The sequence below is a fragment of the Muntiacus reevesi genome, chromosome 7, assembly GCF_963930625.1.
Source record: "Muntiacus reevesi chromosome 7, mMunRee1.1, whole genome shotgun sequence".
Taxonomy (NCBI): Eukaryota; Metazoa; Chordata; class Mammalia; order Artiodactyla; family Cervidae; genus Muntiacus; species Muntiacus reevesi.
The window spans coordinates 45,617,890-46,771,322 of record NC_089255.1 but is presented as its reverse complement, the minus strand read 5'-3'; the positions used below and the strand labels follow the sequence as shown (position 1 = coordinate 46,771,322).

General features: G+C 42.1%; 5 protein-coding genes and 4 non-coding genes across 11 annotated transcripts; 4 read left to right on the top strand and 5 right to left on the bottom strand.

The window, feature by feature from the left end:
• Positions 1 to 78,840: 78,840 nt before the first annotated feature.
• VPS13C (vacuolar protein sorting 13 homolog C) lies at positions 78,841 to 247,786 on the bottom strand. Its single transcript, XM_065941879.1, has 83 exons — positions 247,595 to 247,786; positions 236,125 to 236,168; positions 235,438 to 235,480; positions 231,733 to 231,828; positions 229,469 to 229,570; positions 219,169 to 219,278; positions 216,288 to 216,347; positions 214,110 to 214,169; positions 212,987 to 213,067; positions 212,040 to 212,097; positions 209,023 to 209,150; positions 207,393 to 207,499; positions 206,674 to 206,845; positions 205,474 to 205,536; positions 200,169 to 200,298; positions 199,512 to 199,606; positions 193,749 to 193,891; positions 192,402 to 192,594; positions 190,903 to 191,017; positions 189,790 to 189,926; positions 188,715 to 188,838; positions 186,976 to 187,093; positions 185,276 to 185,405; positions 182,498 to 182,576; positions 180,836 to 180,975; positions 176,531 to 176,684; positions 175,546 to 175,625; positions 173,948 to 174,007; positions 172,500 to 172,662; positions 171,686 to 171,802; positions 170,585 to 170,688; positions 170,230 to 170,397; positions 169,434 to 169,738; positions 167,013 to 167,160; positions 166,145 to 166,253; positions 162,068 to 162,204; positions 159,673 to 159,829; positions 158,212 to 158,291; positions 157,673 to 157,732; positions 156,836 to 156,992; positions 155,067 to 155,183; positions 151,873 to 151,976; positions 151,297 to 151,464; positions 149,384 to 149,688; positions 148,103 to 148,250; positions 145,472 to 145,622; positions 141,826 to 141,938; positions 137,519 to 137,688; positions 135,937 to 136,184; positions 134,685 to 134,914; positions 133,051 to 133,143; positions 130,398 to 130,763; positions 129,918 to 130,004; positions 128,118 to 128,273; positions 127,680 to 127,944; positions 126,890 to 127,050; positions 125,767 to 125,888; positions 124,964 to 125,258; positions 122,984 to 123,373; positions 121,489 to 121,593; positions 120,605 to 120,769; positions 117,504 to 117,632; positions 117,086 to 117,219; positions 114,933 to 115,059; positions 110,999 to 111,234; positions 108,842 to 108,983; positions 107,558 to 107,698; positions 103,050 to 103,131; positions 102,865 to 102,934; positions 102,129 to 102,240; positions 101,910 to 102,023; positions 99,635 to 99,774; positions 97,947 to 98,028; positions 96,618 to 96,731; positions 95,750 to 95,825; positions 95,175 to 95,338; positions 93,809 to 93,854; positions 92,193 to 92,316; positions 91,365 to 91,479; positions 86,060 to 86,148; positions 82,442 to 82,565; positions 81,000 to 81,083; positions 78,841 to 80,707 (listed from the first exon to the last, which is right to left on the bottom strand). The coding sequence occupies exons 1-83, from the start codon at positions 247,692 to 247,694 to the stop codon at positions 80,618 to 80,620; spliced, it is 11,121 nt and encodes a 3,706-aa protein (XP_065797951.1). The 5' UTR covers positions 247,695 to 247,786; the 3' UTR covers positions 78,841 to 80,617.
• A 3,679-nt stretch (positions 247,787 to 251,465) lies between these two features.
• On the top strand, positions 251,466 to 260,874 carry LOC136171935 (C2 calcium-dependent domain-containing protein 4A-like). Its single transcript, XM_065941021.1, has 2 exons — positions 251,466 to 251,695; positions 259,722 to 260,874. Exons 1-2 carry the CDS (start codon positions 251,685 to 251,687, stop codon positions 260,872 to 260,874), a joined length of 1,164 nt encoding a protein of 387 aa, XP_065797093.1. The 5' UTR covers positions 251,466 to 251,684.
• A 39,545-nt stretch (positions 260,875 to 300,419) lies between these two features.
• Positions 300,420 to 300,522, bottom strand: LOC136172750 (U6 spliceosomal RNA). Its single transcript, XR_010664096.1, has one exon. It is a non-coding gene; the product is annotated as a U6 spliceosomal RNA (small nuclear RNA).
• An 18,531-nt stretch (positions 300,523 to 319,053) lies between these two features.
• Positions 319,054 to 319,189, bottom strand: LOC136172783 (small nucleolar RNA SNORA2/SNORA34 family). The gene has a single exon (XR_010664121.1). It is a non-coding gene; the product is annotated as a small nucleolar RNA SNORA2/SNORA34 family (small nucleolar RNA).
• A 44,385-nt stretch (positions 319,190 to 363,574) lies between these two features.
• Positions 363,575 to 364,993, bottom strand: LOC136171939 (C2 calcium-dependent domain-containing protein 4A). The gene is made up of 2 exons (XM_065941026.1): positions 364,920 to 364,993; positions 363,575 to 364,735 (listed from the first exon to the last, which is right to left on the bottom strand). The coding sequence occupies exon 2, from the start codon at positions 364,693 to 364,695 to the stop codon at positions 363,610 to 363,612; it is 1,086 nt and encodes a 361-aa protein (XP_065797098.1). The 5' UTR covers positions 364,696 to 364,735; positions 364,920 to 364,993; the 3' UTR covers positions 363,575 to 363,609.
• A 57,283-nt stretch (positions 364,994 to 422,276) lies between these two features.
• LOC136171963 (large ribosomal subunit protein uL15-like) lies at positions 422,277 to 422,734 on the top strand. Its single transcript, XM_065941063.1, has one exon. It carries the CDS (start codon positions 422,283 to 422,285, stop codon positions 422,724 to 422,726), a length of 444 nt encoding a protein of 147 aa, XP_065797135.1. The 5' UTR covers positions 422,277 to 422,282; the 3' UTR covers positions 422,727 to 422,734.
• Positions 422,735 to 520,581: 97,847 nt separating this feature from the next.
• Positions 520,582 to 1,004,559, top strand: TLN2 (talin 2). 3 transcript variants are annotated; one of them, XM_065940303.1, is made up of 59 exons: positions 520,582 to 520,703; positions 607,935 to 608,020; positions 724,555 to 724,619; positions 795,676 to 795,847; positions 797,571 to 797,668; positions 799,067 to 799,196; positions 800,074 to 800,226; positions 801,984 to 802,126; positions 803,737 to 803,864; positions 820,523 to 820,586; positions 821,591 to 821,695; positions 838,795 to 838,950; positions 841,958 to 842,059; positions 843,041 to 843,117; positions 845,555 to 845,735; positions 846,643 to 846,756; positions 849,714 to 849,822; positions 850,579 to 850,787; positions 851,928 to 852,026; positions 855,842 to 856,009; positions 857,464 to 857,758; positions 860,218 to 860,384; positions 863,760 to 863,888; positions 865,097 to 865,210; positions 867,237 to 867,350; positions 870,041 to 870,175; positions 872,631 to 872,759; positions 874,885 to 874,987; positions 886,182 to 886,390; positions 887,283 to 887,402; positions 888,465 to 888,662; positions 889,691 to 889,830; positions 897,095 to 897,188; positions 898,136 to 898,225; positions 900,400 to 900,522; positions 901,833 to 901,976; positions 903,703 to 903,864; positions 909,880 to 910,020; positions 910,447 to 910,628; positions 912,130 to 912,262; positions 914,712 to 914,813; positions 921,241 to 921,411; positions 930,846 to 930,992; positions 935,834 to 935,935; positions 938,400 to 938,519; positions 946,344 to 946,490; positions 951,971 to 952,137; positions 953,704 to 953,887; positions 957,307 to 957,432; positions 957,636 to 957,752; positions 960,857 to 961,042; positions 964,809 to 964,916; positions 978,470 to 978,575; positions 979,442 to 979,566; positions 992,801 to 992,926; positions 995,253 to 995,315; positions 995,402 to 995,584; positions 998,601 to 998,726; positions 1,000,534 to 1,004,559. In XM_065940303.1, exons 4-59 carry the CDS (start codon positions 795,712 to 795,714, stop codon positions 1,000,660 to 1,000,662), a joined length of 7,629 nt encoding a protein of 2,542 aa, XP_065796375.1. In that variant the 5' UTR covers positions 520,582 to 520,703; positions 607,935 to 608,020; positions 724,555 to 724,619; positions 795,676 to 795,711; the 3' UTR covers positions 1,000,663 to 1,004,559. The 3 variants fall into 3 exon arrangements, with proteins under 3 accessions (XP_065796375.1, XP_065796373.1, XP_065796374.1); XM_065940301.1 differs by having other exon boundaries at positions 874,885 to 875,020; XM_065940302.1 differs by lacking the exon at positions 520,582 to 520,703 and adding an exon at positions 522,139 to 522,157 and having other exon boundaries at positions 874,885 to 875,020.
• LOC136172819 (U12 minor spliceosomal RNA) lies at positions 656,610 to 656,759 on the bottom strand. Its single transcript, XR_010664143.1, has one exon. It is a non-coding gene; the product is annotated as a U12 minor spliceosomal RNA (small nuclear RNA).
• A 96,647-nt stretch (positions 1,004,560 to 1,101,206) lies between the features above and the next one.
• On the top strand, positions 1,101,207 to 1,101,286 carry TRNAR-CCU (transfer RNA arginine (anticodon CCU)). Its single transcript has one exon. It is a non-coding gene; the product is annotated as a tRNA-Arg (tRNA).
• The last annotated feature ends 52,147 nt before the right edge of the window (positions 1,101,287 to 1,153,433 follow it).

Genomic DNA, 1,153,433 nt, shown 5'->3' with positions numbered 1-1,153,433 from the left:
GGGAACATTAAGAGATAAGAGCTCATCCAAAAGCCTCCATACCTACACTGAAACCAAGGTCCACCCAAGAGCCAACAAGTTCCAGAGCAAGACATACCATGCTAATTTTCCAGCAAAGTAGGAACACAGCCCTGAGCATTAAAATTTAGGCTGCTAAAAGCCATACCAAACCCATAGACACCCCAAAACTCACTACTGGACACTTCATTGCACTCCAGAGAGAAGAGATCCAGCTCCACTGACCAGAACACAAACTCAAGCTCCCCTAACCAGGAAACCTTGAGAAGCCACTAGTCCAGCCCCACCCACAGCAAGCAGGCTCCACAATAAAGAGGAACCATAAACTTCCAGCCTACAGAAAAGGCACCACAACACAGGGATCTAAACAAAATGAAAAGGCAGAGAAATATTCAGCAGGTAAAGGAACATGATAAATGTCCACAAAACCAAACAAAAGGAGGTAGGGAGTCTACCTGAAAAAGAATTCAGAATGATAGTAGAGATGATCCAAAATCTTGAAAACAAAATGGAGTTACAGATACATAGATTAGACACAATAACTGAGAAGATGCAAGAAATGTTTAACAATGACCCAGAAGAAATAAAGAAGAATCAATCAATAATGAATAATGCAATAACTGAGATCAAAAGTACTCTGGAGGGAACCAACAGTAGAATAACTGAGGCAGAAGATAGGATAAGAGAAGTGGAAGATAGAATGGTGGCAGTAAATGAAGCAGAGAGGAAAAAAGAATTAAAATAAATGAGGACAACCTCAGACACCTCTGGGACAATGTTAAATGCCCCAACATTCGAATCATAGGAGTCCCAGAAGAAGAAGACAAAAAGAAAGGGCATGAGAAAATACTTGAGAAGATAGTAGTTGAAAAACTTACCTAAAATGGGGAAGGAAATAGCCACCCAAGTACAAAAAACCCAGAGAGTCCCAAAGAGGATAAACCCAAAGCAAAAAACCCCAAGACACATACTAATTAAACTAATGAAGAACAAACACAGACAGCAAATATTAAAAGCAACAAGGGAAAAGCAGCAAATAACATACAAGGGGATCCCCATAAGGATAACAGTTGATCTTTTAATAGAAACTCTTCAGGCCAGAAGGGAATGGCAGGACATACTTAAAGTCATGAAAGAGAAAAACCTACAACCCGGATTACTATACCCAGCAAGGATCTCATTCAGATATGAAGGAGAAATCAAAAGTTTTACAAACAAGCAAATGCTGAGAGAATTCAGCATCACCAAACCAACTCTTCAACAAATGCTAAAGGATCTTCTGTAGACAGGAAACATTGAAAAGGTTTCAAACCTAAAACAACAAAGTAAATGGCAATGGGATAGTACTTATCAATAATTACCTTAAATGTAAATGGGATGAATGCCCCAACCAAAAGACAAAGACTAGCTGAATGGATAAAAAAACAAGACCCCTATCTATTCTGTCTACAAGAGACCCACCTCAAACCAAGGGACACACACAGACTGAAAGTGAAAGGCTGGAAAAAGATATTTCATGCAATTGGAGACCAAAAGAAAGCAGAAGCAGTAATACTCATATCAGATAGAATAGACTTTGAAATAAAGGCCATGAAAGGAAACAAAGAAGGACACTAGATAATGATCAAAGGGATCAATCCAAGAAGAAGATATAATAATTATAAATATACATGCACCCAACATAGGAGCATACATAAGGCAAATGCTAACAAGTATGAAAGGGAAAATTAACAGTAATTTAATTACTGTTAAATAATAGTGGGAGACTTTAATACCCCACTCACACCTATGGATAGATCAACCAAACAGAACAGTAGCAAGGAAACACAAACTTTACATTATACAATGGACCACTTAGACCTAATTGATATCTATAGGACATTTCACACCAAAATAATGAATTTCACCTTTTTCCTCAAGTGCACAGGGGACATCCTCCAGGATAGATCACATCCTGGGTAATAAATTTAGCCTTAGTAAATCCAAAAAAATTGAAATCATGTCAAGCATCTTTTCTGATCACAATGTGGTAACATTAGATGTCAACTACAGGAAAAAAACTATTCAAATTACAAACATATGGAGGCTAAATAACACACTTCTGAATAACCAACAAATCATGGAAGAAATCAAAAAGGAAATCAAAATATGCATAGAAACAAGTGAAAATGAAAACACGACAACCCAAAACCTATGGGATTCAGCAAAAGAAGTGCTAAGGGGAAGGTTCATAACATTAAAGCTTACCTCAAGAAACAAGAGAAAAATCAAATAAATAACCTAACTTTATACCTAAAGCAACTAGAAAAAGAAGAAATTAAGGACCCCAGGGTTAGTAGAAGGAAAGAAATCATAAAAATTAGGGCAGAAATAAATGAAAAAGAAACAAAGGAGACTATAGCAAAAATCAGCAGAACTAAAAGCTGGTTCTTTGAGAAGATAAATAAAAAAGACAAACCATTAGCCAGACTCATCAACAAAAAAATGGAGAAGAATCAAATCAACAAAATTAGAAATAAAAATGGAGAAATCACAACAGACAACACAGAAATACAAAGGATCATAAGAGGCTACTATCAGCAACTATATGACAATAAAATGGACAACTTGGAAGAAATGGATGAATTCTTAGAAAAGTATGACCTTCCAAAACTGAACCAGGAAGAAATAGAAAATCTTAACAGATCCATCACAAACTTGGAAATTGAAACTGTAACCAAAAATCTTCCAACAAACAAAAGCCCAGGACCAGATGGCTTCACAGGTGAATTCTACCAAAATTTAGAGAAGAATTAACACCTATCCTACTCAAACTCTTCCAGAAAATTGCAGAGGAGGGTAAACTGCCACACTCAGTCTATGAGGCCACCATGACCCTAACACCAAAATCAGACAAAGATGCAACAGAAAAAGAAAACTACAAGCCAATATCACTGATGAACATAGATGCAAAAATTCTCAACAAAATTCCAGCAAACAGAATCTGACAACATATTAAAAAAATCATACATCATGACCAAACGGATTTTATCCCAGGGATGTAAGGATTCTTCAATAGTCACAAATCAATCAATGTGATACACCACATTAACAAATTTAAGGATAAAAACCAGTTGATTATCTCAGTAGATGCAGAGAAAGTCTTTGATAAAATTCAACACCCATTCATGATTAAAAAAAACTCTCCAGAAAGCAGGCATAAAAGGAACATAACTCAACATAACAAAAGTCATATGATAACCCCACAGCAAACATTATCCTCAATGGCAAAAAATTGAAAACATTTCCCCTAAAGTCAGGAACAAAACCAGGGTGCCCACTCTCACCACTACTATTCAACATAGTTTTGGAAGTTTTAGCAACAGCAGCCAGAGAAGAAAAAGAAATAAAAGGAATCCAGGTTGAAAAAGAAGAAATAAAACTCTCACCACAGATGACATGATCTTCTACATAGAAAACCCTAAACACATCACCAGAAAATCATTAGAGTTAATCAATGAATATAGTAAAGTTGCAGGATATTAAATTAACACACAGAAATCCCTTGCATTCCTATACACTAGCAACGAGAAAACAGAAAGAGAAATTAAGGAAACAATTCAATTCACCATTGTGACAAAAAAAAAAATTACTTAGGAATAAATCTACCTAAAGAAACAAAAGAGCTATATATAGAAAACTATAAAACACTGATGAAAGAAATCAAAGATCTCACAAATAGATGGAGAAATATACCATATTCATGGATTGTAAGAATCAATATAATGAAGATGAGTATACTACCAAAGCAATCTATAGATTCAATGCAATCCCTATCAAGCTACCAACGGTATTTTTCACAGAACTAGAACAAATAATTTCACAATTTGTATGGAAATACAAAAAAAAACCTCATATATCCAAAGCAATCTTGAGAAAGAAGTATGGAACTGGAGGAATCAACCTGCCTCACTTCAGACTATACTACAAAGCTACAGTCATCAAGACAGTATGGTACTGGCACAGACAGAAATATAGATCAATGGAACAAAATAGAAAGCCCAGAGATAAATCCATGCACCTATGGACACCTTATCTTCGACAAAGGAGGCAAGAATATGCAATGGAGAAAAGACAATTTCTTTAACAAGTGGTGCTGGGAAAATTGGTCAACCACCTGTAAAAGAATGAAACTAGAATACTTTCTAACACTGTACACAAAAATAAACTCAAAATGGATCAAAGATCTAAATGTAAGACCAGAAACTATAAAACTCCTAGAGGAGAACATAGGTAAAACACTCTCTGACATAAAACACAGCAGGATCCTCTATGACCCACCTCCCAGAGTAATGGAAATAAAAGAAAAATAATCAAATGGTACCTAATTAAACTTAAAAGCTTTTGCACAATGAAAGAAACTATAAGCAAGGTGAAAAGACAGCATTCAGAGTGGGAGAAAATAGTAGCAGATGAAGCAACTGAAAAAGAATTAATATAAAAAATATACAAACAGCTCATGCTGCTCAATACCAGAAAAATAAATGACCCAATCAAAAAATGGGCCAAAGAACAAAACAGACATTTCTCCAAAGAAGACATACAGATGGCTGACAAACACATGAAAAAATGCTCAACATCACTCATTATCAGAGAAATGCAAATCAAAACCACAATGAGGTACCATCTCACGCTGGTCAGAATGGCTCTATCAAAAAGTCTACAAACAATAAATACTGGAGAGGGTGTGGAAAAAAGGGAACCCCCTTACACTCTTGGTGGGAATGCAAACTAGTACAGCCACTATGGAGAACAGTGTGGAGATTCCTTAAAAAACTGATAAGAGAACTGCCATATGACCCAGCAATCCCACTGCTGGGCATACCCACTGAGGAAACCTGAATTGAAAGAGACATGTGTACTCCAATGTTCATCGCAGCACTGTTTACAATAGCTAGGACATGGAAGCAACCTAGATGTCCATCGGCAAATGAATGGATAAGAAAGCCGTGGTACATATACACAATGGAATATTACTCAGCTATTAAAAAGAACACATTTGAATCAGTTCTAATGAGGTAGATGAAACTGGAGCCAATTATACAGAGTGAAGTAAGTCAGAAAGTAAAACACCAATACAGTATATTAACACATATATATGGAATTTAGAAAGATGGTAATGATGACCCTATATGCAAGACAGCAAAAGAGACAGATATAAAGAACCAACTTTTGGACTCTGTGGGAGAAGACAAGGGTGGGATAATTTGAGAGAATAGCATTGAAACATGTATTTTACCATATGTGAAAAAGATCACAAGTCCAAATTTGATGCATGAAACAGGGTACTCAAAGCCAGTGCGCTGGGACAACCCAGAAGGATGGGATGGGGAGGGAGTTCAGGATGGGGGACACATGTACACCCGTGGCTGATTCATGTCAATGTATGGCAAAAACCACCACAATATTGTAAAGTAATTAGCCACCAATTAAAATAAATAATTTTTTTAAAAAGCTAATCAAGGAAGTCAAATGTAATACTGAAATGTAGTCAAATAATAAACACAAATAGCAAAGTGGTAGACTTAGCCAATCATGTCAAGAACTCATTAACTGAAAGTGGATTAAGACTCTAATTTAGAGTTAGAGAATGTCAGACTAGATAAAAATAAAGATTAAGCTATGTGTTGCTTATATATTTAAATATAAAGATACATAAAAGTTCAGAGTAAAAGATGGAAAATACTACACATGCAAACCTACTCATGTGGCTTTGTAGGCAACAAAGTGGTCCTCAAAACAAGGACCAGAGATTAAAAGGGACATTTTATAATGATAAAGGTTTCAGTTCAGGGAGAAGAGATAATAGTCTTAAATGTGTGTATACCCAATAACAGAGATTCAAGGTATAGAAGCAAAAATTGATGGTATATGAAGACATAACTGAACATACCACCTAAAATTTATATGATATCTTTACACACCTCTCTCAGTAAATCAACAGAAATAGACAAAAATCAGTAAGAAAAGAAATATGAGCAACATTATCAATTAATTTAGCCTAACTGATGTTTATAGAATGCAGCACCTGTATAACAGCAGAATGCACATTCTTTACAAGTCAATGTGTAACTGAAGTAGGCCATATGTTGAGTTATAAAACATAGCTTTATAAATTCAAAAAAGTAAAATCATAAAGAATATGCCCTGTGAGCACAATGAACTTAAACTAGAAAATAGTATATGATATACAGAAAGTCCTCAAATATTTGGAAAATAAGCCAAACACTCCTAAATAACATAGGTCAAAGAAATTATTTTAGTAGATATATTTATTTCTATATCCAGATTTACCCTAGATATTATAATATATGCATCTTCCTATCTTACTATAAACCCTTGATAAATATTCATTTACCAGTGCAAATATATCATTTTTTGAGTTTGTAATTCAACAAATCATGTCCTTCTTTTTGGATATATTGACTGTTCAGGGTTTTCTAAAATGTCTGTAACTCTGCATGAATGGATTTATGCATAATGCTTTTTCTTTCATATTACTTACAAAGGATGGTAGTAAGATAATTAGTTGAAAGGACTTAAATATTTTTAAGGCTCTAGAAATAGACATGGAGGAATTACATTCCATTAGGATTGTTGCAATTTACACACCTATGTAATCGTTCCTAAAGCTAGAAAAGTTGGGTTGAGGATATTGTCTAATTTCTGCACTGAGTGGAAATATAATCTTTGTGTTAAATGCTGACTTAAAATCTTAAATTCAAGGGAAATTTTAAAATATTTAAAACTGAATGATAATGAAAACACATCACTTGAAAATTTGTGAGATATAAATAAAGCAGTGCTTTGAGGTAAATTTAATGCTGTAAGTGCTTCTATCAGAAAGGGGAGAAAGTATAAAACCACATATCTGAACTTTCTTCTTAGGAAACTAAGAAAAGAAAAGCAATTTTAAACCAATATAAGTAAAATGATGAAAGGGAAAAAAAAAAAAGCAGAATAGAAGTCAATGATGGAGAAGGCAATTGCAACCCACTCTAGTACTCTTGCCTGGAAAATCCCATGGACGGAGGAGGCTGGTAGGCTACAGTCTACGGGGTCACTAAGATTCAGACACGACAGAGCGACTTTACTTTCACTTTTCACTTTCATGCATTGGAGAAGGAAATGGCAACCCACTCCAGTGTTCTTGCCTGAAGAGTCCCAGGGATGGGGGAGCCTGGTGGGCTGCCGTCTATGGGGCCGCACAGAGTCGGACACGACTGAAGTGGCTTAGTAGCAGCAACAAAAGTCAATGAAACAGGAAATAAACAAATGCTACAATAAATAAATATAAGCAAATATTAGTTTCCTGAAAATATAAGAAATATTATAACCCTTTTAACTAGATTGACCAAAAATAAAAAACAAAACAAAGTAAGTTACCAGTATTTAAAATAAAAGATGACATCATCTTAAATGTCATAAAACATTAAAGAAACAAAATAGTAAAGGAATATTAGGAAAAACTTCACACCAATAAAGTTGATAAATGAAGTAGACAAATTCCTTGAAAGACAGAAATCAGTATCTGACATGAGAAGATGCAGATAATCTAAATAGCCCTTAATTTAAGAAATCAAATTATTAGAAATCTTCCCACAATAAAAAGACCATTTCCAGATACCCTCTAAGTTTAATTTTATCAAACGTTTAAAGAACAAATAAAATAGCACCAACCACACATGATTTCTTTTGGAAACCACAGAAGAATTAAATTTTTCCCATAAAACTATTTTATGAGATTAGTGTAACCCAGATATCAAAAAATTAGTTTCATAACTGCAGCACAAACCATGAACATAAAACAAAAATCTTTAATAAAATTTGATGAAATCTATCCAAAAACACATAAAGGGTTAATACATCATGACTATGAAGGTTTCCTACAAGGAATGCAAGGTTGGTTCAACATCTGAAAGTCAAAATGAACATGGTATAATTCTATTTTTCAATTTGATTTAACCATTCTCAGCAATATTTTGTAGCTCCTACTGTGCAGGTCTTTCACATCTTTCCTCAAGGTTCTTCCTAGATACCTCTTGTTTTGAGGCTCTTATAAAATATAATTCTTTTAAATTATCCTTCGCCAGTTGGTCACTGCTAACATTTAGAAATACAATTTATTTTTGTATATTGACTTTGAAGTCACCAGTCTTGTTAAATTCACTTATTGGTTTTAGTGTTTTTTTAGATTCTTTTAAGTTTTCTATGAAGATAATCATGTCATCTGCTAATAGCAACAGTTTTGCTTGTTCTTTTCTAATTTCACCCCTTCTATTTTTTTCCTGGCTTTTTGCACTGGAAATAAATAACAAAAAACTGTCTAGAAGGTATCAAACTAACAATTATATTTGGGCCCGAAATTTAACTTATATTTTCCGACAACCAAAATGAAAAGGGAAATATGCAGTGATATGTTACATTTCTCTCACTGTCTTTAAGCAGTAACATACCAATTCTTCAAGGAAGGGAAAACTTTTCCCCTGCATATAACTAGTAGTTTGACTTAATGTTTATAAATATCTTTGACCCACAAATATGTTATACAAATCTTATTTTTTATTGTTCTATAGGATCCTAATGTTCTATGTATATATATTTTTTTATCTTTTTTTCTCCCCATTATTCAAATTGGATAGTTTCTATTGATCTATCAAGCTCACTGGCTTTTTTCTCTGACAAGGCCATTCTGCTATTCCATAGGGAAGGGCTATTGTATTTTTTAGTTCAAGAGACAGGGCATGCAAAAAAGGGGGGATATCCCAAAGATTTCTCCCACTTTCTGTAATCTGAAGATACTCTTTTCCTGCTCTTCAGACCAGAAGAGAAGAGTTCTCTTCCGTTTTTGTTTCCACACCCAGTATGCATTTCTAGGTTTGTGGCTGCCTTTGAATCCAAATATGTAGATATCAGAGGAAAATAAAGAGAAATTCCCTCACCACCAGTTTGGTTGAACTTCAAGTTCTGGTCCCTTTCACAATCTGTCTGCTACCGTTTACTTTTCAGAGTCTTAAAACAGCTGCTTTATGCATTCTGCCCAGGATTTCTTATTGCTTTTAGTGGCAGAGACAGGGTAGAGTGTGTTAACTCCATATGCCATAGGACCAACATTCACAAATCTTACTTTTAAAATGTTTTTATTTATCAAACTCTTGTAAAGCATGTTGACATGCAAATATGCTACATCTCAAATTTTAACTTAAAGGAAAATACCAGCATGTTCACTGGAGCTTCCAGGTAACTTCATTTTTATTGAGCCCTCAGAATAAAGCTTCCCTGACCTTTCCTTTTAGAGTATTTTGAGATTGTAAAGTAAGCTGTTAGAAAACTTAACAATTTGCAATTACTGACCTAAGTAAATCTGGCTTTTCTTGATACAGTATAACCTAAATATGGAAAAATAGAAATAAAGTGGATGCTGGAACTGATAAAAGACTGCAACTGTCATCAGTCACTAGCAGTTTCAAATTTCTGTGTTTCCCAAACATATTCCTGCTCTCACTGATTAACTGTATATCAAGTAATGACCTTAAAAACTACATTTTGCTATTAAAATACTTTCCAATTTATGTTAAATGTTAGTTTCTTATGAGATTTTGACAACAGGTTTCTGCTACTTAAAGAAAAAACAAACCAAAAAAAATACCTTGGAAACCCATGACACTAGAAAAGGACAATTTTGTTCAGGTTGAGAGCGCCCATCCCCCACCTCTCAAAGGCACACGGTCTTTCACACAAATACAGAGACACACAGAGGGTCAAAATTCTCATAAACAAAATACATTTTTATCAGCCGCTAACTCTATCACTAAAAATCACCCCCTCTGAGTTGAAATCAAGTAGCTCTAAATGTTTTCTAAAACTAAACTGAACACATTATTCCTTTCAGCCAGGACCTTGGCTCAACAAACACATACCCCAGGGGAACTCAGAGTTCATGGACTGACAATGTCATAAACAAACTCCCTTCAAACCTAGGTGAATAGGTCTGTAAAAGATTAATCGTGCACTTCCTACAGGAACTCCTAAGGTAGGAAGTATGGTGGGAAGAAAAATGACAGTGAAGTCACAAAAACGACATGAGATGCGGGTGTTGTACTTGACACAGATGAAGGTCATGGAATCGGATTTCCTTAATGCATCTCAGTTCAGGTTGTTTCCACATCTCTGTTTAAATGCTGTGGCCATGTGCTCTGGAAACACTCTCCTGTGGATTCAGACTTGAAATATGCCCAGTAGCTCTCAGAAGGACAGGGTCAAATATCTGGGAGGCAAATGCAGGCTCTTTCTTCATGTGTCACATGGCCACTTCCCTTTTGCTGGGAAATAAACAGGTTGACTATCACTCTATTCACCAGTGTGAAGTATGGACACAGAGGGAGCATTTATCTTCCCAATCGACCTTTATCCAGGACAAAGCCCTGTTCTTGCCTTGCTTCAAAGTCACCTACTTACACACACATTTCCTCAGAAGTCAGAATCTTTTGCTTAATAGGGGAGAGGTGAGTTGGCTCTGGAAGAAAAAACCAGAAAGCTGACTTGCAACGCACTCTGTAAGCCCCTCCCAAAGCCATACACACACACTGGGCTTCACTTCTCTCCTTCACAAGGTCACAGGATCACTAATAGCATTAATGGAAGTTTCTCACAAGCAATAAGTGCTTAAAAGTAGATCCCTTTATATGCTACACTTCAAGTTGAAATTTGGTGCTGGTCAGGCTAGCAGATAGTAAAAACTCCTCTAGAGTTGGAGTAGAATCAAATTCCTACTCTTTTCCATTAAAACATCCTGTTCATTGGATTATTTCTCTAATAGTCCTCTTCAAGGAACTTTGCACAAATGCAAGTTTCACACCATGATTTATGAACTCTTGGACATGAAATAACCTGGGTCAGAGAAAAAAATCCATGTAGGCCTGGATATGAAGAATGGTTTAGAAGCTTCTTGGTAGAATAGCACCCCCTGGTGGCATAGGTAGCGAGTGAGTGAGGCCCTACGAGCCTGTGGTGGCAAAGAGTACCAACACCAGGAAATCTACAACTTCAGGTATTCCCACTCTGACATCCTTAACTACCCCCATTTCAGTAGAATTCTTTCATGCTGTGTGTCCAGAAATTTTGTCTGGTAGACATTTCTATCAAACACTTGCCCAACGAGAATTTAGTTCAACTGTGAAACAAGAATTATGCTAAGTTTCTAGTGACTGAAAAAAGCGTGGAACCTGCATTCATAAGCTAAGACTTACAATTTAATATTCAGCAAGTTCTGTGTTCAAGGCATACATGGGGTACCATAAGGACACACAGAAGGAAGTGCTGCCCAGATAGAAACTTCAGGAAAGCCTTGCCCAATGGTATGCTTGTACAGTGTCTCTAAGGGTGGCTACACTAGCTAAGTGAAAAGTAGAGCAGGAGAATATATGATACAGTGGAGAGTTCTGCATAACTCATGCTGAGAGCCACACATTTTTCACACAAGCTGAAGAAATACTGTGAGGTTACAGTGCACAGGGTGTCTATGGGAGGGTGATGATAAATGAGAATAAAAAAGTAAAGGCCAGAGCAGGAGGAGAGGGTGGTGTTACTCCTATAGGCAATGAATGGGGAATACTGAACATTTCTGAGCATGACAGTGCCATGAGGATGTGTGCGTTTACGATAGGTCCACTCAGCAACAGTGGAAGCATCAGGACCCATCAGAGAGATCCATTCTAGCATCAGAGAGAAATATCACGGTTGTCTCTATAATACAGGCAAGTGATGGTGTGGACCAAAGAGAAACAGTGGGCATGCAGAGGTAAAGAGGGAGGTGGGAGGGGGGATCGGGATGGGGAATACATGTAAATCCATGGTTGATTCATGTCAATGTATGACAAAAACCACTACAATATTGTAAAGTAATTAGCCTCCAACTAATAAAAATAAATGAAAAAAAGAAAAAAAAAGAGAGATGTAGGAGTTTTTAAAAAGGAACAATTTGTTTGACTTTGCTGCTGCTTGCTGGTGGTGTTGTAGGCAATGAATCAATTACAATACAGCTATCAGGGTTAGGACCAAGGTTGGAAGGTGGAACCAGTTCCTGAAAAAGAGAACACAGGAGGAGAAGCCATTTGGAGGTGCCGGAGAGACACTTTAAAAAATCTTTTTTTAAATTTTAATGTGAGATTTATTGAGGTATAAATTACATGTAGCAAATGCACCCATTTTAGGTGTTCAGTTCTGAGGTGTGACAAACATAGTCATGTAACTTCCGCTACCGTCAGGTTATAGAATATTCCCATTGCCTTTCTTTGAAGTCACTCTCTTTCCCTTACCCCAGATCTTGCAACCACTGATTTGATTTCTATCCTTACAGTTATTTGCATTTCCAAAATTTCACAGAAGTGGAATCATACAGTATGCAGTCTTTTGTTTGCCTTTGCACTTAAAATAATGCTTTTGAGATTCATCCATATTGTTGCTTGTATCCAGTTTGTCCATTTATACTGCTGTGTAGTTTGCCATTGTATATATCTTAAGTTGTTTATCCATTCACCAGTTGATGAACATTTGGGCTATTTCCAGTTTGGGGCTAATATAAACAAATTTGCTGTGAATACTCAAGTACAAGTCTATATGAATCTATTTTTCCATTTCTCATGAGTAAAGGCTCAGAAGTGGGACTTCTTGGTTCTATGGGAGGTGTATATCTAACACTGTAAGTTATTGTCAAACCTTTCCATGGTACCTGCGACACTGCACCCTCACCAGCAGTGAATGAGTTCCAGTTGCACCGCATCTTTCCCAAAGCTTACTATTGTCAGTGTTTTGTGTCAGCCTTCTAATAGGTGTGCAGTAGTGTCTCACCGTAATTTTTGCTTTTAATTCTTGTTTGTTTTTTTTTTTTTGGCCACAGCATGTGACATGCAGGATCTTAGTTCCTCAACCAGGGATCAGACCCGCACCCTCTGCTATAGAAGCACAGAGTCATAACCACCCAACCACCAGGGAAGTCCCTCATTGTGGCTTTAATTTACATTTCTCTAATGAATAAGGGTGTTGAACAATTTTTCACATGCTTATAAGATCACATCTCTGGTAAGGGTTATTCAACTTATTGGCCCATTCTTTACTGGGCTGTTTGTTTTAGTAGTGAATTTTAAGAGTTGTTTATATATTCTAAATACAAGTCCTTTATGACAAGTTATTTGCAAATATTTTCTTCTATTCTGTGGCTTGTCTTTTTCATATTTCTAATGATGATTTCAAAGAGTGGAAGGACTTAGTTTTGACATCATCAATATACTTTTATATCAGAAAGAGGATTGTGAATCCCTAATTCAACTATAGTGTCATCAAGACAGAGATACATTTTGCAAAGCTTTTGAAGAGTTTGCAGGTGTTTTCCAATTTTTCAAAGAAAAATGACAGAGAATTTTGTATCTCAATTTTACCTTGAAAAAGCAACTCCTCCAGCTATTGAAAGTTTGCAAGGACATTGGCCTTCATTTTTTTTTTTTTTCTGTATGAGTAGCTAAAGGCAGGAAAGTTTTTTCCAATTTTTCAGTAGCATCTACAATGATAACTTCAAGACGCTGAATTCAAAGATTTCTCTTATTTATATAGTAAAACATATCTTCAGGGTTAAGTTAATTCATGGATGAAATTCTTTCAGAAAGGTTCAAGGATGTTTTGGTTTTTTGTTTTTTGGTTTTTTTTTCTTTTTCCTTGAGAAAACTATTTAAAATTTTGGCTTTACTTTGTTAGCCGTGGCCAGCAGTCCCTCTCTCAGCCAGAGCACCTCTCTGTGGGAGAAAAGTTCTTCATATCTTGCTCCTATTTCTGGATAAAATATCTTTTAAATACTGTGATCTAGAGACCTGCTCCTGATAAAGCTGATGCCTTTATGGCTATTTATCAAACTTCTGTCAGGATTTCTGGAAGAATCCAGACATGACATAAACACATGTCTGTGTGAAAAGAAGTAAGTGACACGAATGAAAGGAGCTTCTAGCTTCACTATATACCAAAAGCAGATGCATCATCAGGTATACATAAGCACCATCTGTGCAAAGTCTGAAGCTTTGATTCCCAGGCAAAGTTATGTTTGGGGAGAAACAAAACTTTTTACCATTTCCAACAAAAAGGAATTTAAAGGGGTTATTCTAATGGCCAGTATACATGTGCATGATCCCAAAATCTGGGAGTAAAATATTCTGCTGATACCCAAAAGAAATAAAGAGGAGTAGGCCTGAAATCCAAAATACTTGCTGGAGTGCCACTCAGTACTCCCTTGTGCAGTGGTCTTGATCAATGAACACAATAAAACCAAGATTGCCAAGGCTTCTGATCTTACAGGAAGAAGGTTCTGGTATCTTTAGCAATAAAGTAAGTTAAAGAATCTCATGTAACCTATGGGTCTGGAAAAGGGTAAAGGGAATGTGGAATTATGGTGAGAGAAAATAAATATGATTATCATTGTGAACCTGAAGACTAGCTCAGAAGCAAAGACTGGGACATCTGTGGTTTAAGTTACTTAATATTTCATGTCTCCCCCTCCCCTGCCCAAAACTACCTAATACAAAGAATATCAGCAGTGGCTAGTAGGTTAAGATTCCCGTGTAAGTAAAACTGAACTGATGAATTTTTGCATTTTCTCCTTTAAGAATATTAACTTTTCACACACAGAACAAGAATAGATTCTTCAGAACAAAAGAGGTGGACTGCACTTAGTATTTTCCATTCCTCCTCCAGATCTACCCTCCCTCCTCTTCTATCTGCCCTGTTCTCTGCCCCAAGCTGATCCACTTGAATCTCAACAACGAGATTCCCTGTCTTCTGACATGTGGTTGAGTGTTGACTAATGGGGAGCTTTAGCAGGAGATCACAGGAAGGGAAGAGAGGGCATCCAGAATGTCTATGTGATTAGCTAGGCCTGATTCTCTCTAGATGGCCTTTTACACAAAACTTTATGCTTTTAGGTTTGAATTCTGGGGGCTTCTCCCTTTCTTCATCCTTTTGGACTTAAGAGATGCTTATATGCTGTCCATTTTTCTTTGAATGAGCCTACTCATTGGAAAAGACCATGATGCTGGGAAAGATTGAGGGCTGGAGGAGAAGAGGGAGACAGAGGATGAAATGGTTGGATGGAATCACTGACACAATGGACATGAATTTGAGCAAACTCCAGAAGACAGTGAAGGACAGGGAAGCCTGGCATGCTGCAGTTCATGGGGTTGCAAAGAGTTTGACATGACTGAGCGACTAAGCAACAATTCCTCTCTGAATAGTACCTCTATTTCTATTGGGAACTTTATTAAACCCTTCTGAAATTACTGTAATGTGAGTACACCCTTTGTTTCCTTTTGGAGTCTTGTCTGATATAGCTTCCCTGAGGAGGTGAACGTCGGACTGGATCTTTCAGGGTGCGTGGAAGATCACCAGGACAAAGTGCATATGACAGAGAAAAGCATCTATTTCATCAACATTTTAGGACCTACAGGACTGACAGTGCCAAATATGTTCTAGAAACCACAAAGTTAGCTAGGGCATGATCTTGGCAGGAACATGATGGAAGATGAAACTGGAAAAAGCATAGACCATGAAGAGACTCAGTGCCAACACATGGGATGCCATCCTAGGAGGGGCAGGAACAGAATCCAAAATTGTTTACTTATTTTTGTGGCTAGAAATTTTATTATCTTCTTCTGAAAACCATTGCCTTACTGGAAATAAATCCTCATAATGAGTAAAAAAGAAAGTCACTTTTAAAAAGGCAATGACATCCCCTGTACATTTGGCTCAGAAACGACTCTTCCCCGTCAGATGCCAACATGGTACATGGAATCACCACAGTCTGCTCCAGTCTACACCAAAAGATCAATTTCCCCTCTTTCATCTTCCCTTCTCCATGGAGCAGCTGAGCAGGCCCCTGGGAGAATCCTGACTCTCTTGACTTGGCAGGATCTACAGACATGTACAGAATAGCATTCTTCGCTTTGTTTAGAAACATCTGTGGGAAATCATGGGCATCAGTGTGGAACTGATGGAAAGAGCTCAGGCTTCTGATACAAAGCCCTTTCTCTGGGCTGAGTGGCAGCCCCTGCAATTCTCGGGATTCCTCTGGTAGACCCTTGACTATCTCTAATACCAGCTGGCTTCAAAGCTCTCAGCTGGCTTTTACAGAGTTCCTGGGCCAACGGGTCTTAAGTTCCCATTGTGCTTTCCATGCCAAGCATTTCTGGACTTATGAATGTCACCAATATCCTTCAAAGTACATGGTCTACTGAGGGAAGCAATTGTCCACAATATTCTATTTACTAAATAATCCCCTCTCTTGGTAAAAAGAGTGTTTTTCCAAATTCCTAAATGACCATCTGCATCCCATTACCTTGGGCAAATCTGCAGATTCAGGGTCCTCCATATCATTCACATTACTTGGGAGCACAATTATTCTCTTTGAGATGCTGGACCACAGGATCATTGTGGCATCCAGATTCTGGAAGCCAAGGCTCTGATCTCTAAAGCATCCTCGGCCACCTCTGCTGCAGAGTGGGCTTCATTGCATTAACGGCCCTGTTTTTCAGCTGTCCAAGGACTTGATTTAATTACATTGCAAGTCTCTGTCTTCATTGGAAGTCCCCACACACGCCGTTTGCTCCATTATTATGGATTGCGTTTCCTCTCCGCCGCAATGTCTCATTCTTGTCCTTCCTTGGGCTTTAGTGGCTCATAGACATTTGCATTAATTTTCATTTCTCCTGGTGCTTAATAAACATCCTCTTAGGCATTCATCCTAGAAGAAGGAAATCATCTAGTTCAACCAGAAAGCTGAACTTCATACTCGGACTAGAATCGAAACTTGTCTCTCAATTGGTATGGTCCCCCTACCTCTCACATCGTTCAAGGAAAGAGTTCAGGGACTTCGCAGAGACAATGTCCTAGCCTAATATGCTTACACCCTGCTGAGGTATTCTGGTTGCCTTTCCTTAGGGCTTCCCAGGTGGCTCAGGTGGTAAAGAATCTGCCTTTAATGCAGGAGACCCAGGTTTGATCCCTGGGTCAGGAAGATCCCCTAGAGAAGTGCATGGCAACCCACTCCAGTATTCTTGCCTGGAGAATTCCTTGGACAGAGGAGCCTGGCGGGCTACAGTCCATGGGGTCACAAAGAGTCAGACATTACCGAGCGACTAACCCTTTGCTTAGTGTACCTTGTAAAAGTCACACACATGCATGCAATCATACATACTCTGTGTATTAAGTCCATTGCTGCATCCAGTGACCCAGGAATGGTTAAGTAGACTATGATACTCATTCTACAGAAGACTGTGCAGTTACTAATATGACATATATAAAGATTACATAAAATACTGTGAGAAAATATTCATGTTGTACTGTTAGTAGGAAATGAAATGATACACAGAGCATTATCACCATTATGTTTTGAAACATACATATCCCCATGCCTAAGAAAAGGACAGGAACAAGATATACTAAAATATTTACATTGGTTGGGCTAGGATTAGAATCTCTTGGAAAGAATTCTTTCTTTTTCCTTCCATTCAAAGAGAGAATATTTATTTATTTTTAGGACAGAAAATAACAACCTAAAAAAAAGACAATAAGCAAATATATTTTCTCATCATTGGAGATCCCAAATAATTAAGCTCAGTGGATATAGAGGATGAAACACAGAAAGAGATGCAAATTGGGACCACTGGACAGACAACTAGGAAATTTAGGAAAATGAGGAGCAGAGTCTTCAAATCAAGAAGATTCCAAGACCTTTATTTAACCCCAAGATCTGTCTTTTTTGCAGACACACCATGACCATGTTAAACTATCAGTGGAAGGAGCTAGAGTTTGCTGCCCTCACCATTATGTAGAGGAGAATGGGGGGTGAGGTTACAGAGAAAACAGTTCCTTAGGAAAGAATGGGACAGGAAACCAACATCTATAACAGACAGCCCTTCTGTGCCTTTGACTACAAGATTAAGAATACAAATTGAAGTACAAAAATGAATATTAAAATAAGAGAAATCACTGTAAGTTATAAGAAGTTGACAAATACAAAGCACCAGAAAATTCATTAAAAAAAAAAACAATGTTTTTCTTACTTAGCTATTTGTTTTCTTGCTTAACTTGGGTGTATATTTTTCTACACACTCTATAATATTATTTTTCCTGCAATGTTGACTGCATATTTTGTCATTACCACTTCATGGGACAATTATATTTCCTAACTAAAGATTACAAAGGTAACTCAATATTTCCTCTGGTACAATTAACTGAAACCTTAAAATACTTATTTTGAAATAATTTTAGACTTACAGAAGAGTGGCAAAAACAGCACGAAGTGTTCACCCAACTTACCTTAATGTAAACATTCCATATAGCTATAGGACAATCATGAAACAAGAAATTAACACTGGTATAACACTATGAATGAAACTACGGACTTTCCTCGGATATCACTAGTTTTTCCACTTGCTTCCTTTCTCTGTTCCAGCAGTCGATCCACACTGCATTTAGTAGCTGTTCCTTTAGTCTTTTCCCATGTATGGCAGTTTTCCTCATCTTTCATGACCTTGAGCTTTTTGAATGGTGCTAGGCAGTTACCTTGCAGAAGGGCCCTCAATGTGAATTTGTGGAGTTTTCTCATGATTAAACTGAGCATCTTCTTTACTGAAAAGAATTCCACAGAGGTGATATCCCTGGTGCATCACATCAGGGGGACTTGAGTTGTTCCGCCTTACAGGTGATATTAACCTTGATTCTCGGTTAAGGTGGCACATACCAGACTTCTCCACTAAAAAGTAACTATTTCTCCATTTGTATTTAATAAACATTGGGAAGAAGATACTTTGAGACTATGCAGAAATCCTGGTTCTCTTTAAACTTTCCCCCTCTAATTTTATTATCCATTGGTGGAATTTACTTATAGAAATTATTATCATGGCAATATAGTGATTTTAAACATGATTTTCTATTTCTCTCATTCTTCATTTATTTATTAAGCAGAATTCTTTATTTATTAAGTGGAATTCTTCCCTATTGAAAGAGTTATTTCCCCATATTTGTCAGTTGCTTTCCATGTGATTATGGACTCATGCTTATTTATTTCATTCTTTAGGATATAATCCAGTGCTATCCTAGTCTACTTTTTGTCAAAATTTTCCAGCTTTGACCACTGGGAGTTCTTTGAGATTGACTTCTGTGCTCTTCAACATAATCCCCCTTTTGTGGGGGGGCGGGGTGTACTTCCATACTTTTTGTTATAGGCTCATCTTGTCTGTTCCCCAAGCCTGCTCTGGAATCTGCCACTTCTCCAAGGAACTCTGACTTCTTTCTATGGAGCATTGTTTAAAAATCAAGATGTGGATAGCAGGTTTGCTCGTTGCTCCTGGGATGTCACTGCTCTGCTTCCAGGCCCTTTTCATGGACCACAGAAGAAAGTTAAATACGTATACATTAACCCTTGTGTGCACACACATCTATATTTGTGTATCTGTGTATTTACATGTATATGTGTATGTTATATACACACTAAGAGTTACTAATAATTTTCTGAATTCAATCCAGACATGACAGTATTCAATCTATACTTTCCTCACTTTTAACTCCTTCCTCTTACAGTTAGAAAGCTCTTGTTCTTGACAATACTTTTAGTTTTTTGTACCCTAGTGTACACACAAAGCACTTTCGGAATTGCTAACCCAAATCTCCGTGGGAAAATCCCATGTGTATGAGCAACACTTTCTGTCTTTAGCTTTACAGTATCAAGTCAAAAACACAGATTTCCGAAAGTACTTAAGTCAGCTCCTTTCTTCTCAAACCCCCTTCAGTGTAGTTATGTCTGTGGTTCTCAAAAGGAGCTATTTTGCCCCCAGGAAATGTGGCAATGTTTAGAGATATTTTAGGTTATCACAACCAGGGAAGTGACACTAATATCTAGTGAGTAGAGACCAAGGATGGGCTTCTTTGATGGCTCAGCAGGTAAAGAATTTGTTTGCAACGTAGGAGACACAGGTTCAATCCCTTGGTCAGGAAGATCCCCTACAGGAGGGTATGGCAGCCCACTCCAGTATTCTTGCCTGGACAATTCCATGGACAGAGGAGGCTGGCGGGCTGCAGTCCATAGGGTCACAGAGAGTTGGACACGACTGTAGCGAGTGAGCACACATAAACACACAGAGGCCAAGAACACTTAAACAGTCTACAATGCCCAGGAGAGCTACAAATAAGAATTATATGGACTTAAGTGTCATTAAACTCAAAAATATATCTATTTCTCTTACAGATATCCTTTTAATAGAATCTGGATTTTTTTTCTTGCATATTCTAACATCAGGAAGTAGAGAATTTTTATTGATATAATTATATATCTTATTGCATTCATTTCAGTCTATTAATCTTCATCTGAATTTTCTCATAGTTCTTTAATAAATGAAGACAACAAAAGAAGATATGTTTCTTATGGGCCCAAATCTGGAATCTGTACATTCTTACTTGTTTATTGCCATATTCCAAATGATCCTTACAAATTGCAGTCAGACTGGCATAGTTCCAGACAACTTTCCTTTAGCAGAATCCCCAACATGTTCATGGCCACCCCAGGCTCTCTGGACACAAAGGGAAGTGTGATAAAGGAGAAGCTGAATGGAAAGAGACTAGTTTTAACCAATGGCTGTTAAAATGTCTTAGTTTTACAAATTTTACAAAAACATGTGAATGTGTTGTTAGGGCTTCTCCTAGGGCCTTGGATGAGATCTGAGACAAAGTATCCTCAAAGCTTACACTTCATTACTTTCAAAGAATTCTTTTCCACCCAAAAGACAGAGATGGTTACATGAAATCCAGGCTCTCAAGGAGCTTGTGGTCTAGGGAAGAAGGCAGAGATCCTGTTCAGAGGTGTCTCATGAGGCCCCTGTATGAGGGTACAGCCCTTCTCTTGCCTGGATCTCCTACATTCCAGGCAGATTCTTTACCATCTGAGTCACCAGGGAAGCCTCCATGAAACTCAACCCCTGTGAAATCTCTGTTTCTGAGTGCCCACTCCTCCCCATCATCCACCAACAGACAGCCTCCTCACGCTGACACCTAGGTGGCTCTGGAGGCCAAGGCAAGGCCGGCTCCTGAATTTTCTTTTGTCCTTTCATTTTTACACAGGAGTGCAGAGTAGAGTAAGAGCTTGAAAGAGGATAGAGTACATCAAAAATATCATCATCCTAAATACTGTGATTTGAAGTCATTTTTCACTGCCAAGAAAGGGGGGAAAAAAACATAGTAGTCATGCCTCTGAAGGCAGTGTTTACTCTTCCAGGGAGAGGACATATGGGAGAGCTTCTGACAAGACTGTCAAAAGTGTGTTCAGCAATTTAACTAGTAATAATAGTGAAAAACAACAAATAAAGCTTTGAATTAATCCAGCATCTTTCATCTCCGTATATCAAAGGGTGTTGCCAATGTTCCTGATAACGACACGTCTGTGAAACACAGAAGTGGCGGGTACCGTCATTCCCCGGTGATAGATGAAAGAACAGAGAAGCTGAGAAACTCTCCCCTAGTGAACCAGCCAGGGACCCCAGGGGGTAGATCAGCCCCTCTCCAAGGAATCAGCAACACCTCCCTGGGCTGTCAGAGCTCTTCCTCTAAGGGATTTGGGTTTGAGAAGGGCCTGAATGTGAGCTCCACAGCGCATCTGTGGAGGACATCGAACCTCTGTTCTCCAGAATGTGTCAATAAAATGCATCCATGAAGATAGTTCTGTACCTCTGCAGGTGGGTCAGCAAGACTCTTTTAAAGATCAGCTGTTCATGGATCTGGGAAGACACTGGCCCCACAGAGCCTACTGTTAGGGAGTTTGTGATACATGGAGCCAATAAAGGGAAGATACACACATACCTCTCAAAGCCCACACTCCAGCCACAGGAAGCTGCTTGCAGTTCCCTCAAGTGCAAAAGCATGAGTTTCTGTGCCTTTGTTTATGCTGTTCCCTCTCTTTTGCTCGTCCCCTCTCTGACACTCTGGAAGTATCACTTACTCTATCAAACCATACACACAAACATACTTTTCCTTCCTTTCTGCATCTCTCAGATTCTATACAGGTCTCTGTCAAAGACCCTGTTAACTCTGTTGCAAATACTTGCTTACATGTCTGTATTCCCTACCAAATTCTCAGCTCTTTGTTAGGGGGGATGTATTGTATCTTCATATGTCCAGTGTCTAGCACAGTGTCAAGGTCATACCAGATGGTCAGGAATTGTTTCTGGAAAGAAACAAGGAAGGACAAGAGGGAGGAGTGACAGGGAAAGAAAGGGAACTAATATCTACTGCGCAGCTACCATTTGTGTGCAAAGTCCTGTGCCAGGCATACATTTGTTCATTGTTTAGTATGTGCTTCTCATCTGAGGATTTGTATCTTTTTTCAATTGCAGAATTTTCTGAGCTATTATTATTATTATTATTTTTGAAAACTGCTTTTCTCCTATTCCTTCAATTCCCTCTTTCTGAAAGCCCATCTGTTGGAAACTCTGTCTGTCCTCCATGTCTCTTTCCAGTTTCCACCTCTTTGTTTATGTGCCACATTTAGGTGACCACACCAGTGTTACTTCCCAAATCACTGATGCTCTCTTGGGCACATCCAGTCCAGGGTTGATCTTGTCCCCTGGATATATCTTTACTCCAATTGCTTGATTTTTCACTTCCAGTCCCTAATTTGTTCGTTTTCACATACACCTGTTCTTGATTTCTACCTGCCTGTTTTTGTTTCATGATTTCCTGCTGTTTAGGTGTTCTTCCTTCCTTTATATCCTCAAGGATCTCAAATGTACTCATTTTAAAGTAATTTTCATATTGCTCTATTCAGTTTCAATGGGAGTGAATTCTGCTGATTTTTGAGATTGTTGGCTGTCTTCTCGGTATCAGTTTATTCCATGGGCTTTGGGACTTCTGTTGGTAGGTTCATCTGGAATGTTTCCCTCCCATCATCCCTCAGTCTCCTCTCATCCCTCCCTGTCTGGAAGTTGATCAGTTCCCCTCCTAGGACTCCTAGCCCAGAGTCAGCTCTGGCAATGGTAGCTCAGGTTTCCATTTCCAAGGTGATTCTAGGGGTAGCACAGATCTAGTCACTGGGCCAGCAGTAGCTCCTGAGGTCCTGGTGATGTGGCTTCCTCAGCTTCTTCTGTCTACCCAGGCATTCAGCTCTGCAACATCCTGCATCTCTAAGCAGTAACTAGTTTCTTCTAGTCCTTTCTGAAGAGTTGGCAGTGAGCCCTTCACTTTCACCCAGTGAACTCAGGTCAAGTTGCCAGTCATGAGTCTAAAACTTCTGGTCCCTGTCATCTCACAGCAGGTGTACTACAAGCCTCCTCTACCTATTCCCAAGCCCAAGAGCCCAGTAATTCTAAAGTGTTGTTTCTGGCCCACAGAGGTGTTCACCTTATTGAATGTGGCTGTTTGAGTTCTTCTTAAATATCTCATCTCACTTTGCAATGTGTTTGACACATTGCAAGGGAATGTGACACATTCAAGGGAACTCTCAAGCATGAACTCCCAACACCGTCTTGACTTCAAGTTCCAGTCTAGACATTTTCACAGGGTCAGTGAGTCCATGAGAAATGATCCCCAGATGACCAAGATGTACCCAGTCACCTATAGGCTCAGTTCTCCAGGCCTTGGTCCTGGGCCAATGAGAGCCAGACCTGGGAACAAACAGAGCCCTACCCATGAATGAGCATCATCTGCAAATAGACCTCAGCTCTCCTGCCTGTGCACCTCAAGGTGGAGCCAGCTCAAGTCCCCACAGAGAACTCAGCTACAGCACCCACAAACCAGGAACACAGAATTTGTGCCCACATTGCCGAAGTCTGCCCCAAAGGCTCACTCCCCTTACCCTCTTGCCCAACCTTGTCTGGATTTTGTCAGACTCTCAAAAAAAAAAAAAAAAAATACTGATTCCCACTTAGTATTATCACCTTTAGGACCTCTCAGAACAGACCCCCAGAGCACTGAACTTGAATCTACTACTCCCAGCCTTGGTACAGACACCAGGCCTTCTCTCAGATCCACCCTATACTCCTCCTGGCCTGGTCCTAGTTGATGCCTTCCCCTGGCAGCTCTCATCCCCATGAAGATGTCTATGCCCAATTACGTCGTGTGTGTGTGTGTGTGTGTGTGTGTAGGGGTGGAAGTTCCCACACATCCAAATAATGCTCCCCACCAGCTGCGTGCATCCATGCCCAGTTGCTTCACTCATGTCTGACTCTATGCAACCTCATGGACGGTAGCCCGCTAGGCTCCTCTGTCCATGGGATTCTCCAGGTAAAAATACTAGAGTGGGTTGCCACGCCTGCCTCCAGGGGATCTTTCCCATTTTGGGATCAAACATTCATCTCCTGCAGCTCCTGCACTACAGGTGGGTTTTTTACTGCTGAGTCACTGGTGAAGCCTCCCCACCTCCTGGTGGTCCTACAGTTCAACTCAGTTCTGACCCTGTCTCCCTCCCTGGAGATGGGATTCGATCCCACAGGTGAAGGGCTCAGTTCTAACCAGATTGCCCCCACCCTACTTCAGACACCAATCTCAAGTCCAGGTTGTCACCCATATTTCTGGACAACTCAGTCTGGTCAAGGGTTCCAGTGACCCCCTCCTTGAGTTTGATTAATTTACAAAAGCAGCTCACAGAACTCAGAGAGATACTTTACTTACTAGATTACTGGTTTATTCTAAAAGGATATAACTCAGGAACAACTAGATGGAAGAGATGCATGGGACAGGGTATTGGGAAGCATCACAGAGCTTCCATGCCCCCTCCAGGCACACCACTCTAAACTCCGTCTTTGGGGGGTTTTATGGAGAATTCATTACATAGCAACAATTGATTAAATCACTGGCCCTGGCAATTGAACTCAATCTCCAGTCCATTTTCCCTCCCCAGAGGTTGGGGTGGGGTCGCAGGGGGACTGAAAGTTGAAGCCCCTTAATCACAAGGTTGGTTCCCCCAGCAAGCAGCCCCCATCCTTAGATGCTTTCCAAAAGTCACCTCATTAACATAACAAAAGACACCTTTATGGGTCTCATCACAGACAATTCCAGGGGCTTGGGGAGATTTGTGCCTATAAAGGACACAGAGAGCAAATATATATACATTTCTTATTACAAATCACAGTATCACATCCATATATCTGGGACTGGACAAGAGACAGCGACCATACATGCATGCTAAGTCACTTCAGTCATGTTCAACTCTTTGTTGACCCCATGGACTGTAGCCCACCAGGCTCCTCTGTCCAGGGGAATTCTCCATGCAAGAATACTGGAGTGGGTTGCCCTGCCCTCCTCCAGGGGATCTTCCCAACCCAGGGATTGAACTTGTGTCTCTGACATCTACCTACATTTCCGGCGGGGGGTTCTTTACCACGAGCGCCACCTGGGAAGTCTGCGTTCATGCATGCTCTCATGTAATTCTTACCACAGTTTTGTGAGTAGATATTGTTACCACTTTTACCTATCATAACTACAATGTGTGATATTTGTTGTCTGCTCAGTGTTCCAGGATCTGTACCTACTACCTCACCTGCAGTTCACTTAATCCTTGCAGCAATTCTATATTGGCTACTACTATCGTCTCCCCATTCTACAGATGCAGAAGCTGAGACTTAGGTTTAGTATTACATCTCTAAGACCCTAGAAATACTAGGTGCTGGGACAAAATTTTGAACCCCAGTTCATCTCAACCCAAAGCCCATGCCCTTAGCCAAATGCATCTCTGTCCAATCCATCTAAACATTGATCTAAACTCTTTTAGCAATTGACACTATCACTGGTGCCTGCCTTCTAGAAGTGCCTTCTCCTTTATGGGCCTCCAGAAAACTGACCTGGACAGAGTTTCCTCTCAACCTGATCTCTTTCACAGAAGCTCCTTGTTCTGCCCACAAACCATGATGTTCCCCAAACTCCCACCTCAATTTCCACATTTTAACATGTTCCATTCTCAAAAAACCTGTATGCAGGTCAGGAAGCAACAGTTAGAGCTGGATATGGAACAACAGACTGGTCCCAAATAGGAGAAGGAGTACATCAAGGCTGTATATTGTCACCCTGCTTATTTAACTTATATGCAGAGTACATCATGAGAAATGCTGGGCTGGAAGAAGCACAAGCTGGAATCAGGATTGCCGGGAGAAATATCAATAGCCTCAGATATGCAGATGCACCACCCTTATGGCAGAAAGTGAAGAACTAAAGAGCCTCTTGTTGAAAGTGAAAGAGGAGAATGAAAAACTTGACTTATATTTCAACATTCAGAAAACTAAGATCAAGGCATCTGGTCCCATCTCTTCATTGCAAATAGATGGGGAAACAGTGGGAAATGTGTCTGACTTTATTTTTGGGGGCTCCAAAATCACTGCAGATGGTGATTGCAGCCATGAAATTAAAAGACACTTATTCCTTGGAAGGAAAGTTGTGACCAACCTAGATAGCATATTAAAAAGCAGAGACATTACTTTGCCAACAAAGATCCATCTAGTCAAGGCTATGGTTTTTCCAGTGGTCATGTATGGATGTGAGAGTTGGACTGTGAAGAAAGCTGAGTGTCGAAAAATTGATGCTTTTGAACCATGGTGTTGGAGAAGACTCTTGAGAGTCCCTTGGGCTGCAAGGAGATCCAACCAGTTCATCCTAAAGGAGATCAGTCCTGGGTGTTCATTGGAAGGACTGATGTTGAAGCTGAAATTCCAATACTTTGGCCACATGATGCTAAGAGCTGACTCATTGGAAAAGACCCTGATGCTGAGAAAGATTGAGGGCAGAAGGAGAAGGGGACAACAGAGGATGAGATGGTTGGATGGCATCACCGACTCAATGGACGTGAGTTTGGGTGGACTCCGGGAGTTGGTGATAGGGAAGCCTGGTACGCTACGGTTCTTGGGGTTACAAAGAGTCAGACACAACTGAGTGACTGAACTGAACTGATTCTGAACTCATTACTTATACCCCCACCTCTGTTCCTGGCAACACCATCCACCAGAAGTCAGAGTTGGCCCTACAAGGCCTTGTCTCTTCATCTCACAGCCCCTCAGTGGATATGGCAGCAGATTCTGCCTCCTGAGCACCCTGAGGCTGTCCTTCCTGATATCCCCACAACCTACAGAAGAGAGCCCCAAGCCTCCTCCAGGTGCTCAGGGTCCACTTTTCCATCCCCACCATTCACTCCCACCATCCACACCTAGAGCCCTGGAGGCCTACCCGGTCTCCATCACCTGCTACGTCCCACACGGGAAGTGGGGCTATCATGGTCCCAGGTCTTTTCCCTGCTGGTCCCTCCACACAAAGCATCATCATCCCCTGTCCCCCTACGTTTAACCCAAACATCCTCTGCTCCATGAAACCATCCACAAAACCTTTCTCTTAGGTTCTGAGCAAGGACAGGGCACTGATGTCTCTGCCCTCAGCTTCCCAGCGCCTCACCAGGACAGCCTGGTTGGACCTCCCTGTGATCCTCCTGCTCCAACAGCCCAGTCCAGGCATGAGGACCCTTCCATGTGGCCAGGAAGCACAGAAACTCCCCCTCCCTTTCTGTCTCCAGCCCTGCCCCACTTCTAGTCTTCATCCAACATTAGGTAATTAAACTGACAATTGGCAACAGATACAAAAAAGCAATTTCTTACCCCAATGGGGGCCTGTAATGTTCCATTCTATTTTTCTAAGGGCAGTGATCAGAAGCCTGTGTGCACAGAAGAGATGCTTTGACAGAGTCACCAACAAATGAAGTCAGCAAGGAGGCTTAAATAAAAGAATTAAGAGAAACAGATCTCAGTTGGAGCTCTACACAGAGGGCTATGATGCTAAAATTTGCATTTAATAGGGACCACATGGCAGAATCATTCTATCATAACTAAGAGTGCCACAGAATGATATCAGAGGTGAGTCCTCAGTTCCCTAAGGCTGTGTCCCCACCCCACAAACACAAAACCCCCCAGACATACCCTATACCTCACACACAACCCCACACACAAACCAGAATGAGTCAGTTTCAAACTTCTGACTGACTGGCCCCCAACAGGTTGTTAAACTGCTTCTCCTACTAATCCCAGTTTACTCCTTAGCAATACAAATCCAAAAGTTGGAAATACTTCAGGTGGAAAAGGTAACCAAAAAAGAAATACAAATGGCTAATAAACATATTTAAAAATTCAACTGTAGGAGTAATGAAAGAAATACAAATTAGGATATGATACTATTTTTCATCTATCAAATTGGCAAAGCTAAAAGTAATGATCAATGAGGAAAGGATGTCAGTCACCTCCCAGTTGTGCCAAGTGTGGGTGATGAAGGAAGCACCCACACCCCAGGGCAGAAGAAATTTCAGTACCCCTTCAAAGGTCTTCAAGTCAACTCATCTGTCCTTAAACACTTCGCTGTCAGCAGAGCCTTGACGAGCATGAGGTAGGTTACGTGTATGCTTGGGAAGGGTGAAGAGCGGAGTGGAGAGAATGATACCCCCCAACACACATATACACACACATACACACACATAGACACCCACACTGTCTGGCCATGAGCAGGGCCATGCTTCATCCCACCCTGCCACACTGATCTGTTACAGAGAGCATGACCAATTCTGCCTTTATAGGCTTACAATTTAAAAGTGGAGCCAAGACTCATACCCAAATCCATAGAAAATAGGCAAACAGAATTAGATGCTGTCAGAGAAGAAAAACTGCTGGGTACTTTCAAAAAAGAGAAGATTACTTCCAACTAGGCCATCAGAGGGAACAGAATTTTGTCAGCGGTATAGGGAGTAAAGTAGGGGCAAAGGAAAGATTAAGGTCACAGACAAAGACATTTCAATATGCGTTAATATAATCACTGAGGTCCTTGCCAGCCTTTACATTTTCACAATCTGATACTTTCCCCTCCTGTTAGTTGGGTGAGTTCCAAAGACCCCCAAAAATGGATAGACAGTGCTAGACACTGTCCTTATACATTGTTCAGATAAACTTGGTTAATTCTCAAAACAGCTTTAGAATAAGTATCCTTAGAACTGCTTTACAAATAAGGAATGTGAGGCTCAAAGAAGATGACTTGAATTGCCCAAGATCAAGAGCTTGCCAGTGCTGGGAGGTCAGACATGAACTAATGTCCACCTGACTTGACATCCACCTGACATCCATTCTTCCTTTTATACCATACAGCCTCACTTCAAGACCACTTTCTTTTTTTAAAAGTCAAGCCCCCAAATCAATCTATAAATTCAATGCCATCTTGATCATATCTCAGTAGGCTTTTTCGGTCAAAGTAACAAATTGATCCTAAAATTCATATAATAATTCAAGGGACCCAGAAGAGCCAAAATAATCCTTAAAAAAAACAAAGTTGAAGAACTCACACTTTACAACTTCAAAATTTCCTACAAAGCCACAGTAATCAAAACTGTGTGACATAAAGTACTGACATAAGAATACACATATAGATCAATAAAGCAGAACTAAGAATCCAGAAATAATCCCACTCCTAGGCATATACCCTGAGGAAACCAGGATTGAAAAAGACACATATATCCCATTGTTCATTACAGCACTATTTACAATAGCTATAGAACATGGAAGCAACCTAGATGTCCATCAACAAATGAATGGATAAAGAAGTTATATACACAATGAACTCAGCCATAAAAAGGAATGCATTTGAGCCAGTTCTGATGAGGTGGATGAACCTAGAACCTCTTATACAGAGTGAAGTGAGTCAGAAAAAGAAAGATAAATATCGTATTCTAATGCACATATTGGAGAAGGAAATGGCAATCCACTCCAGTGTTCTTGCCTAGAGAATCCCAGGGACGGGGGAGCCTCGTAGGCTGCCATCTATGGACACGACTGAAGCGACTTAGCAGCAAGAGTAGCAGTAGCAATGCACATATACGGAATCTAGAAAAATGGCACTGAAGAACTTATTTACAGGGCAGCAGTGGAGAAACAGACATAGAGAACAGACTTATGGACATAGGGAGAGGGGAGCAGAGGGTTAGATGTATGGAAAGAGTACCATGGAAACTTACATTGCCATATGTAAAATAGATAGCCAACGGGAATTTGCTGTACGGCTCAGGGAACTCAAACAGGCGCTCTGTATCAACCTAGAAGGGTGAGATGGGAAGGGAGATGGGAGGGAGGTTCTAAAGGGAGGGGATATATGTATACCCATGGCTGACACATGTTGAGGTTTGACAGAAAACAACCAAATTCTGTAAAGCAATTATCCTTCAATAAAAAATTTTTTAAAAATCAACATCTTTAAAAGGAAATTGATTCTTGACAAGGTGCCAAGACAATTCAAAGGGAGAAAAAAGACAGACTTTTGAACAAATGGTGATGGACCAACTAGATGCTGTGTTGTGCTTGGTCGCTCAGTCATGTCCGACTCTTTGCGACCCCATGGGCTGTAGTCTGCCAGGCTCCTCTGTCCAGGGGAGTTCTCCATGCAAGAATACTAGAGTGGGTTGCCATGCCCTCCTCCAGGGGATCTTTCCAACCTAGGGATTGAACCCAGGTCTCCCTCATTGGAGGTGGATTTTTTGCCTTCTGAGCCACCGGGGAAGCCCATACTCACATGCAAAAGAATGAAGTTGGAACCTTACCTTACATCATATAAAAAGATGACTCAAAATAAATCAATATAAAAGTAAGAGTTGAAACTATAAAACTCTTAGAAGAAAACATAGGGGTAAATTTCTGTGACCCTGGATTAGGCCAAAGTTTCTTAGTATCTAAAGAACAAGAAACCTAAATAAATAAGTAAATTTGAATTTTGATAAAAATTAAAAACTTTTGTCTTGCAAAAGATATTTTCCAGCAGGTGAAAAAGACAACCTAAAGAATCTGAGAAAATATTTGCAAATTGTATATCTGATATGGGTATAGTCTCCAGAATATATAAAGAGCTCTTATAATGTAACAAGAGAAAGACAAATAATCCAATTTTTAAATGGGCAAAGGATCTGAATAGAAATTTCTCCAAAGAAGATATACAAATGGCTAATAATTACATGAAGAAGTATTCAATATTGTTAATCATTAGGGAAATGCAAATTGGAATTACAGATACAAAAATCACAGATACACTCAATACCCATTAGGATGGCTAGAATAAAAAAGATATATAACAACAAGTGTTGAGAAGATGATGAGAAATTGGGACCCTCATACATAGCTGGTGGAAGTGTAAAGTGGTAGGGCTGCTGTGGAAAACAGTCTGTCAGTTCCTCAAAAATTTAAATAGAGAGTTATCATGAAAAGTGAAAGTTAGTCACATGGTCCTGTCCAACTCTTTATGATCCCATGGACTGTAGCCTGCCTGGATCCTCTGTCCATGGAATTCTCCAGGATATGATCCAGCAATTCCACATACATGTAAATATACCCAAGACAACTGAAAACAGATATTCACACAGAAACTTACACATTAATGTTCATAGAAGCATTATTCATAACAGCCAGAATTTAGAAACAACCCAAATGTCCATCAACCAATTATGGACAGAAGAATGTGGTATATCCACACAGTGGAATATTATTCAGTCATAAAAAGGAATGGTGTATCAATACATGCTACATGCTGAATCTTGAAAACATGATTTCAAGAAAGGTCAGTCACACAAAAGCACCTACCTATCATATGATTCCATTTTTATGAAATGTCCAGAATAGACAATCTTAGAGATGCAAAGTAGGAGTCGGGGGTGGATGCAGAAAACAGGGAATGTTTCTCATTGGGTACAGGGCATCTTTCAGGGATCATGCAATATTCTAAAATGGATTGTGATGACTGTACAACTCTGTGAATATACTAAAAAACATTGATTTATATGCTTTAAGTGGGTGAATTATATGGTATGTGAGTTATATCTCAATAAAGCTGTTTAAAAATAGGCCAAAAAATCCTATAGTAAAATAGCTCATGCTCACTGACAGTTGGAATATAGGGAAAGATGTAACAAAGGACAGAGAAGTCACTCATGATCACCAGAGCTCAGTGTTGCTCACGTTTTGGTTTCTTTCCTTCCAAAATCTATTTTCAATGGTTATGTTAATAGTTGAAATTACAGGTGGACACTGTTTCACCTGAATTCACTTCTTGCCTCAGAGTAACCCCTAGGTGCTCTTGTCCCTAAACACATAGTCTAACCTTTGTCCCCATTTCTGCCCCGCCAGGTCCTGAGGACGGTGTTCTAATTTAGATGATGTCCTCTGACTGGAAGGCCCTTCCCCTGATCACCTGGCTAGAAACCCCCTTTTCCCTCACTGCCTGCCCTAAAGTCTCCTCGGCAAAAGCTTCCTCGAAGTCTTCAGCATTTGCTTCTATTGGTACTTCTCTCACTGATCACTCTTTGTTCCTACCACTGGCTTCTGATCCTAACCTGGTCTCCTCAAGCACAAATTCAGGATTTATTCCCATTAGGAGAGCTGAAGGGAAGGAGAGCATCTGTGGGACAGCATGGTATAGGATGGAATTCCAGTTGAGCTATTTCAAATCCTGAAAGATGATGCTCTGAAAGTGCTGCACTCAATATGCCAGCAAATTTGGAAAACTCAGCAGTGGCCACAGGACTGGAAAAGGTCAGTTTTCATTCCAATCCCTAAGAAAGGCAATCCCAAATAATGCTCAAACTACCGCACAATTGCACTCACCTCACATGCTAGTAAAGTAATACTCAAAATTCTCCAAGCCAGGCTTCAGCAATATGTGAACCGAGAACTTCCAGATGTTCAAGTTGGTTTTAGACATGGCCGAGGAACCAGAGATCAAATTGCCAATATCCACTGGATCATCGAAAAAGCAAGAGAGTTCCAGAAAAACATCTATTTCTGCTTTATTGACTACGCCACAGCCTTTGACTGTGTGGATCACAATAAACTGGAAAATTCTGAAAGAGATGGGAATACCAGACCACCTGACCTGCCTCTTGAGAAACTTGTATGCAGGTCAGGAAGCAACAGTTAGAATTGGACATGGAACAACAGACTGGTTCCAAATAGGAAAAGGAATACGTAAAGGATGTATATTGTCACCCTGCTTATTTAACTTATATCATCATGAGAAACGCTGGACTGGAAGAAGCACAAGCTGGAATCAGGATTGCTGGGAGAAATATCAATAACCTCAGATATGCAGATGACACCACCCTTATGGCAGAGAGTGAAGAGGAACTGAGAAGCCTCTTGGTGAAAGTGAAAGAGGAGAGTGAAAAAGTTGACTTAAAGCTTAATATACAGAAAACTAAGATCATGGCATCTCGTCCCATCACCTCATGGGAAATAGATGGGGAGACAGTGGAAACAGTGTCAGACTTCACTTTTGGGGGCTCCAAAATCACTGCAGATGGTGACTGTAGCCATGAAATTGAAAGACGCTTACTCCTTGGAAGGAAAGTTATGACCAACCTAGATAGCATATTAAAAACCAGAGGCATTACTTTGCCAACAAAGGTCCATCTGGTCTAGGCTATGGTTTTTCCAGTGGTCATGTATGGATGTGAGAGTTGGACTGTGAAGAAAGCTGAGTGCCGAAAACTTGATGCTTTTGAACTGTGGTGTTGGAGAAGACTCTTGAGAGTCCCTTGGACTGCAAGGAGATCCAACCAGTCCATCCTAAAGGAGTTCAGTCCTGGGTGTTCATTGGAAGGACTGATGCTGAAGCTGAAACTCCAATACTTTGGCCACTTCATGCGAAGAGTTGACTCACTGAAAAAGACCCTGATGCTGGGAGGGATTGGGGGCAGGAGGAGAAGGGGACAGCAGAGGATGAGATGGCTGGATGGCATCACTGACTTGATGGGCGTGGGTTTGAGTAAACTCCGGGAGTTGGTGATGGACAGGGAGGCCTGGCATGCTGCGATTCACAGGGTCGCAAAGAGTCGGACACAACTGAGCGACTGAACTGAACTGATGGTATGGGAAGGCTGAATCTCCTCTCCTCAAGATCCCCTCCTTCTTCCTGGCTGACATCCCTCTAGGCACACGAGGGGAGGGCCCAGCAGCCTGAGCCCAAGAGACCCCTCCCCACCCTCTAGCTCTTCCTGGATTTTCTGCCCCCGCCCCACCTAGACACTGAACCAGTAGCTGACAGGCTGGCCTCCCCTTTCCCTCTCTCTAGGGCTGATGCCCGGTCAGCACTGGTTTGAGGGGCCTGGGAAGAACCCAGACCACAGGCTTAGTGGCCCCACCAACCCCTCAAGTTCCAGGAAAAGGGCCAGGTCAGACTGAGTCACCTAGGCACCTCCTTGACCACAGAACTCTGGATCCAGCATATTACAACTAGCAACAAGAAGCCTCCCCTTCTCTCTCAACAGAGATGGAACATCCTCTCAGATCTCAGAACTCAGGAAATAGAGCCTATCTCCTTGTTATCAGTGTAAAAACTCAGCTGAGCTATTTGTGATCTAAATCAAAATAGAACTGTGCCTGGCAAACTCATTTTTCTCAGGCCCCGGCAGCTCCCCAAGATACATTGTCTACTGATGGGAGGGTGAGGGGGGGACAGACAATGGCAACTGCCAGGAGCCATTGATCACTTGTTTTATGTGCAGAATGAATCCTTAATCACTGTCGCTTCAGAAAGAAAGGGGAAATTGAGATGGATTCCCAAGTGCCAAAGGCAGGGAGCTTGGTAATTGTAGCTCTTTCATTAAAACTTTGGAGCGTAATAAGTTAGCCAGTGGCTGTGCATCTCTGTCCAAAGACCTCAACTTGGCTCATTGCTAAGGAACAACTAGGAGGTGTCCTGAGAGACACAGGTAACTCTCCTCCTGTGAGCTAAGGGGTTCAGAATCTCATAGGTCACTGAGACTGAACATTTCAGGCTGTCAATTGAAGACCTACCTAATCACTGGACCCAACTGACCCATCCAATCCTATCCCTTACTGCTCTCTGAGCCTGGTTCCCTAATTTGTGTGTGCTAAGTAACTTTAGTCATTGTCTGACTCTGTGTGACCCTAAGGACTGCCAGCCTCCTCTGTCCATGGAAATCTCCAGGCAAGAATACTGGAGTGGGTTGCCATGACCTCCTCCAGCAGATCTTCCTGACCCAGGAATTGAACCTGTGACTCTTATGTCTCCTGCATTGTTGGGCAGGTTCTTTACCACTAGTGCCACCTGGAAAGCCCAAATTTGTAAATGAGAGCAAAGCCTTGCAGTGCCTCATTCACCTATGCTATATTCTATTCTTCTGCCCCATTTCTTGCAGTAGCTTTTTCTACTGGTGGGGACACTTATTTATATATTCATTCATTCTGCAAATAATGATCAACAGCTTATTATCAGCTTAAGAGTTAGCAGGAAGAGTCTCAATAAAAGGCAGCGTTGCCCTTTGGTTCTGGGGAGCAGAAAAATATCACCACTCTTTTTATGTATGAAGCCCAAGCTTACATACAGTACATACAGAGACATGCAGCCTCTTTTTACTTTCCGTGAAGGAAGGTCAGAATGATTAAGAAAAAAATGTCTGAAAAGGTTCCTTAGAGGAGAAAAAATGAAAAGAAAGTCACTCGCCCACACTGGCTTACAGTGACTTTCTCCCCTTCTCATCTACCTCATGCGTCAGAACTCAATAAACGTGTCTGCCTCCAAGAAATTTTCCCCAGTTGATCCCCAATTCCTCTTTGGCCCTCCTCATTGCTCCCCTCATGATCTTCACAGTTAGTTCACAACATTAACCTCTGTGCACCCAACTATGACTCTGACCCATGGCTCTAACTCCCACACTGGTCTAGAGGATGCACTCAGACAAGACTCTTATCTTAGTCAATTTTAAACCTTTAGGGCCTAGAAGCATAGCCTACATAGTAGCTGATCAATAAATATTGAACAAATGAATCAATAAGTAAGTGACAATTCATATCTCACTTTGCTGTTCTGAAGGTACAGAAAAGAAGGGTTAAGGGAACCAACATTTATTAAGACCCTCCATGATAATCCACTGGAGAAGGCAATGGCACCCCACTCCAGTATTCTTGCCTGGAAAGTCCCATGGGCAGAGGAGCCTGGTAGGCTACAGTCCATGGGGTCGCTAAGAGTTGGACACAACTGAGCGACTTCACTTTCACTTTTCACTTTCATGCATTGGCGAAGGCAAGGGCAACCCACCCCAGTGTTCTTGCCTGGAGAATCCCAGGGACGGGAGAGCCTGGTGGGCTGCCGTCTATGGGGTCACACAGAGTCGGACACGACTGAAGTGACTTAGGAGCAGCAGCAGTAGTATGATAATCCACAGCACAGCCTACCTCATGCCCATATTTACCATAATCTTGGAGATTCCAAGGCAGAAATTATTACCTCTGTGGAAATGAAGATTAAACAGTATTCCATGCAGCAGTGAACAGAAGCCAGTCCCTGTGACTCACCAGAAGCTACTAAATTTTCAAAAAATTTTCAAGCCAGCTTTTAAACCATTGACAGCTTGAAATCAGCCATGATGAAGTATTTACCCCATGGAAATTGGCAAACATTACAAATCAAGGCTATTTCTTTCCCCTTTGAGACCTAGTTTACTAGGTTCCTTGCCTGGCCAGAGGTCCCCAGGAGAGAGGAGTTTTTCCATTGTACCATGTGACCTGCCTCTCAGTTGAGGGTGGGTGGTCAAAGGGAAATATCCATCTTTACATCGAAGGACTTCATCCAGGATCTCACCTGATACCTCACTGAAATGCCTTTCCTTGCCTTTTAGTTAATTATTGTGAGGGAATGAACAAGGACCCTTGAAAATTGCCCTTTTGAAAATATAGGATCACCACCACTTTCTAGGAGGCAGAGAAGAGATCAGATGGGAGAGTTCTGGAACCCTTCTCCATAATTGATGCCCCGAAGCCAAAGTCCAACAGGCCTGGCAGTTCCCTCACCGGGAGCACTGCAGAAGCCTCGCCTAGGGACTGCAATCATATGTATACATATTTTTTGCCCACCTCTCTTGAGAGTATAGGTTCTTGAGGGCAGGGACCAAGGGTTCTTGATCTCTGTACCCACCCCTAGAATACAGCTGTCACAGAGTTGGCACGCAGTGCCTGGGTGTGTTGGACAACACCCACCTGATCCAGACACAGCTCATCAGGGGACTGTCCCAAGCTTCATTCAGGTAGTCCAAGCAACGCTCCAGTGGTATTTAACCTACTGAGTCAACCTCAAAGCTCAAACAACTGCCTTAATTCCTTGACTGTTTTGCATCTCCCATAAGACTCAAATGAAATTTTAAATGCCTTGAGAATGCTCTAGCTGTATGTTCTAAATGCTAAATGTCTTATTAGACAAAGGAGTTTGGGTCTGAATACAGATCTGCTCAGAGCAGCATCAGCAATACCTGGTGTTTCACCACATCACAGTATCATTAGCAACCAGACAGAGTTATTCAGCACATACCTTTTAATGTCGAGTCTCCGTTTTCTGATTGCTTGACAAGCCAGGGAGGATAAATAAAGCAGGCTCCTAGGGCATCTGGTTTTCTCTCACATTAGGTTCCGTGATGGGATCCCTGATTTAAGACCAGGATCCAATTGAGAAGCTGTGCTGATAGCGCAATAAATAATGGGGAAACGTCAGACTTGAACTGGCATTCTGTGTTAGTCCAGGACCATGCACTGTGTCATTATTTATATCAAGCAAACTCTTACTTTGATTTCTAGAAAAGGGCATCATAGGGAGAATTAATACTGAAAATGGAAAGAAAAAGGCATTCATGGGAGGAAGAGTGTTTGTCCTTGTTGGGGAATAAGAGTCAACAGGTAAAAATATTTTCTATGGACGTGTTCAAAATATTCATAAGGGACAGAGAAGGTTCTGCTTTTCCCAGGTGCTTTTGTCACGATCTCTACCTACAGCCTCTTGCAACTGACATCAGTAAAAAAAGAATTAAAAGGATTCCTTATCAACAGTGATCAAACAGTCTAGAATTTTGTTGTTGTTGTTGGTATTTTTGTACAATATTCCAAAATGCTTTGAGTCTTTGAAACAAAGATTATTCATTAAATTATACCAAAATATAGTTTCTGTCCTTTTGTAAGACATTTCACAGAAGTATATTCACAAATCAGAAAAAAAAAAATTCATGATAAGCTGGTTTTTAAAGAACTATATGGCCTCCATATTTTTATTCGCCCTTTGGCTGGCCTCCTCTCCTTTTAAAAGTTGCATGACAACCTGTGGGGTACACTGAGAGCCACAGATGCAGGTACTGGGGTACCCCTCTGCAGGGGTCGAGTTAATTACAGGAAGTCTCACAGCCAGCAGGTGCTGAAGGGGGCTTCCATTCCTCAGTGACTGTCTCCAAGCAAGGGGCCCCTTCATCCTCACTTCCTCCTGCATCCCAGTTCCTGAGACCTCCCAGTCCCACTTGAAGGAATGTTCGAGGGGCCCTAGAGATGCCCCTTGCCTCTTTCTCCCACGGGGCTCCTGCCACTTCCCAGAAAGCCTGGGTCCCACGTCTATTACCCCAGTTCTTCCTCCCAACCACTTTCTACAGTAAGTGGAATTGGAGGCCCCTGATTTGTATAAGGCAAACGAAGCTCACAGGAGCGTGGAGTCACTTCCCACAGTGAAAGTCACTCAGTCATGTCTGATTCCTTGTAACCACATGGACTATACAGTCCATGGAATTCTCTAGGCCAGAATACTGGAGTGGGTAGCCTTTCCCTTCTCCAGGGGATCTTCCCAACAGGGATCGAACCCAAGTCTCCTGCTTTGTGGGTGGATTCCTTACCAACTGAGCCACAAGAGGCCACATGCAAATGGCAGAGTCAGGACTCAAACCTACCTTGGGGATTCCAAGTTTCCTCCATTTCTGCGCAATAGTGAAAAGTCCCTGTGCGGGCAGCTTGTGGGGTGGTGGCTGCTTCTCCACACCTGTATGGTTAGACAGACTACTGGCTCTGGAGTTAAAGGGCAAATACTGAGTCGAGACCAGGGCAAGTTGCTCAGCCTTTCTGGGTCTGAGCCCCTCATTCTTCAAGAAAGGCAGAAACACCACCGGCCCAGGCTGTTGAGAAGGCCTTGGGTGACACCCCTGATACCCCAGCAAGGCCATACACAGGGGGTGGGGTGCTCACACGTCCTGGCCAGATCCCCACCTCCTGCTGGGAGCTGGGGTGTGTTTAAAGCAGCAACCAGACGTGAAGCCTCAGCCTGTTAGAGGGAAGAGTGGGCACACTCCGGCCCCTCTCACCTGCATGGAGTTTCTTCTGAGGGACCTTGCCCAGCTCTGACAACAGGCCTCTCCTCGCAGGAATAGCCCAGCCGGGAGCCGTCTCTCTAACCAAGGAGGGAAAACGAGGGAGCCAGAGCCAAGCTGACACGGGACACGGGGGCTGGAGATGTAGCACAGCCGTCGCTTGGGGCCTAATTATCCAGCAGTCAAAGCCCTGGCGACATCTGAGATCCCTATCAACCCTGAAATACCCTCTGCTGCCTTCCAAGTCTGAGTTCTCTCTCCAGGCTTCCAAATTAAGCAAGGCACGAACGAGGTGGCTATGGTGGACTCCAGGGGCTATTTTCTAGCAAGCACCCTGTAACTCCCAGGCTCCTAGAGAAGCTGTGGGTTTGGGTCTGCAACAGAGAGGTGCCATCAAGCAGGAAAGACCCAGAGACATAGAACAGGAGCCCAGAGCACACCCAATTAAATTTCCTAAATTAACAGGTGATGAAACTAGGGCTGGGAAAGGGAGGTAAAAAGCACAGCTTAAGCAGTGGTGTAGCTAAACCAGAGCCCCCAGGCCAGCTTTTCCAGCAGGGCTCTTCCCTCCTCCACGTTGCCTCTTTGGCATTTAGATTCTGCCCTCAGCAGAAGCCTATTCCTCCACCTGGAAGCCATTGCTGGATTTGGCATCACAAAGTGGCACTTATGACTCACTTACACCCTACCATCCACTGCCCAACTTGTCCAATGGCTCTCCCATGAGCTGCTCAGTAAAGAACAAAATGCCTAGGCCAGCATTCAGGGGTCTCCTTTGGTGCAGCTTGATACAGTATTTCTAGCCTTATTCATTCTTCCTCTTCATTCATCCATTCCACAAATATTTACTGAGCAGTAAATTGAAGCAGGCACCAAAGGATAAAGCATTCAAGAATAAAACTCTTTCTGCCCTTGTAAAGCTCCTGTGTGAGTGCTAAGTCACTTTAATCGTGTCTGACTCTATGCAACCCTATTGACTGTAGCCTGTCAGGCTCTTCTGTCCATGGGATTTCCCAGGCAAGAATCCTGAAGTTGGTTGCCATGCCCTCATCCAGGGGATCATCCTGACTCAGGGACTGAACCCACATCTCTTATGTTTCCTGCATTGGCAGGTGGGTTCTTTACCATCTGGAAAGAACAAATGCCATTACTAGTGCCAGCTGGGAAGCCCCTTCAAAGTTTGTAATTTAGTATAAGAAACAGCCACATAAACAAAAAAGTGCCATTATAATGTATTAAGACTCAAAGACAGATACTTGCAGACCCATGAACTCAAAGAAGGAATTCAATCTGAAGAAGGAGGTTGTACCTATGAGAACCTTCCAGGAATAAAAATGCCTGAGTTGAATTTCAAAGTGGGCAATGACCAGTTATCAAGGAAGGACCCGAGAGGCACCACGAGAGGGCATAGCCGAAGCAAAAGAAAGTCATGGAGACTGTAAAGCCCACGTCACATTCTTTTTCACCTCTGTGCTTTTGTGACCCAGAATCTAAGAAATTTGCTTCTTCATAAATGGTCACCAGGTAAATGGATGAGGCATGTGAGGAGTTTCAGGAAGGTCGAAGCTGTTGTGACACCAAGGAGTGGGACAGGCGGACATGATTACAGGTGAGGCAAGCAGCAGGGCCACAGGTGAGGCTATGGAGGGCTAGGTGTATATTCAGAAAGGCTTACACTCGATCATTCAGGTCAGGAATTTTTTTTAAAATTTTTTGAAATACAGTTGATCTACAATGTTGTATTAATTTCTGCTGTATAGCAAAGTGATATGTACACATTCTTTTTCACATTCTTTTCCATTATCACAGAATATTCAATATGATTTCCTGTGATATACAGTGGGACCTTGCTATTTATCCATCCTGTGTATAATAGTTTGCATCTGCTCATCCCAAAGGTCAAGGATTCTTGAAGTCTGGCCTTCAGGGTCCGGGTCCTTTCCCCTGAAGCTGTTACAAAGTTTTATGCATGAATTCAGCTTTTATCAGATTTCAAAAGGGATTCATGACTAAAGCATGCAAAGGATAATTGGGACAAGGGTTGAAACATGTTGGAAGGTTGTAAACCAGAAAGAGCCAGGGTGAGATTTATTATTTACATGGATCTTGCTGATTTATGAAAATGGGGTCTATGTCTTTTCCACTGCTGTATTCCTAGTACCTATCACCACGCTTGGCACACGATAAGTGTTCAATAGGGAAAGGATGACAACATTATGGAGGATGGGCTTGAGGACAAGGACCAGAGGCATGAAATCTGTTAGGAGGCTGCTGGCTGCTGAGTGGGGGAAGGGAGAGAGGATGGTTGTTGGTATAGAGTAAAAATGACATATTTGAAAATAAGTTTTGGAAGTAAAATTAATAGGACCCAATAATTTGATGAATATGTTCAGGGGAGGGGGGACAGGTGGTGGAAACAGAGAAGTCAAGGATGACTCCCACTTGTCCAGCTTGAAAGCCTAACTAAATGGTGGGGCCCGTTAACAAAAATCAAGGAAACAGGAAGCGGCGTGTTAGGAATGGCTGGTATTTGGCTCTGCTGGGATGTGGCCAGCAGGGGGTGCCTGGGTGTCATCCAAAGGGAGATACAAAGTAGGCAGTGTCCAGGAGGCTGAAGTTTGGTAGTGAGATTTGAGCTGGGGACAGAGAGGTGAAGATTAGGAATATAAAACCATTGAAGCCCTGAGATTGAGTGAGTTCACACAGGGACAATGTAAAAGGAATAGGGAACAGTTCAAGGACAGAACCTTCTGAAAGAACCAGCATTTAGGAAGTGTAGAGAGGATCAGGTACCTGTAAAAGAAAGAATTTTCACAGGAGATACAACAGAGGCAAGGGAAAGAAGCACTTGACAAAGGAGGAAGCATCCAATTCAGGCTGATGAGACTGAGGGTTCAGTAGGCTAAGGATAAGAGCTAGTCACCGATTTGCCAGTAAAGAGGTTATCAATGGCTTTAAGGAGAAGGATTTCAGTGGAGCAGGAGAAGTGAAAGTCAAATAGTGTGTGATTTGATGGACAATGAAGAAATGGCTATCATTCAAAGAGCACCTCTTTTCACAGAGTTTACATGGCCAGAGGTAGAAGGAATTAGATTACATCAAGAGTGGACCTCAGGATAAAGGATAAATCTTTTTCAGATGAAAAGAATTTGACTTCTTGCTGTATTTCTCTCACTATATTATAAATTCTTTGAAAGCGAGGACAGCAGTGCTTTTTTTAATCCCCCTTCCTGTGATATCTAGTAACATCTGCAGAGAAAATATGAGCGCCTATTCATTCCTTCTTTATTTATTGAGCATCTACTATATGCCAGGCACTGTTCTAGGCACTCAGGCTAAGTCAAAAACCAGCAAGATAAATTGCCTTCAGGATGCTTAATTCTAGGGAAATGGTAGAATTTCCATATTACCATGAGAGTAGGAAGCAGTGGGCCTCATTGAGAAAGCAAGATTTAAGCAAAGACCTGATGGGAACAAAGGAATTTGTTTGCCTGGTTGGAATGTTGGAGAAGAACATTCCAGAGAAATGTGGGACGATCAATGGCCTCAGTTTGCCCAGGACTGTGGGGTTTCCCAGGATATAAGACTGTCAGAACCAAAAGCCTAAGAAAGAGACCAGTTAAAGGGCCAAGGCAGGAGTATGGGTAATGTGTCCAAGGCAGGAGTATGGGTAATGTGTCCAAGGAGGCCAGTATGGGTAATGTGGCTGGAGGAGAGGGATGGGGTCAGCGGTGGGGAGAAGAGGCAGGACAGATGCTCCCCAGGCCCTGGAGCCATTCATGGCCCCAGAGCAATGAAGCCCCTATGTGTGTCAGGTATGTATACAGAGCCCAGAGAATACATTCATTAATAAAAAATGGGGGGATACAAGCTGCACACAAGGATGAAGGGCTGTGATGAACCTCAGGCAAACATACTCACCTTTCTCAGCAACTTCCAGACACGTTTTCCCCTCCCTGGGCAGCAACCCCATCCCATCCCTGTGGGTTCCATGTTCCACCCTCTTAGTGATTCTGCTGTCCACCTTCTCATCAGCTCCTTGGGGGAGACGTGCTGAGCAGCAGGGCCAGCCTGACCCAAAGACAGAGTGGGACATCACCCGTCACACATGGTACCCTCCATACCCCACTCTGACAGCCTCCCCTCTGCCCAGGTGCATGGCCCTTGGGGACAGACAATGGTTCTTTTTCTTAAGATTTTTTGATGTGGACCATTTTTAAAGTCTTGATTGAATTTGTTACAGTATTGCTTCTGTTTCGTGTTTTGGTTTTCTGGACACAAGGCATGTGAGAACTTAGCTTCCCACCAGGGATAGAACACGGACCTCCTGTGTTAGAAGGTGAAGTCTTAACCACTGGACCACCAGGGAAGTCCCAAGACAATGATTCTTACAAGGGTGACCAGTTCAGATGGCAGTGAGGAGGGTTTCTTCTGAACTTTAAGATTTCAAATAAGACACAGAAATAAGGCCCACAAATGCTCTTTTGTCTTATGAAGTATAAACATGCTCGCATGTGTGAAACCAATTCCTACAAAGTTTGCTTCTTTCAGAAACATCTCATAGAACACGGGGCTGATAAGGAGAAGGAGAGGGGGATCCCTAGGGTCAGCAGATTAGGAAATCATGAGTTAAAACTTTAGCTAAAATGGAAGTGTGTAATCTGAGAAAGGCAAACGCATTAGGCTATCATCATTTATTAACATGGGAGTGTAGATTAGTCGGTGAGATTAGCTGTTCACACATCAAAGATTCAAGAAGTACCAGAAAGGGAGAGAAAGGAGGACTGGAGAGCGGGAAGAACCCAGACAATTCCAGATAGGAAACCAGGAGGAGATGTGGACCCAGGGTTCAGAGAAATTTTCTAAAAATAGGGACTTCCTTGGTGGTCCAGTGGCTAAGACTCCACACTCCCAGTGCAGGGGCCCCAGATTCAATCCCTGGTCAGGGAGCTAGTTCCCACACGCTGTAACTAAAAGATCCCGTGTGCCATGACTAAGACTCAGATCAGCCAAAGAAGTAAGTTTTATTTTTGAGTCCTAAAAAAAATAACCACGAAGTAGTTTGACATTCTCTACTTCATTTGCCCCTCTCAATCCAGGATGGCAAGAATTATATTATACTCCAAGGAGTAGCGCAACATGGCAGACCCAGAAAGTGCTAGTCACTCAGTTGTGTCCAACTCTTTGCGACCCCATGCACTGAAACCCACCAGGCTTCTCTGTTCATAGGGATTCTCCAGGAAAGAATACTGGAGTGGGTAGCCATTCCCTTCTCTGGGGGATCATCCCAACCCAGGCTTCGAACCTGGTGTCCTACATTGCAGGGAGATTCTTTACTGTCTGAGCCACCAGAGACGCCCCAGACTGGATCTGACAGCCCAGCTCTGCCACTCAACTGAGCTGTGTTATTGGGTAACTTACTTAACTACTCTGGGTCTTCTACTCCTCATCCTAAAAATAGAGATAATTATAGTACCACTCTTATAAGACTGCTGTGAAACTCAGATGAGCTAAGTCATGAGACATTCTACAAACATGCTTGACACATGGTAAACACTCAGTGAATGTTATTTACTTTTAGTTGTTATTTATAAATGAGGATACAAGGCATCAGAAGGTAGAGATATTTCGCCAAGGCCACCAGCAACAAAGTAGCAAGACCTAGATTAGGAGGCTTCACCTTTCCAGGAAAACATCTGGGAACCTAGTTATGAGATGCAGATTCCCAGGCCCCACCCTGGACCTTCTATGTGGGTAGAGCCGATGAGCAGGTGGAGCAGGTAGGCTGTGCCACAGGAGGGCAAGAATCTGCATTCACTGAGGACAGGTCGAGCCCAGGTGATTCTGCTAGAGAGGATTGACAGAATAGTCCAGGGAACCCTGGCTGGGATTCAAGAACTCCTCCCATGTCACCTGTCCCTGGACCGTGGGGCCAAGGCAACCTCCCCCGCCCCCTTGACCCTGCTGCTCCTGACTCCCTGTGCATTTTTGTTTCTCTAGTTTCTAAAGGGAAAAGTGCTATATGATCATTTTCAGAGTTTTCTCCAAGAGCTTTCAAACCAAGTCCCACTTTAGAATGGATTTTACCACTGGGTTCTGTAATGGAAATGCTGACCTAATCTTAATTATGAGAGAGAATTTCTCTCAGATGGAAATGTGGTGACCTAGAAGACACCATTTGCAAGTCCTCCTGACCTGTAAAAGAAGATGCCTGGTGGAATATTTTGGGTAATATATTATGCATCTACTTATCCTATGATCCCCATCTGTGGGCTTTAGCAAGCCAGTATTTTGAAGAAAGGGAGGAAAAAAAAAATATGAACACCAGGCTTGAGAACACTCGCCTGGATCACAGACCAGGGTGAGCTTTCTACTCTGCAGTGTTTTGCATTTCATATGAAGCGAAATCTATTTCAGGTGCTGCTGAAAATGCAGGAAAAGTACCAGGGACTAGAGCCCTAGGAATTAAACTGGCCTCAGTTCAGAGACATGGAGTGGTCTCATACCATCTTTTCTGCATATTCATAATTCACCAATGTGAAGAGGTCTTTGTTACCAAAAAAAAAAAAAAGAAGAAGAAAGAATGAAACAAAGTTCCTTGGGAAGTATCATCTCATACGATCCCCTTCACCCCAGCCCGGGAGGTTCCCGTGTGTTATCAGCGTTTGACTTTGTGCTATACCCCTGGCAGTCACTTCTTTGTCAAGACAGGGATGGTGTGGGCTGCAAGTGGCATATATTTCTCAGAAACCAAGGCTGCTTCCCCAGAGAGTGGGGCAGTAGTTGCGCATTTAGCTCATGGTTAGGATAACAGGGCAGAGCCCCAGGCAAGGATGGATAGCCACTGTGATTCTATTTCATTACAGAAAGCACAACCCCCTGAGGCCATGCCCTCCTGAGAGCAAGGAGTCATCAGTACCCATATGGGATGGGCCACAACTGTTCTGAAAGCCCCCAACTACATCACCTAAGTGGCATTAAGTCAACCCAAGATTTTTTTTAAGTACACAGTTCAGTGAATTTGGGCAAGTCTATATGTTCACATAATAACATGAGAATGTTCCCATCAGCTCCGCATGTTCCCGTGTGCCGTTTTTCGGTCAATCTCCCCTTCTCCACGGGCACCACCATTCTGATATCTATCCCCACAGATGTATTATGCCCGTTCTAGAACAGTGACGTCAATAGAATCAAGCCGCCTGTGCTCTTGGTGTTTCTGCTTCTCTCACTGAACATGACGTCTGCGGATCCACCGCGCCGTGGTGTCTGTCAGCCACTGGCCCTGGACCACCTTGTAAATGTTGGGAGCTCACTAGACAACCCCACTGCCCACAGAGGCACTTGCGTTCCTGAGCAAACAAACCCTTGGCATACCAGGAGCTCCGAGCACCAAAGCAGCAATTCTTCTAGTTGTGGAGTTCATGGGGATGCAAGGGACCTTGGCTTTCAGTGAGTCATTAACTTCCTGCCTCTTCTCTATCCTTCGCCACGGCGGCCCCCCAGTTCTGATGCAGAGCAGGGGTTTCCCAAGCAGCCTCTTGCAATCCCCAAGTAGTTCAGGACCTTGGCTCAGGCTCCGCGAGCAAGGAGGGTAAGAATGTGGAGGCGCTGACGGTGAAAGGTTTTATTAGCGGTGATAAGACGCCAGTGGTGGGGACCAGGGAGGGCACTGCTTTCCAAGGCCTGCAGAGTCTGTGCTAATTTATCCTTCCTCTCAAATTGCCTCCAAACTTCGGTAATAAGCACGCTGGTAGTTCGCTGATGAAATATATTCTTCCAAAGCAATTTTAAAATAATCGTAGTGTGTGCTAAACCCTTAAAAAAAAAAAAAAAAAAAGGAAGAAAGAAAGAGAAAACCCTGCAGCCAAGTCACCCTAGACTGAGCGGCAACGACAGAATTTCATAATTAGGAAATGCAGTGTCATTTCTGAACGTTATTGCACCTTTGAAAAGCGGTATCAAACTGAGGCCTGCATATTTGATACCCGATTGATTTCAGATTGCAAGTCAACTGCAGCAAAATAATGAGCTGCCTCTGCCCTGATCGGCTGAGCTCCAGCTCAGAGGGCCTGGGAGGGAAGGTAGGAAGGGGGACCAAGCCCCAGGGCTCCAAGGCCTCTGAAACAAAGCTGGGGGCCACTGGGCTGGCAGGCAGGCAGGACCACACACTGTCTCCTGTGCTAATTTTTTTGCCCAAGGGGCTGATTTTGAACTCTTCAATTGTGCTTCAATTTTGCTCACCAGGGCTGAGGTTGGGAATCAGAGGATTAAAGCCCTAGATGAGAATGGCCTGCAGTTCTCCCGCCTCTTACTCAGGACTGGCCCCAGCCCAGGGAGCCTGGGGGATGGTGTGCACAGACCTCCAACCCTTCTCCACCACCACCAGGCTTGTCACCTAGTACTGGGTGCTCCAACATCCATTAGAGTTTCATTCATAAAATGAGAGCATCTTGCACATGGAAAGGAATAGCGTGTCATTCTTTCCAACACCCTGATCAAAGCTAGAATGTCTCCACAGCGTTTCCCAGATCGAGTCCCTCAGGTCCTTATGCTGGGGGCAACACAGATTTGTGATGTCACCAATTCATGGAGCTCCAGCTGCCAGCAAAGGCCTTGTTCCTTTCACCTCAAATTTGCTTCCTGTTGTTCTCACCCACATCACAGCCCTTCAAACATCCAAGGATGATTGGATATCTGTACAGCACGTGTTGGCACCACATCTGTAGAGCCTTCCCACTATCGGTGTCCCAATTGTGGGTCTGGGGCTGTCTCTGAAGCCTTGGCTTGACCCTGAGCACAGCCCCCAATCAATGACAGATGCCCCAGAGAGTTCACCCCTTAGATGGGATCACTGAGATGTACGTTCTACGCCATTTCCCAGTTTCTCTGCAGAATTAAGCCCCAGGTACCCACAGCGGGAGCTGGCTGGCTGACATCCATCACTGGCTGCCTCACCTTCACTGTCTTCCTTGCCCACTCCCCTCTGGGGTTTCTGTACTTCTCAAATAAAGCACACGCACCCAGTACTCGTCTCATGGTCCATTCCCAGGGAACCCGACTAAAATGATGTTCTATTTAAGTGCTCTTCCTCAGGCTGAATAGCCCTCATACCTTCTTCTGTTCCACAAGTGATGCTGTTCACAGACCTGTAACTACCCTGGCCAAGCCTCTTGCTGACCATTTCACTTGCCAAGTTCTCTCTTACAATGTGGAGCTGGGATGGAACACGATGCTCCCAGGACATCTCTCCAATACAGTGCAAGTCCTGGGGTGTCTCATGCTCTGAGTATACTCTTCTCTTCCTAGTTTTTCATAATATCACACTCAGGGGTTATAATCATCTCCTTCTTGGTGTGACACTCCCAGCCTTCTGCCTTGAACTGATAATATGCCCAGCCTTATTTTACACTGGACTGGATGGCCATGCTCTCTCTTTATACAAAGATTTGATGTAAATGCTAGCTAAGACAGTCTCCAAGACTTGACCCCACAGCACAGTACTAGAGATCTTAGGATGGCAGCAATTCATTAACCACATCCTGTGGGAACAGTTCATCAGCCTATGACACTGGTAACTAATTTTTATCATCAAATCCACATTTGCACTATTGGATACACGGGATATCACAAGAGACTTTGCAAAGGCCCTACTGAAAGCCTGGACCATAAGTCTCTAAAAGACTAGACAGAGAAAGAGAAATATCATATGATAACCCTTATATGTGCAGTCTGAAAAGAAATGATACAAATAAATTTATTTACAAAACAGAAACTCACAGACTTAGAGAAAAAACTAATGACTGCCAGAGTAGGGAGTTTGGGATGGACATGTACACACTGCTATATTTAAAATACATAACCAAGAAGGACCTACTGTAGAGCACTGGGAATTCTGCTCAATGTTATGTGGCAGCCTGGATGAGAGGAGAGCTTGGGGGAGAATGGATACATGTAAATGTGCGACTGAGTCACTCTGCCATGCACCTGAAACTATCACATTATTAATCAGCTGTGCCTCAATACAAAATAAAAAGCTTGCAAAAATAATATAAAAGCTTGATTTTTACTCATGTCCTCCATGAGTAAAAAATCTAATAATAAACAAATAAAAGCTAGAATAAATCCCAGAAAGTTCCACCATGCCATGTGTGCTGTCTCCCCTTGTCTCCCCATGCTGCATGGTGTCACCTGCCACCAGCTATGCCAATATCAAAAGTGCTTTTTATATTTTGTTTCCCAGGTTCTGACACGGTTCCATAAATGTTCTCTGGTAGGACAGTAATCATTAACATAGGAGCCCTAAAAGAACTGACCACGAGGCTAGAGAACAGGGGTCAGCATATTTTTTCTGTGAAGGGCCAGAGAGTAAATATTTCAATTCTGCAGGTTAGACAGTCTCTATCAGAACTACTCAACTCCATTTTTCTTGCCCCAAAGCAGACATGGACGGTATATAAACAAAGGGCATGGCTGTGTTCCAACCAAACTTTATTTATGGGCACCAAAATTTGAATTTCATATCACTTTCACATGTCGCAAAATATTTTTTTCGCAACCATTATAAAATCCATTCTTAGCTCACAGAACATACAGAAATAGCCAGGGGCCTGGATTCAGCCCATGGCCATAGTTTGCCAGCCCTGCTGGAGAGTAAGAAAAAGGAACATAAGCTCTACTGATGTCCTGGGTCCTAAATGTCCAGCTGTGGGATCTCAGGCTGACTGTGTCCATGCCCTCTGACTGTGCTTGGCTCCCAGAAGGGATACCGAGGGGAATAAAGAAAGGCAGCCCTGTGCCAGGGCTGGGAGGGTGGGGTGAGGAGTCGCTATGCACAGGTGGGTGATCCATGTCAAACCTGTTACCCCAGGCTACCTCCTCCCTCCGCAACTTTTATTTCTAAATGCTCAGAATTTAGTTTCTGAGCAATTTGGTTTGTAATTTATTTTAGAAATTGGCTAACGATTTATATCCAGTTATGTTCCCTGCATGACAAGCTGAATGCTACCCTGCATCCCTCTCATCCCCTCTCGGCTCTCTGTGATCTCTCTAAATTCTCGACAGGAGTTCACCGAGCACATCCCCAGAAAGTTGCAGCAGCCTGAGTCATAATGGGTCTCAGCTGAGGGGCTGGTAGACTTCAAGGTGTACAGGTCTCTCTTCTTATCTTCAGCCTCAGATCTCATTTTTGATAACCTGCTTTGTTTATTTCACCAAATGTTGTAGACAACATCCATTCATTCAGAAATCTTCCTATCATTTTTAATGGTTGCACAGTATCATATTGCACTATGACGATATCCCATAATTATTCCCTTAATATCCTTTTATTAAGATGTTTAGGTTCTCTGCTTGTCTTACTACTATGCACAAGGTTTTGCAACAAAATCTTTGAACATATCCATGATGACTCCCTCAGGAGAAATTCAGGACTGTGTAATACTAGTAAAATGTAATTTAAACAAACAAAAAACACTCTGTTTCCCAGATCTTCAGTCATTCTTACATACAAGCTGAAGCTGATGGTTTTCAACTCTGCACTGTGACAGTGCATTGGAAATAGATCAGTAACTTTCACCATCTTATGTGGTATCAGATTTCTCTCATACTCTCAGGCTTTCCCTATCCAGGTTACAGAGATTCCTCCTCAACCGAGAAGAAAGTGATCTTCGTTCTGTTATACTCAGTTCCCTCTCTATCCACTGCACACTAATTCTCAGTGTCCCCACTGTGGTGTCTAGATATCCTTTCAGCCACTTCCCACCTTAGCCTTCCTGGGGTTCATCCTGGGGCCAGGCAGTGTTCTTGAATTGGTCCTTGGTTACATGTTTCTGGTGATGGTTACTTACTTGTCAATAGGGCTAAGGTATGGTGCCCCATTTTTGAGTCAAACTCCAGTCCTGATGTTGCCTGGTTTTTAGATGAGAGTAAGATTTAAATCAATACACTTTGAGGAAAGGAGATTCCCCTCCATATTGTACATGGGCCTCATCCGATAGGTTGAAGGCTTTAAGGGCATAGACTGAGGTTCCCTAAAGTAGAAGGAATTCTCCCCCAGGCTGTAATGTAGGAAACTTGCCTGAGTTTCTAGCCTGCTGCCCTGAAGAATTTGGACTCCGGCCTGCAAAATCAACTTTCATCTGAACTTCCAATCCGGCTTGTTCTATGGATTTTGGACTTTCCAATCCCACAGTCACAAGAGTCAGTTCCTTAAAAGAATTATGTGGATGTGTGTATATAGGTGTGTGAGCAGGTTTGCGTGCACACGTGTCTGTCCTATTTGGAGAACTCTGACTAAGACACTCCTGTTCCCTTTTCCTTGTGGCTGTATTGGCTTATTTGTGAGCCTTCTCCTCCTCTTTCTTTCTAGGTCACTTATGACTACATAAGCAGAATGGCCATCAAGAGGCTCCTGCCCTTGCAACCAGGATCACCCTTTAATAGTTTAGGGAGAAGAATCACCCCTCTTCTGACACCTTTGCACCAGGTCCTGCTCATGTATGACTAACATGCCCCCCCATTCTCAGCCTCTTTTCCCTCCTAGATGGACCCCAAGGCTGGAGCCGCAGTCCTCAAGGTGCTTGTCTTCTCCTACCCCAAATAGACTCCTTCTTGTCCCAATTACCAGTTTTCCTCTTTGCTTTCTCTCCCTTTGGAGATGAAATTGTCAGCAAGGCAAGACAAGACGTTATCTGTTTTTAGCTGCCTGAGACTCCGACTGATGCCCAGATGGCTGAAGTCTTCCTTTACTCCTGGATCCTGCCTCCATGCCAGCTTTGTGTTAGGCCTTTAAAAAGTATGATCCATAGACTCTGAAAATAGGACTCCTGTTGCTCTCCACCAGCACCCTTCCTCCAGGTTGGGATGTGCACTCCAGTGAAAATTTGCTAGATTCCCACTCCCCTTCTTTGAGTTCTGATTCTATTAAACACATTATATGATATTCTTTCCTAGTATTCCATTGCGGAGTCCCAGAATCAGAGGACCCCAAGGTTAGAAGGTGTTTTACAGTCATCAGAACCGGGATTCCATCTTCTCTGTTAAAATCCCATCAAGAGGGACTTCCCTGGTGGGTCAGTGGTTAAGAATTCCCCTTCCAAAGCAGGGAAGAAGGGTTCAATCCCTGGTCTGGGAAGATTTCACCTGCGATGGGGCAACAAAGCCCACACACCACAACGGCTGAGCCCACATGCTACAACTGCTGAAGCCTGCGCCCCTAGAGCCTTGCTCCAAAACAAGGGAAGCCACTGCAACGAGAAGCCCAAGCACAGCAATGGAGCCCGTTCACCACAACTAGAGAAAGCCCAAGCGCAGCCATGAAGACTCAACGCAGCCAAAATAAATGAATGGGAATTTTTTAAAAATAACAACCTTAAAAAAAGAGAGAGAGAGAGAGAGAGACTTCCCTGACAGTCCAGTGGTTAAGATTCCGTGCTTCCAATGCTACTTCCAAAGCTACTACCACGCTTCCAATGCTTCCAGCCCAAGTTGGGGAACTAGTATCACACATGTCATGTGGTGTGACCAAAAATAAATATATAAAAATAAAGAGCTGTCTTCCACTGGAAATCAGGTTCTACCACCAGCCAAGACATGTCGATCAAAGCCAATAAAAACTCAACTTTGAAAAACAACACATTAAGAGGTTTGAGCAGTTCAGTGACTAGGAATTCACTTTCTGCCATCCTGTTGTGGCTCCTTCCTTTTTTTTTTCAAAATGACTTGTTCTCACCAGGGCTTGACAACAGTGGCACAGCCTAAAGGAGGACAGACAGGGTGCTCACAGTTGGAACAGTCCAGCCAAGGTTTCCAAAATTAATCTTTTCAAACCTAAAGATGAATAGAGAAGGTAAGAAAAGACTGGAGGGCTTTTTGCATTAACTTCCCCCATAACAAAATCTGGCCAGACTTCCACTTGGCAACACCTATGAAATGTATGTTTCTACTTTGTTACATTTTTTTTTTCCACTTTGTCACTCAATCTCTATTTACTGGTATCTCTGAGGTCCTACAGATTTTTCCTAGCTTTCTGCAGCATTAATTTAAATACAAGAATATGGGCAAAGAATTCAGCAAGGATGGTACATTATATAAAAACTCAGGAATAGAGAAAACTGAAATGACTTAACAGATTTTGCCAGATCAAAATGAAAACCTTATTTGAAAAGTAAAAAATATAGTAAAATAGATTATAATGCTCAAAGTGTTTATATATCTTGCATGAAAAGATCTGTAACACATGTATAATAAAAGTACTTTATAGAAAAACTAGGTAGAGGATATGAACAGAAGAGGAAATTTAAATGGCCAGTAGACACATAAGAAGATGCTCTAATTCATGTCAAAAAGTAACCAAAAACAATATAGTGAAAGTGAAGTCGCTCAGTTGTATCTGACTCTTTATGACCCCATGGACTGTAGCCTTCCAGTCTCCTCCATCCATGGGATTTTCCAGGCGAGAATACTGGAGTGTGTTGCCATTTCCTTCTCCAGGGGATCTTCCCAACCCAGGAATTGAACCCGGATCTCCCACACTGCAGGCAGACTCTTTACCGACTTAGCCACCAGGGAAAAACAATATGAAGGTTCCTTAAAAAACTAAAAATAGAGCTACCATATGGTCCAGCAATCCCACTCCTGGGTATATATTTGGAAAAGGTGAAAACTCTTACTTCCAAAAGATATGTGCCCCGCAGCAGTCACAGGAGCACTGCTTACAACAGCCAGAACATTGAAGCAACCCAAGTGCCATCAATGGATGACTGGCTTAAGAGGATGTGATATTAAAAAAAAAAGAAGATGTGATATATACACATATATATATTATATTATTATCATATCATATTACTTAACCATAAAAAATAAAATATTGCCATTTGTAGCAACATAGATAGACCTAGAGATGATCATACTAAGTAAATCAAAGACAGATAATTATTATATAACTTACATATGAAATCTAAAGAATAATACAAATGGATCTATACACAAAACAGAAACACATTTACAGACACCAACAGCAAACTGATGGCTATCAGAGAGGGAAGGAGAGAGGTGATAAGTTAGCAATATGGGATTAACAGATACAAGCTACTATACATAAACATAGATAAGCAACAAAAACTTACTATGTAGCACAGGGAACTATACTGAATATATTATAATAAACGATAGTGGGAAAAAATGTGAAATACACACATATACCTGAATCACTTTGCTGTACATCTGAAACTAACACAATATTGCTAGTCAACCACACTTCCATTTTTCAAAAGATCATTGAAATGCATATTCAACAAAATACGAGTTTTCACTTGCAAGTTCAGCCAGATCCTCTTAAAAATGATAATGTCCAACAATGTCATGGTCTTGGAGAAATAGAATTGCAAATAAAAATTGGTAGTATCTTTTTGCATATTAACTTTTCAGTATTTATGAAGATCAAACTGTAGCTAAATTCTGGTCCAAATACCCCCATGGAAAAGAATTTAGTCAGCAGAAAGATATGTAAAGATTTCTTTACATATGTAAAAAAGATTTAATAAGGCATTGTAATAGCAAAATGATAATAATAATAATACCTGAAACAAGTAAATTACCAATAAGCGAGAGGTAGAAAATTTGTTGCATTCGCACACTGGAAAGCTAAGCAGAAGTTCAAAGAATCAAGATCAATATTCAACGATCTGGAAAGTAGGATGCCTATATATGCTAAAAACAAAACGAGACAAAAATAGCTGCAGACCAAACATGTGTTTGAAAGACATGTCTGTTATTGACATAAATATATCTGTGTTATGTGGGGGAAAGTCAGGAAGTTCAAATCCCAAACTGCTGCCTGAGATCATTTTGGAACATGACACTGGATGGCCTGGTGAAGGTAAGGGGCTCTCCAGTCTAATTTCACAAAATCACACCCACCACCCCCAGAAGAGCTAGGGTTTACAGGGCCTTTTGATTTAGGGTGTTTTTCTCTATTTTTCAAATTATTAAAAAATCTTATCACAGTACCTGGCATAACACAGGTGTTCAGAAGAGAGTAGCCATTCTTTTGACCATTATTGTGTCTCATACCAGCACAATTTCATTCTTCTACACCATTCACCTGGTCAGTTGCTATGTTCCAAACACTACTGCCTTCTTAGTAAGCAGCGTCAGTTTCTCCCTGAAGACGCTCAGTCTCTGATTAAGACTTGGCTTCCCCTTCTCCATCCCCCACCACCCACAGAGTTGGTGCATTTCTTTCCCACGTATCAGAAAGAAAGAGAGAGGGGACAATTGGTTGGATCAATGACTTTGGTAAAGACTTCATGCGCATTGGCAACGTCATTTAGTAAGACAGCCAAGCTCCAGGTGACACCAATACTTCCCATTAACACAAGCTCTAACACGAGGAGTCTTGGAGCAGCCACCTTTGGGCTCTTGCTTCTGAGGCTTCCTGGCGCACTGGAGTGACCAGCACATTCCAGATTGCCCAAGGCTTTCCCCATTTTAGCACTGAAAGTTCTACAACACAGTATCCCTTAAGTCCCACGCAGTCCTGGCCAGTGAGTCGTCTTTTTGAACACCCATTATGTCTGGCTCTGTGCTCAGCATGGGAGATGGCTACAAAGATATGAACAATCTCAAATCGTCCAGTGCCCTGAACAACCAGCTCCTTCCAGACGGGATTCCCCTAGTGGAGGCACACGTGACATGCCCTGGAGAGGAACCACAGGGAGGAGGTGAACTCTGCCTTCTGAGATCTGATCTTCCCTATGTTCTTGTCCTCCTTCCACTGCCACCTCTTTCTCCTGCTGGCTCAGCTCCTGAGTCCTTCTCCCTCGGCACCTCAGGCCCTTGGAGAACGGCTCCTCCAGTCAAGCCCGCCACTGCATGTGGGAGAGAAATGGAGTCAGGCCCCGGGGGTCACTGCAATGGTCCCAGACTTCTAGGTCTCTCTCTAGCTAGATCCCTTTGAGGGCCACCCTAGGGGCTATGCCTTGGTGAACTGGTCTCTGGGTCCCAGAATTTCAGCAGGCCCAGCCCCAGCTCCTTATCCTCTCCCTGGAAGCACATTCATTCATTTGCATGATCCACCAGGGCTCAAGACTGACTTTCCTTAATAGACACCGTCTCCTCTCTTGGAGACAATCTTCCCAAAGGCAGCCCTCACCTCCCCCCTGTCTGTGTCCCTTCCCCTTCCCAGTCCATCCTGAAGATCAGTCCTGGGTGTACACTGGAAGGACTGATGCTGAAGCTGAAACTCCAGTACTTTGGCCACCTCATGGGAAGAGTTGACTCATTGGAGAAGACCCTGATGCTGGGAGGGATTGGGGGCAGGAGGAGAATGGGACGACAGAGGATGAGATGGTTGGATGGCATCACCGACTCGATGGACATGAGTTTGAGTAAACTCCGGGAGTCGGTGATGGACAGGGAGGCCTGGCGTGCTGCAATTCATGGGGTCACAAAGAGTCGGACACGACTGAGTGACTGAACTGAACCCCTTCCCAGGGCTTCCCTGGTGGTTCAGAAATAAAGAATCCACCTACAATGCAGGAGGAGCAGGAGACTTTGGTGGGATCCCTGGGTCGGGAAGATCCCCTGGAGAAAGAAATGGCAACCCACTGCAGTATTCTTGCCTGGAAAATTCCGTGGATAGAGGAGTCTGGTGAGCCACAGTCCGTGGGGTCGTGAAGAGTTGGACACGACTGAGCTACTGAGCATGCCTGCCCCTTCCCCCACTCATTGGCAGGCATTTTCAGCTCTAGGCATCCTCCCTGCCCCCACCAATTAAATCTGAGTCACAGGAAAGGGACTCAGGCATAGGTATGATTGAAAGCCCCAGGTGATTTTAATGTTCAGCTGGGGCTGAACTCACAGGTCTAATGCTCTTCTGCTTCGTTGAAGGGTAAACTGCCCAGGTGTGGTACCTAGAGGGCAGTGGTGATGCACCTTGGCTCCTCCTACCTGTTGACAAGATGACTTTGAATGCTATGTCTTCTCACCTGTAAAATGTGGCAAATGCCAGCATTTTCCATGAAAGGTGATTGGGAGTAGTAAACAAAATAATGGAGGTAAAAATACCTAGCATAGTGCCTCAGTTCTTTACTCTTTAGTATGAACGCGTGTGTAGCCCTTTTCTGACAGATGGTCTTGAAGAGGAGGGAGAATGAGGAGCCTGTGTGTCTTCAGGAGGGAGCATCCCAATCAGGAAGAAGGTGAGGGCAGGACTGCAGGCCAGCTTTGCTGATGTCACAGGTTTGGCTCAAGGATGTCATTTGCACTGATTTGCTTTGTCGCTTTTTCAGGTCACCTTCCCTCTCTGGTTCCCTCATTCTTTATTTATGATTTTTTTTTTTGACCCTGTGGCACCACGTGCAGGATCTTAATTCCCCAACAAGGGACTGAAACTGGACCCTCTGCAGTGGGAGTGGGGTGTCTTAACCACTGGACCACCAGGTTCTCTCATTCTTGAGGGTAAAAGTATTCCTGAGGTAGAGAAAATAATGAGAAACAATGTCTTTTCTAAGGAGAATTTTCAGCAGGGCTGTGTTGATGGGGGCTTCTCATTTCTGGCTTGTGAGGTCATTCTTGTGGACAAAGAGAAGAAACCAGAACTTGGCCGGCCAGAGACCCAGAGGCACCAGGCCAGTTCTGAGCTCAGTTTAATTTGAAGAGCTACGGATCTTTTTCAATGTCGTCCAACATATTACAGGCACTTGATGAATATTAAACAATAACAATAACAAATCACCGTCTTCCACCTGCAGAGCCCCCTTTCAGCTCCAAAACCAGAGCTCAGTCAAGCATTTTTGGAAGGAAATTCTGCTTAGCTCCTTGTCCTCCCAACACTCTACCCAGGGCCAGAGAGCTGCTAGGCTACAGTGATTATGGACCATGGCCTTGGCCCACAGTGAACAGGGTCCAGCCCCTGCAGAAGTGGGCAGACGCCCAGAGAGGAATGAGAAAGAAGCACAGCAGTGGCCCCAAAAACTGCCACCCATGACCAGAGGCAGTCCCACAATCAGTTCATGAACCCCACCATCAGCCAGAAGGCCTCCATCTGCCCAGCCACCATTTTGCCTTGGCTTCCCCTCCACCCAGGATGGCCAGTTCATTTCATATCACCTGTCAATTCTGATCCATCACTCATACTTGTCTGGAGAACGGAACCAAGAAGGAAGTTGTGGTGGGTGGGATTTCCTGGGAGAGGGGAGCGAGGTGGCTTGGGAAGCCAAGATGATACAGAGAAGGACCCCATGGGGCTCCTGGCCAGAATAACCTTCCTGTGCACCCCGTCTCTTTGATCATAGGAAACAGCCTTCATTCAGCCTCCATGACCTTTCCTGAGTTCCGACAGGTGGGTTCAAACAATTGCTAATTATGTAAGGGAGGGGGTTCGAGACAAGGGAGAAATAGTCAAGAAAAACAATAGTGTAGCTATGGAGCAAAGTCCTGGTTCCCCATCAAGGGATACACACAACAATATCTCTGAGCTGTTTTGCTGAGACTGAGACCTCCTCCAGGTGTGAGAAGTTAGCGGTTAAAGATGGGTATGCAGCCCACAAGCATGTAGACCCCAGAGTGTTAGAACCAGAAGGTTGATGAGGCTGATTCCCAATTACCTCAACACCAACCAATCAGAAGAATGTCCACGAACTGATCACGCCCTCTTCGGACCATTACTATGGAACTCCTCACTACCCACTCCAGCTGGGACGCATGGTTTTGGGGGTATTAACCCACTGTGGTCCCCTTTGCTTGGCAGAATCATAAAGCTATTCTTTTCTATTAATACTTCACCCAAAATTAAATCTCTGTTTCTGAGATATAATTCAGTGTAGGGTACAGAGGCCAGACTCAGCTTCTAGGAAGGCACCTTGCTTGAAGATGAGCGTCTTGCTTCTGGTCTGCCTGCACTTTTGCATCTTGCTGAGGTTTGGGTTATGGGCAATATTATCTTTTTTCTTTTTAAGCTAAAAGTCAAATGCTTTAAAGGCAGGATGGAGAAGTTGCCTTTAAGAGAAATGGGACAGATAACTGTGTTCTGTGGAGGGAGGGGCACAAGACAGAGATTTGCTGAATTTTAGGTTCTTCTTCATGGTTAACCAGAAAAAAACAAAAAATCCTGGTTGAGTTACAGATGGCAGTGTGTGTTTGTCTTAGATCCCACCCCCTCCCTGTGCAGACTTTCAAATCAGGCAGAATCATCACCCATCACTAATGAAAGGACCCCACCTCTGCCCTGTGGTTCTGCTTCTCCCTCTTGTGCTCAGGGGAATAAAGGATAGAAGAAATAATCCAAGCAGGAAGATTAAAAAATAAAAGGTTCAGAAGAGGCAGGAAGCAAGGGAAACCAACGTTCAGAGTTTAGAAAATGGAAGAATGTGTCACAAAGGAGCAAAGAAGAAGAAAAAAAGAAAAAGCTTAGTGCCCTAAGGCATCAGCTGCACATAGTGAATTCACTGCTCTCCTGTGCACCCAGAACAGTCCTCGTTAGGAGCCATCCCGGGCAGAGTTGAGAAAATTGTCACTCAGATTACTGTCTGTGTTCTGTGGTTCCCAGGGGGGACCCAGTGGAGAGGGGCTACATGAGACCATCCAAATAAGCAAGAGGGGCTCATCCACACAACACAGACCCCGACTTCCCAAGAAGCAGCGGGGCCACGGGACAGAAGCAAGGATAACAATGATGGAGCTGCCCCCACTCTGATGAATATTTATGTTGTTTTGGGTTTCTTCTAGACCAGAAGCTCCGTGGGGAAATGGCCTTGCTCACTGCAGATTCCCCCAGCACCAGCCCAGCAGGGGGAACACAGGAAGTGCTAAGACTCATCAATGGAGATGAGCAGTGGTCCAGCATCAGCAGACCTGAGGAACACTAGGATGGCTAGGGTTACTCAGCTGAGGGACCCAGAGGAAAACCCATTTTATAGATGTGAGAATGAGGCCAGAGGTAAAGCAGTCTCTCCCCTTCTCCACCAGCCAGCCAATGGGCACCTGGTAGATGGCCACACATCTTGATCACGGCTGCATCCTTTAGACCCAGCCAGGACCTGGCATCTGCCTGTGTCAGACGGCCTGTAGGACATGAGGTTCAGGAGAGAAATCCAGGGAGAGGGACGCAGCCAGGGTTGTCACTGTGATCTTGGAAGGGGGTGACTGATGCAAACACAGGCAGCATGACCAATGCCAGGGAAGAGCCTTCTGAGGAGTGGAGGGCCCCCTCAGCCCTGCCATGAGCCCCACCATACCTGTGTGCTTACTCTTTGCACACCCATAGACTGTATGTAGCCCACCAGGCTCCTCTGTCCATGGGATTTCCCAGGCAAGAATATTGGTGTGGGTAGTCTTTCCCTTCTCCAGGGGATCTTCTCGACCCAGGGATCAAACCCAGGTTTCCTGCATTGCAGTCAGATTCTTTACCAACTGAGCTACAAGGAAGCCCACAGATCTCCCTTTATGCAGACTTCAAGCTCCAGGTGCTGGAGGAAAATGTGCTTTGGGCTGGGCATGGATGGGAGAGGCCCCAGACTTAAGGGCTTCTACCCAGGATGTCAGCACGCCCAGTCAACTAGACGACCAGCACAGGAAACTGAGGAGTTTCCTGGCTGAAGGAAAGGGTGTCACAGAACATGGGACCCCAGAAAGCCCTCTGTAAGGCAGCAGGACATGGTCGGGGAGCGGGCTGAGGAGTTTGCTGAGATCAGAGCCAGCCAAGTTCAAACCCCACCTGAACTTGGCTCCTGGAAGTTGTGCCTTAGCTATGTAACGAGAATGGACAACCTGGGGACACTCCGGGTGCTCTCACCCGGGGAGACAGCGAGTTGGAGGCAGGCAGGGGACATAGTGGGAAGGCCTGGCTGGACACTGCTGCAAGCCAGCCCCACAGGGCAGATCCTGTCTTCAGGGATCACACTGCCCAGACACACCAGCTGGACATGCTGACACTGGCCAGGCCCAGTAAGGGAGGCAGCATGGTAGTTTTGTTCCCTATTTTACAGATTTGAAAACTGAGGCCCCGAAGGGTGAGAGAAGCTGTTCGAGGCCTCCTGGCCAGCAAAAAGTAACCAGACTCTTAGGCCTAGTCCCGCCCTCCTGGGGGGGTTCTTCCCATCCCTCTGGGCCTTGTCCCCTTCATCCTGTCTCCACCTCTGTCCAACAGATACTTTTGGGGTGTACCCCTGGTGCCTGGCACTCCCTGCCCACAGGGTCACTCCCTGCCCATCAGCTGCTGTGGTCCTGGGCTTAGGCCAGAGGAAAGTCCCGTGGGTCTCAGCTCATAGTCCTTGGGAGCCATCCTGAGGGGAACTGGCCCACCCTCTGCCCAGAGCTTGGGTCGCCCACTCCTGAGGCAGGGAACTCAAGACACAGCTCCCCCACACACACCTTCAGCCCTTGGGGCAGGTGTGGCCCCGGGAAGCCCCAGCTCACACATGCACACAGCACCCTATCAGGCATGCCTTCACCCCACGGGTGCCAGCATGGACCTGTGTGCCCATTACCAGGCCCTGGAAGGCCACACGGGGCTCCCTGACCTGGGGCTCTCCCAGAAACGTGAGCTCATCCCAGCTCTCAAGGACAGCCCCAGACGCCCTATCATCCTGGTGATGGGAGAAGGGGCCCTCTGTGTTTCTGAAGGTCACACTCTTCTTAGGGGACTTCAGTTTCTGACACAGAAGCAATGCCTCAGGAGGATGTAGGCTCACAGCCAAGCCACCCAATCACACCCAGGGTGACAGCCCCCTCCGTCACCCCTCACCTAGTTGTCCAGAGCGATGGGGTCATCTCTGAGCTCACTCTGTCACCACCTACCCTTCCCTGATGGCCATCAAGATGTGTCACCTCAGCTCTCACAGCTCCCAGGAGACCCTGTGTCCAGTTCATCTGCAGTCCCCCTTAGCTGAACTGTAAGCACATGGAAGATGTCTGTTAAAGAGGATCCCAGGGGACTTCCCTGGTGGTCCAGAGGCTAAGACTCCACATTCCCAATGCAGGGAGCCCAACTTTCATCCTTGGTCAGGGAACTAGATCCCACATGCTGCACCTAAGACCCAGCACTACCAAATAAATAAAAAGTGAAAGTGCTAGTCATTCAGTCATGTTCAATTCTTTGCAACCCCATGGACTGTAGCCCACCAGGCTCCTCTGTCCATGGAATTCTCCAAGCATCAATACTGGAGTGGGTAGCTATTCTCTTTTCCAGGGGAAATAAATACATACATAATTTTTTTTTAAAGAATCCTGAAAAATTTCAGGTGACAAAGAGAGGGAAGACTAGTCAGGCTACGTATTCATTGAGTTCTTTGTACGCACGTGATGAAAAGCCCTCTATGCTCATTGATTTGTCCTGACAACAACTCACTGATGTGGGGACTGCTCTCATCCACGTACTGGGAGGAGAGAACTAAAGGAAAGACACAGACAAGAAGAGTCTAGGCCGGATTCACAGCCAGGCAGCCTCGCCCCAGCCTCACATGCTCAGCCACACCGCATAGCCCTGGTTTTCCTACCAAATAAAGGACCAATTCCCACGGGTCTTTTTCTAAAAACAAGCATGGCTCTGATTCATTTTAATTTGCATGGCACACAGTAGGTGTTCTCTGAATATCTGTAAAAGATTAATAAACAAATGACATAAACATGGACACAAAAGCAAATACTGGAGGAGGGAAGAAGCTAAATATACACAGTCTCTGTTCTGAGACTTCAGCAGCAACACCTCCCCCGTTCTGTGTGTGTGTTACAGACGTGTGTGTCTCATACACAAACGCAGGCACACACACAAGTCTATGATCTCAAAATTGAGAAGATGAATATTAATCACTTCCACAAAAAATGTCTGAGACTCCTCCATCCTTCAAGTTGTGCTTGAAAAATGTTCCCACAGTGAATTTCAACATTGCTTCTGCTAATCTTGCTAAGAGGACTAGCGCTAATGGCACTAAACCTCGCTATCTTTATATAGTGGCATCCGGGCTTGGTGAAACTGCAGGAGGTGAAAGCTCAGGGCTTCTCTGCAGGCCTCCGTGGGATCCGTCCAGCTCCTGTCCTCTCCATCTACCTGTGGGAGCCCAGAAGAGCCTGAAGCATCCAGGGACAATGGCTCACACCTGCCCTATGTAGCTCACAGCGGGCATGCAGGTGGAAGGGGCTTCTATGCTCCCACTGTGTGTATGCGTGCATGCATGCACAGTGCCTGCATGTCCCAGGGAGTCCAAAGCAGTCCCATATTTAAAGGACCTCTCATTATTCCCTTAAATACAGCCATGCATGTTAGAAGCATACATCCAAATTTGGGATTCAGAAATGGATAGCTGCTCTCTCTGGACTGGACTGTGCAGTATCCTCCCTCCTTACTTTATACACACTTAAGCCTTTAATAAATAATGAGTTTTAAAATGGGGGCAGGGCTTCCCTGGTGGCTCAGTGGTAAAAGAATACACCTGTCAATGCAGGAGACACGGATTCGACTCCTAGTCCGGGAAGATCTCACATGCCACGGAGCCACTAAGTCCATGGGCCACAATTGTTGGGCCCGTGCTATAGAGCCCGGGAGCTGCAACTGCTGAAGCCCGTGCTCCCTAGAGCCTGTGCTCTGCCACAGGAGAAGCCACTGCAATGAGAAGCCTGAGAACCACAACTAGAGAAAAGCCCCAAGCAGCAATGAAGACCTAGCACAGCCAAAAATAAAAGAAGTAAAAATTTTAAAAATAGGAAAGTGTTAGTTGCTCAGTTGTGTCCGACTCTTTGCCATCCCATGGTCTGTAGCCCACCAGGATCCTCTCTCCATGGGATTCTCCAGGCAAGCATACTGGAATGAGTTGCTATTTCCTTCTCAGGGGATCTTCCCAGCCCAGGGATCGAACCTGGGTCTCCTGCATTGCAGGTGGATTCTTTTCCATCTGAGCCAACAATCTAAAAAAAGCAAAACCCCATGAAAGAAAGCCTAGATGGAAGTGGAAGTGGAATTCTCCAGGACAGAGCTTGCTCAGCATCCTCCAGGTCAAGGGTCATCAGGTGTGTCTGACTTGGCTTCCTTGGAGCTCCTTCCAAGGTCCTCTGCTACGGCTTCAGAATTAAGCAGTAGATTGATCTCACTCCTTCCTGACACTGATGTTCTGGAAACAGAGATCTTTCTGCTCCTTTTAAAAGAGGTTTATAAATGTGAAGTCCAGGTTACTCTAAACAAACTCCTAGTTGCTCCATTTTGCTCCCTGTGACGAGAGTGTCCTGACACGGAAAGGCAAGCAAGAAGCTTAAGTCACTCCGCTACCCTGTGGCCACTGAGAGAACTGCACTTTCCACACGGGTCAGAAGCTGGTTCCAAAACAATGAAGTCTCAGAGCCGAAAACAATTTTAATCTATCATAGGGATGAGCACCTCATAAAAGGATCCACGGTAGTTATTAACTGGACCTGGAAATTGCCTGTATTCATACAATTATCCATAAATATTCTTGCTTTAAAAGGGACTGATTCATAACAGTATGGTTAGAAACTACCTTCAGGGTTTGTCCAGCTAATCCTCCTGCCTCAAGGAAGGATATCCTTCAAGCTTTCCAGGAAAAATATATTGCTGCCATTTTCTGAAGAGGATCTGGAGGGATGTCACAATCTCCTGCTAACGCACATGTGAAGGTCAGAGAGGCGGAGGTTTTCTCTGAAGTCAACCCCAAACATGAGCAATCCCTTTCAAATCAGATTATGTGAGTTCAGGTTGGAGTGTCAGCACTTACTTGCTCTAAGCCTTGTTTTTCTCATCTGTGAAGTGGGAGGGCTCCAGAGTCATGCCTAATGGTAGTATCAAACAACACGTATGCAAAATTAAGTTGTAAAGCACAAAGTCAGTGGAAACTAGGCTCCCAGTTTTTCTCATCAAATGTTGCAAAGTGGCAGAAGTATTTCACACAGGGGCAGGTGGTTCAAAATTAGGTCCTCAAACACAGAGCCAGGAGAAAGAAAGAAGTGGAGAGACATTTATCACATATCCTCCTGTTTATAAAGCATGCAGAGTGGGAACCCACTTATGAAACACTGACCTGTTAATTAGAATTCTAAGTCAAGAGTAATCACCCTCACCCACAGCAACACTGGCAGGGGGCAGGGAGACCCAGGGGCTCCGTGACAGAGGGCTTGCCCTGATCAGGGAAAACATCTGTTCTTGATTTTCTGGAGTTCTGGTTTCAAATATTCCAGTCTATTGCTCCCATAAGGACATATGTGTTTGGAGGGGTCTGGCAATTGGGGTGCAGGAAATACAGTCCTCGAAGCCCTGGAATCTGTCATAATTCACTCCTACAGTGCCCTTCTGAAACAAAGAGACAGACAATTGAAAATGAAAAATCCTCACTGGGGTTTCTGAAATCCCAGTCCTGAAGTGTAGGGCTCTCACAGTCTCCAGCCTCACTAGGGAGTCTGAGGGTGACCTCTTGAGGAAGCAGTGGACCCCAGGCTGGACCCAGAATCCTCTCAAGTCTGTAGCTGACCCCAACTCTCTTTGGACCAGGACGGGTAAAGACCCCTCCTTGTAGCACAGGCACAGCTGATAGCTGGGCGCCCTCTAGTGATCGATGAGGGGAAGACCGTCTGGAGAGATGCAAAATGAAACCTAAGCACCCACAAGCCAAGTTGAGCTTTTCTCCCAGATTTTTCTTTCCTCCGCTACAAAATTGCCAGTACACATCTGCTTCCACGTTGACTGGCAAGCAGATTCCGGTCCCTCCTACGATCCAGTCCCGAGAACGACCTTCAATTCATAACAAAGCACAGAAACCTTGGAAATTTTTCTGAACGGCAGCTCTCTCCACCTCCAAGAAAAACAATGAAGTTGGGTTTGGGGAAGGCTGGCTCCCTTGATGTGTTTCTCACATGGTTCTCTTGGTTCAGGGAACTTTCAAGTCTGGGCATTTAATTCCAGCACAACCTTTTCAAATAGGAGGTCTGAAAACCGAGACAAATAGTGGCTGTTCTTTTTAAAACACATCACTTCATTTGCAAACCGTTTTGGCTTTTTATTAGTCCTTTTAAAGCATAAAATCCACTCTGCCACGCACACCCATTCCTGTGAAATAAATTCCAATAATGCTTCAAGCAGATGCACTCTTCCTATTTTGTGGACATGCACGGAGGTGAGCCTACATTTTCATGGAAGTTTACAATTGTCATCAAAATGGAATTATTTAAATAGGTGTTATTAATCTTTATTTATATTTTTACAATACTTTTTTCATGGTTTTTCAATACTGATACAACCAATTAAATGTAATAACAGTACTTGAATACGGGTAGTTAACAGGAATATTGGATCAGATAAGAAGATCAAAGACCACTGGGATGTCATTATTAGTCATTTTATACTTGGTTCTTCTGAGTGTTGAGCACCTTGTCAGACTCCTTACGTACATAATCTTGTTTAAACTTCCCATCACCTCCATGAAGCAGGATTATTTCCATTTTATTGTTAAGGACACTAAACAGAGCCACCAAATGATCATGCAGGGATTCACACCACACCCATCTGGTGAAAAAGCCTGGGGTCTTTCCACCCGGCTTTACTGCCTCCTTTGTAAGTGTGATCACTGCTGGTAAGGACAGCCTACTTCCAAAGTACCCTAAACCAGAGGAAGCTGACTGAATAAAAAATATTTCTAAAGACAAATAGAATTTCAACTCAGAAAAATCAGATTAAAGTAATGCTTAATCTGACCACAACAGCGTGAAACTAGAAATCAACCACTGAAAACGAAATGAGAAAAAAAATGACTACATGGAGACTAAACTACAAGCTACTAAGAAACCAATGGGTCAACAATGAAATCAAAGAAGAAATTTAAAACTATTTACCTTGAGAAACATGACAATAAAAATACAAATATACAGAATCTACAGGATGCAGCAAAAGCAATTCTTAGAGGGGAGTTCATAGAAACCTAGGCCTTCCTCATAAAACGAGATAAATCTCAAATAAACAACTCAACCTGAAAGAATTAGAAAAAGAAGAAAAAGCAAAACCTAAAGTCAACAGAAGGAAGAAAATGTTAAATAATAGATAAGAAATAAATAAAATAGAGATTAAAGAAACTAGAAGAAAATTTAAAAACCAAGAGCTGGTGCTTTGAAAGGATAAACAAAGTTGACAAACCTCTGGCCAGGCTCACCAAGAAGAAAAGAGAGAGGACCCAAATAAACAAAATAAGAAATGAAGGAGAAAGAATAAACAATACTGCAGAAACATAAAGTAAATGCTTAGAAGGAAAAGACTGCAGTAATTACATTCAGCAAAATGTTCTCATACAAAGGTGTCTTTAGAAATGTCCTAAATAGTATGTCCAACCCAAATTACACAAATACACTCAGAAACTTGAAAACCAAAATCAAACAGTACACAAAGCAGTGGTACGTATTCCCAAGAGGACACAACATCCAAATTCACCAAAAGCACAACTTTTAAATAACAGATTTGAAAACATCAACAAATGCTCTTTGCAAAAATAAGACTTTGGCTTTTTTCTGGAGCACTTACTAAAACATTATAAATAATGTAAAAATAACTTAAAATGATTAATTAATCTTAAACTTCACCTTTCCTAAAGTTAAATGCCTCCAATCGAAGGGCCTGGCTGCTTGATTTGGTAGGAATTTCATTAGCATTTATAAACTGTCAGTGTAAACTATCTCTTCAAGAGACACATATGATTATTTTAATTCAAGAAGCCAATTCAGCATTTATAAAAGTTAACTCTGTCGGCATGCCCATCCATTTTCTTTTTGTATTAGTAAGACTGTGCTTCCTAATTTAATTCTGAAGTGTACAATTCTTTAGATTAATGATAATTATGCATATATTAATATATATTTATTTTATGGCAACAAATTGAAATAGGGAAACTATTCTCAAAATTTCAAGAGCAATGAAAATGATGTCTCGTTAGATCTGATTGTTTCTTCCTTACCTTGGTGCTTCTCCTGGCCAAATGGCCCCGATAAGCAGAGACTGGTTACCCCTGCATCCCCACCCAGCACAGGATTTGACCCATGGTTGGGGCTCACTGTTTCTTTAATGCACCTGTAACAACAACTTCTGGGGTGCAGTTTTGATTCCTAGCAAGGCCTCTAAATATCACCAAGGACAGACATACCTCCAAGATTATTGAGATCTGGCAATAAATAAGGGCTTTCAGAAGCAAACTGTTTGGTCCATGTCACGTGGACAGGCTCAGAGAGGTGAGGGCAGCCCCGAGTCTCCTACCCAGGCCTTCCCACTGCATACCGGTGCTTCTCTCTTAGGCCTGTGCAGCTGGGGCCTCGGCGCATGCCCACCTCCCAGAAAGCAGCATCTTCGAGGTAAATCCCAGTAGCACTTCTCTTCTACAATGGCTAACCAGCTGCCACGTTCTCTGACTCGGGTAGCCCAGGCAAACACAACAAGCAGTGTGATGGGCCTTGCTTCATGTCCAGGTAGGTGAGTGCAGAGTGTCTTCTCTTTGGTGGTTGGCAACTGGGAAAGGAGGCAGATTTTTAAAAGGGGAATTTCAGGGGACAGAAGTGAAAATCAAAATGTGCAGTGACTTCCCCGGTGGTCCAGTGGTTAAGACTCCAGGCTTCCACTGTGGGGGGCACGGGTTTGATCCCTGATTGGGGAGCTAAGATCCTGCATGCTGTGTGGTATGACCAAAACAATAATAATGTCTTTTTTAAAAAAGGTCAATTGAATGCAGGTCATGGAGATTTGTCAGTGTCGCCCCTAATCATACCCTCCACAAAGGCCTTGTGTTGGACTGGACTCTGGACTGGGACTCCCATTTGGATGATCAGCCCATGAAGACAAGGACCAGTGTGGAAGCAGATGTGCAGCATTTCTTTGCACCCTATGTCTTTTGTCCCAGGAAGAATAAAAGACACGGCAAGCTTCCTTATAGAGCAAATGAGGGGAAGATTATCTTTCTACGGGAGGCCACATTATCCGTGTTTATCTCTGTTTTGACAAAGAAGTTGAATCAAAAGCAAATGTTTCTAGAAGCAACAAGCTAACTACCCAAAGCCTTGGTTTCTTAATTAATTAATCAGCTCAGCCCAAAGACATGTCTGTTTCCAATATGTGGGTTCTTCTTGAAAGAGGTAGATATTTTCAGTGGAAATGTTTAATCAGTGGCTAAACTGAGATAAGCTTGGAGCTGGGCTGCCAATGGAAATACTAATGAGGGTCCGCAGAAGGCCAGAAATTTTCCGGATTTGAATCCAATTCCAGTCAGACCATACCAGATCCAGAAATATTTTCTTACCCAGAAAACCTTCTTAGCATGTATCACTGAAGTGATTCAAGCCACGCCTGGGCTCTATCAATGAAATTTAAAAGTTAGGTAGAGCTAATTAAGAGGGTAAAGTATCACTTAAATTACCTTTCAAGCATTCTCAATTACCTTGGAAGCAGCAATTGACAACCAATCGCTGTATGAGATATGAATCAACTTTTATCTAATTCATTAAAGTGGGTCCCCCAGAGCCTTGGCTAGACCATACCTTGATAGCCTAGTTTAAATGACTGAACCATTTGTACCTGAAAGTAAAAGAATTGACTTTCCTCAGATGCTGCCTTTGGCGTGGTCTGACTGCGTATTTTTATTTTACAGCCTTTCTATCTTCAAGAGAACAAGCACCTGCATTATGTGTAGTAGCAGATGTCTGACTTCTTTGCCGTGTTCTCCTGGGCAGGCCTGCCTTCCCTGGGACTGAATTCCTTGTTCTGGAAAACGAGGGGCCTCATCTCCCAAGTTCATGGGTCCCCTTTGTTGCAGCTGCCGTCCTGTGTCCAAGTCAGACCCAGCCACTTTTGCTGGAAGACCCTCCAATGTCAGAAATTTCTAAGGCTGACACCTCCAAATATTAGAAACCTCTTGGGAAAATCAGTTTCTCTAGAGGAAAAGAATGTCCATTCAGTGTCTGGGGAGCCTGAGAAAGAAGGGGAAGCAGACAGGGGTCTACTGCATTAAAATGTTAATTCCCTCCTCACAGCTTCCCTTTTTCATTGTAGCACAAGCTGAGGTCAAGAGCTGCTCTATCTGGTTTGCTAAACCAGTTACAGTCAAATATGTCACGTCTCCATCACTGTCCTCCCCTGGTAGGTTTGTTCCTTTTTCTTTCCATTGCCAGTTAGTTACCTGGGTGGGGCAGTGAGGAGAGAACCTCCATGCAGGTTTCATCTTGCTTTAACAGACAGCCGAGGCGTGGGATCCATGGTGTATTTGATCCTACCTCCTCTCCCCTGCTTTCCCTCCTGGACATTTGCCAAGACCCAGAGTCACTCATCTGCTCACAGCCTCCAGTCTCACCAGGAGCACCCCCACCCTTGCAGGTCTATCTTTTCTTTAGAGTACATGGGGCTCCCGAAAGAGAGAAAGCTCTTCTGTGTTCTGGGCTCCCGTCATCCAGGGGTGAGGGTATCCAACTTCTCCAGCTGTGCTAACAGTCCTCCAGTCCAAATATTATCACGGCCACCAAACCATGTTTTTCTTCTCGCCCTCTCTTTCCTTCCTCCCTCACTTCCTTTTTTTAAAACGTGAAATGTTTTGTGTACATGAAATGTGAAAAATAATCTTATAAACATTCATGTTCTTATCACCTAAATTGAAGAGATATCAACATTTTGCCATTTTTTGCTAACAATCTTTTATGTGTGATAGAACAAATCATTGCAGATACACCTGTCTGGGTTCAACTCCCTTTATCCTGAAGGTCATGCCTTAGTGATTTTTAAAGAAAGGATTCCAAAAAAATAAAAAAATAAAGAAAGGATTTCATTTTTCCCCCTGAAAAATGGGATTATCTAACCCTCATTCTTAAATGATAATTTAGCTGATTAAAGACAACTAGGCACTGGGACTTCCCTGATGGTCCAGTGGTTAAGATTGTCCTGCCAAGGCAGGTGGCACGGGTTTGATCTCTGGTTAGAGAACTAAGGACCCACATGCTGTACAGTGTGGTCACAAAAAAAAAAAAAAAAAAAGGACAAACAGGCACACAATTGGTTTTCTGTCAACAATTTGTAGATATATTATTGCCTCCAGGGAACCATCATTGAGAATTCTGCTAATTGCTGATCCTGTGTCAGTCATCTATTTTTTTCAATTTTTTCCCTTTGTATTTGCACAGCTACAGTCTCAACCCAATGTGTGTTAGATTTGGATTTATTTTTATTTATCCAGCCCTGGACTCACCTTATTTCCTACAATTATCAAATCTTTCTTAAATTCTTCTGGAATGTATCAATCATTTCTTTATACTTTCCTGCTAGGATTTAGATTAAAATTATGATAGATATTTTCAGTCCCCTATGTTGCTTAACTTGTTTGGTATTTTCCATCTCTTTTTCTCTCCTGCACTCCAGGGAATACAATGAGTCAGTCCTATCTACCAATTCACTAATTTTTCCTCTAGCTGTATTGTGGCTGCCCACTGATTATTTTTATTTCTGGAAGATGTGGTTCTAATTTGCCTCTTCCTTTTTCAAAATAATGTCTTGTTTTTAATACTTTATAAGTATATCTATGTAGCATTTTTTACTGGATATTTCTAATTTCTCAGTAATTCAATCCTACCGTTTTGCTGATTTGGTAAATTAACTTGTGCTAATTCATCCGCAGGTAATACTTGCAACCCTTTATCCAAAGGAAGGACTCCAACAAAATTTCAGACGACAGGGATGGGCAGCAAGGGGATGTTCTGAGTGGATGATTGTCTTTGTCCATTTGAATTGCTGTAACAGAAGTACCATAAACACTGTGCCTTATAAGCAATAAATTATTTCTCATAGTTCTATATTCTGGAAAGTCCAAAACAATGGTGCCAGCAGATCTGTCCAGTGAAAGCCCACTTCTTCATAGGCAAATGGTGCCTTCTTGTGGAGTCCTCACATGCAGGAAGTGGGCAAGGGATCTCTTAGGGTCTCTTTCATAAGGGCAACTAACCTCATTTGTGAGAGTCACCTCCTCATGACCTAGTTACCTTCCAAAGGCCCCAGCTTCTAATACTATCACCTTGTGGGTTACAGTCTCAACAACTGAATTTTGGATATGAACATAACACATTCAGTCCATTACAGTATTACCTCCTGGAGGGCCTAGGCTGGCCTGGTGTTATATAATGCCTCCATTACACAGCCTGGATGGTCCGACACCGAAAGGGCACTATTAAGGGTAACGCGCTGAGAAATACAGTCAAGATTCCGTTTGCAGAGCAACAGGCAGGCTCTGGACTAAGCCATTCCTCTTCACAGACCTTCCAAGGGGCCCTCTTTCAGCTCTCAGTTACCAGACCATTCTCACACACAGTTAGCAACACTAACACACACTTCCTCTTCCTTTCCTATTAAAGGCTTTGTGGTTTAAAGAACTCACTGATTATTAAAAACACATATATTTAAGTTCTATGGGGATCCTGTGGGAAAGAGGAAATAAGAATACCTTCAAGTCACACATCTCACACTTTGAATTAACAGTGACAAAACCCATCACTTTTTCCATATCTATAAAATCCACACAGAGCACAGAAAGGCAGATCTGGCCCAAAGGAGGGGATCTTTTGACTTTAAATTTATAGTACCACACAAATTCACTGTTTAGTAAAAGATAAAAGGGAAAACAACAATATTCTCCAGCAAAAGTTATGAGATTCATAAATTATGATCATGAGGAAAAGTAGTACAATAATGGGGACATTTTACTTTATGTAAGTTATTGCTCTAATAGGTTGGGATACTTATTATTATTAGAAAGGTAGAAGAAAATATGGGATTGCCCAAGTACCACTCTGCCTAAGTTGTTTCTGGCAACACTTATTCAGATCAGATACAATATGTTAGAGAGACATGGATTAACTGTTGTGTTTAGGGGAGGGCCATCAAGATGATGGGATGACCTGAATTTATGTTTCATCAGAGATGGTTTAGGTAGAAAGAGATGAGAACTTGAAGACTTACATGACTTACTGAAAGAATGGACCTGAGATCAGCCTTCAATTCTATTACTCGGTGCCCCCATATACAGGCTTCCATTTATAAACAGTCATTAAACAATCACTTATTGGGACTTCCTGGTGGTCCCAATAAATGGGTGGCTAAGATTCCATGCTCCCAACGCAGGGGGCCTGGGTTTGAACCCTGGTCAGGCAACTAACAGGATTTACAGGTGGCTCAGTGATAAAGGGAGAAGGCAATAGCACCCCACTCTGGTACTCTTGCCTGGAAAATCCCATGGACAGAGGAGCCTGGTAGGCTGCAGTCCATGGGGTTGCTAAGAGTCAGGCACGACTGAGCAACTTCACTTTCACTTTTCACTTTCATGCATTGGAGAAGGAAATGGCAACCCAATCCAGTATTCTTGCCTGGAGAATCCCAGGGATGGGGGAGCCTGGTGGGCTGCTGTCTATGGGGTCGGACATGAATCGGACATGACTGAAGTGACTTAGCAGTAGCAGCAGCAGTGATAAAGAATCCATCTGCCAATGCAGGAGACATAAGAGAAGTGGGTTCAGTCCCTGGGCTGGAAGGTTCCCCTGGAGGAAGGCATGGAAACTCACTCCAGTATTCTTGCCTGGAGAATCCCATGGACAGAGGATCCTAGCAGGCTACAGTCCATAAGGTCACAAATAGTCGGACATGACTGAAGTGACTTAGCACACAGCAGACAGGCAGTAAATGGTTTCCAAGTCTTCTATTGTAAAAATGAAACTTTTCAGTTTAAGGAACATTATTTCACAGAAAACAAACCTGTTACTTCTTCTCTCTGAAATATTAATACGTAAGTACTGCTGGGGGGAATGCATCCCATGAGAAGGACACCAGCCAGGAGAGGAAAGATTAGTTATAACTGGGCTTTGTCTATATAAAAAGTCATTCTTACTCTCATGGCCCCAAGGATTGGGACTGAGTTCAACAGACGGAAGCCACAGGAAAGCACAGTTATGCTTAATGTAAGGACCTTCCAGCCACGGACTATTATAATTGTGTGAATTTAAGTACAACTAAAACAAAGACTGCCAAGGGAATTACTTTTTCCAAAAAGTGAATGATAATACTAATTAAAAATTAATCCATTTGACATAAAAGTAAGCATTATTGGTGCTTCTAAAAGAGCTGCATTATAATTCAACATTAATTGATTGAGTCATTAATTTTAAATAGAAGGGGCGATATATTCTTATTCACCAGTCTGAATCATGGGTAATCAGTCTTCATGACCTCTACAAAACAGTGTTTTTAATAGTAACCATTCACCATCTGGATTGTAATAATCATCATGCAAAATTTCCGCTCTGTTCATCTGGGGTCAGTTCCAAAGGAGCATTTTCTAGGTCTCTAAGCTTTAAACAAAGGAATCTTTACACAGGCAAGCAGTTATTTCCTGCACAGTCAATAATTCCAGATATATTAAAATGTCATACAGACCTTACAACTAAGTATGACTCCCTTATCTTGGCTTAAAGAAAAAAACCTACTACTTACATTCCAGATGCTGATACTTGAATGACTGGAGAGTCCAGGAAATCTTTAATGAAAAACTTAACTCTGCTAATACTCTTAATTCATGCCCCCTCCCTTTTCTTCCCCACTACTTTTGAAAGTGTGAATCACCCTGAATTGAATAAAGTAAGATGTGATCAGAAGTGTCAAAGTGGGTTAAGAATCTCTAAAAGAGCTCCATAGAGAAGGGAGATGTGTCCTGTTCAAGTGTGGCTTCTTAATTTAAACCCTCAGTAAGTGCATGCTATCACCCTTGTTATTCAGTTGCTCAGTCGTGTCTTACTCTTGGCGACACTATGGACCACAGCACACCAGGCTTCCCTGTCCTTCACTATCTCCCAGAGGTTGCTCAAACTCATGTCCACTGAGTCAGTGATGCCATCCAACCATTTCATCTTCTTTTGCCCCCTTCTCCTCTTGCCCTATTCTCCTTTATCACCCTAAAGGATCATGTTGGCTTGTTTCATTGCCATTCTAATTATTTTTGCACTAGGGGTCAATCCTGAAAACATTTTGTTCACCAGATATTTACTTAATTAACAGAGAAAGGGACAGAAACCATAGTAATGTTTCTATCTCCTATATGATGACACTAATTACTTTGAATTCTTCACCAAAACAATTTGCCAGCAAAACTGAAATGAAACATTGACATGGTTTAAAGAGGGAAGAAAATTCTGTGTTTCTTCGTGGCCTCTCCTATTGTTTTATGATGTTTCCAAAACTCAGGATGGAGCTTTAATAAACATAATTTTGAGGCTATACAGACCTATAATTTATCTGAAACCCTTGGGGCCAGATGTATCTCACAATACAGAAATTTTCAAATTTTGGAAAGGCAGTATGTTTCATATATCACAAGAGCTGGTACACCTCCAAGGGAGTCTGGAATGGCACTCCATAATCAAATACGTTAATTTTACTCCAGGCAAACTCACTGACATAAACAGAATTAAGACCACAATAGTGTCCTATCAGTTCAGTTCAGATTTTGCTGTCAAATGTCTCTGCTGTAAACTTATAAAAAAAAACTTTTTGGCTTTCAGAGCTTTGTGAATCTAGGTAAGGGACTGAAGGTCTGCAATATGTAAGAAACAAACAAACTGTGTTTCCAAAGGCTTTCTTAGTTCAAAAAGAAACTCAATATGGAGTATTAAATTCAAAAACAGTAAGCATAAGTTCTACTACATGCACAATTACTAAGAGAAATAGGCTCCCTCTGGCCCAGGGAGTCTCAAATTTCTTTTCAGAGCCAACATACACACACAACACAGACCCCACTTTCATCAGTATTAACTGTCATCCTTGCAGTGATTCTCAACCAAAAGGGCTTGCCCCTCAAGGATGTATCATTTCAATATGAATAATCTCTTCAGCTCAGTCACTCAGTCGTGTCTGACTCTTTGTGGTCCTATGGACTGCATGCAGCATGCCAGGCTTCCCTGTCCATGACCAACTCCCAGAGCTTGCTCAAACTCATGTCCCTTGAGTCGGTGATACTACTCAACCATCTCATCCTCTGTCGTCTCCCTCTCCTCCCTCCTTCAATCTTTCCTAGCATCAAGGTCTTTTACAGTGAGTCAGTTCTTCGCATCTGGTGGCTAAAGTGTTGGAGTTTCAGCTTCAGTATCAGTCCTTTCAATGAAAATTTAGGGCTGATTTCCTTTAGTATCGACTGGTTGGATCTTCCTGCAGTCCAAGGGACTCTCAAGTGTCTTCTCCAACACCATAGTCCAAAAACATCAATTCTTCAGTGCTTAGCTTTCCAAAATAATCTCCAAATCCTTAAAAATTTCTAGAATAATCTCCTACCCCTTAAAAGCCTTTGGTTTTGGGCTTCCTTGGTGGCCCACTAGTAAAGAATTCACCTGCCAGTGCAGGAGACATGGGTACGACCCCTGATCCGGGTATATTCCACACACCACCAAGCAACTAAGCCTGTGGGCCTCAACTACTGAGCCTGTGCTCTGGAGCCTGGGAATCGCAGCTATTGAGCCCATGTGTCACAACTACGGAAGCCCATGCTCCCTGAAGCCTGTGCTCTGCAAGAAGAGAAGCCACTGCAATGAGAAGCCTGCATGCTGCAACTAAAGAAAAGCCCAAGCAGCAACAAAGACCCAGCACAACCAAAAATAAAAATAAATAAAATTTTATATGTTAAAACCAACTTTGGTTTTCTCCCCAGTAAAGAGATGATTCTTCCTGCCCTGGCAGTACCTGCAATTCTGTAATTTAACTGGCATTGATACCTGCAGAGTTCTTCAACAGCTTGACTACTTTAAATCCACAGTATTAATTTTTTTAGTCCCAGCCATATCTTAGAAATACACATGGAGCCCTGTTAAAAATACAGATGTCCAGGCAACACCACATCAATGCACTTAAGAGACCCATAGCACCAAAAGGGTGACAGTCCCCTTCCTTATACATAATTCAAAATAAAAACAATACTAAATCATGAGAAACACTGGGCTGGAGGAAGCACAAGCTGGAATCAAGACTGCCGGGAGAAATATCAATAACCTTAGATATGCAGATGACACCACCCTTATGGCAGAAAGTGAAGAAGAACTAAAGAGCCTCTTGATGAAAGTGAAAGAGAGTGAAAGAGTTGGCTTAAAGCTCAACATTCAGAAAGCTAAGATCATGGCATCCGGTCCCATCACTTCATGGCAGATAGATGGGTAAACAGTGAAAATAGTGGCTGACTTTATTTTTCTGGGCTCCAAAATCACTGCAGATGGTGATTGCAGCCATGAAATTAAAAGACGCTTACTCCTTGGAAGGAAAGTTATGACCAACCTAGACAACATGTTAAAAAGCAGAGACATTACTTTGCCAACAAAGGTCCATCTAGTCAAGGCTATGGTTTTTCCAGTGGTCATATATGGATGTGAGAGTTGGACTATAAAGAAAGCTGAGCGCCAAAGAATTAATGCTTTTGAACTGTGGTGTTGAAGACTGCAAGGAGATCCAACCAGTCCATCCTAAAGGAGATCAGTCCTGGGTGTTCATTAAAAGGACTGATATTGAAGCTGAGACTCCAATACTTTGGCCACCTGATGCAAAGAGCTGACTCATTGGAAAAAACCCTGATACTGGGAAAGATTGAGGGCAGGAGGAGATGGGGACGACAGAGGATGAGATGGTTGGATGGCATCATCAACTTGATGGACAGGGGTTTGGGTGGACGCTGGGAGTTGGTGATGGACAGGGAGGTGTGCTGCGGTTCATGGGGTTGCAGAGAGTTGGACACGACTGAGCGGCTGAATTGAATTGAACTGAACTAAATCATGAAACACATGTAAAGAAGTCCACCCTAGGATCGTCAGTACCATGTTTCTAGATTTCTTATATATGCGTTAATATCCTAGATTACATTTTTCTTATGAATCTTTGAATCTTTTGTCCTTTTTTTCATTTTGATGGCCCTAGTTTTGCTACATTCCTCAGCCGGTACCTGTTCTTCATAACCCAGTACTATAGAAGCCTTCAGACCTGTAGTCTGAGCTCCAAGTGGGATGGGTGGAGGGTGGGAGATAAAAAAGAAAAAAACAGAGAGACAGGGACAGACTGTGTGGAAGCCTCCTAGACTGCCGAACAGTCTAAAAAAGGTTCTGTAAAGCCACTGAGGAGTCTTCAAGCCAAAATCAGCTATCAGAGGAGCTCCCTGTCTCCCAGGAGTGGGTGAGCCACAATATCCTTGCCATCCCCAGTTGGTGACTGATAGAAAGCATAGACAGAGCAAATGCAGCTATAAATTCAAAATGTGGCAGCCAGGTCCATGGTCACATCAGTTCTCCCTATTCTCTCAGCACTGAAGATCTATACCCCCAGGAAAAACCTTCTCCTGCTTAGCATTTTTGAAAGCTCTTGAGAACTATATTCAGTATCCTATGACAAACCATAATGGAAAAGAAGATGAAAAAGAAGCTGAGTCACTTTGCCATACAGCAGAAATTAACATGACATTATAATTCAACTATATTTCAATAAAAATTTTTAAAAACCTTTCCATAACTATTACTCTAACGTGTCACAAAAAGTAAAAACAAATATTATTGAATATGAACACAAACCCACAAGGTTTTCACACCTGCAAACAATGTACCAAATGTTTAATTTCTCTCAATAGTTCATATCCAAGCATTGACTCCCAAAGCATTTAAAAAAACACAAAAGACATTATTACACTTTACTAATGAATTACTTCTCACCCAGGGGATTAAATCAAATAAAAATGGTACAAATATTTGGAAGTTTACTTCTAAGCCAACTAAGATGATGAATTTCTAGGTTTCTGTAAATTAATTTTTCTTACTTCAATGTTTTGTACATGCCATCAATACAATATAATTATTTTAATATTCAGGATACTGTCAATAGCTGTGATTTATGAAAAATATAACTAGATATCTCAAATTCCTGATTGTCAGTTTTAAAGTCACAAAATATAAGTACACTTGAATAAACTGCAATTAATCAATGATACAAAAATTCTGCTTAAAGTTAAAAGTTTCTTGACAGAAAAAAAAGTGATGTTGAAAAGGCAAAGACCACAATACTGAATCAAATATTTAGGGCATTAGTTATTATACCCTTTGTTTTGGAACCTACAGTAAGTTTATAACTAGGAAAATTTTTGAAAGTTTTAAGGCCAGTCTTAAAAAACATGAATAAGGATAGTAGAAATATTACCATACATATCAACAAAACAGAGCAAACCAAGTTTGTGCACAACTTCATTTCATTTCAGTGACTTTAAGTAAACATCATGCTCAAAAACATGAGTAAATGTTAGGATTCATCCATGGAAATGAAGAACTTTTGAGCAATTTTTAAAAAGCTTTAATAGGCAGTGCATCTCTAACCAGCATAAACAAGATTCAGAAAGAACAAAAATGAACTGACTGCTCACTCAAAGGACACATCAACTGATGATTTTCCCACAGTGTTGCTAGATGCCTTATTTTATTCATATATAAAGCAACTAGAGATTTTTCATTCTTCCTACAAAGTATTTAAAATACATTTCTAGGTATGCGTTAAAATTAAGTGTTAAGTTATGATGCCCTTAAAAATCTTTCAACTTATAAAAAAAAAGTTCTAGATATATAAAAATATTAAATTTTTCATGCCTGACATGAAAAACTTAAAGTGCAATATTTTCATGCATCAGCACATTACAATTGTGCCACATAAGTTCATGTAAATAATACCCAAAACTTCCAGAGAACAGAGTACAGACATTTTAAGGTTTGATTTTCATTTGTCTTTATATTATAGTGCAAGAAAAAAATAAGCACCACAGTAAGACATGTTTTTATTAGGAGAAAATAATGTTTTCTGGAAAAAAGAAAAAGAAATACGTCATTTCTCCCTTCAATGGTTTTTCTTAAGTCAACCACTCAGTTTACCAAAAATGTTAACATCAGTTCAATTACTGAACAAAATATACAACATTTTGTCCAAAGACACAATTGTCTAAAAAGCTCTCAGAGAACACTAGTCATTCTAGCCTTCTTTCTTATTTTTCAGTTGGGATTTTAATTAAAAACAAGTTTATTACCCTTGTTCCACAATTTTAACATTCATGGAAAGTTCACTCTGAATTTAAAGTGGTATTTCTTTAACGGGACCATCAGGCGGCAGTGTAGACATGGACTGCTATCAAACACACAGCCTAACTGGAGCCAAAACTAGGGGGGAAACAGAAAACGAATTACTCTAGAAAAATATTCCAAAATTAAAGGATTCCTTGAAAAATTCTCTTTAGCAAGATAATGAAGAGTAGTTGACAGACAAGACGGTGACTGGTTTTTCTCCCAGCAGCAGCCCCTAGGATCTGTGATTAAAGACAGTACTTAGGGCCTGAGAATTCTCAGTGATGATTGCTTCATCAATTTTTGCTGGTGTCTCATTGATTGTCCTTCCTCAATGGCACGACATGCTCTCTGGAAAACAAAATATTTATCACAAATGGTAAAGACAAGTACCAGCTCACATGGTGGAGAGCTCAAGGGTACGAGCTGCCCACACAGGTCCAAAGGGAAGAATACACAGTCAGTACATGTCACGCTAAGACCAGTCTGCTCGCAACATGTTATTCCAAGCTTATATATCCATCCAAAGCTTTAACTTGAAGATCTTTTGGGGAAAGTAATGACTGTTGCTAACTGTAACAGATTTTTTTTTTTTTTGGTCTTTCAGCTAAAAAAAGGAGGGGGCATTCTTTAAATCATTTACCTCTGCTGTGGTGGTATCCTGCAGGTAAATTTTCTGAATGTAGCCTTGATTGGCACTATCTGTTTTTTGGAACAGACCTTGTTTCTGTTTCAAAACAAATAATGACAGAAAAGGAATTATTATGTGGAAGGAAAAAAACCTATAACCTTTAATTGAGTGCTTAAATGTCAACTCTATTTTATAATCAGCAGACTAACCAAATACACATATTCAGGTCTGATAAGAAATAAATCGTTTTTGGTACAAGGATAGTGACTCCATATGTGAGTTGTTAGAATTTATGAAATTGGATGAGTATACATCTATCTGCATAAAATGATGGCTTTCTGCAGGCGATGATAAACAGCATACAGAAATACCACTTGATAACTCATCACATCTGACAAATCAAAAACCCTCCCTTTATTTCCTTGGCTGATAGATAAAATTTGTACATAATGTAAAATACACTGAGTCAATTCTCACCACTGATGTGAAAGGAAAGTGATAACTGAGAGAACTGTAATATACATGCACACCGACAGGAAAGAGACAGTCTCTCAGTGCTCTGAAAACTATGTTTCATACACCAAGGCACTCTTTCAGTTCTGAAACTCTACAATGAGGTAAGGCTGAAATACAAAACGGCATGGTTCCATAAAGGGTTTCTTTTACTTGTAAACTTCCATGAAAAGAAAGGAAACATAAATTAAAGGATAATAGTACTTACATCTCTAACTCTTGACTTTTATAACTCAGTAAGCATTTTTCAGATAGTTTCCGTAATAGAGATAACATAATTATTGCTTAGGAAAAAATATAGAAATTACCATCTTTGGAATAACAATTTCTACTTTTTTTTTTAAGGGTGAAAATAGAATTATATCACATATAAGAAAAACTATACATTACAAAGTGAGTTTGAGAATTAAGCAAAAGATAGAGTATCATTTTTGCTAATTACTTGCTATACAATTAGAAAGTTTTTCCACAGAAAATGGAGAGGAAAAGACATGAAAGCATTATTACATACTTAAAATGCATTAGTCTTTTATAAATGCCAACATTACTAAATGTGAGTGTCCTAGACATAATGTTTATAATAATCTCCTTAAATCCTAAAATGGGGAATCTTTCCAGGAGTATATTATAGCAAAATCATATCCATATGAAGTAAAACAAACAAACAAACACTTCTATTCACTTCCATTCTTCTACCAAAAAGGAATCTAACTCTTTCAGTGAACAGATTTAATATTTCACTCAGTGCAATCAAGGACCGCCAGAAAACGAAGTACAGAGCACAAATTACATTTTCCTTTACTTTTTAGCATATGACAATAATAATAATCCTTCAAATACTTTATGCAGTTAACTGTAAAACAAGAGTCAGAAAGCACTCCCGGTTTCTATTCATTTAACAAATTTTTGACTCTAAAGGTGTGTGATTCATGTTTTCTTACCTCAACTGATATTTTGAGGAGATTTCCATCGACAGTGGGAGACTGTAGAAAATCTTCAAATAGATATTGCCAGTCTATGGACATATGGCCTAGGATTTCAACTTCTTTTACACACAAAACTCGCCTATTTTGCAAAAGGAAACAGAAATATATAGGTATTGATAAAGACAGTTAATTATTCTAATATTTCACTCCATTAGATGCCATAGATTTTACTTGCTCAGTAAGCAACATAACCTGGCACACTAAAAAAATGTATGATTCAAAAAAAAATGTATGATTCACATTAAAAAAAAAAAGATAACAGTCAAATAAAGAGCAAACATAGTACAACTAACAAAGCAGAACTTCAAAAATTCCCCTTCTGCCAATCTTGCAAAATTCAGGAAAGTGTCATTTTTAAAAAACTGAAATCATTCTCTTTAAGACACATAAGGAACAGGCTGTACTTTCATCCGGGAAGTAATAAAGGCAGAAGCCCCTGAAAATGTTTTACTTGGAAAATTATTAATTGCTTTTTACTGTCAATCATGTATGCCTTCTAATCAGGAAAGAAATGTCACAAACTTCAAACGTCAGCAAAGATTCACGTTAGGCCTACTAATAAATATCAGGTTTGAACATTTTAATACTGATGTACTATATCACAGAGGGAGCAGCTCATTTTACTCAACAGCAGTTAAAAAAAAAAAATCACAGAATCCTCAAAGGGCATCCACATTGATTTCCCAGTGTGAGATTCAGATTAGGTACTGATATAACTATACTTGATTCCAAAGTTTCTGTAACGGAAAGCAAAACTAGGAAAGGAGAGCTGTTGAATCTATGAATGTGCATGGTGCTGGAGAAACAGAGACCTGGCTTTCTACTTGACAGGTATTTATAGGCTAAAAGGGGAAGTGAAATTCACAGTCGTGTCCGACTCTTTGTGACCCCATGGACCACACAGTCCATGGGATTCTCCAGGCCAGAATACCAGAGTGGGTAGCCCTTCCCTTCTCCAGGGGATCTTCCCAACCCAGGGATCGAACCAGGTCTCCTGCATTGCAGACGGATTCTTTACCAGCTGAGCCACAAGAGAAGCCCAAGAATACTAATGGAGTGTGTGGAAAACTCTCTTCGCACACAGAAGGGAGGACTATTGATAAACTAGGGAGGTAAGAGCTGATTCTTCAAAGGAGGAAGTTTTCTAGGTAGGAAAGGGAAATTATACCCCAGACAAAGAGAAGAGTGTCGTAACATATATGGCAGTATAGAAAAGGAAAGATTTATCCGAGGAATGTGGAGGTCTGAGGCTGGCGTACTGGACATATACAGAGGCGAGAAAATTAGCTTGGCGCCAGCTCTTGAAGATTTTTTTCTTTTTTGGAGGGTGGGGTTGAGGGGGTAGAAGAGGTTGTTAAGAAATTTCTACTTTAATCTACAGATGACAGAAATGTTAGGATAAATTTTCTTATTGAAGAGTCACGGCCAGTGGAGGAGAGATGGGGTAGACAATGAAGGTGGGAAGTGATTGTAACAGTCCAACCAGGAAACAGTGAGAGCCTCATTTAAGGTGGTGGCTGTGAGAAGAAGAAGGGGGTAGATTCCAGATGTTTAGAAGGAAGGGGTGAGTGAACTCGGGACTGAGTGGGTAAGGACTGACACAGACCCCGGGCACTGTATCTTTCCGCACAGGTGCTCCTGAAATGCTGGGCGTATCTGGGACTGTGTCGAGCACTGTAGGAAGTACAGCGTTCAGGGCCCCAGCCCACCAAGAGCCTGCAGTGCCTTCAATCACTGCTACAACCTCCAACACTCCTACCCATTCCAAACAGTCTTTAGGAAGTGGACTCCAGCTCCCCTACCCCCAGCCTCCTGCCTAGGAGAGAATCAGAAGGTAGAGAGAAGAGTTAAAGATAACTAATGCAAATCGCTGCATCAAACGCAATTCACCATTTTGATCGTCTTAAGACTCTACTCCTGACCGTTTTGATGACACTGTTGTCCTCCTGCTGCCCTCAACCTCCTTCACTGATTCCCTCCTGCAACAGGTTTCCCGGAGTGCACATCTTGGTCTTCCGAATAACACATTCTCTCAGGATGGTCTCTTGGGTCTCCACTCCAGATCTTTATACAAACTCCGAGTATCTACACCTATACCTATTTCTACACATCTCCTTGACCTTTACTTTGGTATCTCAAAGCTATGTCAAACTCGTTAAGTTCAAAATGGAAACAAGTCATCATCTTTTCCTCCAAACTACTGTAAATGGTACTCAAGCCAAAAACCAGCAAAGTCATCTGGTATTCCCTTTTCTTTCATATTCAGTCATCCAACCCAGGTCTCTAAAGGCTGCCCCTTCACACCTAAGGGAGAGTAACTCACTGCACTAGTCAGGAATATTATTTTATAACTTGTCTCCTGAAAATCTCTACAAGTGATCCAATTTGAAATTATTTTTCTACTTATGATTTGAAATTACTATGATTTTTCAACTTACTTGAAGAAAAATAAATGTATAATGTACATGCTAATATTCCTACCAAATGCCTAAATCAAACAACTACTAAAATATTACATTCAATCCCCAAAAGACAGGTTTCCATTGCTTAGTATGGAATTACATAAAAAACATAAAAACTACTCTTTAGATTGTTTAGTGAATATTTTGACTTAATTAATGGGCAAATCAGAGGACTAGCTAACTCTCTCTTAGAAACAGTTTGTATATTTAAGCCTGAATTCTAAAGTTTTCCTTTCTCTCCTTCCCACCTAAATACATTTAAATGCAGCAGTAAGAAATTTAATATATAAATGTTACTTACTCTAAGTGCTTTGCTTTAGTCCTAAAAAATACATAACTTAGAATGTTTTGAAAATTATTTATCTGTAATTAGAATAAGTGATATAGGGTAGATCTCAGGAAAATAAACTTAGTAGTTTAGTCCAAGTTCTTTTATTGGGAAAAATTATCTACCACTCCCAAAATATTTAGAAAGAAAATGGAACACAAAGATATAATAACATACTTTTAAAAAGGTATGCTCAACATCCAAAATAAAACCTAGTGAGAAAACGTAAATTCATCCTCCATAACTGGATGTCCAGTTCACATATGAAAGTATCACTACTGCACTTATAAACCCTAATCGATCCTCTCTCTCAGAAGGTGTGTAACTCGGTTAAGCCTCTAAACCATCCTTAGTCTCAGTTTCAGCATCTCCAAAACGAGAAAGTCAGAACAGATGATCTCAAAGGAACCATCCAGACCTGAATTTCTGTGATTATATGATAATGAACAGGGCTTCCCAGGCAGCTCAGGGATAAAGAATCCACCCACCAATGCAGAAGATGTGGATTCGATCCCTGAATCAAGAAGATCTCCTGGAGAAGGAAATGGTAACCCACTCCACTATTCTTGCCTAGGCAATCGCATGGACAGAGGAGCCTTGCAGGATACATACAGTCCATGGGGTCACAAAGAATCAGACACGACTTAGTGACTAAACAACAACAATGACAATGAACATTTTGCAGCTGAAGCATAGTTATCTAAATCCACTGTCATTTTTGTCTCCAAAATTCTTATAATATATACAGTTAGCATTTGAAAAGATGTCACTTGAAGTCAATACCTATTTGTAACCATAAGGCTTGCCTTCTTGTTCCCAGGAATAGCACAGTGGTATCGGTAAGTCTCTCCTTCTAACTTTTTGACATGATTCTGAAAAGAAAAGAAGACTCAAGATTTGTGTTGTAACATGCATCTGAACAGTATTTCCAATACTCTATATTAGTGCGAGTTAGGAAAAAATTTTTTAAACCAAAAGCACAATTCTACAGATTGGCACATGAAGCTAGAAAAATCTTCACAGCATTTTTATAAATAAACTTTAACTGAGCCTCAAAAGTCAAGTAACTATTAAATGCTTACTAAGCGATCTAATAAAATATACTTTGTTGCATGATAATTCTGAAACTCTTAAATAGTTTTACCAGAAATAATCACAAACTTCATTTATATGAACCAATACTAGTATAAAACTGGTCATTAACATTCCAGAGGTCCTTAACCTGGGGTCCTTGGAAGAACTTTGGAAGGCCTATGAAATACCATAAAAAAAATACAAAATTTTGAAAATGTGTTTCTGAACTTGTTTCCAGAGGACAGTTCATATTTTTCATCAGATTTTTAAAGGGGTCTGTTATCCTTCTCAAAGGTTAAGAACCACTGACCTACAATAATAAAAATAATAAAATTTCAAGATAACTAATATTGCTGAATATTTGGTCTTAAATATTAAACACGCATGAGGAGTACAAGTATGTACTAGAATTATATTCCTGGTAGAAAAGAAAACTTAATGGCAATTTAATACAAACATGAAGAATTTCTAAGATTTCAAACAGCTGGCACAATTTATTACCGAATACAATTACAAGCATAAAATAATTCAAGTATAAATAGCACATTAAAATACATTTAACTATCTCAAAACTATTGTGACCTCAATCAACAAACATTAAATATCAATAAAGTTACATTTACAATTAATGCTAATGAATATTGACATTATATAAATGCATAATTAAAAATTAGAAGAGAAAATATATGAAAATATAAAACATAAACATACCTAACAAATAAGATAATAACAATTTAGAACCAAGAATACAACATCAATATTATCAAAAGGATAATATAATCAATAATAATCACAAGCAGAGAACGCACACTTGTTTATTATTTCAATAGTAAAATACACAATTTTTTTTTAAAGATCCTTGGTTCCCAGTCATTCTTTGACCAGTTACGAAAAGTCATGAACAACAAAGATGAATCCCTAAAGAATGGGGGTCTCAACCTCAGAATGGACGTCTAAACTTCAGAATGAATCTCAGAGAGAAGTGAAGTTTAACAGTTACTTGTTTCACATCTTCCTCGTGTGAATTAACTAATATCTTTTAATATTTATACCTTAATTCCTTTAAAATGAATATAAATGAATATAACAATTTAGTATATTTATTTTCAGCCTTGAAATTTAAATATGTTAAAATATTTAGATTTGAGATGAAATGTACAATACTACTCACTTTCTATCTTCTACCATCTTGTATGCATTTTCATTAGTTATAAGCTTTGCACTTTAAAAAACTAAAGCTTTCAAAGCATATTTTACCACCATAACACATTATAGAAACCTAGTTTTCAGCACTTCTGAAACCCACTACACTCTGAGATTCAGTCTCTGTGGCAGATGAGTTTATAAAATATTCACTCTTCCTTCCCAAAAATGCAACTGGAAGAATTTATAATATTTAACAAAAGCATTCAATTTTTTCAAGTAAATTAGAAGGAAATAATACAAGATATGAAAAAGCAATGTGTATAATGCTGTTTATTACATCATTATAGTATTAATGTAAACTATCTTATACATATACATAGTATCATAGTGTCATTAATGTAAAATAATGGCAACAGCTCTAATGCCAAGAATTGGGAATAGTCAAAGACACGAGGTAAAGTTAGCTCAATAGATGATAATGCAAGAATTAAAAATGAAGCATTTCTAAGAACCAGGAAAAATATGATTAAGACAAAAAAGCAAGGAATGCCATTTTAAATATTATATAATCATTAACTATGGGAAACAAGATGAATAGTAAACAAAAACTGGCTATAGATATACATATATAAATTTCATATATGTCTCTGTGTAAGTATATATATATGTGTGTGTGTAGATGGTAATTATCCTGGGAGAAGAGAGGATAAGTAGAAGAGTATAGCCTATGAAAACACAGTATATAATTCAGTAACCTTCAAAGCTCACTCTTAAAAGAGCAATAGTCAGGAGAAAAGGGGGTAAATCCAAAGATTCCAAAATTATTCCAAATTATTTAGAATGTACCCATATTATAGTAAGCACTAAGGAGGATATAATTTTACCTTCTAATGCTCTTTAATAGTTACATGTTTTGTTATATTTGGTCCCTTAAGGACAGAAGTCTCATTTCATTTGGATATCCAGCACAGTCTAGATAATCAAATACTTTGTTCCTAACTAACTGATCACAGCAAGATAGCAAGGGATGAAACACCCTAAATGTCTTAACTATCCATGCCTACCCTTGCTACCCATGGAAAAAAGTTACCAAGCTCTTTTGTTAATGTACAATCATTCTATTTCTTCCAGTTCTCGCATCTTAACGAAACCTACTGAATCACACACAATGACTATATTTAGCTAAAATAATAAAGTTTCTTGAAGTTTTGTGCTTACTGACATGTGGCTGGAAAAAAGGGAAATCATGAGAAAAAGAATAAGGTACAGAGCTACACAATCAAAAAGTCAACAATGAAGAAAAATTTTCCCAGAAGTCTCATTAAAATTGTATTAATAATATTTCCAGGAAAATTGAAAAATATTACTTTTACCTAAGAAGAAAGAATAATTATTAATGATTATTTAAGACAGAATCTTGAATTAGTTACTGTGCTTGATTCTCAAAGAAACTGTATATGAGGCACCATTTCTGTCAACCCTCAATTATCTAGGCACGAGAAGTTTGTCAGCTACAATTTTAGGCTAGTCTTTGGATGTCATTCTTCTATTTTAAAGTGCTTGTTTCAAATAGGAAGCTTCCCTGGTGGTTCAGACGGTAAAGAATCCACCTGCAATGCAGAAGACCTAGGTTCAATCCCTGGGTCAGGAAGATCCCCTGGAGAAGGAAATGGCAACCCACTCCAGTACTCTTGCCTGGGAAATCCCATGGACACAGGAGCCTGGTGGGCTACAGTTCATGGAGCTGCAAATTTTTCTTTAAAGTGCTTGCTTCAAATATGAAGCATTCAAAATATTTATTATTTTGACAACTATAGTTTTAAAATATATAATGCAACTGAACTGTTGTATGTTAACAGCTTCATTCTCTTTAAATGTAAAACATAATAAATCTAAGTTCATAATTTGTTTTCAATTTTGGGAGGAAACATGAAAGTTGCTAGATAAGATACTGCTAAATCTAACATTTTTATCAATTATAGAAAAAAGAGAAATCAAAATATAACATGTTGAAAATTTACGCTGGGGTCACTAATTTCAAAATCATAGTTTATACTTTTTAAATTTCCATTAGGATTATGCATCCTCTTGAAAGATTATAAGCAAAAGAAATTGCTTTTTAAATATAAAGACATCGATCAATTCAAAAGCCACATAAGTAATCTGCTTAATTACATGTTCAACTTCTATTTTTACAACTAATAATTGTGAAATAAGCATAACCAATAAGGACACTTAATTTTTAAAAAGTACAAATACGAAGGGCTAAGACTGTACATAACATAATTAGAAAATGATTGTGATTTATCTAGCAAGAGCATAGAGAAGTTAAAACAGAAAAAGAGGCAAGGGAATAAATTCTCAAAATTGATGTGCCAACACTTATTTGAGGTTGAGGGACCGATCCAGAGCAATTGTTGTTTAGTCGTTCAGTTGTGTCTGACTCTTTGTGACCCCACAAACTGTGGCCTGCCAAGCTCCTCTGTCCACAGGATTTCCAAGACAAGAATACTGGAGTGGGCTGCCATTTCCTTCTCCAGGGGATCTTCCCAACCCAGGGACTGAACCTGAGCCTCCTGCATTGCAGGCAAGTTCTTTACCACAGAGCCACCAAGGAAGCCCAGAGAAAGTGATACTTCATTTCTTAAAATATATGCCCCAATCAATAGTTTCATAACGAGTAAATTTATGGTGATTTATGAAACACAGTTATGCAATTCTAACAGCAGGACTCATATACATAAAGAACACACAGATTGGACATAAGAATTATTCTTTTCTTTTGCAACTTTACCAGAAATGCATATGAATACCATAAGAAAAGGTGAACTTCTCAGGATGATAGTAAAAGTTCGATAAAGTATTCCTCCATTAAGTGTAAAACAAAGTTGATTTCCTGTATCTTTTCATCTTTTATATTGACCACTTATTCCTGTACAATATTACCAGGAATATCACAGTTTTTATCTGTAGCCAAGCCACTACAATAAAAAGTTCAGAGAGAGGTAAGAAATGTAAAGATAATTTCATCAAAATGGACTCTCACTCTAAATAAATCAGGACAGTCAATTAATACCACAGTTTGTTTTGATTTTTAAGGATGAAATAGTAGTATACAAAACATTTACTCCTGTATTTCCAGTTCTTGCTGTGTAGGCAGAAAAAGAAAGAAAATAAAGTTAGAAGCATGCAGAAAGGTAAAATGTAATCACATTCTATAAAAACCAAAGGCTAAGAACAATGAAGAGTCATTTTATTTTAAAGTCAAAGTAGAAAAATATTAAAAATTTTGGAGGAAAGCTAGTCATGAGAGAATAGCACTTAACATATGCATATATTGTTTATGTTACAAAATTAAAACTAAAATGTAAGCCAAAAAAAATTCCAAAACAGTTCCAAGGTTTTAAAAAAAGATTATAATTGTACATAATCTTTTTTTTCTCTCCTCCAGTTTCTGTTTACCTGAATAAATCTAGATTTACAATACAGGCCAAATAAATTAATTCGGTTGAGAGAAAAGGAAGCAGTGAAATTCCAATAATTAGCTATAAGCAGAGGACTGAAGTTTAACAACATAAATGAAAGGTGCTCAATACAAACAGTAGTAAAGCCTATCACTACTTTCAACATTATCCTGTCTGCACTTTGATCCTGTGCAGAAAAAAAAAAATGATGAGTTACTCCTATTTAATACACTATGCTAATAAAACAAATAAATAATCAAATTCTACCCTTCATACCATTGTTTCCTGTGTAATCTTTAAAGAAGTTCATGAATCAGGAACTTTAGGAACCAGCCATGAAGCTCTGACCACAGAAATCTTTAAAATTCAATTTCACTTATGATTGTAAAGAACAGAATTTATACCTCAAATATGTCATAGCCCTCAGACTCCTGTCGGTCATAAGGGCGAATGATGCCATCTTCATGGATCAGGCGAGGGGAACGGAGCCTGGACACGTCCTCTGTTGATTCTGCCACCCTGTGTAAGTACATGTAAGAAAACACATGAGAATCTCTCAAAATAACATAAATGTATTAGTTCATTAATTCAACTACCATACTATGTAACACATGAACCATGAATACTGTGCTGAGTCTTGTCAGACTCTTGTGACCCAGGGACTATAGCCGGCCAGGCTTCTCTGTCCGTGGGATTTCCCAGGCAAGAATACTGGAGTTGGGTTGCCATTTCCTTATCCAGGGGATCTTCCAAACCCAGGGATTGAACCTGGGTCTCCTGCATTGCAGGCAGATTCTTTACCAACTGAGCTACCAGGGAAGCCCCACTATGTAACATTATGTATCAATATTTGATAAACAGTAATTTTAAATAACTTGCCAAAATAATGTGACAAGTATTAAAACCAGGTCAGTTTGGCTTCATGTTCCCCCACTTATTCTTAATAATAAAGCCAGGGAGTAGGCCATCTACTCTTTGTATTCATGGTGTCTAGCACAGTGCTTGGCATGTAGTAAGGACCAATAACCATTTGTCAAATAAAAGAGAAACTGAGCCATAAAAAAAGTCTCTCCTTACACCTCTCTGGGGGAGCTCCACCTTGTGGACCAGTAAGAGCTCTCAATCAGACTTTAAGGTCCTTAAGGGCAGGCAGGGTATTTAGCATACTTATGTACTCCTAGCAACAATCAGCAGATAGACACGTGGCCTGTACACAGTGTACGTTTAATTACCTCTGAATCCCCTGGAAAGTGCTGCTGGCCATATCTATGATTCCACCAGTTGGACGAGCCACAGCACCCACAAGCCCTTTCCCAATCCCTTTGAAGAATCCAGCAGCTCCTTCCTTTTTGGCACCTTCATAAAACCAGACAATGAAAGTATAAAGATTTTAAAATCAGCAACTTTGAACTCAACAAAAGTCTAAGTCAAACACTGAATGGTTTTACCCAGGAAGCTCCTAGAATCTGACATTCCAAAGAGGTTAAACTTAATCCTAACCTGTGATAAAACAGTGGTTTTCAAAGTATATTAAAAATGCAAAATTATTGGGCCCCACTCCCAGCCAGTAATCTGCAACTTTACAAACCCCCAAGGTAATCCTAAGGCATACTCAAGTTTTACAACTAGTTATCCAGGAGTTTAGTTAGTAACAACGACTGGAGGATCTAAGAATTGAGCAGAAAATTTTATTATTATTGCTGCCAACCATCAGATTTTTCAAGAAGTGCACTTTTTAAAAAATATAAGAACTTTATAAAAATGTAATTCACATTCCATATAATTCACCCATTTAAGTATACAAATAAAATGTTTTTATAGTATATTCAGAGCTGTGCAACTATCATCATAATCAATTTTAGAATATTTGCATTATTTCAAAAAGAAAGCCCATTAGCAATCATTTCCTATTTTTCCCCAAACCCTCTTCCCAATTCTATGCAATTTACCTCCTTCCTCCCTATCCTGCAGATCTAGGCAATCACTAACCTACTTTCTCTCTGTATGGATTTGCCTACTCTAGTCAAATAGAATCATACAATATGTGGCCTTTTGTAACTGGCTTTTTGTCACTTAGAATCATGCTTTCAAGGTTCATTCATCTTGTACTTGTATCAATACCTGACTTCTTTTTATAAATGGATGTTAACCCATTTGTATGGCTTATACCACATTTTGTTTGTCCATGCATTAGCTGATGGACACTTGGATTGCTATTACATTCTGGTTATTATGAGTAATATTTTTATAAACATTTCTGTACAAGTTTTTGAGCCAACAGAGGCTTTCAATTCCCTTGGGTATATACCTAAGAGCGGAATTGCTGGGTCACATACATAAGCTCTATCTTTATATCCAGTTATCCCAGTACAGTTTGTTGAAAAGACTATTCTTTTTCTATGGAATTATCATGGCACCCCTGTCAAAACTCAATCGACCATAACAATAAAGATATTTCTGAAATCTGAATTCTACTCCTTTGATCTATATGTGTATCTGTATGCCAGCAACGCCTGTCATAGCTACTTTAACTTTACAGTAAGTTTTAAAATTGGATAGTATAAGTCCTCCAACTTCATTCTTTTTTTCCCCAGATGTTTTTGGCTATTCAGGATTCCCCTGAATCCCCATACAGATTTTAGAATCAGTTCATCAATCTCTGAAAAAAGAAGCTACTGGGATTTTGATAGGGATTGTACTGAATAAAGAATATGCTTTTTTAACTAGGATTAAAAAAAAGTCATTTGCTATTGAGAGTCCAAGAGGATCTAGTCTAACAATAACATCGATTACTTTTACCATGTATCAACTCCAGACTTTGTACAGAAAGGAAACATTCTCAACCTACCTTCCACAGGCTTTGTTATTATTCCAGTCACTCCACCAAAGACTCCCTAAGAGAGAAATCATAGATCAAGTCAAGCCTGAATGGAAGGTGCTTAATTTTAAACCAACCACTAGAGGTCTCTACAAACATATTATCACAGGAATAACTTTTTTTTTTTTTTTCTTTTTAAACAAGGACTTGACAGAGAATATGTGCATATAAGTGAGTTCTCTGATTCTTAAAATATTACCTCATAGAACATATTAAATGAAGCACTTAATAGAAGCAGAACTTTATAACAGACAGAAGAGTAAAGCAGGTGAAAATTTTTTACATCTGACTCTGACACCAACCACCAGTTGATACGTGTGTGTCGTGCTAAGCCGCTTCAGTCATGTCCGGCTCATTGAGACCCAGTGGACATTAGCCCACTAGGCTCCTCTGTCCATGAGGTTCTCTAGTTGATGCAATCTCTTTAAGTCTCAGTTTCCGTATCAGTAAAATGAATGAGGTGAGAAAATTAGAGATCGAATTATAAGTTCCAATGAAGTTACTCCATAATTTAGTACAAGCGTGGAAAACTGAAAATGAAGGGACCTGTTAAGGACAGCAAATAACCTGACAAATAATGCGCTTCAAAGAAGACAACACACATTACAAATCACAGGAACAAACACAGCAGTTAACAGTCTACTGAATTAACTTCAAAATTTAAAAAGTAATGTTTGTGCATTCTTTAAATAACTTTCAAGTAGTGTTAGTAACTAAAAATAGCTGCATATTACACAGAAAAAGAACTGAAGGATGTATACTATAGTGAAAAGATTAGATACCTCTCAGAAGAGGAGAGGGATAATCAAAGAGTACTTTATAGCCTTACCTAGGTTCCCATGACTCACTTAAAAAAAAAAAAACTTAGAAGTTCTTATAATTACTCATAAGGAGGACAGTCACATATCACCTGTATAATTGAATGGTACAGTCCTGACAAGTAATAAAAGGTAGCTCCTGGTTTATAACACATAACCTGTGCACCTGTCTTCTATAGAAACAGCTGACTGGTGATGACCTGAAGACAGTGACTCTCTCCCTCCAGTTCCACATTCCTCTGCTCCACTTCCCCACCTTCCGCACTAGTGCTAACCTGCCATCATTACGGTTTTCATTTCCTAGACTCAAAGTCTAGGAATGGAGGGGGGCGGAGGTAGACTGATGGTGATAAAGGGAAAGAAGAACAAAGAAGGAAACAGAAAGTGTGTGCAATTTATCACTACTGCTGCTCTGATACTTTTACTCACAGGCAGTGTTCCAAGTGTCACACAACCAGTACATATGCTAAAGTGTATCTGGAAGTTAGTATCTCTTGAAGATTCAGCAGGAGACTTACAAGCAGCAAGCCCTTTCCCCCTCTGGCCAGGCTGTCACCAAAATCTTTAGGCTGCCGACCCATCTCTTCTCTTCTTTTTTGCTGATATTCTTTGTCCATTGTAATTGCTGCCAAACCTTTTCCAACAGAGCCGGTGATTCGAGATACAACTCCAGCTGCACCACCTACCAAAGGGCCCAGAGAAGTAAATCACACTGGTTCTTTGAAGAGCATTATCCCAATACAGAGCACACGGCTGCTTGAAACCAACAGGTGCTTAAAATTCTGTCTCCTATACAAAAAGGTAGACATTGACTGTATTCGGTTCCCACTTAGCAAGAAGAGGAATAAAACTATTGCAAGTACACTGATTAACAAATCTATGACATATTAAAAAAAAAAAACCTCAGCAGGTCAGTGTCAAATTATTTTCCATTTAAGAACAAGTGAACATGTCTTTTAGAAGGATTATTATACAATGAAACCTTTTCTTAAACATAGTCATTTATTTTTTATAAACAATAAATTTAATAACTCATAATAACATAAATAATTATATTTCTACACATACACACATACAAATATGTGATACATACCTACTGTGTGTCCAAAGAGACTTTTTACCCCAATTACTAACCCCTCAGCAAATTCTTCAGGGCCTTGAACAGCACCCTGGTCAAAAATAACAAAAAAGTTTGCTACTTAAAATTTAAATACGTTTAAGACTTTGAATCTAGTATTTCAGTGTTTCCGTGAAGGTACAGAATCTGCAAAGATACATAAACACTGTGGTGACAGTTTTCACCTTCTAATCCAAAAACTGACAGAATGCCTACTGCGTCTTGAAGATACTTTTAAACCACATGATCTTAGCGAACCCTTTAAGAGGACAAAACCTGGAGAGGAGTAAATCACTGGCTTCAATCAAAACTGGAAGTTGGCCTTCCAGGACCACGTGCCGTCAGACTGTTAAAGCAAGCCACATTGACAGCAAGACTAAGGGCCCACACAGTTTGGGCTCTCTTGTTTTTCCACTTATTCTTTTCGCTTTGTCCTTCTGAAACCCTCACCACACTGGGATCCTGGATCCTTTAAATGGAGGAGAACAGCTTAGACGAAAGCTTGACTATGAAATAAAGTCAGCTTTCAATGCCAGTTAGTTCTTTACACAGTGGTGAGACAGTTTTGAAATGTTCTCAGTCTACTTAGCACTCTTCCTAACAACTACATTAAATCCTAGAAAACGTAGGCATGCTTTATTACCCAGATACTAGAAGGACTCAGTTAGTTCTAATACAATCTTTTACTGTTATCTCTAGTAATTTTAAAAATATATAAAATTGATATACTTGGTATTTGAACATTATTTAGTTCCAAGATACAATTAAAATACTAATTATCTGTCATTAAAAGTAGAACACCCATTTTTCTATACTACGCTTAAAATAAATAAAAGACCAATACCTGGAAGGGTTCATAGAAAAGAGCTTCAAAGCCTTCAGATAGACCTCTAATTAATCCAAATGGGTTTCCAAGTACATCTAAGCCCAATACAAGGACGTACATCTGTTTCAAGAACTACAGGAAAATAAATAAATAAATGAAGTTATTTGCAACCGTTGTAAGAAAATATATCATGAACCAATGTAGAAAAAATGGGATACTGACTAAATTAGGTTGTTAAAGGAAAACTCTGCAGTGACGTTTTACTATGTTCCAGGCATTATGCTCGTACTTTACATGGGACTTTCAAATGGGATAGAATTCAGGTTTGAGGCAAAGTCAGCCGTTTGTCAGTTACATAACCTTGGAGAACCTTGGATAACCAGTTACATAACCTTACATAACAAGTCATGTAGTCTCTATAGGCCCTGCTCTTTTCATCTGTAAACTGGTAGGTCTATTATACTGACCTTGCATGGCTGAGTATGCATATTAAATGAATATAATTTCAATAATTGGTACTCATTTTTGTTACATTATTATCAGTATTACTATGAACTAAATGGGTTGATAACCAAAACAAAAAGACAAATGAAAAAATATCCTTATTTGAACATGTAAAAATCAAGTTTAAACAGTGTAAGAGAAAAGACCTTTCCGCAGAGGAAGGCAAGAGGAATGTCACCCAGAACAACAGTACTCGTGTGTGCGTGCTCAGTCACTTAACTCACGTCTGCCTCTCTGCAACCCCATGGACAGTGGCCTGCCAGGTTCCTCTGCCCATGGAATTTTCCAGGCAAGAATACTGGAGTGAGCTGCCATGCCCTCCTCCAGGGAATCCTCCCGACCCAGGGATAGAACCTGTGTCTCTTACATCTACGGCATTGGCAGGTGGGTTCTTTCCTACTCGCGCCACCTGGGAAGCCCAAGGGTACTCTAGTGCCCCCAAACAGTTACTGTGTCTCTGTGCAGACTTCAAACCATGGAGTAACAGGCGTCAGTAAGAGGAACTTGCTTTCCTGGAAATTCTACTACACTATGCTTAGAAACTATAGTCACTGAAGGAATAAAATGTAACGACCCTTATTCACTATTCTTTCCCAAAGTGGTAAATGTATAATTGTAAAAGGAAAACACACTAAAGGAAACTTTTTAAAAGGTTTATATAGTTGGGGGGGGAGGAATTAGAGAAATAGAAGTTAATCATTCCAGAAAAATACTAAGTAATGAGATTGTGAATTGTAGTAAGTTAGGTAAATGTCACACACTACAATCACACATAAATGCTTTGCTTTGATATTTTATGAAGTATCTTCCATATGAGCTACGGTTAACATGACAGGAAGTTACCTGTTCACTGTAGTGTCTAACAACACTCCACATGAGCTGATCTCTGTTGTAAAACTGATACCGAATTTCGTAATAAGCAAGTCTGGGAGGAGAAAGAGTCAAAAGTACTAAGATTATTTTTTGGAAAAAAAAAAAAGACATAAAATTTCAGTGATAAATGAATCATTTCTAAGTCACAATTAGGTTTGTACATATAATTTGAGACCTTAAATATTAGGATGCCAAAACTATGATAAAACAGTACATTGTCATGCAAATCTTTCATAAACACATAGAGTAAAAAGTTGACCATAATCCCACTACACAGTGAATTTTTTCTTTTAAACTTTTTCTTTTCCTCATTTTCCACTTCAAATTCTTTCTTTTCTTTTCTATGCAACTGAAAAATATTAAAATACTCTGTATGCATTTTTATACTCAACATTTTAGATAAATAGTCTTTTAGGTTTTCAAATTTTGATGTAACCATTTTTAATAACATAGCATTCCATCATTTCGATGGGTCAAACAATTCTTTCATGATCAGACAATTCTAAATTTTGACGTAATAATCAGAGTTGCCATGTGTATTCTGTATATAACTTTGGTTGCATTTCAAGATTATTTTCTGACCAAATTCCTACCCAAAATAATTACTGAGTGAAAGACTACAAAAGTATTTAAGACTCTTGATATATATCCCTTTCCACTCGTACATATGATTAAAAAAAATGTCCATTTCTTAGATGCACCTCTCTCTAGTACTAGGATTTCTCATATTTTGAAATCTTTGATAATTTGTTTTAATTTGCATATATTCTTTGATAAGTAATAAAGCTAAACATTTCTAATATCTATTAGCCACCCTATCTTCCCTTTTATGAATTAGTTCACATTGTTCTCTGGTACCTATGGCATTTGAATTTTTAGGTTAAAAATTAAATTATTAATCTTTTGCTATACTTGTCATATCACCCCAGTTCTTTGTTTTTTAATTATTTTCATTGATTTTGTTTTAAGAGTCTAATTTTTATGTAGTCAAATTAATTTTTATTTTTCCATCAGGATTTTTTCCATTGCTTTTAAACATAGGAAGGTTTCCTTTTATTTAGAGATCTGATAGCAATTAACTTCTATTTTTCCTTAATTTTTCTCTTTCCATTTGAATTTAATGTTTAAGCCTTTAATTCCTATAAAATTTGATAGTGTACAGGGTAAAAGTAGTATTAATGAATTTTTTTCTCTAATACCACTGTTGAATATTCAATTCAATAAATATTCACTGAATTTATATGTATCTGGCACACACAAATATTCTTTAATATGTTAAAGGTAGCAAGGAGCTATTTATACTTTGCCATAAAATTATACTGAAATTTAATCCTACTGCTATATATTTCTAAATATAATTTCACTTAAAACTTGGCCCATTTATAACATACTACTAAAATAATTCAATGTTTATACTATATTCATGTATTATCTAGATGCTGATAACTGAAGAAAAGATTAGACTCTTTACCTTGTCTTTATGAGTAAAATAAGTATACCTAAAGAGCATAATTAGAATGGGTCCAAACTATTAAAAGTGTAAGTAGTAAGAATTACCATTTTTCTAAGGTAACTTCTACCACAAATGAAGAGAGTAACTATCCAGAAACAGCATCCTGGTATAAAAATCTCCTAACACACTTCAAGAGAACTCTTACTTGAATATAAGGTCATCCACATCAGTCAGAGTAGCACCGATGCTTTTCAACAGCAGGTTGACAGAATGAATTGGAATCATTTCCTGTTTCTCTTGGTTTGATTCCTCACCACCAGAACCCAAAGACAAACTCAAGTGCAACTAAAAGGAAAATAATGTTCAATAAATGAAAACTAAAAACAAAAATACGTACATACATGGACGCCAAATTGTCCAGACACAAACAAATCCATCTCTCAATTAGAATCCTTAAGAAAACTATTATTTGTTACTCTATATTACACAGAACAGCTCTGATCCTCACATTTACTTTCTAATAAAATACAAATCAATCTGTCCCAAAAACTGAACTATAATTTTATTCAAACTTTATAAATAACATTGTGTTTATATAGAGGAAACCAAAAAAACCCAAAAAAACACTTTGCAAAAACAGTATAATCATTTTAAGAGGAAAAACATGTCAACTGGCCTACCAGCAGTCTAACTCAAAATAATGGATAATCATTTCCACAAGATAAATAACTTTTAGTAACAATTAACAAGAACAACTGCAGTATAATTACATGATAACAAGTAACAACAGCATTACAATTATGGCAACACTTTAGCAAGTTCCAAATAAATGGTTAAAAGAATAATAAGGTTTTCAGCTTCCACAAGCCCTTCAACTCAGGGCTTAACCACGAGACTTTCACATTCCCATTTAGCTTCTTCTACTTTGTGCTGCATCAACATTAGTGCGACAGTGCCAGAAGATACAGGCAGAAGGTAATTCAACGTGTATTAAGTAAAGCAGATAACTCTGCCTTCTCATTCTGCCACTTCTCTAGGCATTCACCCTCATCAACAGAGAGCTCAACAGAAGGGACTTGGGGAAAAGCCAGGAAAGCCTGGTGGTTGAACTTTTTCTCCCATGGACAACTTTTGTCCATCTGCAGACTTAGAGAGGGCTGGGATCCAAGAAAGGCAATCTTCAGTGAAAAGAGACCCAGCCTTTTCCTAGGGCAAAGTCACCACAGAGTAAGAAAGTGACCATGATATTCATGATCTTAATTATTCAACTTTATGGGACAATTCCCAGTGTGCCTAAAAACACTGTTATTTAGTGGCTCAGTCAAGTCCGACTCCTTGTGACTGAAAGGACTGTATCCTGCCTCAGTCCATGGGATTCCCGAGGCAAGAACACTGGAGTGCGTTGCCATTTGCTTCTCCAGGGGGCCTTCCCGACACATGGATTGAACCCGTGTCTCCTGCTTGGCAGGATTTTTACCACTGAGTCGCAGTATGTACAGGTAAATTATAAATCTTTAATACCCCATAGAGATTATAAACCCCATGAAGTCATTTTATATCTTCAACAGCAACGTCAAGAGCAGGTTTTCAGTTAATAATTTGTTGAAGGTACTGTCCAATCTCATAAAGAACTGATTTTCATTTAATAATGAAAAAGAAATTGTGTATAACTCACCACATAAAACAATATCAATTTTGAACCTAACACTATGGATGTTTGATATCACCAAACTAATGTATCAATTTAAAATAATAATTTCATTTTATAAATCTATTCACTTAGCTGAAAGGATTGGTGAATGTAACTGACAATAACGTGCTGCTAACAGTTTTTGAGAATGTAAAGGATCATCAATATTTGTAAAGAGTTACTTAATTGTAAATCTGGCCCATTACACAAGTTTAGAGCTCTATGGATGATAGCATTTGTGGATTCTCTAAGCAGTCACCTTTCCCTAGAAAAGCTAAAAAGAATAACAAAAGGAGACAAGGAAATGGGTTCATAAAGGACAAAATCAGGCAAGTGAAAGGTATCCAATTTTCCACTCCCCTAGTTACAATCAAATTTTGGAAGGGTGAAAAACACCACATCAACAGTGTAACAGCAACTTCAGCGTTTTCACATTCTGGTTACAACACCCATTATAGCTTTCTATTCAGACAGTGAGGAGTTACAAAGTGCAACCACAACATTAAATGTTGGTGAGCACTTCTCTGCTTAATTAAGAAATGCTTTTGTCAGCTTCTTCCTTGAAGAAAGGGGTTATTAATTCAAGACTAGAGATCATGCTCTGGTGGTTTCTCTGTGGGAATTGTGGCTGTACATATGTTACAGAGAACTGTCTTAATTATTTCAATTAATCAAACAAAATTCCCCCCAAATATCTGATACAACAAATTAAAACCCACATTTGTATACAGATCCTTTAAAAGTTCTACAATACTTCTGTCAAATTTTCAAAGTAATAATTACAACAAACCTTTATAGGAGAAATATGGAAATGTTCAAAGAAACTAAGAATGGATGTATCAGTCACTGAGGTCCCCACTAATTCTGTGTTTATAGCATCAGAGTCTTCCCGGATTAACTCTGTCTGAAAAAAATCAATCAAGATTTTCTATTTTAATTTTTTTCTCCAATAATTATTGAAAAGAATGGCTGATCTTTCATAATATTCCCAATAAGTAAAAATTATTACCCATTTTCTTTCAGCTTCAGGGTCTGTTGTTGGGGTAAACAGCGCAGTAATAGCTCCTAGAAATCCCTGATCAACTTTTAAAGCCATTTCCTGAATGAGAACCATAAAATACCTAAGGAAAAAACAATTTTTTAAATAGAAAAGGCTTTTTTAAAGATGAAAAAGGCATTTTATCAAACATTGCAATTTTCCATGTTAAAACTTTGATTTTGGCCAAAAACCACAGCAAGATTTTGTTCTATGATCTCTAAAACAAGGGTTATGTTAACAAGATCAAAGTTTATTTAGACTGAGATTTTTTTTTTTTAAATTAAAGTGAAAGTTTCACTAGAGGTAATACTGCTATATTAACACTTAGCATTTAAAGTTCCAAATTCTCTATTTACCATGTTATGGAAGATATAAGAACAATGATGATGCAGCATGTATTATCTAATTTTTAAAGTCCACAGGAATTAAAGAACACACCTCACAAATATATCATTTATATTTCACTATTTTATATTCTAATGGAAGTTACAAAGGGGAGAAGGGGTTGAAGGAATTTTACACTTTAAAATATATAGAGGCTATTATTAAAATAAGTTTCAACATATAAAATCACTTAACCATAAGTAGATAGATATGCTCAGGTGGAAATAATTTTTATACAAAAGTCACTTCCAAAACATGATGTATTTTCAAAGTAGCTTCTCATTTTAAATTCCTTTAGATGAACAAGGGTTTCTTTACTTACTTGAACTGTAAGACTTTACTGTACTCATTAAATCTTGTGATGACACTCACATCAATGAAAGGTTTGGGCTCTAAAAGGAAGAAAGAAAAGGGTTTTGAAAAAGGCAATCAAGCTTTCTAGTAGGTCAAAATGATATCTATTCAACTTTTATATACAGGGTATATCTCAATTTAATTTTTTCTTACCTGAATCCAAAGCAATAGATTTTGGAGGAGCCACAGGATGAAATACAACAGGGAACACCGTACCTGGTAACTGACTATCAACCTAAAGAAAAGAAAACTGATTCAGCAGTACTTTAATTTAAACTTTTGATTTAGAGATGTATTATAGAAGATGCCATTAATTACATCATAAATAATATCTGTATTTCTATGTGCTGCTATTAAAAGTTTCACTTTAAATCTAAATTTCTTATATATCTTCACCAAGGGCAATTTTCCACATACAGGAATATATAAACATCCTCATAATTGCACTAGAATTGTGGAGCATGAACACCACTAATGGAAATATTTGTATCAATGGATCATGAGAGATTTCAACTATCTATAATTTAAATAAAAATGTAAGTGAAGACTGAATATGAAATTACAGGTTAGGTATTAAGAAAAAGAGAACAAAAATGTCCTAAAAAGTAATAATCCATAGTTAAAAACAAGGGATGGAGGGAGGCAGGAAGGGAGAAAGCAAACAAACAGTTTGATAAAAACAGCCTCCAATAAAGCCCTAATCATTCCCATATAGAAGAATAAAAGAAAATCTTAATTTGGGATTCCATGACAAATTCAAAGAAATATTAAAAAAAACAATTTCTGTAAGAAAACATATGGCCAAATTAAAGTCTCAGTGGTCATTTAGCCGTGGATAAATAGTATGGTGAATCTACAGGATACGTGGAAGAAGGAAAATAAGCTTATAAACAAAAAGAAAGATATCAATTCTGATGTATGACTTTTGTTGTTGTTCAGTTGCTAAGTTGTGTCTAACTCTTTTCAATGCCATGGACTACAGCACACCAGACTTCCCTGTCCTTCACCATCTCCCAGAGCTTGCTCAAACTCATGTCCATCAACGCGGTGATGCCATCCAGCCATCTCGTCCTCTGTCATCCCCTTCTCCTCCTGTCTTCAACCCTTCCCAGGATCAGGGTCTTTTCCAATGAGTCAGCTCTTCACATCAGGTGGCCAAAGTACTGGAGCTTCAGCTTCATCACCAGTCCTTCCAGTGAATATTCAGGGTTGATTTCCTTTAGGATTGACTGGTTTGATCTTGCAGTCTCTCAAGAGTCTTCTCCAATACCACAGTTCAGTACCAATAGTCCTTCAGCGCTCAGCTTCCTTTATAGTACAACTGCCACATCCATACACGACTACTGGAAAAACCATAGCTTTGACTATATATATAACAAGCTGTTATACTCTCTTCTTTCACCTTTGTCAAGAGGCTCCTTAGTTTCTCTTTGCTTTCTGCCATAAGGCTTGTGCCATCTGCATATCTGAGGTTACTGGTATTTCTGCCAGAAATCTTGATTTCGGCTTGTGCTTCATCCAGTCCAGCATTTCTCATGATATACTCTGCATATAAGTTAAATAAGCAGGGTGACAATATACAGCCTTGACATACTCCTTTTCCTATTTGGAACCAGTCTGTTGTTCCATGTCCAGTTCTAACTGTTGCTTCTTGACCTGCATACAGGTTTCTCAGGAAGCAGGTAAGGTGGTCTGGTATTCCCATCTCTTTAAGATAATTTTCCACATTTTGTTGTTATCCACACAAGGGCTTTGGCATAGTCAATAAAGCAGAGAAGATGTTTTTCTAGAATTCTCTTGCTTTTTCCATGATCCAACGGATGCTGGCAATTTAATCTCTGGTTCCTCTGTCTTTTCTAAATCCAGCTTGAACATCTGGGAGTTTTGGGTTCACATACTATTGAAGCCTGGCTTGGAGAATTTTGAGCATTACTCTGCTAGCATGTGAAATGAGTGCAATTGTGTGGTAGTTTGAGCATTCTTTGGCATTTCCCTTCTTTGGGATTGGAATGAAAACTGACCTTTTCCAGTCCTGTGGCCACTGCTGAGTTTTCCAAATTTGCTGGCATACTGAGTGCAGCACTTTCACAGCATCATCTTTTAGTACTTGAAATAGCTCAACTGGAATTTCATCACTTCCCCTAACTTTATTCATAGTGATGCTCCCTAAGACCCACTTGACTTCGGATTCCAGGATGTCTGGTTCTAGGTGAGTGATCACACCATCATGGTTATCTGGGTCATGGAGATCTTGTTTGTATAGTTCTGTGTACTCATGCCACCTCTTGTTAATATCTCCTACTTCTAACAGTCCCTACCATTTCTGTCCTTTAATGTGCCCAACTCTGCATGAAATGTTCCCTTCAGTTCAGTTCAGTTCAGTTCAGTCGCTCAGTCGTGTCCAACTCTTTGTGACCCCATGCATTGCAGCAAGCCAAGCCTCTCTGTCCATCACCACCTCCCAGAGCTTACTCAAACTCATGTCCATTGAGTTAGTGAAGCCATCCAACCATCTCATCCTCTGCTGCTCCTTTCTCCTTCTGCCTTCAATCTTTCCCAGCATCAGGGTCTTTTCAAATGAGTCAGTTCTTCGCATCAGGTGGCCAAAGTATTGGAGTTTCAGCTTCAGCATCAGACCTTCCAATGAATATTCAGGATTGATTTCCTTTAGGATGGACGGGTTTGATCTCCTTGCAGTCCAAGGGGCTCTCAAGAGTCTTCCCCAACACCATGGCTCAAAAGCATCAATTCTTTGGCGCTCAGCATTCTTTACAGTCCAACTCTCACATCCATACATGACCAGTAGAAAAACCATAGCCTTTACTAGATAGACCTTTGTTGGCAAAGTAATGTCTCTACTTTTTAATATGCTGTCTAGGTTGGTCATAACTTTCCTTCCAAGGAGGAAGCGGCTTTTAATTTCATGGTTGCAATCACCATCTGCAGTGATTTTGAGCCCCAAAAAATAAAGTCAGCCACTATTTCCACTGTTTCCCCATCTATTTGCCATGAGGTGATGGCACTGGATGCCATGATCTTAGTTTTCTGAATGTTGAGCTTTAAGCCAACGTTTTCACTCTCCTCTTTCACCTTCATCAAGAGACTCTTTAGTTCTTCTTCACTTTCTGCCATAAGGGTGGTGTCATCTGCATATCTGGGGTTATTGATATTTCTCCCGGGAATCTTGATTCCAGCTTGTGCTTCCTCCAGCCCAGCGTTTCTCACAATGTACTCTGCATGTAAGTTAAATAAGCAGGGTGACAATATACAGCCTTGATATACTCCTTTTCCTGGAACCAGTCTGTTGTTCCATGTCCAGTGCTAACTGTTGCTTCCTGACCTCCATACAGGTTTCTTAAGAGGCAGGTCAGGTGGTATGGTATTCCCATCTCTTTCAGAATTTTCCAGTTTATTGTGATCCACACAAAGGCTTTGGCACAGTCAATAAAGCAGAAATAGATGTTTTTCTGGAACTCTCTTGCTTTTTCGATGATCCAGCTGATGTTGGCAATTTGATCTCTGGTTCCTCTGCCTTTTTAAAAACCAGCTTGAACATCTGGAAGTTCACTGTTCACGTATTGCTGAAGTCTGGCTTGGAGAATTTTAAGCATTACTTTACTAGCGTGTGAGATGAGTGCAACTGTGCAGTAGTTTGAGCATTCTTTGGGATTGCCTTTCTTTGGGACTGGAATGAAAACTGACCTTTTCCAGTCCTGTGGCCACTGCTGAGTTTTCCAAATTTGCTGGCATATTGAGTGCAGCACTTTCACAGCGTCATCTTTCAATATTTGAAATAGCTCAACTGGAATTCTATCACCTCCACTAGCTTTGTTCGTAGTGATGCTTCCTAAGGCCTACTTGCTTTCACATTCCAGGATGTCTGGCTCTAGGTGAGTGATCACACCATTGTGATTATCTGGATCGTGAAGATCTTTTTTGTACAGTTCTTCTGTGTATTCTTGCCACCTCTTCTTAATATCTTCCGCTTCTATTAGGTCCCTACCATTTCTGTCCTTTATTGAGCCCATCTTTGCATGAAATGTTCCCTTGGTATCTCTAATTTTCTTGAAGAGATCTCTAGTCTTTCCCATTCTACTGTTTTCCTCTATTTCTTGCATTGAGTGCTGAGGAAGGCTTTCTTATATCTCCTTGCTATTCTTTGGAACTCTGCATTCAAATGGGTATATCTTCCCTTTTTTCCTTTGCCTTTCGCTTCTCTTCTCAGCTGTTTGTAACGGCTGCTCAGAGAACCATTTTGCCTTTTTGCATTTCTTTTTCTCGGGTACGGTTTTCCTGTAGCTCAGTCGATAAAGAATCTGCCTGCAGTGCAGGAGACCCAGGTTCAAATCCTGGGTTGGGAAGATCCCCTGGAGAAGGAACTGGCAACCCACTCCAGTATCCTTGCCTGGAAAATCTCTGGACAGAGGAGCCTGATGCGCTGCAGTCCATTGGATCGGAATGAGCTGGACACAACTGAGTGACTAACACTTATTAACACTTACTTAACACTTACCTGTACAATGTTATGAATCTCCATCCATCATTCTTCAGGCACTCTGTCTATCAGATCTAATCCCTTGACAGAACCTTGTGAAAAAAAATTCAGACCCAAGATTCCCAAACTGATTAGATATACCCATTGAATAGGATGACAATGTTACCTGAAGCCAATACAATCTCGCCCTTAAACTTCTTTGGTGAGGGGATTGCTTATATTCAACCTGAATTCCTGATAAAAAATGTCGCCTTATACAGCACCGAGAAGGGAGACGCATTTCCATTGGGTCCTTGCCAAAATTCACCTGGGAAAAAAGCAGATGTGCTTGTGATGAACTGGTATTAGCAGTGTAGACCATTTTAAATATCCACTTAGACACAAATTGAAAAAGAAAAATACTCATTTCTACGTCTAATCAAAAGATCTACCTTAAGATGATCTACAGCTGAGATGTTTTAAGTAGAATCATCACATAACTAAAGTTATGCGAAAAATTTTCAGTGATATAAACTGTACTTAGAGAAAATAAGTCATGCTTTTCATTTTTTTAAAAACCTCAGTGAGTGAGTTTGTGATAGTCACTCAGTTGTGTCCAACTCTTTGCAACCCCATGGACTGTAGCCTGCCAGGCTCCTGTCCATGGAATTCTCTAGGCAGGAATACTGGAGTGAGTTATCATTTCCTTCTTCAAAAAACCTCAACAGTAATGAATAATTCCAGATAACCCTTATGCTTTGTTTTAACAAAGTTAAACAGTGAATAGTCAATAGCTTACTTATGTCTGACACTAACTGAACAGTGTTCTTTCACTTCAGCATGACCAACATTTATAGGGATGAGGGTGAGGGTGGGGAGCAGGTATGGTGATAATGCAAATGCAACCATTGGAGACAAAGAGTACCCACACTGCATGACTGAAACTTCAGTCAAGCTTCTGGGCTCTTCTTGAAGCAAAAGGGACTTTCAGTTTTAATAATGTAGGGCCCTGTGTAGAGCACATGTTTATTTGTGGACATCTACTTACGTCCTACAATCATTTACATTTAATGAATTTAATTGGGCAAATGTTTCTATAGGGTTTTCATCACGGAGATATACAATTCTGCACAGCCTTTAGCAATATACTAATATCATTCAGAATAGAAGTTTCAATAAGTAATGTTGATTTCTCCATCATCTTCCTAAAAATAAGTTACATGAAACTATCGGCTTTTCAAATAGAGGAAATTATAAAAATGCAGATAAGAAACATTTAAATAATGTCTTACAGTATATGATCAACAGTATATTTTAATTTAAAATGTGCTAATAAATTTTCTTAGTCATACTAATGCTACTAACAAATTAGTTTCTGCATACATATATTTACTTGGATAGTGAAATTTTATTTACTACCACCAATGGCAACATAATACATAAATAAGAAAAAAAAACAAATTTGGTATACCTCAAAATTATCATCTAGTTTAATCCAGCCAAGGTCTCTTGATTCTAGATATTTCTTATAGGACTTTTCCAATAAAATTATTTGCTTTTGACTAAACGGCTTCCACTTCTGTTTTGGTTTCATCTCCCAAACAACACCAGAACTAAAATAATTCACAAAGAAAATAAATTAAATGCATAATTTAGGTTGTGGAATTTTTTTTCAATTTCAAATTTTCCCAACTGTCAACTCCTATGAAAATCACATTTATGCAAGAGATTTTAAACACCAAAATATATCTATGTTTTATATAAAAGTGCATAAGGAAAAGAGGCAGGGGATATGTTTTTGTATCACACACTGATATCAATGAACTAAGGAATTGGCAAAATTTTTTCATATGGGGATATTTTAGGCAAAAACCCATCAAGATGGAAGATCTAAATATCAAACATAAAACTACAACATTCCTAGATATAACATAGGAGAAAATCTAAGTGACCTTGGGTTTGGCAGTGATTTTTACAATACATCACTAAAAAGCACAATCCATGAAAAAAAAAAAACAGATGTGGGACTTTCCTGAAATTGAAAATTTCTGCTCTGTGAAAGACACCGTTAAAAGAACCAAAAGGCTGGGAGAAAATATTTGTAAAACATATATCTGATAAAAGACTGATGTGGTAAGTCCCCTACATACAAACCTTTAAGTGTCAAACTTGCAAAGATATGAACAGGTGTTCACATGTCCAATCACATAAATTAGTTTACGTGTCTGGTGTACACTGTCACATGTGTGCATCTTCTACAAGCCGCTGTGCTTTTGAGTACTTCACTGAGCAGTACTATATAGAGTACAGTATCTCTACTTCAAGGCCAGGATGTCCAGGAGCAAACATAAAAGCAGTGGTGATGCAGCTGGTACACAAGAAATGCCAGACGTTATACTGTACTACTGTACTTTTCAAGGTACTATACTGTAAGATTAAAAAGACTTTTTTTTTTTTTTTATGTATTATTTGTGTGAAAAGTATTATAAACCTATTACAGGACAGTACTATATAGCTAACTGTGTTAATTGGGTACCTAAGCTAACTTTGTTGGACTTAAGAACAAATTGGATTTATGGACATGCTCTTGGAACAGAACTTGTTTGTATGCAGGGGACTTATTGTACCCAAAGTATACAAAGAACTCTTAAAACTCAACAATAGCAAAAAATACTAAATTGGGCAAAAGATCTGAACCTCATCAAATGAGGTTCAAATGACAAAAAAGCATATGAAAAGATGTTCAACATCATATGTAATTAGGTAGCTGCAAATTAAAACAGAGACCACTACAAATCTATTAGAACGGCCAAAACCTGCAACACTGACAATACTAAATGCTGGCAAGGATGTGGACCAACAGGAATCTCTCATTCATTCATGGCAGGGTTACCAAATGGTGAACCGCTTCTCACAAAATTAAACTGGCAGGAGCTTAACAAAGAGCACTACATACACGACCTCTGTGTTTTGCTTAATTTTGTACTTCACCAAACACATTATTATCGATAGACCCTATACTGGTTATACCTGATAATTATTTCCCTCAACAGCCTCCAAAGAAGAATGAGTCTTTTACCACAGTGTGATTGAAAAACCAAAATAAATAAATTCAAATATTTTTCTTATGTAAGTATAGGCAGAATCAGAGAAAAGAACTGGTTCCACCATTATTAAAATGTTATAAACAACCACCCAGTAAGATCATGTACCCAGGTTAAAATACTGCCTCCCTGAAACTGCTTTCCAATTTACGTGATTCACTGTTGTTGGCTTCCCCAACCCACACCAGTTTCTCCAGCACCCACAGAACGTGTTCATACTTCTTTGTAGCTGGGTTTTTTTTTTAGTGTTTTTGTAATTCATTTAAAAACTACATATAAACAACAAGGAAAGAAACAAACCTCTTCTCCCACCAACTAATGAGTGCTGTCATGAGGGCAAAGACATTATTTCATCCTAGGGGCTTTCCAACTAGCAGTGAAAGCAGCTGTTCGGTAAGCTTTGCTGAAAGGTATGTACAGTACATCCAATTCAAAACAGGTATTTGTCTACCCTCATCAAGCTTGATACTATGAACTTAATGCCTTTTAAAGATTTCTGATACCTTATCTCTCTTCTCCCATACCTGGTTATCCCAATATATGAAACTTCTTGCTTGGTTTCATTGTTGACCAGTGAAAGCCCAAGACTATGGAGAGAAAAAGTTATTTCGTGATTAGCCTGCTCCATTTCTTCTGCCTGCAGAGCTTTGGAAACCAAGGCAACATCATCAGTGAAAAGCAAGACTCTCTGGCGCCCATCGAGAAATGATACCCAGTGTATCTGGATGTTTGCATCATAGGGAAACTGTCCACATTCATCCTGTGGGAAAGAGAGACTTCATATTAAACGCACAAACAGTAAGCTTTTATTACATAAGGTTGAACTGCAGTAGCTAAGAAAGCATGACTATAAATCAGAAAACCACCAAAATAACAAATTAATTAAAGTTATAATGTGTTTTGAAACATGCTCACCAATTCTTCCAAACAGTAACAGATCAGTAGTGCTTATTTTTTTTAAAACCTTAGTTTAAGTTACCTAGTCAGGCTCAAAGGGTACTCAGCAGGAATAAGAATCTCCTTCAAAGGCAACAACGGCATAAGATGCTTACTTGTCTCTCGGAGAACAGAATGGTTTAAAACTTTACTGGAAATTAATCTCAGGTAAAATTATATTTTAATACTTTATAATGCTGCAAGTATTTATATAAATCACCTTGTTAAATAGTCAACCTATGGTGATCAGTTTGTATTAACTTTCACTAAGAAGAGCCTTCTTGAATGACAGTCTTTTAAAGCATTTAAAAATATTAGACTTGATTTGGTGCGCATCTTCAGAGATTTAAATAACAATTTTTTTTTTCATTCTGGACTTAACATAAATAAAACAACAGTTCATTTCAACAGGCAGTTAATTACCTAATATGTGCTTTTCATTTCATGCTTTCTTGGAAAACAAAAACGAAAAACAAAGGATGTCACCAAAAGCACAGAAATGGTTGGTATTTGCTGTTCTCTAAAACTTATCTACAGCTTTTAACATATATCAAAGTAGACTGCCCAATTTTTTTACTCAAACATGATTAAATATTATAAATGTTTCAGAGCTACCTACTAAGGAAGGTGAATTTTCTCCTTGTAAACTACAAAATTTGATATGCATCTTGGTTCAATCTTAGTTATTATTCAAATGCTCTCTAGTCCTATTTGTTTTCAATCTATTGGATCTGTTAAAAATTAAATAAGGTATATTAAAATATCCTTAGGCAACAATGTTTCAGCTGACTTCCAACATTTTCCGTTACACATTTTGATGCAGTATTATTCACTGCAGGGAGGTTTATGGCTATCCTGCCTTCTCTGTCACATTATCATATCCTATCTAATGATTTTTGCTTTGAATCATAGCTAAATTGTTTTACTTTTGTTAAATCTTTATCATCTCTTTATGCTTTTAACTTTCTGTGGTAGTTCAGTTAAAGCAGATCTCATGTACATGCATCTGGTTAGAAACTCCTTTTTAACTTAATCTGAATGCGATCTTTTAATCGGAGAATTTAAACCATTTTCATTTACTGATATGCTTGATGGGAAGCATGGTTTAGTGGAAAAAGTCCAGGGACTATGAAGTCAAGAAGATCTGGTTTTGAATTCTAACCAGCAGTTCTAAGTTATAAACATAAGAATTTATGACACTATATAATAAGCATTAAGATATGATATATTCAACAAAATGTACTGACATTTGTCACTTACTATATACTTCCTTAGGCTTCCTTCTTTTACTATAAGAGCAAATTTTGCTTTATTTTCATTTTCTCAATTGTTTTAGAATTTTTATTACTCACTTTGCTTCTATTAAATTGGTATCCTTTAAAAAAATCATCTTTGATCTATATTTCTGTAATTAAAATTTAGGATTAAATGGTGTTAATATATTATGTTCAGAACATACTATTTCCCTGCTCCCCCTTTCATTTTATTTTGTTGTTTTTGTCTTTTACTTCACCAACTTTCTCTTATCATAGCTGTCGTATGGTTATAACTTTGGGAATCTCAGGCATATATTCCGAAAATTTTCTCTGGTCCTTCTTTGGTAAAAAAATGTTCAGAAGTGTGATCAGCTTCTGAATCTTTAGGATCATGCTACAGTTTTCTCCTCAACTATTTTTTCGTAAACTCCATGTTTGTTTGTTTTTTTCCAGTTTATTCACACTTAATGAAGAAAGTGCTTTACAGTACTGTGTGGATTTTCTTTGAATTCCCTTTTCATGTACACCTGAGCCTCAGCAGAATTCCCTTCTCAGATCAGCCAGGAGACAAGGAAATGGCTAACTGTCTTGTTTCTAGCTTAATTTTCATAACCTGGCAGATTACCAGCTGACTAAGGCACAATAATCTATTTCTTACTGTCTGGTTCTCTAACACCAAATAGAATAGAAACATTTTAAAACCATAAGCCTGCGGATACACTACTGCCAGGATTCTTTATGATTTTGCCTTAATTTACAGACCGTGACATAGTCCTTCAGGATGGCGAAACCATTCTCTCTCCAGTATCTGTCTACTACCTTATGGGAGTTGTGGTTGCTGAGGAGCATGAAATGTGAGGAGAAAGAAAATAACACCAGCGTAGTACAGGGACCTCTGGTCAAGTTAGCACGTCTCTGAGCCAGAGACCTGACTGTAACAGGGAACTTAAGCTCCTCTCTACCACTTGCAACTCTTGAGGGTTTCTCTGTTGTAAAAAGTAAAGCACAAGCAGGCAACGGAGCTCCATCAAATTGTCATGGCGAAAATCACTCCAAGAATCTCATAACCATCAGTCTTGATTTTTCAAAAGTCTATCTCTTTTATGGGTATTTCAGAGAGGATATGGGAGAGGATAATTCAGTCACTCTTGGCCAATTACTATTTTAAATAACCAAGAAAGCTTTTATGACAACTGGCATTATCAGACAGCGGAATATGACACTGTATGAACTTTTCAGCATAGAATATAATCCTACAGAAACTAGGTACCACTCGTGGAGGAGCAGTGTCTATATTGGAGGGAGGCTGGCAGATGAATTCTTTTACTTTTTTAAGTATTTATTTATTTGGTTGCACTGATTCTTAGTTGTGGCATGTGAGATCTCAATCTTTGTTGTGGCACGCAAGATCTTTAGTTAAGGCATGTGAACTCTTACTGTTAAATGCGGGATCTAGTTCTCTGATCAGGGATCGAACCCGAGCACCCTGCGTTGAGAGCATGGAGTCTTAGCCACTGGACCACCAGGGAAGTTCCTGGCAGATGAATTCTTAAGCCCTTCCCAAAATCTAAGCGTCTAGGAAATAACATTTTTAATTAATTTAGCTACCTAAATAGTATTTCAATAAGTAATTAATTGTATTTCTTACATGGATGATTTGCTACTGTCATACTCCTTTAATTAAAAAACCATATGGCTTTGATAGGGAAAACATGCTTTAAAAAATCTTACAGCTAACAATGGTATGCAAAATAAAGCTGTTATTCACTTAGCCTCAACATTCCTTCTTTATAAAAAAAAGTAAATAAAAAAGTACTGGTCTTAGGCAAGCTGAAACAGGCCTATTTTTTAAAATGCAAGTAAAGTATTTTGACTGATTTAGGACAAAATATTGGTGTGAACTATTTACCAACTAAAGCCCCAAAGCAACTTATTTTGAAAATACTTGCAATTCATTTTTAGTTCAAAAAAGAAAAAGATGACAATGTGAAGCTAACTTGTCTACTTCCTGTGTTATTTAGGCACTTCCCTGGTGGCTCAAACGGTAAAGAATCTGCTGCACTGCAGGAGGCCTGGGTTCGATCCCTGGGTTGGGAAGATCCCCTGGAGGAGAGCATGGCAACCCACTCCAGTTTTCTTCCCTGGAGAATTCCCGTGGACAAAGGAGCCTGGCAGGTTACAGTCAACAGGGTCGCAAAGAGTCGGACACGACTGAGCGACCAAGCACAGCACACTTCACATGATACCCATTCACATCAGATGATACCTTCAACAGATCATGTTCCCCAACATTTGCTGCATAACTCCATTTAAGCTTTCTGGTACCAGTGGGATCTTCCCAGGCAAAGAGTCGAACTTGTCTTGGCAGCAATACCATTTCTTCCTTTGACCCGCTGAAACACAAGCAACAGAGGGAAGATTAAAATACCCTGGTCTTGAGAAACGCAGACCTGTGGTTTATTGAGGAGGGGACTGGCACAAACATGTTATAAAAATGCCTTTGTTAATAAAACACAACTCTGCCTAAAAATAAGTACCCTAAAATGTCCAAATAACTAATGATTTTGAAGTCTGAGGGAAAAGAATATTGCTCTTTCTGAAGCTGCAGCATACTCTGAACTGATCCAGGTAAGATGGCACTAACAAAATCCACAAAGGTAAACAGACTGGTACCTCAGAATTCATCTACAGCAAAGGCTGTGAACAGTAAACTTTTTAGTAGCAGAGAACTTTACTTGGTACTCAAATTTGAGATTTTAATCAAAAGCAATGCATAAGAAGTAAGAGTCTCAGAAGAAAAACACAACAGGTCTGTACCACTGCTACTCTAAGTACAGTCTCTGGACCAGAAGCATTAAGCATCACCTTGAGGTTTGCTGGAAAGTGCAATATTCTGGGACCCAACTAAAACCAACTAAATCAGAACCTGCATTTTTACAGGATTTCTAGGAGATCTTAATATTGATATATAAGTTTAAGGAGTACTGGTCTAGATAATACAAGAGACTTTACAGAGAACTAAAATAAAACAAAGAGTAACCCATTTGGGGTTTAATCTATATTTTCAAATCTCTCAGCAGATTCAAGCCATGAGAGTTAAGAATACATTAAATCTGAAAAGCATTAATTTTTAAAAATTTATTTATCTATCTTTGTGCAGAGTCTTCATTGCTGTCTGAGGGTTTTCTCCAGCTGCAGTGAGTAGTGGACACTGACTGTAGTGTGCGGACTTCTCATTGTGGTGGCTTCTCCTGTGGTGGAGTTCAGGCTCCAGAGCGCCTGGGCTTCAATAGTGGTGGCCCTTGGTCTCACCAGTTATGGAACATGGGCTCTGTTGCTCTGAGGCATGAGGGATCTTTCCAGGCCAGGGATCGAACCCATGTCTCCTGCATTGGCAGGTGGACTCAACCTCTGGATGACCAAGGAAGTCCCAGAAATGCATTATTTTTTATATATTTATTTGCATGTGTGTGTATACATATATATAATGGGTATTATTATTTTATATTATATATACATACATAAAAATAATGCCCTGAAGATTTATAATAATAATTCCTTGTAAATATATTATTACATATTTTAAGAATCTAAAGCTGCCTTGTCTAATGGCATCACCTAAGCTAAACAACAGCACAGACAAGGACAACAAAATTCCTGTCAGTCTGCACTACAATACATTAAATATCACTGTTTAATCTTCCACTTAAATCTGTCTCCAGCCCTCTGCCCTCCTGTTTAATATTCCACTATACTACAAAAAAAATACGATTTATAGAGAGAGGTTCACTGAGCATCACGAGACCACAAAAGAACGGTACTGCTTAAACAAGTTCACAGTTCCTTGTATGCAATTCTGAAATGTAAAAAGCTTCAAAATTCCAAGTATTTTTCTCTTAAGTTTGGTGTCCAAACTCATGTGGCAGCAAAACTTGATCTGAACTGATGGAAAACTATTAATACTTTCATTTATCTCACCTATTACGAATGTTTAAACGTTTTGCTGCAGGAATACTGATTTGTTGCTTACAGAGTACTGCCTCAGAACTTGCCAGGGCTATTAGCAATACGCATCCCTATTACCTTTCTAAAATCTGAAAACACATGGAAGGTGAAACACATCTAGATCCAAGTATTTCCTAGAAGGAACTGTGGACCAGTGGGCTTCCCTCGTGGCTCCGTTGTAAAGAATCTGCCTGCCAATGCAGGAGACACACAAGACCCAGGTTCGATCGCTGGGTCAGGAAGATTCCCTACAGAAAGAAATGGCTATCCACTCCAGTATTCTTGCCTCCGAAATCCCAAGGTCAGAGGAGCTGGCAGGCTACACTCCATGGGGTCGCAAGAGTTGAACACAACTTTAGCAACTAAATCGCTGAAAACAAATCAGATTTTCTAAGAACCCTTTTTATTTCATACCTCTGTTTATATGTGAGGACGTCCCACGGTGTGTGGTTTATTATTAGGGCGGGTGCACATCCCTCGTGGTAGTCAGAAAAGCTGATGACAGTTGAATGCGGAGCAGTATCTACATCCACCAAGATACCCCCATTCTATTGCAGGAAAAAGGAGTATGTTTGAAGTATGGTTTAAACTGACATGTTACATTTAGAATTTCAATCACTTATGCAGATATTAAAAAATCTGTTTTCTTAAATTCCCACAGAAAATCACATTGGCTCTGATCTCTTACAGACATATGTACAGCATTATATATTGTTAGAGTTAGTATACCTTCAATTAATTATCAGGATATTTTATAGCATGTCTTAATAAAATATTTTAAAGCAAACTTTAAAAATCAAAGATATTTTATTTTAAAAACAGGAAAACTTACCAGATCTTCCAAGCTCAATAAAGTGCCATTATCCTGTTGGTTATAAAAGAATGGCCTGGAGGAGCCCTCACAGTTCACTACTCTCACACAAAGCTTGCCTGAAAATTTTTCAGGCCAAAATGGAAGGTTCTGAAAATATAAAAGTCAAATATCAGTCTTAAAACAATACTATGGTAAATAAAACAGTGGCTAATAAAGTTTTAAATTCTAATTCAAATCATAACTCAATTATCACTGTTTCTTAAAATAGCTCCATTACATTTCATATTAAGATTATTGACAATATGATTATTTATGAAGCCAAAGAAACTCCATCAGAAGAATAGATGTATTAGTCTTTTCATACTTACAGAATAATTACAATATGAGGAATTGAAGTCCTATTAAGAACATCTCAAATATCTTAAATGTTTAAAAATTATAATCTTAATATTTGCTTTTATGAATTGTACTATGAACTCTTTCAGAGTGTCTTGTCCTAGATAAACCACAAGGCAATTGAAGGCAGAGGACCTTGCTGGAACTATCTCCCCAATAGCTGTTTGATCTTAATCTTGACCTTTTTGAGCCTCAGTTTCCTTATCTGTAAAACTGAGATTTTAGTTCATAAAACAAAAGTTCCTCACCCGTGACAGAATACTGGGTAAATTCTATTTCTGAAAAGAATACTACTACTATCAAACTCACATCAAAGATAAAAAGATAAGGAACACTTATTTGCTGCCAAGTCTATGAAGATCATTCTAAGTGCCTTGGAAAGCCCATGCCTCTTAGAGGTCTAACGTTGTATTTTAAGTAGAGTCCCTCCGTTTAAACTTTTTGGTATGCAATTTTAAAGATAATTTTAGAATTTTTTAGATGTACAGAAAAACAGTCCTATCCTTAAGTCAGCTGGTTCGGTTGAAAACTCAGGCAAATTCAAGCACTAATCCCTGTCTTTGCACCTGCCCCCTCCCCCACTTTCCTTAATTCTCTTCACTTCACCTCTTGTTGAGTCCGCAAAGTTTTGTTCAAATACCAGCTCTTCTATGAAACTTCTTCTTTTGATCTAGACCACAATGATCTCAACCTCCAAATAACCTTACTGACCTAAAAAATACTGAGATTCAATTTCCTTCTCTGTAAAGTAAGGTGGTTGAATTTGGGGGATTTTTTTCAAGGAAACTTCCAGTTCATCTATTTAGAGATCCTATAACCACCTATCAGTCAGTTCAGTTCAGTCGCTCAGTCATGTCAGACTCTTTGTGACCCGATGGATTGCAGCACGCCAGGCTTCCCTGTCCATCACCAACTCCCGGAGCTTGCTCAACTCATGTCCATCGAGTTGGTGATGCTATCCAACCATCTCATCCTCTGTTGTCCCCTTCACCTCCTGCCTTCAGTATTTCCCAGCATCAGGGTCTTTTGAAATGAGTCAGTTCATTGCATCAGGTAGCCAAAGTATTGAAGTTTCAGCTTCAGCATCAGACCTTCCAATCAATATACAGGACTGATTTCCTTTAGGATGGACTGGTTGGATCTCCCTGAAGTCCAAGGGACTCTCAAGAGTCTTCTCCAACACCACAGTTCAAAAGCATCAGTTCTTCAGTGCTCAGGTTCCTTTACAGTCCAACTCACATCCATACATGACTAGTGGAAAAACCATAGCGTTGACTAGACGGGCTGTTGTTGACAAAGTAATGTTTCTGCTTTTTAATATACTGTCTAGGCTGGTCATAGCTTTTCTTCCAAGGAGCAAGCGTCTTTGAATTTCATGGCTGCAGTCATCATCTGCAGTGACTTTGTATCCCCCAAAAATAAAGTTTGTCACTGTTTGCATTGTTTCCCCATCTATTTGCCATGAAGTGATGGGACCGGATACCATGATCTTAGTTTTTGGAATGTTGAGTTTTAAGCCAACTTTTTCACTCCTCTTTCACTTTCATCAAGAGGCTCTTTAGTTCTTCTTTGCTTTCTGACATAAGGGTGGTGACATCTGCGTATCTGAGGATATTGATATTGCTCCTGGAAATCTTGATTCCAGCTTGTGCTTCACCCAGCTTGGAATTTCACATGATGTACTTTGCATAAAAGTTAAATAGGCAGCGTGACAATATACAGCCTTGATGTACTCCTTTCCCAATCTGAAAACAGTTTGTTGTTCCATGTCCAGTTCCAACTGTTGCTTCGTCAAGTGGGCCTTAGGAAGCATCACTAGGAACAAAGCTAGTGGAGGTGATGGAATTCTAGTTGAACTATTTCAAATCTTAAAAGAAGATACTGTGAAAGTGCTGCACTCAATATGCCAGCAAATTTGGAAAACTCAGCAGTGGCTGCAGGACTGGAATAGGTCAGTTTTCATTCCAACCCTAAAGAAAGGCCATGCCAAAGAATGTTCAAACTACCGTACAATTGCACTCATCTCACACGTTAGCAAAATAATGCTAAAAATTCTCCAAGTCAAGCTTCAATAGCACATGAACCATGAACTTTCAGACGTTCAAGGTGAATTTAGAAAAGGCATAGGAACAAGAGATCAAATTGCCAACATCTGTTGGGTCATTGAAAAAGCAAGAGAGTTCCAGAAAAACATCTATTTCTGCTTTATTGACTATGCCAGAGCCTTTGACTGTGTGTATCACAACAAACTGTGGAAAATTCTTCAAGAGGTGGGAGTACCACATAACCTGCCTCCAGTAGTTTGCCACCAGTAGCTTGCAACATATTATCTTCTTCTCTATGTATTAATTGAAGAGAGTCTTAAGCCTTCCAAGATTGGATGCTTCCTGACTATAAAGACATTATCTTGACTACTGACAGAACAGTACATTATTTTTATGTACATTTTATAGTACATATCCACATTTATACACATAGGAAGAACCATAAAATGAGTGTTAACAGTTTAGACTAGGCTAGTGATAAACATTATCAACAATTTTTTCTTCTTTTTAACATATCCTTATAGTACGAGAGGAAAGTCTTTCAAAGCTGGCTGTCATAGTTTAACACACAAATACGGTAGCAAAGTGATTATGACAGAGAGATATATAATTCTTATTTATATATCAATATTTACTTGTACATTTTAGGAGCCAGGTATATTAAATGAAAATTATTACCTCTGAAGAAGCAATATAGTTCCATTTATTAGTTGGCAGTGCACCATCAGATGCAATTTCACCAACTTCTAGCTCTAATGATGACTTGTTCTCAATGGTATAAAAGGGAGTCAAAGTAACTATTCGTGTAAGATTAAAACTGCTCATCTTGATGCTGACACCAACCTGTGGAAAGGAAACAAACAAGTCTATCATTTCCCAGTACTTTACACAGCTTGAAACACACACAGACATTTACTCACAGTCTTCTTAAAGTATTTTAAAATAGGATTTCTTAAATAAAGTAACTAAAAAGAAGCATATTCTATGACTGATTATCTTCTCACTAAGAAGAAAAATTTCAGTTCCTTAGTCTGGGTCCAGCAGAAACCAATTCAAGAAATATCAATCAGTAATTTAACTAATGATGACTTGTAATAACAAACTCAATTTTTAAAAATCCTTTACTTTTTAACTTTTCAAAATAGACTGTTTTAAAATCTAAGTGTACAGATTCTTTTGCTGCTATCAATAAAATGAAATAAAAATTTCAAAGAGGTAATAAAACAAGTTAACTATTATCAGATTATTCAAATTGTTGCAGTGAAATTTAAAATTTAAGGCGTGTTGGCAGGGAGTGGTATGGAATATGGATTCTAGTATATTCTGAATATTTACCAAATTCCTTCATTAAATGGATTCAACTCACTGTCTTAAACTTTGACAAATTTAGGCTTTGCTTTGATACTAACTGTACTAGAAATTAGTAGACAGACATAACCTAATAGTAGACATCCTCCACGTAATATTCTGAATTCACATTTCTATACCCCTGAGGATTTGCAGCTTATTTAGTGAAGAAAATGTGAATGAAATCAGAGGTAAATAAGCAAGAAAAACCTTACCAGGTATTCCATGTTGTTGGCAGGACACTTCACACATCCATAACTTCCCACTGTATCCAATGAAAAACCACTGGACCATGAACTAGTTGAAATTTTTAATTGTACCTACACCAGAGAACACAGACAATCATATAAGAAATCTAAGACACTGTATTCATTTTATTTGATGGACAGGTGCTAGACCACCAGACATTTATTTAGTAACATGAGACAAAGAAAAGTATTATCAAAGGCATGCTGCAAATGGGTAAGAGAACCACAGGAACTCTAGGGAACAACAATAAAAGCAGAGCTCTAAACTTCCCTTTGCATTCACCTCTGCGATGAGTATAATGAATTTAAAGATGTATACCAATGAGACCTTCTGTTACTTAGGAAGGAATTAAAATGTAAAGTGATATTTTCCAGAGTTAGGTTTTTTCTATAGAACTAATGAATTCTTAAAACTTTTAGCACACACAGGGAATTTATGATTTTATTATTCAGCAAACAATGAAAAGTGTTCTGATAAGCAGAATGGAAGACACAACACCTGTCCTCAATAAGCTTCCAACTAAACAGAGACAGGAAATACACACTAATAATTATAATGCAAGACTTAATGTGATAAGAGGGAGAAAATCCTATCAAATTGACAGGATAAAAAGCTTACTTATGGCTATGGGAAAAGGTAAAGTTTTACAGAAGAGATCTAATTCTGCTCCTGTATTAACCTCCATCTACCCAGCAGATGATAAAAACCTGAGAACAACCAAAGGTTAGACACATAAACAGGTACAGCATTAAGCATTAATCAACACTTTATGACAAAGGTTCTCAAAGTATGGTCTCAGGCCCTACTCAGACCTGAACTGCACCGTGGGGGCCTGGCCCAGCAGTCTGTTTTCAAAGCCCTCTAGGTGATTCTGCTGCACAGAGATTGCGATTGAGAAGCACTGCTCTAAGAAAACATGCATGGGATATCTAGCTCTGCTTTAGATGATCAGAAAATCTTTCACACATATCAGGCTGGAGCAGAATGTCAACGCATGATCAGTGACAACCAGAAAACAAGAGGCAGGCAGGGAAAGTGTAGGGCAAAAGACATTCTAAGCAGGTGCAGCTACACAAAAGCCCAGAGGTGAGCAATACCAAGATGTGAGTTTGCAAAGGAAAGAAGCAACCAGAGCAAAAAGGATCAGATCAGGCCTTAGGCTTTGTTTTTCTCTCGAAGGTCTGCCTTAATCCTTCATACATATGAGACTCAAAACCAAATTCAACTGCTCTCTCTTTTGAAATGCCATTGCATCACTGGTAACCTATATAAAGTCAAGCTTTCCAATTGACACTATATCAAGAACAGAAGTAATTCTAGGGGCACTGGAGAAAAAGATACCTCAGCCTTGGGGCACTATTGTTTAGTTCCTAATACCCCACTTAACCATGTATTCCTTAAAAGCAGTCTTGGATCTAATGCATACCAGAGACACTGAACAATTTATCGACAAAAACACACCTTATTTTTACTAAAAATGTTCTTCTTCTTGAAAGAGAATAAAACAATATCCCTAAAATCAGCTGGATGTTTCACATGCGTATCTTCTGCACGATACTGTAGCACCCGAGAAGTCTTGTTGATTAGCCAGTAGGGACTGAAAATGGAGAGCTCCATCTGGCTGCCAATCCGCCTGACATGTATTGACAGGTCAACTGTCTGCGTTTCTGCGGAGTCAGGAGAGAAACACACAAGGAAGAATTCGGGAAGTGTGTTGCATATACGGAAATGCCCATTCCAGTTTTTGCCCTGATATTTCACCAGAACTAATTCCATTATTTCTCCACTGATTCGCGAATGTAGAACATCGGCTGTACTGCCTTCGGTCAGCTCATGAGTTTCTGCTGTTCCCTAAAAACAAACAAAAACTAAATTTGTTTACCAATTTTAAAAAAGTCTCTGCAATAACTTCCCTATCTTATACAAATACTAAATTACCTACCAGATTCACATTAACTGAGAAGTCTTCAAGCTACCATCTTTACATATTATGAATATCCAACAATTACTAAGGACTAAAAAGAAAACATTGTATCATAGCCAAAGGCAGAAATTGTCATTCAGCCATCAGAAGGCCAATGGCTGTTAGTTCTAAGAAAAACTCAGACCCATGTCAAGAATCTAAGACTGGATTCAACAACACTGGCTATTTCCATTAACAGATATGTCATTACACGAGCCACATAACAGCTTGGGCTTCAGCTTCATCCTTTATTCACATTCTACACTTAATGGTTCTCATACAAAAAAAACAAGGAAAGTGATGTCAAACTATTCTGACAAGCTGTGTAAGGTGGAACTACTTTAAAAATAAGTAATGGCAATATAATAAACTAGGCTTCCTTACCAACAGCTTCTCTTGTAAAAATACTACTTGAAAATGAAAGTGAAGTAGCTCAGTTGTGTCCAACTCTTTGCAACCCCACGGACTGTAGCCTGCCAGACTCCTCCGCCCATGGGATTTTTTCAGCCAAGAATACTGGAGTGGGTTGCCATTTCCTTCTCCAAGGTATCTTTCTGACCCAGGGATCAAACCTGGGTCTCCTGTGCTGCAGGCAGACTTTTACTGTCTGAGCAAGAGCTTATTAAATAAATACTACTTAGTTCATTTAATTAATTTTAGTCTCCACAAGTCAAGGGTGACTTCTTGTCACATAAAGAAAATTATTTTAGGTTCCAAACACTTTTCAGATTTTTGTATTTTGAAATGTTGTGGCATGAACAAATTTAAAAGCATTTACTATACTTCATTACTAGAATATGTTCCCTAATACTTCTTAGGACAGACAGTAATTATTTTTGGTTCATCATCACTTTAAAAAACTTTAAAATTAACTTCATAATAAATTAAGATGAAGTATTTTCTCACTGGTGCTTTCCTGTACTTTAGCTAAGAGAACTGTACCTAGATAATAAAGAGATTATTATAATTATTAATTTATAGCAGATGCAGCAGAATTCAGCGGTGAAGAACAAGGAATCACATTGCTTTGGTTCAAATCTCAGTTCTACCATTTATTAGATGTGGGATTATGAGTCTGTCACTTAACCCCCCTGTGCCTCAGTTTCCCCATCTGTAAAATGGGTCAAATAATAGCAACTTCTTCAGGAAGTTATTGTATGGACTAAATAATGCACGTAAAATACATGAACTAGTGGCTGGCATAAAGTAGATGCTATGCTAATTTTTGCTATTATTATTACTATTAAAGCATTACAAGTATGGGATGTAAAACACTGACCTCAACAAAAATACCATTTAAAAAAAAAAGAATTCACTCCATGCAATAATAAAAGTCAAACAAAATGCAAAACAGGGGGCATATATGTATATTTATGGCTGATACATGTTGATGTATGGCAGAAACCAATACAATATTGTAAGGCAACTATGCTTCAATTAAAAATAAATAAATTAAAAAAAAAATACAAAACACATACCTCAAGTAAATATCTTAGAGAATATGGGAGAAAATTTCGCAAGGTGACAGTAGGGTAAAGGTGAATGATGTAAGCTGGATCCCAGTCTTCCCCCTGTGCACTTATATAGCTCAGTTCATCAGGCACAGCAACTGTGTTGACGATGAGGGGTAAGAAGTTCATTTCCTTTGACGGACACTGCAGCATGCATCTGACTTCTTTGCTCCGATGAAGCTCTTCCTTCCAGGAAATATAAGTGGTGGATTCTTTGTACTGATTCTCTAAGATACCAGCTGGTTGAATGAACAACTGACATCTAAAGAAGAAAACAGAGTGGGAAAAATTTTTTTATTAAGAACTTAAGAAAAAGAATTCAATTGACTCTTCTTGATGACTCTACAAGACAAGTACTCTTATTCCTATTTCTATAGATAAGAAAAACAAAGCTAAGACAAGTTAAGAAACTTGCCCAAAGTCACACAGCTGACTCATGGAGGAACTTTCTGAGAAAAACTACTCTATAAAAAAATGACAACTAAAAAAAAGTTAATTTCAAATACAAAGACAATCTAATAAGTCTCATAAAATGCTGAAACATCAAATAGACAATGAAAAAGTTTCATTTGGCAAATTCAATAATAATACAAATATATTTCTCCATATGTCTTAAAATTGGATTTTACAGATCTTTAGATAGTAAGAATTATTGTTATTGTAGAATACAGATGTTTTACTTTTTTTCTAGAATATAGATGCTAATTCACAGAATTAAAAATATATATAATGAATCTTTCATAGTTTAATATATTCAAGGAAGTATCTACCTATATGAATCTAAAGGAACATGGAATTCCTCTTCAGGTCTGGCTATTCCAATGCGCTCCAACAGCTTCACATTCTTAACATATTTATAGATGATGAAAGCAATAGAAAAATGGTTTTTAATCTGTTGGACAAAAACATACAAGTTGTTTAAAAAGATGTAGACATTCAAAAAGAAAACTGTGAGCTGCACACAATTACATTTAGATCTAAAAAATTTCAAGCCCAAAATTGGAAGATATTTTTATGGTAATTGAAAACTTTTATTTATTTAAGTGCTATATATCTGAAACTTGTTGTTAAATAGAAGCTAAGAATTATTAGGATATTCACATGTTCACATATTACATGCTGAATTTTAGTATATATTATAATCTTTCAAATATGCATTAATCTTTGAAGAATTCAGCCATAATATTTTCTTCATTTTAACCTTTTCTCAAAGTAGTATGTGACTAAACACAAAAGGATAGCAAAGGAAAAATGAGGTAAATAAATATGGTATAGTTCTTCCTTAACTTCAACATAATACAGGTAGGACCTAATAGCAAACTTAGAGACAACAATGACCAGAAGTTGAAATCCTTTCATTTTCATATAATTTTATAGGTAAGAAGAAATGTTCTTTTGCTGACCATATGCTGAAATCTATTTATAATGCACAGAAAAAGAAAAATCAATAGTCTTAAAAGTGAAAAAAATATTTATATAGATTAACACGATAAGTTATTTTTTCTGGGGAGATCATTCCAATAATCCTTCACACATACTTGAAAAATGCAATACAAAGAGAATGCAATGTAATCCTATTTGACCACCAGCTATTATATTACTACAATACTCCTCAGTTTTGAACCTTCCAAGGAATAGACAAAAAGTTTCATTAATTTTAAACCCAGGAGACAACAATAATCGACTTTAAACTAACAAGAGCATTTTATGAGATATTTAAAATGAAGAATGTTACAAAGTAAGCTGGACAGGAAACAGCAGCCAATATAAACTATTATTTATTTCTGAAAATCAGTAATGACCTAATGAAGTTTTATTATATTCCCATGGTCAGCCAAGTGATTTAATATTTCTTGATATACTAAAAGGAACACAATTCACTTAATGCATTACCTGGAGAGGAGAACGAAGGGTGATTACTTTATTCCCTTCAGTTGCATCAATCTGTACCACGAGTGAGTCAAAATGACTGGTATTAGGATTCCATACATTATACAGCCGCCGTCCAGGTCTGGCAATTGGGACTTTGGTCACTTCTGTATATCCATGAGGTGCTAAGGCAGAGCATTCCAAATACTAATTTACATAAACTTTTATAAGACAGAATCAACAGCAGCACCTCAAAACAACAACAAGCGTATTCTTCCTCATGACTAGAAATGATGACATCACAAAATTCTTGTCTAAGACACAGGAGCTAACAAAGAAAGGAAACTATTTATTGTTATAACATTTTCTGACCCAAAACAATTTCTCCTGAGATGGAGGTTTGTATGTATTAAAATAAATAAGACCCAGTTCATTCCTTATTTTCCCAATTCTATATAACAATACAAATCGTCTTGTTTTCTGAAATGATGACATTTACTGTCAACATTCTGAGACATCTGAATATAGTTACTTTCACTCCTCACTGAACTCCCATCCTTTCTGAAGCATACAACATACTGCACTATTTAAGTGTATAGAGATAATTTAGTTCTTTAAGGTAATTTTTAAATTAATCAAGTTTAATTTTCTCAAGTTTAGAGAAAGAAAACACAAGTTTGTCAACTATTTATTTCAAGCCTTTAGAAATCTGCAGCAAAATATTTTTCCATATTTTACAAAAAATAAGCTTCTATTAGTACTATTGATATTAGTACTTCTACAGATGCCCTTAAATTAAAATAATACAGCATACCAAAGGTCAAGGAGAAGAGGGAGCTCTCTTGACGGCTGAGTATAGACAGTTTCCCTTGATGTGAAGGTTCCATAGTGGCATATTCCAATTCCAGAATCTGACCAGCATCAACATCATACACATCACTTTTCTCAGGGCAGCCCATCACTCTGAGATTATGATTGGGCTGCACCTTAATGGGAACACCTACAGAATTTGTTACTGTGAAAGGAGCCCTGTCTTTTAAAGAGTAGTCAAAAGTAGAAGCAGTGCCCTCTGAAAAACCCTGAAAAGGAACACAACATCACAATTAAATGTTTGCAAAAACTACAAGTTTTTTTCAAAAACTAAATTATTACTATGTGTTTTTTAGAAACGAATGCTGATGACACACAAAAATAACACACACGTTTCAATTTAAATTCCATTTGACATATTGCAACCAAGAACTAAACATACTTTTGCTAAATTGTTGAAAACATTAAGACAGCTTTTGGATATTGTTATATTCATTGTATCTCCTGAAGAAATATCAACTTCTGTTTGTGGCTCAGGAAGTGCACTAAAATCATCTCCTGGCATCAAAGTTTTATCTTGGACTGGGTTCTTCTTTATCTACGAGGGTAAAAACATAACAAATTTATCAGCCAATGAATAATAAAATTAAAATACTCTTGATGGAGTTAAATTCTTCTAACTTTGTCACTTAATATCAAGGCCCCTCAAAATTCTCAAACATATTCAGTGCTCCACCTTGACTCAGCACAGATCAACATTCTTTCTTTTTCTGTAATCCACAGGTAGGGAAATGTTAGAAATGTGCCAAGGAAGCACTCCAAGTAAGTTATGATAGTAGTCTCTTTTCTATCCTCTAAAGAAAGCTATTAACCTAGTGTTACCTCACTAACTGGTCATTTTATGCTGATGAACACTCTAAGAGGACAGTGAAATCTAAACTGATCTGCTCTGGAAGTAACACCTGGAATTTTTTCTACTTTTTACCAGTAATACCTATAAATAAGTAATACAACAAGCTTCCAGTCAGTCATCAGACTCCATCATAGCTTTTATTCTAAAGGCATTTCAAAAATATTATAAAACTTTCTTTGTTAGCCCACCTACACCAACGGAGGCTAGGTCAGAAATGTCATTTCTACTTTACTGAGAGGAAATTGGGACATAGGTTAAGTGACTGCCCATCTTTAACATAAGAAATTGCTGAACCAATTTCAATGCCTCACACTTGAGTCAGGCTGCCCCAGAGAGATGGGATGGGACCATGAAGGGTATAAAAGTATGTTCCTGTTAATTTAGAAAGACGGGCTTCAGAATCTAGGACTCTGAAGGGTTTTCAAGAAGTACCATAAAGAGGTAATATAAAGAATTCATGAACCAGAAGAGCAGTTCTTGAGTCTTTCGGTGTCTTAAAATGATTGAGGATCCTAAAGAGACTCATTTATGTGGGTTATTATCTAGCAACATGCACTCTATGAGAAACCTAAACTGTTGTTGCTACTCAGTCACTCAGTGGTGTCCGACTCTTTGGGACCCCACGAACCGCAGTACACCAGTCTTCCCTGCCCTTCACTATCTCCTGAAGTTTGCTCACACTCATGTCAACTGATTCTAAAGAAAACTAATAACTGAGAAATTTTTAAATATTCATTTAAAACTAACAATTACATGTTAACAAATAATATTTGAATGAAAAATAACTGTTAAAGATACACAGTGAGAAGAGCATTTACAAATCTCTTTAGTGGAAACCTTAGGAGAAAACAGGTGGATATTCAAAATGGATAATCAACAAGGACCTACTATATAGCACATGGAACTCTACTCAATGTTATGTGGCAGCCTGGATGGGAGGGGAGTTTGAGGGAGAATGGATACATGTATGCATATGGCTGAGTCCCTTTGCTGCTCACCTGAGATTATCACAACACTGTTAACTGGCTATACCCCAATACAAAATAAAAAGTTAAAAAAAAAAATAGAAGACAGGTGGTCTCTCATTTCTAATTCTGTATACAATCTGCTGCAAAATTACATGTTCTTTGGAAAATTCCACTGTCTGTTTATGAGAAAATGAGAACGAAAATGAAATACAATGACTGGATGTTATTATGAAAAGAATTTTGATCCCAGTATCCTCTAAAAGGGTCTCAAGGATCCTGGACTACATCTTAAGAATCTCTGAACCTTGTAAAAGAATATATATAAATTAATGTACACAATGATATATTATGATCTCCTTACAGCAAGGCTTAAATTCCACGGTCTTTTCTCCTCCACTCTCTCAATCAGTGGCTCCCAAACAGCATGGGTCTCGTTGTAATAATGAACCTGGAAAGGCACAGAATTAACAGAATTATAATGAGAGTCTTCAAACTTTAACTACATATTTCCATAACCAATATAAAAATACTAAGTAGTGTCATATGTCAATAACCATTTTAAATACATACCTAAAGACACAAAGAATATACATAAAGAGGGTGCTTTTTATTCTACTGTCTTACTTTGCTTCATAAACAAATTATTTAGCAAAAGAACCCTTTAAAAATGATGGCCAAATAAAGAGTATTATACATCAACAAACTAAATATTAGACTGTATTATCTATTCATAGGTATACTTGCTATGATCATGCACACAAAAAAAGCTCACTTTTTAATTCGTCAGTTGTACTTTTAAGAAGTTGCCTCTGCAGGAAGGTAATAATTAATCTGGTCATACCTCTAATGTCATGTCAGCGGAAGCAGCCATTAGGGAAGTCCAATTTTTAATACTTCCTGAAAACTTAGACTCTGCCAATAATAAAGGTACAGTCCGATGCCCAAGGCCACATTCTAAGGTAACTTGAACTGACTGGACATCAACAGCACAATTTTCCTCTATCGACTGATTTTCAATGTCTCTGAAACTTTCTGTTAATTCTGTGCCCATGTCAACACCAAGAAACCAAGAGTTGCAGTCGCTAATGGATCTGAGGTCCCAAAGATTTTCCATTTCCTTAGATGTATCTTTGGATTCATCTTCTTTTGTCTTTGGGGACATAGCAGCCATTATTGTCATCACAGTATTAAGAATTATGGGTGAAATCTTTAAAAAAAAGAAAGCAGAAAACAATTCAGAGTCAATTCTTTCCCAGAAGAGAAGAAAGAAGACATAATACAAAAATTTTAAGTAACTAATTAAAAACTTAAATATATCAACTTTATAACTAAGGAAAAACAAAAGAGAGCACACAAAATCACACGTCCAGTCAACTGACCTCAAACCAGTGATTTCTGCTCAAGTTATTCTAGAATTAAGTAACTAACATGCATGTCAACTGTTGAAATCTAAAGTTAAATCAATTAATTCAGAGGCAAAAAGTGTTATGTGAAGAGAAAAATGCAGAAGAGTAACTGAATTTTTCAACCAGCTGCCTTAACTAAACCAAACTGTGTGATCCTCACCAAGATATATGCACATGGTTTTCATTGGTCTCACTGAAACAGGAAACCTGAGAATCACCATGGAACCCCTTTCACACCAAGACATGAGAATTCCACCTCCTACTATCTTTGGATAGATTCTTTGCTCACCTCTTCATTCGTCACTGTGCCTTAGTTCTGACGTCTTCCATGTCTGGTGAACACCATCTCAGCCCACCCTCCACATGATTTTTCTAAAACCCAAATCTGAACATGTCATTCCTATGCTTAATAAAATCTTCAACAACTCCCCCTCGCTTTCAGGATAAGATTCAAACTCTCTTTAAGTTAAGGACATAAACCTCTTTGTGACCTGATGCCTCATTAATTAGTTACCCATGACTTTCCAAAGTTTGAGCAATAAGTTAAGTGGATTGTTTCAATGTTCACTTCTTACAATCCTTACTTATTTAATATGTTAAAGAAATATGACTACATCACCAAAAGAAGGATCCAGTATGTAGTGCTTCCCAAACTTATCTGTCAACCGAATCCTTTTTTTCCTTGCCCTGTTAATGTAACCTCTAACTATTGCTCTCAGTTTCAACTCCACTATACCATTCTCCCCAGACATAATGGGATCACCCCTTCAAGACCTTAAAGGATTTTTCAAACCTGCACCTTTATATATATATATGCAAAGGGATATACAAAGACACGGAAAAACAATCCCTCAGCATCTTAACCCAGTGTCTCAGACAAAGTGCATACAAACCCAAGTTTTCTCCCCATTTAGCAGTATAAGTCTCAACATAACACCACCTAAGACAAACTACACTAAGAGAAAACTAAATTGTTATTTACATGGTAATTCAAATGACAATTTGAACCTTGGTTTATTCACTATTCACTATTTACCTAAATAATAAAGCTACTATCAGAATTGCTATTAACCACCTCAATTTTGTGTCCCTTGGACAGAGAGAGAAACAGATTTTAGAAAGTGTCTGTACTGTTCATTTGTAATTGACCAAGAGGTCATACTAAGAGAATGTGAAAGGCATTGGAGAACAGATTGCTTTTTCAATACTTCAAATGTAAGAGATAAAAAAACTCTAATACTTTACTTCTAGCATCCATGTCATTAAAATATTTTATAAGACATATAAAACATTTAATCACATAAATATTAAATTCAACCAAATAGCACCCCAAATAAAAGCCTAAAAATAACACTGCAAATAAAATAACAGCAACTTCATTTTTCCATCCTTCCCTTCTCTTTCTACTTCATCTCTGTTCTGCCCATCTAAACCCAACCTCCAACACACAAGCAAATATACTAGATAAAAATTATCCTGACCATCTGTACACATTTAAAAGTATAGTTCATACTGAACAACATGGATATGAACCATGAGGGAACACTTAAATATACCGATTTTCAATAGTAAATACTATGGGACTACACTATCTGCATCGGGTTGCATCTGCAACCTCACACATGGAAAATCTGAGGAACTGCATATACTGAGGCCTGACAATAAGTTCAGTTCAGTTCAGTTCAGTCGCTCAGTCGTATCCGACTCTTTGCGACCCCGTGGACTGAAGCATGCCAGCCCCTCCTGTCCATCACCAACTCCCAGAGTTTGCTCAAACTCATGTCCATTGAGTCAGTGATGCCATCCAACCAACTCATCCTCTGTCGTCCCCTTCTCCTCCCATCTTCAATCCTTCCCAAAATCAGGATCTTTGTGACTATAAAGTTAAGCACTCCTAATCCCCCCCATTGCTCAAGGGTCAACTGCAGTCTTTCAAAGAAAATAGAAACAAACATTTGCATTAAAGAAAAATGGATTGGGGTATTTATTGATTACTAAATATGTGACTAGCATAGTGCTCTAAACATTAGACAAACCAAAAGAAAAATAAAAATTGATTTTCACCCAAACAATATGATAGGCACTAACCTTAATTATAAATTCTTCAACTTTAATATCTATATTTTCTTTTCCTGATGTCTGTGTACATCTTTTCATAAACAGAGAACAGGGCTGTAAGACCTACAAACAGATAAATGAAATTTACTTAAGGACATGTCTCACTTAATTTGAGATCTTTAACTATAGCCTATTACTAAAAGCAAAAAGGCAAATTAAATTATCTGAAAACCTCTCATGAGGGCTCCTCCAAACTATGGCAAATCTATGATCACAGTAAAGGACTTTCAGCAGTTGTGATGAATTCCTTTATGCCAAATTCTTAAGTAGTAATGCACATTTACTAGCAGAAGTCTAAAATATCTTTTAAATGAAAGTCGTTCAGTCGTGTCCGACTCTTTGCAACCCCATGGACTGTAACCACCAGACTCCTCTATCTGTGGCATTCTCCAGGCTAGAATACTGGAGTGGGCAGCTGTTCCCTTCTCCAGGGCATCTTCCCAAACCAGGAATCAAATCCAGGTATCCTGCATTGCAGGCAGATTCTTTACCATATGAGCCACCAGGGAAGCCCAAAACATCTTTAAAATGATGCCCTGCATAAAATATACTTTAAAGATATCTATAAAAATGAGCTACGCAAGCTCTTACATTTGCAAAGAGGTAAATGAAAAAATGAAAAAGGTATTTCATTATAACTTTTATGACCACAAAATCACTTGAAATTGTTATTCTAAACAAATAGTTCTGTTAACATTTTTATTTAAAAAAGACTATATGGTAAGGTAGGTAAATGAACAGCTTCCCAATGATTAACAACAGGTCAGTCTTGAATTTCCTGTAATGTCCTTATTAGAATAGATTGCAAATATTCAAATTCAATGATTTATTAAAACTATGAAGCCTATATTAATAAACATCACTAAAGAAACAAATAAAATGCATCTGAACTGAATGAGGGAATTACTACTAAACAGCTTTCATTATTAAAAAGTTAGGATGAGTTTTAAATAGAAATGATTAATATAAACTTTCTGTGACATGTCAAGACGATCCCGCTTAAGAATGTTTCATGATAAAGTACAGATTAAGCTCAGCACTGTATTTCTTTACCCAAGTCACTTTATCCATCAATTTTTTTTAATTTGAAATAACGCTGCAAATAAGTCACATTATATAATGATGCTCTTTAACATAAAATAATCAATTTAATATTAAAAACCAAATGGTATGGTAGTTAATTCACTTAACCAAAATCACATTTTTCAACAATAATGTGAAAGAATCATTGAAGTTAATCTGTAATAAAGAAAAACAATCTCTTTTGGGCATGTGACTCCAATGAATGTGTGGTTCATTCATCCATTCAGTCATTCACTGGATATATAGTGGCGAAGAAAAGCAAAGTTGAAAAGGAATATTGATTTGTACTAAAATTCAAATACTGTCCAGCAAAAGATGGTATAATGAAAATTAGTCTGGAGGTAGTCTATAGTTTTGTCACTACAAACACGAGGAAATCATTTAACATCTTTGGAATTCAACATCTTTATCTGTATAATCTCAAGCTGGAGTAAACATAGAGCTCTCATATTCTAGGATTCTATGAATCAACCATTTCTGCCATCCTTCAATTCAAGCTTAGGATATACAGTCATTCTTACTGTGGTAATGTTTTTTCCTCTCTTTTCTCTGAGAAAAGGGCAAGCAAGCACTTTAAGATCTCCCACAGAAGCTGTCATTATCTGTTCAAGTTTGGATGTTGACAGAAAGAAGTCACACTGGAACGAGGCTGTCAGAGCAGGAGCGTCAGCCTTTGTCAGGCTGGCAACAAAAACCACTTCTGGATCCGTGATCTTGGCATTTAAAGTCATATTCGGTCTTAGAGAGTCATCTGAAGAAACATAAATAGGAACCATGAAAGTTCTAGTAAAGTAAATCTTGTCACTTGTGTATATGTACCTGTAACTTTCTATATTGCTTCTCATATCCTGCTGTTAGGAATATGGTAAAAGTAACAATATAGATAACTGATTGGTTGGGACTAACAATAAATAATTATTAACTAATGCTGATTATGTGGGATAGAGCAATCTTGATCCCTGTTATAAGACTTTGACCTAACAGAAATAATCTTGTTTTGAAGTTCTTTTTGCCAGAATTAATGTGTATATGCACTGCATATATATACATCTGAGTGTGTATTATGTTGCAAGAACAGGGAAGGGAAAACAGGTGAGGGGAACACAGGAAGAGGACAGGAGATCTGCTAAAAGCACACAGACCATTTTACTTGTTTCCTTTGATTTTACCCTAACTATATAGTCAGTGTCATACAATGTATAGTAAAAATACATTACATGTATATATGAATAGAGACTTCATGTGACTACTGTTTAAGAAAGGTAAATGGAAAAATTAAATTCTGACCTTGCCAGTTAACAGCAGTTTTCCAATACTGCTCAACTGCACATTAGAGAGGAAAATGCATGACCTTAGACAATTACATTTTTTTTTTTAGACAATTACAATTTAACAGAGAAAAGAAATGTTAATGGCAGAGCTGGAACAAGAGCAGAGGCTTCTTGGCCCCTGATCCAATACATATTTCTATTCCTGTTGTTGTTTAGTCGCTAAGTTGTGTCTGATTCTCTTTGACACCACAGACTGTAGCCCACCAGGCTTCTCTCTCCGTACAATTTCCCAGGCATAATACTGGAGTGAGTTACCATTTCCTTCTCTAGGAGTCTATCTCTCTCTTAAAAATTGATGCTTACTAAGGTTTTTCTTCTGAACATATTTAAATTTGAAAGAATAATTTTACATTCTTAAACTCTCCATTTCTCTTTTTTCCTGTTTGCAATTCTGGTAAAATATAAGACAAGTTATCATCTGTGACAAATAAATTCTGCTAACCTTTCTCCATCTTGATTTTTGCTAAGGCAGTCTGTCTCAGTGGAATCTGTGATTCTTTAGTCATATTTTCTGGACTCTGAGGTATAGCCTTGATAAAGAAATCTGCCACAGTCATCAGAAATTCCACACTGGCACAGACATACAGCTTGTCAAGAATAGCATCAATATGACTTTCATTTCCGCCTTGTTGGTAACTTATGTCAATCATAGAACTGTTGTTCTCTTGACCATTCTTCTTATCAATCATTCTGAAAAAAATTTATGTACATTCATTATTTTATTCCTGCTAAAACACTTAAAAAGATGAAAGATTTTCTAAGTATCTTGTAATAGTTTCTCTTTCACCTTTCAGTTTCCAACTTGTATAGAAAACAGATCATTGTTAACTGGAGTCTAATTAGCTAATCAGCAGCCAAGACAGGGTCTCCTAGTCTCCACAGCCAAGGTTCATGGTAATAAGTAATCATAAGAGCATTTTATGATTATAATGCAATACTAGAAAAAAAAAAATCAGTGACCACTGAAAGGAAGTTTGGCAATTAACAAAACGTACTATTGTAGTCCCACAAAATTTGAAAGACAACCTCTTTATTTTATAAAATAAAACCTCCTTGAAGGAATTTATCTCCAAAGATCATCCTATACAACTGCCTCCCAAGTTAGTCCATGTAATTCAAATCTGGCAGGGTTCATCAAGGGTCTGCAATGAATTTCCACACAGCCTCAAGCACGCTGCAAAAAGCAGGCTATGAAACAGAAGCATGGTTTTTATCACCCTTGCCTAGACTGCTACGCCAAGACACAAAGTTTGCAAACTAGAAAAGTTGGATGCATGAAAGCACTCTTCCCTCATTTATTCATCTCTTAGAAAGACAAAGGGCTCACAAAGGGCTCAAGCAGCAGAACAGCTTTTCTCCAAAAATAATCAAGAACAAAAATATTATGTATCTCATTATTTGTGAAAGGAATAAAAATATAATTAGGCTATTAAAGTTGCATATCTCTCACTTTGCAGTAAGGTGACATGTATTACTCTTTCAAAAATGAGCTGATAAATGTGAAAATTAGGGATTCCATTTCTGCTAAAACTTTCTTTAATCCTGTAGGGGCTTTTCTTTCAACTTAAGTATAGTTGATCGACTAAAACTTTTAAATAAATTTTACAGAACTGTTTTAAAACATATATACAAAAGAAAAATCCATAAATTGAAGGCTTTTTTGAAAAAAGATTCTGCCTACTGACAACAATTTACAAAAATATACCACTAATGAACCACACCATGTGGAATTCACTATTAAAATTCTTACAGTTTCTTAGTTCGCACTTTTAAGACAGTATTATTAAACTTCCCTTTAATTCAAACATAAAAGCAACTGAATCTGAAATTAGCACAGTTTCTTGATGCACTTCAAAATGAAATATGACCAAAGACCTACGTTGATAATCTCAAGGAACAGAATCCCAAAAACGATGATCAAAAGACCCCTTCTGACCATCTGAAGCCAAGCAATCAATGTCTGTTAACAATGCCAAGCACAATGTCAACCTTTTATATGTGCAGCAAATTGAGAAATGACAAACCTTGATGTTGCTCTCTCAATTCCTTCTCTGAGATCATCAAGAGTGCAGGTCTTAAGTTTAATACTGACATTCAATGAGCCATCCTTAAACATCTTCCCTGAAGAGGCCATAAGATGTAGCCTGAGTTCACCGAGCCGGAAACTGTCATTATGAAATGCAAGGTTGGATTCCTGTGGTATATTTTTCAAGCAAAAGAATCAATTATCTTCAGGTGTTATGTAATTACTTTTAAACACATTTCTTAACTCAGAGATTAAAAGCAAATTTTTAAAGTATGAGTATTAAAACTGGAACAAAGAATAATATGCATGTTTGTGCTTGTATATGCACATGCAAGTGTCTGCTGATATTCAACAAGGGTTAATACATAAAATTTTCTGATTTATGGTTCAATGCAAAAAGAAAATCAGGAAACTGTCAATTAATGTGTCTAACTTATAAATATTTAATGAGCTCTTCTGTAAAACACTCTGTGATAGGAACTAAAGGTTTTATGAGAAAGGATAAAGCATGGTACGTGATCTTAGTAAGCTTATACTCTAATTGAAAAAAAAAACAGAAATTTATTACAAGGAACATCACAAGGAGATGCTATAGTTTGTAAGCAATTAAAAAATGATATATTGTCACTTACTTATTCATACTTACATCTTCCCATATTCCACAAAGAATATTAAGACATTAGGTAAAGAATAAAAACAGCAAAAGCTCATTGGGTCAAAGAGATAACAGTGGGCTGAGAAAAATTCATGAAGAACATGAGAACTAACTGAACTTCAGAGATTGATTGGAATCAGGCGAAGAGGGGTAGAAGGTATTCTAGACGGACAAAGAACATGAGTAAACCGTTCAAGATGTTCTGGGGGCAAAAGGTATGGGCAGGCATCTCAGGCTTAAATATTTCAATAAAAGAAAAGTAGGGAAAGAAGTTTGGGAAGGAATGTAGAGGCCTACCCGTGGTCTCAAACTCTGAAGATTTAAACTTTAAGGAAAAACGAACTCAATATGTATTCCACCATAACACACAGAAGACTCTTCAGAGTCCCTTGGACTGCAAGGCGATCCAACCAGTCCATCCTAAAGGAGATCAGTCCTGGGTGTTCACTGGAAGGACTGATGCTGAAGCTGAAACTCCAATACTTTGGCCACCTGATGCGAAGAACTGACTCATTAGAAAAGATCCTGATGCTGGGAAATACTGGAGGGCAGGAGGAGAAGGGGATGACAGAGGATGAGATGGTTGGATGGCGTCACCGACTCAATGGACATGGGTTTGGGTAGACTCTGGGAGTTGGTGATGGACAGGGAGGCCTGGCATGCTGCAGTTCATGGGGTTGCAAAGAGTCCGACGTGACTGAACTGAACTGAACTGACAACACATAGCTCAAACTTCTGTAAGTGTGCTGAGACACTAAAAGAACAAAACCCAACCAACCAAGCAAGAAAACAACAACACAAAAAAACACACACAGAGAGAAAATCTTTGGGGAAGTAGGATTTTCAGTTTAGCGGTAATTGCTCACTACAGACCAGTGTATTGATATAAGGGTGCTGCTGATGGGCAATTCTTGGCACCATGGTTCTAACTGCCTATCTTCTCTTACTCAAAACAGTACAAGGCATGTAAATGGGTCAGAATGAAATTATTATTGGAAACTTGCAATGCCTTCAATTTATAAAAATACAGATAATTCACAAACTTGTGATTTGTAACTATTAATAGAAATGACCAATGACACATCTACTAATCACAATATAACAGAGTTTCTGGTGTGGTTACTGATGTAGACAATTTGGAGGCACTGCATGTTCTTTTTTAATAAGTTAAAATTCACATAATGTAAAAAAAAAAAAATTCACATAGTGTAAAACTGAATGTTTTCCAAGTAGAATGGGAATCTGTAAATGGCTACATGACATTCACGTACTGAGGAACGTGAACTTGTGCCAATGTCTAAGCTGAATGAAAGGACAAAGAGCAACAAACAAGGAAGCCACTGCAATACTGTGTGAGCTGCTGCTGCTGCTGCTGCTACTGCTAAGTCACTTCAGTCGTGTCCGACTCTGTGCGACCCCATAGACGGCAGCCCACCAGGCTTTGCTGTCCCTGGGATTCTCCAGGCAAGAACACTGGAGTGGGTTGCCATTTCCTTCTCCAGTGCATGAAAGTGAAAACAAAGTGAAGTCGCTCAGTCCTGTCCGACTCTTAGTGATCCCATAGACTGCAGCCTATCAGGCTCCTCTGTCCATGGGATTTTCCAGGCAAGAGTACTGGAGCGGGTTGCCATTGCCTTCTCCGACTGTGTGAGCTAAGAAGCCTCAAATAATGCAGCAGTGAAAACTTCCAGGAAAGAACAGAAGTTCACTCAAAGAAAAAACTGACAGTACTTGGTGTCCAAATGAATAAAGAACATCAACAAAGAAGGAAGTAAAAGAAAACAACAAGAGTCTAAGGCTGGGCAGCCAGTAGAATAATAGTACCTTAACTGAAATGAAGAATATATTTAACTGTTCATTTTGCAGTATGTCATTTTCTGATCTTTTATTAACATTAATGTTAAACATTAGAAATGAAGGCAGTCACCTCACACCAGTCAGAATGGCCATCATTAAAAAGTCTACAAATAACAAACTGCTGGAGAGGGTATGGAGAAAAGGAAACCCTTCTGCACTGTTGGTGGGAATATAAACTGGTACACCCACTATGGAAAATAGTATGGAAGTTCCTTAGAAATTTAAAAATAGAGTTGCCATATGATCTAGCAATCACACGCCTAGGCATATATCCAGACAGAAATACATTTGAAAAGATACAAGCACCCCTATGTTCATACAGCACTATTCACAATAGCCAAGATAAGGAAACAACCATTGAATGGATAAAGAAGATATGGTACATATATACAATGGAATGTGATTCAGCCATAAAAAGGATGAAATAATGTCATTTGCAGCAACATGGATGGAACTAGAGATTATCATACTAAGTGAAGTAAGTCAGAAAGACAAATACCATATAATATCATTTATATGTGGAATCTTAAAATGTTGACACAAATGAACATATCTACAAAACAAAAACAGACTCACAGATGTACAGAACAGACTTGTGGCTGCCAAGGATTGGAAGTTTGGGATGAGTAGATGCAAACTATTATACATAGGATGGATAAACAACAAGGTCCTACTGTACATCACAGGGAACTATATTCAATATCTTATGATATACCATAATGGAAAAGAATATAAAAAATGAATATATATAACTGAATCACTTCGCTATATAGCAGAAATTAATGCAACACTGTGAATCAACTATACTTCAAAACAATTTGAAAAAAATAATAATGCTGTCTATTGCACAAATGACAGATACTTGCCCAAGGTCCAACAGTAATAATATATGAATACCGTATAACTCTTAGAAAACAATATGAAACATAACAAAATATATACATGGACATAAACAATAGATATAATACTTACAATAAGTGCTTATTATGGGTATTATTATATTATATGCATGAGTATTATGATTATATTAATTATCTGATATAATAAAAAACACTTATTAGAAGACACTATATAAAAAAGCTTTCTAAAAAAATATCAATGACACATTATGTGGTTCAAATCATAATGGCACTTGACCTTAGTTCCTCAATTCACTAATCAGTATCCTTAACATATTATCTACTAAATAAAAAGTTTATTCAGGAGAAACATAATTAGGGAGGGGGGATCGGGATGGGGAACACATGTAAATCCATGGCTGATTCATGTCAATGTACGGCAAAAACCACTACAATACTGTAAAGTAATTAGCCTCCAACTAATAAAAACAAATGGGAAAAAAAAAAGAGAAACATAATTAACGCTTATATATCATGGATAATCATAAATTTTAAAATAACCCTCTAAGGTTCCAAAGTCACTAAATTATTTTCCTTAAATAGTTAAATATGCATGTATATATAACTATGTAATAAAACTGTACATATAGCTAATTATTCACATATAAAGTATTTCTCCTAAAGCTAGGTCTAAATATTTTAGTGCTGATAATGCTTGGAAAAAAGTAAAAAGCTTTCCTTAGCCTAGAAAGATTAAAAACACTAACAAAGTGCAAACAGAGAGCAAGACCAGTGCATACTCCATAGGCCAAATAGAATTTAACAGACATCAATCTTGAGAAGAAAAATCACAATCTTGAGAAGAAAAAGAGACCATCAAAAAAATGACAACATTCTAAAATTGAATATCAAGAGCTAAGGACCTTCTCCTAGATATTGACATTAACTACATACCTGGCTGGTATCATTGTTATAAAGTACAATAGAAAGAGATTCAAAGTGAAAGTCAAACTGGAGAGTGACACTCTGGTCCAAAGCAAGCTTTGAGTCTGTCACATTTTCTTGATCTGATGGTTCAAACATAAATATGAAAATTAGTAAGATTTTAAGTATGTATATGACTTTATACATATTTTGAAAGCTAGGATAATAATTTATTATTCCAAATTTATATCATACTTCCAAGAATTATTTAAATCATGATAAAACAATGAACAAAAATGGCAGTATATCCATAAATATTTAGTACAGGGCAAACTGACAGACACAGACTATCTACATTAAAAATAAAAAGACAGCCTGGCAAAGACTATTAAGACAATTTTTTTTAAAAAGTCCTACAAACGCAAGACTACTTCATTGTAGTTTATAATTATCAAAACATTTCACTTAACTGGTTACAGGCCATTCTCAAGAGATTATGAAATTGGAGGCAGAGAAGAGTAAAATACTTTGTCCAAGAACAGACAGCTAGTCAGTAAAAGATCCTCTGCCAGTGTAGTTCACGTCTCACGATCTTTAATTACCTATGTCATCCATTCCATTACCTTTGATAGAATAGAATATAACTTAAAAGCAGAGTTGAAGAGACCTCAAATATAATGTGGGACAGGGAGTCTCTGGAATTTTGAGGTGAAAGAGACTTCAAGAAGTAATGCAGTCTTATCCCTCATCTTTAGACAGAAACTTTTTAGACAAAGAAGAATGCATAATGCTTTCAATCCCGCTTACAAAGTGATTCTGGGATCTCTTTTGGAGATGGATTCTATTCCTTTGGTCATTTATAGGAAACCTATTCTTACAAGTTATTGCAAGAGCAAAGACAGTATAACTTTAACTACATAAAGGCTTCTCCAAGTTTTCCAAGTTGGAAAACTCTAGGGTTTTTCCCTTTACCTTTCCTGAAAATAAGTTACATTCCCATCTTCATTATCTCTGTAGTTTTTTCATCATAACTTTTTTTGTTTTCCCAAGTGCCACATTAACTATACAGCTTGAACCAGGGACACAAACTGACCACAGCTGAACATAGTGAGATTGTTAACTACATAAAGCTTGCCTGCTACAGTTTCTTCATCCGTACAGTACACAGGTCCTGTCTAATGACGGCAACAGCCTACTTATCTAGGATTTGTCTGCACTGCGGCATGAACTCAGCCTGGGGAGAGATGCAGGGAGGCCTCACGAAACTCATAGAGTGCTCATAACTATCCTGAACCAAAAACCTTATTTTGCACACTGCTCTAGGCATTTGTTTTATGACTTCAAAATACACCAGACCTAACTATAGGAGAAGCACTGCTGGCTTAGTAGTATTTACTGGCAGCTTAATTGCTGCCATAACTAACAGTCGATGACTTAAGCATGATAAAAGCACAGCACTCTGGGGTTATTTATTAAATGGACAAGCAACACTCCATCTCACTTTAGCCATGAAAATACTAACTTATTCACAGTCTAAAAAAACATGATATTCACGTAACCATTTTAAATGATGAAGAACAGTGAAATTATAAAATTATTCAATAAACTTGGCCAAGAAAGCAAAAAGGAACCTTACATGTTAGAAAAACTGACTTTTAAAAATGGCTGAATTATAAGGTTCAGTGCCTTTCAAAGATAACAATTTTAAAAATCTGGGAAGTTCCATTATGTATCTGACTATATCACTCCCCAGTGAAGACAGATAAGCAAAGCTGTTACTGAACAAGAATACCTTCCTATTTCACGGACCAGTCATCTGAGTATGACATCAGTTCCTTTTTTCTCTTATTTATTTTGGGATCTTATGCTGCATCCCTACTTTGCTTTTACTCTCAAAGTGTACTACCTCAGTTCAGTGCAGTTCACTGCAGTTGCTGAGTTGTGTCCGACTCTTTGCGACCTCATGAACCATAGCACACAAGACCTCCCTGTCCATCACCAACTCCCGGAGTTTACCCAAACTCATCTCCATTGAGTTGGTGATGCCACCCAGCCATTTCATCCTCTGTCGTCCCCTTCTCCTCCTGCCCTCAAACTTTCCCAGCATCAGGGTCTTTTCCAATGAGTCAGCTCTTCGCATCAGGTGGCTAAAAGATTGGAGTTTCAGGTTCAACATCAGTCCTGCCAATGAACACCCAGGACTGATCTCCTTTAGGATGGACTGGTTGGATCTTCTTGCAGTCCAAGGGACTCTCAAGAGTCTTCTCCAACACCACAGTTCAAAAGTATCAATTCTTCGGCACTCAGCTTTCTTTACAATCCAACTCTCATGTCTATATATGACCACCGGAAAAACCACAGCCTTGACTAGACGGATCTTTGTTGACAAAGTAATGTCTCTGCTTTTTAATATGCTGTCTAGGTTGGTCATAACTTTCCTTCCAAGGAGGAAGTGGCTTTTAATTTCATGGCTGCAATCACCATCTGTAGTGATTTGGGAGCCCAAAAAAATAAAGTCAGCCACTATTTCCACTGTTCCCCCATCAATTTGCTATGAAGTGATGGGACCAGATGCCATGATCTTAGTTTTCTGAATGTTGAGCTTTAAGCCAACTCTTTCATTCTCATCAAGAGGCTCTTTAGTGCCTCCTCACTTTCTGCCATAAGGGTGGTGTCATGTGCATATCTGAGGTTATTGATATTTCTCCCAGGATTCTTGATTCCAGCTTGAGCTTCTTCCAGTTCAGCGTTTCCCATGATATACTCTGCATATAAGTTAAATAAGCAAGGTGACAATATACAGCCTTCACATACTCCTTTTCCTATTGGGAACCAGTCTGATGTTCCGTGTCCAGTTCTAACTGTTGCTTCCTGACCTGCATGCAGGTTTCTCAAGAGGCAGGTCAGGTGGTCTGGTATTCCCATCTCTTTCAGAATTTTCCACAGTTTATTGTGAGCCACACAGTCAAAGGCTTTGGCATAGTCAATAAGGCAGAAGTAGACGTTTTTCTGGAACTTTCTTGCTTTTTCAATGATCCAGCTAATGTTGGCAATTTGATCTCTGGTTCCTTTGCCTTTTCTAAAACCAGCTTGAATATCTGGGAGTTCACAGTTCACGTATTGCTGAAGCCTGGCTTGGAGAATTTTGAGCATTACTTTACTAGCGTGTGAGATGAGTGCAATTGTGCGGTCGTTTGTGCATTCTTTGGCATTGCCTTTTTCAGGACTGGAATGAAAACTGACCTTTTCCAGTCCTGTGGCCACTGCTGAGTTTTCCAAATTTGCTGGCATATTGAGTGCAGCACTTTCACAGTGCTGCACTTTTAGGATTTGAAATAGCTCAACTATTCAATCGCCTCCAGTAGCTTTGTTCATAGTGATACTACCTCAATGTCTCTTGCACTGGGCAAATTCAACTTTCACAAATAAAGGGCAAGCATGCATCATGCAGGTAACAAGAGGTGGGCCCTCCCTTTAGAGCAATGAGCCCACTTCCTTCCCCTGGGAGCTTCAAGGCAGTCTCAGCCCCTTCAGACCTTCCACAGTAAATAATACAGCATTGGGTCCGTTCACACCACGTCACACTGGACAATTAAAAAAAACCAGTAAATATAAATGTGGCATTAACATCTAATTCTTCTGAACAATCAAAGCAAAAATCTCCTTCAATTTATACCTATGAAGTGGGCAGGTCTGCTGGAAACGTCTTGTCTGACTCTCACAGCCTCCTGGGTAGACTGCGTAGGGCTTGGCTGTGAAGAAGCTTCTCCAAGATTCTCTAGCAAAATTTTCATTAAAACTGTTAAGTCGTCTCTACTGAGAGCAACCTAGAAACCAACAATAGGTTACTGTTAATACGAAGTAATAAATGATGCAAAATATCTATGTCTTAACTTATGGTCTGTCAAATTAACTGTTCATCTAACAACAACAAAAAAAAACAAGTGAGTTGGGACCATAAATAGCAGGATGAAAGTATTTTATCTTGTACAGTATTAGACATTACTCCTGTGTGTAAACGTGCTTTTGCCTCCACTCATATCCAAGTCCCTGCATCCAGTACTCCCCTCCTCCTGCCTTAACTGTTACTGTTACTGTAACTCATTCTGTTCTGGACTGTGTTCCTCTCCCCTCTCCCTAGCTCCTCATCTCCATTCTGCTTCTCTCTTCTCGTCCAGTACCAGCATCCTCCTCTACATTGTTTAGTCTCCCCCAAACTCAAACTGAATAGAATGCTGTTCAGTTTCCAGTCTCCATCAAGAAGGAAAAAGACGCACTCCTGCAAAGTAGTCTTATTCTCCGTACATGCAAGTCTGCATATACTTAAAGCATTTAACCTATCAAGATAATGCCTCCTAGAACAGTAACAAATGCATTTACATAGAACTGTTAAAAGCCAAAACACAGGCCAAGATGAGCATCTTGCTAATCTTCAACCTTTATAAAAAGGGGATATGTGACAAAAAAGAAAAAAAAAAGCAAGAGATTTTGAGTCAGGTAGATATGTGTCAACTATACCACTCTCAAGGTGTGCTGTTGGCTAAGTTTCTTAGCCTCGTTAACTCATTTCTTAATCTTTAAAATAGGAATAATATCATCTTCCTCATTGGTGGCTGCAGAACAACATGAAGCTGCTAGAATAAACTAAGATGTTACTGGCTGCTAAGAACCATTAAACCTTTCCATCCTTCCATCTTTTGTGCATTTCCCCTGCACATATTGGGGCTTCCCTAGTGGCTCAGAGGTAAAGAATTTGCCTGCCAATGCAGGCGATTCAGGTTCAATCCCTGGGTCAGGAAGAACCCAGGAGAAGGAAACGGCAACCCACTCCAGTATTCTTGCTGGAAAATCCCATGGACAGAGGAGCCAGGGGGGCTACAGTCCACGGGGTTGCAAGAGTCAGACACGACTTAGCAACTAAATAACAGTAATAACCTACACATATAGAGGTCCCAAAGGCCTTTGTGAAGGACCTAAACCCAAAACCGAACAGGTGCATGCACACCATCTTTTCTTCTGAACACTGCAGTACCCTGTGCCCCTCAAACTGTGCCCTATCACCAAGGGCAACACCTGATTCCCAGCCTAAATCAAAGTGCGGCAATATTTTAGAATGAGATGATGACCAGGGATTTCTTATTTGCTCCAAGTTCCAGTCCTTAAAAAACAGACATCACTTTAACTCCCCAGAACTTCTTTTTATATTCATTCCCACTTGTGCTACCAACTGAGATATCACAGCCTCCCGAAAAACAGCTAACTTCACCACCTCCTAGTATTTGAAAAGGATCCAATATTAGTTCTGGGATCTAATATTAGCAAGGGAGAATTTAAGAGAACAGTACTATATCCGAGAATAGAAAAGTCAATACTCTCAATAAACACATGCTCTTCCTTATAAATTTACTCATACTACGGATAGGGATCTCTCATTCTTACAACAAGCCTCAATTTTAACATCTTCACTAGTAGAACTCAGCTCCTTTGACCCTTCTTGCTTTATCTTAGAACTAACTCTGAAATAGTCACAGATATCAAAACCCACTACACTACTGAATTTTCACTCCTCTTTCACACATTCTGTTTAGTCACTCCCTCTTTCCCTATCCCTTACTGCTTGGCTTCAGCAATTTCAAACACAGGCACACAAGAATCCTAAGGTTCCTACACTTTGGTGACCTTCTTTGACCAGTATCATCTCTCCCTGTGAGCCTACCTACGACCTGCTAACTACAATATTAAAAAATACTGCTGTTTCTATGCATATCAACTAAACATATTCACCTACTGAAAATGTCTGCTTTTCTAATTAAAAGTGTTTCTATACATTAAAAATACTATTTAAGGTGCTTTTGGTGTGCTATCTAAAAATCACTTTACATAGACTTGCCTGGAGATTCTATACTTAAGATTCTATACTTCCAATGCAGGGGGCACAGATTCAGTCCTTGGTTGAGGAACTAGGATCTCGCATGCCATGTAGCACAGTCAAAAAAAATTTTAAAATAAAACTTAAATATCACTTTTCTTTTATCATTTGTCTTAAAACTTGAACAGAATCTTCTAAAATTACTAATAATAATCTCAGTAGACTCCCTAGCTTTCAATCTCAGATTTCTTGCTGGCGTCACCAAATTTCCAACTAATAAGAAATAAAGAAAAGTATGAAAAACTACAACACCTTCATTTTCAGTTAACAAAGCATTCCCTTTTAAACATTTTATCACTTTCTGATGTACATTAGAACTACGCTGTGATCAATGATAAAAGTCTAGCTAGTGAGCAATTATTTTATACATATACTTACTTGCATAGGTTTTAGTCTTCCTTTTACCTCCATTCCTGGAATTTCCACATACCATGATGCTGCTAAATTCCGCTGTATGTATAAAAGCATGTTGACTGGTTTTAAAATTTCAATGTCATGCTGTGGTAAGTCAGCCTGCAAAATTGTCCTGAAAGATAATTAAGAATTTATTTTATATTTCTAAAATCTACATTTTAAAATGAAGACTATCATATGTATACCAGTTTCCACACAGCATTTTTCCAAACACTAAAGGCTGCTATCAGAATTCTTTTAGAACATGCTTCTTTTCACAAATCAATCAGAATAAGTTTATAAAGCAAAGCCCATGAAATGCTGATTTCAAAGAAACAAATTGCATAAGTATGACTACTGCTCTATTCACTATCTTTCCCAAAGACTAATAATAGCTACTAACCAATGTCATAATAAACAAATGTTACATCCTCCTAACACTTCTCTGAAGGACAAAGAAAGTGATGCTGTACTAAGCCCTTAGGTTTATGCTATTAGTACGTCTCCAAACTCAAAGGGAAAAGCTCACCAAACCTAGAAGTTAAACAAGTATATTGTAATAGTCATTTCTAGCCTGCCAGCCAACAAATATTTGAACCACCAAATAATTCACTCTTGTCATCCAAAAGAGCCAATACTTTCCCATTTTGATTTGATAATCCATTAGATATCTTACTGAGAATTCCTAAATGTGACATGCTTTGGAAATGAGAAATACATCCTAAATTTTATTATATTTTGAGAAGACTTTGTCTATGTACAGCTATGTGCAAAGCAAATAAATAAATATCCAAATTAAGTATTAACCATAATCTTATAATAGGAAATTTTTATAGAGTAAAAAAACACATCATAAATTTAGTAAGACAAAGTATAAATTTTATGAGGTCCATCACTATCAACCACTAACCAAAAACCAATGGTCAAAGTTTCATGATTAGAAGAAATAAGGAATATGAACCATGAACCACTAGAGTGTTTTACCCTGACAATGATTCTATGGAAATTCTATTTCTAGTAAGCAATATGCAGTTGGGGCTTCCCTGGTGGCTCAGTGGTAAAGAATCCACCTAAAATGCAGGAGATGCAGGTATCTCCAGGGTAGGGAAGATTCCCTGGAGAAAGAAATGGCAACCCACTCCAGTATCTTGCCTGGGAAATCCCATGGAGACAGGAGCCTGGTGGGCTATAGCCATGAGATGGAAAAAGAGTCAGACAAAACTTAGTGACTAAACAACAATATGCAAATGGATTATATATTTATACCTGGACAGCTTTAGCTGAGTGAGTTGGATGTCCATTTTATCAATGATGGGGGGTAGAGAATGATGTCCCCTAGAAACTACATTAAATCGGTTTTCAACTGTGATTAAACCCAGATCTGCTATAATAGCATTAGGTGATACTGAAGACTGAGGAATGATAATAACTGGTGCTTTTAAGTTGATATCCATCAAAAGGCGGAAACTCTTTTTGGCCAAGTCTTTCATGCTGGAAGCAGCTCTTTCTGCAGCCTGAGCTGTAGCTGAACTCAAAGCTTCTTTGGCAGTTTGAAAATTGTTGAGGAAGTTCTGTGGGAAAATAGTGGTATTTAGAGTTACCCCCAAAACAGGGATTTATTTTTTAAAGGAAAAACTTTAAAAAAGAGAAGCTAAATAAAAGAAGTGATGTAAAAGAGATGTTATTTATGATCGTGTACAAGAAATAAAGTTTAGAAAGATACACTCTGAGACAATTAACTTGAACAAGAGTCCCTTCCTTTATGTATTTCAGAATTATTTGTTTATTGACAAATTTTGGTAGCAATTCTTTTGTGTGTGTGTGAAAATAACAATGTTTATTAAGGACTTGCTAAATGCTTTACATGTTTTTGTTTGTTTCATATTTTTAAAATTTATTTATTTAAATAGGAGGCTAATTACTTTACAATATTGTGGTGGTTTTTGCCATATATAGACATGAAACCTCCCTTTCACTCATTTAAAACCTCCCTTTTACTCATGAATGTTGGCAATTTTAACCTAAATTTACATAAAAAGATGGGAGGAGAAAGCTTTACAGCTCCCAAAGTAGCTTTGAATCTGTACCTCTAGGTCATATGAATAAAGTCTAGTTTTAGAAACTAAGGTTTTGCCTGCTTATTTCTGAAGAGTTTTTTCTTAAGTGTACTTCAACATGAGCAAAGGTGCTTAAGTGTTTATAACCTTGTTACCACTAATAAGAGTCAAAAATTATTTAGAGTAAGATACCATTCATCTCAATTTCAACTAAAAACAGAAAGACTTTTCCCAATAGAGAAAAGAACTAGAAGCGATATGCACATCCATTAATAACACAGATGGCTTATTTAGTTGTTTATTTAACTAACCCCCCTCCAAATAAATTACTTTTCTGAAAAATAAAATATGATGGTTTACATAGAAATGTGTGATTTGAAAGCTTTGATTAACAGTCCTACTAAAAGAAAGGCATACGCAAATTAAACTCTTCACTCCATGAAACTTACATGGAAATAAATAATTTAAAGAATTTTATGGTCTTGTTACCAGCCCAGGTGGGATACATGAGTCAGGTGCTCAGGCCTGGTGCACTGGGAGGACCCTGAGGAGTCGGGTGGGGAGGGAGGTGGGAGGGGGGATCGGGATGGGGAATACGTGTAACTATATGGCTGATTCATGTCAATGTATGACAAAACCCACTGAAATGTTGTAAAGTGATTGGCCTCCAACTAATAAAATAATTTAAAAAAAAAAAAAAAAAAGAATTTTATGGTCTTGTTGATGGTAATTATAATCAAAGCTGTAAGTTCCAGTATTAGCCCTTCCGATGCCTGATCATCTCCTGAAATGATTCTTATAGCTAAACATCTTTTAAGGGTATCTCTCAAAACAACTAACACTGAAAAGCCGTAACTGAAACATCAGAAAGTATTTTCAAACTATGTAACTATGTTAAAGTTAAAGAATGATCCTTCATAGTTGGTTCAAACCAATGATAACAAAAACTCATTTAGTTATCCATCATGTAAAGGATTTCCTTAACTGTAATAATCTGTTCAGCATTTGGGAGTTTATCACACAACCTTATTTAGTAAAGATTTTGACTATCTAGATTCAGATACACAGGCAAAGATATTTAGGCTTCAGTGAGAAATAAATATATTTTTAAAATAAACTTACCAAAAGAGACATGAAGAATTTATGAACATATACAATCTGAATACAACCCACTTTGAGACTGAGTCTGCCATCTACTTTAGACATATCAGCATAGGCCTTTCCTTCTGTGGCATGTGGATAAAGAGTCATTTCGAACCTAAAGACTTCATCTCCCAAAATAGAGACAGCCTAAAAGTATTAAATTAACTCGTTATTACATCGAAAGAGTTGTATCACTGTATTACAAGGTTTCTTATTACGGAGTCCTTGACTTATAAAGAAGCATCATTTATATCCAAGCTTCAACAAAATACTAGTTAAAAGCATTTAACTTGACAATAACATTTTCCTAAATCTATTAAAAAAAGGTTTATCAATGGAGATATCAATCACTTAATCGGTCAAAAATAACTTTAACACATCTTCTAGTCTACATACAATGTGAAAGCAGACAATGACCATATTCATGGTCAATTCCCAACAAACTGCCTGACACATGACAGATACTACATATGCACTGAACAAATGATTAAAGACATCTCCAGACACAAAAAAACAAAAATGAATTTCAATATTGAAACATATTTTTTTAATTACCTTTTTGTGAATGGATGTTAAATCAACATTCGTAACTATGATATCCTTAAGTCTGGCAAACATGTCGGTCTGCTTTGGCCTCACAGAGACAGAGGCATCCATTCCTGTGGGAAACACAACACTTTTAATCTAATCCAAAGGAACTAATTCAGAGTTATTTAAATTCAATAATATACTACCAAGATAGAGAACAGATAAAATTACTATTAGACATATGTAAAGTAACAACTTAGTTTTTAATAGTTTTTAAAAAATTTTTGGCTGCGGCCATGTGGCATGTCAGATCTCAGTTCTCCAGCCAGGCATCAAACCAGCTCCCCCTGCACTGGAAGCACAGAATCTTAACCACTGGATCACCAGGGAAGTTCCAAAGGTGACAACTACTTTGCATGAGATACCTAATAAATATTATAATATCTTTAAGTGCTAGAAGCATCTCACCCATAAAATTTGTGAAAATTTTAAAACAAAAGTAATCATATTTCAAAGACAATTAATCACAGGTCTCCAAACACAAGTATCCTGGGCATTAGCATGATCAGAATCGGTCATTTAGGACAACAGCTAACATATGTTAAACAGTCATTTTATAAACATTGTATAATGAAAACTATTAATCTGAAAACTAAGAATAGATATCATTCGATGAATAAATACTATTCTTTCTACAATAAACTGTATCCAAAACACAATTTCTCTCCAAAGAATGTTTGTCATTTTTATGATTTCTAAAGGCATGATTTTTAAACACTTCTCAAAGTGAATCGGAGAACGGCTACAGCTCAGCCCCAATAATGAACCTAGATCTTTACCACGCTACCCATAAACAGATCCTTAGTAGTATTTGCTGAATGGAACTGATTTTCTAACCCCTGTTAACTGCTTATTACGTACATGACAGGCATTTTTCTTAATATATGCAAATATGCAAACTTAATCCTCACAACAATCCCATGAATAATTATTATAACAGTGTCCATTTTATAGAAGAGGAAACTCAAGCATGGAAACATAAATTAACTTGCTCAAGGTCAACAGTAAGTTTGAGGGCCAAAATTTGAACCTTGACAGCCTGTTCCAGAATCCATGGTAAAATCTGAACTCATCTTTCTATCAGACTGATGATGAGTAAAGCTTATAAAATTTCTTTTAGAAACCTCTTTTAATGATGTTATATATGCACAAAAGGCAAGGGCAACAGGACAATGACATTTTCTTTACTCGGTGAGATGTTACGCTATTCATTTCTCAGTTTAAAATCATATTATTCTGCAAATGCAAACAGAATACGAAACTAAATCTTAGACTTATTCTGAAAAAATTTTTGAAATATAAGAAATGTCTTGTATCAGTCATGAGTCATAACAAACTTACTTCTAACATTTCAAAGCATATCTCTGAAAAGTTTGCAGGCGTCTTCAATATAAATAAACCCAAAGATGATTCATGATGACCTAGAGGGTGGGAAGGTAGGGGGGAGGTTCAAGAGGGAGGGGATATATGTATACATATGGCTCAGATGGTAAAGAATCTGCCTGCCAATGCAAGAGACCCAGATTCAATCCCTGAGCTGGGAAGATCCTCTGGAGAAGGAAATGTCAACCCACTCCAGTATTTTTGCCTGGGAAATCCCATGGACACAGGAGCCTGGCAGGCTACAGTCCAGGGGGTCGCAAAGAGTCCGATGTAACTAAGCAACTAACACACTCACTTTTTATAGCTCATTCACTTTTTTTTTTTTAAATGACTGTGCTGGGTCTTCACTGCTGCACCCAGGCTTTTTTCTAGTTGCGTTGACTAGGGGCTACTCTTCTTTGTGATGCTAGGGCTTCTCATTGTAGTGGCTTCTCTTGTTGCGAAGCATGGGCTCGAGAGTGCACGGGTTTCAGTAGTTCTGGTGCAAGGGCTCAGTAGCTGTGGTTTCCGGGCTCCAGAGTACAGGCTCAACAACTGTGGTGCATGTGCTATCTTCCTGGAACAGGGGTAGAACCCATGTCTCTTGCACTGGCAGACTAATTCTTTACCACTGAGTCACCAGGGAAGCCTACTGATTCACTTTTTTGTACAGCAGAAATTAACACAATATTGTAAAGCAACTATACTCCAATAAAATATTTTAAAAATAAATAAATAGGGCTTCGCTGGTGGTTCAGCAGTAAAGAATCTGCCTGCAATGCAGGAGATGCGCATGGGAAACACAGGGTTGATCCCTGGTTCAGGAAGATCCCCTAGAGAAAGAAAAGGCAACCCACTCTAGTATTCTTGCCTGGGTAATCCCATGGACAGAGGAGCCTGGCAGTCTACAGTCCATGAGGTCCCAAAAGGGTCAGACGCAACTGAGAAACTAAACAACAAATACATAATAAAGTTTATCATTTAAAAAATAAATAAATGGAAAGTCATACCATGTTAATGAATGAGAAAACTCAATACAGTTAAGATATCAATTCTCCCTAAATTGGTCTACAGATGCAATGCAATCCCAATTAAAATACTACAAGGCTAAGAAGAAGAAAAAAAATACTGCAAAGCTTTTTGTTGAAATTGGCTGCTGTCCTTGAAGTTGCTAGGTCATGTTCAATTCTTTGTGACCCCATCAACTGCTGCACACCCAGACTCCTCTGTTCTACACTATCTCCTGGAGTTTGCTCAAATTCATGTCCATTGAGTCGATGATGCTATCTAACCATCTCATCCTCTGCCATCTCCTATTCTTTTTGCCTTCAATCTTTCCCAGCATCAGGGTTTTTTCCAGTGAGTCAGCTCTTCACATCAGGTGGTCAAAATATTGGAGCTTCAGCTTCAGCATCAGTCCTTCCAATGAATATTCAGGGTTGATTTCCTTTAGAATGGACTGGTTTGATCTCCTTGCAATCCAAGGAACTCTCAAGGGTCTTCTCTAACACCACAGTTCGAAAGTATCAATTCTTCAGCACTCAGCTTTCTTCATGGTCCAGCTCTCACAACTGTGAAGTCGGAAAGCTAATGGTAAAATTTACATGGAAATGCAAAGAATGTGGAATAGTGAATCAGATGAGGGGAAAAATATAATTTTACTGTTACTGAAATCTTGGTGGTGGGGGGTGGGGGGTGGAAAAGACAAGCCATGAGAAATCTACCATGCAACAAGTTCATTCTTCCTGAAGGTCTCTGTGAAGAAATAAAAATACCTACACCAAGGAATAACTACTTACCATGTATTCTAATATCAGCAATGTTACACTTCTGATCACAGACAAAAACATTAAATGCATTTAATTTAGCGGTGACCTTTAAATCAAACACATCGCCTTGAGAAGAGGTGCTGGATACTGAAAAGTAAAAAAAGCCTTGTGATCAGGATCAAAATATAAAGATGACATAGCACATAAACAAATCTCAAATTTACTAAATGTACAATATGAACTGTGAAGAACCAAAAAGGTCTCCATTAAGATTATACATAAATAATATTATTCTTAAATCAATTTTCAAATGCCAATCAGACAAAAACTAGCATTTTTCCATCCAAATTAAAAATAAAGGCAACCTTTATTAGCACCTGGTAAGTTCAATTTTGTTAGATGGAAAACTTTACTATAACTTTTATCCTAGGAAAAAAAGAAAAATCCCTGTAATAGAATTCTAGGATTCCATTAGAAATAAATTTTGATTTGGAACTTCTTTTCACATCATATATTAGATCAAAGAAAAATACTTCACGAAAAACTGAAATGGTGAATTAGTAAAAATATGTATTATTAACTATGACACATACAATACATGTTATTAACTATACAGGCAATTTCTCTAGATTGTATTCTGTTTCTCCATGAAGAATCCTAAGATAAAGTGTGTAAGAAATGAACATAAAGAGCTAAAGTTAAGGAACAAAAAGCTACTTTATAACATGTATTGGTGTCTGTGTACATGTGTCTAAGAATCACAATCAAATGGATTCCCTTAATCTATTTTAGTTCAAGTCCTGATTGATAAATATAAGATATAATTTCCTAGAGATGTGTCCTGACTGAAGGAAACAATGTTTCTTATAAAACTGTAAAAGTATGGGGACATCAGTCCTTAATCACCAAGATGATAAAAGAGCTTGGTTTTTTTTCCCCTTAAAATTTAAAGTAGCATAATCAAAGCATAAAAAACAGCTATACAGCATAACTAGAATACTGTTTCTAGTTAGATTTTTTTATAGGTTATTGTGAGTTTAAAGAGTCCCTGTGTCAGATCTAATATTACTAACAGCTTTATACTTTAAAGATGCCAGTAATATAGATACAATGCAAACAGTTTGAAAATTTGGTTTGAAAATTAAATGACCAGATGTTAGATACTCACATCATATGATATCAAAGAAAAATAATTAAAATAATATTTGACTTAAAAATAGGCACATGTTCACTCAGGCTACACTACATCTAATATTTTCAGGGCACAAGTCACGGCATGTGCCCATACCTCTATGTGACTTAAATATTCAGTTTTGGTTAGAAAACAAAGTGACTATGTCTCTTCCATGAGATTATTCCTTTTGTGTCTTGCGAAGCTTAAACCTGTTGAGTACCAGGTAGTTTTAGCTGACTGAAATGGGCCTTTGTTACTAAGCAAGACAGTGATCATACTTTAACTTCTCCCTTTCTCACTTTCACTAGAGTGAAGGCTATGGGTACATCAATGCAAAGTATATACGACTTTATTTAATGAAAAAGCAAGGCAGTGAAATCAAATATAAATACATGATTAATATTAAACACTTATTTAAAATCTCTCACTAAATTTATATCAATACCGTAAGAGTAAAATCCGCTTTCTTTTGAAACCAACATAATCTGTTAAAGCACCGGAAACATTAAGGTGCTAAATGGTCATCTTATCTTAAAAATACAAGTTATCCAGTTCAGTTCAGTTATTACATATGATTATTAAAGTTCAGGTAGAAAGTATGAGACCATGACTCAAAAGTTAATACCAGTTTTGGCAATGATACTTCTGGACTCCCCCATAAGTGGTTTCAGCTCCGAGTCCTTCTTAGAAGGTTCAGAGGATGGAACAGCAGAGGACAAAAAATCCATCAAGGACAGTAAAGCTTCCAAATGAAGAACTAAGTCTAAAGATGAAAATGAAACCTAAGATAATGAACAATTAGAGAGGCAAATTTCAGATATAGAAACATTTTTATGTCAAACTTCAACATATACAAGTAGCCCAAGAATAGTTCAACCAAGGACCTTTTTTATTTGAGAAAAAATTCACTATTACTTTGTTAATCCTTTACTAGACAATAAACTAACACTGCTAACTTCCATACATGACCATACTTCTAACCTCAACAGAACTTGATAGGTTTTAAGTAAAGATTTAGGAAGTGTTATCAGCCTTAGCTCAGTCCCCTTACAGATGGTTCCAAGAGCAATGTCTGTACTGAGCCATACTTTCTGCCTGACCCTTAATTTTTTTTTCTAATCCTAAAGTCATTAACAATTTAAGTGCTTAATGCTTCCATTAATAGGACGTCAAATAAGAGTTGTGAATAAAATTCCCTTAAAAATGTATTATTTTGTCCTCAACAAGGAATCATTAATTTTTACCTGGGAAACAAACAGTCTTTTAGGAAATCAAATAAACTTTTGTAATAATTTTATCTCAGCTCTATATTCATTTCTCCCATCTACAAGATTAGATCTATTATTATTACCACTCTTACTCTAATTTTAGAACTCACAATCTTATAGCTAAAGATGGCTTTGAAGCTATATTCAATCATTAACATATACCCTAGCCTTATAGCAAGTTAGAAAAGACATACCTCAAGTGTTTGTTTCGTATTGTCATGAGTAGTTTTAAATTCTGGTCCATCAATGTCTGCCTACAAATAATGGAGGATGAAATCACCAGGTTGGAAACAATAAAAATTCACACATTGCAATATATATATACACATAGTCTTTACTTTTCAAAGCATGCTATGAAAACACTATAAAAATATTTTTAAAAGCAAAGAATATGCCAAAAACACAACCACATAAGTAATTCTCACATTCTGTAAAAGCAAAAACCCAAACTAGGAGGAAATGCTAAAGGTAAGGAAAATGCTAGTGCATCTGGATTATATTTTGCTTCAAATTACGATGGAACTTTGTGTACTTCCACTTATTCAAAAACATACAATTAACTCTGAAGATTATTGAAATGATCCAAGACTGTCAGATGCTTGCATAATGCACTATAATCAACCAGTTTTAGAATAAAAAATTTTAGGGGAAAAAACTGAGATATTAAATATGGGGGAACTACATAACTTCATACATTCAAATAGTAACGAATTTTAGAAATGAAACTAGGTACCTTTGTCAATAACATTTTCAGAAGGGGTTCATCTGTTACATTGGAAGAGTTAATAATGTGAAGAGGTCCTCCTCTAGAGTCTAAAAGAGAAAGAGAGATCATTAAGTCTTTCAGATGCTTCAAATATATTAAAAACAGATCAGCCAGATACACAACATATACATTTCTCAAACCTCAAGAGTTGGGTGGTGTGGTGGATAAGAATCCACCTGCCAGTGTAGAGGACACAGGTTCCATCCCTGGTCCGGGAAGATTTCACAACGCTGTGGAGCAACTAAAGCCTGTGCGCCCTAGGGCACTTGAGTTACAACTACTGAGCCTATGTGCCGCAACTACTGAAGCTTGTGTGCGCAAGAGCCCACACACCACAACTACTGAGCCTGCGGGCTGCGATTACTGAAGCCCTTGAACCTAGAGGCTGTGCTCTGCAACAAGAGAAGCCACCACAAGAAGTCCCATGCACCAGAAAAAAGAGGAGGCCCAGCCCACCCCAACTAGAGAAAGCACATGCAAAGCAATGCAGACCCAGCACAGACAAAAATAAATACTGAAAATTAATTTTTAAAGAATTCAAGAGTTGTATGCTAAAAATGGTGACTTTTACTATATGTAATCATATCTCAGTAAAACTGACTTTGAAATAAAATCCAAGATACTCTACAAAGACAAAAAACCCAGCACTGGCCAATTACAAATGATATATTTCGTACTTCTGTTATTACTTATTTCAACAAATAAGAATATACAAAGGAACAAAGCTATAAAATACTTAAACTAGGGATTATTCTCAATACAAGACTGCTTTACTTAAAGTGACCCCATAGAATTCCAATGAACTTTAAACACCCATATTCACTTTAAAAGTTACTTTGGTGCAATTTAGAAAGTGAATTTGAAAGGCTGAAGAGACTACAAAAGAATGCTAAATTTTTTCCTCTATATATTTCTGTATTGCTTGTTATTTTTTACAAGTATATATTAATATTATTAAACACAAAATATACTGCTGTAATTTAAAAATACATTTAAAAAAAATCAAACAAAAAATTTACTTTCTAGTAAACTAACTCACCTTTCAAAAAGGGTCCCTGGGCTCTATACCTGAGTATTGTACTTGGGTTGTGATTTCCTAATATGTCAGTTCACAGAGAACAGTTATAATGTTGCCTTTTACAAGTTCTGAAGTGTTTTGTATAGACACTGGAGACATAGGCCTCATTCTCTTTTAGATATACTCTACTTCGTGCTAAATATTTAGATATAGATTTACTTTATAATCAATTACTACACAGATAATGAATTTTTAATTTTTAAATATCAAATTACTTTCTATTAAATGTAATAAATTTAAACTAATTAAATAATTACAGTGACACTAATAGATATGCTTGAAGTTTATAAAAAGGTAGGGACCTCTGCCTATTACATGTACAATTTACAGAGACTATACTTCATACTTACCAGTGAACTCAAAGCATCGCATACTAATCTTTTTTAGATAAGCTTCAGCAGTCAGGTCATAGGCTTTAATTCTAGCTTCCAGTCCAAGCTGCAGGACATTTAGTTCATGTAAAGGTCTTCCTTTCTTTTCTGCTTTTTCCATCAAAGTAATCACAACCTAGAAAAAGATATCAGTATTACCACAAACTATTTCACTAATATACAATGAAGATAAGTTAACAATTTAATAACCATCCAGAGTGACATAATAAAAAATTCACACAACGTGCACTTCTATTTGTGTCTGGAAATTGCCTAGGATTACTTACTTTGGAAGGCACACTTACCTGCTCAGACTTTTAAAGCACAGCCAATATATTCTAGTGGATTTCAAGACAGCTATGAAAAAAATAAAGTGGCTCTGCCTAATTCCCAGTAGTCCTAGTCTGATGGATGGTGTCAGACTAAACCTCAGAGTCTGAGACATAGTCAATTTTCAAACTACTCCTAAGGCAAGGTTTCTCAACCTTGGCACCAATGACATCTGGGGCTGGATCATCCTTTCCCGGGAGGAGCAGTCCCAAGCACTAGAGACTGTTCAGTGGCCTCACCAGCCTCTGCCCACTGGCTGCCAGTAGGCTCCTCTCTCTGGATGGCAACAACCCAAAATCTCTCCAGATGATGCCTATTATCGGCAAACTGCTTCCTCCCACCCTAATCACTGTCTTCTCAAAGACAACTGTAATTACATGTATCACAAATGATATTAAAAAGGATTTATGGGTTTTTCTATGTACATATGTTAACGAAGCCCATTTGCAAACAGAATGATTCATCTACCAATGTTTCAACTATCAAAGCTTAAAAATCTTGAATAACTCTTAACATAACCAGAAAAACAGCAGAGGTTTAACATTAAGGAAGTTTGTTTCAAAGCATATATTTCAGATTTTAAAAGCAGCATTCATTTGTTTAAAATTTTATTATGCTTAACTCAGAGACAGATTATAACCTCTACACAAGTATTTAACGATGAAGGGATTTTCAGAGGAAATGTTTTTCTTCCAAGTCCCTCTATGTGTGACGCTTTCCCACATATAAACATGTTTACATCTGGTTACTCTCTCTACCCTGTCCCAGTCCCCTTCCTGAATCCTGTTTCTCAGACTCCATTTTATTATTCTTTAAAAACGCAACCCAAATCTCACTTCCTCCAGGATATCTTCCCTGATCTTCTCAGACTGCTTAGATGCCCTCTTCCCACTATGGGGGCACCAAGGATGGAAACCACCTGCCTTGGCTGGGCATGACGGTAACCGCGTGCCTGGACTGTCTCACAAGAGAAGGTCTAATACGGAAAACAGAGCTTCCCCCGGAAACGAATGGAGAGAATTCGGGATAAAAGGAGGGAGGAGATGCCAGTGAACGAACCCGCAAGAATTCAGGCAGGGCCAAAAGGCAGAGGGGGGAGACAAAACATCCAGCCAACTTCCCAGAGCCCTCACACTGCTATCGACATCGGCCGAGTCACGTGTGCACCATCTGGAGGGACCCTGAGTCACCAAACATCTTTGGTGAGCAAGATGACTGGCCAGAGATAACCCGGAAACTAGCCCCATTACCATAAACTGGGAACCACGTGACGAACAGTTCTCCTAGGTTCCCTTACCCTACTGCTCTTGGCCCAGGCATCCCTTCCCAACAGTCTCTTGTGTTGTCAGGATATGTGTCTCCTCAGACAATAGATTACTGAGTGTTAGACAAGAGCCCACTCTGGAACCCTGGAAAGGGTCCCCCATCCTGCAACACTACCATCACTGCCACAAGCTCCCTAGGTACATCTTTAGTGGGAATTAAAAAAATGTAATTAGTGGGAATGTAATCTAATGGGAATATTAAGAAAATACTAACGGTTTTCTTGTTTGAGTTGAGTCTATGCCTTTTACCTTTGTTTCCTTAGCACTCAGTACGTGCAATGAGCTTTTGTTACATGTGTGAATACAGAAGAGGAAAATCCATCTACTCTTTCCTTAAAAATCTGCAGATGGACAGCAGATTAAAAATAAGATAACATATTTTAAATTTATACACATTTTATTATATGTATTAATGGTTTCTAAAATTTGCAAAGAATTTTCTCAGTCCTCTTCCTGTCTTTCCTATACAAAAGCCAAAGCAAGCCGCATTCCATCTGTCCTAAAATCATTTGAAAAGTGTGTTAGAGGGCATACTACCATGTTCTCTATGAAATATTATATCCTCCAAATATAACTCATCTTTAACAAACTCTCAAATTTATAAACATTACATCTATATACAAATTACAAATAGCCTATGTAACATTTTTTTCTAGAGTAATTCCAAATATCCATTAGTTATTCACCTCATTTTATAAAAACAGATGAAAATTACACACCTCTTTAACTTCAAAATTCAACAGCATATTAATGATGTCTACAGATTTTATTTCTTCCACTCCAGCTGTTGAAGTATCTTGAGAAACATGCACATCTTGTTTTAATGTAGAGATTTTAAGTGGCTCTTTACTTTCACCTAAAGGATGTTTAAAAGAAATTCATTTACCTCTATTCACACATTTCCTACATGAATACTCAGTGAGGACTTAGACAAGTACTCCAGACTTGGTGCAAGCATTGAAAATCTACAAATCAGAATTATACAGCCCCAGCCCTTAGGGAGCTCAGTTTAGTAGAAGATACATATAAACACACACATATATAGTACAAACAAAATAAGCAGGCTTCAACTGCTTATTAAACAGACACATTAAATAGACAAATGTTGACAGGCTCTATGTAAGTGGATAGAAACCACATAACTAGGCAAGACACCGCCATGAGGAGGTCAGGAAAGTCTTAACTGGAGTGCTATCATTCAAGCGGAGCTGGAGGATCTCCTCAAACAGAGGAGACATTCTAAGAATAAAATAAGAGGTAGCAGAAAATCACACAGAAAGAACACATCGGGACAGGTTTTGCAAACAGAATGGAGTTTGACATGGTTAAATCATGAGGTGAATAACAAGAAGGAAGCTTTGATAAGAAAAAAAGAAGGGGAAAGTTGAAGCTTCTTATGCCATACCAAGAACCAAAAGTAAAACCAAATGACTATGGGCTTGTTGTCCTGAAATTCATACCCTGAAACACAACAAAATTTGCTTTCCAAATTATAACACACAACACTAATAACAGCTATCACTTGCTAAGTACTTACCTCTGTGTAGGATGCTGTGCTAACAGATGTACATGGACTAGCACAGTCAACTCTCATAACAATACTTTGAAGTAAAAACTTTATTGTTCTCACTTCCCAGATGAGCAAACTGAGGTCCCAACAGACTCAGTACCTTGCTTAGTGTTTTCCATGTGGAAAACCAGTGCTGTTAATTATTACCTTTGAGAAAGTAATACACAGGCCAAGGTTTCTTAACTATCACCTTATTTTAGCACTGTTTCAGGCATAATGAGATCCAGGGGAAATAATTCTAGCAAATCTTTTGCTTTTAGAAAACAATTCCTAGAATAGGCAAAGATTTCTTAAATAGAAAACAAAAAGCCCTGATCATTTAAAAAATATGTATTAAAGTTCATTCTATCAAACAGAAGGCCCATTAAGGGTGAAAAGGTAAACCACAGATAAAGAGAAATTTCTACACATATACTAACATGTATACATATAGCAGACGTAACCAGCAAAGGGCTGCTATCCAGAATGAATAAATAATTCCCATACACCAATTAGAAAAAAAGACCACACCTTAATAAAAACGGTCAACAGACTTGAATGTGTGCTTAGTCACTCAGTCGTATTTGACTCTTTGCAACCTTATGGATTGTAGCCTGCCAGGCTCCCCTGTCCATAGAAATTTCCAGGCAACAATTCTGGAGTGGGGTTTGCCATTCCCTTCTCCAGGGCATCTTCCTGACCCAGGGATTCAACCTGCATCCCTTTCGTCTCCTGCATTAGGAGGGGGATTCTTTACCACTGAGCCACCTGGGAAGCCCCCACACTACACTCCATCTTAGTCAAAAGGCTGAGAAGACTTGAATGATCATGTCAAAAAAGAGAATATCCAAATAACCAATAAGCATATGAAAAGATCCTCAATTTCATTAGTTACCAAGGAATAAATAAAAACCACAGAGATACCACTATATAACCAAGAGAACAGCTAAACTTTACAAGACTGACAATGGCCTTCCTGGTGAGAATGTGAAAAAACTGGAACTCTCACACATAGCTGGTAGCAAAGTAAATTGATTCAACCACTTGGAAAACTGGTCAGTATAACCTGGCATAAGTTACTGAAGCTAAATGTAAGCTAGCATATAACCCAGTAATTCTACTCTTAGTTGTATATTCAAAACAAAAAAAGTAATGTAACTGTACCAAAAGATTGTGCAATAACTTTCATAGCAGCTTTACTTATGATAGTCAAAAACTGGAAACAGGAATAAAAGGAACAAACTAGTGCTAGATATTCCAACAGATGAATCCCACAAACAAAACGTTGAACGAAAGAAGCCAAAAAAGAATGAGTAATGTTTGTATGATTCCATTTATATGAAATTCAAAAAGAGAGAAAACTGCTCTATCTATGGTATTACAAACTAAATGGCAGTAAATTCTAGGTAGATCTTAGGGCAGGGTGGGAGTTTGACCAGGAAAGTGTGGAGGGCTCTAGGATGCAGTACTGGAAATGTTTTATATCTTAATCATGGTGATTACACCAGTGTAGCCATATATAAATAAGTTCACTGAATTGTACACTTTACTGTATGTATTAACACACTGTTAAAAAAAAAAAAAAAAGACACCCCCTAGTTTTTTCGTTGTGTGTCTGTGTTTGTTGTTATTGTTACTGTTGTTTTTGAGATACAACTGACTTAAATTATTGAACCCAAACCCAAAGCTGGTGCTCTGGGACAACCTGGAGGGACACGGTGGGAGGGAAGGTGGGAGGGGGCGCAGGGGGGACGGGACACATGTATGCCTACGGCCAATTCATGTTGATGTATGGCAATAAGCATCACAATATTGTAAAGTAACTATCCTCCAATTAAAATTTTAAAATATTGTATTAGTTTTAGGTAAAAAAAAAAAAAACTTTAAAAAAAAAAAAAAAATACAGTGGTATACCATTTTTCACTCAGCAGATTGGCAAAAATTTTAAAATCCGATAATATGCTGTGTTAGAAAAGGCACAGAAAAACAACCTGATGGGAGTACAAAACACTCATACTCATTTTGCATGTAAGTTCTATGAGGTTCAGCTGTCAAAACAATAAGTGAAATTAAATTTTATTACATGTACTAATTAAATTATTATTTTAACAAAAACTAAATACTCTCTCATCCAGTAGTCCTGGTATTTTACCAACAGATAAACATGTACTTGTAAAAGTGTATGCACTAGAATAATTAATGCAACATAATAAATGTGAAAGACTGAAATAAATCTGACATGTCCATTAATAGGGACTTCATAAATTATGATACTTCAACAGAATTTAATACCAAGCCTCCGTTAAAAAGAATGAGTTAGGTCTATACATAGAATATATACAGATATGAACACCAAGATACACTATGTATGTGTATATGCTGCTAAGTCATGTCACTTGTGTCCTACTCTTTGCACCCCCATGAACTGCCCGCCAGGCTCCTCCGTCCATGGGATTCTCCAGGCATGAATGCTGGAGTGGGTTACCATGCCCTCCTTTAGGCTATGTGTATACACATACATAAAAAACAGCTTAGAAAATAAGTCTGGTCATTACTTTGCCTCAAGTGAAAGGACCACTATATCTAATAATTTAAATTCTCTTGCATTTATATTGCAGTACAATATTTTCAGTATCTTTGTCTAGTGGTAATTTATCAACCACCTCAGTTTTTACACCTTTATTACTAGTTTGTGCATGCTGTTATGTCCAACTCTTTGAGACCCCATGGACTACAGCCGACAAGGTTCCTCTGTCCAAGGGATTTTCCAAGCAAGAATACTAGATTGGGTTGCTATTTCCTTCTCCAGGAAATCTCCCCAATCCAGGGATCGAACCTACATCTCCTGCATAGTCACGTGGATTCTTTACCACTGAGCCTCCAGGGAAGCCCCAGGTATATTACTACTAAATCTTACTTAAAAGTCAGATCAAGTATGCTACACAGCATACTGTCAACTTAAATTTTTTTCTTTCCTATATGTGCAAATTCAAAACTTATTCCAGCAATTCACCACTGATCTGAAACCTCCTTTCTGGCCTCCTCCTAACTCATGCAACTTAGAAATAACTGACAGTTTGTTTAACTTAAAAGCAAATTGCTGTTTTATTCAAGAGTATCTTATTTATTTTCTTGGTAATACAAATCACAGTTGTAAATATGTATTCATTTACTTCATTTTTATTGTCTATCTCCCCTACTAAATTGTAAATAACATATATTATGCCACCTATCATTAGCTTCTTACCTGCCTCCTGTATTCTTGGTTTTACTTTATTCAAATCTTCAGGAGCCTCACCAAGATTTTCTGCTAGTATTCCAAATAAAAGATTAAGATCTTCTTGATTTAGATTAACCTGTGAAATACAATGTTCCAAGAAAAGATAATTTCATTTTTAATGAAACAATTCTAATACAGAAAATAAATCCTTAGTAACAAAACACTAAGAACCAAATAATCTTAATGCTGACTAAAAAATTATATACTCACTATACACTCAAGTATTTCACTACTTATTTCATGTTAAAAATCTCATTTTCAAAGATAAGACAGTGTCTGAGAAAAACAGTAGGATTTATGAATCAGTATTAGTTTCATCTACTTAATATGATTCTCAGTGAAAGTTAATAATGATTAAAGAAATCAAATCACCTTTTTTTAAGAAGTTAATTTTGGAACGTAAGTGCTACTATGCACACATAAGTGCAATTTTTTAAACAGTAACAATTTCAATGTAATAGAAAGGCCATCTTCAATATAAAAATAGAGTCATTCAATGCTATAATTATCTTATGGGTACTTAGATATTTCTAAAATAAAAGGTTGTGTATATAATATATAGAAGAAATAGAATTATAATATACTGATACTAATAATTTACAAGCAGATCTTTGCTAATGTGTACATATAACAAATTTAAAAGCTAAAGAACACTTAACTAAAGATCAAATTCTACTAAAAACAATGAAGAAACTGTTGGACAATATCACACTGAAATTTTTCTTACAACCATCAGTAAAAAAAAAAAAAGTTCACATTTCATTTGGATTTATAATGAGAAAATCTTCAGAGTCTCAACTTTCAATAACAAGGTTTTTTCCACTCATATACTCACATTCATTGACTCAAGATGTCCTTTAATTTCCACAACAGGCACCTTGTGGTACCAAGATGCAGCTAGATTCCGATTTACAAAAAACTCCAAGTTAATTGGGTGCAACAACTGAATATCAGGATGGGAGATTCCTGGCTGGATCACTGTCCTAATGGGAAATATAATTGATATATATGCACAAACATAGGGGCAAATGCAACATATCATTTAAAAAAACATAAAGTCCAAAGTTCTTGCTCTAAATGCAGATTTGAAACACAATGCTGTTTTAGTGTTTTCTAAACTTGATTTATAGTTAATTTAATCTACAATGCACCAGCACGAACAGATTAAAGTACAGCTGACCTTTGGACAACACAGTCCATAGGGTCGTAAAGAGTCGGACATGACTGAGCGACTTCACTGTCATTTTCACTTTTGAACAACACAGGGAGGCGGCGGGGGGGGGGGGGGGGGCTAGTAGTGACAACCCTCCATGCAATCATGTAACTTATACTTTGCCCTCCATATTTTGGTTCCTCTGTATATGCATTTCCTCCACAACTGTGGCTCCAAACAACCATGCTAATACTGCATTATTTACCACTGGGGAAAAAAAATCTGCCTGTAAGCAGAACCATGCAGTTCAAACCCAAGTTGTTCAAGGGTCAACTGTGTATGATATACAATTAGCCTTTAAGAAAACTTTTTTCTTTAAACAGAAGATAGACGACAGTAATTTTTAAAAAGAAACTGATATCACTGACAATATGGGGAAATTATCAATATAGTTGTTTATACTCTGGTACAGAGACTAGAGAAAAAAATGGCAAGATGAAAAGCAAGCTATTTCTAAGTTTATAAAGCTCTTCACCAGGATTCTTTTCTTGCCTTATAATCATTGCTTTTTTACTCAAGATAATTAAATATCCTTGGATGGGGTAGAAAGTGATTTTAAAATGAATGGACACACACAAACAAAAAAATGAACGGACATACTTTCAAATGTCCTCTGGTGTGAGCCCAAGAGATACATCATAACTTACACAGCATTCCTGCCAAAAATGTATAAACTCAATTAAATCATGAGAAATCACTCAGACAAAACTGAGACTCATTCCATGAAACAACTAGACTATACTCTTCAAAACTGTCATCATCACGAAAAACAAAGAAAAGCTAAAGAACTATTACAGAATAAATAGCTACCAGTACAGAAATCCCCCTCACTAGTACAAAATACAATTTGATGCCACATGTTACCAGGGACTGAAGGGAAAATTCTTGGCCCAGCTGGTAAAATCTGAATATTGAATGCATGTGCTATGTGCTCTGCCCATGGGATTTCCCAGGCAAGAACACTGGAGTGGGCTGTCATGCCCTCCCTCCAGGGCATCTTCCTGACCCAACCTGCAACTCCTGCCTGCACTGCAGGTGGATTCCTTACCGCTGAGACAGTGGGGAAGCCCTATTGTACCCATATTGGATAATATATTATACCAATGTTAAACTTCCAGAATTTGCTAACTGTGTGATTTATGTAAGAAGATTAAAGTCCTTGCTCTTAGGAGACACATGCTAAAGCATATAGGGGCAAAGGATAAGATATCTATTCTCAAATAGTTTAGCAAAAAATGTTTTAACTTCCAGTTATGAAACAAACCTTGGGGATGTAATGTATAGGATGGTGACTATAGTTAATATTACTATATTATATATTTGAAAGTTGCTAAGAGAGCAGATCTTGAAAGTTCTCATAACAACAAAAAATTTCTGGAATATGTGTGTTGACAAATGTTAACTAGACTTACTGTGGTGACCATTTTGCATTACATAACAAATATCAAATTGCTATGCTGCATATCTGAAACTAATATAATATTATCTGCCAATTGTATCTCAATGAAAATAAAATTTTTAACTTTAAAATATTTTAAATAATAGTAAGTATATACACAGAATTAAAGCAAAGGTAAACAATTGGTGAATCCAGGCGAAGGATTATATGTGAACTCACAGTACTACTTTTGCAATCTGTCTGCAGGTTTGAGATTTTTCAAAATAAAAAGTTGATTTAAAAGACTTCCCCTGTGGTCCGGTGGTTAAGAATGCAGATTCATTGCATGAACCCATGCAATGGGACATGGGTTCAATCCCTGGTCAGGGATCGAGGATCCCACATGCCTTGGAGCAGCTAAGCCTGTGCACCACAATCAGAGAGCCTACGCACTTCAAAGAAAATCCCGTGTGACACAGCACAAGAACCCGCGTGACACAACTAAGACACAAAACAGCCAAAAGATAAATAAATATTTTAAAATAACTGATTTAAGATACTGCTCTGTGCAACACAAGTATGTTGAGTGTGAATTTCAACAGTCATAAAACTTCACAGACAATATTAAATAACACTTGAATACATAATTATTGAAAGAGCATTACCTAGAAAGCTTCAGTTCTGTTAGTTGCACATCCATTCTATCAATCACTGGAGGGTCTGCGTAGTTTTCACCAGATACCAGACTGAACTGATTCTGAACTCTGATTAACCCAAGATCAACCACTACTGCATTGGTGGAAATGGAAGACTGTGGGATGACTATAACTGGTGCTTTCAAATCAATATTAATGGAAACACGAAAGCTCCTCTGGGCAAAATCTTTCACACTTGTGGCAGCCTTTTCTGCAGCCTGAGCAGTAGCTGCGCTCAGAGCCTCTTTCGCGGTCTGGAAATTGTTCAGGAAGTTCTGGAAACACAAAGTAAAAGGAGAAATTCAAACAGGAGGACAAGCACATCATTTCCAACACCATCTTCTTTTTGTTTATGTGCTAATGTTTTCCCAATAAGTAACTTTCAGTTGAGTTCTATTTTCTAACATTAGGAAAGAATTACTGACTATCCATCCATATGCATGAGTTACCTGACAACGGCTAATTATAAATAGAGTTATATGGCTGAGAAACAGAAAAAAAATTATAATAGCTTTTACACTAGAGAATTTAGATTCACTATGTTCCAGCAAAAACAACTTCAGTTGTAGACAATGCTACACAAAAATCATTAAATGATTTCAACTGTTAAAAGAGAGGTTTTGACCTCTACATTAATCCATAAATAACATCAATAATCAAATCAATGCACATCCTAAAATTCAAAGTTTTAAGATTGAAATCATAATTATCAGATTTGTTTAAGTACTTCTAAGTCAAAAAATCTATACATAAATGGTGATTTTACCAGAAGTGACATGAGGAATTTATGGAGATAGACAATCTGAATACAGCCAACATTTAGTGATACCACACCATCCACCTTGGACATGTCAGTATAGGAATCCCCCTCAGTAGCATCTGGATACAAATCCAGGTTAAAATGAAAGACTTCATTTCCCATTATTGACACAGCCTGAAAAGCAGAAATGTGGATGAATAATGACAATGACAAAATAAAATCCCTACTGAAAAGGGTTTATAATCATTATAGAAACATTTTTCTATCAAAATATATTTCATTAGCATTTAAAATATATATATATATTTTACAATAAAATCTCTCATTCACCAAAAAACATTAACAATTTACTGTCACCTACTTTTTTATGAACTGTCTTAGGATCAACATCTGTGACAATAATATTTTCCAATCTGGCAAATAGTGACTGCTTTCTTGACTGAAGAGAAAGGGAAGAATCGAGTCCTGAAAAGAAGCGTATTATTTTAATTTCTATAGACACCATAATAAGATCTTAAGATTTTTCTTCTATTGCATAACTTTATTTTATAGGTGCTATTTTTATAAATTTAGCAATGTCTGAACTCCCAACTGATAAGGGCAATATAGGATATTTTTGGTTTTATAAACAATGAAGCATATAAATTCATTAAAAAATAATTATTTGAACTTTAAACCTTGTGAAGAAACTACATCTAGTGCAAATAGATTATCTTAGGATTTTAGTAAATTCTTTATACCTTATATCCAGTCATTTACATGGAGACTATAAAAGTTTCATGAATCAACTTCAGATTAGTAGATGCACTGTCAGTTCAGAAAGAACAAAGAAAAAGCCTAGTTTTCTGGGTTTTAAGATCTTCAAGAATTGTATTACACATATTTTTTACCTTTACCAGATTCCAAAGAGCTTGTAAAGACAGAGTCAGACAAAAAAGCTAGACTCATTTAGCAGCTTTTGCCTAAAAGAACATAATGGGCCTTTAGGATCTGTTCTTCATAAGGCTGCTTTGTATTTGCACCAAGATAAAGCATATTCACAGACCTTAAACTGAATTCTGGGTTGACACTTAACTCAGCTCATCAAGAGCATCCCTACGTTGACATTAGTATTCCTTTCACCTCTGAGACAACTCTCGTGTGTGCGTGCTCAGTGACTCAGTTGTGTCTGACTCTTTGTGACCCCATGGACTGCAGTGCACCGGGCTCCTCTGCCCATGGGATTCTCCAGGCAAGAATACTGGAAAGGGTTGCCATTTTCCTCTCCGGAGACAACATAAGGTCCAAATCACCAGTATATGTGGTTCAGCTCTTGAAGAGTTAAAAAGAAAGTATGCAGTCCAATTATGTCATAAAACAAGCCAGTTTTCAAAGCTCAGAGGCTTCCATTTGTGTATATGCTTTAGCACTGCAAAAGAAAGCTTATCTTTTCAACAATTTTTAAGATCATGAGAACTTTTACCTTGAATCTTGATTTCAGCAATATTGTTCTTCTCATCGCAAACAACAACACAGAAAGCATTCAACTTGGCAAACAGCCTGAAGTGAATAATGTCACTGTCTTTAGAGGATACAATCACTGCAAACAAACAAAGCAACTCATCACAGTGGGAATCTAGGAGTACATATTCTGTGCAGAATCACAGAATTCTCAAGTTCTTAAAGATTTCAAACACTTTTTCACTTTATATATTCTGTAGTTTGCATTTGCGATAGTGAGGTGTTACTTTTATAATGAAAAAGCAAGAAAACATTTAAATAAATATAAAGACACTGAAACTCAAGGAAGCTAAATAATGTGCCTATGGTCCCATAGTTTAAGTAGCAGAGTCGGGATTTGAACTGAGTTCTTTCTGATTCAAAAGCTGGGCTCTTTTCCAATTCAATGATATCCTTGTACCCTGGCCCTCATGTCTCTAGGTCTTGATTTCCTTATCTGCAAATGTTAGATATGATTAATCCTCTATGGAGCCCATTCAAGAGCCACTAAGAGAGGAGGAAGAGCTCAAAGTCAACACAGGTCTTCTTCCCTTAGTACTTTCATAAAGGCATTGCCCATCAACAACAAAATAAGTACAAAAACAGACATTAAAAAAAACAGTATTAATCACATTTATCTAACATATCAGGCACCCACGTATGACTTAGTTTGAAGAAAAGAACAAAAGGAGGGGAAATGGCATATAAATGACTAACTAGATGGTCTCTAAGATTTCCCATTTGGCTCTACAATTCTACAACCCTTTCTAGCAAGAAACAAACCGTGTTTTTCATACCCTTCTGCAGAGCTGAATTTTTTTGCTGCTTTTCAGTAGAAACCTGTATGTCCTTGGTATCACTCATGTTTTGGCCATCTGATGGAATAATGGTTGTCAGGTAGTTAATAGAAGAGAGAAGAGCTTGTGTATGCAGCAACAGATTTAAAGATGAAAAAGCCACCTAGAAATATTTTAGAAAGAAAATTATTTTCCCAGGCCAGCTGTACCAGCAGTCTCTATATGATGAATGCAAAAGGCTCCTAACTAGGTTTGCATCACTGCCTTATACTGTTTGGAAGGAAGAAAGAAGAAAGGAAGACTTACAACCCACAGTCCTTAAATAGGGACTATATGCAGAATAAATTACACTTAATACATTCTGGGGATCAAGGTAACCTAATTACTCCACTCCCCAAGCCTAATTATCATAGAGCGTATAAACTGCCAGTAATGGTCATTCTAATATTCCACATATACATGGCTTTTTGAATCTTCAATGATTGTTTATTATGATTATATAAAATATGTTAGCACATGAAACTCCAGAATCACCATGTGTTACCCCTATGTCAAGAAATTATTTCACATGTGATATGCATGAGATTTAAATATAAAAAATGCAATTAAGAGTGACTCAGTCACTGATCTTCTACCACAATTATGATCTTATCATTAAAAAAATACATAACTCATAGGAAAAAATATATTTTTAAAACAAGAACTCAAGAAAGCTAAAATAGAACACAAACTGCTTCAAAGAATATATGATTTTCTAAAAGCAAATTGATTATTTTTTAATTTATTTGGCTCTACCAGGTCTTAGTTGCGGCATGCAGGATATCTAGCTCCCTGACCAGGGATCAAACCCAACACCCTGCATTGGGAGTAGGGAGTCTTAACCACTGGACCATCAGGGAAATCCCAAAATGAAATTTTTTTTTAAAACTCACTTTTTATTCAAAAGAATTTGTTTTCATCGCTTCAAAACACTAAGTGGACATAACAATTATTAAAAGGAAGAATCAATATTTAATAGATTCTCCCATGTCTCCAAGATATAATCTGAAGCTCATTTCTCTCATTTTCTTTTTAATGTTTCCTAAAACTACATTTTGCCTCTTCTTCCTCTGTTTGAGTACCTTAGTGTCGCTCCAGAGTACTCAACCTCTCTCCTTGTATTTCACATTCTTTCTGAGCCCTGCATTAAATGATAGCATCTGGTTTGTTCAGAATCCTGTTGGTTGTCAGTTAAAGTTCCCTCAGCTACAGCATTCCCTCCTTTAGAAATAATATGGATGTGATACAGTGAGTTAAAATAAGAGCATTATTATCCTGAATCATAAACAGAATAAGAAAGACATTTATGAGGTTAATTTATAACTTTTAATGGTTCCTCAAAGGATACTTAAGACTTCCAGAGTAGGTTATTTCCAAATAGGATGTATTCTTTTAATAGAATTTCTTACCTTAAATGTTTGTTCAGTTTTTTCAAAGGTAGTTTGAAAACTGGGTCCATTCTTATCAGCCTAAAAAAAAAAAAAGTTCTAAGGAAGGAATTTAAGACCAAAGTAAACAAATCACCTTACTTAATCATCAATTTATTTATATTCAGTTGCAACTGTATTTTTAATACATTATAATTTAATTATCATTATTTTAAAGTTACATCCAAATCTACTTATTTTAAAAGTACAAATTTGTCCTCCTCCTTCAAACAGAGGAAAGCATGGTATCACTCACTTTTGGGAAACGGCTAGGGATCAGAATGATAAACTATGAAGGCTAGAAGGTTTCAAGGTAGTCTAGCCAATCTATTAGAAAGTGAAACAAAGTGAAAGTCGCTCAGTCATGTCCCACTCTTTGCAACTCCATGGACTATATAGTCCATGGAATTCTCCAGGCCAGAATACTGGAGTCGGTAGCCTTTCCTTTCTCCAAGGGATCTTCCCAACCCAGGGACGGAACCCAGGTCTCCCTCACTGCAGGTGGATTCTTTACCAGCTGAGCCACAAGGGAAGCCCAAGAATACTGGAGTGGCTAGCCTATCCCTTCTCCAGGGGATCTTCCCAACCCAGGGATTAAACCCGGGTCTTCTGCATCGCAGGAGGATTCTTTACCAACTGAGCCACAAGGGAAGCCCAACCCATCTATTACCTAATGTTTAAATCCCATTAGAAAGTCTTCAACAAAAGTCCTAAAGTTCTAAAGTCTATTTTAGGATATCTCCAGGAAAAGAAATTTCATTTTCTTAGAAATCGAAACTTTAGAGAACTTTGATTTAATGAGGTCTTCACACTGAATCAAAAACCCATCTCCCATCATAATTACCAACTGGTTCAAGTTCTGTCCCTCGGGAATATATAAATTCAAAGTTTTACCTCCTGTGAGAAGCCTTCTGGCTAGATCAGTATCTCTGCCTCCCCACTCCCACAGCGCTTTGTGCTCTTCCTTATTAAAGAATCAAACACATTATATTTTAATTGTTGTTTACCTATCTCCCTACTGGTCTACATATTCCTTAAGAATAGAGAATGTTTTTCAACTCTGTATCCCAAATACATAACAAAATCTGATACAAAAGACATTCAATAAATAGTTATTGAATGATCAAACAAATCAACTCATCTTGAATGAAACTAAATGCCATCAGTTCCTGCAGCATTCTTCATATAACATACTTTTGAGTCCCTTCCAAACCCTGGTAGTTCTCTACTCAATCAAATCCAATTTGACTGCAGCCATTCTGAGGTAGGATACCCAGCCAAATGTCACCTACACAGGCAATGAATGCAGGTAGATGACTGTGCCCCAGAAGACAGGAGAACTTATTTCATCCCAGGCTTCCATCTTTGTAGACAAGAAGTCTGGCTTTGTAAAATCCTAGTCCTGTACTTGAGTGAAAGAGAAAGAAGGTGTACAAAAGGGAAGAGAAACAGTGGATATCCCTGTGATTCAAAGCTATGACACAAAAACAACAGCCTTTAATAATCTACTCTCATCTTTTCCCTCCCGGAGGACAATTTAGAATATTAAAATAAATATATAAACATTCTATGACCCTTACCTTAATGTACTCCACTTTTAAAAGATCTAACCCAGGTTTGTCAGAAGAGCTAATCAAGTGAAGTGGCTTCTTTTTAGATCCTGGATTAAAGAAAAAGAAAGGAAAAAAGTATTTCAAATAAACTGCTAACAGGTACTCTCAGATGTCCTCTATACCCTCATGGAGATATACCAGTCACTGCCTCCAGAAGCCAGGGAAGGAGACGTGATTTATCCACTGTTTTATCCATCTTTTATTATTTGCAGTCTTATAACTCCTGTTTATGAGATAGCTCAGAATTTTCCACTGGAATAATCTTCTCTAAGGGAAATAATAGCCTAGGAAATTACTGGGGATTCATTCCTTCATTCCTCAAACATCCAATGAGTACACAAGATGTACCCTGGAGCGAATAAACCATAAAAGCTACTGAGAGAATTAATGTTATGTTGCATCATTTTAATTTTTATAACTTAATGCTGTTTCTGATATACAAACACTACTGAATTGAAAGAACAAGGATTTCAATACTATAAGACCAGACAAAAATTCTAAGTTTTGTCATTCATAAAATGCATAATCTTGAGTAAGCCACTTAATCTCTATTTAACCTTCCTTTGTTTGTAAAATGGGAGTAATATGCCCTATATAATGGGGATTTATATGGACTCTCTGAGACAGAAGATCATAGGAGTTAAGAATCCAGACCCCAGACCAGATTTCTAGGGTTTTAATCATGGTTCAGCCACTAACTGTCAGTGTAATCTTGGGTAAATTATGTAAGCAATTTACAACTTCATTTTCTCTTGTGTAAACTAGAGATAATACCATTGCCTATCTCATAGCATTGTTATAAGGGTTAAATGTGTTAATATTTATAAGATGCTTAGAACAGTTCTAACTATTATTTATTATAATTATTACTAAGTAAATATAAGTGTTTCATATACTCAAAAGTGATACTAAAGCTGTTATTGTCTATTATTTCTATTTTTATGGCTATTACCTTGAATTTCATGGTAATCCAAGCTGATTTTCTTTAAATAAGATACCGCAGTTAAATCAAATGTTCTCATTGTAGCCTCTGTTCCTAACTGAGTAACATTAAACACTAGAATTGTATCTTCTTCCTTCTGTTGTTTGGTAAATTCCAGAATTACCTAAAACAATCAGGACAGCCAAAGAAAGTACTTTGAATCATACTTAAAAAAAAAACACAAATTCTTTCTTCATATATATCATCAAGACAATAGTAGAAACTTTGCTTACACTCTTCTATTACCATCAAACTACTTACCATAATTGGATGCTATCATCTTAAGCTATATAATTGAGAATATAACTACATCTATCTAGAAATTGTGATGAAATTTTACAACCTTATTGATTTACTCTTTTAATTTAGTAAAAATAGAACTACATGAATTCTTCCTTAATATGATTTTCTAAAACCTATACCTCAAAACTAAAAGTCATATTTGGTGATAAAAGAATCATCTCCATTAATGTAAAAAGGATGTTTACTATTACACTGCTATTCAGATTTACTGTAGAAATGACAGTATATTTAGCCAACAAAAATAAAACATATATGTCTCCAAAAACATGCAAGCTCTTTGATCTCCATCAAGAGTCTTTGTGCCCTCCCTTAGAATTTGGGCAGGGTTATAACCACTTCAATCAATAGAGTACAGAGTACTCTAAGGATTTCCAAAGTCAAAAAGGCCATGAAACATCAACCTAGGCTTTCTCATTCTGGGGGAAGCTAGTTGCCAGATAAAAAGTTCAACTACCCTGAAGCTGCCATGCTCAGGAGGCAAAGAGTTGGCACTGTGGTCAACAATCCCAGCTGAGCCCCTAATCAAGATCCAGGATCGACTGCCAGCCTCATGAATGAGCCATCTCTGAGGCCCTCTGAGTGTTCATTCAGGTCACTGCTACTCCAGTCAAATCACTAAAGCACATGAAAGACCACATGCAAAAATTACTAAATGGGCTCTTCCAGAATTCCCAACCCACAAAATTGTTAGCAAGATAAAATATAAACGTATATCTAAGAAAAATCAAGAGTGTCAACTAAAAAACAGAAACATTAAAACAGTCCTGTAAGATAATTCAATACACAATTGAGATACAAAAATAAATTTCAAATAAATCAGTAATTTAAATGAAAGCATTCAAATCATATAACAATAAATAAAGTCATGGGTAAATACTTTTGTTATTGTTCAGCTGCTCAGTCATGTCCAATTCTTTGTGACCCCATGGACTGCAACACACCAGGCTTCCCCTTCCTACACTATCTCCCAGAGTCTGCTCAAACTCATGTTTATTGAGGCAATGATGCCATCCAACCATCTCATCCTCTGTCTCCCCCTTCTCCTCCTGCACTAAATCTTTACAGCATCAGGGTCTTCTCCAATGAGTCAGCTCTTTACATCAAGTGGCCAAAGTACTGGAGATCCAGTTTCAGCATCAGTCCTTCAAATGAATATTCCAATGAATATTCAGGAAATGAGTTATTTCTTTTAAGATTGACTGGTTTGCTCTCCTTGCTGTCCAAAGGACTCTCAAGAGTCTTCTCCAGCACAACAATTCAAAAGCATCAATTCTGTGGCACTTAGCCTTCCTTATGGTCCAACTCTCACATCCATACATGGCTACTGGAAAAACCACAGCTTTGACTAGATGGACCTTCGTCAACAAAGTGTTATTTCTGAATGTTTAATACACTGTCAAGGTTTGTCATAGCTTCTCTTCCAAGGAGCAAGTGTCTTTTAATTTCATGGTTACATTCACTGTCCACACTGATTTTGGAACCTAGGAACATGGGCTGATTCCATTGTTCCACCATCCATTTGTCATGAAGTGACGGGACCAGATGCCATGATCTTAGTTTTCTGAATGCTGAGGTTTAAGCCAGGTTTTTTACTTTCCTCTTTCACTTTCATCAGGAAGGTCTTTAGTTCCTCTTTACTTCCTGTCATTAGGGTAATGTCATCTGCATATCTGAGGTTATTAATATTTCTCCCAGCAATCTTGATCCCAGCTTCTGCTTCATCCAGCCCAGCATTTCCCATGATGTACTCTGCATATAAGTTAAATAAGGAGGGTGACAACATACAGCCTTGACGTACTCCTTTCCCAATTTGGAACCAACCCTTTGTTCCATGTTCATGTTGCTTCTTGACCTGAATACAGGTTGCTCAGGAGCCAGGTAAGGTGATCTGGTATTCCCATCTCTTGAAGAATTTTCCAGTTTGTTGTGATCCACACAGTCAAAGGCTTTAGCATAGTCAATGAAGCAAAAATGGATGTTTTTCTGGAGTTCCCTTGTTTTTTCTATGATCCAACAAATGTTGGCAATTTGATCTCTGGTTCCTCTGCATTTTCTAAATCTAGCTTGTACATCTGGAAGTTCTTGGTTCACATATTATTGAAGCCTAGCTTGAAGGACTTTGAGCATGACCCTGCTAGCATGTGAAATGAGCACAGCTATGCAGCAGTTTGGACATTCTTTGGCGTTGCCCTTCTTTGGGACTAAAATGCTAAACACACCCTAAAGCTAGAATATAAAGAAAAAAATTAGATAAATTTCACTATATAAATATTTAAAAATTTGGAATGGCAAAAAAAAAAAGTCAAGTTGGGAAAAATATTTCAAATAGCACTACTATTTTTTCTTAGATGTTTTTGAATGCTTATCACTTTAGTTCATTAATTCAATACTTTAAAAAATATTTATTGAGCTTCATCTTCCATGTATAAGAGAGTGCCAGCCAATTAGAACATCAAGATAACCGGACAGACAATGTCCTTGTCTTCATGACGCTTACATTCTAGGGACGTTAGGGGAAAGCAGAGGTTACTCTCCTGTGTTGGGTGGTCAGGCCTTTCTAGTAAGTTAGCATTTCTGAAGGAAGTAAAGAATCAAGTTATATAGGAAAAGAGTTTTCCAGGCAAAGGAAGCAGCAAGCACAGAGAATATGTGCTGGTGCATATACGAAAGAAAAAAGCAAGCATAAGCTCCACATGGCAAGAAAATTTGCTCACTGCTGTAGCTCTATTATTTAAAATGCTGCCTGGTACTTGATGATATTGATAAATATTTATGGAGGGAATGAATGAAATGTGGCTGGAGCAGAATGAGCAAGGCATTAGAGAACTGCAGATGAGCAGTTCTCTCAAGCAGATGAGTGAGCCAAAGAAGTCACACGGTGTGACTTGTATCATGTAAAACACTGTAGCCATGGGAAGAATTTAGCCCTTTACTGTGAGTGAGATGGAAAGCCTGTATCGGATATGAGCAAAGCAATGGCATGATCTGACTTTCCCTATCAAAGGATCATACCAGGTACTGTGCAGAGAACAGAGTACATGGTAGAAGCAGAGAGACAGTTAAGAGCCTTCTGCAATAGTCCAAGCAAGACATGATGATGACTTGGGCTTTGCAAAAGCAATGGAACAGAAGAGAAGTCATTTGACAATCTTTTGAAGTAAAGTCAAGGGGTTGTCTAATATGTTAGATGGAAATATGAGAGACAGGTTAAGTCAAAAGAAGGTTAAACATGGAGAACACATCTTTCTTTAAACAAATCCCCATAGTACTCAGGTATAAAGCAGTCACTAAGAAACATCTCCTTTTTATACCTTTTCTGTTTTATTCCAAAGCACTAAGTTTTCATCTAAAATTTCTTAGTACATATAAAAGCAGAGGCAAAAACGAAAAACTATAATCTCACTGTGCAGAGAGGAACACTGTCATTTACTTTAAAAAGGTGTGTTTGCATGTGTTTAATTTCTAAATGGAATTATATTCTTGGAACTGTAACCTCTTTTTCTTCCCCCAAATAAAAATATGCTGTGAACATCGCTCCATGTCAATATTTCCTTTTACTATTACATGACTTAATGACTGTAAAGACAATGCTGCAAATTTAGGGTGCTTGCATTTTTCTAAATTATAAGAATGAAAATAAACTATATTATTAGATTAAAAGTTGAAAAAACTGAAGTAAATATGTCACAGAAATTTTCTACAGAAAAGAAAATCCTAATTGAGTCTCAAGCTTTTACAGAATCAATCAGATATACTGCAGATCACACATATCAAACATTTTATTTTCTTAGAACTGTGTGTGTGTGTGTGTGTGTATGTGTGTGTGTGTGTACACACACATGCATGCGTGTGTGGCAGTAGGGAAGATAGAACACCACATTTTAAATATATTTAATGTTTGGGTCGAGCATGAGACAGTTTATAAGGACAGCAATAACAAGAATATACTTGTGGATGAACAGATATACATACCTCTTTAACTTCAAACTTTAGTAGAAGATTAATGAGCTCCTCATTTGGGGCCTCAGGAACTTGTTTTACATCTGACGCTTTCGTACTTTTACTAGGCTGTATGTCTCCATCCTCAGCATCAAAATACTCATCATCAGATTCTAAAGGAAGAAAACTGACTTGAGAGAATGTCCATCGAAAACTGCGTAAAACACTCAAACTGAAACAGCTCAAAAGTAAACTTCATTTATTAGATACAACCTTCATATTCAAAATCATAATACAACTTCTTTCTAAGTCCCACAGAATAACTCAACCTGGCATGGGATAATCATATATAAAATCAAACCGCCCTTCTATTTCCTTACTCAACATTTCTGATTGCTTTTCACTTCACCTTATTCATTCCCTTTTCAATAAAATATTTATTGGGTATCCTCTATCACATATCAGTCTATACCAGCCACTAGGGATAACAGAGTGACCGGGACATTCTCCTTGCCTTCATAAAGTTTACATTCCAGTTCTAAGTCAAAAAAGATCAGTTAGACCAGAGATAAAGAAAAGACTCAAGTACAGATCAGGGCCAAAATAAAAGGAGCTTATTTAGAATCTTCAGTTCAGTTCAGTTCAGTTGCTCAGTCGTGTCCAACTCTTTGCGACCCCATGAATCGCAGCACACCAGGCTTCCCTGTCCATCACAAACTCCCGGAGTTTACTCAAACTCATGCCCATCAAGTCGGTGATGCCATCCAGTCATCTCATCCTCTGTCGTCCCCTTCTCCGCCTGCCCCCAATCCCTCCAAGCATCAGGGTCTTTTCCAATGAGTCAACTCTCCGCATGAGGTGGCCAAAGTACTGGAGTTTCAGCTTCAGCATCAGTCCTTCCAATGAACACCCAGGACTTATCTCCTTCAGGATAGACTGGTTGGATCTCCTTTGAGTCCAAGGGACTCTCAAGAGTCATCTCCAACACCACAGTTCAAAAGCATCAATTTTTCGGTGCTCAGCTTTCTTCACAGTCCAACTCTCACATCCATACATGACCAGTAGAAAAACCATAGCCTTGACCAGACGGACCTTTGTTGGCAAAGTAATGTCTCTGCTTTTTAATATGCTGTCTAGGTTGGTCATCACTTTCCTTCCAAGGAGTAAGCATCTTTTAACTTCATGGCTGCAGTCACCATCTGCAGTGATTCTGGAGCCCAAAAAAATAAAGTCTGACACTGTTTCCACTGTCTCCCCATCTATTTCCCATGAGGGGATGGAACCAGATGCCATGATCTTAATTTTTTGAATGTTGAGCTTTAAGCCAACTTTTTCACTCTCCTCTTTCACTTTCATCGAGAGGCTTTTTGGTTCCTCTTCACTTTCTGCCATAAGGGTAGTGTCATCTGCATATCTGAGGTTATTGATATTTCTCCAGGCAATCTTAATTCCAGCTTGTGATTCTTCCAGAATCTCACATACTATCAATCACAAAAACACTTTCATACAAACAAAGAAGCTCAGCCATAAATAAAAATAAATGATTTAAAGTCTCACTGTTGGTTCGTAGCACAACTAGAAATAAAACCAGTCAATTACTACAAGACTTTCACAATTCTTTTATTTTGTCAAAATTGTATTTCAGTATACTAACTTATAGATTTTATTTAATAAAGAATATTTTACTCTCCTTACCGGATTCAATGCCATCCAGCAACAAGGGCGTACCAAGTAGGCCTTTTGTTCTAGTTGATATAATAGGAATTGAGGATACCTAGCAAATAACACAAAAAGTTTTTTAAACATAGCAATTTGCAAATATACATAAATGAGATAAATACTTAAAAAGTAACACAAGTGAGTGACAGCTGGAAAGACACATATACAGCACACAAACCTTCCAACAAAGCACACTTTACAGTCAACTAATGGTTGGCTGGAGTTTACTTATTATTAAGACTACCACTTGCATTTAAAAGGGCAGAATCATGTATAACTAGTAGGTAAGTTTGCCTATTATTGCATCATTCAGTTGCTGTCTGTTACAATATTAACCCTACATCTTTTTCAAGGTTTCTGGGAAATAGCATCAATATTAGTTGGCTATCTCAAATTTCATTTCAAAATATATGGAAGCCCAACATATATTTTATGTTATAAAGATCAATTCCAAGTAAAGTGATCTAGGACTTTTAAGTCTAACACATACAAAAATTTTATAATGATCATTATGTTTTACAACGTTTTAAAGAAGATTTCTATGTCTCTAGTTCAGTTCAGTCTCTCAGTCGTGTCTGACTCTTTGCGACTCCATGGACTGCAGTACACCAGGCTTCCCTGTCCATCACCAACTCCTGGAGCTTACTCAAACTCACATCCATCGAGTCAGTCATGCCATCCAAACATCTCATCCTCTGTCGTCCCCTTCTCCTGCCCTTAATCTTTCCCAGAATCAGGGTCTATTCCAATGAGTCAGTTCTTCTCATCAGGTGGCCAAAGTATTGGAGTTTCGAGTTCAGCATCAGTCCTTCTAATGAATATTCATGACTGATTTCCTTTAGGATGGACTGGTTGGATCTCATTGCAGTCCAAGGGACTCTCAAGAGTCTTCTCCAATAACACAGTTCAAAAGCATCAATTCTCCAGTGCTCAGCTTTCCTCATAGTCCAACTCTCACATCCATACATGACCACTGTAAAAACCATAGCTTTGACTAGAAGGACCTTTGTTGGCAAAGTAATGTCTCTGCTTTTTAATATGTGTCTAGGTTGGTCATAAATTTTCTTCCAAGGAGCAAGCTCCTTTTAATTTTAGGGCTGCAATCAATCATCTGCAGTGATTTTGAAGCCCCAAAAAATAAAGTCTGTCACTCTTTCCATTGTTTCCCATCTATTTGCCATGAACTCATAGGACCAGATGCCATGATCTTAGTTTTCTGAATGCTGAGTTTTAAGCCAACATTTTCCACTCTCCTCTTTCACTTTTATCAAGAGGCTCTTTAGTTCTTCTTCACTTTCTGCCATAAGATGGTGTCATCTGCATATCTGAGGTTATTGATATTTCTCCCAGCAATCTTGATTCCAGCTTCTGCTTCATCTGGTCTAGCATTTCTCATGATGTACTCTGCATATAAGTTAAACAAGCAGAGTGACAATATACAGCCTTGACATACTCCTTTCCCAATTTGGAAACAGTCTGTTGTTCCATGTCCAGTTCTAACTGTTGCTTCTTCACCTGTATACAGATTTCTCAGGAGGCAGGTCAGGTGGTCTGATATTCCCATCTCTTTAAGAATTTTCCATAGTTTGTTGTGATCCACATGGTCAAAGGCTGGCATAGTTAATAAAGCAGAAGTAGATGTTTTTCTGGAACTCTCATGCTTTTTCGATGACGCAACAGATGCTGGCAATTTGATCTCTGGCTCCTCTGCCTTTTCTAAATCTAGCTTGAACATCTGGAAGTTCACGGATCATGTACTGTTGAATCCTGGCTTGGAGAACTTTGAGTTTTACTTTGCTAGCATGTGAGATGAGTCCAATTGTGCAATAGTTTGAGCATTCTTTGGCATTACCTTTCTTTCGGATTGGAATGAAAACAGACCTTTACCAGTCCTGTGGCCACTGCTGAGTTTTCCAAATTTATTGGCATATTGAGTGCAGCACTTTTACAGCATCATCTTTTATAATTTAAAATAGCTCAACTGGAAGTCCATCACCTCCACTAGCTTTGTTCTGGTGATGCTTCCTAAGGCCCACTTGACTTCACATTCCAAGATGTGAAGCTCTAGGTGAGTGATCACACCATCGTGGTTATCTGGGTCATGAAGATCTTTTTTATATAGTTCTTCCATGTATTCTTCCCACCTCTTCTTAATATCTTCTGTTTCTCTTAGGTTCATACCATTTCTGTCCTTTATTGCGCCCATCTTTGCATGAAATTTTCCCTTGGTATCTCTTAATTTTCCTGAAGCAATCTCTAGTCTTTCCCATTCTATTGTTTTCCTCTATTTCTTTGCACTGATCACTGAGAAAGGCTCTCTTATCTCTCCCTGCTATTCTTTGGAATGCTGCATTCAAATGGGTACATCTTTCCTTTTTTCCTTTGCCTTCCACGTCTTTTCTTCTCTCAGCAATCTGTAAGGACTCCTCAGACAACCATGTCTGGTTTCTATGTCTACTTTTACTTAAAACACATTTCCTAAAAGTGAAAAGCATTTTTCCTTCATGTATTTTTGTTTCTGTTATTCCCTACAAGAGACTTTATACCAGCACTCCAAAACAGTAGCAACCATAGGCTAGTCTTTATTTATTTACTCAGTGTACAGAATCAACTACAATAAACCTCAAAAATGTATCACATAAATGAAACTGGCCATAAATAATATTGAAAAACAAAACAGGTCACAAAAAGATGAAAAAAGTCTCCATCTATAAAGATGTAAAGATATTTATAATTTTTATTATCTCCATTTACCTGTTTCTCTGGAGACGGTGCAGATGATTTCTGTGGCAAGGGTATACTGTTAATCAAACATAGCACATCTTTCATCATCTGGTCAGAAATTCTCACATGCATCAAAGGAAGCCCTCCGGATACTTTAAATCTAAAAACATAATTAATTAAACTCTAAGGTTTCAAGGTCCAGCTTTTCTATACTATGGAAGAGGGAAGAGATTACCTTGTGGGGTCAAAGTTACCTTGGATATGTTTTAATCTAATTACATTAATGTCTCAACACTGTCAGGGAATAGGAAGTTCTATGTAAGCCAAGTTTTGTATCCTTCTTAACCAGCCAAACTATCTTAAGGAAAATTTACTTTTTAGGAAGATATTGTGAACACAAATTGTCTATGTTTTAAAATCTAAAACACTGTATATAACTTATTCGCTGGTGTTACAGATTTGTCATTCTAAACATCAAAGAGTACCCACCCCATCATTCTCTTCCTCCTCACCTCCCTTTAATTAATTTTACAGCATCTGTCAGCACCTGACAGTGTTAAACTTTCCCACAGAAAGAAAACTCCAGGCCCAAGAGGTTTCACTGGCAAATTTTACCGAACGTTTAAGGAGGAAAAAAACACCAGTTCTACACAATTTTCCTCCCTGAGGCCTGATACACCAATGTCGAAACAAGAAACTAAAAGCACAGGTCAACAGCCCTCATAAACAGAGATGTAAGGTTTTAACACTTCATGACAAAATTTTAGCAAGCAATTTCAACATTTTAAAAGAAAAATACATTACTACTAAAACAGGTTTATCTAGTAATGCATGGCTGGTTTAACATTCAACTGATAAAGAGTACCAATGAACTGATACACTCAACACAAATAAATCTCAAATCAATTGTAATGAAAGAAGTCAAAGAAAAAAAGAACTGAAATTGTATGATTTTATTTATATAAACTCTAGAAAACTCCAACAAACTGGGAGTGTCCGAAAGCAGATCAGTGTTTCCTGGAGACTGAGGGGAGAGAAGTTGACAGGAAGGGATGTGAGAGAGAAACTGTAAAACAGCACGAAGACTTCTGAGGATGAGGGATATGTTCATGAGCTTGACTGTGAATATGGTTTCACAGAAAAACACTTACATCAAAACTTATCAAAATGTACGTTTCAAACAGATGCAGCTTACTGAATGTCGATAATACTTCAATAAGACTGTTCTTAAAAAGGCAACAAAAATATCTCATAATTATTTACTTAAATTCAAAATTCAGTTTCTACTTTCCATTCCCTTAGATTATTCTCAAGATGTCTATCGCTTCATAAGCAAAAGAGCTTGCAATTTTTACAGATTTTCTTTTTTAATATAGAACCTTGAATTTGATCCATCCAAAAACACACAGTATACATACTGTTGATTCACTTAGCCGCAGAGTAGAAATTAACACAACACTGTAAAGCATTTATATTCCAATAAAAATTAATAAAAAAAAAAAATAGGGATAACCAACTTTTACAGGATGTGAAAGCCCAAATGCTTCTGAAATAAGAGAGGTGATATATAATTCAAATAAACATTTTCTTAAAAATGTATTTCTGCTATAAGACAATCATTATTTTTTGTGCCCTTTAGAAACCGAGCTGTGGTTTCTTAAAAATCAGCCACTGATGCAGAACTATTTCACCTTGTTGATTTTATAATATAAAGGAAACTCATACATTACCTTGCCATTCTAATGTCTTTTTCCACCATTGCTTTGGCCAACTCAACATGAATATCCATGGGTTGCAATATATGCATAGTAGATGGATGCTGAAATCGACACTCCTTCCAGTTTTCATCTTAAAAAAAATGTTTACTTAATGACTATTTTTATTTATTAAATAATTATTTTTAGATTATCAGATGTTCTATGGAAAACTGATCAGAAATAATTTACAAATATATTCAATGATACTGACTTTTACTTCTTTCAACATACAAGCTAAATGGCCTATATTTTTTAACTGACAAAAGTCAAAGACTATGATATAAAAATAATTCTAAATATTTATTTGAAGAATTTTTTTTATAACATCTTACATTTTAAAGCTAACAGAGAAAAAAAAAATCTAGGAATTTACTGCCTTTGATTCCAGAATTAGAGATCAAGACTGGGGAGCTGCAGGAAGAAAAAAAGGAGAAAACGGGCGGGGGGGGGGGGGGAAGAGGTTTCTGGCAATTATTCTACAGGAAAAATGAGTTTTATCAAGCAAGATTTTATGACAAGAAAAGTATAATAGTCACTTCTCTTCCAAATAAGAAGGTTCTAAAGACAAACTTCCAATGATTAACAGAACCCTACACATATCTTAATTGATGGCAATAAACTTCTTTTATTGCTTATAATTCAAACAATTATTATTAAGTACATACAAAATAAAAGGCAACTTTAATGGTCTGTAAAGGTGCTTCTCTTCAAGAAATTAATATTCAGGCTCAATCTATAAGACTAAGTACAGCATTATGTATTTATATTTTAATAAATCTCAGCACTCCCACTGTAGTATATACTCTGCACATAGAAGCCACGTCTTTCCTCCAATGACCTTCCACAGAGTGATATATACTCAAGGATATTTTGCAAATATTTATTGCTTCTAGATACTAAAGAAGTATAGGGAACCAGCAATCTTCATTTAAGCAGTAGAAAACACCGAAGCTTTTGGAAAATAAGTTCACTACCTTTAAAGATTATATCCATACTTCTCAAGTATCAAATGTAATACTACTCAGATAAAGACCAGGCTGATAGTAAAATATTTTGGAAATGAAGGCAGCGACAGAAAACAACCCTGAGACATCCCAAACACACTGGGATAGAGGAACGTGAGCTAAGTGCAACTTCTATTTTGTGTTTACGGGAGTTTTATATCACACTAAAAAAAAAAAAAAAAAAAAAAAAAGGCAGTGACTGGACTTAGAGACAAACAGTACTAAGGACCCAAAGATGAACAGCCATGTCTCTATTTGGAATTGTGACAAAGATTTTCACTGAGGGGCTCCTATTTGGTTGAGTGACCAATAGCATACATGTTCAAAATGTCATCAGGGGATGACATACATGCGAACATACATATCTATTTACTAAAGCTATTCAACATACGGAGAAGGCAATGGCACCCCACTCCAGTACTCTTGCCTGGAAAATCCCATGGACGGAGGAGCCTGGTGGGCTGCAGTCCATGGGGTCGCTAAGAGTTGGACACGACTGAGCGACTTCACTTTGATTTTTCACTTTCATGCATTGGAGAAGGAAATGGCAACCCACCCCAGTGTTCTTGCCTGGAGAATCCCAGGGACGGGGGAGCCTGATGGGCTGCCGTCTACGGGGTCACACAGAGTCGGACACGACTGAAGCGACTTAGCTTAGCATAGCATTCAACATAATTTCAAGATCCTGAAAACTGAGCAACAGTTTACCTGCTCTTGCAAAGAGTAGCTGCACACTTTTTATTTCAACATCAAACTTGTCATATGCCTTATCCATTATTTCTTCCAGAGATGAATTACTAGTCTTCTGCAAACCTTGATTTTTACTGTTAAGCTAAAAGGAGAGAAAACTTAATTTTTTAACAGAAAAATCTATATATCAACATAAGTTGTTTTCTTAAAGCCTAAATAAAATTAAAATATTGCTCTTAATGAATTCACATTTTGCTTCAGTTTCTGATAGTTATTAGCAAATATTTTATTCGGAATATACCATATCAGCATACATCTCTATTATGTTTGAATAACAGGTACTCAGCATGCTGCCATTAATTAGAAAATGAGTTACAACAACTCTGTATCTCAATCTGTCTAAATATGCAACAATTTCTGGCTCTCAGGAGTTGTCACCACTTGTGGTTCAAGTTCCCCTACAATTCATCTTAAACTCTTCACCATAAAACAGAAGGTTTTATTCCTTCCTCTCCCCACTATGTAAATGAATAATTAGGCCATTAGAATTCAGCTCCAATCTCAACTTCTTTTTCCCTCTTCCCAAAGAAATCAAGCATCAATTCAACACAACAGTTTTTGAAATCTTCACTTTTTCTCAGAAGATTGGAATGCTGGGAGGTTCAGCATTCAAGCCCTTGGAGTTCTCTTATTCTAAGAATTGTTGTCAGTGATTTAACAAGTATATAATCATATTTGCATAATTTTCTATTCTCAAGATATATAAATGAACAAAGAAAACTATGTAATTAGATTTTAGAAACCTACAAAACTCTTGAAAACTATAAGTCCATCTTTCTAATTAGGAAAAGACAGCAGTAACCCAGCCTTCAATATCAAATCATCCACCATTTCAGAAAATGTAAGGTTTTTTTTTTGAATAGCCATAAAATACATATAAACTACACAATCTATGTTAAGCATGACAAAATGCTTAACAAGAGGTAAGTCTAGGTTTAGTTTAAGTGAACTCTGAGAGAAAAACAGCAAACTCTCAGACAGCTAGCTACTAAGCTGAGCAAATATGGGCAGGCAGAAATGTATACACACCTACCCGAAAAGTACCAAAATCTAAGATGAGAAGATCTGACTTTTCATGGTGGAAACCGGTCTGTGGAACTATTAGATAAGAAGGCTTCAGATTTATCCTTAAATCAAGAACTTTTCGGGTTTCAATAATATGTGTAAGTCCTACAAGAAGAAAAAGAAATGACTAAAAACAGCCAAATTTAAATACATTAATATAATCATACTATTAATGAGAAAAAGAATATCACTTTAAAATTATGTTGGTGAAGTTCTTTTCACAGATAAAGTCCTCCACTTGGTATGTTAGTTTAAATTACATGTCATCAATGGGAAACAATCACACTGCATAATACAATAAACCCAACACACCTAGTATTTTAGTCAGAGATTGAAAAATTTGTTATTTCTTTAGTTAAGTGGGCTTCCCTGATAAGCTCAGTTGGTAAAGAATCCAACTGCAATGCAGGAGACCCAGGTTCAATTCCTGGATCGGGAAGATCCGCTGGAGAAGGGATAGGCTACCCACTCCTGGAGAAGGGATAGGTTACCCACTCCAGTATTCTTGGGTTTCCCTTGTGGCTCAGCTGGTAAAGAATCTGCCTGTAACGCAAGAGACCTGGGTTCAATCCCTAGGTTGGGAGGATCCCTTGGAGAAGGGAAAGGCTACCCACTGCAGTATCCTGGACCAGAGAATTCCATGGACTGTGTAATTCACAGGGTCACAAAGAGTGAGATACGACTAAGCGACTTTCACTTTTCACTTTAGTTAAGTAACCAGATATAGTAGGTAACTTGAATATAGAGGCCATGATGCACAAAAGTATGTATCTTTAAAACTCGATTCACATACAGCATGGTGAACAGTCGCTTAAGAACTGAGACAGGGAACTTTTACATTTCAAGTTTACTCTGCAGCACAGGTTCCTAAATTGAACAGCTGACAGAATCATCTATGCCCCATATCATTCTCCTTCTCACCCAGTCTGGCAGGTATATTCAAGAAAAAGCTACCTACACTATTTGAAATGTAGTGTTTACATTAGAAGAGAAAAAAATTTTTTTCTTCTTTTTTTTTTTACATTAGAAGAGAAAAAAATTTTTGAGAGTTGAGATGTTGCTTCTGCATCAAATTCTTTACCTGTAGCAGTTCTCTCTTTAATTTCCTCCAGCTTCATCAATGTAGCTGATGTTATTTGCTCAAGATCCAATCCCCTATTTGACTGAAAGAACTCAACCACTGCATTGATGGTTTTCTGTAAAATCATTGAAAATATAAGCAAGTTATACACAGTATTTTCCATATTATAAATCTTAAAGTTACAGTTTAATTCTAATCAAATCTGGCTCTGAACTGAGACGGCACTTCCAAAGATAAGCTACCCTCCTACATCTCGTTCTGGAGGGAAAGAGAATCTGAGAAAAGGCATAGGCCATTTAAGCTTATTGAGAAGGCAACAAAGGTGTGCGTATCATTAAGGTGACCTTGAGCATGTCTGGTGGTATCATGTTGATGTAGCAATGGGGTATTACTTCTAGTCTTAGCCACCAGAATGTATACTACAACTGGATTCCCCTGTGCTCTGGAGTTTAGAAAGGAAATAAGAAAACCGTTCTGCCCTTACCTACGTCTAAAACTTCAACTTAAAAATCAGGCATTTTGCAAGAAAGAATGAGTACTGGGGACTGAATGTACAACAGTGCAAATGTACTTAACACTTCTGAACTATACACTTAAAAAATGACTAAGATGGTAAATTATATGTATTTTACCACAATTTAAGTTTTTTTAAAAATCAGAGAAAACACTAAGTTCTGCCTCTTACCCACACTGTGAATTTATTTCCATAACTGTACAGTTAAAATGAGTCAGAGATCTTAAAAAACAAAGTGGGCCAACCAATAAGTGATGGAATAATGAACCACAACCTTCCACATCTTGGCTAGCTCAAGATGAATTAAGAGAGTCTGAATAAAGATGGAACTACAGATACTGGAGTCAGCCTTTTCAATAACAGAGAAATGACAACGCTTTTTTCTCATGTGATCAGTATCTAAAATTTTTTTATTTGCTCCTAAAGTTCCTTAAATTGGTTACAAACACTGAGAAGAAAGGGAGAATAAGCAAAAAGAAACTGGAATAGAAAGTATATAATTATTTGTGAGTAGTTAGTTGGTATAAAAGGCATAGATTTCTTTAAGAATATATCACCATTTTAAAAAAATTTAACACAAGCATAGGTAGTATACCTTACAGTAGGAAAAAAAAAATCTGTAGTATATTAAAAATCAAAATTAACTGCTGGAACTTCCCTGGTGGTCCAGTGGTTAAGACTCCACCTTCCAATGCAGGGACTCTGGTTTGATCCCTGGTCAGGGAACTAAGGTCCTACATGCCATGGAGCAGATAGGCTCGCATGTCACAACGAAGATTCTACATGCCGCAACTAAGATCCAACGCAGCCAAATAAATAAATATAAAAAACTAAACACATACTGCCCTTTAAACAAGAAAAAAGTATCACTAAACGAAGTTGCTAGGTAAATAAAGGTTAAATATTTGAAAAAGAAAACACAAGAAACCATTTGTCAGAAGCTTAAGATGTGTTTGATTAAGATTCACTTTCTCCTTGTACTCACAGCATCATAGATGACCTCTACAGGCTGAGACTGAACCATCAGAGTCTGGTCAGCAGTACTACTTTCTGGATTGGTTTCAAATTCAATTTTAAGCAAGGATGATGCAGTATCGCCAATTGAAGCCACAAGTGACGGTATAATATCTTGTTGTCTCAGACCTGTTATATACCAGTGTTCTAATTTTGCTTCCACTCTACAATCCAATGAGGAAAAAAGAAGTATTACAAATAAGATCCTTTGTAATATTAACAGTTTGAAGTACAAATTTCCATTTAAAAAACACTCCTTTGAGAATCAGCACCATGTCTATCACCCAGAGTTGAAGTCCAAACTCCTTAGCCTGGCATTTAACTACCCACGGAATCTGGGATTCTTTTTTTTCCTGATTTGGTTTATTTTTTTGTTCTCCTAATCCTCATGAAAAACCCACTTTGGCTAGCTTCACAACACTGCAGAACTGTCACATGAATACATGCTATACTCTACTCATGGAATTCATCTCCCTATTTCACATAACCCTAAAGCTGTTCTCCCTCATCCCTGCTTCTGCTGGTCCTTCCAATCAGTTAAGCTAAGCCCCAGTTCTTTGGGACCAGTTATTCCCTTCCACAACTGAGTTTGTATAGCATTAATCCTAAGGTATTTAACATTATAGCTCCTTATTATTTCTGAGCTCTGAAATACCGAGTTGGCCAAAAACTTAGTTTGAGTTTTCCGTAATGCATGCATGCTAAGTCACTTCAGTCATGTCTGACTCTATGCAACCCCATGGACAGTAGCCTGCCAGGCTCCTCTGTCCATGCGATTCTCCAGGCAAGAATATTGGAGTGGGTTGCCTTGCCCTCTTCCAGGGGATCTTCCCCATCCAGGGATCAAACCCACATCTCTTATGTCTCCTGCATTGGCAGGCAGGCTCTTTACCACTTTCCCAGCACCACCTGGGAAGCCCAAAATATCTTAAGGAAAAACCCAAACAAACTTTTTGGCCAATCCAATTACTGTAAGATCTTAAGTTAAATTTCTGTGTTTCTTCTCTTATCCAACTATACCATAAACACCTTGAAAACAAAAAGTTACTGTTCTTATGCATAGGCTTCATAGTAACAAATCTATGAACTAAACACTATACAAGAAATATCTGTGAAGGAAAAGAAGCAAGAGGAGAACAAATAATGAGCTTCTCACATAACAAAACAAACTCAAATAAAATGACCATACTCACATGCTAAAGGAAAAAAACAGAGAGGAATTACTATTAATCAATTTTTTATGCTAACTACACTATATTTTTTTGGCCTGAAGTCAACCTAGAAAAAAAAATTGAAATAGTATATTTTAAAAACTTACTTAAGTGCTTGTGCTCCTGGTCGCTGAGACACTTGGGTGCCAAGACCAATTATCTGAATTTTCAGTATTTCTGGAATATTTCTATTTTCTCTTATTGTAATTGAGGTGCTTACTAACTTCAGTGCCACTATATAAGCAACATACTAAATGAAAAAAATGAATGAAAATGGTTAAATTTTAAGAAATTACTTTAATAATTTCTTCATGTTTAAAATTGTTAAATTATAAAATGATCTAAAAAACAACATGGTTGGTCTTTGCATATCTATGTTCACCAAAAAAAAAAAGAACATTAAAAAACCCAATATTACAAAATTTCCTGCTTAAACAGGGCATTTACAAAAAGATTCAAAATTAATTTCTCTTAGTTTTTAAGGTAATAAAAAATGAAACGATAAAATATTTTGTGACCTAAATATTCAATTCAGCAGCTTTCACTAAAGTAAATTAATTCAGACCAATCATCTAGCTCAAAAACTGAACAAAATTCAAAGAATATCTGCTTGATGACTTTGGAGAGTTAATAAGACATGGAGAAAAAAAAATCCTGCTCACAAAATTGATAGGTCAAGACTAAAGGTAGGACAGATAACCAGAAAGATGATTCTCATCAAACCACACAAGAAGAGAAGAAGGAACACAGAATCTATAAAAGAGCCAGAAAACAACTGACAAAATGTAAAGAGTAAATCTTTATCTATCAGTAGTTACTTTAAAAGTAAATGAATTAAATTTTCCAATCAAAAGACAGAAACTGGCAAAATGGATTTAAAAAAAAAAAGATACAATGGTATGCTGCCTACAAGAGACTCACTTTAGCTTTAAGGCCACACACAGACTGAGAGTGAAGAGATAGAGAAAGATATTTCAAGCAAACATTAACCAAAAAAACAGGATAGCTATACCCATACCATAAAAAAAATAGACTTTAAGTTAAAACTGGTCAGAAAAGACAAAGAAGGTCATTACATAATGATAAAGGGGTCAAACTATCAAGAAGAGGTAACAGTTATAAATATATCATGTACCCACTGGAGCACCTTAATATATAAATCATATACCAACAGAACCAAAAGAGATAGACAGCAATTAACTGGGGACTTCAATACTCCATTCTCAACAAGGGAGAGATCATCTAGACAGAAACAATGAGGAAACAATGGATATGAATAACACTACAAGCCAAATGGACTTCTCAGACATACATAGAATGTTCCACCAAATAGCAACAGAATATTCTTCTGGAATACACTGAATATCTTCTAGGATAGATCATACATTCAACCACAAAAAAAAAAAAACCCTCAAAATATTCAAGAAAGTACACATTATATCAAGTTATCTTTTTCAACCACAGTGAAATGAAACTAAAAATCAATAATAAGAACACTACAAAATTCACAAATACATGGAAATTAAACAACACACTCCTGGATATATTCCTGGATCAAGAAAGAAATCAAAACGGAAAACAAAACCTATTATGAGACAACAAAAATGGGAATACAACATACCAAACTTACTGGATGCAGCAAAAGCAGTTTTAAGAGGAAAGTTTATAGTGATGAATGCCTACATCAAGAAAAAAGAAAGATCTCAAGTAAACAACCTAGCTTCATACCTTAAAGAATTATGAAAGAACAAACTAGGCCCAAAGTTAGAAGAATAAAGGAAATCATAAACATTACAGCAGAAATAAATGAAACAGAGGATACAGAGGGAAAAATAAAAACACAATGGAGATGAACAAAACTCAGAATTGGTTCTTTGAAAAGAAAAGCAGGACTGACAAACTTTAGATAGACTAACAACAACAAAAAAGACAACACATAAATAAAATGATAAATTAAAGACATAACAACTGATATCACAAAAATACCAAAGATCATAAGTGATTACTATGAATAGCTATCCTCCAGCAAATTGGAAAATCTAGAAGAAACTGATAAATACTGAGAAACAAATAATCTACCAAGAATGAATCATGAAGAAACAGAAAATCTGAATAAACCAATAATGAAGGAGACTAAATGAATAATCAAAGAAAGAAAGGAAGTGAAGTCGCTCAGTCGTGTCTGACTCTTTGCGACCCCCTGGATAGTAGCCTACCAGGCTCCTCTGTTCATGGAATTTTCCAGGCAAGAGTACTGCAGTAGACAAAAAGACCATACACCATAATCATTTAGGATTCCTCTCAAGGATGTGAGGTTGGTTCAACAAATGAAAACAACTTATGTAACACATCACAATGAATAAAAGGATAAAAATCACATGACTATTTCAATAGATTTTTTTTAAAAAAGCATTTGACACAATTCTACACCCATTCAAAATAAGAACTCTCAAGAAATTTGGTATGGAAAGAATGAACCTCAGCATAACAAGCCCACAGCTAATATCATGCTCAATGTTGAAAGGTAAAAAGTTCTTCCTCTAAGATTATGAACATGGCAAGGGTACCCACACTCACCACTCCTATTAAACATAGTATCTGATATGATAGCAAGAGCAATCAGGCAAGAAAAAGAAACAAAATGTATCCAAGTTAGAAAGGAAGAAGGAAAAGTTCCTGTCTTTGCACATAGTATCATCTTACATAGAGAAAATCCTTGATTCCATCAAAAAAAGAACTAATGAAAAAATTCAGTAAAGTTGCAGGATACAAAATTAACAAATGAAAATCAGGTGTATTTCTACACACTAATGAGTTATTTGAGAAAAAATTTTTAAGTGATCCCATTTAGAAAAGCAAAAAAAACAATAAAATACTTAGGAATAAACTTAACCAAAGAGGTGAAAGATCTCTACACTGAAAACTAAAAGATAGTCATGAACGAAACTAAAGAAAACATAAACAGAGAAGCTATGTCTTATTTATGGACTCTTAAAATGTACATACTACCCAAAGTAATCTATAGATTCACACACAATCCCTACAAGACTGCAATGGCATTTTGCATGGAACTACAAAAGACCCTGAATAGCAAAAGCAATCTTGAGGGGAAAAAAAAAATCCAAAGCTAGAAGCATGACATGTCCTAATTTCAAACTATATTACAAAGCTACAGGACTCAAAAACAGGTTGGTGCTAGCATCAGAACAGGCACACAGACCAATAGAACTTAATCAAGAGCACAGACATAAATTCATACACATATGGTCTATTAATATTTTACAAAATAATCAAGAATATTCAATAGGGCAAAGATTTTATTAAATGGTGCTTAAAAAAGCTGGATATTCATGTGCAAAAGAATGAAATTGGTCCCCTATCTTACACCACTCACAAAAAATAACTAGAAATGGATCAATGACTTAAATGTAAGACCTGCAACTATAACTCCTAGAAGAAAACATAGAGAAAAAGCACCTTGGTGACAATCTTGACAATGATTCAATGGATATGACACTGAGCAGAGGGAAGAAAAGCAAAAATAAACAAGCAGGACAACATCAAACTAAAAAGCTTCTGCACAGGGGAAAAAAAAATCACAAAATGAAAATGCAATCAACAGAATGGGAGAAAATATTTGCATACCACATACCTGATAAGGGGTTAATAAGAAAAATACAAAAGGAACTCATATAACAACATCAAAAGAACAAATAATCCAATTAAAGGTACAAGCTATTATATATAAAATAATAAGCAACAGGGATACATTACATGTCACAGGGAAATGGAGTCATTATTTTCTAAGAACTTTAAATGGAGGCTAACCTATGAAAATATTAAATCACTATGATGTCACCTGAAACTAATGTAATAGTATAAATCAACCATACTTCAATTTAAAAAGATTAAGCAATAGTTTTATATGGAGGAAAATACAGTCAATGTACTTTAGAAAAAAAAAAAAACACAATGAGGTATCCCTTCATACCTCTTAGAATGGCTATCATTCTATGCCAATTTGCATTTCCACCCTTGTACACTGTGGGTGGGAATGTAAACTGGTATTGTTGTTGTTTAGTCACTAAGTCGTGTCCAACTCTTTTGTGACCTCACAAAAGGGAGCCCACCAGGTTCCTCTGTCCATGGGATTTCCCAGGCAAGAACACTTGAGTGGATTGCCATTTCCTTCTCCAGGGGATCTTCCCAACCCAAGGATCAAATCTGAGTCTCCTGCACTGGTAGGAGGATTCCTTACCAATAAGCCACCTGGGAAGCCCATAAATTGGAATCATCAGTGAGGAGGTTTCTCAAAAATTAAATAGAGAAGTACTATATGATCCAGCAATTCCACATCTGGATATCTACCTGAAGGAAATAAAATCAATATCCCAAAGAGAAATGTGCACGCCCACATTCACTGCAGCATTATTCACAACAGCCAAGACACTGCAACAGCCTAAGTTTCCAAGGACAGATGAAAAAATAAAGAAAATGTGGTGTGGATATACATGATGGAATATTATTTAGCCATAAAAAGGAAGGAAATCCTGCAACAACATGTATGTAGCTTGAGGACATTATGCTAAGTGAAGTAAATCACTTATATGTGGAACCTAAAAAGGTAAGATTCACAGGAACAGAGAATAGACTGGTGGACCAGGAACAGGGAGCAGGGTTTTGGGGAAATACATGGAGGCAGTCAAAGCTACAAACTTCCAGTTATAAGATGAATAATTTCTAAGGATGTCATGTAATTTAATGTAACAAATACATAAAAGGTTTCTACAAATCAATAAGAAAAAGCCAACCCAGTAAGAAACAAGAGACTCAAAACTCACTTCACAAAAAAGGATATACAAAAAAGTGAAAAACCTCTTCAGTTATCCAGGAAATACAAATTAAAATCACAATGAAATACTACATATTCACCATTTAGAATGCATAAATTTAAAGGACTGATAATGATAAGAGTTGGTAAAGAAGTGAAATAATGAGAATCCTCATATACTACTGATAGAAATGTTTTTCACATTGGAAAAGTATTTAGCAGAATCTATTGAAGTTAAATATACTCATACCCTATGATACAGCAATTCCATTCCAAAGGATATAATGAGCAGAAAACCTCATATGCCCACTAAAAGACATTTACAAGCAGTTAACAGTGTAACAACCAAAAACAGGAACAACCCAAATGCCAATCAACAAAAGTATAAATAAAGTGGTATTTCCAAATGCAAATACCCACACAGCAATGAAAATGAGCAAAATACAACTAGTTAAAGAACAGAGATAGATCTCATAATAATGCCCTATCTATTGCAAGGTCCATAAATTAACCTTGATGGTAATCACATAGTTGTGCTTTATGACAAACTCAATGAGCAACACATTTTGATTTTGCTCACTCTTTCATACAGGAGTTATATTTCACACACACAAGAAAGATAAAATTTTAAAAGACTTAATTACCTCTGCAATAAGTGCTTTTTATCAGGTTATTCTCACACTCATTAAAGTAAGTAAATCAAAAGTTGGAGACAGTTTTAAATGTAAGGTCTGACTGAAACATTTAACAAACAGTAAAGCAAAACTTTCACACTGTGGTGCTGGAATAGCATCACCAACTCAATGGACATGTATTTGAGCAAATTCCGGGAAGTAGAGGACAGAGGAACCTGGTGTGCTGCAGACCATGAGGAGGCAAAGAGTTGGACATGACTTAGCAACTGAACAGCAACAACAAAGCAGAAACAAACTGCAACATACTTTTACTAGCTACTTTAAAAATCAATAACTTGTTTAATCCAGTTCAAGATAATACAGAAAAATGAAACCACCTGAATAATTACCACCTAAATAATTACCTGCTTGGGTAAAGTTAGGTTGTGAGTGCTCTCACTATAACCAATAGCCGTGAAAAGCTTATCTTTTTCCTCTGGTGTCATGAGGTCATCAATAGCTATAAAAAGACAATATTTTAAGAAATCAACTGCTTCAGTCTTACAGAGACTGTGAATAAAATCAAACCAAATTAACAGGTGGCCTAAATTTATACACACAAATGCTGAAGCAAAAGCAGCAATGTAATTTCTTCTAGTATACTATGTTGACTTGTTAAACATCATGTATTTTGCTTATTTAGTTCAAGAAAATGCAGACATAACATCAAGGCCAACTCATGTGTCACACAGCAATTTTACAATCTCCTAAGTATTTTAAAAATTAAGTGAAACATCTAATTAAATATCCATGTAAAAAATAACAATAAAGAATGCTACATGTGAGATTTCTGAATTTCAACTTTCAAATTTTTACACAAATGACTTTTCTCAAAAATTCAAAGTCTCCTTTTAAATAAACATGGAAATGTTCCATCCTGATATATCTGCTTATATGTTTACTATACTGAACTACTTTTACTTCAAAATTATTACAAAGTAAAATTCAACTAACTAGCTAAAGCATAATTTATATATTTTTTCCTTACCAGCATGCAATAAGTCATATGACTTGGAACTTACTTTCAGGAATCAAAGATTCTTCATCTTTTTTCTTAGATTCCTTCTTACCCCAAAACCCACTAAACCAGCCTCCACGTTTCTCGGCTGTGTCAGTAGACTTTTTCTTCAATTTTTGCCCTGATCGAATCACCTAAAAATTAAAATTCAAAAAATTTAATTAAAGAATAAATGCCCTCTTCACTTTCAGGTCCAAGCAGGTAAGAACAGTGGTTACATTTTTTTTTTTAACACTACATTAAGTTAAAAGTAGTCAATACAGCTAGTTCCTTCTGATCTGATTCTCAGCATTATCTGGTTAATACAATCTCACTATTAATTACTTTCCACATGTACTGACAGCTTTCTTCTGATGAAGCTGCATTTTGTGAGTGATTCAGAAAAGGTTTCAAGTAAAATCCTTCTGAACAATGTGCCTTCTAAATTTATAAGGTAAGAAGTCAAGAGGACAGCAAGTTTTTAAAATGAAAAGTTCCCAGAAAGGAAGATACTCCCATTCTCGAAAATAAACTTTGTAACAATCTTATTTCATAATTCATACACACTGTTGACTTGCTAACTATGAACACAGTTTGGGAACAGAATATAAATAAAATTAGGAAGTGCTCAAATCTCATTTCATCCTCTTTCTCAACAAACCTTGGCTTATCTGCTGCTCCTTGTCTTCAACCCTTTTTAGTAAAATACAGGTGAATAACTCAAGAGTAGAAAACGAAAGGATAAAAAGAATAAAGGGTTTAAGTAACTTAGACTCTATCTTCTCATTCCCTGAATAAGTAAATAATTTTCCCACTTTAAATTTAAAATATTTTAAATTGGTAGTGAATTGGTTAACATACTGTAAGCTTCAGTGTATACCAAAAAGTGAAATAATTCAAAAGAGAAGTTAAAGAAAAGAGCTGAATTATACAGTAAAGAGAACAGTTTGATTAACAACTCAATTTAAACTAAGCTATCTCTGACAAGTAGATATTATACAGGGAAACAGGTCTATATCTGTCCACAAAATCACTGATGGTCTCCGTTATACCTCAGCTGTAACTATCTTTTGTCAAGCTTAATCCATCTTCAAGAGTCAGAAATGTAATGGGTAAAAAAAATACATAGCTGGCTGGTCTGTATTCTATATGAAATAATATTTAACTTCTTTGTTCTCCTAGCATAGATTAGTATGCATTTTTATTTTTCACAGTAAAATATATCTATATGAGACCAAAAAGAACTATAACAATGTGTATAAAATACGAACAGGGATGCAGATCCCTTTCACTTTTTCCTAAATACCACCTCTATTGCCTTCACTTCCCTTCCTCATCTAGCTAAGGGGCCAAGGTAAATAACTTTAGCCAATCCTCAACCTACATTCTAAACTCTCTGGTCCTGCAGATTTTTTATTATAACAAAAAAGCACCAATTTTGGATGAATCTAATCGTCATCTCTTCATCTACATCCCGCCCTTCTTTAGCTAAAACAACTAATAATTTATCTTCTTCCTTCAATTTTCAAGCAACTAGTAAGTGTTATTAAGAATACCTAATTAAATTGAAGCCACTTAATTTAAGGAGGATTAGAATTAACTTTCTTCTGGAAAACTACTCCTCTAATTCATAGGAACAATCCACAGCAGTAGCAAATACCTTTTAAAATACTCACTCTCTGACCCACTTTGAGGAATTTGTCTTAAAAAAATAAGAAATGCTTCAGAAAATGTAATGACAAGGCTACTCACTATAGTGTCATTTATAATTAAATATAACCGGGAGGAAATTGCGAAGCCAATTCTAGTACATAAACAGAATGGAATATTAGTTATTCAAAATTATGTTGGATAAACAATTCTATGGAATACTATATAAAACAGAACACAGTATTTTTTTTAAAAGAAACAAAAGTGTTAGTCACTCAGTCATGTCCGACTCTCTGCAATTCCATAGACTATAGCTCATCAGGCTCCTCTGTCCATGGAATTCTCTAGGCAAGAATACTGGAGTGGGTTGCCCATTCCCTTCTCCAAGGGATCTTCCCTACACAGGGATTGAACCCGGGTCTCCTGCATTGCAGTTTCTCTACCATCTGAGCCACAGAAGTAACTTAGAAAACCTTTCCTTGACTCCACAATGCCCACCAGTTGCCACCCTTTATCTTGTTTTCCACTTACAATGAAGTATCAGGACTGCCTGCGCTTACTCTCTCCAATTCCTCATCTTCCACTTTCTCTCATTCCTATCAAATTTCTACCTATAATATCCTATAAAATTTGCTCCTTAAATGATTTCTTTATGGCTAAATCCAATGACAAACTTTCAGTTCAGTGTGAAACTGATCTAAATGAAAGCAGCAAAAGTTTAGAGACCTGAAGCAGGATATAAATCATCTGCATGAGTCTCTAACTCCTGTATTACTCATGTGCAAAACAGACTCAAACCATCACACCAAAGGCTGAAAGATCTGAACTGAGATTTAAACCACTATCCACAGAAGGCAAAACACAACTTAAAATCAAAACTGAACCAGACTGTGTGTTAAAACAAAATATCAAACATTTTCCAAAGGACATATATAGTATAATAATCATATCATCCAAAATACAATCCAAAATTATTTGACATAGAAAAACAAGAGAGACAAAGAAAAATGTGACCATTTCTCAAGGGAAAAAGTCTACAGATGCCAAGTCATAATCAAGACGTTTAAACTATCAGAGTCACTGTATCCATGTTACATGAGATAAACAGAAATACATTAGAAATTACTAAAAAGACTGAAATTTTCAGTAGAGAAATGGAAACTATAAAAAGGAATTCAATAATAATTCTAGACCTGGAAGATACAATATCTGAAATTAAAAAATGAAGATAGGTTCAATAGTAAAATGGAGATGACAGAGGGAAAAGTAAGCGTGAAAACAGATTAAGAGAAACTATCCAATCAGAACAGAGAGGAAAAAAGATTAAAGGAAAAGATGAATAAGACCTCAAGAACCTGTGGTCACATACATGTTTGTGTTTTGTGTGTGTGTGTGTGTATTTTTTATATATATATATATGTATATATATATATATATACATAGACACATTTGAAATTTGGAGACCAAGAAGGAAAGAAGGAAGAAATAAGAACTAAAAAATTTTTTGAAGAAATAATGGCTGAAACATTCCAAATTTGATAAATCCTCATTCCTCATTTCAGTTGGCCAATGAGATGCATCTGTCACAGCTGATCACTCCCTGTTCCCTGACATCCTTTCTTCACTTGACGTTGAGGTTTTTACAGTCACAGAGCTTTGAGCCTACCTCTCTGGCAACTCCTCCATGGTAACCACGGCTCTCACTTCTCTGACCTATAAACAATACAAATACTTTGGGTCTTTGGACTCCAGGTACTCTAACTTCTTAGGTGATCTCATCCAATGCCATGGCTTTTTAAATAACATCTATGTGCTGACCCCTTCTAGATGTGTATATATATCCAGCACAGACCTCTCTTCCAAACTCCACATTCACACATCCAACTGCATACTCCCTATCTCCAAGTTAATATATGATAGCTTAAACTATCAGTCCCAGAAAGAACTTCTGATCTTCTCCCATCTCACCCAAGCATGTTCCATCCAGTCGTCCCCATCCCATTTCACAGCAACTCCATCCTTTCCAACTGCTCCAAGCCAAAATCCCTATAGTCACTTCCAACTTCTCTTTCATAAAACCCATATCTAATCAGATGGGAAATACTGGCTCTATCTTCAAAATATTTCCAGAATCTGACCCTTTCTCATCACCTCCACTGCCACTATTCTCAGCCAAGCTTCTACTATCTCTCACCTCAAATATTTCAATAGCATCCTCATTGTCCTCCCCGTTTTCATCCTTGTTGTCCCTCTATGGGCTTCTGTTTTCAAAGGAGCAGCCAGAGTAACTTTTAAAAACCTACATTGGACAGTATCATTCTGTTCTTAAAACAGCTCCTCAACTCAGAATATAAGCCCAAATCCACAGGACTGCTTGTAACACTTTACACAATCTGACACCCTCCCCAATGCTGACAAGCACCTCTCCCACTCCTCCACCACCTGCCTTCTCTGACCTCATTACCCACAGCCGCTGGTGTCTCCTCTCTTTCACCACTCCACTTAGTTCCCTGAATGGGTCAGGTGTGCTCCTAGCCCGAAACCTTTCAGCTTGCTCTGCTACTTCTGCCTGGTGTACTTCTTCCTCAGGTACCTTTCTGGTTGACTCCCTCATGTTCCTCAGCGCTTTACTGAAATGCACCTTACAAGAGCCAACTCATTGGAAAAGGCCCTGACGCTGGGAAAAATTGAAGGCGGGAGGAGAAGCGGGTGACAGAGGGTGAGATGGTTGGATCGCGTCACCAATGAAAATCAGACAAACTCTGGGAGGTGGTGAGGGAACGGGAGCCCTAGCATGCTGCAGTACACGCGGTCGCAAAGAGTCAGACGCCACTGGGAGACTGGACAACGACAAAGTCGATGAACAGTGTTGTGACAGATTCAGGTGAGGAGCAAGGGACTCAGCCATACACACACATGCACACATTGTCCCCCAAGCTTCCCTCGCATCCAGGCTGCTACACAACATTGAGCAGAATTCCATCTGCAATACAGTAGGTCCTTATTGGTGATCCATTTTAAATACAGCAGTGTGTATATGTTCATCACAATCCCCCTAACTATCTCTTAATTTCCAAAAAAGTTACGTTACAGAATAATAGAAATGACAAGGAACAATGAGGAGAAGTTACCAAGTAATGTAAGTCAGTAATTATTACTACAAAGAGATTGTAAGTACTGAAAATGTTACAAAGAGACTGAATCCAATTTTATAAAAATAGAAAAGGAAGGAAGGAAGAGAAGAAGAGAGAAGGAGGGGGAAAAGAAGATGGGTGAAGGAAGGGAAGGAAGAGGAAACAAAGGGAAAGAAATAGGGGCTAAAAAGCATAAGTAACTAGATACATGTGCATGAGAGAAAAACTGGAAGCCTACATATCAAAATGTTAACACCAGCATTCTGTGTTGCTAGGACTATGTTTGACTTTTACTTACTTTCTTTTGGGGGATTAGCAAAAATTTTGTTATAAAATTATAAATTTTTCCCCTTCATACTTCTGAGGTTTTTTCTCCCCAATATTCCAATTTTATTTTTTCCTGAGACTGAGCTATGAAAATTCAACCTTTATTTTCATTTGAGTAAATCTAAACTACTCTCTATGCAACTTAACTTCTTGATTCCAGGTTTAAAGGAGTAGTTACAACCCACTTAAAACATAAAGTCAGCTAATAAAAATGATTACCTCAACTTGTGCTTGTTGCCTTGCTAAAATGATGTTAAAAACATCTAGTGTCTTCTCCAAGTCCTATAAAACAAAGGGACACTTGTAAACAAAGAGTATGGTCATTAAACAAAATTTTTTCATCTCTATTTCTAAGCTTATTCCTGTCCATGAACAAACAGTATCTGTGATCTAATGAAAGTGTAAGTATAAATCTGAACAGATATTTGGCTTTTACATTCTTACATTTTGCAATGTGAGAACAGTTTTTCAAAAAAGTTAACTCATTAACTATGAAACAAAGAATTTAATGAAACCACAACAATACAGAGACAGCCATACATGCAAATGGAAACATTAAGAGGGGGACCTGCTTTAGGTATTAGCCTTATGGTTGTTATTTGAACTCCCTCTTCTCTGTGCTACTTTAAAATCATTATACTAAAGGCACCTTAATAAAATACAAAATTTAAGCATGTAAAATTCTTCAAATCAAGTATGCTAAAGCAGAAACTGACTTGGGGAATTTATATAAGGGGAATCTAATATGAACTAGGTGACCTGTTTGTCAGATGTTCTACCTGTTATTTCATGCAATTCCCACAAACTGTGTAAGATACATACTATCTCCATTTTATACATGAGAATAACAGATCTAAGATGTTGAGAAAATTGACACTTTTTCTAATATATAATACTAGTGATTGTCATATATTTCAGAATAACAATTAATTCTTTACATTATGAATTTGTGGCAAAAATAGTGATATAATCAAGACCAGATGATACTCAGCAAATTATATATTTTGTACAGTGTTTTTCTGTATTTCAAAAGAGGGTAAATAAGACTCCTATCCTAAGGAATAAGAACTATTTTTTACAAATACTTTGACCTCTTTTAAAAAAAGCCCCTAACAAAACAAACAATACATATTTAGCTAATAATAATTACATATTTAAACAGCTCTGACACTGATTTTCTAAATATTATTATTATAAAAACTAAATACATTTCTCCAAATAGTTTATAGTAGGCTGATATTAGGAAGGTATTTTTAAAAGAAAAAAAACAGATAAAAACACTTTGCATTTTCCATACAGTTCTCTCAAAAATAACTCCGTATTATTCCTCCTAAAATTGTCTTTTAATTTAAATCTAGAAAAATTAACACTTAAGGATGATTTAACAAATGACAGCTTCCCAATACATGCAAGATATACCTGAATTTGTTTCTGTGTTTCTTCTGGGACTTTAGTCTGGGTTAGCTTATTTTTATAGGCACTTTTATAACTCTTGAGCAATTGTCTGTGTTTTTTTATATTACTCCATGACCACATTCGTGTATACCTTCTTATATGAACTTCAAGAACAGAATCGATTGCGTATTTCCACCTGCAAATCAAATTTTGTTAATGCACGTTGGAATACGAAGGTTTAAAAAAACAGGAAAATAGCATTGACATTTTACAGCTACACTGTTACTGTTTCTGTTCTTATTAACTCTATTCTTACAAAGGTTCAGCCATAACATTTCAGTTCCCCAATACTTCAATTCTCTAACTTAAATACATTATAAAATAAGCAAATCATTCCAGGAAGAGGGTATGCCAAAGCAAAATAATAAAGACAAAATGACATGCTGTATGAAATTAATAATATCCCAATATATTTGTGACAATGAGTTCACATGCATGACTGAAGGGCAATATGATCAAAAAAATGTTGAAAGTCTTGAATGCTAAGTTAAGAATTTAATCTAGGAGCATGAGTACGAGAAAATGTCTTTATAAAAAAAAGGAACAAGGACATAATATAAAAGATAGCCCTCTAATGTCTGTTGAAAAAAAGTGGCTTCGTTACATGTCTTTAAAGGTCTGTTAGCTCTGAGAGTTCCTAATCATATGATTACATAAAATATTTTTTAAAAATTCTAACTCACCATTGTCGACCATTGGTATGAAGTGGTAAATAAGGCTTATATTTTCGGTAAGGAGCATTTCTAACCATGTAATCCACTGACTCCAAAAGGTCGATCATACTTAAGTACTATTAAAACAAAAACCAAGTTACATCTGTTACATCACAACATGGATAAACACCAAATTTTATTATATTTTCTGCCTAGTGAGACTTGAACAATGAATACCATAGTTGCTTGGTGACTCAATAATATATTTCATCAAATTTAAGAAACCACCAATTGTAATATAATATTAAGCACTGCCGATTAAACATCATACCACCAATAATAATATGCATCCTATTTTCACGTATATTAAAGTGTGAAATAAATGTAAACCTTAGAACCAATGAATATGGTGTCTGTTACTACTGACATGAAACTCACTTAGTGCTAAAACTAAACATACTTTCCTCTGGACCGTCATTTCAAGTAGTGGCAACCTATAAGCTAAGTTTCCAAATTGCTCCAGGGAATTATTGCATAATTAAAGTTAAGATAAAATTATTTAACCACCAATACAAAACAGCTCAAATGGAGAAAAACACACACACACAGCAAGAAGATAGATGAAGAAAAAAGAGGTTTAACCTAAGAGTTACTAGTACTTAACATGTGGACAGCAGGAACTTAAATGTATTTCTATGTGTAAAACATACCCCAAATTTTGAAGACTTAAAAAAAAACAAAAGAATATAAAATATTGTAACAATTTTTAATTTTGATTACATGTTGAAATGTAATCACTTCCCTGGGGGCTCAGATGGTAAAGCCTACAATGCAGGAGACACGGGTTCGATCCCTGAGTCGGGAAGATCCTATGGAGAAGGAAGGGGCACCCCACTCCAGTGCTCTTGCCTGGAAAATCCCATGGACAGAGGAGCCTGGTAGGCTACAGTCCGTGGGGTTGCAAAGGGTTGGACACGACTGAGCGACTTCACTTTCACTTTTCACATGTTGAAATGATTATATTTGGGGTACATTAAGTTAAATAAAATGTCATTAATTTTAGTAATTAATTCCCTCTTTTCTTACTTTGCTAATGTAGTTACTAAAAATTTAAAATAACACATATGACTTGCATTATATGTGTACTGGACTGCACTGGGCTAAAAGTTCAATTAACTATAAACCCCTCATTTTCCTTTCACTTCCAGTTCTCCAGATTAGTTACTAAAACTCCTTAGGCACATAACCAAACTTGAGAAACAAGTAAAGGAAAAAAAAATGCCAACACAGCTGTTCTAAAAATTAACTAAACAATATTTAATGTAAGAGTGTTTGCTATTAAAATCTGAGGAAGGAAAATAAAACTATTAAAACCTTGCATCAAGAACTGGGAATTAAATGGAACCATGTCATGCACTATAATTTGGTAGGATTCTCCACCAATAAGGTGAAAATCAGAAAAAAATGAAAGAAAACTATTTCTTATATTTGGTATTTATTTAATTTTAAAAATATACATATAATCTATTTTTAGGAGTTAAAACTCAACAATAACAAACCAAAAGAACCCCCAGAGCAGTGAAGTAGGAACAGTCACAGAGGACAAAAGCTGTTGAGATTCAAGGCTAGTCAAAGCTGTAAGTACTTAAATGAATCTTACCTGAGGTTTGGTCAGTTCAATAGCAATATTTTGTACTTCTATGTTCCAATCAAGTTTAGGTGTTTTGAGCTCTGTTTCTGCATAAGGATTCATGTAAAGTTTTGCAGAGGCTGATATTGGCTGAAAAACTTACACAACATGGGAAGACATAAGATATATTTATATGCCCTTACCTATGAACAACTGTAAATAGTTATGAGAACACTGTTACCCTGAAAGTAAAGAAAAATGATCAAAAATACATTTTAAAAAAATGTAAAAAAAAACACCACCAAAAACTATTTAAGCATCTATTTATCTACATAATAAGAATTCCCAAACTCAATGGTAAAAGTGGAATCTCCAAGGAGGAAGATGGTGTTCTATGCTTCTAAGTAAGAAATGCACAAAATATACACAATCTAATCTTGATTATTTACATCTGTGTAAAACTATGTTTCTCTTCCTTGCTGCAAGATATTTAATGATTTTATTATTTATTAAAAATACTAATACAGCAGTATGGATAAATTGGAAGATTGGGGCTGACATATACACATTACTATAATATATAAAACAGATAACTAATATATAAAACAGATAACTACTGTATAGCACAGGGAACTCTGCTCAATACTCTGTAATGGCTTAAATGGGAAAAGAATCTAAAAAAAGTGGAAATATATATATATATATATATATGTATATATATATAACTGATTCACTTTGCTGCACCCATGAAACTAACCAAACATTGTAAATCAACTCTACTCCAATAAAAATTTTTTTAAAATAATCATTGTTACCTGAGATGCCCCCACAAAAAATACCAATACAAGATAGGAAATAAAACTTGATTAATTTTAATCTTATTGAATCATAGTTAGAATTTAGAAACAGAATCATGAATGAAATTCATATTACCCAGAAAAAGTTGCCTACTACTTTATAATTTTCAAAATGATTATTACATATATAGTTTTAGACTCAAAAGAAGACAATATTCTTGAAGTTAAGTAGAATAAAAAAGAGTATCAGGGAGTATGACAGAGCAAAGTAATGTAATAAATTATAATTGTGAAAAAAAATAAATAAATTATAATTGTGAACAGTATTAAAATTATATAAATTGTGATATCTTATAGTATGTATAATATGCATAAGATTGTATAAAATTTTTTAACTTATTTAGAAGTTATGTATAATTGAAACATGCCCAAGAATAAAGTTGCAGATTTTTCTGAACAAGTTCTTTCATGAATGAAACTAAATGCTCTCACAAACTAACAGCATCTGAAAGCTTTACCATCATTAAATAGACACGCTTGTGGACATAAAGAGAAAGTGCCAACTCTCATAAAAAGGCAGTTAGCTATAAAAGAATTAAAACGAAACAATAGTGAACCATAGTAGTATGGAATATAGAAGAACATGGGCATAAAAACTGAGAAGAAACATAAAGAGGTACACTAAATATATACAAAAGAATACCAGAGAAAATGTATGGGATAAATAACACACAGGCAGCTTTGTTAGAGATCTACTTAAAAATAAATAAAGGTAAGGCTGTCAAAAAACAGAAAAGATCTCTGGAGAAATTAAAATCAAAGCAACAGTGAGTTTACCCCCCACATCTGTCAGAATGGCTACCATCATAAAGTTTATAAATAACAAATGCTGGGAGAGAATGTGAAGAAAAGGGAACCCCTGTGCATTGTCAGTGGGAAATGTAAACTGGTGCAGTCACTACTGAAAACAGTATGGAGGGTTCCTCAAAAAACTAAAAATAGAACTACCGTATGACCCAGCAATTCCACTTCTGGGTATATATCCTGACAAAATAAAAACACTAATTTGAAGAGACACATGCACCCCAGTATTCCCAGCAGCACTATTTACAACAGCCAAGACATCCCAGTCACCCAAACGCCATCAAGAGGCAGGATTAAAATACGGTGCATATATACAGTGGAATATTACTCAGCCACAAAGAAGAATGAAACACTGCCATACGTAGCAATATGAATGAACTCAGAGAATATTATGCTAAGTGAAATAAGACAAAGACCAATATTACATGATATCATTTATATATGGAATCTAAAAAAAACACAAATGGCTGAATATGCAAAACAGACACAGACTCACAGATGTAGAAAATAAATTTGTGGCTACCAAAGAGGAGAGGGAAGGGGAAGGGACAAATTAGGGTATGTGATTAACATGTACAACCTACAACACATAAAACAGATAAGCAATAAGGGTATAGCACAGGGAATTAGACCCAATATCTTATAATAATCCACAATGAAGTATAATCTGTAAAAACACATTATCTGTACTTTGTATACCTGAAATTAACATAATACTATAAATCAACTATGTGCATGCATGCATGCATGCTCAGTCAAGCCAACTCTTTGCAACCCCATGGACTGTAGTCCACCAAACTCCTCTGTCCATGGAATTGTCCAGGCAACAGCACTGGAGGGAGTTGCCATTTCCTGCTCCAAGGGATCTTCCTGATCCAGGGATTGAACCTGCAACTCCTCCATCTCTTGCCCTGGCAGGCAGATTTTTTTACCACTGGACCACTTGGGAAGCTATACTATCATCATCTATACTTCATTTTTTAAAAACTTCTGGAGTAGTTTGTCTTAACACTACAATACTGACATGTTCAAGGTAACCTGAATATCAAGACCTCAGAGATTTCATTATTAAACAAAGAAAAGAAAAGAAAATCTAATTCCTAAAACAAAGCAGACGATAACAAGATAGGGAAAAACATGGAGGTCAAGGGGGTTAGCTGTTGGGAGGGAACTGTAGCCACACTGCCCTTCTCTCTCCAGTGGTGTAAGTGTTACAATCTATTTCTAAATACCAAAATATATACCGAATATGTGGTATCATGACACTAACATATAAAATTAATACTTTCTCTTTGTCAAAATAACTTTATCAGAAAACATATATTAAAATAAAGTACTTAATTCCATGTTTCCTATAACATAAAATAAACTTTTATCATTACTTACTGTATTGATGGTTTGGGGGTATGTTGTTACTTGTAAGAATTTCACTTTTCAGCTGATCCTAAATAAAAATTTTGAATGATATAAGAATGAAAAAGAAAATGCATATATTCTCAGCACCCCTGACACATACACGCACATAAAATTTGGTTCTAAATCAGTATATTTATTCCCAACTTTGTAATTATTAGTCCATAAGAAAAACACACTGAGCACTATTTACAGATATATTTCTTTAGAATATTACTTCAGTAGATAATTTTTATAAATTCTAAATATCTAGAAACAACATAAGACTGTTCCACTCTGACTTAAAATGTATATGATGTGTACACACACACGTTCATAAATTAGGATCTCAATCACCTTCTAGACAAAGGCAAATTAACCATTACAGTATCTTTCTGAGAAATAAAAGACAGAATCTTGGAATTAATTCAGTTCAGAAAATTCAACTGTTCTTCTTTTCTCTTCTAAGTAAATAAAATGACTAAGACTGCTTAGCTTTAAGACATGACTTAGCATGCTTAGTTTTGAATCAATCATTCACTATGATGCATCACTGTAAATGCTTAAAGTATATGCTACAGATACATTTTTTAAAATCTAACAGGTATCTTTCTTTACAATCCTCTTCAAGTAATCATTCTCATATGAAACTCCACAATGCAACCAGAATGCTATCAAAATGAGTGTGTGAAAAACCATAAATTCAGTTTTAATTTGATAGTATACATTCTCATCTCACTGTCAAGTGAAAGATGTCACAAAGATCTTCAAAAACAAAAGTGCTATTCTTAAGATAGAGTCAATTCCAAAAACTGTGTTGCACACTTCTGACTTAGTTACAACTTAAGCAAAAGATCAGTATCTTGTCCTCATTAGAGACCTCGTAAGTAAAATAAATCTCAGGAGTACAGTCAGCTATTCAGGGGACAAAGTGAAATTACCAAGATCTCTTCCCTTGATGCCTGGTAAGACATGCTGCAGTTAACATTCCAGTAGGCGCTGAGACTATCAAGTCGTATAAGCTATAAAAGAAAAATTGGAAAAATCAGGCAACTAACAAATTGAAGTTATGTATCAATATTAAAAGAATATTCTCATGCTCACTATACCAAAATCATCCAACTGTCATTTTGAACTTTTAAAGGGAAGAAGATGATGCAAAAGTGGAGGAAAATGAATATATGTTATTCAGAGACTTTACTATTAATCTGGGCTTCCTTAGTGGCTCAGATGGTAAAAAAAAAAACAACAATCTGCCTGCAACCCAGGAGACTTAGGTTCGATCTGAGGGTCAGGAAGATCCCCTGAAGAAGGAAATGGCTATCTACCCCAGTATTCTTGCCTGGACAATTCCATGGACAGAGGAGCCTGGCGGGCTACAGTCCATAGGGTCCAGAGAGTCGGACATGACTGAGCAACTAATACTTAATCTAGCATTCGCTGAATTGTGCTCACAGGAACACGGTTCAAAAGGGGATTTACTCATTCAATAATCAAATATTTATTGAGAATTTAGTATTTAACAGACTCTGTAAGTATTTCAGTGAATAAGAAAGACATGATTCCTCCAATGAATACAAATGGCTGTTTCAAAGGAAGGGTGAAGGGAAGAGGATTCTGTGATCAACAAAGGTGAAGAAAGGTACATACAAAATATCCCTTTGGAAGATTCAAAGTGTTTATTATGTGAAATCCCGGAGTTTAAAACAAAATAAAATATACTTGTCTAACTATGAACAGCTTTCTGTTTTAGTCAGTAATCTTACTTGACCAGAGATCATTTTTTCAACAAATCTAATATTATCTCAATTATCTAATGCCCCATCAAATACAATTTGGGAAATATTAATTTTATCCAGTTTCTTTATATTCTAGGTGAAGAATCTAAACCTCAGAAGAGGTAATTTTAGAAGGTAACATAGTAAGTAGCTGAGCCAAAACTAAACCCTAAACTTTCAACTCCCATTCCAATGGTATATTCTGCTCTATCAAGGTTTCTTGAAGAAAATACATTAAATGTTTGTACTTAGGAAAATAACTAGATTAAAAAGTCTAGTCTAGTACCTTGTATATAATTTTTTCTGCTTCATTTAGTATGCACGGTGTCCAGTGTTTGTTTGCAGTCTAAAACAAACAAAAAAAAAGAATAACTGTGAAATGAAGTATATGTATCACAAAACAGTGCTCTAATAACCGTAACAAAATAACTTAGAAATAACAAGACATCTAGTTAACACTGGCTAATGGGAGTTACCTGTTTTTCACATACATATATTACAAAATCAAAGGAACAGTGAAAAAGAGAATTGAGGAGGTTCTAATTTAATTGAGTTCATTCATCCAGAAAATAATTACTGAGCTATTCTGTGTCTGAGAGTGGGCATGAATTAAAAAAAAAAAAAAAAAAAAGGAGCTAGCTAGGCAGTAGTTAGATGTCACTGAGTGGAGTAAGAAGAGGTTAAGGAGAGGCTTTTTAATTTTAATATAAAGGAGAGACTTAAATGCACTTAATTGGTTAGAAGACAGTGGTGGGCAGGGAAGAAGAGTTGAAGATTTAGGAAAGAAAAGGAAATTGACAGAAATAAGGAAGAAAGGACAAAAGGTAGAAGAGAATGAGAGAGAGTCGGGGAAAGGCTCCTAAGGACATGGCAGAGGATGGGATCCAGTCAGAGGTGGGGAGGTTATCTAAGATTTAAGAGTTAGTTTGCATTTGAAAAGATGAAAAAAAGGAACGGTACAGATACAGAAAGAGGTGAGTCTGCTATTATTGTTGTTATAATAGTCAATGTAGTAGCTGAAGCAGAAATTGAGCCAATGTGCCAAATACTTTATTCAAACTCTTTATTTAAATCATCACAAAAACACTAAATACAGGTACTCTTGTATTAATGAATGGCGGCTGGATAGAAGGAAACCAACATGGTAACCAGAACAGTAAGGTGTCACGGGTGCTTTGATAAAATACAAAGGGGAGTATTAAAAAAAAATAAAAAGGGGGGGGAGGAGTAAATTCTAAAAGTAAAAAAAAAAGAGAAAAACAGTACTATCTCAAGGAAATATAAAAACCTGAATAGAATCACCAGGCAGTTTAAGGGAAAAGAGTAACACAGGCAAAGAAAACCGTATGAAAACTCTGAGGATACAGAGGATCAGAGGACAGCACACAGTGAGGAAACTCCACCTCATCCTCTGCCCTCGTACTCCTGTGACTGGTCAACGCAAAGCAAGCCACACGACTATTCTGTGTTTTTCATTTGGTCTGCTAGAAGCTCAATATTAAATACTGACCTTTCTTATGACTAATACTGTTAGTCTCATTTCTCTGGAACAATTACTCCTCTACCTTTCAGAACACAGATTCTGGTTCTTCCAAAGTACTATAGTATTATTTTTTTTTATTGAAAGCTACTTCAAATTTATTTTGGAGACAACCAGAAGATAAACAGTGTATTAAACACTAGCTTCCTTGACTCCCTTTCCTTTATGTCTCCAATACCTGTTATATTTTTTTGCTTTGATCTTCAACTGATGTATATCTCTACTTCTCTGTATGCATGTATCATTCTTAAGGAGTGGAACAGAGACCTTTTCCTGTTTAATAGACTACTTCTCTTTCCTTTTTCCTTCGTCTTCTTTCCCTCCTAAGGCCCTCTTCACATAACTAATCAAAAAGCAAAAATATACCCAATGTGATTTACTGCTCACTGTCCTTAACGTTAAAACATGTTTCCTACCACTCAGTTGTCCAGAATAGAAAAAAAAATGTCCAACCAGGATATACCCACTCTATATACTAAGGACCATAAAAGAAAAAATAAACTGCACTGTAAAACACTTAATCGAAATAAATTATCTTATGTAAATTTCAATATAATAAACACACAGATACATACATATAAACAGATACACATGTACAAGTTATTTGGAAATTATACCGTGGATAAGAACTTGACTCTATGGAAATCTATCTTCCCCTAATTTACTACGCATTTAAGATACCGCTTTTAAGACTTTCAAAACACTTGTTCTTAATATTTTTATATTTGTTAAATACAAAGATAAATCAAAATAATTAGAGAATATAATAAAAGTATCACTAAAATTGTAAATTTCTAGAAAAGCTGTAGAAAAGTTACATATAAAAATAAAACAGCTATTTGCAGCAATAGCTGATTTAGGAAATTCACCCTGAGAATAATATTTTACAGATTCCACAGAAATTTTAAATAAAGTCAACTTTACCAATAGACTAAGTTCTCCCAGTGTGACACCAAATGAAAGAGGCCGCTCTGGATCTGATATCTGTCAAAGAAAAAAAGTGACATTAAAATACACTCATAGTGAGGGTAAATCCATTTCACACTCTACAACAGGCAACAAAGGACAATGAATTTCCAGGTAAGTTACACAACACGAATGGATTTGTGGAGAAGAAAGGGAAGGAAGACACTAACATGGCTGAGATTCTCCATATTTTGTAGGCATGACAAAAACATGACACTTTCCCACTGGAACTATTTTTCTACTAGAAGTGAGAACATGCACTAACTAGGACTAAACAGATTCTTGTCCAGATAGTTTAAAAGAGACAACCTCTTTATGTACAGCACTAAAGATGTTCTCCATAGATAAATAAAACAAGGAGTTGTAGATAAAACAGTGCCACTAAATTATTTTTAAAAGACTTTCACATTTAGAAATATGAACTGTCTCTCTACACCTTTAATTTCCGATGACACTTTAAAAAACTGTTAGAAGATGCTCAAGATCCTTAATATTTAATTCCCTCAATCCCTTAACCCAAAATCTGCTATTATTAAACTGATCTATTTCTCATTTCAATATCTAAGTAATATTTATACACAGTGCTTAAACTGTGCCATTTTGTGTATGATGACTTTGTTTTTGACATCTCACAGAATGTACAAAAATTAGTGCTTTTTGGTCATGAAAGAAAATAGGGAAACTAGAGACAAGAGAAAAATCACATAATGTTCTAAATCATCCATCAGGGACTTGAGTCACATACATACACCCTTCTCAAACAGGAAAACCATTATCTGGTATAGCTGTAAAGCATGAACTTTGTAAGCTTTGTTTTTAATATCAGATATATTACAGTTTGTGGCAAAATATATTTCCTTCATTCCCATATTCATCTTTTTAGGCCTATGGATATCAAGCTCAAAATAATTTGCAGCTATTTCAGAAGGAACTTTAATAAAACACAACTCCTCAGCTGCTAATGTACTCCCCATAAATTACTGCTCTCATACAATGAGCATCTTTATGATAAATTAAACTCTCCCTACCCCCATTTCTATATTTTTAATCTTTCCACACGCACAAATTAAGGTAATCACACTGAAAGAGGCAAGATACAAGGAAGATCCCTTTGTGCTTTTAATTTTTTCTGTAGATTATTTTAATATATTTTGTCACTGACACCAACTTAAATTTAATTGATATTACTTGTCCCACTCCTGTGCATCTCTGTATTTTTTCATCAAAGAGAAAGAAATAACGTACCTTTCAAATTGTACTTGCTCAGTAGAAAAGCTTAGTTTAAGTTTAAACTGAAAGTGGGAGGGAGGGTTAAGAGGGAGGGGACATAGGTATACCTATAGCTGATTCATGTTGATGTTTGGCAGAAACCCACACAATACTGTAAAGCAATTATCCTTCAATTAAAAATAAAAAAATTTTTAAAAGCTGAGATTATTATTCATCAACATACCACTGGCTTTAAGAATAATTCTTTTACTTCCATGACAAGTTGAGTTCTAAGCTTGTTTTAAACAAGGCAATTAATGCGTTAGGCTTTTTAGACACTGGTTTGTAAAATTCTGTCTACTGGACTTTCCAGGTGCCTCAGCAGTAAAGAATCCACCTGCCAATGCAGGAGACATCTGAGTTCGATCCCTGATCCAGGAAGATCCCACGTGCTACGGAGCAACTAGGCCTGCGTGCCACAGCTACTGAGCCTGTGCTCTAGAGCCAGGGGCCCCAGCTACTGAGCCCATGTGCTGCAACTACTGAAGCCTGCATACCCCAGAGCCCCTGCTCCACAACGAGAGATGCCACCGCAATGGGAAGCCCAAGCATGCAACTAGAGAGTAGCCTCTGCTCACCACACCTAGAGAAAAGCCCACACAGCAATGAAGACAATACAGCCAAAAAAAAAATTTCAGTCTAATGATGAGCTAGGTTTTTCAGACATTTGTTTGTTAGCAAAAGTCAGTCTAATGACTATAGAAAACCAAAACACAAAGTCCGTATAAGACAGAGATGGTGTATCTTGAAAAACTACAAGTGTATCTTACTGAATATGAACTGAAAAAAGGGACTTCTCAGGAAAGTAAAATAAATTCTCTATATGGCAGTATGACTTTAAATGTAATCTAAACTTAAAGCAAACTAAAAACAAAAAAGAAAGCAAACTCATTTTTTGAAAAGATGAAAAAGCTTTTCCAATTCATTACGTAAATGAAAAAATTCAAGGCTTTTCATTTACGCTTCAAACTTTAAGACAAAGCAATGCCTATTAAGTTCAAAATATTGATTATGTTTAATTAAAATTAATCAATCAAATAGTTCTTAATCAACTAACATTAAGCTCTCAGTTATCAGTAAAGTGGTTTCTAAACATTGCTTCACATGTATACGAGTAGCTGTGTGTGCTAAAATCCTGTGTGGCAGAATGTAAAGTACATGAGACTAGCAGCCCAGTGACCTGGGTTTTAGTCCCCTTTCTAACAACCACCATTATAAATGATTACTTCATTACCTCTGGGAACCAATTTTTTTGTCTTTGTGAAAAAAAAAAAAAATTAGTTCCTTAAAGCTTTATTAGTCTAAGTCTTTAAACATAATTCAAAATAAATAATAAAGGAAAATCCAAAAATCTCTTAAATTAGCTTTAGACAGAAACATATGGTGGTTTATGATATATTTACACAGTTAATGAAAAAAGCTTAATGCTAGTAAGGAGATATGGTAGTGTACTAAACAGGAAAAACTTAATCTTGGATTTAAAACTGCCATGTACGGGCAAATCAATAATTAATAATAATTAATGTCATAAGGCACACAATTACTAACTTAGACCAAGTAAACTACTTACATCATCTTCATATTTAATGTGAATGTCTGTGATTTTTACTTGTACATTTTTAATTACTTGAGTTGCCAATTTTTCCAAAAATGTATCCTTTTTGCCTTCTTTTGGTTTATCTATAAAAAACAGAAAAATACAAGTTCAAGAGTTGAAAGTATCACATAATTCATAATCAATGATTGAAGGATAACTAAAGTACTACTCAACAGGAATTACAACCTATTCCTTGCTTTATTTTAGATTTTAATAAGCATTTCCAACTTAAAACTTATTTTTCAGCCACTATATCAACAGGGAAATCCCTAAAACTTATTTTGAAGTTACATCATAATCTAACATTTATTTTACCTTTGAAGACAGAAATCAAGTGGCAATGTGTATAAATAACACATGGCATAAAAACCACTTTTACCTACCTTTTGAGCGATCAAGACCTTTAAAAGGTTTCTTAAAATGTTTTTTGTGCTTTTTACGTTTACGTCCTTCTCAGTGGAAGCATTTTAGTGAGAAAAGGATAAAATTCAAGTTAGCAGACTAGAGGACAGAAAAGAAAACAAGAGACTTCTTCCTGACAGCAAATTCTGGTACAATTCACCTTATTTTATTCTAAACGGACCTGTTACTTCAATACAGGCAGAAATTCACAGATTTTTTTTAGTCTAGAATAACCTTCTGTAATAAAGAAAATAACTTGGCAGGTGCAATTACACAAAAATTGAGTAAAATATCTGTACACAGTGCCCTTTAGAATATTTATGACTGCTTATAATATAAACTTTAATTTTTAATTTCAACATTGCCAAAATATTGGAAATGTAATAATGACAGAATATGTATGGTAGGAGCACAAATGAAATGAATGGGTAGGTTGCTGACAGATGACTTCCTCTGAATGATACTCCTCACAAAAACAGGATTCTTTACAGTCTTGAGGCTATAAAGAATACAAAAAGGGCAAAAAAAAAAAAAAATGTACACAGAATTTTACATTTGGCTTAATAATTCCTTTAGCATCTCTTTTATTTGGCACTGACTTGTTCCAAGGCATTAACCCAAACCTACCTAACCCAACTTACAAATCTTTACATTCAACTGCCTGCTACACACCAAGTCCAGTCTTCACTCTTGGGGCAGCCTCTGTATGGTCTCCCCCTCCTCCGATCTCCACTCTTTTCTCTGATCTAACCTCCTCTGACCTAATACTACCAGATTCACATCTTCTAAAATACTATTCACAGCCTGTTAATCCCTGCTCAAAATTCTTTTAAAGGCTCTTTGTAGCCTGCCAAATAAAATGAGAAAGTGTCTGTATGACACAGAGGTCCTTTCATGATCCAATCCCTATCTCCTTGTCCTGTTCTATCTTCTGCCACTCATCCTTGCACTGGACACTTCAAGAAGACTACTGATACTTTCCAAAACAAGCTATAACTTAAAAGAAAAAAAAAAAATTTTTTTATTTGTCCTGCGGTATAGCTGATTAACGATGTTGTAATTGTTGTATGACCATACATACACACGTGTCCATTCTCCCCTAAATTCCCCTCCCATCCTGGACGCCACATAACACTGAGCAGACTTCCATGTGTACGAGCTGTAACTTTCTAACGCCTTAATGCCTCTACACGTAGCAGATTCCCTGAACTTAGTCTGCTCTCCCTGAAGGTCTTCAGGTAAATTCCTAGGAGGCTTTCAAATCTCAGGTCCAGCACTACCGCTTGTGCAATGCCTTCTTCAACTCTTCCAAGAATCTCCAAGGCCATCCATCCTGGTACCTTATACAGACTTCTACTAAGCAATGAATACGCTGTATTTGAAGTATCTGCACAACTGTTTTGTTTCTAGTCAGGAGGAGTCCTTCATCAGGACAAGAAATTATCATAAAATCTAGGCACAAAGCATATGATATGTTATCTGTTCAACTGAATCAAAATTATCTACATCTGGACATTAAAATAAACTATACGAGCTCAATTAATGTCATAGAGAAGATGCTGAGATTTAGCATGAAATTTTAAATTTGTTCTTCCTTGGTATTTTAAAGCAAATTATCCTGCCACTACAAGAACTAAGAATCAAATTATCAAGTCCTAGATTTTAAGCATAAGACCCTAAATTTCAAGAAGAAAATATTTACTAAACCTGTAACAAAATCTGGACTTTGCTATTACCAGGAGTTCTTGTCACCGTCATGGTTCCCTAAATCTTTTTCATTTACAAATTAAACATTCAGCAAAGTTCTCAGAGAAATACTATTTGAAAAGAAATAGCTAAGAAAGCCAGAGAAGCCCTGAAAACCATCCCACTTAGGCAGAAAACTTTCGGAGACAGGGTTTAGCTGCCTGGGTTTGAAGTCTAGAATAACACTCTTCTCATCTGACCTTCTATTATCCTTCTGGTTTCACATTTGTCCTAGCACCTTGTTCTGTCTTTGATCTCAATGTTAGATGTACCATGTTTCAAATGGTTTCAAAATCTAATCTGAGTACTACAGAGTCTTCATTTAATCTGATCGATAATAAATGTATGATCCCCAGTCACTTTCTAAAGCAGTTCTCAAATGTTTTGGTCTTAGGGTCCCTTTAACACACTTGAAACAAGAACCTTGACCAGCTTTTCATTAGGGTGGGTTGTAACTACAGATACTGATATTTACCACATTGGAAATCAACACTGAAAACCTTTTTAATAGTTATTAACTTACAAAATAACCCACTATGCAATAGCACAGGTAACATGTATTTATGAAAAATAACTATGTTTTCTGAACAAAAACTTGTAACGAGAAGATTGATATGGTTTTACAATCTTATAAATCTCCTTAATGTCTGGTTTAGTAGGAGACTGCTGGATACAAATACGGCTCTTGCCTTCGCTCTTTTAGGATCTATTGTTTAGATTGAAGTAAGTGAGGAAAGTCTGACTAATTACAGAAATGTAATAGGAAACAGGAGGAACATCTTCATCTTTTGCATATGAACATCTTTTCATGTAATTATGGATATTACATCAAACTCAACTAGTGATACTTTCTTAAAGCTGCACCTTGGAATCTGAAATTATCAGTGAATTTTTCATCTAAATTAAAGCTGGTCTACCGTGCACTTTAATACATTCATAGTATTTTACCACACTTAGATAATACAGAAATACTGCTTCACTGAATTATACAGATCTTACAAATGTGGAGTCACTTTAAAATCACATTGTTAATAGCACCAAAAATCTCATCAGAAAAGTCTCTGAGTATGGGAAGCTGTGAAGCTCAAAGTGGCAAATACAAATTCCCCAAAATTCTAATTTTTGTTCAAAAGCTCAAATTTTATTGCTGGTAACAAACACTGTCAGTTCTTTTTTCTTAAAGCTGTGTTGTTGAAATGTCTACCAAACACCCAAATCTGAGTAATAACAGCCTGTCAGTCATTCTTTGAAGTAAAATGGCTTTCCATGAAAAAAGTACTGGTTCCACTGAAAACCCAAACAACTGCACAAGTATTTTCCCTTGAGACAATTATCCTGTCAGAAGTGCAATATGTATGCTTCTTCTTTTGTCACAAAACTACAATGACAAATATACTCGAGAGCTGTAATCTATTAAAATTAAATGGTTTCTATTTCATCAATGATTTTCTTAAGTAAAACTCGTGCTTCTTCCATTCTGTTTTGCTTTTTACTGTGAGTGACTGGCAGGGAACGATACAATGGCTACTGGCAGTAGAGTTTGGTGCCACTGCCTTAAATCATGCTAAGGCAGCCAGCAATCTAACACAACACTGCTTTTGCACCATCAGTACCAATGTCAAAACAGCGGGGGAAAAAAATAATGTCTCAGAATTATTATGAAAATAGTTTCGACTTTTTGAAAATCATTGCTCCAGAAAAAAAAATTTTAATGTGTAAATATACACTTTCAAAGAATCAGACACAACTGAGCAACTCAACAACAATAAATATACACTCAGAAACTGAAAAAATGAAAGCATTATAAAGAACACATTAAGTCCTGGGCAGTAAACAAAAGACATCTGCCACAAAATTAACTATTCTCATTTCAGAATCAAATTTTAGGCCAAGTTTAGGGGTTTTTTTATTTTTTTTTTTAATCCAGGCTAATACACATTTTTGGAATAAAAAGAAACTCTGAATCATGAAGTTTTACTTTAGAGTGACCTCTGTCTGTTTTGTTTTGTTTTTTAAGCACTGCTGCCCAATGATTTTTTTACATATTTAAATAGGCCACTAGAACTCATTTGTATCCTGGAGGCAGGTTGCACCTAGTAAGATCAGAAAACACTGCCCCTGGCAGACTATAGAAAGTTGGTTCAATTAAAACCTACAAAATTGGACAGTGAAGCATGTTATCTTTTATATTAAACAAAGTGACTCTAAGGCAAAGAGTCAGTCACTCTTACTCGAGGGGCAGATTTGTTCAGAGAAACTCCTTTCAGGGTAACTTCATTCATGCTATGAAATTTGCCATGCAACTCATTCTTCCACTTGTCATAATGAACCTAAAAATTAAAGAAGTTTCTAGCAGCAAAAGTAATTCTAGCATAATGCTTATTGTTGTTTGTATCTTGAGACAGAGATGCCACTTGCTTGTCATTTAATCAAAACAAATTTTAAGTGTGACTAATACAACAAGTTCCTAAAAAATTATAGAAAATAAAGTTAAATAAAATTACTGCTTAAAATACTAGAAATTATTATTATTTTAATGTGTTTGGTAAACTTCCTAAGATACCAAAAAATCCTGCTGTGAATCCTAAAGCGGTCAGCCTTCAGATCTGCCTTTTTTGTGAGGCTGCCCAGGAGAGTAGCCTGCACTTGCTGTCACAGCTACTATACAGGTGAAGCAAATCAGGCAGGACAGGAGAAGCAAGGCAGGGAAACATCTTTTATCAAGGTCCTAAATAAAGTCTCACTCAAAAAAAAAAAGGTTCCATTTTATCGCTTTTTACAAGTTTAAAAACCACTGCTACAGAAGAGAAATCGTTTAATTGAAACACTACTATACTATAGAACAAAGTCAAAAAGGTAGCCCTGATTTGGAAGTTATCCACAGATCAAACTGTAAACTGCATAAGGGCAGTGGACTGGGTCTGTTTCACCCCATGAACACTGAGCATCCAGCATAGTCTTCCTACTAGAAGACATTAAGCGTTTGGTGAGTGAATAAATGGATGCAGAAGGTGGAAGAGAGAAAATGACAGTGAAGAGGAAAAACATGAATTACATTTCCATATTTTATAAAAGGATGACACACCATATAAACTCCATTAAAAGCACAAGCATGGATAAGAATATAATTTTGTATGTAGCTCAGTATAATTAACCATGCATACCCACCAGGCTTGATGTCCTTGTAAACAAAGTTTTCCAAGCCATATATGAACTCCCCTGAATGTGCGCCTGCATCCGCACGGCAGCAATAACCAAAATGCAAAGCATTTTAAGACATCCTTAATTTCACATGTAAAATATGTCTGAACTTAGTTCAAAGAATTAGACATCATGTAACAGAATAAGTAAAATGCAGTGACACTAAAACAACTTACTTCTACAGAAATATTCTCAAGTGACACCATTTCCATTCTTTCAACACACAAGCTTTGTTTTCATACATTAAAACAAAAACTCTTAATAATTAAAATTATAACAATTAATACTTTCAAGTTAAGCAAAACAGACAAACACCAATTATGGCTAATGTCTCACTGATTTACCCAATTTTCAAAGAGAGCAAAAATCTGCTATTTTGGTTCCCCTTCTGCCCACCATTTGTTCATTTTCAGAATGAAACATCGCTGCAATATTTATGCTAATTTTAGGGTTAGCTGAAATGAATTCATCTTATTTTAGTATCATGTTCCCTTCAAGACACACTGCCTGAATCCTTTCTATTCATTCTTGTTAGTTATGGTTAGGAAGCACACCATCTTCCATTTTGCTCCCCAAATCCAGCTTAGGTACCACTACCTAAAACACAGCCATGATCAATCACATTCCTCTCCAGATTTTTTTTTTTCATTTATTTTTATTAGTTGGAGGCTAATTACTTCACAACACTGCAGTGGGTTTTGTCATACATTGACATTTAAAGAAAAAGTAACTTACTAACTTTCTCACTGACTATCAAAGTCCACCATAACTATCAAAGTCCACCATAACGCAGAGTCAAAAACCAGACTGAGTTCAAATTCTAGCTCTATCATTTTCTAACAGCATAACCTAGAACAAGCTTTTAACTTCCAGCTTTCTCAACTATAAAATGGGAACAATAAAAGCCTTTATATCATAGAATTATGACTATTAGATGAGTCAGTTGATATTAACCACTTTGAAGAGTGACCCATAAATAGTAAATTCTCAATAAATGTTAGCTGCTATCATTATCACCATCACCATCATGGTATTCAAATTTCTCAAAACTGATATAAACTTAGCTTTCCAACTCCTCTCCAGCTACACTATCAAAGTCCCAAATTCTTAGCAGCTCCCCATACATACTCTACACTTTTTCATTTCACTATTGCCTTAACCTAGAATGCCCTCTCTCCCTTCTGCACACTCAGCTGAAATACAGACCTTCAGAGTGTCCGCCCTGATCTCTTGACTGAACATGATAAGCCGTTTATGAACTTCTGCAATACTCTAACTATATCTCACTAATGAGACTCAACATCCTCTCCTGCCTATTACTAAACATGAGGTCTCTGACAGGAGGCTACAGGAATTTTCTAATTTTTGTGCTTCCAACAATGTGTTGAACGGACTGGCAGCAGACTTCTCAAAAGTACCTGGAAGTTAAAAGATTTTTACCCTTAAAATTCTCACTTTAAACGCAATATTCTATCCCCAGCCAATTCAAACAAGTGTGGAAGTAAATTACAAAACTTTCAGACTTGCAAGGATCTTAAAAATTATATCCAGTATATCCTTTCTTAAAAGCTATCAGAAATGCTTCAGCTAAACAAAGGAACAAACTAACAACAAAAGGCAAGGGACTCAATGAATAAAAAACAGAAGAGCAGTGAAGATCAGTTCTAGGATGACAATTATACAGCAGAACTAAAACAAAACAAAACAAAACAAAAAACACACAACCAAAAAAACTGCTCTTCAAGAGGGAAAGGGGGAGAGGGAAAGGACAAGAGATGCGTTTGGGCAATTGGAAAATAACATTGATAGCCGTATGATTGATAGGTTTCATGTAACACACAAAAGCATTTAAGGTAAATTTAAATGGAAGGAAAGAAGCATTTACAAATTTAAGAAAGAAAAACAAAAGGCTGGTTCAGAGGAAATGAAATCACAGTATATTATCTGACCCATCCAGTAAACAGTAATTATTTTGTCACAGTAATGTAAATTTTGACTCATAATTGGCCAAAAATTATGATATAGCCGTATTATGAGAAGATAGAAAGAGGAATTAAGGATGAAGGAAGATGGTAAGAGAGGTAAATTCCTTGACTACTGTCACAGGAAATACAAGATAGTGCCTTACACTAATAAATTAGACAACCACAGAATGCTTATATTTCTAAAATGATGGCTCCCTCTCAGGAATGAGTCGAAAGGGTAGAGAAGGGTGAAACAAGAAACTGACATTTTTCATGAGTCTTTTTGGAAAAAATGTTTGATTTCAGAGTCAACGTTAACTCTAAAATTTTAAGAGTGTTTGATAAATTAATATTTAATATTTTAAAATATAGAATCTATAAAGCATTTGAAAATCTTTTGACTTTACTATTACCCTTTACTTTACAATTGCCTTTCCAAGAAAATAAATTTACTACAATGAAATAAAAGAAGAAAAATATCAAGAAGCTTATTTTTACAGTTAACCAAACTCTCTAGAAATGAACTTACATTTCAATTTTCTTTTTTTCCCACATAATAGTGGGCAGGCACTCTATTTTAGCAAATGAAACAAACTGAGTAAAAAAGTACATCTTTAAAGCAGAGCAGACTAAAGACTCTATTTTCATTTTTATCAACTGCTGTTTATAGTTAAATCATTTCCTCTCCTTACCTGAGTCTCCATACATAAGCGATAGGGCTTTTGTGCTTTCAAAATCAAGAAATAAGTGGGAAAATAATAAGTATAAAAAATAAAGTCTAGTAATCAAGTCAAAACTGTTAATTAAAAATGGTGAAATGGAAAGCACATCAAGGCCAGGGTTGTCTTTAACCATTCACATGAACAACATTATATGAAGACAGGGTCTATATTCATATAAACTAGAGAAAGTACTTACATGCAGTCAAAATGACTAAATGTATTTCTTAATAATTGAGAAAAAAAATCTCTGTCAACATATTTCCCAACTTCTGAATTTATCTCTTTTATACTTAGAGCACTTTGTTGACAAACCTAATATAATAATGTTAATGAAACTGAGTTTCAATTTCTAAATCTTAGTTCTATCCTAACAAAAACTAAACTTATTATCCAAGGAGCTACAATATAATGATTATTTATAAGCCTAACAGCCCCATTAATACAAGCTTAGTACTACAGATGTTGATCCTCTATAGATTTATCAAATCATCCTTAACAGTCTCTCTGTGAGACCCAAAAATAAGTTTCCTAAGTATTAACAATCCAGTAGTCAAAATTCACAAGCACTTAATACAAAATGTATAGCAAATTATCATTTTGCTGATTAAGCTGTCAACTACTAAAACGGAGAGAGTATACACTATGCTTTCTCTTATAGTTCACTGGAAACACTAAAATATTGTGAAAGCAATCACAGTTATTGCTACACCAAAAAAAAGAAAAAAATGAGTTTGGGGTTTGTTTCTCAAGAGGGAAAATATAACTTAATTATATATGTTATAAATTAAAAGTATATAATTACATGAAACAGCAATATATCCTAGCATATATAAATATACTGATTGATGAATGTATGTAACTATATGATGTAATGATGTAACTATATGTATGTGTATTAACAGATTTAATCTGAACTGATTTAAGAAAGAACTTAAATTCTAGTGCTCTCTAAGCCTTTTTCCTCATTTTGATAAAACTATTTCTAATTAACCAATATTGAATAAAAGGAAATATTCACACTGAATTGGCATAAAACAAAACCACGACCACTTTGCTTTGTTTGGCACATAAAAGTGACAGAAATTAAGAAAACTGTTTTCACGGAAATACAGATCCTTGAGTTTCAGCAGAAACATAAGATATGGTTAAATATGAAGAGAGAAAGGAAAAAATGTTTAGACTTTTAAAATTTTCTACCATTAAAACAGCCTCTGTATCTGAAATATTTTAGTACTTTTCTGTAAAAGAATCAGTAATTTTGAATAAGGAAAAAACACGCAAGGAAAAAAGAATTAGAATCATTGACAAAGAATTTTAATATACAAGCTATTTTTAAGAGAGATTTCTCTCTTGATTTAATTAAATATCAGCTTAAACATCTTATTATAATATCTAAATATAATTTCTATCATTTCTAATATTGGCCATATCTTTTAAGAGAGATCAACAAGAAATGCCTTAGGCATTTCTAGTACTATCTTCTTCCATCATAGAAATACATAAACATGCTACCAAATGATGCAAAAATGATGTAAAATGCTATTAATTCTCATACCCCAATTGGCAATCAGAGTATGATTTGACTTGAAAGAGAAAAACAAACTTGGAAAGGCTTGGAAATGCCTTCAACTCACCATCCTACAGACCATTCTGTTTTATCCTATCCTTATTCTTGCTCCATAAACCAAATTAAAATAGTAACCAGATTTATTTTTAGATAAAAACAAAATATAAAAACTTAAGATGTTAAAATGTTGAAATCTGAAAAACCAATTTTTAAAAAATATCCTGTACAATATGAAAAGATACAGCAAGGAAAAGAATTACAGCACCATTTCTTCTAAACATTACTTCACTATATTAATATGCTGAACTTTATCTTTCAACAACACAGGTGAAAATGCAGACAAAGAAACCATTAACCTTTGGCAAAAACAAAGAGGATTACAAGAACTCAAAGAATTTGGGAAGTCACCATAAAGTAGCATAGTAGAAATGACTGCTTAAGAAAAGTTAAAAAATTTAACTGGCAGTGAGATAAAATAATCACAAAGGCAATGATTCCTAAACGTGAGTCATTAAAATCTTTACAATCGATATTATGAGATATGACATTAAAGGAAGATTCTTTAGAACAATAGCTTATGAAGGCTTATGAAAGAATCCTCTTTACAGAGTATTAAATGTATCTAAAACATAGGTATATGTATATTTACCTAAAACATAAACATATTGTACCTTTCTCTGCTGCTTTTTGAAGGGCTTCTTCAATTCGGGATAACTCTCTCTGTTTAATATCTTGCAAGGATTTTTCTTCCTTTTCAGCATCATATTTAATACCTAAAAATATATGTAGTTAATTCACACATCAAGAAAGGCAATAATAAATAAATAAGAGAAGTTCAGCCTCATTATAATATTGTGTGTATGTGTAACAGGTAATTTTTTAAGCAAAAAACATTTATATTTTTTGGATTGATTTTATAAAAAGTTTACATAAATGATTCTTATCTACTTACAAAGTTCACATCAAAAGGAAAAGAAAGGAAGGAAAGGAACTAAAGGGAGAAAGAATACAGGAAAAAGGATGATTGGGGAAAAGGGTGAGTAGGAAGGGAAAAGGGAAAAACAAAGAGAAGGCAGAAAATATATCAAAAAATTTCCAGTTATTATATCTGAGTGGTAAAATTTTGAGTACAAAAAACATGTAATATCCAATATCAGCTGGTATCAATGTAAGATTGATTTAAAAAAAGACCCTGAGAAAGAAATTCAAGAATATGTATCAACAATCATAAAATACATAAAATCATATCCTTTTAATTTAGTAATCTCATTTCATATCATGTACCTAAGGAAAAAACACAAAATGAGAAAGATATCTATAAGAAGGATGAGTTTATAATGCTCACTGTAACAGCAAAAACCAGTTGGCAGTCCATAATAAAATATCATATAGCCTTTCAAAATTGTCACTATCACCATGGAAACTGTGGTTTCCATATTTTATCAAAAATAACCCTTTTGCACTGTTGGTGGGAATGTAAACTGATACAGCCACTATGCAAGACACTAGGAGATGCCTCAAAAGAACTGGGAGTAGAACTACAATATAACCCAGCAAACCCACTGCTTGGCATATACCCTGAGGAAACAAAATTGAAAAAGGAACATGCACCCCAATGTTCACTACAGCACTATTTAGCTAGGACAGGGAAGCAACCTAGATGTCCATCCTCAGATGAACGGATAAAGAAGCTATGGTACATAAATACAGTGAATATTACTCAGCCATAAAAAGGAACACATTTGAGTTGGTTCTAATGAGATGGATGAACCTAGGGCCTATTATACAGAGGGAAGTAAGTCAGAAAGAGAAAAACAAATACCTTATATTAATACATATATATGAAATCTAGAAAGATGGTACTGATGAACCTATTTTCAGAGCAACAGTGGATATGCAGGCATAGAGAACAGACCTATAGATGAGGGTAGGGGAAAGCAGAGGGTGGGATGAACAGAGAGAGTAACATGGAAGCAGACACACCACCATGTGTAAAATAGATAACCAATGGGAATTTGCTGTGTGGCTCAGGGAACTCATACCAGCACTCTGTAACAACCTAGAGGGGTGGGAGGTGGGAAAGAGGTTAAAAGGGGAGGGGACAGAGGTATACCTATGGCTGACTCATGCTCATGTATGGCAGGGGCCAACACAATACTGTGAAGCAATTTTCCTTCAATTAAAAATGAGTAAAGTTTGGAAAAAATATATATACACACACTAAGTAAAGAAGCCGGATCCATGTTACATATATAACGTGATAAATGCTATGTTAAATCAAGTATGATTTTATACAGTAAAGACTGGAAAACAAAATATAAAAATAAAAATTGTCTTTTATGATTGATACAAGTAACTTTTCCCTAATATATCTAAACTTTTCTTAACATTATATTGATCTCAAACTGAAAAAAACATTAATAATGAATGATATTACTTTTAAAAACATCACTACTTTAAAAGTCATTAAAAATTAAAATACTATAATGTACAATGAGAAAATTACCTACTTTATACATGCTTTTGAAAGAACATTCACTCAAAATCAGAAGCAACAAAATGGGAAAAAAAATTTTCCAATCTGTAGATTAACATGACAGTACATTTTTAAAAATTTATTTACTTTCATTCTCAAAAGTAAATCTGTCTAATGCATCTCAACAGAAGACTTAGTTGTAAAATAATTATTCACAGAGAATAGAATAAATTTCACAAATGGCTGAACTTATTCTTTTCAACAACAGTATAAAATATTTCATATAAAATGTGGCTATATATGTACATGCAAAATGCATGTATGTGTGTACATATATGAGTATCATTAGTTTATTTAAATTATGTTCTGTTTTACTAAACATATTAAAATATTTAACCAAAGTAACAATCTAAATTTTACTATGACTTTACTGAATGGTTATAATCTAAAATAACTTACTTGCTCCTGGGACAACAAGCAGGTATAATCCCTCTAGAGTTGCAACAACAGCTTCACCATAAAGGTTCTTCCAAGGAATCTTCAAAGTTAATTTATCTAAACAAACATGATTTCAACTTTCTTATTTGGATGCTCAAGAAGATATACATTTCTCACTTTCCATTAAGAGAAAAAGTATACAAAACCCTTCAGATATAGAATATGAACATCACTCAGAAAAAAAGAAAAAAAACTAACACAGCTTAAAACATCTTCTCTATATTATATTACTATTAGAAATAACTATTTACATTGTGCTTTATACTTTTCAAACTTTTTGATAACTTTATTTCATTTAATATTCCCAAATTGAAAGAAAAATGAGGTAACTATTACTTTGGTTTTGAAAAAAGGAAAACTCAGTCCCAGGCAGGTTTAATTATTTGCTTAAGTCCACTCAAGTCATCAATGGAACCAGAACTGATGGTCTAAATACAGTACATGCTGTTCCTAGTCACACCTGCAACCTCATCTCTAAAGCATCAGTGTAAAAGAGTATCTGTTCAAGATCCCAGGAATTGAACCAGCAACACATGTCAGAGCACCCAAGGAAAAGACCTTTGACAGTATGCTAAACTGCTACAGCTAGAAGAGGCCAACCCTAAAGGCAAAGTATACTGTTTTATGATTACCAGTATTATAAAGTGACAGGCAGTTCAGACTAGCTATATTCCAAATATCTACTTATAAATCACAAGAAAGGCAGAACACATCTTCTCCGTTAGAAACAATGGTATTAATATCAAGTCCTTCAGAGGCTGGCCTACAGAAACTTTCTCACCCATAACGTAGATGAACTCCCCTAAGTGTCACTAAGCCAAGTTTGGAGTCTTACGGGAAAAAGCTACGCAAAGCAGGAGACAGAAGACAAAAAGGGCATATTTTCAGCTAAAGTTTGAAATGGGCAAAAACCTGCCTTTGGTATCTTTCCACGCTGTTTCTTTACTCTCTTCCCAATCACTAGTATGCCCTCTTTTCAGGTCTCCAGGCAGCAAATGTCCCAGTCTACCCTCAAATGTATCAGAGCAATTCTACCCAAACCTTTTTACCCCTACAGTTTTCCATGTTCCAAAATTAAATATCTTCTCTCATCACAATTTAAAAAATAATGACCCTATAAAAGCTATAATTCTCTCAGTACTGCTGATCAGATTCTTAAGACAAAAGAATCTGATTCAACTAAGTCATGCTAATATATGAGTGACTAAACTACTTACACCATCAGAAATCACTGGCATTTTAAATCAAGATGCTGAAAGCTCAAAGAATTGCTAAACAGGATAAAAAGCTGAAGAGGAAATAAAATAAAGTAATGTAAGGGAAGATATTTTGCTTCACCTGGATGACTATGGAGGCAAGTCAGTTTTGGCTGGGAATCTCTTACCGAGGTTAAAATCCAGAATTATTTCTCCATCTAGATTTTTACTTTTCTCCAGTTTGTAACCCTGCTGAGGTCCTTAAACAGTTCCTACTTCAGAGGAGCCTACAGCTAAGGGCAGTACATTTCTGGATCATTTCTAAGTCTGTTGATTTTATAGTGAGCACCACTTATATTTATAATAGACAGTGTTTTATTTATAAATGTCTCATCAACTCCTAAAATTGATTTGATTGCCTTCTTGGTGAGAATGAGATTGAAAAACTGGGAAATGCTTCTTTAATATACCAAAAATAAATTATCTGTTCTCTAAGCCTTTTTTCTCTCCTTTTACCATAACTCATTATCCTCCCATCCTTGACTATTCTATATTCCACTGAAATTTCCAACGCCTTCCTTTTATAAATCAGGAAATTTTTTAAATTTTTAAGTAAAAGCAGTATCCACAAACATATCTAGCTCTTAGAAAATCAAAACATCCTTGGTGTACTTAGCCACACTAACTCTACAGGTTAGGTGTAATATTTTAAGCTAACAGTAATTTAATAACTGTTCATTTTAAGCTAACAGTAATATAAGGGCCCGATAAACCTCGAAACAGAGATAAGTGTAACGAAAATATGCTTTGCATCCTTACATGCAAAGTATCTCTCCTAACAGTGAGTAACCTGGAAGAAAGCCATTAAATTCTTATAATACTTTAAGAGCAAAGAAAATAAATTCAGGACCACTGAAAACCTCTTCCAAAATATAAATTTTGTTGTATTAATACAATGAATAACATGTAAGCTATTTAGGCAAATATAACTCACCCATTAACCTGGATATGAGGTTGTAATATTTTGTGCTAATTTTAGATCTCTCTAGTATCTTTGAGGACAAAGACACTATATTTACCCTTGCTTCTCCCACAGCTACGTATCTCAAAGATAGAAGATTGAATGAATAGCTATAACTTCACTGGAGGATTTCAATTAAGCATACAGAGCTACAACAATACATCCACAACACTGTTAAACAAGGCCCTGTGTAACAGATAAACAAAAAATATAATGTATGCCCTAGTGATATTTTCAATCCAAGGGAGCATCTCCTGTTTCAAGAGGAAAAAAAGAAAATTTACATTGAAATGCTTTAATTTATATAAAAGGAACACATATTTATGAAGCAATGCAGATTCACAGAAGTATTCAAGTAATTACTAAAGATGCTAGGACAGTAAAAGACAAAGCCTGCCCTGGATACAAAATAATGAATGAAGAAGGAAAGTGATGTGGTGAAATAGCAGGGTGACAGGAATGAAAGGAAGGATGGTGGCATAAGTAAAAATTCTAAAGTAAGAACAACTCATCTAGGGTTGCAGTTTACAGTTTTTAAAAAGTAAAAACCAGGCAGCATGGACAAGTTGAAAGGACTTGCTATATTAAACTTCCTGTTGAAAAATTCCTCCAAGAAAGATGTATGCTTAGTTATGGATGATCTTAGTGTAAGAGTTTAGCTACACAGACTTTCAACTTAACAGAACATATCCTTTATACCACATTGCTGCACAATTTATCAAGTGAAATGGCTGAATAAAACATAAGGGAAATTAGCTATACTTAAATTCTCTTTAGTCAATCCTAAAGAAAATCAACTCTGACTACTCACTGGAAGGACTGATGCTGAAGCTGAAGCTCCAGTACTTTGGCCACCTGAGGCAAAGAGCCGACTTGTTAGAAAAGATCCTGATGCTGGGAAAAATTGAAGGTAAAAGGAGAAGAGGGCGGCAGAGGATGAGATGGTTAGACAGCATCACCGGCTCAATAGCCATGATTCTCTGAGCACACTCTGACAGATAGTGAAGCAAGGGAAGCTGGGAGTCCTGCAGTCCACAGGGTTGCAAAGAATTGGACACAACTCAGCAGCTGAACAACAACAAATTCTCTTTACTAGAGTCTGCAAATAATACTACTTTGAAATTAAAAAAAAAAAAAAATTTGCATATCAACTTTGAAAATGAAGATATTTTTCTTCATTTTGTGGTGGAACCAAAGCCTGAAAAATATCATTGCAGTTCAAATGTCTTTCTAGTTTAGACAGTAGTTTTCTACACTTTGCTCAAAAACTTTCATACATGTACTAGGTATAGTATACTTTAGGCTCAGAACTCGGAAAGCTCTAATCAACCTAAGCCAAAAACCTATTACATTTTGTTCAAGCTCAGCAAGATGTCTGATATTAAATAACAGGAAAAATAAAAAACTAAAAGGATGAAAAATAACTCAAATGAAGAGTGAAGTACTTACCAATTTGGCCAGCCTTGACTTTAAAAGGAACATCCAATTCACTCTTCAGAAGGAAGGAAAAAAAAATTAAACAACATCTTAAACTATTAAGTGCCCCCAAATCATCTTTGTAATAATTATTTAAATACACAATTATCTCTAAGGAAAAATAAAGTTTTTACATCTGAGAAATTCATAAAGGATATGTTTCACAGGTGAAAAAATGTTTTTAGTACTTGACTTTAAAGACAGAATTCACAAGAGAAGCAAAATATAAATAAGAACAATAGAAAAAGAGTTTATAGTTAAAGAACATTCCATTTTGCAAGAGATAATATTTCAATCATATGGAAAAAAATTTTTTTCTAAATCTTCTATCTCAGATTTTCCTAGAATAAATCATTAAACGAACAATCACTTCATCAGGTACCCAGTAACCAGGGTTTCAAAGAGCTTATTGAATTAACTGGGTAGTCAACATAGTAAAGAATCTGCCTGGAATACAGGAGACTCCGGGTTCAGTCCCTGGTTTGGGAAGATCCCCTGGAGAAGGGAATGGCTATCCATTCCAGTACTCTTGACTGGAGAATTCCATGGAAAGAGCCTGGTGGGTTACAGTTTATGGTGTTGCAAAGAGTCAGCCAAGACTGAGCAACTAACATTTTTACTTTCAACATAGTTTATATTAAAAAAAAAAAAAAAACTTACCAGAGCATTTTCTTTTATCTGTAGATTGTCCAAGGCCACATTACCTTTAAAAAAAAAAAGACAAAAAATATAAAGTTAATACACCAATTAGTATCAGAATACCCTGTCTTAATGCAATACCAACACTCTGCTAAATGCTAAGAAGCAAGCAAAGCAAACCTCAAGAATTTAAGAAGCTAAGGCACAAAAGAGTTGTTCTATACAGACAAGAAGTATTCATTATGGCATACTTTAGGTGAGCCCAATGCAAAAGAAATTATAAAATATTTAAACTGGCTAACATTTAAATAGACAATGAGAAAGAAACTGATGCCTTTCAGACTAAAGAACTTAGAACTGAAAATATCTATATATCCATCATTTTGAATGATTAAGCCAAAATCTTAAAAGAACCAAATAAAGAGGTTACTATTAGAACAGATCAATTATCCTGTAACCCAGTATCTTTTCCTTAATCATAGTATCAGTGAATAATTTCTATAAGAATACAGTGCTGCTCTTTTAAACTTTTAAAACTTCAAACACCCTACTGTCCCAGTAATTGTTTATGGTTCTACTATTCTCTCATTAGTCCAACTTTTTAAAAGCTTATTCAGATATTAAGTTATAAAAATGAAAGCCATAATGACACTATTGCATGACTCAAATTTTAAACACTGCATCTATATGTTCATACAGAATAAGTAAATATTCTTGTTTACATAAAAATATAAGCCAAAAAAGTTTTCATTTCATGTAAATTCTCTAAAGGTTACTAAAATGCAAGTTCCAACATGAAATACAAGTATAAATTATTCAATCATGCATTTTCTTAATCATTCATGACACTTTTTTTTTCCCCAAAAAAAATACTATGCTTCCTACGCTCTCTCGAAACATTTTTCAATCAAGTAGTTTCTTCCTGGTGGTATTCTAAAAAGAACTAAAAAGTATATTCAACTCTATTATGCCACTGTTAAGAGAGTAGGTTTCCCCCAGATCTCAGATTTAGTCAAGCAAACATTTATTAAGCACCTACTCTGAGTCAGGTGCTGGAAAGAAAGAGAACAACAATCCTGCTGGTGAGAAGTTCACAGCCTAGCAGAGGAGAGCAAATTTCTAAAATTTGGGAAATATTCTATTGACATCCCAACAGAACAGTGCATAAGATGCAAGGGAGGAACCACCTAATTCTGCCAAGGGAGATTAAGAACTTCACACAAAAGTTCAGGCTAGAAGACTGAAGAAATATTGACTGGGTGGATAAGAAGAGAGAACAAAGGGCTTCCCTGGTGGTTCCGCGGTAGAGAATCTGCCTGCCAATGGAGGAGACACGGGTTTGATTCCTGGGTCAGGAAGATCCCCCAGAGTAGGAAAGGGCAATCCACTCCAGTGTTCTTGCCTGGGAAATACCATGGACAGAGAAGTCTGGTGGGCTACAGTCCACGGGGCCGCATGAGTCGGGCAGACAAGACTTAACAACTAAACCACCAAGAAAAGAAGGCAACAGACATCTCTGAGTAAGATATATTTTAGAATGCACACGTGGTTTTTTGCAGCTGGTTGTGAGGATAGGAGATAAAGCCAGAAAGGTTGGCAGGAACTAGGCTAACCAAGAGTCTTTGGAATGAAAAGTTCAGACTGGCTACAAGAGAGAGATGAAATATGTACAACAGGGATGACAAAATCTGAGCTAGAACCATTATTCTTTTGCCGTAAGAAGTGAATCTGTCCAAATTATTTAACCAAAGATACTGCAATATTAGTTATAAAAGCAGAAAGGACTGATGGGAGGGAGGGAAGTTAGAAGGGAGGACCTAAAGAACTAGAAGTCCAGGAAGACAGCATACATCATCATAACCTACAAGAGAGCAACAAAACATAGACAGACATGGGAACACGCTCATAAAACGGGCTTAAAATAAGGGTAAAGAATGCCCAGATTGATCTATATATTTAAAATTATATATATGCACATATACATAGATAACAACTGTAACACTAGATACCGGAATAATCACAGCTGTTATTGCCATATAATAAAGTTCATTTTCTTCATAAATGCGTATTGTAAATTTTCTATAATAAACTTAAAAGCTGTAAGAAAAGGAAAGTAGGAGGTAAAAGCCTCACAAATGAGAAGAAAATACTACAGCATAATAACAGGAGGGAAATTTCTACAATATACTGAAGAGAAATTAAAACCTGAAGTAGGCAATAACTTCAGGGTCAAAGAGACAGATGAAAAAGTTGTTTTGGGGCTAGAACTGACAAGATGTCATCACTGACCAAACACATGAATAATATAGTAGTCATGGAAAACTGACATGTGTTTGAGAATTATGAAAAAAAAAACTTTAAAAAGTATTATATGCATAAAAATTAAATAAAGTGGGAGAATATTCCTGGACTTAATTCTGTCTGATGACGAATTACAAAAAATTACAATTGGGAATTCTATTTGAGTCAAAAGAAGTGACGTGCACAGAAGCCAGTGCACATGTGAGGCTGTACATACCAGTTTAACAAGACCTAAGACCTCAAGGGAGGCCTGTAAACTTGCTCGTGAATTCTGCTTGTTCCTCCCCTTGATTTTCAACTAGAGAGTCAAGGGTCACCAGGAATGCTCTCAAGTAACCTGCAGTAGATATAAAGCATTTTCTAACGATTGTTAAGGCACTAACATAATATATGTAAAAATATAAGTGCTCTCATAAAAAGCGCAGTGCCACTGTGGTTCTTTAATAAGTGATAGATGCTATTTACGATGTGAAATAGTAAAGCTGCCAATATGGCTAACAGAGCTGAACAAGTCCATTTAGAAAGACAGATTAGAGAAAGGTAATAGTGTTTATTGCTAGGAGGTAGAATTAAGGATTTTTTAATTCATGTTCTTCAGTATTTTCTAGTTTTTACAATAAGCAGATATTACTTTTAAGTTAACACTATTAAATTACAATATGAAATGGGGAAACAAGGTAAACTCTAACGTCAATATGACCTTAATATGTTTTATATAAATTCCTCCTATATTTACCATTTACTATCTACAGAAACATTAAAAAAAAAAGATCTATTTCTACTACTTAAGAGTCTAGCAATCAAATGCATACTTCCTCTCTGGAAAAAATGTAAATGTTATCTAACAAATAGTAACCGTAACAGTGATAATAAGAATGATACACTCTATAAATTATTTGCACTGAAGGAGGAGTCACTACTCCTAACACAAAGAAAAGGGGAGGAACAGCAGCATGTTTCTGATTATCACCAGGATGAAAGTGCACTCATTCATTCAGCCGGTAGAAGAGTGCCTTATCTAACTAAGGCACTGTGCTCAGAGTGTACTCTTCCACTAAAACGCATGTTTTCTGCAGATACAGAAAGCACACTCCCGCCTAAATATCAGCCACTTTATATTTAACTGACTGCTGAAGAAAAAGTTAAGATTTAGTTTTCCATTTCTATTCAAGATAATATAATTCTATACACATGCAAGTAACTTTAATAGCCATAATCAGATCACCCCGGGCTAAGAACACAGAGGTCATAGGAAGTTCCTGAAAACCTAGAGGAAGGGTAAATATTTGTGTCTAATCTTTAACAACCCCCCCTAGAAAAGGGAGGAAAGAAAGACTAATAATTGGAGATGGATAAACATAACTCTGCCAGCGAGGAAGGCACTAAATCCAATCCCACAATCAAGTGTCTTGAATCCCACAAATTTCTAAGGAGACCAAGGTAGAAAGAAGAAAAGAGGTTCTGTGAAATGATCTCCTTCTATGATGGATTGCCAAGTCTGAAGGATGAGAGCAAAAGTTAGTCTGGCTTCAGAAGACAAGGTTTCTGATTTTGACCCTACATGATGAAAGTAAATGATGGCCCACCAGCTACCCAGGCCTCTCAATGCACTCACTATATGATGAAAGAAATGTATGCACTATATGATGAAAGAAATGAAAGTAAATCATGAATAAACAGAAACATTCTGGCTGAGCACACGTGACTAGAGTGTCACATATAAACTTTCAAAGCTAATCTTGGAGGATATTTCAAAGAAGCATCTTAAAAGAGTAAATCCTCAATCAAAATTTAACTTAATAATCTTTTAGAATGAACCAGAGGAGGGAAATGAAAGTAAACCCATTAAATTAGCAAATGAAATCAAGCAGGCAGAGTTGGAGCCAGCTCAGAAAAATTTCAAAAGACACGACTGCTAAATTATAGAAAATAACAAAGTTGGTACATTTGTGAATAAAAATCCAATGCCACTGATATAATGTGGAGCAAGTTCGCCTCAGTCCAAGAATAGCTTTTAAAACACATAATGGCCTACAAAATAAATGTAAGAAATACAGTGCTGATGGTTAAATACCTCCAGTAAGAAATAATCTGAACTTTCACAGAAGTTTCACTACACTATTCTTCTGGCACTTAACACTCAGGTATATAAATCCCCAACCTGACTTCAAACTCATTGATCCTCCTCATGGCACTCGGCAAACACACTCCGTTAATTAGAATGCCTGTGTGTGTGTCAGTCACTCAGGTGTGTCCGACTCTGCAACGCCATGGACTGCAGCCCACCAGGTTCCTCTCTCCATGGGATTTCCCAGGCAAGAACACGAGTGGTTGCCATTTGTACTGAAACAGAAATGACTACATTAAGAACATAAATCTTTCTATGTTATTGACAGAAAACACTCTCAGATCTACCACATTACTTGATCCTCACAGCCTCCTGGGTGTAAAAGGAGGCAGGATGTAAAGACAAACCGGGGCTTAGAGGTTAAATGATTGGCCTGAGAACACTATGTGAACATAGTAAGTGGTGGAGCCAGGGCTCAAATCTCCTGATGCCCCATGCTGTGCTAAAAACATTACACTATCTCCCAAACAGCACAGATACGTTAGAGAATCTGATGATAATTCTATCTTCCTTGAAGGAAAAAAAAAAAAATGCCATATAAGAACTGGACCCCACATTGAGAGGCGTGGATAGCTGGCGGGCCATTTTTGGTTTTTGCTTTTTAAAAGAATTTCTTTAGAAACCCAAAACCAAAAAGTGTAACTAAAATCAGTATTACTAGCAAAGACATAACCAGAAAGTAAAGGAAAGTCAAGCTTTATGTTAAGAAAAAGAACTGTGTCTCTATTGTAAACACAGAAGCAGGAGATAGCATTGCAAAGGGTCATTCCAGTACTTTTTAAAAATCTACATTTTCCCAAAAACAAAAGAAATTCATAAGTTATGATTTAGAGTTTTTTAGGACCATGAAGACCTTAAAACCTAATCTGCTTTCACTTTATACATGAAGAAATCTTTTAAAGAGACTGGGTGGTTTACGCAAGGTTATACAATTAATGCATAGTAGCTTCCCAGGTGGCTCAGTGGTAAAGAACCTGCCCACCAATGCAGGAGATGCCTGCCAAGCAGGAACTGCAGGTTCGATCCCTGGGTCGAGATGATCTCCTGAAAAGGAAATGGCAACCCACTCCAATATTCCTGCCTGGGAAATACCATGGACAGAGGAGCCTGGCGGGCTACAGTCCAAGGGGTGGCAAAGAGTCGGACATGACTTAGCAACTAAACAGCAGCAGTGCTCAGAATAGAATCTATGTCTCCCGACTCCCTGGTCAATGTTCTTAATATAAAACACACAGACAAATACAAAACTGGGATTAAAAACAAAAAATCAACCAATAAATAAAAATACCCTCAGCCATGAAACTAGCTTTGCATGTTATAAAATAGTGAAAAAAGAATATGTGGTGCTATCCACTTTTTATTTAAGATTCCCTTTGCTTATCTGTAACATAAACTCCCATTATTTATTTGAAAGTATATATAAATATTCAAACACATTCATTTTCCAAGGAGTGAAAGTGAAAGTCACTTATTCGTGTCCAACTCTTTACAATCACATGGCTGCTCTATCCACAGAATTCAGGCAAGAATACTGGAATGGATAGCCATTCCCGTCTCCAGGAGATCTTCCCAACTCAGGGATCAAACCTGGGTCTTCTGCATTGCAGGTAGATTGTTTACCATCTGAGCCACCAGGGAAGCCCTAAGCTAAAGTAAATGAATGAATATTTCTAAAATAAATCAAATTATTTTGATAACTATTGCTTTAGTAAAAATACTTTAAAATATTATATCAACTCATTTCAGTTGAATCTAGCTATTTAACCAAATTACTTCATCTAGAGTCCTTTTAATAGGAGTTCACAGTAACTTTGTCTTGAGAGGGTAAGCTGGGGGAAGGAGAAGAAACAACTGACTCTCACTCTCCCATTTCCCTATTGAAACAGGAAGTCTCAGCAAAGAAAGCTGGAAAGCTGCCATGTCACCACTGAACTTTCTCCTTTTCAAATACATTTCAGGGCTCTCATAAAAGTAAGTAGTGTGGCAGAGTCCCTTTGCAGAATGGTTACCCAAGTACCAACTTCCAGCTCTATTTGTAGAAAGGGGTGAAGTTTTAATTTGCCATACTATTCAAATTTGTGGAAAATTGTTTCAATAAAATTTTAAAGCATTGTTTTAAATAATGATATTTAAATGCTTAAGTATGTTACAATATTGAACTTTTTTCACATGTAAACACATGTGACAGGGCAAGCTAATGAGAAGTGTGGCTTTCACTAGGCTAAGTGTTGGCTGGGAGGAGAGAAATAAAAAAAATTCCTCAATAGGTTTAGAAATACTGAGATATTGCTGTTTTATGGATTAAGGTTAGAAAGAAGCAAAGAGGCCTGTTTTTTCAGGCTGCCCTTCAGTTACCTGTTAAGACAATGTAATATATAGATTTGGATTTGTAAATATCAGCATGAAGCTGGAACTTCATTCTTCCTGTCTTCATGACTGTGACTCTGCTCACCAGTAGTGAGTGACGAACAAAAAGGTAAACATGATTTGACTATCATTTCTCACCATGAATGCAGAGCAAGTGGAAGTACTTAACAAAGGAGCACACATGGATCTGGCCTTGCTCAAGTCACGAAAGTTCAAAGCCAGAAGAAACGACCTTGCCTCGCCTTCTCATTTACAGATAAGAAACTGGTAGTCACTGGGCAGTGACTTGCTAAAAATCAATGAACCAGGCAGTACTGGACTTGTAATTAGATCCCACGTTTCCTCCTCCCTTATGCAGCTCAGCTCCAAGAACATCTGGCAGCTGATGGGAAAGGGTCAAGGGTGGAATGAAGGACAAAAGAGTAATCAGCACAGGCTTGGCCTTGTTTGCAGAATTAAAACTCTGAGGGCACTCCACCTGGCTCCTGCTCCTGCTGGTGGCCAGAAGATCACCACAGCCACCTCCTGCATCCAACTCTTCACAGCCTCTATGTATAGTCTACCTATCAAATGGAAGCGAGAGCAGAATTCTGAATGGAGATTTTCTGATGACTTTTCATGGCAAATCACCTTGAAAAATCAAACTGTTAAAGGTTCTACATTGCCACAATCCTGCCTAAACCAAATTGCAAAAGATCCAGTGTTTCAACATACCTTCTCAAACATGTTACTCTTAAAACAATTAAACCCTGGACCTGCCTCAAATAGCTAAAGGCTGTGCAACTTATCTGCTGGTACCAGTGTATGGGGAACAAAAACCTAGATAAGCCTTTCCGCCTGCATAGGCAGCAACATGCCCACCAGGCGCTTTTCTGAACCTTTGAAAATCTGACTTACAAAACACACGGCAAGTAGTATAAGGACTATAAGTGTAAGCTCAAATGCAAATAGTTTTTTTTTCTTTTAAGAAAAATCTTTGGAAATGCGGTATTAGCTCTACACAAAATTATTACACTGAAGAATGTGAAAACCTTAGAGGTCATACTTATGAAAATATAGGCATAGCTCATTTTACTGCACTTCACTTTGCTGAGCTTCATAGATATTGTTTTTCACAAATTTTTTACAAATTGAAGGTTTGTGGCAACCCTGTCAAGCAAGTCTACCGGTGCCATTTTTCCAACAGTATTTACTCACTTCATGTCTCTGTGTCACATTTTGGTAATTTTGGCAATATATCAAATTTTTCATTATTATTATATTTGCTATAGTGATCAGTGATTTTTGATGTACCTACTGCAAAAAGATCATGACTCACTGAAAGCTCAGATAATGGGTAGCATTTTTTAACAATAAAGTATTTTAAATTAAGTATGTACATTTTTTGACATAATGCTATTGTACATTTGAAATACTAATCTTTGTTCCAAACATTAACTTTAATAAGCACTAGAAAACGAGAAAGTTCATGTGACTTGCTTTGATATTCACTTTATTGCAATGGTCTGGAACCAAACTCAATATTTCTCAAGGTATTCGTATAAAATAAAACAAACAGGCTGGTTTCCATCACTCAGCTAGGTTTGTGTATCATCACCATTACTATCAGTATTAACAATTTAACAATTATAATTACAAAAACTTTTCACATGATTTACCTTACACAGTGTTATTTCCCCATTTTAAAAGGGAGATAAGAAAACTAAGGCTTAAAGAATTAAAATGTTTCTCCTATATCCCACAGCTAGTAAATAAGTTTTCATTTTTCTACCACAACAAGAATTTTTTAAAAATCATTATGTGTAAATCACTTTTAAAAATATCGAGGAACTGCTTGGCATTAAAAAAAAAATCTTTATAAGAATAAAAACGGAGATGACAAAGCTTTCGTGTGTGTGTACGTGTGTGTGTGTGTGTGTGTGTGTATGTTGCAATTTAAGGCAATATTCACAATAAACTTTCAGATTCTGGGCCTTCCAATAATTCTCCCCATCCTTCTCACTCTAACTTTTTGTTTATTGTGGATTTCATTGGGAATGCCTATGTATGTATGAATATATGCACAGCAAATTTTTCAAATTATATCAACACATCACTTTTATTCCTAAAACTCCTTCCTGATACCATCCAAGCAAAGATTATGCATTTTTACCTACATGATACCAAGTCACTTCTTAAAACTTCTGTTTCTTTCTTAAGTTAAAAATTTCATGAAGCATATAATTCCTCTAAGTACCTTTTAACTTCCTACTAAAACCTATTCAGCACCAGAAGGTCTACTATAAATGCAAAATACAACCACAATATTCCCCTTAGACTAGGGTTTCTCAACCAACATTTTGGGCTGAGTACTACTGTCCATGGGATCACAAAGGGTCAGACATGCCTTGGCAACTCAACAACAACTTTTTGCTGTGGGGAGCTGTCCTAAGCATTGTAGAACATAACAGTCTTTAGGGGTTCACCCAGGAAATACCAAAAGCACACATCTCCCCACAGCATGACAATCAAAAGTGTCTCAGATATGCAAATATTCTCTTGGAAGCAAAGTCATTCCTGGTTGAAAACCACTGCCATAGAGTAGCCAAAGAAGTATCAATTTATTCCTTGTTTGGAAAGAATAGTAGATCAGCTGTGCGAAATGTTTGCAGATGGAATTCTTCCCTTTCTCAATATATGAAAATTTAAGAAAAAAACTGAAAAGGTCAAACTCTATGACTCATAAACCTTATCTGCTAAACCAGTTTTCAAGTAATTATTATATAAAATTTTAAATTCTTTATAAAGCTTGTCAATGTCAAAGATGTAATAAATATCAGCTGTTTTCTTAATAATAACTTAATAATCTCATTTGTTTTACTATAAAAAGTGTAAGATAAATTTATTCAAAGAACAGAAATCACCAACTCACATTTTTGCCTATTTTAATGACAGAATTAGCATTATAAACAAAATATTTGAGCAATCGCTGTAAAAGCTCATAACTTACTTCTTTCTTTATGCTTATCACAAAAATAAAAGACAGCAAAACTTTACACAAGTTTAGCTGTGGTCTGATAAATGTGAATGGACTTCCATCAGGGGCATTTCCTAAAAGAAATGGGTTTATTTCTCAGGGTCTATTATAAAGTTGATGCTGGCCATGGGCATAACGCCCTGAGTACCAAGTCACTTCAGTTGTGTCTGACTTTGTGTGACTCTATGGACTGTAGCCTGCAAGGCTCCTCTGTCCATGGGGTTCTCCAGGCAAGAATACTGGCGTGGGTAGCCATTCCTTCCTCCAAAGGATCTTTCCCACCCAGGGATGGAACCTGGGTCTCCCACATCGTAGGCCAACTCTTTACCATCTGAGCCACCATGGAAGCTCAAAAAGAAATGGAATAAATTCTAACGGTATATTTTATTTAACCCAATATATTCAAATATTATTTCACCACGTGATCAATATAAAAAACTGCTGCGATATTACACTTTCTCCTACTGAGTATTTTCAAAACTTGCTGTGTACTTTATACATTTGGCACACCTTATTTTGCACTAACTACATTGCAAGTGTTCTCATAATGGCTACACTATAGGACAGCTATAACGACTTGCTGACTTAATTAAAAGCAGACACATCCATTCGGCATCACCGACTCAATGTACATGAGTTTGAGTAAACTCCGGGAGTTGGTGATGGACGGGGAGGCCTGACATGCTGCAGTCCACGGGGTCGCAAAGAGTCAGACATGACTGAGCGTCTGAACTGAACATCCAATTGAGTACTACTTTAGATATCCCTTCAAAGCTGACAAAATTCCCAAAACTCTTCTGTAGAGTAAGGAAGTATCCCCAGTGTCCCCAGAGCTTTTCAGGTAATTGGCGCAAATAAGCTTTCTGAAGATGGAGAAGCACACTCATCTACTTCTATACACAACCTCTAGGCTAGAAGCGTTGGTGTCAAATCAGTGTGCAACCAGGCAGCACCTAATTAACGATGATGTAGGTCGTGGCTTGAATTTCTCTGTTGCTCCAAAACAAAATTGAAACTCCTCTTCTTAAGAGGAAAATCAATCCTAAGGGAAGTAGTCACTTTCTCAGTAGCTGAGAGTATTACGAGTTAAGAATTTCTACCGACGAGCCCCTCCTAACGATCTTCCCCTACTTGCCAATTGCTTCCCAAACCCTTAAGCGAAAGGCCAGTTCCTGACAGCTATCAATTGCCAGAAAAGATAACTGCGAAACACAATTTCCTGTTTCTCCTTCCTTGATGCCACTTTGGGCGTGCGGGACCACGCAGCCAGCCTCGCTCCACCTGGAGTGAGAACAGGGAGGGTTCTGTGGAGTCGAAGGGGCCAGGCCGAGGGCAGGCAGAGCTCCCCCAAGGTGGGCAGGTGGGACCGGGCAGGGACTTCGGACTCAGGGACAGGAAAGCTGGGAATCTCAGCGGGGCGGGCGCGATCCAACCGAGCCTCTCCAGCCCCTGCGAGCGCCCAGGACCCGGTGGCGGTGGGGGCGGGCACAGGCCTCCCCACGCCCGGCACCTGCGGCCCAGGGCGGGGGCCCCACTGAGCGCCCTCCCCGGAGGCGGAGCCTCAGACGGCAAAAGGAACTCGGCCCGGGCTGGAACCAGGAGGGGAGCAGCCGGCGGCTGGGGCCCCTCGGCCAGCGTCTGCAACCCCCAGCAACTCGCGGCCGCGCCCTCTCGCTTACCGCCCCAGATCCCCAGCTTCAGCTGGGACTTGTTCAGGTTCTCCACGTAGTCCCCCAGAAAGCGGTTCAGCAGGTCCGCGACCACCGATTCCAGCACCATGGTGGGACCCGGGCGCAGAAGAGGGAGGAGCCGGAACCGACCGGCGCAGCTGAGGGCGGCGACCAGAGCTGCGAATGACAGCCCCCCCGGGCGCCGACCCGCCCCGGCGCCGCGCTGCACCGCGCGTGATCCGGAAGTGCGCAGGCGCGCCACAGCCGCCGCCGCTGTTGTTGCCGCCGCCCGGAGCTGGCGCTTCGGGGGCGCGTCGCAAACTCGTGATGCCCTGGCCGCAGGCCCCCAGGGCACCTGGCAGCGGGCGGAGCGGCGGAGAAGCTGCTCTAGGGCTTGGCTCAGCGGCCCGCACCAGAGGAAAGAGATGTTAGAGAAAGAAAAGGGAGGCAGGAGTTACTGAGCACGGGGACAGCTTTGGGGTCCCTCTGCTTCCTCTGAGTCGCCTTCTTTTGCCTTGAGGACCGTAGGACCCCGTCGTCCGAGTGGGAAGCAGCTGTGCGGCGCCGGAGCCGACCGAAAGGCTACCCGGCGCTTCCCAGGCCTCCAGGCCACACTGAGCAGCCCCATAAGTAACCATCCGTTCAGGAGGGGAAAATAGGAGACCCTGCACCCTCGTCCTGCCGTCCTCATCGGCCGCACCTGGCACCAGCTCTCTGCCTCCTTTTGCTTCCGGAAAACACACTTCAGTAATTTACAAGTGGGAGGAGGAGAAACAGAACTGCATCGTAAGATGGCAGAATGGGAACTCAGTATGCATTTCGTTAACTCTTTATTTTACTCCCTTCTTTGCCTGATGGGCATTTAGTTAATTCCGGAGTCACTTCTTAATTACATACTAACGTAAGGAAATAAAGAACAAAATGACGTAGTACTTCATGTTTTTTTTTCCCCCTTTAAGTGTAGGTTAGCTGTTAACTTCATCTCTTTCAGTCATTGAACTATTTCGGGTGTGCCAAGACTTTTTGAAAGTGAGGCTTTTATAATTCAAGAACTTTTAGTAAAATTTAGCCACTCACTGACAAGCCAATTCTCTTTAGAGAACAGGACATTTTTAAAAATTTATTTCAAAAAAACTGTTGGGATAGTTTACAAACATAAACCTGAGAGATAATAAGATTATTTGTGGTCGCATGTTTATTAAATGCATTGCTGCACATGTCTGAAAAACTGTGAGAATTGCTCTTAAACAACTTATATAGACATTGTGTAACCCCCAGATTCAAATGTTGAAATTCTTTTTATTTAATTGAAGGATAATTGCTTCACAGAATTTTGTTGTTTTCTGTCAAACATCAACATGCAAATGTTGAAATTCTAACCTCTACTGTCATAGTATTAGGAAGTGGGGCCTTTGGGAGATAATTAGGTCATTAGATAATTAAGTAGAGCCCTCATGGATGGGATTAGTACCTCTATGAAAGAGACCCCAGAGAGCTCCCTCACCCCTTCTGCCATGTGAAGATACAGCAAGAAGACTGACATCTATGAATGAGGAAGTGGGCCCTCACTAGACCGAATCAACTGGCACCTTGATCTTGAACTTCCTAACTTCAAGAACTGTGAATTATTTTTAAACTACCCAGCCTGTGGTATTCTGTAATAGCAGCCCAAAGAGACTAACAAGAGAATCAAAAAGAAAAATTATTCCTTAAATACAAAGTTCACTGGAGAAGAAAGTCAAAATATCTAGAATTGGTGTTATGTAAAATGGATGTAAAAGAATCAACACTAAACAGTACTAATGCTATCAATAACCACCTTCATCCTTCACCCCAGCCCACAGAAAACAAAACCTTAACCACTTGTTTCTCCTAGCTTAGTCACCCTGACAAAATACCTAGGATGTATTTTGAAGCACTTCATACTTCATTCCTTGACCATCCTCAACCAATTAACAGCCAATCGTGTCTCTTCTGCTTTTGCATATTTCCTAAATTCTCTTTATATCTCATCCAGACTACACAATCACCCGCTAACCTGTTCCAAACTTGTTTCTAATCTGCTCCCAACCACCCCTCTCCCCTTGTACATGCTCACCAACTATGCACTGGGAAGAATGAAAAGAAAGATGTATAGATAGATCCATATAGATACCTATACATTCTTACTGAGATAGGTGTGCACCAGAAAAAGTTGAGAAACAAACAATGCAAGGATATATGAATAACTGTGCAAGAGGATAAGAGATGTCACAAGCCGAAGAGTGTGGTCAAGGAAATGGAACCGAAGGGGAGATTTGCTGGGAGAAGTGGGCAATACTAATGCTTGCCTAACAGTAACTTCTTGTACTTGTATGGTACTTTACACTTTTGAAAGAATGTAACATAATGCATATGCCTACCTTTGTAAGCATGATTCCATTTTATTAATACTTCTGTAGTTGTACGTCATGAGCTATCATTCCAGTATTATGCCAAGGTATACATTTTCAAGTAATCCTCACAAAAGATCTGCGAGACAAGTAATGCAGATAATAGTACTGTCTTCATTTATAGGAAAATTAAAAGTCAGTGATTTACATAAAATTAAATGATTTACATAAAACTACACAGCAGGTATTTCTTTCCCTTAGCTCCCTGAGCACTGCCACTTTTTCTCTTTTAATAGGTTGAGTCAAATCACCACTAGGCTAGTAATAATTCTCATAGATTTTGTTTTGAAAGGGTACTGACTGACAGAATGGAAAATCTCAGAGTAGAAAAATTCAGCTCAAAATTGTCAGTACAAATAATGCTATTACCATATAGAATAAAAAGGTTTTAAGTTTTAATATTTTACTTTTTAAGTATATTTTGAGGAATTGGTTATTATGTGCACAGAGTAATGCTCCAAATTTCATATACTTCTTGAAAAGATCCTAATCCAAAACAAACCATAACTAATGAAGGAAGCATCATTAGCCCTGTAACTCACTATACCAAAAGGAATTTGGACACACAGGTTAACTAAAAAAACATAAGCATTCTATTAATTATAGCTCTTATATTCATTCCAGCTTCAGGACAATGAGAAGTTTAACAAAGGCAATCGCAAAGCTACACTGCAAGGAGGGATTGAGCAATAAAAACTGATTAGCAAAGCATTATTTATCTTTTTTAAAAAAGTCAAAATTAGGGACACTTTAGAAATTGATGACTTTTGCTTAAAGACTGAAAAATAAGAAATTGTAGTGTCACACTACTACCTCCTACCCGCACCCCATTCCTCCTAGTCCTCAACTTTGTTTAGAAAAACAAACAGGTTTGGTGGAAAAAGGAAATGGAGGAGAAAGCTAGAGAATAAGAATGGTACTGTGGTTTTTCAGAAAAGTTGGAAGTTTAACTGGGAGAAGGCTTGTGAGAGGATTGCAGAATGTCAGAGAAGAGATCAAATATCATCTGGTTAATCCAACCCCCTCCTTTGGCAGATGGGGACACTTGAGTGCAAGAGAGAATTAAGGGACTAGCCAAAGTCCCTCAGGAAGTTACTATCAGAGCTAAAATCCAAGTGTCCCAATTCCCTGGTACTTTGTATTAGTTCACACTCTAATTCTGTTTACGAGATGAGTAAGTCAGAACACCAGTATTTTATTTGGTTATAAACTTTCTTCTTGCTTTCCTTGACATCCATATGTTATCTTGCAGGTCTGCTTTATTTTTTAATATTTATTTATTTGGCTGAGCCGGGTCTTAACTGTGGCACACAGAATCATTAATTTTCATGGCAATATGTGGGATATTTAGCTGCGGCATGCGGAATCTAGTTCCCTGACCAGGGATTGAACCTGGGCCCCCTGCATCGGGAGCATGGAGTCTTAGTCACTGGACCACCAGTTCAAGGTCTGCTTTAAATGATCTGTCTTCTACTCCAAGAGCGTCTCTGACCTCAATGGTGAGTGATCTATTTATGCTTGCTTTGCAGAATTGTTTTCCAACTCCATCACTGAATGTTCCCATAGCTGTGAGTTTGGATAATGACAGTCTTCCTCTGAATAAATTTGGGTGTTCCATGAACAGAGCCTCATCCTGTTAGACAAACCACCTGAATACTGCATGGATCATGCTTCCAAGGTAAGCAAAACATTAGGCTTAATGTGCTCACAGGGGACCAGCCATGCAAGGGCATGTTTCTGCTGTTTTCAAGACATCTTATATAGGAAATGTTTCCAAAGTGTTATTGAAGAAGGTGATTTATTAATAAAAACAAAGCAAATCTACTTGGCTTGGTCAGAAAGAGAAATGTTTTTACGGGAATCCATGTGTGAATCACCTAATCCTTAACCAAGCAGACTCATATAATAATAACTGCTAAGTGATAGCCAACACTTACTATGTATCAGGTGTTTCATGCATATAACCCTCACAATGATCATGTGTGGTAGGACTTGTAACCGCCATTATACAACTTCAACTCAGAGAAGTTAATTAACTTGCCCACAGTTCCATAGTTAAAAAGCTGCATAATATTTGAACCGAGGATGGATAACTCCAAAGTCTATGTTTCTTTAACCCTAATTCATCTCTCTCTCCACAACACAGCTTTGCTTAACCACTTCTCAGACAGCTTCTCAGATTGTAAGCCTCACTATTTTAATCCAGGGCTCTCTGGGCTCTCATTTGCAGAGCTAACAGCATCTTGCCTCCTGAGAAAAGATGAGTCAAAACACAATCACATGACCCTTGAGTGTATAATTGGTAAACGTTCTCCCATAGGTTTAACAGTGACCTAAGGCAAAAAAAAAAGATACTCCACACTCAAGGACAAAGGAGAAGCTGTAACGTGACAGTAGAAGGGGAGCTGCTGCTGCTAAGTTGCTTCAGTTGTGTCCGACTCTGTGCAACCCCACAGACAGCAGCCCACCAGGCTCCCCCAGATGCTCCAGGCAGGAACACTGGAGTGGGTTGCCATTTCCTTCTCCAGTGCATGAAAGGGAAAAGTGAAAGTGAAGTCACTTAGTCGTGTCTGATTCTTCGTGACCCCATGGACTGCAGCCTACCAGGCTCCTCCATCCATGGGATTTTCCAGGCAAGAGTACTGGAGTGGGGTGCCATTGCCTTCTCCAGAAGGGGAGCAATCATGTTAAAATAAAACCTCATACCCTCCAGAGATGCTTGAGGTGCACAAGCAAAACCTTGTGTGCACCAGGAAACAAGGAGAAAGGAGCAGTGACCCCTCTTGAGTGTTGGAGGGTCTCCTGCAGAGGTGTGGGTCAGCAATAGCCTGCCGCAGGGCCAGAAGTGCAGAAGGCCTAAGAGGCATGGCCTAAGTCCTCTTGGAGGAGGTCGTCATTAGCCCTACCATAGAGACTCCATGCAATGTGGGAGACCTGGGTTCAATCCCCAGGTTGGGAAGATCCCCTGGAGCAGGGCTTGGCAACCCACTCCAGTATTCTTGCCTGCATGATACACATGGACAGAGGAGACTGGCAGGCTATGTAGGGTCCATGAGGTCGAAGAGAGTCGGACACAACTGAGTGACTAAGCACACAGACTGCGTGCTCAAGTTCTGGGCCACCTCAGGTCAGACTATAGGGAGGGAGCACAGTGCCACCCATCAGCAGGAAGTTGGATTAGAGATTTACTGAGAATGGCCTTGTCTACCAGAGCAAGATCCAGCTTTCCCCAGCCAATCTCTCCCATCGGGAAACTTGCATTAGCTTCTTATTCTCATTCATCAGAGGGCAGACAGAAGAAGCAAGAACTACAATCGGATGGCCTCCAGAGTAAAACACAGTCAAGGAAAACTAACCAAAATGATCACATGGATCACAGCTTTGTGTAACTCAATGAAGCTATAAGTCACACTGTGCAAGGTCACCCAAGACAGATGGGACATGGAGAGGTCTGACAAAACGTGGTCCATTGGAAGGGAATGGCACACCACTTCAGAATTCTTGCCTTGAGAACCCCATGAACAGTATGAAAAGGCAAAAAGATATGAAACTGAAAGATGAGTCCACCAGGTCAGTAGGTACCCAGTGTGCTAATGGGAAAGAGTGGAGAAACAGCTCCAAAAAGAATGAAGTGGCTGAGCCACAGTGGAAAGGACACCCAGTTGTGGATGTGTCTGGTGGTGAAGGGCTTCCCTGAGAGCTCAGCTGGTAAAGAATCTGCCTGTAGTGTGGGACACCTGGGTTCAATCCCTGGGTTGGGAAGATCCCCTGGAGAAGGGAAAGGCTACCCATTCCAATATTGTAGCCTGGAGAATTCCATGGACTGTGTAGTCCATAGGGTCGCAGAGTCAGACGTGACGGAGAGACTTTCACTTTCACTGGTGGTGAAAGTATATTCTGATGCTATAAAAAACAATATTGCATAGGAACCTGGAATGTTAGGTCCATGAATCAAGGTAAGCTGGATGTGGTCAACAGGAAATGGCACAAGTGAATACCTACATTTTAGGAATCAGTGAACTAAAATGGACGGAATGGGTGAATTGAACTCAGATGACCACTGTATCTACTACTGTGGGCAAGAATCACTTAGAAGGAATGGAGTAGCCCTCATACTCAACAAAAGAGTCTGAAATGGAGTACTTGAGTGCAACCCCATTCTCTTGGCAAAAGTCTGTTAGCCTTTGCCCTGTTTCATTTTGTACTTCAAGGCCAAACTTACCTGTTACTCCAGGTATTTCTTGACTTCCTACTTTTACATTCCAGTGCAAATGACAGGATGAACTCTGTTCATTTCCAAGGCAAACTATTCAATATCACAGTCATCCAAGGCTGTGCCCCAATCACTGATGCTGAAGAAGCTGAAGTCCAACAGTTGTATGAAGAACTATAAGACCTTCTAAAACTAACACCCAAAAGAGTTGCTGATGCCATTCAACTATCTCATCCTCTGTCATCCCCTTTTGCTCCTGACCTCAATCTTTCCCAGCATCAGGGGCTTTTCTAATGAGTCAGCCCTTCACATCAGGTGGCCAACTCAATGGACATGAGTTTGATCAAGCTCTGGAAGACAGTGAAGGACAGGGAATCCTGGCATGCTGCAGTCCATAGGGTCACAAAGAGTCAGACATTACTGAGTGCATGATCAACAACAGTGAACAACAACAACAAAAAACAGTGAATGGAGGTTCATAACATTCTACAGGAGGCGGTGATCAAAACCATTCCCAAGAAAAAGAAATGCAAGACAGCACAATGGTTGTCTGAGGAGGCCTTACAAATAGCTGAGAAAAGAAGAGAAGCCAAAAGCAAAGGAGAAAAGAGAAGATACACCCATTTGAATGCAGAGTTCCAAAGAATAGCAAGGAGACATAAGAAAGCCTTCTTAAATGAACAATGTAAAGAAAGAGAGGAACAAAATGGAATAGGAAAGACTAGAGATCACTTCAAGAAAATTAAAGATACCAAGGGAACATTTAGTGCAAAGATGGGCAGAATAAAGGACAGAAATGGTAAGGACCTAACAGAAACATAGAGATTAAGAAGATGTGGCAAGAATACACAAAAGAATTATATAAGAAAGGTCTTAATGATCTGAATAACCATGATGGTATGGTCACTCACCTAGACCCAGACATCTTGGAGTGTGAAGTCAAGTGACCTTACTTTGGCCACCTGATGTGAAGAGCCAACTCACTGGAAAAGACCCTGCTGCTAGGAAAGATTGAAGGCAGGAGGAGAAGATGAGATGGTTGGATGGCATCACCGATTCAGTGGATATGAGTTTGAGCAAACTCGGGGAGATAGTAAAGGACAGTGAAGCCTGGCATGCTGCAGTCTATGGGGTTGCAAAGAGTCAGACACGACCTAGCAACTGAACAACAACAAGAAGAAATTTGGCCAGGAGTGGAACTCATGTAAAGACAAAGAAGTAGGTAGTCAAAGGCATGGCAAATTCAAGGACGTACCAACCCTGCCCCCAGGCTAGATATATAAACAGTGTTCAATAGTCTCCTCTCATTTCTGCCTCAGCCAGGCAAAGTTCAAATATGCCACCCTCATTATTTCATTCCTCTTCTGACAGATGTACATAGCTAATATGATCTTATACAGCAGGATCTACCTGCCTAGCATAGTGGCTGGAAGCCAGGATGCATCCAGTCAATATCATTTTGAATGAATAAATGGACTAATGGACATTTGCTCTCCTCTGTACTAACAATAAATACCTGACATTGTGTATATCAGGCTCTATGCTAAACTTTTCATCTGCATTATCTTATTGTATGGGCTTCCCTGGTGTCTCAGTGGTGGAGTCCTCCTGCAATGCAGGAGACACAGGAGATGCCGGTTTGATCCCTGGGTAGGGAAGTTCCCTGGAGAAGGAAATGGCAACCCACTCTAGTATTCTTGCCTGGGAAATCCCATGGACAGAGGAACCTTGGAGGTTCCTGTCCATGGCATTGCAGAAAGTTGGCCACAACTTAGTGAGTAAACAAGAACAAGAACAATTTAACAATAGGTAGATGGGTATTATTACTACCAGAAGGGGCAAGGGAGTTCTCCTGGGTCTCTTTTTTAAGGTCACTCATCCCATTACCCTCTGAAGAGAAGAATAAGAGGCTTATGGAAGCTTCCTGTTGGGAGAGACTGACTGAGGGGGAAACTGGGTCTTGTTCTGATGGGCGGGGCCATGCTCAATAAATCCTTAATTTTCTGTCAATGGGCGGGGCTGTCTTCCCTCCCTGTTATTTGACCTGAGGCCAGACTATAGTGGAAATAATAAAGATAATGGTGACCTCCTTAGAAAGTTCCCATGCTATACTCAGTGCCTCCAACCCTGCAGCAGGCCACTGCCGACCCACGCCTCTGCTGGAGACTCCGAACACTCACGGGCAAGTCTGGGTCAGTCTCTTGTGGGGTCCCTGCTCCTTTCTCCTAGGTCCTGGTATGCACAAGATTTTATTTGTGCCCTCCAAGAGTCTGTTTCCCAGTCCTATGTAAGTTCTGATGGCTCTATGGTGGGGTTATTGGTGACCTCTTCCAAGAGGGCTAAGACATACCAAGGTTTACGGCACCCAGAGCCCCTGCCCCTCCGGGGAGCGGCTTGAAAGAGCCGGCTCTGGGAGCTGCCTTGATTGATTATCAAGGGTCTGTTCAAGGACATAGCTCTCTGTCCCGCCACCCCTCTGGAATTTACTATCCAAAGTTAAATCCTAACAGAACACTAGTAAGCCTTGAATGCACACAAGACGCAGATAGATAGCTTTGCACGACTGCCCTTAAGATAAGTAGGATGCCTTTCTTATCCCTTGGCGCCATGAGAGAGTTCTGGTGATTGTTATCTTGAAGATGATGTACATGGGGAAGAATTTTCTTTGGGATGCCTCCTTCTTGGTTTAAGTATAAATGAAGCTTAGAAAAATAAAGGAGCATCGTTGACTGCAGCGATCCTCTCGACCCCATCTGTCCTGTGTCTTTATTTCTTAGCCTAAAGGAACGCGTCGTGTTGCTCGCTGAAATCTCCCGGCTGGCCCGGCATGCCCCTGCAGCACCCAATGCTGACCCGTACCTCTGCAGGAGACGCTCAAACACAGCTCTGTCTCAGTCCCTGTGGGGTCTCTGGGTCCTGGTGCACACAAGCCTTGTTTGAACCCTCTGAGTGTCTCTGGTGGATATGGGATTTGATTCTCAATGCTATTTCACCCCTCCTACTGTCTTGCTGGGACTTCTCCTTTGCCCTTGGACATGGGGCATCTCCTCAAAGTCACTCCAGTACCACACAGCTACCTTGTCTAACTCAGTGAAACTATGAGCCATGCTGTGTAGGGCCACCCAAGACAGACAGGTCATGGTGAAGAGTCCTGACAAAACATGGTCCACTAGAGAAGGGAATGGTAAACCACTTCAGTAGTCTTGCCTTGAGAACCCCATGAACACTATGAAAAGGCAAAAAGATAAGACACTGAAAGATGAACTCCCCAGGTTGGTAGGTCCCCAATATGCTACTGGAGATCAGTGGAGAAATAACTCCAGAAAGTATGAAGAGATGGAGCCAAAGCAAAAACAACACACAGCTGTGGATGTGACTGGTGATGGAAGTAAAGTCCAATGCTGTAAAAAGCAATATTGCATAGGAACCTGGAATGTTAGGTCCATGAATCAAGGCAAATTGGAAGTGGTCAAACAGGAGATGGCAAGAGTGAACATCAACATTCTAGGAATCAGCAAACTAAAATGGAGTGGAATGGGTGAATTTAACTCAGATGACCATTATATCTACTACTATGGGCAAAAATCCCTTAGAAGAAATGGAGTAGCCATTATAGTCAACAAGAGAGTCTGAAATGCAGTACTTGGATGCAGTCTCAAAAATGACAGGATGATCTCTGTTGGAGTTGGTGATGGACAGGGAAGCCTGGCATGCTGCAGTCCATGGGGTCACAAAGAGTCAGACACGACTGAGAGACTGAACTGAATCTTAAGCATAAATAGCATGTTGCTGTTTAGTTGTTAAGTCTGACTCTTTTGCTTTGTCTGGCTCTTTTGTGAATTGTCTGATTCTTTTCTTAGTTGTCTTAGACAACTAACTCAGTTAGTTGTCTGATTCTTTTGAGACCCTATGAACTGTAGCCCATCAGATTCCTCTGTCCATGGGATTTCCAGGCAAGAATACTGGAGTGGGTTGCTATTTCCTTCTCCAGGAGACCTTCCTGACCTAAGGATGGTACCTACATCTCCTGCTTTGCAGGCAGATTCTTTACCACTGAGCCACCAAGGAAGCCCAGAAATAACATACACCCAAACAAAATGCCTCAGATCTCTTTCAACCTAAGCTAGTTGGAAGAAGGTCAGTTAGAATGTGAACTTAGGTCAGTTTTCAAAAGAAAGGAAAAGATCTCTCAGGTGAGCACTGTCTAGAAAGGCCAGATGTGGTTAGGGTGCCTCCAAAAGATAGGTCCAACAGCCCAGCTGTGTGCAGGAATATAATTTCCAAATTTAAAAATCATCACACAAGGTTTAAGAAGTGGGTTGTTATTGTTTAAATTGAGGTATAAGATACATAATCTTAATGCATCTAATCTTAATCTTAAATGCATGCTAGAATATTTTTTTCATATGAATACAATCCAGTAACCCCACCCAGATCAAGATGCAGAATATTTCCAGCAACCTATAAGGTTCCCTGTATATGCAGTGGTTTGTAGTCAACAAAGGAAAATGATTTAAAATCAGAACAGAAAGCCAGAAGGCAGGTAGAGAACTTTGAAACCTGGGCAGACTAAAGTCTGGATTGGGGGGAGGATATTAACTAAGAATGAGACAAACTCGAGTTTTGTATCCTCTTCATGGTGGGTGTAGAGAGCTTCTGTGATCCAATTCAGTATGCCCATTGATCCTCACAATGACTTTGCCATATAGTAAAGACTGAGCCCTCTTTTGCACATAAGTAAACAGAAGCACTCACATTCAGAACTGAATGTCTAGAATTTGCACTGTGGATCCAGCCACGTGGCAGAGGGAAAGTTGGAAGGCTTGGCGTCAGGTTACCTAGCAGTGCCAATCCGGCCCGCCCATTGGCAGGCTTCCCAGGCCTCAGGTATAAAGGTTCAGGCCAACAGCCTTTAAACTTTACTGAATCCCGCAGGAGGAACTTTGATCTCCCCAGAGGCCGTGCACCTCTACAGTTTGGTGCCCCAGGCAGAACGGTGCGGAGACCTGTATGACGCAGGACCCCAGGTATATTAGGAGAGGCCATAGCCTTGCTTAACTCTCCCAGGGATTCGTCTGAGGCTCTTTGAGCTTAAAAGCGGGGAGCAAGCCGAATATCCTAGAAAGAATAATAATTATTTTAAATCTCTCTGAGGATTAGAATGCAATAATCCAAGGATTCAGGAAACCATTGCACAAGCATAGTGCCTCTTGGCACCAAGGACAACGCGAGGCAAACATGTTGAAAAGCTCTGCCTTAGGACAGCGAGGGCAGGTCTAGATTAAGGCAACAAACCCAAAGTGTACAGCCCTGAGGAATAGAGAAGACATCAGAGAAACACTGAAACATCTGCCATAGCAGCGTGAGGGGCAGTTTGCCGGGTTCCAAGGGAGGCAGGAGGAGGCACCCCGTAAGTAGAACAGACCGGAGACCGGAGCTGCTGCGCCCTGCAGAGGTCACGGTGAGATCCGTGTGTGCTTGTGCGTTGCAGGATGACCAGCTCCAGCGGAGCTTCCTCAGGAACCGGCACCTGCTGCCTGATGTGGTGCCTGGAGCGGCTCCGCCTGGGACCCGAGCGCCTCCTGCGGGGCAGAAACAGGCTTTACCAGGATGCAGCCCGCCGAACCACGGCCCTCACGCCCGCCCGGTGCGCAAACGTGCTCACCCCGGACCGCATCCCCGAGTTCTGCATCCCCCCGCGACTCGTGCCCTGCCCGACTCTGACTGCAATCCGGGACTCCTGGGGAGAACAAGCAGGGACCGACGACGGCGCGGGCCGCACGGACTGGGACCCGCGCTCGCAGGCCGCACTCTCGCTGCCGCACCTGCCCCGGGCGCGCACCGCCTACGGCTTCTGCGCGCTGCTCGAGAGCCCGCACACCCGCCGCAGGGAGTCGCTCTTCCTCGGGGGCCCGGGCGCCGCCGCGCTCCCGCCCGCGCCCCGTCCCCGGGCCCACACCTACGGGGGCGGCGGCGGAGACTACCCCCTCACGCCCCGGGCGAGAGCGCCCATTGCGCCCCGCGAGGCCCGCAGTGGCTCCCTCCTGGACGCGCTCGGCCCCGGGCCCCGCTGCCGCCGCCTCCTGCACGCTTCCGAGGAGCTGCTGCGCCGCGTGCTGCGGGCCCAGAGGAACCGAGACCTGGCCCGCGCCTGCTCTGTTTCCAGCGGGGACGGAGACGACGAGGACGAGAACGAGGGCCCCCCCGGCTCCGGCTCCCCGGAGCGGGCCCCCGGCGCGTCCCCCTCGCCAACTCCCAACTCGCGTCCCGAGCGCCTGGAGGCCGAGGGCACCGTACCTCTGGGCCGCGCCGGGGGCGCCCTGCGCCTGGCCGCTGAGTACAGTAGGGCCAGCGGGCGCCTCCGCGTCCGGTTGCTCCGTGCCGAGGGCCCGGCTGGAGGAGCAGCCGAGCCCCGCGCCCCGGTAGGCTGCAGAGTCAGCTTCGTCCTGAAGCCGCGGGGCGCCGTCGTCCGGCGGAGTCGCAGGGCCGTCTTGGAGCAGGACTTGTGCGTGGACGGGCTCTCGGAGGACGAGGTGCGCCGCCTGGCCGTGCGCGTCAAGGCCGAGAACCGGGGCCGCGGGCTGGAGCGGGGCCGCCTGCTGGGCCAGGGCGAACTGCTCCTGGGCCCCCTCCTGCTCCTCTGAGGGCGCGCTCTGCCGCGGGGCTCTCGGACACTGAAAGCCGCTTTGTACAAAATAAATGTGTTTTCATTCTTCTCCTCAGGCCTTTGTTTACTCAGTTCCAGTATTGGCAGAGATGATAGTGGATTAATTACCATTATAAAGGATGCTATATTTTGTGTTATGTTCAGTCGCTCAATAGTGTCGCAGTCTTTGTGTCACGGACTGTAGCACTCCAGGCTTCCCTGTCCTTCATTATCTTCCGCAGTTTGCTCAAACTCATGTCCATTGAGTCGGTGATGCCATCCAACCATCTCATCCTCTGTCAGCCCCTTCTCCTTCTGCCCTCAATCTTTCCCAGCATCAGGGTTTTTCCCACTGAGTTGGCTCTTTGCATCATGTGGCCAAAGGATTAAGAGTTTAGACTTCAGCATTGGTGATTTAAATGAATATTCAGGATTGATTTCCTTTGGGATTGCCTGGTTTGATCTCCTTGCTGTCCAAGGGACTCTCAAGAGCCTTCTCCAGCACCACGATTCAAAAGCCTCAACTTTTTGGCACTCAGCCTTTATGATCCAACTCTCACATCAATACATGACTATTGGGAAAAAAAACCATAGCTTTGGCTATGAGGGGGCGTCCCTGTTATCTCAGACTGTAAAGAATCTGCCTGCAATGGATCCGGAAGATCCCTGAAGAAGGGAATGGCACCCCCCGCCCCCCCCCCCCCCAGTATCCTTGCCTGGGGAATTCCACAGACAAAAGAGCCTGCAGGCTATAGTCCAAGGGGTTGCAGAGTCAGACACAACTTACTAACACACACACACTTGTCTATGTGGATATTTTGTGTAGATACTGTCAACATTCTTTTTTAGTAAACGGTATGGAGTTTTGCAGTGGTGTTTCCCAATGTGGATAACCAATGGCATATCCTGTGTTACCCAGGGTCTTATTGAGAGAGAATGAATCACAAGAAGTATTAAAGTTAGAGGGTTTCCTGCTGGTCTCTTTGCTCCAATATCCTCATTTTGAGGTTTGTTCATTCCACAACATCCATTGAGACCATCTTAGAACATGAATTACTTTTGAAGCATTGTTTTAGACCTTGATCGAGAAAATGAGATGGAGAGAAACTGACCTGTTAAAGGTCAACAGTGAACTGTTAGTAGGAACTCCAATCTCGTACTCTTGGCTACATCTTGGAAAAACATAGGAAGAATTGAAACCATTTTAATATTCTGAGCTTAAATAATAATTGTAGTAGTTTTACAAATATCAACTTATTTAATTCTTAAAACAACCTTAAAAACTGGTATGGCTATATCCCCATTTTACAGATGAGAGTATGGAGGTACAGAATAAAGACAAGCAGAGTTTGCACCTCAGTTATCAGTATTTTCCTCATTTCGCTGTATAAGTAATACTACAATGTGTGAAAGGCTTATCTTACTAGTGTTGTGAAACTGCAACTTATATCTGAAATTGTTGACTCTGAGGCTGAGGTCTCCTCACATTTCTCACCCTCCAGTAGAAAAGCAAATACATTAAAATGAGTGATTTATCATCTCAAGCTGCTGACTGAGATGAGCTGGGTCTACGATTGTCTGAAGTGGAAGCTAAGGACCTCAGAGTCATAGAAAAAAGGGGTACCAGACTTACTGACACCAGGTGAGCTAATGTGCTAGGGCAGAGTCAAGAGTACCTATACTGTTATTCTCCCTCCTCTGGCTTCTGATGGTAGTAATAGGTTTGTGTGGTGGTTTAGTTACTTGGGCTTCCCTGGAGGCTCAGCTGGTAAAAGAATCCACCTGCAATGTGGGAGACCTGCGCTCAATCCCTGAGTTGGGAGGATCCCCTGGAGAAGGAAATGGTTACCCACTCCAGTATTCTGGCCTGGCGAATTCCCTGGACTGTGTAGGCCATGGGGTCACAAGGAGTTGGACATGACTGAGCGACCTTAACTTTTTTTTAAGAAACTAAGTTGTGTCTGACTCTTGTGACCCCATGGACTGTAGCCCACCAGGCTCCTCTGTCCATGAAATTTTCCAGGCAAGAATCTTGGAGTGGATTGCCACTTCTCTCTCCAAGGGACCTTCCCAGTCCAGGGATCGAACCCACATCTCCTGCATTATGGGCAGATTCTTTACCACTGAGACACCAGGGAAGCCCAATAATAAGCTTACTATGTTTTAAAGGATGTTTTCCTTCATCCCTCAAATTCATTGCCAGCCAGGCATATTACTTCCTTTCTTCTGCATTAGGAGGAAAATGTATCCTAAATGAGGGCTGAAAATATTTAAACATGTGGTGTACTGATAAATATGACTACATTATCAGTCTGGGTTTGGAAATGGTTTCTGCTTTTACTAAACTGCTGACAGTTTTATCCATTGGTGCCCATGAAAATGCTATTTAGAAGAGTTTTGGTTTTAATAATAGCTCAGGCATAAACTGAAGATGGGTTATTATTATGGATAATGACATTCACTGAACAAATGTGAAGAGTGTGAATTCATTGACTGTCAAAATCAGTCACATCTGGAAGCTCAAAGTGACTGATTGACTAAATGATTGATGACATCACGGTAGTTCATATTTTTAACACATTCTTTTATCTACTCACAGTCACTGTTTCCTTGGTCTTCAAATCAACGCTTTAAGAAAAAAAAAATATATGTATATGGCTTCCTTGGTGGCTCAGACAGTGAAGAATCCACCTGCAATGAAGGAGACCTGGGTATATAATAAATACAAAACCTTCTTAATCATTTAGAATTTTGGTGCAGTGACTAATACTGAGTTCACATATGCAGTACTTTAAAAGGAAAATATTAATAAATGGAAACTAAGAACAACCTGGGTATTTACAATACCATTATGTTTTTATCTTTTTTAAAATACAAACAGATTGCCTTGATGGCTCAAATCATAAAATTTACTCCAGAAAACACTATAACCACGATTGTCACTAGATTATATACAAGTGACAATTTGGGGACAGAAGTGTAATTTTATTAAGAAGGTAAATCAGTGCAAATCAGGGACCTAAGTTTTCCATGAAATAACAGTTTGGGAATACTCAAACACGATCCCCATTAATGTTAAGTCACAGTTGATTAAATAATATAATAGCCTAATCAAAAAGATTTTAAATGACTTAAATAGAATCATTAATCATAAAACCATGTAATTTTAGAGTTGAAAAGAATGCTGAGAATCATTTTGTACAAATCCATGTATCATAGAAAAGGACCAGAGAGGCATATTGTCGATTGCCCCATATACAATTAGTAAAAGAGCTCTTCACACAATTCTGTCTTCATTTTGCTCTTGGACCAGTGTTTCCAAGAAAGGAAAAATACTTGTGCATAAATTATTTTACGACTGATCTAATGTGAATATTTTGCGTTTAAAGAATCTTATTTAGAGTGCATTTTTGTGAGGACATGTCTCTCTAGGGGCAAATTTGATTTGTATTTTGCTGCCCTCTAGTGGATCCCTCGAGTTCTGGCAGTAGGTCTGTCTTCTTCCTATTGGACCATTTCAACCAATCCAATGCCGGATCACAATGACCTTGAAAATGTGTGCTGATACCAGATGACAGCAAGAGTCACATCACAAAAATAACTAAATACAGCTATCTGAGAATAAAAGGTGCCAAAATATTTTATATTAAAAAAAACTTTCCCAGTAATAATGAAGCTGGGTGTGTATGGCAACAGTTTGTTGGTTGCAGAAAACTGCTTTAAGAGTTCTCATGTTTCTGGTTGAGCTTTAGGTACCCATTATCTTTCCGGTGAATGTCTCTTTGTGGTTTAATATCTGAACACATTAAAAAAAAAAAAAAAACTGTACAACAATGGGAAATATGTGGATTTAAATAGCATTAAGTGCAAATTTAAAATCAAATCAACATTTTGGTCACTTAGCCTTGCTAAGACAATGCATTCTACATCTAAAATATTAGCTTTAATATGACTGAAACATGCCTAGAATATTGTTTCTTTAGAATCTAATTTTCTTTTACCCAGACTTCAACAATTCTCCCTAAATCCACCCCCAGGACCTAGGTAAAAATTACTCTGTTAGTCCAAGATATTTGAGAGACAGAGCAAGAAGTGGGTACTATGTGATCCCTATGACATTAAAGTAATAAAAATATATAAGTGGATAAAAAGGTACCAAAGAGGTTCATTTAGAACATCTATCATATTCAAATGTATGACAAACCCCCCCCAAAAAAAAGGAAAATAAAAGAATAAAACTAAAAAAAAAAAAAAGAACATCTATCATATTCAAGATACTACATTTGTAGATGTAAATAAGACATAAAAGGTCCTTGCTCATAGGGAATTAACTTTCCAAAGCCAGGGTAAGAGATAGAAAATAAACAAATAATTTTAGTAGTGTTTAAGAAAATTAAATGTGCTAATGGTGAAGACTGTGACTTGGATGAAGCGGTACCTTAGATTGGATGGTTAAGAAAGGCCTGTATACTGATGCTGAGACTCTTATGGTCACATACATATTACTGTCATATTTTAACCCAATATCCTGATTGAGGACTTCCTGACCTCCCAGGGGATCTGACAAGTGTTTTCCTAGGAATTCTGCTAGTAAGTTATCACTAGTGAGAAATGCTTCCTGTGGGGTTCAGCATTGCTATGTAGGAGATCTGCCTCCAAGCTTATTAGTTCAACAGATGAAATTGACTTGAGGCAGCCAATAGGGTTTATAAACCCACTTTTCACTACAGTGCATAATTTAGCATGGCAAAATCCCATAGCTAAGGATTTATTATGGTGCCGTGAATAGTCTGGCTTTAATTTGAGAGAAATACAAACTCTGGTCAGATTAGGCCTTCAGGATATTAGGAAGCAAATAGCAATATGATTTTTTTCTGACATGTTATAATTTTCAAACAAAAATTTTTAAATATTTATTTATTTTTATTTATTTGGCTGCATGAGTCTTAGCTGCTGCATGTGGGATTTAGTTCCCTGACCAGGAATTTAACCCAGGATCCCTTGCATTGGAAGCATGGCATCAGCCACTGGACCACCAGGGAAGTTGGAGTCTTGGCCACTGGACCACCAAGGAAGTACTTCAAGCAAATTTTTATCCTTGTATGCTTAAATCTTCTCATAGACAGTTTGGGCTAGTTACTCGTAGTATACCTGGGGTAGATGCTGTAGTCTGGCTCCTTCAACACACAATCCAAACCCTTATTGCTTTAATTTCTGTGCTCTAGAGGCTAGAGAACAAAAATTGCCTTCCCAGGCCAATTTTCAGCTAAGAACAGCCAAGCAACTCACTATGGCCAATGAAAGATAGGGAGAAGTCAGCAGATGGTATCTCTGCCCCTTCCCTCTCCCTCCTGGGACACAAGGTATCTGAGAAATGGCAGATATCGTGAAGGACAGTAAAATAATCTTTGTTGTTGCTGTTCAGTCACTCAGTGGTGTCTGACTTTTTATGACCCCATGGACTGCAGCATGCCAGGCTTCCCTGTCCTTCATCATCTCCCAGAGCTTGCTCAAACTCATATCCACTGAGTTCCTGATGCCATCCAACCATCTCATCCTCAGTCATCCCCTTCTCCTCCTGCCTTCAATCTTTCCCAGCATCGGGGTCTTTCCAATGAGTCATTTCTTTGCATCAGGTGGCCAAAGTATTGGAGCTTCAGCATCAGGACATCTAGTGAATATTAAGGATTGATTTCCTTAGGAATGATTGGCTTGATCTCCTTGTAGCACAAGGGACTCTCAAGAGTCTTCTCCAACACCACAGCTCAAAAGCTTCAATTCTTTGGCACTCAGCTTTCTTTATAGTCCAACTCTCACATTCATACATGACTGCTGGAAAACTACATCTTTGGCTAGACAGACCTTTGTTGGCAAAGTAATGTCTCTGCTTTTTAACATGCTGTCTAGGTTGGTCATAACTTTTCTTCCAAGGAGTAAGCGTCTTTTAATTTCATGGCTGAAGTCACCATCTTCAGTGATTTTGGAGCCCAAAAAAACAAAGTCTGTCCATTGTTTCTGTCCTGTTTCCATTGTTTCCCCATCTATTTACCATGAAGTGATGGGACCGGATGCCATGATCTTTGTTTTTTGAATGCTGAGTTTTAAACCAACTTTTTCACTCTCCTCTTTCACTTTCATCAAGAGGCTCTTTAGTTGTTCACTTTCTGCCATAAGGGTGGTGTCATCTGTCTATCTGAGGTTACTGATATTTCTCCCAGCAATCTTGATTCCAACTTGTACTTCATCCAGCCCAGCATTTCACATGATGTATTCTGTATAGAAGTTAAATAAACAGGGTGACAATATACAGCCTTAACGTACTCCTTTCCCAATTTGGAACCAGTCTGTTTTTTCATCTCTGGTTCTAACTGTTGCTTCCTGACCTTTTTTGTACAGTTCTTCTCTGTTTTCTTGCCACCTCTTCTTAATATCTTCTGCTATTGTTAGATCCATACCATTTCTGTCTTTTATTGTGTCTATCTTTTCATGAAATGTTCCCCTGGTATCTCTAATGTTCTTGAAGAGATATCTAGTCTTTCCCAAACGATCTTGGTTCCCCAATAACATCACCAATCCTCCAGGCTAGCTCTGGACAGCCTAAACCCAAAGTTCCTGTTTATGAGATAAATACATCCTTTACCTGTTTCAGCCATTGTCAAGTATTCAGATCTATGTGAACACAATCTTAACTGATACAGACAATATCCATTTTACAGAGAAGGACATTTCTACTCAGAAGAATTTAAAAAGTTTCATGAGGTCTTGCACTAACTAAATCATGAATTTAATTACAGACCTCTCAGACCTCCGTGCTCACTGCTTTTTTCACATCTCATCATCTTTCCTCATGTAAGCTATTAAAAAAAATTTTAAGTACAATGGGCATACAATTAATGACACTTGTTTCAAGCATACAATTTCATGAGTTTTGACATACACATGCACCCATGAAACCAGCACCAAAATCAAGATAATGAACACGTTCCTGATTCCCAATAGCTTCTTTATGCTCCTTTGTAATCCCTTTCTCCTGCCCTCTTTATCTCCCCTCTCTGGTCCTCAGGGAATCATCTGCTTTCTTCACTACAGATTAATTTATAAAATTTTATGTAAATAGAAAAATTATATATTTGGAGTCAGTGGGAAGATTACCTTCTTTCACGTAGCATTAGTATTTTGAGGTATATCCATATTTTTTCCATATCAATAGTGTGTTTCTTTATATTGCTAAATGAAGAGCTATTGAATGGATACACCACAACTCTTTTATTTATTCACCTGTTTGTAACTCTTTTCTATTCCTCATACTTGTTATTTGTTTTTTTTTTTTTACCCCCCTTTCCTTCTTTTTCTGCATTGTTTGCTTTTAACTGAACATTTTATAGGATTTCATTTTCTCTTCTCCCTCTTCATATCAATTATATTTCTTTGAAAAATTTTCTTTAGCGGTTGCCTTGTTGCTTGCAGTATACATTTACAGCTATTTGTGTGTGTGTTAGTCACTTAGCTGTGTCTGATTCCTTGCAACCCCATGGACTGTAGCCCACCAGGATCCTCTGTCCGTGATATTTCCCAGGCAAGAATGCGGGAGTGAGTTGCCAGTTGTGTTTCCAGGGGATCTTCCCAACCCAGGGATCGCACCCGGGTCTCCTGTATTGCAGGCAGATTCTTTACCATCTGAGCCACCAGGGAAGCAGCTAGAGAAAAGTGGATCCCCAGATGGATAAACAGCAAGGCCCTACTGTATAGCACAGGGAACTATATTCAATATCCTGTGAAAAACCATAAGGGAAAATGAATATATATAATATATATATATATAATCACTTCACTGTAAAGCAGAAATTATCATAGCCTTGTAAATCAACTATACTTCAATAGAATAAATTTTTTTTTAAAAAGAAAATCTGACCCCATTTAGGAAGCTAGACTTCCAGAATCAGCATTCACCTATTAATGGAGATTTAGATTGTTTCTAGTTTTTTACTATTCCAAATAAAGCTACTGTGACTAATCATGTACAAGATTTTGTGTGAGCATGCACTTTCATTTCTCTTGCACAAATACCTAGAGTGGATCATCATATAAGAAAGTGACAAAATGATTATACCATTTAAATTTCCCACTAACATGTCGGAGTTCTGTTTGCCCTACATCCTCACCAAAGCTTGCACATATAAAGATCTTTTGAAGGAAACACATATTCAAAGTTTCTATATATATATTTTTACATTTTACAAAGTTTCTATTCTGTTGCTTATGTGTTGTTATAACCATGTACCTCAGTCCCCTCAAGAATTTTGATGACAGTTTTACTTTAATAATTAAAATGTAGCATTAATAATTAAGCAAAGGTCTCAATTAGGGCAGAATTTCAAAGTAATGTAACCATTATTATATTGGTATAACATATCTATAAAATATCCGGGTGCATTAAAAGAATCCTAGAACATCAGAATTTTTAAAATATTCAATGGCAATTCCTTTCAAGTTTCATGAATCTTTGAACTTCTTTCCCAAAGCCAGTAATTTAGTCACTTAAAACAATTCAGATAAAAGAGATTTATCATAGATCAGGATCAAATTCTGTGAGAGTCAGTTAAAGGAAATAATTATATCACTAGAGAAAAGTCTGAATAGATGGAGCATAGAGACACTCTTACTTTTCTGGTAGGTAGGTTAATAGAAATCATCTTTGTCAAGGGATCGACACTCTCTTCTTTCCTTTCTATATCACCCTGAAGTTGGGGGAGCAGAAATATGAGCTATCTGATGCCACCAGAGCTAGGACACAGCTGCAGAGCCAGTTTCTGACAGTCATTAGTCCTAGGTGCCACTCCACATACAAATCTGGGCCTGGAGACTGCAGCAACTCTCCAAGTGTTGGTCACTGACAGTAAATTCATTTTTTAAAAGAGGAGTTCGTACTCAAAGTCAGAGGGACATGGATTCCAGATCTCAGCTGATGTTTACTATCCATGTCTCTTGGTCACATCAATTAGCTTTTCTAAATGTCATTTCTTCGTTAGAAGAGACGTAATAATGTTGCCTACCACACAGGGTTTGTGTAAAGATTAAAGAAGATAATGAATTCAATGTCCTCTGCACAGGGCCTATTATGTAGAACCACTCAGTAAATAGTAGTTCTATTTTTGGTTTCTTCATAATCAATGATGTTTCTGGACTTTTCCCCCAAGCTTCTGGAATGTTCAATAGTTGCTTATCTTGTAGCTAGAACCTGACATCTAAGGGATTTAGTAGATAAATTGTACTCATATGACTCATTTGAGGAACGATACAAATTGCCAAAGCAAATGTTACAGATAATAGTGCTCTAGACAAGAATTCTTAAAATGGGGAATTGAGAAATGAGAAAGGCTCTGACCTTTATTTAATACTGATGTTCCAGACAGTATACTAGAGGCACAATCAGTATTAGATATCTTTGTGCCACTGCAAAGTGATAAAAAGACCTTTTAACAGCCAGGACATGGAAGCACCCTAGATGTCCATTGACAGATGAATGGATAAAATGTGGTACCATATATGCGATGGAATATTAGTCAACCAGAAAAGGAATGAAATTGGATCATTTGTAGTGATGTGGATGAATTAGACTCCATCATACAGAGTGAAGTAAGTCAGAAAGAGACAAATATTGTCTGTTAATGCATATATGTGGAGTCTAGAAAAAATGCTGCTGATGAACCTATTTGCAGGACAGGAATATGGAGATGTAGAGAATAGACTTGTGGACCTGGGGCAGTGGGAGGAAGGAGAGGCTGGTATAAACTGAGAGAGTAGCGCTGCTGCTGCTAAGTCATTTCAGTCATGTCCGACTCTCTGTGACCCCATAGACGGCAGCCCACCAGGCTCCCCCGTCCCTGGGATTCTCCAGGCAAGAACACTGGGGTGGGTTGCCATTGCCTTCTCCGAGAGTAGCACTGACATATATACAATACCATGTGTAAAATAAAGAGCTGGTGGGTAGCTGCTGTATCGCACGGGGAGCTCAGTACTCTGTGACAACCTAGGGAGGTGGGAAGGGCGGGGTGGGAGGGAGGCTCGAGAGAGAGAGGATACATGTATCCTTACAACTGATTCACATTGTTGTACAACAGAATATAACACAACCTTGTAAAACAATTACACTCCATTTTTCAAAAAAAATAGATTCTGATGCCCAGAAAAGATGCATTTCACACGGCTGGTAAAAGGAAAGACACTGATTTGGAACTGAGTACATATGCCACTTCACGGGGTCACAAAGCATCGGATGCAACAGAGCGACTAAACAACAACAGCATATGACCATACGGCCTCTACTAGACTCTGGGTACCCAAGAGGAGGATTGGATTTGGGTTTAAAGAGAAAAGGGAGAAGAGCAACCTTAAAAAGGAACTACATTTTGAATCCATGATAAGTGAACTGCGTTCTGGAAACACTGCTTCTTAAATACCCAACAGCCGCTGGGAGCACCTTTGGTGACGATGCCCCACCTGTAGAGAACTTTGGCTTGCTGACGTCCTGGCACATAAATTAGCTAAAACATAGATACCACTCTGCCTTGCAACAATTAGCAGAGAGCAGCTCATCCTATGTTAGCAGTCAAGATTTCTTCACTCATAATATCATGTCACCCATGGACAACATTATTTCTCCATCTTTTAAAGATATTTTATTGCACAGTTAACTATGTATCCAGCAATAGGTTCTAAGTATGAGCTTTTCTGAAAAAAAAGGGACAAATCAAAGGTTTTTCACTTCAGAAAAAAATGACTGATTTTGAACCAAGACAGATACATTACTTTTTATGTTATATAACTCATTTCTCTAAACTTGGGATTGAGGCATGAGAGTTCTTTTTTGGACCAAGGCCCTGAAATGTGACAAGTATTTACCATCCTTAAACATTTTAAAATATTTGACTTTTCTGTTTTAATTTGTATTGGAGTATATTGATTTATAATGTTGTGTTAATTTCTGCTGTGCCACAAAGTATGTCAATTATACATATACATATATCTACTCTTTTTAAGATTCTTTTCCCATATAGGTCATTACAAAGTAGAGTTCTGTGCTATACAGTAGGTCCTCATTAGTTATTTTATACATAGTAGTAAAACACTTTCAAATGTCAGTTTAGATAAAGAAGAATGTAAGTCTGTAAAGATAATAGAATTTAGATCAACTTAGAAAAATGCTGCTCAGTGTCCTCGTTTTATAGATGGAAAAAGTGAGATCAAACAGTGAAAGGATTTTGCAGAATCATATTGTCAGGTAGTGACATATCTTGACTCCCAATTCAGAACCCCTTCTTCCTTCATCTGCCATAATACTAACCACACTGGTAGACTGTTAAGTTTTTGTATTATTAAAGAACATTTTAACAAATGGTCACCATCAAAACACAATCACAGTTCTGCTGACCACTGCCAAGGACAGACCCTCTAGTCATCTGTTGCAAGCCAAGGAGGCCAGTCCACACGGCAGGCAATACCGAGTTTCCACTGAGTCAGGGATCTCCACTGTGTTCTTCTGCACTGGCTTTTGGAACTCAAGTAAAGGTCCTTTCATTTCGGATGAAATTCATCTTGATAGATTGGACCTAGGCTGGTCCTTGGAGACAGATTAAGCCCTAAGCCTTTAGAGTGGGAGTGCTGACTCCAAGACCCTAGACTACCAGAGAACTAACCCTAGGGAGTATCAAATAGTGCGAACTCACACAAAGGAAACCACTTGAATACAAAGAATTCAACTTTGAAGCCTGGAAAGTTTGGGAGACCTCAAACACAAAAAATTAAAAAAAAAAAATGAACGGGCAGAGAAATACTACATAAATAAAGGAACAGGCTAGAAACACAGAAGTCTAAATAAATGAAGAGGAAATAGGTAAAGTCCCTGTAAAAGAATTCAGAATAATGATAGTAAAGATGATCAAAAACCTTGAAATCAAAATGGAGAAAATGCAAGAATCAATTAACAAAGACCTAGAAGAATTAAAGAATAAACATACAGAGACAAGCAACACAGTTACTGAAATTAAAAATACTCTAGTAGGAATAACAGCAGAATATCTGAAGCAGAGCAATGAATCAGTGAGCTGGAAGACAAAATGGTGGAAATAACTTTTGAAGATCAGAATAAAGTAAAAAGAATGAAAAGACCTGAGGATAGTCTCAGAGGCCTCTGGGACAATATCAAACACACCAACGTTTGAATTATAGGGGTCCCATAAGAAGAAGAGAAAAAGAAAGGATATGAGAAAAATTTTGAAGAGATTATAGTTGAAAATTTCCCCAACATGAAAAAGGAAATAGTCAGTCAAATCCAAGAGGCACAAAGAGTCCCATACAGAATAAACCCAAGGGGAAACATGCCAAGACACATACTAATCAAACTAAAAAAGACTAAACACAAAGAAAGAATATTTAAAGCAGCAAGGGAAAAGCAACAAGTAACATACAAGGGAAACCCCATACACTTAACAGCTGATCTTTCAGCAGAAACTCTGCAGGCCAGAAGGGAATGGCAAGATATATTTAAAGTACTGAAAGAGAAAAATTTACAACCAAGATTACAGTACCCAGCAAGGATCTCATTCAAAATTTAAGGAGAAATAAAAAGCTTTTCACACAAGCAAAAGTTAAGAGAATTCAGTACCACCAAACCAGCTTTACAACAAATGTTAAAGGGACTTATATAGTCAAGATATACAAGAAAAGAAAAAAGATCTACAAAATCAACCCCAAACATTTAAGAAAATGGCAATAGGAATATATGTATCAATAATTACTTTAAATGTAAATGGATTAAATGCTTCAACCAAAAGACACACACTGATTGAATGGATACAAAAACAAGACCCATATATATGCTGTCTACAAGAAACCCACTTCCAACCTAAAGACACATATACACTGAAAGTGAGAGGATGGAAAAATATATTCCATGCAAATTAGAAGCAAAAGAAAGCTGGAGTAACAATCCTCATATCAGATAAAACAGACCTTAAAATAAAAATAAACATTACAAGAGATAAGAAAGGACACTACATAATGATCAAGGGATCAATCCAAGACGAAGACATAACAATTGTAAATATCTATGCACCCAACATAGGAGCATCTCAACACACAAAACAAACACTATAACAAACATAAAAGGAGAAATTGACAGTAACACAATAATAGTACGAGACTTTAACACCCCACTCACACCAATGGACAGATCATCAAAACAGAAAATTAATAAGGAAACAGAAGTCTTAAATGATACATTAGATGAGATGAATCTCATTGATATCTTCAGGACATTCCATCCAAATGCAGAAGAATACACCTTCTTCTCAAGTGCACATGGAACATTCTCCAGGGTAGACCACATCTTGGGACACAAATCAAACCTCAGTAAGTTTAAGAAAATTGAAATCTTTCAAGCATCTTCTCCAATCACAATGCTATGAGACTAGGTATCAATTACAAGAAAAAAACTGTAAGAAACACAAACACATGGAGATTAAACAATACATTTCTAAATAACCAACAGGTTACTGAAAAAAATCAAAAGGGAGATCAGAACATTTCTGGAAACAAATGGCAATGAAAACATGACAACTCAAAACCTATGGGATGCAGAGAAAGCAGTTCTAAGAGGGATGTTTATAGCAATACAATCCTACCTCAAGAAACAAGAAAAACATCAAATAGACAACCTAACTTTACACCTAAAACAACTGGGGGAAAAAAAAAACCAGAAAGCCACAGAATTAGTAGAAGGAAAGAAATCATAAAGATCCAAGAAGAAATAAATGAAAAAGAAATGAAAGAAATAATAGTAAAGATAAATAAAACTAAAAGCTGGTTCTTTGAGAAGATAAACAAAATTGACAAGCCTTTAGCCAGACTAAAGGCTTATCAAGAAAAAAAAAAAAAGAAAATCAAGAAAAAAAAGAGAGAAGAATCAAATCAACAAAGTTAGAAATGAAAAAGGAGAGGTTACCACAGACAGTGCAGAAATACAAAGAATTATAAGAGACTATTATGAACAACTATATGGCAATAAAATGGATAACCTGGAAGAAATGGACAGATCCTTAGAAAAGTTCAGTTTTCCAAGACTGAACCAGCAAGAAATAGAAATTATGAACAACCCAATTACAAGCACTGAAATTGAAGCTGTGATCAAAAATCTCCCCCAAAACAAAAGCCCAGGACCAGATGGCTTCACAGGAAAATTTTATCAAACATTTAGAGAAGAGCTAATGCCTATCCTTCAAAAACTCTTTCAAAAAATTGCAGAGGAAGGAAGATTTCTAAACTCATTCTACAAGGCCATCATCCTGATACCATCATCCTGATACCAGAACCAGACAAAGACAACACACAAAAAAATAAAACTACAGGCCAGTATCACTGATGAACTTAGATGCAAAAATCCTCAACAGAATTTTAGCAAACAGAATTCAGCAACACATCAAAAAGCTCATACACCATGATAAAGTTGGGTTTATTCCAGGAATGCAAAGATTCTTCAATACATGCAAATCAATCAATGTGATACACTGTAGTAACAAACTGAAACATAAAAACCATATGATCATCTCAATAGAGGCAGAAAAAGCCTTTGACAAAATTGAATACCCATTTACGATTAAAACTCTTCAAAAAATGGGCATAGAAGGAACCTACCTCCACATAGTAAAGACCATATATGATAAGCCTACAGCAAACGTTATTCTCAATGGTGAAAAGCTGAAAGCATTCACCCTAAGATCAGGAACAAGACAAGGGTGTCCACTTTCACCACTATTATTCAACATAGTTCTGGATGTCCTAGCTACAGCAGAGAAGAAAAAGAAATAAAAGGAATCCAGATTGGAAAAGAAGAAGTAAAGTTCTCACTGTTTGCAGATGACATGATACTGTACATAGAAAACCCTAAAGATAGTATCAGAAAACTACTAGTGCTAATCATTGAATTTGGCAAAGTTGCAGGATACAAAATCAATACACAGATATCACTTACATTTCTATATACTAACAATGAAAAATCAGAAAGAGAAATTAAGGAATCAATCTCACTCACCATGGCAAAAAAAAGAATTAAATATCTAGGTATAAACTTACCCAAGGAGACAAAAGAACTCTACACAGAAAATTATAAGACACTAATGAAAGAAATCAAAGATGACATAAACAGATAGAGAGATATTCCATGTTCCTGGGTAGAAAGAATCAATATTGTGAAATTGACTATATTACCAATCACAATCTACATATTCAATGCAACCCCTATCAAATTATCAATGGCATTTTTCACAGAACAACAAAAAATTTCACAACTCATATGGAAACACAAAAGACCCCAATAGCCAAAGCAGTCTTGAGAAAGAAGAATGGAGCTGGAGGAATCAATCTTCCCGACTTCAGATTATACTACAAAGCTATGGTCATCAAGACAGTATGGTACTGGCACAAAAACAGAAATATAGACCAGTGGAACAAGATAGAAAGTCCAGAAATAAACACATGCACCTATGGGAAACTTATTTTTTACAAAGGAGACAAGAATATACAATGGGGCAAAGACAGCCTCTTCAATAAATGGTGCTGGGAAAACTGGACAGTGACATGTAAAAGAATGAAATTAGAATACTTCCTAACACCATAAACAAAGATAAACTCAAAATGGATTAAAGATCTAAATGTAAGACCAGAAACTATAAAGCTCTTAGAGGAAAACATAGGCAGAACACTCGATGACATAAATCAAAGTAAGATCCTCTATGACCCACCTCCTAGAGTAATGGAAATAAAAACAAAGTGGGACATGATTAACCTTAAAAGCTTTTGCACAGCAAAGGAAACTCTAAGCAAGGTGAAAAGACTATCCTCAGAATGGGAGAAAATAATAGCAAATGAAACAACTGACAAAGGATTACTTTTCAAAATATACAAGCATTCATACAACTCAATACCAGAAAAACAACCAACCAAATCAAAAAGTGGGAAAAAGACCTAAACAGACATCTCTCCAAAGAAGACATACAGATGGCTAATAAACATATGGAAAAATGCTCAAAATTGCTTAGTATTAGAGAAATGCAAATCAAAACTATAATGAGATATCACTTTACACCAGTCAGAATGGCCATCAACAAAAAGTCTACAAACAATAAATCCTGGAGTGGGTGTGGAGAAAATGGAATGCCTCTTGTTTACAGCAAGAGGCCCCAAAGAGCAAAAATACTATTTCCTGTGGGATTTTGAAAACCCTATTGTCTTTAATTGCATTTTGTTAAGCATCTTTCTAAGCGCCTGGAAAAAGAACTGGGAAGAACAATTTGCTCATAAGCAGCAAATTCAGTCTTAAATCATTTGGAGGAGAATAAACTGATTTTGGGCAAATATGTTTTTAGACCTAAGCTTTTAAAATCTAATATTCATTATGAATATGACTGATATACTTTTTCATATTTAACCAAGAAGATTTTGTACAACTATAGACTCTATTTGCATGACTGATATAAGACTGTTGCAAGTGGTGAAAGGGGTTACGTTTTTAATAGATTTGGGATATCTTTTGTAGATCTCATTACAGGAGGAAAAGAGTTTGAAAACTATAAATTTGAACTGAGATGTCAGATAATTCACAATCATGAATTAAGCTGCCACCCCAAGCAGAGCCAATGATATTAAATTACAGTATCAATAACATTGTGAAATACTCTGCTTTCCAAACACCTGAGTAAACTCAACCCTGAGAAAGATGGTCATAAGTGTTTGTTGAGCACCCAGTATGAACTTAGCAACTGTGTCAGGCACCCTTGGGGATATTAACAACAGTGAAGAAAGATGATGACAAGAAATAGGAGACTCGAGTTCTAGTTCTAGCTATGCGTGCCATGAGCAAGTCACTTCCTCTTTGGGTCCTAATTTCCTCATTTGGAAAATGAGAAGCTTGGAGTAGATCCAGAATGGCAAGCAGGTTTTATCTCAGGCATAAGCTCCACTGAACTTATAGTGGTGGCCTGGAGTGCTATGGTGAAATGATTGTTAAGACAACATCGGACTCAGCAGCAAAGAGTGCTATTGATTGATTAGCTGTGCCTGTGTAGGTTCACACAGAAGTATGGATACTTGTGCTACTACTTACTGACCCTGGTCTCAAGAGCTCTCCAACTCTGCTATTCTTTGGTGTTAATGAAGATAAGATTTGTGCCCTAAGTAACTTAAAATCTGCTTTGAGGAAATAAGACCAAGCACCAGAAATTAAATAAATTGAATAAATCGAGGTGGAAAAATTATAAGGGCTAATTTGTGTGGTAAAGATGATAAATGTCAAAACTGAGAGAATACAAAGATCAATTTATTAATTCAACCTTGGGTTGCTGTTGTTGTTTAGTTAAGTCATGTCTGACTCTTTGTGACCCTATGGTCTCGTCAGTCTCCTCTGCTTGTGGGATTTCCTAGGCAAGAATACTGGAGTGGGTTGCCATTTCCTTCTCCAGACTTGGGTAATCAGGGATATTTCTTGGAGGAAAGAGGACTTGAGTTGAGTCTTAAAGAACAGGGCAAGATAATAATGATATAAATATTAAAAAAGATATATTTTTTACTATAGCACTTTAGAATTTACACATCATCTTGGAATACATTATCAAATTTTGAGGAGATTTCAGAGTTTTGAGAAGTTTACAGAGTTTTCACAACCATTGTAACATTTAATCTTCACAATAACCCTAGAAGTAGGTATCATTCAGTTCAGTTCAGTTCAGTCACTCAGTCCTGTCTGACTCTTTGCTACCCCATGAATCTCAGCACACCGGGCCTCCCTGTCCATCACCGACTCCCGGAGTTGACTCAGACTCATGTACATTGAGTCGGTGATGCCATCCAGCCATCTCATCCTCTGTTGTCCCCTTCTCCTCCTGCCCCCAATCCCTCCCAGCATCAGGGTCTTTTCCAATGAGTCAACTCTTCGCATGAGGTGGCCAAAGTATTGGAGTTTCAGCTTCAGCATCAGTCCTTCCAATGAACACCCAGGACTGATCTCCTTTAGGGTGGACTTGTTGGATCTCCTTGCAGTCCAAGGGACTCTCAAGAGTCTTCTCCAACACCACAGTTCAAAAGCATCCATTTTTCGGCGCTCAGCTTTCTTCACAGTCCAACTCTCACATCCATACATGACCACTGGAAAACCATAACCTTGACTAGAGAGACCTTTGTTGGCAAAGTAATGTCTCTGCTTTTTAATGTGCTATCTAGGTTGGTCATCACTTTCCTTCCAAGGAGTAAGAAATGTCAAAACATTAATAAGGGGCATAGTGGGAAACAGACCTAGAATTCAGAACTAGACTAAGGTGAGTGTACTGATTAGGGCTGAGCCTTACAATAAGTTCCCATTAACTTTAGAAAAAGACTGGTATATAACTATGGTAATGAAAAGTCACAAAAACTGGTATTAAACCTGTTTCGTTGATCAACAACTTGCCGCACTGAACATACTTCTAAAACCAACCAATCAGTATCAACCACCACTTCTGGAGGCTAGCCAATCAGAGATGAACTCACTTCCGCAAGTCTGCCTCTGAGTGACTGCTGCTGCTGCTGCCGCCGCTAAGTCGCTTCAGTCGTGTCCTCTGTGCGGCCCCAAAGACGGCAGCCCACCAGGCTCCTCCAGGCTCCTCCATCCCTGGGATTCTCCAGGCAAGTACACTGGAGTGGGTTGCCATTTCCTTTTCCAAAGCATGAAAATGAAAAGTGAAAGTGAAGTCGCTCAGTCGTGTCCGACTCTTAGTGACCCCATGGACTGTAGCCTACCAGGCTCCTCCGTCCATGAGATTTTCCAGGCAAGAGTACGGGAGTGGATGCCATTGCCTTCTCCTCTGAGTGACTACCAGTCAACAACTATCTCAGCTGTATCAGCCAGCGGCTGCAGAGAACGTCATCAGTTTTGCCTCAAAACGTCCTCTAATCCCTGACCTCCATGCTTTCCCCAATACCCCTAAAAGATATTAGCAGCCTTCTCTGCTCAAAACGGATGTGCCTGACCAACTCAGCCCTCTGCCTACAGTGGGCAATAATCTCCCTTTTGTTTTTCATTTCAGATATTGAGTGGTGGTCTCATCACTTGTTGACAGGTCCAATCATGAAAATAAAACCGATTTGGGTATTTCAAACAAAGATAAGAAAATATAGTGAATTGCTTCCACAGGGTGGGAAGGACTGTGTCCGCAAAGATGTTTAGGTGACCCAGAGATGAACAACTCTAAATGAGGTACAAGCTTCTAAAACATGGTTATATGAAAGTATGCGACTCATGCCAAGCCTTCTTCCAGGCACTGGAATACAGAAAGGAACAAGAAAGAGGGGTCCTGGATCCAGGGGGTTGGAGACAGATAGTAAATGAGTTTTTAAAAATAGCTAAACAAGGTATGGGAAGTAACGTGAAATGACGCAAGAGTGATGTGATAGATTGGCGACAGGGAAGCCCTGTCTCAGGTGACGGTGATGATACGGAGGCCAACCGTGGTAGGCCTGGGAGCGAGGCATCTCAGACTGAGGGAAGAGCCCCTGCAACCACCATGACCACACATCATAGAAGGAGGGGTACCCTTATAATGCTCTGTCATCAGCAGCATAATATGGTCCTTCTGGTCAAATTGTTCACTCCAGAACATCAAAATCTCACTGAGATAAGCATTAGCAATTTCTTTTGTAGATTTTTTTTTTCTCCTTTTTATTTAAAGTTGGAAACAGGATAAAGCCCAGAAAGGGTTTATAACTCCGGCTGACTGATTAACCAACTGTTTTCCTCATAAGATACCATAAAAAAGAAGGAAAGGAAAAAAAACCAAAAAACAAAATCCTGGGGAGGAAAATATAGAACAGATGGTGATGTTTATCACTTCATTAACCTTTGCATATGTGAGAAATGCTTGCGAAATTTCTAGGAACTTGGCATAGCCAGAAGAATATAGATATTTATGTAAGCTAATTGCTGGTAATAACAGCATCAATAAGCCTAATCACACCTGAGGTGGTTGAGCTGGAAACAGAAAACCCAGCTTATCACATACTTATAAACCTGTCACTTATGGTAACCAGAGCTTAAAAAGGCAGCAGAGGAGGAGGATTTTCAGAGAGTAGCTCCTGCTACTATTTCTCAGCAGCGGAACTATTGATTGAAATAATTGTGAAATGCTTCTTCTTTAAAAGCAGGTGTAAAGAGATAAGGAAGAAGTAGGGAAGGCATTAGGCGGGCGTGATGAGAGTGAAAGACTGAAGAAGGGTAAGATTATAAATCAGAGAGATGGTTCCTCTTCCGGTTCTGCTGTAACCAGTCCAGTGACTCCCCTGGGTGCTGTCTCCCTAATATATGTAAAGGGAGCCTTGGACCAGGGTGGTGGTTTCTTTTTTTTTTTTTTTTTTGTCTCTTTCTTTTTTTTTTTTTTTTTAATTCTTTTTTTTTTTAATTTTTCAGTGGGTTTTGTCATACATTGATATGAATCAACCATAGAGTTACACGTATTCCCCATCCCAATCCCCCCTCCTACCTCCCTCTCCACCCGATTCCTCTGGGTCTTCCCAGCCCACCAGGCCCGAGCACTTGACTCATGCATGGTGGTGGTTTCTAAATGGACTTTTTCAAATGAAATTTTTTGATGAGACTCTGCAAATGAAATCTTACAGAGAGATCTAACATCAATGCTCATTTTAAAGATGAAGTTGCTCTGGTTGATGAAGAGGTGAGGGACCCAAAAATCCATTCATTTATTCATACACTAATTCAGCAAATATTTTTTTGAAATCCTATTATGTGTCGGGCAGTGTTTTAACTGCCTGGAAAACATCAGTGAGCAAAACAGATAAATATCCCTGCCCTTATGAAACTTCCTTCTTAGCAAGAGAGAAGATAAACAATAAACAGAGTAAATGAACATATAGTAAATATATGTAGTATGTTGGTAAATCATGGTGAAACAATGGTATAAATAAATGGTGATAAATAAAACAGGAAAGAGAAAAGTAAACTAGAGGAAGGAGAATCCAGACTGCCCAGCTGATGCGGAGGAAAATTGCAATAGGAAAGGAAGTCAGAGATGTTCTCATAGAGAAAGTGAGGTTTGAACAAATTTTTGAGAAGGAAATGAAGAACCACCAAGTAGGTGTCTGGGAGAAGAGCACCCAGAAGACAGAATAGCCTGAGCAAAGGCTCTGCATGATAGCCCACCTGCACAATGGAGCAACAGCAAAAATACCAGGGTGGCAGGAAGGCAGTGAGTGAGGAGGAGAGGAACGGGAGAAGAGATTGGAGAGGTAAAGGGGGGCTAGACTGTGCAAGGCCTTGAAGAGTCTGGGCCAGGAATCTGGCCTTTATGTTGAGTGAAATGGGGAAACCACTGTAGGGTTTTGAGTCAAGGAGTTGCCTAATGTGACTTCTATTTTAACAGACTCACTGTAGCTGCTGCATTGAAAATAAACTAGACAATGAGGATGAAAGCACAGACATACACTCAGGGCAGAAGCACTAGAAATGTGTCAAGGATCTGGACACAGTTTCAAGCCCTACCTCTCAGTCTCCTATTCACTCCCGTAACTGCTTCCAGCATCCTCCTGGAATCCCTCAGACTTCAAGAGTATGCTTGGCAAATCCATGGCCGTTCTGACCTGCTGGTTTCCCTACTGGCTCTGGTCCCCATCTCCAGTAAAGCCAGAGCACTAATCGCTCATGTTAAAGGAGCTGCCTAGGGGATGGTATGAACCACTGGACCTAAATTTTCCTCCAAGCTAAACATTTAAATTTTGGATAATGAGAAATACTTTGGCTTCTAAGTCAGCATCAGAGTCTACCGCAAGCCTCCACACCATTAGTTCTGGCTTGGAGAATAACCTCGTGTGCCTTGCTGTAGGCAAGAGCTCCAATGAGGGCCTCCAGCATGCGGTGGGCTCTCGGGTGCAGGTTCCATCCGTCCTTCCTGCTCCTCTGATGACAGAAAGGGAACAGCATGCCCTTGGCACCACAACCCCCAGATCCCTCTACAGACTGCTTCTGTGCTTTTTGCATTGTCATATTGGCGATAACTCCAGGTATTATACACAGCAAGGTCTCAAAGAAAATGTGTATTGATTCAAATTCATACCAGTAGTTCCACATAAAAACTACTTTACAGGACTTCCTTGCTAGTCCAGTGGCTAAGACTCTGTACTTCCAATTCAGGGTCTTGGGTTCAATCACTGATCAGGGAACTAGATCCCAATTGCCGCAACTAAGAGTTTGCATGTCGCAACTAAGATCTGGTGCAGTCAAGTAAATAAATTAATCAAATGGTTAAAAACAACCCCCCCCCCATACTATAAGCAGCAAAATCAGAGTCATAAAGAAGGATGGATTTTTGGTTTTGTTCACTTGAGTTGAACCTGATAGATAGTTGCTTGTGATTTTATTTGAGGGGCACATAGGATCCACTCAGCTAAATTATTTACCCTATAGGCTTCTATTATTTCTGCAATTATCCCAATTTAAGCAAGGATGACAAATAGAATTTATTTCAAATATCAAATGTGATCAATTAGAAAAGTCTATTTGGAGCAATGTGTTGAAAAAGATAGAGAAACCACATCTGGGTTCAGCCACAAGGAAAAGAAAAACTGATTGATCAATAATGTCTGCCATGAATGTGGTAAGAAGGCATTGTCACACATTTTATTCCTATTTTAAACCTTTTTCTTATACTCAAAAGCCCTATATTTCAAGGTGCCAGTTAAAATACAAAGACAAACAGAGAAACTTATCAGTAATGAGGCCAGTTGAACATCCTTTCAAATGTTAGGTATGTTTTAAAGAGATAAACTCCATTTTTAAAGTATGTATCTGGTGGCAGTAGTGGTAAAGAACTTTCCTGCCAATATAGGAGACATAAGAGATGTGGGTTCAGTCCCTGGGTTGGGAAGATCCCTTGGAGGAGGTCATGGCAATCCACTCCTGTATTCTTGCCTAGAGAATCCCATGGACAGAGGAGCCTGGCAGGCTATAGTCCAGAGCATGGCACAGAGTCAGAAAAGACTGAAGCAACTTAGCTAGCATGCACACATGCATCTGAATCTTTAAGCTGGATATAACCTGGTCCAACTCTGTTTAATTAGGAAGTAACTGTTGAATGAAAATCTGGTAACATTCAACCCAGCAATTTTGTCCATTTCCTTTTGACATCATCTCTTTCATGAAAGTTATTTTTTGAGCACCAAATGTTTTCAAGGCACAGTTTAGGTACTTGCCATATGTTATCTCAAATTCTTACCACAACTCACCCATTATAACTGTTTTACATAGAGGACTGGATTGTCACACAGGTACAGGCAGAAGATCCAGGTTCTGAATCCACCTCCATTTCTTTGTTCTTTCTTTCAAATTTGAAATTGGCGCTTTAAGCTCATGCACATAATTTGCAGAGATAAATTACCTACTAATGGATGTCACCAGCTGACAAATAATGAAGTTGTTCATCTCCAAGATGACTCTAGTAACATAAGCCTGGTGATCTTTGTGATTTCACTAAGTAAAGCCCCAAGGGCTATTAACCCTGATTCAATAAATGCTGAAGCCCTTAACCAACGCTTTGTTTGCATCTCTTCAATAAAATGAAAATGTCAGCTGGATGTGACGCGCCTCATTCTGCTGGTGATATTTTGAAAGAGACGACTGTTTTTTCAGAGCTCATATTTCCTCTCCAGTTCCCTCCCTTCCCTGGTCCTCCCCAAGCCACCACCTGTTGGATGGTTGCTGGGAAGGTCAGACTTTCATATACTGAGCCAGAACTGGGGAACTTCCCAGAAAGTGTGCCTGATTTTCAGGTCTGATTTTATAGGGCAGAAACATAAGGCTTCCCTGGTGGCTCAAATGGTGAAGAATCTGCCTGCAAAGCATGACACCTAGGTTTGATCCCTGGGTCAGGAAGATCCCCTGAAGAAGGAAATGGCTTCCCACTCCAGCATTCTTCCTGGGAAATCCCATGGACAGAGGAGCCTGGCAAGCTGCAGTCCATGGGGTCACAAAGAGTTGGACACAACTGAACGACTAACACAACAACATTTAATGTAGGTTTCCACTGTCACAGATAATGTGAATATAGGGCATGAAAAGCAAAATTCCAAATAAGCATTTTTGCCTTGAAAGTGAAAGTCGTTCAGTTGTGTCCAACTCTTTTTGACCCCATGGACTATGCAGTCCATGTCATTCTCCAGGCCAGAATAATGGAGTGGGTAGCCTATCCCTTCTCCAGGGGATCTTCCCTACCCAGGAATCTAACTGGGGTCTCCTGCATTGCAGGTAGATTCTTTACCAACTGAGCTATTAGGGAAGCCCCCCCCTTTTTTTTTGCCTTATGCATCTTTAATAATGCTTATGAGACAGGACACTGAGTCAAAAAATAGAAGGCTTCACCCACAGGCATTTAATCCATAAGTGCCTACTCAGTGTTCCTCCTCACACACTGTGTGAGGTATCATCAGCCTCTTTGGAGGATGCTAGAGGGACAAGGGATTCAGGGTTCACAGACCTTAAACTCTACTCAGAGAGGCAACATGGACATCAAAAACATTTGGAGAACATTAGGATGATAACAACTAATACTTACATACTAAGAGACAGATCCTTCTCTAAATGCCTTAAATATATTACCATGTTAAAGCATGCAACAATGTCAAGAATGAGGTACTATATTTTTATCCCCATTTTACAAATGAGGAAACTAAAGTTGAGGTCACTAGAAGAGGTCAAGCTAGAATTTGAACCCAGACTCTTAACCACACTCTGTGTTGCTTCTTGTGTTAACCAGTTGGAGAAGTGACTACAAGGGTAAATAAAGCTGAGATAATAGGGAGTTTAATATCACCTCTGTGTTGCAGGAGGGCTTCAAGGAGGAGTCATGAATTCTTGTGTCTGCATCTCTCATATTGGAATCTTGGAAACCCCACTGAGGCTGTGAGGTGCAACTTCCTAACTTCGAATGTCAGCTGTCTCTAGAAAATGTAGTCTTGGACGCATTTCTTAACTTCTCTGTGTCTGTTTTCTCAACTTTAAACTAGAAGCAGTATTTCTATTAGGCTATAAAGATTATTTTGTTGATTATGATGGCTACTCCATTTCTTCTAAGGGATTCCTGCCCACAGTAGTAGATATAATGGTCATCTGAGTTAAATTCACCCATTCCAGTCCATTTTAGTTCGATGATTCCTAGAATGTTGACATTCACTCTTGCCATCTCCTGTTTGACGACTTCCAATTTGCCTTGATTCTTGGACCTAACATTCCAGGTTCCTATGCAATATTGCTCTTTATAGCATCGGACCTTGCTTCTATCACCAATCCCATCCACAACTGGGTATTGTTTTTGCTTTGGCTCCATCCCTTCATTCTTTCTGGAGTTATTTCTCCACTGATCTCCAGTAGCATATTGGGCACCTACCGACCTGGGGAGTTTCTCTTTCAGTATCCTATCATTTTGCCTTCTCATACTGTTCATGGGGTTCTCAAGGCAAGAATACTGAAGTGGTTTGCCATTCCCTTCTCCAGTGGACCACATTCTGTCAGACCTCTCCACCATGACCCAACCGTCTTGGGTGGCCCCACACGGCATGACTTAGTTTCATTGAGTTATACAAGACTGTGGCCCTGTGATCAAGTTGGCTAGTTGACAGAAAGATCTCTGTTCATTTCCAAGGCAAACCATTCAATATCATGGTAATCCAAGCCTATGCCCCAACCAGTAACGCTGAAGAAGCCAAAGTTGAACAGTTCTATGAAGACCTACAAGACCTCTTAGAACTAACACCCAAAAAAGATGTCCTTTTCATTATAGGGGACTGGAATGCAAAAGTAGGAAGTTAAGAAACACCTGGAGTAACAGGCAAATTTGGCCTTGGGGTACAGAACGAAGCAGGGCAAAGGCTAATAGAGTTTTGCCAAGAAAACACACTGGTCATAGCAAACACCCTCTTCCAACAACACAACAACATATGTCTACACATGGACATCACCAGATGGCCAACACCAAAATCAGATTGATTATATTCTTTGCAGCCAAAGATGGAGAAACTCTATACAGTCAGCAAAAACAAGACCGGGAGCTGACTGTGGCTCAGATCATGAACTCCTTATTGCAAAATTCAGACTTAAACTGAAGAGAGTAGGGATAACCACTAGACCATTCAGGTATGACCTAAATCAAATTCCTTATGACTATACAGTGAAAGTGAGAAATAGATTTAAGGGACTAGATCTGATAGACAGAGAGCCTGATGAACTATGGGTGGAGGTTCATGACATTGTACAGGAGACAGGGATCAAGACCATCCCCATGGAAAAGAAATGCAAAAAGGCAAAATGGTTGTCTGAGGAGGCCTTACAAATAGCTGTGAAAAGAAGAGAAGCAAAAAGCAAAGGAGAAAAGGAAAGATATTCCCATTTGAATGCAGAGTTCCAAAGACTAGCAAGGAGAGATAAGAAAGCCTTCCCCAGTGATCAGTGCAAAGAAATAGAAGAAAACAACAGAATGGGAAAGACTAGAGATCTCTTCAAGAAAATTAGAGATACCAAGGGAACATTTCATGCAAAAATGGGCTCAATAAAGGACAGAAATGGTATGGACCTAACAGAAGCAGAAGATATTAAGAAGAGAATACACAGAAGAACTGTACAAAAAAGATCTTCATGACCCAGATAATCACAATGGTGTGATCACTCACCTAGAGCCCAACATCCTGGAATGTGAAGTCCAGTGGGCCTTAGAAAGCATCACTACGAACAAAGCTAGTGGATGTGATGGAATTCCAGTTGAGCTATTTCAAATCCTAAAAGATGGTGCTGTGAAAGTGCTGCACTCAATATGCCAGCAAATTTGGAAAACTCAGCAGTGACCACAGGGCTGGAAAAGGTCCATTTTCATTCCAATCCCTAAGAAAGGCAATCCCAAAGAATGCTCAAACTACCACACAATTGCACTCATCTCACACGCTAGTAAAGCAATGCTCAAAATTCTCCAAGCCAGGCTTCAGCAATACGTGAACCGAGAACTTTCAGATGTTCAAGCTGGTTTTTAAAAAGGCAGAGGAACCAGAGATCAAATTGCCAATATCCGCTGGATCATCAAAAAAGCAAGAGAGTTCCATAAAAACATCTATTTCTGCTTTATTGACTATGCCAAAGCCTTCGACTGTGTGGATCACAATAAACTGTGGAAAATTCTGAAGAAGATGGGAATACCAGACCACCTGACCTGCCTCCTGAGAAACTTGTATGCAGGTCAGGAAGCAACAGTTAGAACTGAACATGAAACAACAGACTGGTTCCAAATAGGAAAAGGAATATGTCAAGGCTGCATATTGTCACCCTGCTTATTTAACTTATATGCAGAGTACATCATGAGGAATGCTGGGCTGGAAGAAGCACAAGCTGGAATCAAGATTGCCGGAAGAAATATCAATAACCTCAGATATGCAGATGGCACCATCCTTATGGCAGAAAGTGAAGAGGAACTAAAAAGCCTCTTGATGAAAGCAAAAGAGGAGAGTGAAAAAGTTGGCTTAAAGCTTAACATTCAGAAAACTAAGATTATGGCATCTGGTCCCATCACCTCATGGGAAACAGATGGGGAGACAGTGGAAACAGTGTCAGACTTTAATTTTTGGGCTCCAAAATCACTGCAGATGGTGACTGCTGCCATGAAATTAAAAGACACTTACACCTTTGAAGGAAAGTTATGACCAACCTAGATAGCATATTAAAAAGCAGAGACATTACTTTGCCAACAAAGGTCCGTCTAGTCAAGGCTATGGTTTTTCCAGTGGTCATGTAAGGATATGAGAGTTGGACTGTGAAGAAAGCTAAGTGCCGAAAAATTGATGCTTTTGAACTGTGGTGTTGGAGAAGACTCTTGAGTCCCTTGGACTGAAAGGAGATCCAACCAGTCTATCCTGAAGGAGATAAGTCCTGGGTGTTCATTGGAAGGACTGATGTTGAAGCTGAAACTCCAATACTTTGGCCACATCATGCAAAGAGTTGACTCACTGGAAAAGACCCTGATGCTAGGAGGGATTGGGGGCAGGAGAAGGGGACAACAGAGGGTGAGATGGCTGGATGGCATCACCAACTCTATGGACATGAGTTTGAGTAAACTCTGGGAGTTAGTGATGGACAGGGAGGCCTGGCGTGCTGCGATTCATGGGGTTGCAAAGAGTTGGACATGACTGAGTGACTGAACTGAACTGATAGTAATTCTGGAGTGGTTGTAAGAACCAAATAAGACACTGGGACTACAGGGCTTAGCATGGCTTAAATAAACAAACTCAGTAAGTATTCACTGTTACTCCTATTACTATTACTGTTTACAGTTGGGAACAAGGTTGAGCTAATGATTGCTATATGCTGGCAATAAGGGTGCACAGGGTATTGTCAAGCAGGATGGGAACTTGGATCATCAAAAGATACTTAACCACAGCAACCCATCTATGGTCCTCTCTGTCTCTCACTCCATCTCCAGTTCTCCTACAGTGATCAGGTTTCTTCCATGGAGTGGAGAAAATCATGAGTGGAGGCCACGGCTGCCAACATCTTCAGCATATATTAAACTAACCTAATAACCTCAGAGGAAAGAAGAGCAATACCATTCCCAGGGAAGCCTCTGACTGGCATAGCTTAGTCATAGGACGCTCCCTGGGCCAATCACCATGGCCAAGGAAGGGTACCACTGTTGGCAGTGGGAACAAAACCTCATGGAGTGATGGAGGGCCAGTTACTCCAAGGAAGGAGTGCTATCCCAGGACAGAGAGCACAGGGATGCCAGGCAAAAACAACAGATGTTTGTCCTCCAATACCCACCCTTAGTACATAAAAATAGGCTTACTTTGCTACACATGGGAACATAACTTTATTAATAACCAAATACCATTATTTCTTCTGAAGGAAAAATTTCTATGTTTATCAACTTGGAAATTTGAAACCACCAGCAACAAAAAGTAAAGAAGGTATTCTGTCAATACAAAACAAACTTTAAAATGTGAATCATATCACTGATAATTTTATAACTTCATTTTTATTCTGCTTTTTTGTTGTTTAGTTGCTAAGTCATGACCAACTCTTTGTGACCCCATGGACTGTAGCTTGCCAGACTCCTCTGTCCGTGGGATTTCCCAGGAAAGAATACTGGAGTGGGTTGCCATTTTCTTCTCCAGGGGATCTTCCCAGCCCAGGGGTCTAACCTGCATATTCTGCATTGGCGGGCAGATTCTTTACCACTGAGCCACCTGGGAAGCACTTTTAATTCTAAGTTGTGGTAACTTGTTAAATTTTCTTTTCCTCCAGAGTTCCTTAAAGAGTTTCTATTTGGGAAGAGAGAAGCTGTTCTGCTAGTAATGCAAGTTGTCAAAAACAAGACTTGCAAAGAATATGCTTCAAAAAACCTTGCCCTCATTTCATCGTATGTAATGCTATGGTAGCACATTTACAGAAAATTTCAATTTCTCTTTTTGATGATCTTGGGCAAATGATAATGATGTGCAAGTTATTTAAAATACATCTCTTGTATCTTTTGTCAAATTTGTATTGCCTGATTCAATACATTTTTCTTGAAGTTATGGTACTTTTTTCACCAATTTAAATGACATCATTTAGAGCCTGGAATGTGAACAAGTCAGTACTGTTCTAGTCCTTGAACTCTTATAACTTGCTGAGTGGTCCTTTGACTTTATTAGTGCACTTTAATCATGAGAACAGAATTGAAGTGCTCCTAAAGGAAAATATGATTTTTGTATTTATGTCAAAGAACTAATTAAAGACATATAATTTTTTTAGCTTGCAGTTTTTCCCTAGGAAGGTCACATCCAGTGTGCATTGTCAGCTGAAAAATAAAAGCAGCTCACCAGAAATCACTAGAAAAAACTGCTCAGCAGACTTTAAAAAGTGACTCTTCCAACTGGCCTCAAGATAAAACTGAATCTCTTATGAGGCAAGAGGTTACAGTTTCCAGCAAAATGCAGTTTCCAAAGCAATTATGTTTATATGGGAGAAAGTCATGTACGCCCCAATTTTTAAAATGTCTAAGGTATTGATTCTTTCTCCCAGTCCTCATATCTCATACAATTACTATTATATTGGTAGGAGACCAGTTGAATTCCTATTGGAAAACCATCTGCAATAAACTTCAGCAAGTTGTCTACCTCAAGTTACTAATCCAAAAGCAGCAGCCAGGGAAATACGCAGCACACTTTCTTTTCACAAACTTAAATTATGAGTTCCTCAAGAGGCCTTATCTTAATAATCCCTTTTATGTTTCCCTCTCAGGGCTGAGCACAGAGCCTTACATGTAGTAGGAGATTAATAGGTGTTTGCTGAGTTAATTCAGAGTCAGAATGATTACAATCAGCAGTGACTAGGAGGGAGCCATGGCCTGATTCATACAGCCTGAAAAATCCAGGGCTGCCCAAAGGTTTGAGCCGGCTGAGTACCGAGGGTGGGGAAGGGGAACATTCATGCTGTAGACCGTACAGATCTGTGGATTTATTATAACAAAATCAGCATATTATGGCATCTTGCTACTGAAGCGTCTTGAGGGTGTCTTTTAGTACTTTATAGGATGGCATCACCATCACCATCATGTGGGCTAGCAAGGACCTGGACAGAGGAACTGATGAATCAGCATTTAACACTTCAGAGATCTTGAATCTTTCCATCACTGGAAGTGGCAGGAGCAGCAAGGGGAATCCTGCTGAATAAGCTGTTGTTATGTTCATGGTAAAAGTTTAGGAGTCAAGACGTATCCTCTGGTGGGGTATGTGATAGAAACCTCTCCTTCTCCCTCTCCCTGGCTCAAATTCCAGTTGGTGGACTACGCGCTGCTCGCCCTATGTGCAGTACCACACACAGCAGCTGGGTCCTGTCCCAGGAAAGCCACTTCAGCTGTTCACTGGACAACAGGCCTCAACTCAGCCCCTGTGGTCACCCCCGTATCAGAGTGGGGAGGGGAGACTAGAACAGCTGGGGAAGAGTCAGATAAGCTCATTTCATGACTTAAGCAGTGGTTCTTAATGGGATGATGGCATATCTCAGGAGGTATTTTGGTAATTTGAAGAAGGGATTTTGGCCAGCACAGTGACATAGGAACACTGTCCACCTGTGGTGGATATACTGGGAATCCTAAGTGGCCTGCAATTTGATAGTTTCAGATAAGGAGGAATTTTTCCAAGTCTGGCATGACTATTAAATGTTCCAGCAGGTATCCACATAGTGGAAAAACCTCTTTATCATTATATGAGCCTGGGGTTTCCTAGGTGGCTCAGGTGTCGCCTGCAATGCAGGAGACACAGGAGATGTGGGTTCGATTTCTATGTTGGGAAGATCCCAGGTTCTCCCAACCTGGGAGGAGGAAATGGCTACCCACTCTAGTATTCCTGCCTGAAAAATCCCATGGACAAAGGAGCCTGGTCCATGGAGTCGCATAAGTCAGACATGACTGAACAACTAAGCATGCACAGAACCTGCCTCTATCTTTACATGTAACTTGAAGTCAGCTTGGATTTGTCTCAACAGAAACTGATTTCTTTTTTCATGAGCATAAATACTATGGAATCAGTAATTTGTTTTGTTCAGAAATATATCAAAAGTTGTTCATCACTGTGGAGAATCACTCTACTTGCTGGTTTGGTATTGCGCACACCTGTGTTAGTCTGTATTTATAACTATCTCATGTAAAAATGTAGCTAAACACATTTGAGACTCCCTTCAGCAGATTCTTAAACAGATTTAGATCCAAATATTATTAAAATATGCTCAGTCGCTTGGTCGTGTCCCCATGGACTGTAGTCTGCCAGGCTCCTCTGTCCCTGGGATTACTCAGACAAGATTACTGGAGTGGGTTGCCATTTCCTACTCTGTATTAAAATATGGCTATATGTTAACATATGTTTCTATATAAACATCATGAATTTCCTTAAAACTTTTTCTTAATATTCACAATTTTGCTATCACTTATTTATAATTTTTTAGAAGTGATAAGAAACCTAGTAATGCAATTAAACATTTAGGATTGCCTGGGTTCTTCTCCATCTTACTCTACTAATAACCTTTAATGTCTACTCCTGAATGACAGTTCTTCTTCCAATCTATCTTTTACCCTTCATCACCTACTGAAGTTTACGATCCCCAAAGCTGTTCTCATGTACTAGAGATGGAATTAAAAAAAACTCAACATGTGGCAGAATTTAAAAATAGGACATTTTCTATAAAACCCAGTTCCTTCTCAGTTAATCTCATAACAAAACCAGCAACTGATACTATATTGCTAAATAAATCTGATCCCATTAGGGAGGTGATGTCATACTTCCTCTTTTTCTTCACTATGTTAGTATGTAGTTTATCTTGGCATGTTATCCCTACTTCAACTAAGGTTACTTCCCACTTTCTCTTATTACAGATAAATCTGGTCTGCTAATATGTATCCTCGTACTAGTTCCTCCTGCAATGACTTCCCCAGCTACTATTGCTCTTTTATTCTCCCTTATATCTTGTATTTTGGATGATATCTTATCTGTTTTATTCTATTAAAGCCTGACTCATTTATTAGGCATACATACAACCATCTGATCAATTCACTGTCTTTTAGTGAAGTGTTTCCTTACCATTTAAATGTTGAAATAAATTTTATCATTATTACATTTCTTTTATTTCTCCATTATAGTTGTGGTGGGCTTCCCAGGTGGTGCTAAAGGTAAAGAACCCACCTGCCAATGCAGGAGACATAAGAGATGAGGATTTGATCCCTGGGTTGGGAAGATCCCCTGGAGGAGGAAATGGCAACCCACTCCAGTATTCTTGCCTGGAGAATCTCATGGTCAGAGGAGCCTAGTAGGCTATAGTCCATAGGATCACAAAGAGTCAAACACAACTGAAATGACTTAGCACGCACACATAGTTGTGGTATCATGTTACTTTTATAAAGTTATGGACTTACCTGGGGTGGTCCAGTAGTTAAGACTCTGTGCTTCCAACACAGGGAGTGCGGGCTTGATTCCTGGTCTGGGAATCAAGATCCCACATGCCACATGGTGCCGTCAAAAAAAATAAAAATACAGTTATAGGTATAGGTAGGTTTTTATTGTTTATGAGTTTTATCTCAGGATCCATTTTATTTGCTATCAAATCTAAAGATACAAACTGCCAAGGCCAGGTGAAGAATATACTAGCTGGAAACCCCTGAGTATCTTGGATCTTTGTCCTTTTTACAACCAGGCAAGGCCTTTATTTGCTGTACAGTCATTAGACAGGAATTAAGTATATGGCAGTGGAGGTGGCAGGGGAGCACTTCCTTCCTTCCTTCCTTCCCCTGCTTAGCAAGGTCCGCTAGTTCTGTGCTCCAGGAGGTGATGGGAGTCTACCATCAAAGGTTCAGACCTGGAGAGCAGTCATGATACTGCTTTATAGCTAGGTCACCTGCGATCCAGAGCCCACATTCTCCATCTCACCTGCATGTAGATAATTTCTCAGACACTTTATTATTTACCCACTCACTTGGCCATACTTATCTTTGGGTAAACATGTAGCCGACTAACTGGTAAAGAAGCTTCCTGCCAATGCAGTAGATGCAGGATATTCAGGTTCGATCCCGAGGTCAGCAAGATCCCCAGAGTAGGAGGAAGTGGCAGCCCACTCCAGTATTCTTGTCAGGAAAATTCAGTGGACAGAGGAGTTGGTGGACTGCAGTCCATGGGGTTTCAAAGAGTTAGATATGACTGAGCAACTGAACACATATGTATGCAGACACGTGGCAAGGCGTTCCAGCTGAATATAACTGGGATTCAGAGAATGGTGACTCCGTCAGGGTCTAACCTGGAAAACAGAAACGACCCTGAGTACTTAAAATCATGGATCTTTAAGGCAAGGAATACATTGCCCAGGAGTTGGGAAAGCAAGGAGCCAATAGAAGGAAGTGTTTTAAGAGCAAGAAAGCCCAGGAGAGGCAAACCCACCCTGAGATCTCTTTGCTCGTGTTGGCAAGCACTGAATGAAGATCTGGGAGGAGGAGGAGGAGAGGAGATTAGAAGCTGCTGCTGCTGCTGCTAAGACTCTGTGCGACCCCATAGACGGCAGCCCACCAGGCTCCCTGTCCTTGGGATTCTCCAGGCACAAACACTGGAGTGGGTTGCCATTTCCTTCTCCAATGCATGAAAGTGAAAAGTGAAAGTGAAGTCGCTCAGTCATGTCCGACTCTTCGAGACTGCATGGACTGCAGCCTACCAGGCTCCTCCGTCCATGGGATTTTCCAGGCAAGACTACTGGAGTGGGCTGCCATTGCCTTTTCCGGATTAGAGGTAGAGATGGCAGTTTATCAACCCTCCAAATTAAGGATAGCTGAGCCAGGGACTGGGGAGGCTACTAGGATTTTCCATGACTTAGTACTACTTCCTCAGTAAACAGAGCTATGATTCAGTTCTGGGTGATTACATGTGACAGCAGTTCCTCCAAGCTGGTCATGTAGAGGATACTTTCTCTGGCTTCAGAGTTGATGCCTGGTGTCTTCTATTTTTATCTTCCTTAGATCATTTGAGTCAGTTTCAAGGAAGCGTGGGCAGTTGGCTATCCATTCTTTTGCCTCTATCTTGCCCAGTATTATCCCAGATCTTTGTGTGTGCAAGGCAAATTCTCCAACAACCATGTCCAAAGAGTTCAAATCTCTTCTAAACCCAAATTAACAGATTTTTAGAGCACTTTATCCTTTTATCATTTTTTCATTAAAATGCTGTGCATAAGGAAAAGGTGACTCCTAAAGTGAGATATTTGCAGTTGGTATGATGGTAGGCACACCAAATGAACAGATTTATTTTTTTAAATTTTTGAAAATCACCTATTTGGTTGGCTGTACCTGGTCTTAACTGCAGCATGCTGGATCTCCCATCTTTGTTTCTAGCATGAGAACTCTTAGCTACAGCATAGGGGATCTAGGACCCTGACCAGGGATCAAACCTGGGCTCCTGCATTGGGAGTGCAGAGTCTTAGCCACTGGACCACCAGAGAAGGCCCCAGTGATCAGCTTTAAACCTTAGATTCCTAAGTGCTAAAATAGGAATATTAAAACTTAGCTTGCAAATAAGTTATGGGCAGCAACTTCCACGATGTCAGGAATATAGTGGGTATCCAACAAATAGTGGATGTTATTACCAAAATGACTGTGACAGTATTTAATTTTCATTGAAAGATTTGTGGTAATAGATGAAAACAAATAAAGATGGTAAAGTCATCCATGGTGATGGTAAAGTCATCTTAAAAACAAGAGTCCTGGGACTTCCCTGATGGTCCAGTGGTGAAGACTCCATGCTTCCACTGCAAGGGGTCTAAGTTTGATCCTTGGCTGGGAAACAAAGATCCTGTATTCTCAAATCCAGTAGCTTTCAATTTTTTCTTATGACCCACCATAAGTAATACTTTTAAATAATAATACATTTCATGCATGAAACTAAGACATACATAGAACACTCCTACTCTTACTATTATGAAAGATGCTGAGGTTTTCTATTCTACAGGATTCTATTCCATTTACTTAAAAAAAAAAAATTCTGGTCATGACTCAGTATGCTTCAAGTGAATGGAAAATTCTAACTCATTAGATTCTTTTATTTTTTTAATGTGTTTAGAAGGAAGTCTGCCTAATTCATTGACGTCAGAGGAAGTGAAGCAGCTATGGACAACTCAAAAGGCAGTTATTGCTCGCCAGGAGCTTAACATGAATGTAAATCCCAACCTTAGCTACACACTCACTCGGTTTTACCACGAGAATACAAGTTCTAAATCACGCTTTACAGCTGCTTGTCATGTAACATTTGGGCAACCTCGGAGAAGTCCCATTGACAGGGACTCGTCTCAGGTTGAGTCATTAAAAAATGGCATATGTCCCAACATCTCTATTTGTATCCATCAGGAGAGGGTTAGTGATTTTTCTATTTTAAGCAGTGAAGGATGTGCCTTTGCATTCAAGGAGATTCTGAGCCCTCTAACTGCCAATAGATTTGGTGAGATAAGTATGCACTTAGTGAAGTCACATTATAAAATGAGTTGCTCAAATATTTAATCAGCTGTGTATAAAGCCCAGCCACATGGTTCCTTTGGTATAGCATCCTATCCACCATGGCGAGGAGTTGCTATGGGTTACTGTTCCCCTGTCAAACATGAAAAACCTGGATTTGGGAAATGAGTTCCATCAATGGCTTTCTCTTAGCTGAAGAAAGATTTGTAAGTAAGATGCTTGGGTGAAGCGTGCAAAAGTCAAGGATTCTTATCACACATATTCTTAATGGTTTCCTGGGAATCATCATTTTTTTCCCTCAGCCTCATTCACTCAGAGGGAAGAGCATATATTCTGCATAAAGCATGTGCTGAGACCTTTCATAAAGGTTAAAATAATTTGTCCAAGGATATTTAGTCAGCCAGGGAAAGAACTGAGACTCCAAATCTGGCCAGGCATTGTTGGGGAAAATGCAATATAAGCCAGAGCTTTTGAAGGAGCTTGAAGTCTAGTGGAAGAGAGAGATCCATAAACACATTGACATAGACTAAAAAAAGGGCTCTCATGATCGGAATGAGTCAAGTTGTATGGGAGATCAAATGGCTGAATGACTAATTCTGTCAAGAGTTCTTTCTATCTATCTATCTATATATGGGGTCCTGGTGTCATTGGAGCTTTGAGAAACAAGATTAATAAAAAATAACAAGCCAAGCTCCCACTGAGTATGAACTTTATTTTTTATTCTAATATTTGAAATCCTAATATTTCTAAGCCCTGCCTTTTAAGAAGGATTCTCACAACTCAAACACTCTATATACTAAATGTTACTCAAAATAAATAGGTCACTGGGTTAAGGCTTATGAACCTTTTTGGCCATTAAGAGATTAGTTTGTCCTGCCCTTGGCTGGGCTCATTATTTATTCTTAACTTTTAAGAATCTGGATGTCTTCCTCTACTTAAGAGAATCAAATTCAGTCTTTTGCTCATTCTCCTCAGTTCCCTTTTTGGTGTCTTCTTCCTTTTGGTAGCAACCATGACATCCATCAGTCTAACAAAGGAACATATTAGATTGTAATATTTTCCCAAATATTACAAAGGATCAAAAAGCCAAATTTAGCCCAGCTTTCTTCATTTCTCCAAACTAGTTCACACAGAACTGCAGTTATTTGGACACTTTTAATACTTTAACCTAAAACCTTCTTCAGTTCAGTTCAGTCGCTCAGTCACATCCGACTCTTTGTGACCCCATGAATCACAGCACGCCAGGCCTCCCTGTCCATCACGAACTCCCAGAGTTTACTCAAACTCATGTCCATCGAGTTGGTGATGCCATCCAGCCATCTCATCCTCTGTTGTCCCCTTCTCCTGCCCCCAAATCCCTCCCAGCATCAGGGTCTTTTCCAGTGAGTCAACTCTTTGCATGATGTGGCCAAAGTATTAGAGTTTCTGCATCAGCATCAGTCCTTCCAATGAACACCCAGGACTGATCATCTGCAGCAAACATCTCTTTCCCAATAGTTTCAACAAAAGACTCACTAAATATCATAAATTCCGACTGAGCCTCATGCCCATTCTAGAACCAAAGGTGATGGCCAGAAGGCTTTATATATCGGACAGGTACTCAAAACCTGGAAAATCCTATGGACAGAGGGGCCTGGCAGGCTACAGTCTATGGGATCGCAGAAGAGTTGGACATGACTTAGTGACTACACAACAACAACCCACTTCACCGTGTAGACTAATACAAAGGGAAGAAGAGAAATACCAAAAATACTGTTACTAGAAACAGGGAGAATAGATGTTGGACTACCCTAAAATCACTACCATGAGTATATAAGACCCTACTCAGAAATTGTAGAAGTCTTGGGAACGGCACTTTACTTTTTAACAAAGCCTGGAATAGAAATTTGAGCTAAGTCTTATAGAGATCTTAAGAGGCAGGAAGACATCATCTAATAAGTAGCTTGTGTTGGGGAAAAGAGTAAGGTAAGAGGTAAGTCTAGGGACCTCCCTCTTGCTCCAGCAGCTAACAGTCTGTGCTCCCAAAGCAGGGGGCCTGGGTTCGATCTTCAGACAGGGAATTGAACTAGATCCCACATGCTGCAACTAAGAGTTTGCATGCTGTAGCAAATATCCTGAGTGCTACAACTAAGACCCAGAGCAGCCAAACAAATAAATAAAATTTTAAAAAAGAGGTAGGTCTACCATGAAGCTAGTGAAGCTTAAGCTTTCCATATTTGACAGCAATCCTAGAAACTTTCCACGACACTACCATTGATGAATTATAATGCTGAAACAAACTTTTCTAAGCCATCAATAGTAAAATATTTAAACAATTTATACTAAAGGGAAGAGTACCTATTTTTCCTCTCTATAAAATTGTTGTTATTAAATTAATGTAATATGAAGGGGTGATCAAATATTATACAGCCTAAAACTTGACAAAGGTACTTTCAATGTGTGTCAAATATTCATTCATAATAATGTCATGCTGTTTATCAGGATTTTGTTATGTTTGTGGTATTTTTCAAATCTCTCTAGCTTGTAATTTGTCTTCTTTTCTCATTCAAATTAAATATTCACATGGGTACTTATGCATTTGTAATTATTATTCATTTTCTTAAAGAGATCACCAAAACTGGATAAGCTGCAGACCTCATAGAACCTGTATTTATCCCTGGATTCATCCTTTTAGAAGGATCCAGAGAGTGGCCCAGAGCTTCAAGGTTACTTTCAGTGTTAATTACTCAGTTGTGTTTGACTCTTTTTGACCCCATGGACTGTAATCCATCAGGTTCCTACTGGAGTGGGGTAGCCATTTCCTTCTCCACAGGATATTCCCAACCCAGGGATCAAACTCAGGTCTCCCGCATTGCAAGCAGATTTTTTATCATCTGAGCCACCAGGGAAGCTCCTTTCCCAGCAACCTCTGACCAGAAGTCCTTATATCGTAAACCTAAGGAGGAGAAGGTATCTGTGGTTCTGCATTCCCAGCTTAATTTCCAAGGTCACTCCTCTTGGGTAAGTCTTTTTTTAATATTAAAAAAATATATATGTATGTATTTTTGGCCCTGTGGCATGCAGCATCTTAGTTCCCCAATCAGGGATCAAACTTAACCAGGGAAGTCCCTGGACAAGCTTAATTGCCTTCCCTTTGAACCAACCAGCCTATGAGAAAGGGATATATTGACTGGTTTAAGTCAATCACAGCCCAATCCTGGATTAGGGGTGGGGTCAATCCCATCCAAACCAGGTAAGTAAGAACAGAGACAGAGGGGTAATTTTCCAAAGAAACTGGATGCCCTGGAATCGAGGAGGAGATGCTGTACAGAAAGCAGTAGGTATCTCAAAACTTAGTCTTGCCTTGGGTGTGAAATTTAAGAGGGCACCAAAAACTCAACAAGTTAAATAATATTATAATGCACTTTAAAAAAAAAAAAAACTGATCCAGAGAACTACAGCATGCAGGCTGGCTGCTTTATAAAAAAAAATATATATGAAACACTTCAGGAATTTGCATGTCATCCTTTCAGGGGCCAGGCTAGTCTTCTCTGTATCATTCATCTTACTATATGTGCTGCCAAAGTGAGCACCTGCTTGCATTTTGTTTTTTTTAATAAATAACTTTTTTAACAGCAGCAAGGCTACCTCCTTGGGGAGTTAGGCTCTGCCTCACCACTGTCTGAGAAATATTCGATGTTCTAGAAGAAACTTTCTGAGTCCTAGGGCTTCTTGGAACTCAGGAATTGTGAGATGTTCTTATCCTATGTACATGCGTGCTCAGACGCTAAGTCACATCTGACTGTGACCCCATGGACTGTAGCCTGCTAGGCTCCTCTGTCCATAGGATTTCCTAGGCCAGAATACTGGAGTGTGTTGCCATTTCCTTCTCCAAAGGATCTTCCCCACCCAGGGACCGAACTCATGTCTCCTGCATTGCCAGACGGATTCTTTACCACTGAGTCACCAGGGAAGCCCTTCTTATTCCTATACCTGTTCCAGTGTTAGTCGCTCAGTTGTGTCTGACTCTTTATGACCCCATGGACACCAGGCTCCTCTACTAATGGAATTCCCCAGGCAAGAATAATGGAGTGGGTTGGAGAAGATTCCCTTGTCCATGGGATTTTCCCTATCCCAGGGATCAAACCTGAATCTCTTCATTGCAGGCAGAATCCTTACCGTCTGAGCCACCAGGCTGTAAGTCATCCCTAAATTGGCCTCCTGATTCAGAGAGGTGTGGGAAAGCAGAGGATGCTCCATTTCCCTAATAATTAGGATCATCCCTTGTTGCTCAGCTGGTAAGGAATCCACCTGCAGTGCAGGAGAGCTGGGTTAAATCCCTGGGTTGAGAAGATCCCCTGGAGAAGGGAAAGGCTACCCTCTCCAGTATTCTGGCCTGGAGAATTCCATGGACACAGTCCATGGGGTCACAAAGAGTCGGACATGACTGAGCAACTTGGGCTTCCCTGATAGCTCAGTTGGTAAAGAATCTGCCTGCAATACAGGAGAGCCTAGTTTGATTCCTGGGTCAGGAAGATCAGCTGGAGAAGCAATAGGCTACTCACTCCAGTATTGTTGGGCTTCTCTTGTGGCTCATCTAGTAAAGAATCTGCCTGCAGTGCGGGAGATCTGAGTTGGGAAGATCCCCTGGAGAAAGGAAAGGCTACCCACTCCAGTATTCTGGCCTGGAGAATTCCATGGACTGTATAGTCCATGGGGTTGCAAAGAGTTGGACGTGACTGAGCGACTTTCACTCACTCCCATATTAATAGCACAAGTCATTCACTTGATTTTGAAGAAAGAAGAATGGTGGGAGGCCTTGTATTCAAGCAGAGCCTCTGCCCTACATCTCTAGCTGCACACTCACCCTCCTCAACCCCAAGCTGACAAGGGCAGGCTCAGCCAGCTTGCTGGCGATGCCACATGAGATCTGCTGGGGACAGATGGAGGAAGAGGCAGGCAGACCCTATCCAGCTTGCTTCCAGCCCAAGGCAGGCCTTGTTATTTGATGTGGGTGCACTGTGGGCTTCAGTTACTGAGCTAGGCTTTATGTTTTCTGACAGCTCATAAAAAATCAACCCGACTGCATGCTGTCAGAAGCTTGTGCCTAGAAACAGCCCTGGGTATTGGTAAAAGGGAAAAGTGCATCCTTCCTTCTGCCTGCATGTAAGACTAGAGAGCCAGAATTTCATCAACAGGACCACAGGTAACCAATGACTAGTAACTCATAGGTGATCCAAACATGTCATTTTAAATAACAGTATCTATTTACTTCTAAAAAACACATTCTTGGAAATGTCAATAAGAGCCATTTGTCAGCTCTATGACCCTGGTGAGTCATCAGGACACTTAACCATGTGGGTTCTCAGTCTCTCCAAATGGAGGTAAGGGGCAGAAATTGAGTCATCATCTCTGAGGTCCTTTCCAGCTCTGGCAGCTATAGTCTTACAAGATGGGGGTCACTTCCCTCCCTTCCCTTCCCAAGCAGAAGTAGGCAGCCCCAAGACAGCTCCAGAGGACCATGGCAGAAAACATGGTCAGAGCATTAAAAAGCTGTCTATACTGGCAAGGGAGACTTGATATGTAAAATATATAGATATATATTTTTTTCCCCCAAAATCTGTCACTTACTATTATAACGTATTTTAAAATAATCTCAGGACTTCCCTGGTGATCCAGTGGCTAAGACTCAGTACTCCCAATAGCAGGGGGCTCAGGTTCAATCCCTGGTCAGGGAACTAGATGCCACATGTTGGAACAGAGGGGTCATGTGCAGTAACTAAAGACCCTGAATGCTGCCTAGAAGATTGAAGAAACTGCAACTAAGACTCAGTGCAGCCAAACAAATAAATAAAAATTAATATTTTAAAAATTTAGGGACTTCCCTGGTGGCTCAGTGGTAAAGAATCCAACTGTCAAGGCAGGAGACACGGGTTCGAACCCTGATCCAGGAAGATCCCACATGCTGCAGAGCAACTAAGCCTGTGTGCCACAAGTACTGAGCCTGTGCTCTAAAACCCAGGAGCCACAACTACTAAGCCCATGTGCTGCAACTACTGAAGCCTGCACGCTCTAGAGCCCATACTCTGCCCCAAGAGAAGCCACCACCATAAGAACCCCACGCACTGTAACTAGAGAGTAGCCCCTGCTTGCTGCAACTACAGAAAAGCCTACTCAGCAAGAAGACCCAGCACAGTCAAAAATAAATAATTATTTATTTTTAAGTCTAAAAATAGTCTCAGGAATATGTTACATATCACATTTGTGATCACTCAGTTCCTTTGAGAAGCAGATGCCAAGAGGGGCCTAGACATATAGGAGATTTACTGAGGAAACATCTGTGAGGGAAAAGCATAGAGGGAGCCAGCGGAGGTGGGAGAGAGATCCAGGCCCTGAAGCAGGTCTGTCACTTATGAGACACTAGAAGGCGGGGGAGGAAAGGTCTCAGACTGTAGGTGCTCTAAGAACATTTCGGATCCACTGACATAAGTTTCCGAGGACTGCCACAACAAAGGACCATGGACTGCGTGGCCTAAAGAATGGAAAATTTCCTATGGTTCTGGAGGCTACGTTTCTGAGATCAAGGTGTTAGCAAGATTGGTTTTATTCCAAGGGTTTTCTTCTTGACTTGTAGACACCTGTCCTCTCCCTGTGTCTGTACTTCATTTTCCCTCTGTATAGGTCTATATCATAACATCCTCTTCTTGTATTTCTTGTTTGTCTGTTTGCACCCGGTCTTAGGTGCAGCATGCAAGATGTTTTATCTGTGGCATGTGGGATCTAGTTCCCTGACCAGGGATCGAACCTAGGCCCCTTGTATTGGGAAAATAGAGTCTTAGCCACTGGACCACCAGGGAAATCCCCCTAGTCTCCCCTTCTGATAAGGAAACCAGTCATATTGGATTAAGGCCCACCATCATGACCTTATTTTAACTTGTTTTTGTTTAGTCAAAGTCATGTCTGACTCTTTTGACCCCACGGACTGTAGCCCACCAGGCTCCTCTATGCATGAGATTTCCCAGGCAAGAATACTGGAGTGGGTTGCCACTTCCTTCTCCGGGGGATCTTCCAAACCCAGAGATAAAACCCACATCTTCTGCATCGGCAGGCTGATTATTTATCACTGAGCCACCTGGGGAACCCCCATTTTAACTTAATTACCTCTTAAAAGTCATATTCTGAGGTACTAGGGTTAGGACTTCAACACAGGAACTTTGGGGGAATGCAATTTACTCCGTAACAGGCAAGAAGGGTGTCCTCAAGTCAGTTGCCCATCAGAGGAACCATGTGTCTCATAGCAATGGGACACCTTGTGTATACTCGCCATGTTCTGTTCTTGGCTGGAAGCCAGCCCACAGGACACATGGCCTTGTACAAACACTGTGGTGGATTCAAAGGGGCCAGATCTGGGGCCCTCAGTTAATTATCCCACTGCTGGCAGGAGATCTATGGTGCCTTTCCATGGTCACTGTGACATTCAGTCTTCATTTACTAAAGTGCTCAAGAAAAATAAATTAACCACCTATTAGGTACTAGGTGAGTCTCAGCCCTGATTGTCTGACATCAAAATTACTCATAGAAATTTTGTTTTCCAGTGCATTTTTCTGGGCCCATCTCTGCAGGGGGGGTCACTGTCCTTGAGAGTTGGTGTGCCAGGTGCTGGGGTGGGGAGGGTACTGAATGGGACAGCCTCTGCCCACCAGAGCGCCAAGCCAGCAGACGGAATTAACAGCTTCAGAAGCCTCGTGCACAGAATTGCAGCCACATTACAATGCCTGGTTAAATCAGTAACTAGAATCAGCTGCAGGCAAGAAGGACTTGTTATGACTGTTGTCAATCAGTAACAAATATAAAGTTCCATGAGGATAGGCAGAGGTTCTCGTTCATCCTGTTTTCCCCCTCAGTTCTTCCTTGCTGGGAGCTTCATCTGCACATCTTCCAGCTAAAATCAGGAGGAATGACTCAGCTCAGACTGCTGTGAGACTGCAAAGGGCAAACCCCAGTGCCAACATGCTCATTCCCACAGTGCATCCTCCAGCTTCATCTGGTGGCTATCATCTTGGCTGCATTCACAAACCTCCAGTGTCACGGAAGCACATTCCCCTCCTAGTTCCAGCAAAGGGAAAAAGGGCTACAGGTTCGATCCTCTACCCTGATGTGGAATGTGAAGGAAAGACCAGGCTTTTCAATCCTGTCTTGCCTTTTACCAGGCATCTCAATTTCCTTACCTGTCCTTTGGAAGTAATAGTAACTACCCTGCAAAGTTGTTGTGAGGATTAAGACATTGAAGGTAAGAATGTCTGCTATGACTATGAGCTCATAGTAGGTATGCTATAAATACTGAGCCTTCCCACCCTAACCATCAGCAAATTATTTTCTCTAGAGTTAGAACAAAAATTCTCTTGTCAAAACCATTGAGGAAATCCAAAAACTCCAGCTTCCATTTTCCTTGAAATTCCCCACTTTACCCCCTTTATGTACCTGGGAGCTGCCACAGCAGCCGAAACCCACTCTCTGGAAAGGCTCTGACGTCAATCTTTGCCACCTTAGGTGAATTTCTACTTCTCTGAACATTCCATCCAGAAGCGTGCTATGATAACTATTCAGCCTCACCAGGGATAAAAGAGGCTTGGTAAAGAAAACCACATCAATAGCAAGGACCTTTCTGGTGGCCTCAATCACACCAGATAGGTGTCCTCCTCTTACAGGGTGGCCTTGGTTGGAAGGGCAGTGTAAGGTAGGAAGAATCATCCCCCCAGGAGAGTGCAGACATTTCTAATAGAAACTATCTCTCTTCTATCAAGCTAAATCTTACCCTGGATCCTGATATTTATAAAACAGGAACATATTCTATTTCATCAATATAAAAATTATCAGTACAATTGTATAACCTCTGCTCATTATAACCCAAAAATGTATGAACAAGAAGATTGTGTTGAAATTAGGACATTAGATGACAGTTACATTTTCTATCATCTTCAGTAACTTGTTTGAGTTGTTCAGGTTCTAGGAAACTGGGCTGCATGTTGTTAATGGTCCCAGTCTTTTAACAGCTCTTCTGTCAATCTTGGGAGACACTTTGAGAAAAACATCCCTGTATCTTGTATAGGTCCATCTAGTCAAAGCTATGGTATTTCCAGTAGTCATGTATGGATGTGAGAGTTGCACCATAAATAAAACTGAGTGCCAAAGAATTGATGCTTTTGAACTGTGGTGTTCAGTAGACCCTTGAGAAGACTTCTGAGAGTCCCTTGGACTGCAAGGAGATCAAACCAGTCAATTCTAAAGGAAATCAGTCCTGAATATTCATTGGAAGGACTGATGCTGAAGCTGAAGCTTCAATACTTTGGCCACCTGATGTGAAGAACTGACTTACTGGAAAAACCCTAATGCTGGGAAAGATTAAAGGCAGGAGTAGAAGGGGACAACAGAGGATGAGATGGTTGGATGGCATCACTGGCTCGAGGGACATGAATTTGAGTAAATTCCGGGTGTTGGTGATGGACAGGGAAGCCTGGCATGCTGCAGTCCATAGGGTCGCAAAGAGCTGGACATGACTGAGCAACTGAACTGAACTGAAAACTTGAAGATATATATATATATATATATGTATATGTATATGTATATATCCATGTGTAGATATATATATGTATATATCCATGTGTGTGTATATATATATATATATATATATCCACCAGCACCAAGAATGGACAACCATTGCTTATTATCTATAACATAATATTTTCATGTTGTAACATGTTCGTAATTCACTAGTTATCAAGTTACCACTTAGGTGATAATAACTCTGTAATGACGCATCTGCACTTGGCCCAGCCTTCAATCCAGTGTGTTCCACGTGGCTGTGCTAAGACACATTCATAGCCTTGACCTTCACACAAGACCAGCAAGGAGTGGCAAGCTTCCAGATCAATATACATCTACAAGAGATTTCAATATATGCACAGCTGAGATGTTTCAACAAGATTTTTACCAGGGCTACAGAAAAAGTTCACATGTAAATATATATTCATATGCTCATACTTCCTATGGTTAAAATTACACTGGATCTGTTTGATTACTCTTACCGTCTTTTACTCTTGTATAAAGTCACTTCCACTTTATGGGAAATAGATGGGGAAACAGTATAAGACTTTATTTTTTGGGCTCCAAAATCACTGCAGATGGTGATTGCAGCCATGAAATTAAAAGACGCTTACTCATTTGAAGGAAAGTTGTGACCAACCTAGATAGCATATTAAAAAGCAGAGACGTTACTTTGCCAACAAAGGTCCATCTAGTCAAGGCTATGGTTTTTCCAGTGGTCATGTTTTGATGTGAGTTGGACTGTGAAGAAAGCTGAGCGCTGAAAAATTGATGCTTTTGAACTGTGGTGTTGGAGAAGACTCTTGAGAGTCCCTTGGACTGCAAAGAGATCCAACCAGTCCATCCTAAATGAGATCAGTCCTGGGTGTTCATTGGAAGGACTGATGCTGAAGCTGAAACTCAAGTACTTTGGCCACCTCATGCGAAGAGTTGACTCATTGGAAAAGACCCTGATGCTGGATGGGATTGGGGGCAGGAGAAGAAGGGGACGACAGAGGATGTGATGGCTGGATGGCATCACCAACTTGGTGGACATGAGTTTGAGTAAACTTCGGGAGTTGGTGATGGACAGGGAGGCCTGGCGTGCTGTAATTCATGGGGTTGCAAAGAGTCAGACATGACTGAGCAACTGAACTGACTGAAAGCCACTTTCATTTTTTAATGAAATTTGATTCAAGAGTTTGCAGAGACCCTGTATCATTGAAAAAGCAAAAGAGTTCCAGAAAAACATCTATTTCTGCTTTATTGACTATGCCAAAACCTTTGACTGTGGATCACAATAAACTCTGGGAGTTGGTGATGGACAGGGAGGCCTGGTGTGCTGCGGTTCATGGGGTCACAAAGAGTCGGACACGACTGAGCGACTGAACTGAACTGAACTGAAGCATCTCTGCAGGACCCCGATCCCTGCCCAAATTGAGCCCAATATAGTTGGAGGAATAAGGCCTAGAGAAATGTGGGGTCCTGCCTGGCTCACACAGCCCATTCGAGGCACCACTACAATGAGAACCTTTAACTTCAGCCTCCTTGGTCAGTGCTCTTACCAAGACACCAGAGTTCCAGGGGGTTCCTAGTGCCCCACAGTAAGGGCAGTGACAGATGTCAGCACATAGCCAAGCCTGAAATCCTTTCCCAGAGGAGGAAGAAAATTCTCAAAATGACTGGTGGCCTTTATGACTCAGACTGTACGGTGGAGCATGGAAAAATAATGGTTTGTTTGGCTTGGTTTACTTTCTGAGAAAGAGAGGCCAAGCTCCATCACCCCAAGGTGTGGTGGCGCTGAGTCTGAGCTGTGACCTTCAGTGAATGTGGGGAAGGGATTCGGCATCCGTGGGCTGGGGCTGAAGATAGAGGGTTGGGGACCGGGTTTGAGTCTGGGCCAACAGAAGGGCAAGCCCAAGAGGCCTGAGGCAACAATCTCTCCATCTGCCAGACAGTTGCAACAGCTATTCTAAGCCCTGGCTCGAGGCCAGCCTTGATTGATTTCAGCAATAAAATTACATGTTCCAAAACTCATCTGTTTTGAACCATCAATGACAAAGAGAGTTATTACAGAATGTCAAATCTGTCCCTGTGTTTGGGACACATCTCTGTATTAATACTTGTTTGGCCTCTACAAATGATTCATGTGGGGCAGCGGAATGACTGAGTCACTGTCAGAATAATTTACTCACATCTCTCTCATCACTATTGTACATTCTTTCCTAGAGCCAAACATTACTCACATGTCTCTTTGACCCACGTTAATATGAATGTCACCGATGGGCTGTTTTCTCTCTGCTGAGCTGAGATGTGGTAAACAGGAAAATGAGATGAACAGCATTTCCAATGATAGTTATGGAACCCTGTGGTTAAAAGGTCAACCCACATTTTCTATCATGGAACAAAGGAATGGTGATCAAACTTGGAATTAACAAATTCTACCTCTGTCCACACCTCAGCTATTTCAAAGGGTTTTCTAGTGCTGCTTCAGTGAAGTCAATTTCCCTCTCCTACCCACAGGCATCTTTTTGCTGCCCTAGGCTCAAAAAGCAACTGTGCACCCTTCTCTTTGTCCAGACTCCCCTTCCATTAGACAAAAAGAACAGAAATCCTCTCCAACTAGCTCAGCAAAAAGCAGGGACTATATGGACTTCCTTGGTGGTCCAGAGGCTAAGACTCTGTGTTCCAAATGCAGGGGGCCTAGATTTGATCCCTGATCAGGGAACTAGATCCTACATTTGCAACTAAAAATTCTGCATGCCATAAATAAGACCCAAATGCAGCCAAATAAATAAACATTAAAAAAAAAAAAAAAAAAAAAAAAAAAAAAAAACAGAGACTGTTGGAAGGAAAGTGGAGTTTCTCTCAGGAAGCTAAGTTAGTGAGGAGATAGGACATATTTGGGAGAGCTAGAGTTCTCTAAAGAGATACATTTTTAACAATTTAAGGAGACATGTGGGTAGCAGGGTCACTGAGCTCCTGTTGCCAGGTTAGAAGAAGTATGATGTCAAGGAGTTTGACAGTAAGTCCAGCCCACCTGACACTGCATCATGGGGAGGAACAACTGTAATTACACAAGAAACCAACACTTCACCTATTTCTACCTGTGCCTAGTGGCCATTCTTCTGTTCAATTCTGGTTCAGAGCATGGACTGTATCCCACACACCTGTGATCCATCAGAACACAAGGACTGCAGGCTAAATTCCAAATACCCAAGACCGAAACCTTCAGTTTGGCCTAAGAGAATGGCTCGATCTTTGAAATTTTATTGTGTTGTCTTGTACAGGGCATTCTCTGTACTAGTTTGTTGTAGTTATAAAGCAGTTAGCAAGACAGCTTACATTTGCATTTAATCAACATTTTATATCCTATACATCTCTGCCCCCAATTTTTTTTCTCTTCAAAATCTATTCTTTAAGAGAAAAAAAAAAATCATTGGAGAAGTGTGTGTTAAAAAACAATAACAAAAACCATCTAACAACTGACGTGCCAATAGTCAAATCTGTGACTTGTAGAGAAGGTGGTCAAACAGTGGCACATGATATACCTATATCATACCCACCCACCAGCACTTCAAGGCCTGCCCTCAACCAGGACTCAGACTCACCATCAGACACTCAGGGTCAGGCTGACTAGTGCTCCCCAGGGCTAGAGTGACTATGCTCTGGCCCCCAGAAACCTGCAAAGTGCCTAGAATCTAGTTAGCTTCTCTCTTTGCTTTTCTCCATTGTTTCTAAAGAGCGTGCCACACCCTCCTCATTTTGCAGGGGGCAGTTTTATAACTTCATGTATAAGTAGTCTTGCCCTATGAGTGCCCCGAAAATGGAAGACATAAGGCTTGTATAAGCTGTAAAGCAAGCTCTCCATCATTAATTGCAGCACATACCAGTGCTGTGGTGATGTGTTTTCTCACACTTCGAAGGTTGACTCCCATGCGTCCATCTGGATTTAAGGTTTTGTTTCTTCAAAACATGGGTGTATTTTTTCCAAGATACTCCTAAAAATATTGAGTTGGCCTAAAGATTTGTTTGGGTATTCCATAACATCTTACGTAACAAACCTTTTGGCCAAATCAATATAAACAGAGAATGTTCATGAGTGGAGGAAAGCAGAGTAGTTGCCCTGCTATCCTCTGGGCAAGGAATACGGGGATAGTCTGAGAAGACAGAGGACATGGAAGGGCAAGAAATTTGGCCTAAATGGTTGCTGCCACAAGGAAGATGGTTATGTCTAAGCATGACTTGCCATGTGAATATGTGTGTGTTCAGTCACTCAGTCATGCTCAAATCTTTGTGACTCCATGGACTGTAGCCCACCAGGTTCCTCTGTCCTTGGAATTCTCCAGGCAAGAATACCAGAGTGGGTTGCCATTTCCTACTCCAGGGGACCTTTCCTACTCCAGGGATCAAATTTGTATCTCATGTATTGGCAAGTGAATTCTCTACTACTGTACCACCTGGGAAGCCCATGTGAATAGGAAACACAGACCAATCTCATTTGAACTAACACCCGTGGAGCTCCAGGCAGTTTCCCGGAGGGATAGGGGGTTGTTAGGTACAACCACCATTTTGCTGAAGATGATATTTCATCTCTTGCACAAGAACATATTCTATTAAATTAATGGCCCTGGAAGGACAACTAGTGGTCTTGATCTGCCAGCCATGGAGCTGTCAACCATGGGCCCACCCACCATCCTTGTCACGTTTTCCTATGGGAGTGTTTGCCCCAACCCTTCTTAGAAATAGGGCACTGGCTTTGGCCAGTCTATCACAGTTGAGAAAATAAATGAAAAAGAAAAAAGGAGAACATAGAAGCCAGGGAAGGGAGAAGAGCCCAGATGAAATTCCTTTCAAGATTCCCTCTGTGGAATGCAAGGATTGTTTAATATCCACAAATCAATCAATGTAATACACCACATTAACAAATTGAAAGATAAAAACCATATGATTATCTCAATAGATGCAGAAAAAGTCTTTGACAAAATTCAACATCCATGTATGATAAAAACTCTCCAGAAAGTAGGAATAGAAGGAACATACCTCAACATAATAAAAGCTATATATGACAAACCGACAGCAAACATTATCCTCAATGGTGAAAAATTGAAAACATTTCCCCTAAAGTCAGGAACAAGGCAAGGGTGCCCACTCTCACCACTACTATTCAACATAGTTTTGGGAGTTTTGGCCACAGCAATCAGAGCAGAAAAAGAAATAAAAGGAATCCAGATAGGAAAAGAAGAAGTAAAACTCACTGCTTGCAGATGACATGATCCTCTACATAGAAAACCCTAAAGACTCTACCAGAGAATTACTAGAGCTAATCAATGAATATAGTAAAGTTGCAGGATATAAAATTAACACACAGAAATTCCTTGCATCCCTATACACTAACAATGAGAAAACAGAAAGAGAAATTAAGGAAACAATACCATTCACCATTGCAATAAAAAGAATAAAATACTCAGGAATATATCTATCTAAAGAAACAAAAGACCTATATATAGAAAACTATAAAACACTGATGAAAGAAATCAAAGAGGATACAAATAGATGGAGAAATATACTGTGTTCATGGATTGGAAGAATCAATATTGTGAAAATGACTATACTACCCAAAGCAATCTATAGATTCAATACAATCCCTATCAAGCTACCAATGGTATTTTTCACAAAACTAGAACAAATAATTTCACAATTTGTATGGAAATACAAAAAACCTCGAATAGCCAAAGCAAGCTTGAGAAAGAAGAATGGAACTGGAGGAATCAACCTGCCTGACTTCAGGCTCTACTACAAAGCCACAGTCATCAAGACAGTATGGTACTGGCACAAAGACAGAAATATAGATCAATGGAACAAAATAGAAAGCCCAGAGATAAATCCACATACCTATGGACACTTTATCTTCAACAAAGGAGGCAAGAATATACAATGGAGAAAAGACAATCTCTTTAACAAGTGGTCCTGGGAAAACTGGTCAACCACTTGTAAAAGAATGAAACTAGAACACTTTCTAACACCACACACAACAATAAACTCAAAATGGATTAAAGATCTAAATGTAAGACCAGAAACTATAAAACTCTTAGAGGAGAACACAGGCAAAACACTCTGTGACATAAATCACAGCAAGATCCTCTATGACCCACCTCCCAGAATATTGGAAATAAAAGCAAAAATTAAAAAATGGGACCTAATGAAACTTAAAAGCTTTTGAAAAACAAAGGAAACTATAAGCAAGGTGAAAAGACAGCCTTCAAAATGGGAGAAAATAATAGCAAAGGAAGCAACAAAGAATTAATCTCAAAAATATACAAGCAACTCCTGAAGCTCAATTCCAGAAAAATAAATGACCCAATCAAAAAATGGGCCAAAGAACTAAACAGACATTTCTCCAAAGAAGACATACAGATGGCTAACAAACACATGAAAAGATGCTCAACATCACTCATTATTAGAGAAATACAAATCAAAACCATAATGATGTACCATTTCATGCCTATCAGAATGGCTGCTATCCAAAAGTCTACAAGCAATAAATGCTGGAGAGGGTGTGGAGAAAAGGGAACCCTCTTAAACTGTTGGTGGGAATGCAAACTAGTACAGCCACTATGGAGAACAGTGTGGAGATTCCTTAAAAAACTGGAAAGAGAACTGCCATATGACCCAGCAATCCCACTCCTGGGCATACACACCGAGGAAACCAGAACTGAAAGAGACACATGTACCCCAGTGTTCATCGCAGCACTGTTTATAATATCCAGGACATGAAAGCAACCTAGATGCCTATCAGCAGATGAATGGGTAAGAAAGCTGTGGTACATATACACAATGGAATATTACTCAGCTATTAAAAAGAATACATTTGAATCAGCTCTAATGAGGTGGATGAAACTGGAGCCCATTATACAGAGTGAAGTAAGCCAGAAAGAAAAACACCAATACAGTATACTAACGCATATATATGGACTTTAGAAAGATGGTAACAATAACCCTGTATGCAAGATAGAAAAAGAGACACAGATGTATAGAACAGACTTTTGGACTCTGTGGGAGAAGGCGAGGGTGGGATGATCTGAGAGAATACATTGAAACATGTATATTATCAATTGTGAAACAGATTGCCAGTCCAGGTTTGATGCATGAGACAAGTGCTCAGGGCTGGTGCACTAGGATACCCAGAGGGATGTGATGAGGAGGGAGGTGGGAGGGGGGTTCAGGATGGGGAACACATGTAAATCCATGGCTGATTCATATCAATGTATGGCAAAAACCACTACAATATTGTAAAGTAATTAGCCTCCAACTAATATAAATAAATGAAAAAAAAATAGATTCCCTCTGTGGACTTCCCTGGTGGTCCAGTGGTTAGGACTCCATGCTTCCTTGTAAGGGGCACAGGTTTGATCCCTGGTTGGGGAACTAAGATTCCACATGCAGTAGGACAAGGTCAGAAAACAAAACAAGACCAAAAGACTCCCTCCATGCCAGGCACATGCTTTCCATCAAGCCTGAGAATCCACTATTCTTTCTGACAGCACGAGAGGTGGTATACTGTGCCCTTCAGACTAGAGAGAAAAGAGAGGCTCAAGGGGTTAAGTGACCTGCCCATGGACACACAGTTGACTAGTGGCAGTGCCAAGATTCAACCCTGAGGCTCTCTGCCTTTAAAGCTCATGAGCACTCATCGCTGTCCCCACTGCTGGGGATTATCTCATTTTCCTTATCAGGCTGTCAAGGAGTAATTACCTCGCAATTCCCTCCTGTCTCATTCTTTCCATTACCATCATCCTCACACGTTAACACAGATCAGGCTCTGTCAGCACGTGGTCAGCCGTCACCCCTGCCGATGGCTGCCCCATATTGGTCCCTTAGGCCAACACACCACCTGTGCACCCCACTTACTCTGCCCATATGGTGGCCCCAGCTGTCCCATGACCTCCTGCTCCCACTCACTTTTGCTCTGGTCCCAACTCCACTGGTGTCCTAATGGTCAAAGAAGACAGCTACAGGGACAAGAAATACACAGTGACCAAAACTGTCAGAACAGCCTGCCCTGAAATTCACGCGCACTCAGGGGCAATCCCACAGTGGGCTGGAGGACAGAACGTGCAGTGAGGAGAGGGCCTGGAACCCCAGGAAGTCCTCCCTTCCCACAGGGCCTCCCTTCCCACGGCCTCCCTGGTGTCCCCTAGAGGCCGCTGAGTGCAACAATGCTTATTCAGTCCAGGAAATCCCTGTCTGTAAGGGGTTCTTCAACCTGATTGCTCTGATAGCTCCAGTGACAGGGAGCGTACCACCTCTTTCCACTGCCAGACAGCCCTCATCATCAGAAAGACCACACCGATGTTCTCATGCATCTCTAGGCCTGATCTTCTTACCCAGATTTATGAAAACGACTCTTCATTTTCCCATAGGTCTTCTCCTTTATTTCATTTTGCTAAGCAAAAAGCAGTCTTTTTAAAAAAATTTATTTAGTTGGGCGGGGTCTTAGTAGTGGCATGTGGGAGCTGGTTCCCTGATCAGGGATGGAACCCAGGCCCCCTGCCTTGGGATCATGGAGCCTTAACCACTGGACCACCAGGGGAGTCCCAGATTTTCTCCTTTAGAAGCTGAGCATTCCCAGGACCTTCAATAATCCCCTGCTGGTTTGATTTCTGGGTCAGAAAGATCCCCTGGGGAAGGGCACGGCAATCCTCTCCAGTATTCTTGCCTGGAGAATCCCATGGACAGAGGTGCCTGGTGGGCTACAGTTCACAGAGTTGCAAAGAGTTGGACACGACTGACGTGTCCTAGCTTGCAAGCATGTAGGGTGTTTTCAGGGCTCTAGGACATCCCAGTGTCTGTTCTGGGATGTTCTCGTCTGTATCAAAGTCCCTTTTAACCAGAGCACCCAAAACTGAACTCTGTGCTCCAGACATTGTCTGTTCTGCAAATGAAAGACTATTTTTCATCCAAATACCATACTCTTATTCTTTTAGCATCATTAATGATTTTCTGGTTATTGGATACAAATGCTTCCAACAAGATTCTTAGGTTTAAATTCAGCTTTCTGATAGCTAGACATACTGTTCTCTCATACCATTGTCTCCTATACTCATCAATCAAGGCAAGACTGTACATTTCCATCCATGACATTCCACCTTGATGACATCAGGCAGCTGTTCCACCTTGCTGAAATTATTTTGGGCCCTAATTGTAGAATTACATCAAATTCACTATCATTTGTCTTTCTATAAATCTCAAATTTGATTAAGACATATAGTGTGAGTCTGAGTCACTGATATGAACCCTGAACATGACTGTTAAAGATCAAAGCTTCTCAGAATGTATTTAGAAGCTTTCTTCCAGTCTGTCACCCATTCTTCAATCAATAATGTTTTAGATTCCGTCTTTTAAAAAGTCACAGATTAATCTCTCTCCTAACTCAATCAGCAATTCTTCATTTTATAACTTTAATGGCTCTTACAGTCCAGATATACCATAACTGCTACATACATGCCCCCAATCTGATCGACCAGTAGTCCCATTGGGAGGGGAAATAAAAGATCTGGGTGTGATTTACAGTGAGTCACTGCTGGCTCCAGGTGAATTTCTACTTGCTTGACTAAGAATTCACAAAACATTCACTTGATAATTCCCTAGAGACTTTCTAGATTCCACCTTCTTTCCTTTTTTAAAAGAAGTCTTTATTTATTACAATATTGCTTTTGTTTTATGCTTTGGTTTTTTGGCCAAAAGGAATGTAGGCTCTCAGCTCCCTGACCCAGGATCTAATCCAACCCTCCTGCAATAAAAGATGAAGTATTAACCACTGGGCTGCCTGCCGGGTTAAGTCCTGATTCTACCTTCTTTCCTTTTTAGACAATTAGGGCAGTGTTTTCTTTCTTTCTTTTCTTTTTTTTTTTTTTTTTTTTGAGGTTGGAATTGCTTTTATTGGGACGAGCATGGCAGACCCACCATGGTCAGCTTAGTGTTCTGCCCTTCAAAGCAGCCAAAGCCGGGCACCTCCCCCTGCCACCTACATGGGTCAGTGGAACATGCAGAGCTCCATCAGAGGGTGGAGGTGGGGGAGGTGGTGGGGGTCAGCGGGGAGCTGCCAGGGCCTGGGGCCGATGGAACAGGAGCAGATGGCACCGGCTGGCTGCCTTGGTCAGCATGGACTGCCCAGACAGTATCCCAGGCCAACAGGGGGCAGAGAAGCTCCCTGGGGGAGGTAGGCAGCACCTGGGGGGCCCACAGGCCTTGGGGGATGCTGGGCCTGCGGTGGGCAGAGACCTGCAGGAGCCCAGCCATACCTGGCCAGCATGCCTGAGAGCTGGGCAGTGGCAAGACTTTCACCAGGAGGGAGGCAGCTGCCCCCCAGGTCTGGGTCCTTGGGGCCTGGGGTGTGAAGGGGGTCACAGAAGGCACTTGTTAGGGAGCTGAGGCTGGAAGGCTGAAGCCTGAGGCCTGGGGGTGGGGGGCCTGGCCTGGGATGGCTGGGTCTAGACCAGTGTTTTCTTATCTTCAGCCTTTCCATACCTTCCTGTTTTTCATAATTCCTCAGAGATGACTGACAGGCATTCTAGTCCATTTACCTGCAATTTGACTGAATCAGGATATGAACTTATTCAAAACAGGTGTTTTTTTCTTCCCCCATTCCTTCCCCTACCTTGGGCTTCCATTTCCTGGTCCCCATGTTTTGCATTGTGTCGATCATTAACCTTGATAGAAGGGCAAAGTTAAAAAACAGGTGCATTTTCTCTTTGTCACTTTAAACATGATATCATCTACCCCAAACAGGCTCACGCCTTTGTAGTTCTTCCTGCCCTGAACCAAATAAAAGCAGTCATTATTCTTGTTCTTCAAACCTAAGTTCACTCTGCCGTTTATTCATCCTGTTTCTATCTTTACAAATTTATTCATTCATTCACCCACTGGATGAACTTTTGTTAGGAAATCTGTATCTTGTTCCCCAAATAAGATAAGTAATTACATCCTATTGATGCATTCTTCTTTTGCTAAGTTTTGATATTTGCATGCGCTGTTTCTTTACACACCTCCTCAGCACCCAGATTATCAGATGTCACTTCTTTGTGGTGACATCTAATATAATTGAGGTGGGGGGACGTGTCAGAGAGAAAAAAAGAATTATAGTCCATATAGCAGTTAGGAGTAAAGGTATTTACAATGCATCCTGGGGAGAGATTAAAAATGACAAGGTGTTCTCTGATGGTCAGTGGTTAAGAATCTGTCAGCCATTGCAGAGGACACGGGTTCAATCCCTGCTCTGGGAAGATTCCACACGCCATGGGGCAACTAAGCCAGTACACCACAACAACTGAAGCCCGCACACCCTAGAGCCTGTGCTTTGCAAGAAGAGAAGCCACCACAATGAGAAGCCTGCACACCACAAGCAGAGAGGAGGCCCTGCTCGCCACAACTAGTGAAAACCTGCATGCAGTGACAGAGACCCAGTGTGACCAAAAATAATAAATAAATAAAATTTTAAAAACTAAAACAAGACAAGGAATGTAAACCCTGGTATTTTAACCACATCCCCCATTTGTGAGAAGGAGGAGAGTTAAGGCCTGCATTTAAGTGGGTTTCTTTGGGGACAAGGTGGGAACTGATAACAAGAACCACCAGGTTCGAGTCATAAAATCAGACAAGGAAAACAAAATACCTTTAGGCATGCATATAAATGTACACACAAGCTTCTCATTTAAACTGCAAGGGAGGCAGATTCTGAAATATTTCTAAGGAATTATTACTTAATATGTATAAAAATATTACCAATGGTTTAGTAGTGGTATAGTTCCTGTTATTTTAGTTAGTTAAGCATAAAAATTAAAATAAGGGTTTTTGTGGATCTGTTACCTCAGTGTCTCCAATTCTATGTTTCACTTAAGGCCTTAAGTTATTTATTTAAATTGGTTAAATATATAATAAACAGAATAGAAAAAAATTAGTTTTCGTTTCTAAAGAGCAAGAAAAATTTCCTTTGTTTGTATTAAAAAGATACATTTTACTATCCAAATATTTGTATATCTTGCCAGGGAAATGAAATCTGGCAAGATTTATGCCTTTGATATAATGAAGATCATAATATTTAAGAAGTGCATTTACTATTAATGTAAGTAACTTTCTCAGTTAGTGTCCCAACAGAGACAATTGTGTCAATTGAGACAATAGTGTCCCAATTTCTCAATTAGTGTCTCGATTGTCTCAAAAGTGCAATAGGGATGCACTTTCACAATCCAATATAGAACTCAAAATGTTTTACAGCCCAATAGTAAATATAAGTTTCTAATGTGAATGAAGTCTAAAATATACAAGTCAGGACTCTGATCATACAAAAGGATAATATTCAGACAGAGCTCACAGTTCAGAATCATCCCACTAGTTTTAGATCCACAGGGACTTTGGGGGGTAGTAATTAGATTTAACAGTATTATAATTCTAATGAACAAGTTAAATTAGAGACCTCTCAATTTTGGAATTCTAGTATTAATCAACTATAAGTGTTAGTCCGTATGTATCACCAATGACTGAGATGTTTCTTTCTAACGAATTGACTATTACATTTCTTAAGTTCTGAAAGGCCAGCAGACCAAAGATAGAGACTTCTCTAGACTCCTTCTTGAAACCAACAGCTTCAGCAAACTGCTAGCCTTGATTCAGGACCCAAGTCTTTAAGATATTTAACTGTAAGATTCTCTCATCTCATCTCATCCCATCCCATCCATGGGGTTTCAGACAGTGAGTCCTTGGGCGTAAGGAGTCACCCATGTGTGAAACCATAGTGAAGTGAAGCCTAGTGAGTGAAGAAGCTTCTCAGGGCAGCAGCAATTGAAATAGACCTTCAAGGGTGAGTGGGAGATGAAAGGGTGTTCTGGACAGAGGCTCTGACCTGTGCTAAGGCATGGAGGGTGACCCATATGGCACAGACACACCAAGAACAGACTGAGGGAAGGATCAGGAGGGAAGTCTGGGCAGCAGAATTGGGCCCTTGTCTGAAGGGCCTGAAACGTCCCAGCAGCAAGCCCAGAATTTCTCCTGAAAGGAAAGGGGAATTAACATTACTTGTGTCATGATCTGACATGTGATTTCAAAAGACAAGGCAGGGGACTTCCCTGGTGGTCCAGGAGCTAGGACTCCCAACGCAAGGGGTCCAGGTTCAATCCCCCATCAGAGAACTAGATCCCTCATGCCACAACTAAAAATTCCACATGCAGCAACCAGGATCCCATATGCCACTACCAAGATCCCATATGCCACAACCAAGCTCCCATATGCTGCAACTAAGAATCAATACAGTCACACACACACACACACACACACACACACACAAAGAGAAGGCAGGAGACAGTTTGCAACATGAGTTCTCTGGGGAGTGACTCTGTGAGGCTCCATATTCTGTTTTGCCTCTCTTAATTCTTTCGTATGTTATCTTTAAGATAACATTGGCAGTTTGTTAGGCTAGGCCATGAAACAGGAGTTTATTCAGTTCTGTCTCTGGAAGGCCATGAATCACTCTTTCTGGCTGCAATTCCTCTGTTTGTTAAATCAGACCACAGCACCTCCCTGACTACCTCCTGGCCAAAAAGAGCTACCATATTTTTAACATCTTAGTTGTATGCAGGCAGGGTACACAGGCAGTATCCCATTTAACCCTTCTATCGACCTTACCAGGGATGAACTGTTACTATGCCCACTATACAGATGAAGAAACTGAGGCTCAGGAAGGCCCTGTGACATCCTTAGATCTTACAGGTAGAAGTGGCCTAAGCAGGAGAGTTCTTTGCTGATCTTCCCAGTAAGTCAAGGGGTGATGGTTGTAAGGCTTCCCACCTCCACTGGATTCAAGGTGTTACTGTGGTTATAGGAAGCAAGGGGAAGACTACTTTCTCCCCCCAAAACTTCCATCTTCTGCACAATGTGCTTCCTTTCTCTCTCCTATCAAGGTGGCGCTGTCATTATGGGTTTAGGATGTGGGGTTACTGATTTTAATTGCAGACCTCCCCCCCCACGCCACCGCCTGATTTTAATTGCAGGGCCAGACTGAGCTGGCCCTGACTGCTGGCATGGTTCTCTGCCAGCCAGCCGTGCTCAACAGATGGATTCTCCAGCATCCATCAGGCCAGGCTCAGGGATTAGGAACACAGCGGCCCCCCTTGCCTAGGCCTCTCTAGAATTCAACAGTTTGGGAGACATAACTCAGCTCGGGCCTTCAGCAATACCGTGACCCTGTTTGGCTTCTTCTCACTTACTCATCACACCAATGATTCAGAAACGTGCTGTTCTTATGGGAATTCATGTTTGTGCTGTTGTGTACAGGTGTGGGCCGTGACTTCCTGTTAGTACACTGCTTTTATTTTTGCCTGAGCTGGGATTAAATGACTTCGCTTATAAACAAAATTGGAACCACAAGTCCCTGGGCACCCTGAAGCAGAACTGGTCAGATGGTTTTGAATTTATGATGTTTTCCTTTGATGAAAAATAAGGTAACATAATAACATAATTAAGAGGTGGCTGTGGTGAGATGGGAAGAATATTAAGAGTTGAGGTCAGGAAATCAAGTCTCCTCCCCTGTTTCTGCTGAAATTTGAAGTTCTTTGTGTTAATTACCACTTCACATTATATGTCCCACTCCAGTACTCTTGCCTGGAAAATCCCATGGATGGAGGAGCCTGGTGGGCTGCAGTCTGTGGGGTCGCTAGGAGTCGGACTCGACTGAGCGACTTCACTTTCATTTTTCACTTTCATGCCTTGGAGAAGGAAATGGCACCCACTCCAGTGTTCCTGCCTGGAGAATCCCAGGGGTGGGGGAGCCTGGTGGGCTGCCATCTATGGGGTTGCACAGAGTCAGACACGACTGAAGCGACTTAGCAGCAGCAGCACCACATTATATGTATAACTGAATCACTTTGCTGTACACCTAAGACTAATGCAACCTCATAAATCAACTATACTCCAGTAAAATTTTAAAAATAAGTGTAAAAAAGATATAAGTTCATATACCATAAAATTCACCTGATAAAAGGGTACAATTCAGTGGTTTTTAGTATATCCTTAAACTTGTGGAGTCATCACCCTTGTCTAATTCTAAAACATTTTTCTCATCTCAGAATGTAACTGCACACCCACTCGCTGTCACTCTCCTTGCCCTTTACTGTGTGGCAACACCAGCTATACTTGTTTGACCCCTCACCTTCTCTGGCCCCCTGCTAAATCAGAGTCCCCACATCCCCCAGTCATCACCAGGCAGGTCACCAGAGATGAAGCTCCTCTGGCTGAGAGCAAGGCCAGGGTCACTGTCTTTTCACTAAACATCAGGGTGACTCTGCTGTCCAGCATAATGTCATCTCTAATGGCAGAGACTCCCCATCTTCCACTTTGCTACAACTGATATCCAGGTGATAAGATAAATAAGCTGTCAGAGTGGGATAGGAAGAGCCTGAGCTGGCCCTGACTGCTGGCATGGTTCTCTGCCAGCCAGCCGTGCTCAACAGATGGATTCTCCAGCATCCGTCAGGCCAGTCTCAGGGATTAGGAACACAGCAGCCCCCCTTGCCCAGGGCAAGAAGTATTGTTTGAGGAACTCACCCACATTTCCTGCCTCCTGTGTTACTCATATTGAAGGGAAAACTTATTCCCCAGTCCAGATTTTCATCCACAGAAGGGAATTCATGCTCTAAGCCAGAGAAGGTGTAATATGTAAGAGACACCTCTCTGACCCCACCTTCTCTCTTCCCTTAGGGAGGAGACTCAGCATCACTTTCAAAAAAATGTATGTATGAGGGAATGTATGCCTCATGGTCCAGTGGTTAAGACTTCACCCTCCAGTGCAGGGGATATAGGTTCGATCCCTAATCATGGAGCTAGGATCCCACATGCTTCGTGGCCAAAACAGCAAACATAAAACAGAAATGACATTGTAAAAAATTCAATAAAGACTTTAAAAATGGTTCACATAAAAAAAAATATATGTATGTGTGATGTGATATGGTATGGTATGATGTGATACGGTGTAATATACATCAGTTCAGTTCAGTCACTCAGTCATGTCCGACTCTTTGCAACCCCATGGACTGTAGCACGCCAAGCATCCCTATCCATCAGCAACCCCCAGAGCTTGCTGAAACTCAGGTCCATCGAGTTGGTGATGTCATCCAACCATCTCATATAGCATGTATTTATGTAGTATATACTTATGTCTTTGTTTCTGCCTGTTTCTCCAGTAAAACATAGTATCCAAGAGAACAGAGAGTTAGTCCTACCTCCAGTGCCTAGAACTGTACGTGAACAATAAGATGCTGTATGAATATGTTTTAAGTAAAGAGAGGAGATTCATGAAAATAAAAAAGTGGAATGAGGTCAAAGGCCAAAATTGAACACAGAAACGTTTGCCACTAATATGAGAGGCTCTGAATACTGAGACTCAACATTTCTTTTGAAATTATATTTTTATCATGTTTTAGGATTTAGCACAACCGGACCATTGTTTGGTGAGCCCAGCCCTGTAGCCAGAGTTGGCTGCTTCAGCCTCCGGGCTCCTCTTCTATTCTCAGGACTTAGTTTTCAGTCCTGCCCACCCATGCTCAGCTGGACAAAGGACCACTCAAAGAACCCCCTCTCTGGCAGCTATGCCAGCGTGTGGGCTCAGAGCAGGCATCTTGGGTTTTCTTCCCAGCACTACTTGTTTTCTCCAGCAGGGATCACTGGCCAGTCATTCCCCTAGAGCAGCCCTCTATATAAGGCACGGAAGACCCACCGGAAATGCAGAAATTCGGAGAACATCATAGTTACTGCAACATGGTACTGTATGCTCTTATATACTGATGCAGCATCTAGATCCCCAAGAGGTGTGCTCTGGGGCAGTAAAGGGGAGTAAATACCTTGGCTGCCTTCAGACTTTTACTTTGCTGAGTTACTGTTCAGTCACAAAGTGGTGTCTGACTCTGCGACCCCCATGGATTGCAACACACCAGGCTTCCCTGTCCTTCACCATCTCCTGGAGTGTGCTCACTCATGTCCATTGAGTCAGTGATGCTATTCAATCATCCTGCCTTCTGTTAGGAGTCTACAAATTTGGATCCAGAGCTGAGTAGATCAGACCAGCAAGGAGAGGCTCTTGGTGGCGACAGACTTACCTCATTTCTCTTCCTTCCAGGCAGAGCACTCCTCCAACATAACATCAAACAATCTTTGAATTGCTCTAGACTATAATCTTGCCCACAGTACCCATGCATCTCCATTCACTCCTGTACCCCCCCCCATACTGTTCCCTGCAGCGCGCCATTTCTCCTAATTCCAATCTTACTCCTGCCTCCATGGTGGCCTGAAACATTAAGAGCTCTTAATACCACTGGGTAAAATATATTGACATTTGTTTTAACCAAATTTCCTCTGTAAGAGTCCAGTCTACATTCGATATAATCCAAGGGCATCTCAGACTCAGCCTCAAATTTCATTTCAGTGGCTCCTAGAGGAGTGATTGCACAATTCACACCAAGTCTTTGACCCAAAGAAACCTTTGTTTCTTGGCATCCGTAGTAACTTAAATCCAAACATAAAAAGAGAAAATAAAGGCCATATGGAAAGAAACTGGGTCAGCATCCCTTATTGGTGTTCATTCAACACAGGATTTGGGTCAATGATATTTTGCCATGGTCCACATTGGAACAGAGCCTTTCATTAGCCACAAAGCTCCAGGCAAACTTGATTTTCTTGACCTCTCTGAGTGCATTTCCTCTTATCCCTGGCAAAGAAAGTGGAAAAACACTTTTAGAAGTCAGTCCACCAATTTTAGACTTAACAGGTTGAGTGACCTACTTGACCCTAGGTTTCATTGTCCACCAGTTGCCCAAGGGCATCTGGATGGCAGGTTTGCAGTCACAATGAGTTTTTTTATAGCCTAGAATTTTAGAGCCTCTTTATCTTTTCTCCTTAAGGAAACAGCAGAACAATAACCTGAGTGTGTTTAACAATGAAAGAGTGAGGGTAAGCAAATTTGATTTTAAGACTATGACGTCAAACAGGGTAGAGCATCAGTTTGGTCTTGCAGGTTTGAGCCTACAGAGTTCACATCGATTTGAACCTACAGGGTTCCCGCAGTGTCAGTGAACTCCTTGACATTCACTGTTCAGACACACAAGGAGAGGCTGGTAGACTAGGAAGTGTATTTAGTCCTCAAGTAAATATGCAAAGCAATCTGTTCCTGAGATGTGGTCGTGGCAAACATTGCTTTGTGACATTAGTCTTATGGCAGGCAGCCACATTCACTGTGGCCTCCCCTTAACAAAACCATATAATTATTCATGCTAAGTTGCTTTAGTCATGTCTAACTCTGTGATACCACGGACTGCAGTCCGCCAAGCTCCTCTGTCCATGGGGATTCTCCAGGCAAGGATACTGGAGTGGGTTGCCATGCCCTCCTCCAGGGGAATCTTCCCAACCCAGGGATCCAACCTATGTCTCTTATGTCTCCTGCATTTGCAGGCAGGTTCTTTATCACTAGTGCCACCTGGGAAGCCCATATGACTATTAGTAATTTATAACAGTAAATTTAAGTCCACGTATATCTCATCACCCCCAAAATGCAACTTCTAGCCTGTCAGTATGGTTACTAACATTTTTCAGAATCTCTGGGTTGTTGAGGTGAGAAATAGAGTATTTTCTGCCATATGAATAAACATAGATGTCAGAGCTATCAATTTTTCCTGCCCTCCAAATATGAATTTCTGAGCCTGGAGGGTGTATAGGAAGAACAATGCCCGCTCTCTGGCAACCATCAAGTTGCCTCCATTCCCTACCACAAGCAATGAGACCCAGCATACTGGGTCTGCCCAGGATACTGGCCCCAGATAGCTGAGATACATATGAAAGGAATGATTTCAGTAAGCCCAAACTCTTCCCATACATAGAAAAGTGCTAAATTCCTTAAGTCTAAGATATCTGGTTTTCCTTAATTAACAATAATCTTTTGATGTTCAGACTACCTGCCTCTTGTTGCAAACTTCTATATAACCTGACTGCTCCCACCTCCCACCACCACCACCTCCTCAGAAAAGTTCTCTCATCGCCACTTGAGACGCTGTCTCCTGGGCTTGAAGTCCTAAAAACTCTCAATAATTAAAACACAAACTCTCAACTTTTAGGTTGTGACTATTTTCTTTAGTTGACAGAGGTTACTTTTTCCTTGAAGATTCAGGTCAAGCAGTCTTTCTGATTTCCATTCCCCATGTAGAACTGACCACTTGTTCCCCATGGTTCCCTGAACATGTCTTTACTGAAATGAAATTACTGATGCACCCAGTTTTGTCCATGTCTTTCTTGTAGGAATTCTCTCTCTTTCTCTCTGCCCCAGGGTAGAGAGGAATCTCTTCCTCCATACAATCTCATTTCTACCAAATATAATGTTTGTTGAATTCGTAAACAAAGTTTTTTGGAATGGTGTGGAATGTATGATTTCTGCAGTCACCTTAAACTTTTCCATCATCCAAACCATGGCCAATGACCAATATTGAAAAGAGTTCAAGTGTAGACAATAATAACTTCCCATTTTCTTCAGCCCCAAATTTACTTCTAGCTACCCTTTTCCTTCCAAGAGCATTTATTTTTTAGATCCTCTTTTTGTATTCTATAAGGCTATAAAACACACAGTGATGGATACAGTCAACAATGCAACAAGAGGCTGTTTTTGTCCAAGCTCTGATCCTCATCACCTGGGTCACACTAGGAAGGTCACTTTCACAACTAAGAGTGGCAAATGGGTTTCATTTCAAGGATCTACACCAGTCCATTGGTAATGATCACATAAGATACCTTGTTGGAGGACTCAGACTCCTAACTGAGTTCTGTGGGAAACAATTTCAGGATTATCAGAATTTCAGTGATTATCTGCTGTGGTGGAAAATAGGCTAGGTATTTACCATCCTCACAGAAATGATCTCAAGCATCTCTTTTAAGCTCTAAACTTCTGATTTATTTTTTTGTCATTCATAGACTACCCAGGATTTTTTAACATTCCTAATATACATGTTATATACAATCAGGATGCATTCAGTGTTTACTGGATCCTGGTACTGCGCAAGGCACTTTGCCTAGATTATGTCATTATAGTCCCACGACAATGCTAGGGGGCCCATTCTACTATTATTCACATTATGTAGAATGAGGAAACAGACCCAAAGAAATTGAGCAGCTTGCAAAATCACAGGGCCATCATACCGAAATCAGGATTCACACACCAAGAGCCTCTCTCCAGAGACTGCTCTTAATCACTATGTTGAGATGGCCTTTCTACTTCAGCTTCTTTCTCAACAAAAGACTAAAAGTCTTCAATAGGAAAAAATACAATAAGCCTGTTCAGAGATTAGGAAACTGCTTGTATTTTCTGCAGGTAAAACTGCAGGCAATCATTTACAACCTCAAGTAACACAAGGCTGTACAAATATTGACTACTCCTGAATCACTGATATTACAGGCAAGCTGTTTGAAATCCATTAGTCCTTGGAAAAATTCAGACCCATAACCATTTGCAGGGCTTCACCATTGGCTCAGATGGTAAAGAATCTGCCCCTAGTGCAGGAGACCTGGGTTCGATCCCCAGGTTGGGAAGATCCTCTGGAGAAGGGAATGGCTACCCACTCCAGTATTCTGGCCTGGAGAATTCCATGGACAGAGGAGCCTGGTGAGCTACAGGCTATGGGGTTTCATGACTGAGCAACTTTCACATTCATGCAATCACTTTGCAGTAGCACTAGTGAGTAAAAGAAGTTGTGATATTTTAGGTAAAATGAAACAGGAAATCACTCCTTATCTCACCTTTCTACCTGGAGAGAAGGTTACGAACTTCACCTGGGGCCTGGATGTGTGTTCTCAGACACTCAGTCATGTCTGACCCTTTGCAACTCCATGGACTCTACCCTACCCAGCTCCTCTGTTCTTAGGGTTCTCCTAGCAAGAATACTAGAGTGGGTTGCCATTTCCTTCTCCAGGGGTCTTCCTGACCCATGGGGTCTTGATGCTCATTGGCAAATCTTTCAGCACCTTCCGTGACATACTATCCTCAGTCTTTCTCTGTTCCACACTTCCTGATGCTCAGCAGCTGATCTCTCTAATTTGCTCACTTTGTTCCTAGTCCTTTAGCCCAAGTAGACCCACCCATACATTACGACCCTTTCAGTCAATCCATCAAGGCAAGCCTAACCTGTCAGCAGCTTCTCTTGGCTCAGCTCAGAAGAGGAATCACACAATTTAGCACAATGAGTTACCAGGATGGGTATAAAGGAACAGTTCCCTCAAATTCAATGAACCAATAGATGGGATGTGGGACCTGGTCACATTTCCTTTCATTGAAACCTGAGAAGCACCCTCCCCCAACCTGTCCAAGTTTAGGAAAAGGCTAAACCACTGGTACCCAGTGTGTGAAAGGATATGTGTACCACTTCCTAGAGAAAGATGCTATCTTTTGTTGTATTTTGCAAATTTTCTCCTGTTTTTGTTCATTATTACTACATTCACTCCTCTCTATCCAAGTCTAAACTTTATGTCACCTATGCCCTGGACCGCATCCTTTTTTTTCCAATGGTTTTTTATAGCGGTAAAATTTCCATAATATAAAACATTCTATTTGAATCATCTTTAACTGTACAGTTCAGCAGCACTAAGTACATTCACACTGTTGTATACCGTTATCCATCTCCTGGATTTTTCACCTTCCTAATCTGAAACTCTGTTCCCATTAAACACTAACTCCCCATCCCCCCTCCCCACCCACTCCCACCCTCCAGACGCAAACCTACCAATGTACTTTCTGATTCCATGACTCTGACTATTCTAGGTACCTTGTATAAGTGGAATCAAACAGTATTTGTCTGCACGTAAATTAGGGGCTTCCCAGACACAGTAATAAAGACTCTGTCTGCCAATACAGGAGACACAGGAGACATGGGTTTGATCCCTGTGTCAGGAAGATCCCTTGGAACAGGAAATGGCAACCACTCCAGTATTCTCACCTCGGAAATTCCATGGTCAGAGGAGCCTGGTGGGCTCTAGTCCATGAAGCATGCATGTGAAACAAGTATATTGGAGTGTATTTTTAAGGTTAACTTAATATATTGAGCCTCATTCTTTAAAACAACTTGCCTCCCTCCTGCATTGGGGTTTTTTATTTAATTTCCAATTATTCATTAATGACATGACTGAATTTTTCATTTAAGAAATTATGATATTACAGATAAGGCTAAAGTCAGGTAGGTAGTTGAGCATAGGAATTTTAAAGGAGAGGACTAGGAATGACAGCTTACGTGGTCACTGAAGCTGTGACCACTGATGAGATTCTGGAGACAATTTTCTCCCCGATCTTCAGTTCAGTTCAGTCACTCAGTCGTGTCTGACTCTTTGCGACCCCATGGACCACAGCACACCAGGCTCCCTGTCCATCACCAACCCCCGGAGTCTATTCAAACTCATCTCCATTGAGTTGCTGATGCCATCCAACCATCTCATCTTCTGTCATCCCCTTCTCCTCCTGCCTTCAATCTTTCCCAGCATCAGGATCTTTTCAAATGAGTCAGTTATTCACATCAGGTGGCGAAAGTATTGGAGTTTCAGCTTCAACATCAGTCCTTCCAATGAACACCCAGGACTCATCTCCTTTAGGATGGAGTGGTTGGATCTCTTTGCAGTCCAAGGGACTGACTCTCAGGAGTCTTCTCCAACACCACAGTTCAAAAGCATCAATTCTTCTGTGCTCAGTTTTCTTTATAGTCCAACTCTCACATCCATACCTGACTACTGGAAAAAATATAGCCTCGATGAGATGGAACTTTGTTGGCAAAATAATGTCTCTGCTTTTTAATATGCTATCTAGTTTGGTCATAACTTTCCTTCCAAGGAGTAAGTGTCTGTTAATTTCACAGCTGCAGTCACCATCTGCAGTGATTTTGGAGCCCCCAAAAATAAAGTCAGCCACTGTTTCCACTGTTTCCCCATCTATTTCTCATGAAGTGATGGGACCAGATGTCATGATCTTAGTTTTCTGAATGTTGAGCTTTAAGCCAACTTTTTCACTCTCCTCTTTTGCTTTCATCAAGAGGCTCTTTAGTTCTTCTTCATATTCTGCCAAAAGGGTGGTGTCATCTGCATATCTGAGGTTATTGATATTTCTCCCAGCAATCTTGATTCCAGTGTGTGCTTCATCTAGCCTAGCATTTCTCATGATGTACTCTGCATATAAGTTAAATAAGCAGGGTGACAATATACAGCCTTGACATACTCCTTCCCCTATTTGAAACCAGTCTGTTGCTCCATGCCCAGTTCTAACTGTTGCTTCCTGACCTACATACAGATTTCTCAAGAGGCAGGTCAGGTGGTCTGGTATTCCCATCTTTCTCAGAACTTTCCACAGTTTGTTGTGATCCACACAGTCAAAGGTTTTGGCATAGTCAATAAAGCAGAAATAGATGTTTTTCTGGAACTTTCTTTTTTGATGATCCAACAAATGTTGGCAATTCGATCTCTGGTTCCTCTGACTTTTTAAAAACCAGCTTGAACATCTGGAAGTTCACAGTTCATGTATTGCTAAAGCCTGGCTTGGAGAATTTTGAGCATTACTTTACTAGTGTGTGAGATGAGTGCCATTGTGTGGTAGTTTGAGCATTCTTTGGCATTGCCTTTCTTTGAGATTGTGATGAAAACTGACATTTTCCAGTCCTGTGGCCCCTGCTGAGTTTTTCAAATTTGCTGGCTTATTGAGTGCAGCACTTTCACAACATCATCTTTTAGGATATGAAATAGCTCAACTGGAATTCCATCACTTCCGCTAGCTTTGTTTGTAGTGATGCTTCCTAAGGCCCACTTGACTTCACATTTCAGGATGTCTGGCTCTAGGTGAGTGATCACACCATCATAATTATCTGGGTTATGAAGATGTTTTTTGTATAGTTCTGTGTATTCTTGCCACCTCTTCTTAACATCTGCTTCTGTTAGGCCCATACCACTTCTGTCCTTTATTGAGCCCATTTTTGCATGAAATATTCCCTTGGTATCTCGAATTTTCTTGAAGAGATCTCTAGTCTTTCCCATTCTGTTGCTTTCCTCTATGTCTTTGCACTGATCACTCAGGAAGGCTTTCTTATCTCTCCTTGCTATTCTTTGGAACTCTGCATTCAAATGGGAATATCTTTCCTTTTCTCCTTTGCTTTTTGCTTCTCTTCTTTTCACAGCTATTTGTAAGGCCTTCTCAGACAACCATTTTGCTTTTTTGCATTTCTTTTTCTTGGAGATGGTCTTGATCCCTGTCTCCTGTACAATATCACAAACCTCCATCCATAGTTCTTCAGGCACTCTATCACATCTAATCCCTTGAATCTATTTTTCACTTCCATTGTATAATCATAAGGGATTTAATTTAGGTCATACCTGAATGGTCTAGTGGTTTTCCTTACTTTCTTCAATTTAAGTCTGAATTTGGCAATAAGGAGTTCATGATCTGAGGCACAGTCAGCTCCCAGTCTTGTTTTTGCTGACTGTATAGAGCTTCTCCATCTTTGGCTGCAAAGAATATAATCAATCTGATGCCGGTGTTGACCATCTGGTGAAGTCCATGTGTAGAATCTTCTCTTGTGTTGTTGGAAGAGGGTGTTTGCTATGACCAGTGCATTCTCTTGGCAAAACTCTATTAGCCTTTGCCCTGCTTCATTCTGTACTCCAAGGCCAAAAGTGACTGTTACTCCAGGTGTTTCTTGACTTCCTACTTTTGCATTCCAGTCCCCTATAATGAAAAGGACATCTCTTTCGGATGTTAGTTCTAAAAGGTCTTGTAGGTCTTCATAGAACCGTTTAACTTCGGCTTCTTCAGCATTACTGGTCGGTGCATAGACTTGGATTACTGTGATATTGAATGGTTTGCCTTGGAAACGAACAGAGATCATCCTGTCATTTTTGAGACTGCATCCAAGTACTGCATTTCAGACTCTCTTGTTGACTATAATGGCTACTCCATTTCTTCTAAAGGATTCTTGCCCATAGTAGTAGATATAATGGTCACCTGAGTTAAATTCACCTATTTCAGTCCATTTTAGTTCAATGATTCCTAAAATGTCGATGTTCACTCTTGCCATCTCCTGTTTGACCACTTCCAATTTGCCTTGATTCATGGACCTAACATTCCACATTCCTATGCTATATTGCTCTTTTCAACATTGGACTTTACTTCCATCACCAGTCACATCCACAGCTGGGTGTTGTTTTTGCTTTGGCTCCATCCCTTCATTCTTTCTGGAGTTATTTCTCCACTGATCTCCAGTAGTATATTGGGTAGCTACTGATCTGGGGAGTTCATCTTTCAGGGGCCTATCTTTTTACCTTTTCAAACCGTTCATGGGGTTCTCAAGGCAAGAATACTGAAGTGATTTGCCATTCCCTTCTCCAGTGGACCATATTTTGTCAGAACTCCCCTATCCTAAGCCTTTTAAAAAAGTTTCTTCCCCTCAGCATAAATAGCCTCAAATCACTCTCATCTTCAGAAACAAACACCAAGGAAGCGAGTAAAAAAATCTCTTTTCCTAAGCCTTTCTCCAGTTATTATTGGCCTCTTTCCTTCTTTCTCCTCCCGTCTACTCCTTTCAAGGTTTTCTCTGTATCCTCTAACTTTTTCAGTTTCACTACAGTGTGTCTAGCTTTTGTTTCTGTGGGATAGACCTAGTATAAAGAGCACACATTTACGGGAAGAGTTTCAATAAAACTCAAACATATTTTATGGCTGCCTTCTCCTGCCCTTGACCCAGAGAGCTAACAGTAGGAATCGGGAAGTGAGAAGGTATCTGTACAGTTATACTCATCCAGCTGTGTTCCCAGCCAGACCAATGGCAGGCCCCCTAAAGCTAAGGGGTAGGGACTTCCCTGGTAGTCATGTGGCTAAGACTCTGCTCTTCCAAAGCAAGAGGCCACGGTTTGATCCCTGGTCCAAGAACTAGACCCCACACACTGCAACAGAGAGTTCACCTGCCACAACTAAAAAAGATCCCACATGCCACCATGAACGTGAAAGATTCCACGTGCTTCAACTAAGGTCTGGCACAGCCAAATAAATAAATAAATGTAAGCATAAAATAAAGGTAAGGAGTAGCTCCTTCCTTCCAGGGGACACAGAGCACTTGTGCCTGGAGCTCCTGGGATGGGCAGTGCTCCCCTGGGCACTTAGCACAGGTAGAGAACTGGTCACTGCCAAGGTAAGTTTGTTTTGTCAAGAGCTTATCAGGGTGTAACTGTGATCACTACCAGATATGCCCAGCAAGCTCATTCTCTACTCCCTTCTGGTCAATCAATCATAGTCATGTGTTCACTCTTACATCATGTATCATCATCAAAAAATTGTTTATATTGTAAGCCTAAGATACTTCTAATTTATTCTAGTGACCCTCTAAATGGAGTCTCAATATATGGTATCTTAAACCAGTAAGTCTCTGGACCAAATACAAAAGCCCCAAATTGCCTCTGACTCTATTGTTATATATGTTGTTGTTGTTGTTCAGTCACTAGGTTGAGTCCAACTTTTTGCAACCCCATGGACTGCAGCACCCCAGACCTCCCTGTCCCTCACTATCTCCCAAAGTTTCCCCAAGTTCATGTGCACACACACACAAAAAAAAATCAGGAAGAAATTTTCTATATAAAAGTTACCCATCCTTCTCTCAAACATTTAAAATATTACCTTCCTCAAGAAACTAATTTTCAACTATGCAGGGCTGTTTCTGTTTGTTTTTAGGTTCTTTGATCTCTAGTTCTTGGGCAATATCAGTATCATATGGTTTTCACATGCTGTAATTTCTCATTTCATGTTGATATTTAGTAAGTCCTCCTTTGATGTTCTTTATTGGCAAAAATGCTTGGGACCGGAAAACTAGCCTACACATTTTCTCCTCCACATAGATAGTAGAATCAGTTTGCTAATTAAATATACTTTTATAATACCAAATAGCTAAAGGAGTACATCAAGGCTGTATTTTGTCACTCTGCTTATTTAACTTACATGCAGAGTACATCATGAGAAATGCTAGGCTGGAGGAAGCACAAGTTGGAATCAAGATTGCTGGGAGAAATATCAATAACCTCAGATATGCAAATGACACCACCCTTATGGCAGAATATGAAGAAGAACTAAAGAGTCTCTTGATGAAAGTGAAAGAGGAGAGTGAAAAAGTTGGCTTAAAGCTCAACATTCAGAAAACTAAGATCATGGCATCTGGTCCCATCACTTCATGGCAAATAGATGAGGAAACAGTGGAAACAGTGGATGACTTTATTTTTCTGGGCTCCCAAAATCACTGCAGATGGTGACTGCAGCCATGAAGTTAAAAGACACTTACACCTTGGAAGGAAAGTTATGACCAACCTAGACAGCATATTAAAAAGCAGAGACGTTACTTTGCCAACAAAGGTCCATCTCATCAAGGCTATTTTTTCCAGTAGTCAGGTATGGATGTGAGAGTTGGACTATAAAGAAAACTGAGCACAGAAGAATTGATGCTTTTGAGCTATGGTGTTGGAGAAGACTCTTGAGAGTCCCTTGGACTGCAAAAAGATCCAACCACTCCATCCTAAAGGAGATCAGTACTGGGTGTTCACTGGAAGGACTGATGTTGAAGCTGAAACTCCAATACTTTCGCCACCTGATGTGAAGAGCTGACACATTTGAAAAGACCCTGATGCTGGGAAAGATTGAAGGCAGGAGGAGAAGGGGATGACAGAGGATGAGATGGTTGGATGGCATCACCAACTCAATGGACATGGGTTTGGGTGGACTCCAGGAACTGGTGATGGACAGGGAGGCCTGGCTGCGGTTCATGGGGTCGCAAAGAGTCGGACATGACTGAGCGACAGAACTGACTGAACTGAATGAGTAGAGGGGTATGCCAAATCAATGAGGATGAGCTGAACTTGTGAATTTCTGATTTTGCGGAGAATTGGCTAGCCATATAGAAAAAAAGATAAAAGTCTATCCGTATGTCTCACTGTTAATCAGGATTCTCGTTATTGTTGTTCAGTCACTAAGTTGTGTCCAGCTCTTTGCGACCCATGAACTGCAGTTCACCAGGCTTCCCTGTCTTTCACTATCTCCCAGAGTTCACTCAAACTCATGTCCATTGAATCAGTGATGTCTTCCAACCGTCTCATCCTCTGCTGCCCCCTTCTCCTCTTGCCCTCAATCTTTCCCAGCATCAGGGGCTTTTCCAATGAGTTGGCTCTTCACATCAGGTGGCCAAAGTATTGGAGCTTCAGGATACTTCAGAGGTCTAATGTGTCAAGAATTTAATTTATTTAATTTATCAGAGATTTCCCTGGAGAAGGAATGGCAACCCACCCCAGCATTCTTGTCTGGAAAATCCCATGGACATAGGAGCCTGGCAGGCTACAGTACTTGGGGTCACAAAGAGTTGGCCATGACTGAGCAATTGAGCACATCAGAGATTTAATTTATTGGAGATATAAAGAAAACCAAGGGGACACAGGGTCTGCCTTCAGCCTCACCGGGGGAGACAGATGCCTAGATGTAGGTTGCAGCAATGGTTATTAAGCAGGTTTGTACCCAGGAAAAGCCCCAGGAAACCCAAGAAGGAGTATCAGCTCCACCTGAGAGTACTGAGAAGACTCTGTATCCCCCGCCCCATCCCCGGGTCACAAATAAGAAAGGCAACGGGTTTGGGCAGGGGGAGAGGGGATGTCAAGCAGGGGCAAAGTTACGGGGAGACAGAAGGGCACCTGTAAGATCAGGGAATTTCAAAGAGTGAAGGGTATGTAGCCAAGAGGGCTGATGTGAGGTTGAGGGAGGGCTAGACTGCATCAGCTCACAGAGGGCTTTGACCCTGGCCTGCAGAACTAGGCAGCACAGGGTTACAGAGCCTGTGTCTAGGAATTCACCCTTGGGGCCATGAGAAATTCTTCCCTGGTCCCCTGAGTAGGTATTGCAGCTTGTTCACTGCAGACCAGAGATAGGAGAGGCCTCAGCCCTGACACTCTCTGGGCTTCCCCTAGCTCCTGGTTTTATCTTAGCACAAGCCCAACACCCAGTCCCAGGGTCTTGGCAGCATCTCTGTGACCTCCGTGAAGGCTCTAAGCTGGCCTGAGTATTGGTCCATTCTGCAGAGTTTAGCACTATAGCAATAATCAGGAGCCTTCGGGATTTTCCTCTGGGTTCAAAACACTTCAGTTTCACCTAGTGCCAGCACCTGCCAGCTCTGCAGCCTGGAGCCATCACAAACAAATTCTGTTCAGATAACTGCTATGAGCCCCCTGCCTCTCTTAAACTAACAAAAACACCCTTATCTCCCAACCAAAAAAAAATCCCCATTATTGTTCAAATGTGCCAACTTCCTATTTTCCCTGGCACGCTGCCCTTCTTCTTCATTTAGGTTTCCCAGCAGCAGTCAACATTCCTGGCAACTTGAGCAGCAAAGCAGGTAGGTTCTGCCCAGGTGTGTACAGGACACAGGGTGTGGGAGGAGACGCCACGGCAGGAACAGCGGGGCTCTTCCCAGCTCTCCAAGGGCCCGAGGCATTTACAAGTCCAGCCCCGGGGGCCAGCCTGCAGCCTACTCTAAGCAAACATCCCCAAACTTGGCTGGGGTCACTGCAAGTCCTGTGTGTTCCATCTGTCATATACATTAACTCTTGATCCTCACAACAGCCCTGCAAGGCAAGATCCAATTTTGGTTTCAAGGATGAGGAAACTGAAACTCAGAGTATTTAAATGGCTTTCCCCAGGCCACCTGGTCGAGATGGGACCTAGGCTTATGATTCTGCCTAAATCCTGTGGGTGTGACCCTATCCTTGGCATCACAGAGAAGATGGAACGCTTTGAGAAGCCCCAGGAGATGGGTGGTGAGTGTGCGCACATACACCCATACACAGTCATAACCATCACGGTACCTGTTCCACTTTAAGAACCTCACATTGAATGAGCCAAAGACCTGAGCAGAGTGCCTTCATCTGGGTAGGAGACCACTCTAGGATCACCATCAATTTTTACAAATGAACTTGACAGTATTTTATCACACTGACGGCAGTCATCTGTTGCAAGTCTGCCCCCCTCACCAGGCTGTGAGTACTCAGGTCTCCACAGGGCTCAGCACACCACTGATCCTAAAAGCACCTTAAAAAAAAAAAAAGGTAACGAGAATGAGAGGCATGAGGACAGATAAGGAGTCACTGCGGTCACCTTGCTCAGGCTATTATGCTAATGCTAATGTGCTACTGCTGCTAGTGACTAGCCGGCTCACAGACCCTTGGGTCAGGCCAGTTTGGTGGAGCCGGGTGGAGATACAGCCAGTCTGATGGAGGTGGGTGGAGACACAGCCAGCAGCACCAGCGGCATCAGGACTGGGTGCCGAGTGGTGGGTCTTGGGGGACACAGCCAGTAGTGAGACAGGAAATTCAACAGGAGACATGTTGGAGAGCACAGGGGAGAAGCCCAGCCTGAAAGATGGCAGTGCTGGTGGGAAATGGTTAGAGTCGAGTGGTGTGACAGCCTTGACCTGGAAAAGAACACGGTACCCACATTAACGAAGTCACCAGTGGGTGACCCTGCCATCCCTCTGGCCTCCTCTTACTATACATCATCCTGAAGGCGCCCTGCTGCCTCCAGCCCACAGCTCTAAGAGCAAAGGTGTGTGTGCAATGAAGCTCTTAGGTCACCTAAGGGAAGTGGAGGCATTGATGACAACGCCTCCCTTTGTCCAGCTCCAGGAGAGATGAAAGTCTAAACACAACTACAGTGAGTAAAGAAGCTCGGGCGCTTTTACTCCACGATGCCCATTTATGACTCCCAGCCTCGTACCTGACTCGTGGGCCAAGATGTGACCGTGGAGTGATGTCAGTCTCAATTCTGGCTGACATGAGACAATGTCCAAGATGATAGGTGCCCGCTGTGTAGGCTGCATGGACAGCCCATGCGGATTTGAGAAGAGAAGATTCAGAGACAAAAGCATTTAGGAAAGAAAAGAAGTTTCATGTCCGAATCTTTGCAATCCCATAGACTGTAGCCTGCCAGGTTCCTCTGTCCACGGAATTCTTCAGGCCATAACACTGGAGTGGGCAGCTATTCCCTTCTCTAGGGGATCTTCCTGACCCAGAAATCAAACCGGGGTCTCCTGCATTGGAGGTGGATTTTTTACCAGATGAGCTACTGGGGAAGCCCAGGAAAGTTGCTTACTTTAAAAAGGATTCAAGGGAATCTGTCTTCAGAAGGACAGGTTGGCAAAAATTAAAATAAAATCCATAGAGATATTTAAAGAGGGAAAACACTCAATATTAGAAAAAAGCCACCAGTTTCAATTAGCTGTTGTGGTAGAAAAGCAGCATGTGATTGTCATAACCTCAAAGTCGTAACTTGTGGTCAGATGTCAGCAGGGTAAAGTTTTTGTTCAAGTCAGGTAAGAATCAAATGCCAGCTCTACCCCTGAGGAAGCAGTTACAGTGGCTAGAAACCTATCATTACTGGACAAGGTCAAGGCTTCGTTTATTTAGGGAAGGAGAACCAGACATAGTGATTATTTATTTTAATCTCCCATTGCAACCTGATTTGACTTTTTTGTTGTGAAAAAAATGATGTACACATTGCTTAAAATGGCAGCAGGGCAAAGTATCAATTTTGCTTTCAAATTTCCAGGTAGTTGGAACTCTTGTTACCACTTGCAAACCCCAAAAGTTAACAGTCAGAGAGATGGAAAGAACTTGAAGATTGGAGCATCTCTTTGGAGAACTGCCAGGGCGCTGTGAGTCCAGTCAGAGAGCTGGAGAGAACCTGGAGATTGGAGTATCTCTTTAGAGAACTGCCAGGGTGCTGTGAGTCCAGTCAGACAGCTGGAGAGAACCTGGAGATTGGAGTATCTCTTTAGAGAACTGCCAGGGTGCTGTGAGTCCCAGCCCTCATGCCAAAGAGAAAGATGTGTGTGTGTGTGATGTGGACGGGAAGGAGGGGGCAGGAGAGCAATGATGTTTTTGCTCAGAGGACTGCATTTGTCAGTGAAACAGACCAAGAGGAGAGGCGGCAGATGCAGCCTGGGGCAGTAGAAGGGGATGCTGTCATGGTGTCAGGGCACTCCTGGAGGTCCAAGGATGTGCTGGTGACTGCCCAGGTCCAGATGGGAGCCCTAGTAGAAAGACCTCGCCTCGAGACCTTGGGGTCCCACCCCAGGGGTCTGCCTTGGAAGAACAAGGGCCAAAGTTGCACTGAGTGTCAGAGGGGCCGAGGGAGGAGTTACTAAATGACCAGCCAGACGATACACATCTACCACCACCAAGGGAATGGCAGGAAAAGGATTTTCAGTCTGGAAGAAAGAAATTCATCTTTCTTTCTTCATCTCCAAGAAAACCACCAAAGAGAAAATCATCCTTAGACATTTGCCAGGTCAGACAAAACTGAAATCAGACCGGGGCTGGTCAAATAAGACCCTTCCTGTCTTTTCCTTTCCTTCCTCTCACCGCTGCAACTTTGGAGTCATCTGAATTTAGAGCAAGTCTGATGTGGAAAGAAGCAGTGATGTCAGGAGAGCCAGTGTCCAAGGCAGGTTTGCTCCCACCAGAGGTCCTGGCTGGGGAGACAGAGAAGATTCATGTTTAAAGTTTCAGGTTTGTGTTTTAAAAATGAAATTACATAGGGCTTCCCTAGAGGCTCAGTGGTAAAGCAGGAGACGCAGGTTTGACCCCTGGTCTGGGAAGATCCCACATACTGTGGAGCAACTAAGCCCACGCACCACAACTATTAGCCTGTTCTCTAGAGTCCAGGAACCACAAGTCCCGAGCCCGCATGCGGCAACTCCTGAAGCCCGCAAGTCCTAGAGCCTGTTCTACACCAGAGAAGCCGCCGCAATGAGAAGCTGTGCGCCACAATAGAGAGTATCCCCCACTCTCCACAGCTAGGGAAAAGCCAAGCAGCAACGAAGACCCAGAACAGCTAAAAATTTAAAAATTACACTGCAATTGACCTTTTAGTTATTATTGGAGATGATTTAAAGGGCTAAGGTGAGTGGGGACTTTTATTACATAGGAGAAGTTATGGCACCGGCACGAGATTTCATCTCAGGCCAAAGAACCAGCCCCACAGCAGGAGTGGGGTGAGAAAAGATGAGGTCTCTGTAACATTCCTGTTATGAGCCCTGCCCCCTTGATGACCAGTTAGAGCAGTGTACTAGCTTCCTACAAATGCTGTAACATAGGACGGCAAACACAGTGTATTAAAACATCGCAAATGTATAATCTTACCGTTCTGAACATTAGAAGTCCAAAGTGGGTTTTACAAGCCAAAATCAAGCCTGTGTTCCTTCTGCAGGTTCCAGGGGAGGATCTGTTTGCTTACCCTTCACCGCTTCTAGAGGCTACCCACGTTCCTTGGCTCACAGTCTCAAATCACATCACGGGTTCTAGTTCTCCCTCAGCTTCCATCATTATGTTGCCTTCCATCTAGCTGACTCTTCTGCCCCCCTCTTTAAGGACCCTTGTGATTCATTGACCACTCCTCTCCTAATAATCCAGGGTAATCTTCCCATTTCAATATGCTTCACGTAATACTTCTGCAAAGTCTCCTTTACTAGGTAAGGTAATGTCTTCATGTTTGCTTAGTCGCTCAGTCATGTCCAACTCTTTACAACCCCATGGACTGTAGACTGCCAGGCTCCTCTGTCCTCTGTCCATGGGGATTCTCCAGGCAAGAATATTGAAGTGGACTGGTTGCCCACCCAGGGGACCTTCCCAACCCAGAGATCGAACCCAGGTCTCCCGCATTTACTATCTGAGCCACCAGGGAAACCCAATGTATCCATAGGTTCTGGGAACTGGGATATGGATATCTCTGGGGGACTATTATCCAACCGACCACAAGTGGACAAGTGAACTTAAAAAAAAAGTCACTTTATTCTCTGAATCTTTCTTTTTTCCTCTGTAAATGGGGATAATAATACCTACTCTGCAAGATTATAGGATTTAAAGAAGGTCTGATGTGAAACACTCCATAGCATCTCAATAAGTGCTTTATAAGAATTCATACTTTACATTCACTCGCTTAATAACTTTGTTAAATCCCTATTATGTACTGGGCAGTGTTCCAAGTGCTGAAATATGCATTGCTAAAAAGAGAGGAAAGTGGGAGAAAGTGAGGGCTTTGGATGTTCTAAAAGAGTAGGGTCTGAAATTGGGAAAATAATTCAGTAAAGAGAAGCAATCACCTGGTTGATTTTATCAAACACTGATGATAATCAATCTATGTGGTGAGGGATCTCATTAAAATACTTGGCTCATATCTGCTTTTCAAGAAATATTGACCTAGGTATATGTGCTGTGTGCACGCTTAGTCGTTTCAGTCGTGTCCGACTCTTTGCGACCCTGTGGACTGTAGCCCGCCAGGCTGCTCTGTCCATGGGATCCTCCAGGCAAGAATACTGGAGTGGGTTGCCTTGCCCTCCTCCAGGGGGTCTTCCCAACCCAGGGATTGGGCCCATGTCTCTTACATCTCTTGCATTGGCAGCCGTGTTCTTTACCACTAGCACTACCTGGGAAGCCACCAAGTATATATACTAATAGGATACAAAATTAAAGTGTAAAATATTCTCATGACCTAGATGTTTGTAGAGATTAATTCTGAGGCTTAAAAGGACTCTAAGGCAGAGCAAAGACTGCAGTCTGGAAGCAAATTTGTTTGTAAATCCACAGTATTAAGGCTAAATCCTGCCTCAGGTCTAAGGGGTTTATATCAAACCTTCCTGGCGTCCTCTAAATGGTGTTAAAGTAATTAAGTAGGGAGATCATCAGACTGACGTGGCTCTAATGCCATGGCAGCCTATGTAAGCAAACCACACTTTATGCCTGTGAATGTCTCAAGATTACAAAATCGAAACACAAGGACAACCAATCACAAACAGCCACCGAGGCTTGCAGTTAGAGCCCGTCAATAATTTCATTACCTTGCTTCTGCCTTTCCTCTATAAAATTCTCCCCCTAAGTTCCTGTCCACAGAGGGCTCCTAACCACTCGTACTCTGGCACCGCCCAACTGAAATTGATCTTTGTTCAAATAAACTCTTAAAGTTTTTAATATGCTTCAGTTTATCTTTTAACAATGGGTACCTAACAGAGGTTGAATCATAAAGTTGAGGCAGTGACTTTATAGGTTTGGCTCCCCATATAGAATATGGAAATAACATTAAATTAAGAAGCAAATGGGAAAGATAAGGATTGTAGGGGAAAGAGAACGCTGCCCAAGAATTGCTAAACAGAGCACAAAACCTTTGCTGTTGGTAGCATTATAACCCTTCGTATCTAGAGGAGTCTCAAAATTCTATACTGGCTATAATCAAAGTGGATGTCTTATATCTAAGGAGCAAGGAGCATTCCATACACATTTTTTTCCTGAGCTTGACTTTTTTCCACTTGGCAATATATATATATATATATTGAATTTTTCTATTTAAAATAAAGAGATGAGGAATACTTTTTTATGATGAAGAAATCTGAGGCTAGCACAGGGAGCTATATTTAATATCCTGTAATAAACCATAATGGAAAACAATAAGAAAAAGAATATATTTGTATAACTAAATCACTTTGCTGTATACATAGAAACTAACACAACATTGTAAATCAACTATATTTCAATTAAAAGAAATATGAATATATTTGTAAGACAAGGAAAAGAAATCAGTGAAAGAAACAAAACAAGCAAAACATGCCTATGAAAACCATAACTATGAAGACTGTAAAATGTGGAAATGTACAACACTGTAGGAAGTGCACAACCATAATTTTGAAAAGTTAGCAAATAGGGAAGGAAATATGAAAATATTCTAGCTGTTGTGATAAAGTGGTAGAATTGTGGTTGATATATCCTCTTTGTTTCCTAACTTTCTGAAATGTTTGCACAGTATTCAAATTAAAATAATTTCAATAAGTTACTTTTGATAAAATAGTACAGACAAAGGCATATTATTTACAACTGAAGACCTTGAGACTTCTGATCCCATTTTGCAAGCTTTTCTGTTGGGCATTATTTCCACTCTTACTCTCTTAAATCTTCAAATTTTTACTCTCATTCCTTGTGTTTTTATCAGATCTTTCCCTAGTTTCACATTAAAATTGTTTCTCATTAGGGTTAAGCCAGCTCTTTAAGAACAAAAAAAATCTTTTAAAAAGAATACTTTATTTTGGCTGTGCTCGGTTCTCATTGCTTGGGCTTTTTTATAGTTGTGGTGAACAGGAGTTACTCTGTAGTTGCAGTGTGCAGGCTTATTGCAGTGGTTTCTCTTGTGAAGCACAAGCTCTAGGGCACAGCCTCAATAATCGCAGCGCATGGGCTTAGTTGCTCCGAGGCATGTGAGATCTTCCTGGATCAGGGATTGAACCAGTGTCTCCTGCGTTGTCAGGCGGATTCTTTACCCCTGAGCCACCAGGGAAGCCCAACAGACGATTTCTTTCACTGTCTCTAGCATTTTGACAATTTATCATTAAGCCCTTGAACTCCGTATTGCATCACAAATCCTCATTTTGATACAGGTCCACATTGTAAACACTAACTGCACAGCAATGTCATCAGAATTCTTGAAATATTCTTCCTCGAAATACACCATTAAGATACTGTTTACAAAATATTAAAAGAGGTGAAATTGTAACAGGATTATCAACATAGCAAAAAATCAATACTAACCAACAGCAAGAGAGACCTTGTTCCTCTGGGCAAGCAAAAATATGGCTGGCTAAGAAATATGGTTCAAGTGGACTGTTATCAAGACCTGAAAAAGCCTTTTTTTTTTTTTTTTTTCCATTAAAACACATGTCCATTAATATCTAGTGGAAATGTAAATATCTTATCAGGAGACTGGGCTCTGCTTACAGGATATCAAAATTTCACTGATGTCTTTCTTTACCTTTTAAAATTTGGTCTCAGAGGCCCCTATTCATCTGGTACAAAAGAGAAAAACCAAATAACATGTGAAATAAATTTAAAATGCTAGTATTTTGTCCATACTCTCCACACATAACAACCTCTCCAAATCCACATCTTTCCATAGCTGGGCTGGTAAATAATTAAAACTCTTTCTCTTATAATGGTATTGTATTGGCCATTGGGCTTCTTAAGAAATAACTTTAATTACCTCCAATTCTGTCAGCACATTGAGAGTATTATTACTGTCCCATTTTACAGATAAGAAGACTGAGGCTCAGAGAGATAAGTGGCTTTCTATTGAAGAGACTAGACCCCAGAAACCTGACTAGGACTCTTTCCATATTACTACACTGGGCATAAATGGGCATTATCATGGCAATAACATGGTAGTTACAAACATTAAAAGAATTGATGCAGGTATAAATCTAAACAATTCCTTTATATTCTCCACTGGAACTTTCATATAGTTTGTTTCTACTTTCCAAGGACAGAGCTATTTCAAAAGTCAACCATGATCTTGTCAGAGCTTCAGTCTCTTTGGACCTTTTGTCTTTGAATCAAGCCACCCCACCTGACCAACTCCACCCTCCTTCCCAACCCTCATCCTAATTTTAGTCTGACCTCAGGCTCTCCCTAAGACCAACATCCAATCCCTGATTCCTTTTGCCTCCAGCACTTCAGTCCCCATCAGCTTCTCTTGACCTCTCTGACCCTGCTCTGAAATTTCTGGCTCTGGTCCCTTCAAGAAGCTTCAGAGCAGAGGCCAGCACCAAATTCTCTGGGCTTCCCGGGCCTGAAGAGAGAATCTTTCCTTCTCCCCCATCATCTCTGTCTCACACCAAGCCCAAGCCTACACGGCCAATCATAGGGAATCAAGGACACCTGGGCCCTGCTCTAATGCACACAGATTGGTGGGATTCAGATATTCCAAGGAACGGGAGAGTCCTCGAACAAGAGGATTCTGGGAGACAGAGGACATGGGAGTATTTGGTGAGCAAAACCTAAAATGAAAGGCATACGTGCCAAGACTGTAACTGTTGGAGCCTTGAGATATGGGGCGGAGCCTGGAGCCCAGCGATGCCTTTAGCTCCATCTTCCAGAGGAATGCAGCCGTGGGAGTCTGTGGCAGGGAAAGGTGAGAGCATCTTCAGAGTGCCCCTCTTGACCCTGACTTGACCACGAGCCACCCTACCTCATAAACTTCCCCTCCTCCAGAGAGGCTTCCTAGACCCTGCTTCCAGCTCCATGATTATTCTCTCATCATTTTCCATGCAGGAAACCAGGAAAACAACTTCTTTGAACATAGCCACACTACCTAGGAGATGATTTTTCAGTCTTTTTTTGTAACTTGAAGGAACAAAGACCCATCAATCCAGAGCATACATTCACTGAATATCAACAAGAAGGTGAATGATGTGCTTAATGCAAAGAAGTGTGCAGTATGGTCCCTGCCTTCTGGTCTAGTTGGGACGACAGGACACAGGCCTGTGGGACTCTTATCACACTGTTATACTGTGATTCAAGGCTGCAGATGCTGGGACAGACTCTTGGGCCCAGCTTGTTTCCTGGCCAAAGCTGGAGAATCTGCACCAGCTGGGTCATTCTTGTTCCCAGTTCCTGGGCCCTACCGTGATCCGATGCAAAAAGGTGTAATAAGATACATTGTGGAGTTTAGCACCAAGTCTTCTTAGCAACTAATTTAGCCCCGGATTTGATAACTGTTGGTGTCAACCAGTCCTCTTTTGGAACACCTGACTCAGTTCTCACTCAGCTCTCATTTCTTGTGTATTTCCCATTCTACTCAAAGTCCTGGAAGTTTCCTCCATTCCCAGCCTCCTATTCATGCCATCCACTTGTCCTCATGACTTCCTGAGTGCCCCCCAACCCAGATTCCCAGTCCATATGTTCTGTCTACAGCTAAACAATGAATACTGTGGGGCTCTTGTGGAAAAACGAGAGTGACAAATGGGTAAAACACAGTAGCTATCAAGACCCCAGGGTCTCACGTTACCCATGTGAGCATTATAGCAACTGTGGCCACTACAGAGCATTGCCCTCAAAGTCATAATATCCCATTGAAAGTAAAGCCAGTCACCAAAAGTCTACAAGCAATAAATGCTGGAGAGGGTGTGGAGAGAAAGGAACTCTCCTACACTGTTGGTGGGAATTTAAACTGGTGCAGTCACTATGGAAAATAGCATGAAGGTTCCTTAGAAAACTAAAATACAACCGCCATAGGATGCAGCAATCCCATTCCTAGGTATATATGCAGAGAAAACCATGGTTCAAAAGGATACATGCCCCCCAACATTCATTGCAGTGCTGTTTACAATAGCCAAGACATGAAGGCAGCCTAATGTCTATTGACGGATGAACGGATAAAAAAGACATGATACATATATACAATGGAATATTGCTCAACCATTAAAAAGTAATGAAATAATTCCATTTGCAGCCACATGAATGAACCTAGAGACTATCATCACAAGTAAGAGAAAGACAAATATATGATATCACTCATATGTGGAATCTAAAATATAGTACAAGTGAATCTATATACAAACAGAAACAGACTCACAGACATGAAAATAAACATAGGTACCAAAGGGGAAAGGGAGAGGGAAGGGATTAATTAAGAGTATGGGTTTAACAGATACAAACTACTATACATAAAATTAATAAGCAACAAAGTTTTATTGTATGGCACAGGGAATTAGCACAGGAAACTATATTCAATATTTTGAAATAACCTATAATGGGAAATAATCTGAATATATATATATATCACAAAGTAATAGCCGAATCACTTTGCTGAAACTAACACAATATTGTAAATCAACTATACTTCAATTAAAAAAAGAGGAAGAGTGAAGCCAGACTCTGGCTTGTGTAACCCAATCCTGGTTTTTCCACCTCAGCCACCTGTTTCTTTAGAAACTGTCAACTTAGACCAAAGTTCAAACAAGTTATAATTCCCACAAGCAGCTGCCTTTCCAATAAACAATTTACTTATCAGGTTAACTTTGACCCTGACACCTGCCAGGCCAAACCAATTTGCAAGGATTTTAGAGAGCTCATGTTTTGAGGTTTTGTTACCCATGTTATTTTTTGAAATCACATAATTTTAAACACTTGACTTTAGATATCATGGAACCTTTTTGCCTGGAGGGATTCCTGCATTGTGCGTGTATGTGTGTATTGGGTTTAAAGTAACTCCATAATTCCCATGTTTAAACATGGTGAATTCAGAGTTTAAACTCCAACAGTTCAAGATTTCCCAGCTTTCTCTACCTCTCATTCCTCCTTTCAGCAGGGAGGTGTATGTACAGAGAACCACTGTCAGGGGTGCCTGGCTGTGCTGAGTGGTGGTCTCCTGCTCCTCAGATGGTCATCATTCCTATGAACTGGCCTCACTATAGATGTTCACATCTCATCACAGCCTCTGCTCAAATGGGCCCACATTCTACTTCTTGGTTCTGACACCAGGCCTTTCTGGGTGGACCAGCTGGCTCCCAGTCACTGCTGAGCTCCTCTTGGGGTGCCCTGGGGAATTCTATATGCTTTCTGGGGCCTTATCACACAACGTGAGCTTACCCCAACTCCACAGGTTGGCCTTCCTCCCTCAGCCACTGCCGTCCTCCCACGCAGGCCCACGACAAGGTATTCATCTAGTAGCATTTAAAAAGTGATGACCAGGGCTTACCTGGTGGCTCAGTGGTGGAGAGTCTGCCTGCCAACGCAGGAGACACGAGTTCTGGTCTGGAACTCTGGTCTGATCCCTGGTCCGGGAGGATCCCACATGCAGAGGAGCAACTAAGCCCATGCATCACAAGTATGAAACCTGCGCTGGGAGCTGCTATGGAGCCTGGGAGTTGGAGCTTCTGAGCCCAAGTGCCACAACCACTGAAGCCCGTGCTCTGCAACAAGAGAAGGCACCGCAATGAGAAGTCTCCCTGCTGAAACTAGAGAATAGCCCTGCTCGTTGAAATGAGAGAAAAGCCTCTGCAGCAACGAAGACCCAGCACAGCCAAAAATAAATAGATAAATAAAACTATAAAAGAATAAAGTGATGACCAATGTTGTCAGAGATCTAAAAAGAAAATATATAAATAAACACACACACACACGAAACATAGACATGTCTTCTTGTTTTCCTAAACAGTTTACTGGAAATAATCTGACATGTATTTATCAGATAATATTGATCGAGTGCCTACTATGTGCCAAGTACTATTCTAGGTATTGGGTATCTAGTAATAATCAAGACAAAACAAAAATCCTGATCTCATGGAAGTTAGAGTCTAATGTTTCAAGGTAGACAATAAGCAGGTTTCCCCTGTGGTGCTAGTGGTAAAGAACCTACCTGCCAATGCAGGAGTCATAAGAGATGAGGGTTCAATCCCTAGGTCAGGAGGATACCCTGGCAGAAGGCATGGCAACCCACTCCTGTATTCTTTCCTGGAGAATCCCACGGACAGAGGAGCCTGGAGGGCTACAGTTCATAAGGTTGCAAAGAATGGGATACAACAGAAGCAACTTAGCAAGCACGTACGCACATTTCACAGTGAAAACAGCTTATTTTAATCCTTACCTCCAAACAACCCATGAAATATTAAGCTTTCCCTGAACAGGACACACCTCAAAGCTTCTGAGCAATTCTCATGGTGTCTGAGTTACAAGTTCCCAGGATTGTGCATGCTGTGGTTTATTTGTCAAAGTATTAAAAGCACTGAAATGACCTCTTTTACAACAATATAAATAGTTATCCATTACCAAGTGCTTGTTATGTGCCAGGTCTTTGCATGTATTATCTCTAATTCTTAGTACAATCCTAAATTAGATGGATACTGCTATTCTCAGTAATAAACTTGAGGCTGATACAAGTTGAGTAAATTACCTGAGGTCACTAGGTAAATTACCTGAGGTATTAGGTGGCTGAGCCTTAATGGAACTCAGATAGTCTGACATCACTCTGCCTCTGCACAAATAGTAGGGGAATGCATACAAAGGAAAGCAAAATTCTAAGAAGGAATTCTTGGAGTACTCCTTGAAACAAAGCCATTCCTTTTTATTTAAGAGTGTGTACATGTGAGCTGGAAGAATTAGGGAGAAGTTTGGCTTGAAGAGGAGAGGATGAAACAGAACATCTGTTAAATCTGAAGTTTGTGGAAACTGACAATTAGGAACAAACAGAAATGGTAAAACATCTTAGGAAGTACAATACAGGAAGGCGTAAAAATAGAAGCCATTTTGCAAATGTTCAGGTCCCATACAAGCTTCTGGGAACAGATCTTGAGGAGGTGGGGGAGCAGGTAAGGAAGCTGACCCAGCGCAACTGTTGTATGGGCAGGTGCAGTGCTGTGCTTAGCCGCTTAGTTGTGTCTGACTCATTGACCCCATGGACTGTAGCCCTCCAGGTTCCTCTGTCCATGGGAATTCTCCAGGCAAGAATACTGGAGTCGGTTGCCCTGCCCTCCTCCAGAGGAACTTCCCAACCCAGGGATCAAACCCAGGTTTCCCGCATTGCACGTGGTTCTTTACCAAATGAGACACCAGAGAAGCTTGGTGTATGTAGGCATAGTGTGTAGGTATAGATACTGCCATAGTCCTTACCCCCAACCCAAATCCTCACTATGCCCTCCTCCTTTGCTCCTCACACCTAGACACTGAGCAAGCCCTCTCCAGCCCCCAGGAAGCCAGCCTTCCAACAAGATGTCCTCTGTCTCTGCATCCTCTGTCTTGGCCCTGGACCCAGCCTCCCAGGTACAGGCAGGTTATCCCAGGCTGTTCCACCAGTCCATGCCTCCCCATGCTCTGGGTGAGGCTCCATGAAAATCAAACTCTCCACCTGTGTCCCCTCCCTTCATGGTGCCTTCCAGTGTGTGCTAGGAAAGTACCTTGGGAACTGAGTTAATTTCCATCAGAATCAGTCCTGGGTGCTGTGTTCCCACTCAGGAAGCCACAAGAGAGAAAGCAGAAGGAAGAGCACAGATCAGCCCTGCCCAGGAGGGGGCCTTGGAGCTAATCAGCCCTTTTCAGCATGTCAGCTTCTGCCCCTATTGGACTCGTTCACTTTGTCTTGTCTTGTAGATATGCCTTCTCTTCCACAAGATTACAAGTTCCTTGGAGGCAGCCCAGAGGAAATGCTTCGTAAACCTTCTCTGAAGTGAACTGAAAGTCGTTCAGTTGTGTCTGACTCTTTGTGACCCCATGGACTGTAGCCCACCAGGCTCCTCTATCCATGGACTTCTCCAGGCAAGAATACTGGAGTGGATTGCCATTCCCTTCTCCAGGGATCTTCCCAACCCAGGGCTCGAAGCTCCGTCTCCTGCATTGCAGGCTATCGTTTACCATCTGAGTTACCAGTGAAGCCCAAGCCTTCTCTAAGTTTTCATAATCACACTCTCCTCTTTAGAAGAGGATGAACCCATGGGGGCCCTTCGGCAAAGGAAAATTCAGTCCAGACTAACGCACTTTGGAGTGAGCTCAGGGTATCAGGAAATCTCTCTGCTCTCACCCTCTCGTTTCCTCACCTGGTCCTTTCCCTTTCTGGATTTCTATTCGTAGGAACAAAAATGACATTGTAACCATGACCACGTTACAGTGAATGGAAACACAAAGAACAGAACTGATTAAACTGTTTGGGGTTTCTTGCCACGTGATGTACCTGGAACCAAACCTACATCAAATGTTCTATTCACATCTCTTTAAGTTTTTTAGCCTTTTCTGTACATTAGTTATTTTACTAATTATTTTTATTTGCCCCCTTTCAAAGAATGTATCTCAGTTCAGTTCAGTCGCTCAGTCGTGTCCAACTCTTTGCAACCCCATGAACCGCAGCACGCCAGGCCTCCCTGTCCATCACCAACTCCCGGAGTCCACCCATGTCCATCGAGTCGGTAATGCCATCCACCTTTTTTGTTTTTCTAACTGTCCTTCAGATATCCATTTTTAGAAAAACTTTCTGAAAGGTAGACATATATTTTCTTCCCGGGATAGTTATAGCATTAATATCCCAGGGTAAAGTACATGTGGACATTCTCTCTAAGCCTTATTTCCACAGGATTTACTTTTTAAGATTGTGTCTATGCTTGGTCACTCAGTCATGTTCGACTCTTTGTGACCCCAGGCTGTAGCCCACCAGGCTCCTCTGTCCATGGGATTTCCCAGGCAAGAATACTGGAGTGGGTTGCCATTCCCTTCTCCAGGGATCTTCCCGACCCAGGAATCAAATCCAGGTATTCCAGGTATTACAGGTGGATTCTTTACCATCTCAGCTACCAGTGAAGCCCAAGCCTTCTCTACGTTCCATAATCATGCCCTTTAGAAGAGGGCAAACCAATGGCGGCCCATCGGCAAGGAAAAATTAGTCCAGACTAATGCACTTTGGAGTGAGCTCAGGGTATCAGGAAACCTCTCTGCTCTTACACGCTCCTCTTTTTCTCACCTGATACTTTCTCTTTCAGGAATTCTGTTCCTGGGAGCAAAAATTACATTATAACCATGACCACATTACAGTGAATGGAAACACAAAGAACAGAACTGATTAAACAGTTTGGGGTTTAATTTGCCCAGGTCTCCTGGCATTAGCAGGTAGATGTTTTTTTACCACCGAGCCACCAGGGAAGCCCTTTTTAAGGTTAGTTCCTGTAAAAAGGTTGGGAGAGGGGTGAAGTTTGTTTTCAAATTCTCCCTCCTTTGCCAACCCAATGTCTCTATCTGCAGCAGGCTCCTTAGCTCACGTCTAGTGTCTTCCAAAGAGAGGAATTAGGGTTAAGAGCTTGACCTCTCCTGCCAGCCTGCCTGGGTTCAAATCCAAGCTCTGCCCTTTCCTAATCGTGTGACCTTGGGCAAGATACTAGATTCCACTCTCACTCCTTCTGCTCATTTGCAAAGTAGGAACAATAGTGCCACGAGCAGCAGTCTCCAACCTTTTTGCCCCAGGGACCAGTCTCATGGAAAACAGTTTTTTTTCCATGGACACTGGGGGTAGGGGAAGAGGCAGTGGTTTGGGGATGATTTAAGTGTGTTATATTTACTTTGCATTTTATTTCTGTCATTGTTACATCAGCTCCACTTCAGATCATCAGGCATTAGATCCCAGAGGTTGGGGACCCCTGGCCATGAGCATGAAATATCTGAATAAATTTCAAGCACTGAGAACAGTGCCTTGAACTCTGAATGAGACGATAAATAATAATACTTAAAAAAATTGTGACCTTCTGCCGAAATAAAACCTCCAAAAGCAGGGTCAAGAATTGTTCCTCTCAATAGGGTCCTGATCACCCCACCCCATCACAATTTCCTTTCCTTCCTGTTCTCACTCTTCCTCCAATCACACATTGTTTGCCAGTTGCAGGAAGGCACAGCTCCAGGACTGCTGTATCTACCCATCAGCCCTCCCCTTATCACATCCCTGAGTGCTGGCAGCATCCACTCCTGTCCTAACACCCTTGGCTTCCTTGCTCACTTGTCTTTCTTTGCCCCTAGGCAGCTCTGAGTGAGGGCTAAATTCACCAACCACAGCTTGGCCTTCCTGCCAGGCTCACCAGTAAGCTAGCAGCTCCATCCCGAGAGGTACCCACCACAGAAGGCTTTCAGCCCCAAGCAGCTTGAAAAGATCTTGGGACAGGCTTCCTTCTTAGAAGCCTGATCCTCTGCGACCAAGGTTGGTTCTGCTCTGGGAGTCAAGAGATTGCACAGCCCTTCTCCTCCTACTCAGAAAACCTCACTTCCAGAGGCAAAATCATTGCCTTTTGCCACATGGGACAGAGTCCAAGCTCTCCTTGCTGAGATTCAGGTTAGAGACCAGCTCATTTTCATGCACAAGTCCCGCATTGCTGATTTTTTCCCCCTTTGCTTTGAGGAGGGGCCCAGCCCAGGACACCCCAAAGAGGTAAATATTCTTTTATCTCTTCATCACACCCCTCCATAGATGAACCTCTGCCCTGCACCTAAGTCAGGCGTTTTCTCCAGAAACAACGTCCCTTCTCCTAGCATCACTTCCCAGCCCCACCCAGTATCTGAGGTCCTGATGCAGACAGCATGGGGAGCACACAAAGGTTCTCTTCTCACACTCCGTTCTCCCAAAGGTGGGCACGCACACACACATGTGATTGACACCGGGTGATCACTCCAGAGTCAGGGACTTGACAGGATCTACAGAGTCAGCCTCAGCATCTCCACCGCAGGCTGGGAGTAGGCTGAGTGGGCCCAGAGGTACCAGAGTCAGAGGATGGAGGGATACAGCAGGACAAGGCTGGATGCCGAAACACAAGTCCACCCTGTGCAAAGTTAGCCAGGAGAGCTGAACTTCTAGACTTCCAGCTAAGGAGGTGGTCCCACGAGTTCCTTGGTGGTCCAGTGGCTAGGATTCCGCACTCCCAATGAAGGGGACCTGGGTTCGATCCATGGTCAGGGAACTAGATCCCACATGCTGCAACTGAAAGTTCACATGCTGTGACTGAAAGATTCTGCATGGTGCAACGAAGGTCAAAGATCCTGTGTGCCACAACTAAGACCTTGTGCACCCAAATACATAAACAAATAATTTTTTTTAAAGAAGGAGGTCTCACTGTGACTCTGCGTCTGTAAACATCCCTTCATTTCACCCTTGGTCTAAAGGGAACAACCTGACAGTTGCCTGGAATAGGCTAGTAATTAACATATTGATTGATTTAATCCTCCTGAGAACTCTCCAGTGTAGGTGGTGTTACACCTTGATTTCACACTAAGGAAAGACAGATAAAAAAGTAAATCTCTGAAGGTCACATGGATCATAAGTGGAAGAGAGATGGTTAAAATCCAAAATCCATGCTCTTAAACACTACCTTGTTTATCCTGGCTCAGAGGCCCCACTGCTCTGCAATTACCTGGCTTGAATATCTAGACTTTTATTTCTGAGCCTTAGTTTTCTCTTCATACACATACTTATAGTTCATTCAAGGAATTAAATCTATGCATGCAGAGTCCTCAGCATGGTGCCTCACTAGTAAACACAAGCAATGTGAGTTATCAACAACATTGTCATCATTACTAAGTGCAAAATGCCCACAGATCCACATTTCCAGGTTTGCCTGCCCCTCACACTCTCCCTCACCTGTTTCCCTGCCCTAAGGTAGGTCTCTGACAGCTCACAGCTACTCCCAGGCTGTCTCCACCTTAGTTTTCAGGCTACTATGTAAGCTCAGTGGGCTTCCCTTGTGGCTTAGCTGGTAAAGAATCTGCCTGCAATGTGGGAGACCTGAGTTTGATCCCTGGGTTGGGAAGAGCCCCTGGAGAAGGGAAAGGCTACCCACCCCAGTGTTCTGGCCTGGAGAATTCCATGAACTGTATAGTCCATGGGGTCTCAAAGAGTCAGACCTGACTGAGCAACTTTCACTAACTCACTCACTCATGTAGCTCAGCCAGTAAAGAATCTGTCTGCAATGCAGAAGACCAGGGTTCAATTCCTGGGTCAGGAAGATCTCTTGGAGAAGGAAATGGCAACCCACCCCAGTATTCTTGCCTGGAGAATCCCATGGACGGAGGAGCCTGCCTGACTACAATCCATGGGGTCACAAGAGTCGGACATGAGCTACTGACTAAACCATCACCATAAATGTAAATAGAGCTGAGGCTTAGCAAGATTAAGTACTGCACTCAAGGATCATTCTTTCAGGTTCTAAGACAGATCTCTGTAAAATTGACTGGGGTGTTTTAATTGTTTTTTAAATTATAAACTCAGCTTGGAAAAAAAGATTATCAATAAAGAAAAGCATGACCACAATCACACACTCCTAATAGCAGTAATATTCATGATATGTATTACTCGCTGAGTTTTGTCTATCTCTGCAAAGACTGACTTTTCTCCCGATTTACTGCCTCTGTGGAGCAGTTGGGGGGCCCCAACCACAGCATTGAGGGGGCCCAGAAATACTCACTGTGGGATTCTATAGTGACCCTGGCATAAACCCAGAGTGACTCCAATTTGACCCTGGGAGAAAAATAGCATAATCAAGCATGGATATAAAATTAAGTCAAGCAAGTGTCCCTTTAGAGACAAATCTGTCTCTTTGAGCCATTAGTTTTTAAAATATTTTAATTAATGCATTTTTAACAATTAAAAAGTGTATATATCTAAGGTGTTTAAGGTAATGTTTTGATACATGTATGCACTGTGCAGTGATTATCACAATCTAGTTAACAAACCCATCACCTCCCACAGTTACTTTGTATATATGTATGGTGAAAAACATGAGATCTACTCTCTTAGCAAAGTTTTAGTATGTAATATATTACTATTAACTACAGTCACCATGCTGTACAGATGGTGTACAGGATTCCAGAATTTATTTACCTTATAACTGAAAGTTTATATCCCATGACTAATATCTCTGAGCCATTATTTTATAATCTAAACTACACTGTAGCCAAGCTTCTAGGTGAACTGCTAAAATTATGTAGGCATATAATCCAGTGATATATTTATTAATGTATTCTGTAAATTAAAACCAAAGTTAAAATAGGAACTTTACTTCTGTTTCTTTTTCCCTCTTTATCATTAACTAACCACATCAAGTCCAGGTTTGGGAATCGGGGGGCAATTTTGGGTTTTGTTTTTACTTTAATTTTTTTTTAAGCCGAGATTATCAGAAACAAGGACTTCCTATAGTAAATTTTACACAGAGTTTTAGAAATTTGTGACTGACACCCAGAACATCCTAGAATATGGGTTGTGGAAAGTGAGAGGAAGAATAGGGAAGGAAGGTTAGTGGTGATAAAACTCTGGTTTGGTCTGAGGGACCTGTCACATCTGCTTAACTGGCTGAGGCTCCATGTGAGATTTCTCTATCCTGTTCTTTTTTGATTTGGTCCCCAAATGCCCAGCACAGAACCATTTAGGCCTACCTCATGGGATACAGCTGGGCTGGGGGGTGGGGGGCGGGCAGTGGGCCGTGGGTATTGGCAGGGATGTGTAAAGATGTGTGAGAAATGCACCTTGATTCAAAGAGCTGACAATTCCACTGGGACATGTTGATAATAATCAGAAGACCAGGGACTGATTCCTGGTTCCCTCAGTTACTCACTGGGCTTGCAGGAGTAATTTATTACAATTCTTAATCTGTAAAATAGGGCAACTGACAATAACAGTAAAAGTATCTACATCTGACTTAAAGGGTTGCTGCTTGGATCAAGAGCAATAAATCATCCAGTGAAAGCACTTTACAGACTAGGAAGTGAAAGGCAGGGAACTCTTGTTATTATTCATACAAAATGTTTTCACAACACAAACAGCACCTCTCAGATTTTTGTCCCTTTGCAAGCTTCAAATTTCCAATATTATCTTCTCAGAGACCTGTTTCCACAAGATGTGATGCACGAAAATCAGGTGAGCTGCCGCCAGGTACAGTCTTACCTGGAAAGTATCTGACATTGTGACACGGTCATCTTGACATGGGCATCTTTTGACCTGGCCCACAAACAAATCTTTAAGCTTCTAGATGGTTTTTTTAGTGACGAATCGACACATGAAATATGCATACTTACCCCATTATCGAGTCATGTTCTAGTCTTCACCTCACTCCAGGACTGACTTCCTGAGTTAGAAATCAAGGGTACAAGTAGTGTCCATAATGGGAAGGAGATGAGAAATAAGGTGAGCTTAAGTTCTGGTGTATCCAGTCAAAGCTCTTTTTCGATGCAGTGACAGAAAGTCCAATTCAAACCCCGCTCAACTAAAGAGAGATGAGGGTAACCCAGCTACAGCCACAGCTAGATTCAGAACGCAAGTGATGTCACTGGGATGCTAACTTTCCATTTATCTTTCTGCTCCCCTCCACATTGCCTTTATCCTTGCATTCAATGCACCGGCAAGAAAGCAAGCAGGAGCTCCAGGCCTGCGTCTCGTCAGATTCAAATTCAGTAGCAAATAGCCTGTCTCTTTCTCAACACAAATAGTCTGTCTCTTTCTCTCTCTTTCCTGGAGAAGGGAAAGGCTACCCACTCCAGTATTCTGGCCTGGAGAATTCCATGGACTGTATAGTCTGTGGGGTTGCAAAGAGTCAGACATGACTGAGTGACTTTCACTTCTCAACACAGCTCCTAGGTTTGAATCTCTCTGAATCAAACGCGAGCCTCACTGGATCACAGTTCCATCCTCAAACCAATCATTGAGGCCAAGAATAAGAAATACTCTCATTGGCCAGGCTGGAGTCAGACCTGCCTCTGAAACAATGCAGAATCACCTGAAACATATCAACTGAGAGAACTGGTAGAGTGATGCCACTTAAGAAAATCAAGATACTGCTGCCACAAGGAGTAATTATCAGTAAATATCCACTACTGATCCAAATACGGGACACAGTACTCATTAGAAGAGAATGGTCAGAAATCACTTGTCAGACAAGTCACAAGTATTGGGTTGGCCAAAAAGTTCATTTGGTTTTTTTGATACAATGTTTAGAAAAATAGGAATGAATTTTTTGGCCAACCTAGTTCAAGGTCTCAGACATTTACTATGCTTTGTTGTTGTTCAGTCGCTCAGTCATGTCCAACTCTTTGTGACCCATGGACTGCAGCACACCAGGCTTCCCTGTCCTTCACCATCTCCCAGAACTTACTCAACGTTATGTCCATTGAGTCAGTGATGCCAGCCAATCATCTCATCCTCTGTCATTCCCTTCTCCTGCTTTCAGTCTTTCCCAGCACGAGGGTCTTTTCCAATGAGTCAGTTCTTCACATCAGGTGGCCAAAGTATTGGAGCTTCAGCTTCAGCATCAGTCCTTCCAATGGATATTCAGGATTGATTCCCTTTAGGATTGACTGGTTTGATCTCCTTGCAGTCCAAGGGATTCTCAAGAGTCTTCTCCAACACCACAGCTCAAAAGCATCAATTCTTTGGTGCTCAGCTTTCTTTATGGTCCAACTCTCACATCCATACGAGACTACTGGAAAAACCATAGCTTTGACTAGGTGGATCTTCGTTGGCAAAATAATGTCTCTGCTTTTTAATACTCTGTTTAGGTTTGTAATAGCTTTTCTTCCAAGAAGCAGTGTCTTTTAATTTCGTGACTGCAGTCACCATCTGCAGTGATTTTGGAGCCCAAGAAAACAAAGTCTCTCACTGTTTCCATTGTTTCCCCATCTATTTGCCATGAAGTGATAGGACCAGGTGCCATGATCTTCATTTTTTGAATGTTGAGTTTTAAGCCAATTTTTTCACTTTCCTCTTTCATTTTGATAAAGAGGCTCTTTAGTTCCTCTTTGCTCTCTGCCATAACAGTGATGTCATCTGCATATCTGAGGTTATTGATATTCTTGATTCCAGCTTGTGCTTCATCCAGCCCAGCGTTTCTCATGATGTACTCTGCATATAAGTTAAATAAGCAGGATGACAATACACAGCTTTGACTAACTCCTTTCCTAATTTGGAACCAGTCTGTTGTTTCATGTCTAGTTCTAACTATTGCTTCTTGACCTGCATACAGGTTTCACAGGAGGCAGGTAAGGTGGTCTGATATTCCCATCTCTTTAAGAATTTTCCACAGTTTGTTGTGATCCACACAGTCAAAGGCTTTAGTATAGTCAATAAAGCAAAAGTAGATGTTTTCCTGGAATTCTCTTGCTTTCTTCTATGATTCAACGGATGTTGGCAAATTACTAGCCTCAAAAAGTCTAACATTTACACTCTCTGCTCATTCTCTATGAATTCCTCTGTTTGTATTAGAATTCTTTGATTTCTCTATTAAGGATCAAAGCAGTTTCTTTCAGGGAATAAGTAGATTCATCTTCCAAATGAATACTTGATCTCCTTGACAATTAAAAATCTAGAGGATTGGATTCTATGGATTCTATGCACCCTAGGGGAAAGATAATCCATTTCAGAGAAGAAGATATCAATATACTTGTTTATGTTTTCATCTTAAAAGCAGGAAATTAAGTTTTACCAACAGAGCTATTAGCATTGTCATTGGTGCCCATCATTGGTTCAGATGTCAGAGATTCTCGGAAAGGTCAGAGGTGAACTTCCCTGATGGTGCAGTGGTTAAGACTCAGACTTCCAATACAGGGGGTGAGGGTTCAATCCTTGGTTTGGGAACTATGATCCCACATGCTGTGGGACGTGGCCAAAAACAAAAACAAATTCGAGCAGGGGTTCTGTACACAGAGGGGTGAGTAGGGGCCTTCTCGCTGTCAGCATATTATGCCCTTAAAGTAGCTTTGAAGGGTAAAATGGCACGTGTACACAACTTATTCCGAAATCTTTCAGGAAAAACAAAAAAAGATAGACAGATGGATACATAGAATAGATTATAAATAAATAATGATAATGATAAAAATATGGAAAATGTTATCACTTGGAGAATTTGGGTGGGTGAAGGGTATACGGGAATTTTTAGTACCGTTTTTGCAGCTGTTCTATAAACCTGAAAGTATTTCAAATTAAAAATTAAAAGTTTGATGATGGTGAAGAGGCAATGCAGAGCAGCCTAAGTGCAGGAAAGAGGGTGGCTCTAGCCACAGTGACCAGGAGGAGGAAGAGGGAAGGATCCTGAGCCTTGTGAGGGCAGTTCTGACAAACGAGGCACTGTTTCCTGACAGACAGGTGAAGACGGGAGACCATGCTTCTTTTTTAAAAAGTGTTAGCAATCTGCAAAATAAATCCTGTTCTTTTTGCCAAATAAAATAAAGCTTGGATTTTCTATATCAAGACAAACAGTGTCTGATCACTGGGGATATTTATCAAGGACTTGCTGTTCACAAACGATGAAACCTCCTCGTGGTAATGGCTGGCTTTGAGAAGCTCACATCAGTGGAGCTGTTGTTCCTCTCCTGGGAACACGGCAGATGGAGTCTGAAGGGCACAACCAGTGGAATGGAAAGATGCAATTCTTCGTGTTTATGTCACTTAGTGCAGCCACCCAGACAGGTTCCCAGTAGCCTGCCCTTTGTACAGACTTAAGACTAGAACCATAAAACCATTCAGCAAAATGATACTATCAGTAAGCGCTAAAGAAGGGTGTTCACAATATATTTGAAAACAGAAGGGTCCCTCCCTCTGTTAATGCAAAGCTTCCTGGGATGAAATGGAATTCTCTATTTTAACCCTGGCCATCTTCACACAGTAGATACAGGAGATGAGGGTTCCATCCCCAGGTCAGGAAGATCCCCTGGAGGAGGAAATGGTAACCCACTCCAGTATTCTTGCCTGGAAAATGCCATGGACAGAGAAGCCTGGCAGGCTATAGTCCATGGGGTCGCAAAAGAGCTGGACATGACTGAGCACACACACACGTCTTCACACTCAGTATTTTAGAAAAGACAAAAACCTCAGTTCAAAGAAGTTAAACATTTGCCCCAAGTTAAACATTTGCCCCAAGATCAAACAATTAGTTGGCAGCAGAGCCGAGATTTGAAGCGAAGTCTTTCCAGCATCAGGCTTTTGGTTTCTTTTAATACTCCCCATCATTTCCTGTCTTATTTCCTAATAGGAAGAAGCATGGGCCTCAGCAGACACTGACCTCACACTCAGCGACAGATCCAATTTGTGCCAATAAAACGTGTGGAGAAGTTCGCTGGGGTTTTCCAGGGAAATTCATTCTTAGTCTTATGGGAATGTGTGTAGAAGCAAGGCCTTCTGTCCAGCCTGGTATCTGATGAGAAATCAGAGGGTAGTCCCAGCATCCTCAGACTACAAGTGTGAGCTGCCCCAGGATGGAGTGATGCATGGATGGCAGAACGGAGCTATGGAACAAGAGATGCACCAGGAATATATGTTCTTTACCCTGTTTCTAACCACTGGTGTTCTGGACCCTCTCTTGCTTTTGTAAAACTGTACTTCCATAATTATTGCCAGTTTTCTTTCTCTTCATTATCAATATCTCCCTCCATCCCAGAAATTGCAAACATGTGTTGGATTATTTCAGATTAAAACAAAATGTGGGACTTCCCTGGTGGTCCAGTGGTTAACACTTCATCTTCCAATGCAGGGGATGCAGGTTCAATTCCTGGTCAGGGAGCTAAGATCCCACATGCCTTCAGGCCAAAAAAACCAAAACATATAAGACAGAAGCAATATTGTAACAAATTCAATAAAGACTTTAAAAATGGCCCACATGAAAAAAATCTTTAAAAAATTTTAAAACAATTATTATCCTTTGACTGTATTCTCTTCCTGCTACAACTCTTTTTCTCTCCTTTCCTCATACAAAACTTTGTCTGTACACTCTATCCTTCCACTCATGTTTTAATCCATTCTAGTTTGATTCCTAACGTCACTATTCTCTTGGACTTTCCCCTGTCAAGTTCACCACTGACCTTCACCTTCCCAATGTCAATAGACATTTCTCTGTTTTCATTTCTCTAGACTTTCCAGCAGGATGTAAATGAGCTGAATACCCTCTTCTTCTTGGAATACATTCCTGTCTTGCCTTCCAGGACTCCATGCTACCCTGGCCTCTCCCCTACCTCATTGGCTGCTGCTTCTCTATCCCCTACACTGACATTTCCTCCTCTATGTTTCCAAATGTTGGACTGTCTCAATACTTGGTCCTAGGTCTTCTACTCTCCTCTATTTATTCCATCTCTTCCTCTATTCATTCAACACTCAATCAATACTTGTTGAGTATCTACTGTATGTCAGACTCTTTTCTAAGCACTGGAAATAGAGCACTGAATAAATAAACAAATCTGTCTTTATAAAGCATACATTCTAGTGGAAAAAAATAAACAAAAACTAATAAGTCTATAATATAATGTAAGTAGTGATAAGTGCTATGCAGAAGAATAAAGCAGTGCCAGCGACAATGATGCTTTTTAAAAATATGAAGGCCAGTGGAGGATGCTCTAAGAAGGTAACATTTACATCTAAGAAAAATGGAGTGTGTGTGAGAGAGAAGTTAAAGCTGATTCCAGGTTTCTGGTCTGAGTGAAAGAAAGAAGGATGGTGCCATTTAGTGAGATAAGAAAAATCAGGGGAGGAAGAGATTTGGGAGGAGAAAATCAAGAATTCTGGTTTGGAGGTGTTGATGAGTCACATGTTCATATTAAGCAGTTATTTGGATAGGTCAGATTTCTCTTGTGGATGATTCCTTCCTCAGGTCTTAAGACTTTTCTGACCACTCTGTCTCTGAGAATGTCCCACTTGCCACCTCCCCAACCCACAGGATCTCTATCACCCTCCATAATTTACTGTCTTCATGATAGTCACCTCAAACTATAATAACAAAATTTGGCTTTGGTTTGGTACCCTCACAAAAATTAACTCCTGGGAGAACAGGAACTTTGTCTTGTTTATAGCTTTGTCCCCTGAACTTGGTACCATTCTTATTCAGAGTAAGAACTCAACATCTAATTGCTGAAGGAAAAAACAAAGGGTAGGTCAGTCCTCTGCAGAAGTCAGGACATCTTGGCCCTTGTCTGAGCCCAGCTAGTCACTGGGTTTGAACCTTCTGGCTTTGTCACTTCTATGGTATATTATCAGTTTCAGAAGTCATTTGATTAGCTGATTTCTAAGGACTGATTTGTCAACTTTGAAATTATGCTTAAAATCCAGGATTTTTATCTATTTATTCTAAGCAAATCGGGACTCAGAACTTCATTTTGGTAATAACAATGTTGAAGTGTGTTTTGATGAAGTGTGAGTGCAAACTACTGCTTCTGGGGAAATTCACCATGGGGATGCTGAACAGTTCTATAACCCCACCTGGGCTGCCCTAAATCCTCAGTCTCAGGTGGCCATTCATTCTGCTAGCTTCCACTCCAGGAACAGGTAGAAACAATTAAAAAGAAAGGAGAGTAAATGAAGGAGTTCATTTTATGGAACATCATTGAGCACCTGTTCACTAGTACAGTTCAACTCTTTTCAGGGATGCTAGCATATTTCAGATGTATTTAAGGGTTACTTGGATGCTAAGGCATATCGCCACAAAACCCGGTGAGGTAGATATTAACTCCCCCTTTCACTGATTTCCAGGAGATGAACTGATTTGCCATAGTACAGACAAGTGACAAGCAGCAGATAAAAGATTGGAATCTATATCACCCCCTAACTTCCTCTTGCTCTCCATCATACCATAGATGCCTGCAGTCAAGGGCATACCCTCTTGGGTATAATCAGTTTTCAGTGGACTCGGGTCCATTTGTTGAATCAACAAATGAAAATAAATTGGATTAAGAAACCCCCTCTTAGAACCCTGTTTTCAAAAAACTGGTAGTTCACATTTCAACTCATCTGGGAAATCCAATAGGACTAATTACTATATATAGGGCTTTCCCAGTGGCTCAACAGTAAAGAATCTGCCTGCAAGACACACTTGATCCCTGGGCTGGCAAGATCCCCTAGAGTAGGAAATGGCAACCCACTCCAGTATTCTTTCCTGGAAAATTCCATGGACAGAGGAACCTGGTGGGCTACAGTCCATGGGGTATCAGAGTCAGACACGACTGAAATGATGGTGCACCATACATATAGCTAGGTAGAAATAAAGCCACAAATATCACCTTGTTCACAGAGATAGGAATGACTTCCCTTCTGAAATAGTCTGATTTCCCGGGGCTCCTTCTGGAGAAGGCAGAAGGGGAGGCCAGGAGTTTCTACTGCCCACATACCATTCACTGGAAGCTCCTTTGCTTCCTCTCTTTTCTTCTTCCTCACCCATTATTGAGGACTCCACTTTCAAAAAGATCCTGTTCTTTCTTCATAGGAAAGGAATTCTTTTCTCACCAAGGTATCCGTGTGACAGAGGTTCCCACCCTGAGGTGTGTGTGCACGAATGGTAACATGAACCCACACCACACCAAACATGGAAAGCTGTCTATGTGCATCTTGGCATTGGGCATGATTCTGAAGGAATCTTTTCTTAAAAAACCCGTAAGTCGTTTGGTACTGCTATATTAATAAATTAGGCATGACAACACAACGCAGATGGAGTGTGGTTCTTTTTCTTTTCGTCCAGCCACAAGCCAATCTTTTATGGGGGGAAAAAAAAGCCTGGAAAAAAGGATTGAGTGTTTTGACTAGAGGAGGGAGTCATAATTTTACCCTTCCCTACCAATAAATGATGACAAATCCGGACATCTAAGAATTAAAACGGCAACAAAGAACATGATTAGAAAAATAAATAAATAACATTTATTTTGTACAAAGCGGCTATCAGTGTCCGAGAGCCCCGCGGCAGAGCGCGCCCTCAGAGGAGCAGGAGGGGGCCCAGGAGCAGCTCGCCCTGGCCCAGCAGGCGGCCCCGCTCCAGCCCGCGGCCCCGGTTCTCGGCCTTGACGCGCACGGCCAGGCGGCGCACCTCGTCCTCCGAGAGCCCGTCCACGCACAAGTCCTGCTCCAAGACGGCCCTGCGGCTCCGCCGGACCACGGCGCCCCGCGGCTTCAGGACGAAGCTGACTCTGCAGCCTACCGGGGCGCGGGGCTCGGCTGCTCCTCCAGCCGGGCCCTCGGCACGGAGCAACCGGACGCGGAGGCGCCCGCTGGCCCGATTGTATTCGGCGGCCAGGCGCAGGGCGCCCCCGGCGCGGCCCAGAGTTACGGTGCCCTCGGCCTCCAGGCGCTCGGGACGCGGGTCGCGATGCGGCGAAAGGGATGTAACGGGGGCCCGCGTCGGAGACTCGGAGCTGGAGCGGCGTTCGTCCTCGTCATCATCTTCCCCGTCCCCGCTGGAGACGGAGCGGGCGCGGGTCAGGCCTCGGCTCCTCCCGGCCCGCAATGCTCGGCGCAGCAGCCCCTCCGGGGCGCGTAGGAGGCGGCGGCAGCGGGGCGGCGGGGCGAGCGTGTCCAGGGATGGGCTGGGGCCACCGTGGGCTTTGGGGGTCGCGATGGGCGCTCTCGCCCCGGGCGCGTCTCCGCCGCCGCCCCCGTAGGTGTGGGCCCGGGGACGGGGCGCGGGCGGGAGCGCGGCGGCGCCCGGGCCCCCGAGGAAGAGCGACTCCTTGCGGCGGGTGTGCGGGCTCTCGAGCAGCGCGCAGAAGCCGTAGGCAGTGCGCGCCCGGGGCAAGTGCGGCAGCGAGAGTGCGGCCTGCGAGCGCGGGTCCCAGTCCGTGCGCCCCGCGCCGTCGTCGGCTCCTCGAAGCCAAAGGTCCGGCTCAGCAGCGCACCTCCGGGGCAGCGCGGCGGCCGAGGGCGAGGACTCGGGAGCATAGTAAGTGGGCAGCCGCGGCGGGATGAAGAACTCGGGGATGCGGTTCGGGGTGAGCACATTGGAGAAGGCAGGCTCCAGAGGCGTGCTGCCCGCCGCCGAGGCGCGGAGTTTCCCGAGGAGCCGCATCCTCCGAGGCTGGGGCTGGGAGTGGCGGGAAGAAGCGCTCCTGCGGGGGAGAGAAGCGAATGAGTTTGGGGGCCTCTCGAGAGTGGCTGGACACCTATCCAGAGCCCTCGGGGGTACCAACGCGCCAACAATCCCCTGCCAGTCCCGGCGAGCTCGCGCGCGCCCACAAAACCACCCGCCTTCCATTCATTGGTACTAATTAAACAAAGAAGTAGAAATCAGACCTGCTGCGTCTTTTTCAGTTCCTTTGGTTCGTGAGTTTCAAGTTGCCTTCTGGTGCCTGCTGACGCTCCAGCTTCAGCACTGTAGCCGGGACAGGGGCGCTCCCCCTTATATTGTAGCCTGAGTCCCGCCCAGCTGGTCAGGAGTCCAACCCCTGGAGGCGCCGGCCGGCTCGCCCTTCCGGCGGCCGCTTCTCGCCAGAGCCGCTGGGGTTCGCGTGGGAGCGAAGCTGTGGCGAGAGCCAGCCCCCTTCTGCTCAGCCCTGGGGCCTGCATCCGCTCTGCGTGCAGGGAACCTCTCGCACCGGCCTGCGAAAGGCCGGTGGAGGGAGGACGCCTGGATCGGCCTGCCAGGAAGAATTGGCAGCTGAAAATGTTGGCGGCTTCTCGGAAAAGGTGAAGGATAAGGAAGCAAGAAGTTCTTTTTAGCTGGGAGCTAAATCCCACCCCCAACCCGGCATGTGAACTACACGCTTCTGTTTTACTGCCCCCATGAACCTGCAGTCTGTAGACAAGTATAGTTCCCATGGTACTCGTGTACTTATTTATGCTTCTGTCTCCCTCTGCTAGACCTTGGCCTTCTTAAAGAGTATCGTTGACTGCCTCAGTCAGTGCCATATATGTTGGTGGAGTGGGTGAATTAAAGTATGCAAAAATCTCTGAATGACTACCAGCTCTGCCTGTCAACTTATATATTTATTTGTTTGTCTTGGTTTCGGCATGTGGGATCTAGTCCCCTGATCAGGGTTGGAACCCCGGGTCCCAAGCGCTGGGAATGCAATCTAATCCACTGGATCACTAGGGAAATCCCTGCCTATCATCTTGATTGTCACAAATGATGGGTTTTTGGCTCAGGCCCTAAACATGACACGATATTTCAAAGCTGCCCTTTTCTCTCTGCTCCATCATGAAGGTATCCAGTTAGAAAGCACCTTACAAAAAAATCCATGTTGCCTCTCTACCTCGACCTCACTCCCAACCTTCATTTTCTAAGATGAGAAAACTGGAAGTCCAGTGGGACTTGATGAAATCCTGTAAAGTGTTCAACAGAACTAATTAATGGCAGAAGCTGGAACCAGCAATTTCCTGTCGGTTTGCTTTTGCACGTGATACTTCCTGTTATCTGAAATGCCCTTCTCTGCTTTTTTTTTTCCCCCTCTATAAAGAACTCCGTTTGTTTTACTTTAGCCAGACATCAACCTGTTCAGAATCCTCTGCTCGGCTCCTTCACTACAGTTCTCCATGTCTCCTTATTCCCTTCATGGGCATTCAATGTACCACCACTGCTGCATTCAGCAGCCTGCTGTGGAATTTTTGGTTGACAAGTTTGCCTTCTCTACTAAACTAGGAGTTTCTTGAGGGCAAGGACCATGGTAAGACAACCAGAGAGGAGTCTGTGGGACCTACTATCAGTATATGGAAAATAAAGAGAAGGGCTACTGTCTGGAACCTGGGTCTGCCTCCATCCCAAAGCAGACCTCTCTAAAGGACAAGCCCGGCTGTCTTATTCATCTCCTCCACTTTCAGTGCCTGGACATACAGTGCTGGGCAAATAATAAGTGCTCAGTAAATATTTGATGAATTATATTGTGTTGTATTTAGCTTGATCTGGTCTTATGACTGTCATGTGCTTTTAACCACATCTCTCTCTGCTCTGTTCAATTTCTTTCTCACAACAAACCAGTGCGGTGGACATTGCTTCTGTTTACAGTATAAGAAACTGAGGCTCATCAGTCAAATTATTAATTGCAGCCTATGTATTGTAAATCCTAGTGTTTTGCTAATTTCTTCCTTCTCTTTCCTTTCTCCTTCCATTCATCCACTCAGCTCAGTTTCATTCACTGAGTTCACTATGTGTCAGAGATTGTGTGCATGTTTTGTATTGCACTTAACATACAGAATTTTCGTTCTTAAAGCAACTCAGTCTCCTAAGTAGTTTCCATTATCTTTGCTTTGGATTAAGTACCACTATTTCCAAATTTTTAAAGGTAAGGAAAGTGAATGTTTTCCATAAATGAATAGTTAATACTTTCTTTTAAAAGTGATCACTGTTGTTCTGTTTTTTGAGAGGGCAAGCGTGAATCAGTATGCAACCAGGGAGTAGTAACCATACCTGCTGAAGTCAAACTTGCAAGCAGAAGAATTCCCAGAGGTCTCTGACTGGATCATTTCCTACTGATTCTTTAGGCCAGTCTGCAAATTCTTGGGTGAATGGCCTTCTCTAAGCATAGCACACTTGCATGATATTCTGCCCAGGAGCCAGCTCACTTCCAATGAGACCTCAGTGAAAATGGCTTTCCCTCTCCTGAAGGTCTTTGCGACATGAACACACAGAACTTCTGTCAGTGAGTAAATTGACTAAAAGCAGGACATGAGATTTGAGAAATTATGCTACCAGTACACAGTCATGTTCATGGAAAAACATAAGCACATCTATAAACACAATCTCTATATAGAGGGTTTTCTAAAATAATTAGTTTTCCATAGATCAGTATTCTACAGAAGAGAACTAAGATACAGGACAATTAAATTACTTACACTGGGATATACTTCAGTCATTCATTCATCTAAACCAATAGCTACAGGCTGAGTCCAGAGTTAGAAGCCTGGTATCCTTCCTGATTCTTAAATCACAATAGTAGAAAGTGAAAACCCCTCCCCCAGTGGAAACTCTGATCACACCCATTATTTCATTATTTTGTGACTTATGGCAGAAAGCAAAGAGGAATTAAAGACCTTCTTGATGAAGGTAAAAGAGGAGAGTTAAAAAGTTGACTTAAAACTCAACATTCAAAATGCAAAGATCACGGCATCCGGTCCCATTGCTTCATGGCAAATAGATGGGGAGACAATGGAAACAGTGACAGACTATTTTCTTGGGCTCCAATATCACTGCAGATGGTGACTGCAGCCATGAAATTAAAAGACGCTTACTCCTTGGAAGAAAAACTATGACCAATCTAGACAGTATATTAAAAGAAGAGACATTACTTTGCCTACAGAGGTCCATATAGCCAAAGCTATCGTTTTTCCAGTAGTTATGTATGGATGTGAGAGCTGAACCAAAAAAAAGACTGAGCACCAAAGAACTGATGCCTTCAAACTGTGGTGTTGGAGAAGATTCTTGAAAGTCCTTTGGACAACAAGGAGATTCAACCAGTCAATCCTAAAGGAAATCAATCCTGAATATTCATTGGAAGGACTGATGCTGAAGCTGAAGCTCCAATACTTCGGCCACCTGATGGGAAGAACTAACTCATTAGAAAAGGCTCTGATGCTGCAACAGTTGAAGGCAGGAGAAAGGGATGACAGAGGATGAGATGGTTGGATGGCATCACCGACTCAACAGATATGAATTTGAGCAAACTCCAAGACAAACTTCACCCTGGTGAAGGACAGGGTGTGCCGCAGTCCTTGGGGTCACAAAAAGTCAGACACAACTGACTGAACAACAACAACAAATAAATACAAAAGGTTCACCATCATCTTTTATTCAGGCTCTGAAATTGTTAAAGAAACTATACCATTAATGATATTAATGTTTACTGAATACTCACTACATACTAGGGTCTTATTTAATCCCCAAACAACCCTGTAAAGAAGGTAGAGATTTAGAAACTGCAGCTTGTAGAGAGTAAACAATTATTCAAAATCTCCCATCTAGTAAGAGAGGCGCTGGGACTCAGATTCAGATCAATTCGGCTCATTCCCTGTGTGCTTAAACTGCTTCACTATAGTGCCACCCTCGAAGCTGCTTTTCCTGAACCCATCTCCTCTCTAGGTAGTTAGACAAAAGGAAAAGAAAGCCTTGTCCCAAGGCCTTGCATTGAAACTACACACATTATTGACGATACCAGCACCTAAAAGATTAAAGCATGCAACTGTCCTAAGCAGGAAATCACTAGCTATACCACTTGTAGACAGAATACTTGTCTTCTCGGGAAGTGTACTGATGCTCTGTATTTATACCATACCTTGGTTCCAGAATAGGATTTGCGGTGATCCGCATAATAAAGACCCAGAGAATTTATTGTCAGCTAAAACCTGACTTGGTGAAAATGGAAAAGACATGCAATTAGCTAAGAACCCTGAGTGAAGTCACCAATTGACACTACCTATTACCCCAAAATGGGAAGAACAAGGTGTGAAAGCAGTTAAAGAAGCTCCTGTGGGGAGCTGGGGGTAACTTTATTTTTTCTCAATTGAAGTATAGTTGTTTTATAATGTTGTGTTAGTTTCAGGTATACAGGAAAGTGATCAGACATATATACATATATATATTCTTTTTCAGTTGTTTTCCATTAACTGTTATTTCAAGATATTGAATATAGTTCCCTATGCTATACAATGGATCCTCATTGTAGTATTAACTGTTCATTTCCACCCTAAGTTAGTATATTCTTTCCTGTGGTAGCTGTGTGTTTTTTCCGGTGGTGCTTGTCTTAGTTATTGCTTAATTCAAGTTATGTACAGTGTCATTAATGTTATTTCAATCTCTGTAAGTCAAATAGTCTTTTAAAATCTTAACCATGTAATACATTTACATTATGATAGTGATTATGATATCTTCATATTAAATCAAGTACTTGATATGACTTATTAAAACTGGTGAACACAGTAATTAATGCATAGTGGCTTATACTTCCTTATGGACTGTCTAGAAAATAAACTCTTCTAGTCTTGATCACCAAATGCTTGATCCTAGGTAGTCACTGATTTATCTGTCTTTTCTCTGTAAACAGCAACCAAATTTTTAAGTATTCCATTCTCTTTCCTATCACTACTTTAATGCTGACCAGAAGTAACATTCCTGTTGAAGACTTATTTTTGTTCTTTGTCCATGGTATCTAGATTCCATTCACATTTTCTTCAATTTTTCTTTTCTAGGTTTTAGAAAAAAATGCATTTCATGTATGTAAAGACCAAAGCATAATATAGTGAACACCTGTTTACCCACCAACCAGCTTAAAAAAAAAAAAAAAACTATTTTCAAAACAGTTAAAGCTCCCTAGGCAACACTCTTTAACCACATTCTTGTCTCTTCCCCAGATTTAAGTACTGTCTTGAACTTGGGGCTATTGTTCTCTCATTTCTCTGCCTCTCTCTCCCCCCACCCCTTTATTTTGTTTACTTGTTTATTTGGCTGTGCCAGGTGTTAGTTGCAGGCATGCAGGAAGATCTTTGATCTGCTTTGCAGGATGTGAGATCTAGTTCCCCAACCAGGAGTCAAACCTGGGCCCCCTGCATTGAGCGAGGCATCTTAGCCACTGGGCTGCCACGGAAGTCCCTCCCCTCCTCTTTAAATATTAGTTTTATTGCCTATACACATGCGGGCTTCCCTGGTAGCTCAGTGGTAAAGAGTCTGCCTACCAATGCAGGAGACTTGAGTTCAGTCTCTGGGTCAGGAAGATCCCCTGGAGAAGGAAATGGCAACCCACTCCAGTATTCTTGACTGGAGAATCCCATGGACAGAAGAGCCTGACGCACTACAGACCATAGGGTCAAAAAGAGTCAGAAAGCTTAAGAGACTAAATAACAATGCATATACATATTTCTCCCTAAAAATTATTTTTATAAAAATTATAATTCTATACATTCTTTCACAGTTTGCTTTTTTTCACTCTACATTGTAAGATTCATGTACGTGCACATGTGGAGCTCTAGTTCATTCATTCTTACTGATGTGCAGCATTCCATTGTGTAAACATGCTTCATTCTCTTGCTGATGGCTGCTCGGATTGTTTCCGGTTTTTCCACAGCTGGGATGAGCTCAGGTATACAGGTCTTCTCAGTCACCTGTGCAAAGATTTTCTAGAGTACATCTCTAGTGTATTTGCACCTTCAGGTTTAATGCGCAATCACTTTCTTCACAGCAATATATAAGATTTTCTATTGCTCCCATCCTCAACTACATGTAGCATGATCAGATTTTTTAAAAAATAATTTTATTTTTGGCTGTGCTGGGTCTTTGTTGCTGTGTGGGCTTTTCTCTAGTTGTGGTGAGCAGGGACTACTCTCTAGTTATGGTGCCCAGGCTTCTCATTGCAGTGGCTTCTTTTGTTGTGGATCACAGGCTCTAGGGCACTCTCACTTCAGCAGTAGTGGTGGTTACTGCGACCTAGAGCACAGGCTTGATAGTTGCCGCGCAGGGGCTTAGCTGCTCCGCAGCATTCGGGATCCTCAATATATGGGATTGAACCCACCTCCCTCCACTGATAACTGGGTTGTTTACCACTGAGCCACCAGGGACGCCCCCGATTTTAAAATATTGCTAATGTGGTGAGTGCTGTGGGCTGAATTGTGCCCTCGCAAAATTCACATGTGACATCCTAACCTGTAGTGGCTCAGAATGTGACTATATTTAGGGACAAGATCTTTTAAAGAGGTTGTTGTTGTTGTTGTTGTTGTTGTTCGGTGTCTCAGTCGGGTCCGACTCTTTGCAAACCCATGGACTGCAGCACGCCAGGCTCCCCTGTCCTTCACTATCTCCTGGATTTGCTCAAATTCACGTGCATTCAGTTGGTGATGCTGTCTAACCATCTCATCCTCTTCTGCCCTCTTCTCCTTTTGCCTTCAATCTTGCCCAGCATCAGGGTCTTTTCCAATGAGTTGGCTCAGGTGGCCAAAAGACTGCAGGTTCAGCTTCAGCAACAGTCCTTCCAATGAATAGTCAGGGTTGATTTCCTTTAAGATTGATTGGTTTGATCTCCTTGTTGTCCAAGGGACTCTCAAGAGTCGTCTCCTACACCACAATTTGAAAGCATCAATTCTTTGGCACTTAGCCTTCTTTACCATTCAAGATTGCTGGTTTAAAAATGTATGGCAGGAGTCACTACAATATTGTAATTAGCCTCCAACTAATAAAAACAAATGGAAAAAAATAATAAAGGGACTCTCGAGAGTCTTCACCAGCAAAAATAAATAAAAAGGTATTTGAGGTTAAATGAGGTCATTAGAGGGGGCCATAATCTGATGTGACTGGTATCCTTATGAGATTAGAACAGACATGCACAGAGGGAAGACAATATGAAGAAGATTGTCACTTGCAAGCCAAGGAGAGAGTCCCTTAGAAGTCAACAGAACATCTGGATTTGGACTCCAAGCTCCAGATCTGTGCAGAAATAAATTTCCATTATTTAAGCCCTGTGCTCTGTAGTTCCTTGTTATGGCAGCCCTATACTAATACAGTGATTTTATTTTTTTTTTTTTTCTGTTGGCAAAGTAATGTCTCTGCTTTTTATTTTTTTTCCCAATTATTTTAATTAGTTGGAGGCTAATTACTTTACAGTATTGTAGTGGTTTTTGCCATACATTGACATGAATCAGCCATAGATTTACATGTGTTCTCCATCCTGAACCCCCCTCCCACCTCCCTCCCCATCCCATCCCTCTGGGTCATCCCAGTGTACCAGTCCCGAGCACTTGTCTCATGCATCCAACCTGGACTGGCGATCTGTTTCACACTTGATAATATACATGTTTCAATGCCATTCTCTCAGATCATCCCACCCTCGCCTTCTCCCATACAGTCCAAAAGTCTGTTCTATACATCTGTCTCTCTTTTTCTGTCTTGCATATAGGGTTATCGTTACCATCTTTCTAAATTCCATACATATGCGTCAATATACTGTATTGGTGTTTATCTTTCTGGCTTACTTCACTCTAATACAGTGATTTTAAAATAGTAAATTATCATGCTAATTTGCATTTCTGTCATTGATAATTGAGGTTTAGCAATTTTGCGTGTAATTAATCATGCAGCTTTCTTCTATAAAATTGTTTTAAATTAAAAATATATATCATTGTGTCATTTCCTTCTCTTATACATATATACACACATTGAACACTACTTCCTGATCACTTTTGAGTACTGTACCTATCTCCCCTGTGACTTGCTTTTCATATTTTTATGACGTCTTTTGAAATAGAAAACAGAAATTATCTCCTAATTCTGGAGGCTAGAAGTCTAAAATGAAGGTGTCAGCAGAGTCGAGCTTCCTCTGAAACCTGTAGGAAGTCTGCTTCCTTGCCTCTTCCCGGCTCCTGGTTACTCGCCGGAAGCTCTGGGAGCGCCTTGGCTTTACAGCGGCAGTGCTTTAGTCTCTGCCTGCCTCTGTGCGTGGCTTCTCCCTCCTGTGTCTGTGCCTCTGCGTTTCACCTCTTCTCAAAAAGACACAAGTCTTATTGGATTAAGGGTCTACCCTACTCCCATATGACTTCATCTTAACCAATTACATCTGTAAAGATGCTATTTTTCTAAATTTGGCCACATTCTGAGGTACTGGAGTTAGATCTTCCACAAATACTTTGGGGAGAAACAATGCAACCCATAACAATGACTGAATCATACCATGTCTGATCCATCTGTCATCAATGACTTCTGGGGAATTTCAGATTCTAAAACAGGAAAAAATGTAGGAATCCCCATAAAAATTGAACCACCCGTTATTCCCAGCACAGGAGCCGGAGGTCACTTCCACACCTCTGCTTCTTGGGTAGAGCTATTTATAATTGTTGCCTCTTCAGGGGAAACGTGAAAGTTAGCCAACTCACTTAAGGCTCTGCCACCTTCCTGAGGCTGCTTCCAACTGGCTCACAACCAACTGTTGCTGTTTAAAGAACAAAATCCGCTCATCGTGGATAAGGAAATGACTGAATAAAGCTTGGAATTTCTAGGAAGGAAATAAGTTGTAGAGCATTTTTCCCCCACGTGGGGAGCTGTGGAGCCACACGGGTACAGAGTAGAGCATGGAAGAGCCCAGGCCAGCTCAGGGCAAGGGGCGCCACAAGTGGACCAGCCTGCCTCCAGGGAGAAGACTGCTAAGGCCTGGGCAGGGCCTCGCCACCTCCCTGTCAACTTTTTGTCAGACCAAAGACCTGGGATCTTGGTACAGCCCAAATGGTAAGGAAAGAGCCATGCATGCATGCTAAGTAGCTTCAGTAGTGTCTGACTCTTTGTGACCCCCATGGACTGTAGCTGCCAGGCTCCTCTATCCATGGGGTTCTCCAGGCAAGAATACTGGAGTGCGCTGCCATGCCCTCCTCCAGGGGATCTTCCCAACCCAGGAACTGAACCTAGGTCTCCCACATTGCAGGGTGGATTCTTTACCATCTGAGTTACCAGGGAAGCCTGGAAAGAGCCATACAGAAGGAGGGACAGAGAACACTTTCAGTTGTCTTCTCAAGAAAGAAGAAATTCAAGCCAGATCTCACTTAGAAGGGAAATATGACATTTCCAGTAACACCAGTATTGTGGAGAAATCTGTAGCTATTACTATTATAACTAAATAGTTGTTTCTGTAAAATATACATATAAACTCTTTGTCAGATCAATAAAATTTTAAGTGTCTGTCACAGACCGGGTTCCCTGAGAAACAGAGTAAACTAGAGATGTGCACGTTAACTACGTTATTGGAAGATGCTCTTGAGACACCTGTGGGGAGTGAGAGAGCAGGATTGGGCCAAGGGGTGAAAGTGGCAATGCAGTCCCCACACAGGCCTCCGCAGATTCCACAAAGAGCTCTGGAACTGGGAGAGGCCTGAGGAGTTATCTCAGTGTGAGGTAAGGAGGCAGGCAATTATTATCCCTCTTGCCCTCATCGATCAATCATTGACCAAGAGGTCTCCCAGGGAAGTGGGCATGACCTTCATCATGGTTGAGTCCCTCAACTAAGGCAGTTCCTTCCTGGAGAAGAATTTATCTGTGTTTTGTTAGCAGCTAGAATGAGTGTCTAGAAACTGAAGTGGGGGTGGTAGTCTGGGCAACACACCACAGCCTCATAAGTGATTGCTGTTATGTTCAATTGTTCTCACTCTGGAGTGACTACCAGAGAGGTGACACATTCAAAACACACACACCATGGCCACTCTGCACATGCTGGTGTCCTTCACTCCGTTTGTAGAAATATCTAATCCTAAAGATTCCTCCACTTAACACAATTCACACATCCCTCATTTAATCACAAACGCACTCATGTCCTTCCTGAGCGGTAGGACCACTTTTAAGGTATATCCAGATAATATTCATTTCTTGTCAATAGCAAGTTCTCATTTCTGATAACCTCTGGGCAGACTGGTTAAATAAACTGAGGTATAACATCCATGGCTTCAGTAGTGAGGAATCTGCCTGCCGAGAAAGAGAAATGGGTTCAATCTCTAGGTTGAAAAGATTCCCTGAAGAAAGAAATAGCAATGCAATCCAGTATTCTTACCTGGGAAATCCCATGGACAGAGGAACACAGTGGTGGCTACTGTCCATGGGGTCACAAAAAAGTCAGACACAACGTAGCAATTAAACAACACAATAATATCCGTTATGTTAGAGATCACTTAAACTAAAGTTATGGCTGACAATATAAGAAAGCAATGTGCACCATATGATCTCATTTCTGGGGAAAGATATACATATGAAGCCTTTCAGAATGGCCACTAAAACAGGGTGTGTAGTTATCTCTGTACAGTGATGGGATTATGGAGTATTCAAATTTTTCTCCTCTTGCTTAAATGTATTTTCTGATCAACACAATAAGCATGTTACTTATGTAATAGGACAAAACAACTGTTTCTCCTCTGAAGGGTAGATACAGTTTGGGAAGAGCAGGCCTTATGGCTATGTTAATCAAATAGTGATTTATTTAATCACCAGGGGAAGAAATTAGGAACAGGACTTTAAATGGAATTTGTATATTATACTGGCCACTTCAGATCCCAGGAAATTTAGGGAAGGACAGGTCTGAGTAAAAGAAGAAGGTTTAGACCTGTGCTGTTCAAAACACTGACCATCAGCCACATGTGACTTTTGGGCATTTAAAATGTGGCTGGTTCAAACTGCAATGTGCTTTAACTGTAAAGTACAAAATTTCAAAGATTTAGTATTAAAAATGCAAAATATACCATTAATAATTTTAATACTACATACTGAGATGATAATATTTTGGATATGTTGGGTTAAACAATATACCGTATTAAAAATAATTTCTCCTGTTTCTTTCTAGTCTAGACATTTGTCAGGAAGCACTGAGTTCTCTGAAATACTTCCCCAGAGTATAAACAATTTGAAAAAGTAATTGTCTCACAGGACACCCACTAACATTACAGTTTTACTTGGGACTTTCCTAGGACCACCACCGAAAAGTGGGGGCAGAAGGGGCGGCTCATTTGGGCTGACAAAAGAGCACATCAAATAAGCGCTGTGTGCTGCAAGGTCATTAAATCCAACCACCTAACTGTGTGTATGTCAGTCTATGTCACTGAAGTCTATCAGCTCAGAGCAAGTTAAGGAAACAACACGCTGTTGCAGACAGACATTAACATCTTCCCGTGGGAGAAGCCCTCACGCCTGTCGTGGGACGCTGCACGGGAACTGCACATTGCACCTACATGCCAGATGCTGACTTGAGTTGAACTGAGCATGTGATGGAAGAATTCTGACCTATTCCCAAGGAAGAAGATTAGTAACTTGGGAAAATGCCTTTAAGGAAGAATGGTTTACTCTTAATGACATGTGCAGTTTTGTCTTTGATTAATTTATTCTTGGTTTTTAATGATCAGTGTCCAAAATTAAGATGCAGTCAGTGGTTACTCTGTGTTAACATGGAAAACACAAGCTAGTTTGTAAGTCATACAGATCCATCCAAACCTAGACAAACGCTTTTACAATATTAGGTAATGTTTACAGAAATTTCAGAGAACACTCAATATATCTCAATTATCATTTCATCTTCTCAGCTATCTACGAGGTATTTTTCTACCTGCAATAAACAAGAGTGTAAAGTATAACTTGAGCTTGGAACTAATTCCAAAGGCCCAGTCAGTAGCAACTTAAAATGTTATCTTTCTTTTTGTGATGTGACATGCCAGGTCTTAGGTTTCCCCAACAAGGGATCGAATCTGTGCCCCCTGCATTGGAAGCATGAAGTCTTAATCACTGAACCTCCAGGGAAGCCCCAACAAATTTTTGTTAGAATAAGATACAACTAATAAGGTGATTGCTGCCTGAGTGGTGCTCCCCAAATCTCCCTTTATTCCACGTTTCAGAAAGTCCTCCTCACAGAGCACCATCTGACGCCTTACTAGATAGGCACTCAGTGAGCTGTAATCAGCTATTATTTAGCACCATGCTTCTCAAACTACTCCCTCTGGAGCTATGGAATTATGTACATTTTTTGTAAGTTTTATGAGAAAACTTTTCACATGTAATGGAACACACACTCACACACAAAACCAAGCATTTTGGAAAAGCCACAGAGGATCAATTTTGTATGGAGAAGACAGAAAATATTACAGTAAATAGTGGTATATGACCTGGGACTTCAGAGATTCATGATATTAGCCAGGTTCAGCCACACGGCAAATAAAAGTGGGACATTATTCCTGTTGCTATGATTACTGTCAGCAGTATCCATTCTCATCAATTGAGAAGATGGCACAACTTCAGTGCTGGGACAGATAGGAATCATCATTGGAACCAAATCAACTGTCCATCGCATAAGCAACGAGAGATCACCTTTACACGTCTGCTTTTCAACAAGACTATTCAAATCTATTTGTTTTCCAAGGGAAACATGAAATTTCTCAATTTGGCCAGGGTCTTGCCTCATCCATGAAGCTTTCTCAGATTTGCTAAAGAACAGTTGCTGCTTAAGGAAATTTAAAGGGCTATAAAATACTTTTCATTCTCCCTACTACAAAGGATAAAACTTGGTTCAACTTAAGAGCAATTTTTTTCTCTTAAAATGCCAGACATTCTCTGCAATTAGCATTTCCCTTAAATAGATTTTATTCAAATACTGTTAGCATAACCTGCCATGTCCCTCTGCCTTCTACTTTTAAAGTTTTATGTGCTGTGAAGGGGGTCTTTTTTAAGAGAGATGACTGGAGTGCCTTGGTAAAAATTGAAAGTCTCTCTATATAGAAGTACAGTCTGACATTTGTCTTGAGTCATATTTTCTGGTTCACAGTTGGAATGATACCGTATGCATGTTTCAAGTCAGTTGCAGACAAACCAGCTTGAATAATCCCCTTCATCACCACTTCGACTAGATGACAGAGACCCAACAAGGCTATAAGGACGAACTGCCCAATTTAGAAAAAAGACGGATTCTGGATCCACTGAGGTGGCTGGGCTTTCCAGTTTGGATGGTAGCTAATATAATAATATTATCACTCTACTCACATTCAGCATCCCTGAGACAGAGGCATATTGGAAAGGAGAAAACATAATGGCCCCACGGGAAGCTATATACCATGAACATAGCTTTTGAGAGTAGCAGTGGTTAAGTTCACTGCAGCCAGCCCAGCCCAGGGTCAGTGGAGTTCAGGCATCTTCAAGATGAACTAATGGACTATAAAACAAAAGCTCCCCACACTCCCTTGAATATTTTCTCAGAGTTAAGACTTTGGTTGGGCCTTGGTACAGTCTCAATAGTGAAGGGCCCTCCAATGGCTAATACATAACACTTATTGCTGCCCTTTGCAAGTGAGGGCTTCAAGTTATATGACATTTTTGTATACAAGTAGTATGAAGAAGTCCTTATCTAAAACATATAGTACTAAATATTACTTAATTTGTGTCATCTTTGAAAGATATTTCACACAAATAAATGCTTTGTCAGATCATATGTCATCAAAAGTCCACTTTATCACAACGCTCTAGTATCGCCTTGAAGTATATATGTTGTAAGATAGCACAAATGTCAGGAAGGTTTCAATAAGTCATTTACATACCTTAGTGCCAGGCATTCTATGGCACCATTTGTTTCGTGAGTGGAAATGCACAGTTTCAAGGAAACCTCACACAAAAGAACTCAAATATCCCACACTTAAAAGCACACTTGCCCTCTCACTCAGGAGACAGAGCAACACAGGGGGTCCTTGTTCTCAGCGTCTCTAGTCTCTAGTTGCTGTCCATTCACCTTCCACATGAAAATCCTCCTGGAACGGGGCCTGTGGACCACAGGAGATTTGTTAATTTTGTTAATTTGTTAACAAATTTGTTAATTTGTTAATTAAAGTACATTTATATAAAAGATTAAAAAATCAGTGTGGTAGACAGAATTGTACTAAATGATCCCGCTTCTGAAAGAAAAAATGTATATAGGGCACACACTGTGGGGATATCCACTAAAATGTTGCCAGCAAGTTGACTCTGGATGGTTGCAGATAATTCCAATCTTTATCTCATTGCTTGTCGATGTTTTCTAGATTTACCAAAATGATGGTGTTCCACAGTAGAACCCTTGTCCCTTAAGAATTAGATACTTCTCTTGCGAGATGGACATGAAGCTACTTTAGACAATGAATGTGAGTAATATTTGATATTAGGATGGGGTTTTAAATATAGTCAGTGTTAACAGTTGTCACTTCAGAGCCCAGGAACTTGGGAAAGGACAGATCTGGGTAAAATAAAAAGGCTTTAGACAGATGGGAAAGTACATGAGTTCACTGAAAGCTCAAGAAAAAGTGAAAATGTTGAAGCTTGAAAATAATGTAGCTTTCCCTGATTCCCTTATAGGTCAAATGCTGGGCCCCTGCCAGGCAGAGAGAGACCCACACTACTTAACTGCTGTAAATGTGAAGCCATACGACTAGGGACTTGGTAAGGGAGCAATGCACTTAGGCTGAACAGGGAAAACCACGAACCATGAGCCTGGGGGAGAACTGAATCAGGCCTGGCCCAGGGCAGTGGATGGAAACCAGTCACAAGAGTGAATCAGTAGTGTGGACCTGTGTGGAACTCCCCCTCAGACAGGTGCATCCTCGCCCATTCCCTAGGAAGAAAGCCAGTAGCCCTGGGGATGTACAAGGTATGAGGGATGAATCAACGTAGTTTATAATGAATGACATGTCATTTTGATTTGTGTTATTTTGTTTGTTGACCTTTGAAAGTAGTGTCATAATAAACATGCAGTCAATGGTTACCCCAGAGAGGTTCCTCTAAAAACACACAAACTGGTTAAATTGATCCAAATGAAGCCAAATAAAGGAGAAAGTACTTTGACTACCTCCAAATTTCAATTCTATTTTCAGGTAAGAAAAGGGTGGAAGTTTTTCTAGTTCGTAGTTTCTTTAGTTTCATTCTTCTTATCTCTCTCTTTCTCCCTTTCTAAAATATTCTGACCTTCCTCACTCATAAGGTTTTGAATTCTTGAACAGATATTAAGTCCAGACTGAAATGAAGATTAATAAAACATTGTTTTGTATTGCAAATTAAAATTGAATGCTGCTTAAAAACTACCATAAATCTTGTAGTTCTCTTTATTTAGTGTCAATGGAACTTTTCAGTCTTTGTGACAACCTAGAGGACCTGGAGAGGAAGATCAAATGGCAAAGGGAGGAAGCAGAGAAAGGAGAACTTAATGCACTAGGGAAATAGCACAATATAGAGTTAAGAGACAGATTCTGTTTCCACCTGTATGAGCATCTTAGCTAAGTAACTTAAACACAAGCAACCCCCTCAGCAACTCTACAAGGAAGCTGTTATTAACATCGTTATCATCCCCATTTTGTAGACAAGGAGACATGCTCAGAGAACAAAACCCATAACACGATACCTGGACTATAATTACTGCTATGCAAGTGTCCATTTTAAATGCACTTAAAGTGAGTATTTAACACCCAGCCGATCAAGACTATACCTGGTTTGTTTCCAAAGAAGCAAGTCTCAGGCAGTGCTGTTTCTAAACCTGGGAGCCAGGTATTCCAATGTCTGAGAAATCAAGCATAGTTTCCATCAATTAATTTCCAGACTAACAATGAAATTGACCTTATCAGTTGCTTCTTCATGCCACATATTTAATAATCACACTTAAATAACTGGAAATAGAACTGCCATATGACCCAGTAATACCACTCCTGGGCATACACACTGAGGAAACCAGATCTGAAAGAGACACGTGCACCCCAATGTTCATCACAGCACTGTTTATAATAGCCAGGACATGGAAGCAACCTAGATGCCCATTAGCAGACGAATGGATAAGGAAGTTGTGGTACATAGACATCATGGAATATTACTCAGCCGTTAAAAAGAATTCATTTGAATCAGTTCTAATGAGATGGATGAAACTGGAGCCCATTATACAGAGTGAAGTAAGCCAGAAAGATAAAGATCATTACAGCATACTAACACATATATATGGAATTTAGAAAGATGGTAATGATAACCCTATATGCAAAACAGAAAAAGAGACACAATGTACAGAACAGACTTTTGGACTCTGTGGGAGAAGGCGAGGGTGGGATGTTTTGAGAGAACAGCATGTATATTATCTATAGTGAAACAGATTACCAGCCCAGGTGGGATGCATGAGACAAGTGCTCGGGCCTGGTGCACTGGGAAGACCCAGAGGAATCGGGTGGAGAGGGAGGTGGGAGGGGGGATCGGGATGGGGAATACATGTAAATCCATGGCTGATTCATGTCAATGTATGACAAAACCCACTGCAATGTTGTGAAGTAATTAGCCTCCAACTAATAAAAATAATTGAAAAAAAATTCCCAGTTTAAGAATTAAGATTACAGATGAGGAGAAGCTGCCACTCTTGGTTTAATTTAATCTAGGCCATATACAATATGTAAAAATGTAATACTCCTTGAAAAGTATTCTGTAACAATATTCTAGAATAGGAGATTTGCAAAGGTTTTTTTTGGCAAAGGGCCAGTAGATAATTTTGGTTTGGTGATCATATACATTTTTGTTGCTACTGAAGTTGCTTTTTTTTTTTTTTTTTTTAACAACTATATAGCCAATTCTGTAATAATGTAAAAATTATTTTTAGTTAAGGTGGCCAGACTAAAATTTTAGAATATAAGCTAAGAATAGTTTAAAAGAACAAAAACAAAGAATAAGTGACACTGTATGTAGCTTACAAAGCCTAAAATGTTATCTGAAACTAACTACAGAAAAAGTTTGCTGATTGCTATAAAATCATAAAATAAGGGTATCACTATTAAAAAAGTAACCTTTTGCTCCTAAACTTTTCTAGTCAATAGAGCTAGTTTATTTTTTCAAAATAACCACAACAATACATAATCATCTCAGAGGATGATAACCATTTGCCGTTTGACAAAATCCAACATCCATTCTTGACTTAAAATTCTCAGTGAATCAATAATGGAAGAGAACTTCCTTAATCTTATAAAGGACATCTAAGAAAATCTACAGCTATCATCATAATTTTAACAAGACTATACCTTGTCGGTATAAAATAGAATGCATTCCTCCTAAGTTCAGGAAAAAGAAAAACATGTTCCCTCTCACCATTTCTATTCAGCGCTGGAGTTTCTAACTAGTATAATAAGGCAAAAAAAGGAAAGACTCCCAGAATGGAAAAGAAATAAAGCTGTCTTTATTCACAGATAACAGGAAAACCTGATGAAGTCTTAAAAATAAAAAACCTACTAGAACTAGTAAGTTTGCCTAGTGAATTTGTAAGATATAAGATCAATATGCAAAAATCAATTATATTTGTCAAAACCAGCAACAAACAATTGAGAAAACAATACTATTTACAAAAGCATTGAAAAATATGAACTACTTAGGATAAATCTGACAAAAGATGTACAAGATCTATAATTGAAACTGCAAAACATTGTGGAAAGAAATTAAAGAAGATCTAACAAATAAGTTTCCCTGGTGGCTCAAAAGGTAAAGAATCTGCCTGCATTACAGGAGACCCATAGAGAGCTATTCCACAGTTCATAGTTCAGAAGACTCAATGTTAAGACAGCAATTCTCTTAAAATTGAGCTATAGATTCAAAGTAACCCTCATAAAAATTCCAGAAAGCATTTTTTGAGAAACTGACAATAAGCTCATTCTAAAACTCACATGGAAATGCAAAAGACCTAGGAGATTCAAAACAACTTTGAAGAAGTCAGAAGACCAATTATACTATCTGATTTTAAGACTTATTGGAAAGCTACTGTAGTAGTAATCAAAACAATATGATACTGGCACAAAGATGAACAAATTAATCAAAGAAACACAATAGAAAGTTCAGAAACAGAAGCACACATATATTAACAAGTGATCTTTAACGAAGTTGCAAAGCAGTAGAGAAATGATCTTCTCAGTAAGCGCTGTTGGAACAACTGGATCACCATATGCCAATAAAAAGTGAAGTTTGAGTTGTATTTTTGAAGTACTTTATACAACTTTTTCTACCATATACAAAAATTAACTCAAAATAGATCATTAACTCAAAATGTAAAATCTAAAACTATAAAACTTCTAGATGAAAGCAAAATAAAACCTTTGTGATCTTTAGTTAGACTACAGTTTTTTTTAGATACTACTCCTAAAATACAATGTGCATATATAAAAGACAAACTGATAAACTAGACTTAATCAAAATTGTAAATTTCTGCTCTTTAGAAGACTCTGCTAAGTGAAAAGACAAGAAACATACTGGGAGAAAACATCAGATATATCTGTAAAGGGGCTTATATCTAGATTTTTTAAATTCTTGAGACTCAGTAGTAAGTTGAGAGGAGGACAACAGACTTGAACAGACACTTCAAACAGAAAGTGAAAGTCGCTCAGTCGTGTTTGACTCTTTGCGACACCATGAACTATATATATGGTCCATGGAATTCTCCAGGCCAGAACACAGGGGTGGGTAGCCTTTCCCTTCTTCAAAGGATCTTTCCAACCCAGGGATCAAACCCAGGTCTCCCACATTGCAGGCAGATTCGTTACCAGCTGAACCACAAGGGAAGCCCACTGAGCTACATAGTAGCCTGAAAACTAAGGTGGAGACAGCCTGGGAGTAGCTGTGAGCTGTCAGAGACCTACCTTAGGGCAGGGAAACAGGTGAGGGAGAGTGTGAGGGGCAGGCAAACCTGGAAACATGGATCTGTGGGCATTTGGTCCTTAGTAATAGTAATGATGACAATGTTAGTAACTCACATTGCTTGCATTTACTAGTGAGGCACCATGCATAGATCTATGCACTAGTGAGGCACCATGAATAGATTTCATTCTCACAATGAACTATGAAGTATGTATGTGAAGAGAAAACTAAGGTTCAGAAATAAAAGCCTAGATTTTCAAACCCAGTGATTGCAGAGCAGTGGGGCCTCTGAGGCAGGTTAAACAAGGTAGTGGTTAACAGCATGGATTTTGGATTCTTTACCAGCTGAGCCACAAGGCAAGCCCTCAGAGAAAATGTGAATGGCAAATAACGGAAGATGTTCAACATCACTAGTCATTAGAGAACTGAAAATTTAAACCACAATGAGATATCTCAAAATCCATTCAAATGCTAAAATTAAAAGGATAATGTCAAGTGTTGGTAAGGATAGAATACTCATACGCTGTTAGTAGGAATGTAAAGTGGTACCATCAATCCAAAGAACAATTTGGTAGTTTCTTTGACTGCTAAATATACACTTACTACATGATGAGACAGTCATCCTACATGCACAAATAGCCTCAAGCCAGTTAAAAAAGAAAGAAACAACCCACAAATAGTGAACCCTATAGTGAATGTAAACTACAGACTTTAGTTAATAATCATGTATTGATAAATAAATTTAAGAATATAAATATTTTATGCTTAAAATCCCTCATGTGGGAGTGGGAATTCCAATGCACCTTAAAAAAGTATAGTCTTGGGGTTCTCTTCATCACTCCAAACAGCCTTGTCATTCCTTGACTTACTTGTAGCTTCAGATGTCTGTAGGGCAGCAGGTTCTAGAAATAGGTAAACCTCCTGACATGGAAAGTGGGAAGACTCCAGGCACTTGCTCCTGTGAGAGTTGGAAGAAGTTTTGAAAGTTCTAGGAGATGATGTGTTCTCTTGCTGAGGAACAGCTTGTGTTCTGGCAAGTCAGTCCCATGGAGAAAGGTGGAGGCTAAGCCTCTGGTGCATCAAAGTCTTTTATCCTTAAAGTAGCCCCCAGCTCTTCTACTGCCCAGACTACTCTGGCTCTTCACCTTAGCAGGCCCACATTTCCACTTTTACGGAAGGTTGGCTTCCTGGATGCTCACCCAGACACTCCCTCTCTTTCCTCTTCCACAGAGCCTGGTTCATTTCGTCCTCAGTAGGGTTCCATCAAAGTCCAACTTTGGTCTCACTCTCCTAGAGAATCCAACTTAGAATTCAACCTTGAAAATATTCAAGGTGAAATCTCTTACTTCACAAATAAGGTAAATTCTATGAGGTCAGGTGACTTTCATAGGGCCATATAAGTTAATAATTTGTTGTACACCTACCCTCACACTGTAGGCAGTTGGATAATCTAATTGCTACCATGACAATATGTCCAAGATTTTCAGCCCTGATTTCAAATATTCTGTATAGTCATCAGGCCACATTAAGAATTTGACTATCTAAAAAAACATTGCAACTACTACTGCAGACGTGTTAAAAGGGACCTTCTGGAAGCAATAAATTTCTGTTACTGAATCCAACTTTCCAATTCTGAAATGCTGGATTTTAACATTTTTAGGGCAATAAATCCCCTCTTTAGGAAACATGAAAGCCATGAATCTTTTCCACCCAGAAATATTTACCTAAAAACATTAAATTTTGTTCCAAAGACAATTATGCAATACATGACAATGAAAATCTTTAATCTGATAGTAGAAATGTCAGCATATCTGCTGTGTGGCAAGGGAATATTCTTAAAGAACTCTTATATCCTAACAAAAATTTGCAAATATTTATATGGTATGACATATTATAGAGCACATTTAATCCTCACAACAACCCTGTGAGGTAGGTATAATATCCCAATTTTACCCATGAGGAAACCAAAACCCAAAGCAATCTGAAGATGTGCCAAAATTCTCACAGTTAGTAGTCTGCAGCCTGGACCAGAACATATAGTCTGCAGACTGGACCAGAACATAGGCTTTTAGTTCCCTGTTCAAAACAGTTTCACAAATAATATTTTCCATTTTGGAATGAAGGTTCTACCCAGGGAAAACCCATTGGCAACCCCTTTCAACAAGCAATTATTTAAAAAACTGAACATCAAGTATAAGAGGACTATAAGAGACTGCAGATTGGCACCTATCGTGCTATTATAGTTGTACTCTGTGTCATGGTCCAGGCCCAGGTTGGAAAAGAATTTCCAGACATGAGACAGAATGAGAGGGAAATAATTTATTAGACTGGGAGACACTGTTAGAACTGTGGGCAGCTCGAGGGAGAACGGACGTTGAACAGGGATCCTTAGTCCACTTTCATAGCCAGGGTACAAGGAGTGGGACGGGGTCTTGCAGGTCCTTTGCTGATTGGATGAGGCACGTATACTGGGTGGGGGAAGAGTAAGGCAAATACCTTCTCCCTGTGGAGGGTAGGACGGGACAGAGGTTATACTGCTCAGGAGGACCTGAAATCCGTTAATAGCTACAACATGGGGGAGGGAAGGACCATAAGGGTCTGGTTTCTCCGTTACTCCATTCCAAGACCCTCCTTGGTTTTATCAGTTCTTTAGTCCTTGGGTCACCACACGCTGCAAGCATTAGTCCCAGGCAGGGTTACCAGAAAAATGTCATTAGAATTACAGGCTTTGGAGTCCAGACACTAAATACCATTTAAAGAAAAACAAAATCAGATGTCAGAAGTGGTAAGATACACAGGTTTTTGTTTTTTCCATAGTTAGGAAATATCTGGCCTTTTCCCAAAGAACAGCTTAGTTATGAGAACAGCCAATAACATCTTAGGAAAGGCATAATGTATACCAAAAGGGAGCTATGAGAGCTAGAAAAAGACTTGGAAAAGTCATAGGAAGACAAAGATGTCAGGAAACTTGCTAAATGGTCAGAGAAACACCTCCAGTAGGGCAAAGCCAGGTGAGAAAACCCCTAATCAATTCATAAGTCAGAGATTCCAGAATCTCCATGAAGTCTCTGGTCACACCCTCAATGACCCAGAACTCCTCCTTTGGCTTTCTGCTCAAAGAAATGAAGATGGGAAATCTCTTGTGACTTCATGCCATTGTTGCTGGGCTGGGTCAGTAAAAACTAAATACTGTCCAAAGACTGTGGCAACTTTTTGGAAGTTTTCAAAGGCCCATGGTAATGTAGCAAAATATGGTGGTGCTGCTCTTGTTGTAGTGAAGACATCTATCCAGCTTAACATTCTGCCCATCATTACAGGACTTTGGTACACAAAACACTCTTCAAAATATTTGGTAAAATGACAGTAGTGCAGCTAATGTCCTTCATCCGACTTTGTGTCCATAGGTTAGAGTGTCCATCCACTCAGTACATTAGTTCCAGGGTCTTTTGGACTCTGGCCAGGGGACCTTGAGACCCTCTCTCAATTTGCTTCAACAGAAGGGAATAGCTTCAAAACAGAACATGAAGGAAAGAGTTCCCAGATCCACTCAAAACCCACCAACCCTGTTGCCCGAAACTCAGTTACTTTTCATTGTCTGCTTTATAAAACTAAAAACCTAGATACGTAGTAAACCTTTACTCTCTCAGAAGGCTATCATTCTGGAAACTTTCTGTACACTCTCCCACCTGCAAGGATATGGAAGATCTTAAATACCTTCATAAAAGTACCTCCCCCCAAAAGGCTCTCCCATCAAGGGGTGAGAACCTCGGCTCTTTCTGCTTTGTCCCACCACCCCCCCTCCCCAGTCTCAGCAAAGACTCTTAACAACCCTTAAATATTGGCGCTCTCTTCTACAAAAGAGGAGGGGGAGGTATGTGTTCTCTGTTTTTGGGGGTTTCCTGGACTTTAGGAACCCATAAATTGGATACCAAATTGTTCTTCAGATTATTATTTTTTTTTTTTTGTTATTTTGGGATAAAGATGCTTCTTCAACCTTCTTTGTACTTTCCAATTTTCTCACAACTTCTTTTTACTCTCTTTTGCATATAGCATAACAGCCAAGCAAGAGCCCAAGGTGCGTTGCTGCTGAACGACCTGCAACCTCACAGAAGTATTTCAGGGAGAGATATGATCATTGGCCCCTCTGGCGGTGCCTTGTGGATGTGGCACCCAGACACAGGAAACATCCTATCCCTGACTCACTTCAGACCCCTGCTGGGTGCCTATAACATTTCCCCAAGATACAACCCAAAGAGCAGCAGTGAGGAGAGTCTGAATCCTTAGACCATACATATCAGCTGGTCTTCCACCCTCGGGCCAGTAACAATTAAAAGAGAAAACTTCAGGATCCATTCCAGCGGCAGAAGTCTTCATTTTCTTAGTCCCCTCCTTACCTATACATGGAAAAGGGAGTTCCTAGAAACCCACTTCTCACCCCACAATCCTACAGACAGCCTAGACATCATCTCCCCACTACATATGACCTCTTGTGGAGCAGGGAAGGACTCTTGCTCATCTTTTATCCTCAGTACCTATACAGGACTTGACTTGTAGCCAACAAGCTCTAAAAGAAGAAAGAGAGAGAGGAAAGCAGCAAAGTAGAGACAGAGGGAAGGAGGTTTAGTTCTTCCTGTTTTGTCTGTGGGTTTCTTATGCTTCTGCCCTAGCTGACCCCCTTTTCTTAGCCTTTGCCCTTTCCTCAATATTCCTCTATCTTTCCTTTCACATAATCTCTAACCTGAATCAATTTTTCCTCCTAATTCCCCTCCCCCCCAAGTTCTTCTCCTCTCTCTGCTGTTGTAACCTAAATTCCCTAATGCTTTTATTCTCTACAATTTTCCTGGTTTCTCCTCTCCTTACTCTAGTTTTTTCATCATTCATGGCCTCATTTATTTTTCCTTTATGGTAAGGATTGACAGACCTAAAGCAAGTGAGAAGAAAAAAACTCCTAAAAAGAGGAATACCTCAAAATGATGAAAAATGAAGCAATAGCCAAAAAGAAGAGGTCCACAAAAGCAAGGCCCAAGGGTTCAGTAAATAGAAATCATTCTTTCCCCTGCCTTTGTCTCATCACAAAGAACAAGACATTTCCATTCATGTATTTTCCAACCTATTCTCTGGCTTCTTCAAAGCTACCCCAAAAACTCTTCTAGTTACCATCAACCTGGGAATTGATGCTTTCAGGGGTATGTCTCCTCATTCAACATGAGGATACCTGGTGTTTTTTCTGCACACTGCTCCGAAGAGGCAGCTCGAGGCCCTGTTCTGAGTAACAGCAAAGGCCCCAGCTAGCATCCTAAGGCTGCAGCAGAGCCCTTGCTCAGCACCACTGCTAAGAATCTCACATCCCTCCCTGTTTTCTGATCATAATGCAAACTCCCTCAAGGCTGATGCCTCTGCAAACTCCCTCTTCCCCATTCTAATCTGGGTTCCAAAAGTGTCTGGCCTCATCAGACGATCTCACAACTGGAGGAAGGGACAAGACTTACGATCCTCACCAATTCAACCCCAGGTTCCCACCAGAATCCAACATTCTTTCCCACTTTGTCTAGTTTAACCGCATAGAGGGCAGGTTTTCAGTGGGGGGACAACAGCACAGGCTAACTTTAGGCACTTTGCTGATACAAACATGGAGGGCAGAGCTAAGAGATCAAAACAGCAAATTACCAAAAAAATTTTTCCCAGTTTAGAACGTGGATGCATGGCTGACATCATACATCCAGGGTCCTTTGTTAGGCAGATGTAAGCAGACCATAGAGATGCCATATATGCTGACAAACTGCCTAACAATGAATATCATGTGTCCACTTCTGCACCAGACTCCTGCTACTCTGACACCCACTTGCCAGACCTTGAATGCTAAATGGCATTCAATCTCAGGATTGGATCCCAAACTCTTAACAGCCCTTAAAATTGCATTTGACTGCCATTTCATTCTCTCTGCAATATTGATTCTATCTTCCAGGCCCAGTTACAGAGACAGGGTAATAATAATTCAGGAGAAAGGAAGAATTAGTCTTGCTGTAAGTCCACATGTGTCTCTTAAGTCAGGAACAACTATCAGCAGTGATGTGCCATCCTCTTTTCCTTTGAGTCCCTGAGGACTGCAGTTAAGTCTTTTCTAATGACTATTACCATGGATGTGAACAGTTCCTATACTGGCTTAACCTATTTTAAAACAAGTTCTAAGAGTGGCCCCACCACAGGACCTTAAAGGCAGCCTTTCTCACTATCCCAGGTATTATCTATTTTACTTCCCCAGTTCTGATTTCTAGGAAAAACACCCATCCCCAATCCCACAATGCCCAGCGACTCTGGTGAGCCCACATCCAGACCCAGTCTAATATCATTTCAGGGCTCCAAGTGCAGGACCACCACAAATTTTGCCTCATCAACAGACAAACTTCAGAGCCTTAATGCAGCTCACATATCCCGCTTAACCTATAAGCCAGAATGTCTGCCTTAAGACACCAAACTCTTCCTCCCATTAGGGAGGGAACCCATTGGAGGGCAACAGTCTTTTTTCTCACCCCCTGAACCTAACAGCACGCTTAACTGATAACCCTAACCCTAACCAAGTGACTTCTCCAATGATATCAAAGTGACTTAAAAGTCATTTGGGGAATTCCTCATATCTAGTAAGAAGGGGAAGCGAGGTTAAATTATTGTATCCTAAGAGATGAAGAAGGAGAGGACTTTGATAGGGAAAAGAACGGAAGAAAATAGAGATGGCCCGAATAAAGGGAACCCCTAGGCTTGTCTCGTGGGGACAGGAATCTGGGTGCAGAGGTCGAGTCCATGAAGCCCTATCTGGGTGGAGGTTTCACTAAACTGATGGCGATGATCCCATCAGTCACTCATAGCAGAAGGCATGTCTGCTCCCCCCTTGGAATCAGAAAACTTGGCTAAAACTCCTCAACCTTGAGCTACAGAGAAGTCATCAGCTCATACTCTGTATTTATGGGTATAACTACAAATTTTACCCAATTTAACATCCACCATATAACCCCCTGCTCAGGACAAGGTTTGAAATGTTCCAGCGGTTCCCCCAAGGCCACCCCATAGGCTAGTTGCATTACATAAGGCTTGCGCAGCTCCAGCCTAATCATCCTAGAGGAAGAATTCTTTTCCTAAGGCCACGGTCACCACAAGAATATATGGCTCTGCTACAGTTCAAGGCCCGGGCAACAGTTTAGTTTTTCGAGTCTCCGGCCTCCACAGCCTCTCCCCTGGCGAGCCTGCTGCAGCCTTGAGGGCGTGTGGCCAACCCTGAAGCCCGAAGTGAGCTTAACGGAAAGAAGGCTGCGGAGGGGCTCGGCCAACGCCTTTCAACGACAGCCCGGCCCCTCGCGCCCTTCCCAGCCCACCCCCCACCCCGGAGTCTCCCGGGTGACTGGGCAGGGGCGCGGCTGGGGTGCAGGCTTCTCAGAGCTTCTCTGCAGGGATCTGACCAGTGACCGGGCTGAGGTCCAGGTGGGCAGTCCTTGGACTCTCGGGCAGCCCCGCCTCCTTTCACTCCTGTGACCTTGGAGTTCTGGGCACGAGCCCTACACCACGCGCCGAGACGTTGGGGATGTCACATGGACGCTCTGGGCTGGTCGCAGGCTGGGGGTTCTGTTCCTCTTGTCGTGGCTGTCTGCCCATCTCCCCCCACAGCAACGAGACCCCACGTGGGCGCTCTGGATTAGCAGCTCTACACTGCTCCTGGGGAGGCAGACCAGTATGCCTTCTCCTTGAGCCCTTCTGGTCTCATTTTTTTAACTTGATGGATTGAACAATCTTTGACTATTCTGGATCATGGGGGCAGGGCATGGGCCCCTCTCTCATCTCCTAATCCTCCCCAGAGATGAAGCCATTTCTCCTTTTCCCTGCTCTACTCCATTCTGAGGCCGGCGTTTAAGCCTCTTCCCTGCCCTTTTGCCCAACCGGCCCTCTGGCTCTCATCTGCAGGCAAGAGGGCTCTGGCTGAGCAAAGATGGTCATACAGTCACTTGTTCTGAAGCATCTGAGGCATCTGTGCTCCTGTCACTCCCATGTTCCTGGCGTCTCCTGGGTCTTTTTGGCATTTTCTATGTCCTTTCATCATCCTCTCCTGGATCTCAGTTACTCACATGTCCTTTACCTGGCTATGCTTCAGATCCAAAAGTCTTCTGCTCATGGCAAGCACTACCTGTATGTCTTTTGTGCTTGGCTTATTAAACTCAGGTATTTAATGAATACCATTTTGAAAAACATTTTTAATTGAGCATTGTTAAACCTGTTGATAACAGGTTTAACAAACATCACCTATATTATCTAAATTATAAAGTTAGTGTGGCAGAGTCTTTTGAACAACAATGGGTTAAACAGCCAACACAACTTCTTACAAAAACTGTAGGCTTTATAACCTTCCACCTTCACAAAGGCGACAATTAAGCTTTGCTTCATAGGCCTATTCTTTCCCAGGGCAGATGGAGAGAGATTTGCTATAATGGGAACAGTGATTATTTAGTAGTGATGAGATGAATGCTTTCCATTTTCCTTTTATCTGTGTTTTCTACAATGCAAATTTATTTTAAAAGACTTTTTAAGAGATATGAAGAGACTGTGGGAACAGGGAACCAAGCCCTTTGACAACCTGATCAAGAGACACCTGTTTGCTCTTGCGGGGAACTTCCTCTAATACTCAGGCCTTCCCCACACAGTATGGTTCTAACAGAAAGAGGAGGCAAGGGCAGCTTAGGGCAGAGGACGAGGAACTGGTATGGAAAGGGTTAGTGGGGATTGACCATGGTTTGGGGCCGAGGGACCTGAGTAATTAATTATACCTTCCCCTAAGAGAAGGACCAGAGGACAACCCACACTGCATACTTGTGAATTGGGAGCAGACTGCCCTGTCACCAAGGGATCTCCTGTATCTTATTTATTCAGTCCTTGGGTAGCTTCCCCATTCACTGGTAAGTGTAAGACCAGATTCCGAATTATGGCTACCAGGGTATTCAAAACAATTTGAGAGAGTCTAGAGGTTAGGACTTGGGCTTTGAAACTGGACAGGGCCAGCTTTCATCTAAGCTTTCCACACGGGTGAGCTGTGCTACCTTGGGCAGGCCATCCAATCAGAGACTCTGGTTTTTCATCTCTAAACGAGTGTTAATGCTTGTTGTCAGGATTTTCATACTTCACAGTGCCCGTCAGGTAGTCCATGCTTAGATGAGAATTAGTAGCCTTTTTTCTGCTTCCCTACCACCAAAGGAGCCACAGCCTCCTTTAGTATACACGTTACTCTCGTCTGTGTGCCCAGCACTCTATGAGAGCCCAGTATTAGATAGTGGAGCTGAGATTGCAGACCCTGAGAAAGCGTACCCCCGACCCTCACTGTCTTTTAGGGTGTGCTGGGGTCTAGGATCCTGGGTCTTTGGAATAATCTGACCAGAGCTGGAGAGTCTACCTTCCCCATGGGGAATGAAGAGTCTCACCCAGGCTCTGAACCAACCTCTTAAATATGCAGTGCCCAGCTGAGGGCCAAGGGTAGGAGGGGCCTGCCCACTCCCAATCTGAGGCTGACTGACCACCCCAGACCTTCTATGTTCCCTGAAAAGCAACACTTCAGTCACAAGACCCAGCATACTGTTCTCTCCTCCCTGGTTAAAATCACATCCTCCATAGCAGGAGAGCCCCTGTCATAGAACTCAGTCTTCCTGCAGTCCCGCCTCCCCAGCAGGGCCTCTTTGTTTACCTTATGGGCCCCTCCCTGAGCCGTGATCCCCAGGAGCACTCTTCCCCTTCACGCCTTACCCTCCTCCCTATGAGCACCGAAGCTGAAGCCCCCAGCATTCCTGCTGCCCAGCGCCCCAGCTGGTTTTGGTGTGAGGAGCTTCCATACCTGCTCTGCAGACAGAGGGGCCCCATAGCTTCCCTTCAGCGCACTTCCGCACTTCCTGGAGCAGCCTCTTTATCTCCTTCTCCCACATCAGTCCCCAAAGGGGTCTGAGGACAGGTGCATCAAGTCTTGAGAGAGGCTTCTCCAGCTTTAAAAGTAGGGCTTTTGGCATGTTGGTAACTGGGAACTGTCAGATCTAGTCTGTCCATAGAGACAGAGTTGGATGGAGGCCCTGGAGTCCCATTCTCAGGTCTGAGCCCACTTTGCTTACCTGCCCTGCCCCTCCTCAGCCAAATATGACTGGGCAAAGTCCTCTCTGTGACAACATATATAGAATTTGTGGAGGGAGTGGAGGAAATTTTGTAACTTTTTATTTCCCAGAAAAGAAACATGCATTTGATCATGTCAGAAAGTGGGAGAAAATGACAAAATGGATAAACACAGTAGAATTTCTAAATTAGCCAGGAGAAAGTAAAAAATAAGGAAAGCAAAAACAAGAAAAAGAGTGGAGAAGGGGATACCCTTGGTAAATGGTGAACTTAAAGTAGAATGAAAGGAATAAAAGGAGACTAACAATATAGTTATTATGAAATGTAAATAGGCTGAATTTACCTATTGAAAGACAGTATGCAATTGAGTTTTAAAAAAAAACGTTATATGCTGTTGAACAAGAAATACACTTAAAATGCTTTCAAAAGGCTTGAAAATTTTAAAGAATGGTCAAATGAAAATATATAAATGAGAAAGCATAAATTGTATCACTAAGAAGCTAGGCTGAATAAATTATGTCACAAACTTATTTACACCTAGGGATACAGCTACTAAGTGTATCAAGCAAAAACTACTAGCCATGCAATAAGAACTTGATTTCTTTTAATATTTGTTATGATGGAAGATTTTTTAAATACCTCAAGAATTCGTTTGTTTATTGTTCCAAAAGCAGATAAGATGATCTTAGAATTCATGTGGGAGAGTAAATATCTAAAATAGCTAAGAAAATCACATAAAGGAAGACAACTGAGGAATTTCACGAGATGTGGCGTATTTTATGAGATGTAGCATAAGTTTCTCAAGAAAGCTCCTGAATGCCTGGGCTTGGGGCACAAAAAGTTCTGTGAAAGGACTCAGCCAGGGCGCTGCTGTGGAGAGGGTGACTGAGCAGATCAGCTGAGGAAGCTGCCATCACCAGGAGGGAGACCAGGGGAGAGCGCACCCTGCTGGGTGCTCTGATGGAGGGTGAAACCAGCAACAGGAAATTTAAAATCTGCTATGGCTCAGATTTCCCTCTCTAGGATTGGGGAACATGCGGAGAAATGTGAATTGACTAACCAGTGTTTGAATATTCATTCAAGAAACAGATACTACAGGCAGGATACTGGTGATGATGTAGTTTTCCTTTGGCGGCAGCTACTGAAGAAGACATTTTCTTTTAAGAGTATGTGTAAATTTCACGGCTCAGATTTAAAGGTGTTGGAACTGATTGGGTCCTCTCAAAACCCAGTTTATGGCCCTAATTCACAATTTCTCAGTTATGTATAGATATATGTATAAACATATACATATTATGAAAGAAACATCTATGTAGAAGATCTATATCTAGATAATCTGTACGTAGGTATATCCACACATGTACATACACATGTATATATATGTATATATGTAAATGAAACATTTCCACAAATGTTTTTTCAGGGCATTGGAAGAAGGAGGAAAAAACTAAGATATGAAAAAAAAACCAAAACTAAGATATGGTGCCTCCCTTAGAGAAAAGCACACTATTGTTAGAGCAGTGGGGAAGGCTTACTGATACATGTGATTGGTTTCACCTAAGTTTCCTACCTAGAAGTGGAGCCACCGACATGGTTACTAGAAGGACTCCACAAAACCTCCACCTAACCTTTCTTCCATGATTAATTAAAAAAAAAAAAGTAGAGATTGATTTGAGAAGTCAGAAGAAACACCCCCCAAGGAACCAAAGCCTCTTAAGACTTGGAGGAGGATGCAGGTAGTATTTGGGCTTGTAGAATCCCAGATCAGCAGAAATGAGCCACTGTTTCAGAGAATGATGTGGTAAGAGAACAGTTGGTAGGGAAGCATGTCAGAAGCAGCCTTTTTTCTGAAGTGAAATTCAGTCATATCCGACTCTTTGCAACCCCGTGGGCTATACAGTCCATGGAATTCTGTAGGCCAGAATACTGGGCTGGGTAGCCGTCCCCTTTTCCAGGGGATCTTCCCAACCCAGGGATTGAACCTAGGTCTCCTGCATTGTAGGTGGATTCTTTACCATCTGAGCCACTAGGGAAGCCCAAGAACTGGAGACCTTTTTTTTTCTATTCCATTAAAAGGAAGTAAGTCTGGAAGTAAATCTTTGCCCTCAAAGAGCTAAGTCTAATGGGGAGACATATAAGAAAAAAGGCATGCACAGTACATATGACTGTTGCTTTAACAGTAGAAAGACAGGGTGGAAGCCCACCTTAGACACCTGGGTAGTCATTGATTGCCTCCTGGAGGAAGCAGTGTTTGAGGCTAGAAAAATGAGTGGGAGGTGGCTGAATATGGGTTCAGAGTGGCAAATTGTTTCTAGCAAAGGGAATGGTACCTCCAAAGGCTAGAGTAAAGAGCCAAGGTGCTTATGGCTACAGCATCATGTTGGAGGGCATAAGTGGCAAAGACCTTTAAACCATGTTAAAAGAGAATAGGAGTATCTTTTTAAAATAAATAAATAAATCTTAGTGAGCTCTTGCTCCCCTCTGGGCTCACCTGACCGAAAGAAGAATATCAGCATTAAAAAAATAGACACACACACAAAGCAGACACAGAGATAACTTCAGCAAGATATATGCAGAAAAAGTAAGCTGAGGAAAAAATATCCCAGAGATGAACATGTGTCAGGAGAAGGGGAACATGCAGGAAAAACAGACAAAGCAACGAAAAAATGGAAATGGGTGATGGGGGTGGGAGGAGCCACAGGCCAGGAGAGTAATAGCAGAGGAGACTGAGTGATCAAAACGCAGGAGGGGAGGGTGGAAGAGAGCAGGTTCCCCCAAGAACATGGAGCAGATTTAGACACTGGAGCTCAGGTCCTGCTGACCATACACAGGATCTCTCTGGTCTCGCAAGGAGTCTCTCTTGCCAAATCAGACCTCCTCTTCAGTTCTCTCAGCTCAAAGGAAAAAGGAGAAAGATGTTTGCAAGTCCTCGAGGTTGGGGAGAAGGTAGCAGAGCAAAGACCAGGTTAGAAGGGGTTGACTGAATGGGAGAAGTCAGAGAAAATGTTGTCCCAGGAGGACTACAGCAACCAAAAGTGGTGTTCTGCAGCTAAACGAATAAAATGGAAGGGAAATTGAAAGGAAAAAAACACTGTTGAAAAAGAAATCTTGTCAGAGAAATTCCCAGTCACCATGGAAAGACGCAGGCACTAGAGGTCAGAGGCTATAGCTAGACTGTCAGAGTTCAAGTCCTGCTATTATACCAACTGTGTGACATTGGGCCAGTTACTTGAAATCTCTGTGTTTCAGTTTCCTCAGTTGTAAAGTAAGAATGAAATAATAATTAGTGCCGACATCAGCGAGATGTAGGACAGGTAAAATGAGTTCAGTATAAGCAGAATGCTCTGTGTAGTTAGATGTTACACATCTATCAATGCTGGCTGCCATTATTCCTCTGTCCAGTGATAGTGCTGGCACCCTTGTGATGTCATATACTTTCAAAGTCCCATCAAGGCTCTTCTGGTCTATTGGAGGGATGCAGTGAGGAGATAAACAAGGAGCAAGAAGGGGGTATCTTGGGTTTAGGAGGATATTTAGAACAGAGAGATGACCCATCACTCCCCTGAAAGCCTGCTATGCCAACTGGGCTCTGGTCTTGCCTCTCTGGGAGCATGTCTGTTGTACACATCACTTCTAGTACTTATTTGGATCTTGTTTGGATCTTGTTTTCAGGGTTGGCCTGAGGGCCAGCTATTCAAAAGAGAAGTCTATTGGCAGTCTCTTCATACCCATCCAAGCCCCCTCTTCCTCTCATTTGCCTAGTACTGCCTGGTTCTCTACCTTTCAAATCTCAAAACCTGCTCTTGCTTATATCTCTTTTGAAGGGGATCTGATTGCTCAATGTAGGGTTGTAAAAATGTCTGATGGAAGTTGGACATCTGGGGATTTTATTGGGGGTCAGTTCCTTGAAGAGAGATGTGAAGCTGGCTGGAATCTCACTATTGTGGAACGAAGGTTCTGACTGAGGAAGGCTCTTAAAGATGGGAGAGGCTTAATTCCATTCCTAGTGTATTTCATTAAAGACTATATTCCTCTTTTGTTGTGGCTCATGGGCTCTATTCCTGTAACACATATGAAAATGTGATGGAAAGTGTGGCTACTAGAGCAACAAAGATTGGGATAGGACTGAGGTTTGGGCTTATGGCCTTTACAGGTTTTTGCTCTTTGAAGAGCCTGACCATTGCCCCAGTGCACAAAGAAGTGCCAGAGAGGGCCTGAGAACTGTAGCTGGTGTGGTAATGATAGATTTATTCAGTCTCCTAATGCCATTCCAAGGAGGTGTTTATAAACTTTTTGAAAAAGTGTGAAACAGAACTGCTACCAGAGACACTCTGTAAGGAGCTGGTCCCCAGCCTTGGAGCTGAAAGATTGTCCCTGAGCTGTTGAGCTTGGAAGGGAACCAAAGTTATACAGACTAGGGACCCCCTGGGAGTTAAAGGCAGGAGGAGATGGTGGCAGCCCCCACCAGCAGGAAAGTCTAAGGAGCAGCTCTGCCTGTGAGCTCTTGGAGAGAGCTCAGTGATATAATACTCATATTCATAGAAGGCTGAAATCTTTGCCTTAAAGAGCAAGAACAAGACAAGGATGCTCACTTTTACCCCTGCTATTCAGTATTGTACTGGAAGTCTTAGCCAGAGCAACCATGCAAGGGGGAAAAAAAAAAAGGCAACCAATTGAAAAAGAAATAAATTCTCTCTATTCACAGATAACATAATCCTATATATAGAATAGTCTATAAAGAATCTATATTTTAAAAATCTGTTAGAACTAAAATTCGTCTAAATTAATTCATCAACTTTGTACAAGATCAAAAATCAGCTATATTCCTATAAACTGGCAATAAACAGTCCAAACAGGAAATTAATTTAAAACATTCTGTTTTCTATAGTAGGAGGAAGAATAGAATACTTAGAAGCAAATTTAACCAAGATGATACAAGATGTGTATAATACAAAGAAAACTACAAAACATTGCTGAAAGAAATTAAAGAAGTTATCTAAAATGAAAAGACAAGACACCTAATTTTCATGAATTGAAAGACTAAGATAGTGATAATACCAAAAGCAATCCACAGAATCCATGCAATCATGATTTAAAAACAAAACAAAACCAAAGATCTTTTAGAAAAAATTGAAAAAAAAAATCATTCTAAAATTTATATGAAATGGAAAGGGGACCAATAAAAGAGAGGAAAAAAAAATCTTGAAATAGAAGAACAGAGTTGGAGGACTCACATTTACTTCCTTGTTTCAAAATTTACTACAAAGCTACAATAAAACAATGTGATACTAGAATAAGATTGACATGCAGATCAATAAAATAGAATTAAGATTCCAGAAATATAAATTGAATGTTAATTGATTTTTGACAAAGATGCTACGACTGTTCAATGAAGAAAGAATAGTCCTGTCAACAAATGGTGCAGGAACAACTGGACAGCCACATGCAAAAGAATGATGTTGGATCTTACCTCACACTCTATGCAAAAATTAATTCAAAATGAACTAAATATAAGAACTAAAACTATAAAACTCTTAATAGAAAATATAGGGGTTAATCTTTGTGACATTTGATTTAGCAATGGTTCCTTAGATATAATACCAAAAGCACAAATAATTTTCAAAAAATAGATAAATTGGACGTCATCAGAATTAAAATTTTTGTGAAGATCAATGAAACTAAAACTGGTTCTTTGAAAGATAAACAAAATTTATAAACTTTTAGCCAGAATCATAGACTCATAAAGAAATAAAGGGAAAGGGTCCAAATAAGTAAAATCAGAAATGAAAAAGAAGTTGCAGCCAACACCACAGAAAGACAAGGTACCATAGGAGAGGACTTCCTTGGTGGCCCAGTGGTTAAGACTCTGCATTTCCACTACAGAGTGTGTGGTTTTGACCCCTGATTGAAGAAGTTCCGCAAGCTATGGGGTGTGGCCAAAAAAAAAAAGGTATGATTCAAATTAAAAAAAAAAAACTAAAAGGACCATAAGAATCTCTACAAACAACTATATGCCAATGAAATGGACAATCTAGAAGAAATGCATAAATTTTTGGAAAGGTAAAATCTCCTGACTGAACTGGGAAAAAATGGAAAATATGATCAGACCAGTTATAAGTACTGAAATTGAATCTGTGATTTAATAACTCCCAACAAACAAAAGTCCAGAACCAGATGGCTTTACAAGTGAATTTTACCAAACATTTAGAGAGATTTAATACCTATCCTTCTGAAACTATTCCAAAAAACTTTGAGAATAAAGGACACCTCTGAATTCATTATATGAGGCCACCATCAGCCTGGTACCAAAACCAAAGGTTTGTTGTTTTTGCTGTTTAGTCGCTAAGCCATGTCTGACTCTTTGTGACCCCATGGATTGTAACCTGCCAGGTTTCTCTGTCCATGGAATTTCCCCAGCAAGAATACAGAAGTGACATGCCATTTCCTTTTCCAGGGGTGGTCCTGACCCAGGGATCACACTGAGTCTCATATAGTGGCAGGTGGATTCTTTACCACTGAACCACCAGGGAAGCCCAAAACCAAAGATATACCACACACAGAAAGGAAGAGTACAAGCCAATATCAATGATGAACATAGACACAAGCAAAAAAATACTTGCAAATCAAATCCAACAATGCATTAAAAGGGTTATACACCATGATCAAGTGGGATTTATTACAAGGGTGCAAGGATTTTTCAGTATCTACAAAACAATCAGTGTGATACACCTCATTAACAAACTGAAGATTAGAACAATAAGGTCCTACTGTGTATAGTACAGGGAACTGTATTCAATATCCTGTGACAAACCATAAAGAAAAAATAATGAAAAAGAATATATATATATGCATATATTACTGAGTCACTTTGATATACAACAAAAATTACCACAACATTGGAAATCAACTATAATAAAATTTTAAAAATAAAATAAAAATATCAAATTGATGCCACAGCAAAGAGTTTGCATGCTACAACTAAGGGTTCACATGTTGCAATGAAGATTGAAGATTCCATGTGTAGCAACTAAGACCTGGCACAGCCAAATAAATATTTTTTTAATATCAAATTAAAAAATAAAACCTATATAAACATCTTAATAGATTCAGAAAAAGCTTTTGATAAAATTCAACATCCATCTATGATTAAAAAAAAAAAACTCTCCAGAAAGTAGGTATAGAGGGAAAACCTACCTCAACAAAATAAAAGCCATAAATGACAAAACCAGAGCTAACATCATACTCATTGGTGAAAGGATCCAGGAACAAGACAAGGGTCCCCATGCTTGTTCGCCACTTTTATTCAACATAGTTTTGGAAACCTTAGTCACACCAATTAGAGGAGAAAAAGAAGTGAAAGGAATCCAAATTGGAAAAGAAGTAAAACTATCATTATTTGCAGATGACAGATAATTGAATCCTATGTATGTTGTTTAGTCACTAGGTCATGTTCGACTCTTTTGCGACCTCATAGACTGTAGCCTGCCATGCTTCTTTGTCCACGAAATTATCCAAGCAAGAATACTGGAGTGGGTTGCCATTTCCTTCTCCAGGGGATCTTCCCAACCCAGAAATCAAACCTGTGTCTCCTGCATTGGCAGGTGGATTCTTTACTGCTGAAACACTTGGGAAAGCTCAGAATACTATACATGCTGCTGCTGCTAAGTTGCTTCAGTCATGTCCAACTCTGTGCGATCCCATAAATGGCAGCTCACCAGGCTCCCCCTTCCCTGGGATTCTCCAGGCAAGAACACTGGAGTGGGTTGCCATTTCCTTCTTCAATGCATGAAAGTGAAAATTGAAAGTGAAGTTGCTCAGTTGTGTCCGACACTTAGCGACCCCATGGACTGCAGCCCACCAGGCTCCTCCATCCATGGGATTTTCCAGGCAAGAGTACTGGAGTGGAGTGTCATCGCCTTCTCCAAATACTATACATAGAAAATACTAAAATCCTACTAGATCTCACCAATGAATGTGGTACAGTTGCAGGATACAAAATTACTACATAGAAATCTGCATTTATATACACTAACAACAAAAGATTAGAAAGAGATGTTAAGGAAACAATCCTATTGACCAGTGCATTAAAAAAAAGAATAAAATACCTAAGAATAAACCTACATGAGGTGGCAAAAGACCTGTACTCAGAAAACTATAAGACAATGATAAAAGAAATTGAAGATGACACAAACAGAAAGATACACCATATTCTTAGACTGGAAGAATCAACATTGTAAAAATAACTATACTACCCAAGGTAATCTACAGATTCAGTGCAATCCATATCAAATTACCAGTGGCATTTTTCACAGAACTAGAACAAATTTTTTTTTAATTTGTATGGAAGCACAAAAGACCCTGAAAAGCTAAAGCAATCTAGAGAAAGAAAAATGGAGCTGCAAGAATCAGGCTCCCCAACTTCAGATCATGCAATAAAGCTACAGTGATCAAAACAGTATAATACTGGCACAGAAAAAAAAAAAAAGATCAGTGGAACAGAATAGAAAGCCCAGAAATAAACTCATGCAACTGTGGTCAATTAATCTATGACCAAGGAGGCAAGAATATACAGTGGAGAAAAGACAGTCTCTTCAATAAGTGGCGCTGGGGGAATTCCCTGGTAGTCTGGTGGTTAGGACTGCATGCTTTCACTGCTGTGGGCCCAGATTCTATCCCTGATCCTACAAGCAGCGCCACACAGCCAAAAAACAAACAAGCAAAAAATAAGTGGTGCTGGGAAAACTAGATAGCTGCATGTAAAGGAATGAAATGAGAAGTCTCTAACACCACACACAAAAATAAACTCAGAAGAGATAAAAAAAAAAACCCAAATGTAAGACCAGTTAATAAAAAAATCCCAGAAGAAAACATAGGCAGAACACTCTTTTACATAAATCACAGCAATATCGTTCTGGATTGGTCTCCTAAAGTAATGGAAATAAAAATGAAAATGGGACCTAATTAAACTTAAAATTTTTTGCACAGCAGAGATTTCACTGGTAGTTCAGTGGCTAAATAAAGACTCCCAGCTGCCAATGCAGAGGACCAGTTCAACCTCTGGTCAGGGAACTAGGTCCCACATATCGCAACCAAGAGTTTGCATGCCTCAACTAAGAGTTCACATGCTGCAACTAAAGATTCTGCATGCTGCAACTAAAAGATCCCATATGTTTGGGACTACCCTGGTGGTCCAGGGGTTAAGAATCTGCCTGCCAGTGCAGGGGACATTGATTTAATCCCTGGTCTGGAAACTAAGATCCCACATGCCACAGGGCAGATAAACCCACACACCTGGACTATTGCACCCAAGCACCAACTACTGGAGCCCATGTGCTCCACAACAAGGGAAGCCACCAAAACTAGAAGGCTTCACACTGGAACTAGAGAGTAGCCTTTGTTTGCTGCAATTAGAGAAAGTCTGTGTGCAACAACAAAGAGCCCATGCATCATGATGAAGAAGACCCAGCACAGCCAAAAATAATAAGAGTCTGCATGCTGCAACTAAGATTCAGCACAGGCCAATTAAATATTTTTTTAAAGAAAAAGCTTTTGCACAACAAAGGAAAACCATAAACAAAATCAAAAGCAGCCTACAAACTGGAAGAAAATATTTGCAAGTGATGTGACTCAGATCTGAAAGAGACACGTGCACCTCAATGTTCATCGCAGCACTGTTTATAATAGCCAGGACATGGAAGTAACCTAGATGCCCATCAGAAGATGAATGGATAAGGAAGCTGTGGTACATATACACCATGGAATATTACTCAGCCATTAAAAAGAATTCATTTGAATCAGTTCTAATGAGATGGATGAAACTGGAGCCCATTATACAGAGTGAAGTAAGCCAGAAAGATAAAGAACATTACAGTATACTAACACATATATATGGAATTTAGAAAGATGGTAGCGATAACCCTATATGCAAAACAGAAAAAGAGACACAGAAGTACAGAACAGACTTTTGAACTCTATGGGAGAAGGTGAGGGTGGGATGTTTCCAGAGAACAGCATGTATATTATCTATAGTGAAACAGATCACCAGCCCAGGTGGGATGCATGAGACAAGTGCTCGGGCCTGCTGCACTGGGAAGATATTTATGATATGTGTAGTTCACTTACCCTGCCTCAAAAAAAAAAAAAAAAAAGTTAAATATTACACTTTTTTCCTTTGGGAAATATCATTTGGGGCAGTCATCAACCCCATTTTTTTGTCCTTATTCCTTTGAAAACTATATATTTTTTTCTTGGATGCCCCTTATGACTTTTTAAAACACATAAAAGTAACTTGGAAGTAAGTTTCTCAAATAAAGCAATAATTTCTAAAAACAAAAAAACCATCCAAACAAAAAATAGATATTTCTCTAAAGAAGACATACAAATGGCCAACAAATACATGAAAAAAGAAAAAGCCTCAACATATCTAATTATTAGACCAACACAAATAAAAACTATAGTGAGGTATTACCTCATTTAGTCAAAATGGCCATCTTCAAAAAGTTTACACATATTAAAGGCTGGGATGCAGAGGGGATATGGAGGAAAATACACTCTCCTCTACTGTTAGTGGGAATGTAAATTGGTGCAACCACTGTGGAAAACAGTAAGGCGCCTCTTTGGAGAACTAAAAACAAAACTACCATATGATCCAGCAATTCCATTCCTAGCTATATATCCAAAAAAGATGAAAACTCTAATTTGAAAAGATACATGTATAGCAATGTTCATAGCAGCACTATTCACAACAGTCAAGATATGGAAGTTACCTAACTGCCCCTTGACAGAGGAACGGATAAAGAAGATGTGATTTATCTGTATATAGTGGAATATTATTCAGCCATAAAAAAGAATGAAATAATGCCATGTGGAGCAACATGGATGGACCCAGAGATTATCATACTAAGTGAAGTAAGTCAGACAGATTGAAGGCAGGAGGAGAAGAGATCGACAGAAAACGAGATGGTTGGATGGCATCACCACCTCAATGGACATGAGTTTGAGCAAGCTCCAGGAGGTGGTGAAGGACAGGGATGCCTGGTGTGCTACAGTCCATGGGGTCACAAAGAGTCAGACACAACTGAGCGACTGAACAACAACAAAGTCAGAGAAGGGCAAATATCATATGATTTTTGCTTATATGTGGAATCTATTTTTTTAAAAGATACAAATGAACTTATTTACAAAACAAAGACTCACATAGAAAACAAACATGTTTACCAAAGGGAAAAGGAGAGGAGGGAATCAATTAGGAGGTGGGGACTAACATATAAATACTACTACACTCAAAATAGATAATCAATAAATGCCTACTGCAGCACAAGGAACCTTACTCAATGTTTCAAATAATCTATAAAGGAAAAATGTGTGTGTGTGTGTGTATGTGTGTGTAACTGAATCATTGTGCTGTATACCAAAGCTAACACTGCATTGTAAATCAATTATACTTCAGTAAAAAAAATTAAAACATTTGTGCATTAAAGGACACCATCAAGAGAGTAAAACACCCTACAGAATAGGAGAAAATATTTTAAACTCATATATCTGATAAGGGTCTATTATCCAAAATATATAAAGAACTCATAACTCAACAACAAAAAGACAAAAACACAGTTTAAAATGGGCAAAGGACTTGAATGGTCATTCTACAAAGGAAATAAACAAATTGCCAAAAAGTAGATGAGAAGATGCTCAACATCATTTGCCATTTGGGAAGTGCAATAAAAACCACAGGAGGGTACCACTTCACATTCCTTTAGGATGGCTATAATTAAAAACAGAAAACAAGTGTTGGTGAGGGTGTGGAAAGATTGGAACCTTCATATACTGTTTGTGGGACTGCAAAATGGTGCAACCACTGTGGAAAACAGTTTGAAAATCTCTTAATAAATTAGAATTACCATATAATTCATCAATCTCACTCTAGGCTAATTCCAGAAAAATTGAAAATGGGTGTTCAAACAAAAACTTGCAGCACTACTTTTAATAGCCAAAAAGTAAAAACAACCCAAGACATGGAAGCAATCTAAATGTCCATAGACAGAGAAATGGATAAAGAAGATGTGATTTATCTGTATACTAGAATGTTACTCAGCCATAAAAAAGAATGAAATAATGCCATGTACAGCAACATGGGTGAAGAGCACTATTTACAGTACCCAAAAAGTAAAACCAACCCAAAGGTCCATTAACTGATGAATGGATAAAACGTGGTATATTCCATACCATACAATACTATTCTGATATTAAAAGGAATGAATCACTGACAAATGCTATAATATGGGTGGACCTTGAAAGCTTTATACTAAATTAAAGAAGACAGACACATAGGTTATGTTGCATAATTCAGTTTTTAAGGAATATCTAAAATAAGCAAACCCATGGAGACAGAAAGCAGATTCAAGGGTGGTGGTGGGAGGGGAAGAAGCCGAGAATGGGGAGTAACTGTTTATAAAGAGAACAGAGTTTCCTTTTGGGGTAGTGAAAATTGTCCAGAACTAAATGGTGGTGATAGTTATGAATATACCAAATGTCACTAACAGTAACTTTTATATTAAGTATATTTTATTGTTGTTGTTCAGTTGCCAAGTCATGTCCGACTCTTTGCTACCTCATGGACTGCAGCACACCAGGCCTCCCTGTCCCTCACCATCTCTCAGAGGTTGCCCAAGTTCATTGCCATTGAATCAGTGATGCCATCCAACCATCTCATCCTATGTTTCTTTCCCTCTTCTCATTCTTCCTTCAATCTTTCCCAGTATCAGTGTCTTTTCCAACAAGTCAGTTGTTTCCATTAGGTGGCCATAGTGTAGGAGCTTCAGCTTCAGAATCAGTCCTTGCAATGTGTATTCAAAGTTGATTTCCTTTAGGACTGACTGGCTTGATCTCCTTGCTGTCCAAGGAACTCTCAAGAGTCTTCTCCAGAACCACAGTTTGAAAGCATCCTATGGTCCAACTCTCACATCCATCCATCCTGACTACTGGAAAGATCATAGCCTTGACTACACAAACCTCTGTCAGCAAAGTGATGTCTTTGCTTTTTATACACTGTTTAGGTTCGTTATGGCTTTATTTCCAAGAAGCAAATGTCTTCTAATTTCATGGCTGCAGCCACCATCCATGGTGACTTTAGAGCCCAAAAAGCAGAAATTTGTCACTGCTTCTACCTTTCCCCCTTCTATTTGCCATGAAGTGATGGGGCTGGATGCCATGATCTTAGTTTTTTTTAATATTGTGTTTTAAGCTGGCTTTTTCCACTCACCTCTTTCACCTCATCAAGAAGCTCTTAATTTCCTTTTCACCTTCTGCTGTTAGAGTGGTATCATCCACATATCTGACATTGTTGATATTTCTCCTGGCAGTCTTGATTCCAGCTTGTAACTCATGCAGCCCAGCATTTAGCAAGATGTGTTTGGCACAGAAGTTAAATAAACAGGGTAACAACATACAGTCTTGTTGTCCTCCTTTCTCAGTTTTGAACTAGTCAGTTGTTGCTTCTTGGCCTGTATACAGGTTTCTCAGAAGACAGGTAAGATGGTCTGGTATTCCCATCTCTTTAAGAGTTTTCCATAGTTTGTTATAATTCACACAGTCAAAGGCTTTAGCACCGTCAATGAAACAGAAGTAGATGTTTTTCTGGAATTCCCTTGCTTTCTCTATGATCCAGCAAATGTTGGCAATTTGATCTCTGGAAATTCTCAATTCAAGTACTGCTGAAGCCTAACTTGCAGGATTTTGAGTATAACTTTACTAGCATGGGAAATGAGTGCAATTGTCTGGTAGTTTGAACATTCTTTAGTACTGCCCTTCTTGGTAACTGGGATAAAGACAGACCTTTTCCAGTCCTGCGGTCACTGCTGGGTTTTCCAAATTTGAAGACAGACTGAGTGTAGCACATTTAAAAAAAATACAGGAACACAGGGTAGGAAGCAGTCAGTCAGGCAAGATAAAAACTTGAAAAGTTTCTATAGAAACTGTAGACATTGTGAACTGAAGAAGGAAGAGCTTCTGGAAGCTGCCACAGGCAGGAGAGAGCCCTGGGGATGTCTATCGGTGATGACCATTAGCTCCTACACTTTGTCCTCTTAAATGCCCACTGCTAAGCTCAGTGAGAGGCATGTTGTAGGTGCTCCAATACATAAGCTTTATGAATGAAAGAGTGAACTGTTAGAGGGGCTGGGCCTGTCCTTGCTGAATGAGCCAGCATTCCCAGAACTCCTGACAAGAAGCTCCCGGATGCTAAATGGAAAACTTGACAATATCACTAGGATATTTGATGGCCCCTGCCAGGAAGCTTGTCAAGAAGCCAAGTAAACTCCAACCCCTGACCTTCCGTCAGACCTTAGGGAGTGTTATCACCTAGAAATGTCTGTTATTTAGTTAAATTTGGTCCAAAAGATGGTAAAGATAATTGACTTTGCAAAGAGCTGCTACTGTCAAGAGGATTCCCCCCTTGCAAGTAGAAAAACTGGAAAACCAAAAAGCTTGATAGCTGAGAACTTGAACTGTAGATGGGCCCAAACTTCCCACGTAAGCTGTGGCCTGAGATCTGACCTTAGAGTAAGAGTGGGTTTGAGCTGCTAGAGTCTGTAAAGCCTATTAATAGGACAAGCACATGGTGGCTTTAAATTAAACTCCAAACTCAAACTTTATTATGGGGAAAAAGAATTACATAAAAGATATTCAATTTGGAGAAAATGTACAGTTGAATTTAATAGATGTTGAATATGAACCACAAGGAGAGCAGATGGTTTGTTTAATTCAATATTGAGGCAATTTTTTTCTACCTAATAAGTAGCTTTCTTGACAACAATTGTTGAGGAACACCTACTTCTCGTTCATTTAGGGATATGCAGGTAACAGATTTCTCCATTCTCGGATGCAATTGAGATCATCAAAAATGTGCATCTGTGCCCAACTTACAGTCTACCACAACCTTGGGCATCTCCTGTCTTGAATTTTCCTGTTTTCCTTCTCTCCTCTCATGTTCCAATCAAATCCTATTCATTCTATACTTTGCATCACACAGCACTACCATATGCTTTCCCCCTCTATTTGTCACCAAATCTAGATGACACACTATAGAGAGTGAACCCTGATTTTTTCTGGTATATTTAGAGAAATGTTATGGAGCATTTACCATGTGCTAGGCTCACTGGAGCATTAGGAATGAAACAATGAGTGAGTTTTGGTCTCAAAGGATTCCCTGTCCAGTGGAGCAACTAACTTTGCTTTTTAATGGGTTAAGGAATTTTGACATTTGGGTTCACCTGGTATGAGGCAACATAAAATTTTGAGGTTGTCTATTTTTAAAAACAACTTAATGATTTTTTAAAAATATTCTCACTTCCTTTAATAAATAAATTATATTAATAATAGTATATAAAACATCAGCCTTATGGCATACTTTTAAAATTTTCTCTAATTTAAATTTTATTTTTTATTGAAGTGTAGCTGACCTACAACACTATGTTAATTCCAGGTGTACAACATTGTAATTTGTTATTTCTATACACGCAATACAATGGCCATGAGGATTTTCCATTTTTAGGGCCAACATCTGACATGGCCTTCAGAGTTATCCTTGATCACATGATCGTTTTGCCTTGGGCTTGGGTGGAGGAGCCAGCAGAAATTCTAGTCTGCTGAGCTGGGTCTGGGGAGAAAGTCCCTGGAACAAGAACTTGGGGAGATGGCATCAGTCTAAGAGGCAGGAAAAAGATGTGTATGAAGAAATGAGCCTTTAAATAACTAGCTCTTGTGGTGGCCTTCTACAATGAAACTGAACATTTTTCTTTGGAAGGGAGAGACTAAGATTACACTTTCTGAAAACAGAGCTTCCATGATGATGGAATTTGGAGGGGATATAAAACAATTTGGTGTGAACTCTAAAAGGAAACAAGGATGGGGCATCGACTAGGGCAAGAATTTGGTTCAAAGGGTCAGTCCATAAATTAGAAATTATTTCCTTCCTCTTGCTGTCCTTTGTTCTTATAGGTGTGGGTCATGGCAGGATTTGAGAGATCCAGAGAAAAACTGAGGACGAGCTAGGAAAACAGAATAGGGAGCAAGTATAAGCAACGAAGAGAAGAGTACGAGAGGGCAAGGAAAGGGATGACCCGACAAAAAGCTGAGAGAGACAGGTGAGGGGGAAAGGTATAAAGAGAATGAAGACAGAAGGATTGAACAACGTCCAGAAGTAGCTGACCAGGCCCTCTGTCCCCCATGGGCTGTTTGCAGGAAACAGCTCTTCGTAGTAACAGCTTGAACAGAGAGAAGGGGAGCAGAGACAAGGACCATGGAAGGCCAGTGATGCTCTCACCCTCTTTGCCTTCCTTCTTTGTATCCTGTTGTTCTTTAGTCCCTTCTTTCCATCTCTAGCCTCAGAACCTGCTCTCCTCTGCCTTTTGGACCCTTTTATTTGCTTTGAGCTAAAAGGCAATTGCTTAAACTTGGGAAATCAGAACAATGATGGAATTTCAGTTTCTCACTCATAGGCCTATGAATTTAAGAGCCTTATTTTGGGGAAGGACAGAAATTTTGCTGGTGTCTCTGGTAGTCTATTATTAAGGCACATTCATACCCTGCTTAGAACCAGAACTGGACAGGCTCTGAATAAGTAGGATGTAAGAAAAGGTCAGGAAAAGTTTTAGACTAAGCTAACTCGAGAGGAACTACTGATTAGAAAACAACTCCAGTGTGGCTACGCATACCATTTCCCCAATTTGGGGGTGCAGAACCAAAGGGCAAGATGATGGAAGAAGGTAGGTGTTTCTTCAAGACAGAAGCAAATATGAAGAGGACAGAAATGCAGATGCCACTGTGATTTCAAGAACAACTGACAAGAACTAACTCACAAGGGTCAGAGAATTGAAACGGATGAAACAGTTATGCAATTGCTACCCACATCTACAATGTACTGTGGGGCACACCAAAACTCAGTCCCTACTGAAAGGGGAATGAAAATCTTGGACTTAATGTTCAACAATCTAAATAATAACAATGCAAGATTTAAACCCACAAGCGTCATTTCGAGAAATATCCCTGGCATCAAAGCCATTCAAATTTCTTAGAGTTGAAAGAATTTGGACTGTATCAAAGACTGCTAATTCTCATAAAGGGCTGGTATCTGAACAGCAGGAGTCATTGGTTGAGGGCAATTTTATCAGACAGGTGGTGACCCTGGATGGTTTATTTTGTGTCTGCATAATTAGATCCTCTTCCCAGGCACAGACACCAGGATTCTGAAAAAGGAAAAGATGCCCTTGTGTGCTCCCCTCCACGTCATTAGAAATCAGATGCACCAACTTTCACAGGTACTCACTGAATGCAATCTGAACACTTGCCATTTAAGTCTCCACATAAAGCCGTGCTTTTTCCACCATGCAAGATTAGTAGCCCTGACCTCTGCCTTCCCCTATCTCATTCTGTAAAGGAAGCAACTGCTTTTTCCTTACATTTTTTTTAACATATCATCCATTTACAAAAGATTCACCAGTATTCACAGAATTCAGGCTTCTGCGTTGAAAAAGAAAGTCTTTATAACATTGTGTACTTTATATAGGGAAATCCATGTGAGTTAGACTTTTACTTATATCTGCAGAAATTGCACTGTGACAAGCTGGAGGAGGGGTAATAATCCTCTTCGAGATATTACAGTGAACTTTTTCTTAGGGAAGAATTAACTTGTAGTTCCTGAACACATGTTTACCAAGAATGGAGGGGGAGAAAGGAAAACTTTTCCTTACATTTTTATGTGTATTATAATGCTTTTAAAAAAATGAACTTTCAATTGTAATGCCAGACGTCCCTGTTGGTCCAGTGGTTAAGAATCCATCTGCCAATGCAGGGGATATGGGTTCAATTTCTGGTCCAGGAAGATCCCACCTACCACTAAGGGGCAACTACTGGGCCTATGTGCAGCAACTCCTGAAACCCCTGCACCCTAGAGCCCATGCTCCACTGCAAGAGAAACCCTCTCTTACCACAGCTTACAAAGCCCACATGCAGCAATAAAGAACCAGCATAGCCATAAATAAATTAATTTTTTTTAATTGTAATGCCTTTAAGGAAATTACTTTACTCTTCAAATAGAGAGAACCTACTGTGGGGAGTCACTCTCTGGGTGATGCTAAGATTTAAAGCTCCTACTCTGTGAAGGTTCTTTTCAATTAGTGGAGCTGATCTTAGGGTATAAACTGGATTTGAAAGCTGAAGCTGGGATTCATCCCTTAATTAAGGGCTAATCAGTCTCTGTGCATGTCTAACAAAGTTCCTAGAAACCTCAGTACCAAGGCTAGAGAGGCATGTGGGGTTCTCAGATGTCAGCTTCTGGGAAAGCAGACTGTGGAGAAAACAAGGATTTCTTTTGGCTTTTGAAGAAATAGGTCTTCATTGTAGAATACAGGCTCAGAAATAGGACCTGGGGCTTATTTCTTTGAGGTAGTGCACTAGACAGAAAGCTAGGCAGTACCCCCAGAGTTAGTTCCTTGTTGATGGTAACTGGTAGATCGGAAGGACAACCAGATAGAGCCCAGAGGGTGATGGGGGTGGGACAAGCCTTGAATGGTCATTTCTGGGTTCCTTGAGATAGGCTAGGGGAAGAAGGATGAATGGGTCCTACCCATATGGAAAATTCTCTGATGATACTTTTGCTTTATAACTACTCTTTCACCCCTTCACTCTCCTGAGGCTGCAACATTCCTATTTAATAAAATAAAATGTTATCAGATGGTAGAATAAGCGATCAAACAGAAAAAAATAGGCAGATGAGAGATGCAAAAACCTGAGTAAGAGAAAAGCAGAAATGTCGAGAAAAGTAAATATGGGTAAAAACAAGGCAAAAACAGGAAGAGATTAGGTGACATTAAAAGTAAAGAAATAATTTGTCACTGGAAGAAGGATATAAGCAAGGAGAAGGAGAGAAAAAAGGCATGGGGTTAGAGTCCTTCAAGAGAGGACAGGAAAAGTACATAGTTGTGTCCTTTCTCCCAGAAGCATGTTTTCTCTGTCTGCCCTCCTCTCCCTTCTTTCCTTTATTCCTTAATAAATACATATTGAGAGCTGACTATTCTGTGCACTAGGCTTAGAAACCAGGGGAAATCAGATGAGTAAGACCAGCTCCTTGCTCTTAAATTGCCTGCTAGTGAGTTATGTGATACCCTGCCAGAGGCAGGAATAATACCAATGTTCTTGCAGCTGGACTGTGGTTGAATGCAAGGCTTGGTGGGGGTAAAGCATTTTGCATGTATACTGGGCAGAAACTGATTTCAATGACCCTAAATTTGGGTCCACAGATGCTGTATTGGTTGAGACTATAGTGGGATGGGGAGCCAGTGATGTGGCTAGTGGCTAAAGATTCAGACCTTTAAAAAGACTCTGGTGCCGCTAAAAGTGTTAATTGGGTACTTTAGGACTACTGGGCCCATGGCTGCCACATCCTCACTTATATATATTGTGGGAGAAATTATGAGACTTCCTCTACTTTCCCTGAATCAGTATCTACTAAGGGTGGGCTAAAGCAACACAGAAGCACACACATGTCTACCATCACTGTAATTTTTCATTTATTTTTATTAGTTGGAGGCTAATTACTTTACAGTATTGTAGTGGTTTTTGTCATACATTGACTTGAATCAGCCATGGATTTACATGTATTCCCCATCCCGATCCCCCATCCCACCTCCCTCTCTACCTGATCCCTCTGGGTCTTCCTAGTGCACCAGGCCCGAGCACTTGTCTCATGCATCACTGTAATTTGATGAAAGACATTTCAACACCAAACCATGGGCCTGCATTCGCTCTTCTTTGGAACTCAGTTGACTGGTGGGTAGCACCTTAGGCCTACTTTTGGAGCTTTTTCTGAGATGTGCCCTGGCGTCTATGGAGCTTGGGCATTATATTCCAGCTCCTCCTCTGCCCTTCTGATGCTCTCAGTATTCTCCACAGCAGGCTCCTCTGCAGTACCCAGTTCCTTGATATCTTCCTGCCCACACAAGCTCACAGTCATCCTTGGCAGGTCACATCACTCACCATAAGTGAAATCAAACCTTTCCCACTGCTTCCTCTCCAAGCTGCTGCAGGGAGGGGACGGGGACAAAGACGGAGGTCTCAGTCTGCAAAGATGTGCCTTCCCTGCCTTAGGACAGAGGTGAGTTACATCACTCCTCAATCTTTGGCTTATGGAAGAGTTGTCATTCTGTCTGGTTTCAGACATACCCTCTCTCTTGCTATTGGTATCTTTGGGCCATAAATAACAGAGGGGTCCTTTTCTTTTGAGCTTCTGTGAAGCGTGGTCCTTCCCTACTTCTTCCCCGTCCCTTTTCAAAGCTGAAGCATTTGTCAAGGCTTCCTCTTAGTCAACAAACACCTTCGTGTTTTGTCTCCGCCTCCTTTAGCAAAATCAAAAATCAAGTGTCCTTCAGCAAGGACCAGGTGTATCACCATCAAGGGGAAAGGGGCCCATAGTTTGTCTTGATATTCAACGTACAGCCCAAGGGAGAGTGCAATAGCCAGCACGAATGTTGCCTGGACTTCCAGGGATCTACACATTTCCCCTCTTTCAGGCAGAAAGAGAAGAAATGCGTTTTTGAAACCTCTGAAATACAGATGCGCTATGCATGCTTACCATGCCTGCTCTGGGATACATCATACTGTAGCCCTAGAGCATAGTTAGAATCTTTCACCAGGGCTTGCCCTAAATTTCTCTGAGAAAGGAAATAAGGTTGTTTTCTTGCTCTCCTTCACCCCTCCTCTCATCTCCCTCTTCCATCTTCTTGATGCCCAGGGTCTTGATGTCCTCAGCACCATCCTGTCAAAACCTCTTTAAGCTCTTTGGATAAGAGGCCAAATAATTAGCACTTATGGTCAGAGACATCCTTGGGTCTCCATTTTTGCTAGTAACATGTTTCCCAGGGGAGAATTCTCTGGGGATTAGGAATGTCGCCTGGGGTTTATGCAGATCTATCTACATAGTTTCCCATCGTTTAGAGAGGAGAAGCTAGTATCGCGTTTGAAACCATTGACTTGTAGGTGCCTTATGGGTTCTCATCCCTTCTGCTTTGTCACCTGCCCTCCGTGGCAGGTGGCATCTCTAACAGCCTGCATTTGGAGCATTCCCCAGGATCTGCTATAGACTGTAATGAGGTCGGGGTGTTTGTCTGCCGGCCTTACCACCTCCCTTGCAGTGAACCTGAGACCTCCTCTTGGTAACCAAAGCCTTCATGTTCTGTGCTTTCCTCCTTTATTCAAACCAACCCTCAGTTGCCCTTTGGGAAGCAGTCATATAACCTTCACAATGGCTAAAAAATACAGCTTTTTCTTCTATTCTTTTTTTTAAACCAAGATTATAGCTAGATTCCCTTCCCAATCTCTCTGTTGATAGATGACTTGGGCTAAAGTGAGAATAAGCATACGGTAGAGGGTGGAGGCTTTCCCACGGTGGCCTTCTTTGCATGTGTGTGTCAGAGGTGGCAGAAGGACATCAGATGAGGCCCAAATATATCTTTCAGGTAATATAAGTATTATATATGATAATACTTAGCATGTCAAGTGATGTAGATGTTAGCTGCAATGTCAAATCTCTTAACGGTGCTGCCATCTCCTTTAGAGGGATCAGGGTAACTTTTAGGGCTGTGGAATAAAAACCTGGAGTAGGGGATGGCTGATGGATATCTCTTGTTTTCACTCCCCATTTACAAACAGACCAGAAGAGGGAATGAGGCTCCCTCCTTTCCCATTCCTGGTTATGTCCTCTTCTGCTGTGTGGTCCACAGAGCTCTGCCTCTCCTCTGACCCCTTCTCTTTTTGGCCATTCTACTGTCTGGTCTTTCCTGAGTGAGGAATAAGAAAGGAAATTTTTTGAACACCTGGTGAATGAAAAAAAAATCAGTTTTCACCCAAAGTAATAGAAAGTACTCTAAAGGAGAAAATCTGTATATATATCTAGGGCCCTGTTTACAGGCCCTTAAACTCCTAAGGCTGTATATAGACCCCTGGTCAAAAACTTTTGTTCTTGCTGGTTCATTCTTAGAGTTAGAAATATTCAATTAGGGTGGGACTTGCAGTGGAGTGGACAGTTACACTTGATTTCACCCAATGTGAGAAGAATCTTGGGGGGGTGGGATAGATACTACTATGAGACTTCCTCGGGCTATGTGAAGTGGGTGTTCACATGAGCCTGTCTTTTGAGAGAGTCAAGCTTTGTGTTATATCTTGGTCTGGAGTATAGACAGCAGCAATGGTCAGGGGTTAGGGGGTGCCTAAAGGAGGCAGTTTTGAGAAACAAAATTGTATAATTAGGCAGTCAGACCGGTAACTCCTTCCTTATCAACCTCTTGATAATATTACCTGTTCCTGCCGGTGGTATTTGAAGGCACCTTAGTACTCTTAGTCTGACCTGAGCTCCAGCATAGCTGGGAGTGGATCACTACCTGTGCGGGCCCTTCAAATCCTTGGAGCAAGTGCAGGGAGGGGCAGCTGGGCTTCGGGGTACATCATGGAACTGCTCCTTCTCTCCTTGGTTCCTGTTTCTTCTTATCTCTATCCCCACATCATCCAACATCCCTGTGAAAAGAGAAAAAAATATTAAATAGCATCTGTCTCTTTCTACGTATGGAAAGGTTTGGGGGAATAATTTGGAAATCAGGTACAACTCATTGCAACGAGGAAGGGAAAGAAGCGAGAGTGTTTATTTGGGCAGCTCCCCAGAGGTCTGAAGGACTAGCAGGTGTTTCCAAAATAATCCTGTGCCCAGAAAACCCATTTACCATAGGAGCGGAAAAACAAGGGGAAGGGCAGGTGCCTGCTGGTATGGGAGAACATTTCCTGCCACCCCAGGCTTTTTTTTGATGTGATGTTGAAAGTCAGCTGAGGATGCTGTGAACTTGCCATTGTGTCTCAGATGTAGAGTTCATGAACAAGCAAAATTATACAACAACAAAACAAACAAAAATAATATAGGCTTGACACTTTTAACGTAGCCTCGTAAGAACATTTTAACAAAAATTCACAAAACCAAGTCACTCTGTATTCCCCAGTCATTTTATTAAAAAAAAAAAAAAATTTGACACCAAAAAACAAAAGAACTGGACTTCCCTGGTGGTCCAGTGGTTAAGAATCTACCTACCAATGCAGGAACACAAGTTCGATCCCTGATCCGGAAAGATCCCACATGTCTCTGGGAGAGTAAGCCCATGCTCTGCAACAAGAGAAGCCACCTCGGCCAAGAGAAGCCCACACACCTCAACTAGGAAGCAGCCCCCACTTGCCTCAACTAGAGAAAGTCCCATGGGTGCAGTAACAAAGACCCAGCTCAGCCAAAAACAAAAGTTTTTAAAAGTAGACAGGACTAACTGTAAGAATACAGCAAAAACTTTCAAAAGGAATCATTTGGCTTTAAAATTCAGTACACAGTTTGATCTTTCTGCCTCTTGCTTGCATCAGTAAAAACATTTTCCTGGATCTTCCCCATTTCTTCAGATTGGGATTTGGCACCCCAGCCACTAATCCAGCTGTAGCTCCTCAGAAACCACCTTGGTTTCACGTATGCCTCTCTATGCCTTTCTGAGCCATTAGTAAGAAACAGAGGCTCAGATTCACAGCAGGCTTACACACATCTATTTCCCCTGTCCAGGGCAAAGGTAGACGATGCCCCTTCAGCAAGCTCTGGCTTAAAAAAAAAAATGTTCTATGTCCTCATCCTGCCCAGCTTTGGGACATGCCAGCCTCTACTACAGCCTGTATTTCAGGAGTGTCTGAAACCCTGTTGTCCCACAACTTGCTCTAGACTTTGTTATGAACCATAACCACTTGCTTCTTGCTCTCCCAGCTACTGGTTGTGCAATTCTTGTTTTTTTGTTTTTTTTTTTTTTGCTTTCTTGGCTGCCACCTCCCAGGTACTCATTCTCTTTCTTCCCCCTGTGGAAAGTTAACTCCAAGTTGTCATTTTCTCTAAGAGGCCAGGGAATTCACTAAGGTAACGATCTCAGCTCCCTTCCCAACTACACATGATTTTGTTGAGCTACTTCCCAATGGAGAAACAAGGGCAGATCAGGAACATAGCCCGAGGCCCTTGGGGATCTATGAGCTAAGTTAAGCAACAAAGTTCAGTCTCTCAGTCGTGTCCGGCTCTTTGTGACCCCACGGACTGCAGCACACCAGGCTTCCCTGTCCTTCACCAACTCCCGGAGCTTGCTCAAACTCATGTCCATTGAGTTGGCGATGCCATCCAGCCATCTCATCCTCTCTCCTCCCCTTCTCCTCCTGCCTTCAATCTTTCCCATCATCAAGGTCTTTTCCAATGAGTCAGTTCTTTGCAACAGGTGGTCTAAGAGTTGGAATTTCAGCTCCACCATCAGTCCCTCCAATGAATATTCAGGACTGATTTCCTCTAGGATTGACTGATTCGATCTACACTTTGTCCCTTCTTGGGAGAGGTTAATGGTGATCATTTCTGAAATAATCTGATTTATAAACATAAGATCTTGTCCTGCAAGCTTAAAGCTTTACCATGTACTCTGCAGAGGGCATCTTGAGGACTTTTGTCCACAGAGGACTTTTGTGCTTGTCCTCAAGCTTCCCATCTCCCATTTTGATGCTCCATCTTTCTTTCTAGCCTTCCTTCAGGTACCCAGAGCCTTCATGTTCTGTCTCCCACTCCCCCTATCAAAACCAACTTTCATTCATCCTTAGAGAAGAGACCAGATAGCGAACGTGAAAAATAATACACTCAAAACCCCACATCCCTTTTATCTTTTCATTGTTTAAGTTGTCACTGAAGGAAAAGTGCAGTCACCAAGAATCTGGCCTGAAATACCCAGGAACCTGTGCTTTGTCCCTGTCTGAGGACAGAAGTGGCTGGTGTTACTTCTGAAATTTCTGACTATGGGTAGACTCAGGGTCCTCATCCTCTCTGCCTTAGGAAACTGCCACCCTCTGCAGGGAGGGGAATCTCTAGATTCCTATAGAATCTTTGTTGGGGGACTGTCCTGGATCTCTTCATGAAATACAGGAAGTTGCTTTTTTGATCTTCCACCTCCTGTAAAGTTCTGGCTTCTGTATTTTTCACTCTCCTAACAAGTACTCTATGGTATCTTGGGATGCTCACTTCTTCTTGATAAATCTTTCAGCTGTCCCTTGGCATAAGGCCAGAATAACTCATATTAAGGTGCAAAAGACATGTAGCTCCCCATTGTGTCTCTTTGAGTTGCTTTATAAGTGAAGAAGTCCAGTGATTGTAAGCAGTAAGACCCACATTTATAAGGGACTTGAACTTTTCCTGCTTGCCTGGGTTGGGTGAGAAGCACTACAGCAAGAATCACTGCTGCTTCTTTTGAAACCTGACTTCATATACAGGGACTTCTAACTTCACCCCACTATCCTGCTTTAGAATTCTTTTCACATATGAAATAAGTAAAATTTGTTTTTGTGCCCTTTATTGCTCCCCTTCTCTAAGATTTTGGCAGAGGCTCTGTCTTCTCTCCACTTGTAAGCTAATCTCTCATTTGTCTTGTGGGAAAATAGGATAGAATAGGATGGGGGACATCCACCATATTTTTTTCTACTGGAACAGTGACAGTTCTCAGAACCAAAGCAATCACGTTCTCATAGCTGCATGTTAGGTATCATTGTTTAGGCTAGCTCTTGGAGAAATACAGCTGTAGGAAGGCTGCAGGTCAACCACCTCTGTGGAATCTGCCCTGGTGGTTATAAGCGCTCATCCTGAGTCACAACCAGTCTATTCTGGGAATTTCTCCAGGATCTTAGAAAAAGCTCAGAGGGTAGCTACAGGTTTATACTCCTTTGGTTTCGTAAGAGGTTTCATAAGCCTCTAACTGATATTGCTGTCTAAGGATGTTTGTACAAAACTCTAAAAAGATCCACATTAAAAAAAAAAAAAAAGTCTTGCCTTTAATTGTTCAAGAATGATCCTGAGACAAATCTGCAAGTAGTGTAGCTAAGACAGTGCTAGGGAGAAGATCTGTTTTAATTCTGACTCTGCCATTTTTCAGCAAAGTGGAATGGTCCCTGAAATTTTTGATCCTCCTTGTAAAGATCAAATTTTTGATCCTCCATTTCCTCATGGACAAAACTGCTATTAACTAACCACACAGTAGTGGGAGGTTAAAAGGATCTTTCCAGGATGTGAACATATAATATTCCTTGTCATTGTAGTACTTATGATTTGAGTGCTGCCACCTCATATTTGCACACATTTGTCTATTATGGTGCTTCCATCCTCTCGACCAATATTGAAATTTCTACTTGTAAATCGGTGTTCCGAACCTATACTTTGTAGACGTTGGTGCACTTTAAGTGGTCTGTAGGCCTCTTGACATTGCATTCAAAAGTATATTTGTATATGTGAGTAGGATTTTCTGGTGAAAAGGTTTCATAAATTTCATCAGGCTCCCAAAGAGATTCCAATATCTAAAGGGTTTCAGATTTGGAATTTGAGAGTTAAACCTTTGATTTAACCACAGAAGTACATGTAGTGAGCCTAAGGTTCTAGCAAATGTAACAGTGTTGTCTGATTGTGAGATACAGACACTTTGAAATTGAAACTGTGAGGGAAATTCTGTGATGTGCTCACTGGCATAAGAGTATCTGATTGCCTGCAAGCTGAACGGCAAGGCAGAGACTCAGTCTGTGATGTTTTATTGTCAACTGCCTGATCCTGAGCAAGACCCTTCCCCTCCCTGAACTTCAGTGACTGCATCTGTAAAATGAGGGGTTGAATGCATGGTTTCCCCAAGTCCCTCAACAACTCTAGAATAATATAATTCTCTTAGGAAGCAGGATGAAAGCAGATCCAGGCTCCTACTGTAAATTTAAAAAGAATTAGGGAAAAAGGGGGCTTTGTGCCCAAGGTTTCTAGATTCTAGGACTTCATCCCTGATAATGATCTGACAGTGAGTCTGCTGCCTGGATAGTTTCCAGCCAAAGAAAAGAGGCGGACAGCTTGGAGAAACTGATAAGCCAGACATTGGACTGCGCCCCATTCCAAGGGCCAGGATGGAAGTGTCAGGGCTACTTCTCAGCAGAGCAGGTTTGTGCTGCCTGGACTGATGTCACACATCTCCAGGGAATCAGTGCCTGAGCCAGAAGACATTCTGGAGCATGTGTCTTCAGACTCGCGCCGTAGATCGCTGGCTGGGGAGCGCCGACACCTTCCTGCAAACACTTCAGTGCTCGGTAAGTCTGAGGGACGCAGCAGGAGCAGGGCCTGGGTGGGAGAGAGCAGAGCTCCTGCTCTTGTACTTCATCTTCTGCCTGCAATTCTGGCACCCAACTCCCAGGTGGCGGGAAAGGGAAGCAGAATCTTCTGAGAAATGTGCAGTCATGGGCATCAGAGTCAGGTGTATCTTCCAAGAGTAATAATATGTTACCTAGCTTGTTTCATGATTTACCTTTGCAAAAAATATTCATGGATTATTACCATTTGTAATGAGTTTCAAGTTAGCGTTAAGTATACATTACTAACCATTTTGACTTAGCAAGAAATAAACTTTAGGGGAAAAGGACAATGGCAAATAAGTTCTATTTGGAGAAAATGTAGGGATGCATCTTAACATTGCCCATTACCAACACTAAGGTAGGATATCAAGGTGGATAACTTTTGGATGCCAAGGACAGTTGAAAAGGAGTGGTGTGTTTGCCACAACCTTTCTGAAAGGGAGTGTGAGAAAAGAAATTGCAAGGCCTCTTGACAAGTGGAAAAAGGGAAACATCTCATCGACAGTATTGTCATACATGCTACACACAGCCTAGAGGTACAGAACACCTTTATCCTCTACTTCTGAGAGCCTACACGTTTTTTTTAAAGATAACAAAATTTAATATTTGTATGGTCTCATGAAACATCAAGGAGTTAGGATAAATTTAGAGTAAAAAGCAAAATGTCCCATGTACCTCCTACCTGTCCTTCTGAGTAACGACCACCAACAACCTCTTGACCATCTTTCTTGTCTTGTCTCTTGTCTTTACAATATATGCCTGTATGTACATACACTCCATTTTTCACTATTTTTTGAGAGAATTGTATCTCCATATATGTAGGTCTTTTTCCATATTTCTTGAGAGCTGCATGTCATTCTATAAATATATTGATGGATTGTTAGGGTGTTACCCTACTATGATCATTATAATCACATCTGCCTAAAAATAGGCCATTTTTTTGTACATGTGCAAGTCCATTACTCTTAAAAAGGAGTAGGAAATCATGTAAATTTAAAACAGATACTCGTTATAAGCTTTCTCTTTATAAAGGAAGAATTCTAAATTATTCCACTCAGCATATGACTTTTGATTTAACATAAAACATTCACTATTTTCAGTGAAACATCCAACTTTAAAAATAAAATGGTTCTTTCCACTGGCTACTTGTGTGCTTTTCCAGAAAAAAAAATAATAAAATAAAATAAAATGGTTCTTTCGTCTAGGCCACCGACATGCCATCCAGACTAAGGAAGACCCGGAAACTTAGGGGCCACGTGAGCCACGGCCAAGGCCGCATCGGCAAACACCGGAAGCACCCGGGAGGCCGAGGTAATGCTGCCGGCATGCATCATCACAGGATAAACTTCGACAAATATCACCCAGGATACTTCGGGAAAGTTGGTATGAGGCATTACCACTTAAAGAGGAACCAGAGTTTCTGCCCGACTGTCAACCTTGATAAACTGTGGACCTTGGTTAGTGAGCAGACTCGAGTAAATGCTGCCAAGGACAAGACAGGAGCTGCTCCTATCATTGATGTGGTGCGATCAGGTTACTACAAAGTTCTGGGGAAAGGAAAGCTCCCAAAGCAGCCTGTCATCGTGAAGGCAAAATTCTTCAGAAGAGCTGAGGAGAAGATTAAGGGTGTAGGTGGGGCTTGTGTCCTGGTGGCTTGAAGCCACATGCTGGGAAATGGATTAAATGTTAAGTGCTTTTCAAATAAATAAATAAATAAATAAAAATAAAATGAATTTACTTATTACACATAGGATAAATAGAAGAGAAATGAAAGGGGAAAACAGGTAAGGAAAAATACATAAAAGGAAAAATAGATAAAAACTTCATGATTTCTAAATATCCATGAGGCAAAAATCTAGTATATAACCACAAAACACAAAAAATATCTTCTCAGTTTTTAAACTTAAAGATGGATAGATATTTTTCACTGATGTATATTATACTCTGTTCAATGAAATAAAAGAGACCTTTTCAAAACCCCTTGAATTATTCGCAAAACTGACCATTTATCGTACCACAAAGAAAAACTCCATACACTCCCCAAAGTAGAAATATTGTATTGAAAATTGTGTAGACAATATTCTCTGAATAAATGAAACTAAAAATTAAGAGATTAAAATTCTATCACCTGGAAAAATTTGAACTCCTTTTGCTCTTGTGCACAACAAGAAATGAATTCTAAAGTTGTAGACCATCCAGAACATAATAATGATGAAAACAACTACTATCACCACCTATGGCATTCAGCAGAAATATTTCCCTAAATAAAATTCATATATGTAAATTCTTCCATTAAGTAAAAAATAATTATAAATTATACATCCAGTTCAAAAATCTGGAAAATAAGAAGAGCTTATTAATAAAGATTAAAGTGGAAAGCATCATAATAAATAAAGCAGGAAAAGGATAGAACTAATATAAGAGCTGGTTCTTTGGATGACTAAATTTAAAAAGTAGGTTAACTCTTTGAAAAATAAATTATATAACCTAAACAATGAAAAGAAAGGTATAGACACCCAAAATAAGAAACATAAAAAAAAAATTAAGCCCTCCCTAAAACAAGATAATACAGTCAAAAGTGATTACTTTACTCAGGCAAATATATTTGCAAAAGTTGGTGAAACAGATGATTTTCCAGGAAACTGTCAGAGAGCAATCCTTGCCCTCCAAAAATGACCTGGGCCCAGATGACTTCACAGAGTAATTTTAACAAACTGTAGGGAACAATATAACCACAGCTTAGAAAAAGGAAAAAAGCGACCAAAAAATTTTTTTGAAGGAAGCATAGCATTAGCAGCAGAGAATCTAAGATGACCATTTTTAAATGAACAATAAAATTAGAGAACTTAACCCTGCCTGATTTCAAGATTTAGTATAAAGCTACAGTGATCAAGACATTGTGGTATCGGGACTTCTTTGGTGGTTCAGTGGCTAAGACTCTGAGATCCCAGTGCAGGGGGCTGAGTGAGGTTCAGTCCCTGGTCAGCTAACTAGATCCCAGATGCCACAACTAAGAGTTCATCTGCTGCAAATAAGAAATCCTGCGAGCTGCAACCAAGCCCCCAAGTAGTCCAGTGAATAAATATTTTTTAAAAGACAGTGTAGCATCAGCATAAAGATAAACATACAGCTCAATGGAATATGAGAGCACAGAAGTAGTTCCACATATATATGGCTATGGGTTTCCAACAAAGTTCTCAGGGTAATTCAACAGGATAAGGATAATCTTTTCAAGGAGTGGTGCTGTCACCAGCAAAGCCCACTGGGGTGGGGTTTGGGGAGGGACAGGGGAATAAAATGGAATCTAGGCGATGAGGTCTAACCTCTTTCTTTTTGCTTAATTTAGTTTTACTTGCCTGTAAGTGCTGTGTGCAGAAGCCTTGTACCTAACACATCAGATGAGCTGTCCCAGCACACAACCTGCGGTGCCCAGCACTTCAGACCCGACAGAGTTCCTTGCAAAATGGCCGAACTGACACCTCAGCTCCAGGAGCGTGTGCAAAAGTGCTGCACGTGACACGTCAGTTCAAGATGGCGCCGGCGCTGGGCTGCTTGCAGAGACACTGTTGCCTGGCACTGGGATCTGGAGAGTGCGAAGCAGCTGAGAACTTGGCACCTGCCCCCTCCCCCACTGTCAAGATCCCTAAAAAGCAACCAGCCAGGTGTTCTGTCTTTCCAGGAGAGTCTGGACTCCAGAGCTTGAGCTCTCAGCTATTCATTCTTTAATCAAAGAATGCTTTCCTTTGCTTCTGAACCCAACTCAGCCCCCATAGCTCACCAGACAGGAGCCTTGCTGGAGCCCAACTGGAAACCGTCAAACAGTACTGGCACAACTGGCTGGGTATCTGTGGGGAGGGGGGATCTCCTCCATTCTTATTTCTCACATTATACACAAAAATTAACTCAGTATGTATCATAAACCTATATATAAGACCTGTAACTATAAAATTTATTGATTCTACAAGAAAATGGAGGTGATATTCTTTGTGACTTTGGCTAGACCAAGATTTCTTAGCTATGTTGTCACTAAGAAAATTTTTATACACTAGACTTCATCAAAATTTTAAACTTTAATTTTACAAAAGATACCATTAAGAATGTAAAGATAAGCCACTGACTGGGAGAAATTATGTGCAAAGCATAAAATCCAAGAGAGGACTTATGTATATAGATTATATAAAGGACTTTTATAACTTGATAAGATAGCCAACCCAATTTTAAAGTGGGCAAAAACTTTAAACAGACACTTCATCGAAGAAGAAAACATGAGTAAATCAACCATACGTCAAAAAAAATTAAAATTTTACAGTTTAAAAATTTCAAAAATAACATGAATAGTAAATTAAATGGAGGGAAACAGATTCACCCTGGCATGCTCTGGCAACCCCACAGGCAAAGGCTTGAATCACAGCCTATCTGAGCCTTGGCATAATGTCTCAGGAGAACAGGAGAGGATGGGAGGCTTGTGAGAAGCTCAAGGCAATCTTCCCTGGGAGGCCCCACCTCATCAGAAAAGTTGGCTGAATATAAAACCTCTTAGCCGAGTTTAGAATTGGCTCCTCGGTGATGGGGTTTCCCCTGTTTCATGACACAGTCATTTGGCCCTTTTTGTCTCAGTCTCATTCTGTTGTGTCAGGCAAGAACCATGGGAGCTGGCATCTTTAACTTACTCTTCTACTCACTACCTACATAAGTAACTGTCTAAACAGATAGTGGCTCATTGTATCCTTACAAGTTTAACTATGCAGGCCTTGGCTTTGACTTGTGTGTGTGTGTGTGAGTCTGACAATAAACACATGATAAAAACGCAATATCTTTAGTCATCAGGAAGTACAAATCAAAACCGTAGTGAGATATCATTATACAACAATTAGAAAGGCTAAAATAAAAAAGATTGCTCATACTTAGTGTTGGAGAGGATGTGGAGCAACAGAAAAGCTTAGGCACTTCAGGAGAGGAGATATACAATTGTAAAATTGTTTTGCAAAAATATTTTGATAAGTTAAACGTATACCAAGTCCATGATCCAGCTATTCCATTCTCAGCTATTTACCCAAGAGAAATGAGAGCATATATCCACACAAAGACTTCCCATAGCTTTACTTTTAATAGCTAAAAACTGGAAATGATTGAAATGTCTAGCAAAAAGTAAATGAAAAAACAAATTGCATTACATCCTTATAAAAGATTGCATGTATGTGTGCTAAGTTGCTTCAGTCATGTCCTATTCTGTGCGACCCTATGAACCATAGCCTGCCAGGCTCCTCTGTCTATGGGATTCTCCAGGCAAGAATACTGGAATGGGTTTCCATGCGCTCCTCCAGGGATATTTCCAACCCAGAGATCAAACCCACATCTCTTACATCTCCTGTGTTGGCAGGGGGGGGTTCTTTACCGCTAGCACCAGCTGGGAACCCCTTATAAAATACTACTTGGCAATAAAAAGAAACAAACTATTGGTAACAGAATGAAATCATTAAACCATAACAAAGATAGTATGTTATATACTTTCATTTACATCAAATTCTAAAAAATGCAAGCTAGTCTACAGTGACAGATTAGTGGTGACTTAGGGGGTGGGAAGTGAGAGAGGGAGGTTTGGGTTGCAAAGGGTCATGAAGAAACTCTTAGAGTGATATGTTCATTAACTTTATTGTAGTGATGGCTTCATGGATACATATGTCAAAACTCATCAAATAGTACACTTAAAAGGTGCAATTTATTGTCTGTCAACTATACATAAAGCCATACAAACATGCAACCTCATCTAACTTTTTAACTCACTTTGGCTGCTATGAGAAGGAACTGGGTGGGGGCTGGGTGGCTGGCAGGGGTAGAAATTGGAGGTGGTTAGAAAGCTGAAGAACCCATCTGGGTGACACATGCTGGTGGCTGTGGCAACAGTGGAAATGGAGGGGAGTGGACAGATTCAAGACATATTTTGAGACTTAAAAAGACTTGCTAGGAGTTTAATGTCTCCTCTTAAGGAAATTCTCCCTTGGGTTTGTGGTCCAGGTCATACAAATACGTAATACAATTTTTCATGCTCCCTATACTCATCTTCCATAGTACCATCAAAATTTATAATTGTGTACATACTGGTAATACTATTTATTAGGGTTTATCTCTGCCACTAGACCAAGCAACATAACGGCAGGATTTGTACGACTCGCCACTCTCCATCCCAAGCGCTTTGTCCAGTGCTTGACATGGAGGGGTTACATAGTGGTTTTAAAACATGCCTGCATATCCTTTAATTTAATTTAATTTTTCTACCATCAAGGAGTGTCATGTATCTTCCAAGGATAGGTCTTGAGAGGTAAGAGAACTTCTGCCCAGCTTTCTCTCTCTTGAGATACTCACGCCCTAACCTAGTCACCCTGCTAGAAGGAAACCTGGGTGACATACAGGGGTTCCAGCTGACAACTCCAGCTGAGGTTCTAGCTGGCAATATCAACTGTTAGACATGACAAAGTCTTCAAGATGACTCCAGCCCCAGCCACTGTGTGACTGCAACCACACAGAAAGTTCTAAGTGAAACATACGGCTGAGCCCAGCCACCAATAGAACAATGAGTGAAAGTGAAAGTGAAAGTGCTAATCACTCAGTCGTGTCCCACTCTTTGCCACCCCATGGACTATAGCCCCTCAGTTTCCTCTGTCCATGGGATTATCCAGGTAAGAATACTGGAGTAGGTTGCCATTTCAGTTTCTTTCACTTTCAGTCATTACGTTTTGGGATAGTTTGTTACAGCAATAGATAATCAGAACTAGGTTAGTGAATGTTTTTTGAATGAATGAATGAATGAATAAGAGGGGGTCTGCTTCAACACCAGGTGAGTCTTAGCTGGTGAGTCTGTTGCCCTGTCCTGACAGGTCCTGAAGTTCTTGGAAGCCCTGGTTCTTCAGATCTATTAAGAGGAGACGTGGAAACTCTCACCCCAGGACAGAAAACACAGCAAGCCCATGTTAATTCTGGCCAGGATCTCAGAGAGCAGCTTGTTTGTGAGTTCTTAACCTTGAGTCTGTGAACAGCTTCAGGGAAACGAACATGCATACATTTTGTATGTATGCACATTTTCCTGGAAAGAGAGTCCCCAGGTCCTAACTCATAAAATTTAAGTCTGTCCTCAAAAATGTTAGGACCCTCTTCTCCAGTCCAACTACCTCAATTTCTAGATTAAAAAACTGAGAACACTTCCCTCTCTGGTAGTAAGGTGGACTAAGTGTCCTGAACAAGCATCCTTCTGAAAACAATTTCTGATTAAAATTTTTTTTAATTTCTTGAACACACAGATGAGCTGGGAGGGAAAGTAAGAAATACTGAGGCCAAAACCCCAAGAATCCAGCAAGGTAAGATATGCATTGCAATCAGCTGTTACCTTAAGGACTTCATAAAGTCAGCAAGAGTCAGACACTACTTAGCAACTGAACAACAACAACTAAGTCAGCCAATCAGCGATAGACCTTCCAGTCTTGAAAATGAACTTGAACTTCAATTTCCGTAGCCTCACGGAGGTAAGATGATAAGGGAGAAACCCAGGGGGCTCAAGGTGGAGGACCTAGTGAAACCCTACCCCCATAATACTGGTACCCAGATGGACTGAGCCCTAAGTGAATAAGTGCTAGGCAGAAGCATTTACCACTTCCCAACACACTGCAAAGAGAAGTGCCTATTCTAACTTGCCTCTTCTCAGGTGAAAGTGAAACATCCCTTGAGAATTCATCACTGGCAAGCATCCTTCATAAGGGTTTGAAACCTCTGCACCACATTCCCCCTCCCCATACTTCCCGCCCTCTCTCTCCTTCCCTCCCTCTGGCTACGAACCTGGGACCTTGTCTTTTGAGTAAACCCCACAACGGGGTCTCTGGCCTCTTCTTCCCATGGCTGAAGTCTCTCATAGGGACTCCAGTCCCCAAGCCTGCCAGGTGTTCATAGACCCATTGAAAACTGGGGTCCTGGGAGGCTGAGGGCTCTGGCCTCCACTAGGGAAACTGGACTCTGAGTGAAGCTCCCAAGCCAGTGCTATGCGGCCCCTGGAGACAACCTGCTCTCCTGCCCTTGTCGAGGGGGCATCCCTAGGAAACACTGCTCTCCACTCCGCCACCCTTACTCCAGAATGACCGGCTTTCCTGGGATTTTCTTCCTCTGGGCTCTGGAACCTTCTGCAGATCCTCTCTCCTCGGGATGAGGAAAGCAGATGTCGCTCTGCCTACCAGGTCCCCAGACATCCTCCCCCACCCCAGGGCCTCCAGCTCTCTTCTCCTTCATTCTCCAGGGTCTCCCGCATGGCAGGCAGATTCTTTACCATCTGAGGCACCAGGGAAGCCCAAATAGATAACAATAAATTATCAATGTTGATTTGCCAATTGTGACCAATAAGTCCAATAAGTGATAAAGTGGTAAAGAATCCACCTGCCAAAGCGAGAGACACAGGAGACTTGGGTTCAATCCTGGGTCAGAAAGATGCCCTGGAAAAGCAACCCACTTCAGTCTTCTTGCCTGGGAAATCCCACGGAGAGAGGAGCCTGGTGGGCTACTGTCCATGGGGTCACAAAGAGTCGGACACGACTGAGCACACAGAGACACATACCATATGAATGTAAGATGTTAATAACAGAGGAAAATCAGAACTTGCCAGGTGGTCCAGTGGTTAGGACTCTGTGCTTCCACTCCCAGGGGCATGGATCCCATCCCTGGTCTGGGAACTAAAATTCCGCATGCTGTGTAGTGTGGCCAAAATAATAGTAATAGGGGAAATGGGTAAGTGGAGACTCTACTATCTTTACAGTTCTACTGTAAATCTAGAGCTATTCTAAATTATTTATTTAAAAAGAGGCAACTTTGAACTGCCATATGACCCAGCAATACCACTTCTGGGCATACACACTGAGGAATCCAGATCTGAAAGAGACACGTGCACCCCAATGTTCATCGCAGCACTGTTTATAATAGCCAGGACATGGAAGCAACCTAGATGCCCATCAGCAGATGAATGGATAAGGAAGCTGTGGTACATATACACCATGGAATATTACTCAGCCGTTAAAAAGAATTCATTTGAATCAGTTCTAATGAGATGGATGAAACTGGAGCCCATTATACAGAGTGAAGTAAGTCAGAAAGATAAAGAACATTACAGTATACTAACACATATATACGGAATTTAGATAGATGGTGGCGATAACCCTATATGCAAAACAGAAAAAGAGACACAGAAATACAGAACAGACTTTTGAACTCTGGGGGAGAACGTGAGGGTGGGATGTTTTGAAAGAACAGCATGTATATTATCTATGGTGAAACGGACCACCAGCCCAGGTGGGATACATGAGTCAGGTGCTCGGGCCTGGTGCACTGGGAGGACCCTGAGGAGTCGGGCGGGGAGGGAGGTGGGAGGGGGGATCGGGATGGGGAATACATGTAACTATATGGCTGATTCATGTCAATGTATGACAAAACCCACTGAAATGTTGTAAAGTGATTGGCCTCCAACTAATAAAATAATATTAAAAAAAAAAAAAAAAAAAAAATAAAAAGAGGCAACTTTGAGCACTAAGACACCAGTGGCCTTCCCTGGGCAGGAACGTTACACACGTGCTGCCAGGGGAAGAGTATATTCAGTGTGGCCCCTGTGAGAGGAAGAGAGCACTGGGAAGCCAGTGCAGTGACTCTTCCAGACTCCACTGGTGTCTTCTCCCCTTCCGACCTGGCTGTGTATCCCTGCTATGGCTCTGTAACAAGTCTTAGGAACACAAATAAACGCTGAGTGTGGAGGTGGTCCAGCACACCCCTGACACAGTTGTTACTCAGTATCCTTCCATTATGTTATTTAAATCCTCTTGCCTCTCTTTGACAAATATAAGTGTGAGGGAATTTCCCTGGCATTCCAGTGGTTAAGACTTTGCCTTCCAATTCAGGGGGTGCGGGTCTGATCCCTGCTCCGGGAGCTAAAATCCCATGTTGCCTCAGGGTCCAAAAACCAAAACATAAAACAGAAGCAATATTGCAACAAATTCAATGAAAACTTTTTAAATGGTCCCTATTAAAAATAAAAAATCTTAAAAAAAAAAACTGCAGGTGTGAGAATATCAGTTTATTTGAAGTACTAAAATAATAGTTAAATGTTAAAGAAAAGGCCCCAATAATCCACTGAGTGACGCCTACTTATGTCTTGTTCATAATTTTCAATATCTCTTTAGCAATAGGATTATGTAGGCTGAAAGAACAAACAGCTTTACTATAGAACTCCATTACTTACAGGAATTTTTTGAAAGCATTAAGGAAAGTATTGGCCAAAAAAAAAAAAAAAAAAATTATCCTTTTAAGTGTCAAGGATGTTCTTAAAAGGAACATTACTTATAAACAGGTAAAGAAATTCCTACCTGAAGTGGATAATTATTATGGCACTTACCCTTACCATAACTATCTTTTGAAATGGTTTCACCCCCACAGAATTCTGTGTTTTATATGGAGTTATTAAATATTCTCCTGACATGGGAGCAAGAGAGAGTCATATGTGGGGCTGAACAAGGGAATAAATTTTTTTGACAGTGCTCTTTTTAGGTCAATGGACATTTTAAAAAGTCATTGGTCAAGAGAACCAATGCAATCCAGAAAATGGAAAAGCAGCTTTGGCCATGAAAGCTGGTATTATGTTTCAACAGATAAAATTTGAAGAACAATTTTCAGAGTTGTTTATATGCCAGTGTCTGCTCAGTAAGCTGGCTCATAATGTTACTGTTGAATGTGTTTGCTCATTAATGAGTGTTTAATAGACAAAATAGTGCACTTAGATGTGATCACTGTAGAAGATGTGTTACAATGCAGTGGAATTTAGATTGCTATTGTAAGGAATTAAATAAGCAAATTCTGCAAAACAAAGATCCATCAAGGAGAATGGAATCAACAGGGAAATCTAATTCAAGAGACAGGTAACTTAGATACTTCTGATATTTCAGATAAATAATAAGCACACTTTAATCTAAGTATCTTCTACACAATATTGTTTCAGTATACATTGCATAGGCAATTAATTACCAACATACATGGAGTACCTTTGATGAGCCATACACTTTTTAAAAATTAATCTGGCTGTGCCAGGTCTCAGTTACCGCATGTGCAATCTGGTTCCCTGACCAAGGATGGAAACCCAGGCCCTCTGCATGGGGAGCGCAGAATCTTAACCACAGGACCACCAGGGAAGTCCCTAGCCATACACTTGTAATTATATTCTCTTTGGCAGAAAACCCCTGATGGGGTCACAGTTGAAGCATGGTTTTCCTTTTTTCTCCATCCCTTGTCCACTCACCCCAAAATCACACTTCAGGGATCGGTGAAGAGCAGTCATGGGAAACAGTTCCTGCAGCAGGGGTGGTTCTTCCTCACCTCTTCGTCTTCTCTGAGCTTCAGCCCTCTTCGTACATAGCCTGTAGTCTGGCTCCAATAGCTGCTGAAAGTTCTCTTCGGGCAGGCCTACCCCACTGTCCATGATCAGCTCTTAGTTTTGTTGAAATTCTGGATACTCTCAGAGTGGAGTCAGTCCCTCTCACAACCTCAGCCCCTTTGAACCCTCATCCACTGGGAAAGTGCATCACCTCCCCCACCAGAAGCACATTTACCCACAAAACAAGAACTCCAATCTCATATTTCAGTTATTCAGGGCTCTACTGTGCCCGGAGAATATTTATATACATAGCGCAGGAAGGCAGAGTGGATCTTATCCCCATTTCACAGATGAGGAACATTACCTCAAAAAGATCATGCTCACTAGTGTGGTCACATCAGTTCATTTAATGCTGAACTAATTCTAAGCCAAGTAGTACATAGCTATTGCCCTAAGACTCCTAAGTGCTTCTTTTGCTCCAGATGTCCCAGACCCTCCTCTAGGGCCTCCTGGACCTCATCACAATCCACCAAGGAAGGATTAAGGCTTAGCACAACAGGAAACTTGGGAACTGTCTTCTGATGAGCCAGAGCCTGCCTCACATCAGCAGAAACATTTTTAATATCACCCCTGATTACATGACTGACCAAGATCACATGACTAGATAACAGACATTGGGAGGAAACTTAGATTGAGGTAAAAGATACAAACGAAGCTCTCAATTTAAGGAGACAGAGATACAGAGTAAAACCTGCCTTACCCAGTGTTTTACCTTCCCTGAGTCTCAATTACGCAGCATCCTAACATAATGTGTATATAAAGCATCCAGTGATAATTCACTTTCTTTTTTAAATCTTCCAACTGAAATATTCACTCAACTTCCTTTGTGATTAAAAGCATAGTCCAGGAGTTAGAGCTGGGTTGTTCCTTTTACTCTATCTAGTGAAGGCTTTGTAATCCCAGTATTTATCTTATCAATTGATACAAGGCTCTTGGGAAGATACCTACATGTTGAAGCAATTATCCTGGAAGTCACAATATCAGGAGCTTCCAAGTACACTCATGGGCATTTCCAATACTCACAGGCAGGTATATGTGATAAGTCATATACATCCACAGGAAGAAAATATCATCAAATGAGACCTGAAAGAACACATACATCTGTATTAGGGATTAAGGTCGCATCCCCGCTTCCCTCTCCATAATGTCTCCTTGCTTATCATTGTGTCTGGATTATGATGATGATGGAAGGAGAACTTACCCAGGATAAGAAATATTCAGTACAGCACCTGGGCTTTCAGCTACATTACGCCTGTGACTAAGAGTACTCATTTGAACAAGGCTAGCAATACAGCTAACCGTGCAGCCAATAAAGTTTCCTAGGCTGTTGTGACCTGAGCTGATCTCAGTAATCATTTTGTGACTCCAGTGGTTTCAGAGGCGACAACTACTAATGTGGATGTAGGGTGGGCTCTGGAAATTCCCAGAAGTTCCAGCAGAAACACAACCAGATCAAAATTAAAAGGGCATTAGTCAGAAGGCTGACTAAGAAGGAGTGGAAATGACAGCAGAGGAAAGATGGCAGTAGTGTTTCACATGTTAGAAAATGAATGGACAAGTGGCAACTGATTGAGCAGATATTTGAAAGTTGAAAACTAAGGTAAAAAAAGAGACAGGACAATTTTGGTCGTAGATTCATCAAATTGGAGACATCAGGTATCTTTGAACACAGGGTGCAGGTGAGGGCTGAAGGTAAGCTAGACAGACTAGCCTGCTACTTTTTATTTGTCTATCTCACACCTCCCCAACCTCCATGTCAAAAGAATTCATCTAACCTCCTACAGCATTTTACATATGTGCTTTACAAAAAATAGATGCTAAATCTTTTGAATGAGTGAGTGTATGAATGAATGGAAACCTGGAGTGAGAGAGAACTTAAAAAAGAACAGAATGAGAACCAGCTGATATAAAGATTTTTCCTAAAGATATCTGAAGGTAACATCTATGAACACAGACCTTCTTAGAATTGGTGACCACGAGGATACTGACAGCCTTGGAAATCATTAACCCTTCTTGCCTACCCACAGCACAGCTTATATTATAAGCTCTTTCAACGCAGTGAGAAATATCACTTTTCTGACCTAAAGGACAGTAATTTTTCCTATTCATTAAAAATGCATACATCTGCAAAAAGCAGTTCTTCCGAAACAGCTCAGTCAGGATAGTCTCAACTGCTGAATTGCTCCTGCTGCTGCTAATTAAAATGAATTCATCAGCCCCGAGGGTTAAGCCGGAGGTTAGGATGCCATAGGGTTCAGTGCCAAACATCTCCCTGCTTCAAGATCTCTTTGTTCTTAAAGACCTAAAAGGAAACAAAAATATGCTTAGTTGAAATCAGTGGCTTGCTGGAGAAGCCTCTTTCCAGATTTCAGGTGCTTCGTTCATCACTGACCTGGGAGAAAATTGTCCTGTTCATGAACTCTACAGAAAGGTACCCTCAAAACAGAAACTTGGAAGGGACAACCAGAAAATCTCAGTTCTTACAAAATCCTTCTGAAAGCTTCACACATCTGGATCAGGGGACTATAGTTCTAACTTAACCCGTGTACACAGGTAACAAAGACCCCAGTTCTCTGGAACAGACCACCCTGTGCAGCACAGCCTGAAACCCTGCCTGTCAGGCCCTGCCCAGAAGTTGAAAAGTGCCTGCAGCCTTCTTTTGTAAGACAAGCAGAGCCACCTTGTGGTTGATTTAGAAAATTGTGTTTGAGGCTGCAGTCTTGCAGAAAGAGCGTTCAGTGAGGATGACCCTGGAGGAAGGAGACGAAAAACCTGGAAAACGGGTCTCATTATCAAGGAAACTTGGAATTAGCGGTATTTATTGTGTTTCAAAAAAAAAGAAGAGTAGGGTTCCATTGGCAACTAAGTTTAGAAAATGCTGAGTTAAAGTTAAAACAAATTTGTTCTCTGACCCTCTAATACATCCTGATTGATGGTAAATCTCTCAGAATAGTATTAATGTATCGAGCAGTATCTAAAAATTGATTTGAGGGATGCAGAGATAAATTACGAGTGTGGGATTAACATATACACACTACTATATGTAAAATAGGTAACCAACAAAGACCTCCTGTATAGCACAGGGAACTCAATATTCTGTAATAACCTATAATGCAAAAGAATATGAAAAATATCAAATATCAGTTAAAAAAAAACAAAAATAGACACACACAATAAGGGCTTCCCTGGTGGCTCAATGGCAAAGAATCTGCCTGCAATGCAGGACACTCAGATTCAGTCTCTGGTCAGGAAGATCACCTGGAGAAGGAAATGGCAACTCCAGCATCCTTGCCTGGAGAATTCCATGGACAGAGGATCCTAGCAGACTACAGTCAATGGGGCCTCAAGAGTCGAACAAGACTTAGTGACTAAACTACCACCACCACCACCATCATATATACTAAATAATTCTATTGGGTCAATATTAAATTTTTCAATGACATGATGGTGTCGTGGTTCTTTAGGAAAATGCCATTGTTCTTAGGAGACACATGCTAAAACATACACAGGTGAAGTGTTACGACATCTGCGATTTACTTTTAAATGGTTCAACTAACAATATATGTGTAAGGTGAAGGGGAGGCAGATCTGGCAAAACATTAACATTGGTGGATCTGGAAAAAGAGTTTAAATGTTTTCTGTGCTTTCATTATACCATTCGTTCAAATTTATATAGGTTTGAAATTTTTCAGGGCTTCCCGAGTGGCTCAGTGGTAAAGAATCTGCCTGCAATGCAGGAGATGCAAGAGACGTGGATTTCATCCCTGGGTTGGGAAGATCCCCTGGAGAAGGAAATGGCAACCCACTCCAGTATTCTTGCCTGGAGAATTCCATGGACAGAGGCTACAGTCCAGGCTACAGTCCGTGGGGTTGAAGAGTCAGACAAAACTGAAGCAACTGAGCATGCACACATACTTGAAATTTTTCAAAATGAAAAGATAAGAAGAAAAAAGTTAAATATTTTTAAATTTTAGACGTTTAAATGTCATTTAGTTGGACATTTAATTGGCCTAATTCAGTTGTGTGGAGAATCCATATATATTCAAACAGAACAACTCATTACAGACAAATTAGGTTTTCCTTACCTGTTCACCCATTACTTTAAGAAGAATTAGCTCAGTTGAGTTTTACCCATTTCTTTCCATTTAAAACAGATGAGGAGAATCTGAAATGCTGAAACAATCATTTTCTTGACCTCAACTACATTTTTTAGGCCTGACTGTTGGTGATGGACAGGGAGGCCTGGCGTGCTGCAATTCATGGGGTCACAAAGAGTCGGACACAACTGAGCGACTGAACTGAACTGAACTGAACCTCTTTTGCTGACTATATAAAGCAAAAATACATATATAAAAACTTAATGCCTAGGAGAAATTGACAGACTTGCCATCATAATGAGAGATATTAGTAATTTTCTCTCATTAATTGTCAGGTTAAACACACAAAACAGTAATTGGAAAGTATATAGAAAATTTGGAGAAGAACACTGTAACAAAAAAACTAAGCAATGGCTTTGTTAAATAAAAACTGACCATATAATAAGCCATAAAGCAAATCTTAATAAATTTCAAAGAATCAGTGTCTAACAGGACCCATCCACTAATCACAATGCAATTGAGATAGAAATTAATTTATAAAAGATAACTTTTTATGAGGGGAAAAATGGTGGGGAGTGGTAAATAAACTGGGAGATTGGAACTGACATATATACACTACTATAGATAAAATAGATAACTAAGAAGGACCTACTTTACAGGACAGGGAACTTTTCTCAATATTCTGTAATGACCTATATGGGAATACAATCTTAAAAAAGAGTGGAGATATATATAGATATAGACATGTAGATATTATATGTGGATATATGTATGTAACTGATTCACTTCTCTGTACACTTGAAACTAACACAACATTGTAAATCAACTATGCTCCAATACAAATTTTAAAAAATAAAAATGAAATAACTTTAAAATCTATACATTTGAAAATATAAAGACACACATAAATAATTCATAATCAATGACAAAAAATTAGTGAAAATTGGAGAAGTCTAAGAACTTCCCCACTCTCCCAACAAAAGACATGCACATCAAAATGTGTTGAGACACAGCTAGTGGGGGAAATCAGAAGAGAATATATAGCTGTGAAAGTTTATAATAAGATAAGCATATCTTCGCTTGGACTTCCCAGGAAGCACAGCCAAATAAAACAAAGCATAGTATTGGACAGTGTGTTCCCTGGGGCAAAACTGAAAGAGGGAGTTAAGCTGGAGAGGAGGGAGGGAGATGTAAGGATCCATTTTATGTTGCTGCTAGAGGTGCTCTGGGCCCTCTTTTGAGGAACTGGTGGAAGTGCATCTCTGTTGGCGGTAAAGAGAGGGAAGCCACAGGCTTCATCCACCATCAGTCAGAGGCTTGCCCCAGAAGCTGCTAAGCCCTTCCATATTTCCAAATTGAGCATCCAGAGCAGGAGGTAAGAGGTAGTGTTACATACCTGAAGCAAAACACTGTCAGGCCTCACCTGATTAGAACCCCCGCATTGTCTAAGAGTTAAAGATGCACATGCCTAGGAGCCAGTATTTCTACCCCTAGGTATTCCCTGTGTGCTAGCTGCTTCAGTTATATACGACTCTTTGCAACCCCATGGACTGTGGCCCACCAGGCTCCTCTGTCCATGGGGATTCTCCAGGCAAGAGTACTGGAGCGGGTTGCCATGCTCTCCTCCAGGGGATCTTCCCAACCCAAGGATCGAACTCAGGTCTCCCTTATTGTAGGTGGATTCTTTACCGTCTGAGCCACCAGGGAAGCCCAAGAATACTAGAGTGGGTACCTATCCGTTCTCCAACAGAACTTCCCAACCCAGGAATCGAACTGGAGTCTCCTACATTACAGGCAGATTCTTTACCAGCTGAGCTACCAGGGAAGCCCAAGGTATTCCCTAGAGAATTTAAAAATTGTGTACCAGAAAAACATTCATAACGCCAGATTTGTTGTTTTACAGCATCAGAAACAACTTACATCCCACCAAGAGTTGAATGGATTGAGGATAATGGTATAAGTACAGTGTAATAATATAGTACAATGAAAATGAATGAACTACAGTGAACACACCTCAAAACCAATATTGAAAGAAAGAAAAACCTGGTAACAGAAAAATACAATGTGATTTTAGATATATAAAGGTATATACAACAAGCAAAGCTTAGCGATATATTGTTAAAATCTCCAAACATATATGTAAAGCTATAAAGAACGGCAAAAGAATGATAGACACAGATTTTAGGGTAGCTGTCATGCCTTAAGGGATTCGCTGGTGGCTCAGATAGTAAAAAAAAAAAAAAAAGAAAAAATTTGCCTACAATGCAGGAGACCCAGGTTGGATCCCTGGGTTGGGAAGATCTCCTGGAGAAGGGAATGGCAACCCACTCCAATATTCTTGCCTGGAGAATTCCATAGACAGCATGGTGGGCTATAGTCCATGGGATCGCAAAGAGTCAGACACAACTGAGCAACTAATAGTTTGACTTTTATGCCTTAAAGGAGAGGAAAGAGTGCCAGGGGAGAGACAGAGGATTCAGAGTCCTCAGAAGTGTTAATATAATTATCTATTTCTAATGCTGAGTGTGGGGTACACAGGTACATGCCATTTTTATTCCTCAGACTATACATGCATAACATATTCTCTGGTGTAATATATTTCACAAAAACAATTTATTTATTTATTTTTGGCTGTGCTGAGTGTTTGTTGATGTGCTCAGGCTTTCTGTAGCTGCAGCAAGCCAGGGCTACTCTTCGCTGTGGTGCATGGACTTCTCTTTGCGGCGGCTTCTCTTTTTGTGGAGTACAGGCTCTGCAGATGGTGACTGCAGCCATGAAATTAAAAGACGCATACTCCTTGGAAGGAAAGTTATGACCAACCTAGAAGGCATATTAAAAAGCAGAGACATTACTTTGCCAACAAAGGTCCATCTAGTCAAGGTTATTGTTTTTCCAGTAGTCACGTATGGGTGTGAGAGTTGGACTATAAAGAAAGCTGAGTGCCGAAGAATTGATGCTTTTGATCTGTGGTGTTGGAGAAGACTCTTGAGAGTCCCTTGGATTGCAAGGAGATCCAACCTGTCCATCCTAAAGGAGATTAGTCCTGAGTGTTCATTGGAAGGACTGATGTTGAAGCTGAAGCTCCAATACTTTGGCCACCTGATGACCAAAGAGCTGACTCATTTGAAAAGACCCTGATGCTGGGAAAAATTGAGGGCAGGAGGAAGAGGGGACGACAGAGGATGAGATGATTGGCATCACTGACTCAATGGACGTGAATTTGGGTGAACTCTGGGAGTTGGTGATGGACTGGGAGGCCTGGTGTGCTGCGGTCCATGGGGTCACAAAGAGTCGGACACGACTGAGTGACTGAATTGAACTGAACTGAACTGAACTGAACAGGCTCTAGGTGCACAGGTTTCGGCACACAGGCTCAATAGTTGTGAGCCTGCAGGCTTCGGTAGTTGCAGCACAGGGGCCCGGTGTTTGCAGCTGCAGATCATAGAGTGCGAGCTCAGTAGTTGTGGTGCATGGCCACATCCCTGGCATGTGGAACCTTCCCTGACCAGGGATCAAACCCTGCATTGGCAGGGAGATTCTTATCCACTGTGCCATCAGGGAAGTCCACAAAAACAATTTTTAAAATTCGTTTTCTAAAAAATCTCATGTCCTATTAACACCCTTACCTTTCCCCAATCTCACATTAAGTGCGGGGAGCAGCTTGAAAGAGCTGACTCTGGGAGCTGCCTTGATTGATTATCAAGGGTCTGTTCAAGGACATAGCTCTCTGTCCCGCCACCCCTCTGGAATTTACTATCCGAAGTTAAACAGAACACTAGTAAGCCTTGAATGCACACATGACGCAGATGGATAAGCCTTTCACGACCACCCTTAAGATAAACGGAATGCCCTTCTTATCCCTTGACGTTATCAGAGAGTTCTGGTGATTGTTATATCAAAGTGATGTTTATGAAAAAATATTTTCTCTTCTTAAGATTCTCTTCTTGGTTTAGTATAAATGTAACCCTGAGAAATAAAGAATCATCGCTGACTGCAGTGATCCTCTCAACCCCATCTGTTCCGTGTCTTTATTTCTTAGCCTAAAGGAACGCATCGTGTTGCTCGCTGAAATCTTCCGGCTGGTCTCGGCAATTAAGCAACAAAGTGTATTAATAATCATATCCATCTAGGACTTTAAAATTAACTTAGTCTAGATCTCCTCACATTTTAAAAACAAAACCCTATATTTTCAGCCCTAGATACTTACTTAAGTTAAATTAATATCACATACTTTCTGCTTTGGTCCCAGGCTATTTAAAAACATGAATAGATTCCATTCATTCAGACTTTACAACTTCTACCATTCTTTCTCATTTGTGCCTCAAGGCATATAAATTGTTCCTATTTCCTGTGCTGCTCAAATCAAATGATTTCCCTTTATATTCAGTAAACGGTGCCTGTTTACATGTAACTTTTAAAAATAAATAATGGAGCAAGATCATAGAGTTAAAACCCAAACACCTGGGTTTTAGGTGCCTAGAGGAAAAGACTATTTAAACTTTTTTTTTTTTTGCATTATTTCCATAGGTTATGGTTTTAAGATAGTGTAAAACATTGCTAAAATTTTTAAATTAGTACAAGCAGTACAGCCTTGAACCTCTCTTAGTTTGCATTCTCATTATCCAGAGAACCAGAGGAATGGTTAAATTGTAGCCAGAATAGTGAGCAGTTCTTTTGCTTTGAAATCACAGCCTAGAACCCTGACTGGCCAACCTGGTTTGGTCACCAAGTCAAGCCCGACTCTTTGTGATCCGATGGACTGCAGCATGCACACTCCAGGCTCATCTGTCCTCCACGGCCTCCCCAAGTTTGCTCAAATTCATGTCCACTAAGCTGGCAATGCCATCCAGCCATCTCATCGTCTGTCGCCCCCTTCTCCTTTTGCTTTCACTCTTTCTCAGCATCAGGGGTTTTTCCAATGAGTCGACTCTTCGCAACAGATGGCCAAAGTATTGGAGCTTCAGTTTCAGTTCTTCCAATGAATATTCAGGGCTGATTTCCTTTAGGACTGACTGGTTGGATCTCCTTGCTGTCCAAAGGACTCTCAAGAGTCTTCTCCAACACCACAATTCAAAAGCGTCAATTCTTCCACATTCAGCCTTCTTTATAGCCCAACTTTCACATCCGTACATGACTACTGGAAAAACCATACCTTTGACTATACGAACTTTTTTCAGCAAAGGAATGTCACTGTTTTTTAATACACTATCTAGGTTTTTCATAGCTTTTCTTCCAAGGAGCAAGCATCTTTTAATTACATTGAGACCTGTGTTTGATCACTGGGTTGGGAAGATTCCCTGAAGAGGGGAATGGCTATCCACTCCAGTATTCTTGTCTGAAGAATTCCAAGGAGAGAGAAGTCTGGCAAGCTATAGTCCATGGGGTCACAAAGAGTCAGACACAACTGAGTGACTTTTATTTTCAGTTTTTTAATGGGGCTGCACTTGTCAAATAATGAACTGGCCCATTTGTGTCTCAAAGGTGCCATTCTTCTCAGGGACACCTGGATTTTAAGAACTGCTCATTTTAAGTCGGTTTCTTCAGAAGCAGATGTCAAGAGGAGAATTCAGGAACAAATGATTTATGAACAAAGTGCTTCCAGAAAAAACTGGTGAAGAGACAGGGAAGCAGAAGTGAAAGGTATGGTGGGGTTCAGGACATGCTGCTGAAATCATGTAACTTGAACCCATGGTCTTTTAACTGAGATCACGCACCTGGTCCAAGGACTTAATGGAGCTCAGGTTCTTAATGTATCATCACAGAAATAATTCAGAAACAAAGTGTTTCTCTCTGCCTAAGTCCACTTCTTACCTATCGGCTTCCCTGATGGCTCAGATGGTGAAGAATCCACTTGCAATGCAGGAGACCTGGGTTTGATCCTTGGGTTGGGAAGATCCCCTGAAGAAGAGAATGGCTACCCACTCCATTATTCTTGCCTGGAGAATTCCAACAACAAAGGAGCCTAGCAGGTCCCTGGGGTCGCAAAGAGTAGGACACCACTGAGTGATTTTCACACTTCACAGAGTTTGGGCCATCTCAGAAGGTGAGAGTGGGCCCAGGGTATGGAGTTGTCAGTTTTTATATGGCTAGGGTAATTTCAGAGGTTAACGAGTGGAAGGAGTATTCTAGGTATTTGGGGGAAGGGATGAGGATTTCCGGGAATTGAGCCACTACCCACTTCTGGACCTTTCTGGTCTGCCTTGGAACTGCATTGCTGCCTGTCAATGTGTCGTTTAGCTTGGTGATGTGTTACAACCAGCATATACTGAGGCTTAAGGTCAGTAAAGGATCTACCTGTGAGAGAGTCAATTCCTAGGCAGGTTGATAAGAAGTCCGGAGTCCCCAAGGAGGAGAATGGGGTCTGGGGCTCCCAAGGAGGAGAGAGGGGTCTGAGGCCCTCAAGGAGGAGAAAAGGACAAACATTTTTCCCTACATTGCTTTGTCTTAGTCAATATAACAAGGATATGTTTCTCCTTATCAAGAACCTTCTGACTAATCTTGTTATCTTAAAACTTGTGGGAGTGGGTCTGGTAAGACCTTTCTATTGTTAGTTCTAATCTTGTTAATTTAAGATGTAAATTGTAGGAGTGAGTCTGACAAAAGTAAATAAGGCCTTGCTAAGACTAGCAAGGGGGGCACTCTCTGTCCCCTTTCTGATGTTTATGTCAGAAACTTTCCCTGTCCCTTTTCATACTTTAATAAAACTCTGCTACACAAAAGCTCTTGAGTGATCAAGCCTGCTACCTGGTCCCGAAGCCAAATCTTCTTCGGAAATCATGAATCTGACACCATTCACGGTAAGCTATCACCAGCAATGCAGGAGACACAGATTAGATCCCTGGGTTGGGAAGATCCCGTGGAGAACAGAATGCAACCCCCTCCAGTATTCTTGCCTGGAGAATCCCATGGACAGAAGCTTGACAGGCTACGGTCTATGGGGTCGCAGAGAGTCGGACACGACTGAGCAGCTAACACTTACTTAAGGTCTAGTAGAAGTCTACTTCTCCACCATCTAGGACCCATTTGGTTCTAAATAGTTTATGCTGTGTCCTTGATCATTCTTTCAAAGGTTGTGCCTTGCCCCTTTCCCTCCTGTTTTATTGCCCTGAAATATGTCATCTTAGCACATTGATTCCTTTATCCTTTAAGATAAAGGAATTTGAGAAACAGAAAGAGGAAGGTCGCTCTGATCTCACCCTTCTTCCCTGAAAGCAGGAGATAAATCTCCCTTTGAAAGGTGCCTTCCCTGTGCTGGGAGGAAAGGAGACATTGTTATCACCAGAGACAGGGAATTTAGGGCCAAGAAGGCTATCTAAACAAAGCATGTTACCTCTTCACCAGGTTACTATCCTTAGCCCAAACCACTTGTCAATTCTTCATAAATGTATTGCTTCTTTGTCTGCTGCTGCTGCTGCTGCTGCTAAGTCACTTCAGTCGTGTCCGACTCTGTGAGACCCCATAGACGGCAGCCCACCAGGCTCCCCCATTCCTGGGATTCTCCAGGAAAGAACACTGGAGTGGGTTGCCATTTCCTTCTTTGTCTAGAAGGTATAAAAGTTTCTTGGTCTGTTCACTTCTTTGAGTCTCATATCTCTGTGGGACTCCCATAGCTGTGTCTGTGCATATGTAATTTAAACTGTTTTTCTCTTGTTAACCTGTCTTTTATTATAGGGGAGTCTCAGCCAAGAACCTAGAAGGATAAAGGGAAAATTATAGCTCCTTGCCTACAGCTGCTAGCTCATACAAAATCCTACAGAAAGTAGCTTCAATCTGATATTGCAGTGGAGCTCCAGAGGGTACGTTGTGCCTCAGAGTCTGTCCTGATCTGAGGCAATGAACCCGGTTCCAGTGTCATTGGCTAAAAGCCTCACAGGCAGAAATTTCCAGGTCTTTCAGGCTCTCTGCACTGGTGGCTGAATGTAGCCCAGGGCAGTCCTCCAAAGAAGAGTCTCCTGTGAATCACAGGTACATGAAGTCATAGCCCCCCGAGGCTGAGGCTGAGGGAGGGGCTGGTAAAGCATTTTTACCAGAGGGGTCCTGCCCTGCCCTTCAGGCCTTACCTGAAAAGAAGTGATAAGGAGTACTCTAGGTGATTGGGCTAGGGACCCTAAAAAACCTGAGTGTGCTCAGACTCAGTTGTGATGTTGCCCCTGATTGTTTTCAGCATAGCTGTCTCGAGGGGAAAGAATGACATAGCCTGAGGACATGACACAAACTGACTAAAACCAAATAGGTCCAAGATGGCAGACAAGTTGACTTCCACTAGACCTTGAGCCTCAATACACACTCATTGTAACATTGGGCTTCCTTGGTAGTTCAGTCAGTAAAGAAACTGCCTGCAATGCGGGAGACCCATGTTCAATCCCTGGGTCAGGAAGATCCCCTGGAGAAGGGAATGGCAACACACTCCAGTATTCTTGCCTGAGAATTCCATGGACAGAGAAGCGTAGTGGGCTATAGCAGTCCATGGGGTCTCAAAGAGTCAGACACCACTGAGCTACTAACACTTTCACTTTCACAGGGGCCAGGATAGTTCCAAGGCCCACCAGAAAGGTCAAAAAGTGAGTGGTGGCCCAATTCCTGGAAATTCCCATCCTTTCCCCCAAACTCCCCCGCTCATTAGCCTATGAAATCACCCAACCCTATAAAACTGACAGTCCATACTCTGGTGCTCCTCTTGCCTTCTGAGATGGCCCATGCTCTGTCTGTGGAGTGTGTTTCTCTGTAAATAAATCCACTGGTTACCTATCACTTTGTCTCTTCAGTGAGACATCAAGAATCTGAGCTTCCAACCCTATGCCCTACGACAGTCTAGAGGAATGGGATGGGGCAGGGGATGGGAGAGAGGTTGAAGAGGGAGGTGAAGAAGGAATTCATAGGGCCTGGACTCCATCTCAGGCCTGTCCGTGCTGATCGTGCTCGGCTGCCTCTCCAGTGGACTCTGAACTCTCTGCTTAGTGCCTGTGGGAACGACAATGGAAGGATAAGACCCCCTCCGGACAGGGGAACCTTGAAGATCATATCCAGGTTACTCATCGCCTAAGAGAAAAGAGACACTAATCACCCCTGACACTATCTATCAGAATGTAAGCACAGGCTTATCGGTTATTAACTGTTTGGAATGTAACTGCGGGCTGATTGATTATTGACTGTTTGAACACATAACACGGGAATGATGGGGTTATTGTAGTTGTATTTACCCTGCCTTTGTTTATGTAAGTCTCAAGGGAATTGAGGTGGTGGGTTTGGACACGTACACATGGGGTAAGTGGTGGGTTTGGACACGTACACATGGGGTATAAAAGATTTTCACAAATGCTGGACGGGGTCCTTGGCTAAGAGGTGACTCTGCCTTGGGCCCGCCGGTGTAATAAACTGCACTCCACTATCTGCATTGTCCTTCTGAGTGAGTCTGTTTCCCGGAAAGCGTGGCTATAACATTTGGTGCATGGGCCGGGAAACTCCTCGCTTTGAGGAGACAGGTCTCATTTGAGGCCACCCCGAGGCTTTGTAGCTTGAATCTCCTAGAGGGGGGAAGGCGCCTCGCCCCTCTGGAAGGATTCTGCTTTTCAACGCCCGGACCTTTCACGTAAGCAGGTAGTGGACGGCAGCAGGGGAACTGAGCGCTCAGGTGAGGAGGAGCCCACCCAGCAGGGTGGAAGAGGGGGCCTGATCACCCCCCTGGGAGGGACTAGAAGGAGCGGGGACCCACAGGAGCCTGGAATAGGCAGGTGGCGATTGCTTGGTACACAGGTTGACGAGCGTGCTAGGGTTTAAGAAGGAAATTTGTGAAGGACATTTAGGAGGTGTGTCCACGCCGTCTCGGGGAAAATTATTACCAAGCGATCGCCAGGGGATTCTTAGGATAAGAAACTGGTCCGTGTATGCTCGTATTCTGCCCTCCCCCAGGAGGTGTCCCGTCTGCTGTGAAATTCTTGACCCCCTCGGAATTGTTAGGCTAGAAGGAGGGGGATACAGAAGTGAGTATGAATTGGCTTTTCCGGAGATGGCTTGGGACATGAGATATTTAACCCATCTGTGTTTTCATCCGCACCTGATCAAGCCCACCAAGGCAGAATGGACTTTAAGGGAGAAACAGTCTCGGACCATGTGATGTTCTGGTTCAGCTGTGCTGACCGGCAGGTGAAGACACGCCAAACCCCCTTCTCCCTCTGGGGTCTGGCAGGTAAGGCTCTTCTCTCCCCAATTAGAAAGGAGGCAGAATGGCAATTTAAGTGTCACTGAGTGGAAATATGAGAAGTACATAGGGTACTGAGAACTTCGTAGACAGTACAAAAAGGAAAAGTAGAAGAAGGTCCGAGAAGGTAAGCGAGATGGGGGAAAGTGAATCTAAGGCAACTGTATTGGAGTGCATGATTAAAAATTTAAAGAAGGGATTAGGAGGAGACTATGGGGTGAAGATGAAGCCTAACTGCCTCCACATACTCTGTGAGGTCGAATGGACCCCAATGGGAGCAGGATGGCCACCAGAGAACACCGTGAACTTAAAAATAATGGAAGCAGTCTACACAGTAGTCACAGGCGAGCCAGGACACCTGGATCAATATCCATCTATTGACTCATGGCTAGGGTTAGCTAAAGACCCTCCTACTTGGACAAGGTTCTGTATCCAGAAGGGAAAGGGAAAAATATTAATGGCACAAAAATTGACTGATGATAAAAAAGGAAATTCTACAGGATTTGGACGGGGATGACCTGACCCCTCCCCCATGCTGGATAATGACACGCCTGCCTCCCAGTGCTTCACCAGGACCGGAGGCTGCCTTAATGCCCGATCCAGGGCCAGGTGAAGTTTCTGCAACAGCCACTGCTCCTCCGCCAGCTTTCCCGGAGTTCGTAGAGCCGCCGTTTGGGCAGGCTCCGATCTCGGTGACAGAAGCCTCTGGCCAACACTGCCAGGATCCGGCTCCAACCGAACCACCCAAGCTATACCTGCCTCTCCCGGTGAGTACTGACAAGAGGGGGAGGGAGACGTTGGAATTAAGCAGAGACTGCGCTCTGCCAGAGAGCCGGAGGGAATAAAAGAGAACAGACAAGAGACTTACAGTGCTAGCTGCTGCTCTGGGAAAGTCTATCTTGGGCCCTCCAGAAAACCTCATCTGCCCCAGGGACAGGACAGTCCTTCAACGGTCCCAAGGGAGGCCCCGGTCCCCGTTACAGCCAAACCAGTGTGCCCGGTGCATGCTTTTGGCCACTGGAAGAATGAATGCCCTAAGGCAAGGAGGGAAGAGGAAGCTCCCGCAGTTGTGGGGCTTGCTGACTTGGAAATTAACTAGGGCTGCCAGGGCTCAGAGATATCAGGTCCCTGAGAGCCCATGGTAACCGTAAAAGTGGGGGACCAAAACATTGACTTCATGGTGGATACAGGAACAGAACTGTCGGTAGTAACAAAACCTGTGGCACCACTGTCCAAAAAGACTACCGCTGTAACTGGGGTGTCGGGAGAAGAGATGATTAAATCGTTTTGCCAGCCCAGAAAATGTCAGATGGAGGGGGGACACCAAGTGACATTCCTGAGTACCCAGTACCCCTGTTGGGAGGAGAGCTCTCCAAACTAGGAGCGCAGGTGACTTTCTCCCCTGAGAAGAGGCCCACCTTCTGGACGGACTCTATGACTTATTTGCCCTCTCTCTCAGTGCCAACCCAAGATGAGTGGAGGTTGCATGAGCCCCTGAAGGCAGAGCCGGGTGGGCCGGAAGAGCATGAGAGAGCTAACTCAATTGTTCCCTGAGGTCTGGGTGGAAGACAACCCCCCCTCCCCCCAGGCTGGCTGAACATCACGCCCCAGTGATAATGGAACTCAATCCAGGTACCATCCCAGTTAGAGGGCACCGGTACCCGCTATGGATGGAGCCTGAGCTGGCATATTGCCCTACATCAATAGATTGAAACAAGCAGGCCTTCTAGTAGAGTGCCAGTCGGCTTGGAATACGCCAATCCTGCCAGTCAAAAGGGAAGGAGGACAGGACTATAGGCCTGTACAAGATCTCAGGCTAGTCAACCAGGCTACTGTGACTTTACACCCCACTGTTCCAAACCCCTATACCTTGCTTAGCCTCCTTCCACCGAGGACTAAAGTTTACACTTGCCTAGATCTCAAGGATGCCTTCTTCTGCGTACACCTCGCCCCAGCATCACAGCCCATAATTGCCTTTGAATGGGAAGATCCAGTCGGGAGCACCAGATAACAAAGGCTAACTCCACAGCCATCTTTGGGGAAGCCTTGGCTTCTGATCTGAACTCATTCCATCCGGAAGAGTATGGATGTCAGCTCCTACAATATGGAGATGACCTGCTGCTGGCTGCCTGAGACCAAGGAAAAATGCTAGAAAGGGACAAATGCACTGCTCCAGCTGTTGATGAAAGCAGATTACCGGGTGTTGAAAGAGAAGGCACAATCTACAAAGAGGAGGTAAGGTATCTGGGGTTTGTTTTAAAAAAGGGCTCAAGGTTCGAGACCCTAATTGGGTCTTATATACTGATGGCACTCGCATGATAAAACAAAGACAACAGCTGTTGGGTTAGCCAGAGCAGAAGGGGCCATCAAGACTGAAAAGAGATGGTGGGAATTGTCAGGTGACAAATTATTGGTACCAGAGGAGCTGGCACACACTCTGGTAAGCCAAACACACCAAGCGACCCACCTAGGCCATGCTGTCTGCTCACAGGTTAATGCTGCCTCTCGGGTATTCAGACAAAATCCTCTGGGTATTCACCTGAAAGGCATGCTGCCCCTTGAACACCTGGGAGTGGACTTCACTAAAATGAAACCTCACCGACACTACCATTATCTGCTGGTCATGGTATGTGCATTCTTGAGATAGGTAAAAACTTTTCCTACCTGGACTGAAAGAGCATCAGAAGTAGCCTGGTGGCTGCTTAGGAAAATGGTTCCCAGATTTGGATTTCCTACCAGCATTGGATCAGGCAATGGCCCGGCTTTTGCAGCTGATTTAGTACAAGTAAGCAAAACTTTAAACATCAAATGGAAACTGCACACTGCATATAGGCCCAGAGTTCTGAGATAGTGGAATGAACCAACCAGACACTTAAAGAGACTGACTGCTCCTGAGTGGACTTGCTTCTGACGGCTCTGCTCAGACTCAGGATGACCCCACAGTCCCAAGGCTATTCTCCATACGAAATTGTGTATGGGAGGCCTCCTCCCATAATAAAACAGGTGTCAACAAATTTGCCTCAGGTAAGGGGGGATAAGATTTCACAGCAGATGGAACTGGGTAAGGTAATAAATTGGGTAACTAAGTTTGTACAAGAAAGGGTGCCGTTCCCCCTTGGGGAACAGATTCATGAGTTTACACTTGGTGACCAAGCATGGGTCAAAGATTGGGAACATGATTTGCTAGCCCTTTGGTAAAAGGGCCCTTATGTTATTCTAACTACCCCTACTGCAGTTAAAGTTGCAGGTATTGTCCCTTGATCCATCACACCAGAGCAAAGAAGGCATACCACGCTGACCCGGAGGACGCCAAGTGTACCACCCAGAAGGACCCCACCGACCCACGGGAAACCAAGATCATTCTGAGGAGAAAGAAGAAAACGAGGTCCCGGACGAGCCCTCTACAGGATGGAGCTGGGTAAACGACTCCTGCTGCTCGGCCTCATCAACGCAATTCTGAACCTGACCACTGCTCCTGCACAGGACAACGTCTTCATCTCGTGGGCCACAACTCTGCCAACTGTTGGGTGTGTGGGGCTATGCCCCTGTCAGTAATGGACAGACTCCCCTGGTGGGTATCGCCACTCTGTTCCTCTCTCCAACCATAACCTGTCTTTGCTCTCCTGGTGTAAAAAAAAGCCATCAATGGGCCAGGGACATAGGGTTACATTTAACATTAGCACCAGCCTTACAGAAGTAACAAAGGCTTATACCTCATATGTGAAAAATAAAAAGGAGAAGTGTTCTTTACAAAAGGGGGACAGGCCTCCCGGTACCTTGAGCAATACTACTAGGTCTGGGATGAACATTTCTGGATGACTCCTGAGAAAGGACAGTTGATTACCCCTGCTACTATTTGCTGGGAACAAAAAAAAAAAGAAAGTTAGATTTGGAGACCACCCCCTAGACCCAAAAGAATTAAAATATATGGGTTATTTACCCCCTGAACAATGTAAACAAATCTTGGAAGTTACCTATCACCCCAATCAATCTGTTCAGTGACCTGTTTCCGACTGGAAATATAATCCTGGAATGTGCTGGGTAGCCCCCAATGGGACCCAGTGGCTCTGTGGGCTTAACTTATGGCCATGGTTACCAGTTGGCTGGGTGTGGCGTTGCACATTAAGATTTGCTTTCGCCCATGGCAGAATTAAGCCTAGCCTGCACCAGCCTCCAGTAAACCTGCCTTATCTGCATGCAAAATGGACACGATCTGTGTTCCAATGGTATGACTATCTTGCTGCCTTGTTTGTACCCTCTGTAGGGACAACGGATATCATGGTTAAAGTAGAGGCCTTAACTAATTTCACTAAACAGGCCCTCTTAGACAGTACAAAAGCCATTCAAGCTTTGAATGAGAAACAAATTCAGATGAGGAAGGCAGTAATTCAAAATAGGATGGCATTAGACATACAGCAGCCCAAGGAGGGACTTGCACCGTAATTAAAGTTAAATGTTGTGTGTATATCCCTGACCTGTCTGAAAATGTATCTACTGCCTTGAAGGATATGAAAAATCAAGTGAAAGCCATGTCTAATGAAAATATTCCCTTTTGGACTTCAGTTCTCTCCTGGGTAAAGGGAGACTGGTAGAAAACCATTGTAACTGTTGTTATAGTAATCTTAATCATACTGCTCTGTGGGCCCTGCTTCCTATAATGTGTTGTGAATTTTGTAACCCAGAGGTTGATAGCATTCTCTCATATGGGTGGCAGGAGGGCTAAGGTACAATATATCTCAATAAATGATGCTCGTTATGGAAACTAAGAGCATCAAGAGGGGGGAATGAAGAAGGAATTCATAGGGCCTGGACTCCATCTCAGGCCTGTCCGTGCTGATCGTGCTCGGCTGCCTCTCCAGTGGACTCTGAACTCTCTGCTTAGTGCCTGTGGGAACGACAATGGAAGGATAAGACCCCCTCCGGACAGGGGAACCTTGAAGATCATATCCAGGTTACTCATCGCCTAAGAGAAAAGAGACACTAATCACCCCTGACACTATCTATCAGAATGTAAGCACAGGCTTATCGGTTATTAACTGTTTGGAATGTAACTGCGGGCTGATTGATTATTGACTGTTTGAACACATAACACGGGAATGATGGGGTTATTGTAGTTGTATTTACCCTGCCTTTGTTTATGTAAGTCTCAAGGGAATTGAGGTGGTGGGTTTGGACACGTACACATGGGGTAGGTGGTGGGTTTGGACACGTACACATGGGGTATAAAAGATTTTCACAAATGCTGGACGGGGTCCTTGGCTAAGAGGTGACTCTGCCTTGGGCCCGCCGGTGTAATAAACTGCACTCCACTATCTGCATTGTCCTTCTGAGTGAGTCTGTTTCCCGGAAAGCGTGGCTATAACAGAGGGAACACATGTAAACCTTTGACTGATTCACATTGCTGTATGGCAGAAACCAACATGACATTTAAAGCAACTATCCTCCAATTAAAAGCTGAAAAAAAGATGAGTCTCATTAAGTCCCAAGACCAGGTGTGATCTCAGTTAGAAGGCCATGGGTTCAAGTCCCATGATTGGTTTAGGCTGGGTTCGAGGCCCAGTCAGAGGTGGTGCAGTTTCAAAACAAGGGCTTCCTGGGATGTTCCGCCCTCCTGAGGGAGGCCCCCAGTGGAGCTCACCCCCAAGTCTGAAGAGTGTGTGTGGTCTGTTTACCTCTGATGGAGTCAGTAACGGTTATCACGTTTCAAACTTTTGGGCTTGCAAATCAGAGGATTTAAGAATACCACCTAGGTGGCCATGTTTTTTAAAGGGAATTATTGTTAATTTGCACTTCCGTGAGAGGCCTATCAATTCACTGGCGCTATGTGATTCCAGCAAATCCCTCAGAGAAGCCAAACCCCTCACACTAAAGCCACTGAACAGGCCTCTCCCCACCTGAATTCCTCTCCCCTGACTCTAACTACCCCTCTGTCACCATGGGTCCTTTGACTTCCGGCCCTTGGATTTGTCCTGCCGTTCTACCAGCCGGGTGAACCGTTGTTGGGGCTGGCACCACTGAGACACAGGTGGGGACACATGTCCCTGCCAGGCCCTTCTGCCTCCAGCGGCTGTTAGCTGGCGCGCATTTCAAAGGCCTGAGCAGGAGTGGGGGCCGCAGGAGGGGAGAGGAGCAGGCCCTGCCAGGCCAGGCCTGATGGGCCAGCAGCCATCATCAGCCTGTCCTGGAAAATCAGACTGAGAATTTTCAGTCAAATCCAAATTACGGATCCTGTCAGGAATCATCCAGATTCAAATTCCAAGTTGTGTTTACATTTCTGGAGCTTCAGAATGTGCTGAAGCTTGTTCCTCCATGAACGTGTTTTTAAAATCCTCTTTTCAATAGCTGATTTAACTTCAATATAAAAAAAGGAAGAAAGAAAAAGGAGGAAAAAAGAAAACAGACTTTCCCCTGATGTGGTAGTGTTTCTATACCTTGCACTAGAAATATTACAGGATTCCTGAGGTCAGGTTGGAACCTGGCTTAGCCTTGCTGGATACATAGGAGGCCATATGGCACACATATTGTACCGCTTCAATTGTTACCCTGCAGCTTGAAGCACAAAGATGTTGTGCTATGCTTTTATTTCCTTGAGGATTTTGGTTATTTCTATTTATCACATTAATATGAGCATTTAAATACAAATGTGGAGAGCACCAAAGAACTCCTTTCTGTGGTTTAATCCCAGGACATTTTGTGAAGAAAAACAGTTTCTGGGGGAGATGCTGTTAATCATTTTGAGTTGCCAGCATGGACTAAGGGAAACCATGTACTTGTTATTTATGTAATTTTTATCGCACAAGGAAATGTTTATAATTAAAATACCAAGAAGTCAAATACATTATAGAGTAAAATATGTAAAGAGATAAGCCTAATATGTGATGAAATGTTTATCTTCTCACTTAACATTTCCTTCGAACCAAAGAATCAGCACTGACTGTTTAGGGATAATGATGAAATTGTGTGTGAATAGGCATGGACAATCAACTAATATTTGACTGGGGAGCCAAGAATACTCAATGGGGAAAGGACAGTTTCTTCAACAAATGGTATTGGAAAAAGTGGATAATCATCTGCAAAAGGATGGAATTGGACCCCTACTTTACACCACTCACAAAAATTAAGTCGAGGACTTCCCTGTTGGTACAGTGGATAAGAATCCACCTGCCAATGCAGGGAACACAGGTTCAATCCCTGGTCTGGGAAGATTCCACATGCCACGGGGCAACTAAGCCCATGTGCCACAACTACCAAAGCCCATGGGCCTAGAGCCCGTGTTCTGCAGCAAGGGAAGCCACCGCAATGAGAAGCCTGTACACCACAGTGAAGAGTAGCCCCCACTCAGCACAACTAGAGAAAGTCTTAGCACAGCAACAAAAGACCCAGCACAGCCAAAAACAAACTAATTAATTCAAAAAACTAAGTTGAAATGGATTAAAGACTTAACTGTAAGACCTAAAACTATAAAACCCTTAAGAAAAAACATAGGGAAATCTCCTTGACATGGGTCTTGGCAATGATGTTTTTATGTTTGACAACAAAAACAGAGACAACAAAAATAAAAATACAGAAGTGGAACTATAAATTAAAAAGCTTCTCAGTTCAGTTCAGTTCAGTCACTCAGTCGTGTCCGACTCCTTGCGACCCCATGAATCACAGCATGCCAGGCCTCCCTGTCCATCACCAACTCCCGGAGTTTGCTCAAACTCATGTCCATTGAGTCAGTGATGCCATCCAACCATCTCATCCTCTGTCTTCCCCTTCTCCTCCAGCCTTCAATCTTTCCGAGCATCAGAGTCTTTTCAAGTATCAGTTCTTGAAAAGCAAAGAATCAATTCTTTGCATCAGGTGGCCAAAGTATTGGAGCTTCCGCTTCAACATCAGTCCTTCCAATGAACTTTCAGGACTGATTTCCTTTAGCATGGAGTGCTTGGATCTCCTTGTAAGGAGATCAAGGGACTTAACTGTAAGACCTAAAACTGTAAAACCCTTAAGAAAAAACATAGGGAAATCTCCTTGACATGGGTCTTGGCAATGATTTTTTTATATTTGACAACAAAAACACAGACAACAAAAATAAAAATACAAAGGGACTCTCAAGAGTCTTCTCCAACACCACAGTTCAAAAGCATCAATTCAAAAAGAAAAAGCATCAATTCTTGGGCACTCAGCTTTCTTTATATATAGTCCAACTCTCACATCCATACGTGACCACTGGAAAAAACCATAGTCTTGACTAGGCGGACCTTTGTTGGCAAAGTAATGTCTCTGCTTTTTAATATGTTGTCTAGGGTGGTCATAACTTTTCTTCCAAGGAGTAAGCGCCTTTTTATTTCATGGGTGCAGTCACCATCTGCAGTGATTTTTGGAGCCCTAGAAAATAAAGTCTGCCACTGTTTCTACTTTTTATCCATCTATTTGCCATGAATTAATGGGACCGGATGCCATGATCTTTGTTTTCTGAATGCTGAGCTTTAAAAAAAAGCTTTTGCTTAGCAAAAAAAAAAAAAAAAGGCAATCAACAAAATGAAAAGCAACCTGTGGAGCAGGAGAAAATCTTTGCAAACCATCTATCTGATATTCAAGGAACTCATAGAACTCAATAAAGAAAATAATAATCTAATTTAAAAATGAGCAGAAGACCTGAATAGATATTTTCCCAAAGAAGACTTCCAAATGGCTAATAGATATGTAAATATATGTTTAACATCACTAGTCATCAGTTCATTTCAGTCATCACGGACATTCAAATCAAAACCACAATGAGATATCACTCACAAATGTTAGAATGGCTGTTATCAAAAGACAGAAAGCAAATGCTGAGGAGGGTGTGGAGAAGAGGGAACCCTCATGCTCTTGTTGGTGGGAATATAAATTGGTGCAGCTGCTGTGGAAAATGGTATGGAAGTTCCTCAGAAAATGAATGATAGACCTATCACATAGTCCAGCAATTTCACTTCTGGACATGAGTCCAAAGGAATTGAAATTACTATCTCAAAGAAAGATCTGTACTCCCATGTTCATTCCAGCATTATTCACAAGGCATGGAAACAAGTGTCTATCGACTGATGAATGAATACATAAAACGTGACACATGTACATACAATGAAATATTATTCAGTCATGAGATAGAAGGAAATCTTGCCATTCACAACAGCATACATAAGCCTTGAAGTCATTATGTTACGTAAAATAAGTCAGACAGACAGAAACAAATACTTTGTGATCTTACTCATGTGTGTGATCTAAAATAATTAAACTTGGACTGGTAGTCCAATGGCTAAGACTTCGTTCTCCCAATGCTGGGGGGCCAGGTTCAATTCCTCCCTGGTCAGGAAACAAGATCCCACATGCCACTACTAAGAGTTTCCATGCCACAACTAAAGATCCTGCATGCCACAGTGAAGATTGAAGATCCTGAACCCCACAACTAAGACCTGGTGCAGTCAGATAAATAATTTTTTTAAATAAAATAAAATAACCAAGAGAACAGAATGATGGTTGCCAGGAACTGAAATGGGAGAAATGGCAAGGTGTTGATTAAATGGTGTAAACTTCCACTTATAAGACAAATAGGTTCTGGGGAATCTAATGTACAGCATGGTGACCATAGTTAACAATAGTGTATTACACATTTGAAGATTGCTAAGAGAGTAAATTTTAAATGTTCTCACCACAAAAAGAGGGAAAAGGTAATTATATGAGGTAATGGAGGTTAACTAAATGTACTATAATCATCTTGCAATATATGTGTATCAAATCATCATGCTATACAACTTTAACTTACACAATGATATATCAATTGTATCTCAATTTAAAAAAAGGAAATGGTGTGTGTGTGTGTGTTTGAAGCAACAGATTAAAGAAAATAATTCTTTCAAGCTGCCTGGGCCACAGTAAGTTCTAAAATGTGGTAGTTAACTGTGGATAAGATATTTTTAAATCCCATGATCAATTAAATTTTGCAAAGTTTTATTTAAACAAAATTAAGCAGTATCTTTACTGTAGCATGCCTCAGAGTCATTTATATGCTAATTCCTACTGGAGCCTGCTTCATCCCCAGATTCACTGTTGGAATCCTAATGCCCAATGAGACAGTGTTAGAAGGTGGGACCATTATGAGATGATTGGGTCCTGAGGGTGCAGCCTTCTCAAATGAGGCTATTGTTGTTATGAAAAAAGTGCCACACAGCTCTCTAGCCCCTTCTACCCAGTGAGGACACATCCAGAAGTTTGGAGTCTGCAATCTGGCAGGGGGTCTTAGCCAGAACCTGACCATGCTAGCACTGGGATATTGATGTAGATGTTCAGAACAAGTCTTCCCAAAATAAGTCACTTTTGCATGAGGATTATTTTGAGCTAAAGGCAATCAAGACCCTGTGGTTCAAGAGAAACTATGGTCTCTCCCTTAACAATCTAGAAGAATTTCAAATGGGGATTATCCCCAAAAAAGAATTATTTCTAGAGATAAATTTTTACCCAAGAGGCCCCATCAATATGGCAGGGGAAGCATCTAATACTAAATTTCTCTTCTGATCCTCCTGTCCTTGGAAGCCCCAAGCCCCTATCCTACTCCTTAGCTCAACGTGACACATACACCTCATTTTACCTTTCTGTCTCTGAATCTCTTATGTATGTGGGGTTCCCGTACCTATAAAATTAAATTCTATTTTCTCCTGTTAATTGTCTCTTGTCAGTTTAATCCTTAGGTCATTCAGAAGAATCTAGGAGGGTAAAGGAAATTTTCTTCCTCCCCAACATTGGAATTTCAGCCTTTACAATTGTTGTTTGCAAGCTATTCAGTTTGTGGTATTTTGTTATAATAGCCCCACAATAGCCCCAACAGCTAAGACACTAATATACATTGTGAACTTGGAGAGGAATGGTGTAACGAGACTCATGAACATAGAATCTCTTGTTTATGTTAAGATCGACTGTTCTCTGGAACACACTTTGGGAAACTCTTATTTGACACATTTAGAAATGAAACCTCATTTCTAAGTTGTGAGATACATCTTAAAACTCAGTATCTATTACTATATAGTTTATGAAATGAAGATTTTTCACTCCCATTCACCTGCCAAAATTAGCTACTTTTGTCTATTTGTCTATTTCATTAGTCTGTGATCGATTGTACAAATTTTGGCAGAAGGAGGCCTTGTCAGTGGATTTTAAATATATTTTCAAGGGTGATCTTTGGATATTAAAATATATTATGTACTATATATAATATATGTGTGAGTGTGTGTGTGTTAGTCACTCAGTTGTGTCTGACTCCTTGTGACCACATGGACTGTAGCCCACCAGGCTCCTCTGTCCATGGGATTCTCCAGACAAGAAAACTGGAGTGGGATGCCATCCCCTTCTCCAGGCGATCTTCCCAACCCAGGGATATAGTACATAATATATATTTTTTTTCATAATATACTTTATACAATTTGTACAATTGTGAAAAATCTTCATTTTGATATATAGTCACTATATATATAAAATATATAGTGAAACTAGGTTTTAAAATGTATTTCCCTTCTGAATAAAGTTTCACTTCTGAATGGGTTTTAGGCTTCCCTGATAGCTCAGTTCATAATGCAGGAAACCCTGGTTCGATTCCTGAGTCAGGAAGATCCTCTGAAGAAGGGATAGGCTACCCACTCCAGTATTCTTGGGCTTCCCTTGTGGCTCAGCTGGTAAAGAATTTGACTGCAATGTGGGAGACCTGGGTTCCATGCCTGAGTTAGGAAGATCCCCTGGAGAAGAGAAAGGCTACCCATTCCAGTATTCTGGCCTAGAGAATTCTGTGGACTGTATAGTCCACGGGGTCGCAGAGTCAGATATGACTGAGCATCTTTCACTTTCGCTTTCTGAATGGGTTTTATAAGAGTTTCCCAAAGTGTGTTCCAGAGAACTGCCAGTCTTAACATACATATGTGTACATATGTAATACAGTGTATTGTATAATTGTATGGAGCTTCCCAGGTGATGCTAGTGGTAAACAATCCACCTTTCAATGCAGGAGACAAATGAGTCGCAGGTTTGATCCCTGGGTTGAGGAGATCCCCTGGAGGAGAGCACAGCAATCCATTCCAGTGTTCTTGCCTGGAGAACCCCATGGACAGAGGAGCCTTGCAGGCTGCAGCCCATGGGGTCACAAAGAATCAGACATGACTGAAGAGACTTAGCATGCACACACATACATATATATATATATGTACTTAAGTAAAGCCTTTTTTTTCTCCTTTCACTATCATGGTTTCCTTTAACTTTGCAAATTTGAATGAATAATGAAGAGATTAAATTAGCATTGAGCTAAGGTAATTTGGGGGGAGTAAGCACATTTTAAAGAGAGAAAATCCTTTCAACTCAGATTTGAAGGAATGATAAAATGAAATCAAATTTTTATAACTTATATGGCAGTCTTAAATTTCTTTAAAATGTGAGCAGTTGATTTGACTAAGCATGAAATTTTAATTGGCACTAAGTACTTCATCTCATGTCGCTCCTTTTTTTAACTTTTTCACCTTTTGCAAATTTCACCCCTTGCTCAGGCTGTCAGAACTGTCTCTAATCCTTAATGTGAGCTATAAGCTCTTCACAGAGCAAAAGCTGCAGCCTGGTCATCTGTGTGGTACACATGTTTAGTCATTAAAACTACCAGCCAGCCAAATGCAGCAGGGCAAAAAAACTGTCTAAATTATGAATTTGAGGTCCTCAAAATCCTGAAGTACTTTCGAAGTTATTGAAGATTAAATTATGTACAGCTAAAATTTTTGCATAGCGTTTCCCAAAATGCAGTGTGCAAAACTCTAATTCCTCAGGCTGTTAACAGGGTGGCCGATAATAGAGTTTCTTTGGTCAAATAGGTCTGGAAAAATTGGTTTAAATCAAAGCTTCTCTAACTCTCTGAGATTAACGACCAATGTTTCTTTTACTCTGTTTTTCTCAGGCCATTTTTTTGTCAAATACAATAAAACTAGTCACCAAATAAATGAAATTTAAAAGTCACACAGAGACTTGATTTCTTTTATTATTACAGTCAACAAACATTTTTCTGCCAAATTTCTCTAAAGTTTCTAAATGCTTACTCTATTCATTTCAATACTTATCAGTAACCAGTACGAAAACAATTCTAACACTCAGCTGACCTAATCAACAGACCATATTTTAAGTTTTGAAAAAATGTAAATGTATTACCAAAGTACTTCCCAGAGATTTTAATATACTAGTTGGCACTGTAAATCTATAGGAGATAGATTCCACATGTAACATTTAGGAAATTTCCTTGGTTAAGAGCACAGAACCTCTTCATTTTGTTGGTTTTACCAGCACATCCCATGAGATCTGTGTTCTGTGGGAAACACTTTGAGAAAAGATATAAGTGTGTTTTGTTAAACTCTACTTTCCTAAAAACTATAGCTCCATGCATATCATACAAGTTAAGTTTTGCTTCCCATCACATCTATATTTATAGACAATCCCCAATTACCTACAGAAAGATGGATGGATGGATAGGCAGATGGAAAAGAAGGAGAAAGGAAAAATGGAAGGAAGGAGAAGAGGAGGAAGGAAGGAAAGGAGGGCACGAAAGAGAGAAGGAAGGAAAACCTAGTATTTATTTCACAAGCAACAGTCACTTAATTATATAATTGCTAAGGGGAAGATAATACTCTGAGAGCTAAAAATTATTTGAAAGTTGCTTCTGTCACTAGGCAATTTTGTTTCCTAAGCACTTTCTTTTTTAAAATCTAAAAAGTAGTTGCCAGATATCCTGACATGTGATGCTAAACATAGACCCCACCAGAATACCATCGCTCATGTTCTGGGAATGTGCTAGTTCATAATGAGTGGAAACTCATCAGGCTAACTCCTTGTGTCCTAAAAGTTCAGGAGGCTAAAATGTAGGGGCAGGTGGTCAGCCAGGCTCCTGCATACTTTTATTTATTTATTTTTTAATTGGAGGATAATTGCTTTACAAAGTTGTGTTGGTTTCTGTGGTACAACAACATGAATCAGCCATAAGTAAATGGGCTTTCCTGAAGGGTCAGTTGATAAAGAATCTGCATGCAATGCAGGAGACACAGGAGATGCGGGTTTGATTCCTGGGTCAGGAAGATCCCCTGGAGGAGGGCATGGCAACCCATTCCAGTATTCTTGCCTGAAGAATCCCATGGACATGAGTGAATGAGTGAAAGTCGCTCAGTCGTGTCTGACTCTTTGCAACCCCATGGACTATACAGTTCATGGAATTCTCTAGGCCAGAATACTGGAGTGGGAAGCCTTTCCCTTCTCCAGGGAATCTTCCCAACCCAGGGATCAAACCCAGGTCTCCTGCACTGCAGGCGGATTCTCTACCAGCTGAGCCACAAGGGAAGCCTAAAAGTACTGGAGTAGTTAGCCTTTCCCTTCTCCAGGGAATCTTCCTGACCTGGAAACCAAACTGGAGTCTCCTGCACTGTAGGCAGATTCTTTACCAACTGAGCTATCAGGGAAGCCTATAACTCTGTAATCGTAAAGAAAGAAACCAGGGAATATAATTGCTTTACAAGATTGTGTTAGTTTCTACTGTACAGTGAAATGAATCAGGGGTATGTATACACATATACCCTCCCCCCTGGGCCTCCCTCCCACCCCTACCCCCACCGCCACCCCCATAGTCCCCTGTGTGTGTGTGTGTGAGTGTGTGTGTGTGTGTGTGTGTGTGTGTGTGTGTTAGTTGCTCAATCATGTCTGACACTTTGCAACCCCATGGACTGTAGACCCCCAGGCTCCTCTGTCCAGGGGATTTCCCAGGCAAAAAACTGGAGTGGGTAGCCATTCCCTTCTCCAGGGGTCGAACCAGGGTCTCCTGCATTGTCAGGCGGATTCTTTACTGTCTGAGCCAACAGAGAAGCCCCACACCGCCTCTCTAGGTCACCACAAAGGACAGAACTGATGTTCCTGTGCTTTAAAGCAGGTTTTCACTAGCTATCTATTATGCCTGTTTTTATGTCACTGCTACCCTCCCAATTCATCTCACCCTACTGGCCCTGTGTCCACATGTTCATTCTGTACATCTGTGTGTCTGTCTACTCCTGCCCTGCAAACAGGTTCATCCATACCATTTTAAATTACACATATGTGTTTTAATATACAACATTTGTTTTTCTCTTTGTGATTTACTTCACTTTATATGACAGACTCCAGGTCCATCCACATCTCTATTTTTCCTGAAAGAAGGTTTTATTGTGGAATACAGCTCAGAAATTACCTAGTTAGGACAATTATTATTACCTAAAATGTCACTGCTCAGTGGGTCATCCAAGGACCAACAACTTCAGCATCTACTAGGATAGTGTTAGAAATGCAGACTCTTAGACCCCACCACAGACCCATCGAATCAGATGCTTTCATGTTTACCAGAGTCATAAGTGATTCATTTGCACCTTAAAGTTCAAGAAGCTTGAATCTAACTCTGTGCTTTGCACATACAAGTGTGAATAAACATTCATGACTCAGTCTTAAGGGATTCCGTTAAATCAAATTAAGGCTGGCTGGGTGCAAGCCAGTAAATTTAGAGCGGGGGAAAAATGCAGAAAGGAAACCTGAGGGTGAATACAGATCATTCATCTGCTATGTTTGCATAAAATTGGATTAGCTCTTTATGATTTTTCTTCAATTTGATTTTTAAATGGAGCCATTATTACTCAGGTCTAAGGGGCTCAGAGTTATCAACCAAAGTGCTACTGAGAATTAAGATGACACCTCCCCCTCTTCCTCCCCCTTAATATTTTTCTTCTTTGGGGGGAAGAAGGAGGTAGATAAAGAAAATTTCAAAATTTCAGGGGTCCTGAACTGGTGGTCTGTGATCTGGATGATGTATAGGGAAGATGTCAGGTCTCTGGGATTCAACTAGCCTGGGTTCCAGTCTGAACTCTGTAGCTGTGTGGTTTTGGGCAATTTAGTCTCTGAGAGTTCTCATTTCCTCTTCCATAAAATGAGAATACTGATAACTTGTAATGTCCTCAGGAGCAATTCAGAGATATGAAGACTTTAAAGCTCCTCTTTAGGGTAGGCGATAATGTCATTGCAGCAAACATGAGTAATTTTCTCAGATCTAGTGTTTCAGGGAGCCTCAACCCAATTAACTCCCCCTTCCCCATCCCAGCCTCATCCCCAATCGCTGTGTGAGCAAGGACAAACATACACTGAGTGCCTTGGTTGTGCAAGGGAAGCGAACACATAACATAGCCTACTCGGGAATGGCTTCATCCAGTAAGAGGTTCTTATGGCGCTCAAGGATTTCACAGGTCATTACAACTTTAAAAATAATTTAAGGTTAAAAAAAAAAAAATTTAAGGCATTGATGTCAGGTTGCCAACTTTTTGCTATTGTTAAGATAATCGGTTTTAAACTTTCACCATCTCTTAAAGAAAAGCCTATTTTAACATCAAAAAGTCAAACGTTATGAAAGACAATCCTTTTAAATTGAATAAATTTAACTCTGAAAAATGTTGCATTGTCCTTTTGTTTTCACGATATGAATAGTTGAAAACCTTTTCATGGACCTGTGGCATTTGGAAACCACTCCTTCTTAAAAACCCCAGAAGCGCCAAGAAAAGTGTAGGATTTGTCCAGAAGTTGCTTAAAATTGCCAAAAGTTTTATTGACCCTACCAGAAGCCCTACCTCCACTTCCTGGTCAATCACAGGGTTGGAGCTGGGGCTCAGGTATCAGACCAGGACAATTTAAAGGTTGGAGCCAGTCTTCCACAACCTAAACATTATTTTATTTATATGAAACGAAGCCTTCTGGGTCCTAGCTATGGTTAGACTTTGGGAGGACGCTGAAGTGACTAGCAGATGGGAGTAGAAATGCAATTAGTTAATGCAAGTGTGTTATTTAATGCACTTAGCAAATGTATGTGTTTTTAAAAAGCTGAAAGAAACCACATCCAAATGCAGGCAGATGTTATCGCTAGTTGGCTGGAAAGACAGTTTATTTTCACATACTTTGGACTTTTCAGTATTTTCCAACAAGATAGATTGTTTATATAATAAGAAAATGGAGTTTATCCTGAAAAAATAAGTACATAAAAATTTTAAACTATGAATTAGGTTTCCCAGGATTTGTGCAGTGAACTACATGCATAGCCATAAGCTATGTGCCTGTGTGAAATACATTTAGCATCACTGTATATCCTTTTGTTGCTGTTGGTCAGTCACCAAGTCATGTCTGACTCTCTGCGGCCACATGAATTGCACAATGTCAGACTCCTCTGTCTTCCACTATCTCCCCGAGTTTGCTCAAATTCAAGTTCATTTAGTTGGTGATGCCGTCTAAGCCTCTGATCCTCTGCCGCCCTCTTTGTACCTTTTCAATTTTGTGCCTCATGCGTGTATTATCTATTTAAAAAATAATTAATTTTTTTAAGTGTTCAGAATGCTGGGAGAAGAAATCCTCCCATGTAGAAAGGTTTATCCATTTTCTACCCCTGTGTAATTCCACCTCAACCCTACTCCATCTCTTTGGGCCTTAGAGTGGTGAGGGACCTCTTCCTGGGGCTCCCCAACTAGTTAGCAGGTGCTACCCAATTTGTTATGGTAGAATGTGATCATTCTCATCTGGCAGCATGGAGTTGACTGACTTGATTGTAACAATTAGAATTGCAAACCATAACTCAAAACAAAGACCACTTCAAAAATCCAGCGCTTACCAAAACATGATGCTGTGATGAGAAATTTAAATGAAAAAGAAAAAATCAAGAAGACCTTTGTGCAACCAGACTTGGGGTGGACAGAACTCTGTGGTCTTCTGGGGCAGAGGTAAGACGAACATTCTTACTCATTAGTAAATATTTGAGATGAAAGCTTTTTTCACTCACCTCCTAATTATCATTTTTTCCAAAGCATCTGCTTCTGGGAGAAGATTAATTAGTTGGCTATTCCTAAAGGCTGGATTTGAAGAGATCAAAGGCCCTCAAAATATAATGGAGAGAGAGCTAAACTGTGGAAAAAAAATTTTTTTTGGAGGAATGAAGATCAAAATCTGTTTGGGGAGTGTCACAGTGGATGAGGTTTGCTCTGAATTTTTTTCTTTTCTTCCAGAAAAATAAAAGCCCTTGCCAGGACACAAATGTTTAACTTATACTGCATTAAATTGGCCTTCTCTTTGAAGGGCTACCACTTAAAATTTCTCTCTTCTTCAATAGATAAACACATGAAAGACATGCTTCATCTAAGACTATATGCAAAGCCTTTATGAGATACTTTGCAGGGAAACATGAAGACTCAAATATGGTTTCCTTACTTACTTAAATGTGATTTCCTTATGTGCACCTCAGACATTTCCTCCTCTGATTTCTTCCTTCTGATTTAAACCAGTCAACGAGCAAATAGATATTGATACATTATGCAATTTTATCCTATGTCTGCACAATGACTTGGAAACTGGGCTTGCCAACATCTTTCTCCCCAGCCCACATGAGACTCTACTTCTCCACAGCTTTTCCTTTCCTGTCTATAAAGTCATTGCTATAGACCGAATGTTTGTGTTGCACAGAATTCATCTGCTGAATGGGGCTAGTGCCCTTATAAAACAGATCCTAGAGAACTCCTTTAATCTTTCTGCTATGTTGAGGACATGTCTAGAAGATAGCCATCTATGGACTAGGAAATCGTTCCCACCAGATGCTGACTCTGTAGGCATCTTGATCTTGGATGTTCCAGGCTCTATAACTATGAGAAATAAATGTTTGTTGTTTATGACCTACCCAGATTGTGGTGTTTTTTTAATAGTTCATGAACTAAGACAATTCTACTTCTTAAATTTTAATTTGATAGCTAAATGTATTTGGTATAAACTTTAGAAAAAAATAAGCTTCCCTGGTGGCCCAGATGATAAGGAGTCTGCCTGTAGTGCAGGAGACACAAGTTCGATCCCTGGGTTGGGAAGACCCCCTAGAGAAGGCAATGGATACCCATTCCAGTATGCTTGCCTGGAGAATTTCATAGACAGAGGAGACTGGCAGGCTACAGTCCACGGGGTCGCAAAGAGTCAGACAAGACTGAGCAACTAACATTTTCACTTTCACACTTAAGAAAATATAGATTAACAAAGAGGAGATTTTAAATTACTGATAAATCCTACATGCAAAGAAAACTATTAACATATTATTATTTAATCTATACCTCCAGCTTTTTTCTAGTCATAAAATTGCTTTTCTGCATAAACTGAATCTAATAGCACACACTGTTTTCTAATCCCCCCCCCTTTACATTTCCACAATACTGATCTATAAGATAAAAAAGGAAAAAACTCTATTCTGACCAAGGTGGGTGTTGAAATGGTCTGATAACACATGCCCACATTTCATCACAAATTGTACCATACTTAGCTAAGTGTTTTTGTTTACCTTGGCCTTCAAAATGACCAACTGAGCCTACTCTGCAAGTCATCAGTACTCTGGTGAGCAACCCCACTACAGGGTAGCTCTGTTCTACACCCTACATAGGTCACACACCTAGAGGTGATAAATGGGCCCTTTATCTGGGCCCCAGGGCCATCTAATGAATCTGCAGCAGCCCCTGGCCCTGAAATGGTCTTGGTGTGGTTTATTTGATCAGTTTGGGAAAAAGTGTCTCTCATCCCTTTCCCACTACTGAATGAAGGCACAGCTGAGATGCTGGCCTCTTCAACTCAGAATCTAAGGGCTGGGGCTATCTCCTCCCCACCGAACCCTGCCTTCCTGACTGCCCCAAACAGGCTCATTTTCCAGGACTGCACTGTTCATCACTCAACTTATGCTGTACCTAACCTACGGCATTTGCTATTAGGAAGAAATCAGGTGGGCAAAGGCCACCACTGAGGAATGTCCTTTAGTAAAGTGTGTGCAGCCTACAACTGGGAAAATTTGCAGGGGTTTTTAAGTCAAGGGGACTTTGGGAGAATCCAGGAATGATCTGTTGCAAAAATGCAGGATATGCTTGGAGGACATATTCTAATTAAGTCTGGATCCAACATGAAGGCGAGTTAAGCCAAGAAGATGTTAATATCAAGAGGAATTTCTGAAAAGTTAATGAATTGTACTTTACCTGCAGGGTTTCCCAAGCTGGCAGATCATCAGAATCACTTGCGCTACTTTTAAAACTTGAGATTCCCTTCTACTGTATGGCACAGGGAGCTATATTCAATACCCTGTGATAAACCATATGGAAAAAAAAATATGAACTGTTGGTCCTTTGTTGGACTGGAACCTGGTGGTCCAGAGTCCACGATGAGAGAGTGAAAGAAGGAAAGAGGCTAAATTCCCTGGGTTACACAGCCAGTTTTGCACTCCAGGGAATCAGCCAGAAATAGAGAGAGAGAGAGAGAAAGAAAGACATGGGGACCCAAGCTCTTATGGAGCAAAGGTGTTTTAATCAACATGGTGTCGGCATATATACTGTCTTACAAGGTAGTTATTCTCAGCAAAGATAAAGATTAAAATTCGAGACTTACAAAACATAAGGCGATCCCTATTAAAGAGAGAAGAGGGTACTTATCACCATAATGAGAAACTAACAAAGGAAATGCCTGGATTCCTCAGCCCTGGGAAAGGCGTGCCTCTCCTCTTAATTCCTGAGTATTCAGGAATTAATAAGGACCAAAGGATTCCTGACAGATCCAAAACAGCACACAGGAAGCCTCCTGTTAAATGCTTCCTGACAATGAACAACAACAACAACAAAAAAAGCCTCTAGATTCCCATCAGATCTCTAAGGTTCTAATTTAACAGATCTGAGAAACGACTTTTAGTGTTTACCTATTTCTTACTTTGTTTTAGCAAAACATTTCCGCCCCCCCCCACCCCGGTTGAGCACTTTATTTCATTCTACTTTAGTTTTTTTTTCCCCATTTATTTTTATTTGTTGGAGGCTAATTACTTTACAATATTGTAGTGGTTTTTGCCATACATTGACATGAATCAGCCATGGATTTACATGTGTTCCCCATCCCGATCCCCCCTCCTGCCTCCCTCTCTATCCCATCCCTCTGGGTCTTCCCAGTGCACCAGCCCTGAGCTCTTGTCTCATGCATCCAACCTGGGCTGGTGATCTGTTTCACCCTTGATAGTATACTTGTTTCAATGCTATTCTCTCAGAACATCCCACCCTCGTCTTCTCCCACAGAGTCTAAAAGTCTGTTCTGTACATCTGTGTCTCTTTTTCTGTTTTGCATATAGGATTATCATTACCACCTTTTTAAATTCCATATATATGCGTTGGTATACTGTATTGGTGTTTATCTTTCTGGTTTACTTCACTCTGTATAATGGGCTCCAGTTTCATCCATCTCATTGGAACTGATTCAAATGAATTCTTTTTAATGGCCGAGTAATATTCCGTAGTGTATATATACCACAGCTTCCTTATCCATTCATCTGCTGATGGGCATCTAGGTTGCTTCCATGTCCTGGCTATTATAAACAGTGTTGTGATGAACATTGGGGTACACGTGTCTCTTTCAGATCTGGTTTCCTCGGTGTGTATGCCCAGGAGTGGGATTGCTGGGTCATATGGCAGTTCTATTTCCAGTTTTTTAAGGAATCTCCACACTGTTCTCCATAGTTGCTGTACTAGTTTGCATAGCAAAACATTTCATGTTTTTTTCTTTCCTTTCTTTTTCTTAAGTTAAACAAATTGCTCTATTGTCAATTATTTCCTCTTTAAGCTGAACTTTTTATTTTCCTTATTCTTTAATTAATTGGTTAGTCAATTTATTCAGCTCTTGCTGGATCTTAACTGCAGCACTCAGGGATCAGGATTTTCCGTCTGTGTTGTGGCATGCAGGAACTTCAGTTGAGACATGTGAACTCTTATTTGCCTCATGTGGGATCTAGTTGCCTCATCAAGGGTTGAAACCAAGCCCCCTGCATTGGGACCTCAGAATCTTAGCCACTGGACTACCAGGGAAGTCCCTAAGCAGACCTATTTTAAAAAATTGAATTGATTTGTTAATTCAGACAACACCAGTTCAGATTGCTTTGTTTACAGCAGTGGTTCTCAAACCTGGATGCACCTCAAAATCACCTTGGGAAATTTTAGAAATCCTACTACCCAGCACCCCATATTAATTACATCACAATTGGTAGAGATGGAGCTGGGCTTCAGTTCCTCAAAGCTCCAGCAATTCCAAGGTCAGCCAAGGTTTAGAATCACTGGGTGAGACCCAGATTGAAGTACCAACCCAGGTGAGACCTCCCAAGGAGGGAACTAGTGCAGCCTTTACCTAACAAAGGTGGTGGTGCTGGCAGAAGGATGCTGACACACTAGTCTACCTGATGCACTCACAGCCAAGTTCTTGGGATATTTAGAAAATCCATAAATTGATACGCTTACTCAGCCTACTCAAAGAATGTCCCTGCTTACTGTTGGGTAACCAGTATAACCACCATTTGCAAGCAAGAGTCACTATTGGGACTTCCACTATCGGGTCCAGTGGCTAAGGCTCCATACTCCCAGTGCAGTGGGGCCCAGATTCAATTCTTGGTCTGGGAGGTAGATATCACATGCCTCAACTAAGAGCTTGTATGCCACAACAAAAGGTTCTGCAGGCCATAATGAAGGTTGAAGATCCTGTGTTCTGCAATTAAGGCCCGGAGCGGCCAAATAAATATGTTTTTTTTTAAAAAAGTCACTGTTCCCAGGCTTAGCCACTTTTTTCCCTTATCTTCACCCCTCCTTTCCCTTCCTGTGTCCTTCTCTCCTCTACCAATTCACGCCCTTACATGTGAATAAACAATTTGCCCATAAAAAAATAAATGTTTCGTGTATATTCAGTTCAGCTCAGTTCAGTCACTCAGTCGTGTCCGACTCTTTGCAACCCCATGAATTGCAGCACGCCAGGCCTCCCTGTCCATCACCAACTTCCAGAGTTTACTCAAGCTCATGTCCATCGAGTCGGTGATGCCATCCAGCCATCTCATCCTCTGTCGTCCCCTTCTCCTCCTGCCCCCAATCCCTCTCAGCATCAGGGTCTTTTCCAATGAGTCAACTCTTCGCATGAGGTGGCCAAAGTACTGGAGTTTCAGCTTCGTGTGTATTACCATATATGAAATAGATCCCCAGTCCAAGTTTGACGCATGAAACAGGGCACTCAAAGCCGGTGCACTGGGACAACCCTGAGGAATGGTATGGGGAGAGAGGTGGGAGGCGGGTTCAGGATGGGGGCCACATGTACACCCATGGCTGATTCATGTCAATGTATGGCAAAAACCACTACAATATTGTAAAGTAATTAGCCTCCAAATAAAATGAATAAATTTAAAAAATAAAAAAATTTTTAAAAAGTAAAATAAATGTTTCTTATTCTTTTGTCGGGGTAGTGGGTAATTTCCTCTGGTCTGTCTCATCTCAGTGAAAGTTTGAAACAACAGACCAGTGTTACAGCTCGGTTACAGCTCAGTTTTACTTCACAAGCAAAGGAAAATACATCCTCGAGGTGTGAGGGCAGGTCAAGCTAAAAGAAGAGCCTCAATCCATCGTGGATTCCTCTCCCTGAGCCTGCTCTATGTAAACTGGACTAGCCAGGAGGGCTGCTTGTTTCACCGGAGGTTCTCACTCTGGTCCTTGGACCTTCCTTTGTTCTATTTTCATGGGCTTCTCCTTCTTTGTCTTGCAGTTATGCCATTTTGGACTCCTTTTTCCTGTTTTAATTACCTAACACTTTGACACTGATTTCAAAGGCATATTTCTTAAACTGAATGTGATTTATTAAGAGTTGTTGTCCAGTAGCTCAGTCATGTCCAACTCTTTTCAACCCCATGGACTGTATCACACCAGGCTTCCCGTCTTTCACCATCTCCCAGAGTTTTTTCAAACTCATGTTCATTGAGTCGGTGATGCCACCCAACCATCTCATCCTCTGTCGTCCCCTTCTCCTCCTGCCCCCAATATTTCCCAGCGTCAAAATCTTTTCCAATAAAACAGTAAGATACCAAAAATGAAGCCCTGCTATTCACCAGGCACTGGGTTGACACTTCAATGTCGTGATCTCATTTCATGCTCATAATGTAGCTGAAATTCGGCCTCTGTACATGGGTGCCAAATTTATTCTCAGAGACAAAGTTTTGGACAAACTAGGAAATAATAGCTTTATTACTTTGCCAGGTGAAAGGGGGGCCATAGCAGGATACTGTCCTCAAAACTGTGTGTCTCAACCTAGAGGCAAGAGTGAAGAGTTTTATAGCAATGATTCATAGAGGAGGGCATGATCAGCTCATGGACGTTCTTCTGATTGGTTGGTGGTGAGGTAATTGGGAGTCAGCATCATTAATCTTCTGGTTCTAACTGGTCTGGGCTCTACCTCCTTGTGAGCAGCATGCAGTTAACTTCTTCCACCTGGTGGGGGTTTCAGTATCTGCAAAACAGCTCAAGATACTGTTTTTTGTTTTTGTTTTTGTTTAGTTTTCTTTTTTTTTTTAATTTACTTATTATTTTACTTTAAAATATTGTATTGGTTTTGCCATACAAGATATTGTTATGTATGTCTCTTGAGGGGTGAACCAAGGCCCTACCATAAGGCTGCACTATTGTTCCCAGATAATTCTTCCCTTCTCCCTGCACCCCCTCCCTTCCCTGATCAGCAGCTTCTTGAACCTGCCCTTTGGAACTCAGGGAAGATCCTGGAGGCAGAATGAAATCTATTTCCTACAAATAAGAAATTGGGGACCCAGAAGGCTTTTTGCCCAGGAGCCTCACAAGGCTCTGCTTGGTTACAATACAAGCATTTGGCAAGTACTCTTATCATTTCTAATTCTCATTGAAGAAGCTGAGGCTTTAGATGTGGGCAACGCAGCTACCCGTACACTGCACTGTGACTCTAGGAGCTGTGTCTGTGTGCTAAGACGCTCAGTCATTTCCAACTCTTTGAGATGCCTTGAACTGTTGCCCACAAGTCTCCTCTGTCCATGGGATTCTCCAGGCAATAATACTGGAGTGGGTTACCATTTCTTTCTCCAGGGGATCTTCCAGGCCCAGGGATTGAACCCGTGTCTTTTATGTCTCTTGCATTAGCAGGAGGTTTCTTTACGACTAGCACCACTGAGGCTGGGATTCTGCAACCTCTTTTCTTCTTTGCTTTGTCAGGTTCTGCCAACAAGGGGTGCAAGGAGACGGAAGGAGGGATTGCCACTTCCCTCAGCTTCCTGTGCCTGTCAACACCCTCTCAGTGATGGCCCTTCCCTTCAAAGATCTGGACTCCCACTCCACAGTGTCGCTCCTGACAGCTTATAGATTCTGAGAATCCCAGCTTTTCCTTCATGTTCCCCCCCCCCCCCACTCCCCACAGCCCTAGAGCGGACAAAACTGCTGCTTTCTATGATTTTACTCTGTGTTCTCACTGGCTTACCTTTTTGCTTCTGTATTCCCTGTAGCGCTGATTTAATCAATTCCCTATATAAAATCCTCTGTGGTAAAACAGTCAGCGGGTCTCCGTTTTTCTAACTGATAAAGGAGTAAAGTAAGTTACTCAAGGACACACAGTAAGAAATGGCAGAAGGACTTCCCAGGTGGTCCAGTGGTTAAGACTCCACACTCCAAATGCAGGGGACCTGGGTTCAATCCCTGTTCAGGGAACTACACCCCATGTGCTGCAACTAAAAATCCTGCAACAAAGATCAAAGATCTGGTGTGCTATAACTAAGACCTGGCACAGCCAAATAAGTAAATAAATATGGGAAAAAAAGAAATGGCAGAATCAGGGTTCAAACCTAGTTCCTCTGACACCAGAGCACCTGCTCTGCCCTGTGCCACTAAGAGCTTCTCAGTAGACGGCTTAGAGCCTCCCAAAGAGTCTCATCTGACCCTAGTTTTCTTCAGGAAAGCCTCTTCTGAAACATAAAAAAAAAATGCTTATACTCATTAAAAACACATAACTTTAAAGAAAAATGGCTACTGATGTGTGAAATGGAAAAGTAAATGGTACATTCTGAAAGTGCTTGAGGATGCTTACCTTTAATGTTGATGAAAATCCTGGATTCTTGAAATAAAATTGTCTCATATATGCTAGTACAATTATTAGAGTGAAGTTAAGTTTTAATATTTTTAAGCCCCAACAGTTCACAACTCCATACTAATGTATGCTTCTATAGTGTATTGTAGGCTGTGATTGGTTGGCCAAAGGAGAAAGAGCTTCATGAACTATGGAATGGATATCACACAGCTTATCTCGTCTACACCCAGTTTATGTTCTTCAGAGCAGGGGTCCCCAACCCCCGGACTGTGGCCTGGTACTGGTCTGCAACCTGTTAGGAACCAAGCCACACAGTAGGAGTGAGCAAGTGAGCAAGCCCAGCTTCATCCGCATCTGCTGCTCCCTCTCGTTCCCCATCTCTCGCATTATCACCTAACAGTTCACCGCCCCCCGCCCCCCGTCCGTGGAGAACCTGTCTTCCAGAAAACCAGTGCCTGGTGCCAAGAAGGTTGGGGACCACTGCTTTAGACTCTAGGGAACCTGGAGAAAACGTCATGCTTCTCTTTCATCTTGATTCAGACTGGGAGCCCAGTTCCCAGCAAGTCAGGAGCCTGTTTCCTCATCTGTAAATACCTATTTCCTAGTCATAGCACTAAAGTGAGGCCTATGAATAAACAGTGGGCAACACACACACACACACACACACATGCTGTGTAACCAAATGTTACTGAAAAATGTAAAAGTAACACTGTACACAATGTACAGGACCAGAAAATCATTCTAGAGATGATGTCATTATCAAATTAATGCAATCCAAATCAAACTTTCAAGAAGGTTCTATAGCACTTACTAATATAATTTTTATGTTTATAAAAATAGTATAAAAAAGTTTTAAATCATTATCCAAGATGGAAATCTACAAGAAGAAAGGAAGAAAAAGGTCCTCTCTATCCCATCTGCTGGAGGTCTCCACCGTGAAGAGACTGGCATATACCCTTTCAGACTGTACATACAGAGACGTATGTGGCTGAGAGTCAGTCCTGATGAAAGTTCACTTGTAACCCAACCCCTGGAGCAGGTGTGGGCCTAGCTCTCAGCTGTAAGGACTACTTCCTTCTGCAAGGTCTCCCCCAATTTCACCCTCCCCACACCCCCACTGTTCCCTCTTAGTTTATTTATCTCCTACACTTCTTTTCCTTTCAAAGAATCCTGCCTCTCTTTTGGGTCAGTCTTCAAGGGGGTCATTGGTCGTTTATCCCTGTCCATGCACTGATGAATGGGGCTCATGCCCTGGATTTGCAAATAGAGGAGGGGATTGGGTACGAAACCCTCATCTTGGCTAAATTCAATGTAGAGTATCTGTATCAGCTCTCTAAGCTATGTAACAAATCACCCCACAACTCAGAGGTTTAAAACAACGTTTATTATCACCTGGTTTCGGTGAGTCAGGAATCTGGGTATGGCTTTGCTGGGTCTTTCATTCAAGGTGTCAGCTGGAGCTGAAGACTTTTCAAGACTCAACCGGGAAGGCATCTCTTCATGAGACTGTTAGCAAGATTCCGTTCCCTGTGGGTTGTTGGCCAGTGACCATATTCAATTTCCTGCCACATGGGCCTCTCTATAGGTCAACTCACAATGGTGTTATCAAAGCTGGCAAGTGAGAAGAGCCAAAGAAAGACAGCACTAGCAAGACAAGTCACAGCCTATTGTAACCTGTTCTTGGAGGTGATACCCCATCACCTTCCCAGCATGTTATTTGATAGAACCAAGTTCAACCTAGGGAATGAAGGACACTGAGAAAGGAAAGAACTTCTATTGGGGTAACACCAAACTTACAGCTCAAGCAAGGTTTGGATTTATGTATGTATGTATTTTTTGGCTGCACTGGGTTTTCGTTGCTACACGCAGGTTTTCTCTAGTTGCAGTGAACAGGGGCTACTCCTCCTTGTGGTGCTCAGGCTTCTCACTGAGGCAGCTTCTCTTGGTTCGGAGCACAGCCTCTAGAGAGTGGACTTAATAATTGTGACGCATGAGCTTAGTTGCCCTGAGGCATGTGGGATCCTCCCGGACCCAACCCCTGTCCCCTGCATTGACAGGCAGATTCTCAACCACTGGAACACCAGGGAAGTCCTGAGTTTCTTAAAATTCATCAAATCCACTTTAAGATATTTTCAAAGTATCATTTCAGTTCAGTTCAGTCGCTCAGTCGTGTCTGACTCTTTGTGACCCCATGAACTGCAGCACGTCAGCCCTCCCTGTCCATCACCAACTCCCGGAATCCACCCAAACCCATGTCCATCGAGTCGGAGATGCCATCCAGCCATCTCATCCTCTGTTGTCCCTTCTCCTCCTGCCCCCAATCCCTCCCAGCATCAGGGTCTTTTCCAATGAGTCAACACTTCGCATGAGGTGGCCAAAGTATTGGAGTTTCATCTTCAACATCAGTCCTTCCAATGAACACCCAGGACTGATCTCCTTTAGGATGGACTGGTTGGATCTCCTTGCAGTCCAAGGGACTCTCAAGAGTCTTCTCCAACACCACAGTTCAAAAGCATCAAATCTTCGGCACTCAGCTTTCTTCACCGTCCAACTCTCACATCCATACATGACTACTGGAAAAACCATAGCCTTGACTAGGCGGACCTAGTATATTATCAAATATGCCTTAACTCCAATGGGTGATCCTAAGCTATAGCCTGAAATCTGTCTCATCACTCTATGCTTTAAGGTCAGTTCTAAGCCATGCAGTGAAATGGCAGGGTCTTTGGGAATCCGACCACCCCATTGCCTCTTAGTGGCCCTTCTCTTCCACACACTACTTCTGTGCCCTCTTCACACTTCCCTCCTCCTTTTGCACCTCTTCTCAGGATAGCCTCTGACGTTGTGCTTGGTCTGATCTAATACCCGGCTGACCATTTAGTGCTCACTTGTCGACCTGTGAACAGCAGAGGAAACTTCCTTTCAGGTGACTGTCCTCCTGGTCCCAAATGCCTTCCATCTTGCATTTCCTCACTTTTCTGCCCAGTTTGGGTCTCCCCCTGGACCCTTTTGTTCTATCCACAGCATCTGGGTTTTGGACTGTTTAATTTGGCATCTGTATCAGCAGGGTCCAGATGGGAAATTACCTGCTCTGCATGTTTCATGCAAAGAGCTGGTTGCAAAGATAGTGAAGGAGCAGGAGAACACAGAGAGAAGGGACGCCCCAGACAGCAAGATGCTAGAGCCCTCACTGCTGCTGGCTGCCTAGATTCCTTGCCACTCGTTGTTCACCACCCTGCTCGCCACCCTCCTGATGCTGCCAAGAGCAAGAGATGGTGTAGGCTGGTTTCTTCTCCTGCTTTGGAGTCCCCAGTGGCAGACTCCCACCAAGAACAGCTAGCAGGATAGTCTGGGAAATGTAGTATGAACACTGCCCACTTTGCCAAGCAAAACTTCAGAGCCCTCCCTAGACACAGGACCTGTCATCTGGTCTTTGGTCCTTTGCCTTGGCAGCTAGGCATGTGTATGTCCTCAGTCGTGTCTAACTCTTTTGTGACTCCATGGATTGTAACCCGTCAGGCTCCTCTGTCCATGAATTTCCCAGTCAAGAATACTGGAGTGGGTTGCCAATTCCTCCTCCAGGGGATCTTCCTGACCCAGGGATCTAACCTGAGTCTTTTGTGTCATCTCCTGCATTGGCAGGCAGGTTCTTTACCACTAGCGCCATCTGAGAAGCCCTTGGCTGCTAGGAGAGCACCTTTAGTCAGCCTCTCACCTACAGAGGTTTCAAAAGACAGAATGGAATGAGAGGCCCTACCTACACAGGTGGGGCAGGCTCTTAACTCATCCAGTGCTCTGAACTTGGGCAAGGATGGCCTTAACTTGCAACTGGTTACCTGGGTTGGAGGAGGGGGAGAAATCTATGGCCAGGAAAACTCATTGCTTTGTTTTTATTTCCTTAGCAGCTTTTCAGTTCAGCTTCCTTCCATTTTCAATTTTGATCCGCTCTATATTTCCTAGGAGATACAGTGGAAATCTTTGACTCTGGCATCACAGAAAACAGGAAATTGCATTTTATGGGGTTTTATTATCTCTGGTTCCCACTTGGTCCTGGTGCACTTCTGAGTTGAATGTCTGCCTTTGAACAAGTGGCACATTTAGCAGGGATCCAGACATACTTATTGAAATTCTGGTACTAGCCTGACCCTGGATATAGAAGAGAAAAAGGAAAGGAAAGAAAAGACAGCATTGACCCAGTCTTCATCTTTAAGTAGCTTATGGTTTTGTTATGGAAGTAGGCTTATGTGCACACACCTTAGGAAAGCAAACAGCTAAAGTCTGCAGTGTTTGAACTGGTGGTATCCATTCTGAGGATTACAGTTCAGAAGAGCAGTATTTCTTTCTAAAAACAGGGATTATATTTGGAAGGCAAAGGAGAGGGAGAATAAGTTCCTAGCACAGAGAGCTGATAGCCAAGGCAAGGAATGAGCAGACATATGTGGGTAGACAGTGAGACGGTTTAGCTGGTTAGGAAAACATGGCTAACATGTGGAGGATCTTGAACATCTTTTGAGGAAATTGAACTTGATGCTATAGCAGCCATGAAAACAGTGACAGTCATAAACCATCTTGTCATCATTCTGGTTCTAGAGAAAAAAATATATAGGCTGCCTAAAAGTTGCAATCTTTTAATAAACATAACTCCAGAAATAAATTTTGTTCTATAAGCTTAATTATTATATATATATATATATATATATATATTTTTTTTTTTTAATCAAGTAAGTTAATATTTCTGCAAAATGACAAATATGCACACCAAGTGGGGTAAACACACTACAAATAGGCATATATCCGGTCTGGGTGGCTTTTGCAGCCAGGTAGGCTACAGAAATTTTTGATGTCTGGGCATTTTGGATGTTCTGAATTTTGTTTTTTGTTTGTTTGTTTGTTTTTTAGTTCTATCACTTTATTGCTACCAGCCCATCTCCCCCCACCCTCGTCATGTAACACGTCATGTGAGCATGTCACACACATGCTCAGTCATATAACCCCATGAACTGCAGCCCGCCAGTCTCCTCTGTCCATGGACCTTTCCAGGCAAGAATACTGGAGTGGGTTGCCATTTCCTTCTTCATAATTATTATATTTTTATAAAATAATGACCCACTGGGTTTCAAGTGGGGGAATATTTTACCTTACATCCAATGTATTTTTTTTCTCCTAAAATATTAAGTCTAAATATCCCTCACCATTCTAATCTATTTGATTCCTGAGTTTGGAAAGTGCATTGAGATAGAAAGGCATATTGTGATCTCTAAACCCATTCGATTCCTGAGTTCCTGAATTAGGAAAGTAAAGGATTTGAGTCCTAATTCAAAAAAATGTATCCTAGGGACTCCCCTGGTGGTCCAATGGTTAAGACTTTGAGTTTCCACTGCAGGAGGTATGGGTGCAGTCCCTGGTCAGGGAACTAAGATCCCACATATCTCAGGGTATGGGAAAAAAAAAAAAGAATATCCTAGTCTGTTCAGTGCCTGAATTCGTAGAGAGTGTTAGGACTGCAAGGCAGGTCTGCACCAGATTTTCCGGTGCTCCCTCTTCCACTTTGTCCTGGCTCCCTGATCCAATCTGCCTGAGTAAATACTCAAGGCCCCAGTCCAGGTCAGCATCTTCTACCATCTGCTCTTAGGTGAGGAAGCTGACAATGAAGACTTGAAGCCCACCCACTGCCCCCCCCCCCCACCCACACACACAGTTTTCAACTCTGAGAAAGGTCTCTCTAATGGTTAATCTATACAACATCCTGAGAAACAGGATGCTGCTGGAAAGCTGTGTTTTATTCAAGTAAACATCTCAGCGGCTGCACTTCTCATTTTCCGAAAGGCTGGGGCTGATATGAAGAAGTTGACTTCAGTCATATTTTGAAGCGGTTTATGGCTGGACTAAAGATGTTGCTCTTGGCTTTACAGGCAATGTGAAACATTGGGCAACACAAGTTTTGAAGCAGGGTGGAGGTATACTTGCTTCGGGAGCACATATACTCCAGTATGGATGGAAGTGACCAGGTCTCCATTGGATAAGGCAATGCTTGCCCTCAGTACTTGGGTAACTATCAAAGGATAAGTTTTGAGCCTGCAAACGGCTAGTTTAAGAAATAAAAAAATAAATTAAAACCTCTTTGCGTGTACCCAGCTCAATGTTCAGATGAGGGAAGGAACTATCATCATTTTTTCAAGGCTGAGGAAGGCAAGCACAGAATCAGCTAAAGGGAAGAATCCTTACTTAGCTCCACCACCCTCCTGCTCCACCTCTTCAATCACCGGGGATGGCCGTCTCCCCCTCCACAGCTCCCCACACTCTGACACAAGGAAAGTCTACTAAAATGAAGGTCAAGAACCACTGCAGAAAAGAGGAAGTTATCACCAGAAGACACCTTGCAGACTGTATCAGTTAGGATTAAGTTTGACTCAGGATAAGAATTCCGATATGTATGGCTGAGTCCCTTTGCTGTCCACCCAAAACTATCACAACATTTTAATCGGCTATATGCCAAAATAAAATATAAAGATTTTTAAAAAAGAATTTCAAAATAACAGCAAACAAAGTTTTTTTTTTTTTTTCTCCTGTAAAATTCTGGAGGCAAGCAATTCAGGCCAGGAGCAATGTCCCTGTTCCTCAAAGTCCTTGCACTCTAGCCAACTTCCAGATCACTATTCCATCATTCCAAGGAAATGGTTCTTATTTTCATTGTCTGACATGGATGCTAGATCTTCAGTCATCTCTCAGGCAACAAGGCAAAAGAAAGGGCCAAGAAGGAGTGAACATGCTAACTATTTTTAAGAAAGTGTTCTGGAAGCTGTACCAACTTTTGTGCTTATAGGTCCTCGTCCAGGGCTCAATCTCATGACTCCACTAGATGAAATGCAGGCTGAGAAGTTCTGGAAGTCAGGTGTGTCTGCTGGGAGAAGATGGTGGGTGGGTCTCTTTGAATCCCAGCTAACAACTTTATACCTTTTCTGCCAACACTCTGTGTGTGTGCTGTCTCATTGTGTCCAAGACCTACATGTGGTGATACCGCATAACTGCTCCTTCCAACATGCTCAGCAGTTACACAGGAGTCTTATTGCTCCTTCTTTTTTAATTTTAATTAATAAATTAATTTTGGTTGAGTTGGGTCTTCATTGCTGCATGCGGGTTATCTCTAGTTGCAGCAAGGGGGGCTACTCTCTAGTTGCAGCACTCAGGGTTCTCTTGTTGTAGAGCACAAGCTCTAGAGCTTGGGGTCAGTAGCTGGGGCTGCTGTAGCCCCAGTAGCACAGTCCTAACTGCTCCATGACTTTTGGGATTCCCTGACCATGGATCAAACCCATGTCCTCTGCATTGGCAGATGGATTCCTAACCACTGGACCACCAGGAAAGTCCCTTACTTCTCCTTCTTTACCACCAGGGGTTCAAATTTAGAGGGTTCCTCCTTACAGCCCAGGACGGGTCTACTCAGAAGACTTTAGAATAAGCCCTTTATTCCCTATATCAGGGATTGGTGAACATTTTCTGTTAACAGATCAGATAGTAAATATTTGTGGCTTTGCCAGCCATACAGTTCAGTCTCTGTTACAGCTACTCAACTCTGATCTTTTAGAGGGAAAGTAACCACAGATTATATACAAATGAATGAGCATGGTGTATTTCAATAGGACTTTATTTTTGGACACTGAAATTTGAGTTGCATATAATTCTCATATATCATGAAATATTATTCTTTAAAAATTTTTCAGCCATTTAAAAATGTAAAAACTCATCTCACTATCCAGCAAAAATATGTGATCCAGATTTGGTACACAAACTGTGGATACTAACTCTTGCCCTGAAAGATGAAAGTGTAATCAATACAAATGACTATAAAGATGTCATATATAAATGACTAGTGCTGGCTGTGAGCAGAGCCTAGTACACAGTCTTCACAATAACCCCATGATTAGGTTGCCTTCTGAGTCTGCTTTTATAGGTGAGGAAACAAAAGCCCACAGAGGCTAACTAACTTGGCCAAGATAACACAGCCATCAAGAGTTCAGCCTCACTTGGAGTCTATATCAAATGACAGTGTTGCGTCACCCAGACAAGCCTGTAGAGCCTGAATGGGGAGACTGGAAAGAAGGAATGGAGAGGAAAAAGCAGGGGACCTCCTGCAGCATGGCTCAAGGGGCAGAAGCTACAAGAGGACACAGGAGCCCTCCCAGAAGACAGTGGAGGTGAAGCATAGACTCTAGGGTCAGACACTGGCTTCAGATCCTCACCCTACCATCTGGAAGATGCATGGACTTAAGCAGGTGACAGAGTTTTCCTGAGCATTATTTCTCTCAACAGAAAAACAGGCATAATGACATCACCTGTTTTGTGGAGTTGCTGTGGAGATGTGTATGAAGTGCTTGCCTGTGCCAGGTCATGTGACTTTTGAAAACAGGCCCAGGATTTTAATGAGGGCCGAGCAGTGTCTGGACCATGAGGAGGCAGGAGAGAAGGGTCTTTGGGGAGGGCGTTGCTACTTCAGCAAGTATTCAGGTACCGATAGAGAAGCACTTTGATCTTGGCTGACTGGTAGGAAGGGACCAGGGCAGTTGCATCAGCTTCCTTGAGCTCCCATCCATGAGCTCTGCTGGGGGCCAGAAGTGTTGCCGAGGAAGCGGAACAAGAGACCTTGCGTGTCGGTGGGAGGACATAGTTTTCAAAAGTTAGAGAGATGCATAAAGCAATATTTCATCCCCTCCTGCTTCCAGCCCTGCTCAGTCACAATCACAAAAGACTCTGTTGAGAAAGTGAAACCCCCTCACCATAGCAGGCAGGACCCTGGGAGCCCCTGCTCCTCCAGTTGGGGGATTAAGAATAATTTTATTAAGCACTTGGGTGAAGGTGCCATTCTTAGAGGGATCTGCACACATTTCCCTGTTCATTATAATAATTATATGTTCAGTAATCAGCCCTGAATATTCATTGGAAGGACTAAAGCTGAATTTCCAATACTTTAGCTACCTGATGCGAAGCGCCAACTCATTGGGAAAGACCTTGATGCTGGGAAAGATTGAGGGCAAGAGGAGAAGAGGGTGATGGAGGATGAGATGGTTAGATGGCATCATCAACTCATGGACATAAGTTTGAGCAAACTCCAGGACATAGTGAAGGACAGAGAAGCCTGGCGTGTTGCAGTCCACGGGGTCACAAAGAGTCGGACGTGGCTGAGCAACTGAACAAACTTGTTCATTCCTTTCAATAATCCCTCAGGGAGGTGCTATCAGCCCCAATTTATAGACAATAAAACTGAGACACAGATCAATTAAGTAACTCTCCTGAAGCAGGATTATAGCCCAGGCCTCCCACCTAGAGCCTACCTTCTCGTCAGAGATTGTGATTCAGCAGGTGTGGGGAGCAACCCCAAAAGATGCATGTTGAACAAACACCCTGGGGCGATCCGGGAACACTCCAAAGTTTGAGAAGCAGCCCCCTAGGATACACGCTGTGGTGGATACCCTAGAATCTTGGTGCTGACAGAAGTCAGCTGCAGAGGTTTAAGCTGTGGTGCTCATTCAGGAGACTCATGAAAGGGCTGCTAACTTTGCTTTTGACCTTTGTATAAAGCAGACTCTCGGGACTTCCCTGATGGTCCAGTGGCTAAGACTCCATGCCCCCAGGGCAGGGGGCCAGAGGAACTAGATCTCACATGCTGCAACCAAGAGTTCTAATTTCACAACTAAAGATCCTGAATGCCGAAACTAAGACCCAGCACAGTCACATTAATAAATAAAAATATTTTTTAACAAGAGGTACCCAGGGTCTTCCCAGGTGGTCCAGTGGCTAAAATTCCAAGCTCTCAATGCTTTGATCCCTGGTCAAACGAACTAAATCTCACATGCTGCAATTAAGAGTTTGCATGCCACAACTAAGACCCAGCACAGCCAAATAAATATTAATAAATATTTTAGAAAAAGAGGTAAGCAGATACCTTGCGATGTATTTCTTGTGCCCAGCAATAGCTCTAGAACTTGTGCTCTCCCAGAAGCCTCTGTTTGGGGATTCCAAAGTATTTGATGTGATGTGCAGATTGTTGCTCAGTCGTTCCGACTCTGAGACCTCACGGACTGTAACTTGCCAGGCTCCTCTGTCCATGGGATTTCCCAAGCAAGAATACTGGGGAGGGTTGCCATTTCCTACTCCAGGGGATCTTCCAGACCCAGGGATCAAACCCACGTCTCCTGTGGCTCCTGCATTGCAGGCAGATTCTTTATCGCTGAGCCACTAGGGAGGCCCTGATCTCTCATTAATTATTCATTAATTCACATCTATGTACAAATGCATTTAATTCCACTACTTTCCCCTTTGACCTGTGATCTGTTTAGAAAGACAGTGAGGGATTGGATGAGGTGATGGAGAAAAGCACAATTCAGAACATGTGCCTTTCACTGAGGGGAGGCAGGTCTCAGCTTGACAGTGAGGCTCGAGAGTCCTGGCAGCCTACCATAGCACACTGGATCACCAAAAGGGCAGAGAGTTTCCAAGACAAACCTGGTTGGCTCTACAGGGTGGTCTGAGACCGAAAGAATGTGATCACAAGGCCTGGCATTGGGAGAACTGCATTCCTGTCTTAACCTTTGCAACTTAATAACACCATGAACCCTGAGTTCCCCCCCCCAGTCCTCTCTTCTCTCAGCTGTAAGGAAGGGTCAGTCATACCTGCCCCAACCTGTCTTGAGTGTGACTGTGCTTTGAAAACTAGTCCCACTGCCAGAAATAAACAAGCACATCTTGTTATCATGACTCTTGGGAATGTCCCTCGGGGACTGGCCTCAGGTGGGTCCCTACAGGAACTCGTCCTGGACAATTCGGTGAGGAGCTGGCCCTGCAGCCGTGGCTGAATGTCTCTCCAGACCACACACAGAAGCACTTAGAATGACTCAACTTTGCTGAGATCAAAACCTTAAAGAGAGCAAGTTCAGCTGATAAGAAGCTTTCTTCAGGGAGTTTCAAATGAACAATTCAGGGTCTGCTGTTGCTAGGTTCACGTGGACCAGGCTCTGGGCTCCAGCTTCCGGCCTAGAGAACAGAGCTGCTGGTGAAGTGGCACAGGCCTAAGGAAACAGGCAAGTGGGACTGTTTTTTAACTGCTTGTTCTTAGGCCTGTCCACGGAGCCCAGATCCACATAAGAGCAGCGTCCCAAGCCCACCAAACAGGTGTGGGATGTGCCCTGCACCTGGGTGAAGCAGATGTTGCTGGATGTAGACAGGGTGTGTGGGTATGTATGTATTTTATTTTTTTGTGAAGAGGTTAATGGTTGAAAAAAGAGTGAGCAATCATTATTCCCGCTGTTTCCATATCCTAATTGAGAGTTTTTAGATATTTTGATTTAGAGGTACTTTCTTCTCTTGCTGTTGGAGAAAAAAAATTTCCTCTATTGAGAACTAATTTCTTATGGAAGTATGGCATATGTGCATATGTATGTGTGAATGTATGCATTTATCTATCCCATACAAGTTAATTTGCATTTTTATGTTAAGACTATCCTGTGCTGTATGCTGTGCTTTGTCACTCAGTCGTGTCCAGCTCTCTGCCACCCCATGGACTGCAGCCCACCAGGTACCTCCGACCATGGGGATTCTCCAGGCAAGAATATTGGAGTGAGTTGTCAAGCCCTCCTCCCAAAAGACTATCCTACTAGCTGCAAAATTAACATCAAGTTTCACTGCAGTGCTTCAGTGTTCTCTTGCCTTAGCCACCTCCTCAGCTGACCTAGATACATTCTGATCCCTGGATAGGGTTAGCATGCTGCCCTGGGGAGGATTCTGTAGTAGAAATTATTCAGGAGGTCTGGTCTGCTTGTCAAGAGTCTGCTGTTCTTTACTTACAGACCTTGGTTTTCTTACTGGGGTTGGGAACACAGGGGATATAGGAACTAGAGTTAATTTATGAACATGTATGTAAGTCTTGTTATTTGACAGAAACTTTTCTAAATGTTTATAAATATTAACTTAATTCATCCTCACAAACACCCTAAGAATTACAATTATTATCCCTATTTTATAGAGGAGGCTAAATAATTTGTTCAGGTTCCATAAGAATTTAGGAACTCTTGGAAAAGTCCTCTACCAAGATTAGCATCATTCTTAAACAAGAATAAAACTTACCTAATGGCCTCTCTCTTTGGGTGGCAGATGGCGCTAGTTGCAAAGAATCTGCCTGCCAATGCAAAAGATGCAGGAGACTGGGTTCGATCCCTGGGTTGGGAAGATCTCCTGGAGGAGGAAATGACAGCCCACTCCAGTATTCTAGCCTGGGCTACAGTCCATGGGGTCGCGAAGAGTCAGACATGTCTTTTAAGGGATCCCGTTGAGAATCTGATGAAAGCTATAAACCCCTTCTTTGGAAAATACAGCTGTGTTGATAAATTAATCTGCATTCCAAAGCCATCTATGGAGCCCAACCAGATTAAAAACCCTCAATATAATAGAGGAAACCATCAGTCCTATCTGACAACTTCTCTCCCACAGGAGCCCCAAACATAGAGAGACATATTCTGGCATCTACTATCTGATCTTTGTGCCATGTCTGTTCTTTTTTAGTTACTCTAGATTAGAAATCATCTAGGTAAACTAATAGTCATCATGGTTATTTATGGAGGGTAAAATTCTTGGGTACTTTCACATTCTGTCTGATGTATTTCTACAATGTTTGAATATCTCCCTATAAGCAGGTATCATTTTAGCCATTAGAAGAGAAATGAAAGATTTTTTTAAGGAATAAAACAGAGACTTTCCTGGTGGTCCACTGGTTAAGACTTCCCCTTCCAATGCAGGGGATGTCGGTTCAGCCCGTGATCAGGTAATTAAGATCCCACATGTCTTGCAGCTGAAAAACCAAAAACGTAAAACAGAAGCAATATTGTAACAAATTCAATAAAGACTTTAAAAATGGTACACATCAATAAAAAAAATCTTTTAAAGAAAGGAATAAAACAAAAATTTGCATTACAGTTATATTTTTAAATGTGCAAAATTATATATTGGGTTGGCCAAAAAGTTCATTTGGATTTTTCCATAAGATGGTGCAGAAAACCTGAATGAACTTTTTGGCCAAACCAATACATACAAAGATATTCATTGCTACATTGCTTGCCATCTTCTCAAATGGGTTCAGTAAAGAAGAAGTTAAATAAACTATGGTCCCTCCTTTGAACTGCTATGGACTGCTGTAAAAATGGCTACTAAAAAAAGAAAAAACTTCCAAGTAACTTTAAAGGAGACCTTCTCAAGCCTCAAGATCTACCATTTGGAGAATAAAGCATGATGCTGAATGGTGTATAGGGAGTTACAACTTTGTAGAGGGAATATCGGCTAATGTGTCTAATACCTCCAGAAGGATCAGAAAGACCTGTGACAGTTACTGTCTTTAGCAAGTCAAGAGTGGAAAGAGAGATTTATTTTCAAGTGATGACCTTCCCTACTTTTGAATTTTGTTTCATTTATTTATTCTCATTTAATAAATAATTAAAATTCTTAAAAGGAAAGGACCTTAAAGGTCATCGAGAAACACCATCATCAGTGGTTTCTTCCCACCATAGGACCTTGTACTATCTGTCTTTCTTCCCAAAATGATCTTCTCTACCCCTGCTCACCCTTTGGATCTCAACTCAGCTGAGAGCTCTACATCAGTCTTCTCTGACTTTTCCAACAAGGTCAAGCACTCTTCTACCTATTCTTGTAAGGCCATGTGCCTTTCCATCCAAATATTTTCCCCAGTTGCATTTCTACATGTATTTTTTGTGATTATTTGATTCATATTTGTCTTTTCCCACTAGGTACAAATTCCTTGAGAAAAGGATCCTGGGTTTTGCTCACCAGTATAGCCATGTAATTTGGAACATAGTAGCATACCTGGTGTAATGATTCATAAAGAGTGAGTGAGTACCTTTACTACCCCCATATTCTTGCCAGCAGGTCATCAGGCCTATTCTAGAACTCCTAAGAATGCGGACTTCACAGTTTCTCCAAGCCGTCCATTATACTTTTAGATACTTCTAAAAGTTAAAAATGTCAACCTGATATTGTCGTATTGAGCTGAAATGAACTTCCACCCATTAGATTTAATTCTACTCTTAGTAACACACAAAACAGGACTAATCCTTCTGCTAGATGATGATTTTTGAAGAATCTGAGTACCAGGGTCTTCATTTTACCTAGCTAGCAGTCTTTAGGTCATAGCTACTAAGCTATTATCTCCTTCAGGGCAGGGAGGGTGTCATTCATCTCTGTATCTGTATTGCCCAACTCTGGGCTTGTCTTAGCATATGTTATTTTAATATAATAAATTTTTATATGGCAATTTTTTCTTTCTTTCTTTCTTTTTTTTTTTTTAAGCCAAACTGCACAGCAAGCAAGATGAGAGTTTCCTGACCAGGGATCAAACCTGTACGCCCTGCAGTGGAAGTGGAGTCTGCACCACTGGACCAGGGAGTCCTGGCCACACTTGTATTACTTACTTCTGAACTCACTCCACTTTTCCTGTGTACCTCGCTGCTGGCTTAGACGGTGAAGCGTCTGCCTACAATACAGGAGACCTGGGTTCAATCCCTGGGTCTCCCCTGGAGAGGGAAATGGCAGCCCACTCCAATATTCTTGTCTGGAAAATCCCATGGACAGAGGATCCTGGTAGACTATAGTCCACGGGGTCACAAAAAGTTGGACATGACTGAGCGACTTCACTTCACCTTCACTCTTACGTACCAGCCAAAATTATGGACAAATATCATAGGTGTAGTCTTCCCAGTGCACCTCCTTCCTTCCATTGTTCGTATCTCTAACTAGTCACAACCAAGATCCCATGAACTTTGAAGGCAGCCAATGATGATACATAATTAGTCTTGTTTGTGTTGGTTTCCTTTTTTTCTCTTTGCAGATCTCCTGTCTCTACCCTAGAGCATTACTCTACGTACGACCTTATTTATTAAAATACTGCCCTCAGCTGCTCATTTAGCATCTCTTTGTCTCTCAGACTTTCCAAAGCCAGACCAGCAGCTTCAAGAAATGCCACAAGTCCCTCACCAAAAAGGATAATGCCATTTAAAAATAGGTCCACTTGGAACCTTCCTACACTGTTGATGGTAAATGGGTACAGTTACTATGGAAAAGAGTATGGAGGTTTCTTAAAAAGACTCAAAATAGAGTTACCATATGATCCAGCAATCCCACTCCTGGGCATATACCCAGAAAGGACAAAAGCTCTAATTCGAGAAGATAACATGCATCCCAATGTTCATAGCAGCACTGTTTACACTAGGCAAGAAATGGAAGCAACCTAAATATCTATCAACAGATGAATGGATAAAAAAGATGCTTTATATATATATATATATATATATATATATATATATATATATATATCACTCATATAAAGAATGAAACAATGCCATTTGTAGAAAAATGGATGGAGCTAGAGATTTTCTTACTAAATTAGGTAAGTCAGACAGAGAAAAACAAATACTATATCATATATATGTGGAATCTAAAAAAATAGTACAGATGAACTTATTTTCAGAACTGAAACAGACTCACAGACTTATGGTTACTAAAGGGAAAAAAGTGAAGTGACAGTTGCTCAGTTGTGTCTGACTCTTTGTGACCCCCTGGACTGTAGCCCACCAGGCTCTTCCGTCCATGGAATTCTCCAGGCAAGAATACTGGAGTGGGTAGCCTTTCTCTTCTCCAGGGGATCTTCCTGACCCACGGATTGAACCCAGGCCTCCCACATTGCAGGCAGATTCTTTACCAGCTGAGCCACCAGGGAAGCCCACTAAAGGGGAAGAAGGGGTTATAAAATAGGGACCATGGGATTAACAGAAGCACACTCGCATACATAAAATAGAAAAAACAATAAGGATTTACTGTATAGGTCAGGGAATTACATGCAATATCTTGTAATAACCTATAATGCAAAAGAGTCAAAAGAAAGAATGTGGATATATACATATATAAGTATAACCAAATCACTTTGAGGTACACCTGAAACTAACACAATGTTGTAAATCAACTATACTTCAATTTAAAAAAATAGGTCCACTTGGTGTGGCAAATATTACCCAAGGCAACGTTACATTGTTCCCCTCTGTCCCACCTTGACTCAATGAGCACCTTCAGAAAGGAAAGAGAGAGTGTTTGAGCTTCAAGTAAGATTTTTTTTAAATGGCCAACCTCTTTAATCATCAACTCTGATGCTCAGAACTGTCATTAGATCCATTCTCAAGGGCTCTCAAAATGCTGAATCTAAGCTCTTAGCACTAGATAACTTCTGGGTAAGCGCGAGCATGGGCACATCATTGCTAATGTGCACAGTGCTTGGCAGAGTGCCATGAGGCCCATACGTCGAGGATAACTTCTCGTTCTTTTAGCCAAGATCAAGAGGAGAGCCAGTCAGTGTCCGACTTTCTCATAATTCCTCTGTGGGGAACATGTCCTGACCCAGTAAAGCGATGGACACGATGATTTAGTTTCTTTTTCATATTCCGCTTTCATGAGTTATATGACAAATGGATAAAGGATCAGAGCACCCTGAGAACTAATGAACCAGAGGGAGAAATTCACTTAATGACTTAAGTGTGCTTTATCTAATGTGAAATGTAGGTCAATTCACTGTAAATTTATTCATGGGGATTATTTGTTCTTAGCCTGATTACATGGCATGTATTGTAAGACTTCAGCCCTGGGTAACGCAGGACAGACCCTGCTTGTCCCTCCTCATCCATCTCCAACCCTCTCCCCCCACCACCGCCCCCATACACGTGCTGGTAAAAACCCAGCAAGATCCATCAGTGTTTGTCTCAATAAAAAAACTGTATTTTGGACCAATAAAAAAATTGATTTGTAGCTCTTTATTACATTTTTGGAGACACTTGGAGTAATCTAAAAGCTAAATACAAAAATTCAGATCTATTGCTGAATTTGCAGTCAAAACAAAGATCAGGCAATAAGAAGGGTATTTCAGCATTCTATGGGTCCAAGCTGGGTATGTGTCACCAGAGAGACAAATTTTTCACATGCAGCATCCAGGGAACAAATTTTATGATGTTTGGGTAGTAACTCCTTCTCAATTCTAATTTTAAAAAGCCAAGACAGCAATCTCCTGGGGCTTATTGTAATTATCATTATTATCATTTTGTAAAATTGAGATTAGTAACTGATAGTCCAATTTGGATGAATGTTTCATTAGCTTCATTACCTCTTATAATCAAAAAGAAGTTTCAGTTTTTGGTCTTAAAATACAAGCCAGTAAAGCATTTAAAGATTTGAATGAAAACTTAAGAAAAATGTTTTATTGTTCAAAACAAGTGCCCATAAGATCCATATTTTCAGAGGAAAAAATTTATGGGGGCCTAGTTCACATTAGTATCATAGGTCATTTAGTACAGTAACGTGAAAATCCTGTGGTTTATCAAAAGTTGCCTTTCTGACTTGGAAAAAAAGAAAATGGAATTTAAATTTCTTTTCCTTTTCTAATTTAAGTTTCAAGGTAACTGGAGAAGGAAAGTGTAAGGAAATATTAAGAAACATTAATTTGGCATTGAGCACTTAGCAAGGTAAAGAGAAGAAAACCAATTTCATCTCCAAGACAAAGAGCAACATGGCCTTTGAATGATTCTGTAAATTCCAATGAATTTTATAGAATAGGAAAAAACATTACTTTGGGGATTTTTGTCTCAAAACTGTGAACTTAAATGACTTCTCCTCATCTCCCCTGTGGAACAGTTGTTTAAAACAATGAAGGATCCTGGAACAATCTCCTAAGTAACTTCGGAGTTATAAAGGACTTCTTAAGTTCCATAAAAAGGCAGTATTAAATTGCACTGTTCCTGGAAGAACTATGGAGAAGGAAATGGCAACCCACTCCAGAACGCTTGCCTGGAAAATCCCATGGACAGAGGAGCCTGATAGGCTACATACAGTCCACAGGGTCGCAAAGAGCTGGACACGACTGAGTGACTTCGATTCAATTCAATTTGGAAGAATTAGCCTTGGAATATAAGTAATAATAATGCCCTATATTTGTTTTAAATTTTGCAGTTTATAACTTGCTTTCATGCACACAATTTTATCTGATCCTCATATTGTCCTGTGATGCTCAGCAGAATTTTATCTTGCGTGGCAGTGGGGGCAGGGAGGATGGTGATCTATAGCCATTAGCAAAGGACAAATCACATCTACTTAATGTCTCCTGATCACAAAGTGCTGAACACATGGTTTGGTGTCTATGTAAATAAATTAGCTTGCCTTTAGAGGCCTGGATATACTAAAACCCTCCACAACTTTAAGCCCAATGGTGGGGATTAGGCAATAAGGATGGAAGCCTGACTGAGGGGCTCATGTTTCCAACTCACTCTCAGTCAAGGCACTAGGTCATTGAGATGAATGGCTAGTGGAGGTGAGCCACCCATTTATTTATTTATTTATTTTTAAAATTTATTTGTTTATCTATTTATTTGGCTATGCTGTGTCTTAGCTGCTGCACATGTGATCTTTAGTTGTAGCATGCGGGATCTAGTTCCCTGACTAGGGATTGAACCTGGGTCTGCTGCATTGGGAGCACAGAGTCTTAGCTACTGGGCCATCAGAGAAGTCCCGCCCAACCTGTTTAGATTCTTATTGTCTCTCTCTCTCTTTTGCCAAGTGTTTAGTTGCAAAAGTCAGAGTCTCACCAAGAGAAGAAAAACCACTCTGGATATTCAAATAGATGGGCTTGAATATAGGGAATTGGTATATAGATAAGATATACTCAGATAGATAGATAGAATATACTAATAGATAGATAGTATCTATAGTATTAGAATAGATAGACAGATATACTCAGATAGATAGAAATGCTCAGAAGATGAGAGCTGAGAAGTCAAACAAAAGACAGTGAAGATATCAGAAGCCTCCTAATTTCCAGAAGCCTCTACCACCCCTTGGATGAAGGAAAATAGAAAGAAGTGTAACCAGGACCTATGGGCTGGGATCACTGGAGTTAAACTGGAACAAGGTGGGCCAGCTTTGAAGGAAGTGGAGCCATAAAGGAGATGCCATCCAAGATGGGGTGAGGGAGAAATACCCTGGTCTCTCCTTCCTTCTCTATAGTCTCCAACTAGCTCCTCTCTTTAGTGGAACATAGCTGCCAGCCAGCAGACAATGGAGTCAGATGCAGCTTGTAGGGATCGGTCTGCTTGCCCAAGAAACAGAGCAGATAAAAGGTGAGAAATGGAGCTGAGGATAAACAGAACCAGGACCTGCATAATAAGTAAACTTCTCTTCGTGACAGTTATAGCCTGTACTTTACGTTATGCACATTACGTTACATTACGTTACACACAACCTATATAGTAAATGTGCATATGATGTGACATCGCCAGATCCATTACCAGTTGCAATTTACAGATGAGGAAGCTAAGATCCAAGTTTAATAATTTGCCCAAGTTTACACACTTAAAAAATGTTAGAGCTTGGTCTATTTTTCTGATTATTACGTCTACTGCTATGATCGCTATCCTGGTTCCTTCCATTTGAATATGCTGGAGAAGGGCTAGGATAATCTGAGATTTTAAAAACACAGATAGCTGCTTAGAATGAAACTAGTCCAAGGCATTTCAAGCTGGATACCCTGGAGCTCTGAGATCCATAGAACACTCCCCAGACAGAGTCAACAGGATCCCAAACTCCACCCCCCGCTGCAAACTTGTGGCAGCTTATTCTTCTATGCAGTGAGGGTCTACTAAGATTTTATTTTAAGAAAAAGATTCTACTAAAAGAGTAAATACGGGCTTCCCTGGTGGTGGTGGTCCAATGGGTTTCTCTGGTGGCTCAGACGAGTCTGCCTGCAATGCAGGAGACTCAGGTTAGATTCCTGGGTGGTGAAGATGCCCTGGAGAAGGGAATGGCAACCCACACCAGGATTCTTGCTTGGAGAATTCCATGGACAGAGAAGACTGGTGGGTTATACAGTCCATGGGGTCACAAAGAGTTGGACACAACTGAGTAACTAACACTTTTCATTGCTGGTCCAATGGTTGAGTATCCCTACCAATGCAGGGGACACAGGTTTGGTCCTTGGTCCAGGAAGATTGCGCACGCCGAGGAGCAACCAAGCTGATGTGCCACAACTACTGAGCCTGCGAGCCACAGCTACTGAAGTGGGAGAGCCCACAGCCTGTGCTCCACAACAAGAGAAGTCCGCACAATAAGAAGTCCAAGCACCACAACTAGCGAGTAGCTCCCGATCGCTGCAACTAGAGAAAGCCCTTGCACAGCAACAAAGTCCCAGCACAGCCAAAAAGATATAAATGAATTAATTTTAAAAAAGGAGTAAAATAATATTGCTCCAGTCTAGTGATCAGTAGGTCACTAGATCTAGTAATCTCCCTCAAATGAAGTCACTATGGCCCAGAGAGGGTCAGCCAACAGCAGGCTGAAATCCAGATGTTCTGGCTTGCCCCTTAAGGCTCTTGCCAATGAACCATACTGTCTGTGTCATGACCAGCTAAGAGAGAGAGAGACAGTGAGGCAGGGGTAAGAGAGAGTAGTGACAGCGTGAAGAGGCAAAAGACAGAGACCACGCAGGGAAGGATGACTTAAGAAAGAAACAAGAATGAAATCCCCATTCTCTTGAGGATGCTGCTTGAAGGCTTTAATGGCACTGTGACTCTGCACTTGGGGCAAAAACAAGGCCAATTCTGCCAGCAATCTGACCTGTTCACGGAGGGGCCAAGCGAAATCAAGGATAATAGCTCCAAGACGGAAACAATTCAAACGTCCATCAGCTGGTGAGTGGATCACACATGGAACATCCAAGTAATGCACAATTCTTCAGCAGTAAGGGTGCAGAGAGCAGCTACAACATGGATGCGCCGAGAAAACATTATGCCAAGTGAAAGAAGCCAGACACAAACGACCACATACTGTTTAATTCCATTTGTATGAAATGTCCTCAATAGGCAAATCTATCAAGATGTAAAATAGATTAGTGGTTGCCTGAGGCTGGGTATGTGAACAAGGAATAACTGCTAAAGGGCAGGACGTTTCTTTCAGGGGTGACAGAAAACGTTCTTGAACTAGATTGCGGTGACGATTGCCCAACTCTGGAAATTTACTAAAAATCCTTGAAAGGTACACTGCAAATGAGTGGATTTTATGGGTGTCAATTTTACTCAAATAAACTGATGTTATTTTAAACACAAAAGATAAATTGAGGGCTGAATCTAAGTTACAGTTTTGAGGGCAAAAAACTAACCCCATAAACATTCACGAGAGAGAAAAATCTTGCCATATCTGTTAGGTGGGTGAGGTATGGCCCTTCTGCCATTCCTGGGTCAGGTCACAGGTCTCATCCAATACTTCCCGCCCAGTAACAGATCTGTCACCTAGTTCAGTCCAGCCCTGAGACTGCCCAGCACCTCCGCTTCCTGGGTTTACAGATCATGAAAGCTACACAGTTGCAGATTTGAGATGAATGTGATACAAGCATAAAAAACTTTCTCACAGGACCTTCTTGGTGGTCCAGTGCTTGAGAATCTCCCTGCCGATGCAGGGGACACCAGTTTGATCCCTGGTCTGGGAAGATTCCACAAGCCGCTGGGCAATAAGCCAGTGAGCCACAACTACTGAGCCCGTGTGCCTTAGAGCCTGTGCCGTGCAAGAGGGAAGCTACCTCGATGAGAAGCCGGTGAACTGAAACTAGAGAGTAGCCCCCACTCGCCGCAACCAGAGAAAGCCCTTGAGCGGCGACGAAGACCCAGCACAGCCAAAAATAAATAAATAAAATGTATAAAATAAACTTTTAAAAAGAAAGAAATTGTTAAAAAAAAATTCTCATGTGATCTCTCAACACTCGGCACCCCTCCTTCTAAGTACCTGCTGCTATAAATCTATGTTCCTCTGTAGGCTGTAAACTCCAGAAGAGCAAGAATGGGAACCATCTTTTCTACTATTTTCTTCCACTACTCAGTATAAGCCTGCTCATTGTCCATTCTAGAGGATTATTTGTTAAAAGAATTAAAAAATTATTAGGGGGACTTCCCTGAGGGTCCCGTGATTAAAACTTAGCCTTCCAGAGCAGGAAGTCTAGGTTTGATCCCTGGTGGTGAAGCTAAGATACCCACTCCAGTATTCTTGCCTGGAGAATTCCATGGACAGGGGAGTGGGGTGAGCTACAGTCCATGTGGACCCAAAGAGTCAGCCACGACTGAGCAACTAACTTTCCACAAGGGCAGAGTTGGGCTCCTTTTTTCCCATCATGCATCGCTTTATGTATGCATAAATATACATAAAAGGACTATGTATAAAAAAACATACGTAAAAAGACATACACAAAAGGACAATGTATTAAAACTTTAGTACTGAGACTTCCCTGGGGGTTCAGTGATTAAGACTCAGAGAACCCAATGCAGGGGTGCGGGTTTGATTCCTGCTTAGGAAACTGGATCCTGCATGCAGCAACTAAAGATTCTGTGCCCTGCAACTAAGACCTCATGCAGCCAAATAAGTAAATAAATAGTTTAAAAAGTTTCAATACTTTTAATCAAAATGGGTTCCTAATTGCTTAGTGATTTTAAAAATGCATAGATAAATAGAATCAAAAGATGAAGTGTACCACAAAGGTCTCACTCAGATGGGGAGCTAGCAAATGAAAGATAGTTTTTATATAGTCAGAAATTAGTTCTATAAATAGATTGAACTAAGAAAGACTGCATGTGAAAGATTGGACTTCAGTCTGAATTTATTAAATTCGCCTATGGAAAGAAACTAAACTACAATGGATACTTTATTGACCAACTGATCAACTTTTAATAAACGTATGTGATAAACCTCACATTAACCATGGACATGAGTGAAGAGTGAAGGCTCCCAAAGGGAGCTATAATTGTTTTGTCAGTTCAGTTCAGTCGCTCATTCATGTCTGACTCTTTGCAACCCCATGGACTGCAGCACACCAGACCTCCCAGTCTATCACCAGCTCCCAGAGCTTGCTCAAATTCATGTCCATTGAGTCAGTGATGCCATCCAACCATCTCATCCTCTGTCATCCCCTTCTCCTCCTGCCTTCAATCTTTCCCAGCATCAGGGTCTCTTCTAATGAGTCAGTTCTTCACATCAGGTGGCCAAAGTGTTGGAGTTTCAGCTTCAACATCAGCCCTTCCAATGAATATTCAGGACTGATCTCCTTTAGGATTGACTGGTTTGATCTCCTTGCTGTCCGAACGACTCTCAAGAGTCTTCTCCAACACCACACTTCAAAAGCATCAATTCTGCAGGGCTCAGCTTTCTTTATGGTCCAACTCTCACACCCATACATGACTACTGGAAAAACATAGCTTTGACTAGGCAGGCCTTTGTCAGCAAAGTAATGTCTCTGCTTTTAAATATGCTGTCTAGGTTTGTCGTAGCTTTTCTTCCAAGGAGCAAGCGTCTTTTAATTCCAAGGCTGCAGTCCCCATCTGCAGTGGTTTTGGAGCCCCCCAAAATAAAGTCTCTCACTGTTTCCACTGTTTCCCCATCTATTTGCTATGAAATGATGGGACTGGATCCCATGACCTTCATTTTCTGAATGCCGAGTTTTAGGCCAGCTTTTTCACTCTCCTCTTTCACCTTCATCAGAAGGCTCTTTAGTTCCTCTTTGCTTTCTGCCATGAGGGTGGTGTCATCTGCTCTGCACATGACTCATTTTGATTGTCCCCTCATGGTGTGTAGTCGTCACCATGCTGATATGAAGAAAGTAATCTTCTTTGGCTCTTTCCATAGTATCACTTTGCAGAGTTAGCTGCTCATTCACAGCTGGTGACTAAAACATCCTTATAACCCTCTTTCCTTTCACTGCTTCTTTCTCATCTATCTCCAGAGGTTTAAATAGCTATTCAGGAATAATGGGATACCTTGATATTATTACTCTTATTCAGTATAGAAGGCAAAAACCATTATCAACCATGTATTCCTATGGGAGAAGTGAGGCCCAGGATGTCATCAGAGTGTCGGGGGCCACATCAGATCAGAACTCCAGTCTGTAGAGCTCTGGCCCAGGGTTTTGTCTCCTCCCATGTCATTTCTCAACTAAACAGTTTATTACAAGCCTCGATGCCCAGAGTCGAGGAAAGCTTACAGATACAGTTCTGATCCATTTCAAAATATGTTTCCAATATGATAATCCCTGCCTCCTAGACTTCCAATTCCAAAAAGACTTCAGAAAATTGGTCTCACAACTACTCAATTTTGAACAACAAAATATTCAACCTAGAAGATGATTTATTCAAACCCAGGTATACTGGATGGGGGCTTCCCTGGTGGCTCAGACAGTTAAGAATCTGCCTGCAAAGCAGGAGACCCGGGTTCAATCCCTGGTCAGGAAGATGCCCTGGAGAAGAGAATGGCAACTCATTCTGAACATGTTAGATTTCATTCATTCAGTCGTGTCCAACTCTTTGTAACCCCACAGACTGCAGCCCACCAGGATCTCTGTCCATGGTATTTTTCAGGCAAGAATATTGAAGTGGGTTGCCAATTCTTCCCGACCCAGGAATCGAACCCAAGTCTCCTGCATTGTAGGCAGATTCTTTATCATGTGAGTTACCAGGGAAACCCAACCTACTCTAGTATTCTTGATATACTTGCATTTTTACACGTGAATATATTTCTTGGAGAACTAAAAAAATTTAATTTCACCCTTGCCAGCAGCCTTCTGCCACAGGGGCAAAAAAAAGAGGCAACGTTCCTTTTTTTGTTTTTAGGCCACACTGTGCAGCAAGCAGAATCTTAGTTCCCCGACCAGGGATCTAACTGCTGCCCCATGCATTGGGAGTGCAAAGTTTTAACCACTGGACCATCATGGAAGTCTCCTTAACTTTCCTTTTTAAAGAAATATCCCCAACAGCATTCTAGTATGACTGTTAGTATAATGTTAGGGGGGGAAAAAGAACACTAACCCACCTCAGAACAAAAAATAGAGAACCAGAATTTGAGAAAACCTTCCAAAGCATCTCTGTGTCCCTAATGTTACCTTCACGCCTCTCTGAAAAGGCTTCTGTCGTGCCCTCGGAGGGGGGAACCAGCAGCCATTGGGCCCTCCCACAGTCCTTCGGAGAGATGGGTGAGGGAAGGAAACAAGGCCTCCTGGCAACAACCAGCACTGACTTGCGAGGCGTGTGAAGGAACTACTCTGGAAGCAGACCCTCAGCCGCAGTCAGGCCCAGTGTCGGCCCCGCGGCTCTGGCTGACATCTTGGCTGCCACCTCGTGAGGTGCCTTGAGCCAGACCACACTGGTCAGCTGCTCCTGGATTCCTGACCTGCAGGAACTGTGAGATAATAAATATTTATAGTTTAATCCGCCAAACCTGGGATGACTTGTTACGTAACTGTAGGTAACGAACACAGAAAGTCACCTGAATATGTGACTAATAAACGACATAAATTTGGTCAGAAAATTAACCACTAGGTTCTAACTGCTAAACTCATTCCCAGAGTAGGGAGTTGGGAGATTGGAATGAGAGGGGGAAGACCGGAATACTTTACATTAATTTTTTTGTTTTCATTAAGGGGTTTTTACTTTTTATTTTAAAGAGAAGGGGGTGGTGGTGAAGGGCTGGGGAACGGAGATAGAAATATGGAATCTTTTTTAAGGGTTTTTTTTTTGTGTGTGTATTTTTCTCTTAATTATCTGTGTTTTGAAAGAGCAATTTTAAAATTCGTTCTTTGGTTTGAGGTCTTGCTGCTGTCTTTCCTCTCTTCTACTTTCTTTCCATAGATAGAATCTAAGTAGGCTGGTGTTGGCTGGAGTTACATCCCACTTGGGGTTAAAACTGCTGGAATATACTGGAGGAGCACTTGAGTGAGAACAAAGAGAAGAGTTATTTTCTTTCTTTTTGACATAAAAAAGACATTCGAATCCCAGAACCTACAACAGAACAAAGTCAGCTGTGTCTTCATAAGGACTTTAGTGTCTTTAAAATCAATTCCAAATAGTAGCAACAGATAGAAATGAGATCCTGTCCTGGGATCTTCCTGGATAAAGCTAGTTACAGTCTCAAATACAGAGAGGAAGTTAATGGCCAATTTTTCCCAAAGGAAAGGTTAGTTGTGGAGACTGTTTCAAGGGTAAGTCTCAGGAATTATAACATATTAGACAAAAGGAAGCATGGGGTTATAAGTGAGAAGATAAAATACTCGAGAGTGGCTAATTTTAATTATAAAATGATAATGTTCTGGGGTTCTCAAATTTTAGTGTACTTGAGAGTCACTTGGAGCAGGGAGGCAAATTCAGATCTCAAGGCCTCAGCCTCAGAGATTCTGATTTAGGATTTAGCAGGTCTAAGGTTGAGTCCAGTAACCTATGTTTTTAATATTTATTTATTTATTTATTTGGCTGCCTGGGTCTTAGTTGTGGCACTTGGGATCTTTAGCTGTGGGTCTAGTTCCCTGACCAGGGATGGAACTCATACCCCCTACATTGGGAGTGAGAAGTATTAGCCACTAGACTACCAGGGAAGTCCCCAGGAATCTATGTTTTCAATGAGCATAATATGTTGCTTTGACTGTCAAAGTTTAAGAAAAATTGAGTTACTATACACAATATGTGTCATCAGATGTTGTGTTTGTTAAAATTATGAATGGAAGGATGTCTAGAAATACTAGGCAAAGGGTGGACAGCAAGGCAGAGTGTGAAATGTCATCCTGACAAGTGCCCAACAGACATTTCCAGCAGATCTGTCAATTGCTCCAAACCCTCCTCATACTATCCATCTCCTAAAATGCAACTATGTTTGATTTTTCACAGTTCAAAATCTAATCATTGCACAGTAGCCATCAGAGAGGGTATTTCAAAATAACTGTATTATAAAGGAAGATGGTAAATGTTTCCCTAGGTTTTGATGGAATACTATGTTCTTACTGTGAAGCAGCACTTGACTTGCAAATTCTAAAATGAGAAGGAAAAAAAAAATTAAATCTAGTTTTAGAAAAAAATTAACTTTATAAGTAAACATTTTTAATAAGAAGAGTATATGAGATATAAAATAAAAATCTCGACTCCTTGTTGTGTGGCTGCAGAAGCAGTTTTACTTTTTATTAATGACACATGCAGTTCGGAGAAGAAAAGCCTGAGGACATATGGGTACAGGCCAGCCATGCTGCTGTCAGCACAGGCAATCGTGTATTTCCAGTCATTTCCACAGGTGACACGCTGACAATTGGATTTACGGAGCAGTGACCCAATTCAGTCACTCAGAGAGCTGAAAAAACACAAATGTCACAAAACAGAGGGGAAAAAATTAAGAAAATGATAGTATGTGGAATACAATCAGGAGGAAAGGAAAAACTTCAGCATTGAAGGGGACTAGAGGGGACCCCCAAGTCCAGCACCTTCATTTTACAGGTGAGAAACAGTCATGAACAGATGGAAGCCTGTGTTTGCCCTCATGATGTCCAAGTGGAACTCAGACCTCCCAGCCCCCAGCTCAGCAGACCAAGGGTTATTTAACTCATGGTGGAGTCGGCGCTAACCCGCCCCAGGGACAAGAGCTTCTGGGGATCATCACTGCCTCCAAGCGTGTGTCTGGCTGCTCTGCTGACCAGGTGCTGCCTTGAGAATTTTTTTTTTTTTATCACATCTGTTATTTTGTATTTAACTTATTGGAATACCTTTGCTTTTTAAAAATAACATTCTGCAATAATAAATCTAAAAATAAAACATTGCACATTGTAATAATAATGTTCTTTCTTTTAGCCTGCTCTTATCATTTATTCTATCATGAATGTTTCCAGTGCATCGGGTTGAATGGCTCACTGTTTTCTAGAATGGGACCTTATTTTTTATTTTTTTGGCTGTGCTGGATTTTTGTTGGGGCAGGCAGGCTCTTGTGGGCTTGAGGTGTGTGGGCTATGCCCAAACTTAACTGAGATACATGGCATCTTAGTTCCCTGACCAGAGATTGAACCTGGGCACCTGCATTAGGAGCCCAATGTCTTATCCACTGGACGACCAGGGAAGTCCCTGCTCATACTTGTGCTTAAGTTCAGTTTTAAGCTCAGTTATGTGTGACTCTTTTTGAGCCCATGGACTCTCACCTGCCAGGCTCCTCTGTCCATGGGAGTTTTTCCAGGCAAGAATGCTGAAGTGGGTTGCTATTTCCTCCTCTGGGGGATCTTCCCTACCTAGGGACTGAACCCACATTTCCTGCGTTGAAGATGGATTCTTTCCCTCTGAGCCATTGGAGAAGCCCAGGGAAGCCCCTGGGACCCTGTTTATTCTGATCATCCTGTATGCCCAACCTTTAGCTCCATGCCTGCCACACAGCAGGAACTCAATAAACATGTGTTGAATGAATTCATTAGTAGAGTGTATTAATTAGTAGAATAAATTATCCTTTATTGTGGTACATTGAGATGGATTCCAGTTTTTTCACAATTATAAATAATGCTTCAGCTAACATTCTTTGATGAATCTTTGCACCCACTCCTTATTATTACCTTGTGATAAATTCCTAGAGATGCAATTAGTGGATCAAAGCCTTTAATACATATTGCAGAAATGTCTTTCAGAGAAATGGTCCAGTTCCCCCCTGTACTCCTGCCAAAGTTCTTTTCTTTCTTTTTAACAATGAAGATATTTGTCTCCTGAGAACGGAAGCTAGTGCTGGGAAAACATTTTTAGAACATTCTGCCCATTTTGATCGCATAAAACAGTTTTTGAACACTTTCCGTCTGTATTGTATTAAATTGTACCAGTAATTTATCTAGAGGTGAAAGGTTACTGAAGCCACTGCTAAATCGCTTATATTCGTTGGACTTGTTGTGCCTTATAAGTTTTATGAAAGGAGGGAGGGGATGTGTCTTTTGCTTGAGACAGCGCCAGGGAGGCCAGACATGGGGTTTCAGAACCACAGTGGGACAGAAGGGCAGGGTGGCAGGGAGCTACAGCAGGAGAAGCCATGTCCTCGGAGGAGGCTGCAGCACAGAGTTCTCACAGGGGCTACATACACGCAACACTCGAGGAACAACATGGGGGGACCTCAAAGCACAGTGTCTGGGGGGAGGAGAAATAGACACTTTTAAGACTCATGAAAATGAAAACGATGCATGTGAAACACATCAGAGGGGTGGTCTGATTGGCAGGGAGGACGCAGTGCATGGGGATCAGGTATGAGGGGGACCATGCTCAGACCATGGATGCTGTGAATGTGCCCCAGATGGGGAGGAGAAGTAAGCTGTGGCCACTCAAAAGAAAGCAAGAAAGAAGAGATTCCCCTGGGGTCCCAGAGGCTAAGACTCTGCAATCCCAATGTAGGGGGTCCGGGTTGGATCCCTGGTCAGGAAACTAGATTCCCACATGCCACAAGTGAGAGTTGGTATGTCACAGCTAAAGGTCCCCCATGCTGCAAATGAAAGATTCTGTGTGCCACAACTAAGACCCTGTGCAGCCAAATAAACAAATAAATAAAAATAAACATTAAAAAAAAGAAAGAAGGAATGAAGGAGATAGAGGGAGGGAGGGTTCTGACACCCTCTGAACCCCCAAACCCTAACTCTGTCACTAACTCTGGATGAATTGCTCTCGAGTCCCTCCCCAGGCCTAGGTAATACATGCTGGGGAAGCACTAGAAGGTTCCAGCGGGGTCACGCTGCAATTCAGACATGAGCAGGGTGCAGATGCAGCCGCCTAGGCGCTTTCGTGTAAATACAGGTGTTGCGTTTCCCCTGTCCACCCTGACAAATCCCACAAACAGAAAGCATCGATCGATTTGTAAAACAAACCATGTGCTTTATGGAAGAAGCACTGCTAGCAGAGACTTCCATAATATTATAAGCAGATGTGAGCCGTTTATTAAATTTACAAACAGCAAAGTCCCATAATGACGGACCTCCCCAGGACGGCCAGCTATTCTTTGGCAGAATTCCAGCAGGAAATTTTCTGGTGTCGACTGTTCTCCTTTCCTCTTGGAACCACAATGTCTCCGACAATGTTTGAATTATTTAAATATGCCCCAAATCTGCAGTTCATTGTCTTATCATTTCAAAGGACTGTGCTTCTATAAATCATATCAAATGTCTGAGATTCAAACCAAAAAAGCAAGGGGAAAAGTGAGGCACAGATACTCCTGTCTATCCAAAAAAAGCGTACAGCAGAAAGGAAATGACATTGCATGTTACAAGCAAGTATCCTTTTGAAAGGTTTATGTGAACATAAGATGATAAAGCATAGTCAGTTGGCTCCACAGATTAAGATGTGTGCATGTGGCTGTGTGTGTAGGTTCTGTAATTAACCTGGTTAAAAATGACACAACTTGCTCATAAGAGCAACCAAGTAAATGTATTAGAATATGTGGAGAGGAGAGGAGTTGCCTAAAGCAATTTTTCCCTTTATTATGGAAGGGAGCAGCAAGCTTTGCTAAACACCTTGACACCATCTATGCTGATGGATGCCAGACCATCCCTGTGTGATCAGTTTCCTCCTGGTTTTCATTTGGAAGAGGAAGCAGCTTGAAAATCAGGGTTTTTTTTCCCCTCTGGCTTTAGAAACACAAGGAGACCGGCCAACTTTTAAATGTTCTGTTGGTCTTAGTTGTATTATGTAGGACCCAGTTATTCCACCCTAGCTGTTGCCAGGAATTAGACATACACAAGAAAAGAGATGAGCAGGAACAAATCATTCCTGGGTGCCTTACCCATAGAGAGCATTTCATCTGTTCTTGGCTTCGCCGGTGGAGATTTGGAGCCTGGGAGAAACACAGTGAGTTTCAGCACTCGTCGAGACAAAGAACAGGGCTTCTCTCCCACCCTGCTGTGGCCCCTGTGGACTCCAGTTCATTTCAGCCCACCTTACACAGGGGACATGGTGGGTACATGGGAGGAGACGGGAAGGTAGCCAGGCACATAATCACAGCCCCTAGAAAGCAGGCTCTGAGACTCAGATTGTGTGCAGGAGGTCAACTAGGAAATGCTCTTATTAACCATACCTGTGAGGGAGTGAAGAAAGCAGGATAAATGGAGGAAGAGGCTGGTCACAGAAAGACCTCAGGGATCTCCAGGGATGCTCTGCTCTGTGGCAGCTCTTCAGAGTTGCCCCTCCTTGGCCACTGTTATTAGTACTCCCACATCAACCATCTAGTTGTTGGATACTGGCTATCTTTACCCCGCACACCACTCACACACACTTCCCTCATACCAGGAGGAGTGGAGAGGGGCTCAGATATGAGCTATTGGCCAACAACACTTCCAGCAACAAGAGAAAGAGGTTCCTCAGTGGATGTACCAGGGCAACCACCACAAAATAAAAGATGCGTCTCAGCCACTAAGGAGCTTACACTCTTATTGCGGGACCATGTACATTAACCACAGTACAAGGCAATAGATTATTAAGTGTTAAGTGAATGGCACTGATTGTCTGTTTTACAGATGTGTGGAGAAATGACAGAAAGCTGGAAGTGGAATTATGGGTTACTGGACCCAATCAGCTCCATTTCCAAGTGAGAATACTCTGACATGAAAAATGGGGAGACATGTCTAAGCTTACATGTCTACCGAGGAGCCACCTAGGTTTCCTGATTCCCATTTCAGTCCTCATTCTCCTCCTCAATAAACCTCCCGCTCCCTGCCTTTAGAACTGGTTACTTGTGATAGGACTGATCTTATATAATTGTGACTAGATCTAGGTAAGGCAGAAAGCAGAACCCTCACAATAGGTCCTCACCAGAAGAATTAAAGTCAAACAAAGATCTTTGGTTTTAATCTAAACAACTGTCAGTCAAGAAATGGGACTAGAAATGACTGCCCTCAGCTTACAAGTAATTTCACATTTTATCGCTTGCCAGTCTGTTTGTGGTCGTGTGGGAGGCCGCCATCTCTCCTGAAGGAATGACCTGCCCCAGCTATGCTCATTTTGTGGAAATGAGAAATGGTTTTTGAACCAGTTCCCAAAAAACACCAAAGAACATAAAAGTAGAAAACCAGAGTCAAGACCAGACCACACTGGTGCTATCTCACCTCTGTGGAGGTTATTCAGTAAACCGTAACTGTCATCTGTAGTCGTGCTCACTGTCTTCCAAATGGCAGCATAGCTTGCTAAGGGTCTCCTTTTCTTCTAGAACTTTCCAGTTCATTGTTTTCTTTTCCATCCATGTAAGGTACTTCTACAAATATGTAAGGTGCATTGAGTGGGTAACAGAAAGGGCAGCTTAGAGGACATAGGACCAAGTCAGTATTAAAGATCTGAGTCCTTTGATAAGTAACTACCTGTTCATTCCTGAAGTCACTCATTCAACAGGTATTTGCCAGCACTTACTCTGTCCTAAGTGAACTTGTCAGAACTGAGGGCTTGGAGATGAGTAAGATATGGCCCCTCAGGAACCAAGCCATCAGGAAGCTTGACCTGGTAGACAAGACAGAGATGTGAATGTGAGTCACGTATAGTGCTACAAGGAAAACCAGAGCAGGGACGTGGATGGTGGGATAGTGCTAGAGCTGTCTGTGCTACAAAGAGTCCATTTATTTTGTTTGATGTGAAGCATCATTTGGCTTGAGTCCCCACCATTGTTTTGTTGTTCAGTCGCTAAGTTGTGTCCAGCTCTTTGAGACCCCCTGGACTGCAGCTTGCCAGGCTTCCCTGTTCTTCACTGTCTCCCAGAGTTTGCTCAAGCTCATATCCATTGAATCAGTGAAGCCCTATTATTTGTTTATTCACTAAAAAACAGTTACTGGGAGATTTCCATGTGCCTAGTATAGCACTAGATACTTCAAGTACATCTACTTGAGTGACTCATTAATAATGTTCTTAATATTGAAGGGTTTTGATGTATTAGAACATCTATTTTGTTATGTTTTGCTTCCTGAAGCATACATATGTCGAGGGAACCCAAGCATCCCATCCATTCCATATCATGTCCTACGCAGATCTACTCTAGTAGACTGGAGCTTAGCCTCTTCCTAACTCCAGGTCTCTGTATTTCTTTTTCAACATCTCTGCCCCTCGATTCTTCTGAACTGGGACATGCTCCTAGTTTTTTGTGACTGAGTCATTCTAGTGGTTCTTCTACTCTTAGCTCACTTCCCTAGAACCTGAGTTCCTTAACACACTCTTGAAACAAAAATAGTCTATCCGGTACAGTGTTTCTCTCCAGCCCCCCACCATGGCTTTTGTTTGGTTACTCTGGCCCCTTCAGTGTCTCTGCAGAGAGCATGGGCACACTCACACACATCTCTCACACTTTGCTGTTTCTCCATTCTTAAATGGCTCATTATCCAGCCCAAAGTCCAGCGCAGAAGTAAGCTGTGTTGTGGGGATTTGGAGGGGAGAGACTAGGGTGAGGTTGCCTCACGAACTCAGTGATGAACGAGGTCACCACTAGCTCTGTGGAGATGGATGTCTCCAAACATTTGCCCTGGTGGGTGCTCCTCACTTCTCTTCCAACCGCCTCTGAAGTCTCAGGCCTCCCCTCCTGCTTTCTTGTTGGCCCCTCCACCCTGCTGCTTTATACCTCACGACCTTTCTCCCTCCAGAAAATCTCCCATCACCAACCTGTAATTGCCCACTGCTCTTTACCCTCTTTGGCTGCTTCCCAGGAGGCCCTGGAGCCGGTCGACAGCTTAAGGTCTCACTCCCACATAGCTCATCCATGTTGGATCTTGCACTACCACTGACACATTTTTCTCAGCCATTGGGGGTCAAAACGTCTCCAGCACAGAAAGAAAGGCAGAAGGGGTGGGAGGGCATGTGGAGTAAAAGTAGTCATAGTAGGATACGCTCAGCTCAATGGCAGGTGGAGTCACGGCCACAGCTCTGCAGAGTACACCGCTGAGCACCGATGAAAGGGCTCTGCCGAGCTGGCACAGAGTAGGGAGAACGCGTGTATTCCCAGTGTAGTGTCATGGGTACAGTTCTTGAGAAAACACTTCAGAGGCAAACAGTGTTACAATGAAGCAGGTCTACTCAGTTCAGTTCAATCACTCAGTCTGTCCAACTCTCTGCGACCCCATGAACCACAGCACTCCAGGCCTCCCTGTCCATCACCAAATCCCGGAGTCCACCCAAACCCATGTCCATTGCGTCAGTGATGCCATCCAGCCATCTCTTCCTCTCTTGTCCGCTTCTCCTCCTGCCCTCAATCTTTCCCAGCATCAGGTTTACTAGACAATGGTAAATGTGTACAGGTGTGAGATTCAGAACCCTCAGTACATAATGTGGGTTTTTTCTCTGAATGTGATCTCTGGACCCACTGGTTTGTTTTCTTTCCTTTTTTTTCCTTCTCTTTTCTTTGTTTTCTTTTTAAAGAGATCTTTACACTTTCAACTTTAAAATAGGGTAGGACACATACCGGGCTTCCCCAGGGGCTTAGATGGTACAGAATCCGGCTGCAATGCAGGGGACCTGGGTACGATCCCTGGTTCAGAAAGACTACCTGGAGAAGGGAATGGCAACCCACTTCAGTATTCTTGCCTGGAAAACTCTATGGACAGGGGAATTTGGTGGGCTACAATCCATGGGTTTGCAAAGAGTTGGACATGACTGAGCTACTGACACTTTCACTTCATTTTAGGACACGTATCATGTTGATATAACAATTATAATATGAAAAGTCAGCTAAGGTGCTGAACCACTACATCATTTTCTCCTGGGATGCTTTTAAAGGAAGAAACTTAGCAAATCTGAATCTCTTGGAGCAGGGCCTAGGTATTTGAGTGAGAAGCCTATTGAGTCTAAGTTTGGACAAGAGACAGCCCCTCATTTTAGAGAAATGCCCAATGCTTGAACATCCTTCCTCTCTCTGGCCTCGAAGCCACACATTAGTTCTCTGCTGGCTCTTATCTGCAATTCTGGAAATATTCATCTCCCTGGAGATTTCCTCTCCGGAGAAGGTTGTTTTCATCTTTCTAGCATTCTATAAAGGGAATAATTCTATAATTAATTTCATATTGAGTGAGAATATTCTTTCTATAGATATGTTGGGCTGTCTAGTGCATATGGGAGACATTCCTGGTAGATTATATTTATAATGTTATATAACTGCAGAACATCCCCCACCCAAGTGATAAGATCTGTTCCTCCCAAATGGATCTAGACTTTTTAAACCTTAAACGTGAAGATTTTGAAGCTACAGGTTTTTAATTTTCACTTGAATGGAATTGAGACAGATTTGGAAACTTCTTAGTGCTAATTCTTGGGGTCATGTATTTTCATGAACTTGGTTGTAAATTTCCCAGTTCACAATGAATTCTAAGATCTTGTGAATCCATTCAGGTAAAGAAGGTGCTTGTCACCACACAGTACTGCTAGAATACTCCCATTTTATAGCTCTTAATGAATCACTGATACAGGCAACAATCATCAATGATGAAACACCTTGATAAAAGGCTGGTGGGAAATTTACGAAAACATCAGGATGGCACCTACTGAACCCACTGGTCAATCTCAGTTTCACTGAAATTTGGACAACTTGCCCTTATGTGTCCCCTGTGTGGTGTGGTATGAGACATGCAGTGTGTGTTTTGTCACTCAGTCATGTCTGACTCTGCAAATCTATGGACTGTAGCTCGCCAGGCACCTCTGTCCTTGGGATTTCCCAGGCAAGAATACTAGGGTAGATTGCCATTTCCCCTGGAAGAGGAAATCTTCCCAACCCAGGGAATGAACCCGAGTCTCCTATGTTTCCTGCATTGCAGGATACATTCAGTACCAGCTATGAAATCTACTTGCTCCAAGTTTCAACCAGAACCTAATTAAGTTGAGAGAAACAACTTCCAGTTTATAAGGAATAGGGAGAGAGAGGACAAAGAAAGCAACATCACAGAGGAGAACAGGTAGATCCAGAGTGTGAAACAGTCTACAGGATGGTAAACAGTTGCCTTCAAGTCAGTGCCACCAGAAAAATAAGGATGGGTTACTTTAGACATCAAGATGAAAGGAGGCATAACAAACACAGAAAATAAATCTAGTGTTTGCCATTTTAACAACAATTAGGGTGGGACTTTCCTGGTGGTCCACTGGATAAGACTCCTCTCTCCCAATGCAGGGGGCGCAGTTTGATCCCTGGTCAGGGAACTAGATCCCACACACTGCAACTAAGAGACCCTGCAGGCCACAGCAAAGATCATGATTGCTGCAACTAAGACCCGGCACAGGTAAATGGATCAAAAATTATTTATTGATTGATTTTAAACTTGTAATTTTGTTGGAGTATAGCAGATCAGTCCTCGGTGTTCACTGGAAGGACTGATGTTGAAGCTGAAGCTCCAATACTTTGGCCACCTGATGCGAAGAGCTGACTCATTGGAAAAGACCCTGATTCTGGGAAAGATCGAGGGCAGGAGGAGAAGGGGATGACAGAGGATGAGATGGTTGGATGGCATGACCGACTTAATGGACATGGGTTTGGGTGGACTCCGGGAGTTGGTGATGGACAGGGAGGCCTGGAGTGCTGCGGTTCATGGGGTCGCAAAGAGTCGGACGTGACTGAACTGAACAGAGCAGGTCAACAATGTTATGACAGTTTCAGGTGAACACTGAGGGACTCAGCCATACATATACATGTATCCGTTATCCCCCAAACTCCCCTCCCATCCAGGCTGCCACATAACATTGAGCAGTGTCCCATGTGCTATACACTAGGTCCTGTTAATTAAATAAATATTTAAAAATGATGAAGACAATTGGGGAAGCCTGAGTATAGATTGGGCACTAAATGATACCAAGGAATTAATTTTATTATGTGGGATAATGGCATTGTATTTATACAAGAACATGTTCATAGGATTTAGAGAGTTGAAGGTATTTAGGGAGTAGAGATGAAATGACACAGTGTATGAGATTTGCTGTAAAATATACACATATAAAAATAAAAAATAGACAAAGTAAGCAAGCAGATATACATTTTTTAGCAAGCAGATTCTTTACCACTGTGTCACCTAGGATCTTCTCTTTATTTTTTTTATATTTAATTATTTTAATGAGCATGTGACACTGTTAAGAAATAATCACAGAATTCTTCAAAACTTGTACACATCCACGCGTGTATGCTCAGTTGCTAAGCTCTGTCCGACTCTTTTGCAACCCCATGGACTGTAGCCCACCACGCTCAAAAAAAGTAAAAAATAGACAAAGCAAGTGGTAATACCTTGAGACGGTTGAAACTAGGCCTGGTGGTACATGGGGCTCATTACATAATGCTCTCTACTTTTGGTAGATGTTTTAAGATTTTCATAATACCATGTTTAAAAAAATTCTACCTACAAATAATAACAAAGAAAGCAAGTCACAGAAGAGTATTCCACAATTCGTGGTGAAAAGGGAAAATATGTTTATGTTTGTATATCCTGAGAGGATACCCAAGAAACTGGTAAAATGATTGCCTCTGAAGAGAGTAACTAGGTGACTGGGAGACAAGGATGGAAGGAAGGCTATTCAAATAATAAAAAATATTAATTAGTTAATTAATTTTTTGGCTGTGCTGGGTCCTAGTTGTGGCATATTGGATCTTTAGTTTTGGCTGTGGGATCTAGTTTCTTGACAGGCATCAAACTCAGGTCCCCTGCATTGGGAGCTCAAAGTAATTTTAGCCACTCAACCACCAGGGAAGTTCCTCAAATAATTTTTTAAAGAGAAGATCCTGGAGAAGGAAATGGCAACCCACTCCAGTATTCTTGCCTGGAAAATCCCACGGACAACGGAGTGTGGTGGGCTACAGTCCACGGGGTTGCAAAGAGTCGGACACAACTGAGCAACTGAGCACACACGCGTGGATGTGTACAAGTTTTGAAGAATTCTGTGATTATTTCTTACCAGTGTCACATGCTCATTAAAATAATTAAATATAAAAAAAATAAATAAAGAGAAGATCCTAGGTGACACAGTGGTAAAGAATCTGCTTGCTAATGCAGGAGACACAAGAGACATGGGTTTGATGCCTGGGTCAGGAAGATCCCCTGGAGGAGGAAATGGCAACCCACTCCAGTATTCTTGCCTGGGAAATTCCTTGGACAGAGCAGCCTGGAGGGTTACAGTAGGTGGTGTTGCAAAGAGTTGGACATGACAGCACAGTGCACAGCAGAGCATATGCAGATGTTGCAAAAGGAGAGAAATTGGTTTTTATAGACTTGGCCCTCATTAGTTCAGTTTTATTCCTCTCTGTGCCCTAGTCATTTATTGGTTGTAAATTGGGTATCTGTGGGCCACATTCAGCTGAAGGAGTTAATTTATCTAAATAATGGTAGAGAAATTTATTTAATAAACATATATTCAGTGCCTACTGCTATGGGCACTGGGTCTCAGGAGATAAAAAGATGAGTCAGACACTTGTCATCATCAAACTGATAGTGTTTAACATAATTTCACTAATGCTTTATTTTTAATTTTAGGCATAAAAGAAGGAACCTCAGAATAACCGTTATTTAATTTTGACTGTCTTTATGGTTAATTAAGAATTCTATTTAGCTGTGCCAAGTGATATGGATAATGAAGAAAGAGATATATCAGTATGATTGAAGCCCAGTGAATGCAGAAAGTTTCTGTGTCGGAAACTTTGTACTCAACTACTTTCCCTGGTGGCTCAGCTGGTAAAGAATCCGCCTGCAATGTGGGAGACCTTGGTTGATCCTTGGGTTGGGAATATCCCCTGGAGAAGGGAAAGGCTAGCCACGCCAGTATTCTGGCCCGGAGAATTCCATGAACTCTATAGTCCATGGGGTTGCAAAGAATCGGACACGACTGAGTGACTGAGTGCCACTCAGTATGGCAATAGGATTATTAATAAAAGTTAGAATGGAATGGAGAGGAATTAGAGAGGTAAGTGATATTAAAGTATTATTTCATCCCACTGATTATATTGTAAAGAGCCCTATATTTCCATGGTGGCCTTGTGGTTCAGACCCACATATTAATACATTAAAAAAATTAAAATCTTTTAATTTCACAGGAGACCAAAATGATTGTTTTTGTATATATTCTGATATGAAGGCAGATGAAATGTTATCCCTTTGTTTCTATTTTACCTTTGGGTAGAAAAAATTAAGCTAATTGAGCTGATGCTTGAATGTTTTTTTTTTTTAATTTTAATATTATTCATATTGCACTGGGGAAATACTTAAAGAATAATGTTAAGAGCTGACGCATTACAAATCATCAGAATGGATATTTCCTTCTCTTTTCAGCTCCCTTCCAACTCACTAATCTAACCCTGCACATATTTGTGTATTATGCCAGCTTTACAGTCTTTGCAAAGGTGGTTCTAATGCTGAAAATTCTGAGTTTATATAATGCTGGAAGTTTGATAAAAACTCAATGGAATCACCTTTTGAGGCAAAATGAGAACAATTAAATGTTCTTAACCTGGGGAAGCTTCAGGAGATGGATCTGCTTGGCAGGACGTAAAAGTATATTCAAAACAGTGAGACAAATGACATATGGGCCAGTTCATTAGAACTCCTGCATTGCAGTTGATCACTAAGATTTAAATAAACACATAATGATGCCAAGCTGATATCCTAAGGTGTCTGTTTTGAGCTGCTCTGGACAACAGAACATTGGGCTACAAGGACTACAACTAAGCCTCTGTGCCAAGGATTGGTAGGAAAAATCATCTTTTTTTTGTGCATTCTATACCTTAGGAGCTTGTCACTCTGAACAAAAGTGAAAGTCACTCTGAATGAAAGTGAAAGTCACTCAGTCAGCCATATCTGACTGTTTGCGACTCCATGGACAGTCCATGGAATTCTCCAGGCCAGAACACTGGAATGGGTAGCCATTCCTTTCTCCAGGGGATCTGCCGAACCCAGGGATCAAACCCAGGTCTCCCACATTGCAGGTGGATTCTTTACCAGCTGAACCACAAGGGAAGCCCAAGTATACTGGAGTGGGTAGCCTATCCCTGAGCCACCAGGGAAGCCCCCCAGAAAGGCAAGGACTGTATTTTGTTCAGTTGTATTCTGCGAAGCTGGGAGGGAGAGTGTTTTGCTCATAATGAGTCTTGGCACTAATCCAATAAATATTTGTTAAACCGATTTAAAGAAATAGGCAAGTAACAATTGTGTTGGATATATTTATTTTGTCTTTGATGTAGACCCAAAGCCATCACTTACCTCTCTGAAGAAACATTAAAAGTATCTAATTTCTACCTACATTTACTCTATTTCAGTTCATCACTTTCAATTATGCAATAAACAACAATGACTTAGCCATGATTTAATCATCTTAATTGTTTAGAACAAGTCTATTCCATTTGAGGTTGATTTAGAATAATATTCCCTACATGAATATAAATACATTGTTTTAAAATTAAAGTTGGTTTGATGCCTAAACAATATCTTTCTTTCTTTTCTTTGTAGAAAATAATGACCTTTAATTCTTATCAGTAGCAAATACCTATACCTGCTTCCAAGTTTATTTAAAAGAAGTCTATATGAAAGTAACAATTTCCAAGAATCCATTTTATTTTCTGAATTCTAAATCACCTGTCACTTTTGCCATAAATTCTTTGAGGCATGAAATAGCCTGTCAATTGTCTATTGCTCTCAAAATTAATGAATGGTTATCAATTTGTTTATTTACTTTTTATTATAAATTTATTTATTTTTAACTTGGTAAATTTTATTTTACTTTTTATAAATTTATTCATTTTAATTGGAGGCTAATTACTTTATAATATTGTAGTGGTTTTGCCATACATTGCCATGAATGAGCCATGGGTGTACATGTGTTCCCCCCCCCCATCCTGAACCCCTCTCCCACCTCCCTCCCCATCCCATCCCTCAGGGTCATCACAGTGTTCCAGGCCTGAGAGCCCTGTCCCATGCATCGAACCTGGACTGGTGATTCGTTTCACATATAATAATGTATATGTTTCAATGCCATTCTCCCAAATCACCCCACCCTCGCCCTCTCCCACAGAGTCCAAAAGATTGTTCTATACATCTGTGTCTCTTTTGCTGTCGAAAATTCTGAAAGAGATGGGAATACTAGACCACCTGACCTGCCTCTTGAGAAACCTGTATGCAGGTCAGGAAGCAAGAGTTAGAACTGGACATGGAACAACAGACTGGTTCCAAATAGGAAAAGGAGTACGTCAAGGCTGTATATTGTCACCCTGCTTATTTACCTTATATGCAGAGTACATCACGAGAAACGCTGGGCTGGAGGAAGCACAAGCTGGAATCAAGATTGCCAGGAGAAATATCAATAACCTCAGATATGCAGATGACAACACCCTTACGGCAGAAAGTGAAGAACTAAACAGCCTCTTGATGAAAGTGAAAGAGGAGAGTGCAAAAGTTGGCTTAAAGCTCAACATTCAGAAAACTAAGATCATGGCATCCGGTCCCATCACTTCATGGCAAATAGATGGGGAAACAGTGGAAACAGTGGCCGACTTCATTTTCTTGGGCTCCAAAATCACTGCAGATGGTGATTGCAGCCATGAAATTAAGACGCTTGATCCTTGGAAGGAAAGTTATGACCAACCTAGACAGCATATTAAAAAGCAGAGACATTACTTTGTCAACAAAGGTCCATCTAGTCAAGGCTATGGTTTTTCCCGTAGTCATGTATGGATGTGAGAGTTGGATGGTGAAGAAAGCTGAGCGCCGAAGAATTGATGCTTTTGAACTGTGGTGTTGGAGAAGACTCTTGAGAGTCCCTTGGACTGCAAGAAGATCCAACCAGTCCATCCTAAAGGAGATCAGTCCTGGGTGTTCTTTGGAAGGACTGATGTTGAAGTTGAAACTCCAATATTTTGGCCACCTGATGCAAAGAGGTGACTCATTGGAAAAGACCCTGATGCTGGGAAAGATTGAGGGCAGGAGGAGAAGGGGATGACAGAGGATGAAATGGTTGGATGGCATCACCGACTCAATGGACATGGGTTTGGGTGGACTCCGGGAGTTGGTGATGGACAGGGAGGCCTGGAGTGCTGTGGTTCATGGGGTCGCAGAGTCAGACATGACTGAGTGACTGAACTGAACTGATATAGGGTTATTGTTACTATCTTTCTAAAGTCCATATATATGCGTTGGTATACTATATTGGTGTTTTTCTTTCTGGCTTACTTCACTCTGTATAATGGGCTCCAGTTTCATCCACCTCATTAGAACTGATTCAAATGAATTCTTTTTAATGGCTGAGTAATATTCCATGGTGTATATGTACCACAGCTTTCTTATCCATTTGTCTGCTGATGGACATCTAGGTTGCTTCCATGTCCTGGTTATTATAAACAGTGCTTCGATGAACATTGGGGTGCACGTGTCTCTTTCAATTCTGGTTTCCTCGGTGTGTATGCCCAGCAGTGGGATTGCTGGATCATAAGGCAGTTCTATTTCTGGTTTTTTAAGGAATCTCCACACTGTTCTCCACAGTGGCTGCACTAGTTTGCATTCCCACCAACAGTGTAAGAGGGTTCCCTTTTCTCCACACCCTCTCCAGCATTTATTGTTTGTAGACTTTTGGATAGTAGCCATTCTGACTGGCGTGAAATGGTACCTCATTGTGGTTTTGATTTGCATTTCTCTGATAATGAGTGATGTTGAGTATCTTTTCATGTGTTTAAACAAAAAATTTTGTGGCACCTATAAGTAAATACATCTCCAGAGCCAAAGAAGCCTTTCTTTTTAAAAAATTTATTTATTTTTGGCTGCACTGGGTCTTTGTTGCTGCACTTGGACTTTCTCTAGATGTGGTGAGCAGGGGACACTCTCTAATTGCAGTGGGTGGGATTCTCATTGCAGTGGCTTCTCTTGTTGCGGAATGTGGGTTCTAGGCGTGCTCCGGCTTCAGTAGTTGTGGCACTTGGGCTTAGCTGCTCAGGAGCATGTAGGATCTTCTTAGACCAGGGATCAAACTTGTGCCCCTTGCATTGGCAGTCGGATTCCTAACCACTGGAACACCAGAGAAGTACCAGCCATTCTTATTCAATTAACTATGATCGAAGATTTAAAAAAAATTTTTTTTTTTTAGTTTAAAAGTCTTTCTACAATACCTTGGTATTATATAACATTTCATGAAAATCTGTTTATGGATATAGCATTTAAAAAAAATCCCAAATGAACAGAAAGACTTAAAAGTTAGATATTTAATCATAAAGGAGTTTTGATAATCCACACTAAAAATATTTTTAAAAGCTTTTAGCCACAGTATAACCCCAAATAAGTCTTCTCAACTCAGTTATCAAGCAATCAAAAGGGAAACATTTTGTCCCACATAATGGTGATATTAACCATGTGATTTGGATTAAAGATAAATCCAATTTAACATCATAATTACTGGAATTCTTCTAGACAGCATGTTCTTCAGAGATACTTAAAGAACCTTCAGTGGCATGTTTTCTATACCATAGGGGGGAAAAAAAATCTCAAACATCTTCTGTGTTGGGTAAAATAATAACAATTGTTTCCTGAATCCATGTGAATGATTTCCTTTTCTTAAAAAAGACATTTAAATCTGCATCCTCCACTGCACACTGAATGTCAGGAATAAGGTGAGGCTCTATTCATGGAGATGGCTACAAAGCTAAAATACTTTAATTCTTGCAAAATGTTAAAAATCTGCCCTTCAAATAAAATGAAAGTAACTTATCAATTATATGCTGTACTGAAACTCAGATAATATTCTCTCTGTAATTATTAGGTAGTAATCTCTCCTAGTGGAGAAGGCAATGGCAGCCCACTCCAGTACTCTTGCCTGGAAAATCCCATGGACGGAGGAGCCTGATAGGCTGCAGTCCATGGGGTCGCGAAGAGTCGGATGCTACTGAGCGACTTCACTTTCACTTTTCACTTTCATGCATTGGAGAAGGAAATGACAACCCACTCCAGTGTTCTTGCCTGGAGAATCCCAGGGACGGCGGAGCTTGGTGGGCTGCCATCTATGGGGTCGCACAGAGTCGGACATGACTGAAGCAACTTAGCAGCAGCAGCAGCAGCAGCAATCTCTCTTAGATCTTAAAATTAGAGAGCAGATGGAGAGATTTCTATAAACCTAAAAATGTCAAATGATAATAAATAGAAGCTCAAGTATCCCACTTCCATCTCTGGTTCTGAGTAACAGGCAATTTTCAGAAAATGTGGTTCCCCTGTCCACCCTGTTCCTTGGAGTGGGTAAGGCAATTTAAAAAATATCATGAACTGTTGGTGTATTGTATTGAGGAAGTCCCAGAAAATATAGCACAAAATATAAACAAAAGTAGAACAAAATATTTGGTGGAATTTCTTTGAGCTTTTCAACATGGACACAATTGGGTTTGCTCAGGTATATGTGCAGACAGGAAGTTAAGAGGTTATGGATAACAGGGCAATGGGTGAATAGATCAATTTCTTGGAATTTCTGTAGCACCAAGCAAGTCTTAATAGCTCTCAGTTCAGTTCAGTCACTCAGTCATGTCTGACTCTTTGTGAACCCATGGACTGCAGCACACCAGGCCTCCCTGTCCATCACAAACTCCCAGAGCTTGCTCAAACTCATGTCCATCAAGTTGGTGATGCCATCAACCCATCTCATCCCCTGTCGTCCCCTTCTCCTCCTGCCTTCAATCTTTCCCAGCATCAAGGTCTTTTCCAAAGAGTCAGTTCTTTCTTTGAAAGTTTTTTTCAGGTGGCCAAAGAATTGGAGCTTCAGTTTTGGCAACAGTCCTTCCAATGAACACCCAGGACTGATCTCCTTTAGGATGGACTGGTTTGATCTCCTTGCTGTCTAAGGGACTCTCAAGAGTCTTCACCAACATCATAGCTCAAAAGCATCAATTCTTCAGCGTTCAGCTTTCTTTATGGTTCAACTCTCACATCCATACATGACTACTGGAAAAACCAGAGCCTTGACTATATGGACTTTTGTTGGCAAAGTAACGTCTCTGCTTTTTAATATACTGTCTAATTTGTGAAAAAAATAAATTTTAGTTTCAGATATATTTGTAATTGACTCAGAAGCTCTCTCTTTGATTTAGTTCCCCCAATATCATACTTTTTAGTCACACAAAAATGAGTATTTTTTTCAGTTACTAATGATCTGCTTGGCAGGAATTGGGACAGTATGGTGGTGGTGGTGGTGGTTTAGTCACTAAGTCGTGTCCAACTCTTTCGAACCCATGGACTCTAGCCTGCCAGACTTCTCTGTCCATAGGATTCTCCAGGCAAGAATACTGGAGTGGGTCGCCATTTCCTTCTCCATGGGACAATACGAAGACTTGGTAAATTGCTTAGTGGAATGAGTTTTATCACAACCTCTAGACTGTCTAAGATAAACTCCCACCATGTTTTCCTCTGCTGGATGGAGACAAAGTTCAAGAATGTGAACTTGTTAGATCAGGTTTTTTGCTGGTCTACAATGAATTATGATCACTGTAACTAGTAAAGAAAAGGACTAATAATAGCTGACTCTATAGAAATAGTTTAGAAATAAGTATCTTATAAGGTCTACAGAAGGTGTCTCAACTTCAGAGCAGTTACTGTAGGTTACTGGTAAAATCGATTTGACTTTTATTTGGAAAACTGTTGGGAAAATATACTATTAGGCATTAGAATGGTTAGAGTTAATTTTTCTAAAGAATAAATAGCTTTGAGGTCATTAAGAGAGGTTGAAGAAACTGAGACATCATAAAAATAGGTGAAGTGTTCAAAGTCAGTTGGTTAGAAGCCCAGACTAAAGCAAAGAATTCCAGGACTCATGTTCTTGTTGGGGGAAAGGGTCTGATTGATCTGAGAGCCACAAAATAGGCTAATTGAACATATAATGCATAGATATTCAGATGCCTGCACCTCACTCCTCTAAACGTCTCAGACTTAGCTGCTATTTTGAAATGAGTGAAATTACTGGACTAAACCAATGCTATATATAACTCTACAAGATGTTGGTATCCCAGGACTGCACTGATAAGTCTAGCAGGAGAGATGACTCTTCAAATATCTCAGGAACTGGTCAAGTAGATAGTGAACAAATATGCTATTTTCATGGAACAAGTATTTGTTGTGTACCTACTAAGTGTCAGGCCCTTTTAGGCACAGAGGTACAAGAAAGAACTTTGCTATTACTTTCTAAAATTCAACAGCTTCTCACTGGCAGGCAGAGGCAGAACATGGGATATTTTGAGAATGGTGAATTAAATAACGGAAAATCTTTAAATCTAAGTTGGGGAAAAATCTAATTTTGAGATGTTTGACAAGAAGTCATTGGGCCCCATGAACTGACAACTAAGCAGAAGGGGAAAATGGCTTTAGTTGTAGTCAGTTTTTCTCTTTGTCTTGAAGAGCCTCTTATGCAAACCTGTCATTTGAGCTATAAAAATATGGTCAATAAACCAAGGGACAATTTAGGTGGCATTAATGACTTTATTACCAATCTCTTACAAAAATCAATAAACATGTACTTTTTAACCATCCCCTGAGGTGACTTCTTGCCACCACCAGTTATTGTTAGACTGGGGAATGTTTAAAGGTGTGGTGAACAGAACCATTTTTTCTGTGTGATTAGAAACTGTGCCGTGCAACTTCGAGAACTTTCTCAAGTAGCCAGTTCATTGGTTCTCTAATAGTGCTTTTTGATTTATAAAGTTTATTCTCTGAAATAAGTTAAAAAGCTGTCCTCTGTTATAAACATCTGTGGTCATAGTAAAGTCTAGTCCATCAGCCCTGACAAGAAGATTTTTTTTTTCTTGTAGAGTATCCAGCATTATCCAATGTCTCAACAGACTTCGTCAAGATAGATCAATTTACATAATCTCCAATTCATAAGGGCAGAAGTTTCATGCTCTAAGAAACACTAAAAAGTTGCAATAGTTTCAGTTAGGAGTAACTAAAGAGAGTTGCTACCTGTTTCTTGGGGAAAGGAGTTAATCCTGGTTATTTTATATTGGGATGGGGAAAAATGCAAGGTCTTTTCTTATTAAAAACATTTTATTTGTAATTAAAAAGTTATGTGTGTCCCTTGGAGAAGGAAATGGCAACCCACTCCAGTACTCTTGCCTGGAAAATCCCATGGACCGAGGATACTGGTAGGCTACAATGGAGTCGCATTCACGAGCGACTTCACTTTCACTTTCCTGTGTCCCTTACAGAAAAATCACAAAATAGAACTAAGCAGACAGAGAAAAATCACCCACAACTCCAATTACCGAGCCCTAGTTAACATCTTGGTTTCTGCGTCCAGTCTTTTCTACCTCTCCACATACCAATTTTCTTTGTGATGTCACCGGGCCTCCAAAACTTCTCATTGTTTCAGGTCATCCTACAACATTTCCTAATGGCGTGTAACTGCAAAGGTATATCATTGACTTTAAGGGCACAGTAGGCAGGAGAAAAATTTCTTCTTCTGAATTTAATAGATTACGCCCCCTCATCCCTAAAAGCCGTTCTTTAAATCTCGAAATGACCTCTGACCAGGTGGATTTTGGTGTTGGCGTGTGCGACACTTACAGATAGGGACAATCCTGCTTGGGGTTCCCACCGACAGCATCGCAATAGGACCCCAGAGCCCACCAGGTTCCCAGTGTCGGAACATCACCTCGTTTCCCCTCCGTGGCAGGCCAGCGGTTTGGGGAAGCGCTCTGCGAACCTAGGGGCCCCATTCCCCAAGACAGTGCATTCCCTCCCCTCTTCACATAGCAGACCCGAGCTCTGCGACAGCTCGGCCGGCGGCCCCCTTTGCCCCCGAAATCTCCCAGCACCTAACGCCTGGCCAGAGACCCAAGATGTGCCCTGTGGAGCCCGTGCCTGCCCAACCTCGGTGCCGCGCTGCGCGGCGGCCGAACCAGAGCCGCGCGGGGCCGCGCCGTCCCCGAGTGATGACGCGCTTCCTGCCCTCCCGGCGCTCCCGGGCCGTGCGCTCGCGCTCGCCCTCGGCTCTTGTTCCGCGCCTGGAGCCAGCGGCGGCGGCAGCGGCTGGGGCGGCTGCGGGAGCGGAGCGGTCGCTGGGCGCGCTGGGGGACGCCGGCTGCACTCCGAGGCAGGCGCTCTGCAATGAGACAGTAAATGCATCCCCCGGTAAGGCGCACGGCTCACTCGGGTTTTCCTCTTCCTCCAGCTGCATGCACGTTGCATGAATTTCTCGTGTCTTTTCCCTCCCCTTTACAGAAGGAAAATGTGGGTGGTTTTCCCTTTCCTTTTGCATCTGGTGAGTGATGCCAACGCAGAAAAAACCTCGCAAAGCTCCCAACTTTGATGTTCTAAGGAGCTTTTTGCAGGAAAATAAAAATAAAAATAAAATTAATGCACCTGTCTATTGCACATGTATGTTTCACTGCACTGAACCCGAGCGCGGCGGTTTGCAAACAGCCTCACAGCCGGCTCCCGAGAGCGGATTCCTAGCCGTGGGCAGCTGGTCCCCTGCGGGGCTCCCCCTGGGTTTCCGGTAACTGGGCTTTGAAAAGCGGCCCCGCCTGCCTGGAGTGTCCCCTTGGCCCCGGCCGGGCCCCCGCGCCGGGAGAGTTGGCGCGGGCGGAGCGGCTTCGTTCCAGCACTGGTCGCCCCGACTCCAGCGCCACTTTGCAAACAAGTCTTTCGCTGGGCTCTGGGCAAAGACAGCCGGCCGGTGCGGAGCTCCTTTCCCAGTCCCGGACTCTCAGACCTGCCGATTCCACGATTCTGTTTTACTTGGCAATCTCGCCACAAGCAAACTGCTGGAAACTGGGGGACCAAGAGCGAGGGGGAGAATTGGGATTCAGTGCTGCCGCTGGCCTCGCGCTGGACCTGGGGCGCCCTATCCTTCCTTGGCCCCAGGAGCTGAAATTTCGCCCCCGTCGGGAGCCGGGGGTCCCGGACACCCTCATTTCGTGATTCCCCAAAAGGGACCGAGGAGCGACGTTCGAGGGCGCCATATTTTCAGTGGGTCTTGCCTACCGAGGGGAGTGGGCGAACAGCTGGTGGGCCGGGGGGAGAGCGCGGCGCCCCGGCAGGAGGGGCTGGAGAGGTTTTCCCCGGGAAAGTTTGCGCTCCCAGGCCGGCACGGAGGTGGCTTCGCAGGGCGCGCACCGCGCCTGTCCCCACAAGGGCGCGCGGGCTGCAGCGTGTCGCCAGGCCGGCCCGCCGGGGTTGAGGGCCGAGAGCCGCCGTCAGAGACTGCGCGCTCTGTTCGCCTCGGTCCACGGTCCCGCCGAGACGCAGCAGTCGGGCTCCGAGGCGCAAGGAACACGCCCCTCTCCTGCGGCCGCGGCCGCCGGGGCGCTCCGCTGGAGCCGTGCGCTTGACCGCTTTCCCCGGCCGGGCGCCGGTGCGGACCGTCTTGCCGGCGCCAGGAGCCTCCTGGGCGCCCCTCAGAGCGCGGGAGCTCACTCCCCGTGTAGACGAGGAGCCCCGGTTATCGTCCGTGGTTTGCGGTGACCCCCGTGGAGGAAGACAAGCCCGAGCCTCCTCTCGCCTGTCTGGCTGCGGCCGCGACAGCAGCAGCGCCCGCGGCTGCGTGCTCGGCTCTCGCCGCGGTGCCAGCTGGAGGAGGCGAGGTCAGGGGGACATTTCCAGAAGTTGGGGTTTCAGGGGGATGCGTGGGGAAACTTGGATTTTTGCTGCCCGTGAAGAACCCAGGTGACTTGGGGAAAGGAGATTGATTCAGAATGCCTGTCTAGTGGTGAAAACTAACCTCTGGCTATTTCTAGACGATGAGAGAGGGGAATGAGCGGAAGTGTTGGTGTTGTCCGAGACGCATTTAAAGATGCGAGAGTAGGGGGGTGTTCTGGAGAACTGGACCCCCAGATATAATAAACTACAAGCAGCTTGGTGCTCCAAATGCCACTGAACTTTGGCTCCTGATAGAACGCGGGGTGCTGAGTGGTGACATTAGTCAGGTTGAGCGCTGTTCTCCCTTTTTCAGAGCTTGGAGTTGGCGACTTCCCGGAAGGGGGGCGGTGAGGAAATCTTTACTTTTGAGATAGATTGTGATCTCTGCTTTGTGAAGGGGCAGGGGAAGGGCGAGTTGGCTGACCTACAGTTCGCTGGCAGGAACGTGCCAGCCTTTCTCCTTGGCGAGAGAAATGATGCCATAGTATTGAGGTCATGTCAGCACTATGGGGCTTCATCATTGGAAAGGCTTCAAGGGATGGTTGAGAGCATGTGGGGGAGGGGGCAGGCTTTCATCTCAGAGATGTGCCCTGTGATGTCAGGATTTAGGCTGCTCTTACGTCTGTTCGCCTCAGTAAATACTTATCCAGTGAGAATGTCAGGCATTGAATTTCCAACATTTTATCTTCCTTGTTGGCTGATTTGGAGTATCTATGCAAAAACCCGGGAAGGGCCTTGGATGTGACAAGACACATGGCCTTAAGAGAGGAGGGATATCTGCAGAAATGCTAATTTTGTTTTCACTGAGCCCTAGAACTGTGGAGAACAACCTGAGCCTAAGATACATTTTTCTAGAATTAGCATAATTAATTTAGGAGAGAATCAAATTAGTTGCTGAAAGCCTCCATCCCTTTTGTAAACTTCCCAGTCGTAGAAATGGTACCTGGAATCAGAAAACACAGAGCTCCTCAGATTGGGGAAGTCCTTGGATTCTCTCTGCCTTTGTGCCCACTCAGGACATCAAGGAGTACTGAAGAATTATTAGAGTTTCTGTTTTTGGCATTGATGTGCTTTTACCTCCAAAGGGAAAGTGCACTTTTAAAACTTGGCCCTGTTCATTGAGTTATTGGGGATATTCTTTATAGGCATAGGTTTATTTATATGGGTTTTGAATTCACCTACTGTTAAATCTACTTGTTTGAGGATTTTCAAACAGTATTCCCTAAAGTATTTTTAAGCAAAGTCAGGTTTTAGAAAGAGGTGTGTGTGTGTGTTATTTGCTTTAGTCCAGTTTCTTTTATAGCTCAAATTATACTGATTCCCCCATTCTTCCTCCCTCTGTTACCAGCAGATCATTTGTTTCCAAGAGCAGTTAAGGATGGTTATAGGTGGTGAACAATTTAAATTTTTACCAACTGCTCAGCAAAAAAAAAAAAGTCTAAAGATGTATTTATTCATCTTAGTATTGTGCTTTATAACTATATATATCACATATTTTTGTGCATGTACTAAACATTACATAATAAAAATCTAAAAGAAGTATTCTCAATAAAGCTAAAATTAAAAATTAAAAAAGTTTTATTATAAACCCTTGTACCTTCATTCCTAAGTTTACTACCTCAATATTGTTTTTTTTAATGCCTCTCTTAACAAAGTGTTACAAATTGTGCCTCTTGCCTGATTCTTATTATAACTTCTTGGCTTGATCAAAGTTCCTGCAATTTTTTCCTATTAAGATTTTATAACTTCAAGAGGTTAGAAATGCCTATTCATTTTGGAGAATTGCCTGTCAAGTTACTATGTGGTGTGTGTGTTGTGGTGTGTGTGTGGCATGCTCAGACTCTTGGGACAGTGTCTAAAACTTGTGATCTCTGACATTACTACTCCAGAACTTTTGAGTCATAATGTTTTCTTGGAAGTTTGAGGTGGTGAATTAGCCAATACAGGAAGTACTAAAAAAGAGTTAAGTAATTCAAAGTTATTTTTATGGGTTAAAAAAAAAATTAAAGACAAGAAGGAAAACTTAATAAGCAGGACCAGAATTACAGCTTAACATATACCCAACTGGTGCCTTTTTAATTACAGTACTTTCCCCCAGAACTTTTTAATCCTATTACTCTTATACTTAATAAGGAGACTAGTTAAAATATAAGCCAAACAGAACTATTACAAATGATGGGGATAAATGCTGGGTATAACCAGATGTTTTGTCTAAAGTTAAAAGAGTTAAGGAATCTGAACTCTATCAAATTCCCCCTGTAGGCTGTCCTCAATCCCCTTCTTCAATAACCGGGAAATTTTCAAAGGCAAAAAAATCTTGGATGGCAGTGGAGACAAAACAAGAAAAGAACAAAATGTTTAGGGTAGACTTCACCTGTCTGTTGACCAAGCCTGTGGCTTAGTGGCAGGTGTCACTTGGTTTTGAGAGCCTTTGTTTATGTACCACCCAGAGCTATGAATCAAGACGGCCTTTTGGCCACCCTTTCATAGTGGATTGTTAGAGTCAGTGCTAGGACAATGTTTTGTTTCTCCGTTAACCAACAATTAAATTTCATCCAAAGTGATGTTGTTCTGAATATGTAGAACAGTAAGTGAATATTTGTATTTCCCTTTTAATCTTTTAGCTGCACTCCTAACAAAGAAAATTTTCTAAGTCTGCCATTCACCTATTCAGTGATTGTTTTTGAGGATTTATTGTGTACTTAGACATCTTCTGGCCTCTCCCCACACACCCAGTCCCTAGAGCATGATCTTTTATACTTTATGCATCTTGTAGATTGGGGGGTGGGGGAGGGCAATAGTGTGAGATTAAACAGTACTTGAAGGACAACATGATCAAAGATATGCGAAGGATGTGAACAGGCAATTCTCAAGGGGTACAAATGGTCATAAACATGTGAAAAGATTCTCAAAGCACATCATGGTCAGGGAAATGCAAATTAAAAAGCCAAGAACTGTTAGTTTTCTGTTCATCCAGTTACTGCGTGTTTTAAAGGTTGGTAACATCCTCTGTTAGGTGGTTTGGGGGCAACCCTCAGACTCTCCGTGGGAGTCTGAATGGGCGCAACCTTGTGGGAAAGGAGACAGTTTCAGTGAAAATTTGGAATGTGTTTATTTGTGTAAGCAGTCGCATATTTGGAATCCTTTCTTACAAAAGTAGAAACAGCATGTAGGGATCTGTGTATGAGGATGTTTGTTGCCAGATTACTACAAAATAAGCTAGAAGCAGTATGAGTTCCCATCAGTAGGATGAATATATAGGGTCCATATATATATATGGATCCTCTCATCCATATGTAGAGAGATTATTTTGTGAAGGATGTCTATGATATATTACATGTAAATAAAATCAAGTTGCCAAATATCATATGTGGTATGATACTATTTCTGATTTAAAAAAGAAGCCCTATGTGTATGACCTTGAAGAAACATATGGAAGGACACATAAAACCTAATATTGTTTAAAATTAGCTGTGGGGCAGAGGGGTGATTAACTTGCTCCCTGTACACATGAATGGTTTACTTGCCTAAACATGCAGGCTTTTTTAATATGAAAACATTTAAAAATATTATTTGGTTAATGAATAGGAAATTTGTGTGGAACCATCTTAGAAACAAAAACTGGGCAGTATTCTTTTTTTTTTTTTTTCTGTTCCCTTCTGCAGCAATCTCTTGTCGCTTTGGAAACTTTCAATTATCTTCTAAAATTCTGAGATTTCCCAACTTTAAGTGAAATCCTTCAGTATAAGCCTTGGCTTCCAGAAGAGCTATTTACCTTTATCTCCCAAGAGGGTGATGATAAGAGTTTGTGAAACCCTTTTCTTTGACTTTCTTTGATCCCATTCTGAAGGTAGAGGGGAGGTCTTCTGGCCAACTGGAGAGTCTTCCAGGACTTCAAGGCAGCATGTCCTCAAACTTGGTTTTCCTGAGCCAGAGAGAGAGAGAGAGAGAGAGAGAGAGAGAGAGAGAGAGAGAGAGAGAGAGAGGAGTGTGTTAGTTGCTTAGTCATGTAGGACTCTTTGCAACCCCATGGATTGTAGCCCGCCAGGGTTCTCTGTCCGTGGAATTCTCCAGACAAGAATGCTGGAGTGAGTAGCCATTCTTTTCTCCAGGGCATCTTCCCGATCCAAAGATTGAACCCGGATCTCCTGCATTGCAGGCAGATTCTTTACTATCTGAGCCACCAGGGAAGCCCAGAGAGTTGCTGCTAAATGATTCTTCTGGCATTTGAATCCCGGTCTCCATCTAAACTATCTTTAGCTTAGCTGATTGCTCTACCTGTGTACCATTTTCAGTTCTGCCTCTAGATGTGATTTTTGAAAGTTGGTAGTATTTGAGTTCTTGGCAGTCACTACCAAAAAAATGAAACTTTCAAAAGCAGTGGAACCTCCATTCACATTTTAAAAAGTACCTATCACATGACTCTGAATGCTGGTGGGTCACTCAGAATCTCAACCACTTGGAAGCCAGGGCTGTGCTGCAAATTTGAAAACCGTGCTTTATATTCAGTGGTTTCCAGGTGTGAATGCCTCAAAATCCCCTGGACAGTGAAGGTGTTATTTACTCAGTCATGTCTGACTCTTTAAGACCCTATGGACTAGAGCCCACCAGGCTTCCCCATCTGTGGGAAGGATATATCTAGGCAAGGATACTGGAGTGGGTAGCCATTCCCTTCTCCAGGAGATCTTTCCAAATCAGGGATTGAAAGCAGGTCTCCTGCATTGCAGGCAGGAGATGGTGATTCTTCACCATCAGAATCATCTGGAGGACTTGTTAAAACCCACTTTGTTGAGCCACAGTTTTAAATTCTGTAAGTCTTGGGTGGGGCCTGATAATTTGCATTTTTAACAAGTTCCCAGGTGACACTGATCTTCCTGGTCCTGGACCATACTTTCCAAACCACTGGTGTAGGGGAACAGCTTCCTGTGTTTTGCAGCTCTGGTGTTCTTGTCCAGCCAGTGCTCTAGCCTTTCATGGATGAAAGTTACAATGCCAATCAAGGCAAATTAACTCAGTTTTATCAGTTTCACCGAGCTGAGAAGAAGAATTATTTGAGTTACTTTACTGAACTGTTGTCTGTATCCATTGTAGGTGTTTGGGGATGTAATGATGTTTCATACATGGATGTGTGGTTAATCAACAGTGAAAGTCAAAGCTCGGGTTTATTTTAAATATTCTGTAATGGATTCTTATGGGAAAGCAGAGAAGTCTATTAGTCTCTGGTTCCTGTGTTTTTTGTTTTTCATCATACACGCTTGAAGGGTGGACCTCTTCTGTAGGGTTCTCCACTCTGGCCACGTGTTGGGATCACTTGGGGATGTTGATTTAGTTGATCTGGATGGGGTCTGGACATTGGTGGGTAAGTTCTCTAGGTAATTCTAATATGTACCTGGGGTAGAGAACATGCATCTACAGTCCTCAGGGTCACTTTGACTCATTCTTTGAAGATGGTATTCATCTGGACCACAGTTCTTTCTCTGATCAACATTTTTGGTAACTTGGGCATCTATATAGATTGTCCACCCAACTCAGTCCTTTGACCAACCCTCTTTTAGTTATCCTTTCTTCTGTCTACTTCAGCCATCCCTCCCACAGTTATCCTTAGGCTGCTGGTTCTCAGCAGTTTTGCCACCCAGAGGCTATTTGGCAATGTCTAGAGATATTTTAGGGCTTTCCAGGTAGCTCAGTGATGAAAAATCTGCCTGCCAATCCGGGAGACGCAGGAGACTTGGGTTCAGTCCCTGGGTCAGGAAGATTCCCTGGAGGAGGAAATGGCAACCCACTCCAGTATTCTTGCCGGGAAAATCCCATGGCCAAAGAAGCCTGGCGGGCTACAGTCCACAGGGTCTCAAAGAGCCGGACACGACTGAGCAGCTGAGCACACAGGCATGCAGAGACGTTTTTGTCCCAACTTGAGGGGACACAGAAGTGCGGTGGGTATTCAGTGAGTGGAGGCCTGGGATGTTGCCAAACACTGTATAATGCACTCCCCCACTAGCCCCCCGCCCCCCGCCCCGCCCACATACATAGAGAATTACTGGTCTAAAATGTAAGCAGTGACATGATAGAGAAAACTTGCCCTGGTGTCATGGGGTAAACCCCAATTTATAGGAGAAATACATCTTATGTGATGACCCAATGCAAATATACATACCACTGAACCCAGTTTCACAAAACAGTGCTTACCCTTACTAGGTGTAATGTAGTCACATACTTTTTATTTTGTCTCATTAAAAAAAAAATTGCTGGTCATGACCGGCTAAATTGATTTTATTACCCACTAAACTTGCAATCACAAGTGTAGACCTTATCATTACCAGTAACTGTACCTCAATCAAAATCTTGACAAGCATTCCCGTCTGACTCTCACCTTTTCTCTTTCGCCTTATTCCTGTTATTACCCAAGTGCACCCAGCCTGCACCCTCCAAGGGGCTCTGACCTGGTGATCCTTCCACTTCTTTATCATCTGTCACCCTTATTATCTCTTCCCACTATGCCCCACCCCCAGCCCCCACCCCAAGGTGCTTGCCTATGCCCCCCAACTTCTTTGACTGTTTCTCCCTTCATCTTACTTTCCTAGGAAAACCCCATCCTCTGTCCACTCTGCTCCTGCCTCAGGCTGATGAACCTGGCTGGAAAAAACCAGCCAACTGCATCGTCTCACTTTTTATTTATGACCATAAACCTCCAGACGGACTCTTGGCACTGCAGAGCCCACTGTGTTTCTGTCCCCACCTCACTGGCAGCTGATGACTTGGCTTATTTCACTGAGAGAAAGGAAGCAATTAGGAAGTAGTTTCATCATTTCCTCATGCTGAATCTGCTAGCCTACCTGCCACATAGCACTGGAGCCTGCTCTCTGTTGACATGCAAGGCTCTCACTCGTGCGTGAATCTTCTTTCCCTTCTGCACCATCAGCTTTCTCCCTCTGATGGATCGTCTCCATGAGAAACATACTGTAGTCTCTCTCATCTTGAGGGGAAAAGTACCACCAACAGAACTCTCTTAGCTCAATATCCCTCTTGACGGTTCTCCCAATTCCTCTATTCTCCCTTGGAGTCAGTATCTTCCAGAAGAACTGTCATACATTCTGCTCCATTTTCCTCTCTCATTCTCTCTTGAACCCACCCAGTTTGGCTTCTGTGCCACCCCCTCACCGAAAGCACACCTCTTCAGGTACCAGGGATGCCTAGTGGCCAGCGCTCAGCCGTCGTTGCCTGCAGCCTCTCGGCAGCAGGTAGCCAGCTCTCTCTTTGGCTGTCTTCACTTGGCTTCTGCACCACAGCCCTCACCTGGTTTTCCTCCTACACTCAGGCTGTTCCAACTCCTGCTCTGCTGCTGGATCTCCTCCTCCTGGCTTCTGAAGGTAGGGGCTGCTCTCTCACACTTCACTTGACTTGGGAGTCTGCTCCAGTATCACCTCCTTAGAGGTCTTCCTGACACCCCCGGTCCCTGCTCCCAGCTTCTTCCTTGTTTTCCTATCATGTATCATTCCCTACTAACAGGCATACCTAGGAGATAGTGTAGCTTCCATCCCAGACCATTGCAATAAAGTGAATATCAAAGTGAGTCATACACAGTTTTTGGTTTCCTAGAGTATATTTATACTATACTATAGTCAGTTATAGTAGATAGGCTATGTGTAGTACATTATAGTAAATAGGCTTCCCTGGTGTCTCAGATCGTAAAGAATCTGCCTGCAGTGTAGGAGACCTGAGTTCGATCCCTGGGTTGGGAAGATCCCATGGAGAAGAAAATGGCAAGCCACTCCAGTATTCTTGCCTGGAGAATTCTATGACAGAGGAGCTTGGCTGCAGTCCATGGGGTCGCAAAGAGGCAGACATGACTGAACTACTGACACTTTCACTTTCATAGTTTATTAAGTGTGCAGTAGCATTGCATCTAAAAAACACCAATGTACATATCTTAATTAAAAATGACTTTATTGCAAAAAAGTGCTAACTGTCCTCTGAGTCTTAAGAAAGTCATATTTTTTTTGCTGGTGGAGGAGGGTCTTGCCTTGATGTTGATGGCTGCTAACCTATTTGGGATGGCTGAAGGTTGGAGTGGTTGTGACCGTATCTTAAAATAAGACAACAATGAAGTTTGCCACGTTGCTTTTGACTCTTCCTTTCATGAATGATTTCTGTAGTAGGCAGTGCTGTTTGATAGCATTTTACCCATAGTAGAACTTCTTTCAGAATTGGAGTCAGTTCTCTTAAACCATGCTGCTGCTTTTTCAGCTGAGTTTATATCATATTCTGAATCCTTTGTTGTCATTTCAATGACCTTTATAGCATATTTACGAGGAGCAGATGCCATCTCAGGAAACCACTTTCTTTGCTCATGCATAAGAAGCAGTTCCTCATTCATTCAAGTTTTCTCATGAAATCAAAGCAATTCATTCACATCTTCAGGCTCAACTTCAAATTCTAGTTCTCTTGCTGTTTCCACCACATCTGCAGTTACTTCCTCCACTGAAACCTTGAACCCTCAAAGTCATCCATGAGAGTTGGAATCAGCTTCTTTTAGATTCCTATTAATGTTGTTGTTTTGACCTCTTGCCATGAATCATGAGTGTTCTTAATGGTATTTAGACTGGTGTATTCTTTCCAAAAGGTTTTCGATTTGTTTTGCCCAGATTTATCAGAGGAATCACTGTCTATGCCATCTGCAGCCTTATACAATGCATTTCTTAAAGAATAAGACTTAATAGTTGAAATGACTCCTTGATCCATGGGCTACAGAATGGATGTAAACATGAAAAACACTCACATTATTGTACATTTCCATCAGAGCTCTTGGATGACCAGGTGCATTGTCAATGAGCAGTAATATTTGAAAAGAAATTTTTTTGTTTTTTTTTTGTGGGCAGTAGGTCTCAAAAGTGGGTTTAAAATATTGAGTAAGCTGTGTTGTAAACTGGGTGTGCTGTAATCCAGGCTTTGTTGCTACATTTACAGAGCACAGGCAGAATAGCTTGAATCTTTTTAAGGGCCCTAGGATTTTTAGAATGGTAACTGAGTATTGGCTTCAACTCCAAGTCATCCTCTGCATTAGCCCCTAAAAAGAGAGTCAACCTGTCCTTTGCAGAGCCAGGCATTGACTTTTCCTCTCTAGCTATGAAAGTCTTAGATGACATCTTCTTCCAGTATGACTGTTTTATCTACATTGAAAAATTTTCAATGTTTAGTGTAGCCGCCTTCATTAATGGTTTTAGCTAGATCTTCTGGATATCTTGTTGCAGCTTTTGCATCAGTACTTGCTGCCTCACTTTGCACTTTTATGTTATGGAGACAGCTTTTTCCCTTGAACCTCACTAACCAATTTCTGCTAGCTTCAAGCTTTTCTCCTACAGCTTCCTCATCTCTCTCAGCCTTCTTGGAATGGAGGAGAGTTAGGGCCTTGCTTTGAATTAGGCTTTGGCTGAAAGGAATGTTGTGGCTGGCTTGATCTTCTATCCAGACTGATAAAACTTTCTCCATGTCAGCAATAAAGCTGTTTCCCTTTCATATCATTTGTCTGTTCTCTGAAGTAGTACTTTCAATTTCCCTTAAGAACTTTTCCTTTGCACTCATTCACAGCTTGGCTGTTTGGCTCAAGAGACCACGCTTTTGGCCTCTCTGGGCTTTAGACATTCCTTCCTCACTCAGCTTAATCATTTCAAGCTTCTGATTTAAAGTGAGAGATGTGTGACTCTTCCTTTCACTTGAACACTTATAGGCTTTTGTAGGCTTATTAATTGGCCTAATTTCAGTATTGTGTCTCAGGAAATAGAGAAGCTGGAGGAGAAGGAGAGAGACGGGGAGCTGCTGGTTGGCGTAGTAGCCAGAACACAAACATTAAGTTCGTCATCTTATTTGGGTGCACTTCATGGTGCCTGCCAAACAGTTACAATTGTTACATCAAAGATCAATGATCACACATCACCTTAACAAATATAATTATATCAAAAAGTTTGAAATATTGTGAGAATTACCAAAATGTGACGCAGAGACAGGAAATGAGCAAATGTTTTTGGAAAGGTGGTCCTGATAGGCTTGCTCACCACAAGGTTGCCACAGACATTCAATTTGTAAAAATAGTGGCACCTGCAAAGCTCAGTAAAGCCAAGTGCAGTAACATGAGATCTGCCTGTATTACATACATGATTCATTCCTTGCCTTTCTCATGGCACTAGAATGTAAGCTAGTGAGAGAAACCATCCATGGCACTCTGTCCACAAGAGTCAAACAACATTTGGCACATGGTAGATCATCAACAACAAATTTTTTTTATTGAAATGTAATTGATTTACAGTGTTGTGTTAATTTCTGCTATACATCTAAGTCATTCAGTTATACACATACATACACACACACGCACATTTTTTTCCATATTCTTTTCCATTATGGTTTATCTTAGGATATTGACTATAGTTCCCTGAGCTGTGTGGTAGGACCTTGTTTATCCATCCTATTTGTACTGGTTTGTATCTGCTAATCTCAGACTTTCAGTCCACTCCCCCTGCCCACCCCCCCCATCTCCCACTTGGCAGCTACAAGTCTGTTCTTTGTGAGTCAGTCTCTGTTTTGTAGATAGGTTCATTCAACAAAAAAATGTGAGTAATTGGTGAGGAAAACTTGTTGATTATAGAGTTAGCCTTGTGTGAGGAAAAATTATTGTTTTCCATATTGGAGTCAAGGAAGAGAGTAGTGTTGAGGTAGAAAAGCAGCGTCTCTTGGGGACAGTATTTCTCAGGTCATGTGCTGAGAGTTAGGGAGTTCAAGCACTGAAGGAATGAAGCCTGTCCTTATTAAATACTTGTTGAGTGGTGGAAGGCACCTGCTGAGGACAGCTAGACCGAGACAAATGGCTGCCTCTCGCTTTTATCTCTGAAGAGGGGCTCTTAAGTGGTCTGCTTGCTAACTTGCCGCTGGGTTGAAGACGTAAGTTCACTTGTCTTAAGTGTTTATCATTGACCTCAATGTTCTGGTGAATTGTTTTGGTTCATCACTCGTCCCCAGAGTCCACTCGACCACACGGAAAGACGTCTCTTTTTTCCTCACACAGTGTGTGAGGCCCTCACAGGGTGAATTCCTGCAGATGGGTGAAGTGTTCTGTGCTTCCCTCTGCACTGCTCTCTCAGCTTCCAGACTGTGTGTTTAAATCAAGGCCCTGTCCTCCCTCTCTATTTGCATGCCTCACGACTGCCCATTTAATTACTTGGCATCCGTGTCCAGGACCTAGTTTGATGTAAGTGGAGATATTTCCTGAGTGTAGCCTGAGGTCATGCATGGCAAATCTTCCAAGAAGAGTGTGGCTTATTCCTGGGTTTGAGAGATTACATCAAGGGCACTTTAAGAGGCTTAATTTTCTCCTTGAAGGGCTGCGCCTTGGGCTTAGCATCTGTCACTCCTGGGCCCTCCCCACGGGGTGAAGGAGCTCTTCCTGTGGGTAAGATGTCAGCCACGGCAGCCTGACGTGCACCACGAAGCCCTTGGGTCTAGTACTTCCAGGAAGAAAGAGTGATGTCTTTGTGGGACATCTTTATTTTTATTATCAGTGTTTTATATTTATTTATTTATTTTTAAAAGGGAGCTCGAGTGGTTCTTAGTCAGCCTTTCTCTTTGACAGGGAAAGAACTGAGTCCCAGAGAATGTGACTAACTGGGCTCACTTGGCACAACTAGCTCTGAATTCCCACCCTCCTGAAAACCACAGCCTCCATTTTCTGGGATGTCAGGGTGGACCCTCACTTTAATTCATGACTATGATTCTAGGCTCTAGGCGTGTATCATAATCACCAGGGGGGACTTCCCTGGTGGTCCAGTGGCTAAGACTCTGTGCTCCCAATGCAGGGGACCTGGATTTGATCCCTAGTCAAGGAACTAGATCCCACATACTGCAACTGAAAGATCACGCGTAGTGCAATGGAAATTGGAGATGCCTGGGGCTGCAACTAAGGCCCAGCACAGCCAAATACACAAATAAATATTTTTAAAAACAATCACCAGGAAAGCTTCTTAAGCATGCTGATTGTGCTAGTTCCCAGACTCCCCTTGATTTGGGATCTTGGCAAGCGGGACCTGGACACTGTTTCCAGTAGTCATGTATGGATGTAAGAGTTGGACCATAAAGAAGGCTGAGCACCAAAGAATTGATGCTTTCAAATTGTGGTGTTGGAGAAGACTCTTGAGAGTCCCTTGGACATTAAGGAGATCAAACCAGTCAATCCTAAAGGAAATCAATCCTGAATATTTATTGGAAGGACTGTTGCTGAAGCTGAAGCTGCATTACTTTGGCCACCTGATGCCAAGAGCCAACTCATTAGAAATGACCTTGATACTGGGAACGATTGAGGGCAGGAGGAGAAGGGGGCGACAAAGGATGAGATGGTTGGATGGTATTATCGATTCAATGGACATGAGTTTGAGCAAACTCCAGGAGATGGTGAAGGACAGGGAGGCCTGGAGTGCTGTAGTCCTTGGGGTCGCAAAGTGTTGGACATGACTAAGCCACTGAACAACAAAGGGAGGCTCCTAGGAGAGGGTGCCCAGGAAGGGTGTGAAGGGGGTAAAAGCAGCCAGGGCCTTGGTGATAGCTGCTCAGCAGGGTTGATGCTTGCCAGCCTTTCACTCTAGACAGACATGGCTTCTTCCTGGGGCTGCGTAATCATTTCAACCAGGCCAATCCACTCTTCTCTCTCCCACACTCCCTCTGCTTACTGACTATGACCTTGTGGGGTTCTGGTTGTAATGCATATTAGCAGGACTGTATATTTTCTTTGGGAGCATTTCCCAGTGTGTTTTGCTACTTAGGCAAGAATGAAAGCTGTGTTCGGTTTGAGAGGATCATGTCCTGAGGGCTTTTATGGGTCCTCTTGTTTAGGGTCTCTGGGTGCCTGCATGTTGAAGGTGACTTACCAGCTCTCAGACCACTGGAAGTGAAAAGCTGTCCATAGGTGCTGATGGAAGAAAAGGGGGAGTGTGTTGGCTGTGCAAGGTGGGTTTGCACCATTTTATAAGAATGAAAAATCACTTGCTTGCTCTCAGGCTGGTGAACTTCCAGAAGTGTTAGAGCTCTGAGTTTGTGACAGTTGCTACAGGTCCCAGACTGTGATGCCTGTCCCCCAAGAGTGGGTGTCTGATGGTCCTGACAAATAGAGTCTATATAATTTTATGGATATACCTAATGAAGATATGAGAACAAGCCCTGTGGAATCTGAGATGCATAAGTGGCCAAATGTCCCTCATGAGAAGAGCCAGAGAAGGACACTTTGCTCTTGGATTGGAACTTGACAGATTGAGTTTGTTAAGGACCCCTCATCACCACAGGCTAGTGGCTTCAACAGCAGAAATTTACTGTCGCAGTTTCAGAAGCTAGCAGTTGGAGATCAAGGTGCTGGCAAGAGTTGGTTCCTACTGAGAGCTATGTTCAGTTCATCTCAGTTGCTCAGTTGTGTCTGACTCTTTGTGACCCCATGGACTGCAGCACACCAGGCCTTCCTGTCCGTCACCAACTCCTGGAGTTTACTCAAACTCATGTCCATTGAGTCGGTGATGCCATCCAATCATCTCATCCTCTGTCGTCCTCTTCTCCTCCCACCTTCAATCTTTCCCAGCATCAGGGTATTTTCAAATGAGTCACATCAGGTGGCCAAAGTATTGGAGTTTCAGCTTCAACATCAGTCCTTCCAATGAATATTCAGTACTGATTTCCCTTAGGAAGGACTGGTTGGATTTCCTTGCAGTCCAAGGGACTCTCAAGCGTCCTCTCCAACACCACAGTTCAAAAGCATCAATTCTTCGGTGCTCAGCTTTCTTTATAGTTCAACTCTCACATCCATACATGACTACTGGAAAAACCATAGCTTTGATTAGATGGAGCTTTGTTGGCAAAATAATGTCTCTGCTTTTTAATATGCTGTCTAGGTTGGTCATAACTTTCCTTCCAAGGAGTAAGTGTCTTTTAATTTCATGGCTGCAGTCACCATCTGCAGTGATTTTGGAGCCCCCCAAAATAAAGTCAGCCACTGTTTCCACTGTTCCCCATCTATTTGCCATGAAGTGATGGGACTGGATGCCATGATCTTAGTTTTCTGAATGTTGAGCTTTAAGTCAACTTTTTCACTCTCCCCTTTCACTTTCATCAAGAGGGTCTTTTGTTCTTCTGCTTTCTGCCATAAGCGTGGTGTCATCTGCATGTCTGAGGTTATTGATATTTCTCCCGGCAATCTTGATTCCAGCGTGTGCTTCATCCAGCCTAGCATTTCTCATGATGTAGTGTGAGTATAAGTTAAATAAGCAGGGTGACAATATACAGTCTTGACATACTCCTTTTCCTATTTAGAACCAGTCTGTTGTTCCTTGACCAGTTCTAACTGTTGTTTTGAGGAAGCATCAATTTCAGGCTTCTCTCCTTGGTTTGTTAATGGCCATCTTGTCCCTAGGCAGCTCTGTTTTTGTGTCCAGATTTCCTTTTTATCGAATAAGGACATGAGTCACAACAGGTAAGAGAGTGAAAATAAAAGTGTTAGTCGCTCAGTCCTGTTCGACTCTTTGTGACCCCATGGACTGTAGCCCGCCAGGCTCCTCTGTCCAGGCAAGAACACTGGAATGTGTTGCCATTCCCTTCTCCAGGGGATCTTCCCAACCCAGGGATTGAACCTGTGTCTTCTGCATTGCAGGCGGATTCTTTACTGTCTGAGCCACCAGGGGAGCCTAGGGCCCACTGATAACAGTTTCATTTTAACTTAATCACCTCTATAAAGACTCTATTTCCAAATAAGGTCATATTCTAAAGTTCTGGGGGTTAGGACTCCAACATTTTCTTTTCTACTGACTGCACTGCGCAACATGTGGGATCTAGTTTCCAGACCAAGGATTGAACCTCCACTGCCTGCATTGGAAGTGCACAGTCTTAGCCACTGGACCTCCCTTTTTTTTCTTTTTTTTTAAAGGAAGCCCGAGTGGTTCTAGGTCAGCCTTTCTCTTTGACAGGGAAAGAACTGTCAGGGAAGACTCCAGGGAAGTCCCTAGCATTTCTTTTTTCATGGGATGCAATTCAAGGCGTAACACATTGTTAGACAGACTTGTTTCTGAGAGTCTGCCTCTGACATGGAATGGTTGTTACTGAAGTTACCTCTTTAGGCTAAGGGACCCTCGTCTGTCATTCTGTACCTGATAGTTTCATTTACCTACACCTGGGACTTTATATTTTCCTAAGGTCTTGTCTGTATTTTCTGCCATCAGAACAGCCATGGCAGGCAGGAATTATTTCTACTTTGAGGAAATTGATACGTTCCAAGGTTTACACACTAAACACTGGGTACATTTGTTTCAAGTTCAGATTTTCTCCCTGTATCTTAGATGTCTCCCATAACACTGGTGATTTCTCAAGTCTTGGTATGCATAAGAATCTCTTGGGAAACTCGTTGAAAATACAGATTTAGGAGACTGTGGAATGCTGCTGAACAAGAAGCTGAGGTTACAAGTAAGGAAGGAGTATTTTTATTGTTTCCGGGCCCTTCCCTGGCAGTCCAGTGGTTAACACTCCATGCTTCTACTGCAGAAAGTACGGGTTTGATCCCTGGTCGGGAAACTAAGATTGCGCATGCCGTATGGTGCAGCCACACACAGAGAAGTATTTTTATTGTTTGCCCTGGAGATTTTTTGATGCAATGCAATATGTGAGGACAAGTGCACTGTACCATGGATGTAGTTTTGGCAGGGAGGGAACCCACCAGCACTATCAAGTTCTCATTTTTCTGTTGGTGGCTTGCATGGCAGGCCCTAGGAGACATCCCGAGAAGGTGCTCCTGGAACTGGGGTGCTTTGAGCCTAGAACCTGCCACCATACTGACGAGGAGGGGCTCTGGCTGCCAGCCTGTGCCGTCTCTCACCTAATGGAAGGCAAATCTGTCTTGAACCTCCTGTGCTGTGCAGATGCACCTTGCAACACCGTGGGGAGCGGGTGAGAGAGAAATTGTTGCCTTTGTGGAAACAAATAAGCATTGCATGCATTATCAAGGCAAAAATAGAGCTGGCAGGAGGACAAGAAAAACTTTGTGACTGTTAAGTATTCATCGTTATAAAATGGATTCACAGGAAATAAAGTGTGGTGACCCATGCCCAGTACAGAAGAAACATCTAGAGAAAGTTTTGAAACCTGGGTTTCTAGGCTCTACCCCTAGAGATTTTTTTTCTAAAGTGGGTTTCAAAAATTCTGAGATACTAGTCTGGGGACCACAGAACTGGCAAGCCAGTATTAATGAAATATTGTCACTGTGTAGTTCATCTGTTGATACTACAATGACATTCTCTCTGAATCACAAAAACATTCCTAAGTCTTGGCCATTAGCCTGTATACTCAGGATCAGTGTTCAATATTTCACCAACTTGACTTTATTTTAATGACTGTATAACAAGACACATGCTCCCTTAGTGCATTTCTTAGATTGTGGTCCTTAGGTCAAGTATGATGAAAGTTACCCAGGAATAAGGTTAAAGGCTGAAGGTTAAATGCTGTAGTTGCCCAGGCCCCAGATATTCTAATTTGGTAGATCTGTGTGGGACCCAAGAATGGGGAGTTTTCATAATCAGGAGATTGTTAGGGATACTGAGGTTTCACTACCACTCAGCCTGGACTTGGAAAACCCTGTGGTTTTTACCAGAGTCCAGCCACATAGTAAGGTTAAAAACACTGTTAGAGACTTTGCTGGTGGTCCAGTGGTTAAGAATCCACCTGCCAATGCAGGAGACATGGGTTCGACCCCTGGTCTGGGAGGATCCACTTGCCATGGAGCAGCTAAGCCTGTATGCCACAGCTACTGAGCTGGTGCCCTACAGCCTGGGAACCTGTGACAAGAGAAGCCGCCGCAACGAGAAGGCCATGCCCTGCACCTGGAGAGTAGTCCCTGCTCCCCACAACTAGAGGAAGACCCGGGGTAGCCAACAATAAATACATAAAAATAAAATTAACAAAACAAACACTGTTAGATTGATTGTTTACAGTGGCATTTGTTGCCGTTTTCCGACTTGTAATTCTGTTTATGGTCGGAAGTTACCAGAACCTTGTTCTGCAGCTGGGATGTAATTTTAACAGATTCTTAAGAGTTCTAGTTGAATAATCACCTCCCTCCCTTTTGTACATAAGCTCATGCAATTTGTTTTAAGATACCTCTTAAAATGAAAGTTATGCTCCTTGTCTAGGTAAATTCCTTTGGAGCGTTGATAGTCATGTGAAATTTATTAGAGATTTTTGGAATGAATTCAAGGAGGCTTTGTGGTTTTAAACTGCACAAGTGGCTAAAGATGACCTATGGTAAAAATAGGTTTGTATTCTTGGGCTCCATTTGTATATTTTAAAAAAAGGTAAATACTTTCATATGAGCGGGGATGTTGTCAAGGGGAGGGACTCTCCCATTAGTAAAGGAAATTCAACTGCATTGAACATTATATCTTGGTAGTTTCCACTCCTTGCTTTGTAGATATATCTACAAATTGATTTTTTTCCCCCAAAGACAAGATTTTCCCTTCTAGGTTTTTCTTTCTGGCAGAATGGGAACCATTACTTTTAGAAAGAGAAGCTAGAGTTAATTTTGTGTCATCAAGCCATATGTGCCCTCTTTACTTTGTGTAACATATTCTTGAAAAGTTAGAGGTGAATAATCTATTTTTAACATTGCTGCAGGAACTGCATGTGTTTGTCAAAATCGATTGATCTCTACACTTAAAAAGGGTGAAATTTACTGTACATACTAATACTTAAATGAACCTGTCTCAAAAAAATGTGCCAGGGGAACTTGTCACTTTAACCATTCTTTTTGTGAGTTAATTTTTGAATTCAAGATGTTGTTTGTGATGCAAATGACTCCCCTGGGTTCGTCTTTGTTCCATACCTGTTTGAAAAGTGTTCTGTGTGCTTTGCCTTTGTTGGTGCTTAGTGGGGTGGGAGGGGTGGAGTTGGCACAGGACTGTGAGGGATGGCATTTACCTTCCACCCATTCTTTTTGTGTGTGTGGGCTGTACTGGGTCTTCACTGTTGCGCGGGCTTTTCTCTGGTTGCCGTGAGTGCGGGCTACTCTCCAGTGGTGGTGTGTGGGCTTCTCATTGTGATGGCTTCTCTTGTTGAGGAGCATGGTCTCTAGTCAAGTGGTCTTCAGTAGTTGCTCTGCAGCATGTGGGATCTTCCCAGATCAGGGATTGAACCCGTGTCTCCTGCACTGGCAGGAGGATTCTTTACCACTGAGCCACCTGGGAAATCCCCTCCCACCCATCTTGATCATTTTCATCTCAGTGCCATATTTAGTACATGGTGGAAGTTCACAAAGGTTTGGGGGATGAATAAAACCATCATGTTGATGGAGAAATCGAGGTTTGGTTCTGAGAGGCCAAGTGGCTTGTCCAGATGTGAGGCAGCATGGCTGAAATGGGAGAAGAATCCTTCATGCCTCTGACTCCCAGACCACTTGCCCTTCACCATCCTTTCTTCAACTTAGGTCTTGTAAATTTATATTTTATCAATTGGGGGTGTTTTAAACCTAGGTGTACCTGTAGCCTTGTAGAGTGGAGGCATTCTGTTATCATGGAGGAGCCCTGGCTTTGAAATCATTCATCAGTTTTGGCAAATCTTTTTCTGAGTGTCTCTAAGGTGCATGCATGGTGGATATGGTCCAGACCGGAGCCCTGCTTTCATGGAAAGCACAGTTTGGGAGGGTGTGTGTGAGCAGGAGGCATTAAAACAAATCAGAAGAGGGTCGTCAACTAAAAAAAAGATGCACTACACGAGAGTTTCAAGTTAAGTTTTATTTGGGTCAAAATGAGGACTGCAGCACTTCAGATAGTTCTGAGGAACTGCTCCAAAGAGGTCGTGGGGGAAGACTGATATATGTGATTTTGGTGAAGGGAAGTTCAATGCAATTAAGCACATATTTTACTTTTCTGCATCACAAAGAGCTGATACCATCATGAAGGTTTTTAGTGCTTTTCTAGATATGAGGAGATGCAAGGATTGGGATTATGAAGTCAGTTTCTGAAAACATCTATCTAAAGACCTGTTCCACCAGTTTCCCTGGAGCGCAGAGTGCCTCACCCTCCACCCTGAATTCCCTTCAGGGCATGTCGAACTTCAACAGCTGCAAGGCACAGGGTTTGATCTCCATAGGGGCGGATGGCAAATGCACTAGGCACGGGCCAATTTGTAGTTGGCAGGGTTGAGTATCACAAAGGGTTACATGTAGGAACCTAAAATATGGTGACCACTATTCAGAGTGTGACCTTGTGGAAGTCATCTAACCTCTGTAAGCGTCAGTGACCTCAATAAAACAGACGAATCAAGGATTTGTTGCAAAGATTCACTGAGATCATAAATGTAAAGCATACTATGCTTGCTTCTGGGCACACGGTAATTATCTGTAATTTGTTAGGGTGAGTAAATATGTTTGTATTTCTCACCACTGTGCTGCATTGGTTCTTGTAGACAACCTCAGAATGGGAGTTTGGAATGTTCATTTTTTTCTCTTGTGTTTTGGATCATCTGAAGAACGAGGGAGGAATGTATTGGAGGGCTGTGTTAGTTGGTTTTGCTCATTGACTAATGAGATTGAGGTGGGAGCAGCTCTTTCTAGCCAGGGAGCTGGGTTATGATCATAAGCGCACTGAGATAGTGCGTCCTTCCTGTGTCTGTCAGGGGCTGCAGAGCTCAGGCTGGACAAAGAGGATAATTTTCCAGGTGTGCCAAGACTTGGAAAGTTTGGGGGAGCACATCTCTAAATGTGCTCTCACCCTAACCCCCGGAAGCAGGAGCTAGGTTACTAGATTTTAAGTTCTCTTCTCACTGAAGAGAACAATGTAAAGGAAGTAAGGCCTGCTCCTGGCTGCCTGGGAGTTTTTAAATGAGAGATGCAGGACTTCCCTGGTGGTCTAGTGGTTAAGAATCCACCTGCCATGCAGTGGACACCGGTTCAATCCACGCTCTAGTAAGATTCGACATGCCGCAGAGCAACTAAGCTTGTGAGCCACAGCTACCGAGCCCGTGTGCCCCAGAGCCTGCAAACCACAACAGGAGAAGCCACTGCAATGAGAAGCTCATGCACTGCAGCTGGAGAGGAGGCCCCACTGGCTGTAACTAGAGAAAGCCCTCACAGAGCAGTGAAGACACAGCACAGCCAAAAATAAAGTAAAATGAGAGACGCAGACGATCTAGAGTTCCCAAACTCCTCTGATAATAAGACTCACCTGAATACTTGCTAAGCTGACAGCTCACCAGGCCTGCCTTGGTCTGGATTGGGGCCCTAGAATCTGTGTATGTAAGTTACCCCTGTGTGATTCTTACTGGGGATATTTGAGAAACTCTGGATGAGGTCATAAATTTCTTTGTCCTTGCCACCTGAAGTCGGTCTGAGGATCAGCAGCATCAGCATTAGCAAGGAACTCGTTGAAACTCTCGAGTTCCGTCCAGACCTGCTGACTCAGGGTCAGCATCTTAATAAGATCCCAACTTGAATGTATATCTACAATAAATTTGGGGCAGGGTTTGCCTAGAGGGCAGGGACACCTGTCAACATTTTACACCAGAGAGGTGGTGGTAACAGGTCTGATCATCTCTTCTGAGCAATCGGAAGAGATGCTAGGCCAGGGATTTGACCTCAGGTTTCTGATTGCAAATTGAGTGCTCCTCACACAAGCTGTGTGACAGAGGATGAGATGGTTGGATGGCATCACCGACTCAATGGACATGGGTTTGGATGGACTCTGGGAGTTGGTGATGGACAGGGAGGCCTGGCGTGCTGCGGTTCATGGGGTCACAAAGAGTCGGACACGACTGAGCGACTGAACTGAACACACAAGCTAAAGCTCCAATACTTTGGCCACCTGATGGGAGGGAAGAACCAACTCATTGGAAAAGATCCTGATGCTGAGAAAGAGTGAGGGCAAGAGAAGAAGAGGGCAACAGAGGATGAGATGGTTGGATGGCATCACCGACTCGATGAACATGAATTTGAGTCACCTCTGGGAGATGGTGGAGGACAGGGCCGCCTGGAGTGCTTGAGTCCATGGGGTCGCAAAAAATTGAACACAACTTAGCAACTGAGCAACAGCAACAATTCACATCCTCTTGACTGTGGTTCCTACAGACTCTGAGGGTGTGTCTCTAACCTGAGGTCAGTGCCCTCACCCGCCTGTTAATGCTGCACCTGGGAAGAATGACACCTGGGGGCAGGAGAGGACTGCTGGGAACACTCAAGTGTGCTGTAGTCCTTGGCATTCATGATACAGAGTTGGCCCTGTGGGGCTCCTGGGCACAAAGCTTTTCTGTGTCTTCCATTTCTTTGCTCATAGGAAATAGCCTTCATTCAGCCTCCATGACCTTCCCTGAATTCCAATGGGTAGATTCAAGCAGTTGATAATTAGGGAAGGGAGGGGATGCAAGACAAGGGAGAAATAGTCAAGAGAAACAATAGTGCAATCTTGGGTCAAAGCCCTGGTTTCCTATCAAAGGATACACACAACAGTATCTGTGAACTGTTTTGCAGATACTGAAACCCCCTCCAGGTGGGAGAAGTTAAGATTAATGATGGTGTGCTGTCCACAAGCTTGTAGACCCTAGATCAGTTGGAACCTCAAGGTTGATGCTGACTCCTACTTACCTCACCACCAACCCATCAGAAGAATGTCCACAATCTGATCACATCCTCTGAACCATTACTATAAAACTCCTCACTATTGTGTCCAAATGGGGACACACAGTTTTTTATTGAGGCAGGAGTGTCCGCCTTTGCCTGGCAAAGTGATAAAACTATCCTTTTTCTATTTCACCCAAAACTGTCTCCAAGATTTGATTTGGCCCCGGTGTATAGAGAAGCTGAGATTCTGGCATCATTAACCCTGTCAAGACCCCTTCTCACTGTTCCTGGGAAGAAACTTAGGTCCAAATGTCAGAGTCAGCACCTTTGAGTTCTTGGACACCTGCAGAAGTTTGTATCATTCTGGTGGTGGATCCCTGAAAAAGTTGTTTTATCTCCATCCAAGGTCAGGGTCAGATGGAGTGCAATTTTCCTAGTGCTCCTCCAGACTTTTTAATCCTTCTTCTCCAAACACAATGTCAGAGAAAATACCCTGTGAGGCTCTTGCCAAATGGCTTGAAATAAACGTCCACACACATTTCCAAAAAGACAATTAGAAGCTTATTTGATGAACCAAAGGCCTGCTGTGCTAGACATTAGTCGGAGAGAGCTCAGTGCCAATTTGGGAAGCTCTCCCAGGGGCCCTCTTTCTCATCGCAGCCCCCTCTTGGAGAAGTTAAATTGGGGAAGTGCTGAGACTGCCTGGGAGAGGGGAGGATGGGGAGGAGAGGCAATGGGAGTGATGGCCCCAGAGAGAAAGGAACAATGGCTCTGTCTCCTCCCAGGAGAACTGGAATCTTTGCAGATAAAATTAAGCAGAAAAATGAAGGTCGTTACAAATTCATCAGCATTTGAATCCTATTACCAGTTACCACTGGGGGTGTGGCCATGCAGACTCTTTAGGAAACTGAGCCCTAGGGAGGTCATGGACCCTATCCAAGGTCACGTGTTGGGTTAGTGGCAAAGCTTGGGTCAGGGTCCAGGGATTCCATCTGTGCTCTGTCCCTGTGCTCTGCTGCCTTCTCTATGGGAGGGAAGATGCTAAGAATGTGAAATTTTATAGTGATTGGATCCAGATGTTCTGGCCCTGCCCCCCTTTAAAGCTAACATAGTGGTTCTTTTTTTTTTTTTTTAATGAAATAGAATATTTTAATCTGCTGGTTTCATTTGCTAGTCCACCTTATGCATTCAAGGGATAAAGGTCAGGAAGGAAAAATCCCAGGCTGGTAAGTATCCTGTGGTTTGGGGGTGTGACACCAGACTGTTTCTCTTGGCTTGAGACATCAGATTGAGTGACCTGTGGCCCACAAGACAGCGACAGGCTCTGTGCTGGACGTGGGCAGAATGTTTATGTTCATAGTTGGAGCATGGGTTTAGATGCTCTTGCCAAGGACAGACGCATATTACATTTTAAAAATTAAATTGTGGGAAGACTGAAATTTTTTGGTGGTACTTTTAGCTTGAGTGCATGTGTTCGTGCTCAGTCATGTCTGACTCTTTGTGACCCTGTGGACTGCAGCCCGCCAGGCTCCTCTGTCCGTGAAATTTTCCAGGCAAGAATATAGGAGTGTGTTGCTATTTCCTTCTCTAGGGGATCTTCCTGACCCAGGAATCGAACCTGAGTCTCCTGCATCTCCTGTATTGGCAGGCAGATTCTTCACCACTGAGCCACCTGGGAAGCCCATTTGACTTGAGGAGGGGATCCTAAAGGGCCCTGGTGAACAGGCATGGGGAGCATATAGCCATTTCTGTGATGCTTCATTGCTTGTGTGGAAAATCTGAAGCCTGTGATGGCTTAGCAAATAGATTACACATTGCCTTGGTTTAAAATAGTATAATGTGTGTGCCTGTTTGATTTTGTTCACTAGATTGAATTTTGAGGACAACCAAATCCTTCTTTTGTCCAGCAGTCGTGGGGGTGTGTTAAGTGGTTAGAACATCCTGATACCACGGTCAGAGGAGACAAACGCCTTAGTGAAGCTGGACTTGAGCTGGAGGCCAAGTGCACTGAATTTTGGTGGCTTTCCTTGTGCTGGCTGTGTCAGCCAGGCCGTTACAACTTCTTATCAGTCATATGTCATATTGGTTGAACTCAATGAGGTTATTTTCTTCCATTGAGGTATAGTTGACTTACCATGTTGTGTTAGTTTCAAATGTACAGCAAAGTGATTCACACACACACACACATGTACACACACACACATACACACACACACATACATTGTTGTTTAGTCACTCAGTCATGTCCGACTCTTTGTGATCCCGTCAACTAGTCTGCCAGGCTCCTCTGTCCAGGCAAGAATACTGGAGTGGGTAGCCATTTCCTTCTCTACGGGATCTTCCTGACCCAGGGATCAAACCCACGTCTCCTGCATTGGCAGGCAGATTCTTTACCACTGAGCCACCCAGGAAGCCATACCACATGTAGATACATGTATCTATATATACACATACATGTCTATTCTTTTTCAGATTCTTTTCCCTTGTAGGTTATTACAAAATATTGAGTGTATCCCTGTGCTGTACAGTAGGTCCTTACTGGTTATCTATTTATATATATATCAATGAGCTATTAACAAAAGTATATGATGTATCGAGAATTAGATCCTTTTAGATTATGACAGAAGCAAGTAAGTCATTAGTGCCAGAGGTTTGATTTGTTTTGATAACTGAGGGGAAATCCCATGCTTTGATTTCAGTGGTAGAATACCAGTGTTTTGGGGGGAGTGGGTTTGAGAACCACTGGGCTTCTGCGTGCACCTTGGCCAGCCTGGTAAGAAGCCAGGTTCTAGCTTAGTCATTCAACCGGTGACTCACGTGCTATGTTCAGCTGTTCCGGGTGTACTTCTGGGGCCAGCAGCTCAGTTATCACCTGGGAACTGAGAGAGAGGCAGAGCCCCCAGGCCCTTCCCTCACCTACTGATTCATAACTCTGGGCAGGGGTCCAGGAGCCTGTGCTGGAACAAGTTCTGCAGGGTGCTTGACTGAACACCAAGGTTTGAGAAACACTACTGTATAGTTCTTTTTTAAATATAGATAGTCAATTTATTTCTTTTTCTTTTGGCCGTGATGCACGGCATGGGGATCTCAGTTCCCTGACCAAGGATGCAACCCACGTTCCCTACATTGGGAATGTGGAGTCTTAGCCACTGGCCCACCAGGGAAGTCCTTGCCATATAGTTCTCAAGCAACAAGAACTGTTTGGATGTGCAGTCTGGTGGATCGCTTCCCGAAGCCTTCCCATTGGGTTGGGTTCTCGTTCTGGTAACCCAGGCCAAGTTAATGGGGGGGTTAATAGAGCTAGATTTCCATTAATGCTCAGTAATATTTAACAATAGCCCACAGTCTGGATGGATAGGTCCGTCTAGTTCACCTCAGACCGGTCTCTGCAAAAAGCATGCTCTGAGGGTGACTAGATGAATCAATTTCAGGGCATTTCCTCTCAGGGATGTCTTTGACAGTGTTCCTGTCAGGGGTAGACAGAGATGGACAGGTCTCAGGGAGGAAAGAATAGGAGAGGCACCAAAACTGACTGAGGACCTTGCAGAGAGACAGGTTTCTGCTGCGGAAACCACAACAGCAGCGGGGTTAAGAGGGGGATGTTTTTCACCTGTGTTTCTGCTGGCCGTGCGATAGCAGAAATGTTTGATGAGCATTTGTCTCTTGAAAAGATGTTCTCATTCCATCAGTTCAAATAGAGCTCTCTGTTGGAGAAACATTTCCTCATGGAACAAATGTTTCCAACTGAATCAAACTGAGTGTGGAGATAGTATTGACTTGAGGGAAAGAGGAGAGGTAAAGGTTTCCATTCATTCATGGCTTCTCTGTGCTGGGCAACAGCAAGAGTGGAATAAGACAGAATTCCTGCTGTGATGGGGGTTTGCCCAGAGGAAGGGGCAGCTGGCAGAGGGCACAGTTTAAGGGCAGAGTCAGCCACAGCTCAGGGGCTCCGGCACCTGCTAGAATTGTTTCTCTGGCCCTTGGGGTACATGGGGCTAATGGAAAAGACTGTCCCCAAGCTACAATCTCCCTTTTCCTTTAGGATCTCTGAGCGGGTTATGGAGATGACTGTCCCCTGCCCATATGGCCAACCACATCATAAAGCCATAATAGTAGCCCATTTTAGTGTAAGGTAACTAAAATAAAAAATAACTTAAAAATAACTCCTAGGAGGTCAGATCTGGGTGCAGGTTGGGGCACTTCTATGAGAAGTGTTAGGGAAATACAATTAAAGACAGAATCTCCTCCTAGCCCAGAACACCTCGCCACAAAGAGAAGAGAAAGAAAACCATTTTGTTATTGAATAAACATTAAACCAGAATGTGATACACATCATAGGCAGTCTGTTGCGAGGACTGCAAAGCTAGAGATTACAAAGGTGGAAAGAATTCTCAGTCTTTTCTGTAGCTAGGTGGGTACAATGCATTGTATTCAAGCCTTCAAGATAGAATTGCTCCGTCTGTCAAGTCTTTACCATTGGAGGTTGGGCTTGCACTTTGGAGGCTGGTGACGACTAAAGTTAGGTCCTATTCCTCCCAGGAAACTGAGCTTTATTTTCCTTGAAGATTACATTTTAAAGAGGTGATTCTCAGGCAGTTGTGAGAGAGGCTTATTTAGTATTTGACCAAATGGGAGCAGCCCTGCCCCATTTCCCTGGTGAGGGTGGCTTATGTATCCCAGAATCAGGGATCTTCCTCAGTTCACTGGGGTTCCTACCTACTAATGTAGACATTGACCTTGGACAGGTACCTCTCCTTTCTGGCCTTAGGAGTCTCATGTGAAAAAAGAGGTTGGACTAAAGCTCCTTGGTCTCATGATTTGGAGGCTCTGTTCCCATTTCATTTCCCCAAGCTGCCATTTTTTCTCTTCTTAAGCCTGGTCAGACAGCAGTTGCAGCCTGACTCAGAAATCTTACCAGTTCATACATATGTGCAGATCGAGTTACAAACAAGGTTTTGGAGCTCCAGTTGGGAGTGCCTCGGAGATGGCATCTGGTCTCGGGGTACCCCGGGGCAGAACCACTTCCTTCTCCCCCAAGGCAGTAAGGTCCTGAAGGATAACTCTGTAGCAGACAGAATTTGCCTGAAACCACAGCAAGGTCAATTTAGTGACACCATGTTGTGGTAAAGTACAGCACCAAGCGAGGAGAACGGGCAGCTTGTACCCAGAAGACCTGAACTTCCCAGCGGCTTTCAGGTAAGGGTTTTAAAAGGCAACAATAGGGGTGAGGGATGCAGGATGTGTGATCAGCTTGTGGACCTACTTCTGACTGGTAAGTGGTGAGGTAACAGGGTGATGTTTCAGGAATCTCAGTCATCAGCCTTCTGCTTCCACCTGGTTGAGGGTTTATAGGCTTGTGGTCCGCATGTCGTCACCATCCTCCACCTGTGTTGCGGTCTTAGTTTCTGTGGAACCATCAAAGGTATGGTCAGATTGTTATCTATATCCCTTTGGGAGGAACTAGGAGTCCTGTGACTCAACTGTTCTAATCATTAACTGTTTGAGTCTGAGTGCTCTTTGAAACTCAGGGAAACCTAGGAGACTAAAGCTTTTTTTTTTTTTTTTTTTTTAACAGATAGGAAATGGGGGACAAGGAGGGACTTCTATACCTGGGAAGGCCTCATAGGATTCTGCTTGGTTTCAATCTTTGCGCATTATCTGACTCACCCTACCTTTATAAGGTGATTAAAATCACTTAATTTGTCACCATCCTTCCCCAATTTGTTGCCTTCAATACACTTGTCTCTTCCCCCCTCCAATCAGAATCCTCACCCGCTTACTTTGTGGCTGTTCTCTAAAGGAAGTAGTGAGGCTTTATGTGCCTTTTAGCCCAAGCATTTTATGCTTCCTTCCTCTAATGCCTGAGGAAGCCTCATGTCACGGTCACCTGTGTGCTCAGTTGTGTGTCCAACTCTTTGTGATCCCATGGAAACCATGGCCCACCAGGCTCCTCTGTCCATGGGATTCTCCAGGCAAGAATACTGGAGTGGATTGCCATTTCCTCCTCCAGGGGATCTATCTTCCTGACCCAGAGATCGAACCCGCCTCTCAAGTGTCTCCTTCATTGGCAGGCAGAATCTTTACTACTGCACCACCTGGGAAGTCCTGAGGAAGCTTAAACCACTTTACCTTGGTCTTTCTGAGGTCTCGCCAAGAAACTTTGAGTTGACTGACAGTGCTTATGTACAGAAATTTCCTATCAGATGATGCTTCAATGAATTGCTCATCCTTCATTTACCAAGTCAGAAAATTCTTTTCCCTGCCTGATTCAGCCGTACTGTGGGAACCTCACACTTGGCATCTGGGTTCTGCAAGAACCGAATCCAGTCTAGATGGAGCCTTGTGAAGCTAGAGCTAAGAAAAGCTTCTGAGGGCTCTGAGAAGCTGGTGGTGGGAAATGAGCACTCGGCTCTTGGCCACAACAGTGTCAGTGGGCAGTGAGGGGGCACCACTGAAGGATTTTGTATTTAGTGGTACAAAAATGTAAAAAGAGCCTTTTCAGATCTTTCCCTCCCTTTTATCCTCTTACTTCTCCTTCCCCTCCATATTCATTTTCAGACCAGTGTGTGGTTTGTCATCTCTGGCTACCTGCGTTCTGGCTTGTCTTGAATGCTACCTGGTACCAAGTGTAGAGAAGACTCAGGGACTTCCCTGGTGGTTCAGAGGCAGAGACTGTGCACTTTCAGTGTAGGAGGCATGGCTTTGACCCGTGGTTGGGGAAATAAGACCCCATTTGCTGCATGGCCAAAAGAGTTACAAAAAAAAGAGGACACAGCATGTCCCTGCCCCTAATCCTTGGATTTTGATGTGGCATGGGGAGAAAGGAAGGGTCCTTCTGGAGAGTTATGGGGCCAATTCCCTCACTGCGGCTGATCTCAGATTGTCTATCTGTTAAATCCACTCAATGATGTGTCACCCAGGGGATGGTGGGGACCAAGCAGGACTGTGGCTGTTCCACTCACACAGTGCTTGGCTCACAGTAGGTGCTCCGGAAATCTGCTTTCACTTTCTTCCTCGTGGTCTCTCTCCTAGTTGAACCTGTCATCCTTAAGAGAGGCCATTACATGCATACACTGATCTAGAATCAAAAAACTTTTCAAATATTCTCAACAATGACAAATCCCTCGTGCTTTTACCCTATGAGCAGCCATTGTTCCTTCTGATGACTAAGAAAAGAAAGCTTTCAATATGGAGTGTTTTGGAAAGAAGACCCATCAGTCCTTCTGGTTATGGTAGCTATTTGCCACATATGGCTGTTGAATGCTTGAAATGTGGCTAGTGGGGTTGAGAAATAGGATTTCTGAATTTACGTAATCCATTTAAATGTAAATTTAAAATCAGTTTCTCAATTTGGTGATAGGAAAACTTTTAAGTGTGTTTGGAATAACTTGGGTATGTGAATCAGTCTTTTCAGCTGTAAGTGTTATGAATTCAAAATATAGATCACACATTTATTTCCAATGAAGATTTTGTATCCAGATTAAGAAGTGTGCAGTAAATGTAAAGTACATACCAGATTTCAAAGACTTGGCATAAAAGAAACACTGTAAAATATCTTATTAATGATTTTTTATATTGATTAAATGTTGAAATGATAATATTTGGGGTATATCAGATTCAATAAAATGCATTACTAAAAGCATGTTCATGTGTTAATTTTTACTTTTTTAAATGTGGCTGCTGGAAAATTTTAAATCACATGTATGAGTCAAATTATATTTCTGTATGAAAAATGTATGACTCATATTTCTGTAGGCTTAGACCCTGGTCTATCACAGAAGCGAATTGGAAGGCCAAAAAGAAGCTGCTGGTTCCAGAAGTTGCTGTAGAGTGATGGTTTCTGGGGTCTTCCTCGGTGACCTGCATATGTAAGGAGCAGTGAGCGCTGGCCACTTAAAAATTCTAAACCACTGGAGCACCCTCCTGACCTCAAAAGTGTGTCCTCCTGGGGGCAAGATGGGGAGAGCATTGTTTTCATAAAGGCTGCTGTGTTCCATGGGGAAGCCTGAACTCTTTGGTTCCTGACAGCTCCAGGGACTCCTGGACTCCTGAAAGATGGCTCTCCCCTAGGGCTCTTTGAGGTTCCTTGTTGATCCAACTTGGCTTCCTTCTGACATATATATATATTTTAATTTTTTTAAAATTTAAATTGATTTATTTATTTGGCTGCACAGGGTCTTAGTTGGAACATGCAGGATCTTTGCTCTTCGTTGTGGCATGTGAACTCTTAGTTGCAGCATGTGGGATCTGGATTGAACCTGGCTCCCCTGCATTAGGAGTACAGAGTTTTAGCCACTGGACCACCAGGGAAGTCCCCTTCGGATTTTATGTTAGGCCCCCGGTCAAAGAACAGTAACAGCAATCATCTGTTAAAAAATTGGGAAATTCAAAACAGTGTCACACTGTATAGAGACATGCTTGAAAGCCATGTGGTCCAGAATTTGATGTCTTCGTTGTCAAGTTGTGGGCCAGCAAGTACTCTGCCAGCTAGTTGCATTGCATGTAAACAATTTTAAATGCTCTTATTTAAAAAGTAATGAAGTTTGAGTTGAATACAATTTTCAATAGAATTTCATACCACTTTGGATGATAATGGTTAACCAATTCTGACTTAAAAATGAAATCAGTGTGTTATTCAGTCATTCAGAAGGCATCCTTTGAGCACCCCTATGTGTGGGATTCTTGAGGCAAGAATACTGAAGTTTTGCCATTCTTTTCTCCAGTGAACCATTTAAAACTCAACATTCAAAAAACTGAGATCATGGCCTCAGGTCCCATCACTTCATGGCGAATAGATGGGGAAAAAGTGGAAACAGTGGCAAATTCTATTTTCTTAGGCTCCAAAATCACTGCAGATTGTGACTGCAGCCACGAAATTAAGACACTTGCTCCTTTGAAGGAAAGCTTTGACAAACCTAGACAGCATATTAAAAAGCAGAGACTTCACTTTGTTGACAAAGGTCTGTAAGTTAAAGCTATGGTTTTTTCCAGTAGTCATGTATGGATGTGAGAGTTGGAAGGCTAAATGCTGAAGAATGGATGCTTTTGACCTGTGGTGTTGGAGAAGACTCTTGAGAGTCCTTTGGACTGCAAGGAGATAAAACTTTCTTGTCTAGAACTTCAAAAGCAGTTAGTTGCTCTTAATTTTAAATTGCAGTTTTTATTATATTACTGTAATTGTCTTCTAATTATGAGTAGCAGGTCATTTACACTGCAGCTTTTCAGAGCACAATAACCAGACTTGGGAGGAGCCTTGGAGATCTCCAAATTTAAGGTGCCGGGAATTTCTTTTCTTAGGAGTTGTCCTCCTGTCACTGTTGTCTCTGCATTGGTCCTGATCCTATCCCCTGGCACCCCAGCAGCAATGTAGACATGCCTTCCACAGAGAAGTCCCCATGTCCCATTCCACCCTTCATGCCATCTTTTATCCAGGCTAAATGTCCCTTTTATTCCACCCGTCTTCAACAACTCCTCACATGTGTGGTTTGTGGATTGTTTACCTTCTTGGTTCCATTCTTTGGTCACTGGTTCTCAGCCCAGCTGGAGAACCTTGTAAGCTGGCACATCCTGGAACTTCTCCCAGAGATTGGTTTAGAGAGTCTAGAGTTGAGTGTGGGCACCTGGTCTTTACAATCAACATGAAATAACCGCCCAGTCACTCAAATAGCTATGCAGCCCAGTGCAGAGCAACGTGGGGCTGGCTTCTCCTATGAGGAGGAGGTTGTCCTGATGTAGCCCAGAGTCACATTAGCTTAGAAAGTCATCAGAAGGGAGTGACTTGTGTGTCTCCCTGTTGGTGGTGGGAGTTGCCCTTCTCCAGTGCATGGGAAGTCCAGAACATGACCTGGCCAGAGGCATTTGTGTGGACGCATGGGTCCTGAAACCTTGCCTGGTGAAGGCCTGAAGAAGCTGGTGATGTGGTGTCTGAGAAGCGACTCCTGTCACTTGCATGCCCCTTCTAGGCCTTTCTGTGGGGCTGTCAAGGGCCTGTACCACAGGTTAAAGTAAAGGAAAGGTACAGCTTGCAGTGATTCACTGTCTTCTCCCCTCATTTGATTTTACCATTTTAGCAAACACTTTCTAGGCCCTGTTGTACCCTCAGGAGATGCAGTGGAGCAAAGCCGTTGCTGCCCTTCTGGGGCCTCTGGCCTGGACTGGACCTGGGTTGGTACCCTGTTGCCTGGACTCTGACCAGGAGGGAGGTGGGCCGGGGCTGGGAGAGCTGGGGGGCACCCACCATGGGCAGGGATTGGGATGGAAGGAGAAGCGGGGATGTGGACAAGAGCCTTTCAGATCCAGATATACCTCAGTCTGGACTGGCTGGTGAGTTCTTCTAGGATCATGGGGACTGAGGCTCAAAGCTGGACATTTGTCTGAACTCACTCTTAGATCATTGGCATCGCTGGATGGGGATGCTAGAAAGAAGCTGGCACTTCAGTCCTATCTGTCTGCTGTGGTTTTCGATCAGTTTGCTCTGTGTGTGTGTTAATTCTCTCAGGAGGCTGTGGTTTTCAGTCAGTTTGCTCAGTGTGTGTGTGTGTGTGTGTGTGTGTGTGTGTGTCAATTCCCTCTGGAGACATTTTTCGTGTGTGTGGTATGTGTGGTGCATGTGTGTATATGTGTTAATGTGTGTGTGTGTGGGGGTATATGTGTGTAATATGTGCTAATTCCCTCAGGAGGCATTTTTCTGGGAGGCCCTGCCTCGTGGTGCCAGGGACACAGAGCTGAGCACAGCGCCAGCTCTCTGGGCGTGGAGGTGGGGTGATTCCAAAGCCTGCTGGGCCACATGTGGTTTGGGAGCACTGCATCAGTGTACTTGGGAAATTCTTCTGCTCCATCCGTAGCTACTAAATCAACATTTTAAGCAAGCCTCCCAGACACCACCTGTACATTCCTAGATTACTACAAAGTTCGAAAAGCTTAGCCCTGGAGGTATTGCCACCACTTGGGTGAGAAATATCAAAGATCTGGGTCTTGTGGTGGCAAAAGGGCTAGAGAGGGGAGAGGAGGGATTGGTTCTGGGGGTCTTCACGGGGCAGATTCAGAGGAATGAGTGAGTGAGTGCAGGTGTGGAGCAGGACGCCTGGCTATTGGCGGGGGTGCTTCTGTAGGCATTTCCATGGGCGTATCAGGGAGGGAAGGGGAGGGTTCACTTCACGTGGGTCTTGAGGGCTGTGCACGTGAGCGTGCTGGTGTCCACAGATGTGAGGAGTTACGGGTCTGAGAAGCAAGGGCTGGGCAAGGTGGGTCTCCAAGGAACTCTTGGGGGAGGGGCTGCCCAGATTTATGTCTGAGCCCTTAAAAATGATCTGTGTGGGGTTCTTTTGGTTTCATCCTCTTTGGCCGGGCTTCTTCTCTTTTGGCCTTGTTGTAGCCCCTCTTATGAGATACTGTCTACTTCCTGAGTGGTTTGGGGTGAGTCCTCCTCCTCTCCCCACCCCCACCGCCAAGTGGGGCTTGAAGGTGGCGGGAAGAGGCAGCAGTGGGGGGAAAAGTAGGAATGGGAGATTGGCAGAGCTTGACCATTGCCAGGTTGGAGGTGGGTGGGCACTCCCACCCCCACACCTCCTACCTTTAGCAGCATCAGTGCTGTGGGTGCCAAGGCCTAGTCTCCCAGGTGTCTCAGAGGTGCTGTCTACCCTGGGTCTGCTGCTCCCCGTCTTACATTGATTTCATTTAACCCAGGCTTTCTCAACTTTGTCACAGTTGACATTTTGGGCTGATCAATTCTATTGAGGGGTAGAGAGGCTGTCCTGTGCATTGGAGGATATTTAGCAGCATCCATGGCCTCAGCTCAATAGATGCTGGTAGCACCCTCCTCCCTCACTGTGACAATCAAAGTATCTCAACATTGTCAGATGTCCATGGGGGTTAAAATAACCCCATTGAGAACCATTGTCTTAACCAACCTTGAGCCCTTTTTGCATTTTGGGCACCAAGGGTTGATCAGTGAACAGACCCAGCCCTGGTCACTTTGCTGCAGACCCCCGAAGTCTGAGGTGAGGGACAGTGTCAACGGGGCGGGTCTTAGACCTCCAGGAGAGCTGTGACAGCTGGAGTCCTGGTGTGATGGGTGCGTGGCCCTCCCACGGCTCCATCCTGGAATTGGATTCAGGGCACGGTGTTGCTGGGGAGCTTGGCTTTTCCCTGCTGCTGCCTGTGCCGCTTTATCTAAGAACTGCCTTCCTGCTACACTCACAAAACAAGTCTTGTCTCCTTTTTTCTTATGTTCTGTCTTTTTTTGATAAGGTGGCCAGCTTAAAAGTCTACACCAAACCTTTGGGTCGGGGGGGTGGTGGTCTTTCCCAGCAGAAAACTGCCCTTGCTGCCCCACCTCGGGCACAGCCTTCTTGTACATCGAAGATCCTGCTGCTTCCCTCTGCCTCCTCCTTCAGGCCATAGTCGGAGGGGAGTCTCTCTGACCTGCAGATCGGGTCAGACCATTCTTTGCCTCTGGACAAGCCCCCTGGGCTCCAGATCCCTGCTGAGTCTGGCCCTGCCTCCATGCCCACATCCTGGAGGTTCTCTCTCTCTGCCCTCTTGACTGACCAACTGACAGGTACACGGGATCTCAGCCTGGGTCTCTTCCTGGTAGCAGTCTCCCTGACTCTCCATCTTGGTGCCCACCCTTCGATCACCATTAGAATTTCCTCAAGGCTCCTTGAGGACTGTTCCCAGGGCTAGGCCCGGTGCCAGGTACGTGGAAGGCATCATTAAATCTTTGTGGGGTGACTGACATATGTGTTGCCCCTCACTGTTTTATGAGCTCCGCTCTCAGAAGGGGAGGATTCATGGGGCCAGCAAATGGCTGAGACGTCAAGCTCAGCCCTCATTTTTTTGAATGTGCATCCTCCACCTTTCTCTTGCCCTCCCCATCTCCCCCTAATCCCATTCTAATGGTTTCTGGTTTCCTCAGACCCATTTTCACAGTCTGCTCCCAAGGAAGGGTGGGAGATTCATTTATTTGTTGGAAGAAAAATAATGTTTATTTGTTTACTTGTTTATTTTAATTAGCTGCCCTCCCATTAATTTGTTTGTTTGTTTTGTAACTGCGCTAGGTCTTGGTTGCAGCATATGGGATCTGGTTTCCCAACCAGGAATCGAACCTGAGCCCCTTGCATTGGGAGCTCAGAGTCTTAGCCCCTGGACCACCACGGAAGTCTCTAATGTTTAATAATTTGGGATGTTACCTTTCGTTGGTAGATTGGCATGTTTGCAGGGGATTTCAGGAGTTAGGTGGAGGAGTGATCGGAGGGGGCTGGAGGGAGAGGCAGTTGTATCTGGTGGTGGCGGCTGTAACTCTAGGGACAACTAACCTGCAACTTGGTTTCCTGGAACCGTAAAGGTTTACAGCCTGAAACACTTTTTGTTTGTTTGCCTTTGTGGATGCACAGACATTTCCTTCCTCATTTGGTTTCTGTGGCCTGTGTTTAATGTAGACAGAATGTTTGTGTCTCTAGGATTTATCTTAAGAACAACAGCAGGAGCAGGGTTGTAAACTTAGCTCAAGAAAGCAAGCACGGCAAGTGGATTTGCCTTGACTGCTGACCATTCCAAGGGCCATTTCCATCTCCTGCCTGCTGTGTCCGGAGTGGGCTGCTTCAGTTTGGTTTTCCATATTCACAGCAGAATCTCTGTAGCTTCTTTCCCACTACTGAATGTGCTTCTCAGAAGAGAAAAAGTTTTTACAAAGCATTGTGTTCCTTTCTCCAAAAGGATGGTGTGTGGTCCCTCTGAAGAGTCATTTGTGTATTGATGACCTGCCAAGTGTTGTATGTCCCATGTTAAGTTGCAAGTGTGGGAATTCCAAGAGTGTCACAATGTCCTATAGGTCAGGTTTGGCTCAGATGGTAGAGAATCCACCTGCAGTGTGGGAGACATGGGTTCGATCTCTGGGTTGGGAAGATCCTCTGGAGGAGGACATGGCAACCCACTCCAGTATCCTTGCCTGGAGTAATAATCATATTTTTGGGCTTCCTTAGTGGCTCAGTTGGTAAAGAATCTGCCTGCAATGCAGGAGACCCTGATTTGATCCCTGGGTCGGGAAGATCCTCTGGAGAAGAAAATGGCAACCCACTCCAGTATTCTTGCCTGGAGAATTCCATGGACAGGGGAGCAGGGAAGGCTATAGTCCATGGTACTGCAAAGAGTCGGACACAACTGTGTGACTAACTTTTACTTTCTTTCAAGTTATTAGTAACAGGGATTTAGTATTCATGGATTCCTGATCCTTTCTGACCTAGAATCACCTAGGGGAACTTTGAAAATGCAGACTTAAACCCCCCTGGACTCAGGGAATCTGAGTCTTTCTGCATGGAATGCAGGACCCTGCTTTTCAAAGTCTCCCAGGGTAGACTTCTGTGTGAAGACAGGCTCTAGAACATGTCACTTATCCTGACAGGTCTCCAGGCTCCCTGCCCTTGTTGCTCTGTCCTCAAGGTTGGGGTGAGTCCTCAACATCCCATCCCCTCTGGGGGTGTGGTGCTAGTGATGGTACTATTTTAGGAAAGTTGTGGAGAAGATGCCTGGTAGCAGCAAATTGTGAGAAGGGTTATGTGCGTGTGATGGTGTTGCATGGGGTGGTATGACGTGGCTATGCTGGGAAGCCAGCAGGGTGAACTGATTAATCGGTTTGAAAATGCCCAAACCCTTCCCTTCAGTTGCTTTAAAAATCTAAAAAAGTCTTACAGTTTATAGGAAGCACATGTGTTATAATTGAGTGTGGCTCAGTCTTCATTGTGGTTTCTGGCAAACATGGCTTCGTTAAGAATGGTTCCCTGCTTCTACTCACTCTAGACGTGTCTTGATTGTTCACGGTTTAGTTATTCTGTAAGTTTTGGCTGCCAGGTTCATAATTCAGGGGGAATTTCACTCTGGTCAGTGTATATAAGTATCAGTGATTTTCAGAGAAGTCAGAGAAAGGAAGCACATTGGAAGTTTTCTGGAGGTGCGCCAGCAGTTTAGGTTAGTTTTTACAGTAGAAGCTGGAAAATGTTCTGGCTGACTCCTGGTTAAGGTGTGCAGGATGACCTAGTCATTTTTATTTTAATTGTGAATTCCTAAAAGCTTGGGCACACCGATGTCAGAAACACCAGAAACGATCTAGAAACAGACATAACTAAGTGCTGGAGTATTTGTGCCTCTGTTCAGCTTTCTTGGCAAGGATGATGCAGGACAGAAATTCTGATACTTTTCCAGGAAGGATTTTATTGTTTCATCTTAGAAGTGATCTAAGATCACTGGTTAGGATTCCTACATAATTGATATAAATGCAGAAATTTCCTGAAATCCTGATCCCGACTGAAAAAACATTTTCATTTTCAGTTCAGTTCAGTCTCTCAGTTGTGTCTGACTCCTTGCGACCCCATGAATCACAGCATGCCAGGCCTCCTTGTCCATCACCAACTCCCAGAGTTTACTCGAAGTCATGTCCATCAAGTCAGTGATGCCATCCAACCATCTCATCCTCTGTCGTCCCCTTCTCCTCCTGCCCTCAATCTTTCCCAGCATCAGGGTCTTTTCTAATGAGTCAGCTCTTCGCATCAGGTGGCCAAAGTATTGGAGTTTCAGCTTCAATATCAGTCCTTCCAGTGAACACCCAGGACTGATCTCCTTTAGGATGGACTGGTTGGATCTCTTGCAGTCCAAGGGACTCTCAAGAGTCTTCTCCCACACCACAGTTCAAAAGCATCAATTCTTCTGTGCTCAGCTTTGTTTATGGTCCAACCCTCACATCCATACATGACCACTGGAAAAACCATAGCCCTGACTAGACAGACCTTTGTTGGCAAAGTAATGTCTCTGCTTTTTAATATGCTGTCTAGGTTGGTCATAACTTTTCTTCCAGGGAGCAAGCATCTTTTAATTTCATGGCTGCAATCACCATCTGCAGTGATTTTGGAGCCCAGAAAAATAAAGTCAGCCACTGTTTCCACTGTTTCCCCATCTATCCGCCATGAAGTGATGGCACCAGGTGCAATGAATGCTGCACCTTAGTTTTCTGAATGCTGAGCTTTAAGCCAACTTTTGCACTCTCCTCTTTCACTTTCATCAAGGGGCTTTTTAGTTCCTCTTCACTTTCTGCCATAAGGGTGGTGTCATCTGCATATCTGAGGTTATTGATATTTTTCCCGGCAGTCTTGATTCCAGCGTGTGCTTCCTCCAGCCTGGCGTTTCTCATGATGTACTCTGCATGTAAGTTAAATAAGCAGGGTGACAATATACAGCCTTGACATACTCCTTTTCCTATTTGGAACCAGTCTGTTGTTCCATGTCCAGTTCTAACTGTTGCTTCCTGACCTGCATACAGGTTTCTCAAGAGGCAGATATACCCATTTGAATGCAGAGTTCCAAAGAATAGCAAGGGGAGATAAGAAAGCCTTCCTCAGTGATCAATGCAAAGACATAGAGGGAAACATATGACAATGCAAAGACATAGAATGGGAAAGACTAGAGATCTCTTCAAGAAAATTAGAGATCCCAAGGGAACATTTCATGCAAAGATGGGCTCAATAAAGGACAGAAATGGTAGGGACCTAACAGAAGCAAAAGATATTAAGAAGAGGTAGCAGGAATACACAGAAGAACTGTACAAAAAAGATCTTCATGACCCAGATAATCACAATGGTGTGATCACTCACCTAGAGCCAGACATCCTGGAATGTGAAGTCAAGTGGGCCTTAGGAAGCATCACTATGACCAAAGCTAATGGAGGTGATGGAATTCCAGTTGAGCTATTTCAAATCCTGAAAGATGACACTGTGAAAGTGCTGCACTCAGTATGCCAGCAAACTTGGAAAACTCAGCATTGACCACAGGACTGGAAAAGGTCTGTTTTCATTCCAATCCCAAAGAAAGGCAATGCCAAAGAATGCTCAAACTACCACACAATTGCACTCATCTCACAGTCTAGTAAAGTTCTCATTTTATAATAATTGTAATTTAGTGATACTCTAAAAAATGTAATTTACTCTGGTTTTTTAATTTTTTGGAATATTTTTAAAGTGTACAGGTTTTTAAAAATTGAAGAATAGTTTGATATATAAATTACAGGTGTGCAATATAGTTATTAACAATTTTTAAAGTTTATAATCTACTTAGAGTTACTATATGAAATATTTGTTATGTTCCCCATGTTGTATAATATATTCTTGTAGCTTATTTTATACCTAATAAAATCCCCCTATACTGCCTCTTCCCCCTTCCTTCTCTCCATTGGTAATTCCTATTTTATTCTCTATATCTGGGAGTTTGTTTCTGTCTTGTTATATTCATTATTGTTGTATTTTTTAGATTCCGCAGAAGTGATGTCATACAGTATTTGTCTTCATCTGACTTACTTCACTTACCATAATGCCCTCCAAGTTCATCCATGTTGCTGCAAATATCAAAACTTCATTCTTTTTTATGTCTGAGGTAGTATTCCATTGTATACATATACCTACTTTCTTTGTTCATCTGTTTATGGACACTTAGATTTCCTCCATATCTTGGCATATCTTATAAATAATGCTGCTATGAACACTGGGGTGTATATATCTTTGCATTGGTCTGTTTTTTGTTTGTTTTTGCAGATATATACCCAGGATTGGAATTGCTTCATTCTATTTTTAGTTTTTTAAGAAACCTCCATACTGTCCTCCACAGTGGCTGCATCAATTTACATTCTCATCAACAGTGTACCAAGGTTCCTTTTCTCTACATCCTCCCCAACATGAATTATTTCTGTTCTAAAAGTATACAGGTTTTTAAAAAAAATTAGGTGTCTCTTAGTCCCAAGTATTTACATATTCTGAACATTTTTATTAGATTTCTAACAGAAGCAGTGATTGATACTATTGGTGTTTTGAAGGGAGACCGTTCTATTCCAGTTTTACCTGACTTTGGGGGAACACACCATTGTGTGGAAAGTTAAACAACTGCTTTGTCTCTTAAGTGGAGAGCAAATTAGTGTGGGCTTGAAAACAGTATACCTGCTTTATTGGGTCATCCATGGTTCAATTTAAGCCATAGAAAAACTAGCAAAACCAACTCTACAGCTGCCATTTCCTGTCCAAGCTCTCTGCCTACAGAATGTTGACCCCAATTAGGACTGCAGCTGTTTTTTTCCTAGACCCTTGTTTTCTAAATAGCACTTAATCTGGGTTACTGGGGGCAAGCAGTTTGTGCTGGGAAGTTTAGCACTCATGTGAGTTAATTTGCACTCACATTTTGAGCACAGTGGCTTGCTTCTGCAGGAGTTCAGATGAGTTCTGAAGAAAACCCGCCCCCCTGTTGGAAACGCAGTCAACACAGCTAATAAGTATTCATTGTGTGTATACTGTTGCCCTGCCTTGTATTTAAACCTATGTGGATTATGAACATAGTATAAAACATAGCTCAGTACTTAGAATGAAGCAGCAAAATTGTTAGACAGAGGCAGCAATTTCAAGGTAATGAAGGAGCATGAATAATTCAGGGTAAATTGCTCGGGACAGTTAGTGAATGATCATCAGTTTTAGGGGCTTCCTTGGTGGCTAAGTGGTAAAAAAAAAATCTGCCTGCAATATAGGAGATGCAGGAGACACAGGTTTGATCCCTGGATTGGGAAGATCCCCTGGAGGAGGAAGTGGCAACCCACTCCAGTATTCTTGCTGGGACAATCCCATGGACAGAGGAGCCTGGCAGGCTACAGTCTGTGAGGTAGCAAAGAGTCAGACACAATTGAGCATGCCTCAGTTTTAGGCAGCAGACAGATCAATTTTGTATGGTTGTCTTGAAGGCTTCCTGGAAGAGAAAGAAGCCTTTCAGTTCTTCCCAAGGTGATGGTTGTGATATGGTTGATCAAGCCCAAGGGTGGAACTGAGAGACTGGATGTCTCGCTCTGGATTCTTGTTGAGCAATGATGTTGCCTGTAGCACCCCAGGTCTACAGGGTGAGGTTTGAGGGAAAAACCACTTCTTGAACAGGTCAACATCTTTTTGCAGGGCCCAGGCAGAGGACTGTAGGTACCCAAATTTCTCCCCGAGCCTTGGTCACAGCCTGAGGGGGATTGTGGCAGTGAATGTGCAGCTTTCCCCCTTGGACAATTGAAGTGTGTTCATTTATGTCTGTGTCTAAAGTGAACATTAAAAAAAAGACCTAGTTCAATAGCATCAAGGTTTTAAATCTGCCATGAACCCAGCACAGCCCCAGGGGTAAATGCCTAGTTAAGCCCCAGCATTCACCCCTACATATTTGTGGCTATAATTTGACCGCACACTGATATATTAAACATGAAATTAGGTAATTACATAATTAGGCCATTGAGACATGTGCCGAATCCTCAGGACATGAGAACAGCCCCCTCCAGGGTTGAGTAACTACAACTGTGACTGTACTGCTTGTTTGATTTCTCAGAGTTTGTGCCCAGAAGGACCACATGTTGTCTCAGACTCTGGAATCTTGAAACCAAACATCGACAAGTGGCTTGTTTGAGTTTGGTTCAAGTTTAGAGGCTGAAGGGATCCTAGGAACTCAGCAAATAGGAATTTGTGCGGCTTTCTTCAGCCTTCTCCATTTGGAAGAATGTGCGAAGGGGTGAAAGAGAGCATGCATCAGTTGGTTCTTAGGTACCAAGAACTTTCCCTTGTCCAAGGGGGAAAGCTGCACATTCATTGCCACAAGTCCCCTCAGGTGGTGACCAATGCTTGGGGAGAAATTTGGGTAGAGATAGAAGGAATGAGAAAGTTCTAGAATGGGAGACTTGAAACTGATGGGTAGCCAGTTCTTTGGTCCTTGTCAATGGTTTTGGTGTTACTGTTTTCTTGGATTTCATTTCTGCTGAACAAAATGTTTGGGATAGGAATGCACAGAGGGTAGACCTATCCAGGCCTCAGGCCCTGACTGTGGCCATGAGCACATCCCTTGCCATGGATCAGAGGGACAGTCAGGGAGCATCTGCAGGAAAGGACAGATTGCTCTTTTAGCTCCAGTTATGGTGATGCTAGTGGTAGAGAACCCAACTGCTAATGCAGGAGACATAAGAGATGTGGGTTTGATTCCTGGGTTGGGAAGATCCCCTGGAGGAGGGCATGGCAACCCACTCCAGTGTTCTTGTCTGGAGAATCCCATGAACAGAGGAGCCTGGTGGACTATAGTCCATGGGGTTGCAAAGAGTCAGACTGGACTGAGCAACTTAGCACATATGGATACCAAATTCACCTGTGATTCAGAATCATAGCAGGCCTCATCCTGTCATAGTGGCTGGGCTGTATATATGTTATTAATTAAAAAAATTTTTTTAATACTGTGCCTTTATTAGATTTTTCATAAGAGAAAATCGCTGGAAAAGAAGTACAGTAAACATTAAGGGAAAAATAATCCTCCACTTGAAGAGAAAATGAGCTTAGTGTGACAGTGAGGAAAAATGAGAAGCGGTTAGAAGTTTCTAAAAGTCCCTAAAGTAATGTTTCTGAGCTGTGGAGTGCTAGGATCTGATATGGGAATCTCTATGACTTTTGTTATCTGTCTGTATGAAATTGGGCCTGAGATGTTTCTTTACTTTCTTGTCTCATGTTTCTGGAAAACTACTTTTCGAAGATAAATAATTCTCTTCTGCTATTTATTGAGCAGGCTACTATGTACCATGTTGCATGCTTTGGCCACACTTACTTTGGGCTGGAAGCATACAGGGTACCATATGTATCATGTGTACCATATACATATGAGAATGTGTGAGAGCACTTTGAAAAGCTTGCAGAAGTGTGCTAATGTGTGTTAGGTGTGTGTGTTTTTAAAAATATTTGTCTGTGCCCGGTCGTTAGTTGTGGCATACAAGATCTAGTTCGCTGACTGGGGATTGAACCTGGGCTCCCTGTTTTGGGAGTGTGGAGTCTTAGCCTCGGGATCACCAAGGAAGTCTCAGTTAGATGTTTTTATTTTTATTGCCTTTAGGCATTTTGAGGCTTAGGTGCTTAGAGGCCAAGAAGTTGCAGAAGGTGTCGTATTGAGCTCTTACTAGGTTGCTGGCAACTTCCTCGAAGTCAACTGGCTAATCTGAATACTTAGATTTAAGACTACTACTTGGCTATGAGTAATTTAAGTTCTCTTGGTTTATTCACTAAAATGTGTATTTATAAAACATTTGTGCCTGTGAAACTCACTGACTCCAGAGATTGCTCATGATTGGCAGGAGACAGAGGCAAGTCTGCTCTAGCTTATAAGTGCCAAGCAGAAGCCCCTGCCAGGCAGGCATTTTCCCGTCCAGATGTGTTTAATATTTCTGAAGTAGACCACAGCCTAGGTCACCAGGTTTCTCTTTTAGAGAATTGTGCTGAAAGAGGCAGTGGACACAGGCCTCACATAGCGGGGCAGAAGTGGTGAGAAATGTGTCCTCCTAAGGTGAAGAACTCAGGGTCTCCACCTTAGGGTCCGCCGCCCAAACACCCAGGGAGTTGAAACTTTGAGGATAAACAGGGCTGTTTTCCTGAGAGGACGACTGCAGCCCTCCTTCGGCGCTGGCTGGGCAGCTCATTCAGTGACTGTCCCCTGTGGCTGTCGGCCTCGGGAGCCCAGGGGACAACCTGACACAGAAGCCTGAGGCTTTATACTTTGTAACCTCTCTTTCTATCTTTACTAAATCAGCTCCAGAGCTGTGGTCACCCCCTGGACCTACCTTTTCCTGTGGTTCAGGAGGACCGATTCTCCAAAGTTCTAAAAACTGTCAGGGCCTGCTAAGACCCAGAGGACAGTTCCCCATGCCAAGTGACCATCATCAGTGTAACGGACCTCAGTTTCTAGGCTTGGTATTGGCAGATCTCAGGTATTTGAATTTTATGTTTTATGCCTGTGCCTGCTTGCTTGGGGTCTACTTGCAGAGAGGGCTCTGCTTCTGGGTCAAGGTTGTCATCCAGGGTCCTTGCTCACCACAACCTCTCTACCCAAAGGCCCTGTTCTGGTATGATGGACATTATCTCAGCATCCCCTCTGGGTTCCAGCCTGGATATTTGAATCTTGATGACTTAGGTCTCCTGTCTAGTTTCTCTTCCTTTCTCAGTAGTTTGTATTTTGGAGTCATCTGTCTTCCTTCCCTGTTTTTAATGTTTATTTTTACAAAGGTAAGCGATGTGTGGTTAAAAATTTCAGACTGTAAGAAGGGGTATATGATGAAAAGTTTCCCTCCGACCCCTGTGCCTTAGAAGCTAAGGTCACTTCCCGAAGATGACTGCTATTAGTAGTGTCTTGTATAGCCTGGAAATAATCTGTGTGTGTGTGAATATTTAGTAGTCCTTCTTGCTTTCTTTCACTGCCTTTTCCTATTCCCTACATGAATGGAGTACTCTGTAAACTTCTATATACCTTGCTTAAAAAACAGCAACAAACTTACCATTGTAAATCTTTTTATTGGGTTGGCCAAAAAGTCCATTTGGATTTTTCTGTAACATCTTACTTTTTGGCCAACCCAATATATCAGACTATATAGATGAGCCTCATTCTGGAACAGCAGTACAATGTTCCATTGGCTTGTCTAACTGGCTTCCTATTAATTGACATTTAGCTTGTTTCCTGTCTTCTGTTGTCCTACGCAATGCTATTGATGCAAACACACACACACATTGGCACACAAGTTTGAACACATTTGTGGGATGAATTCCTAGAAGTAAAATGGTTGAGTCAGAGAGGGCATTCATCTTTAATTTGATATTTGCCAAACTGTCCTCCAAAAGGTATTGTCTAATCAACAATTCATGGTTTTCCTGTTTCCCTGAACCCTATGAACAGTGTGTTACCAAATTTCTTGGTGTTTTCTGATCTGCTGGGGAAAAATGGTATCTTGTCAGTTATTTTGTGTGAGCTTGAACATTTTTTTCTATGCATAAATCATTTGTATTTTTCTGTTAACTGTCTATTCTTTGTTCATTTGTCTGTTATATTGTTGGATCACTTATTGATTTCTAGTTGTTTTTTACATAGTCTGGAAGTGATTCTTCTGTTACTTGATACAAATACTTCCCCCACTGGATTTTGTTAGCTTTTTCCCTGCAGAAAACTTAATTTTTGTAGTTTAACTTAATTATTTCATGACTTGGGTTTTGTATTATCCTTCATGATATTGTTTTTGTCTGCCTTTTCTACTCTCTGGGTCTTTCTTGTGCCTTATTGTTTCAAAACTTATGTCATAGGTAGACACCTTTCTCCTGGCTTCCATCACCTTCTACATCACATATCTCCTTCTAAACCCCTGTTTGACCTTCAGCTCTAATTAAGTTCTCTGCCTTATTGTCTGCTTGTACACTGATCTATCGATTCATCAATTTAGTGTTCCCTGTAGGTTCCAGGTACTGCTCTGTATTTTGGGGATGCAGTGGCAAACATAGGAGGCATCTGCCCTGTCCTTACAGAACTAGTTGAAAGCTTAGCCAGGATGTGGGATTGACTCCAAGAGTCACTGAAACTGGGATGAGGGCTGATGAAGGACCGGGAGTCCTACCCTGGTCGGGGGTGGTGTGGTCATGAGGATGCTCAGGAGGGCTTCCTTCAGAGCATGTGTCTGAATGGAAGCCTGTAGCCTGAGTGGAGGTTGTTTAGACTCAAGGGAGTGGATGGCAGGGTGTCAGTGGAGTGACACCATGGGGTCTTCTAAGTTGAGGAAGCTGCGGGGCCAGGCCCTGGAGTAGGAGGGCTCACTGTATTAGAGAAACCAGAGAAGGCCACGGTGGCTGGAGCAAGTCTCTGAGAGGAGGCTTAAGGGGCTTGGTTGCTAGGGGAAGGTCGCATGGAGTGTGCTACGGATTTGGTTATTTGCTTCACAGTTCTTTGATTATCTGATTTCTCTTTCATGTGCCTCCTCTATTATTTCCGCAGAATTCCCAACACATTTGTTCAATGGACTGCTATCACGTTGGCTTTTTGTTTTCATGACTCTGTTTTATCTCTTATTGATCATAAGCTGCTTTAGGTAAAATACCACCAAGACCTCTTAAAGAGCAGCTCCCATGCAGCCTGCCAGCGGTCCAGGAGTATTTCCTGATTAGTACATCATTGACAGCAGTGTTAGGAGTTAAGCAGATATGTGAATGGGTTTCATCCTCAGTTTCATATCCCGGTGATTAGAGAGGCTGCTGAGAGGATTTAGGCGAGAGAAATCATGAGGCCAAATCGGCTTCTGTGGCCCAGAGTGTGGTGATGGATTAGTAATGTCTGTCATGGCACTGGGTGTGGATGTTACTATCATGGTGCTGTTTCTTTTGCCCTTTGTGACCTGAAATGTTAATTATAAAGACAGGTACTCTTTTGCCCTGCCGCTCAGTTTCTTTTGGCAAAGGTAAATTTGGACAAGGGTCACAGTCATAGCTCTTGCTGTGGGCATGTAGAGCCATCCCCTTACTGGCATGAGCTTTTAATCCCAGCCTCTGCCAAAGAATATTAACATCTCTATTGGAGGTCAGGTTGCCTTTTTTTTTTCCCCCACGTGACTAGATACTTTCACAAAGCTGCAGGATTTTGTGTCCACCACGTTGGCACAACAGCTTCTGAAATGTATTTTCCCCTTGAAATGACCAGAGTTAATAGCAGTGTCTGCAGAAATGTATTGATTAACACAGCTATGAATCATTTATGCTACAACCGTCGGTGCAGTGAATTGACTTGCAGGCTTGAGGGTTCGGGAGGAGCACCAGACATCTGTAGGCCATCCCCTTTCCCACCCCCACCTCTGGTGGGAACTGCCCTGGTCCTGACAGCTCACGGGGAAGGCAGGCATTAGACGGGATGTAGTGGGATGAACTCAGGGCCAGAAAGTATTCAGAGAAGCATCGCAAGCCAGCCTTAGTCAGAGAGTCAAACTTACTTCCAAGATGTCTGGCGCTGAGCCGTTGTTTGCTGCTCTAGAAATAGTCAACATGACCTAATCCGGTAGTGGTTATTCATGGAAAACAGAGGGGACACTGGGGAGCAGCCAGACCACCTCCTTGCTTTTTTTTTGTTTTTTTTTTGCACTTGCCAGAATATTTAAACAGACTATTTCGTTTTACCTTGTGGAAATACGTATATCTTTGCAAGTGAAAGACAACCTTGCCTGTAAAGGAAGGACTCTTCGGAAGGTCCTTTCCTATACAAGGAAAGGAAAGTCAGCTTCCTCGGTGGCTCAGATGATAAAGAATCTGCCTGCAATGCAGGAGATGCAAGAGACACTGGTTCGATCCCTGGGTTGGGAAGATCCCCTGGAGAAGGGAATGGCAACCCACTCCAGTATTCTTGCCTGGAAAATTCAGTGGACAGAGAAGCCTGGCAGTCTATACAGTCCATGGGGTCAGAAAGACTCAGACACAACTGAATGACATGACACTTTCACACCTTCCTATACAAATTCCATTTGATTCCTCTCTCCTCTTTAGGTGGAAGGATAGCTTTATGTGCTAGAGTGTTGCTCTGAACATATGCCGTCCTTTTCAGCATTATGGAGTTGCTGATCTCCTTACTTCTGGGCCCTTGCAGTGTTTATGTTTCATCTCGCACGGTTGGGTACATAGCTGATCCGTCCTGGTATCCAGTGTAGCTAGAGCAAGAGGGAAGTTGGAAGTGAGGGGGAGCCAGTATTCACTGTATTTAACTCAAAGCTTGGGGTTAAGGATGATTATGAGGCTCCTGAGATGGTGTGAAAACCCCCAAACAGTGCCTTTTTAAAAAAAAATGTATTTTTATTTATTTACTTGGCTACATTGCTTCTGACTGGCAGCACATGGGACCTCCATTGTGTCATTGCAGCATACAGACTCTCTAGTTGCAGTGCATGGGCTTAGTTACTCCATGGCATGTGGGATCTTAGATCCCCTACCAGGCATTGAACCCGCATCCGCTGCATTGCAGAGTGGATTCTTGATCTCTGGACCACCAAGAAGTCCCCCAAACAGAGCCTTGAGAAGTGAATGGTGGGTCTGCAAGGGTCAGCCCTCCTTGCCCTGCTGAATTCTCTGTGAAAGGCCCAAGCCAAGGCAGGTACTTGGTGATCCCGAGGATGGGAGGAAGTGCCTCCCCGGCGACTCCTCTCTCTGCACCTGGGGGCTTCCTGCTTGGGGAGGGAAAGGCCCATGGCTGACAAGCCTGTATAGTTGGATCCTGCCAACAAGAACTGTGTTACCACATGTTGGGCTCTGATTGGAGTCATGCTTCCTACTCTTTCCCTTTTCTTTTGTCCTTAGGAGAATTTACCAGTATGGTTGCAATTTAGATGTAATTGTTTGTAATAAACTTTTATTTTTTTTTAAAGCTAATCAGGGGAACTTAGAAATAGGTTATATTGTTACATGTGTGTATGTATTTAGCATATGCATTTATAAAATCATACAGTGTAAGTAAACCAGGATCGGGGCAGTAAATACACAGCCCATGTGCTATCACTTTGTGCTCGCAGCAGATATTGTTAGAAAATCATGACATTTTCCTACCAATCCTAGGAGAGGGAGCCACTGTCAGTCCCTGGGAGTTGGCAGGTGTGATGAAACCTGTGTTTCATCCTGGACACAGCTTGTCCTGAGGCATGGGCCATTTGACCTATCCTGATCAGTCTTTACATGATGGGTCAGCATGCCACCAGCCTCTGGAAGGCCTCCAGTGGGAATAAATGTTTATTTCTGGTGAATGGCCAGAGTCAGTGACTCTGATTGTAAAAGCCTCTGGCCAGTGTTGGTCTTTTTCCCTGTGGGAGTGAGTTGTCATGTAGGAACACTGAGATTTTGGCCTTGATTCCAGTGAACTTGGCATTTCAAAAGTTGCTTTGGGATGAAGTCAGGAGCCCTTAGCAAGGGGACAGGAAAGTATTTGGTCTCTCTTGCACGGTCTCCGGGTTAACCAGGGTCAAGGTTATTCTAGGGACAGGAACTCCTGTACTTGGACCGGAGTGCTGAAAGTCAAGGCAGGGCTCTGGGTCCAGTGACTAGATTTGAGATGTGAGCTGAACAACTGGGATGGTCTCTTCATTCACTAGGTTCAGACATGTTCATATGTAATCAACACGTGTTAGTAAAGAACCCACGGTGTGTGAGACGCTGAGCTCTCTGACCTGGGTCCCTTCTCACCACCTCCCCACTTCGTGTGCGTTGTTGTCCTTCAACAAGGACACCAGTTCAGACCTCTCATGAACTTGATTCTTTCTACTTTCCAGAGGTGACATAGAACCTAGACTTTAGCCTCTAATCACTGCCAAATTAAAATACTGGATTTATGGTGCACCTTTGCCTGTTCAAACTCCTTACTCCTGAACTTGAAATAGAGACCAAGTCATTCTTGATTCTTATATATCTTTTGGGTGGTGTTTGTTATTGTTGAGTCCCTAAGTCGTGTCCGACTTTTTTGCGACCCCATGGACTGTAGTCTGTTTGGCTCCTCTGCCCATGGGGTTTCCCAGGCAAGAATACTGGAGTGGGTTCCCATTTCCTTCTCTGAGGGATATTTCCGACCCATGGATCAAACCCGCGTCTCCTGCAATGACAGGCGGATTCTTTACCACTGAGCCACCAGGAAGCCAATATCTTTTAGGTAGGTTAGGCCTAAAGGTAGACCCTATTCCTTGGGTGAGGTGCATCTGGGAACTTATCAAGAGCATTATTCTCTCAGTGGGTCTGTATATATAACCGAATAGCAGAGCATTTTTTTTTTTTCTTTCTGGAAATAGACCCATAGCCTGAAGGGTAGTAGAGTGGTGCTTGTGCCCAAGGACGAGGGAGGGCAGTGCTGGCTGTCCTTCACTGCTCTGGGGAGGGTTTCCATAGCAACCTCATTACTGTCTCCTCCTATCCCCATTCTGTCCCTATCTTGCTCTTGGCTATGGACTCCTAGATCATCATAGCAGAATTATTGACCACTATGCCTCTACTTAAGATTGATACCTCCCATCTCAAATGGAGCTGTCATGCCAAGCAGCTTGTGCCATGGGTGCACATCTGCTATTCTTTCAGCAGTGTAGCTCCTTGGGGCTATTTCAACCTTTTTTTGTATCCTCCCATGTGGTGTTTAGCAAATGTTGAAAGCATGAATCAGTGACTATTACAGGGAATACTTTCCTGAAGGAAGCAGCCTATAAAACAAGGCTATTTCTATCTTTTGGAAGATGGCCCATGGAAACAAAGTTAGGGTCTGGATATAGTCACATTGGTGCAGAATAGATACCTTGTTCAGCAAGCACTTTCTCAGTTTCTGGCCTATTTCATATTCATGCTCTGGGACAGCATTTCCTAACGTGTGTGCATCTTTGAACTAGTGCAATGTCAGGTGTTGGTAAGTGCAGGGAGATTTCAACACATGCACAGATGAAATTTGCCATGAAGCTATGAGGTTGAAGCTCCAGGATCCCTCAAACAGGGGGGTCCCTACCAAGGCTCTGCACCTGATCTTGTTTTCTTTCTCTTAAAGAGGGCTTTCTAACTTGAGTAAGCTTCAGCTGCCCTCCCCCCCCCGAATACACGTAGAAAACACAGAGTTGAACTATGATAACTGAGCTTAAAAAAGAAAACACAAAAGAGCCTACAGAACTTGTCAGAGCCTTTAATGTATGAATATCTGAGGGGGGGTATAGTGCTGTTTCCCAAGCTTTTATTTAATTAAAAGAGTACTTTGTTTGCTAAAGAATCTCATAGTACCCCCATCAAAGTGAAACACATATTAAGTACTGTGAGTCAGAAAATTAGGGCATGAACTGCCTAGCTGTCTCATAGCTGCTCATGTGAGCTGACTGCATCTCTTCTCAAGTTGATATTCGGTGACATTATGTTGGTGGCTTTACTTGGCTTTGGTGAGAGTATTTACACCATGGAGATCTGCAAACCTGCCCTCAGTTGGAACTTGATTTCTCGCTTTATTCTATCTGCTCCTTGGGGCAATTATCAGGAGCTGATGCTTGTTCACACTAAGGGCATAAATGACTTTGTGCACAGTCTCTCAGTCATGTCTGACTCTTTGCAACTCCATGGACTGTAGCCTACCAGGCTCCTCTATCTGTGGACTTTTCCAGGCAAGAATACTGCAGCAGGTGACCTTCCCGACCCAGGTACTGAACCCACATCTCCTGCACTGGCAGGTGGATTCTTTACCACTGAGCCACCAGGGAAGCCCATAAATAACTTTAAACAACGTTCACATGAAGGGCAGGAGAGGTGGACTCATTATTTTAAAGTAATCCTGTTCTTTTGAAAAATGGGTGTTCATACTTCCTACTTCCCAGAGGAAAATTTATGTTTTTATCTCATTGGAAATGAGCTTTTATTTCAGGTATATACTCAACCTTGGAAATAAAAACATTTTGCTAGTATAACAAGTTACCTTAAACTTACTAGTTTTAAGCAATACAAAATTATCTTCATAGTTCTGGAGGTCAGAAGTCCTAGAAACAATGCGTCAACAGGGCTGTGCTCCTTCTCAAGGTTCCGGGGGAGATTCTTTTTCCTTGACTCTTCCAGCTTCTGAAGGCAGTTGGCATTCCTTGGCCTGTGACCTCATCTTCTGAGCCAGCGGCATAGCATCTTCCAAGGTTGCTCTTTGACCTCTGCTTCCAATGTCACTTCTCCTTTCTTCTGACCTAGACACTTCTTTTAAGGACCTTGTGATTACACTGGGCCCAGCTGGATAATTCAGGATGTTGTCCTCATCTCGAGGTTCTTAATCACATCTGCACATACTCTTCTGCCGCGTAAGGTAGCGTTTGCACAGGTTCTAGGGATTAGGAGACTATCTTTGGGGGGAAGGGCATCCCTCAGCCTGTCACAATTCATGTGTTATATGTGTGTGCCCTTAGCTGTGTCCAGCTCTTTGCAACCCCATGGACTGTAGCCTGCCAGCCTCCTCTGTCCATGGAATTTTCAGGCAAGAATATTGGAGTGGTTGAAACTTCCTCCTCCAGGGGGTTTTTTGACCCAGGGATGGAACCTGGGTCTCTTATGTCTTCTGCATTGGCAAGTGGATTCTTGACCACTGGTGCCACCTGGCAAGCCCCTAATATGTTATCTTTACTCTTTAAAAGATCAGATTTATAGATGCTGTCTAGTATTTCTTCTGACTGCAGTGTTTGTTTTTCATACATGCCCTTCCTGTTGCCTTAACTGTTTTCTAATATAAAACTACTGTTTGTTTTATCGCCATCAACAATTTCTGTTGGACAGTGACCTTTACTGACAAAAGGTCTGCATTGTTTGTTTAAAATGTTAAAGCTTGGGCAAAAGGAAAATACATTGAGTTAAGAAGGAGCTCTTTATTAAACCTGTTATGGAGGAGTTATTTTCCTGTTGAACAATTTTTATTCCCAGCTACCTCAGAAGAGACCTAATCAAAATCCTCTCAAGTTCCTAAACCTGAAATGAAAAAATAACGGAGCATTGGGAGGAGGAGAGAGTAGGGTGTGAATGCAAACCCTGGTTTTTCCTGTTTGCCTTGCTGGTTGGAGAGGCTGGGGATCATTCCGTAGGGTGCCTGTAGCATGGGAGTCTGGTTTCCAGCAGTTTACCCATCAGTGTAAACGGAGTTCACCATGCAGTCAGCAAACCTTTGAGGACCTACTGATACGAGCCTGCGAGCAACCTTCCCAATTCACGGTGTAGTAGAGCAGGGTGAACCTGCAAAGGAGACTAGGATGGTATGGCCAGAGAACGAGGAGGGAAACTGAGGGGCTGGGCAGTGTTGAGGAGGTGAGTGAGGTTAGGACTTCTAGGTGCTGATGAGAGGATAGGATGAGGGGGTCTGAGAAATGCACTTTGTCTTTACCAACATGAGGTCATTGGTTACCTTTGCTCTGTCCACAGAGGTGACAAGCTGCATGTGGACTGAGCCTTCAGATGGTCTTGGCCCTGTGGATGCTGTGCTTTTTATTTATTATTATAATTTTATTTTATTTTTTTGACCATGCTACACGGCATATGGGATCATGGTTCCCCAACCAGAGACTGAACCTGCACCCCCTGCACTGGAAGCACAGAGTCTTCCATTGGACCCCCAGGGAAGTTTTGATGTTGGGGTTCTTGTCTTTAAGGTAAGGGATAAGTTCCACAAAGGAAGTATAGTAATAGTAGTCTTTATTTTTATTTTAAAATTTTATTTATTCTTTTTTTTGGGGGGGCCATGCTGCATGGCTTGTAGGATCTTAGTTCCCCGACCAGGGATGGAACCTGGGCCCCAGCAGTGAAACAAGTCCTAACCACTGGACTGCCAGGGAATTCCTTAATAGTAGTCTTCAGATTTCTATAAGGCCGATGTCTGAGCTTTTGTGATTTACCAGCTTTGTGAGGACTATTCCCCTAGTCAGTAATTTATCCCATTAATTGCAATAAAGTAGATTTTGAACAAATTGATATTTCTACTTTCTAGAGAACCATCATTACTTAGTCCTCTTTTCTTTGTCTTCATTTCCAACACCAGCATAAGAATATTAGTGACTAGTTCAGTCAACAATTCTTAACCCCAGTGTCCTAACTCACTTCTGCAAGTCACAATCAATTGTGAGCCGTGTTGAAGTGATTTGCTACTGATTACTGGTTAAGAGTTGGACTGTGAAGAAAGCTGAACGCTGAAGAATTGATGCTTTTGAACTGTGGTGTTGGAGAAGACTCTTGAGAGTCCCTTGGACTACAAGGAGATCCAACCAGTCCATCCTAAAGGAGATCAGTCCTGAGTGTTCATTGGAAGGACTGATGCTCAAGCTGAAACTCCAATACTTTGGCCACCTCATGCAAAGAGTTGACTCACTGGAAAAGACCCTGATGCTGGGAGGGGTTGGGGGCAGGAGGAGAAGGGGATGACAGAGGATGAGATGGTTGGATGGCATCACTGACTCGATGGACATGAGCTTGAGTAAACTCCGGAAGTTGGTGATGGACAGGGAGGCCTGGCGTGCTGCGATTCACGGGGTCGCAAAGAGTCGGACACGACTGAGTGACTGAACTGAACTGAACTGGTTAAGACACCATCCTTTTGGATGACCTACTGGAAAGTAGGAAGCAAAGTGATTCCTGTAATAAGATCGTTTTCCCTTCGTGTGGTTTCTAATATGCATTATGGAGTGGCTTGGAAAGGGGAGAAAGAGCACAACGCATGTGCAGCATTGCCTGGCATCTGCAGTGTCGGCATTGGACTGAGAACTTCTGGGCCCCTGTGAGGAACTAAAAAGTCTTAATACAAAGAAGCACAGTGTATGCTTTATTTTGTTTTTAAATGTGGAAGAAGAGCCTGGCTGCACAGGCTCTCTCTGGTTACGGGGTGCAGGCTTTGTTGCTCTGTGGCATGTGAGACCTTAGTTCCCCAGCCAAGGGTCGAACCCAAGTCCGCCTGCATTGGAAGGCGGATTGTTAACCACTGGACCACCGGGGAGGTCCCGCAGTGTATGCTTTAACAGTCAGTTACTGTGTCTCATAGCCCTGGAGGTGCCAGGAGAATGCTCAGTGTCAGCTGTACAGGTCAAGCGCTGAGGGATTCTGGAGCAGGGGAGAGAATGGCAGGCTTGGGGAAGAGGGGGTCGGAGAGTCTTTGTCGGAGGAAACTGACCTTTAAGAGTAGAGCGAAGTCTTGAAATGTCCGTTGGGCAGTCCCTTGCAAATCAGACAGTTGGCTCCAGGCCTCCAGAGCTGTAGTTCACATCTCTGTCTGTGGGCTGGCATCACCTGTGGGCTTTGTGAAAATGCTGAGACCTGCACTTTTGGAGGTCTTGCTTCTGTATTAGCAGACAACACCCCTCCCCTGCTTTCTTCCCAAGTGGTTCTGATATAGATCTGCTAGGGTTGAATCCATGTCACTTTGAGACTAATGGAGGAATAAGAGGTATCACGGTTTTATCACTGGATACCTTTAGGAAGAAGTAGATTCACACATGCACATGTACATGTGTGCACAAGACGCTTATACTTTTTCTTTTCTTCTTCTTCTTTTTTTAATGTTTTGGTTGTATCTTGTGGCATGTGTGATCTTAGTTCCTTTACCAGGGATCAAACCCACACTTGCTGCAGTGAAAGGCGGATTCTTAACCACTAGACCACCAGGGAAGTCCTCTGTACCTCTGGTATTACTTGAATCTTTTTTCATTTTTGTTCTTTACTTGGTAAGATTGTGTCATGCTCCCTCCGGTATTCAAATCACTGAAATTCATTCTTTCACCTACTGGAAAACCAACTGGAACCTGAAAGGATAAGGTTTCCTTAAATTATAGCAGGAAGACTAAGGAGTTGGAAGACCTCGGTTCTTCTCCTGGTTCTTTGATTAACTTTTTATGATAATGGAGAATCCATTTTACATCTCTGGGCTTTGGTATGCATACATACATATATATGTGTATGCGTGCAGGTGTGCTCAGTCATGTCCAACTCTGTGATGCCATGGACTGTAGCCTGCCAGGCTCCTCTGTCTATGAGATTTCCCAGATAAAAATACTGGAGTGGGTTGCCATTTCCTTCTCCAGGGGATCTTCCTGACCCAGGGATTGAGCCAGTGTCTCTTGCATTGAGAGGCAGATTCTTTACCACTGAGCCACCTGGGAAGCCCCTTTTATATATATGTGTGTGTATGGTAGTATGGTGGTGTAGTCACATCTGATGCTTGTGACCCCATGAACTATAGCCCTCTAGGCTTCTCTGTCCATGAGATTTCTGGAGAATACTGGAGTGAGTTGCTATTTCCTCCCTGAGGGTATCTTCCCAACCTAGGGATCCAACCTGGGTCTCTTGCATTGCAAGTGGAGTCTTTACTGACTGAGCCCCCAGGGAACCCCATATTTATATAGAAACTTGATGATCTGAGTTTTTAAAAATCATGTATTCTAAGACACGTGTTTTATAATGTCAGAGCTAACACTTTAAAGAATTTGAGTGTATCTCTATAGCAGGTAGATTTGGGGCTGCTGGAAACTCAAAGGCATGTAAGATGTGATCTTAGCTTAAATGAATGTTCTACTTAAGATAATACCCAAATGCATACAGAACTAAATAACGAAAGATTAAATAACTATTCAAGTCACTTAAATAGCATTTTCTAAGATGTGACATAATGAGTTGTTGAATGAATGGGATAGCTCAGCATTTACCCATATCTTCTGTAGATCTTCAGTTCTGCAAGTCAATAATAGGTTTTCCTTGAAAGCAGTTTCCTAGGTCAGTTGCATTTAGAATAGGTGAAATAAAATTGAACAGTTTATTAGACCTCAGAATCATAGTCTCCATAATGAATACACATCTGCATAATCTTTGGTTTATCAGACTTTATTGTCCAAGAAACCCTTTGTTTTCTTTTAAGGTTATGGACTATTCACTAGTGGAGTGGGATGCAATTTGGGAAGTTGTATTAGTGATGTACATTAGGAGTTTAAAGTGGGGAGAGTTGGCTTCAAGCAGGATGGCCAGGGAAATACATGGAAAAAGCCTGTGACTGAGTTGGCAAGACAAGTGACTAGAAGGGCACAGGACCCCGAACCCTTTCTTCAAAGGCTCAGTCTTCCTTGGAAGTGCTCCTTTGATAATATTAATGCCTCTCAAGTTCCAAATCCCCTGAAGGTATTAGGGGACCTGACTTCCTACCACTCCTCACTCCAGTGTTTTTCTGTTTTTGTACCAGCTTTATCGATCTGCAATAAGCTGGTTTCTAGCTTCATACTTGGCTAATGTGCTATTGTGAGGGACTGCTGGCACTTATCTTGGAGAAAAAAATGGCAACCCACTCCAGTACTCTTGCCTGGAAAATCCCATGGACAGAGGAGCCTGGTAGACTGCAGGTCCATGGGGTCGCTAAGAGTTGGACACGACTGAGTGACTTCACTTTCACTTTTCACTCTCATGCATTGGAGAAGGAAATGGCAACCCACTCCAGTGTTCTTGACTGGAGAATCCCAGGGACGGGAGAGCCTGGCGGCTGCCGTCTATGGGGTCACACAGAGTCGGACATGACTGAAGAGACTTAGCAGCAGCAGCAGCAGCAGCTGGCACTTATCTAGAACTTGGCTACTGCTTATCTACAGTGAGCCAGGGTTGAACTGCTAAGGCTGCTCTGTCACCTGCAGCTGCCCCTCCCCAGGTTACTGATGGAGAGTCCTCCAGAGGAGCCTAGGGATCTGTACTTTCAGCTCACCCGCAAGGCCGTGGATTTAGGAGTTGAACTTGGAAGCCTATCTCTGGTTGGGCCCACTGAGCCTATATATTCACCTTACATTAGATTCCGTTGGAGCCTTTTTTTTTTTTACCATTTATTTTTATTAGTTGGAGGCTAATTACTTTACAATATTGTAGTGGTTTTTGCCATCCACTGACATGAATCAGCCATGGATTCACATGTGTTCCCCATCCTGATTCCCCCTCCCGCCTCCCTCTCCATCCCATCCCTCTGGGTCTTCCCATTGGAACCTTTGGGTTCAGAATTGCCCTGGGGAGGCCTGGGGAGACACCAGTGCTGTAGACTACAGGCTCACAGCAGTGAAGAACAACAGAGTTCCCGGTTGTTAAAGCCCTAATTCCATATAGCTTCCCTCAAACAAGTACATCCCAAGTCTAGATATAATTAGGTAGCAGTTATTGAATTGAGTCAGTCATTTGCAAATGTAGTTAGAAGAATGCATGATCATATTAGAGCCATTCAGGGAGGGAAGAATGAGACTTGAAGTGGGCAGGCTGGAAGGGGCCTCTCCTCCTCATTTGGTTGATTCTGTTGTGTGTCTGCTCTTCCCTCTAGTGCCCTCACAGTCACGTGTTTCTTGTCTAAAATCCGTGAGGAATTCTTTGTTACAAAGAGGTGAGAGGTTGACCGCTTCTGATTAAAGGCTGAAACACTTGAAATCCATTGGAGGAGAAGACATTTATGTTTTAATCTTATGGTGCAGCTAATAGTTTTAATCAAAGAATTAAAAAAAAAATTTTTTAAGCACAGCAGGCTCTGTAATTGAGACCCAAAAAATTAGAAATAAGCTTTGGTTATTAGGCATCATAATTTAGGAAGGAGTCTCTAGGCTCACCAATATGTTACTCCAAATATAAAGCAAGAAAGTACTTTAAAAGCCCAATACCAGGGATTTCCCTGGTGGCTCCCTGGCAAAGAATCTGCCTGCCAATTCGGGAGACATGGGTTTGATCCCTAATCCAGGAAGACCCCACATGCCGCGTCCCTAAGCACATGCACTGCAACTACTGAAGCCTGCGCTCTAGGGCCCTTGCTCTGCAAGAGAAGCCGCTGTAATGAGAAGCCCGCTCACCGCAAGCAGAGACTAGTCCTTGCTCACCACAATTAGAGACAGCCTGTGTGCAACAACAAGGACCCAGCACAGCCAAAAAATAAAAATGATAAAGAAAGTCCAATATCAGAGTCCAAGTTCTGACCTAGTTTAAAATGTTAAAATGCAGCTCATCCTATTAATGGGTGACTAAGATGGCACATTCTCTTCTAGTTTCTTTTCCTTTATTTGCGTTAGGGGCTTCTTTCCTCAGGGTGAGAGAGGGTATTATTGGTGAGATTTTGCAGGGCAACTGGCTGCTGCTTTTTGCATCCCTCAGTATGGTATCTCAGCTTTGCTATTTGTAGGGGGGAATGGGCTTTTGATGTATAGCAAAAAGAACTGATTTTAATATAAAACACTGAATTCTGGGTATTATTCTTTGACAGTAGGAAAAATAACTTGTCACTGAGCATTAGTTTTCAAGGCCTGAAGTAAAGTGGCTTAATTTCCCAAGAGAAGCCTTAGAGATAGACCAGCTCTTAAAGGAGGAGGCCCACATGGCTGGTGGGTGATAAGTGGAGATGCCTGGTATTGTAGTTTCTCACGAAGGGGGTCTGTGAAAGTCTCGTGCATAACGGGAATCCTTTGTTTCTGAAGGATGTTCTGTGCCAGAGTTTGGTCCTGACGCTGGCATCTTCCCTTTCACCCCTCTCTCTGCTACTGGAGTCTTGGGGCTGAGGTGGATGCTTGAAGGGCAGGTGAGCTGGGAAAAGGAAGGGGGTTGAAACATCACAGTTGCTGCTATCAGGACCACTCCAGTGTTTTGAGCCACTGGTTCTGGAGTGCCAAGTTCTCAAAAACAAAGAGAACCTCTGCCACAGTCATACATAGTAAAGACGAGAGAAAGTTGGAAGGTGGCTGGGCTTCCAGGCTTCAGATTCTTAGTCAAAGGTGTGTGGTTGGATGATTGTTCGGTCTGTATTTTCTGATTTACTCACCACTGTCCCCTACCGCATCCCCCCTCCCCTTCCTTCTTGCTGTTTCTTCCCTGTCCTGGTTGTAAAACAATTTGCATTCCTTGTCGTCAAGTTCTGGCACACAGTTCATTGTGTGTTGTGGCTCCAGGGCTGCTCAAGTGGCCCCGGTTGCATATGTAGCTGGACCTCAACTCACTTTTCTAACCTTGTTTTCTTCCATCTCTTGCAATATCTCTGCTCTGGCCAGCCAGTTTCCCAGCTGATCTCTCAGCGTGTCTTTGGAGTCCTCACACTTCAGCTCTGAATCAGCAAAGACCCTGGTTTGGAACCCTCTTCTCCCCACTAATCACTCTCTTCCCTTCAATACCAGATCCTGTTTTCAGATGGTGAGGGGACCAGAAGCTGGCATCACTCTGGTGCACTGGAATATTATGAGTATGGCTGAGTGAGCAGGCAGATTTGGAAGCTGATGGTGTCTAAAAATCACCATCTTTACAGAAGAAAGTCTTATTGCTTAGTTAACTTGAAAATAGGTTCAATATGTATTGATTGATACATATTGGCTGTATGTCTATTCAGCGGCTGTATGTTCAGTTGCTCAGTCATTTCCGACCCCATGAACGGCAGCATGCCAGGCTTCCCTGTCCTTCACCATCTCCCGGAGCTTGCTCAAACTCATGTCCATTGAGTTTGCTGATGTCATCTAACCACCTCATTCTCTGTCGTCCACTTCTCTTCCTGCCTTCAATTGTGCCCAGCATCAGGGTCTTTTCTAATGAGTCAGCTCGTCACATCAGGTGGCCAAAGTATTGGAGCTTCAGCATCAGTCCTTCCAGTGAGTATTCAAGATTGATTTTCTTTAGGATTGACTGGTTTGATTCTTAGCAGTCCAAGGGACTTTCAAGCATCTTCTTCAATACCACAGTTCAAAAGCATCAGTTCTTTGGCGTTCAGCCTTCTTTATACTCCAACTCTCACATCCATACATGACTACTGGAAAAACCATAACTTTGAGTATACAGACCTTTGTCAGTAAAGTAATATCTATGATTTTTAATATGCTTTCTGAGTTTGTCTTAACTTTTCTTCCAAGGAGCAAGTGTCTTTTAATTTCATGACTGCAGTCATCATCTACAGTGATTTTGGAGCCTAAGAAAATAAAGTGTCACTGTTTCCATTGTTTCCCCATCTATTTGCCATGAAGTGATGGGATTGGATGCCATGATCTTCATTTTTTGAATGTTGAGCCTTAAGCCAGCTTTTTCACACTCTTCTTTCACCTTTATCAAGAGGCTTTTTAGTTCTTCTTCTCGTTCTGCCATAAATGTGGTGTCATCTGCATATCTGAGGTTATTGATATTTCTCCCAGAAATCTTGATTCCCGCTTGTACTTCATCCAGCCCGGTATTTCACATGATGTACTCTGCATATAAGTGAAATAAGCAGGGTGACATATACAGTCTTGACGTACTCTTTTCCCAATTTGGAGCCAGTCTGTTGTTCCATGTCTGGATCTAACTGTTGCTTCTTGACCTGCATATAGATTTCTCAGGAGGCAGGTCAGGTGGTCTGATATTCCCATCTCTTGAAGAATTTTTCACAGTTTGTTTTGAGCCACACAGTCAGAGGCTTTAGCGTAGTCAATGAAGCAGAAATAGATGTTTTTCTGGAACTTTCTTGCTTTTTCTATGATCTGATGGATGTTGGCAATTTGATCTCTGGTTCCTCTGCCTTTTCTAAATCCAGCTTGAACATCTGGAAGTTCATGGTTCACATACTGTTGAAGCCTTGCTTGGACAATTTTGAGCATTACTTTGCTAGTGTGTGAGATGAGTGTAATTGTGTGGTAGTGTAATTGTGTAGCTTGAACCTTCTTTGGCATTGCCTTTCTTTGGGATTAGAATGAAAACTGACCTTTTCCAGTCCTGTGGCCACTGCTGAGTTTTCCAAATTTGCTGGCATATTGAGTGCAGCACTTCAACAGCATCATCTTTTAGGATTTGAAATAGTTCAGCTGGAATTGCATCACGTCCACTAGTTAACTTGGAAACAAGTTCAGTATGTATATAAATATTCAACTTGGACCCCTAGGATATGAAGTTGTCTATTCAGCTTTTCCCCACCAAACATTATATTGTGAGCATTCTCATGTATCATTGAAATGCTCTACCATTTATTTTTTTAAAGCTTGAGTCTGGCCTCTGTTTTGTGTGTGGTCTGAGGATCTCCTTCCTTTGAAATTGCTTGGGGTACTTGCCAAACCTGCTGAGCCCTGGACCCTGCACTAAATGGAGAGCGGAATCTGGGGTTGGGTGGGGTGGTGTGGGAATCCCCATTGTGATTCTGTGGCTCAGAGAGGTAAGAGAACCGCTGCTAAAGACCCAGCCCCTTGTTCCTCTGTCTGCCCTGCCGAGTCTGGTGTGGGGAATGAGGGATCATTGTGGCTGCTTAGCTGTCTGGCCAGGTCAGGGTCAGATTGGGCAAGTAAGAGCTAAGAAGAATCCGGATTCCTAAAGGACTTACGGTGAGCGCCCCCTCCCCACCAAAAAAAAAAGGAATATGGGTTCCTGGGAGGGAGGGTCTACACAGCCCTGAGGACCGACCCAGGGACTGACCAGGACTGAGTGAGGGAGCCTCCCTGCTGTCTCCAGACAACGTGTGGACCCTTACACAGGTTTGTGGCCTTTGAAGATATTTTCTAGCCCTTGACTCTGCCTGGGTTTTATTTTTTTAACTGGATATGTCAGAGCCATTTCTAAAGTCCCCAAATCTTGTTTTGTCTGGCCCTTGCAAGGCAAGTGACCTGTAACTTTACACCAGAACGTGTTTGAAGTGACCTCTGGCCTGGAGCCTCCAGAGTTGGCTGGGGGGAGGAATGTGTGTGTGTGTGACATCACTGAGTGAGCAGACGGGAAAGAACTCTTTCTCGGTTCCAAAGGAGTCAAATTTGGTTTTTCTCCCTTCATTGTCTTTCACCCATTGTTTGGCTTTTTCACTTTCCTGAAGGCAAGTTCAGAGCCCTAAGGCCTGAAAAGAGAAGTGTGCCAACTCCAGAGATGGTGTGGGGCTTAGGGCTCTGCTTCCACAAGCCCAGTGGCCTCTCTGATGCCATGGAGATGCCCTTTCTTGACTCTCTTGAGTTCTGTTCCTGGGAGGTTTCTAGAGCCTATTCAAGGCTGAGCGGAGGATGATGAACACAGGAGCAGGGAAGTTGCGGCAGGGGGGTGGGGTGCCTCTGTGGGTCCTTGGGAGGCCCGGATGGATGGGGCCAGCTGCGTATAAGGACTCACCCACCCCTCCTCGGCAATCTTGATTTTCATCCCTGTCTTGCTGATGTGATTTCCTCATACACTGTGAGAATCTTAGCAGTGATAGCTACCCCATGAAGTTAGAGATAAATTAGGCTTAAGGGAGGGAAAAACTACTAGCTAATGTGGAAATGAGGGGAAAATTTGGCTAATTAAAGAGAAAAAAAGTTGTAAAATATACATAACATAAAATTTCGTTCTTTAGCCGTTTAAGTGTACAGTTCAGAAGCAGTAAGTACTCATAAGTCACCTAACCATTACCACCATCCATCTCCAGAGCGTTCTCATCAAACTGAAACTCCGTACCCATTAAACAGTAATTTGTCATTATCTTCCTTCCCCTCCGCCCCTGGCAACCACCGTTCTACTTCCTGTCTCTGAGAATCTCTGTACCTCATATAAGTAGAAGTATAAAACGCTTGCTTTGTGTCTGGCTTGTGTGTTTAAGTTCACATTTTTTCTATGTTGATATTTTCAGTAAGCCCTGTAAGTAGTAGAGAACGGTCTTCTGTGTGGTAGAGACTGTTCCCGCCTCCCTCTGCCTGTCCTTATTGCCCAGAGTGGCGAGGCCAGTGCTCCGCTTCAGCTAATCCGCTGTGTGGAATGAGGCGACAGCTGGGGGATCCCAAAGGTTGCTTCCAGCTGTTGTCAGGCTTCAGTGTTCTCTCTAGAATGTCAAACTAGAGTTGCCAGATGCAATACAGGCTGCCCCGTTCAATTTAAGTCTCAGAGAAGCAGTGAATAATTTTATTAGAAGCATGTCGTGAATATTGCATGGGACATACTTGTATTAAGGAATTATTTATGGTTTCTCTGAAATTCACATTTCACCAAATATCTTGTATTTTTGTTTGCCAAGTCTGGGCAACCCTGTGGTAAACACAAAGTGGTCCTTGGGTAGAAGGTCAGATAATTGGGTAAAAAAGATCTCAGGAGATGGGCAGATTTGACAGTAGGGGAGAGGTTATTTGGCATCATCAACTTACTCTTGGTGGATATTAAACAATATTAAAAACTTATTTCCTAAAAGTCGGATTTTTATAGTAATCGTGTAGGCTCTTGTCTATTGTGTCTACAGATAAAGCGGCAGAAAGTACCCACTGGTGATCAAAATATGACCTGTGCTTGACAGGTGTCAAGATTAGGAGGTCTAATCTCCAGTTATTCATTATTCCCATGCAGGTGTTATGATACCTGGCAGTTTACAGGGATCCCGGAGAGGGTATTTGAGGGATTCTTCAGGGCCTGTTGCAGGCCTGCCCCAGCCGGGGTTTCTCTTGCTGATGGATGGAGCCAGCTGTGGAGAGGTGGTTTTACATAGTGTGAAAAATGGAAACTTGACTCCAAGTTTCCCTCTTGTCCCTTCCTGTTTAACAGTCAACTGTCCTCAGGTTGCTTCTCTTTGGTGGCGCTTGAAGTCTGCCTTCTGTTTAAGAATTTGACGAAAATGCCACCAATGTTATTTGCTCTAAGTCAAGCTGGCACTGAATTCTCCTTTCTCTGTGTTTTCCATGTGGCTGTTTGCACTTATCCCCTCCCTCTCAGATTTAGCTTCCTGGGGCTGTGTTTTGGAGGACAGAAAATAATAGTTTACAGGCCTTGCAAACAGTGTGAGCCCTTCCTGAGCCGCTGGTGAGTAGGTGGAGAAAATCGGTGTTTGGTGCTATTCTCTACGGGGCCAGGCCCACCCAAGGCGATCGCAGGCCCCCAGCAGCCTGTGGGAGAGCTGAGGGGGGCTGCCTGCTGAGGCTGCCTCCTGAGACTTCCAGGACACTCGTATGCATGATCCTTTGCTCACCGTAGAGGCATACGCACTTCATTTTGGTGTTTCGAAGCCCTAGCAATTGGTGGCTTGTTTTGGCCTTTTTCTACCCCCGGGAAAGTTAATGCCATAGTTAATGACTCAACTGTGACTGTAGTCCAGACGTTTCCTTTCCACTGATGTCAGTTTGCAGAGCAGTCCTCAAGCAAGTGTTGGTGGGAGAAGCAGGCAGAAATGGGAGAGAGAAGGGAGGCCTCTGGGACCCCAAGGGAGGGAGGGCTTCAGCTTCTGCCCCCACATATGGGGGAGGCCAGTCCTGGACATTCTCATGTTCCATCCTTACAGCTTCTAGGCTCCCTGGAGGAGTGTGGTTGGCTGAGGGTGGTGGCCTCTGGAGGTCTGTCTGTCTCCTGCCTAGCTGCTGCTGCTTTGTCCAGGAGCCTTAGTGGGAACTTGGAGACCCCATGTGGGGTGACCTTCATGGAGTGTGGGGTCATTTTTAGGTCTGGTTTGTTAGACTTGCTACATCTGGCTCACTGGCTCCTCCTGGCTCAGTTCAGACCTCATCTTGACCCTGGGAGGGCAGAGCTTGGGGCAGGAAAGAGGTTTTGTTCCGAGCATGTAGGTCCAGGTCTTCTATTTTTCTGACTGTGAGGCAAGGTGTGTGGGATCTTAGTCCCCCAACCAGGGTTGGAACCCATGCCCCGTGAAGTGGAAGTGCAGAGTCCTAACCATTGGACCATCTGGGAAATTCCAGCTCCGGGTATTTAGCTCAGACTCTAGAAGTCTGACTTCCATTATTTCAGCCCTTCAGAGAAAAAATGACCTAGGGTAGCTTAATAAGTCCTGAATTCCTTGGGATAAAGGTTTGAAGTGATGCTTCCAGAGCATTCTTCCCAAGGCCCTGGCTTCCTCTGGCCATGTGGGATGGAGTGGAGTTGTGGGGGAGGCGGTACTTGGGGAAGAGGAGAGAGAGAAGAGAGAAACTCTAGTATCTTGTCTTCTCTCCCTCCACCCCCAACTCCACCCCTTAGATTCACTGCCATGTTCTGTTCTTCCCAAGGGGCTGACAGAATCAAACACGCTGGGGAAATATTTGACATAGGGATGGTGTGTGGGCAGTTATGACTGTTACTAAGTGCAAAGAATCTGGGCAAAGGAGGGAGAAAAATAACTGGTTTTAAAGAAACAGTCTTATTAATTTGCTGTTTTTTTGAGGATCTCTCATGGACAAAGGATTATGGTACCTGCTGAGAGAAACATGGAAACAGTGAGACCTTGGCGCTGTCTACGGGAGTTTATGATGGGAGAGGACACACAGTCGCTGCCATTTGTAGGTCAGGAGAGTGGTACCCAACAGGGACAGAAAGTGATAGGGACCTGGGAATCTTAGAAGGGTTCCTGGAGGTGCAGCCTCAACTGAGCTTGGAGATTCTGCACGACATTGGAAAGCAGACTGTTCTGGTTGGGAGAGACGGAAGGAACAAAGACGCAAAGGCGGGAAGTCACATGGGGAGAAAGGGTGTTAAAAGCCTAGGGCTGTAAGTTGATGGGGAGTGATTATTTTTCTTTTCACCACTAGTATAGTTTCAATTTAGATATCAGTTGGCAAACTTTAGGAAAAAGTCATGGCCTACACCTCTTGTCCTTGCTCCTCAACTTCCGCAGCTACCACTGAGCAGAACGCTGCTCTGGAAGACCCTCCCCACCCCCAGTCCTTTGGGGGCCAACTCTCAGAGCTGGATCCTTGGCCTCCCTTCACATCCTGCTGTTTATCATCCTTTTCTCTTAACACCCTCTCTCCCTTTTGCCTCTGGAACACCGTACTGCCTGGACCCACCTTCTTGTCCTCTGTCAGTCCTGTTTCTTACGTCTTTGTGTATCTGCATCCCCGGGCTTCTGCCTTCCCAAGTCATTCCCCACCCCCACCTACTACCTGTGCCGAGGGCGTTATCGCTAACCTGATCCAGTGTCCTAGCCGACTTTCTGCTCTTCGGCAAGTTCCCTTATCTGTGCCAGTGCCACCAGCCAAGACCCTGGGGGTTAGGATTCTGCAGTTTTGAACCCTTGAAAGCCCCCAAATTGAAGATCATTCCACAGACATCGATTAAACGTTCTCTGGATGCAAGGTGCAAGGGAGACAGAAATGGCTTGAGGTCATCCAGTCAATACCTGCTTCCCCTCCAGCCTCTGTTTGCAAGGGCCTCATCCCTTTAAAGGACTTCCCTGGTGGCTCAGTGGTAAAGAATCCTCCTGCAATGCAGGGGATGTGGGTTCCATCCCTGGGTCGGGAAGATCCCCTGGAGTAGGAAACGGCAACCCACTCCAGTATTCTTGCCTGGAGAATCTCATGGGCAGAGGAGCCTGGCGGGCTACAGGCCATAGAGTTGCAAAGAGTCAGACATGACTGAGAGACTGTGTGCACACATGCATCCCCTTAAAAGCTCTGAGATTTAAGTGCCTAAGAAAGCTGAAGTCCTACTTGTCTTTATCTATAACTTCAAACCACTTAAGGCTCTGCATCTCAAACTTCCTAGCAATTTGGTAAGAAGCGAAGAGCATCTCCCTGGATTTCTAGGGTGGTGGTGCTGGCAGCGGTTTCAGCCATGCGGGAGGTGGCTGTGCTGGAGGAATCCTCCCCGAGGTTTAGGAGGCAGAGTGGGGTGGAAGGGATTTGTGTGTTCTCTGCATCTGCGTCTTGCACAGGCGACTTTGAACTTGACACCTCTGTCACATAGCCAGTGCCTGGAAACCCTGAAACTATTCCTGGTATTCATAATTCACATCGGGTCGGCCTCGGTGGTATTTATAGCACTCCCCGAGACAAGTCATTGCCAGAGGAGGTAGTGACTCTTATCAGGTGTGGTGTAGGAGAAGTGGGGCTGAGTGCTTGCTTTTTCTGGCTAATTTTAGATTCTTAGTGGTTGGGGTGGGCACGAGGGCTTATCACATAGTCAGTGCGCTTTCAGAGGCTCTGACCTCTCCGGGAGACTAGAAGTACAGACACACATGGCCATTTCTCTTTTTGGGGCTTGGCATTGCCCCAGGGTATTGTCTGGAATGTATCTCACCACTGAGGTTCTCCCTTGCTCTGTCCCCTCTTGCTGCCTTCTGGCAGGAAAGAGGGTGTGCAGGGCTCTTTGAATCCCTAGGACTAGGCTGTGGGTTGGGGGTCTGGGGAGGAGAGGGTTTGGTAGTAGGACATCATGCTTATGAACTAAGTCTTAAAACTTGTGAGTGTTTGACATGCCTTGTAGCTTGCCCCTGTGCTGTCTGCTCTTCGTAAAGGGGGATCTCCTTTACGAAGGATGATCTCCTTTACCCAAGGGGGATCTCCTTGGGTTTCCAGGGGACATTTGGGCTTCCCTGATGGCTCAGATGGCAAATAATCACCTACAATGTGGGTTCAATTCCTGGGTTGGGAAGATCCCCTGGAGAAGGGAACGGCAACCCACTCCAGTATTCTTGTCTGTAGAATTCCATGGACAGAGGAGCCTGATAGGCTACAGTCCATGGGGTTGCAAAGAATCGGACACGACTGAGCAACTCTGAATATTTGAGCTGTGAATTATTTCAGGCAGGAGTGGATGACTGCAGGGGAGCTGGGCCCCATCTTACTTGGTGGTCCAGCCTTACTGGCAGAAGAGGCTTTTCAAATGACTTGCCTCCTTGGGAGAGTGGTCTTGCCCAGGGAGGGATCCCGCTGGGACTGAGGGATGTGGGATCTGGAGAGGCAGGAAGCTGGCTGGTTTGTGTTGGCGCCTTTGCCGTCTTTGGCTGACAAGGCCTTGACAAGCTGAGGAACTGGACAAAAGGAAGGTGTGTGGGAACTTGCGAAGGCACATGCTTGCTGTGCCTTGGTGAGGGCCAGTTGCCAGGTGCAGGAACCCTGGGTGGGCTGCCGGGAGGGTGGCCAAGTCACATTTGGTCCCCTTCTCTGCTCGGCTTTAGCTAGTTTCTCTCATTTGTCACCTTCCGCTTTGCACGCCCAGGACAGAGTCCCTGTTCTGTCCTTTCCTGTGGCCTGTCATGTCTCATGCTCCCTGTCCTGATGTAAAGAGCAGCCGTGGGGAGGCAGGTTGGCCAGAAAAACGGGTAAAAGCTTTCCTCAGATGATGGTGATGATTCAAGTCCGACCTGCTGCTCCTCCCCGACAGTTGTCAGGCCTTGGCTTCTGTGTCGTGGGCTTTGAAAACCTCACAGGCGGCAACAATGGGATCTTTATTCGCGGCAGCTCCTGGACCAGCTCTGCTGTGGCTCTGCTGGCATTGCCGATGGGCGAACGCTCCCATGGGGCCAGCGATGGGGGACAAAGCTTGCTCTTGTGCCTCCTTCCACTTTCTCTCCATGCCCAAGCTGAGGCAGGGTTTACCCCCCGCCCCGCCATGCATTCCTTGAGATGGGAATTAGAACTGGCAAGTTTGCAGTCGCTGTCACCTTGGGGCCCTGGTTCCTTGTGTGATTCGTGTTTCTCCTTCTGAGCTGGGCCTAATGTGAAATGGCACATGGATTCATTGTCAATAAAGAGCCGGGTCTGGCTGGTCCTGGTTGTCTGTACCATTCCTGGAGCGGCTCCCAGACCTCTAGGTGGGGGAGGGGTTCCACAGAGCTAAGAAATGTGAGTTTTGTGCTTGGTTGAGGGGTCCTGTTGTTTCCCCGACGAGTTCAGCCAGGCAGTTTCTTATTGCCCTTCTCTCCGATTTCACTTCCCCATGACAAGTGGACCTGAGTGGGGGCCATGGTAGTGGGACCCCCCATCCCAGGAGTCTGCTCATTCACATGGCATAGACTACCTTCGGAAACCAGTGGGTCTGGTCTAAAAAAAAAGAAATTGAAACAGAGATCAATTGATCCGCTCTTTCTACCTTTCCAGGGCAGAAGCATAGATAGATAGGATGACAAAACAGGAATGTACTTCATTCAGGAAGGGGACATATTTTATAAATCAGTGTGTGAAAGAGAAAATATTAGTTGCTCAGTTGTGTCTGACTCTTTGCGAATCCAGGGACTGTAGCCTGCCAGACTCCTCTGTCCATGGGATTTCCCAGGCAAGAATACTGGAGTGGGTAGCTATTCCCTTCTCCAGGGGATCTTCCCAACTCAGAGTTCGAACCCTTGTCTTCCGCATTGCAGGCAGATTCTTTACTGTCAGAGCCCCCAGGGAAACCCCAGTAACTGTATCAGTTCAGTTCAGTTCAGTCGCTCAGTTGTGTCCAACTCTTTGCGACCCCATGAATCACAGCATGCCAGGCCTCCCTGTCCATCACCAACTCCCAGAGTTTACTCAAACTCATGCCCATCGAGTCGGTGATGCCATCCAGCCATCTCATCCTCTGTAATCCCCTTCTCCTCCTGCCCCCAATCCCTCTCAGCATCAGGGTCTTTTCCAATGAGTCAACTCTTTGCATGAGTAACTGTATACCTTTGCACTATTCCTCAAGCCAGAATATCTGGTAAGGTTAATTTTCAAAAAAGAGGAAAGTTTTTTCGAGTTGGAGGTGAGAGTGTGTGTGCAAGTGTGTGGAGGGTGTGTGAGTGAAAGTACACACGCATGCCGGGCATGTCGAGTGTGGACCTCTGTTTTGCAGATTGGCAGTAGGATCATGATCTGACTAGTATTTGTGGTTTGGGCCCTTGAATGCACAAACCTGTCACTGACTCTGTCTCAGTAGATGTCCTGGGCAGGCGCAGTTCTCTCTTCTCCTCCCTCTGGCTGTGTGTCCTCCAGATCATAGTTGGCCCAGGGCCATTTAGCTGTCTCTGCTCCTAAGCTTTGAACTGAGCCAAGAGGCCACTGCTTTGTCACTCATTGTTTTTTTTTTTTTTTCCTGCCTAAGAGGAGTTTCCCTTGAATGATCAGTTTTCATGAACAACTTTAAAAAGAGGAAATTACTAGAAAGATAGCAGGTAACCCACACTTCTTGTTCTGTTTGTGTGACCCAGGGCCTCAGGTCATTGGTTTTTTTTTTTAAAAATTAAGTGATTAATTTTGGCTGCGTTGGGTCTTCATTGCCGCTCACAGGCTTTGTCTAGTTGTGGAGCACAAGCTGTAGGTGCCTGGGCTCAGTAGTTGTGGTGTGAGGGCTTGGTTGCCCTGTGACATGTGGAATGCTCGTGGCCAGGGATGGAGCCTGTGTCTCCTGCATTGGCAGGCAGATTCTTAACCACTGGACCCCGCCAGGGAAGCCCAGGTCATTGGGTTTTGAGCAGAGTTGTGGCCTCACGTGTCTGCCCATGTGCTGTGATTGTAGGGGAATGCATCTTAGGCCATTAGGGCTGCTCTAACAGTACCACAGACAGGGCAACTTATAAACAAAAGGAATTTGTATCACTGTTCTAGAGACTGGAAAGTCTACAACGACCAAGATGCTGACGGATTTGGTATCTGAAAGCTCACTTCCCTGTTCATAAGCAGATGGCTGTCTTCTCACTGAGTCCTTGCATGGTAGAAGGAGCTGGGGAGCTCTCTAGGATCTCTTACAAAGGCACTAACCCCATTCACAAGGGCTCCATCTTCATGACCTAACCATCTTCCAAATACCGTCACACTGGGGGGTAGGATTTCAGCATACGAATTTTGGGGGCAGGGACGAGTGGGACATAAGCATTCAGTCTATGTAGGTGGGCAGTGATTCTTGTCACCTGTTTCCATCTAAAGTCAGTAATGTTAGGACCCAGTCTTGCGTTTCTGGGACTATGAGGAAGAAGAATATTGTAGCAGATAGCATTGTCCTGGTGGATTTGAGCCCTGGAAGCCTTAGGTGCAGTCACACAGCAGCTGGACAACATGCTAGATGTACGTAGAGGGAGGCTAGTGTTGTACACCCATAAAACACCATCCGAGGAAGCCTGGGTATGGGATGTTGGACCTTCTGACAGATGAGTGTCTTTAGTTGGCTCTTTCAAGAGAAAAATCCCAGAGACTTCCCTGGTGCCCTGTGCTTCCAATGCAGGGGGCCTTAGTTCGATCCCTGGTCAGGAAACTGAATCTTGCATGCCCCCAACTGAAGATCTCACATGCTACAACAAAGATCGAAGATCTGTCTGCTGCAACTGAGAGTCGGTGCAGCCAAATATTAAATATTTTTTTTAAAAGAGAAAAGAAACCCGTGTTTATTTCACATGTTGTCTTGAAGCTTTGTTGAAATAGAATTGAAGTACACAAATCATAAATTTACAACTTAATGAATTCTCATACTGAGCACACTTGTATAACCTGCGTCCAGATCAGGAAAGAGTGTAGCCAGAATCCCAGGTACCCCCAACAGCGACTTTGCTTCCTCCTTGGAATCACTATTCTGATTTGACTTTTACCATCTTTGAACTTTCTGTAAATGGAATCTGCCAGTGTCTGTCCTTGTTTCTCGTTGTTTTTGTTCAGCATGTGGGTTGTGAGATGCTTCCATGCTGCCCTGTGAATTGTAGGCTTGTCATTCCCGATGTTGTCTAGAATTTATTCCTTTTATTCATAGGGTCCCTTCTTCTGTTCACGGACATTTTGGTAGTTTCCAGATTTGGGCTCTTATAAACAAGCCAATGTGAATATTCTTGTACGTGCATTTTGACACGGATGGATTTATTCTGAGGAGCGAGAGTTCAGATGTGGTTTTGATTTACTTTTCCCAGGGCATTCATTCGTGGAGTAAATCATGCCTGGGAATCCACCGTGGGCCAAGCTCTGCTCCAGTCCTGGGCTGACAGCTGGGAGCAAGAGGAGCAAAGCCTAGTGGGGGGGGAGCCGAGGAGTAGGGGGTAGGTATTTTGGATGAGTCTCTTGAGAGATGACATTTAAGCTAAGACTTGAAGGATGAAAGTTTGCCATCCAGGTGAGGCACCTGGGCCAGAATACCCCAGGCAGAGGGAAGAACACATTCAAGAGCTCTGAGGGAGATTGCTGCTGGCTCAAGAATGGCCGGGTCAGCACAGAAAAAGTCCAAGTGTTGGCTAGACCCTATCCAAGCTGATGAGGTAATGGCCTGGGACAGTCTCTGTAGGAGTTAGGAGGAGGAGGAGGGCTGGGTTTTTTTGTTGTTGTTTCACAGAAACCCCCAGGAGAGGGTGGGGTGGCATGCATCAGCTGTCCACAGCTGGCCCTGGGCTTCCGTCTGAAAGGCCCGTGGGCGGTCCAGTTAAGGGAAGCGCCGTGGAGTTGGCTGGCTGCTCCGTGAGTCCTTAGGGCCATCTGTTTTGGGAACCAGCACTACCTGCTCGGTTCATGGTGGTGAGCCAGTGACTCATCTTCCTGGACCATCATGGTCCAGATCCCCAGCCTGGGAATTTGCCAGGCACGGATGATAGAGGTGTCACCCCTTGGGGATGCTGGGGAAGTCTGCTTAGCTGGAGGGGACACTGGGTTTGGGGGAGAAGGGTGGGGTAGTGCAGTAGGCTGAAATAACGAGAGAGCCAGCACAGGAAGTGGCCCTGAGCTGCGGGTGTGGCTCTTGCCAGCGGGTCCAGGCCGCCTGTCCAGGTTAAGAACCAGCACATATGAAGCCAGCTTGGTGCCAGACCATGGTCAGAACAGGAGCCACATGGAGGCTTCAGGCTGGACACCATCCCTGGCTGACGGCTCTTTTCGCTTGCATTGCCTCATGTCTCATCTTTACTTAAAATGCTCTTGTTAGGAAGTCATCTAGCACTGGTGAAAAGCTATGCTGACCACAGAGCAGCCACCCACGTGAGGAGGATGTGGAAGGAGATGGGAAAACAGCTTCAGATTCCCAAGAATTCCCTTTGTGTTGTTCAGTTCAGCTGGTGGCTATGATCACAAGAGCCTCCTGTCTCACTGGAGCATTTATTCCCCTGCAGATCAGGATGCTCTTGCCTTCTTTCCAGCCCCATGGTTCTGGCAACCCTTTTTTAAAACTTGTATTAATATTTTTCTAGTATTTCTTTCTACCCTGCAATGATGTCAGAGAGTAAGAAGACAAAGCCCCTCCTACATTTCACAAATTACTTAGGACACAGCCACTGACTGCCATCCCCAGTTTCTGATCCCGCTTCTGAAGGGAGTGAAGTGAAAGTGTTAGTCGCTCCACTGTGTCTGACGCTTTGTGACGCCGTGGACTGCAGCCCTCCAGGCTCCTCCCTCCATGGGATTCTCCAGGCAAGAATATTGGGAATGGGTTGCCATTCCCTTCTCCAGGGGATCTTCTCGACCCAGGGATTGAACCTAGGTCTCCTGCATTACAGGTGGATTCTTTACCGTCTGAGCCACCAGGGAAGCCCCGATCCCACTTCTGTTGGCGGAGGAAATGAGTCACTCTCTGGTGTTACCCTCTGGATCCTCTTTCATCCTTCTTCCTTTTAAAAAAAAATCGAATTTTAGTTTTGTGTTTTGAATGTAGATGCTGAGAATCAGGGTTATTAATTTACAGGTCCTGTGTATATAAGCACTCCCCTTCCTGGCTTGGGTTGGGGGGGGTGTCTCTTTTGGGTTTCCCTGCCACTGAGTCCTGCTGCCTTGATCCTGCTTCAGCACCCCATCCTTCTCACAGTAGATGTTCCACACTTAGCTGCTCAAGAAAAAATGCCTTTTGCTTTCCTAATGGTTTTTAGTTCTCATACAGATCTTAATCTCTTTGATACTACTTTCCTTGTAAATGTGAAATTATATAGAAAGTAAAGTTTGACTCATGGGGTGTTTAGTCACCAGGAAGGTACTTTTTATCCTCCTTACTGTTTAGTAATGTGATTTGACTATATTTTAAGAGTTGTCTGTATTTGACTGTATTTGAAGTTACACCTGACTGGGAAGATGTAATTAGCTACAAGTGTTCTTGAGTCTACCAGGGAACCCAGATACTTGTGTTGCAATTAAATAATTAGAAATTTGATGTTGTGGAGGACCACTTTTATTCTTATTAGCAGCCTAATATCAAGCATTCTTAGAAGCACTGATGAAATGCTCATTTTAAATGCAAATTCTTTGCTCACTTAGAAAGAAATGAAATGTTCTGGCTCCCAGCACTCACTCTGCATTTTTGCCATTCCTTCTGATGGCAAAGGGGAGGGCTCATGACTAAATCCTTCACCATCTTTATTATGATTTCGGATTTGTACTTGCCGAGAGGAAGCCTTGCCTCAAGACATTAACTCTCTGTTGCCATCTGTAGAGTTTTCACTAGTTTTTGTCCTTCCTCTTAAATGATTTTTGAATTTCTTCTTCCCATTTGCTTTATGGATAATGGACATATTGGAAACTTGTGGGGAGTGTTGGTTTGTTTGTTTTTTGAGGCAAATGAAATGTGTGAAAACCCTTCATCTTGCAGCAAGGGTGTGTGCTATTGCATTTTAGTCTTAGAAATTACACTTCCCTCTTTTCTCTTCTGGTTGTCTTCTACTTTTCCCTTGAATCCAGGTACTGTGTCCCAGCTTGGGATCTGGAGAATCATTGGGTTTGAGCACGATGGAGACAAAGGGATTCCTAAGCAGCGTGACTGGACAAGTGTTTGCTCTTTTGCCTTCGTTGAGAGAGAGCGCAATGTGGGCTTATGGAGGCAGTTTAGCATGTTAATTTTCTCCCCCTTGTCAGACAGGATATATTTGTTTTCCTAAAAATGAGAATTCTACTTGTAAAACAATTCCTGTGTTCTGTGGTTTTAGGTACCATTGGATTGTGTATGGAGGGGCTATGCCTCTCAGCTCAGCTGGTCTCATGGAAGTGGTGTCTACAGCTGGAGTCAGTAGAGAAGGTCTTGAGAATGGGAACATGTTCTCATATTGACTCTGTCCACAAAACTGTGACTTCATACTGAGTCTGCTCCTTAAGTTGGGGTGGTAGGCTGATCTATGGCTGCCAAATATTATGAAAATGCAAAAAAATCTTTTACATCATTTAATACCATTGTAGCCATGCTGTTTTCTTTTAATTTTATTATAAAACTTTTTTCTTTTTTTTGCTTAGGCATTTTTTCAAAGCAGAATATAGAATGTAAAATGAAGCTTACATATCTGTCCTTGGTTTGTTGACTGTGTAGAATGGTTTTAGAGTTGGAAGAAGGTTGTATCCAGGAACTCTCTGCTTTCATGTCTGTGAACTGAGAGATCACTGAGGATGTGTGTGACGTTTGGTGATACTAAGAAACAGGTTACTTTCAGCACTGCTCCTCCTTCCAAGGGAAGTGTAATGGACCTGAGAGAGGACCGGTGGGAAGTGCCCCTGGTGAAGGGTGTTAGGGTGAGAAACAGTAGCCACAAAGGCTTGGAGAGCTGCCATGCTGGAAGGCTTGCAGATGTAATGTGTGAATTCAGTGCTGAGTTTGCAAAATCTCTGACAGGCTGACCTCTTTGAGTGACAGTTAACCAGAGACCCAGAAATTCAGGTGCTTTGCCCAGACCAAGAGCCCACTGGGGAAGAAGCAGGACTCATGACTTCACCCTAGTATTCTTCCTGTGTTTTAGGTACATGTACTAAACCTCAGTACCATTCACATTTGGGGCTGGACGGTTCTTTTTGTGGAGGATGTCCTGTGCATTATAGGATGTTTAGCCCCAACCCTGGCCTCTCTACCACTTAAATTGTGACAGACAGAAATGTCTCCAGATATCCTCAACTGTCCCTTGAGGGGTTAAAATTGCTCCCTATGGAGGGAGGACCACTACTTTAGATGTATATGATGCCCCTTGAGATTGATAGATACAACTTTTATATTGGCACGGCCCCTTTTCCCTTTTGCTTTGAAATGTGAAGTGAACGTGTTAGTCCCTCGGTCATGTCCGATTCTGCGGACATGTAACCTGCCAGGCTTCTCTGTCCCTGGAATTCTCCAGGCAAGTGTACTGGAATGGGTAGCCATTCCTTTCTCCAGGGGATCTTCTGACCCAGAGGTCGAACCCGGGTCTCGCTCATTGCAGGCAGGTTCTTTACCGTCTGAACCATCTCTAACAGTAGATAACACTGGCTCCAAGGCCATTCATAGGAAAGTGGTCAGCATGGTTCTGAACTGAATTGCATTGTGTTTGGGATGACACTTTTCCCTTGTAGATTTGATTTTGTTTTCTTTTTAGATTTTGAATGCTGACTTGTCCTTTACGAAGCAGCTTGTACTTTTAATTTTAGGCAGTGTGTGTCAATGGGGACTCCGTGCACTGTGAGTGGGCGAGAAGTCAAAATATTTCCAAAGGCCAAGGAGATTTTGGCAATCTGAAACCCATGAAAATTCAAGTTCCTATTTTGTGAACCTTGAGAAGAAAACCCTGATTAACGTAAATCTGCCTGAATATAGAGCAGAGGTAGGGACAGATTTTAAACTGGAGCAGGACCTTATGAGTTAAGGATTGACTCTGGTTGGTTATGAACTGTTGGATGCAAATGGGTGAAAAGCCCCCCTGACTCAGAAGCCGGAGACCTGGGTTCTGTACTTGGGGCTGCCTCCAGCTCTCTTCGTGAAGTCATCAAACATTCAGGTTCCTCGTCTGCAGGAAGAACAGAGCCAAGATTCCTGCTTCCTGGAGCACGATGAAGTGCAGAGTGGTGAACCTAGCCCGGTGTATGAAACCACAGAATACTCCTAAGGTTATTATTGGAGCCTTAATTTCACCCAGGGAATTTGGAAGATGAGGTACTTTAGCATGTACATAAATATATATTTAAACAAGTTTATTAAGGAAGGAACAGAAAGAACTTCTCAAGGGAGAGGTGGAACAAGCCACGAAAGGCACTGGCCACGTGTACATATTGAGTAAGTGGAAAATCTGCATAAGAATTGAAGCTAGGATATAGAACTTGAATGAAATGAACAACACCTCAAGCTTGCTATGACTGGCTTCCCAGTCCTGGTGGCCCACCCTCTTCTGTCTAGTGAAATTCTGGCAGAATTTGATAAGCCATGGGCCTAGGAATTTCCAAGGTTCCTGCTGCATCTAAAATTTCTGGTTGGAATGAAAAAGGTAGACCTTGAGTATAGAATCTTGTGTAAGTTCATACCAATCACCATGCAGGACCCTGGGAAGAATAGACACTGATAATAAAGGTTGTCTAGTCTTTAGGATTCAGGTGCTTCACGTTTTCCTTCCCTTTCTTTTTGGTTTAAATGGGAAAGCTTTGACTTCCATTCTGGAGTGTGAGCCTGTAGGACCCTCAGAGTTTAACACTCTAGAGTTTACTTAATTGAAGGACTGTGCCAGAGGAGATAGCTTGGTGATTTCAATTTCTTTGAAATGCCTCTACCTGAATGGTGACAAGGGAGTTGGCCTATGGGCTCTGTTGTTGAGCTCAGTTGTTCAGTGGTGTCCGATTCTTGGCGACCCCATAGACTGTAGCCCACCAGGCTCCTCTGTCCATGGAATTCACCAGGCAACAATACAGAGTAGGTTGCCATTTCCTCCTCCAGGGGAACTTCCCGGCCCAGGGACTGAACCTGCATCACCCATGCCTCCTGCATTGGCTGGTGGATTCTTTACCACTGTGCAACCTGGGAAACCCAACCTGTAGGCTCTAGGTGGAAGTTAAAACTACTGACCTCCCAGCTTACAACTGGGATCGACTTAGCTGAGGAAAGAGAGACTGTTAAGACACTCTATTCATTCAAGTTTTGTTGCTGAAATAAACATTATTTAATGCTACAAGGAAGTTGTTTTATTCTGTTGATGTTCACGACAGTCCTTTAGAAACAAACATCACAGGCATCAGCACATCCCCGGGCTGTTTTCTGGAGTGGAAAGGCCACTGTCTGGCAGACAAGCAGGGGAACACCTATGAACAAGGCAGGAAATCGGCTGCTGCAACCATTTGTCAGTGTGGCCTCATGTGAGGCCACTTTACTATATGATGTAATAAAGATAATTTATAATGTTTTGAAACACTGAAAACATGAAAGCAGGAGTGGGTGGTAGTGGGTTTTTCTTTGTCTTTTCTTGGCATGTAATTGAAACGGAGCTTGGACCAAATGAGAAACATTTGTGTTGAGGGGAAAATAGATCCCAGAGGCTTCTTGACTGGGGTCAAATATTGCCTGCTTACTTTATTTGGAGCATGTAAGCCGGCTTCTCGTTGGAGACCAGCATAACGACGTTGCCATTTCTGTCTCTTCACAAGCAAATGGATTTTCTGACTTAGGGAAGTGTCTGGATTCTAGACCCGCATAACACATTCAATGAATCAGAAGAAAAAGTGTGTGGGTTGATCTGTCTCAAAAAGAAATCTATGCCATGAGAGTGAGTTTATAAATTCAGCTTCTTTAATAATATTACTTATCGAGATGCTGTGTCTTTTCTAAAGAGGAGTGTGCCTCTGCATTTTGAAGTTGCAGCCTTTTTTGGTCCCCAAGGAACACTGAAGAAGTCTATTTCCTGGGGAGATAGACCCTGAAGTTATGGACTAATGTGGTTGAGTGGTTGAGTTACTAGAGTGTACCCAAACAAACAAACAAAAAAAAAACCCAAACCCATAAACCCTTGTTTAGGCTGTTTGTGTGCTTGGTTTGATTCTAGAATTGTCACCCTGAAACCCATAAGAATCTTTTAACACCAAGGCATAAGCATTTTGTAGGTATCCGAGTCTGGACTGTTTTGTCAAGAGGCTTCACTGAGCTACCTTTATCTTTGTTGCCTACATAGCATTCTTGCCCTTCAGGAGCTCAGTCTAGGGAGGAGTGTGAAAAGGAATATGAAAAAAAAGTATGAAACTAACCCTCTGGATATTGGGTGTCTCTCCGGGGGACAAAAGCCTCTGGCATGGCATATATGGAGAAGCAAAGACTAATTTTGATTGAGAGGCTCAGAGGGGTCATTTTGGAGGCTTGAGGGCATTTGACCCGGGTTTTGAGGGGAGGTAGGTTGATATCAGATGAGGGTGTTGGGCTTTCCTGGAAGGAATGGCTTGGGGACAAACCTCAAAGGGGGGCAAGGGGAAGGCAGGACGTGGTGGAGTGGGGAGAATCCCAGACAGCAAACACACCCCCAGGGCTAGGTTGTGGCTGTGGGGGTGGGAGGGGAGGGGTATCTCTGGGCAGTGGCTGAGCCAGGGGAACTCAAGAGGGGTCAGGGTGTGCAGGGCCTTTTCCCCGGGTAGGAGATTTGAGCTGCAGCTGGAATCAGTGAATGTCAAGTGCAGGAGAGAAAGGAGACAGGAGGTGGAAAACGCAGCTCTGAAGGCAGGAGGCAGAGGACACTGAGAGCCTTCAGTCTACTTCTGTCTCTGCTGCTGTCAGGCTGATGGATGGGGAGGCTGGCTGCTCATGTGGGCTGGGCCTCTGGGAAGACTGTTTCCTTGTATCTTTATTACAGGCCTGGGTTTTCAAACTTGATTGAGCATTGGCTGAGCTATGCTGGTCTGGGGGCAGGGAAAGGTACACTTATACCCATCCTTCTCCCCAAATTTTATTATCATTCATCTCAGTTACCTGCAGCGGCCTCTGTAAAATATCACCTCTCTCCTTCTTCCCTCCTGTTCCTTACTATTGATCTCCTGGGTGCCCTGTGCTGGGTACTTAGGGTGCCCTCAGAGACCTCCAGGTGAGACAGACCAGAGAGGAGATGATTTGAAACCCTATCAAAATCACAGTGGTGGGTCCCTGCAAAGAAAATTGCAGGGGAGCTGTGCATGGGATGGTGGTTGGGGGTTGTGCACTGGAGATCACCCAGTTGTGGGGGGTGATGCAGGTTGTGGCTGATTTCAAAAATAATTCATACCTTCACACGTGACTTATTTAGAGTTTCTTCCAAACAGAATAGCTTCTAAGTATGGCCAATGTTTTGGGGTGTTTCTTGGGTTATTTCCCCCCCCCCCAACCCCCTACCCCAGCACCACTTTGAGGCGGAACACAGGCTATTTTATTGTGTTGTGGAAGTCATTCAAGGGATCCTTAATCCATATGTGTTAAGTATTTTGCTTACAGAATAAATTAATAATGCCTTAGAATTATTTTTTGCTGTTTTAAAAATGCATGTAGGGGCTTTGGGGATGAATTAAAAATTGATTTAAGAGCATTTACGTCTTGATGGTTCCTCTCTCCAAGGGAACCGGAAATACAGCTATTCTGGTGTGTTTGTGGAGTGGAGGGGCGGGGGGTGGGGTCTGCCCTGTGTAGGAAGTCTGGAGCATGCGCACTGCTTTTACCTGTGTGCCACTCCATGTGCTAATGGGGGGAAGGCACCAGGAGCCCCGTGAGTATGGTCTTTTCCTGTCTGTGTTCGCTGAGATGTAAGAGAATCTCAAGGATTGAAAGTATAAGCACAGGGGCTTTCCTGGTGGTCCAGTGGTTAATAGTCTGCCTGCCGATTCAGAGGACGTGGGTTCGAACCCTGGTCCTGAAAGATCCCACATGCCTTGGGGTGGCTAAGCCTATGTGCTACAACTCCTGAAGCCCGTGTGCCTACAGCCCACGCTCTGCCACAAGAGAAGCCATCTCAGTGAGAAGCCTGAGCACCACAACTAGAGAGGAGCCCATGTGCAGCAACAAGACCCAGTGCAGCCAAAAATAAACTAAAAAAGAGAGAAAGGAAGGAAGTTTAAGCACAGTCTAGGGCCCCAGAGAGGCAGGCCTGTTATTGGAGGGTCCACCTTCATTCCTGGGCCAGGTCCTTGATGTAAAGGAACGGGCTATTGGACGTAGTGACTAATGCCCTGAGGATGAGGTCTCCCGCCTTACCGAGCGTTCCAGCCCCTCCTTGGCTGAGGAGCCCCCGTCTGTGGGTTTTCTGGGTTAAACATCAAAAAGCTACCTCTGGAATCTGCTTCCTGGCTTGGCCGTCCTCCGCATGGGTTTCCCTAGGGTGGAAACAGTGACTGCTTCTGAGTGAGCACTTCAAGTTTGAGAAGGATCCCACTTAGGCGCAGGCGCAGTGAGAAAGGAGCATGAGATCATTTTGTTCTCGTGTTAGTTGCTAAAACCCTTTGTTTTTCTGGAATTGGCTGGCCTTTACTTTTCCTGAGCTCTGAGCGAGAGTTTCCCTGTAAGCTATTGTTTTGAGTCCATCAAGAATGTTGGGCTTGCATGCATATGTGTCATCAAGTGCTTACACGCGTACACACACACACACACACACACACACATACACACACACACACACACAGCAAGCTATGCCAGTCTTGAACTTAGGAGAAAGGGCAGAATCCAGAGGGATGTTCCACTTTTGAAGGTGACATATTAGAGAGTGGGTTTTGTATTTTGGCTTTTGCGTTGCTTATTTATTTATTTATTTTTAAAATAAAAATTTTTTATTTTTTAAAAAATATTTTTTTGGCTGCACTGATGTGTAAAAGTCTTAGCTGTGACATGTGGGATCAGTTCTCTGACCAGGGATCAAAGCTTGGCCCCCTGCACTGGGAGCATGGAGTCTTCCGCCACTAAACCATCAGGGAAGTCCCTTGCTTTGCTTTTTTGAACTGCAGACTTGAGCTAGGAGAAGAGTAGAAGAGACATAGTGAGAGATGAGGAACTGCAGTATTCCCTTTATGGAGCACGGTCTACTGTGTGTCTGTCCTTCACAGGGTATGTTCTTGTTTAGTTGCTAAGTTCTGTCCGACTCTTTGTAACCCCATGGACTGCAGCATGGCAGGCTTCTCTGTTCTTCACTGTCTCCTGAAGTTTACTCAAGCTCACTTTCATTGAGTTGATGATGCCGTCCAATCATCTCATCCTCTGTCATCCTCTTCTCCTGTCCTCAATCTTTCCCAGCATCAGGGCCTTTTCCAATGAGTCAGCTCTTCACATCAGGTGGCCAGGATATTGGAGCTTCAACCTTAATCCTTCCAATGAATATTCAGGCTTGATTTCCTTTAGGATTGACTGGTTTGATCTCCTGGCTGTCCAAGGGACTCTCAAGAGTCTTCTCCAATACCACAGTTCAAAAGCATTCTTTAGGACTTAGTTTTTCTTATGGTCCAAATTTTACCTCTGTACATGACTACTGGAAAAACCATAGCTTTGACTATATGGACCTTTGTCAGCAAAGTGATGTCTCTGCTTTTTAATACGCTGTCTAGGTTTGTCATAGCTTTTCTTCTAAGGAACAAGCATCTTTTAATTTCATGGCTGCATTTACCATTTCAGTATTCTTGCCTTGAGAACCCCATGAACAGTATGGAAAAGCCAAAGGGTATGGGTGTAGGTTATTTCCAAACCGGGTTAAAATGTTATTTGATGTCATGGTGTCAATATTTAGCTGTTGTAACTAAAACATCAGAGCTTTGTCTGCTAGTGCGTGTGTGCATGCTAAGTTGCCTCAGTTGTGTCTGACTCTTTACGGCCCTATAAACCATAGCCCACCAGGCTCCTCTGTCCATGGGATTCTCCAGGCAAGAATACTGGAGTGGGTTGCCATGCCCTTCTCCAGGGGATCTTCCTGGCCAGGGATCGAACACGTGTCTTTTATGTCTCCTGCATTGGTTCGTGGGTTCTTGACCACTAGTGCCCACCTGGGAAGCCCCTCATCTGCTAATAAGATTACCCTAAGAAGGATCTTTTTGGAATGGCATGCTCTTGCTCAAATTATTAGGCAAGGAGTGTACTTTCCTTATTTGGTCAAGATAGTATTGGTAAGTGTGCAAAAGGGATAAGTAAGTGTAAGTGTTAGTTGCTCAGTCCTGTCTGACTCTGTGATTCCCAAGGACTGTAGTCTACCAGGCTCCCCTGTCCATGAAATTTCTCCAGGTAAGAATATTGGGGTTGGTTGCCATTTCCTTCTCTGACAAAAGGGATGGGAATCTAAACATATCGGTCGCGACTGCTTACACTGTCTACCTCTTTTTCTGGCTAGTAGATGTCTTGACAGCTCACTGAATGAGCAGAATTCTCACCAAGAGGGTGGAGTAATGAGGTAGCTGAAGGAGAACATGTAAGGCCCCTCCTGCCTCTGTATCCAACTGAGGAAGGAGATGGCTGAACAGTCCTGCAAACTCCACACATGAGTCTGGGCTTTGTTCCTTTCTCAGTGGTTCAGGAAGACTTGCTGAGATTGTTCACGGTAACAGAATGTGCCCCAGGATATAGGCCTGCCAAGCATTAGAAGAGTAAGACCAGTGAGTTCACAGAAACTCAACACCAGCATTTCCCAGAGAGATGGGCAGCATCGGAGGTCAGCGTGGCCTTAGCCCAGAATATCGGACTGTCCCAGGGTGTGGACTTGTTTAAAAAAAAAAAAGATTTATTTATAGATGGTGTCCCAGGGGCCAGAGCTGGTCACTGTTCCCTGGTGGGCCCCACCCTCTGACCAGTGTTGGGATTAGTGCGGTTTTACTGCTGTGTCTTGAGCTGGGGCTGAGATGACAAGTCCTAGAGAGCCTTGTCCCTGGCCTGAATCTCCCTGTAAGGAAGATTGCTTTACTCTGTGACATAAGGAGTAATCTGAACATCCGGGAAGCCGACAGCCCGGCTAAGAAATCAACATTACGAATATCTAAAAAAAAAAAAATCGCCCCCTATCACCCCAGAGTTATGATAAGCATCTCAGTTTTTCATTTTAACTGATCCTTGGTACCTTTGTATGCATTCCTAAGTAATGCAGATGTTTGTTGATTTTTGTTGTTGTTGTTGCAGCCATTTTAATTTATTTATATTTCGTTGAAAGATAGTTGCTTTACAATATTGTGTTGGTTTCCGCCATACATCGACACGAATCAGCCTTTGGTATACATATGTCCCCTCGCTCTTAAACCTGCCTCCCACCTCCCACCCCCTGCCACCCTTCTAGGTTATCACAGAGCCCCGGTTTGACTTCTCTGAGTCATAGAGCAAATTCCACTGGCTATTTTACATACGGTATTATATGTTTCCGTCTACTTGTTGTTGTTGTTTTGAAGAACTGAGTGCCAAGTGCAAACCCAGATTTGGGAAGGTCCCTGTTGAAACTGTTTGGTACAGGCTCCCAGGCACAGCCGGGGCCTCAGGAACAGTTGTTGCATTGCTGGCTGCAGAGTCATACCCTCCATCCTAAGAGCTGCACGAAGCCAATTTTCTCACCGGTCCCTGCTCTTGTGAATCACTTTGTAAATGGGGTTGTTACTCATGACCCTCTTTACCAAGGGCTTGTACAGAGTTCAGAGAGAAAGATGAAGAGGGACTCCTCATATTAATTAAGCCCGGGTCCTTAACCAGAGGTACAGAGAAATTTCTGGGGAAATTTGAAACTGAATCTATCATGTCCTTCCGGGGGAGAGGGTTCATCATATTTCCAGAAGAACTTATGGACCCTCCTGCCTGTAAGGATCAAGAACCATGTGGTCAGTATGGTAGGTTCTGTTTCTTTGTTTATTTTTTAAAAAATGGATCCTGGGACTCTTGAACATTCTTTGAAATATGTATGAGTCTGCTTGTGTGCAAGTCTGCGCCGACTTTTTACCAGTGAAATTGTCTAACTTGGGAAAGGCAACCCCCGTAGTTAGTTGTGCCCTGGACTGTCCAGGGCAGAATCTTTGACCATTCTGTGGGTGGCCTACCAGGCTTTGCATTTTCTCTGAAATCTTCATCTTTTACTCTTGACCCAGAGCAATTGAAATGCTAAAATGGGGGAAAAAAACTGGAATGGTTGCTGTAGTTTCAAAACAAATGACCTCACTGCCTAAATTCCACTTCATGCAAAAGAAACCCTAACTTTCATCCTTATAAATAATAATGGACTTTTGGGGAAACAGACCCAGATACCCCATTTAGTGCAGGTGGGGGCAGATTTGTCACTGTTGAAGTAAACTCCCTGGAAACAGAACATGACTATTATTACACCAACTTTGTAGTTATTCCCTAAGAGATGGCAATTTAATTTTATAATGAATGACATTCATTTTTTCAAAGTAGGCGAGTAACTATGCTTTGTATAAGCTGACTTAATGGGAAGTACTTTCAGTTTGTTTCAGCAGTGTAGGGGATTTTCAGAATTCTCCAGCTGAAGAGTTGAGTCTAATCCCTGCTTTTTCATGGATGAGTTGATGGAAGATGGGCATGGTTAGGTGTGATATGCCCAGGGTTACATTGATTTGTCAAGGTCAGCTGGAACTAGAACCCCAGGGGAAGAGGTACCTATTTATATGATTATGTCTTAAATATATAATTAGATGACAATTCATTAAAAAAAAAACATTATCAGAAGCGTCATTTTTTAAAGACTTAGCATTTTGATCATCCATTTCATTTTAACAAGACAGTCCCCTCATCTTTGAAGTGTACCACTTCTTATGGTCTCCAGGCATGTCCCTGGAACATTCCAGTCTCTTGGGTCTATAAACCTGATGTATGGAAGAGAAGCTTCTGTTTTTGTTCTGTGCTGTTTATATCTTATAAATTTGGGATTTTTAGGTCTTCAAGTTTTTCTCCAAAGTTTTTAGATTTTTCGTCTTGTGCTCAAATATGAACAGTCCCGGGGTTTTTCTTTCTCTCCCTTGTTTTCTTTTGTTTTTGAAGAAAACCAGGAGTTTCAATTTGGCTCTTCAAAGTCTTTGGGGATAAAGGAGGGAGAACTCGGGAAACAATTAAGATCTGGAACTGCAGCTGCTTTGTCTGTCTGTCAAGAGCCAGAACAGATAAGAATAACATTTATTTAGAACCCAGGTTTCTTGAAGGAAGGTAATTTACAGGTAAACTTAAGCTTTTTTATAGACTTGCTTCCTAGATTCCCTTCCTGGCTTAGCCTTTATACTCTGCTGATCTTAGACAAGGCCTGTTGTCTTTTCTAAGTCTTGGCTTTTCTTGTCTGAAAGAGAGGGGTTGGGCCTGATTCTCTCCAAGGGCACTTTACAGCCCTGTGTCTAGACTCCATATTGGGGGATTTGCAGAGAGACTGCTCTGGAGCTGCTGTTGGTGGGACGGTGCTTCTCCCGATGCTGAGGGCAGAGGAGTTTGCCATTTGTATCACCGCACAGTGCTCTGAGACCACTGGCTCCGAGGGGGTGTTTCCTTTTCTGCTCTTTATCATCTGAACCCCGTCAGGGTCATTCCATGCTGGGACAGGGTTGCTTACTCACCAACGTGGCCGCTTGCACTGACTCTTGTCGTTTGTCTCTTTTTGGCCAGCGTGCTGTTGCAGGGTAACATCTGGACTGGGCTCCTGGACCCTTGGATGCTCGGCTGCAAGTTCCTGGATCGACTGGGAGAAAACAGTGAGTAATCTCCATGTCTCTACTTGGGAATCTGAGGGCTGGAGGGGTTGTGGCCAGGAAACAGAGTCTAGCTGATGAACCACTTCCCTCTTCAGCCCTGCTCTGGCTCACCCACCTCCAGGAGCCATGGAGATGGCGACTGTGACTCCAGATACAGCCTTCCTGACCCTAGCTGTCTTACAGCTGGGGACCTGCTGAATGTGCCTCCTGAGAGCTGCTCTTTTCTCCCATCAGAGCCCAACTTATGGGTCTTTTTAAAATAATTTTTTTCTTTTCCCTTTAGTTTCTTAGTTCTAGGGTTCTTTTAAAAATTAAAAAAAAAATTTATTTCTCTATGTCAGATCTTAGTTGTGGCACACAGGATCTTCATCGAGTCTTGGGGGATCTTTCATTGTGCTGCACGGACTTTCTAATTGTGGCTCAAGGACTTGAGCACGTGGATTTAGGAGGTGTGGCACACAGGCTTAGTTGTTCCACGGCATGTGGGATCTAAGTTCCCCAACCAGGGATCGAACTCATGTCCCCTGCCTTGCAAGGTGGATTCTTAACTATTGGATCAAGAAGCTTAGGAGCCTTATCTATTCTTACTGGCCTACAACCAGAGACCCTTTATGGTGGCAAGTGTAGGTGCTGACCTGTAGGGCTGACATCCTCTTCCTAGCATGTTCCTGCTCATCCATCATACCGTAGCTTCATGCCGCCCCTGATGTGAACTCCTGTTAGAGAGGCCTCCACTGACAACCTCATTTAAAGACGCCTTCTCCCTGCCCCCAAATGTTCTCTCTCTCTCTGTCTCTCTCAGGCCCATGCTTGCATCTTTCTTTGCACTTAATACAGGATAAGTTTCTTGAGTCACTTGGTAGGCCACCCATTCATCTGTTCATCCATTCAACGAATATTGATTATCTACTATGTGCCAGTGGCTAAAGTTGGCTTTCTTCCACAAAGAAAGGAAAAACTAGGTGAAAACCTAAGTCAATAGTCACAGTCCATTCTGACTATACTTTGTTCTAAATACTCTCAAGCACTGTCACCTGGGCATCTAGTTAAAAGGGGGACCTGGTGGGGTAGGTCTGGCTGGGGCTTGTGAGTCTGTGTTTCTCACAAGGTCCAGGTGATCCTGAAGCTGCTGATTTGTATCTCACACTTGGAGAAGAAAGGTCTAAGCATCCTGATGCCCACGAGACTTGTCCTTGAGTGTGACTCTCGGTGAACTGCCTGGGGGTGTGTGCCTGCAAAACCCCCAGAGATCCGGCGGGAGTTTTTCTGGTGGGTTCGCCTCTTTAACAGTGTGAGGCTGAGTGGTTTGAGATATGAACCCGACCAGGGAGTGTGGGAGCCTGTTAAGTTACCCTCACCAGTGTCTGAGCTCCTACCTCATTATTGTGCGTGATGGTGTTGTGAGTGAAATCCTCCCTTTAAGTTCTGAGCTTTTCAGATTATTGAGGTGGAATCCTATGAGGTCTTTGCCTCATAGGATGAGTGTGCCTGATTTGAAGTCAGCATTTCTGAAAATTCTGAGGCTGTTTCTTGTTTTTAAGAGCAGGCTGCCTCAGCTAGGCTAACGCACTTAAGTGGGTTGTTGAGAAGAGAGACTATATTGGAAGCAGAGAACTGACCACAGAAAAAGCAGGCAGAGTGAGGGTTCAAGGAGCTATCGGGGAGGCTCAGGACGCTGCTGCCAAAGAGGGCATCTTGAATCCAGCTGGTGAACTGGCCCTGGGGCTGTTCTCCCCAGGGTGATGCGGGTGTGTTGTTGCCGGCTCAGCACTGCGCTACAGCTGCAGTCAGGCCTCTCAAAAGTCATGTAGTTTTTACAAGGAGCCAGACTGATTTGCCTCCTGGGTAGTTAATAGTTCTAGTGGCTGTTTATGGAATACTTACAACATATGAGGTTTAAGGCAAAGCACTTGGCACATGACCTTGTGCCTTAACCTTCCCGATGACTCACGAGGCAGGTAGTGACCATTTCATAGAGGACAAGATTGAGGTCGGGGTGAAGGCACTTGCCTGGGATCACGTAGCAAGTAAGATGAGGGTCCAACCTGGTCTGCTGGATCTTGGGCAGGGTTTTATCTCCTCTTTCTTTCATCACCTGCATCACAGCTAGAAAGAGAACTTTACTACTGGTGGCAAGACTGAACTGCTGGTTATTTGTGCTATTTTTCTTCCATCTCACCCTCATTTTACCCATAGAGGGTATGACCTTTCCCTATGTGTCATCTTTAAAATATTGCTTCTGTAGCACCTTGGCCTCTTGAGTTATAGAAGGAACTTGGTCATTGCTTAGCAAAAATGAACAGGGAAGAGACAAGTGCACTTGGGAGGCTGACTTTTCACCCTACCCCTGCTAGCTTCTGCCAGCCTCCCCAGTGACAGGTCTCTAGGGGGCTTACATGACTGCCTTTGGCCCTAAGATTCAGGGCTACAACTTAGTTCTCGATGGCTCCTGCTGGAGGCAGAAGGTGAGAAGTCAGGTTGAAGGCATTTTTAAAAACATTTTTATTTCTTTATTTTTGGCTGGATGGACTCTTAGTTCCTCTGAGGCATGTGGGATCTTAGTTCCCTGACCAGTGCGTGAACCTGCATCCACTGCATTGCAAGGCAAATTGTTAACCACTAGAGCACCAGGGAAGCCCTGATTGCATTGTTTCTGAAGACCATTTTCTGATCACTGTATGGGATTCCTGTATCTGACCATTTCCAAATAACCTCATTCTGCTCAGAGTTATTTTGTCCATTCTGTATCAGGTACACAATTCTAGAGTTTATGGGTTTTAAGTTTTGAATGAGGTTCCTTGATTTTGGCTTCATATATATGCTGAGTTTGTGTATAAACTGAAAAGTGAAAGTGAAGGTGAAGTTGCTCCGTTGTGTTCAACTCTTTGTGACCCCGTGGACTCTAGCCTACCAGGCTCCTCCGTCCATGGGATTTTCCAGGTAAGAGTACTGGAGTGGGTTGCCATTTCCTTCTTCAGAGGATATTCCCGACTCAGGGATCAAACCCAGGTCTCCCGCATTACAGGCAGATGCTTTACATTCTGAGCCACTGAATCACTCACCAAATGCAGAATTAAGTTGAATCCCTATAACTAGGTTTTTGAGGCAAGGTGTGCACTCCTATTCTCATGTTTTAGGCAATGGAGGAACTGTATTATTAGGCTTGTGTTGCAAATTCTGTGTTACCAAGTTCATGCCTGTACCTCCCGACTAGAGTGGCAAGGTGGGCCCACCCACCCATGAAACATAAAATTGGATCTTAGAAGCAGCTCCTTCTCACTTCTTTAGGCTTTTGCATCCAGAGTTAAGGATCCGGAGCTAGTGGGAGCTGGATTGACCTCCCTGCTCTGTAGTGGGTAACCTTGGGCCCGAGAATGTTTACCTGCACTTTACTTTCTCATACTGGCACCAATGTCTAGTGGCTTCTATTTTCTGGACTTGTTTCCTCAACAGTGAAAGGAAGGAGGTGAGACGAGAGAATGGTTTTAGCTATGATGCTCTAGGAGCACCGTGTATTCATCCTGGCCATTCGCTCTTCGGAGACTAGCTGAAGTGCCCTTTTCCCCCCGCTGTCTGGCTCTTTTCCCTCTGGTCGAGCTCTTTGCTCATATCTGAAGCCAGTTTCTTGGTCTGTAGAAACGAGCCCTTGAGGACAGGGGAAGTATGCTTTATCTATCCTGTATCCCAGGGCCCAGCACTCAGCCTTAGGCTCAATAAACATTTGTTAAATGAACCCAACAAAGTATTTTCTCTGTTTCACTGGCTTGTCTAAAGCCAGTGTATCAGAAGAGCAATGGCTTAATAAGCACTGCTGATGAACCCCTCAGCACACAGGCTGCTGGTAACAGTAGTCAGATGGATCTCTGGTAATTGCAAGTCTTAACAGGTAAACACAACAGTGTTTCCTTGCCTTTTGTGGACTTAAGTCCTCCTCTCTGGGTTCCTCAGCTATTTTCAGTAATAGGGGAGAGGCTGGATGAGGGTCTTAAAAAAATAGGAAGAGTAAGTATACGCTTTCCTGTAAAAGGTTTTGCTTATATTTCTTTAAAATGTAATTTTACTTTACAAAGTTACAAAGGTAATTTATAACATGTAATTAAAGAAGAAGGGTAAAAACTGTAGAAAGAAAGAGAATAGCTCCCCCTATAATGACATTCTTCCCATCCGGTAATCCCAGTCAAGCTGTCCAGCCTCTTGGACCTCTGTTTCATGCTACAGGGTTGAGAAATTTGGGACTATCTTCCCTTTTTGTACCAGATATACTTAAAAAATCACAGTGTAATAAATTTTAGGATGCCGAAGGATAGATACAGACCTTCAAATGAAGCAATAAACAACATTCAGATACTTTGTGATTTGCAACTCTTCCTGCCTCTGCCTCAATGCAGGATTCTCTTAAACTCCATCATTTCAAAACATACCAACCCTAGAGCCAGCATTGCCCACTGGGCATGTGGGGTTTGGGGCACGGAAGGATTTCGCCCACAGCCTGTGGCTGACTACTCAGAGGTACCCCTATCCAGCGAACTGGGATGTTCTGATCTGTTGTATGACCTGTCTGCAGTTGTGGGTCCATGGTAACTGCCAATCCCAATGCTTCCTCTCATTTGGGACCCTCAGGGGCATGTTTCTCTTTATTAAAAAAAGAAAAGCCTAAAAAAGTAAGATGTCTAATTAAAAGAATGACTGACTGGGGATTTGGGAGTTTTGTGTTTTTTTTTAACAACTGTTCCCTCCTTGCAGACAGAGCTCTTATGTGCTTTAAGAACAATAAAGGATACTGTTGACACCCTTCGCTTTTTGTGAGAAGGGAAGGTACTTTCAAAGTAGTAGTTGGACTTTTTATACTCCTGATATTATTTTAAAAACATGAGAAAACATGTTTTTTCCTTTTAAATTAATATGGTATAATAATCTGTGTAATGTATTTTAAAAACTATTATGGACACTTTCCATGCTAAAAAAAATTGACCCTATATTGAAAGACCACATATTATTATTAGTTTGTTATTGTTGTTAATTGTTGTGTCTTATTTTTTACATGAAAATGTAAGTTGTATGAGCTTTCATTCTTTCATTGCTGGCTGGGCTTCCTACCCTCCCTCTCCCTACATTTTGGTAATACTGCAGTAAGCATTTTTAAAATATTTATTTGTAGACCCTGTGGCATTTCTGTAGAATCTTTTTTTTTTTTTTCCCTCCTCTTCTGTAGAATCTTGAGGTCAGAAGTTATGCACCTTTAAAAATTCACCTTTAAAAAATGATACTTTTAGGAGCCCAGTGACCTAAGATATGTCACTAGCACAGAATGTTGTTAGTCTTGAAAATTTGTCATTTTGAAAGCTTAATATATAGAGGACTTGAAAAAAAAAAAGTATTGCCATGCCAGGTCTAGGAGTTTCTAGGGCTTCAAGCAAAGTCTCTGAATAGCAAGGGTTGCCAGGATGTCTTTTCTGGTTCTATATCTCAGCCTTTGAGGCCTCATCTCTGGACTTGCCCATTCCTCTCCCCAGGCTCCTTTTCTCTGCGTCCTTCTCGTTCTGTTTATACGGAGTGGTGCTGTTGATGGATGCTCCGGAGTGTGTGTTGCAGCACGTGGGAGAGAGAAGATGTGGGTCAGGCTGGAGGCAGCTCCCTTCTGCCCAGGCAGTCGTGGGCTCACCCCCTTCTCCAGTTCCCCACCTCTGCTCCTGCTCAGAGGGAGAATCTTGGGCACATTGTTGTGGCCGTGCTGGGCTGTCTGTGGCCGGGGTCTCCCGGGCACCCAGAATGACTGTGTGACGTTTCAGGGGCACTTTCCTCCAAGGCAGAGCCATGGTCCTGCATTGTCATTTGGCAGGCATCTGTGGCAGATCTTGGTTTAACTGGAGTGGGTGATGACAGGATGATAAAAAGGTGATCAAATTCCCCGTGGCTGAGCTTTGTTGGCCTGCCCACCCTAAAACAGGCTTCTTCCTTTTGTAAAGCAGCCGGCACGCTGTCTGGCCAATTCCTGCACCCTGGTGCTTAGAACAGACTCCCTTTTGGGCCAGAACCATTTCCAGTACAAGTCCCTGGTATCTAGGTGCTCTCTGCTTTAGAGGTGATGCTCTCTCTATTTGAATAGATCCCCTGGGAAACCCACCTGGTGACCCCAGTTTTGAGTTGATGCAGCAAAGATTGTCAGAAGGAATGACAGCTCCTTTTTCCTGGATCTGTTTTGATGGACTTTGAGCTCTTGTCCTTGGAACTGCACTTGCAGGGGGCACACACACTCTCCAGCTCTTGGGAGAATAAAGAAGTGGAAGCTACAAATAGGCTCGGCTCAAAAAAACTACCATCTTCACTACAGCCACGAAGATTGGCATAGGCCTTTCTAGTGAGACTGCATCAAAGTTAGGACAGTAGCTGTCTTCCCCAGATGTTTCATTCATTGGAAATATTTCAGTGATAAGAAATACCCTCAAACACCCTCCTGAGAACAGAGGCAATCAGTTTAAGTAGCTCCCGTGATGTAGCTGGAGCGCATCACTACACCCATGGATTACACTTGGCAGCGTGTCCTTCAGCCAGCTGCACGGCTCCCAGGAGGCAGCAGGGCAGTTGCATAGGGAAGATGTTAGAGAAGGGAGGTGGGGGTTGGGGGGCCTTGTGCAGCAGCTGAATTTCCAGGGCTGGGTTTGGGCTTTGGTGCCTTGAGGTCAAAATCCAGCTGCTGCTGCTTGGACCTGCAGTGGTGAAGATGACTCAGAAATCTGGAAGATGGCCATAGTGATTTCACTCTTGGATCTGAGGCAAAGCCCTCTGGGGTGGGCGTGGTTGTTGGGGAATGTTTAGGGATGGAGCAGATACAATGTGGATGCTGGTGTTCTGGGCCCCTGGGGTTTGCCAATTACTTAGTAACTTGGGAGACATTTTATTTTTATTACTAAAAAAAGAATGAGTTCTAGTGGCAAAATACAAAACAAGGGCATGCATGCTCATACTCATTTGTGTCTGTCTCTCTGTGACCCTATGGACTATATACAGCCTGCCAGGGGCTCCTCTGTTCCTGGGATTTCCCAGGTGAGAATACTGGACTGGGTTGCCATTTCCTCCTCCAGGGAATCTTCCAGACACAGGGATCGAACTCATGCCTTCTGAATCTCATGCACTGCCAGGCAGATTCTTTACTACTGAGCCACCTGTTCAGTTCAGTCGCTCAGTCGTGTTCAATTCTTTGTGACCCCATGAACCGCAGCACGCCAGGCCTCCCTGTCCATCACCAACTCCCGGAGTCCACCCAAACTCATGTCCATTGAGTCAGTGATGCCATCCAACCATCTCATCCTCTGTCGTCCCCTTCTCCTCCTGCCCTCAATCTTTCCCAGCATCAGGGTCTTTTCTAGTGAGTCAGCTCTTCGAATCAAGTGACCAAAATATTGGAGTTTCAGCTTCAACGTCAGTCCCTCCAATGAACGCCCAGGACTGATCTCCTTTAGGATGGACTGGTTGGACCTTTTTGTAGTTCAAGGGACTCTCAAGAGTCTTCTCCAACACCACAGTTCAAAAGCATCAATTCTTTGGTGCTCAGCTTTCTTTATAGTCCAACTCTCACATCCCTACCTGACTATTGGAAAAACCATGGCCTTGACTAGACGGACCTTTGTTGGCAAAGTAATGTCTCTGCTTTTTAATATGCTGTCTAGGTTGGTCATAACTTTGCTTCCAAGGAGTAAGCACCCTTTAATTTCATGGCTGCAATCACTATTTGCAGTGATTTTGGAGCCCAGAAAAATAAAGTTAGCCACTGTTTCCCCATCTATTTGCCATGAAGTGATGGGACCGGATACCATGATGTTAGTTTTCTGAATGTTGAACTTTAAACCAACTTTTTCACTCTCCTCTTTCACTTTCATCAAGAGGCTCTTTAGTTCTTCTTCATTTCTGCCATAAGGATGGTGTCATTGGCATATCTGAGGTTAAACTATTTCTCCTGGCAGTCTTGATTCCAGCCAGCTGGGAAGCCCACAAAACAAGGGTGGATGATACTAAATAAAATCCATCTGACATGGAGGTTGTTGGTTTTGTGAATTACTTACCTTCAGAGAACTTATGGTCAAGGGCCAAGATTTCTCCAGGGATGCCCCAGGAGCTTCTAGGAGGATAAGTGATGGGTTGTAGGTTCTACTAAGCCGACTTCTCAGAAAGGATGAATACCCTTTCATTACCAGAGGAGAGAATAAAGTCTGTGTTAGTTTTCTAGTGCTGATGTCACAAATGGCCACAGACTTAGTGACTTAAAACACCGTAAATCTATTTGATCTTACAATTCTGCAGCCGAGAAGCCTGATACGAGTCTCAGGAGGCTAGAATCAAGTGCTCTGTTCCTCTGGGGGCTCTAGATAAGCTCTCCCCAGCCTTTTTGACCCCAGGGCCTGGTTTTGTGAAAGTTTTTCCATGGGCCAGGCGGGGTGTGGGGATAGTTTTGGGATGATTCAAGCACATTACATTTGTTGTGTACTTTATTCCTATTATTATTATCACATCAGCTCCACCTCAGATCATCAGGCCTTAGATCCTGGAGGTTGGGGACCCCTGCTCTAGAGGAGAATTCCATCTCTTTGCCTTTTCAGGTTCTAGAGGCCACCTGCTTTCCTTGGCTTGTTTCCTTCCATCTTCAAATCCTGCTACGTTTTGATCTTACTCTGACCATAGCTGGGAACGGTTCTGTCTGCTTTTATGGATCTTTTTGACTCCATTGGTCCCACTTGGATAATCCAGGAAAGTCTCCCTACCTCAAGATCCTTAAATTGATCCCATCTGCAAAGTCCATTTTGCCATGTAATGTAGCATGCACACTGGTTATAGAGATGAGGAATAGACAACTTTGGGTACCATTATTCTGTCTACCTGTAGGTCAGATGAGGGTGGTAATTTACCAGGTTTTCACTGAGGTTAGTGGTACAAGGATCCAGGTTTCCTGCCTGGTCAGGGCCCAAGTCTTTTCCTTCTGGCTGTTTGCCACATTGTGTTGTGACTGATGGAGGCTGCATGGTCTCTGTCACAGGCTGTACCCTTTGCTGCGGCCAGTTTGTCCCTGGATAAAAGGCTGTGGGTGTGAGAAGAGAAGGAGCCGTCCCTTCTTTTGCAGAAGCAGGGCAGCAGCATGGGAGCCGGGGAGGGGAGGGTGGCTGCACTCCCTAGTCCACCTTTGTGGGTACGAGTTCATGGCGACTCTTAATCTTGTTGTATTGATAGTCTGTTCTTGGCAAGGCTCCTGTGCCAAGGAACAGACACGGTTGAAGTGGCTAAAATGAAGTGGAGGTTGGATGGAGTTGTAGAGTTGTTCAGTGCAATTGCTGATTGATTGCAGCCAACCTTTATTGAATGATTGTTGTGTACCAGAGACTTACCCACCAATGTGTTCATTCATGCTCGGAGACATTTCTGTCCAATAATTGCTGATTGCAGCCAACCTGTACTGAGGGATTGCTGTGTACCTGAGACATAGCCACCAACGTGCTCATTCGTGCTGAGACAGTTCTGTCCAGTGTCACCACGTCCTCCTCATCAAAACCAGACCCGCTCCTCTGCCCGCTCGATGCGGAGACCTCATACCTGAAGTTGCCCTCTCTTCTGCTCAGTGTTCTCACCTCTTCCTGGCTCCATTTCAGATTCCTGGGAGATGAATCTCCGTGGCTGAGTTTGACCAGATATTGACTTCGAGATGGAAGAGGGGCACAGTCCCCTGGGTCTGGGGGTGGGTAGATGGTGACAGGTGCTTTTCCTATGGGGTGGGGGCCTTGCCTCATTCAACCAGTGTTCCTGTAGAAATGCTTTGCAAGTTGAATTTGAATCTATGTTGTTTTAAAAGACTTTATTTTGAAATAAACTTACAGAAAAGTTGCCAGGATACAAAGAACTCCTATATACTCTAACCTTAATTCATCAATTATGAATATTTTGCCTCATTTGCTTTTTCATTCCATATTGATGCCTGTTATCTTTTTTGAACCATTTGAAGTTACACACATCATGCCACTTGACCCCTAGATAGCTTCTGCATGTTTTTCCTAAGAACAAAGACATTCCTCTTTGTAACTATGTAGTTCAGTTAGTAAAATAGGACATATATAACATTTTCCCCAATCTGCATATCTTTTTCTTAAAAAAAATTGTTTTTGAATTACTTTTCATGGAATATAGTTGCTTTATAATGTGGATATATAACATTGATGTACTGTTGCTGAATATACAGTTCATACCCCAATTTTGCTACTTATGACAATAGCATCCTTTACTGCCACCCTTCCCCTGACCTAGGATTCAGTCCAGGATCATGCTGATTTTATTCAGTTGTCACATCTCTGTCATCCTTTTAATTAGGAACAGTCCCTCTGCCTTTGTGTGTGCCTGTGTGTGTGTTTGATGATATTGACTTACACTCAAAAAAAAGTCAGTTACTACCTAGCAATTTGTATTTGTATGATAATTCCTCACTAGGAGGTTCCTCATGATTGGATGTGTTTCTGTCAGGAATGCTACATAACTGATATTTTGAATCTTTCTCAGTATATCACGTCAGAAAGCACAAGATGTCTTTCTCTCCTACACTAATCTTAGTTGCGACCCTTTGGTTAATATGGTGTTGAGCTTGTATCATTTAATCTGTGTGTCCCAGAGGAGGTGAGCATGTACAGAGGACCACCCCCTCCTTTAAAGGGAAGTCTGGTGTGCAAGTGCTCTTTGTACTTGGGACTTGCCTGAAGTGGGCACTCTTGTTCTCTGCAGGGTCTGCTCCTGAATGCAGGTGAAAGGGCTGATGTCCTTAGAGCCTACGTATAGGAAAAACTTGCCTGAGGCAGGAACAGAGCATCCTCTCTGCCCTGTGGCAAGAGTAAATCCTAGAGACAGAAGTACAAAAGCCTTGTGAACCCTGTGTTCCTTTTGACTCCATCCGACTGTCCTGCCTGCCTCCAAATTATGTAGGAGTGGAAAGGATCGATGAGGATGTGGAGAAATCTCTTGTTTACATGTGTTTGACAAATGCAAAAGATGATGATCCAGGCTGCTGCCACTGCATTCTTCCTTTGATGATCTCTTCTGACATGGATTCTGACATTGAGCTGCTTGGGTCTGGTTAGCTTGCATGGTGTTGAATATCATGTGTGTAAGCTCCTGGACTGATCATGGGATTCCTAAGACCTAGGATGGTTGCTCCCAGCCCATTAAGTGATGATGGGATTCCTTGTAGATGTTACTCAAGACTCAGGAGACTGCCACGTGGTAACGATGTGCTGTTTAGAGCTCTGGGCGTTTCAGTTTGTGGCCAGTGTTACCTTCTTTTTTTTTTTTTTTTTCTTTAATTTATTTATTTGGTTGCATTGGGTCTTAGTTGTAGCACATAGGATCTTAGTTGCCTGACCAGGGATCAAACCTGTGTCCCCTGCATTGGAAGAAGGATTCTTAACCGCTGGACCATCAGGGAAGTCCTTGGCCATATTACCTTGATTAACACTTCTACTTCAAACTTCTTCCACTTTATGCGCTGTTTCCTGTTGAATATTTGACCTTGCTGACCCCTAGAGCTGTTGATTCCACTTTTTTATTAAGAAGCAAACAACATAACCGCATGCAGTCTAGGGTCAGTAAAATAAGATACAAAATAAGATAAAAAACAGGGGGAAAAGTATTTCTAAAAGTGAAATATAGTAAATGATCGTAAATACTCATGAGTAACAGTACATCTTGACTATTCTACCCAGTATCCTGCTAAATATTGGAGAGGGGGAACATAAAAAGGAGTATGACACAACCCCTGACCTCAAGGGTGTGGCCCTTTTCAAAAAGGGACTGTTATAAAGATTAAGCTGATTTATGAATTCATTTTTTTCTTAAATAGTGTTTTGATTTGTTCTAGGAAGTTGTAGTGCCTTAACTTATTTGTGGGGTTATCACTTCATGACTTAGAGCACATTTGTCCATGTCATCAGAAGAATTGTAATGGCAGACCTTCACTACATCCCAGAGACAGAGCTTAGAAAAATAAATATGCCTGGCCATATATTCCCAGGCCATATATTCAAGCTGTACTTATGCCTGAATTTGAGTAAAAATTATGGACAGCCTTAGGACAACTAGATTTAGAGACAGTCCATCTTTCCTGCTGTTGCTGCTGCTAAGTCGCTTCAGTCGTGTCCAACTCTGTGACCCCATAGACAGCAGCCCACCAGGCTCCCCCATCCCTGGGATTCTCCAGACAAGAACACTGGAGTGGGTTGCCATTTCCTTCTCCAATGCATGCATGCATGCTAAGTTACTTCAGTCGTGTCTGACTCTGTGTGACTCTATGGACAGCAACCCACCAGGCTCCTCTGTCCACAGGATTTTCTAGGCAAGAATACTGGAGTGGGTTGCCATTTGTCCATCTTTCCTAGAAGAATGTTAATAATTTAATTCCTTGTCTTGTGTCTTGGTATCAGCAAAAGCTTCTCTGAGTTGTTAATGTGTTCTTAAGTGTTAAAGACACTGACAGAGCATCATTTGATTTTCTGCCTATGGTATTTTTGCATGAGGAAGGGGCTTTGGCCAAGTAAGCATCACTTTCTTTTTACAGGATCCTCTGTATCTAATATAGAAATTCTGGATAAATGTGATCTGGTGGTGGTTGTGATGGGGAGTAGGTGTTGGGGAAGGTATGGGAAGGGAAGGTGAGGTTGATGGATGCAAACAAAGATGTCCAGAAAATGTGAAGAATAAGGTTTTGAGAAGAGCTAGGATAGATGAAAAGTAATACACTGAAGGGACTTCGCTGGTGGTCCAGTGGTTAAGACTTCATCTTCCAATTCAGGGGATGTGAGTTTGATCTCTGGTTGGGGAGCTAAGATCCCACATGCCTCACAGCCAAAAAACTAAAACCTAAACAGAAGCAACATCATAACAAATTTAGTACTTTTAAAATGGCCCACATCAGAAAGATCTTAAAACACACACACACACACACACACACAGACACACACACACACAGACACACACAGACACACACACACACACACACACACACACACACACACACACACACACACACACACACACACACACACACACACACACACACACACACACACACACACACACACACACACACACACACACACACACACACACACACACACACACCCCCCCCCCCCCCCCCCCCCGCTGAGAATGTAGTGGTGGTTCCTTTACTTTGGTATCTTCCAGGAAGGAGGAATTCAGGATTAGCAAGTTTTAGCTAAGTGATTGAGCTTTCCTCCAATTACAGGTGAGACTACTGTGTTTTTCTTGCAAATGGCTGAAGTATCTTGTATACTTTCCCACTTAAAAAGGAGTAGATAAGTATCACAGTTTTATCTTTTTTCCTCTGTGACTCAGGATGCTGTGCTGACTTCAAAACCCTCCAGATTGATAAGAGTCCTTGGATTGTTCCCCTCTCTCTGATGTGTGGTATCTCATTTGACCATCTGCCTCAGGAACCCCATGTGGGATGTTAGTTCCTGGACCAGGGATAGAACCCCTATCCCTGACATTGGCAGGCGGATTCTTAACCCCTGGACTACCAGGGTAAGTGCCCCTATGGTGGAATTCATGTAATCACAGAGAACATGGTCACCTTTGAAGCCTCTGGTGACCCTTGGGACGTGATTTGAGGTGGTGCTTTGGAAAGAGTACAGTAGCCGAGGATGATGCTCTGGCCACCTTCTCACTGCTGCATTGGAGCACTTGGAGTGTTTGTGTGCCTTCCTATTGGGGTGGAAGAAGGATTGGAAGTCTGCATTTGCCTTGTGTTCCCTTCTGCCTCCTTTGGGACGCTGGGTTAGGATGTATGTAGTTTGTAGCTGGAGGGTCTGGTTCATGGGTGTAAACCATGATCTGGGAAGTCTGGTCCCTGAGCTGCTGTTGGCCAGCTGCAGTGCTGGTAACTCAGTAAACAGTAAACTTTCATCTGAGACTCCGAGGGCAGAGCCATACTGCCTGACACGGGTCACCCAGATCTGGGTTCAAATGTTGCCTCAGCATCTAATGGCTGCGTGAGTGCAGGCCAGCTAGAGAGCTCCTGAATTGCAGTTCCCTCACCTGTGAAATGCTGGTAACCCATCCACCTGGTAGGGTTGCTGTGAGAAGGGCACTAAACAAGATAACGCAGGTGAAGCCTCCATCCCTATGTCTGGCTCATAATACTTGTGCAGTAAGTAACTGTCTTCCCATCTACCCTTGGCTTTTTTTTTTTTTAACAAGTATAGGATGAATTTGAGCATGTTATTGTCTGTTCTAAGCTTGCCTTGCCAAAAGTACTCCCCAATCTACCCAGCATCACCCCTTTTACTCTCCCACATTATAAGGTCCATCGCAGGGCGGCTAAATCAAACGTCTAAGTAAGCAGCACTGAACCTCCTTGTCTGCAAGAAGGGAGGCTCCTGGTGAGGAAGGTGGTTTTTAGATCTGCCTGAATTAGGTGTGCCTGCCCTCTGTCGGGGTGATACTGGGATTCCTTTATTTCCAGGAAGACAAATGGTAGGAGGCTAAGGGACAGCAGATGGGGCAATAGGTGTCACATGCATTTTGATCCTCGCTGTTTGTAGTTAGCATCTTCAATTGTCCTAAAGGCCCTGAGACTCCCTGGGTTTGTGTGTTCCCTCATAGTTGGGGTGGGCATGGCTAGGGGGCTGCCTCGGCCCTGGAGCCTCCACTAAGGGCTCATTCTCCCTAGGGCTGAGGTCCTGAGCTCTCGGCAAAATTAAATTACAGTCTCTGCTTATGGCTGGACCTCAGCTGGCAGGGTCTTGGGGGTTTTAAACAAAAGCATGCGCCTCTCCAGAAGTAGATTAGGGAGATGTCCATTCAAGCAGGGGATTTGGATGTGTTAATTCTCAGAGCAGGTATCTGATTTCGAAAAGGACTGTGTGACCTTATTTAGAAAAAAGGTTGCACTTTGTTAACCTTTATTCCCTTAAGAAGGAAAAATCATTACATGGCAGAGGTTCAGGCCCCATAGGAGATTTTCTGGGTGATTCTCCATTTTAAGAGTCATGCTTCCACAGATGGGATAAATTGTCAGGAACCTCTGACTGTTCCCATGGTGTATTATTTTGGTTGGAGGGGAAAAAATCCTTATTTCTTTCCTATCCTAGGCTTTTTGTCCCTTCCTTCCTAGTCCTAACAGATAAGGATTAAAAAAAAAATTTTTTTAAAGAAGACGTAAAAATACATACATTTGAAAAGACATTGCCCTGTCTCCTCCCCCATCTCACCTCCACTCCCCATCCCCCCGCCTTGCTAATTCAATACCAGCAAGTGGCAGCCGATTCCAAGCAGATTCACGGCAAGACGGCTGTGCAAATGATGGGCCCCTGACAGCCAGGCAGCTTGGTTCCTCCCCTGAGCCTGCGTCACATGCCACCCCATCCTGCTGCCTTCCCCAGCCCCTCCACCCCCAGCTGAGCCTTCCTCCTTCTCTGTCCCCGTAAGGCTGTTGACATCTGTTTCCAAGAACACAACATGGGCTAAAACAGAGCACAGTGACATGGATCTGAAAGACCTGAGTCCTGACGCCGGCCTCACCTGAACCTCCATTACTGCCCTTGCAATTACACTGTGCTGTCTGGTCTTCCAGCTAGAAAATGGAAGTCCTGGAGGACAGGATGTTGTTCATCCTGTTATTTCCAGTCATTTATCCAGTCATTCATTTCTTTATACAGTTACTTTCTTAGGACTCAAGATAGAAAGATGAACATGCAATGTGTGGCACGTGGTGGGAATTGCAAACTGCTGCTCCCTTGCCCCCTTTTTTTCACTTGAGTGTTGTGATCCATGTATAGTTGAGGGAGCTTTGGATCTTTCTCCCCAGAGCATTAAATAGAGAGGAGGAGGACATGGTCTTGCTTATTGACCCTGACTACAATACCTAGTGCAAATGAAGGTGCTCAGTCATGTCCGACTCTTTGCGACCCCATGGGCTGTAGCCTACTAGGCTACTCTGTTCATGGGATTTTCGAGGCAAGAGTACTGGAGTGGGTTGCCATTTCCTTCTCCAAGGGATCTTCCCAACCCAGGGATCGAATCTGGGTCTCCCGCACTGCAGACAGACACTTTACCGTCTGAGTCACCGGGGAACCCCACGTAGACAGCATATTATAAAGCAGAGACATTACTTTGCCAACAAAGGTCCATCTAATCATAGCTATGGTTTTTCCAGTAGTCATGTATGGATGTGAGAGTTGGACTATAAAGAAAACTGAGCGCTGAAGAATTGATGCTTTTGAACTGTGGTGTTGGAGAAGACTCTTGAGAGTCCCTTGGACTGCAAGGAGATCCAACCAGTCCATCGTAAAGGAAATCAGTCCTAAATATTCATTGGAAGGACTGATGTTGAAGCTGAAGCTTTGGCCACCTGATGCAAAGAACTGACTCATTTGAAAGACCCTGATGCTGGGAAGGATTGAGGGCAGGAGAAGGGGATGGCAGAGGATGAGATGGTTGGATGGCATCACTGACTTGATGGACATGAGTTTGAGTAGACTCCGGGAGTTGGTGGTGGACAGGAGGCCTGGCGTGCTGCGGTTCATGAGGTCAAAAAGAGTCTGACATGACTGAGCAACTGAACTGACAACACTTAAAAAAAACATTGGATGAAGAGTTCTTTAAATCCTATAGTGCTTTACAGTTTTCAAAAGTTTCACGTACATGCTGTTGCTGCTGCATCGCTTCAGTCGTGCCCGACTCTGTGCGACCCCATAGACGGCAGCCCACCAGGCTCCTCCATTCCTGGGATTCTCCAGGCAAGAACACTCGAGTGGGTTGCCATTTCCTTCTCCAATGCATGCATGCATGCTAAGTCACTTCAGTCGTGTCTGACTCTATGCGACCCTATGGACAGTAGCCCTCCAGGCTCCTCTGTCCACAGGATTCTCTAGGCAAGAATACTGGAGTGGGTTGCCATTTCCTTCTCCAACTCACATTCATGACTTCATATAATCCCATAATAATCCTTTTTCTCCTTACCTCTTTATTGTACTCCCCACTGGTAACTACTAGTTTGTCTCTATGTCTGTGAATCTACTAGGTTTTTTTAATTCTCTAGTTTGTTATGGTTTTTAGATTCCACACAGAAGTGATATTATAGAGTAAATACTTTTTCTGCCTGACTTATTTCATTAGCATAGTACCCTCCAAGTCCATCCATGTTGCTGCATGTGGATAAATTTCTTTCTATGACTGAGTAGTAGTCCATTGTGTATGTATACCACATCTTTAAAAAATACCTATTTTTCAGGTTCTTTTCCATTATGATTTATCACAGGGTAGTCAGTGTAGTTCTCTATGCTATACAGTCCAACCTTGTTGTTTATTCATCCCATAGAAAATATTTGCATCTGCCAATCCAAAGCTCCCAATCCACACCACCCGCACTGAGCAACCAGAGGTCTGTTCTCTCTGTTTGTGAATCCCTTTCTGTTTTGTACATAAGTTCATTTGTGTCATATTTTAGGTTCCACATAGAAGTGATCTCATATGGTATTTATCTTCCTCTGTTATGACTTACTTCACTTGGCATAATAATCTGTAGGTCCATCCACGTTGCTGCAGACAGCATTATTTCATTCTTTTTTCATAGCGGAGGTATATTCCATTGTTCATATGTACCACATCTTCTTTATCCAGTTATATGGTGATGGACTTTTAGGTTGCTTGCATGTCTCAGCTATTATGAATAGTACTGCTATGAACATCTTCATCCTAGTTGAAGATTTTCCAATTTTCCTGCCCTCTGTCAGGGTAAGCAGGGGTGAGAAGGAGATTATAGCTTACAACTTTTAATGAGATGGATAGAAATTGGGAGCAAGAGGCTGAATCCATGGAACAGAAATGTCTCCTTTGATGGAAAGTGGCCATAGAGGAATATGAAATGCTGGTGTTTCAAATGGACCTGGGTCTATCACCTATTCCACTGAAGATGGTAAACTGTTACTTTTCCTTTTTTCCAGAAGTGATTTTGTGCATGAAAACCTTGAAAGACTACATTCCACTCAGTCCCTTTTATTAACACAATTGCACTTTGCAGTGAGGGTTTGTGTGGCTGAAGAGCCCTTTCAAGACTGGAGCCTGGAGGCATTGGACTGGTTAATTGCATGTTTGTCTTTTGGCTTCTTTCCAGTCTTTCATCATGGATGACCCCTTATCTATAATTTTTAGGCAAAAAAAAAGTCCTTTTCCTCTTTGGTGTGTTTTATGAAGCTAAAGAGATAATAATGATCTAACCACTAGCTTTGGAAAGCAGTTAAAGTGGATGAAAAGGGTCAAGATAGATTCTACCATAGGCAGCTTGTGGAGACTGTGATTCTAGGCATCACTTTGGTCGAGTTGATCAGCCTGGTCAGGTTAGCTGGGCTTCCTCTTTCTGACTCATTATCTCCATGGATGTCTTCTACAGCTGCTGACATTTTCTATGTACAGAAAAGAACTGACCTGTTTCTTGGGGTGAGGTATACAAAAAGTCTATGTGACTGTGATTTCACAAGTCTATGGCTGCACCTGAGAACCACCTGTATAGCTTAGAGAGAAATTACAGAGAACCTCATCTCCTAAGATTCTGGCTCATTAGGTTTCAGAGGAGGATTGGCATTTGTCTTGTTTAGAACCCCCTCTGTAGATGTCTAGGATGCTCAGTCAGATCTGAGCATCACTGACCTTTCTCATCCTCATCACTCAGAGTGGGCCACGGGCCCAGCCCTGTCTGCATCACCTGGGAGCTTATTAGAAATGCAGGCTGTCAGGCTCCACCCCAGCTTCCAGCTTGTGTGTGTGCACATTATGGTTTGAGAAGCTCTGCTCCCATGTGGTTATGTTGTGTGATCACTGCTTGACTGTTCCCTGGCAATGGAATATTGATTGTATACATTTATGTATTTAATTTACTAATGCCTTTCCTCCTAAGGATTGGGCTGTGATTTGCATAGGTCTAATTTGTTAAAATTATGTGAATCACCTCTGTGGATTGTGACTAATGTTTAGTTGTTTTGCCTGTTATTGTTGAGTACGCAGATATACATTAATGTTTCATTTAAATATACTTGTAAAATGAACAATGTTCCGTAGCCAAATAAGAAGGATTCTTTGTGCTCTATTTTCATTATTCCTGCCTGTGTTCCCTGAGATGTGAAGCAACCTCTGACTGTCTCCTTGCTCTTCCTTTGGGCTATGATTTTTCCTCTAGTGTCTGACTATTGCTGCACTTCCTCAGTGTGTTGAAATTTTGGTTTTCAAAAATAAGGCACTAGTTTTATTCATGGCTGCATCCCCTGTGTCTAGGGCATACCTGATACATACCTGGGATTCAATGAAAGTTCTTTGGGGGAGTAAATGAATGAGTGTTGAGCATGGAGGACTTCTGGTATGTCTTCTGTCTGTGGATGCTGTCTCTGTACTTGTGTTTTTTTCTCTTACTCCCTCCCCAACATACCTGGGCATCGAGAGTGAGGGTTACTTTGTTTTCTATTGGAGATCGTAGTACTTGATTCTAAGAAGATTAAACCTGTGGAGGTGAAACAAAATTAGGCTAAAGGGATGGATCTTTAATTGAGTTGTTAGGATGGCTGTTTAGAATGTCTGTGAGTCACTCACAGCCTATTAGTATTTTTCTCAGCTTCTTCTGGAAGTGCCTTCCTATCAATCAATGGCTCCTGCATCCTTAGATGGGAAGAAGCTTGTTTCTAGGTCCATCCAGCCTTATCTTTGGGTTGATGACCTTTGAAATGATTTCACAAAGTTCTGTCCTTAGGTTGTAGCCACCCAGAACTCAAGTAGCCACAGGTGACTCAAAAACCTTATCACAAGATGATTGGTTTTCTTCCTGAGGATGTTTTTATGCCAGAGACTCATAGTCAGCTTAGTATAACCATAAACTACTAAGTTGAGAACACACATTAATGTTGACAATAAAAAAGAAAAAAGAAATGCATTCCAGTATCCATATAATTTCTTCTTTTGGTAATGGGTTGTGGGTTCTCGTCTGTATTCTACATCATCTGGTCCCTCTTTGCTGATGCCCAAGTCCTGATGACTTTTCGTTTGCTGTCTGAAAACTAAGAACATCCCCAGCTTTGTGTCTTAATTGAGAAATTAAGTCTAGAATTGTATACCTCTTATAAATGTAAGTCAGAATTAGATTTTAAAGTAAATGCTTTGGCTCTTCTATCTAACCTGAACTTGCTTTTCTTAATATCTCTCATGTAGACTTATGGTTTTGTTTGCATTTTTTCGGCATAATGGAGCAGCCTCTAGCATCATCCATTGACCTGTGAGATTATGTTAAAAAGACACTGTCTTTGAGGTCATTAAAAGACTGATTGGCTATTTATTTTTTATACCTTCAATAACTACTTGAAATTTCATACAAGTTTGTGCACAAACCCTACATGGTTGAGGTGACAGAAAGGCATCTTTGGCTTTCCAAGGATCTGGGATGATACAAAGCAGTCATACAGTGTAGTAAAGTTACTATGAAGGATTAACTATTGAATGTGAAAACAGAGCACCGTCTCTACTAAATACCCTTCTTTTATCCAGCTTCACTGTGGGATGAGGTGTATTTCACATTGTGTGATCTTTTCATTTAGAGAATAGGTTCTTACCCTTGAAAGATCTTAAACCTAATTCTTTTAAAACCCTTTGGAAATCTCTTAATAGTTCTTCTGCTTTTTTGTTTCAAGCGTGTGCTACAACAACATGTTTCCTGATAATTCAGAATCATTGTCATTTTATAACTTCCGTGGTGCACGAGTGAGTGATTTGAGTAGAGCTGTTAGAATCCTACAAGGTAAGCCCGCAAACTTTTTGTGCAGTTTTAGTGCTGAGTCTTTGAGTCTTTCAAGCTCCCGTGTGGTTAGCAGTCAGTTCCCCCACTGTCACTGTGCCTGTCCTTTCTTGACTTCTTAGTGGCTACTTACCCTCTGGCAGAAGAGCCTCTTGGGAAGTTTGTTGGAATTAAACATATGCAGTGGTCAACAATTTTGAGTTCAGGTAAGAGGGACTTGCTTTCGTTTGAAAGTGTGTTGGGGGACTTTGCTGGTGGTCCAGTGGCTAAGACTCTGTACTTCTAATGCAGTAATGCAGAGGATCTGGGTTTGATCCCTAATTGGGGAGCTAGATCCCACAGGCTGCAACTAAGAGTTCTCAGGCCATAACTAAAGATCTCACATGCCACAATGATTGAAGATCCTGTGTGCTGCAACTAAGATCTGGCACAGCCAAGTAAATATTTTTTAAAAAGAAACAAAGTGTGCTAAGCTATTGGACAACACCTTCACCTGCCTGAAGAGATTTATTTATTTATTTTTTTAATATGCTTCTGGGTTGATGGCTATATCCTGGAGAGCCGAGATGGCCACAAGTCTGACCTATGTCTGAATATACCTCACAGGAATCAAAGGTGCATCCTGATGTCAAATGACCCCCAACACCTGGTGAAATCTTTTCCACAGAACTTAACTTTCTAGGAGAATTTTTTCTCCTAAAGTTCAGTTCTTTTTATGGATAAATATTCATTACTGATCCATTACCTTTTAGGGAGAGTAGGGAGAAGTTGGTGAAGAGATGAAAAATTGTTAAGAGAAATTTGGCAAAACCATTCAAGGAGTTAATAGGCTCTGAGGAGAGCTGTTTAAAGGTTACTGTTAAACAGAAAATAAATGTATTAATGGAATATAGTGGAGTCTTAAGTCATTGATGATGATATGACCAGTGAAAGAGAAGATTGGATCTTTGCTCTAGTACCTATTAAGACAGAATTACATGCCATGCTAACTTCATGGAAGATTCTAGGAATAACTTGATGGCAGTTTTTTTCCCCTGGGCCTGCATTTGTATTTGCAGTCTGATCTTTCTGCTCGCAGACATTATTTTTACTTAAAAACTTGAATAGAGAAATGGCCTGGATATGACTTGAAACCAGGCTTCCTTTAAGCAAACATATTTTGAAATTGAGAGAAAGGTGGTTGAAAAGTGTAAGTAGTTTGCTAAAATTTGTCATTCCTTAAACATTCTTTCCTCACATTGTTTCAAAATTGCAATTTCGGTGAAAGTTAGAAAAATGAATGTCCAAATGGGTGGTAACCATTGGTGACTTTTTTCATGTTTAAAGTGTGTGTAGTAGGACTTCCTGGCCAAGATGGTGCCACAGACCACACTGGGAAACCAAATATTCATTGTCTCTCATTTGCTCATTATATAGGGAGGTGCATTGTGGCTGGTCTCTGTATCATAAAACAAGAGGGCACCTTTGTTGTGGATTAAATGGGGATTCAATTGGGCAAGGGCAGTCTGACTTGCCTTTTTGTTGTTGCTGTTTTAAATTTATTTGACCACGTTAGATCTTTGTTGCGAAATGCGGGGTCTGTAGCGCCTGGGATCTAGTTCCCTGACCAGGGATTGAACCTAGACCCCCTGCATTGGGAGTGGAGAGTCTTAACCACTGGACCACAGGAGAAGTCCCTGACTTGCCTTTGTATTCATGGTGCCGAAACACAGCCAGGCTCACAGATGGCAAACCTAAAACAAGGCAAGGGGAGAAAGATTATGTTTAACAAAACATCCTTAGAAATGGCTGAGAAAGACCTGGAATTTCTGCTGTGGCCATCGAAGCTCTACCAGTTCTTACTTGGAGTTGAACATAATGTAACATTCCTTCTTGAGGGAGCACTGTTGGGAAAGAAATTTTTGCTTTATTTGAGTAACTTTGTCCTGCTATTTAACATGCATAATCTTCTTGAGCAGTTAAAGACGCAGAAGAAAGATATCATTGTTTCAAGACAGTTCTCACAGGCCATTCTTTGCCATCTTTTCTGAACCTGATCTTCAGAATTTGGGAACCTGAGGGGGCTTGCATTCTTGGCAAAGCACTTCTGTTCCTCACTAATAGTGCCACTGAGAAAGGCATTTTGTGTACATTTGGAAGTATAGATATATTCTGCTTAAATAAAGGTTCAGTGGCATGCTAGAGACCATCCCAGTGAGCAGACAGTGACCTTTTTCAAAAGGCTGAGAAGGACTGGGCCAGGTAAGCTTCCCTCCATGCATTGTTTAAGAAAAGGAGATTTGTCTGTACTCCTAGCTTCCATTTGGCCGAAGGACGTGGGTTGGGCCATCGGATGGCATATTCAGGACTATACAAAGTCCCCTTTGTTCCCCTTCCTCCTGAGCCAGTCACATGTGTCTCTTGGCCTGCATTTATCAAACAAGCCTTTGGTGGAGGCCATGGGGAAGGCTGGCGTGGACATTCATGACTGGCCATTGAGAACTTCCGTCACTTCTGTCCTTGCTAGGCTTCTACTGGAATGACTCGTACTGGAATGAACCCCCTTCCGTGGGGTTGCTTGGATACCAGCCTGAGGTGGGAATTTTTTTCCGTCTTTTTTTTTTTTTTCCCCTTGAGGTATAATTGATATACAACATTATAGTTTCAGGTATGCAACATAATGATTCAGTATTTGTATACATTGTGAAATAATCATCACAGTAAGTTTAGTTAACATCTATCACTTTATATAGTTAGATTTTTTTTTCTTTCTTGTGATGAGAACTTTTAAGATCTACCTTTTAGCAACTTTCAAATATGCAATATAGTAGTATTAACTATAGTCACAATGCTGTACATTATATCCCTAGAACTTATTTTATAACTGAAAGTTTATACTTTTTGGTCTTCTTCACCCATTTCTCCTACTCTGTACTTTTGCCTTTTTTAATTAAAATTTTTTTTTTAATTGTAGGATAATTGCTTTACAATGTCATGTTGGTTTCTACTACACAACACCCTGAGGTTTTGATGGATTCTTCTCAAAGTGAAGCTTGTACTTGCACTGCCCTGGGAAAACCTTCTTTTTTTTTTTTAATTTTTAAATTAATTTTTATTGGAGTATAGTTACTCCAATGGAGTTACTTTATAATGTTGGGATTCCCTGGTGGCTCAGACGGTAAAGTGTCTGCCTGCAATGCAGGAGACCCGGGTTCGATCCCTAGGTTGGGAAGATCCCCTGGAGAAGGAAATGGCAACCCACTTGCTTAATCTTGCCTAGAAAAGTTTATTAGTTTCTGCTGTGCAGCAGACTGAATTCTCCATTTAGTCTCCACAGAGCATTAAGTAGAGTTCCCTGTCCTGTAAGGTAGGTTCTCATTAGTTATCTGTTTTATACACAGTATCAATAGTGTATATATGTCAGTCTCAACCTCCCAATTCATCTCAACCTCCCAATTCATCCCATCCTCCCTTTCACCCTTGGTGTCTATTTGTTTGTTCTCTATATCTGTGTCTCTATTTCTGCTTTGTAGATAAGATAGTCTATTACCGATTTTTTCCCATATATATGTGTTCATATGCTTGCATGAGTGCTTGCTCAGTTGTGTCTAACTTTGCAACTCCATGGACTATAGCCCCCCAGGCTCCTCTGTCCATGGAATTTTCCAAGCAAGAATACAGGAGTGGGTTGCCATTTTCTACTCCAGGAGATCTTCTCAACTCAGGGATTGAACTCGAGTCTCTTACATCTCGTTCATTGGCAGGCAGATTCATTAGCCCTGTGCCACCTGGGAAGCTATATTGTTCATATACATTATTTGTCTTTCTCTTTCTGACATACTTCACTCTGTTTAATACTCTCTAGGTCCATCCACATCTCTAAAAATGACCCAATTCACTCCTTTTTATGGCTGAGTAATATTCTACTGTATGTATATGTATACATATATATACACACATATATATACACACTGTATCTACTTTATCAAATCTTAATTCTTGATTAGAGCTTTTCATGATTCAGCCACTCTGTGCATTGTAAAGCCATCTGCTGTGATGCAGAATATCTTAGTGACAGAAGTGACTGTACATTATTATCCTTGGGAAGGAAAAGGCACAGTGAGCAGGATTCAGCCACACTGATGTGGGTTTATCTCTGGAAGTGGTTGTCTTTTCTTTGATTGCACCTACTTTTACTAGCAGGATTTTAGGTTGGTAAATGATTTTACGCTGTATCTAATGAAGACTCAGATTGCTCCGTAGTTAGTTTTTAAAGATGTAATTGGAAGAATCTCATGACAGACACCTGATTTTGGAGAGGTTGATTTCCAAGGTAGATGACTAATAAATGGGCATCATGTCCATGGAGGGTCAGGTACTAAGACACTGGCTGAAAAGCACTGAAGCAGGGTCTGTGGGATGCAGACAGCTTGGCATATGGCATGGTTTTGTGGTCTGCGTTACCCTCTTAGTCCTAGGCCTCTGATGGGCTCAGTGAGAGATGGCTCCACCTTCAAGAATGGGACAGTCTTCCCCTGGTGGTCCAGTGGTTAAGAATCTGCCTTGTAATGCAGGGGACACAGGTTTGAACCCTGATCTGGGAACTAAGATCCCACATGCTTCTATGCTGCAACTAAGACCTGACATAGCTAAATAAATAAATGAGTAAATAATTATTAAATAAAAGAATAGTAGTCTACTGCATTGAATGGTTGATAATCACCACAGCTTTCCTCAGTGGCATGAAGCTTTACAGAATTTGGAATCTATTTTCCCTTGACAAGGCTGTTTACTTCCTTATTATTTTTTTTTTAAACAAGCCCTGTTTTTCTTGGAAAAGACCTTGTAGCTTGAATTTTCTAACTTTGACAGCTTTTCTCAAGTGCCGTTATAGAACACAGAGTTGCCAGGAGCAAATGCTTGCATTGCCAGCTTCCCCTTCAGGGGATATAAATTGAGATTTTAGGCTTTGATGTTTCTGAGGAAGGTTGTCTTTGTGACATAACGGGAAAAGCAGTCGGTGAGGGGGTCAGCCAGGGTGGCAAGCCTGTGTTGCCCACTGGTGCCTGACCTTGGATGAGTCATTCCAGGCTCAGTTTGTTGCCAGGAAGGAGCACTGGGCCGGTGATGGCTGGGCTCTCCTGAAATGATGAATTTTGGAAAGGAATTCACTGCACTCTGGACCCAAAAGTTTGTTATCACAACTCTGCATGCATGCGTGCTCCATTGTTTCAGTTGTGCCCTACTCTTTGTGACCCTGTGGACTGTAGCCCGCCAGGCTTCTCTGTCCTTGGGATTCTCCAGGCCATGCCCTCCTCCCAGGGATCTTCCCGACTCAGGGATCAAACCTGCGTCTCTTACATCTCCTGCATTGGCAGGTAGGTTCTTTACCACTAGCGCCACCTGGGAAGCCCCTGTCACAACTCTATTCATCCACAAAAACTCATGTTATGTCTTCTGTTGCTTGGCTTCTGGTTCAGCTGGAGGACAAGACAGAGGGGCGTGATCAATGGCTCTGCATCCACATTTGGAGATGGAATTTGGAAACATGAGCACCTAGGCAGGCTGTGAGAATTGCCACTTGTAAAATTGCAAGGCAGTGTGAAGTATAAAAGCTGGGTGACAAATGGTCTCAGACTTTACTTTCACTCACCTCTGTCTCCCTTTCTTATTCTTGCATTCCTGGTAACAACTTTGAGGCTGATCCTTTCATTTTAGATATCATAAAATCTAGAGGTGGGTTGGAGAAAAGTAACACGGTAAAGCCTGAAAGGCTTTTACTTTACAGCTGTTTCTGCTGTGTTGTCAAATACCACTCTATTAGCTGCCCATTCTTCCAAGGCCAAGTGCTTCATACCTCGTGACCTGACCATGCTCATCCATGTTGCCTGGATTTAATGTGGCTGGTTTTAGAGCTGCAGCAGAGTAAATACACTCCCTCCATAGCCATTTAAGACGTTTATTTTTTAATTTCAGAAGTAATGTGTTTACTGTAGATAATCTCTGATAATGTAAAAACATTTAGAGAATAAAAAGCACCCACTCAGTAAAACAAACGGCCTGACTCTGCACAGAATTGACCCTAAAATTCTGTGTCAGTGACTCTGAGGTCTGAACTCGCCATCCTCAGGTATGGGAGGCCAGTAAGGACTTAACTACATGTGTTTTAAAAAAATTATTTCTTTATTTGGCTGTGCTGGATCTTCGTTGCTGCTCGGACTTTTTTCTCTGGCTATGGTGAGCCAGGGTTACTCTAGTTGTGTGCGCAGGCTTCTCATTGCAGTGGTTCACGTGTTGTGAAACACAGGCTCTAGGGCACAATGCTTCGGTCGTTGCCACACGTGGGCTCTAGAGCGCAGGCTCAATAGCTGTGGCACACGGGCTTAGTTGCTTTGCTACGTGTGGGATATTCCCAGATCAGGGCGGGTGGATTCTGAACCACTGAACCACCAAGGAAGCCCTTAACTGCATATCTTGATATGATTTGTGTTTATCCTACACTGAACTTGAATCCTCCACTTCACCTTTTAGCATGGACTTGTCTACTTAACCCAAATGTGCTTTTATACATTGAGAGAATTCTTAAGTGCTTCGTAGATTTACTCACTATCACCACCTTCTAAAGCTCCTTAGGCAACTGATTTTTTCCCCCCTGTAGAGTGAAAAGGAAATCACAGTGCCCGCCCTCCTCCTTAGCTTTTCCCTTCTTAGAAATTCCCAGGCTTCCTAGTGACCATGCGTCACTTGGCTGTGCTCTGTGGAGCTCCCCTAGTATGCCCTGCCCGTTTCCTCTCCTGGCTCTTTTCCATCTGGGGCCTTTCTGGAAGGGTTTTTTCTGGCTTTGAATTTCTTTTCACATTGTGATGGTTCCTCCTTCTCCTCCTCTGTCCTGTGAGCTTGGCTGAGGACAAGGAAGAGGATGGAAGCCCCACTGAGCTTCTTCTTGGGGCAGGTGGCTGTCCTATAGTGGGGCTTACACTTCTTCCTCAGTTATCCTCTCTCCTGACAAACCTCCCTTTGATTCTTAGTTTTCAGCAAACTGTGCAGTATCTAAGACTGAAGAACCTGAATTGAGGGAGAAAGAGTACCTGAATTTTGGTTCTACATCTGGCTGTTTTGTTTTTTTTTTAAATAATTGCATTCTTGAGCCTTTATTTATCCATCAGTATAACTCATCACATGGAGAGCTCGTGCAGAAACTGTAAAGTTGTAAATTTGTAGAGGTTGTTTATTTTCCAACTGTTCTTTCTTTCCTGACACACAAGGTAGATGCCCTAGATTTTATGTTTTTGCTTAATTCTGATAGACCCTCAAGAAAATGGAGATGGGTACCATATTTAAGGATTGGAAGACTTGACATTAAGAGATTCCCCTCCCCAAGTTAACCTAAAGGTTCAATGCAGTCTCAATCAAAATCCCAGAAAGGTATTTTAAAAAATCTTAAGAACATCAAAAAACTGTAAAATTTACATGGAAATGCAAAGGACTTAGAGTAACCAAAATAATTGAGGGGGGACATAGTGGGAGGGCTTACACCATGTAATTTAAAGATTTACTATGAAATGGCATAGATAAGAGTCAGTGCAGCATCCTGTAAGGCAGACAGACTTGATCCCTGGAGCAGGCTAGAGAGTCTAGAAACTGTTGTTAGTCACTTAGTCGTGTCTGACTCTTTGCGAACTCCTCTGTCCAGGGAATTCTCCAAGCAAGAATACTAGAGTGGGTTGCCATTCCCTTCTCCAGGCAATCTTCTGAACCCAGGGATTGAACCCTGCATTGCAGGCAGATTCTTTACCATCTGAGCCACCAGGGAAGCCCAGAGAGTCTAGAAATAGACCACAGATCAATGGTCCACAGACTTCCACCAGAGAGACAAACCAATTCAATGGAGAATGGGCTGGCATTTCAACAAGTCATGCTAGAACAATTGGGTATCTAGACGGAAAAAAGGGAACCTTGATCCTTAGGCTATACTGTAATAAAAAGAAAAAACTTGAGATAGATCATAAACAGATATTTCTGATAGCTCATTTAGGTAGACCCTAATAGTTGATTCTTTTGTAATCAAAGGACTAACTACATTTTATTGTAATCATGTAATCATGAGGGAGGAACAGTGTGCTAAATGCTGAGAGAGTAACAGAGGAAGAAGTTGTTTTCTCTCTTTTGATTCTGGAGCATTCTTAACACTGTCCTCTTTTTATTGGGTAATAACAAGCAAAAAAACAAAACCCCAAAGCCTTGTTCTTGGTGGTACCTTCAGAGAGTAGATTTTGGTTCTCTTACTGTCCTCTTCCTCTTATTTTACAAGTGAATCTCACTTTAGCTTATGTAGAGAGCTCAGGAAAAGTGGTCTCAAACCTGGTTTACGTTCATTTAAACAAGCCTATTTTAAAATGTACTAGGAAATCCTGACATTTAAACAGTCCTATGGCATCACGTTAGCAAGCAAGGACTCCTCCTGTTTAGCTAGTGTTCTTCCGGCAGTTCTGTCCTGGGGTTTTGCCCATTGGGGCCCACCTGCCCTCTAATCGGGGTCCGGGGGTGGGGAGCACAGCTGGTGGTGAGCCCTCACTCAGCTCTGTAATTGCTCTGGTGGCCCCAGGCTGGTGCCCTTCCTGGACTTCTCCCAACCATAGTGTTGGCTCTGTCTTCTTGTAGGCACAAGTATTAGATGTTAAATGAAATTTCAACTTGGTCCCTTCTGCATGCTGGGTTCAGGACTGCTTTGTGACATCAGTAGAAATTGAAGAATTCATGACTGATGTGAGGAAGGGTGAAAGAAGTTCTCCCTGCACCCCATTGGCCAATCTCTGATGTACAGTGTGGAGTCTTGTCTGCCTCTCCCCTTTAGTGTGGAGGGAAGAAATTTGCCCCTTTAGGCATCCTGAACTTGGTTCTTAGGTTAATCCAGGGTCGTTCAATGCTTTGGAGTTAATGACATGATGGCTAAGTCAGTGATAGATCTAGGACCATTCTTTCCTTTATTTTTCTTAAATATTTAGAGAGCTTTACTTTTTGGCATTGTTTTAAGATGTGGGGAACACCGTTTTGAATAAGACCCATAACATCCGGCCCTAGTGGAGCTGACATTCCAAGTCCGGGTTAAAGGCTTCCTGATATACATTCTCCCTTGTCAATTTCTTGAAGCATTCAGCTCAAATCCTGCCAACCGTCATCTCCCTAAGAGGAAGCGACCTCTCTATTCTCTGAAATCATTTGTGTGCCTTGCTGGGTCTAAGAGTGTGGCATTTGTTACAGCGCATCGTATGGTGGCACTTTGTGGAAGAGCCCAGGCTACCGTCTGGAAAACTGGACCTTTTTTGGGTGTGGTGGGAGGAGAAAAATGAGGAGAGTCTCTGGGGTGCCTTCCTAGCAGGGAACGTTCAGCAAATATGTATTGAGCAAGTTCATATCTGCATGGGAGAATCACTCAGATCATCCTACTAACAGCCAACTGGAATCCAGCTCTTCAGGCGAGCTTTTTGAATTCTTAGGAAATCTGCTGAATGTAGGTAAGGTGCGAGCCCTCCTGCCAGGAAACCCTTTAGTTCCTTTCTGAAGCTTTCTCAATAGGGAAGTGCACCCAAAGGTTGAGGGAGTCTTAAATTGGCAGTGCATTTGAAACAAGTAACAATGTGTTGTGACCTTTCCCTGGGGTCTTGCATACTTTGATGTGGCAGAAGCAAGCATTTCTCTGTAGTTATAAATAGCTGTGCAACTGGAGAGTTACATTCTAGGGCCCCAAGTTAAAACAGCTGATTTTTCTCCTGCTGTAGAGCCAGAAAAACATCTTTTTGGAATCACTGTATGAGTAGAATGGCATTCTGACAGGATATTAATCTTCCTAGAAATTATACCAGGAAAGCAGAATGCTTCATTTTAACCCTACAGGGCTACCTCCTCTACCTCCCTGTTGCGGTGGTGGTTTTTGACTTGCATACCTGTTTGTTGATGAGCATATGTGAAATGATCCACAGATTATTTGTTTTAATTTTTTATTGGAGGATAATTGTTTTACAGTGTCGTGCTGGTTTCTGCCATACATCAATATGAATCAGCCACAGGTATACATATATCTCCACCCCCTTGAACCTCCTTCCCATCTCCCGCCCCCATCCCATCCCTCTAGGTCATCACATATGGAGATTCCTTTAAAAACTAGGAATAGAATTACCATATGACCCAACAATCCTGTTTTTTAAAATTTATTGTTGACAAATAATCAAACATCTTCACTTCTCTTTAACTTAAAAACACTTGCTGGGCTGTGCTTAAGTAACTTAAGGGTCAGCAGGGACCTTAAAACCTTTTCAGCTGGTGTATCCCAAAGAATACTGATACATGAATCATTCTAAAAGTCAACACGAGAAAAAATATAAAGATACTTTCTATTAAGGTAAATGTATTCAAAGCACCACCTTTGACTGAGAGATGATATCCTTCCTACTTTTTAGGTTTTAAAATGGCTGGTTTTAATGAGTTGATGGCTTTTGAGGGAGGACATTGAAGGGAAAGTTATCAATCTGTATAGCCTAGGGAGGAGTGGGGATTTTCTGTTGAGGGATACCACTCCTCTAGTTTGGTAACCACTCATTTAGTTGAAACCCCATTGGATGCTTGAGTTGTCCTCCTATTACCAAGTCCCCACCCAGTAGGGATATTTGCACTGGGAACCCAAGACAGGTTCTCCTCTCGGCAGCTGTGGCTAGGGCTGGAGAAGAATTGATGTTCTGTAGACTTTTGCAGTCATAACCCAGAGAAATGCCTGGGAGACAGAGCACAGGTGGGTGGGAAGTGCAGGATGGGCTTTGGGTGGTTGGTTTGATTGCTGTGACTAAAGCAGAAATGCCCATGAGCTTGAGTTACTGCTACGAATTAATTGGGTGGTAATTAAATGCTCACACGGTGGATCAGAGGAACTGTGGAATTGAGGCATAATAAAATGTGGCATGCCTAGTAAGCAATTGAGTTGTCTTCCCAAGGATGTAGGCAGCACCAGGCAGGAGAACCACAGATGTCTTTAACAAGCTGTTTTTCTTGGACTGTTTTGCCCTTTTGTCTTATAAGGAAGATAGATGAGGTGTTCCTCTGAAATAAGGAGCTGAATCCCATATCATTTGTACCTGAAAACCAGATTCATAATTTTATACGAAATAATCTTTATAGAACTTGATTTTTGACATGCAGAATGTTTACTTGCTATCCTTAAGTGAAATTTCAAGGCTTGCTTTCCTTTGGTTGTAAATTTTTGATTTCTTTTTTTTTTTTTTGCACTTCTCATTAAAGAATAAGTAAGATTCCATGTAAATTCTTCACAGTGGCTCTCTGAGTAAGCCTTAATTGGTACATTTGACAGAGAAGAATAAAAGTGCTGTTTAATTATGGTGGTAAATTCTTAAATGTGATATTTTCTTCTAGATGAATTTTTAAGTACTGTAGTGAATTTTTAAGTACTGTAGTAAATTTTTAAGCATTGAAGAAAAAAATTTTTTTCTTTAAGATGTGGGCAATTTGAAATAAAAGTGGCCAAATTGGTATGGCATTAAAAACAAATTTAGAGAAGTAGGTCTTCCCTGGTGGCTCAGATGGTAAAGAATCTGCCTGCAGTGTAGGAGACCAAGGTTTGATCCCTGAGTTGGGAAGATCCCCTGGAGAAGGAAATGGCAACTCACTCCAATATTCTTATGTGGAGAATTCCCTGGACAGAGGAGCCTGGCAGGCTACAGTCCATGGGGTCTTAAAGAGTCGGACACAACTGAGCTATTTGAGCTAGCTGCTTAACTTAGCACTGAACTTACAAAGTAGGGAAATAAGTTATTTTTTAATACATTTTAACTTTGAACAAGAGATAAAAAGTAAAAATTTTGTAACTTAGTTCGCTTTCTTAAATTTCCCTTGAAAATAAGGGTTCAAGCTTCGGGCATAAATTTTTTACTTTAAAATTGTCTAGGCTTATGTTTTCCCTTTTACAATAGATTATTTTCTGTGATAGTTTTAGCCTATTAAAGATCTGGATGTAGCCATTATTTTCCCTTCCTTCTGTGAATAGGGTATTCTTTTAAAAAACTATTTATTTTTGGCTGTGCTGGGTGCTGAATCTTCATTGCTATGCTTGGGCTTTCTCTGGTTATGGGAAGTGGCGGGCACTCTTGACTGCAGTGCAAGGACTTCTCGTGGCTTCTCTGGTTGCAGAGCACAGGCTCTAGGCTTCTCAGGCTTCAGTCCTTGCAGCAGGCGAGCTCAGTGGTTTTGTTTCACAAGCCTAGTTGCTCTGAGGCATGTGGGATCTTCCCAGACCAGGGATCGAATCTGTGTCCCCTGCGTTGGCAGGCAGGTTCTTACCCTCTGTCCCACCTGATCTATTACTTCTAATAGTTCCGATCTATTACTTCTAATCACTGTTTACTTTAGTGCTGCTTCACATCCATGTGATGGTAAGAGTGACACTTTTTTTCTTTTGTGAAGTGTAGTTGATTCACACTGTTGTATTACTGTTGTATTTCAGGTGTATAGCATAGTGATTGAGTTATACATGCACATATATATTATTCTTTTCCAGTTATTTTCCATTATGGGTTATTGCAGCATATTGAATATAGTTCCCTGTACTATGCAGTGGGTGCTTGCTGTCTATTTTATATACAGTAGTGTATCTGTTAATCCAGCTGCTCATTTATCCTCTCCCCTCTTTACCCCTCTGATAACTGTAAGTTTATTTTCTATGTCTGTGAGTCTGTTTTATAAATTCGTTGGCATCATTTAAGTGACACCATATAATATTTGTCTTTCTCTGTCTGACTTACCTCACTTAGTATGATAATTTCTAGGTTCATCCATGTTGCTGTAATGGTACTGTTTCATTCTTTTTATTACCGAATAATATTCCACTATGTGTACATACCACATCTTCTATAGTCATTCATCTGTTGATGCACATTTTGGTTGTGTCTATGTTTGGTTATTGTAAATAATGCTGCTATGAACATTGGGATGAATGTATCCTTTTTTGAATAAAAGAATTAAGAGTTTTGGTATTCCAGATATATGCCCAGGAGTGAGATTACTGAGTCATACAATATTTCTAATTTTAATTTTTTAAGGAACCTCCATACTGTTCTCCATAGTGGCTGTACCAATTTACATTCCTACCAACACTGTAGCGGGCTATCCAGATGGTGCTAGTGGTGAAGTATCCACTTGCCAACGCAGGAGACGTAAGACAAGGGTTCTATCCCTGGGTTGGGAAGATTCCCTGCAGGAGGGTGTGGCAACCCCACTCCAGTATTCTTGCCTAGAGAATTCCATGGACAGACAAGCGTGGAGGGCTACAGTCCATAGGGTCGCAGGGTTGGACACAACTGAAGTGATTTAGCACACACACAACACTGTAGAAGGATTCTGTTTTCTCCACACTCTCTGCAACATTTATTGTTTGTAGACTTTTTGATGGCCAGTCTGGCCAGTATGAGTTTGATACCTCATTATAATTTTGATTTGCATTTCTCTAATAATTAACGATGGCAAGTAAATGCTTTTGTGGATGGATTTACCATAAACCAGGCTCTAATACCAGTACTTTATTATTTTATTTGCTTTTTTAACAACCCTAGGGTAAAAGTCCTGTTCTTATATTCATTTTGCAAATAAAGAAACTAAGCTATAGATTAGTTAAGTAACTTGCTTAGGATTCTATCATACTTAGTGGAAATCAGTCCTGAATATTCTTTGGAAGGACTGATGCTGAAGCTGAAACTCCAGTACTTTGGCCACCTGATGCGAAGTAATGACTCACTGGACAAGATCCTGGTGCTGGGAAAGATTAAAGGCAGGAGGAGAAGGGGATGACAGAGGATAAGATGGTTGGATGGCATCACCAACTCGATGGACGTGAGTTTGAACAAGCTCCAGGAGTTGGTGATGGACAGGGAAGCCTTATGTGCTGCAGTCATAGGGTCGCAAAGAGTCGGACACGACTGAGCGACTGAACTGAACTGATACTTAGTGACAGAGCCAGGATTTGAACCAAGGGGTCTGGTTCTAGGGTCTGTGATTTTAGCCATCATCCTGTGCATCATGTCTGCATATACTGGTCATGCTGGCAGTGGTGGTTTTGAGTGGGTCAGGATCTTAGAGTAGCTATTTAATATAAATAGACTTTTTTTTTTTTTTTTCCAGTAAGAGTTTACCTTTTTGGAAGAATGACTCTTGTATGTTAAAACCTCAGTTCAATAGTAAAACCTGTTTGTTTTAGCCAGTTATGGATAATAGCATTTGTTACATGTTCTTCCATTGATGACCTTCTATTTCTGTTATCTTACAAATTTCTAACTTGTGTTAATCATAATAAAATACAGCTATACCAGTTGACACTTCAAACCTGTCTGAGCAAAATTCCAAGGAGTCTTCCGATAGGATCTAGATTTCAAAGAATGTTTTAGCGTTGGGATTCCACTTCTGACTCAGCAGCCGGGTGTGGAGTGTCCATCCCCACTTGGATCCTTGGCATGTTTTGCCTGGAACGCACACACTCTCGAACTGGCTCCATCTGGCTCTCTGAGCCCCACCCTGCTAGCATCTCACTCATCCCACAGAGCCAGGGAGGAAAGGGGTTTAGGGGGAGCTTGTCAATTCTTGGCCTTTTACATACCTTCCTTCCCAGCAGGACCACCACCCATCCTGCCTTGGCCCCTGCCCACCCTCCACCTCCCTGCTTGGAACTCCCTCTGCCCGGCCTCTTTCTTACCACTTGAGCTCCCTTGAGAGCAAGAGAGAATCCAATGGCTTTGATTCAGTGTCCACATCCTGTTGTTTCCCAATAAGAAGAGGAAACATTAAGGCTGGGGTTTGGATAGGGATGTTAGTTTCAAATTAATTCTGTATTTAAAACTCTTATTTTTGTAAGCCACATGAAGCAGAATGTTCTTAATACATAGGAGAAGTTTTCAGGTTGGAATCCTACCAACAGACTGTATTTTCCCATTCTTTTTGATGTTGTCCCTGGTGGGTTTGTTAAGCACTTTCCAAAGTGAGATGGGAAGTTGTAGTTCCAGGGCCCCAAATAGCCCACTTTTAGTGTCCCAGATCATGACATGTCTTGTCAGCCCATCAGTCAGCACTGGGGATCCACCAGAACACGCTGTCTTCTCAAGGACCCAGGGCTGTGGGTGCAGAAGCATTGGCCCTGTGAGGTAGTGACCCAGAGGGTAGGGGCACTGGCTTCAGGGGCAGTCAGACTTGGATATTGGTTAGTAGCTTTGTGGCTTTGGGCTAACATTTCATCTCACTGAGGTTCTGTTTCTTAAGCTGTAAAATGGGAATATATTGGCTCTTATCTTAGGCTAGAGTTGCGATTGGGCTTCCCTGGTGGCTCAGATGGGAAAGAATCTGCCTGCAATGCAGAAGACCCAGGTTCAAGTCCTGGGTTTGGAAGATCCCCTGGAGAAGGGAATGGCTACCCACTCCAGTATTCTTGCCTGGAGAATTCCATGGACAGAGGAGTTGAGATAATTTAGGTAATGAGATATTATAGACATAGGTATGTGGTGATGATACATGCAAATATACGGATCTTATCTAACACATAGTAAGACGACTTCTTTGAGCTGGGCCTGGTAATTAGCATGTCATTTAATTTGTAAGTTATGGTGGTTGTAGCTCCAGACCTCGTTGGGAGCCTCTGTTTCTTTTCACCTGTTGATCTGCCCGTGGTGATGTTTCGCCCACCTCAGGGTGATAGTGTGGTTGGTGATTTGCAGCTTCAGGGTAGACTGTGAGGAGTCCAAGCACCAAGTATCGCCCTGCCTCTGCCCACAGGATGCCTCCAGGCCCCTGAAACAACTCTGAGAATTAATGATAAAGTGTTTTGTTCCGAATGTGAAAGGACAACCTCTAGAGACTCCAAATGCATAATATAAAATGATATCACATGCCTTTCCCAAGTTCAGAAAAGGTAAGTCACACTTGGATTGAAGTGTAAAAGTTAAAATGCACAGCTTGTCCCTTGGCCTTCCTAGGTCTGTCTGCTAAGTTGCTTCACTTGTGTTTAACTCTTTGTGACCCAGTGGACTGTAGCCTTCCAGGTTCCTCTGTCCTTGGGATTCTCCAGATAAGAATACTGGAGTGGGTTGCCATACCCTCCTCCAGGGTATCTTCCTGACCCAGGGATTGAACCTGCATTGGAATATAGGTTCTTTACCACTAGTGCCACCTATTCCCAAGCACTTTGATAACAAGTTCCTCCAATGCCAGTGGACTGACTACTGATTATATGGCGCCCATCTCCCTCTGAGTGCTAGGCTCTGAAGCAAGTCCTTCTTTTGTCCTCACTTAGGAGTGACCACAAGCCATGGATCCTCCTTCTGGTTGTGCTGCTTCCAGCTGTTTCTGAGGAGTGGGTCACGAAGGATGATTAGGCAGCAACTAGGAGAACTTGGTATCTGTGACATATCAACATAGTAAAACATACAGGCATCTGAGGGGTCAGTCAGCCTGTTTTTCATGTTCAGGCATCTTTCTAAGTTAAAGAAAGGCTGATGAGATTATAGGAAGTACTCTCTGCTTCTACATGAAAAATTCAACACCCATCCCCTCAAAGGTTGGGCCTGGCTTCAAACTGCCCACTAGAGGCTTGTGAAAATTTCTTTAAATGGTCCTCCCCCCTTTTTTTTTTCTTATGAATACTTCAATTTTGTATTCCATCTCATAGTACATCTTATCTCTTTTAACATAGAAACGATATTTTTCTTCCCAAATTCTAGAGGAGGATTGACTTGCCTGTTAAGATATGGCACATTTGTCCTGTAGCTCCCCTGCCTGCAGTGCACCCCTGGGGGGACATGTGAGAAGTAGAAGCCTTTTTGCCCCCAAAAGAAGGATGCCTTGTGGGAGGATGTAGCCATGCTTCTTGAGTTTCTAGAGATTAATACTCAAAAATTTCACTCCTGATTCTTTCATTGACTTGTATGTTTATGGCTGTGCAAGGGTTTTCTCTGGTTGCAGCAAGTAGGGGCAACCCAACTGGAAGCTCACTAGTTGTGGTGCATGGGTGTTTCATTGTGGCGGGTTCTCGTGCATGTGGGCTCAGTAGTTGGGGTACATGGGCTTAGTTGCTCCGCGGCATGTGGGATCTTCCTGGACCAGGTATCAAACTCATGTCCCCTGCATTGGCAGGCAGATTCTTCACCCCTGGACCACCAGGGAAGTCCTCACTCCTAATTCTTAATATTCAACTCAAGTTTCATTGATTGACCATTGTGGAATTTCTAAAGATTAATACGTCTAACTCAGGATGTATTCCAGCTGTTCTCTTGAGCGACGGTTGAATGAGCACCCCGTTTTTCTAGATGTCTTGTCTTTAGTTCAAATGAAAATACATCTCTAACTTGCCTTCACATGGTCTTTTTTGGATGTCTTACTGAGGAGCCAGCAGCCACCCGGTTGGTTTTACCCCTCTCTGTAAAAGGCTGTGAGTTAAAGGCCTCCTCCTGGTGCCCTGGTTTCAGTGTCCAGTCCGGGTCAGCGCCCACAGGAATACCCTTCTCTGATGACCAGCTTCTGCTCCCGAGTCAGAAGTAGAGGCTGGTGACTCTGACATTAATATAGCTGGATGAATTTTTCAGTTCGCTATGTCACATAGTCTTCCAGCCCCTTGATGTCTCTGCATGGTTTGGGTCTGTCATAGCAAAGGAAAATTTTCATCTTTTAATGGTGACATGCCTCCATTTCATGGAAAGAGCATTTCTAGGGCCCTCTGGCTGAGTTTTCTGTCTCTTCTCTTTGAAGGGCTCATTTCTGTATCTATTAATTCAGAAATGTCTCTGGGTCAGAAAACCTTTTTTGTTTTCTACATCTAAGCTTTTCTTTATTCTTGATAGCATTCTAAACCTAAATATCACAGTAACTCTTTAAAAAAAGACCCAGAAGTGTCACAGAAACATAGATTGCTATGTACATTTTTCATAACTAAACCAACACACTGTCTTCCCTTTCAAGATGTTTACTGATGTACTTCAGAAATATAGATGATAATTGTAAAAAGGCATAATTTTCCCTTTCAGATTTTATATTTTCTCTTAATAGGTGAATTTTTAAATTCAGTGATTGTGTTAGCTGAATAGACATTGAACAAACTGTTGATAATTCTTGGGTTCCCCTTACATTAAGATGAATAAAAAATTGGGATATATTTGTTTGTGTATTATTTATCCACAGTAAATAGTTTTTATTTTTATTTTATATATTTTTATTTTATTTTATAATTTTTATGGATAAATGTTATTTATCCATCTTTGTTTCTTAGAAGGAGAAACCATCCTGCAAAAATCTTCTGTACTGCACTGCTGGTTTGGGTAAGGATGTTTGGGAAAGGATACAAACCTACAATACTGTTCTCTCCTGCTTGAATTTGTAACAGTATCTTCTTCCCATTCATCAAGCCTGCAAAAGTGAATACTCAGTCTTTCCCAAATCATTCTCTTCCAGCCTTCATTTCAAGACCCTGTTATGGATTGAATGTTTGTGTTCTCCCAAGATTGATATGTTGAAATCGTAACCCCTAATGTGATAGTGTTAGGAGGTGGGACTTTGGGAGTTGATTAGGTCATGAGGGTAGAATCCTCATGAATGAGATTGTAGGTACTGCATGCTCATTCGTGTCTGACTCTTTGCGGCCCTGTGGACTGTAGCCCAACAGGCTTCTCTGTCCATGGAATTTTCCAGGCAAGAATACTGACACGGGTTGCCATTCCCTTCTCTAGAGGATCTTCCCGACCTAGGGATTGAACCCACAACTCCTATGTCTCCTGCGCTGGCAGGTGGATTCTTTACCTCTAGCACCACCTAAAAGAGATCCCCCTCGGCTCCCTCTCCCTCCCACTATGTGAGGACACATGCAAGAAGATGGTCATCTCTGAACCTCATTAGATGCTGAATCTGCTGACGCCTTGACCCTCCAGTCTCCAAAATGTGAAAAACAAATACCTTGTTTATGCGACTCAGTCTGTAGTGTTTTTTTTTTTTTTAACTTTTTATTTTATATTGGAATATAGCCAGTGAACAATATTGTGATAGATTCAGGTGAACCACAAAGGGACTCAGCCATACATATACATATGTCCTTGTTATAGCACCTTGAATGGGCTAAGATGCCCTCTGACTCCCCATTCCCCAGTGGATGACATATGAACCCAGTCGGTCATCAGAGCCCTGCTCACAGGGGGGTGCCCTTTGTCTTCCTCCTGTGGGTGCCTTGTCTCCCCACACCACCTCCTGTGTAAAGTACCTGCTCTGCAGGCCTGTGTGCTTTAGCCATGTTTTTCTTTTGCTTGCTCTACTTGTCCACCTGTCACTAGGCATGGTGTCTGCCTCATTCCCTAAAGCCCAGCAGCAGTGATTCCTCCTTTGCACCTTTTCTGGCCCACTTACTACCTGCCTATGAGGTGGTGTCTTCTTCCACAAGCCCCTGTGACATGTCAGCTCACCTCAGTGCTCATGTCCTTTTACTGTGTCATAAGTCCCTTGCGTTATTGTAAGTGTTGGGTTTCTGTCATCTTTGCAGGGGAGGGGGGCGGCTGGCCTGTAGCCTGGGGTGAGTGATGGCCATGTAGACCTGGGTTCACCTTCTGCTTCTGTCCCTGAGCTGTGTGCCTTTGGGCAGGTCACTTAACCTCCAGCCCCCCCTGGAAATGGCCCATCGCTCTTCTCCGCAGGATGACTGTGAGAATGGACGCTGAGATGGGACAGCCGGGTAAGGGGCCTTGAAGAGCATCCTGTAAATGAGAAGCGTGCGGTCAATGCAAATTCCTTGCCCAGTCCTCAGTCCAAACAGGGTCTTGAAGCAGCTGTGCATGAAATTGGTGCTCAGTAAATACTGACTGAATTGCAGGCCCCCTCAGGGCCTATAGGATATTTTGCAGCTACAGATCAAATTGGCATAGAAGTCTGTAGCCTGATGTGTGGGAGCTGTGAGTCAGGCTCTGTCCCACCAATCTCTGTCTTTTAAAAGATACTTTTTTGTATATTTATTTTTGGCTATGTTGGGTCTTCGTTGCTGTGCCTGGGCTTTCTCTAGTTGCGGTGCGTGGGGGCTTCCCATTAGGGTGGCTTCTCATGTGGAGCACACATTCTAGAGAGTGTGGGCTTCAGTAGTTGCTGCACGTGGGTTCAGTAGTTGTGGCACACAGGCTTAGTTGCCCTGCAATATATGGAGTCTTCCTGGACCAGGGATCGAACTGTGTCTCTGGCATTGCAAGGTGAATTCTTAACCACTAGATCATGAGGGAAGCCCCAAATTCTAGAGACAGAGAATGTTCCAGATGTCTTGCATGTTCATCTCTTCTCCCCTAGTCCCCCTTACTGAAGCAAGAGAGAATGACAGTTCCCTGTTAGGGAGCAGGCAGAAACCTCAGTGCTATCTTTGCTCTAATTTGGAGGGCCTGTCTTTCCACTTTCTTGCTTAAACTCTGTGCACAGCACACGCTGTGACTTGCCCCTCCCCCTCCTTGAAGGCTACCAGCTTAATATGAACACATCTCCAATTCTTTCTCAATTCTTTTCGGTAATTAATTTCCCAGAGGTCCTCTTTTTATTACTTGAGAGCAAAACTTTTGAAAAGACTATGAATGAGGTTTGCTTTCTTTCATTATGTTGGCAGCATGTTGAAAAAAAATAACCCTAAAACTTCCTCCAACGAGTCAGTGAAATATAATTCTGTTAAAAAGGTCAAATGTGATCCCTTCTAGAGAACACCTCAGTGGTCTTCCTTTAGAACTGTGTATGATATTTTTGGGAACAGAGTTTTAATGTGGCTTTTTTTCTTTCAAAGGTCTTTCCTAGCTTGTATTAGGCAGATGAGGTTGTTTAATGAAGAGTTGTAATTAATTCAGAATAGTCATTGACATGTAAACATAAGCTGACCTTCAAGTACCTTTGAAGAAACTTTCACAGTTCATGGGCACAGACATTTGACAGAGGGAGGAAGACAGAAATTGTATGTCAGTCTGGTGTATTATTTCAAAACATGGAAGTTAATTTTGTGGCAGGTTGTGATGATAATTGAAGGATTAAAGACTTGCAGAGTTGTAAGCTCAGTTTAATCTTTCAGCTGTGCTTAAGTGAGTCTTCAACAGGTATTGTCACTAAATAATGGGCATAGCTAATGAGAAGAGTTTGATCATCTTGGGGTATGGGATTAACAAGTTGGGGAAGTGAAAACTTTTACTTAAGGAAGATGTGTTTCGTTTATGTACCTCATATACACCAAGGAGAGCCGAAATGTACCTTGGAAACCTTTTACAGAGTGGAGCAGGTCTTATACAAAGGTATAGACCTGGAATATAAGGACATGTGTGCCTTTGAACTCTCCACCTCTGTTTCCTCAAATGATGGGGCTGAGTTAGAGAAGATCTAAGGCTCATTTGAATGCTGTGTTTATTTCTCGGATTTTTTTTATTCTCCTATTTAAACCTATGTGGTAGGTGGCTGGTCACAGTCACTCTCTCCTAATATGATTCTGACCCCTGAAAAAAGGAAATTTATTGCGTCAGTTAGCTGTTGCTACTGTTTCCTCTCCATCGTGTGTGTGATGGTTTGTATCCCAGGTTTGTTCGTTTTTATTCCTGTGTATGGAATCCTTGTGTGTATATACGATAGTGTATCCATTTTACTACTAATGGATTGTTTGCAGACTTGGCCTGTGCCAAAAAGCCAGTGACCATGGTCTTGTGTCTGGTGCACGGAATTTAACCCTTCTTCCCCCTTTTCTTTGAGATATAACTAATGCAGGGTCCTAGTACTTGCGGAGTTTAGTAAGCTTTCTGATGAGTCTTCTCACCTAAGAAAAGGATGCGTTGAAGGTTTGCAGGATTGTTACTTACGTAGAAGTTATCTTTAGCCTGATTTGTGTGGACATGCTTACCAGTGACTCAGTGATCGCTGTTGAGGAGAGAACTCCCTGCGGGTTCTGGTTTATTTTATCTTCACTTTAACTGCTCTGTATACATGATTGTTTGTGTTTTCATATCAGACTCCTGTGAATTCTTTTGGCAGTGGTGAGATCCTAAAGTATAAATAAATCCAGCAGAACATACTTGGCATCCCTTTGGTAGGCACTCTTTGCCTTCCCTTTGTGTATGTTTATCACGCCCCTACCAGCCATGCTAGTGACATATCACTTTCGGATGGCGCCCGACTGAGTCCCGTGCTGGTAGAGTCCTCATCCAACAAGCTCCTAAGTGAAGATGGGCAACTCAGTAGGACATGGCTGTGACAAAACTGAAATCACAACAAAGCCCAAACTCAAGGCACCGGAGGACACCCCTTCACCTGAAGGGTGAGCCAATCCAACCAGCTCCTTTTATAGACAGAGATGTGGGTTTAGAGAACGTGACAAGTCCAAATAGAACTCGTCTTTTTCTGGGGTTCAGGTTGCAGCTTCTCTTAAACTAGTAATATTTATTGGCTGAGGCTAAGGCAGTATTGAAAGAGGACTTGATGTACTCAGAATATATTATTGGTTTTGGGCAATGAAAGCTTTTTTTTAAGAAAAAAACAAGAAGGTCCAGAATAATATGTGATTTTCTGTTCTCTCTTCTTGGCAAGTGACACACAGCATTATACCTGCCTCGCTTTATATGCTTAGCGTTTTTATGTGGGTCGTAGGTTTATTTTGGTCCTAATCACATTATGCTGACATCTATTTAGTTGTGCTCCTCCACCTGAAGAACTCTAAATTTCACTCTAAGAACTCTAAATTACAGTGACCTGTAATTATCTCTAGTCCTTTGATTTCAACTTGGGAAGCATGCTTGCTTTTAGACAACTGCTCCGGCCTGGAGAATTCCCTCTCTGCCCTCTGTTTCATTTTCCCATGACCGAAGGCCCCTGTGTCCTTCTGCCTTTGGTACTGTCAGTCTCTGCCTGCCTGGCATTAAGCCAGTTGGAACCTTTGCTAGGCAGGTGATCAATCTCATCACTACTTATTTGCTTTATGCTATGAAATCTTTCTTAGTATCTGTGCCTCACATCATTGGTATGTTTGAGCAGTTTGCTGGCAATTTCAGGTAAGAGGTGAAGTGAGTGATTGTATGATAAAGAGGCAGAATACTGTTTTGGCAAACTTGGGCCTGAGCCTTCTTGCCAAGGCATAGATTGAACAGAGAGGAGGCAAATGTGGGTGTCCTTTGGACCAGGGGTCCCCAACCTCCAGGATCTAATGCCCGATAATTTGAAGTGGAACTGATATAATAATAGATGTCATGCACTTGAATCATCTCAAAACTACCTTCCAGCCATCCCCCGGTCCATGGAAAAATTGTCCTCTGGTCCATGGTGCCAAAAAGTTTAGGGACTGCTGCTTCGGACCATCGAGTGATGGTATTGCTGTAGCTGTGATGCTGGAGATGGGAAGGTGGTGGAAATCCACTCCCTGTCCTTTTTCACGTGAGCAGTCCCTTCCCGGACACTGTTTATTTAACACTGAAGATCAGTGAATATGGGTGAGTGAGCTAATGAGGTTTCAGTGGGGGTGGGGGTGTCTCTTTACCCAAGGACAGTGAGAGGTTGTGTTACTGACTTGGAGTATTCTGACCCCTCCTCCTCCTCGTTCGTGCCTCCAGCGTCCATCTTTCCTCTCCTTGTTTGTCTGTCCCACTTCACTGCTCCGTGGGCTCACTCCTCTTTGTCCTCTTCCTTTTCTTCATACCCCAGACTGCTGTTAACAAACAATCTCAGGAAAGTCTGAGGTATTTGTTCTCCTTGGGATAAAATGTGAGGTTTCATGTTTTTCTTTGGAAAAATGACTGAGTTACATTGTTACAGAAGCAAAGATACCCCAAGCATGCTACTGCTAAGTCACTTCAGTCGTGTCGGACCCCATAGATGGCAGGCCACCAGGCTTGCCCGTTCCTGGGATTCTCCAGCCAAGAGCACCAGAGTGGGTTGCCATTTCCTTCTCCAATGCATGAAAGTGAAAGTGAAGTATAGTTGTACCTGATTTTTTTTTTTTCAGTTTGTTAGGGGTTTCGGTTATGTACCCCACCCTCTGCTAAGGGCCCTGGAGAAAAAGGAGGTGGTGATCGCTCTTGTGTAATGAGTCTGATTGTTATTCCTTGCTTCAATATTTGTTGTTGTTGTTATTGTTTGTTTGTTTAGCAAAAATAACTCTGCCATAGAGGTTGTTTGAGAACTCTGTTACATTCTAATAAATACAAAAATAGTCACATATGCTGTTTATGTTATTCTAAGGGAATTAGGAGCTTCGTGTCTTAGTACATTACCCATCTTGAAAACAAATGTGTTAACTCTTCCTCAAAACATACTGATTTGATGGTACAGAGGTTTACTGGGCCTGTTGGAACATTTCCTCCTTCTCTCTTTCTTTTTGTTAATGAAATAATTATGTGAGACTCTATAGCCCAAGTTTTAGCTTTCCTAGTAATTTTTTTTACTCCTGCACATAGTACTTCAACTGTTTAAACCTCAATTTTCTCATCTGAAAAACGGGAGTGGTGGTTTTACCTATCCATAAGGTTACTGTGTAGAGTGGGAGAGTATATAAACCACTTATTCTGGGCCCAGCCCTTGGTGAGGACTCAATAGATGTTGCCTCATAACACTCCTTTGTGGTTACTCGTGCCTGAGGCAGCAAGGAGCCCAGGGCTTGGGGAGGTAGGGAGAGTGTAGCTTCTGAAGACAAACTCAGGTTCAGATTTCAGGCCACTAATGTAGGATGTTAGGTAAGAGTTTAGACATATCCAAATCTCAGATGCTTCAAGAGAAAATTGAGTTACTATCTGCCTCAGCTACCATTAGTTTTGAGGACAGTATAAATTGATGTGAAGTGACAGTACTCAGTCATGTCTGACTCTTTGCAACCCCATGGACTGTAGCCCACCAGGCTTCTCTGTCCATGGGATTCTCTAGGCAAGAATACTGGAGTGGGTTGCCATTTCCTTCTCCAAAATTGATGATGATGGCTTGTTAAATAAGCTTTACCTTAGAGTGGGATAATGCATGGAAAAGCATGGTAGTCAGTACAGAGCTACTATTAGTGTGGCATTTTGAGTATAGGATGAAAGTATAATGTTGAAAGAATAGATAATAATATTAAAGATTTATTGAGCACTTACATGTCCCACACAGAGATCTAAGTGTGGTTAGAAGTATTAACTTATCCATCAGCAAATGAATGGATAAGCTGTGGTACATATATAATGGAATATTACTCAGCCATAAAAAGGAACGAATTTGAGTCCGTTCTAGTGTGGCTCAGCTAGCTGGTAAAGAATCCTCCTGCAGTGTGGGAGACCTGGGTTCGATCTCTGGGTTGGGAAGATCCCTTGGAGAAGGGAAAGGATACTCACTCCAGTACTGTGGCCTGGAGAATTCCATGGACTATATAGTCCATGGGGTCGCAAAGAGTCGGACATGACTGAGCGAGTTTTGCTTTCAGTGAAGTGGATGAATCTAGAACCTGTTACACCGAGTGAATAAGTCAGAAAGAGAAAAACAAATATTATAAATTAAAACGTATATATGGAGTTTAAAAAAATGGTACTGATAAACCTATTCGCAAGGCGGCAATAGAGATGCAAACACAGAGAACAGACAGGCCTGTGAACACAACAGGGGAAGGAGAGGGTGGGATGAGTTTAGAGAGCAGCACTGTAACATATATATTACCATGTGTGAAGTAGACAGCCAGTGGGAATTTGCTATATGACACAGGGCGCTCAACCCAGGGCTCTGTGACAACCTACAGGGGTGGGAAGTGGGAGGGAGGTTCAAGAGAGAGGGTGCACATGTATACCTGTGGCTGATTTATACTGATGCATGGCAGAAACCAATACAACATTGTAAAGCAATTATCCTCCGATGAAAAATCAGTAAAAATTAAAAAAAGAAGTATTAACTTATTTCAACAATTCTAAGTTAGTTACTATTGTTCCCATATTATACAAAATGGTTACATGTCTTGGCCAAGGTCATAGAGCTATAAGTGGTAGAACTGGGTGAACTTGGCCTGAAGACTCCAGAGCCCACAGTATTGACCACAGATTTTAAGCCAGATAAAATGCTTCTCTCCTGACCGTGCTTTTTTGTATGAAAGGTATACATCACCCAAACAGTTGGGGATGTCCTAATCCAGCATCCCTGGGTGAGGGTAAAGTATTTCTCACTTAGCTGGTAAATATCTCCTAAGTATTAATAGGAACCAAGTCAAGGAATTCTTGGTCTGGGCAAGGTTGATTTTTTTTTTTTTTCCTGTTACTGCTTACATCCTTACTTAAAACTGCATCCCTAGTGGCTCATAAATGAGACACTGAGGGAAGTTGATTTCTGTACCTTTTCAGTAGGAATCATTAGCAGGAAATGATGATAGTGTATTAAATATGCTTCACCTTGGAAGTTCTGTCTGTTTGCAAAACGGAGAATTGGGAATTGATGACTCCAGTATTCCCCTATTTCCAAAAACTGATGCAGGATGTGCCAGCCCCTAGAATCAGGCCAGGAGGCAAAAGGGATGAAAAAAAGGGAAGTGTGTCTCGTCAGTGGTATAGAAGGAGTATAATTTGTGGCAGTTAATTTCTGTTTGGTTGAAGACTATAAAACTGGCCGCACAATTTTTAACAGACCATAGTCTCTAGAAGGGAGTATGTTCTGTGCTTGTGAAATTGAAATTGTATGTCTAAGAAAATATCCCTGTAGTATCTCTTTAAAAGAGTCTTTAGTGTTTATAAAAAAGGAAGGGGGGGGGGTGGGGATGAGCCAGGAACTGAGAAATAGAATGCCATCTTTCTTTGGGGATCTGAAATCATTGTCACTGTAGAGGTTTGTGTGCCTCCTAAATGTGTATTTATTAATTGTACCTTCTGAAGAGAAATTTCACATGCCTATCTACATGCTGAAATTTGAGCTTGATGTGGAAGATACAAGAACCAAGCAATGTTTACATGTGCAGAAATGTATTCACATATACAGGCTCACAAGCTTCCTGAAGAGACTAAACAGATAACCTTCACAGTTTCCATCTTGAATGCATGGAAAATACGAAATTGTGAGCAACAGCTTTTATTTCTTACCTGCCCCCTTTCCCGGTCCCTTTGGCAGTAGAACAATAAATCAAAATCTTCTTTCTTTAAAACAGAAACTGTAGCTACAGTGTGGGGAGTGAGGAAGTACATGAAAAGATGGCCATGTATGTTGTTAAGTGGGAAAAGGAGCAACAAATTGCACACTTAGGAGGTTCAGTCTGCAGGTAAAAAGAGTGTATGTATGTAGCGATTTTAGAAGTTGACCTTATTAGCAGGGGGATTGGGGGATGTGATCGTGGGCAAATAACCTGCCATTCTGAGTCAGTCTCCTTGTCCATAAAGTGGGTTAGAAATACTCACCTCATAGAGAAGTTATGAAGATGAAAGCCAAATGGTACACGGTGGAGAGTTTGAATTGTAACTGGAATACAGCAAGTGTTCAGTTAATGGTAGCCATCGCTGGCATGGAAAAACACATGGAGTAAAGTTTGTCAAACTGTACACTCACATTATTTTGATGGAGGGTGGGGAACAGGGATGGAATGAGGTTTGAATTTGTTTTACCAGCGTTTATACCTTTGTTAGCTGGAAAATAAAATCAGCAAGATTTTTTAAAAATCTGAGAGAGAGAGAAAGAAGTGTAAAGTCATCTCTGTAATGGCTGTCTTTTCACTTGCCCTAGGTTGTTTTGCTAGAGACCTTTTAATTTTGCTATATAGTTTTCAAATTTTTTTTAAGTAAGACTTTTTTTTTTTTTTAAGGGGGACGGGCAGATCACGACTCCCAGGCATCCCGCAAAGAAGGCGGGTCACCTTAGGGGCAACCTTTACCCGCTCAAAAATTCGTCTCACATTAGCAGTGAGGATTCGGGCGTCACCCCGAATCGTTATTTTCCTTACTCATAAGTTTAAGGCATTAAGTAAGACTTTTAGTTTATTATTGTTTTTTTTTTTGGCTGCACTGCTAGGCACGTGGGATCCTAGTTCCCCAACCAGGAATCAAACCCGCACCCCTTTCATTGTAAGTGCAGAGTCTTAACCACTGGGCCATCAGGGAGGTCCCGTAGTTGTCTGATTTTTGAGAGGAATGTGTATAATTTCTTCCCTACTTACTCCTTGTCAAGGCAAAGGGTTGAGTTAGAAGCTCTTCCCTGCTGACTCGCATGGAAGGAGGGGAAGAACATCCCAGTGAAAACCTCACTCCCGTCTTTTTCCTTAAACTGTTGTCTCTCATGTATTAAGAGATTGACAGGGAAATGTGTCTGATCCTTGGAATTCTGGGTCAGAGATGTTTAAAGAGCACGCCTAAAGCTTGAAGGGAAAGGTGATCATATGCAGTTTTTTGTTGCATAGATCATGTCCCCCTCTTATCTCCCTTCCCTCTGGCTGAGTTTCTCACGTCTGTGCTGTGGTTTTGAGGCAAGCAAAGAATGGCTGATGTGGAATGTGGGGGCCCTGGGATCGCATTAGCAGGACCACTTGTGGGCGTGTGAATTGAATGGCTGACACTGGTGACACCCATTTGGCAAATAGCGGTACAATTCTCAAGGAGAAAAGAAAGCAGGACGTCTAAGTAGCTGACATTATCTTCCTCTCTTTTAGAGGAAACATGTCAAGAAATAAAGGAGGCTCTGTTAGTAAATCCTGTTAAATTTTTGTTGTTCTTGGGTTTGACACTCTGCGCCCTTGGTTGATTTCTACCTCTTGAGGGATTGGTTTCTGAGTAAGGCTGTTTTACGCTGCGTTGTCCACTTATCAGGTTCTTGTGAATGCAGTTCGGTCAGGTTGTCAAGGTGCTGCCCAGCTGGTGTGTGGGCCGGTCTGTGCCGGCTGCCAGCAGCAGGACCGAATGCCCTTCTGCACACCCTGTGGGCTCTCTGTAGTTCCCCGTTTCTAATGGACCTGGAGGTAGAAACCTTTCATAAGGAGTTACTTTCCAGCACTAGTGGTGATTTTGTTTTAATTATTATTTTTTATTTTAAAACAAATCTGTGACTTGGCTAGAACCCCTGAGGCTTTCTAAGATGGTTCTTTCATTTGGCAGCTTTACTGGCTGGTTTATCCTGGTTTTTTTGATATTTTCCTGCAGCTGACCATTTCAGGACAGAATGAGTCCCAAGTTTCAATTTCAGAGTTCAAAAGCCGGGGAAGAAAGCTGCATCTTCTCCCCTGGATGTGCAGTTAATTTTGACTCTGACAGAAGTTTGCTCACCCTACTTGGGTGGGAGAATATTCCTGAGGGTTGAAAGCTGCTCATGAAACGAATGGTCTGCCCTGAAACTATTTTCTCACTTTCTGGCCCCCTACAACCTCCACCCCCTACTCCCAAGTATACACATACCTGTAATTCCAAGGATCCCAGGGCTGGGATAAACCCTCACAAGCAATCAACAGCTTAGATACTAATTCTTGCCTGCTTTAAATTTACCAAGTGTTTCTCAGAACTAGAATTTTATAAAGTACACGATTGTACAGCTGTTTCAACAGAACCCTCAGTCTAGCAACAAGGGGAAATCAATCCCAATGAGAACTAGCTAAACCAGGCACTTGCCGTTCAGATGGAGCAGGTGGCATGTTCAGCTGCCATGTGACTTGACATTCTCAGTGAGATATGAACTGGATAGTGTTCGCCTGTATTTCCCCAACCCTGAAGCCCTGGAATAAACACTTAATACATCTGCCTTCTCTCACACACTGTCCTGCTTTCTGATGAATAAGAGGTCAAGGGTTCCATTTCTATAGTACGGCATAGCTGCATGATATCAGGCAAGTCATAGACCATTTTGCTAGTAGCTAGCATCCTCAGAACGGGGCATCTATGCTAAGTGTATTGGGTTGGCCAGAAGTTTCCTTAACATCTTATGGAAAAACCCAAGCAAACTTTTTGGCCAACTCAATATATACTCTTTCTTACTTAATCCTCTCAAGCACCTTATGAGGTTTGAGATTGTGTTTTCTTTTCATGGATGAGAAAATGGAGGCTTAGAGCAGGTTGTGGAGTTGGGAGTCATACCCAAGTCTGTACAGATGCTGAAGCTGGCTTCAAACTACTAATATAAATCTGCAACACTGAAATCTGGAATATAAAATACTCTAAGCTTGTTTGCCGTTATTTTTTGGCTTTTCATGTTTATGTGTACATATGTAAAGAGAGTAAAATTGGCCAGATATCAAAGGGAAAAGTTGACACGTCCATTGGCACAGGGGGAGAATTTAACACCAATTTCCTAGTATTTCATATATTGAATACAGGCAAACAATAAAAGCAGTGAAGACCATGGATGCTTAAGGCAGTGGACATGTATAAAACACAGCTCCCATATCTGGAGCATTCTTACTTTCAAGCACACATGGAACATTTATGAAAAGTGACAAGCTGCACTCTTCAATAGATTTTAAAGTCGGTATCATGTAGGCTGGGCTGTGTGTGCTTGCTAAGTTGCTTTAGTCGTGTCCGACTCTTTACGACCCCATGGGGTGTAGCCTGCCAGGCTTCTCTGTCCCTGGGATTGTCCAGACAAGAATACTGGAGTGGGTTGCCATGCCCTCCTCCAGGAGAGCTTCCCAACCCAGAGAACCCGTGTCTCTTACTGTCTCCTGCTTTGGCAGGTGGATTCTTTACCACTAGCGCCACCTGGGAAGCCCATTATTTAGGCTACTTAGAGTCAAAATCAAATGAAAATGTAGAGCCAAAAAGGCAAGTGTTCTGTGGATGTGCGATGCCCTTCAGTTCCCTTCCCATGTTGAGCATCCAGACCCAGGTAGGAAGAGCTCAGCTTTGGGGGGCTAACCTGGCAGCAGGGCAGTGGAGACGCCAGCCTGTTGTGGGGCAGCCCAGTTTTACGAGATTGGATGCTGGTCCTCTTTCCTTTTGAAGAGCTCAGGATGGAGGGTTATTTTTGACACAGGCCCTCCTCTGCGGTTCCCAGTGAGGCATTTTGTAAATATAAATCCCTACTCTTCTATTCTTTCAAGGGAGAGCCCTTAAAACCACCTGGGACTCCTTGTTTATGGGAATTCCAGGCTGTTCCAGCTTTCCTGTGCCCTGATAACATGGCCTTTTCAAGGCTGGGAAATTAAAATGTCTTGTTGCTACGTAAATTAAAATCACTGGCTTTCAAAAAGCTGTGAATAGGAGCTTTGTAAATGGAGGATTTTCTACTGCAATTTTTTCTCTTAATGTAGTAATTCTCATTCCCAGAGGGATTTATGTGTGTATGTGTGTATAGGAAGCTGTTTGGGTTCTTCTTGGAGCTGAGTGGTACTTGTAGCAATGTGGCATAGAGAGAAGGTCTTCAGCTTGAGAGCCCAGGAGAGCAGTGTCACTGGAAGTGAAAGCCAATTGAAGGGAAAGAATCTGAAAAACAATATCACACACACACACACACACACACACACACACACACACACACACACACACACACACACCCCTGAATCACTATGCTGTACACACACACACACACAAACCTGAATCACTATGCCGTATCTGAAAAACAATATAATACACACACACACACACACACACACACACACACACACACACACACACACACACACACACCCCTGAATCACTATGCTGTACACACACACACACACAAACCTGAATCACTATGCCGTATCTGAAAAACAATATAACACACACACACACACACACACACACACACACACACACACACACACACACACACACACACACACACACACACCCCTGAATCACTATGCTGTACACACACACACACACAAACCTGAATCACTATGCCGTATCTGAAAAACAATATAATACACACACACACACACACACCTGAATCACTATGCCGTTTCTGAAAAACAATATAATACACATACACACACACACCTGAATCACTATGCCGTACAGCTGAAACTAACACGGCATTGTGAATCAGCTATACTTCAGTTTGAAAAAAAAAAGCCTATTGTTTCTCCTCTCTCTATTAGACTCACAAAGAATAGAGGAAATTGTGTATTTTGGACAGCTGTGTGGTTGGCATATAGTAAGTGGCAGTAAAGGATACCTCTTGGGATTATAGTTACCTACAACTTCACTGACTGAGACTTCTAGCTTTAGAATTTGCAGTCACTTGGGTTGCATTCCTAATGCATTGCATATTGACTCTCCACTCATTCTTACAGGTAATTAAGAAACTGTGATAGGATCTAGAAGTTCAAGTTGGTTTCTGCTATCCATAATGCATCTCCTAAGCAGATGAGCAGACAGGAGCTTAGAATCAAAGGATTTTAAGTTGGAAAGAATCTTCCTACCTTCATTTTTACTTGAGGGGGAGAAAAGAGGACCACAGAGTTCAAATGATTGACCTCAAGCCATAAAGTTAGCTAGATGGGACAAGAATGATGTTGGAACGTTGCCATGGTTACCAGCATGGTGTCTGTGTGTGTTAATTCATGTTGTAACATCTTTATGAGGATGCAGCAGCTGTTGCAGTCTTCCATGTAAGGAATCTGGGGCTTAGGGAATGTGCAGCACTTGGTTAAGGTTACACAGCTCCTGTGCTGTTCCATCCGGCTGCAGGTCTCATCCTGGTACCCCGAACTCTGCCCTGCTTCTTTGGTGTGTTTAATCTACTTACAAAGTTGCTAAAGGCAGCTATATGTCCTTCAGTGAGGCATCTTCTTGCACAAAGCGAGGATCATGTGCACAACATTCTCAGATCTCCCTGAAATGTGTACCAGTCTCTTAGAGATGATTTAAAACCAGCCTGGGGTTAATTTGTGCATCCAGATTCATGTGACTTGGTTCTACTAGAATTTATTGAATACATCCCTGTGATTGCTTCTGAAATGGGGTCATTCACTAGGTCCCCGGGCACCTCCCTACCCGCTCTCCCCCAGGCTCGTCTTCTCAGGTCATTGGCAGGATTGTACTCAAGGTTAGTCCAATTTCTTTTCTGTGGTAATGTACAGGTTATTTGATCTTGTCCTCAGGTATCAGAAGTGGGTGAAAATTTAATGCCATCACCCATTTCTTGCCAGTTTTGATGACTTCTGCTTTGTTGCTTTATATTACATGTTCAGGAACAGAGTGCCAAATCCTTGCAGGAAATGGGACACTGGCTTAGACTTGAGGCTGTTTTGTCTAGAAGGACCCTTAGAATAGGTGAAGGGATGAGGAGACCAGGTTCCAGAGAAGTTGGTCATCAGCAGGGCTGAGGCTAGTGATGTGGTGCTCATTGCCCTGCTCCTCACCACACCCCTGCCTCTAGTTGGGGCCTTCAGTCAGCTCTCCCAACCTGGTCCACACCAGCCTGCTTAGCAGTTCTTTTTTCCATTTATTGGCTGAGCTGGATCTTTGTTGCTCTGCATGGGCCTTTCTAGTTGTGGCAAAGGGGGCTACTCTTTAGCTGAGGTGCGCGGGTTTCTCACTGCAGTGGATCCTCTTGTTGCGGAACACGGGCTCTAGAGTGCGTGAGTTTCAGAAGCTGTGGCAAGCAAGCTCAGCAGTTGTGGCACATGGACTTAGTTGCTCCGCAGCATGTGGGATTTTCCCAGACCAGCGATCAAACCTGTGTCCCTTACCTTGGCAGGTGGATTCTTCATCACTAGACCACCAAGGAGGCTCTGGTGAGCATTTCTGATCATCTGTTTGTTAGAACTCTTTGCAGTGTGGTGTTGGATCCACAACTAAAGGCTTTAGTCTTTTTTAATGGTGGTTCTAGGGCACGAGGGGTGTGTGGGAGTTGGCAGTGGTGTGGTTGGTCATGTGGATTGCTGGTACATTTATTGTCTTTTCTTATATCATGATAAACTTAAACCTGATAGACAAAATAGTTAAGGAATGCTATCTTCTGATGACGATGGAGACATGGGGGCCTTTCCCTTAGACATGCATATGTAGAGCTGCCATTCTCCTGCGATCTGACACTAGTTTGCACACGCGCCTCCCTGGGACGTTGCTTTTGCAGCTTGTCAGGGTCCCCTCTGAGACCCGGTGACAAACACTCCAGGCTCCAGTGCAGGCCTCGTCTCTGGGGTGGTCTGGCCAGTCTGAGTGGTCCCAAGGGCCCTTCCCTCAGTGGGTGAAGAGGCATTATTCCCTGCTGGGCAGAATCCCTTGGCAATCTTAAAAGTGTTCTGCCTCCAAATATGAAGCAAAACTGTCAAATTTCATGTTGTTTCTATCTGCTCAGGACACTGACCCAAGTAGATCTCTCCCAGACCCTGTCCCAAGTGGTCTGTATTTCTGTTGGTAACTTTGGAAATGTTTTCTGTTTCTGTGTGAAAGGATATGCAAGGGTTACAGAGTCTGGGTCCTGTTCTCAGGGAGCTCATGTGTATATAGATAAGACTATGTGGGTACAGATAAGTTGTGAATCACTGAAAAGTTAGACTATAAAGCAGATGTAAGACTTAGGTGCATGGGTGGGCATTGTGGTATGTGTGCCCCTATATACAATCTATCTATGGAGTCTGTTAGAGTCTCTCTGTGTATATGTGTATCTGCATTATACAAGGGGCTTCCCAGGTGGCACAGTGGTAAAGAATTCACCTGCCAATGCAGTAGACTCAGGTTCAATCCGTGGGTTGGGATCCTCTTCCCTGGAGGAGGAAATGGCAACCCACTCCAGTATTCTTGTTTGGGAAATCCCATGGACAGAGGAGCCTGGCAGGCGACAGTCTGTGGGGTTGCAGAGTCAGGTGACTTAGCGACTTGAGTATGTACACACAGTATACACACTTGCGTGTGCATACAGGTAGTATACGCCTGCACGCTTGGTACCAAAGACATGCTGAGCCATGAATCTTCCTTTGCTGCTTGGACCTCCAGCGGATATTTAGAGCGTGGGCCCTGGATGGTGGGCTGGATTTTGGATTGTAGGTGAGGAGTACATACTGGAGCTGCTGGAACTGGAAGGGTGTCAGGCATTTGGTGCTAGAATCGGAAGTTTTGTTTAGTTCTCCGCGGAGACCACTGTAAGTGATTATGACCATGAGCACACTTTGGTCTTCCTCAGACTGGTATTAGTTTGACTCCCCTTATAGGATCCTGCCTAGGTGAACTGGTACCTTTGTCTTGTACAACTGGGCTGGGAATAAAAATTCCAGTGCTTCTTCCTCAAGAAACAGTTGACCTATTGTGCATGTTTAGAAAACAAACAAAAACCATGCTTTGATGAAAAATCCACCTGGCTTGTTACCTTACACTTTTGAGGAACTAGGGGTCAGTCAGTCCCAAAGATGAAGATGTGCCTTGGGAACTTCGTAGGAAATTTCTTCGTGCCCCACTGTGAAAGTAACATGGAAGATTCTCTCTGCAGATGGTATTTTAACTGGGAGCACCCGGAGACCTCCCCCTGAACACAGTAAGGCTTTAACTCACAGTTCCTGGGCCAGCTTTTATCTGTGGGTCCTGATCCACTGCCAGCCTCTTTTTCTCAAAGGGAAAAGTGTGGTTTTTTGATGATAAAATACAAAATGATCATTACTGAAAGTGTTATAATAGTGAAAGAATAAGCTTAATATTCTAAAACTCACAGCAACTGTTAGCATTTTGATAGATTTCCTGTTAGTATCTTTCTCTGTGCATCTTTAAGTTTTTAATGTTTCTAGGTTATAAAAATAACACATGTGGAAAACATAATAAAATGAAATCATGTGCATATATGTTTTACCCTGAAGATAACTGCTGTTAACCTCTTAGTGCATTTCTTTATAATGTTTTCCTTTATTTATAGATGAATATGTGTATATACATTTTTTCAATAAAATGAGGTTATATTTTAAGTAGCTTATGTCTTATTCAATTTTCTATTTTCATTTTTCAATTAATGTTGACAATGCTAAGGTTATAATGCTGTTTCAAACTATGTAAATATAGTTTAAATTGATGCATAGTTTAAATGAATATATAAAAATTGACCTGATCAGTTCCTGTATATCTTTGTAAAGAAAGCGTTTTTTAGTGTTTCAGGATGAATTATCAGAAGTGGAAGTACATGGGTTTAGGAAACATTTTTAGAGCTTTTAGCACATACTGTCCATTACTATTGAGGAAAGCTGTGGGGAGAACTCTGATTTTTCACTCAGTTGGTCGCGTCTCCTCTGTTCTACCCCAGTCTCTGCCTTTCCCACCGTTTTCGGTTATTCTTTTATTTTCTTAAAAATTTCTTTTGACTATCCAGTATAGGCATGGAGGGCAGATACATGGGGAAAATAATTATCCTTCCTACCCCTGTCTCTTGGACACAAGGTTCCTTACCCAGAAGGAACCTTCTCTCATATTTTATGTGTCCATCCAGAGATAATCTCTATGTAGACAAGCATGCGTGTGTTTGTATATATGTAACTATGGGGCTTCCCAGATGTCTCAGCAGGTGAAGAATCTGCCTTCCAGTACAGGAGACTCAGGAGACGTGGGTTCCATCCCTGGGTCAGGAAGATCCCCTGCAGGAGGAAATGGCAACCCATCCCAGTGTTCTTGCCTGAAAAATACTGTGGATAGAGGGCGGGCCACAGTCCGTGGAGTTGCAGAGTTGGACATAACTGAGTGACTGAGCACAAGGCACAAGTATAACTATATATATTTTAAAGCAAAAGTGATAGCTTTACCACATTACTCTATAGTATTTTGCTTTACATTTTGTAAGTCTTTGCATTTAGGTATTATTACATATAGAACTACCTGTTTCTGGTTCCTTTTTTCAATGACTGCTTAGTATTCTGTGTAATGTGGATGTACCATAACCTATTTGCCTATTCATCTACAGTTGACTTTTTCTTTTTTGGTTTCTAATATTCTGTTATTCCTAATGACGCTTCATGAATATTTCTAATATACATGAATTTATAAGAAATCTCTAAAAGTAGAATTGTTGGGTCAAATGAATATCAATTTAAAAAATTGATAGCTATTGCTACATTTCTTTCTTTGGGGAAAAGATGTATGGGGTTCCACTCCCCACTCCTGGATCTTTTTGATCTTTGTCTTTCCTGAAAGATGAACAAGTGATTTACTACATATGTAATTTGCATTTCTCTTATAAGTGATGTTGAGTACCTTTTATAGGTTTGTTGAAGAACTGTCTTCATTCCTTTTGACAATTGTTTGTAGTTTTGTGCCTTCTTTTCTGTTAGGTTGTTGGTGTACTTCCTATCCATTTTTTGGAACTCTGAATATATTAAGGAGGTTGGTTGTTTTACCTGCAAACAATTTATCCTAGTTTATCACTTATTATTGGACTCCTTTGGTAGTGTATTTTTGGATTTATTATGAAATACTCATTTTATAGGGTATTTTCCCCCTAGAACTATTGTGGGTTTGTTTTTCATCCTTGAATCATTATCTGCAAGTTCAGAGGCTCTCAGGATGTTATGTGTTTTATTTAATTTATTAAAAAAAATACTTATTTGTTTTTGTCTGTGCTGGGTCTTCATGGTTGGGTGCAGGCTTTCTCGATTTGTGGCGAGTGGGGGCTGCACTGTAGTTGTGGTACACGGGCTTCTTATTGTGGTGGCTTCCCTTGTGGAGCATGGGCTCTAGGGCATGCAGCTCAATAGTTGTGGGCTTAATTGCTCTGTGGCATATGGGATTGAGTCTGATAATTCCCATATCAGTTGCAAAGAGTGAGACACGACAGAGCCACTGAACTGATACTTAGGTCAGATGGGCAAGTGTCCTAAAATTTTTATGTTTGCAAAAATCTTTGGGGGGGAGGTCGTTAAACGTGTGGAGTCTTAAGCCCAGGAATGTGCCTTTTTACTGCTTAAATAATTCTGAAGCAGACGGCCTGTGATCCACAATTCGAGAAACTCAAAACTAACTATAACTTGGAAGTGGGTGAGTCAGGGAAAGCTGGTGGGGATGTGTTCTTAGACTTCACCCTCCTTCCCTCCCCATCTCCTCATGGTGAATTTTATCAAGCCTACATTTAGTTGTAAGAGCTCTTACTCAAGTCTCTAGACTCCCAGGATCATTTTATATATCAGTTCAGTCACTCAGTCATGTCCAACTCTTTGGGACCCCATGGATTGCAGCATGCCAGGCTTCCCTGTCCATCACCAACTCCCGGAGCTTGCTCAAACTCAAATCCATTGAGTCAATGATGCCGTCCAACCATCTCATCATCTGTCATCCCCTTCTCCTCCTGCTTTCAATCTTTCCCAGCATCAGGGTCTTTTCCAAGAAGTCAATTCTTCCCATCAGGCGGCCAAAGTATTGGAGTTTCAGCTTCAGCATCAGTCCTTCCAATGAACGCCCAGGACTGATCTCCTTTAGGATGGACTGGTTGGATCTCCTTGCAGTCCAAGGGACTCTCAAGAGTCTTCTCCAACACCACAGCTCAAAAGCATCTATTCTTCAGCGCTCAGGTTTCTTTACAGTCCAACTCTCACATCCATACGTGACCACTGGAAAAACCATAGCTTTGATTAGACGGACCTTTGTTGGCAATGTCTCTGCTTTTTAATGTGCTGTCTAGGTCGGTCATAGCTTTTCTTCCAAGGAGTAAGTGTCTTTTAATTTCATGGCTGCAGTCATATATATATATATATATATATATATATATAATGAGACAGAGTGACAGAAATATACACTAAGAAATATGTATATATATGTGTGTGTGTGTGTATGTGTGTATGTTTGTGTATATTTAGAGACAAAGATACACAGTAAGATGACTAGCTGACTTTCATTCTGAGAATAATAGTGTTTTTCTTTCTCACTTCATTAGTGATTTAACAAGGAACCATACTGCTGAGGTTAATGCCAGGAGGGCTTGTGGGTGTGCTCAGTTACTCAGTCATGTCCGATTCTTTGCCACCCCATGACCTGTAGCCTGCCAGGCTCCTCTGTCCATGGAATTTTCCAAGCAAGAATATTGGATCAGATTGCCATTTGATCTTCCTGACCCAGGGATCGAACCTGAGTCTCTTTCGTCTCCTGCATTGGCAGGTAGATTATTTACCACTGCACTACCTGGGAATTAGGGCAGTATTTATTTCTTTGTGGGTGTTTGCACCTAGGCCTGTTAATATCAAACTTACAGACCAATATAAGCTTTAAGACATTGTAAGCATCCCTGGCATTCTGCCTGGAGAGAAAATTTGGTCTTTCTGTCCAGCAACCTGTAGGGAGCTGTTAAGACCGCCTGCACCAAGCCATGTGAATTACTGTGAGCTTGTGATGTGACAAGTGGCTTCAAGTCTCAGGTAAGTGACCGCTCTCTGCTTATGGAGTGAACTGAAGATGTCTGCCAGTTAACTTGCCTTTGGGATTATGTGTTCAGTGCTTCCCAGATGTCAGTGTGGGCGTCAATCACCAAAGATTAAAATACATATTCTGATTTAGCAGGTCCAGGCTGGGACCAGGGAGTTTACATTTGCAATAATCTTCGAGGTGGGAGGTCCAGGGACTTCACTTTGCCTGGAAGGCATTAGGAGTTAGATCTAGATTTAAAGCGTGGCTCTGTCATTTCAGCTGTCCTACCTGTGTGTCTTTGTTGACTCGCGGTACCTTGCCCAGCCTTGGTTTTCTTTTTTGCGTGGTAGACAGTGTGATTGAGAGGGATAGTCTGTGTAAGCACCTAGCAGGACAAATGTTAGCAGCCTTCCAAACAGACATTTGTTTATGAGACAATTTTCATCTAAAGGTATCAGAACAGTTCATTTTGAAAAAATTGGGAGGCTTATCAGTTGACCAGATTTTTAACAGTATCTAAAGAAAGACTTTGTGTATTAGCTTGTGGTCAAGATGCTTTTCCTTTTAACGCATGTCTCTTGTTTATCCTGTTCAGACACCTGTGAGAAAACCTTACCTATGTAAACATTTCGTGTTGGCCGATGTAATCTGGTTTACTCAGCGAGTAGAGGTTTATGGGAACTAGATTTCTGATGCCCAAATTTTCTAACGTGATACATAGAGACTGTCTTCTGGTTTCTCATTTGACAGCCTCTCTTTTAGGAATTATGTTTGTGATTTTTAGAGAGACAGTTGCCTGTATTCTTAGTAGACAGAGGTTCTAAACCTGTCTCTACTGCTAACTGGCTCTGTGACCCACAGCCCTGGGCCTTAGTTCCATCCTTTGCTCCATAGAAGCTTCTAGAGGACAGAAGTTTTTCTGCTCTATTCACTGCTAGATATAGTATGTAGGCCAGGTGCTCAGCAGCTCTGCTGAATGAACATGAGAATTGGTCAGCACCCATGCTTGTTAAGGCAATGGCAACCCACTCCAGTACTGTTGCCTGGAAGATTCCATGGATGGAGGAACCTGGTGGGCTGCAGTCCACAGGGTCATGAAAAGTCGGACACGACTGAGCGACTTCACTTTCACTTTTCACTTTCATGCATTGAAGAAGGAAATGACAACCCACTCCAGTCTTCTTGCCTGGAGAATCCCAGGGATGGCAGAGCCTAGTGCGCTGCCTATGGGGTCGCACAGAGTTGGACATGACTGATGCGACTTAGCAGCAGCAACAACATGCTTGTTAAACTTTAATATGCATCTGGATCACTGAGAATCCCATTAAGACATTTTCTGAATCCACAGGTTTGGGATAGGGCCTGAGATTCGGCATTTCTAACCAGTCCGAGGTGATGCCCATCTTGGTTTGCTCAATAGTCTTTTAACTTTTAAAAATTGTGTTTATTTTCAGCTGTGCTGGGTCTTTGTTGCTACATGGGCTCTTTTTAGTTGTGATGGGCAGAGGCCACCCTTCATTTTGGCATATGGGCTTCTCACTGTGGCGGCTTGTCTTGTGGGGCATGGGCTCCAGGGAGCACGGGCTTCAGTAGCTGCGGCTCCAGGGCGCTAGGGCACAGGCTCAGTAGTTGGGGTGCATGGGCTTAGTTGCTCTGTGAAATGTGAGGTCTTTCAGGCTCTGGGATTGAACCCGTGTCTCCTGCGTTGGCAGGCAGATCGCATTGAGCCACCAGGGAAGTCCCTTGTCAGCACATTTTGAGGCAGTTGAGTACTCAACTAGCCCCGCTCTTACTTGGCTTATGGGTCATGCCAGTGTCTTGAAACCTAATGAAAGTTGGTAGAAAAGAAATTTTGGACACTTGAGTAGATGTTAGTGGGCTTTCCTGGATCAGTGGAAGATAGGTGTAGGTGTGATCACTGATTTGGAGCCAAATGTCTATGGACCTGTGTTAAGATCACCTTTGCTTGTGTCCTTCCTCTAGGGAATGAGGAGACATGGCTGCACCCCCACCTGTGGAGTTTTTAAAACTACTGATACTTGGAGATTGATGTGGGGTGTGGCCTGAGCAACAGGATCTGGGTGGTTCTTACTATTTAGCTAAGATTAAAAATTACTAGGTTAAATAAGTCCATCATTTGGGTTTTTTCCTCTCTCTGTTTTTTATTTTTAACTTCCATACAGTAACTCTTTGTGTGTACATGTGAGTTTTTAAAAATGTCGAATCATGAAGTCATCACTGCATTCAAGACTCCTCAGTTCAATCACTCTGTCGTGTTTGACTCTTTGTGACCCCGTGGACTGTTAACGGCAGACTTCCCTGTCCATCACCAACTCCCGGAACTTACTCAAACTCATGTCCATTAAGTCAGTGATGCCATCCAACCATCTCATCCTCGGTCGTCCCCTTTTCCTCCTGTCTTCAGTCTTTCCCAGCATTACGGTCTTTTCCAGTGAGTCAGCTCTTTGCATCTTTGGCCTAAGTATTGGACAGAGCTTCAGCATCAGTCCTTCCAGTGAACACTCAGGACTGATTTCCTTGGGATTGACTGCTAGCATTTGGTTTTCATAAGTGCACTTTGATTTTGTCTCCTTAATATGACAAACCGAAGCACATGGCCTTCTCTTGATGTGTACTGTTGTCGTTGTTGTGGGTTCAGTTTGGAGACCCTCTTAATCAGCATGTTGCAGTGTTGGAGAGTGGCACCCCAGGCCACAGCCTAGACAAGCTGGACAGAATGTCTAAGGGAGGCCCATGCATCGGCCTTTTTGAAGCTGCGCAGGTGTCACTAATGGGCAGCCAGGCCTGAGGGCCACTTCTGATTCTTCCGTAAAGTACCGCAGGTGAAAGGTCAGGGTTCTTATCAAGGCCGCATGCTTCTGACATTTCATTTTTCCTTCTGTGGCACCAATTTGGGTGCAATTTGGAAAAGGATTCAAGGAAAATGACTTCTTAGAGCTTACTGATTGTTTGTCAACTTGATATTTTCACCTGTTGGTGGTGAAATAGCGTCTGCTGGTACAGCACGTTGTTTTGTCTTCCCTCTGTGGGGACTGTGCGCAGTGCTGGAATTGTGCTGGTCGTAATCATGCAGCTGCGATCAGGAGGCTGTCTGAGCGATGTCCCAGGCTCACCTGTGCTTTCACTGTGGGAGTGAGGGAAGTGATGGATGGATGCTGCCTGCCAGGACTATTTAAAGTCAGTGGAATGCTTTTCCAACTAACCTGTTTGCAAGAATAGATACTGTAGTTGTTGTTCTTGAAAGGAGTTTTCTAAATAAGTAGTATTCAGGGAAAGCCTGCCTCTCTGGGACTAATAGCTCCTTGGTATTCAGGGGCTAGGGGCTCATCTTCCAGCAGGGCTTATTTAGTTCAGAAGCTGAACCAGCTCTCCAGGGGTGCTACACTCCTGGGAGGTGGAGCAGTGCCATGCTTTTTATGAAGTTTCTAAAATTCTTTAAAGAAGATGATCTCATGGGATGCTTAGAATCAGCTCCTTACATCTGAAGAAGCTGAGCCTCGCGGGCAGAGGGGTTTTCTTGCTCAGTCCCTCAGCTGGTTCTTACTCTTAGACCACAGCCCCGGATGGTTTACCCATTGGTTAGATTCATTCAAGAGGCTAGACGATGGATGAGGTTTAAAGAGGTACTTCTATCAAGTTCAAGCCTGATTGATTGCCCAGCTCTTTTACTGCAGAGACTGATCTGAAGAGTCCAGTTCATACATTTAATCCGGATACCTTTTTCCTTTTATGGAATTCAGAAAGACTGAAATTTGTTTGTAAATTGGAGTATAGTTGCTTTAGAATGTTGTGTTCGTGTCTACTGTACAGCAGAGTGAATCGGCTGTATGTATCCATACATCCGTTCCCTCTTAAGCCTGCCTCTCACCACCCCATCCCGCCCCTCTAGGTCATCACGGAGCACTGAACTGAGCTCTCTATGTTACATAGCAGCTTCCCACTAGCTATCTGCTTTACACACGGTAGTATATATATGTCAGTGTGGTTCTTCCCACCTTGCCCTCCTTCCCCCAGAACCATGTCCATGTGACTGTTTTCTATGTCTGTGTCGCTATTCCTGCCCTGCAAATATATCATCCATACCATTTTTCTAGATGCCATATATATGTCTAATATATGGTATTTGTTTTTCTCTTTCTGACTTACTTCACTCTGTATGACAGACTCTAGGTTCAACCACATCACTGCAAATGACCTGAATGTTAACTGCTACTTCTTGTTACAACAGTTGTCCTTCAAGGCCTTGAAGAACGCCAGTCTTTCTTTCTTTGTACCTCCGTTATTTTATCAAGAGTTTAAGGAACCACATTATAATGGCCATTGATGGGATGGGCTTCCCTGGTGGCTCATACCATAAAGAGTCTGCCTGTGATGCAGGAGACCTGGATTTGATCCCTGAGTCAGGAAGATCCCCTAGAGAAGGGAATGGCCACCCACGCCAGTATTCTTGCTTGGAGAATCCCATGGACAGAGGATCCTAGTGGGCTACAGTCTAGAGAGTCGCAGAGTCTGACACAACTGAGCAAGTAACGCTTTCATGTGAGTACTTCTGCACCAATAGTTCTAATTCTTACAGGATCACTGCGAAGGTTTTTCATCATCAGTACTCTGCCATCCTCTGCTTTACATGCAGCCTAACTTGTCCAAGGTCTCAGACTCAGCTATGCAAATGAATAAATTCCCTCCAAATCATGAAATGGAAAGGTCATTGCAGGGACACGTACTTATGGAAGCAAATTCTGCCCCCAGTGTGTGATCTTGGAGAGCTTTTTAGGTTGCCTCCTTGGTTTTCTGTATTCGTTTTTTCCTCCTTGGTTTTAGATTTGGGGTCTTAGATTTCTGTGTCCACAGGGTTCAATGTACACGACCTAAGAGGCAAACAGAGGTGAGTTCTGCCTGTGAATCAGAAGGTTAAACTCCCCCCTCCAACTCCTTTCTACTTGAAGAGTAATATACCTACTTGACATGCGTAGGCCATTTGTGAATCAATAAGCCTGGTATTGTCACTCTGAAAAATTGTTGTAAGTTCTAAGAACAAATGGAATGGCTTAAAAAAAATCTTGGGGAGAGATATATCTGATTTACTTTAGAGAGAAGTTGAATGCTTTATAACCTGCTGATTACCATAATAAAACATCTGTATTCTTTGGAGGAATGTTAAATGACAATAGACCTTGTAGTACTATATTCAGTACCTTACTTCTGGTAGAGGATGATTTAGGGTGATTCAGTTGTGATTTGCAAAGAGAAACTACCTGTGGAATCTGAATTTTAAGGCTAACCTTCAGGCAGAAACCATAACTTACCTGCATGGAAAGGTAGGGATGATTTCCTCTCCCTGATGGTACCCCTTCCCCCCACCTCAGATAAGAGGACAGGTTCCAAGGCAGTTCTGACAGGAGATGCACTATCTCAGGAGCATTAAGAAATTCATTGAAGTAGAGATGATTTACTATATATATGTTCTTTTTCATATTCTTTTCAGTTATGGTTTATTACAAGATATTGAATATAGTTCCCTGTGCTATCCAACAGATCATGTTGTTTATCCATTCTGTATATAATATTTTGCATCTGCAAACCTCAAAGTCCCACTTCATCCCTCCCTTTCACCCTCCTCCTTGGCAACCAGTCTGTTCTCTATATCCGAGTTTGTTTCTGTTTCGTAGATATATGTTCATTTGTGTCATATTTTATTTTATTATGTTTAAGTCACTTTTAAAAATTGTTGGTTTACTTGGCTGCATGGGTCTTAGTTGCGGCACACGTGGTCTCCGTCGCATCACGTGGGATCTTTTGCTGTGGTGCCGGGACTCTCTGTTGTGGCTTGCAGACTCCAGAGTGAATGGGCTCAGGAGCTGTGTGTGTGGGCTTAGCTGCTCCTCAGCATGTGGCATCTTAGTTCTCCCACCAGAGAGCGAACCTGTGTTCCCTGCATTGCAAGGCAGATTCTTAACCACTGGACCACTAGGGAAATCCCAATTTGTGTCTGGTTTTGTGTTGTATTTTAGATTTTAGCGTTTTTGTTTTTATCTCTGTAGGACGTTGGGCACAGAGAGGGTTGTCCTGTTATGATATTTGTGCCAAGCTCGGATAGTGGGTATGATTGGTTAGGTAAGACAACCCACTGTGCTTTGAGTAGTTTTGGTGGTGGTAATGTTGTCATTACTAAGAAATTTGCTGCTGAGGGCCCAGGTCCAGAAAGTGCAGCTAAAGTGATCCAATGATAGTGTACCTTCAGTGGGAGCAGGATGCTCGAGAGACGAGAGTTTGCCGTCAGTTTCAGACAAGGGCCTGATGGAGTTTTGATGAAAGTCAGCATCACAGTAAAAGCTGTGAGCAGGGTGAGCACAAGCTTGTCTGTCAGATAACTGAGCACTAGTATTAATGGGTACCCGAGGAGCTGAAGGAAGGGAGGCACAGCGTCTGTTGGGTGTTAACCCAAAAGGCTCATTACCTTGGTGCAGCAGTTAGATGTATCTAGATCTGGCCATGAAGTGTTGCTGAGGGATTTTTAAATGTTTAAGGTGTGTTCCCTTCTGTCTATCTGGCCATCATCTCATTCTTTCCTTGGCTTGTTTAATTCAATAAACATTATTTGCAGACCTACTGTGTGCCTCTTTTAGGCACTGGAGACTAAAAAAGGAACAGAAGTATGTCTTTCTTCTTTTTTTTTCAGAAGTATGTCTTGACATAACTACTAGACCTCTAGCTATTCATTGGGCAGGTACATGTAAATATTCTTCATCAAACTCAGTCCAGACAAACTCATCATTATTTCTTAGATTTCCATTAAGCATAGAAAATAAAACCAAAAAAGAGCTAAATCCCCCAGCCCTCAAAAAGCACTTAATAAAATTGGGAGTCACTATAAAATGATGTGGGTAGGTGTGCAGAGAGTGAGAGATGGATGTGGCTTTATGGGAATGTTCATTGGAAAAGACACTGATGCTATGAAAGATTGAGGGCAAAAGGAGAGGGGGGCAGCAGAAGATGAGATGCTTGAATAGCATCACTCAATGGACATGAATTTGAGCAAACCCTGGGAGATAGTGGAGGACAGAGGAGCCTGGCATGCTGCAGTCTGTGGGGTCACAAAGAGTCAGACACAACTTAGCGACCGAACAACAACAAAAATTATCCCAGAAAGCTTTCTGGAAGTGAGGAAAGGAATGTCAGCCATAGCTGGTGATTTGGGGGAGGGACAATATTTCAGCCAAAAGGTGAGAAAATCCTTGTAGTGGGCTGGCAGCTGTCTTGGAACTCCAAGACTTTTGGTGTTTCTAGTGGTATTAGGGGTGGTGGACATATGTGAGAGATGAGAAAAAGTGCCAGAGGTGGCAAGCCTTTCTAGCTGGGGGCATCAGTTTGGATCTGATCCTGAAGCGGGGTTTAGCAGTAGATTCCCAGGTCACAGTGCATGATCTAGTTGGAAAGACAAAATTAATGTGCTTGTGGGGAAAATCACCCAGGAGTTGAGGCAGTACCAGTACCCTTGTCCCTAATGGAATTTCTGGGAGAAGATCAAGATTTGGAGATCTTTCCCTGATCTTTGACTTGTGGCAGCTCAACTCTATTGTCGATGTTGGCTGTGGTCACATTTCGCTACAGAACAGAACTGGACTCTGTACCTGCCCAGGTGAATGGAGTTTCACAGGCTTGACGAAACAGGCCATGGTTTGTGATGTCAAAGTTAAGAGTTTTGAATTTTCACCTGGGCTTGCTGATGTGATTTATTGGTGGTTTTCTGGCCCTCCTGGTGTGGGGCAGCGGTGAGCAGTGCTTCATGTGGGTACAGATCCAGCAAGGGTCTCCCTGAGTAGATTTTTGTAGCTGTGTTGTGGTAATGAGGTTCATTGAACTTTTTTGTGGTTTTGGGTTTTGTTTTGTTTTTTTTTTTTTATTTTAAACTGGAGGGTAATTGCTTGACAATATTGTGATGGTTTCTGTGATAGTTCAACATGAAACAGCCACAGGTATATACACATATCCCTCTCTCTCAAACCTCCCTCCCATCTCCCTCCCCATCCTACCCTTCTAGATTGTCACAGAGCTCTGGCTTTGGGTTCCCTGCATCATATAGCAAATTCCCACTGCCTATCTGTTTTACATATAGTAATGTATATGTTTCAGTACTACTTTCTCAAGTCGTCCTACACTCTCCCTCCCCAACTGTGACCAAAATTCTGTTGTTTATGTCTGTGTCTCCTTTTCTGCCCTGAAAATAGCATTCGGTAATAATCTTAAAGATAGGGAGAACAAGAGCTTCACAGGTTTCTGTGATACTGAAAAGCGATCTAACACTAAACATCTCAACCAGCGCTATGCTTGGTGACAATTAACTATTACTATTATTGACTACTGTCTTGGCCAAATTTCACCTTTCCTTCCCCCGTCTGTTAGTTTTTGCTGTCTTTTGTTTGTGGCCTGGAATTTGCCCTGTGGATTTTGGACAATCCAGCTTTTCTGGTTTTGACCCTGAATGCTATTTGCAAGGACAAGCCTACGTGACTTCTTTCCTCGGCCTCATCTCACCTGAAAAACCACCTCTGCTGACACCTCCCACCCTCCAGTCACAGGGATCAGCCTGGGATCAGCCTGCTTGATTGGAACCGAATTGGCCCAGGTACCCTTTGTGTATTGTGTGTGTGTGTCGGAGTGTAGGGAGGGTGGGGAGGTTTGACAGGGGGTTGAAATGGGAAGAGACTGTGCTGAAGACAGCGCAATTGATAATGTCCCCTTTTATACAGAGGATGGCTTCTTGAAATGCTTTGCAACATTAGATTTTCCTGGCATCATATTTTTGTTCACACATGTGTATGTACAGTAGAGAAGTCTATCACTCCCTGAGCCTATAGACATTATTGTATAGATGTTTATTATAACTTCAAGGATATTTGTTTCCATTTTGTATTGAGCCTTGATTGTCAGTGACTTTCAACCGTTTGTGTCTTGTGGACACTTTAGATGCTTTGCTAAGTTGTAGATTATTTGTAAGCAATCTGTTTAATACGCTGGGTGAAAAGACTATTTAGAGGAACTCTGGTGAATCCCTTCATAAGAAGTAGAGTATTTAGGACTTGTTAAGTGCCAGGTGTTGTCCTGGCAGTAAGTCCTTTCTTGCCTTCCATTGATTTGTAAGATAGCCTTTTCGAAGTAAACATTACCTCCATTTTTGCTTTTCCAGTGTCACACACCTAGTATGTACTAGGTTTCTTTGGGTTGTAAGCAAAAGAAAATCTACCACAGGTTGATTGAAATGGTGAAGGGCATTTAGTGGTTTTAGGACTAAGAAATAAAGTGATGGGATGTGGTAGAGATTCATGTTGGCATAAGGGATCTAATTTCATGTCAACAGGACTCTTTTTTTTTTTTTTAATTAATTATTTATTTGACCATGTCAGGTCTTAACTGTGGTGTGTGGGATCTTCAGTCTTCATTGTGGCATGTGAGCTCTAGTTCCTGACCAGGGATTGAACCCAAGCTCCCTGCATTAGGAATGCAGAATCTTAGCCACTAGACCACTAGGGAAGTCCCTGTAGGACTCTTTCAGCTCTGCTCTTCTCTGTATGGGAGGCCTCACCTTCATTCTGTCTTCAGCTCATGGAAGCAACAATAGCCTCAGTTCTAGAGGAAGAGCCAGCAACTTTGAACCAGCACTGCAAGCAGAAATCTTGAAATTCACAAGGGTTGGACTGGTTGAGGTCATGTGTTTGCTCTAAACGGATCACTGTGGCCAGAGGACAGGATTCCATTGCTTGTACTGACTTTAGAACACATGTCCTGAAGCTGAGGAGTGATACCATCTTCTTGAGAAGCATAAATACAAGCAGAGGCTGTTTGTTAGAAGGAAGTGAGAAGAAAATGAGTGTTGGGAGGCCATTCATTGGTGTTCACTACAGAGACAGGACTGGGGTTTGTTTCCTTTTTTTTTTTTTTGGCTGCTGTGGGTCTTCATTGCTGCCCATGGGCTTTCTCTAGTTGCAGAGAGTGGGGGCTATTCTCTAGTTGTGGTATGCAGACTTCTCGTTGCAGTGGCTTCTCCTGTTGAGACCATGAGCTCTAGGTGGATGGCTCAGTACTTGTGGTACACGGGCTCAGTTGCCCTGGGGCATGTGGAATCTTCTCGGAACAGATATTGAAATCATGTCCCCTGCCTTGGCAGGTGGATTCTTAACACTGGATGACTAGGGAAGTCTGAGTGCTGGGGTTTGAACAGAGTACTCCGTCCAGCCCCAGAACCTTGTCATCCAAATGATAACCTCCTTTGAAGTTGCTTCCCCTAGGATGATTATTAACTGATGACTGATAACCCTCACTCTCAGTGTTGTTTCTCAGAAAGCCTCAGGCCATAGTCCTTTGCATGTCACTCTCCAGGAGTCTGACTTGGGTTACATGTCTAATTGTTCAGAAACTCAGTATGCTCAACTCTTAAATAAGGGGGTTGGTCTAGGTTAATTCACCCTGTATTTATTGAGTACCTGTGATGCCAGTTTCTATGTCAGGGACGAGAGTTAAAACAATATGCAATGTACACATGACCTCTGCCCTTATTGGCTTATTGGAAAAGATAAGCATTGACTAAATGGTAAGACAGATGTAAGATGGAGTTCTGACACATGCCTGGCCCTTAGCAAATAGTTAATGAAAACAATCACATAAATACATACTTTAAGCCATATTCAGTTCTACTATAGGGAGCCATAGGGCAGCTACAGGAAGACTAGAGTGAATAAGAACCCAGGATGGGGCCTTAGGGGAGTGACGTTTAGAGCCTGGAGCTGCTGTGAAGGCTGGTGAGAACTTTGCAATCCATCTGGTCCTCAGGGAATCTGATGGCCTTCCAGTCCCCGAAGTCTAAGAGGTAACTGAGAGGTCACATCAAGTCTTGTTTTTTTATTTTAACTTTTAATTTTATATTGGAGTATATTTGATTAACAATATTGTGTTAGTTTCAGTTGTACAACAAAGTGATTCAGGTATACATAAACCTGGATCTATTCTTTTTCAAATTCTTTTCCCAGTTAGATTGTTATATAAGGTTGTTATATAATATTGAGCAGAGTTCCCTGTGCTATATAGTAGGTGATCCTTCTCTCTCCAAACTCCATACGAAAAGTTACCTTTAGTTTTCTTTATTGTAATTATATGTTTTCTTAGAGATAATCTCTCCATGAATCTGTTCTTCAATATGTTCAGTAATCCAGATTTCAAATTCCTTCAAAATGTCCCTTAATGAACAGATAAAGAAGATGTGGTGTACATATACACAAGAGAATATTGTTCAGCCATGAAAAAGAGAAAAATCCTGCCATTTGTGACAACCGTGGATGTGTGGACCTTGAGGGTATTATGCTAAGTGAAATGTGTCAGAGAAATACTGCGTAATATCACTTCATGGAATCTAAAACAGCAAAACTCACAGAAACAATAGAATGCTGGTTGCCAGGGGCTGGCAGGTGGGAGAAGTGGGAAGATATCCATCAAAGAGTACAAAATTCCAATTACAAGATAAATAAATATGGGGATCTAATGTACTGTAAGGTGATTATAGTCAATACTATATTATATACCTGAAAGTTGAAAAAATAATGTTCCTTATTTCTTCAGACCTTCAAAAATTATTGTGGAAGTTTCTTCCCTATAACAGGTATGCATTGAGTGGTCCAAGCCTTGTTCTATATCTCTTCCATAGTACCCTCAACCTCCTCGAGTTCAGGGTATCCCTTCTTCCAGACTCTCAGGACATATAGTCTATGCCTCCTGTGGGGCATCTGTATTCTCAGTCAATTTTTCATGGGTCATTCCAAAAGATGATATGTAATGATAACTAGAAAGGAACTTGTGAGGTTTATCATGTGTTTCTGGAAAAACTTGTCTCCAGACACCTGGGGAAAAACTTGCACGCCATGGATAGGAAGGGTCATATCTGCCTGAAAAGAACAGACGTGAATTTCATAATCTTGCAAAGATTCTAGGCTCTGATCTGCTTTGGAATGTTCTCATTTTCTGGAGCAACTGTTCCTAACTTACCTGCCACAAAACCATCCTACACCCTCTCTCCTTCTACCCTGTGATCATCTACTCTTCTCGGGAGAAAGACCTTTTAAAAGCACGTTTGAGTCGAGTTACCAAAAAAGTGGCTCTGTGCTATTTCCATGCTGAGTTGTAAGAGAAGTAAAGAAAATTATCAGGATAAGTTAGCTTTATTATAGTTTTCCTTGTTCCCATATCAGCAGGGACAGCATAGTCGTTACATTAATAGCCTAAGTCGGTGGAGATTTGGGGGTGACCTCAGGGAACAGTTCACTATGTGTATTATGTTGTTTTTTTTTCCCTTTTATTGACTGATGTGTATGGGAAAATGGGGGATGGAAAACAATACATTTCTTTGCTCTTCCTTTCATAGATTACTTGTTGCAATAATGATTAAGGTATTTGGGGGGAAGTCCACATTTTTCTGTAGAGGAGAAAAGTTAAACAGTGGGAAAGAAGTAGGTTGATAGGATAAAAAACCTTTCTAGTGAGGAAACTTGTCTTTAACCTTATAGCTGCAATGTATGTCTTATCCTACTGTGTGTGTGTGTGTGTGTGTGTGTGTGTGTGTGTGTTATTTTCCAAGTTTTCTGGAGGCGTTCCAGATATAGCATAGCCTGCAAATCTTCTGCAAATTTGCATGTCCTTTTATGCTCAACTAAATCAATAAGGGACAACAGTTCCCTTTCCTGGACAGAGCCCTGAAATTCATGCCACTCAGGGTGTGCTGGTGAGCCCTTGTGCAGGCCTAACCTGGCTGGGCTGTACTGACAGTACCTTGTTCCAGCCGGGCATTCAATAAATATTGAATGGATACCCAGAATAGCAGCTTGAAGCTGAGGGTATTTGTGTTATTTGTTTCCCAGAGTGATCCTGTCAGTTCTTGGAACATGGTTTGGAAAGACTACCAGGGGCAGGCTTGGCTATCTGTGCATCCCAGGTCTAAGGGATGTTGTTTCCATATTCTTTTGGTTCTGTGAAGCAGTAGAGCCAGCCATGCAGGACATTAGGTGGGGCTGGAACATTCTGAAAGACTGGAAGCTTGAGAGGGGGAACAGCCAATTGTGCTTCTTATGCCCAGAGCAGGTCCTCTGATAGGAGATGTGGCTGGTCTGCTTGGCACACAGCGTGGGGGAGGAAGCAGGCATGGACTTCGGTCTCCCGCATCTCTGAGGGGGCACTTTTCCTGACCTCTTGGTGATAAAGAAAAGCAGTTGCTGCAAACCACATGGCTTCATTGAAATAGATTCTGGACAGGGACTTCCCCTTTAACACAGAGCCAGACCGTTACTTTGGGGCATGGCTAATCTGCCTCTGTAGGATTCAGAGACGGGATTAAAGTGTGGGCAGAGATTTTTATGGAGAGGTTGGTTGGTTTCTTCCCCTGGTGAAACAGCAGCTATTTGGATTTACTCCTCTACTTTTGCCCTATTCTGGTTATTTCATTTCTTGGCCCATAGTTGTGAGCTAGGGAGATTTTTTTTGAAAGAAGCAGAAAGACTGGTGTTCCAGACTGGTTTCTTAGGAGACAGGTTTTCTAACCTCACTTAAGTCATAAGTTTTGTTCTTTCTGTCTGGTCTAGGGAATAGGAGAGAGGGTCCTTCTTAGCATACAGATCCTGGGACAGTCTGGGCCAGCGATAGCTAATGAAACCATCTTGGCACCGTGGGCAATCTGGATAGAAAAGCAAAACCAGGTTGGTCACTGGCCACAAAGCCAAGGCAGATCTCTTTAGAACAGAAAGTGCTGCTACTGTGTTTAAAATGGATAACCAACAAAGACCTGTGGTATAGCACATGGAACTCTGCTCAATGTTATGTGGCAGCCTAGATGGGAGGAGAGTTTGGGGGAGGATGGATACATTTATATGTATGGCTGAGTGAGTCCCTTCAGTGTTCAACTGAAACCATTACAGCATTGTTAATCGGTTATATCCCAATACAAAATAAAAATTAAAAAAAGAAAAAAGAAAGTGCTTTGAGACCCATCTCTAGTAGCCACGTAGCTAATAATAAAGGGCGATTTTGAGAGCATTTGCAAACTTGAGCCGCTAGTAGAACTGAATTCCTCACGGTAATTCCTGTGATATGCAGAGACTGTGAGAAGACATGGAATATGTCAGTTGACAAGCCTTTGATCTGTAACATTGTCTGCAGGGGCTGGTCAATGAAATGCAATCTGTGAACCTCTTCAGAACCCATTTAGCACCTAGGAAGAGAAGGCAATGTTGAACAGGGAGAAAAAAGAGTGAAGAAGCAATACTGAATGGAAGACTCTGGCCATTGAACCAAGACACCAAAGAAACCACTGGTCTCTAGGAGGGGAGGATTAACTGTCACTAAGCTCTCAGTCATTATAGGTATATACATATAAGAAAGGTGTTGCTATAGATCATTTATAGTGGTGGTGTAAATTTTGTCAGGCAGCCCTTCCATTTCTATAAACTGTTGAAAAACATGGTCAGGTGATATTAATATAGACCCTAACTGGAGCATCAAAATCTTTGTGCAGTAGACCTGTCACGCCACACACAAAAGGGTTGACTTTGAGTGGCCAGGACTATTTTGATCCTTTGGTTGTATCAGTATCTTTGCTGCTTGTGGGTGAACACAGAAGGCACACACATACTTCCCTTTTTCTCATTTTCTGTTGTCATCTTCAGTGGAAATAATCCTGGATCCTGATACCACAGTTCACCTTAACTCATTGTCTCCTAACTGCCACTGTGAAGGGGGATAAATCTCAGTCTCTGTTTACTGCATGACTCTTATTTACATCTTACAGATGCATCCTTGGGTGCTCTAAAGGAACCCAAGACTTCAAGCATGAAAGAGGATGTGAAAGGCTTAGAGGTGATCAGAGCTGTTGTTCTGTGAATGCCTTAGACCGTGCTTTCCTGTTTTCTAGTCTGGTGTTGCCCCTAGGATGGTTGTCATACAGGTGTTTCAAAGGTCTGGGACTTGACTTTTTAGAACTTGCAGTGTCAGTCTGCATCTTCACTGGAAGGCCTTCAGTGATCTGCACATGGGGAGGCAGCCTGATGAATTTCTCATCTTCATCCAGCTGTTACTGCCAGTCTGGTTGTGAAATGTGATGGGACCCTGGCCAACTGTGTAATGCCAAAATTCCTTGCTATCTTCTGTGTTGCTTTGTGAAATAAGAGGGTATGTCTGGCAGTCACTTAGAGGTTTAAATCATATTTTGAATTTGCCTGGAGAGATTTACTCCTTTTCTGCGAACCATAAGACTTTGTGCAAGAGGCTGTTCAGAAAGGGTTGAAAAATATAGAGTACTTGAATTCCGGTTTGCAACTCTGTTTTTAAAATGGATAAAATGTTTAAAGGATCATTAACAGTGTAAGGTTGGATCTTCCTCACACCTCCCACCCCATGCTACCCCTCTAGGTTGTTACAGAGCACCAGAGGTTCAGGAGGGAGGGGACATATCTATACCCATGGCTGATGCATGTGGATGTATGGCAGAGACCAGCACAATTTTGTAAAACAATTATCCTCCAATTAAAAATAAAAACATTTTTTAAAAAGTGTAAGGTTGGGATATGGATAACAACTAATAAAGGTGGTGTTCTCGAGGTCAGGAGTTCAGAGGCAATAAGAAAACGGTGGTTCTGGTTATCTATCTTTAGAGAGATAAGGACGCCAGCCGGGGTCTAGAAGACCAGACAGAATTTGAATAAAAGAGAACGAGGGAAGAACATTTTAGGCATAAATGACACACAGAGGTGTGGCGGTGGGAGTGAGTGAGTTATGTTGGTGGATAATATACAGGCTCTTGAAATAGCAGATCTATGTTTGTGCTAAGAGAAAAGGGAAAGAGAAACTTGACAGGTAGGAGTGGGCATGCATCATGATGCTTTGGATAACAGAAAAACCCGAGTTAGCTTAAACACTGGGTAACTCCTTGGTTCGATTATGGGGGGAAAGGTCCACTTTTCAAGTTGCAGAGCTGGTCCTCAGGATTTCCTTAGATTTCCTCATGTTCACAAGATGGCTGCCAGCAGCATGGCTACATGCTTCTTTGTTCCCATCCATACCATCAAATAAAAGACCTGAGCGTTTTCTGACTGGACCAGTCTTAACCATAGAGGCAGCCTGGGGAGTGCCTTGTACTTAGGCCTGAGTTTCTGCTCATCTCACAAGTAGTCAGAATGGGGATGAGATGGTGCTGCTTGGCTTATACTAGTAAGGGTCAACCTCTGAGACCCATTTTTTAGGACCACTAGCACCTAAATCCTGAGGCTGCTTTATAGTGATTTCCCAAAGGAAAATCTAGAAAGGTGGAAGTGAATAGGAGGTTTGATCAATGGTTTAATAAAAAAAAAAAAAGTCCATTCCACCTGTAAATTATGGACAGCTTTGAATCCCAGGGTAACTGACCTTGAATGAGTCTAGACTTTATCCTGTGGGTTGATCCATTTGGGCTAATTACAGATTTGTCTTCATCTTTGATAATAAGAATGTTTAACCTTGGCCTTAACTATAGTCTTCTCATGCCCAGAAAAGTTCTTTGGTGACCAGTTTTCCTTCTCATCTTCATTGTCTGCTTTTGCTCCTTGCTAGGAGTACACTTCCTCAGTCAACTAGCCAACTTGTGAAGACCCTATGGAGTGCCAAATTTGAATGGCTCTGGAGAAGTACCTCTCCTTTTTCCTGTGGGGCTCTCTGAGAGATGATCCACTCACTCAAAGTTCTTCTGAGGTGTGGGGTACTCAATTGAGTCTTTGGATTGTTCACATTAACATTAATCACAAATTATATAAAATTACTGAAGTTCAGTAGTGCCATTGAGAGACCAACCATCCATCCATCCATTTGTGCAACAAATGAGAACTGCTATGTGCCGTGGACTGTGCTTGCGAATGGGGATGAGGCTAGGTATAGCACATAATCTCTACCCTTGTGCTCTTGGTCTGGTTGTGAAAGCCAATAAACGCTCAATTCTGACTTTATGTGGTGGATATCATAAATAGCATATTAAAGTTTAGAAAAGAGGTATTTGTCTCAAATGGATGTATTAACAACAGATGACATTTCCTAGCTCCACTAGCATGCTGAAAGTGGGCTTAGGGGATAGAGTCAGGCAATAGAAATTGTGATCAATAAATCAAAGATAAAATGATACATTTTCAGGAAGCCACAGGTGTTATTCTGTGGCTGGGCTACATCGTTCTTAAATAAGTGGGAGGTGGATGGACATAAAGATTCCTGACTCTTCCATCCAAGATTCAATTAGTAGGTCAGGAATGTGGGCTGAGAATCACATTTTAATCTCTGACTCCTTGGGTGGTTTTGATCCTGGTGGTCTGAAGAGTCCTGGCCTGGAGTGCGGTATGTGGGTGTGGGGCGGCAAATGTAGGCTGGAGCAGAGGACGAGCGGAGCCTGATAGGGTAGCCAGTGAAGTTGCAGAAGGATAGAGGGTTTCTAGGTCTGAGTCGTCAGCAGGACCCAGTAGGAAGTTGAAAGCATTTGGCAGCAGAGCACATAATCTCCAGCAGAGCATACTTAGGACAGGAAACAGTATCTTGGCCTTATTTTTACACAGTTGTGCTGAAACATCTTTCCAGAATAAAAGACTCTTAAATTAATCACTTGGCTCTAAACTCACACAGCCAAGAATTCAGGTTCCAAACTCCAAGTGCAATTCTTAGTTTACTAGTCTGCCTCCCAGTTGGGAATTATTTATCCTTGTTAAGTTAGCTCAGTGGTTTTGAAATGCTCTTGTGTGACCTTGGAGGCCACTCTACAAATTGCTTGATTCACTATTTAAAAATATGATTGATTCAAGACTGAATAAATGTATAATATTAAAGGCACATGGGTTCAGTGTGCAGTAAGGATATTTGGGGGCCACTTAACTGGGCTTTTTTTCATAGAATCGTTAAGCGGTAAGACTGTTTCATTTTCTTCCTCAGACAGGGTAAACTAGAAGCTTCTCAAAGGTTTGTAACTTAATCTGAAAGCTGCTAGGAGTAAGTGTACTTTTTATCTCATGAGCAGTATACTACAGATTATACTTCTTATTACCTATGCAGCAATGATTTTTACTTTCCTAGTGTTGAAACAAATAAAATTTCAGGCCAGTGCCATGTTTTATGTTACTGTTGGAGTTTCCCCATTCGAGTGGAAATGATGGGAAAAGTAGTACTTCTCCATATAGCTTATAACTGTTTTGTGTTTTCAGTTGCATTTATTTATTACTTTTTTTTTTTGCATTTATTTATTACTTATTTTTGACTGCACTGGGTCTTCATTGCTGTGTGGGTTTTTCTCTTGTGGTGAGCGGGGTCTACTCTAGTTGCGGTACGCTGACTTCTCATTGTTGTGGCTTCTCTTGATGCAGAACACGAGCTCTAGGGTGCACAGGCTTCAGTAGCTTCAGCACATTGGCTCAGTAGTCGCAGCTCCCAGGCTGTAGAGTGTTGGCACCATAGTTGTGACGTGTGGGCTTAGTTGCTCTGTGGCATGTGGGATCTTCCCGAATCAAAGATCGAACCTGTGTCTCCTGCCTCGGCAAGTGCATTCTTTACCATTGACCCACCAGGGACGCCCCTTCAGTTGCATGTAATTAAGCTTGAAAATAAAGGGGCGCCAATAAAGTAGGAGAACTGCTTTATCCTTAACATTTAATTGTTTATCATTTAGGCATTAATGTGTATCTTGATAGGTATAAAGATAAAGGTCGTTTGGCACCGTATTTCTTATTCTTGGCACTATTAATAATTTGGGCCAGATAATCCTATCTTGTACATTCCTAGTGTTTTGTAGCATCCTTGGCCCCCTACCCACTAGACCCAATCATGACAACCAACATTCGTCTCCAGACATTGTCAAATGTCCCCTGGGAGCAAAATCACACCTGGTAGAGAACCACCAAGCAGAGAGAAGAAAGCTTTTTATGGATCTCTCTTGACTCTGCTGTTAATCTTTTGAGAATATTGTTCCATCTAATAAAGGGAAAGGCGTACAATTGATTATTATGTAAGATTACACATTTGCAAGTTTGTCTACTTGCTAAAATTCATTTGGAAACCTAAAATCGATACTCCTGGCTCCTTTAAGTCAGTCTGGGATACACACATGTGCAGAGAGGCAAAAAAAATCTGAGTCACCTGATGCATCTGTTCCCAGCTGAGGTCAAACAAGGTGATGCTGTGCCTTGCTTCAGCTCTCAGCCTGTAAACAAGTATCCCTTTCATGGTCTATTTAGTGCCACGTTTTTCAGATTTTTGTGCTTCTTATTGGTGATTTTGCCCTTTCAGGCAGCCCCTAAGTATAGTGCTGTGTAGTGTTTAAGCACAGGAAGGCTGTAAGTGCCTTATGGAGAAAATGGGGGTATTTTATATAAGCTTCGTTGAGGCATGAATGATGGTGCTGTTGGCCATGAGTTTAATGTCAGTCATATCTATCCATCTATCTGTTTGTCTGGAGACACACATAACACAGGGTTATGTATTGAAGAGCTGGTGAAACTGCTGTGACTGGAGGCTCACAAGAACCTAACCCCGGATTTCCCCTTTGAAGCAATGGTTAAGTATTGACTAGTTCAGTGTTTGTGGTGACTGTAGACCATAACTACTGCAAATAGCAAGAATCAACTCTACTGTTCCTTGTCTAGCTTATATTTCAAAAGTCTATATTTTAAAGATCTAATGTGATATATATGTTAACCTACATTGATTTTCTTTATAAAAATTAAGATAGCCATGGTAATGCTAAAACAAATAATTGCAGAGTCAATGGACACAAACTTATTTAAAGCCATTACATACCTGGTGAAAATGTTGTACCAGTTTACTGTGCCATAGCAATTTACCGCACTGCCATTTCCAGTGCATCTGTGCCAGCATTATTCTGCATTTTTCCTATTTTTAAAATGACAAAATTGAACATGTTAGAGAATTCAAGTGATACAGACAGATACTTAGAAAATAAACTGTAAAAATCTCTCTTCTTACTTTTCCCCACCCTTTCCTAAAGAGTGTTAAGAATTTGGTATGTGTCATTTCAAGGCTTTTAATAAACATACGTGAAAATAAATGCATTTTATACCCATGATTTAATGCAGATGAAACTGAGTATTTGCCTACTTTGTGTTATGCTTTATTACTTCATATAATTTAGGTGTAAAAAATGCTTCCTGTTATTTATAAAATACTTAAGTTGTCAGGAAAAATTACATAAATAATGTTTCTGTTTAATAGTGATAGTTTAATTTTTGTGCTAAGCAATGAGCTTGTGATAAACGTCTTTTAATCTAATTTGTATTTATTTTTTTGCCAGTAGCCTAAGCTACAGAACACAACATAGATTCAGTCTTGGAATTTTAGGATTTTTTTTTTAAATCACTAGGCTTGATGGAGGATTTCAAAGAATTGAATTTCCTGATAGAAAGGTACTTAATCAATGGATGCCAATGGGTAAACATTGCCCAGGATCAGGCAAAATGCACAATATTAATTAGTACACAGATGTTCATGGAATGATTACAATGTGAGGAACACTTTTGTGTCAAAGTGACTCTGTAACCCCTCCCCTCACCATGACCAGGGGAAAAAAAGACATCTGATGCTCACTTATGAGTTTCATGCCTACAGAGACTACTTGGAGTGACTGGGAATCCTTGTAGATGAGAACTCCCTGATCTAGGGTGAGGAAGTGAGACCTCTTTGTACCAGCTGTTGATACTAAATATGAACATTTGATAGAATTTTAAGCCTTATTTCTATCAGAAAACTATAGTTTTCACCTCTGATGATTTAAAGTGAGATAATAAAAATGCTCCTGGGAAAGAAAGACTTAACACATTAGTAGCATTGATTGGTGGAAAAACCCAGAATTGCAGACCTTTGAAATGAATGATATATGCTGTTTCTAGGACAGGGAAATTGTACCCATTTAGGGTTCCCTGTGGGGCTTCCCCCGTGGCTCAGTAGTAAAGAACCCACCTGTACGCAGGAGATGCAAGAGATGTGGATTTGATCCCTGGGTTGGGAAGATCCCCTGGAGGAGGAAATGGCAACCCACTCCAGTATTCTTGCCTGAAAAATCTCATGGACAGAGGAGCCTGGCAGGCTACAGTCCATGGGGCTGCAAAGAGTCAGACACGACTGAGTGAGCACGCAGGCAGGGTTATGACTATTAGAAAATGGTAAAATAAAAAGTATGACTTACCAAGAAGGACTGGTTTCTGAAAAGAATGGAAAAGATAGGGTCATGCCACTGGCTGAGTGTGAATTTCCTCACCTCACAGTGAAAAGGGCCTGGAAGATTCTCTTTTGCAGGGCATAAGATTCTACTTTGCAATATGGGAGTGTCTTTTACATGGTAACTTTGCACCTTGATCCCAAATTCAGCACTCAAGCAGAACTCCAATAGGTCTCTTTGTAGATGTGGAGAAAACTTAAGGATTTGGCAGAGATGTGGATTAAAACAATTTTTATTTTTTACAATGCATTTGCTATGAAAAATTCACAGAATTCTTTAGTTTTATAAAATCTATCCCTTTTGAAAAGAAAAGAGAACATCTCTCCCACAGGTTAGGAGTTACAGGGTCTCTTCCTTAGGAGATTCTTAGTTTATTTATGGAATGATTGTTTGTTTACTCATGCAGGCATTCAGATAATCGTAAAAAACCAAGGGGCACACCCACTTGAGTGCATAGTTTCTCTTCCAGAATATCTATGGGAGAGGCACTAAGGAAAATGCTTAAAGGAAAATATTTTAGATAACTGCCCACAGTCATCTTATTTTTATTCCTGACAAATAGCAAACAAATTTTTTTCTACTGTACTGATTTTTAATTTGTGAGTATTTATGAAAGGATTTACTTGAAGTGTTCCTTCATATTAACTTTTTTGGATAAAAAAAGTTTAAATATGTATTATTAACAATATTTGAGTTCTCAAATGTTAAGAAATACTTAAACATGGTAAGTTTGAGAGTAAAAAGTAATAGATCAAGCTAATTGTGTTGCCTTCCTCAAAATATTGTTTGTAAATGACGTCTCTTTTCTGCATATCTTTGACTTTGTTTATACTATGTAGAAGGTTTAACTGTAGTGTTGCCACATCTGTGAGCTTTTCTTTGTTTCATGGGCTTTGTAAATATATAAATGAGTGTCTTCCCTTTTTTTTCTGGCTTTATAATTTTTTACATCTGTGCCTCTTACCTGCCTGGAATTTGTTTTTGTGTCTGATAGTGGTAACTATCAGATTTGTAACTTCATTTTTGTTATGTGACTATTTACTTTCCCAATATAATGTGTCAAATAGTTTGTTGTTTTTACTTTAAATGATAGGTTTATTGTCGCCTTGATATCTATGTATTTGTTTCCTGTATCCTGTTTAGTTATTTGTATGATGATATCACACCATTTTAGTTACTGTAGCTTTATAGCATGTTTAATTTTGTCAGGATAGTTTTTCCTTCTTTTTAAAAAACATAGTCATTCTGAAGCTTTTTCAATTCCAATTAAACTTTAGAATCAGCTTTAAGTTCTATAGAATATCCTGTTGCTATGTTGGTTGGGTCACACTGATTTTTTTAAACTGGAAGAAAGATAAATTGTTGTCTAACAATATTGAGTTATTTCATCTGGGAAACAGTAGTTCTCTCCATTATTGTATCTTCTTTTACTGTCCTTCAGTAAAATTTAAGATAAGATTGATTTGGTATATTTATAGGTAAGTTTATTTCTAGGTGTTTTGTTTTTTTTTCCCCCTTTCCTTCCCTCCCTTTCTCCCCTTCTTGATAATGACTGGAATTTTTTTAAATGGCATTTTCTAAATGATTACTGTATCTGGTCATCTATAATTGACTAGATTCTAGGCAGACAGGCATTTCATTAGCAAAAAAATGAAGATAGCCTGCTTCCTTCCTAGTATTTTTATCTTACTTCATTTCTCTGCATTAGTTAGAGGGTGAAATAAAATAGTGAGTAGAAATAGCATGCATCCTTGTCATCGTCCTCATTTTAATGGTACATTACTTGTAATTCACCATTTGTTGGCTCATTTCCACATATTTCTGATTTAGTTATCTTCAGAGGAAAGTATTTATAAGAAAATATCAAATTGACTATAATTGGAGGAAATGTTTAAGTCACTGATGTTTCCCAAAGGACCTGGCAGTGATGTGGGATATGCCACACACATGAAATGTTCCTGATGCATTGAGGTGCTCCTTCTTGATTCTCCTGTAAGAAATTCACAGCATATAGGTGCCTGCTGAAGCCTCTGAGGACTCTCTGGTCCACGGGACCTCTGCAGCAACCCTAGGAACATGCTTTGGGCCAGCCTGACTTACATGAGCCTGATGATCAGATTTTTTGGAGAGCATAGTTTCAGTAGAGGGGGTCTAGCCAGAGGGCGCATAGACACAGGTTGGGGTGAAGTCTTGGGGTATAATAGTCATATTCTCCATATGCAGATGGAGCTGAAACAGGAGGGAAGGGGACAGGGCACAACCTTTATAGGAAGGACAAAGCCTGAAGACACAACTTAAACTGATTAGACTCAAATGGGTCCAAGATGGCAGACAAGTTAGCTTCAACTAGACCTTGATCCTCAATATATGATCACTGTAGCACATTAGCAAGCTAAACGACAAACCAGAGGCGCCATGACAGCTCCAAGGCTGACCGTCAAAGACCAAAAAGTGGCTGATGGCCCAGTTCCTGGAAATCTCTCTGCCCCTTTCCCCAAACAGTTGGAATAATCCTCCCACTCTTTAGCCTATGAAGTTACCCAGCCTATGAAAGTTAACCACACCACATTTCGAGGCTGTACGCTCCCTCTGTGAAGGACCACACTCTTGTCTGTAGAGTGTGTTTCTCTCTAAATAAATCTACTTCTTACCTATCACTTTGTCTTTCACTGAATTCTTTCTGCCACGAGATGTCAAGAACCCGAGTTTCACTAGGTCCTAAAACCAGGCATGTGACGTCAGCTGGAAGACCATGGGTTTTGGCCAGGTTTGAGTCCTGGAGACTTGGGTTCAAGTCCCAGGCAGGGTTTTGGCCAGGTTTGCGTCCCAGCACATGAGTTCAAGTCTCAGACTAAGGTAAACGGTTTCAGAACCACATAATCAGTGTGCCCTGAGAATAAACTGGAAGGGTTGAAATTCAGAAAATCCTTAGATTAGATTAGATTAGAAGGTTAGATTCAGAGGGACTTTGGAGGCTGCGCAGGAGCAGTGAGTTTAGACTTAAGAACCAGATGTGTAAGAGGCAGATAGTGACATACAAGGTGTCTAATATGTTGGCTCAGGACTCTAGTCCTTCCCTGAGGTTGAGGGGTAAGTTTCTGGGTTGCCAGAGGTAGGCTGGCAGAGTTGAAATTAAAACCACAGGCTCAGTTAAAATAAAAATCTCAGTCCTTACCTTGTAAAAAATCACTTTTTTTTTTTTTTTTTTTTTTTGCAAGTATATTCAGCTGCCTGGGTACATTTCCACTAGGTGACTTAAAAATTACCATGTTTGCCCGAAAGACATCAGCTCCAGTATTTTACAGGAAGGGACTTCCAGCTATGGTGGCCCATGAGCAGCCTACAGAAAAGGAACGCCAGGTCTTGTGCCCACATTTCAACCACAGCAGCTCTGCTTTTATGAATCTACTTTGCTTATTGGCTTCTGAGTAAAGTTACATTTAAAGAAAACACTTGGCTGCTTAAAAAAAAAAAAAAAACTTGAAAGCCATCATTGTCATTTATTTTACTCATTTAAATCATGTTTCTGTAGTAATACTGATCTTGCCTACATAACTACAGTATTTTATATTCCAACTCAGTTATACTTCCTAAGGAAAATTCCCTTGAATTCAGGATTTAGAAATGATTTCCTCATCTATTTTACGTGCACCTTACAGCAGTTAGCGTGTGCATGCTTGTGATTGGGTCAGCTGTGTACCAGTCATATTTCCTGATAAATGATAAACTTCTTATGGACGTGCTATGGCATCTTTGTTTGTTTTCTATCTCCACTCCCATCCTCATCCCTGAATACCTCTCACAAGTTCAGGATGTAGTTCCTGATTCCGCTTGGACTGCTATGAATGAACATCCCTTTGCCCTTCTGCTCATGATGTGAACCAGAAAGCAGGTTGGGAGGAGTTTAGAGGCAGGATTCCTCAGCAGCCTGACCTGCCTCTTGCTTTTCAGCCTGTAGGCTAGTTGTTAACCAGAGAGTGCTAAGTAGCCTACCCGGGGGGATTGCTGTGTTTCACTAGGATCACCAAAAATCAGGGCAGGAGAGCTCGCCAGCAGAACCTCTCCCATTTTGCGTAGGCTACAGTCTAAGTGACTGAGGCCAGCGGATGTGGCTGCAGCCCAGAGGAATTAGAATGAAGTCCTGTTCACAGAGGGATTATCAACTTTGTCCTCCGTGTTCAGATACACCCTTCCTATTCTTCCTGGGCAAGGTGGAGTCCTTTCTCTCCTAAGGAGTGCTGTCTGACAAATCTGACCCAGAGTGAGCTGTGCTGCCCATTTTTAAGCCAGACTTTGTGTATTATCTCACTATCATTTTCTTGCAGCCACGCCAGCTCTGAAATAGCACTGGACACACATTGGGCAAATATTTCAGGCAAGGGCCTTTGCTTGTGGTAGAAACCCGTTCACATCAGTTTGGTCAACAGGGAAGGTATCCATGTGTCGTCTTGGACTTCACAGAATGGGAAGATTAGGATGCCCAGGGCTCAGGGGAGTTGGGCTGAGATACTCAAGGTGCTCTTCTGAGCTCCCTCATCTCTGGGCCTAGCTTGAGGTGTCTTTGATCCTCTTTTCATGCACTTGAACTTGCAAGGTCCAGTCCTGGCTTTTCTGACTTCTAACCTTCCAACCTCCCTGCTAGGATTCCATCAACTAGAAAGACTCAGAATGACTGGGGGACAGTCTTGGCCAAAGTTGGCTTGTTAGAGCCAGGTCACCTAAATGTTAGGTCCCTGACCTGATGATGGATCAGCTGCCTTAGGTTCAGATGTCCACCCCTGCCCCAGAAAGCTTTGGCAGAGGGAAGGGCAGGAGGTTAGGTAGGCCATGGTACTTGAGGTTGGACAGACCACAGGATAGGCCTTCCAACATTGCTTGAGTATTTACTAACTAATGAAATGATTTATTCTTTTTGCCAATTCTAATATTTGCTGCTTTGAAATGAACTTTACCTATAACTTCTGTCTTTCCTTGTAAGAAATGTCAATCATTCTGGAGTCTGTCTTCCAACTGGCCCTTGACCCCACTCTGCTCTTCAGCCTGCCCTTGGGGTTGGATCCCAGCTGAACTGCTTAAGGCAGGCGGTCAGATAGCATCACAGGGCAGCTCTGCCATTCCTGGCAGGAGTCAGAGGGTTCGGCAGACTTTACAAAGATGTGGTGCACAGATAAGGCTTGGCCTCCTTCATCCCCTTTCACTAGCTGAATGCAGAGATATACCAGACCTCCAGGTCAGGAGGCAGCGAGAGGCTGTTCATGCAGCCCGGAAGTGTTCCCTGGGCTCGCTTGTTCTAAACCGAGAGTAAAAACAATTTGCCTTTCCAGTTGCACAGAATGTCCCTGCTTCCCCCACCTTCCTCTCCCGAGTAGGGAATGAAAAAGAAATCATCATTCTAAAACGACCGAGAAGGAAAGAGCGCGCTTGCCTGATTCACAGAAGTGGGTTTCTGCCTGTGCTGTGCATTGCAGCTCCGTCAGACCCCTGTGCTACTTTGGAGTGGCGGGAGTAACAGGGTTTACACCTAATCAAGGAACAAGAATTCCAAACAAAAGCCCGGGTGGGGTTTCCTGGGCAGGAGCGAGATATTGTAGTAAATGGGAAGCCAAGCTGGGCCGTCCAATCTCTGGTCTGATTGCACAAATTACAGCAGGCCCCTGTTTTCAAAGGAATGTGACCCGCCCCACCGGGCCCCTCCTGAGCGGGTGTGTCTGCATTTCCTTAAGCCCTCTCCTGAGCTGCTAATGTGTTCTCCAGAGGAGCCAGAGAAAGCATTGTGTGGAGTCCCTTGGAGGCCCTCCTTAGGGTCCCTGCCAGGGGACCATTTTCCAGGTGAGTTTACCTTACGTCACAGTCCTCCAGGGAGTCCTGTGGCTGGATGCCCCACCCTCTCCTGCGGAAGGTGCGCACAGGCTTCTGACGTTCCAGGAACAACTGCCTCCATCTCCAAGTACCAGTGAGCCAAACACTTTGTATGGGGTGGAGGAAAATGGTCATATAAAAAAGTCTCTTTTCTTGCAAAAAGGTGCCATTCTTTGTGGTCAGGTCCAGTGGCCTGCTGCTGTCCTCAGGCTACAGATCAGCTGCCTCATGTTCTTCTAGAATATTCCCAAGCCTCTGGCTTGTGATTTTCCTATTGGGCCAGGTTCCTACCCCCTCCCAAGAACTCTTCTGTTTGCAGTATCCCACCACCCCTTCCCCCTTTCTTCACTCTTCTCAATCTGCAGATTTAAACATCCTCTCCCTTGAGAAGCCTCCCCCCACTCCTCCTTCCTGTGCTGACCCCCACTCCCCACACCTCTGTTAGATATCTGCCAACGACGGTGTCTTATGAATCTTCAGATTGCTGATACCTGCTGCATCCTAGTGGTTTGGATGCATTTGGTCTCCTTAAACTAATGATATGTTCTCATTTTATTTTTCTCTAGAGCCAATTTAAGCCCCATATTACATAAATATGTTTCTGTAATAGCCTTGACAACTTCTGATCTTAAAAAAGTGTTTTTATTGAAACCACTTTGGTTTGTTTTTACCCGTCTGTCTTAGCTCTTACGTAACTTCCATGTGCCAGGAGTGTGGTAACTATGCAGCAAGGGGTTGCTGAGACAGTTGCCTGAGTCCCAATGTCTGGGTTGCAGTACTTTTTTTTTTTAACTTTTTATTTTGTATTGGGGTATAGCTGATTAATAATGTTATGATGGTTTCAGGTGGACAACAGATGGACTTAGCCATCCATATACATGGATCCATTCTTCCCCAAACTCCTATCCAGGCTGGCACATTACAATGAGCAGGGTTCCTTGTGTTGAACAGTAGGTCCTTTTTGGTTATCCAGCTTAAATATAGGAGTGTGTACATGTTGATCCCAAACTCTCTCCTCTTCTCATCCTTCCCCCATCTGGCAACCGTTAAGTTCTTTCTCTTAGTCTGTGAGTCTGTTTCTGTTTTGTAAGTTCATTTATATCATTTCTTTTTAGATTCTGCATATAAGAAATATTATATGATATTTCTCTTTCTCTGTCTTACTTCTCAGTATGACAATCTCTGGGTCCGTCCCTGTGTGAGTGGTCAGTTGCTCAGTTGTGTCTGATTCTTTGCGACCCCGCAGACTGTAGCCCACCAAGCTTCTCTGTCCATGAGATTTTCCAGGCAAGAACCCTGGGGTGGGTTGCCATTTCTTCTTCCAGGGGATCTTCCTGACCCAGGGATTGAACCTGCATCTTCTGCATTGACAGGTGGATTCTTTACTGCTGGGCCACCTGAGACTCCCTGTAGGTCCTTCCATGTCACTGCAAATGGCATTATTTCATTCTTTTTTAATGGCTGACTGGTCCTCCATTGTATGTATGTACCATATCTTTATTCATTTTTCTGTCGTTGGACATTTAGGTTGCTTCCTTGTCTTGGTTATTGTGAATAGTGCTACTATGAACATTGAGGTGCATATCCTATATGTCCCACATCTTTATCCATTCTTCTGTTGATGGACATTTAGGTTGCTTCTATGTCTTGGCTATTATGAATAGTGCTACTATGAACATTGAGGTGTGTGTATCCTTTAGAGCAGTCCTCATTTTTAACTTGCAGTTTGTGATGGTCACTGCAGAATAGTGAGGGTGAAATGCAGTCACGGAGATGGTGGTGACCAGCTCTCTGATGGTTCCTTCTCTGTCCGCCCCTTGGCTAGCCTTCCCAAAATGTCCCTTTCGTCTCAAACATCATGGCTTTCCTGCCCCCTCTTGCACGAGATGCCCAATTGCCATGGCCCCTGTCGTTTTTCAGAGCCAGCTCCACCTAGCTCCCATGGGAAGCTCCTTATGAAGAGGTTCCTTCTGGTCCCCCCACTAGTTACCCCCAGAACACTCTGGATGAACCCCCCAGCCCTGCCACTATGTACCTTGTTATATCCTAGTCCTTTGTGTGTGGGTCTCTCCTCCCCTGGATTGGGAGGACGGCTCTATGGCAGAGGCCTGGCGTGACCTCTCCTGGGTTCCTAGCACCTAACCTAGTGCCATGCAGGCAATTCCTACTTCTTGAGCCAATAAATTAGTTCATAGGGAACATTTAATTTTTTTTTTCAAATAACAACATATACATCCTCAGTGGTAGTGTTTCAATTTTTTAAATGATTGCACATACCCTAATACTGTCAGAGGTTGAGGCTGTAAACAGGTCTTGTCCTACTTCACCGGTGAGGAAGGGAGTCTGAGGGCCTCAGAAGTGCAGTCACTTGACTTGTGGAGGCATGATGATGAAGGAGACCTGGATCTTAAGAGGTTTGCTTGATGGACTTTTCCCCATGAGGGGAAAGTCCTGTAGACTCAATGGAAGTCATATTCTGGTAGGAATCAGGCAGCCCAGCTTCCTAGCTTTATTGTGGGGTTGAGAGTCTGGTCTCACAGTAAAAGCAAAGACAGTCAGATTGGCCTTTTCCCATGATGGCAAACTACTCCCATCCCCCCATCCACTTTAATCTCTGAAGATTTCAGACCTAGATGAGAAACTTCCGTGACCACTTCAGGTTTTGCCTAGGTTGGCCCCATCCTTGATTGTATGCCTTATAGATTTTCTTACAAATCACACTTTGGTGGTGTTCTTCCTGAGCATGTTAATTTCTCAAACTATATAAGATGCTGCATTTTCCCATTGACACATATGTGCTCAGAATTGCTTATAAATATCCCCTTGTCACCTGTGCAGTTAGCCTCATAGAGCAGAGGTGCATGTGTGACCTGCTAATTTGTGCGTGTCTGCTTACTAGATCTTCAGCAGCAACCCCAGACAGGCTGCTAATAAGTGTTAAAACACTGCGGGTGTGCATGCTGGGTGAGGTCCCTGCTAACACTCAGGGCACAAACTTCCCCTTGACTAGACATGGTGAAGAAAGTTCATAAATATCATTTTGAGAAGCATTCATCATATTCTTTTGGTGCAGTAAAAATTTTCATTAGTTTGGAATGGCAAGAAGTCCATCTAACTTAGAATTCTAAGGAAAATTTGAAAGCATTAAAGTATCTTCACAATAAATTGCTCCAGGCTGACAGATGACATGCCTGAAAGAGCTTTTTGAAATATGACCGGCCCCAAATTTAAGACATCATTGCTCAGTAGAGAATTTCGGGGGAATCTGTGCCCAGGGGTATGTGAGCAACATTTAACATACCACTGTTAATGAAGTGCTTCTGGATTGCTGGAGGGGCACTTTCTGGCAACAGTTGCACCCTTAAATTCTTTACATACATGTATATTAATCCCAAATGAACTTGGACCTGTTTTGATTACCCTTGCTTTACTAGTTTCTGTGTTCAGTTACTAAATTGTGTCCAACTTGTTATAACCCCGTGGGCTGTAGCATGCCAGGCTCCCCTGTTCTTCACTATCTCCCAGAGCTTGCTCACACTCATGTCCATTGAGTTGATGGTGTCATCCAACCATCTCATCCTCTGTCACTCCCTTCTTCTTTTGCCTTCCATCCTTCCCAGCATCATGGTCTTTTCCAATGAGTCGATTCTTTGCATCAGGTGCCGAAGTATTTGGAGCTTCAGCTTTAGCATCAGTTCTTCCAGTGAATATTCAGGGATGGTTTCTTTTAGGATTTACTGGTTTGATCTCCTTGCAGTCCAAGGGATTCTCAAGTGTCTTCTCCAGTACCATGATTTGAAAGTATCAATTCTTCTGTGTTCAGCTTTTCTTATGGTCCAGCTCTCAGAGTAATGAACACATGCCCTCTTGGAACCTGCATCCCAGTGGGAGATAGGAAGACTACACCAAAAAAAAAAAAAAAAAAAGATTATTGCAAGAGGGAGAACACTTTGTTCAGATCTATAAGCATCTTAATGGACAGAAAAAGGCCCTTCTTTTGTTGGGGGAGTTAGTTTCTTCTTAAGAAACTGGGGGCATGTCTTTGCATTTAAAAAGTTACAGTGTAAGTGACTGACATTAGGTTTCAATTGCTGAGGCATCTGTTTCAAAGACATCCATCTCAGCATCTCAGAAGAATCTATTACTGGTTGCATGACAGTTACCAGCTAAACAATCAGACAAAAATTAGGCTGCTCCTTCCACTAAGGTCCCCTTTTAGAGAGTCCTGGGTAACCTAGATAAATGACTACTTGAGTGACCCCATTTTTCTCTTCCTGCACACTAGTTCCTGCTCCTGTGTGTTAAATTCACCAATATAGAGTGAACTCTTCAAGTAGTAGTCACCTTACCTCTCCACCCCTTTAAAGACAGAACCCACATCTGTACTTCCTCTCTCTCATCTTAGGCATGCCCCTGTATCTTTTAGGACCTGTGACTAATAAACCTTGTATTTTCAGTTTCCCTGGGGAAAAAAAAAGGCCATACCAGTGTGTGGAGTTCTGAGATGTAGGGTGTAAGGGTGCTTCTAGGAACATGAGGTAATGAGATGTGCCTGGAAGATGGGGTGCACAGGGTCGGCGGGGAGAGGGGGGATGGGGCTGTGGAAGCTGAGGGCCGAAAGTAGCACTCACTTGTGGAGGGTCCTCTGTGTCCTTTTGAACAACTACTGCAGCAGTGGGGAGCTGTGGGAGCCTTATCTTTTGTCTTACCTAGGAAGTTCATTTTTCCTCTGCTCTTAATTATGGTCCATTGTCATTATAGAAAATGTGTGGCAAAATTAAAAAGTAAAAGAGAAACATCTAGAGCCCCACCACTCAGGAAACACTTGTATTTTGACTAACTTCCTCTCAGATTTCTCTTCCATGGGGTGGGTTGGTTGTGATCATGCCATAAGTACAGTTTAGCTTTCTGGTTTTTCTATTTATTAGAGAGTAAGCATTTTCTCAAAATCTCATAAACAGCATTTTTTTCCTAGCTAGGTAATTAATATCCAATCAAGAGAAGCAAACCCTGTTAATAACTTAGCCCCTTCTTTTGGATCATAAAATTGTTTTCAAATTCTTATTAGGGTGAAGAAGGAGGGTTTAGTGTCTTCATATGTGAAAGCATTTCTGCATGTAAGATTATTCCGTGATGATAGCTCTCCATCATTGTGATTGCTGGCTCAAGGGACCAGGTATTTCAAAGGTGTCTGAAGTGCACTGTCAGAATGCTTGGCCGAAAGAAAGCACTGACCGAAGAGGTAGTCAACCTTTATGTGTCCTCGAGATTCCTGGAACTTTGGCAGAGGGTGGATTTGAGCACAGAGGCTGGAGTCAGAGCAGTTAGGCCATGGGGGCTCTCGGAGGGCGGTGGCATTGCTGACAGAGTGACAGGACCTTGCTTAAGTGTGAGGTGCCAGCCTTGATGGGGATCATTAGCTTTAGCCAGAGCCGATGTCATTTTGTAGGTGAAGATGACACGCGTGAGTTAGGACCTCGGGAATTCCCTCTACTCTGGTCCCCCATAGTTCTTACAACCTAACTGTTCATTTAAACTTCCCTATTCTTGTCTGGATTTTCTCTGAACCCCTGATAACGGGCGTGAGCGTTTTTATGTACCTATTATTGTTGAACACCATTAGGTACTGGGGTCAAGGCAAGGGGCCTGGGCCATGGCTGAGGCTCAGGCTGGGAAGAACGGGGACCTTGCTATAGTGGGGCTTAGGCAGGGGGTCCTGGCAGGGAGCACGCTGGATGGGGTGGGGCGGGCTTAGTACAAGTCTCTTGGCCCCAGGGGAGGCAGAGCAGAGTGGCCCAAGGCTGAAGACGTGCTCTGGAGTCTGCTCCAAGTCACGGTTCTGGCTCCTCCATCAGCTAACCCACAATATGGGGGCAAACTGCTCAAATCCCCCCAGCTTCAGTGTTCTCAGGAAGCATACCAGTAGAGCCCATGTCTTTTTAGGTGCAACACTAAACGAAAATTTTCAGGCTTCTTAGGTGGCTCAGTGGTAAAGAATCTGTCTGCAATGCAAGAGACTCGAATTCAATACCTGGGTTGGGAAGATCCCCTGGAGAAGGAAATGGCAACCCACTCCAGTAGTCTTGTCTGGGAAATCCCATGGATAGACAGAGGGCCTGTTGAGTTACAGTCCATAGGGTCTCAAAGAGTCAGACACAACTTAGCAACTAAATAATAGCAACATATGTAAGAGGTACCAATTTAAAGAAAAGGCAGAAAATGATGAAATCAAAACCCAAAATAAGTAGCAACCTGGGTGATATGGCCAGTGGGAAGTTCTCAGGAAGTGTCAGGAAAGGTGGCTGATGATGAACAACCCTTCATCTGAGGACCCTCAAGGTGTTGGGTGTTTCCCCCCAACCCCCAGTCCCTTTGGGAGGCGTTGTTTCTTGGGAGTGGTGTTCTGCCTATGACAGATGGAATCACTTTCTTGACTGTTTCCACAGAACTCAATCCTTTGGAAAACATCCTTGGCCTGGGCTTTCAGGGCTGAAGGCATATCCTCAGCCCTGCCTACCTGAGCTTTTCACAAGTTTCAGGCAGAAGCTTCTGGAGGATGCCCAGGTGTACCCTGACCTGGCCACTCTGATATGCTAAGGCTGGCCAGGCCCCGTGTTGGGCCATGGAGTAGCTTCCCAGGATGATGTTAATCAGTTACCGCAAGTTGAGTGGCTTATGTATGAAGGAAATATAGTTTTTTCTCTGCCCTTCTGAGTTCTCAACTGAGACCTCCTATAACAAAAGATTGACAGGAGAAAAGCAGAAGTTTATTGACTTGTATGCCTCATGTATAATGGGAGATACACGTAGGGTGTAATAAGTAACTCTAAGAGGTAGAGGTAGAATTCTGGCTTAAATACCACTTTATGGGGTTCTCTAGGGAAGAATAATGGAGTGGGTTGCCATTTTCTCCTCCAGTGAGCCACATTTTGTCAGAACTCTTCACTAGGGCCTGTCCATCTTGGGTGGCTCTGCATAGCATGACTTAGAGCTTCATTGAGTTACACAAGCCTCTTTGCCACGACAAGGCTGTGATCCATGAATGGGATCACTGATTCAATGGACATGAATTTGAGCAAACTCTGGGAGATAGTGAAGAATGGAGAAGATTGGCGTGCTATAATCCATGGGGTAGCAGAGAATTGGACACAACTTAGTGACTAAACAACATCATCTTAATAGGGAAGCGGTCTGGGGATATGTTTAATACATGTATTTAATAGGGAAAGAAGGGGGGGTGTGTTTCCTCTCCTGGGTGCTGAAACTCCAGGGGTGGGGATTTATACAGTTGAGTTGCTTTTGAAGGTTTATCTTGAGGCAGATAAGGGCAGATCACAGAAAGCTTCTCCCTCCATTTGCTGTTTCTCCCTTGCCTACAGCTGAAAATAATCATTATACCAAAGCGGCATATTTTGCCACCTTTCATTCACTACATCAGAAATGTATTCTTTAATAGTTTTGGAGGCCCAAAGTAAAAATCAAGGTGTTGGCAGAGCCATGCTCCCTTGGAAGGCTCTGGGGGAGAATCATTCCTGACCTCTTCTTATTTCTGGTGGCCCCGGGCATTCCTTGCCTTGTGGCTACCGCACTCCAAAGATAGACCTTTGTCTTCTGTGTCTTCCCTTCTGGCTCCTATAAGGACACCTCTTACTGGATTTAGGACTTCCCTGTGTAGTCCAAGGGTCATCTCAAATCACTATCGTCAGTATCTATCCAGACGTAATCTTATTACAGATGTATATGTAATCTTTTTCCAAATCAGGCCACATTCACAGGTTCCCACAATTAAGTCACGGACTTATCTTTTGAGAGGCCAATATTCAACCCTTTCAGGCAGAGGTTGGGTGTGAGCTCTCTTGAAACGACCAAAGGGTCTGCTCTGACCTTGCCTCTGTACCCTAAAGTCATGGGCTCTTGGGGCAGGGACTTCTGGTCTGACATTCTGGGTCTAGCGCCTCAGCTCCTTCCCAGAAGCGGGGAGATTGAGAAAGAATCCATCAGAGCCCACATTAGTCCAGGCATGGGAGATTGAGAAAGAATCCATCAGCAGGCGTGGGTGCTCGCTGTTGCCAGGATGTCAGAATTGCCATCTCAGGTATACCTTCTGCCCAGACGTTCTTGGGTTGGGTAGCAGTTGGAATTCATGTGTGGCACTGGTACAGTCTTTAGTCCAAAATCTCTTGGCTTCTAACGTTAGCAGGTGAACTTGGTTGGTAGTAATTGTAGCCACAGTTTAATTTTTTAATTTATGTGTGTATGAATTTATCACTGTGTTGGGTCTTAGTTGCGGCATGTGAGTGCTCATCGAGGTGTGCGGGCTTGTCTCTAGTTGTGGTGCTTGGGCTTCATTGCCCTGCAACATGTGGGATCTTCCCCGACCAAGGATTGAACCTGCGTCCCCTGCATTGGAAGGAGGATTCTTAACCACTGGACCACCAGGGAAGTTACCACAGTTTAATTTTTGTGCTAAAGGGGCATGAATTGCTGTGAAAAATGAAGCTGTATGGCCCATGAGAGAAAAATCTGTGATTGTAAAATTCAGGTGCAGCTGAATTTCAGTTACCAGAAGTATCTATTATATAAACAGGCCACTTATGCAAATGTAAATAATAAAAATCAAACAAGGAGAGAATCTTTGGTCACCATGGAGGTCAGTGGTGGGTTGTATTTCTGGGTTTACAATCAAGATATATATAGTCTCAACTGGCTATAAAATTGCAGTTGATGGAGCAGTAATTAGGTGTGGGTTTGTTCTCCTTTCTCTCCTTCAGGTCAAAGTGCCCTTAAATTATTTGATAATTGTTCTCCCTCTCCCTTCCCTCTCTGTGTAGTTTTCCTAATTTCACTGCCTTTCTTTTTCTGCTTCTTGAAGGTCTCCTGTGCTGTTGAGAATGTTAACAGGATTGCCCTGTTGATAGGAACTTGTTTCCCAATGGTTTCAAAGGGGTTACATCCAAAAGCCGAGGTGGTTTTTAGAGACGGCTCATCTGTTAACCATATTCCGTCTTCGCCACCCATGAGAAAGGATGTCAGACTATTCCTTGGCTCTATTCCAAGTGTGTCAACAATCAATTGCTTTCCAGTTCACCAAGGGCAGAGTAATCTTGAGTAAACATGGCCGTTGGAAAAGAGCAAATATTGGTCTTGGCAGTTGTCGTCTCTCAAGTGTCTGGTCCCTCTCGTGTTAGTAGACAAAAGAAGAAGAGCTACAGCAGAGGACATGGCATCAAATATTGCATCTGGTTGAAGAATAGTGGTAGAAATATGTAAATACAGAACTTGCAGAAGACAGTCGCATTCTCCCGCCCTCCCTCTCTGAACAAGTCTGAGTCTTCCTTTCATTTGTCATTTTACTTGTTTCAGCCTGGTCTTCTTAACTTAAGCCTGTTGATATTTAGGCCAGATAATTCTTCATCATGTGGAGTGGTCCTATACATGGGCGCATGTTGAGCAGTGTCCTTGGCCCCTGCCCATTGAATGCTGGTAGCCCCTCTCCCTAGTTAGTTGCGGCAGCTAACAGTGTCTCCAAACAATTCCAAATGTCCCATTACCTGGGGAAGGGGGGACAAAAGTCACCCAAGCCTGAGAGACACCAGCTTAAGCCAATCCTTTGCACAGTGATAGCACAAAAGGAGGCTTTCCAGGTGACGCTAGTGGTTAAGAATATGCTTGCCAATGCAGAAGACACAAGAGACGCAGGTTCAACCCCTGGATAGGGTCCTGAATTTGATGATGGAAAGGATAAGGGTATGTGTGTGCAGGGTATGGAGGAGTGGTGGTTCAGTTCCTCAACCTTGACTCCTGTTTCTGGCGAGTCCTCTTTCAGCCTGGTTGTGCTCAATCTGGTCATGATGTGGGTCTCACACAAGCAAGGCCAGTAGGCCACTGATCAAATCGTCGTTATCGGCCGTTAGCTTTTAGAGCAGGCTTATTCCCTGACTTGTTGCCATTCCTCTGGTGGCTTTAAGACTGGGATGCCAGTCACATCGAGGATGCCTGACACTTGGCATCTTTGCATTGCTCGATTCCTCACCTGGGCAGCAAAGCATGACAGGAGTCTATTGCCTATCATGCCTGTGAATCAGTCAAACTTACTTCATGTCATCGGAGGGGAAGGTGCCAAACTTGGATGTCAAGGTGACGCATTGTTTGGGCAGATGTATTTCCTGGATCCTCTCAAGCGTGACTGCCTGAATGTACAGCTGGCTAGTTGTGCTTCCTTAGAAAACTTACAGAAGAGACTGCATCCCTATGGAACTGTTGATCTGCCTCTAAAGCCAGAGGCATTTTTATCATTTAAACATACTTTCAGAATTTTGAGTGTGTTACAATATTGTTATCAAAGTAACACAGTTAGGTTACAAACAATGTACTGTGCCTTCATGTAGTGCCTCTCATTTATTTGTTTTTGTTTTTTAATTGGAAGTTGGAAACATCTGCAGAAGCAGAAAGCACAGTAGGAGTGCCACTGTACCCATCCCCCCCCCTTCAGTGATTATTAACTTACAATCCGTTTTGTTTCATCAAGATCCCCTCCTTCTCCACTCACTTGATTAGTTTAAATCCTCAGCATTGCATTTCATCTGTATATATTTAAGTATGTAACTCTAAAAGATTGAAGCTTTTTTTCCCCTAAACATAATTATCATCTCTAAAAATAAATGAATCAGTGTTAAACCTAAAAGTGCCTTTGTACTAAATATCTGTTGCCTTTGGCTGATATGTTTCCTCGGTCCCTTTTGCTCTGCTTTGGGCTCTTCTTCATCTAATCATGATATTCAAGGGCAGAACATGTATTGGAAACCATCTTTCATTCTCTTTGTTTCCAGTGTATTGATACGTGGAGGTGTTAGACCTAGTGCCTGGCCTGGCAGAAACATAGTAGGTACCTGCTTGTCTTCAAATTCTGTGAGTTCTTCTTTTCAGGTTCTCTGGCTTGACATGGGGTACAGTCATTTTCTCAGGGAAGATACTCAGCTGGCAGGTACCTTATTGCTTTGTAGCTTCTCCTTAGCACACATGTGCTCTTGGGTGGGCCTGTAAAGCTCCCCTCTCCTCCCCTACCCTTAAATGAAGCCTTTCAGTCTACTCTCTGCCAAACTTTTTTTAAAATTTTATTTACTTATTGGGCTGCACTGAGTCTTTGTTGCTCTGCTTGGGCTTCCAAGCAAAAGTTGCAGCGAGCAGGGGCTACTCTCTAGTTGTGGTGTGCGGGCTTATTGCGGTAGTTTCTCTTGTTGCAGAGCACGGGCTCTAGAGTACGGGCTCAGTAGTTGTGGCAGATGAGCTTAGTTGCTCTGTGGCATGCAGGATCTTCCCAGACCAGGGATCGAACCTGTGTCCCCTGCATTAGCAGGTGAATTCTCAACTACAGGACCACCGTGGAAGTCCTCTGCCAAACCTTTCTATGCCAGAATGTGTGGTGGCAGCCAGAGATCTGGAAGTCCATGAGAGCGGAGGACCTAGTGATCGAGCAGTTTCTACGAGTGACAGAGCTGAGCCTGGAATGCTGCTCGCTGACACTTTTGATTCCAGGCTCTTTCATAGCCCCTGCCTTTCCTTAGTCACTGTTGCTCTGGCAGGACATTCCCAAGACCCCAGGGTCTGGAGGAGGGGTCGAGTCCCTGCTACCACCTCCCAGTTGCCCTTCCTGCAAGTCCATCACCTCTTGCTACCACCCCCCTCCTCGCCCAGTGGCTCCTTACCCACCATGTGCTGTCCCTGGGGCTCAATACCAGGCATCTCCCAGGAGCTGATCCGCATGCATGGGCCTTCCCACCTTCCCAGGATCCTGCATGGTTGGCAGCTCCAGCCCCCACTGCAGGTGCGTCCTTTAACAACCCAGCTGACCCTGACTGGCTCTCTGTCAAGGCCTTGCCTTCTAGTTTCCATAACCACACCCCAAGCCAGGGGTTGGTTTACCAGGAATAGCAGCTTTCTTGAGAGTTTCTTTGCACCCTGGTGACACCATGAATCTCTGCTCTTTGACCTCACTGAAACCTCCCTATGGAAACTCCTCCTTTCCTCCCGCTTGATTAGAATCCCCTGCTCACACTTCCTCCTTGACTGGGGACCCGAGCTTGGACCCCCATGCCCTTGCCCTGGGCCTTGGAGAATGACGACTTCCTCTGGGGACACCACTCGAGGCTGGTGCCTACACACACTGGGATCCACAGCCACTTCTCAACTTCTTCCCACATGGTGTCCTTTTAGGGGCCCCTGGTCCACACACACTCAGGTTCCTCCGGGAAGCACACAGACTTCCCACCATGCTTCAGTCCCCTTACTCCAGCTCCTCCTTGGCACCCACTTTTCATGGAGAACAGCCCTCCCATCCCACATAGAGAACAGAGCTCCCTGAGGTGCCCCCTGACCCACTTCTTGCCTCTCCCGGCCAGTGTCCAGTGTGAGCAAAGAGCTCTGGGGCAGAAGAAGCCTCCTCTGCCTTCTCCCCCCAAATTCTATTTCTCCAGGAGTCCCCCTCCTCTTCTGGGCTGTGGCTTCTTTCCTTCAGTCTACAAATTCAAATCCCTGAGTTTTTTTATCATCAGAACCCAGCATCCCCATAATCCTGAGGGATATGCATCATTAACCCTTTTTACAGATGAGGACACTGAGGCTTAGAGGGGAAGTAGTTGGCCGGGCATGAACAGCTGGTGCCTACTGGCCATGGGGTGGGCGTGTGGGTGCTGACTCCTTGCTCAGCCCTTGACCTTGGGTCTCAGACATGGGGAGGACTCAACTTTCTTAGTAGCCTCTCTGTCGGATGACCCAGTGCTTAGGAAATGGAGTCTGAGATTGATTGTAATTGAAGTGACAGTCAATGCAAGTCATTTGATGTTTAAGCTGCTTAACTCTCTGCTCCTTGATATTTTGGGTACCATCTGTCTTGGCATTTCAATGTTGAATTCTTTAGAGGCTGCCTCTTCAGTTTTCTGTCCCTCAGAACCTTTTGTATGTGGTTGATGCTTACTAATGAGCTCCTTACTCACCTCAAAAATTTTGGCTTTTAGCTTCAACCTAGAAGGCTTTTTGAAAACAGCATTACTTGATTTCTGTGCATGTTTAATGAACACTTGACACTTTTGTTTAGTTGAGTTGTAATCATTCCACATGTGAACTTTAGTCTGTTTATAAATTAATAGTCAATCAGGACCCATCACTTACATATCATATCACAAAGTGATTTATAATCCATGGCATTTTATTTTATTTTTTAAATACATAAATTTTTTTAATGCAAACTTAGCTTTAAAATGTATAAAGGTATAGTTTATAAGCTATAAAATGTGACTCTTTCAAAAATTTAAATAACAGGCTGTGAACTGAAAAGGCTCAGAGTGAGAGACAAGAAAAAATACTACAAATACATATAGTGACTTTTAGACTAACAAAAGCAGTGATACTCCTCTAAATGCTTCCAGATAGAAATAGCAGATCTTTTACAAAGGAAGAAGCTTGCCATCAGACTTTACTGTTTGCAGAAACACAGTTGAAAAATAAATTTTTAAATACTAAAAGAACTTTAAACCTACAATTTTTCTATCTAGCACAATATCATTTAAATATTAAAGTAAAAAAAATACAAGGGCAAAATAAAAATAAGTTCAGGTATATGCCCTCAAAAACGTACCACCAAAATCCAGCGTTGAAAATATTTTTGCAGTAAGTATTCAAGTAAAAGAGAAGTAATCCAGGAGATGTTGCAGGAGAGGTAGAAATTAGGGCTTATCAATACCTTAGTAAAGTGACTATTGTTTTAAAACTAAGATCAAAGAGCAGGAAAAAAGAATATATAAAAACCTCAACATTGGTTGTGATAGGATTGGAGAATAATTGGAAATAATTGGGAAAATAGTGATCATCTTAAAAAAATAAAACAACTCCAGTAGATATGGTTAGGCAGTTTAAAAATGTACTCCTCCATATATGTCCTCTGGGACAAAAAAGAAGGCCGAGCACCGAAAAATTGATGCCTTCGAATTGTGGTGCTGGAGAAGACTCTTGAGAGTTCCTTCGACAACAAGGAGATCAAACCAATCAATCTGAAAGGAAATCAACCCTGCATACTTACTGGAAGAACTGCTGTTGAAGCTGAAGCTCCAATACTTTAACCACCTGATGCAAAGAGCTGACTTATGCAAAAGACACTGATGCTGGGAAAGATTGAAGGCAGAAGGAGAAGAGGGTGACAGAGGATGAGAAGGTTGAATGGCATCACTGATTCAATGGACATGAACTTGGGCAACCTCCAGGAGATAGTGAGAGAGGCCTGGCATGCTGCAATCCACAGGATCACAAAGAGTTGGACTCTGCACTTTCACTGATTGGGTTTGATTCCTGGTTGGGGAACTAAGAGTCTGTAAAATGCATGGTATAGCCAAAAAAAAAAAAAAAAAGCTATAATTGAAGAAAAATGGCACTGTAATTGTAAAGGTAGAAATGTTATAGTTGTTGTTCCAGGGACCGAAACTGGGCTCTTGTCTAACACTCGGAAATGAATTGTCTGAGGAGACACATGTGCTGACAAAGCAAGAGATTTTATGGGAAAGGTCACCTGGGTGGAGAGAGCAGGAGGGTAAGGGAACCCAGGAGAACTGCTCTGCCATGTGGCTCGCAGCTCGGGGTTTTATGGTGATGGGATTAGGTCCCAGGTTGTCTTTAGCCTATCATTCTGACTCAGAGTCCTTCCTGGTGGTGCACGCCTTGTTCAGCCAAGATGGATGCCAGAGAGGAGGATTTGGGGAGGTGGTCGGACAAGTGATGTCTCCTTTGACCTTTCCTTTTGGTGGTGGCTTATTATTTCCGTGTTCCTTACCAGGACCTCCTGTCATAAAACAACTCATGCAAATGGTTACTATGGTGCCTGGCTAGGGTGGGCGGTTTTATTCAGGGTGCTTCCCCTAACGGTGTTATAGATCCTAATCCTAGCTGTGTCTTGGACATAGTTCTGCCTTACTCACCCTCTTGTAAGTGGTGGTTTTTCCTTCCTAAAAATGTAGTTTCTGCTCCCTTTCCCCTTTATTACCTTATGCCTCTTGACTCCTACACATGAAGAATGAGATGATCAGAAAATGAAGGATTCTGGTGGGTTGGTTTAGATTAGTGTTTCTGAAAGGAACCATCAGTAATTTAATTTATAATTTGTTTTGGGCTGACCTACTTTTGTGTGTCAATAAAAAATACAATAAAGATGAAATATTTAAAACAGACATAAACTGTAAGCACTTTTATTTTTATTACATTCAACCAACATAAATACTTTGTCAAATTACTATAAAACTTTCCAAATGTTTACTCTCAATTTCTGTACTTGCGTTATTGCAGACCAGTCACAAACTAGTTGTGGGCAGACCACCCTGTGGATAGTGCTGGGCCAGACAGTGGAGGTTTTACTTCGTTCATCAATTTCCATGGAGTCCAGTTTTTTTGTTAAACTTTTTTGAAATTGCTCCAACTTATTCTGATCTCTGCTGATAACAAAGAAACACAGTTAGGAAGAGCTGTAAAGTCTACTGACCTTCAGAGGTCAGGCAGAATGTTAGACTTAAAAAAAATATCACTGTTCAACCATATGTGTAATCAGATGTTCATTATTTCATCCATTGGAAACCAGTAAAAGGCAGGTAAGTGACTTTCCTCCTTCTCATATATGGAGTATACCTAGCTCTCCTTTGTCTTATAGTAGAAATGTGAGTTTGAGTATTTTCTCAGCTGCATACAGTGAAATTCTAATACTCAAGGTCATAGCAGCCAGAAGAAATGTTATATTCTGATTGCGAGATAAAAAAATAGGGACTGGGAATTGCTTTTTAAATAGCACAGCCTTTAAATGTTTTGACTTGAAGTCTGATGGGGTCTATCTGGTGATTACGTGATATTTTATGCTCAAGGTAGCTGTGATTGTCTTACTGGAACACTTAAATATTTAAATCTTAATGGGAATTGGCAGGAACCATTAAGGGAAGTATACAAAATAATTTGAAAGAGAAGTCCGAGTAAATTAATTCTAGCTTTAGGCTTGTATTCAAATAACACCAGTTATGGTGGGTTAACATGAAACCTATTTTTGCTGTTGTGAAAAGGAATTAGAATCTAGAGAAGCACTGTACTAGAAACATTGTACAATGTGTGTAATTTTAAATTCTCCAGTAGCCACATTGAAAAAGGTGAAATTAATTTTAATGTTTTATTTCACCATGTACATATGAAGTGTTAACATTTCAAAATGTAATATGGAATTTGCTTGTTTATTTTTAAAAGCATCTTTGCTATAGTTTTTTTTTTTAAAGCCATCCATAAGTAACCCACACTATTTTTCTTTAATATTTATTTATTTATTTGGCTGTGCTGGGTCTTAGGTATGAAATGTAGGCTCTTACTTGTGGCATGCAGGGTCTAGTTACCTGACCAGTGGTTTAAGTTGGGCCCCTTCCACTGGGAATATGAAGTCTTAGCCACTGGACCACCAGGGAAATCCCAGTACAGAATGTATTAATGAGGTATTTTATATTCTATTTTATTAAGTCTTCAAAATTGGTAGACTTTATACACATTGCACGTCTTGATTTGGATTAGTCACCAGTCAAGGGTTCATTAACCACGAATGACTAGTAGTCATGTTACTGGGTAGTGTAGATTGAGAACCAAAGCCCACAGTGAGTTAGATAATTTGCAGTTATGTGAGCAGTTTTATAGTTGAATTAGGATTTGGTCTAAAAGAATTTCAAGGGAATTCATAGTTACCTTAGAGGGAATAGAAGGGGAATCTGGGGAGTCACCCCTCCTCCCCAAAGACATCTGGCTATTTGTATCAGTGATTTTTAGCAGGTCATTTCTGTGGACTAGCTGCTTAGTTTCACCCAGGGGCAGGGAGGGAACTCAAGAATTGCTTTTGCTTATTCCATAAGGACAAAGACCAGGGGAAAGAGCCAAGCAGGACTCTGCTTTATAGTTTCTGTTTTTTCTTTGAGAGATTTAATTAAAATATATATAAGGAATGATTTTTTTTAATGCAAGGTTATTATATAGGAAACTTGTTCCTAGAAGAGACTTTGCTATTTAAATACTGTATACTTGCTAATTCTGTTTTTGGCAAAGAGTTACGACTGAAGTGACTTAGCAGCAGCAGCAGCAGCAGCAGGTATAGACTAGGTTACTCTGGGTAGTGAAGCTGGTGCTGGGAATGACAAAGAAACATAGAAAAGGGGAAGTTCTAGCTGTGCCCAAGCAGGTGAACTGTGAACATCAGAGCCCTCCTCTTCTGATGTCCTCCTTGGGAGCAGAGACCTCCAGGGAGTGACTGTGTGACTGTCCTGCCCACAGTCACCCAGAGAGCTCCTGTGCTGCCGGGAATCAGAACTCAAGCCTGCTGGGTCTGTCTTGAGTCATCCATGTCTTGCAGTATGCAACAGAGACAGAGAAGACGAGATGGCAATAACTTATTGGATAAGCATAGAATTTTTCTTTTTTCTAAATGAAAGTGGCTTTTTGTGTATTTTTCAGATTTAAAAACTGTAGTTTTATAAAATAGTTATATTGAAGTGGAGTAATAGTTGATATTGCTTCAAAATAATCTCCAGTGAGGGAGATTTGCACAAGGAAGTAAGAGGGAATTTGGACGAAATGAGAGTGACTAGGAGTTGATAATTGTTGGAGCCGAGTGAAAAGTACTTTTTGTTGTTATTCCGAGTGAAAAGTACTTTTGTTGTTATTCAGTTGCTAATTCTTGTCTGACTCTTTGCAACTCCTTGAACTTCCATGTCCTTCACTACCTCCTGGAGTTTGCTCAGACTCATGTCCATTGAGTCAGGGATGCCATCCAACCATCTCATCATCCTCTGTCGTTCCCTTCTCTTCTTGCCTTAATCTTTTGCAGGATCAAGGTCTTTTCCATTGAGTTGGCTCTTGACATCAGGTGACCAAAAGTATTGGAGCTTCGGCATCAGTCCTTCCAATGAATATTCAGGGTTGATTTCCTTTAGGATTGAGGGTTTGATCCCCTTGCTGTCCAAGGGATTCTCAAGTCTTCTCCAGCACCGCAGGTCAAAAGCGTCAATTCTTCAGCCAGCGCTCAGCCTTTTTTATGTATGGTCCGACTGTTACATCCATACATGACTACTGATGATTACTTAGGGATTCATTATTCTCTTTATTAGCTATTTGAAATTGTTAATAGAAAGCTTTAGGTATTTAAATGGTACATGAAGTTGTAAAAAAAAAAAAAAAAAAAAAGCTCTGAAATCCATTATCCAACAGTAACTGCCATTAGCTTGAAAATCATCTATTGAATATTCCTTTATGTGAAGATGCCTTGAAGAAATACAGGAAAGATGTGAGTCTTGATGTTGCTCTTACAGACATTTTATTCCAGTTTTAGAGCCCAGAGATAACACTTTCAGAGAAAAAAATCAGTGTTGGTTACAGGTGTATTTTACCCCAGGCCTTATGCTTATGTGGCCCTTAGGTTGGCTTGTGAAGGAGGTTCTCCTTCTGCCTTTTGCAGAGGAGTGGAGTGAGGCTCGGAGGACCCACACTGCTCTGTGCACTCAACATGGGTGTAAGGGAACCAGGATGCCACTGGCCGTGGGTGACTGGGCACCAGGCTTTGTGTTGGGCACGTGGGCACCTTACCTGTTGGAATAGTTGGACAGCTTATCTATTGGAATTCTAGAATCTTGTGGAACCAGAATTGGAAGGAATGCAATATGATATAATGAATGGCCAAATGATGCAGAGAATCTACCAAGACCTGTGAAAACAGAAAGAACAGCAAGAGTAGGGGAAACCACATGGAAGGAAGGCTCCTGGGAAAAGGAAGAGCTTGGAATGACAGGTCAGGGAAAGAAGGAGGACACATATGGCTCAGGAGGATTGACTTTCAAAATGTAACAAGAAGAGGAAATTTCAGTGGCAAAAGAGCTATTTCTTGTGGAGTATTTTGGTTTTGAATGAAATGTACCAAAATGAATATGTATAGGAGAACCATTGGCTAGTGGAACAAAGATCAGAGGGATTCAGCCTTTTGGAAAATGTATCAGGTGGCCATTCATGAAGACCAGAGTGCACATAGTCAGAGATATGAGGGCAGCAATGTTACCTTTGAATGATGAATTATGAGGGATACAATAGCTACTGATCAGTCAAGTGATGACAAGTTCTTATTTATTAAAAAAAAAAAAAAAAAGTGTCCCTGATTTCACATTATGTATACCTGAGTAGCTAATTTGTTCTTGGTTAGCCAAGCCATCCTCCCAAAAGGCTCCGTGTTCTTGTCTGTAATGCCTATTTTAAGCTGCCCAGAAGCTAATGAATTTCCACAATGCACCTTGATTCTTCCTGTTGCTTTTATGGTGCTCACAACACCTGGGCAGCCAGGTTTTGAGGGCTGGAAGAATAAGTGTTTAAACGAATTCATAGGAGTTTATTATTTCTCCTCTATGGGAAGGCCACCCCTTTCCCTAGCCCTGGGATATTCCATCGTTGTTGATGGGTTTTTCATTGGCATGGAAATTTATATAGTTTACCACTTGAGAAAGTAGTATTCTCTGTGTGTTCTTCAGTTGAATGATTTCAGTACAGAAGTTCTTGAGGAGCTGGTACGGAGGAGTAGCCCACAAATTAAAGGCTGAGGTGGCAGTGAGAGTAAGTGTGGGGGAGGAGACTTTCTCAGGGTCGCTTCTAGCAGGTTGGGTCTCTGCGTGGGACAGCCCAAGTTCAGCCTCATTACTCTCTGTGCGAGTGCCATCCCGTTGGCCAGGGGAGCCCAGGTCCTCCATCTCTGCTTCTGCAGGCCAAGCCCACTTTGTCTCACTCTGAACCTCTCCCCAGGCTCTGCCATAGGAGTTTCCCTGGCATCAGTGCCGGGGGTGGGGAGGGGCATCCATGACATCACGCCTCACCCTTTTCTTCTTGCTCATTTTATTTCTACTTTCATATACTTTATTTTTTGAGTACTTTTTGGTTCATAGTAAAATTGGCCAGAAAGTGATCACAGTTCCTACACGCCCACTCTCCACATACACACACAGCACCCCCCCACCCCATTATCAACATTCCTCCCCAGAGGGTACGTTTGTTACAATTGATGAACCTCCATTGACAAATCATAACCACCCAAGGTTCATGCTTGGCATTAGGGTCTGTTCTTGGTGTTGTATGTTCTATCAGCTTTGACAAATGTATATTGAGTTGTAGCCACCACAACAGCTTAACATACAATAGTTTCACTGCCCTAAACATCCTCTGTACTCTGCCCGTTCATCCCTTCTGAGCCCACAGCCTCTGGGGACCGCCGATCTTTTTACTGTCTCCATAGTTTTGCCTTTTCTGTGGTTTAATGCCATTCGGTTGGAATCATGCAGTATATAGCCTTTTTAGATTGGCTTTTCACTTATAGTACACATTTAATATTCCTCAGTGTCCTTTCATGACTTGAGAGCTCGTTTCTTTTTAGTGTGGAACAGTGTTCCACTGTAGAGGTGAACCTTTTTGTTCACTTTGGTGTAGCCTCTCACCTGGCCTTCCTAAAAGAAATGTTCTGCTGGTTGATGACTAACACCTGCCTCTCCATGTGCGTCAGGTTGCACTGCGGGTCCCTGCATGACTGCTCTCCCACAGGGTCCAAGCTCGAGTGAGCCAACAGACGTTCTTTAGGAGTTAGGATAGGGAATAGCTTAGAGGGGGACATCTTATACCATCCTCTAATCGTTAAATCTCGAAGTCTTTCTTTGCTTTGAGATGGGGGGAAAGGTATAATTATGAAAAGGTGTAGTTCCCTTATTGACAGCAGGCCAAACAGGAGAGACGCTGACTCAAAGACACTTAGGTTTGTGGCAGGAGAGTGAGTCATCAACCAAAACCCCTGGGACTAAAAATGGAAAGCGGGGTGGCAGGATTAGGGGTTTTAACTGGAACCTTGACCTTGAAGAAGCAGGAAGGAGGTTCATGGAATGAGGCAGCCCCTTCTCTTCAGTGCGGGCATGCATAATACACATAGACACACACACACCCCTGACCCCATCCTGACCCTATTGTTGTAGTACTCCAGTCTCTTAAAGTTAACTACTCTCATCCCTAGTGTCTCGAAGTTATTAATCACACTACACTTGTTCATTCATTCTTCAGATACCTACCGAGCACATACTGGGTGTTAGGAACACTGCTGTGAGCTGAGGCGAGAGCTCTAGGGGGAGTCATAGCCCCTGTCCTCTGGCAGCTCACTGTCTTCTGTGGACTATAGACACTTAAAGAGATTATTTCAACATGATATGGTAAATGTAGAAACAAAGGTGTGGTCTATGAAGTCTCCCTGAAGTAGGTGGATCTTGATGGGGGATGAATAGGGTTGTGGGGAGGCCATTTTAGGCATGGAAGTTGGGAGGTCAGAAGATACTGCAGGGAAGCCGTACAGAGAGTGCGGGGTTCCAGGTGGAGTGTGGTCTCACTGGTGCTGAGGCTTTGACTGCCGGGACAGATGAAGCAGGGGTGCAGAAAGGGGCCCTGGAGATTCGTGCAGTTGGGAATTTGAGGATAGACTCATATGACTTTCTTAGATGGTTTACTCTGGGCTGCAGAAGGGCTGGCATGCTGGTGGCACAGGGCAGGGCTGCTGCAAGAGATGGGACTGTAATCCAGCAATCCCACTCTTGGGCATATACCCATAGAAAACCAGAATTCCAAAAGATACATGTAGTCCAGTGTTCACTGTAGCACTGTTTACAATAGCCAGGACATGGAAGCAACCTACATGTCCATCAACAGAGGCATGGATAAAGATGTGGTATATATGTACAATGGAATACTGCTCAGCCATAAAAGGAATGAAATTGTACTATTTGCAGAGACATCAATGAACCTAGAGACTGTCATACAGAGTGAAATGGGTCAGAAAGAGAAAAATAGGTAACGTATGTTAATGCATATATGTGGAATCTAGAAAAAATGGTATAGATAATCTTATTTGCAAAGCAGAAATAGAGACATGTATAGAGAACAAGTATATGGATAACAAGGTAGAAATGGGAGGGTGAAACGAATTAGATTAGGATGTGCACACATATATATATATATATATATATATATATATACACACACACCATTGATACTATGTATGAAACAGATAATTATTGAGAACCTACTGCATATAGCACTGGGAACTCTATTCAATGCTCTGTGGTGACCTAAATGAGAAGGAAATTAAAAAAAGAGGGGATATATGTAAACATATAGTTGATTCACCTTGCTGTACAGTAGAAACTAATGCAACATTGTAAAGCAACGATACTCTAATAACATTAATTTTAAAAAAGTAAAAAAAGGAAAAAGGGACTATAGCCTAACCAGAAGTTGAAAATTGCCAAATGGAAACACGCTGGCATTAATAGTTTTGTCAGAGGAATGGGCGTGGGAAAGGTCTAGTCAATGTTTTGAATGACCAAGGAAGAACTAAAACAGTTTTTTTCTACTCTTTCCTCCTCATCCCCTTAAAGAAAAAAAAATACTTGTTAAAAAATTTTAATGCATTATCCTATTTTGTTACAGTGAATTATGTTTAGCAAAAATTTTTAAATTTATTCTTTTGAATGTGTTGCAAGGGTTATTTTATACATTAAGTTCAGAATATTGAAGTTCTTTCTAATCCAAAAGTCAAAGGAAAAATACCCTTTATTTTAGAGGGGTGGTTTTGTGGGAGGGAATTACAAAGGATGGGAGATATTAGTAGGAATGAAACAGGCAAAACAAACTACTTTTGAGAAAAAAGAAATAGGAAATTGTTTTAGAGTAAGCGTTTCAAAATCAATTTAAAACTGTAGACCATGTATTTTGGCCAGTTCATAAAATGAGTTGATACACTTATATAAGTTTATTTATTCTGTACTTTATTCATATAGCAGATAAGGAAATGGCTACCCACTAGTATTCTTGCTTGGAGAATTTCATGGACAGTAGAGCCTGGCAGGCTACAGTCCATGGGATTGCAAAGAGTCTGACACTACTGAGTGACTAACACTTATTCATAATAGTCAAACATTTGTGGAACATCCTTGTACCTGCTGTTCGAGGGCTGGAGGGATAGCTCTCCACCAAGAGGAGTCCCTGTTCTTCTGAAAGCTTACATTCTACCTCATGTTATTATTTTAGTTTTACTTATATATAAACGAGAGATGGAGAACAGTGTATTACAGCATAACAGGGAATTCAGGGCATTTCTCAAGTTGTCCAGCTGTGAAAAGCATCTAAAGACTGAAGGAGGTAAAGCAGTGTAATTAGAGCACTTCTCCAACCCTCCTAGTAAACAGAAGTTTCACAGTACTTTACATTAATATTGTTTGCACTGTGACCTGATCTTTAGGGGCGTGGTGCCTGGTCTTGTCATTGCATGTGTAGTGGGGCAGAGTGAGCCTTCAATAGTCATTTGCGTAAAAGAACTAATTATAACATTATTTTCCAAACTGTTGACCTGGGCACGTGTACCACGACGTAGACCATGAAAGGTAAAGGAATCTGTGTACAGATAAGGTTGAGGCCTCTTATTTATATCCACATTAGCACATTGAACTGTCCAAAATGTTCTGCATTAAAGGAACTCCTTGATTTAAACCAGCATTTCACACATGTATATTGAGAATCTTCTTTCACTCGTAATACCTCTTACTTCCTGGTTTTCTGGAAGAGGCATCCAGAGGGATTTTTGGAGCCTTTCTTTCTGCTTGCAGAGATCAAAGTCACGTATCATTCCTCACTTCTGAGGGCCATGAGCATTGGTACTTGGAGGTTGGCTTCACTGAGTCTCCTTTGACCCCAGGACCCAGTCTCTAGCTGGAAAGTCAGCCAAGAAAAGCCATGAAAAGAGAATTGTCATTTCCCTTGGAGTCAGATACCTTCTGACACAGTAGAACTGGTCTCTAGTTATTGAACTGTGCTTTCAAAGAAAATGTTCTCAAGGTTTCAGAGGAGAAAAAAATGATCCTTGGCAGAGGGTAGAATTGGAGGAAGTTGGGAAGTTGGAAGGATTTTGTTTTCACAATTTGTCCTCTTTTCTCTCTTTGGCTCTTCCTGTCTTTATTTTATGGCTACTGAAACATCACACTTGGTCTCTTTCTTCTTGGATTTTGTTTTTGAGCAATTAGTAATAAATGTGTCAAATGTTAGTGGTAACTTCAAGCTAAGAGTAGTATATTCTGCTCATGTTTGGCTAAAATCTAGTGGCTCTCCTGCCCCTTTGCTTGGTCTTGCCTTATAAAAGCCCTTTTGTAACTTTGGGCACCAAAAACACTTGGGATGTTGCCCGTACAGGCCTATCTTCTTATTTTTATGTTCGTGTAGATGGTACCAGGGTAAAGTTTGAGTGTCATATTGCCCTGTTTTCCATCTTTGATTGGAATATTAGGATAAATGTGTTCTTGGCTCCTTTGGGTCTGACCACATAGTGTGATTTCAGCCATATACATTGTGCAGGCTCTTCATGGCTTAAAACCCCCTTCAACTTGGCCCTGCATTCCTGTGGGGATTTTGCCAAGTGAAATGTGGAAAACAGAGTCCATAAGACTCTCATGGTGAAAAAGTGCCTTGTGTAGTTCCAGATTACTTAATATGCATTTTGCTTCTTTACTGCTGTTCAGATGAATCATTTAAAGATGTACCTTTTACTGGACGCTTACTGGACTCCATGCACTGTTAGAAACTTTACCCATCCATTTTATTTCTGCATCTGAAGTATCTAAGTATTCCTCTCTCTTCTCTGGTAATGAGTGACATGGGACTTGGGGAGTTATATCTAAGTTTCCACAAGGAAGGAGGAGGTGGTCCAAGGTGTGCAAAAAACAAAACAGTTAGGTCCTTCTGTTGGTGACAAGCATTTTAGCCAGCAGCTTTTCTGCCTTTTGATCATGTCTATAAACACTTCTCAAAATACTCCAGAAAAGGTGAAACATGGGAGCTGCCAAGAAGTTTATCATATGATCCAGAGAAGGCTTCTTAAAGGCAGCATTCCTTCAAATAACAGGCTCCTGATACCTTTAGAATAAATTTCTATTTAATTGGAAGGGTCTTATTCATGTTTAAAATAGTCATTTTGAATAGGTAATTGTCCTATGTAGAGACATATACTGTCTTAGGGTTCTCTAGGGACCTTGCTCTGATCAGGCAATGAGTTTCTGCCTGTGGGCAGTGGCCATTGCAGCTCCCACTGAGCTGGAGGTCAAGCAAGGTCATGTTTGATTCTTGAACTTACCTCATGGTTTTAGATGTATTATTGCCTTTAATCCTCACAACAGCCCTTTTTCTGGGCATTATTACAGGGGAAGAAACTGAGGTACACCAAGGCCAAATGACTAATTGTTGTTGTCATTCAGCCACTCAGTCGTGTCCGACTCTGCTACACGACTCGTGGAACTGCATCATGCCAGGCTTCCCTGTCCTTCGTTCCCTCTCAGAGTTTGCTCATGTTCACAAATGCATGTTCATTTAGTCAACGATGCCATCCAACCATCCGTCCTCTGTTGGCCCCTTCCCCTCCTACCTTCAGTCTTTCCCAGCATCAAGGTCTTTTCCAGTTGAGTTGGCTCTTCGCTTCAGGTGGCAAAAGTATTGAGCTTCAGCTTCAGTATTAGTCCTTCAAATATTCATGGTTGATTTCTTTTAGATTGACTGGTTTAATCTCCTTCCTGTCCAAGGGACTCTCAAGAATCTTCTCTAGCAGCACAGTTCGAAAGCATCAATTCTTCAGTGCTCAGCCTTCTTTATGGTCCAACTCTCACGTCCATATATGACTACTGGAAAAAACCATAGCCTTGACTATACGGACGTTTGTTGGCAAAGTGATGTCTCTGCCTTTTAATAGGTCTAATAAATGACAGAATCGGGATCAGTCGCTGTAAATCCCTGTGCTATTGCTCTTCCCCTAAATGCCATGTTCTGTCTCAAATCCTGATGCATCTCAGCCTCAAATATGGACTTACCTGGCTCCCCCATCTATCTACTTAGAAAGATGCCCCTGCCCTGGGGCAGGGGGCGGTCAAAACAGAGGCCAGCAGTGGGCACTCGGTGGCCTGCGGGTTTGTCTGAGTGATGCCCTGGAGGCACAGATGTTTAGTTAAACCTTTGATGGCTTGTCTTTGAAATTGGATAGTCCTTTTTCTACTTTCTAGACAAATTTTTTTGGGGAGAGGACCCTTTGGGAGGTTGAGGGGGATTAATTAGATTTGTATTTGACATCCAATACACCTCTGAAGGGGTTTGTATATTTGTTGCTTTTTAGCCAGGTTCCTAATTACAGTCTTAGGAGTATTCTTGTATTATATGGAACTTCTGAACCTTTAAAGATAGGGCAATGAGAAGAGTAAATTTGTCTGCTGGAGATAAATTGAACATAATGGGCCCATTATGGGAATACATTTCTGTACTTTATAGTCTAAATAGAAAGAAAAAAAGCTTTTCATATGTAAATATAACCCAATAAAAATAAATCTGCAAAGTGGCTAAAACATGATAATGAAGACTATTTTAACAGTAGAAATAGCCCATCTGGACAAATATGTCCCCTTTGTTTTTATTCTTTTTCAAATAGTCTTTTCATGGGTTCTCATGTTAGTCAGGAAAGAGCTCCTCTATCTCTTGAAGTATTGAATAGTATTTTTGCCTTTGTTATACTAACTTTGGGCTGCCTGCTTCAGTTCCTTTGGCTGTAGGTCATAAACAATACATGGCATTGTATACAACAGATCTTCATTCATGTGATTACAAGATTTACTGTTCTGTTTTCAAATGGAATGGATGATTGAGAAGGTGGAAAATCAAAAGCAGCACTGTGTTACATGGGGTTCCTTTGGTCACAGATAACCAACTCAAGCTAGCTTAAGTAAAAAAAAAAGAGAGAGGGAGAGAGAGATTTATAATAAGGATAGAGGTGTGTCTTAGGAGCTTAAGGCAAGGATGAAGTGGCCCTCAGGAATGAATAGGAACCAGAGAGAAGGAAGGGCCCTCTCTCATCAGTGTTCACAGCAAGCACATGTGTCACACAAGCGTTACAACGAGGAGAGAGAAGGTGATGGAGGGAAAGTAGCAATCTATACAGTATATTACTTTACACTCAAGCGTGACATTAAAAAACAGCTCCACCATTTTCTTTGGGGAAAAAAAAAATTCATGCTCATTATATGAAATTCAAACAGTTATAAGAAAAGCAGGAATGCTTTAAAATTCAGATAGTCGGGCAGTCATTACTGTTTTAATAGACATCCTTTTAGCAAGTAGCATGTATAAGGACATCTAGAAGCACTGACATGCACATGCAGAAATGTAATCATACTTTGCATGGTCATTTACCTGTTTTATTTTTAAATTTTTATTTATTTATTTGTGGCTGCACTGAGTCTTGTTGCTGTGCATGGGCTTTCTCTATTTGCAGTGGCTTTTCTTTTTGTGGAGCATGGTCTCTAGGCACACAGGCTTCAGTAGTTATGGCACATGGGCTCAGTTGTTCCACAATATGTGGGATCTTCCCCAGACCAGGGATCAAACACATGTTCCCTGCATTGGCAGGCGGATTCTTATCACCTGTGCCACCAGGGAAGTCTTGCCTGTTTTATTCACTCAGAAATGTATCATGGCTCTTTTTGTATCAATAAATATCATCAATAAATATATGTTTACTTGACATCTCCTATTTGTAAACCTTTAGGATACTTACTCTCTCTACCTTCTGTGGTTATAAACATGTTATGTGTATCCAGCTTTCTGCTTTCACAATAATCTATTTTGAGTAGATTCTTAGAGAAAGATTGTTAGATCAAAGGGTGTGCCATTTTACATTCTGACATAATTGCCAAAGTGGCTACATCGTGAGCTGTGGCCATAACAACAGCTCCTGTCAGTCTTGAACATCATCATCAATCTGACAGATAAAAAGAGTTCGGTTTTCTGAAGTTGTATTTTCCCATTATTAGTGTAATTGAGTATCTCTTCATGCATTTGTTACTGTTCACTGTTCTATTTCTTCTCATGGGAAGTTTATTAATTTGCTTCATCCATTTTGAGCTGGGGTATTAATTTCTTTACTGACTTTTTAAGAAGATTTTTTTTTATACAGACCATTTTTAAAGACTTTATTGAATTTGTTACAATACTGCTGCTGTTTTTATGTTTTGGTTTTTTAGCCTTGAGACATGGGGGATCTTAGCTCCCTGACTAGGGATTGAACCCACACCCCATGTATTGGAAGGCGAAATCCTAACCACTGGACTGCCAGGGAAGTCCCTCCTTACTGGCTTTTAAGACATTTTCCTGTAAGGATAGTGACCTTTCATATAGCTCTTGTATGAATATTTTTACTTAGTTTCTTATTTTAACCAAAGTATCTAAGTTTGTTTGTTTGTTGTCTTTCTTTTTTACTTGTTTTTGCCTTTCCTGATCTGAGATTTTAAAAAAAAATGTTGCCAGCCAAATGTCTCAGTTGTTGAGTTTTACATTTTGATGTCATGTTTACAAAGGGCCTTTCTATCTTAATATTATAAAACTATTCATCTGTAAATTTTTCTAGTACTCATTTGATTCTATTTTGAATTTATTTTCTTTAAATAGAGAGAGACATGCTAGATTTTTCTCTCCTCCCATACAGCCAGCCAACATCCTTTATTAACTAGTCTCACATACCTACCCAGACTAGATTACATGCACTTGGTCTATTTCATATGAAACTTGGTTCTGTGGCTACATATTTATTGTTTGATTGTTTCATATATATGTTCTCACTGTGGCCATTGTTTAACTGTTAACAGCATTAACTGTTTAATGTTTAATGCTGGCCCATTTTATTGGCCATAATCTATGATCGATTATGATTCTTCTGTCTTTCAAATTGGGTTTGCATGGATAAGGTGCTAAATGCTTGGATATCAGTGCCTTAGAGAACTGGGAGTGAGATGGGAACAGTGGAAGCAAGGCGGGACTGCTTCACAGACAGGTTTCAGGAGCTACGGAGGAAAAAAGTGAATAAGACAAGAGCTTACGGATGCTGATTTTAAAAACCAGTGCATTGCCTGTGATTTTTGTTTTAAATATAGGTGGGGGCAGGAAGGATAATGTATATATTTGATCTTTGTTTAAATCTAAAGCCATTAAACATTCCCATCACAGGGAAGAAAGTAATGCGTTTTGCTTCTTTGCCAACTGGAACGTAATGTTGGTCTCTGAAATAAGTGCCTTGGGACCTCAATTCCCTGTTGGTCAAGAAAATTCCCAGCCCATGTGTTGCAGCGGAAATTCATTGTTTCCTGAGTTATTTCCTTTCGCACTTAGTGTGGGGGGAAATGACCAAATGTATAGATTGAGATTTTTTTTTTTTTTGAAAACTGGTGTCTATAACATTAGTTGATTCTGATGGTTTTCATAACTGTTTTAGGTATTGCTGCTGAAGGATTCTCAGATGCTTCAGGGAAATCGACTTCACATAAACTGAGAATTTAGGTGAGTCTGTTAAAAAAAAATATTTTATTTTCAACAGGTCACCTTCCTGCACTGATAAAATTTTACAGAGCATTAAAACATTGTTGCTTCATACTGTCTTGTTTGATTTTTCTTTTTACCACAATTCTGTGAGATAGGAGTGTAGCTGCCTGGTCTTATTATCTCCACTGCTATGTGATTTTTTTCCATCTGCTAGTTTGATGGGGGCATGGTAGGGCTTGGAAAAAGGGGTCAGCAGTTGGTTTTTTACCTTATTGTATGGATTCTCATTCACTCACTCAAAATTTGCCTTATAATTTTGGAGATAGGGAGGGAAATACTGGATAAGTAGTTAATGTAGAACTTTCAGCAGCATTTTTCTTTCTTAATTGGAGGATGCTTTACAATATTATGTTGGTTTCTGCCACACATCAGCATGAATCAGCCAGAGGTATATGCGTGTCCCCTCTCGAACTCCCTTCCATCTCCCTCCCCACGCCACCCCTCTAGGTTGTCACAGAGCACTGGGTTGAATTTCCTGTGTCACACGCAGATTTCCGCCTGCTATCTATTTTACATACGGGAACGTATATGTTTCCAGGCTATTCTCTCAATTAGCCCCACACTGTCCTTCCCTTAACGTGTCCACAGTTCTGTTCTCTAGGTCTGTGTCTCCATGGATACAGAGATTGTGGTACATTATACAATGGAATATTACTCAGCTATAAAAAAAGAATGTATTTGTGTCAGTCCTAACAAGGTGGATGAACCTAGGGCCTATTATACAGAGTGAAGTAAGTCAGAAAGAAAAAGTCAAATATTGTATATTAACTCATGGATATGGTATCTAAAAAGATACCCTTTTCCTAGTAATGATGGACCTATTTTCAGTAATCTTTGTGCTGAAACAGTTTAGTGGTTCCTGGAGCCCTCCAGTGATGGGACACAATTGCTATAGTGTGAGATGAAGTAAACGTTGGTTACGGATTATTGGTTTTCCTCATTTAGTTGTACTTGTTGTGCCTACCTGCTCCCAAGTAGTGTGTATGAAGTGCCCTGGGCAGGGACAAAAGGCGGTCTTCTGCAGGTCTTGGCTGTGACTCAAAGTCTGACAGGTTAAAAAGGATTGGTTTCTGCTCCAAAACCATATCATGGCATAACAGATATATTAGTTCTTGACCAGCTGTGCAACTCTAGACGGGTTAATCTCTGCTAGGCTCCAAATCCTTATCTGTAAAATGTAGAGGCTGGCCCAGCCTCATAATTCCCACACTTTTAGATTTTGTGGAAGAGGAAAACAAAAAATGAAGACCTATTTTTACTAGATTTTTCAGGCTGTACTTAAAGGAAGTTGGTAATTGTTTAAGCTGGATAGTACATGAGTGTTCTCTATTTATATGCTAATCTCTTTATTTTGTATTTACAATTTTTCATAAAGATTATTAAAAAATAACTAACATCTGCTAATATCATTTCATGAAAGAAGAAATATTTTAATACTGAAAAAGTAGCTGTGTCATGAATTTGACTTTTGATTGTGTTTAGTGTTGTGACAAAGCTCTTTATTTCCTTCCTCTTGTTTCTCTGGTGACCACTGACCATTAAACATCAACTAGCGCAGGCCTGGGGACTGATTTCTGGGAAATATTAGGGTACATGACTGATAAGAGCTCTTCTACCTCTAGAACTGTATTATTCCTTTAAAGTGGGAAAGAAATATACTCTAGTTATATACATTGGCTATTTTCAGAAAGTACTGTGACAGCTGGCGTGGTTGACTTCTCCGACAAGAAGTCAGAGGTGAAAAGACAAGGAATTGTTCTGCTGGGGAACTTAAGTGAAAATGGCTCGTCCATGTGAGCATTAAATTTAGCTGTGAGCCACCTTGCAGTCAGTGGAAAAATGAAGACGTGACAGTGTGTTGAGTTGTCTGATAAAAGTGTACAGAATCCTCGCTTCACACCACTGTGGGCAGCCTCTGGACACGTGATGTTTGATGCATAAGTGTCTGCCTGCACTGTAGGGATACGAGAGCTAGGGGTGAGAAGGGCTGAATATCTAACTCTGGACACAATTGCAAATGCCAAGTGTGAGGAATGCAAGGCTGGGAAGGGGTCAAGGACGTGGTCAAGAGTTAGGAGCTGAGGGCAGTGGGACCAGACATATACAGGACAGGAAAGAGTAATGGAGCCATCCTGCCCTGAGATCTTCTGGGTATCTTGACATGGATGTTGTCTTTTGAGGATGTGCAGACAGCACTAGGTGGGCCAGTCTCAGTGAAGGGCCTGGGCATAGTGGACAGGAAACATATCAGATATACCATTGTTGTTCGGTCGCTCATGTGTGTCCAACTCTCTGCGACCCCATGGACTGTAGCATGCCAGGCTTCCCTGTCCTTCACCATCTCCTGGAGCTTGCTCAAAGTCATGTCCATTGAGTCGGTGATGCCTTCCAACCATCTCGTCCTCTGTCACTCTCTTCCCCTTCTGTCTTCAGTCTTTCCCAGCATCAGATACATGGCTTTCCCATCAATTTCAGATCCAAAAACAGTGTACCAGGTGTGTTCTTATGCCACGGGTGTGTAGAGAATGGAAGAGTATGGTTCTTGCTTACTTCTCCTTGGAGATATGGGGATGTGTTGGAGGGGTGGGATGGGTGGAGGGCATAGGCAATAATGGACTGAATTATGAGGACAGTGAAATAGTGTGAGGGAGGAGCTAATAGTTAAGATGGTTAACTATTAGTTAATAGTTAATTAGCTAATAGTTAACATGGTTCAAGATGCTGCATGCCTAACCCTGATTGCTTCAGGAATGCTGTGTTGTTAACTATGGTCTTTGTTGATTGCAACATGGTGATGCAGTCCTTTTAAACTCTCCCCGCCCCACCCCAACCCCAGTGATGTTTGGCTTTCTTGTGTTTTAACATTCCTAGTTCCTAGTTTCTGGGAAACTTAAATGAAATCTGACAGACTTATCTGGTTGTTTCCCTTTCTGTCAGCGTAACACTTGGTTTACTGCCTGATTTGTATGCTTCAGTTGGGTTGCTTCCACCCCAGGGATATTTATTTTACTTCCCACCCCACCCCCCCTTTTTTAAAGGGAAAAGCTGTATCAAACAATGATGACAATAACAGAAACACTTACCTTAAATGTATAGGAATAAGAGAGATGATCTGAAATGTTGACGTTTCTGGAAGTGTCTGAAGTTATGAATAAATGCTGGAGGCATTTTTATTTTGACATAAATGAGAGGAAGTAGAATTGTAGGGATCTGGGCCAGTCCTACTCTGAATAAAATTTTAAAAATGAGCAATGTTATCAATCAGTCATGTTGTGAGCCTCTCAGAAGGCAAGGCCATGCTGGGTGAGATGTTGTAGCGATGAGCTATTAAATGTGAGACAGCCATGCTTCACAAGAATAAACACGATGCTTTAAAGCATTGCAAGCAAGTGAGAGAGATGAGAGAGATTGATGGAGAGTAGATGGAGGGGAGCATATGATAAATGATTTGTTTAGTGTTTAACTTAATGACTCATGGTATATTCCAGATTTGAGAATAGATGCAATAATCTGAACTTATCTCCATGTTCCCTGCAGGATAGTAAGGAAAAATATTTTAAAACTGATTTTAAATGAAAAACATTGTTTTTGGCTCTTGGGGAATTTTTAGTTCCCAGTGCTGTTTAGGAGAGGATTGAATCTGTAAAATTCAAGGCAGGATCTACATAGCTATTTGTTACTCTGTATCAGTCACTTAAATGGCTTTGTCAGAAAAGATAAGTTGTTCCTGTGCTTGCTTTTCTTCATTAAAAATGTAATCTGTTATGCACTTCTGTCTTCCTGCCATCTCCATTAGTTGGTTTCCCGAGGTGACTCTGTCGACTGTAGGCATTGCCCCTTGCCACCCGCTGTGGGCTCCCGGAGTGGCTGGGAGTCCTAATTAGCATTATCTCCTTGATCAGGATTTCCAGACTTGTGCTGGGGTCCTTCCTCTGCTGTCTGTATTTGCTAAATGCTGCAGAACAACAACAGTAACCATTTCCAGATCGTTTTTCGTAATTAAATTTAATCCATGGATGTTGTAGAATATGCTGTCTCTTAAGCTTTTTGGCTAATTATGCTCGTCAGTTAATTTCTTTCAAAATTCAAAAGCCTTCCTGGAGAACTCGAGATTTGAGCCTTTGCTGTCTAAGAATTGATTCTATTTCATGGACTCCAAGTCTCTGAATACTTGTGCCTATTGAACATGTATCTTGAAAATGACTCTCTTGTTTTTTTTAGCTGTGAAGCCCCATATTCTGACAATCTAAAATGACCATCAAAGCCTTTCTATTCTGTTTACAACAAACCAGAATTGGACAGCTTTCCAGAACTGTAAAATGCCTACTGCACTTGTAGATTTTAAACATGACTTCGCTAAGATTAAAATAAAGTAAACACAGCCTAAGGCCAGCTGCAGTCTTCTCAACACACCACCGTCAGGCCTGGTAGAAGTTGAGAAGAATCCTCCTGCTGTGGTCTAAACAATGGTCTTATAGAGGATCTTTCATTAAAAAAAGAAGAAAAAATTCAGTCAAAGTAATACATGCAAATGGCTAAAAACAGAAAATGCTACAGGAAAGCTTCTCATGGAAAAGAACAAGTATCTCTCCCTCTCTCTTCCTTCACTTACCAGCTTTACTTCTTAGAAGTAACCACTCTCTGCTGTCCCCACACCCCCACCCCCATGGGTCATTTTTCCTGCTTGTTCGGTGATTTCCACATATATAAATATTATGCTTGCAGCACCATTTCTCCCTTCATCAGTTTTAAAAAGCAGTTTTTTGGTATCTTGTGATGGCTGTTTAGCTCTTTCTGACCTTCCCACCTCCCTTCCTTCTATGGCTGATTCATGCTTTGAACCCTCCCTCTATGCCCTTGGATGACACGTGCAGCCTCTTCCAGTCTTAGAGGCACTATTTCTGTGTCCTAGAGTCACTAGTTCTTGTCTACCACCCTCCCCCACTCAACCTGTCCATTTTGGGCAGCTGTACCTTTGAATTTTATATTCTCAGGTATAATAGAATAATTATATTCTATTCTTTCATCCCTGGAAAGGTTTCCATGAGTTACCTATAACTCGATTCCGAATGTGAAAACCAAGAAACAGCCTTTTACTCTATCATAATTAGGTAGCTGCTGTCCCCATGGTGGTCCGATTATGTGGTGGGTATATCTCTTTCTCTCTGAGCCTGATGTCCTCACACCTAGGCTCTGCAATGGAGCACATGTGAGTGGATCCTCCCTTGCACACAGCCCCAGCGGTCTTGAATATAGCCTTGAGTCATTTCCTAGTCTCTGCCTTCTCATCCCTGCTGGGAACCCACTTTGTTTTTGGAGGTCTCAGTGGCACAGGCTTTAGCAAGAACTGATTTCTGGGTGTGTTACCTGCCTGTGAGCTAATGCTGATGGCCAGGAGAAGTTTTTGATGTTGTTGTTGTTTCTGCTGTTGGAAAAGTAGTTTCAGGCTCTGGTGTCTATAACGGGGCAGTAGCCTGGTCTTTGATATTGTTGTTGTTTAAACACGAAGTCATGTCCGACTCTTTTGCGATCCCACGGACTGTAGTTCACCAGGCTTCTCTGTCCGTGAGATTTTCCAGGCAACAATACTGGAGTGGTTGCCATTTCCTCTCCAGGGGATCTTCCTGAACCAGGGATTGAAACCACATCTTCTGTCTAGGCAGGCAGATTCTTCACCACTGAGTCACCAGTGAGGCCCAATTGATCTTTGACTTTCACCACCATCTAATGAGGACCTGATGTGTTAGGCACCTCAGTACTAGAGGCCTGGTGTCTATGGAAATCTTCACACCAGCCCCATGAAACAGATGTTACCCTTGACATTTTGTATACCATGAAGTTGAGAATCTCAATGAGAGATATCCAAGATCTCCACTGGGAAGTGCTTCTTAGATTCTGGCACAGGCTGGGGGCATGGTGGCAGCTGTAGTTTTGTAGATTAGAAAAGACTTCTGTCTTTTGCATGCTTTCTTCAACAAACCTCTATCTTCCCCCGAAAAATTCCTGCTGCTCTAGGAGAATCAGCTCTGTTTTAGTTCCCATCTTCAACCTTGTGGCTGCACTGTGTGATCAGGGACTCCTTATACAGAATGACTGGAAATTGGAAAGTACTTACCTACTTAATGTCCCTTTTGTGAATTCAAAGTGATAAAGAGGGCTTTATACTCTTTGTCATGCTGGTGAACTGGAAAGGTGCTTTATCAATGGTGGTTATTGATCTAAGGGTTTTCTTAGACCTTCAAGTATCTGTGTGTGAGTTAGGTGCATTTGATTATCTTTTTTGAAAGTATTTATTCATTATTTATTTGGCTGTGCTGTGTCTTAGTGGCAGTATATGGTATCTTCAGTTGCATATGGGATCTAGTTTCCCTGACTAGAGATTGAGATTGCGCCCCCTGCATTGAGAGCATGGAGCCTTAGCCACTGGACCACCAGGGGAGTTCTCTGATTATCTTAATATGAGGTATGTTTTGGTAGTTATTTTAGAAATATTGGAGAGACAGTCAAGTTGTACTTTGAACACACTTTACTTTCTCTCATGAATGCACTGGTCAGAGTAAATCGTCTGGCTTAACTCTATGTACTGAGTTACTGTTATGACAGTGACCAGATGGATGGCTGGTGGGTCCACACAGTGTTGGCCTTCTCCCTTCTCTGGGATGCTTGTCTTACTTACTAAATAGACCCCAGGTGGAGCTTTAATAGTGGAACCAGCAGTCTCTCCACTGTCTACCATGGAGCTGATCATCTGCTTTCTGTGTCATAGCCCATTGAGGTGTCAGTGGCTGCGGATGGAGTTCCTCTTTGTCTCCTCTGCTCGGTCAAGGTGGTGGCATTAACATGGGCTCCTCAGTGCAAATAGTGCTTATTCTCCAAACATCTTGACCTATTTTGTGCATGTTCCCGAAATAAGCATGAAAGAGATGTCTTTAGAACAATGCTTGGGCATGGCAACCCTCTTCAGTGTTCTTGCCTGGAAAATCCCATGGACAGAGGAGCCTGGTGGGCTACAGTCCTTAGGGTCGCAAAGAGTTGGACATGACTGAACGACTTAGCATGCATGCATGCTTGTTTGTTTCTAGAGGAATTATCTGAGTTTAGTGAAATTGAGACTGAATGAATAGAGAGGGGTCAATATTTCCCTTGTTGAAGTGGTGATCAGAGGTGAATTCTCACATTTCAATTAGATAATGATTAGTCCAAGATGACCTTACCATCATCTTGCAAAGATAAATTCTGACTTGGCAATTTGTTATTTATCTATCAATTGATGGATTGTCAGGGTAGGAAAGTGTGCTAAATGAACAGAGTTGTAATACATATGAGACAATTTTGGTTCCATTGTACGAAGATCATTGATCTTCATTTTATATTCAAGTGATATTTTGGCAAAAGTGATTTGGGGGAGAAGCCTCCTAGGATAATTTAAATCTTGGTTAAGGTTTTATCCCATGCTTAGAAACATAGCTTCTAGAAGACTGGGATAGAACCCAACCCTTGAGTACGAGAGGGAAATAAGTGACATTTAAGAAGTCTTTTTTATTAGTCTTTTATTACCTGATCCTAAACATTTCCCAAGTATGTTTTATAGTCTTCCATTTATTTTACCTCTAAGGAGTGAAGAATGACTCGATCTCCGCTGCAGGAGAGCTTTTGGCTTAGGCATCTGGGTCACACAGGATTCTTGGTTCCTTTTTCTGTCCCACTGGAGAATTTAACACAGGCCTGTTGGATAAGCTGTGTGAAGCAAGGCCCTCATCCTCTCTGGTGGCTGCTGTTCACAGAAACTCGGATTCAGAGGAGGCACAGTCAATGCTCTGAGTTAGGAAGGACAGAAATAAGAATTGGCCCTGGAGCACGCAATGACAGCGTCCTGTTTGGTCTGCAAGTTTCCAGGAAGAAAGAAGTTCCAGGAAGAGTGCAGAGGCATCAGTGACAAATGTGCAGGAAAGAGTCAGTTCAGAGAAAGAAGTGGCTATTTCTTGTAGGCTAGAACAGCCTTCCAAGAGAAAGAATTTATTTCTGGCTTAATAGGTGTAAGTTTTGCTGTGCATAGTGGAAAAGACTATAAATCCTGATAGGTTAAACAAGATAGAAGTTTATTTTCTCTTACCTAGGATGATGATCTGAGGTGGGCCAGGCAGCTCACAGAGCTTGGGTTCCTTCCAGGATGAGGAAAATTTGATACCTTACTTGGAGGCGAACGTCTGTATCCAGGACTTAGGCAAAAATCCTTTATAGACAAATTTGCCCTAGAATATCCCTTAGGCAGATGCCACCTTAGATGCCAGAATTCTAGCGCTCACTCAGTCCAATGCAAGTCTTCTCCCAGCACTGAAAGAGCTTGCAGCTAAGCAGTTGGCTCCTGTGTATAAGGGCTGTGTTGTAAGCAATATGTTTACTTTCAGCATCCCAATAGGACCCCAAGAGGCATTTAGAAACTGGACAAACCTGGGGAACTATAAATTCTTACGTCTCTCTGCTGGTCGTTCTGGGGCTTATGTGCTCTGTGAGGACTGGGAATGAAATTGCCTGCCAGATTGATTTATTCATACCTCTGTATTATGGAGACTTTCAAACATATCCAAAAGTTAAGAGAATTTATGGTGAGCTACATGCCCATCACTCAGGTTCATTGATGATTAATTCTTAGCTGGTCTTATATCATGCATAACTTCCTGTCTCCCACCAGTTACATAGAGGCATTGCTTTGCTATTTATTTTTTTCCTCTGTCAGTATTTCATTATATATCCCTAATCGATAAGACTTAAAAACATATCTATGAAACCTTATCACACCAAAAACATAGAAACTACCAATACTTCCTTAATATCATTAAATACCACATGAATGTTCAAATTTCTTCGACCGTCTTTTTTAAAAAATTTCTTTGAATCAGGATCCAAATAAGGTTTATACATTGCAATTGGGGGCTTCTCTAATGGTCCAGTAGCTAAAACTCCTCACTACCAATGCAGGGGGTCCAGGTCCGACGCCTTGGTCAAGGAACTAGACCCCACATGCTGCAGTGAAGACCCGGTGCAGCCAAATAAGTAAATAAATAAATAATTTTTTAAAAAATAAATATTTTTTAAAAATTACATTGCAGTTGATTGACATGTTTCTACTCCCCTTTTAATCTACAGGTTACCCTTCCATCTTTTCCCACTCTTGTGATTTATTGGAGAAACTGGGCTGTTTATTCCTGACAGCTGAGTTTCTCCACCTGGGATGATCTCCTCTCTTTTCATTGCCTAGAGACAATTCTTATTGTCACCGCTCGGAGGTGCTACTGACATCTAGTGGGAAGAGGCCAAGGATGCTGCTAAATAACCCACAGTACACAGACAGCCCCTCACAACAAAGGATTGTGTGGCTCCAAGCGTCAATAGTGCTGAGGTTGAGAAACTGCTGTGGAAATTTTCATCATTGATTCCCCATAGTGCCATTTAACATGTTCCTCTGTTCCTTGTGTTTGCTGTCATTTGTTCACTGAATCTCGAGTTTTGGTCAGCTCCATATACAGACTTTTGTTTTATTTGGCAAGACTATATCATAGGCAGGCTGTGTGTTTTCATTAAGAAATAGATAGTAAATGATGATCTTCTTTTGTGATAACTGTTGATCATTGATGACTGTTACCTATGTCTTTTAATTCATTAGTGATTGCAAAATAGTGATATGCCAATTCTGTCATTCCTTCCCTGTTTATAAATGAGAATACTTATGTAAAAAGAAATTCAGGGAGTTCCCTGGGAGTCCACTGGTTGGAACTCAGTGCTTTCACTGCCAGGGCCCAGGTTCAATTCCTGATCAGGGAACTAAGATCCTGCAAGCAGTGTGGTGTGGCCGAAAAAATAGAAAGGAAGGAAGAAAGACATTTAATCACAGCTGTTTGTTTACCCTGAGATTCACATAGAAATGTCAGGATAAATGCTTTATACTTTGTTGAAAAAGCAATGAGTTCTCTTTTGTAGCATTATCTAAAAGTTGACATTGAGGGTGTTTTTTTTTTTTCCCCCTGGCAGTTTTTTTTCTTTTTCTTTTTTTTCAGTGCAAATGTTACTGATGTCTTTTAGTTTAATATTCTTATTGATACTCAAATTGTCCCATATTTGACCAGTGGAAACTAATAATGAAGTCATTTTGGCATAATTTGTGATTTTGTGTCCTTGTATGACAAAATGTTACTGGTTTTTCTTATCCATTTTGTACCCCAAACTTGGATCCACTGCTTCTCTAAAAACCCTGGTTCTTTTGAGTATTTAGAAGGTACAATGTAGAAACTAGGAATATTTATTACTACTGGATTTATTGTTATTCCTGGATCCTCTCAGTGAACTGAACTAGGGAATAGGTACTGATGAATTTGTGTCTGTGTGTATGTGTACATACACAGAGCTAAAACTCATTATTAATTAATACTAATACTTCTGAGTGCAATTCAGATATACAGGGTTTTTACCTAGCTTTATCAACTTTGTATTTTTTCATTCACCCAGATTTGTTTCGCTAATGTTGTTATATTTTTTCGTCTGCCTTATATCATACTATGTGCACAATAGAATATTTTAAAGACATTTGGAATAGTTCTTCTCTGTCACTATACCACCAACTGGATATATAGTTAGGTTCATTGCTTTCTTCCTTTCTTTGTTTCTTTTTTTTTTTTTTTTTTTTTGCTTTTAGGAAATTCTTTTCTTCAGTTTCAGTTTAAATAATTTTGCACAACATGGTCAAGGTTTGCCTGTCTCATCCGTAACATAAGGTGTATATGATCAGAAGCGTTTGATTCTGCAAATACCCCTTTTCCATCCTGGGTTTCCCAGATGGTGCTAGTGATAAAGAATCCTCCAGTCAATTCAGGAGACATAAGAGACAAGGGTTCAATCCTGGGCTGGGAAGATCCCCTGGAGGAGGGCATGGCAACCCACTTCAGTATTCTTGCCTGGAGAATCGTTTGGACAGAGAAGCCTGGCGGGCTGCAGTCTGTAGGGTTGCACAGAGTCGGACACGACTGAGCAACTGAGCACACATGCATTTCCATCCTGTTTCCCTCCCTCCCCTTGTGTAGCAATTGAAAAAGATAGGACTTCTCCTTGTACCTTTGAAAAAAAAAATCTCAGCAAATGGTTGTATGTTTTCATATTAACATTTATATCTCACCCCCTTCTTCGGCAAATAGTAGTATGCTGTGCACACTTCCCTCCACCTTACTTTTTTTCATTTACTCTTTCCTGGCTCTCGTTCTGTTGTGGTCATGGTGGTGTAATGTAGTGGTCATAGTGATGAAGTTCACCCCTTGGCACAGCTGTTCCATCCTCCTTGTGTGAATTGCCTTGACCTTATTCACTCTGCCCAATTGGTGGACATTGGGATATTTTTCATCTTTTACTACTGTAAGTAGTGCTATGGAGAATACCTTTGGGCACTTTAAAAATGACTTTTCTTTTTTAACCTCATGGAATATAAATCTGCATGGTCTCACTTTTTATGGAGAAAGAGAAGGTGTGGGGGGGAATTCCCTAGTGGTCCAGGGAAAGGCCAACAGGACTTGGTGCTTTCTCTGCCCTGTCCCAGGTTTAGTCCCTGGTCAAGGAACTATTAATAAGATCCTATAGTCAAGTGGAAAAATAAATAAATAAAATAAGAACAATCATAATAAATTTTAGAAAAAAACTTAAAAGCTATTGGAATTGAGTGGAGCTTTGGAGAAGGCAAGGAAGGAAAAGGCATTATGTTGGGGACAAATGGAGAAGGGCATTTCAGTGAAGTAGATGTTATGTCTTCAAATGAAAGAAAACATGGCTTAGGAAGGTTGGTTAGATCCAAGTTTCCATGTCCTGCACTTCCAGGCCAAGAGCTATGGATGCTACACCCCAAGCTAGGAGTTGGCAATCGTTTACCATAAATGACTAGCCTGTAAATATTTTAAGTTACCAACCCTCTTGTAACTACTCAACTCTGCTGCTGGAATGCAAAATCAGCCATAGACAATTCATAAATAAAGGAGTGTTTCAATAAAACTAGATTTATGGACACTGAAATTTGTTTCACAATTTTCACATGTCATGAAGTGTAATTCTTCTTTTAATTTTTTTCAACCATTCAAAAATGTAAAAACCATTCTTTGTTTGTGGGCCGTAGTTTGCAGACCTTTGCTCTCCATGTTGGGGAGCCAGAGGAAGTTCTCCAACACAGCAGAACCTATTGGAAAGGATTGTTGATAATGGGCTTACAGAGGGCTTCGTCAGAGGGAAGAAACTCAAGTCTGAGAGGCTGATGGTCAAGTGTGGATGTAGTTGGTAAGTGACTACGAGAGCAGAAGTGAATTTCTTCTTTATAACCTGAGATTGGAGAATTACTGGGATGAGTGGATGCATTATGTTATTTGGAAAGCATTACATTATTTGATATGAAATCATATTTACTGTTTAAAGCTGTGCTCTCCAATTTGCCACAGGTTATACAACAAGAGAGCCAAACCCACCTTCCCATATTATGTGGACTTGGGCAAAATTGCCTCATTCTTTGCCTCTTCCTCCTCCAGCCACCCTCATCCCCCACCAAAAAACTGAGCCCAGTTCATTGTGGAACCTTTTGTGTCAGCTGTCCTGTACATCTTGTTTCCTATGACATTTGTAGGCTAACTGTTGAAAACACAGTATTTTGTTTGTGGGAGGAAAATCAAAGATGATGTAAATGAAAAATGTATTTTCATATAATGGAAATTATTAGAGCAACTTTTAAAATGTCACTGCAGATTAATGCAGACAAGAAGGAGCTGAATATATTAGAAAGTAGGTCAAGTTATCTCATGTTTATGAATGAGGTGAATTACAGTGTAGGTTTAGGTTTATAAAATGGGGTGATACAATGGTGTATAAGCATTACCCTGGCCCAAATGATATTGTACCAAAATATAATGAAAATAGATTGAGTTTGTTTCTTTATCCTTTGTGGTTAGGTATTTTATACCTAATATTTTGCAAATTTAATAAAGTAGTAGAAGTGATGAGCTTCTTCTTATTGCTCACATTTCCTGTATTAGACACAGAATCTCCTCCAGGGAGTTAGAGCTGAAGTAGGTTTAATCCTGGAGGCGAGTGCTTCCAGGATCCTTGGAAGGTTTGGAGGAGTGAGTTCTAGGCTAAGCCCCCAGCATACACCCCACCCCACCTTAAGAATCCTCATCTGCTGCCAGAATCTGGAAAGCTGGCCTGGCTGCTGCTGTGGGAGTGTCTTTAATGAGGAACCCAGTAAGTACGGGATGAGCAGTAGATACTCAAGTGAATGGCTGGCTCCTGCTCTGTGCCTCCTGTGAAAAGCAATGGCTTCTAAAGAGAGAACGGACCTATGATTGCCAGGGAAGGTGCAGGAGAAGGAATAGTTAGGGAGTTTGGGATAGACATGAACACACTGCTATATTTAAAATGGATAACCAGCAAGGACCTACAGTACAGCACAGGGAATTCTGCTCAGTGTTATGTGGCAGCATGAATGGGAGGGGAGTTTGGGGGAGAATGGATCCATATATATGGCTGGCTTGAGTCCCTTGGCTGTCCACCTGAAACTATCATAACATTGTTAATCGGTTATACCCCAGTACTTTATGTGAGAGGTGGACCATAAAAAAGGCTGAGCACTGAAGAATTGATGCTTTTGAACTGTGGTGTTGGAGAAGACTCTTGAGAGTCCCTCGGACTGCAAGGAGATCAAACCAGTCAATCCTAAAGAAAATGAACCCCAAATATTCATTGGAAGGACTGATGCTGAAGCTCCAATATTTTGACCACCTGATGCAAACAACTGACTGATTTGAAAAGACCTTGATGCTGGGAAAGACTGAAGACAGGAGAAGAAGGGGACGACAGAGGATGAGACAGTTGGATGGCATCACCGACTCAATTGACATGAGTTTGAGAAAACTCTGGGAGATGGTGAAGGATAGGGAAGCCTGGTGTGCTGCAGCCACATGGGATCACAAAGAGATGGACACTACTGAGCGACTGAACAACCCCAATATAAAATTAATAAGTTTTAAAAGAAGAGGCTTCTCAGGATGCACACACGTTCTGCCTCTTTTCACGGTGCCTTAGTTCCAAAGGGAAGTCACCCGTGAAGCTGTCTCATTGGCAGAGTCTATAGGCCATTGGGCGCCACAGTGGCAAGAGAGCCTGGGCATCATGTTAGCTTTGCAGCCTCTCTGTACAAGTGAGCCCGTCGCTGTATTTGCCATAGTTCCAAACTGTAGGAAATGCCACTTCAGATACATATGCCACCACCGCTAGGTGTAAAAGGACAGCATATCTGATTTTCCCTTCCTTGGCTACATGTGGTCTGTTTGGATAGACTTGCATAGTGGTCATAGTAACTGGTGTTACTAGCATTGCCCCAGTGTTCCTAGTTGTTAGTATTTGTAGTAGTATAAGTAATGTGGCTGGTGACTGATAAAACTTAGGCAACATCTGCCATGTCATAAGGATTTTCTTTTAGCTTGAAATTATTAATATTTTGAGTAATATTAGGAAAGGAACACCTATCATTCAACAGGGAGAAGTTCAGTGATGGTGGAATCCAGGCTTAGAGGACAGTATTTCATTTTCCCCATGAAGGATGGTAAATTAAAGTATTGTCCTGGTCATCCATTACTTTAGCATTGGTTGTTCTAACCTGAACATCAGATCAGTGAAGCAGGATGATTTTTCACCATGCTTCGGCTGGCTAGCTTCCTCACTACCAGATTCTTCTGTGAGTGTTTTAAGTTGACACTCCCTTTCTTCTTCTGGGTGAGAAGAGTCATTTATGTGGGAGTAACTAGACATGGCACTTCAAAAAGAAGGTCATATTTGGAAGTTGCGCAGGTTTTGGTTCCAGTCTTTATCTCACCATTTGCCTGCTTTACAAATTGGGTGGAATTGACCTTTCTGCTGCTGTGAAGAGTGGAATTAATAGTATCCTCCCCGCACCGTTTGTTGTAAGATGCTCTTCAGCACAGGCCTGGCCCACAGCCAGCCCTCTGGCGGGCCGCAGCTGTTCGTGTGGTGGCATCACCAGTACCAGCAGGGCCTGAAGGGTCTTCAGTCTTTTCACCTCCTGATTTTCTCACCTGTGGTCCTGGGTTCCACGAATGTTGCTTCCTTTTTGTGCTTATGAGCCTTCTCCTGCCCTTCAAGTGTTCTTAGACTCTACTTAGACTGTCTTTCCTCTCAGGGTAGGATCTCTGTGAATGGTAAGTAGGCATCAGAGCCATCCTGGGGTCACTGGAAGTCATGATAGCTTTTTATTTGTCATCTAGACATCAAGGGCTCCTTCTGAGGCTGGAAAGGCTGGTGGCAACCCCCCACCCCCACCCCACCCCTTATTTAGGTTACTGATTCCATTTCAATTATGGTTTTTAGCTAAACTTGCCTTAATTCCATTGCATTTGTTTTCTTTTTCTTGACTCCACGTTTCCTTTGACTCCCAGTAGTACCTAAATTAAAGTGGGTGACCCTAGCTGGGACCATATTATTAATAGCCTCTATTTTTAGAGAAGCCTCCAGAATGGCCAGATTTTAGTGAATTTTTAGGGTAAAGATGCTGCTGCTGCGGCTGCTAAGTCACTTCAGTCGTGTCCGACTCTGTGTGATCCCATCCCTGGGATTCTCCAGGCAAGAGCACTGGAGTGGGTTGCCATTTCCTTCTCCAGTGCATAAAAGTGGAAAGTGAAAGTGAAGTCGCTCAGTCATGTCTGACTCTTCACAACCCCATGGACTGCAGCCTACCAGGCTCCTCCGTCCATGGGATTTTCCTGGCAAGAGTACTGGAGTGGGGTGCCGTTGCCTTCTCCGAGGGTAAAGATAAATAATAAATGAAAGATCATTCCATACCATTGTGTGTCATGTGAGTTTCTATAAATGTTCCTCATTTGGTTTTTGGTTGTCATTTGGTCTTTCTTTCTTAGAGTTTATTTGACCCCTGGTGAAGCAGACCTGACTTTGCCTGGCCCTTGGTTGTGTGTGTGTGTGTGTGTGTGTGTGTGTGTGTGTGTGTGTGTGTATGTATCTGGGTCTGTCTGTCTGTCCCTGGGCAAGCCCACTGCCCCACTATATTTGAGTTTACTATCAGTACACCATGGGCAGTGTGCCCCACACCTTAAATAAAGTGGCATCAAGTCCTGGTGTGGCATGTGATAGAGGGAACCACTTTGTACTTGATTGTAAGCAACTGTGTTTCCCTTCTTCCACTTTAATATCTAACCTCAAGGACCTTGACCTTGAAACTGCTAATTACTTTGTGCAGACCCTCTCTGACATTTTGAAGCATTTGCCAGGGGTTTTAGTCACATGCTTAATACTTCTGTACATCTGAAGATTTGAGTCTGTGTTAGATAATAGGTCAATCTATTGTCCCCTCATCTAAGTGATGCATTCATTCATTCAGTAAGCACTCATTGACTGTCTACAGAGTACTCAGCATTCTGCTGGATGCTGGGAGCAGGACTATTGGCAGGCTGAAGATGGAAAATGTAGTGTAATTGGTGCAGAGGATTTAAGATAGAGATGACAAAGATATCTTCAATGTCTATTAAGGTGTTTCAGATGTTTCTTAAAGACAGGGAAATCCACTAAAGGGTTTAAGGTGAGTGGGATCTTTAGGATGTGGAGTATGTGTTCAGGGGCAGTAAGAACAGAAGTGAGGTGCCCAGTTGGGATGATTTTGCACTAATTTGGGCAGAAGGCAATTGTATTCTAGAGCTGGAGAAGAGGACAGAGTTGAGAGACACTTAGGAGCTGAAGGTTTCAGTCGTCAGGTGATTGAATGAGAGGGCAGAGGACAGGTGCCTGTCAAGGATGACTGTTTCACTTCTGACTTTGACACCTGGGTGGTTGCTGGTGCCACTGGCATATTGAGTGCAGCACTTTCACAGCATCCTCTTTTAGGACTTGGAAAAGCTCAGCTGGAATTCCATCACCTCCACTAGCTTTGTTCATAGTGGTGCTTCCTAAGGCCCACTTGACTTTGCACTCTAGGATTTCTGGCTGTAGGTGAGTGATCATACCACTGCGGTTATCTGGGTCAAATTTTGTATAGTTCTTCTGTGTTCTTGCCACCTCTTCTTAATATCTTCTGCTTCTGTTAGGTCCATACCATTTCTGTCCTTTATTGAGCCCATCTTTGCATGAAATGTTCCCTTGGTATCTCTGATTTTCTTGAAGAGATCTCTAGTCTTTCCCATTCTTTTGTTTTCCACTGTTTCTTTGCATTGACCACTGAGGAAGGCTTTCTTATCTCTCCTTGCTATTCTTTGGAACTCTGCATTCAGATGGGTATATTTTTCCTTTTCTCCTTTGCCTGTCACTTCTCTTCTTTTCTCAGCTATTTGTAAGGCCTCCTCAGACAACCATTTTGCCTTTTTGCATTCATTTTTCTTGGGGATGGTCTTGATCCCTGTCTCTTGCACAATGTCATGAACCTCCGTCCATAGTTCTTCAGGCACTCTGTCTATCAGATCTAATCCCTTGAATTTGTTTGTCACTTCCACTGTATAATCGTAAGGGATTTGATTTAGGTCATACCTGAATGGTGTAGTGGTTTTCCCTACTTTCTTCAATTTAAGTCTGAATTTGGCAATAAGGAGTTCATGATCTGAGCCACAGTCAGCTCCTGGTCTTGTTTTTGATGACTGTATAGAGCTTCTCCATCTTCGGTTGCAAAGAATATAATCAGCCTAATTTTGGTGTTGACCATCTGGTGATGTCCATGTAGAGTCATCTCATGTGTTGTTGGAAGAAAGTGTTTGCTATGACCAGTCTGTTCTCTTGGCTAAACTCTGTTAGTCTTTCCCCTGCTACATTTTGTGCTCCAAGGCCTAACTTGCTTGTTACTCCAGGTATCTCTTGACTTCCTGCTTTTGCATTCCAGTCTCCACTAATGAGAAGGACATGTATTTTTGGTATTAGTTCTAGAAGGTCTTGTAGGTCATCTTAGAAGTGTTCAACTTCAGCTTCTTCAGCATTACTGGCTGGGGCATAGACTTGGATTACTGTGATATTGAATGGTTTGCCTTGGAAATGAACAGAGATCATTCTGTCATTTTTGAGATTGCACCCAAGTGCTGCATTTCAGACTCTTCTGTTGACTATGAGGGCTACTCCATTTCTTCTGAGGGATTCTTGCCCACAATAATAGATATTATGGTCATCTGAATTAAATTCACCCATTCCAGTCCATTTTAGTTCACTGATTCCTAAAATGTCAATGTTCACTCTTGCCATCTCCTGTTTGACCACTTTCAATGTACCTTGACTCATGGATCTAACATTCCAGCTGAGCTATTTCAAGTCCTAAAAGATGATGCTGTTAAAGTGCTGCACTCAATATGCCAGCAAATTTGGAAAACTCAGCAGTGGCCACAGGACTGGAAAAGATCAGTTTTCATTCCAATCCCTAAGAAAGGCAATCTCAAAGAATGCTCAAGCTACTGCACAATTGCACTCATCTCACACGCTAGTAAAGTAATGCTCAAAATTCTCCAAGCCAGGCTTCAGCAATACGTGAACCGAGAACTTCCAGATGTTCAAGCTGGTTTTAGGAAAGGCAGAGGAACCAGAGATCAAATTGCCAACATATGCTGGATCATCGAAAAAGCAAGAGAGTTCCAGAAAAACATCTATTTCTGCTTTATTGACTATGCCAAAGCCTTTGACTGTGTGGATCACAATAAATTGTGGAAAATGCTTAAAGAGATGAGCATACCAGACCACCTGACCTGCATCTTGAGAAATCTGTGTGCAGGTCAAGAAGCAACAGTTAGAACTGGACATGGAACAACAGACTGATTCCAAATTGGGAAAAGAGTATGTCAAGGCTGTATATGTCACCCTGTATTTAATGTAATGTAGAGTACATCATGCAAAATGCCAGGCTGGATGAAGCACAAGTTGGAATCAAGATTGCCAGGAAAAATATCAGTAACCTCAGATATGCAGCTGACACCACTCTTAAGGCAGAAAGCTTAGAGGAACCGAAGAGCTTCTTGATGAAAGTGAAAGGAGAGAGTGAAAAAGTTGGCTTAAAACTCAACATTCAGAAAACTAAGATCATGGCATCCAGCCCCATCACTTCATGGCAAATAGATGAGGGAACAGTGGAAACAGTGACAGACTCTATGTTTTTGGGCTCCGAAATCACTGAAGATGGTATCTGCAGCCATGAAATTAAACGACACTTTTTCCTTGGAAGAAAGCTATGACCAACCTAGACAGCATTTAAAAAGCAGAGACATTACTTTGCCAACAAAGGTCTGTCTAATCAAAGCTATGGTTTTTCCAGTAGTTGGGTATGGATGTGAGAGTTGAATGATAAAGAAAGCTGAGTGCCGAAGAATTAATACTTTTGAACTATGATGTTGGAGAAGACTCTTGAGAGTCCGTTGCACTGCAAGGAGATCAAACCAGTCAATCCTAAAGGAAATCAGTCCTGAATATTCATCGGAAGGACTGATGCTGAAGCTGAAGCTCCAATACTTTGGCCACCTGAGGTGAAGGACTGACTCATTGGTAAAGACCCTGATGCTGGGAAAGGTTGAAAGCAGGAGGAGAAGGGTATGACAGAGAATGAGATGATTGGATGGCATGACCGACTTGTTGGGTGTGAGTTTGAGCAAGCTCTGGGAGTTAGTGATGGACGGGGAGGCCTGGCGTGTTGCCATCCATGGGGTCACAGAGTTGGACATGACTAAGCGACTGAACTGAACTGCTGTCAGTGAGATCAGAAACACAGGAAGGAGGGCAGGGGAGGGGTGATTTTTTGGTGATAGCTTAAATTTGATGTGGAGAAATGTGATGACATCATGGATCAGGAGAACACAGGTAGGCCTGGCCTCTCTCTACACATCTGGTGATTTCAAGTCCTGAGAGCAGATAAGATCCACCAGGCAAAGGTGTGGAAGAGGAGGAGGAGGAGGGGAAGAGGGACTAGCAGAGAACTCAAGGATCATGAGGTTTGGCAAGGTAGAAAGCCTCCAGAGGAGACGGGGAGGGAAGAGGTCAGAGATGGGGAGGTCCACTAGAGTTCCACTGGTGTCCAGTGCTGTGCAGGGGGGCAGACTGGAAAGGGAAGCCCTATGTTATCAGCAGAGAAGAGACGTGAAAAGTGGCCAGAATGAGTTCCAGTGGAGTCCTGGGCAGAAACCAGAAGAAGATGAGCAGTTAGAGGTCTTTCAGTGTACCCTGAGAACCCTTGCAGGAGCTGTGTCTGTTGGAGGAGGACAGAGGCAGTGTGGGAGCCCTGAGGGTATGTGGGCTTGCAACAGTGGGGCGGTGGGGTGGGCGGGGGCAGTGTTTCCTTGCTTTAGATGTGGAAGAAAAGTTAGTAGAGAGGAATGCTCATCTGGACTAGCTTCCTTTCTGCACTTACTGCTCTGGTATGCATCCTTTAAAAAAAAAAAAAAAACTTTGTAATTTTTTAGAAGCAATCACAAATTTAAAGAAATACTTGAAAGTGCAGCACAAAGAATGGTTCCCCGAACCATCTGATTTTAAGTTGTTGACCTAATGCTTAGTCATCCCCTGTTACTTTTATTTGAGCAGGTGTTTCCTAGAAAAGGCCATCCTTGAACTAACCACAGTGCTGTCATCACAATTACTTCCATCTAATCCTCAGATGCCTTTCAAGTTGCACCACAAATTTCCCATTCATGTTCTTTATAGCAAGAGGACCAAAGGCACAATCATTCATTGTGATTACTTGTCACGTGTCTTTTGTGTGCCTTTTGTCTTCCTTAGTTTCAATGGTCTGTGAGTCTCTTCTGGACTTTCATGACTGTGACACGATTGCAGATGAAAAGACTGTTAGTTTGTAGCCTATCTTTCAATGTTATGGTCTTACCTCATGAATAAATTGAAGTTTTGCATCTTTGGTTAAGAATATCACAAGAATGATGCTGTTTGTTCTGTGTCCTGGCATCGGACTTCCCAGGTGGCTCAGCAGTAAAGAACCTGCCTGCCAATGCGGGAGATGTGGGAGACTCGAGTTTGATTCCTGGGTTGGGAAGATCCTGGAGAAGGGAATGGCAGCCCACTTCAGTATTCTTGCCTGGGAAATCCTATGGACAGAGGAGCCTGGTGGGCTCCAATTCATGGGGTCCAAAGGTTTGACTGAGCACGCAGACACGTGGTACACAATCTAGTTTTGTCCCATTACTGATGATATTCGTGTCATCACATGATTGAGGTTGTATCAGCTAGATTTCACTTCTGTAAAGGATTTGATTGTTGTTTTGTTTTTCTCTGTTCTGATGAATAACAACTTTGTTGGGAGATACTTAGAAACTGTATAACTGTTCCACTTCTTATCAAATTTTCATTTTGTTTATTCATTTTTTTATATTGGTGTGGACTAATGTTTTCATATTTTATTCAGCAAGACATAATCGGTAACTGTTATTTTTATGTTCATGTTGTTCTCGATGTAGACAGTGGGAGCCCATTCAAATTTGTTCCTGTGGTCTTTTGATGCATCATTGTTCTTTGAGCAATTCTTTACTTTCTGACAGAAAAAGATATGTCAGGTTCATCTTATATTTCCCCTTCTCTAGTCCTGGAATCACCCATTTCTCCAAGGTGCTTTGTTAGCTTTTATTAGAAAAAAGATGATTTGAAGCCAATATCTGGGTCCTGAGTGTGCTCTTTGCTACTGGGGTATCATCCAACCCAGGCTTCCTCAGTGGACAGAGCTTGGGAAAACATTTGATTCTTGATATTTACAGTAATTGTGATTTATAAAGTCAGAGTGAACATAGAATTAGCAAATACTGAACCATTGCTCCTTGGCAAAATACAGGGTTGGGTTCTTGCCAGCCTCAGGTCACAACATCTTTCTTTGTTAAGTAATCGGTATGTAACCATGTACTATGTGTGTTTCTGTTTAAAGACAATGTATTTAATATATATTGTTGATTCATTTACATTGAACTCTTGGCCAACAGCAGTTTTCCCCATAAGGCACATTGCAGCATCCATGTACTTAGGAACACAAGACAGGCCATCACTACGCTTGGGGCCGTTTAAAGCAGTGTCATTACCAAGCAAACCACAGAAAATGCAAAAAACATGGCACTAAATAGACCACAGTAAGGACATGTTTACAGTGTGAGAGCTGGAACAAGATGGCAGAACATTGCCTTCTTGAATCTCAGCTGGGAAAATGTATATCAGGTCATTCAGAATTTTTCCTACTCTGCATGTGTCCAAGAATAACCAGGAAAATGCTGCAGGTATCAAGTTTAGGGTTACAAATACACTTTACTGAGTAATTGGATTCAGAAATATGGAATCAATAAATGGTGAAGATTGACTGTATGTGTGAGTTCATCCTTCAGTGTCCTGTCTTTTTGTCTTTTCATACTGTTCATGGAGTTCTCAAGGCAAGAATACTGAAGTGGTTTGCCATTCCCTTCTCCAGTGGACCACATTCTGTCCTTGGGATGAACACACATATACACTATTATATGTAAGATACATAACCAGCAAGGACCTACTGTATATCACATGGGACTCTACTCAGTATTCTGGGATAACCTACATGAGAAAAGAATTTGAAAAAGAATGAATATATGTATATCTATAGCCGAATCACTTGGCTGTACAAATGAAACAGGCACAACATTCTAAATAAACTCTACTCCAAAAAAAGATAGACTGATATTAAAATATTTATAAAGCCTCCTTGTTTTCTCATAATTTGAAATAATGCAAGTATTATCCAATTTAAGAACAGATTAAAGTTTCAAAGCTGTCGAGTCCCAGGAATTGAAAACTGACTTTATGCTATTGATTTATGGCAGCGCCATGCTATCTGGTAAGCAGAGTCGTCACTGTTGTTTTTTAGATCAGGTGTAAGTGGTGGGGCTTGCCACGTGTGCCAGACCTTCAGGAGGATGTCCCCGCCTGGTAGACAGCCTCGTGGAGGTGTGTGCCTCTCTTGATAAACATGGAGTCCCTGGAAAGTATAGATCACGTCTGAATTTGTCATCACTGTCACCAGAGCCTGGCAGATATGAAGTGAGTGGTGAATGTTTGTGTTTGGCCACATGCTACCAAATGACTGCCCACTCTAATGTTCTTGCCCCTCTTTTCTTCGCTCTGTCTGCCATATGACTTTCCTTCCTACAGGAAGCCTTCCAGGTCCTCACTAACCAGAGGCATCATTCTTGAAAGAGTTTCTGAAGGCTCTGGAGAGTTTTTATAACCTAGTAACTAAGCATCAGCTTTGGAGTCAGAGCTACACTGGATTCCTGGCTCTACCACTTACCAGCTACATGGGTAGATGCAAGTAGCGAGACTTTCCCCAATCTGTTTAATAATCCATAAAATGGAGATGAGCGATGCCTGCCTCATGTGATTCTGCGTAGAATTAAATGAGGCAGCATTTTGGGAGGACTTGACACTGTGGCCGAACTGAGTGTTAGCAAAGGTAGTGGTGGTGAGTAGCTAGTGACCAGCCCTGAATGTGTCATGATTGTTTCCAGAGCATAGGCACTTTCCCCAATTGCATGATAAACTGCAACCTGGCATAGAGATTCCCCCTTCTGCTTCTGCCTTCTTTTTTTTTTTTTTTTTTTTAATTAATTCATTTATTTTCAGTTGTGCTGGGTCTTTGTTGCTGTGCACAGGCTTTCTTTCGTTTGGGTGAGCGAGGGGCTACTCTGTTGCGGTGCATGGGTGTCTCTTTCATGACTTTCATGATTTCTCTTGTTGCAGAGCACAGGCTCTAGGCCCACAGGCTTCAGTAGTTGCAGCTCATGGGCTCAATAATCATGCTGCAGGACCCAGTTACTCCGTGACATGTGGAATCTTCCCGGACCAGGGATCAAACCCGAGTCCCTTACATTGGCAGGCAGATTCTCATCCACTGTACCGGCAGGAAAGTCCCTGTTTCCTACTTCTTGTTTGTGTCTGACAGCTGCCTAACTTCCTATCCCCCAACACCAGCAGCATGCTGTGCACTCAGTAGGTATTAAAAATCTAATTTGTCATCGAACAGGCCTCCTTCTCTTGAAGACCCTTTTATCCGGAGTTAATCTCTCTAGTAGAACTATTTCCTTTTGTTGTATCAGTACTGGGGAGATGCTGATTATTTTTTCTAACCTTTCTTTTTCTTTTGATGATGAATCAAAATTCTCTGTCACATGGTCAATATCACACTCTGCCGCTGCTAGAAAGGGCTGTTTTCCTTGCTTTCTCTTTAATGCAGCTACTGTCCTCTATCCCTGTCGGACTCCTAGGCTCTTCTTAGACAAAGAAGTGGCTGCACAATTACCCTCTGTTTTCACCCATTAGAATAATGGCTACAAATGCCAGGAAGTTCTTAAAATACAACACATTGCTGACCTGGTTGTCTTCCAGCCCTGGGTCTTTATGGTCAGGCCTTTCAGTAACAGAACAGCAGTCTGACACACAGTGGCTAATGAATCTGTCTGCTCAGGAGTTTTTTTTTTTTTTTTTTTTTTTTTTTTTCTTCTTTGCACCAGAAAAGCACTCTGTTACAAAGTAAGCCATGTTTCTTGAAATAATACTTTCTCACTGCTTAGGGCCAACTTTTGCATTTACTCAGTGAGGTGCTGGACTGAATTAATCAATATCCATTCTGTCATTGCTGTGCTGATTTTATATTATGTAGAAATGTTGGTATTGTAAGAACTGAGCATTTGTTCTGACTCTTTAGCTCAAAATGATATTCCAGGGCTGCTTTCTCAATCTGTTTCTTAAAGACTTGAAATCAGTAGTTTCTGAGGTATAACTGGAAAGAAATATTAGGAATCATTCATAGCTTTGTAAAATAAATAACTGAGGGGCTTTCCTGGGGGTCCAGTGGCTAAGACACCGTACTTGCAATGCAGGGGGCCTGGGTTCGATCCCTAGTCAGAGAGCTAGATCCCACATGCCACAACTAAAGATCTCACATGGCACAACTAAGATCCAGCACAGCTAAATAAAAAAATAATACTCAAAAAGATGAATAACCAACATTCAGGAATGTGTAGATGATAGCTGGGGATTCCAGGATGCAGATAGTAGTTAAGAGCTAAAGCTCAGTGCTCAGATTTCTGAGTTCAGATTCTGACTCTGCCATTCATTAGCTCTGTGATCATGTATAATTTATTTGTTGTCTTTTCCCCATACTTAAATCACCTATAAGATGGGTTTAATGGTTTAACTTAGTCCTTAGCTTATTAGGGCTCTCTAGGCAACATTCAGAAAACTAAGATCATGGCATCTGGTCCCATCATTTCATGGGAAATAGATATGGAAACAGTGTCAGACTTTATTTTTTGGGGCTCCAAAATCACTACAGATGGTGATTGCAGCCATGAAATTAAAAGATGCTTACTCCTTGGAAGGAATGTTATGACCAATCTAGATAGCATATTAAAAAGCAGAGACATTACTTGGCCAACAAAGTTTCGTCTAGTCAAGGCTATGGTTTTTCCAGTGGTCATGTATGGATGTCAGAGTTGGACTGTGAAGAAAGCTGAGCACCGAAGAATTGATGCTTTTGAACTGTGGTGTTGGAGAAGACTCTTGAGAATCCCTTAAACTGCAAGGAGACCCAACCAGTCCATCCTAAAGGAGATCAGTCCTGGGTGTTCATTGGAAGGACTGATGTTGGAGCTGAAACTCCAATACTTTGGCCACCTCATGCAAAGAGTTAACTCATTGGAAAAGACCCTGATGCTGGGAGGGATTGGGAGCGGGAGGAGGAGGGGACAACAGAGGTTGAGATGGCTGGATGGCATCACCAACTTGATGGACATGAGTTTGAGTAAACTCTGGGAGTTGGTGATGGGCAGGGAGGCCTGGTGTGCTGCGTTTCATGGGGTCACAAAGAGTCGGACACGACTGAGCGACTGAACTGAACTGAACTGAGGTGGCACTAGTAGTAAAGAACCCGCTTGCCAGTGCAGGAGATGTAAGAGACACAGGTTCAGTCACTGGGTCAGGACGATCCTGTAGAGGAGGGCATGGCAACCCATGTTAGTATTCTTGCCTGGAGAATCCCATGGACAGAGGAGCCTAGTGGGCTATAGTCCATAGGGTCTCAAAGATTTGAACACAACTGAAGTGACTTGGCACACACACACACACACACACACACACACACACTTAGCTTTATTGGGTCGTAGAGTATTTACACAGAGAAGGCACACACACACACACACACACACACACACACTTAGCTTTATTGGGTCGTAGAGTATTTACACAGAGAAGGCAATGACACCCCACTCCAGTAGTCTTGCCTGGAATATCCCATGGACAGAGGAACCTGGTGGGCTGCAATCCATGGGGTGGCTAATAGTCGGACACGACTGAGCGATTTCACTTTCACTTTTCAGTTTCATCCATTGGAGAAGGAAATGGCAACCCACTCCAGTGTTCTTGCTTGGAGAATCCCAGGGACGGGGGAGCCTGGTGGGCTGCTGTCTATGAGGTCGCACAGAGTTGGACACGACTGAAGTGACTTAGCAACAGCAGTAGAGTATTTACAAGATGGAATGCATAGAATCAAGCATATGGTAAACACTGAATAGATGTATGTTGTTATCTATGTACTTTTTTTTTTTTCATTATCATCTGTGCTATAGGGAGAGGGTAGAAATTAAAAATTCCGACTCATAATTAATTAGGATGGTCACCTTATACTCTCATGCCTTAAAAGTAGACTCAACTGTGTATAGTATGTATTTAGTAAACAAGGGATCCTGTGTCCTACAAAACATACATACAGCTGACATGGAGTAGGTGGGACTCATACACATTAAGGGTAGCAATGTGACATGGTACAACTCTTTGGAAAACATTTGGCAGTTTCTTCAGCTTCTCATGTCTTATGCTCTAGTTTTTTAAAATCTCTATCAATTCCTATAAATTTTATTGTCATGTATAGTATCAATTATGATCTAGGTTTTTTAAATCAAATAAACAATTTGCCCAGCATCACTTTTTGAACAAACATAGCACCTATCATATGTCCTAGCCATTCTACTCCTTGGGATCCACTCAAGAGAAATACGTAGGCTATGTTCTTACAAAGACTTGTACACAGATGTCACAGGCAGGGCAGTAGACACATGCGCCCAGTACTGTCAGCTCCCAAGTTGGAAATGAACCAAATGTCCATCCATGTGTGAAGATATCAGGTGGTGGTGTTTAGTTGCTAAGTTATGTCCAACTATTTTGTGACTCCTTGGACTGTAACCTGTTAGGCTCCTCTGTCCATGGATTTCCCAGGCAAGGATACTGGAGTGGATTGCCCTTTCCTTCTCCAGGGGATCTTCTGGACCCAGAGATTGAACCTGCATCTCCTGCATTGGTAGATGGATTCTCTACAGCCGAGCCACCGGGGAAGCCCAGATATTTAAATATACAAATACAGAATAAATACAACTGACTTGAACAGGTTTAAGAACAGACAAAACTCTTGTAGGCATACTACTCCAAGTGGGTATAGCATACCCACCAAAGAGTAGCTTTGAGTGAAGAGTTATGTTGATTATGAGAATGTCTACTGTATATGAACATTGTAGGAAATCAAAACATGGCAAACTATAAATCATTAACAAACCAGAATTTGAAGATAATAAAACTTATTATTAAATAATTTAAAATAAAAAATTTAGGAAGATTTTCTTCTAGTCTTTGTGCAGTATGAGTGTGTAATTTGTAATATTTTTTATCATGCTTATGAAAGGAGTGAGAAATGTTCTCAAACCTAAAAACTGCTTATGTTAATTTATCTCCTTTAAATATCTACAAAGGAAGTTAGCAGTCTAAAGAATGTGACCACCATATTTACAGTCTTTAAATAGAATGGCCATACTGGCTGTGCCCCTTAATTGTACCTCCTATAGAGAGAAGTGTGTATTTCACTCTATTTCCTGCCAACTTGATGATTGTTCAGATACCTTCTTACATGATAATTAGAGAATGTCTTATTTGGATTTGTACTTTAAACATGTTATTGAGGATGAACTTCCCCGCCTTTTTATTTCCTTCCCTTTTTTTTTTTTTTTAATTTGATACTATTTTTTAACCATTTTGCATTAGGGTATTTGTTTTATTTTCTTAATTATTTTTTGCCAGTCCTAGCTGGTATCTCTCAGATAGGTAGTGATATTCTGCAAGCATATTTTCAAAGTTGATTACTTTTCTTCTGGGCTTATTTTATAATATTTTTACTATTTATATTGTGAAATCCCTTTGTGATTTATTCTCTTGTGTTGTTTTTACTCAGAAAGGCCTTGCCATTCTGACTGAGATAAATTGCATAGATCTTTATGTTTTATGTTTTCTTTTTTAAAAAATAACTTTCAATTGATGTAAATTTTATGGCCTATAGTATGAAGTACGATCTTTTTTGTTTTTCAAATTAAACAATTTTCACAGCACCACGTTTTAAGTACAGCTTCATTTCCTCATGGAATTTTGGTGACACTTTTATTGCATATGAACATTGTATCGTGTCTAGTTTATCTGTGAGTCTTCTACCACTGTGAGGATGTAGTTATTTCAACTTTATTGTCATTTTAGAATCTGATGAGTAAGTTTTCATTTTTTGCAACATTTTTTACTGCTTTCATTATGCTTTCTCTCAAAGTAACTGTTTCTAGATAGATACAGTCAAAGCTCTTACGGGTGTTGCAAGTTTCTCCCCAGTCTTCATCTCATATAGGGAATTTCATGGGGAATCTTATGTGCTGCTACTAAGTCGCTTCAGTCGTGTCTGACTCTTTGCGACCCTATGGACCGTAGCCTACCAGGCTCCTCCGTCTATGGGATTCTCCAGGTAAGAATACTGGAGTGGGTTGCGTTTTCTCCTCCAGGGGATCTTGCTGACCCAAGGATCAAACCTGAGTCTCTTATTATATCTCCTGTATTGCGGGAGGGTTCTTAGCCACTAGTGCCACCTGGGAATTTCACAGGGAATCTTGTGTGCATCTGAGGCTTTTCTTATCTCCCCAGGATATTGTTTCTTGAATTCTTAGCATCATCATACTCTAGACGTGTCCAACCCCACGGCCTGTAGCCTGCCAGGCTCCTCTGTCCATGGAATTCTCCAGGCAAGGATCCTGGAGGGGATAGCCACCAGTACAACTTCAGTAAATAAGGTACTTTTGCTATTGTCTTTTCATCTAGTTTCTGGGTTGTCTTATTAATCTCATTTTCTTAGAAATAATGACTTTTTCAGAAGAGCAGTGCAGAAATGACATGTTCCTCTCTGTGGCCTGTATGGCCCCTGCCATCTGGACTGGCTCTGGCAGGTGAGAAGGTGTCACCCCAGTGTACATCTTCAGGAAGGTTATTTATTTATTTATTTATTTATTTATTTTTGATGTAGACCATTTTTTAAAGTCTTTATTGAATTTGTTACAAGATTGCTTCTGTCTTATGTTTTGGTTTTTTTTTTTTTTTTTTTAAGCCACAGGACATATGAGATCTTAGGTCCCTGACCAGGGATCAAACCCACACTTTGGAAGGCAAAGTCTTAGCCACAGAAAGTCCCCTCAGAAAGGTGTTTTATCATAAGGGGACAAGGCTGTGGTATGCCACATGCCCATAAAATGTCCTGACTGGAGTTTGGATTTAAGGCAAGACTTCATGGGGCTCAGATTGTTTGGACTGTGAGTTTATAAATCACAGTGCACAGACATTCTCTGGAGTGAGGTCAGCTGCTTTACTTCCATCCTGTCAGCTTTATGCATTTAAAGAAAACAGTGCAGCGGCTAAAATGTGTCTGAGCAGAAGGCAGAAGTTAGGCAGGCCAAGTCTACTTGCCACGTCTGAGTCAGGGTGAGTCCAGGGGCTCCGCCTGACAGTGACGGCAGTGATGTAATGTCCATCCTTGGTGTGCCCTCCCTCGAGAGCCATCCTTTGAAGGCCTCTTGGTGATCACTTCCTGGTTTTGGCTTCGCAGTCTGCTCTCCCTCCCCGAGCTAGGTGACGCCGACGTTTCACCTCCCTGATCTAATATGCTGAGGTACCCACTTAACATCGATTGCACATTTATAAAGAGCTATTAGCAGAGCTGCAGAGAGAAGAAACATGACTGAAACAGAAGCGGAGACACACTGGCTGCTCTGCCTCTGTCACGCCTCTGTGAGCAGCCTGGCGTGGGCTGTCACACCTGCATCCCGGAGGCCGCCTGGCACGGCCATGGCCCCCGATGCCTCTCTACACCTCTGACTGCTGAACGGTTTGAAGTGCCTGTCACTCTGAGTGGTGCTCCTTCGAGGTTTCTGTTCATTTCAGTTTTAGGAACATCTAAATCAGAGGCATAGAGGAGGGAGAAAGATTTTAATGCTGAAGATGTAAAGGAAGAAATGTATACCTTTTACTATCGAGTGAAAACATATCTGTCGCATTTAAAGTATGGACTCGGAAGCAGGCGGATGAAAAGTCCTTTCTGAAAAGAAAGGAGAATCGTAAAGGAGGTCATATGATCCATGCTGGTTCATCTTTCCGTTGCTGTTTAAGATACACATTTCCTCCTTCAGTAACAGCACAGAGGGCCAGCCATAGTCACCCAAGACCTGGGGAAACAGTTCTACAGAGTTTCAGTGAATTTGAACTGGAATTTGTTTTCTCCTATTCCTTTATTCCACCTTTTGTTTAGATACTGTGATAGGTCTGTGTCTGACTTCATCAATGATTTCCTGGTACAAGATTTGGAAAGTTTTCTTTCTTTTTTTTTAAATTTCCTGCTTACTAACTTTTTTTTTCCCAGATATATTCAGACATGTACATTGATCATGAGATTCCTGCATACTTTTTTTTTTTTTTTTTGCCATGCAGCATGTGGGATCTTAGTTCCCCAGCCAGGAGTCAAACCCCCATCCTCTGTACTGGAAGCATGGAGTCTTAACCACTGGACCACCAGGGAAGTCCTGGGAAAGTTTTTATTCCATTCTTCTCATCCCTCTTTCTAGTTTTCCGTGCTATTCCCATGGTGCAAAGGAAGGCTTTCAGACATTGGAGCCTGTTACTGTGAGGTGATTACAGAGACCATGGACCCTAGTGTTGATGGAAGACCCTGTAGGAACTCCTGGCTAGAGGCCTGGGAGTGACTGCTCTGAACTGGTGGTGTCTTAAAATACTCCTGTGTGCTCTAAAGAGGGGCTCAGAGGCATGGACTCTCCCACTGTAGCCGGGGTATGGCATGTACCACTCACCAGGACTGCATGTTGAAGGCAGCCCAGGTCTCTGTCCACCAGCAGGAGGAACCAGGGAGAGCAGCAAGCTTGGAGAATTAGTCATTCAACAGTCTTCCTCTTGGAAACACTTTTATGGTACAATGAAGGTGGTTGTTCCTGAAACCTGGAGAGCTTGCAGCGGTGTCGGAGTTTCCTGAAGCTTTCTAGATCGTTTCTCCTGATGTGTTAGTTTTCAGAGTGAAATGTTATGCTGAAGATGTTGAAAATCTTTCCCAACTGTATATGTAGAGAATAAAGTTTCAGTTAGAAAATATGCATTGTTAAAATGACTTTTCTTCTGGAGTTTCTATTAATCCTGCAAGTTAGACTCACAGCATAGAAGCTAGTTTAGAGGATTGAACAATTGTGCTTTTTAATTTTTGCAGAGCAGCTTGGAGAAGCAAAGGAAGCATTTCTAACTGGCCTATACTGTGCTCTGCTTTCTTTTTTCCAAGTTTGGATTGAGTTATGTTGCTTGGATGCGGAGATGTTTGATTCTTAGATGAGGGTAGCAATGAGTCTAGGTCAAAGTGTGGTGTGTATTGTCTACAATCTTCCTTGGGTTGGAGGCGGAGAAGGAAGCAGAGCTGTAGTGTTTTTTTTTTCCCCTGAAAAATGTCACATAATTTCCACATTTGGCTCTGACAACACAACTCTCTATTCCCTTAAAGAAGGGTGAAAGAGAAGTATGGAAGCTCTTGGTGTGGGCTTACTCATAATTGTGGCTTTTCTTAGCTTATCTTCAGTTTATCTCCTTCAATGAGTCACTCACATACCCTATTATCCAGCTCTAATGGCTTTAAATATATTCTTTGTTTTCCTATTTCTGCAGAAAGTGTCTTTATTAATGTATTTATTTATTTGGCTGCATCGGGTCTTAGTTGTGCCATACAGGGTCTTCTGTTGTGGTGCTCACACGCTCCAGTTGTGGTGTGAGCTTGGTTGCTCCACGGCATGTGGGATCTTACTTCATTGACCAGGGATCAAACCCTTGTCCCCTGCATTGCAAGCCAGATTCTTAACCATTGGATCACCAGGGAAGTCCCAAAAAGTATTATATCAAGCTAATCCTTGCCGTGAGAGTCCAACTTGACTTTTTATTAATAACTGTAGCGGGTTAAATAATGTCCCCTCCAAATTCATGTCTACCTAAAACCCCAGTATGGAACCCAATTTGGAAATATTCAGTGTAGATACAATTGCTTAAAGATAAGAGGTGTAATTGTTCTGGGTTAATCTGATGACTGGCATCCTTATATAAAGAGGAGAGGACACAGAGAGATACACAGAGAAGGGTGACTTATGTGGAGGTGGAACCTCTGGAAAACTTCAGGAAATAAGCAGTTAGTCTCCCTAGAGTCAGCTTGGGCTTTCCTGGTGACTCAGCTGGTAAAGAATCTGCCTGCAATGCAGGAGACCCAGGTTTGATTCCTGGGTTGGAAAGATCCCCTGGAGAAGGGAATGGCTACCCACTCCAGTATTCTTCCCTGGAAAAATCCATGGACAGAGGAGCTTGGCAGGCTATATAGTCCACGGGGTTGCAAAGAGTGGGACCCCACTGCGCAACTAACACTCCCTAGAGTCATCATGAGGAGGGTGACCCACCAGAGACTCTTGATTCCAGAACTCTGGCTTCTATAGCTATAAGAAAATAAAGTCCAGATGTTTGAAGACACCCATTGTATGGTAACTGTGAAGAGTCAGACTCTGAAGTGGCTGAGCCCACATGCGTGCACATGTCAGCTCTAGGGAATTAATGCAACAGCCCCTATAAACTGGCACAGATTGAAGGCCACCCTCTTACTGACCTTCAGCTTGAGGTGCTGTGAAGTGAGCAAGGTTTTAAATTGTGATTATACTCAGTGTTTATACTCAATGCAGTAAAATTTTCCATATGCAGGAAACCGCTATGTCTGGTAAGCCTTTCATTTTAATATGGTCAATATACTATAAAAGGCAACTTACTGGAATCCTGTGCCACTTGAAGGAGCTTCCGTGAACTTTTTAAATCTTAACTTGTAGGAAGTGGTCTGGTGGGCTAGATGCCTGTTGCCTTTGTTATTCCACCAAGGTGATTTTTCAGATTCCTTAAACCTGCTTGTGTAGCAAGTTGGGACTTAAGGAATAAGAAATCGATTGTGTCTCTTAAGGATGTATTTGTTCACACCTTCAGTTCTCAAGGACTCGGGTTGGAGTGTCAACAAACAAGATGAAAAGGCTAGAAAGGATGCAAGATAACACTCTCTGATGGTGTCCTCTTGAATGTCCATTGGGAAGCGCAGCACTGGGAGCACAATCTGCTGCCCCACATTGTTATCATCAGGAGAAAGGGAAGTCAATGTGCAGTTACTGAAAACAGTGTCTTTGAAGGGAGTTGTGACTCTCTTTTTTGTTTGTTTTTTGAGTTGTGACTCTTGATCAATAGAGATAAAAATGCAGTATCTTGAGGACATTGATTCAGCCTCCCTGTGTGTGGTACCCCTAGGCCCATATTCCCAAGCGTGTTCTAGAAGCATAAATCAAGATGAGTCAAGCCCTCAGGCTGTGGAACTCGACTGTGCAGCAGTAATATGCTCACCTGGAGTGGTGATGGAAGTGGCAAAGTGTCTGAGAAACATTCCCAAGGGCCTGCAGTCTTGCAGTTCCACATGATGTTCTTTGGCTTGATTTCTCGAAACAGGAGCCCTCTTATTTGCTCTGAAGGGCTCCCTGACCATTAAGAATTGGCCCAATGGAAAAGTCCGTCTTACTTTCATTATCAGATGCTCAAAAGGAAGGGCAAAATCCAGAGATTTCCCCACACAGAATTTCTAGTGATCCCACTAATAGAGCCTCCCGACTCAGACAAGCTCAGGACATGAAGCCAATTTGGATTGGAAAATCACTCTGCTAGCTTTAGATGGCATGTGTGCACATTCACAAAAACCTGGCTGCTGGCCAGAAGAAAGCATGTGCTGTCATCCTTCCCGGGAGGTGCTCCACGTGAACCAGGCTTTTCTGGGACTGACAGGGCTAAGTGCTGAAACGAGTGGGGAGCTAAGGGAAGGATAATAATGTCTTTCTAATATGAACTCTACTGGGCATTACTTACTCAATTTAGTCTTTAGGGTGTTCCTGTGGTTTGTAGATGTTTCTTAATGTGAAAATGATTTTTAGTCTTAATTTGGAAATTGAGGACCACAATGTTAAAATGATTCACTCCAGGTTATACAATTAAGTAATTATTAGTAGTAGAGACTTCCTTTGGTAGGAAGGAAAGAAATGGGAAAGGTATAAGTGAGTATGTACATGTGTGTGTAAACACAGGGACTTTTTTTTCCTGATGATTTCTGATTTAAACTATTTAATTGCAACTTAGGAAGGACTCTTTCTGGTCTAGAAGGATGGAGCAGGCTCCATTCAGTCTAAGGTATAAGGTGAAGACTGCAGTGTGATATATTGTACCCATACTTATTAAGCATGTACCCCTTCCATGCACAAAATGATGCAGAAAAAGCCCCAGCTTCTTGTTCTTCCCTTGGACCATGCAGTTAAATGCAGTTAATCTGTAATAAACAACGCAGATTAAATAACATAGAATTGAATAATCTATAATTGTGTCTACTAAGGAATTTTATATATTCTGTTCTTCATTTAAAAGAAAACAGACAAGTAGTGTTTTGTAATTTGTTTTATACACATGCTCGTGGGTTTTTACTTATTTAATATATGAATTGATTTTGTGTGTGTGTCAGTGATAAAAGGGACAAAAGCTTCCTTAGCCCTGCACTGTGTCATGGAAAATCCAACTTTATCTTAATGAAAGGAGATGGACTTTGGGTTTCTCTCGGGCCAGTTCTCTATCCTTAATAACCCCATAAGCTGTTCACATAACATCCATCACTGCCTAGACCGATGGCTCAGAAGCCATCGGTGCTGCTCATCGTCTTGGTCTGTGTACCTTGCACAGCTGGCCCTTAGCGCCAGCCAGTCTTCCTTACCCTAGCTGACAGTGCTAATCAGGATGATCAATACGACCTCCCCTCCTCATGGCACATCACTAAGTGGATTTTCTTTACTAAATATCCATACGGAGTGACTGTTTGAATGGACAATGGAGATTTTAGCAAGCCCTCTGCTAATAAACCTGTGATACAGTAGAAAGGAATTAAATATAACCATGCCAGTGGGAACAGAGCTCTTTGGGAAAGGGGCTCCCAAACCAGGTGAGTTTAGGTAAATAGTCTAGCATTTTAGAATTACTCTCTGTGTGTTTTTCCACAGCTAAGCATGAAGGGGGCTAATGGTTTGAACCCATGTGGAAAATCATTTGTTCTATTTTCCTCGAAAATCTCAGAGCTTTAAGTCAAAGTGAGCATCTCTTGTATAGTTCATCCAGGGATCTAGTGATGGTTCTGTTTACCAAAACCAAGTATGAATTTGTGAATGAGTTTTTGCTGACTGTGTCGATAAGATAGCAGTCATAAGGTCATTCTGGAGTTCATGCATGAAATACATTTATGGAATGTAAATGTATCTTACCTTAAATTTAAATCATAACTAATCCATGCCAGCACCAACTGAGGTCACTGTGCAGTATAGGTAGTCAGCTCTGCAGTTACTGCTAATACGAATATGGACAAGAATTCAAAGTATAAGTTGTCTTCTAACACTTTGCTTCTTAGTAAGTTGACTGTTATCATTAGGCAGTTTTTCATTTGACGTAAGGCCTTTAGTTTTTGGAGTTTTTTTTTTTATAAGTTCACGTATTTCATTTGGGGCTGGAGATAAGGCTGAAAAGAGTAAAATATGTGGGGAGGTGTTTGCATTCATAAGAACTGTTGACTGGCCATTTCATTGAACAGGGACCCATCAAGTTCACTACTCTTGTTAGATCTACCCATAGTTGGTTTTTTGGCTTGCAATATTATTATAATTTTTCCTTTGCTGTCGACTGTATGATGACTGAGGTCCAGGATTTCCAGTGTTCCCCTAAATGCAGAGGAAAGTGAGGGATTTGATATATCTGCAGGTGCCCAAGGATGTACTTTAAGGGTCCTACTCCAAATGGTTTCACAGTAAAGCTATGAGGGAATTTTGTTTTCTACTCAGAAATAACACATTGCTGCTGGTTTTAAATGGCTGGTTTAACATTCCTTAGATCTAGGAAGATTTACACTAACCTCCAATGCTTGCTCTTTGCAAGTGGTCACATTTCCATATTTGTTCCCAAGTTTGAAAAACTTAGTGTTAGATAGTTTCTGATGGATTTAAAAGTTACTGTGACACTCAGGAAATTCTTTGCTTCTCACCTGATAGAGTAAGCCACCTCTGCCCTTCTGAGCAAATCTTTCTGTTTGTGAGCCCCAAGAAAGGGTGTGGAGTGTTTCGATACTGGAGGACCTTGAAGGGGGAAGGTCTCAGATGACATAGGACATGGAAGAGTGCAATTTTGTAGCTTAGGCTCAGAAATTGGGCTGTCGAAAGGTGCAAGATTTTCTCTTTGGAGGGCAGAGAGAGAAAACAACTATCACAGTAATGAGGGAAAAACCAAAGAAATGGATAAGCTTTGACAATTTTCTTCTGCTGCTTTGGCAGCTTGTCTTCAAGAGCTTAGAGTGCTGACTTTATCCCTTAGCAATCCTGTGTGTTATGTCCAAAGTGTGTGGCTGTGTGTGTGTGCATGTCTGTGTGTGTACAGTTACGTACATAAGCATAAGTGCATGATGGGGTAAAGGCAAGAAGATGGCTTACTTTCTACTTTATTTTTTTTTTTTTTTTTTTTTAAATATTATTTTATTAGTTGGAGGCCAATCACTTTACAACATTTCAGTGGGTTTTGTCATACATTGACATGAATCAGCCATAGAGTTACACGTATTCCCCATCCCGATCCCCCCTCCCACCTCCCTCCCCACCCGACTCCTCAGGGTCCTCCCAGCGCACCAGGCCCGAGCACCTGACTCATGTATCCCACCTGGGCTGGTGGTCCGTTTCACCATAGATAGTATACATGCTGTTCTTTCAAAACATCCCACCCTCACGTTCTCCCCCATAGTTCAAAAGTCTGTTCTGTACTTCTGTGTCTCTTTTTCTGTTTTGCATATAGGGTTATCGCCACCATCTATCTAAATTCCGTATATATGTGTTAGTATACTGTAATGTTCTTTATCTTTCTGGCTTACTTCACTCTGTATAATGGGCTCCAGTTTCTACTTTATTTTTTTAAAAAGGTAAGTATGAAAGCTAAAAACACCACATTAATGTGACATCTGTTGACCAAATAGGAGAAAAGCATTGCAAGTAAGCAAAATCAGGCCTGTCTTAATCAGAAATTGTTGCCTTGGACAGCTGGAACATGGTGACCAGAAAGTTGTTTGCACCAATAACATCTAGTTGACTTGTTTTTCCCGCCACCTGAAGTGACTTAGCAGCAGCAGCAAGGGAAGTGTTGCTGGGCTTTGGGGATAGCTGGAAGATGCAGGAGTGCTTCTCATCATTGTGCCAGTCATCAAGGCTGATGTGGGGGAGTACTGGGGGCAGTAGCAGGAGGATCCAACTGCAGATAGCATTGCTTGCATCCTGCAAACCATCCAGAACTCTGGGGCTTGGCTTTGCTAGCCAACATGCGTATAAGCCTTCAGACTGTAACTCAGGCCTCTGACCTACTTTTCTGGTTATGCCTGTCTAAGCGAACCCTTTAGGAGAACTCTTCTTAGTTGGAACCATCCTGATTACAACTAGAACCTTTCAAAGCGTAGGGTTGTAGTGGAGCCCCCTACATTGGGTACGGTTGGGCTATGGTGGCTGCAGTGTGAGTTGGGGATATTTCACCGTCAGAGATCATAATTGGGTGAAAGGTAAGTGGACGTAGGCAGTGATTAGATCTAAGCGTCTGAGAAAACGCCTCTTGCCACGAGCTGGTCTTTAGCATCCGTTCTGTTAGTACGTGGTGGTGAGCCAAGAGGAAGCCACCAACTGCTGGGAACAGCTAGGCTCCTGTGCCCTGGCAGGTCAGGGAGAGGACCAGAACTCCCACAGCACATGTTCAGGGGATTAAGGGGGAGCAGGGGCTGAAGCTGATGGGCTAGGAGGAATCTTAAATGGAGTCAGTTGTCATTTTAGACAGTAAGACTCTTCTTTCAGATCCAGGCAATCTGGGCTTCCGTGTCACCAGCCTGACTTGTGGACTTCACTCTGGTGATGTTATTTTGCTGGAGAAAGCAGAGATCTGAATGAGCAGATGGGAATGGATGCTGGACGATTATGGGCTGCTCCCGTGTGATCGCGCAGCACAGGGAGTCAGGGGACGTGGAGGCTATAGGGAGGATAGGTCTGTGTTCCCCACAGAATCCATTCTCATTCTGTTCTGAAAGGTGAGCAGAGTCCACATTCTCCCATGTGCCACAAAGCGAGTTGGACAGCATGTGTCTTCCTATAGCCCTCAACCTCGAACCAGTCATCCTAATAATTTTTGAGCATTTGGGTGATAGCACAGAAGAGTACCTGTGAGACATTAGCACATGTAAATACACATAAGACATTTTAACAGGAGCTGGTCATGCATTTGAAGCTTTCAAAATTACTGACATTCAGATTTTCAGAGTGATGGTTCTACCTTGTATCTACTAGAATTGTGTTCTATGGCTTATGAAAACCCGAACGATTATTTTTGTTGATTTTCATCCATTTGAACAAGCAAAAATTTCAAAAATAGGGGTTTATTGTTCCCCTTTGCTGGAGTAACAACATAAATAGCTTACTGACATCATCCTAAATAGGTCTCTTGCCCCCAAAAATCTGGAGTCAAAAGCCCAGGCCAAAGCACTGTTGACTGAGGTGTAGGAAAAAGACAAATGTGCTCACTGCTGCCTTTTAAATTTTTCTTTCCTAATTTCAAATCCTGAGTCTTTTGAGATAAATGAACTCAAGGATCCAAGACTGACATTAGCTTTCTCCCTGGTAGGGATGAGCCAACAGGAATGATGTGCACCCAGACATATGGCATTGGATGCTGGCAGGCCACTCTTGAGATTACCACTTATTACATAGGAGGAAAGTGGGAATCAAATTGATAAATGCCTTGTCCAAGGACACTCTGGTCTTTGAGGCCTATATATTGCTATGCTATGTGGGAAGTTACAAAGGAGAGCTTTTAGTTGGACCAGGTGTCTGGTTACTAGTGTGAAGTTGACATACAGATGAAACTAAAGATGTCACGAGTCATTTTTGGTACTAAATGGTGGATAGAGGGGAAAAAAGCTTGAGTGTGGGATGAGTTTTAGCGCAAGGACAGATATTAGTGTTTTTCTTCTTGGCAGACATTCAGTTATATTAACATAAGTATTTTAAACCCTTCCCTACTAAAATAGGACTGTGTACTTATTATTTTGAGGGTTGAAAGGAAGGACTAAGGTAAGTGCTGGTGGTTAAAGAAGCAAGGAATGACTTGCTGTACGCTTGCTTATTCCAGCCACGCCTTTATTACACATGCCTTTTAAAATTTCATCATCACCAAAGGCTAATGCAGTGCTAGTAGGTAGACCATTTTGTTTCTTGGCAAAAGAGAATTCTTAAGGGGCTGATCCATTCTCTTGGACGTGCAGAAAGATTTGATATTAAATTCTCTACCCTGCCAAAGGCAGAGTAATATAGAATCATATCCCAGATACCTCAGTCGCTTTCATCATGAGGAACCTTAATAGGTATTTCCCATTCTATCTTGCTGTCTCTTTGTCCCTCCTGATGGAAGGAGTTGGTGAATTTTGGGAATCAGCCAAAGAGGGAATTAGGTAAGCTAAGTCTTCATTTCTGCTATTAACTTGTATTCATAGAATAATATTTAATAGCTGCAATTATCCTTGAGATAAGTGAAGAGGTTCATCATGCACAGAATCATATTGTGAAACATTGATTTGTGCTTTTTAGAGGCTAACACAGAAATTGAACTGCTGTGTGTTAGAGGCATTATTTTAAAAATAGAGCCATACTGGATGCATGCTAAGGGTTTCGTGTCTTAGCTGTACCAGGGTTACCTCTACTTATTTGCGTTTAAAAAATTGGTTATAACATCATTACAGTATCATTGTGCAGTACATGAATTTTCTTTGCCTTTTCTAATGTCTCCAGCATTGGGTTCTTTAAGAAACCATCTTGTAAAAACTTCCAGAATGAATGATTTTTATTTTCAGCTTGCTGGTTTTGTCCTCTCAGTTCTTTCCAGGTAGGGGTCATGTTGTTTGCTCTGCCTTGTCATGTGGAGTTTTGAAGTGTTTAGCACTGGAATTTCTTCATTCATTAAGATTCTGGTTGAGCTATGACTTTAGTTTCCAATAGGGAAAATTATGAACAGGATGAAATCACGCATGGTCTGTCAATGTGGAAAGTGAATGTTTTCCTTTTCTATAGCTCCGATACAGAATCAGAACTTCATAATTGTACTAGCAACCTAAGATTCTTTGCATTGAGAAACTGAAGATTAACAGTGATGTTAATTAACAGTGATTGTTAGTCATTGCTCTATTTAAACCTTATGCTGCAGTTATTTAGTCTTGGTAAGAAGCTGAGGGCTATAATTTTCATTCTCCTTTACTAATAACTCACTGTATAATTCTGGCATAAGATTAAATGATTGTAGTTTTGAAACTATTCTTACACCCACCACGGCTTCCTTGGCCTTTTTAAAGGAACAAGTTCAGGTTCTACTGCATGGTTTTCTGGAGGGCCTTGTACAGGGAAAATCCCAATTAGACAGTGCCATTGCAACAGGAGCAAAAGTTGAAATAATGTTATCACTTAGAACACTGTATACTTTTTTCCCCTCTATCCACCATTTAGTACCAAAAATGACTCGTGACATCTTTAGTTTCATCTGTATGTCAACTTCACACTAGTAACCAGACAACTGGTCCAACTAAAAGATATAGTAGAATCTTTAAGGAACATTTGTTGAATTAAATGAATTTATTGTTAAATATGTATGAGTTATAGTAGAGACCATATGCTTTCTCTAAGCCTGTCCTAAAAGAGAGACATTTTTCAAAGGAAGGTCTGGATATTAAGCCTTGATAATTAATCCTCATAATTCAGATCTAGGATTAGAAGAAAGTTTGGATGTTTCTGTATACCAAGTATGGGGAACGACAGTCTGACGGTAAATGGAAAATTGAGCCTTCTTTTCTTAAAGCCTTATTCATTGGAGCTAAGTAGATGTTAAGTGATGGAGGAGGTCTCCTATTTCAGGGAGACCTCTTGAGAGGACTTTTAATTTGGAAGCCCCTAGGAGGACCCATCTACTCACTAAAGCAAAAAGTTGCTTGTAGGATCAGAGCAGGGAGTTCTGGGTGGCCTTGCAGCAGTCAGTCATATGATAGTCATATTCTGCTACATTTTGCTCTACTCCAGTAACTTCCTCTCCTGCTAACCTGCTAACCCCAGACAATCCTGGTGACTTACCTATTTGGTGGTGAAACTATCAATTTTCCACTTTTCATATCAGTCCTTATGCTAGTAGACCAAAATTTAGGTAGGTATCATCTAGGCTCCATCATGTCCCTGGTGTCACCAACTTTATGTGGTCCCTGGATGGCGTAGGTCAGATAATCATTATATGTCTGATGCATAATGGATGATCATAAGTGGTGAGCCCATCTCTCTGTGAGATGTAACTTCCATGTCACTCTTACGTGATACTTTCCAAGACTGTGCGCTTCTAAAGAGATTCTTCTTTTCTACGGTGATTCAGAGAGGAACTCTGAGCTGAGCGTCAGAAGGTATCTATCTGAGTGCTACTAGCTGCTATTTTTGTTTTTAAAACTTCTTATTTTGGGCCTGCCTTTCTGCCTGGGTATCTATTGGTTTTAGGGACTGCTTTCTCTCTAATGAAGCACTTTCTGAAGTTTTCTTGACATTCTCAAGTAGGTCCCTGTGAGGCTAAGCCATGAGCTGTCAGGAGACAGTTTTCTTTTGATTGCAGGTGCCTGGCTCAGAGCAACTCTTATGAAACATTTGTTCCCTTGAGAATGATGGGTATATTGATCTTCTGTATTTTCTACTCATGTTCCTACTTATTTCTAAACATGGTTTTGAATACATTTTCCTTTTTTTCACTTTCTTTGTGTTTGTGAGACCCAATAAGAGGCAAATATTAAGCTATTTTAAAAATGTAAAGACCCAATTAAACCAAATTCTAATCCATTTAAGTCTTGGAAAAAATCTCTTATGAATACATGAACATTCATTCTAAAGGTAATTGAGGATGCAGAGGCCATTTTAATACCTTTTTTTTCTTCCCATCGTTCTCTATTTAGAGAATCTCTTCATCTGTGTCTTCAAAATCAGGAAATTTTCTTTCTTTTTTTTTTTTTTGTTTATTTGTTGAGGTGGTTGTCCACTGTCTAATACTCAATAAAAGAGTTGTTGGAATGGTTACTAACAAGATTGTAAAATCTTGTTTTTACAAAAATCTTGTGCCCCTGTTTGAATATTTTACCAGCCCTATTGATGTGAGCAAATAGGATATATCTCCTAAAATGAATTTGACCCTTTTTTTCCCTCCGAAGGTTTACATAATTGAACTGCTTCACTCATTGAAATTGAACTGCTTCCTGAAAAACCAGCGTTTTTTCACAAGCTTACCCATTAGGGTAAGTGACTGTGTCTTACATATATTTATATGTATACTATAACTTAGGGGCTAGCAGTGTGCAGGGTATATTACTGGCACCCATTAATTTTATTTATTTTGTTGATTTCATGTGGTATCCCTTAAAATGTGAAGTCTTCTTTTCATTTGGCTGGTCATCGGAAAATCGCAGAGCACTGAGCTTCACCTCAATGCTTAAAATACTGGATTTTTACCGTTACTGAAGGTGATTTCAGTCTCTTCAGGAAAAATTCAGTTGCCGTCTTCTCTTCTTATTCATAAGTTAATTTTGGACTTGGAAATAGCTAGTCTTTCTCCCTACGTCCACTATTCAGTGAAAGTTAGAAGAAAGCTATTTCTTAGTTTTAAAAGCTGATAGAGAAAAAGTAAAATTGGACTCCTACCTTATATCATATATAAAAAATTAGCTCAGAGTAGATCAAAGGTCCAAAGGTAAGAGCTAAAACTATAAAACTCTTAGAAGAAAGCATTGGTGTAATGCTTTATGACCTTGAATCAGGAAATAGTTTCTTAACTATTATACTATTAGCACAAACAATAAAAGAAAAACAAGTAATAAACTGAACTATATATGGCCAGTAGGCACATGAAAAGATACTCAGCATCACTAATTACTAGAGAAATGTAAATGAAAACTGTCACAAGGTACTACCTCACACTGGTCAGAATGGCCATCTTTAAAAATTCTGTAAGAAGAGGGTGTGGAGGAAAAGGGACCCTCCTATACTGTTGGGAATGTAAGTTGGTACATCAACTGTGGAAGACAGCTGGAAGTTCCTCAGAAGACTAAAAATAAATTCACCATATGATCCAGCAATCACACCCCTGGGCATATACCCAGATAAAACTATAATTCAAAAAGATACATGCATCCCTATGTTCATAGCAGCACTGTTCACAATAGTCAAGATACAGAAACAACCTAAATGTCCATCAACATGTGAATGAACAGAGACGATGTGGTACATATATACAATGGAATACTACTCAGCCATCAAAAGGAGTGAGGTCATGCCATTTGCAGCAACAAGCAGGCAACCAGAGATGATCATACTAAGTGAAGTGAAGTTAGAAAGAGAACGACAAATACCATATGATATCACTTACATGTGGAATCTAAAATATGGCACAAATGAACCTATCTACAAAACAGAAACAAATTCTCAGACAGAACAGACTTGTGGTTGCTAAAACAGGGGGCGGGAACAGGAGGGAAGGACTGAGAGTTTGGGATTAGCAGATGTAAACTATTATATATAGGATGGTTAAACAGTAAGGTTCTGCTATATAGAACAGGGATATTCAATATGTCACAAATCATAATGGAAAAAATATAAAAAGGACTGTCTATATGTGTGTAACTTAGTCACTTTCTACAGCAGAGATTGACACAGCATTATAAATAAACTATACTTCAATAAAAATTATGTATATATAAAGGGACTTCCCTTGTGGCTCAGCTGGTAAAGAATCCGCCTGCAATGCGGGAGACCTGGGTTCGACTCCTGGGTTGGGAAGATCCCCTGGAGAAGGGAAAGGCTACCCACTCTAGTATTCTGGCCTAGAGAATTCCATGGACTATACAGTCCATGGGGTCGCAAAGAGTCAGACATGACCGAGCGACTTTCAGTTTCACTTTCATATGTATAAAGAAGTCAGATAATCCAACAATATAAAGGCAAATAATCCAGTTTTTAAAATGGAGTAAAGGTTTATCATAAAGAAGGCTGAGCCCCAAAGGATTGATGCTTTGAGCTGTGGTGTTGGAGAAGACTCCTCGGAGTCCCTTGGACAGCAAGGAGATCAAACCAGTCAATCCTAAAGGAAATCAGTCCTGAATATTCATTGGAATGACTGATGCTGAAGCTGAAGCTCCAATACTTTGACCACTTGATCTGAAGAGCTGGCTCATTAGGAAAGATTGATGCTGGGAAAGACTGAAGGCGGGAGGAGAAGGGGACAACAGAGGGTGAGATGGTTGGATGGCATCACTGACTCAGTAGACATGAGTTTGAGTAAACTCCGGGAATTGGTTGGACAGGGAAGTCTGGTGTGCTGCAGTCCATGGGGTTGCAAAGAGTCGGACATGACTGAGCAACTGAACAACAGCAAAAGGTTTAGAATAACTGTTTCTCCAAAGAGGATAAACAGATGGTCAATAATCACATGAAAATGTACTCAGCATCATTAGTCATCAGGGAGATCCAAATCAAAACCACAGTAAGATAGCACTTTACCTATTAGAATGGCTATGATAGAAAAGACAATAAGTGTTGGGGAGAATGTGTAGAATCCTCATACATGTCTGGTTAGGAATGTAAATGGTACAGCTGATTTGGAACAGCAGGCAGTTTCTCAAAAAATTAAACACAGAATTTATGTTTAGATATATACCTAGGTATATACAATGCTAGGTATGGACCCAAGAAAAGAGAATTTTGAGAATTTTATCTTACAGGAAAAAATTTTTTTTAGAAGATTTCATTATTTTAAGAGAATTTTTAGATTTGCAAATTAGATTTATAATATAAAATTGAGAGGAAAGTATAGACAGTCCCCATATACTCCCTGCTTCCACATATGCAAAATTGCCCTAATTATCAACATCACTCAATAGAGTAAAAAAAGAAAAAAAATTTTTAAACCAATGATGAATCTATATTGACCCCAAATCTATTTTCAAAGTTCATAGTTTACCTGAAGATTCACTCTTGATGTGGTACATTCAGTGGATTTGGATGAATGCATATACAGATACCTATTCATCCTTATGATACAAATTGCCTTCACTGCCCTAAAAATCCTCTGTGCTCTACTTAACTCCACCCCTAACCCCCAAATCACTGACCTTTTTATTGTTTCCATAGGTCTGCCTTTTCCAGAATGTCACATAAATTACACAGTACATAGCCCTTTCAGATTGATTTCTTTCATTTTGTAATATGCATTTAAGGTTTCTCCATGTCTTTTCATGGCTTGATAGCTCATGTTGATAGCTTGATAGCTCAATATTTGAGCCATCTCAAATCTCACTTGATAGCCCAAATGTTTTTTTACCACTGAGTAATACCACCTTCAGTCTTGACTGGAGAATCCCATGGACAGAGGAGCATAGTGTGCTTCAGTCCGTAGCGTCGTAAAGAGTTGGACACAGCTGAGCACGCACACACAATACTCCTTTGTCTAGAGGTACCATAGTTTATTAATTCATTCACCTATTGAAGGACCGGCTTCCCTCAAAGCTTGGTTGGTAAAGAATCTGTGTGCAATGCAGGCAACCCAGGTTTCATTCTCAGTTGAGAAGATCCTCTGGAGCAGGAAATGACAACCCACTCCAGTATTCTTGCCTGGAGAATCCCATGGACGGAGGAGTCTGGCAGACTACAGTTCATGGGGTTGCAAGAGCTGGACACGACTTAGTGACTAAACCACATTGAAAGACAACTTGATTGCTTCCAAGTTTTGACCGTTATGAATAAAGCTTCTATAAACATCCATGTGCAGGTTTTTATATGGACATAAATTTTCAGCTCCTTTGGATAAATACCGAGGAGTACAGTTACTGGATTGTGTGGTAAGAGATCATCACATTCTCTCCCAAAGTGGCTGTTTCCTTTTACATTCCCACTAGCAATGGATGAGAGTTATTGTTGCCCCATATGCTCACCAACAGCATTTGATATTGTCAGTGTTCCAGATTTTGGCTAGCCTAATAGGCATATAGGTAGGTATCTCATTTTGATTTACATCTCCCTGATGACACATGATGTGCACCATCTTTTCATATGCTTACTTGCCACCTGCATATCTTTGGCAAGATGTCTCTTAAGGTCTTTGGCCCACTTTTTAACAGAGTGGTTTATTTTCTTCTTGTTGACTTTAAGAGTTGTTTTTATGATTTGGATAATAGTCATTTACCAGATGTGTCTTCTGCAAATATTTTCTCTTGATACTGTTTTTCATACGGCAAAAGTTTTACGTTTTTATCAGTTTCAGCGTATCAATAGATTCTTTCATGTATGATGTACTTGGTGTTATGTTTTAAAAAGCATTGTCATATCCCAGGTATTCCAGATTTTCTCCTGTGTTATCTTCTTAGGAATTTTACACTTTTATTTTACATTTATATTCCTTATCCATTTTGAGTTAATTTTTGTATAGGATGTAAGGTTTGTGTCTAGATTTATTTTTTGTGTGTGGTTGTGTCTAGTTGTTCCAGGACCAATCGTTAAGAGACTTTATTTATTCCATTGTATTGTCTTTGCTTCTTTGTCAAAGATCAACTGATTGTATCTGTGGGGATCTATTTCTGAAGTTTCTCTTCTGGTCCATTGGTCCATTGGTTTATTTTTCTGCCAATACCACTCTGTCTTGATTGCTGTAGCTTTTTAGTAAGTCTGTTTTTCCCCAGCTTTACTGAGCTATAATTGACAAATAAAACTGCCAACATGATAATTTGCTACTCTATATACACTGTGAAAGGATCTCATCATTGAGTTATGAAGATATCCATTATCTCACATATTTACCCTTTTGGGGGGGGGCAGGGCTAAGAACATCTAAGTTCTGCTCTCTCAGCAATTTTTAGTTTTATAATGCAGTATCAACTATAGTTACAATGTTTTACATTACATTCTCAGACCTTCTTCATCTTATATCTAAAAGTTTGTACCATTTTACCAACCTGTCCGTATTTTCCCTACCCCTCAATCCCCTAACAACTACTTGTTTACTATTTCTACAAGTTTTTTTTTTTTTAATTGGAGAAAAATTGCTTACAGTGTTGTGTTGGTTTCTGCTATACAACAACATGTCAGTCATAATTTTATATATATGTCCCCTCCCCTCCCTCACCCCACCCCCCCAGGTTGTCAGAGTGCCAGGCGGGGGTCCCTGTGTTGTATGGCAACTTCCCTGGAGCTGTCTGTTTTACACTTGATAGGGTATATATGTCAGTGCTACTTTCTCAGTTCTTCCCACTCTCTCCTTCCCTCACTGTGTCCACAAGTCTTTTCTCAACATCTGTGTCTCCATTCCTTCCTTACAGATAGGTTCATCAGTACCATAGCTTCCATGTATTTGCATTAATATACAATATTTGTTTTTCTCTTTCTGACTCTATATGAACAGGCTCTAGGTTTATCCACCCCACTAGAACTGCCTCCAATCCGTTCCTCTTTATGGCTGAGTAATATTCCATTATAAACGTACCACAACTTATTTATCCTTTCATCTGTCAGAGGACATCTAGGTTGTTTCCATGTCCTGGCTATTGTAAATATTGTTGCAGTGAATACTGGAGTACATGTGTCTTTTAGAATTGTAGTTTTCTCAGGGAATATGCCCAGCAGTGGGATGTCTGGGTTATATGGTGGATTTATTCCTAGTTTTTAAAGGAATCTCCATATTGTTCTCTATCATGGCTGTGTCAGTTTACATTCATTGTAATTTCGATTTGCACTTCTCTAATAATGAGCAATGCTGAGCATCTTTCTGTTTCTACAAGCTTGACTTCTTTTTTTTTTCTCTTTAGGTTTCCGTATGTAGGGGATACCATGTAGTATTCATCTTTCTCTGTCCAGCTTATTAGCACAATGTCTGCCAGTTTCATTCATATTGTCACAAATGACAAGATTTCCTTCCTTTTTGAAGGCTGAAGTATTCCACAGTATATGCATACATGTATGTATATATATCATACTGTCTTTATCTACCTCTCAGTCAACAGGTACTTAGGTTATTTCCTTACCTTGGCTACTGTGGATAATGGTACTGTGGAATGGGAGTGCAATAGTAAATAAATTTTAAAATGAGTATCCTCAGCCATCCAACTATTATTTCCTTCTGTGTCATGTTGGCTATTCTGGGAGTTTTATCACTCCATATAAACTTAAAAAAAATATTCAAATCATTTGCTTATTTTTTTTAAATATTTATTTATTTGGCTGCACTGGGTCTTAGTTGCAGCATGAGGATCTTTTAGTCATAGCACGTGAACTTATTTGCAGCATGTAGGATCTAGTTCCTTGACCAGGAATGGGACCCAGGCCCACTGCATTGAGTGCAGAGTCTTAGCCGTGGGACTACCATGGAAGTCCATATAAACTTTAAAATCACTTCATTGATGCCCATAAAATATCTTGTTGGAATATTGACATGGATTGATTGAATCTATGGATTAAGTTGGGAAGAACCGCATCTTAACAGTATCATGTGTTCCTGTCTGTGAACATGGGATATCCCTTCATTTATTTACTTCTTTAATTTTTTTACCTAGATTTTGTCGTTTTCCACATAGAGACCTTATACATGTTTTGTTAGATTTATATTAACACCTAAATATTTTATTTTTGGAGGAACTGTTGTAAATGGAATTATTAATTTTAAATTCTTTTTGAGCATTGTTTCTGTATAGGAAAGAAATTCAGTTTTGCATATTAACTTGAATATTCCAACTATGCATTATAGTCAATTATTACTTCAAGGGTTTTATTTTTTTTGTCAACTTTTTTGCATTTTCTTCATAGAGAATCATGTCATCCTCTTTAATTTCTTTCCTCCCAGTCTGACTACCTTTTATTTCTTTCTCTTGCTTATTGTATTAGCAAGGACTCCCTGGGTTATGTTGAAAAGAAGTGGTTAGAAGGAATATCCTTGCTTTTTACCTGATCTTAGTGAAAAAGCTTTAAGTTTCTCACCTTTTTAAGTATAATGTTAGCTTTAGATTTTTCATAGATAATCTTTATAAAGTTGAGAAAATTCTTTTCTATTTCTTGTTTACTGAGAGTTTCTATCATTAATGGGTGTTGGATTTTGTCAAATGCTTTCTCTGCATCTATTAACATGATTGTGTGATAGTTTTTAGAAAACCTGTTGATGTGATAGGTTACAGTAATTGATTTTTGAAGAAAAAATTTTCAGTCAAGCTGATAGAGCTAGTTGATAGAGTTAATTGACAATACAATGGGGCACCTTTCTTGAGTTGGAAAAGCTGTGCAGATACCACACTGATTAATCATAATCCTTACTTATTCCAAGTTGGCTATCGCTTGTGAAGATGACTGTCATGCCAGTAGAACCCAATTTGGGGTTTCATAAGAGGGACCCAGAAAACAGACATGAGACTTCAGGTCTAATAGAGGGCAAGAAAATTGAGGTTCAATTCAGGTCAGTTTGCTCAGTTATGTCCGACTCTTTGCGACCCCTGGACTGCAGCACGCCAGGCTTCCCTGTCCTTCACCATCTCCTGGAGCTTGCTCAAACTCATGTCCATTAAGTTAGTGATGCCATCCAACCATCTTATCCTCTGTTGTCCCCTTCTCCTCCTGCTTTCAATCTTTCCCAGCATCAGGGCCTTTTCCAGTGAGTCAGTTCTTCGCATCAGGTGGCCAGAATATTGGAGCTTCAGCTTCAGCATCAGTCCTTCCAATGAATATTCAGGACTGATTTCCTTTAGGATTGACTGGTTGTATCTCCTTGCAGTCCAAGGGACTCTCAAGAGTCTTCTCCAACACCACAGCTCAAAAGCATCAATTCTTTGATGCTCAGCTTTCTTTATGGTCCAACTCTCACATCCGTACAGGACTCCTGGAAAAACCATAGCTTTGACTAGATGGACCTTTGTCAGCAACATCATGTCTCTGCTTTTTAATATGCTGTCTTTGTTTGTCATAGCTTTTCTTCCAAGGAGCAAGTGTCTTTTAATATCATGGCTGCAGTCACCATCTGCAGGATTTGGGAGTCTAAGAAAATAAAGTTTCTCACTGTTTCCATTGTTTCCCCATCTATTTGCCATGATATGACCGGATGCCATGATCTTCATTTTTTAAATGTTGAGTTTTAAGCCAGACTTTTCATTCTCACTTTCATTCACCAACAGGCTTTTTAGTTCCTCTTTGCTTTCCCAAAATATTTTCAGAGCTGAATGAAGACTTGATATCCCCCCTACATTTCTACTCTTTCTCACTGGCCCTTCAGTCAGCTGGTGAAAATTAGCCCTTGAGAGCATGTATATTGGAGCAAGAATTTCACAGGCTTGAACACTCTCATCACAGAAGAAAGTACTTGAGCAGCCAATCTCCAATGACCTGAGGCTGGGTTTTTTTGGCATTGATTTCTTGTTTCTGGTACCTCTCTGGGGATATATCACAGAGAGATTTAATGAATATTATTTTTGGTCTCCATTTATTTGCTGCATGACCTAGTGACTTGCATTCTGTTACCTTCTTTTTTTCTTTCTTTCTTTCTTTTTTTTTTTTTTTTTTGCTTTCTGATTATTATGTACTGCATACCTAAATCAATAAATAGAAGAATGAAGAAATTGGTCTGTTTAACATTTCAGGAGTGATGGAGTAATGCTATCTATAAATATTTATATTTTCCTAAGAAGATGCCTTTTTCTTTTGACATTTAGACTGGCTCACAGAGAGAGTCACCACTAAGGCAGGGGGGAGAGAATGAAGAGACTTTTTCTCAGTCAGTTTTATACATGCCTTTCAAGGGTATACATGAGAAAACTCAAAAGGATTTTTCATTATAAATTTTTTTTTTCTGGGGCATTGAAATATTTAGCCAACCCCTTCTCACTCGGGATAGTGACAATCAGGGGAAGCTTGGATTATAATTATGCTCCCCCAAAGCAAAATACATAGATGAGTTTGACTGACAGTTTCCCATGTGTCCCCCAGCTTTCTTCCCATCAGCTTCCCATCCCTTTCTGATTCTGGTCCCTCTGGCTTCCCTAATGTGTGCTCTCTCCCAGCCCTGGCTTCAGTCCTTCCTGGATTGTCATTCTGTTGCGCCTGGTCCAGCAGCCACCGTAAAGGATGGAGACCCTCAGAGCAGGCCCGAGCCCAACCCCAGTAGGTGCTCAGCTGCCTTTCTTGAGGAAGGAAGAAGCCTGGGAAGGAGCCTGAAGCAAATCCATGCCTCTTTGCTTGGACGGCCCTTGAGCATGCTTTCTGCATTTTGAAAATCCTGAAGGCAGGCAGGTGAGCACAGGGAAAGCCTAGCTTTTTTACTTGACTTGAGTTCCTGGACCCCAGTGTGGAGAAGGTGGTTATGCTTTTTGATCAGAGTTAAGTCTTCGGTGACCAGAAAGTGGAAGGTTGATTATTACAAATGTATGTAGTTTGGAGAGTACATAAAATCTTTGTGAAACATGGAGCCATGGAAATTTAAAATCAGAACCAATCCAGAGAAAGTTGAGATCTACTGAAATAATAGAGCAGACTGGAGCAGGACTCTTATGTCTGGGGCCCTTAAGACTGTCTTTGATGAGGGACCCAGAGTTAAAGGCTGTAGTCCCTTGAGGACTTGATGATAAAACAATGAGACTCGATGTGAATTTTCAAGAAGACTTGCTCAGTGAATTCACTTGTATATCAGGATACCTTCTGTAACACAAATAACCATCTATCATTCTTTTTAAGTGTGAGAGTTTGATAGTAGCATTTTAATAGTCATATTTTTATATATGAAATATTGGTAATGATGATAAAACCTGTAGGTTGCAGCTACATTGGGAGCCATGATGATGTAAGCCCACAAGGATAACAGTGGATCAGGCCCCCAGTAAAACACAGTAGTCACATAAGTACTGATGAGAAGTTGTTTTCTCCCATCCTCACAGCTTTTGAGACAACCCCAGCAGCTATTTTTAGGCCTTTAATCATTATGTGTGTGCTAATTTCTCAGTTGTATCCACCTCTTTGCAACCCCGTGGAGTGTAGTCCACCAGGCTCCTCTGTCCATGGGGATTCTCTAGGCACAAATACTGGAGTGGGTTGCCATTTCCTTCTTCAGGTGATCTTCCCGACCCAGGGATCCAGCACAGGCCTCCTGCATTAACAGGTGGATTCTTTACCTCTGAGCCACCAGGGAATCCCAGATCGTTCAAAGAGGACACAGCGTCCTGCTGGGGACTTGTGCCACTCTGTGGGGCAGAGCCGTCTGGGTGGTCAGTTCTTGCCTGCCTGTGTATAGGCCATTCCCATTCTAGCTGAAGCTCCCCCAGTTAAATTTCATCTGCCAAGGACCCAGACTAATCTTAGAGCTCTTCAGGAACCTCAAGGACTCACAGCCACTTAGAGCCCTTACTTCATCCTACAATCACTTAAACACTGAGAGAGGACTTTCCTGATCAGAGTGACATCGGTTCTTATTCAAGACTCATCACCCTGTATTGCTTGTTGGATCTCTCTTTGTCCATGGAGCAGCATCTGGTCCAGTAAATGGCACTCAGTGAGTCTATGTGGGTGAGTAAGTGGATGAATGCTTCTTTAAGGATCGAGCATTTTGTACACCATTCAGTTGCAGTAGTTGGCTTCCTGCCATAGTGAGAAGCAGATCCAGGGCTGAAACTTGGTTATCTCTCTTTTTAAATTAGTTCTATGTAAGATTTAAGGACTAGAGTATCCATGATGCCACCCTGCCTTGTCTAAAAATTTTCTGCATCTGAAACCTATCTGAGTCATAAAATTATTCCACTGACTACCTTTTAGGTAAGGGGGAGAAAGAATCACTCAAACAGGGTGTAGGAAGTTAATTCTTATTAAGGAGCCATTACCCTTCCTACCCTGTCCACCAGCCAAATAACTATCCATTATCTGTCTTTGTATCTCTTTTGGGAGGTGGAATAACTTAGAATTCCACATTTTTTGTTTTTATCCACACAGCATATTAGGTATTAATAATAATAGTAGCAGCTAATACTGTGGTTAGACTTTCCCAACAACAAGATCTTTGTTATTTTAAGTGAGTTTTGTGTGAGCTGAGACTCGGCGTGCATTTCAACTCTGGAATCACAAAGTCACACAGGCCCTAAATGGTGGTACTGCCATTGAAACCCAAGACCAAATTTGTTCTAACTCCAAGACCAAATTTGTTTTCTTCGTAACATGATTTGTCTCAGTGTTAGTCAAGACAGCGGAGGGGATATGCTTGAATTTGGCTGATAGATGGTTATTTTAAATCTGAAGGAACTGGCCTAATTTTTTAACAGAACTATAAATTCTTTCTGACGCTTGTTCCTCTGTGATAAAAAGGAAATCATATGGAGGAATTGCATCTGACTGTTTATCAAAGAGTTCTGAAAGTCTGCCCAGTGCTGTGGATAGCAAGTAACTATGGGCCCTCCGGGAGCTCATCATTGTGTGTGAAAAGTAGACTCAGAAACAGTGACTCAGTGTTCAGTCTTTATGAAATATCTGCTCATCTCCCAGGCTCTGTGCTGGGCCCTGGAGGCATGGTGATCACCAAGTCCTGGGAGGTGAGTACAGTCTGAGAGAGGAGTAGGAGGGGTGACAAGCTGAATCTTGAAAGAAGAGTTAAAGGGTAGCTTCTCCTAACACCATCTGGAGGGCTATTTTTCTCTCTCATCTACTCAAATCCTCTTCCTTATCTACTCAGATCCTGTCCTTTGCTTAAGGCTAAGTTCGCATCTCACCCTCAGCCTAATATGATTCTCAGCTGACTCTTCCCAGAGTCCTGTCTTCATCCTGTGGATACTTCTGGTCCTCTTGTCATTACATCTCCCTTTTTCTAGAATTTTCCGTGGTTATCTCACAGAGGGGTCCTCTCTCTGGTTGTGGGTCATATGTGCCCTCTGAGCATTTAAGCCCACTAAATGTAGGTCTAGCCGTGTTTCATTTCATTTTTCCCTGAAGCACTCAGCACAGTGTCTTATACACTGTAAGTGATTGGTAACTAGTTACTGATTGGCCAGTTAATCAGCCGCCTCTGATGCTTTCTCCCTAGCCTTGGCATCTGACTTTTACTGTGTCTATGAGTTACTTGTGCTTTTGACAGTTAGTTTTACAACTTAAGGTAGTTGTGTTGAACATGGCGGAGAGGTTCAGCAGAATGTTGTTAAAATAACTCAGTCGAGGGATGGACTATTTCATGGAATTGCCTGACATAAAAAGGCCTGGGGAGCTTCCTGTCTCTTTGTACAATGGAAGGGATGATCTTAGAAGGAAGAGAGCCATTCCCTTTCATCAAGATTAGAGTAACTGAAAGTGTTCTTTTGTTGTAGTTGAATTTATTTAAATTCATGGAAAAGTGTATAACTAAAGGAGAAAAAAAATACCACACTCAAAAAAACACCATTTTATCACTCCAATAAAACACATAGTTTCTCCCATATTTTCCTCTAAGAATTCCAGGTTCTACTTGTCTTCAATCATACTATCCTTTCCACATTACAATCTAGATTTGTTGGGTGGTATTATAGCAAGGCCATGGGCCTTGGAGGTAGGTATATTCAAGTTAGATCCCCTACCCCTCCTGTCACCCCCATCCCCTGCATCACTTGCTACTCTTGTGACTTTACACAGAATATATCCATATCCATGTGCCTTTGCATACGGCAGTAGCTGCATCTATGCCTTCCTTTGTTGTTGTTTAGTTATTAAGGTGTGTCCGACTCTTTTGCAACCTCATGAACTGTAGCCCGCCAGCCTCCTCTGTCCATGGGATTTTCTAGGCCAAGAATAACTGAAGTGGGTTTCCATTTCCTTCTCTAGAGAATCTTCCCCGCCCAGGGATCAAACCTGCATCTCCTGCATTGGCAGGCAAGTTCTTTACCACTGAGCCACCAGGAAAGCCTATGCCTACCTTTACATGTTCATAAAGAAAACATGTATTTACTACACATTAGTCAGTTTGTGTCAAAATTGTACTAATTTCCTGTATTTAGGAAAATGATACTAGTTGAAATCTGAATTGAAGCATAATTCTAAGTGTATAAGTTTGCTGAATCTGCCATAACAAAGAAGCCCCAACTAGATGGCTTAAACAGCAGAAATTGACTGTTTCACCATTCTGGAGACTGGAAGTCCAAGATCAAGGTGTCCTTCTGAGGGCTAGAGAGGGAGGATCTGTTCCAGGTCTCTCTCCATGGCTTGTAGATGCCTGTCTCCCTGTGTCTGTTCACATTAACTTCCCTCTACCCATGTCTGTGTGTTCAAATTTTCCCTTTTTTAAGGATACCCATCATTTTGGATTAGGGCCTGCCCTAACATTATTTTAACCTCAATTATATCTATAAATACCCTATCTCAAAATAAAGCCACATTCTGAGACTCTTAGGATCAGAACTTTAACACATGAGTTTTAGGAATGGGGAGAGATGTGGACACAATTCAACCCATAAACATATGTTGAGTATTGTGTTGGAGGACAGGATGAGTATCAGTTTTATAAGCCACTACTGATAGATGACAGAATTTGTATCATAATTCCTGTTGATGAGGCACTCTCACTTTCAAAGCCAGAAAACACTTCAGTCTTTTCATTTCTTTAGAGATCCTTAGCCTTGGTTTCCCTCTCTCTTGACTGGTCTCTCTCTTTTCTTCTGTTGTTTATCCCCCCTTAGCTTAAGTTTTGCTTGTGTTCTCAGAATTGTTTTCCACATAGTCTAAGTTTTATAGAACTATAACACTACCTTAAAATCATAATTTAAAATACTATGCTATGCTTACCCATGCTGTCAAGAGTTCATGATTTCATGTCATAACCCTGGGGACATGTTCCTTTCTTTCTCATGCTCTTAATGAAGTAATATTTATGTACACAGACTTTAAATTAGATTTAGTTTTGTCATTTGGAAAAGTAATGTAAATGTAAATCTTATCTGTCACTCACTGATGAAATTGGCAAGAGTTTTGATTTGGCTTTATTTTATTATGTATAGGAAAATGGTGCTCCATCATAGCACTTCAGTTTTGTTAATATCTTTCTTGTAATTCTGATTCTGTCTACTGGATGGTTTTAGATACTTGGACTTACAGAAAGCAGAACATTGATATTGACCATGCACATCCATGCTATTTTCTTTAGTAAAGTCTAATTACTTTTGTCTGTTATTTCCACTGTTTGCAATATATTTTTAAATGTATGTTAAGCATCCATCTTTCCTCTGCCTCTTTTCTGTAAAACTGGTTTATTGCCCATGCCAGCTATTTTCCCCCTATTCATGCCTTTTGTCTATTTTGTCCTTTGACAGAGTCCTTTGCAGCCTGAGCCCTTGCTAGCAGAATCATTCTGTGCGATGGACTGCACCATAAAAATCTAAATTGATTTCTGGCTTTTCCAGTTGTTAATGCATATTCACTTAGCTAATCCATAAATCAAACCACTAATATCTGTACATTCAGATTTCATTTTTCCTTCTTACCTTAACATCTTCTGGGTTGCCTTTTAAAAATATTGATGATTCCTTTCACGAAAAACCTAGCTTAAGAAAGTCTGAAATAAATAACAAGAATTTTTAAATAGAAAAGTCTTTTCACAGCCTTTTTCATAATAGCAAAAACAGGTAGCTGATTGTACACAAAAATGAAGATAGAGTAGAGTAAATCAGGATGCCTTGCATTGCAATGTTACACATCTATTTAAACAGTGTTCCTAAGAACTTTGCGATACTGTGGAAAATGATGATTGTGTAATTAAAATGGGACCGTCAGGATGCAGAATTCCAACCTACATAAAATTACGCATAAACAAAGAAAGGAGGTGTGTCAAAATATTAGCAGTGCTCATCTTTGGGTAAGGCAGGGCTGACAGAAAGTCTAGATTCAACCTCCTCTTGCACCTCTGTGAGCCTGTTGCTTAGGAGACATAGCCTCTTAAGCCTGATTTTCCAGGGTAAATAAGGACTCTCTCATTTACTAAGTCAAGTGCTTAGTTCAGTGTATGACATGTTAATACTACAACCAGTAAAAATCCAGTTGTTAGTTTTAAAAAAAATACACAGCTCATGCATTGTACTACTCTTCTAACACAAGCACTGCATTTATTTTTCCTTTTCTTTCTGTTTTAGAAGCACACAGTTGGAGGCAGAGCCCTCAGCAGTGGTCTTGGTCAAGCCACGTAACCACTATGTCCTGGTTGCCTTCCCTGGGTGAAGCCTAAATTTCTTAGCTTGGGGTCACAGCAAAGATTCAGTGACTATGAAAAGGGCTTAGAACCAGTGCCAGATATATAATCGCTTCTATGTTCCTTTCTCTTCTTTTTGATTTAAGAAATTTAAAAAATAAATGAAGGTAAGGAATTCAGAAGAATGGGAAAGTTAGAACAAAGATTTATGTATTTTGTAGAGAGCTGAGCTGAATGACGTCTAAGGCTGAGATTTGGGATACCACAGGCTATATTAAGTGTAACTGAAACATTGCAATTTTTAGATATAAAACAAGGGTGATCTTGGAATGAATAACTATAGAAAATGGAGATTCTTTGGAAAATCTCGTCTCATGAGTAAATGCTGAGATTGGTACTCTGATAATATGCTGATGGACTTTGACTCTCCAGAAATGTAAATTTTAGTCACATCCCTTGGTTTGTTTCCATTCTCCACGTAAGTGCCAGATTTTTAAGTCTGGGCTCTAACACAAATGCGGTGCCTGATTTATGGTTAATGGATTAACATAAAGAAACAGAAATAATATGTTTTTAATATTCCTTTTTCTTCAGAATCCATCCTTGCCAAAACCACGCACTATTACCTTTTTGAATGATGGATGATGCTGGGGGTTTGTGGCCAGGAATTCACTGGTCTGAGGTCATTGGTGAAAACCCTGTCAGTGCAAGAAAATGGAGCTAGGAAGTGGGAGATTTTCTTCAGTTTCTTAAGTGAAACCAACCAAGCATGATGGTCTGTGTTGCCACTTCACACCTGAAGGGCACACTTGGCAGCTACTTTCAGTCACGTGTATGCTATTTTAGCATTAAATTCGTCATAAGCTTGAGAAAGATGACCTGAGGGGGGACTTGTGAGAAAGACGACCTGAGGGGGGACTTGTGAGAAAGACGACCTGAGGGGGGACTTGTGAGAAAGACGACCTGAGGGGGGACTTGTGAGAAAGACGACCTGAGGGGGGACTTGTGAGAAAGACGACCTGAGGGGGGACTTGTGAGAAAGACGACCTGAGGGGGGACTTGTGAGAAAGACGACCTGAGGGGGGACTTGTGAGAAAGACGACCTGAGGGGGACTTGTGAGAAAGATGACCTGAGGGGGGACTTGTGAGAAAGATGACCTGAGGGGGGACTTGTGAGAAAGATGACCTGAGGGGGGACTTGTGAGAAAGATGACCTGAGGGGGGACTTGTGAGAAAGATGACCTGAGGGGGACTTGTGTGCACTTCCTTTCATACATTCTTCCAGGTTCAGTCAGAAACACACTGAATACATACTTTTTCCATATCATTGTAGGACAAAGCCCTCTCTTTTTTTCCTCCCAAGTAAAAGCTAGTCTATCTGTACCCGTTCCAGGGATGTGTACCTTTAGTGGCAAAGCTTGTGTTTATCAACATCAGCAGTAGCCTCAAGAATCACTTTCTTAGGATTTTACAGGCTTGTCACTGGGGTCAGAAGAAATAATAGGGTGTGTTTATTCCCAGTTAGCCAAATGAATAGTAAATAATTCACAGTTCTCCTGGTCTTGACCTTCACTTTTGTTTTTTTTCTATTTTTTTTTTTTTTCTTAGACCTGACCTTTCATTTCTCTGTCCTATTTCTGTAAACAGCTTCACATCAGTTGTATGAGTTAGGATGTAAAAGAATTCAAAATCAGAGTTGAATGTCGAGCCTTTCAGGGACTTCCCTGGTGGTCTGGTGGCTAAGACTCTGAGCTCTCAATGCATGGGGCCCGGGTTTGATCCCTGGTTGGGGAACTGGATTCCACATGCTACAACTAACAAGTTCTCATGCTGCAACCAAAGATCCTCTGTGCTGCAACTAAGACCCTGTGCAGCCAAATAAATACAGAAAAATATTTTGTTTAAATGTGGAGCTTTCTTCCTTACTTGTCAGAGGAAGGACTGATAGGTAACGTGCGAAGGGACTGAGATTCGTAGATGACTTATTCAACTGTCTCGGTGAGCATAGGTGGACAAGCGGAATTACTGGGAAACCAGCACTGCCTTCTTAGTAGTCTGATGGGAGACAGCAGTATATGCCACACACAGGCCAGGAATTCACCTCTCCTCCCAGATCCTCTGTCTCCATCTGTGAAATGCAAAGCAAAACCAAACTCGTCTTCCTTTGTAACCTGTTGAGCACATCAAGTGAAAAGACACCTGTGAAAGTGCCACTGACTGCTGCATGCCAAATGGACACAAGGCATAGCATCTCAGGGTTGTTTCAACACGGACTCCGCCCTGAGAGGGCTACAGATGAGAATCCTGAGAGCCGAGGAGAGGAGAGGGTTTCTGCCAGCTGGAAAGACTAGAGTTTCTGGAAAGGCTAGTTTCTAAAAACAAAGCTTTTTATTTTTTTAAGAAGATTTATTTCTTTGGCTGTGTCAGCTCTTCGTTGTATCACGCGAGATCTCTCGTTGCAGTGCGCGGATTCTCGAGTTGTGGCGTGCGGGCTTCAGCAGTAGTTGTGGCACACGGACTCTCTGGTTGTGCCGCGTAGTGCCTTGTACGGGCTTCGTTGCCCCTCTGCATGTGGCATCTTAGTTCCCCACCCAGGGATCGAACCCATGTCCCCTGAATTGCAAGGCGAATTCTTAAGCACTGGACCCCCAAGGAAGTCCCCTAAAAGCAAAGCTTGATGCTGGCGAATAACCAGGAAGAATGAAGAAGCATGGTGGTGCATGTTTAGACAGATGTATGCCACAAGGTGAAAGTAACTGAGTTATGCAGAGATTGAAAATACGTTTGTTCTGTTAAAATGAAGAGTTCCTACAATGTGAGTAGGGGGTGCAAATGGGTGAATGAGGGGCCCAGACCTTTGAGCTAAGCAGTTTGAGCCTGAGTACTCATATAGTTCAAAATGTTGTATGTATTAAAAATTGCCTCTAAGCAAATTACAACTCTGTGAACGTGTAGGTGTCTGTTTTCCTTCCTTTTAGCAGGTCTTCCTGTGCTTCTCTGCTCGCTGACCTTTTTCAGCAGTGTCAGGTTCTGGATTGATTTGCACTAACCTATCCCTCCCTCCTCAGAATTTCCTGGTAATTAAGAATCGTCTTTAATAATGAGCAGCTCTCATCGCATTTACTTGAGAGGTTCTGAAATGTAGCTTTTTAATACAGTGATAAATGTAGGTGTCTGCTTTTACAGCAAAGTTTAACTGGACACACATCATTATGACCAACTATGTACTTAATGATGGAGTTTCAGGTGCCAGTGCCAGGAGCCATCTGGGGATTGGAGGGTAAGTTGGAGGGACCCTCGGAGGACTCCAACCATACCACGTACATAACCAGCTCTGTTCATTGTGTAACATGGGGAACTCTGCTTTGTGGTTTGCTACCAATGTGACCTTGAGAAGATCTGTTGGTCTCAAGATTATAGTTTCTTCATCTAAATGGAAAATAATCTCAAAGATTTTTTCTCTCATCCTTCTGAATTTCCCATTGTAGGCATTCTTTGGTTCTCTTAGTGAAATTAAAAATGCTGACTTGTATCTCTAATCATGCATTAAATAAACAAGCATTGAGCCTTCTTTTCTGGCAGGTACCTGAGAGGGGATCCCCAGGGATCTTCCAGTTGTTCCCAACTGATGTGAATTTGGTTCTTTCTTTGTCTCTCATTTTCTAAAATGGAGAACTTCATCTTGTGAGCCATGGAGGTTAAGTTTCTGTGGTCAGTGTAAACATTTATGGATGAGTAGGAATATTTGGGTCTGCGGGATGTTTGCCCTCTGTTCATCCTTGAGTCATGCTGTGAGTGTGAATAATTCCTAATGACTAATTTAGAAAAAACATCTGTCTTTCCATGGTGTACCTATTAATTCCACAAACATTTATCAAACATACTTGTGGGTACTGTGCTTATGACCTTGAGGGTCATAGGTGGCCATAATGATATTGACACTTGGCGTTTGCCTGGCAGGCTCACTATATGGAGTTTGAATGTTCAAGGCAAGCCCTAAAGTACCTAACAGCCCAGGAGAACAGGTGAAGTACAAGAGCCTGGCTTTTGCTTTGGAGGCACCTCTGGGTAGCTGTGACTACCCAGATGGATTCTTACTTGTCAGATGAGCTTTCCTCCTTCCTCCCTTGCAGGAGGAGGAGGTAAGGGGTGGAGAGAAGGGGAAGCTCTTTCCAGGGCATTTCTTTGAGAGCAGAATCATTCATAGGAGATATAAACACAGATGAATGATAGCTTTTGTATAGGCCCACATTTTATGCTAACATTCAGTTATGTGATGCATGCTGTTACATGCATGCAACAAAAAACAGAATTGTATTTTGCTTGCTGAGAGAGGAGCAGACCTACAGAACGGGTGAGGTGCAGCAATCATAATTGGGTACAGCAGTCCTCCAGTGGGTCAGAATGGAGTCAGTGGCTGGAGGAAGAGGCTGGGATTGGTGGAAAGCTCTTACTCTTTTTCATATCCAGGACTCCATTGAGGCGTGGTGGCCTGGCCTTATGGTCCTGCCAGCTGAGTGCCACTCCTCTACTGTCTAGCAGGGTGCAGAGCCAATGGCACCTCATATAGGTCACTCTGGGCAGAGAACATTGACGAGCCCTAGGACATGGGCCGACTGTGATGCCAACCCTGCTCTAGAGGGTGTGATTCTTTTCCCTTTGGGCTCCTGGTATGAGGTAATTCAACCAACGTCCAAGACCAACAGTCCAGGTACTAGCAGTTATCTGATGCCCAAAAATGTTCAGCATCACAGCTCATCCCAAGATAGTTCTGCATTTTGAAAAATCATGTTGTATGATTTGAATAAAGATGAGCAAGTTTACTAGACAGTGAGCTCTAACTAGGCATGAATCATGTCTGTCTTTGCTTCCCTAATGCCTGTAATAATATTATTAGGTTGGTGCAAATGTAGTTGTGGTTTCAGATCATGACTTTTCAATCATTATAACTAGTCTGAGACACATCTTTATTAATCAAAATAGGAACCATTATAGTCAACACATTTTTGACAATGAGAAATAAGTTTGTTTATTCCTATAGCATAAAAATTCATGCTTCAGGATTCATTGAATTCTTGGAAAGCATTTTCTGCCTCCTGCTGGTTGTGAAAGCATTTTCTCTGCAAAAAGTTGTGAAGATACTTGAAGTGGTAGTCAGTGGGGAAGAGGTCAGGTGAATATGGCAGATGAGGCAAAACTTTGTAGCCCAATTCTTTCAACTTTTGAAGCATTGGTTGTGTGATGTGCAGTTGGGCATTGTCATGGAGAAGAATTGGGCCCTTTCTCTTGACCAGTGCTTGTTGCAGCTTTTGGTACATCTCATCAATTTGCTGAGCATGCTTTAGCATGTGATATTTTCACCAGGATTCAGAAAGCTGTAGTGGATCAGATTGGCAGCAGATGACCAAACAGTGACCATGATCCCCCCCGCTCCCCCCCCCCCCCCCCCCGAGTTTGGCTTTGGCAAGTGCTTTGGAGTTTCTTCTTGGTCCAACCACTGAGCTGGTCATCACTGCCTGCTGCATAAAATGTACTTATCTTTGCACATCACAATCCGATAGGGAAATGGTGCATTGTTATTGTGTAGAATAAGAGAAGACAACACTTCAAAAGGACGATTTTGTTGATTTGCAGTCAGCTCATGAAGCACCCACTTATCAAGCTTCTTCATCTTTCTCATTTGCTTCAAATGCCAAATGACCTGTAGAATGGTTGACATTGAGTTCTTCAACAACTTCCAGTGGGGAAGGGGATCATCTTCGATGATGGCTCTCAGTTGGGCATTATCAACTTCCAGTGACTGGCCACTGCACTCTTCACCTCCAAGGCTCTCCTCTCTTTTGCAGAACCTCTTGAACCAGCACCACTGCACTGTATGTTCATTAGCAGTTCCTGGGCCAATTGTGTTGTTGATGTTGCAAGTTGTCTCTGCTGCTCTAAATCCTATTTTGAACTTAAATAAGAGATTTACTTGAATTTGCTTTCTGTCTAACATCATTTTCCTAGTCTAAGATAAATATAAAATACACAGTTAATTAGTCATTAGCAAAAAAGCATAAAGTGAGAAATACACATTAAAATGGTGTATAACATAACCACATTTATTTATGAATGTATTTCAATATCAAACAGCAAAGGTCAACAATGTAAAACCGCAATTACTTTTGCACCAAGGTCATGATATCTAGTGTATGATAGATGCAAATTAAACAATAAAGTGAAGTTTGCAGCTTAGGCGGTGGCTGAACACAGTATGCTGCTTCCAGTGTTTTCCCAACTACCATGACTAATAAATAATAACAACAGATCTTGACCCAGTACTTTCTGTGTTCCTTGGACATGTATGAACTTCTTTAGTTCTCTAGCCATCTTAGAGGTAAATTTATTATTGTCTTCTATTTCAGAGCGAAGATTGAGGCAGGTGGCCCTTAAATGACCAGTTCAGGGTGGCAGCTGGTAAGGCAGGAGTGGGGGGCAGTGGGAGCACTTCGTGGCCTTCACTTACCAGGGCAGAGATCCAAGGGGTGATTGCTCGTCTTGACCAATGGTGGATGTGCTTTCAGAGAGGAGGAGGTCTGGCTGAGTCAGGCTTATTTGTTCCAGGGTGTACTAGGGCTAGCCTCAAGCCAACACTGCTGCCATCATGCTGGGCTGTTTACAGCTCTCTGGGACTGAAAAGTGTTTACTTTAAAAGGAGAAAATGTCTGGGCTTCACCACTGGTTCCATTGGCTCATCTTCCACAATGGATGGCACAGAAGGGTTTCTGTCTTGGTCCAGGCAACCTTCACACACACAGTCAGGGCCAAAATGGTCAGAATGAGAAGAGATTATGCAAAGGAGAGTGAATGTTTTATGCCTTTATACCCTGTCTTTTTTTTGTGTGTGGCTTCACCATGAAGCTTGCAGGATCTTAGTTCCTCTACCAGGGCCCACAGCATTGAAAGCACCAAGTCCTCCTAACCACTGGACTGCCACGGAATTCCTATACCTGTGTTTTAGTGAAAAAAAGTGAACATGAACTTAAGGTCCAACTTGATAGCAGACATTCAGCCTGGGGCAGAAGAAGAACAAGGATAGGAACATAAAGTAGAGGTGAATTAGACACTAACAGGACTGAAAGAAATAGCACATGTGTTCAGTTCTCTGTCTTCGTGAAGCCAAATGAGAAGAGGAAGCCTGCTCGTGTCTCATAGGTTCCCATCCTGGAGGGCCAGAAATTAGCAGGAGGGCTAAGAATAGAGAACAGTGGACAGGAGGGTCAGTTGTTGTCAGAGTCAGTGCTGCACTGACCTGAAAATATCACAGTGGAGAGGGAAAGTCAGGTTTTATCACGTGTGATCAGAGCTGCCTCATTTTCTTTGGGCTTGAGTGAATCTATAGAGTCTTCTCAGGGGTGTTGAATACATACCCATCTTTTGCTGACATCTCTAGGCTGCTTTATACTTTAAGCCTACTTTCTTTTTGCTGTAAGTCAGGACACTTTATTCCAACAAATGTCCATTCTGCATGTCTGTCATGTTGAGAGTGGGGCTAGGAACATCTCACTGCTGTGTTCCTGGTGGGATAGTAATTAAATCTTTATGCACTTTGGTTTCAAAACCTCATTGAGGGTTTTCTGTGTGTGGGATCCTCTTGCGTGTTAGTAGTAAATATGTCTTTATACAGAATTTTGTCATTTGTAAAGCATTTTATGTACATAATTTACATTAAAAAAATATTCCCATGCAGGAAATTGTCTGTCTTGTTTCATGCTTTCATGGTTGGGAACACTGAGTCATAAGAAAACAGAGAGCCAAGACTAGTAGAAGAAATTGGAGCCTTTTAGTTTTCAACCACAGTGCGCAGCTCTTTCAGGGTGACTAATTGGATTTTTTTGTATTTTTGTGTAATGTGTCCCCATGTAGTGAAACTGATGGTTTTTGCAGTGATTGTTTTGAGAGGATAGAAAACTTGAACATGGATCAAGTAATGAATCTGGTGTCCCTTGTTCTGTTGAACATATGTCCTGAACTAAGGAGAGTGGCCTCCATCATGAGATATCAGGATAAGGAGATGGGGAGGAGTTGGCTGAGCATCACGTGTCCACTGGCTTCTTTCATGGGAGTTGGTCACTTCCTGCTCTCTGGAAAGCCAAGAGAGAAGGTCCAAGGTATCGACAGGCTGGGACTGACCCTGGACCACTTGCTCCCGTCCAGCACCCTTTGCTTGAACCAAGACTTACCTAATCCTACCCTCTCCTCTCACACATGCATGCTGCAGTGTGTGTGGTGAGGCACCTGTCTCCAGGAAGGGCACTTAGCTATCCCGGGACTGCCCCTTGGGCTGTAATAAGGGGGCAGCCAGGGCTATATAGATATTCTGTAAAGTTTGCAGCAAGCATGTGATGAATTGCTTCTGGATAAAAAGCCTTCAGAGCATAAATGAGAGCTACTGCCTGTCCTTCCACGCCTTCCAGCAGGTCTCTGTACTCTGTGGGCCAGCCCTTCTCGTCTGTCTCGTAAAGCTGCTGCTCTGGCCTTTCTCGCTCCTCTTTTCTCCTCTTACCTCCGCTGCTAGAGACCTCCAAGCTGTCCAATTCAGCTGTCCTAGCTCAGTGCCCCTCTTCCTGAACTGTGACTAGCGTTTAACCCAGGTGATTGCTCCCTCCTGTGTCACACAGCTTCCTCTGCCTGTCTCCTCCTCCATACTCCTCCCTCCCCCACCACTAGGCCTTCCTGTGGTCCAGACCTCAGGTCTGTTTCCTCTCTTGCTCACTCCCTAGATGATGTTTCTAACCCCCAGGATTTGACCACGATGACTTATAACTCCAGATTTTTTAAAAAAAATTTTATATGTATGTGTGTGTGTATGTATCTCCCTGTCTAGCTACCTGCCTGTGCCAATGCTTAGTTGCAGCACGCGGGATCTTTGATATTTGTTGCAGCATGTGGGATCTTTAGTTGTGGCATTTGAACTCTTGGCTGTGGCAGGGGGGATCTAGTTTCCCTGACCTGGGATGGAACCTGGGTACCCTCCATGGAGAGTGTGGAGTCTTAGCCATTGGACCACCAGAGAAGTCCCATACTTCCAGTTTTGTATTAGATTCTGCTCCACATCTCACTGAATACATCCTGAAGAAACTTGTTAGTGACTTTTCACCCCAAACTTGTGCCTTCCTGCAGCTTTCTCCTCCTTAGTCAATGCCGTCTTCATTTTCCCAGTTGTTTTGGATAGAGACGTTCCTTCACCGTCAATTTTTTCTTCTTCCCTTCTGCTTCCCAGTGTTCTGGGCTTCTCTCCCATGTTGCTCGTTGATTGTGCACCATCTGTCCTAGAGTCCCCAGACCTCCATTTGCCCCTTTCTCCTCGCTGCCCCAGTGTCTTCTTCCTGCTGAGCTCCTATGTGGTCTGTTCTGCTGCTGAATTCTGCTCTCACCCCATGTCATTGCTCTGTCTTTCTGTGATCAAGTCTTTCTCTGCTTGGCTGCAGAGACCATTCATTTACTCTTCAGAAAACCCAATGATTAGCCTGGGAAGAGACGCTTCATGCAGGGACACTTATATTGTATTGCTTCCTATTCCCAGGGAATGAAGAATATTAACCATCCCACTCTCTCTGGTGTATTGTATAAACAGCATCCATGATATCATTGAGTTCCACAGTCTTTGCCACTGACTGTTACCACCAGCCATGATCATGGGGCTTTCCTGGTGCCTCAACAGTGAAGAATCTGCCTGCAATGTGGGAGACCCAGTTTCAGTCCCTGAGTTGGGAAGATCCCCTGGAGAAGGGAGTGGCTACCCACGCCGGTGCTCTTACCTGGGGAATTTCATGGACAGAGGAGCCTAGCAGGCTACCATCCATGGGGTCACAAAGAGTTGGAAACAACAGAGCTACTTTCATTTTCACGCTCAAAGATCTCACAGGGTCAGGAATCCCCATAGTTGTAAGAAAAACTAACCCATGGAATGGTCTACATCTCAGCAGATTTGTCAATTTATCTCTAGAGTTTATTTTTATTGAAGTATAGTTGAGGTACAACATGATGTTAGTTTCAGCTGGACAGCATAGTGGTTTGGTATTTTTGTGGATGATACTCCATCATAGGTTATGGGATCATGGCTGAAATTCCCTGTGCTATACAGTATACCTTCCTTGCTTATCTATTTTATACATAGTAGTTTGTATTTGTTAGTCTCACACCCTTAATTTGTCCCTCTCCTTTTCTTTCCCCCTTTGGTAATCACAAGTTTTCTTTATCTATGAGTCTGATTTTGTTTTGCATATACATTCATTTGTATTATTTTTTTAAATTCTGTGTATGAGTGATACCATACATTTTGATTTCCTCAAATTGGAGAGTTGATTTATTAAATATGCCTATAAAAAGAGTTGAGTAGAGCCTTTTATAGGCATACTGCGTTTTATAGCATCCTGTTTTACTGTGCTTTGCAGATACCACGTGTTTTGTTTTTTTTTTTGGTTTTCTTTTTTTTTTTACATATCAAAGGTTTGTGGCAACACTGAGTCAAACAAGTCTATCAGTGTCACCATTTTTCCAACAGTATTTGCTCACTTCATATCTCTGTTTTCCATTTTGGTAATCCTAGTAGTATTTCAAATTTTTTCATTATTGTATTTGTGATGTGACTATTATAATTGTTTGGGGAAACTTTGAATTGCACCCATACATGAGACAGGGAACTTAATTGATAAATTGTGTTCTGACTACTCTACTGACCAGCCGTTCTCTCATCTCTCTCCCTCTCCTCTGGCCTCTTCTATTCCCCGAGACACAGCAATATTGAAATTAGGCCAGTAAATAACCCTACAGTGGCCTCTAAGTGGTGAAATAAATGGAAGAGTCTCATGTCTCTCACTTTAAGTCCAAAGCTAGAATGATTGCATTAGTGACAAAGGCCAAAACAGGCTGAAAGCTAGGCCTTTTGTGCCAAGCAGTCAGGTTGTAAATGCAGAGGAAAAGTTCTCGAAGGAAATTAGAAGTGCTATATAAAAATCCTTTGTGAAAGGAAGGGTCAGTCAGTACAGCAAAATTCACTGTCATTTTAAGCAGTGGCCACAGCCAAACTAATCTTCAACACTACTACCCTCATCAGTCATCGTTCATCAGCATGACCTTCCACCAGCAAAACATTTACAACTTGCTAACAGGTCAGAGAATGCTTAGTGTTTTTTAGCAATAAATTATTTTCTGATAGAGTATATGTATTTTCTTTCGAGACATAATGGTATTGTACACTTAATATTACCACATTATTGTGTAAACATGACTTTTATATGCACAAGGAAACCAGAAAAATCCATGTGATTCACTCCATTTCAGTATCCCACTTTATCGTGGTGGTCTGGAACCAAATCTGCAACATCTCCAAAGGATGCCTGCATATATGGCTTTGCAAGATCTCAGTATTGTAGATGGAAAGCCATCAGATATTCTGAATAACTCAATCTAGCCAATGACCAGACTAGAGTCAATTAATTCCATTTAAAGCAGATTGTCAGTGAATACTGTTGTTGTTACCAAGTATATCTTGATATTTCTCAGGTAAAAAACATTTTCGTGTTTTCATGGACAGAATTCATGCAGAAGGTAAGCAGAGGTCAGAATGACTTTACAGTTGTACAGACCAAATGGCCGCTGCATGAGAGTGTGTGTACACCCTGCCCCTAAGTACCAGAGCTTCTGTTTAAAACTGTGCTCCATGGCCAAGTGACCAGAGTTGCTTGATATTAGGAAGCTAGAGGTCAGTGAGGCTTGCTGAGAAGCAGATTGAGGCTCCCGCCCCAGGTCTGGGCCTGGTCAGCCTGTTGTCCTCTCTGCCTCTGGCCACCTTGTTGCTTCTTAGGGCTTGCATTCGCAGAGGGAACGGTGGTCCTTACTTCCTGTAGATTCTCTAATGAAAGACAAGAAAGGAGTGTGAGCTTGCCACTCCTGAAGGTTTGTTATCCATGCCATTCTAGGATTCTAATAGCTACTCACTGTGAAGTCCCTTATTTTGGTTGCCAGAATGATGGTGAGCTGGGTAGGTCTGTGTTGGCTCCTCAGCTCCAGAGAAATGCCTCCCTTTTGCACCCAAGGCCTGCTTTGATAGAGACTGGGCTGGTCTGGGTGTGGGGGGTAAGTTTGGCCAAGGAATAGAACAGGTAATGGAAATAACCTCGAAGCCATCAACTTGGAAAGTGCATTTAAAATGGCAAAAGCAGGCTTTTGTGAAACAATTCAAACCTAGGCTAAGCACCTATCTATTTTTAAAGCCATTGAACTGGGTAAGAAGTAAAATATCCCAGGCTTTTGTCTGAATGAAAGAACAACTAAATCATCTCTTTCTCTACATTGAGACCCCTGAAGAGTGTGAAGCTGCCTGGTACACTGAGTGTTTAAAATATCTCACTCTGGCCTCATTAGTGATGGCTGTGCATTGGCCTGGCATTGATGTCCGCTCAGGATTCAGTTCTTCTATGAATTATGCAGGGCAGACAGAGTAGCTCTCTTATTGTGGGGAAATGGAAGCAGAGTGGCCAGTTACCATCTCCTGGGGATGGGTCTGGGCCTACAAGCCAAGTCTTCTGGTACAGACGTGGTGCAGTTTGGCTGTGAGAAGCACCCCCAGAGGGCAGATGCTTCTTCTCTGCCCAGGAGCTGCTGGGGAGGGAGCCCTGTGATTGAGGGTACTGACAGGTATCTACAGGAGACAGCAGTGGGTGCTCTGCCTCTCACCTGGAGGACATTCACCTGGGAAATTCCTCCCCACCTTGGGAAAACCCAACGGCTTCCCCAGTCCATCAGATGATAGAGAATCTGCCTGTAATGCAGGAGACGCAGGTTCAATCCCTGGGTCGGGAAAATCCCCTGGAGGAGGACATGGCAACCCACTCCAGTATTCTTGCCTGGAGAATCGCATGAACAGAGGAGCCTGGTGGGCTATATGGTCCATGGGGTTGCAAAGAGTTGGACACAACTGACTAACACTTGGAAAAACCCAAAGTGGGGACCAGCCTGAGAAGGAGCCTTGGAGAACGCCTGTAGTTCCTCCTTCTAGGAGGATCTCCTTGCCACGCTGTGGTAACTCCAAGACTGTGTGCTGCTGTCTTATTCTAAATTTTTCAAGTTATTTTTTAATTGGTAGTTTTGTCCAAAGCCTTTTCTTTAATTGCCATTGTATTCTTTTTTGATTTTTAAAGCTGATTCAGAGTCTAACTTTTTTTTGGCCAGTTATCATGAATGTCACAGTTTGTCCCTTTGTGTCTTCCAGACACTCTAAGTGAGAGTCCACAAATCTCCTGGGAAAATGGTGGCTCTGTCCTTAAAGATTTGTGTCCGCCACTGCAATGTGGTGAAGACCATGCAGTTTGAGCCATCAACGGCTGTGTATGATGCATGTCGAGTCATTCGAGAAAGGGTACCCGAGGCGCAAACTGGCCAAGGTAGGTCATTGGTTATTTTCTGGCTGCTTGAAGTGTGTATGTATGTTTTACCCTTGGTAGCTAGGGAAACAGAGGCTCTGCATATGTGCACAGGTCAGCTAGTGTATACGTTTCAAATGAAATTCTTATCCTAGACCTTACTCGCCTCGTATGTAAAACTTGTAATGACATCACCGTAGTTCTGCCAGTGAACCAGCACCATCATCATGTCCCGTTCATACTTCAGCAACGTGTTCCGCAGTTTACAAATCACTTTTTGGTATAAAGGCCTTCAGAGCACAGATGACGTTGCTCTGACCTTTATTGCTTTTGTGTATCCCGAGCCCCGTTTCACACTGTTTCTACTGCCAGCGGCCTGAAGAAGACTGAAACCGCCATCAGGACCCGGGGCGAGCATCATATTTCAAGTACTTTGCAGGGGCTTCTAACCTGTATCTCAAACGTTAAAAAAAATCGTGATACATGTTTTGTTTAATGTTTGGTTAAACTACTGACCACAGTTAATCTGAGTTTAAACAAGTCAGTCATACAAGTTTATTTTCCATTTCCCTTTGTCTTCTCTCTACATTTCCTTCCTTTATTTAGTGTTTGACTGATAAGAAATTGAGGTTACTCCTGAATTCATAAGCCTTTAGTGTAAAAATGGATTAAAACTTTCCTTAAAAATTGGTTTGATAAAAATCCACCATTCAAAGACAGTTATTGTGAGGCATGGGTCTTCTTGAAAAGTTCTGTTACTCACAAAACCACGAATCTTTTGGTCCAAAAGCAATGGCTGTATTATTCAAAACACTGTTATTTCTAGATTACCCAAAAAAAATAAAATTTGCCCAGGTTCCCAAGTTCTGGTTATCCAATCATATCTGATGTTTTTACTTTTCTGCTTTTCTGTTACTGTTTATTCCCAGACTTTTTAAAACTTTGTTTGAGTTGGATTGCTATAAAGCTCTGGTGAAGATACAAACCTTTATAGATCTTGTAGTTGTTTTTCTAAGAAACAACAGGAGCTCTGGCCCTCATCTGGGTCTCTGAGGTTTCCTTGAATCACATTTAGGAAGAGACAAATCTTGAGACAGAAAATGATATCGCTTTCGATCTTGTACTGCCTCCACCATCTTGTACTTCCTGAGTTAGATTAAGGGATTTCTGTGAAGAACACAGGGATTAACTCTCCAACTTTACTCATAATTTGATGGTACGGGGAGCAGAGATTTCACCTCATGGGGAACAGTCCTTTTTATTTTGTAATGCCATGTGGGGGTGATGGAAGGATTATGCCAAGTATAAAGTCTCCATCAGCCCCTCTTTACCTAAGTGCCCTTGGACTCGAGTGATTATTTCCATAGTCTCTCATGAGTTCTTGACCTGACTTTTAAAGCACGTGGTAGGAAACAAAAGCCCAGTTCAGTTAACAAGAAATTTAGACTGTTTTGTTTCTGGTGTTTCCCTAAACTTTAGACACACCTACTGCCCGCTGGTTTTAAGAAACCTGAACCTCATCTGTGGGTGTTGGTTTTGCAGCTCAGCTCTTATTCTTCTCAATCTGTTTTAGTCCCAGTGGCTGCTCATGTTTTGAGAATGAAGTATTTCTCTGGTGAAGGAGACTGCCTCCCCCACCCCCCCAACCTCCCATCCTGCCAAGTCAGCAGATTCAAGGGTCTGGAAGTCAGTGATGGGTTCATCATCACTTTACCTTTTATTTTTCCTTCTGTTTTTCCTCCAGCTTCTGACTATGGGCTATTTCTCTCGGATGAAGACCCTCGGAAAGGAATTTGGCTGGAAGCGGGCAGAACACTGGATTACTACATGTTGCGAAATGGGGTATGCTGTTGATCTTTCTTTGATTTTTCAACACTTTGTCTCTAGGCCTTCCATAGAAGCCAACATGGTTATGCTTCAAAGAAAAGCAGAGATTCAAAAATCTATTTTGATTTCAGAGCCTCGTTTAATAGTTTTGACATAGTATACTTTGTAAAGTTTGTCCAGGTTAGATAGGAAATATCAACAGTCCAAATTCTTGAAACTTCACAGAGTAATTAAAGCAGCATGAGACCATGATTTTAAGCTATTTCTACGTGCCATTGTTGGACCTCGGTAGTTATGAAATAGAGCATCTTCCTCTAAGTATGTAGGAAGTGCCCTGGTGACTGGTGATAGAAAGGAAGGATCCAGAGGGAGCAAAGTAGTTGTTCGCTCTATCAAACTATCAATCTATCTATCGATCCTAAAGGTTGTCAGAGGTTAAATCATAACCAGTGGTTTGCTTTTATAAAAAGTTCATATTAGATGTATTTAATCACTATCAGCAATATTAACAACAAAAATGGTTGTGGAAGTAGGAAGAAATAATGAGTAAAAAGTAATGAGTAACAGGAAACCATATTCAGTATCATGTAATAACGCATAATGGAAGATGCTCTGAAAAAATGTACGTTTGTAACTGAATCACTCTGCTGTGTACCTGAAACACACATAATGTGTAAATCAACTATGCTTCAATTTTAAAAAACATGTGTTATATTCTGTTCAACTTAACTTCTGAGATATACTGGATTTTGATGTACAGAATAGACAGATTAGTCAATATTCCATAAATGAGAGTGAAGTATGAGGTGCCAGTTAATTTTCCTTCCATAGTTCTATTTTTAAGAAGTGTAGTAAAAGATAAATCTCTTATTTAGACATAACTCTCACACTTATTACCTTTTTGATGTTGCCATTATTGTGAAAACCACTTTTACGGTGATATACCATTACATGAAGAATTATGGGGGCATTATTTATGTCCTTTATGACATATGTATACACACACACACACACATATATATAAAATTGCTTATTACTATGTAAGAGACCACTGGAGAAACAAAATCTTTTCAAAAAACAAGTAGGCATTTTCCTTTGCTAATTTTCATTACAGCAGATCATTCTCAGCCTTTCAGAAGGACATATGCTACTTTGACTTTATAGAGGTTAGTTTTCAGTAACTGTGAGCTATAAGTAGTACTTCTGGGGGTGCAATTTTACTATCAGATTTTTAAGAATCTTCATGTAAGCAGTTTAGCACTGGAGATTCTGTGTTAGTGGCAAAAATCTTGTGAAAAATTAGAAGAAAAGAATCAGACAGAGCTAGAGAAAATTCTTTTATTAAAGAGAAGTGTCCAAGTTTATTATCTAATTTCCCATGCAACATGAAATGTTTGTATGATTTTGCTCTAGGATATTTTGGAATATAAAAAGAAACAGAGACCTCAGAAAATCCGGATGCTCGATGGATCCGTGAAAACAGTGATGGTGGATGACTCCAAGACGGTCGGGGAACTCCTGGTTACTATCTGCAGCAGGATAGGTGAGCGTTTACATGCCAAGCTTCTGGATGTTGCTTTGTTTTTAATAGCATACCTCTCCTTTTTTCACCCACTTTGAGTGTCTCAGCAATTTTTAACATATCGTAACACATTGACTTTGGCGCAATCCCAAGAGAGTGTGTTCATTTTCCTGATACGCAAACCGGCTAACTGGTATTGCAAACACTTCAGCGTCTCTCTGAGTCACAAGTGAGAGCTTTTATTTCCCTTTCAAAGTAAAATGAATTCTCAAATTGAAAATAATGTTTTTTGAAATCATATGGTTCAGGCTCCCACCCATGACTGAAGATTCTGTCTAAGCATCACTGACCTCCGTTACCTCCTGAAGACTCATGGGGACAGCCTATACAATCATATTAGACATTGCCCCCCACCCTGCTTCTATTCGTCTCCTCAAAGAACAAGTCTTTCTCCTTTCTGTTGGGTTGGCCAGGATGTTTGTTTGGTTTTTTGATAACGTCTTACAGATGTTGCAATATATGAAACCCTCTTGAATATTTGAAGAAAGTGACCTTTCCTTTCTTATTTTTCTTGTCATGAAAATGAAGCCCAGGTCCTTCAGACCCTGCTTGTTTGACATTGTCTTACCTTCCTCTGTTTTATCTCTTCTTATTACACACAAATTACTCAGGAGACTTTAACATGACATTTGAATGTGACTTAAGTAGTGGAGGACCCTCCTTTGTGACCAGTCACTTGATGTATGCTCCCTGGAGTGGCCCTGACCTTCCACCTAGGCAAGGCTTCTTTCTGTCCTTCGTTCCCAGGGACTCCTTGGAGTATTACAGGCCCCAGGACGAAAGGGACTGATGGCAGTGTAGTCACTAATCTAATTGATAAACTCATTGATAATTTTAGGAATTACAAACTATGAAGAATACTCTTTAATCCAAGAAACAATTGAAGAAAAGAAAGAAGAAGGGACGGGTACACTAAAAAAAGACAGGACGCTGTTACGAGATGAGAGGAAGATGGAGAAGCTGAAGGCCAAGCTTCACACGGATGACGACTGTGAGTGTCCAGGGAGGAAGTGTGATGTGGGCACATGGGCTGCCTGGCCTCTCTCCTCTCCCATAATTTGTATGATCCAGAACAGGGGTCTTTGTTCCTTTGTTTTATTTCATCTATGAACATTTGGGTCTATGTCACTAAAAGAAAAAGACCCTTAAAGGGGAAAAATTGATAATAGCATTTCACATCTAAAAGGTAATCTCTTAATGTCAAATATATGCATCATGTTCACATTTTCTCCATTGCCTTCTAAAAAAAACTTTTTTGTTAGCAGTTTGAACTAGGGTCCAAATAAGCTTGGATGATAGGCTGCTTAACTCTTTTAGTCCCAAGGCTTTCTCTCCATGTCTCTTTTTTATTTTTTGCCTTGTAATTATTGAGGGGAAAAACCTGGATTGTTACTTATATAAAATTTCCTATATTCTAGATTTTGTTAGATGCCTGCGGTGTCATCTAACATGTTCATATGTCCCTTTTAATTCCTGAGTTCTGGAGGCTTGATCAGATATGTGTATCTGTGTTTAAGAATAGTGACTCCTATGTGGTACATCCATTAGGAAGCTGAATTTGATTGTCTCCTTTTTGTGACGTTAACAGCCTTGAATGACTATTGCCTACGTTAACAGACTTGGATGACTATTGCCTCGATCCATTATTTCCTTAGGGGTTACAAAATAGCAATATAATTCCACCACAGGAAAATCCTTTTCTACGACTACAGAGTTAATATGCAGAAAAACAAGTATATTTACACTCTGTGTCCCCAAAGCCTGTTTTTTGTGCACTGGCTGACAACCCCCAGCCCCCACCTTCCCAGAAGGATCTTACTTGATGCACATTTCACTCAGACCTTCCCAACTTCTTACTTTGTTTCATTGTTCTTTCTCTTGCTGTTGCATTGGGAAGATGTCATCCTTGTCCTTATGTTTGTTGGTCTCCAATCTCTCTTTTTTTTCTTTTTGCCTCATTTAATTTTCAGTTGCACACTTCTTTCCAAGTGAGACCTTGGTAGAGAAATCCTGAGGATTATACTGTGCATGATGCTGTCCGGGCTAGTGTAGGAGAGGAGGTCCATTCGATACATTCCCTGTGCTGAAGTCAACACTTGTTAATAAATACTTGCTCTCAGTATGTGTGTGTATGTGAAGCCTGGGGAGGAGTGTAGGAATGAGAGCTGTGGGAAGAAGAGAGGAATGTTCCATCCCCATGTATCTAGGTATCAGGCCAGTATTTTCTAAATGAGTGAGATTACTGGTGGGCCATGTGCAGGGTTCTCCCCCCCCCCTCCCCTCAGTGTCCTGTCCTCTCCTGGTCCCAATTACTTCCACTTTCCTCTTTTCTGCTTAAGGTCAAGGGTAGTAACTCATGCTCAGAGTTTATAAATTATTTAACCTGATCAGAGTAAAGACCAGTCTTGACTTAAAAGAAAATGCAGACTTGATTGTCTTGGCTTAAAGCACTGTTTTCCTTGTTTCTTCCTCCACCCAAGGAATGGGCATATTATAAATTCCTTGTGGGATTTTACTAATTTAGGAATAGCTGTGAACTTCTCTGTCATTTGCTTTTTCATATGTCATGTAGTATGCATCCAATTACTTTGCCAAGTTAAAGAGTTCAGATTTAATCTAAGAAGCAACTATAACTGAATATGAGCATTTTAAAAATCCACATCTGCCTCATGTTGCTGTTTTGCTTAATCCTCTTGAACTAAGAGGAAAAGTAGACACAGTTCTTTCATATGTTATCTTGCATTGCAGTAAATTGGCTGGATCACAGCCGAACATTCAGAGAACAAGGAGTAGATGAAAATGAAACACTGCTGCTTAGACGGAAGTTCTTTTACTCTGATCAGAATGTGGACTCAAGAGACCCCGTGCAGCTGAACTTGCTCTATGTTCAGGTACAGTATCGAATGCTCAGACCCTGAGGTTGGGGAGCCTTTCAGAGCTCCGGCTAGGGCTGGTGGAGGGCAGGAACTGGGCTCTGGTTCTCGCCGTGTCTGCGACATGCTCTTTTCAATCATGTGGAGTGGTGGTGCAGGTTGATGTCCACTGTGAGCTGCCAGCCATCCTGAGAGGGGCCTTGGTTGGCCTCCCAGCGGGGGTCCTGGTAGCCACTGCTGTCTCTCTCTGTCTTCTGGCTTTGCAGGACATACCTGGCTCACCATTCACATGTACTATCGCTTTCTTAGCTCACATCTAGAAAACAGGGATGGATATTGGTCAGAAAATCAGTATTTCTCATTAACTGAAAGATATTCTCTCAATAACATTTTATATTTTTACCATTAACTAATTGTTTAAACTCAAACAAGTCATTCAATTTATCTGAGTGGCAGTTACCCAGTACATTAAGATTTGGGTTTTCACTAGACAGCCCTGAAGACTTCTTTTGGCTCAAGGAAAACATCTTCCTTCCTCTCTTACTTCTTTCATTCTTCCCTGTATTACTTCCCTTTCCTCTCCTTTTACTTATCAACGTATTGACTCATAGAAATAATGTGGGAGGGAGAGGGTCAGCAAAATGCAGCCACGGTGTCACCTGTATTTATAAATATTAAAGTTTTATTGGAACCATATCTCATTCGTTTACGTACTGCACATTGGTAAATCCCCTTCTTTATCACATTACTGTCTATGTATTGTCAGTGGCAGTACTCATATTCTGACGGCAGATTTCAGTAGAGACAGAGACCCATGGCCCAGAAGATGTAATTTGTTCACTCTGACATTTTACAGGAAAATTTTGCTGACCCCCAAGTTAGTGGATGGAGGAAGGGCTTGGAGAAATGAGTCTGGTAGGCCAGAAGGGAGAGAGATATCCAGATAATAACAACATGCTTGTTGGTTTAAGGCTCGGGCCATAGGTCAGAGTGTACGTCTGAGAGTGCTCTGGGGGTCATTTAACTAGAGAAAGGAAAGGTAGAAAGAAAAGGAATAAATAGCAACACAAGTGAGGGGTCAGAAAATAGGAGAAAGACTTCAAGTGCAGTGCCTTCCTGATTCCAGGACTGTGTATTTGCTTATCATTACCCAGATGTCTGCAGTACTAAGTTCTTGTCTGTTCTGTTTATCTTGGGGTGAGGATTGGGTTGATTTTACTTCTAGGTAATTTTTCTGTTAACTTTATCACTTAGGGTCATAAAAATATATTGCATTTCTGTCCCCTGTGAATCTGGTCATTATACAAGGATTTCCCTTTGCCCCTTTATTTTTCACAATCACTTCTACCTCCCTAGATTACACTCAAGCTTTAGTTTTAATATACTGGACATTGCCGATGCCTTCCTTCCATAGGCCATTTGGGCACGGACTTGTTTTTCCTCTGCGTTAATTCTGCAGAGCTGCAGTCACTCACAGCATCCTGAATGAATGCCTCACTCTGGGTTGGCTGGCACCCTTCCCATTTTTCCACAGAGAGGGTAGGCTTGGGTGCCAGGAACATGGCACTGGAGAAATTGTGTTGGTCCCCCCAAGCTCCTGATGCTTTTTGCGTCCTCTTGTGTTGCAGGCTCGGGATGATATCCTAAATGGCTCCCACCCTGTCTCCTTCGAGAAAGCATGTGAGTTTGGTGGATTTCAAGCCCAGATTCAATTTGGACCTCATGTGGAGCATAAACACAAGCCTGGATTCTTAGAGTAAATGACCATTTGGTTTTCTTTTTTCTCTTGTTTTCATTATTTATTTTTGAGCTTATTATGCAACATACACACCTTAGTTTTGGTCAGTTGTGAGACTGTTAGCTTTTACTTGATTCAACATATGATGATATTTGTGGGCCTTGGAGAAAGCAAGGGGCCTAGAAATTCAGTGTTGGGATGAGTATGAAGATGGCTTGTTCCAGTTTTGGGCAGGGTATGTTTTCCTCTGGACCACAGGGTCTGCGGTACCCCTGCAAGCTGTTGTCTAAGGCAGTGGTCCTCAGCCTTTTAGCACCTGGGGCCAGTTTCATGGAAGATAATTTTCCCAGGAACAGAGTGGTGGGAGATGACTTCAGGATGATTCAAACACTTTATATTTATGTGTATTTTATTTCTATTATATTACATTGTGATATATGAGAATTTAATATAAGAATCAGCTATTGCTGATCTGACAGGAGACGGAGCTCAGAAGGTAATGGCAGCCATAGGGAGCAGCTATAAATACAAATGAAGCTTTGCCCACTCAGCGCCCACCTCCTGCTATGCAGCCCACTTCCTAATAGGCCATGGACCAGTACCAGAGTTTGGGGACCCCTGATCCAGGATATCTCTGGAATTGAGTTACTCGCTTTTCCCATCTTCTGAAATCTCTGCTCTTTAGAACATTACTTCTTCATATGGGGTAGCATTTTGTCATGTTGCATTTCTTTTAGAGACTCCAGTATTAGAAAAACAGAGTATAAAAGAGAGAGTTTCACATCATTTAGTATAATTTAGTGAAATTGTCACTGCTCTGAATAAGTGTGACGTATATATTTTTAAATACTGGCTCTACTCTTCCCACCCATCAGGTCTTTGGTTTGCTTTTTTGAAATGATGGGGATGATTTTTCTGGCACAATATTTATGGGTTCAAGAGGAAGCTAACCCTCCAGATTCATCATGGCCCCACTGAACATGGGCTTTAGGACTGGGTTTCCTAGAGATGTCCAGCAGACAAGCCTCACCGTGTGTAGGCAGCTGGTTGTCAGAGGTCATCTTCCCTCTGCTTTGGCCTGGGCTTCTCCAGGGATTTTGTCTCTTTCTTTCTCTGATAATGTTTCTTTCCTTTATTGGTTTCCCCCACTTTTTCTTTCTCTCTTCCACTTCCTCTTAGATCTGAGGCAGTATTTGGCTGAGCAAAAAATATCACTACAGGAAGTCTTAACCTGGTCAAAATCATGCTGTCACCTAGAGTGCAGCTTGTAGAGGCTTTGTAAATGGGGATCTGACAGGAATGCTGACTGGGGTGGGTAGGCGTCATCTTTTCTATAGGATGCACCAATGTGATGTGCATTAAATAGGTCATTCATCATGTTGTATCTGAGTGTATTGAAAGGAGACAATAACAACTGCTTATTTGGCCCTTGACCTCACTTTTGCTTTGGTGGAAAGTAATTGGGACCAGCAAGTGCTCTGAGGTAAAAAGGAAATCAGACTTCTCTCCTGGTGGCAGAGAATGCCTGGGCCATGTGCTGTTGGGTCTAAACTGAGTTGTTATTTAAAAAAAAAGAAAGAAAACTCTCTCCTTGGATTGATGAATCCCAGGGAGCCCTTCCAAAGTGATGCTTTGTCTTACAGTATTCCGTATAGTGACCTTGAATCTGAGACTAGCTCTAAGCAGGTCCTATGGTTGACTTTGTTCTGCATCCTCCAAGTGAGTCATTTGGCCAAGTTTCTCAGGGCCACTTATATCCAGTTGGTCTGACTTCCTTCCTGCAGGAGCCTTGGAAATTTGCCTTTCTCTGTTCTTATACCCCAGATGCCTTCCAGAAAACCATGTGCATGTGAACTTTTAGTTACTCTCACCTTCGGTCCCTCAGATACGTTTGGTATCATAAACGTATGGATTATGGCCATGGAAACTGAGAACACAAAGAACTAATTAAGCCCTGGAGGGAGGAAATGTATTTTGTTTGTTTGAGTGACTGACGGAGCATGGGAGAAAATAAAGAGATTTATGAACCAAAAAGTTTTACATGTTTAGTTTTTAAGCTTTCATACCTGTGAGCCTGTGTGGCCCTGATCAGAAGGTGATCGAAATTTAGCCTTTCACTGGGTGCCTGAAATGATGCTACCCTGGTCATTTTATTTACACCTTTTCTCTGGAGCTTTTAGACAGATAATTCTCAGGGCCTCCCTGTCAATTGAACAAGCAGTATATTTTATGCTGTGGATGCAGAAGCAGCAGCAGAGAGGAGAAGTGGCTTGTTCACGGTTACATAGACTTTTTCTGCAGGTAGCTTCTGACTCCTCACATTGGGATTTACATTTTTTACAAACAAATATCTGCTTGGAGGGCAAAGTTGCCCCCTTCCCTGGCCTCCCAGTATGCAGCAAGATTGGGAAAGTACTTTAAAATGTGATCACAGGATTCTTTGGTCTCTTTGCTCTGTTACTAGTTGTGCCTATTAACATCCCAGTGAGTATCATCACACCACCAACTGCTTGTGTGTGGATTACATGCAGTTTCAGAACACTGGTATTGCTCATACACTGTCTGCTGGGACTTCCGGGCTATCGAATGCCGCACACCTACACTCTATTAAAGATGTACCTTCTCTTAATAATGTGAGGTCACCAAGGTTAAGTAATTGTGTTCAACTTTTTGTTTTTGAGATTATGGTATAGAGCTCAGGCCTCTAGTGGTATGTGTATCCTTACTCAGGTTCCAGATTAAAACAAGCTTATTGTGCCTTGTAGAAATTATTTTTCTTATGAATTTGATTTACTCTTTAATTAGGCCAAATTTGGTCTAGGTAATGAGGCGTTTTTGTTTAATGTAGATGTTTAATTGTGTATATTATTGCACATACATTACAGGTAAAAACTTTCCTGGGAATGTTCATCTCCTTTTAAATAAAACAGCGAGGTCGCAGTTCCCTGACTGTATGTTGGATAGTCTGAGACCTTTCAGGGTTAGGTTCCCTGGGCTGTCCCTGGTGACTGTGACTAAACCATGTCTGCTAGTCATTGTTGTTCATCATCTTGCTTTCATATATACTGTTGGCTTTGAACAATTCACAATTAAAAAAAAAAAAAATAGAAGATTGGCCTTGTCACAGAGCCTGGTTGAAGATAAAGCCAGGCAGAGATTTTAGTCACATAACTTTTGGGTAAGGTACATGGAAGTATGTTTAATGACTTTAATTCCTTTTTAAAAAATTTTTAACTATAAAATTAATTTTCTTTTAATTTTTTGAAAATCTGTGTAGCACTTGTGCCCAAAGTCAGCATACTATGGACCCTTAAAAAAAAAAAAAACTTTATTGAGGAATAATTGGGAATAATTGACAACTATGTATATTTTAAAGTATGCAACTTGATGATATGATGTCCATATACATATAGAATAATTACCAAGATCAAAATAACTAACACATCCATCACCTCACATTGTGTGTGTCTGTGTGTGTGTGTTGAGAATGCTTATTGACTCAGCGACTTTTAAGTACACTATACCATGTTATTAACATAGTTGTAATGCTGTGTGCTAGATTCTTACTGTAAATTTCATACACTTTGACCTGTATTACCCTATTTACCTCTCTCCCCCAGCCCTTGCAACCACCATTTCTATTTTCTGTTTCAGTGAGAATGGCTTAAGAAGGAACCCTGTATGTAAGTGATACCATATAGTTTTGGTCATTCTCTGGCTTATATCACTTAGCATATTGCTCTCTGGGTTCACCTGTGTTGCTACAAATGGCAGGGTTTCATTTTCTCTTATGGTGGAAAATATTTCATTGTAAATATCTACCACGCATGTTCTTTACCCATTCATCTATCAAGGGACATTTAAGTTGTCTCCCTATCTTGGCTATTCTGAATAATACTGCAATGAACATGGGTTGCAGACCCTGATTTCTTTGGATATAGACCAATGAGTGAGATTGCTGGATCATACAGTAGTTACTATGGACCTTTTAATGAGGTTTTTTTTTTTTTAACCTTTATTAAAACCCTTTAATGATTTCTGTACTAGCGCCTTAGTGAAGGTGCTTATTGAGAAAAATGAAAATCAGAGACTAAACGACTCTCAGAGTTCTCAGGGATTTAAGGATTATTTAGTGTCCCCCATCTGCTCTATTGTTGGGAAAATGGGTGCAAGAGAAACAGGGGATTTCAGAGACACAAATTTAGTGGAATAATTTAACGTACCTTCCTGAGGAAGTGATAAGTAGAACAAGATCAAAATAATGTAAAGAAAATGTTTTAGTCAAGAGAAAATAATGAAATAGAAACTTCAGAGAGAATCAACAGAACCTGAAGCTGCCTCTTTGAAAAAATTAATAAAATGTGCAAATGTCTGGTAGATTTGGTCAAGTAAAACAAAAGAAGAGAGAGGCAAAAAAAAAACTAATGAATTATAGGAGCAGAACTTCAGATAAGGATTTTTAAAATTATAAGAAAATGAAATTAAAATTTGAAGCCAAAAGTTGAAGATATAGACAAAAATGGATAGTTCGAAAATCTGGATGAATCTGTGATCTTGAAAGAAATAGTCTTCATAATATAAAATAAGTGAATCAAAAAACAACAAAACAAAAGGTAGGTTCCGTTTGTTTCAGAGAACAGAAAGAAGAAAAAAAAAATTTCCTCACTTTACCTTGAAGCTAGCGGAATCAAGATAGCAAAATTGAATTGCATACCAAGCAATAAAATTTTAAACTCAATATGGGTCCTACCTAAGATTCATAAAAGATTAGTAAAGTCCAGCATGTCTTGTGTTTACCTATAACTGCAAGTTATAACTGGTTTCTCCAGGAATGCAAAATTCATTGTTCAATAAATAATTTATTCATGTCTTCTACCTGGTAAGCTCTAGACATTGAGGATACAGAAGTATAAAACAGTTAAACATTCCTGCCCTGATGGAGTTTATATTCTAGTGGAGATGGAGATAATAAGTAACAAAGTTATGAAATAAGGAAAGGAAAAAGAAACAACTTCAGGATTAGAAAAATGAAACTGTCAGTTGCAAGTGATAGGTTTATCTACGTAGATAATTTAGTCAGTCTATGAAGAAATTTATCAGAACTGTTAAAAGAAAGCAGCCTCTGGAAGAAAGATCAGTCTATTAAAGCAGCTTATCGTCACCTAGATCCAGACAACCATGGTATTCATCTGCAGGACTGAAAAATAAATATATAGGTATGTTTGTATGTGTGAAAATATGTGGAAGACTCATTACTAATCCCAATTTCTTAGAAAGCTATAGTAATTTAAATACTCTATTATTAACATAGAGTGATGTAGGAGCTCTGAAGGTTGACAACTTGCCTTAATGAAAGTTAAAATAGTAGCAAAAGATGTTTCCAAACGGGGCTTCCCAGATGACTCAGTGGTGAAGAATCCTGCCAGGGCCAGAGACCTGTGTTCGATCTCTGGATCAGGAAAATCCCTTAGAGAAGGAAATGGCAACCCAGTCTGATATTCTGGCCTGGGAAACCCTATGGACAGAGGAACCTGATTGGCTACTGTCCAGGGAGTCACAAGAGTGAAATATGACAGAGTGACTGAGCACCCTCACTAGGGAAAAAGATCAAGATAATGCACAGGCACTTGAGAGAAGAGGAAATTCAACTTACTTGTAAAGATAGGGAAAGATATTCAGCCTCATAAGCAATCTAGAATGCAAAATCAATAAGGATATGGCTTTTTCATGTCTCTCAGATGGACACAAATTTTAATGTATGAAGACACTAGAGCACAGAGGAAATGATATCTTAGAAGATGAATCTGTTGAATTTAAAAATACAAAGAGAAACAGAATGTATTGTTTATAGACACAAGGAGATCTAGGAACATCATAAACCATGCATGGAAATTACCCTCAGGAAAATGACTACCTATGGGGTGAGAAAGAAGGATGTTGTGGGACTTCAGCTAAATCTGTCATTTGTTCTTTAAAAACAGAGAAATAGCAATCATAAAGCAAATATGACATTATGGTAACATATATTTATCTTTGATGATTGGTATATAAGTTGAGGTGTATACTTTATATTTCATGTTTTCACAGTTAATGTCTTTAAAAAGGATAGTTGCTGTAGTCTGTGTGTGAGGTGATAGAAGCTTGTAATCACTCAGGTTGGATATATATCATGTAGTAAAGAAAAAATTAGGAGACCTTGGAGGTCAGGCACAAAGGTTCCATGACTCTGGATGTCTCAGGGAGAAATGGTCCAGTGGCTGGGTGCAGGCAGGCAGGGGGAACCTCCCTCATTCTTGGTTTCACCCTCGTCCTGTTAGCATGTTCCTTAGGAGTGTTTCACTGAGAAAACACTGCAACCGGGCTATGAGTCTCTGAGGAAGGCTTTAGAGTGGACCTTGAAATTTTCCCCCACAAACTCAAGATAATTCTACTGTCAACAAACAAAGCTTTTGACACAGTACGAAGTTTTAAGTCAGTTTTTCCTCTTGGCATTTGTTCAAACACATATTCCTCCTTTGTAGTTGGTCTTTTGTGTGTGCTTTTGTCAGAATAATTTGGCTGTGGATTCTGTTTTCAAACCCACAGTAAAGCAAGAGTTTCAGCTTTGGTTCTCCGAAGCTCTGTCTGTCTCTTCCTCTCTACTGCCCATGCTCTGGTTTCTCTAGTTGACTTTTTTAGTTTTTTGGCGATAATGCCATTTTATTTATTTATTATTTTTATTTTTAATTGAAGGATACGTGCTTTCCAATATTGTGTTGGTTCCTGCCATTCATCTGCATAAACCAACCATAGATATGGATATGCCCCTCCCCCTTGAGCCCCCCTCCCATCCCACCCCTCGAGGTTGTCACAGAGCCCCAGTTTGAGTTCCCTGAGCCATTCAGCAAATTCCCACTGGCTATTTTACATGTGGTAGTGTATATGCTTCCATGCTGCTCTGTCCGTTTGTCCCTCCCTCTCCTTCCCCACCCCATGTCCATAAGCCTGTTCTCTATGTCTGTGTCTCCACTGCTGCCCTGCAAATAGATTCATCAGTACCATCTTTCTAGATTCCATATATATGCATTAGTATACAGTATTTGTTTTTCTCTTTCTGACTTACTTCACTCTGTTTAACAGGTTCTAGGTTGATCCACCTCATTAGCACGGACTGAAGTGTGGTCCTTTCTGTGGCTGAGGAATGTTCCATTGTGAAAATGCACCACAGCTTCTTTATCCATTCATCTTTCGATGGAAATTTAGGTTGCTTCCCTGTCCTGGCTATTGTAAATCGTGTTGCAGTGAACACTGAGATACATGTGTCTTTTTCAATTATGATTTTCTCAGGGTATATGCCCAGTAGTGCTATTGTTCAGTTATATGGTAGTTTTATTTCTAGTTTTTTATAGGAATCTCCATACTATCTTTCATAGTGGCTGCAATCACTTTCCATTCCCACCAACAGTGCAAGAGGGTTTTTGGTCCCATGCTCCTGACAGCCAGGAGTGCTGCCATCAGTCTAGGGTGGTGATGAACACTCAATGCGGCCTTCACTGTTTCCTCCTAGCTTCAGCCTCCTAAGGTTGCTGTCTCCCTCCCTAGCGACTTTCAGACTCCATAACTTTCAGACCAGGAACTTCTGCATGTATCTAACCCTAGGCTATCTTTGAGCCTCTGTGGGATTTCCCATCTTTACACTGAAGGGCTCTGGGTTTGGTTCAGGAACACAGAACTGCCGTGTGGCTGAAACAGATCCTCAGAGCCTTGCCTGTGCCTTCTCCGTGTGATCTTCACTCTCTACTTTTTTGCCTCTGTAACTATTTTCCAAATCAACCAGTGTTTTCTTCCACCTACTTTATCACTTCAAATTAACCAGGACTTGACCAATATTCTTAAGTCGCATTTTCATCTTTGAGTCTGGATTTACACCCAAGATTTAAACCCAGTGTATCCAACTCTATCATTTAAGCTTTCAGCCCACTAGATCAGTGGGTCCCCCGCCTTTAGCGTATAGCGTATCCTGAGGGCTTGTTAAAACACTGTTGGGTCTTACCTCAGAGCCTCTTAATTCAGTGGGTTTGGCGCAAAGCCTAAAAACTGGCACGTGTTACATGTTTTCAGGTGGTACTGATGCTGCTGGTCCTCAGACCACACTTTGAAACTTTATGTGATACCAAATTTGAAATATTATTAGTCATTTGGTGATTCACCATAAAGGTTGGAGTCAGAAAACCTGGGTGTTCTAGTCTGCTTGAGTGACACTGTCTCTGCTGCACCTCTGAACCATGTCTCCTCTCCTCTTCAGAGCTCCACTGTGTGCTGGTAGACTTGTCACTGCCTTTTTTTTTTAAACTCTGGCTGCGCTTTGTCTTCACTGCTGCACATGGGCTTTCTCTGGTTGTAGAGAGCAGGGGCTACTCTTCATTGCAGGGTGCAGTCTTCTAGTTAGAGTAGCTTCTCTTGTTGCAGAGCACGGGCTCCAGGGCTCATGGGTAGTTTTGGCTTGTGGGCTTAGTTTGCTCTGAGTCATGTGGGATCTTCCCAGACTAGGGATTGAACCTGTGTCCCCTGCATTGGCAGGCGGATTCTTATACACTGAGCCACTGGGGAAGCCCTCTTCACTGCTTTTTGTTCATATTGTTGCCCTCCTTCCCCAGGAATGAGAGGGCACCCATTGTTTTCATATGAGCAGCACCATTCCTAGGTGGGAATCTTAAATGCCTCCCAGGTCATAAGACCAGCTAAGAGAGATGGGAGTTGCTTGTGGTGGTGCAATTTCTAGATGAGAGTTCTGGGACAGGTGAGAAGCGGTTAACACTTCCCAAACCATGGCTGCCTCCCATGTACTTGTGCACTTTTTTTGAGACCAGAGAGAACATCTTTAGAATGCCTCTTTTGGAATTACTTATAGAAGCAGCTTACATTTGATATAAGAAAATGAAGTTTTAAGTGAGTGTCTGGGATTTGAATCCAGACCCCTCTCCCCCAGATGTGTTTATTACATTCCCCTTCCCTTATTCATTGCCTCTTGGCATTTCTAAAAAAATTGACTGCCACCACATGGTCATTGTTGCCATTATCTGATTGGGTGTTTCTGTTTCTTTGTCCCAAGTTTCTCAAATACCTATCATATGGTATGTCTTTGGACCAAAGGGTGACGTGTGGAGACCAGAGTGCTAAGTGGCTAAGAGCATGGTCTCTGGAGGCCACAGATGAGGCTTAAGTTGTTGTCTATGATTGTGGGCAACTTCCTTAGAATCACTGAGCCTGCTGTTCCATGTGTAAAAAAACTGTAATGTTGAAATATTTTCTTCTAAGAACTTTTGTTAGAGTTTAATTAATCTATTCATGCATGTAAAACCCCTGAAACAGTATTTGCTTTTCAATAAATGGCAGCTGTTGGTAGTGGAAAGCCCCCTATGAACATGGTTTACTGTTTCTTGGATCATCCCCCAAAGTCATTTAAAGTACAGAATCTAAGCTTCTACCTCTGTGAAACCCTGTATTTTAACTTTTAACGTAGGCATTTATTTCCCAGTCTTTTGATACAGGACCAACTTTTTTTCCTGGTGTGGGTCACCTGGATAGGGTTCTCCGTTATCTTTGTTGGATATACCACGTTATCTATAAGAGAATTATAAAGACAATCATGAAGCAACCTGAGGACAGACTATTTTTAAATTTTAATGCTTTTTTTTTCTGTTTAGTAGTTCACATGTCTTGTTTATATCTAATAACTTTTTGTAAATATTTGCTGTTAGGAAGCATTCGGTGAGCTCTCTTTTGTACTGTTCTAGGGACTATTTTAACCCCAGTTTAGGGGCTACTTTGGTTTTTTGCATAATTATGTGATACACAGCCAGCAGTGAGATTGAAGAATAAATGCAGATCAATACAAATGGGAGAAGAAAGACAACTGACTCAGCCAGAGCAAAAGTAGAGCTCATGAGAAGAGAGTCTGTTGGCTGCAGATTTCAGCCTCCCATGGATCTGACAGTGTGAGAGGAACTCTGACTAGTCCGCTGTCTTAGTAATCAGTGTTACTATTGCACTCAGCAAAGATGATACATACGAGGCTGGCAGAGGGTTTGCAGGCTGCCCTTTTAAGGTGGGAATATTTCAGGAGGCAGTGGGTAGGACTTGGCTTGACCAGTGCTTGCTTAATTAGGAGAAAAATTTCCAATCAGATTTGACCATCTGACCCATTTTCTCAGAGAAGGCCAACAGATTTCACATGTACGCTTAGGAACCTTCCATACTTGGGTCTAGTAATCAGAAAAAAACAACCGAGCTGGAACGGCTCCCCCGTGGGCTGGCAGGCAGTGGTGATGGCAGGCTGCCTGCTCTTTCTGGCTTCCTGCTGACACTGTGCGTGCTGTTGATTTACTGGGGAAGAATGCATCCCACACACATGCATGCACACACGCACGCTCCCTCATTTCATATTTGAAAATACAGTAAGTGAAATGTTGGTCTCTCAGTCATGTCCGACTCTTTGTGATCCCATGGACTGTAGCCCACCAGGCTCCTCTGTCCATGGAATTCTCCAGGCAAGAATACTGGAATGGGTAGCCTATCCCTTCTCTAGGGGATCTTCCCTGCCTAGGGATTGAACCCGGGTCTCCTGCATTGCAGGCAGGTTTTTTACTATGTGAACCACCAGGGAAACCCGCACTTTACAGTACACTACCCCCAAATTGACTCTTGCAACATCAGGGGTCACACCTCCAGTGCAAGCTTCTAGAAGCTGTTTTCCCTTCCTACCAAAGAATGGGAGTGTTAGTTGGCAGAGTCTGAGTCGAGGGCAGCTTGTTGCCACACAGAACTTTCTCACCATAAATGACCAACATATTCTACCCTGGCCTGGCCAGTGGACACCGCCGTCTGGTGTTCTTCTAGTAGCAGGCATTCTTGTGGGGGGGTTGGCTTGGGCCCCTTTTTTGGGCCGTGGTCTCCTTTGTTGATACTGTGGGAGCTGCGGTCCAGAGGCTCCCAGCAGTGGCCCACCATGATGCTTCCTGGTTATCATTGTTCGTGTGCTCCAGGGGGAGCCTGGAACAGCCCTGGGTTCACACGCATCTGCTCTTGAACTGGAGGTCAGAGGCTCTCTGCTGCTGCGACCTCAGCCAAGCCTCCTGACCTCTCTGTGACTCAGCTTCCTCCTCTGTGACATTGATGTCTTCCAGTCTTCTCTGAGTCAGACCTTTTTTGTCCCCACGGCCGCTTAATGATAGTCACAGCATCTAAGGTGCTGCCGCCTATTGTTTCCTAGGTTCCTTCCTGTGGACTGACATGGGGTCTCTTGATTAGGCTTGAGTATTCTGCTGGTGCTCAAACCTAGACTCCCGACCTTCCAGAAAATGTATTCAGAATTTTTTTTCTACAGGTGCAGTTTACAGGTTGACGAGGCATCATGATTCAAGTCTTAATGTAGCCAGAACGGTAACTTGACCCCTTCGTAAAATTTTTATTTATTTATTTATTTACTTGACTGCATCAGGCCTTAGCTGTGGCCTGTGGGATCTTTGTTGAGTCATTCAGATCCTTCTTTCAGGTGCACATACTCTCTTAGTTGTGGTGTGCGGGCTCAGAAGTTGTGGTGCTGGGGCTTAGTCGCTTCTTGGCATGTGTTATCCCAGCTCCCTGACTTGGTTTGGACCCCACGTCCCCTGCATTGCAAAGTGGATTCCTAACCACTGGACCACCAGGGAAGCCCCTTGCCCCCTTTTCTGGCTAGTGTGATTGAAAGCAAATCCAAGACAGCATACCATTTCACATATCAATACTTAACGTATGTTTTCCTGACATACAGAATTTTTAAATAATTAAAATCCCACCTAACTGCAAATCCATCCTGATGCCAAACAAAATGAGCAGCAATTCTTTAATGACATCTAATACCTGGTTTGTGTTAAATTCTCCTCCACATAGTATTTAAAATGTCATTTTATACTTGGTTTGTATGTAGAGCCAAACAAGACCTACAGTGGTTGATGTTTTTCTTTTTTGAAGAACAGCTTTATTGAGATGGAGCTTACATACCATACAACTGACCCATTTACAATTTACATTTCAGCACTTTTTAGTGTATTCACAAGATTGTGCAACCTAATCACCACAACCTGATTTTAGAATGTTTGTATTCCTCCTAAAATATGCCCTGTGTCCTTTAGCAGTTACTCCCCTGATCCCCCTCTCCATTCCCCAACCTCTGCAACCTCTAATCCTATTTGCCTCTATAGATTTGCCTATTCTAGACATTTCATATAAATAGAAACATAACAATTTGCAGTCTTTTGCCATGAACTTCTTTCACTTAGCATAGTGCTTCCATATTATGGCATGTATCATACTTAATACATTTTTATTGCCAAATAAAGTTACACTGTATGGCCCAACTACATTTTTTTCATCCATTCATCAGTTGATGGAAATTTGAGTGGTTTCCATCTTTTGGCTATTATGAATAATACTACGATGAACGTTCATGTACAGATGTTTATGTGGACATATGTTTTTACTTTTCCTTGATATATGCCTAGGAGTAGAATTGTTGTTTAATGTTTTGTGAAACTACCAAATCATTTTCCACAACAGCTGTGCCATTTTACATCCCCACCAGCAATGTGTGAAGGGTCCCATCCATACCCCTGCCAACACTCCTTATAACTTGTCTTTTTTTATTGCAGTGTCCTACTGGGTATGCAGTGGTGTGATATTGTGGTTTTTCTTTATGTTTCCCTGATGGCTGCTGGTGTCGAGAATATTTTCACAGACTTTTTGGCTATTTTTATATCTTCTTTGGAGAAGTGACTATTCAGATCCTATAATCATTTAAATTGTTTTTTTTTAAATCATTAATTGCAAGAGATTTCATACAAGTTGTTATCAGATACATAATTTGCACTTATTTTCTCCCAGTATGTGGGTTGCCTTTCACTTTTTTCAGTGATTTCTCTTGCAGTTCAGTTTTTCAAATTTTTATTTAGTCCAGTTTTCTTTTTTTCATTTGCTGCATGTACTTTTAGTTTTATATCTTAAAAGCCTTTGCCTAAGCCAGGGTCATAAAGATTTACTCCTTTTTCTTCTAAGAGTTAAACCTTTAACCCTTACATTTAGGTCAGTGATCCATTTGGAGTTCATTTTTTATAGCAATCTTTTTTTTTTTTTTAAGTTATTATTTATTTATGTGGTTTTGGCTGCCCTGGGTCTTCGTTGCTGCGCATGGGCTTTCTCTAGTTACGGCCCGCAGGGGCTACTCTCTAGTTGCAGTGTGCTGACCTCTTATTGCCATGGCTTCTCTTGCTGTGGCACACAGGCCCTGGAGCTCACGAGCTTCAGCAGTTGTGCACGTGGGCTTAGTCGCCACACTGCATGTGGAATCTTCCCACACCGGGGATTGAACCCCTGTCCCCTGCACTGGCAGGTGGATTCTTAACCACTGGACCACCAGGGAAGTCCTAGAGTTAATTTTTATGTGTCATGTGAGATAGGAGGTCCAACTTCATTGTTTTGCATGTGGATATCTGGTTGTCTCAGCACCATTCCTTAAAAGGACTCTTACTTTCCCATTGAAGAAACATTATTTTCATCTTGTTACTTTCATCTTGGCACTCTTGAAAATCAGTTGTCTGTAAAGGTAAGGGTTAATTTCGGCTTCTCAATTCTGTTCTGATGTCAGTGCTACACTATCTTTGTTACTATAGTTTGATAATACATCTCTTCTTTCTCTCTATACTAACAGATTTCAGTTCTTCTTTTAAATAGTCATTTGTTTTTGGCTGTGCTGGGTCTTCATTGGTGCACAGGCTTTTCTCTAGTTGCTGTGAGAGGGGCTACCCTCTAGCTGCTGTGCCTGGGCTTCTCTTGCTGCGGAGCAGGGGCTCTGGGGTGTGCAGGCTTCAGTAGTTGCAGCACATGGGCTCAGTAGTTGTTGCTCCCAGGTTCTAGAGCACAGGCTCAATAGTTGTGGTGTACAAGCTTAGTTGTTCCTTAGCATGTGGGATCTTCCTAGGTCAAGGGTTGAACTTGTGTCTCCTGCATTGGCAGGCAGATTCTTCACCAGTGAGCCACCAGTGACACCCCATAAATACATTTCTTAAAACTCTCTTGATCTGTTTGTGTGTCCAGTTTTTTACCTCCACCCGCAAGCCATTTATTTGTGAAAAACCTGGGTTATTTTTATAATATTTACCACAATGGGATTTGGCTCGTAGTATCCTGGTAGTATCACTTACCATGTTTCTCTCTCTCTCTTTTTTTAATCTATTAGGAGGTTTTTTGGTAAGCTTATATTTATATCTGGATTCTTAAAGAAATTCATATTCAGTTATATATTTACTTGTTTTTTTCTCTATTGCCAAGAATACTTCTAGGTGAAACTGTATACTTCCTGGTTTATCCGTCAGAAGGCATGTGGTGTGTGGTTATCCCACTTTCATTAATGCTAAAATTGATCATTTGGTTTGGATCAGACATCCATCTATTATAAAGTCCCCCATTGACTTGTCACTTACTGGTTTTAGCAGCCACTCATGCTTGTTTAGATCTATTGACTATTTCATTTAGAGTTGTGAAATGATCATTTTAGACTTCTATTATTCCTTCTGCATTTATTAGCTTTGTTTCTTTTCCTTTATCAATTTTCAGTATGAACTTGTGCCCTGGTGACCTCTTAAGGTGATCAATGATTATTTTTAAGAATCGTTATTGAATTTTACATACCTGTTTCTTGACCCATTGCAAGTCTTCATTCTTTCTGACACAAATTGCCCCTCACATAAAAATAATTATATGATGTCTGGGCTTTGCCTCAAAATCATCCATTAGAGGTAATATGGATATGGAAGTAGATGAGTCATGAGTTATAATTGTTGAGTCTGGGCATTGGGTTCATTGTTCTGTTTTCTCTTTTGTATGAGGTTTTTTTTTTTTTTTTTTTTTTTTTTAATATTATTTTATTAGTTGGAGGCCAATCACTTTACAACATTTCAGTGGGTTTTGTCATACATTGACATGAATCAGCCATATAGTTACATGTATTCCCCATCCCGATCCCCCCTCCCACCTCCCTCCCCACCCGACTCCTCAGGGTCCTCCCAGTGCACCAGGCCCGAGCACTTGACTCATGTATCCCACCTGGGCTGGTGGTCCGTTTCACCATAGATAATATACATGCTGTTCTTTCAAAACATCCCACCCTCACGTTCTCCCCCAGAGTTCAAAAGTCTGTTCTGTATTTCTGTGTCTCTTTTTCTGTTTTGCATATAGGGTTATCGCCACCATCTATCTAAATTCCGTATATATGTGTTAGTATACTGTAATGTTCTTTATCTTTCTGACTTGTTTTGACTGTTTTAAAAATCATGTTAGTGTGTGTAGGGGTGTGTGCTCAGTCCTGTCCGATTGGTTATCCCTTGATGTCAGTCCACTGTTATTTTGATAGCTTCCTTGATTGCAATGCAGGAGACCCCAGGGTTGGGAAGATCGCTTGGAGAAGGGAACGGCTACCCACTCCAGTATTCTGGCCTGGAGAATCCCGTGGACTGTATATCCACAGGGTTGCAAAGAGTCACACACGACTGAGTGACTTTCACTTCACTCACTTGATCCTTAGGCACAGAAAGCCCCAGAAACATTTTATACATCTCCTGTCCCAAAGCTAGAGTCAGTCATTTCTCCAAGGATTCTTTCTACTGGAACTGACATTGAAGGCCGTCTGGCTGATCCACTAGGGTGCTCATCTCCACCCAGTTGTCCTTGCCCTTAGCCTCTGCAGTGGACAGAACTAGAAAAGTTTTTCAAAAAAAGAAAAGTGAATCAGAGTTCAGGTCAGTATTTGCATTCAAATGAAAGAGTGCAAGATTTTCATTTAACTTCTTTTGTGCTATTTTATGCTAAAAATCTTGATTTCTAACAACTATCATAATTACTCATTTACTTTATTCTAGTTATTTGTAACATCTACTTACTTATGTAATGTAATATACTAATTTTACAGTATGTGTATTTGTGTATACATTTAGGGTAAGAGTAGATATTAGTTTAAAAATAATGATTTAAGAAGTCTACTATGGCCCATTTTATATTTAAGATATATCTCATTGGGGTGGATATAATCAAAGACTGTTTTTCAAAGTTAGGCTGTATCTAACACTGTTCAGTTCATTTGTTTCAATTTGCTTTAGAGTTTTAGGTGTTACATTTTACCCTCTTTGTGATTTCCTTTGGTTCTAAAGTGAAGACTACAGTATAAGGAAAATTCAGAGGTTTAATTTCCATCCATGTTCCCTTCTCCCTGTTTTTTCCTTCTTTCCATGAAGAATCATTTTTATTTGTACTAGAATTACCCTTCTAATATTTTAAAAATACATACAGTATAAAATGGATATTCTCCTTTTTTCCCAAAAGCTAGCATACTGTACACTCTAGGGTGCTTTGCTTTGTTACTTTACAATATTTCAGGACATTCTTTCTTCTTGAACTATGTTATAATAGTTTGACCCTTTTATCAGACTAGTTTTATATTTGTGTTCTACTTAAGTGCATTGTGGGATGTGGCCGTCTGTTATTAATTATACCATAAAATACTGAGAGTTAGGGATTTAACTGTGAGTTTTATGAAAAGTCTCTTTTTCTTTCCTTCTCATCATAGAGTATGATTAAATGCCTTACCTTTTTTACTCTCTCTCTCTCAGTCTAAAAGAATTCCTGCCCAAAGAATACATCAAGCAGAGAGGAGCTGAAAAGAGAATATTTCAGGTATTGGGAATGTTCAGAGCTTTGTTATTCTCCTCACTTCCTGTCCTCATTTATTAGTCTGAGAGGGGCCTCTGTACATGAAAGCTTCAGATCCCGTGCTTGTACTCCACTTATATAATAAATGATTAGTGACTCAGGAGTAAAGGAGCTGACAGTTCTACTTTGGGCAGATTTATTATCTTAATCCATACCTTCTTGCTAAAGGTTACTTAGCCCTTCTGAGAAAAATGTGCATACATTTAATTTCAAAGACATTATCTTTGAAGCATTGAAACGAGGTGATTTTCCATTAAAATGTACCAAGGAAGAAGCTACAAGGAGCTTTTTTTTAATCCTGAGATTTGTTTTTTGCACCTTAGAATCTGAGAATTGGTGTCTTTTTAAAAATCCAGATTTATTCTAAAATTCAGAGTTATCTATTCTAGGCAACCAGTAAGAAAAGCTTTGTCATCACCTTTGCCAAGAAACACTCACTCTAGTGAATCCAAAATATCAGAGTCTTCTTTGGCATTGAAATGTAAATATAAATTGAAAGAGATAAATTTCATGTGTATAAAACATAGGTTTTAATCCAGTATTGTTTCCACACACTGAGATGTCCAGGCTTTTATATGTCATGCTTTTTGGAAAATTTTATCTTTTGCCTGTGTGTTAGAATGATAGCTCTCCCAGGACAAGAACATTTCTCTAGTCCTCATTTAAAGTGTTGGTCCTGAACCTTTTGAGAACATAGAACGCTTTGAAAATTAGGTTACAGTTACAGCCCCTGTTCTTGTCACACTGCACATGCATGAGTTGTTCCCTATAATGCAAAACCTATAGGGAATTTGGGCTCACATTCTAGTTAAGAAGCCTTGCATTAGCGCTTATTGTGTGCTCTGATCCTCGGTCATCAGGGACATGCATCTACAAATAAATAGACGCCATGTGGAGTAGTACCTCTCACTAAGTCCACCTGTGGTCAGAGCTGCAGTAACTGGTCCCTGCCTCTGTCACTTTTGTAGGAGCACAAGAACTGTGGAGAGATGAGCGAAATAGAAGCCAAAGTCAAGTATGTCAAATTGGCCCGGTCCCTTCGGACATATGGTGTGTCCTTCTTCCTGGTGAAGGTGAGTTGGGTGTGGTGGAAGGAGCATTTATTTATCTTTACCACTTCTTTTGTTAAAAGCGTTCACTGATAAGCTTGGTAGGAGTCCCTTTTTTGTTGTTGTTTAGTGGCTCAGTGTTGCCCCTTTGTGACCCCACAGACTGCAGCATGCCAGGCTTCCCTGTCCAGCATTTCCCAGAGCATGCTCAAATTCATGTCGGTCGAGTCGGTAATGCCCTCCAACCATCTCATCCTCTGTAGTCCCCTTCTCCTGCTTTCTGTCTTTCCCAGGATCATGTGGTCTTTTCCAATGAGCTGGCTCTTCGCATGAGGTGGCCAAAGTATTGGAGCTTTAGCTTCAGCATCAGTCCTTCCAATGAATATTCAGTGTTGATTTCCTTTAAAGTTGACTGGTTTGATCTCCTTGCAGTCCAAGAGACTCTCAAGAGTCAAGGGGTAGTCCCCAGACCCCTAGCATTTGCACATGCAGCATCTTGGCAGTAGTGACCTGAGTTGAACAGTGGGACAGACATGAAGAGCTATTAGGCTGGTGAGTGAGCCTGGCTGCCTCAGGGCTCAGAACAGCTGTGTCTTGGCTCTGCTCTCTGTCACTACTGTAAAGTCCCCAAAGGAGTGCCTTTACTTTTGCTTGCTAGCACTTTCCCCTAAGAATGCTTCATTTAAGTTATCAAGAGTGCCCTGGGCTAGGAAGTTTGTTGACCGCAAACTTAATGGTACTTACTTTGTATCCTGTTAGATGGGTTTGCAGATTTTCTGTGGCCTTCAGATCTGTTTTTTCTTGCAAATTGCTGGTCTTCCAACCTAGAGGGACAGAGAATGGGTCTTTGAAATTCAGCTTATGAACAAGCAGAGAGTGTGTTCTTGAGTTGACGAGGAAACTCTTCCAGTAACTTCCTCATTTTTACATCCTACCCAGCATATGATCTATCCTGGAGAATGTTCCATGTGTACTTGAAAAGAATGTGTAATCTGCTGCTTTGGGATGGAATGCTCTGTAAATATCAATTTAAGTCCATCTGGTCTAATGTTTCATTTAAGGGCTGTGTTTCCTTATTGATTTCTTTGTCTGAATGAACTGTCCATTGATATAAATGTGTTGTTAAACTCCCCCTGTATTATTGTGTCATTGTCAATTTCTACTTTTTTCATGACTGTTAACATTTGTGTTTTATACTGAGGTGCTCCTATGTTGGGTGCATGTATATTTACAATTGTTATATTTTTTTATTTGATTGATCCTTTGATTATTGTGTAGTGTCCTTTGCCTCTTGTAAGATTCTTGACTTTAAAGTCTATTTTGTCTAAGTGTTGCTACTCTGGCTTTCTTTTGATTTCCATTTGCATGGAATACCTTTTTCCATTTCCTCACTTTAAATTTGTATTTATCTCTGGATCTGAAATGAGTCTCTTATAAGTGGCGTATATACAGGTCCTGTTTTTCTATCCATTCAGCTATTCAGTGTTTTTTGGTTGGAGCATTTAGTCTGTTTGCATTTAAGCTAATTATCAATATGTATATTTCTATTGGGCTTCCCTTGTGGCTCAGCTGGTGAAGAATCCACCTGCAATGTGGGAGACCTGGGTTCCATCCCTGGGTTGGGAAGATCCCCTGGAGAAGGAAAAGGCTACCCACTCCAGTATTCTGGCCTGGAGAATTCCATGGACTGTATAGTCCATGGGGTTGCAAAGAGTTGGACAGGACTGAGCGACTTTCACTTTTCATATTTCTATTACCATTTCACTAGTTGTTTCGGATTTGTTTTTTCCCCTTTCTTATTTTGTTCTCTTCTGATTTGATGACTATCTTTTGTGTTGGGTTTGGATTCCTTTTTCTTTTTTTGTCAGTATATATCTATTATAGATTTTGATCTTGTGGTTACCATGAAGTTTTTGTATAGCAGTGTAGGTATATACCTACTTGTTTTAAGTTACTAACCTCTTAATTACAAATACATTTTAGATCCTCTGCATTTGTACTCTTCTGTCCTCATGATTACTGTTTTTCATATTGTATTTTGCATTTAATTGTTTTGCGTATCCCTTAACTGCTTATTGTGGATGCAGATGGTTTTACTACTTTTGTCTTTTAACCTCCTTACTAGTTGTATGTGGATGATTTCCTACTTTTATTGTATATTTGCCTTTACCAGTGAGCTTTTTCATTGTAACTTCCTTCTTTTTAGTTGTGGACTTTTCTTTTCCTCCTAGAGAAGATCCTTTAGCGTTTGTTGTAAAGCTGGTTTGGTGGTGCTGAATTCTTTTAGCTTTTTCTTGTCTGTAAAGCTTTTGATTTATTCATCAAATGTTAGTGAGAGCCTTGCTGGGTAGAGTATTCTTGGTTGTAGGTTTTTCTCTTTTATCACTTTAAGTATATTGTGCCACTCTCTTTTGGCCTGCAGAGTTTTGGCTGAGAAATCAGTAGATAGTCTTATGGGAATTCCTTGTGTATTATCTGTTGCTTTTCCTTTGTTGCTTCTAATATTCTCACTTAAAATGCTCTCATAACAGCTTAAAGAAGGTAATTATGTGAAGTAACGGATGTCTTAATATTCTGTGGTAATCTTTTCTCAATATTTACATATATCAAATCATTATACTACACACCTTAAACTTATATAATGTTCTGAATCAGCTATATCTAAATAAAATTAGAAAAGATGGCATCATGTGATCATTTAAAGTAAAACTCCTAAGGTGTTTGATAAAATTCAACTATTCATTATAAAAATTTCTGTAAAATTCTAGAATACAAATATATGTCCTCAATAGGATAGAATGTTTTAAACCTATCACCAGTATTCTACTCAACAGAGAAGTGCTAGAGAGAAACTTACAGAAATTGAGATCAGAGCAAGTTACCCTTTAACATTATTTTGTACATTTTAGGAAGTGTGGTAATATGTAAAAAAATTTTTTTAAATATATATCTTTAGGAAATGAAAAAAATTATGATTAATATTTGCTATGTTTGTTTATCTTTTAGTGAAGATATGCAGAATCATATTTTTAACTATTTACTTTGAAATAACCATAGATATGCAGGAACTTGGAAAAATAACAGAGAGAATCAAAAAGTCAGAGTAACAAGTATGGGTAAAGATGTAAGGAAACTGGAATCCTCATATACTGCTGGTAGGAAAGTAAAATTGTGCAGTCATCTTAGAAAACAGTCTGGCAGTTCCTCAAATGAGATGCCATATGACCCAGTAGTTCTACTCCTGGGTATATATGCCTAAGAGTATTCAAAGCATATATTCACAGAAAAATTTGTACATGAAAGTGTATAGCTGCATTTAGACAAGTGCTGAAAATAACATATTCATCATCTGATGAATGGATGAACAAAATGTCATATATCCATGAGGTGAAATATTTATTGGTCATAAAATGAAATGAAGTGTACTGCTTCATACTACAGCATGGATAAATTTTGGAACTGTTATGTGAAGTGAAGTAAGATTTCTTCATAAGAAAACAAAAAATCCTATCACAAGATTTCTTTGGTATAGGATGTCCAGAAAAGGCAAATCCATAGTGACAGAAAGTAGATTAATGGTTGCTTAAGAGTGGGGTGGGATCATGGGACATAGGTGAGTAATAACTAATAGTACAGAATTTTTTTTTTTTTAGGTGATGAGCATGTTTTAAAATTGACCATGGTGATAGTCACATGTATCTGTAAAGATACCAAAATCCACTGAATCAGATACTTTAAATGGGTGAATTGTATGGTATGTGAATTATATCTCAATAGAATTTTAGAGATGCTGAGAGTTCTCTTATCATCAATTTTCCCTCGATGGTAACATGCCACTAGTACAATGTCACAACCAAGCAATCGCCTTGGTACATACAGTTCATGGACCTTAATCATATTTTGTGTTCTATATTGTTCACTAGTGCGTGTGTATTTAGTTCTCTGCAGCTTTCTCACAAGTGTAGGTTTGTGTTACCACCACTGTAGTCAAGATATTGAACTCTGATCCATTGAGAATACCTTGTGCTTCCCTTTTATGGCCATAGACACCTCCCACCCCTTCCTGCTTCTCCTCACACCCTACCCCCTTTCCCTGGTCTCTTTACCCACTAGCAACCTCTGATTTCTTGTCTGTCTCTATAATTTTGTTATTTCAAGAGTACCACATGAGTGGAATCATACAATACATAAATTTTTGACTTCTTTTCTTCATTTAGTAGAAATCCCTTAAGATCTGTCCAAGTGATAATGTATATCAATAGTCCATCACTTTTTATTGCTGAATAGTATTCTGTAATGGAAGTAGCAGTTTGTTTAGTCATTCATCTCTGAAGGACATTTGGGTTGTTTCTAGTTTGTGGCTATTATGAACAAAGCGGCTATAAATATTTGTGTATAGATTTTTGTGTGAATGAAGTGTGCAATTCATTAGGATAAATGCCCAAGAGTACAATTGCTGAGCCATATGGTAAGAACACATTAAGCATTATAACAAACAGCCAGACTATTTTCCAGAATGACTATACCATTTTACATTCTTACCAGCAAAATATGAGTGATCCAGTTTCTTATTGTCCTCTCCAGCATTTGGTGTTATCATTTTTTTTTTTAATTTTAGCCTTTCTGATGTGTTTTTTGAAATCTTTTACATTTTGCATTTCCCTAATGGCTAATGATTTTGAACATCTTTTCCTGTGCTTATTTGTCATCTGTATATCTCCTTCAGTGAAATGTCTGTTCACAGTTTTTTTGGCCAGTTTTCTAGTTAGATTTTTTTTTTTTCTTACTGTTGAGTTTTAAGAGTTCTTTATATATTCTGGATCCAAGTCCTTCATTGAATGTGATTTGCAAATATTTTTTCATGGTCTGCAGCTTGTGTTTTTATCTTCTTAACAAGGTCTTCCACAGAATTTTGTTGTTGTTTAGTCACTAAGTCATGTCTGACCCTTTGCAACTGCCTGAACTGCAGCACGCCAGGCTAGAATACACATTCTTAATTTAGATGACAAGTGTTTTATCATTTTTTTCCTTTTTATGTATCTTATTTTAAGTGTTACATCTAAGAGTTTCTGTCTGGTACTTCCCTTGGTGATCCAGTGGTTAAGAATTTGCCTCCCAGTGCAGGGGACACAGATTTGATCCCTGGTCCAGGAACTAAGATCTAACATGCAGTGGGGCAGCTAAGCCCACGTGGGCTCTACTGAGCCCACACTCTGGAGCCACAAGCTGCACCTACTGAGGTCCGCATGCCCTAGAGCCTGTGCTGTACAAAAACAAAAGACACTGCAATGAGAAGCCCACACACTGCAACCAGAGAGTAGCCCCCATTGGCTGCAACTCGGGAAAGACCACACAAAGTCATGGAGACCCAGTGCAGCCAAACGAAGTGAATAAAAAACTTTAAAAGCAGGAAAACTCAAAAACAAATAATAAAAAAAATTAGAAAGAGCTCTAACTCTAGGCTCCAAAGATTTTCTCCCATGTTTACTTCTAAATACTTTATGGTTTTGCTTTATGTCCTTGGTCCATTTTGAGTTTTTATATAAAGTGTGAAGACTTTAGATCAAGGTTCATTTTTGAACTGTGGATGTCCAGTTGCCCCAGTACTGTTTGTTGAAAGGTGTTTTCCCCCTTGTATTGCTTCTGTATCCTTGTCAAATTAACTTGAATATATTGCTGTGGATCTATTTCTGGGTGCCCTAATCAGTTTTGCTGATTTGTGTATCTGTCCTTCTGCTGGTATCACACTGTCCTGATCACTTTAACTGTATAGTAAGCCTTAACATCAACCTGAATGATTCCTTTCACTTTTCTTCTTTTTTAGAATTGTTTAGCTACTTTAGATCCTTTTCCTTTCCATGAACACGTTAGAAAAACTTTGTCTATATCCACAAAAAAAAAGCTTAGCTGGGATTTTGATGGGCATTGCATCGAAATTATAGATCAATTGAGGGAGAGTTAATAACTTTACTATGTTGAGTTTTTCAGCCTATGAACATGGTATTAGATCCTCTTTGATTTCTTTCAACATTTTGTAATTTTCAGTGTGCAGATACTTGTACATGTTATAACAATATACAGAGTCATTTTAAATTTTTTAATTTATTTTTAAATTCAGTGAATAGATCAAGTAAATTTACATGACATATGTCAAAAACATGAAATAACCCATGTGTTGTGTGTATGTATAAATACGTGCAACCATTTAGAATATATGGTAAAAAGAGATCACACACAGAATAGCAGACATACACACAAAATTGTTTGGGTAAGGGGTAGAGTGTATTTTAATGGCATAAATAACAGATTTCTCTAGGCCTTCAATTTCTTTCTTTCTTTTTTTTTTGTCTGGCAAATCTTTATTTTTTTACCGTAGCTTTTATATTCTAAGTTAGTACATTTTTAAGGGGAAGATAGTTTAATATTACATCAGCTTGTCCTACACGACACCAGGGTGTTTTCGACATACTTCTTTTTTTTTTTTTTTTTTTTTAATTAATTTATTTATTTATTTATTTATTTTTTAATTTTTCAGTGGGTTTTGTCATACATTGATGTGAATCAGCCATAGAGTTACACGAATTCCCCATCCCGGTCTCCCGTCCCACCTCCCTTTCCACCCGATTCCTCTGGATCTTCCCAGCCCAACAGGCCCGAGCACTTGACTCATGCCTCCCACCTGGGCTGGTGGTCTGTTTCACCACAGATAATATACATGCTGTTCTTTCGAAACATCCCACCCTCCCCTTCTCCCACAGAGTTCAAAAGTCTGTTCTGTACTTCTGCGTCTCTTTTTCTGCCCTGCATATAGGGCCATTGTTACCATCTTTCTAAATTCCGTATATATGTGTTAGTATACTGTAATGTTCTTTATCTTTCTGGCTCACCTCACTCTGTATAATGGGCTCCAGTTTCATCCATCTCATTAGAACTGATTCAAATGAATTCTTTTTAACGGCTGAGTAATATTTCATGGTGTATATGTACCACAGCTTCCTTATCCATTCATCTGCTGATGGGCATCTAGGTTGTTTTCATGTCCTGGCTATTATAAACAGTGCTGCGATGAACATTGGGGTGCACGTGTCTCTTTCAGATCTGGATTCCTCAGTGTGTATGCCCAGAAGTGGTATTGCTGGGTCATATGGTAGTTCTATTTCCAGTTTTTTAAGAAATCTCCACACTGTTTTCCATAGTGGCTGTACTAGTTTGCATTCCCACCAACAGTGTAAGAGGGTTCCCTTTTCTCCACACCCTCTCCAGCATTTATTGCTTGTAGACTTTTGGATAGCAGTCATCCTGACTGGCGTGTAATGGTACCTCATTGTGGTTTTGATTTGCATTTCTCTGATAATGAGTGATGTGGAGCATCTTTTCATGTGTTTGTTAGCCATCTGAATGTCTTCTTTGGAGAAATGTCTGTTTAGTTCTTTGGCCCATTTTTCGATTGGGTCATTTATTTTTCTGGAATTGAGCTTCAGGAGTTGCTTGTATATTTTTGAGATTAATCCTTTGTCTGTTTCCTCATTTGCTATTATTTTCTCCCAATCTGAGGGCTGTCTTTTCACCTTACTTATAGTTTCCTTTGTTGTGCAAAAACTTTTAAGTTTCATTAGGTCCCATTTGTTTATTTTTGCTTTTATTTCCAATATTCTGGGAGGTGGGTCATAGAAGATCTTGCTGTGATTTATGTCAGAGAGTGTTTTGCCTATGTTCTCCTCTAGGAGTTTTATAGTTTCTGGTCTTACATTTAGATCTTTAATCCATTTTGAGTTTATTTTTGTGTATGGTGTTAGAAAGTGTTCTAGTTTCATTCTTTTACAAGTGGTTGACCAGTTTTCCCAGCACCACTTGTTAAAGAGATTGTCTTTTTTCCATTGTATATCCTTGCCTCCTTTGTCAAAGATAAGGTGTCCATAGGTTTGTGGATTTATCTCTGGGCTTTCTATTCTGTTCCATTGATCTATATTTCTGTCTTTGTGCCAGTACCATACTGTCTTGATGACTGTGGCTTTGTAGTAGAGTCTGAAGTGAGGCAGGTTGATTCCTCCAGTTCCATTCTTCTTTCTCAAGATTACTTTGGCTATTCGAGGTTTTTTTGTATTTCCATACAAATTGTGAAATTATTTGTTCTAGTTCTGTGAGAAATACCGTTGGTAGCTTGATAGGGATTGCATTGAATCTATAGATTGCTTTGGGTAGAATAGCCATTTTGACAATATTGATTCTTCCAATCCATGAACACGGTATGTTTCTCCATCTGTTTGTGTCCTCTTTGATTTCTTTCATCAATGTTTTATAGTTTTCTGTGTATAGGTCTTTTGTTTCTTTAGGTAGATTTACTCCTAAGTATTTTATTCTTTTTGTTGCAATGGTGAATGGTATTGTTTCCTTAATTTCCCTTTCTGTTTTTTCATTGTTAGTATATAGGAATGCAGGGGATTTCTGTGTGTTAATTTTATATCCTGCAACTTTACTATATTCATTGATTAGTTCTAGTAATTTTCTGGAAGAGTCTTTAGGGTTTTCTATGTAGAGGATCATGTCATCTGCAAACAGCGAGAGTTTCACTTCTTCTTTTCCTATCTGGATTCCTTTTACGTCTTTTTCTGCTCTGATTGCTGTGGCCAAAACTTCCAACACTATGTTGAATAGTAGTGGTGAGAGTGGGCATCCTTGTCTTGTTCCTGATTTCAGAGGAAATGCTTTCAATTTTTCACCATTGAGGGTGATGCTTGCTGTGGGTTTGTCATATATAGCTTTTATTATGTTGAGGTATGTTCCTTCTATTCCTGCTTTCTGGAGAGTTTTAATCATAAATGAGTGTTGAATTTTGTCAAAGGCTTTCTGTGCATCTATTGAGATAATCATATGGTTTTTATCTTCCAATTTGTTAATGTGGTGTATTATGTTGATTGATTTGTGGATATTAAAGGATCCTTGCATTCCTGGGATAAAGCCCACTTGGTCATGGTGTATGATTTTTTTAATATGTTGTTGGATTCTGTTTGCTAGAATTTTGTTAAGGATTTTTGCATCTATGTTCATCAGTGATATTGGCCTGTAGTTTTCTTTTTTTGTGGCATCTTTGTCTGGTTTTGGAATTAGGGTGATGGTGGCCTCATAGAATGAGTTTGGAAGTTTACCTTCATCTGCAATTTTCTGGAAGAGTTTGAGTAAGATAGGTGTTAGCTCTTCTCTAAATTTTTGGTAGAATTCAGCTCTGAAGCCATCTGGTCCTGGGCTTTTGTTTGCTGGAAGATTTCTGATTACAGTTTCGATTTCCTTGCTTGTGATGGGTCTGTTAAGATCTTCTATTTCTTCCTGGTTTAGTTTTGGAAAGTTATACTTTTCTAAGAATTTGTCCATTTCATCCAAGTTGTCCATTTTATTGGCATAGAGCTGCTGGTAGTAGTCTCTTATGATCCTTTGGATTTCAGTGTTGTCTGTTGTGATCTCACCCTTTTCATTTCTTATTTTGTTAATTTGGTTCTTCTCTCTTTGTTTCTTAATGAGTCTTGCTAATGGTTTGTCAATTTTGTTTATTTTTTCAAAAAACCAGCTTTTAGCTTTGTTGATTTTTGCTATGGTCTCTTTAGTTTCTTTTGCATTTATTTCTGCCCGAATTTTTAAGATTTCTTTCCTTCTGCTAACCCTGGGGTTCTTCATTTCTTCCTTCTCTAATTGCTTTAGGTGTAGAGTAAGGTTATTTATTTGTAGGCCTTCAATTTCAACATACCATTAAATCTTGGAGGAAGTTCATTGGCATAATTTAAGAAGTTAAAAGGGAATGATTCATTCATTATTTGAATAGGCTATTCGAAATCCTAAATTTAAAAACTCAATGAAATTATAATTTACAACATGTAGATATTGATATTGAACACAATTATACCACACAGTCTTCAGATCAATCATATATCTTTTCAGAGAACGAGTATGATATGTTTATAGATCCTTCCGTCATATTTCCTTCTATATTGGTGAACATTTTGTCCCCATTTGTAAATTCAAGAAACAGGGATCATGTGGTTCTATAGTATTAACTTTTGAAAAAAAGTAGACTAACCTAGTTCAGACCCATGTTGTTCAAGGGTCAGCTGTACTTCATGCTGTATTTTTTATTGTTATAATAGAAAGTGCTTGGGTGTTGGAGTTGGGAAGATTGGCCTAGAATTCTTGATGTAATATTGTCTCTGTGAGAAATAGCAGAAATGCATGACTTGGAGAGACATCTTTAACCTTCTTAAGTCTCTGTTTCTTCATGTGAAAAATGGGAATTATAATTCTTTTTCATTTTAAGTAGTATGTTGACAGATTCAGATGAAGAATCTGACAGGTCTTTTTTTCCCATTTATTGTTGTTGTTGTTGTTGTTTTAATTGGAGAATAATTGTTTTACAATGTTGTGTTAGTGTTTGCTGAATATTAACATGAATCAGCTATAAGAGTACATATATCCCCTCCATCCCACCCCTGTAGGTCATCACAGAGCTCTAATGAAGATTAAGTGAGATAATGTATGTAAATAAATATAGTAGCTGGAAGGTAGGGATATTTAGTAAATTTTAGGTTATCCAACTCCTTAGCCCTCCTTACAGTTTCCTAATTCCTTACCCCTGAGTCCTCCAACTTTTAATTGGCTTTTAGAATCATGATACAGAGCAGGGGTTGGCAAACCTTTTTAATAAAGGGCCAGATAGTCAATGTCTTAGATAACTGCTGGCCATGCCTCTCCTCTCTGTGCTTGTAGCCCAGAAGCAGTAGGCAATATGTAAATAAATGAGCTTGGTTATGTTCCTGTAAAGTTTAATTTATGGACTATGAAATATATTGTTTTCACCTTTCATGAAGTATTATTCCTCTTTTGATTTTCTTTCAACTCCGTAAAAATAGAAAATTTACTCTTAGTTCTCATGCCAAAAAAATTGGGGGGTGATGGGGCAGAAAACTGGCTTTACTGCCTGTCATAGTTTGTCGCCCCAATAGGGAGGATGACTCTCATGAGCCTGCTATATGACAGTGTTCTCAGTGGCTAAGAACAGACACTCTGAAAGGAAGGTCCTGGGTTTCAAATTCTGGCTCTGCCACCCAGTTTGACCTTCCATAAGTTACTTTACTTTCATTTCTAATCTTCAGTTTGCTAACCTAGGATGTTGACTTTTTATGAGGTTTAAAGGAAATAATATAGAAAAGGAGACACTTGTACAAATGATTTCAATAGATGGGAGCTGTAAACATCTACAGTCTTCCTCTCTCATTGAAATCTTTTGCAGTTTATCTTGATAAGATTTTCAAAACCCCATAAGGCATTTCCCATGACTTGCAAAAGATCTTGTTTCTTTGCAAGAAATCCTTGTGTAAACCTTCTGATTTATAAATTTGCCTTTAACTTTCCTTGCAACCACAACCAGAGCCTTGAGGTGAGAAACCTGGGGAGCTGACCCTTCTCTCTGAACTGTAAAAGCATCACAGAAGGCTTTCAAAGTATCTCAGAATCATGAATTAAATCAAAATGAATTGCCAGTTGTTTTTAGGGAGAGAAACAGCTAATGAACAGAGTCTTTAACACCATTTTGCTTCTGAGCAGCCATCCCTCTCTGCCATGTGCCTAAAAGATTAAACAAAAAAGCATGCTGATGACACAGCGGAGCACACACGGCAGCGCTTTGGCAGGAAGCCACTTTAGACTCTGGCGAGCACAGCAGGATCCCGGACTTAGGCCACGCTGAAGTCGGGCTTCGAGCCAAAGCATGCCGACAGCTTAGCCCACTGGCATCCCTCCACCCCAGTCTGAACCTGATGTAAGGCACAGGTGATGTAAGAACCAGCCAGTATACACACCTGCAAGAAGAGCCCAAGGCTAAGCAGACTTGATCACAGCCAGCTGCCGGGACTGAATCCACAGTAATGGCTAAGAGCTGCTTGAAAGAGGATCGTGTGCGTTCTCAGTCCCGTCTGACTCTCTGCAACCCTGTGGACTGTACCCTGCCAGGCTCCTCTGTCCGTGGGATTCTCCAGGCAAGAATACTGGAGTGGGTTGCCATTTCCTTCTCCAGGGAATCTTCCTGACCCAGGGATCAAAACTACAGTTCCTGCATTGCAAGCCGCTTCTTTCCCTCTGCACCACTTGGGAAGCCCCTGAAAGAGGAAAGGCTGAGCTTATTAGTGAATCCTACCTCTCCTTGGTAGAATACATACCTTCTCCTGCCTTTAAGTTATGCAAGCTTGACACCTCAGAACAAAACCAACTTGATGAGGATTGCCTCAAGAGAGAAGTTGCTAGGTAGCTGATAGAATCGCAACCACAGTCTCCATGTGTCTGTGCACAAAAAGAGTTGGGTCTTCACTGGATCCTGCCTAGCCTGCTGTCTTCTCCCAGAGATAAAAGGATAGTGGTGTCTGTAGTTGGAAGACTGGACAGGAGAGATATGTGGTGGACTGAGATTCTAGATTTAGGGGAGGAAGGGGGAACTTTATTGCCTCTGGACTGTCTCCTATTCTGTAGATTTGCCACTAAGGATCTAAGGCAGGTCCTCTCTTGGGGGAGCCCCTATATCACTAGCACAGAGCCAAGCCTTGCTGTTTTAACTTTCCCCAGCTGCTTTGCATTTTGTGGGTAGACTCAAAAATAATAGTGTCCCTTGATGGTGGTCTCTGTTGCTGAGTGACAGTATTTTCTGAGGTTCTTTTATACCCTCTTCCCCCACCCCCAGTTATGAACTTGTACTGGAATGCCCACTGTAAGTTCTTTGCTTGTTCACTGTGGTTTCCTCTCCCAGACCAGAATGATCTCAACAGGAGTTGGGGCAATCCATCAGGATCCTGTTTTGCCTCACCCGAAAGCCCCTCACAGGGGAGGTGCAGATTTGAGAGCAGGAAGGCAACAGCTGCAAACCATATTTTATTTCTGATCTTCTTCCTAGGCCCAGCAGCTGGGCTGGTGCCAACCCTGTATGACTAAAATTAGTCAAATGATGCTGACTGGCATGGTCCACCCTGCACTGATTTCACCCCTGGTGGAGCTAGCCTCTCTACAAAGGATCTGACTCTTCCCTGGGTTTTCCCTAAGGACTCAGAGGTTCTTACAATGCTATATTCTCCTTCTCAGACACCCACTCAGATTCCTGATGCCTTTATCTCCTACTCTTGGGAGGAAGCTGGAGGTGTGCTATGACCTTCACTGTCTGATGGTTTGTGAACTGCCCACGGAGACAGGGAGGGGTATTTTTGCAATTTCTCTAATTGTTTCCTTCAGAAGTAGTAAACTGGTAGACAGTTTAAAGTCAGAGATCTTTTTGAACTCAGATGTTTTGAACTCAGACTTGTGTTCTAATCCTGGCTTTATCACTTATTATCATAGCTGGTCCCTTCATTTCAAGGTGGGGAAGTTGATGGTGCTGATGATGGCAACATTTGAGGGACTTCTGAAAATTAATGACAATATTTATTAAGCATCTGTCACACTACTGGTTTAAGTACCTGTCCTCTTGCACAAACATCCACATGTACTTGCACACTTTGTGCTAATTTGTATGCATATTGCTTTTGTAGTGGTGGTATGGGAATTGCTATATATTTGCAAATAGTTTTGAAAAGTTTGTTTTTTCCTGACTACTAGAAATGTGTATTAAGTTAAATTTTTGGAGTAAGGAAAAGCAAAGGACAATAATACAAACCATGTGAGATGATCATTGCTACCATTTTATCATGTAGTAAATTTTCTTTAAAAAAAAGTTTAAAATTTTATTTCACAGGATCATGCTGTAGAAACTTTTTTAATGTGAATAATTTATTATCGTGAATCCAGTTGTTTTTCTGTACTATGGTTTGTAATAGTTGTAGAGTAGGGATTCCCAGGTGACTCAGTGGTAAAGAATACACCTGCCAAGGCAGGAGACACAGGTCCGATGCCTAGGTCAGGAAGATCCCCAGGCGGAGGAAATGGAAACCCATTCCAGGTCAGGAAAATTTCATGGAGGGAAGATCCTGGAGGACTAACTGTCCAGGGGGTTACAAAGAGTCAAACACGACTGAGCATGGTTACACACCATTGTAGAGTATAGTCTTTTGTTTGGAATATCATAATTATCAAATCTCTTGTAGTTGACGTTTTTGGTTATTTGTATTTTTTGCTCTGAAAAACTCTAGTTGAGCCTTCTTGCTTTGTTATTTTTATACACATTTGTAACTTCTTTTTTGATAAGTTTCTAAAAGCAAGTTGGACTAAAAGTAGGAACATTTTTAAAGCTTTGAATTGTTATTAGCAAATTTTCTTCCATAGAGGTTTTGCTGTTTTAAATGACCATCAATAGTGGTCCTCTTTCATACCTTCTTTAATTGAGCATTAATTTTGTAAAAAATAAGCTATTATATATACATGAAAATTTATCTAATTTCTTCTTATGGCTTATTAACTAGTTACTTTATATTTTAAACATTTTCTGATCATGTTCTTTGCCACTTATGTTTGATTTATGATTCAGTTCTATTCAGTTCAGTCGCTCAGTCGTGTCTGACTCTTTGCGACCCCATGATAACCTCTGACATATAAAGCATATGAAATTTTTTATCATCGTATTAGTTGTAAATATTTATTCGCCAGTCATTTGCCTTTTAATTTTTTATGGTGAGCTCTCTTTCTTTTATTTCTCTCTCTTTTCAAAAGAAAATATATCAAAGTCCATCTATTTTATAGTTAAAGCTTTTAATCTTTTCCCTTATTTTGGCATTTGTGCTAGGCATTTCCACATCCCACCTCATCCCCCGGCCGGAATCACAAGAATATCCAACTGTATATTCTTTCTAAATTATTAACCTATCTTGGATTTGCTGTATCATGAGTATGAGGCCAGTTCAGTTCAGTGGCTCAGTCGTGTCTGACTCTTTGAGACCCCATGGACTACAGCATGCCAGGCTTCCCTGTCCTTCATCAACTCCCGGAGCCTACTCAAACTCATGTGCATCGTATCAGTGATGCTATCCAACCAACTCATCCTCTGTCGTCCCCTTCTCCTCCCACCTTCAATCTTTCCCAGCATCAGGGTCCTTTCCAGTGAGTCGGTTCTTTGCATCAGGTGGCCAAAGTACTGGAGTTTCAGCTTCAGCATCAGTCCTTCCAAGGAATATTCAGGACTGATTTCCTTTAGGATGGACTGGTTGGATCTCCTTGCAGTCCAAGGGACTCTCAAGAGTCTTCTCCAACACCACAGTTCAAAAGCATCAATTTTTCGTGCTTAACTTTGTTTGTAGTCCAGCTCTCACATCTGCACTTGACTACTTGAAAAACCATAGCCTTGACTAGACGAACCTTTGTTGACAAAGTAATGTCTCTGCTTTTTAATATGCTGTCTAGGTTGATCATAACTTTTCTTCCAAGGAGCAAGCGTCTTTTAATTTCATGGCTACAGTCACCATCTGCAGTGATTCTGGAGCCCTCCAAAATAAAGTGTCACTGTTTCCATTGTTTCTCCATCTATTTGCCATGAAATGATGGAACCAGATGCCATGATCTCAGTTTTCTGAATGTTGAGTTTTAAGCCAACTTTTTCACTCTTCTCTTTCACTTTCATCGAGAAGCTCTTCAGTTCTTCTTCACTTTCTGCCATAAGGGTCTCATCTGCGTATCTGAGGTTATTGATATTTCTCCTGGCAGTCTTGATTCCATCTTGTGCTTCATTTTGCATGATATGCAGCATTTTGCATGATGTACTCTGCATATAAGTTAAATAAGCAGGGTGACAATATACAGCCTTGAGATACTCCTTTCCCAATTTGGAACCAGTCTGTTGTTCCATGTTCAGTTCTAATTGTTGCTTCTTGACCTGCATACAGATTTCTCAAGAGGCAGGTCAGGTGGTCTGGTATTCCCATCTCTTGAAGAATTTTCCACAGTTTGTTGTGATCCACACAGTCAAAGGCTTTGGCATAGTCAATAAAACAGAAATAGATGTTTTTCTGGAACTCTCTTTCTTTTTTGATGATCCAGCAGATGTTGGCAATTTGATCTCTGGTTCTTCTGCCTTTTCTAAAACCAGCTTGAACATCTGAAAGTTCACGGTACTGTTGAAGCCTGGCTTGGAGAATTTTGAGCATTGCTTTGCTAGCGTGTGAGATGAATGCAATTGTGCAGTACTTTGAACATTCTTTGGCATTGCCTTTCTTTGGGTTTGGAATGAAAACTGACCTTTTCCAGTCCGTGGCCACTGCTGAGTTTTCCAGGTTTGCTGACATAATTGAGTGCAGCACTTTAACAGCATCATCTTTTAGGATTTGAAATAGCTCAACTGGAGTTCTGTCACCTCCACTGGCTTTGTTCGTAGTGATGCTTTCTAAGGCCCACTTGACTTTGCATTCCAGGATGTCTGGCTTTAGGTAAGTGATCACACCATCGTGGTTTTCTAGGTCATGAAGATCTTTTTTGTATAGTTCTTCTGTGTATTCTTGCCACCTCTTCTTAATATCTTCTGCTTCTGTTAGGTCCATACCATTTCTGTCCTTTATTGTGCTCATCTTTGCATGAAATGAGGTAGGAATTATTATTTTAATAGGCATGATAATTGTTTCTTTAAAAACTTATTAAAACCAATCAAAATATTTTGAGTCCTTGGATACACATTAAAAATAACAAAACCCAAGCCTCCAGATGGAAATGTATTTCAGGGAATATTAAAAAAAAAAAAAAGCTGTGCTTAGTAATGAGAAGATACTACTCTGGCAATTTTAGTTAATTCTAAATAGCTGAAGTGCCATATTTAAATTATATATTAACCCTTTTTTGTTATTCACTGAGGTGGCTACTGGGAGTTCACTTTAACTTCTTTTTCTCTGGATATGTTTTTTCTGTCACAATCTCTGTTTTTGGAGCAGCCTGACCTTCTGGACAGTATCTCTTTGCAGTGAAAACTTGTGGATCTTTCCAATCTCTGTGGATCCTTCCAATCTTCTGATAGCTCTGTTTTAGCTTCCATCCCTTTAATTTATGAGTCATATATCTAGCCCTGCCTATTTTGAAACAGTGATGTTAGTTGACTACAGGTTAAAAAATCACAAAATCACTGATGACTTGGAAAAATTAGATGTATTCAGAGGAAGAGCACTGATTCTTTGTATCTCCTGTTTCAGGAAAAGATGAAAGGCAAGAACAAGCTGGTGCCTCGCCTGCTGGGGATCACCAAAGACTCAGTGATGCGCGTGGATGAAAAGACCAAGGAAGTGTTGCAGGAGTGGCCACTGACCACGGTCAAGCGCTGGGCAGCCTCACCCAAGAGCTTCACACTGGTAGGGACTGGCTGAAGGCAGTGAGTGGGCCAGCATATTCTGGATGATACCATGGGGCAGGGAAAACAATACAAGCCCATTGGAGAGGGCCTTGGAGAGGGATAGGTGGTGAGGGTCCCTAGAGCAGGGAGTGGGGGTAGTCACTGGTCTAGAAGTGAGGGAGATGTCTGAGAGCTCAGTCTCCTTGGCCACCCCTTTCTCTCTGGTCCTCTAAGGCTGTCTGAGCTCCTTAATTAGAAAGAGCCAGTCAAGGATGATTCTCAGTCTTCTGTGCCATCCCTAGTATACCCTAAAAAGCAGTTTGATGATGCTGTGAAGCTGTACGGATGCTTCTCATCTCTAGTTGTTTCAGAAGTTTCTAAATAAGCTCTTAAGAATTGTGACATCTTGCCAAGCTGTGTTCCCAGCCTGCCTGTGAAGAGAACGTGCTGTACAGTGAAAATAGCACAGACTGTGGGGTGGTGTTCGAAGTCAGCTTTCCTTCCCAGTTCCATGCCTTTGCTCAAGTTACTCCTCTCTGAGCTTTAATGTCCGTGGTTGTGAAACGGGAGTAGTAATACCTGTTTCTCAGAGTTACCAGAATCAAATGAGACGATGATAACACAACGCTCAAAGTGAAACGCACTGAATGTAGGAAGGATGTGTGTTTGTTCCAGACCTTTAAACCTCTGAATTCTTCCTCCCAACCTCAGTATCTGCTTTTAGCAGAGTATGCCGTGTGGCCCTCACTGTAGCCAACCACACTGATATATGAAAATCAGTAGTGCCATTATTTTGTAGTGTGTATTGAGCCATAAGAGAATCAGAAATTGTTGAAATTTGTCACTTTCTTCAGAACTCCTAAATTTTACTGTTCTCCAGCTCTCATGAACTCTTGAAACATCTGCATCGAGGCAAGATGTTACATCAGGGCATCAGAAAAAAATGTATCAAGAAGGGGCATTGGTGGGAATATTAGATATCTAATTTGAGCATTGATTGATAGACTCTTGCTGGTCGGGAGGAATCTTCAGAAAACAAGCCTTTCTTCCATTTAGATCTACTTACCTGCCATGCTTTTTGAGTGTAATTGTTTAAGTATTTCTTCTATATATTATACACTGACCTCTACATGAGATGGTATTACTTTGCTTCAACCGTATAATAAGATTGAAGAACACACATGAGGTGAAGGATATAATTTACTTCAGTTTTTAGCCATCTCATTGTTCTTTCTCTTTCTAAAGTTCCCAGTTTTCTTTTGTTTTCATTTTCTTTGTGTTCAGCGAGTTTCTCTTAAGCCATTCTTTAAAGGTAAATCTGCCAGCAACAAATTCTTTAGTTTTCCTTTAGCTGAGAATGTTCTTATTTTCCCTTCATTCATGAAGATTAATTCTGCCAGATACAGAATTTGAGATCCTCAGTTTTTTTCTTTTTGCACTTGAAAAATATCATTCCACTTCTCTCTGGCCTCTGCTGTTTCAGCATAGAAATTTTCTGTCATAGTGTTGGTGTTCATTTATAGGTAACATGCTGCTTTTCTATCGATGTTTTGAAGGTTTCCTTTCTCTAGTTTTCACAAGTTCTTGGTGTGGATTTCTTAGGCTTATTCTGTTTTAGGGTTTGCTTACCTTCTTGAATTTGTAGGCTTATGTCATTCTCTAATTTTTAGAAGTTTTCAGTTCTTGTTTCTTTTTATATATATATATGTATATATTTTGGTCCAACACTCTACTTTCCTTCTGTGTTTCTGATGACATGGATATTAGGTCTTTTTAAAATTGTCCTACAGGTCCCTGAAGCTCTGTTTTGTTTTGCCTGTGTTCTGTTGTTTCACTTGAGTAAATTTTGTCAATCTATTTTCAAGCTGACTGGTTCTTTTCTTTGTCATTTCCACAGTACTATTTTGTCTATCCCATGAGATTTTTACTTAGGTTATGGCATTTTTTTATTCTCAAATTTCAATCTGGTTCTTTATTATGACTTAAATTTCTTTGTTAACCCTGTTGTTTTCATTTGTTTCAGGAGATTTTGTAATTGTTGAAACATTTTTATGATTCAAAATTTTAAAATTCTTACCAGAGAATTCCATCATCTGATTCATTTCAGTATTGGCATCAGTTGATTATGTTTGTTTTTTTCCTTATGTTGTATTCATCCTGGTTCTTGACATGAGTAGTGATTTTTAATTACATCCTAGATGCTTTGGATTTTATATTAGAAGACTCTTGATCTTCTTTAAATCTCTGTTTTTGTAGACAGTCACCTTGTTTAGGTTTAGTGTGTAGTACAGTGTTCTGGCATACTTTTGTGGACTTGAGTTGCAATGGAAATTTATTTTCTGAGCCCTGCCTGTATTCTGGCCTGCCCTGTTCTTCTGACATTGCTGGGGTTCCTGCTCAAAGCCTGCTAGTGCTGTCTGTGAGGGAAGAAAGTACTTCCTATGGCCACCTACTATTAATAGGTGACCTTTCTTAGGAAAGCAGAAGGTGAGTGGAGGGGAGGGAGAGACAGGGCTTCCCTGTGGCCACTGCTGCAGTGCGATCAGACCACCTGCCTACCTGGGTTGTGGACAAGGGCCTGGAATGGCCAGGCTTTCATCGCTTTGCAGCTGCCCATGAGCAACTCGGTTGTAAAGCTGCTTGAGGCTCCCAATTAGGTCTTTGTTGAGCTTCCCATCTCCTGGTCCCTTGGCCAGAGAGAACAGACTTTCATAGACTTCCTGTTGGAGTTCCCAAGTTTCAGGCCTCTCCAGCACCCAGCCTTGGAAACGTGGGATATAAAATAAAACTCAAGAACTCATCAGATTGTGGTCCCTCGAGTACTGAGGTCACCTGTCAATACACCTTTCCAGTTTTCAGAGCCCTTCCGTTGTTTGTTGGATACAGTTTAGTGTGTTCAGTTGTATTTAGGGGAGATGAGCAAGAACAAGTGAATCTATGCCAAAACTTGTTCCAAGATTGGAACCCTCACGTTTGAAACTGGTGATGTGACTGTAGTTCTTCTAATGTGAGTTTTTCCCCCCTAGGATTTTGGCGAGTATCAGGAAAGCTACTACTCCGTACAGACCACTGAAGGAGAGCAAATATCCCAGCTGATTGCAGGCTACATTGACATCATCCTCAAAAAGGTATTTAATACTGTGCAGATTCGATAGCACTTCTTTATTAAAAAGTCTCAGTTTGGATGATATAGCTACCTGGAAAATAAAAAAACTCATGTAAAGTACATGATGCACTAATGGAATCTTTAACATTAAGATTGCTTGAGTGTGCAGTCTTTGACCGCAAATCCATTTCTAATTTTGCTGCAGCTCACATTTGTGTGATTGACTGCCAGGTAGTGAGCAATAGTGTATCATTTAGCTAATGAATGAGCCTAGCTCACCCCTCAGCATCTTCCTTTCTAGGTAATTGTTACATTTTCCTCATAGAAACTGGGTTGAGGGCCTGAAGATTTTCTTTCATTTTTTTTCTTTCTCTCTCATCCAGTTTTAACGAGGGGGAGGGTGTTATATGCCATAGTGGTACACAGAATAGCCTTTCTTAAGGTTTCAAGACACCACCCACTGAAATAACCAAGTTCTTGTAGAGTATTACTGTGTCTTAATTTTGGCCACCTCATGCGAAGAGTTGACTCATTGGAAAAGACCCTGATGCTGGGAGGTATTGGGGGCAGGAGGAGAAGGGGATGACAGAGGATGAGATGGCTGGATGGCATCACCGACTCGATGGGCATGAGCTTGAGTAAACTCCGGGAGTTGGTGATGGACAGGGAGGCCTGGCGTGCTGTGATTCATGGGGTCGCAAAGAGTCGGACACAACTGAGCAACTGAATTGAACTGAATTTTAACTATATGAAATTGTCTGTGCAATAAATATATACAGAAGGCATTATATATATGTGTGTGTATATATATATATATAATAATACATTTCTTTTTCATTATAGCTATTGATTTTATTCACCTATCACTTATTAAATATCCCATTCAAGGAATTTGGGATAAACCTTAACATACCTGCTTATGTGGCTCATTTTAAAAGGCCTCCTTAAAAGGATCTTGTGTCAAGACCCTGCTAACTTTCATGTTTGTCTTGTTTTACCTCAGAAACAAAGTAAAGATAGATTTGGACTGGAGGGCGATGAGGAGTCAACTATGTTAGAAGAGTCCGTTTCCCCTAAAAAGTAAGTGTATTTAAGATCAGGGATAACTGCCTTCTCCCAGCATGGGTAGGTTTCCTCGGGCCAACTCTGGGCTGGTTGCCCTGAAGTTCTTCACATGGAGGAGGTGATATCGGATGAGATAGATGAGTCTTGCTTCTCAAAGTGTGGTCCCCAGACCATTATCATCACTGTTGGGGTGAGGGTGGCTGGGGATTTCAGGGGAGACATGGAAGTCCATGTGGTACTTAATTCTATCTTTAGACATGGTAAGCCTTCATGTCCCGTTTTGAATTTCTGATTTAAATATCATAAACTGCATCATTATCATCAAAGCCTGGAGAGTGAGTTCAATTCTGTATCTTTTGGTCTAGGGACCTACCCAGTAGGGGAATTTTTGTTTATGAGACACTTGTTACTGCCGTGCTTGATACACGTGTCGTGAGGTTGCAAAGGGAAGTAAGAACATGAACTCTGGAGCCAGAGTTACTGGGTTTCAATCTGGGGTCTGTTTTTCAATGTGTGGCCTTGGGGGCATTATAAGTTTTCTCTGTCTCCTTCATCTCATCTATAAAATGATAATAATAATTGATAGTACTACCTTATAAGTTGATTTTGATGCTTGAGTTCTTAATAATTCCTATAAAACTAATAAAGCACATTAAGCAATCTCTGGGACATGATACATGTTTGCTATTTTTATCATTATTTTAAATTTAGAACAGTCTCAATTTAGCCCCATTTTGTAAATGAGGAAACTGAGATTTATTAAAATTTAGGAATAGGCAAGACTTGTTGAGAAACCTGTTCACCCACTCCCTTGATGCTCATAGAGCATTGTAGTGACAGTTTTTCGTGTCTGTACTGTGTGTGTCCACCTTGCTGTCTTACTTGATCCCAGCAACACCCCCCATGGAAGAGGTAGGCTAGATCTTGTCGTCCTCAGACCGTGGATGAGCAATCTGAAGCTGCTGGAGGTTAGTTGAGATGCACAGCTGGGGCTGAGCCAGGACTCGGATTCAGGTCTGTGACATCTCCTCTAGGGCAGCATCTTGAACTCGCCCAGTCATAGTCACTGTTTCTCTGCCTTGGCCGCTGTGTACCACTTTCTCACAGTTTGCATCATAATCCCCTTGGAAGTGCTTCTCTATTTGTCCCATATTAGTATACAGCTTGGAGCCAAATTTGATGTACTGCATTTCAAGTACTATTTGGTACCCCTGACAAAAGACTTGAATTTCTTGGAGTTACTAATGACCATCAGATGAATGTTAGTAAGCTAGTGCTTCCTAATAGGGTGAGCTGTGCACTTCACAGGATCCCACTGCACTTGAACTTCTCCTAGGAGAAGCTCAGTAAGTGTCTGTGCTCTTAGTGCTGGGACCCTCCCCTGCCTGGCGCCGCTGCAGCCCCTTCCCACTGCAGAGAGCATCACAGTCCATGGAGATCATCACGAGATCTTTCACTTCTTCCTGTATTAGACAGTGGCTGAGATCTTAGAATGCAGCTGAGCTCTGAGAGGAGCCTTAGATGCATCCTCTCTAGTGCCAGTTCCTCTGCAGATGTTAATGTCACTCCGTGGATACTTGTCGATTGGTACCCTAGCTTGACTCACAACCTTTGCCCTGGGCAACAGGAAGTGAACTGTGATGTTTCCAGAATCCTGGGGCAGAGGCTCCTGTGCCTTAATACAGCTAGTCACCAGCCCTGCCCCACCCCCTACACACCCCCCCACACAGACTCTCCCACATTCCCTGTGGGTTTGTCCTCTGGGTTATCAGATTCTTACCCTCATGTGCTCAAAGTCCTTTGCACTCACCTCTCATTGCAAGAAAATATCAACAGGTAAAAACTTGAAAATTTTTTTTACTAGATGCCTTGGGAGTCTTCCCAGACTTACGTTGAAATCATCTGGAAGAGGTACCAAAGTCAGCCAGTCATCAAGGCTCCACAGGTGTTGAAACATCCTCTGTGGTCAGTGGCTTTCCACCTGAGGAAGGAGAGCTAAGCTGAGGGAAATGTGAAGTTCATTTCCACATTTCTTCCTTCAAACTAAGGATTACTGATCTCTGTCCCTAGGGCTTAGAATAGAACCTGGCCTGCAGTAGATTTGTGTTGAATGAACGCTATTTCACATAGAATTTACCAAATACTACATCACTGTATCCAGAACATTCGCTTAGGCCTAGAACATCATTGTTTTCTGTGTCCTTCTGAACAGCTAATAGCGTAATGCCAGGAGTTAATTACAGTACTGATGATATAAAAAGATTCTTTCATCTCAGAGTTTTGCTGAGCATTTTAGTGCTGTTACCTCACTCATGACTCTGTCTGTATTTGCCTCTTTTAAATTGGTTGTCATAGCATGAAGCACAAGGACTGCTGGCACCTATGGTGTCAGGTGACGTGACACTCCCCGTGAGCGGCCAGCTCGCAGTGACCACAGTGTCTGTCCCCGCAGGTCCACCATCTTGCAGCAGCAGTTCAATCGCACCGGGAAGGTGGAGCATGGCTCGGTGGCGCTGCCAGCTGTGATGCGCTCCGGCTCCAGCGGGCCTGAGACCTTCAATGTTGGCAGCATGCCCTCTCCGCAGCAGCAGGTCATGGTTGGGCAGATGCACCGCGGCCACATGCCCCCGCTGGTGAGGCTCCCGGGGGCCTTGCCCTGCCCGTCACCAGGCTGCCCCTGGTGCCCAGGGAGCAATACCAGCCTGGTGATGGGTTGTGTGTGTTATCCCCACTCTTGCTACTTCCTGTCTGCACCCTGGATCTTCAGCTGGGCGGTCCCAAATGCCCAATTCCCAGTGTGTTTTCTTTTAAATGGGTGGCTCTGGCAGTGCTCTGTCTAGGACTACAGGTGTCCTCAAGGGCTGGACAAGAGCCAGTGGCCTGTCCATGTGGTTTGTGAGTGAGGGCTAGGACCCTGCTCCCCCACTTGCCCATTAGCCCAGTACCCCTCAAAGAGGCTCAGAAGTAGACCAAGTCTGTTCCACTCCACACATCCCCTGAGCACATCATTGGTTTCTTGCACTGTGCTCGTCTGCCTGACTGGGGCCTCCCTGGAATCTTGTGCTTTGGGACAAGAACTTTTTGAAAGCAGAAGAGCCTGAAAGCCCAGAAGTGATTTGACTGAAGAAGTATGTTGACTGTATTGTAGGTTTGGGTGAAATTTTTATTTACTTACCAAGAATTCAGATGTAACACCCACATGATTCCTGTGCAGGGGAACTTCTGTTCTGAATACTCAAGGGTTGGGTCCCCTGAGCTCCCAGCAGGGGACTCTTTCTCAGCCTTCTTGTCAGCTAATTATGCTCTCTACACTCTGCTGATTATAATCACTCTATTGCAAACACCCCTATTTAGTATTCTATTCATGTAGTACAATACCTATTTCCAGCCCCAGTTGAAATAGGAGGTGGTTCAGGCAGTTTGTTGAGTGGTACTCTGGACTGCTGTGTCTTGATCCCAGGTCCAATTTCCTTGCTTACATAGAGGCTCTGTCGCCAGGCCAGGAGCATGGTGTGACCCCTGTGTTACCTACCTTTGCAGACCTCAGCCCAGCAGGCCCTCATGGGGACCATCAACACGAGTATGCACGCTGTCCAGCAGGCCCAGGACGACCTCAGCGAGCTCGACTCCCTGCCACCTCTTGGCCAGGATATGGTGAGGGTCGTTCAGCACTGTTTTTTTTGTTTTGTTTTTTTTTGAGAATATTTTCTTTTTTTAAATATTTATTTATTTGTCTATGCCAGTCTTAGTTGCAGCACATGGGATCTTTAGTTGTGGCCTGTGGGGTCTGTTTCCCTGTCCAGGGATTGAACCTGGGTCCCCAGCCTTGGGAGCATGGAGTCTTAGCCACTAGACCTCCACGGAAGTTCAGCATTTTTATTTGATGTCTCTGCCCTCACAGAAAATGGGATTCTGCACTCTGGCTGGTTTCAGTGAGGTGAATCTCTGTCTCCAGCTGGGTGAGGTGCCAATCCATAGTTTTTTTTAGAGATGGGAGTCCCTGTCTTTAAGCTGCACCCAAGGAAGAGGGTGCTAGTGGTAAAGAACCCACCTGAGATGCAGGAGACATAAAAGATATTGATTTGATCCCTGGGTTGGGAAGATCCCCACTCCAGTATTCTTGCCTGGAGAATCCCATGGACGGAGGAGCCTGGAGGGCTATAGTCCATAGGGTCACCAAGAGTTGGACATGACTGAAGCAACTTAGCAGTTAGCACAGGAAAAAGAATCATGAAATGCTATGGGCTATTGGCAGTACCCCTTTAGGCTAAGAACTTAGACTCAAGTGGGGCCCAAATTCCAGCCCCACGGCTCAGTGACTGTGTCATTCTGGGCAACTTACTCTCTCTAAGGTCCACTTTGTTATCCCTGAGAAGGGCTGTTGTGAAGGGTTGACAATACAATCACATACAAAGTTCTTCCTTTGTGTGCGGGCTTCCCTTGTGGCTCAGCTGGTAAAGAATCTACTTGCAATCCAGGAGACCTGGATTCGATCCCTGGGTTGGAAAGATCCCCTGGAGAAGGGAGCAGCTACTCACTCTAATTTTCTGGCCTGGGGAATTCCATGCACTGTATAGTCCATGGGGTCACAAACAGTCGACACAGCTGAGCGACTTGCACTTTCACTTCACAAAGTTCTGAGCCCCATACCTAACACAGTGCAAGCCCAGTGACTGTTAACTGGATTTGTTGTTAATACCAGTGGTTCTCACACTCTCAGAGTCACCCAGAGGCTTGCTAAAACAGACTGCTGGGCCCCTCCCCCATTTTTTCTGACTCAGTTGGTCTGGGGTGGGGCCGGAGAATTTGCATTTCCAGCAAGTTCTCAGGTGCTATTGCCTGTCTGGGAATTGTGCTTTGTGAACTGCTGGGTTCCTACTACTGAACTTTTCAATGAGGCAGAGCGATTAACTGCCTTCCCATAGCTGCCATTGCATGAACTCATCGAGTCCCTGCTGTTTAAATTGTGATCCCCAGGCCAGCAGCATTGGCAGCACCTAGGATCTTGTGAGAAGTACAGAATCTTAGGCCCTACCCACCCTTCTGAATCAGAATCTACGTTTTAGTTCCCAGCTGTTTTGTGTACACAGGGAAGTTTGCCAAGCACTTGCTAGCATTGTCATTCTCTGTCCTGCTTTGCACATTAGAGTCACCTGAAGGGCTTAAAGGACAAAGCCTAGGGCCCAGGTCAGACCAAGAAGATCAGTATTGCTGGAGGTGGGGCCTGGGTTTCCATGGTGTTTCATCTCTCTTTGTGATTGTCGTATGCAGCCAGGGTTGGAAACCACGGCTGTAGTACTGCCTGGTATCATAGGGGCAGAACCAAGACACATTTGTAGCCTCTTCTAATCCAGCCAGGACAGCTGCCTTCAAGTTCTCTCGGCTCAGTGTGGTTTTCATTTGTGTACTTGTAAACCTGAAGGGTGCAGCATCCTCAGGCCTGTTTCTGTCGTCTCTGAAGTTACTAAGTATTTTGCTTTCAGGAACTTGAGATTAAAAATACATATGGCAGGCCTCCCATATCCAGCACAGTTGGGAGAGGGAGTTTTTAAATAGTTGGACTTAATATTCTTGCTTCACAAATTTTTGAAGAATTAATATATAAAGTATCTTAGTGCTAGACATACTCTGAACCAAGATTAATATTTTGGGAATATTTGGGGAGGGAGACCAGAGCCGTCTATTACCATGGGATCACCATTGGCAGTGTAAGCGCTCATTTATTGGCTAAGACCAGAAATGGCCAAAAGCAGAATGTGCTAAGAGTCATATGAGCATAAAGTATAAGAACTAGAAAGGTTTCAAAAGACCACTGAGTTTCTATAGCAGAAGAAATTTAGGCACAGGAACTGGGTGAAGTTTGCTCAATGTCACATCACATATTATGGATCCAGAGCAGGGGTCTTGAAGACCACTCCTCAAAATCCTGCCGAGAACGGTGCACATCAGCATGATATTCATGTCATAAAAGACAGTTGCCATGCTGAGAGAACACTCTCAACTAAAACACCCTAATTCTCACTCCATTCTCTAAACAAATTAAGATGGGATGGGGCCGGAGAATTTGCATTTCCAGCAAATCTGGAAATTTGCCTGCCAGATGCAGTAGACACAGGAAATACAGGTTCAATCCCTGAGTTGGAAAGATCCCATTGAGTAGGAAGTGGCAACCCACTCCAGTCTTCTTGCCTGGGAAATCCCATGGACAGTGGAGCCTGGAGGGCTATAGACCTTGGGGTCAGAAGGAGTCAGACAGGACTTAGCATGCACTTTGGTGCCTCTGTGCAGTATTATTATAAGATACTAATTACCTCCTTTTTTTTTTTAAACTGAATTTATCTATGTAAAACCACAGAAAGTTTTTGTCTCCAAGATCTTAAAGAAAAGATAACCCGAGTAAGAAGCATTGAGAACTTTCATTCCATGTGGCATGAATGAATGAGCAAGAGACCTGTTAAGGACATTGTTAAAGATGACGTAAGGGCCTCATGGGTGCCGGCCCAGTGAGAGGAGTGTGGTCAGAATGCTGGTCTCATTTTATGGCATGGCTTCTCTGGTTTCCTGGGTAACCCTGTGCAGTGATTGTGTCATGCAGTTATCTGGTTTTGCAGGCGTCTAGAGTGTGGGTTCAGAATAAAGTGGATGAATCCAAACATGAAATCCACTCTCAAGTCGATGCCATCACAGCTGGAACCGCGTCAGTTGTTAACCTCACAGCCGGTGAGTCCCTGAGGGATTTGTGGTGTATTGTGGTTTTGTTCAAGAAAAAAAAAAAAGAAGTTCTTATTCTATGATCGAAGCAACAGATTTTTCCTATTCTGTGAGAAGAGTCTGTTTTTAGGCCCTCACAATGCTTCAGGCATTTTCTCCCCTTGACCCAGGAGAAATGTGGGGACCCTCTCTTGCCTTTGTGACTGTATCATGCACCCTCAGTGAAAAGCACTTACTCAGCTCATTGTCCTTCAAGCTGCTGGACATACTTCAAAGTTTACTGAGGCCAGTTTCTGCCTTCTGAGAGCTTACAGTCTCAACATGGTTTTGTATGACTAGCCATCACAGGTGCCTTCCTCCATCTTGTCTAGCTGTGGTCTTCTCTGGATTGCATGGCTCTCAGCCTTGCATTTTCATGTGAGAGCCAGGGACGATCTTGGCATCACCAAGCAGTGTTGCAGTGTTTCAGGGACAGAGTTGACCTCTCCAAGCTGCTGACCTTGGAGAGGCCTTCTGAAAAGGACCATGAGATGCTAGTTTTAAAGGTGTTCATGCTCAGAATCTCAAAGTATGAGATCTCGGGGTGAAGGGACCTCGTGAAGAGCAGCCTTGGAGATAGGGAGAAGAGATGAGTCATCTGACTCTTGCAGGATGGCACAAGGGGGCAGGGTCTGCTGCCAGTGTCACCATCTGTCTTGTGTTACCCTGGGCTCTCTGCAGCCTTCACTGCCCTTCTTTGATGGTGTCAGTCCTTCTCTGTCACAGGTGATCCTGCAGACACCGACTACACTGCCGTGGGATGCGCCATCACCACCATTTCTTCCAACCTGACGGAGATGTCCAAGGGTGTGAAGCTGCTGGCGGCCCTCATGGATGACGAGGTGGGCAGCGGGGAGGACTTGCTCAGAGCCGCGAGGACCCTCGCCGGGGCCGTGTCAGATTTGCTGAAAGCTGTGCAGCCAACTTCTGGAGAGGTGAGCTTTGGGGTGAGCAGTCACTCAACGTTCTTTTTTTTAACTTTTTATTTTGTATTGGGGTATAGACGATTAACAATGTTGTGGTAGTTTCCAGTGGACAGTGAGGAGACTCAGCCATCTATATACATGGATCCATTCTCCCCCAAAGTCACTCAAGCTCTGATGAGGTAGATGCAGCCTTTGGGACCCGTGGGACTCTTGCTTCCCTAGTTGCTCCTTCCATTCCAGTGGCTCAGGGTTTGGGGTTGCAGAAGCTATGGTGCAACCTTTGATACTGGCTAAGCATTACTCTGCTAACAAAGGTCCACATAGTTAAGACTGTGGTCTTCCTAGTGGTCACATGTGGTTGTGAAAGCTGGACTATAAAGAAGGCAGGGCACCAAAGAATTGATGTCTTCCAACTGTGGTGCTGGAGAAGATTCCTGAAGATCTCCTGGAGAGCAAGGAGATCAAGCCAGTCAATCTTAAGGGAGATCAACCCTGAATACTCGTTGGAATGACTGATGCTGAAGCAAAAGCTCCAGTATTTTGGCCATCTGATGTGAACAACCAACTCATTGGAAAAGTGGTCCCTGATGCTGGGAAAGATTGAGGGCAGAAGGAGAAGAAGGTGTCAAAGGATGAGATGTCTGGATGGCATCACCAATGCAATGGACTTGAACTTGGGCAAACTCTGGGAGATAGTGAGGGACAGGGAAGCCTGGCATGCTGCAGTCCATGGCATCACAAAGAGTTGGACGTGACTGAGTGACTGAACAACAACAAGCTCTTAGAAGGAAGCCTCCCTTCCCCCACCCAAGACTACTTGATTAGATGTAACCTCAGAAACTAGCACACACGTGACGAATACACGTGTAAAGGGAATACAAGTCTGTACCCTAATTTCCTACCAATTGAATGAGGCTTGTTAATTGATTGTTTCAAATCTATTCAGACATTGCTGGTGTTGAGCCATCAGCCAGTTCCTTGCACGGATTCTACAAGGACCTGTATGTCTCCTGTCTGGCAGACAGTTCCAGTTTCGTGGGGTGCAGGAGGAGGCCACCCTGTGGGATTCCTCTTCCCGTACTGCCGTGTCTGATGGCGCTGGGGAGGAGCGCCTTCTCTCTCCCACTAAGATGTGCTCTGTGTTTGTAGCCTCGACAGACAGTTTTGACTGCCGCTGGAAGCATTGGACAAGCCAGCGGGGATCTTCTGCGGCAGATCGGAGAGAATGAGACTGATGAGCGATTCCAGGTAAGATATTTGCAGTGCATAATCTTGGAACCTAAGTGATGGTAGGGAGAAGGTAATGAAAAACTGAGTCTTCCTTGAACTGACAAGAGAAAGGTGAAGGTGGATTATCTTAGAGTGTGATCTTTTATGTGTTAACGGAAAAAAATTTTAATTGAAAAACTCAATTCACTTACACCATATATCACCACATTGAAACATCTACTTAGCTGTTCTTACTAGTCAGCATGCTGCTGACTTTAACTCAAACATGGAGGGAATAATATCACAACCATCTTATATCAACCACCCAACTCTACAGTTATCCACTCATGGCCAGTGTTGTTTTATCTATTTGGGGCAGTTTTGAATTGCATCATCCTTGAATCTGCATGTAAGAGTGAAAACACATGCACTCCCATACACTCTGCTCCCACATAGCACAAGCATTCCTTTGTGTTGAGAGCTCTTTGAATATGTCTGTGTCATGTTCAAAACCACAAGTGTGGCAGAGAAGTCCTTTTTGTCACCCCCCCTCCCCCTTTTTTTCCAATACCAAAGACGTATCCTCTGGGGACCAGCTGTTGCCACTGTCTGCAGCTGGCTGGATGCACTGCCAGCTCAGACAAGGTCTCAACTTGTCTGTCTGTATTCCCGGCCCCCGCAAATGGGGTGGGGAGGCCTCCTGCTGGGGATCTTGAGGACAGACGAACTCCTCTTCTGACATACTTATGGGCAGATGCCTTTTATTCCTCTTCCTCCTCCTCCTAAGTCTTAATTTTACAAGTAACATACAAATACATTCTCATTAAACTGCTGCAGTTCAAACCCAGGTTTTCAGGAAGGTACCCTTTTTTAAATCCTATGTCAGGTTCAGTGTTTGGATTTTCTGTAGAATTCAGAATAAGATCATTCAGCTTTCTATTAGCATTCAAGTTGCCTCAAGGGGGGCAATCTTGCTTGCTATTTTGTCTAGAACTACTGGATTTCATCACCTCAAGATGTGTCAGTTACTCTAAGATATGATCATATATGTTGTGGTACATTAAACATGCCCGTTCTCCTCTACTTTCCACATTCTTGGGGTGCTGGGAACATAGGACTCGTTCAGATCCTGCATTAAGGCATGAACATTCAGTGCATGAACATTCATGTGATCAGGGAGGCTGAGACACAGAATGGGTGGTAGGGGTATTCCTGGAAGCCATTTCTGTGCTAGCATGGCCAGTAATAACTGTAAACAGAACTAACTGTAGACCACATAAATACAACCTGCTAAAGCCAAGCTAATTATGTCCTCATCCTTACTTCCCCTTGTCTAGATCCCCAAACACATGTGTTGTCCTGTGGATTTTGTATTAGAGCAAGTAGTTCTTTGTAGGTAGGTACCTACTTAGAAATTGCTTAATTACGAGATTCATCCGTTGGTTTACTCGGCTTAATTATCTTGAAGCAGTCGACTTATTTTCTAATGTCTGGGAAAAGTTGAGAGGGAAGTCACAGCTCTTCCTTAAAGCATCTCATATATCCTTTTGGGTTTTTTGGGGTTTTTTAAAAAATAGATTTTTCCCCTTTTATTCTTTGACAAACTGTTTCCATCACATGTAAATATAAACTCCACCTCCAAATGTCTGCTTCTGTTCAGATGGGCTAGAGAAGCAAGTTCAAGTTCAGGATAGTGTCCCATGGTGGTTTTCTTAACAGGAAAGACCTGGCTTGAATGTTTCCTATTTCTGTAAGGTCTCTAGGTAAACACCAGTGCAGTAAGGTGATCCTACAGCCTCCTCCAGTTGTGGGTAACCCCTGGCTTACTGACATTGGATTTCTTGCTCTCTTGGTTTTCCAGTTCTTGAGATCCTATCTTGGAGCTTTTTCATGAGTTTTCAATGTACTGCATGTTCCCAGAGTTAACAAAGGTTTATTCTACATGAGCTGCATAATAGTGGTCTTGTTGAAAAATTTGACAAGCGACTTGTCAGCAACTATAGCCATAGGATCATGTTCTTTTTCTCACTGTATTTTTTGTGTGCGGGGGGACAAAATTAGTAGGAGAATCAGGATTTCTTTAAATCAGTCTAACAAAGCCTTTTAGAACAATCAAGAGTTTGCATGACCAAATCTTGGTCCCTGGGTGAGAAGATGGATTCCTTTCGAGGGAAGGAATACTTTGACACATTTTGGAAGACTGCTTTTAAAAATCTTGATAATAATTTGTGACTTTCAAATTTTGCTTTCACTAAGTATTGAGATAGAGGGCCAAGAACTGTAACTTTGCAGGCTGTGTTGGGATCAATTTCTAGAAGTTATATGGCAGATGAGTGCCAGTCAGCTCCCAAAGGCCTCTTCACCTCTCAGCACCACTGGCTGTTGAGAGGCTTTTCCTTGGACATCGAATAAACACCAGAGACCTAAAAAAGACTAGACCACAGTACCTTTTTCAGACTGCTTTGTTATTTTCCATTTTAAAATCTCCTTACTTGGTGGATTCGTGGGTTTCTGATTTGCCTGGATAACATATATAGTCCTGGGCTTTCCAAGTGACTCAGTGGTAAAGAACCCTCCTGCCAATGCGGGAGACATGGGTTCAAACCCTGGGTCAGGAAGATCCCTTGGAGAAGGAAATGGCAGTGCACTCCAGTATTCTTGCGTGGGAAGTCCCATGGACAGAGGAGTCTGGCAAGCTACAATTCATAGGGTCACAAAAGAGTGGCAGCAACAACAAACATATAGTCTTTGCTCTGTATAAAATTGTACAGGCAGAACACTCTTTCCAGTATATCTTCTCATAAAATATCTTGTAAAGACTCTGTGGGTGCCCTTTGCATTTGGAATCAAAAGTGCTTTTCATTATCTGATGAATTAATAAAGACTTCTGGCCACATTTCCTCTGGGAGAAAGCCTCGATATGCTGGTTCAAAATAAAATTGGCCTATATGTTTGGGAAGGCATTTCCAAACCAAATAAATGACCTTCAATATTAAAAGCCAAGAAGTGCATTAAATGTAGCAGTGGTGATTCTTCAGGTCACAGAATGGTGGCAGACCTGATGGGGTGAGTCAAGGGATTCTCCAGCCCGCAGGCAGAAAGCCTTTATGTTGACCTGCAACATAAACTAATCTTTAAAGGCTCAGAGGGCTTTGCATCATTGGTGAGGTCTTCTTGAGGCTGGTTTATTTACGTAGGCTCACTTTCCATTTTCATAATAATTAATCTCCATCTAGAAGGCTACAGAACACTGAGAATAACTTAGGTTCAGAGCTTAGGTTCAGCTCATGAGCTCTTGAGCTGGAGGTGCTGTCCATGCATGTTCAACGTTGCCCTCTGGAGGCCAGGATGTGGCTGAGTTTCTGATGACAGCTTGGATCCTTGTGCAAAGTAGAAATCCGAAAGATAAATTTTCAAGTCGCAGTGGAGCATGATGACATAGCGGGCCATGAATCTCATCCTTCCTACCACTCATAGTATATATTTTCAGCTGGATCTACCACATACTCAGGAGGTGTTGTCAAGATTCTAAGTGTTGTTTAAATGCACAAATGTGAATCAATGGTTAAAATAAAAGCCCTTCCTTCAAATTAACCTATTTTAGATTGAAACCCATGCTAGTTATAGTACAGGAGACTGTAGTATTAGGATTAAGTCTCCTTCCTTAATTAGCTCTCAGACTAACTTGACATTTCAGTAAAATAAGTGGAAAAAGTGTTATTCTAAAGTACTGAAGCAAAAAGGTCAAATGGAATTTTAATAAAATATTTAAGTGGACACCACGCTTTATTTTTCCGGCTCTGATGGATGATTAGGAAAATATAAATAACTATTTTCTGTTTCCCTTTTCTTAGGATGTTTTAATGAGTTTGGCTAAAGCTGTTGCCAATGCTGCTGCCATGTTGGTACTAAAGGCAAAGAATGTTGCCCAAGTGGCTGAGGACACGGTCCTCCAGAACAGGGTGATCGCCGCTGCCACCCAATGCGCCCTCTCTACCTCCCAGCTTGTGGCGTGTGCCAAGGTAAGCTGGTGGGCACCCCAGCCCTTTCTTCAGAATGTCACGTGCTCTTATCCGCCCTCAGTCACTGAGAGGAAGCAGGGACCGAGCTTGTTAAAATTGTCTAAGATTCAGAGCTTGCTTCAGGTGTCTTTTAGGTGAAATGGTAGTATTTTAGCGTAAGCTGTCCAATTCCACTTTAATAATTTTTCCTTGCTCAAGTCCTCAAGAAATGGTACTTTTCTGTGTCTAATTGCCATTTCTGCACGTAAATTGCCGTGTCTCCCCTTCGGACTTCTCAGGATGTCTTATTTACCCCTGTGCACAAAGAGCTCTTGGGTTGTGCCGTTACAGCATTATACATGGGTTCAGTAATAATCTGCAGAGTTGGTGGGAGCCCTTTCTGCACTGCACAGTATCAGAATGAGGGATAATGATGTAGTTCATGGTTGTCATTAGAATATACACACTCTGTATACCGCAGTACCTCGTGAAGCACCATCACCCCTGGTTTACTGAAGCGGAAACTGAGGCCCTTAGATGTTACTGAGTAGATTACAGCCACAGATATCATAAGTGCCTAGACTAGGCTTGCAACTCAGGCTCGTCTAACTTCAGATACCCTTGCCACTCAACCACGTGTATCTTTGCTGAGATAATGCATCAGAAGGTGGTAGGTGTCAGTTTCTCCACCTGACGATACAGCATACTGTACAGATCTGTAAGAGCTTCCCTCATGACTCAGCAGTAAAGAATCCTCCTGCCAGTGCAGGAGACATGGATTCAATCCCTGGGTCAGGAAGATTCCCTGGAGGAGGGAATGGCAACCCACTCCAGTTTTCTTGCCTGGGAAATCCCATGGATGGACAGAGGAGCCTGTTGGATTCCAGGCCACAGAATCACAAAGAGTCGGACACAACTGAGCACACACGCATGGATCTGTCATCTGGTTCACCCCGGCATTTCCGTTCCTAGGAGAGGGTTTGCAGCATCATTCTGAGGCATCATTGATGGTCTCCCTCCTCCTGCTTTCCTTGTTCACCAGCCTAGTTTCACAGATGCTGATGCAACCCCCTCTACTCTCTCAACCTTGAAGCAGACTTCCAGGAAATATATCCTCTGGGAAAAAAATCATAATTCTTTTACATAGTCTTTATCTCAGCTTGGAAGACTCAGTTCAGAGGTTCCCAAGAGGAGGAGGTGTAAATGGTAAATATCAGAAATTTCTCTCTACAGAAGTAGTCAGTAGTATCAGTGGTTATAGAGCAGTAATGGAGGTGAAAGTTAGTGGGCATCTAAAAATCACAAAGTGAAAAGGTCAAGTATGGGAAACCTCCAGTGATGGTTCAGTGTAATCCCTGGTCCTCTAAGTAAGGAACCGAGGCCCAGGGCATGGACGGACATGGCGGAAATGCTAGTGGGCCCTGGAGACTAGACTTGTGATGCGGTGCCCAAGAACCACTCCCGTCTCGCTTCAGGTCGTGAGCCCCACCATCAGCTCCCCTGTGTGCCAGGAGCAGCTGATTGAAGCAGGGAAGCTTGTGGATCGCTCAGTAGAGAACTGCGTCCGCGCCTGCCAGGCGGCGACCGACGACGCTGAGCTGCTGAAGCAGGTCAGCGCGGCCGCCAGCGTGGTCAGCCAGGCCCTCCACGACCTCCTGCAGCACGTCCGGCAGTTCGCCAGCCGAGGCGAGCCCATCGGCCGCTACGACCAGGCCACCGACACCATCATGTGTGTCACCGAGAGCATCTTCAGCTCCATGGGCGACGCTGGTGAGGGGCTGGGTTGCGGGCGTGGGTGGGCCAGGTGGTTTGGGGTTCCCCGATGGCGCTGACTGGGAGCAAGTCAGATGATGGTTTCCTGGACGCCTGGCAAAAGGGCAAATGCTAGTCACTGTCAGTCAGAGCCTTCTTCTGAGGCTGGGAAAGGTAGAAGGCTCCTTATCTGTCCATCCAAGCAACACCGACAGGAAGAGGCAAGAATGAGGCTTGGAAGTTTATTATACTCAGAGGTCCCAGTCAGGGCATCTCTGCTTGTCACACAGGGTCACAGGGGAAGCATCAGGTTCTGACCAGATGGCAAGAGACAGCATTGAGGAGAGAGCTCAGGCCATTGCCTTTACTGGGATTTCTGTAGAAAAAGCAAGATGGAGCAAGATAAACAACCTAGGTTTGACTCGTCTAAATAATTTCAACTGGCTCTTCCCTTATAGGTGTGATCCCAAGTTACCTGGTCCATGGCTCTGGGATGATGAAGGCAGAGAAATATTGCCTCCTGGCCCGTTAGGGGCCAGATAGAGGATGGCTCTGGATTGGTTAGTTTGCCACCATACTCTTGGCTGGACCCTTTCCTATCTCTATCTGTTGGCTAGCTTTGTGAGGGGCAGTTTCTTTCCAACCAGAAAAGTTTTCCTAAGATGTCAAGCATCACTATACATACATACATACATACACACACACACACACACACACATATATATGTAACCTATTAGTTAAAAATTATGTCTCCCCAGACCCAGCCCATCACTATCCCATCTAAATCTCTGGAAATTTCCACTTAACCAATTTCTGTTTTACCTGTTCAGAAATGTTCAGTCTGCCTACCTAGATATAGGTGTACGTGTATGTACCATCCTCTTTCTTTCCATATTAATGGAGTTCTATTACATATACTCTTTTGCAATATATTTCATTGAATATATTAGAATGTTTCTGCCTGTTGACCTATACACTATTCTTTCTAATGGGAGCATAGTATTCTATTCAAGAATACATCATAATTTACTTAACCAGTTGTTTTTTAATGGTGATTTCCAAATTTTTGTTTGTTTGACAAAATTAATATAGTAATCATTCTTGTAAAAATATCTCTTTACTTTGGGGAGTATATATAGGATAAGTTCCCATCATTTGAATTTCTGGGCCAATAAGTATGTACATTTTTAATTTTAAACATGTCTGAAATTTCTCTCCAGAAAGATTCCACAATTTGCAACCCTCCAGTAGTTTGAAAGATGTCTATTTTCCTACTTATTCATCAGCACAGAGCAATCGAGATTTTGTTTCTTTTTTTTTAAGAAAATTACCTTGTGCTTTTCTCCATCTTTCTTAAGTGATTTAAGAAGTGGCAGTACTCCATATATTTGGATTCTTTTGGTTCTTTTATTTAAATAAACTTCATACTGTGGAATATTTTTTATAGAAAAGTTGCTGAGTAATAGACTTTTCCTTTACTGATCCCCGTTTCCTCTGTTTTTCACATCTCCCCTAGCCTACAGGATATTGGTCAGGACTGGGAGATGAGCATTGGTATATTATAGTTCTTTAAACTACAGACATTATTCAGATTTCACCAGTTTTTCACTAATGTCCCTTCATTGTCCCAGGAGCTAATCCAGGGTACCTTGAATCGAGCACATTTTGATTTTCATGAAGTTTCCCATTCCCCCTTCATACTGCCAGTGCTTCAAGATTCCCCACAAATGACCCAAAGGAGGATATTTCTCATATTTGAATCATTTTAGTTTTTAATGTTTATGATAGTACCCCTTCCACTTCCAAAAGGAAGTTGAAACAGATTTCAATAAAATCACAGTTCCTAATAACAAGATCAAAACCAATGCTGGGAAGGAAAGGGTGAGCAAAGAAATAATTGATAGGGAGACTGGGCCAAAGCAGATCTCAGCATCTGAGCATGAAACTGGGGTCTGTGCTTTCTATGAGTTAGAGCCAAGTGACACAAATAGAGTGGGTTATGTGATACCACTCATCTGATGTCAGGCAGGCTCAAAATTAAAAAATATTTTTTTTCAATGCACATTACTCAAAGAGCTTATCATAGGGGCTTTTGTGTAAGAGACTCTTGATGTGAGGAAAATAATATTTTTTATGTAAGTATTTACTAAGCATAAATGCACACAATAAATCCACATAATCTTGTTCCCTGCTTTCTCTTTATAAAAAGTTCCTCTTAGGTTACTTATGTCATCTTTATCCCGCACAGTTAGAGACTGAACTTGGATGCCTTTGGGGTAGACAGGCCTGGCAGCCACAGGGAATGTTTTTGGTTCTGGGTCTGACTTGGCTTCACTGCTTAGGAATGGAGCATGGAGGCTCATTTCTCTTTGTCCTTTTTGCCAGAGTAACAGAGACGAGACTGTATTGGCCCCTGAGGTTTCCCCTGAGCTTTAAGAGGCAGACACACAGACTTCATCCTCTGTCCCACCCTCTAGGTGAAATGGTGCGCCAGGCCCGGGTCCTGGCCCAGGCCACCTCAGACCTCGTCAACGCCATGAGGTCAGACGCGGAAGCTGAAATCGACATGGAGAATTCCAAGAAGCTCCTGGCAGCAGCTAAACTCTTGGCTGACTCCACAGCTCGCATGGTGGAGGCTGCAAAGGTAGTACATTGGATTTATTCACTTGAAAAGTGAACGTATTGAAAGTAAGAATCTGGAAGTTACCTTCAAGATAGAGTGGTTAACGGAGTGCATGTTTTTGTTTGTTTAAAATCTATGTGGCTTTGTAATGTTTAACCTTCTTCAAGTGGGAAACAGGGAAGTCATGGAACACCTGAATGAAACTCTTTAGGGCAATGGTATTGACTCAGCCATAGATAGCAGAGTCCCTGCTTAGCAAGTATTCTTTCCATTAAGTCATTGCCATTGACTTTATTGAATAAAGTTGAGATTTTCAACAGTAAATTCACTTTGACCTGTTTTCTTCCTGTAGCCTTAATGTCACTTTACCCTCCATTTGACTTCTCAGCTAAATGTCTTTCAAGATTTTACATAAGTGACCAACTTATGGCTACCAAAGTGGGTGTGGGGAAGAGAGAAATTAGGAGTTTGGGATTAATATATGCATGCTATTATATATAAGATAGATAAACAAGAATCAACTATATAGCACAGGGAACTCTATACTCAATATTTTATAATAACCTATCTGGGAAAATAATCTGAAAAACGCAAAATTCAGCAAATTACTTTATATATAATTTTATATATAATGACCTTATATAATTTTATACCTTATAAAATTCATGTAGATATATGAATAAGAAAATAGAAACCACCTTCAATTTCATATCCCCAAGGTAACATGTTGAATGTATTCCTATGCATTTTCAGGTTCATAAAACATCCCCCACAGCTTAGCCTGTTTCCTTGGCTTCTAAGAGAACAGTAGTGTATCTCAACCAAGTATGTGAAGTTCATTCACTTTCGATTTCTGTGACATGCAGTGATACCCAGTAGACCTTCCTCCTTGTCTAACTCATCATTATATTAACTTAGGGGCTGAGAGTCCTTGGAGATATGTCCGAAAAGGGGCAGAGTCTGAACTTCCTTCCTCTGCTCTGATCCCTCTTTCTGTCAAGAAGCTCTGCTTCTAACCATCCCTTTTAGCAAAAATATGCATTAGACCTTTGGATTGTAGTAAGTTTTTTTTTTTTTTAAGGTTGTTACTAGTTTTGTTTCCTCCCCGCCTCCTTCTTTCTAAGTTTAAACAAAGCCATTTCAAGCAAACCCTCATGTTCACAAAAATTACTTGCTAGGCTGGGAAGAACTTTAAGGAAAAGTCAGCATGCGTGCTAAGTTGCTTCAGTCATGTTCAACTCTTTGCAACCCTAGGGACTGTAGCCTGCCAGGCGCCTCTGTCCATGGAATGCTCCAGACAAGAATACTGGAGTGGATTGCCATGCTCTCCTCCAGAGTAAAATGTCTAGTCAGTCCTTTATTTTACAGATGAGAAAATTAGAACTAAGAGAAAGTTAAGCCTATTATCACATAACCAGGACTAAGCCAAGACCAATATGCACATTTGTTTCTATATGTGTAGTGGTCCCCAGACCCATTCACTGCATATACCAACTTACCAAAGTATTTGTTATTTTGGATTATTTATATCAGATGGGCAAGTTGAGTGTTTTTCTAAGTTATTTTAATCTTTTAGTTAAAAGTTGTCATGGCAATATTTTAATTGCTGAATTTTGTTGAAAGATAAAGAATATATGGTGGTTAGACTTACAAAGAATATATTTAATGTGAAGAAAAAATATAGATAATCAGTAACTAAGATTGCAGGCCAAAATTAGTACCCCATATCTAATATATGTTCATCATGAAAGACATTGCTAAGGAAGGATCCAGACACCCACGTCAGTATAAAGTACAGAAATGGTACTTTCCTGCTGCTTGAACACACAGTTAAGGCTGATGTGCCACTGGAGGCATTGATAAAAAGTACCCAGTGACCAGAAGAAATGACTCTCATTAAAGCAGAAGAATGCAAAAGGAGCCCTAACAATCCTTTCACATGTGAAGTGCAAGGATACAATTTTTTAGTTGCTAGAAACACAAAATCAAGACTACTAAAAGTGGTTTTAAGTTTGAAAGAATAGGAGATTCCATCCAAGAAGACTGCCAAAACAACTCAGCCATGGGTGTTAGATCTGTTCCACTCAGTGTGAATTCCTATGACTTCTTATAAATACCGTAGTTCAGAGAAGTCTATTTTTGCAAATTGGTAAACTTGGCTATGGGAAATGGAGACGTTCAAAAAATTGATTTTCAGTAATTGGTGTGTTTCTTTCTGCCTTGCAAGCAATTATTATAGACTGAAAATGTTTGTGGAAAGAAACTCGTTCATCTACTTACATCCAGTGCTGGTCACAAAACATCCAGGCCCTGTGAGAAGAATCTCAATTGATACTTTTATTGCCAGTGGAGATGGAAGACTGGATAAGCTTTACGTTTTTGTTGATTTGGGGCTTCCCTGGTGGCTGAGATGGTAAAGAATCTGCCTGCAATGCAGGAGACCAGGGTTCAATCCCTGTGCCAGGAAGATCCCCTGGAGAAGGGAATGGCTACCCACTCCAGTATTCTTGCCTGAAGAATTCTATTGACAGAGACGCCTAGCAGGCTACAGTCCGTGGGGTCACAAAGAGTTGGACATGACTGAATGACCAAGACTTATACATGCACTCATCAAGCAGTAAAATTATCTTCTCCCTACATTATCTTTAGCCTTTCTCTTCTTCAAAACCCTACTCATCTAAGTAAAATCCACATGCACTTCTACAGCAACATGATAAAAGAGCCATGGGCTTATGCACGGGAAGCATGGCCATTGTCAGTGCATGGAACCCTCCCCTTTCTGCGCCAGGATAGCGGCATCAATTTCTCTTGTTACTTTAGTACAATTGGGTACCAATTCTACTTGAATACATTTGCCAACTCAGGCTCTCTGGAAATGTAATTTCTAGATTTGGTCTTTTCTTGAACAACATTGCCTCAAAGAACTTTGAATAGCATTCCTCTCCCTCCTCCCCCAACCGGGGCCCTTGTGTTATACTGTGATCTTAGCCCGTTCTCATTTGCCAGAGCAGCAGGACAGGAGAATCTTTCAGCAGGGATGTGTGTTTGTCGCTCTAATTAAAATACACTTCTTCCCGAGAGATGTGAGCAGGAGGGACTTAACATCTTTTAAACCATGGGTTTCTGACCACAAGGTAATTGATATGGATGACAAAGGCTATGATCTTAAGCATTACCATTGGATTTCTCCTATTTGGCTGTGCATTGTTGAAACATCCCATCCCCTGGTAGATATTTTTTTAATGTGAGAAGAAACATCTTTGTCATAAAGATACTGCTCAGAGCATTCCAAGATATCTTGTACTCCTAAGAAAAAGTACAGCTGAAGGCATACATTCAGTGTCTTTGGCACATTTCCCCCTGGACCTCCTGGCATCTTTGCTTTCACCTTCGCAGGGGGCTGCAGCAAACCCTGAGAATGAGGACCAGCAGCAAAGGCTGAGAGAAGCTGCCGAAGGTCTCCGGGTGGCAACCAATGCTGCGGCCCAGAATGCTATTAAGAAAAAAATTGTCAACCGACTGGAGGTCAGTAAGGAGTAAAGAGCTTGGTTTGCTAGGTTTTAGATTTGCAGAGAGTCCATTGAAAGAACAATCAAATTCATAAGGCAATGCCCATCCAAAGGAAGCTAAATCAAGCTGGATGATGCAGTTTAATGGATTAGGTGCCATGAGCAACTTGAACAGCTGGTTTAGGGCCACTGTACGTTTAGGTCCAGTGGTTTAGATCCGTTGACACAGTTTGAAAAACTGCTTCGGGTCATGTTTGCACAAAGTCAAGATCTTTTCAAAATTTAACATTCTTGAATAAAATTTAAATTTTCTTTCAGGAGGAACCAGGATTTTTGTTTTTTTGTTTTCCCCTGGCATTAAGGGATGTACATGTTCAGAAAAAAATGTAAAAGTGTAGTTAAAATGTAAATATTTTGTTGGAGGTAATCTTCTTTCAGGACTTCCAATAGAAAGTAATCATTTTTGAAGACTGGAGATGGGAATAAAGAGGTAGGAAAGGGAATAATAAATACTTTTGTAATTTTTCAGAATGCTTATTTATTTTTGGGGAAAAAGTAGTAGGCACAAATTCTTTAGAAAATGTATCTCACAAATGTACACAGGAGATTCTTAGAATACAATTTGGGGGGATTTGAGGCCAGAACTTGCCTGTCTGGTGAGGAATCCCAACATGTGTAGTTTTCCGGAAAACAACTGGCCTCCTTGTCCGTGGAAGGAGACTGGCGAGTCAACATGATTAAGTATGCCAGGCCCAGAAAGGCCTGGGCCTTTCTGAACCCGGGCACGTCAGGAGCACCAGTGTTTGTGGCCTGGCACTTGAGCCAGAGGGCAGCCCACGCCTCATGTGAGAGAGAGGCCTTTTTCCTAAAACATTTAGGCTTGCTGCTGCCAGTTCCATGTGGCCGTGGGACTTGCCCCTTGTCCTTTGTAGAAAGACAAATGAACACCGGAACTTGGACACTCAAGCCAGCCTCTCCTTGTCATTTGTCCCAGGCAACACAAACCAAAGGAAGACCTCAGGAGTCAGCTAGGTTAGGACGTCAGTGGTGCTGAAAGGGTGGAGTCTGTGCCTGGCGCCCCCTTTCTTATAGCTGTCCGGTGCCCCCCTTTAGTGGAGAGAATGTCAGTGTGTGTGTGTGTGTGTGTGTGTGTGTGTGTGTGTGTGTGTGTGTGCACACGAGAGCCCCGGCTCACCTCCTCTCTCTGTCCCGCCACCCCCCCAGGTTGCAGCCAAGCAGGCCGCGGCTGCAGCCACACAGACCATCGCCGCCTCCCAGAACGCAGCCGTGTCCAACAAGAACCCTGCGGCCCAGCAGCAGCTGGTGCAGAGCTGCAAGGTGAGGCCCTGGCCACCGGAGAGCCAGGTCTGCTGCAGGACGCCCTGATAGCATTAGAGCACGTGGTGCCCGGCTAATTCAGTTAAGACCGATCACCCAGGCCCCTAATCCAGTTTGTTCTGGCTCCCATGTTTCAGGTGTACACACACACACACATCTGGCTTTTGTCTATTAAATGGATGGCCTGAACTTGGAAGGAAAGCACAATGTTTTTCCAGCGTTGTCTTTCCTTTGTCTGGATTCTTTTCCTCCTTTTTGTGAGCACAAATCAAGGACGATCGATGATGAGGCCATTTTCGGGCTCTGAAGCAGTAATGAGGCATCACATTTCCCGAGTGCCTTCCTCCCTTTGAACAGTGGCCTCTACCTTCAGTCTTGGATTTATTCATCCTGCCTGGGCTCAGTGCAGCTGTGCTCTGGGGCTTACTCTGGTTACCTAATGGATCTTCCGAGACCAGGCCCTGATTCCATGCCGAAGCCACGGTGACGCCGAAGGTGCCGCACGCCTCTGCCGCCTTCTCTGAGGGCCCACAGTTGACTCCCGGGAGAGCCCCGAGCAGTGCCAGATGCACACTCTCATTGCATAGCTGTCACCCACGTCTTGGCACCGTTTCTCACTCAAGTCTCCCGCAAGTGTTTGCAGTTCGCCGTGGGAGCTGGGTGTAGGGACATGTTAGATTTATGAGCTCTCGCTCCTTTCTCAACTCCCCTCTGAAGTGATGCACGCGTGAGGGCTGTTGGTGCCTTTGCTTCAGAAATGGCTTTACTTCTGCAGGGAGACCACCTCGGACCCTCTAAGTCCCGAATCCCGGGTCTCTTAGCCCAGCCCCTCATTAGGGAGCAGGTTTGCTCTGGTAGAAAAGCCTGAGCAATACAGGAGGACCCTGACCTTGGGATTGTGCACATCAGCGGGGTTTTTCTGAGAGCCAGGCGCCTGCTGTGGAGGTTGATGGTTTCTTATCGGGGCCTGGCACCAGCTGCCAGTAGGGAGAGCAGAATGGCATTTCCTTTCTCAGAGATCACTTGCCGCTTGTGTCCAGGTTAATAGTATGAAACCCCTCACCTCTTCATTTTATGAGGAAACTGAAGATACTCAGCCTGTGGGTAACCCTGTCAGGGGATGAGATCACTACTGTTTATCAGGATGCCGCGCAGAGAGGAAAGTGGACCAGATTCCTGGAGAGGATCCACGGAAAGTCTCCTTGAAATTCTTTTTATTTTTTAGATTCTTGCCTGCATGGACTCCTGGAAGGAACATGTCACCAGGGTGGGCTGCTCTTGGGCCCTCCCTTAGAGTGCTGGCCACTGTGCCCTGAGCTCTGAGGGCCTGGTTAGTCAGACGGGGCATGGGCACAGACAGACGCATGGGAGAACTCTGAGTGAAAGGCCGTCATCTCCTCGGCACGGTGGGAGATGGCTCTTTCAAGTGCTCTCCCCACAGGATGCGGTGCTCCCTTCCCTACCCTGGGCAGTGGGTTTCCCCATTTGAGAAATGAGAACACAGGAAGAGAAACCATGGCAACATGAAGGTTGATGGACAGAAAGTATAACCACAAAGTCAGAAATCGACATGCTGAAGTATGCTGTTATTTGAGTATTTCTCTCACATTCTTCTCATCATGGCACTGAATAAATCTCCAATTTACCTGTAAATTGGAGAGAGTCTTTAATTCTAGGGCTTTCAACCCTCATGAGTCAGGATGGTGTGAGTTGTTACTGGGGAAATTGTTTTAAGGCCAAGTTACAGAGGATCATCTCGTGCTGGGTGTGTTGGGACCTGGAGGACCACAGGGTCTATAGAGCGTTTGCGGGAGGAGTCTACCCACAGGTACTGTGTTGGGACTCAGTGTTGGCAGGGACCCTGCTGGCTGCAGCTGCTGAGTGAATGCAGGGCCTGGGCTAGGCATCCCCAGGAGTGAAAGCACACCCACAGAACATTATCACTCGGCGCCTTTACCCCCGAGTGCTGTTTTGGTAATTCACCATCCCAGATGTGCTCAGTTTTCATCTTCCTTTCTTCCTGCAGGCGGTGGCCGATCACATTCCTCAGCTCGTCCAGGGGGTCAGAGGGAGCCAAGCTCAAGCAGAAGACCTGAGCGCCCAGCTGGCTCTCATCATCTCCAGCCAGAACTTCCTCCAGGTACTGCAGCAACATTCACCCTGCTCTTCCCCAGAACCACAACCCACCCCACCCCACACTGGGCAGGGGGTTCCCTTTATCCTTTAGGAGAGGACTTCACAGATTCTAGAGCAAGACCAAAGTGTTCATAGTAAGCAGACCTGGAGAGGGAGATGGAGCTTGGTAAAGCAAGATGCCGCTATATAGGGAAACAGCTATTTTTCTATTTGTATTTCCCTTCTCTGAAGGAAAACATGTAACCAGTTCCACTTTTTGAGAACAGCCTAGTACTCGGTATTGCTTTAGGTTTGCTAGTTTCTGGAATATGTCATGCCATTATTCATTGAGTTTTCCTGGTGGCTCAGATAGTAAAGAATCTGCCTGCAATGCAGGAGACCCTGGTTCGATCTCTGGGTGAGAAAGATCCCTTGGAGAAGGGAATGGCTACCCACTCTAGTATTCTTGCCTGGAGAATTCCATGGACAGAGAAGTCTGGTGAGCTACAGTTCATGGAGTCACAAAGAGCTGGACACGACTGAATGACTATCACTCTAACAAGTTTCTGGAATATCTTATGCCGCTATTCATAGCCAGGGAAACAAGAAGCAGTGAGTACATCTTCTCCAAAAGTGTCATGCTTTCTTGTGACAGTTGTAGAATTAGTAAGTATTGTTGGTCTTTGTTAAGTGAGGCTAGGTTCAATTTTTTTTTAATTAAAAAAAATTTGACTATTAAGTTGTGGGAACACTCCCTTTGTATTTCTTGTTTTCACATCTCTCAGCACTTTGCCAACTTGGACCCTGTAAACAGTCCATTTGGTCTGGCCTGTTTCTTCCTCATCCCTGTCTATTCAAATCTCTACTTACAGGACCCACTGATACATCTATTTGGTTAATTTTTTGAGTGCCTTAGCTCTGACGTGCAGGCATAGAACATGAAGCTTGTGCTTCCTCACATTTTAACTTCACACATAAACATATTTATGTATGTATGCATTCTGTGGAGATTCACTGTGTGTTAACTATGTTTTTCTTGTTAACATTTATGTTAAGAACTTTGATGATTTTGATTCATAGCCTCTCATCTCCTATACTCAGTTGGCTAGGTTTTCTCCTGTCTTTGGACATAGTTTGTTTTCAGTTAGTTGCCATCATAAGCAACCTGTGATATGATAAAAATAAAAAAGACTTAATGTGTGCTCAAATCTTTGTGCCCCCTCCTAAATTGTTTCCTCAGAGTAGGTTACTCGAACTCAGATTGCAAGCAGCTTATTTTTATCTTGGGACATTGAGAATTATGGCTTAGACAAGTTGTTTGTCTTCTGCTCTAGGTGGTTAGAGGGCCTGGAGTCAGTCATGTTTGTCCCACAGTCAGCAGGATTGTAGGGTCTTAGAATAGTACAGTGTGGATGTGTTCCAGGGCTTACTCTGCCAGTCCCTACACTTGTTTTCCTGTTTCTTTTGTTCTTCTAATCTTGCTGTGCATCAGACTTTTATAAGAATAAGTTCAGAGTCAGAAATAAATAGAAATGGAATCAACAGACCAAAAGTTTCAAACTTTTTTTTCAAGTTTACATTTTAAACTTTCTTCTTATATGTGATAAAATAGCCTTTCCAGAAGGATGAGTGAGTCTAAATGTACAGCTAGCAGTGCATGGAGCACACTTTTTAATACATCTCTTCCAAGTTGGGAAAGCAATCATTAAAAAGTTTTTACCAATTTGCTTGGTAAAGGTTTTATTGTTTGACTTTTCCTTTCTGTGGTTTTCACAGTGTTTAACATTGGTCATGTTTCAGTTATTTATTTTTATTATGTAAACTTGTCTCTTTATGCTTTTTATATATTCATGCTAATTTTTCCTATAAATCCTCATGAATTCTTTAAATATTAATAATATTCCTATGCTCTTGATATTTATGACCCAGCATTTAAATTGTTATAGCTGTGCTAAGAGCAGTTGTGTAGCATACATATCAAAACCCGTAAAATTATGTATACTTTTTGCTCTGGTAACTTTATTTTGTAGAATTTATTTTTTAAAAAATGTGTACAAAATTTTAGCTATAGAAGTGTTTATCACGTTATTGTTTATTATATTTGAAATATGAAAACATACTCAAGACAGGATTGAAAAGTCATAACAGATGTATACACTGGAATATTATAACAACTATCAAAAAATAGAATATGTGGAACAAGAAGATTGAAAAACAGAATAAGTAGTATGATCTTATTTTTGAAAATATATGTACATGCACACAGCACCCACACATGGTGAAACTTTCCTGGATTCTGAGATGTGAGAGGTCATTTGTTTCGTATTATATCCCTGTATTTTTCTGAATAGTCTATTAGATATAGTTGAGACACAGATTCAAGAGCTATTCCAAAAAACACAATATCTTTAGCCAGAAATCTCTTTCAAAAAAAAAGAAATCTCTTTCAAATCTTTTCTAAATAAGAATTTCAAGCTACCATCCCAATTTTTCTACCCACGAAGACACATACTTTTTGTTTCAAACATGCCTAGAGTGTCGTGCCCTAGAGTATCTGATTTGGGGTGGCAAATTTGGGAGTAAACTAGAGTTTTAATATTTCTTGTTTTAGAGCAAAGTAAGTTGTGACTGATATGATGGCATTGCTCTCTGGGTCTCTCTTCTCTGACTCTTGCTGCCCAGGAGCTGTCTGACTTTCTGTTTTTCTCTCGACAGCCTGGAAGCAAGATGGTGTCCTCTGCCAAAGCTGCAGTGCCCACCGTCAGCGACCAGGCTGCGGCCATGCAACTGAGCCAGTGTGCCAAGAACCTCGCCACCAGCTTGGCAGAGCTGCGTACCGCCTCACAGAAGGCAAGTGCACCCTTGTCATGGCAGTTAGCTTGCCGGAAGTGGAGCTTTTAATTCCTTACTATTTGTGACCTGGGTGTTCCTTGGAGCCAGAACATTGCTGGACATGTTTCTTGGTGAAATTGTCTGTTCCATTTGCTTGACCATTAAATATGCTCGTGTGGACTGGCTTCTACCACTTTTGACTGCTGTCTCCTTGACTTAGTTATCACCTTCTGGTTACAGATGACTTTGGTTAAACTCTGCTAGGTTACATATTCCCCCTCCTCTCTTACGCTGGGACTAGCAATGATCTATTTCTCACGATCTTAGAGGAGACTGGTCATCTGTTTCTTGATGCAAGATAGACTGTGGACAAAGTAAGTGATCACATCATCCAGGTATTATCTTGTGAACTTAGTAGCAAATTATTTAGGTGGTAGATCTAATTTGGAGGATCATTTATACTATCTTTGTCCTGAAAGGTTTCTATGTCTTAAATGGGAACATTCACCTTACCAGGATTCTTAATAGAACAGAATTAGGGATTGAGAAGTTTCTGTCTCTGGAACTGATTAATTACCAAAGACCCTCCTTACTGTTCTGTTTGATATGGTATTAGCATGAAGTTCTGGCATGAATTCATTTTTCTTTACTGTAACAATCCCTTTGTAGAAGCAAGCAGCCTCATACATGACTAAGGGGAAAAGGTTTGAAGCTGATTTGAATTTGTAATATAAACAGTGTACTATATCACCTAAGAAAAGATATAATCTAGAGATTTAGATTATATCTAATAAAAAAGTTATTTTGAACCCTATTTCTCAGAGAGAGGTCCTGAGGTCATCTGCACTGGAATCACATGGGGGCACTTAAAATACAGGTTCCTGGTCCTTGTCTCTGAGCACCCAAGTCAGAACCTCTGGTTATAGAGCCCGAACTACTGCATTTTAACAAGTTTCCTCAGTGACTGTGACACACCCCCCTCTAACAACTGCTTTGGAGCTGTGAGCCCCAAAGCGGGACTCAAGTAAGACTACTCACTGGGTTCAGGAAGATTCTGTGAGAGCTTCTAATTATTTTTGTATACAGTGTGAGGGTTAACTGTGTAGGCTCTGGGACTTCCCTAGTGGTCCAGTGGTTAAGACTCTGTGCTCCCAATGCAGGGGGCCTGGGTTCCATCCCTGGTCAGGGAACTAGGTCCCACATGTGGCAACTAAAGATCCCATAGGCCACAACAAAGTTGTAAGACCCAGCTCAGCCAAATAAATAATTAAAAAAAAGAAGAATTTGAATCTAAATATTCAATTTCTGGCCTTGCTATCAACTAATTTTATAAACTGGCAAGTTAATTAACCTCTCTGTGTCTCAGCGTCCTCACCTAGTAATACTGGCCACAGAAATCAATCAAATAGTGTGTACTGCTGCTGCTGTTACTATTATCTAAAAATGAAAGATGCTAAGATTTACCTGTTTTTAATATATTTGTATGTGTATAATTTATTAATATGTGTGTTGGGGGTATGTGATTAAAGCATTTGGAGACTAGTATTTCTTTTTTTTTTTTTTTTTTTTTTGGAGACTAGTATTTCTAAAAGATCACAGAATAAAGTAGTTTTCTTTAATGTTTTCACTAAGGAAAAACATCTTTCATAACCTTCAGTATGAAAAGGTAATGGTTTACAATCTAGAAATTTGAAAAAGAATTGACTCTTGAGAATCCCTTGGACTGCAAGGAGATCAAACCAATCAATCCTAAAGGAAATCAGTCCTGAATATTCATTGGAAGGACTGATGCTGAAGCTGAAACTCCAATACTTTGGCCACCTGATGTGAAGAACTGACTCATGGGAAAAGATCCTGATGCTGGGAAAGATTGAAGGCAGGAGGAGAAGGGGACAATAGAGGATGAGATGGTTGGATGATGTCAACGACTCAATGGACATGGTTTGAGCAAGCTCGGAGAGTTGATGATGGAAAGGGAAGCCTAGCGTGCTGCAGTCCATGGGGTTGCAAAGAGTCGGACACAACTGAGTGACTGAACTGAACTGAATTTTGGTATAGACTTGTCCCTAGAGTCCTGGGTTCATTTGCGGGTTCGTTCATTCGGCCCCCACATGCTTCCCAAGTTCCTATGTGCACTCATACTGTGCTGGCCGCCCCATGTCTAGAACCCAGACACAGTGAGTAAGAATCTTCTTAGTCTGAGAGACAGTGTATTTCAGATAAAAGCAGCTTCAAGGAAACTTTAAGTATATCCTGTTATGAAGCACACACAACTGATTATTTAGGGAACTTAGGACTGAAGTCTTAACTGAGCATAATTTTGTGCTCTTAGGAAATGCTAGTTACCTTTGCTTGCTCTTGCTAAATTCAGAGAGTCGTTGGTTATATCCAGAAAAGCATTCATGTGTTGCAAGGTACTGGGGTTGCTTTTCCAAGCAGACCTTCGTGTACATATTTCCATCTCTGCTGACAGGCCCACGAAGCCTGTGGTCCCATGGAAATCGATTCAGCGCTGAGCACCGTGCAGACCCTGAAGAGTGAACTGCAGGACGCCAAGATGGCAGCTGTGGAGAGTCAGCTGAAGCCACTCCCCGGGGAGACGGTAGGAGATGTTGGTGGCAGCCAGGAGTGGGGCTTCACCTTCTATTAGCATACATCGAGGCATTTTTAGAAGTTGTGGGTCCGTGTGCCTAAATTTCAAGATTTGTTAATGCAAAGCCCAGGATGGCCCCGTGTCTCTAGAACTGTGTTAGGGCAGAGATGGCTCCAAGGGGTCTCTGGTGATGTGCTCCCCTCGGGTGTGACTGGGATAACCAGGCATCTGTTAATATTCACCCCTCTTTTCCATAAACAATACCTGCTGGTTGTTGAGGCCAGGGTTCTGATCCTGTGCCTTTTTCTGAAAAGAATGCCCAGTGCTGCTGAACGAACTATGTTTACACATAGAAGTTCTGGCTTTCTTGGTTCAGGATGTATCATCCACCAGTTGTGGGCAAGTCCTGATCTCTATGTTCAAAGTATTTTATCTGTGAAATGGGCGGCAGTTAAGTTATAAAGATAAACGCAAATTATTTTCAGCAATCATGTTCAAAAAAAATTTTTTTTCCATAGTATAATGGGCAGTAACAAAGCACTTTGCTGTAGTAAACCCACAATAGCAAATGGAATGATGGCACCAGAAATCTAACTTGGTCATGTTATAGTACCTCCTAATGCCTGTGCCAGGGTTTTCTTGGCTACAGTTTTACCAATTGTCCTCGTTTGTATGTAGATGCCTCTTTCCCTCACTCTTGAACATTGCTGATAAGACACCTCATTTATTAAGCACCTGTTTAAGCAGTGTATACACACACAATCCGTCTAGTTTATCCTGACAGTAACTTAATTAACAAGTGTTGTTCACCCCATTTACAGCTGAGAAAACAGAGGTGCAAGTTTGTCACTGTTCTTCATGCTATCTGGCATTAGCGTCATAGTCATGGTTTGAACCCAGACCTACAGGACTCCCTAACCCATGTCGTTGATATTTTACACTGAGAGCTTTTAACTACTGCCACTTTTTGGATGAACTAAAAACGTTAAGAATATAAAGAGACTAATTTATCACTGAACAATGCCTGGTACATAGGAAGCACACAAAAAATAACCAAGTCAAGCTACCCCTCACTGTAAAAACTAGGCAACACAGGCTCAGACAGGTTAAGTCACTTACCCAAAGTGCCCTAGCTAATGATGAGGTCGGAATTGGCTCCTGGGCCAGCAGCTTTGCACTGTGGTCCAGGTTTCCCTTTGCAAAATTCTGTATTCCAAGGAGCCCGTGACACGTATTCTGCCTTTACATAAAACAACTGGTTAGTTAGAATGCAAGAAATGTCATGTAATTTTTTAAGAAATTGTTGTGTGTACTGTATTATATGGTTGCCTGTAATGGACCAGGCTCTGTTTTTTACTTAAAGGAAATGCCTCTTAGAAAACATGTTTTGGGATTAAAATGGCATACACTTCCTGATCACCCAAAAGTTCTCTTCCAAAATGTTGTCCTCATCTAGTAATCAAACAATTACTCATATCCTAGGCCTCTATTGACTTTATTCTCTGAATTATTTATTCTGTTGACAAAGCAAGATGACGTGCTCGTCATGGGAAGCAAGCACTTTGCTCGTTTTCATAATCTCATTTACCACTCCAAGCCTCTATTTCTATTGCATTTCCTTCTGGTTAGGATTCCGTAAAAGTATAATGATCAAATTGAACAATGTTAATGGTCCCACGTGCCAGGAAGGTGGAACAGCTGGATGTCTGCCCACTTCCTGCCAAGGCATAATTAATTCTCACTAAGGATTTGTTGCAGACTTTCTGAATTAGCTTCTAAAGGCATAATACTAATAGCTACCATTTGTTGAGTACCTACATTAATTCTCTGAAAACCTTTGAGCTAGATAGTATGATCTCAGGACACAGAGACTTGGAAAGGTTCAGTGACTTACCCAAACCTCTCACAGGTAGCAAATGGAGGAGGGGAGCAGAGGGCAGGGTGTGAACTCAGATTTGTTCACCCTGAAGCCTGGGTTCTTTCCCCTCTATCACCCTACTTCTTCATAGGGCCATTGGTATATTAGATGGGAAAGAGTTGAAGCCCAGAGTTTGATTTGCATTATTTGGGCACTAAGACTTTTGTGGATAATTTGGTTCTTCTAAGTTCTTCTCCCCGTTGCATATTCTTACAGCTGGAAAAATGTGCTCAGGACCTGGGAAGTACATCTAAAGCAGTGGGCTCCTCCATGGCGCAGCTCCTGACCTGTGCTGCTCAAGGCAATGAGCACTACACAGGTGAGACTCGCCTTCATGATGCCCTGAGGCCAGGTACAGACCATGGGCTGGTGGGAGGAGTTCATTGATTTGACAATGAACCTGATGTTTTTATTTCAGCAGTTCAACACACATTTCTCAAGTACATTCCGCATGCTTGTTACTGGGCTTGATGCTAACCTTGCAAAAACTAATCAAATGTGATTCCCCCAAACTATCAATATTTGTGATTTTTGGCATCCCAGGGGAATTGCTGGGTGATAAGCTGTGTTTTTGCCTGGAAAATCCCATGGACAGAGAAGCCTAGTGGGCTGCAGTCCATGGAGTCGCAAAAGAGTTGGACACGACTTAGCAACTTTAACAAAAAACAAAGCTATGCAGCTACTCAGCTACACTCCTTCCTTACAGTGCCTGAAAGTCCTACTCGTTCTACATCCTGGTCCCCACTCTCTTCTGTCGATTTTAGCTTTTCTGTTGAGTGTGTAGTGGAATCACATTACGGTTTTTAGTTTGTGTGTCCCTGAGAAGCAGTGTGGTTGAGGATATTTTCAGTGTATCAGTCATTTGGATACCTTCTTTGTGAAGCATCTCTTCATGTCTTCTGTGCATTTTTTAAAATATTGGTTTTCTGTCTTTCCCTTATATATCTGCAGGAATTAGTTGTCACATATATTGTGGCTTACCTTTTCACTGTCTTAAAGGTGTTTCTTGATAAACACAACTTAAACTTTAATATAGTCCAATTTGTACTTCTCCTTTATGGTTAGTGCTTTTTGTGTCCCATTTCACAATTTTACTTTTCCAAGTCATGAAGATAGTCTTCGCTATTATAGGATGGAAACTTTGTTTCACTTTGCATGTAGTAAGTCCCCTGTATGTGAACCTTCAGGCTGTGAACTTTCAAAGATGCAAATATGCATTCCATCAGCGTCAGGCGGGAGTGAAACTGCAACTTGCCCTCCATCTCCTGTTGCTGCAACCCTTCAGCTCTACCCTCTCCCACCTCTTCTCCCTCCTCCAGCCAGTAACTCTTCTTGGCTGTTCACTTGATGCCAGGCCCTGTGTGCCAGCTGTTTTACTCTACTACTGTACTTTTCTGGGTACTGTACTGTAAGATTTAAAATATTTTGTTTTCTGTGTTTGTTTTTATGCATTATTTGTGTGTAAAGTATTATAAACCTATTGGTGCTAAATAGCTGATTGTGTCAGTTGGGTAACTAGGCTATTTTTGTTGGACTTACAAATTGGGCTTAATGAATGTGCTCTTGGAATGGAACCTGTTCGTTTGTAACAGACTTGCTATATTTAGAACTGTGATCCATCTGGAACTGAGTTTTACATGTGGCAAATGGGGTCCTAGTGGAGTTGTTTTTGCACTATGGCATCCGTGCACTTCCTTTCCCCAATGGTCTTGAGGGCCATTTCATTATAAATTAAGTGAATCAATGTGTGTGAATCAGTTTCTAAACTTTGCTTCTTTTTCATTGCTTTAATTGCCTGTTCCTACCTTAGTACCACACTTTCCTAATCACTGCAGTTTTATACTGTGTTAATATCCAATAACATGAGTGCCCTGACCTTACTGTTCTTCCTCAAGTTAGTCGTGACTTTCCTTGACCCTTTATATCCACTCTGTTTTAGAGGCAGCCTATCAATTTGCACCTTCCCACCAATAAAAACTTTTTTAGTTTTTTTTTTTTCTTGGTGGTTTGATTTTGATTTGGGTTTCCTGAATCTGGAGATAATTGGCATCTTTATATCACTGAGTCTTCTAATCTATGAGCACCACATATCTCTACATTTATTTAGGTTTCCTTTCTCTCAATATTGTTTTATAGTTTTTTGCATAGATATTTTGGCTTTCATTATAGTATGCATCATAAATCTTTTCCTCTTTTACTTTCAGGTTTTCTCTATGTTTATATTTAATGTGTGTGCCATGTATATCATGTAGTTGTCCTTTTATGGGGGGAGCTGTTGTTTGTTGTTGCGACAGTATTTTCGTTTCAGTTGGACTGTTTGGTCTACTTACGTATATTACTGATACATTGAGGTTTGAATTTGTCATCTTACTAGTTCTTTTCTATATGTCCTACCTACCCTAGGTTCCTTTCTTCTCTCCTTTCTTCCCTTCTTTCAGAGTTATAAGTGCTTTGTAAAATCTGTCACCCTTGATGAGTTTTTTGTACTTGCACTGCCTATTCTGTTTCTGTTTTGGCTGTGCTGGGTGTTTGTTGCTGCACGTGGGCTTTGTCTAATGGCAGTGAGCAGGCATTACTCTCCTTTGTGTGTGCAGACTTCTCATTGTGGTGGCTTCTCTGGTTACAGAGTGAGGTTGTGGCCCACAGGCTTGGTTGCTCCATGGCTTGTGGGATCTTCTTGGACCAGGGATCAAACCCGGGTCCCCTGTATTGATGGGTGGATTGTTAACCACTTGGACCACCAAGGAAGTCCTCATTGCCTGTTCTTTAACAACTTTTAAAAAGTATAATATAGGTTAGTATGTTTACCTCTTCCTGGACAGTGCAAGAATCTTGGGACACTTACACTTTATTTATCTTTCTTCCAACTCGTTCCTTGTTGTTGAGTGTTTTAATGCTACATATATTTAACCTCCCCAATACAGACTGAAATTTGTGCTATAGTAATAATTAAGTGCTCCTCCACATTGACCTTTCCATTATTATTTATTCTTTCCTCCCTGATCTCAGTGTGCCTCTGCCTGGGATTATTCCCTTTCTGCCCAAAGAACTCCTTGCATTATTTCCTTTAGTGCAAGTCTGCTGTGACCAATTCTTTCAGTTGTTGTTTGCCTAAAAGTGCCTTTGTGTAACCTTTATTCTGGGTGGATAATTTTATGTGTTATAAAATTTTAGGTTGGCAGTTGTTTTCTTCTAGCTTTTGAAGATGTTATTCCTTTGTTTTCTGGCTTCCTTTGTTTCTGCTGTGAATTTAGCTGTCACTTTACTCTTCTACAGGTAATGTGGTTTTAGCTTTCCCTCTGCTACTTGAATTTCCTCAATCTTTTCTTGAATTTTTGAATTTTCTCAATCTTTGATTTTCAACCATGGTGCCCAGACGAATTTTGTTGTGTGCTGTTTTGCCTACTTATCCTGCCTTGGGTTTTAGTACTCCTTGAAGATAAGATTTGTTGTCTTAGGTCAGTTTTAAAAAACTCAATCACTGTACCTTCTAATATTGCTTCCATCCCATTTTTTCTCTCCTCTTTGTAGATTCCAGTTACTCCCTATGTTGGATATTTTCACTGTATGTGTCTCCAATGCTTTTTTCCTATGTTGGACATAATTTTTCTTCATGCTTTATTCTGTGGTTTTTTTTTTTTTTAATTTGCAGCTCACTATTCCTCTGTTTATTTACGTCTATTCTATCTTTAAACCTTCTGTTGAGTTTTTAATTTTTAATGTCATATTTTATGTCATATTTTATACTAGTCTTTTGATAGCTTTCTTATACTTCCCCATTCTCTGCAGAAATTCTCTATCTTGTCATCTAACTTCTTCAACATACTTTTCACATTTACCTAAAACCCAGATAAAAATTTAAAAAAAATTTTTTTTTTTTTTTCTGCCTGGTCATGCAGCATGCAGGGTTTTAGTTCCCTAACCAGGGATCAAACCCATGCTCCCTGCATTGAAAGCACAGTCTTAACCACTGGATGAACCATCAGGGAAGTCCCAAAGTCCCAACCTTGAGGATCCAATGTCAAGATCAACCATGGGCATCCTGCTGTCTGTTTTGGGGGTTATTCCCTCTGTTTTCAATTATTGATCTTATCTCCTGACGTTTCTGATATTTTAAAAATTTAATGCTGATCATTGGTATTATCATTGTAGAGATAACTTGAGGTTCTAGATTGTGCTTTCTTCGATACAGAAGATTATTCTTTTATTTTAGCAGGTGATTTAGAAATGAGCAGATCACCGTAATATGAGTGGATCTGAATTGACTGGATATTGTAAAGTCTATTTCCAATTCACGTTGGTGTTTATGAGGGCCATTCTGACGGTTGAACTCAGAGCATCCCAACCCCACCCAATTGCAGAAGGTTTTGCTCAGCCTCCCAGCTTCTGGGCAGCAGTTTACAAATTACAAAATGCCTTGAGGGGAAAAGCAACATTGTACTCACTTCTATGTGCTTTCTTTCTCTTCAGGATCTTGGCTTTCTTTACTGTGGCTCCTTGGTATCTCTCCATTGTCTTCAAACAGATGTTTTATATATTTTCCCCAGTGTTTCTAGTTGTCTCTCAGGAGGGGAGAATTCATCTGCAATAAGTTATTCTGCCTCTTTGGTTTTTTCAAAAACTGTGTATATTTATTATTTTGGAAATAAAAGCATAATAAGAGCACAAAAAGAATTATAGCATAGTGTAATATAGTACCTACAACAGTAAAAATGAGCAATTATGTCTTCATGAGAGGCTAAAGGAAGGCACTAAAGCAGAATTGACACCTAATAGGGGTCTTAAGGATTATTACAACTCATATAGCATCTAAGGAGAAGGAGAAGTGTAGGTAAATTTTTAAAAGCATAGGGCATAATAGAGATGTAGTTTCAAGAATTTCTGCACATTCCTGAAATCTTGCCAAATTTTATGTAGATGATGAAATGGATTTTTATTGAAGGAAGGACTGCTTTACAAGTTGTATCATCTGATACTGATTAACATCCAGAATGACAGACTGTCTAGCTGGTATCTAAAGAACAGACTAGAAATAGCCCCATTTCGTTTTGGCAACTAGGTGGTGGTGCACTTGGAAACAGCCTATGTGAAGTCCGAAAAGCAGGAGAAGGCAGCTAATCAAATGAACTGAGAAGGATCCAAGTAAAAGGCAGGGAGGTAGGGAGTGAGAAGATACAGCTGTGAAGGTCAGCTGGGGTCAGATCCCGAAAGGCGTCATGCATGCGTCCTCTATCGATTAGTAGTGTCAGACTCTTTGCGACACTGTGGACTGTAGCCCACCAGGCTCCTCTGTTCATGGGATTTCCCAGCAAGAATACTCAAGGGGGTGGCCATTTCCTCCTCCAGGGGATCTTCTCAACCCAGGGGTCAAACCTGCATCTCTTGTGGCTCCTATATTGACAAGCAGATTCTTTATCACTGAGCCACCTGGGAAGCCCCCAAAGGCCTCATAAGCCAGTTTAAATTGAGGGACTTTCCTGGTGGTCAAGTGGTTACGAATCTGCCTTTCGGACTTCCCTGGTAGTCCAGTAGATAAGAATCTGCCCCCCAGTGCAGGAGACACAGGTTTGATAGCTGGTCTGGAAAGATCCCACGTGCTGTGGAACAACTAAACCCGTGTACAACTACTGAACCAATGTGCTGAAATTACTGCAGCCTGTGCACCTAGAGCCCATGCTCTGCAACAAGAGGAACCCCTGCTGGTGCAACTAGAGAAAGCCTGTGCACAGCAATGAAGAGCCAATGCAACCAAAAATAAAATCATTAATTATTAAAAAAAGAAAAGAATCCGTCTTGCAATGCAGGAGACACAGGTACAATCCCTGATCAGGGAACTAAGATCCCACATGTGGTAGGGCAGCGGATCTGTGCACCACAACTACTGGACCCGCCAACTCTGGAGCCGAAGCCCCACAACTGGAGAGCCCATGAGCCACAACAAAGACCCGATACAGCCAAATAAATATTTTTAAAAGCAATAAATAAATTGAAAATTAATCTCAGAGCATGTGAAAATACTGAAAAGTTTGCATCCCTGGACACAGTCTAGATTGCCTTTTAATGCAGATTACCCTTCTTCTCATGTGCAGATAAATTAGAGAGAAACAAAGGTGGGAGCATTGAGACCAGTGAGCAGGCTGTTGCGATTATCCACGTAAGAAATGTTAGTGGTTTGTTGTAGAGATGTTGTTGTTGTTCAGTTGCTAGGTCATGTCCAGCTTTTGTGGCCCTGTGGACTGCAGCACTCCAGGCTTCCCTGGCCTTCACTATGTCCTGGAGTTTGTTCAAACTCATGTCCATTCAGTTAACAATGCCATCCAGCCATTTCATCCTCTGTCACCCGCTTCTCCTCTTGCCCTCAACCTTTCCCAGCATCAGGATGTTTTCCAGTAAGTCCAGCTCTTCTCATTAGGTGGCCAAAGTGTTAGAGACTTAGCTTCAGCAACAGTCTTTCCATTGGATATTCAGGGTTGATTTTCTTTAGGATAGACTGGTTTGATCTCCTTGCAGTCCAACGGACTCTCGAGAGTCTTCTCCAGCACCACAGTTTGAAAGCATCAGTTCTTTGGCGCTCAACCTTCTTTGTGGTCCAACTCTCACATCCATACATGACTAATAGAAAAACTATAGCTCTTATCAGCAAGGTGATGTCTCTGCTTTTTAATACACTGTCTAGGTTTGTCATAGCTTTCCTTCTTTTAATTTCATGGCTGCAGTCACCATCCACAGTGATTTTGGAGCCTAAGAAAATAAAATCTGTCACTGCTTCCACTTTTTCCCCTTCTATTGGCCATGAAGTGATGAGATCAGATGCCATGATCTTAGTTTTTTGAGCCAACTTTCTCACTCTCCTCTTTCACCTTCATCAAGAGGCACTTTAGTTCCTCTTCACTTTCTGCCATAAGGGTGTTGTCATCTGCGTATCAGAGGTTTTTGGTATTTCTTCCAGCAGTCGTGAATCCAGCTTGTGCTTCATCCAGCCGGACATTTCACATGATGTACTCTGCATAGAAGTTAAATAAGCAGGGTGACAATATACAGCCTTGATGTACTCCTTTCCCAATTTGGAACCAGTCTGTTGTTCCATGTCCGGTTCTAACTGTTGCTTCTTAACCTACATACAGATTTCTCAGGAGGCAGGTAAGGTGGTTTGGTATTCCCATACTCTAAGAATTTTCCACAGTTTGTTGTGATCCACACACTCAAAGGATTTGGTGTAATCAATAAAACAGAAGTAGATGTTTTTCTGGAACTCCCTTGCTTTCTCCATGATCCACAGAATACTGGCATTTTAATCTCTCAAGAAAGTAGAGAAAACCACCAGGCTATTCAGATATGACCTAAATCAAATCCTTTATGATTATAAAGAGGAGGTGATAAATAGTTTCAAAGGGTTAGATCTGATAGAGTGCCTGAAGAGCTATGGATGGTGGTTTGTAACATTGTATAGGAGGCAGTGACCCAAACATTTCCAAAGAAAAAGAAATGCTTGAAGGCAAAGTGGTTGTCTGAGGAACCTTTACAAATAGCTGAGGAAAGAAGAGAAGTGAAAGACAAAGGAGAAAACTGTCACTGACTTTCCCTGTTGAAGGCAATTTCAAGAAAGTCGAAGAGTTGATGGAAAGCAGTGAGAGGATGTGAGTGTGGACAACTTCTCCCTGAGTGTCAGTTCCCTCTCCACATCTGTGATTTGTGGGGTATTCAGAAGTTACACACAAGCTGCCCCTGGACTGCATTCTAATGCAGATGCATGTGTCTGTGTGTGTGTCTTTTTTTTTTTTTTTTTTTTTGCCAGTATGGTGTTCAAAATGCATTTAGTCTCGTCTGATTACTGTTACATAGGACCCTTTCCAGATCCTTTGGGTCAGATTAAAAAAATCTTTCATACATGAATTTTTAAATTTATCTTTTAATTGCTCCGTAATGTTGTATTAGTTTCTGCTTACAGTAGCATGAATCAGCTATGAATATGCATATGTGGTTTTTACTTTGTGAGTTTGATATGTGATCTAATGCTGTCTACACACAATCTACATGAATTCTGATCAGGTGTGATAACTGTGATAAAGAATTCTCCTGTATTTCATATTATTAATGTGTCTCCTTAAGCTCTGTTGCTGAATATATTGGGTTTGTCAAAAAGTTTGTATGGGCTTTTCACTTCCAGCTTATGGAAAAAGCCAAACAAACTTTTTGGCCAACCCAATATATTGAGAAGTAGCTGACAGGAATACTGTGAACGTAATCTGTATCTTCCAAGGATTGTGGTTATTGAAATAGTTGTCTGCTTCAGTGTTTCCCACTGGCAGTTTGGGGTATGTTGCACCTTTGACTACAGGAATAATTTGGGGTTGAGCGAGTGGTGATTGCTTGGACACATGACCCTGATGATAGCCAACATCACTGCTGAGAATGCTGCCATAAATTCAACCATGTACAGACTTGGATGTTTATTGGGCTTCCTGGCATCTGGTGGTCCTCTTTCATCCATTTGTTGGTATAGTTTCTGCTTTCTCCAAAACCTAATCCTTCCAAAGAGGATTCTTGATGTGCCTAGAGATTTCATTGTGAGTGCTCAGCAGAAAACACATAGGGTGGATATGCCTCAGCTTTTGGAATTCCACTCTCTTGGTTTCTGCCTTTTAGAAAAACTGAGTCTATAAAAGGCTTTTTGGTGAATGATTTTTACATGATCATGACTTTTCTAATTGGATGTGATAAATGCTTTATTCTTCCAAAATCATACAACTCAAATAAATTCGAGAGTCCCTGTAGGAAGTCAAAAAGCAAGGTCTAAGGAATCACAGTGTAGAATTTTCTTTGGTCAAAGATGTGGTCTCATCCTCTCCTGCAACCTGTGGGAAACCAAGGCCCAGAGGGAAAAGGTAGCAGGAGTTTAGTCCACACAGCTCAGAGTCAGAGTCAGAGCTAGACAAGGTCTTAACCACCCCGGGGCCCTTCTGAGCAAGGATGTCCTTCCACCCTGTGCTGGCAACTTCAGCATAAAATGCAGAGACTTCTGCTCAGCGTGTCTGTCTGTTTCACCTTGGCTTTATTTATCTTAATGTTTTCTCCTCTTCCATAAAAAGCACTTTTTAAAACACATGCATTCATTCCACATGCTGTGCTCAGAAGTGGCAGGTGATAAAGGGTAGATTGGCAGCTTTGTAATTTGCCTTGATTAGATTGTAGAGTTATGTCCCAGCTGTGTGGCTTCCTAAATATTTACAGATGAGCCAGACTGCAACACTGCAAAGTTGTTTTATGGGCCCGGGTCCTTTCTCATTCTTTATTGTATTAGGTCACCTCGTCCCCAGTAAGGCAAGGACCACCTGCTGCATCTGTGCCCACTCAGCTGCATCAGCGGCAGTAAAGTCCACGCTTAGTGGTGCCCGGAGACCATCCAGCCGAAGCCTATCGATAAAGCCTCTGGCCTATAGCCAAAGCCTGTAGTGAAAGAGAAGATGATCTCAATTTTTCATGCAGATGTTGTGGGTTCTGACAAGAATCCCTCATAGTTCTGTGTCCCAGAGAGCACTGTGCAGAGTTTGACCCCTTTCTTACACATCTGAGATGTAAGACACCTCAGATCTCAAGTGTATCCACAGACAAGGTGCTTTACAGCGCTGGTCCTCATCTGAAATGGTTTCATGAGACAAGCTTTGAGGCTGGATATTCTGCAGGTCCCCAGGTTCTAGGAGCCTTTTGTAACATGCTTTGGCATTTCCAGTCTTCATCCTTTTCTTAGGTGTGCCAAGTACTAGGTCAGGTAGGGTGGCACCTCTCCTTTCTCTGAGAGGTGGTGCTATAGTTTTTTAAAGAATTTTTTAAAATTTGTTTATTTCTGGTTGTGCTGAGTCTTTGTTGCTATGTGTGGGCTTTTGCTAGTTGCAGTGAGCAGAGGCTGCTCTTCATTGCAGTGCACATACTTCTCATTGTGATGGCTTCTCTTGTTGCAGAGCACAGACTCTGAGGTGTGTGCGCCTCAGTAGTTGTGGCTCCAAACTATTTCTCTGAGGCATGTGGAATCTTCCCAGACCAGGGATCAAACCTATATCCCCTGCATTGACAGGCGGATTCTTATCCACTGTGCCACCAGGAAAGTCCTATCATTTTTTAGGAATTAGTTTATATTTACAGTTTATCACCAAATCCCATCATGTTTACAAGTAAATTTTAAGATGAGCAGGCACTTCTTGAAAGAGGATGTCAAAACAACCATTGAGAAAAGTGCTCAACATCACTGCTCACTAGGGGTAGAAGAATTAAACCCCAGTGAGGAACTTGCCTGCTGGTCCGGTAGTTAAGACTTTAAGATTGTGTACTGCAGGAGATACGAATTCAGTCTGTTGTTAGGGAACTAAGATCCCACATGTCGAGCAGTGCCACCCGCCCCCAGCCCCTGCAAAAAAAAAAAAAAAAATCTCATTGAGATGCAGCTGAACACTCATCAGAGTTGGCTAAAATAGAAAATCTAGCAATAGCAAGTTTGGGCTAGGATGTAGAATAACTGAACTCTCATATAGCACTGGTGGAGTGTAAAACGGCAAAAACATTCTGAAGTTTTGTAGTGTCCACCAAAGCTAAATATATACTTACTCTGTGGCCCAGGAATTCAACTCCTAGGTTTAAATCCACTAGAATCAATTCCATATGTCTACCTAAATGCAGCTATGAAAATTTTTCTGGTAGTTTTATTCATAATAATCCGCACAGGAAGCAGTCCCCAAATGTCCAGCAAGAATGGATAAGCAGATGTTGCTGTGTTCCTACAATGGAATATTATGCAGCAAGGAAAAGGAATGAACTGCTATGTATAACAGCATGGGTAAATCTCACAGCATTATGGTCAGAGAAAGAAACTAAACAAAAGAATACATACTGTGTGGTTCAATAAACATGGGGTTTAAGAGCAGGTAAAACTAGGCTAAGGTGATAAAAACTCGAACAGGGATTACTTCTGGTGTGAGAGTCTGTCGACTGGGAAGGAGCGCAGGTGATGGAAATTTTCCATCTGCATCTGGATGCCAGGTACACAGGTGTACACATTTGTACAGATTCAGTGAGTCTTCCTGGGAGACTTGTTCACTTTTTTGTATGTAAGTTATGCCCTGATAGAAATGACTAGAAAGAAAAGTGAATTAGAATGATTTATCTGTGAATTGGATTCTGTACACTTGGCATTTGAGGTCTAAGGACAGATGGGACAGTACAGGTGACAGAAGCAGAAGGAAATAGATTTTAGTGTGGCATTTGTTGTAACATCCCTCTGGGAGCAGCCCAGAGCCAGTGGCATGGGCTACTTCTTTGAGAAGCACATCAATTCAAATTTTATAAAAAACAATTTGGAGCTTACCTGTGCCAGCAGTATCTGAGGATTCTCTCCTCTCTAGAAAGATCTAGAGATTTACTCCCAAGTAAAAGTACGGCTTTTGGATGAAACCTAATAGAAAGTCTGGTGGGCTTTTTTTTCTTTCTTTCTTTCTTTCTTTTCTCTTGTTTTAAATCCCCAGGGGTGGCTGCTCGAGAGACAGCCCAAGCTCTGAAAACACTGGCCCAGGCTGCCCGGGGCGTGGCTGCATCCACAAGTGACCCGGCAGCTGCGCATGCCATGCTGGACTCCGCCCGGGACGTGATGGAGGGCTCGGCCATGCTCATCCAAGAGGCCAAGCAGGCCCTGATTGCACCTGGAGATGCCGAGAGTCAGCAGAGACTAGCTCAGGTGAGGCCCAGAACTGGCAGCTAAGGTCACCATCGAGGTGACATGTGACAGGCTGTCTCCCAATAATGAGCACTTTCAAAAGCTTTTCCTGGTAGCCCCCATAACATGAGATCTTCTTAATTCAGTCAACAGACAGTACAGGGGTTTTGTTGAGACCTGTCCTTGAACCTTGAAGGGCCTGGATACAGCAAGCTTGTCTTGGACTCTAGGGTACTTATATGTATCCCTCCTCCTGGCCTGGGAGGTGAGGTGGATACACTTGGTTTAAACACTCAACACTTTGAACTCTCTCTAGTGCCTCTTCAGATGAGTCTTCCCAGAGAGCGCAGACGGAGAGCCGCACAACCTCCTTTAAAGGGAGCGTGTGGGCAAACCCCAAGTTGGTCTGGAAGAGCTCAGAGCACCCCTCCAGCCCTTGAGCTGGGAGAGGTGTGGAGGTGATGGCCCCAGAGGGTCGCTGAGCAGAAATTCATCCCAGGTCTGACCACCAGTGATCCAAAGAGCTCGGGGCCTCCTTCCGCCTAGGGCCCTCTGCAGGACTCCCTAGAAGGGAGCTGTTTCTCTTCCTCTTGGTATTGGGTATCTTTGTTTTGGAAGCTGACAGAATATTGGAGGGCTGTATTTGAGTCACAGTCAGGCCTCGGCCTGGCCTCTGGAGTGGGGAGAGTGTGCTGTGCCACTGTGTCAGGCCCGGTGCCAGGACGCGGGATGTTCACCGCAGTGAGAGGCCCAGAGGCCCCGGTGTCACGGCGAACAGTGTCAGGTGGATGCTGGCGGGCCATTTCCCTGTCTCTTTTAGCTCTCGGTGGTGCCACTGCTCACTCCCAACGCGCAAGTCTCTCTACCCTGGAAGCTGCTTTCTGACAGGGCTCTTCTCCCTCTGTGTATTCAGGTGGCCAAAGCCGTTTCTCACTCCTTGAATAACTGCGTGAACTGTCTCCCTGGGCAGAAGGATGTGGATGTGGCCTTGAAGAGCATCGGGGAGTCGAGCAAGAAGCTTCTGGTGGACTCGGTGAGAGGTTTCGGCTCGGGAAGGGGTGCCTGGGGGCCTGGGATCACCGCGGGTGCAGGTGGGGTCTTCTCCTCTCCAGGGACCCTTTGAGTAGCTAGCCTCCCCTTAGGGGTCCTGGTTTTCCTGCCTATTTACCTTTTCCTTGTTTTGCTTTCTGATCAGCCAAATTCCCAGGTAGAGCTTCTAAAGTTTACTTTTTCCTTGAGCCCACATTGCCGTTCGATCTCGAGTTATCCCTGTGAGACAGGAATGGGGCAGGCTGTTAAGGGGGAGGGTTTGGATCATCTGACCTCTCATCAGGACATTTCAGGCCATGACAATCAGGTGATAAAGGGATGCAAGTGTCCAGAACTCACTAAAAGGGTGAGTAGTCTGGGGAATTTCATTCTGGAGCTTGTTCCCTTCCTTGTTTTGTAAGCCCCCTTTGGGGGGACTTGGTCTTGTTCATCTCTATTTCTTCTCTGCTGCGTGCCTGGCACATAACCAGTTATGCAGACAATGGGTGTGGTGTGACGCATATAATCTAGCTTAACTCTCTTGAACTCTTTACCGACAGTTACAGTTCTGCTAGTGGCACTACTGTGGGAAAGCTATATTGTTAGCCGAGACCAACTGATGAATTAAATTGGTGGCTATTAGTTTGGAAAAATAGGACTTAAAGGTTAATAGCATCTGCCTTTTAGTTCCGGAAAGCTGAAACTTTGTGAGTTTCCATCTGAGAATGTCAAGATAGAGCATGGATTCAGAAAGCGGATCCCAGAGTCAGGTTGTCCAGGTGCAAATCTTGGCTGTGCAGCTTAGGAGACCAGAAGCCCTGCAGAAAGCCATTTTTACCATTTTTAGATCCACTCTGTCTAGCACTGAATAAGTGTTCAACAAATTTAAGTGAATGAGGGAATGGGTTTTGAAGGTCAGACTTAACGTGAGCTCAGACCGCACAGAGCCTTTTCACCCGAACAATTCAGAAATGCATCCTGGAGAGTCTCTCTTCCCCCTGCAGCACCCACCACTCCTCCTACATTCAGTAAAACTCATCTTGCAATGTGCCCTCTCTTCCCATAGTTACCTCCGAGCACAAAGCCTTTCCAGGAAGCCCAGAGTGAACTGAACCAAGCAGCCGCCGATCTGAACCAGTCTGCTGGGGAGGTGGTCCATGCCACCCGGGGCCAGAGCGGAGAGCTGGCTGCAGCCTCCGGGAAGTTCAGTGATGACTTCGATGAGTTCCTTGATGCTGGCATTGAGATGGCGGGCCAGGCGCAGGTGAGGGGGCGAGGGCTTCTGAGTGGAGCTGACCCTTGCCTCTCGCCTCTGGTGGACTGTTGGCCCCCGAGGCTAAGCAGCACATAGAAGCCGGGAAGCCGTGAACAGCCCATGGCTTTACATCATCTTTGCTGCTCAGAGAGCTTCGTGAGCTCACAGGAATGGCATTCCCAAAGATGCTGTTAGCTTCTGTGAGATGGAGATGACCGATAACTTCTCCAACAGAACTCATCATCTTATACTTTTTGAAAAGAGGGCAGAGGAGAGATGGAGGAGAGCCCTGCATCCTATAATTCAAATGTAGTATAGTACTATAAAAACTCATGTTATTTGAGGTTCGATGAGTCCACATGAAAAGGTTTTGTCTAACCCTGAGTATCAAGTGATTCAAAATTACGTCCTTCAGATGAACAGATAAACCTGTACTTTAGAACAAGGGAGCATGACTGGTCTGGGGTGAACTCACTGAGCTATTTATTTGCAAGCTCCTTTCAACTCCCTCAAAGTGGTACCCAGCATGCTTCTTACTCTGTTATATACGAAGGGCTGTTTCTCAAATGGGAAGCCAGGTGAGCAATGTATTATTTCCAGAGACAGAAGCTTTTGGGATGCAGTCAGCTCTCAATGTCCAGACAGTGATAGTTGTATGTGCCAGGCTGGGATGCACCAGCCCCTGGACAATTCCAGCACTGTTGAGCAAAATGCTGGAATTGCAGCCTGGACTGTTTGCGCTCTTACTCACTCCCCACCCCACACCCCCATTAATATCCACACTTGTGATACAGCATAGTTCTTGGCTGACCCACTTAGGAATGGATTTCTGTGCCTCTGTGTGCATCTCGGTCTGGGAATCTGCTAGGGGAACAGTAGACACCAGGCCGTCTCGACACGCTAGGCGTCTGCAGACTAATTGGGCTTCATGCCATCTGTACAGATAACCGCCTTCCATTTCAGGGTACTGCTCCTAGCTCTGAATGCTGCTTAGGAGAAATGGATAGCTCCTAATTTGGCTCCTTTTCACCTTCCAGACGAAAGAAGACCAGATCCAAGTCATAGGGAACCTCAAGAATATCTCCATGGCCTCCAGCAAGCTACTGTTAGCTGCCAAATCTCTCTCCGTAGACCCAGGAGCCCCCAATGCGAAAAATCTCCTGGCTGCAGCTGCGAGGTAAGTGTGGAACAAAATGGGCTTTCATGTGTGGTTAAATAACATCAGTGTTTGCGAGGTCCGCCTGACATCCTGTTGCTTTTGCTGAGCGAAGAAGTGGTGCTAACCTTCTGTTCTCAGAGTTGGAAGGGAGAGTGACATAGACGCTGGTGTCTTATTAAATGGACTCATTTGCATGTGCATTCTCCACTAAAGATGCCTTCTGTCTCCTCTTAAAGCCTTTTCAGGAGGACTTGTTTAGACTGAAGGCCTCCATTGATTTATAAATATGATGGCTTAAAGAAATTTTTTTTTAAGTAGTGTTAATATCATTCAGATTATGAAAGTACCATATGTTCATTAAAAAGAAATCAGAAGAAATCAAAAGATGCTGAAAAGTTAAAAAAAAAAAAAGATACTCAACTAGCCATTCAACATTTCTTGAGTGTTTACTGCTATGAGCCTGGTACCCATGTTAATTAGCTGGATTTAAACATGGTCACTTCGTCACGTGCAGAAGGGCTCAAAGTCAGGATGGATGGGGTGGTGGTGAGAGTAACCTGGGGGGATATGTTAAAGCATGCATCTGAACTTGGGATGATGTGAATTTCCTTCTTTGCTGCTGTTTTTACCCGAGGAAGTAGGTAATCCGATATAGTCCCCCTCCAGGCCCACTCTGGCATTTAATTCAGTGACTAGTGATGAATGCTGGTATCTGGAGAAACTGCAGTGATAGCTAAGGAAGATTTTATATTGGCAACCCCACATTCACATTCCTGAACCAAGGGGGTGGGGTGTTCTGTGATTCTGTGGTGGTGTAGGCCTGTTTTCTTAGCCTCACCTAGTATCACTTGATCGGAAACCTAACAGCAGTGAAAGATTAAATGCAGGACAGTTAGGATCTGTAGCCTAGTTGGAAACATTTTCCAAATATGCAGATGAGTGATTTTTAAAAAGCATGGCTTGAATTCTACTTAAAATTTTTAAAATTTGGTTTTGTTTGCTTATTTGTTTTTCAGTGTCTTAATCTCTCCTGGCTTTTTTTAAGTTGTCAGAATCGGAGTCCTAAATTCTAGTACAGACTTCAATGCTTGACTAAGTAGGTTACATTGGTCAGACCACTCAACCCGTCTTAACTTTCCCATTCACAAAATAGGAATGTGTATAGGCCACATCATCCTTGAGCTCTGTTCCATTCCCGATGGACAAGGTATCTTGGTACTACTGGTTAATATCTGTCTCTGGTCTCCTCTTTGTTCATAGTATTATTTTTTATGGGGAGATTTAGATAATTTCAGAGCAACTCCCTTGAAAACTTTTGAGTTTCTTCATTCCTTCTCATCAACATACTTTGAGCACTAAGTTGCTTCAGTCATGTCTGACATTTTGCAAAGCTGTGGACTGTAGCCCTCCAGGCTCCTCCATCTGTGGCATTCTCCAGGCAAGAATACTGGAGTGGTTTGCCATGCCCTCCTCCAGGGGATCTGCAGGTGGGTTCTTTACCACTAGTGCCCCCTGGGAGGCCCAAACATACTTTACCTTCGAACAACAGCAAGAGCCACTAGGTGATGGGATACATACTCACATCTCCCCACCTCCATCTCGTGCGTTGCTTGTGATTGTTCCAGCAGGCTTGTGCCCTCCTGAGCTCCGGGTGGGGATGAGGAGGAACGGTGATATCCTCTCTGTTGAGCAGCTATTTCTGATATAAAACCCTCTTAATCACTTTTTTCCAAGAACAGCCTTTGGATAAGGCAGCTAATGTTTCCCGGTACCTGAACTCACTTGTTTTTCATTATCTTCAATTTTTTGCCCCTTTTCAAAATGCCCCTTTTCAGTTTCCAACTCGAGGTGTGTTGTCGTTTCTCTTAAATTGTGGGAAGGAAAGGAGAGTATAAATGGGCATTTTGAAAGTTCCTTAAAGGGACTCCGGGACCGAAAACTGGTGTCCGTGCTCTGTGAGTGTCTGCACGCCCCCTGGTGGTTACATTGAGGAAGGGCCCTGGAGGAGAGGTGGGAAAGCTTCGTTGCCCTGTCTGTCCTGGCTTTCAGCAGTTGATAAGGAGAATTCCCAGCCTGGTGGTTCCACAGCCAAGTCAGCACTCAAAAATCATCACGTGAATTGATAATCTTGGGTTGGAACTGCTGCAGGAGGTTGCTGGCCCATTCTCCTTGGCTTCTCGGCAAGCTCGGCTCCCTGGGGTATTTTCCCAATGGGAGCTTGCCAGAGTGGGTCAGGCCAGCTCCTCTTCTGGGGTAAAGCTCCGCCCACCTGGGATGCAGTCATTCATTCTCTTGTTACTTCATTTGTTCATTAAATCGATTTTTGTTGCATGCCTGATATGGGCCCAGTGGTGGGCACACACCGTGAGTAACAAAGGACAGCCCCGGTCCAGTCAGGACAGGCACACCCAGGGCATACCACCCCCATTCTCTCTGGACCTCACAAAAGTCCTGGGCATGAGCACCTTTGGAGCTGGGTAGCAGGAACCTGATGGTTATTGTCCTCATCTGCAGTCCCACTGGCCTCCCTATTCTCGAGACAGCCATGCCTCCTTATCCGTGTGGATGTCCACAAAGACTCCAGACTTGTCACTGAGGAGACCCACACCTGGACCAACTCAGCTCCACCCTCCTCCTGTGTCAGCAGACTTGAACCCTTTCTTTGTTCCTTCTAGTCACCATGATTCTTCCTGCTTTAGGGGAAAAAAAAAGGTTTACTTCTGGGAGAGCAGTAGAGTATGTTTGCTTTTTGCTCTGCTCATCATTCTGCATTTGAGCCCTGTTACAAACTGGTCCCTTGGTTTTTGATGCCTCGTGGGGAGGAAGTCATTTCCTGTGGAGTGTCTGGCTTGTTCTTCCTGTGAAACTGCTTGGCTCCGGCTCTTTTCTGGCCAGTTGAGTGGGCTGGAGACTCTCTGTAAATTGTTTATCAGCTCTTTCTGTGACTTGGCGCTGGTTTGATGCTCCCTGAACTTAGTTAAGGAAGTGAAAAGTCAATTTGCAGTGGCAAAAAAAAAAGGGGGGGGAGTGTTCTACCTCCAAGCACCCCCAAGCTGCTTCTCAGACTACAGTCACCCTACTCAAAAGGACTCCTAGGAGCTGAAGACTTGATGCCCACTGCTGCCAGCATCAGGACCATCCTAATCCAGATGTTCAGCTGCTTTCTGGTTTCCCCAGGGCTCCCTAGGACCTTGCAGGAGGTGCCTCTTCCCACGCTGCCGTTTGCCTTGAGGTTCCTGCCAGGCAGGCATCTTTCTGGCTCCAGAGAGGGTGAAAAAGGATGACCCAGCAAACAGCTCTTCCATGCTGTAAAGTAGAAAAATGTATACTGGGCCTTCTTCTGTCTCTTAGTCCTCCTCTACAATGTTCTGTTCCCATTATCCAAATTGGGATCTTGCTGAGCCCTGACTTTTCAATTGCTCTGGTCCCTGTCTGGCTCTCCCTAATAGGCAGAGCCCACACCTGCGGTCAAGGCTTTAATTTTCTTTCACTCCCAGCGAGTCCTGCATGTGTCCGGCCAGTCCTGTCTGATGTCACACCCCCATCGCTGCTTCCTTTGGTGCACCTTCATGTCTTGTCTGTTCATTATTTTGCCTCTCCAACTGGATTGCCAGCATCTTGCTTTCCTAGAGAGCTTTAAACCATATTATTTTTTATTCCCCTTGCCTTGTGATGGTAGGACCCGGGGAATACCAACAGGTTAAATTTTGGTTTGCTCTTTGTTGCCTTCCTAGGCACATCCTCCTTTGAGGATGGGAGTTGTCTGAAGTTGCTTTATTCCCTTCTAGCTCGCTATTGGATGCTTAATAGATCATCATGAGCATAAATTGATTGATTTTTCTTCTCTCACCTCTGCCCCAGTTCCATGTTTTCCTTCCAGAGCTCACAAACTCCTGTCTGAATCAATTTAGTATCTCTGAAAACTAATTGGCTGTAGGTTAGAAAGCCTTTAACAGCTAAAGTTGTAGATTCCAATTGTTTAAAGACAGAGAATAGCTACATATGCTTAGATAAAGAATGAGTTATGAGAAAACACTATCTCTAGATGACGAAATTATGATTATTTTTTTGTACTTTTTAAAATGAATTTGTGTAGCTTTGATCTTTACCAAAAAAACTATGGGGAAAATAAAAATAACTACAATTCAAGCCTAATGGGATTTACATATAGCACAGGCCGCATGCAACTAATTTTGGCCATATTTTTTTGATGATGTGAATTGGCTGGTTCATATTGTTTTAGTTGAGTTACTAAAATCTTTGCTTTAAAACAATATTGCTTGAGGTTCCCTAGTGATCTAGTGCTAGGACTTGGCACTCTCACTACTGTGGCCCAGGTTCAATCCCTGGTCAGGGAACTAGATCTGCAAACTGATCAGTGGCAAGAAATAATAATAGTAAATTTTTAAAATAATATTGTAAAATCACTTAACATTTTGGTATCAGTTCATATGGTTTACATGTTTTATATATTCTTTTCTAATATTAATTTTACTTAGTTGCATATCATGAATATTCTATGATATAAGGAATATGATATCATGACTTAACAGATCTCCAGAATTATGTTGTAGACTGTATGTTTAGTCATTCCTTTATCGTTGCGTGTTTGGGTTTTCTCTAATCCTTTGGTCTTATGATATGTTTTATAGCTTGAACCATAAAAATACTATTTCCAATTGTCAGATGTACCTAACCAATTGCCTCTGTACCACTCGGTTTTTTATTTATCTATGCAATTCACACTCTAAAATGAGTTATAAGGATACACGATACCTACATAATGCTTTTCAGTGACGGATCAGTATTACCAAGTGACTCATTCAGACTAGCAGCGCCATGCTGGCACTGTTACGGATTATCCAACCACACACCCTATTATCCAACCACACACCCTTAGTCCATTGGGTTGTTTTTTTTTTACCCCAAGTTTTTATTTGGAATTTTTTACTTCTAAAAAATATTTGAAATAGGCCAATGAATAGCTACATGGTCTCTGAATCCACCAATTGTGAACACTTAGTTGTTTATTATTATCATTATTGGAGTATAATTGTGTCAGTTTCTGCCGTACAATAACGTGTATCAGCCATGTGTATACATAGACCCCTCTTTTTTGGATTTCCTGCCCATTTTGGTCACCACAGAGTCCTGAGAAGAGTTCCCTGTGCAATACGGCAGGTTCTGTTAGTTATCTGTTTTATACATACTAGTGTGCTTTTGTTTTGGGGGGGGGTGGTTTGTGCCACAAGGCTAGTGGGATCTTAGTTCCCTGACCAACTGTCTAACCTGGGCCACAGCAGTGAAAGCGCTGAATCCTAACCACCAAACCACCAGGGAATTCCCATGAACACTTAGTTTCTAATGGAAATATCTCTATATAAAGACCACGCTTTTTTTAATGCAGATAAATGGGAAACATTGAAAGAAACTAAATGGAAAGCTTGTGTGATATGTGGAAATACTCCCCAAATGATTGTGTCATCACGGTTGGGCCTTTTTGCACCCTTTGCTATGTTGACACATCTAGCCTGCCCACTCTCAGATGTGTCTTGAAGGCTGCCACACAGAACACGGTGTTGGACTCTTTGGGGGCCCTTCCAATGAATACATCATGAACTGCACCCTTCAAAGGTAGTCCCAGCTAGAGCCTGTCCTGCTTTGTCACTTGTCTTTGTTTTGCTTTGCACCTGGAAGACATAGTGCTTCCCCCATGACACTTTTTTTCCCCAAATAAATGAATCAATCTTTTTTGTTTTTTTTTAAATGAATCAATCTTACAGAAACTATTTGAGGATTCTATCTTGAATTGAGGAATGTTTTTCTTCTTCCCATCATTCTTGCTAAATTTAAAATTCAAAGCAGTAACTCCTCATCAAATAATTAAGCTGATTGCCTTTGTACATCGGCAACATCATTTTCCATCTAATCTGATATTCTGTGGGAAGCTGCAAAGCCAATTTAACTAATAAAATGAGGGAGGCTTTTTATATTAGTGTTAATGCTTAGCAGCAATGTGCGTCCTATTTTTATTTTTTTGTTTATTTTAAGTTGCCCATTAGCTGCAGTGGTTACCAACTGTGAATAGCATTCAGGGTCCTGCCAAAGGTACAGACCAGTTATGACCCTGCAGAAAAATGCTTTTGAATCTGGCACTGGAGTCAGATAGGCATGGGTTTAAGTCTTGTTTTTGCACCTTATTGTACCATCTCCTTAGGGAATTATCTTATCTCTCTCTCTCTCTCTCTCTCTCTCTCTCTCTCTCTCATTTGTAAAAATGAGGGTACTATATTCAGTTTTAAGACCTAGTGTAAAGATGTAGTAATCCAAACAGCGTGGTATTGGTGAAAGGTTAGAACATAGTTCAATGGAATAGAATAGAGTCCAGAAGTACACCTACACAAATATGGTCAACTGATTGTCAACAAAGTTACAAAAGCAATTCAAATCAGGAAGGATGGCATTTTAAAAGGTAATGGAATAATTAGACCTCCATATATCCCCACCCCCATTAAAATCTGGATCCATATTTCACACCTTATTAAAGGAATTAACTCAGAATGGACCATGCCTTTCTAAAATATATCCATGGCCTCACCTAAACAGTGACTGCCCAGGAAGGGGAGAACCCTTGACAAGAGAAAAATCTGGGCTGTGTCTTAAGTTCTTAGAAGAGTAGATACACATATAAAATCATCTAAGAATTTCTGGTTCCTATTAATGTTAACAAAGAAAATAGCTCCTTTAAAGAATAATTTTGGTATAGCTTCTAGGAACTGGTCAATCATGTAGAAATGAAAGGAAAGAAGAGGTCTTAAAATCATAAGGCACAGTTCACAGCGTGACTATTTTAAAATATACAGAATAGTCCAAACTACATAAAGGCTGTCCAAAATAGCCTGGCTGGAATCATCCTCTTCCTGAAGGGCTGCTAGTGAAGGATGTTGACTTTAGTGTTAACAGGAGCTCTTTGCCATTTGCAACTTCGTTGTGACTTCTTTCTTGTGAGTATTATAGCCACACTTTTCTTAACAGAACTGTTAGTACTTTTAAGGGTAAATCAGTGAATAAATAATGAGAAGCAAGGTGGGGGTTCTCATTCTCTCTTCCCTGACTGTGGTTTATTTTTGGTTTAGAGCCTTGTGAAAGAGCTGTCACGGGGACCGCAGCCTTTATAGGTGAATTAATTGTATTCCTATCAAACTCACAAAACGTCATTGGGGAAATTTCTGTTAATCTTTACAAAACACAACCAAAAACACTCTTCCCATTTCTGTCTCAGAGCTGTGACTGAGAGCATCAACCAGCTCATCACGCTGTGCACGCAGCAAGCTCCTGGCCAGAAGGAATGTGATAACGCCCTGCGGGAACTTGAGGTGCGTCCCTGGAAAGGCTGCTGAGGATTTAAGAGCATGTGTCTGTCTGTCCTTTCCCTCCAGGGTCAGGTTCTTCTCCTTTATTCTTGCCTTTTATCTTTCCTGGGAAACTTTGGGGCCAAAGTTCTAATCTTGAACTCCATCCATCTAGTGGGGTGGAATTCAAGAAAAATTAGATTTGGTGAGGTTATCACCCCTGCTTCCGTATTTCCTCTGAGAGTTGTTTTGTTAAAAGAGTCTTTATTTCAAACAGGAAGAGGCCTCTGGTATTGAATGGAGGCTGAGAATGAGTAATTTTTACCTAAACAGTTTGAGAGTGATTTTTCTAGGGCTTTTGGGAGAAGCTAGGATACAGTGCTTTTTGAGTAAAAATGGTCTTCTTGTACATTTGATTTTGTAGCATGTAGAGGATGCATTAGAGAAAACCCAAGAGTAACACTTATTACTATGAAGGTGGCCATGAGGCCCCTGGTGGCCCAGAACACAGCATGGGTGCTAATCAATTTATATTCATACTTAGGGTTTATTTTTCATGGAAAATTTATTTATGCCCATAGAATATATGTGGGTAAAAATAAAATCAATGTGCCCACTTGTCCATAAAGCAGTCCTAACCAATTCAGGTTATATTGTTTATCTCAGTAGATGTATCTTGGTCATACCCTATGTACCTTAGTTTTCTGAAATAGGAATATTTACCATGTGAGAGAAGGTGGTCTAGGGGTGGAGGGGAGAGTTCATTGCACCTTCTGAAGGGTCTGACTGAGACCCAGGTTGCTGATGGCAGTAGGCCATTGGTGCGGCTGAAATTCCTCCCAGGAATGTGTGCAATGAGCGATTGTGATCAGAATCCTGTGTGTGCCAGGGAGATTGATAATCGGCATTTTTTTGTTGTTTCCCTTGTTCTAAGGCTTTGCTTGCTTTTTAAGTCATGCTCTCCTTTGCAGACTGTCAAGGGGATGTTGGACAATCCCAATGAGCCCGTTAGTGACCTCTCTTACTTTGACTGCATCGAGAGTGTGATGGAAAACTCCAAGGTGAGCCTGGCTGTGCTGTTAGCATCCCTGCCCACTGTGGGAAAGAATCGTGACATGCTCCGTGTGCCCAGGTCTGTGGAACCCCCCCGGGGAGGCCCGTGTCTTAAAAGGCTCGTGGTGCCTTTGCCCAAGTGTTTCTCAAACCGAGCCATGCATCGCAGTCACCTGGGGGGCTTGTTGAACACAGATTGCTAGGCCACACCCACACCCCTAAGTTTCTGATTCCGTACATCCCAGAATGGGCGAGATTATGCATTTCTGACCAGTTCCCAGGTCGGGCCCTGTGGTCCAGGAGCCACACTCTGAGAACCACGCTTATACCCTCTCAGGGATGAGTCTTATTGTGAATCTAAGCATGTATGTCCGTCACCTGGGACTGCATGCTAGGGAAAGCCTATCAATGACCGTATATGATACTCTCCTGTGTGTTCCTGTTACCATCCATTTATGGCATGCATTCTCAAGAGGCATGAAAATTTGTGGGGGCTTTGGGGGTGCAAGCAGTGAAAATATCTAAGATAATACAATGGCTTCTATCCTTCCTTCTCCAAATCTTAACCTTGCTCAACAGAATCTGATTTCTTAGTATTTAATTTAATATGGGTGGCCATTGGAGGGAGGATGGTCTAAAAAGACTTCTTAGCAGAGCAGTAATAATAATATTTTAAAAGGTTGAGAAACACTGACCTTTGGTAATAACACCAATGTTTTTGAGAATGTCTCAGAACCAGGTGAAATGAAATGCAAGTGAGCTGAGTGGATATTGAGCAGTTGCCATTTGGCTTTGTACTTAGAGTGTTTCTGCACATTACTTTACGTCACCTTTACGCTAGCTTTGGGGAGACAGCAGGGCTTCCCTGGTGGCTCAGTGGTAAAGAACTTGCCTGCCAATGCAGAAGATGCAGGTTCAATCCCTAGGTTAGGAAGATCCCCTGGAGAAGGAAATGGTAACCCACTCCAGTGTTCTTGCCTGGGAAATCCCATGGACAGAGGAGCCTGGTGGGCTACAGTCCATGGGGTTGCAAAAGAGCCCAACCTGTCATAGTGACTGAATAACAACATGCCTACAGTGAGAATGGCTTGGGCTCTTCTGCTTGGAGAGACAGCTGTGTTGGTGGTGTCAGGAGGGCTTACTTCCAGTTAGGCTAAGGCTAGGGTTTGCTTTGTCCAGCATCCCACACTTAGATCCAAAGAAACTGTTCTTCCTAAAGAGGGATGCAGTGAGAAGGAAAGGAAAATACCATACATAAAAATACCCACTAACTGCTTTGCAAGTCCTTATGTAAACTGGATTATTTTGTATATCTAGGCAACTTTAGGGAATTTCTTTCTTTCCCCATCCAAGATGGCATCTTGACAAACAAAGAGCTCTGTGTTGTGTTCCAGACATGAATTTGATAGTCTCTCTAAAGCGTCCCTTGCACATCCTTCAGTTCTACCGTCTGTGACCCTGGAAAGTAACGCCTGCCTTCCTGGGACGGGAGGAGACTGTAGGAGACACAGCCCCAGATACGGGCCGGACACCCTGCCTCTGCCCCTGTGACCGCCTGCCTCACCTTGTGCAGGGTGCCTGACCTCCCTGGGTTGGATTCTGAATACTGAAATCCCTTTTGACCATTATTTTAAAAGCCTCTGAGAAGAGAATATACCAATGATTTTCGAAATAAGGGGAAATACTTTAAGAATTTAGCCTTAAAAATTTTTTTAGCCTTAGTTTCAGACTATCTTCCTCTTTACATGTACACTCCTTAAAGATAGATTTTACTGTCAATATATAAGAGATGGGTGTGTTTTCTACTTTTTGGGTCTGTCCTTACCTACAGCTCGGCAGATATGTGTGAATTTTTTATTCTGGACACTAACAGTTCTCAATTTAGACCATTTGCCCATAGGATGCACTGTATAGATTTTACTTTAGTGATTGGTGTATATTAACTGTACCTCCTTGAGATATAGATAACTTTAGATGAAAGCTTCACACTTTCATTATTTATTTCTCTTTATGAGATAGAAGTGATATCATTATCTTGAATCTCTTCTTACTGCAAATAAAGGAAAATAATGCAAATATTATAAATAAAATGTCCTTGAGCATTCAAGTTGGAAGGGTAGCCCCTTTATCTCATGGTGTGAAGAAATGCTGGTCACAGTATCACTGGTGATGTGTTTTGCAGGTTCTGGGAGAGTCGATGGCAGGGATTTCGCAGAATGCCAAGACCGGGGACCTCCCTGCCTTTGGGGAGTGTGTGGGGATTGCATCCAAGGCTCTCTGTGGGCTGACGGAGGCTGCAGCCCAGGTAAGGGACTGGTCCCCATGCCCCATGATGTAGGCCTTCCAGCCTGTCCTGCGCCTGGCCCATGAGGGAGGCACGGAGGCTTCAGCTCCAACTCCAACCACCACCACTTAAACCATGGAAACCATGGTGGCTCTTTTGCTTCCTGAGCATTTAGGCAAAATATCAGCCAGTTACCCCCAGGAGGAGAGCAGACTGGGTAGGGCGCTGAATACTGTAAACCCAACATAAGGGTTCAGAGGCTAGCTTTTTTTTTTTTTAAGGTCATAGTTACAGATAAATTGTTTGGGGGAAAAACTGGGTACTACATAATTCAAATTCCCTCTGAGGCTTTAGAGTTGCAAAAAATCTTAGTCATGCTCTTTTTTAGAATCAGGGGGAAAAAATTAGATGCCATCACTCAGAGACATGATCAGGCATGTTCCTGGCTCGTCTTTGAAAGTCCTGTACATTTCCAATAATTACTGGGTTCATGTCACTGAACTTTCAAAAATGTCAGCATTTACCTTGAAGGGTTTATCATCTGACAGTTACCTCAAGCCTCAAAGATGTTACTGAACCAAAGAAAAACATCCCTAGTTTGGGGGGTGATGAAATTGCCTCCCTCCTATTCTGCCCCTCGCATCTCAGGGGAAATGAGTTGAGGTTAGAATTCCTCCTTACAGATTCATCTCTTCCCTGTTAGTTGGCTAACACACCCAAAGCGTCTACAGAAAAGACCTTCTCTTATAGCCTCTTGTCCTCTTGGAGACTAAATATTACCTTTATTTTGTTTCCCTAAACCGTCTTACTCATTCTTACTTACTGTTTGAAAAAATTGGCCGAAACACTAAGGATACATTAGAGTATGAGATGAGAAACCCTCATGTAGGGTAGGTTCCAGGGTTGGCTTACCCGGCAATTCCATGCCATCAGTCTACACCCACTTGTTTTTTTTTTCCCTCTTCCATCAGCCAGCTAAAGAGTAAGCTTCATGCTGAGCCTGGGCCTCCTCAGAGTCATAAAGTGGCCTCCAGAGCACTCAGGGCTGCATGCATCCTGGCCATGTTCCCGTGGAAGAGCTTCTCAAAGCTTTCTTAAGAACAAGGAGACTCTGTTCCCCAAAGCCCATAGCAGACTCCTGCTGGCACTTCCCTGCCCAAGCGAGCATCAGCTTGTCTCCCCCTAAACCCTTACTGATGAGATGGCTCTGACCACCTTGCCCCGGGAGTGCCTGAGAATGACTGCTGCAGGTGCACTGTGGGACCGCAATCCCCACAGGCTTATTTAGGTGCTCAGAGAGCCTGAGCGGTGGCCTTCTTCCTCCCTCCCAGGCTGCGTACCTGGTCGGAATCTCTGATCCAAACAGCCAGGCGGGCCACCAGGGCCTTGTGGACCCCATCCAGTTTGCCAGGGCCAACCAGGCTATCCAGATGGCGTGCCAGAACCTGGTGGATCCCGGCAGCAGCCCGTCACAGGTAACCTTGGGTGGGGGGAGGTGGGGAGGGGTGGAATGTGAGGTCTGTGCATCCTTGAGCTCTTGGAGGTGGGTGGTTGGAGACTAAGAGAATGAAGATTACTGTTTTTTCAGAGCTGGCAAAGCCAGCCAGATAATGTCTTAGGGGAATATAGCAAAATATGATGACAGTGAATACAAGTAGTTGCTTTGGAATGGAGTGCTGGAAGGCAGTTGCAGTGGTGTAATCATAATCACAGCGAGATTCATCTGGAGGCTCACAGTTCCATTCATCAGTTCAGGGGAGATACACGGAGGGCTTGTTCTGTGGTCAGCACTGAGGGTCACCATGAGTGAGACTCAATGCCCTACCCCCTTAACTCTTACTGTGGCGTAAAATTTGGAAGCTGGAGGGATTGGGGTAAGATGACCATGCCAGGATTGTCGATGGTTTCTCTGAGGGGTTGTCAGAGGTCACTTCCTGGAGATAGTGGTGCTGAGCCAGGCCCCAAAGCTGGGTCAGAACCTTGAGCGCAAAAAGAGCTATAGAGACATTTGAGAACTAGACAGGATGTGCGACTTTCCATGATACTTCTGATACCCAAGTGGCATGGATCAGGTTCAGTAATTCCAGCGTGCTAAGTCACTTCAGTCTTGTCTGACTCTGTATGACATGTGCCCTCCCCCAAGGGATCTTCCTGACCCAGGGATCGAACCTGCATCTCTTATGTCTCCTGCATTGGCAGGCAGGTTCTTTACCACTAGCACCACCTGTTAAGCCCAGTAATTCCAGCAGTGTGTACTAAAAGAAACAAGAGTGGCTTATATGGGCCAACAGAGGCAGCTCATGAGGAGCTCATCCACGCTTGACCCTGGGACCAGTATCCTTGAGGCAAGAGAAGGACCCCAGTAAAGGAGATAATACAGGGACCACCTGGACCCCAGACAGGCATCAGCGTACCTGAGATGCCTCACCTGTCCATTTAAGACCAAAGAGTGTTACCAGCCTCAGCAAAGTGGGTCAGGCAGATTCAGAAAAGCAGTTGAGGTGGAGCCTGAGAAATTCCTGAGCCAGACACCTTCATGAGGTGCCTACAGCCTACTTGGGGATGGGGGCGACATACAGCTGAACGTGACTGTTAAGCACTTGAAATGTAACTGATCCAAACCGTGATGGGCTGTAAGTATAAAATACAGACTGATTTCAAAGCCTTTGTATGATAAAGGATTATAAAAGCTTAATCTTCTTAAATTGGTTACCTGGTGAAATGAAATATTTTGGATATCTGAGGTTTAATTAAATATGTTATTGAAAATAACTTCCCTTGTTTCTGTACTTATTTTAATGTGGCTACTGGAAATTTTAAAATTAGGTATGTGGTTTGCACTGTATTTCTGTTGGGTAACCCCAGCCTAGGCCCTGGGCTATATCCCTCCTGGCTAGAGGTTGCAAAGCATACTGACAGCCTCTCCTCTAAGACCAGCTGGAGCCCAGCCCACTCCCACCACCACAGCAGCATCAGCTTTCTTTTTCTTTGTTTCTTCTTTCTACCTTGATAATTCTCACCCTTCCCTTTCTTGGTGAGACTCTGGGGGTAGCAGAGGTAGAGGCTTGGGTTTTAGTTACAGCAGCCCTAAGATGTGTGAGTTGGGGGAATCCAGGGCTGGGGACCAGGGTGGACTCCTTTTGAACTGACCCCCTCTGCACTGAAGCGTGAGGTGCCCCCAACCCAGTCCCTGCTTTGTAGGTTCTGTCCGCTGCCACGATTGTCGCCAAGCACACCTCAGCCCTGTGCAACGCCTGCCGCATCGCCTCATCCAAGACGGGCAACCCCGTGGCCAAGAGGCACTTTGTCCAGTCCGCCAAGGAGGTCGCCAACAGCACCGCCAACCTGGTGAAGACCATAAAGGTGGGTCACTGAGCTAAGACCCGAGGAACCTTTGTAACACCTGCTGCAGGTGAGAGAGAGGTATGGCAATGAAGCTCGGCTCCTAGACTTCCTTCTAGTGAGGGGCGACTTCTCATTTGTTCTCGTGATTTCAGTCACTGAGGAGGAGTTCATTGGTGATGGACATAGTTATTAGGAAACACCAACAGCCTTGGTCTCTACGAACCTTCTGCATAGTGTGTAGGGAGGGGTAAGCTATGTGTTTGGTGGGGGACAGTTTTGAGGGGCCCTACCATGGTTGTTAAGCATCTCTGGACTAAGAGATAAGGTGAAAGAAGAAGGGAATGGGAAATTGCTGGGAAAATCTCATCTTTTTTAGAAGAAAATCTGCTCTAGCCTATGATATCTCTTCCATTTATAGTTATTTAAGTGTTTTCAATGGAGCATCAACTTCTTAGACTATCCCGTGTCGATAACAAGTTCGTCTTTGTGATGGTGGTCATAAGCAGGTGCAGGGGTGGGAGTGGCAGGGCAGGGTTCCCTGTGAGGAGGCAGTTGCAGTAGCTGGGCTGTAGTGTTTGTATCTGGGCAATCAGACTGTAATCCTGGTCTGCCCTACGTGGGGCACGAAGCAGAGAGCAAGCAGCTGACCAGGTGGGAAGACAGCCACAGTCTAGACAGTTGACCCCAGGCAAAGAGCCTCCAAAGGAGACTGTCGTAGAGGCAAGCTGCCAGTTCTGTGCAAACCAGACCTGCCGGAGGGAGGGGTGTCAGAGGGCTTGACTTTACAGAGGGCTTGTGTTCACAGTCGTGGAGGTGAGGTGAGCTGCTTTGTTGCTGGGCAAGTCCTGGAGGAGTGGGGCTCCCCCACCACCCATTCCCTCCAGAGGATATGATACCACACACCTACTGTGCCTGCGTGCCAAGTCGCTTCAGTTGTGTCCGACTCTGCAACCCTATGGACTCTAGCCCACCCAGACTCTTCTGTCCACAAAGCCAATTTAATCTTGTGGAGAGATTAGTCAACAGGCTAAGCCAAGCAGAAGCCAAGGAGAGGTTGTGCAGCTGTTTAAACAGCCTTTTAAAAAAGTAAAAGGCACCTATTTGAAGACAATAATAAGATCGATTGAAGATGAATAAATAAATTAAAGCTCATGCCCAGCTGCCCCCAGGATCCTGGTGGCAGCCCACTTTAATGACCACCATGATCTATGGTATTAGAAATGAAGAAAGCTCACATTTTTTAATATTTAATTTGAGCAAGGCCTGGTCCATATTTTGTATAGATCTCTCATTCAGGCCACACAACCAACTACCCTGTACTTATCATCCCCATCTTTACAGGAGTTAGGTAACTTTCCGGGGGTGACTCAGCCAGTAAGGAGTGGATTAGAATTCCAGCCCAGATCCCCTGCTCTTCCCAAACCCGCTCTCGCTCTTGGCCTGCAGAGAACATAGCATGGAGAGACTAACGCCTCTCACCAGCCTGGGGAGAAAGCGCTGGGTGTGTTTAGAGTGCTTGTGTGCAAGTTTGGGGAGATGCAGGGATGGAAGACAGCAGCAGAATTGAAAAGTAGTGACATCATAGTTCGTTGCCGTGTAATTTACTTACTTCAGTTAGACTTGGCCATTTCAATTGTCAAAAAACAGGCTGCATTTAGATGGGCCGGGGTGGGGTGGTGGGGGAGGCGAGAAACTCTTCTTTACTAATTCTGGGAAACCTTGCTTTCCTGCCCCCGCTCCTCAGTTTTCAGTTCTGACCTGTCTCCTTTAAGATCTCGTCTCCTTTCCAGGTTCTCCTCACAGTGGCAAGCCCTCTTTGTAGCTCCCTACAGCCAGTGAGCTCTTGGGATGGCCTTAAAGCTAGGCCTGTGCTTGCAGGCTGCTGTAACGTGGGGGAGATGGAGGGCTCCTCCCCCGCCAGCACTCCGGGAATCAGTAGCAGTGCAGGAGGCATAGAAATGACCCACTCACCCCTCAGCTTGCTGAAGTGAGCTTGGATTTTCAATTCCCATCAGGGGCAGGCTTTGCTGAAGACAATAAACTTGGTTTTTAATTTACTAATAGGAAAATGAAGGTCCTTTCTGTACAGCATACCATACTACATATCGAATAGATTTCCTGAGTCAAGGAATGGTTAAGAATTCTGCCAAATAGCAGAACAAATAAATATTTAATTCCCTAAATGCTTGAAATGGCTTCCATCAAGGCTGCATTTTACTCTAAGTTCTGTACTTCTTAGTCAACCTTATTTTTCCCTTTAAATCACAAGGATATGCCTAAGCACGCACCTTTCTAGCCCTGAAGAAAGGGGGGAACCTCCCCCTCCCCTGAGGGGCATTGGAGAGCAGGAAGCAGATTACATCACAGTGGGTTATCAGCGCCCATTAGAATGTCTGCCCCCAGGAATCATAGATCTCTACTGATGGCATTCTTTGCAATCCCAAAGCATGGCTCAGAAAGAATAAATGTGTGCACCCTCCTCCTGACCAGGCCCTGCTCTCGATGCCGGCCAAATTGGAAGCACACGGACCCCTAACCATGGGAGTCATTTACCCGCTGGTCCCCACATGCACCCGTGCCGGCTTCTCCCTTTCGTCAGCTTCTTACCTAGCCTCAAATCAGATGTGGGGAATGGAATGTTATTTTAAATGTGCAGTCACTCAGGTTTGGGTGCCAAGTAGAAGTTGTGCAACAACTGCTTCTGTTGCTCTGAGAAGCCAGAGCTCAGCCTTGCCTTTCACAACAGAGCTGAAGCTCAGGGTTTTGCCATGAAGCACTTCCAGGGCGTCCAAAAGATACCAAGTCCAGCTCTCACTAACCGGTTTAAACTCGGCTGTAAGTATGCTTTCTTGATTGTCCTTTTGGTTGAATTGGTAAAGTGGGTTTCTTGAGATAAAAAGGAGGGAGAAAAAAAACCTCTTGGGCTTCTTCTGCCTTTTCTTGTTGCCTTTTCTAAGGTCAGTAGGAGGGAAGGGAGCCAGGGGTCTTGGATTCTGGTTTGCGGCATGAGCTTAACCTTGCATGTCACTTTCTAGGTATTGGTTTTGTCACCTGGAACATTGGAGCTTTGGGATTAAGTGATCTTTAAGATCCCTTCTGGGGCTTCCCTAGTGGCTGAGCGGTGAAGAATCTGCCTGCAATGCAGGAGACCTGGGTTCAATCCCTGAGTTGGGAAGATCCCCTGGAGGAAGGAATGGCAATCCACTCCAGTACTCTTGCCTGGAGAATTCCATCTATAGAGGATCCTGGTGGGCTACATTCCATAGGGTCACACAGAATTGGGCACAACTGAAGCGACTAAGCATCAGCAGCAAGATCCCTTCTAACCCTTGAAATTCATGAAGCTTTGATTCTATTGTATACATAGAAATGATTTCTCCCACATCTCTGTGAGATGTTGCTAAATAAGAAAATTCAGAGTTGCTGGCCCAGGGAGGAGAGTGCCCTTCTCCTGGTCGGGCCTGTGTATTTGGCTCAGTGGATTTACCCTTTTGTTGTTATTGCTGGAGTGCTAGACATTATGTGACAGGGATGTCTGTACGAAAACTGTCATGGCTGCCTAAAATTTACCTGCAGCCAGATCTGAGTATTTAGTTTACTGGGGTGTCTCAGCCATCCCCAGAGGGGCAGCCACATTCAGAAGTAAAATAACTCTCCATGTAAACAAACCATCCTTTCTGACGCTCGGTGCTTTTTCCTCTTGAAAATGAAAAACAGTGCTGGATTGGAGCTTGGCATTCTAGTTCATAGGCCCTACTATTCGGGGTCCCGCCCTTGCCCTGCAATAGGCCACATGATTTGTGATTTTAGGGCCCATGCTCAAAAAAAAAAAAATCTTTTCATCATCCTCTTGATGTGGTTGATGAAACTGCACAATTAGAAAAACCATTCCTTGGAATTCACCTGGGGTGATCATCCTATCATTTTTCATACGTTCACCTGAGGGTTGGTGATGTGATCAGAAATCTGCCTTCCTAATAGACTGAGGGCATTGTCCAAAGTAAAGAAGAGGATGGGAAGAGGGCAGAGAGGGCAAGAGCAGGAGGAATAAGCGGCACCGCCCAGAGGCTGGGCATCTTCCATTGAGCTGGAAGGGCCTGACCTCAAGCAGTCAGTGATGGTGATGGTAAGATCATGAGAGCACCGAGACTGTTCACTGCCACATCACCAGTGCTGCACTGCAGGGCAGGTAACGGGTGGTGCTAACTTAACACTTCCTGAGTACATGTGGCAGTCGGCATTGAAGCCATCAATGTGAGTAAGTAGCAGGCACGTTGGAGTTCCACTGGGCCTGGAAGAATCGCAGAATGGGCAAGGTTGGGTCAAGGTCAGTGCCTGTCTGGTGGAGAAGGGCATGAGCAGAGGTGAGCTCTGCACAGTATTAGCAAAGACACTAAATTAACCAGGCTTATGGGAACTCCTCTGAAAATTAGGAGCATGGTGGATGCATAATTACTGCCCCAAGTTGCCAAGACTTGATTGCAATATAGTTGTTATTCAAATAGCCTTTAAATCTAACCATGTCTGCCTCCTCTTGCCCTGTTGAAAAATAGAAACATTCCCATCTCAGATCCAGTTTATTTCGTAATGCTGGTGCCTCTGGCTTTTTACTCACTAATTGTCTAAACTGACTTTTATATACTGCTCATAATGGTTACATTAAAAGTTTAGTTGGTCATTTAACAATGAAATGTATGTTATTCTACAAACATAACTGCCTTCTCAAATGTAGCCCTTTACTGTGAGGCAGGAGTGCTGTCGCTGGAGCACAGACTCTTGGTTCTAGCAGCCTTAGACTTGAGAAGGTGGAGTCCAGGGTTGGGGAACTTTGGATCCAAGTGTTCACCCTTTGTGGGGTGGCCTGGCATGCATCACAGGCTGCTTTCCTGGATTGGTTTCCAGGCAGGCTATTAATCAGTGATGTGATAAATCATTCAGTGCTCTGGTCATGTTGTTATTGTTCAGTCACGTCCAACTCTTTGCAACCCCATGAACTGCAGTACACCAGGCTTCTCTGTCCTTCACTATCTCCCAGAGTTTACTCAAATTCATATCCATTGAGTTGGTGATACTATTTAACCATCTTATCTTCTGCCCAAGGCAAAAGGAGAAGAGGGCTATGGTATTAATGCTGCTAATTTTAAAGAGAAATAAGCTTTGAAAGCATAAGATACATAGACCAAAACATCCATGTGTGTAGAGTTCAGTGAATTTTCCCAGGCTGAACACACCTAAGTAACTGCAGCCAGATGAAAAGACAGAATATGGCCAGCCCCCAGAAGCCCCCTTTGTGCTCCGTTAGTCTCACTGGCTCCAAAGGGGGATCTGACAGCCAACACTCAGAATTAGTTTCACCTGCCTTTGTACTTTGCACAAATGGAATCATATCATGTTCGACCTCCTTACCTAAATATTACGTGTGTGGAACTTGTCCATATTTTAGGAAATTAGTTCTAGTTTTTTAAATAGTTTAAAAATACTTTAAAATAGTTTAAAGTTTAAAATAGTAAACTCTAGTTTAAAATAGCTCTTTTTTTTCTCCATTACACTCCATTTTGCTCATTTCAGAATGGCAGATACAAACGCCCTCCCTCTGTCAGTTATTCAGGGACATCGGGTAAACTTAGAAGTTCAAAGTGCTACACAGTGTGAAAAGCTGTCTTTTTATAGTTTGAGAGGGAATAGAATTAATTGGAGTGGAAAGGGAGGGGCCAAAACATAGTTTCAAAACTAGGGAAGAAAGTGACAGCTGCAAGGCTTGGTGGCATGCCTGGGGAGTGGAGAACAGGGCACCCTTTGACTCACGTGAGCAGGGAGTTGATGGACTGTGAGGTCGGCTGGCCTGTGAGCCATATATTCAGCTTTATTCCTTATTATTGCTCACTTAGCCACTCTGCTTGATGGCAGAGATCCTGCTAGTCAGTTCTTATTCATTGTTTATGAATTCACCAGACCTTTGGAGTATTCCCATGAAACCTTTTCACTGGGCGGTGACTGCTGTGGCCCGGGAGTGATTTGTGTTTCCCCCATCAGGCCCTGGATGGGGACTTCTCCGAGGACAACCGCAACAAGTGTCGCATTGCCACCGCCCCCTTGATTGAAGCCGTGGAGAACTTGACAGCATTCGCCTCCAACCCTGAGTTTGTCAGCATTCCTGCCCAGATCAGCTCCGAGGTAGGGAATCTTCATAGCGACAGTCACATTGAGGTCTGTGGCTAGTTTTGTGTGTCCCTGAATGGCATGAACAGTTAACAATTCCAAAACCCCTCTCTGTCAATACATAGAGCACTGCTATTTTGTCAGTGATGACATAGGCAGTTAATGAAACTATGTTGGCATATCTCTCAAAAGGTGACGTCTTGGTTTTATATGTTGAGAATAACCAGGGCGTAGGTTTGGGGGTGATTCTTGGTATATGCCAAACTCAAAAATGACTCTTAAAGATTAGACATAGCCCCAGGTTCTCCCCATCCAGGCCCCAGGTGAGCCAGCCTCCATGGTTCCCTACCCTCTGTCTTGATAAAGAACATGACCTTCCTGGGTCAGATTCATTCATTTAATCTGTGTGCCCTGCCCTTGACTTCTGCTGTCTGGTCCCAGGGCTCCCAGGCACAGGAACCAATCCTGGTCTCAGCCAAGACTATGCTGGAGAGCTCATCGTACCTCATCCGCACTGCCCGCTCACTGGCCATCAACCCCAAAGACCCGCCCACCTGGTCTGTGCTAGCCGGACATTCCCACACCGTGTCTGACTCTATCAAGAGTCTCATCACGTCCATCAGGTTAGTGTCTCCTGCAGAAATTGTGGCCTGCATCTGACAGGGCAGGAGGGGGATAAGCCCATCAGGAATTTTATTTAATAGCAATGTTGTTGATTATTGCCATAATTTTTTTTCTTTACCTCTTTGGAACCAATGGTAGCACTTGTCACAATAATACAAATACTAACTCAAGTATTTGTTATATGTTAGATACTATTCAAGGCATTTTACCTGTATTAATTTTATGTTTATCATAACAACCTTATAAAGTAGATGCTGCTATTATCTCCCTTTTCCTGATGAGAGAATTCAGAAAGGAATTTAGATAACATTCCCAAGGTCATCCCCAGGTCTGATTGGGGATCAGACCTTTAGCCTTGACCTGAAGACCTCAGATCTTTAGCCTCGGTCCTTCTAACCATTGTACCATAGTGTCTATACCTAGGAGCTTAGGCAGAGAGCACCACTGTTTATTTAGCAGGATTCATGGTTAACTTTGGGCTTCCCTTGTGGCAATGACAGTGCACTCCAGTACTCTTGCCTGGAAAATTCCATGGACGGAGGAGCCTCGTAGAACACAGTCCATGGGATCAAAAAGAGTCGGACACAACTGAGCGACTTCACTTTGTACCTTGTACTTTTGTCCCTTGTGGCTCAGCTGGTAAAGAATCTGCCTGCAATGTGGGATACCTGGATTCGATCCCTGGGTTGGGAAGATCCCCTGGAGAAGGAAAAGGCACCCACTCCAGTATTTTGGCCTGGAGAATTCCATGGACTGTATAGTCCATAGGGGTCGCAGAGTTGGACACAACTGAGCGGCTTTCACTTTCACTTCATGGTTAACTTACCTTGCTGATAAAACAAAAATAATATTCTAGGTCCTACAGTAACTCTTGGCATTCCTACCCTCCTTGGGGATAGTAGGAACCTAAACAGTTATCCCATGTAGGTAAAACATTTTTGAAGTTGACCAAAGTTAATAGCCCACAGTATGGAATTGCATCCCTTTCCTCAATTATATTTTGTCTTTCAATTGCTTTTGAAACTCAGGATCACGTCAACTTTCTTAATGCCTTACAAAGAATGATCCACTAAATGTTTTAACTCCTGTCATAGCCCAAGACTTTGTGAGTAGTTTGCAATGTAGAGAGCATAGTATATTTACACTGGAAATAGCACTGATTTTTGTTTTGTTTTGTTTTGTTTAAATGATGTTTCTATGTTTAAGCCACTGAATGGAGAATCCAATACCAAACTGTTTCATTTGCCTGGCAACCTGCCTGAGATGCAGGACAGCACCCTGCCCTTCCCACCATAAATAAGTAGACTGAGTGCAAGTGTTAAATGAAGAAATGCCTAGGTTCTGCAGAGAAGCATTGCCAAATGAAGGTCAGGGATTCACTTGCTAAAGCAATGGAATGGGATAGAAATTAGACAAGGGCTCCTGGCCCTCTAGTGCTGGAGCGGGTTGTGGAACTGGCACTTCATAGAGCCTGTGTTCAACTTGCCCTGTCCCTTCTAGGGACAAGGCCCCGGGACAGAGAGAGTGTGACTTCTCCATCGACAGCATCAACCGGTGCATCCGGGACATCGAGCAGGCCTCTCTGGCGGCCGTCAGCCAGAGCTTGGCCACGAGGGATGACATCTCTGTGGAGGTATGTGGGGCTGTGTGGTCAGCCCAGAAGCCTCTAGAAGGACTGAAGAATCCCAGCACCAGGCTTTGGGAATGGGGGAATAATACCAACACATTGTTGATGCAAAAGTTTCATCATTGGACCATCTTCCCCTGGAACCAGCCTGGAAAGTTCTTTCGAGGGGGTAGGGCATATGGGGAGCAGAGAACAATGGTTTGGTGAAGGAACAAGTGTACTATGGCTGAAATTTGGTAGGAAATGATTATTGTCAAATAAAAGTGTATCTGTAAGTGGAGGTACCATATTCAGTTGAGCACCTCAGTAGAGCAGACCTAAGCATGTAAACTTTGAGTGCTTCTCTGTCATATTTCAGCAATGTGCTTTTTGGACTAATGGGCAAATTCAGCATTCAATGCTCTGTGTTTCGTCTATGCAGAGATCAAATATTCTGCCCTTATTACACAATATCTAGTATTGAGAGACCTCTTATATTCTAGTCAGAGCCACTTTTCCCTCTCTTGCCCATTATTTTGAAGTTGAGAATAGACTTTCCTACTTTGCTCCCTTGAGTTTTTTCTATTATTTATTACAGAGTCCCCTGATTCATACTTTTTTCCCTGTGTGAAAGTGCCTGGCACTCAAGGTGCTTAATAAATATGGATGGTCTATTGACTGATGTTTCCCTCCTGACCCAGAGCTCATCAACAATAAACTTTGGGGTCTTCCCTGGTGGTCCAGTGGTTAAGACACTGCGTTTCCACTGCAGGGGGCACAGGTTCAGTCTCTGGTTGGAGAACTAAGTAAGATCCCACGTGTCCTGTGGGATGGCTGAAGAATAGGGAAAAAAAAAAAAGATTTATGGCCTGTCTCTAAGCAGGGTCTGGAATTGCAATTGATTATTTTTATTAATAGAACTATTTCACTCCAACTTTACCCATCTTGCCCATTTCCAAGGAAAGAAAGAAAGAATATCCATTCTCATTCCATATGCAATGTTAGAATTATTGTTAACTTATTATTAAAGTAGAATAAACATACAAAACTGTTTGCTTGTCATATGTGTGCCGCTTCATAGACTGCCACTGGCTAAGCACATCCTGTAACTAGCACCCTGAGCAAGAAACTGAGATGATGAACACCCCTCCCACCTCTTGCACTCCCATCCTTTCACCACCCTCCCAAAGCATATCCTCAGTCTTGACTTCCTCCCTGGGAAGAAAATCCCTCCCTTTTATCTGCATGTGCTTCCTACTTATACCATACTTAATTTAACAAGCCATATTTAGTTTAACAAGACAACCTTGCCTGGATATTCTTACATTCTTAACTGCAGTTACATTATGAGTGGGAAGACCAGAAATAATTTGCTAAATAAGACCCTTGAAAGTGTGGAGGTTTCTCTCCACCCACCTCTATCACTCTTTTTCCTTTTTTTATTTTTTACCCAGGATTTTGTTTCCAAGCTTGTGGGTTAGGTTGCTCCTCTCATTGAGGGAACTCTGCTCAAAGCTCACCACCCCATGTGCAGCATTGCTGGGTGGGAGAGTAGCCCAGATGTCCTGTCTGATGGGCAGGACATTGTCACTTTGTTAGGAATCTCCCCATTCTGTGCTGGCATGTGCAGACCTAAAACACCCAGCTTTCTGACCTGGAAATCCTGTCTGTCTTGGAAAGTTCTATTGAAGATTCCCACCGAGGGATCTGATCTTTCCCACTACCAGTTAGCACTCTCCACCTTTGAATTCCTCACCCCCTTCACACTTCAGAATCATCTAGACACCTTGCCCCATCTCTTTAGAGCACGAGTTTAATTCTTTGGGTTGGAGAAATTAAACTCTTAAACCTGGGAAGAAATGCCTTGAGGGTGCCATTTTCACCAGTGGTATCCACCTCACCAAGTACAGTGCATAGAGCGCCTGACCTAAGTCTAGTGGGCACCTCGTCTGGCATTTTCACCATGTGGTGTCTGGGAAACCTGCTTTAAAAGCCAATATCATTTTTAGGTTACCCTCCTCCCCATTCCCCGATTAAGAGGTTCTTAGTTCTGAGGACCCAGCAACCTGAATATTCCCTCAGACCCCAAGGTAGTCCCTTCCATTTGGACATAGTTATTTTCCCTTATTCGAAAGCCACCGCAGTTCCGCTTTTCCAGTAATGATTCTGAATAACCCAAAGTAAAGATATTACTAGCACCAGTTGTTACTGTGACTGCTCGGAGTGAGAAGCCAGTAGCAAAAGTGTTCCTAGGGCCCACCTCATGCCCCTTATGAGTAGAACTGGGGGGTCTATCCCAGGGGAACCGAGGATCCCTGGGAGGGCTAGAGTGGAACAGTGGCTGGGGGGTACGCCCAGGCATTTTAACATCCATTTCTTGTGACCTCCCTTATCTTTCACGTGGGCCCTTTTAAATCAGCACAACTACGTGGGGAGCCATTGTGGGGTGAACTTGACAAATCTGTCTCCTTATCAGGCCTTGCAGGAGCAGCTGACTTCAGTGGTTCAGGAAATCGGACACCTTATCGATCCCATTGCCACAGCGGCTCGGGGAGAAGCAGCTCAACTGGGACATAAGGTAACAGGCATTGGGCGTGAGGACCCTGCTGAGAGTGTGCGAGAAGGAGGCGGGGGTAGGGGAGAGAGAGGATATTGATTCTGTTGTTCTTGTTCCTCGAAGGCTCTTGGCCGGTTTTAGAGCCAAGTCAGTGCTGGCCTACATTAAAGAAAAGACCACTCAGCCTCCCTCAACCGCTTCTCCAAAAATGACCCCCTCAAGGATCTCTTTCACTTAGCATTGAGACAAAAACTGCAGGGAAATTTTTCTGAGGCTTCCCAGGTGGCGCTAGTGGTAAAGAACCTGCCTGCCAATGCAGGAGACACAGGAGCCTAGAGTTCAATCCCTGGGTCGGGAAGATCCTCTGGGGTAGGAAATGACAGCCCACTCCAGTATTCTTGCCTGGGAAATCCAATGGACAGAGGAGCCTTGCAGGCTACAATCCACACAGTTCCAAAGAGTCAGACACGACTGAAGCAACTCCATATGGTCGCAAAGAGTCAGACACAACTGAAGCACTTAGCGCTTAGCAAGTGCAACTTGGCACTTAGCACATGGTCAGACTTTGTAGCCAACAAGGCATTTACAGTTACTTCTTGCTCTTGATCTTCCCTGGGACAAACCAGAGACTGGACTTGGCATTCCTGGACTGGTGTCTGCCTTTTTTTGCCCTGGCTCACCAGCCTCCTCCCAGTGTGTTTAGGACACAGTGTTCCTCCATGGTTTCTGGTATTGTGTCCATTTTCAGAAATGCAGAAGCAAAGCAGACTTTCAGACTTCACCCTTAATGGCTAAAACCTCTGTGTAGCCACTCTGTCAGCCCTTCAACTGAGCACTCAAACCCACATGGTTTCAGGCACTGCATAACGCTTTGCCTGTTTGGGGTCATTTTGCAAATCCTTCAGGGAGCATTGGCTCATCAAGCAGCCTGTGCCTTGGCAGAGAGAGGACAGACATTGGATTTTTAACAACCTGCAGGGTTTCCTAGTATTTATCAGTGCCACCATCAACATCAATGTGCAGATCAAGAAATCCAGCAGCCGAAATTGTTTCTGCAGATATTGATTTTAAAAAATCAATATTCCTGCTTTTTCAGATTACCTAAGGTCCTACTAAGCTTCCTGCTGGTTCTAAGGAGAGGCGTTTGAGATTTAAAATGGCCAGTGTCTCTCTGCCATTTCAAGTGTGGCCAATTTCATTTCTCAACTGAGCCCCTTTATGATAAGAAAGGGCTTGTCCACTGGTGCGAAATGGTATTGAGGATGGAAGGACAGGCCTGGAGGCTGGCGTACAGTGTATGCGACTACTGTGGGCAGAATAAGTTTGGCAGAGATGCCAAACTTTGTTTCAGCAGTTACTTTTATTTAACGTATTTCTTTTATTTTCTGGCTGTGCTGGGTCTTCGTTGCAGAGCGTAGGCTTTCTCTAGGTACACAGGCTTCTCATTGCAGTATCTTCTCATTGTGGAGCATGGGCTCTAGAGCATGCAGGCTCAGTAGCTGTGGGCTTAGCTACTGCGGTGGCACGTGGAATCTTCTGGGACCAGGAACTGAACCTGTGTCCCCTGCCTTGGTAGGTGGATTCTTAACCACTGGGCTACCAGGAAAGTCCCCAGCAGCTGCTTTTGATTCCAGTAGGAATCTCATAAGAAAATATTTCTGGACTTTCAGGGTAGCATCTTTGTCTCTACCAATAAGTTGTTTGTGTGGAAGGTTAATTCCTCTGCCAGTGGGTGGCCTGAGAAGAAAACTTACTTGTGTCACTTGAGTTATCAATTGATTCTTGGCCCCTTGGTTAAACAAGACTCATCTTCTGAAAGGGAGTTCTGGACAACGGTAGCCTAGGAGCCCTTGATCCACAGGGATCATGGGCTGATGGTTAATACCCACCTGGTTTCAGTGTTTCATGGAGGTGCTCATGCGGGGCCCCAATTCAGCAGCTACGGTACCACTTGGGAGTGGTAAAGGCAGATTCTCAGACCCCACCCGGATTGGTTTCCCACAGCTGCTGTGACAAAGTACCACAAACTGGGGGGCTTAAAACAAGAGATATTTAATCTCTCACCGCTCTGAACTCCAGAAGCCCAAAATCAAGGTGTTGGCAGGGCCACACCTTGTTTTCTGCAGGCTCTAGGGAGAGCCTGCTCTTTGCAGCTTCCAGCTGGTGGTGGTTCTTGGCCTTCCTTGACTGAATCTTGGCTAGTCTCTCTCCCTGGTCACTTCCCCCCCCACCCCCCCTTTTCTGCCTTCCCTTTTTCTGTCTCTTCTGAGGACACTTGTCATCAGGTTTGGTGCCCACCCAAGAAATCCAGGATGATCTCATCTTTGTTGCTGTTGTTGCTCAGTCACTCCATGAACTGCAGCACACCAGGCTTCCCTGTCCTTCACTATCTCCCAAAGTTTGCTCAGACTCATATCCACCAAGTCGGTGATACCACCCACCCATCTCATCCTCTGCCACTTCCTTCTCCTTTTGCCCTCAGTCTTTCCCAGCATCAGGATCTTTTTCAGTGAGTCAGATCTTTGCATCAGGTGGACAAAGTATTGGACGTCCAGCATCAGTCTTTCCAATGAAGGGTTGATTTCCTTTAGGACTGACTGGTTTGATCTCCTTGCAGTGCAAGGGACTCTCAAGGGTCTTCTCCAGCACCATAATTTGAAAACATCAATTCTTTGGCACTCAGTCTTCCTTGTGATCCAACTGTCACATCCATACATGACTACTGGAAAAACCACAGCTTTGACTATATGGATCTTTATCGGCAAAGTGATCTCATCTTAAGATCGTTAAATATTCATGCAAAGACTCCTTTGTAAGATCACCTTTACAGGCTCCAGGGTTTGGACATGGACATACCTTTGGGAGGGGTCACCATTCAACCCACTCACCTTCCCTAGGCCTAGGGACTCACATCATGTACCAAATACTCAAAATTCTGTTTTATTTTAACTTCTGTGCTAACCCACATAAGAAGGTTTCCTGTTCTATCATGTCTCTAAGAACAGAAGGTGTTGGAGTCCTTGCCAGACTTCTTAAATAAATACAGAAAAAAAATCCCATCCCTTTCAAACCTTCGCCCCACAATATGTGAGGAATAAGGACCCCTAGTGCTCACCCCTAGTGAGTATAAGGGCCCCTATACTACATGGAGGCCTGTGCTAAGGCCTTTACATATGCTGATTTAATCCCTGAGAAATCTGAAGAAACTTACTGCTATTATATTTTACCAAGGAGAAAACTAAAATTTAGTATTAATAATAGGATGGAACCTGCCTAAGATGTCTTAAAACAGAGTCAGTAGGGAGGATTCAAATCTAGTGGCTTTGAAGCTATAGCTTACTCCCCATCACCCCGCCATCTTCCTTCCCTGAGGCAGTCAGGCACATGTTTAGCTCTGATCACTTATGCTCAACGCACAGTATTTTATAGTTGCATTGAAAAAATGTACTTTTAAAAATATATGTATATTTATTTGGCTGCACCAGGTCTTAGTTGCAGCATGCAGGATCTTTAGTTGCAGCATGTAGGATTTGGTTCCCTGACCAGGGTTTGAACCCAGGTGCCCTGCTTTGAGTCTTAGCCACTGGACCACCAGGGAAATCCCTAAAATGAACTTTTAAAATAATACACGTGTTAGTTGCTCAGTCATGTCCAACTCTTTGCGACCTCATGGACTCTAACCTGCCAGGCTTCTCTGCCCATGAAATTCTCCAGGCAAGAATACTGGAGTGGGTAGCCTATCCCTTCTCCAGGGGATCTTCCCAACCCAGGGATCAAAACTGGGTTCCTGCACTGTAGGCAGATTCTTTCCTGTCTGAGTAAAACTAATCTAGAAAACATACTGGATTCTAGTGCGTTAAATATTTTGACTCCTTTAGTACTGACAGGACCCATCCTGAACCCTGACTCCTGATGACCCATCACTGCTCTTGATGGTGACACCAGTGCCCTTCCTGGGGAAGTGGACATGAAATCCAAGCAAACATGCAGGACTGTGCCCAGGGTCGTGCAGACTGGGCCTGACACAGAGGTCTTTGCCTGAAGCAGGGAGCCTGGGGGCCAAAATCCAGCCAAGTCACGTGTCTCGGCATCAATCCATCTGCCCAGAGGATGGGGAGCCCCTTTAAAATTCACACAAAGCACCATAAGGGCCAGCAGCAGCCCCACTCAAGTGCTTTGAAACCTATGTGTCAGATAACTGTAATTGGGGATGGAAAAGTAAAAGTGTTTGTTTTTCGCTGATAGTCTTATCTCACTATTAGCTATATATATGTATGTATGTATGTGTATATATATATAATTTACTTTATTTGCTTATTTATTTTGGCTGTGCTGGGTCTTCACTGTGGCCCACAGGCTCTTCTTGGTGATGTGCAGGCTTCTCTAGTTGCAGCACACAGGTTTAGTTGTAGCATGTGGGATCTTAGTTCCCCACTCAGGGATTGAACCCAGGCCCCCTGCATTGGGAAGACAGAGTCTTAACCACTACACCACCAGGGAAGTCTCACAGTATTAGTGTAAAGAACAGTCATATTTTGGACCCTCACCTTGCCACAGCCCCCACCACCACCACCCCCCACTTGTATTTTATCTGTGTGGGAATAGATGATGGCATGTGAAGCAAGTACAGCAAACTGTTAACATCTGATATTACAGATGCTAGGTAGATGGTGAGCTTTGGTGAGCATGTACAGTCAGCCCCGTGTATCCACGGATGCTGAAGCCACAGATGCAGAGGGCCAACTGTACTACAGCATTTCATATAAGAGACGTGAGCATCCTCAGATTTTTGGTATTCATGGGGATCTTGGAACCCCCTGCAGATACCAAGGGATAACTGTGTGTGCCATCAATAGTGCTACCAACTAGAGACAGATCTCTGCTGTAGCAATGCTTAACTGTCTTGATGGACCTTTTTTTGTTCTCCTACATAGTTGTTGATCAACCAATAAATCATGTCCTACTCTGTGACCCCCTGGATTGCAGCACTCCAGGCTCCTCTCTCCTCCACTATCTCCTGAAGTTTGCTCAAGTTCATATCCATTGAGTTGGTGATGCTATCTAACCATATCATCCTCTGCTGTCCCCTTCTCCTCCTGCCCTCAATCTTTCCCAGCATCAGGGGCTTTTCCAATAAGTCGGCTCTTCACATCAGGTGGCCAAAGTATGGGAGCTTCAGCCTCAGCAACAGTCCTTCCAATGAATATGCAGGGTTGATTTCCTTTAGGATTGACTGGTTTGATTTCCTTGCAAAGGACTCTCAAGAGTCTTCTCCAACACCATACTTCAAAAGCATCAATTCTTCGGTGTTCAGCTTTCTTTATGGTCCAACTCTCACATCCATACATGACTACTGGAAAAACTATCGCTTGACTATATGGACCTTTGTCAGCAAAGTGATATCTTCACTTTTTAACACGCTGTCTAAGTTTGTCATAGCTTTCCTTCCAAGGAGCAAGTGTCTTTTTAATTTCATGACTGCAGTCACCATTTGCAGTGATTTTTGGAGCCCAAGAAAATAAAATCTGTCACTGCTTCCACTTTTTCCCCTTTTATTCGCCATGAAATGATGGGACCAGATGCCATAATCTATCCCATGTTGGGTTCATCATAAACAGAACATTTTGATTGATGGGAAATAATTTTTTCCCCACATCCATGGTTTGGTCAAAATACTTGGGGTTGGAGGGCAGTGGGTTGACTTTCTGAAACTCTTTTGAGGGTGCCTTTACTCTCAGGCTGCTTTTCTCACCTCCCTGCTCCCCTGCCCCTCTCCTAGCCCCCTTTCCTTTGAGTCTGTAAGTTGTTCACCTTTGGTTCTTTCAAAAGTCCTTCTATTCATGAAATTAAACCTTTTTGTAAAACTTTGCAAGATTTGTAAAATTCTCACACCTAACTCTGGATCTCAGGACAGATTTCTTAGCATTTCTGCTGTGATCAGAGATAGACAGAGAACTTCAAAGCAAGAGTTCATTCATTACAAGTACTCTCAAAATTGAAGCTGGACAAGGAATAATGTCTGAGGATCTGATAAGTGTAACATGGTGACTGTAGTTCCTAACACTGGATGTACAGCAGAGAAAAGCAGAAGTGGAGTCCAGCAGACCTGCCTCTCCCTACGACTCGTTCTGTCTCTGCCCCAGTCCCCGCCCCACCAGTGGTGGTGCTGCGCTCAGTCGTGGCTGACTCTTTGCAAACCCACGGGCTGCAGCCCACTAGGCTCTTTTGTTCATAGGATTTTCCCAGGCAGGTAGACTGAAGTGGGTTGCCATTTCCTCCTCCGGGAGATCCTCCCAAGCCAGGGACCAAACCCTCAGCCCCTGCATCTCCTGATTTGGCAGACAGGTTCTTTATCACTGCATCACCCTGGAAGCTCCCTCCTCACCAGTGGGACCCCTAAAGGAGACTCACATATGTGTTTATTTGTTTGTTTGTTTTGTCTTGAAAGGTGACACAGCTGGCGAGCTACTTTGAGCCCTTGATCTTAGCTGCAGTGGGTGTCGCCTCCAAGATTCTGGACCATCAGCAGCAGATGACGGTGCTGGACCAGACCAAGACGCTCGCAGAGTCTGCCCTGCAGATGCTGTATGCGGCCAAGGAAGGCGGAGGAAACCCCAAGGTACAACTCAGGATGCTAGGGACTCACTTAGGACACTGAGGAGCCACCAGAAGTTCCTCTGTATCATGTCCCTCCAGGGAAGGCACCTCCACGTTTTGGATGGTGGCATTTTTTTTTAATTAACCATTTTGTGATCGTTATTTTATTATTATTTTTTGATGGTGTTGGCTCTTCTTGCTGCACATGGGCTTTCTCTACTTTTGAGGAGCGGGGACTACTCTTTGTTGTTGGGCATGGACTTTTGATTGCGGTGGCCTCTCTCTCGGCTCATGGGCTTCAGTAATTGCAGTGTGTGGGTCAGTAGTTGAGGCTCATGGGCTCTAGAGCTCAGGCATGTGTAGGCAAGAGTCTTTGGGAAAGAAAAATATGCTGTGTGGTTATTGCAGGAATAAAAACCATACCAGCCAGGCACCTGCTTGGTGTTGACATGCAGTTTACATGAAGCAAACCTCTGTTGTTTTCCAGTAAGTGTCATTTCCATTCCTGGTAGTTAAGTTCAAAGAGTAGCATGGTGCCCAGTCGCCTGTGGCATATGCCGCTGTCGCCTTGGGGACAGGAGTTTAATATGAAAATTTCCCTCACCAGTTTGTAAGTGGAACATTTCTTCAGCCTGATGTGTCGCTCGGGTACCTTACGTGGCCAGAGATGGTGGCAGCCTGTTCTTTTCTCTTGGGAATGATTTTGTCAAAGTGATTATTTTACTTGTAAATCCAGCAAGAACCTTAAGTTTCCTCAGGTTTCTGGAACCTGGAGAGGGTGTGGAGGCTTCCCACTACACTCGTGTTTTGTTCTAACAGGTTCCTCCATTAAGTTATCTGATCTGAACGTCTTCTTCTAAGCAGGCTGACTTGAGGGAACACTACTGGAACGATTTCTGTAGGATACTGACCTACAAGCTCCAGGGATCCATATGTATTTCTCGGTGTGTTTTGTTGTATCTCTAGGATCTTCAAATGAGTCAAGTGGTATAGCAGAGAAAACTCTAGACTGAGTCAGAATCGCAAATAGTGTTCTCAGAGTTAATAGTTATTGAGTGCTGACTCTATGTCATCTACCACATCTTATGCCCTCATCCTATTTAATCTTCATAAAAACTCTGTGACATAGGGGGTTCCCATTGTACACATGTGGAAGCTGATTTCTCTGCTAAGTTTCCTGAGATGTCTGATGTGGTGTGGGGGTAGGGGGTGCTGAGCCTGCACCCTACGGAATCACAGGCGGACTCAGCCTGGAGCAGGGCTGGGAGGGTCAAGGAGAGAGACAGGGAGAAGGGCTGATGAGTCTCAACAAAAGGAAATTACCTGACACATAAGAGTAGCTAGAGCCACGGTAGGAAGAGGAAACAGCATCTGCAAAGGTATAGGTAGAGTTATAGAAGGATTGTGATCTTTTTAGCACTTTGCCTGGGCCTCCCCACTGGCACAGTGGTAAAGAACTCACCTGCCAATGCAGGAGACACAAAGAGACTCGGGTTCGATCCCTGGGTCTGTAAGATCCCCTGGAGAAGGAAATGGCAACCCATTCCAGTATTCTTGCCTGGAGAATCCCATGAACAAGAGGAGCCTGGCAGGCTACAGTTCATGGGGTCGCAAGGAGTCATACCCAGCTGAGCACGTACGTGCATGCTGGTGTGAATGGGACATGGAGAGTGTAGGGACAATGGGACGGGAAGGGAGTCTGGGCTGAATTGCGACCGGCTTCCTCCCCATCCAGAGGAGCTGGGGCTTTATTGTGAGCGGTATGGAATGATAACAACCCATCAATAGTCTAGAATCTCCATTCTGGAAACAGCATGGATAATGTTTTGACTTGCATCCTCTATGTTCAGTTTTTCACTCATGCATCTGGCAACTCTTAAGAGACTAATTCTGGGGATGCTAAAAATATTGAGAGCCAGTCTTGTCCCTCAAGTTGTTTTGAGTCTTCTGGCAAAATAAGTCTAGTTGCTGAAGTGCTGGTCAGAGCAAGAACAAGAATGCCCCTTGGCTGTGACAGGTTAGTGATAGATGTCCCAGAGTCAGGCCTACCCACTTTGCTCCCTTCCTGAACTGGAGGAGCCAGAACTGACCTTCCAGACCCAGTTCTGGGTTGTCTTTTCTCCAGGGCTGCCTAATGCCACATCTCCACTCCTAACCTGAGGGAGTTTCATTCTCAGCAGAATAACTCAAATTAGGATGCTTCTTCATGTTTACAATATTAGCACATCTGCTGGGACTGCGGGTTCTGAGATCCTTGTGGAAGTCTGTTTTTTTGCCAAGGAAGTTCATGGTTGAGCATTTGTAGTCAGCACTATAAGCTTGATAATGACATCTTTTGATCGGAGGTCTTAGCTGGAGACCAGCATGGGGTAGTTTTCAGTGAAAGGCCTAAAGCACCAGGTGATGAACTAAGACGTGTGATAAGAGACAGCAGCTCAGGACTTGATGTGGATCCTCTCACCAACAGCAATCACCCGTGCTGTCTGCTGACTCCACCCGGCCTGTCACAGGGAGCCTGGGACGCTGCACCTTGGCTTGCAGCCCCTTTCCTAAGAGGCCAAGTGCAGAGACTTAATCCCCTTGGGTCAAGGGGATTTCTATTCTTTGGGCAAATATTCACTAGGGGTTACTTGCTGTGTGTTAAGTGATGTATGTATGTATGTATGTATGTATTAGGTGTCATAGTTCTTGTTTGCAGAGGAAATGTGGTTAAAATGTGGTTAAAATGTGGTTGAATGGTTTTCAGTGGCTTTGATCTATCAAGGAAGAAAATTAAAAAGAGGCAGGCCCAGAGCCTGGTGTTAATGAATCACATGAGTACCAGGCATTTGGTGTGTGACCTCACCCCCATCCCAGAGCCCCTTCTACACTCCTCCTCTACCTCCAGAGCTCTGCCCCCCCCCCATCCTCCCCCACTCAGTCCCCCACCCTCCATCCTCCTTGAAGAGACCTTCCAACTTCTGCCTGTAACCGTCCAACAAATATCCCCTGCTGTCCATCATTGGGCAGTTCTCATTATTAGTTGTTTTTTTTCTCTCTGCTGAAGTTGAGGTCTGCCCCCATAGCCTTTTCTTCCATTTTCCAAACTCCTGTGATGTCCACGCCTGCTTTACTGGGCTTTGTAGTTGAAATATTGTAATAAAGAAGTAAGGCTCCCTTGGAATTCGACTTCAGACTTGTTTCCAAAGAGGAGTGAAGTCTGATTTTTCCCCTGTGTTGTTCTGTGAGGAACAATAACAAGGAGCCCCTCCAGATTCTAAAATAACGACCTCATTGTTAAGCCTGCGCTCCCCTTTGCAGATGTCCTTGGTGAGCTAAGCCTGCCTTAATTGAGAGCCTGCTGTGTCTTCCCCTGTCTGAAGCTGGAGCGCTCCGGCAGCCTGCATGTGGGGTTTGGCTTGGCGGTGTGATCAAGATGAGGTTTGCCATTGGAGTTAGAGAAAATGGTCCTGGGTGAGGCATGGAGTAATTGGAGCAGGCTTCAAAGACTCTGAACTGACCCTTTAAGTATCTGTAAAACTTTAATATGTGGAGTGAAGGAGAACAGACCTTCTGGAGAATTCTGGGTGGTTCATTTCTGGGACAGCCAAGAGCAAGGATGTATTTTTGTAGGTTTTGATGCGTGGTGTGGAAAAAGTGTCCTTTATGTTTTCTAAGGAGTTTCAGGGAACTGTTTTGTGATTTACTTCTGCCACTCCCCAAATTAGCTTCTGATCCCTTACTTTACCTTTATGGGAAACCAGATAACTTGGCCAGTCACTCTCTTCTCCCTCAAAATGTGTACTTGCTTTAATATAAAAACACAGAGTTACTGACATTTTTGTGCCACCCATAGTAACTTCAGTCTAAGTGAGATTTACAGAAACGTGCATCTTACATTTTACCTTTTTTAATCAATGAGATCATATTTATGTGAGATTCTCTCTCTGGAGAGTTATGTGTAGATGTCATTTTTCATACTTCCATCGAAATGAAACAATCTGTACATTTTATGTTTTACCTTCTTGGTGCCATGAAATCCACCATTGGCCTAAATGAGCAGTTCCTCTCCATCACATCTGTCAGGGAGAGAGCTTTGCATCCTGACGCAGTTCCTGCAGGATAGCCATCCGTGATCACATATTTCACATCTCACCAGATGTTTGTATTTGAAGGACTCTTCTTGATTCCCATGGCTTTTCAATTTTCACGTTCCTGTGGCTCACATAGCCTCTTCTTGGAGTTCTTCTATTTCATTTAATCATTCAAAAGAGTTATCATTTCCCGTCTCTCACTACTTTCTCATCTACCAAAGGAGTTTCTTGGGTCTTCTGGAAGGCTTTTTTCTCCCGAAGGTGGATCAAGGCAGTCACGGCCACTGCATGGCCCCTGGGCAGTGTGGTTCTCCCACCACCTGGCATTAGGTCAGATTCCCCGGGTAAGACCACAGGCCCCTGCTAGACTCCTCGAATCAGACACCAGCCCTAAGCCCCAGGCTCCCTAGACCTCTCTTACTCTGACCAGCTGGCTACATTCAGGGGTTCTCACCACCCCTTAGGTTGGTTAATGTGCTCAACTCAGGAAATTGCTCTACTTACAATCACACTTTTATTATAAAGGATGCGTGTGTGTGCAAGCTAAATCACTTCAGTCATGTCTTGACTCTTTGTGACCCCATGGATTATATAGCCCTCCAGGCTCCTCTCGCCGTGGGATTCTCCAGGCAAGAGTACTGGAGTGAGTTGCCATGCCCTCCTCTGGAGGAGCTTCTCAACCTGGGAATTGAGCCCACATCTCTTAAGTCTCCTGCATTGGCAGGCGGGTTCTTTTACCACAAGCACCACCTGAGAAGTCCATGATAAAGGATATAACCAGCCAAAAGAAGAACCCCAGAGGGTGAGATCTGGGAGGGTCTCAAACTTGCAACTCCCATATCCTCAGGATGTGTCACCCTCCCCGCTTACTGCTGTGCATCACCCACCGGCCTCCTGTCCAGAGCTTTTATTGGGATTTCACGATGTAGCCTTGATGGACTGAGTTTAGTCATATGACCAATGATTCCATCATTCCCCCTCATCTCCCTAGAGGTGGTGGTCAGGGTGATACTGTGTTGCTTAAAGTCCCAGCCAGCCCCATCCTGAATCTACCTCCTGGCCCCATGAGACTTTGTTGGCATAAGCTACTGTGTGGCCACCGTAAATAACAGACACTTGTGTGATCACTTGGGAAATACTAAGGGGTTTAAAAGTTCCTAGGAACTGAGGACAAAGATCAACCAAATGTCTTAGTTTTCAGCAGTGGGTGAGGTTCCAGGACTGGGTTTCCTCCAGTGGCCAGCTACTGGGAGTTGAAAGACACATGCAGTCTAGGCCCTGGGAGGCGAGGAGTGCAGCTTCAGGGGAAAATTTGGGGAACTGGTAACAAGTTCATGATCAGGTGTGAAGTCCGCAGTGGCTGAGAGAGCTGGGGCCAGACTAATGCCAGGATGTTAGGTCAGGGGGCGCCCAGACAACTTTATGGATAATTCCTGATCCTGAGGTCTCCTGCTTTTGCCACATGGTACCTGGTTTTTTCACTTTGTTTAAAAGCACCCTGTTTAGAGGAACAGGCTGAAACCTCCCCCTTGCAGATGGCACATTCCCTCCATTAAGGTTTATTTTTTCAGGAGTGCTGGTAAACCTGACCTTATCTGGCGATAGGTTCATTTCCCTTTTGACTGGTGGCCTCGGCTCAGCGAATGGCCAGCTGGTCAGTGGCGATTGTCCTCCACTAGGCCTGTATACTCTAAGTGCTTAAGCTCCCATTTCCAGATTGCAGCTGTCAGAGGACTGTCATCCAATCCCCACCTTCCAAAGTGCTGTGGGGATTTCAGAAGGTGTATGGCGCTCAGCATAATGCTTGGCACAGAAGGGTCCCTTGGAAATGTTTCTTGCAAATTAGCGGCTGTTCTTGCACTGCCGCTCTTCTGTGGTGTGATGTTTATTGTTATTCCTGGTCCCCTGTCACCTAAGATGAAGCATTGTCTGTAAAATGCTCAAATACCCAGCCCAGGATACAAGAACCAAGACTTTAAAACTGAACAAAAGTCACATTGGGTCCACAGGTTGGCTTTTGTGTATACAAGTACACACTAGCCCTTGGAATCTTGCCAGCATCCTTAGGAAAGTTATTGGGTTTTCTTGGTCCAGTTAGAGAAGCTGGGGCATGTCATCACAGCCCCAGTGAGCCCAGTCTGTGGCTTGGGGGCAGGGAAGGGCCAGGTCCTGTTCTGACAGCCACCCCCCTACACACACATACCACCTCTCTGCCCCCAGCTGTGCCACCCATGCTCTTTTGAAGCCTAAAAACAAATGATTCAATTTCTTTCTTTTTTCTGTTTACTTATTTGGCTGTGCTGGGTCTTATTGCTGCATGTGGGGTCTTTTAGTTGCTGCATACAAGATCTTTAGCGCCACCTGTGGGATCTAGTCCCTGACCAGGGATCAAACACAGGCCCCCTGCGTGAGGAGTGCAAAATCTTAGCCACTGGAAACCACAGGGAAGTCCCAAGATGGCTCCATTTATTTCTAAATGAGTCTCCAGAGGAGAAATTTTGCACCAATGGCCTGTGAAGGTTATGCTTATAAAAATACCTCCAAAAATAAAAATGAGTCTCTTTCAGTACCTTAAACCCACCTTCTAGGGGAAAGCAGAGCAAATGGCTTGCAAGAAGCACAGAGCCTGGTTGGAGAGATGGGGCTGAGGTTGGTTGGTGGAGAGACAAGAGAAGGGGCAGGGGTTGTGTGCCAGGCACTGTACCAGACCCTTCCCATACGGTGTTTCACTCGCCTTCACAGTGCACGTGCCTTCTCACCCTTAGACCTTTGTACAGGCTGTGCCCTCTGCCTGGAAGCCTCCTCATTCCACCCCCTCCTCACCCTGCAAGAGACTGAATTCTTCCCCCAGGCCCTAGACATGTCTGAGAAGTCTTCTCTGATGCCAAGGCTGGATTAGGAGCCCTTCTTAGGTGCTGTCACACTCAGCTATTGCTGCAAACAAGCCACCCTGAAACGAAGTGACTTAAAACACTGCCATTTTTCTATTCTCTCCAGCAGATGTACAGATCCACTGAGTCCCACGAGGCAGTCCTCACTCAGTCCCTCCTGCGGTTGTAGCCATATGGCCACTGGGCCTTGAAGGACGTAAGGCTTAGTCACTCCCAGGTCTGGCTCCTGAGTGGAAATCACCCAGACTTTTTGGGATCTGGGACACCCCTTTCTACTTCTCCATGGTCTCACTATGCAGTCTGCCAGGCATACAGCCTCAAGATACCTTCTCACATAGAGGCTGAAGACTTCAAAGGCACACATACTAAGCGAGAACCAGGCAGAAGCTGAATCATTTTCCATTACCAGAAATCAGGCAGCATCGCGTGTCCCCCAGTTCTTTACTTTGAGGCCATTGCCTTCTGATGACTCTTTGACTCCTGAGTTTCATCTCAGGGCTGTAAGAATGTAGAGGAAAGTTGATGAGCACAACCATCCCTGGAGGGCTTCTGGGAGGAGGTGGTATTGAGGTTGGCCCTTGAAAAAAGAGCTAGGATTAAATGGAGGGGAGGAGGGAGGAGGCAAACACAGCCAGTCCCTGCAGGCAGAGCATGAGAGGCTGGAGCTGTGAGGAAACCAGCCAGGTGGCAGCCAGAACTCTGTGCCAGGGAGATGGGGGAATTTGTCTGGGAGGGAGGTGCCTCCCAAACCTATGGAGGGCCTAGAAATAGAGAAGGTGGACTCTGGTCTGGGGAAGAGTCAAATAAACAAAGTAATCTTTATTTCTCAAGGTTATTTGTCATTATTACCTTCTAAAGTTATTTAGTAGTAATGTCGATAGTTAACATTTGTGTCCTAGCACCGTTGCCTTGAGGATGTTGTTGTTATTGTTCAGTCGCTAAGTTGTGTTCAACTTTGTGACCCCATGGACTGTAGCCCACCAGGCTGCTCTGTCCATGGGATTCTCCAGGCAAGAATACTAGAGTGGGTTGCCATTTCTTTCTCCTGAGGATCTTCCTGACCCAGGGCTCGAACCTACATCTTGAACCTGTATTGTCAGGTGGATTCTTACCACTGAGCCCCCTGGGAAGCCCCACCTTGAGAATAACCATCCATAATTAATACATTTCACATCTCATCAGATGTTGGTTTGAAAGGACTCTTCTTGGTTCCCATGACTTTTCAATTCCACAGGCTGAACCAGTTCACATGGCTCATGTAACCTCTTCCTAGAACTTTTATTTAATCATGCAAAGGAATTATCACTTACCATCTCTTACTGGCTTCCTTACTTTCTCATCTGCCAAAGTAAAGATGCAGTTTCTTGGTCCTTTTCAAGGGTTCATCTTCCTCCAAGGAGCATTAGGGCCACTGTGTGTGGGCATCTAGTACCTGGTGCGATACAATTCTGACACCAATTGCCCAGCATTAGGTCAGATTTCTGGGTAAGGGCACAGCCCCCTACTAGACTGCTCTTATTATAAATGATAAGATGCCTGCAGCCATATCACCTCATTAGACTTTCACTGCATAGCATGGTTATAATCATTCCCATTTTGCTTAGGAAGCCTCACCCCAAACCGCTTATCTAGTTAGCAGTGGAGACAAAATTCAGCCCCAGTTTTTTTTCTGACCTCAGGACCTTAGCTCTTTCCCCCTTCATCTTGCTATCACTCGAGGTGTTTTTTAAGGAGGCTGGTACCACTGTTCTTTCATCCTTTAATTCACTTACTCGCCAGCGCCTGCTCTGGACTGCATGCATGTTATTAAAGCTTCTCTGAGGACTGTCTAGGGGAACTCATGAGCACTCCAGCCTGCAGAGTGTCTGTCTTTGAAGAATTTTCATCATTCATCTCTCCAACCTCATGTAAATGTAATTTGTGACACAGTTTCAAAGCCCATGTAGCCTTCTGCAGGTTTCTCTCTCCCGTCTGTACCTATATTTCCATAATCCAGTCATGTTTATAGAAATGGAATTCTAGTGTGTGGGGTAACTTTGACTAGAAGTGCATTGGTTGGGAACACATTTTTAATTTATATCATTTTCTTTTCCTAATAAACCTGTCAACTTGTTTATTAGGGAATCTGTGGCATTCTTTTTCTACCACCCTAAACATAGTCACATAAAATTAGTCATAAGACGCTGGTTGAAATTGCAGGGGTTTTTTCCATTTTGATTCCAAAAAGAGATTTTTTTCTATTTGTCCTTCTGGTTTTTTATTTATCTGGCAAAGAAATGTATACAAATATAATAAAAGGAAAGGAAAAAATAGAGAATACATTTTTGTGTTATATAGTGAGAGTATAGTTCTATATTCTGCTTTTTAAGGTTATCTTTTAAAAAAGTGAAGTGATTCTCAAGAGATTAAGCACCATTGTCTTCTGCTTATGGATTGCAATTATCTGCTTATGCAATTGCAATTATCTTCTTCCTCCAACCCCTCCTTCTCAGGCACAGCACACCCACGATGCCATCACGGAGGCCGCCCAGCTCATGAAAGAGGCCGTGGACGACATCATGGTGACGCTGAATGAAGCTGCCAGTGAAGTGGGGTTGGTGGGAGGTATGGTTGATGCCATCGCAGAAGCCATGAGCAAGGTGGGTCTGGGCTCCCAGACGCCCTCCTGCACTCCTTAACTCCATTTCCTCCAAGATCTCCCTCAAAATTGGTCCCAGAGGCTTTTCTCTAAAGAGCTGGCAGTCCAGGCTGACACCACCAAGCCTCCTCTTTCCTTGAGGGGTCTGCTTAATGTACAAATATTCTATCAAACGTCCAGCATACTCTTAATTCTTTATTATTCATTACTTTTGTAAGCTGGACATACCCTTCCTTTCACATTTATACAGGGGGACAATGGAAAAGGCATCCTTGGTCCCCTCACTTATAAGATGAAAGTGAAAAAAAAAAAAGTTTAGTCGCTCAGTCGTGTCCGACTCTTTGCAACCCCATGGACTGTAGCCTACCAGGCTCCTCTGTCCATGGGATTTTCCAGGCAAGAGTACTGGAGTGGGTTGCCATTTCCTTCTCCAGAGGATCTTCCCAACCCAGGGATCAAACCCGGGTTTCCCACATTGTAGGCAGACACTTTACTGTCTGAGCCACCAGGCAAGTCCTATAATTACTTATAAGATGGAAGTTATTATTTACCTTCCCTGTCTACCTCATAGAGTTGTTGTGGGGAACAGACTTCAAAATGAAGTAATGAAGCGATTCCCAAATGCTGATCTTTAAAACGGCTTCTTTGGAATCCCTGGGAGCATTTTAGAATGTACATCCCTTGACTCTATCCCAGCCCTAATCCCTTGGAATCTCTGTGGGGTGGTGGATCCTAGTATTTTTTTTTTTAATTTAATTTAATCTATTTTACTTTACTTATTTTTAACATGGATCCTAGTATTTAAAAAATCTCCCCATGGTTTTGGCATATAACCCAGTGCAGAGACCACTGAAATGGTAAATGTTAAACCCTCAGGGAACAGCAGACAGATGTCAGAGGTATCATTTCTTCTCCAGTGACCCTTCAATTGAGTTGGGTCAGTAGGAAAGGATGACTGGGCAGTATCTCGTGCTCTTTCTCCAAGGAATCCTTCCCTAGTCATGCCAGTTGCTACTCATTAGAATCAACAACTCTTCATCAGCATCTAATTGCCGTTCTCTGATAGCATAGCCAAGAACTGTAGACTTCATCTGTGTTTTGAAATGTCCATTGTCAGATGGTGAATACACTAATGGGGTTTTTCAGGATAATAAGTGGTCTTTAATTGCTAATTTAGAGAAGATTGGTTGGTGGGTATCTCTGTAAAGAGATGATAGCCTACAACTATCATCAGGATAATTCCCATTAAACATTATGCAGACATTGTCAGACTGATAACGTCCCAAGCTGGACTGGGATCCCTCAGAGACCCCAGGCTTGCCTTGTCTAAGCACTCCCATAGTTTTTGCTGGAAGCTTCTCATGCTTCAGCTTTGGATAGTTTCACAGAAAATGAATGGAATTCTTCACTTCCTCAGGCCCTTAGTTAAGTCTTAGTGGGTTTGTTTGATTTTTAGAAAATCAGAACAACAAAGCTTTGAAATTAAGCCCTGTATCTACCAAAGATATTAAATAATGCAACTCAAGGTACAAATTAGAAAGTCAAATGATAATCTTTCCCTTCTTAGGTGGTGCTTTTCACCATCACTCTTCTTCTGGGGAAGAGTTGCATAAATCCCTGGAAGAGGGAAGTCTTTTTTCATGGCCTTTGAGCCTTGCATATTGCGATAGCTCTTCAAGAAGGAAAGTGGCTCTTGTACTGTCTGATTTCAGGGGTATAAAAGCTGTGCTGTCAGCCCAGGACACACTGGATTCTTTTGGAAGTACTAGGGAATAGGCCTGGTGTTACCTGAGGGCAATAATTAGGAACTGCTAATAACATGAGCCCCAGAGGCTATGAGCAGAGGGTTTTTTCCCCCTCAGTTCTGCAAGGTATATACAGTAAGTCCCCTGTATATGAATGAACCTTCAAGTCGCAAACATGTATCTGTTTCCAGCAAGGAACCAGAACCTGTGCCATCAACGTCACGCATAAGTGAAATTGCAGCTTGCCCTCCATCTCTTAACTGCTAATGATCCTTCAGCTCTACCATCTCCTGCCTCCTCTCTCTCCTCCAGTAGTAACTCTTCTTGCCTATTCACTCGATGCCAGTCCTGGTATACCAGCTGCTGTAAAGTACTACTGTACTTTTCTAGATACTCTGCTGTAAGATTTTAAATGTTTATTTTTTGTTTTTATGTATTATTCGTGTAAAAAGTATTGTAAACCTATTACAGTGTATAGTACCATATAGTTGATTGTTAGTTGGTTACAAAGGCTAATTTTGTTGGACTTAAAACAAGCTGGACTTACAAACATGCTCTTGGAGTAGATTTCCTTCATGTGTCGGTGACTTACTGTAATTGGGATTTCGCTGATACTCCTAAACTCCTGTCCACCCTGACCTTACATCCCAGGTACCACAGTGTCTCTTCTCTTTGCTAAGCCCGCCCCGGCCTGCTCATCACTGGGAACTCTGTGTTAAGTGGTATCTCAGATCATTTGAGCACCTAAGCAGCAACACATTATAAATATGTCATTTTCTGAGTTTAGGTTATTTGGTTAAAACACTGACATAACTATTAGAATCATTGTCTGAAGTTCCAAAAGGCAGTGAGTGGCAGAAACAATCCAGTGTACACAAAGTTAATTCTAACCTGGGTGCAGTTCTTGCCACTTTTAGAGCCTCTGCTCTGGAGGATCTTTTTGAGACTTTTCTCTCTGTATATAAGCACCAGAAGATTTGGGAATTAATAGGTTAGTGAAAGTGAAGTTGTTCAGTTGTGTCCAACTCTTTGCGACTCCATGGACTGTAGCCAACCAGGCTCCTCCGTCCATGGAATTCTCCAGGCAAGAGTACTGGAGTGGGTTGCCATCCTTCTCCAGGAGATCTTCCTGACCCAGGGATCAAACCTGGGTCTCCCACATTGCAAGGCAGATGCTTTACCATCTGAGCCATGGGGAAGCCGTTACCATGAAGTTATAAACTTTCTGGGTAACTTTGGGCAAATTGCTCAAGCTTTCTAAACCTTGTTTTCCCCCATTCAACAAGCTTAGTCTCAATCTTTGGGATTTTATGACCAAATCCCTTTTCTTTGTTTGCTTTTGTGTTTGGAAGATTTTTTTTTTTCTTTTTGATCAAGGAAGGTAGTTAAAGAAACAAAACAAACAAAAACCTTGGTATCTACATCAGCAGTATTCCATAAAATAAAGGCTATATTAACACTGAAAAAAAAGTAGAAAGGCTATAATTTCAGAATGAAGGAAAGTTCTTTCAACTAAATGAATTTTAAATCCTATTTTTTTTTTAAAGTTACTTCTTTCTTCTTACTGCTCTCATTGTCTTCACACTGGGAAAATGTTCATCATGGCAGCCCATGGGTGTGTTCTAAGATGCCCTCTAGCTCCAACATCCTGGCACGTTTGCAGTTACACCACATCTCATGTGGAGGTTCCCACACATGGCCTGACCCTTATGAGATGCCCAGTTTATTTATACTGAGTGTGGGAGTCCACACCTCATTTGACCTCATTTGACCAGTGAGGCCCCCTATCTCCTGATAAAGAAACATAAAAAATCTGTCCTGGAGTTTGTGTTGTTGGTTTGGTAGAGATTACATCCAGTTTATGCAAGCACGTTATACTAGGCTACAGTGACACATTCATTCAACTCACATTGTAGCTGGGATCTGCTCATGACATGCAGCTCCCACTGAAGACGCCATCTAACCTTTTTCCTAATTGCTCTGTGGTCCCAAGTATATTCCCAGACTGAAGACTGTCTACCAGAGAGCTGCCAGGGAGATCTTCTCAGATAGATCATTGCCTACTGCAGATCCCACCATTTTCTTCATGATTGCAACGTTCTTTATTAAATAGATCCAGCCTGACTCCCACCCCCTCCACAGCCCTCTCCTGTTCACTACTCTCACTCTTCCTGTATTCATTTCTGTTCACCTTGTCTCCTCACCTAGATTACCATTCGGCAACCAGTGGTGATAGTCATGATGATGGTGGTGGTGAGGATGGGTTGCCTTCCTCATAACCATCATGGACTTTATCACCATCATCATCTTCATTATTGTGGTTATCCTTTCCAGTCCATTCATGTAGATGGGATAGCGTCTCAGTTGATCTTAATTTCCAATGAAAGACCAGAGAACCAGTTTAAATACCCAGCTTGAGGCCCATTCACTAGTCTTGAAACCAAGTCTCAAATCAAGTCTTCCAAGCCAGTAAAATCCCCAGCCCTTCAAGGGGCAGACCCCCAACCCACTTCTCTACCCCTTCCCCTCCACACTGATCTCTCAATTCTGTGATGCTAGGGTCAGATAAACAAGTTCTTCCTATGTTTCCACTGCCTTCTCTTCCCCAAGGTAGATCAGAAGCGAGGGTTCTAGGATAGAGACATCTTTGGGCTACCCCGTTCCTAGGAGAGCCCTTCGTGATGGAGGGTCTGCGTCCTCCCCCAGCTCTTTGTCCGCCATTCTGACTTTCCTGCATGTGTCTGATTCACACCCACCTCCCCATGTGCTTGAGTGCTGTTCCCTCTCCTTGAGACTCCTCCCCTCCTGTGTACGGCAAACCCCTTACCTAGTAAGACTTGACTGGAACACCATTCCTCCGGACAGCCCTGCCAGTCTCCTGCAACAAATGGGGGCTTCCCCTTGTCTGTGTACCCTGAGTATCTCGTGTGCATCTCTATCACAGGAGTCCCTATCACAGAAGCTGGGGGATTCTGTTGACTCTGGACCAAAAAACTCTGCAGGCCTCTCCATTTTTCCAAGTTACTGATTCTGAAAAATGAAGCTCACGTTGAACAGGCCTCTGATGACCCATGGGCTTTTTTCCTCTCTCCTGTAGCTGGATGAAGGTACTCCTCCAGAACCAAAGGGGACGTTTGTCGACTATCAGACGACGGTGGTGAAATACTCCAAAGCTATTGCGGTAACAGCTCAGGAAATGGTAAGAAGGAAGCGGGCTGCTCCACCACTGCTAGTTGCCCTATTACCCACCACACCACTGGATCTTCAGCTCTGGGGTCTGTGGTGGAGAGAGATCAGTCCTCTTTGTTTCTAGTTCCTCCCAGGCCGCAGCTTTGTCCCAATGTGTGGTTTTTCTGACTGCCTGTGGTCTCAGGCCCCAGGCCACTGGACACAGGCCACAGTGGACACTCTGCTCATGAAAAAGCTCCAGATTAAAATGACTAAGAGTTGGGCATGAGGACAGGGGAGCAAATGAAAGGGAGAAAATGAGGAAATGAGAAGGAAGTTGCGAGTTACAGAGAAAGAACAAAATCCTATTTATCTCACAGAAAACTTGAAATGTTTTTAATGATTAAAGTTACAGTATAAGAGACGGCTTTTGGAGACAAAACTGAGATTGTCTGGTGGAATCAAATTTTAATGTTTGGACAGTGCTTATAATGAGTAGTACAATATTGACAGTCTTTCAGGCAAAATGAAATGCTGTGGTTATATGAAAAATTTTTTCTCCTGGCAACAGAAGGCATGTAACTTGTGGAGGTGGCTTTTTTGTTTTGTTTTTTCCTAAAATGTAATGTATTCAGAATTGTATTATATGGATATTTAGCTATAAATGGCATTGAGATTCAGCGAATACTATCTTGATAGGGTTAAAAACTTGTACAAGGAAAAAAATAAGTTGTACAAGGAAAGAAAAGCACTGTCCTCAAAGCATTCATATGAGGACCTAGTAAGAAAGTTCTTAACCTCTGAAGGCTCAGATGTCACAGGATAAAATTAAGAGATGGGCTCTTAGATGCTGCCACCTAAACCTGAGTTGCAGGGACCAGACTGGGCCACCACATGGTCCCTGCCCCATCAGGCCAGGCACCTCTCTTGATGGTTTTGTCATGTAGTCATGTGTCCACTAGAGGTTGAGCTTGGACCACAGAGGCTCCCCTGGCGGCAGCTGTTCATTCTTAGAAACTCTGCAGATGTGCCAGGCTCGATGTTGTCGAAAAGGACTTGGACTGCAGAGGAAGGAACAGTGCCCATCTGGGCGACTGGGAGAGGGCTGGAGTCGGCCCTGAGCTGGCCCTGCTCAGGAGCGCTTAGGGGCATCATGGCTCAAATCCGGCCACCCAGCAGCACTGACTCCTCTGAGCAGGGAGCGTAGCGCAGAAGGGGTAAAAATATCTTCAGTGGCCTCAGGAGTTTCTGGAGGAAAGTTCCTCAGTCCGCCCGTCTTTACCGTCGGTGTCCATGCACCTAAGGAGCCCAGTATTGCTGCTCCTGGGTGGGCTGGCTGGAGCCTTGAGGGGTGAAGCGCCCTGGGGGGTGAGAGCCCCCCTACACCGACGGCCCCCAGGGTCATTGTGCTCCTCATGGCAGGGTCACGTGGAGCAGCTTTGGGCACAGCCTTGTTCTCTCGGCATGCAGTGTGTATTTCCTGCAAACCCACACCTCCACCCGAAAGCCTGTGACATTTCCTGGTAAACATGCCTTAGGTGGGCCCACGTTCCTGTCCAGCTTGAGTGGTTGTGTAGTCATTTAACAGATTTTTTTTTCAAGTCCTTTAAAATCAAGGACTTCAAATGCCACAAAGAGTGAGGAAGTATTGTCACCCAGAGTGAGAGAACAGGGGGGACGGAGGGAGGAGGCCTTGGATCCAAGAGGGACATGGACACCTATGTCGGTGGCAGCTTACAACTGCCCTTGTGAGACCTAAGAGGCATTTTTGTCAGAGGAGAAAAAAAAACTAGAAGCAAGCACGTTAGCTCTGTAGAGTACAATGAGGTGAGTTTTTCTATGAAGCGGAAGAAAACTATAGAATATCTTCAGAGTGAAAAAGGCAGAACTTGACTACAGTATCCTCCTCATTGAATTTATGACTGAAACGCCGTTATTCTTCAGAGCAGTGTTATTGCAAAGCTGTAGTCTGTGAGTTCCCTTCCACCAAAAAGGTTAGACTTACCCATCGCCCCAGGCACGATTTCCTGATGATCCTGGCCTCATGGCCTCTCTCGGTGGCATGGCACCTGCTCCTGGGTCCCCAGAGACCAGGCCAGCCTGGGAGCAGCGTACGACCTGGGGCACGCCCTGCCCAGGGCTGGGCTCCCTTGGGGTTTCTCTGGGGGCCTCCCCTGGTGACCCCTCAGGGCAGGGCTGGTGGAGGCTACCGCTCTCACCTCCCGGAGAGTGGACCCCATGGCCCGGCCTCCACACTGCACAGCCTGAACCTCAGCATGTCGCCTTGACCCGGCCAGGACCCGCTGGCCTATCGTGTGGGCTGCCGCATGGGCTTTGCTTGAACTGGGCTCTCCAGCGTCCAGCCCCCACACGCAAGCCACACAAGCTTAAAAGTGAATGAGACCCTTTGGCTCCCAGTGGTATTAACACGTGGTTCTCATGCTTTTCTCTGTGTGTCTGTGTGTGTGTGTGTCCTGCTTGTTTTCTTTTTCCAGATGACTAAGTCGGTTACTAACCCGGAGGAGTTGGGAGGACTGGCTTCACAAATGACCAGTGACTATGGGCACCTGGCTCTCCAGGGCCAGCTGGCAGCAGCCACGGCGGAACCAGAGGAGGTCTGCCACCTTAAGTCCCTGTTTTTAGAAGCAAACCCACACTAGTGCCCGCTCCCCCGGCTGGGCGATGGTGGGGGTGGGAGGGGCGGGCGGTCTCCATAGCTCAGCTCCACTCCAGAACACCCCGCCCCGTAGCCACAGTCAGGCATAGTTCCCTCTCCTTTGCTGCCAACCCCACAGGTTCACATCCAGCCTGTGCTCCAGGCTCGCTGCCCTTCCTCAGGCTGCCGGGCATAGAGCCAGAGCCACCTGGGGAGGTGGGCTTTCCGACAGGACTCTGTTGGCAGTTTCCTGCCGGGTCTCATGTCCCCTAGCCCATCACCTGATGCTAAGAGCAGGACACACTTTGCCATTCTCCTCTTACTTCCTATGCTTGCTTAGCAACCCACTCGATTATTTGTATTATTTTCCAAAGGCTCACAGAAGTATTAGACAAGCCAAGGATGGGATCTACCAGCCCCCTCCCTTGAGAAAAGGCTGTGTAGCCAGCCGGCTTTTGTGAAACAAAGTCTTGCCCAAACATTGTTGGTGACTTTTGAAGACTTGGTCCAGATCCCTGTCTTTGGATCCCTGTGAACTTCTTGTCCTTCCCTCCCTGTCTTCCCTAAGCCACTTTCCTTAACGGCCAACACAGACTTACCTCGAAACACCTATACCCATAGGAGTCTTAAACTGGCAAAAGATTGACTCTAGAGGCCACTCTCTGAGAGGTCCCATATCTCATCCTCTGAGAAATCAAATGGTCCATTGACCAGCACACAGGGTGGGTGGAACTCTGGGGCCCCTGATTCCACCTGTATCAGTGTTAAACACATGGAAGGGGCCTGACCTAGTGTGTGGCCCCCTAGAGAAAGACAGACCAGCTTGCAGTAAAGAATAGTAGAGTGAATTTCAGGGACCCAGGGAAAACAAGGTAACGACATCCATGGGATTCTGCCAGGAGGCAAAACCCTGTCCATGACGTTCTGAGATGTATCAGGCTGTCAAGGAAGAAGGTTGTGGCTGGTCTTCCCTTCTCCTTTCAATGACAGACAGTGTCCCCAGGTTACTGTTTCTCCTGGGAGTCAGGTCTAAGCATGTCTTCACCAAGACTCCCAGCGACACTACCGAAGTGAAGACCCAGAACCAAATCACTTTCTAACGTATGTTATAACAATGCATGTAAATGGGAATACCACATATATATGTACTTGCATACATATATATTCAGCATGGGATGACTTTAGTTTCTAAGACTGCAGCATGAATAATTCTATTTGCCATGAGTCTGTCAAGTCACTACCAGGAAAGAAAAATGATCAGAGACCCGCATAAGATTCCATTGATTTCTTTACACAGGCCCATCATTAAAAAAGAAAAAACAGACCCCCTCCTCCTTTAGTAAGAGCAACTGGCCTCATAATTCATGTGATTAACATGCAATTTTGAATTTCATAAACAAGCATAAGGGAACTTCTGTTGCAGTAAGGGAAAGCTTGGTTGGACAAAAGGAAGTGTTTGGCTTTTCGAGAGGATTGAAAACTAAAAGAGACTGTGATTGTGGGGGAAGGTTTGGATCTCTTGTCTCCAGAAATCTTTAAAGATGGAATTTCCATGAGTTTTCTTTGGTTAGTTTCAGTGCTGCTAGCCTAGCTGCATTGCTGATTGAAGACCTTGTGATCTATATAGCACTTTCCACATCTGAGTTCTTATGAGCTAGCAACCCCACCCTGTGTATGAAGCAAACAGTTTTCTAATTGCAGCCCAGACCACTGAAATAAAATAGGCCAGGAAGAAAATTGCATTGCTAAAAGAAAGCAGCAAGCTCCTTTACATCCTGGCCCTGCCTTTGCGGCAGCTGACGTTTCCATTAAGGTTTCCCCTGTTCACCATTACATCTTGAGATGTGTTTTACATTCCAGACACACGAGCAGTGTGACCTGGAGCGCAGAGGGGCAGAGAGGATATAAAATTACCGGTGGCTTGCTAAAGGAAAATTCTTTGTGTGCATTTGCCAGACAGATATTTGGGGGAAAACTGAGAAGTTTAGGAGATCCCTGAGGCAATGTAGTCTTTTTTTTTCCCAAGACTGTGGAATTATGTGTATACCCAGGAGAGCCCCACATCACAGCATGTGAAAATATTTATATCCAGGGCAAGTAAGAAGCTGCCCCCTTCACTGCAGGCCTGCAGTCTGCTCTGCCGAGTCAGCATTTTGGTCTTTTCTAGAGTGTGACAATGACAGGAAAAGTCCTGACTCTGCCCTCTGAACATCGAGCCGGAGCTTTGTATCTGCTAGTTTTTCCATGGAAAATTCAAAACTTTTGCTAACATCACTGCGATAGCTTCTCCAGAAAAGTTAAAACCCTCTGGCAGCTTGGCATTTTATGATGCATTTCCTCTTTTTAAAGGGACTTCCCTATAGCTCAGATGGTAAAGAATCTGCCTGCAATGCAGGAGACCCGGAAGAAGATCCTCTGAGAAGGGAATGGCAATCCAGTATTCTTGCCTGGAGAATCCCACGGACAGAGGAGCCTGGCGGGCCACAGTCCATGAGGTTGCAAAGAGTCAGACATGACTGAGCGACTAACACTACACTACTACTACCCTTCCTCTTTTTAAAAAAAGAAGGAAAAAGATACAAATCCCATGAGCCACAGGCTTCTAAATGTAAATACTGGGGAAAGGTTTAGTGATGATGGTGCCATGTCTGAGAGCACGTTGCTGTAACCACTCGTAACACTGGGTGTCTTAAAAACTGGCAGGAACATTTGTCAAGAGCCTGTGGTGAGAACCACAGCCCTCTCCCCCAGATGGGATGGGCGTCCACTCTAGACGTCTCTAAAACTTTCCAGTCCACTTTCTGTAGGTAGGAAAGCAATGCCCTGCTTCTGCCCTGCACGCTGGTTTTCCCCGCCATGTTTTCTGTCTCAGGAGAAACTGTAGTTTGTCAGATAACATCCATTACTGCCTTTCCAACTTCCACAAGCTCTCCCAGGCAAATTATACTTGACCTGGTTTCCGATGTAATTGATCTTGAAGCCTGAGAAAAATCTGTACGTTTTGTTTAGTTTGAGGCAGTAAAAGATGATGGATCAGTGTTTCTTAGACTCCCTCCAATTGAAATAAGAGCCAGAACTTCATGAAAGCCTGGCTTCTAATTTCCCGCAAGGCACAAAACCAGGAGACAATCTTCTCCATTTTACTTTTATTTGGGCAGGATGGGGGAATTGAGGGTTTTTCTTGAGGTTTAGGTATTGCTTGACTCAAGTTGCCAATTTCAAACTCCAAGTTTTATGTCTTGGAGCAACATTCCTTTATAATAAACACTGGCAGTGAGTTGGATCACTGGTGGTGGGGGGGATAGGGGGTGGAAGGGGTTAGTCCTGTTTGCTGAGACGTTTAGTGTTGCTTTGAGAAGCTTAGCATTTTTAAAGCCCTTATCTGAAACAGCCTTTCAAAATGCATTCCCTTTTAGGATGTTCCTCCAGCAGTACAAAATGTCCTGTGAAATTGCAGTAGCATTGAGTGTGTTGATTCTGGTGTCCTTCACTAACCCATGTGCCCATGGAGACAGATAGGAATATGCGAACCATTTATTCAATCCATACGGCACAGATGCTGTGCTGGTCTCTGGCCCATCTTCCCTCAACTGCAGCGTGTGAGGCGAGAATCATTTGCCCTTCCCATTTCATGGATAAACAAACCAAGGAGACTCAGGGAACTCTGAGAAATGCCCAGGACCAAGAGCTGCAATAGTTAGTGTTGAACCTGCCCTCCTTTTAAAATTTGACCTATTTATGGCTGCACTGGGCCTTCACTGCTGCACGCAGGCTTTCTCTAGTTGCAATGAGCAGGGCCACTCTAGATGCAGTAAGCAGGCTTCTCATTTCCGTGCCTTCTCTTGTTGAGAACAGGGCTCAGTTGCACGGGCTCAGTAGTTATGGCACAGGGGCTTAGTTGCCAGGCAGCAGGTAGAATCTTCCCGGAGCAGGGATCGAACCCATGTCCTCTACATTGGCAGGTGGATTCTTAACCACTGAACCACCAGGGAAGTCCCAAGCCCCGTTTTTTAAATAACTTTTTGGAGTAAGTGAATGTTTCAAGTATAATAAGAAGGTAACAAGTCATTGTGTAGACAGAAAAATCAGGATTCAAACCCAGATTTATTGGGGATCACAGTCTGTGCTCTTTGCCCCGATAGTCATGTGACCCAGCACAGACCCAGGCTCCAGGACCAAGCCCAGGGTTGACTAAGGACTCCAAAGCTTTTCTGTTGTTGAATTTATTTGGTCTCATCCCTTTGCTTTCTGGGGCTGGTCTTCCTCGGGCTTCCTAACTGAAATTTCCCACTGGTGACTGCTGGGCCAGCTCCACAGTTGTATTTGGAGGATTGCTTGTTACAAACATGATGTCATCTTCAGGAAGGAGGCTGAACATCAGGACGTTAGGGTGTGTTTTTATAGCACAGCCTTCTGAGGGGGCTAAGAGAACATGAGTGGGTGGTGGGCGCAGGGCGGGGGATGTGTTCCCACCATGTATCATGTCGGCCCATAGATTTCAGGTTTGGAACAGCGCAGGAGTGGGTGCCTCCTCCCTCCCACCCCCAGGTGACTGGGAGTGATTTCGGTGGCCTGTGTTGTCCCAGTGCCCTGTTATTCAGCAAACAGAAAGCCCGGGCTCAGCTCCGTGCAGGGAGCAAGAGAGGTGCCTAGAGAAGGCTCTTCCGGAAACCGGGTCTTTTCCGGCACAGTAGCTTCATACCACATTCTCTAGAACCCACACCCAGCTGGTCCTCTGGAAGTTCTGCACATGTTTGACTCGCGCTTCCCTTTTTAAACATACACTGCACCCCCCACCCCCGCCTTGCCCTGGGGCATGGGTGGTTTCGTGCTGGCCTCTGGCTGGCATACCATCTCCTCTGTCTGGTGTAGCCAGGGATCTGTGAGAGAATGCTTCCCTTTTGCTTTATGCACAGACCAGGATCCTCCGCACCATGCAACCAGGGCAAAATACAGAAACAGGTTGGTGGCCAAGGCTGTAACAGGCCTTTATAATCCCATCTTTGGGATTATAACTTAGCCTCAACTGTTGACTTTTTGAGTCAAGAATATAAATTTTAACTTAGCCTCAACTATTGACTTTTTGAGTCAAGAATATAAATTTTAACTCCAAAGGAAGAGTATAGTAATAACAAGTTCCTTAAGTTTTAGATGTAGAGTTTCCATGAAAGATTTTATTGGGGAGCGGGAAAGGGTTCTGCTGCTAAGTGGGAAAAAAAATCAAATTAGAAAAACACTGATCTAATGAACACTGCACCATGCTTGGGATGAAAGACTTAGATTGTCATCTGGCTTTGTGAGGGATTGGCTGTGTGATCTTGGGCTAATCACAGCACTTCTCTGGGCCTCAGTCTCCTCATCTGTAAAATGGGAAGACTGAACTCATAAGGTCTTTTTTTATTTTGATTGTTTCTTTCTCCATCCCCCCTTACTTGACTTCCCTGTTAGTATCTTGCCCCTTAAAGACCTGTGCTCATCCTTGACAGCAGAGCTCCTACCTTTGGGTTAGCTCTGACTCTTTTCTTTTTAATTTTAAAATTTATTTATTTATTTATTTATTTTTGTCTGTGCTGGGTCTTCTTTGCTACACACACTCTCTTGTTGTGGTTCACTGGCTTCTCTTGTTGCAAAGCATGGGCTCTAGGGCTCAGTAGTTGTGACACACAGGTTTCGTTTCTCCTTGGCATGTGAAATCTTCCTGGACTAGGAATTGAACCTGTGTCCCCTGCATTGGCAGGCAGATTTTTAACCACTGGACCACCAGGGAAGTCCCTTGCTCTGACTCTTGAGAACTTAGGGTTACACCATATGGGTCTGAAAAGTCTCTAGAGCCAGACTAAGAGTAGTCTTTACTGGGGCATCCCCCCGCTTCAGCTTGACCTTATGTTTAAACCAGCAGACATGCCCAGCGAAGAGATGCACTTAAATGGCATTGCTACTGTGTGGGCTGAATTCAAGCCTCACTCGTTCTCGATAGTGACCTTGATGCTGCACTAGTCCAGATGTGTTTTCAGAGCTATCTGGTTGCACGATCCTGGCCTGATGCTTGTGTCTCATTCCATGTGGAGACGGTCAACAAGAAGCCCTGCCTAATTATAGAGCTTTTGTAGCACCTGCTCATGTGTGATTAGAAGACACCCCAAAGAGCAGAAGCTCACTTCCTGGGCAGGAGAATGCATTACCAAATGGATTTAAACATCCTTTGGGCCTCAGAGGGTTAAGGGAATAACATTTTCCCCTGAAAGCATTATGTCTGTCTATAACAGAATGAGCAGTTGCAGCCTCCTTACTCCCCGGAATTGCCCTTTCATAAACACCAACACACGGGATGATGTTGGAAGACTGCATCCAGGTAGCTCAAATTCCCAGGTGTGTGAGTTCCCAGGTTTTACTCATAAAACCTGGACTCTCTGAGTAACTCTTCTTGAGAGATTCTGGAAGGACAAGCACCCAGCTTCTAATTATTGTGGATTTTTTTAAAATAACACTTAGCTTAGGGGTGTTTTGTTCTGTGTTCAGTTGCTTACCTGGGCTGTATTGATCAGACCAAAATGAAGATTGTGAAGCAAAGCCAGAAGAATGCAAACTTTGGGAGATGGTTTGCCATTGTTGTTCAGTCGCTAAGTTTTGTGCAATTCTTTGCGATCCCATGGACTGCAGCACACCAGGCTCCTCTGTCTTTCTCTATTTGTTCATTCATGTCCACTGAGTCAGTGATGCTATCTAACCATCTCATCCTCTGTCACTCCCTTCTCATTTGCCTTCAATCTTTTCCAACATCAGGATCTTTTCCAATGAGTTGGCTCTTTGCATCAGGTGGCCAATGTGTTGGAATTTCAGCTTGAGCATCAGTCCTTCCAGTGAATATTCAGGGTTGATTTTTACGATAGACTGGTTTGATCTCCCTGCTGTCCAAGGGACTCTCAAGAGTCTTCTCCAGCCCCACATTTCAAAAGCATCAATTCTTTAGCACTTAGCCTTCTTTAGGGCCCAGCTCTCCCATCCGTATTTGACTACTAGAAAAACCATAGTTGGGAAATGGAGGTGGAAATTATTACACCACAAAGAGACAGCTGGCACCTTATCCATAGTGGAGCTTATTTGGCTTTTTTAAGCAAATTACCATTTCTGATCACATAACCGAGGGGTCATTAAAAGCATGCCTGCCTGCTGAGCCAGCAGCTCTAAAAGTGTAACTTTTTACGGAAACCTCAGGCTTGCTGGAAAGGAAGCCTGGGCCCCGCATGGCTGCTCTCACTCCATGGTACCGCTGAGGAAAAGAGGCGTTCTGGTTGGTAAACATAGAAATTTGGTAAGAATCTAAACCCTTTAAAATATGCTTTATACTAAAGCTATATATTCTGAACTTCTAATTACCCTCTCTGGGCTTTTGTGAGGAATCAATGAAATTAAATACCTTGCCTGCTTCAAAGAGGCCCTGACACACAGGAAGGGCTCAATAAACACGGGTTGAATGAATAATCCCACAGAGTTCATCTAATTAACATTCTTACCTAGTGGCTCAGGATACAGATAAGCAATGCAGCAGAAAAGGTAACAAATATTACTAAGCTTGCTTACCGAGGACTGTGGGCATTTTATAGTCTCTAAAAGGAGAAGCAAACCCAACCAAATTCCATAGTTCACCAAACACAGGCTCCTAATAGCAGTGGAATTTTCCTAGCCAGACTCCCCTAGGACATAGGAGAAATTTTCCACGGAGGGAAGACCTCGACGGCAGGGCCATCATACTTTGCCTCCCCACCCGGACTTGCCTCCACAGATCGGCTTCCAGATTCGCACTCGGGTGCAGGACCTGGGCCACGGCTGCATCTTCCTGGTGCAGAAGGCGGGGGCCCTCCAGGTGTGCCCCACGGACAGCTATACCAAGAGGGAGCTGATCGAGTGTGCCCGCGCTGTCACAGAGAAGGTAAGGAGCAGCCCTCAGGCCAGGCAGGCACGATGACACCCGGCTCTGCCTAGGTGTTTTCTGACCAGGAAACCAAGCCCAAAACCAGCCGGCCCGGTCAGGGCCAGCTGTCTCCCTCCCACCCAGGATCTCTCCAGGGCCGGGGCACATCAGGCAGCTGGGGGTGATCTGTCGTCCTGAGAAACTGAGGGGCTGTCCCATCGAGGTCAGGGCCCTGGTGGTCACCTTGATGGGCTCTCCTATGGACAGACTGGCCAGACCACGTCCAGGTCACAGTCAGCACCAGGACCTCTCCTGAAGCCCCTGGAGACATTGTTGCCCCCACCATCCCTTCTCAGGGAGGCTCCCAAGTGCTGAGACTCGGTAAGAAGGACCCACATCTCCTCTTGTGTAACCTGTTTATTTCCAGAGGAGACGGTGCAGTGAGCAGGATTAAGCCCCACAAGGTCACGTGGTGGGGAAGGGGAGCAGGAGCCACAGGGCCTTTCCTGACTCTGTGGGCAGCTGTTGGTAGAGACAGACTCTCATAGCAGAGAGCATAGGGCTCAGCTCAGCTACTTCCCCCTGCCACGCCTCGACTTCCTTGTCAGTCAAGGGAGGATGAAGTAGAATACCTGGCCCAGGGGTTGTGTAGGTTATATACAGTGATAAGTGTCAAAGAGCTTCGCACAGCGCCAGGGACCCCGTTCAAGGTTTGATTGATTTCAACCACTGTTCGCTAACTCTGTTCTCCAACACCCCTTCTCCTGGGAGGTTTTCCCTGGTTCACAGCACCCCGTTCTGAATGTCCCTTCCTCCTGGAGCCTCCTGCAGTTTGCTGATGGTTTTGCTTGGCTGGTTTCTCGGAGTTATTTTTCAGGGCCGCTGCTGTACAGGCCGCGTGGGGTGCCGGCAGCAGCACCCGTGCTTAGCGGGTGTCTCCCTCTCCTTCACTTGGGTTGTAGGACAGAGAGCTCCTCACTGTTGAGAAGTTTGGCTGCAGGACTTGAGGGGTGCACAGGGGACCCTCCCCCGGAAGCCGCCGGGACAGAGGCTCCTCTGTCCGTGGCCTCTCACTGTGGTCAGGCATCCGTCTACAGCACACAGGACTGTCCAGGCTTCCCCAGGACGAGGAAATAAATCTCTCAGCTCGAGGAAGGCATTCTCCCTCCTTTGAAAGCCCTTCCTGTTGAAGTTACCCCTGCCAAGTTCCCCTGTAGGAGACTTTGGAACAGGAGCATGAGGGAGGGGAGGAGGGGGTCCAAGTTGCAAGGTGCCAGTGAGCGTGGCCACGCAGCCTGATCTTCCTGAGCTGGCCTCCCTCCGTCTTTCTGCTTCTCCAAGCAGAGTACCCCTGACTCAGGATGCCGGGAGAGGGATCAGAGGAAGGGAGTTGGCTCGTTCAGAGCATCTAGCCTTATGGGTAGATTCCTGCTGCATCTCCCTGCCCACCCATCTCATCCTTACCTGTCTAGGTGTCTAGGTGTGTCTATGTGATCATCCCTAGCCAAGGTAGATCCATAAAAGTAAGACAGCAGGTGGGTGGTGAAGGGAGGAGGGGGCTGGTGTGGCAGGAACATAGGGGGAGGCCTGAGAGATAGGAGGCAGTTGTGAAGGGAGCTCAGCTTCTCTCCACTTTGGCAGGAGAGCTGTCCCCAGGGGTGGGGCAGATCCAGCTTGCCTTGCTGGGGAAATGTCTCTAGGACCATGAGGGTGTGCTGGTGGCAGGTGGTGGTATGAGGGGGTGGTGGGGTGGAGAGGTTAAAGGAAAGGATCCTTTTTGGGCTCCAGCCCCTCTGGGGTCCACTCTGGAGAATTTTAGTCAAGAGGCAGCCAAGTGAAGGAGTGACAAGTGTCAGCAGAGGGCTGTTCTGCAGAAAGTCTGATCAGGGGGACAGAAACTGCCACACTGTTCATAAGAGCCTGATCCTTAACCGTCTTTGTGGTTTTTATCATCAAGTAGCATCTGCCCTCTGTTGTGGTTCAGTCGCCCAATCATGTCCGACCCTTTGTGACCCCATGGACTACAGTACACCAGGCCTCCCTATTCCTCACCATCTCCTGAAGTTTGCCCAAGTCCATGTCTATTGCATCGGAGATGCCATCCAGTCATCTCATCCTCTGATGCCCTGTTCTCCTTCTGCCCTCAATCTTTCCCATTCCAATGAGTCAGCTGTTCACATCAAATGACCATAATACTGGAGCTTCAGCATCAGTCTTTCCAACAAGTATTCAGGGTTGATTTCCCTTAAGATTGACTGGTTAGGTCTCTACAGTCCAACGGACTGTCAGGCGTCTTCTCCAGCCCATCTAGTAAACCTTTATTACATGCCAAGTACTTTATGTGCATTTTCCCCCACTTATTCCTCCCATCAGCCCTGATTGGTAAGAAGTAACAGCCCCCTTTTCCAGATGCGAAAACTGAGAGGTGAAACAGTCTGCCCAATGTTGGGTCACCAGCAGTGGCAGTGCTGCTGACCCCAAACTGCTGGTAACCCCAAGCCATATTGACTCCCAGAGAGAAAATTCACTGTTCTGTTTGCTGTGTTTTGTTTTTTACTTTTTCCCCCTAGATTTATTGAGATTTATATAGTTGACATATAACACTGTATGTGGTTTAGGTTTCATGGCATCATGATTTCTCATGTATGCTATGAAATCATGACAAGTTTAGTTAACATTCATACTTCATATAAATGCAAAAAGTATATGTGTCTATGTATTTTTTCCTTGTGATGAGAACTCTTAGGACTTTAGCATCTTTTATCAAGATCACAAAGCAGTGTCAGCTATAGCCATCATTAGTGCATTGCAGCCCTAGGATTTACCTTAAAACTGGAAGCTTGTGCCTTTGACCACTTTTCTTCAGTCTCACCACCACCGAACTCTACCCCACCCCCTTGGCATAACCACAAATCTGATCTCTTTTTCTGTGCATTTTATTGGATTTTGTTTCTGTTTTTGTTTTTTCATTTTCATTCAGTTTATTTAAACTAAAAACAAAAAGTTTCTTTTCTTTTTCCCATTTCTCCTCCTCATCCCCCACCACTGGCAACCACCAGTCTGTTCTCTGTATCTATGGGCTTGGTGTTTGTTTTTGTCTTTGTTTTCAGATTCCACATAAAAGGGAGGTTATGTGGTATTTGTCCTTCTTTGATTTATTTCTCTGTATAATGTCTTTGATGTCCATTGCATGTATGTACCACATTTCGTTTATCTAACTTCCTTTGATGGACGCTTAGATTTTTTCTATGTCTTGACTATGACAAATAGTTTTCCAATGAACTTGAGGGTGCATATATCTTTTTGAGTAAGTGTTTTCATTTTTTTCAAATACATAGCCAGAAGTGAAATTGCTGAGTCGTATGATAGTTCTATGTTTATATTTTGAGGAATCACCATAAAATTTTTCATATAGGGCTGCACCAATTTTTATTTCCAGCAAAAGTTGCATAAGGATTCACTTTCTTTACATCTTTGCCCACACTTGTTACTTCGTTTTGATAATAAACTTTCTGACAGATGTGAGGTGATATATATTTCACCGTGGTTTGGATTTGCATTTCCCTGATAATTATGTGGAGCATCTTTGCATGTGCCCGTTAGCCATCTGTGTTTCTTTTTCAGAAAAATGTCCATTTAGATAGTCTGCCCATTTTTAAAATGATGGTTTTGGGAGGTTTTTTGGGGCTATTGAGTTGTAGAAATTTGAGTTCTATTTCTGTTTATCAAATATATGATTTGCAAATATTTCTTCCCTTTCAGTAGATTGCCTTTTCATTTTGTTGGTGGTTTCCTTTACTGTGCAGAAGCTTTTTAGTTTTATATATATTATATGTATGTATATACACACATATATATGTATATCAATATGTAAACAAGTTCCACTTGTTTATTTTTGCTTTGTTGCTTGTGCTTTTAGTGTCAGATCCATTGCCAACACCTCTGTCAAGGAAGTGACCAGCTGTATTTTCTTCTAGGAGTTTTATGGTTTCAGGTCTTATATTCAGGTCTTACATTTAACCCAGTTTGAGTTAATTTTTGTGTATGGTGAATCGTAGTGATCCAGTTTGATTTTTTTGCATGTGGCTGTTCAGTTTTTTCAACACCATTTAATGAATACACTGTTCTTCCCCCGTTGTATATTCTAGGCTCCTTTGTCATAAATTAATTGATCAGATATGAATGGGTTCATTTCTGAGCTCTCTAATTCTATCTACATATCTATTTTTATGCCTTTCCCATACTGTTTTGATTACTGTTGCTTTGTGATTTAGTTTGAAATCAAAAAACATAATGCCCCCAGTTTTGTTCTTTCTCAAGATTGCTTTAGCTATTTGGATCTTTTATGGCTCCATACAAATTTTAGAACTGTCCTTTTTCTGTGAAAAATGCCATTTTAATGTTGACAAGAATTGTGTTGAATTGTATATTGGTTTTGGTAGTATGGATATATTAACAATATTCTTCTAATCCATGAGCACAAAATATCTTTTCATTTATTTGTGCCTTTTTCAATTTCTTTGACTTCTTATAGTTTTCAGTATACAAGTCTTTCTCCTCTTTGGTTAAATTTATCCCTAGGTATTCTATTCTTTTTGATGCAGTTATAAATGGGATTGATTTCATAATTTCTCTTTCTGATAGTTCATTGTTAGTATATAGACACAGAATAGGTTTTTTGTTTATTGATTTTGTATCCTGTAAGTTTGCTGAATTCATTTATTCTAAAAGTTTTGTGTTTTTTCAATGGAGTCATCAGAATTTTTTATCTAGAATATCATGTCATCTGCAAATAGTGACAGTTTTACTCTTGCTTTCCAATTTGAATGCCTTTTTTTTTTTTTCTTGTCTTACTGCTCTGGCTAGGACTTCTACTATTGTATTGAATTAAACTGGTGAGGTTGGCCATCCTTGTCTTATTCCTGATCTTAGAAGAAAAGCATTTAGCTTTTCACCTTTGAATATAATGTTAACTATTGGCTTGTTGTATGTGGCCTTTATTATATTGAGATATGTTCTCTCTATATGCACTTTGTTGAGAGTTTTTATCATAAATGACTTGAATTTTGTCAAATGCTTTTTCTGCATTTATTGAGATGACTTATTTAATTTTTACCTTTTGTTTTGTAATTGTGGTGTATCACATTGATATCTGGATGTTGAACCAATCTTGCAACCCTGGAATAATACCCACTTGATCATGGGGTGTGATACTTTTATTGTTTTGTTGAATTTGGTTTCTTGATATTTTGTGGAGGATTTTTGCTCTGTGTTCTTCAGGGATATTGGCCTATAGTTATCTTTTATTGTGGTATCTTTGCCTGGTTTTGGTGTTAAAGTAATTTTGGCCTTGTAAAGTGAGTTTGGAAGAGTTTCCTACTCTTCTATTTTTTGTGTTCTTTGTGATTTTTTTTTTCTTTTTTTTTTTTAGTTTGAAAACTTTTGGGTTATATTTTCTCCATCTTCCACACCCAGTGACTTTCCCACTCTGCCCTCAGGTATCCTTGGTGCTGTCAGCTCTCCAGGCTGGGAATAAGGGAACCCAGGCATGTATCACAGCTGCCACTGCCGTATCTGGGATCATCGCTGACCTGGACACCACCATCATGTTTGCGACTGCAGGGACCCTGAATGCAGAGAACAATGAGACATTTGCAGACCACAGGTATGGGAGTGACAGCCATCCTGGGGGCTCCTGGACAGGGAGTAGTTCAGTGTGGCCTGATGGACTTTGGAGATGCTGCCCAACATTCAGAAATATGATTATGCATTTTTATTTCAAAAGGATGTTCAAGTGACGGAAATGGACCACGTAATCAATAGGTGCCTTTCTCAACTGCAAACATAATCGTGTTCCAGCTTTGCCTTTCACAACCTACATCCAGCCTACTCCAACAGAGGATAACTTTTTTGCATTTTTTTTTTTCCCTAAGCTAAAAAGCTATGCCCTTGATTTTTTCACTAACCTTATTGGGACTGGGAGTGACCCAGGCAGGCATTTAGCTCCTGCCTAAGTGAAGAGTGAAGTTCTAAGCCTGCTGTCTCTCCCAGGCTGGCTCTTCAGACTCTGCTTCAGAGGCAGGTGCTAGGGTCTCCATTTGCTGCTGGGTATGTCCCCCCATGTCCTTGCCACATGTCCAGCACCTTTCTTCCTCACTCCATAGCCCCAAGACTGGGCAGGGGAGGTGATTCCCAGTGCCCTGTCACCCCTTCCAAAACCCAGCCCCCTGGGCTCTGATGTCCAGGTCCCCTTGCCCATGTGTTCTCCCAGATCCCTGTCACTACAAAGTATTTTCAGGGATAGTAGCAACCACAAGGAAGAAGCTACAGGACTGGGGAAGGGGACCAAACTGGTAGCCCTGAATCTGTAATTGAAGTTTTACTATTAATTGACCGGGAACTCTGAGCTGACTTTCCTCTCTTCTATCCTAATTCTCTTACATGGGAGATGAGAGCCTCCTATTACAAGAGGAGAACTGGATCATCTCTCTTTAATAAAAGCCCTTAGGAGGGTTTCTTTTCTTCCTAACTGGGCTTCCCAGGTGGTGCTAAAGAATCCGCCTGCCAATGCAGGAGACACAAGAGATGTGGGTTCAATCCCTGGGTCAGGAAGATCCCCTGGAATAGGAAATGGCAATCCACTCCACTATTCTTGCCTAAAAAATCCCATGGACAGAGGAACCTGGCAGGCTACAGTCCCTGAGGTCGCAAAGAGTCAGACATGACTGAGTACACACACACACACACACACACGCTTTCTTTTCTTCCCAGGCTACAGTCCCTGGGGTCGCAAAGAGTCAGACATGACTGAGTACACACACACACACACACACACACACACACACACACACGCTTTCTTTTCTTCCCAGGCTACAGTCCCTGGGGTCGCAAAGAGTCAGACATGACTGAGTACACACACACACACACACACACACACACACACACACACACACACACACTTTCTTTTCTTCCCAGGCTACAGTCCCTGGGGTCACAAAGAGTCAGACATGACTGAGTACACACACACACACACACACACACACACACACACACACGCTTTCTTTTCTTCCCAGGCTACAGTCCCTGGGGTCGCAAAGAGTCAGACATGACTGAGTGCACACACACACACACACACACACACACACACACACACACGCTTTCTTTTCTTCCTACCAGTGACCAAGGTCTACCCTTTGTCTTCCCCTTTCCCCTGCCCTCCCCCCCTTCTCAGGGAGAACATTCTGAAGACAGCCAAGGCCTTGGTGGAAGACACGAAATTGCTGGTGTCGGGGGCTGCGTCCACTCCAGACAAGCTGGCCCAGGCAGCTCAATCGTCTGCAGCCACCATCACCCAGCTCGCTGAGGTGGTCAAACTGGGGGCCGCCAGCCTGGGCTCTGATGACCCCGAGACCCAGGTAGGCGTGTCGTCAGGCCTTGTGTTCCCACAGACTCTATGCACAGGTCTTAGAAGAAACTGAAGGCAAAATAGAAACTTGGGGAATACACAGTATGTGTGTAGGTGCATCTGTGGTTTAGGGACTGGTAGGAAGCAGTTATCCAGGCAGAATAGTGGCATGGACTGTGGTACGGCTGTGGCAATGGATACAAGCCCACAGATTGGAGAGGAATCTGTAAGGAGGTCTCTGCCAGGCTTGGAAAATGATTGGTCACATTGAGTGTTTGGAAATAATGGCAAGGGAGCTGGCCAGGACAACCGTGTGTTTCATGCTACTACATCAGTGAATGGACAGTGGCTCCCGGTACCCAGCCGAGGCTCCTTGGATGGAGGACTGACCTGGGTGTAGATGAAGATGCATTCAGATTGCAGTGTGTTTTGAATCAGAAGTTCCAGAGAGACACTCAGGTGGAAACAAGTGAATAGGCTTGAGCTGGCTCAGGTTTGAGAGTGTGGATGCAGGGCTTGTTCGCCAATAAACAGTGACCACAACTAGAGAGGAGAATGAGGAGATGGAGTCAAGGCAAAGCTGAGGAATCCATCATTTGGACCATCTTCAGGAAAAAAAAAAAGTTGCCTAAGGAGACTGGGAAGTGGCAACAGCTGGTGGGAAGAAAGCCAGGGGCCTGATGTTAACAGGAAGGAGTGCTTCAGCCCTCCAGAGATGCGGCCAAGGAGGCAAGAAAGAAGATGTGAGAGCCAGCCCCAGGGCCATGGATAGCAGTGGTCACCCAGTCAGGGCTGTTAGTGAGGAGTGGCCAGATGAGGGTGAAAGTAGGAGGCAGTATGTATAGATGCCCCATTTGAGAAATTTGACTCTGAAGGGGAGGAGAGAGAGGAACTGGGGGGCAGTGATGGTCTCCAGGCTGTGTGATTCTCTGCTTTGGATTCAGCCACTTCACTGATGTTACCTGCCAGGTCCTCAGCCCCCAGCCTAGACCATCAACTTCTCAAGGACAGGAACCATGGTTTATAGATCTTTGAAATACACACACAGCTTCCACACATCATGGATGCCCAACAGAGTAGTTGAGCTCTTGCTGAACTAACAGCCAACCATGGCCATCATTGATGGATTCTTCCCATTCCTGACTACATAATTTTAACATCCCTCTGTTGTTTCACCCTCCAGCACCATTAAATTGTCAACACTTCAGTTTCTACTGCTTAAACTATACTCAGTTAACAAGCCTGTTAGGCCCATTTGGACATCCCTGGAGACAAAGCGTCCCTCCATCCTGTGCCAGAGTTGATGACAGCTACTGTGTTGATAAATACAAGACCACCAGCTCTGTTCCCACACAGCCGTGACCCCTCCCTTCCTGAAACCATGACCGTGACCCCTCCCCTCTCTTCCAGTGGAGCGGAGCCCCTTGAAGGAAACATTCCATGTGTTGGCTTTTTACTCCTTGTGCTGGCTGTCTCTTTGATAATATCAGAGCCCAGATTGACTGCCCTGTGGAATTCAAAGCATTCACAGAAGTCTCTGCTTGGGCATTGTTCTTACCCGCATGGAGGAAGGAAAAGCTAGAAAACGCATGAGTGCAGTTGGAACCTGAGCCTGGCTCAACCTGGAATGAATCAGCTGCGAGGATTTAAACCTTTGGATTTAAATCCAAAGTGTATCGAATTGCTTAGTCTTAGTCTCCCAAATGATCCAGAAGTCCCAGAGCCCAGCTTCTTTTGAGACCACCAGTGCAAACTTGCTCCTGGTCAGTGTCCAGTGACTGGGAAGGGACAGTGTGTGCCAGGTGTCAGCAGCATACCTGCCCACTCCGCCTCTCCCCTGTGGCCCCCACCACAGCCCCTCCTCAGGAGCCCCGTCACAACCCAGCCTGCCCTGTGGTTTTAGAGGCTGGCAGAGGTTCGTGCAGTCTGGGTGAGAAACCACGAGATGGAGAGGGTGGGAGGCTGGGAGTCACGGCGTGGCTATGCTTGCAGTGTCTGGGGCGCTAGTGTTTCTAAGATGTTTTCACATTTGTTATCGGGTTCATCCTGCCGGCAGGGTGGTGGGGCGTTGCGGGGAGCGGCTAGCACTACTGGCCTTATTGGCAGATAAGGAGCCAGGGCCACAGGAGCCCAATACAGTGTGGAAGTGAAGACCGTGTCCTTGGCATCACATCACATCACTGGCCAGAGTCTGAATCCCAACCCGGCCCTTGCCAGTCTCTTCAAGTATGGACGCAGTCACTGTAGTTCCCACTCGAAAAGGGAGTGATGAGAGTTAAATAAGATCGTGTGCGTTGTACTTGGCTCGGCATCTGGAATACTGCCCTCTGTGCAGGGAAGCCGTTGCTGTAAGAAGTAGGAGTTGTTATTGTAGCTATTGGACCCAGAAGATGTAAATGTAATACCCAGCATCATGGAATTCCTAAGGACGCCTGGTACTTGAGATTCCAAGTGTAACACCCAGAAGTGGTCTGTTGTCTGTTCAATTAGAAGAGTGAAGCTGCTATGTTCCATCTAGTGTTATGTGGGTTCACACCTGTATATCCACTCATTCCCTGAGTATTTGCTGAGTGCCCACCACACGCCAGGCCTTGTTCTGAGTGCAAAATACAACAAAAGTCTAGGCCAGCCCTCCTGGAGCTTCCATCCCAGTTGAGGACGGCAGATGGTATACAATGAAATAATTCCACATTACTTTATTACTTTTATATTACAGCTAAGAGAATTAAATAAAGCAGGGCAAGCTGAGGGCATTCCGGTGAGGATGGGCTTGAGGCACAAGTGGTCAGATAGGGTCTCTAGGACGTGACATTTTTTGATCTGAGACCTGAAGGATGAAAACAGCTGAGGTCCAGGCAGAGAAGGGAACAAAGCAGAGGCCCTGAGATCAGAGTTGGGGAGGATTTCCAATGGGGAAAAAAAGTAGACCTACATGCCTGTAACATGGCAAGAGAGTCAGGATCCCACCTGGGGAGCAGGCGGGCTGCCATGGGAGCCTTGTAGGCCAGGCTTGGGGGGGGGGGGGAACGTGCATTTTGTTCTCCGTGGTTTTGGTGACCAGTTCTGGGTACAGGTAAGTGGTGTTGCCTCTTGGGGTGTCTGCCTAGCTGCCTTCATCCTTTCACAGGCAACTTTTCAGCAGAGCTGTCGGCTAGGACATGTTTCTGAACTTGCCAAATAGACTGTACCTGGGTTCTGCGTTCCAGCTCAGCATCTGCCTCCCTCAGGGAGCTTCCTCAAGTGTGGATTCTGGATTTCCACCTGGACTCCTACACCGGAGCCTCTAAGGGCAGGCCCTGGAGACTCCCCTGTGCTGCGGGCGGGGCAGCTGTGGATGCTGAGCCCTGCCTCCCTGGTCCCCCCCTGCCCCGCTCTTGTGCTGTGTGATCTTGGTGCAGCTGCTCACGTGGGGTGCATGCTGTCTTTCAGGTAGTGTTGATCAATGCCATCAAAGATGTGGCCAAGGCCCTCTCAGATCTCATCGGTGCTACCAAGGGCGCTGCCAGCAAGCCTGCCGACGACCCCTCCATGTACCAGCTCAAGGGGGCTGCCAAGGTAGAGTGGAGCCCCAGCCGGGCGCAGGTGTGCCAGGGGTGCTCCAGTGAGAGACAGAGATGACCCTCCAGGGCTTTGGAGGGGGTCGTGTGCATCTGGGTTCCTTCCTCACTTAGAGGTGTGGGCACTCGTGCCATTAGATCTGCACTAAGAGGGATGGGACCTCAGTGCACTCTTTTCTCTTGGCCTGTCTTCCCATGCAGGTGATGGTGACCAATGTCACCTCCCTCCTCAAGACCGTGAAGGCAGTGGAGGACGAGGCCACCCGGGGCACACGGGCGCTAGAGGCCACCATCGAGTACATGAAACAGGAGCTTACGGTAAGGAGCCACCAGCCACCTCCCTAGGGCCCTGTGTCCAACAGCCGACCCCAGCACAACTTCTCTGAGATTTCACTTGGAGTGCCTGAGCTAGGGGGGCCCACTCACCTGCCTGCTGGTAGCCTTGTGCCATGGAAAACCTATGTGATACTGGCTTCGGAGTTTGACTAGGATCAGTTTGCAGTTGTAATTAAATGAATTAATGTATGACTTGGGACCATTCAGATTTAAATCCACTAAAATTGCAGCATTAAACGAAAGCACTGCAGAAGAGCCTTGGCAAAGGGAAAACTCACTGTGGCCCTTTGCCTTGAGTTTATGCTTTTTTAGAAATTTTACTTATTTTATTATTCATTTTTGGTTGCACTGGGTCTTCATTGATGCATGCAGCCGTTCTCTAGTTGCGGGAAACAGGCTGTTTGTTTGTTGTGGTGCACAGGCTTCTCACTGTGGTGGTTTTTCTTGTTGTAAAGCATGGGCTCTAGGGTGCACAGATTTCAGCAGTTGCAGCTCACAGGCCCTAGAGCACGTAGGCTTCAGTAGTTGTGGCACATGGGCTTAGTTGTTCCACGGCATGTGGAATCTTGCTGGACCAAGGATCAAACCTGTGTCCCTTCCCTTGGCAGGCAGATTCTTATTCACTGAGACACCAGGGAAGTCCTCGCCTTGATGGGCCACGCATGGCCCTTCCTGATTCCCGTGGCCATCAACAACAGCTCACCCTGCTGCACACAGATGGATGTGGCAGTCTGAGCTCACTGTTCGGAAAACCCAGACACTTTTACTGGGGGCACTTCCCTTTAACGTCAGGCTGCCTTCCACGTGAGGCATCTGATCTCAGAGACGCTGACCCTGTGTTCACTCTCGCCCAGTTCCACTGTCTTAGAGCGAGGGTGTCCTGAGCTTACTGCGATCGTCTCCTGTTCTTTTGACTCCATGGTGGTTGTGTATTGCCTTGAGGATTGCCTCATCCTAATCCCCCGAAACAAATATGCTGAAAATGAGTAGCTTCAAACTGAGATTCCTCTTTTTTTATTTATTATTACAAATGCTATTTATTTTCATTATTTTATATGTACCTTTATTCTTAGAAGGCCAAATGACTACACACAGAGAGCTTTAGGACATTTTTCAAAGACTCTCAGATAAATAAAACTTAAATGCAGAGGCAACATAGGCCATCATGTGAGGTTCCTTTTTAATAGCAGATCTGCTCACAGGTTCAGCTTCTCTTTTGGAAGGAGGAGTCTTCAGAGAGTCACCTGCAAAGGTCACAAGCACCTGAGGGTCAGCACTGTGTTAAGTTGCTTCAGTCATGTCAACTCTTGCAACCCTATAGATTATAGCCCTCAAGGCTCCTCTGTCCATGGAATTCTTCAGGCAAGAATACTGAAGGAAGTGAATTGCCATTTCCTTCTCCTTCTTCATGACCCTGGGATCGAACCCACATCTCTTATGTCTCCTGCATTGGCAGGCGAGTTCTTTACCACTGGTGCCATCTGGAAAGCAGTAGAGATGAGCATTCTGTCAGGTTTTAGTGGTGGGGGCCTGGGTTCTCGTGTCCTGTGTTTAATGACTCCAACCTTGGCCGCCATTGTGCTCGGTTCTCACACGAAGAAGGAACTAAAAACCACAGGTGATATCCTTAAGACTGCCTGGCACTTGCCTGCCTACACGGGCTGGGAGTTTTTTGTTTTTTGTTTTAATTTTATTTTTTGGCCATACCACATGGCATGTGGGATCTTAGTTCCCTGACCAGGGATGGAACCTTCACCCCCTGCATTGGAAGCTCAATTTCTTAACCACTGGATCACTAGGGAAGTCCCTGGGCTGGGGTTTCTTATTAAAAGTCTAGAGACACATTCTGACAAGTGTGAGTGCGCCAAACAGTAGCAATGGAAGAGGTTTGTAATTCCTGGGATATTACACATGGTCAGCCTAGTATACCATGTAAAATTGACCTATATCAAAAAAAAAAAAAGAATTGGCCCAGACAATGCATATCCATGAACATAGGTTCCCAAAGGAGCATGAGCCCCAAGGCCCATGTTAGCATGGAGGGCTCTGTCCATCCTCATTACGCTGTAGCATTCAGGGTTGGTCCTGGGCAGTCAGACTGCTGCTGTTCATTTTTAGGGGGTTAGTGGTGTTCAACATGACAGGGATGTCAGCTGGGTCCTCCCTTCTGAATCGTGGCTCAAACATGGCTGCCTAGGGCTGAAGACTCTGGGAGATAGTGAAGAACAGGGAAGGCTGGTGTGCTACAGCCCATGGGGTTGCAAGGAGTCGGACACAACTTAGCAACTGAACAACAACAAGGACTGAAGACAGAGCAGCCCCACCGGGTTCAGGAGTCCTCGTATGCAGGGACCCCTCATTCATAGTAGAACCATGGCAGATGCACTGGAAGCAGAAATGGTTGGCTTGACTGGCAGGTGAAATTTTAAAGTGAGATACTTACCATGGCTAATGTATTTCAGCTTCTCTAAAGGTGTATGGGTGTGTTAAATAATTCAAAATGTCGCCGTGCCAGGCTCGACATGAACACCTCCACACAATTAGGCAGTTATATTTGTAAGACAGGCTAAGAATAGAAGAAATGGAATGCTTCATTTTTCCCCAGCCTCACACTGTCTTTGAGAGAGAGAGCCGAGTCCAGAGTGATTCATCCAGGTCCGTCTTGCTCTGGAACCAGCATCAGGGCTGTGGAGCTTCTGGGGATCACTGAGGTATCAGCAAGAATGGGCCAGAAGATCTGGGAAGCTGCACAGTCCACCCCACCACCCCAGGGGTGGAGTTAATGCACATAGAGTGTCAGTTTCCACAGGCAAGCATGTTAACACTGTAGATGATTCTCCCGCCCCATGTTCTCCCCCCAGGAATGCTGAAGACTGGTGTGTGGGGCTTATCCACGCTGGAATTTTGAAAGCAAGAATGATGTTACTGTACTCCAGTTAAATTTCTGATTTCCTGACCTCAGACCAGTTTCTTCCCATGGCTGATGGCTCGGTTTTCAGACACTGCTACAGCCAGTAGGGGAGGCATATGTTATTTCTGTCCTTCCCTTTTTGACTTTTTTCAGCTCTTCCATTTCTAACTTCCAGGTATTCCAGTCAAAAGAGGTACCTGAAAAGACATCATCACCTGAAGAATCCATCAGGATGACCAAAGGCATCACCATGGCAACGGCCAAAGCTGTGGCCGCTGGGAACTCTTGTCGACAGGAGGATGTGATAGCCACCGCCAATCTGAGCCGGAAGGCCGTGTCGGACATGTTGACGGCCTGCAAGGTAAAGGCCTCGGCATTGATTGGGGTGGGTAGGGTGGTGCTCTGCTGTGGCTGAACTGTTGCAGTCAGTCTGGAGAGGGGGCAGGACTGGCCATGTGTAGGAGTGAGCAGCTCAGTACCCTGGCCTTTGTGATAGTGCACGCTGGTGGCAGGTGTGCCCATCAGCCAAGGGAGGTGGCTCTCTGGAGGTAGTTTTGTATTTAAGAGGGCGTGGACTTGGTCTGCTGACTTACCCTCCCACTTCGTCTCTCAGTTCTTCCTAAATAGACGGGACACCTTCTTGCAGGGGCTGTACTAGGGGCTGTTCTGGCAGGGGTAGAGCAGGACTGAGGTTTTGTCCCAGGCCCTCCAAAGGAAAACTGCACCCCTCATCAGTCTGCACCCTTACCTGAGTCCTCGATCAGCCATTCTGCACCAGGAAGGGTGTTGCCATAATTGGGTGAGGGAGTGAGTTAGAGGAACCAAAGAGCACCAGGCATCTTGGGGAAGCTCTTCCGACCCTTAGGAAGACAGCAAGGGCGGCTGCCCTGAGCTGGTGCTCTTGGAGGGAGCTGGGGAGACCTGAGCTTTATAACCTTCACTTTATTTTACATCTGTTAAGCCAGGGAGCCATAAGAGGTCCCCCACCTCCCACTGAGCAGCTCCACCCCAGTTCTGCACCCTTCTGGAACCCTGACTTCTCCCCATAATGGATCAGTGACACCTCACCTCCACCCCACCCCCACCACCCTGGTCAGCAGATAGAGATGAACCACAGAAGGGGAAGAGCAGCTGTTGCACCTTGGGGTCCTCGGGAACAGGCCCTTCTCTGTGGTGATGTGAGTTGTGGGGAGAGCTGGTGCAGGGTCAGACAATGGCCTCTCAGGTTCCTCGCAGGGGTAGGATGGGCTGGTGTCCCTGGGCAGAGGCAGGGCGAGGCAGTCAGGCTGAAGGGCTGGGTGTGGGAAACAGCACCGCATTTCCTGGTCCCCGGGGGGTGGAGGAGGGGAGGGAGTGAGGGACAGGAAGAAAAGAGGGTGACAGGAGGGTTGGGCCACTGTCACGAGTTCCATGTGTGCTGGGCCAGGGAGTTTAGACTCTCCTCGAGCCCCAAGTATAGTTTTATTATTTTATTTCTTTTTATTTATTTATTTGCTTGTATTGGATCTTAGTCGTGTCACGAGGGATCTTTCCTTGCGGCGCACAGACTCTAATTGTGGCATGTGGGCTCCAGAGAGCATGGGCTCAACAGCTGGTGTAATTGCCCCTTGACATCTTGGCATGTGGGATCTTAGTTCCCTGACCAGGGATCAAGCTCACGTCCCCTAAATTGCAAAGCAGATTCTTAACCCCTGGACCACCGGGAAAGTCTCCCAAGTACAGTTTTGATGCACTCAATGGGATCTGCCCTGGCAGAAGTGATCATTCTGGTTTGGGTTATAACCTCCATCACAGCAGTATTTGCCAGCCAGATACGGCTAGTGAGCACCACCACGGTGCCCATGCAGGGCACCCCGGAGCTTTGGAAGGGCAGGTGTGTATGTTCTGTCATTCGATCCTAGATGGGAAGGGTAAGGGAATTCTTCTAATTAAGAATTCTTCTAATTTGATTGGAGAGATGATGTGGCCTGACCAAGGTCACACTTACAATCAGAACCAAAACTGAGGTCAGACCTTCTGAGCTCCGGGCCAGTCTGTTTCTGCTCCTTGTGGCCTCCCAGTCACAGAGATCAAGGTTACCATGGTTGATGAACAACGGGTACCTTTGTCTCTGTGTTACAGATGTGAAATGGAAGACAGCTCCGATTTTCTTCCTATGTGTTCCCATCTTCAGGGGAAGAGGTTAAGGATTAAAGTAGAGGTGCCATTGGCCTAGCCCTGACTCTTCATTGTGATCTCGCCCTGAATCAAGCCATCCTGATTTTGCAGGACTAAATAACAGCCAGAGCTTCTCAATGCCAACATCAGACTTGATGACAAGTGTCACTGCTGAGCCCGGAGACTCCTCTCAGGACAGGACTTACTGATGCTTACATTTCCTGTGGTCTCCGGTATCTCCCATCCCTTGCAGAAAGGAAATGAGGCAGCTTGTCAGAAAGGGTGTGCAGTAAATATGTAGAAAACCAGGAATGCCAGTTGGTGGGCCAAGAAGGAACAATTCTGTGCCAACCAGAGGGCTACATGGCCATATTTGAACACTACCTTTGGGGCTGAGCAGGGCAGAAACAAGTGTAGAAGGACACATACTGACTCATCTTATCAGACGTGGAGGATTACATTAATTGCTCCAATGGAGACATAGACTTCCCTACACCCCCAGTTAATTCCAGTGTGTATTTCTTTCTGAGTGTACTTTCATGTTCATATGTCTTTATCAGATACAACTTCATATCTCCAATTACAATGAATGTTACATGACTATTTCTTTGTTACTGTAAGTCATTATAACTGATTTCTTTAATAAGCACAAAATACATTGTTAATGAATAAACTCTTTCCCCTACTATCAGCTATTTAGATTATCTGCACTTTCCTTAATCATCAACTTCAGTGGACATCTTTGGGCATCTTTGGGTTTTTTTTCTATGCTTTGGATAATATCCTTAGGCAAAACTCCCATAAGTAGAGTTAGTGGGTCAAATGGACTTTCTAGTTATTGCTAGGTTGCTTTCCCCAAGGGTTCTGCCAAGTTAGAGCCACCAGCAGTGATGACCAGCAGTGATCATCAGCACCCATGCAGCTCTCAATGAGGGCCTTGTGCATTACCTACTAGAGGAGCATCATAGTCCTTGTCTTCCCCCTTGAACCAGACCTGGTCTCTGTCCTCACACTTGGAGACACAGGGGAGCAAGGCTGATTAAAGTGTGGGAGAAGTTAAAGGCCTGGCCTGTTAGTCCTCAAATAATAAAACCAGGCTCATAAATGATAGATGCTAGTCACTCAAATTGGGAGGGCAGGTGAGGAGAAGTCCCAGGTATTCTCCAAATAGCCCCCAATCCTTGGGAAGAAGGATTCGACTGGAGGAAGCATGGAGACAGGTCACTCTTCCCCTTCTGCCTTGACCTTTTATCCTAATGCATGTGTTTGTCCTGACTTGTGATTTTTTTGCAGTTTTCTATTTTTTGTATTCTTGTAAGCCCCTTTGAGTTCTTTCCAGAGTGAAGTTATAGCAGGAAAGGCTAAATGGGTAGGATTACCAGACTGAGCAAAAAAAAAAAACCACAAAACACCAGGGTGCCCCATACTTAGGCTAAAGGTTTTCATTGTTTATTCGAAATTCAAACGTCACTGGTGGCCCCAGGAATGGACTGCCATGTGAAAAGATATCTCTTGAGTAACTCAAGTCAGCAGGTCACAAATACAAAAAGAAGCGGGGCCAGATGCTGTGTTAACCATATGTCCTGCTTTGCTTATCTTGACATGTATGATGTGAGTTGAGTTATTTATGGCACCTCTGAGGGTGCTGGGGAGCTCCCTCTCTGAAGGTTCCCAGGAGCCAGTGGGCCCGGTCAGGAGACTGGCTATGATTGCAGTGTGGTCTGGTCACAGAGTGAGGAATTTCTTACCTTACAATAAAAAATGTGAGGGTCGGCGTGATGAGAAAGGAAGAAAAAAGGGGCCAGATTCACTTGCTTTTGTCTGGCCCCTGGGCACTGGAAAAATCAAGACCCAAACTTGTCAGGGAACCTACAGTGGAAGTAGGCAGGACATAGAGGACCACCTGGCTGCCTGTTCCACTTGCCACCTGGTTCTTCCTGTCTCGAGATGACATTCCTTTCTTTCTCCAGCAAGCTTCCTTCCACCCCGACGTCAGTGAGGAGGTGCGCACCAGAGCCTTGCGGTACGGGACGGAGTGCACCCTCGGCTACCTGGACCTCCTGGAGCACGTCTTGGTGGTGAGGAGGGCAGTGGGCCGGGCTGGGGCTGGGGAGGAGCCGAGCATCCTTTCCTTGGGAAAATTCCACTTAGAGCTTCATGCAAACTCCACTTGCGAGGCTCGGATTAGATTGAGCCGAAAAGCTCAATCTTGCATCGCACTGCTCCAACTCACAAGATACAGGTGTAGACTGGAGGGAGGTGCCATTTGAATCCAAAAGAACTGGGGAGGTTTGGAAGATAGCTTGTTCAGGAGTCATAAACACCCCAGGAGAGACTTGACAGTAGCTCCCCTCCCTTTGTTACTTTTGCTTCTTCCCAAACCTAAACAACAAAAAATGATCCATCACTTTCAGATATACAACACATGTACCTCAAAGACTGTCAAGCCTTTTGATTCTCTGGGCATTGAAATTTTTCTTTTTTCAAGCAACCACATGAGGCTCACAGGGCAAAGGAAGGACCCAAGACTCAAAGATGTTTGGCCTCTTGGTTGAGGTCACCAGCTACTAATGACAGACCTGGGACCATGTCCTGCTTATTATTCTCAGCTATCCCCATTCTAGCATTTCAGTGCCTTCTCTTTAAATTACACTCTGATGTTAAGCATTATTGGTTTTCTAAGGGAGCCTTACTTATATTCATCACCCAGGTAACTGTTGTTGTTTAGTCACTAAGTCGTGTCCAACTCTTTGGAACCCCATGGACTGTAGCCCACCAGGCTCCTCTTTTCCATAGGATTTTCCAGGCAAGAATACTGGAGTGGGTTGCCATTTTCTTCTTCAGGAGATATTCCTGACCCAGAGATCGAACCCACGTCTCCTGCATGGGCAGGCAGATTCTTTACCACTGAGCCACCAGTAACTGTGGTCGGTACAGAAGTGTATCTTTTGTTAGACTGACCAGTCTGGGGTTCCTCACATTGGGCTCTCAAAGCCTGAATACTTGTGAGTAGAAGCCAGTATATTGCTTGTGAGCCAGGTGAGAACATCTTGGTCAGTCAGCGTTCGCAGGCACGAGCCTCCCTCAGCCAAACCAGCTCTCTGTGTTGGGACTGAAGTTTTCAGCCCATGAGCACACTTAGCAGGAAAAGCTCAATCTTGCATCGCACTGCTCCAACTCACAAGATACAGGTGTAGTCTGGAGGGAGGTGCCATTTGAATCCAAAAGAACTGGGGAGGTTTGGAAGATAGCTTGTTCAGGAGTCATAAACACCCCAGGAGAGACTTTTGATGAGACGATCTGTTCTGGACACATGGAATCTTGTTATGTCCAAACATTAGAAAGCATAGTGGAAACAGCCTTAGGCTAAGGTTTAGAACCCTCGAATTCAAATCCAGGCTCTGCCAAGAAACTAGCTGCACAACCGCCATCTATCTGGGCTTGAGTTTGCTCAGATGTTAGGCAGGCAGCTTATTCAGGATTAAGTGAGATGTGGGGAGGCCAGGGCGCTGGCTGAGCTCACGTCTGCTGCACACTTCGTTGAAATACTTCTGGAACGTGTCCGTCCTGGCTGAGTGGAGGTGTGGGGCTGCAGGAACAGTGCCCACCTTGCTTCCTGAGTGGGGGCTCTCCCCTGACCCCCTGTTTCTTCTTGTCTCTCCTATGCTTTGATTTCTGACTCAGTCGTTTAATAATTCGTTGTTGTTCAGCTGCTGTGTCCTACTCTTTGTGACCCCATGGATTGCAGCACGCCAGGCTCCTCTGTCCTCTACTGTCTCCCAGAGTTTGCTCAGATTCATGTCCGTTGAGTCGGTGATGCCATCCAACCATCTCCTCCTCTGCCGCCCCTTCTACTGCTGCCCTCAATCTTTCCCAGCATCAGGGTCTCTTCCAGTGAGTCGGCTCCTTGCATCAGGTGGCCAAATTATTGGAGCTTCAGCTTCATTATCAGTCCTTCTGATGAATATTCAGAGTTGATTTCCTTTAGGATTGACTGATTTGATCTCCTTGCTATCTAAGAGATTCTCAAGAGTCTTCTCCAGCACCACAGTTCTGGCATCTTCCTATTACTCACAGGAGGGATCCTCACTTCACCTGTTTTCTCCAGGTCCGTTTCTTGGTTAATCCATATTTTTTTCCCGCTTCTGTGTCCGTATCTGTGTTGCACTGACAACTGACTCAGGGTTAGTAGGTCCAGGCTCCTGCACACCTTTGCTCGTGAACCATTTGATGAGAATGTTACTGCGTTGAGGCCCACCTGCAGCGGCGTCTCTGCCAAATGCCTGAAGCTGCATGGAACAGGTGCAGCAGCCTTCAAGGCAAACAGTGAAGATGTCGAGTTTCCTTCCCCCCTAGTCCAGGGTGAGTTCTGTCTGCATGAGGAAGGACAGGTGCCCGCACTTGTTTTGAGAAGTTTCTCCCAAGGGAGAAGGAAAAGGGAGCCCTCATAGGGTCTCCTCCTTGATCTCAAGCCACCTGTAGCCCCTCTCCCAGTATCTGGGAACCAGGTGCGGCATCCACCAAGGCGCCTCCTGTCTCCTCAGCTCCTCACCCTGCATACCGTGTGTTAGTGGCAGAAGACAAGGCCTCCTGGGGGTGGGGGCCAGGGGGAATGGTCGGCCTCTTTGCTCAAGAAGAAGCCCAGGATTCCAGGTCTCGGTGAACATGAGGGAAGACCTAGGAGCCGTTCCCAGGCCACACACTCAGAGACCCCAGCTTTATGGCCTCTTAATGACTGTGTCGGACTTCCCACATGACGCTATTGGTAAAGAACCCACCTGCCGATGCAGGAAACATAAGAGACTCATGTTCAGTCCCTGGGTCGGGAAGATCCCCTGGAGGAGGGCATGGCAACCCATGTAATACTCCTGCCTGGAGAATCCCATGGACAGAAAAGCCTGGAGGACTACAGTCCATAGGGTTGCAAAGAGTCAGACACAACTAAAGCGACTTAGCATGGACCCTGTGACTGTCGGGCATCAGCCCTAGTGATAATCAGTAGGTTCTTCTGGAACAGGAAGGACACATTCCACAGGGAGACTCCACATCACCTGTGATTTAGGAGGTTTCATGTGAGGCCAGAGACTGGCAAGAAGGGAGCGACCCCTCGCTTCTTTTCATGGACCCCACAGGCACCACTGCACCTTACAGCTAGATGTGCTTCCCTGATGTTTTCTGTTATGAGTTCTTCCTGATATTTACTAAAGAAACAGGACTCTGAAGCCTTGTTTTCAAACCTAATTGGGTTGATTGTGTGGGGGTTGATGTGTGTGTTAGAAGCCTGCCACCCGAATTTCTTTTTATTTTTCTATACAATTATTATCATTGTAACCCATAATTAAATAGAAGTATAAATGTCCTGTTTCCCCAAAGTTGTTTTGAGATTTATAATATGAAAAACACTGGTGCTAAATTGAAATCACTAATAGGAAGAAAAGCTCAATGACATGAAAACTTTTATACAGCATACAGAATTGGTCTCATGTTTTGCAAGAAGGATGTTTTTGCCTTTTTATGGTGACAAGTGCTTATGGTTCTAATGTCCAAGGAGATAAGAATGAAATCACATCAAATATTTGCTTTAAAAAATTAGCTCATGTATTTGTGTCTCTTTAGAGACTTGCACGTATTCCATAAAGAATATTTTCCAGTAAAAATACAGGAAGGAAACATCCAGATAATGTTCATTATCATAAACATGAAAAATACCAGTTCCTAATGGAAAACGGTAGAACCTCTGTGACAGCGTTCCGTCCTCTAAGCTGCAGACAGTTGTAGTTTCCTTGGTCCCGCAGCTGAAAATAAGCTCACATTTCACCTCACGTGCCCTCGCTCCTTCAAACAGATTTGAAAGAAATTTGAGCTAATACGATGCTAAGTATGAGGAAGATTGTTCCCCACGAGAGGCGTGCGTGCTTAGTTGCTCAGTCGTGTCCGACTCTGTGTGACCCCATGAACCACAGCCCGCCAGGCCCCTCTGTCCATTTCCCAGGCAAGAATACTGGAGTGGGTTGCCATTTCCTTCTCCAGGGGATCTTCCTGACCCAGGGATCGAACCCACATCTGTACTGCAGGCAGGTTCTTCACTACCTGAGGCACTGAGGAAGCCTCCACGTGAGAGGACCATGAGCCATAAGACCGCTTAAGACAGACCTGGTGGAGCCCCGACCCAAGAGGAAATGAGGAAATGGAAATGCACAGACATAGACACTAGTGTTCACTTCTGAGGGAGCTTAGACAGAGGCAGATAAAGAAAGCCAAATTGCAAATTTAGAGAAGACTTTGGATTTATTTGGAAATTAACTTTAGGGTAGAGGGAAAGAATACTAAGATAAGCTATTTGAGAGTGGTGAATAAGAAAGCAGTTAAAACTAGAGATTTACACACACACACTCACACACACCATACACCCACACACACACACCATACACATACACACACACACCCCCTACGCACATACTCCATATACCCATACACACACACACACACCCCCTACGCACATACACCATATACCCATACACACACACACACCACCCATACACATACACACACTCACACACACCATACACCCACACACCCCCCCATACACATATACACCATACACCCATACACACACACACATCCTTTCACACACACCATACACACATACACCATATATCCATACACACACACACACACACCCCATACACCCATACACACACACACACACACACACTTTCACACACACCATACACACATACCCCATACACCCATACACACACACACTCACACACACACTCACACCATACACACACACACACACACCCCATACACCCATACACACACACACACACACACTTTCACACACACCATACACACATACCCCATACACCCATACACACACACACTCACACACACACTCACACCATACACACACATACACCATATACCCATACACACACACACACACACCCCATACACCCATACACACACACACTTTCACACACACCATACACACATACCCCATACACCCATACACACACACACTCACACACACACTCACACCATACACACACATACACCATATACCCATACACACACACACACACATACACCTATACACACACACACACACTCACACACACCATACACACACACACATCATACAGCCACACACACACACACACACACACACACACACACACCCCATACACACACACCCACATACCATACCCACACACCATATACCCATACACATATACACACACATACACACACACACCATATACCCATACACACATACACACACACACACCATATACCCATACACACATACACACACACACACCATATACCCATACACATATACACACACATACACACACACACTCACACACACACTCTCTCTCACACACACCATACACACACACTCACACACACCATACACCCACACACCATATACCCATACACACACACACCATATACCCATACACACACACACCATACACCCATACCCACACACCATATACCCATACACACACACACCATACACCCATACCCACACACCATACACCCATACACACACACACCATATACCCATACACACATACACACACACACACTCACACACACACTCTCTCTCACACACACCATACACACACACTCACACACACCATACACCCACACCCACACACCATATACCCATACACACACACACCATATACCCATACACACATACACACACATACACACACACACACTCACACACACCATATACCCACACCCACACACACCATATACCCATACACACATACACACACACACACACACACCATATACCCATTCACACATACACACACACACACCACACTCCCCAGCCTGCCCTCCTCCTCACTTGGAGAAAGTATCTGGCAATTTAGAGGAATAAATTGAGGTCCCTCTCAAGTGATCCAAGGAAGCTCAGCCGTCTTCTTTAGGGGCTGTTTTTCTTAAATTTAGACACGTGAAAATGTGGGAGAAGATATCCTGCTTTGGCTTGTTCCATTCAAATATCCTAGAGTCAAGGATTCCTCACCTGTTTTGGCTGTTTTGTATATTTTAGTTTTACATTAGAAAAAAAATCTTAAAACACAGAAAACCATGTCAACATTTGTGTGACTACCATCTATAATTAACTAACTTTTTAAATTAATATCTTGTCTTATTTGGTTCAGATTCTTATTTTGTTTAAAAAAAGTCTCAATAATAATTAATTTTATATCCTTTACCAATACTGTTCTCCTATTTTTTGTCTATTGAGGCACAAATAACTATCATGATTTCAGCTTTCTTAACCTTTTGTGGATTTGGGTCTCCCTGAATTAGCTAAAAACCCATTTCCTGCCATCTCCCTACCCTCATCAGAGAAACATCAGCTCATAAACACAAATGTCCCTTAAACTGTTAGGAAGATTCCCAGACACCCAGCTGGATCCTTTGGGAATTTAGAAACTCCAAATTGAGAACTCCTCCTTGGGGAATGTTTTGTTTGTTTGAGAATCTAGTTATCAGTCTACAAACAGAGGGATCTAATTTAGGCAGAGCCCTGTCCTTGCTGCCCCGGGAACTCCTTTATGCAGCTCTAGCTGTGCCTGTTTGAGCAGTCTTGGCCTTCTGTATTTGCTGTTGGCTGGTTTGTCATGGAGGGTTTCTACTGCAGGATGAGAGACAGCCAGTTGGCCTCTGCGGCGACCACAGTTCAATATTGCTGCTAATAACCCACAATATGAGCTCTTTGACAGGGTTAAAATTACCCTCACTTTCACTAGCAGCACTTTAATTTCGTTCTATCTGTTGCCTGCTATTAGAAATCATGTTGACTTAATTGCAGAATAAAAATAGAACTCCTTTGCTCTGCCTTGTCTAAATAGGGTGTTTTGTTGTCAGGGCCATTCCCTTTCTTAGAGCCAGAGTGTATACAGAAGTGGTTTTCTCTTTCCATCAAAGTTCTTTTAAAGACAGAAGTCTTTCACCACTCCACTTGGATGATTTAAGTGAATCTCCCTACCACACCCTTCACTTTTGTTTCAGCTTTATTGAGGCATAGCTAACATACAATAAACACATATTTGAAGTTTACCGTTTGAGTGCTGATATTTGAATACATCTGTGAAAACATCACCACAATCAAAACAATGAGTATATATCCATTACTCTTCAAAACTTCCAGGCAGCCACTGATCTGCATTTTGTTATTATAGGTTTGCTTACACTTGCCAGACCTTTATATAAAGGTAATCATCTAGTGTGTACTCTTCTTTGTCTAGCTTCTTTCACTCAGCATCAGTATTTTTAATTCCATCCACATTCTTGTGTGCAGCAGTAATTTGACCCCTTTTATTGTTGCATGGTGTTGTCTGATCTGTTTTCCTGCTGATGGATACTTGGGTTGTTTCCAGGTTTGATAGTTAAAAATAAAGCTGCTAAGAGCATCCTATATATGTCTTTCTGTCTATATGTTTTCATTATCTTGGATAAATATATTAAAGTGGAATATTTATATCATAGGATGGGTATATTTTTAACTTCCTAGGAAACTACTGAATTCTTTTGTAAAGTGGTTATTTCCACTAGCAGTGTATGAGAGTTCCCATTTCTCCATGTCTTTGTGAGCCCTAAGAATGGTCAGTCTTTTCAATTTTATCCATTCTGGTGGGCATGAGGTGATATCTTATTGTGGTTTCTTTTTTAGTATTTATATATATTTAGCTGCACCAGCTCTTAGTTTGGGCATGTGAGATCTAGTTCCCTGACCAGGGATTGAACTCTGGCCCCCTGTACTGGGACATGGAGTCCCAGCCACTGGACCACCAGAAAAGTCTACTGTGGTTTTAATTTACAACATGGAGTATCTTTTACGTACCTGTTTGCCTTCTGTATGTCTTCTCAGATGATCTCTGTTCGGATATTTTGCCCTTTTTAATTGGGTTTTTGTCTTAATGAACTTTTAGAGTTCTTTATATTTTCTAGGCATGAGTTCTTTGTCATGTCGGTGGAAAACATGAATAGTCAATCAAAGAAAGAAATGGAAATTTTTATTTGAGTGAACCTGAGGATTATAACCTGGGAGTCAGTCTCTCAGAGAGCTCTGAGAACTGTTTTGAAGAGATAAGTGAGAAGACGGGCATCAGGATATATGTGGTTTTAGCAAAGAGAGTACATACAATCAAGCACTCATCTTGGGAGAAGCTTGCTGCTAGTCACTAGAAACAGACATCTTAGTTAAAGGTTTTAGTGCTTTCAAAGTATAGGAAGATGTAAGAATTCAGGTTCATTTTTAAAATCTCCTGAAAATATCTAATTCTCTGAGGACCAGTTCAATCAGTTTTCCTGGAGCACAAAGGGGCCTCATCCTTGCCCTGAATTTCTTTCAGGATGTACTATAGGTCAATAACTTAATGGAGAATGACTTAATCCTTACAGGCGTGGATGGTGGGCAACATTCTTTATTTTACACTCCCTTCCCTTTCAGTTTGAATTGCAACCAGAGGTTGGAAGGCATTTCGTGACCAATTTGTTCCACTGCACTGGAAACGCTCATTCGCAGGTCAGGCCGGGATTTTGTTGATAGGCCACTCACTGTGCTATTATAGGACCAGGCCCTGTTAACAGTAACCAGAGGCCTCCGGACCGCCTGTCTTACTAGTCTGTTATGGGCCAGGGTGCAGCTCCCTCTTGTTTCTTCTTCCCATATCATGAGTTACACTGTTACAGTCATTGATGTCATAGCACTATATATTTGGTCAATCATTTCAATTCATCTAGTCATTATTAGTTTTATCTGAAGCCCAGTCACATATTTGGTAATGCAAGAAACAATAATCTTGTAAAATAGGCAGAATACAAGTAATTATTAATGCTGGTAGCATTAATAAGGTTGTAAGTATTTAAGCTGAGAACTTTCATTAGGTGTGGCCCAGTATCTCCTCATATCGTCTAAACAGTCTACTCTGCATCCATCTGTCTTTAGGGGAAATGGTATGTTGACCTTGTACGTAAAGTTCACCAAAGAAGTCTGCATGTACATGGTGTGAGTACTGGGTCATTGTGACCCCTTACAGGATTGAGAAAGGAATTTTATCTTCTAAGGATTTACATGGCAGCAACAGAAGAAGAAAAATTGATCTTTATGGTTGAGCAGCTGTTTCTGCTCTTGGGCATATCTGTTAATGTAGAATGCAGATGTACAGTGCACACTTGAGGGGAACGAGAAGGCAAAAGAGGATCTTCTCAACCGAGGGATTGAACTCAGATCTACTGCATTGCAGGCAGATTCTTTATCATCTGAGCCACCAAGGAAGTCCAACAGTGTCTGGCAGTGGGAGACAAATGTATATTTAAAAAGAAAAAAATGACAGCAATGCAGACCAAAAACAAAAAAGTGCAGATAGAACTTGAGTAAAAATGAAAGTGCAACTAAGATATCTCATATCTAAAATAAGAAACATTTAGGAAGAACTGAATGTTTGTTTGCAAGTGTGTGTTAGTCGCTCAGTCATATCCAACTTTGTGACCCCGTGGACTGTAGCCTGCCAGGCTCCTCTGTCCATGGGGATTCTCCAGGCAAGAACATGGGAATGGGTTACCATTTCCTTCTCCAGGGGATCTTCCTGACCCAGGGATCAAACCTGGGTCTCCTGCATTGCAGGCAGATTGTTCACCAAGGTTATCAAGTTATTTTTAGGATTATATCCCAGTGTGGGGGAAGAAAAATAATTTTCCCTCTGCTCTGAGTTCTTGCCTGAGATCGCATGTAGTAAGACAGATTAACCAGAGAACAACAAAAAAAATTTTATTCACATGTATACGCCAAGGATAAATGGAAGCTACCCAGGGGAAAAACGAGTAATTCGCAAACTGGCCTAAGCCACCCAATTATATATTCAGTTCAGTTCAGTTCAGTCACTCAGTCATGCCCTACTCTTTGCGACCCCATGAATCGCAGCATGCCAGGCCTCCCTGTCCATCACCAAATTCCAGAGTCCACCCAAACCCACGTTCATCAAGTCGATGATGCCATCCAACCATCTCATCTTCTGTCGTCCCCTTCTCCTCCTGCCCTCAATCTTTCCCAGCATCAGGGTCTTTTCCAATGAATCAGCTCTTCACATCAGGTACTGCCTTTAGGCAAAGAAAAAGAAAGGTGTATATGGTGGGAGGTGGCTGGTTGGAGCAAGTGGTCAGGAAAAGCAGGGTTAATGAGGGTTAAGATTGTTAGCAGATTTAAGTCAGCATTTTTTTCTTTTGTGACTGCACTGGGTCTTTGTTGCTTTGCATGGTTTTTGTCTAGTTGCTGCAAGCGGGGGCTACTCTTGATTGTGGCGCATAGCTTTCTCATTCCAGTGGCTTCTCTAGGGAATGCAGGCTCAATAGTTATGGCCGGTGAGCTCTAGAGCACAAGCTCAGTAGTTGTGGCCTATGGTTTTAGTTTCTCTGGGCATATAGGATCTTCCCAGAAGAGGGAACGAATCCATGTCCCCTGCATTAGCAGGCAAAGTCTTATCCATTACACCACTGGGGAAGTCCAAGTCAGAGCCTTCTTCATTGATAGCATTCTCTTGTGATTTTGAGTCAGCTTTCTCCTCCTGGTACAGAGGAGATACCCTTACAAATGGAGGTTTCTTTTATAAATATATACTTCCCTTTCAAAGGGTAACTTCCCTGTTTTCAGAGCATCTTCTGTGTCTGATTTTTCTCAAAATAACCAACTGAAAGCAATCTGTATGCCAATGAGGCGTATTTTGGGGTAACATACTTTACTACCAGCTTCCTCACTTTCTTCTTTCATTTGCCTGCCTAGTTAATTCTCTTCTTGTTAACGACCTTAGTGAGATATAATTGGCATATGACAAACTTTTCCAGTTAAGTCATACAATTCCTTGATCTTCACTGTATTTAAGAGTTGTACAACTATGGCCATAATGATAATTTTAGGACATTTTCTTCTCCCCAAAAAGAAACCTCATGCTCTTTAGCCCTCCTCATTCCCTTCAGTCCCACTCCTAGCCCAAGGCCAACACTGATCTTTTTTCTGCCTCTATGGATTGCCTATTCTGGTCATTGCATATAAACACAATCATACAGCATGTGGTCTTTTAAGTAACTGGCTTCTTTCATGTAACATACTGTTTTTAAGGTTCTAAGACAAACTTGCAGGTTCCTACTTATTATAAGTTTTAAAGCATAATTTTTGTGTTTTGTCCCCTATTTAAGAAGCTAAGATCACTAAGGTTATTTTCCTGTATTCTACAGTTTTAATTCTTGCAGTCAGGTTTATACTCCATTTCTAGTTCATGTATGCATAGAGTGTGAGAAAAGGATCAGGCTCATTTTCTTACCTATGGCTATCCAATTGTTCCAGCATCATTTGTTGAGACAAAATTATCCTGTAATCAATCAGCCAACCAATATGGCCGACTGAATCTAGTTCTGGGTTCTCTCTGCTCCGTTGATCTGTATGTCTGTGTACAATATCATGTTGTCTTGGTCGCTACTACATCTTTATCATGAGTCTTGAAATCAGATATTATAAGGCTTCTAACTTTGTTCTTTTTCAAAATGGTTTAGCTGTTCTGGGTCCTTTGCATTTTATATAAACTTAGAATCATCTTGTCAGTATCTTTAAAAAAAAAAAAAAACTTGTTGGGATTTTGGCTAGGATCATGGAGATATATGAGAACAATTGATATCTTAATAATTTTCTAATCAATGAATATAGTATATCTATCCATTTATGTGAGTCTTTAATATTTTCAACAATATAGTTTTAGCATCCACATCTTGCACATTTGTTATCGAATTTAACAGGTATGTCATGATTTTTATGCTACTATAAATGGTATTGCTTTTTTAAAAATTTAATTCTCACTGCTAATATGTAGTAGCATATTGGCAGTGAAAATTTTTTTTACTCACTGGTAATATGTAGAAATATAATTGGTGTTTGTAGATTGACCTTTTATCTTGTAACCTTGCTAATAAACGCATTTATTCTACCTTTTTTTCCTTTATTTTTTTAATAGATGCCTTAGAAATTTCTACATAGACATTCATATTATTTGTAAACAAAGACAATTGTACTTCATTCATTTGTTCACTCATTCACAGGTTTGTACTGAGTTAATATATGCATGGTGACATGTGTAGGTAGGTCCTAGGGTGAGGAGATGAGGAAAACAGAACAGCTGAACTCAGAACAGTAACAAATATAAAATTTAGAAGATTGCCAGAGGAAGGAGGGTAGGGATAGATGCCTGGGAAGTGATGTTCAAGAATCTTTGACTGATCAGTTCAAGGGTATAACATAATGTCTTCTATGCACTGGTATGTCTGGGACTGGTCAATGTGTAACCCTGTTTACTCTCCCAACCCCAGATTTTTCACCAAGTCTTCTCTTAAAATTCTCTTATAGTTTTTTTATTCGAAAGACATCTTTTCCAAACTCATGAGAAAGAGCACAATTCCTGGCCATGTGAAAAGGGTATAGGACACCAAAAAGGGAATTTAACATTTCATGAATGTCTACTGTGTTCCAGGCATTGTGCAAGATACTTCTTGTGTGTGATTCCATTTGATGTTTATCCCACTCCTAAGGAGTAAACATTATTCCTGTTTTACAGATAAGAAAACAGGTTCTGAGGGGGGTTAGTAATATACCCATTGTCACAAACCAGGAGCAGGTGAAGCCAGGTTTGAACCACAGGTTTGACAAAGCCAAAGCCCATGCTTTGTCTACTGAAATTGTCCATAGTCATCAGTAATGGTGTTTTGCTCCTGAATCTCTGAGCATTTCTAAATCTCAACATGACCCCTGTAAAGCATGGGTAAGAGATGCAGAAAAGAATATTGGAAGAAGGAAATTTCAAGATTAGGGAGGAAGAAGATGGTGTAAGTCAGATGTAAATCCATGGGGGAGGATGGTAGGGAGTGCTCGTCTATTTCATAGTTTTGTTCTTGAATGAATTTGGGAAGAAATCAGCTGAGGATGTCCTTTAAATTGGATTAGGGTTATATTTTTTAGGATATTTTTTAACACCATTAAAAAAAAAAGCAAAAAGCAAATTTAAAACCCCTTAAAGCTAGGTTTAAAAGAAGGAAAATCCGGAGGACTTCTCCCAGGAGAGCTTGCAATCAGAACCCTGGAAATGAGTTGTCCTTTTAGGAGCAGCCCTCCTCTTGGGGATTTTTCCCTCCAAGATCCCACCTGAGTCACACATGTCTTCTGGCCCCATATTTGCTTTGTCACAAGCACCAGATGACCTGTGGCCTTGGGCTTTCATGTTCACTGAGAGCATTCTTTCACTTTGGGTAATTTTCATGTGTATAGATTTGTTTTAGGTACAAACAAAAGGACAACTAAGAACTTCATCTCCCTTATGATCTTAGGGAAGTATGTCAGGAAGACCTTAGGAAAATCCCTGTTCCCCAACTTTTCATTTCTCACATGAGGAAAACTGAAAGTCTTAGGTGTTTCCCCTAAGTTTCTGAAGTCACTCAGGGACAGAGTTGCAACTTCAAACCAGGGGGTCCAGTTCTGCATCCACCAGCAAGAGTGGGCTTCCTGTCCCAATGGCTGCTATCTTCCTTACATGTCTGACGTGTTCTTCACACACAGATTCTTCAGAAACCAACCCCAGAACTCAAGCACCAGCTGGCTGCTTTCTCCAAGCGCGTGGCTGGTGCCGTGACTGAGCTCATCCAGGCAGCAGAGGCCATGAAAGGTAGGCTGGATTCTCACATGTCATCCTGTGGGGTAACCTGGACAGCCAACTGAGCAGAGAGGATGTGCAGCCAACACAGGCCTTTTCTTGACAAATACAGCCAGAGGAATAGAGTGAGCAACTTTTTAAAGGCAAATGGGAATAGAGTTAGACTTAAAAAGTAATATCCTCCTGAAACAAGTCTTTTCTCCAGTTACGTATTAAGTGCTTCAACATAAATGGCGTAATCCATCTAAATTGTTCACTTCTCTTTTAAGGGTCTTGCCATCCATTTTCTTCTGTATTTTTCTTTGAATATTTATTTTTATTTAAATAATACACTTCATGTTTAGAAATGATTCTATCTGAATACATTGTTTACACACCCCTTCATGGTTACATGGAAGCAATCAGCTCACCCGGGAAGGGTTTTCTGACCAATCTCCCTTTGTTTGCATTGAGGGGAGTGGTTGTTCTCTTCTGGGAACTCATGATGATGAGTTCCCAGAAGAGAATGACAAATCTCTGTGCTCAGCATGATCTCATTTCTCCTGTGGATGCTGACTTGCATTCATGAGCTTTAAGTTACAAATCAGAGTAAAACTCAAGCTAGCCTTGGTCTATAAGATCTTGATTTTTGCAGCTCTCATTGATGGCTGCTTTTGTGGTAGGGTTGTCTGTACAACTGGTTTGGAAAACGAGGGTCAGACAGGTGGCCACTGCACCCAGTTGGTCTCTGCAAGAGCCTGGGGAGAACATCCCTTAGGAGAGTGCAGCTGGTCAGCTTATGGAGCATGCCTGCATGCAAATCCCGTTATTGTTTGCAATTATGTCACTGCTCTGAGGTCCGCAGCTACCAAGAATGACCCTCTTTGGACTGATTTTAGGAACAGAGTGGGTGGATCCCGAAGACCCAACCGTCATTGCAGAAACAGAATTACTGGGGGCTGCAGCATCCATTGAGGCTGCTGCTAAGAAGTTAGAGCAACTGAAGCCAAGAGCAAAACCGAAAGTGAGTGTCCACGTGTGGCTGCTTATCTGATGTCAGTAGGTCTTCCAGTAGATGGCTGTGAGTGGAGCCAGCTGGGCTGCAGGGAGTTCATGTCCTTACCTGTGCTTGGGTTGCTGCTACTGCTGCTAAGTCGCGTCAGTCGTGTCCGACTCTGTGCGACCCCATAGACGGCAGCCCACCAGGCTCCCCCATCCCTAGGATTCTCCAGGCAAGAACACTGGAGTGGGTTGCCATTTCCTTCTCCAATGCATGAAAGTGAAAAGTGAAAGTGAAGTTGCTCAGTCGTGGCTGACTCTTAGCGACCCCATGGACTGCAGCCTACCAGGCTCCTCCGTCCATGGGATTTTCCAGGCAAGAGTACTGGAGTGGGCTGCCATTGCCTTCTCCGGTGCTTGGCCTAGTAACCTGCAAACCTGTTCTACCTGCCTAGCACCTTTTTACAGGGTATGGAAAAAACCCAAGTGTGGATCTTTCAGGTTGACCAGCCCAAGAAATACCTTTGGGTAGCCAGAGGAAGAATCCAGGTGTTTCTTGAAACAAAATCATGATTTTTGTTTCACTTTTATATGAAGCAGGTATTGGATGTTTTCTATAGAATGCCCCAGTAATTGAATGTGAGACTGTCACCCTGTAATTTTCTGATTTCTATAATGCTTTTTACCAAAAGTAGCAATGCTGGGTCTCTCCTTTTCTTAAAAATCAGTAGAGAGCAATGTGAACCTCAAAAGTGAACCCAGTAACAGACTTTTTTCAGTACATGCTGGAGACTATGGTTAACTGGCATGTTTTCTCTATCTATGGTTGTCATCTAGATAAATGTTGAGAACTTAAGATCATAAATATGTGTTAAGAGAAAGCCATTTAAAAGAAGGAGATACTTTAAGGTAGTGCAGTAGAGAGGACAATTAATGCGTAAAAAGATGGTGCACTGGTGCTGTCTGAGGGACAAAGCCCAACCCTGTAAAGAAACCATAATCCCATATCCCACATGGCTATCTTCACCAGGAGGATGGTGGAACCAAAGGGACCCATCTTTCCAGTCAAGCAAGTCCCTGCTGATAACCTTACCTCCCTTCCAAGGACCCACATACGTTAGAAAGTAAAATCTGGCTCTTCTCAAAAAAAAAGTTGGATCTCCAGTTTAGATATGCCTGAAAGTGTACCTTTAAAAAAAAAAAAAAAAAAAGGGTGGAGTTTGAGCACTAAAATACACCAAAGTGCTCAAAAGCAGTTCTTGGGCTCATGATGTGTGTAAAATAGACATGGGCATATAGTCAATCTGTTAAGTTTGCAAACATTCTTAAAACCTTGGAATTCTTAGAGCCAGTCTCCTAATTGTCACTCTAAATTTGGTAAAAGCCTTTTTTAGAATTTCTCATCTGAACTCAAAAGTTCAGAGTTTTGGCTTCTAGTTTTCGAGTTTGTCAAGGTCCTCTTTACTGGCCTTAACCTGAGGGTCTTAGGTGATATGAGATTTTAACCAAGTGTTTCTCAGCAAACTTCAGAGTTAAGTGTAGGGGTAAGGGCAACTCCATCTTCTAGACTTGACTTTATTTCTGCTTTATAAAATAAGTTCAGCGTGAATGGAAAACTTATTTCAGCTAAGAAGCAGGCAGCCATTAACTGAGATTTTGAGGCTTAAACTTAATTCATTTTCCTTTTCCTTCTCTGATTTACCACATACTTTCCTGTCCTCTGGGGAAACTTCTGTCTGCTAGTGCTGCAGCCACATCAGTTGCTCTTTCTCCTGGAGAATTAGCCTGGTGTTAATTTACACCAACACTTCCCAAACTCTAATAGCTGCTGTCTCAATCCCTGTCCTGGTGTCCTTTTGCAGGATCTTCCCGAGCTCTGCCTGCTCTCAGTTCTGCTTTCCCTCTGTCCAGCTCTTGATTTATCTCATGATTCTTGATCTGAAAAACAAGGTCATTAGAGTTCCTACCCCATAGGGTTATTGATATAACATATTAGATAATTTAGAAATTGTGCCCGACATGTCGTAAGACTTAGTAACATCACTATCACCAAAAATACACTTCTGGAACTTTTATCTACTACCTCCTAGGAAATGTCTGAAACAAAAGTTATTCCATGGATCCATGAGCTTATGGCCTTAGCAAAAAAAAAAAACAAAAAAAAAACCTCACATTGATTGAGTACCAAGCACATGCTAGTCAGTCTTCTAGGTATTTTACGTAGATTAACTCACCTGGTCCTTACAAGTGCACGAGGTAGCATCATTAGCACCCCTGCTCTAGGGATGCAGAATCAGAGGCAAATTACTTGCCAGAGTCAGGTGACCTTGACTGAGCATTGCGGGGGTTCCAGGTGGTAGTTTAGCCCATACCAGTCCTCTTGGCCTACCTAGTGCCAGAAACTCTGGTGCAGTCCCATGGGGGATGTTTTTGGTTTACCCATACCCTTTGAGCCGTCAATCCCACCTCTGGGAATCTGTCCTGAGGAGGAAATCCAGAGAGGATAAAAGTTTTGTGTGCATGAGAGAGTTGCTCCTTTCCTCCTATTCAAAGCAGCAAGAATTTGGAGGTGACCCTGAGTGTCTCCTTGAAGGACGAGTATGTAGCTGTTCAGAATAATGGTTGATCAGTCTGTGTAGCATGAAGAAGATGCTCCTCACATAATATTAAGTGAAAAGAAAACAGGACGTGGAGTCGTATACTCAGTATGATCACAACTCTGTTAAAAGACACACTTATGAATGAAGGAGACAGGTGGGGAATGTGCAAGAATGATAGTGGGACTGGGGTGGTGGGAGGATCTGTGTCTTAAAATTTCATAAGACAATGTTTTAAAAATAATAGCACTTAAAAAGTTAGTGATGACGGCCGAACTGGGCCAGTGTGCATTCCTCCACTGCCTCAGGATCACCCAGCCTTTCTGTTTTCAGGGTTTATAAGGAAAGCCAGGGTCACAGTTGACATAAGTGTTGATTTGAGTCCCTTCCTTGGGGGTACCTACTCTAGGTCACTCCCATCTGCATATGAGGGAGTATTGGGCCCTTCCTGAGTCTTTAAAATGATTAGAAATCTCACTCCAGCCAGTGACAAAGGCTCCCACCACATGGATTGTGTTATCTATAAAACCATTCTGAAGAACCCATCACCCTAAGCCAGATTCTGTGCCTGTCTGGTAATGCCATCTGCTCTGTGGTTAATGCCTGCATGAAATAAAATATCTTCTTGACTTCAAGAAGGAATTTCTCCCCAGTTTAAAAAAAAAGATCCCAATCTGACATCATAATCAATCAGTCTTTTGAGACCAACCAGTTCTTCCCTTCCAAAGTGGAAGTCAATCAATAATCAATCATAAATCCTCAGGGTTCTGTAAGTAGGCCGTTGCTGCTATACCTCTGTCCCTGATAACTCGACCTAAAACCCCAGGCACCCAAGATTGGGTGAATGTGCTTTGCCTCTGTACCTGGGAAGCAGCTCCACTGCTTTGAGGGAGTTTGGGGGATGGACAATGTTTTCGTCTCCATTGTTTGGCCCACCACATTCTCAGGTTGCCTGTTTTTAAAAATAGGATGGTCCAGGGTTTGTAAAGATGATTCCTGGTATATTCCCAGCTTGGGCCCTTAAAAATGTAAGCATCTCTTTTTACTGGGAATCCAGACACAAGTAACAAATTGGCATCTTTGGATCCAGCGTTTGCTTGGGAAGATGGTATAAAGGCAAAATGAGAATGTCGGTGAGCCCAGGTGCATGTGCCTAGGATACCGCTGATGGCGCCGTTTTCATACCTGCAGACACACCTGTGCTCCACAGACAGGTGACGGAGGTGCCACAGTGGCGCCCTCCCCACCCCCCACCCCTCCCGTGGCTGCAGCTTGCAATGCTCTGCCCCATTCTCAGCTCAGTCAGACCTGGATGCCTTTCTGCAGGCCTCTGTGTGATATGTTTGATATATTAGGTTGTTATTTAATCCAACTATATATCAAACATATTCCTACAGTGTCTTGCCCTGTCTCCGGGGGTTCCTAATATAGCTTATAAGGCAACAGGAAAGAATATGTTAGAATCACAAGTAGATTACTCACTACATCTCTTTGTTATATTCCATTTCTTCTTGTAGCATTTAAAACCTGTATCTGTACTGCTAGATTATTTTGTTTATTATAGAAACAAATCATAATTAATGATGTTTCATAAGAGCTTAGATACTCTGTACAGCTTAGCTTTGTGCAATGATGAATCCTTAAAGGCTGTGCTCAATGTGGGGGAATAAAGCCCATGTTTGTGATACAGGGTCAGGATTATAACCTCCAGACACATCTAGATTTACATTTCATTTTAGTTCAGTTTTACCCTGATCGTCAATTTAGAAATTAGTAATTTTCACAAACAAGCTTTCAGCAAAAAATTCAAGCACAAATCAACTCTCTGTAACGTTCCTTTCCACCCACAGTAACAAAATGTATAAACCAAATCAGCCAAACCAAATGTATGGATGGTGAGTCACTGGGCTTTATATAAACCTTGGGGACTAAATATATCTAATAAAGATAACGCAGTGTGGATTATACTCTGTCTGTTGAGTTTCCTGTTGTAGGTTAACTTGTCAGTAGTGGTTGATAATATTTAGAATATGCCGACAATCAGAAAGTGATTCCATAGCCTAATTGGGTGCAACAGGAAGTTCGGAATTGTGAAACATTTTTTTCCTGGCACGTAACAGCCTAACTCGGTTGGCTCTGACCTCCTCCCCCTAGAAGAGCCTGTGAAGGATATGTGAGTTCATTCTGATCTCTTTCAACAAAAACCTTAAAACTCTGCTTTCTAAAAGGGGAAGTATTGTGCTAATGGCTCTGATTTTTGGAGCAAAGAGGAAGTGCTCTTGTAAAGGGCACTCCTGAATATGCAGACACTACTCTATGAAGATAGTGAGCCAGAGGTGTGTACAGGCAGGATAGGAAAGCCTCTCCCGGTGGGACTAAGAGCCAGCCCATCGCTGCTGGCAGGGACTGCCTAGTGACAGGTCACAGCAGCAGAGAGGTGGTGACACAGGGGAGGGCAATACAGTGTTGGAGCCCCGGCTTGCAGAGTTAGGAAGTGGCGCCCATCCCTGGGGTCCTCCTCACTGAGAAGAGAGCAGTGGCTATGTGCCAGCAGGAGCTCCTTCAGCCAGTTTCCACGATGCTGCCATAGTCAATGCTACCTTCATGCAGCTAGACGGCGTTGTTTTGAGTTTTAAGTCTAGTTAAAGTTGTTTGGCCAAAATGACAGATAGTCATGGAAAAGCAACAGCAAGCTGTTCTGAATAATGAAAAGCTCAGTTTAAAAGGACTTGAAGTTTGAAGCCCATACATTAGAATCGATGTATCTTTTTAGGGTACATTTTGCTGTTGACCAGCAGGCTCTACTGATTAGTTGGGCAAGTGGGAAAAGGCAAACAGATGTTCAGGGAGGAGAAGGATACAGCATTTTCTCTGTGACCAAGCAGTGGGCATTGAGCTCATGTACCGCTAACTGCTTCCAGGCCAGGAGACGTGAGGAGGGCGGAAGAGTAAAGGTGAGTGGGGCCCCTAGTCAGCACGTATTCCCACATGACTCCCCACCAAGTAGAGCAGTGGGTCTCTCAGACCCTCCTCAGACACACACAGGATTCATGTCACATGACTTTACAGTGTAACAATTCTACCTAACTTAATCTTTGGAAAAATTCTGTCATCTGTTCTTCATCTATGCTTCCTAGATAGACACTCGAGTGCCTATATGTATTTTTTAAGAATTTGACACATCTTTAAGAATTTTTCTGTCAAATAGAAATAGCAATTAGTAGATTCTGATAAAGGATAGATGGATAGATATCTGTAGCATAAATCTGGAATGACATACAGGAAAAAAAGAACAGAAATAGCAGTTAAAAGATTATTCCAGTGGTATTTAAAGAAAGAGTGGTGGCTGCTGTGGGAAAACTGCTCCCAAGATACTAATCGGACAAGCTTGGACTTTGTCCATCAGATGCTGCAGAAACACGCAGTTATTCCACATCTGGATGCGGAGGCTGGTCCCTCCCCAGGTGGCTGGCATAACCATTTGGCAGTACTTTCTCTCTGGCACCTGCTTTGTCGGTTGACTGTTTCCCTGGAGTTTCCCCTGGGACCAGATCAACCTGGGGAGACCAGGCCAGCTGACCAGCTCTGGTCTCTTGGCAGTTCCTGTGGTTTTGAGAAGTTTCCCTTTTATTAGGACTAGTAAGCGTGGTAGTCCTAAAGACAACCCACCTGGGGTCCTCCAGAAGAGAAGCTGACCGGGCTCACATACTATTCAGGTCTTTGGGTACAGGTAGGGTCTCCCCTCCAGCACCTCTCAACTCAAAAGCAGAAGCAAAGTGCTGGTGGCCAAACTCACTACCCAAAGGGAGGAATTGGGACTGCCTGTTCCACTCAGGTTTCCACCTGGCAGGAAAATGCTTCACTCATGTTATGGAAGTTCTTTTTGTTTGCCTTTCTTTTTTCCTGGAGGGCATTTAAATTATATGCAGATGTTTACACTTTAAAAAATTATACCCAAATATTTTTTTTAAATTTCTGATGTGATTTATGATCTTGTTTTTAATTGTAAGTGTCTACAAGGCCTTCAAGAGGCTTTTTAGTTCCTCTTCACTTTCTGCCATAAGGGTGGTGTCATCTGCATATCTGAGGTTATTGATATTTTTCCCAGCAATCTTGATTTTAGCTTGTGCTTCTTCCAGCCCAGCGTTTCTCATGATGTACTCTGCATATAAGTTAAATAGACAGGGTGACAATATACAGCCTTGACGTACTTCTTTTCCTATTTGGAACCAGTCTGTTGTTCCATGTCCAGTTCTAACTGTTGCTTCCTGACCTGCATATAGGTTTCTCAAGAGGCAGGTCAGGTGTTCTGGTATTCCCATCTCTTTCAGAATTTTCCACAGTTTATTGTGATCCACACAGTCAAAGGCTTTGGCCTAGTCAATAAAGCTGAGTGCTGAAGAATTGATGCTTTTGAACTGTGGTGTTGGAGAAGACTCTTGAGAGTCCCTTGGACTGCAAGGAGATCCAACCAGTCCATCCTAAAGGAGATCAGTCCTGGGTGTTCATTGGAAGGACTGATGCTGAAGCTGAAACTCCAGTACTTTGGCCACCTCATGCGAAGAGTTGACTCATTGGAAAAGACCCTGATGCTGGGAGGGATTGGGGGAGGAGGAGAAGGGGACAACAGAGGATGAGATGGTTGGATGGCATCACCAACTCGATGGACATGAGTTTGAGTAGACTCTGGGAGTTGGTGATGGACAGGGAGGCCTGGCGTGCTGCGATTCATGGGGTCACAAAGAGTCGGACATGACTGAGCGACTGAACTGAACTGACAAGGCCTTCAGTAACACAAAACAGCATGATTCCTAACTGGAAAGATAGTGCAGTGAGTTGTAGTCTGGTTTTAGTGGCCAGCTGTGAGAGAAATGACTATGATGCTTATCAGCACTCAGCAAGGTGATCCCTCAGAGGAGGTTTTCAGGGAGGGAGGCAGAAATGAGGCTAGGGATCCTTAGACCATCTACTATGGTTGTCTTCAGCTCCTTCACTGTCAAGTCCATCAGGGGAAGGGACGCGATGTTGCAGGGATGTAATTCACAAAGAAAAGGGCAAAAAAGAGGACCACAGATGGAAACGTTCTTCCTCTGCCAGGTACATGCCCAGGGACCTGTCTAGGAAGATGGGCTTGGTGGAGGTTAGTAAAGCTCCTTTAGGAAGGAGGCCAGAAGAGCAGAAAGAAGAAAAAATGGAGTCTGTGCTAATTTTAGTCCATGTATTCTTTGGAAAGATTTCACAAACAGAAAAGGAAATGTTTGTTTGATATCTGGAGAAGGGCATCAAATTCCCCAGTCACATGGCCAGACAGGGCAGAGCAGGGACTGAAATCCAGTTGTCCATTTCCTGGTTGGGTGTCAAAGGAGAAGCTAGAAGCAGTGCCAACGCTTGACACTTCATTTATCTTTGATTTGTCTTCTTCATTTGTGTTGTAGGTTGTATTCAGTAATAGCAGCTAGTACCTTTATTAGAATTATGGGTTAAGAATAGGGTGCAGGCAGAGAAACAGACTAGTTTAACTCACAGTCTGAAAAACTTGTTAAAAACTACAAAAAGTATATGTATTAATAGAAAAATGAAGTTAATTGTGAGTTATTGAGCATTTACTATGTGCTTTGTGTATATTAATAATTTATATATAACAGCCTTATTGGATAGGTAGGCTGGAAAGTAGGTTAGGAAAATGAGTGAACAAAGATTATGTTCTCAGAATGTTACTGTGTCCAAGCTCTTACTGCTTCCCACACAACATGACAGTAAATTAAGAGATGAGGCACTGGGGCAGGGAATAGCAACTTTATTCAGAAAGCCAGCCGACAAAGAAGACGGTGGTCTAGTGTCCCAAATAGCCATCTTCCCCGAGTTAGGAGTTAGGCTTCCTTAATACTAAAAGGGGAGAGTGTGTGGTTGGTTGGTACAAACTTCTTGGTTCTGGAATCCTCTGTTCTTGCAGCTGTCCATGTAGGTTTGGTCACAACATTCCTATAAACTCAAACATGACACATGTTATTGTCTGTTCTGCAACTTTTTGTCTCTAAATGAATGGAAAAGTGTTATACCTTTAGAGGCCAGAGCCTTGAGAGTGGGCTAGTCTATATATTTCAGGTTCTAGGCAACATTCTTAACTCGTAGCAAACACAATAGAATACAGAGGTTAAAGCTTAAAAACAAAAACATATGGCAAAAACCACTACAATATTGTAAAGTAATTAGCCTCCAACTAATAAAAATAAATGAAAAAAATTAAAAACAAAATAAAAACAAAAACAGATCCAATATGGAGTCAGATTTGCCCCTAGAACAAGAATTCCTGAAAGGTTGAAAGACAGAAATAAGGAAAGGCCTCCCTTTCCTGCCCTCTTTTTCCCCCTTTTCCCTCTTCTCCGTCGGCTCAAGAGTCTCAAATGCTCTCTCATGCACGGGAAGCAGGTAGTGAGGGAGTCAGCCTAAAGTGTGGCCTTTCCCCAGAGGGATCTCACCAGGCATCTAACTTTTTAAAAAAGGAGTTCTGGAGATCACCTCACAGGAAAAATGTCAGCAAAAGAGTACTTAGACTTTTCTCAAAGCTACTGAGAAGTCAAAGCTAGAGTCTGCCCGGCAGTCCAGAAAAGACAGTTGCTGAGTACTACAGGTGACCTGGCCAATAGTCTTTTTGAGTAGAGACCAGGGAAAGAGTATTGTACAGAGGATGAGAAGGTGGATTCAGATCTCAGAGGCTGCAGCTGACACCTTCTTTAAGCACAGATTCTTAGCTTAACATCTGTTACACTGTTTTGTTAAGAGGGCCTCTTAGTAACACGCTGCTGTGTTTTGCATCTGTATGTGCGTGAATCAGTGTCACAGACCAAGTGCCAGTTGAGGGATACAGGTAGGGCATACAGCTAACAACCCACAGTGTTCCACGGGGCAGAAGCCAGTGCTTTGATGTGTATGTCCAGTTATCCCCAGGGATCAGGAATGGAAAGTTACTGATCGGGGCACTTACTCCATGCCTCTCCCCTTTGCTTACCATGTAAATTGTCCTCTGGCTGAACTCTAGTACTCAGAAACTCATCTTAAATGGATACATTCTCTCAACAAACCTTTTCTGCGTGGGTTTCTCTGCCTCAAGCTATGCTCCAGAGACATAAGTTGGATGAAACAACAGTCCGTACCCTGGAGATCACTGCCTGGTGGGGTTAAGCTAACTGGTGTCCTGAGTCCAGGCCTGCATTTACCCCAGGGTAGCCTATACCACCTGCATCTTGCACCAGATCCTCAATGATTTGAGCAAGGAAGGGCTGTCCGTTTACCGGCCCATTGAGTGAAAGCATTTCTTCATATTCAGGTGTCCTGGTCTGCAAATTACTTCCCAGGGACCCCTAGCAGCATCTCCAAGTTACTGTTCTTCTCGATCTCCCAGCTACAGTGAGTTTTATTCCATTAACAGTCCGGCGTTGGAATTGTGATTCTTTTATTTAGGGAAGGCCTTCAAAGACCACGCCAGTTCCACTTGTTTCCTTTTTTGCAATGTGGTTAAGCATATGCCCTTCTTTTTCTTGCTGCCCTCACAGCCCTCTCCCAGATGCCATCCTGTGTGTTGGTGGGAGGAGATAAGCCAACAGGAACTCAGACTGCAGTACCATGGCTTTTCATGAACTCTTCTTGACTTGGAGAAATCCCATTTTCTCATAGGCTAGAAGTTGTATGGTGTGAGGAAACGTCAAGCATCAAGGCATCATTTCAGCAGGAGAGATAAAGTGGGCATTTAGTCTTGATGGTAAATCTGGCCCACAGAAAGATACCGATCCAGCAGGTAGAAAGCGGATATCATCATGGAGCTGTGCCCAACTGCAGCACTTAAATGTTTACCCTCCGTCACAGTGAGCTTTATTAAGCCTTTTCTTTGGAAACTCTCATACTTTTTAATTAGAGCAAATGTCTCCCAGAGATAAGGCTTCCTGCCATGTCTTTTTTAAAATCTAGAGATCTTATAGAAAGGAAAAGACATTCATCAAAGGGCATTACAACACTTTCCATGGAAAGAAAATTATGTGGGTGTAAGAAATATTTCCAAGTTGAGTATGTATTTGAAGCATGTGGGTTTTTTTCAGATTTTTTTGGAGTATAGTTGATTTGCAGTGTTGCATTGGTTTCTGGTCTACAGCAAAGTGACTTGGTTTTATATGTATACATACATATGTATACACACAAACACGTATATATTCATTCTTTTTCAGATTCTTTTCTCATATAGGTTATCACAGAATATTTTGAGTGGAGTTCCTTGTGCTATAGAGTAGGTCCTTGATGGTTATCTGTATATATATATAGTCGTGTGCATATGGCATATGTTAATCCATGTGTCTTATGAAAACAAAACAGAATACTTCAAGGGTAGCAAAAGATATGGGAGAGGTCTTTTAAATTGATTCTAGTGAGATAATCTTTTAGATCTATCCATGCTTAGAGTTGACACTTAGTTTTAAGGAAATTCCATTTTTGCGCATGTTAAAATTTGGGAAATCAGAAACCTCCTGTGAAGTAGACTCAATCTTAGAACCCATAGCATAGCTGAGACCACCTGTGAAAAGGGCCTGGGAGATGTTAGGAGCCACCAATGAGTCTCCATCTCCTCATCTGCAAAATGAGTAGGAGCTCCATTTGGACTCAGAAACTCTGTGGTTTTCCCAGTGCTTATATCTTTTATAAGCTTAACTTTTCTTAACTTTTGCAGAATGAATTTCCAGAAAAGTTCTTAATTCAAGGTCACTGAATATCCGATCAGAGCCCAATACCATTTCTTCGTGGCTTGTGTATTGGGTTGGCCAAAAAGTTCAGTTGAGTTTTTTCATAAAGATGTTACAGAAAACCCAAATGAACTTGTTGGTCAACTCAATATAACAGTACCTTTTATGCCAGAGTGTCTTACGATGGGTTGTTTCATGTTTCAATAAACAAATTTTATATTCCACCATTACCATAGGCTTCCCTACCACAGGAATCCAAAATTAATCTTTTGGAACTGAACCCATTTCTATCTTGAATGCTCCTGGAGCAAGACTTTGTCAGAATAGGAGAGAATATACTGCTTCTGTCTCAGGACTTTTCAAGCGCTGCCGACCATCTTCAAATCCACAGGACGCTCGTGGAAATATTTTTCTGATAATGAGCTATTAAAACAGAAATGAGAATGGCCACATCTTGAATTATGAGAGATACCATAAAGAATAGGGAACTGGAAAAGCATTGTATCTGTGTATCCATCCCGTTTGGTGGTTCACGTGGGACCGTCTGTGAGCCGACTTGGAGCCTCTGACCTGAAGTCTCCCCCCAACTGATGCCCTAAGAGGTGGCCTTGTCTGGAAAAAACCTATCATGATGGAGGCAGAGAAGCTTATATTTAGATCATGTCTAGATTCTTCATGCCTCCACATGACCTCAGGCCAGTACCCCACCTCCCTCAGCCTGAGTATTCCAATCTAAATATAAGGATAAAGACAACTTCGATGTAAGACCTTTTGCTTTTTTGGTGAGAATTAAACAAGTTAATGTGCCTGGAAGTGCCTGACAAAATACCTGCACATACTAGGCACTCTCAAAAACGTATTGCTGTTGTACAACGTTGGTAACGCACTTAGGGCCACTGAATGGTGTACTTAAAGTTGATTTGAAGAGTAAATTTTGTGTTGCGTGTATTTTACCAACACACTCACAGAAAACTATTGGTATACTTGACCATCATCTCTTAATGCCTGAAAGGTACCAGCCGCATCTTTAATGTACTGTGATCAAAGAAGCCCTTATCCATATCCACACTGGCTTAGAGCCGCAGAGCAATGCTGCTGGAGGGGACCTTGCAGGTCATCTAGGCTGGCCACCCTTATGGTGATGCTCTATCCCACTGAGCCTGGGACTAGGGTCTTTACACTTGCCCAACTTCCCAAAAGCTTCTCTGCAACAACCCAGGCATTTTGGCCGCAGGAGACCTGGTGATGGTGAATTTCAAGCAGAGCCCTGATGACCTGATAGCCCCAGTGCAGTCAGAGCCTGTGTTCTTCCCCAGGAGGAGCCATGCCTCAGGTTTCCAAGGGGCCAGCCCTACCTCGATGTCCCATCGCCTGATTTCTTTTCTACCACGTGTGATCTCTGGTTGGCATGAGACTCTCTGCTCAACCACTGAAATGCAAATACTGTTTTACCTCTGTTTGCACCCAAGAGAAATAAGGTTTTTCAACAGCTAATGGCCATCTCCCCTTTTTCAACCCGTTTTTCAAGCTTTACACTGTGAGAGAGTGTGCTAACACTTAGTCTTTGAATTTTGATTATTGAGTATTTTGAGTTATTGATGTTGATGAAACCATTTGTATATATTTTTATTTCCCAGTGAATTTATGTCTTTTTAAAGACTCTGGTCTGGAAAAATCATCTGTCTTAGAATGTCCTGATTTTAAATTTGTACAGAATCTCAATGCTGGTAATTTTTATCTTTTAGAGAAGGGGTGGGGGGACGCAGCAGATGGAGAGGCCTCTAGTCAACTTAAGCCTTTCTACCCTGGGTGTGATTTGTCCATAAAAAGCCATGTGCAGTTGAAGAGCCAGGTAACCGAGAAGTAAGTCATTTGGCAGAAAGTGGCCTTTGGGGTATGAATTGTGTGTAATGCTGTTTTCTTTTGGTTATAGCAAGCGGACGAAACCCTGGATTTTGAAGAACAGATCTTGGAAGCTGCTAAATCCATTGCTGCTGCCACGAGTGCCCTCGTCAAATCGGCCTCAGCAGCCCAAAGGGAGCTGGTGGCCCAAGGAAAGGTTTGTATACCTTGCTGACCACGTGGGCAGAGTCGGGCTGCTGGAGCCTCCGAGGACCAAGGGAAAGGCAGCTCTGCGTGTGTTCTGAGCAGGGAAGCCCTGTCGCCCCGTCCCTCCCTGAGTTACCCCACTCTGCCCATCACACTGCACACTCTGCTTCAGCTTAACAGACAGAATGAAGGATTTGGCTTCCAGGCCTCTCATCTGCTTCTTGTTAAGGAGAGCTCCCACCCCAGGCAGCCATCAGGGCCTGAACATTCATTTATTTTCCCACTGTCCATTAGTCTATTTAAAGATGTAAACTGTCATATGTTCCCAGTGGATGGCTATATAAGCACCGAAGTCAGGGGCTTTGTAATACCTTGTTCAGTTCCAGTGACTCTATTCATTTTCTTAGGACTGTTGAGCTGAATGCCATCCAGCTCTGCAGTTAGCATTTTCCTGAGTCCTTTAGTCAAAAAACTGGTCTGTTTTTAAAGCTGAGATTTCTTCAACCTGTTTTATCTCCAGTCACCCATTCCATCTGCATTAGCGTGAAAGTCTAGTTCTTTTTCAGTGATCCAGAGGATTAATAGTACATTAGACTAATCCTGCATGTGGGAAGGCCTTTCAATTGAAAATATTCCATGTGTCCTATTATGCCCATATGGCATGGAACCACTCCATCCAAATTACATCTTGCAGAAAAGGCTTTCAATCATAGAAGCACTACGGAGATCCTGACAGGTTGGGGAAATTTGGTCACCATACCTGTCAGTCACTTCTGTTTGATATTAAAAGACCTTTACTGTCAGTTTACAGATGACAGATGTGATTGTGTCTTGAACTTGCAATAGAGATGGCTAGGCTCAACTAGTGGCCTTCCATTTTCCTCCATGAAGTCTCTTGTAAGCTTGTTTTTGTTGTTTAGTCGCTAAGTCGTGTCCTACTGTTTCACAGCTCCATGGACTGTAACCCGCCAGTCTCCTCTGTCTATGGAAGTATTTCAGCAAGAATACTGGAGTGGGTTGCCATTTCCTTCTCCAGGGGATCTTCCCGACCCAGGGATTGAACCGTTTCTCCTGCGTTGGCAGACATATTCTTTACCACTGAGCCACCAGGGAAGCTTAGCCATGTCCTAATCCAACCTACGTACACTGGCTCCTCTTTCCAAACCATTGTGTTCCAATTTGATGTATGTACATCTCCCCAGTCAGCATAAATCTGTCCCTTTTACCACTCTCACTTATCCCCTATTGATGGAGCAGAGTGCCATCCTTACTCACCTAGGACTTGTTAACTGGCTGATATGTAAAGACCAAATATGGATCATTGAGAAGAACATCCTACCTAGAAAGTTCAGTTCATCTGCATCTTGATGAAGACTCATCTGCATGCTGGACAGAGGGCTAGATACTAAAGAATTGAACTCGAGTATGGCCAAGGCTTTGTCCTCCAAGGAACTTATATGTTCAAGCATTTAGAAAGTTGGTAACAGAGGTTCTCAGAGTTGGACATGACTTGGCGACTGAACAACATCAACAGCAGTGGTTCACCTGGATTAAGGGAACTGTATGCAGAACCCTGGGGTCTCATCTGACCTTAAACAAGCTGTGATGTGATGCCTGTAATTGTTGAGAGATCCCCAGTTTCATATTCAAATTTAGCTACTCATCTCTTACCTCTCCACACACCTCCCACCAGTAAAGGTATTTGTTCCCATAGCTCCTTCTACATCTGGTCAGAAAACGTTTTATTTGTTGCCATAATTTCTAAATAGAAACAGAGATCATCCTACTTCCAGCTTTTTACTTCTCTCCTCACCCCTGACAAAATGGTCTGTATTTCCTTAAGACAAGCATCTGTGCTCAACTGTACAGAGATGTACTCCTTTTTTAACATCATCTGCCAGAAAGTCACAGTGTGACTCCCAGAGTCAGGAACCAGGAGAGATTTCAGCTTCCCTCACCTCTTGAATGAAGAGGCCTCCATGGCTCCCATGTTAGAAATGGGGAAGGGTCAGCAGAGGAAACAGACATGTCAAGATAGCCCCATCCATCATTCCTAAGCCATTTTCCCAGAAATGTGGTACCTGATGGTTAAATGGAGGCCGTTAAGAGGGTTTCCAGTCACCTTCTTGCGGCCCAGGTGGAAACCGGCCAGGACCTGCAGTCTTGGAGCTGCTGGGGTCCCGCGTGGGAAAAGATGCTGTTGGCAGGGGTCCCCGGGAGATGTGCGTGTCTGATGAGCTGCTTTTCTGTCCAGTTCCAGGCCATGAGTAGGGCATGAGGGGTGCAGTCACCCCGCACCTTCCCACTCTCCTTACCCCTTCTATGCTCCTCTCTAGGTGGGTTCCATTCCTGCCAATGCTGCGGACGACGGACAGTGGTCACAGGGCCTGATTTCTGCCGTGAGTCACTCTCTCCTTCCCCATTGGCTTTTTGGATCCCCAGGGAGGTTTGGGCCGGGGGTCACTTCTCTGTTGACTGTCGCCAGGCCCGGATGGTGGCAGCCGCGACCAGCAGTCTCTGCGAGGCAGCCAACGCCTCAGTGCAGGGACACGCCAGCGAGGAGAAGCTCATCTCATCTGCCAAGCAGGTAGCTGCATCCACGGCTCAGCTGCTTGTGGCCTGCAAGGTGAAGGCTGATCAGGATTCGGAGGCCATGAGGCGGCTACAGGTAATGGTCACTGATGCTGGTGGGAAAATACTCCTGTTGGAGCAGGTAAGTGTCACCAGAGGGTAAGCAGTCTAACTTTCTTGGCATGACCCACTGGACCTTCCATCAGCCAGTTCCGTCCCACGTTTCTCATTTCCTGCCATGCGAAGCATGCATCCAATACCTGCCGCCCTGCCAAACTGACGTTCTCCACGTGTACCTTCTGGTCTCATGTCTTGGGGCCCCCCTCCCACCAGACCAATCTTGGTGAAGTTCTACTCATCCTTCATGACTCATCTCCAAAGCCACCTCTTCTGGGAAACCCTCATTGACTCCTAGGCTTTGGGGAGTCGGTCCCTTTTCTGCCCTGCCAGAGCCTCTGACCAGACCAACCTTATGGTCCTGTCACCCTGTACCACCAGATTTATCTGTATGTCTGCCTTTGATGAGACTGAGCTTCTTGGGTGCAGGTCCCAGATCTTTATCTTTGCATCTCTCACCCCTAAGATGGTACCTGTTTCAGTGGAGGCCCTCTTTTAGTGTTTGCTAAAGAAAGGAGTCCAAGGACCGAAGAATTTATATGAGATGCTGCTAAGATTTCCCAGAGCTCAAAGAACACACTTAAGAGGGTGACGCATGAATCCTCCTAGTGGATCTAAGTTTTCCTGATTGTTTTCATTATAGAAGTATTTTAAACACAGTAAAGGAAATGTGGGAAAGAAAAAGATAGCCTCAGCATCTTCATGTGTCCAAGGTTATTTTTTTTCTCATCCTATTTTTATCTTATACAAAATGCTTTTGTCTAGTTGTCATCCTAAGAAGAGACATTCTGCCTTTTTTCACTTCACATTTTATTACACTTTTTTTTTTCCCTTGAAGAAAAGTCTTCGTAATGGCCCTGTGCAATGCTAACTGGTTCATTCTTCATGAGTCTCATTTTTAATGATTGCATGACATTCTATCAACTGATTATGCCAAAATTTCTCTTTACATTAGACATATTTGTGTCATTTTCTAGATGTTCGCTATTATAAATGTTGTAATGCACATTGTTTGTGTTGCTAAAAATGTTTATGTAAGATCATAAATGGCAGAAATATGTGAATAATTCCAGTGAAACTCCAGACTTTTGTTGTTATTTCCTAAGTTGTAAAGTGCATTGCGGTCGTTTGGTCCTCCTGTGTCAGTCAATCTCTTTCACCTTCCTTCATTTTTCTCCTGGCATAAACCCAGGGGGACGTGGGGAGCTGCATGTTTGTGAATGTGTGATTGATGGACTTTGGGGACACTTCTTTGGAAAATGTTCTGAGTTAAGAGATACCTGGGTTCAAGACCTCTACAGATACCTAGGTTCAAGACCTTAATGCCTCTACAATGCATTAAGTGCATGATCTTACACAAATCATTTCAAACCTTTCAGGCCTCAGTTGCCTCTTTTGTAAAATGAGGATAGAGATGCTGGCACTGGCTCTTTCAAGAATCAAGAAATGTGAAAGTGCTTTTTTGTAAGTCCTAAGGATTCACAGAGGGGCAGCTGAGCATCAGTCTTATGTCATCATTTCTGACTTAACTGTATGCTGCAGTGTAGTCCCTTACCATGACCCAGAGGTTCTCTGGGGCTACACAGACCTCTGTTCAAATCCCAGCTCTATAATTTATCAGCTGCAGGGTCTTAGATTACTCAACTTCCCTTTCTACATAGAAAAGTGCACTAATAATTTCTGACCTTATAAAGCTATTTTGAGAATAGGCACACATATGGTGACTGCTTGTCTAGTGCTAATGGACCTCCCCTTCCCTTGCACAAGCCCTCATGCTTCCCTTTGGCCACTTTTTTTTTTTTTAAACCATTGGCTACTTTAGACCACCAACCAGAAGAGCCAGTTAACTTTTTGTTTTCATATTTATTTATTTATTTGATCATACTGGGTCTTGGTTGCAGCATGTGGGGGGAATCTAGTTGTCTGACCACGAATCAAACCTGGGCCCCCTATTTTGGGAGTGTGGAGTCTTAACCATTGGACCACCAGGGAAGTCCCCAGTTAACTTTGAGAAAATTTCAACACTGATGGCTTACTCTCAAGTGCAAGTTCCTGACTCTAAGGGGACTGGGCAAGGACTGTGGGCGATTTAACAAAACCTTGACCACAATGAAAAGGAAATTCCAAACCTCAGGTGGCAGAGATCAAGTGCCCTGGTCCACCCTTGCTGAAGTTCTAGGCTGCATGAGGAGCATCCCTTCTGTAACTGTCTCTACCACCTGCCCCTTTCTTGAGCCTGAAGCCCAAGGCCAGCTGTGACTCTAAAACCACTTCTGTAAAGGCCCTAATTACTGCAGGTCTCCATTCCTTCTGTGGGTGCAGGGTGGGGGGTAGGTTTTGCTCCCTTTATTCCCTCAGAAAGCATTAGGTGAGCTCAAGCCCTGGGTAACCACTGCTCCCAGTGCTGGGGGTGCAAAGATTCAAGTCACAGCCCCTGCCTTCAAGTTACTCACTGTCCAGGGGCGAGAAAGGCAACCACAAGTGTGATAAGGGCTGCAAAGAAGCCAGCACAGAGCATTCCAGGGGCACTTGGGAGGGTGTGGGTAAGGCCAAGGTGGACAGAAAAAGTGATCTCTGAGCCAAGTCCTCAGGTATGCCTTAGCTGGATGGGGCAGGAGGAGGTGAATTTCTCACTCAGGAGACAGCTCGTGAGCAAGCTTCTGTTAACCTACGTATCATAGTGCTATAATCGTGTTCACATAACTGTAATTCCCATAAGAATTGCATGTTCCTTGGGAGCCAGGAAGTGTGTCTCAACCTGATGAATGAGCTAAGGTTAGGTAGGTGCCAATGCTGGTAGAATCAATGGATGGATGGATAAATAGTTGGGTGGATGGGTAGACAGGCAGACAGATACTACCTAGAGAGAAACTGTGTTATATATAATTGGATGGTAAATAGATTCCTAGTCTCATGAACTGTGCCTCCATGTCTGTTCTTGCTGAATCCAAATGACTGTTTTTAATGATATCATGTGTGTCTTGTCCCCTCTCCAGGCAGCAGGAAATGCTGTGAAAAGAGCCTCAGACAACCTTGTTCGTGCAGCTCAGAAGGCAGCATTTGGCAAAGCTGATGATGACGACGTTGTAGTGAAAACAAAGTTTGTAGGGGGCATTGCTCAGGTTTGTGATTAAACCCAGACAGTGTTTACTCCCAAGATGAGCACTGAGTTATAACAGAGACACAAAATAACAGTGGCTTAAACAAGATGGGAGTTTATTTGTCCCTGGTAAGACAGTCTTGGGTGTAAGCAGTCTAGGAATGGTATGGCGGCTTCTTTGTGTCTGAGATCCAGGTTCCATCTGCCTTATCACTCCACCATCCATGAGATGTTCCCTTGGCCACTTGGTCTGAGATGGCTTGATAACCGCCTCAGGTTTCCAGCCAGCAGGAAGATGAAAAGTTAGGGCAGGCATGACTCTGAAGTTGTCTGCATCACTTAATTCACATGCCATTGGCCAGCACTTGGTCTCATGGCCAACCTAGTTGCAAAGGATGCAAGGAAACGCAGTGTTCTTTTCTGAGTAGCAGTGTGCCTACTTAAAAATCAGGGATTCTCTTATAGAAAAGGGAAAGAAGAGAGTTGGAGGACAGCAATATTATCTTCAAATGTTGCATTTGGAGCTGCTACTCCAGATCTTTGACCTTAGAGAAGGAATGAACGATGACCCTCTCCCAGAAGTTTTACAAGAGTGGATGGGAATCTGACTTATGCGGGCCTGCATTCTTATGCATGGGACTGGGGAAGAAAGGTCAGGAAGTTGGGCTTGCAGTTTGGGTGTGTTCATATAAATCCTTCATGCAAGATGCGTTTTCCACCTGGAGCACTGAGGCTCCATGGCTGAACTTACTCATTCCCACACCTTCCTTCTCTCTTCCTGAACCATTTCCTGTATTTGGAAATACATTGGATACATTTTTGGAGAAGGAAATGGCAACCCACTCCAGTGTTCTTGCCTGGAGAATCCTGTGGACAGCGGAGCCTGGTGGGCTGCTGTCAATAGGGTCGCACAGAGTCGGACACGACCAAAGCGACTTAGATGCATGCATGCATTGGAGAAGGAAATGGCAATCCACTCCAGTGTTCTTGCCTGGAGAATCCCAGGGACAGAGGAGCCTGGTGGGCTGCCGTCTTTGGGGTCACATAGAGTCGGACACGACTGAAGTGACTTAGCAGCAACAGCAGCAGGATACATTTTTACCAGAATCTCTTTCTCGATAGAGTAGTTCCATGAGAAATTCCATGAAGAAGGTTCTGTGCTCCAGCAGTTCTAGGAATGGCTGACCTCTGTTCTCCTTCCTCAGATATCACAATGTTCGTTAGTCTAGCAAGGCTCTGAAAAGACCTTTGCGTTTCAGAAATCTATGTGGCTTTCTAGAGCACAAGTTTACCCTTTCCTCTTGAAACCTATGAACTGATATTCCTCAGATCACACCTTAGAGGCTCAAAATAAATATCTGAAAGCCGTTTAGTAGTTTAAGGACTCTAGCTTTGGCTTTGAGAATACCTGAGATGGGTCCTACTCCACGAGCTGAGGCCCTTCGGGAAAGTGGACCCACATCTCTTGAGCTTCACATTTCTCTTTGGAACAATGAGACATTCAGTAGTCCGCACTTTACAGTGTCACCATGGAGGTGATGGGACACTCCATGTAAAGTGCTTACCCCAGAGCCGGGTACATCGTAGGGATGCAGGCCCTATTGGTTATTAAATCAGTGACCAGAAATCGGCTTATTGTCTTGGATCATTAGTCTTAAAACCTGAACCGTGGCCCAGAGGTGGGTCTCCAGAGCTAAGAACACACAGTCTTGGGGCAGTGCTGTGTCCCGCGGTAGCAGAAGCTGTGGGAGCTCTTGAGGCAAGCATGGAGGGGAGGGCAGTTTGCTAGAAACTTTCACACCCCTCCAGCTTGTTGCTTTTTCCTCTAGATCATCGCCGCCCAGGAGGAAATGCTGAAGAAGGAACGAGAACTGGAAGAAGCAAGGAAAAAACTGGCCCAGATCCGCCAACAGCAGTATAAATTCCTACCCACCGAGCTGAGGGAGGACGAAGGATAAGGCCAGAGCTAGGGTTGCGCGCCCCAGGGGATGGCCGGGCGTGAACTGGACGGACAGCGGTCCTGGGAGGCTGGGCACTGCGCGGGGAACTACCCGCCTCCCCCTGGGGCGAGCCCAGAGCCCTGAGCGCTCCGGCTCCCTCTGCTGTGCTGTCAGGCACCGGCTGCATGATCGTGATGTCGCACGGTACAGTGAGTCCCACCCACAGCTCCTCCACCGCCTCCCCCACCTCACCGTATCTCAGGAGAGAGGGGCGCGGGATCACGGATGTTACCAAAAAGAAGTCAGTATTACGTCGTCCTCAGACACTTGTGCTTCTGTCGGTCCTTCTCTAGGCCTGCTGCTGGGCCTGCTGTGAAATCTTAACAGGAAAAAACGAAAACGGCTCGGGGGAAATCACTAATGCCATAGATACTCAAAGATCTTCTTCTCCCTCTCAGGCGAAGGTGGACATTGGAGTTGGACACAGTTCATAAAAGCCAGGAACATAAACCAGTGTGGACTCCAGGAGGGCAACTCAGGCCTTCCTGCCTGTCGCTAGCACTGGTTCACCCGGAGGGTGAACAATATCTGCTCCTGTTTGCACGCTTTATTGCCTCCGTGTGTAAGCTCCTTGTACAATCTAGGTCCAACTTGTATTCTGTGGCCCAGAAAATTGAATGATTTTTTTTTTCCTCCATAATCCAAAGGGCATGGGGGACTGTCAGGGCTCGGTGAGCAGGGGCTGTAATAAAATGTGTGGGCTCCTTACTTTGCAGAGGCTGTTTGAGTTCATACAAATTCATCCACATAAACCCAGGTCCTCTACGTGGCAGTCAATACAACAGCCCCCACCTTAGGCATTCAAAGTGAGGATTCAACTCCAGTAAAGCCTTTCCTTGGTGACCCTGTCTTCTGGGCCCCATATCAGGCTCTCTGCTCTCAAAATGGTCAGCATTCAGAATTCTGTTTAAAAATCTGTTACCCGCTCTCTAACCCAAGATGGATGTCTTCTCTATGTCCTAATAGTCCTAAAACCTAGATGCATTCTAATACCACTATGAATTTTTAACAACAGAGTTTTGCTAATTAGCCCATCTTAAAAGTGATGACATACGATATTTTCAGAGTTTGTCTTCTGGATGCCACAGTTCAATAATCTTATATTTCCCACCCCCACCTCCTTTCTCTTTTCAGAGCCCTCTCCTTGGAAGGGTATTTTAAGACTTTTTTGAGCCTTCCCCCAAGACAGTACGTGAAGGATGAATGACTTGTGGGATAGATACTAATGCCAGGTAGCAGGTGTCTTTGAAAAAAATTTCACTGGCGGAAGACAGTGGTGATGGAGGTACATGGCTTTTTAAAGCTGGTAACTGTTGACAGCCGTCATCCTCCACTTCTTCAGTCATGTGGTCTCACATCTCATATTTCATTCACAGGACAGTCTGAATATTCCACCCGGGGAAAAGCTGATGCTTTGGTCCTCAAAAAGTGTCACCCGTAGACCTTGCCCAATGGTCCTGCTGTAACAGACCCTGGCCCATGCCATGGTTGTAAAATGCTATTAAACTTTGGATGGCTCCTCCTGTTTATAAGAGACTTGTAAGTGCTCCACATAGAGTTTTTTTCCGAGAAAATAGGAAGCTACAAGAAATACAGTATAAATGAGAAGCAAGTGGAGAGAGTCTGTAGAGAGCTGGGGCTGAAGGTATCAACTCTAAAGAAGAGGGAGCTGGCGGGGCCCTGCGTCTCATGGGAGAAGCTAACGAACTCGTGGCTCACCCTGCTCAAGAGTGGCCAGCACAAGTCTTCACTGCTGTTCTGGGCACCCTGTCATTTCTTAGCCCGTGGACTGGGGGCTGTCTCCAAGAATCCCTTTGCAGATGGGTACAGCATGTTTTCTGAGACTCTTAAGAATCAGATCCAGAGGCTCAGGGTCTAGATGTGCTAATGGCCTCACATAGCAGGCCTCAGGGGAGCCCCACCATGCCCCACCATCACCCCCTTGTCTTCCAGACTATATGATTGCTCTTCCTCTTCCAGCGGTCCTGGGTCACAGCCTGGCATCCTAGGAGCCAGCCAGTGAGTTCTGTGTCCCTGCCTCAGAGTCGTTTAAAACCTGTTCTGAGTTTGATATCAGAAAACCCTTTGATATCAGAAAGCCAGGTGGAAGGCCTGTCCTTTTTACAACTCCAAAAAACAAGTATGGAACAAAGTTGATTTTGTAGGACCTGTGTGAATATCCTCCATCCGGCGCGTTCTGCGGCTGTGAGCAGTGGGGAAGCTGGTTCCCCACCTGGGGTGATGCTGGTTTTTCATCTGTCCCTCCCCTGTCCACCCTGCACCACATACGTGAGTGGCCTCGTGACTGGCTTGGTCTCTCCCCATTTCATGAAATGGGGGAAAGGCCGTGCTTCAGGCATGATGTCATAGGTGCTCCTGTAGCTGTCCCCGGATGGCAGCAAGGGAGGGAGGGTTCTGGTTTTCCTTCAAAGGGAAATAGGAATTTTTGGGGAGCGGGTGTGAATTTTCATTTCAGAGCATCTAACAAGAGAGTGGTTTCAGATGAGAAATGGTTCCAAGCCTGGAGCATAAAGATGCCTCTCTGTGTGAAGGGGAGTAGGTGTGTAGGTGTGTGCCCCATGAGAGGAACGGACAGGAACCTTGAACTGATCTGAAGGTCCAAAAAAGGAACCTGAACTGGAGGTCAGAACTGCCAGGTGATTGGGGAGTCTGGGCTTTCTTGGTTCTGCCTTTCAAAAAAAGTCTTTGAGTAAGAATGCTCAAGCCAGTTCAGTTGAACAAGCAGCTCTTGTTTAAGTTGCTGGCATCAGGTCAGGTGCAGGCCATGTGATCAGTGCCAGCAGGAACCTTGGGTCGTAGGCACCTTTCAGTCAGGTGTTGTGAGCCCCCCAGGCCACCGGCAGAGCACTCACATGGTTAAGTGATGAACCCTGCGTGCTTTATCCCAGAAAGCCCCTTAGGGCTTCTCATAGGTTCTCCCTGCTTGCGTTCTGGGTGTGTTGTTAGTGAGTTTACAGACAACCAAAGTGTATTCCATATTTCTCAAAATGTTATAACCAAAATTCACCCAGGAGAGTGAACCCTACCACCCACGTGTGCCCAAAGCCACAACCTCACGCGGGAGCGAGGCAGCAGGGTGAGGTGGTGAGCGAGCCTGCTTCTGCCATGGGTGTAAACCCCCAGATCTTCCCCAGTGCTGAGGTTCTGGACACTGGCTGGGCCCCCGGGGATCTGGCTATCTGCTCCCAGCACAGGCTGTCCATATGTTTCAGCACTCAGACCTCTGGAGGAATTGGCCCTCTGCTGACCAAGGTGATGGCCATCGCTCAGAGCCTTGAGGGGAGCCCAAGGAACTGAGGGATATTCACTTCAGGCTCAGAGGCAGTAGAATTCAGAAACCCAGAGGTCCTGAGAGCTTGTCAGCAACTCAAGTCCCACCTCAGCACAGCCTCCTCCAAGTGCTGGCCTCGGGATGGCCTCTGGCAGAGAAGCCATCTTCCCCCACAGAGTCCCCAGCACCATATTTAAATGTCCCTGAGCGTGTGCTCGGTATGTTATGTTCATGGGCATTAGGAACCAGCATGTGACAGAGCGTCTGTGAACCGAAGAAACGCTACAAAGAGCGAGTTCTTCTCTATAAAGAGGTTTGGCTTTGCCTTCCTTAGAGCCCCCTCCCACCACCATAGGCGTCCCTGTGTCAGTCACCTCCTGATTGTCGGCATCTCCTGATTCCAGAAAGCATGCAGCTGGGTCTCCCTTGGCCACGTTCTCTCCAAGCTGAAAAATCTGCAAGGAAGTGGGAAAGCGGAGTTCTTCCCCGGGTCGTAATGTCTTTATTGATCTGGTCACATAAATTATTTTTTTTTTTATTCACCAGAAATAAACTTGTAAAGGACTGAACCCGTGTGAAAGTCTCATGGGAATGGGAGGAACATGGACGAGAGGAAGAGGAGACTGTGTCTTTATCATGTGAGAGAAACTCCCCTTTGAGCACTAACTCTATAGTCACCAGCTTGTGTTAGAGGAGGGGAGACAGAGAGTGAGTGAGTGAGTGTGTGTGTGTGAGAGAGAGAGAGAGACCAAGGCAAAGCCACAGGGAACCACTGAATTCCATACAGCATTGTTGACTCTGGAGGAAATTCAAACAAGAAATAGACCCTAAGTAGAAAGATGCTATTATCTTCCTCTTAAACAAGCAGGGCCCCAGACAAGGAGCTCAGGCCGTGGGACCACACACATCCTCTGATGAGAAGGTTGCATAGCTAGATGCACTGTGCAGATCTTCTGTGAACCTGACTCGGAGCCTGACCCCGGAAGGATCGTTTTACCTTCAGCAGCCGAGGCAGAAAGGCAGCCTCCAGAGGTTGTGACCCCTCCTTCCTGTAGAGAGTGGGCACACAGGTTGTTTAGCCAGAGTCCTTGTTTGGGGGAACCAGACTTGGGGAAGCTGTGTGGCATTTCTAGTCTGTGAGAGGGTAATGTCAAAAAATCACCATAGCGACGGAGAGAGTGTCACCACTATGTCTGACAGCTAAGAGGATTTTTCCTCTTAAAATGGTGGTTTAGAATCACTAAGCCCATTAGTCATGTTTTTCTATCTTTGACTTTAAAATGGGAGTGGGACTGACTACCAGGGACAGGAAGGTGGGAAGTCTGAGATGTGCGATCCAGGAGTGGGTGAGGGGGGCTAATGTTTGTGGGGTGTCCTGGATGAACTGCGCTGGACATGCAACCCCCTCAGCCCTGACCAACAATGTGGAAGGTGCTGTGGCTGTTTTTCAGAGAGACAAACAACTCAGCAAAGATGGGCAGCAGCAGGCGTGAGATTGGAAGCTGTCTGCGGGAATTCAGACCCTCTGCAGCTAAATCAGGCTGATTACAATCACAGATAATCAAAAATTACTCACTGCCCCATCACCTACTATGTGCAGGACACTGGGGACCCTATCTTATTCCTGGAGAAGGTCACAGTACAGGGAGGACAAACCTGAGCCCAGGCCAGGGTACAAAGAGGGCAAAACCCTGAATAGAACAGCCTTCGAGCAGAGGACCTTTGGCCTGACTCATGATGAATTGGAATTCCTGGGCGGAAAAGCGGGGGGAGAAGGTGAAGTTAGCATTCCAGGCAATGGGAAGGGCACATGCAAAGACCTGCATTCATGAGGGGTTGGTTGCTTAGGGGGACCAGTAAGGATTCAGCGTGGTCAGGGCTAGGGGCGAGCAGCATGGAGAGAAAGGTGGCCAGGAGCCCAAGGAGGGCCTTGCTCAGGCCAGGGCACTTGGGATGGTTAGCTGATGAATCGCTCTGTGGGCGCATCAGAAGAGAGATTGTGTCTTCACAATCCAAGTGTGGGGATGACCTGAGCATGGTCAGCAACTTGGGAGTGAGTGGGCCCCAAGCTGCTGGGCCAGAGATGTTCAGAGCAAGAAAAAAGGATGAGAGCCAAGCCACCAAGCCTCTCAGGGAGGTCCCATAGCAGGAAGGACCAATGCCAGGAGTCAGGACAGGCTTTGCTTAGAGGGAAGAGGGAGTTTTGTCTCTAGACGGCCGGCACTTACTGTACTACTGTACCGGTAGTTGCTTGTGCCTGGGCACGACCTTTATCACCCCTTGAGTCCCCACCACAACACGTAAAGCATGACCCATGTTGTTTTTTATTTCCCAGGCAAGAATACTGGAGTCGGTTGCCATTTCCTTTCCCTGGGGATCCCAACCCAGGGATCGAACCTGTCTCCCACATTGCCAGGTGGGTTCTATACCACTGGGGCACTTGGAAAGCCCAAAGCATAGGCACTCTTTCATCCTTATTGTATAGATAAGTGTGTTCTTGCCTGAAAAATCCCGTAAACAGAGAAGCCTAGCAGGCTACAGTCTGTGGAGTCACAAAGAGTCAAACACGACTGAGCACACACACAGACGTAGATAAGACTGAGGCCCAGAGAGGTTAGGTAACTTGCCTAAGGCCACACAGCTAACAGAACTGGGATCTCCCACCCACGGTGTTAAGGTCACACAGCTAGTCAGTGGCCAAGCAGAAGGTGAAACTCCAGTTTGTTTCCAAAGCTCACTTTTAGCTAAGAGTCGATGGAGAAGCTATCTGAGCCTGGCAGACTGGATGGAAATTAGGCAGAGGTGAAGCAAAAGACCTTGGGGCAGAGGGAGCCACACGTCATGGGTACAGCCTGGGACATCCAAGAGGGGCTGCTGGGCAGGTGGGGACGGGGGTCGCGGGGACGGTAGGGCCCACGGGAGTCGGTGGTGAATCTGCGTCTGTGTGAGGGATATGGGGCAGCCTGAGGGTCACTGAATGGGCACCAGGCTAAGGAGCTTTTCTTTTTTAATGTACAGGTTAACACAAGCCTGGCTTGGCTCTACTCTTACCTTGGGGGTCTTTTTCTCTCAGATCACAATTCTTTCCTGAGTCTAAACCACCAGTGCTCAAGAGTAACCCTGTGGTTCAGAGCAATTCAACCGTATGTTTTTGTTTGAACACTCTCCACCCTGAGCAGGCCAGGATTCCAGCAGGTTTGCTCCCTGAATATCCCAAAGCAAGAAGCCATCAGAGCCTGGAGGCAGGAGTGCCCGGTGGGTCTGGCAACTTATGTGTGTGTTGGGCTTAGGGGCAGGGGATGGGTACAGGCCTCAACAACAGGCCTGCTGGGGGCCTCTCTCTCCAGAGACTCTAGAACGTACTTTTTAGAAAGAGAATCCAGATCAGTAAAGCCCAGAACTGAATGTTGAAGAAATCCTTTCTGGGTTCTCTGAGAGGCGGGCCATGTTGTAACTGTAACAGCCCAGGGTGAGAAGGCCTCTGAGCCAGGCCCCCGGTCCTGTGGTCCGAGCACCCCGATACAGTCGGGGCCTTCAAGGAGAAGCAGGAAGGAAGAGGCAGACCGGACTCCATGGGCATGAGGGGAGATGAAAATGGAGAGACTAAAAGGCGCAGCTGTACCCTTCAAAGATCTTAAACCTTCCTGGAGAATGCAGCCTCCTGCGAGTGAAGTGAGAACAGTGCAAGTTGCCTTCTGTTGGGCTGAGGGCTGGGAGGGTGCAGGGCATCAGGGCAGGAGCAGCGACGTGGGCTGGGAGGAGGCCAGCAGAGGAGGCCCGCAGTTGATGGAAAACAGTTGGGCTGGGGCTAGCTGCCAGGAGCAGGGAGGACACTGGGGGCCTAGGCCTGCAGGCAGGAAGGAGCAGGTGGAGAGAGAGGACCGCAGAGAGGCCGGAAGCTGGGGAGATGAGTTGGGGCAGAGGTTTGCTCTGTGGAATCAGCTTCATCCGAAAGGAAGGAGAAGACGGGAGCAGAGGAGAGAGACGCAGCAAAGCCTTCAGGCTGGCTGCACTCTGCCTCAGGGCCACAATCTTCATGCTCGCCCTTTATGTCTGCCAGCTCACCGTGTGCTCACCTGATGCGTGGGATGTTTGTGCACCATGGAGCCCATTCTCAGTTTGCATGCCCCTCTCTGCAGATTAGATGGCTTCTGCCAAAGCCCTCCTGCCACTGGAGCTATTCTGACTTCCGGGAGGAAAGCTCTCAGCACCCAGGATTGTCTTCTTTGTTAGGTGTCCTGGCAGGTTGTGACCACAGGGGGCAGTGTGGTTCCATGGGACGCTAATAGAGCATTCCTGTTTTCCTTAACGAAAACAAGAGGACATTTTGCGGGAAAATAAATGTAAGAATCATTGTATTAACAAATGTCTTAATTCTCTATAAGGTGTCTTGGGGCCTGTAAGAAATGCATACATTGGGCTGGCCAAAAAGTTCGTTCAGGAAACCCGAACAAACTTTTTGACCAACCAATACGTTGGCTACCTCCAAAAGGAGCATTTGACACATGGTTTTGCCCCAGTACTTTTTTGTTTGGGGTGTTTTTTTTTTTTTTTTTGGCCTTGAAGCACTTTTTCTTTTTATTCCAGTATATTTTGAGGGACAGATGTTCTAAGGATTATGCCTTGGGAAAGCCTGTCCTAAAATCCCAGTGGAATTACTATTTTGTCCCCCCTGCCCCCTTAGCACACGTGGCTGGTGCTCTGTCTAGTGTTACTAGGTAATATTTCGTCTGTGCAGCAGCCTCATCTAGGTCACAGGCAGGGATCATATCTTGTCACATGTAGCTTTTCCAGCACCTAAAACTGAGCTGTGGATACATGAGAAATTCCATGAAGATTGATTGCCTGGGTGATCATTAAACCATGTAGTTTGCAACCAGTGTTTATGACCTGAGGATCAGCTGTCTTGGACTCCCGCTTGGATTTGAACTTGAATAGACCAAAAAAAAAAAAAAATCCAGTCACCATACACCACAGCTGTTCCTTCCCTTCCTACACCCTCATGGGGCCCCGCCATGCCACAGGGCAACACTTAGGCTAAAATAATTTCTCAGAAAATTGCTTTCCTGGGATTCCCTTCCTAAGACAGCTGCAAGGAAGCACAACTTGATCCTATATATCCTGAAACCTCCTGGTAACACCATTATTCAGAAAAATCCAGAAGATGGGCTCTAGCCAGTAGGGGGTTCTTAATAAAATATTGAAAACGCCTCAGATACTGTGAGCTGATGGCTATAAAACGGTGCTCATGGCCCAAATCCCAGCGGAATGTGGAGGCCATCTGGAAAAAAGAGAAAGGCTGAGCTGGAGGTTTCTTTAATAAACCTGGAGTTTCCCCCTGCAGCTGAAGGGCACCTGAAATTTGACTCTCCGACCCCCCTTCCTTCCTTTCTCTCGCCTCATAAGGCAACACCGAGAGGTGAAAAGAGCGCACATGGGGGGCTTTGGACTTAAAAGAGACGTGACTTTCAGCAAGTCACTTCCTTCCAAACCTGTGGGGATATGGACTGAACACTGTACTTCACCTCCCAACATCTGCTTATCCTGCGGAGCCGCAGCAGTGATTTGGGAGAGTTGACAGGCAAGTCTACAGCTGGCCTGGTTAGTCCAAGTGTTGGGGGAAACACTGGCTGAAACTGCCCGCCCTGGCCAGGCGCAAAGAGTTATCTCATATGCATGAGTTATCTCACAACAGGAGGTCCTGGTGAGGAATGCATAACTACCAAGCTACCACCAACTGGAAGAATACAGGAAAGGTCAAAAGAAGAGAGAAGACTCCAGTCTATTTGTCCTGCCAACCTCCCAGAAGTCTTCTCATTGGAATCCATCTTGGCTGAGCCATGCGCATGCCACTAGGAAGAACCCTGAGTCATAGTAACTGGCCAGAGACAACCCGGAAACTAACCCCATTACCATAAAACTCAAGGGCCATGTGGCAGAGACGTGCTCCTGGGTTCTCTTACCCTGCAGCTCTCCACCCAGGCACCCCTTCCCAATAAAGTCCCTTGCTTTGTCAGCACATGTGTCTCTTTGGATAGTTCATTTTTGAGTGTTAGACAAGAGCCCACTCTCAGACCCCAGAAGGGGTCCCCTTTCTTGCAATACCATGACAGCACCATTCCTTCCAATGGTGAGTGGTTCTCAGATGAACTAAAACCTGATTTGGCCAAGGAACTGGGAAGAAGTGTCTCCTGGGGCATCAGCCTCCCCACCCCCCATCAGTGTTGGATCAAGAAGCTTCTTCTGACCACAAGCAAAACCAGCCTCGGGATGGAGCCTTCACCAAGGATGGCAAAGATAATCAAAGAAACTGGGTATTTGGTGACATTGTTGATCAGCATGCCTCACTAATTCTTTCGTACGTCCCAGTCCCTAACCACGTACATTCCTGCCATGTTTAAGCCAGCCTGAGTTGCCAACACAGTGTAATTGATCCCAGGCAGCAGTCACATGGGGAAAGGCCAGCAAGCATCTGGTCACAGAGTAGGCACTCAGTAAAGTTTTCATTTTGCCTCACGCCTACATAAATGCAATCTTGAGAATGTGTCCCAAGAAAATCCCATCTCTTCCACTTTCAAGAGTTAAATCAGGTGCTCGCCTGTGAGCCTAATATGGCACTAGATTCACGGCAGGTCTTCAGTAAATACTTGAATGACTCTTAACCTGGGACTCACCTCTACACAGTGACGTTGGCCATGCCTGGACTCCAGCTTATGGCTGGCTCAGTGGGAATGGGAAGTGATATGGATGTGCGTGTGAACAGCAGAGTTCTCAACTTTGGGACAAGCACCAGGAGTACAGGTCCTCCACTTCCTCCACCCCCAGCCTCCACGCCTGCTCTCTCGGACATCTGCCACCAGTAAGGTGGTGCCGTCTGTGGCCGATCACCTCCAAAGCAAACCATCTGAGGAATGTCTGGTATGCAGGGTTATGTGCTATGGCGTGAGTTTGTTTTTTCTGTTCATCACTTGGCAAGGGAATCCTGAACTATTTTGTCTGGAGGCACAAGCATAGAGCTGAGGACCCCAGGGGAGTGGAAATTAGTGGGAGGGAGCGGGACGGTTCGGCCTCTATTCCTACACCTGGGACTGCATGGTGCCATGGTCTACCTGGCGTTTTTGCTCAGGCTCTGGCTTTTCCCTCTGGTCCCCCAGTGGAAGTCAAGTTGAAATATAGAAGCAGGAGCAACAGCAGGAGGAAGACGCTTCCTTGGGAAGGAAAGTTATAGGGAGAATAAGACAGGCAGGAGGCTGAACCATCTATAACACAGATGCGTGTGCTTCACCTTCAATGTCTGGCTCCCGGGCTTTGTGTAGGGGACAGAACGTGGTCTGGGAGTCATGGGATTTGGGTTCTGGCTCTAGCTGGATGATCCTGGGAACATTCCTTGACTTCTTGGAACTGCTTTGTTTTCATGAGTAACAGGCCTTCTGCCATGATTTCAATTGGCTCTGGGTGGTAGATATCCTTGATATTTGATAACTACCAACATTTTGAGTATTAATTACATACCAGGAGCTCTGCTAGTCATTTACCATACTTGTAAATTTTCTTCATCATGGCAAACATTAAGTGCTTACAACATCCCAGTCATAGTTCTAAGAACTTTATATCAACTCATTTAATCCTCACAACAACCCTACATGATACTAACCACATTTTACAGATGAGGAAGCTGAGTCACAGTAAGTCAAATACTTTCCCTCTGTTCACATAGACAGAAAAGAACAAACCTAAGAAGTGAACCCAGGCAGCCTGGATAAAAATTGTATCCTCAACCTCTGTGCTCTATTGTATGTTGTTTTCCTTAAAATCAATGAGGGTATTACCTCCATTTCATGGATGATAAGACTGAGAAAAATCATATGATTTGGCCAAGGTTACACAGCTCTTAAATGATGGAGCCAAGACCTAAACCAAAGGTTTTCTGCCCTCTCGATGCGTGAATACACCCAGAGAGAAGACTCTTTGAACACCCAGCGTGACCACTGTATATTGTAGATCTGATATTTGAGGTCTCCATTTGTATCCATGGATGAAGGTGTCAAAATATAATTTTAAAATGAAAGCTAAAAAACATGAATCTTATACAAATATAGAGTGAACATACATCAAGGATTTATTGAACTCATTCATGAAGGAACCAGCAGAATGGCAAGTTTCATTCAAAAAGAAAAATATTAATCATTGCTGGAATAGAGTATGTGGGCTATCATTGTTAAATTGATTATCTTATAAGGCAGCAAAACTATAACCATTGGGTTGTAATCTATTCTTCTAGACAAAATCATGGTGCCTCTGTAAGACAAGAATCATCTATCAATACTGTCAATCTCCTACGATTTCACATCCGTTTGAAGTAATCCAGTGCTTCAGTCAACTGGTAAATAGAAGGTCAAAACAAAGGAATATATCCCTAGAAAGCCTCTAATGTGTCTCCATGCAGTTTTTCTTTTTCCTAACTCCAAGTTTTGGATACTTGAGCTGATGACCACCAGTCCTCCAAGGCTGTTGTAACCTAGAAGAGCATGATAATTCATGCTAGAAGACCACCAGGTTCAAATTGTGGCCCACCACTTTGTGTGCATATTCAACTCTATACTCTCTGAGCCATAGTTGCATCATCTATAAAGATTTTTCAAGTTAGGATAATAATACCCTCTCTTCCATCTCACAGAATTTTTGTGAGGATCAAATAAGAGTGAATAAAACAGCAGATGGGGTCAGTCGTTGTTCTGGCTTTTGATTTATGGCGGACCAGCCACTGGGCTCAGCCCCTGCATGTGAAGCTAGGCCTTTGATGAAAAGCAGGCTACATTGCAAAACCCTTAACTCCCTGGGATGCTCCAGCAAACTCTGGTGCATCCAAACACGTGGACATCACCTTCATTCCGAACTACGAGAACAAGGATTGCAAGAGCCTTTGAAGACCTTAGTCATATAAGGGTCAGAACCGCTGTGAAGGCTGTTTGTGACAATGAAGCTTTGGAGGGACACCTCACCTCAGTCATCCCAGCATGAGCTCAGAAGCAGGCGTCTATCACTGTCTTAACCAACCTTCTACCATGGGGCCAGATGGTAGATACTTTAGGCTTGGCAGGCCAAACGTAGCATCTGTTGTTGCATCACCTTTGTTTTTATTTTTATCTTTTTAAAACGTAAAGGCCATTTTTGGGCTCCCCGACTGTATAAAAGTAAGCAACAAGCTGAATTTGACCCACAGGCTACAGTTTGCCAACCCAGGTGTTACTAGCTTCGGAGGCAAGTGAACTGCCCCCGAATTCTGTTTTCTTTGTTTTGCAGCCATGTGAGCTTAGGCAAGCTTCCTTATCTCCCTGAGCCTGAATGTCCTTGTTAAAATTTTTTTCGCGAAATACTGGCTGCTCATCTACTATCTTGCCAAGCACAAGTGTTTATGAGGCTGAAATAAAATGAAAAAGTCCCAGCATGTCCAAGGAATGTGGCAGGAGGCTTCACTGCTATTGCCTAACCTGACAGTGGTTTGGACTCCCCTGAGTCAAGGAGGGTCACCAAAGGGGAGTTTGGTTCCATGACGATGGCCTGGAATCAGGCAGGGCTACGTGATAACACCCCGAGGACTCAGATTCAGTTTGTCCGAGGTGGGTTCTGAGCATCTGTAATTTTTTTTTTTTTTTTTTTGCATCTGTAATTTTTTAAAGGCTTCGTTGATGCATCTGACCTGCAGTCAAGGATGAGAACTCTGCCTTGCAGGAGTCGCCCACTCACCAGTACACAGACATCTGCTCTAGGTGGGCTGAAAACCGTTGTTCATGCAGACAGCATAGTGTCTCTGCTGGCCTCATTCCCACCCGCGCCCAGCTAAGACTGGTGTCCTTCAAAGCAAAGCCTTTCCCCAGTCCACTGCAGGTCAAACTCTAGCTCCGGGCATCAGCTCGGAAGACTGTTTCATGTCAAAATCAATAGCAAGTGTTTTACTGAAAGCACAGAAATGGCAACAGTAGTGGTGGCCAGATCTCCTGCTGTGACCGCCTCAGGGACGGAAGCTGGCCTTTCAGAGCAAGGCCTAATGCAGGCCTGTTGTCTGACATGTAGACCAGCCCCCCTCTCCAAGCCCTGGTCATATACTCAGAGGCTGAGGCTCAGAGAGGTCACCTAGCTGGCTCAAGGCCACAGAGCTAAGCAACAGTTTTGATAAAGAGAGACATGCAATGAACCTCCAATGAAAAGATTCCTCCTCTGAATTATACTCCTGTGGTATATTGAAACACTTCCCTTTATGGCATTTTCTTTGTGACCGTGAGATCAAAACAGTGGAACATTTATGCTGAGAATATCCAAGGGGCATTTTTTTTTTAATCTCAAAGGCTTATGGTTAACTCTTATTTAAGAAGCAAATTCCTCCTCCCTTTGTGGGAATTCAGACACTGGGCAGTTCTGAGCGGGAGCTGTCCAAGTTGTCATGAATTTGCTTTTATGCAATAAATATGTTCCTGAAGACTCGATAAATAAAATTATTACTTCATAATTTAAAGGGAATTCCTGTGCACATTTCAGAGTTTTGTTTGATTTGTTTTAGAAATAGGAGAATCTTTCTGCAAGAAGAATCGTTTACCTTTATTTGGTTTGCAAATCCGGATTTTGGCATATTGAGTTTTCTTAATTACTTCTGTAATTTTGACTGTTTCTTTACTGATAGTTCTTCAATTCTCACAGACGGAGCCTGTGCTTTGTGAATACCAGCTCTTTAGTTCCTAGATGGAAGCAGTAAATGTTTCTTCAGAACCCTTGTGCCAGTCGTTGCTGGACCAGATCATGTCCACTGCCTCATTCACCACTCAACAGCTCTGCAGCATGAGTTGTATTGGCTCCATTTGGTAGATAAAGATACTGAGGTACAATATCTTTATCTGCTAAAGGGTAGAAATGGCATTCCAACCCAGTTCTGTCTGATTCCAGAGCAAGTGGCCTTTCCAAATCAAGAAGCCCAAGGTTTTCCTTATCATTGAAAAATCAAAACAAAGAAACTCCATCCTCCACCCCTGCGTCCCCTCTGTGTGACACTGAACACTGGCTGTGTAGCTAGGAAACTGGGGTGCTGGGAAGTGGAATGGAGTCAGGGGACCTGTCTTCATATCCTGGCTCTTGGGTCCATGTGTAACTCACCTCTCCTCAGTAAATCTCAGCCTAGATTGGCAGGATTTTTTTTTTGTTTGTTTTTTGGCAGTTTTTTGTTTTTTGGCAGTTTTTTGTTTGTTTGTTTGTTTTTTATTTTTTTTTAAATTTGGCTGTGCCCAGGTCTTAGGTGTAGATCTTCAATCTTCATTGTGGGCATGTGGGATCTTTAACTGTGGCATGTGGGATCTAATTCCCTGACCAGGGATTGAACCCAGGCCCCGTCCATTGGGAACGCAGAGTCTTAGCCACTGAACCACCGGGGAAATCCCTAGATTGGCAGTTTTCACACTAAATTTTCTTGGAGTCCAGGTTTTCGGAAAGTTCCCAGAAGCCTCTTCTGCAGCAATGTGTGAAGAGGATGCTGAAAATCAGGACGCTGTACCTGCTTCGACAGAGCTGCTTTTATCTGCTTTCGTGTTGGGCTTCCATGTGTATTTCCACTTGGAAAGGGGGTCTGGTGCTTTAAGAACTCAAACACGAAGTCTATCTCCAGGTCCCTTCTAGCCCCATCCCCCCATTAGTGTGTGAATATTAACTACAGGCACTGTGTCCTCTGCTGGGGAGCAGAGGAGCCTGCCCTCTGAGAGCAGGACAGGCAGGGAGGCGGGGCAGGGGAGAGGCTCCCTGGCCACATGAGCGCTCCTCTGTCCAGGGCAGAAGCCCCCTGTGCCCACACACTCCTGCGGAGGCTGCAGGGCCCAGTGAGAGAGCAGCTGTGAGCCAGGAGTCAGGAGCCCTGACTTCAGTGACCGCTCTATGCCCTCCTCTGCGTCGCCTTGGGCGGTTTATGAAATCCCCTCTAAGCTTTTGTTCTCTTGAGTCACAGGCTTCTTTTGAGAGTAAAATAAGAAGGTGGACATGGATCTTGACACACACGATGTTAGTATCCTTGTATTAATGAAAGGAAAATCAAGGCAGGAGGATCCACATGAAGCTAGCAGACTCCAAGCTAAAGATCTGCATCCCTGGGTAAAGCTCCTTGCATGTGGTAGAGCCAAGCTGGCAGGTGTGCCCTGATCCTGGTATTGAAGTGCTGTCTTTTAAGTGTTAAGTATCCCTTCTTCCTAAATAGCTTATGTGCCATGAATTGTGATGACTGGGACAGACTTCAGTCACATTAGGCCTCCTATAGCCCATTACTGCATGCATTTGGGGAGTGGCAACGAAATGGTTAAAAACCAGGCTGTCTGTTCAGATCCTGCTCTGCTGCTTAATATTCCTTGTGCTTTGGTTTCCCCACTTAGAAGAGAGGAGTAGGACTAGGACCTGTATCAGAGAGTTATGGTGAGAGTTAAATGTTCTACGACACATAAAGGCCTAGAAAGTCACCTGGCCCATAGAAAAGGTTTAGTTTGTATTAACCATCATGATGCTATCTGTATACTTATCTGTCTTTGACACCTAGTGTAGTACAAGCAAGAGCTCAAAAATAGTGCAATAAATGAATGACAGCTAATGATTTTGTCATTTCTGTTGAAAGAACCTTACACATATTAACTTGTGCAATCTTCATACAGCTCTACTATGTATTACTTACTGTTCCCATTTTCTGGATGAGGACACAAAGGCACAGAGAACTTAGTTATCTGACCCAAGGGTACACAGCTGCAAAGTGACAGAGCCAGTATCTGAGCCCAGGCAGTTGGAACTTGGCAGTTTTTACCCTTCTCCCCTCCCTGACTAATGTTTATTTGTCAGCGTATTCACCCAGTTATACATGAATATATTTACAAGGTAAAAAAATGCAGAACTATGAAGAAACATGATAATCAAAAATCAACTTAAGTGTGATCACCCAGAAATGAACACCTGGTTGATTGCATGTGCTATGTCTGAGTTTATGTCTGTGCAGAGTACTTTCATAATGAGATCACGACACCATCACATTTTATCATGAGCCTGTTATGAGTAGAATTGTGTCCCCCCAAATTCATATGCTGAAGTCTCAATACCACCTGCCCCCCATACCTCAGAATATGACCTTATTTGGAAATGGGTTCTTTGTATAATGAGTCAAGATACAGTGAGGCCACTGGGGTGGTCCCTAATCCAACATGACTGGTGGTACTATAAAAAGAGGGAATGTGGACACAGGGACACCGATAGAGGGAAGACAGCCGCCTATAAGCCACAGAAGGAGACCTGGAACAGATGCGTCCCTCCCTGCCCTCAGAAGGGACCAACTCTACTGAACCTTGGTCTGGAACTTCTAGCCTCCAGAACTGTGAGATAGTATACTTTCTGCTTGAAGCCCCTGAGTCTGCACTGCTTTGTTCGGCAGCCCAAGCAGACCAACAGCAGCAGTCTTGTGATCTCTGCTTACACCTATTTTTTATTGGAGTATAGTTGCTTTACAATGTTGTGTTTCTACTGCACAACAAAGTGAATCGGTTGTTCCCTCCCACCTGAGCCTCCTCCCCGCCCCTCCACCCCTCCCCTCTAGGTCATCGCCGAGCACAGAGCTCCACGTGCTATGCAGAAGCTTCCCATTAGTTCCCTGTTTTACACATGGAGGTATGTATATGTCAGTCCTCCTCTCCCAGTTTGTCTCATCCTCCTCTTCCTCTGCTGTGTCTACATCTCCATTCTCTACATCTGCATCTCTCTTCCTGCCCTGCTGCTGAACATATACCCTGAGAAAACTGTTGTACAGAGAAATTACATATACCCCAATGTTCATTGCAACACTATTTACAGTAGCCAGGACAGGGAAGCAACCTAGAACACCAGTGACAGATGAATGGAAAAAGAAGATGTGATACATGTATACAATAGAATACTACTCAGCCATAAAAAGGAATGAAATTGTTCATCTGCAGTGATGTGGATAGACCTAGATTCTGCCACACAGAGTGAAGTAAGTCAGCTTACCTCTTGTGACTTATCTCCAACCCCGATTCCTTCCCCCTCACCTCCGGATCCCATCACAGAGCAACAGTATCTTTCATCCCTTCCCTGGTAGAGTCCACTCTGACCCAGCTCACAGATGAACAACTAGAGCCGCTCCTATTGCACAGCCTTTTCGACTGGGTGCATATCAGTGCAGGGTCCCTTTAATCTTTTAAATGGATCCAAATCATCTTTAATTAGTGCCATGTTCTGCTCTGGATGATGGGACAAGAAAGCCTTGTGGAACCCCGAGGGAGTATCTCAGTGTGGACTGTTTGGTCCCCACTAAGGCCTCAACTTTCCTGAGAGGTCAAGATTGTGAAGAAGCAGATGGGGAAGTTGTCCCCAGCTGGGTATCATGGGAAAGAAGGACTGTCCACAAGCTATTGTCAGTGTTTAAAAAAAAAAAGCCTAACAGACACCAAAGTTTTTATTCTTAACAGAGCTGGATGGAGTACCAGGTTAGCTGGAGGTACTGGCGACTGGAGGTTGCCTGTCTGTGAAGGCACCAGAATACCAGTCAACCAAGTCAGAAAGATGGTGCCACTTCATGTCTGTCTCCAATTACAGCGCCCTATTTAGCTGGTTAAAGGTAAGTGAAATATGGGACTTCCTTGGCTGTTCAGTGGCTGGGTCTCCGTGCTTCCAATGCAGGGAACCTAGGTTTGATCCCTGGTCAGGGAACTAGATCCCACATGTTGCAATGAAAGATCCTTCATGCCCCAACTAAGACCTGGGCAGTCAAATAAATAAATACTTGGAAAAAAAAAAAGATAAGTGGAAGTGACAGCATTTTCTAGAGGAAATGAGGGTGGAAAGTCCCTCTGTGGAGCCTCTAGACTGCCCCCACGAGAGACCTTCACCGAGCACTCTTGGGAGGCGGGGGGATGGGACCAGCAGCCCTAAGCCTGGACAGTAAGCGGGCCCTGCAGGGCCAGGGTCAAGCAGCTGGACACATGAAAACTAGTGATGCTTGCTCTGTGCTGATCACTGGAAAGTTGCTATTCAAGTTTGAAATCCTTTTAGATGCCTCCCAGGAGGTTATTAGCTTGGAACATCACAAAGACAAAAAAAAGAAAATGATGAAATTCAGTTGAGGGAAAAACGAAAGAAAACTTTTTAAACCACACAAATAGACATTGTGACTACAAGTATGTTAATACCTCTGTCCTGACTGAGCATGAGAGAGTCAAGACACCCAGTCACAAATGACTGAAAACTGGGTAAGGAGAGACATTTGCTAATAAGTTAAAGTGTATTATATCTAGAGCAGATAGACATAAGAGAGAAGTATAATGTTTTATTAAAAACATTGTATCTCTCTATTCATACTCTATATTGTTTTGGGGAAGGGTTAACAAGAGGGCTTCCCAGATGTTGCTAGTGGTAAAGAATCCACCTACCAATGCAGGAGACACAGGAGACTTGGTTCAATCGCTGGGTCAGGGAAGATCCCCTGGAGAAGGAAATGGTGCCCCACTCCAGTATTCTTGCCTGGAAAATTCTATGGGCAGAGGAGTCTGATGTGCTACAGTCCACGGGGGCCGCAAAGATGGGACATGACTAAGCACATGAGCAAGAGTGCACAAAGTCTACATTTTAGTTGACACTGAAAGGCCAGGTGTTAAAATAAATATTCAACATCAGTCAAATATCATGATTATAGAATAACTTTGGGGAGACAAGAATAAGCCTGAAATTTTACTTTTAGATTTTAATTATTTTATAATTTTACTAAGGGAAATGTTATTTTAGTTATTAAAATTTCAAAACCTTAAACTTTGATCTGATGCTACAAGAGAGAAAACAACACTGAGCAATGTCAGTTTTCCAATTGCTCCCATGGTTACTATGCTGCACATTTCTATTGCTAAGTAGGTGTCACACTTAGATGGCACACACAGTATCTCTAACCTTTCGACACAAGACAGTATAATGTAGGAAAACATTTTTCAATAAACTATTTTTGGTTTTTTGGCTCTTGATTATTTATTTTATATTAGAATCATTAACAGTGATGAGAACTCAGCTGAAGGAGGGTTTTTTAATCAATCATTTTGTTGAAAACTTGATTACTGTAAAAACATTAGAAAGGCTTTCTAGAGAATGCATTTACACTGGCCCTTGAATTAATCAATGTTGCATGCTTTCTAAAACTTGACATAACTTGTTTTTAACACCAGTTAGGACTCAATCCCCCATGAGCTTTGGTGCTTCTGATTTTATGATTGTTCTAACTGTTGTGGGCAGGAAAATGACCCCTCAAAGATTTGTTGTTGTTCTTTGGTCACCAAGTTGTGTCTGACTCTTTGCGACCCCATGGACTGCAGCATGCCAAGCCTCCCTGTACCTCACCATCTCCCCGGAGTTTGCCCAAGTTCATGCCAGCTGAATTGGTGATGCCATCCAAAACATCTCACCCCAAAGATGCTTATATTCTAAGAATCAAAACCTGTGAATATATCACATTACATGGCAAAAGAGGCTTTTAATGTGTGATTAGGTTAAATCTTGAGATGGGGTGATTATCCTGGATTATCTGGGTGAGCCCAGTATAATCACAAAGACCTCATAAGAGGGAAGCCCAGGAGTCAGAGTTAGAGAAGGAAATGGGAAGACAAAAGCAGAAGTTGAAGTGATGTGATGACTGACTTTGATGATGGGGAAGGGGCCTTGAGCCAAGGAATGTGAGCTGCCTGTGGAAGATGGACAAGGCAAAGATCAGATTCTCCCCAGAGCCTCTATAAGAATGTAGCCTTGCCAACACCTTGAAGTTAGCTCAGTAAAACCTACTTTTCAGTCTGACCTCCAGAATGGTATGATTATAGATTTATGTCATTTTAAGCAACTAAATTTGTGGTTAATTTCTTATAGCAGCAATAGGAAACTTTGGGAAATCTTTTTTTTCTTTTAGATCCTTGCGCTTCCATTTGTATAAATGGTTAGCAGTCTATAGCAACTGCTTTGACAATTAAAAAAATTAGCATTCATAATTCAAAACTATAACAAATGATCTTTTCAAGTGTTTTTTTGAAATCTGTTGTAAACTGTGATTAGTGAGATAAAAATATATTTTGGAAAACCTCATTTTTCTCTAACACTTCATTGTTTCATGCTCTTTATATCAGTTCAGTTCAGTTGCTCAGTCATGTCTGACTCTTTGCAACCCCATGGACTGCAGCACACCAGGCTTCCTGCCCATCACCAACTCCCAGAGCTTACTCAAACACATGTCCATCCAGTCGGTGATACCATCCAACCATTTCATTCTTTGTCGTCTCCTTCTCCTCCCACCTTCAATCTTTTCCAGCATCAGCATCTTTTCAAATGAGTCAGTTCTTCACATCTGGTGGCCAAAGTATTGGAGTTTTAGCTTCAGCATCAATCCTTCCAATGAATATTCCATACTGATTTCCTTTAGGATGGACTGGTTGGATCTCCTTGCAGTCCAAGGGACTCTCAAGAGTCTTCTCCAACACCACAGTTCAAAAGCGTCAATTCTTCAGAACTCAGCTTTCTTTATAGTCCAACTCTCACATCCATACATGACTACTAGAAAAACCATAGCTTTGCCTAGACAGACCTTTGTCAGCAAAATAATGTCTCTGCTTTTTAATATGCTGTCTAGGTTGGTCATAACTTTTCTTCCAGGGAGCAAGCGTCTTTTAATTTCATGGCTGCAGTCACCATCTACAGTGATTTTAGAGCCCCCCAAAATAAAGTCTGTCACTGTTTCCATTGTTTCTCCATCTATTTGCTATGAAGTGATGGGACTGGATGCCACGATCTTAGTTTTCTGAATGTTGAGTTTTAAGCCAACTTTTTCAATCTCCTCTTTGACTTTCATCAAGAGGCTTTTTAGTTCCTCTTCACTTTCCCCCATAAGGGTGGTGTCATCTGCATATCTGAGGTTATTGATATTTCTCCTGGCGATCTTGATTCCACCTTGGGCTTCATCCAGCCTGACATTTCGCATGATGTACTCTGCATAGAAGTTAAATAAACAGGGTGACAATATACAGCCTTGACGTACTCCTTTCCCTATTTGGAACCAGTCTGTTGTTCCTTGTCCAGTTCTAACTGTTGCTTCCTGACCTGCATACCGATTTCTCAGGAGGCAAGTCAGGTGGTCTGGTATTCCCATGTCTTTCAGAATTTTCCACAGTTTATTGTGATCCACATAGTCAAAGGCTTTGGCATAGTCAATAAAGCAGAAATAGATGTTTTTCTGGAGCTCTCTTGCTTTTTTGATGATCCGGCAGATGTTGGCAATTTGATCTCTGGTTCCTCTGCCTTTTCTAAATCCAGCTTGAACATCTGGAAGTTCATCATTCACGTACTGTTGAAGCCTGGCTTGGAGAATTTTGAGCATTACTTTGCTAGCATGTGAGATGAGTGCAATTGTGCGATAGTTTGAGCATTCTTTGGCATTGCCTTTCTTTGGGATTGGAATGAAAATGGACATTTTCCTGTCCTGTGGCCACTGCTGAGTTTTCCACATTTGCTGACATATTGAGTGCAGCTTTCACAGCATCATCTTTTAGGATTTGAAATAGCTCAACTGGAATTTCATCATCTCCACTAACTTTGTTCATAGCGATGCTTCCTAAGGCCCACTTGACTTCACATTTCAGGATGTTTGGCTCTAAATGAGTGATCACACGATCGTGGCTATCTGGGTCGTGAAGATCTTTTTTGTATAGTTCTTCTGTGTATTCTTGCCACCTCTTCTTAATATCTTCTGCTTCTGTTAGGTCCATACCATTTCTGTCCTTTATTGTGCCTATCTTTGCATGAAATAATCCTTTGGTATCTCTAGTTTTCTTGAGGAGATCTCTAGTCTTTCCCATTCTATTGTTTTCCTCTATTTCTTTTCACTGATCACTGAGAAAGTCTTTCTTGTCTCTCCTTGCTATTCTTTGGAACTCTGCATTCAAATGGGTATATTTTTCCTTTTCTCCTTTGCCTTTAGTGTCTCTTCTTTTTTTCAGATATTTGTAAGCCCTCCTCCAACAACCATTTTGCCTTTTGCATTTCTTTTTCTTGGAGATGGTCTTGGTCACTGCCTCCTCTACAATGTCACAAACCTCTGTCCATAGTTCTTCAGGCCCAATGTCTATCAGATCTAATCCCGTGAATCCGTTTGTCACTTCCACTGTATAATCATAAGGGATTTGATTTAGGTTATACCTGAATGGTCTAGTGGTTTTCTGAATTTTGCCATAAGGAGTTCATGATCTGAGCCACAGTCAGATCCTGGTCTTGTTTTTCCTGACTGTATAGAGCTTCTCTATCTTTGGCTGCAAAGAATATAATCAATCTGTTTTCAGTGTTGACCATCTGGTGGTGTCCATGTGTAGACTCTTCTCTATGTGTTTGCTATGACCAGTGCATTCTCTTGGGAAAACTCTTAGCCTTTGACCTGCTTTGTTTTGTACTTTGAAAGCAAGATATGGAAGATATGGAAGCCGGGAGACCTGAGGATGGCAGAGTAGAAGGACATGTGCTCATGTTCTCCTGTGAGAACTCCAAAATTACAACTTGCTACTGAATAACGGTCAACAGAAGAATGTTGGACCCCACCAAAACAATACCCCATGTCCAAGGGCAAAGGAGAAGCCCCAGCAAGATGGTAGAAGGGGCAAAATAGCATTTGGAATCAAATCCAATACCTGCCAGAGATGCTTGGAGGGCTAAAACAAACCTCGTGCACACCAGGACCCAGAGACCCCACAGAGACTGAGACAGAGCTGTGTCTGAGTGTCTCATGCAGAGGTACGGGTCAGCAGCGGCCGGCCACAGGGGCAGGGCTCTGGGTGCAGCAGACCTGGGTGTGGCATAAGTCCTCTTGGAGGAGGTCGCCTTTAACCCCACCACAGAGCCGCCAGAACTTACACAGGACTGGGGAGACAGACTCTTGGAGGGCACAAACAGAACTTTGTGCACACCAAGACCCAGAAGAAAGAAGTGACCCCCCAAGAGACTGACCCAGACTTGCCCATGAGTGTCCAGGAGTCTCTGGCAGACGCATGGATCAGCGGTGGCCTGCTGCAGGGTCGGGGGCACTGAGTGTAGCAGTGCATGCATGGGACCTTTTGAAGGATGTCGCCATTATCTTCATTACCTCTACCATAGTTTGGCCTCAGGTCAAACAACAGGGAGGAAACACAGCCCCATCCATCAACAGAATATTGAATTAAAGATTTCCTGAACATGTCCCCGCCCATCAGAACAAGACCCAGTTTCCCCCTCAGTCAGTCTCTCCCATCGGGAAGCTTCCATAAGCCTCTCATCCTTATCCATCAGAGGGCAGACAGAATGAAAACCACAATCACAGAAAACTAACAAAACTAATTACATGGACCACAGCCTTGTCTAACTCAATGAAACTATGAGCCATGCCGTGTAGGGCCACCCATGACGGACTGGTCATGGTGGACAGTTCTGACAAAATGTGGTCCACTGGAGAAGGGAATGGCAAACCACTTCAGTATTCTTGCCTTGAGAACTCCATGAACAGTATGAAAAGGCAAAGAGATAGGACACTGAAAGATGAACTCCCCAGGTCGTTAGGTGCCCAATATGCTACTGCAGATCAGTGGAGATATATCTCCAGAAAGAATGAAGAGACAGAGCCAAAGCAAAAACAACACCCAGTTGTGGATGTGACTGGTGATGGAAGTAAAGTCCAATGTTGTAAACAGCAATATTGCATAGGAACCTGGATTTTTAGGTCCATGAATCAAGGCAAATTGGAAGTGATCAAACAGGAGATGGCAAGAGTGAACATCAACAGTTTATGAAATCAGCGAACTAAGATGGACTAGAATGGGTGAATTTAACTCAGATGACCATTATATCTACTACTGTGGGCAAGAATTCCTTAGAAGAAATGGTGTAGCCATCGTAGTCAACAAAAGAGTCCAAAATGCAGTGCTTGGATGCAATCTCAAAAGTAACAGAATGCTCTCTGTTCATTTCCAAGGCAAATCATTCAATATCACAGTAATCCAAGTCTATGCCCTGACCAGTAATGCTGAAGAAGTTAAAGTTGAATGGTTCTGTGAAGACCTACAAGACCTCCTAGAGCTTACACCCAAAGAAGTTGTCCTTTTCTTTATAGGGGACTGGAATGCAAAAGTAGGAATTGAGGAGACACCTGGAGTCTCCTGGAGTACTCCAGATTACCTAGAGTAACAGGCAAATTTAGTCTTGGAGTACAAAATGAAGCAGGTCAAAGACTAAAAGAATTTTGCCAAGAGAACACACTAGTCATAGCAAACACTCTTTATATACTTTATTTAATTTCTGGATTAAGAATGATTCATCATGCATACTTAGATGATTTCACATTTCATTTGCACCTCCTGAAATTTTAAGGTGGGGGTGGCAAAGCTGACAGTCTGCTTCTAATTAATCTCAGAAGGCATGAAGAATTTCTAAACAGAATATTTTTTGGAAGAAAAAAATCAAGTATACATCTAGAATATTTATCAGAGTTTGAGAGGAAATACTCATATAGACATCTCTCAGAATGGTTGTTCATACTACCAACAATTGTTTCACCAATTAGCTACATATGCTGTCAGGAGGGGCTTCCCTGATAGCTCAGTGGTAAAGAATCTGCTTGCCAGTGCAGGAGACGTGGGTTTGATTCCTGGGTAGAGAAGGTCACCTGGAGAGAAGGAAATGGCAACCCACTCCAGTATTCTTGCCTGGAGAATTCCATGAACAGAGGAGCCTGACTGGCTGCAATTCATGGGGTTACAGTGATTCAGATATGACTCAGTAACTGAGCACTAGCCATCATGAGGGATATTGTTTGCTGATTTCCTGACCTTCTAAGCAGTCACTCAAAGCACAGGGACATGAAGTCTGGAAAAAAGACTTCCCAGACTCCCTGGTTAGCTCTGTCCGAAATTGGCATCTGGAGGGGATACAGAAAATAAGGAGAAACTGATGTCTCAGAGGCAGTGCAGACAGGCACATAAGCAGCTCCATCTGTGGGGTTTTGCATGCATGTGGTTGGGGGCATCTCCTTGAGAATTATCCACTTAGGTGCTCCAGGATTCTGAAACCTCAGAGTGGTCTGACCACTTTCTTATGGTCTCTGAGCTTCCAGATTTGAAAGTGGCCTTTCTGACCTCTCCTCTCACTGCTGTCCCAAGGTTGTGAATGCCTCTAATTCCCTGCATTAACCTCCTCCTATTGAAAATACCTAGAACGGCTTGTTATTTTGACTAAAACCCCAACTGATACAATCACATACACAGTCACAAAATCACTGATCACACTCAAGTTCAGCAATGATGAAGAACCTTGAAGGAGACTTTGGACTATTTGAACTTCCAAAGCCTGAAGACCAAGCAAAGCAGATTTTGGCTGAATATCAAGGCCATGTCCACATTTGCAGGAGTCCCTGTTACTGTCCAGCCATAGGAAACCCGCAGGTCTTAGCCTGACTTTCACCTTCAGTGACACTGCTTAGTCTTCTTAAACTGTCCAAACTGTTTTTACCAGGATGAAATCAGCAGTGAGGTCATGCTACAAGCCAGACGGGCATTTACATAAACCGCTTTAAGCAACAGGAGGAAAGAAACAACGACCAACACAACAGGCTGAATACTTAGAATCTTCCCACATGTGATGGTACAAGTTGGGACTGGAACAGTAACAATAAAATGCATCCTTGATGGTGCAAAAGATGGAACCAAATGGACAAAAGAGTGGAGACATGGGTGAGGAGGACAGCCCAGAGACAAGAAAAAGTAAATCTCTGCACCCATTGTTGTACCAGGTCTGCAGCTCTCAAAGTATTTGGCCTCTGGACCCCTTTACACTTTTAAAAATTACTGATGAACTAAGAGAGTTTCTGTTAATGTGTATTATATTTATTGACATGTACTATTCTATAAATTTAAACTGAGAACAATTAAAAGCAAGAATACCCAGCACAGGCACTTCCCTGGAGACCCAGTGGTTAAGTCTGTGCACTTCTAATGCAGGGCACGTGGGTTCAATCCCTGGTGGAGGAACTAAGATCCCACATGCTGCATGTGCTGCTGTTGCTGCTAAGTCGCTTCAGTCCTGTCCGACTCTGTGCGACCCCATAGACGGCAGCCCACCAGGCTCCCTCGTCCCTGTAGAGACCAAAAAAAAAAAAAATATCCAGTACACATTCCGTTATCTGACAGAGCCAGTAGTCTTTGGAAAACCCTACTGTTCCCTCAAGGAAATGAGAGTGAAAAGGGCAAAAAAAAAAATCTTAATATTTTCAGAAAAATAGTTTGACCCCACATCCCTAAGAGGATCTTGGGAACTTTCTGAGGCTCCCACCTACATTTTGAGAACTCCTGAGCTAGGTTGTTATTTTTAGCCTAGCTCCTTTAATTCTCCTGACACCTTGAAAGGGTTATATTCCCTATTCCCATTTTACAGATAAGGAAAGTGAGGATGAGGAAGATCTAATAACTTGCCCTGGGTAACACAGCTACTGAACAGTGGCCAGGTTTCAACCCTGCACTCTCTGCCTCCAGGGCCTGCATCTGAAGAGAAGGCTTGACCATTGGCAGGGCCCGGCCCAGGAGGAACGTGGCTGGAGAGGCTTCGGGCTGTAATGAGGGACCTCCACCGTGGGACAAAGGGACCTTCCCATCAAGAAGCTTACTGGCCATGAAGAGGGGCCAGAGTGTCTAAGTTCAACTGGATTCCATGAACACACAAAATGTGCACCCCCGTATAGTCTAGGGGAGGAGGCACCAGAGTGGGGGAAACAGCAGAGGGGAGACTTGGCTGCCAGTCCAGGCTCTGCCGTTCGCCCACAGTGAGTGCTTGGGCAAGGCTCACCCCGGAGGGGCCAGGCTAGAGGAGGCCTCAGGCAGCCCACCCTGGGAATGTCTCCCCAGCTCTGAGCTCTTAGCTGGGGTGGAAGCTAAGTCTGCACAGCCTGAGAGGAAAACAGCTTGATTCTCACAAACCTACATGGGTGCAAGAACAGTCCAGGAAATCTGTGGCTTTTTCCAGGACCATAATAGGTGATTTCGCTCTGAAGCCTGACAGTGGGAGTATTGGTTGAAATCCACCCAGAGTGAGCTTTCTATTAGAACAGCATTCCAGAGCTACCGCTGGCCTTCCGCTGGAGAGCTCTGGTTCCAATCTCAAAGATGTCAAACAATTTTAAAGGCACAGGGGCTCGGTTCTACCCAGCAAGGCAGCAACAGTGGAGGGCATGTGCTCAATGGCATTCCCACAGCAGACGCTCAAGGCAGGTCCACCGCAGCCCCCTCACCATCTCCCACCCCAAGCTCTGATCTGCCCCCTGCTTCTGCTTCCGGGCTCCAAGCTGGGCTAGGGGAAGAGCTGGTCCTGAAAGTGGGGTTGCCCATACTACCTACACTTCTGTGTGTGTGTGTGGGGGGGGGGTGTCCACAGCCTCAGGCACACTCCCTATTCACACACCTGGCTTCCAGGCACACTGTCCCGAATCACAGGCCCCAGCAAGTCCCCTGTGGCCCATGTCCCTTCCAGCTGGGCATTCTCCGCATGCCACTTCCCCGTCAGGGGTGGCCACACTCAGCAATCAGCAGTAACTCTAAAAGTAGCTCACATTGTGTAGCTCTGCACACCTCACACTTCAGTGCACCTGCCCTGTCTCTCAGCAGCTTCACAAAACCCTTAGGAGGCTTCAGATTTCCCTCCTTGAGAGGTGGGGAAGCTGAGGGTGGGTGGGGTAAACGGGAGAGTCTGAGGAGTCCAGGGAGAGCGGCCCTCAGTCTTAGGTCTCTCTCTCTCTCTCTCTCTCTCTCTCTCTCTCTCTCTCTCTCTCTCTCTCAGCCGTGGGGTCTGTCTGCTGTGTGCAGGTTTGGAGCAAAGTGGGGAGCAGGAGAGGCTCAGGGCAGTGGAGCCCACGGGTGAGGGTGGGAGTAGCTGATTTCTGGTAGCCCATCAGCCGTGAGTCCTCAAAGAATCATTCTTTGATGATAGAAGCATACAAGTTTCAGGACTTCCCTGGTGATCTAGCAGTTAAGACTTTGCCTTCCAAAGCAGGGGTCATGGATTCCATCACTGGTTGGGGAGTTAAGATCCCTCATGCCTCTGGTCCAAAAGCCCCAAACATGAAGAAACAGAAGCAATGTTGTAACAAATTCAATAGACTTTAAAAATGATGCACACTAAAAGTCTTCTTTAGAAAAGAAATATGCAGGTCATCAGCCAAGGAACTTGTTAGACCTTAATTCTCTCTCCAAAAGAGCGCCGCAACCCCCCCCCCCCAACTTAGCCCCATATCCTGTGCCCCATCACCTTCTACCTCCTGATTTCTGGGAGTGAGGTGCGTGCCCCTGGAATCTCTGGAGTGTCAAGTCTAGCCTTTGAAAACCCCTTGTGTTGTGATCATGGCCATGTAGTAATGTGCCCTTTGAGAAGGGACCCTGTCTTATCTTGCAACCATGACATGATAGCCCCTGTCTACCTTCTCTGAGGCCTGGTCACAATGAGAAAGACAGCTAACTCAGGGGACCCACAAGGAATGCTTTCCCAGGTAAAGCCACTTCTGGGAAACAGCTTTTTGCCCAGACCAGAGTTGGGAGAACTTTGGGGTGGCCTTGCCAGGTACAGGCAACCAATGACCTTTGGGGTCCCCTTCAATTCTACAGCCTTGGTGGACAGCCCAGGACCATCCTGAACTTTGCACTGAACATCCCTTCAGCTGTTGCTGGGCAAACAAGGCCCAGAGCGGGCTGCAACAACAGGCCAGGCAGTCACCTGGTATCACAGAGCCTCAGGAGTAGGGCCCCAGGGGTGATACAGCCACTGCCACCTCTGACCTTTCATTCAGAGGGATCCACATGCAGGTAAAGGAGGTTTGCCTGAGGCCTGACTCCAGACATTGGTTTGAGTTGTCAGAAAAGACCTGGTACGTGAGTGTTATGGAACGGCTTGGAGGACCCTTGAACCAATAACACCATCACTCCTAGAGGGATTTCCCCACCAGGTGTGGGATTCTGAGGCCAGTGGTGGTATGGAAGTGTGCTCACCTGGCCACTCAGGGCTCTTCACCTCTAGTAGCCTGTTTCACTCCAGCCAGCTGCTTCCTGGGTCCAGAGGCTCCAGAAACTCCTGTGGTGGCTCTCCAGCTGGAGGTAGAGCTGGTGAGGATTCCAACCTTCCAGGTGCAGGTCACGCCTTGCAGCTCCCCTGCTAGGAAATGTCTCTGAGAATCTAAGCAAAGCTCTCTCCCAAGGAAAGCACGCAAGTGTGTTCTCTGAAAACTAACCTTCTCCTTCTAAACTGTGGCCTCCTTGTAGAACTGAGTTCCTCAGCCCTGGCTTGCTCATGGAAAGGTGAGAAGAAGAGCACATTTGACCCTGCAGTCCGGGTCACTTCGGTGCTGGGTCATCAGCTAGAGTGTAAACTGCTTCCTGGATCATCATCGTCACCCTGATGGCCCACAGCCCTGAGGGACACAGAGGCAGGTGGGTAAACAAACAGCTGCGAAAGAATGTGATTTGTCCCTCATGGGAGGTGAAGTCAAGGAGGTGCTGGGAGAGTGGAGGTGGTCATGACTAATGCCCGTGGGAGCAAAGAGGCTCTGAGGGCTGGCACCTTGGCCTGCTGCCCAATCAGGAGGCTGACTGCGCCCAGGTGAGGCCCGGAGGGAGGGCGGAATGTGAACAGTGAATTCAGTATTCACCTGGAGTGAGCAGACTCCAACCTGCGCTGAGCCCTACAAAGGCTCCCTGGGGGGCAGCCTGGCCTTGACCTCCTTCTGAGAGAGGATCCTTAGAAGTGGCTTCCGATGAAGGGGTGGAGTGAGCCAGGGTCACTGGGGGCAGGTGACAGAGATTCATGAGCTGACTCAAGCACAGAAGTCTGTAGGGAGCCCACAGGGATATTCACGGAATCAGCAGGAAATCCAAAGAATCCAGGTTCAGTAGATGGGAACCAAGTGAGGCAGGGTGGCAGCCAACAGGGCCAGGTCATGTCCAGCAAACAGCTACCATTTCCAAGAGCAATTTCTCACCATCTCTGCATCTTTCCTCCAATGGTCCCAAATTGTACAGACTTGGATCCCATCTCCACCTTCTGACTGCCAGCAGGCCGAGAGCAGGACCCTCTGGTTCCTGGTATCAGGGGAAGGAGGCCCAGAGGCCCCAAGGGACAGGCATCAGCCATTCTTTGGGTGTCCTTTTCTTGACTGGAGAGGTACTTCCTGTTGGGGTTGTGCAGCCCGTTCTTCAAGTCCTTTATCCCTGCCCCCATGCTATGGAAAAGTTTAGGAATACCCTTGGGGACCAAGGTGAGGGGAGGGAAGAGGTGAATTTTCATTTCTGCCTTTTCCAGTGTGACTAATTCATTTATCTTTATGGCTTTTTGAGAAAACATCTCTTATTATCTGTAGGCATGGAGATTCCACTATGTCCTGTGTGGGATAGGATAGAGGAATCAAACAGAACAGAATGAGGACATCTCTGGAAGGGAATTTTAATAATCATAATGTATTAAATGTACTGTATGTTAGACATTGAATTAAGTACATATTTTATGTAGCAGGGAAAAATCTTTATTTAAAAAGCTTGCTATAAACCATTTGCAATAGCTTCAAACTGGAAACGACCCAAATGTCCACCAATATTGCGTGTGTGCTCAGTTGTGTCCAACTCTTTGCAACCCTGCGGACTGTAACCTGCTAGGCTCCTCTGTCCGTGGAATTTTCCAGGCAAGAATACTGGAGCAGGTTGCCATTCCTTACTTCAGGGAATCTTCCCAACCCAGAGATTGAACTCACGTCTCTTGTGTCTCTTGCATTGGCAGACGGATTCTTTACCACAGTGCCACCTGGAAAGCCCAGCATTAGAATACATTAATTCATTTTGAGGCTCTTCATATGCTGGAATGCCACGCAGCAGCGTCTCATGGTGTGGCCTGCTGTGAGTCCTGTGAGTCCTGATACCCTTTCAGGAAATCTACAAGGTCAGACTATTTTCACAATAATTCTAAGACATTATTTGCCTTCTCCTCTCTATGAACATTTGTACTGATGGTGCGCAAGCCATGGCTGATTAAAGTTCGGGTGACTGAACATAAATTGAGGCAGTAACATTTCACTGTACTTGTTGCTCTTTGTATTCTTCATTAAAAAATTTTTATTTGCCTGTGCTGGGTCTTAGTTGCAGCATGTGGGATCTTCAGTCTTCATTGTAGCGTGTAGGTTCTAGTTCCCTGATCTGGGATTGAACCCAGGCTCCCTTCATCAGAAGCATGGAGTCTTTTTTTTTTTCCATTTATTTTTATTAGTTGGAGGCTAATTACTTTACAGTATTGTAGTTGGTTTTGTCATACATTGACATGAATCAGCCATGGATTTACATGTATTCCCCATCCTGATCCCCCCTCCCACCTCCCTCTCTACCCAATCCCTCTGGGTCTTCCCAGTGCACCAGGCCCCGAGCACTTGTCTCATGCATCCAACCTGGGCTGGTGATCTGTTTCACCATAGATAATATACATGTTTCGATGCTGTTCTCTTGAAACATCCCACCCTTGCCTTCTCCCACAGAGACCAAAAGTCTGTTCTGTACATCTGTGTCTCTTTTTCTGTTTTGCATATAGGGTTATCATTACCATCTTTCTAAATTCCATATATATGCGTTAGTATACTGTATTGGTCTTTATCTTTCTGGCTTACTTCACTCTGTATAATGGGCTCCAGTTTCATCCATCTCATTAGAAGTGATTCAAATGAATTCTTTTTAATGGCTGAGTAATATTCCATGGTGTATATGTACCACAGCTTCCTTGTCCATTCATCTGCTGATGGACATCTAGGTTGAGAAGCATGGAGTCTTAACCACTGTACCACCTTTTATTCTTCATTGTCATACCACAAAAAAAGAATTGGCAGTTTCATTAAGATGATGTCTTAACAAAACAGTAAAACTTATTAATTTTATTAAACCTCAACTCTTGAGCATGTCTATAATATCTTGTGTGATAAAATAGGAAGCACACATAGAGAGGCACAGTGGACGTCATGACACCAGCATTTGTGTGATTGAGTCCTATGCTGAACTAGCTACTTCCTCATATTAATCCTTTGGTCCACATGAACAAAAGACTCTTGGACTAGGAATGGAATTGCTGGACCATAGAGTATATGTGTGTTCAACTTCATGTTGTTCTTGTTCAGTCACTAAGTAACGTTGGACTCTTTGTGACCCCATGGACTGCAGCACCCCAGGCTTCCCTGTCCTTACCATCTCCCGGAATTTCTTCAAACTCATGTCCATTCCCTGGTGGCTCAGATGGTAAAGAACCTGCCTGCAATGTCGGTGACCCAGGTTTGATCCCTGGGTAGGGAGGATCCCCTGGAAAGGGCACAGCAACCCACTTCAGTATTCTTGCCTGAAGAACTCTATGGACAAAGGAGCTTTGCAGGCCACCGTCCATGGAGTCACAAAGAGTCATAAATGACTAAGCAACTTTCACTCATGTCCACTGAGTCAGTGATGCCATCCAACAATCTCATCCTCTGTTGTGCTCTTCTCCACCTGCCTTCCATCTTTCCCAGCACCAGGGTCATTTCCAATGAGTTGGCTCTTCACATCAGATGGCCAAAGTATTGAGATCAAACTCTCTTTCAAAGTAGTTATACTAAATTACAAGAAAGCATAAAAGATCTTGTGAATTCACTTACTCTCCAGCACTTGAATATTTTTAGACTTTTACACATTTTACCCCAAAAAAATGGTTATAAAATGGCATCTCATTGTAATCTCTATTTGTGTTTTCCTAATTATTAATGAGGTTGGATGTGTTAGTTGGCCATATATTTTGCCTACCGCTGCTCTGTTTGAATCAGCCCAGGCAGCCAGTGTCACAGAAAGCATGATCATGTGTGGTTATCAGGCTTAGTTATTAGCGTGTTCAGGGTATTATAAGATGCCTACAATTATAAGATGCAGCATCAATTTGATGTAGGTAAAAAAAAAAAAAGAAATGTCACATCATATTATGATTTAAAATTCATTTAAAATTTGTAATGAATAATGATGTACATATATTTATCTATACAATTATGTGCCATTTCTACTTTAATGTAACCACTTACAATCTACTCTAACTTTTTTCTGCATTTAGAGTCTGAGGATACTTCCCATTTGAGGCAAATACTGCCAAAGATATGTGGAGTTACAGAGCCTGCACCCGTGGACTTGACCTCCTGAGTGTACTTAGTAAAGACAGTTAATATGTCAGGTTTTGCATGTGTTTCCTGTTTGGTTAAACTCATGGTTTCATTTTCTCCATAACGGAATTGCATATCACTGGAAATCTGAAAGTCAGCCAGGCACTTTTGACAAATGGATGTGTCGTGTCTAGTGATAATCTTCCACAAGGCACGAATTAGCCCCAGCAGCTTCTCACAGCTCTCACTTCCCTGATCTACTTGGAGAGACTGGCTGAGTTTGCACAGCTCTGTGATGACAACCATGTCATGAGTCACTCCTCTATTTGCTGCTAGCAAGTTTTGGTTGACATCAGTTAAAAGACACAAGCCACTCTCAAGAGTGTTCAAAGGTGAAAAAGTGTGCATCTTATTTTTCTTCTAATTATTTATTAGTTAAAATTTAAATATACACTTACATGTGCATGGGCTTCCCAGGTGGCCCTAGTGCTAAAGAACCCACCTGCCAATGCAGGAGACATAAGAGATGCAGGTTTGATCCCTGGGTCGGGAAGATGCCCTGGAGGAGGACATGACAACCCTCTCCAGTATTCTTGCCTGGAGAATCCCATGAACAGAGGAGCTTGGCGGGCTACATCCATAGGGTCACAAAGAGTCAGACATGATTGAAGAGACTTAGCACACATGCACGCTGTATGTGAATGTAGGTTTTAGTACATGTGTGTGTGTGTGTAGCCAACCTTTACTGAGCATCTCCTAGGCAATAAATTCCATTTCAGGGACTCTCCATTCATTATGTGAAGTAAATAATTTTATGAGGTAGGTAATATTTTCCTCATTCTAAAGAAAACTGAGCTTCAAAGAAGCAAGATAACTTGACCATGACTCATAAGTGGCAGAATTGGTATTCGAATCCGGCTCTACCTGGCTTCAAAGCCCTTAAACTTCCTATCATGCCGTTAAGGGCACAGATGTCAAAGATGATGAGTCTCTTTTTTAGGTACTGCTGGGTAATGTCTCAGGCAAATCATTGTCTAGTCTTGCCTGCTATGTCTCTAAGGGTGGATGCCTCTGCTTACCAAGAGGTTACTGGCAGGGACAATGAGAGATTTACTAGAGAGTTGAGCTATGTTAAAAATAACAGCAAGGTATTTATTCCTAATCCCGTTAAGCTCCCTTGAGCTGTGTGCAAGCTGATCAGAGGAGGGCATGTTAACTGGCCACTGTACAGGTGGGTCTAAGGTTGCTGTCATAATCTCTTGAATTTTCCCACCTCAGCCTGGGCTCGGTGTCACTTATTCTAGTGTTGGTTGATGCAAAACCCCAACTTTTCTTGCTATGATGAACAATCATAAAACCAATGAACTAGTTGTCAACAAAGAGGTTCAAGCTGGACCCTAGAAATGCACCTCTTTTTTTTTTTTTTTTTTTTTGATATCTATTTATTTGACTGAGCCGGGTCTTAGTTGCAACATGCGGGATCTTTTTAGGTGCGGCATGTGAACACTTAGTTGCAGCATGTGGAATCTAGTTCCCTGACCAGGGATTGAACCCAGGCCGTCTATATTGGGAGTGGGAGTCTTAGCCCTTGGACCACCAGGGAAGTCCCTAGAAACGCACTTCTTTCCAGTTGGGATGTCCTCGTACTGAGCGAGGAGGCACTTTAGATGGGGGTTGACATGTGGTATCAGATCTCAAGGGTTTGTTCAGTCTCTGATTTACACATGGGTGTGGTTTGGAGCTCCTACAGCCTGAAGAGATCTGAGATGGGGGCGGGAGGGGGCTATTCCCCACCCTTTGACAGGATGAGCCTAATTTATCTTGGGCAGATAAAACCTTGTTTGAATTTTTTCAGACCTTCCCAGAGGAGTGTATGCCTTCACCTCCCTATTATGTCTGGTTTTATCTGGCCATTCACAAACTTTTCACTGCCAAAAACCCCTTTTACAATTTTCTCCCCATGAGCCTCATCTTCAGAAGGACTTTTATCCACAAGCTAAAGGTTGGGTTTTTAACTCTCTATGAATTACATATGACCAGCAGAAAAAGAAAATTCCAGCCAAAAGCAAAAGAATGTGAGATTTTATTCATATAAAACATAATTTTTCTTAGGACTTTTTTTTAAAATATGGAAATAACTCCATAGTCCCAATAACCACCTTTTTTAGATAAATCCCCAGGACTCCAATGACCCAGATTTAAAATCACTGGTCTAGTTTACTCTACACAGTTGTTTTAATTTTGTGATTGACTTTGCAGAAGAATCACTTTCATCCACTCCTTGACCTTTGAGTCAAACTAATCCACATATCAATGAGATTCTGTATTTCTTTATTTCAGAGATGCCCCAACGTTTTTTAAATTGAGGTATAGTTTACATGCAATGAAATTTATACTTTTTGTTGTACAGTTCTATGAGTTTTGACAAATGCATATATTGATATAACCACCATCACAATCAAGATATAGAACAATTACATTACCCCAAACTCCCCTCATATCACTATTTGTAGTCATCCTTTCTTTCTACTCCTAGCCTCTGGCAATCACTAATCTATTCTTTGTCCCTAAATGTCTCCCTTTCGCTGAATGTCATATAAATAGAATCATATAAATTGCTGACTTTGTGTCTAGCTTCCCTGGTGGCTCAGATAAAGAATCTGCCTGTGATGTGGGAGACCTGGGTTTGATCCCTGGGTCAGGAAGATCCCCTGGAGAAGGGAATGGCAAGCCACTCCAGTATTCTTGCCTGGAGAATTCCACGGACAGCGGAGCCAGCGGTGGGCTACAGTCCACAGGGTTGCAAATATTCAAATCCGACTTAGTGTCTAACACTTTCATTTTTCTTTCACTTAGTAAAATGCATCTGAGATTTATCTGAGATTTATTTATTTAACACAATCGGTGTTATTGTATATATCTGTGGTTGGTTTTCCTTTTTTTATTGCTGAGTAGTATTTCATTGCATGGATATACCGCAGTTTGCTTATTCATTTACCCGTTGATGGACATTTGATTTCCACATTTGGTGATTTTGAATAAATCACTATAAATATTTGTGTATGGACTGTCATGTGAAAATGTTTCTATTTCTCTTGGATAAATACCTAAACATAGAATTGTTAGGCCATTTGATAAGTGCTTATTAACTTTATAAGCTAACAGATTGCTTTTCAAAGTGGCTATACCATTTTACATTTCCACCATTACAATATATGAGAATTGTAGTTGCTCCCCACCTCAACAAGACATGATATTATCAATTTTTAAGAAAATTTTTAGCTGGTCTAATAGGTATATAGTGGTTTTTATTTGAAGTTCTCTAGTAATAATGCTGGATATATTTACATATGCTCATTTGCCATCTATATGTTCTTTGGTAAGTTGCCTATTTAAATATTTTGCCCATTTTTTTTATGTTGGGTTGTTTGTTTTCTTGTTCAATTCTGAGAGTTCATTATGCACTATGAACATAATAAGCCCTTTGTCAGATGCATTTTGCAATAATATTTTCCTAGTCTGTGGCTTGTTTTTTTCATTTTCTTAGTGGTTTTTGCAGAGCAGATGTTTTTTATTGTGACAAAGTCTGATTTATTCATTTCTTTTATAGATTGTGCTTTGAGTGTCATATCTAAGAAATTTTTGTCTAACCCATTGTCAGAAAGATTTTTCTCCTATGTTTTCTTCTAGGAGTTTGTAGTTTTAGGTTCTGCATTTATGTCTATGGTACATTTTGAGTTAGTTTTTGTATAAGTTATGGAATGTGAATCAAGGATCAAGGTTCTTTTTTTTTTTAATATGAATATCCAGTTGTTCCAACACAATTTGTTGAAAAAACCTGTTCTTTTTCCATTGAATTGTCTTTGTACTTTTGTCAAAAATCAGTTGGCCATATAAATATGTGGATCTATTTCTGGACCACTTTCCTCTTTCACGAATACCACTAGGTCTTGGTTACTCTAGTTCCATAGTATGTATTGAAATAAGACTTTTTCCAGAGTTGTTTTGACTGTTCTAAGTGTCTTGTTTTTCCATATAAATCTTAACATCAATTTGTTGATTTCTACAAAAAGTCTGCTGAGATTTTGATTGGGATTATACTCAATCAACCTGGGGGAAATTGATATCTTAATATTTAGCCCTCTAATCTATTTAACTTGTTTAGATTCCTTTGATTTCTTTAATGGTGACTTTTAGATTTCAACATATAGGTCCTACACATATTTTGTAAAATTTAAACCTAAGTATTTCATGGTTTTTCATGCTGTAAATAGTATTGCTTTAAAAAAATTTTTTTTTAATTTATTTATTCTTGGCTGTGTTGGGTCTTCTTTGCTGTACAGACTTCTCTGCAGTTGTGGTGAGCAGGGGCTACTCTCTAGTTGCGGTGTTCGGGTTTCTCATTGTGGTGGCTTCTCTTTGTTGCAGAGCACAGGCTCTAAGGGGTGCAGGCTTCAGTAGAAGCAGTGCATGGGCGCAGTAGTTGTGGTTCCTGGGCTCTAGAACACAGTCTTAGTATCTGTGGTGCACAGGCTTAGTTGCTCTGCGGCATGTGGAATTCTCCTGGTCCAGGGACTGAACCCATTTCTCCTGCATTGGCAGGTGATTCTTTACGACTGAGCCACCAGGCAACCCCTGGTATTGCTTTTTAAACCGAAAATTTCAGTTGCTTATTGCTAGGATTTAGAGATATAATTGGTTTTTGTCATTGACCTTGGGTTCTCCAATCTTACTAAATTTATTAGTTTTAATAGTATTTGCTAAGAGTCCTTGGATTTTCTATGTAGACACACCATCTGCACATCAAGACAATTTTATATTTAACTTATATACAGAGTACATCATGAGAAACGCTGGGCTGGATGAAGCACAAGCTGGAATCAAGATTGCCAGGAGAAATACCAATAACCTCAGATATGCAGATGACACCACCCTTATGGCAGAAAGTGAAGAACTAAAGAGCCTCTTGATGAAAGTGAGAGTGAAAAAGTTGGCTTAAAGCTCAACATTCAGAAAACTAATATGGCATCCGGTTCCATCACTTCATGGCAAATAGATAGGGAAACAATGGAAACAGTGGCTGACTTTATTTTGGGGGGCTCCAAAATCACTGTAGATGGTGATTGCAGCCATGAAATTAAAAGACGCTTACTCCTTAGAAGGAAACTTATGACCATCCTAGACATCATATTAAAAAGCAGAGACATTACTTTGCCAATAAAGGTCCGTCTAGTAAAGGCTATGGTTTTTCCAGTAGTCATGTAGGGATGTGAGAGTTGGACTGTAAAGAAAGCTGAGCACCAAAGAATTGATGCTTTTGAACTGTGGTGTTGAAGAAGACTCTTGAGAGTCCCTTGGACTGCAAGGAGATCCAACCAGTCCATCCTAAAGGAGATCAGTCCTGGGTGTTCATTGGAAGGACTGATGCTGAAGCTGAAACTCCAATACTTTGGCCACCTGATGCAAAGAGCTGACTCATCTGAAAAGATCCTGATGCTGGGAAAGATTGAGGGGAGGAGAAGGGGACGACAAAGGATGAGATGGTTGGATGGCATCACCAACTCAATGGACATGAGTTTGGGTAAACTCCGGGAGTTGGTGACAGACAGGGAGGCCTGGCGTTCTGTGGTCCATAGGGTTGCAAAGAGTCGGACACAACTGAGCGACTGAACTGAACTGATATTTCCTTTTGCAGTCTGTGTCTTATTTCTTCTTCTTGCTCTATTATGTTGACTAGAATCTCTAATACAGTATTATATTGACCTTTATATGATAGGTACTTTGCTTTGAAGAGAGGCTTTGTCATCCCCACAAGATGATGGTAGAATTACTATATTCTCCTAAGGAACCTTGATTCTTAGGAAATAGCTGTTGACATTAAGCCCATTAATAACAAAACTTAACACCTACTGATCAGCTGCTGTGACTAAGACCCAGTACCCTGCAGTTTACATATATTATTTTATTTGATCTTTACATCAGCCTTAGAAGACAGATATTGTTAACCCCAGTTTTGAAATGAAGAAACAGATCCAAGAATTTAAGAAAACTTGCCTAACATAACACAGTTTATTCTTTTCAGATGGTGAATTCAAATCTATTACTTCCCATTTCCAAAGTCCATGTTCTTTCCACTTGACTATACTGCTTACGGGACTTCCCTTGTGGCTCAACTGGTAAAGAATCCGCCTGCAATGCAGGAGACCTGGGTTCGATCCCTGGGTTGGGAAGATCCCCTGGAGAAGGGAAAGGCTACCCACTCCAGTATTGTGGCCTGGAGAATTCCAAGGACTTTATAGTCCATGGGGTCGCAAAGAGTCAGACATGACTGAGCGACTTTCACTTCACTTCACTTCGTACTGCTTATGATCTAAATCACTTTCATCAGATCCCAGTCCTGTCTATGCACAAGAGGCCTTTGAGGAGTTGTTAAAAACTATGACTCCCTGAGCCCCCCACTCCCATTCCCTGCACCCCCACCCCCACCACACACACACCAAAGAGCAGTTAAATCAGAATCTCTGGGACTGGGACCTGCGCCTGGGTGCTTCTTAGAAAACGACTCGGTTGACACTGAGCTACAGTCAGGACTGAGCACACTGGGCCTGCTACTCCTAAAGAGAGGGGTCCTCCTGCCCTTATAGGGACCGGAGGTGACTGGCCCTCGGATCTGGAAGCAGTGGGTGATGAATGTTTAGCAGGAAACAACTGCTATGTCTGCTTTGGGCCTGGGAGGCTCAGAGCTATAAAAGGCAAAGCTTTCTCCTTCATTTATTAAATGCTAGTAAATCCAAGGAGTGTGTCATGGTATTTTAGCATCAACTTATCACACATGTTTGTGCTGGCTTACAGTTGAAATCTTGATGGAAAGCAGGTGGGATTCCTCAAAGCTGCTGTTAAAGACTTAATGGGTTACAAAAGGATGCTAATGAAACAGTTTGATGAGAAGAATGTTGCCATTTCAGAGTATATGGGGGGGGGGGGGAGGGCAACTCTCATTCCTCAGAAGCATTCAGCCTGCTGGGTATCTTTCAAAGCAGAAAGCCAAGTTCCTTGCATCTCTGTGGGAGGCACCAGTATCCCTGAAATGTGCTCTCTGGAGTAGCCATCATTAAAAAGAAATGAAACCTCTCTACCATGGCAGATTGAGTCCATGGTTGTGTTATTGGCAGGATAAAATAATTGCACTTTTAGACCAATTATTACTAAGCTTTAGGAAACACTTTGGAAGTTTTGCCATGCTAGATATGATATCCAATCTGGGTAACATTACCTTGTTTGAAATGTACCTTGTTTGAAATGACTTGGACCACATTGTTATTATTATAAGTTTACTTTTCCCCACAGTGAGGATACAAACATCATGGAAAGTTTAGAAAGTGCAGAATAGTAGACAACTTAAGGCTGAAGAGGTGTTGCTAGAACTCTCGTACGTGTGCTCAGTCGCTCAGTCGTGTCCGACTCTCTCGGGCAAGAATACCGGAGTAGATTGCCACTTCCTACTCCAGGGAATCTTCCTGACCCAATCGAATCCATGTGTCCTGCAGCTCCTGCATTGGCAGGGGGATTCTTTACCACCGGGGCTTCCCTAGTGGCTCAGACGGTAAAGAATCTGCCTGAAATACAAGAGACCCAAGTTTGATGCCTGGGTCAGGAAGATCTCCTGGAGAAAGGAATGGCAACCCACTTTAGTATTCTTGCCTGGAGAAATCCGTGAACAGAGGAGCCTGGTGGATTACAGTCCATGGGGTCTTTCTTTATCACTGCACCGCTTGGGAAGCCCCCAGAACTCTCACATACATCACTTTATTTAGTCCTCACCAGAACCCTCAGAGAGGAGGAGCATTTTCAGATGAGAATACTGAGGCTCCTAGAATTCACTCAGAGCTGTCACCTGGAGGCAAGAAGCCTGGCCCCACAGCACATTCTCATCCCATTCAACTACCCTCACAGCCTTAGCGCATCTTGGAAGCTTCTCTTTCAAACTTTCTTATTTTTAAGCAAGCATTTTTATTTTTAACCTAATGTTTGGGTTCCATACTTTTGAACACATGAAATTCCAGTTTTGCTTCCAGCTTTTCTTTTTCACGTAGCTTGATCATAAAAATGGTTTCCCAGCTCGTTTTTTAGCCTCCGCGCATTCTTTTGGCACATGGCACACTATTCCAACAAGAGGCTTTGACGGGAGCTCCTCCCGCACAGAGGGTTTGTCTTGGCAAACTTTCACGTGGGTGAAGCTTGGTTTAAAGAGCATAGCGCTCTCATGGAGAGGAATTGGGTGCTGTGGGGGTGAACGATCCAAAAGGAAGTCAAGAATTGGTTTTTCCCACCACTTAGGCCGATTATAGCTCAACTCTTTTTTAGCAAATCATTATCCTGATTGCCTGTAAGAAGGGAAAGAGCTCCCCCCGCCCCCTTAATATTTATGTATTTGGCTGCTCCAGGTCTTCACTGAAGCATGTGGGCTCTAGTTCCCTGACCAGGGATTGAACCCAGGCACTCTGCGTTAAGAGTAAGGAGTCTTAGCCACCAGGACTAAGGAGTGAAGACCACCTGGGAAGTCCCAAGAAGGAAAAGTTTTTAGAAATAAGGATTTTTTCAAGAGACACCATGACATGAGAAATAGAAAAGTATGGTCTTCCCACAGTTGTATGTAAACACAGAAAGAGGGAGCGAGGGTCTGTGCTGGCTTCTTGGAGAGAGTGCATTGCAGAAAGAATCTCCATCCTGGCTCTGCAGGTCGAGCAGGCGAGCGAAGACTGAGGAAAGCAGAGGAAACAAGCAAGACAGATTGAAACAGGCCTCTGAGAAACGAGGGCAGGTGGTGGAGAAGAGAGGCAGGCCTGGATTTCTGGCCCAAAAGACAAAAGAGGAGAACACATTTGTCTTAGAATCTTATGCAGTTAGGAAGGAAAACCCCCAATCCAAGATGGTAGAAGTTGGCAAATCTCTGTTTATAACCTCTGTTTCAGGTTAAGGAGACAAATCCCACTTCTACATTTTGCTGGCTAAGGCCTTGCCTTGGCTTTCTTTTTTTCCACAATAGATTCATTGACCCACACTGAAGCCGGTGGGTGGGTGGGTGAGGACCATAAACATGGACCTTCCCACAACTGAGTAAACATCTCAATGTGCAAACTAGGATTCCTCTACGTTGTTTCCTTTCAACATACGGGTTTGGGTAATTAACTACCAGGGCTTCCGGTGGGTGATTAGCCCCAGTCCTCCACCAAAAGTCCTGGGTTTTCTCCCTTTCGTTTTTTGACCCTGTGCATTTTGGCTGGAGTATAGAAGAAGGAAAAATCTGAACTGTTTTCTCCAGCTCTCAAAGCCCCAATTCCTACAAGGGAGAATTGAAAACAAACCACTCTTGGACTCTAAGCAGAAGTGGCAGCAATATCTCTGCTTAGAAATCTGCAGGTGAAGGATGGAGAGAGGGTCTGTTTCTCATTAGAGTTCTTGGCAAACGTTTTGAGGCGCATCTGGAAAAGAAGGGTGAGGGACTGTCGGTGAAGTTTGTTTAATAAGCCCCTTTCTCCCATCACTCGCCTGATGGCTTTTCCCTCTCAAGGTCATCTGGGACCAGGTTTCCCAATCCCTCTGCATCCCCCTCATGTGTCTGTACATTATCTGGGAATATTGCGTTTAAAGTGGAGAATCCAAATAAGGAAAACCCATTCCACTCACATTTTTTCTAAATGTCAGTTGAAGTTCTCCCACAGACGATCTCACTTTCACAGACGCAATGAATTTCAAGGGTAAATGTCAATAATAAGAATCTCACATATTTGTTCACGTAGAATTCTTTTTCTGGGTGATATCTCAGCCAATGCTTTCATCTGAGCATCACAACGTTTGCTTGAGGTAGCAGATCTTCATTTTACAGATGGAATAGAAAACAAACCAACAAACCCAATCAAAATGAAAAGCCCCTGAGGCCCAGAAAGGTTAGGTGATTCACACAAAGTGTCAGTGAAAGCTAGAGCTGGGATTATGAGTCCAGTGCCAACCCACCACAGTGTGTTGTGGGTCAGAGCACACATTACCCCTCCTTGGAGCCACCTCTCCCCAACCCTCACGATGCTTCTTTCCTGAATGTTTCAGGTCTAAGCTTAAATGCCACTTCCTCCAGGAAGCCCTCTCTGATACCACCTCACCCTCAGGTTAAGACAGGTCTGCCTGTTAGCACCCTGTGTGTTTTTTTCTTTATGACACCACAAATTTTGATCATAATATGTGATTATTTGCTTAATATTTTTAGCACCAGTGAGACTATAAACTCCTTGTGGACAGGAACTGTGTCCTGTCTTATTCATCATTGTAGATGACCAAGACACCACTCAGCACAGTGCCTAGGATATAATAGCCACCCCACCACCTGCCACACACAGCTTGTGAAATACATGAACAAATGAATGGAAAATCTCCCCAACACAGTGATGAAGGCTGAACCCAGTCCACCTTCCTAACTTTCTTGATGAATTAGCCAGTAAGGAATTTTCCAAAGAAATTTCTGGAGATTATCAGTGACACTGTGTGAAATATTGAGATTTGGAAAAGAAGGGAGATAACCCCTTCTAGCTCCAAATAGTTTCATTTTTTATTAATAATATAATGCTATAACATACTATAATATTAATTAATAATATATACTATTTACTGTGTATTAACTTTTGCCTGACAATTGTCACATGATTTTATTCTCATAATAACCTTATGAGTGGAGTATCTTTATTATCTTTTGCAATTATATTTTGCTAAATATTGAGAAAGTTCTGAAAAGGTTAGAGGCTGAAAGACTCTGAATTATGCAAGTGTTAGTTCTGCTTGTTATCAGCCTGGAGAGTGTAGAGGACAAATAGATCAAGATGCCTACAGAAGTTAGCACTTGCCCATGGGTTCTGCCTGGCTCCCTGTCCCAGCTGTGTGCTCTAGGGGACCACTTCTGCTTCCCCACGTGGGTGCCTGAGGACGTGATTCAGTCTAAGTAATGGATTCCATCTCCCTGGCCTTAACTTCCAGTCCTGTGGCCTGAGAGAGCTCCAGCACTTAGCAGGCCAGCATCAAAGAGAGGTGGGGACACACGTCAACACATCATCTGCTTCATGTGGGGAAACAGGCTAGAGAATGGGGAGGACTGGTCTGGAGGTGGCAGAGCTGGAACCAGAGTCCAGGACACCAGACTCTTGGTCTGATACTCTCTCCACTGCCACTCAGTCCATCAGAGGTGTGCTCAGTGCTGTGTAGTCCCTACTGGATTCCCAAAGAGAAACAAAACCTTCCCTCATAAGGTTGTTGTGAGAATTACATCACATGACAGCTGTCAGGGCATAAGTTAATACAAAATAAATAGTATATGAAAGTTAAATTCGCTCAGTCGTGTCCTACTCTTTGGGACACCATGACTATACAGTCCATGGAATTCTCCAGGAAGGAATACTGGAGTGGGTAGCCTTTCCCTTCTCCAAGGGATCTTCCCAACCCAGGGATCGAACCCCAGTCTCCTGCATTGCAAGCGGATTCTTTACCAGCTAAGCCACAAGGGAGGCCCAAATAATATATATTATTATTAATAAAAATGAAGCTATTTGGAGCTAGAATGGATTATCTCTGGGGGCAGTGAGTCTCCAGTCAGCAATGGTGTTCAATTCTTGCTCAAAATTATAAAGGGGGGTAGATTATAGAACTAGGTGACAATTTTGGGCTTTCCAAAACTGATGCCAAATTAATTTTCAGGACTTGAACTGGTCCTTCTTTTTTTAAAAAAATTTTTCTTTATCTGGCTGCACCGAGTCTTAGTTGTGGCATGTGGGGTTTAGTTCCCTGACCAGGGATCGAACCATGGCCCCCTGTATTAACAGTGTGGAGTGTTAACCATTGGACCACAGGAAAGTCCCTGAGATGGTCTTTGAGAATGGCTAGGTGTTGCCAAGGTGGGAAGAGGGGAAGGATGGCCTCCATGAAGAAGGGAACAGCATGAGGTGAAGCTCTGATGTCCCAGAGCTGAAGGCTCTGCTCTGACTCCAAAACTCTATCCCGCTTGGGTTTTATGAGCTTCTGGTGGAGGGTTCCTTGTCTAAGCTTTCCAAAGGTGTGCCTAAGGTTTGGCATAACTCTAAGGTCTTCCATTTATGTGTATCCAAGTTTCATGAACTACTGAGGGAAGGGGAGTTTGTGATACATTTTCTGCATTAATACCAACAGGTTTAAATCATGATGGTTCAATCCTGCTCATCATGGCAGTTTTCCAATGGGCCTCACTGATTTTCTTATTATCTGCTTATGAATTCAACTAAAACAACCTTCCTCCCATTGAAATAAACTGAGGTCATTTAGCGCCTTGTCAGGCTTCTGCACAAACCTCCACATGGGGCAGTGTTACTGGAAGCAGAGCTGATACAGGGAAGGCATCTCACCAGGAACAGTTTGCTCTTACCTTCTCGACTTTATAACTTTTTTAAAAAGCAAACATCATGAAAGGCTGCTGCCACATTGAGTTACCCAGGATCTAATGATCTACAACTTTTATCAGCAATGTTGACAGGAAGGATAAAGGCTCTGGATTTCCATGAAATGGAAACTTCTGGATTCCTGCCCAGGAGACCCAAGAGAAGGTGCTCTGGACGCTCTGCTCAGAGAGGCTGAAAGTGATGATTACTTAATGTGCAAAGTAGCACTTAAAAAATCTGACCCCCTCTGTAGGACTGCTTGAAAAACTAATTGGAAACAATCTCAGATATTCTATACTCTGTCATTTTGGTTACAACCCGCTGCTTTGTCTATGGTCCAGACAGAGTTCGCAGCTGGGAGGGGATGAGGGGGTAGGAAGTGAGCTCCTGGAGGCCCTGACAGAGTCCTTTGCAGACAGTCAATTATCCCCTGACTATATCTCCTGGGCTGCAAAGGAGGGTGCAATTTGGGAACCCTCCCTCCCTGCCTTCCTCGATGCCTGGGGAACCTGCAGTAGGGAGAGGGGAAACCATACGCTCCCTGTGGCATCATCAGCCTTTCCAATCAGTGGTTTCAGTGATGATTCTCTGCTATGCTGGGCTTGGACTTTCAAAGCAATGGACAGAGGAAGTCAGTTCTTCTGCTGTTCCACAGGGAAGCCGGACAGAAGTTCATTACCTCTTTGCTGCCCATTCCTGGCCTGCAGATGGCTGCCTTCTTCCTGCATCCTCATGCAGCAGAGAGAGGAAGCTCTAGTCCCCTCCTTTTCTTATAAGGGCACTAATCTCACCACAGAGACCCCACCCTCATCTTCTCATCGAGACCTAATTACCTCCCCAACGTCTCATCTCCAAACACCATCTCACTGGGGGTTAGGACTTTAATATGTGAATTTTGGGGGTGGGGGACACCTTCAGTCCAGAGCACTTAGGAGTTCTTCTTGGGAAGAACCAGGCAATTTTCTGCTCTTGGGTAAGTGAAGGCAGTAGTTCTAAGTTCACTAAAGGAAATCAACCCTGAATATTCATTGGAACGACTGACACTGAAGCTGAAGCTCCAATACTTTGGCCACCTGATGCCAAGAGCCGACTCATTGCAAAAGGTCCTGATGCTGGAAAAGATTGAAGGCAGGAGGAGAAGGGGACAACAGAGGATGAGGTGGTTGGATGGTATCACCGGCTTGATGAACTTGAATTTGAGCAACCTCTGGGTGATAGTGAAGGACAGGGAAGCCTGGCGTGCTGCAGTCCATGCGGTCCCAAAGAGTAGGACACAGCTAGCAACTGAACAACAACAACATGTCCTCAGTGTGCTCAGGTTCCCAGGGATTCAAACCTGGTCCTGCCAAAGAGGCACAAATTAAAGCAAGTCTAAGAGGAGTCTGTTACCTTCAGCACAGGTGGGCTTGCTTGGCAAGGAAGGTCAGGGACCTTCATCACCTTTCCTGTTACAGCTTAAATTATATACCCGAGCAAAATCAACCCTGAATACTGACATTTCATCTTTTGTTTTTTTCCAAATGAGAGATTAAACAAACAACAACAACAAAAAAAAACTCTGGGAAGGGGACACAACTTGAATGTATAAAGTTTTAGGAATGTTGGCAGAAAAGTCAAATACAGCTAATGATATTTATTATTTACAACAAACTTACAAATCACATGATATAAAGTCACAGAGAAAGATTACCTTTTTACCCCCTCTTTTGCATTTCATGGAACAGATTTGTTCCAACTTCTCTTTACCATCACTGTCTCTCTCACTGGAGCTGTTTCTTGAGTCCTCTCCCACAGTCATCTTTAATTCCTAAAACTGTTTGAAATCCAGGACTTTGTGAATCTGTGTTTCTTGTTGTTACTGGAAATTTATACCAAGCCACAAGTACCCACTGGCCTATTTGTAAGACAAATTTTCTAAGTTTCTTTTGTGAGTACATATATGATTTCTGTAACATAACTAGTTTTAGTATCGTTTTGATCAGTGATCTTTAAAAGGTTGTTTGCAGTGATATCCAGTGCTTCCCTGGTGGCTCAGTGATAAAAGAATCTGCCTGCAGTGCAGGGGACACAGGAGACATGGATTTGATCCCTGGGTTGAGAAGATCCTCTGGAGAAGGAAATGGCAACCCACTCCAGTATTCTTGCCTAGAGAATCCCATGGACAGAGGAGCCTGGCAGGGTACAGTCGATGGGATCGCAAGAGTCAGACATGACCTAGTGACTAAACCACCACCACCAGTGCTCACATTTGTGAAGGTCTTGCCCCAGAAATAATGAGTACATTGATATTCATTTCTTTGCTTCCTTTTTTAACAAAATCTGTTGAGTGATCTCCTTACCAACCTAAAAATAGCATCGATTGAGTTTCTTTGAGAATTTTGTACATTCTCCAAATAGTGTTCTTTTATTCAAAAATACAATTATTATGAGAACACCCTGTAATTAAGAGCTTGCCTAAGACCACTCCCTCTTTTCTAAAAGATAATTTTAGGGAAGAGATACATCAGCAAGACTTTTAGGAAACATGATACTCTCTAATTATTTAAGTCCTTGTTTCTTTCAAAGAGGAGGATTGATGATGGAACTCCCTGGATACCTTTAAGGTTCTTCGGAGGGCAGCTCCATCAGGCAGTCTGGCTTCTTGAGTGACACATATCCTGTCAGTGTTGAATTCAGGCTATAGTCCATTCAATGGCTGAAAAATGTGTTTATATTTAATAAAGGCAGAGAAGACCAACCCAGGCCAGAGAAGTTCCCTTTCTGACATATTATGGACTATGAAAAACTGTACAAAGTTTAATTTCTGAAGCTCTGGGCACAGAGGTATCTCTGTCTTGGTGTGCCATAGTTGTAAGATTCTGTCACCAATTCCAATGTGGTTTTTTCCCCCCACACCAAGCTGTTCTCCAACACCAGCTGGGTGTCCTGCAACTCAATTCTCACACTGTCTGCCTGGAGATAACATCAGAGTCCCCTTGTTAAGGTCTTAGTCCTACAAGACTGTCCCCACCCCCCACCGTCACTTCATGTGACAGTTGCAAGCCTAGGTTCTCTCCTGTGCTTCTGACCAATATATATATATATATTTTTTTTCTATGCTATGTGAATATTTTTTCATAGTTTTTTTTTCCTTTTTATTTTTTTATTTTTTATTTTTCAGTGGGTTTTGTCATACATTGATATGAATCAGCCATAGAGTTACACGTATTCCCTGACCAATATATTAAACACTGCGAATTCCAATGACCCCATCCTTGGTTCAATTAATTTGCTACAGCAGCTCACAGAACTCAAGAGAAACATTTAGCTTACTAGATTATGTGTGTGTGCTTAGTCAGTTCAGTTCAGTCGCTCAGTCATGTCCGACTCTGTGACCCTATGGACTGCAGCACGCCAGGTCTCCCTGTCCATCTACAACTCCTGGAGTTTACTCAGACTCATATCCATTGAATCGGTGATGCCATCCAACCATCTCATCCTGTGTTGTCCCCTTCTCCTCCTACCTTCAATCTTTCCCATCATCAGGGTCTTTTCAAATGAGTCAGTTTGCATCAGATGGCCAAAGTATTGGAGCTTCAGCTCCAGCATCAGTCCTTCCAATGAATATTCAGGACTGATTTCCTTTAGGATGGACTGGCTAGATCTCCTTCCAGTCCAAGGGACTCTTAAGAGTCTTCTCCAACACCTCTTCAACTCTGCAACCCTATGGACTGTAGCCCACCAGGCTCCTCTGTCCATGGGATTATCCAGGCAAGAATACTGTAGTGGGTTGCCATTTCCTCCTCCAGGAAATCTTCCTGACCCAAGGATTGAACCCGCCTCTCCTGCTTTGGCAGGCAGAATCTTTACCACTGAGCCACCTGGGAACAGGTTACCAGTTTATTATAAGAGGATATACTTTAGGAACAGCCAGGTGAAAGAGGAGCATAGCCTAGGGTATGTGGGAAGGGGCTCAGAGTGTCCATGCCCTCCCCAAGCTCGCCACTCTTCCACTTTTGGGTTTTTACAGAAGCCTCATTACATGGGCACAATAGATTGAATTACTGCCCCTTGGTGACTGAACTCAGTCTTCAGCTGCTCTCCCCTCCCCAAAGAGGGCTGAAAGTTGTCTCTAGTCACCCGTTGACTCCTTTGGTGACCAGTCCCCATCCTGAGGTGACCTATGTGCTTCCCCAAAGTCACCTCATTCATACAACAAAAGACACTTGCATTGCTTTCATTACAGGAAATTCCAAGGGTCCTAGGAGCTACATGCCAGGAATAGGGATGTTGATCAAATATATACTTATTAAAGAAGAACTAAAGAGCCTCTTGATGAAAGTGAAAGAGGAGAGTGAAAAAGCTGGCTTAAGACTCAACATTCAAAATACTAAGATCATGGCATCTGGTCCCATCACTTCATGGCAAATAGATGGGGAAACAATGGAAACAGTGAGAGACTTTATTTTCTTGGGCTCCAAAATCACTGCAGATGGTGACTGCAGCCATGAAATTAAAAGACACTTGCTCCTTGGAAGAAAAGCTATGACCAACCTAGACAGCATATTAAAAAGCAGAGACATTACTTTGCCAACAAAGGTCCGTCTAGTCAAGGCTATGGTTTTTCCAGTAGTCATGTATGGCTGTGAGAGTTGGACTATAAAGAAAGCTGAGCACCGAAGAATTGCTGCTTTTGAACTGTGGTGTTGGAAAAGACTCTTGAGAGTCCCTTGGACTGCAAGGAGATCCAACCAGTCCATCCTAAAGGAAATCGGTCCTGAATATTCATTGGAAGGACTTACGCTGAAGCTGAAACTCCAATACTTTGGTCACCTGATGCAATGAAGAACTGACTCATTTGAAAAGACCCTGATGCTGGGAAAGTTTGAAGGCAGGAGGAGAAGGGGATGACAGAGGATGTGATGGTTGGATGGCATCACTGATTCAATGGACATGAGTTTGAGTTGGTATTGGTGATGGACAGGGAAGCCTGGCAGACTGCAGTCCATGGGGTTGCAAAGAGTCAGACATGACTGAGTGACTGAACTGAACTGAATACTTATTATAATCACAAGTTGCTTATGAAATTTTTACTTAATCCTGTAAAGAATAGCTCTTTTAATTGCAAGGTTGCTTTTATTACTAGAAATGGAAAAATGGAGGCTCAGAGAGGTAAAGTCACTTGTCTAAATTCACACAGCCAAAAAGTTATGGAGCCAGAACTCAAACTCTGATTGATTTGATTCCACAGCCACTCCTCTTAGCCATAAGCTCCCCTGCCTTCTGTGGTATTGGGTGTGAGTTGAAACTAACCCATGTTTACTTGAATTTCATCCCTTATCACAACCTCATGCATACGTGCTAAGTCGTTTCAGTTGTGTCCGACTCTGTGCAGCCCTATGGACTGTAGCCCATCAGGCTCCTCTGTCCAGGGATTCTCCAGGCAAGAATACTAGAGTGTGTTACCATGCCCTCCTCCAGGAAATCTTCCCGACCCAGGGATTGAACCCATGCCTCTTGTGTTTCCTGCATTGGTAGGTAGATTCTTTACCGCTAATGCCACCTAGGAAGCATCTCAACCTCATCTGTCCTCAAATGGTGTGTAGTTCTTCCATAAAGAAGAACTACCATGAGACCAAGCTACTGGACACCAAGCTACTAGATGGCATCTGTGTGGTTTGATGTCATGTCCAAACAGGAGTATCCTAGAGAGACCCTGAAAATCACAGAAGCCAAAAGATTTCATAACCTTTGTTAAGGAAGGGGTTTTGGTTTTGTTTTTTGTTTTGGTCCCAACAGTTTCTCTACCTACTCCCCAAAGAGTGTGCAGTGCTAAGTAAATCGAGTAATTATTGCCTAAGTCAGGGACTACTGTGATTGAGAAATTAACCATGTCTGTTTTTCTTCTGCAGGCTCACTGGAAAAGAATGTGAGCTATTTTCCCCTTTTCCTCTCCAGAGGCCTCTGCGTTTTCGAGGGTTGGGTTTCTCTTGCCCCAGGGAAAAGTTAGAGGCCTTTCTTAGATTTTCTAAGGGTTTGGAGTCTTAACACTACTTGTTAGAGATGGAGAGGGTTGGGAGGGGGCCTAGGGCCCAGAAGTCATTAAAGGCTGGCAGGACCCTTGAGTGCTGGGCCTCCACCAGGCACTCTGGAGTTGGCAGGGCCTTGGGGGAGTGACTAGGAGGGGAAGGGATGCCCGGGGTTTAACACTTGCGCTATGGCCTTGGATTTGGAGAGGATGCTGTGGGCAACAGCAGCAGCAGCCACCTCCAAGTGGTCTACTAGAGCTTGGACAAGAGGCCACTCAATAGTGACCATCACAGACCTAGTGCCCTTGTCCATGTTTCTGGAATCCTGAAGGCCTCAGTCTTCTGTGTGGAGGGAGAATGAGGGGCCCTGAAAAGTGGCTGGGAATTTTTTGCGGTCCCGGTAGATGGAGGTCTAAGTATGATACAATTTAATTTAGAAAATTCGTGAAATGTGTCATGGAACACATTCCTAAGTGTCGTGGAACAATTTATATCAGTTACGCTAATAATGATCAAATCCTGAAGGGAATTTTTATAACATATTTGGTAAAAACAGGTCTATTTTTTTTTAATCCTTTGGAAATGGTTGATCAATAACTGACAGGATATAACTATTCCAAGCCCTTCTTCTGGTAAAAATATCCTCTCTCCTGGTAATTTAAATTCCAAATTACCTCCAGATGAGGCTTTAAAAATACCCTGTGATTAAATGCACACCAAATGGAGTTTCTGTGGGAACCTTTGCTGACTCAGAGGGATGACCTATGAGTTTTTTAAAGGCCCGAGGTCTGGACTGGGCTAGAACTGCGACTTGGGGCTTGAGGAACCCATGACTCAGCCTTGGGGCCCCGGGCTCTGGACACTAGCCCAGAGCTGAACATTCAGCTGAAAGGCTTTTGGAGGAGAGCACTGGGAATCTCTCTGGAATCGTATGACCCTTTCTCACCTACCCTTATTAGACCACAGAGTCAGAGCTGAAGAGGGGGGACCGCTGGGCCTGGGGGTTGGGAGCGAGCCAGTGTGTCTGTGTATCTTTGTGTCTGTCTGTGTGTTTGTGTGTGTGTGTGTGTCTGTGTGTGTGTGTCCTTGGCAGAGAGTGGTGGTCAGGAATGCACTTGATTCTAGGTTTCCTAAGAGAAAGTGGCTCATAGCACAGGTGGCCAAACTTCTTGGACCAGAAGCCCGCTGAAGTCTCGCCAACCACCTGCTGCCCAGCACACGTGGCTGTGACCTGTGTGGTGGATAAGGAACAGGATCTTCTTTTTGGCTGGGAGCAGGATGGAGGGTATGCGGAGAGCCGGCCAGCACCCTGGGCAAGAGGGTAGGGAAACTGAGGCAGAGAGGGCAAACTTAGCACTCAGAACAACAGGATGGTGTCCACCCCCTTCCGTTCCACCACCCACACACACACCCCCACCGCCCCTTTCTCTCCTATTCCAGATCCTACTGTGGACCACTCTCTCAGGCACACCTTTGTTTTCAAACTCTGCTTTAGTTAGACACTCAGCTGGGCACATCCCACTTGGGATCTCCTTGAATGTGCTTGCTGACCGTAACCTAGGTTTTGTTATCCCTGTTTTACAGATGAAGAAACTGATCCCCAGAGTGGAGGAATGGGTTGGTTCAAGAGAACAGGCTGGTGAGTGTCAGAGCGGAGGCAGGAGCTGTGTGTGCTGAAAGCAGTCTTACCTGACAGCCCTCCACCTGTGGATGCCTTCATACATTTAGAGGTACACACACATGAATATACCTACCTCCCAGGGTCCCTTTATGAAAGGTCATAGCCCAGGAAACAAGGGGGTCCACTTCATGGTAACCTCTGTTTATGATATAGACAAAACATACCTGTAGGCCTAGCGAAAGCTAGCCATTCTTTTACATCCCGCTCCTCTTTCTGAGAATGGAAAAGAGTCTTAATTAGCATAGTGTTAAGAGCATGAGTTTTGGAAGGCTTTCCTGGTGGCTCAGTGGTAAAGAATCCACATGCCAACGCAGAGACACAGATCAGATCCCTGGGTCAGAACATCCCCTGGAGAAAGATGGAACCGACTTCAGTATTCTTACCTAGAGAATCCCGTGGACAGAGAAGCCTGGCAGCTACAGTCCATGGGGTTGCAAAGAGTCCAACACAACTGAGTGACTAAATAACAACAACAACAAATGAGCTTTGGAATCAGCCTGTGATTTCAATTTCGATTTATTAGCTCTGTGACCCTGGATGAGTCACTCAGCCTCTGTAAACGTCAACATCGTCCTCTGAAAAATGGGATGACAGTATTTACCTTATTGGCTGTTGTGTGGATTAAATCAGACCATACCCATGGATGAACAACATTTGATGCCCAGTAATCAATCAGTAATTGGAAGCTGTAATTATTCACAATAATAACGTTGGTAGCAACAAAAGCAGCCAACACATCTGGATGGTCACAAAAAGCAAGGTAAGCTTGGTCCTCTCAACAGAGGACATGACATCTGTGTTGTCAAGAGTCTGGAGGGGTGCCAAAACCAGGGAGAAAGAGGTGAGCAATCTGCTGATTGTTCTGCTCCCTGGGAGAGGGAGGGGACAGACGTCAGGGCCGCTTAACCTTGAGGTGGAAAGTTCTGATGGATCCCGATGGGTGTCTCTAACCTCCACCTCTTCTGTTCTCAGAGTTTTAGCTGTGTACACTCAGTGCTGGACATTGACAAAGATAAGACGAGGGTGACCCCAGCTAAGGGCTGGAAGCCAGTACTGGGATGCGCAGAAAGGAAGCCGGGCAGCCTGGCACCAGGAGCAGAGCGCGTCTGCTCTCTGTCCCCATCGCCTGTCAGTTGGGAATTCTGCACATTAGTGCAGCTGAGTATGGCCAGCCCAGAGTCAGAGCCTGTTACAGACCAGCCACGACTTCTGTCAACACCGGTGTGTCCCAGGGGAAGCCCTTTCTAAAGGTTGCATTGTCTTCATTAATAAAAGATTCTTTAACATTGCAAAGAAGTATGTTAAAACAATGAAGAAAAAGTGTGAAAGTAGAGTGATGTGGATTTTTTAGGATATATATATTATATACGTGTGTGTGTGTGTGTTAGTGGCTCAGTCATGTCCAGTTCTTTGCGACCCCATGGACTGTAACCCATCAGTCTCCTCTGTCCATGGAATTCTCCAAGCAAGAATACTGGAATACTGGAATGGGTTGCCATTCCCTTCCTCAGAGGATCTTCCTGACCCAGGGATTGAAGCTGGGTCTCCCACATTGCAGGCAGATTCTTTACCATCTGAGCCACCAGGGAAGCCCTGGACATATTATATACATATATATGTATAAAATTTTTATTATGGAAGTTTTTAAACAGACACAAAAGTGGTACATAATACCTAGTGGTGAACCCCAAGGTACTCATGAGCAGCCTTCAACAACTGGAGTAGTATGTGCGTGAGAATTCCAATGAAAGCCACATGGCTTTTAACACTTAAAAGTGACCCCATGATGCAAATGTGTTAAATCTCTTGATATCCAAGTACCCAGAATTACTCCCCATTCCACGACTGCCTTGAACACCTATTGAACAAAGTAAGAAAGAGGTCAGTTAATTAATTTGCCCCAAGTCATACAGGAAGCTTGACTAGTGCCAGAAACAGAAGGCACTCCATACAATTTAAGAAGATAATCATTATAGCAGAACAAGAGCTAATGTTTATTGAGCACTTACTGTGTACCAGCCTCTCTTCCGGTTGCTCTATCTGTATTAGTTCACTGAATTCTCATGCCAGGCCTGTAACAGGTATCTTATCTTCATCCCTGTTTTATGAATGAGAATTTAAGCCATTGCCCAACTTTACACAGTTATTTAGAAGCAGAGCAAGGGTTTAGACTGAAGCTTCCTGACTCCAGAGCCTGCTTTCGTCTTCTTCTTTTCAAATGTTTACTTATTTTTTTGGCTGCACTGGGTCTTAATTACAGCACATAGGATCTTTAGTTACAGCTCTCAAACTCTTGGGCTTCCCAGGTAGCACAGTACCTGCCAATGCAAGAGACACAAGAGATGTGGGTTCTATTCTTGAGTCAGGAAGATCCCCTGGAGTAGGAAATAACAACCCACTCCAGTATTCTTGCCTGGAAAATTCCATGGACAGAGGAGTCTTGCAGGCTACAGTCCATGGGGTTGCAAAGAGTAGGACTGAGCACACACTTGAACTCTTAGTTGTGGCATGCGGCATCTAGTTCCTTGACCAGGGATTGAACTCGGACTCCCCTGCATTGGGAGCTTGGAGTCTTTGCCGCTGGACCACAAGGGAAATCCCCAGAGCCTGCCTTCTTAACTAGACAGACAAAACCTGACACTGGCAAAATGATTCCTACTGGGAAAGATGAGGATGGAGAAGAGAATCACTTGTATGAAATAGGCACTGGGCTGCATTTTCCTCTAACATTCTCAAAGCCCTGGCCACAAAGCCTGTGGCCCTCAGTGGGAGAGAAGGTCAGCATTCCTTCTAAATGAGGAGCCGTCATGGTTTCCTCAGTACCAGGCCTTGGGTGGAGTTCCTGTTTTGAAAAAAATAAATGCGTGCAAAAAATATTCATAGCAAAAAGTCAGGGAAAATATCCACCAAGTATTACCAAGTGCTGGTCCTCATCCACAGTGGGATAGGATCAGGGGGTGATAGGGGTTTTTCCTTTCTTTTTTAAATTAAAAAAGAATTTTTTTTTTTTTTTTTGGCCACACTGTACAACCTGTGACTTAGTTCCCTGACCAGGAATTGAACCCATGTCCTCTGCATTATAAATTGGGAATCTTAACCACTGGACTGCCAGGAAAGTCCCTTCTTTTCTTTTTGTTCATCTCAATATTCTAATTTTTTCTACAATGAATATGAATTATTTGTGTTACAGAGAATAAAGGAAGAGAAGAGGAAAATATAAAAAAAGGAAAGATGATACTCACCAGTGGCCTTCAGCTCTGTGAGTCTGGGATAGGGATGGGGCAGCAGGTGGAGGGGTTGGGAGCATCGGGCAGTGAGAGATTGGGGGAGGGGGCGGGGATGCCAGGCACCATCTCGGGTTAGGGCCTGACTGGATTTAAAGGTCATGGCTCATGGGGCTCCCACCCCGTCCTCATAGGACCTGCTGGCCCTCAGAGGCCGCAGTAAGTCAGCGTGTGTAAAAATATGCATGGCTGTGCGGCTCTAGTTTCTGGAGGCACCCTGGGACGCTGGGAAGTGGCCCTGTTCTGACACCTCGAGGCCCACACTCATTTGGCAGGTACTCCAGGGCCACGGCTGTTTATTCTCAAACTGCATCTTTGGGATTAAAAATAACCCTCCCTTGGCTTGGCTTGGCTGTGCACTCCCTGCCCTTGGGGGCAGAGATGGGTGAATGATCCCAGATTGGGCGTTTTCGGACTAGACAGAACTTACGCACTGTGGTCCCTGCCCAGCAAGTTACCTTCCGTCATGAGCCCTTGATTAAAAACAGGGGGAAGGGAAAGTAAGGAATTTGCAACATCTACCAGGTAGGAAATTTACAAAATCTTACTGGTATAGCCATGCTGATGCCACTAAAATAGCAACAGAGTGCTCATAAGAGAAAGTGCCAAACTCTTTATCACCTGTTTAGCACCATATACATGTGAGTTCTGCAGCAGCATGAGGTAGATTTGAGGGTGCCACAAGTCACAGCTTACCTCCAAATATCTATGCCAGTTAAAGATTCTACCATAAAGGACTTCTCCAGTGGTCCAGTGGCTAAGACGCTGAGCTCCCAATGCAGGAGGCCTGGGTTCAATCCCTGGTTAGCTGCAACTAAAACCAAAGATCTTGCATTCCACAACAAAGACCCAATAAATACATTCTTAAAAATTCCACCATCAGAATTGTTCCTTTCAAACTAAAAAGCTGTGCTCCCAAGTGAAAGTCGCTCAGTTGTGTCTGTTTGTGACCCCATGGTCTGTGACCCACCAGGCTCCTCCATCCATGGAATTCTCCAGGCAAGAATACTGGAGTGGGTTGCCATTTCCTTCTCCAGGGGATCTTCCTGACCCAGGGATTGAACACGGGTCTCCTGCATTGCAGGCAGATTCTTTACTGTCTGAGCCACCAGCAAAGCTCCTTGCCTTCAAAGCACCTGTTAAAATATGTGAAGTGTTGTTGCTGGGGATTAAATGTAAGATTTTCTTAAGTTGATAAAGATCATTTCAATTTAGTATCTTACACATACAGGGGCTCATTTCTATTCTGAGCCTCAGTCCTGGGGCCAAGGATTCACAGGTGTGTGCCATTTGTCTCCTTTACAGAAGAGAAGAGCCTTAGGGAGAGGAAGGCAGTGAAGAGGGTATGGCTGTGATAGGAACCCATTGCTCCTCCCATCATGGCCAATGACCCTGATAATCTGTTTAGCTCCTCAGGACCCTGGGTTTCAGGAGAGAACCCAGCTCTGGAAGTAAAGGGGAAGGGGGGCTGAGAGGCAAAGTCACACGTCATGCCTTCACAACTTGACCTTCAGCCATCCCGCTTCACAGGAGGAAGGGTGTTGGAGCTACCCACCCTACAAACGGAATAACGAACAGGTTTTACCTGGAGTTCCCACTGCACTTGTTTGTGCTGCTGCCTGGAGTAGCGTGTTGAGAAATACTGCACGACAGATTATGGGTGTCTGCCACAGATGCCAGACTAAAGCACGATGATGTGTATGTTTGAAATGTTTGCCATCCCTGCCCCAACACCCCCTGGAACCCCACAGTTAGGACAATGATGGGAGTGATCCTGCGTGGAAAGGATGGAGGGAGGTACAGATCACAGCACCAGACCCTTCTTGCCTCAATATCAAGATAACTCCTGACAGCCTGATGCAGTCTGCAAATGATGGAGAACCCGATACAGTCAACTCTCCCACCTGGAAAACGAAGTCACAGTGTTCATCTGATGCCCACTTAGCAGCCCGTGAGAAAACTGGGGAATGCTTTATCCAAGGAAACAGACTGGAGGCTGCAGCCATGCCCCTCTTTGGTCACCGATGTCTTCCTGAGAGTCAGTGTGGAGAAGGCATGGGGTAGAGGAAGTGGGTAGAGAGCACGCCAGATATGTAAGCCCAAGGAGTCCTATGGGGCCACTGAAAGGGCTCCATGGTTTCTTGAGTGGTGGCTTTCGTGGCTGGACCAGGAGAAAAAATAACTTATAGGTGAATAGGACAGTTCCCAGAGTGCCCAGAACTCGGGGTTCTCATGCAAGAACCAGGGGGCTGAGTAGCAGAGAGAGTGAGCTAGCTCTTACCTCCCCTACATATAAATAATGCGTCTTGCTGAGCACCCCTGATTTCCCGCCCTCCTTCCCCAGCTCCACCTGCTGGGTCTCAAGATTTCTTTGCTTCTCTTGCTCTGCTAGGATACCTCACTCAGGCTTATTACAAACTATGCCTTTCTCAAGCCTCCAAACTCAGGACTTCATGACCTAAACTTGAGGATCTCAGCTCCTTTTTTATTATAAAGACAAACTGAATCTCCACTTTTTTTTTTAAATTATAAAGGCAAAGCTTTCCTCTTTGTCTTTAGGTATGTCTCTCCCTTCCTGTCCTCCATCCTGTTCCTCCTGTGAAAGGCTTGTCCCCACTTTGCCGAGGAAGTCCCACCTCCCCCGCATCCCCCCCATCTTTCATCCCATCTACCTGCTGTTCCCTCCTCCGGTATTTTCCAGCTCTTTCTCTGCAGGGATACCTCCTGCTTTGATGAGCTTCATGGACCGGCTGAGACACTGTCTTGCACCTGGGGCATTTGGAAACACCTGTCAGCCCCTCCCTTCCCTCTGTTGCCAAACACAGCATGTCTCTGGCTTGGTGGGTTGGTTGACTAACTGATTGATTGCTACCAAAGCTGCCTCCGCCTCCCCGCCCCCACTGCCCTTCCTCTGCCTTTGGGCCCCAACACAAAGGGTTTCATATCACCAAGCCCTGGGCTTTGGCCAATCCTGGAGTGTTCCCTCCAGCCCACAGATCGCTCACCTGCCTTTTCCTCCTGTTTCCCATGCCCCACTTGACCTCGGGCGCCCAGGTGTTCCCTGAGTTCTGAACATGACTCACCTCAGAATCAACAGCTCCCTGCTAAGGGATCTCAACCTGTCACAAAGCCTCTGTTTCCTGCATCAGACAATGACAGTAATACCTGTCTCATGGTGTTATCATAGAAACAAGTAGGATAAAAAGTGCATAGTACTTAGCATTAGTGCTGGAGGACATTAAGTGCCTAATAGATAACAGTTATGATTATCTTAAAGAGTTAACACATCCTCTGTTATGGACAATTCAGTACCTTATTACTTAGACTGTTCATTGTGAACTCCATTTTTTAGCAAGTTTTCCCACTTTTTTTAAAAAACATGTACTAACACAGTGCAAAGGTACTCTCTTAAATACTTTACAATTTTTAATTATTTTAACCCTCATGACAATACAATGAGGTAGCCCTGTTTTAACAGGAGAGAAATTTAGATCCAGAGGGATTAAGTAATTTATCGGAGATCACAGGGTTGGTAAGTGCCACAGCCAGGAATTGAACCCAAGCCGTCTGCCTCCAGAACTCTGCTCAACAGTACACGCAGCTGCCTCTTAGGTTGAGCTTAATTTAAGACACAACTTCTGCTCATGCCAGAGCTCTGAAGTAACACAAGACAGTCCCCACATTAATTTCATTAAGATCCAAACACTGCATCTTGTTTTTTCACTTAAAAAGCACTTAAGGAATATTCAGTATGTGCTGGCAATATGATGTGCTGAGGCCCAAAGGTGAACAAGACAGGCATGGCCTGAGCTCGTGTGCTGCTCCCGATACCTGACAACAGCTGACTGCACCTGGCACACAGTACGAGCTGACTGCACCTGGCACACAGTACGAGCTGACTGCACCTGGCACACAGGACTAGAGTGGGCTGGGTCTCTGTGGAAAAGCCTGTCATCCCTTCCCCCAGAGCGGTTACAGCCCGAACACACGGTTCCCCTAGAGGGTACTGTTCAGTAGCGCTGTCATGAGGACTTTTCTGTGCAAGAAAGGGGGTTTGAAGAGTAATTTTTGGGGGTGGTGTTCAGGGAATTCTGGAGGGTTTTAGAGGTGAAAGGATCACTCACATTTTACCGGACAGGTCCTACAGCAGGACTATGACCAAGTCCCCTGAATCCAACACATTAGTGACCACAGCCAACTGCTGAGCCCCAGGGCAACTTCTTGGGATGCGCTGGATGCTCCCCTTTTAGGTTCCTACCAGCCGGGCCCCTCTCTCTCCATGCCTTTCTGCAGGGCATCCACTTCCCGAACCCAAAGTCTCACAGCCAGGGAGGAGACAAAGTCTGGTGGAAGAAACAGCTGGCTTCAGGCTTGGAGTAGTTTGAGATGTTGTTGAGTATGTTTTCATGTGTCTGTTGGCCATTCTGTCTTCTTTGAAAATATCTCCTTTCAGATCTTCTGTCCAATTTTTAATTGGGTTTTTTTGAGTGGGGGGTGTTCATATTGAATTGTAGGAGGTCTTGGTATATTTTATATATTAGCCCTTTATCCTACACATTGTTTGCAAATTTCTTCTCTCATTCAATAGGCAGCCTTTTCATTTTGTTGATAGTTTCCTTTGCTGTGCAAGAACTGTTTAGCTTGATGTAGTCTCATTTGTTTATTTTTGCTTTTGTTTCCCTTGCCTAGGGAGACAGAGCCAAATATATGTATATATATATTGCTGAGACCAAGGTCAAAGAATGTACTGCCTATGTTTTCTTCTAGAAGTTTTATGGTTTCAGGTCTTACCTTTAAGTCTTTAATCCATTTAAAATTTAATTTTGTGTATGGAGTGAGAAAGTAGTCCAGTTTGATTCTTTTACATGTAGCTATCCAATTTTCCCAGCACCACTTATTGAGGGTGTGTTAGTCACTCAGTTGTGTCCGATTTGTGATTCCATGGACTGTAGCCCACCAAGCTCCTCTGTTAATGAAATTCTCCAGGCAAGAATACTGGAGTGGGTTGCCATTCCTGTCTCCAGGGGATCTTCTCGACCGAGGGATCGAACCCAGATCTCCTGCATTTCAGGCAGACCTTTTACCATCTGAGTCATAAGAGAAACCACCACTTATTGAAGAGACTGTCTTTCCCCCATTGTATATTCTTGTCTCCTCTGCCATAGATTAATTGCACAAATAAACCTGGGTTCATTTCTGAGCTCTCTTATCCTAATTAGGTTTCTAGTTAGCTACAAACAGGATAATAAAACCATAATCTTTGGGATAATCTATTCCACTGGCAAGAAATCTACAAGTTAACATCCAACTCCCAGTGTCTGCAATCTGATCAAATGGTAAATAGTTAAATCAAACACGGGTGTGTCCTCTGGAGCATTGAATGATCTTTGGGCAGTACTGTTAAAGAAAACCCATGTGTGACTTTGAAAGGATGTACTGTATTCTCATTTGCCTATTTCCAAGTTCAAATTATTTTTTCAACAGTGGCATGCATTTCTGAGATTGTCTTGTGTATTTATTTGCTCATTTCCAGCCTCAACCTTTTGCATAGTTCTTCAAGAATGAAGAGGGTGACTGCAGCCTTGAAATTAAAAGACGCTTGCTCCTTGGAAGAAAAGCTATGACCAACCTAGACAGCACATTAAAAAGCAGAGACATTACTTTGCCAATAAAGGTCTGTCTAATCAAAGCTAAGGTTTTTCCAGGAGTCATGTATGGATGTAAGAGTTGGACTATAAAGAAAGCTGAGCTCTGAAGAATTGATGCTTTTGAACTGTGGTGTTGGAGAAGACTCTTGAGAGTCCCTTGGACTGCAAGGAGATCCAACCAGTCCATCCTAAAGGAAATCAGTCCTGAATATTCATTGGAAGGACTGATGCTGAAGCTGAAACTCCAATACTTTGGCCACCTGATGTGAAGAACTGACTCATTTGAAAAGACTCTGATGCTGGAAAAGATTGAAGGTGGGATGAGAACAGGACAACAGAGGATGTGATGGTTGGATGGCATCACTGACTGAATGGACTTGAGTTTGAGTAAACTCCAGGAATTGGTTGACAGGGAAGCCTGGTGTGCTGAGCAAAGAGCCATTTGTAGTTAAGAGCCAACATAAAGTTATATAAAGTTTTTATATAAAGTCTTATTTTCTTTATTTCACAAATAGTTATCAAATACTTACTTGGCACCTGGAACTGAAATAGAATTTGGGAACACAGTGGTCAAGAAGATTGATAAGAGTCTATGCCTTCATGGAGCTTTTACTCTAGTAGGTTGAGGCTCAGTCCAGTTCAGTTGGTCAGTCATGTCTGACTCTTTGCAACCCCATGGACGGCAGCCCACTAGGCTCCACCGTCCCTGGGATTCTCCAGGCAAGAACACTGGAGTGGGTTGCCATTTCCTTCTCCAATGCATGAAAGTGAAGAGTGAAAGTGAAGTCACTCAGTCGTGTCCAACTCTTCGAGACCCCATGGACTGCAGTCCACCAGGCTCCTCCGTCCATGGGATTTTCCAGGCAAGAGTACTGGAGTGGGGTGCCATTGCCTTCTCCTTTGGTGACTGCTCCTGTGCCTAAAATGTAGCCATCACTTCCAGCTCCTCCACAGCCCTTTAATGAGAGTGCTGGCACCTGTGGGCAGGGTTCATGTGCAGGGCTTAAAGACTTCATTAGCAGACAATGCCCCGCACCTGTCCAGCCCAGGAGTGCCATTTTACATTTCCAGGGCCTGAGAGTGGATTTTTCTTCTCCTTTCTGACCCAAGATAGGTGATTTCACAGCAGATGGCTCCACATTGGAGCACTCAGCATCGTACTCTGCTCCTGTGGCAGTTGGACGGCACAGACCTGCCTGGGAGCTTTGGTCAGACAGGCCCAGCCCACAGATATATTCTGGGCCCTGAGCACACATTTTGGAACAAAGGAGAGGAGCATGGGAGGATGGCCTTCCTTGCAAGGTAGATGGTGTTTCTGTGTGGGCAGAGGGAGGGTTTTCTGAAGCGGCTCCAGTCCTAAGATGTGCCTGGTTCCTCAGCCTGCCCTACCTCCAGAGCTGCAACCCCTCTCTCACTGGGCCCCTTGACTCACAACGCTTTACTGTGGGTCTGGAAAGGTCTTCTCCTGCCAAGCAGACAAAGGTTCTCCAGGGATGGAGGGAGACGATTTCAGAGCTCCCGCAGCAAGCTTTTAAGGGAGGGTGTTGACCACAAAGTTTCCCCAGGGCGGTTGGTAAAAGGAAACATTTGTGGGTCAAGTCTTATTTCCTGTTCTCTGATACAGTGGCTCTTTCTTTCAAATATAAATACTGAAACTGGTAGAGACAAAGGTTACTGTCTGCTAAAAAGGAAGTAAATCTGCTTTGGGAGAGCTTCTGAAAATCGGACAATAGCAACAAGACAGCACCTCCACTCGAGCGCTGCCTGGGCATGTCCCAGCCTGGATGGCCGTGATCCTCACAGAGGCGGGGGGCACACCGGTCTCCCTTCCAGATGCAGGGGCTGGTGCAGGCTGGCACAGGGTGTGGAGGAGGTGGTGGGTGGCCGAGCCCGGGATGAGAGGCTTTACAACCATTACAGCTCAGTCTCCACATTGTATTCCTCGCTTTCCCTCCTCTGAAAAATGTCCTCAGTTTAGCAGGTAAGAAACTGAGTCAGAGTGTCCCTGTTCTTATTGGCTTCTTGTGTGTGTATTAGTCACTCAGTTGTGTCCAACTCTTTGCAACCTCATGGGCCATAGACTGTCAGGCTTCTCTGTCCAGGGGATTCTCCAGACAAGAATACTAGAGAGGGCTGCCATGCCCTCCTCCAGGGTATCTTCAGGACCCAAGGATCAAGCCTGTGTCTCTTATGTCTCCTGTGTTGGCAGGAGGATTTTTTGTTGTTGTTGTTTTACCATTAACACCATCTGGGAAGCCCCTATTGGCTTCTTGGGAACAGAAGATAAATCTGAGCCTTTTTTGTTCTCTTTCCTTTAAGAACAAAGGAGAAATGGCTCTTTGCTCTGCCTGCCCCAGCCTCCCACCCCCACCAAGGGCCCTGCTGGTCACTCCAGTGGCTGGATTGCCAATAAAATCCCTAGGAAGCACCTGTGTGTGGCTGAGCTTTGTGGGTGTGGGGTGGTTTTCCTCTAACTACTGGAAATCCCCAAGAGGAGGGGGGCAGGGCAGGGAGAATTTTCCAGAACTGGCCTCCAAGACCCTGGGAGGCATCCTGGCTGAGCCCCTTGGAGCTGACAGAGCCAGCATGGGCCCGATGCTTAAGAAAGGAGGCGGCTCAGCCCTCAGAGCTGGAGGGGTGCTCCTGAGGAGGAGAAGTCATCAAGCAGGGCACCCAGCTCTGCTCTGGACCCAAGAGCAAGCCTTGTGGATGCTTCATATTTCCTGGGGAGCTCACCTTGGGAGCCACCTGCAACCAAGAGGCCCGGGACACAGTTGCCTATGGGGTACTGTGCTTTCCAACCCCTCAGCTTCATGCTGGGTGAAGCTGAGCGGATCCATCGGAGTTTTACCCTCAGAATCAGACCTGTGTCTCTCCCTCACCATAGTCTGCTGGGTATGAACAGTACAGCCCATGCTGGAGCTCACAGTCCCTGTGGCCCCATACTCTGTGCAAAGAGGTTCCTGGGCACACATTCCTCCTCCTCCTCAGTTTCCCCTTAGTTCCAGGGTTCCCTCAGCTCTTGGAGCCCTAGTGGCAGAACTCAGTTTCTGTCATAGAACAAAAAGCAAACCCAGAGGAAGAAGAGGCTTGTGGACTCCTAGGGCCAGGTGTACGTGTGTTCCACAAGCCAGGGCTCTGAGGTCAGAGGCAAGCAGGACCCCTTCAGAAGGGCCTCACCTTTGGTTTAATGCTTCGTCATCACTGTCCTGAAATCCTTAGTAATTTTATCTTTCAATTTATGTTTTGCAAATGAAGTCTGAAGGATAGTGGGAAATGCACGTAAGCAGAGATGTGTGAGCGCAGGAGAGCCCAGCAATACATATCAGCCGCTTGGAGTTGTTTCATGCACAAGGCATCCAAGGTGCCCCATGAACACAGAATTCCAGGGCACCCAGGATGCATGGGAATCCAGTGAGACCCAATGTCAGCACAAGGTAAGAGTGTTAGGCATGACAGTGAAAACTGCAAGGGGCTACACCTTCCAATCAAATCGAAACTTGCTTTCAAAGCAAAAAGAAGGTAGTGCTATTGCAAGAAGCGGGAACATCTGAGGAAGTCAGCTCTATCCTTTCTTACTCATGTTACTTCTCTGGATTCGCCGACCACTCATGCAGATGACTTGATGACGCCACATACAGGTTAAATGCTCTTATGTGCATTTAAAACTGGCACTGCACAATTTAATGGCCAGTGAAATTAATAGTAATAATTAAAATTTTAAATTTAATGACATTAAGTAGAAATTAAAAAAACACCAGTACTCTAGAGAGAGACACTGGAAGGAAGGACAAAGCTTTGTTTAAGTTCCTTGAATAGTATTTTTCCCCCTGCTTTTTGAATAAAGGGTCCCTCGTTTTTGCCTTGCACAAGACTTTGCAGTTTGGGTAGCTGCCTCTGCAGCAGTGTTGGGGTCAGGATCCTGCTTGGCATTCGGGCGGCCTTGGGTAATTCTCTTTACCAGTTGGGAGTCGCAGTTTCCCATCTGGAAAATGGGGGTAATATTTTACAGTTGTTGAGGATTAAGATAAGTCATAGGGCAGCTAAACCTTGGGGACCACTTAGGAGTCACTGTGCTAAGCACCTTACTGTTTGATCTCATCTGTTCCTCACAACAAGGCCATCAGTGGGTGACACTGCCCGTACATTGGATTCCTCTAATGTTTTGGCTCCAGCAGCCATTCATGCTGCCTCCTGGTCCTGCAACCAGCTCTGTCCTGAGAACAATCTCTGTTCTTCTCTGTCCTTTGGTTTTAATGCTTTGCCATCACTGTCCTGAAATCCTTAGTAATTTTATCTTTCAATTCATGTTTTGCAAGTGAAGTCTGAAGAACGGCGGAAAATGCACGTAGACAGAACTGTGGGGGCAGGGAGACCCCAGCAATGTGTATCAGCCACTCGGAGCTATTTCACATGCACAAGGCAGTTTGGCCAGGTTGTCTCACCTCCTCTCTTAGCCATAGGTTGGCCAGGTGATCCTGAAGGGTCATTCAGGCTCTGTCCCTCAGGATTGGTCCTTTTTCTTTTTTTAAAGTATTTATTTATTTAGCTGTGTCTGGTCTTAGTTGCAGCACTCGGGAACTTTGCTGCTGCACGTGGGTGCAGTAGTTGCAGTGCTCAGGCTTAGCTGTCCCATGGCCCGTGGTATCCTAGTTCCCTGACCAGGGATCAAATCCATGTCCCCTGCATCACAAAGCAAGTTCCTAACCACTGGACCACAAGGGAAGTCTCCCTCAGGATTGGGATGCTTGAGAGGGCCTGATTCATCCCCATGGGGGACACAACCTGGGCTGGCGTCTGGCTCCCAGGATCCCCGGAGTAACTTTGGGGCTGGATGTGTCCGAGCCCCCCCCATCTGCAGCTGTCCCCCGCCTCTGTGAGTTACCTCTGCCTTCAGTCCCCCTTTGTTTAAGTGAACCAGAATCTGTTTCTGATGCCCATGACAGAAGTCCCCACTACCCCTCCTGTCTTCAGGTGAGGAAGCCAGGCCCAGAGAGGTAAAGTAGTTTGCTCAATGCCCCACAGCAAGTGAGTAGCAGAGCCAGCCTTTGAACCCAGGTAATCTCAAGAGGCATGACCCTTGCCCTCTTTGCCCCTAGTGTAAGTTACCTGGTGTAGTGCGTGTGTGCTCAGACACTCGGTCATGTCCAACTCTTTGAGACCCTATGGACGGTAGCCCGCCAGGCTCCTCTGTCCATGGGATTCTTCAGGCAAGAATACTGGAGTGGGTTGCCATTTCCTTCTCCAGGGCATCTTCCCGACCCTGGGATCAAACCCACATCTCTTGCACTGGCAGGTGGATTCTTTATCACTGAGCTACCTAGGAAGCCAAAGCCATCTGGTATAGTACAACTCAATAAATGTTAGCCCCCTTCTTGTGGATTTCTGCCCTCCCACAGCATCCTCACTGCTGTTCGGGGCTGGCTGTGCTCAGCAGGCTCCACCTCTGGCACCCTTATATCACAGAGCCTCACCCTGTGTCACAGAAGAGGCAGAAAGTGAGTGAGCCAGGAGACTCCAGGCCTGCACTCAGCATGGGAAGCTGACCCAGCCTGCAGCCCAGAAGGCCTTGGCTGAACCGTTTCTAAGTTAAGTGTCGGAGGCTCAGGCCTCTCTGTAGGACACCAGGTGCCCTGGAAGGAGGCAGAGACCCCCACCCTAGCCCATCCCAGGCTGATCCTGTGGCTCTTAGGGCTCCAGTAGGCAGTCAGACCCTGTGTGTCTCAGGAGAGTCTGTCCTGTGCCTACCTTGGATGGTAGATCCTGTCACCTGTTCTCCAGGCTTGCCTGGCTGAATGCAAATATCCCTTTCCACCCCAGCCAGATTAGACTGACTTCTGGCCTGATTGGCCTCACCTCATTCCTGAAGAGAAGCCTGATGGTTTGTCTATAACATGGAGCAAAACCTGTGCATCTGCCCTCTCCCCTAGCCGGCACATTTTCTTTGACTGCCTCCACTCTCTTTGTTTTCACTGATGCAAATGCAGGGCTACATTCTGTCCAGAGACAGAGCTTTGTGGGTTCCATTTTCTCTACCAAGGAAAACTAATGTCTTGGGAAAAGTGAACCTAAAGAGGGCCATGTGATATCAACATATAGACAGTGAGATGGTCCTGAAATGATATTATTTTTCTTATTGTTAAATGTCATGTGTGTGTGCTTATTCAAGGAAACCCTTCATTGCTTTATTTGGTCCTAATACAGATCCCATGGCCAAGGGAGCCAGTGATAGTCTCACTGGGTGATGAGGCCACTGAGATGCAGAGACAGGGGAATTTGGAACCCAGCAAGATCTAAGGAAACCCCAGCTCTTTGCTGCACCTCCTGGGCCCCGCCTCAGGGTCTGCAGCTTGGCACCAGGCCCCTCCCACGTGGCTCAAAAAGAACCAATGGGTCACGTACTTCCATAATTCGTGTGTGTTGACGGCTGTGAATGATACCCTTCTGTCTTTAGGACCCTCACAGGCACTCTTTTTGGGTCAACTTGAAAGCAGCCATAGTACTTGGAAAGCAAACCTTGGGAACAAATTAAGATCTAAATCATTGTTTGGATCTTGGTTTTCCCAGTTATCAGACCACAATTAAAATAAGGCTGTATTGAGACTTCCTATTGAGGCACTTCTGGTGCCTCAATGGTAAAGAATCTGCTGGCCAAGCAGAAGACATGGGTTCAATCCCTGATCTGGGACCATCCCTTGGAGAAGGAAATGGCAACCCACTCCAGTATTCTTGCCTGGGAAATCCCATGGACAGAGGAGCCTGGTGGGCTATAGTCTGTGGGGTCACAAAAGAGTTAGACACGACTTAACAACTAATCAACAACAACAATTGAGGCTTCCCTAGTGGTCCAGTAGTTAAGATTCCATGTTTCCAATGAAGAGAGAGCAGGTTCAATCCCTGGTCAAGGAACTAAGATCCCCTATGCTGCATGGTGTGGCCAAAAAGATAAAAGGACTCGGGGGTGGGAGGTGCGTGGAAATAATGCAGCATTTGTGAAAAAAAAAAAAAGAAAGAAAAAAAAGCCCAACCAATTATTCCAGATCAGAATACAAGGGCTGAGTCCAGATGCTTGTTTGGGATTTCAAGGCCCTGGTGTCTGTGGGAAGAGCCCTGTGATGAGGAAGCTGGAGGATGGGCTCAAGGAGAGCAGGCCCCTGGCTGCTGCTTTCTTTCATAGTGAGAGCAGTGCCTGGCACGTCGGAGGTGCCCAGTGAGTATTTACAGGGTGAGTGAAGGACCTCCACTAGTTCTCAGCATGGCTAAGAAGCTGTCCAGGCGGTAGAGAAGGGATCTGAACTAGGGGCTCCTCTGGTCCTTCTAGGAGAGCACGCTGAGCTGGGGTGCCTTACAGGCAGAGAATCTAGGCTCAGCCTTGCTAAAGGGAACACAAATAACGGAGCTGCTAATGAACAAAGCTGGAGCTCAAACCCAGGTCTCAGTGGACTCAGCTGAGTTCTCTTTCTCCCACTGAAACACAACTGACTGACTCTGAGGCCCTGAAAGCGTCCTGTGTTGAGAGCACTCAACCCCCTTTTACTGCAAGGTTGCGTGTGGTGCTAACTGTGCCACCGGAAGTGGCCCCCGTGCCACACGGCAGCTACAGGCAGAGGAGCAGAAACCACAGGGTCGCAGTTTTGGAAAGAAGTGAGGATAAGTGTGTGTGTTTATATATCGCCTGGATTCCCAGATGGAAGGGAAATGTCCATTAGTTCATTAACTCATAAATATACAGCCCACAGGTGCATACAGAGGACTTAAAATTCAATCAGTTTGAAAATAGAAATCATGTAATATTCACCTTTATATTCTCAGTGGCTAGCACAAGAATCTCAGAATTCCTAGCACATGGTAGTTTCTTAATATACATGAAATGGATGAATTGATTGGGCTTTTCACATGTCTCATGCTGATTAGAATTAGGGCTCATAAGACAGAGTAGTCCAACATTGACTATACAGCAAAATAACAATAATCCTATTGCACTTTTAGCTTTCACAATACCTTGGGGTGTTGTATCTGATTTATTTTGACCTCGAGGGATAGGCAGATATCAAACACGTGTTAACAGGCAAAAAAGATATATATATATATATAAAAAATAAAGCTAAAGCAGACAGATGAGCTGGCCAAGAAACTCAGAGCTTTTAATAGTAAGAAAATGGTCCAAAACTAGACCCTGGCCTCGTCACTCCTTTCAGCACTAACCCCCCAACCCTGCCACAGTCTCCCAGAAAGATAGACTTGACATAGAGAAGCATTAGACCCTAGGGATGTTCTTTCTTTCTTTTTTTAATCAAGAAGTAGTTTGAAACTTCCCTGGTGATCCAGTGGTTAAAACTTCATCTTTCGTTGCAGGGGGTGTAGGTTCAATCCCTGGTCGGAAAGTTAGGATCCCACATGCCTCCCTGCTGAAAAACCAAAACATAAAAAGCAAAAGCAATATTGCAACACATTCAATAAAGACTTTTAAAATGGTCCATACAAAAAATCTTTTTTTTTTTTTTTTTTTAAAAAAAGAGCAGTTTGTTGCACATGCACAGGCTGTTCTGCAGTGTAAGAACCCCTGCTTCTTCTCAAAAGTGTTCCTAGCAGAAAGTGGGTCATAGACTTCAGGGGGCATGTGGCAAGGTAAGAAGACCTACAGCTGTTAATCCGCTGTCCTGTGAAAATGTGAACTGGTGATTTTAGAGGATGGGGTAAGCATGGTCAGCTATCAGCTTACCCCCTGCCCCCAGTGGCTAATGTTACAGGACAACTTTGACTTGCTCTCCATCCTGTGTTGGACTGGCCCCCACCACTTTCAGGTATGTGTGAGCCATGCACTCGGCATTTGGCGTTAAATATCTTTCTAAAATAAGCTTGCTCAGATTTTATGTGCAAAGCAGCTGGGATGGGCAGGCCAGCCCAGCCATGTTCTCAGCACAAAGGCTTCCGCTCAATGGTATGAAACCCATTCCCAGACATAAAAGCCCCCCATCCATCACACCTCCCTGAAGAGGAGAAATTCCCAGCTTGAACATTTCCGACTGACAAGATTTTGTCCCAGGTTACTCCTCCCTCCCCCTCATCCCTTGCCTCACTGCCTACCATAGAAATCACAAGCTCCAATCATTATAAGGTTTTTATTAAATGACCTCATTTTCCTGTGAGTCTGCCAAGTCTTGTGCATGTCAAAGAATTATGGAGCCAAGAATCATTCCAGTCATTGTGATACACTGTCAAAAAGTAGGGATTTTTGCCAAAGAAAAAGAGGAGGAGGGTGCAGAAAGAAGGTCTTGAGGAGGTATTGGTGGAATCAATATTGACATTTATCTCCTCATGCTGTGCATGCACACACACATACACACGGATCCAGAAACCATGGCCCTCTCGCTTATGTTTCTAGGTCCCTTTGTGCGCATTTCAGTCACAGCACTTATCCAAGGGCTACTGCATGTTCCAGCCTTGGCACACACCATCCCCAGGTCTGGCAGTCTAGGAACTGGAAATGGGATTGTGCAGTCAACAACCTACACAGCCGTAACTACAGCCTGTCTCACCTTCTTTATCCTGTCACCTGTTATCCTGCTCTGACCCAGCCCCTCAAACCCCGACCTTGCCCAGGACTGGGCCACTGAGATAGTAGTCTGTACAATAAGTCTTACTCATTTTGGAGGTCCGAAGTGTGACACCCAGCACTTCCACACAGTAGATGCTCCCCCACGTCTGCCTCTGTATCTTCTACAGCCAAGGCTTTTGCCTGCATGTCCTCTGGGTTTTACTCTGATAATCCAGGGACTGACCTGGCAGAGTTTGTAACAGAAGGCTGGCTGCTGCTTGAAAGAAGCTGGGTCCTTCTTTTAAGCCAGAACTTGAGCCAGACGTGTTTCTCCCCAACGCACAAATCCTGATTTCCTGTCTCCTCCACTGTCTGTCTGTCTGGCCTTCTCCATAAATAACGCTTAGATGCTTAAGTCCAGTGGAGGAAAATGGCTGGGGAGATGTAAGAACCCTCTGGGAGATCAAGGGCATAATCTAGAGGCCACCAGGTCTTATTCCAGATTCCAGTGCATGTGCTTTTTTTCTGATTGCCCCGGGGAAGACCCACAGAATAAGTGAAGTGGGTTGAGACAACATGGAAAGAGGAAATCCATACACATGATGCTGCTTATTTTTTAAAGGCAACATTGACCTTAGTATTAAGTACTGAAATACATGCATGTATAATTTGGTGTTAAATTGCATGGTTCAGAGATAGGAAACTATCATCCCCATTTTATGAATGAGAAGAACTGAGGCTAAGAACAGTTCAGAATCTTGCCCAAGAGCACAGAGCCACTAGGGAAGGAAGCAAGAGATTAACCCCAGATCTGCTTACTCAAGAGTCCAAAGCCCCTTCCATCCTGTAGTTCCTCACCTGTACCCTCCCTCAGCACACCTGAGGAGGAGGACCAGGCCCCTGGAGGACCACCAGCTCCCTCAGCACTGGGTCTGTGGGGAGCAGGGCTGATGATCAGGGGCTCAGAGTAAGAGGCAAGAGACCAATGCATCTTCCTAAAGAGATAGCCCCTCCCTCTACCCCACCCCTCTTGCAGAGAATCTCAGCACTCACTGACCTTTTAGGCTAATGGATAGAAAACAGCTGATTGAACTGAAGGGAGAGGGAGGCAGGCTTCTTCACACAGAGGGAGAACAGGGTGATGAGAGAGAACAGGGTGATGGAGGTTGAGAGGCAGAAACACATCTCCTGGACCCAAAATGGGAAGACCCATACCTGGGAGTCCTCCAGGGAGTTTGCCAGGGTCCCACCTTACCCAGTACCTGGCCCCTCCTTTCCTTCAGCCTGGCTCTGGCTGCCCAGCGGCTCAAATGCACTCTTTCGCTCTCCAGGGTCTACCCCCATCTTCCTGCCCCCTCTCCTCCAAGAGACGTGGAGCAGGAGGGGCCATGATGGGATCCCAGAATCCCAGGGCCAGACCCCACTGCCCCCACCCCCAGAAGCCCCCTAGTGCCTCTGGTTTCCCATCACTCAAGAGATGTTCCGCTTCCCCCCTCTTTCCCTACTACTGCCCCTGGCCCCTGCCTTTTCCAGACATTGATGGTCAAAGCCTGGCCCTTCAGTTGTCCGAGCTGATTTGTTCCTTTTGTTATCTTCACCATCATGGTCTTTATAGTGTTATTTGCTGGTTTTGCTAAGACTCAGTACAGTCAGAAAACAGGTTTTATTACTCTTCAGATGTCTTCAAGTTGAATGACTCCTTAGAGGTCATCAGGCCCTTCATTCCCAGCAGAGGGAACTGAGCCAGAGGAGTGGGTGGCTTTCCAAGAGCAGCATGTTCATAACAGGTGAGGACCTCTCATGGGAAATCATCAGGGATAATTTCTGTAAAGTGAGGACATTTCCATATATTACATAGTAGCTCTGTTCCTGTGTCCGACTTCTCTGTGGGGTCAGGAGTCACAGGGCAGTTGGTTGAAAGCATTCACCCTTGGTGTTGGACAGAGCTGGATTCAGTTCCCACCAGCTGTATCTCTTATAGGCTGCAGGCAGCTCCACCACTAACACTTGGAGGAGCCATGCCAGAGCAGAAATGAAGGCTGCCATGCTGTATGGCTCAATATTAAAGAGTTAAATATATAAGTGTTTTATGTATATATATATATATATATATATTAATATATAAAACAAATATAAACATATATATAACAAATGTATGTTTTACATGTATATATATAAAACAAATGGTTAAATATGAGTTCTATCCTATACCTTGATAAACATACCTTTGTAAGAACTTGGAAGGCCAGCTTTGATTCAGCATTCCCAGCCTCCTTAAACTTCAGCTCTGATACTGTGAGAAGACCCAGGCTCCAGCCTCCTCCCCCATCCATGCCTGTCCCATCCTTCTCTCTCCACTTTCTTCCCAACCCTGACTCTGTCCTACATCACAAGAAATCTCACATGGACGGGTGCAGACGCTAGCTCACCCCTGCCAACAGTAGCCCCTTGGTCCCCGCTGAGGCCTGGGAATACACATTAACATCTCAGCACCCCTTCAGGGTGGTGGACTCAGGGAAGAAATCTCTGTGGGCCTTGAAAGAATGCTTGGGGGTCCTCTGACAGAGGATTCCTGGATTGTAGGTACTTGGAGCAACATCTAGCCGGGGGGTGGGTGGGGTGGGGGTGATGCACAGGCTCTGGGAAATCCCCTGCCCCTGGGTCTCTTGACCTCATGGAGAACAATTTGGCCAGAGTAAAGCCCTCTAGAGCCCACTTGCTCAGGGGGGAGGGGACTGGCTGTGTGATTTTAGGCAAGCATTAATTTCCTTGACTGCAAAAGTAGGCATAATACACCTTCATTGTCAGAGGTGCTTTGGGGATCAAATGAAATAGTATACATAAAAATATTTAGTTCATAAACAGGTGCTCAATAAACTTTCATTTTCTTCTCTACCTCTAATGTTCCTAGTTTTCCCCTAGTCTTCTCTTCCTTTCTCTCCACTCCCCATCCCATCCCACATCCCCTTTCCTGTCTCTTTCAAGCCCAGGTGGGACTGGGCTGGTCTCACCTGCCAACAGTGGCCCTGAGAAGGGGTCACGCCTCCCATCCTGGCTGTAGGACAGCGGTGATTCTCCTTTTCGAGTTCTTTCCCCATTTAGAAAAATATCCTTGGGTTTTTCTGATTGGAATGAAGGGGATTCACCGCGGTTTGCAGGGTGAGTGAGAACCCTCACACTGTCCTCTGGCTTGCTAATGAGAAGTTAGAAAGACTTCTTTGGTCCTGACCAAAAATCCCTGGCTTTTCCTTGGCAGAACTGTGATTTCCTGCGAGATGTCAAAACAGGCCATGAGCATAACTCACAGAGGTCTGTTTTTCTTTCTCTCTGGCTTTGAAATGAACAAAAGACACTTCCTTTGTGTTGCCCTCAGCAGAAATGCATGTCTGGGTAACATGCTCTCTGTCTGCCGGGGCCTACGGTCTGTCGAGGGACTCAAGACACTGTCAACTTCAGATCTCTTTTCAAAGCTCTTCTTTTCTCTAAAAAACCCTTTCAAGGAACAGCTCACCATCTCATCTTAGTTTCTTAGGGCTTAAGCCTGTCTTTATGAACATTGTTGCTGCATAAACAGGGAAGCAGAAGCTTAGTTCCTAGTAACCAGAGTCTGTGCCAGTGGTCAGACCCGCTGTCAGCCACCACCCCAGGGCTCGCCTTGAGTCTTCAGGTTGGGGTCTCTCGGAGAGACATAGTTGTCTTTGGTGTTACTGGAACTTTTCAAATGTTGCTTCTCCCACTGCACTGCATCCAGCTACTGAGGAATAAAGTTTAACGCCCAGCCCCTCAAACTAGTATGTTCTTCAGTTTTACATTGTTTAGGATCAGGGCAAGAGATCCAGGGTTTCTCTGTCTCTGGAGGGAGGGGCCAGAACATTAATAAAACACTTAGGTTTCTTTCCTATAGGAAATGTTTTCTGTGAGTTGGATTAAAGCATGTTTTCCTCCAACTTTTACCCAATTCTGTATTCATCTTGTTTTCCCATCTCAAAAGGCACTTGCCTTTGAGCTGTAGTTGATAAATGCAATTCACAGTCATCCCTATCTTGATTTCATTCATTTGGCAAATAGACATTGAGCACCTATTCTGTTTGAGATAGTATTAGATAAGGGAGGCAAAGATTTATGAACCATGAGCTCTGCTGTCAAGTTTTTAGACCAGTTTTGGTTTGGTTATTCTTTCTATTGAGGTGTTTTGTGTCTTTTGCATGTGTGTCTGAGTCAGTGACTCTTTCCTGGGAGCAGAACCATGCCTATGCAGTTCTTTGTACATTTGGATAAGAAAGTATTTATATAACAGATACTGTAGACCTGTCCCAAGTATCCAGCACCAAGGAGAAAAAGAAAGGTTCACATCGTGAGCTGCTCCCCAATGATCCAAATAAGCAGAGAAGACAGTTATTCAGTAATATGAGACTGATGCCCAGATGTAAACAAATTCCAATTTTTATAGTTAGGTGATTTTCAAACTATGATAACCAAAATTTAAATTTGACAATTATAGTGTTTACTAAAGCTTAGCATATACATACCTGAAGACTCAGCAATTCCAGTCTTAAATACGTACCCACTAGCAATGTGTACATATAGTCATCAAAGCCACCTAAAAGGACTTTAATTTCAGCATTCTTTGTAATAGCTTTGTACTGAGAACTACTTAAGTGCTTGTGGTATTTGATAGAAAGAATAAATTGTGGCATAATCAAATAGTGGGATGTGTGTGTTAGTTGCTCAGTCGTGTCCAACTCTTTGTGATCCCATGGACTATATAGCCTGCCAGGCTCTTCTGTCCATGAAATTCTCCAGGCAAGAATACTGGAGTGGATTGCCATTTCCTTTTCCAGGGAATCTTCCCAACCGAGGGATATAACCTAGGTCTTACCACCTGAGCCACCAGGGAAGCCCTTAATGGGATACTATACAGCAATGTGATGGATCAGTCTATGTGAATATGCAAAAATATGAATGAACCTCACTTAAAAAATGCTTAGCTAAAGCAAACAGAAGCAAAAAAATATTTATCTTTCTATTTCTAGAAAGTGAAAAAAAAACAGACAAAAGTTTTCTATGAGCTTAAATATAAGAACAGGAATTGATTTGTAGGGAAAGTGAGTGGAAAGGGGCAGGGGGTGGTGACTTCTAGGGCTGGGAGTACTCTGCTTCTTGATCTGCGTGCTAGTTATGCTGGTGTGTTCAGTTTCTGATCCTTTATTTGTTCACTTTTCTGCCTACATATTATACTTCATTAAAATGTTTCAAAGATGCACCAATTTAAAATTAGTTAGGAGTCTAAATCACAAGGCAAGTAGCCTGAGTCTTAGACTTGATTCTGATATTTGAGCATATCCTTGGGCAAATCTTTCCGTGCGAGCTTTGCACTCCTCATCAGTGAAATGGAGGTAAGGCTTTCTACATGTGCTCCCAGCTGGATGTTTTATTCTTGCTTTTTCTTAAAGTTCTCTTTTTATTTTTAAAAAACATTCATTTATTTGGCTGCATTGAGTCTTAATTGTGGCACATGGGATCTTCACGGCATCTTGTGGGATCCTTTGTTGAGGCACGTGAATTCTCTGCTTGAGGCACCCAGGCTCAGGAGTTGTTGCACACAGGCTCTCTAGTTCTGGTGGGCAGGCTCAATAGTTACAGCATGTGGGCTTAAGTTGCTCCATGGTATATGGGATCTTAGTTCCCCAGCCAGGTTTCTAACCTGCATTTCCTGCATTGCAAGGCAGATTCTTAACCACAGGACCACCCGGGCAGTCCCTGGATGTTTTATTCTATGTGGAGAAACCTGACTTCTGTGTGTTACTTCACTGTATGTTTAGGAGCCTGCTCTGGGTTAAAATTCATTTCATGAAATCTGGCCTTTTCATTTCAGACCCTGAGTTGTCTTTGAATCATGCCTTCTTTTCACTGTGTTTATTCTTTTCAGCTCCTCAGTCTCACAGTTCCTTAATCTGAATGTCTTAACCTGTGACACTATTGTTATTTGGCCTCAAAAAAGGTCAAATGAACTATAGCACCCACTGGGAATATGGAATCCTATTTGTTATGGTCTGGAACAATCCACATGACTGCTAAATGCAGAGCCAGTGAGAGGGAAATACTGAAAAGAACCCTTTTGCCACTCAAGTTCAGTTTTGAGTCTAAGAAATTATGGTTTATTCGAGGCTGGCTCTGGCCTCCTCCCACTTGCCCTGGTCTTGCAGCATTGCCTGACCAGGGAGGGGGTGTCCAGCTCCTGTCCCAGTCCATCCCCAGGATCCACAGCCCTGATCCTGATGTTCCTGACCCGTGTTTTTCCACACCTATCTGTTCTCCCCTAACAGTCCCAACAGAAAGCACATGGTAACGACCTTAACTTACCGCCTCCACTTTCAAGTGGGCTTCTCATATGTAAGAGAACTTTATAACAGAATGGCTCCATTTCTTCATTCCTGGCCTTTCTACCCTTGTCACATGTTTTACTTCTACATATTTTACAAACTTCACACTACCTTGTTTTACTTTTTATTGAGGTACAATTAGTATATGGCATTATGTAAGCCTCAGATGTGCAATGTTATACTTTGATGTCTGTATATTCTACTAGTTGATCACCACCAAAGTTCTAGTTTTCATTCATCACCATGCAACTGACCCTCTTCACCCATTTCACCCACCTCAATCCCCTTCTCTTCTGGTAACCACCAGTCTGTTCTCTGTATCTATGAGTTAGTTTTTGTTTTGTCTGTTTGTATTATATTTTTTTTAGATTCCACATATGAATGTAATCATACATTGTTACTTTTTGCCCCAAACAGTCAAAAGTCATTTAACTTGGCTCAGATTGTAAGGAATCTGCCTGCAATGCAGGAGACTGGGGTTCAGTCCCTGGGTCAGGAAGATGTCCTAGAGAAGGAAATGACAACCCACTCCAGTAGTCTTGCCTGGAAAATCCCATGGTTGGAGGAGCCTGGCAGGCTATAGTCCATGGGGTTGCAAAGAGTTGGACATCACTGAGTGACTAACACACCAAATAGTTTTTAAAAGCTTACTATTTAGTCATGAAGTTAACATCTCTGGTGCTGTTCATTCCTTTACTGAGATCCCTGTTTCCATCTTGTGTCATTTTCCTTCAGACCAGAGAAGTTCCTTTAACATTGCTTATATTGCAGTTCTGCTGTTGATGGATTCTTTCAGGTCTTGGAAAATATTTTTGCTAGATATAAAATCATAGATTGACAAGTTGTATTTTTTAAAACTTGATTCCTTAAAAGATGTTGCTCCACTCTTTTCTCACATTATTTCCAAAGAAAAATAACTGCTGACCTTCTTATCTTTGTTCCTCTGTACATAATCCATCTTATTTCTCTGGTTGCTTTTAAGAGTTTTTCTTTATTATTGGTTTTGACCAATTTAACTGTGCAATGCCTGGTGTAGCTTTATTCATGTTTCTTGTGCTTGGAGTTTGTCACACTTCTTGGACATGTGAGTTTATAGTTTTCATCAAATTTGGAACATTTTTGGCCATTATTTCTTCAAGTAATTTTTGTTTCCCAACTTTCTCCATTCTCCCTCAGAGACTTCTTTTACACATATATTTGAAGTTCTCTCATGGTTCAGTGATGCTCTGTACATTTATTTCCCACTCTTTTTTCTTTCTATTGGATAGTTTTGGATCATTTTTATTGCACTGAATCATTCACTAGTCTTCAGGCTCACTATTCTGTGTAATCTTCCATTAATCTAATCTCAGACATGGTTTTCATCTCTAGAAGTTTGATTTGAATATTTCTTATATCTTCCATGTTACCTTCAAACATGTTCAGTCTTTTCATTTGTTTCTTGAATATATAGAATAGAATTATAATAACTGTTTCAATGTCCTTTTAAACTAACTTTATCATCTGTGTCAGTTCTGGGTCATTTTTTAAAAGTGTTTTTGTCCTCCCTTTATTTTTCTATTGAAGTATAGTTGCTGGATGGTATTATTTAAGTTACAAGTATACAATACAGTGACTCACAATTTTTAAAGGATCGGTCAGTTTGGGTTGGTTGATTGATTGCCTCAGTGTGAATCTTACTTTCCCACTTCTTTGCATGCCTGACAATTTTTTATTGGATGCCAGACATTTTGGGGCACTGGATATTTTTGAATTCTTATAAATATTCTTGAGCTTTGTTCTGGGACATAGTTCAGTTACTTGGAAACATCTTGATGCTTTTGGGTTTTGGTTTTATGACTTATTAGGTGGATCTAGAGGACCCCACCTGAGGTTAATTATTCCCTGCTACCGAGGTAAAAGCTTCCTGTGTATTCTCCCATTGCCCTCTGGAATTATGAGTTTTTCCATCTGGCTTGTGGGAATAAGCACTATTTTCAGTTCTGTGTGACCTCTGAGGATTGCTCCTTTTAATCCTTTAGGGTGTTTCTTTTTCTGGCTTTGAGCAATTTCTTCCTGTGAATGTACTCTTCAGTACTCAGTTGGCTGCTCTGAAGATCTCTGGAATTTTCTCTCTGTGTAGCTTTCACCTCTCTGGTACTCGGCCCTGTGAAACCTACTCACTCTGGCTTCACCAAACTCCCAATTCCATCCCCTCAACTCAGGGAGAGCACCAAGGATCCCCCTGAGTCCCCTCTCCCCATGCTACAGCCTGTAAATTCTCTCTGCTGAGGGTAATTGTAGGCTTCCATTGGTTGTTTCCCAGCTCTCCAAGATCGCTGGCCTTCATTGCTTGTTGTCCAATGTCTTGAAAACAATTTTATCCAGTTTTTAGTTATTTCAAGTAGGTGGGTATATTCAGTTCCTACTACTCTATCTCAGCTAGGACAGAAAGCATATGTAAACCCAATTTACTGGATGATTGTTATGACATCAAACACTTTTCCATCATGTTATAGTATTTACAAGGCTAGTATCTCCTAAGATTTTTATTTTGAACTAATTTAAAAGTTATGCTGCTGCTGCTAAGTCGCTTGTCGTGTCCGACTCTGTGCGACCCCATAGACGGCAGCCCACCAGGCTCCCCCGTCCCTGAGATTCTCCAGGCAAGAATACTGGAGTGGGTTATGAAAACGTTGCAAATATAGAGTTCTGATACATACTTTACCCAGCTTCCCCTAATGTTACTATTTTTATTGGTTTTTTTTTTTTTTTTTTTTTTTTAGTTGGAGGCCAATTACTTCACAACATTTCAGTGGGTTTTGTCATACATTGACACGAATCAGTCATAGAGTTACACGTATTCCCCATCCCGATCCCCCCTCCCACCTCCCTCTCCACCCGACTCCTCTGGGTCCTCCCAGTGCACCAGGCCTGAGCACTCGTCTCATGCATCTCACCTGGGCTAGTGATCTGTTTCACCATAGATAATGTACATGCTGTTCTTTTGAAACATCCCACCCTCACCTTCTCCCACAGAGTTCAAAAGTCTGTTCTGTACTTCTGTGTCTCTTTTTCTGTTTTGCATATAGGGTTATCGTTACCATCTTTCTAAATTCCATATATATGTGCTAGTATGCTGTAATGTTCTTTATCTTTCTGGCTTACTTCACTCTGTATAATGGGCTCCAGTTTCATCCATCTCATTAGAACTGATTCAAATGAATTCTTTTTAACGGCTGAGTAATATTCCATGGTGTATATGTACCACAGCTTCCTTATCCATTCATCTGCTGATGGACATCTAGGTTGCTTCCATGTCCTGACTATTATAAACAGTGCTGCGATGAACATTGGGGTGCACGTGTCTCTTTCAGATCTGGTTTCCTCGGTGTGTATGCCCAGAAGTGGTATTGCTGGGTCATATGGCAGTTCTATTTCCAGTTTTTTAAGAAATCTCCACACTGTTTTCCATAGTGGCTGTACTAGTAAAAAAATTATTGGTATTTTTTAAATGAATTACTCTTAAAAAGTAATGAATGCTAATGGTAAAAAAAAAATCTGTAAAGAACAAATATTTAAAACATGTTATATTTTATATATGAGAATATAAGTAACACAATGACCATATATCAGAGTATTCTTTTCATGTTTCTAGGTATTGGGGAAGGAGAACTCTGTTCTTTTTTTATTTCTACCACAACAAATAGAGGAGGGAACCTATGTCTCCTTTCCCTTGGAGAGGGTTGGAAGGGACTCATCCTTCTGCGTTCTCTGTCTACATTCAGTCACTCTCCTCGAGTGGGCAGAAGTAGCTCTTCTGGTGAGGCCCAGCATCGGGCTCTGTTTGGCCAGTGGGCAGAGTTAAAATGTTAAAGGCCAGCTCCTGAGGGTGGGTTCACTTGACCTCTCCTTCACTTCCTGTCTGCATGTGGTAAACTCATCCAGGGCAAGGCCCAGCGATGCCTCCCTCTTTCATTCTCTCTTTTTCCCGCAGTAGCCATGCAAGTGAGACAAGCCAGAAGTCCATGATGCCAGCTGGGGAACTGAGCTCAGAGATGATTGGGTGGGCCTAGCTATTCCTCCAGACAAGTCCTTGAGTCTGTATCCAGGGGAAGAAGGAGGCTCTACTTTGGCATCAGCTCCAAGTCCTGTTCTCCTGTAGGCTGATATTGGTTTTTGGTGGTTCCCTTGTTAGTAATAATGCTATTATCTTGATACCCTTTTGTCCAATGATTGCCTTTTGGCCAGAATCTTAAGGAAAGAGGGGGACATGATAAAATCTGTATACCCAACCTCACACCCAAACCCCCAGAAATTTACTCGACAGCATCATTTTTAACAGCAATAATGTAGAACTGTTTTGTACTTAGATCCACAATGAATTCATTCAGTTCCCTACTGTTGCACATTTAGCTTATTTTTAATTTCTCACTATTATAAACAATGTTGTGATTATAATAATTTTATACACTGATGTTTCATAGGTGTCTATTTTTTATTTATTCTTTTCATGTGGATAAGCTTCTGCCAGCTGAATAATAGTGCCTACATCTAATCTTGAAATCTCACAGATAGATTCTCCTTAGTCCTGGATAAATAATCCAAAGATTCTACTAAATTATGTTTTTGTAGAAAGATCATTTTAGATGTCAAAAGAGCAGAGAATAAGCAACTTAAATGGATTTTTACTCTATTATATAAAACTATACCATTTTAAATAAGACTTAAACATATAGAATTGATGACAAATAAAAAGAAATACAGGTATCCCAGGTGGCTCAATGGTAAAGAATCTGCCTGCCAAGTAGGAGACTCAAGTTTGTTTCCTGGATGGGGAAGATCCCCTGGAGAAGGAAGTGGCAACACACTCTAGTATTCTTGCCTGGGAAATCCAATGGACAGAGGAGCCTGACGCGCTACAGTCTTTGGGATTGCAAAGAGTTGGACATGACTTAGCGACTAAACACCACCAACAACAGAAAGAAACACAAACTCTTTAGCTCAGGGTGATGTTTTATATTAACCGTTGATTCTTCTCCTTTACCACAATATTTAATATAAGTTTTTCCTCAAGTTTAAGCAGAGATGAAGCTTTTGATTTACCTTTTATTAGTATAAAAAAAACTTTTCTCAAGATATTCTAATTTTTTCTTTGCTGCACTGACACGTGAGATCTTAGTTCCCTGATCAGGTATCGAGCCCAGGCCCTCTTCAATAGAAGCACGGAGTCTTTTTTTTTTTTTTTTTACTTGATGTAGGCTTCACATGCCCCATTTTAAAAATTTTATTTTTTGTTTTCTTTTTATTAGCTTATTTTTTTATTGAGGAAAATTTGCTTTACAGAATTTTGCTGTTTTCTGTCAAACCTCAACATGAATCAGCATAGGTATACATATATCCCCTCCCTTTTGAAACCCATTCCCATCTCCCTTCCCATCCCACCCCTCTAGGTTGATACAGAACCACCCCCCACCTTTGAGTTTTCTGAGCCATACAGCAAATTCCCGTTGGCTGTCTATTTTACACATGGTAATGTAAGTTTCCATGTTACTCTTTCCATACATCTCACCCTCTCCTCCCCTCTCCCCATGTCCATAAGTCTATTCTCTATATCTGTTTCTCCATTGTTGGTCTGTAAATAAATTCTTCAGTACCATTTTTCTAGATTCCATAATATGCATTAGAATATAGTATTTATCTTTCTCTTCCTGGCTCACTTCACTCTGTATAATAGGCTCTAGGCTCATCCACCTCATTAGAACTGACTCAAAGGAAACCAGATCTGAAAGAGACACATGTACCCTAATGTTCATCGCAGCACTGTTTATAATTAGGACATGGAAGCAACCTAGATGCCCATCAGCAGACGAATGGATAAGGAAGTTGTGGTACATACACACTATGGAATATTACTCAGCCATTAAAAAGAATTCATTTGAATCAGTTCTAATGAGATGAATGAAACTGGAGCCCATTATACAGAGTGAAGTAAGCCAGAAAGATAAAGACCAATACAGTATACTAACACATATATATGGAATTTTAAAAGGTGGTAACAATAACCCTATATGCAAAACAGAAAAAAGAGACACAGATGTAAAGAACAGACTTTTAGACTCTGTGGGAGAAGGGGAGGGTGGGATGTTCTGAGAGAATAGCATTGAAACAAGTATACTATCAAGGGTGAAACAGATCACCAGCCCAGGTTGGATGCATGAGACAAGTGCTCAGGGCTGGTGCACTGGGAAGACCCAGAGGGATGGGATGGAGAGGGAGGAGGGAGGGGGGATCAGGATGGGGAACACATGTAAATCCATGGCTGATTCATGTCAGTGTATGGCAGAAACCACTACAATATTGTAAAGTAATTAGCCTCCAACTAATAAAAATAAATGGGAAAAAAAAGAACTGACTCAAATGCATTCCTTTTAATGGCTGAGTAATTCCATCATGTATATGTACCACAACTTCTTTATCCATTCATCTGTCAATGGACATCTAGGTTGCTTCCATGTTCTAGCTATTGTAAATAGTGCTGTAAAATTTTATTATTTTTTATTGAAATATATTTGACATAGAACATTGTGTAAGTTTAAAGTATACAACCCAATGATTTAATATATTCACATATTGCAATATGATTGCTACTGTAGCATTAGTTGGCACCTCTATTGCCAAATGCATGAAAACAGAAAATAACTTGGAGGTTACCAGGGGCTAAAGGTGCAGGAACAGATGTTTTTTAAGAGTATTGCAACCAATAGATAAATAAGTCCTAGAGGTCTAATGCACAGTGTAGTGATTATAGACAACAATAATGGATACATGTATATGTATGGCTGAGTCACTTGACTATGTATCTCAAAGTATCAAAACATTGTTAACTGCTGTATTCTAATATAAAGTAAAAAATAAATATAACCAAAATTTACTAAGGGGATACATCTGAATTATTCCTACCATGCCCATGTTCTAGATGTGTATAAAAATACCTGGCAGCTTCTAGCCAGCCTGACCTACAAAACTAGAGCAGTTTTCAAGCTTCTATTGTTGATTTGTGTAATAAACATCATATCTTAAGTTTTCTCATTAGAATTTAGTTCCTTTTAAAAGTTTAGAACATTTAATCCATTCAAAACCAGTAACTCCTTTTTAATATATTTTGTAGCTTCACTTCACTATCCTGAAAACAAATTCATAGATTATATATATTGTTGTTGTTGTTATTTGTCACTAAGTAGTGTCTGACATTTTGCAACCCCATAGACAGTAGCCCACGAGGGTCCTCTGTCCATGGGATTTCCCAGGCAAGAATACTGGAGTGGGTTGCCATTCCCTTTTCCAAGGGATCTTCCTGACCCAGGAATCGAACCCACATTTCCTGCTTGGCAGGCAAATTCTTTTTTTTAAAATTTATTTATTTATTTTAATTGGAGGCTAATTGCTTTACAATATTGTGGTGGTTTTTGCCATACATTGACATGAATCAGCCATGGGTGTACCTGTGTCCCCCATCCCAAACCCCACTCCCACCTCGCTCCCCATCCCATCCCTCTGGGTTGTCCCAGTGCACCGGCTTTGAGTGCCCTGTTTCATGCGTCAAATTTGGACTGCTGCTCTATTTCACATATGGTAATATACAGTTTCAATGCTGTTCTCTCAAATCATCCCACCCTTACCTTCTCCCACAGAGTCCAAAATTCTGTTATTTATATCTGTGTCTCCAGTGTTCTTGCCTGGAGAATCCCAGGGACGGGGAAGCCTGGTGGGCTGCTGTCTATGGAGTTGCATAGAGTCGGACACAACCGAAGCGACTTAGCAGCAGCAGCAGCTCTTTTGCTGTCTCGTATATAGGGTCATCATTACCATCATTCTAAATTCCATATGTATGCACTAATACACTGTGTAAGTGTTTTTCTTTCTGACTTACTTCACTCTGTATAACAGGCTCCAGTTTCATCCACCTCATTAGAACTGCTGCAAATGTGTTCTTTCTAATAGCTGAGTAATATTCCATTGTGTATATGTACCACAACTTTGTTATCCCTTTGTCTGCCAGAAGCATAGAATCTTAACCACTGGACCAGCAGGGAAGTCCCCAAGATAATCTTATTTTTAATGTGTGAAAATTGAGGATGTTAGGGAAGGTTGCCAACCTATTTCATTTCTCCATAATGGATTTGCCTCCATATCTGTCTCCCCAGGACTTGCCTGATAGGCTATGCTTATCTTTGCAGACTCCCGGCCTCTGTCTTTCCTCTCCTTGAGGCAGTCAATAGTGAGGCCGTATCCCATCCCCCTGCCTCTGCCCCTTCCCACCGGGCCTAGCACTGAACCTGACACCGAGCAGGCTCTTGTAAATGATTATCCAGGTTCCTGCAGTGAACGCTGCTCCCAGCCGTGGGCTAACACCTGGAGATTGTGTTCTCCCAGCGAAGACTGTACTCCGTTAACTAGATCCTGAGCATCATCTGGCTTTGTTCCCATAAAAAGCATGGTCTTGTGTTCTAAGGCCACTCTACAGACACAGTATGAGCACAATGTCATTTTTGTTTGACTAAGAGAGAGCCTCAAGGCACTCTTTCAGGGGAGGGCTGTTATGGGAAACAGACTCCCACGTTGACTATTTTGAGGCAGTGTGTGCTTAGTCACTCAGTTGTGTCTGATTCTTTGCGACCCCATGGACTGTAGCCCACCAGGCTCCTCTGTCCATGGGATTCTCCGGGCAAGAATACTGGAGTAGGTTGCTATGCCCTCCTCCAGGGGATCTTTCTGACCCAGGGATTGAACCCAGGTCTCCTGCATTGCAGAATTGTTTACCGTCTGAGCCATCAGGGAAGCCCATTTTGAGGCACCTGAAACTATGGATTCCCATGACAGGGCCTATTTCTTTAGAGCTGAATTGTTTAAAGAAACTGGGTAGGGTCCAAAAGGTCATTCATGGGACCCTTTCATTCTGTCCATGCCTGAGCCAAGGGTCACTGCTGGTCTGGCCTGTGCAAGGGAAGTAGCCGTAGAGCTAACCTCGCCATAAAGTCCAGAGGTCCACAATCACACCACGGTGACATAGGAAAGGAACAGAAAGGTCAATAATACAGAGACAAGATAAAAAGAGGTCATAGAGGCTAAGGATGCTGGAGGCCCTCAAGAAAAAGAGTTGTTTTCTTTGTTAAGATGATAAGAAACAACAACCTTTCAGAGCCAACTTATCTCGCTCCGCCTCCTCTTCCTCTGCCCTCCCTTAAGTGTTCTTTCTCGCTCTAAGTTTCTTCCCTGGGTGATCCCTTTGACATTTAAGACCCCAGCGTACCCCATATTGAATCCATCTCAGGTCTGTCCCTCAGCCTGTAACCTCTGTGCCCTGGACTTATCTTCACTAGAGTCATGGTTTGGTCCAGCTTTCCTTCTCCATCACCCAAGTGACTCCAAGATCTGTCGGTCTATCACCAACATGCTTCTCAGACCAGCTCCTCTCCTCACCCCATTGTCCCTCCTTCCCTTGTTGCAGCCTCATCCTGCCTCCCTAGGTTGTTGTGTTTTCTCCAGCCTGGCCCAAATTTAGTATCATTCTTCACTGAACCGAACATCACAGTGTCATCATGATTACTCATAAAATCCCTCCATGGCTTCCAAATCTGCTGTGGCTAAAACCCAAATCTTCATATATTCACATATAAAGATTTTTTAGATTCTTTTCTATTGTATGTTACTACAATGTACTGAATATAGTTCTCTGTGCTATACAGTAGGTCCTTGCTGGTTATCTGTTTTTGTGGTTTTTTTCTAATTAAAAATATGAACTTTGTTTGATCTCACTAGTTTATTTTCTTTAATCATCAACTGAATTAAATGTATTTTTCTCTGGTGTACAAAGATAGAAGTTCTTAAATACACTGTATAGAAGAGTTGCAAAGTCACAAAATCCAGATAAATTCATTACCCAAAAAATATATTGAGTTGTTAATCATTATTGGTTTTCTCAAATTTGAAACTGAGTTCATAGTTCATACTTCACAATGATTTGCAGGTTTTGTAATAGGAATTGTTACGGATAAAAATGATTAATTTTCCAGGGTGAATGTAGACTATCAGGTGGATCCTATTTCTATTTTACCAAGATCATTATAGGAGGGCTTGAACAACAGTGTATACAGAGATATAGATGAAATATTTATGAAATCACACATGGTAATTATGCTGATATTTTCTGACATTGTTTACATTCCAAGGAAATACATAGATTTCACTAAAATTGGAGATCCTTTTTTTAAAAGATTTCTCTGCATGTTTTATTACATTACATTCTTCACTAAGAATATAGCATACTTTCTAATAGAAGTTGTTAGAATTAAAGTCCTACAATGGCAGAATTCTCCAAAGAGACCTAATAATTATAGATACATATACAATCAATGTGATATACCTCTTCGTCTATTGTGCCTAATCCTGTGGACCTTGAGACAAAAAAAATATGGTTGTGATGCCGGATCTCAGTAAAATACAGTCAGATATCATCTGGTTGACTTCATGACCTGCATTTCAAGGATGTTTACCTTCCATTGAAAGATCATGGGTTGGTCTGCATATCCTGGAGATCTCATTTCTGTTTCTACCAAAAGCATTTCATGGAGTGCTTGGGCCACTGCATACACAGCATTGGTGGTGGTGGTGGTTTAGTTGCTAAGTCGTGTCCAACTCTTGCAACCCCATGGGCTGTAGCCAGCCAGAGTCCTCTTTCCATGGGATTCTCCAGGCAAGAATACTGGAGTGGGTTGCCATTTCCTTCTCCATGGTTATCTGTTTTATATATAGTAGTATGTATCTTTTAATCCCAAACTCCTAATTTATCCCTCCCCTACCCCTTTCTGCTTTGCCAACCATAAGTTTGTTTTCTGTATCAATGAATCTATTTTTGTTTTGTAAATAAGTTTATTTATATCATTTTTTAAGATTCTGCTATGAATGATATCATATGATATTTATCCTTCTCTGTCTGAATTACTTATTATGGTAATTTCTAGGTTCATCCATGTAACTGCAAAAGTCATTAATTTTTATGACTAAATAATATTCGTATATATCACATCTTTCTTATCCATTCATCTGTCAACAAACATTTAGCTTGATTCCATGTCTGGGCTATTGTAAATAGTGCTACTGTGAACATTGGGGTGCATGTATCTTTTTGAATTCAAGTTTTCACCTTTCCTTATATATATATTGCCCAGGAACCAGAATGCTGGATCTTATGGTAACTTAGTTTTTTAAGGAACCTCCATACTGTTCTCTATAGTGGCTGCACCAATTTATATTCCTACCAACAGTGTAGGAAGTTTCTCTTTTCTCCATCATCTTTAGCATTTATTATTTATAGGTTTTTTGATGATGGCCATTCTGACTGATGTGAGGTGATACTTCGTTGTAGTTTTGATTTGCATTTCTCTAATAACTAGCAATGTTGAGCATCTTTTCATGTGCCTGTTGGGCCATATGTATATCTTCTTTAGAGAAATGTCTATTTAGGTCTTCTGCCATTTTTTTATTATTATTTTTTTTTGTATTGAGTTGTATGAGCTGTTTGTATAAATATATATATACATATATGTGTATATATATTTATATATACTCTATGTAAACTCTAATATTAGAGTTTATAGGACAGGATATCTTTTATTAAATTTTCAAATAAAAAGAAAAAAGTACACAGGGCATTAATTATAAGTTACACCACAATTGGGCTTCCCTGGTGGCTCAGATGATAAAGATCCACCTGCAATGTGGGAGACCCAGGTTTGATCCCTGGGTTGGGAAGATCCCCTGGAGAAGGGAATGGCAACCCACTCCAATATTCTTGCCTGGAGAATTCCATGGACAGAGGAGCCTGGCAAGTCCCAGTCCATGGCATTGCAAAGAGTTGGATACAACTGAGAATGCTAGTTCTTTCTCTATGGGATCATCCCAACCTGGGGATCAAACCATGGTCCCCTATATTACAGGCGGATTCTTTACTGACTGAGACACCAATAGACTTTCAAATCAGTCTTGCAGTCTATCTGCTCTCTCATTTGATGTTTAATTAATTTTTCTTCCATGGTTTCTCAAAGTTTCTACCATATTTTAACTATTTTTATGCTTCTTTAAATTTTCAAATCCATAATTAAACACATAAGAGTTCAGAATGCATAAAATCCTTTGATTAACTAAATATACAGTTGAGAATACCCAAATTTCACACACTTTTATGTACTGTTCAAACAACATTACATGGAGTGGGAATTCTAAGTTTAGATTTGAGAAGGTTAGTGACATAAATGATCAGAAATGTATATGATTCTTATAAACAGCTGCATACTTGCCTGTCACCTCTCAGTATCAATATTTATATAAGTTAACACACCTGCTTCTTAGAGGATCACTGAATATTTTCCATATTTTGGCAGGAGTGCTCAATTTAAAAAAATGTGCTGAGATGAACTTTAAGAAAAAGGACACGGTGTTTCACGTAGCCCCATTAGAGCATGAGTCCATTGTGTTATAGTGGTGAGGGACTCAGCATGTATCCCACCAAGGACTGTTTGTGCACTAGCCTGGGCTCCATAAATGCTACTGGGGCCATGGAGAGGTTTGGTGCTCATGCTTTTGTTAGTCAAGCATGCTGTCTCTAACAGTGATAGCAAGGCACAGCTCTTTAAAAAGAACAATTCCTCTTCCTGATATAACTTCAAAAGTTGGGAGGCTTTCCCAAAACATCTGTGTCTCCCTTTATAGTTCAGTTAACCCAGAATTTGTATTGTAAGCATTGACATCCCCCAGCCTGTCCCAGGGCTTCCCATGAGAAATCTGGCAGTGTGATGCCTCCTTTCCTTGGTCCTAAAACTCTCGAGTTCCATCCTCAAGGAAACTCCTTTACGACCAGTATCTTGGGACTACTAGTCAATTCCACCATATCTGTGCCTTCCTGAACAGCAACCTGCAACAGTCTAGTCTGGAAAGACAATCTGACTTCTTTCTTCTTTGGACACTGTCCCTGGGGCCCACACAACACCTGCCCACAGTGGGCACTAAAGACATGCTTGTTGAGTGAATGTGTGAGCACCAAGTGTGTACCCCTACAGACCATTCCATATGTGAGCCCCAACATCCCTGACCATCATGACTCAACCGTTGTGGGTTAACTTGACTCAGGCTTTGCTCGTGATCACATTCCAAGCCTATGGGAGCAGGAAGGCAGAAATGCAGACTTTCTGCCTGAATCACTAGACCACAGTTTTCCTGTGGAACAAAAGACTGTCTGATTCCCTGACCTCTTTCCTCCATATTCCTGCGTCTGCTGGGACCCATGTCGGGGAGGCAAACTGCTGTCATCTACCAGGCAGCTGGGTTCAGCGACTTGATGTCAGGTCATAAGCAGAGAACCATACATTGTAAACAAACCCGGGGCTGTTGTCATTGTTTTAAGTTTCTCCAGGGACCTCACTAGACAGGGGCTGGCTCCAGGCAGGCACATTTCCCTGACAGTTCTCACCGCAGACCATCCACTGAGGATGTTGAAGGTCTTAAATCATGAGCCATCCAGCTGAGCTGTAATTTCTCTCCACAAGTTGTCTAACATTCTGTGATGCGTTGAGAGCTGGCAGCCAACTGAATATGTCCACTCTCTCTGGTTCACTGTGGTCACAGTCCCCATGTAGAGGTGAGGGTTTCTGGTTGAGTCTTTTTCTGTCATTCTCGGGCAGAAGGGTAAATCAGGCTGTAAAATCAGATGCCATTTCACGAGCTCAGGCTTTGCTTCAAAGAGTAGCATGTTACTGTTCACTCCCTGAACAATCATTGAGCACTTCCTAAGTGCTCAGCAAGGCTAAAATGACAACTGGACATGATTCCTCCTTTCATGTGTCTTGCATGGTAATGGGTCAACTGTTCAATGAGCAATTGAAATCTGGTGATAAAGGCTGTAATAGAAGAGATGTAGAGTAGCATATGCTCTACTTTTTCCTCCTCTTTCATTGGGAGATGCACATATAGAAAAGTCTGTGTGTGTGTGTGTGTGTGCACTAAGTTGTGTCCGACTAAGTGTTTCAGTTGTGTCTGAGTCTTTGTGACCTCATCGACCATAGCCCCCCCAGGCTCCTCTGTCCATAGGATTCTCCAGACACGAATATTGGAGTGGGTTGCCGTACCCTCCTCCAGGGGATCTTCCAGACCTAGGAATCAAACCTGCATCTCTTACATCCCCTGCATTGGCAAATGGGTTTTTTACCACTATCACCATCTATACCATTTATACAAACTAAGTAATAGTTACAAATGGACACCAAAAAGACCATGATGCAGGTCTAGATTGAGAATATCTGCCAATACCTCAGAAGCCACCTGTCTGCTGCTTGCTTATCAAAAGCAAATCCCACTCCCTTCCCCCAGAATAACCACTTTCCTGACTTTTGAAGTAATTTTTTTTTTTTTGCTTTTTTTTTTTGTTTTACCATCTATGAGTGTATCACTAAGGAATATAGTTTAATTTGGCCTGTTTGGGGAATGGAATCATCCTCTATATATTCCTTAGTGTCTGACTTCTTTCATTCAAACTTGTGCTTGTGAGATTCATTCATTTTGTTTTGTAGAATTATGTTCTGTTCATTTTAATTGCTGTATAGTATTCCATCATATAAATAGACTACAATGTATCTGTTCAACTATTGATGGACATTTGTGTTACTTCCAGTTTTTGCCTATCACAAACACTACTGGGTCTTGTGATATGTGTATGTTCAGTTTTAGTAGCTATTGCCAGATGTTCACAGTGGGTAATTCCATCCTCAGTATTTGTGAGTTCCTATTTCTCTACATCCCTTTCTACACTTAACACTGTCTGATGTTTTAATTTTTGCTCACCTGTTAGGTATAAAATGGTATTTCATTGAGATTTCATTTCACACATCCTTGACTACTAAGTAGATTGGGGAATTTTTTTTTTTCACATATATCTAGGCTATTTTTATTTCTTCTCTGAACATGTCTATGGTACATTTGCCCATCTTTCTTTTTTTGGCTTTATTTTTATTTATTTATCTGTTTTTGATTTTGGCTGAACTGGATCTTTGTTGCTGTGTGCAGGCTTTCTATAGCTGCAGTGCAAGGGCTTCTCATTGCATTGACTTTTCTTACTGCAGAACATGGATTTCAAGACACATGGGCTCAATAGCTGCTGCTCAGATCTCAATATTTGCCATGTGTGGGCTTAGTTGCCTCATAGCATGTAGAATCTTCTCAGGCCAGGGATTGAACCCACGTCCCCCACATTGGCAGGTGGAATCTTAACCATTGGACCACCAGGGAACTCTTGTTTTCCTGTTTCTTGATGATGCATAGTTATTTTTATATTCTAGAGGCTAATTCTTTGGTGACTATATATGTGACACATGTCTTTTCTTGTATTCTTGTCTTCTTTATAAAAGATGTCATTTTATGAAGAAGTTTCTAACTTTAGTGTAATCATATTTATTCATCTTCTCCTTTTTGGCTTCTACATCTTTTATCTTGGCTACAAAAGTCTTTTCCACCTTGAGGTCATTAACACATTCTATATTGTCTTCGAAACATTTAATAGCCTTTCCCTTTTTTAACTTTTAATTTTGAAATAATTATAAACTCACAGGGAGTTGCAAAAATAATGAATAGATGTGACATCTTGTATACCTGTAGTACAGTGTAAAAACCCAGAAACTTTGGCTAGATGACAGACCTTATTCCATCTTTACCAGTTTTCACATGTACTCTGTGTGTGTGTGTGTGTGTGTGTGTGTGTGTGTGTGTGTGTGTGTGTGTGTGTGTGTGTGTGTGTGTGTATGTGTGGTTTTTACATAATCTGGTCCCATGTATAGATTTACATTTCATTGTTTAGTACTTAACCCGCTTGGAATTGCTTTTATGTGTGGTGTGAGGTAGGTATTCAATGTCCCTCCAGTCCCCAGGGATCATTTATCAAGAATGTTCTAGCATCACTTATTGAGTAGTCCATCCTTTCCCCACTGATATGCAATACTATTTTGTAATAATTCAGGTTTCTGTATATGTTTATGTCTGTTTCTGATCTCTCTGTTCTACTCTAGTGATCTACTTATCCATTCCTGCTCTAGCACCACACTATCTTAATTATTTTATATTAAGCTGATTAATTCCTAAGACTTTGTTCTTCAAGAGTGTCTTAGCTAATCTTGGGTTTTTTCTTTTCAATATGAATTTTAGAAGTCTTTTCAAGTTTCACAAATGATCTTGTTAGGGCTTTTCTTGGAACTATGTTAAACTATGTTGTGAATAATCAATATCTTTACAATGATGAATCTTCTTATCCAAGAACATGATTTAGTTCTTAATTCAGCTAAATTTTTTTAACATCTTTCAGGAAAGTGTTGCAATTTTTTCCATAAAGAGTTTGCATATGTCTGGTTAATTTCATACTTTGCCTGTTTTGTTTCTCTTATAAAATTTATCATTTCAATTATATTTTCAAAAATTGTTGGTGGTGTGTTGAAGTATAACAGAATTTTGCATATTGACCTTCAATACATTGGCTTTGCTAAAATCTCATTAATTCTAATAATTTATTTATAAATTCTTCTTTCTGAGAAGGTAATTATGCCGTCTTCTATAGTTGCCTTGAATCAGGTTAATTCATTTTCTTCCCTTCCTAGTTTATTTGCTCATCATTTCTCCTTCCTCAATCTTCCTTCCCATATTATTTTTTCTTAAATTATCTCCTTTAAAGACTCCTTTTTAAAATGTTTGTCTTTTAAAAAGTCTCTCTTGATTTGTGCTTATCTGAAAAATTTTTCGTTCTTGTTCTTAAAAGAAAAATTTAATGGTATAAAATTTATGTCTCAACTTTATTGAGGTATAATTTATATATCATAAAATGTAGCCATTTTGAGTGTGCAATTCAATAGTTTTGTGACTTTATTGAGTTGTATAATGTAATGTAACCATTATCATAATACAGTTTTAAAACTTTTATATCATCTCGATAAAATCTCTTATACTCACTCACAGTTAACTCCCAGGCAACCATTAGTCTACTTTCTGTCTCTACAAATTTGCTTTTTCTGGGCTTTCCATATACATGGAACTATGCAACATGTGCCTTTTGTGTCTGGCTTCTTTCACTCAGCATTGCACTTAGTCGTTCACTGCATGAACATAGCTCATTTGGTTTATCCATTCACTAATTGCTTGTTTCCATTTTGTGATTAATGATGCTATGAACATTATGCAAGTCTTTATGTGGACATATGTTTTCATTTCTCTTGGGTATTATCTCTAAGAGTGGAACGGTTGGGTCATATGGCAAATTTATGTTTAAGTTTTAGGAAACTGTGAAACCTTTTTCCAAAGCAGCTTCCTACCAATAGTAATACTTGAGGATTTTGATTCCTCCACATTCTTGTCAATATTTGTTATTGTCTATTTCTGATTGTAGTCATTGTAATGGGTGTCAAACTGTACTTCATTGTAGTTTTAACTTGCATTTCCCTAATGACTAATGATATTAATACTAAGCATCTTCTCATCACATATTAACCATTTGCTTATCTTCTTCAGTGAACTGTCTAATCAAATCTTTTGCCCATTTTAATTGAGTGTTTATCTTCTTATTACTGAGTTGTTAAGAGTTCTTTCTTTGTTCTGCACACAAGTCTGTTATTAAATGTTTCTGTCCCCTCAGAATTCGTATATTGAAATCCTAACCCCTCAGTTCAGTTCAGCTCAGTTCAGTTGCTCAGTCGTGTCCGACTCTTTGCAACCCCATGAATCGCAGCATGCCACGCCTCCCTGTCCATCACCAACTCCCGGAGTTTACTCAAACACATGCCCATCGAGTCGGTGATGCCATCCATACATCTCATCCTGTGTCGACCCCTTCTCCTCCTACCCCCAATCCCTCCCAGCATCAGGGTCTTTTCCAATGAGTCAACTCTGCACATGAGGTGGCCAAAGTACTGGAGTTTCAGCTTCAGCATCAGTCCTTCCAGTGAACACCCAGGACTGATCTCCTTTAGGATGGACTGGTGGGATCTCCTTGCAGTCCAAGGGACTCTCAAGAGTCTTCTTCAACACTACACTTCAAAAGCAGCAATTTTTCAGTGCTCAGCTTTCTTCACAGGCCAACTCTCACATCCATACATGACTACTGGAAAAACCATAACCTTGACTAGACGGACCTTTGTTGGCACAGTAATGTCTTTGCTTTTTAATATGCTATCTAGATTGGTCATCACTTTCCTTCCAAGGAGTAAGCATCTTTTAATTCCGTGGCTGCAGTCACAGTCCGCTGCATTTTGGAGTCCAAAAAAATAAAGTCTGACACTGTTTCCAGTGTCTCCCCATCTATTTCCCATGAGGTGATGGGAACAGATGCCATGATGTTAGTTTTCTGAATGTTAAACTTTAAGCCAACTTTTTCACTCTCCTCTTTCACTTTCATCAAGAGGCTTTTTAGTTCCTCTTCACTCTTTGCCATAAGGGTAGTGTCATCTGCCTATCTGAGGTTATTGATATTTCTCCTGGCAATCTTGATTCCAGCTTGTGCTTCTTCCAGCCCAGCATTTCTCATGATGTACTCTGCACATAAGTTAAATAAGCAGGGTGACAATATACAGCCTTGACGTACTCCTTTTCCTATTGGGAACCAGTCTGTTGTTCCATGTCCAGTTCTAACTATTGCTTCCTGACCTGCATACAGGTTTCTCAAGAGGCAGGTCAGGTGGTCTGGTACTCCCATCTCTTTCAGAATTTTCCACAGTTTATTGTGATCCACACAGTCAAAGGCTTTGGCGTAGTCAATAAAGCAGAAATAGATGTTTTTCTGGAACTCTCTTGCTTTTTCGATGATCCAGCGGATGTTGGCAATTTGATCTCTGGTTCCTCTGCCTTTTCTAAAACCAGCTTGAACATCTGGAAGTTCTCGGTTCACGTATTGCTGAAGCCTGGCTTGGAGAATTTTGAGCATTACTTTACTAGTGTGTGAGATGAGTGCAGTTGTGTGATAGTTTGAGCATTCTTTGGGATTGCCTTTCTTAGTGATTGGAATGAAAACTGACCTTTTCCAGCCCTGTGGCCACTGCTGAGTTTTCCAAATTTGCTGGCATATTGAGTGTAACACTTTCACAGCATCATCTTTCAGGATTTGAAATAGCTCAACTGGAATTCCATCACATCCACTAGCTTTGTTCGTAGTGATGCTTTCTAAGGCCCAGTTGACTTCACATTCCACGATGTCTGGCTCTAGGTCAGTGATCGCACCATTGTGATTATCTGGGCCGTGAAGATCTTTTTTGTACAGTTCTTCTGTGTATTCTTGCCACCTCTTCTTAATATCTTCTGCTTCTATTAGGTCCATACCATTTCTGTCCTTTATCAAACCCATCTTTGCCTGAAATGTTCCCTTGATATCTCTAATTTTCTTGAAGAGATCTCTAGTCTTTCCCATTCTGTTGTTTTCCTCTATTTCTTTGCATTGATCACTGAGGAAGGCATTCTTATCTCTCCTGGCTATTAGTGTGATAGTATTAGGAGGTGGGCCTTTGGGAGGTCATGAGGGTGGGGTCCTCATGTGTGGGATCAGTGGTCTTGTAAGGAAACCCCAGGTGCTTCCCAGGTGGCTCCGTGGTAAAGAATTCACCTTCCAAGCAGGAGACACACGTTTGATCCCTGTGTCGGGAAGATCCCCTGGAGAAGGAAATGGTAACCCACTCCAATATTCCTGTCTGGGAAAGCCCATGGACAGAGGAGCAAGATAGGCTACAGTCCATGGGGTTGCAAAGGATAAGACACAACTAAGTGACTAAACAACAATAGAGAGACCCCAGAGAGCTCCTTAACTCTCCCTCTGCCTTGTGAGGATACAAGAAAGCAGCTGTCACTAGCACCTAATCACGCTATCATCCAAATTTGGACTTCGGTCTCCAGAACTGTAAGAAATACCTCTCACTTGTTTATCAGTCACCCAGTCTGTGGTACTTTGTTATAGCAGCTTGAATGAACTAAGACAAAGTCTTTTCTCAGATATGTTATTTGCATATTTTTTTTCTCAGTCTCTATCTTGTGAACATTTATGCCTAAGTTCTTTATCTATGGAATTTTTTGAGGCTTAAATAGAAGTTGCATTGCTCTAGAGATGAATTGGGCTTCACAGGTAGCTCAAACAGTAACGAATCTGCCCACAATGTGGGAGACCTGGGTTCGATCCCTGGGTTGGGAAGATTTCCTGGAGAAGGGCATGGCAACCCACTCCAGTATTCTTGCCTGGAAAATTCCATGAACAGAGGAGCCTGGTGGGCTACAGTCCATAGGTCACAAAGAGTAAGACACAACTGAGCAACTAACACACAGGAAGATAAATTGGGTATGCTTCTGCCAGTCATCTGGGGGATTTATATGATCCAAGCAGACTCCCCAGACCCCCTGTTTTCTTTCCAGACAATAGGGAAGTCAGGAGGGGGAAGGGTGGTACATGCTTCTTCACTTTCAGGGCAGGGGAGTAAGTTGCTTATTCACTCCCACTTGGGATCCCAGAACTTAGTCATACGATCATATCCAGCCATGAGTTAGGCTGGGAAATGCAGCTTTTAGCTCGGTGGCTAATGTGCCCAGCTCAAAATCCTATGCAAAACGGCAGTGCACTCTCTAGTAAATAACAGAACTCATATTCAAACTCAGGTCTGTGTCATTCCAAAGTCATACCCTTGCAACTATGCTATGCTACCTTCTGGGAAAGAAGCCAACAGGAAATCTTGTTTTAATAGTGTCCTGAGAACCCTCATGCTGCCCCTCACTCCCTACCCCAGTCAATGAGTGTCAGAGCCAGGGTTTGGACAAACATCTGCTCAAAGGATCATCTTGCTCTACCACTTTACCCTCTGGACCATTCCTGGAAGGGGCATTTTCATGGTCATCTGGATGGCATCATACTCATTCTGTGTTTTTCTTGGGATCCAATAGCTACCCTCCCAAATGCCATTCCTCCTTCTCTTGCCAGAGAACTAACTTTGCTCTGTGGCCCAGGATTCATAGTTTTTTTAATCTGTTCTGTGGCCTGGAGTCTCCCTGCCAGGGACAATACTTGGAGGACAAAGCTCCTAACAGAATGCCCACTGCAGTGGCCAGTCAGGAAATGCCACTGGACTTGAGGCTGCACACAGAGGCATCTATTTCAGCTGGGAGGGCACCTGAATGTGAAAATTGTTGTTTCTTTTCCTTTCGAGGACTTTTATAGGAGCTTGAGAACCAACGAAGTGAGAGAAATAGGTGATAGTCTCAAAGGCAGATTTCTCCAATGGGCTGAGCTCTTATTGGGCATCTGTGAATGCCTGGTTCATGCAACCTCTCTCACTGTCTTAGTTTCACTCTGTCGGCTCTGCTTTAGGGATGGTTCAGTTCAGTTTAGTCCAGCCGCTCAGTTGTGTCTGACTCTTTGTGACCCCATGGACTGCAGCATGCCAGGCTTCCCTGTCCATCACCATCTCCTTCTGGGAGCTTGCTCAAACTCATATCCATTGAACCATTTCATCCTCTGTCGTCCCCTTCTCCTCCTGCCTTCAACTTTTCCCAGCATCAGGGTCTTTTCCAGTGAGTCAGTTCTTCACATCAGGTGGCCAAAATATTGAAGTTTCAGCTTCAGTATCAATCCTTCCAATGAGTATTCAGGAGTGATTTCCTTTAGGATTGACTGGTTTGATCTCCTTGAAGTCCAAGGGATGATTACTCTCTCCCTAATCAGAGAGGGCAAGCTGAGTGCTGAGCAAAAATTAGAGAGGTTCCCTTCCTTTGGGATAGAGGCCCTGGAGAAAATGAAATGTTTGGAGCTGCTTAAAATGACGAGGAAGGGACTTTGCCGGCAGTACAGTGATTAAGACTGTGAATGCAGGGGGCATGGATTTGATCCCTGGTTTAAGAGCTAAGGTCCCACATGCTGTGCAGTACAGTCAAAAATACATTAATTAAATTAAAAAACCTTCCCAGGGACTTGGTGGTCCAGTGGCTAGGACTCTGCACTCCTAATGCAGAGGGCCCAGATTCAATCCCTGGTCAGGGAACTAGATCCCACATGCTGTAACCAAGTGTTCACATGCCACATTGAAGATCAAGGATACCCTGTGCTGTGACTAAGACCTGGCACAACTAAATAAACAAATAAAATATTTTTAAAATAAATAAAATGGTGAGGAAGTCACTTTGCATCTATACAAAAGGAGCATTCACACTCTTACTTCCCACCTTCATTAGGTTGTGGGCTTATTCCTAAAGTCAGAGGTCATGATGCAGTTGCCTTATCTTAGAGCATCTCTAAAATGTAAGATTATTCATCATTTACCAGCACACTAAAATCCATCCTCTGAGCCAGAAGACAGCACTGGGGATGATGCTAATGGGATGGAGTGGCAGGAACACAGAAAAATTAGAGGGCACTCTTCATTTGGACAAATATTATTTGGGCACCTACCATGTGACAGGTGCTTGTCCAGGCATCATGAATAAAACAGCTACTTCCCTCCAGGGAAATGTGGTGGTTCTCTGTCACAGAGAGTCATGCCAACATAGAATTCCAGCAAAATGTGCTAATGCTCTTCCAAAAGACTAAACCTCCTATGGTGGCTTCCCAAGTGGCCGACTGGTAAAGAATCCGCCTGCCAGTGAAGGAGATGCAGGAGACTCAGGTGAGTCCCTGGGTCAGGAAGATCCCCTGAAGAAGGAAATGGCAATCCAGTCCAGTATTCTTGCCTGGGAAATCCCCTGGACAGAGGAGCCTGGTGGGCTAGAGTCCATGGGTCGCAAAGAGTTGGACATAACTGAGTACACACACACACACACACACACTGGAGCACAGAGGTCAGAACAGTCCCCTCCACACACACACACACACACACACACACTGGAGCACAGAAGTCAGAACAGTCCCCTCCATTGGAGATGTCTGAACAAGGGTTGAAGGCAGGAAGACATAGCATCCCAGAATCAGGCACCAGTTTGTAAAAGGCAAGAGGATGTTAAAGTTCACATCATGGGGAAGGTTTCCAAGCGCTGTAGTGGGATTAAGTGCACAGTGCTGGAGGATGTGGAGACAAGGGGAGACACGAATGGAAAACTCTGCTCTGGGGTCTCTGTGGCCCCTCTACGCCCGTTCGTGGCTTTTCTCTGCTCTCCTCTTGCCCTGAAGGCTGACCTCTAGGAGCTACCAATCTGCTGCCTTCCCACTGGGTTTAGTCAATGGGAGGCGGCAGCCGCAGATGAAGATGGAGGACAGGGAGCAAGGTCAGGATGTTGGTACCCACCGTCCACCAGCTCCCTCTGTGCCAGGTCATCTGGCCCTACCCTGCAGGTTCCAGCACCACTGCTCTTCCCCTCTGTCCTTTAGGCTTCAAGGTGGGACTAGCTTCTGTCTGATGGGAGACCTTGGATGAAGTATCATCGGGTCCCTTCACTTAACCAACCCCTCTCTAAACAGTGCCTCCATTAAACTCTCTTGAGTTGACCCCTCCAAGTGGGCATCTGTTTCTGCCAGGACCCTGGCTGTTATTGGACGTTTGGATGAAAATGTAAAGGACCACCATGCCAAGGAACAACCACTGCTTTTTGTTTTGTTTTTTGTTTTGCAGTGACAGTGGCATACTATTCTTTTGAACTCCCATAAATTATATACTGAAATAAACCAGACACAAAAGATCATGTGCTTGTGCTATGCTGGGTTCAGTCGCTTCAGACTCTTTGCAACCCCATGGACCATGGCCCACGAGGCTCTTCTGTTCATGGGATTTCCCAGGCAAGAACACTAGAATGGGTTGCCATATGCTCCTCCAGGGGATCTTCTCCACCTAGGGACCAAATGTGGGTCTCCTGTGTCTCCTGCACTGCAGGAAGATTATTTACTGCTGAGCCACTGGGGAAGCCCACCAAAGACCATATATTACCTAATTCCATCTGTATGAAATGTCCAAAAGAGGTGACTTTGCAGAGGCAAAAAAACAGATTAACTGTTGCCTGGGGCTGAGGTATAAACGAGAAGGGACTACAAACTTGCACAAGCAGTCTTTTTAGGGTGATAGGTTTTGGTGATGTCGTACAATTCTGTACTATATTAAAAAACACTGAACTGTATACATAAAATGGATAGATTTTATGATATATAAATTGATCCTCAATAAAGCTGTTATGATTATAAACCAAATATATCAATAGTATGTGAAGTTTGGAAAATAGAAGAAAAAAATCACCTATAAGCCCACCACCCTAACATAACTATTATGTTTTTTATATTCCATTCCAGTTCTATATTATCTGTATTTGACAATTATGGAAATAATGGCATTAACTGACATTTATCGCATGCTTACCATAGCCTGGGTTCTAGGTTAAGCACATAGCACACATTATTTCATTCAATTCTTATAACACATTATAAGGAAGTTACTATTTTTTTCAGAATAGTTGATTTACAATGTTGTGTTAGTTTCAAATGTATAGCAAAGTGATTCATATATATGTGTGTGTATATATTTGTATGTATGTGTATATGCATCTTTTTCAGGTTATTTTCTCCTACAAGTTATTACAAAATAATAAATGTTGTTCCCTGTACTATGCAATAGGTCTTTGTTGGTTATTTATTTTATATATAGTAGTATATATATGTTAATCTCAAACTCCTAATTTATCCCTCCCCCCACTTTCCCCTTTGTAACCATAAGTTTGTTTTCTATGTCTGTGGGTTTATTTCTGTTTTGTAAGTAAGTTCATTAGTATCATTTTTTTATATTCTACTTGTAAGTGATATCATATGTCTGTATTTTTCTGCCTGACTTACTTCTCTTAATATGATAATCTCTTGGTTCATCCATGTTTTTGCATATGGCATTATTTCATTCTTTTTAATGGCTGGGTAATATTCCGTTGTATATATGTACCACATCTTTATCCATTCATTTGTCAATTAGATTGATTTCAGTCTTGGCTCTTGTATTGATAAACAATGCTGCTATTGAACATATCTTTTTAAATTATAGTTTCTCAAGGAAATTACTATTACTACCCACATCTTGTTAATAAGAAAACTGAAGCTCATAGAGGGTCACTGAATTGCAACGTAAATGTCATTTTCCACTTTGTCATAGTGTTGATTCTTACAATGTCTGCAAAATCATTCATTGGGTTGGTATTAATGCATAATGTTTAACTCATCCCTCTTCTGTAACATATATAGTGTTTCCTTTAAAAATGTTCTCATGAACAACTTCATTAGAAATAGCCTTATCTATATTTAACAGCATCTTCTTAGGATGCTTTTCTAGAAGTGGGATCAAAGGGAACAAGGCCATTTTTAAATGTCTTGAAATCAATTTCCAAATGGTTGGAATTAATAGTCCCACCTGGCAACTTTGTCCTAGCCTTACCAGCACTAATAGTCTAAGTTTTTTATGTTCTGCTTAATTTAATGGTTTATTTGTTCTTATTTTAATTTTCATGCATGCATGTAACTACTGGAAAGGCTGGAATTTTTACCATACCAGTTGAATGTCTGCTTCTACAAGAAGACATTTGTTGATAGGAATCTTGCTGGTTTTCTTCTCTGTTAATCCTTCATATTTAATCTTAGCTGGAAATGTTTCCCGTTGCCTCTTTATTTCACAAACTGCTTTTACCTCTTTTTACATGTGCTTAGTCACTCAGTCATGTCTGACTCTTTGCGACCCTATGGACTATAGCCAACGGGATTCTCCAGGCAAGAATACTGGAGTGGGTAGCCATTCCCTTCTCTATGGGATCTTCCTGACCCAGGGATTGAACCCAGGTCTCTTGCATTGCAGGTAAGTTCTTTACCTTCTGAGCCACCAGTGAAACCAATTATTCTTTCCCTTTGTGAGTTTATCCATGGCTTTTAGACTTTCAAAGACATCTCTCTCCAGGGTTATGATAACTTTCTGTTACATTTTCTCCTGATTTTTCTGTAGAAAAAATTTGTTTTACATTTAAGAAAAACTCTATTTATTTTTGAGTATAGTTTGAGATGTGAGCCTAAATGATTTTTCCCAAATCATTACTTAGCTTTTCTAATACCAAACATTAGTTTCTTTATCATATATTATGTTCTTATAAGAGAGCCCTTTGTGCTCCAGATACATACTATCTTAGTAACTGTCATTTGACAATATGCTTTTGCATTGAGTTCATCTGAAATGTCTCACCTGTTCATCCAAGAGAGGTCAGGTCATCCCACTTGCAGGGCAGCTGGATGAACAGCAGGAATCATGGGTCTGTTCAGTGCAGAACATGTGGGAGCAAAGCTGTTGCTACAGCCTTAGGGAAGCATGCTGCCACCTTGGGGGTGACTGAGATCCCCAAGGACGAGAGTGAACAGGAAACCTGATCCTGAGATGCTCAAAACTAACAGGGCCAGAGGAGCCTTCCCAGACAATTTCACACAATCCCTTCAGTTTACAGAGAAGAAAACAGGTGAAGACATATAATATCATTTGCCCAAATCTACAGTGGCAGTCTGCAGCAGAGCTGGTACTAGACCTAGGCCTCTTACTGGTTGATCTGGGTCTCTTAAATGTTCCCCAGGAAAGAAAGGTCACAAGGGGCAGAGGTCCATGTGGGCTGCAGCACCAGGGAAGACTCAGCAATCATGACGATGGCTTATATATGAGTGCCATGTCACTAAATCCTTTCACTGCTGCTACCTGCAGTTGTCCTCAATCAACCACTTCCAGCTAGTCCTATGTAAAGTCTCTTAGTCAAGCTCTCCTTAACTGACTGACCAGGCTATCCAGCCCCCACCCTCTGTCTTAAATATGCCAACTGATGCTCCCAACTAGGAGTTCATCTCTTACATGTCTCCTTACTTCTGCTCCCACCAAATGTTAACCAAGAATCAATTATTTATGTTCCCCAATCTATTTATGACACTTATACTTAACACTACAATTATTTGATTTAACCAAAAGGAATATAAACCAAAAGAGAGGAGTGGAACAAAAGATAACTATTGCTATTTTATGACAAACACATTACTTTAGAAAAACCTGACAAAGGTGAACCACTAAAAAATCTTTCAAACAAAGTATAGATGAGATAACTAAAAAACAGAGGGAGCTTTCCCTGTAGCTCAGACAGTAAAGAATCCACCTGCAATGCAGGAGACCTGGGTTCAATCCCTGGGTTAGGAAGGTCCTCTGGAGCAGGGCATGGCAACCCACTCCAGTATTCTTGCCTGGAGAAAATCCCACAGACAGAAGAGCCTGGTTGGCTCCAGTCCATGGAGTCACAACGAGTCATAAATGACTGAGCCACTAACACTACTGCTACTTGTGTAAATCTAGGATTCTGCATTTAAATTGTTTAATGACTTAATTTCTCTCTATAAAAATAGGAAATGGAAATTATGAGTGTGGCTTGTGCAAGACAAAGAGGATTATCATTAGGGGGCTTTTTTTTTTTTTTTTTTTTTAAGAAAAGGCCCTGGGTTCATATCAAAATAAGATCATACATGTCCTATTTTGACTTTACAGCTTGATTAATCAACCAACTACACGTCCTAATCACAAGGAAAAGAGAACTTCTGTTTGCTATTATTAATATAAAATCATCTGCATTTTCAGATGCGTTATCCGGGCTCCGAGCACCACGGTCAGATTCTGAGAGAGGGGCATATGGATGTGAGCCTGGGTGCAGTGCCTCAGAAGGCACTGGGTCCAGATTCCAGCTACACCCTAACCACTGGTGTTCGATGTTGTTCAGTCTTTCAGTCACGTCTGACTCTTTGCCACCCCATGACTGCAGCATGCCAGGCTTCCATGTCCTTCACTATCTCCCAGAGTTTTCTCAAGTCATATCTATTGAGTTGGTGATACTATCTAACCATCCCATCCTCTGCTGATCCTTTCTCCTCCTGCTTTCAATCTCTCTCAACATCAGGGTCTTTTCCAGTGAGTTGGTTCTTCACATCGGGTGGCCAAAGTATTGGAGCTTCAGCCCCAGGATCAGTCCTTGGGCAAATCATTGATGCTCTTTGGACTCAGTTTCCTCACTTACTTAATAGTATCTCTGCCTTGGGATTATTATCTAGATGAAAGGATGTTGGTCAGCACCTAACCTTGTGCCGTGGTGTTGCATGCCTAGTTGGTCAGTCATGTCCAACTCTTTGCAACCCTTTGGATTGTAGCCCACCAGACTCCTCTGTCCATGGGATGTTTCAGGCAAGAATACTGGAGTGGGTTGCCATTTTCCTCCTCTAGGGGATCTTCCCAGCCTGTGTTTCCATGGGATTGAGCCCATATCTCCTGGTTCTCCTGCATTGGCAGGTGGATTCTTTACCCACTGAACCGTCAGGGAAGCTCCATCATGGTGCCAGACACACTTTTAAATGTGAGCTTCTTGTGCTCACTCTAAACGGAAGAAGTGGGGATGAATGAGCCTTGGTGTGTGAACTGGATGTGGATGAGCAGAAAGACGGGTTTTCATCCCTCTTCATTGACCAATTCCAGCTCACAGAATGAGGCGGCCTTAGGAGAAGGGCACCAGCGAAGTGATTCTGTGAGGCGCACATTCATTCCCTTCACCCAAGGGCCAAGACAAGGGGATCCTGGGAACAGGATGTGTGGGACCATCCTGGAGCCGAGAGCAAGGGAACTGTGAGAGCCTGGGCACATTGGGAGCAGACAGACTAACTGACTGGGAGGCGACCATTTTGTGTGTGGGGGGGGTGGGGTCACACCACCTTGCAGGTGTGGCCAGCAGTGCCTTGGGGTGCGCGGGGGGGGGTGGGGGGGGGAGGGAGCATCCTGAGTTCTGAGACTCATAAGCTCTTTTGCCTGGTAGTCACCGCCCTGTGACTTCCACAGCCGCCGAACCAAGAGCTGAGGAGCACCCGACCTTACTGCTAGAAAAGGCCCCACTCTGCATCTCTCTGTCTCTCTCTGAGTCTCCGTTTCTCTTCTCCTCTTCCATATCTGTGGCTGAGTCAGATGGAGCAGTCCTCTCATCTCAATGGCTGGCAGTTTTGGCCTTCCCAGTTTGCCTGTCCCCAGCACACAAGATGCAGAAAGAGCTGCTGCTAGCAAGAGTTATTTTGGTCAGCTGAGTCACCACGCCAGAAAACAAGATATGACCCTGTCTGTGTCTGATGTAAGAGGCTGGAGTCGGCAGGGACCTCCAGAAAACTGAAAGCCTTAATTGAGACATCACGCATTTGCCCCTAGGGCCCGACGCCTAATGGGGAACCATCCCTCTGCCCTGGGGATGAGGACCCTGGAACCAGGGCTGCCCACCCATCGCAGCCCCTCTGCAGTCTCTGGACTTGACAGTGGCACTACCGCTCCCTGATGCCCCCTGACTTGTATTATGGTTAATGGTACCCGGGACTCACCTGCCACCCCACTAGACTCTGTGCTCTCTTGGGTGAGGGACCACACCTGTTTCTACCCTCTGGTACATACCCCAGTGACTGGGATATAACATGTGTTTAGTAAGTGTTCACTTCCTCCCCTTTATTGTTCCTCCACAGCACATCTGAGGGTCTGCTCCTCTACTTTGAACCATCTCTTCTTCAAAGGACTTCTCATTTCCTCTCTGTCGCCAAGTCTCAACCAGGGTCCAGACTACAGCTGCCCCTCCCCATCCCTACCCATTTGGCCTGACCCCCTTGGATTGCTGCCCCCTCGAGCTTCCTCCAGCACCTGCTGCCTTATATCTGCTGCCCTTCACTCTCCTGCATCTCCTGGAATCAGAGGCAGAAGTGGTCTGCACGTGGGCACAGGCATCATCTTCTGGGAAATCCCAGAAGAGTCCTCAATCCCCCAGAAGTTATGGGGGTGGAATAAGGAGGCTTAGAAAGATTTGGGATAAGCACCTGTTTAGCAAGACTGGCCTGGCCGTGTGCTCTCCTCTGTCTCTTTTGTAAGGTTCCCTTTGGGGATGGAGAACCACGACAGAGGCCCCAGGGTGAGGGCACACCAGCGTGTGCACACGTGGGTGCTCTCCCTGTGAGAAGGTTCGAGCACCAGGAGTAGTGGCCGCCATCAGACCAGCCACTTGTTCGACTTGTCAATTTTTTACATTGTAAATTTTAAATTGTAAATTTAAAACTGTAAAATTGTAAATCTTTTAAAGCAGAAATCATTTTAGTTTGGCTGGAATGGAAACTCAAGATAGAGTGAATCATCCTGGTCTCATCTAAAATAGATAACGAGGCTAAGTTTGGTGAGAGGTGTAGTAGCCACAGCTGCTTGAAATGATACCCCCTTGTAAATAAATCACCAGCTGGCAGCCTCACCTTGGAATATTTATAAGGAAATAGACCTGGGAAGGAAAAACTGTAAGTCTAGGCTGCAAAAATGCTTGGAAGAGGGAGTTTATCATGTGTCCAGAAAGTGTGATTCTTGGTTGCCTATGGGAAGACAAGGGAGAAAAGAAGGAAAACAATGTGTGAGAAGGAAATAATGTGTGACATTTTATTTCATTTTCAATTGTCTCCCTATTCTTGTGTGCGTGTCTTTTTTAAAAATTGAAGTATATAGTTGATTTACAATGTTGTGTTAGATATCAGGTATATAGCAAAGTGATTCAGTTATATACATTACATATAAGAAGTAATCTGAAAAGAATATATATATATTTGTATGTAAAATATGTGGGGCTTCCCAGGTGGCACTGGGTAGAGTCCACCTGCTAATGCAGGAGATGCAAGAGATACGGGTTTAACCCCTGGGTCAGGAAGATCCCCTGGAGTAGGAAATGGCAGCCAATTCCAGCATTCTTGCCTGAAAAGTCCTATGGACAGAGGAGCCTGGCGGGTTACAGTCCAGGGGGCCACACAGAGTTGGACATCTCCAAGAGGCTGAGCACTATATAAAATATACATGCATAATATATAATGTGTAAATATTATAATAATATATAGTATAATATATATCTATATATTCTTTTCAGCTTATTTTCTATTATAGGTTATTACAAAATACTGAGTTGCCTGTGCTGTCCAGGAGGCGCTTGTTGCTTATCTATTTTATATATAGTGGGGTGTATCTGTTAATCCCAAGCTCCTCATTTATCCCTCCGCTCCGTGTGTGTCTTTCTCACCACAGAAGAGGGGAGTTCACAGGGGAAGTCTGCACTCCTTTCCTAATCTCCGAGCACTGGCTGGGCAGCCCAGGGCAGGATACTCTGGTGTCTCAGGGGAGTCCCCGAGTTTGCTTCCAAATTATGCCAAAGCCCTGTCTGTGCCAGGGGCCACAGGGATACCGGCCTGTCCCCTCTGCTCTGGTTCTAATGTGATGAAGCACTTTGGGTGTAAGGAGATCTGCTGCTGAGAAGAGATACAGCTGGGCCTGGGGCATATCATGTAGACCGACCACGGTGCAGAGCCAGACGCTGCAAGGGGCCTCCCAAGTCCAGTGAGCGTGGCGTAACCTTAGGCAGGCTACCACCTCTAAGCCTCTTCCCTATCCCACCCCTCCCACCATTCAGCTTGTCCCATCCCATCTGTTAAATTCCTCCAGGGACATTGCAGAATTGCAACTCCTCCTACCCCATGAAAGCCTCAGAGAACGCCAGGAAAGGAACCTCAAGGTGTAGTGGAAGGGGCACCAGCAAGGAGCAGGGAGCGCTAAGCTGCGTGGCTTGGGCAACTGGTTTAGGCCTCGCTGAGTTCTCAGCAGCAACAGCTGATTCAACAGCCATCCCTGTACTGCTTCCTTGATCTGTGGGCACCACTGCTCTAGGTAACAGGATGAGAAGATGCAAGAGGCAAGGTCCTGTGCCTCCCAGGAATCAGACATGCGCAAGCAAGCTGAGCGCTGTAACATGAGCCACAGTACAATCCAGGAAACTGCTAGATGTTCATGGAAGGCTGGGGGCTGAGTAGTGGGCATGTCAACCAGTCCAAGGGAGGAGCTGAGACAGGAGCAGGCAGCTGAGCTGAGAGCGGGTGAGGAGAGTGAGCCCAGCCAAAGGCGACGGGTCTTCCAAGCAAAAGGAACAGCAAAGTCCCAGGGTGGGAAGCATCACAGTACCTGGAGGGAAATGAGAGTGTTCTGGTGTTGCTGATGGAAGTGGCCAGAAGTGAGTCTCTATTTGTAGTCAGGACCAAAACATAAAGGACTGTGAACCTCAAACTAATCCAATAAATGGTCTTTTTATTTATTTATTTTAATATTCACTTATTTGTGTGGCTGTACCAAGTCTTAGTTGAGGCACATGGGATCTGCAATCTTAGTTATGGCATGCGAACTCTTAGTTGCAACATATGGGATATCGTTCCCTGACCAGGGATTGAACCCAGGACCCCTGCCTTGGGAGCGTGGGGTCTTAGCCACTGGACCACCAGGGAAGCCTTTGGATGGTCTTTTAAAAATGCGGCCCAGAGCGTGTCACTCCTCTATTCAAAACTCTGCAATGGCTCCACTCCCCCATGTAAAAACCCTTACAGTGATCCACAGGCCCAACAAGGCCTAGCTTCCAGCTCCCTCTCTGACCACATCTCCTTCCAGTGCCCCCTGTACACTCTCCCAGCCTCCTCCCTAGCCCTCAGATAAGCCAGGCAGCTTCTGCCCCAGGATCCTTGCCTGGCCTCTTCCCCCTAATGTAAGGGCTCTTTTCCCAGGTGTCTACATGGCTCACCCTTCTCCTCCTTTAAGTCTTGTTGAAATGTTGCTTCTTCATGAATCCTGCCCTGACCATCCTTTCCCAGATTGCATCAGCTTCCTTCCCCCGTTCTACACTCTAAACCCCTTCATCCCATTCAGTTTTTTCCTTCAGAGCACTTACCACCTCTTAACACTGTATTGTTGTTTAGTTGCTAAGTTGTGTTCGACTCTTTCGTAACCCCATGGACTGTGTAGCCCGTCAGGCTCCTCTGCCCATGGAATTTTCCAGCCAAGAATACTGGAGTGGGCTGTCACTTCCTGTTCTAGGAGATCTTCCTGACCCAGGGATCCAATCCATGTCTCTTGCATCTCCAGCACTGACAGGTGGATTCTTTACCACTGAGCCACCAGGGAAGCCCCAATATACTGTACAGTTTTCTTATTTACTGTTTGCCCCATATGGAATCTGAACTGAATCAGGGCAGGTGTTTTTGTCCACCCTGTTTACTGCTATATCCCAGCCCCTAGATCAGTGACTTGTACATAGTAGGCTCATTGACAAACATTTCTTAATGAATGATTTAGCTAAGGAACCACTGGCAAGCATTAGATGGGGTGGGGAGGTGTGGGGTGTGACATACTTAGATTTATAATTTAAAATCTCTCTAGCTAGACACTGTGGACTTATAATGGTCTTCCTGCTCCCCCTTTTTAAATCATGATTCACAGTTGGAAATTCATTTCAATTTTTTGTATACACAAGAAATATATAAAGAATCTAGCTGAAACAAAAGTTTCATGAAACAATAGTTACCTTTTCATCTTTGCAATGATTCCTGATCTATGGTGATATCATTTTTTAAAATTACATAATGGTTTCAAACTACTAAATTGATTTCATATCCCCCCAGTAATAGGCCAAGGCTTGGAGTTCAAAAACACTGTATAATAATATTCTGAAATTTGATAGTGACAATGATGGTACAGTATTATAAATATACAAAAAAACCCCACTGAACTGCACACTTTAAAATAGTTTAAATGGTGAATTCTACATTATGTGACTTTCATCTCAATTTCAAAAACCTTATTTTTTTAATGATGTAAAGGTTTAATCTAAAAGGGAGCAATCTGGAGATGGGAAGGCCAATTAGAAAATGATTATAATCATCTAGGTAAGAGGCAATGAGTGGGCATAAATCCAAATAGACAAGAAGGGCAATTCAGAATGATTTAGAAGGTTAAATTGGAAAGCATGAGAAATAGGAGGAGTCAAGGTTGATTCCAGACTTCTGCCTCTGCTACCAGTGGATGATGGTGCTATCAGGTGAAATCAAGAACACAGACAGTATACACATGGTAGGAAGCTGTTTTGATTTTTTAAAAAGTAGCATATGTGTGTGCACTCATACATTTGTCAAAGGGGAGAGAGCTCTGAGGCTATCCTCCATGCTGTTGGCTAGCCAGGGAGGCCTGCGGTATGGGACCAGAGGTCCACCAGCATTCAAGAGTGGGTGGCAGAGGTGGGCAGAAGGGAAGCACGGAGGAGCCCTGGGGGGGAAGGGATCCAGAGAGACTGGGGTGCTGTGCTGTAGAAGCCAAAAGAGTGAAGACTTTTAGAAGGAAGGTGACCAGCCAAGATGTGCAGAGATGCAGGGCCTGGAAAGTGAAGAGCAAGCAAAGACACAGGGCAAGAGCCTGGAAGGTCAAGGCGCACCGCCCCCCTCAACCAGTCTCAGCTGTTTTCACGAATGGCTCCCCCAAGTGATTCCCAGCCTGAGAACCTACTGGGTCTCGGGCTATGACAGGCCAACCTGCCTCATTGTCTTCCCCTACTTTCCCTCTTTCCCTCCTGCCCCCAAGCACAGCCCTTGTCTCTTTTGATGACTTTCCTAAGTGGAGGTCCAGGTGGCCTCTGGATGCCCCTGAAAGGAATTTCCTGTTAACAATTTCCCTTCCCCCTGGGCTTGGCCAAGAGTTGGTGGATGTGATCATGCCACTGAGGGCTGGACCGGGTAGAAACAGGAAAATGGGCAATTTTCACTCTGGGGGAAAGAAATGCAGTTCTTTTTTCAGCTGGCTCCAGTCCCTCTGTGACTCTCATAGTAGAATCTTCCACCAGTCACCCAAGAATATGGCGGAGGTCTGAGACCCGCCTGAGGACAAGGAGGGGCAGGCTGCTCTCCAAAGGGGAGGGGCTGAAATCTCTGCAGACTCCGGTGGGTCGTGATGTGGAACAGATTTCTTAAATCCTTTCAGAGGCATATGCAGGCTCTTCAGAATAACAAAGTGAACCACTCAAGCGGCCCACAGAGGCAGAGATGGAAAAGAGAGCACAGGGCATGGTCTGTTCTGTTCGTCCAGGCCTTGAATCACTATTTAGCATTTATGGTAAGGAACCAGGTTGCTTCACCTGCAAATGTTCTTGAAGCACATATCACCTGTGAAGCAAAATGTTCGGGTGCTGAGAGGGTTACAGGCTAGGCCCCTTCTCACCTGTACAGCATCTTTGTGTGAAATTTAAAAAGTCATCTCTTCCTCTGGGCCAACACAGGCCGTTGCCAGGCAGTGCAGCTTGGTGAGCAATGCTCAGCCTACATCATCTCCCACAACCCTCTCCTTTCCCCCTTCTCCCCCCCTGCTTCCAAGCTGGATGTTCTTGGGCAGAGTTCCACCTGTGCGACTGTACCCAGCAGCCCTGAAGACAGAGATGAATATGGCAGAGTCTTCAACCCCCAGAAGCCCAAAAACTGCTTGGCGAGCACGCACATATAACCAGGCAACTAACAAAAGCAGCCTCTGAGAAATGCTAAAACAGAAATGCTAATGGTGGAGGGGTCCTACAGATGGGAAAAGTTCACCCTGATGGGAAAATCCAAGAAGACTTCCTGAGAAGATAGAATTTGAGGCAAACTTTGAAATGTTGGCAGATAGGGGAGTAGAGAAAGGAGGCACAAAATGTCAAGTTGTCTTCTTGGGAGGAGTAGATTGCTATGGCTGGAGGAAAGGGGAGCCAGGGGGGTGGAGGAAGACACTGGGGAAAGATATTGTAGGAGGTAAGAATGCAGGTCAAAATTGTGGAGAGTCCTGAGTGACTTACTGAGGAATGTGCACTTGGAGAGAGCCAGAGGAAGGTTGGGGAAGTGAGCACTGGAAGACCTTGCCCCAACAAATGTTTTAGCCCCAAAGTGACACTCACATCCCTAAGGCTCACACCCCATTGGTAAAAATTAGTCTTATAGCTTCATCTAACTTTCCTTTTTTAAAAATTGAAGTATAGTTAATTTACAATGTTATGTTAATTTCTGCCATACAGCAAAATGATCAGTTATCTATATGCATATGTTCTTTTTTTATTTTCTTTTCCCTTATGGTTTATCATCAGGGTAGTGACTATAGTTCTCTGTGCTACACAGTAGGACCTTGTTGATGGTCCATTCCATATATAATAGCCTAATCTGCTATTCCAACCTTCCCCTGCATCTCTCCCTAAACCCCCTCCCCCTTGGCAAACACATAGCCCCATCTGACTTCAGAGGACAGCAATGGAGGGTGACCCTGCTGGGCCATGGGCTGGAAGGAGAGAGCAGTTGGATATAGGTGAGTGCTAGAAATCTCTACCAACCATTTCTTCCTCTGCTCTGACTTCCCCTTAGCCCTTATCATCATCTGACATACTGCATATTTGCTCATTTACATAATTTTGTCCTGCTACGCTCCCCCCACCCCCACCACTAAAGAGTGTAAGCTCTCTGATGGCAGATCATTTGCTACCCTTGCTGTATTGTTCATTGTCGTCTTCACTGTACCTAGAACAGAGGCTGGCAGGCAGTAAGCACTTGATACATACTTGATGAATGAGTAACTAAAGAAAATGAATAAATAAAGGCCTGGATGGTGGTGGAGGGGCCAGCAGTGGGGGAGGGGAGTGGTGTGAGAGGCCTGTGAAAAGTAAGCAGGGGTAATACCACAAAAGGCATTATAAGACAGGTAAAGGAGCTTTTGCTTTATCCCATGGAGTGTAGAAAACCACAGGCAGGGGTCTTACAAGGGGAGGGATGTTCTGGAAGATCACTGGGGACACAGGTTGGGGGATGGCTTGGGATGGGCTCACATAGGAGGCAGGGAGACCAGCTGGGAGACAATGGATGGTGGTTTAGACTAGATGGGTGGCTTCCTGAAGGAGGAGAAACAAAACTTGATGAGAGAAAGAATGTGGGGTTTGAGAGGGGGAGAGGATGGCTTTAAAGGGTTTGACTGGAGTTACCCGAAGTAGAGAGTCCCTTTGTCATGCTTAGCCAGGAGGATTGAGGGGTGGAACAGACCTAGGGGGAGGTGGTAACAAGGGATTTGCTTGAGACATGAGAACTTTGACCCAGTCCACACACCCAGGCCTCTTTAAATGACAGGCGACTCTACGCTTAGAAGATGTATTTCCTCACCACTGAAATTTTGCCCAGTTTCCTGTGGTTGATAGAGAATGTCCCCTCACTGTATCAACCACTCCTAGCTCTGACCTCACAGAAGAAATCTGAAGGAGAACCTGAGAATATGGGCCCCTCTTCTCACAACTGGCTGAGAACTCACTCCTGCCCTGAGGACACAGACCCATTCCCGTGCCCCCAGTTGGGTGTCAAGGTCTCGGGGCAAAGGGGAGCTGTCAGCTGGCCCCTGGTGGATCAGGATGGGTGGGTCGACAGTCTCCAGGTGGGGCCACCATTTAGTTAAAGGCAGGCAGGGCCGCCAGCTCTCACTCGCCTTGTGAATTCTCTGTGATATACCCTGCCGTGGCAGCAGCCTCTCCCCACTCCCTGGGCTCTGATCCCCAGTCTTGGACACAGTTCCCCTGTCAGTCATGTTCTTGGCTTGGCCCAGTGCCTTGTGCATGCTGACTTCCCTCCCACATGCCAGTCTTTTCCAAAGGTGTCCAGGATTGAAAATGATCCCCCCAACCCCCCACCACCATGCCATCACTCAGGTCACAAGACAGAAGCCCCCAGGCCCTCTCTTTCAGCTTGAGGGAAAGAAGTAGGCTTATTTAATCCAGGCTGTAGGAAATCCTGCCTGGCCAGCTTTGGAAACAATGTACTGGGAACCAGTGCAGAGCTTGATTTTTGAGCTACAGTCTGACTCCTGTGGTGTCTAGGCTGGTCATTTGCTGTGTAGTTAGCTGCTCTCTTGCTCCCAACTGCTTCACGGGGAGGTGATTGAATATCATCTCATGCATTAACCATGCACGGGAGGGGGCTACCAGAGCTCTGTTACCGGCCTGCCCACCTGCGGCCCCCACGCCTTCGTCACAGGCCACCTGGACTGACACCTTGATTGATTATGAGGGTTCCATCCTGGATGGAGCAGCCACAACCTTACCTGGTGGGAGGCGGAGGGCAGTGTTGTAGCCAGTCCATCTGTCTGTGCCAAGTATCCCCTCCTGCAGACCTGGGCACCTTTCACTAACATTTTCATCAGAGCCCTCGTTTTGCAGGCGCCTCTTTCCTACTAGGATAGCATCTGCCAACCCACCATCTGCCTCACATCCTACAGAAGGGGCTTTGGCAAAAAGAGTCCAAATTCAGCAGTTTCGATAAACCCCAGAGAAGATCATCCCTGTGCTGTTTCCAAGAAGTACCCACACCAACTTGTGAATTATAGAACCCAGCCACAAAATAAAGGGTTGGTAGTTTGCAGAGAAATTTACACAACCAGAAGAGAGAAGAGAGCTGCCAATGATGAATGCCTCCTCTTTCCAAAATACTGGTGGGTAAAGAAGTGGCCAGCCGCTGCATTCAAAGCCTTTGGAGGAGGGAAAAAATAAAGCAAGAGTTTGATTTGAGGTTGCAGTGCAGAGCGCTGTAGCCATAAATTCAGCAGGAGGTGGGAGAAGAGGGAGGCGACTATTTGTTGATTCCTGGCACCTGTGGGTCAGAAGTTGTGTGGGTGATTTCGTGGCCTTACCTCACTGTGTCTCTGCCACAGCGCTCTGAGGCAGAGGTGACATCGTGTGCCTACCATCTCATAGATCACAGGGCAAGGCGGTGATTCAAGCCAAGCTGCCTCGTGCTGAAGTTCACCCTCTCTCTGCTGGACCACATGTTCTCCCCAGCATGTTCCAGGAAAGTGGGAAACCAAGACAGTCTTAACTCATTTTAAAGTAAGATCAAAATAAGAAACTTGAGAGCAAGTGTCACTGAATAAAATTAGTTTGAATAATCTACACTTAATTAAGGGTCCCATGGGGCACCCATCCAGAGGGAACAGTTGCTGTTGTCGTTCAGTTGCTCATTCATGTCCAACTCTTTGCAGCCCTTTGAACTGCAGTACACCAAGCTTCCCTGTCCTTCACCATCTCCTGGAGCTTGCTCAAACTTATGTCCATTGAGTCAGTGGTGCCATCCAACCATCTCCTCTGTCATCCCCTTCTCCTGCTGCCTTCTATCTTTCCCAGCATCAGGGTCTGTTCCAGTGAGTCAGTTCTTTGCATCAGGTGGCCAAAGTATTGGAGCTTCAGCTTCAGCATCAGTCCTTCCAATGAAAATTCAGGATTGATTTCCTTTAGGATTGACTGGTTTGATCTTGCTGTCCAAGGGACTCTCAAGAGTCTTCTCCAACAGTAACTGTGCCTAAATACACATTGTGATGAATAAACGCATTTCCCTCAAGTACAACAGTTACTGTTATTGAACACTCCTATAGTGGGCTTCCCTAGTGGCTCAGTAATAAAGAATCTGCCTGCAATGCAGCAGATGCGGATTTGATCCCTGGGTTGGGAAGATCCCCTGAAGAAGGAAATGGAAACCCACCCCAGTATTCTTGCCTGGAGAATTCCATGGACAGAGAAGCCTAGTGGGCTACAGTCCATTGGGTTGCAAAGGGTCCAACACAACTGAGTGACTAACTCACACACACACACTCCTATAACAGCCTTTGTTCTTGAGGGGAAATGGGCAGGCTCTAAGAGACATGCCATGATGATGCCTGAAAATACTCCTGAGCTTTATTCACTTGGTGACAGATCTGGCCGGTACATGAAGCATGCAGGAGTATTCAGAATGCCTTCCTTGTTCATCCATATGTCTCCTCCTTTGGCAAGTCCATATATCACTCTTAGCCTTCAGATACCATATGCTGTTCTCTGAACATGTTGGCTCTGGGAATCTCTGTACCCCTTCCCTCCTGGCCCCTCACCAACTGAGTTGCCTGCCTTCCGCCACTATGTTGCATAAAATGTCCAGTGTGGCCTCAGAATTGCTTTCAGAGCAGCTGTATCTCTGCTAGTCTGCTTGGACTGCTGTAACAAAGCATCACAGATTGGGTAGTTCAGGAACGATGGAAGTTTATTTCTCACAGTTCTGGAGGCTGAAGCATAAGATCAGAGTACAAGCATGGTTGGATTCTGGTGAGGACCCTCTTTTCATAGTATCCTCACATGGCAGAAAGAGGGCAAGAGAGTTCTCTGGGTCTCTTTATTTATTTATTTACTTTTGGCTGCACTGGGTCTCTGGTGATTTTTGCATGGGCTTTCTCTAGTTCTGGTGAACGGGGCCTACTCTCCACTTGTGGTGCACGGGCCTCTCACTGCAGTGGCTTCTCTTGTCACGAAGCACAGGTTCTAGGCATGTGGGCTTCAGTAGTTGTGGCACGCAGGCTCAGTAGTTGCAGCTCACAGGCTGTAGAATGCAGGCTTAGTAGTTGTGGCCCATGGGCTTACTTGGTCCACAGCATGAGAAATCTTCCCAGACTGTGGATTAAACCCATATCCCCTGCATTGGCAGGTAGATTCTCATCCACTGCACCACCAGGGAAATCCTGTGGGTCTTCTATAAGGGCACTAATCCTATTCACAAGGGCTCCACCCTCATCACCTAATCACTTCCCAGAGGCCTCATGTCCTACTTACACTGAGGGTTAGGATTTCAAAGGGGCTTCCCTGGTGGCTCAGACAGTAAAAAGTCTGCCTGCAGTGCAGAAAACCTGGGTTTGATCCTTGGGTTCAGTCCCTGGGTTGGAAAGATCTCCTGGAGAAGGAAATGGCAACCTGCTCCAGTATTCTTGCCTGGAGAATTTCATGGACAGAGAAGCCCAGTGGGCATAGTACATGGAGTTGTAAAGAGTGAGACACAACTGAGCAAAAATGAGAGAGAGAGAATAGGACTTCAAAAGAGGAATTTTGGAGGGACGCAAACATTCAGTTCATTATACTGATCATTGCTAGTATTAACCATACTTGTAATTTTTCAAACCAGTGGAACTGAAAGTAAGAGTTTAAAACACTCTCAGCACAAGGTCTCCCAAACCATTCTCTGCTTGCCCTTCCTGTGTCCAGATTTTCGTAAGGAGGCCTGGGAGCCTTGGAGTTGAGTGCTCAGGCCATGAGGAGTCAGCAACATTGTCAGCTAGAACTTGCTGTGACATTGAAAAGGTCCTTTATGTGCATGATGGCCAGCATGATGGCCACTAGCCACACATAGCTATTGAGCTTTGAAAATTGTCGCTAGTGTGACTAAGGAACCATATTTTTATTTAATTTTAATTAATTGAATTTTGAAAGGAATTCCCTGGTGATCCAGTGGTTGAGAACCTGCTTTGCAATGCAGAAGACGTGAGTTTGATCCCTGGTCAGGGAACTAAGATCTCACATGCCACAGGGCAACTAAGCCTGCCCACAACTAAAGAAGCCCACACATCACAGCAAAGGAACCGCATGCCACAATGAAGACCCAGCACAGCCAAAAAAAAAAAAAAAAAAGAAAAGAAATTTGAAATGCAAATAGCTACATGTGACTAGTGGCTCCCAAATTGAATAGTACAAGAGAGAAAACCTAGAAGTCTGGAAAATTCTGGAACACGGGCCATGTCTACAGGGCATCAGCCTTGATTAGGCACCATTTTTGGAGGTTGCTAAGAAACTCTAAGCATCTGAGTCACCAAAGGAAAATTCTAAAGGAAGAGAGATGGTTGAAGAGGGTATGAAGGTAGACTCACCAGTTGAAATTTGTCCAGAAACAGCCCTGTTCATTCAGCATCTGGATTGTGACCAGGTGAATGTGGCTCTAGGGTGTGCAACTGACCTCCAAGCTTTACACAGGCTCTGGGAAACACAGTGCTATGCCGGAGGCTATGTGACTTGACACTGACTCCTTTGATATCAGGCCCATTCTGTACAGGCTATGGATCCCATAAACCAGGAGAGTAGTGGCTCCAGCCCTTATTTCCCTTGACCCCTGTATGTACCTCCTAGAGGGTACCCACTCTGTGATTTCAACCTTATTTCTTTTTTTCCTGGCTTCCCTGGTGGCTTAGAGGGTAAAGCGTCTGCCTGTAATGCGGGAGACCTGGGTTCCATCCCTGGGTTGGGAGGATCCCCTGGAGAAGGAAATGACAACCCACTCCAGTACTCTTGCTTGGAAAATCCCATGGATGGAGGAACCTGGTTAGGCTACAATCCATGGGGTCGAAAATAAAGGGACATGACTGAGCGACTTCACTTTTCCTTTCCTTTCCTTCTGTAAAAAAGCTTTGAGGTCATAAAATGGAATTTATTCACAGGCCCTAAGTTTTGCCCTGTGGGTCCTCTTATCCTCGCAACTGCCTCTCTCAATTAATGTGTCTGTCACCTTTGCCTGAGGCTTATGATTGCAATTCTAGAGGCCACTTTCTGTTTTCTTCTTAGCCCCACACAGGGTGTTATCTGCAGAGCATCTTATAAATCAGTGTGTCCAGATCCCTTGTTGTGTATGAAAGGACAGATGCCCAGAGAGTGGAGAGATTCATTCCAGTCCTTCCCATGAGTTGGTGGAAGAGGGGGGTTAGAAACTGTACATAACATACCCAAGGCCAACTTAACTAGGGTCCTCTCATCCTCCCTGCCTAGGATTTGCTGTTCAGTCACTCAGTCTCATCTGACTCTTTGCAACCCGATGGACTGGAGCCCTCCAGGCTTCTCTGTCCATGGGACGTTTCAGGCAAGAATAGCAGTATGTAAAGGTTAATCCCAGACTTCGAATACATCCTCCCCCTGCCCCACTTACTTTCACATCAAAGATTTTTATCTCTGAAAGCTGTGTATATGTACATAGAAAAAGAGAACTAGAAATATATACACAAAACTGTTCACTACAGTGATCTCAAGTCAACTTTCTTATGTTTTTCTCCATCTCTCAAGCTTGCCACAATAAACATGCACTAATATAAAGTAACAATCAAAGTAAACCACTGATACCCCAGCTCAGGACCTTAGAAAGCATTTTTACTCAATAACTATTTATTGAGTGCCTGTTATTCCTACTTACACTGCTGTGTGATTCTGATCAATGTTTATGTGATATAATGACAGGGCACACGTCTGAAATGTAGTTTGTAGCAAAGAGAAATTATAGACTATTTGGTACAGTTTTAAGTTTGAGTTTATTTATTTTTCCAACTCTCTGAAAATTGCTCATCTACATAACAGATGCTCTATAACTGTCCATCAACTCCTGGTTTAGCACTGCAAACTCCTGCTCCCCTCAGGTCCTGGCAAAAGGGTGGACAGAGCTAGGATCTCCTGACTCCCGCTGGTTCTCAAAGACCGCAGCCCATCTGCCTGCCATGAGTGATTTTTTATTTCCACAATCTTCCTCCCTTTTTTTGCACTGTCTAATTAAAGAGTCAAGTTAATTGAGATTAATGGCTGGCTATTTAATAAGGATTAATAACTTGCCACTGTTTCCACTGTTTCCCCATCTATTTCCCATGAAGTAATGGGACCAGATGCCATGATCTTAATTTTCTGAAGGTTGAGCTTTAAGCCAACTTTTTCACTCTCCTCTTTCACTTTCATCAAGAGGCTTTTTAGTTCCTCTTCACTTTCTGCCATAAGGGTGGTGTCATCTGCATATCTGAGGTTATTGATATTTCTCCCAGCAATCTTGATTCCAGCTTGTGCTTCCTCCAGCCCAGCGTTTCTCGTGATGTACTCTGCGTATAAACTAAATAAGCAGGGTGACAATATACAGCATTGACGTACTCCTTTTCCTATTGGGAACCAGTCTGTTGTTCCATGTCCAGTTCTAACTGTTGCTTCCTGACCTGCATACAGGTTTCTCACGAGGCAGGTCAGGTGGTCTGGTATTCCCATCTCTTTCAGAATTTTCCACAGTTTATTGTGATCCACACAGTCAAAGGCTTTGTGTGGGGAAACAGTGGGAAGAGTGTTAGACTTTATTTTTGGGGGCTCCAAAATCACTGCAGATGGTGATTGCAGCCATGAAATTAAAAGACGTTTACTCCTTGGAAGGAAAGTGATGACCAACCTAGATAGCATATCAAAAAGCAGAGATATTACTTTGCCAACAAAGGCCCGTCTAGTCAAGGCTATGGTTTTTCCAGTGGTCATGTATGGATGTGAGAGTTGGACTGTGAAGAAAGCCGAGCGTCAAAAAATTGATGTTTTTGAACTGTGGTGTTGGAGAAGACTCTTGAGAGTCCCTTGGACTGCAAGGAGATCCAACCAGTCCATCTTAAAGGAGATCAATCCTGGGTGTTCATTGGAAGGACTGATGTTGAAGCTGAAACTCCAGCACTTTGGCCACCTCACTCGAAGAGTTAACTCATTGGAAAAGACCCTGATGCTGGGAGGGATTGGGGTAGGAGGAGAAGGGGACGACAGAGGATGAGAATGGCTGGATGGCATCAGCGACTCGATGGACATGAGTTTGAGTAAACTTCGGGAATTGGTGATGGACAGGGAGGCCTGGAGTGCTGCGATTCATGGGGTCACAAAGAGTTGGACACGACTGAGAGACTGAACTGAACTGAACTGAATAACTTGCCAAAACTCCCTTAGGTTTGGAACCCAGCTCAGAACAGCAGAGATGGTTAGATGGCATCACCAACTCTATGGACATGAGTTTGAGCAAGCTCTGGGAGTTGGTAATGGACAGGGAAGCCTGGCATGCTGCAGTCCATGGGGTCACAAAGAGTCGGACATGACTGAGTGACTGAACTGACTAACTCAGGGAAGCAGAAGTGGGCCTCGGGCAACCTGGGGATGTGGGAGCCAAGCCGAGTATCCGTCCTCAGGCCTCTCTTCTCGCTCCCCTCTGTCCAGGCCTTCTGGAGGCAGTAGGATGCTGAGGAGGGGGTGGGGAAGGAAAAGCTGCTGGATTAGCCTGACCTTCATTGCTGCTCTGAGCAGTGAAGCCTTATAGCTCCTGCCCGCACCTTCTGCTGAGCAAGATGCAACCCTGCCCCCAGATCCAGCGCCTCGGTCCCCAGCTCAGGAGTGTGCCCCAGGGGCCTGGGCTCCTAACGAGCGCTAAGGAGCCTCCCAGTTCTGACTGCTCCTGGGTCTCATGATCTCAATCCTGGCTCTCTCTTAGAAACCCTAAGGGGAGTTTTGTTTGTTTGTTTTTATTGGAGTATAGTTGATTTACAGTGTTGTGTTAGTTTCTGGTGTAGAGCAAAGTGATTCCGGTCTATGTATAATATACACATATGTACCTGTCTGCTCAGCCATGTCCAACTCTTTGTTAGACACCATGGACTAAGCCTGCCAGTTCCTCTGTCCATGAAATTTTCCAAGAATATTGAAGTGGGTTGCAATGCCCTCCTCCGGGGCATCTTTCCAACCCAGGGATCAAACCCGCATCTCTTGTGTATCCTACATTGGCAGACAGATTCTTTACCACTGCACCACCTGGGAGGCCATAGATAGATAGACAGAGGTGTCTATATATACCTTCTTTTCCAGATTTTTTCCCGTTATAGTTTATTACAGAATAATGACTATAGTTCCCTGTGCATAAGTAGGACCTTGCTGTTTATCTATTTTATATATGGTAGTATGTATCTGCTAATCCCAAACTCCTAATTTATCTCTCCACTGTTCCTTTACCCTTTGGTATTTTTGTTTTCCATGTCTGTGAGTTTGTTTCTGTTTTGTAAATAAGTTCATCGGTATGATTTTTTAGATTCCATGTATAAGTGATATCACAACATTTGTCTTTGTTACTTTACTTAGCTTGTTAATCTCTAGGTCCATCCATGTTGCTGCAAATGGCATTATTTTATTCTTTTCTATGACTGAGTAATATTCCATGTGTGTGTGTTTGCGTAAATACATATATACCACATAATTTTTATACATTCATCTGTTGATAGAAAATTAAGTGCTTCCATGTCTTGGCTATTGTAAATACTGCTGCTATGAACACTGAGGTGCATGTGTCTTTTCAAATTATAGTTTTCTTCAGATATATGCTCAGAAGTGGGATTGCTAGATCATATGGCAACTCTATTTTTAGTTTTTTGAAAAACCTCCATACTGTTCTTCACAGTGGTTATACCAGTTTACATTCCTACCAACAGTGTAAGTAGGTTCTCTTTTCTCCACACCCTCTCCAGCATTTGTTATTTATAGACTTGATAATGGCCATTCTGACTGGTGTGAGGTGATATCTCATTGCATTGAGTTGGCCAAAAAGTTCATTTGGGTTTTACTGTAAGATGTTATGGAAAAATTTGAAGGAACTTTTTGGTAAACCAATAGTTTTGATTTTCATTTCTCTAATAATTAGCAATGTTGAGCATCTTTTCATGTGCCTATTGGGCCATCTGTATGTCTTTTTTGGAGGAATGTCTATTTAGGTCTTCTGTCCATCTTTTTTATTGGGTTGTTTGTTTATTTGATATTGAGCTGTATGAGCTGTTTGTAGATTTTGAAAATCAATCCTTTGTCAGTCACATCGTTTACAAAAATTTTCCCGCATTCCATAGTTAGTCTTTTTGTTTTATTTATGGTTTCATTTGCTGTGAAAAACCTTGTAAGTTTAATTCGCTCCCATTTGTTTATTTTTGCTTTTATTTCTTTTGCCTTGGGAGACTGACCCAAGAAAACATTGCTATGGTTTATGTCAGAGAATATTTTACCTATGTTTTCATCTAGAAGTTTTAAGGTGTCGTGTTGTATATTTAAGTCTCTAAGCCACTTTGAGTTTATTTTTGTGGATGGTGTGAGGCAATGTTCTAACTTCACTGATTTACATGTGTCAGACCAGCTTTTGGGGAGAGTTTTTTCAAAATGCTGATGCCCGAGTCATACCCTAGGGGGTTGGATTTAATTGGTCTGGCAACTGGGGGGCCATTTTGGTAAAAATTCCCCAAGTGAGTCTGCCAGTGAGATCAAGGAGTATTTGTAAGCAGAGTGGCATGAAAGAAAGAAACTGAACCATAACCACTGATAAACCACTGATGCCAAGGGGTTTATCGGATTGAGGGGAAACAGGTTAATCAGAGCAGGACAGGAGACACACCAGAGGCAACAGCCCCTCCTGCTCTGGGCAGCTGTGGAAGGACTCTGGTTGTTTCTTCTCATCTTCAGCAGAAAAAGAATCAATGACATGGACGTTTCTGTCTGTTTCTATCTGGACTGATCCGCTTGGCTCACTCAGCAGAGGCCTCACAGAGGTGGGGCCCTTTGTCTCCTGTAAACTGCAGCCAGCCTGCATGCTTTGATGAAGGGAAGGCTGCTTCAGCCGCCACCTGCCTCCCCTCCCAGGCTGGGCCAGCTCTGTCCCCTCCTCTCCTATAATCACTCAGCCTGCAGGTCTGATCAGGACATGGGAGCCAGACTCCAGGGGGTACCTGGGCCTGCTGGCCAGTGGATAATTCTAGTGTTACAAGACCATCCACATCCCTCTCTCCTTCCAAACATTAAAGGCTTCACGAGAATTTATTGCGTGGCTCCGGGGCAGAAACCTTTGGAAAGAGGTAGGAGGCTGTGCCTGTCCAATTGAGTGGACACTGAGTGGACCGAGAAAGCTAGATTATTGTTGGTGGGAGGAGCCAGGAACCATCCATCCTGAGGGGAAAAGAGGAGTGAAAAGAGAGGAAAGAGAGACATGCTCCCTGAGAGGTTGGAGTGTTTTGAGATGTGATGATGAGAGGTCTTGGAGCAACCACTCTATTCTCATGGGGGGTGGTGTGAGCAGATGTGTGTGTGCGCCCACAGTTCTAAACATTTTGTCATGCTTTTTGGATATACAGTCCCTTTAGATGCTTTTCAGGGCTTCCCTGGTGGCTCAGATGGTAAAGAATCTGCCTGCCCTGCACGAGACTGGAGTTTGATCCCTGGGTCAGGAAGATTCCCTGGAGAAGGAAATGGCTGCCCACTCCAGCATCCTTGCCTAGAGAATCCTATGGACAGAGGAGCCTGGCGGGCTACTGTCTGTGGGGTGGCAAAGAGTTGGACACTACTGAGCAACTAACACTTTCACTTTCACTTAGATGTTTTTCAAGAGAAAACAGAAACACTTTAAATTGCTTTTCCTTTATATTTGGATGTAGGACCAGTGTTACTTCTGAGCGCAATACCTCATGAATGAAAGCCAAAGCTTAAATCAAGAGTCCCGAGTTTATTGTGGGACACAGGTGTCTACCAGGTGCAGGTGAGGATTGAATTCACAACACAGCCAATTCCCAGCAGCACAATGTCTGGCAGAAAACAGGCAGGTCCTCGCTAAATGCTGGATCCCACTACATCCTACCACCTCAGTCCTTCCCTAAGCTGATCTCAAAGAACCATGTGTTAGCCTAACTGTGTGACAGAGGCTGTCTCTTTAAGGGGAGACTGGAGGTTTTGTGGGCTCCCAGGAAACGGCTTAAGGACCGTTGTGACCTGGTTGTGTCTGTGTGCTGGGGAGGGGTGGTAACACAACAGGCAAATTGCAGGGTGAGGCTTACAAGCAGTTGGCTCTGGGTACCAATACTCCCTGGCAAGATCAGTCCCAGATGGCTTCTTCTGAGGTGTGGTCACCCAGGTGACCTCTGTAGCAGCCATCCATCAGTCCACACGCCAGCCTGGCCCCAGTTCGCTCTGGCTCTTCTTTCAGGCTGGACTCTGGCTGGGCCTGCAGGGTTGGGGCTGTGGGAGGAAGTGGTGAGTTGCCATTGGATACTCCACGATCAGGGTCTGTAATTTGGCCTGGAGAGAGTGGCCGTCCAGATGCAGGCAATTTTGACTTTGATGTGAGCAGAATTACAAGGAATCGTAAAGAGAACCTATGATTTGGGCTGAAACCCTGCCAATGCAGTCTGGTCCTAGCTCTGAGTCTTTTTGAAAAGAAATACTTCAGAAGTCAAAATCCTTAATACCAGCTGGCAGCAGCTGGTGGGACTGACCCCACTGAGCTCCCCAACCTCATCCTTCACCCCCACCCCATCCATGCCCTAGAACCCATATTAGCCATCCTCAGCTCCTCCCACGGGCTAGGCTCCTCCCCTCCTAACTTTGTCACAGGATGCCTATGCTGCCTGCAAGTCACCCCTCCCAGCAGTCACCATTTACCTGGCCTGGTACTTCTCCAGGGAAGACCCCCTAACCTCCACCCTCCAGAAGAGTCTGCGGGCCCCACTGTCCTTGCTCACAGCCTTCCACCCCTTCTTTACACTCAGCACCTGTTTAGTGACATTACCATGGGTGATTACTAACCCTCTTCTCCCCCGTTAGACTGAATGTTCCATAAAGACAGAGACCACAGCTGTCCTGCTCAGCCCTGTGTTCTAGAGATGGTCCTGGGCACCTTTGATAAATAGACGAATGAATAAAAATGAGCTGCTTTGTCAGTGAGATGTTTTGTGTTACATAAAGGGGAGGCCACACAGTCCACAGACAGGGGAACCCCAAAGCTTATATAATTTGAGAGCTCCTTTGAAGAAAAATAAAATTGACAAAAACACAACATGGGCAGTGCTCACAAAAACATGTACAGAGGCTGTGCCCAGGACTTGTCCGTTAGGAACCCTACAGCTTCAGCCTCACTAACTTCCTCGTAAATCCACCCCCCACCCCGGCTCTAAGTGGGAATGGCCAGAGTGAGTTCCAGAACACTTATGCCGATGCACCATTTTGGGGTGCAAAGCGCAGGCCTCCCTCCTCAGCAAACCCTCTCCCCTCCCCTCGCCTCTTTCTCTCCTGAGCCTCAGCCCTGTTGGTTAATTTGGGTCCTGAAAGATTAGAGATGCTGGGGTGAAGGACGAAGACACCAAGAGAGTCATTTTAGGGGGCCCTCCATGCTGCTCACAACCTCATCTACATGAAGTCGCTGCTGTCTTGGATCCTTTTACTAGGAGCAGTGATCTGCCCAGGCCCTTGTGGGTATCTCAGTGTTAATCAAAGACTGGATAACAGCTCTGCGGAGAGCTCTCTCCTCTGCTCTGCACTCCACATCCTAGCCACCTGGGCCCCTCTGAACCTGCAGCTGTTTTCTCAATCTGGAGAGATGGCTGCTCTGTGCATGTCCTCCCCACAATGTGGCCTGGAAGCTCTTCTGACAGTGAGCTGGGACTCACTTCTCTCTGGGAATCACTGTCCCAAGCATTTATTACCGAACCAGACTTGGTAAAGTCAATCTGTTGCGGTGAAGGAGAGTGCAGCGTTTATTGCAGGCTCCAAGCAAGGAGTCCAGGGCAGCTAGTGCTTAAAAGACCCAAATTCCCCGAAGGCTTTCAGAGAAAGGTTTATAGAGACAGGGTGGGGGAGGGAGGTTGTGGGGTATGTGATCAGCTTGTGGACATTCTTCTGATTGGTGTTGAGGTAATCAGGGGTCAACATCATCAACCTTCTGATTCCAACCAGTCTGGAGTCTCTGCGCTTGTGGTCAGCCTCTAGTTAACTTCTTCCATCTGGTGAGGGTTTCACTCTGCAAAATAGTTCAGGATATTATCTATAGTCCTTGAGGAAGAACTAAAGGTCCTTGACTTTGTTTAATGGCTAAAGTGTCATTATTTTGTCTTGCTTGACTGTTTTCCTTGTTTTCCTCATTTTCTCACTTCACTGATTAAATTTATTCTTTGACTAAAGTTTTTCTAAACACAAGGCAAGTGGAGGACATGGCTGGGGATCTATTCTGGGAAGGCATTATTATAGGGTCCTGCTCACTTACACTGTCTGTTGTCTAGTATCTGAAGACCACTGTTTTCTATATTTTTGTCTGGCTGTTTTCATTTGTTTGTTTAGAGTGAGAGACTAAATTTAGTTCCTATTGCTCTCTTTTGGCCAGTGATGAAAATCCACTTCATCCTGCTTCAGGAATCTGTGTGCCAAATACAAGCATAAAGAATTGGAGTTTGTATGTCAGTCATTCTGGGCAGTCAAAACTGTGTTCCACAAAAAAGTGACTAGTTCATCTCGCAACTCAAATAGTGGCCCAACTGTTTGTCCTGGAGACAACGACCAGTGGACTTGGGTACACAGCAGCATACATCCCATTTGATCACTTGGGATATTAAAAATAAAAAACTGCTCAAGAGCTGAGATGTAATTAATAGTTTTACTGCTTCATCAAAGATGTTTCTAACTGTAACTGGCATTTTCTTCCTTCATTCATTCCTTTCTTGTTAATCCCAAACTCCTAATTTATCGCTGCTCCTTTCCCTTCAGTAACCAATAAGATTGATTTCTACATCTGCATGGCATTTTCTTTCTGTTTTTCCTTTTCTTTCTGGTGAAGATGATGGCTGGTTCACACCCAGTGCCTGCTTTCACACCCACCTCTGCTTTTGCACCAGCGGTGCAAGTGTCATGCAGCCATGGTATGGCCATGAGAATTGTCTGGGCCTCTCAAACCCTGTGAAGGAGTCTCAGGGACCCTTGAGAGTCTGCAGGACATTCTGTGAGAGCTGCTGAGTCAGGAATCCCACGTACCCTCCTCCAGACTGTGGACTTGTGGACCTGGGACTCCCCAGAGATGCCACCTTGCTATGTATGCATTACAGCTTCCCCCCCTGTTTCTCATTTTCAAAAATGAACTTCCCCCCAGGGTGAGCTTGGGGGCATTTCTGTCTTTCCTGCTCTCTTTTCTGTCTCTGGAGCCAGGACTCAGGGCCCCAAGTTAATTGTTGTCACCACTCCAGAGCAGAAAGCCCCCAGCAACTGTTTACAATCTTGGCTCATTCCAGCTGAGTAAGTTGTTGGGATACTGATGTCATTGGCACGTCTTCTTTTTCTTAAGATTTATTTGTTTATATACTTTATTTTTTGACTGTGGTGGGTGTTCATTGCTGCACGGGGGCTTTCTCTAGTTGTGGAGAGTGGGGGCTACTCTGCTACAGTGTTGGTGCTTCTCATTGCAGTGGCTTCTCTTATTGCAAGGCACGGGCTGTAGGGCATGCAGGCTTCAGTAGTTGCGTTGCATGGGCTCAGTAGTTGTGACACATGAGTTTAGTTGCTCCAAAGCATGTGGGATCTTCCTGGATCAGGGACTGAACCAGTGTCACCTGAATTGGCAGGTGGATTCTTTATCACTGAGCCACCAGGGAAGCCCCTATCAACCCTTCTTGATTCCTTATTCTATGCTAAGAAATTGCAAACATTACTTAACACACTCTGGAGTTTTCTTGACCAGATGCAGGCTTAGCCCGTCACTCTCTACTGAGGCCGGTCCCATTCCTAGGAAAACAACCCAGAAATCACCCCTTTCTTTCATGCTGTGCTTGACAGATGTGTGAGAATGGTCTTTTTATTGTATTTTTTTAATTGCAAATTAATTCATTCTAGAAAGTAGCAAATGCATTTATTTTCATCTCTGCATTTTAATTTCCTCTCTGAATTTGTTCAATAGCAAGGAAAATAATAAATAAAAATTTGTTAATTGTGTCCTCAGAACTCGTAGCTATATGCCCCACTCTTTTTGAGGAAAGAATATCATATGCTACCTTTTACATGAATCAGACCTTTGTTGGAATGGAGCCATGTGTATCAGTTCAGTTCAGTTCAGTCGCTCAGTCATGTCCAACTCTTTGTAACCCCGTGGACTGCAGCACGCCAGGCCTCCCTGTCCATCACCAACTCCTGGAGTTTACTTAACTCATGTCCATCGAGTCAGTGATGCTATCCAACCATCTCATGCTCTTTTGTCCCCTTCTCCTCCCACTTTCAATCTTTCCTAGCATTAGGGTCTTTTCCCATGGGTCAGTTCTTCACATCAGGTGGCCAAAGTACTAGAGTTTCAGCTTCAACATCAGTCCTTCCAATGAATATTCAGGACTGGTTTCCTTTAGGATGGACTGGTTGGATCTCCTTGCTGTCTAAGGGACTCTCAAGAGTCTTCTCCAACACCACAGTTCAAAAGCATCAATTTTTCAGTGCCCAGCTTTTTTTATAGTTCAACGCTCACATCCATACATGACTACTGGAAAAACCATAGCTTTGACTAGATGGACCTTTGTTGGCAAAGTAATGTCTCTGCTTTTAATAAGCTGTCTAGGTTGTTCATAACTGTTCTCCAAGGAGCAAGTGTCTTTTAATTTCATGGCTGTGGTCACCATCTATAGTGATTTTGAAGTCCCCCAAAATAAAGTCTCTCACTGTTTCCATTGTTTCCCCATCTATTTCCCATGAAGTGATGGGACCAGATGCCATGATCTTAGTTTTCTGAATGTTGAACTTTAAGCCAACCTTTTCGCTCTCCTCTTTGACTTTCATCAAGAGTTTCTTTAGTTCTTCTTCAGTTTCTACTATAAGGGTGGTGTTATCTAAATATCTGAGGTTATTAATATTTCTCCCAGCAATCTTGATTCCAGTTTGGGCTTCATCCAGTCTGGCATTTCTCACGATGTACTCTGCATATAAGTTAAAAAAGCAGGGTGACAATATACAGCCTTGACCTACTCCTTTTCCAATTTGGAACCAGTCTGTTCCATGTCCAGTTCTAATTGTTGCTTCTTGACCTACATAGAGATTTCTCAGGAGGCAGGTCAGGTGGTCTGGTATTCCCATCTCTTGAAAAATTTTCCACAGCTTGTTGTGATCCACACAGTCAAAGACTTTGGCATAGTCAATAAAGCAGAGGTAGATGTTTTTCTGGAACTCTCTTGCTTTTTCAGTGATCCAACAGATGTTGGCAATTTGATCTCTGCTTCCTCTGCCTTTTCTAAATCCAGCTTGAACATCTGGCCATTCATGGTTCATGTACTGTTGAGTCCTGGCTTGGAGAATTTTGAGCATTACTTTGCTAGCATGTGAGATGAGTGCAATCATGCAGTAGTTTGAACATTTTTGGCCTTGCTTTCTTTGGGATTGGAATGAAAACTGACCTTTTCCAGTCCTGTGGCCACTGCTAATTTTTCCAAATTTGCTGACATATTGGGTGCAGCACTTTCACAGTATCATCTTTTAGGATTTGAAATAGCTTAACTGGAATTCCATCACCTCCACTAGCTTTGTCCGTAGTGATGCTTCCTAAGGCCCACTTGACTTCACATTCCAGAATGTCTGGCTCTAAGTGAGTGATCACACTATCGTGATTATCTGGGATCTTTTTTGTATAGTTCTTCTGTATATTTTTGCCACCTCTTCTTAATATCTTCTGCTTCTGTTAGGTCCATACCATTTTTGTCCTTTGTTGTGCTCATCTTTGCATGAAATGTTTTCTAATTTTCTTGGCGAGATCTCTAGTCTTTCCCATTCTATTGTTTTCCTTTATTTCTTTGCATTGATCACTGAGGAAGGCTTTCTCATCTCTCCTTGCTATTCTTTGGAACTCTGCATTCAAACGGGTATGTCTTTCCTTTTCTCCTTTGCTGTTTGTAAGGCCTCCTCAAAAGACCATTTTGCCTTTTTGCATTTCTTTTTCTTGGGGATAGTCTTGATCACTGACTCCTGTACAATGTCATTACCTCCATCCATAGTTCTTCAGGCACTCTATCAGATCTAATCCCTTGAATTGATTTGTCACTTCCACTGTGTAATCATAAGGGATTTGATTTAGGTCATACCTGAATGGTCTAGTGGTTTTCCCTACCTTAATTGCCAAATTATTTAATACTCACACTGTCCTAAAAAATATTTGTCAACAGTTTACAAATGAGGAAACTGAGTCTCAGAAAATGCCTGTGGCCCATGTCATACAGCTGAGGAGAGGCAGAGGCAGGATTTGCACTCAGATCTCTCTGACTTCAAAGCTGGTTCTCAAATGTTCCCTAAGGACCCTCCTGTGTATAAGACAACTTGTCAGGTGCTGTGGAGACCAGGAAAGGGACTGGTGTCAGACCCTGCCCAGAAACAGCTTGCTGTTGTTGTTTAGTTGCTAAGTCATGTCTGACTCTTTGCAACCCCGTGGACTACAGCATGCCAGACTTCCTTGTCCTTCACTATTTCCTGGAGTTTGCTTAGACTCATGTCCACTGAGTCAGGGACATCTCCATCCAACCATCCAACCATCTCCAGGGTCAGAAAACAAGAGGTACAGAAACCCAGAGATTGAGGAAGTCTTGTCTCTAGGCAGCCTGGAGGGTTTCTTGGAGGAGATAAACCTGACCCTCTGCAGGTCAGTGGGCCCTTCTGGGGTAAGTTTGGGGATCGGGGACTGGCAGGAATGCCCAGAGCAGGAAACCACGCAGCATCCTGAACCCGCCCTGATTTTAGGCTGACCAGACCTGGACGGGAGCCAGTAGTGAGCTCATTTCCCCAGGCCAACTCGGAGCTGTGGGGAGAGGACCTGGCCCAAGGCTTGGGATTCAGGCTCAGCCCCTTTGTCTGGTTTTGCAATAGCTGATTCATTCCCCTGCTTCTCCAGCCCTCCCCAGAGGCTTCCTCCAGCTCTCCCTATCACCCTAATCTCCTGCTGAAGAATATACCCTTCCAGCATGGCTGCTGAGAACCTGGGTTGAGGACATGTGGCTCTGGCCCTGTGACCCCTTCCCGAGCCTGGGGACTGAGAAGTAAATTAAAAAGGAACCCCACCAACATCCCCTGCAGGACAAGTCGGAAGTGTTTTAGCTCCCAAGTCCTTGGGAAGCACCTCACCAATGGCCACCATCCCATTATTATTATTGTCATTACTGTTGTCTATCTTCAACAGTCTTCCAACCTTTCTTGAGTGGCTTTCTTCCCCTTTCCTTGACTCCATTCCTGTCCATCTTTCTCTGTAGCATCTACCTCTCCCACCTGGCTTCCCCACTGTCCCAGACTTTAAAAATATACCCTCCTTTGTCTCATTCCATCAGTGCCTGGGGAATCCCTGGGAGTCAAAAGGGATCTTCTCTAACAGGTGCTTGCTCTTGGGGTCTGTGTTAATCCACTAAATGAGCCCATGCTCACATGTGAGTGAGGTGGGTGATTCCACACATGGCCTCTCACACACAGTATAGGAAGACACAGACTTTACTCTAATTTGTGTTCATTGAGCAACTATTTAGTGCAAGGCACCATGGTGAACTTTGTCAATATCTCCCAAAGCCAAGAGGGTTACTTCAGAAAGTACTGGAAAAGGCATTTCCTGAACTTAGTTCTCATGTCTGTCTGTCTGTCTGTCCTTGCAATTTGTTCATGTTTTCACATTTTACCATGAGACAGAACTCTTTCCCATCATCAGGGACAGAGTCTGGAGCATACAAGAAAAAGGATTGCAAAGGCAAGAACAAAGAGAGCCCGCAGAAACCCAAGCTGTGTATGAAACAAGATAGGCAGTGCTGTGCTGTGGCCTTGGGACTCTTTCCCTTCCAACATCAATCACTGTGCAGAGGAGGAGGGTAAAGGATGTCCCCCACCCGAGTTAGAGCTGCTGGGGATTATAGAAAGCTCCATCAGAGGCCCAGCCAACAGGGATTCAGATGAGAGTCTGAATTGTGTCTTAGATATTAGACAACTGGAAGTAGGGTCATGAGCCCACTCTCTTCTCAATCCCATGGGCCTCCCTGGAAGGCCTCATGTTTCAGATCAGTCTGGGGTCTGGAGAGAGAGAAGTCTGAATAATCACGCCAGTGTAATGAGAGGTCCTTCTTATCCACCAGTATGACTTAGCCCTGTGCTATGTGAACTTCCCTTTTTGTTTCCATGAACTCCGCAGCAGGGCTGGGTTTCCTGTCCTGGGGAGGGACCGTCCCCCAGCTTGCTCCGCTCCTGCTCTCTCTCCTTCGAAATTCCTGGGAAGAGGCCCAGAGCAGAAGCCAAATTGATGCAAAAGAGGCACCGCAATGTGGTTGGAGCCCAGAAATTCACTGTTGTGGGCACAAGGCTCTGTGGGGGCTTAGCAGTCAGCGGTCCTGCTTGTGTTTCAGAAGCTCTGGGATGGAGTGCCCTCCTAACATATAAGCCAGAAGGGCCCCACGGCAAGCTTTCTGCTAACTTGCAGAATCAAGAGGTTTCTTTTCTCCCCGCAACTCTTTTCCTTTTTTCAAAGGAAAACTTTTCCACAGTGGAAAAGATTTCTAATTTTTTCCTAATTAAGTAAATAACATATATTCTATACTATAATTTTTTAAATTGGATACCACAAAAAAGTACAGGGAAAATAAAAATCACCTGAGTTCTCACCACACTGAGCTGTCATCACTGATAATTTAGTAACCATCATTTCATTCATCATCATATACAGACACACACATACCTTAACATGAAAGGGATGTCACACATGATGCTTAATCACAGACATTTTGACAATGTGTTTTTGTTTAGGTTTAGTTTAGTTGGGTCTGTTCTGTTCGGGACTTGACTGACTTGGTTGGATTTAGTTGGGTTTAGTCTGGTTTGTGTAGTTTGGTATGGTGTGGCTTGCTCTGGTTTCACTGGTTTGATTTGGTTTAGTCGGATTTGGTTTGGTTTGGTTTGGTGTGTTCTGTTTGATTGATTTTAGTTGGATTTGATTTGATTTGGTCTGATCTGGTCTGATCTCTCTTCTGATCGCATCTGATCTGGTCTCATCTGGTTTGATGTGGTTTGGTTTGGTTGATCTTACCTCCCCAGTCTCCCTCCTTGACATGTATCCTCAAGTATCTATCTTCATGTTCATTCAAATGTGAAGGCGTTGGAAGCATAGTTTACTTCACAAAAACTGAGTCTTTGCTGTATACATCTCTCCATTCCTTGCCCTTCTTTTCCTTGATATATCCTGAAATCCCTCTGAGTCAGTTAGTAGAGATCCAGCTCATTCCCTTTAATGACAGTCCAATATTCCATGGTATGTGTGGACTCTGGACACTCAGTTGTCTGTCCACCAAGAGACTGTGGCCCGATCTCCCGTTTTTGGCCACTACATGTGTTTCTCTCGATGCCATCGAGTTACACCCACCTCCAGGGACTGTATTCACAGAACTGTGCCACCCTGCAATGCAGGCTGCAGTTATTAGTGTCCTGTGACTAGTCTTCCATTCTGATACTTTTGTTCCTGTGGAAAGCACATCCAGAAGTGAGATTGCCGGGTCAGAAGCTCTGTGTGTTTTCACTTGTAATAGGTCCTGCCATATTGCTTCTCTCTCCTCCAAAAAAAAGTTGATAACTTACATTTCCATTTGCATTGGCAGTATATGAGCAGAAGTTCCCACTATCTCCCAATTCCAGTCATCAGCAATATCTGATTGTTACTTTTCTCTGGTGGGGGGGGATGGTTGCTGTGTGAGGTCTTCATTTTGGTGCACAGACTCTAGAGAGCATGAGCCCAGGAGTCCCATGGTATGCAGGATCTTAGTTCCCCCACCAGGGGTCGAACCCATGTCCCCTACATTGGAATGGGGATTCTTAACCACTGGACCACGATGGTAGTCCTTCTCATTGTTACTTTATCTTGCATTTTCTGCATTGGTAATGAGCCAGTGAGGCTGAGCATCTTTTCATATGTTTATCAATCAATTTGGACTTGCCCTCTAATTTTTCTATTTAGCTACTCATCCTTTTTATTTAATAAGAATTTTCTGTTATAAATTTTCATCCTTTATCTGTCATATGAGCTGTGCATCTGTTCCCTCATCCCAACTTTAACATTTGTTTTTCATCTTGTTTATGATATCATACATTTATTTCAAATTTAATATTGTAGTTTCATGTAGTAATTCATCTAGTTTTTCACTTACAGCTTTCAGATTTATTGCCTTAGATTAAAAGGTATTGCTATTCTGTAGACTATGCATATATTTTCCTAGATTTCAATATTTTTATTTTATTTTTTACATTTAAGCTTTTAATTGATCTAGAATTTATTTGTAAATACAGTGTAAGAGAAGAATAGAATCCAACTTTATTTTCTTTCATATGGATGGCCAGTGGTGCTATCATCATTTATTAAAGAAATATTCAGGGACTTCCTTGGTGGTCCAGTGGTTGAGAATCCGCCTGCCAATGTAGGGGACACGGGTTCAATCCCTGGTCCAGGAAGATACCACATGCCATGGAGCAACTAAGCCCATGTGCCACAACTACTGAGCCCATGCTCTAGCACCTGCGTCACAACTACTGAAGCCCATGTGCCTAGCACCTGTGCTCTGCAAAAAGAGAAGTCACCACAATCAGAAATCCATGCACCTCAACAAAGAATAGCCCCTGCTGGCTGCAGTCAACTAGAGAAACCTGAAGCTGCAACAAAAACCCAGTGCATCCATAAAAATAAATAATTTTCTTTAAAAAAATATTCGCTTGCAACTGAAATAAAATCTCACCCTTGTCACATATTGGGTTGGCCAAAAAATTCATTTGGGTTTTCTCATAATATCCTGCAGAAAATCCAAACAAACTTTTTGGCCAACTCAATATTACAGTCACATGCATTGTGACTATTCTGGTGCTTCCTCTTCTGTTTCAGTGTTCTAGCCATCTACTGTTGTGCCAGGACTATTCTGACTCTGATTACAGAGACTTTGTGGTATGTTTTAATATCTTGTAAAGCCCTCTAGCCTTATTTTCCAGGATGCATGCAAGCCATTGAGAAGCCAATTAAAATTGTACTATCTTCTTATTATATTTTCTATCCAAGAATGTTTCTATCCAAGAATTTGTTCAGCTCTTTAAGACTTTAAATTTTCTTCCTATAATTCCTGTATCTGTTTTCTCAAATTGATTCCTAAGTTTATTATAACTGTGATGCTGTTATGAATGAGTTATTTTCCATTTCTTCCTATGACTAGTCTACTATTAGTTTAGAAATAAATAGAAACCCTATACTTTAACGCATTTATCTCAGTACCAAGTGCCAAATTTCCTTACTAGTTCTGAGGGGGGAGGAGTTAGTTTGGGGGTTGTTTGTTTGTTTTTACTAACTCTAGAATACTGAAGTTTTCTAGGTGTAACTCTACCATCAATAAAATGGGCAATTTTATCTCTTTTCCCCCCAAAATTTTATACAAATCATTTCACTTTCCTGTCTTTCTGTACCCATTAAAACTTCCAAAAACAATATTTAACAATAATGGAGACAATATTCCTGTTTTAAATGGAAGTGTCTTAACAAATCACTATTTGTAGTATTTGTTGTCTTTTGATATTTAATTATATTAACTATAGTTAATATATTAACAGTTCCTTCTATTTTTCTTAGGATTTCTATTGAGAAAGGCTGCTGAATTTTACTGAATTCCTTGTCAACCTCCACTGGTCTGATCACATTTTCTTCCTTTAATTTGTTGATGAATATAGACATCTAAATAAAACATTAGCATTAAATCAAAAGAACAATACATTTTGACCCAAGGATTTATCCCCAATATGTAAGGGTATATTGATATCTCTGTTCACAAGTTAGATTACTTAGATTTTGGTTTCGTACATTTTCACATTTAAGTTGACAGTATTGACCTATTCAAGTTTTTTCATCTCATCACATCTATTTATACTCTATCATTTCTTCTAGTTTTTCAAATCTGTTGCTGTAGTTACAGCTGCATTTGCCTACGGTTGTTCTGATTCCTTCTACATGTATGTTCATACTTCCCTTCCTCTAGGCTGGTCTTCTACAGCATCAGTAGAGGAGCTCCATTACCCATTCTGGTGGGATCTCAGGCAAGCAAGTCCATATCTTGATCCTCGTTTTCCTCATCTAAAACAGAACACTTCACCACATAGGTTTGTTATAGGATCAACTGAAATAATATTTATAAAGCACTTGATACAAAGCCAGAATTCAAGGGACAGATACTATTAATAACATTCTTTATATGTCCAGTCTTTTCCTCTATGCAAATCTATGACATTATGTAGACCCATACACATATGTAGTCAAAATGGAAGCTGGCTCCCAGGATGTTTCTGGAATAAGGAGTGAATGCTCTTATTTCACCCCAGCACATGGAGGCAGAGTTGGCTCTCTTCTTTGCCCCCTCAGTCCGTGCACAGCACACACGCTTCTCCTTGGCAGTCAGACTGGAGCCTGCCTCCCACTTCAAGGTGTGAGTTCCTCCAAAACTCACCTGGTGTCTATTAGTGGACAGGATCAAAAGAAACCCAGTCTATGTTTTTTCATTCATGTGCCCCATGTGTTCTACATCTTACTCTTTAGGGCAGTGATACTTGTCAGAATGAAGCAGCAGTCACTATGTGCAAATCACAGGATATAAATAATTTAAATGCACTCGGAAGATATTGTTTTAAGCTAGACTGCCCAGGCAGGCTGGACAAAGGGAGGTTGAGAGAGTCATCCCATCCTATTTAATCCTGCAACAGTCTGGGAGGGATTTCAGAGTTCCTCTCTATCGTAATATTTATAAAATTCTCTTTTCTAAATGTATACAGTTATTTCAACATTTGATACGTTTCTGTCTGTACAATAACACTTCAGCTCTGCATTCAGTTTTCGTTACCTAGAGTTAGACATGGAGTGGATACTTTCAGTGCTTGTTGAATGAATGAATGAATGGGTAAGTAAACTCCTGCCCAAGCTAGGAAATAAAAGAGAACTAAATTCAGAACTAAAATCCAGATCTCGTGACCTCTGATTCCAAGTCTTATACCTTTCTATCTTTTCACCAGGATAATTTATATCTTATATCAAATCCAAACAGCCATTTTCAGTCCTATTCATCCTCCATTCATTCACTTAGCAAACAGTTATTGGGCACCTACTGTGTGCCAGGTTTTTCCTCTAATAATTACACATACGGAAGTATGAGTAATGACCTTGGCCATTGCTATTATTGAAGAGTCTAAGTGGTCCAACCCATGCTATCCAGAGGAGGGACCCTCTCCCCTTTACACCGTGCTTTAGCCCAGCCTAAAGGAGAGTCAGGATTGGGAGATGGAGGTAGGAGGGAGAAATATTGTTCCAAGGGTGCTCTAATCCCTTCTTTGGGTGCAGCATGTCAGCCTTGGAAAAGACCCTGATGTTGGGAAAGATTGAGGGCAGGAGGAGAAGGGGACAACAGAGGATGAGATTGGATGGCATCATCGACATGGACATGGACATGGGTTTGGGTGGACTCTGGGAGTTGGTAATGGACAGGGAGGCCTGGCGTGCTGTAGTTCACGGGGTCACAAAGAGTTGGACATGACTGAGCGACTGAACTGTCAGGTTCCCAAGTCCTTCCAGCCACACCCTCAGCTCCCCCTGGTCCCCAACTATTGCACTTCACCCAGGATGCCATGCCTTAAGCTGTAGACCTCTTCTTCCCCCTTTAAGAAAGGATCTAAGTCCACCTGCACCCTGGTCATTGGTCATTGGTCACCTACGGCATGTGAGGCCTCTCTCCTCATGTTCTTCAACTTTTTAGCACTTCCTACCCTATGTTCTGAATTATCCAGTGTGTATCTTATCTCCTCTACTATATTATCAGTTCATTGGGCTCAGGATCCATGTCAAATTCATCTTCGCATCTTCAGCTCTGCCTGGCATGATGCCTTATGGTGAATATTGCTTAATATTTGTTGAATAAATAAATGGATGAATGTGTTATGCAAGGAGAAAATGTTATATGATGAGACAGAGGTTAGAGAAAACAGGATTACTTGCTTAGTATAAGTAGTGAATTAGAATTAGGGGGGACAGAGGAGAGAAAAGAGGAAGGGAGGGAAGTCTACGTCCGTGGCAGAAGCCCAAATAAATAGAAATGACCAGAGGACTTTTTAAGAGCAGAAGAACTTGATATTTGAATCTGGGGGTTATAGGGTATGATGGAGCCATCTCTCACCATATCCTCAATCTTCAGTGACATATGCTGCACAGATAGAAACCTTGTATGAGTCTATGGAAAATCGAAGACGTGGAGCCGTGTTGCACATCTGGAGTGAAGGCAGAGAGGATGTGTGTGTGTGAGTGAGATAAGTCACTTCAGTCGTGTCTGACTCTTTGTGACTGCATAGAGTGTAGCCTGCCAGGCTCCTCTGTTCATGGGATTCTTCAGGCAAGAATACTGGAGTGGGTTGCCATTAACTTCCCCGGGGGATCTTCCTGACCCAGGGATCAAACTCGCATCTCTTGTGTCTCCTGCATTGGCAAGCAGGTTCTTTACCACTAGCACCACCTGGGAAGGCAGAGAGGATAGATGTGAGAAACCCATAGAACTAATTCAGCAGAAGCTGGCACTCAGAGCCCAAAGTAATGGTGAAAAGCTCAAGCCCCCTTCCTTACCAGAGTCCACAGAAAAATTAGGTGGGAGAGGGAGGGTCCCATCACACATGGATTGAAGTTAAGGTTATTTCATTTGAATCTTAAAAGGCCAGGATACTTGATACCTGGCATATGAATGAATGAATGAAAATTAATTATGGCTAAAATGTTAATGGGCTATATATAGTGGCTTAGTGCATGTTCCTCTTCCCCCTACCCGAAAAAAAAAAATCATTTCCAATGGCCATCATTGTCTCGTGGAGTGGGTTTCAGGGTCCATGTGAGAGATGCTTTTGAGCTGAGACAACTATCTGGGAGTTCTTTAAGTTTATGAACCCTGATTCCAAGGACCCTTTTAACCCTATCTTGCCAGATAAGTTGCTGTCCCAGTGAAATCAAAGGTGAGTGGCTAGAAGTATCTGACCATTGTTATATGCTGCCAGCTGACCCATTGGGCACAGAAGGAAGCTAGGCATTAAAATGTTGTTGTTGAGTCACTCAGTTGTGTCCGACTCCTTGCCACCCCATGGACTGCAGCACCCCAGGCTTCCCTATCCTTCATCAACTCCCGGAGTTTGCTCAGACTCATGTCCATTGAGTCAGTGATGCCATCCATCTATCTCATCCTCTGTCATCCCCTTCTCTTCCTGCCTTCAATCTTTCCCAGCATCAGGGTCTTTTCCAATAAGTCGGCTCCTCACAACAGATGACCAAAGTATTGTAGCTTCAGCATCAGTCCTTCTAATGAATATTCAAGGTTGATTTTCTTTAGGATTTACTGGTTTGATCTCCTTACAGCCCAAGGGACTCTCAAGAGTCTTCTCCAACACCACAACTGAAAAGCATCAATTCTTCAGCACTCAGCTTTTTTTATTGTCCAGATTTCACATCCGTACATGACTTCTGGAAAAATCACAGCTTTGACTCTACAGCCCTTTGTTGGCAAAGTAATGTCTCTGTTTCTTAATATGCTATCTAGGTTTGTCATTGTTTTTCTTCCAAGGAACAAGCGTCTTTTAATTTCATGGCTGCAGTCACCATCTGTAGTGATTTTGGAGCCCAAGAAAATACAGTCTGTTACTGTTTCCATTGTTTCCCCATCTATTTGCCATGAAGTGATGGGACCAGATGTCATGATAGTCTTTTTTTGAATGTTGAGTTTTAAGGTAGCTTTTTAACTCTCCTCTTTCACCTCCATCAAGAGGCTCTTTAGTACTTCTTCACTTTCTGCCATTAGAGTGGTGTCATCTGCATATCTGAGGTTATTGATATTTCTCCTGGCAACCTTGATTCCAGCTTGTGCTTCATCCAGCCTGGCATTTTGCATGGTCTACTCTGCATATAAGTTAAATAGCAGGGTGACAATATACAGCCTTGACATACTCCTTTCCCAGTTTGGAACTAGTCCGTTGTTACATGTCTGGTTCTAATTGTTGCTTCTTGACCTACATACAGGTTTCACTGGAGGCAGGTAAGGTGGTCTGGTATTCCCATCTCTTTCAGAATTTTCCACAGTTCATTGTGATCCACAGTCAAATGTTTTAGTGTAGTCAATGAGACAGTAGATGTTTTCCTGGAATTCTCTATCTTTTTCTATGATCCAACAGATATTGGCAGCTTGCTCTCTGGTTCCTCTGCCTTTTCTAAATCCAGCTTGTACATCTGAAAATTTTCGGTTCACATACTGTTGAAGCCTGGCTTGAAGGATTTTGAGTATAACCTCTTACTAGCATGCCAAATGAGTGCAATTATCCAGTGGTCTGAACATTCTTTGGCATTGCCCTTCTTTGGGATTGGAATGAAAACTGACCTTTTCCAGTCCTGTGGCCACTGCTGAGTTTTCCAAATTTGCTGGCAAGTTGAGTGCAGCACTTTAACAGCATCATCTTTTAGGATTTGAGATAGCTCAGCTGGAATTCCATCATCTCCAACTGACCTTTTCCAGTCCTGTGGCCACTGCTGAGTTTTCCAAATTTGCTGGCAAGTTGAGTGCAGCACTTTAACAGCATCATCTTTTAGGATTTGAGATAGCTCAGCTGGAATTCCATCATCTCCACTAGCATTCAAATGACTTTGTTTCAAATTCCAGCTCATGAGTTAATGTGAATCCAAGCAAACCACTTAATATTCCTTGAGTTTCTGTTTTCAGACCTGTCAAATGGTGGAAATGTCTCTGTCTCTGCCAATAACACAGTGTTGTTGAGGTATGAACTAGGAAGTTCTCTGAGAAGCCCGAAGGGCTGTTTCTGCTATGGGCACAATTCATATTTTACTTCATTTTAAACATAGTCCTTTAGTTTCCTTGGGCAGTCTTGATTCGGTTCTACCCTCAGTTCCAGACAGAGTAGGGAAATGTGTGGAATTTGTAGAAATGAATATCCAGGCAACTGGCTTCAAGAAGTGATGACAGAGAACAAAGAAGGTCACAAGGTGGGAATCTGAAAAAACAACAACTCTGAGAACAGAACACAATGAGCTATTTATAGGGCTATAAAGCTTCATCACCCCATAAAACTTAATAATCCCCTAAAAGTATCTATGGGGAGGTGGAAAACAACAGAGCAGTTCTGGCCAAGTAGTGATGGCTCAAATCAGTGACTAGGCCCCTCCTTAGTGCTCAAGCACACACCAGACAATGGCTTGTGTTCACAGGGCTGGCCTCACAGCAATAAAAATAGGCTGGACGGTGTTGCTCCATGTTTACTAAGTAAGGTGCCATTGAAGCATATTTCAGAAAGATTTTCATTAAAATGGGAACAAGGGGAAAGTCACATGGACATGGATTCAAACTGAGCTCCAGAACTTCCCTGCTGGACCAGTGGTTAAGAATTCTTCTGCCAATGCAGAGGACACGGGTTCAATCCCTGGTACAGGAAGATTCCACATGCCACAGGACAACTAAGCCCATGTACCACAATTACTGAGCCCGTTTGCTGCAGTTATTGAAGCCCACACACCCTAGAGCCCATGCTCTGCAGTAAGAAAGGCCACTACTATGAGAAGTCTGAGCCCTCAACTTGCCACAACTAGAGAAAGTCCGTGCACAGCAACAACGGCCCAGTGTGGCCATAAAATAAATGAATAAATAGTAGATAACTTTTTAATGTAAATATAAAGAGCAACAAAATCCCCAGCTCATTCCTAACCAGGCTGCTGAAGTATACAAGTAACACCTCTGAGCCTCAGTTTCCTTATACGCACAATGGGAATACTCAGAGCATTCTCACAGAATTGTTGAGGGCCTCCAATAACATAACAAACTGCAGCCAGCACTCGTGTTGCCCTTAAAAGTGTAGGTTTCAGTTATCAAGGAGATTTACGGATCCAAAGCGTGGACCCCCTGCCAAAAGGCTGGGTAAATTAAGCATTGCATCATTATTGTTAGTAGCATTGCTACTCCTGCTCCTACTCCTAGTAGTACTAATCTCTTGTTACTCCATTCCCATGAAGAGACTAAGGAGCAGCTATCGATTATATGGGCAGAAAAGCATTTATCTTCAAGGTTGAGATGAGCCTTCAGTTCACAGGCCACTTCCTCAGTGAAAACTACTCTCACCACTGGCCTCTCAAGCAGATGGACCCGCCCCTGCTCTGTGCTCCCTAGGCACTGTCCACATGTCTATTAGGCAGGCTTTCCTACCTTCTTGGATATGGCTTCTAACAATAGGTAAGAATAATCCATTGCATTTGGGTTGGCTGGGTTCAAACCTCTGTGTATTTCTGGCCAAGATGTTTTACCTCGCTATGCCTCATTCTCCATATCTGTAAATGTGTGTGTGTGCGTGCGTGCACTCAGTCATGTCCGACTCTTTACAACCCCATGGATTGTAGCCCACCAGGCTCCTCTGTCCATGGGATTTTCCAGGCAAGAATACTAGAGTGGGTTGCCATTCCCTCCTCCAGGGGACCTTCCCAACCCAGGGATCGAACCCACGTCTCTTGTGTCTCCTGAATTGACAGGTGGATTCTTTACCACGAGCTCCTCCTGGGAAATCTATAAATAGAGCATCATAAATTACCTACCTCATAGAGGTAGTATGAGGATGAGATGAGTTCTTACATGTAAGTTTCTTGGAACAGTGCTTGGGGACAGAGTAAGTGTCAGCAAATATTAGCTAGTTATGATGATTTGTATACTATATGTATATGTTTTTGTGAAATATATAAAGAGCACCTCATACAAATGGATACTGGGTGTTATAGGGTTGAAAGCAGATGGGCTAGGAGAAGTTCTATTTCAGTGACTTGCTGGGCAGTTTTGCTAGAAGGTCTCTGACCTTTCTTTCCTAGTCAACAAGCTTTTGGAGGTGGGGAGAGGGTTGTGAAGCAGAAGACACTGAAGTCCTTTCTTGATTTTACAAGACTCCCTGTCTTGTGACAGCACAGGGTTGGAATTCAGAGGCTCTGAGACCCTCGCCTGAGGCATTTAGGAGAGGAATTCCATCTGCCGTCCTCTCCTGTGTAAACAAACAACGCGCCAGGGACCAGTCCCTTTTCTCCATAGGAAGCCACTTGTTCCTCTATTTTGTTTTTGCCCTCTTAGCCTTTATAGGATAATAAATCACTAAAATGGTATGTGGCTTCAAAAAGCTAAAGTTGCATTTTTTCCCCATCCAACTCAGATCTTCGGGCTTCCCTGGTGGCTCAGATGGTAAAGAACCTGCCTGCTAATGCAGGAGACATGAGACACAGTTTCCATACCTGGGTCGAGAAGATCTCCTGCTGGAGGACATGGCAGCCCACTCTACTATTCTTGCCTGGAGAATCCCATGGGCAGAGGAGCCTGGTGGGTTACAGTTCACGGGGTTGCAGAGAGTTGGACATGGCTGAGCCACTGAGCGCACATGCAGCAGATCTTCACATCCATAGGAACTTGCTGTTCCCCGGAGACTTGAAAAGGTCCCCAGGAATCCTCCCCCCATCAAAGTTTGAGGCCTCAGAGCTCCAGCCCCCTATGTAATTCCCATCCCCCTCTACTTAGGTACTAAGATGGGCGGGGGGAGCTTCTAAATTGCCTTCTAAGAGCGGAAGGAACAGTTAGGAGTTAGAGACTTAGAGTGAAAAAATTCTGGCAGTAAGAAATTGCTTAAATTCTCTGAGCACTCATGCCTACATCTGTGAAAAGGGGAACCAGCTCTTCTTGCCTTCTTGCCCGCCTCCTAGGACTGTTGTGTGGATTAAGTGGTAGTTGGTCATAAAGCATTTAGCACATGGAAGAGAGAACCAGTATCTGGAGCTGTCTTTGGCTACATAGGCATATATGGTCCCTGGAAATACCTTTATCCTCAGTTAGGAGTCCTTTCATCCTGATCCCAGCCCATGAATATATCCTGGAGTTTGGGCACATCATTTAAGTTCTCTGCCTCAGTTTCTTCTCTGCTACCATGAAGAAGAAATAATTTTCCGGCTTATTTCCTGAATTTATAAGAAGGTAAAAAATGAAGTTTGCATACTTTGAAAGTTCTCCAAAAAAGTAGAAACTATTTAGCTTCTTTTTTCTGAAGTATCAAAACCAGGGACTTCCATGGTGGTACAGTGATTGAGAATCTGCCTTCCAATGCAGGGGACATGGGTTTGATCCCTCGTTGGGGAACTAAGATCCCACATGCAGAGGAGCAACTAAGCCCGTGTGCTGTAACTACTGAGTCTGTGTACTCTAGAGCCCTTGAGCCGCAACTAGAGAAAGTCCACACACCACAACGACAACTCAGCACAGCCAAAATAAAACAGATAAAGCCTCAACACCAGAATTTATTTGAATTAAGCCTGATTTGCACTGTGGCCTTTGGTAAATCAAAGTAGACCACCTCTCACAGATGAGACTACCTTCTCAGAGGTATATTCAGAGAAAAACCTTGTGTGGCTCCAATTCTCTCTACAGTGTCCATGACTGATATCAGAGCCTTTATGGAGAGAAGATTTTGATAGAGCAGAAGGAGGGAGTGAACACAGGAGCCTCTGTGGGGTCAAAATATGCTCCACAAAGGGGAACCTGAGACCACTGGAAACACATTTTGCCAGACTCCTCCGTAGCCTTTGGGCTGGTCTGGACAGTTCTAATTCCCGTGTTATGTTGTCCTCAGGACCAGCTGCCGCCATCATTTCTAAATGGAGAGGCAAGAAGAGCTGGTTATAATGAAGTATCTTGTTTCGGAAACACGTGTTCCTGTACAGATATCACAGCAACAGGCTGCCTGGTGTCCCCAGTCTACCCAAATCCATGACAAGTGTTCCTGCCAATCTCCAGCCATCCATCTCTCTGGCAGACCCACAAATCATCATGGAAGTTAAAGAGCTGCTGGTGGCCTGAATGGTATGAACTAGATCCTCCCTGTCACCCGTGAAAGCTCCTTGACTCCCCGCGTCCCACAGCAGCAATTCTTCCTCTTGTCATCAGACCCAGGTGATGAGCTCAAAGAATGCCCCAGAGCAAGCCAGGAATGTCTTTGTCTGGCTTGGCAAGTGATTTCCCTGCCCTACACTGGCCAGGATGTGGAGTTAGAAAATTATTTTTGTTTCATTCTGGAAATGACCACAGTGACCAGGGCCAGGCACAAATCCTTTAACTGCCCTGAGGGAGATTTGCCTCCCTTCAAAGGACAGTGGGAGATTTGGTCAAGCTAATTTGGAAAGCCAAAGTGTCTCCCAGCTGCCACATTCTACCTCTGGGCCACAGAATGAAACCAGGAGGGTCTATTGGATAAGAATGCATCTCACTTGAGTTTCTTCACTAGGTTTTCAGACATCTCCCAGCTTCTACTGTTACCAAACCAAACTTGGATTCACTTGCCTACTGAGCAGTTTGTGGTGAAGGAAAGTACAGTGTTTATTGCAGGCACCAAGCAGGGAGTCCAGAATGGCTAGTGCTTAAAGGGCTGGAGCTCCCTGAAGGCTTTCAGGGAAAGCTTTATAAAGACAGGGTGAAAGAGAGGGATTGTGGAGTGTGTGATCAGCTCATGGACATTCTTCTGATTGGTTGGTGGTGAGGTAATCAGGTGACAGCATCATCAGTCTTCTGGTTCCAACCCGTCTGGGGTCTACGTGCTTGTGGTCAGCCTCTAGTTAATTTCTTCTACTGGGTAGGGGGTTTCAGTCTCTACAAAACAGCTCAAGGGACACAGCTCAGAATGTTATCTCTAGTCTTTGAAGAGGAACTAAAGGTCCTTGACTTTGTTTAATGGCTAAACTATTTTTATTTCTGTCTTGCTTGACTGTTTTCCTTTCTTTCTGCATTTTTCAACTTCTCTAATTAAATGCACTCTTAGGAACCTGGGGAAGCCTAGGAGACTATGGTTTTTCTACAGACAAGAGGCAGGCAGAGGACTTGGGTGGGGAGGCTGTTCTGGGAAGGTTACACAGGGTCCTGCTTGGTTACACTGCCCCCATGACTACTGGTGGCTGACTTTCCAGCCAGTGTTCCATTTACTCAATCAGGCGGTGACGTGCCCCTGATCCATGGTGAGCCAGGTGCTGTGCTCCCAGAGAGGAGAAGGGTCTATGGGAGCAACCCAGTTTTAAACCCTCCAGTCTCACTTCCTGGGTCCTGAGGAGGTGGGAGGGAGGAAAGGGAGATGGCCTACTGTTACAGTGGCCCCAGAAGAATGCTTCAGCTCCCATGTGAAATGCTTTCCCTCAGTGACCCTTTGCAGAAAAGTAGGACAGGTTGAAACCTTCTGTAGAGTGTCTATTAAATTCTAAGGGTACAGTGAGATGGGGAGGAGGAATGGAACTATGATTTATTCAATTTCTGGTTGTTCAGCAAATATTTCATGAGCCAGTATTATGTGCCAGGTAGTGTGTCAGCAGTGGAAAAACAGGTAGGAGAGAACTGTCCTCTGACTTTAGGAGATTTGATAAGCTCAGGTGCTGAATTCTTGGTCTGCTGATTCCCAGGAGCAGCACCCCCACCCCTTCCTTCCTTCCACCACCAGTCATTTTATTAAAAAATGAAAGTCTAGTGTAATTTGCTCTCCCATGTCAGTTAGGAGGACCTAAACTCCCACGGGCTAAAAGTTCACGCTAACAGACAGGATTAATTAGTAGTTGTCATGGAAATGGAATGCCATTAATTATACAATTTGAAACTGTGCAAGTCCACTTCCACCAAAATTACATCCTGAAACTATGGCATCAGAAAGCCTCCACACACCTTTGAGTCATATCTGAGTCATGTACAACACTTAAGCATTAAATATTATCTGCAAAGCAGTCCAGGTTGCCCATTTTTGTGGTTCAGCAGCATAAAAGAGGTGGTGCTCCACACACAAAAGAATGTCTAAGCATCTGGCCCATTATTCAAATCTAACACAATCAGAACATCCGTTGTGAACTGCTGTTGCCCCCACGCTGTTGTCTGGTGGATGAAACCTCCAGTGGGCCCCATAAAATGTGCAAGGTGCCTGTTTTAGTCATTTATTGTTACAAGACAAATCACCCCCAAAATGCAGCAGCTTAAGACAGCAATAATCATTCCACATTTCTCTCAGTTTCTGTGGGTCAGGAATTTGGGAACTGCTCAGCTGGAAGCTCAAGTTCAGAGTCTTTCCTGAAGTTGCAGTCAAGTGTCAGCTGGACTTCGGGGCTGCACCCAAAGGTTGACTGAGGCTAGAAAACCGTCATCCAAAGTGGTTCACTCCTGTGACTGGTGAGTTGATGCTGGCCCAGAGGCCTTTTTCCCTCCACGTGGGCCTTTCTGTGGGATATCCCTAGTGTCCTTGAGAAACAGCAGCTGGCTTCATCCAGAGCAAGCAAGAGAAAAGACCAGGGCTGAAGTGCCAGCGGTTTTTAGGACCTGTTCTCGGCCCTAATTGTCATTTTACAATATATATTAGTCACACAGGCACCCCTGACTCAGTGCAGGGAGGGCTCATACAAAGGTTTGAGTATCAGGAGGTGTAGATCATTGGGGGTCATGACGGAAGTTGGCTACCACCCGTGCTCATCACCACAAATGCTTCCTCTGCTCTCTGACACAGTCAGGACTGGGATATTTCCATCAAATCTCTGCATATTTGAGTGAAGTTATGTGTAAATTGACACGTTTTAGAGAATTCTATATTAACAAGATAGACACTACCAAAACTCCATCTGTTTTTGGACGTTCAGAGTCTCTCGATGCCACTATCTACAGATAATCACTGTTACCATTTCAGCATTTGCCCTTCCAGATCTTTTCCATGTCCTTTCCACTGCTTCTTCTCCTATGTGCATGCATGCTAAGTCGCTTCAGTCATGTCAAACTCTTTGCGACCCCGTGGACTGTAGCCTGCCAGGCTCCTCTGTCCATGGGATTCTCCAGGCAAGAATAGTAGAGTGGGTTGCCATGTCCTCCTCCAGAGGATCTTACTGAACCAGGGATCAAACCCACATCTCTTACATCTCCTGCTTTGGCAAGTGGGTTCTTTACTACTAACTCCACTGGATTATTTAAAGTTGCTTATGCCTGTCCCATCTTAACAAAACCTTTTCTTATCCTCTGTTCCCCTTCAACTGTTACCTTATTTCTTTTACCACCTTCACAGCCCAGCTTCTTAAACAGCTTGGCTAAACGTCTCACCTCCTGATTGCTTCTCACAGTACTTGCTCAGTCTCCACTATTCCATGGGAATTGTCCCTGCCACAGTCACCCATGACCATCTCTTCACTAAATCCAATGGACCCTGGTAAGCCCCATTCTTTTCTGACCTCTTAGCACCACGTGATGCTGTTAACCGAAAATCTCCCTTCCTGGGTTTTACTTTTACTACTCCGGCAGCTGCTTATCAGTCTTCATTCTGGGCTCCTATTCTTCTATCTATCTATTAAATGTTGGGGTTCCTCAAGCCTCTTAGACCCACTTCTCACTCTACAGATGTGACCAGGGCAACCCCGTCCTTTTCCACACTTTCATTTACCAGGCATAGCCAGTGCTTTTTCAATCTTTGTCTCTAGCTCAGATGTCTCTCCTCAGCTTCAGACCCATGTATCCAACTGTGTGATGAATATCTTTGGTGAGGTCTCAAGCTCAACTGGAAGAAACTGGATTTATCATTTCCACCAGCTCCTCCAGTGTCCCCCCATCAGTAAATAGCACCTTTATCCACTCAGTTACCCAAGCCAAAAATGTAGGCATTACTTATCCCTGACACCACTCTCTCTGTCTCTCAAATTCATCAGTCACCATGTCCTGGGGATTCTACCTCCAATATATCTCTGAAATCCATTTTATTTTCTCCAGTCCTTACTGTCAAGCTCTCAGCAGCTCTTAACTAGTCTCCCTATCTCCAATCTTGCCCCATCATTTACTTTACCACTCTTCTATCATGGAATGTTTATGTTTCTTGTACATGATTATACTTTTTAAAAAAAAATTTTTTTGGGGGGGTTACCAGAGCTCTTTATTATAGATTGGGTTCTGATTTCATGATGTTAATATACTTGACTCTAGTGTATGCTCTACAAATAAAGAATCAGGAATAAGCATCTGATCCCTTTCTACACAGACCAAAATCTACCTCCAAAGTCCTGTGTGGTCTAGATTCCAGGGGAATGGATTTCAATGTGTTCCCATGAGTGGACACACCATTCCTCCTGACAAAGCCCTCTGTAACTCAGGCTGATTGCATCCAGCCAACCATGTCCCCAGTCACACCTTCTTTCATTCTCTCATGCTTCTGATTGTTCCTCCATCAAGTATTTGGGCTTCCCCAGTGGCTCCATGGTAAAGAATCTGCCTGCAGAGCAGGAGCCACAGAAGACTCAGATTCGATCCCTGGTTCAGGAAGATCCCTTGGAGAAGGGCATGGCAACCCACTCCAGTAACCTGCTTGGAGAATCCCATGGACGAGGAGCCTGGTGGGCTACAGTCCATAGGGTCGCAAAGAGTCAGACACAACTGAAATGACTTAGCAGGCAGGACACACACATAAGGCACTATGCTAATCAATATCTTCACTGTAACAGGGCTATACCCTCAAGGCATGCTCTACCCCATCTCCAAAGTGCATCCGATTTCTTGATTCTGGACCTTTGCTCACCATCACCCCACTGCCTGAAATGTCATCCTTCATCCCTTTCCCAATTGCCGAGTCTTTCCATCCTTTGATGTAAGCCTACCTTTACTGACCATCCTAGTCCACAGTGATCCCTATATCTTTCCATTTTAAAACATTTTTAAGTATTTATTTATCTGATTGTGCTGGGTCTTCATTGCCGTACAGCCTTTCTCTAATTGTGGTGAGTGGACCCTACTCTCTAGCTGTGGTGCCTAGGCTTCTCTAGTGGCAAAGCATGGGCTCTAGGATCGTGAGCTTCAGTAGTTGCAGCAAGGAGGTGAAGTAGTTGCA

Coding starts and splice junctions, on each gene's coding strand:
- VPS13C (XM_065941879.1), bottom strand. CDS start 247,694: ATGGTGCTGGAATCGGTGGTCGCGGACCTGCTGAACCGCTTTCTGGGG. Junction 103,132..107,557: donor CGAGATTGTATTGGCTTCAG/GTAACATTGTCA, acceptor TCTTTTCTTTAG/GTTGATAGTCAGTTACCAGG. Junction 82,566..86,059: donor AGCCTTATGGTTACAAATAG/GTATTGACTTCA, acceptor TTTGCAAAATAG/GCGAGTTTTGTGTGTAAAAG.
- LOC136171939 (XM_065941026.1), bottom strand. CDS start 364,695: ATGCGGCTCCTCGGGAAACTCCGCGCCTCGGCGGCGGGCAGCACGCCT.
- LOC136171963 (XM_065941063.1), top strand. CDS start 422,283: ATGCCATCCAGACTAAGGAAGACCCGGAAACTTAGGGGCCACGTGAGC.
- TLN2 (XM_065940301.1), top strand. CDS start 795,712: ATGGTGGCTCTGTCCTTAAAGATTTGTGTCCGCCACTGCAATGTGGTG. Junction 842,060..843,040: donor TTGACATCATCCTCAAAAAG/GTATTTAATACT, acceptor GTTTTACCTCAG/AAACAAAGTAAAGATAGATT. Junction 863,889..865,096: donor AAATTGTCAACCGACTGGAG/GTCAGTAAGGAG, acceptor CCACCCCCCCAG/GTTGCAGCCAAGCAGGCCGC.